Consider the following 1,153,433-nt stretch of genomic DNA (forward strand, 5'->3'; position numbering starts at 1 on the left):
TAAAAGGTAAAACACAAAATCTTCTAAGGTTCGTTCAGTGAAAGTTCTAGAAGAAAAATTTCTAGGAGGAGAAGCTGACTAAACTACCTTCAGTTTTCTCCACCTTTACTCAACTTCCCTTGGGAAGATTTGTGCTGTTACAATTTGAATTATGCTGGGCACTAAACTCTGGCCCAAATGTGAACAATATTTAGGTGATTATTTTGAAAACTTCATTAGATATTAAAATAAAAGAAAAATTAAAATAGCAAAGAAAAATCAAGCATAAAAGATATGAGTTTTGATGATGAGATAATTATAACTATACAGCAATCCTAAAGAATTAATTCAATTTTGAAAGCATGGTTTCCTTCCCTTTCATGTTCCTGCCTCCATACGACAGGGCATCTCATTTACCATCACAAAAGAGCTGTTTTCTTGACAAACTTACTCATTCTTGGGCCAAGGCTTAGGAGCCTGGTTTGAACTTCTCAGACTAATTAAGATCTTCCCACCCAGCTCAGGTTTTAGCCTGAGGTATACAACTTACCCATAGTGTTTTACTGGAATTATAGTTGACACAGTTATTTATCCAAAACTTTCTTACTGAGGTTAACAGATCTGAGCATTTCTCACTGAGGTTAACTTCTTGAGTGTTCTGTGAGACACTGACTTAAAGGACTATCATCATCATCATCATCATCATCATCATCATCATCACAAAATGGTATGAATCATTATCACCATAACACATACACAGTGACAACAGAGTAGTCCTTTCATAGAAACACATAGGGAATGAAGAAGGAAAAAGTATCCTGGGTAGACAGTTATGACCTCCTACCCTCTGAGTTTGAAAAGTGTTTAATCATTTTTCATTTTTTCTAAAAAAAAGAAAGTTAAATTAAAATGTTCATTTGGACCAGGAATGGTGGCTCATGCCTGTGATTCTAGCACTTTGGGAGGCTGAGGCAGGTGCATTGCTCGAGTCCAGGAGTTCGAGACCAGCCTGGGCAACATGGCGAAACCCTGTTAAAAAAAAAAGGTTCATTTGCAGGTGAGCTAGAATGTGAAGTAATGTTTCATTGATTTACTTAACCAGATAGATTTAAATTTTTTTCAACATTTATGTTAATAATAAAAGCTAAAAGCAGTAGAAAAAGTTCCTCAACATTTTAAAAGAAAATAATATTCCTATACCTGGATTTTTTTTTTCAAGTGTCAATATTTTAGGGTCAAAACATTGCCTATCAGTAGTTGGCTTATTATCAGGGCTTATTGATTTTAAATTAAATTCAACAAATATTCAGTGGTGTAAAAGACACTGTGCTAAGAGAATAGGCAAATATAAAGACACACAAGACACTTTACATATTTTCTTTTTTTTTTAAATTTTTTATTTTTGAGACAGGGTCTCTTTGTTGCCCAGGCTGGAGTGCAGTGGTGCAATCTTGGCTCACTGCAACCTCTGCCTCCTGGGCTCAAACCATGCTCCAACTTCAGCATCCCAAGCAGTTAGGACTATAGGCATGTACCTCCATGCTTGGCTAATTTTTGAATTTTTTTGTAGAGACAGGGTTTTGCCATGTTGCCTAGGCTGGTCTCAAACTCCTGGACCCAAGGGGTCTGCCAGCCTCAGCCTCTCAAAGTGCTGGGATTACAGGTGTGAGCCCCTGTGCCCGGCTGACATTTCACATGTTTTTAAGGAGTTCATAATAATCCAGTGGAAAAGACAGAACAACTATCAGAACTAATACGTTGGAATGTATTTTTTAACGTTTGAGTTAGATAAACTGTAGTAGTTATTTGAATACTTACTGTTTATCGAATCTGCTTTTAGAAAGGAGTTTTAACATGTTATTAATTATCACCTCTATTCTTTGCTATGGTAAATTTAACTTTACAAAGATCCTTTCTTCCCTTCATTATTAGGAGTACATTTAATAGAGAGAAAAATCAATAGATGAGTGCTAACGATCTTAATTTATAAATAAAATGTTGCATCACAGATAGCTGATTTTGCTTTCTTATTTTGCAGTGCAACAATTCAAGGATCATTTTTGTTAATATTTCAGGTCAATCATATTTGAATTAAAAATTTAAATTAAAAAATTAAAATGCCAGCCATCTGTAAATCTACAAACAACAGTTGTACTGTGAAGCCTTCATTATTAGAGACATATAATATTCTCCAATTTCAAGTCATAACATATATAAAATACATAACATGTGGTTTCCATTAATAAAATATTTTGTACAGAAATAGCAAAATATTTGTACACAAAGTATTGGGTCTGTCATTACTTCCATTTGCAAGGGATGAAGACTGCCAATATTAAGTCAGGTTTACAAGAACATCTTGGGTTGTAATAGGGAAGCAATAAAGAGGTCAAGGGAACAGTTATAAAAGAAATGAATAGAATATGTTTTCCCAGGTGCCACTTGAGGAAAAACACTTTGCTAGATCCAAAGGAAATAAGAAACTTAAATAGACATTTTCAAGACTAAAAAACCTACTGATGGAGGAATAAATATAATCATCAAACACAGCTATTAGAAAATCATATTGGAGGCTGGGCCGAGGCAGGCGCATCACCTGAGGTCGGGAGTTTCAGACCAGCCTGACCAACACGGAGAAACCCCGTCTCTACTAAAAATACAAAATTAGCCAGGTGTGGTGGCACATGCCTGTAATCCCAGCTTGGGAGGTTGAGGAAGGAGAATCGCTTGAACCCCAGTGAGCTGAGATCAAACCAGCTGGGGCAACAAGAGTAAAACTCTGTCTCCAAAAAAAAAAAAAAAAAAAAAAGAAAAAAGAAAAAAGAAAAAGAAAAAGAAAATAATATTGGCCTCAAACTCATTCTGAAAGCAGAAATGGGATTCTGTGGGCTCTTGTTTTAGGGAGTGAAGCTGCGTGAGTGGGCTTTGGGAGGCTGATGCCAGAGGATTACTTGAGGCCAGGAGTTTGAGGCCACCTTGGGCAACATAGTGAAACCTCAACCTACCAAAAATAAAAAATTAGCCAGACAGGATGGTGCATGCCTGTAGTCCCAGCTACTTGGGAGGCTGATGTGGGAGGACTGCTTGGGCCCGGGAGTCCAATGCTTCAGTAAGCTATGATTGCACCACTGCACTCAAGCCTGGGCAACAGATTCAGACCCCGTCTCTAAAAAAAAAATAATAAAATTTAAAAACAAACAAACAAAACAAGCAAACAAAGCAAGTCAAGGCCATATTTATAGAAACTGACACTGTGGCTCACACCTTTGGGGGCCAAGGCAGGCAGATCACTAGATATCAGGTGTTCAAGACCAACCTGGCCAACACGGTGAAACCCTATCTCTACTAAAAATACAAGAAATAGCCGGGCATGGTGGTGTGCGCCTGTAATCCCAGCTAATTGGAAGGCTGAGGCAGGAGAATCGCTTGAACCTGGGAGGTAGAAGTTGCAGTGAGCTCAGATCATTCCACTGCACTCCAGCTTGGGCAACAGAGTGAGACTCCATCTCAATAAATAAATAAATGAATAAATAAACTGACATTGGTAAAGAGGTTGTCTTTAGTTGGGCCTTAAAGACAATGGAGTGGACACTGTCTGTTGGCTCCATAGCTAACATTCATTACCTGCCTTCCCATTACTAACAGCATCCAGACTTTAACTTGGATAACATATATTCTTTACCATAAGCTCAAGTACTTTGGGGAAAGCTGATCCCACTTCAAGCTTCAGTAGGGGGGCTGGGGAGGGGGCTGTGGCTTCTTTAAAAACAAACATTAGTACATTCAATTTCTCCCACTTACATCATTTTTGGTTGGGGGTGGGGATGGGTAATGGGAAGGGGAGAACATGACCCAACCAGGGTGAATTTCAGGACCCTTGTTTGAAATGTCAGCTAAGAAATGTCTGGGAAAACACCAGGAAGAGAAAACATCTCTGTTCCTCCAACACGATGTTGGATGGATGTGAAGCCTGGAACCAATAGTGATTTTGCTAGATGTAAGTTGAGGGCCAAGGAAATATATGGAGGAGGGTACTGCCAAGATATCTGCAAAGAAACAGAAGTAGAGCCACTGGATCAAGCCAATGTGAAGCCTGTCTTACTGCTGGACCAATATATTTTCTTACTGTTTGACTCAGTTTAAGTTTTGTTTGCTTGTTTTGTTTCATGTAGTTGAAAGCCTTCTGATTTAGATGGGTACATTTCAAATAAGTAAAGAAGTTAGAGTGTTTCAGAAACAAGTAATAAGAAATGCAAGTAAGTTAGAAACTCCTGGAAGATAAAAAGTAGACCAATATTTTGAAGACAGAGGGTGTATACAATGTAATGGTAAAGTGTAAAAATATACAAACAAAACAAAACAAAACAAAAACAAAAAACAACTGGTTCAGAGGCAGATGTATAAAAATGTAAAACTTGAGCTATGGATTTTGGACCTTTTGTAGGCAAGGTCAGTTAACGGGTTTTGATTGGGGAATGTAAAAATAATAAACATTTACTGACTACTTATGTGCTGGGCATGATATTTATATTATCTCATTTAATTATTGCAATATTTAACAAAGTCCTATAATTTTTCCTGTTTTGCAAATGAGGAACATGCTTAGTACTGTGGCTACTAAGCAGTAGAGCTGATATGAAACCCTTGCATCTGACCTCAGAGCAGGCACTCTTAACTAATGCTTTAGTCTGCCTCATAATAAAAGTGGTATTTTTAAAAGATTAATTTGATAGCAGCAAACAGAATAATTTGGAGGAGAAGAGTAGAAGAGATTGAAGCAAGGGAAAATAGTTCTTGCATAAAATTTTAGTACAACTGAAATATTACAAAGAAAGAATTGATGTATTAATACCTGATAATTGATAGTATGTAAGAATTGATTAGAAATAAGGAAACCATAAGGAATAATCATGGATGTTTTTAACATTCCTTCCTTGGGAGATTTGTGGAAAATGATGACACTAGTGACAGAAAAATGGAAGTCAGATAAAGAATTGGTTTTTTTGTTGTTGGAGGAGATAGTGTATAAACTCTGTTTTAGATATATTCAGTTTGAGTTGATAGTGAAACCCTCAAGTATAGATGCTATATAGACAAACGGGAATGAATAACTGAAAATGGAGATACAGTTTTAGATATTAGCTTCATTGAAGTAATAGTTGTAACCATAATTTTATCATTAATCTTAAAGTGAAGGCAAAACAAAGTGAGGGCATCATCATCATTTTTTTAAAAGTTCCTGCATACATCTAGGGACCTTTTGGTTGTTTGCAAAAACTTTTGTTATCTACTTGGGAGGCTGAGGCTCAAAAATCTCAAAACAAAAAAACACAATCCAAAAAAAAAAAACCTTTTGTAATATTTATAGTGAACTTGGGTAAAAATTCTGCAATATTCTTTCATGAGTGAAGAAATAAGAAACAACATGCTTATGGTTGTACCTTATCATGGTCATGAAGTCAATACATGCTTATATAACAAGAACTCTACTGATAAAGTAAATAATTCCTATACATGTATTGTTTTAAGAGCGGGGTGGTCAGAGTCCTTCTATTTCACTTTTGGTGCTATTTATTTTTTCAAAGATTGTCATCTATAGTGTTAGGGTAAAATCTGGATATATCTCAATCATCTCTTTATAACATTTAAAAAATTCTATCTTCCCCTATTTTTTGTGACTATATTGAAAATATAAAATTTATCACTTTCATGCTACTATTTTTTTCCTTATGCTATCTCTATGTGATTTTCATTGTGATTCTGAAATCAACATCATTTGCTAACTTTTATGCTTCACATTATATACATATATATTGAGACAGAGTTTCACTCTGTTGCCCAGGCTGGAGTACAGTGGCATGATCTCAGCTCACTGCAACGTCTGCCTCCCAGACTCAAATGATTCTCATTCCTCAGCCTCCTGAGTAGCTGGGATTACAGGCACGCGCCACGACATCTGGCTAATTTTTGTATTTTTAGCAGAGACGGGGTTTCGCCATGTTGGACAGGCTGGCCTGCAACTCCTGGCCTGAAGTGATCTGCCTGTCTTGGCCTCCCAAAGTGCTGGGACTACAGGAGTGAGCCACTGCGCTTGGCCCACAGCATTTTTTTTTTTTTGTGAAAAAAATTGCTTAAAATGTAAAGATTTCAGAAATTAGTTGACATTAACGAAAACTAAAAAATAATCAATACTTTCTGTCTACTGACATAGTGAAGTATTATGATTATTTCCCAGCATCTATTTCACCCTTCCCTATTACGTGGCAATCATGTGGTTTTGTTGGGTCAAGCATATCAGGTAATCCTACTCCCTTGCTACAGAGATAGGTTCAGGTGAGTCAGACTTAAGTCACAAGAGCATGGCATGCCCTGGCCACAGGGATGAACAAAAGGTGCTCAAATCAGTGCACAGTTCAGAACTTCTATTGAATGGATATAGGAGTAGACTAGCTCAGATGTGGAAAGGCCCTGACTGTTTTTGTCAGCCATATTATGTCCGTGAAAGGAATCATTGTTAATATCAATACCATAGACAGCGAAGTACAGAACCAGAATGAAATTGAGTCCTGATGTAATAACTAGGCTGCTGGAGGCCAGGTAATAAGGTTTCCATCTACCTGCTATAGCTTCTGAATGGTAAGCAGTTTTTCTATCAAGTGTGGGTTGGTATCCCTGCTTGACTTAAAATGAGTTTTACAGCTGTTGGGAAACAGGAAAAGGGGCTGGACTACACAAAGACATCCAAAACTAACACAAACACACATGGGTTTCCTGGTATGTAAATTCTTTTTGAGATTGGAGATCTCCCTTTACAGAACTTAGTATATAACAGATTCAATAACCAAACTTCGTGACCTCTCAGTATTAAATAACTAAATGTGCAAAAGAACCACCATTATATAGGACAACAAAAGCTATACATTTTCTGTGAAACAGTATGTGCACACATTTTCAAAGCTGTGAAAATACAATAAGAACACAACACATTTTGGTCACTTTATTAAATGACATTAAATAGTTTAAGTTTCAACTACTAAACAGCACTTTGAACGGTGAAAACACAGATAGTATATTGTCATGCTTGAATGCTTTTCTTTAAAAACACAATTCCAGTCCTTATACATATTATAAAACAGCCTTAAAGGAAGAAGTGACGTCTTTTCTACAATACCTAATATACTCAATGCAGAATATTTTGTAGTCTTCCCTTAGCTATGCTCATTTTCCCTCCACTATCATAAAATCAGATCCATATTTATGTGCCCCAAACAAACTTTAAGAGCAGATACATATCTGTCCCAGTAGCCCTTGTTTCCTTTGAGGGTAGCATGTTGTGAGGCTGTACAGACTTATTCTAACAGTAAAACAGGTCAATTCTTTTACGTGTTTATTACACTCCAAAATTGACCACATAGTCGGAAGTAAAGCACTCCTCAGCAAATGTAAAAGAACAGAAATTGTAACAAACTGTCTCTGAGACCACAGTGCAATCAAACTAGAACTCAGGATTAAGAAATTCACTCAAAACTGCTCAACCACACGGAAACTGAACAACCTGCTCCTGAATGACTACTGGGTACATAACGAAATGCAGGCAGAAATAAAGATGTTCTTTGAAACCAATGAGAACAAAGACACAACATACCAGAATCTCTGGGACACATTTAAAGCAGTGTGTAGAGGGAAATTTATAGCACTAAATGCCCACAAGAGAAAGCAGGAAAGATCTAAAATTGACACCCTAACATCACAATTAAAAGAACTAGAGAAGCAAGAGCAAACATATTCAAAAGCTAGCAGAAGGCAAGAAATAACTAAGATCAGAGCAGAACTGAAGGAGATAGAGACACAAAAAACCCTTTGAAAAATCAGTGAATCCAGGAGTTCGTTTTTTGAAAAGATCAACAAAATTGATAGACTGCTAGCAAGACCTTAATAAAGAAGAAAAGAGAGAAGAGTCAATAGACGCAGTAAAAAATGATAAAGGGGATATCACCAACGATCCTACAGAAATACAAACTACCATCAGATAATACTATAAACACCTCTATGCAAATAAACTAGAAAATCTAGAAGAAATGGATAAATTCCAGGACACATACATCCTCCCTAGACTAAACCAGGAAGAAGTTGAATCCCCGAATAGACCAATAACAGGCTCTGAAATTTGAGGCAATAATTAATAGCCTACCAACCAAAAAAAAGTCCAGGACCAGACGGATTCACAGTCGAATTCTACCAGAGATACAAGGAGGAGCTGGTACCATTCCTTCTGAAACTATTCCAATCAATAGAAGAAGAGAGAATCCTCCCTAACTCATTTTATGAGGCCAGCATCATCCTGATACCAAAGCCTGGCAGAGACACAACAAAAAAAGAGAATTTTAGATCAACATCCCTGATGAACATCAACGCAAAAATCCTCAATAAAATACTGGCAAACCGAATCCAGCAGCACATCAAAAAGCTCACCCACCATGATCAAGTGGGCTTCATCCCTGGGATGCAAGGCTGGTTCAACATACAAAAATCATAAACGTAATCCAACATATAAACAGAACCAAAGACAAAACCACATGATTATCTCAATAGATGCAGAAAAGGCCTTTGACAAAATTCAACAGCCCTTCATGCTAAAAACTCTCAATAAATTAGGTATTGATGGGGACGTATCTCAAAATAATAAGAGCTATTTATGACAAACACACAGCCAGTATCATACTGAATGGGCCAAAACTGGAAGCATTCCCTTTGAAAACTAGCACAAGACAGAGAGATGCCCTCTCTCACCACTTCTATTCAACATAGTGTTGGAAGTTCTGGCCAGGGCAATCAGGCAGGAGAAAGAAATAAAGGGTATTCAATCAGGAAAAGAGGAAGTCAAATTGTCCCATTGCAGATGACATGATTGTATATTTAGAAAACTCCATCATCTCAGCCCCAAATCTCCTTAAGCTGATAAGCAACTTCAGCAAAGTCTCAGGATACAAAATCAATGTGCAAAAATCACAAGCATTCTTATACACCAATAACAGACAGAGAGCCAAATCATGAGTGAACTCCCATTCTCAATTGCTTCAAAGAGAATAAAATAACTAGGAATCCAACTCACAAGGGATGGGAAGGACCTCTCCAAGGAGAACTACAAACCACTGTTCAACGAAATAAAAGAGGACACAAACAAATGGAAGAACATTCCATGCTCATGGATAGGAAGAATCAATATTGGGAAAATGGCCATACTGCCCAAGGTAATTTATAGATTCAATGCCACCCCCATCAAGCTACCAATGACTTTCTTCACAGAATTGGAAAAAACTACTTTAAAGTTCATATGGAACCAAAAAAGAGCCCACATTGGCAACACAATGCTAAGCCAAAAGAACAAAGCTGGAGGCATCATGCTACCTGACTTCAAACTATACTACAAGACTACTATAACCAAAACATCATGGTACTGGTACCAAAACAGCATGGTACTGGTACCAAAACAGAGATATAGACAAATGGAACAGAACAGAGCCCTCAGAAATAATACCATACATCCACAACCATCTGATCTTTGACAAACCTGACAAAAACAAGAAATGGGGAAAGGATTCCCTATTTAATAAATGGTGCTGGGAAAACTGGGTAGCCATATGTAGAAAGTTGAAACTGGATCCCTTCCTGACACCTTATACAAAAATTAATTCAAGATGGATTAAAGACTTAAATGTTAGACCTAAAACCATAAAAACCCTAGAAGAAAACCTAGGCCATAGGCATGGGCAAGGACTTCATGTCTAAAACACCAAAAGCGATGGCAACAAAAGCCAAAATTGACAAATGGGATCTAATTAAACTAAAGAGCTTCTGTACAGCAAAAAAAACTACCATTGGAGTGAACAGGCAACCTACAGAATGGGAGAAAATTTTTGCAATCTACTCAGCTGACAAAGGGCTAATATACAAAAGCTACAAAGAACTCAAACAAATTTACAAGAAAAAAACAACCTCATCAAGAAGTGGGCGAAGGATATGAACAGACACTTCTAAAAGGAAGACATTTATGCAGCCAACAGACACATGAAAAAATGCTCATCATCACTGGTCATCAGAGAAATGCAAATCAAAACCACAATGAGATACCATCTCACACCATTTAGAATGGCAATCATTAAAAAGTCAGGAAACAACAGGTGCTGGAGAGGATGTGGAGACATAGGAACACTTTTACACTGTTGGTGGGACCGTAAACTATTTCAACCGTTGTGGAAGACAGTGTGGCGATTCCTCAAGGATCTAGAACTAGAAATACCATTTGATCCAGCCATCCCATTACTGGGTATATACCCAAAGGATTATAAATCATACTGCCATAAAGACACATGTGCATGTATGTTTATTGCAGCACTGTTCACAATAGCAAAGACTTGGAACCAACCCAAATGTCCATCAATGATAGACTAGATTAAGAAAAAGTGGCATATATACACCATGGAATACTATGCAGCCATAAAAAAGGATGAGTTTATGTCCTTTGTAGGGACATGGATGCAGCTGGAAACCATCATTCTCAGCAAAAAACCAAACACCGCATCTTCTACTCATAGGTGAGAATTGAACAATGAGAACACTTGGACACAGGAAGGGGAACATCACACACCGGGGCATGTCATGGGTAGGGGGAGGGGGGGATAGCATTAGGAGATATACCCAATGTCAATGACGAGGTAATGGGTGCAGCACACCAACATGGCACATGTATACATATGTAACAAACCTGCACGTTGTGCACATGTACCCTAGAATGTAAAGTATAATTTAAAAAAATAATTAGGCTGCTGGATTAATCAACTCTCAATTCTGATATCTATTTCTGAATTTTCTAGTTACATGAGCCAATAAATTTCTTTATTGTTTGTCATTTTGTATTGAATTTCCTTTATATGTTACTGGAAGTGTCCTAAGAGGTAGAGCTTTCTTTTTCTATTGATAAGCTAACTGTTGTTATAGAGGAAAGCCCTGTAGATTCCAACTTTACACCTCTATACTCAGTTCTTCCTTCTTGACTAAGCTACTCATGGCAGTTGCATAAGGCTTTGAAACTGAGCTTTATTTATTCCTTACTTACATGCGAGGAGTATGTCTGTTATCATTCTCACAGACTTACTTACAAATGAGCTCATTCCCTCAGGGGTTTTATGATCTTCCGGGATTTCCAAAGCATGATGTTGTTTCTTAAGAGAAAATGATGTTGTTGAGCCTGCCAAGATTTCCCCACCTTCAATATGGTTTACAAAAATGCTATTTCTTAATTCATTGACCATCACATTAAAAAAAAATTAAAGCATCTTACAAGAAGAAAAATATACATTTTAAAAGTAGTAAACAAAAAATAAAAACAATGGGATGTTTTCCTTGTCGACTCCTTGCAACACAGATGCCTAACTAATCCTCTATCAGTGCTGTTCAATAGAAATTTCTTTCAAGGTGAAAATATTTTATATCTGCACTATGCAAAATGGCAGCCACTAGCCACATATAGCTATGAGCACTTAAAATGTGGTTATTGTAACTGAGGAACTGAATGTTTAATGTTACTTAATCTTAATTAACATAATAAATTAATCTATGTTTAAATTTCAATAGCCACATGTGGTTAGGATGGCTATGGTTAGTGCTACCATATTAGACAACACAGCAGAAGATCAACCCTAGAATATTGCAGGGTTAAATAAGTGGCAATTGAATGCTGCAGCCTAACAAGTGCACTTCTAAAGTTTTTTCTTATCTTTGAGATGTTCAATGTGCATTTAATGAGGTTTTGTTTTCTTTTCTTTTCCTTCCTTCTTTTTTTCTTTTCTTTTCTTTTTTTTTTAAAGGAGACAGTGTCTCACTATCTTGCCGAGGCTGGAGTTGAACTCCTGGGCTCAAGTGATCCTCCCATCTCAGCCTCCCATCTCAGCCTCCTGAGTAGCCGGGACTATAGGCAAGAGGCACACCTGGCTTATTTAACAAGATTTTATTAACTTAAATCGAATTGAGACTACTGGATTACTGTGTGGGCTTCTCTCTCCTTCACCTATCACAGCTGTCTGGTCACCAAGTCCTATTCATCCTACATCTTAAATACATCTTAAAGATACCCCTCCTTTCCATCTTCATCACCACTGTTTACTTTCTATTTGACCTTTATCATTGCTTCTAATATTCCTCTTTATACCATTCTTGCTTCTTTCCATTTCATTTCCTATCTCCTCATAGAATGACCTCCCTAAAAACAATCTCACCATAACACTTCCTTGCTGTAGAATGCACTTCCCCCACTTAAAATGTGGCCCGAGACCAGCAGTATAGGCATCAATTGGAGCTCATGAGAAATGCAGTATCTCGGTCTCCACTTCAAACTAACTGGATCAGAATCTGCATTTTAACAAGATCTACAAAGGTGATTATTATGCAGATCCAAGAAGCACTGTTGCAGCATGAAGTCCAAACTCCTTAGCATATCTTGGAGGGTATACATGATTTGGTCCAGCTCAGTTTCCAGCCTCATCTCCAGCAACTGCTCCTTCTGAGCCTCTTCAAACCTACACTCTGGCCGGGCGCGGTGGCTCATGCCTGTAATCCCAGCACTTTGGGAGGCTGAGGCAGGTGGATCACGAGGTCAGGAGTTTGAGACCAGCTTGGTCAACATGGTTTGAAACCCTGTCTCTACTAAAAATATAAAAATTAGCCAGGCATGGTGACACGCGCCTGTAATCCCACCTACTCAGGAGGCTCAGGCAGGAGAATCGCTTAAACCCAGGAGGCAGAGGTTGCAGTGAGCCGAGATCGGGCCACTGCACTCTAGCCTGGGTGACACAGCAAGACTCTGTCTCAAACAAACAAACAAAAAACAAACAAAAACCACTATACTCCAAGTCATACAAAATAATTTGCAATTCTGTGTATCCAATTTTGTTCCTCTATTGAAATAACTCCTTTTTCCAGGTCTAGACCCAACTGAAAATTTTTTTTTCTATGTTTCTTCATAAGAATTAGGTATATCCTCTTTGTAATCTCACAGACTTTTATAGATATTACTCTTACAGAACATACCACAATGGATTCTAAGTATTTGTGTGTCTCTTTTGAGGGCAGACATTATTTCTTACACAGCTATGGTGTTCTCAATAGTTCTCAGTACATGCTTGCTGGTTCAATAATGTCTTTCAGAGGTACATATTAAATAATTGTAGTATTTCATAGAATCATTACATTTGAAAGCAATACAGAATCTTACTGGACCGGGAGCGGTGGCTCACGCCTGTAATCCCAACACTTTGGGAGGCCGATGTGGGAGGATCACCACGTCAGGAGATTGAGACCAGCCTGGCCAACATAGTGAAACCCCCATCTCTACTAAAAATACAAAAATTAGCTGGGTGTGGTAGCGCGTGCCTGTAATGCCAGCTACTTGGGAGGCTGAGGCAGGAGAATTGCTTGAACCGAGGAGGTGGAGGTTGCAGTGAGCCGAGATCGTGTCACTGCACTCCAGCCTGGTGACAGAATGAGATTCCATCTCAAATAATAATAATAATAAATTCTTACTGATCATTTTATAGAGAATTTTTATTTTACAAGGGGAAAACTGAAGCTTTCAAAGTTGAATGACTTTTACAAAATTATTGGCATGGTAACATTTTCTTTATATTAGACACCCCATAAAATATGCAGCTAATAAACATGGTAAACTTATTTTTCTTTCTCTGGTATTGGGATGAACTAAATTTCTCTCCACTAGTAAGATAAAGAGTCTAATAAAGTTGGGTTATTCTTGATTTCTTCTGTTAATCCTTTCTTCACTCTTCCCTTCTGGGAAATGACAGGGCTTTTTTCTATCTCCTTTTCACTTTAGTGTTATATGATGCTAATCAGAAAGATAGTGAAGTAATTAGGGATGCAGTACCATCAGTACACAGCTGATAGTAAGCTTTGCATCTCCTTTCATCAGATCGAGGATGGGGTTTCTTGAATTTCATAGTGCCTGGCAGAGTAAAGGACATGCAGGAAAGCAGCTGGATCAGGCACTATCTAGATGAGATTAAATCAATCCTCGTGGGCACAGGGAGACATTTGAAGCATATAGCAGCCAGTCACATTGTGGAAGATAAACCCCCCTTTTGTTTCAGAAAGCCACAATTGTGGGAAATCTTGGATTGCAGGCTATTCCTAATTTTCCAGATTTTGCCCCAAACTTCTATAGTCGCTTCCTATATGATTTTACATAAACGGTGATTACTTTTTTTTTTTCCAGTTGGGAAGCTTGCTATGACTTTATCTTCTTGCACTGAATATCAGGCCTATGTTGATTACTTCTACATCAATTGTAACGATTGTCTTACAAATCCCTGGGTAGTTTGACTCATTTTTTTTTTTTTTTTTGCCATGAATCTTTATAAGAAGATGGGCTTGGTATTCCTGGTATTCCTATTATTGGTAGTTATTTCTGAATTCCAGCTGGTGTCAAAAATCTTTTCCTGGGGAGAATATAACCTAATTAGAGTGATTTATTCTTTTCTAGTGGGGAATTCGTTAACTTAATTTCAACCAACATTTATTAAATGTCTACATGTAGTATTGCAATTACAGGATGGTCATGACATACTGTCTAGATTTTTAAGATTTTCTACACCTATTACATATTGTGCATCTGAGTCTAATTCATGTTACACTAAATTTAGCAAGACTATGTAATGTGAAGTGCAAACTGGGATACTGTGGGGAGTGAAAGGAGTTGTAATCAATAATCATACCTGATCAACAGGTTAAATAAAGACTGTCTTGGGAAAATGAGATAGTGTCAGACAAAGTGGAACATATGGTCACCTTAATTAAATATCAGTTTCTGTTATACTTGTATTTTCACATTTTAAGTATAATAGTTATTAGGGGCCATGTTGGGTTAGATATAACTACTTTATGATGTCTATTATATGCCAGGCACTACAATAAAAGTGTACTCAGATTTAGTCAGGGAAAACAAATATATGCATACAATCATATTGAGCAAATGCATATAGTGGAATGAATACTGGACAGGGAGCCAGGAGACCTAGATTTGAAAATTAGCCTTGAATTTCAAGCACTCCCTTTGGTCACATCTAACCCCTCTGAGGCTCAGTTTTCTTACCTGTAAAATGGAATGATACTAATTTTTCATAGAATGAGAAGGTAAAAAAATGTGACAGCACTTGACACAGTATGTGTCAAATAATGAATGCTTGATAAAGGGTTATCTGAGTTTGCTGATGTTCTAGTTTAATGAAAGACATCCAGAAAGGAAGCTAGAAGACTCACTCTCTTTGTGAAAACTTATTATGCAGATTTTTTTTCTGATCTTCCATTGCCAATCCTGCGAGTCATATTATTTTGAAGCAAATCTCAGATATCACATCTTTTCATCCGGAATTATTTTAGTATTTATTACTAAGGATTTATTTTTAATATCATTACAATATCATTATTATCCTAAAATTAACAATAATTCCCTATTATCCTTGAATACCTACTGACCAAATTTCTAATTCTCTTATAAAAGTTTTTTCCAGTCTTTTAAATAAATTCAGAGTCCATAGGCCAGGCACAGGGGGAGGTCAAGGAAGGAGGATCACTTGAGACCAGGAGTTTAATATTGGCTTGGGTAACAGTGAAATCCTCTCTGTAAAAAATTTTTTAAAAAATTAGCCAGGTGTGGTGGTACCTGCCTGTGGTCATAGCTACTCAGGAGCCTAAGACCAAGAGGACCACTTAAGCCCAGGAGGTGAAGCCTGCAGTGATGCAGTGAGCTATGATTGTGCCACTGCACTCCAGCTTGGATGACAGAGCAAGACCCTGTTTCTAAAAAAAAAAAGAAAAGAAAGAAAGCAAAAGAAAAAAAATTCAGGTTGTAAATGAAATTTCATGAATTATTTGCACTTGATTGATGTCTTTTAGTTGCCATCATACACCAGTCAGAATGGCTATCGTTAAAAAGTAAAAAAGTCAAAAAATAACAGATGCTGCTGAAGTTGCAGAGAAAAAGAAGCGTTTATACACTGTTGGTTGGAGGGTAAATTAGTTCAACCATTGTGGAAGACAGCATGGTGATTCCTCAAAGACATAAAAACAGAAATACTATTTGACCCAGCAATCCCATTACTGTGTATATACTCAAAGGAATAGAAATTCTTCTATCATAAAGACATACAATCAACCTAAATGCCCACCATGGTAGACTGGATTTAAAAAATGTGGTACATATACACCATGGAATACTGTGTACCCATAAAAAAGAATGAGATCATGTCCTTTACAGGAACATGGATGGAGCTGGGGGCCACTATCCTTAGCGAACTAACACAGGAACAGAAAATCAAATACCGCATGTTCTCACTTGTAAGGGAGCTAAATGATAAGAACACACGTACACGAGCTAAATGATAGGAACACACGGACACATACAAGGGAACAACACACAGTGGTGCCTATCGAACAGTGGAGGGTGGGAGGAGGGAGAGGATCAGAAAAAAAAAAAACTAATGGTACTAGACTGAATACCTGGGTGACAAAATTATCTATAAAACAAACTCTCAAGACACAAGTTTATTTATGTAACAAACTGAACTTGTACCCCTGAACTTTTTCTTTCTTTCTTTCTTTTTTTTTGTTTAGAGACAAAGTCTTGCTCTGTTGCCCAGGCTGAAGTGCAGTGGTGTAATCTCAGCTCCCTGCAACCTCTGCCTCCCAGATTCTAGCAATTCTCCTGCCTCAGTCTCCTGAGTAGCTGGGATTACAAGTGCACGCCACCACGCCTAGCTAATTTTTCATATTTTAGTAGAGGCAGGGTTTCACCGTGTTGCCCAGGCTGGTCTCGAACTCCTGAGCTCAGGCAATCCACCTGCCTCAGCCTCCCAAAATGCTAGGATTACAGGCATGAGCCACCGCGCCCGCCTTACTCCTGAACTTAAAAGTTAAATAAAAAAGGATAAAGATGTAATTAAGAAAATAATAACATCAGTTATGCTACGTCTCTACCTCTAACATAGTCCTATTTCACTTTACAGACGTGCTTATTGATTGCTAGGAGGGAAGCAAAAATAGAAACAACTTTACAATGCTATAAATGAAAGATGAAGTCTGGGCGAGGTGGCTCATGCCTGTAATCCCAGCACTTTGGAATGCCGAGGTGGGCGGATCGCTTGATGTCAGGAGTTTGAGACCAGCCTGGCCAAAAATGGTGAAACCCTGTCTCTACTAAAAATGCAAAAATTAGCCGGATGTAGTGGTGGACGCCAGTAATCCCAGCTACTTGGGAAGCTCAGGCAGGTGACAGAGTGAGACTTTGTCTTAAAAAAAAAAAAAAAAAAGACAATTATTATGTTCCCACTTTTAATATGAATGGCTCTATGAGTTTTATGACATAATAATAAATAACTTCCTATATTGCTAAATACACAAAAAGTAATTAATAATGCTTACCTACACTAACATCCATTAAGCTTTTCATTATTTTTTGGCCTTGAATTCCAATAATTAAACTTTACTAATCTCTAGCTTCTTTTCCAGGAACAAACAATGTATGTTTCTCTCTGAGGTTGTGCTCTTTGGCCATCACTAATATAATACTATTATTTTCATTAAAATGAAATTATAGTCCTATAACCAATAGCCATGTACTTTGAGTTGCTTCTACAATAATGGTGATTAACTTTGGATGAACCAGTCATATTCTCTCACCCAGTTCCTGGTCAAGAAATAACATGTTGTCATCTGACAACTGGCAAAGATTAACAGTCAGCTGTGGCCACTGCACTGACTGACTCACTCAGGGATTTAAACCATGACCTTGGCCTCATTATCATGCTGTTATAATCTACTGAGCAAAATAGTTACAAAAATAAATTCTGAAAGCAGGAAGCAAAATTCTGTTATTTGTGTCTCCAGGCCCAAACCATTATGCATCTGAGTCCATTGAGTAATTCTACTAGTAGGCATTTTAGACATGGGTGAAGAACTGAAGGCAGGATATCCTCCTGAAAATCAAAGCTGATCATGTCAGTTCTCTCACTAAAAAACCTCCACTGTCTAATGATGTAAGTTCAAATTCTTCAACACAGCATATAAGATTGTAGCATAATCTTACCAGAACCAATTTCTCCAGCTTTATGTTTTGCTACAACTCCTTGCCTCCCTTTCTTCATACTCTAACAACTGTAATTTTCTCATTATTTTGTGACTGTTCTTGTATTTTTTCAGTATGTATTTATTGAGTCTCTATAATATATGAGACACTCTGATAAGCCCTGGGGAAACTGAAGTTAAAGGCACATTATTTGATCTTAAAGAATTCATGGTCCTGTCGAGGAAACAGACAAGGAAATAAATGGCCACAACACACTGTGACAAGTGCTATCTATAAGCACATGGTATGACAGTCTAGGGAAAACACGTGGAAGAAAGGGAGAGAGAGGGATGAGTATATGGTGAAGACAAAGAAATTAACTAAGAAAGTTATGAGAGAGGGAGTAGAAAAGGTGATCTAAGTTGAGGGAATAGAAAGTCACAGAGATGAGAAAATTCACATATTCAGTAAAGTGCAAGTAAACTGTCATGGCTGAAGAGGAGGATGTGTTTGTAGGCTGGGTTGGAGGCAAAGCTAGAGAGGTAGACAGCAACTTAATCCTAAAGGAATCTGTACAGCTTGGCAAATACTTTAGATGTTACTTATTTGCACTGCTTTTCCCCTTTTTTGAGAATGCTTTTTCCCTTTTGCTGCCCAACTTAGACAAATATAATGTCAAATCCTCTTTCCAGAAATTCATTGAACAAATATTTGTTGGAATACCTACTATGTGCCATGTATTGTTCTAAGTGTTTGGGATACATTAATACAATTCATACTCTGTCCTTGTGCTTATATTGAAGTACAAGGAAGTAGATGATAAATATAATAAACTGGTATATATTTAACTTGGAATAAAAATACAGTTGTCAGAGAGAGTGGTAAGTGCCGTGGCAAAAAGAAAAAGTAGGGTAAGGTAAAGATCATCATAATGACCAGGGAGGGTGTGGGGCAGGTAGGAGTATTTGACAATTGAGCAAAAATTTGAGGAAGAGGGATTTAGCCAAGTGAGTATCTTAGTGAAGGGTATTCTAGGCACAGGGAACAGCTCAAGGAAAGCCTAAAAGAAAGTACTAGGAGATGAAGTCAGTGATCATGTGGGACTTGTAAGCCATTTAAAGAACTCTTGTGAATGAAGTGGGGAGCCACCTTGGGATTTTGACCAGCAGAGTGTTTTGATCTAATGTTTTAGGAGGCTTCCGGTTTGGCAGTGTTGAGAAGAGACTATAGAGCTGCAAGAGCTGCAAGCATAGAAGCAGGGAAACCTGTTATGAGAATCTATAGAAATGCCCACCATCTAGGCATATTTACATGCAGTAAGGGGTGCTGCAATGATTCTGAGCGTCGTGAAACACCCAGCTTTTGTAGCAGAGTACTAGGTCCTCAGTAAATTCTAATGAGGTAACTATTTCAGTTTGTGACTTTAGATATACCTCCTAATACCTATTTACTTACAAGTAGCCCTTACTCATATGTAAAAATGCAAGTCCACAGAATTATAGATTTCAAGAGCCTATAGGAACTGCAGAAAGGACTTGTGTTTTTTTTGTTGTTTGCTTGTTTTTTATTTTTTGAACTCTGTCACCCAGACTGGAGTGCAGTGGCCTGATCTCAGCATACTGCAACCTCCGGCTCCCAGGCTGAAGTGATTCTCCTGCCTCAGCTTCCAAACTGGCGGGGATTACAGGCGTCTGCCACCAGGCCTGGCTACTTTTTTGTATTTTTAGTATAGATGTGTTTTCACCATGCTGGCCAGGCTGGTCTCGAACTCCTGACCTCAGGTGATCCACCCACCTCGGCTTCCCAAAGTGCCGGGATTCCAGGTGTGAGCCACCATGCCCAGCCTGTTTGTTTTTTAATCTATCTTTCTTTATGTTTTTGAGAGGGAGTCTCGCTCTGTTGCCCAGCCTGGAGTGCAGTGGCATGATCTTGGCTCACTGCAACCTCTGCCTCCAGGGTTCAAGTGATTCTCCTGCCTCAGCCTCCCAATAGCAGATATTACAGGCACCTGCCACCATGCCTGGCTAATTTTTGTATTTTAGTAGAGATGGGATTTCACCATGTTGGTCAGGTTGGTCTCGATATCCTGACCTCAGGTGATTCACCTGCCTTGTCCTCCCAAAGTGCTAGAATTGCAGGCATGAGCCACTGTGCCCAGCCAGCCTGTATTGTTTTTTAAGACAGGGTCTCACTCATCACTCAGGCTGAAGTGCAGTGGAGCATTCATAGCTCACTGTAGCCTTGAACTCCTGGGCTCAAGGGATCCCCTTGCCTTGGCCTTCCAAAGTGCTGGGATTACTGGTGTAAACCACAGTGCCTGGCCAGGACTTGCATTTTGGGATTAGTTGATGGCCTGTCAAGATCTTGAAAATTCAGTGATGAAGACAGCTGTTACTTCTAAAGTTCAACAAGAACATTGCAGTTTTGACTGAACTTTAAATGTGTTCATACACTGAGGGACAGGCCAAAGTAAAAGATAATGCTGTACAGGACACAGTCAGATGAAGATTTTAAGTAAAACACCGTACCAAAACAAACTAAACACCTCTAAGATCCATATTGTAGAAAGACCAAAAGACAGAGATCTTGTGAATACATTTTACTTTCTTTAGTTCTGAGCCTAGCAATCTTCTGTCAAACTGGGGCAAGTACTTTGAAAAGGAGTTCATTTACGCTAAAGTTAATTTAAAAATTCTATATGATATATATTCTATGTACGCGACATATAAATACTGTGACAAATTTTTACTTTGTCCAGGTGTGTGAATAACAGTGGAAGATTGTTTAAAAGACTTCCTTCCACTCCTCAGTAGTCCCTTTAATAGGAAAAACACATCTAGTTGTAGTAAAAACTGTAAAAAGGAAACACAGTAACAGTAACCTCACTGACTTCTGCTTCATTCCTGTAAAAAGTCGTATGTTCCAGTGATACTGGCTCATGCCCATTGTATTTCATGAGCTGGCACTGTCTCCAGGTAGGCGAAGCATGAGTGGGGTTGCAGGGAGACACAGCCTCAGGAACCCAGCATGCTAACCATATGACTGCTAGAAATCAGTGCAGGGCCCAGAGGGTGACCCTCTACTGTAAAGGAAGCCAAAATCGTCTAATTTGGACTTTGACTTTGAAGTTCACATTTTATATACTCAAAATAACTAAGCTATTTTAACCTCAAAAAGTTTAAACCTCAGAGCAGTGTGTATATTCTGGCTTCTGGTTCTGCTTGGGTTGATAGTTAGCTGGGGTTGGGGTGTTTGTTTTTTCAAATCTGGCACAGAAATAGTTGAATAAGGTAGACTGTTCCACCCATTCCTTGATTATTTTTAGTTCTGCTCTCCTCTCTTCTGAAGGAGCAGTTAGTGCATTTTAGCAGTACTTAGGGTTTCCTAAGCGAAAGTCAAAGATACATGTATTTACTGGTACATGTCATTGTGTATGAGAGGAAAGTATGGATAGTAAACGTCAATTTCAATTTCAGGTAAAAAATTCTGTTCTCTTTTAAAGTGTTGGTTTTAGTTGTCGCTTTTCTTTTTTCTTCTTAGTTTGCCACTTTTTTTTTCCTTCTCCGTTATCTATTTTGCAATGCATATAGTGTAGTTCTCAACATTTGTTATACCTTAATCACTTGGGGAACTTTCAAACTATATTCACGGCCAGGGTCCTAACACCAGAGTCGGATTCATTTGACATACGGGCCCAGGTGGTATTTTTAAAAAGTGACCCAGTGAATCTTCAACTCAGATGACTAGAAAAAGAAAAAAAAAAGTGAGACAAGTAATTTTAGAGTGCAACTAGGGTTGAAAACCAGCATGGTTTCAAAGTGGCTTAAAAATATCTAGGTTCTAGTTCCAGCCCTGCCACTTACCGGCTGGCTGTTCTTGGTGGTCTTCTGTTTCCCATAGGATGATGAGGTTGGATTAGAAATTCATAAAAATTGTTGAATTCTAAAACAAAATTAAATAAACTGGGATTCATATAATTTCATCTGGTTTGCTCAGCTCCAAAGAGATGAAAATGGAATTATCTGGAGTATGAGAGTGTTGCTTGAAACAAATGAGTAATAATTTAAAAAAACAGCTCTTAAGTAAACTTTTCCCTCTTCCCAATTACAAGGCATGGGAGAAAAGAAAAACAGACATTTAAGCTTAGAAATCACAGGAGACTTCCAGGGCTGCTTTGCCTGTCCCCAGCTCTAAGTGGGGAGCTAGTCAGATGGTACCTGGGGAACAGAGGAGGGAGAGCGCTTACTACACAGCAAGAAGGTAAATATAATATAAACCCCAAAGGCTTTACGTTACTCATCAGACCACAATATGGCTTGGTACTAAGCAGGGCGCGTGTGGAAGTCTGGGTGGTGTGCGCACACACGCTCACCCGTGTGTACACACACACACACACACTGGCACACACACCCCAGCTCAGTCACCCGCATTGCTTGCCCAGGGCGCCCGGAAGGGCAGGCGAGCCACCCGGCCCTGCCCCGCCCCCTCCGGGAGGGCTCTCGGGGCGGCGCCCAGCCCCGCGCAGAGCAAAGGACAGCGGCGGCCACCTCCGTTCTCCAGCAGCTGGTTTCTCGTCTTCCTTTGTCCTATGTTACTGAACATCTCCGTGCTTCGAAAATCTGACTCTAACCCGATCTCTTCGCGTCTTCGCCTCTTCTTTCTAGACTAGAGTGAACGCCAAAAAGGGCCTGACAGAAAGAAGCCGTTGGCCCCAGCACCGGCCCAGCCCCTGTCTCTAGACGATTCTTACTCCTTTCACCCTCACAGCCTCCAGTGGTCGCGTCATCTTCGCACCCTCCCAGCCAACCCTAACTCTCCTCCTCTCTCACCGCGCTGTCCCGCGTCCTCCCCTCCGGATCCCTCCGCACATTCTCAGCGTCCAGCGCAGTTTTCCACAACTTCTTCACGCCCTGCGCCCCTCGCCCTGTCCCCGCCCTCTACACCACCTGCGTTCCCCACTCGCTCCAACCGTCCTTCCCCGCTATGCCCCCTGGCGGGCCTCCAGCTCTCTGCCCCTTTCCTGGGCCCCATCCCTGACACCCAGGGACCCTTCCTTCCTACTCACGTCCTACCTCCTTCCAGGATCCCGCCCCGACACTTCGGGGGCCCTCCCGCTACGCGCACTCTTTCTCTTCAGGTCCTGACACCCGGGCGCCCCCTCCCCGTCACCCACCTTCAGCTCCAGTCCTGACTCTCGGGCGTCTTGCCACACTTAACGCTCCCCGCCCCGGTCTCCCCCACTCCCCCGCCTCTACCTCCCTACCTGCCACACCTGGCACCCCTGCCCCCACCCCCGCTCACACTCTTCCCCCCGCCCCCGACATCTCGGGCGCCCCCTCACACGCTCGTATTCTCCACACTTCCGTCCCCGAAAACTCGGGCGCCCCCTCCCTTCACGCTCAGTCTCCCCTCCCTCCCCGACCCGCCCCGGCCCCAGCCTGGAGATCGCGCTCGGGAAGGGAGGCTGCCGCCCGCGGGGGGCCCGCGGTGCCCTGGCCTGGGCGGCGAGGAGGTGACGCGGCCCCCGCGGGAAGAGCCCGGGAGGCGGAGGGGCGGAGGAGGTGCGGGAGGCTGCACTGAGCGGCGGCGGCGGCGCAGGGCGCGCGGGCCCTCCGCGCCGACTCCATGGACCCAAGGGGCGGCGGCGGCGGCGGCGGCGGCGGCGGCTGAGCGACCCTGGGCCGGGCGCGTGATGAGGAGGGGCCGGCGCCAGACCCTGCTGCACGTCGGAGCTCGCCTGGATCCGGGCGTTGGCAGCCAAAGGGCCCTGGCCCCGGGACTCTCCGCCGCTAGCCCCTGTCATACCTTCTACACTTTCGCTTCTCCGCTGTAGCCCGGGGTGGAGTAGGGGGGTGGGGTTGGGGTCTCCGCGGCGGTTTCCGGCCCCGCGGCCCTCTCCCGGGCGTGCCTGGAGGAGTTCTCCCTCTGTGGCGCGCGGGAGCCCTTTGACGCGTCAGCCGGCGGGACGGCTGAGTTGCTTCTCTGGGAAACCGTCCCCGCTTCCTCACGACCCTCCCCGCTCCCGCCTGGGTGTCCCTCGGGCCGGCAGTACTCTGCCTCCGGGCACTCGAAGCGAGTTCCCGGGGGGCTGGTTCGCAGGCACCCCTTCCCCTCGGAGGCGGCGCGCGCGCTCCCGGCCCCCACCGCTGCCGGACACACTCGCGCCCCGGTCCGCCTGTCGCCCTCCCGCCTGCTCCCTCCAGTCACCCCACCCTTAGCTGTCCCCGCCACCTTACTCCACCACCCTCCTCTGCCTCTCCGCGCACTCCGCGTCCCGGCCTCCAGCTCCCCTTTCCCTTGAACCGCTCACTTCACAGCCCGTCGCCCCCGGGAAGAAGAAACATTTCCCGAAGCGCACTCATCAGCCCTCCCTCCCCACACGCTCGCCCTCCCCTCCCCCTGCTCTTTCTTGGGGGAGGGGGGCTGTCGCCTTGGATTGAAGGCCATTGATTTGTATGTATTTGTCCCAGCGCTGGAGGCTGCCCCAGCCGCCGCGCCGGTGCCGCTGCTGCCAGTGGAGTTGCCTCCCCGCTTCCCTAGGGTGGTTCGGCTCCACCAAACATGTCGGCTCCTGTCGGGCCCCGGGGCCGCCCGGCTGCCACCCCGGCGGCCTCTCAGCCGCCTCTGCAGCCCGAGATGCCTGACCTCAGCCACCTCACGGAGGAGGAGAGGAAAATCATCCTGGCCGTCATGGATAGGCAGAAGAAAGAAGAGGAGAAGGAGCAGTCCGTGCTCAAGTAAGGACCTGGCTCCATATTCCCGCCTCTCTCCCTGCCCTCCGCCCCCTCGGCCGCTGCCCTGCGGCCGCCTGCGCGCCCCAGTTCGCCGCCCTCCCTCCCGCCGGCGGCGCCCAGGCCACGAGGGCTGCGGCCAGCGCCGGCCGCCCGGGCTGTTTTCTGGGTGTCTGAGCGCGGGGGTGTGTGTCGGGGAGGGAGGGCGCCAAGGCCGGCTGAGGTGAGGGCGGCTAGCCTTAGGGCGGTGTGATTTTCCCTGGCGCCTTTCCGGATTTCCCCGCTGGTCATCTTGGCTCCGGGGCCCCAGCGGGACTGGGGCTGAACCCAGGCTCTGCGCGTACCCTCTCCTTTCCCGCCGCGCGGAGACTGTGACTGGGGCACAGAATCCAATATGGCCGTGCACAGGTGCTCCCTGGCCGGACCCAGGCGAAGGCGCGCTGGCAGGGGATGCGGAGGCTACCCTGGTCCCATGCCTCCGCGGGGCGGCTCTACCAGCCACGCGGGACAGAGCAGGGCTGCCCACGGTGGCTGCGGGCGGCGGGCGGAGGTGCGGGCGAGGGGCCTAAGCTCTGTCGCGTCTCGGGTGGGTGTGCGTCCGCCGCCATCTTCCAGCCCCTCCCCCCCGGCGAGTGCTAACACCCTGCACTCTCCTGCTCTTCCTGTTTGTAACTAGTAAATCTGTTTAATCCTGAAGAGACTCCAGTTCCTACCATCACTGCAGTTTGGCATACTCCCTACCTTGTGAAGTTCTACTATTCGTGCTCACAGTCTTGACAGCCCGGGTTTTTCCGAGGGTGGGAGGAGTGAAAGCAGCACCCAGGCATCCGTTTACCGGCTCTGGAACTTCAGCACCAGGGAACTGTCCAGACAGGGTTATCTTTAGCTCTGAGACTCCTTTTCTGGTTAGTCTAGCAAAGAGATTTGTTTCTACGAGGTTTGCTTTTGAATGTTTTATGGTTATTTTATTTCTCACTTTGTGAAAGAGGTTGTTCAGAAGATGTGTAACCTTTTTATGTTTTTCCAACTTGGCCTTTTTCTTTTTTTGAAGTGAGTTATTCAGATGATTCTTTTGCGTTTTATCAATTACACGTTTCCTATATTCTCTACAGAAATATACAATTGAAAGTTTAGAGTTCCTCTGTGAAGGAACTAATACACTCACTTCAGGTACATTTTAAAAGCAGGTTGTTGAATTTAGTTGTCTTTCATGTACTTATAAAGAAACAGGTTTCATTGTCAATAGGTATACATTTTCATATTTTAATGAAAAATACAACTTTAATTTATAGTAACAAACAAATATTCATAAATCTTAGAGAAAGATACTATTTCTCACAAAATATTGAGTGACTAAAACAGCAAATATGTTTCTGACATAACTGAAATTAAGAATTTCTTCATGAAAGCTAATTTCTAGGGTTGAATACTTATTTGGGAATGCTATTTATTAACAGCCTTGGGATATGAAGAAATTAAGAAACTTAAGCAGTTTACTCCAACTATTGGAAGAATAAAGCATTATTTTTAGAAGCTTTTTGAGCATGCTTCTTACTGTGCCTGACTTTATTTTGTATGCTAATAATGCCAAGCTTTTGATGACTTGCAGTTTGATATTTAAATATGAACTTTTGCCTTTTACTATCATTGATAAAAATCGGTGTGGCCAAAATGATGCTCCAGTTAAATGTAGTTTTTTTTTTTGACTTACCTATTTAAATATAAAATGTGTTTTTATTTCTTCATAGTAGAAATACTATGTGGCTTGTTCACTGTAGTTCTAAGTTTATTTATTGTTTTAATATAGAAATTTAAGTGGATTTTTAAGTATTAGGATTATTCAAAATGAACAGTATGTTAGAGATGTTGTAAAAGGGTTTTCCAGGTAACTACATGTGTATATATTATATCTGTATGTAAACCTACATACTATTCAAATACATATAATATTTACGTATTCATATTTACATAGTTTAGATAGAAACAGATGTTCTCTAAATACGTATTTATACAATCTATAAAATTACACTGATGAAAAATATATATTCAGATTTATTTTAAATATTTATTTGCATTGCCACCTAACTTAGTCTTAGGAAGGGGTCGTACCTCAAAATGACTTTCATGGTTTCACAATTCTTGTTATATTTATTTTAACAAACAGTTATTTGGAGGTTAAAGCATAATATATTTGGACATTTGGTTTAAATGTTCTTAATTTCTTTTTAATAAAAGAGTAGGCAAGGAAATGAGGAAATGAATAAACTTTATAATGGAATTATAGTAATGAGAAACAAAAATTGTTTTGAAGATTTTGATGGTTTACTAAATAATACATTATCAATATTGAGTATTAAATAACAAATACGTAAGAAAAATAATACTAACATTCTTCAATGGTTACTATTTCCCATGAAGTTTTGGGGTTCACTTACCTGGTCATCACTATCCTTTGTTTCTTTTTAGTGCTGTTCATTACATTGGAAGTTAACATGTATTTTAAGAGTAGAGAGAAAAATAAACTGAAATTTAAATGTACGTCTCTGCCTTTTAACAATTATGTTAAAAAGTACGTTTGATGTGTGAAGATATTTCAATGGTTAGATAAAAATATTTTTGCATGATCTATGAGTTTCAATGGCTATATTAAGTATTCATGCAAAGTGGAGAAAAAGCAGGAATTTGAACCTTGTTAATATTTAATATATAGATGACAATACCTAGGTGCATATAATTTTAAAGTAAATATGCATGTAGTAAAAGATTCATGCTTGAGATATTTTTAATAAGAGAACTGAATGATCAAAACTGAGACCATTATTGTTATCTTTCACCTTAGGAGCCTGAATAATTAAAAAGTACTCCTAATTATTAGTAATTTCTTCAAAGTTCAACTGAACATCCACATAGGAAGTCTATCATAATCAAATAATACCATTTTACATGTGAGCAAGGTACTATAATTTTGGAAGCATTTAAAAATCTCAGTAGAACCCCGATCAGTAATTACTTTAAAAAATCCTTTCATGTGTTCCTGTAGCAGTTTTAATTTGGCTAATTCAATTTATCAGTAAAATTTATAATGTCCTTTTACTGACTAATTTTTTTTTTCAATCTTCCAAGACATCCAGATGATTAATGTTTTTAAGTCTTGTCTTTCAAGATTGTAAACTTCTTGAGGGGAAGAATCAAAATTTACCCTTTTTTTGAGTTTGTGTTTTGCAACATCCTTAACACCTGCACATAATAAGTACTTAATAAATTGTTTATTTGAATTGTGGTAATGTTAATGAGGTAGCTTATCAATTTTGTGGGACAATGAAGAATCACTGTTTGAAAGAAAAGCATAATTTATTAAAAGTTGAATTTCCAGTGGGCTGTTTTGAAAAAAAAATTGTGAAAAAATGTCTGAGGAAAGCAAACCCACTAAATCAATAGAGAAGTATTCATTCAGTAAATACTCAGTTTCTAATATGTACATATCATGGCCTTTCAGATAAGCTTTTTGTAACACAAATTAGAAATTTTGTGTTTCTTGATGTGTATATTTTCATTCATAGTTTAGATTTTCTCTTAAAGGGTTAATTTGCTCCCCAAATAAAGGAAGGCAAGAAGTAAAAATTTCCCTGATACATTAGGGTAACAATTAGTATATATATTTAACACATATATAGTGAGCAGTTCTCTATTTTTTGAAATAATTCAATTTTAAAAGTATTTTCCAAAGTTAATTTATAAAATTTTGAAATAAAATTTCTTTTTTTTTGAGACAGAGTATTTCTTGCTGTGAGGCCCAGGCTGGAGTGAGGTGGTGCAGTAACGGCTCACTGCAGCCACCACCTCCTGGGCTCACATGATTCTCTCACCTCAGCCTCTCAAGTAACTGGGACCACAGGCAGGTGTCACGACACTTCACTAATATATTTTTTGTTCTTGTAGAGATGAGGTCTCCCTGTGTTGCCCAGGCTGGTCTTGAACTCCTGGGCTCAAGTCATCCTCCTGCCTTGGACTCTCAAAGTGTTGGGATTACAAGTGTGAGCCCCCAAATTTCTGCAGCCCCCAAATTTCTTAGCTACCTATTTCCCCCACCCAGAGCCAACTACTGTTACTAGTATATTTTATATTGTCTATTCTTCCAGAGACAGTCTATGCATAAGAATGCATGTGTATATATAATATTGTGTGTGTGTCTGTATATGTGTGTATGTGTGTGCTCATACATGTATATATGGATGGATGTAAATGTAAAAACACAAATGTGTCCTACAGTTTGCTTTGTAGGAGGTCAGTTCCACATCTGTGACTATATAGCTGCTTCATTAATTTTAATGGATATAGGATAAATACTATCCCTTTTAATCAATATTCTGTAATTTCTTTAACTAGTACCATATTTGTGGGTATTTAAATTTTTTTCTAAGTATTTTGTCATTAGTAATTTTTAGTATTTATCACAGTATTATCTGTGATAAATATTTTTGTACATACATTTCCTACATGTATGAATGTATATTTGAGACAGATTCCTAGAAACAAAGTTGTTGGGTCAAAGGGTTAGTATATTTTAAATCTAATAAATATTGTGAAATTTACTTTTGTAGAGGAAATGCGTATAAGTGACGTGTACTAAGGGGACTTTTCCACATCCTTGCCAACTCAGTGTGTGGCAATCTTTACCAATATTTCAATGAAAAAGATGCCACTGTAGACTTATTTGCAATTTTCTTATCAGAGAGATTGAGAGCCTTTTTAAAAAAATTTGGTTAGAGCCATTTGTATTCCCTTTTCTATTAGTAATTTTTAGTGATTTGTAGAGACTCTTACATGTTACTTGTTTTAGGACCTTGTTTATGCCTTTTTTGCTGGTCAGGGTTAAAAAAATTTGAATTTATTGTAGTTTTGTTTTATGGATTTTGGGTTTGTGATCTTGTTAGAATGACCTTCCCTATTCTAGTATTTTTAAAAACTACCAGTTGAATCATGAATACTTTTAAATAAAAATTGCATATGTAAACCAATGTTGCCATTGCCAAAAAAATGAAAAACTATAGTTTTTAAGGATTCGAAATGCATTCTAAAAAATTGATAGACATTTTATAAGAAAACAAGCAAACAAAAAATTGATTTACATTTTATGAGAAAGTACCCAATAAATTTGTATATATTCTATATTTTAAAGTAAGGGCAATTAAATAATATCTTCCTCTTGACAATAGATTTTGATAAAGAACTCATTGTATTGTGCGATGAAGAAAGAGGTAGTGGAAGCAAGTTTGATAGACCACATGAATTTTGACTTGACACCTTACTTTACTAATTAATAATGGTAACGTCTTGCTTATATTATTAAACTCTGAGTGTGCTCATCTATACTATTTGAGTAATAACACCTATTTTGAAGGATTGTGATTGTTATAGACTAAGTATCCTGGTATAAGTAGTTGTGCAATAAATAATCATTATTGTTAACTGATATAGCTAGCTCTCTTGAAACCTTAGTATTATCATAGGATTGCTGGGTGAAATTTTCTTATTTTCTAAAAATTGAGAGATTCTTTTCCTTGTCTATTATGAAGTCAAAATATGCCTGGAAGGCTTTTAAGTGACTTTGTTATTTGTTTAGAAGACTAGGGATGGGGAGAGGGTGGGTGACAACTTGAAAGTAGTTTCCTCAGCAAATACCATTCTTAAGGAGCCTGATAACTAAGACATAGCAGTGAAAATAACACTGACATCAAGTTATTGGTAATTGGCAAGATACTCATAGTCAAAGGTGAATTGAGCGGACTTACTTGTGGAAACTACTTTGTAATTGACTTTAGATTTGCCTAGGTTAAACTTTTTACTCTATTATTTAACTAAAATCTGTATTTACATATTTGTCTCATTCACATTATATCTAAGAACCCAGAGAACCATATTAGGTTAAGCTAATTCTGAAGTATGGTTATTGAGCTTAGAACGCTCATCTTCACATCACCCCTCAAATACACGTAAGCTTTGTATGATTGCTGGTTTCTCATCCTTCTGGCTTAGCTTCAAATTTGGATCTTTAGAGAGCTCTTTTCTGACCACTCTTTCTTACATAGATTCTCTCCATTATTCTTTATAACAATACCTTTTATATTTCCCTAATTATACTTCTCAAAATTTATAATGATTTATTTACTTGTTTATGGTCTGTCCATCCTGCTAGATTATCAACTCAAAGAGAGCACACACCATGTCTGTTTTGTTCACTAATGCAGCCTCAACTTCTAATTTAATACAATGCCTTACACATAGTAGTACTCAAAAATATTAATTGGGTGAATGAACGCACATTGGGAATGAAATGCTATGTTCATCTAGGTGGTACCAACTTTCAAGGTGAACTCCAATAATCTTAAGAAACAAGATTTGCTCATGTAGTAGTGCCCTTATTTTTGAATCAAATGTAATTTTTAAACATATGCCCAATTTTGCTTATTTTCGATGGAAGGAAACTTACAGTGTTTGTGTATGATTACAGCTTATCTTTCTTTTGGACTAAGAGCCGATCTTTTTTGACTAGAAGAACATTGTGATAGATATCATTTTTTAATTTAAGGAATATTAGGAATTAGGGAAAATTTGGCTGTAAAAGTGATTACTTTAAGAGAATTAATACATTTCCATTGTGTTTAGCACAGCTGACTGATAAGGAGTACACAGAATGCTTTGGATATAAATAGTTCATGCCCTCCAGGGACAGACCATCTAAGGCCAACCATAATCATATGAACACATAAAAATGTGAAGTGTCATGAAAAAATACCGATAAGGTGTTTTTAGTACATTATAACCATAGTAAAAAATATGTCAGACTAATCTTACTAGTAGTTTCTTGCCTCTGTGGTATTGCTTGATTATATTGTGTTGTATTATATGGTGTCACATAGTTTGTCCTGTTAAAATTTCTGAAAGTTTCACTGCTAGATATTAAAAACTTTTGTATTCTCTAGTCACCTAATGAAATGCAGATATCTCTGGGTGTTGAAATAATTTAACTATTATTAGGTAATTCTTAAGGAGTTTATTGTAAGAAACATGATAAACCACATGAAAATTTTGCATGGTAAGTGCAAGGAGACTGCTATGCACTACAGTGTTTCATGGATATATTTTACAGGAGGAGCACCTGATTCAGTCCTGGGAAGATGCCATCTAGGCTGAATCTCAAATGATGAGTAGATGTTAGCTGGGCAGATTGTTCTGTAAGCAAATATCCTAAAACTCCCAATTCCTCTTTGCCCCCAAAACCCTTCATTTGTAAACAAAAACAAAAACAAACAAACAAAAAAGAAGATGATGACGCAGGACATGGTCAAGAAATTTGCCTGAAGTGGTTCAGAAGAGCACAGATTCAAATGGAGATGCATCAATAGAGGAGACTGGAGAGATGGCAAGGTTCAGAGCCTAAAAAGCCTTCTATGCTATTCTTTGGATTTGGCAGTGGGGAGTCATGGAGGGATTTTAAGCAGTGACACAATATAATTAGACTTCTGTTGGAACAAAAAACACTCTCATCACTATTTAGGAGATTCTTACAGTAATCCAGGTAATAAATGATGAAGATATGAAATAAGGCAGTAGAGGTGGAGGTGGAGAGTCATGACAGATTTCTGAAAAATTTAGGAGTCAAAATTGCCAGGATTTGACAGTTGTGTGTTAAGGGTCAGGTAAACTCGTATGATGCCAGACTTGCTTAACTGACTACTGTACATAATATATATCTGCCTGTATCTGCTTATCTTACTTATCGTTAGCTCTGTGAAGTCATCTGGTCCCAGGACCAGTGTTCTTTTGAGGGAGCAGTTGTGAAGTGGCTTATTTTATTGTTTTAGTTATTCTAGAGCATTTGTAACATTGATATGAGTACTAGAAGTGACTACAACTTGGGATAATGGGACGGTAGTAAAAAGGGCCAAAAGGGAGAAAGCAGAAAAGAAAGGACAAAGAACAAAGGGGAGAAAGTAAGATTAGGGCTCTTGGAATCCATTCACAATTAGAAGGAACCCTTCTTAATATCTTAGTTTATAAAACTTTTTCTACTGGATATATTCACACCATATAATCTTTTCAGAACTTCAGGACTATCATCCTTTTATTGAATATTCCCTACTTCCATTGATAACTTAGTCTCAATGAATTTCTCACCCTCTGGTTTTATTTCATTCTTTGTATATTTTAAACTATCACACAATCTTTGTTTTATATGTTAGGCTTAGCAAGGACAAATTTCCTTCCCTCTAAGGGAATTTTGGAAGTGTGCATGTATTTTAGGAAAATATAGAGAGGAGATTAGTTATGGAAATGACATGCTGAAGTCGGTGAAGATTCTGGGCATTTTTATATTAGCTTACTGAATTATTGCAGAATTTCAGAAAGTGCTTGTATTATAAAAGGGAGATAAATTTTGGGCTTTGTAATGGAAAGTTCCAGAAATAGGAATTGAGGTAGGGTTATGGAAAGGGGAAAGTTAATAAAAGGTTTTGACACAGGAGTAATATATTATTTTACCTACTTTCTTTCTAATATAGGTAACCTACAAAATTGAAGACAACTAGATAGTATAAATTAATTGGCCAAGAACTAACAACTTTAATACAGTTTATATATTATGAACATATATCTATATTATATATACCTGTCAAAACTCTATTACTTTTCGTACAACATGGTGCTAGCTACATGCTTTTTAAGGCATTTGGAATTTACAACTTTTGTATAGTTATATGGTTATAAACATTTAGTATTTGTATATAATACAAATAATTTGATAGGTTCTGCTAAACAGAGGAACTGGAAAAATGCTCCTTTAGGCACAGGAGGAATGCCCTTTAGCATTTTTTTTCTTCCAATGAAGCTTATGTTCCGCTTGAAGAGAAAAATAGTTTGGTAGTTTCTTGCATCCTGTAATTAGGCTTCTGGGAGGCCAAAACTAGGGAAAAAGGATACTCTAAACAATATAACTAGGTAGTAGAATAACCACAGTGGTGTTTGGTGCTTTGGTATTGTTCAGTTGACAGATGGAGGTGGTGCTCACATTCATCTTGTTTTGTTGGCATATGTGGTATCTATTATCATTTTTATAATACTTTGCTTCCCAGGCACATAGATGGAAATCTGTTTTATCACACATAATTCCTTTTAACTAAAAGCTGTCTTCAATCTGAAAGAATTAATTAATGCTTTTATTAGCACATATTTTTTTTTACTGGGCCAAAATCTAGGTGTAGGCAGGGCTGCATTTCTTTCTGGAAACTGTAGGAGGATTGTTTCCTTGCTCATTTGGGTTGTTGAAAGAATTGTGTTCTTTAAGTTATAGGACCGAGATTCTTGTTGGATATTCAGCTTAGGACTGTTCTTACCTCCTAGAGGCCTCTTTCTGTTACTTGCATATAGCTTGCTATATCTCTGAACAAGCAATGGGGTATTTTGAATCTTTATCACGATGCCATCTCTCTGACCTTTCTTCTGTCATTGCATCTCTCTCTGCCACAACTAGAAAAGATTTTTTTCTCTTTTAGGAACTCATGTGATTAGCTTGAATTCACCCAGATATTCCGGAATAATCTCCCTATTTTAATCATATCTGTAGAGTTCTTTTTGCCATATAAGGAAACATATTTATGTGTTCCTGCGATTAGCACAGAACATCTTTGGGGGGCCATTTGTTCTCCTTATGACATTCCACTAAAGAGTGCCAGTAGATATAAATTTGGATATAGATTTTTTATAAAGTAGATACTGAACTACTCTTATGTTTTAAAATGTATTTTGTATTCAGAGATACAAATTCCACAATATCTCTGAAATAATATTTTTCTATATATGTTTTACTATAGTTTCTAATAGTATATTGCCCTCAAATTACTGCCAGTCTGCGTTACACTTTTTATTTATTTAACAGTTTCCTCCAGAGTTAAAATGTTGATTTAACTGGGTTTGGGGTGGAGGGACTGAGGGCAAGAAGTGTGAATTTAAGTACTATTCCTAAGTAGTAGTCATGTTAGTTAATAATTGTATTTATTTTTATAGGGAGAGGAGTAAATAATTTTACCATATGACTAACATAGTGAAGAGTCATTGAAATATTTTCATATGCAGTATTTTCATTATCCGATGGTCATGTTAAAAGACGCAGCATAGCTTTATATTCCAGTATGAGTAAGTAAATATTTGAATATAATTTTTCCACAAGAAGTAGTTTCTTTTGGAATGTTTGGTTGAATAGCCATGCTCTACATAAGTGTGCCTTCATATATTATTTTTTGTAATTTTTACCCAAGAGTCTGGTTTAATGAAAAGATGTATAGTACTGTATGTTATGATTAAACTTCATGACAGGGTTTAGGATATAATCAGTTGTTTAATTTTGGCATATAAAGATTAAAAGCAGCTATGAAATAAAGTAGAAAAAGAAAGTAATCCAAGATTTTTCTTTAAAACTACTAATATAAATTTATGTTGCAGTTAACAGTATGTTAGGATAGACTAGATATCAGAGTCCAGTCATGATAGAAACTATAATAGTAATTTGAACAGGGACATTTTAATATAAAGGATTACTACCTGTAGCAGGGTGCAGCCCTCTTATAGGGGTGAGGTAGAGTACCTACGACAGAAACAAATTTCAGAGAAGCCCTTCCTACATGTCTGAGGCTGAGATTCAGCCCTCATTGGAGGATGTGATTGTGGCCCACTGAGCTGTCTCAGGCTGTGGCAGGCAAGCAGGACATCATCTGTGGGAATGTTGGTGGGACTTGGTGAGAAGCTGGCTGAGGTGCTTAGGAAACTCATTGGGAAGCCACCTCTTGGGGTGCCAGTGAGACTTCTTGAGAAACTGTCTGCTGGGGTGCCACTGAAACTTGGGTGTCTATAAGCTTCTGGCAACCATGTGTTGTAGCAAAAACAACAAAACACCCGGAACCTTGAAGTCCTTTTTCCCTTTAATGTCACTATGGCTCCCTCTACTGACAAAGTTTAACATTTTGCCAACTGCAAAGGAGAAATGGTGACAGAGTCCAGATTCACTATCACAAAGCAGGTCAAAGAAGGGTGGATTTGGAGCCGAGAGGCAATAAATTTATAGTAGGCTATGTTATCCCCAATATTTGTACCTTAAAACAAAAATTTATTTCTTTTTGATGTTATGTTTTTTCTGGATCCCTTTGGGTTTCTACTCCATGTCATCCTCATCCTGGGGCACAGGTTAGTGGAGAAAATGCTTTCTGGAACATTCTGAGCAGCTGAAAAGGGAGACTGCAGTGAATCCTAAGTTGTCTCTTAAAATTTCCTCTCAGCGGTATGCATACAACTTCTGCTTGCATTTTTTTGGCCAAAGCAAATTTCATGATCATGCCTACCTAACTCAGCGTGGAGAAGTGCAATCCTATCACGTATAGAGGGAGAACCAGGAGTATTTGTTGAAAAATATAACGATCACAGGATTGATAGAATTGGCATTAGAAAAGTGGGCAATCCTTAGGATAATTGTAGTTCCCCCTTTACAATTTTGTCTTATTTGCTTTATACTTTCTAAAAAATAAATTTTAGTGAAAAATGTATCAACATAAGAATTGATGATGCTTTTCACTTCTGAGTCCGTGAAGTCAAACTAGGCAATGAGCTTAGTCATTTGTGCAACATAGTGAACCTGATAAGCTAAATCAGCAGGAAGTTTTTTTTTTTGAAGGTTAAGTACAAATAGACTTTTATTTTAAAATTTTCCATTTGGAAAATGTTGCATTAACTAATTCTTATAAGATATAGAAAGTGACAGGGCTGGAGCCTGCTGTCCAGGTCATGTCATTCCTGGACGTATGCATGGTCCTTGGACTGGATTTCCCAGGATGTACCCAGAATGTATGGGCTTGGAGGCTGCCTGCAGTCGGCAAGTGCTCTGGGTGAGCTGGGCCGGGGAATTACAGGTACATGTAATATGAAATGACTATAGGATTTTTTCCCATTATGGTTAGTCTTGGATAGGGGATAGAAAATGAGATTTAGATATTCGGATAATAGTCCCAGCTCCATCATTTATAAGAGCAAGACTCTGTCTCAAACACACACACACACACACACACACACACACACACAGAACAAAAAACAAAAAACTTCTTTTTTTTCCTGATTGATGGAAACTGCTTTTATGCTATTAGAATTTTGAAAATTCACCCTCCTTAAATTTTACTTCAAAGCTAGCATATTCTTTAACTCACTTCCTTTTCTTTCAGTGACAATTGTAATATTGAAATTTCCTCTGATAATGCGAATGGTATTCTAATCCATTTGAACTTTAAAAACAACATAAAATATTTAAAAATAATGTTGGTGTTCCACAAGTATATGTGATGCTCTGCTCATCTTAATAATTTTTCTTTAGGACTCATGTTGTAACATTTGACTATCAATGACATTGACTATCATTGACTGTCACTCATACTGTAACATTGACTATGACTTTAATCTCACTATTCTGAAGCTAAACTGTTGCTTTGAATCTATAAACCTTGTCATATTCATTAATGTACTTCCATACAGTTTATGAAAATTTTTTATTAAGTTCATTCAAATGTTCTAAATTCAGTTAATCCATTTTTTGAAGTCAATAACTACCTTTCAACAGATCTGTACAGTGAGAATAACTTACATTTCAATGATATTTTTAACCCATAAACTTCAAAATAAAAGCTTTTCCTTTCATAGACAACAAACTTAGGTATGGAACAACAGAGAACAATATTCTGATCTTGTTTCTTTATATAAAGCCAACAGTAATTGGGACTGAAGCAGCTTGGAATTGATAAGATTTTTCATTTTGAGAACATTTGATGTGGCATTCATATCTAAAGGCAAAATTTTACATTCAAGAGCTCTGGAAATAAAGTATTACTTGAATTTCAGATTTTTCAGAATGAACTCTGATTATAGAATTTTTCTACTTGTCATTGCAAATTTATACAATATTTCTGTAATATTTTATAACTATTAATATTTCAAAATCTTAATTTACCAATTTGAATATATTTTGTTTTTGGTACATCTTTGCAGGACAAATACCTTTTTAGTTATTCCTCTTTAGTGGCTATAGTGTCAGTTATTAACTTAATACTGTTTTCTAACTATAGATTCATTAATCTGCGGTGAAAACTTTAGTTAGTAATTTTGGTTAGTGTTGTCTCTGTATCCTCTCATGTGCCATCTATACACTTACTAATATCATTGAAAGTGATACATGTTCTTTGTCTTTTTTTCTTTTTGGTTCATCGATTTCAAATATAGTGTTGGCAGTTGGCAGTTTCTATGTAGACTTCTAAATGAGAGGTTCTGTATTATGCTTTGTTATTTTAAACTTGCAGACATTTAAAAAAGTTAAAATCTTGCTTTGTGGCAAGGTGCAGGCATTGTTTATTGGCCCCATAGCTTTAGGTGCTAACTTTTTCATGCAAATAGGACACTTAGTTTGAGGAAGAGAGGAATTATAGGAGTACAGGAACCCAAATTTGAGAAATGTATTGTATTGCTGAAATAATGATTTACTTCAGTAACTAAAATTTCAAAAATTTTATACTTGTACTCATATTTTCAAAAAAGTCTGCAGTCCCTTTACTGAACTTATTTAATTAAATTGTTACGTTATTTTTTATTTCTAAAATTAAAACAATCCATTATGAAATTCTGTCACGAATGACTGTCTTGGTAATTGTTAACATTAAAAGCCAATAAGAAAGAAATAAAGAGGACCAGAATGAAATAGGGAAGAAAAGAAGGGAATACAAACAATAAAAAGATTGACAAAATAATTTATATCTTATGTGGTACATCTAATACTAGATATTGCTATTGATGCAATGTAGTAATCCTGCATACTTTATGTGCTGGAAAAATACAGAAACAAGAGAAAATTAAAAATAAATGTTTTACATGTGTATATAAGACAACGAATTTCAGTGATAATAACCCAACTGGGACAAAAGTAATAATTAGACTACCTGAGATGATCCAATGGGAAGGTCAGGGGAGAGATGCTACATGGTGCTGCTTCTACAATACACTCTACTCTCTAAAAGAATTTAAACAATGGATATCCCCTTATACATGTTTAAGTCTGAATCTAAAATTTTCCAGCAATACAGTATAGGGAATCAAAGATGATTGTTTTTAGTTTAGGTATTTATTTGTTATTCCTTTAAACAAATGCATTTTGAGCATCTGTTCTATACCAGCCACTGTACTAATTTAGGAAACAGAGAGGAATAGGACACAGTGTTTGCCCTTGAGGTGCTTATAATTTAGTGGAAAAGAGTCATCTAATAAATAATCCAAATGCTGATAAGTGCTTTAAAGTACTTATATACCAAGTGTTGAACAGAGGAAGGGGCTAGTATATGAACATGGAGGATTTAAGGAAGTCTTTATAACCAAAGATCGCATTCAAATTGGCCTTGCAGGAAAAAGTATGTGGAGAAGGAGAAGGGCATTTTAGACATATGCAAAGCATGGACTGTGAAAAGCATAGTGCATAGTGTCTTTGGGGAATAGCCAATATTCCTATATTGCTAGGTGCATGGAAGATGGAAAGAAGGGATGGAGTGGTGGAAGGTGAAGCTAGTTGGTGAGAGTCAGTTACAAAGGGCATCATATGCAGGACTGGTATTCAGTTGGTATGCACCAGTACACAGACACTAATTTTTAAAAACTGAATCACTTTGATGCAGACTAGTAAATATTATGGAGAGAATAAATTATCTAACGATGTTGTCTAGTTCAGTCTTAAAGAATTATGGAACTTAGTAACCTTGCTGGCATGTATTAACATGGTCCTTGGAAGGCATGTACTGCCTGGAGTGTCAGTGCCTGCCTGATACGCTGTGCCCTGTTAGTGGAGGCAATGAAAGGCTGCAGTGCAAATGGTTTTCGTGGTAACTGCATTTGGTGGGGAGCGTCCTGAGGCACAGTGCTTTCAGTGTCTGTGGAAAACACAGAGCTAGATCAGGGGTATCCAATCTTTTGGCTTCCCTGGGCCACATTGGAAGAAGAAGAATTGCCTTGGGCCACACATAAAGTACACTAATACGATAGCTGATGAGCTTAAAAAAAATTGCAAAAAACTAATTAATATTTTAAGAAGGTTTACAAATTTGCGGTGGGCCACACTCAAAGCTGCTCTTGGCCTGTGGGTTGTACAGGCTCAATCTAGATGTTTATGTGACGATTACATGCAGGCAGTCTGCCCAGTTGTTTTAAAGTTGTAGCAAAATGGTGGGTATCAGGGACCTAATGATTCTCATTTGAATTATGAACGTGTCAAGAGAAGTCTAATATTTTTCTAAATATCCAACCATGGCTCTGTTAAGAGATTGACACTTTCTAAAATTGAACAAATGATTTGCAAGTTATTAGAATGACTGTATAAAGAATTTATGCTATAACTCTGGTGTGTCCAATCTTTGAACTTCCCTGGGCCACAGTGGAAGAAGAGGAATTGTCTTGGGCCACACATAAAATACACTAACACTAACAATAGCTGATGAGCTAAAAAAAAAAAAAAATCTCATAATGTTTTAAGAAAGTTTATGAATTTGTGTTGAGCCTCATTCAAAGCTGTTCTGGGCCACATGTGGCCTCCGGGCTGCGGGTTGGACAAGCTGGTTGTAACTCTTGTCATATGGAAAGCAGGTATCTATATATCTACATCTATAGTTTATTTGGAAAAAAGAAAATATATTTTAATGTTAATTTATATATTGATTTTTATATTAATTTTATATTGCTGTATCAGTTGTTAAATATTTAGAATCACCTATGGTTCTAAGTCATGCTAAGAAATTTGAATTTATCTTATTGGCATGTTTGATCTGTAGTGAAAGTTTTTGAAATGAGATAGTGATAGGGCCTGTTATAATATGTTAACAAGTGACTTCTGATGACTTAGTGTAAAGTCTCACTAGCATGAGAATTCCTACCAGTGCATTTTCACTGGTACTGCCTTGTATCCTGGGATCTTGTGTCTCTTCTGGGTTTGTCCTCTGTATTGCTGCAGAGTATCTTCTTAAAAATGAAATTTAAATAATTAATTTTATGGCCGAAGAATCTTTTTAGGCTTTCTATTGCTTTGAATACAATTCAAGCTCCTTTTGCATACACTGTGCTTCACAGCCCCTCTCCAATTTGTTTTTCCAGCTTCATCTTCCACTCCATCCTTTCATGTATCTTTACTTTTAGTTATAATAAAATTTTTACTGTTTTTGGAGCATTGAAGGAGTAAAGGGGACCCTTTCATAATATGGAATAAACAATTCAGTGAATTTATTTATTATATATACTATGTATCCTGAAATATTTGAAATTGGGACCAAATCAGTGTTGCTTTCATTTTAAAATCACCTTTGGAAGAAATTCAGACACCATTAAAGACATAAAACTCTCATTACTCATTTTCTTCAACTTCAATAGGAAATCTTATGGAATTGTTTTGGAACACATGCTTCCAATCTGCCACCAGATTTTGCAGCAGGAATTTATATAATCATGCCATAGCTCAAACTGTCTCACAATTTACCATATGTTTCAATATTTCCAATGTTTTCAAACACTCTCCTCTCTTTCCCACCCCTTCCAGTTCACATTTCTCAGCTTTGTCCCAGCTTTTACCCCACAATTCTCATTCATTTCTCTGATTCATGGTTAATCCTTGTTATAGCCTTCCAGTTTGGAGTTCATTTTATACTGGTTCTCTTTCCTGGACCTTTTTTTAGTCAGTTAAAATAAGCAATGCTTAATCCTGAATTTAGAATTCTTGATTTTCTGACTTGGGTTCTGATCTCTCAGATCTCTCAGTACATGTTTTCATGGCTTTACTCCTTTTTTTTTTTTTTAACCTCTATTTAAATTTACCAGAGCCAGAAACATTACGGTCTAGACTCAGGCTGGCTCCTGTAACAATATAATATTTTCAGTAAAATTTTTCCTCTTAGAAACCCTGTATTCATCTGGTTAGAGCTGAGGGGAATTTCTGTAGTCTAAATCTAATCAATTAAAATGGCTTTTTATAAGTAACTGGATTTTTGTGACTGCAAATATTGCTTTCCTGCTTATTTTCCTTCTAATCCTGTGTTTACTTAGCTGGTTCGAGGAGTCAAGGCAGTACAGTGTATGTAAGGAAAGGCTTTGGCATTAGTCAACTCTGGGTCATATCCTAGTTTCCCAGTTACTAATTTTGTGACCTTGAGTAAGTCACTTAATCTCTTGGACTCTGTTTTTTCATCTATAAATTAAAAACAATGACTGTTTCATAGGGTTGTGGTGAGATGCAAATGTAATGTGACGGACACACAGAAGACATTCAATAAATGTTAATAGGAAAATAGATACTATGCATTTTAGGCTACTTTTTCTGCTACTATTCTTGTGGTCTGCATCCCCATCTGAAGTTAGATTCATTTGTTTATATGAAGGTCAGTCTTGACGGTTAGAAGGTGAGCCTAGAGTGAGAGGAAGTGAGAAGAACACAGGTGAAATTCATCTGAGTATTTGTCCTTGAACATTGTCTTTACTAGAGAGTTTTTGAGATTGTTGATAACAGCAAATTGCTCTGTTGGGGTAAGAAGGTGTTTTTTGTTTGTTTAAACATTTTTAAAAATAAACTGTGCTGAAAATAGTTAAACAGAGTGTCATCTTTGCTCTTTGCTTGCCATTAGTAATCTGAAAATTATAACTTTAAAGTATTTTCATAACTATTTCAAAATAGTAATAATTTAAAAATAGTTTTAAAAATTATGCAAACAGGCTTATTCACATCTAAGCCCTGCTGTGGACTTACCATGTAGTTTGACAGGTATATATTTCAAAGTTGTTCATGACTTTTTCAAATTTTATGCAAACAGTAGTATTCTTAAGTTTATATTCTCTTCTGACCATTCTAAGTACTGAAATCACCATCTTTCAAATACTTTCATCTGGAGCTCTGATTACCTTATATAAACATAGAAAGTTCGAAGACTATTCATTTTTATCTCAATTTTCATTATAAAAATGCAATAATAACAATAGTTTTTAAAATGAAAAAAGTGTGTGTAACCTCACCATCCTATACAACTGTTCATTTTTACATCTTCCTCTCTATTTTTATCTGTATGTATCATATGTTTTACATAGATGCAGTTATGGTATATATACAGTTTTATATTTTGCTTATTTATTATAATTTTTTACTTAATAGGATATCATAAATATTTCTTCCATGAATAGATTTTCTCAGCCATCTACCTCAGCATCTGTCACATGCCAGCCGTATTCAATCAAATGGGTTCTTCTCCATTCTAGTTTTCAGTAATTGCAGAAAATTTCACTGCAATTAAAACAAAAATATTCAACAGTTTACTATTCATTTTTGCTGTGTGTTTTGCTTTGATTTCTGCTCCGGTGTTATGCCAAATGTGGGACATAACCCTATTTCCTGGATTCTAAAATTTTACTCATATCAGGCAGCTACATTAGTAGCATTTCTCTGGAGATTTGGGGATAAAGATGATGAGGTTCCCACAGAGTGGATAATTCAAAATTGAATTACACTTACTGATTCTGAAAAAAAAACAAAAGCACTTTGAGCATTTCTACCCACTTATGTCCATTTTGTTGCCCCCTGCTTCTTCCTGCTCTACCTTTCTTCTCTCATTTCTTTCCCACTCTCCAATCTCTATTAGTTTTGTAATATCAGGCTAGGAATGTTTTTTTCTTTCAGTCTATTTTCTGTTGGAATTTCCTTTCAACTCTGCAGTGGTTTATCAAAGTATTTTCCTAAATGGACAGTTTCTTCCTCAAAGAAAAAATCTTCAATATCATTTGGTAAAGTATTTTTCCTCCATTCTGCTGTATAATCTTTTCTATAAATTGTTGCTCAATTGAATTTTGTTGGTCTTTAGGGGATTCCTTCAGACTTAGGTTTGCCTAGACCTAACTAATATTAAGATTTCCGTAAGGGTTTTACTATATCTACTTAAGAGAAAGGTGAAGAGCCATTAGGTTGTCATTATAATTAGATTTCAGCAGTTTTTTTTCTTAAGTTCATATGGAGTAGAGTGATACTTTGATTAACAAATTCTTCGAGGATATAGCTCCTTTAAAATAGCCTCAGTAAGATAGAAGAAAAGATTATTGGTCATGTTAAACAGAGTTGTTCTGATTCTTGTGGCTCTAAGGCAGTGTTACTAATGGCAGTGCGGTTTCTATTTATCTGCCCAAATTTGATGATAATGAGACCTGGGTCATTGTAAAGTAGGGAGCTTGTTGGAACCTATCTTGTGTTCTTTGTCGTTTTCCCATTTGGTACCTTTCTTTTTACCGCTTACAAATGACTTCTTCCTTTGGGTGTCTGATGCTTTCCAACTCTTTATTCTCTCCTCAGTCCCTAGTGCATTAGAAAAAGAGTAATCTATTATTTATATTTTTCCAAATGGGAAATAACAATACAATAACCTTAAAATTTCTGAATGGCTAATAAGTTATAACCTTAAACAGATATTTACTTACCGGTTAAGCCAGTTATTGGTAACTTACGTTTTTGTGGAGCCTGAGAGCAGAAATTGAGTGTGATAATAGCGTTCTTTTCCTCCTTGAGTTTAGCACAGTGCCTGACACATAGTAGGTGTAAGTAATGAATTAATGAAGGAATTAAAGAAACTTTGTTTGAAGAGTTTCAAGAGATTGATAGAAGAAATAAAGGGGTACAATGACAGGGGATTTTAGAATCATAGAAAAACTGACCTTGAATGTAAACTGGAATTAATCATTTTGCTGTGACCAGGAATGATGATGGGATGTGTATGTTTATGTGTGTGTGAATGTGTGTGTGCATGTAAGTGTGTGTGCAGTATGAGAGAGAGGGAGAGAGAGAAAAACGGGAGAAGCATATGGGAGATTATTTAATCTTTACATAGAGGATGTCTTGAGTCTTCAGTATTCATTCTGTGTTAATGCATTACTTGCCAAACTGTGCAGATTCACCATTTGATTTTGGATTGGGCATCAGTTCACTTGCCACCTATTCTTTGCCCAGGTAAGATGTGATTGACTTTGACTGCAGCTATTTGGGTCTTGCCCATGGACTTAAAGTAATTTTGTGTGTGTGTGGTGGGTTAGGATTGAGTCATTCTGTGATCATTTGTTATTTTTAAAATGTCTGTCCTGAATAAGGAAAGTAGATAAGTTGAAAATGGACCAGTAGGTTGGGGCAGGATTAGGCAGGGACTTACATGACATGGCAAGGAATTTGGCTTTATTCTAATTATACTGACAATGTAAAGCAGGCAGGTTGAGGGGTGTGATGTTGGGGAACATGGTGATAGTGTTTTAGAGTGAGGGCAAAAGAGGTGGCAGATTTCTGGCTCAAATAACAGTTCAGTTTTGAACAAATGTGAAGTTTGGTTTGTGATCCAAAGTAAATAGAAGTCTTATGTCTCCCAAGACTTGTGATTTTTTTTTTTCAATTTTCCAGGTGAGCTAAGTTATCTTGACATTTTATTATTTCTGTTTTCTAAAACATTTACTATGTTTCTCTTTTTGCTTATGGAATAGCGCTGATAGATTTGAAATGATACATGAAGTACAACCTATAGGTATGAGTTATAATTTCTATTGTAATTAAAATTGTTACTTGCCTTTAGTCTTCAGGACTAAGATGATGTTGCTACCCAAGAAATGAATTGTGGTGTTTGTGGAAAATATTTTCTAAGTACTGACAACTGTAATTATAATAAAAATTGGATTATATTTTAATAAAGTTTTAGAGGGACTTTCTGTTTTTGCATTTGAACTGCTGATTGTTTAAACTGACAATGGTCCACCTTCATTTGCCCCAAATGTTATTAAAATACATAACAACATAGGTGTCATTGGTATACTTAAGAAATAGGCTAAGAAGAAAAAGAAAAGAAGTTGAAGAGAGAGTATAGAGAGTTGGAATGGATGAATGAGAAAGAGGAAGAGTGGACAAGAAACACAAAAATGACAAGGTTTCTCTTTTTGCTCGTGGGATAGTGCTGATACATTTGAAATGAAACATTTGAAATGAGGAGATCCATGCCACCGAAAGTTGTGTAATTAAGAAAACAAAAGCCACACTAAATATTTTAAACAAAGAAAATTTAATACATAGGGAATCAATTGCCAAAAGTCCTGGTAGGGCTGGAGAAGCAGAAAATGGACAATGAATTTATCAAAAGATCAGTAACTGCAGGAAGACACTACTGCTCCTTGGGCTGGGAGAGAAAAAAAGGAAAATGGTGTTAAACAGCTAATAAGTACTATGATGCTAAGGTTGTTGGAGTACTACTGCTACCCTTGAAGCTGTTGCTGCTGCTTTGCAGGATGCCATGAGCCTGTACTTCTACTGATCCAGAAAGCCTATAGTCCTGTTGATGATGCTGAACTCACCTCAGAGGATGCTGAAGCCTGCAGTCACCCATTGCTACCCCTGCCAGAACTGCACTGTTGTTGCAGTAGTTAGAATTTGCATTGTGGTTATCTGGTGCTACAATTGCTGCTAGAACCAGAGACCATGGGCAATCTGCTGAGTTTCCTGGAATACTGATGCTGCTCCTGCAGGAATTAGAAACAGAAGGAAGAAAATAAAATGATTTACCTTCTCCTGCCATCCAGTTTTTACCAGTGTTTCCCAGTGGTAGAACATAGTTGGAAACCAGCTTTCAAGGGAGTATGACAAATGTAATCTTTAGAGAGGACAGTCTGAAATAAGAGCAGGAATGCGTTGAGAGCTAATATAAAGCCAGCACAGGAAGAAGTTACAAAATATTGATTCTTTAATCATAAGAAGAAAGAAACATTTTTGCAAACTTTCTGAATAATGTCAAAACTCTTCTTTTTTTTGGTTAAATGATTAAGTTACAGGGGCTGTAAAAGAAAAACTTTGAAAGTGAGATAGTTCTTCATTGAGGTATCAAGGTATTTTTGTTTCAGGCAACAAAAATGGCCCCTGTTAACTTAAACAGAAAATAATTTATTGTAAGCCCTAAGGAATAGCTCTAAGAAAAGTTGAGTAGTCCCTGAAAAAGACCAAATTAGGTTAGCTCTGGATAGCTGTTTGCAGAAACTAATGGATGGCCTGTTCAATGTGCTACCCACTGTTTACATGGATCAGCTTCACTATTTGCTGCTTAAAGTTCACATTACATGGAAAGAGGCAGTCTGGCCTAACTTGGGTTAGTTACCTACCCTTGGACAGAGGAGAGTATGTTACCTTGATTGACATCAAGACTGCATTCAGTAATTGAGGACTAGTTCTCAAAGAAAATTTGAGATATTAGAGGAGAATAGATACTATAGTGACAGGCAAAAATGACAAAATATCTACTAATTGAAGCTTGTTTTAAATTAGCAGTAGGTAGCTCAAAACCATACCCGAAAGTTCTTGAGCATTTAATATGTAACAGGCGCTCTGATCTCTTTTAATAATATCTTTGAGGAAGTTGTCATTATTATCCTCATTTTACAGATGAGAAAAATTGAGAGGTGCACTTCTGATGATGGTGGATTAGGCAATTTGGACTAACTCTTCCACTGAGAACAACTAGAAAAGCTGGATCAAATATAAAAATCATCTGTTTGTATCAGAGAGCTAACACATCATTGAAGACTGTGGGGACAAGATCCTGGAGAAGAAGGAAACCCAAAAGGTGAGCTGTGCATTTGAAGCCTCTTTCTACTATGGGAATCTCCTGTTTCCAGTAGAGGTGGCCAAGAGGCTGAGAAGCTAAGAAGAGCTTTTAACACTCATGGGGTGGGGCTAATGGAGCAACAGTTTGAATTCATGGTCCACTAAACAGGGAGATGGCCTGCTAAATCCGCCAGGCTTTGGGTTGGGACCTGAAGGGTGATTCCTTAGGAGTAAGGATGAGCTGCGAATTGAATGGTCCACATACAGAAGAAAACCAGTTTAGAATCATTGTAGTCTTTAATTAGATTACAGACACCTAAGATTGTTAATGACTCTAGCTACTTGTTAAAGCAAAAGTAAATTCTTTCTGATGGAAGATAATACCATCCTAGGCCTCAAATAATTTCTACAGTTTTTACTTATAATGTCTTACATGGACACAAAAATAATCAGGTATACAAGACATAAGTTATATGATGCCATTTAACTGCAACTAAGATAAACAATAGACCATAGTAGATAGACCAACAGGGGATTCAAATAATGGAGTTCTGTCACTGAATTTTAAAACATGAATCTGTTTAGACTAGCAAAATATAAGAATGAGTGCTTTGGCAGAGCACTGTACATCATGAAAATTAAATCAAAATAAAAAAACTGAAAAAGGCAATAAATGAAATCAACTCATTGAATGTATTCAACAGCATTAAATACAGGTGAAGAGAGAAATAGTTAAGTGGGAGATACGAAAAAATATGTGTAATAAAGCACAGAAATATAACAGTATGTAGGAGAAAGAAAAAAAGTAATATAAATGGGGAGTATGTATCAAAGTATCCCCAATAATGTTTACAGCTGATTCTCAACAGAAACAATAAAGACTATTAGACAATGGGCTGATGTCTTCAAAGTGCTGAAGAAAAAAACTGCACAGTTAGCATTTTATTTCTAATTAAAATAGCACTCAGAAATAAGGGCAAAATAAAGGACATAGCAGACATATAAAACCAGAGATATGTCACCGGCTTCCCACACTTAAGGTAATACAGTTATCCCTCAGTATCAGTGGAGAATTAATTCCAAGACCCCTTGCAGATACCCATATCTGTGGTTGCTTAGGTTTCTAATATAAAATTGCATAGTATTTACATATAGCCTATGCACATCATCCAGTATACTTTAAATAATCTTTAGATTGCTTACAGTATCCAATGCAGATTCTATGTAAATAGTTGTTATACTGTATTTTTAAATAAATATTACTTTTTATTTTTTTTCCCAAAATATTTTGATCTGTGGTTGGTTGAATCTGTGGATGCAGAACTCATTGATATGGAAGGCTAACTGTATTAAAGAGTGTTATTCAGGTAGAAGGAAAATGGTCTCAGACAGAAAGCTAGAAGTGGAGAAAGGAATGAGGAAAGATGACAAGTATAAATGTGTGGATAAATGGAAATTAATGTTGGCTGTAAAACAAATAAAATGTCTTAGTAGGTTTTAAATATATGGTAAGAATTAAAAATACATGATAGTAGGGTATATGTTGGGACAGTATAGATGGTTTTAAGTTACATTGCCAGGAAGAAGTAAACATATATATGTTAGGGTTTGATGATTTGTAGATGCATGTTATAATTGCTGAGTTTATTTTAAAATGTTAGTAGCATAATGTATACCTTCCAAGCTAGTAGAGAAGAAAAATATAATAAAAAGTATTTAATTAATTAAAAAAGACAAACAAGGAGAGGAAACTAAACATAGAACAGTTGGAGGCAAATAGAAATTAGTAAAACAGTAGATTTGACCACAAATCTATTAACACATTGAATATAAATGGACTAAGTGTTATAATAAAAAATTGACAGATAGGATAAAAAACAGAATCCAACTATACGCTATTTATGAGATGTATCTAAAGTCTCTTTTATAGATATTTAAAATATATAGAAAGATTAAAAATAAAATGATATTAAAAATATACTTTGCAAGCACTAAGCAAAATAAATCTGGTGAAGCTGTATTAATATCAGATAAAGTAGAATTTAAAGCAAAAATATTACTAGAGGTAAGGAAGGACATTTTGTTTTAAGTTTTAATTCACCAGAATTTATAATAAATGTATAATACCTCTAATTTTTATGCATAATAATATAGGCTAAAATATGTAGAAGGAAAAATTTTACAGAATTGTAAGTAAAAACAAAGACAAGACAAATCTATGGTGTTAGAAATCATAATGATACTGACTGGGAGGCAGGGGCTAGAACTGTTTTATTTTTTGTTTTGAAATGCTGGTTACATGGATATATTAAATGTGAAAATTTAATGACCTTAACTTTTATGGTTTATGTACCTTTCTGTCTGTATGTTATACTTTCATTAAAAGTTTATTTTAAAAATGGACAGAATTTAAAGGTAAATACAAATTATAATGAGAAACATTAACACACAGACAAAACAAGATTATCAGTAGATCAAGCAGACAAAAAATAGTAAAACTATAGAATATATGAACAAAATTAATATGCTGGACTTTACTGGTATATACAGAGCACTTTACCCAATGACTACAGAATACCTTTAATGTGCACACTAAACAACTGCAGAGTACATATTCTTTTCAAGGACACATGGAATACCAAAATCGACCATCTCCTATATTGTAAGGCAATTCTCAAAAAAATCAGCAGATTGAAATATACAATCTGCATTCTGATGAGAGAAATATGCATTCTCTCATCACCATGCTGGAAATCAATAATGAAAATAATAATAAGATTCTTATATATTTAGAAATTAATAAATAATCTTCTAAATAATCCAAAGATTAAGGAACAAATCACAAAGAGAATTAAAAAGTATTTTTACCTGAGAGTTTCTGGGTTGCTGAACACCTGGAGAGGGCATGGGAGCTCTGCCTGCCCACACCCTCATACCTCACCCTTTATATTACAGTGCATATCTGATCTACTCTTTGGCTTTGTAGACCTATGAGTTAAGAATGGCTTTTACATGTTTAAATGATTTTGAAAAATCAGAAGAATATGACATAAAAAATATGGAGTTCAAATTCTAATTCAAATGCCTGTTCATATGAATTGGAATTTTAATAAACTAGTAAATGTTTTAATAAACATTTTAATAAACTAGTAAATCTACCATATAGGTAGTCTTGTGAGAATTAAGTGAAAAAACTAATGAAGTTTGTAATACAGTCCATAACCATGGTATTTACAGTTGCTAAATATTTATTTTCTCTTACACCCTCTCTTTAACACTATGTCAGCAGACTTTGTACCTGAGGCTACATATAGACAAGAAAAATAATTAGTTAGAAATGACACTGTGCAATATTAAATAACTATAGTCAATTTAGGCATGAATTATATGCAATAAAGTACAATAAAATGCAGATATAACTACTGTGTACTTCTAGTGTTAACTTCTAATTCTCCCTCATTAAGTTATGTCAAAATGCTGAGCCAGGCATGGCTGAAGGAAATAGCTTTGTTATGTTCCCAGTTAGATCATCTTATTTCTCTCTGGCTCTTCGTCGTACACAAATATGATCTTCTTTTTCATTCAAACCTACTTCCCACTTATTACACCATAGAATTGTGATTTAGTAGCTCTGAGATGTGGTCTCAGGAGTGAAGGGAAAACTTTTCTGAATGTTCTGATTTCTCTATTTGTCATTCCATTGATTGGTTTTGGTGGGGAGTCAGCAAATACTGCCTATGGGCAAAATCTGATCAACTTTTGATTAAAAATATAGCAAATTAGGAATTGATAGGAATATAGCTAATCTGACAATAAATATTACAGTGCATATCTGATCCATTCTCTGGTTTTGCAGACCTGTGAATTAAGAATGGCCTTTACATGTTTAAATGCTTTTAAAAAGTCAAAAGAAGGATATGACTTGTGAAAAATATGGAGTTGGAGCAAAGCTATGCTCATTTGTTTATGTATTGTATGGGCTGCTTTTGCACTATACTGGCAGAATTGAATTGTTGGGACAGTGACCATAAGTGGCACACTTAACTTTACACTGCTGTTTCGTCCACTGCAAATTGCAGTGATATGGTTACAACTCAACAGCATTTTGAGTGCTATGAATATAGCTGTACTATGACGGTTCTGTTTCGTTTTTAATTACTAGTGAATACACATCATGTCAAACAATAAAAAAAGAGAACCAAAAAAAAAAAAAAGAAAAAATAAGAGAAAATGGACTTCAAATGTGGTTTTAAAGTACAGTAGAGTATGAGTTGCTAAGTTAGACGACAAAGTATTGAGTTTATTATGTATTAGTGCTGTAGTTATAGTAAAGGGATATAATATATATTGGCATTACCAGACTAAGCATTGATCACAATATTCTCAAGTAGGGAAAATTAGAAAATTTAAAATGGAATATAAGCAGATTTTCTTTACGAAAGTAATAAATGAAAATGAGGCTGTGACCAAAAAGTAAGTTTCTAAGTGGTTCTCTTGTTAGCCAAGCAAATAAATCCATTTCAGATGGTTACTTAATTAAATCATATTAGATTGCAGAAACTGAAAAAGTGTATCTAGAGAAAATAAACATTAAGCCTTTTGGTGGGAACAGTTTCTCAAAGAGTTGAGGGTATTGGGAGCAGCATTTCTAGTCAGTTACAAAACACAAGTGATTTTGAATGGTTTTCCTTGACTCTTGCTGACCTGACAGATGTTACCAATACTTTTCTGTTGTTTTTTATTTAGGAGTTAGTATTGAGTTTTAATAAGCCTCTGTGAATAGTCAGTATGGAACAATGAGTGGCAAGAACATTTTCAAATAATTTGAGAAAACATTAATTTAGTACAACCTGAAGTGGAATCTGCTAAGATGTGTTAAAAACTGATAAAACATGGGAGGCTGAGGCAGGAGAACTGCTTGAACCTGGGGGGCAGAGGTTGCAGTGAGCTGAGATCATGCCACTGCACTCCAGTCTGGGTGACAAAGCGAGACCCTGTCTTAAAAAAAAAAGAGAAAAAAGAAACCTGATAAAAGATAAAAATAATGTATGGAGTAGAAAAAGGCTTAGTTGGACAACTTTTCAAAGCTTGTAAAAATTAAGGTGTTTAGAGCTCATGGTTATTCATTGTGTTATTTATGAGTAGATATTCTGCAGAAAATATTTGAATCATCCTGTGTTATTGAGTCACTAGTGTCAACAGTGAACTTCATTCCTTCTTGTAGGAAAATTTTGTCCATTTTTGTCAGAAATTGAATATTATGACTCGCTCTATCAAATAGAAATGTGATGGTCTAGCAGTCATAAAATTTTATTTCAGTTTTTTGAGCTCAGGGCTGACATTAAACTCTTTCTGAAAAATGCACTAAGCCCTGTTATTGAACACTGGATGGCTTTGGAAATTTGCTTTTGCTGCAAAATTGATAAATTTCTGTGTTCAACTTACAGTTCCACATTCAAGATAAAACTGTGCTTACCTGTGGAATTTGTAAGTTCTACCATGGAACTTAAAGTCATTTTAATGACAATAATGTTTATCACAAATAATTTCAAGCTACTTTATATGCTTCCTATGCTGTCGATAGTTAAGTAGTGAACTCCTCATTCCCACACAAATTTTCAGTTGATATATTTTCCAAGCTCAGACTATAGTATCAACCTAATTTTTCAGACTTTGAAGCAAGTACAAAAGACATTTACATATTTCAAAATTTATTTAACAGTGTAATTGAGGAGTTACTACCCAACTTTCATCTGCAATGTATAATGTATAATAACATGCTTAAAGGCAAATATCTAGAGAAGTCTCAAACTCAATTCTATAAGTATCCTCTAAGTGATGAATATCATCAATTAAAAAAATTCTCATTGTTTGATATCAGTACATATTTGCATTTCCTATCTGTGCGAAAAGATATTACTAAAATGAAATACGCAAAATCATATTACAGATCAGCATTAACCAAAGGACATTTGCAGTTGATTTGGATCATTTGGAATACTAACTTTGAATCCCAATTAAGTGAAATATTTTCCCCCCAAAAGGGAATTCCATTATTCTCATCAGTAGACCTGTATTATTACCCTCAATTATTTGAATTTTATCAATAAGGATTTTGTAGAAATTTGTTTTTTATTCTTTTAGCACTACACATTATCATTAATTTTGCCTTTTGACTTACAAAGCCTCAAATATTTACTCTCTGGCACTTTACAGAAAAAAAAAAAGCTTGCCAACCCTTGATTTAGGCCAGCAAAAAATACCAGTTGAGACTAATTTGAAATCTTTACATTGTATTGATTTTCTTCTTTGAATGAACAAGAGAAATTTATTTCTGTTTAGCTTGAAAATACCCAGTTTACTGTTGCTTCTTTCTGGCTAAAAGAATGTTTTTTTGCCTTTGAGTATAAATTGTTAGTTATGACTTTAGAATGTACTTATGTATGGTTAATTTCAACAGCTACCTTTATCATCAGCTCTGAATGTCAGAACTTCCTCTTTGTGAAATTTTATCCTAGTTATGTAAGCATTAACTGTAGTAGAGGTTACGCTAGCAGAAGTAAAGTTTGGAGGAGTAGTGTAAATGCTTCCTCTTCCCTTGCTATGCAGCCTATCAATTGCCCTTAATTATTTCTACATAGTTTAGCAATGCGCTATACTGCTAGAAAAGCCTTCTCTCTACCTAAACTTTTGACTCTGATATTAGAAACTACCAGGAGCCTTGCTCAGAAATGTGATTATTCATTCCATATGTGGCAGATCAGGCTCAAATATATCTACAAGATTTTAATATTATAATGTGTAACCCCATTATTGAGTTGATTACAGCTAGAAGAACTGATTTGAATGCCCGCAGAGCTTTGCCAGAATTCAACATTAGCGTTTGGCTAGACTCCAGGAGCCAGTGGTGTATTTTGGCCATCTGTTCTGCTTCCTCACCTTCAGTTCTTGCCAAACTGTGGGGCAACAGTTTGGTGCATTTTGATTAATGATAGGTTTAGCAATGGGTGATGGCTTAGTCTTTCAGGTAGCTAAATGCGACAAGGTAAGTAGGGCTCAACTTTAACAAGCTTCCGAATACTCTGAGATTAGTGTGATGAACAGTGTGAAATAACATAAGGAACAAAGTTCCAAAGGAGCTAAAATTTATAGAGCAGTAGGCATGGTGTGAGGTGCTTTATGTGTATCATTTTATTATAGCAAAAAAATCCAGGAGGAAGGTGCTACTATGCTTATTTTATGGATGAAACTCAGAGATCAAGTAATTATAGTAGCAGATAGTATATTAAAATCCGAGTCCATCTGTCTTCAATACTTGTATTCTTATGATACAGTTGACACAAGTAGAGACTATAGCAAAAGTAGAAGAAGCCAATAATACAATAGTAGTTTGGGTCACCTCTGCTTTAGTGTCATCATATTGTGTTTTACTGGGGAGCCAATTGTTTGGTTCAGACTTACTTTCTGGGAATGGAAACTGCAGCGATATTCTGATAACCTACTTTGGTTGTAGGAAGTTCTAGGAAGATGCTCTCTTGATTTTGTATCAGCACAAACACACAAGGGCACTTTTGTGGGTATTGGACCAAATTAAAAATTTAAGGTTTATTTAAATACTTCTATAAATGTGATTTATGGTAGAGAAGACTTTAAGACTCTCCATGGACCTAAGAACAAGCAGTAAGAAAGGAGAAGTAATATAGAGTATAGAAACTGTGAAATAATCTTAAGATGTGCATTGGTCACTGTATCAGTCCATTCTTGCATTGCTATAAAGGAATACTTGAGACTAGGTAATTTATAAAGAAAAGCAGGTTAATTAACCTCATGGTTCCACAGGCTGTACAGGAAGCATGATGCTGACATCTGCTCGGTTTCTGGGGAGACCTTTCAATCATGGTGGAAAGTGAGGGGGAAGCAGGCACATCTTACATGGCCAGAGCAAGAGCAAGAGACAACTAAGGGGGAGGCTCTATACACTTTTAAATAGCTAGATCTTGCAAAAACTCACTCACCGTCGTGAGAACAGCACCAGGAAATGGTGCTAAACTATTCATGAGAACTCTGCCCCTGTGATCCAATCACCTCCCACCAGGTCCCACCCTCCAACACTGGGGATCACAATTCGATGTGAGATTTGGGTTGGGACATAGATCAAAAACATATCAGTCACACTTTGAGTAATGTCTATTTTTGGATTGTAAATTTAAAAATGACAAGAAATATAACAAAGGAAAACTGCAACACTTGACAATAGGTTGTAAAACAAAAACCAAACTTGCAACTGATAAATTAATTCTCTGATCTGTTCTTTGAACTTTTAGTTCACTATATGGCAGCATATTTGCCAGGTACAGGGGATACATAGATGAAGAAGACATAGTCTTTGTGCTAATCTCTATTAAGTCTCAGTTTCTCACCCATAAAATCAGTTTGTAATACTTAGCTCAAATTGTTTTGCGTGTATGTGAAGTTTAAATAAGAAAATACATTAAATTCATATAAAGCACTTGGCTACATAGGAGCTCAACTAACACAATAGTAAAGGAGACAGAAATTAACAGTGATTATATTGTAGTTGAGGTTTCTACAAATGCTATATGGTTAATGCCTCAGAGCAAATGGCATTGAATCCTGAAGAAACTTAAATGAAATTGGAAAAATTTGATTTTTGGAATTGAAAACTTAGAATAGTTCAAAATGTGTCTCACCGAACACCTACTTTATTCAGAGATATTGTTAAGGATATGACAGTTTTAGTAAGATCTAATGTATTTGCCAAAGAGTAGTTCTTCAATCTTTCTATTCTACCAGTACAGCAATTTCAGCAATTTGAGACCTTGAGATTTGAGTTCTAAGCCTGGTTTTTAAGCATCTGACCGTTAGCAAATTAATTTTTTATTTGCCTCAGTCTCCTTATATAAAGTAAGGATAATAGTACTTCCTTCATAGGGTAGTGCTTACCATGTGTGGCTTGGTAAGTGGTCAGTAAAGGGAAATTATAATAATGATTTTTAATAATGCAGTAATATTAAGTAGTCAGGTAGTATTCCTTGATTGCTGCTTGATTATAGTCTTTGCCATGGTCTTTTGCTTTAATCTTTCCAACTAAGGGGAAAATGGAAAGGTTAGTTTTCTATGCCATATTTTTTTTTTTCTGCCAAATGAGAATGGGAGATGTTTACCAATATACTAACCCTGTGCCTCTCTGGAGGGCTATGCGATATATTTTGCTTACCTGCAAAAAAAGATAACTTTTTGAATTTTATGGCCAACACAGTTAATTTCTGTTTTATCAAGAATAGATGGAATTATGTTTACTGTAGTATGAGATAGTTAGGATAAACATTAGAAAGAATTTCCTGATGTAATCCTAGAATTGATATAAAATCCTATGATCTTTAAAATGGCACATATGTATATATATATATATACACGGCATAGTTAGGCTTTGACCTATTTGATAGAGACCAACAAAGACCCAATTAGATGCAAAGCCCCGTTGCTTCTTCCTTTCTTTGTAATATTGCTTTTCTTTCTGTTTCTTTTGTTAATATTCTAATAACAATCTTATTTCATTCTGGAATTATTGCAATTGTAACAGATTTCCTTATATTCACCTTTTATTCTTTTTTAAAAATTTTATTTTTCCATAAGTTATTGGGATACGGGTGGTATTTGGTTATATGAATAAGTTATTTAGTGGAGATTTGTGAGAACCTGGTGCACCCATCACCTCAGCAGTATACACTGCACTATATTTGTTGTCTTTTATCCCTCACCCTTCTCTGCTCTTCCCCCCAAGTCCCCAAAGTCCATTGTATCATTCTTTTTTTTAAGACGGAGTCTCGCTCTGTTGTCCAGGCTGGAGTACAGTGGTGCAGTCTCGGCTCACTGCAAGCTCTGCCTCCCGGGTTCACACCATTCTCCTGCCTCAGCCTCCCGAGTAGCTGGGACTACAGGCGCCCACCACTACGCCCAGCTAATTTTTTGTATTTTTGAGAGAGACAGGATTTCACCGTGTTAGCCAGGATGGTCTCGATCCCGTGATCCACCCGCCGCAGCCTCCCAAAGTGCTGGGACTACAGGCGTGAACCACTGCACCCGGCCTAGTCCATGGTATCATTCTTATGTCTTTGCGTCCTCATAGCTTATCTCCCACATATCAGTGAGAACATATTATGTTTGGTTTTCCATTCCTGAGTTACTTCACTTAGAATAATAGTTTCTAATCTCATCCTAGTCTTTGCAAATGCGGTTAATTGATTCCTTTTTATGGCTGGGAAGTATTCACCTTTTTATGCTTTGCATATTGTATCCAAGTTAATTTTTCATAAGTTATTTTTTAGAAAAATTAGCTAGGAGTAATGGCATGTGCCTTTGAGGTCAGCTACTTGAGAGGTTGAGGCAGGAGGATCACTTGAGTACAGAAGTTTGGGGCTGTAGTGTGTGATGGTTGCACCTGTGAATAGCCACTGCTCTCCAGCCTGAGCAACACAGGGAGACTGCCACTGAAAAACGATGACATTATTTTCCTACTAAAAAATATTTGATGGCTTCTCATTCATTTAGGGAAAAAAGTCCAAACACTTCTGACTGGCATGTAAAGGCCTCAGAGACACCACCAAGATGGCAGAGTAGGAGATACCAGCCTTTATTTCACACACATAAAAACAAGTATAGACAGCTATCCATAAACTGAAATAGGTCTGAGAGGGCTCAAGCGTCCAATAAAGTATCTGAAGCAACAAAGTAGAGCAGAAAACATGGAGAATATCCATATAGGAATGATCACTGGTGAACTGGCTTACCTGAGATGCCAGGAGATGTCTAGGGGCAGGAAAGAAAGGAAGAGACTATCAGTATGAGCTATATTGTTGAAACCACCATCATCCCCAAGAGCCTGCTCCACAGAGCATGCAGGCATTTTTTGCCCCCAAGGTAACCAACAGTCATTCCCTCTGAGGGATCCCAGAGAGGGCCACACAGCTGTATATTCTTCCCCTGCCGAAGAAGCAGCCACTGTTAAGTTGCTTCAGGAAAGGAAATGCTCTCTCTCTTCCAACCCTTCCTGTGCCCTAACCCCTGAGCTGCAGTTGCCCTGAGAGTGCCCACACTTCAGACTCAGGCTCTGTGGCTGCACTGTTCTTGTTCACATTCCAGACATTGGAGCCATTGCCATAGTGAGTTAATTTGCATACTGGGCCTTGGAGCCAAGCTCTTGCTATGCATGCCAGTGCTCTAGGCACCGGCTCAGTCACTTAACGGAGCAAGAACTTGACCTAACCCTGGAGCCATAATAACTCTATGCACATCTACATTCCCATTCTTGGCTGCTTGGCTGCTTCACAAGCATCACATACTATTACCAATATGGCAGTGGGGTTGCCTGTGCCACAGACAACAGTGCCATTTCTGCCCTGGATCTCAGAGTCATAGGTACTCCACACATGTTTGTGCCTCAGGCCTCAGCTCCATGGGTACTTTACAGGTGCCACTCATCTGACACTGTTGCCACCACCACCATGAGTGGGCTCATAAGCCAGACCCAATGTGAAAAGGGACCCCTTTAGTCACAACTTCCTCAGTGGGAGAAAAAGAAATTGGGTGGATCTTAGCAGTCATCACCACTGAAGACTCCAATCCTTCCCACCATTGTGGCCATACACAGTGTTGGCTGCTGAGGCTCCTGCAGTCTTCATCAGCACTGACCTCAGCTGCCAGAGCTCTACAGAGACAACATAGCTGCACCCTCACTGGTGCCAGAACATCTGTACTCCACTCATGCAAGCACCCTTGTATCCCCACCATAGGGGAAAGTATTTCTGCAGTGAAACTAGCTTATAAAGTCTTGAATAGTTGGTTGCTGTACCAGATGTGCAGCCATCAGCATAAAATGACAAGAAACATGAGAAAGTGAGGTATAACACCACCAAAAGAACATACTAATTTCCCACTAACTGATGCCAAATAAATTGAGCTATATAAGCCTGCCTGAGAAAGAATGCAAAGTAATTGTTTTAAGGAAACTCAGCAAATGTCAAGGAATACAGAGAAATCGTTCAACAAGCTCAAGAAAACAGCAAATGGACAAAACACTTTTGAGCTGGAAATTGTAAATAAACAAGCGAACAAAAAAGAAAATCTGGAGGAGAAAACACAATGAATGAAAAATGCAATAGGGAGTGTCAGCAGCAGAATTGATCAAGCAGAAGAAAGAATCGGTGAATTCAAAGACAAGTTACTTGAAAATATAGAGTGAGAGGAATAAAAAAGAAACAAAAAAGAACAAAGAAAGCTTATGGGATTTATGGGACAACATCAAAAAAGCAAAGTTTTGAATTATAGGGGTTTGAGGAGAAGAGAGAAAGGGGCAGAAAGTTTACTTAAATGATAGCAGAACACTTTACAAATTGGGGAAAATATAAATATCCAATTACAGGAAGGTCAGGGAGTTCAGTCAGATTCAGTCCATACACGACCACATCAAGACATGATCAAGCTATCAAAGACACAGAGAGGATCCTGAAAGCAGCAAGAGAAGAGAAGCAAACCACACATAATGGAGTTACAGTAAGGCCAACAGCCTGCTTCTCAGCAGAAACCTTACAAGCCAGGAGAGAATGGGATGATATATTCAAAGTGCTGAAGGAAGTATCTGTTAACCAATACTTTACCCACAAAGCTCTTCTTCAGAAATGAAGGAGAGGTAAATACTTTCCATACAAACAAAAGCTGACAGAGATAATCACCACCAGACCTGTCTTACAAGAAATGCTAAGGAGAGTTCTTCCTAGCTGAAAGAAAAAAAGAAATGCTAAGGAGAGTTATTCAAACTGAAATAAACAAAAAAAAAGAAATGCTTTTGAAGTGGAATGAGAAGGGTGCTAACTAGTAATATGAACACATATTAAAGTATAAAACTCACTGGTAAAAGTAAGTACACAGTTACATTCAAAATACTCTAGTCCTGTAATGGTGGTGTGTAAATCGCTTATAGCTTTAGTATGAAGGTTAACAAACTACTAAAAATAGTAATAGCTACAATAATTTGTTATACAATTACAAAGGGATATACAATGAAAAAAGATATAAATTGTGACAACAAAAACATAAAATGTTGGGGAGGGGTGTAGTAAAAGTATAGCTTTAAAAATGCAATCAAAGTTTAGTTGTTATTATGTTAAAATAGTCTGTTACAACTATAACATATTTTAGATAAACCTCATGGTAACCACAAAATGAAAACCTATAGTAGATATATAAGGCTAAAAAGTAAGGAATCAAAGCACACCACTGCAGAAAATAATCTAATCACAAAGTAACATGGCTGGAGAAGGAAAAAGGAACAAAAGATCCACAAAACAACCAAGAGCAAAGTTAGAGGGAAGGAAATAGTAAACTGACAAACCTTTCGCAGGACTATGAAAGGAAGAGAAGACTCCATTAAATGAAATCAGGAATTAAAGAAAAGATATTTCAACTCAGACCACAGAACCACAAAAGATCATAAAAGTCTACTATGAATAATTATACACCCAAAAACTGGATAAACTAGAAAAATAAGATTAATTATTTAACACGTATAATCTACCAAGACTGAATCATGAAGAAACAGAAAATCTAAACAGATCAATAATGAATAAGGAGCTAGAATCAGTAATGTTTCCCATCAAAGCAAAGCCCAGAACCTGATGGTTTCACTGCTGAATTTTACTAAACATGTAAAGAAGAACTGATACCAATCTTTCTCAAACTTTTCCAAAATAAATGAAGATGAGTGAATACTTCCAGACTTATTTTATAAAGCTGGCATTATGCCAATATCCAGACAAGGACACTAAGAAATTAAAAATTTCTTAAGCTTTTTAATTACAAAGAAAATAAATTCACAGGCCAATATTCTTGATGAACATAGATGCAGAAATCCCCAACCAAATACTAGCAAACTGAATTCAACACCATATTAAATGGATCATCCACCATGATAAAGTGGGATTCATCGTAGGATACAAGGATAGTTCAACATGCACAATTCTATAAATGTGATACACCACAACAGAATGAAGGACAAAAATCATATGATCATCTCAATAGATGCAGAAAAGCATTTGACAAACCTGAACATCCTTTCATGATAAATAAACTTCTAAAAAATGAGGTATAGAAAGAGTGTACCTCAGGCGTTATATCACAAACTCACAACTAACATCATTCTAAATGGTGAAAGTTGAAAACTTTCCTCTAAGATCAGGAACAAGAAAAGGATGCCCACTCTTACCACTTCTGGTCAATATAGTACTGGAAGCTTTTGCCAGAGCAATTAGGCAAAAGAATGAAATAAAGGCACCCAAATTGGAAAGGAGGAAGTTAAATTGTCTGTATTTGCAAATAATACGATCTTATATACAGCAAACCCTATAGACTCAGCCAAAGAACTACTAAAACTAAGAAATGAATTCACTAAAGTTGCAGGATACAAAATCAACCTACAAAAATCAGTAGCATTTTTGTGCAGTGAGAATGATGTACCAGATAAACAAATCAAGGAAATATCCTGTTTACAATAGCTACAAAAAAATATCTACGAATACATGTAACCAAGGAGGTGAAAGATAAGTATATTGAAAAGTATAAAACATTGATGAAAGACATTGAAGATGACACAAATAAATGGAAATTTCGTGTTAATGAATTAGAAGAATATTGTTTAAATGTTCATACTCCTCAAAGCTACCTACAGATTTAATGCAATCCCTATGAAAATTCCATGATATTTTTCACAGAAGCAGAAAAACAATCCTAAAGATATTTATGGAACTACAAAAGACCCTGGAGAGCAAAAGCAGTTTTGAGCAAAAAGAACAAAGCTAGGGCATAACATACCTGATTCTAAAATCTCCAAAGCTATAGTACCAAAAGAGCATGGTATTATAAACAGATATATAGACCACTGGTACAGAATAGAGAGTGCAGAAATAAATTCAGGCATTTCCAGTCAATTGATCCTTGACAGAGATGCCAAGAATACACAATGGGCAGAGGGCAATCTCTTCAGTACATGATATTGGGGAAATTGTTACTCACATGTAGAAGAATAAAATTAGACCCTTATGTCACACCATATACAAAATTAACTCAAAATGGGTTAAATACTGAAATCTAAGATCTGAAACTCTTAAACTTCTAGAGGACAACATAGTGGAAAAGCTCCATGACATTGGTCTGTACAATGATTTTTTAAGGTATGATCCCAACAGCGAAAGTAGCCAAATGGAATTACATGAAACTAAAAAGCTTCTGTACAGCAAAGGAAACAACAGAGTAAAGAGGCAACCTACAGGAACAGAGAAAATATTTGCAGACCATACATCTGATAAGGGGTTAATATCCAGAATATATTAGGAAGTCAAACAACTCAATAGCAAGAAAACATACAACTCAATTTAACAATGGGCAAAGAGCCAGGCAGGCTCTAGAGCTTCTGGCCCAGCAGTCCCGCTTTTGTGTGATTTCAATAGGTAGTTGCAGACTCCTGTTGTCCAGGGAAACACCTGAGTGGCAGGGCAGGTGACTCTGCCTACCCCTGCTGCTGGTAGCCAGGTGGGCAACACCTGCTACAGCTTCCGGCCCGACCATCCCTCTTCTGCCTGAACTCAGCTGGTGGGTGCAGCTTACCCTTGTCCTGGGAAACAACTGTGTAGCAGGGCAGGGCAAGTGGCCCTACCCACCTCCACTGCTGGTAGCCAGGCAGGCAGTGCCTGCTAGAGCTTCCAGCCTTGTGAGCATGTTTCTGCCTGCATTTGCTGAGGGGAGCAATCTCCTGTTGCCCTAGAGACACCTAGATGGCAGGGCAGGCAACTCTACCCACCCCCACCTCTTGTAGCCAGACAGACCACACCTGCTAGAGCTTCCAGCCCAGTGGTCCCACTTCTGCCTGAACTCTGTGTGCCGCCACAATGCCGTGTTCCCCTGTGAAGCACTCAGACAGCAGATTAGGGTCAAGCTGGTGAAGATATGGCTTGTCTGTCAACTGTGGCCCCTGCCTGAGGGAACCGTGTGCACCAGAACACCCAAGAAAAGAAATACAGGCATGGAGACAGTAATCAGAGGGGGCTCCCACAAGACCCATGAGCAAACTAGAATCAAAGCCAGTTGAGTGAACCCAGCTTATACCACAATCAAACCCTCAAGGTCATCAAAGAAGATACAAGCCAAAAAAACCCACAAAAAACAATAAAACAAAAAAAAACAACAAACCCATCCAAAGAACAACAACTTCAAACACTGAGGGAACATCAGCCCACACATGTGAAAAAACCAGTGCAAGAACTCTAGCTACTCAAAAAGCCAGTGTCTTCTTACCTCCAAGTGACTACAATGGTTCCCCAGCGATGGTTCTTAACCAGGCTTAAATGGCTGAAATGTCAGAAATAGAATTCAGAGTATGAATAGGAATGAAGATCGTCACCATTCAGGAGAAAGATGAAACTTGATCCAAGGAATCTAGGGAATATAATAAAATAAGACAGGAGATAAACACAAAATGGCCATTTCAAGAAAGAACCAAACTGAATTGATAGACTGGCTGTATAATGCCATCACAAGTATTCACAGCAGAATCGACCAAACTGAGGAAAGAATCTCAGAGGTGAAAGACCCGCTCTCTGAAATAATTTAGACAGAAATTAAGAACAAAACAAAACAGAGTGAACAAAACCTCTGAGAAATATGGGATTATGTACAGAGACAAAATCTACAACTCATTGCCATCCCTGAAAGAGAGGAAGAGAAAGCAAGCAACTTGGAAAACATATTTGAGGCTATCATTCACAACATTTTCCCAGCTTTGCTAGAGAGGTGAACATTGACATCCAGGAAATGCAGAGAATCCCTGTGAGATACTATACAAGATGACGATCACCAAGACACATAGACATCAGATTCTCCAAGGTTGAAATAAAAGAAAAAATGTTAAAGATGGCTAGAGAGAAGGGACACATCCTTTATAAAGGAAACCCCATCAGGTTAACAGTGAATTTTTCAGCAGAAACTCTACAAGCTACAAGAAGAGATTGGGGGCTTATTTTCAGCATTCTTAAAGAAAAGAAATTCCAATCAAAAACTTCATATCCAGCCAAACTAAGCTTCATAAATGAAGGCGAAATAAGATCCTTTTCTAACAAGTAAAGTCCTTAGGGAATTCATTACCACTGAACCTGCCTTACCTACCTACCTCTCTGGTCCTTAAGAGAGGGCTAAAAATGGAAAGGAAAGGCTTACTGGTCACCACAAAACACACTTAAGTACATAGATCATTGACACTATAAAGCAACCACACAATCAAGTGTGCATTAATAACCAGCTCATTACACATTGACAGGATTGAACCTGCACATATCAATACTAACCTTGAATGTAAATGAGCAAAGTGCTCCAATTAAAAGGCACAGAGGGGCAAGCTGGATAGAAAAACAAGACCCAATTTTATATTGTCTACAAGAGACCCATCCTGCATGCATTGATACCCATAGGCTCAAAGTAGGGGGATGGAGAAAAATCTACCAAGCAAATGGAAAACAGAAAAAACAGTAGTTGCTATTCTAATTTCAGACAAAACAGACTTTAAACCAACAATGATTTAAGAGACAAGAGCATTACATAATGGTAAAGGGTTCAATTCAGCAAGAAGAGTTAACTGTCCTAAATATATATGCACCCAAAACAGGAGCACCCAGACTCATAAAGCACATTCTTAGAGTCCTATGAGGAGGCTTAGGTAATGACATACTAATAGTGGGAGACTTCAAAACCCCACGGACAGTATTAGAGACATCATAGAAACAGAAAATTAACAAAGACATTTGTTACCTGAACTCAACATCTGACTAAATGGGCCTAACAGACAGCTACAGAACTCTTCACCCAAAACCAAGAGAATATACATTTTTCTCATCTGCACATGCCACATATTCTAACGTTGACCACACAATCAGTCATAAAAAAATTCCTCAGCAAATTCAAAAACACCTGAATCATACTCAGCACAATCTTGGACCACAGCTCAATGAAAATAGAAATCAATACTAAGAAAATCGCTCAAAACCGATCAGCCATGAGATGTGTTCTCTGCAGGGGTAGTGGCTGTTCTCCCTGAGTCCCTGACTCCCAGCCCCATGAAGCAGTCCCCATCCTACTACCTTCTGATCCCTGCTGCTTTCTGACCAGCTTTGCTTTTCATCTGTGCCTTTAGGAAATGTTTTCTCAGGCCTTGGCAAACAAGGTACATCTTAAGATTGTGTCCTGTATGTGATCACAATTATCTTGAGTTATGCGCTGCCTCACTGAGACATCCTAGCTAAAATTAAGGCAGTTTTCCCCTTAGGCTTCCAGTAAACTCCCATGGAAAGTGTTCACAGACACAGAAAAAGAAATTGACCAAGTCGGCAGAATTCTTAGTTTACAGAGGTAAAAGATGTACTTTTCATGTAATCCTAGGCCACTGGTATTTGTTAGGATTGAGTGGAAAGAGGTTTCCCTGTTCCTTTAGGAAAGTGAATTAAGAAAGAACAAGTGACAAGAACAATAGGGACTTTTTCTTGATCTCATGTTATCCTTCCCAAAGTAGAAGAGAGATTCCTTCTCTAGATCTCTGTATCTTGTCACACTTTGCTGGCTTTCAACAAATGTTGAATAAATGAGTGAATGAAGATATTGGGAAAAAAAAGAAAATCGCTCAACACCATGTTGATTACATGACAATTAAACAATCTGCTCCTGAATGACTTTTGGGTAAACAATGACATTAAGGCAGAAATCAAGAAATTCTTTGAAACTAATGAGAACAATGATACAACGTACCAGAATCTCTGGGACACAACTTAAGCAGTGTTAACGGGGAAGTTTGTAGTGCTAAATGTTCACATAAAAGCACTGGAAAGATTTTAAATTAACAACCTAACATCATACCTAGAGGAACTAGAGAAACAAGAGCAAACCAACCCCAAAGCTAGTAGAAGACAGAAAATAACTAAAATCAATGCTGACCTGAAGGAAATTGAGATATACACAAAAATGCAAAAGATCACTGAATCCAAGAGTTTGTTTTTTGGAGAAATAAATAAGAATGATAGATTGGTAGCTAGGTTAATAAAGGGAAAAATAGAGAACATCCAAATAAACACAATCAGAAATAACAAAGCAGACATTACCACTGACCCCACAGAAATACTAAAAAACCTTCAGAGACTATGATGAACACTTCTATGCACACAAACTAGAAAACTTAGAAGAAATGGCTAAATTTCTGGAAACATACCACCTGCCAAGATTGAACCAGGAAGAAACTGTATCCTGGGACAGACCAATAAGGAATTCTGAAATTTAATTAGTAATAAAAACTCTACCAACCAAAAAAAGCCGAGAAGCAGATGATTCCACAGTTGGATTCTATCAGATTTATAAAGAAGATCTGGTACCATTTCTGCTGAAACTGTTCCAAAACAATTGAGGAGAAGGGACTCCTCCTTAACTCATTCTATGAGGCCAGTGTCATCCTGATACCAAAACTTGGCAGAGACACAACGGTGACAAAAAACTTCAGGCTAATATTCTTGATGAATACAGATGCAAAAATCTTCAACAAAATACTAGCAGACTGAATCTGACAGCACATCAAAAAGCTGATGCACCACTATCAAGTAGGCTTTATCTCTGGGATACAAGTTTTGTTCAACATATGCCAGTCAATAAGTGTGATTCACCACATAAACAGAATTCACCACATAAACAGAAACCACATGGTCATCTCAACAGATGGGGAGAAAAGTCTTTCAATAAATTCAACATCCCTTCATGTTAAAAACCTGCAACAAACTAGGCATTGAAGGAACGTACATCAAAATAATAAGAGCCATCTATGTAAAACCTGCAACCAACATTATACTGAATGGGCAAAAGCTGGAAACATTTCTCTTGAGAACAGGAAGAAGACAAAGATGCCCACTGTCACCATTCCTATTCAACATAGTGTGGAAGTCTTAGCTAGAGTAGTAAGGCAAGAGAAAGAAATAAAATGCATCTAAATAGGAAGAGATGAAGTCAAATTATTTCTCTTTGCCAGCTATATGATTCTCTACCTAGAAAACCCCAGTCTTTACCCAAAAGCTCCTAGATCTGACAAACAACTTCAGCAGAGTTTTAGGGTACCAAATCAATGTACAAAAACCAAAAGCATTTTTATACATCAGCAATGCCCAAGCTGAAAGCCAAGTCAAGAATGCAGTCCCATTCAGAGTAACCACAAAAAGAATAAAATACCTAGGAATACAGCTAACTAGGGAGGTGAAAGATCTCTACAGTGAGAATTACAAAGCATTGCTCAAAGAAATCAGAGATGCCACAGACAAATGGAAAAACATTCTGTGCTGATGGATAGGAAGAATCAATATCATTAAAATGGCCATACTCAACATTCAAATTCAGGAAATACAGAGAACACCACCAAGATACTCCTCGTGAAGAGCTACTCCAAGACACATAATTGTCAGATTCACCAAAGTAGAACTGAAGGAAAAAAGCATTAAGGGCAGCCAGAGCGAAAGATTGGGTTACCCACAAAGGGAAGCCCATCAGACTAACAGCAGATCTCTTGGCAGAAACTCTACAAGACAGAAGAGAGTGGGGGCCAATATTCAACATTCTTAAAGAAAGAATTTTCAACCCAGAATTTCATATCCAGTCAAACTAAGCTTCATAAGTGAAGGAGAAACAAAATCCTTTACAGACAAGCAATTGCTGAGAGATTTTGTCACCACCAGACCTGCCTTACAAGAGCTCCTGAAGGAAGCACTAAACATGGAAAGGAACAACTGGTACCAGCCACTGCAAAAACATGCCAAATTGTAAAGACCATCGATGCTAGGAAGAAACTGCATCAACTAACGAGCAAAATAATCAGCTAACATCATAATGACATGATCAAATTCACACATAACAATATTAACCTTAAATGTAAATGGGCTAAATGCTCCAATTAAAAGACACAGACTGGCAAATTGGATAAAGAGTCAAGACCCATCAGTGTGCTGTATTCAGGAGACCCATCTCACATGCAGAGACATACGTAGGCTCAAAAGAAAGGGATGGAGGAAAATCTACCAAGCAAATGGAAAACAAAAAAGAAGCAGGGCTGGCAATGCTAGTCTCTGATAAAACAGACTTTAAACCAACAAAGATCAAAAGCTACAAGGCCATTACGTAATGGTAAAGGGATCATTTCAACAAGAAGAGCTAACTATCCTAAATATATATGCACCCAATACAGGAGCACCCAGATTCATAAAGCAAGTCCTTAGAGAACTAGAAAGAGACTTAGACTCCCACACAATAATAATGGGAGACTTTAACACCCCTCTGTCAATATTAGACAGATCAACAAGAGACAAGGTTAACAAGGATATCCAGGAATGAATAAAGAAAAAATATGGCCTGGCATGGTGGTTAATGCTTGTAATCCAAACACTTTGGGAGGCCAAGGTGGGAGGATCACTTGAGCCCAGGAATTTGAGACCAGTGAGGTGTGATTGTGTCACTGCCCTGCAGCCTTGGTGTCAGAGCAAGACCCTCTCTCTTAAAAAAAAAAAAAAAAAAAAAAAAAAAGGAAAAAAAAGTGCTATAAATGCACAGTGGAATACTATTTAACCTTTTAAAAGAAAGGAAATTCTGTCATATGCAACAATGTGAATGATCTCAGAGGATATTATGTTAAGTGAAATAAGCTATGGACAGAAAGATAAATACTGGGCGATTTCACTTATATGTGAACTCTAAAGAAGTTTAATTCATAGAAAGAGAGAGTAGAATTCTGTTTACCAGGGACTCTGTGGTGGGGTTGAAATAAGGGGATTTGTGAGATGGTGAAAGGACACAAAATTTCAGTTAGATAGAAGGAATATGTTCAAGACATATATTGTGTAACATGGTGACTATAGTTAATGACATATTGTACAGTTGAAAATTTCTAAGAGTAGATTTTAAGTGTCACCACACAAAAAATGGTATGTGAGGTAATGCATTTGTTTTATAGCTTGATTTAGTCATTCTACAATGTATTCATATATCAAAACTTGTGCACCATGAATATATACAATTTATACTACTTGTCAATTAAAAAATGAGGATAAAAAATTCTTGTAAAGCTTGATCCAAAATAGCTACTCAAATGTAAAATGACATACTTTCTCAAGTTATTTTCAGCTTAAAACCCCTTTTACCAGTTATCTCATCTTATACTTGCAATGATCCCATAATGTAGAGGAAATAACATTATTCTTACAGATGCAGTAACTGAAATTTAAAGAAGTTAAGTAACATTCAAAGTTATACTGTGGTAGCTAGGACTCGATCTAGATCTTTTGAATTTATACCTACCTCTTCTCCATAGGAAATTTTGTGTATTAGTTAAGACTGGCATAATGCTGTGTTGAGATCAGTTTACCCACAGAACTCAGAGAATATTTTGTAAGCTAGTATATATTTTTTTATAATATTGAGGAGCCACTGCCAGAGAGTTGAACGTGTTCTCAGTAATTTTGTGTTTTCTTCGTATACCACATGTTTCTATAGGAAAAAAATATATTGATAAAGGTTAGGTTCCCAGAGTTAACCCCAAAACCTACCTAACAAATAGGTAGTTTTAATGACAAAGCAGGGTTTGTCATTTGTTGCAACATTATAGTATTTTATCTACATTAGCTTCTATGGATCATGGCGGGAACCTAAAGCTACTTCTCTGGGAATATGCATTATAGGTTAAAACAACTGATGTAGGAAAGATAATTTTAGAATATAATCAACTTGAAAATTGGATGTGGATAAATAGAGTTAGGATCAGTGGTTTAGGAAATACAAATCAAAATATAAATGTTCTGATTGGAGAGAATTAAATGAAAAAATGTATGTAAAGTACTTAACACAGTGTTTGCCTCAATAAATGCTAGTAGATTCTCAAAAACTGATAGCTTACTGTCTCTCTTCTTTTTACTCATATTACTGATCCTTAGTGATTACTGACACTACAATATAATCTCCATTCTGTCTCCTGCTGGCTAGGATAGAACTACCTTATCTTAACACCGGACTGCTAAGCAGTGCGTTTTCGAAAGCCCTTTCGAGACTTTTCTGAACTGCCAGCATCAAATATTCCATTCACTGTGAATCTGCTAACTCCTGAGAATTTTATAACGTTACCTGTCTTTCTGGACCTTCTTGGTCAGGAAAAATGTCCGTGTGTTCATTCTGATTTTCTTATTTTCTTTCCCACTTTAGGGAAAAACACAGAGTAAACATAGTTGTGTATTGGTTTTAGACTTTGTGATATTTTAAAATATGTTTTATATATCATTTAGAATATATTTATCACCTGCCGTGTTCCAGGCACTGTTCTAGAAATTTGGGACACTACAATGAATAAAACTATCAAATAAACCCTTGATAATTTCTACCATACAGGAGTTTACATTCTATATCATTGCTATTTCCATAAGTAATGACTGTAACAGTCTTATGGCCGGAATATGTTTTTGTTTTTATTCAACACTTTTCACTTGTAACTAACTGAATTGTAACTCCTTGATTTATAACTAAATTACAACCTTTTCAGTTATAATTTAGGCCTAACCATGCACAATTTTGAAAATGTACATAAATCAAGTGTAATAAAATAATTTCTAGTATTATAGAAAGAGAACTGAAAATGAGTAGTCTGTGCTCCAGTTACAGCTCTCCTGTAAATGAATGTGCAACCTTGAGCAAGTTACATAAATTCTCCCAACCATGGGTAAAATTAAAATTTAAGATTGGGTTGTCTCCAGAGTTCCTTCAGTTATAAAAATTTCTGTGATCTTAAAGTTTTCAACAGGTATGTAAAGTACCTTTGTTTTATCTTTTTTTCTTTTTTAACAGGTCAGCAAACTAAAATTTCAGTTTATTTTTGGACCACATTGTTTTACAGGTAGGCATTAACTCAAAAAACAAACAAACAAACAAAACCCCCAGCAATTTGAAATTTGATAGACAAAAGAGGAAAAAAAAGAAACCTTGTTTTTATTTTTATTTTAGTTTAGTTTAGAGACAGAGTCTCACTCTCCCACCCAGGCTGGAGTGCAGTGGCGTGATCTTGGCTCACTGCAACCTCTGCCTCCTGTGTTGTTCAAATGATTCTTGAGCTTCAGCCTCCCGAGTAGCTGGGATTACAGGTGTGCACCACCATGCCTGGCTAATGTTTGTATTTTTTGTAGAGATGGGGTTTTGCTATGTTGGCTAGGGTGGTCTCAAACTCCAGGCCTCAGGTGATCTGCCCACCTCGACCTCCCAAAGTATTGGGATTATAGGTATGAGCCACCGTGCCTGCCCCAAATCTTTTATCTTTGGCTTTTTTAACCATTTCATACAAACCAATGACTAAGTAAAGCTAAGTACATACACGAAAAAGTTTACTGGAATGCTTGGGATAAGATAGTAATTTTGTCGTAGGTTTTGCTTTTTTTAAACAAGATTTTTCCTCCTTTGAGATTATAAATATGAACATGGTCACACCACAAGTAAGGTCAGAAGTAGGACAGAGAACAATCCGAAGGGGGTTTGGTCGTTGGAGATCACTAAAAATGGCTGACCCAGACAATATGTACAAAAATATAAAATGTAAATTAAAAATACAAACACATTTCCTTTTTAAAGTACTTTTAAGAAAACAAGCAGGGCCTTGGAAGTTTTAGTTCTTTTTTCTCCTCTGTTACAAATTCTTGTGGTTTTGATTGGGTGGTGGAGAGCACTGCTGGGCCTCTCTCCCCAAAGGTGACCATGTGTTTAGATTCTGAGATGGAAAATGGAGAGGAAATATGTCACGGTGGCCTTCCAAATATTTTTTAACTTTTCTTTCTTTCTTTTTTTTTTTTTTTTTTTTGCTGTCTGATCATCCTTATTTGGTCTATTTTGGTATCAACATCATCATCCTCTTCAGCTGCCCATTTGCCCATAGCAGCCTCAGCTCCCTCATCTTCATCTCCATCCTCTTCCTCACCATTATCTTCTTATTTCTCTTCCTCTTCCTCCCCACCTTCTTCCTCTTTTTCATCTCTCTCATTGCCAGCCTCCTGCTCCTCATTTTCCTAATTAGCCTTCCCATTAGCAGGGGCATCTCCTCCATTTTCTGCCTCCGCATAACTTCCTTCTCCTTTATGCCCTTGGTGGTGATCTCACAGCTAGTGTCCATGGCTGCTTCATGGTGGAGCATGCCAGTGATCTGATACAGGGAATTAAAAAGAAAGCGAGAGTTCAGGGACTCTGTTGATAAAGCTACAGAGTTTCCTGCTGTGGATGTGGCTGCTGTGAGAAGGGAGCAGGACTGAGAAAAATGCAAAGATAGATTTTAAGAGCAGCCAGTGAGGCTAAAGTATCTTTTCTTTAGAATGCGTTCTTTTCCTAATGACACTGTCAACTCATAGAGGATCCAGAATTTAAGTCTCATTATAAGTTAAAACTAGTGCTAGCACACTGAAGACATTCAATAAATACTTAATGAAATTATAGCATATGTGTTAGATTATAAAAAACTGTGGAATGTCTGAGGTTTTATTCTATTGATAAACTAACAAGTTAGCCTGCCATGGTTTCAAGATGCTGGCAGAAGAAATGAAACTCTGGGTCAGAGATGAAGGACAGTTGATTACTCACAGCAATAATAGTAGGCAGTGTATCATCATTTGTTTCAATTCGGTAAGCTCCTATTCCCACAGGGTGCAATAAAGAGGGCCAGATTATACCTGCACATGCAGTGAGCTGAATTATAGGAGAGGAGCTCTCAGGCTAGGGCGTCAAATCTTTCATAGCTTGTAGTAAGTATGTTTTACTGCCCTTTGACCTAGAAGGAGACATTGTTTTCCAAAGCTGCCCCCAAATCTGTCGCTGAAGCAGAGCTTATCTTCCAAGTGTTTACGGTGCAAACGAGATAGTTCAGAACAGTAAGTCATGCATCTTATAGGACATGAAGAAACAAGGGACATCCATGAATTGCCTTCCAACACAGTATTAGAATTATTGTTATATTAAAGGATAAAATAGCTGGGCATGGTGGCATGTGCCTGTAGTCCCAGCTACTCGGGAGGCTGAGGCAGGAGAATTGCTGAACCTGGGAGGTGGAGGTTGCAGTGAGCCAAGATTGCGCCACTGCATTCCAGCCTGGGTGACAAGAGTGAAACTCTGTCTTAAAAAAAAAAAAAGAAGGATAAGTTTAGACTTGATCTTATCTATCTCTACAAACTAAAATACTAGAAACTGATAAACATGTGCCCTTTTTATAAACAATCTTCAGAAGGGAGCACACTCTGAAAGCAACATTTAAGTAAATTCTTGAATGTTGCTGAATACACAGATCGAACAATTACCTGTACTTGCTCATTGACTCAAGGAAAGGATGGAAAAGTAGCTCATATAATAATTCAAGTGTTTTACATATAAAGTAATTGGGCTGTGTGTCAATTTCTGGGGATTCAGAGATTGTTAACACAAGATAAACATAATCATTTGAAATTTAAGATCTGTTTTTAAATTTCAAGAATAAGTTTATTTCAGATATTTCTTTCACTTTATCAAAATTCTTAATGAAAAATGAAACCCCAGATACCGTATTTATGTTATTTTGAGGTTGTGTTAATAAACATGGGTGTTCTTTTTATGTTAAGTGGGAATTGTTAGCAACTTGACTAGTAGTGCTTGTAAATAGACAACAACAACAAATCCTACAAACCAGACATTAGTGAAAACAAACCAACAACCAAAAATTACTATCTGTACCTTTAAATTCCTAAGCATTTTTTAGAGTTTGTTTGACAAACTTAGGTTGGATTTAAAATTTAGCTCAGTGACTCAGTTGCAGCTGTTCCAAATAATTGGTCATGAGCTTTTTATACTAGCTGGCTTAATCTAACAGAGTGCAGCTTCCTGTGGCTTTTTCCTCTCAGTGACCAAGAATCTGAAATATATATATATCTTAAGAGATTATCTTAGTCATTCATATTTAAGAATAACAACTTAGTATAGGCTTAACAAAGAACAATTTTTATATACTTTTTATTTTAGATAATTTTGATCTGGCTAGATAAAAATAATAGGAATTCCAAATGACTATATATTTTAAAAATAAGAAACATACCCATTGAATCAATTTAGAAAATTCAGGCATATGAAAGAAGTACTCCTTTTGGTTAGAAATAGCTACTTTAACACTTGTTATATAGCCCAGTCACTATGTCTTGATATCTGATTTATTGCTTCTGTAATGATTAAAATTATTTCTCTGTTATGACAGTGGTAGAAGTCGAGATACATAAACATTACCAGTTCTTGCCCATCGAAATACATTTCTTGTTTAAAAAACCCCCCCAAACCACAGCACCACTTCTTTTCTCATATCAGCAACAACAAAACTATAGCAACAACAAAACTAGAGCAACGAAACAAAAAAGTGTGCTCCCATTATATCTTGAGTTAATAAATGGTAGCTTCTTGACTGCCATAAAAGTGAGTTAATGCCTACCTGAGTGAGTTATTCAAGATCTTTATATGGGCAGGTGTTTTTTCCCTGTCTTTGTTTTTATGGCCTGTATGAGTCCATTTTCATTCTGGTGATAATGTATCTGAGACTGGAGAGTTTACAAAAGAGAGGTTTAATGGACTTACAGTTCCACATGGCTGGAGAGGCCTCACAATCATGGTGGAAGGCAAGGAGGAGCAAGTTACATGTTACATGGATAGTGACAGGCAAAGAGAGAACTTGTGCAGGGAAACTTGCTCTTATAAAATCATTAGATCTTGTGAGACTTATTCACTATCATGAGAACAGCATGGGAAAGACCTGCCCCCATGATTCAGTTACCTCCCACTGAGTCCCTCCCACAACATGTGGGAATTCAAGATGAGATCTGGGTGAGGAAACAACCAAACCATATCATTCCACCCCTGGTCATTCCCAAATCTTATGTCTTCACATTTCAAAAGCAGTCATGCCTTCCTAACAGTTCCCCAAAGTCTTAACTCATTTCAGCATTAACTCAAAAGTCCACATTCCAAAGTCTCATCTGAGACAAGGCAATCCCTTCTGCCTATGAGCCTGTAAAATCAGAAGCAAGTTAGTTACTTCCTAGATACATTGGGAGTACAGGCATTGAATAAATACAACTGTTGCAAATGGGAGAAATTGGCCAAAATGAGGGGCTACAGGCCCCATGCAAGTCCAAAATCCAATAGGGCAGTCATTACACCTTAAAGTTCCAAAACAGTCTCCTTTGACACCATGTCTCACATCTGGGTCATGCTGATGCAAGAGGTGGGTTCCCATGGTCTTGGGCAGCTCCACACATGTGGCTTTCAAGGGTACAGCCTCCCTCCCACTGCCTTCATAGGCTGGTGTTGAGTGTCTGCGGCTTTTCCAGGCAACTTGCTGTCAGTGGGTCTACCATTCTGGGGTCTGGAGGATGGTGGCCCTCTTCTCATAGCTCCACTAGGTGGTGCCTCAGTAGGGACTCTGTGTGGAGACTCCGACCCTACTTTTCGTTTCTCCACTGCCCTAACAAAGATTTTCTATGAGGGCCCTGCCCCTGCAGCAAACTTTTGCCTGGGCACCCAGGCATTTCCATACATCGTCTGAAATCTAGGTTAAGGTTCCCAAACCTCAGTTCTTGATTTCTGTGCACCCACAGGCTCAACACCATGTGGAAGCTGCCAAGGCTTGGGGCTTCCACCCTCTGAAGCAGCAGCCTGAGCTGTACCTTGGCCCCTTTTAGTCAGGCTGGAGCAGCTGGGACACAGGGCACCAAGTCCCTAGACTGCACACAGAAGGGGTACCCGGGGCCTGACCCACAAAACCAGTTTTTCCTCCTAAATCTCCAGGCCTGTGATGGAAGGGGCTGCTGCAAAGGTCTCTGACAAGCCCTGGAGACATTTCCTCCATTGTCTTGGTGATTAACATCTGGCTCCCTGTTACTTATGCAAATTTCTGCAGCTGGCTTGAATTTCTCCCCAGAAAATGGGATTTTGTTTTCTATCACATTATCAGGCTGCAAATTTTTCACACTTTTATACTGGTTCCTTTTTGAAACTGAATGCCTTTAACAGCACCCAAGTCACATCTTGAACGCTTTGCTGCTTAGAAATTTCTTCCCACAGATACCCTAAATCATCTCTCTTAAGTTCAGAGTTCCACACATCTCTAGGGCAGGGGTAAAATGCCGCCAGTCTCTTTGCTAAAACATAACAGTAGTCACCTTTGCTGTAATTCCCAACAAGTTCCTTATCTCCATCTGAGACTACTTTATCCTGGATTTCATTGTCCATATCATTATCAGCATTTTGGTCAAAGCCATTCGACAGGTCACTAGGGAGTTCCAAACTTTCCCATATTTTTCTTTCTTCTGAGCCCTCCAAACTGTTCCAACCTCTGCCTGTTACCCAGTTCCAAAGTCACTTCCACTTTTTTGTGTATCTTTTCAGTAGCACCCCACTCCTGGTACCAATTTACTGTATTAGTCCATTTTCACGTAAAGGACATACCCAAGACTAGGCAATATACAAAAGAAAGAGGTTTAATGGTCTTACAGTTCCACATGGCTGGGAAGGTCTCACAATCATGGCAGAAGGCAAGGAGGAGCAAGTCACATCTTACGTGGATGGTGGCAGGCCAAGAAAGAGCTTGTACAGGGGCAAGTATAAAACCAGCAAATCTCATGAGACTTATTCACTATCATGAGAAGAGCACAGGAAAGACCTGCCCCCATGATTTAATTACCTTTCACCAGTGCCTCCCACAACACATGGGAATTCAAGATGAGATTTGGGTGGGGGCAAAACCAAACCATATCATGGCCTTAAATTGCAGTCCACATTGTTGCACTGCAGTGCCTAATTCTGTTGCATACTCTTGGTCTTAATTCTCCTAGATAGGAGAAGAACATAACTTTTGTTAAGACGTGTACTAAAGTTAATCTCTTTGTTCAACTCATCTGAAGTGTATTTATTTGAAATATGATTACGTGCAAAATTTAACTGATGTAAAACAACTCTATCAGATTCTATACCTTTAAATGAGGATTGTCTTCTTCAAAGTAGTCACCTTGGGAGACTATGGGTTTATTCCAGCCATCTGTCACTGTTGGTATTAGGGTTCTCTAGAGGAACAGAACTAATAGCATAGATGTATGTATAAAGCAGAGTTTATTAAGGAGTATTGACTCACATGATCACAAGGTGAAGTCCCACAATAGGCCATCTGCAAGCTGAGGAGCAAGGAAGCCAGTCTGAGTCCCAAAACCTCAAAAGTAGGGAAGCTGACAGTGCAGCCTTCAGTTTGTGGTTGAAGGTCCAAGAGCCCCTGGCAAACCACTGGTGTAAGTCCGAGAGTCCAAAAGCTGAAGAACTTGGAGTCCGATGTTTGAGGGCAGGAAACTTCCACCATGGGAGAAAGATGAAATCCAGAAGACTTGGCCAGTCTAGTCCTTCCACATTCTTCTGCCTGCTGGCAGCTGATTAGATGGTGCCTACCCAGATTGAGGGTGGGTCTGCCTCTTCCAGTCCACTGACTCAAATGTTAATCCTTTGGCAACACCCCCACAGATACCCAGGAACAATACTTTGCATCCTTCAGTCCAACCAAGTTGACACTCAACCATCACACTGCTTTTATCATTTTTTAGGAATTAGGCATGGTTATCTTTTTGAAGAGTGAGAGTGAGGAGAGAGAGACTGAACGTTATATGACACAACTCTACAGCCTTTTAACCACACGTGTAGAGAAGCCTCATACTGGGGACTTTTACTGGGTTCTATTTATGTTGTCATCTGAGACTTGACAGACATATGGGCTAAAGACATGTATGTGTACAGAAGTTCATTGTTTCTCATTAAGATTTACACTAGCCTAGGAACTACATAGCATCTGTGCCCTGGTTAGTGACAGAATGAATAGTCTAGGTGCAGTTTATAAAAGCTGCCATACAGCAACTCTCTTTAGCTCCAGTGGTCTTTGTTAGATGTAAATGTACTAAAGTGAAGGAGGGAGGGAGAAGGAAATCTGATTTTGTGCTGTTTAATTTTTTTTTTTTTTTTTTTTGAGACAAGGTCTCACTCTGTTGTTCAGGCTGGAGTACAGTGGTGCCATCTCAGCTCACTGCAGTCTTGACCACCTGGGATCAGGTGATCCTTCTACCTCAGCCTCCCAAGTAGCCAGGACTACAGGCATGCACCACCACACCTGCTAATTTTCTTATTTTGTTTTAGACGCATTGTTTCTGCCATGTTGCCTAGGCTGGTCTTGAATATCTCAGCTCTAGTAATCTGCCCACCTTGGCCTCCCAAAGTGCTGGCATTACAGTGCACCTGGCCTTGCAAATGTTTTGATCCTATGAAATTTTATGTAATTGTATAAAAAGGAGCAGGTTGAGAAGAACGACATGTAGAATTTTACTGAAGGTGAAAGTCAAGAATAGGTCTACTGTACTGTTGGTGTTGGTGCTGTAGTCTTATGGAGTATCAGTGATGTCAGTGGGCTTAGGGAGGCCTCTGAACACCGGTGAGACGTTGACCCCAGCCACTGTCCAGGTTCTTGACACCTTTGCAAGAAAATTCAAGGACAAGTCAAAGCAAAAGTAAAAAGTATTTTTTTAAAAGTGAAAGTACACACTCAAGAGTGGGAGTATAGGCCTACTCAGGAGAGTATGTTGTGCCCAATGTGTTTGTGGTTTGTCCAAACCAAAAAAAGGTTTTTCAAATTAAGAGGCAGAATGATCATAAGGATTTCTGGGAAGAGAATGAGATTTCTTGGAATTGAGGTGCCACTGAGTTTTATAACAAACATGGGTATACCTGGAACTGTCATGGTCTGGTGAGATGTGGTTTAGTATAATAATGAGTTTATAATTGAACCTGGGGTACAATTTGAGTCAAATCCAGTGCCATGTTAGATCTAGCTGGTCTTAACTGGTATTTCTTATATCCTGTTTGTTAGGGTCTTATTGGCTCCTCTCCCTTCCCCATTCCTCTAGCTGGTTTCTGTGTTCCTTCTATGTTAGTCATGTGAAACTGTTGCCTGGTATTTCCTGTTTCTCCTGTGACCACCCCATATTCCTGTCTCATAAAGAAGTCAGAAAAGGGCTCTCTTTCTCAGCTGTTTCAGGGATACGTTCAAACTTGTCATTTTCTATAGATTTTCAACACTGCTCTGATACCCTTCACTCTCAGCTGGTGACCTGACTTCTGACTTTGTTGGGAAAATGGAGTCTATAACATGTGTACTCTCAGTTTTTCTACTTTCCACTTAATATTGCTTGGATATATTTACGTATATTTGTATTTTGTAGTGAACGTTTGTTGATGACTTCTCCCAGGATAGAAACCTGTTCCTCCTATCTAATCGTATTCTAAATTTCCTAGCCATCTAATTTAGGTGGTAATTACTCTGGAACAAGATGTATGGAATCTTCAAGAGCAAAGATGGTCTTATTCTATATCCTTTCCTATATCCTTGTACTGATTATTCCTATCCTTTACTAACCCTTCATTTTCCTGGCCAATTCTTACTCAGTTATCTCCCTTTCTGTCTCCTCGAATCCCTTCATTGAGATAATTCACATACTGTACAATTCAGCCTTTCAAAGTGTAGAGTTCAGTGCTTTCTAGTATATTCTCAGAGTGGTGCAACTATAACCACAGTCTAATTTTAGACCATTTCATTCTTTTGTTCCTCCTGAAAGAAACCCTGTACCCGTTAGCACTCCCTCCTCCCTTTTCCCTTCCCTCATCCTAGGCAACCACTAATCTTTCTATGGATTTGCCTATTCTGGAGATTTCATATAAACAGAACCATACGGTATGTTGTCTTTTGTGACTTCTTCTTTCACTTAACATAATGTTCTCAAGGGTCATTCACGTCATAACATGTGTCAGTACTTTTCTTCTTTTTTTATTGTGATAAAATGCACATATAAAATTTTACCATATGGCATTTGGTACATTTGCAGTGTTATGCAAACATCACCACTATCCAGTTTTGGAATATTTTCATCACCCCAAAAGGAAACCCTGTGTTCATTAAGTACTCACTCTCCATTATTCCCTCACCCCAGCCACTAATCTGGCAACCACTAATCTCTTTCTGTCTCTCTAGATTTGTCTGTTCTCGATATTTTATATAAATGGAATCATACAGTATGTAATTTTTGTGTGTGCCTGGCTTCTTTTACTTAGAATAATGTTTTCAAGATTCGTTCATGTCATAACATGTATAGTACTTTTTTGTTTTCTTTTATGGCTAAATAATAATCTGTTATATGAATATGCCACATGTATGTGGACAAATGTCCATCAGATGATTTGAGTTATTTCCATTTTTTTGACTATTATGAATAATGCTGTGAACATTCATGTACAAGTTTTTGTGTAGATGTGTGTTTCCATTGTTCTTGGATATATACCTAGGAATGGAATTGCTGGGTCATATGGTAACTCTAGGTTTAAGTTTTTAAAAAACTACCAAACTTTTCCAAAGTGGTTGCACTATTTTACATTCCCACCAGCAATGTGTGAGGGTTTTACTTTCTCCACATCCTTCCCAACACTTGTTATTTTCTCTTTTTGATTGTGTCCATCCTGGTGGGTATGAAGTAGTATCCTACTGTGGGTTTGACTTGCATTTCTCTAATGACAAATGATGGTGAGCAACTTTTCATGTGTTCATTGGCTATTTTTATATTTTATTTGAAGAAATATATATTCAAATCCTTGGCCTGGCATGGTGGCTTTTGCCTGTAATCCCAGCACATTGAGAGGTTGAGGTGGGAGGATTTCTTGAGCCTAGGAGTTCAAGACCAGCTTGGGCAACATAGTGACACCCTATCTCTACAAAACAAACAAATAAATAAAAATAAATGAAATAAAAACAAAAAAATTAGCTGGGCTTGGTGGTGTGCCTCTGTAGTCCCAGCTACTCAGGAGGCAGAGGTGGGAGGATTCCTTGAGCCTGTGAGGTTGAGGTGGCACTGATCTGTGATCCTGCTACTGCACTCCAGCTTGGGTGACAGAGCAAGACCCTGTTTCAAAATAAAATAAGAATAAAATAAAGTAAAATAAATTAGAATTATATTTAGAGATGGTTCAATCACAGTTTTATAACCTTGTTTATCAAGAGTGAAAATTGGAAATTATTAAAAGTACTAAAAAGGTAACACATATCAGTGTTTAATGTTTCTGTAACTGTTGGTAAGGCTTACATCTAAATCTGATGCAGAATTCTTAATGGTATTGGAACAATCCTTTTCTCAGCCACATAGTATTCACTGGTACTATAAGTCTGGAAGAGACTGGCTGTGGGTACTACTTCTTGTCTTCAGCTGTAACTGTGATCAGCTGTGTGTGACTGCAATATCAGCAAGTGCACTTTGTATCTTTTCTAGAAGCATTTCCCTAGATAAACAATATGTAGCAGCCTCATGGTTTTATTGTAGCTTATATAAGCTAGTAGCCTATAAAGCAGCTGTAGATTCTTCACTGGATAAGGAGTCTATCAAAACATTAATGTCTTTTGCTGTTTGTGCAATCAGTGCTGTAAGAAGCTGAGCATACTCTTCTGTAGGGTTAGCTGGCTGGTCTTTGTTAATTGCTGTCTGAATATTATTAAAAGAGGCAGGAAGACCACATTGCTGCAACACATCAGTGGCATTACAAAACTGATCTGAAAGTGAGTTCATGGTGTCTTACAGCTGCATGAGCTGATCACCGTGTTCCTTTCGCTCTTTTCACTTTCTTGATGGTGCCCTTTGGACAAAGTTTTTAATTTTGATGTCCAGTTTGTCTTTTTTTGTTTTTGTTGTTTGTGCTTCAGTGTCATATCGAAGGAAACCATTACCTAACCCAAGGTCATGAAAATTACTTTTATGTTTTCTTCTAAGAGTTTTATGGTTTTGGCTTTGACATTTAGGTCTTTAATCCCCTTGGAGTTAATTTTATATGATGTGAAATAGGAGTCTAACTTCATTCTCTTGTATAAGGATAAACAATTTTCTCAGCACTATTTGTTGTAAATGCTATTCTTTCTCTACTGAATAGCCTTTGCACCTTTGTCAAAAATCAATTCATCATTGATATAAGGGCTTATTTCTGGACTTCAGATCAATAGAACTGATCTGAAAAAAGCTAACTTGGATTTTGATACTAATTGTATCGAATGTGTGTCAATTTCAGGAGTATTGCTGTCTTAACAATATTACCTTTTGTGGCTTATGGATATGGGGTGTCTTTCCATGTATTTAAATCTTCTTTATTTTTTTCCCAATAATGATTTGTAGTTTTCAGTATACAAATCTTAACACATCTTTTGTTAGATTTGTACCTAAGTATTTTTTTCTTTTTTATTTTTTTTTTAAAGATACAGGATCTTGCTCTTTTGCTCAAGCTAGAGTATAGTGGTGTTGATTTCAGCTCACCGTAGCCTTGAAATCCTGGGCTCAAACAGTCTTCCCACATCTGCCTCCTGAGTAGCTAGGACTACAAGCATGTGCTATTACACCTGGCTAATTTTTTTTTTTCTTTTTGCAGAGACAAGGTCTTGCTATGTTGCCTAGGCTGGTCTTGAACTCCTGGCCTCAAGCAGTCCTACTACCTCAGCCTCCCAAGTTGCTGGGATTATAGGTGTGAGTCATCATGCCTGGCTCATGCTATTTTAAACATGCAGTTGTTTTCATAATTTCATTTTGGAAATGTTCATTGCTAGTATCAGAAATACAATCGATCTTTGAATATTGGTCTTGTATCCTGCAATTAGTTTTAATCTACTCAGTTCTTAAGACTTTTGTCAAATATCGTGTGTTCCAGGAAGTTTTTACACATCCTTTAGGACTGCATTAGGTAACCCTTCTTTATGTTGCCCTAAATCCTTCCCCATACCCTAATTATACAATGTACCTCTATGCTGTTTTGTTGCTGTAAGTTTGTTTGTAGACCTCTCATCTAAACTCTTAGATTGGTTTTCAATACTGATGTTGCCAACAAATTCTCCACAAAGAATAGAGTTTTGGAAAAATAACACTAATGAAAAAATAGAGTTAGAATTGAAAAATGTATGAATTATCTCATTCTTTATTACTTATTTGTTCATTATCAAAAGATAAATTTTTGAGTTCTTTAAATGAGTTAGCTAAACTCACATGAATATCGAATGTTCTTATAAATAAGTCTCTCCCATTTCACAAATCCTCTGATGCTTTGCTTCTCTAAACTTTTCCAGGAAAAAATTTTTGCAGGAGATTGTAAATGTGTTTAGGGATGGAAAAGGTCGATAATGCTCCAGCACACTGGCAGTACCTTAGGAGCATGGAATTGTGTTTTATTTACTGGTAGCATAGTCCCCAATTGTTAGTATGGTCCCTGATAACATGATAGGTATCAATAAATTAATTATTGAATTTATGTTTCTACCTGCAAATTTTGAAGATAGTTTGTTCAAAAATAACACATTTATTGAGCACCTACTAAGTGCCAGTCACTAGTCTAATCTCTGTTTTGTATAGTGATTAGAGCTTTCATGGAGCTTAGCTTCTAGTAAGTAGGGAGAACTCAATATTTCCAGATAAAATTTGCAATTAAAAGTAATTGCAACAGCTCAACTACTTTTGCACCAGCCTAAACATTTACTGACAAAAGCTATTGTTTTTACTGTTTTTCCTATACCAATGACTCAAAATAAATATATTGGAACCTTCTTTGACTGCTGTTTACTGTCCTAATGACCAATTGGTCTACTTATAATTTTTCCTTTTTCTTAAGTATCTATATAAATTCTCACTCATTTTTCTTATCTGTTATGATCTGTCATCAGGGTTAGAGAACACAGACCTGTTAACTAGATTATAAATTCGACAACAGCAGCTATGATGTGTATATGCTTTAGTATTGTGTTTGGCACATACTATGTATTCATTAAGTGTTTATTGAATGAATAAAGAATGTCACTTTGATCTTAAAAACATCATGGATACCTATGTTCAACAAGATAAAATTTCAAATCCCCTAGTATACAACACTCTTTATAGTCTGATCAATTTACCTTTCCAACCACATCTGCATTGTTCCCCCTTTCCCACCTTAATACATGGAAGCCTCCTTGAAGTTTCTTGAAAATACTGTAATAGGATGTTAATGGAGATGGAATATTAACTTATCAACTGGGAGTGTAGAATAAGGCTGCCTTCCTGTTTTTTACTTTTGTTGTGGATACTGTGACAACAAATAGTGAAAACCATATTGACACACATAGATTTCTTATATATGGCATATATATTTGTCATATGTATGTTTGTGTGTATATATATGTACCTACTATATGTGTATATATGCATTTCTATTTTTTTTGTGATTTATAGGCAAAAGATGTTATATTAGTACTTTTTGTTTTGAGTAAAAAAACTCACCTTAAACTAGCATAAGGGAAGAAAAATAAATTTATTTGTTCATATGACTGGAAAGTCCAACAGATAACTGGATTCAAAGCCTCAGAGAATATCTTTAGGATTCTTTCCATTGGTCTCTTGGTTCTATTTCCCTTTTTTTTTATTATTATACTATGAGTTCTAGGGTGCATGTGCATAACGTGCAGGTTTGTTACATATGTATACTTGTGCCATGTTGGTGTGCTGCACCCATCAACTCATCAGCACCCATCAACTCGTCATTTACATCAGGTATAACTCCCAATGCAATCCTTCCCCCCTCCCCCCTCCCCGTGATAGGCCCCGGTGTGTGATGTTCCCCTTCCCGAGTCCAAGTGATCTCATTGTTCAGTTCCCACCTATGAGTGAGAACATGCGCTGTTTGGTTTTCTGTTCTTGCGATAGTTTGCTGAGAATGATGGTTTCCAGCTTCATCCATGTCCCTACAAAGGACATGAACTCATCCTTTTTTATGGCTATTCCATGGTGTATATGTGCCACATTTTCTTAATCCCGTCTGTCACTGATGGACATTTGGGTTGATTCCAAGTCTTTGCTCTTGTGAATAGTGCTGCAGTAAACATACGTGTGCATGTGTCTTTATAGCAGCATGATTTATAATCCTTTGGGTATATACCCAGTAATGGGATGGCTGGGTCATATGGTATTTCTAGTTCTAGATCCTTGAGGAATCGCCATACTGTTTTCCATAATGGTTGAACTAGTTTACAATCCCACCAACAGTGTAAAAGTGTTCCTATTTCTCCACATCCTCTCCAGCACCTGTTGTTTCCTGACTTTTGAATGATCGCCATTCTAACTGGTGTGAGATGGTATCTCATTGTGCTTTTGATTTGCATTTCTCTGGTGGCCAGTGATGATGAGCATTTTTTCATGTGTCTGTTGGCCGTATGAATGTCCTCTTTTGAGAAATGTCTATTCATATCCTTTGCCCACTTTTTGATGGGGTGGTTTGTTTTTTTCTTGTAAATTTGTTTGAGTTCTTTGTAGGTTCTGGATATTAGCCCTTTGTCTGATGAGTAGATTGCAAAAATTTTCTCCCATTCTGTAGGTTGCCTGTTCACTCTGATGGTAGTTTCTTTTGCTGTGCAGAAGCTCTTTAGTTTAATGAGATCCCATTTGTCAATTTTGGCTTTTGTTGCCATTGCTTTTGGTGTTTTAGACATGAAGTCCTTGCCTGTGCCTATGTCCTAAATGGTATTACCTAGGTTTTCTTCTAGGGTTTTTATGGTATTAGGTCTAACATTTAAGTCTCTAATCCATCTTGAATTAATTTTCGTATAAGGAGTAAGGAAAGGATCCAGTTTCAGCTTTCTACTTATGGCTAGCCAATTTTCCCAGCACCATTTATTAAATAGGGGATCCTTTCCCCATTTCTTGTTTTTCTCAGGTTTGTCAAAGATCAGATGGCTGTAGATGTGTGGTATTATTTCTGAGGACTCTGTTCAGTTCCATTGGTCTATATCTCTGTTTTGGTACCAGTACCATGCTGTTTTGGTTACTGTAGCCTTGTAGTATAGTTTGAAGTCAGGTAGCGTGATGCCTCCAGCTTTGTTCTTTTGACTTAGGATTGTCTTGGAGATGCGGGGTCTTTTTTGGTTCCATATGAACTTTAAAGCAGTTTTTTCCAATTCTGTGAAGAAACTCATTGGTAGCTTGATGGGGATGGCATTGAATCTATAAATTACCTTGGGCAGTATGGCCATTTTCACGATATTGATTCTTCCTATCCATGAGCATGGTATGTTCTTCCATTTGTTTATGTCCTCTTTTATTTCACTGAGCAGTGGTTTGTAGCTCTCCTTGAAGAGGTCCTTTACATCCCTTGTAAGTTGGATTCCTAGGTATTTTATTCTCTTTGAAGCAATTGTGAATGGAAGTTCATTCATGATTTGGCTCTCTGTTTGTCTGTTACTGGTGTATAAGAATGCTTGTGATTTTTGCACATTAATTTTGTATCCTGAGACTTTGCTGAAGTTTCTTATCAGCTTAAGGAGATTTTGGGCTGAGGCAATGGGGTTTTCTAAATATACAATCATGTCATCTGCAAACAGGGACAATTGGACTTCTTCTTTGCCTAACTGAATACCCTTTATTTCTTTCTCTTGCCTGATTGCCCTAGCCAGAACTTCCAACACTATGTTGAATAGGAGTGGTGAGAGAGGGCATCCCTGTCTTGTGCCAGTTTTCAAAGGGAATGTTTCCAGTTTTTGCCCATTCAGTATGATATTGGCTGTGAGTTTGTCATAAATAGCTCTTATGATTTTGAGATACGTTCCATCAATACCGAATTTATTGAGAGTTTTTAGCATGAAGGGCTGTTGAATTTTGTCAAAGGCCTTTTCTGCATCTATTGAGATAATCATGTGGTTTTGGTCTTTGGTTCTGTTTATATGCTGGATTACGTTTATTGATTTGTGTATGTTGAACCAGCCTTGCATCCCAGGGATGGAGCCAACCTGATCATGGTGGATAAGCTTTTTGATGTGCTGCTGGATCCGGTTTGCCAGTATTTTATTGAGGATTTTTGCATTGATGTTCATCAGGGATATTGGTCTAAAATTCTCTTTTTTTGTTGTGTCTCTGCCAGGCTTTGGTATCAGGATGATGTTGGCCTCATAAAATGAGTTAGGGAGGATTCCCTCTTTTTCTATTGATTGGAATAGTTGCAGAAGGAATGGTACCAGCTCCTCCTTGTACCTCTGGTAGAATTCAGCTGTGAATCCATCTGGTCCTGGACTTTTTTTGGTTGGTAGGCTATTAATTATTGCTTCAATTTCAGAGCCTGCTATTGGTCTATTCAGGGATTCAACTTCTTCCTGGTTTAGTCTTGGGAGAGTGTAAGTGTCCAGGAAATTATCCATTTCTTCTAGATTTTCTAGTTTATTTGCGTAGAGGTGTTTATAGTATTCTCTGATGCTAGTTTGTATTTCTGTGGGGTTGGTGGTGATATCCCTTTATCATTTTTTATTGCGTCTATTTGATTCTTCTCTCTTTTCTTCTTTATTAGTCTTGCTAGCAGTCTATCAATTTTGTTGATCTTTTCCAAAAACCAACTCCTGGATTCATTGATTTTTTGGAGGGTTTTTTGTGTCTCTATCTCCTTCAGTTCTGCTCTGATCTTAGTTATTTCTTGCCTTCTGCTAGCTTTTGAATGTGTTTGCTCTTGCTTCTCTAGTTCTTTTAATTGTGATGTTAGAGTGTCAATTTTAGATCTTTCCAGCTTTCTCTTGTGGGCATTTAGTTCTATAAATTTCCCTCTACACACTGCTTTAAATGTATTCCAGAGATTCTGGTATGTTGTATCATTGTTCTCATTGGTTTCAAAGAACATCTTTATTTCTGCCTTCATTTCGTTGTGCATGCACTAGTCATTCAGGAGGAGGTTATTCAGTTTCCATGTAGTTGAGCGGTTTTGATTGAGTTTCTTAGTCCTGAGTTCTAGTTTGATTGCACTGTGGTGTGAGAGACAGTTTGTTATAATTTCTGTTCTTGTACATTTGCTAAGGAGTGCTTTACTTCCAATTATGTGGTCAATTTTGGAATAAGTGTGATGTGGTGCTGAGAAGAATGTATATTCTGTTGATTTGGGGTGGAGAGTTCTGTAGAGTCTATTAGGTCTGCTTGCTGCAGAGATGAGTTCAATTCCTGGATATCCTTATTAACTTTCTGTCTCGTTTTTCTGTCTAATGTTGACAATGGAGTGTTGAAGTCTCCCATTATTATTGTATGGGAATCTAAGTCTCTTTGTAAGTCTCTAAGGACTTGCTTTATGAATCTGGGTGCTCCTGTATTGGGTGCATATATATTTAGGATAGTTAGCTTTTCCTGTTGAATTGATCCCTTTACCATTATGTAATGGCCTTCTTTGTCTCTTTTGATCTTTGATAGTTTAAAGTCTGTTGTATCAGAGACTAGTATTGCAACCCCTGCTTTTTTTTGTTCTCCATTTGCTTGGTAGATCTTCCTCCATCCCTTTATTTTGAGCCCATGTATGTCTCTGCATGTGAGATGGGTCTCCTGAATACAGCACACTGATGGGTCTTGACTCTTTATCCAGTTTGCCAGTCTGTGTCTTTTAATTGGAGCATTTAGTCCATTTACATTTAAGGTTAATATTATTATGTGTGAACTTGATCCTGCCATTATAATATTAACTGGTTATTTTGCTCGTTAGTTGATGCAGTTTCTTCCTAGCCTCGATGTTCTTTACATTTTGGCATGTTTTTGCAATGGCTGGTACCAGTTGTTCCTTTCCATGTTTAGTGCTTCCTTCAGGATCTCTTGTAGGGCAGGCCTGGTGGTGACAAAATCTCTAAGCATTTGCTTATCTGTAAAGGATTTTATTTCTCCTGCACTTATGAAACTTAGTTTGGCTGGATATGAAATTCTGGGTTTAAAATTCTTTTCTTTAAGAATGTTGAATATTGGCCCCCACTCTCTTCTGGCTTGTAGAGTTTCTGCCGAGAGATCTGCTGTTAGTCTGATGGGCTTCCCTTTGTGGGTAACCCGACCTTTCTCTCTGGCTGCCCTTAAGATTTTTTCCTTCATTTCAACTTTGGTGAATCTGGCAATTATGTGTCTTGGAGTTGCTCTTCTCGAGGAGTATCTTTGTGGCGTTCTCTGTATTTCCTGAATTTGAATGTTGGCCTGCTCTACTAGGTTGGGGAAGTTCTCCTGGATGATATCCTGAAGAATGTTTTCCAACTTGGTTCCATTTTACCCCTCACTTTCAGGCACCCCAATCAGACGTAGATTTGGTCTTTTTACATAATCCCATAATTCTTGCAGGCTTGTTCATTTCTTTTTCTTCTATTTTCTTTAGATTTCTCTTCTCGCTTCATTTCATTCATTTGATCCTCAATTGCAGATACTCTTTCTTCCAGTTGATCGAGTCGGTTACTGAAGCTTGTGCATTTGTCACTTATTTCTCGTGTCATGGTTTTCATCTCTGTCCATTCCTTTATGGCCTTCTCTGCATTAATTATTCTGGTTATCAATTCTTCTACTCTTTTTTCAAGCTTTTTAGTTTCTTTGCGCTGGGTACGTAATTCCTCCTTTAGCTCTGAGAAGTTTGATGGACTGAAGCCTTCTTCTCTCATCTCGTCAAAGTCATTCTCCATCCAGCTTTGATCTGTTGCTGGCGATGAGCTGCGTTCCTTTGGAGGGGGAGATGCGCTCTTATTTTTTGAATTTCCAGCTTTTCTGCCCTGCTTTTTCCCCATCTTTGTGTTTTTATCTGCCTCTGGTCTTTGATGATGGTGACGTACTGATGGGGTTTTGGTGTGGGTGTCCTTCCTGTTTGTTAGTTTTCTTTCTAACAGTCAGGACCCTCAGCTGTAGGTCTGTTGGAGATTGCTTGAGGTCCACTCCAGACCCTGTTTGCCTGGGTGTCAGCAGCAGAGGCTGCAGAAGATAGAATACTGCTGAACAGCGAGTGTACCTGTCTGATTCTTGCTTTGGAAGCTTCCTCTCGGGGTGTACTCCACCGTGTGAGGTGTGGGGTGTCGGTCTGCTCCTAGTGGAGCATGTGTCCCAGTTAGGCTACTCAGGGGTCAGAGACCCACTTGAGCAGGCAGTCTGTCCGTTTTCAGATCTCAACTTCCGTGTTGGGAGATCCACTGCTCTCTTCAAAGCTGTCAGACAGAGTTGCTTGCGTCTGCAGAGGTTTCTGCTGCTTTTTTTGGTTTGTTTGTTGTTGTTGTTGTTTAGCTGTGCCCTGTCCCCAGAGGTGGAGTCTACAGAGACTGGCAGGCCTCCTTGAGCTGCTGTGAGTTCCACCCAGTTCGATCTTCCCAGGGGTTTGTTTACCTACTTAAGCCTCAGCAATGGAGGGCGCCCCTCCCCCAGCCTCGCTGCTGCCTTGTGGTTAGATCGCAGACTGCTGTGCTAGCAATGAGGAAGGCTCCGTGGGCATGGGACCCTCCCGGCCAGGTGTGGGATATAATCTCCTGGTGTGCCTGTTTGCTTAAAGTGCAGTATTGGGGTGGGAGTTACCCAATTTTCCAGGTGTTGTGTGTCTCTGTTCCCCTGGCTAGGAAAAGGGATTCCCTTACCCCTTGCGCTTCCCAGGTGAGGCGATGCCTCGCCCTGCTTTAGCTCTTGCTGGTCGGGCTGCAGCAGCTGACCAGCACTGATTGTCCGGCACTCCCCAGTGAGATGAACCCAGTACCTCAGTTGATAATGCAGAAATCACCTGTCTTCTGTGTTGCTCGCGCTGGGAGCTGGAGACTGGAGCTGTTCCTATTCGGCCATCTTGCTCCGCCCCTCCGTTCTGTTTCCTTTTGTTTGCTTCAAAAATTTTCTTCTATCTGCTCTGCCACTGGGAAAGACACACTGCTTCCATATTTAGGCTGCATTGTCCAGATTTAATAGTTCCATCACATATTTATAATGCAAATAACAAAAGCAACAGCAACAATAATAGTAATAGTGTGTCCAGAATTGGTTCCTTCCAGTGGGTTCTTGGTCTTGCTGATTTCAAGAATAAAGCCGCGGACCCTCGTGGTGAGTGTTACAGTTCTTAAAGATGGTGTGTCCGGAGTTTGTTCCTTTTGATGCTCAGATGTGTCCAGAGTTTCTTCCTTCTGGTGGGTTCGTGGTCTTGCTTGACTTCAGGAGTGAAGCTGCAGACCTTCTTGGCGAGTGTTATAGTTCGTAAAAGGTAGTGTGAATCCAAAGAGTGAGGAGCAACAAGATTTATTGCCAAGAGCGAAAGTACAAAGCTTCCACAGCATGGAAGGTGACCGGAGCAGGTTGCCACTGCTGGCTCGGGTGGCCAGTTTTTATTCCCTTATTTGGCCCCGCCCACGACCTGCTGATTGGTCCATTTTACAGAGCACTGATTGGTACATTTTACAGAGTGCTGATTAGTCCATTTTTACAGAATGCTGACTGGTGTATTTACAAACCTTTAGCTAGACATTAGACACAGAGCACTGATTGGTGCATTTTTACAGAGTGCTGATTGGTGCGTTTACAAACTTTTAGCTAGACACAGAGCACTGATTGGTGCATTTTTTTTTTTTTTTAAATATGGACCGCTTCACGAATTTGCATGTCATCCTTGTGCAGGAGCCATGCTAATCTTCTCTGTATCGTTCCAATTTTAGTATATGTGCTGCCGTAGCGAGCATGGTGCGTTTTTACAGAGTGCTGATTGGTGCGTTTACAAACCTTTAGCTAGACACAGAACACTGGTGTGTTTTTACAGAGTGCTGATTGGTGCGTTTACAAACCTTTAGCTAGACACAGAACACTGGTGTGTTTTTACAGAGTGCTGATTGGTGTGTTTACAAATCTTTAGCTAGACACAGAGCACTGATTGGTGTGTTTACAATCCTTTAACTAGACAGAAATGTTCTCCAAGTCCCCACCCAATCCAGAAGCCCAGACATAATGGTATTGATAACTAATATTAAAATGTATTTAATGCTTTTTATATGCTAATTACCATGCCAACACTTTATGTATGTTATACTGTATTTTATCTTCATAATAGCTCTTTGAGGAAGGTATTGTTAGTAGCTACATTTCAAAGATGAGGAAATTAAGATACAAACCAATTAAGTTACTTGTTTGATTATTTAACTAGTTAGTGATAGAGCCAAGAATTAAAATCCAGGCAGACTCTGTGCTTGCCACTATGCTGTACTGTCTGCTTAGGGAAGAACTCTTATTATCTCTGCTTTGTCTGTCACATGCCCTTCTCAGACCAGTCACTCTGTGCAAGGAAATGATGGTACCATGTTTACTCAGAGCTGGGTCATGTGCCTAGGCCCATAGCTAGTCTTACTAGAACCATAAGGCATGGAGGAGAGTGTTTCCCTAAAGAAAGTAATCTTGGGTATATTTTAAAAAACTCCACATGTCCACAAAATAAACATTTTGTTGACCATGATGCTTAACAACAGAGAGTTCTGTATTAATCATTGAAAGCTCAGTGGCATCTGTCAGAGGCTAACAGTATTGTCAGTTTTGATTACAGACTCATTAAATGAGTTGTGTTTCTTTTAGGTGGGATCATTTGCTGGTAGTACATTGTTGGAGTCGTTAAATAATGCAAATCTTAAACTAATTAACTTTTGAAAACACATCACTTCGGGAAGTTTCAAAATGGTTTAAAGCTATCTATATTTTAAAGGAAATTTGATTTATAATAACCTTAAAAAGTCTTAAATGGAAAAAAAGAAAAATGAAGCAGATAAAATAATGACAAAATATACTTTTCAAAATATTATTTAGACTACTTTAAAAAATATATTGAATCCAGATAAGATCACGCTTGTTAAAGCATAATGACTAGCATAATTTTAGTGATTAAGATAGAGTTTGTCTTTTGCCTTTATTTTTCTTTTTGATTTTAGATTCAGGGTATACATGTGGAGGTTTGTTACATGGATATATTGTGTAATGCTCAGGTTTGGGCTTTTGAACCCATCACTCAAATATTGAACATAGTACGCAATAGGTCGTTATTCATTCATTACCCCTTTCTCCCCTTCCTGGCTTTGGAGTCCCAGTGTCTATTGTTTCCATCTTTACGTCTGTATGTACCCATTGTTTAGTTCCCACTTATAAAGGAGAACATGTGGTATTTAATTTTCTGTTTCTGTGTTAATTCAGTTAGGCTAATGGCTTTCAGCTGCATCTGTGTTGCCACAGAGGACATGATTTCATCCTTTTTTATGGCTCTGTGGTATTCCATGTTTATCTATCTATCTATCTATCTATCTATCTATCTATCTATCTATCTCATATTTCCTTTATTCAGTCCACTGTTGATGGGCACCTGGGTTGATTCCATGACTTTGCTGTTGTGTATAGTGCTGCTATAAACATACAAGTGCAGGTGTCTTTTTGGTAGAATGACTTCTTTCCTTTCGGTAGACACCCAGTAATGAGGTTGCTGGGTTGAATAGTTCTATTTTTAGCTCTTTGAGAAATCTCCAAACTGCTTTCCACAGGGGCTGAACTAATTGACATTCACACTAACAGTGTGTAAGTATTTCCTTTTCTCTGCAGCATTGCCACTATCGGTTTTGTTTTGTTTTTTTCCCACTTTTTAATGGCCATTGTGACTGGTGTGAGATGGTATCTCATTGTGGTTTTATTTGCATTTCTCCGATGATTAGTGATGTTGAACATTTTTTCATATGTTTGTTGGCCACTTGTATGTCTTCTTTTGAGAAGTATCTGTTTATGCTCTTTGCCAACTTTTTAATGGGGTCATTTATTTTTTATTTGTCAACTTATTTAAGTTCCTTATAGATTTTGGATATTAGTACTTGGATACATAGTTTGCAAATATTTTCTTCCATACTGTAGTTTGTCTGTTTACTCTGTCGATAGCTTCTTTTGCTGTACAGAAGCTCTTGAATTCAATTAGGTCCCAGTTGTCAATTTTTGTTTATGCTTCATTTGCTTTTGAGGTTGTAGTCATAAATTCTTCCCCTAGGCCAATGTTCAAATGAGTATTTCCTAGGTTTTCTTCTAGGATTTTTATGGTTTGAGGCCTTACCCTTAAATTTAAGTCTTCAATCCATTTTTTTTCCCCCCAGACAGAGTCTCACTCTGTTGCCCAGGCTGGATGCGGTGGTGTGATCCTGGCTCAGGTCCTCCGCCTCTCAGGTTCAAGTGATTCTCATGCCTCAGCCTCCCAAGTAGCTGGGACTACAGGTGCACGCCACCACGCTTAGCTAATTTATACATATATATATGTGTATATATATATTTTTTTCAGTAGAGACGAGGTTTCACTATGTTGGCCAGGCTGGTCTTGAACTCCTGACTTCAAGTGATCCACCTGTGTCAGCCTCCAAAAGTGCTGGGGTTGTAGGTGCAAGCTACAGCAGCCAGCCTTGTCTTTAATCCATCTTGAGTTAACTGTTGAATAAGGTACAGTTAGGGGTCCAGTTTCATTATTCTGCATATTGCTAGCCAGTTTGTCCATTACCATTTATTTAATAGGGTATCCTTTCTCTATTGTTTATTTTTGTTGACTGTCTAAGATCATTTGGTTGTAGGTGTGCAGCTTTGTTTCTGGGTTCTCTATTCTGTTATGTTGGTCCCTGTGTCTATTTTTGTACCAGTACCATATCGTTTTGGTTATTATAATCCTGTAGTACAGTTTGAAGTTGGGTAATGTGATACCTCCAGCTTTGTTCTTTTCACTTATAATTCTTTGGCTATTTAGGCTCTTTTTTGGATCCATATGAATTTTAGATTTTTTTTTAATTCTGTGAAAAATGATGTTAGTAATTTGATTGGAATTGCATTTGATCTGTAGATTGCTTTGGGCAATCTGGACATTTTAATGATATAGACTCTTCTGATCCATGAGTATGGAATGTTTTTCCATTTGTTTGTATCCTCTGTGATTTCTTTCCTCGGTGTTTTTTAGTTCTCCCTATAGAGATCTTTTACCTACTTGGTTTGATGTATTCCTAGGTATGGGCAAAAACAAAGGGTTTTAGATAATTAATTGTATTATTTTCACTGGCATGTCAGTATTGTATTTATTTGTTTCAGGTTTTTGCATCTTAAATGTTCCCAATTAGCCATTGACTTCAGCAAGCAATATATATATATTTTTTCCTGTCTAAAAGTGTTTCATCTGGCCAGTGTATGTATGCTTCATTCTTTTGCAAGTTGAACTGTTTACTTATATTGTAATCTGCTTAGAACGACCCAAGAGATAACACTTACTGGATGCGATTCAAATAAAAACTGGATATCATATTTGCCCTAGGTTCCCCCACTTTAATACATAAAAAGATATTTGGACAAACCATAATAATTCTAGTATGGAGTGCTTTTGCCATTCTTTTTTATAACAATGAATCTTCAGACAGTTCTCTCCAACACCAGTCTTTGTGTAGTTTCCACTAAGCTTTGGTATATAAAAGCAAGCATCTCACAGACTGATATTGTTCATAACCTTGTCCTGAACTCCTTGCTTTAGTTTATTATGGTTGACTTGCTCTTATTTTTAGAGATTAATTTCTCTGTTTATTTCTTCACTTTATTCCTCTGATATGGAACTATACCAAGAATGTCATTCGCTGTCTATAATGTTTGGATTCACTGCAATTCCATTCTGTCTTTCTAAGCTGTCTTTGGTTACTCTTCATAGATATGCTTCTTGGTCTTCCCTGGTTCTTGGGACTCCCTCCATTGTTTCAGTGTTACACGAGTGGTACTTGGCTGGTAGACATTTTCATGAGCTTTAGTAATTGTAACTGGTGGGTTAAAGGAAAGCCCTCGGGAAGAGAAATACATTGTTTACCTTAGAACATTCTTTGATTTAAATGTTTACTTAGTGTACACCAAATGTGTACTTAATGCTTAGGATCTGCCAAAGATACAAAGGAGATAGAAGATATTTCTAGCCCTTGCTGTGAAGTAACTTTAAATCTAAACTTTTAGCAATATTACATTGAATGCCTATGATAGCAATCACAATATCAGCATTGTAGCCCTTAAAAATTTTTACATGGAAGGATTCTTGGTAGAGTCACAAGAATGTGTCCCTTTTTACTATCAAAAGGTCCTAATTTATCTGGCAATGGACTCATATCCAGAATATATAAAACTCACAGAAATCAATAAGAGAACATATCACTCAATTAAAAAATGGGAAAGACACTTATGAGATTACTAGATAAAAGAACTTATATAAATGGCCAATGAACATGTGGAAAGTGCTCAACTTCATTAGTCGCAATGGGAATACAGAATAAAACCACAATGAAACACTACTGTGTACCCACTAGAGTGGCTTAAAAAAGAGACAATACTAGGTGTTGTAAGGTTATGAAACAATTGCTACTCTGATACATTGTTTTTAGCAGTTTAAACTAAATTTAGCCATTTTGGAAAATGGGCAGTATCTACCAAAGCTGAACCTATGATATCATATGACCCAGAAATTTCATTCCTAGGTATATACTCAGCGGAAATGAATACATGTACTCACCAAAAAAAAAGTCAAGAATGTTCACTGCAACATTGTTTATAATGTTCCTATATTAGTTTCCCATTGCTACTGTAACAAATTACCACAAATATTGGTTTCAAAGGTGGTGAACTGAAGCTGGCTACACTCCCTCCACCACAGGAAATATATATATAATATGTTTATGTTTTGTATATAATTTATATATAAACAGACACATATATATATGTATAAACACACATACATAAAGCACTGAGATTATCACCAGTAATATCCCAGAACTCAAATATGCAGAAGAGACAGTTCCTGAGACTACGGAGAATTGAAAAAACTCTGAACAGATTAAGAGAATTGGACTTCCATGATGCTTCTCCCCACAATCTGCCTGGCACCAAATATGCAGAAAGTTTCCCCAAAACTACAGTTTCTACACTGGAAAAAGTGAGATCAAGGTGGATAACTAGTTTTCCTTTTAACTTGAGTTTCCTAGCAGGAGACTGTCCCTGCCTCAACCCAGGGAAAACATCAGGAGTACTTGAAGGAAAAATTATCCTTGAGAACAACCAGACACAAAACTGGGAGGGCAGGACCACTATCCTCAGCATGGAAACCCTGCTATGTAGGTCAGCCAAAGGAGATGCCATGCTGTAGGAGGTTTGTTCCACAGGTCCCCTGGGCATGAATCCCTAGCCAGCCTTCCCACACTGTAAGGCTATCCCCTTTGGGACTCATCTGGGATGGGTGGCACTCTGAATGTTTACTAAACCAAGGCAAACTTAGGTTTAATGCACCAGCTAGTGCCAAAAAGGACGCAGCAACATGGCAGAAAAAAACAAAACAATCATAAGAAACAAAATCAACATGTAAATTACAAAGCATCTGTAAGCAAACATATCCAGTAAAAACCACAATAAGCCAGATATGTAAGACTGGAATAAATAACTAATCCTTGAATGCAAAGACATAAATGTACGTTCACAAGAAACAACAGCAGACGGAACCATGATCTCCTCAAATGGAGAAAGAATGAAACCAGTGGCTGACCCTAACGAGACAGCCATATGTGAACTCTCTAAGAATTCAAAATACCAGTTTTAAGGAAACTAAATGATCGCCAAGATAACATATAAAAACAAAAAAAGAGCCCATAGAGCCAAGACAATCCTAAGTAAAAAGAACAAAGCTGGAGGCATCATGCTACCTGACTTCAAACTATACTACAAGGCTACAGTAACCAAAATAGCATGGTACTGGTACCAAAACAGATACACAGACCAATGGAACAGAACAGAGGCCTCAGAAATAACACATCTAGAACCATCTGATCTTTGATAACCCGAACAAAAACAAGCAAATGGGGAAAGAATTACCTGTTTAATCAATGGTATTGGGAAAACTGACTAGCCATATGCAGGAAACTAAAACTGGACCCCTTCCTTACACCTTATACAAAAATTAACTTAAGATGGATTAAAGACTTAAATGTAAGACCTAAAACCATAAAAACCCTAGAAGAAAACCCAGACAATAGCATTCAGGATGTAGGCATGGGCAAAGACTTCATGAGTAAAACACCAAAAGCAATGGCAACAAAAGCCAAAATTGACAAATGGGATCTTATTAACCTAAAGCACTTCTGCACAGCAAAGGGAACTATCATCAGAGTGAACAGGCAACCTACAGAATGGGAGAAAATTTTTACCGACTATCCATCTGACAAAGGGCTAATATCCAGAATCTACAAGGAACTTAAATTTGCAAGAGAAAACAAACGACCCCACCAAAAAGTGGGCAAAGGATATGAACAGACACTTCTTAAAAGAAGACATCTATGCAGCCAACAGACACATGAAAAAATACTCATCATCACTGGTCATCAGAGAAGTGCAAATCAGAACCACAATGAGACACTATTTCAACCTAACACTCATAAGTGGGAATTGAACAGTGAGAACACATGGACACAGGGAGGGGAACATCACACACCGGGGCCTGTCAGGGGGTGGGGGGCTAGGGGAGGGATAGCATTAGGAAAAATATCTATTGTAGTTGACGGGTTGATGGGTGCAGCAAACCATCATGGCGTGTGTATACCTATGTAACAAAGCTGCACATTCTGCACATGTATCCCAGAACTTAAAGTATAATTTAAAAAAAATTAAAGTATTAATACAGTTACTGTGTGATCTATCCATTTCATTTCTTGGTATTTACCCAATATGAGTGAAAATAAATATTTACAAAAATGAAAAAACAATTCAGAAATCATCAAAGAAATTTGACAAAGAAATTAAAATACTTTTTAAAAGCCAGACAGAAACCTTGGACCTGAGAAATACATTTCCTGATCTGACAGACTCATTAGAGCCTCTCAGTAGCAGAATGGATGAAGCAGAGGAAAGAATTAGTGAGTTCAAAGACAAGGTTTTTGAAAATACTGAAATATGAAATACTGAAAATAGAAGAGGAATAAGAAAAAATTTAAAAGGAATGAAGATCATCTACAAGATGTAGGAAATTACCTTAAAGGAGCAAATCTAAGATTTATTGATGTTCCAGAGGGAATTGTGCAAGAATAAGGAGTGGAAAGATTATTTAAAGAAATAATAACAGAAAACTTTCCTAACCTTGGAAAAGAAATAAATATCCATGTGCAGGAAGGTCAAAGAGAACACCAAACAGATTAGAGCCGAATAAGAGTACCCCAAGGAATATAATCAAATTCTCAAAGGTCAAGGACAAAGAGAGAATTCTAAAATCAGCAGGAGAAAAGAAGCAACTAACATATCGGCCAGGCATTGTGGTTCATGCCTTTAATCCCAGCACTGTGGGAGGCCGAGGCAGGTGGATCATTTGAGGTCAGGAGTTCAAGACCAGACTGCCCAACATGGTGAAACCCCATCTCTACTAAAAATACAAAAATTAGCCGAGTGGAATTGGTGTGCACCTGCAATCCCAGCTACTTGGAAGACTGAGGCAGGAGAATCATTTGAGCCTGGGAGTTGGAGGTTGCAGTGAGCCAAGATCACACCACTGCACTCCAGCCTGGGTGACAGAGTGAGCCCCTGTCAAAAAAAAAAAAAAAAAAAAAAAAAAAAAAAAAAAAAAAAGCAACACATAAAGGAGCTCCATTGTTTCTGGCAACAGACTTTTCAGTGGAAATCATACATTTCAGGAGGGGAGTGAAGCAACATTTTCAAAGTGCTGAGGAAAAAAATCTGCCGTTTTAAGAATACCATGGCTGGGCACAGTGGCTTGCACCTGTAATCCCAGCACTTTGGGAGGCCAAGGCAGGCATATCATCTGAGGTCAGGAGTTTGTGACCAGCCCTGGCCAACATGGTGAAACCCTATCTCTACTAAAAATACAAAAAAAAAAATTAGCTGGCCATGGTGGCACACACATGTAATCCCAGCTACTCAGGAAGCTGAGGCAGGAGAATCGCCCAAACTGAAAGGTGGAAGTTGCACTGATCTGAGGTTGCACCACTGCACTCCAACCTGGACAACAGAGCAAGACTCCATCTCAAAAAAAAAAAAAGATATTTAGCAAACACTATCCATCAGACATGAAGGAGAAAGTCTTTCCCAGATACACAAAAGCTGGGAGAATTCACCACCACGAATATGGGAAGAAATACTTAAAGGGAGCCAGTTACAATGGCATGTGCCTGTAATCCCAGCTACTTGGGAGAAAGAAGTGGGAGAATTGGTTGAGCCTGGGAGTTAAGGACCAGGGCAGCATAGCGATACTTTCTTTCTCTCTTTCTCTCTCTGTCTGTCTCTCTGTCTGTCTGTCTCTCTCTCTCTGTCTCACACACACACACACACACACACACATACACGAAATGCCAAAGGGAGTTATTCAATCTGAAAGGAAAAAATACATGCAAAAAGAAAACATCTGAAGGTATAAAACCTACTGGTAAAATTAAGTACAAGGACAAACCCAGAAAATAGTGTAATTACAGTGTGCAATCCATTCATAACTTTAGTATGAAGCCCAAAAGACAAATCTAACAATAATAGTTACACCTACCTTTTAAGAGAAAGTCTATATATGTATATTGAGACAACATAAAGTCAAAATGTGAGAGGATTGATTTAAAGTGTAGAGTTTTTTTTTCTGTTTTCTTTGTGATGTAAGGTAAGTTTTCACTTCTTTAAAATAACCTCTTAACCTATAAGATGTTTTTTATAAGCTTCATGGTTACCACAATGCCAAATCTTACAATAGATTCACTAAAAATAAAAAGTAATGAATTAAAATAGAATACCAGAAGCATTGCTTAACCACTGTATTAGTCTGTTCTCACACTGCTACAAAGAACTACCTAAGACTGGGTAATTTATGAATAAAGACTCACAGTTCTGCAGGCTGTGCAGGAAGCATGGTTGGGAAGCCTCAGGAAACTTACAATCATGGTGGGAGGGCAAAGGGGAAGCAAGTATTTCTTCACATGGTGGCAGGAGACAGACAGAGTGAAGAGGGAAATGCTTCAGATTTTTAAAAAACCAGATCTCGTGAGAACTCACTCACTATCATGAGAACAGCAAGGGGGAAATCTGCCCCCATGATCCAATCACCTCCCATCAGGTCTCTCGTCTAACACTGAGAATTACAATTCGACATGAGATTTGGGTGGGTACACAGAGCAAAACCATATCAGCCACCAAAGGACACAGTAAGAAAGGAAGATAGGCATTACAGAACAACCAGAAAACAGGCAACAAATGGCAGTAGTAAGTCTTTATCAGTTACAACCTTGAATGTAAATGGAATTAATTCTCCAACTAAAAGGCATAGAGTGACTGAATAGCTAAAGAAACAAGAACCAACTGTATGTTTCTTACAAAAAACCCACCTCACCTGTAGATACACATAGACTAAGCTTGAAGGGGTGGAAAAACGTATTTTATTGCAATTGGAAACCATAATCAAGCAGAAGTAGCTATACTTAGATAAAATAAACTACAAATCAAAGACTGTAAATACAAAACACATGTGTGCATGTGTGTGTGTGTAAAATGATAAAGGGGATCAATTCAACAAGATGACATAACAATTATGCATTTCTGTGGATGTGACACTGGAGCTCCCTAGTACATAAAGCAAACATTAATAGATCTAATGGCAGAGATAGATTGCAATGCAATAATAGCAGGGGACACATGCAATCCAATCTAACAAGCTTTAACCGTAAAGAAATATAAAACCTCAAGCCAGTAATGAGTAATGAGATCAACAGTGTAATGAAATGTTTCCCATCAAAAGAAAAGCCCACAACTTGATTGCTTCATAGCTGAATTCTGCGATACATTTAAAGATGAACTAATACCATGTCTATTCAAATTCCTCAAAAAGACTGAAGAGAAGGGAATACTTTCAAACTCATTCTACTAGGCAAGCATTACCCTGATACCAGAACTAGACAAGGACACAACAAAATAAGAAGACTGCAGAGCATAAATGTAAAATGCTCAACAAAATACTAGCAAACCAAATTCAACAACACATTATAAAGATCATTCACCATGGTCAAGTGGGATTCATCCCAGAGAATCAAGCATGAGCCAACATATGTAAATGAATAATACATCACATTAAAAGAACCAGGAACAAAAACTATATGATCATTTCAGTAGATGCTGAAAAAGTATTCATTGAAATTTGACATCCTTTTATGCTAAAGACCCTCAACACACTGAATGTAGAAGGAACATAACTCAAAATAATAAAGGCCATATGTGAAAATCCCCCAGCTAACATCATACTGAATGGAGAAAAATTGAAGGCGGTTTCTTTAAGATCCAGAACAAGACAAGGATGCCTGCTTTCACCACTTTTAATTATCATAAAAGTGAAAGTCCTGGGCAGAGCAATTAAGCGAGAGAAGGAAATTAAGGGCATTGAAATTAGAAAGGAAGAAGTCACATTAGGTTTGTTTGCAGATGACATGATCTTATACTTACAAAAACGTGAGGTCAGAGGAGGAGCAAAATGGTGGATAGAAGCCTCCACCAATCATCTCCCCCATAAGGATACCTCACCACCAAAGGCTGCAGTGTGCCGTCTCTCCAGGTAAACTTGAAAAGCAGTCTAGGCCATATGGACTGCAACTCTAAGGCGAGTCCTAGTACCGAACTAGGCTGAGAGACAGTGAATTGGGGGTGGTGGCATGCAACATACTGAGACACCACTGGGGCAGCCGGGGAATGTAGGCATCACTCCTCCCCTAAACCCAGGCTGCACAGCTTGTTGCTACAAAAGAGAACTCTTTCTTCCAATTGAGGAGAGGAGAGGGAAGAGTGGAGAGGACTTTGTCTTGCATTTAGAATACCAGCTCAGCCACAGCAGGATAGGGCACTCGTCAGAGTTGCGAGGTCCCTGTTCCAGGCCCTAGCTCCAGGTTGACATTTCTAGACACATCCTGGGCCAGGATGGAACCCACTGCCTGAAGGAAAGGACCCAGTCCTGGCAGCATTCATCACCTGCTAATTGAAGAGCCCCTGAGCCCTGAATAACCAGCAGCAATACTTAGGTACTACATCGAGGACCTTGAGTAAGCTTGTGAGACTTGCTGGCATCAGACGAGAGTCAGCACATTACCAGCTGTGGTGGCTATGGGGAAAAACTCCTTCTGCTTGAGAAAAGTGGAGGGAAAAGTAAAGGGAACTTTGTCTTGCACCTTAGGTACCAAAATAGCCACAGGGGGATAGAGCACCAAGTGGACTCTTGGGGTCCCCAATTCTAGGACTTGACTCTTGGATGGTATTTCTGGACGTGTCTTGGGCTAGAGGGGAGTCCATGCCTGGAAGGGTAAGTCCCAGGCCAGGCAGCATTCACAATAAGCTGACTTAAGAGACCTTGGACCTTAAAGGAATATCTGTATTAGTCTAGCAATACTCCTTGTGGTTGGCGGGTAATGATAGCTACAGAATGAGGCTCCTCTGCCTTTGGAAAGAGGAGGGAAGAGTGGAAAGGACTGTGTCTTGTGGTTTGATTACCAGCTCAGCCACAATAAAATGGAACACCAGGTAGACTTCTAAGGTTTTTGACTCTAGTCCCTGACCCCCAGATGGCACCTCTGGACCCACCTTGGGCCTGGGGGACCTCCCTGCCCTGAAGAGAAGGACACAGGTCTGTCTGGCTTTGCCACCTGCTTATTGCAGAGCCCCAGGGCCTTGAGCAAAATAGGAAGTAGCCATGGAGTGGTTGCAGCAGGCCTTGGGCAAGCCCCAGCGCTGTGCTGGCTTCAAGTCTGACTCAGTGCAGTCATAGTGGTGGTGGCCACAGGGGTGCTTGTGTCACTCCACCCTTAGCTTTAGGTGGCTCTGAACAGAGAGAGAAACACTTTATGTTTGGGAGAAAGACAAGAGAACAGAGTCTCTGCTTGATAATCCAGAGAATTCTCCTAGTTCTTATTTAAGATTCTCAAGGTGGTACCTCTATGAGTTTGCAAGAACCACAGCATTACTGGGCTTGGGGTGCTCTCTAAAACAGCCCAGGGTGGAGTGCAGTGGCGTGATCTTGGGTCACGGCAGCCCTAGACTCTGGAGTTCAAGCCATTCTCCTGCCTCAGCCTCCTGAGTAGCCGGGATAACAGGCGCTTGCTGCCACGCCCAGCTAATTTTTATATTTTTTTTAGTAGAGAGGAGGTTTCACCATGTTGGCCAGGCTGACCTCGAGCTCCTGACTTCAGGTGATCTGCCCACCTCGGCCTTCCAAAGTGCTGTGATTACAGGCGTCAGCCACGGCACCAGGCCATCTTTGTATTATTATTTTTAGGTGTTTATTAAAATGAAAGTACTAAGTATAAAATTCTCACGGGGCAGCAGTCCCCAACCTTTTTAGCACCAGGGACTGGTTTTGTGGAAGACAAATTTTCCATGGACAGGGATTGGGGTGGTGATGGTTTCAGGATGAAACTGTTCCATCTCAGATCATCAGGCGTTAGGTTCTCATAAGGAGAACCCAACCTAGATCCTTCCTATGAATCTAATGCCGCCACTAAATCCGACAGGAGGCAGAGCTCAGGCAGTAATTCTTGCTGGCTGCACCCCTTCTGCTCTGTGGCCTGGTTCCTAACAGGCTGTGGACTGGTACCCATCTGTGACTTGGGGGTTGGGGATCCCTGTGAGAATTCCTGGAACCTAGGCTATATCCCTGAAGCCCCAGGTGTCTGTAGATCTTTGAGAAAATCTCATGTTTTAATGCCTTAACATAGTTCTTTGCATGCTTTCTTCCTGTGAAACTCTACTACTGCAGATCCTTACATCTGTCAGAATTTTTTATTTTTTTCCAACAGTTTATCGTGAAAAATTTCAAGCATACAGAAAAGTTGAAAGAATTTTATAGTGAACACCCATATACTCGCCACCTAGATGTTACAATTAACATTTTATTATACTTGCTTTATCATACCCATCTATTCCTTTATACATTCATGAATCTATTGTATATTTCGTCCACTTCCCTGCCCTTAGGAAGGCTTTTTTTTTTTTTCCCAGCATGAATTAGTTTTGCTTGTAGAGAAACTTCATATTAATGCTATGTAGACTATATTCTTCTGTGTAAGGCATATTTCACTGAGGATAATGTTTTTGAGATTCATTTATGTTATTGAATGTATCAGATAAATTTTTAGGATATTTCCTAATTTGTGGTTCTTGTTGAAGTCTTTTTGTGGACATATGTTTTCTTTACTTTTGGATAAATACCTGTAAGTGAAATTGCTGGATAGTAGGGCAGGTTTATGTTTATTTTTATGAGAAATTGCCAGGCCTTTTTCCAGAGTGCTTTTACTATTTTATACTCCCACCAAAAAAGGTATGAGAGTTCTGGTTTCTCTGTATCTTCACTAACATTTTGTGTTCATTTTATAATATGTAGAGGTAGCTCACTGTGGTTTTAACTTGCATATCCCTCATGACTAAAGATGTTAAGCTTTCCCCTGTGCTTATTGATCATTCATACATATTGCTTCATGAACCGTCTGTTCAAATGTTTTGCTCATTTTTTGTATTGGGTTGTTGGATTTTTTTAATCAATGAGTTTTTAAGTTCTCTTTATTCATGCTGGATATGAATTTACTATCTCATCTATGTTTCGCAAATATTTTCTCCCAGTCTATGCTTGTCTTCTCATTTTCTTAGTAATATCTTCTGATGAAAGTTAGCTTGAAGTTTTGATGAAATGGGATTTATCACTTTTAAAATTCTGTGATTATTGTCTCTGTGTTCTTTCTAGAATACCTTTGCTTACCTCTAAATGTCACAGACATTCTGTTTCCTTCTAAAATCTTTATAGGTTTAACTTTTATGTTTAGATCTATAATCCATGTTGAATTAATTATTGTATATGGTATGAATTGAGGGTTGACATTCATTTTAAAGATTTTTCTATCTGTATATCCAGTTTTGCAGTATTAGTTGTTAAACAAAAATTTTTTTCCTCAATGGAGTGCTTCAGTGTTTTTGTAGAAAATCAAATTATTTCATTTTTGGCTCTGTATTCTGTTCCACTGATCTATTTGTTAATCCTTATGTCAGGGCCACACTGTCTTCATTACTATGGATTTAGAATAAATATTGAAGATGGGATGTTTAAACCTCTTACCTTTTTTTCTCTCTCAGGGTTGGATTAATATTCTATGTCCTTTTGTATATCCATATAAAGTTAAGAAAGAATCAGCTAGTCAATTATTACAAAACAGCTTAGTGAAATTATGATTGGGGTTGCATTGAATCTTTAGATCTATTTGGAAAGAATTGACATTTAACAATATTAGAACTTCCCATTCATGAATACTGTATATCTCTTGATTTATTTAGATGTTCTTGGAGAATCTTAGGACGTGTTGCCCTTTGATGTCATGGGAACAGATGGTATAATCAATAAACTTAAAGGAGAATATTTTGAGAAAGTGTTTGATGTTAGAAATCCTAATTTCTCACTATAACGTTTTCACAATTTTCTTTCTGTTTATTTACTTTTTTCTCCCTCCAGATACTTCTACCCTTAATTTATTATAACAACCATTATCCTATGTCAAGGAGTAATGATTCTACAAATACAGTATTTTCTTCCATTTCAGAGATGTTTAATATTGATAGTTTCATTTACCAATTTCATTTTCATCTTGTAAGCTCTTGGTATCTTGCAAAGTAGAGCACTCATCCCAATGCACCTAAAATCATTTAGTGTCCATGGCATCTTGGCATTGAGTAATCACCTATATCTAAATATGTTTTCCTTTAATTTTCAACAATATTAGATAAAACAAAGATTCAAAACTATACAAATCCAATATATGACATAGAACAGTGGTTTTCAAAGTGTGATATGTGGGCCATTGGCAGTCTTCAAGATCATTTCAGGATATATGTGAAGTCAAAACTATTTTCATAATCATACTAAGGTTTTATTTGCCTTTTTTATGGTGTTTATATTTGCATCTGGTGCAGAAGCAATGCAGGTAAAACACAAGAATAAGATATTAGTATTAAACATTTTTTAATACACATTTTTCACCGCAAGGCACATGCAGAAAATGAAAGTCAGGTTGACTTAAGGTCTTTAATGAAGCAGTAAAAATTATTAATTTTATTAAATCTCGACCTTTGAGTACACATTGTTTCAATATCCTGTGTGATGAAATGGGAGGTACACATAGAACATTTCTACATATTGGAGAATGATTGTCCCACAGAACTTGTACAGTTATTTGAATTTTGAGCCAAACTAGTTGCTTTTTTTTCATGGGACTCAATTTTTATTTGAAAGAAGTGCCAAACTATTGTTATTTACATTTGGGTGTTTGAAGACATTTTCTTGAAATTGAACCAAGTTGAGCCTGTCACTTAAAGGAAGACAACTGACAATATTTGTTGCCAGTGATAACATTTGAGCTTTCAAGTAAAAATTAGAATTTTGGAAAACTTGTTCACCACCATGAATGTGACAGTGTCTTGAGTTTTGAAGACTTCTCTGATGAGATCAGTGGTGATGTTAATGATATGATTTTGGATATTGTGTGATGGAATATGTTAACATTTGGAATATTTGAAGAACTTCCTCCAACTGACCAATGTGTGCTGCTGCAAAATTGTACATGGGTAAAAGATCTATTCAAAGTGCAAGAGGGACCAAAATATTTTAATGTAACAAAGTACAGAAACTTCATTGATATGGTTTTGGTTTTTGCATAGAGTTAACCTTTCTGAAACGACTACCTGCTGATTTTTGGTAGAGCATATACCAAAAGATATCTACAATGACCTGAACAAATTATTAAATATTCTTTCCTTTTCCAATCAAATATCTATGTAAACCCAAATTTTCTTCATTTACTTCAACCAAAGCAATATATTAGGACATGTAGAACACAGAAGCAGGTATGAAAATCCAGCCACGTTCTATTAAGCCAGACCTTAAGAGTTTTGCAAAAATGTAAAGTCATATTATTTTCTCAGTAAATCTTTTGAGAAATGTAATTACTTTTAATTAATTAATGTTAATATAAACAGTACCTAACAGGTTACAACTTATGTTAGCATGCAATGGATTTACTATTAATAATTAAAAATCAATTTAAAAATAAATAGAAAATTTAGTTTAAATTTCTAATAAAGTAGACAGAAATATATATATAACTTATTAAACAAAAGCACATTCAGATCCTTAGTAACTTTTACTAATATGAAGGGATTCTGAGGCAAAAAAGTTGGAGAACTGATGGAATAGAGGAAAGACATAGTATTTTAGATGTACAGTTGATTCTCATTTTTTTCAGATTCTGTATTTGTGAACTGACTTACCTGCTAAAATATATTTGCAACCTCAAAATTAATACTTACAGTACAGCACTTTCATGATTATTTTTGGGTGTGTACATGCACAGAACAATGAATAATTTGAGTAACTCCATGTGGATGCTCCCAGCTGAGGTTCAACAAAGAGACACTGCCTTTTTGTTTCCTCTGTGATAACTGTTAACAAGTGTCCTTTTTGTGGCCTATTTAGTGCCACATTTTTTTTTTCATCTTTATGCTCTTTGTTGGTAACTTCGCGGTTTAAAATAGCAAAATTAAAAAAGTATAATCTAGCGTTCTCAAGATAAGATGTTCCTTAATGGAGAAAATACATGTGTTAGTTAAGTTTCATTCAGGCATGAATCATAGTGCTAATGGCTATGAGTTCCATATTAATCAATCAACAGTATGTATTAAATAAGGCATGTTTAAACAGAAACACATATAAAAAAAGCCTATGAGTTGATTGGTTGATGAAAATGTGATCAGAGGCTGATAGGAAGCTAACCCTACATGTTCCTCCTTGGTAGCAGTAGTTCAGTATTTGCTAATTCATTGTTTATAGCAATTTTATACAACACCTAAATTGTCTGTAAATAATGAGAATCAACTGTATTTGTGTTCTCTGATAAAAGGGAATGCAGATTGCGGCTGGACGGCATATCCATAGATACTTATGGAAATACAGGATATTAGTAAATTGTAAACGTTTCTAACCTCAAGACAAAGAAAATACAGACAAAGTAGGTTGGTGATTACTTGGCTTCAAATCTTTAGATGTGTTTCTAAGTTGCCTCACCTTCGTTTACAATATCTAAGTATGTTTCACCTGGCTGCCATCCGTATAAGAGATGGTTTCGAGAAAGTCCATGAAACCTGGGAGCAGTTCAGTGAGATTTGAAAGCCAAATAGCTCATGATTATTCGTTCTGAGGTAAATTTTTGCCAGTGTTCATCTGCATTCTTTTCATTTCTTTTTCTTGTTGTGGTAAGATTATGTTCTGTAAGTAGATGACCATGTCACGTAAATATAAAATGGATGGTTTATGCTTCTGCAGAATTTAGTGTTATACTTGGTAAAATTATAAAAGTTCGATATATGTAATTCTCATTGTAGAAAATTACTACAGTAATTTTTATTCTTTATAGATTGTCAAATCAGAGTTTCTCTTTTCCCTTTGTCTTTTAATATTAATATCTATTTGAAGTATCCACATTAGCAGATTTGTGATTATACAATTAATCATCATCATATAAACACATATCCTAGTTTATGTATATTTCCTTACAAATACAGTAAAATGTACAATTTCTCATCTTATTTTCCATAGTTACATCAGAATTTCCAGAAATACAGTGTTTTGTCCCTCACCATCAAGTTTTTCATTCAGATTCATGAGATGGGAGAAAGTGTAATAATAATAATTGGCTGTGGGGCCCTGATATTTGAACCTTGACAGAGGGAAGTAAGAAGAGTGAAGGTTTAGAAAAGGATGGACTTACTCTCAAATCTATAAAGTAAGAAGGGAAGTGTTAGGGCTGTGGAAAATTCCAAGAGAGAGACCTAAGCAGTCATTTGGATTTGTGCTTAGACATGGCAAACTTCAAATTTAGGAACTGCAGTATAAGAAGATGCAATTTTCTGTACTTAGCAGTTGGGTCAGTCAGTTCATTCTTCTTGGGGAGCAGTGGAGCATCTCAATGGAAGAGACATAGTTGTTTCTAACCTTAGTGATTTACCTCAACCCTCTAAATAGTATGGTATCTAGTCATAGTATAATTTTAAGAATAAATGAGGACTTCCTCTTCAATCACATCCCACAGAACACCTCTTCCATCTTTCTTTTCCTGTGAATAAACAGTGGGAGGTTTTTGTTTTTGTTTTTGGTAACTAATTAACCTACCAAGAAGTTACTTTCAAAAACCATGTTGCTGTGAACACAATGGCTAATTCCTGACTGTAGAGCATTTATACCTTTTACTCTTTTAGATCTTTCTAACCTAATCTTCTGAAATTTGTCTTAATTTGAACTTATTTTCATATCTTTTTTCTTTTACAAACAACTTTTATGTACTTCTTAAATAATAAGTCAATTAATTGAATAAGGACAATTTCTAAATTTCAAAATTGTTCAGGATATTATCTGTGCTATATGTTTTATTTTTTGAAATATTTATTTAAGGTGGTATGTGTTTACATGTTACTAACTTGCTTTTTGAAATTATTTAACCATAAATAATACTTTGCCAATTAATTTAGGTGATAGCCAATTAATTTAAGTGATCACCAATTAAGATGACAGCAAATACTCAAATACTTTATAAACCTTGGGTTTTTGTTTTGTTTTTGTTGCTTTTTGGTAGAGGTGGTGCACATTTGCTTAATACTTAACTGGATTGAATAGGCTCTGCTGAATTGCCATGTGGTGAATTAGCTCTGCTCATAAATATAAAGATCTCAAATATTAATAATTTCTTTGTGTTGGAAACATTCAATATCCTCCTTCTCGCTATTTGAAACTATATATTATTAACTGTAGTGGATATGCTAATTACTTTTATCTTATCACCATACGTTATATGTATTGAAACACTACTATGTACTCCTTGTACATGTGCAATTATTACTTAATAAAAAATAAAAATAAATATCTGAGTATAAAAAATTAAAATTTGACCTGAAATTTGACTTTTTTTGTTACATAGTACTGATTCCTGTAAAAATAAAATAATAATAAAGAAAAAATAATAAAAACCTATCCAATCATTTTTTAAAGACAAAGCTTAAGCACTTTGCCAAATAGTTGTTATTTTGTAATAATTACATCACTAATTTGCGGAGCTCTATTGGAAATACTTTATTAGTAAAACATAAAAGAAGATAGCTTCCACATAATATGAATCTTAATATTTTTTCCACCAAAAGAGTGCAGTTATTTCCATAGCATTGTTGTGTTGTGTACATGAAGTATTAAAGATACCAGGAAATGATTTGGATAACAATGTGGTAGAAATTAAATTTGATTCTAAATTCTGGCAGTGGAAAATTAACAAACAGCTTAAGAGCGTATGCTTATTTTCTCACTTGAGCATTCTAATAAAAAAATATCAAAATTATTGGTAGAAAAGAAGTGCTTATTAATAGAGCATAATAGATAATGACCATATTTTCTTTAACTATAGTGAGATTTAGCTGCGTATAAAGTTCTAGTTCTCTGATAGCCTGAGAGAACACACATAGTAGCACAGTTTCAGGCCTTTCTGCTCTCATGCATAAGACAGCCAAATGCCATCAGGCTTTTTACTTTCTGGCATGCACATTGTTTTCTGTTGGCCTTGTTTCCTCTTGTGTCCTTGTTTATGCATACCCTTCTGGCTCTAGCTCCATTTAGCCTCCTGCTTCAGGTTCTACTTGTTTTCCTGGCTCTGGTTGTGTTTATTTTCCAGTCTCTGCTTCCTTTGTCAGCCCAGTAGGTCCCACACCTCCTACCTCTCTGCTTACTTAATGTTCATTTCCTTTTCTCTGTTCAATGTTATACTTTCCTTCTGTCCCTAATAATTATCCCTCTCCTTTGCACTCCTTTATATATGTAGAATTACAATGATTTGAAACCTGTAGGGTGACTAACCAACCTACTATATCTGCATCTGTGATAGGTAACTATGAAGGCACCTCATGTTATTTGGTTATTTTTTTGTATTCACCTGCTCTCTGAACCTTAGGAATATTCTGAATATTGTCCAGAGATTTTAAGCTATAATCATCTGTATAGAATAATGTTTTTTAAACTGTGGATCATGAAATCAGTTTGGTGTGAATAAAACTATTAATTAAGAACAAAGATGTAAATTGAAAATAATAGGCTATATCATTGGATATTGCACTTAGCAAGTATTTCATGGAATTTTATTTTTAGTTATATGCATTTCTGTAAGTATATGTTATATGTAAATGTCTTTCTTGCTATGGGTCAAGTTCAAAAAAGTTTGAATGTAATTGTATATAAGATATACTTTTTAGGCTTAGCTGCTTTCAAAGTATACTTATTTGGATCAACCACTTTATATGTTTGTGATCAATTTTAGAAACATTCGTAGAAAGCCTTGGAAAAGGGGATCTGAACTAAATCAGATTTACCATAGAAACCTTTAAATTCCGTCACAACTTTTATATGAGCCCCAAAATAACATTACTGTCTCTGAGGTGCTTAGGTCAACTTAATTTAGTGAAACCACTATAAAAACTGGGATTCCAAAGCAATTCCTGATCATATGGACATTTGAAGCTCTGTTGCAGCTCTTTTGGTCTTGTGCTACATTTTGAAATGAATAGGCTGAGAGAGCTAAGATGAATGCATTGAAAGACATCAAGATATTGAAATAAATCCTTATTCATCTTCCTATTCATAACCTTGCAAAAATGGAATTCATTGATATAATATTTTTTTTGTCAGAAAAATATGCGCTAGGAGATTTTATGCTGTGGCAGGATTATTAATTGGGCCTATTCAAGTGGCAGCAAGTAGTTAATGAATTAATAACAAGTAGTGCTAGAAGCAAAACCTTACCCGTATACTCTGTCCTGGCACGAGGACATTATTATTTGTTACTTGCCCAATTGGGGAGTGTTCTTTGACATGATGATATAATGGTTTTCAGCGGCACATCTTGATCTCAAAGTCTTCCAAACCAAGAGTATCTCTTCCATAGTTTAAAGTACAGAATTCTGGGGTTTCAACAAATACTTGTTCCAAAAGTAAATAGGAGATAGAGCTTCTTTTAAAGGAAAGTCCTGGCTTTGCTGACAGGTAGTTCTATGATCTGCTTCTGTCTATAAGTGGGATGACCAAGATAGATAGGATCTTTATATTTTTTACAGTAAGTTATTGTTGTTACCATTGATGTATCTGTTAGCTAAAACATATTGATATTTCTATTAACCCAGAAGACCTACTCTTACTGGCCTCAATTTTGAGTATTTTCTCCTCTCAATTTTTGCCAAGAGCTAGGGAGAGACAGCTGTTATGCAAAAGTTGTCTTAAAGGCATATTAAAACTCTTCTCCTTCCCCTTTATTTTTTTCTTTTTAAGAACAACAATAACACTACTGCTACTACTTACAGTTATACAGCATCTAATATATGAACCAGGACCTTTCATCTGTATTTGGATTTTATTCAAATACAAATGAACATTTGTATTTGTGAAATAGATACTGTTTTTATTCTCCATTTTTACAAATGAGGAAATTCAGGCTCCAAGAGGGTAGGGAAGTGTCCAAGGTATCACAGGTAGTTAGTGATGAAATCAGCATACAAATCTAGTATCTTTGACTTCAGTCTGTATTGTTTTTATTTATTTTATATATAATGTATATTTTAATATATAAATAAATATATACATATATGTGTGTGTATGTATGTATATTTATATATATATATATATTTTTCTTTGAGACAGGGTCTCATTCTGTTGCCTTGATTGTCATGCAGGGGTGTGATCTCTGTTCAGTGCAACCTCCACCTCCTGGGCTCAGGTGATCCTCCCACCTCAGCCTCCAGAGTAGCAGGGACTATAGGTGCACACCACCATGCCCAGCTAATTCATTATTTATTTTTATTTTTTTGGTAGAGACGAGACGTCACTATACTGCCCAGGCTGGTCTTGAACTCCTAGGCTCAAGTGATCCTCTTGCCTTGGCCTGTGAAGTGCTGGGATTATAGGCATGAGTCACTGCACCTGGCCATTTTTAATTTTTAATTTTTGTGCATACATAGTAAATATTTATAGGGTACATGAGATATTTAGATAAGACATGCAGTGAATAATAATCACATCATGGAAAATAGGTATCTGTTCCTTCAAGCCTTTATTCTTTGTGTTACAAACCATCCAATTATACTCTTGCAGTTATTTAAAAATTTACAATCAAATTATTTTGACTATAGTCACCCTGTTGTGCTATCAAATACGGTCTTATTAATTCTTTCAAACTATTTTTTTGTGTCCAATAATCACTCTCATCTCCGCTAACCCCTCACTACCCTTATCAGCCTTTGATAACCCTCCTTCTACTCTCTATCTCCCACAAATTTTTATATCCCACAAATGAGTGAGAACATACAATGTTTGTCTTTCTGTGCCTGTCTTACCCCCAGTTGCATTCATGTTGTTGCAGATGACAGATTCTCAGTCTTTTAATGGCTGAGTAGTACTCCATTGTGTATAAATAGTACATTTTCTTTCTTTCTTTCTTTCTTTCTTTCTTTCTTTCTTTCTTTCTTTCTTTCTTTCTTTCTTTCTTTCTTTCTTTCTTTCTTTCTTTTCTTTTCTTTTCTTTTCTTTTCTTTTCTTTTTTTTTTTTTTTTTGAGACAGAGTCTCATTCTGTCACCCAGGCTGGAGTGCAGTAGTGTGATCTTGGCTCACTGCAACCTCTGCCTCCCGGGTGCAAGTAGTTATCATGCCTCAGCCTCTGGGACTATAGGCATGTGCCACCATGCCTCGCTAAGTTTTTGTATTTTTAGCAGACATGGGGTTTTGCCATGTTAGCCAGGCTGGTCTCAAACTCCTGACCTCAATTGATCCGCCTGCCTTGGCCTCCCAAAGTGCTGGGATTACAGACATGAGCCACCATGCCTGGGACATACTTTCTTTATCCATTCATCTATTGATGGATGCTTGGGTTGCTTGTAAATCTTGTCTATTGTGAACAGTGCTACAACAAACATAGGAGTGCAGATATCTCTTCAATATGCTGATTTCCTTGTTTTGGCTGTGTAACCATCAGTGGGAGTGTTGAATCATATGGTAGCTCAATATTTTAGTTTTTTTGAGGAACCTCTGAACTGTTCTCGACAGTGGTTGTACTAATTTACATTCTCACCCACAGTGTATGAGGGTTCCCTTTTTTTCACATCCTCTCTAACATTTGTTATTGCTTGTCTTTTGGATACAAGCCATTTTAACTGTGGTAAGATATCTCATTGTAGTTTTGATTTGTATTTCTCTGATGAATTAATCAATGAATCAGTGATTTGAACACCTTTTTGTATGCCTGTTTGTCATTTGTATGTCTTCTTTTGAGAAATGTCTATTAATATCTGTTGCCTATTTTTAATGGATTATTAGATTCTTTCCCTATAGAGTTGTTTGAACTCCTTACATATTCTGGGTATTAACCCCTTATCAGATGCATAGTTTGCAAAATATTTCTCCCATTCGGTGATTGTTGCTTCAATTTGTTTATTGTATCCTTTGCTATACAGAAGCTTTTTAACATGATGTGATCCCATTTGACCATTTTTGCTTTGGTTGCCCATGCTTGTGGTGTGTTGTTGAAGTCTCCAGCTATTATTTTATTTGGGCCTCTCTCTCTCTCTGTACCTCCAATAATGTTACCTTGGTATATCTGGGTGTTCCAGTGTTGGGTGCATATATATTTACAATAATTATATCCTGTTGCTGGATTGAATACTTTATCATATAATGACCTTCTTTGTGTCTTCTTACAGTTTTTGTCTTGAAATCTGTTTTGTCTGATATAAATATCGTGACTTCTCCTCTTTTTTGGTTTCCATTGGCATGGAATATCTTTCTTCATCCCTTTATTTTCAGTCTATATGCATACATATAGGTGAAGTGTGTTTTTTGTAGGCAACAGATTGTGGAGTTTTTTTTTTTTTTTCATCCATTCAGCCACTCTGTGTCTTTTGATGGGAAAGTTTAGTCCATTTATATTGTTATTATTGATAAGGACTTACTCCTGAAATTTTGTTATTTATTTTCTGGTTGTTTAGGTGGTCTTCTCTTCCCTGTCTTTTTTAGTGTAAGTGATTTCCTCTGGTTGTGTGATTTAACTTTTTGCTTTTTATTTTTTATGTATCTGTTCTGTGTTTTTCGATTTGAGGTTACTGTGAGGCTTGCAAATACTTTCTTATAATCTATTATTTTAAACTCATGACAGCTTCACACTGATAGCATAAACAAATAAACTTGACAAAATCTAATAAAAATTCTACCCTTTAACTTCATCTTCATGCTTTTTAATTTTTATTATTATTATTATTTTTTGAGACGATGTCTTGCTCTTGTTGCCCAGGCTGGAGGGTTGGAGTGTAGTAGCACCATCTTGGCTCACTGCAACCTCTGCCTCCCAGGTTCAAGCGATTCTCCTGCCTTAGCCTCCCGAGTAGCTGGGACTACAGGTGCATGCCACCATGCCCGGCTAATTTTTTTTGCTGTTGTTGTATATTTAGTAGAGACGGGGTTTCACTGTGTTAGCCAAGATGGTCTTGATCTCCTGACCTCGTGATCTGCCCACGTTGGCCTCCCAAAGTGCTGGGATTACAGGCATGAGCCACCACGCCCGGCCCATGCTTTTTTAAAGTTACGACTTTTATTTTAGGTTCAGGGTTACGTGTGCAGGTTTTTATATACGTAAACTGCATGTCATGGGTGTTTATTGTACAGATTATTTAATCACCTAGGTAATAAGCATAGTACCCAATAAGTAATTTTTTTTTCTGATCCTGTCCCTCCTCCCACCCTTCATCCTCAAGGAGGCTCCAGTGTATTTTGTTTTCCTCCTAGTATCCATGCATTCTCATTGTTTAGTTCCCACTTACAAGTGAGAACATGCAGTATTTGGTTTTCTGTTCCTGCATTAGTTTGCTTAGGAAAGTGGCTTTCAGTTCCATCCATGTTGCTGAAAAGGACATGATCTCCTTTTTTTATGGCTTCATTGCATTTCATGGTGTGTATGTTCTACGCTTTCTTCATACAGTCTATCATTGATGCACATTTGGGTTGAATCCATCTTTGCTATTGTGAATAGTACTACTATGACCATACACAAGTATGTGTCTCTACGGTAGAGGAATTTATATTCATTCTTTTTGGTATATTCCCATTAATGGGATTGCTGGGTCAAATGATAATTCTGTTTTATGTTATTTGTGTAATTGTCACGCTGTTTTCCACAATGGCTGAACTAATTTACAGTCCCACCAACAGTGTATAAGTGTTTCCTTTTCTTAGCAGGCTTGCTAGAATCTGTTATTTTTTGACTTTTTAATAATAGCTATCTGACTGGTGTGAGATGGTATCTCATTTTGGTTTTGATTTGCATTTTTCTAATGATTAGTGATGTTGAGCATTTTTTCATATGCTTGTTGGCCACATGTGTGTCTTGTTTTGAAAAGTGCCTGTTCATGTCTTTTGCCCACTTTTTAAAGGAGTAGTTTTTTGCTTGTAAATTTGTCTAAGTTTTTAAATAGATGCTGGATATTAGACCTTTGTTGGAGGCATAGTTTACAAATATTTTCTCCCATTCTGTAGGTTGTCTGTTTACTTTGTTGATAATTTCTTTTGCTGTACAGAACCTTGTTAGTTTAATTAAGTTCTATTTGTCAATGTTTGTTTTTGTTGCAATTGCTGTTCACATCTTCATCATGAAATCTTTGCTAGGTCCTATATCCAGAATGGTATTTCCTAGATTATCTTCCAGAGTTTTTATAGTTTCAGGTTTTACATTTGAGTCTTTAATCCATCTTGAGTTCCTGTTGGGATATGGTATAAGGAAAGGGTCCAGCTTTAATTTTCTGCAAATACTAGTCAGTTATCCCAACACTATTTATTTATTAGGAAGTCCTTTATTGCTTGTTTTTGTCACCTTTGTCCAAGATCAGATGGTTGTAGGTGTGTGGCATTATCTCTGTTCCATTGGCCTATGTGTCTTTGTAACTGTTCCATGCTGTTTGGTTATGGTAGCCTTGTATAGTTTGAAGTTGGGTAATGTGTTGCTTTCAGATTTGTTTTTTCTGCTTAGGATTGCCTTGGCTATTTCTGCTCTTTTTTGCTTCTGTATGAATTTTTAAATAGTTTTTATTTCTAATTCTATGAAGTATGTCGTTGGTAGTTTGATAAGAATAGCAATGAATCTGTAAATTGCTTTGGGCAATATAGCCATTTTAATGATATTGATTCTTCCCATCCATGAATATGGAATGTCTTTCTATTTGTTTATGTCATCTCTGATTTCTTTGAGTGGTATTTTGTAATTCTCATTGTAGAGATCTTTCACTTCCTTCATTAGCTGTATTCCTAGGCATTTTCTTCATTTTGTGGCAGTTGTGAATGGAACTGCATTCTTAATTTGGCTCTCCGCTTGGACATTGTTGGTGTATAGGAATGCCACTGGTTTTTGTACATTGATTTTGTATTCTGAAACCTTGGTGAAGTTGTTTATCAGACCAAAGTGCTTTTGAGGATAGAGTAGGAGGTTTTATAGATATAGAACTATGTCATATGTGATGAGGGATAGTTTGACTTTCTGTCTCCCTATTTGGATGCCTTTTATTTCTTTTTCATGTCTCATTGCTCTGGCCAGGACTTCCAATACTGTAGTGAATAGGAGTGGTGATAGAGGGCATCCGTGTCTATTCTGGTTTTCAAGGGGAATGCCTCCAGCTTTTGCTCATTCAGTATGACATTGGCTCTGGGTTTGTCATAGATAGTTCTTATTATTTTGAAGTATGTTCCTTCAATGCCTACTTTACTGCAGGTTTTTAACATGAAGGAATGTTGAATTTTATCAAAAACCTTTCCTGCCTCTATTGCGATAATCTGTTTATAGTCCTATTTATGTGATGAATCATATTGATTGATTTGCATTTGTTTAGCCAGCCTTGCATCCCAGGGATAAAAGCAGTTTGATTGTGGTGGAGTAGCTTTTGGATGTGCTGCTGGATTTGATTTGCTAATATTTTGTTGAAGATTTTTACATCTATGTACATCAAAGATATTGGCTGGAATTTTTTTTTTTTTTAATCATGTGTCTGCCAGGTTTTGGTATCAGGATAATGCCGGCCTCATAGAATGAGTTGGAGAGGAGTTTCTTCACAATTTTTGGGAATAGTTTCAATAGGAATGGTATCAGCTTTTCTCTCTACATCTGGTAGAATTCAGGCGTGAATCCATCTGGGCCTGGGCTTCTTTGAGTTGGTAGGATTTTTACTACTGATTCAATTATCGAATTCATTATTGGTCTGTTCAGGGATTCAATTTCTTCCTGGTTCAGTCTTGGGAGGTTTTATGTTTTTAGGAATTTATTCACTTCTTCTTGATTTTCTAGTTTGTGTGCATAAAGGTGTTTGTAGTAGTAGTCCCTGAGGGTTTTTTGTTTTGTTTTGTTTTGTGTTTCTATGGGATCAGTGGTCATTTACCCTTTGTCATTTCTAATTGTGTTTATTTCATTCCCATTTTAAAACTTTTATTGTTTCTCTTTATGTCTTATTATACTATCTGTGTCTTGATGGATTATTGTTATGACTATTATTTTGATTGGTTCGTCATTTAGTCTTTCTGCTTAAGAGTAGTTTAGATAAAGCAGTTACAGTGTTTTAATATTTTGTTTTTTTCTGCATGCTTAGTGAGTTTTGTATTTTCAGATGATTTCTTCTTGCTCATTAACATTTGTTTTTTTCAGGTTCAAGAATACCCTTTAGCATTTCTTATAGGATAGGTCTAGTGTTGATGCATCCCTCAGCCTTTGCTTGTGTTGGGAGGCTTTTTTTTTTTTTTTTTTTTTGCCAGATATAGTATTTTAGGGTAAAAGTTTTTTCCTTTAGCTATTTAAATATGTCATGCCACTCTCTCTTGGCCTGTGAAAAGTCAGCTGCCTGTCATACTGGAGCTAGATTGTCTATTATTTGTTGCTTTTTTTTTTCTGCTGCTTTTAGGATCCTTTCTTTATCCTTGAGCTGTGGGAGTTTGGTTATTAAATGCCTTGACATCGTCTTCTTTGGGTTAAATCTGCTTGGTGTTCTGTAGCTTTCTTGTACTTCAATGTTGATATCTTTCTCTAGGTTTGGGTAGTTTCTCTAGGTTTGGGTAGTTCAATAAACCTTCTATCCGTATCTCTTTCTCTACCTCTTCTTTAAGGCCAATGATTCTTAGATTTGCCCTTTTCAGTCTATTTTCTAGATCTTGTAGGCGTATTTCATTTTTTTTTATATTTTTTCTCTTTTGTCTTCTCTGAGCATGTATTTTCTTTTTTTTTCCACCTTTTGATTTTATTTTATTTATTTATCTATCTATCTATTAATCTTTTATTATATTTTAAGTTCTAGGGTACGTGTGCACAACGTGCAGGTTTGTTACATATGTATACATGTGCCATGTTGGTGTGTTGCATCCATTAACTCGTCATTTACATTAGGTATATCTCCTAATGCTATCCCTCCCCTCTAGGAAAAGGAATTCCCTTAGCCCTTGCGCTTCCCAGGTGAGGCGATGCCTTGCCCTGCTTCAGCTCTTGCTGTTTGGGCTGCACCAGCTGACCAGCACTGATTGTCCAGCACTCCCCAGTGAGATGAACCCAGTACCTCAGTTGAAAATGCAGAAATCACTCGTCTTCTGTGTCTCTCATGCTGGGAGCTGGAGGCTGGAGCTGTTCCTATTCGGCCATCATGGGCGCCTGAGCATGTATTTTCAAATAGCCTATCTTCAAGGTCAGTAATTCTCTCTTCTGCCTGATCTATTCTGCTATTAAGACACTCTGATGCATTCTTCAGCATGTCAGTTGCATTTTTGTAACTCAAATTTCTGCTTGATTTTTAAAAATTATTTTAATCTCTTTGTTAAATTTATCTGATAGAATTTTGAATTCCTTCCCTGTGTTATCTTGAATTTCTTTGAGTTTTCTTAAAATAGCTATATTGAATTCGGTGTCTGACAGGTCACATGTCTCTCTATTTTCAGGATTGAGCCCTGATGCCTTATTTAGTTTGTTTGGTGAGGGCATACTTTTCTGGATGGTTTTGATGCTTATAGATGTTTGTTGATCTCTGGGCATTGAAGAGTTAGGTATTTATTGTCATCTTCACAATCTGGGCTTGTTTCTGCCTGTCTTTCTCGAGAAGGTGTTTCAGGTATTTGAATGGACATGGGTCTCAGGCCCAATACTACTGTGGTTCTTGCAGACTCATGCAGGTACCACTTTGGTGGTCTTGTATAACATCTGGAAGAGTTCTCTGGATTACTAGACAGAGACTTGTTTTTTTTTTTCCCGTCGAGACTGAATCTCGTGCTGTCACCCAGGCTGGAGTGCAGCGGTGCCATCTTGGCTCACTGCAACCTCTGCCTCCTGGGTTCAAGCAATTCTACTGCCTCAGCCTCCCAAGCAGCTGGGATTACAGGTGCGTGCCACCACACCTAGCTAATTTTTTGTATTTTTAGTAGAGATGGGGTTTCACAGTGTTGGCCAGGCTGGTCTCAAGCTCCTGACCTCGTGATCTGCCTGCCTTGGCCTCTCAAAGTGCTGGGATTGCAGGCGTGAGCCACTGCACCTGGCCGAGACTCTTGTTCTTTTACCTTACTTTCTTCCAGACAAATGGAGTCTCTCTCTGTGCTGTGCCACCTGGAACTGGGGGTGTGTTGATGCAAGCACTCTTGTGGCTACCACCGCTGATACTGCATTGGGTCAGACCTGAAGCCAACAGAGCATTGAGTCTTGCTTAAGTCCCTGGTTACCACCTATGTGTACTCAAGGCCCTAGGATTCTACAATTAGCAGATGGTGAAGGCAGGCAGGTTTGGGTCCTTCACTTCAGGGTGGTGAGTTTTCCCAGGCTCCGGTTGAGTCTAGAGATGCTTTCTGGGAGCTAGGATTTGGAGTCAAAAACCTTAGAAATTTGTCTGATATTGTATTCTACTGTGGCTAAGGTGACACTTAAATCACAATATAAAGTCCCTTTCACTCTCCCCTCTCCCTTCAACAGACAGAGGAGTCTATCCCTGTGGGCATACCAGCCCTAGCCCACTGAGGTGTTGGGGAGGATTCTGCCAGGCCATCGCTGATGTTCATTTAAAGCCCAAGGGCTCTTCCATAAAATTGTGGTGAATGCTTCCATGTGTCAGACTCACCCTTCAGGACAGTGGGCTCCCCATGGCCTAGGGCAGGTCCAGAAATTCTCTCCAGGAGCCTAAGCCTGGGCTAAGGGACCTCATGAGCCTACTTATTGCTCCACCCCACTGTGGCTGGACTGGTACCTAAGATGCAAGACATAGTTTCCTTTAGGTCTCCCTCTGATTTTATCAAACAAAAGTATTTCACTGTAGCCACTGCAGCTGGGAGTGCCCTGGGTTGCATCTGTAGTCAGTGCATTTCAGACCCCAAGGCCCATGGCATACTTACCTGGGTATCACTGCTGGTTATTTGGAGACTAAGGGCTCTTTAAGAGTCACCAGGTGATTAATCCTCCCAAGACTAGTACTGGATTCTTCCTTCAAGACACACTCATGGTCCTGGGTGTGTCTAGAAATGTCACCTGGGAGCTAAGGTCAGGAATAGGGTTCTCATGACTCTTCTCAGTGCCTTATCCTGCTATGGCTGAGCACGTATGTATTCAAGCACATATGTATTCAAATTTCTCTTTACTTTTCTCTCTCTGCCTGTTAAGCAGCAGGAATGAAACACTTTTGTTACTGTGAGCTCCACTCTTGGGTGTTCAGGAAGGGATGGTGCAAGCACTACTTTCACCACCCCAGCTGGTGTCTCCATAGGTCACGTGCCTCCCTAGGTCAAGTGCCTCCTTTGTCCTCTGGCTCTGAGCCCATCCCAGCACTAGAAGTTGCCTAGGAATTGCAGTTCTTATGACCTAGACTGTCTTTTCAGCTTCTTTAGGATCCTAGAGTACTTCTGCCTGTGGTAAGTCTTGCCAAGAAACTCGAGTTCTGACCATTGGGATGGGCAATTTCCCCCTGGCCAGGTCTGGTCCAATTGCTCTCTCCATGCCTGGGCACTGGCTGAGCCCAGCACAGCTTTGCTCTCCACTATGACAGGGCAATACTGAGATCTGTGTAATGTCCCCCAATCACTCTGCTCTCCCTTCCCTAAGTGCACAGACTGTGCTGCATGGTCTTTGCTAGTGCATTCGAGAGGCATGACACTGACAATTTAAGACTGTCTCTTTGATCCTTCTCATGCCCCTTTTAATGATATAAGTTAAAGCCAGGTACTGTGATTGCTCACTAGAGTTTTGGTTCTTGAGATAGTGCTTTTCTGTGTGCAGATCGTTGTTGGAATTTGGTGTTCATGCAGGGTAACAAATGGTGTAGTCTTCTATTCTGCCATCTTGCTCTGCCTTCCTCCAGAGCTTGTATTCTCAAATCATGGTGATTACAGCAACCCTCCTTTCTATTCAAGTTTCCAAAATTAATCTTTATAATGAGAGTGATCATCACAAAGGAGTATATCTTAGTATATCTTTCTACTTCCATAAAAAGATTCAATATTATGCTTGTAACAGTTGCAGAAGTCCCATGAAATTAACAGCTGTGTCATATTCCTATTAATACATGTTTCGGGGTAATGCTGTTGAGGACATTACCTAATATGATGTTCACTGCCCTTTATATGAAGACTTTTGTGACACATTTCTAACAGATATTAAACTTTTGACTTTACAACTGAGTTGGTATTTATTGGAGAAATTTCTATCTCATTACATTTCTCTGTTTCACATGCAATGCTAATTAGGTCTTTTAATTATGTTTATATTATATTATTTGCTCTTACTGGCTATAATTAGAATAATAAAGGTCTTTTTAAAACGTTCCTTTTAATGCTCTAAAATTGACTACATAATTGGACATAAAACAATCCTCAGCAAATGTAAAAGAACTGAAATAATACCAAGCACACTCTCAGACTAGAGCGCAATAAAAATAGCAGTCAAGACTATGAAAATTGCTCAAAACCTACATAGAAATTGAACAATGTGCTCCTTCATGACTTTTGGGTAAATAATGAAATTAAGGCAGAAATCAGGAAGTTCTTTGAAAATAATGAGAACAAAAATACAACTTACCAGAGTGTCTGAGACACAGCTAAAACAGTGTTAAAAAGGGAAATTCATAGCTCTAAATGCCCACATCAAAAAGTTACAATGATCTTACATTAACAACCTAATTTCACAACTGAAAGAATTAGAGAAGGAAGAACAAATCAACACCAAAGCTAGCAGAAGTTGAGAAATAACAAAAATTAGAGATGAATTGAAGGAAAGCAAGATATGAAAAATCATTCAAAAGATCAACAAATTCAGGAGTTGATTTTTAAAAAATTTGATAAAACAGACCACTAGCTAGACTAATAAAGAAGAAAAGAGAGAACATCCAAATAAACACAGTTAGAAATGATGAAAGGAATGTTACTACTGACACCACAGAAATAAAAACAACCATCAGAAACTACTACAAACACCTCTACGCACACAAACTAGAACGCTTAGAAGAGATGAATAAATTCCTGGACACACACACCCTCTGAAGACTGAGCCAGGAAGAAATTGATTACATGAACAGACCGATAATGAGCTCCAAAATTGAATCAGTAGTAAATAGCCCGAAAACCAAAAACACCCAAGACCTGATGGATTCACAGCCAAATTCTACCAGATGTCCAAAAAAGACGTGGTACCATTCCTACAGAAACTATTTGAAAAAATCAAGGAGAAGGGACACTTCCCAACTCATTCTATGAGGCCAGCATCATCTTGATACCAAAACCTGGAAGAGACGTGATAAAAAAAAAGAAAGCGTCAAGCCAAAATTGTTGATGAACACTGATGTAAAAATCAGCAAAATACTTGCAGACTGAATCCAGCAGCACAATAGAAGGCTAATCCATCATGATCAGGTAGGCTTCATCCCCGGGATGCAAGTTTGGTTCAACACATAAAAACCAATAAATATGATCATCACATAAGCTGAACTGAAGACAAAAAAACACATGATTGTCTCAATATATACAGAAAAGGCTTTGATAAAATTCAACATTTTTTCATGTTACAAACTCTGAATAAACTAGGAAATGAAGGAACATACCTCAAAATAATAATAGCCACCTGTGACAAACCTACAGCCAACATTATATTGAATGGACAAAAGTTGGAAGCATTCCCCTTGGAAACTGACACAAGACAAGGATGCCCTCTCTCACAACTTCTATTCAACATAGTTTTGGAAGTCCTAGCCAGAGCAGTCAGGCAAGAGAAAGAAATAATGGGCATCCAGATAGGAAGACAGGAAGTCAAACTATCTTTATTTGCAGATGACATGATTCTATATCTAGAAAACCCCATAGTCTAGGCCCAAAAGCTCCTTCAGCTGATAAACAACTTTAACAAAGTTGCAGGATACAAAGTCATTGTAAAAAAAAATCACTAGTATTTCCACACACCAACAACAACTAATCTGAGAGCCAAATCAGAAAGGTAATACCATCCACAATTGCCACACAAAAAATAAAATACCTAGGAATACAGATAACCAGGGAGGTAAAAGATCTCTACAATGAGAATTACAAAACTCTGCTCAAAGAAATCAGAGAAGACAAAAACAAATGGAAAAACATCCCATGCTCATGGATAGGAAGAATCAATATCATTAAAATGGCTATACTCCCCAAAGCAATTTATAAATTTGGTGCTATTCTTATCAAGCTACCAATGATATTCTTCATAGAACTAGAAAAATCTATTTTAAAATTCATATGGAACCAAAAAGCCCAAATAGCCAAGGCAATCCTAAGTAAAAAGGACAAAGCTGGCAGCATCATGTTACCCAACTCCAAACCATACTACAAGGCTACAGTAACCAACCAGCATAGTGCAGATATGAAAAGAGGCACATAGACCAATGGAATGGAATAGAGAGCCCAGACATAAGACCACATGTTTATAACCATCTGATCTTCGACAAAACTGACAAAAACAAGCAATGGGGAAAAGAATTCCTATTCAATAAATGGTGCTGGGCTAACTGGCTAGCCATATGCAGAAGATTGAAGCTGGACTCCTTCCTTATGCCATACCCAAAATTCAACTGAAGATGGATTAAAGACTTAAGTGTGAAGCCCAAAACTATAAAAACCCTGGAAGAAAACCTAGTCAATACCATTCTGGACATAGGAATGGGGAAAGATTCCATGACAAAGACACCAAAAGCAATCTCAACAAAAGTAAAAATTGACATGTGATGTAATTAAATTGAAGAACTTCTGCACAGCGAAAGAAACTATCAACAGAGTAAACAGACAACCTATAGAATGGGTGAAAATATTTGCAAAGTATGCATCTGACAAAGGTCTAATATTCAGCATCTACAAGGAACTTCAACAAATTTATAAGAGAAAAACAAGCCCATTAAAAAGTGGGCAAAGAACATGATCAGACACTTCTCAAAAGAAGACGTATATGCGTTCAACAGACATATGAAAAAGATTCAGTATCAGTGATCATTAGAGAAATGCAAATCAAAACCATAATGACATACCACCTCACACCAGTCAGAATGGCTATTACTGAAAAGCAAAAAAATTACAGATGCTGGCAGGGTTGCAGGGAAAATGGAACACTTATAAAGGTTGGTGGGGGTGTAAATTGGTTCAACCATTGTGGAAAGCAGTATGGCAATTCCTCAAAGAGCTAATAGCAGAAATACCATTTGACCCAGCAATCCTATAGGAATATAAATCATTTCACCATAAAGACACATGTATGCAAATGTTCATTGCAACGTTGTTCTCAATGGGAAAGACCATGGAATCAACCTGAATGTCCATCAGTGACAGACTAGATAAAGAAAATGTGGTACACATACTCCATGGAATTTCATGTGGCCATGACAAATGAGATCATATCTTTTGCAGGAACATGGATGGAGCTGGAGGCTAAGTAACGCAGGAACAGAAAACCAAATACCACATATTCTCACTTATAAGAGGAAGCTAAATTATAACTTACAAACACAAAGAAGGAAACAACAAACACTAGGATCTACTTGGATGGAGAGGGTGGGAGGAGGGAGAGAAGCAGAAAAGATAACTATTACAAGACCCCTAAGGAAATGGTTTGGGGAAGAATACAGTGAGGCATATGATTAATTTTTAAATCGGCAGTACAGTCAATGTATGTTGTAAAAGACATTAGAGTAGGGACAGGATGAAAAGAAGTTTTCTGAAGCTGGAGAGACCCAGACATTTACAAAAAAGGCAGAATCTGGTAGGATGAGAGGAAGGGAATTATTCTGTGAGACCATTTTCAAGGCTGTAGTAACTATGACTTTTGTCTATCCATCCCATTTCACACCCCTCTTCTTCTGATTCCTCTAGAGAAACGATTCCCTGACTACATGTTTCCTTAGGGGCCTCTCAGTGGCAGTATCCTGTCATCTTCACACAGATGAGTACTTACCCAGATCATTCAGTTCACATGTGCTGTCTTCCCAGCTGGGGGACTACTTTAAGAATGAACACATGACCCAAGTGGAGCAAATGAGAGTTTTCTCTGAGGGTAATGCAAGGACATTGGAAGACAAACCTATTTTCACTCGTGGTTGCTAAGCTTGAAAATTCGGTTCAGGGATATTGTTACCCATTTTGACTACCACATAGAGGGAACTTGTCTGTAGAACAGACAAAGAGAGGCAAAAAGGTAGAGAAAGAAAAGTTGCCTGAATGACAGTGTTTGAACTTCTAGATCCAGATATGCCTGAAGCCAATTCCACTTCTGGATATGTTCCCCTGTTACACGAGTCAATAACCTCACTTTTTGCTGGAAAAAAACAAAACAAAACAAAACAAAAAACAAAACCAATGTGGAAAACAGTGAGTACTTGAAAAGAGAAAACGCTCTCAAGTAACAAGAGAACCAAAACCAAGAGATATGGCAAGAAATATATGAAGTAAGAGTATCTTAGAAAAGTATCTTAGTAAAATTTATTATTGTCTGTTTTGTAAAAACTGCCTATTTCGGAAAAAAAAAAGCAAAGTTGTATTTTTTAAAAACCAAGTTAAATTCTAGATGATATCAACATTGTGGTTGAGGGAGAGTAGTTGTACACCAAAGAATCATGAAAATATATTTAAATATTTATCTTATTAGAGAAATTATGTAGATATTAACATATTTAAGAAGTGAATATATGCAAATAAATATTTGGAATATTGGGGAAATTCCCAATATTTGGGTCTGAATTAAGGAAAAATATTCTAAGAACAAAATCAAAATCAAACTTTTAAGCAGCAGAAAAAAAATCTTCTGCATTCAATGGTGGTAAACAGTGGGGAAGAAAAGAAAGAGCAGTAAAATAAATCAGAACTACAAAAAGGAGGCAGGAGAAGAAAACTGATCACTTAGAGAAAGACTTCTACTCTCTATGTAAATGTAAACCTAAATGAAATAACACATAACAAATACCAACCACTTTCTCGCTTCCTTCACCTCTACCATCAATACTCAAAGCTACCACTACTACTGCTTGCCCACAAGATTCTCCCTTTAATCTGCATTTTGGCTTCTCTAATTTTATAACAGTTCCTGGAAAAGGCTATGTATTTTTCTGCTACAAGATACATGTACATAGCTGGAAATACTCAAAGGGAGAATATGAACATTTCTATGAAACAAACACATAATTTTCTGTATAATACCAAATATTTTATCATTTATATACACCTATAAAAGGACTTATTTTTGCATTTTACCTATAACATACAGACTAGTGTTTTAGGAACTATTGCTCCTAAACTCTAGCTGTCACCACCCTTGCCTATGAGAATGAGCCACTATACTTATGAATAATAACATAACATTTGTCAAACTGTTGGTCAATAAAGTGATTGTCAATGAATACTGAAATATTTTCCATATTAAAAGTAGTCAAAAATGTTACAATAATCAATCCAGGTTGTATATGTGGCAACTTTTCAATGTCAAATTGTTTTTCATCTGACACCAAAGATGTTCCTTCACTGCTAGATGATTATTTGCTCAGGGAATACAAGCTTAAATTTTTTTCTAAGTTAAACATATATATGACAATAAACCCATAATGAAAACTCAACACAAAGTACTTTTAATTCTTGTTTTATATGAATATGAACAACTGAATGTTGACTACATCATTTAAAAACATATATATCTCCAAATTTCTATGACTACTTACTCAAGTTTATCATTATTAGTTTGGGGTGAAAACCTGTTTTTTATCCATCATCCGAGGGAAAAATGACAGCAACTGATTAATGTAGACAGCTGGAATTCCAAAACATTAATTTTGTGTAAGAGAGTGCAAAGAGAATGGGCAAAGGAGAATTTAGACAGACCTAGTCCCTATTCTTAGTTACATTATTTGGTATTTATGTGATCATCAGGAACTTACTTTATTTCATTGAGTTTCTGTTTATAATTAATAAAATTGTGATCATACCAGATAAAGGATATTAAGTGGATTAAATAAGATATATAGAAAGTGCCTGGCATATAGCAGTTACTCAATAAATAAGAACACCGTTTTTAAAACTAAATTTTCTTTTCACAATTAAAAAAATATCCTTTTAAGTATTTACTGTAAACATATTATCCTAAGGGAGAAGAATAGGTAGATAGAACAATGATGTGGGAAGGAAAATTTCACTGCATACTTTTTGTAACTTTTGAACTATGTGACTATATTATGTATTTGAAACTAAATAAATGAAATTTAAATAAAAATAATAAAACAGTAAATTGAAAAATATAGTCAAATAAATATTACACATGAAGTCCTAATAATTTTATGTGATTCCCCTGAAAGTAGGGATTATGTCTTATTTATGTTAGAAATGCTTGTTTCTTGTTGCCGTAAAGAAATAGCACTTGAACATAAATTTAATTTCCTCAGCAAGGCCATTTTTACTTTCTGCAGAAAGGGTACACCTGCCAGCAGTTTTGCCACGAGAGTACACCGAACAAAGGAGACAGGGTCATTGATAACCTGACGCATCCACCCTACTGCTATGTCTGGTTTCCATTGGCTGGAACAGAACCTCACATTCTGTATTTGTCCTAATTGGTTAGCAACTTAGAACTTTTTAAAAGAGGCAAAGGCAGAGGAGAACAAAGGAAGGAGGAAGTAACTTGTGGAATACTGAGAAAGGTAAAAACACCTTCAAATAAGGAAGAGGAATAGGCTATGACCTAATGCTCGCTTGGACCAGTATAAGCATGCCAGGGCAAATATTTAGGCTAAATTGTGGGAGCTAAGAACATAAAGTTCATTGATTTCTTCATTATGGCTAGCAGATATTTAAGAATGTTAGCACAGGTCCTTGAATAAATTTTGCTTCTAAGAGAAGTTACTATTTATTCCTAATTAGTGGGGGGGAAAGTCTTTGAAGAGGAACCTCTACTTTACTTTTTACATTTATCTCTGGGACCCAAAATTTTTGAACAATGCTTGGCACATAGTAAATATTCACAAACATCAGAACGAATGGATGTAGGAGAAATGGTTGTATTTTTGAGACATCTATGTACATTTTGATCATATATGTACGGCAGCAAAAATAAAACTGAAATTAACTCTCTTATTGTTTCCAAGTACCTAAGTTATATAATAGAATATGAGTACAGCAACTTAATTTACTGGACTATCAGTGTAACCAAAAATAATTGGTTCCCAAATGATATATTTAATGCTTGTGTGTATAAAAATAATCCAAAAATATTGTGATTTGCCATAGTATCATTTTTTAAAATTATCATTAATTTCTAGAGATTTGTAGAGAAAAGTACATTTCTAACAATATAAAAATTATTCACAAAGAATAAGGTTATCACCTTTTATGGAAGAGAAGACAAAAGTAAATTATGAAGAAAGAAAAAATACTTTTGCTGTAGTGGATTATAAGAATTTATGATTTAAAGTAGAGCAACAAATTAGAAAGGTATCTATGTCTGATTAAATGAATACAAACAATGACACATACATTATATTCTGAAATTTTTCAGCATCACTATAAGTCATATAAACCTTGAGTCCAGAAGAAATGTGAAGATACTATCTGGAAGATTACCTCTAAGTGTTTTTTTAATGCATAACCTTTTAAGAAGACAAACACAAAACACATAAAAATGTTATTAGTATTTCAGTGACAGTGTCAAGATTGTGGGGAATTTTATCTTTCCTGTTTCTATTTTTCACTTTTTAAAATAATTAAATATATGTAACATTTTTAAGATGCCATCTGGTTTTAAAAAAAAGTAACCACCCACTGTACACTATGATTGTAGCCAGGTCATAGATTGAGCAATCTCATATATACAGATGCAAATTCCATTTTCAATAGTCCTCAAGAAAAGGGATTTGCAATTAGCACCACCTGTTTAACAAGGGTGCTGTGATTCAGTATATCTACCTTATTTGATAACCGTATGTGCTCTCCTATCTTCTCTCCCCTGCTATCAAATGGAGCACCAGCCACAGGCAGTTGGCTAAACAGCCAGGGAAACTGCTCTAGTCACTCAGGCATTTGCACATGTCTAAAACACTTTATGTCCTTTGTGATAAAATTACTCAAAACATAAAGGAAGTAGCAGCAATAAATCATGCTGGCATAGTACAGATTATTTATTCTGAACAGGATGGCTGACAAAGGAACCTGCTGTCACAACATATGAGAGCACTTAAAATAATGAGAATTTCTGAAACAACTTGAAAAGAGTAAAGAAAGACACTGTCTGTTTTATCCATAAGACAGTCTCAAAGAAAATGCAGGTGACAGATTTGATCTGACATATTGATGGTTAAAAAAAAGCAACATGATCTCCCAGTGTGATTTTGCTAGTTTTTATATGAAAGAGTATGGGCTTCTGAGTCAAGCAGACTGAGGTTTTATGCTAGCCCTAACATTCATCCCTAGTAAGTTATTTAACCATTTTATTACCCATTTGTAAAAATGGGGACTACAATAGCTACCTCATAGACTGGTAGTTGGGATTAAGTAAAATAATAAAGTACAGAACACATTTTATGGCTATATAAAATTTTTTATATGTTTGAAATATTTTCTAATTATAAAAATATGTAGTATGTATGGCAAATAATTGGCTCTTAATAAATGTTGAATCATTTCTTGGTACAGACATAAATATTAAAGTAGGGTTTCTTCAGTTTTTTTTTTTTTTTTAAAAGAAAAGAACTAGAGGTTATCAAGTATCAAGTTCAGACCTCTACCTCTAGGGAGATCTATCACATTAAATAAATATCCTCGGATGACCTTCAGCACAAGAGTACAAGAGGGATTTTTCTCAGTGTCTAAGAGAAAAGAAATTTAAAAGGGAAAAAATGATCAATTAAATCCAGAATAGACTAAGTTAATGTTAATTGTAAAAAAAAGACTCACTTCTAAGGACCTCTCTAGTTTAAATGGCTAAAAGCTACAAACCCATAGTAAGCAAAACTCACAAACAAAACCCATTATGATAGTTAATTTGATGTGTCAACTTGACTGGCCAAAGGATGCCCAGATTAAACATTACCTTGAGGTGTGTCTGTGAATGTGTTTCCAGATGAGATTAGCATTTGAAAAGCTAAACTCAGTAAAGTGAATTGCCCTCCCTAATGTGTGTTGCATTATGCAATCAGTTGAGGGCTTGAACAAAATAAAAGGCAGAGGATACTATGCAGCCATAAAAAGGGATGAGTTCATGTCCTTTGTAGGGACATGGATGCAGCTGGAAACCATCATTCTCAGCAAACTATCGCAAGAACAGAAAACCAAACACCGCATGTTCTCACTCATAGGTGGGAACTGAACAATGAGATCACGTGGACTCGGAAAGGGGAACATCATACACCGGGGCCTATCATGGGGAGCGGGGATGGGGGAGGGATTGCACTGGGAGTTATACCTGATGTAAATGACGAGTTGATGGGTGCTGACGAGTTGATGGGTGCAGCACGCCAACATGGCACAAGTATACATATGTAACAAACCTGCACGTTATCCACATGTACCCTAGAACTTAAAGTATAATAATAAATAAATAAATAAATAAAAGGCAGAGGAAGGAGGAATTCTCCCCATTTGCTGACTGCCTGCCTGCTTAAGCTAGGACATCCCTCGGACTGAGATCTGTACCCTCAGCTCCACTAGTTCTCATGCCTTCGGACTCTGACTGAGTTACAGCACTGATTTCCTAGCTTGCAAATGGCAGACTGTGGGACTTCTCAGCCTCCATAATCACGTGAGCCAATTCCTCATAATAACTCTCCCTTTATATATATGACAAGGTTTATTATAAGAATTTCTTTTGCTTACTGTCACCGTGAAATTCTTCAGGGAATAATCTAACTTTGCTATGCATGTGTATATGTGTAATATTAATAGTGGATATCATTTGCTTGTTTGATTTTATTCTATTTAATATACAAATATTTTTATATAATGACTTACTACGTATCAGACACTATTCTAAGTATTTACAAATATTAATTCATTTAATCCTCTTCACTCTAATGGTAGGGACTCTTATTATCCTCAATTTAAAAGATAAGTCTTATGAGTGGTTTTCATCTTTATACATATCTGTATTTTCTGATTTTAACCAATGAATATTTATAGACACATACATATACACACAAATAAAATGGTGCACAGAAAATACTAAGCCCCTTTTTGGCAGAAGAATGTGGAAGGGTAAAGGAAATAAAGTAAATATGTAAAAACAGCATTTTTACTTTTTAAATATAATCAGTTTATATCCTGTCAGATTCTTTAATTTTTGTTTCTTGCTTCAACTGGCTGTCTTTCTTGTTCATCCTGCTACTAACTCATACAGTGTTTCTAGGGGGAAGGAGGTTGGCTATGTAAAGGGCTGGGCAGGGGTGTTTGTTTATTTTGCAGTATAATGCAACCTTCTTTTTTTTTAATTATTATACTTTAAGTTCTAGGGTACATGTGCACAAAGCAAAGTTGTCCATCAACAACATTTTTTAAGCACCTACTATATCAGGTACAAAGTCAAGGCACTTAAGGAGTACTGAATAAGGTAGATACTAAGACTCAAAGTATCCTGCCCACAATGAGTTCACATTCTGGTTCAAGAGCTATATTCTAGAACAGAGCACTGAGAAGGCAGAAATGAAAAATGGAGTTAATAATATAATATTTTGCTTTTGTCTTTTTATTCATACAATAGCATAAAATCAAAGATAGGATTCTTTACATTACCTAACACAGTAACTTAAAGTTTACAAAATGCTTTCCCATGTGTTTATTTGTTGTCCTTAGAACAACATATAAAGGGAGAATTATTTCTAATGATAAAGCCTGTTTAACACAGTATGAACCAAAGCTTGAATAGTTTGAGTGACATCTGGAGATCACAGTGATAAAGGGTATAATGATGAAAGAAAGCAAAGTAAGTGAAAATTATCTATGTTAATTCAGCAAACATTTAACAGACATTTATTGAATGCAGGCAGGTCTGATGTAGTTATAATTGTACATCAATGAACTACATAGTTTGTAGTCCTGCTGGCTTTATAACATTATTCTGCTTTTATGATAGATAGATGCATACATACATGAATACATTATATAATATATATAAAATGTAGACATACATTTATTATGTGTATATATGTGTGTGTGTGTAAATATATATACACACACACACTGGTAGAGTTAACTGTTCATATATTTATCTTTTCTCAATAGGGTATGAACTGCTTGATAATAGGAAACATGTTTCATTCATCTTTATGACTTCAAGACCTAGCACAATACCTGTCACATAATAAGTACGTGATAAACGTTTGTTAGGTGCATAAGTGAATTATAAATTCTCTATATATTAACACTTTAGATGGTACATTATCTGAAACATAGGGACACAGTTTAATTTAAATATATGTGTTAACTTTCATGAAAATGTTTCATTCAGGTATTTGTATTAAGAGAATTGTTGAATGTTGAAAACCTGAGTTTTGATTCATAGATTGAAGATATTCAATTCTTAATAAAGCATGGTTACAAAGCTGTCAACCTCTTCTGTTACCAACTAATTGCAATCATTCTTTACTGCCAGTTTTTCTTTGATGTGTGTAAAAAATGAATAGGGCAGTCATTGAAGAAGCAATATACTAGCAGCAGCCAAGAAAGAAAAACATAGTAATAATAATAATAACAAAATGTTCCAGACTAACTGCAAAAATATGAACATCAGCAAACAATTATTATAATAATATAGGACACAACATAAAAAGCTACAAACAAGTTTAAATTATTCTAAACAGCTGTTTCACATAAAAATGATACAACTGAATGTTTTCCAGTAATGCATATATTGATCTAATACCATAAAAAATATTGATGTCTACTGGGGGAACCAGCCCCCAATATTTCAACATAGGTTCTTTCTACTTTGCCTAAGTGTTGGCCAGTCTGAGAAATAAAGAGAAAGAGTACAAAGAGAAATTTTACAGCTGGGCCTCCAGGGGTGTCATCACATATTGGTAGGACCATGATGGCAACCTTGAGCTGTGAAACCAGCAAGTTTTTATTAGGGATTTTAAAAGGGGAGGGGGTGTACGAACAGGGAGTAGGTCACAAGGATCACATGCTTCAAAGGGCAATAAAGATCACAAGGCAAGGCAAAATTAGAATTACTGATGAGGGTCTATGTCCCACTGTGCACGCATTGTCTTGATAAACATCTTTACAGGAAGCAGGATTCGAGAGCAGACAACTGGTCTGACTAGAATTTACCAGGCTGGAATTTCCCAATCCTAGTAAGCCTGAGGGTACTGCAGGAGACCAGGGCATATTTCAGTCCTTATCTCAACTGCATAAGACAGACACTCACAGAGCGGCCGTCTATAGACCTACCCCCGGGAATGCATTCCTTCCCCAGGGTTTCAATTATTAATATTCCTTGCTGGGAAAAGAATTCAGCGATATTTCTCCTACTCGCACGTCCGTTTATAGGCTCCCTGCAAGAAGAAAAATATGACTTTATTCTGCCTGACCCTGCAGGCAGTCAGATCTTATGGTTATCTTTCCTTGTTCTTGAAAATTGCTGTTCTGTTCTTTTTCAGGGTGCACTGATTTCATATTGTTCAAACACACATATTTTACAATCCATTTGTACAATAGCGATCCTGAGGTGATGTACATTTTCAGCTTACGAAGATAATGTGATTAAGAGATTAAAGTAAAGACAGGCATAAGAAATTATAAGAGTATTGATTGGGGAAGTGATAAATGTCATGAAATCTTCACGATTTATGTTCAGAGATTGCAGTAAAGACAGGTAGAAGAAATTATAAAAGTATTAATTTTGGGAACTGATAAATGTCCATGAAATCTTCACAATTTATGTTCTTCTGCCTCGGTTCCAGGCAGTCCCTCCATTCAGGGTCCCTGACTTCCTGCAACAGATGCCCTTTAAGAGTTCATCAAGAAAATAAAAAGAGAGATCAGTTTTACAGTGGAGAACTACTGACTTCACATGCTATAACATAATGATTGTTAACCCAAAATAGTAATCAGTTAAGCTCATTTTATTTGGTATAGAAAAAATAATCATTTATACCTTTCTTCATGCTTTAAATTTAGATGAAGCGTACTTTAGGTGCTTTTAATTTATGTCAATCTAGTGCTTTTCAAAACCTAAATGCACCTGCTCTTTTATGTAACTGGGTGCCAAATTTACAACTCTTCATGGATTCAGGCTCTCCAAAGTTACTGAACAACTGCATGTATACTATCTAGACCTCAATTTCACAATCCAGAGTTACCTGTAATTAATTTTGTTTAATCATTGTAATATTAACAAATTAGGTACTTTATATAAGGCATTGGGGAAAATAAACTGGTGAGGAAACAAAACATTAAGTGAACAGTAAATAAACTATGGCTGGTTCCAGACAAGTTGAGTATGCGCACTCCACTTTATTTTCTCTACTAATTACAATTTTAAAACTCTAGACAAAATTCAAAAAGCAACTAATAGAAGACCTTACAAGAGAAAGAAAATAAAGTGGACTGGATAGGAACTTCAAGAGAAAACCCCTGGGAGTGAGTGGGAGTGAGATCCCTTCTTTTTTTTTTTTTTTTTGAATCGGAATTTCTTCTTGTGGCCCAGGCCTGGAGTGCAATGGCATGATGTTGACTCAGTGCAACCTCCGCCTCCTGGGTTAAGGCAATTTTCCTGCCTCAGCCTCCCGAGTAGCTGGGATTACAGGCATGTGCCACAACGGCCAGCTAATTTTGTATTTTTAGAAGAGACGGAGTTTCTCCATGTTGGTCAGACTGGTCTGGAACTCCCAACCTCAGGTAATCTGCCCACCTCGGCCTCCCAAAGTACTGTGATTACAGGTGTGAGGCACCGTGGCTGGCCCCTGGGTTTTTTTGTGTGTTGTTTTGCCCTCTCTATACCCCAGCATGGGCACTAAAGAGACCCACAACCCAGAAACATCAACAGACACATACTACAAAAAAAAAAAAAAAAAAGTCCCAAGGAAAGCCTGCTGTCTCTAGCTAAAGGACCAGAAAAAGGACAGCCAACAGAACAAAAACATTTCGATTATACTTGCCTGCTCCAGGAAAACAGCATAAAAAGAGATAGACTCCTTCCCCTCCCCACGGAGCACTGCAGCTTCCCAGATTGTGAGCAGAGCTCTGTCCACCAACCACAGCCTGAAAAACAAAGCAGCACCCTCTCCATACCTGTTGGGATTGTGGTAAGAGCCCTTTTATCCTTGCCCTGCAATAGTGAGAGAGGCCCCTGTTCCCAGATGCAGGTTCTCAGCAGAAACTATATTGCATCCTTGCCCTTCAGTAATGAGATAGTACCTCTTCACCCCCACCCCGCCGCACCTGCTGCAACTGGGTGCTGCAGCCAACAGATTGTGGACAGACCCTCTCCTCCATCCCCATGATGCAATCATGAGCCAGAATACCATATCCTCTCAATTAGAGAGCTGAAGAAGGATTACTGAGAGTGTTAGAGGGAAGAATTTTTATAATCTGCATATGAAGTCCTGGACAGATCCCTGAACAGACAAGGCAAGAAGCTGACCAAAATCAAAACAGCAAACGCTTTAAGAACTCAGCAGTGGTATAGAATAACTCCCGGGTTTTAGATTGGCTTCGGGATAACACGTAAGTGGGGCAGACCAGAAGCACATTGGAAAGGCTTTGAAAACTAAACTGACATTTGAACTGCAGCCCACAAAAATAAGCGAAGATATGTATATGTCATCTAACAGGAAGTTAAAAATAGGAAGAAGGGTATCATAAAATAATATGTAAAAGGTACAGGATACCATTTAAAACTACTTGTCATATTCAGAACTAGGAAAATTTCAATTCCAATGAAAAAATACAATTAACATATGCCAACACTAAGATGACATAGATGATTATTAATTCCAAATATTTTAAAGCAGCTATCATTAAAAGGCTATCACTTTAGAATTAAAAAATGGAATAACCAAAAACCATACTAGATGAGCTCAGTAGCAGAACAAAATGAAATAGGAAATAAACTATAAACTTGAAACCTGAGTAATACCAATTTTAAAATCTGATGAAGAGAAAAAAGAAATTAACAAATGAACCATCTTGGATACTCTGGCAGTACAAAGGAAGGCAGGGAGAGGGGGAGTAAAATATCTAACATATGTGTCCTCAGAGTCCCAGAAAAAAAGGAGAAGAGCACAAAATTAAAAAGAAATTTTGAAGAAATACGAGCAAAAACTTCACAAATTGGGGGAAAGTCATAAACATACAGATTCAAGAAACTGAGTGAACCAATGTCAGTCCAAACCAAAAGAAATTCCGTCTGAGACACATCATAATCAAATTTGAAAACTGAAGACAAAAAAAAAAAAAAGAAAAAAAAAATCTCGAAAGCAGCCAGAAAGAAATGATGCCTAACATAGGAGTGATAATATTTTGACTAGGAGAACAGCAGCATATTTTTTTCGAATGATAGCAGATTTCTCATCAAAACCCATAAAGACTGGAAGTAAATGGTTACATTTTTGAAATGCTGTAACAAAAGAACGGTAAATTCAAAATCTTAAATCTATCAAAAATATCCTTCAAGAGTTAAGGTGAAATACAAAGCATTCTCAGATGAAGGAAATCTAAGAACATTTGTTACCCGCAGGCTTACTCTAAAAGAATGAATAAAGGCAGTTTTAGAAACAGAAAGATAGGAAATAATAACAGGAAACTTAGAACAACCATAATGAAGAAAGAGCAATAGAAAGAGTAAGTATTTGGGTAATTATGAGAGAATATTTTCCTTTTGAGTTCTTTATGTTTGATGGCTGAAAGAAAATTACAACACTGATGGGTTTCTCAAAGTATACAAAGGAATATTTAAGACAACTATATAACAAAGAGGACAGGTAGAGAGGCTTATAAAATAATAAGATTTCTAGATGTGGCTGGGTGTGGTGGCTCATGCCTGTAATCCCAGCACTTTGGGAGGCCAAAGTGGGCAGACCACCTGAGGTCAGGAGTTTCAGACCAGCCAAGCCAACATGGTGAAACCCTGTCTCTACTAAAAATACAAAAATTATCTGGGCGTAGTGGCAGGTACCTGTAATCTCAGTTACGTAGGAGGCTGAGGCAGGAGAATCACTAGAACCAGGTAAGCAAAGGTTGCAGTGAGCCGAGATCGTGCCATTGCACTCCAGCCTGGGCAACAAGAGCAAAACTCCATCTCAAAAAAAAAAAGAAATTTCTACATGCTACTTATAGTGGTAAGATGTTGAAAGACTATGATAAGTCACACACACAAACACACACACACATATTCCTAGAAAACTATGAAAAGAGATGTGCCCCAAACACTATAGATAAAAGAAAATGAAGTACTAGAATAATAAAATATGCTGCAGTAACCCAAAAAAGAACAGAAAAAAAGGAACCAAAAAAAGAAAAACAGTGAGAACAAGTGGAACACAACCCAAAATATCATCCTAATGAGCAGTGAATTGAGCTGTTTTTGTTTTTTTAATATGCTTGTTGGCTGCATGTATGTCTTCTTTTGAGAAGTGTCTGTTCATGCTCTCTGCCCACTTTTTAATGGACTTGCTTGTTTTTCTCTTGTAAATTTGGTTAAGTTCTTTGTAGACGTTGGATATTAGATCTTTGTCAGATGCATGGTTCACAAATATTTTCTCCCATTCTGTAGGTTGTCTGTTTACTCTGTTGATAGTTTCTTTTGTTGTGCAGAAACTCTGAAATTTAGTTAGATCCCATTTGTCAATTTTTGCTTTTGTTGCAATTGCTTTTGGTGCCTTTGCCATGAAATCTTTGCCTTTTCCTATGTCCAGAATGGTATTGCCTAGGTTTTCTTCCAGGGTTTTTGTAGTTTTGGATTTTATATTCAAGTCTTTAATCCATCTTGAGTTGATTGTTGTATATGGTGTAAGGAAGGGGTAAGGAAGGGGTTCCACTTCAATCTTTTGCTTATGGCTAGCCAGTTAACCCAGCATCATTTATTGCATAGATATTCTTTTCCCCATTGCTTATTTTTGTGAGTTTTGTTGAAGATCAGATGTTTGTAGATGTGCACCCTTATTTCTGGGCTCACTATTCTGTTTCATTGGTCTATGTGCTTGTTTTTGTACCAGTACCATGCTGTTTTGGTGACTGTAGCCTTGTGGTATATTTCAAAGTCAGGTAATGTGATGCCACTGGCTTTGTTCTCTTTACCTAGGATTGCCTTGGCTATTTGGCCTCTTTTTTGGTTCCATATGAATTTTAAAGTAGATTTTTCTAGTTCTGTGAAGAATGTCATTGGTAGTTTGATAAAAATAGCACCGAATCTAAATTGTTTTGGGTAGTATGGGCATTTTAATGATATAGATTCTTCCTATCCATGAGCATGGGATGTTTTTACATTTGTTTTTGTATTCTCTGATTTCTTTGAGCAGTGTTTTGTAATTCTCCTTGTAGAGATCTTTTACCTTCCTGGTTAGCTGTATTCTTAGGTATTTTATTCTTTTTGTGGCTGCTCTGAATGAAACTGTGTTCTTGACTTGGCTCTCAGCTTGAACATTGTTGGTGTATAAAAATGCTGTTGACTTTTGTATGTTGATTTGGTATCCTAAAACTTTGCTGAAGCCGTTTGCTAGGTATGAGCTTTTGTGTAGAGAGTATGGGGTTTTCTAGATGTGGAATCATATAGTTGGCAAATGGAGATAGTTTGACCTCATCTTTTTCTATTTATATGCATTTTATTTCTTCCTCTTGCCTGATTCCTCTAGCTAGGACTTGCAGTATTGTGTTCAATAGGAGTGGTGAGAGAGGGCATCCTTGTCTTGTGTCAGTTTTCAAGAGGAAAGCTTCCAGCTTTTACCCATTCAGTATAATGTTGGCTGTGGGTTTGTCATAGATGACTCTTATTATTTTGAGGTATGTGCCTTCATTTCCTAGTTTATTCAGAATTTTTAACGTGAAAGAATGTTGAATTTTATCAAAAGCCTTTTCTACATCTATTGAGATAATCATGTGTGTTTTGTCTTCAGTTCAGCTTATGTGATGAATCATATTTATTGAATTTTTTTTTTTTTTTTTTTTTTTTTTTGAGGCAGAGTCTCACTCTTTCACCTAGGCTGGAGTGAGGTGGTGTGATCTTGGCTCACTGCAACCTCCGCCCCCGGGGTTCAAGCGATTCTTCTGCTTCAGCCTCCTGAATAGCTGGGATTACAATCACCTGCCACCATGTCCAGCTAATTTTTGTATTTTTAGTAGAGATGGGGTTTTACCATGTTGGCTAGACTAGTCTGGAACTCCTGACCTCGGGTGACCTGTCTGCCTTGGCCTCCCAAAGTGCTCGGATTACGGGCATGAGCCACTGCGCCTTCCCATATTTATTTATTTATTTATTTATTTATTTATTTATTTATTGAGATGGAGTCTCCCTCTGTCGCCCAGGCTGGAGTGCAGTGGCGCGATCTCGGCTCACTGAAAGCTGCACCTCCCAGCTTCACGCCATTCTCCTGCTTCAGCCTCCCCAGTAGCTGGGAGTACAGGCACCTGCCACCACACCCCGCTAATTTTTGTATTTTTAGTAGACGTGGGGTTTCACTGTGTTAGCCAGGATTATGTCCATCTCCTGACCCTGTGATCCACCCACCTCGGCCTCCTAAAGTGCTGGGATTATAGGCATGAGCCACCGGCACCCAGCCTTTTTTTTTTTTTTTCCTTGAGACGGAGTCTCGCTGTGTCACCCAGGCTGGAGTGCTGCCTTGCGATCTTGGCTCACTGCAACCTCCACCTCCCGAGTTCAAGCAATTCTCCTGCCTCAGCCTCCTGAGTAGCCAGGACTACAGGCACGTGCCACCATGCCTGGCTATTTTTTTTTTTTAATACTATAGATGAGTTTTTGCCATATTGGCCAGGCTGGTCTCGAACTCCTGACCTCAGGTGATCCACTTGCCTCGATTTCCCAAAGTGCTGGGATTACAGGCGTGAACCACTGCGCCCGGCCTGATTTTTATGTGTTGAACCAAACTTGCATCCTGGGGATGAAGCCTACTTGATCATGGTGGATTAACTTTCTGTTGTACTGCTGGATTCAGTTTGCAAGTATTTTGTTGATTTTTACATCATGTTCATCAACAATTTTGGCATGAAGTTTTCTTTTTTTTTCTCTTGTCTCTTCCAGGTTTTGGTGTCAAGATGATGCTGGCCTCACAAAATGAACTGGGAAGTGTCTTCCCTCCTCAGTTATTTCATATAGTTTCTGTAGGAATGGTACTGCATCTTCTTTGGACATCTGGTAGAATTTCGCTGTGAATCCATCAGGTCTTGGGCATTTTTTGGTTTTCAGGCTATTTATTACTGATTCAATTTTGGAGCTCCTTATTGGTCTGTTCGGGGAATCAGTTTCTTCCTGGCTTGGTCTTGGGAGGGTGTATGTGTCCAGGAATTTATCCATCTCTTCTAAGTTTTTTTGTTTGTGTGTGTACAGGTGTTTGTAGTAGTTTCTGATGGTTGTTCCTATTTCTGTGGCATCAGTAGTAACATTCCCTTCATCATTTCTAATTGTTTTTATTTGGATGTTGTCTTTTCTTTATTAGTGTAGCTAGTGGCCTGTTAATTTTTTCAAAAAACCAACTGCTGGATGTGTTGATCTTTTGAATGATTTTTCATGTCTCGATTTCCTTCAGTTCAGCTCTGATTTTTGTATTTCTCATCTTCTGCTAGCTTTGGGTTGATTTGTTCTTGCTTCTCTAATTCTGACTGAGTTGTGAAGTTAGTTTGTTAATTTGAGATCTTTCTTACTTTTGATGTAGGTTTTTAGTGCTGTGAATTTCCCTCTTAACACTGCCTTGGTTTTGTCCCAAAGACTCTGGTAAGTTGTATCTTTGTTCTCATTATTTTCAAAGAACTTCTTGATTTCTGCCTTAATTTCATTATTTACTCAAAAGTCATTCAGGAGCATTTTGTTTAATTTCCATGTAACTGTATTGTTTTGAGCGACTTTCATTGTGTTGACTTTTATTTTTATTGTTCTATGACCTGAGAGTGTGTTTGGTGTGATTTCGGTTATTTTACATTTGTTGAGGATTATTTTGTGTTTAATTATGTAGTTGATTTTAGAGTATATTCCATGTGGTGAGGAGAAGAATGTATATTCAGTTGTTTTTGAGTGAAGAGTTCTGTAAAGGTTTATGAGATCCATTTGGTACAATACTGAGTTCTGGTTCTGAATATCTTTGTTCATTTTCTGTGTCAATGATCTGTCTAATTCCGTCAGTGGAGTGTTGAAATCTCCCACTGTTATTGTTTCATAGTCTATGTCTCTGTAATTCTCTAGGAACTTGCTTTATGAATCTGGTTGCTCCTGTGTTGGGTGCGTATGTATTTACAATAGTTAGGTCTTCTTGTTGAATTGAACTCTTTACCGTTATGTAATTCCCTTCCTTGTCTTTTTTGATTTTTGTTGGTTTGAAATCTGTTCTGTCTGAAATGAAGATTGTCAACCCTGCTTTTTTTTTCTGTTTTTCATTTGCTTGGTAGATTTTTCTTCATCCCTTTATTTTGAGCCTGTGAGTGTCATGTGTGAGATGGGTCTCTTGAAGACACCATACCATTGGGTCATTTTTATCCAGCTTGCCACTCTTTGCTGTTTAAGTGGGACATTTAGCCCATTTGCATTCAGGGTTAGTATTGCTCTGTGTGGATTTGATCATGTCATTGTGCTGTTGGCTGATTATTATGTTGGCCTGTTTGTGTGGTTATTATGTTGGCTTGTTTGTATGTTATTATTTTGGCTTGTTTGTGTGGCTTTTTTTACAGTGGCAGTGGTCTTTGTGTTTATGTTTGTTTTTGTATTAGGTGGTAGTGGTCTTTCTTTCCATATTTAGTGCTTCTTTCAAGATGTCTTGTAAGGCAGGTTTGGTGGTAAGGAAGTTTATCAACATTTTCTTATCGAAAAGGCAGAGAGGCTTTCAGTTGCCCCTGGAGGCTCTGTCCAGGGAGTTGCTGAGTTGGTACTGACTGGATCCTTAGCTCTGGTGGGGTGTGATTGGAGGCCCAGGCCTGGATGACCCACCCAGTGAGGAGATATGGGAATGGGCACCCACAAAACAGTCTGGCCACTTTTCCATAGAGCTGCTTCAGTGTGCTTGGGGCCCCTTCCAGTCCCTAGTCACCTTGGATTTTCCAGAACCTGGAGGTGTCACCAGTGAAGGCTGCAAAACAGCAAAGATAACAGCCTATTCCTTCCTCTGGGAGCTTTGTCACAGGGAGGTACTGACCTCTTACTGTCCCAAGGGCACCTGCAGGAAGTGGCTGGAGACCCCAGTTAGGAGGTCCTGCCCAGTGAGGAGGAGCAGGATCAGTACCTTCTTAAGAAAGAAGTTTGGCCACATTTTGGCTGAGCAGCTGTGCTGTGCTGGGGGTCCACCTCAGCCCCCAGTCATGCCACACACTCTGAAGCCTAAAGGCTGGAATGGCTAAGTTGTCCAAACAGCAAAGATGGGAGCCCACCCCTTCCTCTAGGAGCACTGTACCAGGGGGAATTTAGATCTTTTTTGGCTGGAGAGCTCAGGCAGGGAATGGTTGGAGGCCTTAGTTGGGAGGCTTTGCCCAGTGAGGAGAAACAGGATCAGGTACTCCCTTAAAGCAGCAGTCTGGCCTCGTTTTGGTAGAGCAGCTGTGCTGTGCTAGTGGATCCCTTCTACTCCAGGTCAGCTCACACTCTCCATAGTGTGAAGGCTGGAATGGCTAAGATGCCTTAACAGCGAAGATGGTGGCCCTGCCTGGGAGCTCCTTCTTAGGTAGGTGCAATGCTGCTACTGGTAGCTGGCTGGAATTGCAAGCCAGTTGGTTTTATCTTGTGAGGTGCTGTGGAAGTGGGGCCTGCGGGCTGTTGCTGCTCAGTGCCCTGGAGTCAGTCTGTTTCCTAGGGGTATGCACAGAAGTCTAACCTCCCAGTTTGCTGGAACTGCAGCTACTTTTGTCAGAAATTGCAAGTATCTATCGCTCTAGGGTGTCCATGCATGCCTGAGCAGCTGCTCTTCTGAGACTCCATGTAGCTCTGTTTGTCAGACTGAAGGCCCTGGTTGAGTGGGTTCACAAGGAGATCTCCTGACTGAGGGTTGTATAGATCTTTTGGAGAAACGTGGTTTCCCAGGGTTGCTCATTCACTCACTGCTTCTTTGGGCAGGGGAGAATTCCCTGGGTCTGTGTTGCTCCCATGTGGGCCATTGCCCTGTCTTGCTTTTCTTCATTCTCTTTGGGTCAGGTTGTTTTCCTGATTAATTTCAGTGCAAGTACCTGGATGTTATTGTTGAAGGTGTATTTATTTGGCCCTTATATTCCTTTCCTTGAGAGCCATGCACACTAGCTCCTTCTAATTGGCAATCTTGGCCACTCTCCTTGCTTTTTTTCTATATAAAACTGCCTCACAATAATCTGCATTTTGGGTAGGCACAGCCTTCAAGAAAAATGAAAGTATCCTCTTTAAAGAACAAAAGGAATGTTTGGCTCACATAAGGAAAGTTCTCACCCAAGTTCTCAATCAGATCTATTTATGCAAACGAAGGATTCAAGCTTGTTTAGTTCTGATTGGCCAAGATAGTTGAGCCCTTGATTGGGTGGCTTCCTAAGACCCAAACTAGAAGGCTCTGTGAGATGTTTCTTCTAAAGGGCTAGTGATGGGTCCTTTCTTGCCAGGTTTTCTTGGCTTTGGTCACAGGAACTGTTCTGGCTTATGGGAGTAAAGTAGAATGTTTATCCAGATTTGCCTTTTCTATGAACAAAGGGCATGTAAACACTCTTCTTTCACTCCACCATGGCCGCTTTGTTCTGTAATCTCAATTTGAGTATTTCTTCTATTAGTCACAGTGAGTACATCTAGTCTGGAGTGCTTGGAGTCTCATTTACAGTTTAACTTCACACTAATGTGTTAAGAATTTTTGCATCTGTGTTCATTAAGGATATTAGTAACTTTCTTTTCTTGAATTTACTTTTTCTAGTTTTGTTATCAGAATAATAATGCTGGCTTCCCAAACTGAGTTGGAATGTGTTCCATTTTTTGAAAATAAGTGTGATTTTTGTGACAGATAAGTACTTGTGAAAGATAAGTATTACTTATTTTTAAAATGTTTTATGGAATTCACCATTGAAGCCATATGGGCCTGTGGTTTTTTGTGGGAAGGTTTTTTTGTTTGTTTTGTTTTAACTTTTCATTTTGAAATAATTTTAACTTTTTAGAAGAGTTGCAAAAATGATTCAGAGAGTTCCTGTATCTTGTACACCTAGGTTTCTGCAGTCAACAATTTACACAATTACAGTGTATTTATCAAAACAAAGAAAACAGCATTGGTACAATACTATTAAACAACTGTAGGATTTATTCAAATTTTACCATATTTTTTACTGATGTTCTTTTTCTTTTCCAGGATTGTCTAGGATAAGTGCATTTAATTGTCATGTCTCCTTCGTCTCTTCCAATTTGTGACAGTTTCTCACTCTTTCCTTGTTTTCATGATTTTGATACTTGTGAAGAATACTGGCGAAAGTTGTGAAAACAAAGAAAAAGAGTGTTCCTTAATTTCAGTTTTTGTAGATGTTCTTCAGTTTGGGTTTGTTTTTATTTTTCCCCTGATTCAACTGGGGTTTTGAAGTTTTTGGAAGAATACCACAGTGGTATCACATCATACTGGGGGCTAATTTTGATCATATAGTTAGAGTTGTGTCTCTCAGGTTTCTCCACTGTAAAGTTATACTTGTTTCCTTTTTATTTTCTCTTAGTTGCAAGTGAGTCACTAATTTCAGTCACTGTTTAAGGGGAGAGGAATTAGGCTCCACCACTTGAAGAATGGGTATAAAATAATTTTTAGACATCTATCTAAACCACAGTAATTAATAAATACTTGGGGGGAGATACTTGAGGCTATGCAAATATTGCTTCTCCTTTAAGCTTTGATTTCTAGTTTTAGCATGTATCAGTGGATCTTACCTGCAACAGTTACTACTGTGATGTTCTAATGATGACTTTCTATTTTCTTCATGCCTTTAGTATTTATTATTTGGCATTCTTCTGTAAGGGAAATATGCGCCATCTCCTCTATTTATTTATCTATATCAGTACGGATTAATAGGTATTTATTTTTCGAGGGATCATTATAATCCATATGGGGTTTTTGTTTGTCCTCAAATAGTTCCAGCTTTGGCCATTGGGAACTCTTTCAGGTTGATTTTGTGCTTTTTGACATACTCCATGTTTTTATGTTTTTGAACAATTTCTTATTTTCTGGCGTTACAAGATAATCTAGGTTAACTTTGTGTTTTTTTCTGCCTACCTGGAAAATTAGCCATTTCTCAAAGTGTCTTTGATTGGAGAATGGTATTTAGAAACAAAGATCTTTGTACCAGATGTGCTCATTGCAATTGGGATGTCACTGTTTCTAGGCTCTCTCAGCAAACAAAATGAGGAAATACTAAACACATATCTCTATTTATTTCTCAACCTCTATTTATTTATTCATCTATCATCTACCTTTAAAATATGTAAATATGTGTGATTTTATACTGATGTGTCTGACTCTAAATTTAGCACTGCAGGCAGGGTTCATTCTAGCCTCCTTTCTTTGTTTATTTGTATTCTGTGGCAGTTATTTAGTCATTGCTCAACCACAGTATAAATGTAGAATAGTTTCACAATTACTAACTTGTATAGTATGGAAACAAGTTTACCAGAGTACAATGCTTATGTATTGTTATTTTCTGTCTTTGGTATTACAATTATCTAGTTAAAATATCCTTTCCTAATGTTCTTTAGGACACCTCCTTTATTCCTCACTCTCTTTTAACTAACTAGGTTATATTGTACCTTTTAAATACAATTTGATCAATTTGTCACATTTTGTATTCCTTCCAGGGATTTTTTAAAAAAGTTTGCAAACATTAAGATTTAATGTTTGTGATGCATAATTCCATGGATTTTGACACACACATAATTATCCAGCAACACTATAGAATAGTTTTAACACTCTAAAAATTTCCTTGTGTGACTTCTTTGTAGTTAATACTTCCCTCTGTCATTGACCCATTAGCCTCTACTCTGTTTTCTTTATCTATAGTTTTGCCTTTCCCAGAATGTCATATAATTTGAATCAAACCTTATGCAGCTTTTTAGTTCTCAATTGTTTCTTTTAGCAAAATACATTTAATATTTAGTCATGCTGTTCATATCAGTAGTTTATTTCTTTTTTATTGCTGAGTAGTATTCCCTTACATGGATTTACCATAGTTTGTTTATTCATTCACCTCTTAACGTCTTGGTTGTTTTCAGTTTTCTGAGATTATGAATAAAGCTGCTAGAAACATTGATGTATAGGTTTTTGTGTGAACATGTTTTCAGTCTATCTGACTACATACCTAGAAAGTGGGATTGCTAGGTCTTTTGCCTTTTTGTATAAACTTTGAGTCATTGTTGATATGTACAAAACAACTTGATGAGATTTTGATTGGGATTACCATGTTTCTATAGATCAAATCATGAGAACTGACATCTTAAAAATGTTGAGTCTTTTTATCCATGAGCATGACATACTTCCCTATTTATTTAAATTTTCTTATATTTATTTCATCAGAGTTCTGTAGTTTTCCTTTTATAGATTTGGTATATATTTCTTTGGTTTATATATTGATTCAATTTTTGAAATAGATGTAGACATGTCCTTTTGTGAGCATTGGTACATTGTATCGTTCAAGGAAATGGTTCATTTCATCAAAATTATCAGATTTGGGACAGTGTTCTTACTATTTTTTAATCTTTTTAATGTCATGTGATCAGAAGTGATGGACTGTCTTTCATTTTTTATATTAGTGATTTGTGTCTTTTCTTTTTTCCTTTATTAGCCTAGCTAGGAATTTATCAATTTATTGGTCTTTTCAAAGAGGCGGGTTTGGTATTGTTTATTTTCTCTATTGATGCCCATTTTCAAGTTCATTGATTTTGTAACTTTTATTATTTATTTTCCTCTGCTTACTTTAGATTTGATTTTCTTTTTCTAGTTTACTAAGGTAGAAGCTTTATTGATTGTAGATATGTTTTATAATATATACATTAAAATGCTAGACATTTTCATCTAAGCACTGCTTTAGCTGCATCTCACAAGTTTTGATAGATTGTATTTTCGCTTTCATTTAGTTAAGCATATTTTTAATCTATTTTGAGACTTGACTCTCGTGTTTTTAGAAGCGTATGGTTTAATTTCCAGATATTTTGAGATTTTTCACTGTAGTTTTGCTGTTAATTTCTTATTTAGTTTCCCTGTGAACTCAGAGCATACTTTGAATGATTTGTATTCTTTTAAATGTATTAAAGGGCGTTTCATGGCCTAGAATGTGGTCTGTCTTGGTGTATGTTCCCTGGGCGCTTAAGAAGAATATGTATTATGCTGTTGTTGGATAGAGCATTATAAAATGTTCATTAGATCAATTTTATTGATGCTGTTCATTTCGACTACATCTTCACTGATTTTCTGCCAACTGTATATGTCAATTATTGATAGCTGTGTAAACAGCATCTGTAACAGTGGATTAATCTCTTTATCATTGCAAGTGTATCAGTTTTTGCCTCCTGTATTTTGACACTTTGTTGTTATGTACGCACACATTAAAGATTGTTATGTTTTCTTGGGGGCATTCATCCTTTTATTACTATGAAATACCTTGATTTATCTCTGATAATTTCCCTTGCTCTAAAGTTGGCTTTGTTTGAAATTCATGTGGATACTCTAGTTTTCGTTTATATTTAAAGTGGGTTTCTTGTAGAGACAATACATTGCTTGGTGTTATTCATTTCTTCAATTTCTTATTGATACATAATGGATATACAAATTTTAGAGGTATGTGTAATGATTTAATACATTAGTATATTCTGTAAGATTAAATCAGTGTCATTGGGATGCTCATCACCTTAAATATTTGTCTTTTCTTTATGCGAGAAACATTTGAGTTATTCTCTTCTGTTTTGAAATATACAATAGATTACTGTAAACTATTATTACTGTACTGATCTATCAAACACTAGGTCATATTTCTTCTGTCTAACTGTATATATGTACCTATCAATCAATCTCTCTTAATTCCCCATTCCCATGGGGCTATAGCTTGGTTATTGTTTGTTTGCCCCTACCAAATTTCATGTTAAAATTTGATCCCTAGTATGGCAGTGTTGGGAGGTAGAGCCTAATGTGAGGTGTTTAGGTCATGGAGGTGTATCCCTCATAAGTAAATTAATGCCCTTCTTGGGAGTGGAGGGTGAGTGAATTCTCATTTTGTTCATTCTCATGAGTTTTGGTTGTTAAAAAGAGCCTGGCACCTCCTGCCCTCTTTCTTGCTTCCTCTCTTTCTATGTGATCTCTGCATGGCACCCCTCACCTTCCACCATGAGTGGAAGCAACTTGAGGCCCTCATCTGATGCAGATGCTGTTGCCATGCTTTTTATAAAGTCTGCAGAACTATAAGCCAAATAAACATTTGTTCATTATAAATGACCCAGCCTAATGTATTCCTTTATAGCAACAATAATGGACTAAGACATTGTGTCTTTTTTTTTTCATCCATTCTGATAGTCTCTGCTTTTTAATTGGTGTATTTAGACCATTCACATTTAAGGTGACTATTTTTAGTAGGATTTATGGTTACTGTATTTGTAACTGTGCTGCATTTATTGCGCTTGTTTTATTTCTTATTTTGTCTTCTAATTTTTCTCTCTCTTCTTTCCCTTTATTTTAGCATTTTATATGATTCTATTTTCTCTCTTCTTTTAGCATATCAATTGTACTTCCTTTTAAAATTTTATTTGGGTGGTCGCTTAAGAGATTGTAGCATTTATTTATAATGAATCCAAGTCCACTTTAAAATCACACATACAACTTCACAAATGGTCTAAACCTGGTAACAGATTATTCACAATTCCCCTCTTCTGTACCATATAACATCACTGTAATTTATTTCACTTATCCATAAAATACTGTCACAGAATACAATATTGCTATAGTTCCATATTTGACAAACTGATAGATTAAGAATAAGAAAAATAAAAGGTTTTATTTTATCCTTATTTGTTCCTTCCCTAATGCTATTCCTTTTATTAAATGTACATCAGAATTTCTGACCTATATAATTTTCTTCTCTCTGAAGGAAATGAAAAACTTCTTTTTAATATTTCTTGCAAGGCAGATCTGGTGACACATTTTTACAATTTTTGTTTGTTTGAGAAAATATTTCTTCCTGACTTTTGAAGGATAATTTGACTGGGTGTAGACCTATAGGTTGGTTGGTTTCTTTATTTAACACTTTAGATATTTCATTCTACTTTTTTCTTTTCTGTATGAACAGAAGTCTGATGTAATTCTTATACTGTTTCTCTGTAGATAAGGTGTTTGCTTTTTTTCTTTCAAAATGTCATCTCTGTCTTTCATTTTCTGCAGTTTGAATAGTATATTCTTATTTGAAACATTTTTTGATATTCATCCTATTTGGTGTTCTCTGAGCTTCCTGGATTCCTGGTTTAGTGTTTGTCATTAATTTTAGAAAATTTTCAGTTGTTATTACTTAAAATATTTCTTTTGTTCCTTTCTTCTCCATCTGCTATTCCCATTACACATACGTTATGGTTTTTATAATTGTCCCTCAGTTTTTGAATATGCTGTTCCATCTTTTTCACTGTTTTGTCTTTTTGTTTTTCAGTTTTAGAAGTTTTTATTGACATATTTTCAAGCTCATTGATTGTTTTTTTGGCCAAGTCTACTGCTCTGTTGATGAGTCTATCAAAGGCATTCTTTATTTCTATTGTTTTTTTCTTTTTGGCATTTCCTTTTTGATTCATTCAAGAGTTTGCCTCTCTTTGCTAACAGTGCCAATGTATTCTTGCATGTTGTCTATGTTTCACATTGGAACTCTTAGTATATTAACCACAGCTATTTTTCCCAGTCTAGCAATTCCAAATTTTCTGCCCTATTTGATTTATGCTTTCTTTGTCTCTTCAGAAATTTTTTCTTGCCACTTAGAATGCCTTGTAATTTCTTATTGAAAGCTGGACAAGGGTTATTCAGTAAAAGGAGCTTAGGTAGTTAGCTTTTAAGTGTGACATTTTATGTTGATCCGGACAAGAGTTAGACTGTGTTTACTGTTTATTGTAGCTGTGGCATCAGAGGCTATAATTTCTTCTATTGTCCTTGTGTTTATCTTTTTTTTTTTTTCTGTTTTGTGTTTCCGTATTGACTCCTTACTAAATAGTTTCTGAGGATTGCAGTTCTTTTGGTTGTTTCACCTGTTATTATATAAGAACTCTACTGATTTGGTGGTAGGTGTAGAGGAAGGAGAGGCATCTGATAGTTCTGTCATTGGGCCTCAGTCTGTCAATGAGCTTGAGTTGAGTATTTTCTTCTCCCTACATTGAAGGCTAGAAAGGACTGGAATTTGGTATTTTCCATTTTCTACATTGAAGGCTAGAGGAGGATGGAATTGGATATTTACCTTCCTCAGGCCTGTTAAGCTTTGGCAAAACATCGTCTTTTATAAAATAGTTTCCCTTGAGAGAAGACCTTGTTAAAAGAGAGAGCTTCAAGTGCATTTCAAAATGGTTACTTTCCTTCTCCCCCTATTGGATGCAGGAGAGGATTTTTCTCTGATTTTCACTGAGAGAACCTGGTAGAGCTTCTGTAGATAAAACTTATGCAAGTGTGTTGGCACCCGTAAGACTGAGAAACTAAGATTTGGAATTTGAAACTTAAAAAGTAGTCTACCCTGAGCCTCTGGCAATTAATTATAAAGTGTTTGTGGATATACTGGTTCCACCTGCAGGCCTCTGCTACTGGGCTCTTGGTTCTGGTAAGCTGTGGAACTTGGCATTTGTCTGTTTAGTTTTTGTGGCAGCAGTTTGCGAGGTCACATTAATTTCTTGATGATGCTAACAAGAGTTGTTGATTTTCAGTTCAGCTTTTTTTCTCATTTTGAGGATGGGAGTGATAATTTCCAAGCTCTTTATATGTCAGATTGGAAACCAGAATCTCCTCATCAGCTTCTTGGAATGGACGAATGTAGGCGTTCACTGTTAATAATGTTAGCATATTGTCAGAGAAATAGGTGATGTAATTAGTTTCTCATATTATCAATTTTTAATTCATTATCTCAACATTTTAATTTTGGTGTGATACTTTGCAGTGTGATTTTATCTAAAATATTGGCAAAAGGAGAAGAATAATTTTATACTTTTAACTGTGTTTAAAGGCATTTTAAATATTTATTTAAAACAAATATAAAATATAAATATTTTAAATATTTATACATATTTTGTTTGGGAGGTTGATGCAAATATTTTACATTTTATATATAGATATTTTTATGAAATCCAGTTTTAATAATTTAGAGTTTTATGGCTATGTTTTCTAGTAAAGATTTTGAAATGGGAAACTGATTTTTAGATTGATATCAACATTTATGATACAAACTTGTCACTGATTAAGAGCAACATGATTTCTTGCAGATTCTCACCCAGGACTTCTTTAACAAGTAAATGAGCTCATTTACATATTTATTTCAGTATTTCTTGTTTTTAGCAAACTATTATTTGGTGAAGGGTCATTTTAATTGTTCTTCATTTTAATGAGCTCATATGGTAATCTTTCTTTGCCATTATCTTTTTATCTTTTTGTGAATGTTTTGTTCTAAAAAGAGATTTTTGTCTTTTTCTCAAAGAAATACAAGTTTTCTAAATAGAATTCAGTGTCACTATAGTTTGCTTGTGTTTGCATGTTTATATGACATTTGGTTTTAAACTAAGAATCTTTTAAATATTAATCCATTTTGTGACTATATTTAAATTCTAAATGATGTGACTTTCATTCTTGCAAATAAGATATTACACTCTGAATTTTATAAAGAGAATACAGGATATAATTTTATTGTTAATATAGAAATGTTTATTATTTATAAATAATAAACAGTTATATTTGTTATTGTGACACAAATATGTCTGAGAGTATGCCTTTCATTTATTGCTATATCATTAAAAAATGAACACAGTGTAAAAGTGAATCAATTTGATCTAAAGACAATTTAATTTACAGTGTTAGATATAGCCTTCTAATGAAAGTCTAGGATTTTGCTGACCAGTTTTCATGACTAATTATTAGTTTCCCTTTGAGAAGGTAAAAACTAATAAACTGATCGTGTAGTCATAAGTTTACCTCTTAGGATAAGTTCTAGGAAATTGTGAGAAGTCAAATTTCAGAGGCTTTTTTTTTTTTTTTGAGTTGAGCTTTTTGGATGAGTAGGATTTTTTTTTTTTGATTTTTTTTATTATGATACTTTAAGTTCTAGGGTACATGTGCATAATATGCAGGTTTGTTACATATGTATACTTGTGCCATGTTGGTGTGCTGCACCCATCAACTTGTCAGCACCCGTCAACTGGTCCTTTATATCAGGTATAACTCCCTTAGAGGCCTTTATTATGCTTGTGTACGATTTTTCTCTACCTTGTCTTATTTCATTTTGATATTCAGTGATCTATATTGGGTCAGTCTCCCTTAATTTCCTGAATATTGTGAAAGCAGTACACACTAATAGGTCTGTAGAAGGAATAATTTAATTTTAATAAAGGAATATTAAAAAATGAATAATATTAATCCCAAGAATGACTCACTAAATATGTGCCACATGAGGTGGAAGTTTTTTTTTAGTTAGGTGTACCTAATTTTTCATATCATATGCATCATGAATTACTTGTCTCCTTTTTTTTTCTTCAACTTTTATTTTAAGTTCAGGAGTACATGTGCCAGATGTTCAGGTTTGTTACACAGGCAAATGTGTGCCATGGTGATTTGCTGCACACATCATCCCACAACCTGTGTATTAAGCCCAGCATTCATTAGCTATTCTTCCTGATGTTCTACCTCTCTCCACACCCAGCTCCAGCAGGCCCCAGTGTTTGTTGTTCCCCACCGTGTGTCCATGTGTTCTCATCATTCAGCTCCGACTTATAAGTGAGAACATGTGGTGTTTAGTTTTCTCTTCCTGTGTTAGTTTGCTGAGGATAATGCCTTTCAGCTTTATCCATGTCCCTGCAAAGGACATGATTTGGGCTGAGACAATGGGGTTTTCTAGATATAGGATCATGTCATCTGCAAAGAAAGATACTTTGACTTCCTCTCTTCCTATTTGAATACCATTTATTTTTTTCTCTTGCCTGATTGCCCTGGCCAGAACTTCCAATACTATGTTGAATAGGAGTGGTAGGAGAGAGTATCCTTGTCTTGTGCTCATTTTCAAGAAGAATGTTTCCAGCTGTTGCCTATTCAGTATGATATTGGCTGTGGCTTTTTCATGTATGGCTCTTATTATTTTGAGGTATGTTTCTTCAATACCTAGTTGATTGAGAGCTTTTAACATGAAGGGATTTTGAATTTTATTGAGGGCCTTTTCTGCATCTAATTAGACAAATTATGCATTTTTTTTTTTTACCTTCAGTCCTGTTTATGTGATGAGTTACATTTATTTAGTTTTGTATGTCAAACCAACCTTTTATCTTGGGAATGAAGCCTACTTTATCATGGTGGATATACTTTTTGATGTGCTGCTGAATTCGGTTTGCCAGTATTTTGCATTGATGTTTGACAGTTTTTGCATCGATGTTCATCAAGGACATTGGCCTGAAGTTTTTTGTTGTTGTTGTATCTGTGCCAGGTTTTGGTATCAGTGTGATGTTTTTGCATTGATGTTCATCAAGGACATTGGCCTGAAGGTTTTGTAGGTTGTTGTGTCTGTGCCAGGTCTTGGTATCAGTATGATGTTGGCCTCATAGAATGAGTTAGAGCGGAGACCCTCCTTTTCAATTTTTTGGAATAGTTTCAGTAGAATTGTACCAGCTCTTATTTGTACCTCTGGTAGAATTCAGTTGTGAATCCATCTCGTCCTGGGCTCTTTTTGAGTTGGTAGGCTATTTATTCCTGCCTCAATTCAGAACTTATTATTGGTCTTTTAACAGACTCAGTTTCTTCCTGGTTCAGCCTTGGGTGGGTGTATGTGTCCAGACATTTATTCATTTCTTATATATTTTCTAGTTTATGTGCATAGAGGCGTTTATAGTATTCTCTGATGGTGGTTTATATTTCTCTGGGGCCAATGGTGATATCCCTCTTATTTCTGATTGTGTTTATTTGATTCTTCTTTCTTTTTTATTGGTCTATCTAGTGGTCTATTATATTAATTTTGTTTAAAAAAAAAACCCAGCTGCTGGTTTCATTGATTTTTTTTTTTAAGGATTTCTTTTTAATATTTGTATCACCTTCAGTTCAGTTCTGATCTTGGTTATTTCTTGTCTTCTTTTAGCTGTTGAGCTTTCTCTTGGTTTGCCAGTTTTTTTAGTTTTTTTTTAGGTGTGATGTTAGGTTTTTAACTTGAGATCTTTCTAGCTTTTTGATATGGACATTTAATGCTATAAATTTCCCTCCTAACACTGCTTTTGCTGCATCTCAGAGTTTCTGGTACATTGTGTCTTTGTTCTCATTAGTTTCAAAGAAGTTTCTTATTTTTCCCTTAATTTCATTATTTACACAGGAGTCATTTAAGACCAGGTTGTTCAATTTCAATGTAGTTGTGTGTTCTTGAGTGATTTTCTTATTCTTGAGTTCTAATTTGATTGTGCTGTAGTCTGAGAGAATGTTTGTTATTATTTCAGCTCTTTTATATTTGCTGAGGAGTGTTTTCCCTCAGATTATGTGATACATTTCAGTTAGATAAAATTAAGTGCCATGTGGTGATGAGAAGAATGTATATTCTGTTCTTTTCTTGGTGGAGAGTTCTTTAGGTATCTATCAGGTCTACTTGATTCAGTGCTGAGTTCAGGTCCTGAATATCTTTGGTAATTTTCTGTCTCAATGTGTCTCATATTGACGGTGGGGTGTTAAAGTCTCCCACTGTTTTTGTTTGGGAATTTTAAGTCTTTTTGTCTCTAAGAACTTGCTTTGTGAATCTGAATGCTCCTGTATTGGGTGTATTTATATTTAGGATAATTAGCTCTTCTTGTTGAATTGAACCCTTTATCATTCCATAATAACCTTCTTTGTCTTTTTTGATGTTTGTTGGTTTAATGTTTTTGTTTTGTCAGAAACTGGAATTGCAACCCCTGTGTTTTCTGTTTTAAATTTGTTTCGTTCCTCTATCCTTTTATTTTGAGCCTATTGTGTGTCTTTGCATGTGAGATGGGTCTCTTGAAGACAGCATACCAATGGGTCTTGGTTTTATATCCAGCTTGCAATTTTGTGTCTTTTAATTGGGGCATTTAGCCCATTTACAGTTAAGGTTAGTATTGTTATTTGTGAATTTGATTCTGTCATCATGATGCTAGCTGGTTATTTTGCATACTTGTTTATGTGGTTGCTTCATAATGTTACTGTTCTGTGTACTTCAGTGTGTTTTTGTAGTGGGTAGTAATTGTTTTTCCTTTTTATATTTAGTGCTTTGTTCAGAAGCTCTTGCAAGGCAGGCATGGTGGTGGAAATTCCCTAAGCATTTGATTGGAAGAAAAGGATCCCTTTTCTCCTTCACTTATGAAGTTTAGTTTGGGTGAATATGCAATTGTGGGTTGGAATTTCTTTTCTTTAATAATGTTGAATATTGGCCCCTAATCTTTTCTCACTTCTAGGGTTTTTGCTGAGAGGTCCTCTGTTAGTCTGATGGGCTGCATTTTGTAGGTGACCTGACCTTTCTATCTGGCTGCTTTTAACATTTTTTCTTTCATTTGTATATTGCAGAATCTGATTATTATGTGTCTTGGGGTTGATCTTCTCATGGAGTAACTTACTGGGGTTCTCTGTATTTCCTGGATTTGAATGTTGGCCTTTCTCTGGTGGGGAAGTTCTCCTGGATGATATACTTAAGTATGTTTTGCAACTTGATTCCATTCTCCCCATCTCTTTCAGGTACCCTAGTCAGTCTTGGGTTCCATCTTTTTAAAGAATTTCATATTTTTTGGAGGTTTTGTTCATTCCTTCTCATTCTTGTTTATTTTTTTGTCTGTTCTTATATGCCTGTCTTATGTCAGAAAGATACTCTTCAAGCTCTGAGATTCTTTTCTCTGCTTGATCTGTAGTTCTCATGTTGTGTTTTTCAGCTCCATCAGGTTGGTTATATTCCTCTCTAAACTGGCTGTTCTGGCTATCAGCTCCTGTATTGTTTTATCATGATTCTTAGCTTCTTTGCATTGGGTTACAACATGCTCCTTTAGCTCAGCAAAGTTTGTTATTACCCACCTTCTGAAGCCTACTTGTCACTTCATCCGTCTCAGTCTCAGTCCAGTTTGTGCCCTTGCTGGAGAGGTGTTTTGGTCATTTGGAAGAGAAGAGCCATTCTGGCTTTTTGAGTTTTTAGCATTTTTTGGTTGATTCTTTCTTTATGGGCTTACCTACCTTTGGTCTTTGGGGTTGGTGACCTTTGATTTGGGTTTTTATGGGGTCTTTTTTTATTGATGTTGTTGTTTTTTTCTGTTTTTCTTTAAGTGATGGCACTGTTTCGTGGGGCTGCTGTGGTTTGCGAGGGGTCCCCTTCAGGCCCTAGTTGCCTTCGTTTCTCTCCTACCCAGAGTTATCACCAGTGAAAGCTGTGAACCAGCAAAGATGGCAGCCTTCCCCTTTTTCTGGAAGCTTTGTTTCAGTGGGGCACTGACCTGTTGCTGGCCCAAATATGCCTGTAGGAGGTGACTGGAGACTCCTGCTGGGAGGTCTCACCCAGTCAGGAGGAACAGGATCAGGGATCTGCCTAAAGAAGCAATCAGGCAGGCCTTTGGTAGAGCAGGTATGCTGCATTCAGGGGTCCTTTCTTTGTCTGGACCATTTGAATTCTCCAAAGCTGACAGGCTGGAATGGCTGAGTCTACTGAACCGCAGGGACAGAGAACCACTGGGAGCTTCATCCCTGAGAAAGATCAAAGCTGTGTCCAGAGAATCCTTGCTGGAATGGCTGAAGCCGTCACAGGGAGGTCTTGCCAAGTGAGGACGAATCAATCAGGTTCCGCTTAAAGAAGCAGTCTGGCCATGATCCATCAAGGCAGCTATGCTGCTCTCTGGGGGACCCCTCCTCGTCCAAACTGCCTGTATTCTTCAAAGTTGGCAGGCTGAAATGACTGAGTCTACTGAACCACAGAGATGATGGTCACCCACCCACCTGGGAACTCAGTCCTGACTCAGGCAGACTCCAACCTGCTGCTACCAGCTGACTGGAATTCCAAGCCAGTGGGTCCCAACTTGTGGGGCACCATGGAAGTGGGGCCCACAGAATGATGCCACTTTGCTTCCTGGACTCAGTCCCCTTCCTAGGGGCATTCACAGATGGATCTCCTGCCTTGCCACAGATTCCGGGGCCAGAGTATGCAAAACTCCTGGGTCTCTGTGTGTGTCTAAGCAGCCGCTCTGCTGAAACTTCACATAGCTCAGTGTATTGGACCCAAGGCCTTGGTGATGTGGGTTCATGAGGAGATCTCCTGATCCATTGGTTGCAAAGATCTGTGGGAGAAGCGTGGTTTCCTAGGCAGGTCACACAATCACTGACCACTTCCCTTGGCTCTGTGCTGCTGCCAGGTGGGCTATTGCCCCACCCTGCTTCTCTTTATTCTCTGAGGGTCAAGTTGTTTGCTTAGTCAGTTTCAATATGAGAACTCAGATATTTCAGTTGAAGGTGCTGAACTGACTTGCTCCTTTCATTCCTCTCCTTGAGCGCTGTGGACTGCAGCTGCTTTCAATCGGCTGTCTTAGCTTTCCACAACTGTCTACTTCTAAATCAGTTTCTGACTGTGAATTTTTAGATTTTTGTAATATAAAAATATCTTCTCATCTCAGAGAATTAGAAAGCAGTTTTTTCTATATGCTATTTTAGACAAGACTTTATTGAACTCAGCAGAACTAGAAGTGAAGCACTGACTTATTATAGTTATTTATATACTATTTATTTAAATTCATTTTCATTCTGGAATAGTTGTTTGCATAATTAACTTATGAACATTTCTAATTTAATATACAGTTATTTTAATAGCTATTTTAAGAGAGTTTGAATACTTGCCCTCCCCCACCCCCCATTCCTTTCTCTGCTTCTTTAGGCATAAAGAAATTCATTTGTAAGCCTTTTAAAAATACATTCATAAAACTCTATGTTTTATTTAAAATACTTATGCCTTACCTCAATATTAAGGAAAAATTAAGAAAAGGAAATCTATTTGCGCTTAACCAAATGTAATTGTGTTTAATATAGTATGTTAACATAATTATTTTAAAATCTTTAATATCAATAAAAATATTCAGAAAACTTCAGGACCAAATCATTGCTTTAAAACAGAGGTAGAATTTTAATATTAGTTTTCTGTTGAGAACAAATGATTCAATTTCTCTTTTTTTGTGTAAAATTGATTGAAACGTATAATTTCAATATATGGCAAAGCACTAAGTCTTTCTATATAAAATTCTTATTTTTGGTGTCCATTTTATATGAACACAAATTTGTAAATAGAAGTCTCTTCATAGTACAGTGCACTCAGTTGTGCAAACTTATCTTTTTAGGGTCAAAGAAGAACACAAACCACAACTGACACAGTAAGTAAATGTATTAAGAGTGTAGTAGGCTTGACTTCTGTACTTTTGCCACATACTGCTTTCTGGTATTAGTTTATACTAATACTGGATAGGCTGCAGCTAGTGTGTCTTCTGCTTTCTGACTCTCTGGCTTGTAAGAGAGCTGCCTGCAGCTTCTTACTTCACCCACATAGTGACTGGATGTAGTTTTTTGCTGCCTGCTTGTGGACTAGTTAAGTGTTCAAATTTAATTTCCCTACATTTTGACTGCCTGGATAATTGGAGCTCACATTACCATTGGCTGTAGCTTTTGTGCCTGTGTATTTTTATTATGGATAAGAAAACATTAACCTACATTGTTATTCATTTGGTTATTCAGTCACATTATTTGCTTATTTAAACAGGTGGTTTCCCTTTAGTGGAATCACTGAACTGGTAAATAACGTTCTTCAGCCCCAGCAAAAACAACAAAATGAAAAGGAGCCCCAGACGTAAGTAAGCTGATCTATATAGACTAAATATTATCTCTGATAGCATAACATACTGAAAAGTATGTGTTAAAATACTGTCTTTGGAATAGTATGCCCTCAGAAAGGAAATTGATACTATTACCCTTAATGGAAATCTAAAAAGATGGCAAGGATAATTAATAGGGTAGTTAAAAAGAAGAGGTAATTCCCCCTACCCCGCTATATTTTAGTATAAATAATGTAAGCCATACTTATTCAGTAAAACATCCTTTTCCAACAATGCAATATGTAACTAGAGTGTGTTTCTTTCAAAATTGTTCTAGAGAACGTTAAAAGATATTAACCCTCAAAGTCAATATTTGGTCAAATAGTTTTGGAAAGGTGGTTTTAAAAAAGGTTAAGCAAGTTTCTTTATTACAATTATTCAGAGAACCCAAATATGCCCCAAGGGTATTAGAACATACCCTGTTTAATACATTTATTTGACCACTGAATCCTGTTTTTACTAAACATTTCATTAGGTTATGAAATATAATTTGGGAAATGTGGCAATATATTCTCACACTGACCTGAAACATTAAAGAAGTATTGATTAATTTTTTTGTTAATAGATTAAAAACACTGTTTAGAAAGTTGTTCACTTCTGTATCATTTTAATTTTGTGCAAGTAATATTATTTATGTTGTGAAGTTGAGGTAGCTCAGGATGTGAGAGAGACCGCATATATTTAAATTCCAGTCTTCTGACAGTTGCCATAATATTCAGAGGTGCTCCAACCACTTATCCTCAGTGCTTCCTTTTGAATTATGACTTCGGAGAAGCTGGTTTGGTTGTAGGAATGGACAAGTTGAAAAGTGACATGGACCCCAGGAGAGAATGAGAATGATGAGTATGATGAAACACTCAGAAAAACATTCATGTTTTGCCTTTAATGCAGAGTAAAAGATAAACATCTTTTTTGTCTTGTTGCTATTGATGAGGATAATCTCCTCATCCATTTTATGCTACTTTGCATACATTTTATGTTATATTTTGTCAGGGTTTTAGTTTCAACTGAAGTAAAAGTATGATGTGATATACTCTTCCTAATAGTTAATATGTAGTTCTCAAATTGGAACTTTTCCTGTACTTAAGGTCATTGAAGTCAGGCCAGTATTTGTCTTGCCTACTGTTTTATTCTTGGCATTTAGCAGAATGCCTAATACATAGTAGGAACTCAATAAATATTTCTTCATAATTGATTTATCATATTTTATCCTTTTATGACACAGGAGTTTTATGACATAAGGAGTAAAATTAAATTAAATAATTTCTTTTCTAACTAGCAAGCATTATATTAAAATGCCACACAATGTCATTGTTTTGCTTTTTCACTATGGCACTGAAGCTTACAATAAAATAAAATGGAGAAACCAATAACAAAACATAATTAGATATAATTTTGTCTTGGTTTTAAATGACTTCAGTTATGTATCTTGTGTGTGAGGTTTTGAAAATAATCAAGATTGTGCCATATTATGTATTAGATTACCATGGCCATTAAATAAAATGACAGATATTTTGTGACTTTTAAAAAATGATATTTAGGCCAGGCGCGGTGGCTCACGCCTGTAATCCCAGCACTTTGGGAGGCCGAGGTGGGCGGATCACGAGGTCAGGAGATTGAGACCATCCTGGCTAACACGGTGAAACCCCGTCTCTACTAAAAATACAAAAAATTAGCCAGGCGTGGTGGCGGGCGCCTGTAGTCCCAGCTACTCGGGAGGCTGAGGCAGGAGAATGGCGTGAACCCGGGAGGCAGAGCTTGCAGTGAGCTGAGATTGCACCACTGCACTCCAGCCTGGGCAACAGAACGAGACTCCGTCTCAAAAAAAAAAAAAAAGATATTTAGATTACTGTAACAAAGTGACATTTGATCGGCATAAACACAAAAGAAATCACTTTAATAATAAATATAATCCAATCTGCTTTGATTTTTGGATAGGAAGATGGTAGAAAAAATTAGCACTTTTGGATGATTTAAAAATTAATTCTTGGTTAATTGGTATTATTTCAATTAAGATGTCTTTGACAACTAATTCATTCTTGCTCTGTGATTTATGTAGTTTTAAAAATTCAGAATCAATATATTCTCTTAATAGTTACATTCTTCATCTTACATTCTTGTTACATTGAAGATTTTTGGTATTTATTTTTCTAGAAGCCTTCCTTTTATCTTTCTGAACCACAGACCAGGGTTACTTCGGAATGCCCTTTAATTCACTTACTCTCTGTTTGGAGTTATAAGGCTTCTTCTTTCTGCGTTATCTTGTTTCTTTCCCAGTATGAATACTATCTGAGTGGGATAACTTCCTATCTGCTTACTTTCTATTATTCATCCATAAAATTATTTTGGGGAGCTGAATTCCAGGTATTCATTTTAAGTTTTAAATGTTGAAAAGTAAGGTTTTCGTATTTTGTGCAAATACTTTCATAGTAGAATAACGAAATATTCTACCAGACAGCTAGCATTAAAAATCTATTATGTTTCCTAAATAGTAGTTCCATTTTAATCAATTTATATAAATTCCATTGTGCGGTTGTTGAAAAATGTAGTGATGATGTAGGCTTCTTGAGGTCTGTATTTTTGAGGTTTGTTCATTTCATATTCTTTAGCATAATAGGAAGATTTACTTATTTTGATTTTGGTAATTGATGTGAAATTATAGATATAAGTAGACTATTGTATTCAACTTTTCATGAGATTTGAGGCATAGAAAATTGAATGAGCCTTTTGTTTTAGTTGCCAGTTAATTCACCCTTTGTAGAAACTGCTTAATATATAAATTAAATAATTTTAATATTTCTTTTTCTTTTCTTTTGCTATCTTTTGTATCAGCATTAAAATGAGGGAAAGTTTTCTGCAAAGACAATATAACGTAACAGGTTTTATGTAAGGTATAAAACAAGCCTCTGGATAATTAAAGATGGAAATACTAGGAAAAATGATAAATGCCTTAAGATGCGGCTGTTATTTTAACTTTGTATCTGCAATACATAGCAAAATGGTAAAGGTAATTAAGAAACTTTCTAATGCAAATGCATTAAAGTAATCAATTGGATTACTTCACTTTGAATTTTATATTTTAGTTTTATTTATGTTTTGCTATGATTAATAAATGTATGTTTGAAATACTAGGAAAATCTAAGATTTGAATTATTGGAATTAGATAACCACCTAATATAGTAATCCTCTTTGGTTGTGAGGTTTTTGTTTTTGTTTTTGTTTTTGTTTTTTTTTTTTGAGACGGAGTCTCGCTGTGTCGCCCAGGTCGTGAGGTCTTTTAATAGAAACAAAATGTTAAAGGGAAGAGTGTTTTAAGCATAGGGAACATGATATGTGAAAGTCTTTAAGTAGCAAGGTCACAAAGAAGACCAACGTGGGTGTAGTATAGTAGATGAGAGGGAGTGTGGCAGGAGATGAGGTTCCAGAGGTAGGACTGAGATAGGGCAGTGGTTTTACAGAGAATGATAAGGAGTTTGAATCTGAGTCTCAGTATACAGGGAAGATATTTAAGAGATTTAAACATGGGAGTGACATGATTTACTTTATTTATTTTTATTTTTTTGAGATGGAGTCTTGTTCAGTCGCCCAGGCTGGAGTGCAGTGGCGCGATCTTGGCTCACTGCAAGCTCCGCCTCCCGGGTTCACGCCATTCTCCTGCCTCAGCCTCGTGAGTAGCTGGGACTACAGGCGCCCGCCACCACGCCCGGCTAAGTTTTTGTATTTTTAGTAGACATGGGGTTTCACCGTGTTAGCCAGGATGGTCTTGATATCCTGACCTTGTGATCCGCCCATCTCGGCCTCCCAAAGTGCTGGGATTACAGGTGTGAGCCACCGCGCCCGGCCGGATTTACTTTATGTATATAAAGATCATTCTGAGTGCTCTATGAGTAGCATGAGCGAGAATAGAAATGGAGAGAGCAATGGAAGAGGCCTTTTTTGAAGACTTTGCTAGTGATAGTGATAACCTGGACCACACTGATTACAGTGAAGATGGAGAGAAGTAAATTGAGAATATATTTGAAGATTGAAATGATATGATTTGTCAGAGGAATAGATTTAGAAGTTGTTGAAGAAGGGAAAAGAACCCAAGATGACTCCCAGGTTTCTAGTTGAAAGAACTAATTGGGTCATGATGTTATTAAATATGATCAAGAAGAGGAGAAGATGAACAGGTTGGAGGTATAAACTAAAACTTACATTTTGAACTTTTAAAATTTAAGATGCTTATAATTATCCAGCATTAAAAGAGAGAGATGGACTGGCCAGAGATATATGTTTGAGAGTGGTTAGTATGGCACATAAAGCTAGAAAAAATGCATAAAATAACCTAGAAAGAGAGTGTGTGATAAAGAGCAGACAGAAAGATTTGTTAAGCTCTGAAGAATCCTTGTACTTATCCTGGGTCCTGAGATAAAAAGACTATGGTTCCTACTCTCAAATAGTTCATGGTTAAGTGGAAAAAAGAGACAAGCTGATAAGTAATTAAAAACAATTGTGTGGGGACTTCTGGTTTTCTTTTTGATAGGTGAAAGAGCATGAAAGTTGTCACTGCTATTCTCACAACAAGAAAAATGCTGATCTGAAAACCAACAACTTTTCTTAAATCCATCAGAAAATTGAGGTCACAGGGCAAATGAAGCCCTGAGTAGTGTAGAGAGAGGGGCAAATACAAAGAATAAGTTTACTGGGTGAAGAAACCACAGATTCTGTTAGGAAAACTTAAACTATAATTGATGAACTGCTGGAAGCTGAATGTGGACTAACTTAAAAGTTAAAACTTCCTGGGGTCCTAGCCCACAATTGTGGGAAGCCCCCACAATTTTGAGGTTTTACTTCTAGGAGTACCATGAAGCTCTGAAAGTGAAGATCAGAGAAAAGTCCCCTCATGCTTCCAGCTGGGGGAAGGGAAAGTAACCATTCTGAAATAGTCCAGGGGAGGAGGAACCATTTTGACATACTCCTAGAACTTTCTGTTCCCCACCTTGCCTCAAGAGAAACAACTTTACCAGAGGTGAATCAACATGAGAAAAGGAAAATAACTCCAGTCTTTAGATTTTCCGCCTCACCTAAGGGGGACAAGAAGCTGAGAGTCACTTTCAGAGTCACAGCCCAAGAGCACAGGTTCACTAAAACTGAAACCTATTCGTAGGAGTAGGTTTCTCTTCCAAGTGGCAACTCAGAGATTTAGGCTGCTGCTGTCTTGTAAGCCATCTGGAACACATAGCTTCCGGGGTTGCTACACCAGTGGAAGAGAGATAACGGAAAACTCACACTTAATTATGTAAGACAGAAGTGTCATAGGTCACTTTTGCTCACAGATTATTGCCTAAAACTTCTCACAAGGCACTATCCTCTATATAATGAGTTCTGGTAATACCTACAGTTAGTTTACATTTGATTCTTATTTATTGCAATGAGATAGAAATTTTAGGATGTCAAAAGATAAAGATTTGCCAGAAGAATAGTTACTGTAGCAAGGATTGCTCTGTCAACAAAATTTTTCTGGAAAGGAATTTTGAGGAAAGAGACTGTTTGCAAATGGGGTAGACATAGTTTTCAATGATAGAGGAAAGTGCATTCCAGAAAGCAAAGGGATGATCCTAATTTTATAGCAAACGTTCCTACCCATATTCTTAATCCAGTTTCTTTATGAAAATGGAGGATTCAAACTTGCTTCGTTCTCATTGGTTAACACAGCTCAGTTCTGACTGGTTGTTACAGCTGGGTTCTGATTAGTTGATATAGCTGAGCCCTGATTGGTTCGTTTAGGTGAGCACAAAGTTCAGTAGAGGTGTGGGTTTTCTGGAAACTCAGAGTATGTGATGACTGCTACTTAGCAAATGGCAGCTTGGCTGTCTTTAAAATCTTTAAAATCTAGGCCCAGTTAGCCACTTGAGTTCCATCTTGAAGGATTAGCTCTTTCAGGTTCACATTTGCTCACAACTCCAATACAGTAGTTGCTTCTACCGTAACTGCTATAATGACTGAGATCAAGGTCTATTTTTTACAAGACTGAAGGTTAGCTTATAATGTGAAGAAAATTCAAATGTACAAGTGTCCTCAGGAAGGAAATTTGCTACTTGTAGTGTTTTAAGTAACAGCTATTAGGTTGGTGCAAAAGTAAATTACTTTCAATGCCAAAACTGCAATTACCTTGCACCAACCTAATATTAAGTTTTGTCAGTGAGATAACAGGGAGATTTTTGCCTTCTCTTAGATGGTAATGAAAGACTAATGGAGATAAAGAATGTGATAACACTGACAATATGTGAATGTATACACATATTCTGAGAAGCCTTTAGTTGATCACTAGGGATGCCAAAGCACACTAATAAATAAGATTAAAAGTAAACAAAATTATTTTAGAAAGGAGGAGCAAAGATACTAGAAAAGTTATAATCTTCTGTCTTGGGTGGAAGCTGTATGCTTTGGTTTGTCATTTGCTTGATCCAGGAGTCATTAGCTGTTTTTTTTCCAAAGATCATCTGCTTCTGGACCCCCAGTGGAGAAGATTTTCAAGCCCAGGGAAAATGGTGTGTATCTTTTTAGTTGTGAAACATGAATTCAAGGGTCAACGTTTTGGGGCTTTTAACTGAAGTCCTAATTATTAGCATGACTTTTTACACTCTTTTCATTAAGTGTCCAGGACAGTTTTTCTCCCAGGTCTCCTCCAGAGTGCTAAATCTGCAGATCTCAGGTCATGGAAAGTTGCTTAGAAGGATGTTTTGGAAAGACTGCTTTTACCTGTTGATGACAAGACTGAGTGCATCACGTGGTTTCTTTGCTTTGTCTACTCATCTTAGCTTGCAATGGCAGAATATAGGATCAAAGGTGAAATTTAAAAATATGTGGGGCAGTCCATTATTCATTCATAAGGAGAAAGCAGATGGGTCCCTAAAAATGTTTATCTTTTTGTTTTGAAGGCTAATGGTGATGGAAATTGAAGAGTCCTTGAGGATATTTAATTTTAATTTTAAAATTTCACTTATGATTTCTACTTTTTCTGAAGATTAAGAATGATATAGACAAAATATTGTTTTTGTAAGCTATGTGCTTCTTACGGTGCTTGACTGGTCAAATAAGTTGATATGGAGGCAGTCACAGTGGTGCCTGTGGGGACAGAGAAGGGAATGAGTGAAGAGGAGCAAGACTCTGGCACTACCACGGGCTGCAGGCTGCCTAGTGTAGAGAAAATGCTGGCCATCAACCCTGGCAAGATGCCTATCAGCCTTCTGCAGAAGTATGGGACCAGAATAGGGAAGGACACCTGTGTACGACCTTCTCAAAGCCAAGGGCCCACCAGCCTAATTTCACCTTCCGGGTCACACTGTTGGCGACACCAGCTGCACTGGTCAGGGCCCCAGCAAGAAGGCAGTCAGGCACAAGGCAGCTGAGGTGGCCTTCAAATACCTCAGAGTGGGGAGCATGTTGCAGCTAGCCCCGGAGGACAGCAGTTCTTTTTCTCCCCTAGACTCTTCACTGCTTGGGAACGCTCTGTTTTTTACTGCTGCAGCAGCTGCTACCCCAGTTTCATCTGTTGTCCTAACCAGGAGCACCCCCATGGAAAAGCAGCCTCTGCTCCTCCCTTCAGCAGTCCGAGTGCATCCCTGTTGGTGCTCTTCCGGAACTGGTGGTGCAGAAAGGCTGGTGGTTGCTAGAGTACACAGTGACCCAGGAGTCCAGGCCAGATCACCATGAAGAATTCACCATGACCTGATGAATGGAGTGTTTCATTGAGATTGGCAGTGGCACTTCCAAGTGTCACATTAACAAGGTGTAATGCGGTGACCAAAATGCTGCTTCGAGTGCACACGTTTTCTCTGGATGCCTGGGATGGCAATGAGGTGGAGCCTGATGATGACTACTTCTCCACTGATGTGGGCTCCCGCCCGGATGGTCTTCGGAACCAGGGCCCAGGCTGCACCTGGGATTTTCTACGAAATTCATTGGAGAGAAGATCCTGTCCTTCTGCAGTTGCTCACTGGGCTCCTTAGGTGCCCTGGGCCTTGCCTGCTGCTGTGTCCTCTGTGAGCTCTCTGATGAGCAGGCCTTCCACGTCAGTTACCTGGATGTTGAGGAGCTGAGCCTAAGTAGACTCTGCCAATGTCTGGTGGAACTGTCCGTCCAGCCGGTGATGATGAGTGGGAATGAAATCAGGGGGCTGTCTACTAGGGCCCGGAATAAATATGCTGCTTCGTAGATAAAACAAAAATAAAAACAAACAAACAAAGCTGATACGGAATTGTGAAATGGTAAAGGCAGTTCCTGGACATAGATGTGTTTCCAGGTCCAACATAGATAATCTTTAATCTGAATAATATAAAATTTACAGAATCTTTTTCATACCTTAGAATCATATTAAATGCTGTGTGGCTCAAGGCAGGGATAAGTAAAGAAACTTTTAAAATGACAAATGATAGGTTGCTCAGAAAAGGATATTTAGAAAAATTGATAAAAGCAGCAAAGTGCTTATTGCTAAGTAACATAAAACATACAATGGAGAGTGCACAGATTGAAAGTATAAAAAGTAGCACTGAGATCAAGAAGCAGAACATTAACAGCCCTCCAGGATTTCCTCATGCTCCCTTTCAGGGAGAACTGTTTCCCATCTCCAAGGGTAACTTTTATCCTTTAACCTAGCACCACTATTTTCTGTCCAGCACCATTATTTTGGCCTATTTTTATTTAGAGTTTACAGAAAGAATCATACAATGTATTCTATTGGTTCTGTATTCTTTTGCTCAATATAATGTTCATGAGATTCAGCTATATAATTGCATGCAGTTGTATTTCATTCATTCTCAGTGCTGTGTGTCCTCCAGTATCTGAATATACTACATTTTATTGATCAGTTTTACTATTGATACACATTTGGGTTTGTTTCTAATTTTTGCCTATTATGAATAGTGCTGCTGTATACATTCTGATGTCATTATTATTTTCCTATTAGTTTGGAGGAGAATTTTGGGGTTATTTGTGAAAGTAAAGTACTTCAGCTACTTCACAATACTTTAAAATATTAAAGCTAGTAACTCTCTAGTTACTAGCTTTAATTTCCCTAATTTCCCATTTAGTTGTTTGGTAATACTATAGATGCTGTTTTGTTTTGTTTTTGTTTTGTTTTTTTTTGTTTTTTTTTGCGAGACAGAGTCTTGCTCTGTCACCCAGGCTGGAGTGCAGTGGCGCGATATCAGCTCACTGCAACCTCCGCCTCCCTGGTACAATCAATTCTCCTGCCTCAGCCTCCCAAGTAGCTGGGACTACAGGCACATGCCCGCCACCCCTGGCTGATTTTTTTGTATTTTTAGTAGAGATGGGATTTCACTGTATTTCCCAGGCTGGTTTCGAACTTCTGAGCTCAGGCAATCTGCCTGCTTGGCCTCCCAAAGTGCTAGGATAACAGACATGAGCCACCGCATGTAGCCTAGATGCTGTTTTTTGAGCATGCCTTACTATTTGATGTTTTGGTGCCTTTGCATCTGGCCTAGAAAGGGAGAAAAGGTGTGATATGATATGATTTGTTCTAAAATACAAATTTTGATATTTCACTTGTTATTTCTACTTTTTCTGAAGATTGAGAAAGACACAGAGAATGATATTGAGAATGATGTAGACCTGGGGTGTCCAATCTTTTGGCTTCCCTGGGCCACATTGGAAGAAGAATTAATTGTCTTGGGCCACACATAAAATACAGGAACACTAATGATAGCTGATGAGCTAAAAAAAAGTTTCCAAAAATCTTATAATGCTTTAAGAAAGTTTACAAATTTTTGTTGGACTGTATTCAAGGCCTCATGTGGCCTATGGGCTGCAGGTTAGACAAACTTCACATAGACAGAAGATGTTTTTGTATAAGCTATGTGCTTCTTATGGTAGTGATTTCTTCTAAAATACAAATCAGAGCATATCACTCTGCATCATATAGTAGTCGAAAGTTTACAGTTAATGACATCAATTGAGATTAAGTGCAACTAAGTTTACACAAATTGTAAAAAATGTAAATAATGTTATCAGAGTTTTTTCTTTTTATGTTTTGTGTGAAAAACACATGTTATTATACCTAGGCAACAGTGGATAAAAGTGTTTTTGCTCTCCAATTTCTTTTTCAAAGAAGTACTTTTTTTGCTCAGACAGAAAGCAGTTATAGGTGGAATATTTATAATGAACTCAAAATGATTCTTGTATTTATCACCATATTTTTATTTCGGAATTGAGTTGATACTTTTCTTCAAGAAGCAAATTTCAGAGAAGCAATGAAACACCTTTTCCCTTTGGATTTAGGAAGGGTCTATCTATCTATCTATCTATCTATCTATCTATCTATCTATCTATCTATCTACAGTTATACAAATATAGTCATTCTCTAGTGTCAATAACAAGCTACAAATGTAATTTTTACATATTTTAATCTCAGTCTCTAATATCAAGATTATTTTATTTTGTGAACGGAGTAATAATGTCAGCTCTGAAGATTCTGTATCTAGCGACTACATAAATTTTTCAGGAGGAGTCCAGGCACGGTTGCTCATGCCTGTAATCCTAGCACTTTGGGAGGCCAAGGTGGGCGAATCACGAGGTCAGGAGTTTCAGACCAGCCTGCCCAACATGGTGAAACCCCGTCTCTACTAAAAACACAAAAAATTAGCTGGGCATAGTGGCGCATACTGTAATCCAGCTACTCAGGAGGCTGAGGCAGGAGAATTGCTTGAATCTGGGAGGCAGAGATTGCAGTGAGCTGAGATTGCGCCACTGCACTCCAGCCTGGGCGACAGAGCGTGAGATTCTGTCTCAAAAAAAAAAATTTTTTTTATTTTTTATTTTTCTGGAGGGAAAGACTCTCTTAATTCCCTTTTCAATACAGTTTCAGTTATGGTGGCATCATGAAACAAAGACATTTGTATTAAAGATGTGTATTACAATAGAGAGAAATAAAAGGTATTCAATTAGGAAAAGGGGAAGTCAAATTGTCTCTGTTTGCAGGTGACATGATTGTATATTTAGAAAACCTCATTGTGTCAGCCCCAAATCTCCTTAAGCTGATAAGCAACTTCAGCAGAGTCTCAGGATACAAAATCAATGTGCAAAAATCACAAGCATTCTTATACACCAATAACAGACAAACAGAGAGCCAAATCATGAGTGAACTCCCATTCACAATTACTACCAAGAGAATAAAATACCTAGGAATCCAACTTAGAAGGGATGTGAAGGACCTCTTCAAGGAGAACTACAAACCACTGCTCAACGAAATAAAAGAGGACACAAACAAATGGAAGAACATTCCATGCTCATGGATAGGAAGAATCAATATTGTGAAAATGGCCATACTGCCCAAGGTAATTTATAGATTCAGTGGTATCCCCATCAAGCTACCACTGACTTTCTTCACAGAATTGGAGAAAAACTACTTTAAAGTTCATATGGAACCAAAAAAGAGCCCACATAGCCAAGACAGTCCTAAGCAAAAAGAACAAAGCTGGAGGTATCACACTACCTGACTTCAAACTATACTACAAGGCTACAGTAACCAAAACAGCATGGTACTGGTACCAAAACAGGTATGTAGACCAATGGAACTGAAGACAGGCCTCAGAAATAACACCATACATCTACAACCATCTGATGTTTGACAAAGCTGACAAAAGCAATGGGGAAAGGATTCCCTATTTAATCAATGGTGCTGGGAAAACTGGCTAGCCATATGTAGAAAGCTGAAACTGGATCCTTTCCTTACACAGTATAAAAAATTAATTCAAGATGGATTAAAGACTTAAATGTAAGACCTAATACCATAAAAACCCTAGAAGAAAACCTAGGCAGTACCATCCAGGACATAGGCATGAGCAAAGACTTCATGACTAAAACACTGAAAGCAATGACAACAAAAGCCAAAATAGACAAATGGGATCTAATTATACTAAAGAGCTTCTGCACAGCAAAAGAAAGTATCATCAGAGTGAACAGGCAACCTACAGAATGGGAGAAAACCTTTGCGATCTACCCATCTGAGAAAGGGCTAATATCCAGAATCTACAGAGAACTTAAACAGATTTACAAGAAAAAAAAAACAAACTCATCAAAAAGTGGATGAAGGATATGAACAGACACTTCTCAAAATAAGACGTTTATCTGGCCAACAAACATATGAAAAAAAGCTCATCATCACTGGTCATTAGGGAAATGCAAATCAAAACCACAATGAGATACCATCTCACGCCAGTTAGAATGGCGATCATTAAAAAGTCAGGAAACAACAGATGTTGGAGAGGATGTGGAGAAATAGGAACACTTTTACACTGTCGGTGGGAGTGTAAATTAGTTCAACCATTGTGGAAGACAGTGTGGCAATTTCTCAAGCATCTAGAACTAGAAGTGCCATTTGACCCAGCAATCCTATTACTGGGTATATGCTTAAAGGATTATAAATCATGCTATTATAAAGACACAGGCACATGTATGTTTATTGCAGCACTGTTTACAATAGCAAAGACTTGGAACCAACCCAAATGTCCATCAGTGACAGACGGGATTAAGAAAATGTGGCACATATACACCATGGAATACTATGCAGCCATAAAAATGGATGAGTTTATGTCCTTTGCAGGGACATGGATGGAGCTGGAAACCATCATTCTAAGCAAACTATCACAAGGACAGAAAACCAAATACTGCTTGTTCTCACTCATAGGTTGGAGTTGAACAGTGAGAACGCATGGACACAGGGCAGGGAACATCGCACACCGCGGCCTCTTGGAGGGTGGCAGCCTGGGGGAGGAATAGAATTAGGAGAAATACCTAATGTAAATGACAAGTCGATGGGTGCAGCAAACCAACGTGGCACGTGTATACCTATGGAACAAACCTGTATGTTTTGCATATGTACCCTAGAACTTAAAGTATAATAAAAAAATGTGTGTTAGAGATTCTTTCATAGTTGATAAGTGTGATTGGGTGTTTAATGCTCATTTGAGATGTTCCTCCCTCAAACCTTGGTATGATATTTGCACATTACCCATCTGGTGTTAAAAAAAGAAATGTGTGAAAGATAAAGGATTAATATTGATAAAGAGCTTCATGTGACTTCTGGCGTAAAGTCTCTTTTAGCCAGTAGTTCAGAAATGGTTTTGAGATATGCTGTGAGTCTAAAAAGAATGAATCAAATATCTGATATATTTGAGATAGGTTTGTAATCTTTCTCAGCATTGTCTTACTGATTTCTATAACTAGTGATGTTACAAACTTAATTGGATATTAGATAATATGGGGAATAATCCTTAGTATTCTACCCCACGCTGACTTTCCAGCTTCTTCTATTGTATTTTCCTCCCTGTTTTCCCCCCATGCATACCTTATTCCAAATGAGAATACTTTCAACTTCCTGAATTTTCCATTTGCTTTCATACTTTGCATATGAAAAAATGTAAGCCTGAAATTTATCCTTCATTTTATGCCTGTCACAATTTTGCATGTCTTTCATGGCCAAAACACTTAAAAACTAAAAAATATTTTTCTTCTATGAAGTTTTATCAACACCGTTCACAACTAATGCCTCTTTTCCTTGTGCTCCAGTAACATTTTTCTTATATATTAATACTTATCTAGTACATGTTTCAGTTGACTTGTTAAAATAAAAACTTTAGACAAATTAAATTTAACAGAGTTTAATTGAGGAAAGAATGATTCCTGAATCAGGAATCCCCTAAATCAGAATAGGTTCAGAGAGACTTTGGCACTGCCACGTGGTCAGAGAGGATTTCAGGACAGGAAAAGGAAATGATGTGTAGAAAATTAAAATGAGGTACAGGAATAGCTAGATGTGTTAAAGTTCAGCATTTGCTACAGTTGAACAGTTGGCCACCTGTGGCCAACTGTTGGCTGAAACTCAGTGATTGGTACAAGAATAAGTTGCAGTCTGTTTATACATCTAGTTAGATTATGGTTCAGTATGTACAGAGAAACCTTTAGACCAAACTTATAATGAGGGCAGTTTTAGGCTAAGCTTAATTTAACAATTCCCTTCATTTGGTCAACCTGAGAGGTTGACGAAAACTTTATGCATTGACATCATTCTTTAATGATCATTCTTTAAGTACATGGTAAATGTATGTACTTGGTCTCAAATCTCACTAGAACATAACAGAACAGTGGGTTTTGTAAGTCCTTGTAAACAGGACTTTAACTTACTTTTTTGGTAAAAGATAGCCTAGAGGAGACTTCCTTATTATGCTGGAATGTCCTGTTTTCAAGAGAGAAAATAATTTCTGGTCTTTTTTTGGGGGGCTATCTGCGTCTTTAAAGTTTCAATTTGATTATGTCACATTTAGCATGAGTGACTCCATTTTGATTTGATCCGGTCTGGTCTGTTAAGGCCTAGTGTATGAGCTCAGTCCAAAACAATGACCTCCCATAATTTTGTTTAACTCACCCCTTTTGGTCAGGTTTTTACTTAGGTGAGAGTGTGACCAAAGCTTGGGTCATTAGCACTACTCTTAGTTACCATCATTTAGGGTTTCCAGTGACAGTATGTCATTCATAGGTTATGGTGTTCTCATAATCATGCATTTCTTTGAGTTTTTGTTGTTCTATTTGAAAAGAAACCATTTGACCTTCTATAGATGACTGTATGCAAACATTTAAAACTTTTGAGAAAATACAGTGCACCAGGGAGACTACTATTATGACTGTCAGGAGGATAATACCAAGAGTTTGGAGTATACCTTAGCCAGGATCCTCATGAACCAAACCAGCTAAAATCAAAGATCAAAGAATAAGCTAGATAAAGTATCTGTTTGTTTCAACCAAGCAACCTATTTGTTAATCCCCTACAACAGAATCTGTATAATACCTAATGTATGTATTATGTGCAACAAGAAGTGTCAGTAACTGCACAGATACTTCTCTGTTCAGCAGTAAGTTATAATTTTATATCTAGCATAACTTTAGCAAGATAACTTAAAGAAGCTTTTTGTGCAGCCATAGCCTTTGCAGTAGAATCTGCTGTAGAACCTGTTATAAGGAATACATTTTTAATAATTGCCTCATTTACTCCAAACTGTGTCAAAAGAGACCACCCATCTTCAATAGGGAAGGCCTTCTGGCAGTTTTCTCTTTAACTGATGATGTAGGTTAAGAGAGTGGACCACTGTTCTGTTTCTGACAGATTATGAAGCAACAAAGGTATCATTAAAATTTCTTGAACACGTTTTTTTTTATCTTTCATCTGTCAAAACATAGGTTGTCCATAAATAAGGTTGGCTGCAAAATCCCCCACAAATAAAAGCATACTTCATGAGTGCACACAAACCCCTTTTCCAGTTGTATTGTTCATAGAGGTATAAGCAAGGAAAATTTTAAGAAGTAAGAGTTTCATGATAGCAGAGAAGTCTTGATCTGTGATCTTGTGAAAGCTGTCTGCATCTGGAATGTCATCTGCTTCTAGGGATAAACTTCCATGGTTAGCTTTACCTTAAGGTCTCCAATGGGTGTATAGTTCCAAGAGTCTGTAGGGGCTCTTCTGAGTTGTGAGATTACAAGCTCAAGGTTCACAGTCCCACAGTTTTGTTGCAGTGTGGGTTGCAAGGGCAGTCTTTCCTTGATATTTCCAGAAGACCAGATCTCTGAGTTTTAGATCACCTGGGTTTTATTGTTTATGGTTTTCTTTGTTGGTAGACCATGACAAGCTTTCTTTAACCTGGTAAAAATACACTTTGGCATAATACGTTAAAGCCTGTTAGAGTTTAGTCATATTAGAGTGTAGGAGTGGAAGATACATGAGGTTCTATTATTAGGAGCATAGGCCTTCCAGTGACTATTTCATAAGGGATCAACTTATCTTTTCCTCTGGAACTTGATCTGATTGTTATCAATCTGCAATATCTTTGACCAAGGCAACCTAGTTGAATTAATTAGCTTTGTCTAATGTTATTATATTTGTAATATCTTATTTAACTATTTTACTTGTCCAGTGAAATAAGTACCTTTATCACTAGAGATTTTTCCAAGAATGTCCCATGAGGCAAATACATTTTCTGATAACCTTTTAGCTACTATTATAGAATTAGCCCTCTTGTATGAGAAAGCTTCTATATAACCAGAATATATGCACTGAAAACAACAATGGAATGAAATCTCTCTATGTTCAAATGGCCCATCAGGTAGCAGAAATATACCTGAAGTATATTTGTCACAAGTCATTTTGGTAATTTAGAAGAGTCACCACACCAGTATGTGAGTGTGTGCGTGTGTGCATGTATGTGCACGTGTGTGTATTCTATTTGGATCATTTTATCTCCTCCATGATGAGTCATGGAGTATTTATTTACTTATTTATTTAGAGATGGAGTCTTGCTCTGTCACCCAGGTTGGAGTGTGGTGGCACAGTCATAGCTCAGTGTAGCCTTGAACTCCCAGGCTCAAGCAATTCTCCCACCTAAGCCTCCTGAGAAGCTGAGATTACAGGTGGAAGCCACAATGCCCAGGTAGAGCTTTTAATAATGGAGGTTTAAGGACTTAAGAAGTACCAGGTGACTGTCCAGCCTCTCTCTGTGAGTCTACACTTAACATTGGATTTCCAAATCAAGTGTGTAGCATTGTTTTCTAGATGGATTATCATAGTTTATTAATCTGTGTTTTCATGCTGCCAATAAAGACATACCCAAGACTGGGTAATTTATAAAGGAAAGAGGTTTAATGGACTCATAGTTTGATGTGGCTGGGGAGGCCTCACAATCATGGTAGGAGGCAAAATTCACATCTTACATGGTAGCAGGCAAAGAGAGAATGAGAGCCATGCACAAGTGTTTCCCCTTATAAAACCATCAGATCTCGTGAGACTTATTCATTACCAAGAGAAGTGTATGGGGGAACCCCCCCCATGATTCAGGTGTCTTTCCCTGGGTTCCTCCCAAAACATGTGGGAATTGTGAGAGCTACAATTCAAGATGAGATTTGGGTGGGGACATAGCCATACCATATTATTTCATCCCTGGCCACTTTCAAATCTCATGTCCTCATATGTCAAAATCAATCATGCCTTCCCAACAGTCACTCAAAGTCTTAACTCATTTCACCATTAACTCAGAAGTCCGCAGTCCGAAATCTCATTTGAGACAAGGCAAGTCCCTTCCACCTATGAACCTGTAAAATCAAAAGTAAGTTATTACTTCCTAGATACAATGGGGGTATAGGCATTTGATAAATACAACCATTCCCAATGGGAGAAATTGGCCAAAACACGGGGGCTACAGGCCCCATGCAAGTCTGAAATCCAGTGGGACAGTAAAATCTTAAAGCTCCAAAATGATTTCCATTGACTCCATGTGGCTCACATCCAGGTCACACTGATGCAAGAGGTGGGTTCCCATAGTCTTGGACAACTCTGCTCTGTGGCTTTGCAGGGTACAGACCCCCTTCTGGCTGCTTTCGTGGGCTGGCATTGAGTGCCTGTGGCTTTTCCAGGTGCACGGTGCAAAGCTGTCAGTGGATCTACCATTCTGGAGTCTGGAGGATGGTGGCCCTCTTCTCACAGCTCCACTAGGCAGTGCCCCAGTGAGGACTCTGTGTGGGAGCTCCAACCCCACATTTTCCTTCTGCATTGCTATAGTAGAGGTTCTTTATGAAGGCCCTGCTCCTGCAGTAAACTTCTGCCTGGACATCTAGGCGTTTCCATACATTCTCTGAAATCTAGGCAGAGGTTCCCAAACCTCAATTTGTGACTTCTGTAAACCCTCAGGCTCAACACCAGGTGGAAGCTGTCAAGGCTTTGGGCTTGCACCCCCTGAAGCCATAGCCCAAGCTGTATCTTGGCCCTTTTTAACCATGGCTAGAGCAGCTGGGATGCAGGGCACAAAGTCCCTAGGCTGCATACAGCCTAGGCCCAGCCCGCAAAACCATTTTTCCCTCCTAGACCTCTAGACCTGTGATGGGAGGGGCTGCTGCAAAAGTCTCTGACATGCTCTGGAGCTATTTTCCCCATTGTCTTGGCAATTAACATTTGGCCCCTTGTTACTTAAGCAGATTTCTGCATCTGGCTTGAATTTCTCCTTAGAAAATGGGTTTTTCTTTTCTGTTGCATCATCAGGCTGCAAATTTTCTGAACTTTTATGCTGTGTCCCTTTTAAAACTGAATATTTTTAACAGCACCCAAGTCACCTCTTGAATACTTTGCTGCTTAGAAATTTCTTCTGCCAGGTACCCTAAATCATCCCTCTCAAGTTCAAAGTTCCACAAACCTCTAGGGCAGGGACAAAATGTTGCCAGTCTCTTTGCTAAGAAATAAGAGTCAGCTTTGCTCCACTTCCCAACAAGTTACTTATCTCCATCTGAGACTACCTCACCCTGGATTTCATTGTCTATATCATTATCAGCATTTTGGTCAAAGCCATTCAACAAGTCTCCGGGAAGTTCCAAACTTTCCCACATTTTGCTGTCTTCTTCTGAGCCCTCCAGACTGTTCCAAACCTCTGGCCTGTTATCCAGTTCCAAAGTTGCTTCCACATTTTCAGGTACCTTTACAGTAGCACCCCACTCTAATGGTACCTGTTTGCTGCATTAGTCCATTTTCATGCTGTTGATATTGACATGCTTGATACTGGGTAATTTATAAAGGAAAGAGGTTTAATGGACTCATGGTTCCACATGGCTGGGGATGTCTCACAATCATGGTGGGAGGCAAAGGCACATCTTACATGGTGGCAGGCAAAGACAGAAAGAGAGCCAAGCAAAAGGGGTTTCCCCTTATAAAACTATCAGATCTTGTGAGTCTTATTCACTACCATGGGAATAGTAGGGGGGAAACCGCCCTCATGATTTAGTTATCTCCCACCGGGTCCCTCCCAAAACGTGGGAATTATGGGAGCTACAGTTTCAAGATAAGATTTGGGTGTGGACACAGCCAAAGCATATCACATTGGTAATTTGACTTGGATCATAGAGTTCATTCGAATAGCACTTCTTAATAATTTCAGTGCTGGCTGATTTATTATGAAAATCTGGCAAAGTATTTTCTTGGTATTCAATTAATTATTGTCCTCCTTGGGTTAGCAGTTTTATAAATCAGTTAGTCTTTTCATTGGAGTGCTAGGAATCCTTACTTAGTCCAAATGATACGATCCTAAAGTCATCAGAAACCTGTATTCAAAGGTGCTTCTTATGGTCCTTTCTACCCTTTCCATGAACTTCCTTGAAGACACAACACTTTAGGATTTTATTTGCTTGTAAAGAGTTGTTTTAAAATGTATCAGAATTAAGCACTTAACTGGGACAGGAATTAATATGATCATGGTCAAAGACACAAGTGAGAAGAAAATTTGGTTATTTCTGTGGCCTATAATAACTTAACATAGTAACTATAGTTATGACTGATTTCCTACCAAGATATAACAGGATTTTAGGAATCTCATACAATTTTGGAACGTATATTAATAACATATTCATAAGATAACTCAAAGAGGGTAAAACATTTCTTATTTGACAGTGCTTCCCATAGGCCTTTTTTTTTTTTGTTAGACGGAGTCTTGCTTTGTCGCCCAGGTTGGAGTGCAGTGGCATCATCTCCACTCACTGCAAGCTCCACTTCCCAGGTTCATGCCATTCTCCTGCCTCAGCCTCCCAAGTAGCTGGCACTACAGGTGCCCGCCACCATGCCCAGCTAATTTTTTTATTTTTAGTAGAGATGGTGTTTCACTGCGTTGGCCAGGATGGTCTCGATCTCCTGACCTCGTGATCTGCCTGCCTCGGCCTCCCAAAGTGCTGGGATTACAGGCGTGAGCCACTGCACCCAGCTTCCATATGCTTTAATATACCAAATAAGCCTGTTCATCTTTCTCTTGAATGTTTCGGGGTCCCTCTGTAGCATTCCAAAGTAGTTTGAGGTCACAAAAAGACAACTTTTAATTTGAAGTTTGATTTGGGGAAGCATATCAAATATGTCAAAGATTTAAAACAATTAAAATAGGATCACTAGTCATTGTAAATAATATTTATTTAGCCAAAGGATAAATAAAAGGTTTTAAAAAGCAAAAATCTGTTTTCAGTTTTCCAAACAATCTGGAGACCTAATGAAGACAATATGGGGCAGTATCTGTGTCTGCCTTTCTCTTCTATTGTTTTTTTTTTTTTCCCACAGTTTACTCAAATGTTGAACAGAAATTTATCTACTATCTCTTATTAATATTATATGAAAATCTTGTTCAAAATAGAAAACCAAATGTTACTTATTAACAGATAATAATATTATCAATTGTATTAGGCCATTCTTGCATTGCTATAAATAAATACCATTGATTGGGTAATTTATAAATAAAAGAGTTTTAATTGGCTCACAGTTCTGCAGGCTTTAAAGTAAACATGGTGCTGGCATCTGCTTGGCCTTTTAGGGAGGCTCCAGGAAGCTTACAGTCACAGTTCAAGGTGAAGGGGGAGCAGGCCATTGCAGGAGCATGGCTAGAACAGGAAGAAGAGAGGGTGGTGGGGAGAAGTGCCACACATTTTTTAAAGATAACCAGAGTTAGTGAGAACTCACTCACTATAGTGAAGATAGCACCAAGACACGAGGGATCCAGCCCCATGACCCAAACACTTTATACTAGGCCTCACCTCCAGTACTGGGGATTACACTTCTACATGAGATTTGGGTAAGGACAAATATCCAAACTATATTATTCCATCCCTTGTCCCTCCCAAATCTCATTTCCTTCTCACATGGCTAAATACAATCATGCCTTCACAACAGCCCCCCCAACATTGTAACTTGTTCTATTGTTTAAAGTCCAAAGTCCAAAGTTTCATCTGAGACAAGGCCAGTCTCTTTTACCTATGAGCCTGTAAAATCAAACAAGTTATCTACTCCCACAATACAAGTGGGGTATAGGAATTGGGTAAACATTTTATCCCAAAAGGTAGAAATTGGCCAAAAGAAAGGGGCTCCAGGCCTTATGTAAGTTTGAAACCAAGCAGGGCAGCCATTAATTCTTAAAGCTCCAAGAAATCTCCTTTGACTCCATGTCCTGCATGCAGGACACACTGCTACATGAGGTGGGCTCCTATGGCCTTGGGCAGCTCCACCCCTGTGGCTTTGCTGGGTACTGTCCCTGTAGCTACCCTCATAAGTTATTGAGTGCCTGCAGCTTTTCCACATGCAAGATTCAAGCTCCCACTGGATTTGCTGTTCTGGAATTTGGAGGATGGTGGTCCCTTTCTCACAACTCTACTAGGCAGTGCCCCAGTGGGGATTCTGTGTGGAAGCTCTAACCCCACATTTCTCCTCTGCACTCTCCTACTAGAGATTCTCCGTGAGGGCTCCACTCTTACGAGGCTTCTGCCTGGACACCTGTGCTTTTTCATACATCTTCTCAAATCTAGGAGGAGGCTGCCAAGATTGCACTCTGTGCCTGCAATCTTATGTGGAAGCTGCCAAGGCTCATGGCTTGCATTCTTCAAAGTGTCAGCTCAAGCTGTGGAGCAGCCAGCGTGCCAGGTGCCATGTCTTGAGGTGCCGCAGGGTAGTGGTTTCTGTTCTCCTAGGCCTCAGTGCTGGTGATAGGAGGGCCTGCTGTGAAGGTTTCTGAACTCCATCAAGGTTTTTTCTCCATTGTCTTGAATATTAGCAGGTGGCTCCCATTTAGTAATATAAATATCTCTAGTAAATTGTTGCTTCACAATCAGCTTGAATTCCTCTTCCAAAGAAGCTTTTCCTTTGCCACATGGCCAGGCTGCAGATTTTCCAAACGTTTAGGTTCTGTTTCCTTTGAAATATAAGTGTTGACTTTAGATTATTCTTTGGTCCCACATGTGAGTATAGGTTGTTAGAAGCAGGGAGGCCACATCTTGAACTTTTTGCTGCTTAGAAATTTCTTCCTTCCGATACCCTAGGTCATCACTCTGAAGTTCAAACTTCCACAGGTCCCTAGGACATGAACAGAATGCAGCTAAACTCTGTGCTTAGGCATAACATGTGTGACATTTATTCCAGCTCCCAGTAAGGTTCTCATTTCCATCTGAGACCTTGCCAACCTTGATTTTAGTGTCCATACCACTGTCAGCATTTTGGTCACAACTGTTTAATCAGTCCCTAAGAAGTTCCAAACTTTCCCTCATCTTCCTGTCTTATTTTGAGCCCTCCAAACTCTTCCAACATCTGCCCATTACCCAGTTCCCAAGTTGCTTCCTCATTTTCAGGTATCTTTATAGCAATGCCCTATTCCTTGGTACTATCCATATAGAAGTTAATATTGCTAAAATCTTGTAAGCAAATCCATCCAATCTCGGTCAGCTTTCGACCACACAAGATTTTCATAAACCTTTTATATCTCTTAGAAATATTTAAGTCTTTTTATGTTTAATTTTTTTAATATATCTATATCATTTTTACTCTTTTAATTTGAAGCAACCTTTAAGTAACTTCTAGATGGGCAGAATTGATTTTCTCAACAAACGCATATTTTTATCCCTCTACAACTTTTCTCACTAAAAACATATCTTACTTTTTTAATACACTCTGTATACAGAATTGTTTTTCCTATATCTAGTAGTTATAGTTATACACATTAACTATAATTTTAACTCTGAGTAACCCTAGTTTTTAGTGAAGACCTAGCATAAGTAATTTTGAACTGTTTTATATCAGCATTTGCAGATGAAAATGATTTTATGATTTTTAGAATTATGTTTTCTCAAATTTTTGTTTATTAATTGATTTAAATGTTTAGCATTTTTATGTAACATAAAAATAAGATGCCAAAGCATATGACCTTGAATTTATGTTTAATAATTAATGTTTCAGTATTTTAATCTACTTACAAATGAATCATTTTTTGATTATTTGTTACTTAATTTAATATAACATGATTTGAAGATTTTAAGTTACTGAAAAGATTAAATGATTTTCCTGCCTCAGCCTCCTGAGTAGCGGGGATTACAGGCACCCGCCACCATGCCCGGATAATTTTTTGTATTTTTAGTAGAGATGGGGTTTCATTATCTTGGCCTGGCTGGTCTTGAACTCCTGACCTCAAGTGATCTGCCCGCTTTGGCCTCCCAAAGTGCTAGGATTACAGATATGAGCCACCAGACCTGGTCCTGAAAAGAATTTTGAAATGTGACCCTCTCTAAAGTCTTTCCTAGTAGTCCTGGGTCTTAGGTAGCCACATGGCATCCTGGATGGCTATGAAGGCCAGGGCCCATCTGGGTCCTGAATTTACATATTAGGCATAGAACTCAGAAGAGAAGACAGCTGTGAAGGTGATTCCTGTTCCATGCAACCCTTTGCAGAATGGCTAGGAGGCAAAAGTGGACCAGGGAGGAAGGGGCCATAATGGGCTTGACTCGGCCCTGCAGCTGGTGGTCTAAGTACTTGAGGACATATCTTCAGGTCCTACCTTGAATGCCTGTCCAGATCCCAGAACCTAGAGGCTTGAAACATAAACATAAGTTCACTGTCAAATTAAACAAGTATTAAAAATATTAAGGAAGCACCTGTTTTATGACCTTAAAACATGTAACAGAGATAGCATAAGTCTGTCTGACCAGTACACACAGGCAGAGATTACCGAATTATATTTAACTGACAATTTTGAAGCCAATTTTGAAGACAATTAAAGTTGTTTTACCAACAGTTTTACAACTACTTTTATTTACCAAGTATTAGCACATGCACATAACACATATAGACTTACAGACATACAGACACTCAGACAAAAGCATATCTTTTAGCTTTTATAAAGAATTCTGGTTTGTGGACTTTTAAATAGTTTTTCTTTTCCCTATTTACTCTATCAGTCTTCCAATTACCTGTTTTTTGTTTTTTGTTTTTTGTTTTTTTGTCCTAAGCAATTATTAGTTAAGCAACACTTTGTCTTTTAAAGTGATGACTCTTAGGTGAAAAAAAGGTAGAAAATTTATATGTGAAAAGCACAGAGCTGAGACTTTAGGCCTAAATATTGTATCTCCATTTATTCAAACCAAGGAAAAAAGGTACATAAAGACCCATTTAAGACAAAATGGCCAGAAAACTACCTTAAACAAAGGTAAGACTTGTTATGTAAATTTAAAACAATGGTAAGAGTTTCTAGTGACCCAGTCTTCCCTTTCATACACCCTTGCAAATGGAAATTTCCTTATAGATGTAAACTTTTTTTGCAAAAGGGTTTTTAATATAGACTGCTAAATGCCAGAAAGGTATATTTTCAAAACAATTTAGTTCAATAGGTGGTCTTTTAAACTAAGCTATTGTTTCTTAGCTAAAATTACTGAGCTCAGGGTAGAGCCCCTCAAGTAATAGGGCAAAGAAAACCTTTATGCCTGGAGTTAGCATTTATAGCTCTTAAAAAGAAGCAAGTCTGCTTTACCTGAGGGCCTACCTTTTATAAACACTTTATCCAGAATAACTTTCTTTTTCCCTTGAGAACAGGATAGTAATTAAGCCAAAAGTTAACAGGTTCAATTCTTATTAACAATTAGTTGCTAAGCTTTTTATTTGCCTTTTAAACAGTCTTTTTTTTTTTTTTTTTTAAATAAAGAGGGAATAACAATATTGAAATATTTTTAGAAGCTTCTGCATATCAATAGGCATATCTGGGTAAGCCTAATTCAGGAGCCCTCATTTTAAAATATACTTCTTGGCTGGGCATGGTGGCTTACACCTGTGATCCCAGCACTTTGGGAGGCCAAGGCGGGTGGATCACTTGAGGTCAAGAGTTCAAGAGTAGCCTCGCCAACATGGTGAAACCCTGTCTCTACTAAAAATTCAAAAAAGTAGCTGGACATGGTGGCGCATATTTGTAATTTCAGTTACACAAGAGCCTGAGTTAGGAGAGTAGCTTGAACCCGGGAGGCAGAGGTTGCAGGGAGCTGAGATTGTGCCACTCCACTCCAGCCTGGGTGAGAGTAAGACTCCGTCTTAAAAATAAATAAAATATACTTTTTAAAGTGTAGTGTTGTTCATTTGGAATGTTTCAGTGTAATTTTAAATTACCTTTAGTAAGATTTTGCCATTTCTCCAAGTGTTTCCTGCTTTTGGGGCTTAATAGTTATACATGTAAATGTAGGTATAGTTGGAAGTTGGTGTTCTCAGTTCTTTAGAAATTAGGATTCCATTTGCACATGGAATCTTGGCTTTGCCTCTCGGATCCCCTTGATCAACTTGGCCAATGATTTTTTCCACTTAAGTATGTAAAAAAAAAAGAAACAAAGGGGATGGTACACAAAAATCTTTGAGAACTCCTGAAAGCTGGGGTTCACATCCCCTTCCATATTGCCATTTACTGCCAGTTTCTACCTGACCTAGTCAGACACCTTAGGCCTCTAACTGGATTCAAGCCAGATAATTATCAGATAGAGTGTGATCTGGGACCCAGTTTAGTTTCTGTCATGACTTCTGAACCCAGTTCAGATAAAAAATTTGCTCAAACAAACTTAGATAGCTCAAAACAGAAATCCTTGGATTTTAAGAATCCAAGAGAGAACTTACCCATAGTCCCCAGTTTCTGTGAGAGCAATGGACACAATGGCCAAGCAGGTACTTTGCTCGGTTACTCAGTGCTCTTGGGGCTCACTAGAAACTCTATTTTGGTTCCCACTTCTGATACCATGTGTTAAAATTAAAAATTTTGGACAAATTAAATTGAACAGTTTAATTGAGCAAAGAATGATTTGTGACTCAGGTAGCCCCCCAACCAGAACAGAGTCAGAGAGACTCCAGTGCTTCTGTGTGGTTGGAAAAGATTTTTGGACCAAAAAAAAGAAGTGACATACAAAAATATAGAAGGGAATGTATAGAAGGAGCTGAATTAGTTACGGTTAGGTGCTTGCCTTATTTATTCTGTATGTATGTGTGTATGTATGTATTTATCTATCTATGCTTCACTGAAACTCAGTGATAGTTACAAGAGTAAGTTACAGTCTGTTTATACATCCATTTAGGTAACAGTTCACTATGTAACTGTACTCCAGACAAATGTATGACGAAACCCTTAGGGCAAACTTATAAGGAGGCAGCTGTAGGCTAAACTTAATTTAATAGAGTTAATTATATTTGTTTCCATGTCTGTCTCCTATCTATGCATGTCCTTATCTATCTTATTTTACTGATGACAAGAACAGGGTAATATTCAGCTTTATATTTTTCTCTATCATGTATCAAATAGTATATACACAATACATATTTGTTTATTCATTATTAATGTAAACATTCAGTAAATATTTATTGAGAACTTGACTGTGAGCCATGTATTATGCTAGTCACTGGGATAAAATGGAAAGCAAAAACAAAGCAATTCTCATGACTTTTCTAATTAGAGAGGTAGAGATTAATGAGAGAATTACATACATGAACAAAAGGTGCAACTGCAGTAAATGTCATATAATAAGTGCTTTGACAATATTTAACAGAGGGATTTAACCTAGTCAGTGATGTTAAGGAATACCTCTCCAAGGAAGTGATATTGAAGTGCATGAGAATAAGGAGGAGTATGGAAGTATGGTTATATTAACTTCATGACATTGTTAGAGAACTTGCTTTTTCTTTCTTTCTGAAACAACATATAGAACATGGAAATATTTCTTAGAGGTCCTTAATCTGTTTTGTATATGAATCCGTTTGACAGCCTGGTGAAGCCTATTGACTCTTTCTCAAAATGTTTTTAAATGCACAAAAGATAATACATGCAATTAAAAATGAAATCAATTCAATTGAGATACCAATCTATTCATGGACTATCTGGGGGTGGATCACAAGTTAAGATAGAAAAATTTGAGTTAAAAGAATCACCTGTAATCCATACAGGTGGTTACTGTTTTTTTGAGGATTGGCAATAAATGCAGGTAGATGTTTTTAGGTGGTAAGACTCAACACTGTGAAGATGTCAATTATCCTAAAAGTAATCTATAAATACAATGCAATTTTAATAAAAATCCCTCTAGGATTTCCAAGAAAGTTGGATAAAAGTGTTATAATATTTATATGGAGGAACTGATTTTACAAATAGTAAGTTTCCATGAAGAAGACCAGAGGCAAACCCATTTTACCAGATAGCAAAGCAAGTTACAAAGCCAGAATACTATATATCCTGAAATATATGGATTCTCCCCTTCCCCTGAAACCATCCCTCTAGTAAAAGGAAACTGCTCGATTTGACACCTCATAAATCTTATCTTATGAGGAGCTCTTAATTTCTTTATTTTGAACTACAGAGAACTGCTTGGAGAGAACATATTATCCTGAAAGGACCTCAGACAAATCTAGTTTTGTATACCTAGGCCTATAGAGAAACAAGAAATTTAACATCATTCAGGAAATTCACAGTGGTATGACCTCACAGTAGCAAGTGTTGGAAATCCTAGTAAACAAACTTTTTAAAAGATTACTTTAAAAAGGAGTAATATAGGTAGTTAACTTTTGGAGAATATGAAAACACACTTATAATATGAATAGGGAAACAACAACAACAAAACTATGTGGCTGGTAAAAAAATTTCCAGGAACAACAGTAAACATGAATTGAAAAAGTTTCATTATTTCACAGAACTCAGAAGTGAAAAAATGTTTACTTTAGAAAATACTGATTTCATTGAGTTTCCTTAGTGATGAGGCAGACTTTGATATAGAAGATATACATGAAAAATTTAGATACAATAACTTTATGAGATAAGAAAGTAGAAAAAACTTTCTAAATTTATGTTTATTTAAATATTTATTTGTAAAAAAAGTTTTAAACTAATTTTATGATTATATCTTTGCCTCTTTTATCTGCATCAAGAATTTGCAAAATATGACCTGTAGACCAAAATCCTGCCTGCTGTCTGCTTTTGTAAATAGCATTTTATTGGAATATAGTCAAACTCATGTTTTAATATTATTAATGGTTACCTTTGCATCCCAGTGGCAGAGTTGAGTAGCGACAGAGACTGTATGGACCACAAGGCCTAAATTACCTACTATCTGGCGCTTTACAGAAAATGTTTGTTGACTTCTGATCTACATCACTAGAAAGTTATATATTCAAATTTATATATTTAAGATTTTTTTCATCTTTAATTTTATTTAGAGTTTGGTTGTTATTATCTTGTTCTTGAGTAAAAGCAGACACAAACACCATTGAAACAGAATGCAGAGTTCATAAACAGACATATGCATATATGGGAACTTAGTATATGATAGATTGAGATCACAAATCAGTGGAAGAAAGGACAAACTAGCTAGTATATGATGCTTGGAATTTAGAGTCTCCATATGGAGAAGATTGACATTAAATCCCTGCAACACAGCACATATAAAAATAAACTTCAGATTGATTAAAAGTCTAAATATGACTGGTAAAATTATAAAGCTACTAGAAGAAACCACAGAAATTTTTGGTGCCTGACTTAGGGTTAGGTAAGGTTGTTCTGTTCTGTTTTATTTTGTTTTATATAGCCAGCCACCAAAGCCACAAATGATGAAGGGAGAAATTGCTGTATTTGACTACCTCAAAATTAAAGGTTTCTGTTTAACAAAATTAACAGTCTGAGAGAAGAAATTTCCTATGTTCAACTATGTATATATAGGCTATATAGTATATACTCCCTGCATATCAAGAATAATAATACAGGAAATCCAATCCAGTAAAGGTTATGAATAGGCAGTTCATAGGAAGGGCAGTCAAACTGGCTGGATTTCACGGAAATCAGAAAACTATGAACTAAAAAATGGGACATCAATTAATACCCATCAAATCAGCAAAAATTTTAAAAGTTGAATAATAATCACACATTGGCAAGGATGAGAGAAAACTAGAGTATTTATACTTTGCTTGCAGGTGTACTAACAGGGTTAATCCATTTGGAAGAGCAGTTTAAAAGTATCTAGTGAACATTAGTATGTACATCATATTTCTGCATAAATGCCCTAGAGAAAACTTTATATGCACTTAACAAATATGGCATAGATATGTTAAAGAGTAATGAATTATAAGGGCCAACTTAAAGAAATGGATGAATAAAATGTGATTATCCAAACGGAAACATTATACAGCCATTAAAATGCATGTACTAGATGCAGCAGCTATAGGGGTAAAGAGCATGAACTCTTGGAACAACACTAAATTTGGATTTGGCTTTTACAGTTTACCAGCTGTTTAACTATGAGCCACATAACTTGTCTGTAGAATAGGGACAATAATATGAATAACGATAATACTATCTGTTTACCTGATACATAATAAGTACCATGCATATTAGCTATGGCTTATCTATTTAGATTTTAATATAAAAATGTAAAATTGAGTGACAGAAATAGATGGAAATAAGTAAATGGCACATGCCATCTATGCAAATATACAAGACTGGTTTCCTCAGGGAAGGGAGATCAAACTGGGGAAGGGAAAATAGTTAAATAGAACAAGAGCCAAGCATGGACCAGTGCTACCAAGGGTATGATCAATTATATTATGGATACCTAAGGTTTTAAAAAAGAGAATTTTAAAAAGTGTACATAGCAATCCATTCATTCATTCTAGACAGAGGCAAGAGCATGTATAAAATACAGACTAAAATGGGATGAAAGAAAAAGGATGGAAAGAAAGACTTTGGCAGAAGGTGGGAAAAGAAACTGCAAAAAAATGAAGTTAAAGATGTGTATAGTATATGCAAGGTTTTGTAGGTCCTCATAAGATTTTTCTTCCTAAGAACAATTAGCAGTGAGAGAAGAATAAATCTTTTTTTAAGTAGAGATAATTTTTTTCTGTAGTGTACAGAGTAGATTGAAGGGAAGAAGCATGGATGTGAGTAGCATAACTAGGAGACTGTTCTCTGGATTAGGTGGAATTGATGTTAGCAAGACCTATAGTATTGGCAGCATATAATGGAGAGAAGTGGAAGGATTCAAAGCACGTGTAGGATGTAAAATTGAAAGGACTTACTGGTAGATAAATTATGCATTTGAGGGAGAGACACAATTCCAGAATCATTCTAGATTTCAGACCTGTATAATTGAATGGTGGCACCATTTACTGATACAGGGAACAATGTTCAGGACTTTATGCTGCTTCCACTCTAACAGAAAACTGAAGGCGAGTGGGCAGGTGTGAAGAGATCACATGGTTAAAGAGGAAGCAAGAGAGTAAAACGAAGGAAGCCAGAGTCTTTTTGACAACTCACTCTTGTGAGAACTAATCCATTTTAGTGCAAGAATTCACTCACCCCCAAGGAAGAGCATTAATCTGTTCATGAGGTGTCTGTCCCATAACCCAAACAACTCCTAGGCCGCACCTGCCAACACTGCCACATTGGGAATCAAGTTCAACATGAGTTTTGGCAGGGACATTCAACCCATAGCACTTGGTAAATTGTCTAGTAATCCAGTGTCTCTGGAACTGAAACAATATTGCTCTTTCTAATTTTTCTGTCTTGTTTTTTCTCCCAGTGGGGTTTAGTCATTTACTGAGAAGCATCTCAAAGATAAGAAGTGTATCAACAGTGTTGCAGTGGAAATGTACACTATGGCACAAATGTACAAATATGTGTCATATTTCTACACTTGGAAAGATGATTCTTCTAAATGGTGGGAGAAGCTCTGATGCAGAGCTCATTCATTTGTGGGCCTGAACCTCCTGTAGTGGTGCTTGTTTTGTGTTAGCAGAGCTTCACTTAAACCTGGTGTGAGATTATCAGGGAAAAACAGGGTATTATCTGAAGTGACAGAAAAAGTTAATAAAATTGGTTTTAAAAGTTTTCATTGATATTAGGTGTAGAAAGGAAGTATACTTTTGTGATGAAGTAGATATAAGGACTCCTGGAATTTTATCTTTTAATTTACTGGCTGACTTCAGGTTAGCACTTTGAAATCTAACTTTTCTTAATGTCAGGTTTTTTGAGCTATAGTTTATTTACAGTAGAATTCACCTCTTATGTATGCAGTTGAGTGAGTTTTGACAAATATAAAATCTATCAGTATAATCAAGACATAGACTATTTCCTTTACCCCAAAAGGTTTCTTGTGCCCATCACTCTACTCCAGCCCCTGGCAACCATTAATCTGATTTTGCTTTTCCCAGAATGTCATATAAGTGAAACTATATCATGGAGAAGTAGGCAGTCTATGGTACACAAGCCAGTTCTATCCCACTGCCTGTTCGTGTATAACCAGTAAGTTAAAAACAGTTTTTTACACTTTTAAATGGTTGATTAATTTTTTTAAATTTATGATACTTTGTAATTGTAAAAACAACATAAAATTCAAATTTCAGTGCCCATAAATAAATCTTTACTGGAACACAGCTACACTCATTCATTTATATATTGTTTATGACTACTTTCTTTTCAAACTTTTTTTTTTTTTTTGAGATGGAGTCTTGCTCTGTCCCTCAGGCTGGAGTGCAGTGGTGTGATCTTGGCTCACTTCTGCCTCCCAGGTTAAAGCAATTCTCCTGCCTCAGCCTCCCGAGTAGCTGGGATTACAGGTGCCCACCACCATGCCGGCTGATTTTTGTATTTTTGGTAGAGATGGGTTTCACTATGTTGACCAGGCTGGTCTCGAACTCCTGACTTCAGGTGATCTGCCCACCTTGGCCTCCCAAAGTACTGGGTTTACAGGCGTGAGCCACTTTACCTGGCACATACTTTTTATATCCTATTAAAAAGATATTTTCCTAACCTATCTAAGAAGTCTTTCCCAAGACCCAAATCCCAAGGTCACAAAGATTTTCTTGCATGTTTTCTTCTAGAAGTTTTATAGCTTTAGCCATTATATTTAGTTTTGCAATTCATTTTGAGTTAATTTTTGTATAAGATGTAAGATGCAAGTTGAGATTTTTGTTTTTTACACTTGGATTTTCAATTACTATTTATGTTAGTCTGTTTTGCATTGCTATGAAGAAATACCTGGGTAATTTTTAAAGAAAAAAGTTTTATTTGGCTCACGGTTCTGCAGACTGTACCAGAAGCAAAGTGCTGTCACTGGCTTCTGGTGAGGCCTCAGAAACCCACCATTCATGGTGGAAGGCAAAGAGGAAGCAGACATGTCACATGGCAAGAGAGAGAGCAAAGGCAGGGAGTAGTTCCAGACTTTTTAAAACAACTAGTTCTCCTGTAAACTAGCAGAGCAAGAACTCACTCTATTAGCATGAGGACAGCACCTCATTTATGAGGGATCCACCCCCATGACCCAGACAGCTCCCAACAGGCCCCACCTCCAACATTGGAGATCACATTTCAATATGAGATTTAGAGGGTACAAAACATCCAAATGATATCATTAGTTTTACATGTAAATTTCTAATTGCTTAAGAGACAATTTTTTTTTTCTCCATTGAATTACTTCAGGACCTTTGTAAAAAATGTTAATGATCACTAAGTATTGTACCACTCCTGGACTTCCCATTGCATCCATTGATATGTATCTTTATCCTTTGTCAATACCATGTTTACTTGATCACTACAGCTTTTATAGTAAGTCTTCAAATCAGGTACTTTGAGTCTTTCACCTTTCTTCTTTTTTAAAAAAAATTTTGTTTATTCCAGGATTTCACTTTTTCACATAAATTTTAGAGGTAGCTTGTCAATTTTTAATAAAAAACAATACTGGGATTTTTATTGGGAATGGCATTGATTGAATAGATTGATTTGAAGAGAATTGTGATCTTAACAATTTGAGTCTTGCCATTGGTTAATGTGGTATATTTTTCCTGTTATTTAGGTCTCCTTTGATTCTTTTATCAGTGTTTTATAGTTTTCACCATAGGAAGCTTGTTCCTATCTTGTTAGAGTTATACCTGAATCTTTTTTCTTTTTTTCTTTTTTGCTGTTGTTGCAGACTGTTTATAAAAATATTCATTTTCAATTGTTCATTACTACTAAATACAAACGTAATTGTTTTTTGTATATTTATCTTGTATCCTGTGACCTTGCTAAATTCATTTAGTTGTTACAAGAGGTTTTTTTTTTTTTTTTTTTTTTTGCTTGTTTCTTTGAGATTTTATACAAAGACAAGTAGGGCAACTGCAAATAGTTTTCTATTTTCCTTTCTAATCTGTAAACTTTTTATTTTCATTTTATTTTCCTGCCTTAATGTAGTGGCTACAATTTTCAGTTTGATGTTGATTAGAAGTAGTGAAAGAGAACACCTTGCTTTATTACTGATCTTAGGGGAAAGCATTCAATTTTTCACCATACAGTGTGATGTTAGTGGTAGACTGTTTTACAGGTGCTTTTACTGTGCTAAGGAAGTTTCTGTCAATTCCTAGTTTGCTAAGCAGTTGTGTGACATGCTTTCTTAGCACATATTTAGGTAATCATATTAATATGACAGATTATATTGCTTGAATTTAAAATATGTACCCAAACTTACATTCCTAAGATAAACATCACCTGTTTGTGAGATACTACTCTTTAACACATTTTTGGATTTGATTTTCTAATATTTTTAGTGTTGAGGATTTTTACAAAAACTCTGCTTATGAGAAATACTTTATTGGTCTATAATTTCTTCCAGTATCTTTGTAATTTTTTTAAGTGATGGGGTCTTGCTTTGTTGACCAGGCTGGAGTACAATGTGCAATCATAGCTCTCTGCAGCCTTGCATTCCTGGGCTCAAGCAATCCTCCTGCCTCAGCCTCTTGAGTAGCTGGGACTACAGGGATATACCACCATGCCCGGCTTCTTTGTGTGGTTTTAGGGTCAGAGTAATACTGGCATTAAGAGATTAGTTGGGAGATGTTCCATCCTCTGTTTTCTGGGAGAGACTATGTAGAATTGGTATTATTTCTTCCTTCAGTGTTTGGTAGCATTCACCAATGAAACCATTGAGAACCAGAGTTTTAGATTTGGAAGGTTCTTAAACTATGAATTAAAGTTATTTAATAGATATAAAGCTTGTCAAGCTATTTTTTTTTTTTTTTTTTTGGTGAATGAGGTATGCTAGTTTCTGTCTTTCAAAGGAAGACATACATACATATGGGCATACGGTTGCTTATAGTATTCCTTTGCAGTCTTTTAAATTAATTTAGATTAATTGTGACTTCTGTAGTAATCTCTGTCATTCTTGCTGTAGGTAATTTGTGTCTTGTTTTTTTCATCATTCTAACTTGAGGTTTATCAATTTTAGTGATTTTTTTCTTGAATTTTAAAAATTTTTTAAATTTAATTTTAAATTAACAAAAATTGTGTATATTTATATAACATGATGTTTTCAAGTCTGTATATGTTGTGGAATGATTCAATCCAGCTAATTACCATATGCATTACCTCACATACTTATTTTTGTGGTGAGAACACATTAAGTCTACCCTCTTATGATTTTCAAAATACAATATATTGTTATTTACTATAGACACCATGTTGTACAATAGATCACTTGAATCTCCCATCTAACTGAAATTTTGTATCCTTTGACCAACATCTCCCTAACCTCCCATACCCCAGTCTCCAGTGATCATAATTCTACCCTCTACATCTATGAGTTCAACTTTTTAAGATTTTACGTGTAAATGAGATCATGTAGTATTTGTCTTTCTGTGCCTGGCTTACTTCACTTAATATAATGTCCTCTGAGTTCATCTGTGTTGTCACAAATGACAGGACTTCTTTCTTTTTTAAAGCTGAATAGTGTTCCATTGTTTGTATATAACACATTTTCTTTATTGATTCATTCACTGATGGATACTTACGTTGATCTATATCTTGGCTATTGTAAATAATGCTGCAATGAACATAGGACTATGGATATCTCTTCAACATACTGGAGTCTTTACGGTTTACTATAGATAAGATCGTGTTGTCCACAAACAGAGACAATTAAATTTCCTTTTCAATTTGGATGCCTTTTATTTCTTTCTTACGCTTAATAGCTCTTGCTAGGATTTCCATTACTGTGTTGAATATAAGTTGCAATAGTTGGCATCCTTGTCTTCTTCTTGATCTTAGAGGAAAGGTTCCAACTTTTCACCATTGAGTATGATGTTAGCTGTGGGTTTGTCATGTAACACCTGTATTGTGTTGACATATTTCTTGTATACCTAATTTAAGAGTTTGTTTATCATGAAAGGATATTGAATTTTATCAAATGCTTTTCCTGCATCTATTAAAATGATCATACGGTTTGTGTCCTTCATTCTGTTAACGTGGTGCATCACATTGGTAGAATTGTATATGTTGAACTATCTTTGCATTCTGAACTGTCAAGGAATCCAACTTAATCATAGTGGATGATCCTTTTATATGTGCAGTTGAATTCAGTTTGCTAGTATTTGGTTGAGGATTTTGCATCTATGTTCATCAAGAATATTGGCCTGTAATTTTATTATTTTTGTGGTTTATTTTCTGGCTTTAGTATCAGGGTAATGCTGGCCTCATAAAATGAGTTTGGATGCATTCTCTTCTATTCAGTGTTTTGGAAGAGTTTGAGAAGGATTGTTATTAGTTCATAGCAGTGTCTTATGATCCTTTGCATTTCTGTGGTGTGAACTTTAATGCCTGATTTCATTTAGAGCAGCCTCCTTTTTCTTAGTGTAGCTAAAAGCTTGTTGAGTTTATCTTTTTAAGAAAACAACTCTTAGTTTTATCTTTTCTATTTTTTAAAATTTCTGATTTCACTGATTTCTGCTCTGGTATGTATTATTTCCCTCCTTCTACTAACTTTGGGCTTAGTTTGTTCTTCTTTTCATAGTTTCGTTGGTCGTAATTTTAGGCTGTTTATTTTGGATCTCTCTTCTTTTTTTGATCTACCCATTTATTGTTATAATTGTCCTCTTAGAATTGCCCATGCTGCATCACATATATTTTGGTGTGTGTTGTTTCCATTTTTCTTTGTCTCAAGGTATTTTTTTAACTTGCGTTTTAATTTCTTCTTTGACCCACTGGTCATTCAGGAGCATATTGTTTAATTTCCATGTGTTTGCATAGTTTCCAAAATTTCTCTTATTATTGATTTCTAGTTTTATTTCATTGTGGCCAGAGAAAAATACTTGATATAATTTTATTTTAAAAAAATTTTTTAAAGGTTTGTTTTGTGGCCTAACTTATGGTCTGCCCTTGAGAATGATCCATGTGCTGAGGGGAAGAATGTGTATTCTGCAGTCATTGGATGAGATGTTCTGTAAATACCTATTAATTCCATTTGGTCTGTAGTGCAGATTAAGTCTGATGTTTCTTTGTTGATTTTCTGTCTGGATGATCTGTCCAATGCTAAAAGTGGGGTTTTGAAGTCTCCAGCTATCATTGTATTTAGTTCTATCTCTCTTTTTAGCTCTAATAATATTTACTTTCAATATCTGGATGCTTCAGTGTTTTGTGCATATAGATTTATAATTGTTATATTCTTTTGCTGAATTGATCCCTTTGTCATTACATAATGACCTTCTTTGTTTCTTTTTATAATTTTTGTTTTGAAATCTATTTTGTCTGATACAAGTATAGCTACTCCTGCTCCTTTTTTGGTTTCCTTTTGCAATAGGAAATCACCTTGAAGGTACAAAACTCGCTAGTAATTGTAAATGCACAGAAAAACACAAAATATTATAACACTGTGATTGTGATGTATAAAATACTGATATCTTGAATAGAAAGATTCCTTTTTCCATTCTTTTATTTTCTGTTTATGTGTATCTTTATAGGTGAAGTGTGTTACTTTTAGGCAACAGATCATTGGGTTTTCTGTTTGTTTGTTTTAATACATTCAGCTACTCCATGTGCCTTTTTTTTCTTCTTTCTTTGAGATGGAGTCTTACTTTGTTGCCCAGGCTGGGGTGCGGTGGCGTAATCTCAGCTTACTGCAACGTCTGCTCCCTGGGTTCTAGTGATTCTACTGCCTCAGCCTTCTGAGTAGTTGGGGTTACAGGCATGTGCCATGATGCCCAGCTAATTATTTTTGTATTTTTACTAGAGATGGGGTTTCAGAATGTTGGCCAGGCTAGTCTCAAACTCCTGACCTCAAGTGATCCTCCCACCTCAGCCTCCCGAAGTTCTGGGATTACAGGCATGAGCCACCTCTCCTGGCCCCATGTGTCTTTTGATTGGAGAGTTTAGTTGATTTACATTCAATGTTAATAAGGATTTACCCCTGCCATTTTGTTTTTTATGGTTGCTTTATGGTCCTTTCTTCCTTCTTTCCTTCCTTCCTGTCTTCTTTGTAGTGAAGGTCAGTTTCTCTTGTGGTGTGCTTTAATTGCTCGTATTTTACTTTTTGTGTATCCATTGTGTGTTTTTTCATTTGAGGTTACCATGAAGTTAACAAATAACATATCAGAATCCATTATTTTAAACTGATGACAACTTAACACTGACTGCATAAACTAATAAGCAAAAACAAAACTAATAAAAATACTATACTTAACCTTTATTCCCCTGCTTATTATCTTTGTTGTTTCTGTTTATATCTTATTATAGTGTCTATGTCTCGAAAAGTTTTTGTAGTTACTATTTTTGATGCATTCATCTTTTAATCTTTCTATTTAAGATATCAGTAGTTTATACACCACAATCAGTGTTATAATATTTTGTGTTTTTCATGCATTTACTATTACTAGTGAGTTTTGTATCTTCAGGTGATTTCCTATTGCTCATTAACATTCTTCTTTGAGATTGAAGAACTCCCTTTAGCATTTCTCTTTTTTTTTTCCAGATGGAGTCTCGCTCTGTCGCCCAGGCTGGAGTGAGTGGCCGGATCTCAGCTCACTGCAAGCTCCGCCTCCCGGGTTCACCCCATTCTCCTGCCTCAGCCTCCCAAGTAGCTGGGACTACAGGCGCCGCCACCTCGCCCGGCTAGTTTTTTGTATTTTTTAGTAGAGACGGGGTTTCACCGTGGTCTCGATCTCCTGACCTTGTGATCCGCCCGTCTCGGCCTCCCAAAGTGCTGGGATTACAGGCTTGAGCCACCGCGCCCGGCCCCTTTAGCATTTCTTGTTGGCAGGTCTGATGTTGATTAAATCCCTCAGCTTTTGTTTGTCGGGGGAAGTCTTGATTCCTTTATATTTGAAGGATATTTTTACTGGATGTACTATTCTAGGAGAAAAGTTGTTTTCTTTCAACACTTTGAATAATCATGTTACTTTCTCTTGGCCTGTAAGGTTTCCACTAAGAAGTCTGCTGCCAGACATACTGGAGCTTCATTCTATGTTGTCTCTTTCTTTTCTCTTGCTGCTTTTGGGATTCTTTCTTTATCCTTTACTTTTGGGAGTTTGGTTATTAAATGCCTTGAGGTAGTCTTCTTTGGGTTAAATCTGCTTGGTGTTCTATAACTTGCTTGTGCTCGAATATTGATATCTTTCTTTAGGTTTGGGAAGTTCTCTGTTACTATCCCTTTGAACAAACTTTTACCCCTATCTCTATCTATATCTTTAAGGCCAATAACTCTTAGATTTGCCATTTTGAGGCTATTTTCTAGATCTCGTAGGTGTACTTTAGTGTTTCTTATTCTTTTTTTTCTCTTCTGACCATGTATTTTCAAATAGCCTGTTTTCAAGGTCATTAATTCTTTCTTCTGCTTGATCAAGTCTGCTATGAAGAAACTCATGCATTCTTCAGTATGTCAGTTGCATTTTTCAACTCTAGAATTTCTACTTGATTCTTTTACATTATTTTAATCTCTTTGTTAAATTTATCTGATAGGATCCTGAATTCCTTCTCCATGGTATCTTGAATTTCATTGAGCTTCCTCAAAACAGCTATTTTGAATTCCTCTGTCTTAAAGGACACATATTTCTGTCTCTCTGGGATTGCTCCCTAGTGCCTTACTTAGTCTGTTTAGTGTGGTCATGTCTTCCTGGATGGTCTTGATGCTTGTGGGTATTCTTTGGTTTCTGGGGATCAAAGAGTAGAGTATTTATTGTAGTCTTCACAGTCTGGGGTTGTTTGTACCCATCCTTCTTGGTAAAGCTATCCAGGTATTTGAAGGGACTTGGATATTGTGATCGATGTCTTTGATCAGTGTAGCTGTGTCATCACAAGGGGCCACACCAATCCTAGGAATGCTGCAGACTCATAGCGGTACTGCCTTGGATAAGGTCTTGGGTAAAATCTGGAAGAATTCTCCGGATTACTAGGCAGAGACTCTTGTTCTCTTTCCTTATTCTCTCCCAAACAAATGGAGTCTCTCTGTCTCTCTCTCTCTCTCTCTCTGTCTCTCTCTCTCTCTGTGGGGCTGCCTGAGGTTGGGGAAGAGTGACACAAGTACCCCTGTGGCCACCACCAATGAGACTGCGCTGGGTCAGACCTAAAGCCAGCCCAGCCTTGTGCCTCACTGAAGGCTTACAGCAACCCCTGCCTGAGTACCACCTGTGTTCACTCAAGGTTTAAGGGCTTTACAATCTGCAAGTGCTGAAGCCAGCCAGGCTTTTGTCCTTTTCTTCAGGATAGTGAGTTGCCTCCCTTTCCCACACAGGCTGAGAAATGGTATTTCAGAGCCAGGGCCTGGAGTCAGAAATCTTAGGAATCTACCTGGTGCTCTATTCTACTGCCCCTGAGCTGGCACCCAAGCCACAAGACCAAGTTCTTCCCACTCTTCTCTCTTTTTTCCACAAACAGTGAAGTCTCTTCCTATGACTACAACAACTGGGAATTTGTTGAAGCCAGCACATCTGTGAGTCTCACTGAAGGCCCATGGCGAGTACTGCCTGGGCATTCCTGCTGTCTATTCAGAGCCTAAAGCTTTTTAGTCAGCAGGTGATGAATCGTGCTAGGACTGGGTTCTTTCCTTCAAGGCAGTGGGTTCCTTTCTGGCCCAGAGTTTGTCTTAAAATGTTGTCTGGGAGCTAGGGCCTGGAATGGGGGCCTCACAACTCTGCCTGGTACCATATTCTACTGTGGCTGGTATCCAAGGTGCCAGACAAAGTCCTTTATACTCTTCCAAGTGAGGGATAGAGTCTCAGAATTGTGAGCTCTGCTACCTGGGGTTGAAGGAGGGGTGATGCAAGCACTCCCTTTGCCACCTCAGCTGGTATCTCACTGGGTTGCATGCTCCCCTCATTCACTGGCTTTGAGCCCAGCACAGAATCAGGAATTGCCCAGGAATTGTGGTCCTTGTGGCATGGACTGCCTTTCAGGTTTATTTAGGACCCCAGACCCCTTTAGCTCATGGTGATGGGGCTTGCCTTTGCCTGAACTCTGGTTCCTACTCCTGGGATGGGCAATTCCCTTCTGGCTAGGGCTGGTCTAAATGCTCCCTCTATGAGGGGTGGCTGAGTTCTGCCTAGTGTTGCTTTCATCTGTGACAGGTCATCACTGAGTTTCAATGCAGAGTCCCACAGTTACTACACTCTCCCTTCCGTAAGTTCGCAGATTCTCTTCCTGCACTCTGTGGCTGCTGCTGATAGGTGAAGGAGGGATGACATCAAGAATTTAAGACTGTCTTTTCTACCCTCTTCAGTGCCTCTTTTTTATATATAAAGTTAAAACAAGGTACTGTGATTGCTCACTTGATCTTTGGTTCTTATGACAGTGCTTTTTTTGTGTGAATAGTTGTTCAATTTGGTGTTCCTGTGAGGAGGATGATTAATGGAGGCTTCTCTTCCACCATCTTCTTATACTTCCTTGCTGGAAGTGATTGCTTTTTTGGTAGTGTTTTATCTCCTTGGTTTTTCATGATTATGCTTACCTTCTGCTGATGTCTGTGTATGTAGGAAGTGGGGACTTATTCCAGTCTGTTTAGATTGTCTTTGTCTGGAAAATGTCTTCACCAGTCAGCCCGTGTGGTGATTCTGGGCAAGCTGTTTGCATGGTTGGTAGGTGGGCTTGTTGCTGGAATTCTTGAGCAGACTGAACCAGTGCCTGGGTCAGCAGGTGTGTGTCCCTCGTCCCTGGGTTCGTTGGGTTGGGCTTTGATCCTGGAACCTCTGTTGTGGACCGATTCATTTGGTCTGTAGGCTTTGTCCTCAAATCTGTTTCTGTGGTAACTGACCTTAAACTTGGGCCCACAGAGGCTGACCTGGCATTGAAGTTGGCCTTGAGCCTGTGTCAGGAGGGGCTGGCTAGGTGTTGGGATGGCGTTAGTGCACAGGTGCACTGGGATGGACCTTGTGACCATGGGACCTGACCTGTTGCTTGGTTGGTCCTGGGGCCTGAGTCTTTTAGGGTGGAACTTGTTTTGTGTCCGCAAGAGTGGATTTGGACACTCTTTCCGTATGGTTTGTCTTGGCACTGGGTTCTACTGCCATACTATTGGTCTGTTGGTCTGTTGGAGTGTGACTTTACAAGGGCTGGCCTGGAGGGTGGGGCCTCAGGGACCAGCATGGCATTGTGTATGCCTAGAATCTGTTTTTGCAGGTTCTGACCTTTGCCTTAGACCAGGATGCTAACCTGTCGCTGTGTTGGGCTGATGTTTACAGTGGTGTGGGCCTCTGTTTTACTGGGCTGGTCTGAAACCTGAAGGAAGCCTGGAGGCTAGGACTACGGGGGCTGGTCTTGTGCTGAGTGGGCCTGGACCTTGTACCTGCAGGTGCCACCCTGGAGGCTGGGTCTTTGTGTGCTGGCTTGATGACTAGGGTTTTAGGCACTTGTGCTGTGCTGGGACATGCCTTGTAACCTGGGGCCATGTGAGCCAGTATAATAATGGGAGTATTCAGGAGTCCAGGGTGGCTGGGGCTGTCCTGGCTCTGTAATATGCCTGGAGGTTGCATGTAGACCTTGTCCACTGGACAGGCCTGGAACCTAGAGCTGTGGGATCTCACCTGATGCCAGGGTGGGCTGGGAGGCTTGGTCTGCAGATAACAAACAGCCTGGATCGTGGGCTATGGGGGCTGGTTTGGTGCTAGGTGTGCCTGGAGCCTATATCCACAGAGGCTTGTCTGGAGGCTGGTTCTGAGGGTGCTAGCCTGATGATTGAGCTGCAGGGCCTGGCCTGATGCTGGGGTGTGCCTGAAGCCTGGGGTCATGGGAGCCAGCCTGGTACTGAGGGCATTGTAGAAGTCTGGAGTCATCCTAGAGATTGGGCAGGCCCAAAGACCAAGTCTGGTGGTCAGGCATGGAGCCTGGGGATGTGGGATTTGTTCTGGCATGGGAGTGGACCTGGAGGGTCCATCTGTGTGTACAACCCTGACGTCTGAGACTGTGGGGGTCTGCCTAGCACTGCATTTTACTGGTGAAACAGTAAACAATTGCCTGGTATTGGAGTTCAAGGCAGAGTTGAGTGTTCTGTTCTCTCTTTTTCTCCTTAGCAATGAGTATCTCTGTTTATCTCTGTGGTTGGGGAGGGATGAACAGGAAATGTTAAACTGTTCTTCTTGCCCTGTTCAGTGCGTCTTTTATTTTTTTTGCTACACTCAGTTGCTATAATCTCCCACCTGGTTTCCTTAGGTCTCATGAAGGTATTTTCACATGTGAACAGTTGTTCAAGTTGATGTTGCTGTTGAGGGACAAATGTTGGAAAGTCCTATTCTTTTAACTTGCTTATGTCAGTCTCCACTGATTTTTTTCATAAAACCAGCATTTGGTTTCATTGATTTCTGTTCTAATCTCTTGTATTTCTTCTGCTTTCTTTGGGTTTAATTTTCTATTTTTCTTAAGTTTTTGAGACACATTTTATTTTTAATATAAGCGTGTATTTCTTTTTCTAGGTCTCTTTTTCCATATGGTACTTCCAAGGAGTATCATATTCTTTCTGTTTTAAGAACTTCCTTTAAGTTCCATGCAGTGAAGGTCTACTGCCAATGAATTTCTTCAATACGTGTCCATCTGGAAAAGTTTTTATTTTTAAATTTTATTCATTTTTATAATTTTTATTTACTTATTTATATTTTCCAAAGCCTAATTTCACTGTGTATGAGATTCTGGGTTGTCAGGTTTTTTTTTTTTTTTCTCTCAATTTATAGACATGACTCCAAAGCTTTCCAGCTTGCATGGTTTCTCAAGAGTAATCTTCTCTAATTCTTATCATTGGGTCTCGCTACACAATGTGTATTTTTTTTTGGCCGCTTTCAAAGTTTTTTCTTTATCTTTGGGTTTTAGCAGTTTGACTATGAAGGCAAACTAGGAGCATGTGTTTATGTTTGGTATTTGATTTGACATTTGTGCTTCCAGGGATTCTCTGAGGTTTTTGTGTTTAATTTGGTGTCTTTCATTAGTTTTGGAAAATTTTTGGTCATAATCCCTTCAAATATTTCCTTCATTTCTATTCTTTTTCTGTGAACAGTTATACATATGGTAGGTTGGGTTAACTCTTGGATGCACTGTTGTTTTATATTCCCCACTTATATATATTTTTCTTTTTATTTTAGTTTGGATAATTTTTATTGACTAATTTTTAAAGTTTATTTATATTTGCCTCAGCACTTTCAAGTCTACCCAAGAGCCCCCAAAATGAAGGAATTCTTCATTTTTAATAGCATGTAAATTTTCTTCCATTGGACTGGAGCGCCTATGTAGTATTTTTTCTCTCTCTGGATTCTTTATATCACTCTTATTGAAAGACTGTGTCTCAGTGATTTGAAGTTCATAGGTCTTGACCTCACTGTGTAAGTCAAATTAGCTTTCTGTATTTCTGAAGTTAAATGGTAGAAAAATAATATTGTAAGTATTTTAGAACATGTGATTGAAAATGTACTCCAAATGGTAGATAGAAATTTAGAAATATAATCTCAAGAAATATTTCCATGAACGTGTATTATATTAATTGGTTATTTAATATGTATATTAGAAGGTGGAGACTGGCTATGGTGGTCCACACCTATAATCATAGCACTTTAGGAGGTTGAGGCAGGTGAATGCCTTGAGGTCAGGAGTTCGAGACCAGCCTGGTCAACGTGGCGAAACCCCATCTCTACTAAAAGTATAAAAATTAGCTGACATGGTGGTGTGTGCCTGTAGTCCTAGCTATTCAGGAGGCTGAGGTGGGAGAATTGCTTAAACTGGGGAGGCAGAGGTTACAGTGAGCCAAGATCGCACCACTGCGCTTTAGCCTGGGCAGCAGAGTGAGACTTCGTCTCAAAAAAGAAGGTGGAACTAGTTGCAATACTTTTGCAAATAGTGTGCCATGAAAAGTGTTAATTTATCATCAGAAAATTAAATTTTCATTCTTTTTATTCTCATCTTGTATATTTTTTGGTTATAAAATTGTGTCTATAAATTGTGATAATTTTTCCTTTAGAGAGCATCAGGAAACCAATTTTTTTCTTACTTATTTTCTCTACAGAAAACTGCATCAGCAGTTTGAAATGTATAAGGAACAGGTAAAGAAGATGGGAGAAGAATCACAGCAACAGCAAGAACAGAAGGGTGATGCGCCAACCTGTGGTATCTGCCACAAAACAAAGTTTGCTGATGGATGTGGCCATAACTGTTCATATTGCCAAACAAAGTTCTGTGCTCGTTGTGGAGGTCGAGTGTCATTACGCTCAAACAAGGTACAGAAATGAAAATTACAATTCTCTTCTAGTTAAGCTTATTGTATTTATCCATTTGCGTTACAGAGTATGTTAATTCAACCCAAATAATGCTTTGTTGAAATTAGCAAAAACAATATATTAAAATGCTTGTGGCCAGGCGTGGTGGCTCATGCCTGTAATCTTAGCCCTTTGGTAGGCCGAGGTGGGCAGATCACTTTAGCCCAGGAATTCTAGATTAGCCTGGGTAACATGAAACCCTGTCTCTACAAAAAAAAAAAAAAAAGACACACAAAAATTAGCCAGGCATGGTGGCAGGCTCCTATAGTCCTAGCTACTCAGGAGGCAGAGGTGGGAGGATGACCTGAGCCAGAGAGGTCAAGGCTGTGGTGAGCCATGATTGTGCCACTGTACTCCAGCCTGGGTGACAGAGTGAAACCATGTCTCAAAAAAAAAAAAAAAAAAAAGTTTGGGCCGGGCGCCATGGCTCAAACCTGTAATCCCAGCACTTTGGGAGGCCGAGGTGGGCAGATCACGAGGTCAGGAGTTTGAGACCAGCCTGGCCAATATGGTGAAACCCCGTCTCTACTAAAAAATACAAGAGTTAGCTGGGCGTGGTGGTGTGCGCCTATAGTCCCAGCTACTCAGGAGGCTGAGGCAGGAGAACTGCACTTCAGCCTGGGCAACAGATACTCCGTCTCAAAAAAAAAAGTTTGTGTCAGTAAATTCTTTAGACTTTGCATTTATCTACTTACTAATCTTATCACCTACTTATTTATTTAAGTAATTTTTAAATAGGAAGCTATTGTTTTACATACATTACTTAGACATAATTGTGGAAATTAGTTCTCCTGTGTGATTTCATTTCTTCATTTTCTTCATTAATCCCCATTTTTCATTATTTTGTTTTGCTAAGAACTAACCACTTCTAATTGTTTCCCCTGGATTACCTGATTATGATTTTTTTTTTCTTGACTAGGTACATTGACTAGAAACTGCAGTATAATTTTGAATAAAATGGATGAAAGCAGACATTCCATTGTATTGTTCTTAATCTTAGGGAGAAAGCCCTTAGTCTTCACTATCAGGTATAATGTTAGCTGTACGCTTTTCATAGATGCCATCTATTCCTACTTTGCTGAGTTTGTTGTTGTTGTTTGGTTGGTTTTGTAAGATCAGGAATAGATGTTGGATTTTGCCAAGTGCCTTTTCTCCATCTGTTTAGATTAATCATACATATTTTTATTTTGTTTGTTAATGTGGTGAAATACATTGGTTGATTTTTATATGTTAAATCAGCTTTTATTACTGGGATAAACCCCGTTTTGTCATGATGGATTATCTCTTTTATATATTAATGGATTTGATTTGATTATTTTTGTTTTAGGGATGAGTGTCTTGCTATGTTGCCTAGGCTGGAATTGAACTCCTGGGCTCAAGTGTTCCTTCTGCCTCAGCCTCCCAAGTAGCTAGGATGACAGATACATGCCATGGTGCCTGGCTGATTTAATAAAATTTTGTTTACAACTTTTGCTTCTATGTTCATGAGGCATGTGTCTGTATTATTCTTCCTTGTAATGTTTTTCTTTGGTTTTGGTATTGGGATAATGCTGGCCTGATAAAATGTGTTGGGAAGTATTTCCTCCTCTTCAACATTTTGGAAGAGATTGTGTAGAACTGGTAGATTACACCAGTGAAGGCATGTGGGCATGCAATTTTATTTGTTGGGAAGGTTTTTAAGTAAAGTTTGTTTTCTTAGTGGATATGGGGTTATTCAGGTTTTATTTCCTGAATAAGGTTTCATTGTTATATCTTAGTTTGTCTACTTTCTTATAAGTGGTTGAATTTATTGGCATGAACTTGTTCATAGTATTCCATTATTAGTCTTTTAGTATCTATGGAATCTGCAGTGATGCTACCTCTTTCATTCCTGATATTGGTAATTTGTATCTTTTTTGTTCCTGCTCAACCTGGCTAGAGAAGGGATCTTACTCTGTTGCCCAGGCTGGATTGTAGTGGCACAACCACAGCTCACTGCAGTCTTGACCCCCTGGGCTCAGGTAATCTTGTCACTTTGGGCTCCCAAGTAGCAGGGACTATGGGTGTGTGCCACCATGCCCTACTAATTTTTAAAATTATTTTTGTAGCGATGGGGCCTTGCTGTGTTGCCCAGGCTGATCTTGAGCTTCTGGCCTCAAGCAGTTCTCCCACTTTGGCTTCCCAAAGTGCTGGGACTACAGGTGTGAGCCACCACGCCTGGCCCAGATTTTTGTTTTATTGATTTTTCTTTGTTGTTGATTTCTGCTTTGATCTTTGATCTTTTTTCTTTTCTTTTTGTTTCTTTTCTTGTCTTGTCTTTTTCTGCTTACTTTGGGTTTAATTTTACCTTTTTTACTTTCTTAAAATAGAAGCTGAGGTCATTGCCTTGATACTTTTCTTTTTTTGCTAAATTAGGAGTCACATTTCTATAAATTTTCCCTAAGTACTACTTTACTGGCATCATCACAATTCTCGTGTGTTGTTTCTTCGTTTTATTAAGTTAAAAATACTTTCTCATTTTTCTTTTCTTCTTTTACCTATAGATAATTTAGAAGTATGTTATTTATTTTTCAAATATTGTGTGGTTCCTAGGGATCTTTTTGTTAATGATTTCTAATTTACCTCTCTTGTGGTCTTAGAATATACTTTATATGTCTTGAATCATTTGGAATTTGTTGATACTTATTTTATGGCCCAGAATATAGTTTACTTTGGTAAGTGCTTTATGTGCACTTAAGAAGCATGCATATTCTTCTGTTTTTGGCCAGAATATTTTAAAATGCCCATTCAAGGCCAATTTCATTGATAGAGTCATTTAAGTCTGCTATCTCACTGTTGATTTCCTGCCTATTCTATTAGTTGTTAAGAGAGGGGTTTTGAAATATATAATATGTAGATTTGTCTGTTTCTCCTTGGAGTTCTATTAGTTATAGTTTTATGTATTTTTAGGCTCTGTTTTTAGGGACATAAACATTAGGATTGTTATATCCTCTAGTTTAACAGACCCCTTTTTATTAAGTGATATTCTTTATTTTTGATAATATTCTTTGCTCTGAAATTCACCTGGTCTAATATATATATATATACAGACCAAGTCTCTCTCTCTCTCTCTATCTAGATATATATTTGGAAATGGAATTGCATATATGTATTGCCTTAGGTATTAGCATAGTATATGTTCTTCTATTATTTTACTTAAAATTTATTTGTTTGAAGTACTTTTCTTATAGCCAGCATATAGTTGGATCTTGCTTTATTATCCAACCTGATAATCTCTTCCTTTTTATTGGATGTTTATAAAATGTACATTTACTGTGATTATGGATATGGTTTCATTTGATAACATCATCTTGCTTTTTGATTTTGTCTTATGTCATCTGTTCTTTGTTTTTTCATTTTTAGCCTTTTTTAAGCCTTTTTTGAGATTACTCAAGTTTTTTTATGATTCGTATTTTCTCCTTTGTTGGCTTAATAGCTGTAACTGTTTTGTTATTTTATTAAGTTATTCAAGATTTGTGGAATACATATTTAAATTATTGTTGTCAACCTTCAACTGATATTACACTATTTCATGTGTATTATAAGAAGCTTACAATAATGTTGGATTCTATGTTACTGGTGTCATATTTTACTTTTATTCATTTTATAAACCCCACAATATATTGTTATTCTTTTTGTATAAAAAGTTTATCTTCCAAGAGTTTCAAATATTAAATAATTTTTGAAAAGAACTATATTTATACTATATTTATTCTTGTAGTTGTTGCTGGCATTGTTTGTTTTTGTAGATCTATAATTATATCTGGTATCATATTTTGTCTGTCTTAAGTATTTCCTTCAGTATTTCTTGAAGGGCAAGTCTGCTAATGAATGGTTTCAATTTTTTTCATGCTGAAAATTTTGCCTTCATTTTTTAAAAAGATATTTTTGCTGATTGTGGAATTCTTGGTTGACAGTTTTTGTCTTTCAGTATTTTTAAATTGAAAATTTATGGATACATAATATTTAATAGTCATACATATTAATGTGGTATATGTGATAATGATAACAATTGTACAATGTGTAATGATTAAATCTGGATAATTGGGATATCTGTCACAGCAGACACTGACCATTTCATTGTTTGGGGAACATCCCAAATCTTTTCTCCCAGCTATTTTGAAATATACAGTGAATTACTGTTAACCATAGTCTCTTTCTTATTGTAACTGAGCACTGACCTTGTGTTTTCTATCTAATTATATTTTTATACCCATTAATCAACCGCTCTTTATTCCCGCTTCCTCCTACCCTTCCCAGCCTCCAGTAATTACCATTCTATTTACTACCTGCATGAAATCAATTTTTTCTCCCCCATATGAATGAGAACATGTGGTATTTGTCTTTCCGGGCCTGGCCTGTTTCACTTAACACAATGACATCCAGTTCCATCTGTGTTGCTGCAAATGAGAGGATTTTATTCTTTTTTAGGGCCGAATAATATTCCATTGTGTATATATACAACATTTTAAAATTCTTTCATCTGTTGATGGTCACTTAGGGTGATTTCCTATCTTGGCTATTGTGAATATGCTTCAATAAGCAGGGGAGTACAGGTATCTCTTCAATACGTTTATTTCCTTTCTTTTGGGTACAGACCCGATAGTGCTGGATCATATGGTGGTTCTATTTTTAGGCTTTTTTCGAGGAACCTCTATACTCTTCTCCATAGTGGCTGTACTAATTTATATTCCTACCAACAGTATACAAGTATTCACCTTTGTCTGCATCCTTGTTAACAGTTGTTATTTTCTTTTTCATAATTGTGATTTTAATGAGGGTGAGATGATATCACATTGTGGCTTTAATTTGCATTTCTCTGATAATTAGTAATGTTGATCATTTTTTTCATATACCTGTTGGATATTTCTATTCTTTTGAGAAATGTCTATTTATATCTTTTGTCCATTTTTAAATCTGATTATTTTTTATTTTGCTATTGAGTTGTTTGAGTTTTTTGTATATTCTAGTTATTAATCCATTATTAGATAATTTGTAAATATATTCTTTCATTCTGCGGGCTATCTCTTCACTCTGTTGATTGTTTCCTTTGCTAGGCATGATCTTTTAGCTTGATATAATTTCATTTGTCAATATTTGCTTTTGTTGTCTGTTTTTGAGGTCTTATACAATAAATATTTGCCTAGACCAGTTTTTTTTTTTTTTTTTTTTTTTTATAGTAGTAGTGAAACAGTTTCAGGTCTTAAGATTTAAGTCTTTATTTTGATTTTATTTTTATATATGGTGACAGAATTCTAGTTTCATTCTGCATATGGATACTTAATTTTCTCAGAACCATTATTTAAGAGACAGTCCTTTACCTGGTGTTTATACTTGGTACTTTTGTTGAACATGACTTAGCTGTAGATGCATTGATTTATTTCTGAATTCTGTATTCTTTTCCCTGAGTCTATGTCTGTTTTTATGCTAGTACCATGCTGTTTTGGTTACTCTAGCTTTATAGTATATTTTGAGGTCAGGTGATGTAATTACTCCAGCCTTTTTTTTTTTTTTTTCCTTTGTCTTGTGGCTAAGAATTGCTTTGGCTGTCTAGCATCTTTTTGGTTCCATTAGAGTTTTAGGATTTTTTTTTTTTCTGTTTTGTGAAGAATGTTACTGGGTGTTTTTGTTTGTTTTGTTGATCCACTGAGCTCAAATGATTCTCCTGCCTCGGCCTTTTGAGTAGCTGGGACTATAGTATGCATCACCATACTTGGCTGATTTTTTGATTTTTTTTGTAGATATGAGGTCTCACTATGTTGCCCTGGCTGGTTTCACTCTCACACTTCTGTCATTGTTTTTTGTTTGTTTGTTTGTTTTGTTTTTAAGACAAAGTCTTCCTCTTTTGCCCAGGCTGGAGTGCAGTGGCATCATCTCGGCTCACTGCAACCTCCACCTCGCAAGTTCACATGATTCTCCTGCCTCAGCCTTCTGAGTAGCGGGGATTACAGGCATACACCACCACATCCAGCTAAATTTTGTATTCATAGTAGAGACAGGGTTTTGCCATATTGGCTAGGCTGGTCTCTAACTTCTGACCTCAAGTGATCCACCCATTCAGACTCCCAAAGTGCTGGAATTACAGACATGAGCCACCAGGCCTGGCCTGTTATTGGTATTTTAATAGAGATTACATTGAATATATAGATTGCTTTTGGTAGTTTCAACATTTTAACAGTAGTAATTCTTTCAATCCATGATAATAGGATACTTTTCCTTTTTTTTTGGTATTCAATTTATTTCATCAGTGTCTTATAGTTTTCATGGTAGAGATCTTTCTCTTCTTTAGTTAAGTTTATTCCTAGTTATTTTATTTTATTTTATTTTTGTAGCTACTGTAAATGGGATTGCTTGTTTGATTTTGTTTTCAGATTGCTGCTGGCGTACAGAAATGCTACTGATTTTTGTATGTTGATTTTGTATCCTGTAACTTTACTGAATTTGTTTGAGTGCTAAGAGTTTTTGGTGTCATCTTTAAGGTTTTAACATAAGACTCTGTTATCTGTGTAAAAGTCTAATTTGACTTCTTCCTTTCCAATATGAATTCCTTTTGTATATTTCTGTTGCCTAATTGCTTTTGCTAGAATTTTCAGTACTATATTGAATAAAAGTGGTGAAAGTGAGTATCCTAGACTTGTTCCAGATCTTAGAGGAAAGACTTTTAATTCTTTTTCCCTTCCATATGGTGCTAGCTGTAGGTTTGTCAAATATGGCCTTTTTTATTTTCAGGCATGTTTCTTTTATATCTAGTATGTTCAGAGTTAAAAAATCATTATTAAAAGCGTTTATTGAAATGTACTATCATGACTGTATGGTTTTGGTCTTTATTTCTATGATTGTGATGTGTCACATTTATTGAATTGTGAATGTTGAACCATCTTTGCATTCCTGGGATGATCATGGTGATTGATCTTTATAATGTTTTATTCAATTCAGTTTGCTAGAATGTTTTTGAAGATTTTTGCTTCTATGTTCGTTCTTCAGAGATACTGGCCTGTGGTTGTCATTGTTGTTGTTTTTGTGTCTTTGCCTGTTTTCATTCTCAGGTTAATACTAGCCTCATAGAATGAGTTTGGAAGTAGTCTCTCCTCTTCAAAATTTGTTGGCAGAGTTGGAGTAGGATTGGTATTAATTCTTCTTTTAAATATTTGATAGAATTCAGCAGTGACTCCATGAGGTCTTGGGCTTTTGTTTGATGGACAGACTTTTCATTATGGCTTTAATCTTTTTACTCATATTGGTCTGTTTAGGTTTTCCATTTAATCATGATCCAATCTTAAGAAATGTATCAATTTCTTGTGTATTTTTCAATTTTTTGGCATATATTTGTTCATAGTAGTCTCTAATGATCCTTTGCATTTTCATAGTATCAGTTTTAATGTCTTCTTTTTTATCTCTGACTTTATTTATTTTGGTCTCTTCTTAGTTACCTAGTGAGAGGTTTGTTAATTTTGTTTATGTTTTCAAAAAGCCAACTTTTCCTTTCATTTTTCTTTTGTGTTTTTGTCTTGATTTTAATTATTCCTGCTTTTTTATTGTATGTTTTCTTTTAATATTGGGTTTGATTTGTTCTTGCTTTTCTAGTTCTTTAACATGCATTATTAGGTTGTTTATTTGAAGTCTTTCTACTTTTTTTGATGTAGCCATTTATTGCAGTAAACTTCCCTCTGCTTTACTGTATCCCATCAGTTTTGGTAATTTAGCATTTCCATTTAAATTTGTTCCAAGAAAGTTTTTAATTTGCTTCTTAATTTCTTCATTGACTTATTGGTCATTCACAAGCATGTTGTTTAATTTCCATGTATATGTACAGTTTTCAACATTCCTCTTGTTACTGATTTTGAATTTGTTCCTTATGGTCAGAAAAGATACCTGATATGATTTTTACTTTAAAAATTTCATTATGACTTGTTTTCTGGCCTAAGACATAATCTGTTCTGGAGAATGTTCTATGTGCTAATGAAAAGAATGTGTAGTTTGTCACAGTTGGATGAAATATTTTGTAAATGTCAGTTAGGTCCATTTGGTCTAGAGTTTTAGTTTAATTCTGATATTTTTATTGTTGATTTTTCTGCCTGCATGCTGTGTTCATTACTAAGAGCAGGGTGCAGATGTTCCCCAATATTATTGTATTGCAATCTGTCTCTTCCTTTAGATGTGATAATATTTTCCCTATATATTTGGGTTCTGTGACATTGGTTGCATATAGATTTACAGTTTTTATATCTCTTGAATTGACCCCTTTATCATTAAATAATGCCATTTTTATAGCTTTTTACTTGAAATCTAATAGCTTCTGCTGATCTGTTTTGTTTTCTACTTACATGGAATATCTTTTCCATGTATGTATGTCTTTAAATAAGTGAGTTTCTTCTAGACAACATATAATTGGATCCTTTTTTTTTAAATTCATTTTGCTTCTCTGTCTTTTAAGTAGGGGATTTAGGCAATTTACATTCGATGGTATTATTGATCAGTAATCACTTACTACCATTTTAAAATTTGTTTTCTGGTTATTTTGTAATTTCTTTCTTCCTTTCTTTCCTACTGTCTTCTTTTGTGGATAAGTGATTTTTTTTTCCTGGTATTATATTTTAATTCCTTCTTTTTTATTTTTAGTGAACCTATTATAGACATTTCTTCATGGTTTCTGTTAGCTTACAAAATACATTTTATAGTTACAGAAAGTTATTTTAAACTGATGACAACTTCCCTTTGATTTCAAAGAAAAGAATCAAGCAAGCGAAGTGAAAACTACACTTCAGCTTCATTTCTCCATTTTGTTTTTGTTATCTCAAATTTAATCTTTTAAATATGCCTTTCTCTCAACAGATTGTTGTGGTTATTATTTTTGGTAGACTTTTAGTCTTCATACTAAAGATACTATATGCGATGATTACAGTTTTAGTGTAGTCTGAATTTGCCAGTGTAGTTACTTATACCAGTGAGTTTTATGCCTTCACAGGATTTTTTTGGATCATTGTTTCTTTCTTTTTTTTTTATTTAATTGATTAACTCAATTTTACGTTTTTTTGTTAAATAGGTCTGGTGGTAATGAATTCCCTCAGGTTTTGTTTGAAAACTTTTCTCCTTCATGTTTGAAGGATTGCTGTGTTGAGTACAGAGTTCTCTGTTGCAAGTTTTTCCTCCAGCACTTTGAATATGTCACCTCACTTCCTCTTGGCTGCTACATCTGCTGCTACGTCTGCAGCCAGGTGTGTTGGAGTTTTTTTATATGTTATTTGCTTCTTTTCTCTTGCTGCTTTTAAGATCCTTTCTTTGTCCTTGATGTTTAAAAGTTTGATTATTATATGTCTTGGAGTAGTCTTATTTGAGTTGTATCTGCTTGGTATTCTTTGACCTTGTACCTGTATATCCATCTTTCTCTAGGTTTGGAAAGTTCTCTTATTATTTCTTCAAATACATTTTTTTACCCAATCTCTTTGGCAGCCTCCTTTACAAGGCCAATGACTCATATATTTGTCCATTTTAGCCTGTTTTCTAGATCACGTAAGTGTGCTTCATTTCTTTCATTTATTTTCTTTTTTATCATATGTGAATTTTCTAATAGCCTGTCTTCGAGTTACTGATTCTTCTGCTTGATCAATTCCACACGGAGGCATTCTAATGCATTTCTTATTAATCATTGATGTTTCCAGCTCCAGGATTTGTTTGGTTGTTTAATCGATTCAGTTTCCATGCTGCCTTTTTTTTTCTGAGAAATATCTGAATTCCTTCTCTGTGATTTCTTTAAGTTCATTCAGTATCCCCAAAATAGCTATTTTGAATTTCTTGAGAGGTTACGTATCTCTATCACTGCACTGTTGGTTACTGGGAACTTATTTAGTAAATTTGGTGAGGTCATATGTTTCTGAATGTTCTTGATGCCTGTGTATGTTTGTTGATGCCTAGGCATTGAAGAATTAAGTATTTATTCTAGTCTTTGTAGTCTGGCCTTGTTTGTTCCAGTCCTTCAGAGGGTCTTCCAAGAATTGTTGAGGGTACTGAGTATTTACTTAAGCAGGTGGTAACTGTAGCCATTTCAGCACTAGAGGGCACTGCAAGCCCATGTGTGCTGCAAATCCTCGCGATCCAACCCTGAAGGACTTGGGGAAGATAAGGTTCCCAGGCAAAGTCTTTAGCTTTCTTCTCTCCCTTTTCCCCCAGTGAAAGGGTCTCTCGCTGCACTGTGTTGCCTGGAGTTGGGGGATGGGTGACTCGGCACCCCTGTGACCATAGCAAGTGACACCATGCTGGGCTATATTCGAATCCCATGGCGTCTCAGATCAGCACAGTACAGGGGCTTGCCCAAGGACCCTGGCCACTGTTGCCTGACTGCAACTGATGTTTACGTAGGGCTAAGGCCACTGTAGTCAACAGGTGGTAAAACCTGCTGGGACTTGGGTTTGTGCTGCCGGAGGAAACATATTTCCTTTTGGCCTAGGGTACGCCTGGAAGGGCCATCCGGAAGCAATGGCCAACTGGGAGCTTGGGGATCCTGCCTGGTGGTTTATTTTACTGTAGCTGGGCTGGTACCCAATTGTAAGAAAAAGTTTCCTCTGTTTACTCTAAGAGAAAGGAATCTGTGCGCTGTATTGCCTGAAGTTGGGAGAGGAGTGATGCAGGCATTCTTTAATGGATACAACCAGATAGTTTCGTGCTGGGTTGCACTTGGAGTACACAACTTTCGAGAGCAGTGCAGTGTCAGGGTTCACCCAAGGACTGCAGTTGCTATGGCCTGAATGCCACTGAAATTTATTTGCGGCTCAAGGCCACTTTTGTTAGCCTGTGGTGAAGTGGGCCGGGGTTTGGGTTCTTTCTGCTGGGGTGGCAGGTTCTCCTCTGCTCCAGGACTTGTTCTAAATGCTCCCTCCAAGGGCACTTGTGGAATTCTGCCTGGTGTTAATGTTCCACTCTAAGCACATATTCTTTCTTCTGGCTATACTCTCTAGGGTTGGGTGAGGAGTGGTGTAGACAATGCTGTTCTTTTCATCCTCTTCAATGCATCTTTTCTTGTTACTATGCTAAAACTAGGTATTGTGATCTCTCACATGATGTTTTAATTTTTTGTGTAAATAGTTGTTCGAAGTTGATGTTCTTGCCAGGGACATGATCACAGGAGATTCTCTTTCACCATCTTGCTCTGCCTTCCCTAAATCATTCTCTCTTTCAATATTTTAAAGGCACTGCTTTTTTGCCTCCTCTCTTTCACTGTTTCCATTGAGAAATATATCATTCTCATCTTTTATTTTCTGTGCATAATGTAGCATTTTTTCACTTGCTGCTTAAGTATTTTTTAACACTAGTTATGTGCAATTAAATTATGTTTTTTCTGGTGTGTTTTTCTTTGTGTCTCTTTCATTTGAGGTTAGTTGAGGGCCTGGGGGAGTTTTGGCCATTATTTTTCAAATATTTTTACTGTTCCCTCCTTTCTCTAGACAGCTTCAAGAATTTCTGTTCCCAATATATTAGGCAACTTGAAATTGTCATACAGTTCACTTATGTTCTTTCCTTTAATTTTAATTTTATTTTTTTCTTTGTGTTTTATTTTGTATTCCTTATATTATTGTGCATTCAAGTTTACTTGTCTTTTCTTCTACAATGTCAAATCTGCTCTTTATAGAATTCAGTGTATTTTTTAATAATTGCAGACATTGTAGTTTCTATGACTAGAATTTTAATTTGGGACTTAAAAAGATATATTATATGCTCTATGTAACTTTTAAAACATATAGAATACAGTTATAATTATTGTTTCAATATTCTCTTTTGCTAATTCTAACCCCCCTTGAGTCCAGGTTAGTTTTGCTTGGTTACCGTCATTACGGTGTGTGGGGTTTTTTTTTTTTTTCTTCTTTTTTTGTACTTTTTTCATGTGTGGTAGCTTAGGTTGGATGACAGGTGTTGTATATTTTACTTTGTTGGATGTTGGCTATTTTTGTGTTTCTGTAACTGTTCTTGAGCTTTCAGATGTAGTTAAGCTAAATGGAAACAGTTTGATACTTGTACACATTCTTTCAGGGTTTGTTAGGTGTGTTTGGAGCAATGCTCAGTTTTAACACTAATTATTCTCCTCTACAGAGGAAAGACTGAGTCTTTAACCAATATCCCATGAATTATGAGTTTTTCCAGTCTTGCTGGTAGGAACAGCTATTTTCTTTCTAATTCTTTTAGATGTTCTTTTTTTTCTTTAACCCCATTCCCTTGAGTGTTTTTCTTACATGTATGTTCACTGATCATTACTGAACTGAAGACTTGAAGAAACCCCTGGAATTCTGTTGGGTTTTGCCTCTGTGCAGCTTTCTGTATCAACTCTGTCTCTTTATATGTTGAGGGTTAGCCTGATGGGGATGGTTTATGGAAGAAAGATGGAGCCAGAGGCAATACTCCCCACTTATCTCATATTTTCCTTAAGTCTGAGGATTTGTAAAGATAATAAAATATAATCTACATTTTAGCTCAAGGAAGACATCCCTGGATTTCTTTCATTAGTTTTTCTACATTTTTATTCAAGCAAGAGACTTGTCATGTATAAAGCTTGCTTATATTCTAAACAAAAAGACTATGGAATTTAATTTTTTTTTTTCAAATTTGATCATCATGCTTAGTTGCCTTATGTAGAAGGCTTTTGTTCTCAACAGGTACTAAATACATTTCTTTGATTTATCATAGCCCAAAAGGGTTAATCTCAGTGAAAGCTCGTCTTACTAAGCTTATGAATTAGAATAATGAGAACACAAATATTACATAGCTTATGATTTAATTATAAAGCTATTTAAAAATTCTCTTAATGATCTTTTAAGAGAACACAATAAAATAACCTTTTGTTTTAATTTTGAGGCTCTTTCATGTGGAGCCATCCTTAACATTTAATTAATTCTCTTGAAGTACATTTAGGACATAGAGAATAAATGAAGGGCAGGACATATGGAAGTACCAACACAACAAAATTTTATGAAATATTGGTTCTCTTTGTTTCCTTTAAAGATGATACCCTTTTAATAAATAAAAGCCATATATTTAGTCAAGTGAAAAAATAATGACTTTATAAGGAAACAATTACTTTGTAATTATTGGATAGTGATATTAGAAAGACATTAAAAGTAATTTATAATAAGATTATTTTAAGCGTCAAAGTGTGGCAACTTTAACTTTTTGTTTCTTTTGCTTTTTGGTAAGAAAAATATATTACAACCTGCTTAATCACTAATTTTGAAAAAAATAAATAATGTACCATTTCCATAATTGTATTATTTAACATAAAATGTAACATGAATTTTTTCACTTCATAAATTATCAGATTTTAAGCATAATGACATAATTTTATAATGGTTATAAAGGAAAGTGATTTTTAAATTTTTTATTTTATTTTTAGAAAGTGATTCTTAAGCAAGTTCTTTGAAATATATTAATATACATTGCCAATTTGGGGGTTGTTTCTCTTTGGGAATCTCTAGGTGAGTTCACAAGTTCTTCATATTCTGAAATATATTACAGCAGTCTTGAAAGTGAGATAGTATATCGCTAATGTGGAAGGAATGGTTTTTGGGAGTAAGTGGTGTGAATAACTTCAAGGGCAAAGTTTTTAGTAGTGTGTTCTTAAAGCTGATCTACCTTAGAACACTTTCTTTTTTGTGAATCTTTCTTTTTCAACTCACCTTTACAACTGTTCTATTTTTCAAAAGAAAGGTACATTCCTCAACCTTACCTATTCTGAATCTAGCTTTTATATAGTACATTGGCTCAGGGTGTAGAAATCTCTGGGGCACCACGCAAAGTGACAATTCCAGAATGTGTTGTCCTCAGGGAGAGTTCAGAGGCAAAGCAATGAGAGGGTTTGTAAGAAATATAGAAGGGGCGGATCACGAGGTCAGGAGATCGAGACCATCCTGGCTAACACAGTGAAACCCCGTCTCTACTAAAAATACAAAAAAAAAAAAAACTTAGCCGGGCGAGGTGGCAGGCGCCTGTAGTCCCAGCTACTCGGGAGGCTGAGGCAGGAGAATGGCGTGAACCCGGGAGGCGGAGCTTACAGTGAGCTGAGATCCGGCCACTGCACTCCAGCCTGGGTGACAGAGCGAGACTCCGTCTCAAAAAAAAAAAAAAAAAAAAAAAAAGAAATATAGAAGGGGGCAGCGCCTTATTTAATTCAGGCAACAGATTTTTGGCAAGATTCTATTGCCTCTTCAATTGTTTTTAGAATTAGAATTTGAATGTGAGATGGCCATTTGTGAATCATTATAATAGCTATTTTAATTTAAAAATGAAGTTGGACTCTTTTTGATAGAAAGCCACATTTGATGGTTTAACAGTGTGGAGTGGTTTGCCAAATGGGTTATACAGTAGACATTTTCCATATATATTCTGTGTATAAGCTAAATGTGCAGTTCCGAGATTTGATGAAAATATATTGGGCAGGTGCAGTGGCTCAAGCCTGTAATCACAGCACTTTTCGGAGGCCAAGGTGGGGTGGATCACTTGAGCTCAGGAGTTTGAGATCAGGCTGGGCAACATGGTGAAATCTCATCTCTATCAAAAATACAAAAAATTAGCCAGGTGTGGTGGTGAGTGCCTGTGGTCCCAGCTACTTGGCAGGCTGAGGTGGGAGGATCGCTTGAGCCTGGAAGGTGGCGGATGGAGTAAGCCAAGATCTGCCACTGCACTCCAGCCTGAGCAACAGAGCCAGACCCCATCTGACACTTTTATATGTACTTGTACATATACACTTTTTTTATATTACACTTTTAAAATGTACTTGTACAATATACGATATATCTGAAAATGCATCCTAACCATTTAAACTTTAATTTTCTTTTTTTTTTTTAAGAGATGTGGTTTCACTCTGTTACCCAGGTTAGAGTGCAGAGGCACAATCACAGCTCACTGGATCCTTGAACTATGGGCTCAAGGAATCCTCCTGCTTCAGCCTCCTGAGTAGCAGAGATTACAGGTGCACACCACCTCACCCACTTAATTTTTAAACTTTTTTTTTTTATAGAGACATGGTCATGCCACCTTGCCCAGGAAATAGTTTTGAACCCCTGGGCTCAAACAATCCTCTTGCCTTGGCCTCCCAAAGTGCTGGGATTACAGGTGTGAGCCACCATGCCTGACTTAAAACTTAAATGTTAATTTAAAAATGTATGAGGAGTATATGGTTTTAGAGATTTATTTTAGATTAGAGAAAAAGTACTTGTAGCTCACTGGACATATGGCAAAGGCAAGGTATGCTTGGTTATTGGTACATCTACATTTGAAAGCTGCTTTTGGTATCCACTTGTTCCTAATCTCTTGGTGTCAAGGATACTGCTTAGTACATGATGTGCTCATCAGTAGTTAAGCTCCTTATCAATAGATAAGGTGAGTACCAAGTTAAATAGATTTCATTTAGCATATATAAGGAAGATTAATAATAGAATCTATAATGAATTGTAATCATAATAGGAGACTATACAACAGTTTAAGGTATAAAAAATTCATGATATCACCAAAACTGTAGGATGGCAAAACAGACTGTAGATACAGGAGCACAAAGGAAATGGAAAGCAGGCAAGACATGTAAGGTGGGTTAGACATTGGTCATGAATTCCTTTATCCATTTTAAATGGAATACCTAGTTAACTTCACCCAATTTCTTTTCAGGATTCCTAACAGAAACCTTTAATTTCAAACATAAGCAAAAAGTAAATGAACAATGAAAGAATATTTTTTGAAGTTAAAATAAAAGTGTAGTAATAATCATTATTTTTAACTTATTTTATGTTAAAATCCATTAAATAGGACATTGGATTTTTCTCCCCCTCCCCTCCCCTCCCCTCCTCTCTCCTCCCCTCCCCTCCCCTCTCCTTTCCTTATCTTACCTTTCCTTTCCTTTCTTTTTGATGGATTATCACTTTTGCCCAGGCTGTAGTGCAGTGGTGAAATCTTGGCTTGTTGCAACCTCTACCTCCCGGGTTCAAGTGATTCTCCTGCTTCAGCCTCCTGAGTAGCTGGGATTACAGGCGCGGACCACCATGCTTAGCTAATATTTGTATTTTTAGTAGAGATGAGGTTTCGCCACGTTGGCCAGACTGGTCTTGAACTACTGACCTCAGGTGATCTGCCTGCCTCGGCCTCCCAAAGTGCTGGGTTTGCAGGCATGAGCCACCATGCCCGGCCTAATGTCTTGTGTTTCTAAGTTCTTTGCAGTAAATATATTAGAATACTGCTGAATCTCACTTAGTCCAAACAGACTTTCTATGTATTTCCTATTGCTGGAAGAACCCCCAAATCTACACCTCCTATAATTTTCAACTTTTTAATTGGCCCCACTATCCACTTTGTCATCTAAGCCAGAAAGGTAGGAATCATCTTAGATTTCTTTCCTTTCCCAACATTTTTTGATTTTATAATTTCCTCTCTCTGTATGTAAACTACGAATACTGTCTTTTTTAGGTTCTCATCTTCTGTCACCTAGACTAAGGCCAGTCTTCTAATTGGTCTCTCTGCTTCAGTTTTGGCCTGTTAATCACATCCTTCAAATACTGCTGTAGTGATTTGTAAAATGCAAATTTGATTATTTTTACCTTCTGCTTAAAAATGATTCAGTGACTTCTCATCACCAGAGAGAGTCACCATTCTTTGATGTATTCCTCGCCTAATTCTAGGCATGAGCTTCACTCCATTCTAGATGTCTTAACTGGATTATGCTACTTGCACTTCTCTTATCTCTGCCTTTTTTTTCTTTTTTCTTTTCCCTGAAATACTTCTTTTATTCCCTCTAGATCCTACTCCCAGTCCACAATTCTTACCCACTTGATGAGCACTTACTTATTTTTCTGGATTTAAGCATCATCTCCTTTATGATGCTTTCTTTGGATATCTCATGTGAATTAACCACTCACTTTTTTGTGCCACACTGGATTCTTCAGACCTTCAGTCTAGTACTCTTAAAAGTTTGCTATTATTAGTTGATTAGATCTGTTTAATTCCCCTTGACTGCTGTAGGCTTCTATGTTTTGGCACATAATGGGTCAGTAAATTAATGGAAGAAATAAGTCTAGTGTACTTACCATGGGCATGTTATTGTGGGGTAAACATTGCGTTTAAGTCCAGCTCTATGCTGTAGCTCAGCACTGTGATAATGTTTTATGGAAGATGGCAATCTAAATATGTGGATGAATTAAAAATATAAACTATACAGATAGAATTTAATTGTTGTTATTCTTGGAAAAAAGACGACCAGCCCTGAGAGAGAATATTGTAGTGGGGTGAAAGATATTTTTGGGTTGATTAGAGAAGGTAGTCAAGAAGTGAGAGGCAAGTGATGGTAGTTTGACTACACAGAATACAGAGCACTGATATAGAGGGAGGGATCAGAAAAATGGAATACTCTATCTGAAGAAGGATTCTGAGGGGGAAATTAACATTAGTTTCCTCGGAGACTGGGGAACTAATCATGGAAAATTGCACAAAGAATAGTTATTGACAGATGATTTTGTCATATGTAGTCTGAAATGGTGCCATGACAATCAAGAGGAAATATAAGAGGGGGAAAATAATGATAGAATCAATGATATGTGATAATGAGAAGGTAGATTTGGGAGTAATACATAAATTGATCTTGTGGAGAGGAAGGGTGACTGATTATTAGAAGTGATAAGATAGTAAGGATGGCCATAAGGATGGTTGATTATGAGAAAAAAGTAGTTGGTATACAATTTTTTTAGATAATAAAATAGGATAAAGTGTTAATAACTATTTAAAAGAAATTTTAACACATAATTGTATTATTAAATCTTTAATGACTATTCCTGGGCATACTTCAAGTTACCACTGGAGTTTCCAGGTCTAGTAATTATGACCTAAAATAATTAGCTGATCAATTAAATTATAGAGAAAAGAGATATAAAATCAACCAAGGACACTGGCATTATATAGAGGCAGCACTATCAAGTGACTATAGTGCAAGATCTGAAGTGAGAGAAGATGTTGTTTTTGTTTTTAATTTTATTTTAAGTTTCAGGATACATGTGCAGGATGTGCAGGTTTGTTACATGGGTAAATGTGTGCCATGGTGGTTTGCTGCACCTATCAGCCCATCACCTAGGTATTAAGCCCACATGCATTAGCTATTTTTCTTGAGGCTTTACGTCCCCCACCCCTACTGCCTGCCCCCCACCAACAGGCCCCAGTGTATGGTGTGTTGTTCCCCCTCCCTGTGTCCGTGTGTTCTCATTGTTCAGCTCCCAAACATGTGGGATTTTAAGATAGGACTGTGTGATTGTCTTTCTTCTGAGTCACAAATGTTGTACTATCACCCATATTTCAAAGAAACAGTGATATCTCAAAACACATGATTTGGTTTTTAATTATTGTAAGTTCTTGTATCAGTCATTATTATTGCATTATCACTTTCACTGTTATCATTACTTTATGTTAAAGAAAAGAGAAATGAAACAATTGAGTTTACTTTGTAGTTTATTTAAATGACCTTTTGACCAAAATATGTATTTTCTCATTTTCTTTTCTACACTTATCATATTGGGAAACAGTGACCCCAAATTACCAGTGGTAATCAATAATAATGACTTTAAAAAGGTTTTCTTTTTAGTTATATTAAGTATAAAAGACTTCTGAAAAAATTGGGACAGAGATAAACTTCAGAAGCAATATGTATAATTCATGTAAAATTACATTTTATCGACTTTTAATAGTATATGATGAAATTAAACATTGATGCTATGTTTTTTATTGTCTTTGTATATAAAACTTTTGTTCTTAAACATTTTTCAGTCTTTTGATCTCAGTGTTTAACTGGTTTTGTTTGTAGAAATAGCATTCTTTTTTTTCCAATGTTTGGATATTTAATTGCTTTTATGGAAATTATTTTGTTTATATATCTTAATATATTCTCTTATGTAGCATGCTTTTGCTTGAATTGAAAGAAATGTATGGACAAAAATTTCCCCCCTAAAATTTTTTAAAATCTAAAATTTTAGATTTCAGTCAAAATGTAATTTAGACATTTTCAGAATTTTAATTTCACTAAAAAAACTTGTAGAAACTCTTATTTGTTTTAAGAATGGAATTAATTATTTCTTTTTTGTTTTGTCTTTTCTGTCTTTTCTAACTTGCTTTCGTGGATATTCACTCCAGGAGGACAAAGTGGTTAGAGTCTTTTTTTCTGTCTAATATTAGTTTTTCCTTATTGTTGTTATTGCCAGTTTTAATTTTATAGCTATATTTAATTTATATACTTCTCAGTGTTTTGTTATAGTTATGATGCATGGTCATTGCTAAACATTATGGCATATTTAAGCATGCTATCTGCTTTTACTGAAAAACTTACATTAAATTATTTACACTTTATATATTATAGATAAAAAATTGATTATTTGATTTTTAAAGAGGCTTGCCTTTTTAGAATTTTTTTCAAGGAGACTCATAGCATTCCTCATTGTGATAAAATTTCTATAATCTTCTATTATGCTAAACTCATTGTTGCACTGCTAAGGTTTTAAAATCTTATCTTTCTGACTTAGTATAAAGATGTAACTGTTGTAATAATGAAGTAATAACACTGAATATGAATTTTCTGAAGTATGTATTTGGCAGTTGATTATAAGTATTTCATGTATTTTATTTTTCTCATATGTTTTAGAATTTGGTAAAATTTTTATCTTATTATCTTCATGTTAAATATTGGATGTATTTATACTTTAAAAATACTCAGGTGGATACGACTAGACTACAGGCTAGGTTTTAATAATCTGTTAGTGTGTGCCCTTAGTGGTCTGATTTGAATTTGGATTTGCCATGGAGACTGATGACTCCCTGCAAATACAGATAAAAATCCTTTTATCTGATTCTTTTGGATGAGTCAGACTTAAACTTGAGGACTTTTCAAGTTTACCCATTTCAAATTGGCATAAAACTCAAAGAGAATATCATTCAGCTGATAGTTTCTAAATAGTGTCTTCTTTTTTTTTTCTTTTACCAGCTGGAGCCTTTTTCTTCCCCTCCAAGTCTTTAGTTACTCAGTTGGGGATGATGTAGATGGTGGCAAATATTGAATGTGGGCTTAGAATAAAATCTCTGAGTAAAAGAAAGGTTACTACAATTTCTTTCTTTTTCTTTCCCTTTAAAAAAAAAAACCTGTAGGAATCCTACCAAATTTTAGATGCAGTTTTGAAGATATATGGGTCAATTTCTGTAGACATGTCCCAGACTGTGCATCATCCTTGATCTGGGGCAGGTTCCCTAGAGAACCTATGAGCTATCTACCAGCCCACCTGATCTTCTGACTCACAAGTAGCATAATTCAGGCAATTTATAACCTTTAAAATATCTGGTGCTACTTTTGTGTACAGAGTTAATGCAGGATGCATAATGGTCGAATTATTGTTTGTGGCTTCTGTAATGAATTCTGACACCTGCCCCAGAAATGAGGCACTTAATGATGATAAAACCCAGCTTTAGAAATGACTTTTATGCATTGATAAGATTTCATAATTTAGCAGTCTATATTTTAAATTTAAGATTGACTACAAGATAAAAGTATAATTTTGTGTGGATTTGGGACATTGCAAATAAAATTCAGCAGGCCTTTTTATAATACTATACATCACTGTTCAATAGAACTTTCAGCAATGATGAAAATGTTTTACATCTTCACTATCCAGTTCAGTATGTTCTAGTCACATATAGCTATTGAACACTTGAAAAGTAGCTAGTTGACTGAGAAACTGAATTTTAAATTTTCTTTAATTTTAATTAATTTTAATTTAAATAACCACATGTGGTTAATGGTTAAAGTAAACCTAAGTCTAGATAGCAAATTCTATGAGTTTTCAACTTCTAAGGCAATATAGAAGCTCTTGAACTCATACTAGTAATATGATGTATGTTCTAGCAGTGGATGTGAATGCCATACAGACTCTAAGAAGAGTATACTTGTTAGTCCCAATCGTATCTAATGCCAAGGAGGATAATGGGCAAGGGACATTCTGCCAAGGTAGACTCAAGGGATATGAAAGACAGTCATCAAGGGAAAATATCTAGATAGCTCAATCAGGGGCAACCAGATAGGCTAACCAATGAAACTAAGCTATTGTTCATATACGGGTTGCTGTGTGCTATGGACAGTTGTCGCTGTATATTTATGATTGTTCATATTTATGAATGAGAGTTTTTATTACAGTTACCTTGATTTTTCTCAATCATTGTGTATTGGGTGTATTGGGAACAGGTATAATTTGTCTTCTAGTGTATAGTTGAGTGGTTCACAATGATGCACACTGGGCCATGATGGTAAGATTTGTTTTTCCTCAGAGATCCAGGATTTGGAATTAGATTTTATAACTAGATGAAACTTTGGGATTACCTCCTTTAGGGAGGAGGAGAATGTATTACATGCAAAATATATGTATGGAATGTTGAATAGCTGAAAAAGGAGACTGTTATCGACTATGCTCAATGGCTCAACAACCTTTTTTTGTGTGTGTGGGTGGTGGGGAGGAAGGTGGGGGTCACTCACTCTGTTGCCCAGGCTGGAGTGCAGTGGTGTGATCTCAGCTCACTGCAACCTCCACCTCCCGAGTTCAAGCGATTCTCCTGCCTCAGCCTCCCAAGTGGCTGGGATTACAGGTGCCTGTCACCTCCCCCGGGTACTTTTTTGTGTGTGTATTTTTAGTAGAGACAGAGTTTCACCATGTTGGCCCAGCTGATCTCGAATGCCTCGGCCTCCTAAAGTGCTGGGATTATAGGCGTGAGCGACTGCGCCCCTCCTCCAACAGACATTTTTAACTTCCTTCCCTCTTGCAGTCCCCACTGGAAGAATATAAACTATTCTTAGCTTTCCTTGTAACTGGGAATGGCTGTGTGACACAGTTCTAGCAAATGAGTTTATAAGAAAGTATTTGAGAACTGCTGGGAGGTCATGAGTTAAAAAAAAAGATGTAGCTGGCACAACCTTTTAGTGCAAAAGTAATGTTTTGACTTGACCAGCCATTTGTGATGATGAAGGAAGGGCCAAGAGCACTGGAGTCATTAGTCATGACATTGTTGAGCCACTGATTCGATGTAATCAGATACTTTTCCCAATGTGAGAAAAATATTCCCTTCCCAAATTTGTTTCTGTCACCAGTAGTCAATGTTTTTTTGCTTCTTATACCCAAAAATACTCCTAATGGAAACACTAGTAAGATATGCAGTGTGCTGCAGGGAAGCCATACAAACATCTAGAGTTGATTTTCTTCAGAAATGCAGAAGTGCAGTAAAGGAAGTGCATGATGATCATTGCCCAGTACTCATCTATATGTTTTTGCCTCTATACATGTTTTAAGAAGTAGGATCATTTAACACATTTTCTCATTTATTACATATAAATAGCCTCAGGCTGTTAGTAGTAAATTACTATGAACATGTTGGTCTTAGAGATTGAATTTTTCCTCAGTTATGAATTATTCTATTTTGCATAGGATCAAAATAAAGAGAATTGAAATTTTTTAAACATAATTTTACATTTCCCAGACCTTTTAGGATGCATAGAGCAAATAAGTAAACTTACGCTCTATGGTAAATTATTTTCTCACAGGCCAGAACATGTATCTAACTGTTCATCTATTACTAAATACTGACCTTGGCATGTCTAGTGAGAACCACATGAAATTAAAGTTTTGGAACAAAATTAAGCCCGTTTCACTGTCTAGAGGCATATCATCTGTTTATAGAAAGACAACTTTAATGTGGGTGTTAAATTATTCCTTTTTCTCTTTTTATAACAGTTATTAGTTTTCTTAGGATATTGGTATCTCTTGAGACAACACTAGATAAAAGTGTCACTTGTTATTAACAGGTTGTTAACTTTTATTGTACAAGAATAATGTTACTAATGATCACGATTATTGAAATGAAGGGTGTGGAAGGGTGATATATGGCTTGCAGTAATTCTCACATTTCAGAAGCATACAAGTTATCTCTTGGTTTGCAGCTGCAGCTACGATATTCAGAGGAAGGTGCTCTGTGTTTTCAATGTAATCTCTTTCTGATTAAGCACATTATACCTTCATAATTTAAGCACATAGGCCTTCATAACCTATGTATTCTTCTAGCTGCTCATTGTTCTCATATAGAGTTGCAATTTAGCATATACTTACACTAAATAAAGTATATGCAATTTAGCATATACTTAAAAGTATTTTTCAAATTACATCATTTTTGATTATTCCATTTCATCTGGGCAATGGCTGTGTGGAGCTGGAGCTTCATTCCAGTAAATACTGACTTAACACTGATAGATTAATTTATTTGCATTTGCACTTCTATTTGTTAATACAGTAACATGTAAATCACCTTAACAAAATCGTTCTAGAAACTGAATATAACAGTCTGACATAGCAAACTTATAAAAAAATCACAAGTTTATGTATTACTGCTACCATTAGACCTATTATATTGTAAACCTGACAAAGACCAGCATTCTTACCTTGTTTAACCAGGAAATTAGACAAACATCCAGAGTATTTTTATCAGCAACATAGAAGTATTTTGGACTGTATTATTCAGACAGCATACTATTCAATAAGAATATGGGACAAAATGAATCTAGAAGGCTAGAAGAGTTTTGAGTAATTTAAAAGGCAGAGAGAGGCTACTGACTATTTGTTTTAATATATTATACATTATGAATCTTTTTTCTAAACTTAGAATGTATAATTCTAAGTTTATAAATTATAATTTTAAAAATTATATATTTTATATATAAAAATTTATATAAAAATTATATATTTTACATATTTTAAAATTATAATTTAAATTATAAAATTTAATTATAAAATTTAAAATTATAGTTATAAAATTATTTTAATTCTAAAATTTTAAAATTTAAAATTTAAATTTAAATTAAATTAAAATTAAAATTAAAATTTTTAAATTATAATTTTAATTATGAAATTTAAAATTATAATTATAAAATTATAATTTTAATTCTAAGTTTAGAAATTATAATTTTAAAATTATGGTTTTAAAAACCATTCACCTGCTTGCGTATTTAGAATAAATTCACAAATGAACTTAGAAAACCTGATTTAGTTCCTGATATGGTTTGGATTTGTATCCCTGATCAAATCTCATGTTCCCTTGTAATCCCCAGTGTTAGAGGTGGGGCCTGGTGAGAGGTGATTGATCATGGGGGTGGATCCTTCATGAATGGTTTAGCACCATCCCTTTGGTGCTGTTCTCCTGATAGAGTTCTTACAAGATCTAGTTGTTTAAAAGTGTGTAACACCTCCCTACTCCTCTCTTTTGCTCCTGCTCTGGCCATGTAATATGTCCTGGCTTCCCCTTTGCCTTCCGCCATGATTGCATGTTTCCTGAGGCCGTGTTTGTTTGTTTTCTGAGGCCTCCCCAGAAGCCAAGCAGACGTCAGAATCATGCTTCCTGTACAGCCTGAGAAACTGTGAGCCAATTAAACCTGTTTTCTTTATAAATTATGCAGTCTCAGGTATTTCTTTATAGCAATATGAGAATGGACTAATACAGTTCTCCTATAAAAAGGGATTAAAATTCACACTGTGAAAATTCTGTGAATTAAAATATCCTATAGGGCAATTATAAAAAATGTATATGACAACTGAAAATATTAATAAAGAACATATGTTGAAGTTTTATAGAAGATGATATTAGTAAGAACTGATTTAAAATGACTTTCAGTTTGGCTGGGATAGAGTTCACAGAAAGTTGGAGAGATGACAAAGCATACTTATAATTGCAGCATACCTAACTTTTTGTGAGCAGGCACAGGTCATACATTTTTATTATATATGTTACTGCTTTTTAATCTTTTAGGTAAGTTTGTTTTGAGCAAGTTATTTCAATCGTGAATACCATTCCATCCAATCTATAACTGAAAATGAAATCTATTTTCTTATCCTGCATGGGATTCCCGTAACTATAAAATACCATCAGTGAGAGTTTATGAGCTCCTAAAGTGGGAGAAAATGTCAGTGGCTATATAGGGTTGGTGGATTTGAGAGTTGAGAAGAGAATAAAAAGATAGAGGAGTCAAGGATGACAACTAGCTTTCTGCACTGAATGAGGATATTTGTGCTGAAACCAGTATATGGAAGATGGAAGAGCCTTTTTGGGGTGGTGGGGGTCAGAGGGTGAGGGTAGGGAAGGCAATGATTTTATGAAGATATTGAATTTGAAGAGCCTTCAGGAAACCAGGGTAGATATGTTCATTAATATCATTTAACATTTATTGGCCAGGTGTGGTGACTCACACCTATAATCCCAGCACTTTGGGAGGCCAAGGTGGGCAGATCACTTGAGGCCAGGAGCTTGAGACTAGCCTGGCCAACGTGGTGAACTCTACTCTACTAAAAATGCAAAAAAAAAGTTAGCCTAGTGTGGTGGTGCACGCCTGTACTCCCAGCCACACAGGGGTGAGGGGATGGTTTCGGGATTGTTCAAGCATATTACAGTTATTGTGCACTTTATTTCTATTATTATTACATTGTAATATATAATGAAATAATTATACAATTCATCATAATATAGAATCAGTGGGAGCCCTGAGCCTGTTTTCCTGCAACTAGATGGTTCCACCTGGAGTCGATGGGAGACAGTGACAGATCATCGGGCATTAGATTCTGATAAGCAGTGAGCAACCTAGATCCCTCCCATGTGCGGTTCACGATAGGGTTTGTGTTCCTATGATAATCTAATGCCGACACTGATCTGACAGGAGGCAGAGCTCAGGCAGTAATGCAAGTGATGGGGAGCTGCTGTAAATATAGATAAGCTTTGCTTGCTCCCACCACTCACCTCCTGCTGTGCAGCCCAGTTCCTAACAGGTCATGGATTGGTACTCGTGATCTGTTGGGGGTATCTTTGATCTAATAGGTTCTGCATAGATTCTTCTCTTGTTAGCTTTGTCGGGTCTTTCCAGGGCCTTGGTTTAATATGTCTGACTAGGACAGAGCTGGGAAAGAACACCATATGGACCAGGTCTTTTTTGTATGAAACTGCTTGTGATTTCTCATCTCTGGCAGAATAAATTGATATATTTTCATTTTCAAGACCAGCCTGACCAACGTGGAGAAACCCTACCTCTACTAAAAAATGCAAAAATTAACCGGGCATGTGACCCACCTGTAATCTCAGCTACTTGGGAGGCTGAGGCAGGAGAATCGCTTGAACCCAGGAGGTGGAGGTTGCAGTGAGCCGAGATCGTGCCACTGCACTCCAGCCTGGGTGACAGAGCAAGACCCTGTCTCCAAATAAACAAACAAAGAAACAAAAAGAAAATGATTTGTGGGTTGTTTTTCATTAAAAGGTAAACCTTACCGAGGACTTCCTTACCCTCACTATCTGCCTAAATAATTTCTTAACTCCTGTACCATCAGTGCTTTATTTTGATCTTTTGATGATGTCATGTTTCTCTGATTATTCACAATCTTTTGGACTTGTATTGGTGTGGGCACATTTGAGGAAGTAAGCACTTCTTGTTCTCTTTACAAACTGGCTTCAGCAGGAAAAGGCTTTTACCAGTTAGCCTGTTCAGAGATTCTAGACCAAGTGTCTTCAGGATCCATGGGCAGGCTTGCTGCTGGAGTCTGTGGGTCAGATGGCTTGGTACCTAGGTCAGTGGACAAGCAGGCCTGACTCTTGTGTCCACAGGGGCTGGCATGTTTCCAGTATATGTGTGTGGCCTGGAGTCTGCATTCATAAGGACTGACTTGCAGCCTAGGGTATCATGGGCTGGCCTGGTCCTGGGTGGATCTAGAGCCTGGGACTGTGGGTGCTGGCATGGAGTCTCTGTCCACAGGTGCTGGCCTGATGACTGGAGCTACTAGGTCCAACCTGGAGTCTGAGGCTGTGGGGGCTAGCCTGGTGATGGGACTTGCTTGATCCCTGAGTCAACATGAAAGGCTTGAAGTCTAGGTCTATAGGGTCTAGCCTGGAGCCTGAGGCCACAGAGCTGGCCCAGCACTGGAAAAGGACAGGAACCTTGGTGTGTAGGAGCTGGTCTTATCCTGATGTGGGCCTAGAGTCTGAGTTCACTGTGGGGGAGCCTGGAGCCTGGGGCCAGGAGGAATGGCCTGGTGCTAGGGGAAGCTTGGAGATGGGGTCCACAGGAGCTGGCTTTGTGCCAGTGGTCACTGGGGAAGGCCTGATGCTGGGGTACGCACTGAAGTCAGGTGCTTGCTTCACCCTCTTCCCCACTCAACCCACAGAAATTATCTCTCTTGGCACTGTACTGCACGGATGTGAGGGAGGGGTGATGTAAATAATGTGAAACTGTCCTTCCTACCCCCTTCGATGCGTCTGTTCTTATTTCTGTGTTCCACCCAGGTACTATAATCTCTTACCTGGATTCCTTAGCTCTTGTGAATGTATTTTTATGGTTGGATCGCTGTTTAAATTGATGTTTCTGAGAGGGGGTGAGGGTAGAAAAGTCCTACTCTGCCATCTTCCTGATATCACTCTCTGTATTTCTCTTATTGTGTACTATTCCTTTCTCATTTGTATTACTATGTTTGTATTTTTAAATATGGTTTCTTTGTTAAAGAATATAATTCTTTACCACATATGCTGAAAATATCTCAGGTCTTATTTTTTCTTTTGACTTCATTTAGATGTAAAACCATTTAATTGCCTTTAGTCAAATTTATCAGTCTTTTTAGCACTGGATTTTGTTACACATAGTAAAAGTTTATTTCAATATTACAAAAATGAATTCTCCAATATTTTATCTTTTTTGTAGAATAGTTATTAAGTTTTAAAAATTATTTACGGCTTTGATTTATTCAGAATTCATTTTGATGTACAATATAAGATATGGATCCTACTTTATTTCATATTGTTACTCATTTGTCATAATACTATTTATTGAGTAACCTATTTTTTTGTCTACTAATGTTCACAGCCACTTTTTTCATATGTAGAATTCCCATATGCATTCTGGCACATTTCTGGTCTTTTTAATCTGCCCATTGATTTTTTAATTATTTTGCAAATACAAGTACCACATAGTTTAATGACTGCATCTTTTTAGTATGTGTTACTAGTAGCTTGTAGCAATGGTCAGTGGCATACTAAGGGACTATTGTTGGTAGTGGACCACCCTGGCTCTAGACAGTGTGAGGTGGATGAACTGTCTGTAGAAAATATTTTAAAAATATGGAAAGGGACTAAAAATTGGCCTGTTTATTAACTCCATATGTGAACAAAACTAAATTTAATACTAAATTTAGTGTTAAAATACTCCTCCCCACTGTGGCAGATTACAACTCCTATCTCCCCCACCCCCACATTTGTTACACTACTGGAGTTAGTTTCCTCACATTACTCTTCTTTACAAAAATTTCCTGGCTATTTTATTTCCTTTCAGAAAGTGTAACTTGAACATAATAAGATGCACAGAATTTAAGCATAGTTTGACGAATTTTGAAAGATATGTATATTCCCAATGTGCCTAGCACCACATCAAGATATATATTGTTTTCATCATCCTAGGAGGTTTATGCATGCCCTTTTCCTGTCAGTTTTTTATCCCCATCTCCCAAAAGACAATCACCTTTCTGACATTTATTACCATAGGTAGATTTGCCTGTTTTTGAACTTCATATAAATGGAATCATATAATATGTAGTATCCTCTTTCAATTCAAAATCTATGAGATTCATCCATGATGTTGCCTATAACTGTAGTTTGTTCCTTTTTATTGCTGATACTACTTTATTATATGAATATGCCACAATTTGTTTATCCATTCTTCTGTTGTGGGAATAAGGATTGCTTCCAATGTTGTTGGCTACAATAAAGCCACTGTAAACATTTGTGTTCAGGTCTTTTTGTGGGCTTTTATGTTTCTTTTTGGTAGAACCTAGGAGTAGAGTATGCCGGATCAAGAAGCTGGATTCAATTTTCATTGCAAACAGTTTTGCAAAGGTCATATACAATTTTATATTCTTATCAGCCAGATATGAACACTCTGGTTGCTCCCTAACTTCACCAGCATTTGGCTGGGTTACTGGTTTGGCTTTTTGTTTCCATTTTTCTAATGACCAATGATGATGAGCATTATTTGTGTTTTTTGGCCATTCATATTACTTCTTTTGAGAAATGTCTGCTTCAATCTTATGCCTAAATTTGGGTTGTTTGTCTTTTTATTATTGACTTACAGATGTTCTCACTCTATATATACCGAACAAATATCATATATAGATGGTTCCTGACTTATGATGGTTTGACTTATAATTTTTAACTTTACAATGGTGAGAAAGCAATATGCATTTATTATGCTCCTTGACTTATGATGGAGTTACATCTAAATAAACCCATCATAAGTTAAAGATATTGTAAGTTGAAAATAAGCTTTTAACTTAAGATATTTTCAGCTTAATGTTGGGTTTATAGGACATATCCCCATTGTAAGTCAAGGAGCATCTATTAAGGATTGAGAATATTTTCTGTCTGTGGCTTGGGTTTTCATTTTCTTAATGGTGTATTTTGGAGAACAGATAATTTACATTTTGATGAAGTCCAATTTATTAACTTTTTCTTTTATGGTTAGTGCTTTTTGTAGCCTAAGAAATCTTTCCCTGTCTCAGGGATGCAAAGATATTCCCTTGCTATACTTTTTAAATTTAGTTTTCGTTCTTTATTTTAGAATCAATTTGTTTAGTCCTAAATAGCCCATATAGGTGTGTTTTACTGGGATCACATTTAATTTATGGATAAGTTTGGGAAGAATTGTCATCTTTATGATATTAAGTCTTCATATTCAAAATTAGAATGTTTTTTTATCTATTCACCTTCCTTTATGTCCCTCAATGGGATTTTATATATATATATATATATATATATATATATATATATATATATATATATAGTGTGTGTGTGTGTGTGTGTATATATATATATATATTTTTTTTTTTTTTTTTTGAGACAGAGTCTTACTTTGTAGCTCAGGCTGGAGTGCAGTGGTGCTATCTCGGCTCACTGCAACTTGTCTCCTGGGTCCCAGTTAAAGCAGTTCTCCTGCTTCAGCCTCCCAGATAGCTGAGATTGTAGGCATGCACCACCACGCCCAGCTAATTTTTGTATTTTTAGTAGAGACGGGGTTTCACTATGTTGGCCAGGCTGGTCTTGAACTGCTGACCTTGTGATTCGCCCACTTCGGCCTCCCAAAGTGCTGGGATTACAGGCGTGAGCCACCACACCCAGTCAATTTTATATATTTCTTAATAATTTTATTTTAAGATTATAAATAAAATATTTTTACTACTTCTACTTGTTTTTATATAGAAAGAATATTGTGTTTTGTGTGTTATTAATGTACACAGCTACCTTTCTGAATGATATTATTTGAATTTTTTAGTTGTTTCTCTTGAATTTTAACAATATGCAACCATATGACCAGAAAATAATAATAATTTACCTTCGTCTTTCTCATTTATTTCTCTTGTTTAATTGCATTAGCTAGACTCTTGAGAATAATGTGAAATAACAATATATTCACTTATGTAACTGAAATAATCTTTATAACCTGTCATTTTGTTATATTTTAAATTTTACTTGATGATAGTTTGCAAGTATTTTCTTCTATTCTCTTCACTTTGGATTGTGGATTGTCTCTTCACTTTGTTTATTATTTCCTTTGATGTGCAGAAGTTTTTTTTTTTTTTTTTTTTTTTTTTTTTTTAACTTCATGTGATCTCATTTGTCCACCTTTGCTTTGGTTGCCTCTGCTTTTAGGGTATTACTCAAGAAGTCTTTGCCCAGACCAATGTCCTGGAGTGTCTCCTACCTGGTAGTAATTTCATTGTTTCAGGTGCTAGATATAAGTCTTTTGGCAAGAGATTGGGATCTAGTTTTATTCTTCCGTATGTGGATATGCAGTTTCCTCAGCACCTTTTATTGAAGAGACTGACATTTTCCCAGTGTATGTTCTTGGCACCTTTGTCAAAAATAAGTTCACTGTTGATGTATGGATTTGTTTCTGGGTTCTGTATTGTGATCCATTGATCTATGTGTCTGTTTTTATGCTAGTACTGTGCTGTTTTCATTAGTGTAGCTTGGTAGTATAATTTGAAGTCAAGTAATGTGATTCCTCCAGTGTTATTCTTTTTCCTTAAGATAGCTTTGTCTATTCTGGGTCTTTTGTGTTTCCATACAAATTTTAGTATTTTTTTTTTATTTCTGTGAAGAATCTTACTGGTATTTTAATAGGGATCTCATTAAATCTGTCAGTTACTTTGGGTAGTATGGACACTGTAACAATATTGATCTTTCCAGTTAATGAACATGGAATATCTTTTCATTTTTTTGTGTGTGTTCTCTTCAGTTTCCTCCATTAATGTTTTACAATTTTTGTTCTAGAGATCTTTTACTTCTTTGGTTAATTCCTAGGTGTTTGATATTATTTGTGTTTATTGTAAATGGGATGGCTTTCTTGATTTCTTTTTCAGATTTTTTACTGTTGGCATATAGCAATACTGCTGATTTTGGTATGTTGATTTTATATTCTGGAACTTTACTGAATTTATCGGTTTGAATAGGTTTTTGGTGGAGTCTTTAGGTTTTTCCAGATGAATTCTTTTCTGGTTGCTTTATCTAGGACCTCCAGTACTATGTTGAATAACAGTGGTGAAAGTGGTCATTATTGTCTTGCTCCAGATCTAAGGGGAAATGCTTCTAGTTGTTCCCTGTTCACTATATTACTAGCTGTGGGTCTGTCATACATGGCTTTTATTTTGTTCAGGTGTGTTCGCTCTATACCCTTTTTTTCGGGGATGTACCCTTCTTTTAGTTTTCTGTGCCCATTTTAAAAAGTTTTTCCCTGTACAATGTTATGCTAGATATAGTCCTGTTACATATGGCTTTTATTTTGTTGAGGTATGCTCCTTTTTTTTTTTTTTTGAAGATTTCTCTCTTGAAGGAATGGTGAATTGTATCACTTGCTTTATTGTTATCAGTTGAAATGATCATGTCGTTTTTGTCCTTCATTCTGTTGACATGATGTAACAAATTAATAGATTTATGTATGTTAAGCCATCCTTGTATCCCTGGGATAAATCTCATTTGGTCATGATGAATAATCTTTCTAATGTATTGTTGAATTTGGTTTGCTGGTATTGTGTTGAGAATTTTTGCATCAATGTTCATCAGTGATTTTGGCCTTTAGTTTTTTTGTTTTTCACTGTGTCTTTGTCTGATTTTGGTATCAGGGTCATAATGGCCTCATAGAATTAGTTTGGAAGTATTCCCTTCTTTATTTTTGGGAATACTGTAAGATTGGTATTAGTTTTTCCTTAACTGTTTGGTAAAATTCAGCAATGAAGACATTGGATCCTGGACTTTTCTTTGCTGGGAAACTTTTAATTATGGCTTTGATCTCATTACTTGTTCTTGGTCTAGCCAAGCTTTGGAGTTCTTCATGTTTGGATCTTGGTAGGTTGTATGTGTCTATGAATTTATCTCTTTTTTCTAGGTTTTCCAATTTATTGGCATATTGGTGTTCATAGTAGCCTCTAATGATCCTTTGAATTTCTGCAATATCAATTTTAATATCTCCTTTTTCATGTCTGATTTATTTCAGTTTTCCTTCTTTTTTTCTTAGTCTGGCTAAAAGTTTGTTTATTTTGTTTACCTTTTCAAAATACTAACTTTGTTTTATTGATCTTTTGTATTTTTTCATTTTATTTTCATTTATTTCTAGTATGGTTTTTATTATTACTTTTACTAATTTTGGGTTTGATTTTCTAGTTTTTTAAGATGCACTGTTTGTTAAGTTTTTCTACTTTTTTGGTATTCGTTTATTGTTATGAACTTTCTTCTTAGTACTGCTTTTGCTGTACCCCATAGGTTTTGGTATGTTGTATTTCCATTTTCATTTGTTTCAAGAAACTTTTCAGTTTCCTTCTTAATTTGTTCATTGGCCTACAAGTCACTCAGGAGCATTGTTTAATTTCCATGTGTTAATATGGTTAGTAAAATTCCTCTTGTTATTGATTTTTAGTTTTTCATTGTGGTCAGAGAAGATACTTAATATAATGTTAGTTTTTCTAGAATTTTTAGACTTGTTTTGTGGCCTAGCATATGGTCTATGCTTGAGAATGATTCATGTGCTGAGGAAAATAATGTATATTCTGTAGTTGTTGGATGCAGTGTTCTGTAATTATCTATTAGGTCCATTTGGACTATACTGCAGATTATGTTTGATGTTTCTTTGTTGACTGTCTGCTAGGATGATTTGTCCAGTGCTGAGAGTGAGGTGTTGAAGTCTTCAGGTATCATTGTATTGTCGGTGGGTGGCAGGGGGGTTAGGTCTTTCTCTCTTTCTTTAGCTCTAGTAATATTTGCTTTCTATTTCTGAGTGCTCCAGTGTTGGGTGATTATATTTTTGCAGTTGTTATATGTATAGAGGACCTCTAATAATATTCGCTTTCTATTTGTGGGTGCTCCAGTGTTGGGTGATTATATATTTGCAATTGTTATATTCTTTTGCTGATTGACACCATTATCATTATATAATGACCTTCTTTGTCTCTTTTTATAGTTTTTGTCTTGAAATTTATTTTGTCTAAATATAGCTAACTTGTACACTTTAACCTAATTTCCCCACTTTTTAACTTTTGTTGTTTCTATTTGTATCTTATTATACTGTCTTTGGAAATTTTTTGTAGTTACTATCTTGATAGATTCATCTTTTGGTCTTTCTGCTCAAGTTATGAGTAGTTTACACATCACAATTGCATTGGTATAATCTGTGTTTTTCTGTGTAGTTACCATTAGCAATGAGTTTTGTACCTTTGGATAATTTTTTATTGCTCATTAACATTATTTTCTTTGAGAGAGAAGAACTCTAGTATTTTCTGTAGGACAGATCTGATGTTGATGAAATCTCTCAGCTTTATTTTGTCTGGGAAAGTCTGTATTTCTCCCTCATGTTTTAAGGATGTTTTCACTGTGTATTAGTTCATTTTTATGTTGCTGATAAATATGTATCTGAGACTGGATAACTTATAAAGGAAAGAGGTTTAATTGACTCACAGTTCCATATGAGGGGGAGACCTCACAGTCATGGCAGAAGGCGAGGAGGAGCAAAGTCACATCTTACATGGATGGTAGCAGTCAAGAGAGAGCTTGTGCAGGGGAACTCCTCTTTATAAAACCATCAGATCTTGTGAGACTTACTCACTATCATGAGATCAGCATGGGAATGACGCACCCCATGATTCAGTTACCTCCCACAGGGTCCCTCCCATGACACATGGGAATTGTGGAAGCTACAATTCAAGGTGAGATTTGGGTGGGGACACAGCCGAACCATATCACACTGGATATACTGTTCAAGGATAAAAGTTTGTTTTTTTTCTTTCCCACTTGAAAGATGTCATGCCACTCTCTCCTAGTCCATAAGGTTTCCACTGAGAAGTCTGCTGCCAGACATATTGGAGCTCCATTCTATGTTGTTTTGTTTGTTTGTTTCTGTAGCTGAAAAGAAGCTTTTATCCTTGACCTTCAGGAGTTTGATTATTAAATGTTTTGAGGTAGTCTTCTTGGAGTTAAATTTTGGTATTCTAATCTTCTTGCACTTTAATATTGATAGCTTTCTGTAGGTATAGGAAGTTCTTTGTTATTATCCCTTTGAACAAACTTTCTAACTGTATCTCCTCTTTCAGGCCAATTAACTCCTAGATTTGCCATTTTGAAGCTATTTTCTAAATCTTGTAGTCCTGCTTTATTCTTTTTCATTATTTTTTCTTTTGTCTCCTATCACTGTGTTTATTCAAATAGGCTGTCTGCAAGCTCACTAATTCTTTCTTCTCCTTGATCAATTTTGCCATTAAGAGACTGATGCATTCTTCAGTATGTCAGTTGCATTTCCGAACTCCAGAATTTCTGCTTGATTCTTTTTTAATCATTTCAATCTCTTTGTTAAATTTATCTGATAGGATTCTGAATTCCTTCTCCATGTTATCTTGAATTTCATTGAGCTTCTTCAAAACAGCTATTTTGAATTTTCTACCTGAAAGGTCACATATCTGTCTCTCTTGTGCCTTTGTTTGGTGAAGTCATGTTTTCCTGGATAGTCTTGGTGCTTGTTGATGTTTGTTGATGTCTGGGCATTGAAGAGTTAGGTATTTATTGTAGTCTTCATAGTCTGGGGTTGTTTGTACTTGTACTTTCTTGGATAGGTTTTCCAAGTATTCAAAGGGACTTGGGTGTTGTGATCTAAGTTTTTGGTCACTGTAGCCATATCTATGTAAGGGGGCACCCCCAGCCCATTAATGCTGTGACTCTAACAGACTCACCTAGGTGCTGATGCCATGGTGGTCTTGGGTAAGATCTGGAATAATTTCATGTATTACTAGGCAGAGACTCTTGTCTTCCCTTCGTTTCTCCCAAAGAAATGGAGCCTCTCTTTGTGCTGAGCTGCCTGGGGTTGTAGGAGGGGTGACACAAGCACTCCTGTGGTCTACACCACTGTGACTGTGCTACGTCAGATCCAAAGGCAGCAGAGCCCTGGAGGTTGCTTAAGGCCCGTAATGACCACTGGTGAACATATCATCTGTGTTCACTCAAGGCTCAAGGGCTCTATAGAAATCAGCAGGTGATTAAAGCCTGCCAGGCTTCCATCCTTCCTTTCAGTGTGGTAAGTTTCCCTCAGTCCTGGGTGGGTCCAGAGATATCATCTGGGAGCCAGGGCCTGGAGTTGGGAACCCTCAAAATCTACCTGGTGCTCTGTACTACTGCAGCTGAGCTTGTATCCAAGCTGAAAGACAAAATCTTTCCCACTCCTCCCTCTCCTTCCAAAGAGGACTTTCCCCTCATTGCTATCACTGCGGACCTATGGCCTCTACTACCTGGCTTCTGCTGATGTTCACTCAAGTACCAAGATCTTTTTAGTTAGCTCGTAGTGAATACTTCAAATCTGGAGTCTCTCCCTTCAGGGTAGTCGGCTCCCTTTTGACTCAGCGTAGGTCCAGGGTCAAGGAGTGAAGGCTTGTAAGTGGGACTCCATGAGCTCACTTGGTGCTCTCCCACACTGTCACTGAGCTGGTACAGCTGCAAGACAAAGTCCTTTTTACTCTTCCCTTTCCTTTTCTCACGCAGCAGGAGTCTATTAACCACCATAGCCTGAAATGTGCTGAGTAACACCTGAGGGCACATGGCTCTGAGTCTCACTCAAGGCCCACAGCAAGTACTGCCTGGCTTCCACTGGTGTTTATTCTGGGTCCAAGGACCCTTTAGTCTGCAGGTGATGATTCCTGCCAGGACTGAGTTCTTCTATTCAAGGCAGTGGGTTCTCTTTTTGTCCAAGGTGTGTCTAGCAATGTTGTTTGGGAGCTAGAGCCTGGAATGGGGACTTCATGACTCTGCCTGGGACCCTGTTCTACTGTGGCTTAACTGGTATCCATGTTGCAAGACAAATCCTTTTTACTCTTCCAAGCAGAGGAATGAAATCTCTCCCAGTAGTGTGAGCTGCACTGCCTGGGGCTGGGGGAAAGGGTGGTGCAAGCACTCCCCTTGCTACCTCAGCTGGTGTCTCACTTGGTTGCTTGCTCCCCAAGTTCACTGGCTTCAAGCCCAGCATAGCACCAGGACTTGTCCAGGAATCACAGTCGTGGTGGCCTAGAATGACTTTCAAGTTTATTTAGTACCCCGGAACACTTTAGCACGTGGTGATGAGGCTTGTCTGAACTCAGGTTCTCACTGCTGGGATGGGTGATTCCCTTCTGGCTAGGACTGGTCTAAATGCTGCTTCTGTGGGTAGTGGCTGAGTGCTGGCTGGTGTTGCTTTCCACTGTAACAGGTCAGCGCTGAGTTCCAACGCTAAGTCCCATAATCACCGTTCTGTCCTTCCTCCAAACTCACAGATTCTCTTTCCACACTTCATGATTGCTGCTGTGGACTTGGGGATGGGTGTAGGTGATTTAAGATGGTCTTTTCTATCCTCTTCAGTTCCTCTTTTCTTAATATGTTGTTAAAACCAGATACTGTGATTGCTCACCTGATTTGGGTTTTTATGATGATGATTGTGGATAGTTGTTCAATTTGGTGTTTCTACAGTGGGAATGATCACTGGAGGCTTCTATGTGGCCATCTTGCTCTACCTACCTCTCCTAAGAGTTTTTTTTTTTTTTTTTTTTTTTTTTTTTTTTAGACAGAGTCTCACTCTGTCACCAGGCTGGAGTCCAAGGCATGATCTCTGCTCACTGCAAGCTCTGTCTCCCGGTGGCATGATCTCTGCTCACTGCAAGCTCTGCCTCCCGGGTTCAAGTGATTCTCCTGCCTCAGCCTCCCAAGTAGCTGGGGCTACAGGCACACGCCACCACGCCAAGCTAAGTTTTGTATTTTCAGTAGAGATGGGGTTTCACCATGTTGGCCAGGATGGTCTCGATCTCTTGACCTCGTGATCTACCCACCTCATCCTCCCAAAGTGTTGGGATTACAGATGTGAGCCTCCGCACCCAGCCTACAAGCTTTTTTAAAAAACATTTCTTTCAGTGCAGGTTTGCTAGGGATGAAATATTTCAACTTTTGTACATCTGAAAATGTCTTTATTTTATCCACATTTTTGAGGATATATTTTATGAATTTGTAATTCTAGGTTGAATGGTTCTCTCTTTTTTTTTAGTACTTTAAACATATTAGTATTTTTATTTCTTTTTTTGTCTTCTGAACTCCATTGTTTCTCAGGTGAAATAGTAGACACCCTCTGCTTGTTATTCCTTGTAAGGACTGGAGTATCTGCAGGTTTTCTCCCAACTCTCCTGCCTTGGCAACAGGTACTATATGCCTATTCCTGACAGAGTGTCTGTTTTAACATTTCTGCAGTTCTGTCATTTGCAGATGCTTTCATACTAAGTGTAAAGTCTAGCATGTCTGAAGGGTTCCTCAGATCTCTAGCTACATCTGCAAGCTTTGGTAGGCCTCTTGTGCCTATTTCTTTTTTGGTCAAGGGTTTCTCTCAGTTCCCATGATCATCCCTTAGTGGTAATGCATGTTTTCTACCTCTTATTATAAGGCCTGAAATACTGGAGGGTTCTTCTCTCAGTTTTCTAACCACACTTCTGTGCCACTGAAGAGCTGTCTCTCAGGTTTTCTGTCCTGTCACTAGTCTTTTTTATGAGCAGTTGGTAAGGGATCATGGAAAATAGTCACTAGGTGGGTTTAGATTCCCCTGTGTCTGGGGTTACAGGAATACTAACACTGCTACACCAACCCACACTCAGTCTTTTCAACATTTGTTAAAAGTTCAGCCTATTTTTCCTCACATCTGTGGCAGCTTCCTCCTCTTCTCATTGCTCTGTTAGCGATGAAAGCTGCTTTGCTTTCTCCTCAAAGAGGCTTGTTATAATGTTGGTTTTCAGTTCAGTAAATTTCTTTTTGACCTTAGTACAGTGAAGGGCTCCAGAAAACAGGTTTTGTAGTTGAATCTGGCGGATTTTCATTGTTAAAGTGGGAGTGATGTTTTCTTGTTACTTTCTGTAGCCTAAGCAGAAACAGACAAATGCCAATGAAAATATTTTTAATTTCCAGAAGTTCTATTTTATTTCATATATGTTTAATCCTTTTTAGTGTTTTATTTACTCTTTTACATCATTAATAATTTTAAGCATATTTATAATTTTTAATATATTGTTCTTTTATTTGAAGTTCTTTTGGTTTTGATTCTATTTTTAACGGTTGCTGATGTTCATTCATAGTAGATTATTCCACTCATGTGATTTATAATTTTTACCTGTGAACTTACTTTTGGAGGACCTCAATTCCTGGGAATCTTTGGCAGCCATTGTTGATGGTATGTCCCTTAAGAGTTTTAAATTTTTCTTCTAAGTGTTTTCCTGGAATATTTGGCCTGGGATTAGTGTTCTTGATGATTTCAGGTTTCTTGGTTCGTGGACCAAACTGCAAATTGTAAACCTGCATGTGAAGTACAGGACAATGTTCTGAATTACTGGGAGAGACGTTTTTTTGTTAGTCTAGAGTATAAGCAGAGACGTACTTCTTTGTGCTTTCTTTTGTCAGTAGATGAACTTTTTCTAGTTTATCTTTTCATTAAAGATACTGATTTTTAAATACCCTGGCTTTGTGCTTCATCTTAGATTCAGCTCTTCAGCCTATGTAGTACTTAGGCTTTATTTTTAAATTCTGTGTTGTTCCTGCATAGGTATTAAAATCTAAATTACACAGTGTCAGTTTATGAGCATGATATTCTGGTTTGAAATTCCATCTTCCATTTTGGTACCTTGGCTTTTCTTTCTTTGCAGCTCAGCTTTTCATTTAATATAATTTGGGTTTTATAGCCATAGTAATTTTCAGAATATTTTAATGTGCAATCATGCTGGTTGTAATGTGAGTCAAAACTCAAGTCAAAATTTGAGTTCCTTGAAGTAACCCATGGCAATTAGAATATTTTTAGAGTTTAATTTCTGTTATATTGAGTTAAGCTGGAATTCTACAGAACAATGGATAATAGAAGTTTTTGACACCAAAGACCCATGGGGCTACATTTTAAAGAGGAGAACAGTACAACAACAAATAGCTAGTTCCACTTTGTCACTTGTATGAACAGACCTAACCAGTTTATTCGCTTGAACTTCTGCATGTTTTGAATCTATTCATTATGAGAAATAACTTATTCATATTTTTTACCCAAGTGAAGGGACACAAAACTATATTCTGGTATTAGTGAGAATATGGCCTTGATTTCTTTTACCCTTACCTTGAACTAATTTTGTTCTATTATGTCCAGTTATGAATTGGCTGGCAGGAATCTAAAAAACCTATTTCTCTTCATAGTTACTCACGTTTGGCTCAAGTTTAGTTCTCAACTGATTTTAATTGGAAAATTGGATTTTGTATGGAAACAAAATTTTGGTTTGTTTTTGGGAGGACTTTAGGAATTCTTAAAGCATAATATAATGGCCTATAATTGAGTTTTGTCACTAAAAATGACACCTTTTCCATGAAGAGTTTTTCTTTCTTTTATTTTATACTAGGGTTGACATTTAGGTAGAACAGCATCTTATAGACCTTTGTGAGCAGGAATGAATTGTGAATTATTGGGCTTGTTTTCCTCAGATCAGCCATCTATTTTATCTGTAGTATCAAGTGAAATTCCAAGAGTGAGAGAATAGAAGATGGGCTTTAAATATAATCTGTGTGCCACTATTTTCTAAATGTGTATTCTATGACATGTTTCCTTAGATATGTAATATGTATCTCAAACTTAATATGCATCCCTCTGAAAGCATTATTGGATACTTTATTCCTTTAACCAAAAACCTCTAGGCATAATTTTTCCTTTCCTTTCCTTTTCTTTCTTTCTTTCTTTTTTTTTTTTTTTTTTTTTGAGACAGAGTCTCACTCTGCTGCCCAGGCTGAAGTACAGGGGTACAATCTCAGCTCACTGCAACCTCCGCCTCCTGGGTTCAAGTGGTTCTCCTGCCTCAGCCTCCTGAGTAGCTGGGATTACAGGTGCATGCCACCATGCCTGGCTAACTTTTTTCTATTTTTAGTAGAGATAGGGTTTCATCATGTTGGCCAGGCTTGTCTCAAACTCCCAACCTCTGGTGATCCTCCTGCCTAGGTCTCCCAGAGTGCTGAGATTACAGGAGTGAGCCACTGTGCCCAGCCTGGAATAACTTAATTGGTCTCTTTGCTTCTTTTCTCCAAACTTTCATACATCTACTAGGATGGTATATTTCAAAATGCAATCAGATCGTGTCATTTTCATTCTCATGTGCTTACTCACATAACTTCCTATTAGGGCACACAGGGAAGGCGAAACGCAATCTGGCTTCTATCTTTCTAACATCTCCTACCATTCTTCCCCTCAGGTATTTCTGTTCCTGAAGCAACCAAGCCCTTTCCTACCTAAAGGCATTTACATATGTTGTATCTTATACTTGGAATGAACTTCACCAGATTTTTACATGGCAAGCTCATTCTCATCTTTGATATAGTTCTCCTGTCATCATTTTACAGGGTTTTTCTCTAACTACCCTCTGTAGGGTATTACTTCTGTCAACATCACCTACTCTCGTCGTATCACTCTGATTTTTCTTGAAAGCACACTTACATAATTATTTTGTTTATATGTCTGTTTACTTGTTTATTGTGTATCTTCTCCACTAGACGATAAATTCCATGAGAATAGGAACATCTCTGTCTTCTTTAATACTTTGTTTCTAGTAAGTAGCCTAGGGCTTGGTACACAGTAATATGTGTTCAATAATTGTTTATTAATATATAAATAATTCAGTGATTGAATGAAATAGATATTTCCTGATATCACTAATTTTATTCCCTGCCCTCAACCCAAAATGAGCAGATGAAATAAGAAAAAAAGACATAAAATGAGATCATTATTTTATTAAGTTATTGTATAACACATTATATACCCCAGATTGAAGTGGAAAGATTTTAAATTTCAGTCACTTTGATTTATACTTCGATATTATTTAAAATTTAAAAATTGTGTCAGGCATATCACTGGAACTTAGCTAAAACACTGGCTGCAACAGACCTGGTGATTTTTTTCTCTGTTTACTTTATATTCGCTTTCTAACTTTTGATACAGTCATTTGAAATTAAGAGAACATAGAAAATAAAAATGAATAGTTCAGTTAGATATTGTGACAATTATCTCTTTATCATGTGTTACTCCTTCCTCAGTGTGCCTTCCAAGGGATTCCTTTTTCTGCTTCTCAGGGACCAATAGTTTCTAGGAGCAAAACATAACACTCAAGTGTAATAGAGTGCTCACTGGCTAGTCTATTTCTCTGTACCATAGACTAAGTCCTTAAGTGTCATCATTATATATCTTGGGGTCTATTTCACTTTTGAGGGCCGTTTTTATTATATTGGATGATGGAAATAGATTAAGATGCATATTTATAAATATGAACCTTGTCCCAGGCCCAGAGAGAATATCCACCCTTTGTACTTTAATTTAGAGTGGATGGGAAATGATTGGTTTAGATAAGTATTGTTTTATGCCAACATAGGAAGTTAACATTCTGTTAGTGTTCAGTGATAAATAGCTTTTCATCTGTTGTCAGAATAGTCACTACTATTAAGATTGTGGGGCAGTGAAGAGAAAGGAGAGGAAGAATATACATTGTTAATATGCCAAGTGGGAACGTGAAGTGTATTTTCCCACAGAAACAATTTTATAAATGGTGATTAAATAGAATATTAGTGGGTATTACTGCATAAGCCATGCTGACTTAACCTAGATGCCTGCTGACATCTTGGCAGTCAGATGGTAGAGAAAGGAAGAAATGCCTCAGTAGGCAACGCCTGGCTTATAGGACTTCTTGTAGAGGATAGCAATTTATGACTTTGCTAAGAAAATATTGTACTCTTTAGCTCAATGGAAGATGGTTATGGATTGGGGAACTTATCTAGTCTGGGGTGAGGAGATGGGTGGAGGAGGCTGAATATTATAAGCAGTAGCTGAGATGGCAGTTCTGACACTGATCTTGGAATATGTTTACTTCGAATCCTTAATTTAATTTTGAAAAACCTGTTACTTCATCACATATTTTTAAGATGACATCTAACATTTTCAATGTATGTTTAAGTGGTTGCAAAGGGTACAGATTCTAGCATATTATCAATATGACCTTTTACAGTAAAACTGTTACAGCCTCTTTAAAAATGTATCCAGTGGAATATAAATAGCATAGCAGTTTGATAACTTCAATTAGCCTTAAAAATGAAACAAACACATGAACAAACTTTTTGTTTAACAATTGAAAGTTTTCTTTCCTTGTTTTTTATTGAATTTTTATTTACATTTCCTACACATGTAATATATTTTTTGCTAGAATTTTTAAAAAGATAACCTTTTTGTATTTTTTCAACAAAATATGTATATAAGTTGAAATTAAACATTTTAAGAATTTCAGTGACCGTAAGTCTTAAAGTTTTGAAAAATATCTATTGGATTGAGTTTAATTGTAATTATTATTATACACAATTGTTTAAAATAAGTGCAAATTTTCATTACAAGTAATTAAATATAAGACACAAAATTTTACTAGAAATTCACTTCTTAATGAGACAAAAGGGACTGGTTTTCTTTCAAAATTGTTCATAAATCCATGGACAAATATTACTTAGTACAGACCCAGATAGAATTCAGCATCAATTCTATTTCTGTTTCCTTCATTTTTATAGATGCAAATGCTGAGGAAATATGTTCACATTAATGACTAGATGTGAATAGAAGGAGTTTGGTTAAAACAATTCGCTCAATTCTTTGAACTCTTTCCAAATTATGTGAACAAAATTATAGTAATCTATCCTCACAAATTATTTTTAATTATATATCAGCTGACTATTAATTTAGGTTTTTCCTCAACTTGTTGAAAGCAAATAATTGAAAACACCAGGCTTGCAAAATTATTTGTTACCCAGTTGGTGAGTCATTCTGTCTGTTTCTGGGACTTATACCAAAAAAGCTGTACCAAGACTTATCAAATGACTATTTAAACTTAACCATCCTTTCACTTAGGGGCACCTTGTTTAAGCCAATATATTAAAAAGGATTTGGAAAATGCTAATTTTAGTGTCCCTGCCGATTACAATTACTATTGATAAAGTTATTTTGCCTTTTCACATGCTTTAAGTTATTTTTATAAGTATCTTAGAATTGTATATTTAGCTTTGAGTTTATAGAAAATGTGAAACATGTGAGCTAATTGCTAAAGCTCGTCCTGTTGTCAAACCAATCAGCCACAGGAAACTGTCAGAGAAAGTCTTACTTTACTTTGCAATTTAAATAAGTATGTTAATACAGATCATCTGAGAATGTGATTACATAATGTGACAAAAGCTATGTATGAGTGCACCCTGTTTACTTACTCACCACTTGAAAAAATTCAATATTATGTGTATTAATGCTGTATTAATAATAGTCCCCATGTTAATGGTAGCATCTGATACTCCAATCAGGACTCAACTTTTTAAGAACAGTTTGTTTATGAACATGAATGCTTTCAATGTAGGCTTTAAAGTATAGGTGTTATCCATTAGGCTATTTCTTATGATTATCCACTGAGTCAACTCAATTCTTGAGATGGATGTAAAGATCCTGAAGATCCTTATATATTTAGCCAACTAAAACCAAAACAACCCAAATGTGAGTATTCACAGTTTTGAATTCTCTTAACTAGTGGATTCCTGGGCAAGTCTCTTGTATGTGCCATCATTTCATCAAATATGTTATTTTTGTTATGATTGCAAATGACTGGAACCATATGTACATAATGAGTCTGTAAGTAATATCTTCTGTCTACCTTTACTTTTGCCACAATCTGAATAATGCCTCCTGCAGTTTTATAAACTCTACAAAGTTTAATGATATCTGTAAGGGTTTAATACAATTGCACTGACAGACTTATCAGGCAACATCCTTTTAGCTTTTCACTTTTGTAGCAGACACAATAACCCTTTTGGTCATATAAGATTTTCTAGCTTTAGTAGTAAGCAATATTAATTTATAAAAGCTCTCCAAAGCCAGTCTTGAGTAACTGCTTGTAAGTTGCTAATACTATCTGTTTTCTTATAATGTGAATAGTTTTCTTTAGGGTTTGAATGTTTTGCCAATAAATGATATTTCAAGAGAGATGGTTTCATACTGTTTCCTTTGACAACAATGTCTCGAGAGCAGAATCTCTCAGGGGTCCTCTGGAGCAGTGCATTCTTTCATAATTAGGAGTCACTTTCCCAGGAAGATTATATGTCTGAGGACATTATCTTACATATACTCATACCGTTCTTCTTAATGCTTTATGAATTCTAACAAATTTCAAGTTATTAAATAGCATTAGTTTATTATTAGATAGCATACCATGAACAGGCTTTTTAAGGTCTGATCTACATTATTAGCAATTAAGATATTTTTATAAAGATGTCAGTTAAAAATAATAATCTCAACTGCTCCTTACCCTCAAATTATATTTCCCAGTATTAGTGGAAACAGAATTAAGTTCTTTTTATGCCCTCTTCCAAAATTTGTTTAGCAAGTACCTTGTTTTAGTCATGGGTGTATAACTGTAGCATCATTAATGTTCTCTGGACACAGAAGAAAACTCTGTACCTTTAATAAGCAAGTACTTTTGTTAGATGTTGACACAACTCCATTTATGTCAATATCTAATCTACAAATGCATTCTGTATTTCATGTATATAACAGGAATCAGCCACATATTTCTGTCTATTCAAGATATTTGGCAATTGACTATAATGAATACTTTAGAGATCTATTGAGAAACTAAGTTAAGAAAATTATGATGACTGCAGAATTATTGCCAGATAAATTTGTTTATCTGCATTTTCTATTCCATTGGGTTAACAGTGTCTGATTTGAAAATATTCTTTAAAAATTGATAACTCTGGATTATTAGGATGAAAAAACCCACATTATAGTTTACTCAGCTATCAAGATCATTTAAAAATGACATAACTGAGCTGAAGTTTCTTTTTTGTCATCTCCTATAATTAGCATCTATATTTATTACTTGTCTTATGATTTTATTGATATCACAGATTCTTTTGTTTACATTTATATTGTAAACATATATTAATTTATGCTCTATGGAAGTATTTGAGAAAACCTGGTTTTATTTGGTCAGATAGTATGCAAATTTAAAGAGAATGAATCTAAAACTTGCCCATTAAGTATAATCTTTGACACAGTGTTTTGATATATAATCTTTACCATCCTAAGGAAATGTCCTTTTATTCCTATTTCTGTTACCAAGTTAAAGAAATACACTTGTATTTCTAGTTTTCTAATAATTACTTTAAGACATAAGTGGGGTTGACCTTTATTAAATGCTTTTTCTTCATTGATTGAGAGAATCATGTTTGTTTTTCTCCTTTAGTCTATTAGTATGTTGAAGTACATTTGAATTGGATCATCGTTACATTCAAGGAGTTAAATAGTATTAATTATATTATGATAGGTTTCCTGGTTGTGTAGGATTTTTTGTTGTTTTTTGTTTGTTTGTTTTTTGAGATGGAGTGTTGCTCTATTGCCAGGCTGGAGTGCAATGGCAGGATCTTGGCTCACTGCAACCTCTGCCTCCCAGGTTTAAGTGATCCTTTTGCTTCAGCCTCCCGAGTAGCTGGGACTATAGGCATATGCCACCACGCCCAGCTAATTTTTGTATTTTTAGTAGAGATGGGGTGTCACCATGTTGGCCACGATGGTCTCGATCTCTTAACCTTGTGATCCGCCCACCTCAGCCTCCCAAAGTGCTGGGATTACAGGCATGAGCCACTGTGCCTAGCCAGGAGTTTTATATTTAAGTTTTCGCTTATGTTTTGGCTCCAAATATATGTCAGTGGAATTGGTATGTGCTTTGCTTATCTTGTGTCAAAATTATATTATTTTCATAAAATGAGCTGTATGGCTTTAGTTTTGAAAATTTAATTTTATGAAACAATTTACATAAGATACGAATTAATCGTTCCTGAAAAGTTTAGTAGGATTCACCTGCAAAACTAGCAATTTTTATATGTACCCTACTGATATGCCTTCAGCTCATTCCAAATGGTACCTGCAAATGGTTCCTGAACATACAATAGCATCCTGTACCTCTATGCCTAAGGGCATTTTATGGCCAAGGGAACAAGCCTAACCTAAAGGGGAGAGACAGGCATGCCAATGAGCTAACATATAAATACCCCAGACCCCTTGCTCCTCAGTGGGTTGATTCTGAGAAGGTCTCATCATGGCCAAACTTTGCCCCTAGAAATAATCTACTCTTTAATTGACATCTATTGGCTTTCCTCCCTTTCATGTTTCACTTCTCCACTCTGACTATACTTTTTTGGATTGTCATTCAAATAAACTTCTTTGCATCAAATGTTGGGCTCAGGATCTGCTTGTAGAAAAGCCTGAAATAATACAAAAGCCATGTGGGCCTAATATTTTCTGTAGAAAAGCTACATTAAAACCTTTTTTAGTTGAGATATTTATATAGTAAAATTAACTACTTTAAAGTATATAAGTTAGTGGTTTTTAGTACCTTAACAGTGTCATGCAACCATCACAATTTGTCCAATTCCAGAACATTTTCATCACCATCTTCCCAAAAAACCCCTGTACCCATTAGTAGACACTCCCTTACTTCCCTATACCCCTGCAATCACTAATCTACTTTCTTCTTCTATGGGTTTATCTATACTGCACATTACATATTATGCTTTTAGGGCTCATCTGTGTTGTGGCAAGAGTTAGTACTTTGTTCCTTTTTATGGCTGAATTATATTTTATTGTATGGATATACCACATTTTGTTATTCATTCATCAATTGAAAGACACTTTTGTTGTTTATACTTTTTGGCTCTTGTGAATAATGCTGCTGTGCACATTCATTTGCAAGTTGTGTAAACATTGTTTTCAATTATCTTGGATATTACCTAGGAGTGGAATTCCTGGGTTATATGGTAATTCTATGTTTAAGTTTTTGAGGAACTACCAAGTTGTTTTTCATAGTAACTATATCATTTTACATTCCCACCAACAATGTACAAGAGTTACAGGATCCTCACATCTTCACCAATACTTATTTTCTGTTCTTTTAAAAAAATGATATATATTTCAGTGGATATGAAGTGGTATCTCATTGTGGCTTTTGATTTGCATTTTCCAGTGACTAATGACATTGAGCATTGCTTCTTGTGCTTCTTGGCCATTTGGATATGTTCGTGCAGAAATATTCAAGTCCTTTGCCCATTTAAAGTTGGGTTGTTTGTCTTTTTATTGTTGAGTTTTAAGAGTTCTTTATATATTTTGGATGCCAGACCCTTATCCGATATATAATTTGCAAATATTTTTTCTTATTCTATGGGTCATCTTTTCATTTTCTTGAAAAAAAATTTTTTTTTATGAAGTCCAATTTATCTATTTTTTTTTTGGTTGGTTGTTCTTTTGGCATAATATCTAAGAAACAGTGCCTAAACCAAGGTCATGAAGATTTATTCCTATTTTTTCTTTAATAATTATATAGTTTTAGTTCTTACATTGAGGTCTTTGGTCCATTTTACATTAATTTTTGTGTATAGTATGAGTTAGGGGTCCAACTTCATTGTTTTGCATGTGGATATCAAGTTGTTCCAGTGCCATTTATTGAAAAGACTATTCCCATTGAATGAGCTTGGCTCCCTTATTGAAAATCAGTTAACCATAGATGTACGGGTTTATTTCTGAACTCTCAATTCTATTCCCTTGATCTGTATGTCTGTCCTTATTCCAGTATCTCACTGTCATTATAACTGTAGCTTTGTAGTAAGTTTGAAATCAGGATATCTGAATTGTATAAGAGGTCTCTGATACCTTATTAGTTCCTACTGGTATATTTTAAAGAGTAGCTGTATTTATTTTATTCTATTTTATTTTTAACTTTTAAGTTCAGGGGTACATGTTCAGGTTTGTTACATAGGTGGACTTGTGTCATGGGGGTTCATTGTGCAGATTATTTCATCACTCAGGTATTAAGCCTAATATCCATTAGTTGTTTTCCTGATCCTCTCCCTCTTCCCACCCTGCAGCCTCTGAAAGGCCCCAGTGTGTGTTGTTACCCTCTATGCATTCATGTGTTCTCATCATTTAGTTCCCACTTTTTTTTTTGAGACGGCGTCTTGCTCTGTCGCCCAGGCTGGAGTGCAGTGGTGCCATCTGGGCTTACTGCAACCTCCGCCTCCCGGGTTCAAGCGATTCTCCTGCCTCAGCCTCCCGGGTAGCTGGGACTACAGGTGCGTGCCACCACGTCCCGCTAATTTTTTGTATTTTTAGTAGAGACTGGGTTTCATCATATTAGCCAGGATGGTCTTGATCTCCTGACCTCGTGATCTGCCTGCCTTGGCCTCCCAAAATGCTGGGATTACAGGAGTTCCCGCTTTTAAGTGAGAACATGTGGTATTTTGTTTTCTGTTCCTGTGTTAGTTTGCTAAGGATAATGGCCTCCAATTCCATCCGTGTCCCTGCAATGGACATGATCTTGTTCTTTGTTACACCTGCATATTACTCAGTGTGGTATGTGTACCACATTTTCTTTATTCAGTCTATCATTGTTGGAGATTTAGGTTGATTCCATGTCTTTGCTATTGTGAATAGTGCTGCAGTGAACATGTGTGCATGTGTCTTTATAATAGAATGATTTATATTCCTTTGGATATATACCCAGTAGTGGGATTGCTGGGTTGAATGGTATTTCTGACATTAGGACTTTGGGGAATCACCACACTGTCTTTTACATTGGTTGAACTAATTTACACTCCCACCAGCAATGTATTTTCTCCAGAACCTCAAAAACTAGTTACATTTAAACTGTTTTTCTGAAATGTAATTATATGTTGTTAAGAGTATTATACATAGAAACGGATATTTATCCAGAATAAATAAATGTGTCTACCTCCCAATAAAAGACCTAGTAAGGTTCTAAAATCAGTTGGGATAAATCAAAAGTATACCTCAGTTGAAAAAATCTGGAAACTTCTGAGATAAGCAATACAGATTATATTTTCATTTAAATATTTAATTTTAATGCACATAAAATAATCTTAAATATTTTGTTTCTGTGTTTTGAATTTTATTAAAAGTATTTTTATTAGAAACATATTTTATAATAAATATAAATAATAAAGTTCTTAAATGTTTGTTTATTTTTTTCTTAAAGACACTTTCATGAAAGCACATAGTATTTAGATTGTAGAAATTTTCTAAGCACATATATTTTATAGATAGTAATGTATAATTGTTATATACCTATAGTTAATATACTAATTCACTAATTTTTTGAACACATTTTGGTGTTTTTTTAGGAACCTGGGAAATAGTAGTGAACTAAAACAAACGATTCTTACCTTCCAGAGAATATATTTTCATTAGGAGGTGCAGACAACAAATGAGATAAATAGTATTAGAAATTGTAAGTGACTTTGAGAAAGTGAAAATGAATATATTTTTAATTTTTGTGGCCATAAAAAGTGATAATTGAGCTTGAAAGGGATGAGGGAGTTAGTGCTGCATATGTTTAGAGGAAAGGCAGTCTAGAAGGACATAACAGTAAGTATGGTACAAACAATAAGACCCTATGGTGGGAGCATGCTTGAAATGTTGGAAGAAGAGTGATGAACCCAGTGTATGGCCAGGGCAGAGCAAGTGAGCATGGAGCAGAGAAGCAAAAAATGGTAAGAGACAGGTTTGGGGAGTGAGACTGTAAAGAACTTTTTGGGTCATTGTAAGGACTTTGGCATTTATTTGGAGCAAAACAGGATGTATTAAAATGTTCTGACCAAAAAAAAAAAAAAAAAACCAAAAAAAAAAAACTAATATGACCTGATCTTACTCACATTTTAACACATTTTAAAAGGCTTACTTTGATAGTTTTATTAAGATACATTAGTGGAGGTATGAAAAGAATGGAAGCTGGAAGATTAGTTATGAAGAAATAATTTATATGAGAGATACGTGGTGACTTAGGCTAAGGTAATTGTGGTGGAGGTAGTGAGATGTCATCTTTGTGGATATATCTTAAAAGTGTAATAAGAGATTCTCTGATGAAATATATGTAGGATATCAGAGAAAAATATTACTCCCAAGATTTTTGGCCTGAGGCAAACTGGAAGAATGGTAAGTTGCCATTAACTGCTATGGGTAAGACTGCAGATGGAGCAATTTCCTTGTGAAGGTCTGAAATTCACTTTTGGACTTGTTACGTTTGAGATAAATCAAAATACAAGTATACTGAAGCTTAGATATAAATGAAGTTGTGTTTTTAATTTTGTGCTGTGGTAGTGTTGTGATATAGTTTATCTTAGAATAGTAAATCCTCCTTGGTGGGCAAAGTTGGACTTGTCTTGCATTTGGAGTAGGTCAGATGACTATACCTGATTAGTGATGCTATTGCTTTTTAGCAGTACAGGAGAAAGAAGCACACTTGGCAGAGGGAAGTTCACATATTAGTCCATGGCTTCTGGAAATTTATTTGCAATAAATCATGGAGGATCTCAAATAGTTTTATTCATTAACCTTAAAGTTTTCAAGAATTAGCAGGGTGTGGTGGCTCACACCTATAATCCCAGTACTTTGAGAGGCTGAGGCAGGCAGATTCCTTGAGTCTAGGAGTTCAAGACTAGACTGGGAAACATGGTGAAACCCTGTCTCTACAAAAAAAAAAAAAAAATTAGCTGGATATGGTGGTGTGTGCCTGTAGTCCCAGTTACTTAAGAGGCTGAGGTGAGAGGATTGCTTGAACCTAAAAAGTTGAGGCTGCAGTGAGCCATGATCAATCACACTACTGCACTCCAGCCTGAGCAACAGAATGAGACCCTGTCTCACATACATACATACATACATACACACACACAGACACACACACACACACACACACATACATACATACCAGTGGGAATCTGAGAAACGGGTGAATGAAGCTTTATACCCTCAACTTTTTTCTCTGAATTAACATTCCTTTTTTAAAAATTTCTTCTCTCCAAGGTTGTTCTGGTGATTTCCATATAACCAAATTTCATTGCTATTTCACCATCATTGCCTCTAGTTTACATCTTCAATTCTCTTCAATTCGTATAAAGCATCGTCTTCTTTACCATCTGTTAATCTTTATATAATTATGTCTGGTCCTTTGTCTTTTATAATTTATCCTCTTCAGAAATTTTCGTGTTCCAATCACCATTTTAAATGAAACCTTCTATGTGAATATACTTCCTTTTTTTTTTTTTTTTTTTTTTTTTGAGACAGGTTTACTCTTGTTGTGCAGGCTGGAGTGCAATGGCGTGAGCTCAGCTCACCGCAACCTCCGCCTCCCAGGTTCAAGCAATTCTCCTGCCTCAGCCTCCCGAGTAGCTAGGATTACGGGCATGTGCCACCACCTCCAGCTAGTTTTGTATTTTTAGTAGAGACGGGGTTTCTCCATGTTGGTCAGGCTGGTCTCAAACTCCCAACCTCAGGTGATCTGCCTGCCTCGGCCTCCCAAAGTGCTGGGATTACAGGCATACAGGCATTAGCTACCGTGCCTGGCCATATGCTTTCTATTTTTTTTTTTTTTAGACGGGGTCTTGCTCTGTCGCCCAGGCTGTAGTGCCGTGGCGCGATCTTGGGTCACTGTAAGCTCCGCCTCCCGGGTTCACACCATTAGCCTGCCTCAGCCTTACCAGTAGCTGAGACTACAGGCACCCGCCACCACGCCCAGCTAACTTTTTTGTATTTTTAGTAGAGACGGGGTTTCACCATGTTAGCCAGGATGGTCTCGATCTCCTGACCTCGTGATCCGCCCGCCTCGCCCTCCCAAAGTGCTGGGATTACAGGTGTGAGCCACCGCGCCCAGCCACTTTATATTTTAAGAAAAACTAAACTCTCTTTTCATTTTTTAAAACCATGATTTTACTTTAATATTTTTAATTTTGGGGGTACATAGTAGGTGTATATATTTATGGGGAACATGAGATGTTTTGATAGAGGCATACAATGTGAAATAAGCTGTATTAGTCCGTTCTCATGTTGCTATGAAAAAATACCTGAGACGGGATATAAGTCTGTTTTCATGCTGCTGATAAAGTCATACCCAAGACTGGGCAATTTACAAAAGAAAGAGGTTTATTGGACTTACAGTTCCATGTGGCTGGGGAGGCCTCACAATCATGGCGGAAGGTGAAAGGCCCATCTCACATGGGGGTAGACAAGAGAAGAGAGCTTATGCAGGGAAACTGCCCTTTTTAAAACCATCAGATCTCTTGAGATTTATTCTCTGTCAGGAGAACAGCACGAGAAAGACCTGCTCCCATGATTCAATTACCTTCTACTGGGTCCCTCCCACAACACATGGGAATTCAAGATGAAATTTGGGTAGGGACACAGCCAAACCGTATCACTGGGTAATTTATAAAGACAAGTGGTTTAATTGACTCACAGTTCCACTTTGCTGGTGAAGCCTCAGGAAACTTACAATCACGGCGGAAGACATCTCTTCACAGGGCGGCAGGAGACAGAATGAGTGCCAGCAGGGGACATGCCTGGCACTCATTCTCTTATAAAACAGACACTTATAAAACCATCAGATCTCCTGAGACTCATTAGCATGGGAACAGCATGGGGTAAACCGCTCCCATGATCCAATGATTTCCACTTGGTCCCATACTTGGCACATGGGGATGATTACAATTCAAGGTGAGATTTGGGTGGGGACACAGAACCAAACCGTGTTTAAACACATCATAATGAATGGGGTCTCCATCCCCTCAAATATTTATCCATTGAGTTGCAGACAATCCAGTTACACTCTTTAAGTTATTTTAAGATGAAATGACTTATAGTTTTGTAATTTAAGCATCATAACTGGCAAATTCTTGTATATAATGGAAAAGAAAACTGTCAACTGATAGTATATTTGGTTGTATTTATGTCTTGTTTAATCTCTGAATCAGTAAATATGTGATGGAAAATAATTCTTCTAATTAATATCACCACATTTTCTAATGGGGAATTATGATACTTTTCCAACTGATTCTTTTTCTTTTACTGAAGTTACTAAATTTTTAATGGAAATGTTTTGTTTCTTAGGGGAAGAAATAGGTTAACAATGTAATACCAATATGCAGTGAATCCAGTTGGGCCATATTGAACAAAGTGCTATAGCACAGACTAGTGGGAAAACTTAATAACTGCAAAAATGTTCCATTTCCTTAATCTTGTAGGATATACCCACTGTTTTAACAGCTGTCTTAAAAAAAAAATTACTTGAAGGAATTTAAGCTTAGAAGCAATTCTGAATTAAAATAAGATTTTTAAATTTTACATTTATTATGAAGGCAACAATGACCTATTCTGATAATAATCAATAAACAAATGCTTCTTAATGACTAATTTACTTTGGAAACCACTTCCTAGTTTTTTTGATAAAATTTCATTTAGAACAGAACATTTATAAAATGAATTTTATACTCCCACTGCTTCACAAGAAAAGGCCTGAAAATAAGCTATATTGTATTTGTAAAATTATATTTGTGTGAAAATTTAGTAATTCTCAATTAACTGATATATTTATGTCAAATGCACATTTACTTCCAGTGTGATTATAAGTATCAATAAATATTTCCATTAGATTCAGCTAACCTTCCTTCATTCCTAGTTGGACATTCCTACTGTTTTTCCTTACCCTTCATTTTAAAATTTTGAAATATTTCAAATATATCAAAAAATTTAGAGAGTAATACCAATTATATGTATCTTAATATTTTGCTATAGTATTTGTTTTGTATTTTTTTAGGAGTACAACAATTATTTTAAATACTTATTCCATCCATGTTTTTATTTGTATACTTTATGCTTATAGACTTGTAAACCATATATATTACTATTTTATAAGGTTTTTAGTTTTATATTATATTATCATACTGTATATGTTTTTCTGAAACTTGCTTTCTTTATCTCTATATTTTGAGAGTTGTCTCAACATTTAGATTTGTCTGAATCTAATTCCTTCTGAATGTTGAATATAATTCTGTTGCATGAATATGCTACAGTTTATGCATTGTCATGCTGATGTAGGTTATCTAATTTTTTTTGTAAAATTGACAGTGCTCAATGAACATCTCTGTTAATGGCTTCTTGTGGTTGCTTGAGAATTTCTCTAGGGTAGAAGTAAGATTTCTAGATCATAAAGTATAGATAGCTGTTTTCATTTTCACTAGATACTGCAGAATGGCTCTCTAAACTGGTAGAAATAATTTACATTCTTGAGGGGAATGTTTGCATTGGTTGCTTTACTTCTCCAGTTTTTGATGTCAGAATTACGAATGTTGCCAAACTGATGAGTGTGAAATGTTAACTAATTGATTTAATTTTGCATTTTCTGACTGATGATATTAAGCACCTATTTATTAAGCACCTGTATATAGTCCAGTTGGGCTTCTCTGTGGAATTACATACTCATTCCTTGACCTAGTCTTTTTCTTATTAAACTATGGGAATTCTTCGTATACTCAAAATAAATATCCTTTGTTAACTCTATATTGCGATAAAACTCCTCCCAGATTGCGAGAGAAGTTTTTTACTCTTTTTACTTTATCATATTATTTTACTATTCGAAAGTGTTAAAAAACCTTAATGCAATCAAAAATTTCAGTTTATTATAGTTTGTGCTTTTTGTATCTGGGTCAAGAAATCTTCTGTTTTCGTTATTTCATAACGATTTTCTGGATGTTTTTTTCTAAAAGCTTTGAAGTTTTGCCTTTCATGTTTCAGTGTTTAATCCATTTGAAATCGATTTTTTGTATATGGTGTGAGGTCCGAATCTCTTTTTTTTCCTAAAATGAGACAACCAGTTGTCCCAGCCATATAAATTTGATAGTGCGTTGTTTCTCCACTGATTTGTAAGGTCAACACTGATGTATATGAGAGTCTGTTTCTGGAGCTTTTATTATGTTGCATATTCTAGTTAGCATCTGTCAACTAATTCCACACCATCTTAATTTTTGTCACTTTACAATAAGAAGAGCAAGTCCACTTTAAACTGCTATTTCTCTTGAGAACTATCATGATTCTTCTTATCTTTGGTTCTTTCATGTTTATTTTATAATCAGCATGATAAAATCTGTGGAAAACAGGATAGGAGTTTTGATTAAAATTGCATTGAATTTTATAGATTTAATTTGGGCAGACTGACATCCTTTTAGTATTTGTTCTAGTCATGCCAAAATAGTAAATCTCTCCACTTATGTAAGTTCTCTTTCAGGGCTTTCAATGAAGTTTTATAGTTTTAATTTTTTAAAAATTATTATTATACTTTAAGTTTTAGGGTACATGTGCACAACATGCAGGTTTGTTACATAGGTATACATGTGCCATGTTGGTTTGCTGCACCCATTAACTCGTGATTTATATTAGGTGTTTCTCCTAATGTTATCCCTCCCCCTGCCCCCCACCCCCTGACAGGCCCTGGGGTGTGATGTTCCCGGCCCTGTGTCCAACTGTTCTCATTGTTCAATTCCCAGCTATGAGTGAGAACATGTGGTGTTTGATTTTCTGCCCTTGGGATAGTTTGCTCAGAATGATGGTTTCCAGCTGCATTCATGTCCTTGCAAAGGACAGGTACTCATCCTTTTTTATGGCTGCATAATATTCCATGGTGTATATGTGCCACATTTTCTTAATCCAGTCTATCATTGATGGACATTTGGATTGGTTCCAGGTCTTTGCTATCATTAATAGTGCCGCAATAAACATAAGTGTGCACGTGTCTTTATAGTAGCATGATTTCTGATCCTTTGGGTATATACCCAGTAATGACATCCCTGGGTGAAATGGTATTTCTAGTTCTAGATCCTTGAGGAACTGCCACACTGTCTTCCACAATGGTTGAACTAGTTTACACTCTCACCAACAGTGTAAAAGCGTTCCTATTTCTCCACATCCTCTCCATCATCTGTTGTTTCCTGACTTTTTAATGATCACCATTCTAACTGGTGTGAGATGGTATCTCATTGTGGTTTTGATTGGCATTTCTCTGATGACCAGTGATGATGAGCATTTTTTCATGTGTCTGTTGGCTGCATAAATGTCTTCTTTTGAGAAGTGTCTGTTCGTATCCTTTGCCCACTTTTTGATGGAGTTGTTTGTTTTTTTTCTTGTAAATTTGTTTAAGTTCTTTGTAGATTCTGGATATTAGCATTTTGTCAGATGGGTAGGTTGCAAAAAGTTTCTCCCATTCTGTAGGTTGCCTGTTTACCCTGATGGTAGTTTCTTTTGCTGTGCAGAAGCTCTTTAGTTTACTTAGATCCCATTTGTCTATTTTGCCTTTGTTGCCATTGCTTTTGGTGTTTTAGTCATGAAGTCCTTGCCCATGCCTATGTCCTGAATGGTATTGCCTAGGTTTTCTTCCAGGGTTTTTATGGTTTTAGGTCTAACATTTAAGTCTTTAATCCATCTTGAATTAGTTTCTGTATAAGGTGTAAGGAAGGGGTCCGGTTTCAGCTTTCTACATATGGCTAGCCAGTTTTCCCAGCACCATTTATTAAGTAGGGAATCCTTTCCCCATTTCCTGTTTTTGTTTGGTTTGTCGAAGATCAGAGAGTTGCAGATGTGTGGTGTTATTTCTGAGGCCTCTGTTCTGTTCCATTGGTCTATATCTCTGTTTTCGTACCAGTACCATGCTGGTTTGGTTACTGTAGCCTTGTAGTGTAGTTTGAAGTCAGGTAGCAGGATGCCTCCAGCTTTGTTCTTTTGGCTTAGGATTGTCTTGACTGTGCAAGCTGTTTTTGGATTCCACGCGAAATTTAAAGTCATTTTTTACAATTCTGTGAAGAAAGTCATTGGTAGCTTGAAGGGGATGGCATTGAATCTATAAATTACCTTGGGCAGTATGGCCATTTTCACGATATTGATTCTTCCTATCCATGAGCATGGAATGTTCTTCCATTTGTTTGTGTCCTCTTTTATTTCACTGAGCAGTGGTTTGTAGTTCTCCTTGGAGAGGTCCTTTACATCCCTTGCAAGTTGGATTCTTAGGTAATTTATTCTCTTTAAAGCAATTGTGAATGGAAATTCATTCATGATTTGGCTCTCTGTTTGTCTGTTACTGGTGTATAAGAATACTTGAGATTTTTGCACATTAATTTTGTATGCTGAGACTTTTCAGAAGTTGCTTATCAGCTCAAGGAGATTTTGGCCTGAGATGATGGGGTTTTCTAAATATACAGTCATGTCATCTGCAAACAGGGACAATTTGACTTATTCTTTTCCTAACTGAATACCCTTTGTTTCTTTCTCTTGCCTCATTGCCCTAGCCAGAACTTCCAACACCATGTTGAATAGGAGTGGTGAGAGAGGGCATCCCTGTCTTGTCCCAGTTTTCAAAGGAAATGCTTCCAGTTTTTGCCCATTCAGTATGATATTGGCTGTGAGTTTGTCATAAATAGCTCTTATGATTTTGAGATACGTTCCCTCAATACCGAATTCATTGAGAGCTTTTAGCATGAAGGGCTGTTGAATTTTGTCAAAGGCCTTTTCTGCATCTATTGAGATAATCATGTGGTTTTGGTCTTTGGTTCTGTTTATATGCTGGATTACGTTTATTGATTTGCGTATGTTGAACCAGCCTTGCATCCCAGGATGAAGCCCATTGGTGGATAAGCTTTTTGATGTGCTGCTGGATTCGGTTTGCCAGTATTTTATTGAGGATTTTTGCATTGATGTTCATCAGGGATATTGGTCTAAAATTCTCTTTTTTTGTTGTGTCTCTGCCAGGCTTTGGTATCAGGATGATGTTGGCCTCATAAAATGAGTTAGGGAGGATTCCCTCTTTTTCTATTGATTGGAATAGTTTCAGAAGGAATGGTACCAGTTCCTCCTTGTACCTCTGGTAGAATTCAGCTGTGAATCCATCTGGTCCTGGACTTTTTTTGGTTGGTAGGCTATTAATTATTGCCTCAATTTCAGAGCCTGCTATTGGTCTATTCAGGGATTCAACTTCTTCCTGGTTTAGTCTTGGGAGAGTGTAAGTGTCCAGGAAATTATCCATTTCTTGTAGATTTTCTAGTTTATTTGTGTTGAGGTGTTTATAGTATTCTCTGATGGTAGTTTGTATTTCTGTGGGGTCGGTGGTGATATCCCCTTTATCTTTTTTTATTGCATCTATTTGATTCTTCTCTCTTTTCTTCTTTATTAGTCTTGCTAGCAGTCTATCAATTTTGTTGATCTTTTCAAAAAACTAGCTCCTGGATTCATTGATTTTTTTTGGAGGGTTTTTTGTGTCTCTATCTGCTTCAGTTCTGCTCTGATCTTAGTTATTTCTTGCCTTCTGCTAGCTTTTGAATGTGTTTGCTCTTGCTTCTCTAGTTCTTTTAATTGTGATGTTAGGGTGTCAATTTTAGATCTTTCCTGCTTTCTCTTGTGGGCATTTAGTGCTATAAATTTCCCTCTACACACTGCTTTAAATGTGTACCAGAGATTTTGGTATGTTATATCTTTGTTCTTACTGGTTTCAAAGAACATCTTTATTTCTGCCTTCATTTCATTATGTACCCAGTAGTCATTCAGGAGCAGGTTGTTCAGTTTCCATGTAGTTGAGTGGTTTTGAGTGAGTTTCTTAGTCCTGAGTTCTAGTTTGATTGCACTGTGGTGTGAGAGACAGTTTGTTATAATTTCTGTTCTTTTACATTTGCTGAGGAGTGCTTTACTTCCACCTATGTGTTCAATTTTGGAATAAGTGTGATGTGGTGCTGAGAAGAAAGTATATTCTGTTGATTTGGGGTGGAGAGTTCTGTAGATGTCTATTAGGTCTGCTTGGTACAGAGCTGAGTTTGATTCCTGGGTGTCCTTGTTAACTTTCTGTCTCGTCCATCTGTCTAATGTTGACAGTGGGGTGTTAAAGTCTCCCATTATTATTGTGTGGGAGTCTAAGTCTCTTTGTAGGTCTCTAAGGACTTGCTTTATGAATCTGAATGCTCTTGTATTGGGTGCATATATATTTAGGATAATTAGCTCTTCCTGATGAATTGATCCCTTACCATTATGTAATGGCCTTCTTTGTCTCTTTTGATCTTTGATGGTTTAAAGTCTGTTTTATCAGAGACTAGGATTGCAACCCCTGCTTTTTTTTTGTTCTTCATTTGCTTGGTAGATCTTCCTCTATCCCTTTATTTTGAGTCTATGTGTGTCTCTTCATGTGAGATCGGTCTCTTAAACAAAGCAAACCGATGGGTCTTGACTCTTTTTCCAATTTGCCAGTCTGTGTCTTTTAGTTGGACCATTTAGTCTATTTACATTTAAGGTTAATATTGTTATGTGTGAACTTGATCCTGTCATTGTGATATTAGTTGGTTTTTGCTCGTTAATTGATGCAGTTTTTTCCTGGCATCGATGGTCTTTACATTTTGGCATGTTTTTGCAATGGCTGGTACCTGTTGCTCCTTTCCATGTTTAGTGCTTCCTTCAGGGTCTCTTGTAGGGCAGGCTTGGTGGTGACAAAATCTCTCAGCATTTGCTTGTCTGTAAAGGATTTTATTTCTCCTTCACTTATGAAACTTAGTTTGGCTGGATATGAAATTCTGGGTTGAAAATTCTTTTCTTTAAGAATGTTGAATATTGGCCCCCACTCTCTTCTGTCTTGTAGAGTTTCTGCCAGGAGATCTGCTGTTAGTCTGATGGGCTTCCCTTTGTGGGTAACCCAACCTTTCTCTCTGGCTGCCCTTAACATTTTTTCCTTCATTTCAACTTTGGTGAATCTGACAATTATGTGTCTTGGAGTTGCTCTTCTCGAGGAGTATCTTTGTGGTGTTCTCTGCATTTCCTGAATTTGAATGTCGGCCTGCCTTACTAGGTTGGGGAAGTTCTCCTGGAAGATATCCTGCAGAGTGTTTTCCAACTTGGTTCCATTTTCCCCCTCACTTTCAGGCACACCATTCCGACATAGATTTGGTCTTTTCACATAATCCCATATTTCTTGGAGGCTTTGTTCATTTCTTTTTCCTCTTTTTTCTCTAGACTTCTCTTCTCGCTTCGTTTCATTCATTTGATCTTCAGTCATTGATACTCTTTCTTCCAGTTGATCGAGTCGGTTACTGAAGCTTGTGCATTTGTCACGTATTTCTCGTGTCATGGTTTTTATCTCTCAGTTCGTTTATGGCCTTCTCTGCATTGATTATACTAGTTATCCATTCTTCCATTCTTTTTTCTAGATTTTTAGTTTCTTTGCGCTGGGTACGTAGTTCCTCCTTTAGCTCTGAGAAGTTTGATCAACTGAAACCTTCTTCTCTCAACTCGTCAAAGTCATTCTCCGTCCAGCTTTGATCCGTTGCTGGCAATGAGTTGCGTTCCTTTGGAGGGGGAGATGCACTCTGATTTTTTGAATTGCCAGTTTTTCTGACCTGCTTTTTTCCCCATCTTTGTTGTTTTATCTTCCTTTGGCCTTTGATGATGGTGAAGAACTGGTGAAGTTTTGATGTGGGTGTCCTTTCTGTTTGTTAGTTTTCCTTCTAACAGTCAGGACCCTCAGTTGTAGGTCTGTTGGAGATTGCTTGAGGTCTACTCCAGACCCTGTTTGCCTGGGTATCAGCAGTGGAGGCTGCAGAAGATAGAATATTGCTGAACAGCCGGTGTTGCTGTCTGATTCTTGCTCTGGAAGCTTCGTCTCAGGGGTGTACCCCGCTGTGTGAGGTGTGAGGTGTTGGTCTGCACCTAGTGGTGGTTGTCTCCCAGTTAGGCTACTCAGGGGTCAGGGACCCACTTGAGCAGGCAGTCTGTCTGTTCTCAGATCTCAGCCTCTGTGCTGGGAGATCCATTGCTCTCTTCAAAGCTGTCAGACAGGGTCATTGACATTTGCAGAGGTTTCTGTTGCTTTATCCCGTGCCCAGAGGTGGAGTCTACAGAGACAGGCAGGCCTCCTTGAGCTGCAGTGGGCTCCACCAAGTTTGAGATTTTTGGCAGCTTTGTTTACCTACTTAAGCCTCAGCAATGGTGGGCACCCCTCCCCCAGCCTCTCTCTAGTTCTTTTAATTGTGATGTTACGGTCTCAATTTTAGATCTTTCCTGCTTTCTGTTGTGGGCATTTAGTGCTATAAATTTCCCTCTATACACTGCTTTAAATGTGTCCTAGAGATTCTGGTACATTGTTTCTTTGTTCTCATTGCTTTTAAAGAACATGTTTGTTTCTGCCTTCATTTCATTATGTACCCAGTAGTCATTCAGGAGCAGGTTGTTCAGTTTCCATGTAGTTGTGTGGTTTTGAGTGAGTTTCTTGATCCTGAGTTCTAATTTGATTGCACTGTGGTCTGAGATTGTTGTGATTTGTGTTCTTTTACATTTGCTGAGGAGTGCTTTACTTCCAATTATGTGGTTAATTTTGGAATAAGTGCAATGTGGTGCTGAGAAGAAAGTATATTCTGTTGATTTGGGGTGGAGAGTTCTGTAGATGTCTATTAGGTCTGCTTGGTACAGAGCTGAGCTCGATTCCTGGGTGTCCTTGTTAATTTTCTGTCTCGTTCATCTGTCTAATGTTGACAGTGGGGTGTTAAAGTCTCCCATTATTATTGTGTGGGAGTCTAAGTCTCTTTGTAGGTCTCTAAGGACTTGCTTTATGAATCTGGATGCTCCTGTATTGGGTGCATATATATTTAGGATAGTTAGGTCTTCTTGTTGAATTGATCCCTTTACCATTATGTAATAGCCTTCTTTGTCTCTTTTGATCTTTGATGGTTTAAAGTCTGTTTTATCAGAGACTAGGATTGGAAGCCCTGCTTTTTTTTTGTTTGTTTGTTTTCCATTTGCTTGGTAGATCTTCCTCCATCCCTTTATTTTGAGCCTATATGTGTCTCTGAACGTGAGTTGGGTCTCCTGAATATAGCACACTGATGGGTCTTGACTCTTTATCCAGTTTGCCAGTCTGTGTCTTTTAATTGGGGCATTTAGCCCATTTTACATTTAAGGCTAATATGTTATGTGGGAATTTGATTCTTCCATTAAGATCCTAGCTGGTTCTTTTGCCCGTTAGTTTATGCAGTTTCATCATAGTGTTGATGGTCTGTACAATTTGGTGTGTTTTTGCAATAGCTGGTGCCGGTTGTTCTTTTCCATGTTTAGTGCTTCCTTCAGGGTCTCTTGTAGGGCAGGCTTGGTGGTGACAAAATCTCTCAGCATTTCCTTGTCTGTAAAGGATTTTATTTCTGCTTCACTTATGCAGCTTAGTTTGGCTGGATATGAAATTCTGGGTTGAAAAATCTTTTCTTTAAGAATGTTGAATATTGGCCCCCACTCTCTTCTAGCCTGTAGGGTTTCTGCTGAGGTATCCACTGTTACTCTGATGGGCTTCCGTTTGTGGGTAACCCACCCTTTCTCTCTGGCTGTCATTAACATTTTTTCCTTCATTTCAACCTTGGTGAATCTGACGATTATGTGTTTTGGATTTGCTCTTCTCGAGGAGTATCTCTGTGGTGTTCTTTGTATTTCCTGAATTTGAATGTTGGCCTGCCTTGCCAGGCTGAGTAAGTTCTCCTTGATAATATACTGAAGAATGTTTTCCAACTTGGTTCTGTTCACCCCATCACTTTCAGGTACACCAATCAAATATAGATTTGGTCTTTTCACATTGTCGCATACTTCTTGGAGGCTTTGTTCATTTTTACTTTTTTTTCTCTAATCTTGTTTTCTTGTTTTATCTCATTGAGTTGATTTTCAATCTCTGATATCCTTTCTTCCACTTGATCAGTTCAGCTAATGATACTTGTGTATGCTTCACAAAGTTCTCGTGATGTGTTTTTCAGCTCCATCAGTTCGTTTATGTTCTTCTCTAAACTGGTTATTCTATTTAGCAATTCATCTAACTTTTTTCAAGGTTCTTAGCTTCTTTGCATTGGGTTAGTACATGTTCCTTTAGCTTGGAGGAGTTTGTTATTACCGACCTTCTGAAGCCTACTTCTGTCAACTCATCAAAGTCATTCTCCGTCCAGCTTTGTTCCGTTACTGGCGAGTGGCTGTAATCCCTTGGAGTCAAAGAGTTGCTCTGGTTTTTAGAATTTTCAGCCTTTCTGCTCTGGTTTCTCCCCATCTTTGTGGTTTTATCTACCTTTGATCTTTGATGTTGGTGTCCTATAGATGGGGTTTTGGTGTGAATGTCCTTTTTGTTGATGTTGATGCTATTCCTTTCTGTTTGTTAGTTTTCCTTCTAACAGTCAGGTCCCTCAGCTGTAGATTTGTTGGAGTTTGCTTGAGGCCCACTCCAGACCCTGTTTGCCTGAGTATCACCAGCAGAGGCTCAGTTGGAAATGTAGAAATCACCCATCTCCTGCCTTGATCCTGCTGGGAGCTGCAGACCGGAGCTGTTCCTATTTGGCCATGTTGAAATGGATCCTCAGGAGGGTTTTTTTTTTTTTTAATTTAGAGGACTCTTGTATATTATTTTCTTTTCTTTCTTTCTTTCTTTTTTTTTCTTAAGACAGGTCTCACTTTGTCACCCAGGCTGGAGTGCAGGGGCACATCTTGGCTCACTGGAGCCTCAACCTGCTGGGCTCAAGTGTTCCTCCAGTCTCAGCCCCACAAGTAGCTGGGGTGGGCCATGTCACTGTGCCTAGCTAATTTTTAAATTTTTTGTAGAGACCGGATTTTGCCATGTTGCCCAGGCTGGTCTTGAACTCCTGAGCACAAGCAATCTGCCTACCTCAGCCTTCCAAAGTGCTAGGAGTACAGGCATAGCCACCGTGCCCAGCCTATTATTATTCTTTATAACAGATGTCTTTAAAAATTTTATTTAATGTTTTGTAATTGGTTATAGGTGGTGTATGGAAATGCTGTTTATTTTGCTTAATCATGATTTGATCGAGGAAACTTACTGAGCTCCCTTACTACTCAATATTTTGGCTGTAGATTTTTGCATTTTGTATCATAATCAAATGGCATTCTTAATCAAATAGTGTTCAAATAAGGACAGCTTTATTTCATCCTTTCTCGTGTATGTGTGTTTGTGTGTGTCTGTGTGTGTCTGTGTGTGTGAGAGAGAGAGAGAGACAGAGAGAGAGAGATTGAGGAGAGATTTACTTGGCTAGCATCTCCAATACAGTGTTGAACAGAGGTGGTGATACTGGGAATCCTTTGCTCATTTCTTACTTTAAAAGGAATGCTCTTACCTTTAATTCTTAAATATAAAATAGGATATAGAGTTTTTGTAGATATTCTTTCTTAGGTCAAATCATTGCTAATTTCTATAATATTTAGTTGCTAGATTTTATATTGTTTTCACACAAATGAATCTTGCATTTTATGAATGTTGAATGGTTTTTCTATGTGTATTGATAACGTCATTTTATTTCTATTTTAATTAAATAATCTGTTGAATTTCATTAATATGTTTTTTGAAATTAAACTATTCTTGCATCTTTGGTGTAATCTCCCCTTTGTCATGGTAGGTTCGTCTTTGTTCATTTCTTTCTCATATATATTTGCTATATAAAATTAAGGATTTGGTTCAAGATTTTAAGATGTATGCATTCATTTCCACTTGTGCTATTGGGCTATTCACTTTAATTTTGTCTGTGGTAGGCAGAAAAATGGCCCCTCTAAAGATAACCATGTCTTAATTCCTGAAGCCTATGAATGTTATCTTATATGGCCCCGAACTCTTCCCTTTCCTCAAAAAAGATGCAGATGTGATACAGTAAAGATCTTGAGATAGGGAGATTATGCAGGTCAGCCCTAAATGCAATCCCTTGTATCATCAGTGCATATGTATCTGTGCACAAACACAGAGGAGAAGACAATGTGAAGATTTAACAGAGAGAGTTCAAAGATGCTGTTCTTGAATATTGGATTGACGTGGCCACAAGCCAAGGAATGATGATACTAACCAGAAGCTGATTGCCAGAGGATACAAGGAACTGGTTTTCCCTAGAGCCTTCTGAAGGAGCCTGGCCTTGTTGATATCTTGATTTTGGTCAGGTGATACTGAAATTGGACTTCTGGTCCCAGAGCTGTGAGGGAATACATTTCTTGTTGTTTTACGCCACCAGTTTCGGGTAATTTGTAACAGCCAATTCAGGAAATGGATCCACTGCTATTTTCTGATATTACCATTAAAAATTTCTCATAAATTGAGTCATGGAAGTTTCCATTTTTTCCCCCTTCTATAATATTTTGTATAAGTTTTAGATAGCTATTCCTTCAGTGATTGAGAGAAGTCAACTGTGAAACCATCTAGGATTTCCTGTCTTTCTCTCTCTTCTTCTTTTCTTCCTTCCTCTTTCCTCTGAACTTACTTCTTCCGTATTAATAATTTCATGGTTGCCTTCATGCAGTCTCTGGGATCTCCATTTCAGAACCAGATATTCATTAATGAGCTGGGGTCTTGCCTCAATCATGGCATTGCGTGATATTGCAAATTAATATATTAGTGATATTTTACATTAGTGATCTTATAAATTCATATACATAAACCAAGTCTGTGGAGGCGTTGTCCAGTGTCAAAGTTACAAGTGTGTCCCACTTGCCTAAGCCTACAGCTTCTAGGAAGGTGTAGGTTGAGAAGATTTCCACAGCATTTTTTTCAGCTTTTTTTTATTAATGAAGAAGGCACCAGGCATCCAGAAGTGAACATGAATTTCAGTTTCTCATTTCACATGGAGCACTTCTAGTTCTGCTAAACCATAAGACCTGTGCTCTTATTCACTGGTACCTGCTTTTTGGCTGGGGACATAGTAGGCCTGAGGCTTTAGCTCTGCTCATTTCCTTTCATTTGTTTTTTATTTTTATTTATTCGTTTATAAGTTAAAATTCTGGGTGTAGAAACAACAGTCTTTCTTTTCAAAGACATGTCTGCTTTTAGCAAAAAAAGGTTAAAAGTTTAGATTTGTATCATGGCATAAAACAAATTACATAAGTAGAGGTAAAAATAGAGTTTGGGGAAAGTAATAGAGAGGGTTAAAAGTTTAAATTTAGGCAAAGTGGTAAAACTCTATAATTTTAACTATAACGTATGTGAGGCTTTAAGTGCAAGTTACATTGCGTTTCTTTGCAATTTTGTATTTTGTTTCAATAAATAATGTAGATATCTAAAATTTTTAGTAATACAAACTTCATGGCATAATGTATGATTGTATTTTCAGCTTGTCTTGTTTTTATTATCATTTCCTGTCTTTTAATTAATATTTGGCATTTACAGTTGTCAAAACTTGGAAGATGTACTCATCATATTAATTATGAAGCTGTTAAAATTTCTACTTAATTATCTGATTGTTTCAGTTTTCTGATTTAACCAGTTATTTATTGTAAGTTTACAGAAATTAATACTTAGTAATTTTATCCATCCCAGTTCTCTAATTTAATTGGTTGAGTTTCATTTGCTATTTCTTTGGAGCGTACCCACATACTGAATGAATATCTCAATAATTCTGATAATGCCATCTGTTTCTTTTCAAAGGAAATAGCTTAATACTAGCATGCTTTAAATAGTGTGTTAAAGTTTAACCTTAGTAGCAGTTTCATGTTTTCAGCAATCCCATGCTTTGTTCCCTATGACTTGCTAAACCATCTGTTTTCTAGTTTCTGGTATTTACTCCAAGCCCTTCTACCTTTGATCTGTTGTGCTGTTTCTTTTGAGAGCTATTATTGGTTGATTTTGCTATATTCAAAACTTGCACTTTTAACTTTTTTGTTTTTTGAGACAGAGTCTCACTCTGTTGCCAGGCTGGAGTGCAGTGGCAAGATCTCGGCTCACTGCAACCTCTCCCTCCCAGGTTCAAGCGATTCTCCTGCCTCAGCCTCCTGAGTAGCTGGGACTACAGGCACATGCCACCACGCCCAGTTAATTTTTGTAATTTTAGTAGAGACGGGGTTTCACCATGCTGGCCAGGATGGTCTCAATCTCTTGACCTCATGATCCTCCTGCCTTGGCCTCCCAAAATGCTGGAATTACAGGCATGAACCACCATGCTTGGCCACTTTTACATTCTTTAAGTATCAGCCCAGGCTTCCTTTTCTATCTTCTTCAGCCTTCCTCCTTCCACCCCACAACTCCTGCCTAAAGCTGGGAAATCAGCCATTTTATCAGAAACCAGAAGCTACCAGGACTTCTCTTTCTCGAGGTGTATCTGGTCCGTACTTTGTACTTGGGCAAGTATTAATCTCTGAACATAGCCGACAATGTTCAAAACACAGTGTAATGCATATATTGTATTATAATTGCCTTCCTATTTAGATTCTTTTATCGGTAAGCTGGTGTCTTTTTTCTCCTTTGCCATTAAGGCAATGGATGGCTTAAGGGATGAAATCGATGAAATGGGAAGATTGAAGCTCATTACTTCAAGCCTGAGGGTATTTGGGGAAAGTATTAGGTATACAAAAAAGAAAAGTCAAGGAAAAGCTTGCTTCTTCTATTCTTCTACATTGTAGGGGAAGAGAAAGAAGACAGGTGAGGCCAGTAGATGATTAGAGGTATGTTCCAGTCTCTTCTTTCCAGGCTTTGACCCAGGATGAGGATGCATTTTGGTTAAATTGAAGGGTACCTTTACTCTTATTATTATTGGAGATCCATGGAAGGGAATCACCCTTTGGGATGCCCTAGCATCCACCAGGGACATAGGTACCTCAGAATGAACTTGGCAGTGCATCATGATTCAGAAAGGCCAAGAAAAGGTCAGACTTGACTTCCAGAACTATCCTTTGTTGTAGTAATGAGCATAACTACATGTCCCAGACATGACACCCATCTATAGTGAGGGATGAGATGACTTTGCAGAAGAAGCTGCAGAGTAGACAGCTTGTGCCATAGAGAAATAGAGGATCATTCAGGGACTAAGAGAAGTTGGCAGTGCTGTGGGAACTGAAGTGAGATCAGGTTTTTTGAGAAGTACAAGTCTGTCTAAGTTGAGAAGAATCAGACTATGGATTCGATGAGCTGCAGGTTGTGTAGCAGCATAAGCCTCACAGAACACCTGAATACTTTCTTGGAGAACAGCCAAAAAAGGAGCAGAAATATAAGAAATAGAGAATTTGTCCAAAGGAGCTATTATTTATCAGCCTACGATTTACTGAGTGGCTTTAAAGAAGAATCTGGCAAGTGTGCTGTTGAGAAAAATCAGATCAAAAATAGAGAAATAAATAAGCTACCTTTCTTTGTGAGTAAATTTTTCAAAGCCACAACAATAGCCAACATAGAAGAGTTTGTAACAGCTAAGACTGGGAAATGCTTAAGGTTAAAGCTCTCAGGAGGATGTGCTGTTGCCTCCTGAGAGATTTAAGGAAGACCAGTCAGACTTTCCTGCTTCAGCCTATAAGTGTGAGTGTTGCTAGAAATGCCATGATTACAGTTCAGGAGAAATCTGGGAGTCTTGCTGCTTGTATCAGGGGCATCAGATGAAGAAACTTTCTGATTTTATTTATGGATGACAGTATCTCTTAATTGCCTAAGGAATCCTATTAGAAAACATTAACCTTCCAGGATATGAGCCAATGTGTCTACTTTCAAAATCCACCATGGCAGTGCTGGGTGAGGGCTTGTAGTTTAGTAGCGCAGGCTACCCTTGAATTCTGCCTTTTTAGAGACACACACACCATGATTCTGATTGTGGGAACGCTTTAGGGTAATGCTCTGGTTGAGCCTCTGGATTTCCAGACCTCTTGCAGATCTCTGCATCCTTGTTTTTTCCCAACACAATGCGGGCCAGAGGGAAAGATCTATGGTGGGACTGCATTCCTTTTGTAGCATTTATGATAATTATAATAATATTTGTGCAATTATTTGTTTGCTTATTGTCCCCCTACTATACTTTATACTCTGTAGCAAAATCTATATTTGTTAAGCTTTATTCACCAGCTCTTAGCATAGTGTTTGGCATATAGTAGCCATTTAGTAAATATTGTATAAGTAAATAAATAATGACTTGGTTACTTGCCCATCTATAATAAAATTGGAATTTTATGATTTCAGTTAATTTTTATGGTAAATTACATTATAGTTTCATCTAAGTTTATCTACTAAATGTAATATTATTCTTTTAGTAGAATGTAGTGAATATATTATAGTCACTGGTGTGTTCGTACATGCTAACAACCAGCTCTCTTTTAGAAAAATCTCTGACTTTTGGCATTTTCCAATTTATTTAGTCTAAATACATCCACCACAGCTGATTTCAGCCTAACCCACATTACTTCATGGAATGTGGAGTTGGGAAGAAAGCACACAATTGGTTCTCATGAGTTAGTGAACAACATTGAAGCTCTTTCATATTCATGCCCTAGTAATGTATTGTTCTTCACATACAAGATTGTGCTAGTAATACACATTGAATAAACATGTACTTTAAAAAGACTGTGAATTAGTCAAGGTAATGCTATCAATTATAAAAGATAAACTCAAAAAGTCTTTAAAGCTCAACTTAGTAGAAGTTTAGTTTTCACCTATGTGAAGTCCACACTGGTGAGCTGATCAGCTGAGTGCTCTCCTCCTAGTGATTATTCAGGTTCCCAGGCAGCACCTTTTTTTCCTGTGGTTTCCTTATCTCCAAGGTCTTGGCTGAACAGCATGAAGATAGCACATGAGAATTTTTAAAAGTTTATGAAAGTGGCACACCCATTCCACTTATAATCCATTGGCTAGAATATAATTGTATGGTCATGGCTGCCCATGATAACATGGAAAATGTAGTTTTCTAAGAGGAAAGGAAATAAGTTGTTGAATAGCTAGCCAGAATCTTCAACGATTTTCTGTTTATGTAATGGATCAGTTTATACTCTTTTACCTTATTTCCTCTCTGACAAATGCATACACACACTTAGGAGCAGGTTGGCAATGGTTAGAGGTAGTGTCTAGTGAATTCCTTTTTCTGTGCAGTCAGCTGGATCATAGGATCTTGGCCTATGGTCTCGTTAGCATCAGTCTTTAACCTATAATCCCTCCCTTTTTTGAATTACTCTATTTTTTTGTCCCTGTTTAGAAGAAAATCATAGTATTTTGCAGACCTTTAGATTGCTCTCAATTATTGTATATACCTAATGTAAGTTTGGTTTTCTTGCTTTCTTTTACTATTCACTGCAGCTGTTATGGTTATTATTTTTGTGGTTTAAAAAAGATATTTGTATTTTCCTTAGTTTTTCCCTTCCTTTCAGGGTGTTTATGGAATAAAACACATGGTAGTAAGTGACAAATTTGGGTCATTAGACATTATTCCATCTCTTAATATTGCTATATTATTTTTTAAATTTTGGCTTATTTACGACTGAAGGTAATAATAATCTATAATTTTGAAACCTACATGTTTTGTATTCTCAGGTTCTAGATGTTTTTGGTAATTATGAGAATTGGTTAATAGTCTCTAACCAGGGAGATTTATACGCATGTGTATTTCTGAGATATTTTAGACAGCATTCCGTATGTGGTTAACGTAATTGGTTAAAGTGTTCTATTAGCAAAAGGCCTGTGACTTTGTTGCCAAATTCTATAAATTTTGTTCCATGGACGCAGAGTTTATCTTTAATAGCCATTAATCATTTCATAGCCAATTAATGAAAAATCATTTTACAGCATATATGTATTTGTGAGAGGTATTGGTGTTTGTGAGAAGTAGTTCAATATTGTCACCAATTTATAAGCTAAGCTGCTATCTGTGTAAAGGGCTACAAGTGAAAGTGTCAGTTTTTCTGTACTACAATCATATTGGTAATGATGGGGATACAGTCCAAGAAGTGCATCATTAGGCAATTTTGTCACGCGAACATCATGGAGTGTACTTAAATCTAGATGGTCTAGCCTTCTACACACCTAGGCTAGATGATATTGTCTGTTGCTCCAAGGCTACAAACCTGTACAACATGTTACTGTATTGAATATTGTAGGCAGTAGTAACATAATGAAAAGTGTTTATGTATCTGAACATATTTAAATATAGAAAAGGCATGGTAAAAATACAGTATTATAATATTAGGGAACCACCCTTCTATATGTGGTCTTTTGTTGACTGAACTATTGTTATGCAGCACATGACAGTACTTGATGTGGGTAGATTTGGAATTCCTGAGCTTAAAGAATTAATAAACTATTAATCCAAGAGAAGGAGGAGATGGTAGAAGAAGAAAAGAAAGGTACCCAAGGTGTCAATACATGAATAAGAAAATACTAGGAGGCGTGATGGCTCACACCTATAATCCTAGCACTTTGGAAGGCTGAAGCGGGCAGATTGCTTGAGCTCAGGCATTCAAGACCAGCCTGGGCAACATAGTGAAACCCCATCTCTACAAAAAATACAAAAGTTAGCTGGCGTGGTGGCGACACCCGTACTCCCAGCTACTTGAGGGACTGAGGCAGGAGGATCATTTTAGCTTGGCAGGTTGAGGCTATAGTGAACTGAGACTGTGCCATTGAACTCCAGCCTGGGTGACAAAGTAAGACCCCGTTTCAAGAAAGAAAAGAAAAGAAGAAGAAGGAAGAAAGGAAGGGAGGGAGAAAGGAGAGAAGGAAGGGAGGAAGGCAGGGATATAGGATAAGGGAGGGAGGAATATAGAATAAAGGAGGGAGGAAAGGAGGAAGGGAAGGATATAGGAGCTAGTGATTTAGGAGGGAACGAATGATCTAGTCAGAAAAGGAGCAAGCAGTGTGCATAGCCCAGGCAATGTGAGAAGGATATTAACACATGGAGAGTCTTTAATAGGAATCAGACATCCTTCATACCTTATACCATCTGTGTTATATTAATATTCACTGGATATTAGCAGATGAGGAAGATTAAGCTGATAGTGTTTCCATTTCTTTTTCTCATTTTGGGCTCCACAGAAACAATACTATTTGTACAGTCAGCAGTTCACACTAAGGTAAACTGACAAGGCTGAATATGAACTCCTTTGGTCTTAGCCAGTCTGAGGAGCATACTTGTAACCCATTTAACATATTGAACTAGGAATCTCTGCCATAGATTGGTGGATCTCAAATGTTAGCAAACAGAATTACCTGGAGGATTTGGGGTAAAATATTGCTGGGAACTGCCCCAGAGTTTCCTATTCAGTAAGTCTGGGGTGGGACCTGGGAATTTGCACTTCTGGTGATACTGATGCTGTTCTCTCCGGGATATTCTTTGAGAAGCTCTGCTCTAAAATACATTAAGTAACCTGCTTACCTTGTGAAAAATTTTATTTTTCAACTGCTACAAAGCAGCAAAATGCTGTTTCTGCAGATGATAGTGATTGGATAATTGTCTGTCTCACAAGCTCTCATTTCTGTTTCATTTGTTGATTACCAGGCACGAAAGGACGCTCTTTTTCAGTACTTTGAGTGTGACCTAATTCAGATAAATTTATATCTTATAATAATCTAGCATAGATTATCACTGAAGCATAAATAACAACTTGTTTAAAATAGAAAAGTTGAAATTCAAACTTCATTTATTTTTGCATTATTTTGTGGATCTGTTTAGCGTGACTTTTTAAAAGAGATCTGCAGTACTTGCATTTGTCACAAGATGGCATCAAAAGACTGAGATGCTGACTCAAATTTGATTTTGAGACTGTTGATGGGTTAGATATATTTCATGTCTATTCAAATCAATTATAGCAAAAGAAATTTGAACTGTGAGGCATATTCTTTTTAATTTCAGTGAAATAATGGTGTTTTCACATCAAAATACTTATAAAAATAAAATACATACATATATTGATATTATTTATGACTAATTCTTTAGGAAATTAATGAACATACATCTTGGCCTAATAATATCAAATATATTATTACCCTATTTCCCCCAGAAGAATTTTAAAAAACTTAAACTTAGCAAACATTTATTATATCTTACCATTCTATAATTTATAAGGTTTTATTACGTTAGTAGAAGATGTAGTTCCTGCCTTCAATAAGCTTCAAATTTAACTGGGGAGAAAAGAAATGTCTATACAATTCAATGAAAGAAAAAAATAATAAAAATGAGCAAGTACAATGTTGTGTGATAAGATCTGCACAAACTATGAACTGGAATAATGGACAATAAGGTAAAAAATCTACGTGGTATTTTACAGAAACATTTTTGTGTCAGTTGAAAATACCATGTTGAACCTTTTACTGTGATTATCTATACTGTTGTAATTTATTTCATGTGAGAAAATGTTTAGCAACCTGGAGAGCTGTGTAAGAGTAAGTATTTGACGTAAAACATTAGCACTCATACACTTGAATTATGAATGCTTATTTTATGATAATATGACTTTTTAAATGATTAATTGAAAAGGATTTTTCGGAAAATGGTGAAGGGTTTTCTGGCCACAGAGATATTAATTACAATATGTTTAGATTTCTGGAATCTGAAAAATATATCTGTTGAAAAATTGAGTATAGAATAGTTGTGCTGGGAGAGGAAAAGGGCTGTTGCTGTTTAATGGGGTGTAGAGTTTCAGTTTTGCAAGAAAAGTTTTGAAGATCTGTTTCACAATGTGAATATACTTATTGCTACTGAGGTGTGTACAATTAAAAATTAAATACAAATTTTATTTTGTGTCTTTTGCCACAGTAAAAACATCAAGTGCATTACTATAAATTATTAGCAATTAATAGGTTTTTTTAAATAGAGGATCAACACAGCTTGTAGCTTTATTTTAGCCATTAGGTGCTACTTGAAAAAAATAAAAGCCCCCTTAAGAATAATATAATTGCTGATAGAATGTTAACATAATATTAACAGCTAGTTTTCTTTATAATAAGTAATATTGCAAATATTTTAAATAAATTATTTCTAATATTCAACCTCAAAATACAGGGAAATTATCATCTTTATTTCCCTATTTTATCATTAAGGAAACTAAGTTTTATAGATACGAAGATTCAGTTCCTTGTTGAAAGTTGCAAAGTTTCTAATTTTGGAGTTGGTATTTAAACCCAACTGTCTAGCTTCAAAATCTATTTTCTGTGTGTTACACAATGCCTCTAATTTAAATAAAACGAATTAAATAGTACAAATGAACAATCAGCAATTTGGGACTCTAGTTTGCTATCTTTGTGGTCAATAAATGTTGTCTATTTCATTAGAATTATTCAAAAAAATTAAAAGAAAGTATGTATTATTTAATTTACAGTAGCAGTTAATTGGGATTATGTTTTAACTTCAGAAGGATAACCATATAATGTTTTGTTTGCTTGAATTTTTGTCTCTTTTTCTTTGTTTTTAACTTTTGGGAACACTAATTTTTTCCCCCTATGTCTTCATGTGCAGGTTATGTGGGTATGTAATTTGTGCCGAAAACAACAAGAAATCCTCACTAAATCAGGAGCGTGGTTTTATAATAGTGGAACTAATACACCACAGCAACCTGATCAAAAGGTTCTTCGAGGGCTAAGAAATGAGGAGGCACCTCAGGAGAAGAAACCAAAACTACATGAGCAGACCCAGTTCCAAGGACCCTCAGGTGACTTATCTGTACCTGCAGTGGAGAAAAGTCGATCTCATGGGCTCACAAGACAGGATTCTATTAAAAATGGGTCAGGCGTGAAGCATCACATTGCCAGTGACATAGCTTCAGACAGGTAAACATTTTGTTTAATCTTTAGGCAAATGTTTTTACTTTTAGTCTTCATTCCAAACAGAGATAACAATACATGAAATGTTTAGGCAACGGTGAGTTGTCTAAATAATGTAAACATTCGTATGTTTTACATAAATACTGTATGTGATGTTCAGGACTTGACCTATCATAGGTTTGAACTATCTTAGATGGGATGTGGGAGTGTTAGGTTATCAGATAGATTTCCCAGAATAAAGAAGTGAAATAAAACAGGGAACTTAGAAGTTTTTGTCATAGGAAAGAGAGACTGGCATTGGACTAATGGGAATGAAGAAGAGATGGCTATAAGACACTTTATAGAGGTTGGACTGATGGGACTAGTTGGAAGTGGGAGTTAAGATAATGGGGAAGGTTAACAATATCTCCAAAGGTTCTATCCTGGGCTGAAGGATGATGTGGTTTTTCAAGCAAGTATATGCAGACCCAACGTCAGGTTTATAGTGAAGGATTTCATGAGTTTGATATATCCATGTGCTAATTCTGTTGTAACTATTTTGGCTCAGTTCTATGGGCTTCTCCGTGTTCAAAGTGTGATACTTAAAATAGTACATAGGGCTCTTATATTTCCTACCTTTGGAAGGAGAATAAAGGATTTTGATGGGAAGATTCTTTTTCTTCCTTATTTATTTATTTATTTATTTTCTTGAGACGGAGTCTTACGCTGTTGTCAGGCTGGAGTGCAGTGGCACGATCTTGGCTCACTGCAATCTCTGCCTCCTAGGTTCAGGTGATTCCCCTGCCTCAGCCTCCCAAGTAGCTGGGACTACAGGTGTGCACCACCATGCTTGGCTAATTTTTTGTACTTTAATAGAGGCAGGGTTTCACCATGTTGGCCAGGATGGTCTCAATCTCATGACCTCGTGATCTGCCCACCTCAGCCTCCCAAAGTCCTGAGATTACAGGTGTGAGCCACCGTGCTCGGCCTATTTTTCTATACCTTATTTTTCTGTTTGAATAAAGATACATTTAAATTTGGTTTATACTATTTCTGTTGCCCAGAAGTAGCAGGTACATTTATTTCTGTGTTGAATAAGTACAAAGTCATGCATTTCTGCAGAAACAAATTGTATATATAGTATGGTGGGTTCTCAGGTATCAGTTCTAACAAGTAAGACCACTGGGAGTCATTTTAGATGGTGCCTAAAGTCACCACTCCAATACGTTGCTGGATCTTAAGAGAAAAAGAAAACAATGACTGCATCACTTCTTTTACAAAGTGGTAAAAGGGAACAGTATATATAATCCTATCTTTGGGGAAAACAGTCATCTTAATCTTGTGGAGACTTCTTCTGGGAGACTGGGTAGAAAGACCTCAGAGTTATCCTATATAGAGGACAAGAAAGTTGGAGTATTTATTTATCAACTCTCCTTTGTTGTTGGTCCAGGGCTGATCATGGGAATTGTTAACTCTCTGAAACTCACTGGCCAGAGAAAGCGCTCAGGCAGCATGTAACAGACACTTATAGTAAGCCAATATTGCTATGTAGGGAATGGTGAATGATGAGGCAATATGGTTGGGTTGCTGGTAGTATCTGCTACACAATGACTTCAGAGATCAAGAAAGTTCCCCAGATGGCAGTTATAATGGTCAAGGTATATGAAAAAATAGATAACCAATGGAGATAGGATTTTTTTAAAATGAGTGAATGAATAACTAAATAAAATGGATAATGAGCTCTTTTTCATGGCACCTCGGAGGCATTCGCCTGCTTCAAGATGAAACTGGACATCTCCTTCCCAGCCACTGGCTGCCAGAAACTCATTGAAGTGGACAATAAACACAAACTGCACTTTTTATGAGAAGCATATGGCCACGGAAGTTGCTGCTGATGCTCTGGTTGAAGAATGGAAGGGTTATGTGGTCCTAATCAGTGGTGGTAACGACAAACAATGATTCCCCATGAAGCGGGGTATCTTGATTCATGGCCGTGTCCACCTGCTAATGAGTAAGGGGCATTCCTGTTACAGACCAAGAAGAACTGGAGAAAGAAAGAGAAAATCAGTTTGTGGTTGCATTGTGGATGCCAATTGGAGCATTCTAACTTGGTTATTGTTAAAAAAGGAGAGAAGTATATTCCTGGATTGACTGATACTATGGTGCCTCGTCGCCTGGGGCCCAAAAAAGCTAGCAGAATCCTCAAACTTTTCAGTCTCTCTAAAGAAGATGATGTCCGCCAGTATGTTGTAAGAAAGCCTTTAAACAAAGAAGGTAAGAAACCTAGGACCAAAGCACCCAAGATTCAGCGTCTTGTTACTCCACATGTCCTGCAGCACAAATGGCGGCATATTGCCTGAGAAGCAGCATACTAAGAAAAATTAGGAAGAGGCTGCAGAATATGCTTAACTTGCGGCCAAGAGAATGAAGGAGGGTAAATGAAGGAGGAACAAATTGCCAAGAAATTCAGACTTTCCTCTCTGGGAGCTTCTACTTCTAAGTCTGAATCCAGTCAGAAATAAGATTTCTTGAGTAACATATCGATAAGATCAGACTAAAAAAAAATGGAAAATAGGAATATAGACTCCATTTGTTTAAAAATTAACCACATGAGATAGCTTTTTGTGGAGCTTAGAGAGGCAGGTTTAGGAAGAATAAAACGAAATACTAAAGCACTGGGTCATATAATAGAATATTAAGTTTTGGAATGCATTTCATCAGGAAGTTATGCATGTTAAAAATAAATTCAGTAAATTTATGAGTAATTAATTCATCATTATAGACAAGGTAAAGCCTATCTGTAATCTTTATGTTTTTTGTTTTGTTTTGTTTTGAGACAGAAGTCTTTTTGTTGCTCAGGCTGGAGTGCAGTGGCATGATCTCAGCTCACTGCAACCTCCACCTCCTGGGTTCAAGCGATTCTCCTGCCTCAACTTCCCAAGTAGCTGGGATTACAGGCACCCACCACCATGCCTGGCTAATTTTTTTGTGTTTTTAGTAGAGACGGGGTTTCACCATGTTGGCCAGGCTGGTCTCATACTCCTGACCTCAGATGATCCACCCACCTAGGCCTCCCAAAGTGTTGGGATTACAGGCATGAGCCACTGCGCCCGGTTGCCTATCTGTAATCTTAGAAGAAGGTGGTAATGAGAACAAATAAGAATCTTATATTCCTTATTGCCTCTTTCACTCACAACTACTGGCCTGAATAAACAATTGAAATTGACCTATTGTGGGGAGCCAACAGGTTGTAGTTCCTTTTAGTCTTTTCTCTTTTGCCTGGTGCTTTGGCTACTACTGCTAATAAATTCATGCTAAATGACTCAAAGCATACTGTATATCTTCTTTCCAAACCTTATAAATGCCCAACCAATAGCTCCTTTTGTTCACAAAAATTACTTTTAGTCAGGAAAGAAGTTAGAGTTTAATATCAGATTTGGTAGTTATGCCTAGAAAATGGAACTCATTATAACTTACATAAATGTTTATTTGGGAAACACTTTAAAGAGTATTTCTTTTATTTTAAAATGCAGATTATACAGTAGTTAATTAGACATTTATCTGTAGCCAGTATTGAGTCCTTTGAATTTTTTCCCCTACAGCAAGGGGTCAGCAAACTATGAACCTGGGCCAAATTTGACTTGCCACTTGGTTTTTGTAAACAAAGTTCTTTTGGAACACAGCCACTCCTGTTCATTTACTTATTGTCTACGGCTGCTCTCAGCTACAGTTCCATAGTTGAGCTGTTGTGAAAGACCATATGGGCCTCAAAACTGCAAATATAGGACGGGTGCAGTGGCTCATGCCTGTAATCCCAGCACTTTGGGAGGCCGAGGAGGATGGATCACCTGAAGTCAGGGGTTTAAGACCAGCCTGGCCAACATCTTGAAACCCCATGTTTACTAAAAATACAAAAATTAGCTGGATGTGGTGGTGTATGCCTATAATCCCAGCTACTTGGGAGGCTGAGGTGGTACAATTGCTTGAACCTGGAAGCTGGAGGTTGCAGTGAGCCAAGATCGTGCCATTGCACTCCAGTCCGGGCAACAAGCGTGAAACCCTGTCTCCAAAAAAAAAAAACAAAAACAAAAACTGCAAATATTTGCTCTCTGACCTTTTACAGAAAAAGTGTGCCAGTCCCTGCCCTAGAGAGCAGTTCTGTTAGTGTTGTAGAAATTTCTCCCTTTGCCCATTTTCTTTTGTCACCATTTAAATTTTTTCAATTAAACCTATTTTTTTTTGTTACTTTATCTCCCACCCTGCCTCCCAGCTTCTATCCTTCTCTCTCTGTCTCTCTTTCTTCTTTCTTACCAGAATGGGTTTTCTTGCAGTATTTGAATTGGACAGGGAAGTGGAGGTATTGCTAGGAATATAATTTCAGTTTAAAGCATTAGTAATTTGTTTTTTCAATACCATTCAGAAACCAGTGGCTTCAGAAAGAGAAACTTCAGTTCAACTTAATTTAAATCTCTATGGACTTGTAACTATATTTGAGACAGAAAAGTATGTTACTCTTTTAAGGAACTTTGATCTGTAACGTGATGCAGTAGTTTTGACCTTTTTAAATGACTTGTTATTTCTCTCACAGGTTTTCGTATAGTGTTTTACAGATAGGTCATTAGTATTTATTGAATGAATGAATATCAAGTTGGCCCTAGACCTTAGCGTTGAGTAGGCGAATACTTACTTAACATATACTCATAAAATTGCAATTCTTTATCAACTTAGATGCAAAATATTTTTGAGTTTCAAGTATGTTTTTATTTCAAAATAACTTGTGAAATACATTTTAAAACTGGATTTTTTTCTGGTTAGGAAAATAAAATTAGTGAAAATTAAAGTAAAACTGTTTAAAAACATTTAGTTGATATTTCTTACATTTGAAATTATTTAATAGTTGGATGCTTCATAATTTTCGTAGTTGAAAATAAGTGAAATGTAGGAAAGTTTTTTTATTTGCAAAATTTTACTATTTATTTAATATGTAGCAGTTTCTACAACATTTAGAGAAGTTAAAAAGTAAGAAATATGGATAGTTTGTATGGTAGATGAGAAAGAACTAGAAGTCAGAAAACCTAGGCCCATAGTGTCATCATTTCTAGATGTTTATTTTTTTCTCTGTGTCTCCTTCTTCTCATCTCTGGAATGGGAAAAGACAGTCTAAATCCTGAGAAGACTTCCAGTTCCAAAATTCTGTATTGTGTTGTATTTTAAGCTCCTCTGCCATGAGATAAACTTGAAGGCATTCTCTGTCGCTATTTTTTTCCTCCTATAACTGGTAGTTGTATGACAAATTAATGCAGGATTGTCTTCATTCATACTATAATTCATTGTTATAATTCATTCATTCAACAGATATTTATTGAATTTCAGTGTAGTATTTGTTTCTACATTTTACTGCTTGAATGATGACTCTTAATGAAAATACCAAGGGTAATAAAAATATAAAACAATTATCTTGGATCTAAACTTTAAAGTTTTAAGGTAGGTTCAGCATGATGAATATTTAGCAGTTTGGTAATCACCATTTCCTTGTTATCTAATACTTATGACTTTCCAAATATCTCTGTGACATTGATTATTTAAAAATAAAAATAATATTCAAATACGTACTTAACACTTCAGCTTCCAGTACAGATGGAATAATAGTGCCTGGATTTACTCTTACACAATAGGCATAATAAAATAAAATAAAAGGCATCTAGATTGAAAAGAAAGAACTAACACTTTATTCACAGAGAACATGAATATTTATAGAGAACATTAAAGGGATCTATAAAATTGTTACTAGAACTGGTGAGTTTAGTAAGGCTGTAGAATATAGTCAATATCTGATAACCATTTATATTTCTAAATAGTAGCAAGGAAACACTTATAAATAGAAATTTAAAAAATTTTAAGACCGTTAAAAATACAAAATAAATTTATACTAGCACCAAAAAATGAAGTACTTAGATATAAATCTAACAAAATATGCACAAGGTTTGTATGTTGAAAACACTGAAACACTGATGAAAGAAATAAAAGAAAGTCCGCATAAATGGAAAGATAAACTGTGTTCACGGATCATACAACTCAGTATTGTTAAGATGTCATTTCTCCCCAATTTGATCTATATATACAGATAGATTCTAAACTTAAAATAGAAATGTTTGAAATAACCAAAACAGCTTTTACGAAGAACGAAGTTAGAGGCCTAACACTACCTGATTTGAATACATTATAAGTCTACAGTAATCAAAACATTGTGGCATTGGCATAAAGACAAATAGATCAGTGAAACAGAATGGAGAGTCTATATATAAAGCCATTCATGGATAGACAAGTAATTTTTGACAGAGAGGCAAAAGCAGTTCAGTAGAGAAAGGATAGTGTTTTCAACAAATGGTGCTGGAATAACTGAATATCCATATCCAAAAAAGTTTGAAGCCTAGTTCTTTTTACTGTATAAAATTAACTGAAAGTGGATCATAGAGATACATGTAAAACCTAAAAGTATAAAACTTCTGGAAGAAAATATTGGATAATATTATTTGATCTTGGTTTTGGCTAAAACTGTAAAGCTTGTAGGAGGAATTAGAGGAGAACTTCTTCCAGATTTTAGAGTAGTCAATAATTTCTTAGACAAGACACAGAAAGCACTAATTCTATAAAATGAAAAAAAAATCCACAACAAATTAGACTTCATCAAAATAAAAACTTTTATTCATTGAGACACTATTAAGAAACTTTATAACCACATTGTATTTCAAGAAATTTCAAGAGAAAATATTTGCTTATTGCTTAAAATGCATATTGCTTAAATAGGTATATAAAACACTCTTAAAATTCATTAACTTAACCCTAACGAAGTTGGAATAGGCTGTTTATAAAAAAAAAATGCATTGCTAGTAAGTACAAGAAGTGTCCTATGTGTTTAGTTATTTGAGAAATACAAATCAAGATTATAAAGTGCTGGGAGCGGTGGCTCACGCCTCTAATCCCAGCACTTTGGAAGGCACAGGCGGGCGGATCATCTGAGGTTGGAAGTTCAAGACCAGCCTGACCAACATGGAGAAACCCCATCTCTACTAAAAATACAAAGTTAGTCGGGTGTGGTGGTGTATACCTGTAATCCCAGCTATACTCAGGAAGGCTGAGGCAGGAGAATCACTTGAATCCGGGAGGTGGTGGTGCGGTGAGCCAACATGGTGCCATTGCACTCCAGCCTGGGCGACAAGAGGGAAACTACATCTAAAAACAAAAAACAAAAACCAAAAACCCCAAAAAACTATAAGGAGATACTTTGATATATCCACTAGGAATGCTACGATTTAAAACAACAAAAATTCTGACAACACTTACCTTTTGTGAGAATTAAGAGGAATTTGACTGCTAACATCTTGCTAGTGAAAGTATAAAACAATTAAAATGGTATAAACATGGGAGGCTGAGGCAGGCAGATCATTTGAGGTGAAGAGTTTGAGACCAGCTTGGCCAATATGGTGAAACCCCGTCTCTGCTACAAATACAAAAATTAGCTGGGCGCGGTGGCACATGCCTGTAATCCCAGCTACTCAGGAGGTTGAGGCACGAGAATTGCTTGAACCCGGGAGGCAGAGGTTGCAGTGAGCTGAGATTGCACCACTGCACTCCAGCCTGGGTGACTGAGTGAGACGCTATCTCAATAAATAAATAAATAAATAAATAAATAAATAATAAAATGGTCTAAACATTAGAAAAGTATTTGACAGTTTCTTATAAAATTAAATATACACTTTCCCAATGACCCAGCAGTTCTACTCCTAGGTATTTAATTAAGAGAGATGAAGTAATATATCTACAAAATACTTGTATGATAATGTTTATAGCAGTCTCATTCATAGAATTTCCAAAATGGAAACTTCCCATATGTCCATCAACAGGAGAATGAATAAACAAACTGTGGTATATTCAAGTATATTCAAATAAGTGTATTATTTATCCATGAAATGAGGGAACTATTTATATGCACAGAAACATGGATAAATCTCAAAATCATTGTGATGAATGGAAGAAGCTAGACACAAAAGTGTACATATGATATGATTCCATTTATATGAAGGTCAAGAAGAGATAAAACAAATCTATAGAAAAGAAATCATAATGATGTTTTCCTTGAGGGAACTTTCTGGGGTGATGGAAACCTGTGTCTTCCATAGGGATATGGATTACTGGGTGATGTATTTGTCAATGGCTATTATAGTAGTAACATTTAAGATATGTGTACTTTTAACTGCATGTAAATTATATTTAGTAAAAAATTAAAGGAGAATTATGTGCATAATTGCTACATTTTAAAATCACTGGTTTCATTGAAATTTTATTAGTAGTAAATATTTAAGACTTATTGTGAAATCGAGTCTAAATTAATGAAATTTTCTTTATAATCAGTGTTTCGATAATGGATCTTTTCAGTAGATTCAGATGCTTATATTTATAGAATGCTGATAGTGTACCTAACACCAATCAACTGTATTTAGAATTTACTAAGTGTGCATTACATATGGTTTAAGGACTATCTGGGTAATCTGCTTTCATGAAATCATGACCATGATTGTCACGACTCTTATTCGAAGTGGTCATCTGTGCTATGTGGTAAGAAAAAATAGCATAACCATGAGAGAAATAAGATAAAATGTTGTAAAGGGAAATAATTTGTAAAAGGAAAAAAAGTGTGGTTAAGAAAAAGGTTAAACTATAGAGCTAAGGAACTAGAAAAAATAAATCACCAATGTTTTTCTTAGGGGAAAAAAGAATCTAATAACCTGGAAGCAAATGATCTCATAACCTTTATTCCTAGATATTTCTTCTTATACTTTTTAGAATACAGGTAAAACAAAAAGGCAACAAAAATGGCTATGTCTTTCGTGCCACTTTCTATGAATTATGCACATTCAATAAATGCTTGGTGCATATGATGAATGAGAGAAAATTGTAATAATTAACAAATGTCTTTAACATGACTGGTGTCTTTTCTGTAACATTTTTATCTTTTATTGAAAGGATGAGTAATAGACTTGAAGACAAATAATGATCTGTTCTTATATGGCCAATGCTTAATAGACTTTTTTATTTTCAAGAATATGATATGAGCTCTGAAAGACAAAATATCTCCCTTAAAAAGGATGTTTAACATAGTATAATAATTGGTTTTACTGCATAGAAGTCAGTTTGTTCTCTTGGAATACATAACTTAAATATTTCAATTTTTAGGTGAAAAAAAGAATCTCTATTTCTATTTTCAACTGAATTAAACTTGAACCATTGTCAACTTTCCTTCATTTAAGTGACCTATAAATAGAGTTGCAACACGTGCCAGCTTGCCTAGGACAGTCCCAGTTTACACATGCTGGCCCGGCATTCTGCATAGATTGACATTTGTCCTGGATTTTATATGAAGTATTTTATTAAGAGTTGCATTAAAATAAGCTGGGGTGAGTTTGGAAGGTCTCCATTTTGTACTTACATAGTGCTCCTGCCATGATTTCATACTGTGTGGGATGCATGTGTGGTGAAGAGTTCTCAACTGAAATACAATCAGCAAGAATCCATCTTTTCCCTAACTTTTCAGATACAAGACAGCTAACATTTCTTTTTAAAGGACAGGATGCAAGGTACCACTACTCAAACGAAGTCTGATAGAAAGATCTTTGGTGGTGGTGGTAGAAGTATTTGACATTGCTGTGCCATTTGCCTTTTGATGTATTGGCCAGTCTGATAGAAAGATCTTTGGTGGTGGTGGTAGAAGTATTTGACATTGCTGTGCCATTTGCCTTTTGATGTATTGGCCAGTTTTGGCATTTCAGAAAGGAGACTATAAGGTTGTTGGAGATTATAAATTAGGGTAGGAAATAGAGGCTGAACTGTCTTGTCATAGAATTTACAGAAGGTAGTCTGGATTTTTTTTCTGCAGTGGTTTTGTCATTTATTGTATAGTGTAAATTTATAAATATTTGTGTATTTTATTATTTGGTAATTTTAAAAATTTGCAACAAATATTTCAGCAACAAGATGCTAAAAATGAAAATGCGTTTTTACTGATGAATGTGTAACTTGTGCAAATTTTTTGTTGACGTTTGCTATCCACTAGGGGGCTAGTAGTCACAGAATACATCCTTGCAAAAAGAAAAAAATAAACCTGTTGAAGAAGCAACATCAATTTCAAAAGTTAGTAGAATTATTTTAATAAAACCCAACGATGACAAAGATGTGCAAAGTGCATTTTATAAGTTAGCTGTGAAGCATGACTTTTCCTTTAGATTAGACAGCTATTCTTTTTAATTTTAGTCAATTTCAGTTAACTAAAGTTTGTGTGTGTGTGTGTGTGTGCAATCAAAAAAGTAAATCATTGGCTCCATTATCAGAAAAACTTTACTTGTAAGTGTTGACATTTTAAAAGGCATTTTAAAACCAATGCTTTTCAACACTAAGACATTTAAATTTTCTCTACAAAAGAAAGGGAAGAATTGAACAAATTAAACAAATTTCATTATGCAACAGTCATGTGTATCTTCTTCCTCAGTGTATTCCTAGCACCTCACACAGTAATTGATACATAGTAGTGCTCATTAAATAGTTGTTGAAAGACTGAATGAATCGATAAGTAAAAAAGCTTAAGAAAAAAGAAGGAAGAATTATAAGTATATTAGAGTATCTGACAGAACCCCAGGAAAAGAATGAAGATAGACCTTACAAACAATTAGAGTTATGGACTCAAATGCTATGAACTCTATCCCCATATCTTGCCTCTATTTTTCAGTATATCTGTTCTTTTGTGTGTTTCCAAAATGTTTTCACTGGTCAGCTGTTCTGCGTGGAATGAAAAATGGTCATCAATAGAAATTTGTGAATAAATGAAAGAAAGGAGTTTTATACTGGTCTTCATATTGAAAATCAGTACATTATTGGCATATGTATCATAATCCTGCTTGGGAATTAATATGATAACTTAAATAAAAGCTATTTTATTTATTTTGGTGACTGAGAGATTCAGTAGTCAAAATGTTGTGATGAAAATACAGTTGAGGTCCAAGATAGCATATAGTTGAACAGTGCTTTATGCTAATTACGTTTGATAGACAGAAAATAAATACAAACTGCCATTTGAAAGCTGTTAAAATATTTCATAGTTTGATTTCATAATGGTATGCATATAAAAGTATTTTTAAATGGGCTGTATGCATTTTGATCTGATATTGGTTATCAAAATTGATCTGTGGACCATAAAAAAATCATCCTCTCTTAAAAAGATACAAATAGAATTTTGTTTCATGCCTCTTAAACTGGGTACAAAGACAAGGGTAACAACTTCTGAACTCAATCATAGCATATAATTTTAAGTTATCTTTTTTTGCTGACATTTAAAAATGTCAAAACTTGCTATGACTTTGACATTTTTAAAAAGTTTGTTACTTTTCTTCATAGGTTGGAAGTAAAAAAATTAAGTAACATGAAAAGTACACATTTTTATGTAGTTTTGATTTTTTATTGATATATAATAGATATACATATTTTGAGAGTACATAGGATATTTTGACACATTCATATAATATGTAAAGATCAAATCAAGGTAGTTGGGATATCCACTACCTAAATATCTTATCTTTATGCTAGGAACATTCAAATTATTCTCTTTTGGCTATTTTGAAATGTACAATTGATTATTGTTAACTAGTATCATCCTACTGATCTATCAAACACTAGGTCTTATTTCTATCTAATTGTATATTTGCATCCGTTGATCAACCTCCTTATGCTCCTTCCCTCTGCCCTTTCTGGCCTCTGGTAACTGTCAATCTACTTTCTAGAGATCTTCATGAGATCTACTTTTGTAGCTCCCACATGAGTGAGAACATGCAATATTTGGTCTTCTGTGCTTGGCTTATTTCACTTAACATAAAGACCTCCAGTTCCATCCATGTTGCTGGAAATGACAGGATTTCATTCTTTTTATGGCCAAATAATATTCCATTCTATATATATGTCACATTATCTGTTTATCCATTGATGGGCTCTTAGGTTGATTTTATATTTTGGCTCTTGTGAATAGTGCTGCAGTAAATATGGGAGTACAGATGTGTCTTTAATGTATTAATTTCATTTCTTTAGGATGTATACTCAGTAGTGCAGTTGCTGGATCATATGATAGTTCTATTTTTCGTTTTTTGAGGAACCGCCAAACTGTTCTCCATAGTGGCTATGCTAATTTACATCCCCACCAACAGCGTATGAGAGTTCTCCTTTTTTCCACATCATCACCAGCATCCCTTATCCTTGCCTTTTTGAAGAAGTCATTTTAACTGGAGTGAGAAGATATCTCATTGTGATTTGATTTGCATTTCTCTGATTATTAGTGATGTCAAACATTTTCATATACCTGTTGGTCATTTTTATGTTTTCCTCTGAGAAACGTCTGTTCAGATCTTTTGCCCACTTTTAAATTGGATTAGTCAGTTTTTTGCTACTGAGTTGTTTGAGCTCTTTATATATTCTGGTTATCAATTCCTTACCACATGGATAGTTTGCAAATATTTTCTGCCATTATATAGGTTGTCTCTTCATTTTGTTTATTGTTTTCTGTGCAGAAGCTTTTAAGCTTGATATAATCCCATTTGTCTATTTTTGCTTTGGCTGCCTGTGATTTTGAGGCCTTAGTCAAAATCTTTGCCCAGACCTATGTCCTGGAACATTTTCCCAATGTTTTCTTCTAGTAATTTCAGAGTTTGGTTCTTCAACATAAGTTTTTAATCCATCTTGATTTGATTTTTTTTAATATGGTGAAAGATACGGTTCTAGTTTCATTCTTCTATATATGGATATCCAGTTTTCCCAGCACAGTGTATTGAAAAGACTATCCTTTCACCCTATGAATGTTCTTGGTGCCTTTGTTGAAAATTAGTTGGCTATAAATGCATGGGTTTATGTCTGGATTCTCTATTCTGTTTCATTGGTCTGTGTGTCTGTTTTTATGCCAGTACCATACTGATTTGGTTACCATAGCTTTGTAGTACATTTTGAAGTTAGGTAGTGTGATGCTTCTAGCTCTGGCTATTTGGGCTCTTTTGTTGTTCCATATACATTTTAGGATTTTAAAATTATTTTGTAAAGAATATCATTCAGATTTTGATAAGGATTGCATTTAATCTATAAATTGCTTTGGGTAGTATTGACATTTTAAGTTTTAAATTTAATTTTTTGTGTCCTTTTCAATTTCATTCATTAATGTTTTATATTTTTTATAGATATTTCACTTCTTTAGTTGAATTAATTGTTAGGTATTTGATATTCTTTTTGTAGCTATTGTAAATGATACCGCTTTCTTCATTTCTCTTTCAGATTGTTTCCTGTTTGCATACAGAAATGCTGCTGAGTTTTGTATGTTGATTTTGTATCCTGCAACTTTACTGAATTTATCAGTTCTAACAGTTTTTTGGTGGAGTCTTCAGAGTTTTCTCATTTTTAAACAAGGCTAATTTGACTTCTTTTATTTTCCAATTTGGATGCTCCCCCGCCGCTTTTTTTCCCCTCTTGTCTAATTGTTCTGGCCAGGACTTCTAGTATTATGTTGACTAAACATAGTGTAGTGAAATTAGGCATCCTTGTCTTGTTCCAGATCTTAGAGGAAAGACAGTTTTTCCCCATTCGGTATGATATTAGCTGTGGATTTGTCATATATGGCCTTTATTCTTTTGGCATATGTTCCTTTCATGTTCTGTTTTTTTTTTTTTTGTAAAGGGATATTTACATCCCTTGAAATTATCATATGAATTTCTCTTGAAATTATCAGATGAATTGGAGTTCCTTTATATGTTACTTGCTTCTTTCCTCTAGCTGCTTTTAGGATCCTCTCTTTATCCTTTACCTTTGAGGATTTGATTATTAGATGACTTGAGTTAGTATTATTTGGGTTGAATCTCTTTGATATTCTCTGACCTTCCTCTACCTGAATATTTATATATTTCTCAAGTTTTGGAAAAATTTCAACATTATTTCTTTGAATAAGCTTTTACCCGTTGCTCTTGTTCAACTCCCTCTTAGACACAAATAATTCTTAGATTTGGTCTTTTCTGGTAATTTTCTATTTCATGTAGATCATCTTTATTATTTTTCATTGTTTTTCTTCTTTCTCCTCTGATCATATTTTCAAATGCTTGTCTTCGAGCTCTCCGATTCTTTCCTCTGCTTGATCCATTCTGTTTTTGAGAACCTCTAATGATTTTTTTCAGTTCAGCTGATGTATTTCTCAGTTGCAAGATTTCTGTTTTTAAAAAATTATTTTAATATCTTTGTTAAATTTGTTAAATTTCTCAGATGAATACTTGAATTGCTTTTCTGTGTTAACTCGGAGATCACTGAGTTTCCTTAAAACTACTATTTTTATATGTGAGAGAGCTCACATATCACTTTCTCAGTGGCATCAGTAACTGGTTCCTTGGTTTGTCCATTTGGAGAGGTAATGGTTTCCTGTTTGCTATTGCTTTTGTGGATGTCTTTCTATGTCTTTGCATTGAAAGATTGTCTATTCCAATCTATCCTGTCTGGCTTGTTTTGTTTTTTACTTGACTTGTTTTCTTAGAGATTCTTTTTAATTTACCTGTTGATTTTTTTTTTTCTAGGTTGCTGCCTTCTTTTTGGTGTTGGATGGTACCTTAAGCCAAAGTTTGCCTGGCTATAGTAAATGATTGGGTTGCTGCCCATCCTGAATGGGAAAAGTCCAAAGGGGATATTCTGGCAGTGCTGGAGGCTGGCCAGGGGTTCATGCCCAGGGGAACTGTGGAATTGTAGCATGGTGCTGTGGATTAGCCCCTCTGATTTGGCATCTCCTTTGATTGAGTTAAGGAACAGTTTCCAGGACTGAGATTCAGTATAGAAATTGTGAGTTGGGGAAGTATTCCACGCACTTCATGGTGGGCAGATTATGGGGAAAGGCATCAAATATCTTACAGTTTTCTTGGAGTTTTTTTCCCTCTTTGTGGCCCTGGGAACTATCTCTTCTTCACGTTTGAATTCTGGGATATTGCTCATGATAAATTGGTGCCGTATATTTGTTTTTCATTTTCTGTGGGGGTGGAGGGAGTGAAGCCAGCTTGGTTCTTTGTCATTTTGGAACCGGAACAAAAGTATATATTTTTAGTAAAGTTAAAATTATTTTTTCATCAGCAAGTGTTAAAAGTTATTTTGTTCAAAATGACTTAGTATTGTTGCTATAGAGATGGCTTTGATAGGTACTTGAGAAAGTTACTATGCTTATTTTTAAAAACGGTTTAAAATCTTGTTTCCATAATTACTCAAATTTTTTGATTTGCATGTTCTCTGTGAATGTGTTTTGGAGTAAATCTTAAGACTTCTCAGTTTTGGAGAAGAATTTTCTCATGTTTCAAGGTTTATTTCTTCTGTATATTATCTCTGCTATTGTTTGTTTGTTTGTTTGTTTGTTTGAGACAGAGTTTCACTTTTGTCGCCCAGGCTAGAGTGCAATGTCGTGATCTCGGCTCACTGCAACCTCTGCCTCCCAGGTTCAAGTGATTCTCCTGCCTCAGCCTCCCAAGTAATTGGGATTACAGGTGTATACCACCATGCCTGGCTAATTTTTGTATTTTTAGTAGAGACAGGGTTTCACCATGTTGGTCAGGCTGCTATCAAACTCCTGACCTCCAGTGATCTGCCTGTCTCGGCCTCCCAAAGAGCTTGGATTAAAAGTGTGAGCCACCACACCTGGCCTTATCTCCTCTATTCTATATATTTACTGCATACTCCAGCTGCACAGTTTCTGTTTTCTTTTTTTTTTTTTTCCTCTAACACTGTTACTATTTTTGTTTGAGTGTGTATTTTTATAGACATCCTCTGCAAATATAAGAATATATATGTACGCTGTATATATCTATTTCTTTGAAGTGATACCATACTATATATAGTATTTCCTTATCTTTCTTTTTTAATTTAGCAGCATATGTTGGAAATCTTTCTTTACCAGTGGATAGAGTGTTCTTCTTCATAAATTTTAGTGGATGTGTCATATTTATTTGGTCTGTAATGATAGACAGTTAGATTATTACCACATTTTTTTGCTATTACAAATGCTATCATGATACATAATACACATGATACACACATGATACATACGTGTGTGTGTGTGTACTTATAGTTTTGCATAATAGTAAATCTGTAAGATAAACGAAAATTCCTAGAAGTACAATCTCTTGGTTAAAGAATGTATGCAGTTTAAATTTTTGTAGTCATTGCGATATTGCCCACTAGAAAGGATACACAAAGTTATACTTCTATCAATAGGTATTAGGGTTTTACTTTCTAGTTCATTAGCCAACACAATATTATACAACTTTTGATCTTTACCAGTGCAATAGGTGAAAAATGATACTGCATTATATTTCTAATTTTTCTTTTTTTATCATAAGTGAGTCAAACTGAGCATTTCTGCATATGTTTAAGAATAGTTTTTTCTTTTAAAACTCTGTTTATATCTTCTTCCATTTTTCCATTGAGTTTTTGGTTTTTATTTCCATGGATTTTTAGCATCTCCATTTACATTATAGAAAATAACTCTTTGTGGAATGGACTGTATGTTAGTTTTCTGTATCTATATAATGAATGACCACACACTTAGAGGATTATAAAAACATACTTTTTAATTTCAGTTTGTGTAGGTCAAGATTAGGGTACAATTTAGCTTAGGTGGGTCTTCTGCTTAGGATCTCAGGAGGCTGAAATCAAGGTGTTGCCTGAGTCTGAAATATCATCTCATGCTCAGGGTCCTCTTCAAAACTCCCTGGTTGTTGACAGAATTCACTGCCTTGCAATTGTATGACATGCCCTCAGCCCTTAGGGGCTACCCAATGTTCCCTATCAGATGGCCTTCTTCATAGCATGGCAGTGTGTTTTTTCAAAGCCAGTAGAGAGTGTTTATGCTGCTTGGGATCTCTCTGACTTCTGTCTCTGACCTCTAAACTCTCTTTTAAAGGGCTAACATGATTTATCAGACCCACTTACGGCCTGATAAAATTAATTTCCCTTTCGATTAGTTTAAAGTCAACTAAGGAGGGACCTTAATCACATCTGCAAAATCACCTCACTTTGTCATATAATGTAACCTAATAATGGGAGTGATATCTCATCATATTCACAGATCCTGCCAACATTCAAGGGGAGGGATGACGACCAGGGTGTGTAAACCAGGTGGTGAGAATTATAGGAGCCAGCTTAGAATTCTGCCCACCTCAGATTGCAAATACTTTTCCCCAGTTTATTATCTTTTAGTTTTGCTTATATTACTCTTTTTACCAATGCATAAACATAAACATACATTATGATGGATTGTATTCTTTTTCTTTTCTTTTTTTTTTTTTTTTTTTGAGACAGAGTCTGGCTTTGTTGCCCAGGCTGGAGTACAGTAGCACAGTCATGCTCACTGCAGCCTCAACCTCCCGAGCTCTAGCAATTTTTCCACCTCAGCGTCCCAAATAGCTGGGACTACAAGTGTGTGCCACCAAGTCCAGCTATTTTTTTCTATTTTTAAATTTTTAGTAGAAATGGCATCTCTCTAGCCTGTTTAGGCTGGTCTCAGACTCCTAGGTTCAAGTTACCCTTCTGCCTTGGCTTCCCAAAGTGGTGGGATTACAGGTATGAGCCACCCTGCCCAGCCTATATTTTTCTTTTATGGCTCTTGATTTATTTATTTTTAATGGAGATATGATTCATGTGTCATAAAATTAACCCTTTAAAAATATACACTTCAGTGGTGTTTAGTTTATTTTTGAAGTTGTTCAACTATTACCACTATCTAATTCCAGAATATTTCCATAAACCCCAGAAAACTTGTGCCCATTAGCAGTCACTTGTCATTCTTCTCTTTCCTCAGTCCTCTGCAACCACTAATCTACTTTATGTCTCTGGATTTGCCTATTCTGGACATTTCATAAAAATAGTATCATGCAATATGTAGCCTTTTGTTACTGGCTCTTTCAGTTAGCATAATGTTTTCAAAGTTCATTTATTATGTAGCATGAATCAGTAATTCATTCCTTTTTATGATGGAATAATATTTCATTGTATGTATATACCACATCTCTTTTATTCATCAGTTGATGGACATTTGAGTTTCTCCTTTTTAGCTTTATGAATAATGCTATTATAGACATTTGTATATAACTTTTTGTGTGGACATATGTTTTTAATTCTGTTGTCTGTATTTTTATTATAAGCATTCTGGGGAGTATGAAGTGGTTTTTATTTGTATTTCCCTAATGACCAGTGATGTTGAGCATCTTTTCTTATGCTCATTGGCTATTTATATATCTTCTTTGGAGAAATACTGAATCAAATCCTTTGTTGGGGTTCTGCTTAAAAGGCCTTTCTTCTTCACTAAGATTAATACATATTTCTGTTACTCTAATACTGTTATGATTTTATCTTTACATTGTAAAAAAAATTGATCTGTCTGAAATGTATTAAAGTATGGTGTTAGGTGAAACATGAACAAAGCCTCCAAGAAGTATGGGACTATGTGAAAAGACCAAATCTACGTCTGATTGGTGTACCTGAAAGTAACAGGGAGAATGGAACAGAGTTGGAAAACACTCTTCAGGATATTATGCAGGAGAACTTCCCTAACCTAGCAAGGCAGGCCAACATTCAAATTAGGAAACACAGAGAACACCACAAAAGAAACTTCCCGAGAAGAGCAACTCCAAGACACATAATTGTCAGATTCAACAAAGTTGAACCAAAGGAAAAAATGTTAAGGACAGCCAGACAGAAAGGGTGGGTTACCCACAAAGGGAAGCCCATCAGACTAACAGCGGATCTCTCGGCAGAAACTCTACAAGCCAGAAGAGAGTAGCAGCCAATATGCAACATTCTTAAAGAAAAGAATTTTCAACCCAGAATTTCATATACAGCCAAACTAAGCTTTATAAGTGAAGGAGAAATAAAATCCTTTACAGACAAGCAAATGCTGAGAGATTTTTGTCACCACCAGGCCTGCCTTACAAGAGCTCCTGAAGGAAGCACTAAACATGAAAAGGAACAACCGGTACCAGCCACTGCAAAAACATGCCAAATTGTAAAGAACATTGATGCTAGGAAGAAACTGCATCAACTAACGAGCAAAATAAACCAGCTAATATCATGCCATGATCAAATTCACACATAACGATATTAACCTTAAATGTAAATGGGCTAAATGCCCCAAATTAAAAGACACAGACTGGCAAATTGGATAGAGTCAAGACCCATCAGTGTGCTGTATTCAGGAAATGCACCTAACGTGCAGAGATACACATAGGCTCAGAATAAAGGGATGGAAGAAAATCTACCAAGTAAATAGAAAACAAAAAAAGGCAGAGGTTGCAATCCTAGTCTCTGATAAAACAGACTTTAAACCAGTAAAGATCAAAAGAGACAAAGAAGGCCATTACATAATGGTAAAGGGATAAATTCAACAAGAAGACCTGACTATCCTAAATATAAATGCACCCAATACAGGAGCACCCAGATTCATAAAGCAAGTCCTTAGAGGCCTACAAAGAGACTTAGACTCCCACACAATAATAATGGGGGACTTTAACACCCCACTGTCAACATTAGACAGATGGACGAGACAGAAAGTTAACAAGGACACCCAGGAATTGAACTCAGCTCTGCAGCAAGCAGACCTAATAGATATCTACAGAACTCTCCACCCCAAATCAACAGAATATACATTCTTCTCAGCACCACATCACACTTATTCCGAAATCGACCACATAGTTGGAAGTAAAGCACTCCTCAGCAAATGTAAAAGAACAGAAATTATAACAAACTTTCTCTCAGACCACAGTGCAATCAAGTTAGAACTCGGGATTAAGAAACTCACTCAAAACCACTCAACTACATGGAAACTGAACAACCTGCTCCTGAATGACTACTGGGTACATAACGAAATGAAGGCAGAAATAAAGATGTTCTTTGAAACCAGTTAGAACAAAGATACAACATACCAGAATCTCTGAGACACATTTAAAGCAGTGTGTAGAGGGAAATTTATAACACTAAATGCCCACAAGAGAAAGCAGGAAATATCTAAACTTGACACCGTAACATCACAATTAAAAGAACTAGAGAAGCAAGAGCAAACACATTCAAAAGCTAGCAGAAGGCGAGAAATAACTAAGATCAGAGCAGAACTGAGGGAGATCAGAGACCAAAAAACCCTTCAAAAAAATCAATGAATCCAGGCGTTGGTTTTCTGAAAAGATCAACAAAATTGATAGACCACTAGCAAGACTAATAAAGAAGAAGAGAGGAAGAATCAAGTAGACACAATGAAAAATAATGAAGGGGATATCATCACCAATCCCATAGAAATACAAACTACCATCAGAGGATACTATAAACACCTCTACACAAATAAACTAGAAAATCTAGAAGAAATGGATAAATTCCTGGACACATACACCTTCCCAAGACTAAACCGGGAAGAAGTTGAATCCCTGAATAGACCAATAACAGGTTCTGAAATTGAGGCAATAATTAATAGCCTACCAAACAAATAAAGTCCAGGACCAGATGAATTCACAGCCGAATTCTACCAGAGGTACAAGGAGGAGCTGGTACCATTCCTTCTGAAACTATTCCAATCAATAGAAAAAGAGGGAATCCTCCCTAACTCATTTTATGAGGCCAGCATCATTCTGATATGAAAGCCTGGCAGAGACACAACAACAACAACAAAAAAGAGAATTTTAGACCAATATCCCTGATGAACATTGATGCAAAAATTCTCAATAAATACTGGCAAACCGAATCCAGCAGCACATCAAACAGCTTATCCACGATGATCAAGTTGGCTTCATCCCTGGGATGCAAGGCTGGTTCAGCATATGCAAATCAATAAACATAATGCATCATATAAACAGAACCAAGACAAAAACTACATGATCATCTCAATAGATGCAGAAAAGGCTTTGGACAGAATTCAACAGCCCTTCATGCTAAAAACTCTCAATAAACTAAGTATTGATGGGATGTATCTCAAAATAATGAGAGCTGTTTATGACAGAACCACAGCCAATATTATACTGAATGGGCAAAAACTGGAAGCATTCCCTTTAGGGAAAACTGGCACAAGACAGGGATGCCTTCTCTCACCACTCCTATTCAACATAGTGTTGGAAGTTCTGGCCAGGGCAGTCAGGCAGGAGAAAGAAATAAAGGGTGTTCAATTAGGAAAAGAGGAAGTCAGATTGTCCCTGTTTGCAGATGACATGATTGTATATTTAGAAAACCCCATCATCTCAGCCCCAAATCTCCTTAAGCTGATAAGCAACTTCAGCAAAGTCTCAGGATACAAAATCAATGTGCAAACATCACAAGCATTCCTATACATGAATAACAAACAGCCAAATCATGAGTGAACTCCCATTCTCAATTACTACAGAGAGGATAAAATACCTAGGAATCCAACTTACAAGGGATGTGAAGGACTTCTTCAAGGAGAACTACAAACCACTGCTCAGTGAAATAAAAGAGGACACAAACAAATGGAACATTCCATGCTCGTGGATAGGAAGCATCAATTTCGTGAAAATGGCCATACTGCCCAAGGTGCTTTATAGATTCAATGCCAGCCCCATCAAGGTACCAATGACTTTCCTCACAGAATTGGAAAAAACTACTTTAAACTTCATATGGAACCAAAAAAGGGCCCACATTTCCAAGACAATCCTAAGCCAAAAGAACAAAGCTGGAGACATCCTGCTACCTGACTTCAAACTATACTACAAGGCTACTGTAACCAAAACAGCATGGTACTGGTACCAAAGCAGAGATACAGACCAATGGAACAGAACAGAGGCCTCAGAAATAATACCACATATTTACAACCATGTGATCTTTGACAAACCGAACAAAAACAAGAAATGGGAAAAGGATTCCCTATTTAATTAATGGTGCTGGGAAAACTGGCTAGTCATATGTAGAAAGCTGAAACTGGATCCCTTCCTTACGCCTTATACAAAAATGAATTCATGATGGATTAAAGACTTAAATGTTAGACTTAAAACCATAAAAACCCTAGAAGAAAACAATACCATTCAGGACATAGGCATGGGCAAGGACTTCATGACTAAAACACCAAAAGCAATGGCAACAAAAGCCACAATAGACAAATGGGATCTAAGTAAACTAAAGAACTTCTGCACAGCAAAAGAAACTACCATCAGGGTAAACAGGTAACCTACAGAATGGCAGAAAATTTTTACAATCTACCCGTCTGACAAAGCGCTAATATCCAAAATCTACAAAGAACTTAAACATATTTACAAGAAAAAAATCAAACAACCCCATCAAAAAGTGGCAAAAGGATATGAACAGACACTTCTCAAAAGAAGACATTTATGCAGCCAACAGACACATGAAAAAATGCTCATCATCACTGGCCATCAGAGAAATGACAATCAAAACCACAATGAGAGACCATCTCACACAAGTTAGAATGGTAGATCATTAAAAAGTCAGGAAACAACAGGTGCTGGAGAGGATGTGAGGAAATAGGAATGCTTTTACACTGTTCGTGGGACTGTAAACTAGTTCAACCATTGTGGAAGACAGTGTGGCGATTCCTTAAGGATCTAGAATAGTATTACCATTTGACCCAGCCATCCCATTACTGGATATATTCCCAAAGGATTATAAATCATGCTGCTATAAAGACATATGCACACATATGTTTGTTGCGGCACTGTTCACAATAGCAAAGACCTGGAACCAACCCAAATGTCATCAATGATAGACTGGATTAAGAAAGTGTGGCACATATACACCATGGAATACTATGCAACCATAAAAATGATGAGTTTATGTCCTTTATAGGGACATGGATGAAGCTGGAAATCATTCTGAGCAAACTATTGCAAGGACAGAAAACCAAACACCACATGTCCTCACTCACAGGTGGGAATTGATCAATGAGAACACTTGGACACAGGGTAGGGAACATCACACACTAGGGTCAGTCATGGGGTTGGGGGAGGTGAGAGGGATAGTATTAGGAGATATACCTAACAGAAATGATGAGTTAATGGGTGCAGCACACCAACATGGCACATGTATACATATGTAACAAACCTGTACGTTGTGCGTATGTACCCTAGAACTTAAAGTATAATAGTAATAATAATAAAATAAGAAGTAGAAAGAAAAAAAAAAAAGTCTGTATTTATTGTTTTTCCCACCAGATGGCGAACATGCATCCTAAAAGCAAAAGATTTACAATTCTCTGTTCCACCTGAACTAGTTGTAGAGATTGTTTTGTTGACATTTGAGATTGTAGAAAACAAGTCTTCACATGTATCACTGCCTTTCATATTCAAATATGATATTTATTCCCAAATGTTTATCTCTAGTTCTGAGATTTCCCAGTACTAGACTTGTATTTACAACTCCAAGTTTTATAGTCTTACCTTTTGTTCCACAAATATTTCAAAATCGAGATGTTCAAAATGTAAGTATATACTTCCTCCCAAAGTAGCAGCTTCTTTGTTATCCCCTAGCCCATCTTATTCACCATCAATCGTTCTTCTGGCCAATTAAAGATACTTAGGTATCATTTTTCTAATCTTCTTCCTCTTGATTTTTATAATATGTACATATTTATGATTTTGATTAATTTCATCCCCTTCCCCATCAACTCTCCACAATATATTTTTCTGCCTTTCTGGCCTCCTGCTTTTCAGCTTTATTTACTGCTCTCCATTTTCTACTGTGTTTCCTGCAATGTGATATTAAAGTGTAGATATGATGAAGTCATTAAATTGCTCACTTTTGATGCCTTCTCATTTTGCACTTAAAGTTCAAATTCTTAGCTTTCTAAGAGAAATGAACATTTACTGAGTACCTACAATGTTCTAGACTTTGTGAGAAAAAAAATTAATGCGTGTAATTTTAATTCCCATAAAAATGTCATAAAATGGTATTTAAGATATCCTTTTAGGTTTTTCTAACTCAAAAGCCTGTTATGCCCCTTTTTGAGACTCACTGTTATCTACCTTTTCTCACCTCATCTCCCACCGCTTTTTTCCCTTTCCCCTATAATCTAGCCTCAGCAGATCACTGAGGAATTTTTAAAAATCTTTCATTCTTAAAATTTTTAGTATTTGCTCATGTTTTTCCTCTTATCTAGAATTCTATTCTTGCTATGTATGTATTAATTCAACAAATATTTATTGAGTATTGATTGTGTGTCAGATTTCTAGATGCTTAGAGTATAGCTGTGAACAAATAGACAAAACTACTTTTTAGTTGATAAAGACAAAGAAATAAGAAAAAACTAATATGTTGGATAGGAGTGTAGCTTTAGGCCTGTGCATTTCGCTGTCGAGGTTGTGTGTAACAGAACTCCAGGAGGCACAATTCACTTAGTGTGAGTGTCACAACTAGGAGTTCTGCACCTCTGAGGTCCTAGTGACAAGTGCTGTGGAGGAAGGTAGTATAATAATACATGGGAGGAAGGAAAGGGATTTTTTTTTGTGGGGAAGCAGTTTATAATTTTAAATAGGGTGTTAGGGAAGGCGTTGCTTAAGATTTAGTTAAGACTTAAAGGAAGTTAAGACTTAAAGGAAGATATCTAAGACATATAGATATCTGAGGGAAGGGCACTCTAGGCAGAGAAATAGCAAGCATCAAGATTCTTAAGTGAGGGTGTGCCTTGGCATATCGGCCTAAATCTTACCTTTTTCTTCAAAGCCTAACTCAAGTATTCCTAGTTACATGAATCGTTCCTGTATGTTTTTATAGCAAGAATCATATTTTTGCTTAGAAAGGATACCTTTATTAATGCACTTACCACTGTGTGATCTTCAGTATACTTGTCAATGTTTCTTTTTTCTCTTACTCAATTTCGAACAACTTGAGGGCATACTGTCTTTTACATCTTTGGATTTATACATACCAAGTTAAGGTTCTAGAAATTGAATACTAGCTGAATTAGAATGAATTGAACTAAATCACTGAAAAAGTAGTAGCTACCCGTTATCTTCTTCATATCTTTTACTTGTTACAATTATCCTGTGTTTACAAAAACAGAATTTACTTAAAGTATCTGGTAATTTTCCCTGCCCCCTTATCCTCATTTTGCCCCAATGTCTTTGTAAAACCATGTTAACATGCATAAAAGAATTAAACTGCTTGTTACTACATATCAGATTCATTTTTAGTATTCAATTTTTTCTTAGAAACCTGCAATGATGATGGATCATTTAAAGTGTATTAGCATATTTTAAAAGAAATTGTTATGCCTATTTGCTTTAACCTGTCACATTCTAGCTTCATTTTAAATAATTTACTTGAATGTCTTGCTTTTTTCCATGATCTCCTATCTATTTTTGGGCAGCATGACTTATGTCCCAGTTTGTCACTGCCAGTCCTGGCTCATATATGTTATCTTGGCATAATTATTAAGAGCACCCTTTTCACCCTCAAAAGTATCCTGGGGTTGACAATGAATTACGTGCTCTTCCTATTCTTCTTTGAGGCTTTCTATGTGATAGCTCATATACAAGGCTGCCCAATACTTGTTAGACTTATTGAAAATTCCCAGTGGAATCATACTGCAGCAAACATTACTTCAGGTACGTAGTCTACAATATTGATTGAGTATATATTTTATATATAACAGTTTATATGGAGAAATACAAAGACAGTAGAAGATTCTCTGTGTCATATGAATTTATAATCTAATAAGTCAGGATTAATGATATAGTTATATAAACATAAATATTTGAAATGGGCAAATATAAATATATGAAAATGTAATTTAGAAATATATAAAAGTAGTCAAATAATTGACTACTTTTATACATTAACAAATTTAAATGATGAAACCAAATAGGGAAGTTTGGGAGAAGTTTTGTAGATTTGTTAAAACCAACAAAATTTTAATAAAGGAATTTTAAAAGATAGAAGATACAGCATTGTGTAAAAATAGCATGAAAGCAAGTTTGTATAGTATAGACATTCCTATTTTATCAGTTTTTCTTCTGTCACTCTTATTTTATTTTGGTCTTCAGATACAGTGAGGTTTGTTAATCATTTGTCAGTTTATGGCACTTCAGTGATTTGTGTTTTTTTCCCGCTTATATATCTTTACATAATACAGAATGTTGCTTTGTGTATGTATGTGTTTTAAATTACCTAAAGGATATGGTGCTTTAGATCTTACATTTTAAAAGATTCATTCATGTGGGAATATCAATTTGTTATTCCAGACTGCTGCATTATAAGGTGGTAGACAGAATAATGGCCTCCAAAAATGTCCACACCTTGATCCCTGGAACCCCTGTATGTTACCTTACCTGGCAAAAGAGACTTTGCAGACATGATTAAGTTATGGACCTTGAGATAGGGAGATTAATTTAGATTGTCTATGTGGCCCCAATCTAATCACACAAAGCCTTAAAGGTAGAAAACTTTTTTTTTTTTTTTTTTTTGGCTGTGTCAATGAGGTGAGATGGAAGAAGGAGAGATTCAAAGCAGGAAAGGGACTAAAATGCCTGTTGTTGAGTTTGAAGATGGGGGAAGGGGACCATGAGTCAAAGAATTTGCCAGCCTCTGGAAGCTAGGAATCTCCCTCAATTTATAGCCAGCAAGAAAATGGGGACCTTGGTCTTACCACCACAGAGAAGTGAATTCTGCCAATTGAATGAGCAAAAAATAGATTCCCCCCAGAACCTCCAAAAAGAAACTCAGCTGGCATCTTAATTTTAGTCCACTGAGACTTCTACCAGACTTTCTGACCTACATATGTGTAAGACAACAAACTTGTGTTTTGAACCATTAAATTGGTGGTAATTTTCTTTACCTCAACAATATAAAATTAATAGATACTCCCTTTTGTGAATACACTATATTTTATTTGACATTCCATTAGTGATGGATATTCTAGGCTATGTCAAAACTCGTTACTATAAACAGTGAGTCAGTGAACATCCTTGTACATGTCTCCTTATGGACCTATGCAAGACTTTGTAGTCTGTCTATGTAGGTGCATAATTAATGTGGCATAGGGTATGTATACTTTATTTCACTGGTTTTGTTCTCAAGAATGCCTCCGTCCATACTTCTACTTGTAGTGCTTAAGGATTTGTGATTTCCCATATCATTACTAATATTTGATAAGAGTTTCATGTGTTTGCAATCTCGTAGATATGAGGGGGTATTTTTGTTTTTTACATTGAAGCTGAGGATCCCCTCACATACATATTAGCTACTTGGATTGCCATCACTATGAAGTATTTATTTATCTGTCAATTTGAAAAAATTCGCTCCACATCATTTTTGTCTGTTTTTTTTTTAGCAGGCATTTTAATGTTGATGTAGTTAAATTCATTACTTTAAAATTTATAGTTTGTTTTCTTTTAGTCAGGATTAAAAAGTCAGTCATCATTCAGAATTCACTAGAAATACTCTTTTACACTTCTACTACCAGCTTGACAGTTTTTACTTTTCTCGTGTATATTTTAAATTAATTCAGAGTTCACTTGTGGACATGATGAAGTATGAATCCAAGTTTTTTTTTTTCCCATATAGTGAGCCACTGTTTCCAGCAGAAGCTTTTAAACAAACCATTCTCATATCACTGGTTTTTGTACTTATATATAATTTTGACTTTATAATTATAATAATGTTTATAATGTACTTATATATAATTGGGCCACTTTTGAGCTCTCTGTTCTGTCTTATTGGTCTATTTTCTACCCTGTAATAGTACCACACTGTGAATTTTTTTTTTTTGGTTCTTTGGCATTTTTTACATAGATGGTTGCATCACTTATAATGGAAAAAGCCTTTTTACTTTTCAAGTCATAAGCCTTTTGTTTCATTTTCTTATCCTATTTTACTGGCTAGTGCCTCCACTAAAAGAAGTGGTGAGAATAACATCTTTGCCTTCTTTCCAGTCCTAGGGTGAATGCTTTGAGTCTTTCACAATCAAATGTGATGTTAACTATAGGTTTTCCATAGATGTCCTTTATTAGACTGAAAAAATTGTCTTCTATTACTGATTTGCTGATAATTCTTTCATGAATGGCTATGGAATTTTGTCATTTGCTTTTTTTAATGCCTCTATTGAAATGATCACATGGTTTTTCTTCTTTAGTCCTTTATGTGGTGAATCATACTGACTATTTTCAAATACTGCATCAACGTTGCATTTCTGGGATACTCCTCTTGGTGATGGTATTATTCTATTATGTATTGCTGGATTGGATTTACAAATACTTTGTTTGAAAATTTTTAAATTTATGTTCATGAGGGAGAGTTGTATGTAGTTTCCTTTCCTTGTAATATCATTGGTTTAATCAGGGGAATGCTGGCCTCCTAAGATAAGTTAGGAAATTATCTTCTATCTTCAATTTTCTAGAATAGTTTTTGTAGAGCTATTATTTCTTTAAATGTTTGATAGAATTTGCCTCTACTGCCATTTGGGCCTAGAGTTCTCTTGTAGTTCTGTATTTTTATTTATTTATTTATTCTATGTTTTCTATTTTTGAGACGGAGTCTCGCTCTGTCGCCCAGGCTGGAGTGTAGCGGCGTGATCTCGGCTCACTGCAACCTTCGCCGCCTCTGGCAATTCTCCTGCGTCAGCCTCCCAAGTAGCTGGGACTACAGGCGCACACCGTCATGCCCGGCTAATTTTTTTTTGTATTTTAATAGAGACGGGGTTTCACGTATTACCCAGGCTGGTCGCGAACTCCTGAGCTCAGGCAATCTGCCCGCCTCCGCCTCCCAAAGTGCTGGAATTATAGGCGTGGGCCACGGCACCCAGCCAGCAATGTCTTTAAAAACTATGAATTCAGTTTTTTCAATGATTATACAGCTGTTCAGGTTATTTATTTATCCTTGAGCATATGGATATTTTTACAGTCTAGTAAATATATAACCATGGTAGCTATATTTATTCTAGGGATGTCTAATCATTTAAAAAGTATTCTTTCTTTTCCTTTTAAAATATTAGAGGCAGAATAGACATTTTCATACTCTTTTACATCTTAACCACTAACTGTATGCAGTAGACAGAATTCTAAGTTATGTACAATGAGTCTTACCCTTCCCTTGGGTACGTATAAAACCTATGACTTGCTTCTAGCTAGTAGAGTATGGCAAAGATGTTGGGATAGTCAGTTATATAGTTATATTACATTATATGAGATTATGTCTTCAATTGGAGCAAGAGATTCTTCTGCTGGTTTAGAAGTAAATAAACTGCCATGTTGTAAAAGGGCTGTGAGAGAGCCATGCGTCAGGGATCTGTGTGGGGCCTGTAGGAGCTGAGTAGTATGTCTCTGACAGCAAGCGAGAAAGTGAGGACCTAAATCTTTGAGCCACAAGGAACTAAGGCATGCCAACAATCACATGAGCTTGCAAAAGGATCCTGAGCTCAGAAATAAACGTGGTCCAGTGGACATCTTAATAACAGCCTTCTGAGGCCCTGAGTCAGAGGATCATTTAAACCGTACTTGGACTCCTGATCTATGGAAACTGTAAGATAATAAATATATGTTTTTAAAGCTATTAAAAGTATGGTTATTTGTTTTGCAGCAATGGAAAACTAGTACAGCATATTTCAAAAAAAGTAAAGAAAAGAAAAATTTAGTGAGAAAAGTGACACTATTTTACATTTTTGGGAAATTCCATTATTGTCTAACTTAGTGGAAGACAGCTTCTGTATTCAATATATCGAGATATCACACATAATTTAGCCTCTGGAAAACTCCACTGTACACCCAAGAGAGAATGAGAATCAAAAAGGCAAATAATATTTTAGTATTATACATATAGGTTTGACCCTGCAGATCCTCTGAAAGGGATTTGGGGATTCTACTGAGGGCACTGGATTACACTTTTAAGAACTGCTAGATTTTGGAATAAATTTTCAGTAGTCTCCTCCTCTACCACCAACAGAGTATTGAATTGTATGTGGACAAGATTATATAAGATAACGTAACATATATGGAACACTCAGCTTCCTTGACTGTTTTTCACTTGATTTCTGCTTTTGTCCTTGAGTTTGTCTATGTGGTTTATTTTCTCTACTCCTTCTGGTAAGAAAATACAGTAGATCCTTACTGACTCTCATTTCTAGGAGTAATAGATAGGAATATGTTTAATATGCAGTGAATTGAGACAGAGTTTTTCTAAATCATCCTGGCATACTTTGACTGTAGTATTTACCTGCAAAGGTGCTGTAGCCATTGAGAGATTTGATTTAAAACCCAAGAGGAGTTTTTAAACTGTAGTTTTTCACTTATAAGAAGTTTATAGGAATTTTCTTTTTTTTTTTTTCTTTGAGAGTCTTGCTGTGTCACCCAGGCTGGAGTACAGAGGTACAGTCATAGGTGACTGCAGCCTCTAGTTCCTGAGATCAAGCAGTCTTCCTACCTTAGACTCCTAAGTAGCTAGGACTACAGGCGAATGCCACCACGCCCAGCTAATTTTTTATTTTTGTTAAGATGGGGTCTGACTACATTGCCCAGGCGAGTCTCAAACTCCTGGCCTCAAGCAGTCTTCCTGGCTTGGCCTCCTAAAGTGCTGACATTACAGGATGAACCACCACACCCAGGCTTATTTTTTAAAAAGTGTGTTTATCTATTTTTATGTATGTGTTTTTTTCTGTATGTGTAATACTTAATAATGGTACTAATTGTTATTTCTCTTGAGTGTTTTTGTTTAATTTTGTGCGACCATTTTTATTCCTAGGAATCCTGAAGAGTGAATTAGCCCCGTGCATCTCAAGATAGCTTAATACTTGATAAATTCGCTATTGTCCTAGGATTTGGGATGCAGCTTAGTGTTACAAACATTAATATATTGTGTGGATTTCTTCTTTAGTAATCTGCAGCTACTCTTTTTTTTTAAATAACCAAGTCAGCAAAAATAAATAGTACAGAGAATCAAAATTGTTGTTACATATAATCAACTTTTTTATTTCCGTGATACATACCTGAGAGTTGTTAATATCTATTATTTGACACAGTTGGAAATTTTAAGGTATGATTTGGAACTCTTTGTTTGGAAATAAGGTCTTTCAAGGTTGGTTTGAAGGTTATTGGTAGAACAGTTCTCATTTTGCTTACCTAATTACACAGTACTTGAGCTGGAAAATTAAACTTTATTTTGACTTCCCAATCTCTACTAATGCAATCTCTCTTCCACTTCTTTTCATTTTTTCTTTTATTACATTTCCACCTGAACTTTTTAATCTATTTCTTAGAGTTAGTTTTCACCTTATTTTTCCTCATTGATATTTTCAAATTCCTATTGAGTTTTCTGTATATTCAATCTCTTTAATCACTTTAAACTTCCTTTTCTCTGCCTCAGTTGTGATAAAGCAGGATTAATAAATTTTAGTTACATCTCTCAGAAATATTTATAGTATTTTTCACATAACCAAGATGGCAAGACTACAGTGTGTAGGGAGTCCAAATTGTTGCAATGTAAAATAACTTTTTTATTTCTGTGATATATATCTGAAACTCACTTATATGAAAAATTTAACATAAAGTTTTGAGGTATAACTAAAACCCCTGTCTAGAAAGTGGTAAGACAACAGATTCTCTTCTATTTGACTTTGTTTAATAAGAATTAGGGTCACGAGGGTGGGAGGATTATGAAGATTCGATTTGTGCCCTTGCAATATTTCTTTTTTCTGCCTAAACGTGTTTGAATCTATGCTTTATTGTTTTATTCTCTCAGAAAGCATAAGGCTTAAGAGTTATGTTTATCTTCAAGGCTGAAGGCCTTGTTCTTTTTATCTGTATTTTTATATCACCTTTGGATTTTAAATTCCAAGGACCCTTAAAAACTGTAACACTAACTTACATTTTAAGTGAGAGTTCCATAAGAAGTTGCGGAATGACAGAGATACAGTAGTACCACGTAAGAAGCACTGGACTATAAGTCACAAGATCTAGGTACTAGTTCTAACTTTGTGACCAACCATTTGGTCCAAAAAGCCTTGGATGAAACAATGCATCATATCTCTTTTCTGTAGAAGGAGGAGGTTTAGATTCTATTTTAAATGTGATAGGATCTTATCTTAGATAAATCTAAGAGTACTTTTTACTCCTATCTTGACCATGACCACTCAATGACTAAGTCCTGTTGATTCAACGTCTACCTTTTAAGTCTGTTCTTTTTTCTCTATCTTATTATGATCACTTTAATCCACGCCAACTAAAATCTTGCCTGGACTATTACATTAACTTTCTAAATGATCTCTCTGCTTCCACATACAGTGAGATAATATTTTGGTGTATTTATGGTTATATATCCTCCTATGTATTTCTTATTAACTCCTGAATCTTCTCCATTCTGGCTACTAGGACTTGATACATCTGTTGACTCAAAAAGCATTGTTACAGCAGAACACATAATTATTCATGGATTTGATTAAAAATCAGAATCTCAACAGTTTTCCATGCTCTGTAGGATGTGGCTACTGTTTCTTCTCCAGCTATTTGATTTCTCCCTGAATTGACCTCTTGTGGTTCTCTGATTTTGCCATAATCAGTGTCGTCTCTTGATCTTTGTACATCTTTGTATATGCGTATTCCATATCTGGAATACTTCTTTGTCCCACTTTTGGCTTGGCCAATGCTTATCATTTGGTGTTTCTCATCTTGAATCTATTTTTTTTTGTCTGTTTGTTTAGGAAAACTTCCTATGAACTTCTGAACTCCAAGACTATTTCAAGGTAACCTATTATTACAAGTTTTCTTCACATTTCTAATCTGAATTCTCAATAACACATATAATTTCTTAGTCTCTGTCTTCCCTGCTATACTACAGATAAAAACTCCTATAAGGGCTGGATGGTGTCCTCGCTACTTCCTTTTTCCTTTTCTTTTTCTCTTCTTCCCTCCTACCTCCACTCCTTTTTCTTTCTTTCCTGCTTTAGTACTTAGAAAAGTACCTCTGATACTTTAGTCAGTATTTAAATACTTGTTGAGTGAATGAGTGAATTTTGAACAGTGATTTATTCTCCCAATACCTGCATAAAGCACAATACCTTGAATTGCAGTAACCTTAAGATTCGCCACCTTTGGCTGAGGACTGGAATTCAGACTGAGGGCACCATCAAGTGGGGAGGCTCCATCCTCAAGTGGCTTTATAATCAGCACATGTTACTGATGAGAGGATATGAGTAGACTTAGAGGACTGTGGAGGCATATTTGGTATGCCTGGTACTTGCACATTTATAGGAGGTCATTTAGCAGGAAGCTGACGTCCTGCTAAATACAGGTAGGTAAAAAATCCAAGGAAATTTGAGATATTAGTCTTGATGTAATCCCTTTTGTAACTAAAGCACGATGGAGCAGAAGGCATTTGGGATTCAGCATAAAATTTTGAAGGAACTTTGTAAGTCAGATAATCTTAGCTTCTGCATAATTCAGTCTTCCTTTACACAAATCCCTTATGTCCTCTTCTTGAATACATTTAAGGGCAGCAAGGTAGAACATAACAGCAATTGCTTGAGCCTTTGTCACAGGACTAATTCTAACCAGTTCACTCTTCAGTAGCTCTCCAAAGACATCTGCCTATATTGGAATAGAAAAAAATGTTCCCATTAGAATCACCATTAATATTGCCTCTAAGCTGAGCCTCCTTAGAGGCAATTGTATTAGTTCTAGTGGCTTCCTGGGCTATGCTGACAAGGAAGGTGGGCAGGAAAAGATAAAAAAGAAAGAAAGGAGAAGGGAGGCAATGAAAGAGAGTCAGCCAAGTACCTTCCAACTCACTGTTTCCCATTGACACTCAATCAGTGGCAAGCAGCTAGTCAGTACTTGTAGCATATTTAACTGAATGTATTATATAGCTGGCAATGACAATATATTCTAGTTTATGAGAAGTGTTCTGTCATATGCAAGTTCTAGTGAAAGCAAAGTACTTTAAACTTTATTGTTATACCTTTATGTAGATATTTTTTCTTCAGTATTGAACCTAATGATGTCCTTTAAAAATTTTTTATTGTAAATATTTAAGGTCTACAACATGATGTTTTGATGTACATACAGATACTAAAAAAGTTACTTTACTCATGCAAATTAACATATCCTAATGTTCTTAAAACTTCTAAGGCACTTTTTTCTGATAGCCAATGTCAAAGTGAAACAAATATTTGTATTTATAGAATAGGTAGCCTTTGGGAGAAAAGATCCCTCACCGCCTTTTTTTCGTAGTGTAATGAGTAGAGAGAGGAATTATATGAAAGAAAGGAATTATGAATGGGCACTCTTGGAGGCCAATATTATTCCATAGTATTTCATTTGTTCACATATTTTGCTGAAACACTTTTAATAGTTGTGCCAATGATTATTTCTAATATCTTATATAGTAACAATGTGCAGTCAATATTTGTTTCTCGAGGAATCTAGGTGCACTTGGAAGTTACTAGGTAACAGGTGACTTGTAGAGGCAGTTTGCAAGTTTAGGTGTGAGTCCTTGAAGTCCCAGGGCTATAAACATTCCTTATATTGTGGCTCTTGGTGAATGTAACTATTGGAGATGGAGTTGAAGCTTATTTATGTTGATACAGCTCCCTGAAATTGTAATGTTGCTTTCAGTGGTTCTCTTGTTAGTTACCAAGGAAATATATACTTGGAACTAGCAGTCCTAACTCTAAAAGGATTTTCCAAATTGTTTTTTCAGGGATCTTGGTCCTTTTTCTTTTAATTGGTAGAATCTCCAGGTGTCACTCTGGACATTCTCATTGTGGAGCTTAAATCTAGGTTTGGTACTCTATAACTAACTCTTATATTCAACAAGAAAGATATTTCTGCTGTTGCCAGCTTTTATTTTTATTTAATTAAATTAATTAATTTATTTTTGAGTTGGAATCTTACTCTGTCACCCAGGCTGGAGTGCAGTGGCACGATCTTGGCTTACTGCAACCTCTGCCACCTGGGTTCAAGTGATCCTCCTGGCTCAGCCTCCCAAGTAGCTGGGATTACAGGCACCCACCACCATACCTGGCTAATTTTTTGTATTTTTGATAGAGACGGGGTTTCACCATGTTGGCCAGGCTGGTCTCGAACTCCTGGCCTCAGGTGATCCACCCACCTCGGCCTCCCAGAGTGCTGGGACTACAGACATGGGCCACCATGCCCAGCTGTTGCCAGGTTTTAGGTGTTGGAACTGCTGTCGCAAAACCTGCTTTTGTACTGGATTATTAAAGCAACCTAGTAATACTTTTGAGAATAATGCCCCTCAAACCAAAGCAGAGTAGGATTAGCCCTTACACTTCTGGTTTAGAAAGAAGAGTGAGAGAGATCACAATTATGGTGCGGCTTCACACATTTGTGGTGGCTTTCACCATGCTTCCCCTTTCTTTTTTGAATTAAATGCCAGAAACTGTTGTGTTATTAGTCTGTTCTGCAGCAATGGTCAGAATTATCGATAGATACAGGGTTGAGTCCCTAGCAATGCTATAAAATGTTTTTGTACATCAGAAAACAACATGTTTTTTTCAGCTGGCCATCAACAAATTTTTAAAACTTATGAAAACCGATGTAACAATTTTGGACTGTTTCCTGTGTTTTATCTGAAATTTTATGAGTAGAAATGTACTAGTCATCTTTAGATTTGTAGTGTGGTTATTTAGGTCTAGGCTGTTCTTCCTTTCTTCCATTCCTGAGTGTACTGTATGGTTCATCCTAAGTTGAAGCATAAGTCAAATTGTTACATTATTATTATTATTATTATTATTATTATTATTTTTGAGATGGAGTTTCGCTCTTGTCTCCCAGGCTTGAGTGCAATGGCACGATCTGGGCTTACTGTGCAATCTCCACACACTGCGCGATCTCGGCATACACCTCCGCCTCTCGGGTTCAAGCGATTTTCCTGCCTCACCCTCCCAGGTAGCTGGGATTACAGGTGCATGCCACTATACCTGGCTAATTTTTGTATTTTTAGTAGAGGCGAGGTTCTTCCCCTTTCTTTGTGAATTAGATGCCAGAAACTGATGTGTTATTAGTCTGTTCTGCAGCAATGGTCAGAATGTTGGCCAGGCTGATCTCGAACTCCTGACCTCAGGTGATCTGCCTGCCTTGGCCTCCCAAAGTGTTGTGATGACAGGCGTGAGCCACTGTGCCCGGCCCAAATTACCTTTTTTGAATGCCTTCATCTTCCTTCTTTTGTTAGGAATTCCATCATCTGCCTTTTTTTTCTTATATGTTATCCCTGAGGTCAATTGTTCTATGATCTGTGCCTCAGGGAAATACAGAATACTTTACAACAGAGTACTTTAATGTGCAAAATATATGAAGATACTACTTTCAAACTGTTTGTTCTCTGGACTAGCTTTCTTATAACCCTTAGATTTTTATCAGTCGGATGCTTCAAGTAGTTAGTGGAACAAGAATAATGCAATGGAAGAGAGAATGCAGTTGTTTCAATTATATAGATGGGACTACAGATATAAATTTTAAGAAAAGGAAAAATTCCTTTAGCATTTCAGGGATTTTGGTTATAGATTATATATGGTATATATCTTATGATTTTAATGATTCATTAACTTTATTTAGTTATTTGTTTGTTTTCATGTATGGAATATTTTAATAGAAATGCTTTGGTACTCTTAAAAATTAAAACTAAACCCAGCCTGTAAAATTAAGTATGTCATGAATTATCATGGCTTATCAGGTTAGAGACTTGTGTTGTTTTTAATTCAAGAGCATAACTTTCCAATTTTGATTCTTTTATTTAATTTTTGAGTTGGTGTTAACTTTCTTAAGATTATTTAGCTTAGCCACTAGGCATTTGTAAACCAAGATTCTTAAATAATTTTAATTTAAGAATTTACACTTCTTTTTTTTTCTTATTTATTTATTTTTATTATTATACTTTAAGTTCTAAGGTGCATATGCACAAAGTACAGGTTTGTTACATATGTATACATGTGTCATGTTGGTGTGCTGCAGCCATTAACTCGTCATTTCCGTTAGGTATATCTCCTAATGCTATCCCTCCCGCCTGCCCCCACCCCATGACAGGCCCCAGTATGTGATGTTCCCCACTCTGTATCCAAGTGTTCTCATTGTTCAATTCCCACCTATGAGTGAGAACATGCAGTGTTTGGTTTTCTGTCCTTGCGATAGTTTGCTCAGAATGATGGTTTCCAGCTTCATCCATGTCCCTACAAAGGACATGAACTCACCCTTTTTTATGGCTGCATAGTATTCCATGGTGTATATGTGCCACATTTTCTTAATCCAGTCTATCTTTGATGGACATTTGGGTTGGTTCCAGGTCTTTGCTATTGTGAATAGTGCCACAATAAACATAAGTGTGCATGTGTCTTTATAGCAGCATGATTTATAATCCTTTGGGTATATACCCAGTAATTGGATGAAAAAAGAAATATGCATTCGTATGTTCATTGCAACACTACTCACAATAGTAAAGACATTGCATCCATCTAAATGCCCATCAATGGTAGACTGCATTAAAAAAAGTGGTACATATATGCCATAGAATACTATGCAGCCATGAAAAAGAACAAGATCATGTTTTTTTGCAGGGACATGGATGGAGCTAGAGGTCATTATTCTTAGCAAACTGATACAGGAAGAGAAAACCAAATACTGTATGTTCTCACTTATAAGTGGGAGCTACATGATGAGAACACATGGACACATGGAGGGGAACAACAGACACTGTGGCCCATTGGAGGGTGGAGGCTAGGAGGAGGGAGAGGTTCAGGAAAAATAATTAATAAGTACTATGCTTGATATCTGGATGATGAAATAATCTGTACAACAAACCTCCATGACACAAATTTACCTATGTAACATACCTGCACATGTACCCCTAAACTTAAAAGTTAAAAAAAACTTAAAAAAAAAAAACTTAAAAAAAAAAAAGAATTTACACTTCAAATATTTTTGAGGATGATGTAAAGAAGTTAGTGCTGAGTTTTGGTTTCTCTTGTCATTTGGATGTTTCATAGTACTAATTAAACAATTTGAGTTATTACAGAATTTTAGGAACTTACTGTTTAAGAAGGAGAAGTCAGGCACAGTGGCCCACACCTGTAATCCTAACACTTTGGGAGGCTGAGGAGGGAGGATTGATTGAGGCCAGGAGTTCAAGACTAGCCTGGGCAACATAGTGAGACCCCCCCATATCTACAAGAAAATCAAAAATTATTCAGGCATGATGGTACACACCTATAGTCTTAGCTACATGGGAGGCCAAAGCGAGAGGATCAGTTGAACCCAGGAGTTCGGGGTTACACCGAGGTGACAGAGCAAGACGCTGTCTCAAAATATCTATATCTATACCTATATCTATATTGATATAGAAGGGGAGAAACCATTGCTAATGATACAGCTAATCACATGAAAGCTAATAATCTATTTTATTTACTTGAGCATTGCTAAAGAAAATTCATGGGCCAACATCATATTTAATATGTGATGGTTAATGATTGTATTATAATTTTAGAGTTCTCTACTGTTTGTAAATTAAATTTTGAGCTTTACTTGTGACTAGTGTATCAAAAAGTATAAAAAATTTGTCATGTTCTTACCCAGAGATAATCAATATTATCATTTTGGTTTATATTGTTGCAGTGTGCTCTCAGATTTTGAACATTTAAAAACCTTCTGAGATATACTACTAAATATTTATTAAAATGTTGTACCAATATACACTCTTACCAATAAATATGGTATGAGATTGTGCATTTTTTGATCCTCTGGTCAATATTTTGTCAATTTAATAGGAAAAATACATTACCTTATTATTTTTATTTGCATTCTTTTGATTACTTTTAGATTGAACTTATTCAAGTGTTGATTAGTTTTTTAGATATCTTCTGTCATGAAATTGCCTTTGCTTCCAAAAGTTCTTTAACACATCTTCTATTAGAACTCTTATTTTCACTGTCATTTCCAGTGAGACACTAAAGATTCTATAGAGAAAGCAATTGCCATCGTCTATACCATTTGTAAGAGTTAATGTCTCTCTGCTGGACTCAATGTAAATATGGAGCTGATCTTGCTTGGAAGTCCTTTTGAGTTTATCTGATGTTTCTGGAAAAGGATAATCATAAGCCCTACATCCTATCAGCACTAACGGATAGAAGGATAGAGATTTGCACAAGGAAAATATAAATATTTGTCAAATGAGTAAGTGTGATAAGTAAAAGATACTTGAACATAATTATTAGAATTCAGATACCGGCCGGGCGCGGTGGCTCAAGCCTGTAATCCCAGCACTTTGGGAGGCCGAGACGGGTGGATCACGAGGTCAGGAGATCGAGACCATCCTGGCTAACACGGTGAAACCCCCTCTCTACTAAAAAATACAAAAAACTAGCCGGGCGAGGTGGCGGGCGCCTGTAGTCCCAGCTACTCTGGAGGCTGAGGCAGGAGAATGGCGTGAACCCGGGAGGCGGAGCTTGCAGTGAGCTGAGATCCGGCCACTGCACCCCAGCCTGGGCGACAGAGCAAGACTCCGTCTCAAAAACAAAACAAAACAAAACAAAAAAAAGAATTCAGATACCAGTAATTTGATTCCCTAAATAGTTCATAGTGAGTTTACTTCCAAACACCTTATAATTTATAAAATGCGTTGGTACTTATGAGATTTTAATACAGTAATTTCCCTATGAGGTGAGATAGCTTATTTTACATTTGATAAAACCATAGCTCAGATACATAAAGTAAATATGCTCAGGTAATATAACTAGTTTGGGTTGGGGTCAGTACTTAAAACCAGGCTGCCTGATGCCAAATACCGTGTTCTTTCTGTTCTGACAGAAGTCTCCAATATTTATGTCACATGTGAACCTGCACTATATTGAAAATTTAAAACAAACATTATCTGTAAACGTTCTTTATAATATTCAGGATATCCATAACAAATTACAAAGTCCATTCAAAGCACAATGTTTTTGATTGCAAATATTGGTTACTCCTGTGTTTATGACCCTTATAAGATGATGTGGCAGACTAAAAATAAACAAGCAAAAAAACCCTGTAGAAACTGAGAACCAAATGAAGTCCTGAGGTGGTTTCCTATCCTGTCTATGTATGTTATTGAAAAAGAATTAACTTTTTGTTAACATGTAGGCATCCATTTATTCAATAATGTTTAATGAACTGCCTACTCTGTACTAGGCATTATGCTAGATGAGTGAGATAAGAGTGCAGGACTTAAACTCATGGAATTGAGGGTGAAAGATATTAAACATTTTTTTCAAGTAAATATATAGTCACACATATCAAATGCTGTGAAGAATGAGCACAGGGTGTAATGAGAATGCATAAGAGGGGACCTAATTTAGGTCAGAGAAAGTCTTTCTAAAGGAGGGACATTTGAGCCCTTAAGGATGAGTAGGAGCAGGTTAAAGGGTGGTAATGGAGAAGGAAGGTGGAAGAAATCATTTCTGGGATACTGAGGGAACTAGAAGAAAGCTGCTCAGTAGTATGGGTGTTGTATAGTGAGAGCTGGAAAAATAAGTCTCCGAGGAACGCAGTTGATATATCATTCACTCTTTCAAATGAGTCGTTTTTAAGTCTCTTTCTAGTGTTTGCATTACTTAGACCACTTTGATGCTTTTTCTTTGACTTGGTCTTCATATCCAATTTTGAAATATAAAAGAAACCTTTTTAATAACAAATGTTGTTTTGCAGTATAATCACCTTCTTACTTAGTAGACTTGTTTCTAAAGGGCTTCTGATTGTTGATAAAAATTAAATCTATTTAAAAGGGGAGACTTTAAATTTTTTCCCATCACAGATAGTACGAGCTGTGAAATTGACTTGAAAATAAGAATTTTTAAAATGTTTGTTTACACTTGTAGAAATTGACCTTTCATAGATGTGAAAAGTCAACTCATAATCAGAGGCTTAAAAATTAAAGCACTTCAGGTTGCTGCTGCTTGAGGTAAATGGAAGAAACCCATTTAAAGTTACTTGTGAGTTAAAACATTTGAGATATTTGCTGTAACTAAAATGCCCTTGATTAGGACACTGGCAGATAGTTTTCCTATTCATCTATCGAAATTGGCCATTTTACAATAGGTGTGCATTTGTGTGTGTGTGTACATGTGCACATGTGTGTACATATGTAAAAAAATAGAATCATAGGGAAGGAGCATAGAAAATGGAGTCCAAAGCAAAGACTCCAAAAGCAAATTATACTTTAAGTTCTAGGGTACATGTGCATAACGTGCAGGTTTGTTACATATGTATACTTGTGCCATGTTGGCGTGCTGCACCCATCAACTCGTCAGCACCCATCAACTCGTCATTTACATCAGGTATAACTCCCAATGCAATCCCTCCCCCCTCCCCCCTCCCCATGATAGGCCCTGGTGTGTGATGTTCCCCTTCCCGAGTCCAAGTGATCTCATTGTTCAGTTCCCACCTATGAGTGAGAACATGCAGTGTTTGGTTTTCTGTTCTTGTGATAGTTTGCTAAGAATGATGGTTTCCAGCTGCATCCATGTCCCTACAAAGGACATAAACTCATCCTTTTTTATGGCTGCATAGTATTCCATGGTGTATATGTGCCACATTTTCTTAATCCAGTCTGTCACTGATGGACATTTGGGTTGATTCCAAGTCTTTGCTATTGTGAATGGTGCCACAATAAACATACGTGTGTGTGTGTCTTTATAGCAGCATGATTTATAATCCTTTGGGTATATACCCAGTAATGGGATGGCTGGGTCATATGGTACATCTAGTTCTAGATCTTTGAGGAATCGCCATACTGTTTTCCATAATGGTTGAACTAGTTTACAATCCCACCAACAGTGTAAAAGTGTTCCTATTTCTCCACATCCTCTCCAGCACCTGTTGTTTCTTGACTTTTTAATGATTGCCATTCTAACTGGTGTGAGATGGTATCTCATTGTGGTTTTGATTTGCATTTCTCTGATGGCCAGTGATGATGAGGATTTTTTCATGTGTCTGTTGGCTGTATGAATGTTTTCTTTTGAGAACTGTCTGTTCATATCCTTTGCCCACTTTTTGATGGGGTTGTTTTTTTCTTGTAAATTTGTTTGAGTTCTTTGTAGGTTCTGGATATTCGCCCTTTGTCAGATGGGTAGATTGCAAAAATTTTCTCCCCTTCTGTAGGTTGCCTGTTCACTCTGATGGTAGTTTCTTTTGCTGTGCAGAAGCTCTTTAGTTTAATGAGATCCCATTTGTCAATTTTGGCTTTTGTTGCCATTGCTTTTGGTGTTTTAGACATGAAGTCCTTGCCCATGCCTATGTCCTGAATGGTATTGCCTAGGTTTTCTTACAAGGTTTTTATGGTATTAGGTCTAACATTTAAGTCTCTAATCCATCTTGAATTAATTTTCGTATAAGGAGTAAGGAAAGGATCCAGTTTCAGCTTTCTACTTATGGCTAGCCAATTTTCCCAGCACCATTTATTAAATAGGGAATCCTTTCCCCATTTCTTGTTTTTCTGAGGTTTGTCAAAGATCAGATGGCTGTAGATGTGTGGTATTATTTCTGAGGACTCTGTTCTGTTCAAATTCAAAATATGTTTGCTATCTTTTATAAATTATGTGATATTTAATTCAATACAGCTTCGGGCCAGGTGCAGTGGCTCATGCCTGTAATCCCAGCACTTTGGGAGGCCAGGCTGGGTGGATCACTTGAGGTCAGGAGTTTGAGATCAGCCTGGCCAATATGGTGAAAGCCTGTCTCCACTAAAAATACAAAATTAGCCGGGCGTGGTGGCACACTCCTGTAATCCCAGCTACTCAGGAGACTGAGGCAGAATTGCTTGAACCCAGGAGGCAGATGTTGCGGTGAGCACCACTGCGTTCCAGCCTGAGTGACAATGAGTGACACTCTGTCTCCCAAAAAAAATAATTAATTAATTAATTTAAAAATAAATAAATAAAGCCTCAGTTTCTTTTCATCCATAAAATGATAGTGGCATTAGCACGTACAATGTTTTCTGGATATTTTAAAATAAATTTGGAAGTGCTTTATGAACTAAAAATACTTTATGATTTTTAGGCATGTATGTGTGTTTGACAAATAGATTGGCATGTACCTATAAAAATCTGAAATAATAAATAATATTGAAGTAATAAAATAATAAACTGAAATAATAAAATAGGGACATTCTTAGTTGAGAAGAAACCCATAATTGAACATCTTATTTTTAAAAATGGTTGTTTAAAAATTTATATTATTACATGTTTAATTTGTGTTGTTCTTTTGTGACATGATTATGCCAAAAAAGAATTCATAGCTTTTAAAAACTTAATGTATTTAAATGTCTATTTATTGATAGTGTGTGGAAAAGGATAAAAAGGCAATGAGTTGAGGTAAAAAGGGCAAAAAGGGCTGGATCTATTAAAGAAATGTCAAAGGTTAGGAGCTATTAAAAGTCAATAAGTATACTAAACATCTCTGTAAGTGAGTTGATATTTAAAATTTGGCTTACACACTAGTTTTAGAGATCTGTTATAGAAAGATGGCTGTACTTTGGTATAGGATAACCTAAATGTTTATCAGAAACAGAATTATTCAATGATAATAGATGATGATGGGGTGGGTTTCCAAGACCATAGGAGCCTTCAGGGAACATTTTCTTCTACAAAATGCTATGACCACCATTATTGAAATAAATTAGTAATAACTGATGAAGTGTCTCTGGCCTTGACTGTAGGGTTTTTCCTCCGCTTGGATTTGGAGAGAAGTTTTAATTTAGTGTGTGGTGTTTAGGTGAATTTTAATTGATAAGCTATAATTTTTTATAATTTATATAATGTATAAATTATGTGAATAACCATGTAGTCACTATGTATATAGCCTTTAGAACGGAACTAGATTCAACATTAATCCACTTTGCTTTAAAAATAAATAAATGGAGAAATTTTTAAATGAGAAATTAAAACACCTAAATACATGTTTTCCAAATGTACTTCTCTTAGAAGCATGGCATTTTAAATGCAGATGATAAATGCTCTATTGTTGATCATATTTTCATTGCTTCATGACATCAAGAGAAGAATCTACCACTTATTTTTAGAGTGTTCTGGTCCTTTGCAGCAGCTTGCACATTGAAGAGATATACTCTGTTGCTGGAGTTATTTGTTTTTCAGGAATAGAGAAGAGGGTTGGGGAAATGCATGATTTCTCTTATTCTTACCCAGTGGTAGCATTGAGAAGATACCTTGTCCCCATTTTTATTACTTCTGATATTTTATTGCTGGCAGCCAGATGTGCTAAAACTCCTGACGACAGCATCTATTCATTGCGTGTTTTTAATAGGCTTAGAGAAATATGAGTAGAGTACATGAAAGCAGCTCAGCTTCACACTTCAGCTGGGAATGCCCAAAAAGCTTACTGCTGTTTAGAATTCTTGCTACAGTCAGGAGAAAGCCGAAAGCTGCACGGGTACTGAATCTCCTACAACTGAATTAGAAGAATAATGACTGTACAATTAACTATCAACCTCTGTTCATTTAAGCACAGTTTTTACAGAGCTCAGGAGAAATATGGAACTTGATTGGCATGTTTTTATTTGATGGTGTCAGCAAATAGATGATTTTGAAGACAGGTGGTAGAGAAAAATAAGAGAAGGGGGAAAAAAAAGAAAGAAAATGCAATTTGAGACATTGCGCCAGGTCTGCAATTCTGTTTTATCTCATTTTCATGGGGTTTTTTCATCCCCACCAAATATCTTACAAAATGAGCTTTTTGGACAAACACTGAACAATGCAAGGTGAGTAGAGCTAAACTGTATTTTCTTTTAATATTGTTATTTTCAGAATAATAATCTTATGTGCCTGTAAAAATTGTTTTGTATTAAAGTGCTAGTATTACAAAGGTGTTATCTTTTTATTGTAAATTTAAGATTTTATGTAGCATTCTTAATTTGATTTTAAGAAGGAAAATAAGCTTACTTCAAAGCAGAAAAAGCATCTTAAATTTAAGTAGCTTGACCTCTGAAACGTAATACAGATATCAGGCTGTTTCATTATTTTGTTTTCTAAATACGTAAAATGACTTAAAAATGCCAGATAGATGTTTTCTTTGTGATCATGGCAGTGATTACATTGCATATATAGGGATGGGGCCATATAATCATGTGTGATTTGGTTGAAAATGTGAATTAGCAATCGTGCATGCTCCTGTGAAACATGTGGTAGATGTTTTCTAGGTTTAAGACATTTCTCTCTGCAGGGTACTTCAATAATCACTTTTAAATAAGATATATTGTGGAACTGCGAATAATGCTTTGCATTAGGTCGGCTAATTTGGCAGGATTCTTTGTTATAAATTCCTATTGCTTTTTCAACCTGATCATTTTTCTGTGGTGAAGGCTGTTAAATTATGAACATATCTTTCAGATGGTTTCTCTGGCTTACACTAAAAGATATTCTATTAAAGAATGCTTTTGGAATGCAGTTTTATCACCCAGTTCTTTGCTCATTTAAGTTGTTTGGCTTTTGAAAATTTCCCATGTTATATACTTAGTATAAAAAAGACCCCATTTTAACTAAATATATGTGGAGAAGACTGAGAAAGAAATTCTGTGAACATGGCAATGCACTGAAACCTTCTGGAAACTGATGGGGAACTAATAGTGCATAAAATATTGAATGATTTACTCGTCTCTTCTTTTTAGTATCTCTGCACAATGTGAGGCATCTTGTTTTGGAGATTAAAAAAATACCTGTTATACAATATGTATCTTAATTTAGCAAATGAAAACAAGTCTTTTAAAATTTGTTGGCATTTAAAATGTTTACTGATGATAAGTATATTTACAACCTTTACTTTGAATATGGAATAACATATCTATTTCTTATAAAATTTCACTTTCTTTCCTCAATTCAGTTTTATTCAATAAATGAATTGGATTTTGTTTATATTTTATCTTGAGACTAATTAAAAACATAAAACCGTATATGAAATGTTAGGATATGCTAAATTGGATATCTATATTTTAAGATGCTTTTTTCCTTTTTAAAAGTAATACATCACTTTAGTGTCTATAATTTATGAAAAAATATCTATTTTATGTTATATTTAAATTAAAAAGCAAGTATGGCTTTCTAAAAATTTCCATGTCCTGAAGCTACCAGAGTTTTAGGATTTGTACTCATCCTTTATAAACCTTTTCCTTGTTTTAATTCTATCTTTTTTTTTTAATGCTAAGAATTTGTGTGTAAACGTATTAATATTAGGGTTTAGGTATAGAAATTATGCTATTAACAGCATCATAAGGAATTGGTTTTAAAGTAAGTATTATTAATTTAAAAATCTGAAAATAACTATTTTTTTAGGAAATTGTGTGCATACCTATCACTGTGTACTTGCTTTGGCTTCAAATTTCTTTTATTGTTTGCATGCCTCTAATTTCAGTAAGAGCCTTTAAAGCTGTCATTAAAATCTGGACTTTTATGCTACTGCCCTTAAACATTAGACTATGAAGTTTTTAATACTTCTCTATATGACCAATATAGTTTAACTTGTATTATTATTTGAAATTATCCCAAACTACCAATTAATCAATAAAGAATTTATCTTGCTTTAGGGGAAAAAATCTCTGCCTTTATATGTCCTTAACTTATTAGTCTTTAAAAATCATGTGACCTTATATCACAAATACATCTATGCATCTTCATAAATGATCAGCTACTTGATTTACTTTTAAAATCAATCAAAAAGTTCTGCAAATAGTTATTGTTTTACAAGTATGATGAGTGAAAAAATAAGTATATGAATTTTATGCTTCCACATATTTTAATTTTTTGGTTATTTTTTGTGTTCAGTTTAGATACAAGGGTCTTTTAAACCTTTTATTCTGCTTATATTCTTTTAAACAATATAAGTGCCTATGCATCCTGCATAGGTATTAACATTTTAGTTAACACTAAAGTGGAAAGTAAAGATATAGACTAAAAAATTATTCTTCAACAAAAAAATCATGGAAGAAGAATGACCTGAATATGTCATCAAAATATCTCATATGCAAGAATTTAAATATTTTTCTGAATAATGGACCTTTCAATTAGACCTCTATGATCTTCTTAAGCATCAATTATATAACTATCACCTCTGGAAAGAACAGTGTTGGTTGTTAGTACATGAGTAGTGATCATTTAATTGTTTGGAGTAGTTGACATGGAATATTCAGTATTTGTATTGTGACATTAACTATGATCTTTAAATTGATAGAAAAATAGCCATCAATTTGGACAATTAGATATTTTATTCTGAATTGCTTTCTAGTAGGGATTACTAGAATAGTATTATGCATCATCTGTAGACAATATATTATTAAAAGGGGACCCTTTCAAGTAGTTTTTAAATTAAGACTCCTGTTTGGTAGCTAATCTTATTCCCAAACTGCAACTCAACTTTCATTAGGATTTTAGATGGTGAGGCAGTTGACTCCTATGACATATTAGCAATAAAACATTAAAGGATGAAAATCTTCCATAATAACTGCTCCAGAAAAATTTCCAAGTTCAACTTGTCAAAGGAGGAAAGATTTTTAAATCCACCAATAATACTCTATGTGTCATAAGTCCCCCAACTGGAGATTAATATAGATTGTTAAGTGAATTCATTAACTAATGATTAAATGAAATATATCTGAGTAATAATTATTAAAATATTTTAGACTAACTTTTTGTTGCAAACCATACAGCACAAACCTTATTTTCATGCTTAAAGTGTTTAGCTTATTCTCTTATTGTATGGTTCTTGAGTGCCATTTTAGTGCATGAAGGAGGCAGCAGGATTCTTTGTTCTTTTACAGCTAAAATGAAACAACTGGAAGTCTATAAAAAAAATTGTCTTCATCCTGCATAAACTCACTTGACTCACTTAATAGGTTTTGATGAAATGCCACTTTAGTTTAATTTTTTGTTATCAAGTTTTCTCATTGTAAACTCTCTCAAGTGAAATTACTTAATCAGGACACAAAGATAATTGCTTTTATCATTAATAAAAAAGTCAAGTACTGAGTTCAATATGAAATCTAATTTTTGTGAGCTTGTCTTTGGAAGCAAACATAAATATTGAGATGCTAGAAGATATATTTTTTAGCATGGTTCACTGCATTGAGTTATCAATTGCTTTGGGCAATATTCAAATAAACATGCTAATGATGGCTATCTTTTGTAATAAAATTCATCCTCTAAGTTTTTCCATTTGCTAATTTTTAGCCATCTTTTTTATACAATAAAGAGATCTGTATTTTCCTCTAGATGTATTTCTTTGCCACTGAATGTGTGACAGTGAATTTGCTGTGCCTTCTGGCCACACAGGGGCATAATAGAACTGGAATTTATTTAGAGTAGATATTAAAAACAGTCTCTCCATATACGTACAATGAAATATGCACACTTTCATATTTAAAAGTAAGAAAAGAAAAAATGTTAGTAGACTGAAGAATATTTGTAGTTTTTTTTTTTTCAGTTACAAGTAAGATAACCATATGATCCAGTTTGCCTGGAGTACTCCCAATTTATGCCTGCAGTCATCCAGTGATTATTATTAGTACTATTCTCTCTCAAAGGTGTTGTGATTTGAAAGTAAATTACAGGGCTACTCTAATTATAAAAGTGAAATATAAAGCTTAAATTCACTTAGTTTAAGTGGATTCTTTTCCATTGAAATATTGACACTTTTCTAAAACATTAATATTTTAAGTAAAATGTGATTTGCTAAATAAATGTTTATTTAGTATTATTTTTGGTCAGAAGTTCTTAGTTATTCCTGTAGCATTTATTATTGCTTTGGTTTATAATCAAACCAGTAATTCGTGTTCAGGAATTTTGGCACAGATAATGATTCTTCATCATGGTACGTTAATGACTACTTTGACATTGAAAGAACAACATGCTTACTTTTCATAGTTCTCAGGGTGCTCTCTACACAGTGTGCTTTGTTTGGACTTGGTATGATTCCAGCACAACTGATTTTTCATATTGCAAGAAACGTCTGTGTTACGAGTTATAAAGCACCCAGTCATCTAATATACACATTTTATGTACATATATATACTTTATTAAACATACATAATTGTGATTATAAAATATTTTTATAACTATAACATTATTCATTATAGACATAAAAGCTTGTAACACAATTATCTATTTAGATTTCTAATCAAAATGGCTTTTGATTTAGATACGTGTGTCATTAGTATTTTCACAAGAATATTTACCTGTGGACCTTAGCGATATACTACAATTATTAGTATAGGTCCTTAATCTGACACTGATCTACAGTCTTTAAGCATTTTCTTTATTGAAAACAGTTTTATAAAGCTACTGCTTTTGGTGATGACTGACAGGTAAATGTTAATTCTACTTTTAAATTTTCACCTTCTGTGTGATCATAAAGGATTTTGAAAGTTAGAAATAATTACTAGTAAACTTCTTTAATTCTGGCACTACTCACTAAATAGTAAAATGAATTCGTTTCATGTGGGCTATAGGCTTTCTTCTTATCCATCTATGAATTACTCACAAAAAATTCATGGCCCCAACAAAAGAATTCCACAATTTTAGTTGTGCTTTCAAATTTGAGAAATTGTAAGTATTTTAGAAAAATGTGTGAACATTTCTTATAGGGCAAAATAGAAAAACCCATTGCACATTAAAAATTATAGTATCTTAAAATATGAGGGCTCTTTATTTTGCCTAGTATTTTTTAAACTATGCTTTCTGTTTTGGGCAGAGAACACTTTCAAGGTCTAACTCAATATGTAAAGCAGATAAAAGTAGAGCAACTCCGGTACAGAAAGTGGGACATGGGACCCATGTTTGGTTCTAAGAAACACATTTGGAGACTTTTTTATTCTACTGCTGTCGTTTTACTCTTGAACAAACTAAAGTCCAGCTGCTTACTTAAACTCAGGACAGTTACTTACATGGCTTTAAACTTTTCATTTCATTGTGAGTCCTTTGAAATGTCAGACATAGAGTTAATGGAAAAGGACAAGGAAAACTGCTGCGTTTAAGTAAGGATTTATTTGTGCCTGATTTTTCTACTACACGTTGTAGCTTTGTGTTGGGTAGTATTGAACATAGCAGTTATGCTCCTATCTAGGGTCTGCTGCTTACTGGCTATGTGTTACTGGTAAAGTTGCTGTCCTAAGAGCTCCTTGAGTTAGGGGCTACATATTTATTAATCTCTGAATTCCCACAGTTATATTCTTCACACTCCTTCCCAGTCAATACCCACTCTCCTCAGCCTCCAGAACCAACTGTTGTACTGCTTTTCCCCACTAGTGTAGATTAGTTTTGCTTGTTCTGAAACTTCACATAATCAAATTTTATAGAAGCTACTCTTTTTTGGTAAGGCACTTTACTCAGCATAATTTCATCTATTTTTTTGTTTTTATTTTTGTTTTTTGATGTGATCTCACTCTGTCACCTAGGCTGGAGTGCAGTGTGATGTGATCTCGGCTCATGACAACCTCCCCCACTGATCCTTCCACTTCAGCCTGCTGAGAAGCTGGGACCACAGGCATGTGCTACCATGCCTAGCTAATTCTTTTTTTGGTAGAGATAGGGTTTCACCATGTTGCCCAGGCTGGTCTCAAGACCCTGAGCTCAGGCGATCCACCTGCCTCGCCTCCCAAAGTGCAGGGATTAGACATAAGCCACTGCCTCCAGCCTACTCAGCATAGTTTTAAAACATTCATTCATAATTGTGGCATGTGTGAGTAGTTTTTTCCTTTTCATTGCTGAATAGTATTTCTTTTTATGAATATACCACACTTTCACGTAAGTCTTTTTGTGGTCATCTATTTTTATTTCTCTTGGGCAAATAACTAAAAGAGAAATTTGTGGATCATAGGGTGGGTGTATGTTTAGTTTCATAATGCCACATCATTTTTAAAAACACATTTAAATGGTACTTATCTACAGTTTTTAAGTATTTTCTTTATTGAAAGAAGTTTTAGACTCCCACCAACAATGATTGAAGATTTTGGTGATGCCATATGCTTTCCACCATTTGGTGATATAGGTTTTTAATTTTTATCATTCTGGTGAGTTTATAGTGGCATCTTCTTATGATAATTTTATTATATTTGCCTCATGACTAACAACTCCAAGAACTTTTTCATACTGTTGTTGGCTATTTGTGTATCCTCCTTTGTAAAGTGTCCAATATTTTAAAAATTAGGCTATGTTTTTATTAAATTCACTAGTAAGTGAATGTATATATATATAATGTATGTTTTCTCCCATTCTGTGGTTTGCCTGTTTATTTTCTTAACAATGCCTTTTGATGAGCAGAAGTTTTAGTTCTGCTAAAATGTGATTTAGTAATTGTCTTCCATTGTGGTTTTTATTTTCTGTTTGCTCTCTAAAAATTCTTGTTAACCCCTAAGTCAGGAAACTATCTTTCTCTATATCTTCCAGAAGCTTGAGTTTTAGCTTTTTGGTTAACATATATGATCCATCATAAATTAATTTTTGTGCATATAGTGTGAGGTAGGGGTCAAGATTAATATTTTTTTCTGGATGGATATCCAGTTATTGCATTACCATTTGCTGAAAAGGCTTAAAGGTTTCTATTCCTCATTGGATGGATTTGTCACATTTGTAGAAAATTGAATAGTTGTATAAGCATGGTTCTATTTCTGATCTGTGCAATACGCCAGTCTTACTTTTTGTAATCTTGATGTCAGGCAGTGTTAATCCTCCACCTTTGTTCTTTTTGTCCAATAGGTTAGATAGTCCAGGTCTTCTGCATATATATATTTCAAATATATATATATTTGAGATAAGGTCTCTGTCACCCAGTGGTGTGATCATAGCTCACTGCAGCCTCCAACTCCTGGACTCAAGTGATCCTTCTTCCTCAGCCTCCCAGGAGCTAGAACTATTTTTGTAGAATTTTGTAGAGACAAAACTTTTTTTTTTTTTGTCTTGCTATATTGCCCAGGATATTCTGGAACTCCTGGCTTCAGGCTATCTGCTATACTTCTGCCTTGGCTTCCCGAAGCACTGGGATTACAGGCATGAGCCACTATGCCCAGCCTCATATATTTTTTATAATCACCTTGTTAATTTTGATTTGAGAAGTTTGCTGGGATTAAATCTCGGATTGCAATGTATTTTTGTAGATTGATTTGGAGAGAAATAACATCTTAACATTGAGTCTTCCAGTGTTGTATCTCTTCATTTATTTAGGTCTCCTTAAATTTATCCAAACAATGTTTCATGGTTTTTAGAGTAGAGATCTTGTATGACTTTGTGATAATTTCCATATTTTAAGTTTTTTACTCATTATAAATGGAATTCTTTTTAAAATTTCAATATCCAGTTGTTTGATGCTAGTATATTAAAATCTTATTTTTAATATTAACCTTTTATCTTTTAACTTTTTCAAATTCACTTACTAGTTCTAATAGTTGCTTTGTAGATTTGTTATGCTATTCCTTGTAAACAATCATGTCATTTGCAGAGACAGTTTTATTTCTTTTCCAGTATTTATGCTTTTTATTTCTTTTTATTGCCTTATTATAATGCATAGAACCAACAGTATAATGTCAAACAGAAGTTGTGAGAGTCTCTTTGTTAAATAATAGTTTTTTAAAAAAAATCACAAATGGGCCAGGCGCGGTGACTCACGCCTGTGATCCCAACACTTTGAGAGGCTGAGGCAGGCAGATCAAGAGGTCAGGAGTTCGAGTCCAGCGTGACCAACATGGTGAAACCCCGTCTCTACTAAATATACAAAAATTAGCCAGGCATGGTGGTGTGTGCCTCTAATCCCAGCTACTCAGGAGACTGAGGCAGGAGAATCACTTGAACCCAGGAGGCGGAGGTTGCAGTGAGCCGAGATAGTGCTACTTAAATTCTTAAAAAGAATTTTTTTTTTTTTTTTTTTTTTTTTGAGACGGAGTCTCACGCTGTTGCCCAGGCTGGAGTGCAGTGGCGCGATCTCGGCTCACTGCAAGCTCCGCCTCCTGGGTTCACGCCATTCTCCTGCCTCAGCCTAAAAAGAATTTTTAAGAATCGTGCCACTGCACTCCAACCTGGGTGACAGAGTGAGACTCCATCTCAAAAAAAATAAATAAATAAAAATAAAAGGGTGTGCATTTTGTGAAGTGCTTTGTCTTCAGTTAACTGAAATTATTATATAATTCTTATTCCTGATTCCATAATAATGCTAATTGTATAAGTTTAGTTTTTGAATATTAAACCAACTTTGCATTTCTGGGTTAAATACCACCTCATGGGATATTTTCCATGTTATATATTGCTGGTGTAGATTTTCTGTGATTTTCATAGGTTTTTTTTTGCATCTATGTTCATGAGAGATTTTAGTTTTCTTAAGTTGAAATGTCCATGACAGGTTTGGGCATTGGGGTTATTTTGATCTCATGAAATGAGTTTGGCATTTGCTTTTTCTCTACTGGATGAACAGTTGGTATCAAGATTGGTGTTATTTATTCCTTAAATATTTGATAGAATTCACCAGCAAAACCATCTGGACATAAAGTTTTGTGTATGTGAAAATTTTGATAAAGTATTCAATTTTTTTGGCTGCGTGTATGTCTTCTTTTGAGATGTGTCTGCTCATGTGCTTTGCCTATGTTTTAATGGAGTTTTGGGTATTTGCATGTTAATTTGTTTAAGTTCCTTATAGATTCTGGATATTAGACCTTTGTCAAATGCATAGTTTACAAATATTTTCTCCCATTCTGTAGGTGTCTGTTGATAATTTCTTTTGCTGTGCAGAGGCTCTCTAGTTTAATTAGGTCCCACTTGTCAATTTTTGGTTCAGTTGCAATTGCTTTTGGAGCCTTTATGTCATGAAATCTTTGCCAGGTCCTAGTCCAGAATGGTATTTTCTGTTTTTTTTTGTTTGTTTGTTTGTTTTTAAGTTTTGGGTTTTACATTTATGTCTTTAATCCGTGTTAAGTTGATTTTTGTAGGTGGTGAAAGGAAGGGGTCCAGATTCAATCTTCTGCATATGGCTAGCCAGTTATATCAGCACTATTTATTGAATACGGAGTCCCCTTTCCCCATTGCTTTTTTTTGTCAACTTTGTTGAAGATCAGATGGTTGTAGTTGTGTGGCTTTATTTGTGGGTTCTGTAATCTGTTCTGTTGGACTTTATATTTGTTTTTGTACCAGTACCATGTTGTTTGGTTTAATGTAGTCTTGTAGTATAGTTTGAAGTTGGATAGTGTGATGATGCCTCTAGCTTTGTTCTTTTTGCTAAGGATTGCTTTGGCTATTTGGGCTCTTTTTTGGTTCTATGTGAATTTAAGAATCGTGGTGTTTTTGGTTTTTTTTTGGCTAATTTTGTGCAAAATACTGTTGATAGTTTAAAAAATGTTAAACAGCTCTAATCCTTAGAGAAATGCAAATCAGAAACCAGCATGAGATACCATCTACACCAGTCAGAATGGCTGTTATTAAAAAGTCAAAATAACAGATGCTGGCAAGGTTGTGGAGAAAACAGAATGTTTATACACTGTTGTTGGGAACATAAATTTGTTGAGTCACTGTGGAAAGCAGTTTGGAGATTTCTCAACTCAGCAATCCCATTACTGGGTATATACCCAAAGGAATATAATTGTTCTACCATAAAGGCACATGCATGCATATGTTAATTGCAGCACTATTCGCAATAGAAAAAGCATAGAATCAATTCAGATGTCCATCAATAATAGACTCGATGAAGAAAATATACGTATACATCATGGAATATTATACAACCATAAAAAGTATGAGATTATGTCCTTTGCAGCAACATAGATCGAGTTGGAGGCCATTATCCTAACCAATTTAATGTGGGAACACAAAACCAAATACTGCATGTTCTCACTTACGAATCGGAGCTAAGCTTGAATACACATGGACACAAAGAAGGGAAGAGTAGACACTGGGGTCTACTTGTGGATGGAGGATAGGAGGAGAATGAGCATGGAAAAACTACCTATCAGGTACTATGCCCATTACATGGGTAATGAAATAGTCTATATACCAGATCCCCAAGTTTACTCATGTAAAAAACCTGCACATGTACCCCCAAACTGAAAATTAAAGTTGGAAAGAAAAAGATGATAACAATATGATGACAAAAATACTAAAAATTTTAAAAAGAATTCAATTTCTTTAAGATAGGATTGATGAGATTTTCTGTTCAATCTTTCTCAATATGGTCAGTTATGTTTTTCAGTAAATTTTTATTTTTATTTAAGTTGACTAATTTGTTGTTATAAATTTCATATTTCTTTATATCTTGTTAATATCTATGGATCTGATAGTGATTACCCTTATTTTATTCTGATACTGTTATTTTGTGATGTGTGATCTTTCTCTCATTTGCCTATCAGTTTACCTAGGAATGTATCATCTTTTTTTTTTTTTGATTTTGTTACTTTTCTCTCTTGTTTATCTACCATTTCAATGATTACTGTTCCTGCCTTAATTACTCCTTTTCTTCTACTTATTATGGATTTAATTTCCTGTTCTTTTTAAAGCTTCGGAAGGTGGAACTGTATGATTTCTTCTGATTCATGAATTATTTTAAAGTGTGGTCATTTCTAAAGATTTAATTTAAAAATATTATTTTTTATGATAATATTTTATTCTGGTGAGAGAAATATCTTACTATTTTTTATGATGACATTTTATTCTAAAGAGAGAACATACCTGTATAATCTCAATCAGTTTAAGATTATTGGTATTGGTTCTACTGCCCACTGTGAGGACTATCTTGAACATTCCACATGTATTTGAAAGGAATGTGTATTCTGTACTTGCTGGATGTTGTGATCTATAAATATCAATCATGTCATGATGTTTAATAGTGTTGTTCAGATCTTATGTCTCAATGACTTTTTATCCTATTTTTTCTCTCAATTGCTGAGAGAAATGTGTTAAAAAATTTTAACTATGATTATAGAATTTATTGTCTGTTTAATTCTGTCAGCTTTTGCTCTATGTGCCTTAAAGCTCTGTTACTGGATATCTACACATTTGTGATATTTATGTTTTCTTTTCTTTTTTTTTTTCTTCAGACAGGGTCTTGATCTGTTGCTCAGGCTGCAGTGCAGTGGTACAACCTTGACTCACCGCAGCCTCATCTTCCCATGCTCAAGCAATCCTCCCACCTCAGCCTTCTGAGTAGCTGGGCCTACAGGTGCAAGCCACCACACCTGGCTAATTTTGTTTATTTTTTCTAGAGATGAGGTCTCACTGTGTTTCCCAGTCTGGTCTCGAACTCCTGAGCTCAAGTGATCCTCCTGCCTCGGCCTCCCAAAGTACTGGGATTACAGGCATCAGCCACCATGCCTGGCCTATGTTTTCTTGATTAATTGACATTATAGGAAAGGCTTTGTGAAATGTTTTTCGTTTCCTTGGTATTACTGTTTGTGTATAAGTCTTATTAATATTAATGTTTTTTTGTACTTGTTCTATGTTTATTCTTAGTTTACAGCATTTACTCCCCCTTCCAAATATGAATAGTCAATGATTTTTTTAAAAGACACATATCAAAGTAAAGAGAAAAGCGGTGAGAAGCCTCATCTTTGACCTGCAAGAGGGCTTTTCTTTTCCTTCTGCGTGGCTAATAACACATAGTGTCAGGGAACACTCATTGGAGAAAAACCAGTCTCAGAGTGACTCAAGGTCAGTGGTCCTTTCTAATTGTGTAACTCTGAATAGTCCAAGCCAGATCCTAGGCTTCACTGAGCACTGACCTCAGCCAATTGGCCTACTCTGAACACAGAGGAGCTCCAGAGAATTTTCACACCTTGCTTTGCTTCCTTTGCTTTTTGCTTTCATAATGATATGAAGTCTAATTTTTGTAAGCTTGTCTTTGGTAGTTAATAGTATTAACTTACAAGTTTCGTTATACCATTAAGGAAAGTGAGGCTCAGGTAGAGTCCTGACCAGTGATTATTCTTTCGCTGAAATGGAAAATCCAACTAAAAATGGCTTAAGGAAAAAGAGTATCAGTTCACGTAACTGAAAACAAAACAAAACAAAACTGATAGTACTAGTTTCAGCCTCAGCTGGATCTATGTACTCACAAAAAGCCTCAGAGTCCTGTTTTTGTCTCATGGGTCTAACCCTTAGTTGAAGGTGGTCAGGGAGATCACTAGGATAGCTCAGCACCCTATGTCTTTTCCTTTTTTTGTCTCACTAGTGAAAAATGCTCCTGTTCCAAAAACAAAAACATCTTATTTGATATTAATATAACCATGTATGCATACTGTTTCTCTAGTGTGTCTTTTTCTAGTCATTTACTGTCAATGTATCTGTGACTTTAATATAAAATGTATCTTTTATCACTTTAAGAGCATAATTGGCTCTTACTTTTTTCATCCACTTTGACAATTTTTGCCTTTTACATAGAGTATTTAGTTCATTAACATTTAATATAATTATTGATATATTTGAATTTAGGTATTTGTTTTATGGATTTTGTTCCACTTTTATTTTTGCTTCTTCCTGCCATGTTTTTGAATTATATGAATACGTTGTGGAACTCATTTTTTTAAACTTTTATTTTAAGTTCAGGGGTGCATGTGCAGATTTGTTACAGAGGTAAACTTGTGTCATGGGAGTTTGTTGTACAGATTATTTCATCACCTGGGTGTTAAGCCTAGTACCCATCAGTTATTTTTTCTGATCCTCTCCCTCCTCCCACCCTCCACCCTCCAAAAGGCCCCAGTGCGTGTTGTTCTCCTCTGTGTGTCCATGTGTTCACATCGTTTAGCTCCCACTTTTAAGTGAGAACATGTAGTATTTGGTTTTCTGTTCCTGTATTAATTTGCTAAGGATATTAGCTTCCAGCTTATCCATGTCCCTGCAATAGACATGATCTCATTCCTTTTTTATGGCTGCAATTTTTTATTTACCTATTTGCTTATTAGCTACATATATTCTTTACCATTAGTTCTTATTGGTTGCACTTTCACAATCTATTTACAATCATTCACAATCTATTTAGTGTTTATATTGTGCCATTTTATGTGAAATGCTTTAAACAGTCTTACATATTTTAAACAAATCAAGAGAAATGAGTAGTCTTTTACATTTATTCACATATTCCTCATTTTAAGTTTCTTTTCTGATGATGCAGATTTCCATCTGATAGACTTTTTATTCAGCCTGGAGAACACCCTTTAGTATTACTTGAAATGCAGATATTCACATCTCCATTTGCTTTTACCTGGAAAAATCTTTACTTAGTCTTCATTCTTTGTGAATATTTTTGGTGGAAATAGAATTCTATTGTTGACAGTCTTTTTTGTTTATTTTTAAATTTATGTTTCTGTAGTTTAAACTGGCCTTCATAAATTTTTGATGAGGAGTAAGTGGTTCATGATGACAAGTCATTGGCACTTGATAGTCTTTCTGTATTTAATTTGCTTTCTTTGGTTTCTTTCAAAAATTTATCTTTATCTTCTGTTATATACTCAGCTTCCTGAGTAACTGGAACTACAGGCATGCACCAATTTTTTTTAAAATTTTTTGTAGAGACAGCATTGATTATTTTTAAAAGAAGTTAGTTTGAGCTTTAGCTATTAACTCTGTTTCCCTTGAGATGACAGTAGCTTAAAATGTAATTTAATTGTTTTAATTTTATCTGAGCTTCTATTTTTTGTAAATTAAAAATCTTTTCTTTTTTCTTTTTTTAAGAAATGGGGGTCTCATTCTGTCACCTAGGCTGGAGTGCTGTGGCACAATTATTGCTCACTGCAGCTTCAAACTCCTGGGTTGAAGGAATCCCCCTGCCACGGCCTCCCAAAGTACTGGGATTGTAGGGGGCATACCACTATGCTCAGCAGAGCTCCTTGAAGTCTTCTTGTGTATGCATGAGATTTTGGCAGTGTTTTTTATACACATAATTTTATTTTTTCTTTCTTTAACTTTCTTTTTGTCATATCTCCCTCACTTTCCAGTCTGTTTTTGCTCGAACTCCTTCCTCAGGTTTTTCAAGTCAGTAGGCTCAGACTGGAGTGCAGTGGCACTGTCTCGGCTTACTGCCACTTCCTGCTCCAGGCTCAAGCAATCGTCTCACCTTAACCTCCTGAGTAGCTGGGACTATTGGCATGCGCCATCCTGCCCAGCTAATTTTTGTATTTTCTGTAGAGACAGGTTCTCGCCGTGTTGTCCAGGCAGGTCTTGAACTCCTAGACTCAAGCGATCTGCCCACCTCGGCTTCCCAGAGTGCTGAGATTACAGCATGAGCCACTGCATCTGGCCAAGACTGAGTTTTCTTTTTCCTTTTTTTTTTTTTTTTTGGAGACGGAGTCTTATGCTGTTGCCCAAGCTGGAGTGCAGTGGCGCGATCTTGGCTCACTGCAACCTCCACCTCCCGGGTTCAAGAGAGTCTCCTGCCTCAGCCTCCCGAGTAGCTGGGACTACAGGCACGTGCCACCATGCCCAGCTAATTTTTTGTATTTTTAGTAGAGACAGGGTTTCACTGTGTTGGCCGGGCTGGTCTTGAACTCCTGACCTTGTGATCTGCCTGACCCAACCTCCCAAAGTGCCGGGATTACAGGCATGAGCCACCGCGCCCGGCCAAGACTGAGTTTTCTAACATACATTTAGCCTCCAGGTATTGATTGAATTTGGTTAAAGTCATAAAAATGAGAAATTCACTTGGTGTCATCTTCCTCCAAGAATCAATTGCTCTCCAGTATTTTTTGTCTTTTTGTTATTGAGGGCCTCAAATAGTTGTGTGTTCATACCTTGTCCAGGATTTTTACTTACCATCTCTGGCAAGGTTAGCTTGAGCAAAGCTGATTGGCCATTATCAAAAAAAGGAATCTGTTCTTTTATATTTTAAGTTGTATTGATCCTATACTTGCTGGTGGGAATTATATATGTAGCTTCTTCTGTAATCCTCAGCTTCATTCTTTATAATTTGTTGCGCTTTTCTAAATATCATTGGTTAGCCTGTTGTTCAGTGGCTGATTTGGAACTGTATGTCCTAATTAAATAATCACTATATTATCAGAGTATACTAAGAATATATAACATTTAAATATTCTTTCTTTACTACTTTACTTCATCTAGATTCTAGTGACTGTTGCTAATGACAAAACATGAGCAAGATATGCAAAGGCTTTCTTCACAGAAAATGCAAGATTGATGTGACTGATCTAATTTTAAAAGAAAACTTCTGATAAGATAAAACGAAGAGACAAAAATCTATCGTACATTTTCATTACCTTCTAACTGGGTAGGCATCCATTACAAAGACAATTTTCACAGGGAATTTTTAAAGGAAATTTGATTTAGGGTTGTAGTGAGAATGAGTAGGTTAAAGATGAAATTAATTGATCAATTGATCTTCAACTGGTGTCCATCACAGTATAAGAAATGGAAAGTGTGTGCTGAAGAATTTTATGATAATTACTTAAAATTGTGGCTGATCTTTTAAATTAATATGTTTTCCAGCTGGGCGTGGTGTTTGTAATCCCATCCCTTTGGGAGACCCAGGCAGCAGGATCCTTGAGGCTAGGAGTTTGAGACCAGCCTGGGAAATATTGTGAGATCCCCCTCTTTACAAAAACAAGGAAAGAAAGAAAAAAAAATAGCCAGTCATGGTGGTGTGCACCTGTCATCCCAGCTACTTGGGAGGCTGATGCAGGAGGATCATTGAGCCTAGGAATTGAACGCTGCAGTGAGCCATGACATGATTGCACCACTGCACTTTAGCTTAAGTGGCAGACTGAGACCCCATCTCTAAATAAATAAATAAATAAAATTTCCTATGCCACACAATGTATTTTTTGCAATAAGTTTCTCTACAATAATTTTTTGGGTCTTTCTGAGTTATATCTTAATTTTAGAACAAAACATGATGAACATAAAAATAGGACACACTACCTTTTCTAGAGAAGTTGAACAGCTTGTTATAAAAACTATTTGCACAAAATGTAAATCTGATGATGAAAATACACATAGAGAAATGTGTGCTTTAAAAAATATTACCATATTTCCCATGAAACACACACAACTAAGGACATTCTTATTTGTATTTTTTAGTGTTGGCGTTGCAACAAATGTATAGATGAGCAGTTTCGATGAAAAGTGGTACCACGGTTTGATTGTACAGTGCACAGATTATATGGAATTGTTCACCTGCATGAACGCACGAATCTTTTAATTTTCTCTACATAGTTTTTTATGACGGTTAATACAAAGAAGATTCATTACTTTATAAAACACTTAATACAAATGCACTATATGTTAGTTGTCTAATGTTGTCTAATAAATAACCATAGCTTGGTGGTTTAAAACACTCCACCTGTTTACTGTCTTGCAGTTCTGTAGGTCAGAAGTCCAGGTGGGCTTGTTTGAGTTCCCTGCTTAGTGTCTCACAAGGTTGAAATCAAGGTGTGGACTAGCATTGGCACTTATCTGAATTGTACTTCCAAACAATTCAGATTGCTGCCAGAACCCAGTTCTTCACAGTTATGTGCTGATGTAACTGTTTCCTTACTGGCTCTTAGCTGGGGACAGCTCTCAGCTTCTAGAGGATTCTTAACATTACTTGCCTCATAGTGCCCCACATTTTCTTTTCTTTTCTTTTCTTCTCTTTCTTTTCTTTCCTTTCTTTCCTTTCTTTCCTTTCTTTCCTTTCTTTCCTTTCTTTCCTTTCTTTCCTTTCTTTCCTTTCTTTCCTTTCTTTCCTTTCTTTCCTTTCTTTCTTTCTTTCTTTCTTTCTTTCTTTCTTTCTTTCTTTCTTTCTTTCTTTCTTTCTTTCTTTCTTTCTTTTTTTTTTTTTTTTTTTTTTTTCTGAGACAGTGTGTCTCCCTCCCATGATCTGGCCAGGCTGGAGTGCAGTGGCAGTATCTCCACTTACTGCAGCTTTGACCTCCCTGGCTCAAGTGATTCTACCGCCTCAGGCCCCCAAATAGCTGGGACTATAGGTACAAGCCATCATGCCTGGCTAATTTTTGTATTTTTTGTAGAAATGGGGTTTCACCATGTTGCCCAGGCTGGTCTCAAACTGCTGAGCTCAAGAGATCCACCCACCTCCACCTTCCAGAGTGCTGACATTACAAGCATAAGCCACTGCGCCAGGCCTTGTTCCCTCTATTTTCAAAGCCAGCAATAGCATATCAGATCCTTCACCTGCTTGAAATCCTTCTCACTTCCTTTTCTGCTAGCAAGGTTTAAACTACATGTAAGCAAAAGTCATTAGAAATTGTGGTTTAGAATTAATACAGCTGTTTTCCTGAGGCACATGACCCTACAGCATTATAGCAAAAGGAGAAGCCAAAGAAAATAGTCTCAATTTTAAAGTAATATTTCCTGCCTCTAAGCATAATTTATTATCCATATTGGTTTCAACAAGACTAAACTATTAGGTAGCTTTTGTTTTCATCATGTGATTTGTGAGAACACAGATGTCAATCTCAACATCTCTCACTCTATTATATAATAATGTCAAATAATGTCAGAGTGTCTACCATTCTATTACTTCTCAAAAGTTACATATATTTTGGATAGGCAGAAGGTGTAGGTTACCTTTGATTTTATTTCATTCTACTGTTAATCATGTGCAGTGTATTCTACACTTCTATTATTGCATGTTTCGCTTCTAGAATTGTCATTTTTTAAAGTTCCTATTAATCTGCTGAAATTCCCCATCTGTTTTCCTACTTTATCCACTTTTCCACGAAATCCTTTTACATATTCATTGTGTTATTTTAAAGCTCCTCTCTGCTAGTTGCAACATTCTGGTCATCTGTAGGACTGTTTCTAATGCTTCTATGGACTCTGTGTTCTCATGGTTATAGATTAATTTTCTTGCTTCCTTGGATGTCTTGTAACATAGTCTTGTAGGGTAAACACCTAAATGATGTATTATAGAATTTTTATGTTACCTTTTCATCTTGAGGATGCTAATTTTGATTGTGTCAGGAAGTTAAATTAAGGAGGATCACCTCAATCTTGTCAAAGTTTGGTTTTAGGCTTTATTTGGAGAGTCCTCTTTTTTTTTTTTTTTTCTTTGTCATAGGGCACAGCCCTTACTTCTAGGGTATGGTTTTTTTACTCTTAATGCGTGGCCTTTGTGAGGCCTCAACTGAATGCCCCGGAATTTTTCACAAATATCTCTCCAAGCTTGCTTGATCAGAGAGTTTTATAGTAGGGTGTGACTTCTGAAATTTCTCTTCAACTTTCAGCCCTCAGCAGGTGCAGTCTGCCAGGCTCCAGAGAGCCTGCATATGTACTGCTTAGAGTCTGGGCAGGAACAGAGCAAAACTTCTATTCCTATTTCTGGAGCTTTTTCACTTAGCTCTCTTTTGTCCTAGTACTTTGCATCAAAAATTCTAGCTGCCAAGACCATACTTTCAGGGATTATTTCTACAGTTCATTACTAAAGAAGTTTCTATGAATGTGTAGAGCAAAACAAAAACAAAAACAAAATTCTAGCTGTCTTAACAAGCCTGAATTTTAATCTCTATTTTTAACACCAGACTGTGCTTCTTATGCTCTGTGAAACCAATACTTTCTGCTTGGACTCCAGTTCCTAATACTACAGTTGGAAGATTGTTTCCAGGTGGAAAGCTAATGTGAAGCTTACCGCTTTCTTAAGAATCTTAGCCTTATGTTCTGTCTTGTCCAACACATTAAAGTGATTGTTTCATATTCTGCCCAGTTTTACAGTTGTTTATAAACAGAAGACAAACCTAATACTAGCTACTCGGGAACCTGTTAATTATTTCATAATGTAATAAACATCCATGAAACTACCCTATCAAGCAAGAGCTAGAACCTTGGCAATCATTTCCTTGACTCCTTCAGTTTGTGGCTATCATGATATTCCGCCCCAAGTTCATCATTCCTGTTTTTTCTCTTATACAGGTTTCTTATATGTATTTCTAAAAATCATTGGTTATTTCATCTTTATAAAAAGGCATTTTTCTATTTTCCCACTAATTTTACATTGCATTCATATTGTTGTGGGTTGTGGTAATTCATTTATTTTGACTGCTTTATAATATTTTAGAGTTTGAGTGTATCACAGTTTTTAATCCACTCTCCCACAGAGAGATTGTTGGGGTTGTTTCCATGCTTTTGGCACTGTAAAAGTGCTGCTGTGAACATTTTTTTGTGCATGTTTTCTGTTGCACGTATGTAGGAACTTCTCGTGGATACTTTTCGTTCATATGTTAACTTTAGGAAATAATACTGAGGTATTTTCCAGTTAGTTTTAAGGCAATGACAGTTCAGTGTATTCGCTGTATACTGTGGGAATGAAATGGTTCAAGAGCAAAACCTTAATTAAAAAGTTGGAAAATTTAAACCAGGCAGCTGCTGGAAGGTACACTTGTTATTTTGACAAAAATAAAATTATAGAATAAGTGTATCTGAAGTGAACGTACTCAGAAATTTCTTTCTTTTCCTTTTTTTAAAATACCAAAACAATGTATAAAACCTTCCTGCATCAGTGAAGGAAGAGCTTTGAAACAGGCAGGAATGCTAGGTGTAGTTTACAGAGCAGGACTTAAAGAGCACAGGGTATTTTCACTGATAAAGTCTCCAGATTGCTAAGTATTGCCAGAGAAAACTATTGCTGTAGTGAAAACAAATTAGGCTCTCTGAGCTCATCTAGGTCCTTAATGCTGTTGTTAAGGAATTATTTATTTATTGCCAATTAATTAGTGTCATGTGTCCTCCCTCTCCATACATTTTTATCAGGAAATTAATTCCTTTTTGACTTTTATATCCAGAAATAATAAATGCCAAGTCTCTAAAATGTATTTCAAGATCTGAAATTGCTGCTTTTTTTTCTTACTAGCTCAGAAGAATGTTTCCCTACTTTCTCTCATACATAATATTACTTTATAAATATCTCTTTTTACATCTTTTTTATTAAACATCGAAAAATCTAGACTTGATGATTTTCTGTCTTGGTGTAAATGACCGTTATCAGCAACAGAGTACAACCAGGTGAATCATCGTAAGAATTTCAATCTTCACAGCCTGATAGTACTGTCCAATGTACATGTAGCTCCAGAAATGCAGGTGAGCCTTGTTAACTCAATCAGCTAGACATTTTACTCCGTAAAATCTTACAGATGGTTCTGATGTATCAGAAGTCTCTTAGCATCTGTTTGAAACTCTCAAACTGCTTCTACCTATTTTGCTTGAATCCTGTTTGTGGTTACCCTTGGCTACACATCTGTAGACATTTGAGGATTGCCATTAAGAAATAGCTTTACATCGACCAGCCTGGCCAACATGACGAAACCCTGTCTCTACTAAAAACACAAAAATTAGCCGGGTGTGATGGCACACACCTGTAATCCCAGCTACTTGGGAGGCTGAGGCAGGAGAATTGCTAGAACCCGGGAGGCAGAGGTTGCAGTGAGCTGAGATCGCGCCTCTGCACTCCAGCTTGGGTGACAAAGTGAGACTCTGTCTAAAAAAAAAAAAAAAAAGAAGGAAATAGATAGCTTTATGTCTTACACTTATTCAGCACTAAGTCTACTTCTAGTGTAACTATAATTGAAGTGAAAAAGAAACAAAAGCAACCAAATATGTATGAGATTATGGTAATCAGAAGAATAGAGCTTAACCTCATTTTAGGTATGTTCATAAAATCTGGCACATAAAGCAAAACCCTAGTTTTCTATTGGCTGCTTTTATAATTTCAGTTATTTGATATTAGAATAATGCTTTTTGACTGCCTTCATCCATATTAAGTGAAAAAAATACAATTATACTTTTTGTTTTTGTTTTACATATAAGAAATAAAAAGGCATAGAAAGAAGAATTAAAGAAACTAAAGAAACTGTAGCAAAATGTTAACAGCAATTGCTTTGGGCTTTATAATTTTAAATATAACTAAAAATAAAAATGTGGGAATGAATTTTATGAAGATTTAGAAGATGGCCTCGCAAATAACAAACACTAAATAAATAATAACTTATAATAAATTAATTATTATCAATTATTACTGCTTCTTACTGATTAAGCCTTTTCTTTTATTCAGGATTTCACTCTGAAAGATTTCTTGATGTTTAATTACTGTGTCAAAATGTATCAACTTTTCTAAGACTTACTGTCTAATTGCTTTCCCAAAAGGTAATTACGTTTCTACCATGAACACCTAGAATTGCTTTTCATCATTGTCATTGATTGCTTTCATATTGTCCTATTTGTAATTTCATTGGTTGTTATAGAAGTTTTTAAAAAAATTTAAACATTTACTCATCTGTATTAGTCTGCTAGGGCTGCCACAACAAAGTGTACCATAAACTGGGTGGCTTAAACAACAGGAATTAATTTCTCACAGTTTTGGATTCTAGAAGTCCGAGATCAAGGTGTTAGGAGGAGGTTTGGTTTCTTCTGAAGCCTAGCTCCTTAATCTTGCAGATAGCTGCCTTCCTGCTATGTCTTCACTGATCTTTCCTCCTTGTACACAATCCTTAGTGTCTCTGTCCAAATTTCCTCTTCTTATAAGTATACTAGTTAGATTGGATTAGGACCCACCCCAATGGTCTTCTTTTAATTAATCACCTCTTTAAAGGTCCTATCTCCAAATACAGTCAGATTCTGAGATACTGGGAGTTAGAGCTTCAACATGAATTTTGAGTAGATACAATTCAGCCCACAAGATCATTTAATTATTAATCAAGGATAAATCGATATATTTTCATGAGAATTTAGTGCTTCTGTTTCTGTGCCTGCTTTCTCTAGTTATTAACTCCAACAATTTCATTGTTCGTGATTTCTTTTTGGTTTTAAACAGACAGGGTGTTGCCATCTTGCCCTGGTTGGATTTTGAACTCCTGAGTTCAAGCAATCGCCCTGCCTCAGCCTTGCTAATATACACTCCAGGCATATTATGCACTCCAGGCGTGCACCACTGTGCCTGTCTGTTCTTGATTTCTTAAATGTAATTTATTTTTCAGCAGACAGTGAATGCTTTCAGTAACTTTTAAAGGAAGGATATTGATTATGTTTTTTGAGAATGTGTCTGTTTGAGACTTTTCCCTCATATTCCTCTTATTCCTAGGCATATATGCTCTTTGAATTAATGGTTTTCTTCAAAGTTTTTTAGGGAGCGAAGTGATTATTCTTTTGAAGTCACACTATAATAGAGTAGTGCATATTGCCCATCAATAATACTTTATCATAACTATGGTGAAAACTACCTTATTATTTCTCTTATAGGAATGAGTTTTACCACATGATACTATGGCATATCTATTAATAATTATTTGTCTTTTATATAATCTTTCAGAATCTTATAAAAATTTATGATTGTTGTAATTAAAATAACTTTTTTGTGGCATGATTTGAATTTTCTTTCTGCTATGGTTTGGCTGTATCCCCACCCAAATCTCATCTTGAATTCGCATGTGTTGTGGGAGGGACCCAGTAGGAGCAATTGAATTATGGGGGCAGGTCTTTCCCATGCTGTTCTCATGATAGCAAATAAGTCTCACGAGATCTGGTGATTTTAAAAAGGGGAGTTTCCCTGCACAAGCTTTATTTGCCTGCTGCCATTCACATAAAATGTGACTTGCTCCTCCTTACCTTCCGCCACGATTGTGAGGCTTCCCTAGCCACGTGGAACTGTGAGTTCTCCATTAAACCTCTTTCCTTTGTAAACTGCCCAGTCTCAGGTATGTCTTTATCAGCAGCGTGAAAATGGACAAATACATTTTCCTTTTAAGACATCCTTGTTTGTGTGTCTTTAATTACTTTCACCAGTTTTTATAAGGTAATATCTGTGAGAAATGTGCTGTATTTTTAGTGTGCTTAGCAGCTTCTAGTACCTTGTATTTTGAAAAGAGGAAAATATTGTAGTCAGTTTAGTTTTCTTCTATTTCCATATTTCATTAAAGGTTTTAAGAGATTCACTTCAGCTGTACTCAAACTGAACTGTCAGTCCCAGATATGGTTCATCAGTCTTGAAGATTGGTTATGATTCTTTTCTTGAACTGTATTTAGTCTTAGTTTTCAAGTCTCTCTTTTAAAAAAATCTTTCTAAGTTATATCTCAAGCTCACTCCTCTTCTTTGATAATGTCATTGGCTCTGAAAGTCATCATATAGAAATAAAGCCACTTTGTTAGTAACTTTTCTTTGTAGTTTTTATAAATTTATTTTTTCCTAAAAATGGTAAACCTGCAAATACCTTCACTTTTTATTTTCTTTGAACATTTTTCAGTGCTTTTTGGTTAAGAAGAGACAGGGAATGAGAGGTTATTCTCTAGTCTTTTTCTTTCATATTACTGAAATTATCTGTCTTTTGTTTCTGCTTCTCCCTATTACCTTTTTCTTCTACCTTAGCTATTCTTTCTGTTTGCCACTCAGTAAAAATATTCAATTTTTAAGGAGAATATTACTTTATTGACTTCGTTGCATTTTAAAATGCTTTTCAACATACTTCAGCATTTCAGCATTTTCCAGCTCCTAATAGAGTAAACTTCTAGCTTCAAGATTATTTTTTAATTTTTTTTTGTGGAAAAATAAGTTTTCTTAGTTTCCTTATTTCTGTCAAGTCTTTGTTTTTTAACAAAATAAAATCTTATCTTATTCTCAAAATTATACAATTTTATTGTTGCTTGTGAAAGTTAAACCTACAATCACTTCAATTTTAAGCAAGTTTTGTGGAGAATAGTCAAAGATCCTTTTTAAAAACACTTTTTACACATCCAAAATCTCTTGCTTGTACATCACTTTTTTATATCACTTTGTACCATTCTCCTTTTTTATGGGTATACTTGATTTCTGTAGCCAATGTGGTAGGAAAAGCAGAAGATATGGAGAAATGATCTATAATTCTTTCATTATTAGGAAACTGCCACCTTAATTACTACTATCCCTACCTGTTATTACTAGTGAAAATTATTTTAAAACAATTGTAATGCTTACTAATATTTTGATGCCTTACAATTAATCAGTACTTTCACTTATCTTAGATAATCATTACTATGACTCTCTAAATCATGTAGTATTAGTATACTGTCATCATTTTACAGGTTTTAGAAATTATGTTTAGATAAGTAAGTAATATGCCCATGATTTCACAACTGGCAGAAACTAGGACCCAAACCCAGGTGCTCTGACTTAAAATTATGTAGTTTTTCATAGCCAGATACATGTCAAATATGCTTTTTGCTAGGTATAAGAAAAAGGGCTTGAAAGTTCCCACACTGTAGGAACTTAGCATATGTGGGGTAAAGGTTGGGAAGAGCAACAGCCTAAGACAACATCTCTAGTTTTTTGTGGTAGTTCATATTTGAATAGAATAGGAAGATCATGAAGTCCACAGGTCTTAATCCCAAATGCCAACATGGATTCCGATTAATACCTTACTATGGCAGATTCTTCTCTGAGACAAGAATGGGGAAGAGGAAATAGATTTATTATTTGTTGAGCATCTTTCCATGCAATTTTGTTGATCACTTAGCTTCATATTAAAGAGGTAGGATATCATTTAAATGTAGAGCATGAAATTTGAAGTTGGAGAGAGACCTGGATTTTTAAAATAGCTTATTGAAGTATAATTGATATGCAATAAACTGAACATATGTAAAATACACAAATATACACAAGTATTCACCTGTGGAAACATCACCATAGTTAAGGTAATATAGCATCAATACAACTGCTGAAAGTTTCTTGTTTAACCCCTTGATAATTCCTGCTTCCTATCCATCTCTGCTCTGCTCTATCCCTGAGTAGCCACTGATGTGCTTTCTGTCCTATGTTAGTATGAGTTTTATGTAAATAAAATTATATTATGTACTCTTAAAAATCTGACAGCTTTCACTTAGTGTGATGAGTTTGAGATTCATCCATGTTATTATATGTATAAATAATTTATTCTTCATTTATTTTTAAATCCATTACTGAGCATTGGTATTCCCTTATATAGATATACCAGAATTTGTATAACTGTTCACCTGTTGATGGGCACCTTGGTTTTTTTCTACATTTTTGGTGTTAAAGTTGCTGTGAATATTTACTTATAAATCTTCATATGGACATAAACTTTCTGCTGTAAATATGAGGAGGCAGCAATTTCTTTGAAGAACTTTGCTTTTAATAATATGGAGGGCCATATTATTTTATACTCTGATTTTCTTTCATATTTCCATTCATTTGTCATATATAATCATATATGGAATTTTTAGCTTTCGTATTTCTTTGTAGCTCTGCATTTATTAAACAAGAACCCCTTTCTGAACATAAATTCTAATAACCTATAGGATAAGCCACATTCAGTGGTTTATCCCTAGTCATGAGGTTTTTGTATTCAGTTTCATCTTTTGTTAAGCTTATACCTGGTCCCATAGTCTGTTTCTTGTGAGTTATGGCAATGTTGATTTTATGTATTCCTAGTTTGCTGTGAGTTGTCTGTAAGGAAATGTCACATTTTAAAGTTTTATATAAGTTACCTTCCCTAACGCTTCTCTTTTTTTCTGATTCTGTATTCTTGTTTGCCTGCTTTGCTTCTTTTTATAGTTGCTAACTGGATCTTGAGTACTTTCTTTAGTTGCAGTACTTTCCTTATTTTCTTTATCGTGACTCTTTTAGTTTCTCTTGAAATGCTTTCTTTCCTCTTTTTCATCTATTCCTAATTAGGAAATTTCTACTATGGTAGTCTTATGCTAGCATGTTGATATTAGTGGAGTAATACTGTCCAGAAAGAATCATAATGATTAGTTAAGTGAAAGAAGCGTAAGTAGAGGCTGCGGATTTGAATATGCTGACTACTAACTAAAACATCAAAAATGCAAGAAAGGAAAGAGCAAGCAAGGTGATAGAGAATTTTAGCCTTTTTAGGAATGTTTGGTAACTATTTTTCTGAAATTTTTTTTTTTTTTTTTTTTGAGATGGAGTCACTCTGTTGCCAAGGCTGGAGTGCAGTGGCGCGATCTCAGCTCACTGCAATCTCCCGCCTCCTGGTTTCAAGCTATTATCCTGCCTCAGCCTCCTGAGTAGCTGGGATTACAGGCGCCCACCACCATGCCTGGCTAATTTTTCTATATATATATATATATTTTTTAGTAGAGACGGGGTTTCAACATGTTGGCCAGGCTGGTCTCGAACTCCTGACCTCAGGTGATCTGCCCACTCGGCCTCCCAAAGTGCTGGGATTACAGGTGTGAGCCACCGCGCCTGGCCTGTTTTCCTGATTTTTAACTGCATTGAGACAGCCCTGGGCCCTAGGTATTTTTTCATTATGGCAAGAGTAATAGAGGGATTTGATCAAATCAAATGACATAAATGTTACTTGCACTTCACCTCAAAAATTTCAAATTGAAATTTTCTTTCAATTTGTCCCTTACTGCTTTGTTCATTTTCCTGTTTTTTTCAATTTGTTTTGTGTTATATACCAATTGAAGTGCTATCTGCCTTTTTCTTCTACAACTGATTCCATACAGACTGTTTCTTCTCGGCTTTTCCACTTTTGCAGAGACTTGCACAACCTTAGACAAAAACTTGATTATATCCTTTAATTTTATTTGAGAACCTTGACCTTGGTGTAGGTAATAAATTTTGTTAAGTCCTGTCTAGGTTGCTGTGTGTCCATTATTTTCTTCCTGGGAAAATTAAAAAGCACCTGTTTCAAACAAAGGCCGCTATTTATCCAGTGCTTTTTATTTGTTCTTTGAACTAATACTTAAGTACCTACAACTTGCCAAGTTCTTTTTTGGCACTGAGGAGGAAGGTAGGGAAAAAGATACTAAGGGTCTCTATTCTTGAAGAACTAATACTTACCTGTGACCTTAACTACAAGGAAAACTTGTATTCAAACAAACCATTCTTAAACTAGGCCTTTTGTTTCACCTCAATTCTGCCCATTTGAAAAGTCATTTGCAGTTGACTGGCTGTGTCACTTCTTTTTAATTAAGGTTGCATGAAATTTGGGGCCTGAGGACTATAAGTCAGAATTTTGATATTTAATTAATATTAATCTTGAAGTCTATTTTCTTTTTACTGCCTTGTGCTTGAAAATTCCAGTTCATTTGAATTTATGCTGAGGCTTAGAAAAAGAAAGAAAAAGAGGAGTATTGCCTAGAAGCAGAGCTTAAGATAAGAATTCAGGTGCATATACTTTATAGTGGGAATGCTCTTCAGGAATAAACTGTAAGGGAATGGAGTGAAGCAGGATAGGGAAAGAAGAACTAGTCAAGGGCATGGTTTCAGGTTAAGCCTAGCCTTGGGGGTGAAGGACTCTGAGCATAAGTCATTCCTCAGTTTTTTCTCTTATCTCTATACCCCTATCAGAGCTATCCTTGGGCTGAGGGTAACCTCCTACATGAGATGGTTATCATTTGAGGTTATTTCTTTGGAGAACAGGGATACTATGTGCAATTAGCAGCCAATATTCACAGCAGCTGGAAGATGAGTGCACTATCCAGATAAAGGGGATTTGGATAAGCCACCAACAATGTGTACATTAGTGTACCCTTTGTACCAGTCAGAGCCAGTTGCCTCTGATAATTAAATTTACTCTATTCAGGCACAGGTCCTCCAGGATTCTATGCTCACAATTTCTGTTAAAACTTGTCTCTGATCTTTTGACCTTAACTGACACTTATTTATATTTTTTCCACTTTTACTGATTTAGATGACTTACCTGGTAGATTGATTCAGATCCTCATCCCTGCAGAGTCTGAGCTCCTTGTCATCATGTACTTATGGTTTCTCATTTATAGTTGCAGCGTGACTTGGGAATAACAAGTCACTCCAATGGCTAACCTGAATTGTAGCAGCTCTGTTACTTGCTCACAGTGATCAGGGTCAATTACTAATGCCAGTGTGATGATTATTATTTTTTCTGGCACAAGGATCACACAGTGACCGGGCAGTAGCCATAGCTTTATGTGTCCCCTGTTGAAGCATCCCCCACTTTAGGAACCAGGATTTCTTGATTCACAGAGCCTGAAGCAACAGTATTGTACAGATTTCCCAAGTGGATACCTGGCAGTAATGGTTAGTGGTGCCACTCCTACTTCTCTCCCTTGGTTCTTAGATCCGTGAATTCTACATATCCGGGGCATAGCAGCTTATGATAACCACTGAATTAGGGAATATATTATGTCCTGAAGGATAGTGTCCCATCCTGCAAAGTGTCCACTCTAAGCAGAGTCTTAGCTACATGTTTAATGGGGCATTTTACTGCTGTATCAGACTGAAGAGTTCTGGATGGCACAGTATGTGGTAGGATCAGTGGATCTTATAGTTAGTGTTTTTACTGCAGTAACACTACAAAGAAACATATTTCCTTTGCTTTGTCTTAAATATGTGGTATCCCATGTAGGTAAAGCAGGCAGTCTATGAGCACATGTATAAAGGTACTTGCTGAGGTGCTTTGGGCAGGAAAGGCAAACTCATACTTGGAATGCCTCTTTATATCTGTGTGAATGAATTATTGGCCCTTATAAGGTAGAAGGTATCTAGTGCGGCCAACTTATCACCAGATGTCCAGTTGTTTCCTTGAAGGGTGGAATCATGTTGAGGTTGGGGAGGGGTCTGTGATTGACAGATGAGGCTTTCAGCAGAAGCAAGCGTTATATACATCATGTTAGGAGTAGAATATGCTGTTGGGCACATGCATTGCCTACATATCTGTCAGTATGGCTTTATTCTACTTATGGAGGTGGGTGGAGTTGGTGAGGACAGAGACCAGCAGATATCTCATGATGAATTCATTGGTTTTCTTGGTTATTTAATACCTCTTGTGTAGATCTTCCCTGGTACATGTAAGTATGTAATGCAAGGATCCACACACCCTCAGCCCACTCCCAAAGGTCCATCCACATGCCTGTTTATTAGAACTCCTTTTCTTAATTTCCAGAAGCCCCCGATCAATCAGCTAAGCTATTCACCACTATTCCTGTCCATATGTGTTAAGACCTCAGGCTTCTTTTCTTTTTACACAAAATGGATAACCAGTTTGTGAACTGAAACTCTGCTTATTGGGAGGATTTCTTCTCATTACTTTATTTCAAGGCCAACACTGAACAGGGCTGAAGTGAAGACGCACTCCATTTTTAGTTTACACTCACATACTGAGCTGATCCATTCACTATCCAAGCTTGGCCTTTTTCTTTTTTCTTCAAGTGGATATGAACTTCAGAGGCAGCATGGATGCAATAGTGTTAAGTAACTTGGTTGTCTGAGCCACATGTTTTGGGCATCTTCCTTGTCCCATCTGGACCTGCTCAACCCGAGGCCCAGATCAGCTACTTCCATTTTATTAGAAATGGAATGCGGCTGAGTCTGTCTGGTCTTATGATTTGATAGGTTTCATGATGGGTGCTTCTGGATTCATAGTCACTTGATGTCTTGAGATCAGATGTTCCATTTTTACCCCGACTACATGACATGAATGGTTTTCTGCTTTGACAGTTAGCTCTATTCTAGAACCCTATGGGTTTATGTTGTTCTACCACAGGTGTCTCTAGTACCATGGGTTATATGGGATTGTATCATGTTCTGGACCAATTGTGGATCTCTGGTTTTGCTCTGGGCCCTACTCTGACAGGACCCTCACTTTAGCATAGAAGAATTGCTTAGGCTGAGAATTTAGCCTTCTCTGAAGTTCTCTCAATATTATAATTAAATTCTGTGACTAGTCTTTAGCTCTATCTTCTTTCTAACTTTAAGAGATGAAGAACCCTTTAAACAATGCTAGAGAGGCCTTTTGACTCTCATACTTTGCTTTATATTAGTGGATGACTTCCCTGACCTTGTCATTCTTAATTTGTAATGCATCAGTTTGGCATTCAGCAATGACCATCTAATTCTAGTCTTTTACAATTACTGTTTCTCCCATACCTTTGAAATGATAGATACCACATAATCCAGTGTATCCCTTGCTACCTATAATCTATTCCAATTCAGTATAGGTGAAAATCTTAGCAGTTGCATTACCACTGTGTGGCAGGGACCACGGACATATTCATTCCACTTACAGCAGTGATGGGGTGTTCATTTCTAGTTGGCCAGCAAGTAATCCAACTCCAGAATTTCCTTCCTAGTGTCTGTCTCTAGGCTCACTCCTGGCATTGTCTTAGGTCAAGTTCATTAGAAACAGAGCTTAAGACAGGGATTTCTGTACACATGATTTAATGAAGGAATGTTCTTCAGGAAAAATCTTTAAGGAAGTGATGGAAGCAAGACAGGAATGAGAAAAGAGCTGAGGAAGCATGTGGTCTCAGGTAAAGCCTTGCCTTGGCTAATCCTCGCTGTTTGTGTATGGGGAAGTGTGTATTTTGGAGAGTTATTTTTTTGAAAGTAAATTGCAAGGCACTGTTTTTTCCTTTGAAGCAAGGGTGGCCAACTTTGGTATCACCATATCAGTAGGTCATTAGCTCTAAACCATACCTGGGGAGGGAATAGCAGTGCTACTTTCCAGTGGAGGTGACTTCTGTTAGTTGAGGGGGCCAGTTCTCTGGAGAATGGAAAATGTTTACCATTATTGTAGCCAACACTCACAACAGCTGCGGGAGGGATTCATAAGACTGGTAAAGGGTATCAGAAAAGGACATTAATAGTCTCTACCATAAGGAGAAACAAAAATTATGTATATCTTCCTGAAATACTGTGGCTTAGGAACTCTCTACAGATTTCAGTGTTTTACCATATTATAAAAATTTCAGTGTTTTTCCATATTATAACTCTTTTGTCTAAAGAGGGAGGTGGATATATTAGTCATTGAGTAAGTTGGTGAGGAAAAATGTCAAAAAGAAAAATGGTCCTAATATAGCTGTTTACACGTAACTTTGTTTAAGAGGATGGATGTAGTACAAGACAATTACTGAATGGATTCCATACTAGAAGGAAAACAATATTGAATATTGGGAAGTTTGCCAGTATCTTATTTAACAAAGTATTAACATTTTTGTTTTCACTCACTTTTATTTCACTCCAGAAATCATTCTTTATAATTTAAGGTAATATTCCTAATCTAGTCTTTACTGTTTAAATATGGTTATTCAATTACATATGACTATATATTACACAAATAGAGAAATTTCCAAGATTTGTATCTGTGACTTCTATTTGTAGAACAAAAGAATGAAATACTATTCCATTTGAAGAAAACATTATTCTTATGCAATGAATAATTTCAAAATATAACATATACTTGGTATTGATAATAAATTGTCAAACAAAATTCTTACTCTATCATGATCAGGGTCCCCAAGTCGTTGACAACTCAGTAGATTTCCTCTGGTGCCTGTGCTATTTGGAGTCTTGTTACAGAGGCTGCTAAGTACACTGTCTGATAGGAAGGATCATCTTCCCAATGTAGCTCCCTGGTGCCTGTTTAGTTCTCCAATGAATGCCAGAGACCAAATGCTGTGGTTTTGGTTGAGGGTGAAGAGACTGGAGGCATCCTAGTTCTAATCTCTTTATCTTTTGTGGCCATCTATTCTTTTTGGATGACTATGACTTTGTACTTTTACCTTTTATTTATATTTCTGGCTACAACTCTTAAACGAACAGAGCTAAGAAATAGTCTTGGAGTTTAGTAGGTAAGTCATATATTTTTAATGTGAATGATTGAAATGTACCAGATCTGCTCTGTTGCACATGATCTTCTTTATCTGAAAGTATATTTAGAATCCTATATGTTTCTTATCCAGTATTCACTACTGGATAAGACAACCAATTATTGAGTATAAGGTGCATTAAATATGTTTCCCTGTGTTAAATCTATGATGTCCTTGAGTGGGAAAAGCTTTTTATAACTTTTAGATAAATGCTAAAGAATATCCTAATTATTCACTTAGTTGGAGTTTTGGAAGAGTAACTTACAAACTCATATGGTTTTTGCATTGTAAATTATTTTTGTCAAATCTCATGTGAATTTTTATATTCAGGCATAATGGGAAAGGTGCTTAGAGAACAACTATTAATATTTATTTAAACTTTTCTTCATGAAGTAACATAGAAGATCAAAAGGGAAATGAAGTGACCAGACATAATCAAATGTTATATATCTAGTTTTCTTTTTGATAATTCTTAGAGTTAAGTAACTTGTTTTTAAAATGGTTGTGAATGTTCTATTCGTATGTGGTAATGTATTTCTATTAAGAATTACAGGCTATATGTTTTGCTAGTTTATATTAAGTTGCCTTATAATTTTGATGATTCAGAAATATTTATATTGTCAATAAAACATGAAAAAAATCTGATAATATAGGAGTGATTCCTTAAAATAAGAATATAAGAAAAATAACATAAATGAAAAATATATATTCTATATAGTTAGAACAGTGAGATTTCAAATATATGACTAAGAGTAGAGTATATTTTCTTCCTTATCTTTATGTACTGAAAATAGTTTGATTTTAGTATTCTTATAGTTGCTAGCTGCAGACCAATTGTATATGTATAGATGTGTATGCCTGTGTCTATACGAATGCTATGTACACACACACACCCCACCCACACACAGAGGCAACTCAAAAGTTTAAGTTTCAAAGAATGACACTTTTCGACTGTAATAAATTAAACCAAACAAATTACGTGCACTGACATGCAAAATGGGACTTTATTCATATTATGATTTCATTTGCTGCATATATTTTTTATTGCAGTGCAAAGACATGTAGAATATGAAAATGAATTGTACTTTTAGAAAAATCATTAATTATTTTATGGTTCAGCACTGTAAAGAACAACAACAAAAAAAATTAGAACCAGCTAGATTGCATCTTTCTGTATCTCTCGTGTGTAGATGCTACAAATCGTATTCAGGCAGATGGGCATTTAGACATTTAGACCAATCCTCCACTGCAGTTTCTGTATTCTTCTCCCTTACTCCAAGATGGGATAGACACTAATGACCTCTCCCCAGAAAACATTGCCTAGAGAGTGAAGAGGCTATTTTAACGTAGGATTGTGATTGCAACTTCCAGCAAGATTGGATCCTGTTTTTTCTCTTATGTCAGAAAAGCTGGTTTGCCTGAGGGGAATTAACATTAATAAAACTAAGAAGCAAGCCAGTGACAAAAGAAAGTAGTATGGATATAGTAGCGACGGACTCACATAGGGACTTGGGGGCTAATTTTAACAATTTAATCGTGAATTAATTAAATACATTTAAAAATGATTTCATTTATTTGAAGTCTGAAACTAAGATTATAGGTAGTATTACAATAGAATTAAATTTTGTAGGTTACAAAGCACTTTCTTTTATTTTTTTACATTTTTTAAAAGATACAAGATGTACATGTGCACGTTTGTGCTCAATTGCAGTATACCTCAATGGGTATATTGCAATCAGGTTGCAAGCATGGTACCTAATAGGTAGTTTTTTGACCCAAACCTCACTCTCTCCCTCCTGCCTCAAGTACAGCACAGTGTCTATCGTTCCCATGTTTATGTTCATGGGTGTTCAATATTTAGCCCCCACTTGCAAGTAAGAACATACAGTATATGGTTTTCTGTTCCTGCATTAATTCACTTAGGATTATGGCCGCCAGCTTTATTCATGTTGCTGCAAAGGACATGATTTACTTCTTTTTTATGGCTATGTGGTATTCCATGATGTATATGTACCACATTTTCTTTATCCAATCTGTCATTGATAGGCAATGGTTGATTCTCTGTCTTTGCTCTTGTGAACAGCACTACCGTGAACATATGAGTGCATGTGTCTTTTGGGTATAATGATCTATTTTCCTTTGGGTGTATACCCAGTAATCAGATTGCTGAGTGAAATGGTAACTCTATCTTAAGTTCTTTGAGAAATCTCCAAACTGCTTTCCACAGTGGCTGAACTTACATTCCTATCAACAGTATGTAAGTGTTCCCTTTTCTCCACAGTCTCACCAAAAAATCTTCTTTTTCTTACTTTTTAATAACCATTCTGACTGCCATGGAGTAGTAAGTATCTCAATGTGGTTTTGAAAATGCATTTGTCTGATGATTAGTGACGCTGAGCATTTTTTTCATATGTTTGCTGGCTGCTTGTATGTCTTCTTTTGAGAAGTGTCTGTTCATATCCTTTGCCAATCTTTTAATTTTTTTTCTTTGCTTGTTGAATTGTTTCTGATGCATAGTTTGTGAATATTTTCTCCTGTTCTGCACATAGTCTGTTTACTCTGTTAGTAGTTTCTTTTACTATACAGAAACTCTTTAGTTTAATTAGGTACCATTTGTCAATTTTTGTTTCTGTTGCAAGTACTCTTGGGGATTTAGCCAAAAATTCTTTGCTAAGGCTGAGCTGACAAGGGTATTTTCTAATTTTCTTCTAGGATTTTAATAGTTTGAGGTCTTACATTGAACTCTTTAATCCATCTTGAGTTAATTTTTATATATGGTGAAAGGTCAGAGTCTGGTTTTATTCCTCTGCATATGACTAGCCAGTTGTCTCAGCACCGTTTATTGAGTAGGGAGTTCGTTACCCATTGCTTGTTTTTGTCAGCCTTGTGAAAGAACAGATGGTTGTAAGTATGAGGCTTTATTTCTGAGTTTTACTTTCTGTTCCATTGGTCTATGTGTTTGTTTTTGCACCAGTACCATGCTGTTTTGGTTACTGTACAATTATCGCATAATTTGAAGTCAGGTAGTGTGATGCCTCCAGCTTTGTTCTTTTTGCTTAGGACGGCTCTGGCTATTTGGGCTCTTTTTTGATTCTACTTGAATTTTAGAACAGTTTTTTTTTCTAATTCTGTAAAGGATGACATTGGTAGTTTGGTAGGAATTTCACTGAACCCGTAAATTGCCTTGGCCAGTATGGACATTTTAACAATATTGATTCTTCCAATCCATGAGCATGGGATATTTTTCCATTTATTTGTGTAGACCCTGATTTGTTTTTATCAGTGTTTTAGTTCTCCTTCTAGAACCTCCTTGGTTAGCTATATTCCGAGATACTTCGTTTTCCTTTTGGCTGTTGTAAATGGGATTGTGTTCTTGATTTGGCACTCAGCCTGGACATTATTGGTGTATAGAAATGTGACTAATTTTTTACAATGATTTTGTAATTTTTATCGTTCTAGTAGACTTTTGGCAGAATCCTTGGGGTTTTCTAGGTATATAATTATATTATCAGTGAGAGAGAGAGAGATTGACTTCTTCGTTCCCTATTTGGATGTCTTTTATTTTTTTCTCTTGCCTTATTGCTCTGGCTAGGACTTCAGTAATATGTTGAATAGGAGTCGTGAGAGTGGACATCCTTGTCTTGTTCAATTTCTCAGGGAGAATTGTTCCAGGTTTTGCCTAATCAGTATGATGCTGGCTGTGGGTTTGTCATAGATGGCTCTTATTATTTTGAGACATGTTGTTTTGTTGCCTAGTTTGTTGACTTTTTTTTTTTTAATCATGAAGAGATGATGGATTTCATCAAAAGCTTTCTCTGCATCTATTGAGATGATCATATGCTTTTTGTTTTGAATTCTGTTCATGTGGTAATATATATTGATTTGTGTATCTTGAACCATCCTTGTATCCCAGGAAAAAGCCTGCTTGGTTGTGGTGTATTAACTTTTTGACGTGCTGTTGGATTTGGTTTGCTAGTATTTTGTTGAGGATTTTTGCATCTATGTTTATCAGGGATATTGACCTGATGATTTCTTTTCTCGTGGTGTATCTGTCAGATTTGGCTTCATAGAATAAGTTAGGGAGGAGCACCTCACTTACCTGTAATATTTTCATTAGGATTGGTATTATTTCTTCTTTGTATAATTGGTAGAATTCAGCTGTGAATGCGTCTGGTCCAGGGCTTTTTTTGGATGGTAGGCTTTTTATTACTAATTCAATTTCAGAGCTCGATATTGGTCTATTCAGGATTTCAGTCTATTCCTGATTCAATCTTGGGAGACTGTGTTTTTCCAGGAATTCATCTATTTCCTCTGTGTTTTCTAGTTTTTGTGCATAGAGATGTTTATAGTATTCTCCAAAGACCTTTTGTATTTCTGTGAGATCAGTTCTAATGTCATCTTTATATTTTCTGATTGTACTTATTTGGATCTTTTTTTGTTATTAATCTAGTTGTCTATCAATCTTGTTTATTTTTTCAAATAATAAACTCTTGGTTTCATTGATATTTTGTATGGATTTTTGCATCTCAATTTCATTAGAGTCTTCTCTAATTTTAGTTATTTCTTCTACTAGCTTTGGGATTGGTTCATTCTTTTTGTTCTAGTTCCTTTAAGTGCAAAGTTAGATTGTTAATTTGAGATCTTTCTAACTTCTTGATAAAGGCATTTGTCACTTTTCTCTTAACTTTCCTCTTAACACTACTTTAGTTTCATCTCAGAGATTTTGGTAAGTTGTGTCTTTATTTTCGTGAATTTGGAAGAATTTTTTTATTTCTGCCCTAATTTCAGTGTTTACCTATGAGTTATTGAGGAACAAGTTGTTTAATTTCCATAAATTTGTGTAGTTTTGAGAGGTCATCTTGATATTCATTTCTGTTTTTATTGTACTGTGATGCAAGAATCTCTGTGGTATTTTTTTAAATTTATTTATTAAGACATACTTTATGACTGAGCACATGGTCAATGTTAGAATGTGTTCCATGTGCAGATCATTTTGTAATGTATTTCTTACTTTTTAGTAGTTTAAAATCTGTGTTAATCTGATATAGGATAGCAACTCTGTTATCTGATATAGGATAGTAACTCCTGCTCATTTTTGTTTTCCATTTGGGTGGTAAATCTTACTACAGCCCTTCACTTTGAGCCTGTCGGTGTTGTTACATGTGAGATGGGTCTCTTGAAGACAGAGATGGTTGGAGCTTGTCTTTTATCTAACTTGCTGTGTCACAAAGCACTTTTATGTACAAGTTTTAACTTACTAATATGTCACGGAGAATACAAAACTTCTGTGTTTCAGATGTGACTTTTATACTGGAATGGCAACATGAAACATTTTTATTCGGAAGAAGCTGTCTTGTCTGCTACACTAAATTGATTTTCAGTTGTAGCTGATTAATTTGTCAAGAATACATTCACTTGGCAATTTGAAAGGAGGGGATTAAAGAGAGGAAAGTTGGTGGCCTTTCATAGTTTATGCACATAGTTTATGCCTGAAAGCATTCATTTGTTAAACAACCAAAGCACTGATTCTACTTATGATACATATGGCATATATCTAATACTAGCTACCATGAACATTAATTGAACATTTTAATTAATAGTTTGTTTTGTTCAGTTTGCCATCTTTCAGTCCTGGTGAGATAATATAGATAACTCAGTTTATTTTTTATTTTCTATTTTTTCTCTGAGACGGAGTCTCACTTTGTCGCCCAGCCTGGAGTGCAGTGGCACAGTCTCGGCTCATTGCAACCTCCGCCTCTCAGGTTCAAGCAATTCTCCTGCCTCAACCTCCCGAGTAGCTGGGACTACAGATGCATGACACAGTTATCTTTAAAAAGATTTTCAATAAATTTAAGCTAAGTTTTTTCTTTTAAGTATTTATGTATAGGTAGAGACAATCAATATCATTACATTGAATTTTGAGTTTTTCCCCTACAAATCTGCAGTCTGTCTTCTTTAAGGTGTGATAATAGCTGAGATACAGTGTTATATAAAATTTTACTCAGGATGGTTCATGAGTTACCGAAGTTAATGGATAAGAAATCAGATAAGAGTTTAATTACAGCCAACAGACACATGAAAAAATGCTCATCATCACTGGCCATCAGAGAAATGCAAATCAAAACCACAATGAGATACCATCTCACACCAGTTAGAATGGCAATCATTCAAAAGTCAGGAAACAACAGGTGCTGGAGAGAATGTGGAGAAATAGGAACACTTTTACACTGTTGGTGGGATTGTAAACTAGTTCAACCATTATGGAAAACAGTATGGCGATTCCTCAAAGATCTAGAACTAGATGTACCATATGACCCAGCCATCCCATTACTGGGTATATACCCAAAGGATTATAAATCATGCTGCTATAAAGACACATGCACACGTATGTTTATTGCGGGACTGTTCACAATAGCAAAGACTTGGAATCAACCCAAATGTCCATCAGTGACAGACTGGATGAAGAAAATGTGGCAAATATACACCATGGAATACTATGCAGCCATAAAAAAGGATGAGTTTGTGTCCTTTGTAGGGACATGGATGCAGCTGGAAACCATCATTCTTAGCAAACTATCACAAGAACAGAAAACCAAACACTGCATGTTCTCACTCATAGGTGGGAACTGAACAATGAGATCACTTGGACTCGGGAAGGGGAACATCACACACCGGGGCCTATCATGGGGAGGGGGGAGGGGGGAGGGATTGCATTGGGAGTTATACCTGATGTAAATGACGAGTTGATGGGTGCTGACGAGTTGATGGGTGCAGCACACCAACATGGCACAAGTATACATATGTAATAAACCTGCACGTTATGCACATGTACCTTAGAACTTAAAGTTTAATAATAATAATTAAAAAAAAAAAAAAGCTCTCTTTCTGCCATCCAGGAGTGTCTCATAATCAGGTCCTAATAAACTCAACTACTCACCAAAAAAAAAAAAAAAAAGAGTTTAATTATTGATTTACAAATCTAGGTTTACAAATATGTGTTGCATTTAATGAAGACTCTAAGGACATGACTAGTGCCTCAGAATCTTTTATTGAGCTATTTGCTTATTTTGTTATGAATAGGACAGTTATAGTTTATTGAAATTCTTCAAATCAGTTGTGTATTATAATGCTCACTTGTTTTTATTTTTGTCCTTACGCAGCTATTTGTTCATATATATTATAAAAAACTGCTACTCAATATTTAACTCAATATTTAATATTGTACTTATTTTAAAGGTCTTCATTTATCAATTTTTTTGGAGTTGTGAAACTTATGTTTTGCTTTGAAATATTTTTGTTTATTTTAGGATATGTATGTATATGCAGTTGTATGTATTCTGGCCGTTGGGTTAATCTCAAAGTAGTTGTTGATCATTAATTCCCCATGAGATACCCAATATTTAGTATTTTTAATTTTATCATACAATTATTGTTATATTCTAATCAATTTGTTTTTAGAATTACACTTAATTGGAAAATCAAAATAATAGTCACCAAATCAAGAGATGTGTCAATACTCTGTGTGATCTTATTATGTCCATTACAACTCTCTTCTCACTTTATTCCTCTACTATGCATTCTCCTCTACTATAGAAGCCACAAAACAAAAAGCTCATCTTTTCATTGTAACTTCAGGTAGCCTTGTGACTCCATTCTGGACAAAGAGAATGTGGTCAGCTAGTGCAGCTTCTCTGGCTTTGACCTTTATCCTTCCTAAGGAGAAATGTCTGAGCTGTAATATCCAAAGTCCAGTATTATAGTGCAATAAGTTAGAGAGAGTCTGGTGTCTTTTGGGCATCATTTAGTGCTGCACCAGGCTTAGATTGACTTCTTGTTGTACAGAGAAATAAATACCTCTCCTGTTTAGATGTTTTATAGATTTTCTAGGACTTGCAGCCAAATGTAGTCTTAACTGATAATTAGGTTAACTTTTTGAGATGAGCTTCAAAAACATTTGCACATTATTGCTAAAACAGGCATGAGACATTGGCCTGGCGAGGCCTGTGTAACCATTTTATATATCTCCTCAGAATACATTTTTGGACACAGTGAATACTGTTTTAACATTTTAAATCCCAGTCATGTCTAGCATAATGCTTTGTGGCTAGTAAAAAATTAAGATATATATGAAGGAATAAAAATTGAGTGAAACAATTTATAAATTATTGGGTACTGCTGGCCAACTTTCCAATTGTATTTTAATATTAGTAGACAGATTATCATGTAAAATCAGAAAAATTAAGTTATGGAGAACCTTAGCAAAGAGATTGGCTGAGCTCATCTAATTCAGAACCTAGTTACCTAAAGTTATTTTTATTTCTCCTAGCTGAATAGTATAGGAAACCTTAACTATATATATTTATACACATATATGTGTGTGTGTGTATATATATGTGTGTGTGTATATATGTGTATATATACGTGTGTGTATATACGTATACACACACATACATATACATACCTATACACACACACACACACGGGATCATAATATACAACAGAATAGTCTACAGAATTATATGATTATAGTGGAGTAGAACTAAAGGGAATCTTCATTCTCTAGTCTGAGCCATACATTTTACAAAGAAGGGGAAATAGAAGCGCTCTGGAATATATTCATTGAGCTTGTCATTCATTTATTTGTGTGAATGGGTTCAATCTGAAGTAGTTCTTTATAGCATAACAATAGATACAGATAATTGAGGTTTGAATAAATTTTCAGGATCAAATAAACTCAAGTACTACAAGATAGATCATGAGGCACTAAATTGTTATAATTGGATACAGAGAGGGTCTTTTTCTGTTGGCTTGGAATTACAGACTGGGCAAAAAAAGCATTAAGCATCTTATTAAAAAGAGTTCTGGCAACTATTGGGTCCTGATACTCTCCTCAGGGTTTTCTAAAAGGAAAGAAACTGACGATTACCTTCAGCCCTTAAACCCACTGGAACCTTCACTTTCCATCATATAAATGAGGACTGAGGAAAGGAAAGGGGTAAGAGAGCTATCTGAGTAATAAATCTGGAGCCTAGTGGAGAATGCAGAAGCTTTCTCCTCCCTTTTCCACCACTTTGGGGAGGGATGTACTATTTCCTCCCACCCCCACTGAAGGCCAAATGAAGGGAATCTCCAACAGAATTTTTTGTAGCAATTAGAGGAGCTAACAGAAAGGGGATGATAGCATTCAATTCCCTGGTTGGCCATCTACTTAAGCAGTTAAGTTACCAATCTATCTATTCCTATTCTTATTTCAACACAGAAAAAGATCATTGAAAAGAGGTTAGGTGAATGGGTGTCAGAGAGCAGCCTGTATTTCCGTTTGTGGGGTGGAAAGGAATGTTTATCTAGTATTCATAATTGGCAAGATTATATAGCAGGAACAAGCAAATCTAGTATATATAGCAGGAACAAGCAAATCTAGTCAATGCTTAACATACAAAAGAGGTTTACTTTTTGTTCTTGTGTAGTTCACTGTGGGTAAGGGGGACTCTCCAGGGTAATTACCTCTTATGTGATCTAGCAGTCCAGGGTCTAACATCTTGAAGCCACACTGTCTAGTGCATGTGGGCAGGGGGAAAAGACTGGAGAATAGGGCATGGGCTTTTTACTACCTCAGCACAGAAATGATAGACTTTCTTTAGGAATTCAGTGGACAGGCTTCATCACTTGACCCCTCCCTAATGGATGGAAATCAGATGTGTGTTCCTCTGTGTGCCAGAAGGGGAAGAAAATTTCATGTCACAAGACCCCAGTAATATCTACCATAATGAATTTTCCGTAGGTCTAATCAGCATCATTGAAGATGGCTATGATTGAGTTATTCTAGATGTCATTATGGAATGGGAAAGGGAAGTTCAACAGAACATAGTTGAGTGCACTGATTGGAGAAATATAATAATATTCTCAAATTTATTCCCTATTGAACTGAGAAGGCTCACTGATCTGCACACATAAGGGAATGGCATGTTTTGAGAGTGCAGGTTCTAGAGTAAAACACACTGGGCCCGAATTTAGGTTTTGTCACTCTTTAGTGGTTCATCTTTTACTTAAGTACTCTGTTTCACTTTTCTTATTTGTACAAATGATAATGTAATAGAACCTTCTTCATGGAGTTGTTTGTGAGAATTAAATGAGATAGTGCAGTAAATCACCATGCATAGTATTTAGCAAACAGTACATATTCAGTAAATATTAACAGCCATTGTTATTGTTAGGCATTTGGGGACTTAGGGAAAGGGTACGTGCAAGTTTTTTGTGAGAATTAAATGAGATAGTGCAGTAAATCACCATGTGTAGTATTTAGCAAATAATACATATTCAATAAATATTAACAGCCACTGTTATTTTTAGCCATTTGAGGGCTTAGTGAAAGAGTACATACACTAGGAGGTAAATTAGAGATAAAAAAAGAAGTATGCGGGAATATATGACAAATTTTTCTTAATTCAACATTTCTTCTAGGGTCAAGTAAGGGAAACTTTACACCTCCCAGTGAGCAGAAATATTGTAAAATAATGTTTTTTTTCCCTACACAATAATTTTAATACTTTGTGCCTGGGTTAGCAGCATCTTGCACTATGACATTCCTATGCACACATAAGCATTTTATCCAAGTGCAAATGTTAAAAGCAGCATAACTTAAACAATTGTCTATACAAAGGTAAGTAGACACAGTATGTTATATTTTTTCTTTTTAAAATTTGTTTTTATTTTTTATTTTATTTTAGATTCAGGAATTACATATACAAGTTTGTTATATGGATATATTACATAATGGTGAGGTTTGGACTTCTTGCCCATCAACCAAATAGTGACCATCACAAAGAATAAGTAATTTTCAGGTCTCCCCCAACTCTTAAACCCCTCATTTTTAGGGTCCCCAGTGTTTATTGTTTCCATTTTTATGTTTATGTATACCTGTTGTTTAGCTCCCACTTATAAGTGAGGACATGTGGTATTTGATTTTCTGTTTCTGAGTTATTTCACTTAGGCTAATGGCCTCCAGCTCCACCCATGCTGCTGCAAAGGACGTGATTTCGTTCTTTTTGTGGTTGTGTAATATTCCATGTTGCATATATATACCACATTTTCTTTCTGCAGTCAACTGTTGATGGACACTTAGGTTGACCCCATGACTATATAATTGCAAATCATGCTACAACAAACATATGAGTGCATGTGTCTTTTTGATATAAGGATTCATTTTCGTTTGGGTAATACCCAGTAGTGGGATTGCTGGGTTGATGGTAGTTCTTTTTCAGTTCTTTGGGAAATCTCCATACTGTTTTCCACAGAGGTTGTACCAATTTACATTCTCACTAACACTGTATAAATTTAACCTTTTTCTGTGCATCCTTGCCAACATCTGTTGTTTTTTGACTTTTTAATTATAGCCATTCTGAGTGGTATAAGATGGTATCTCACTGTAGTTTTAATTTGCATTTCTCTGATGATTGGTGATGTTGACTATATTTACATGTTTTTTGTCTGCTTTTATGTTTCCCTTTGAGAAATGTCTGTTCATGTCCTTTGTCTACTTTTTAATGGGATAGTTTGTTTTTCTCTAGTTGAGGTGTTTGAGTTCCATGTAGATTCTAAATATTAGTCCTTTGTCAGAGGCATAATTTACAAATATTTTCTCCCATTCTGTAAGTTGTCTGTTTGCTCTGTTGGTTATTTCTTTTGCTGTGCAGCAGCTTTTTAGTTTAATTTTATTATTTATTTCTGATTGTGTTGTATTTGCTTTTGGGCCCTTAGTCATAAATTCTTTGCCTAGGCCAATGTCTGAAAGAGTTTTTCCTAGGCTTTTTCCTAGGACTTTTATAGTTTCAGGTCCTACATTTAATTATTTAATCTATCTTGAGTTGGTAGGCTATTAATTATTGCCTCAATTTCAGAGCCTGCTATTGGTCTATTCAGGAATTCAGCTTCTTCCTGGTTTAGTCTTGGGAGAGTGTAAGTGTCCAGGAAATTATCCATTTCTTCTAGATTTTCTAGTTTATTTGCATAGAGGTGTTTATAGTATTCTCTGATGGTAGTTTGTATTTCTGTGGGGTTGGTGGTGATAACCCCTTTATCATTTTTTATTGCGTCTATTTGATTCTTCTCTCTTTTCTTCTTTATTAGTCTTGCTAGCAGTCTATCAATTTTGTTGATCTTTTCCAAAAACCAACTCCTGGATTCATTGATTTTTGGAGGGTTTTTTGTGTCTCTATCTACTTCAGTTCTGCTCTGATCTTAGTTATTTCTTGCCTTCTGCTAGCTTTCGAATGTGTTTGCTCTTGCTTCTCTAGTTCTTTTAATTGTGATGTTAGAGTGTCAATTTTAGATCTTTCCAGCTTTCTCTTGTGGGCATTTAGTGCTATAAATTTCCCTCTACACACTGCTTTAAATGTGTCCCAGAGATTCTGGTATGTTGTGTCTTTGTTCTCATTGGTTTCAAAGAACATCTTTATTTCTGCCTTCATTTCGTTATGTACCCAGTAGTCATTCAGGAGCAGGTTATTCAGTTTCCATGTAGTTGAGTGGTTTTGATTGAGTTTCTTAGTCCTGAGTTCTAGTTTGATTGCACTGTGGTCTGAGAGACAGTTTGTTATAATTTCTGTTCTTGACATTTGCTGAGGAGTGCTTTACTTCCAATTATGTGGTCAAATTTGGAATAAGTGTGATGTGGTGCTGAGTAGAATGTATATTCTGTTGATTTGGGGTGGAGAGTTCTGTAGATGTCTATTAGGTCTGCTTGCTGCAGAGATGAATTCAATTCCTGGATATCCTTGTTAACTTTCTGTCTTGTTGATCTGTCTAATGTTGACAGTGGGGTGGTGAAGTCTCCCATTATTATTGTATGGGAGTCTAACTCTCTTTGTAAGTCTTTAAGGACTTGCTTTATGAATCTTTGTGCTCCTGTATTGGGTGCATATATATTTAGGATAGTTTGCTCTTCCTGTTGAATTGATCCCTTTACCATTATGTAATGGCCTTCTTTGTCTCTTTTGATCTTTGATGGTTTAAAGTCTGTTTTATCAGAGACTAGTATTGCAACCCCTGCTTTTTTTTGTTCTCCATTTGCTTGGTAGACCTTCCTCCATCCCTTTATTTTGAAAGTCCAGGACCAGATGGATTTACAGCTGAATTCTACCAGAAGTACAAGGAGGAGCTGGTACCATTCCTTCTGAAACTATTCCAATCAATAGAAAAAGAGGGAATCCTCCCTAACTCATTTCATGAGGCCAACATTATCCTGATACCAAAGCCTGGCAGAGACACAACAAAAAAAGATAATTTTAGACCAATATCCCTGATGAACATCGATGCAAAAATCCTCAATAAAATACTGGCAAACCGGATCCAGCAGCACATCAAAAAGCTTATCCACCATGATCAAGTGGGCTTCATCCCTGGGATGCAAGGCTGGTTCAACATACACAAGTCAATAAACGTAATCCAGCATATAAACAGAACCAAAGACAAAAACCACATGATTATCTCAATAGATGCAGAAAAGGCCTTTGACAAAATTCAACAGCCCTTCATGCTAAAAACTCTCAATAAATTCGGTATTGATGGAACGTATCTCAAAATCATAAGAGCTATTTATGACAAACCCACAGCCAATATCATACTGAATGGGCAAAAACTGGAAACATTCCTTTTGAAATCCCAAGACAGGGATGCCCTCTCTCACCACTCCTATTCAACATAGTGTTGGAAGTTCTGGCTAGGGCAATCAGGCAAGAGAAAGAAATAAAGGGTATTCAGTTAGGCAAAGAAGAAGTCCAATTGTCCCTGTTTGCAGATGACATGATTGTATATTTAGAAAACCCCATTGTCTCAGCCCAAAATCTCCTTAAGCTGATAAGAAACTTCAGCAAAGTCTCAGGATACAAAATTAATGTGCAAAAATCACAAGCGTTCTTATACACCAGTAACAGACAAACAGAGAGCCAAATCATGAATGAATTTCCATTCACAATTGCTTCAAAGAGAATAAAATACGTAGGAATCCAACTTACAAGGGATGTAAAGGACCTCTTCAAGGAGAACTACAAACCACTGCTCAGTGAAATAAAAGAGGACACAAACAAATGGAAGAACATTCCATGCTCATGGATAGGAAGAATCAATATCGTGAAAATGGCCATACTGCCCAAGGTAATTTACAGATTTAATGCCATCCCCATCAAGCTACCAATGAGTTTCTTCACAGAATTGGAAAAAACTGCTTTAAAGTTCATATGGAACCAAAAAAGAGCCCGCATTGCCAAGACAATCCTAAGTCAAAAGAACAAAGCTGGAGGCATCACACTACCTGACTTCAAACTATACTACAAGGCTACAGTAACCAAAACAGCATGGTACTGGTACCAAAACAGAGATATAGACCAATGGAACAGAACAGAGTCCTCAGAAATAATACCACACATCTACAGCCATCTGATCTTTGACAAACCTGACAAAAACAAGAAATGGGGAAAGGATTCCCTATTTAATAAATGGTGCTGGGAAAATTGGCTAGCCATAAGTAGAAAGCTGAAACTGGATCCTTTCTTTACTCCTTATATGAAAATTAATTCAAGATGGATTAGAGACTTAAATGTTAGACCTAATACCATAAAAACCCTAGAAGAAAACCTAGGTAATACCATTCAGGACATAGGCATGGGCAAGGACTTCATGTCTAAAACACCAAAAGCAATGGCAACAAAAGCCAAAATTGACAAATGGAATCTAATTAAACTAAAGAGCTTCTGCACAGCAAAAGAAAGTACCATCAGAGTGAACAGGCAACCTATAAAATGGGAGAAAATTTTTGCAATCTACTCATCTGACAAAGGGCTAATATCCAGAACCTACAAAGTACTCAAACAAATTTACAAGAAATAAACAAACAACCCCATCGAAAAGTGGGCAAAGGATATGAATAGACATTTCTCAAAAGAAGACATTCATACAGCCAACAGACACATGAAAAAATGCTCATCGTCACTGGCCATCAGAGAAATGCAAATCAAAACTACAATGAGATACCAGTTAGAATGGCAATCATTCAAAAGTCAAGAAACAACAGGTGCTGGAGAGGATGTGGAGAAATAGGAACACTTTTACACTGTTGGTGGGATTGTAAACTAGTTCAACCATTATGGAAAACAGTATGGCGATTCCTCAAGGATCTAGAACTAGAAGTACCATATGACCCAGCCATCCCATTACTGGGTATATACCCAAAGGATTATAAATCATGCTGCTATAAAGACACATGTACACGTATGTTTATTGCGGGACTGTTCACAATAGCAAAGACTTGGAATCAACCCAAATGTCCATCAGTGACAGACTGGATGAAGAAAATGTGGCACATATACACCATGGAATACTATGCAGCCATAAAAAAGGATGAGTTTGTGTCCTTTGTAGGGACATGGATGCAGCTGGAAACCATCATTCTCAGCAAACTATCGCAAGAACAGAAAACCAAACAGCACATGTTCTCACTCATAGGTGGGAACTGAACAATGAGATCACTTGGACTCGGGAAGGGGAACATCACACACCGGGGCCTATCACGGGGAGCGGGGAGGGGGGAGGGATTGCATTGGAAGTTATACCTGATGTAAATGACGAGTTGATGGGTGCTGACGAGTTGATGGGTGCAGCACGCCAACATGGCACAAGTATACATATGTAACAAACCTGCACGTTATCCACATGTACCCTAGAACTTAAAGTATAAAAAAAAAGAAATTTAAAAAAATCTATCTTGAGTTAATTTTCATGTATGGTGAGAGAGATGGATTCAGTTCACTCTTCTTAATGTAGTTATCCAATTTTCACAGCACCAGTTATTTAATATAGTGTCATTTACCCATTGTTTATTTTTATTGATTTTGTTGATGAACATTACAACCATTACAACATGTTTGTAGTTGCTCGATTTTATTTCTGGGTTCTCTATTCTGTTCCATTGATCTATGTGTCTATTTTTGTATGAATTCCCTGCTCTTTTTATTTACCCTATTCTTGTCGTATAATTTGAAATCAGGTAATGTGATGCCTCCAGCTTTCATTTTCCTTGGATTGCTTTGGTTTTCAGGCTCTTTTTTGCTTCCATATGGCCTTTAGAATTTTTTTTAATTTTGTGAAGAATTATGTTGGTATTTTAATAAGAATTACTTTGAGTCTGTAGCTTGATTTGGGAAGTTTGGACATCTCCATGATATTACCTCCTGCAATCCATGAACATGGGATGTTTTTCCATTTGTGGATGTCATCTATAATTTATTTTATCAGTGTTTTGTAGTTCTCCTTGTAGAGATCTTTCACCTTCTTTGTTAAATGTATTCCTAGGTATTTTATTTTGTTGTGGCTATTGTAAATGGGATTGATCTCTTTATTTGGTTCTCAGCTTGAGGTGATATTTGTGTATAAAAAAGCTACTGATTTTGTGTAGATTGATTTTGCATCCTGAAACTTTACTGAAGTCATTTGTTAAGTCTAAGAATCTTTTGAGTTTTCTGTGTGTAAAATCGTGTCATCAGTGATCAGAGATAATTTGACTTCCCCTTTTCCTATTTGGATGTGTTTTATTTATTTATCTTCCTCTTGCCTGATTGCTCTGACTGAGAGTTCCAGTACTGTATTGAATATAAATGGTGATAGTGGACATCCTTATCTTGTTCTGGTTCTTAGGGAGAATGCTTTCAACTTTTCCCCATTCACTATAATATTGGCTGTGAGTTTGTCATAGATGGCTCTTATTATTTTGAGGTATGTTTCTTCGATGCCTGGTTTGTTGAGGATTTTTATCATGAAGGGATGTTGGATTTTTTCAGAAGCTTTTTTTGGCATCTGTTGAGATAACCACATGCTTTTTGTTTTTAATTCTCTTTACACGGTGGTGAATCGCATTTTCTGATTTGCTTATATTGAACCATTCTTGCATCCCAGGAATAAAGCCAACCTGATTGTGGTGTATTAATTTTTTTATTTGATGTTGGATTTGGTTTGCTAGTATTTTGTTGAAGATTTTTGCCTCTATGTTCATCAAGAATATTGACCCAGAGTTTTCTTGTGGTATGTCTGCCAGATGTTGGTATTAGGCTGATGCTGGCTTCATAGAATGAGTTAGGGAGGTGCCTCTCCTTAATTTTTTGGAATATATGCAGTAGGATTGGTGTAAGTTCTTCCTTGTATGTCTGGTAGAATTTGGGTATGAATCCATCTGATCCTGGGCTTTTTTTTATTGTTGGACGTCTTTTTGTTAATGATTCAATTTCATTATTCATTACTGGTCTGTTCAGGATTTAATTTCTTCTGGGTTCTTAGGAAGTTGTATGTTTCCAGAAATATATCCTAGATTTTCTAGTTTGTGTTTGTAGAGATGTTCATAGTAGTCTTTGAGGATCTTTTCTGTTTCTTTAGTATCAGTTGTAATGTTACCTTTATTGTTTCCGATTGTTCTGATTTGAATCTTCTTTTTGTTTGTCCTGGTTAATCTAACTAGCAGTGTATCAATTTTGGTTATATTTTCAAAGAACGAAGTTTTTTTGGTTGTTGTTGTTGTTGGTTTTTTTTTTTTTTTTTTTTTTTTGATGGAGTCTTGCTCTGTGGTCCAGGCTGGAGTGCAGTGTCGCGATCTTGGCTCACTGCAACCTCGCCTTCTAGGTTCATGCCATTCTCCTGCCTCAGCCCCCCGAGCAGCTGGGACTGCAGGTGTGTGCCACCATGCCAGGCTAATTTTTGTGTTTTTAATAGAGACAGGGTTTCACTATGTTGGCCAGGCTGAGAACCAACTTTTCATATTACTGATTCCTTGTATGATTTGTTTTTTGTCTCAGTTTCATTTAGTTCTTCATTATTTTTTTTTCTTCTGCTACTTTTGGGTTTGGTTTATTCTTATTTCTCAAGTTCAGGTGTCACATTAGGTTGTTTGTTTGAGATCTTTCTTTTTTTTTTTTTTTCCTTTGAGGCAGTCTTGCTTTGTCGCCCAGGCATGCTGGAGTGCAGTGGCCTGATCTCTGCTCACTACAAGCTCCTCCTCCCAGGTTCATGCCATTCTCCTGCCTCAGCCTCCCGAGTAGCTGGCGCCCGCCACCATGCCTGACTAATTTTTTGTACTTTTTGGTAGAGACAGAGTTTCACTGTGTTAGCCAGGATGGTCTCAATCTCCTGACCTAGTGATCTGACTGCCTCGGCCTCCCAGAGTACTGGGATTACAGGCATGAGCCACTGCACCTGGCCCTTTCTGTCTTTTTGATGTAGGCATTTAATACTATACACTTTCCTCTTAACATTCTTTGCTGTATCACAGGGGGTTTGGTATGTTAGTTTGGTAGGGGTTTCTCTTCATTTGTTTCAAAAAATTGTTTGATTTCTGTGTTAATTTTATTGTTTACCCAAAAGTCATTTAGGAGCAAGTTGATTAGTTTCCAGGTACTTGTGTGGTTTTGAAAGTTTTTCTATATATTGATTCTAATTTTCTTCCACTATGGTCTGAGAAAATGCTTGTTATGATTTTGATTTTAAAAAATTTCCTGAGACTTACTTTATGCTAAATTTATAACCTGACATATGGTAAAAAAAATAAACGGTTTTCACTATCGAGCACTTGCTGTGTGCTAGGTATTGTGTTAAGCACTGGACATATATTATCTCATTTAATTTTATGAATTATTCTTAAGAAAATTTCTTATTCCCACTAATAGATCAGTAAACTGAAGTCATACAACTAACAGTCACAGAGTTACAGCACTAACAATCACAGAGCATCAAGTGTGCCTGACTCGAGCTTGTGGCTTATGGCTTGTGCTTGTGCACCGAAGTATTCTGTCACACCATTTATTATTTAAAAGTTATTTTGGAAAAGCAAAATAAACTCCTTAAGAGAACTTAATTATTATTATCTCTCATCATCAGTAAGGCAAATGAGTTGAGCTTTATATTCAGAATGGATTAATGCTAACCATACTATACTTTCTAAACAAGACCAAATAACAGTGTTTCCCAAACTATTTCCCTTCATAGCAAACATAGAAAATGTTAATATACATTGTATACTTGAATAAACATATGGGATTTGGAGATGTTTATATGAGGTTTGGTAATAATTTTATTATAATTTTATCATAATTATAAAAATAAAAATAAATACAAAGTCTCACGAATTATTATAACTTTCCAACTACCATTAAAATTTTTAATGAGAAATTTGAGTTTCTCTGTGAATATAACTTTTCAATATCAGGTTTTTTTTTCTTTTTTTTTCTTTTTTGTTTTGTTTTTTGAGATGGAGTCTTGCTCTGTCTCCCAGGCTGGAGTGCAGTGGCACGATCTCAGCTCATTGCAACCTCCGCCTCCTGGGTTCAAACGATTCTACCTCAGCCTCCCAAGTAACTGGGATTACAGGTGCACACCACCACACCCAGCTAATTTCTGTATTTTTAGTAGAGATGGGGTTTTGCCATGTTGGCAAGGCTGGTCTTGAACTCCTGACCTCGGGCGATATGTCCACCTCAGCCTCCCAAAGTGCTGGAATTACAGGTGTGAGCCACCACGCCTAGCATCAATATCAGTTTTTATGTTTCAAATGGCTACCTTCATTTCCTGATAACTTAATGTATTTAAATATGATGTCTTTAAATTCTTTATGTTCATTATCAGAAAAAAACTTTACTTAAAAGGTGACAGAAATAGAAGATTACTGCCTTTTCTCTGATTAACAGAAGCACTATTTTTTTTCTATTATTGAGAATTTGGATAATATTTTTAAAAAATTGATTAAAGTATGATATTTTAGTCTTTAACACCTCTTCATTTTCTAACAATGGAAAATTGTATTATTATGATAATGCAATTAGATTTAGTATCATTTCAACTTATTTCTACAAGTGTTTCAATTATTTCACTTGCTCTTCAGTACATATGGATGTTGCTCTTTAGGACTTAAATGACAAATTTCATAATTTTAGTTTCACTTTTCCAGATTAGGTTTTTTATTCTGAATTTATAAACTTTCTTAGAAAACAGTAATATTTTTAAAATGCAGTCCTTAAAATTGTCTAAGAAGTTCATTCTGGTGCTCCAAAATGCCATGTTTATGTGTATCATCAACAAAATATTTTCAGATTACTTGTTTTGTCCCCTAAATTCTTCAGAGCACTTTTTGTGAACAGGGACCACATTCATAATGTAACAACAGAAAGTGAGTGATATGCTGATTCTACTTCTTTGTATAAAGCTGACAATAACAGAACTACAATGTCTTAGATTTTATTTAGACAATATTTTGGTAATATCATTTAATGTGGAATTCATATCTACATGTAATGGCTTTTCTGAGAATAAAACAATTACTTGAATCTCAAGGTCTTCAGAATGAATCTTTGTCTTTACACCTCCTGTCATTGCACAAGTATACAGAGTCATGCTGTATTTGCTTAAAACCTAATTTTTTCCCCCTTTTTGGAAACTTATTTTGGTACTTCTTTGCATAACAAAGTATGTGTGAACAGTCATTTCTCTTCAGAGACTCCAATTTTGCTACTTACCTAAGCACAGGTACTAATGTCAGTAGATGCATCATCTGTCAAAGATTTGTGCTTTCATAAACTTTTGGATTAATGTTGTCTTTGTATAATCTGACATGGTAATATGTTTACTAATGCTATTCAAAAGAGAGACCTCTTAACATTGGATATTACTGAACAAGATGACAAGTGAATCTGTAATTGTAGAAAGTATTTTGGCTTTTACTATTAATTACACAATCTTATAACCACATTTTTTGAACTTAATCTCACACTTTCGTGACTTTTTTTTTTTTTTTTTTTGCATTTTCAGGTGTTTTAAAATATTTAGAATGGCAGAGCTAGGTTCATATAGGATGAATATCTTGTCATAAGGTTCTGTGTCATTTACTTAGCAACACCAATTAACTGGAAATACATTTAGGTTACGAAAAGGAAGAATTATTGCATATACATTTTTTAAACTGTGATATAATCCTTACTAAATGTTTAATATAAAAATTTGAAATTATGATTAAAAGAAGTTTTTACTTAACTAAACTTCAAAATTTCAGTTTAATAAAAATTAAATCTGTTTTAAAAGGAAGTATTTAAGGAGATGCTAGCCAGTTACAGTTTCAGAAAATCAGATTTTCTAAATATCATTAAGATTGTCAACATTCTTAAGGTTTTATAAATTGTGTCAACTGAAAAATAAGCAAATAATAAGCAAAATTGAAAATTCTGAAATAACATTCATTTAATTTAATAATTAATATTCTGAAATATTCACAAAATACAATTATTATGTATTCTCATGATACAAATATTTTGAAAAATCTATTCTGAAAACATAAATGTTTTTAATCCATTTTAAAAATTGGCTTAAATAAATTATATTCAGTTACTCTTTGTCATCAGAACTAACCTTTTAAGTTTTCTAAGGCAAATAACTCATTATAAAACAATGTAAGGAGTTAGTCTTTGATTAATAGTTAAGGTAAAAAGCTAATAATGAATATATAAATGCAATAATAAATGCCAAAGTAGCAATTGAGAGGAATTACAAAATTAGTTGTTCTACTTATGCTTCTATGCTGTGAGATAATAATAATTATGATGATAACCTTGACAAAGATAGCTTGTACTTCTAATATTAGAAAAATCTGTGAAAAAATAAAATTAAATAAAAAATAAAATTCCATTTTTCTGCAAAACAAAGAACTTTAATAATTAGAGTTAGGCTATGAAGTTAAGAGATTGGAATGATTCACTGGGAAGGTCAGAGGTGCCTGCTACTTACTTTAGTCAGTATAAAACACTTTCTGGAGATGCCTGCTACTGAAAATTTGCATACCAAAATAATAATTACCATTGGTATTATGTCTTTCTAATAACTTTTATACTGAAGATTATAATTTTAAACCCATGATGCGTAATAATGTTCCGTTACAAATTTGTTTTTGGCTTAATTTGTTTATTCATTCTTTGTTCATCATATAGCCAACATTTACTAGACATCTTTGGTAGTGCTAGGGATAATTTTCAACAGTCGGGATCACAGAGATTGTAACAACGAAGTAATTCTTAATTTTTTAGCAGTCTTGGTTGGGTACATATACATAAATTGATTAGATAAGGTTCTAGTATTATAAATTTTTTATTTGAAACATTGTCTTAACTCATTAGTGATGATGGGAAACTACAAGGTGAAAACCTAGAAATCATCTTAGTTTTCCTTGAACTTGGATTCTTTTGACTAGCCCAGAATGAATGTAAGTGAATACATTCTTGTTCCTACTTCTGTTTTATTATTTAAAAAATAAAATACATTATAGACTTTACTCTCTGGATTTTTTCTCCTTTATGGTTCCTGAACTATAAATTTTTTGTGTGTTTTTTATTTAAGTTCTAAAAAGGTCATGAATCTGTGCAGTATCTTTTTAAAGAATCTCTTCTTGTATTGGGAATGTGTTTAGTAGTCATTATTAATAATAATAGCATGAGTAAATTCCCATGTGTTAAGATTAAACAAGTTTGATTAAATTTTTTTCATGGTTTTTCAGACAGTATTATCCAAATTAAGTAAAAAGTTACAGTTTTATGTGAATTTTAGTTTTTTCTTTGTAAAACTTTTATCACTTAATAGAATATCAAAAACATGTATTTGAACCTATTAAATATGTTCACTTGATATAACTCATGAGGAACTTGTGACCATGTTTCCCTATATTTTGTTGAAGTGACGATCTGTAAATAGCTACAAATGTAGTCCTATTGTGGAATAAGACATAGAAAAAACTAATATAAATATAAGCATTATCATTATTAATTTGGCATGTATGTTAAGTATTTAACTGCAAATACTTATTTTATACCAAAATTCATCATAACTATTTAACTGCAAGTACTTATTTTATGACAAATTTGATTATTTTTTAGTTTCTCTTTTTGTATTATTTTTCCAGCTCTTTAATTAGCTTTAAGATTGATAGTTTCCCTGATATGTGCATTTCATGTATGAGGAGTGTTCACATTGTGTTTAAGAACGTAAGCCTTGGAGGGAGCCTGAAGAGCTACTGTTGATGTCCACCAGCCAAAGACAACCAGGAACAGTGTTTTTTTTTTTTTTGAGATGGAGTTTCACTCTTTCGCCCAGGCTGGAGTGCAATGGCATGATCTCTGCTCACTGCAATCTCTGCCTCCTGAGTTCAAGCTAGTCTCCTGCCTCAGCCTCCTGAGTAGCTGGGATTACAGGCGCCCACCACCATGCCTGGCTAAGTTTTTTATTTTTAGTAAGAGATGGGGTTTCACCATGTTGGTCAAGCTGGTCTTGAACTCCTGACTTCAAGTGATCTGCCCATCTTGATCTCCCAAAGTGCTGGGACTACAGGTGTCCACCACCACACCCAGCTAATTTTTTGTAGAGACCGGGCTTCACCATTTTGGCCAGGCTGGTTTCCAACTCCTGACCTCAGGTGATCTGCCCTCCTCAGCTTCCCAAAGTGCTGAGGTTACAGGCATGAGCCACCACGCCCAACAAGGAACACATTTCTAATAAAAAAAAAAGTTGGCTACAGCAAGGCAGGACACAAACCTTGTGAAACTGTGAGTTATCTCAATAAGAAGGCGTTAAGGGGCACTTATACAAGTTGGACTTTTGCATTAGGTGATTTGAGGGAGGATTTTAAAAATGGGGTCTTTGTTGAATTTGATGCTGTTAGAGAGTGGGGGCAGTTTGAGGGTCTTAATTTTAATCTTGGAGATGGAATAAACAGAACAGTGGTAGAGTTTCTACTGGAGAAGAAGTAATAGTCACTTGTGGCAGTTAGGGGAGGGGCATGTTTGGTTATTTTGGCATCTTTGCCTTTATCTCTGTTCAGGCAGGATGATGGAATAGTATTGTTTTTCCTTTGTTCTATAACAGTTACAGTGAGCCTTTGGCTGATGTTGATTTTCTGTGAAATTGTTTATGTGTACTGGGGGGAATCAGAGCCCAACTGGTAGCAACTATGTCAGCTAACAGCTGATAGCAATAAGGACAGCTTTTTTTTTTTTTTTCACTAGTTTTAAATTCCTTTTCTACTATTTACCAGTCGTGTGATTTTAGGCAAAGTAAATAACTTTGGGCTCAGTTTACACATCTGAAAAATCGGGATGATAATAATAGTACTGCACAGGATTATTTTGAAAAACGAATTAGTGGATACATGTAAAGTGCCCACAACTCAGTGCTAAGTTTAGCTAAACCACTCTTACCATCACCACCACCACCACTACACCACTGCAATAATAAAAAAAAAATTATAACATTCTTTATCACACACATTAACTAATGGCATAATGTCTTCAAGTCTTCATACCCATTATAGAAATAGAATCTGCCATGTAGACTTTTATTAGTGATGGGAAAACACTGTCAAATTCTTTCTGTTCAATGTTGTTTATTAAATATATTTATTTATTGGTCAATAGAACATATTTTTTCTACAAACTTTCTTTTTCCTCTATTGCAAATCTTAATCATTTTGCCCCTCAAGAAAAGAAAAACTTAGTCAACGTTTATTTTTTCTTACTTCCTGCATCTAAAGTTCCACAGAATTAACCTCCTAAATATATTTTGTTTCATTCTCTTCCACTGCTTTGATTCAGGACCTCATAGTTTCCTACTTGGATTATTGGAATAATCCAATTGATCTTTATGACACTAGATTTGTTCCTGGTCCCCATGTTTAACCATAGGATTACAACCAGAATATCTGCCAATACAAAACATCTGATGATATCGCTTTTGTCTACAGGATGAAAGTTCAGAATGCTTGTCATGTTTTATAAGCCTTTTTCAATTTTTACCCAATTTTCATTTATGGTCTCTGCTGCCACTTCTGATTTTGATCCCAATTTCAATTTCTACTTAACTATTTTCTGCATCTTATTTTTGTGCCATTTCAAACTCTTTGTGCAAAGAAGTATGATGTAAATAATTCCAATAGAAAATAATGTAAAAGGGCCAGGCGCGGTGGCTCATGCCTGTAATCCCAGCACTTTGGGAGGCCGAGGTGGATGGATCACCTGAGGTCAAGAGTTCAAGACCAGCCTGGCCAACATGGTGAAACCCCATCTGTACTAAAAATAAGCGGTGGACAGCGCCTGTAATCCCAGCTACTTGGGAGGCTGAGGCAAGAGAATAGCTTGAACCTGGGAGGCAGAGGTTGCAGTGAGCTGAGATTGCACCACTGCACTCCAGCCTGAGCGGCAGAGCAAGACTCTGTCTAAATAAATAAATAAATAAATAAATAAATAAAGTCAAAGGGATTTTGTATAATATAAAAATCTAGTATAATTTTTTTTGTGTGTGGATACAAATGTGTAGATTCAGTTATACATTCTAGTGCCATCTAGTGGTAACTACTTTCAGGTTTTTTATTTTCCATATTATCTACTACTTTAAATGCAGTCTGACACTCTTCCTGCTTACTGTCATTACATTAGCCATTAGATCTTTGGAAACCATATTTACAATGGTTTTTTTAAATGCTCTGACATGTTCTGATTTCATAAACACACTTAAACTCTGTCACAACATGCAACTCAAAAGACTGTAGGATCGGGGTAGAATGGCATATTCAAAGAATTGTATTGATTTTTGGGTGTCTTTAAATTAAAACCAAAGGTGTTTGGTTTTTTTTACATTTAGTTGTTTTGGAAAGTAAAATTAACTCTGTAGTTATAATGCCAAGAACGAATTCTTTCTTTCTCTCCTACTGTCTTGTTTTCTCAAACAGTGACTGAGTCAGACCCTACGTTAGGTATTCTTTAATAAAGCCTCTGGATGAACAGCATTAGCAGTTTGGCTGCCCATTGCACATTTTTTTCTAGACTCTTGCCTAACTGTACAGGAGTGTGTAAGCAGTGATGTGCTGGTAAATACTTGACAACAAGCTCGCCAAAGAAAAAAGACCTGATTTACAGCATTAGCCTATTTCCATGGTGTCAGTATCCATGGCTGAGTTTAAGCTACCAATGTGACATCACAGAACACAGAATTAGGAGGAGATGCTCATGATAGACTCTTGGCTCCAGCAGCCACTGATTAAGGAATTATGACGTATGTTGTACTGTTCTATCTCTTATTTGAAGTCACTCTCTCCTTGGCTTGTATTTCATCAGACAACCTGCACATATTTTTGTTCCTAGACCATTTGTATCTATTGTAGCCTTTTATTTACTTGTTTATAACAAGTGTGTTGTTTATTTACTGATGAGCCTAGATGTCTTAGAGAGTTCTCAGTTGAGACGAGTCGGCTTTAGTTGACATTATGTTTAACTATATGTAACATAGGTCTCATAACCACATGCTTAAATAAAGAAGTTTATGTTTTTCTCATGTAAAAAGAGGTCTGGAGGTAGACAGCACAAGGATGATACTACTACTCAAGGAAGTTAACAGAGACCTATGTTCCTCTTGCTTAATGCCCTGCTACTACAATGTGTGGCTCTAAAACTCAAGATTAAAAGAGGGCTATTGTGTTATAGGTAGTAGGACCACATTACAGTTAAGACGTTGGAAGAATAAAGTATGAAAGGTGTCAGCCTATTGTGCTTATGTCTTTTCACTAAGAATACGTAGCTTTGTAGAAACTGTACCTAATAAACTTCTATCTAAATCTTATTGGCCTGAATCACAGCCATGAGAAAACCCAGAAGAGAAATTTGTTAGACCAGGCACACTGCTGTCCAGAATAAAATTTGGATTCTATTTGTAAGAAAGTAGAGAGATTAGATATTCAGTAGGCAACCAACTATATTTGCCACATTCTCTTTGCCTTTGGTCCTTTTATGGATTTTATAAAGCTATTAATTCTTACTGCTATCTTATCAGCTTTCAGTTTAAGAAAAGTATTATTTGAACCCTAAATCATGAAGTTCTGCGTGCACTAGAGCTGCTTTAACCGAACACAATTCTAGACTTAAAATGTTTTGGTAGATAGGATATCCTCCTTTTTTCTCATATATTCCCTCCCTCATGGATGGAGCTGCTTTAAAATAATATTCCTGGCTTCCTCCTACTCCCTCTTCTGTTCTGCCCCTTGGGATAAGGAAGTGAGCCTAAGTAGCAGTTTCTTTGTTTTTCCTCTTTCTCTTGGGAACAAGATGCTCACAGAGAACTTACATTCTCTCCTGTTGCCTGCCACAAGTTTTATAGAAACAGGCTGTAAAATAGTCTCAGACCAATGTAGTCTGTGCCTGGATGGGTGTGTCTGTATGATTCTGAGTTTTTGTATTAGGAATCTCACTTTTTACTGGAGACCCGTTCTACAATTTCTGTTTTATCAGTAATGGAGGTAATATTTCATGTCATCTGCCTCTTTTTTCTGTTTCTGAATTAGGTTAGCAGTTGGCCGAGGGATAGTTTACTGAGAATTACTTTTAAAAGGCAGCTTGTTGCTGTCGCTTGAAACATGTTGTGTGTGGTTTGTTGTTATCTCTTTCTAGCCTTAAATAGAACAAGCCCAATGTCAGAATTATCATGTAAAATTCAATATTAAATATGCAATCTTTTGATTTTTAATCTCAGGAAAGATTTTCATCTCATTAAGTGACTATTTTTACTGTAAAACTGGAAATACTTTAAAGAAACCATATGACTACGGCATATGTAAAGGTGCCAAAGTGCCTATATTTCAGAAAGGAAAAAAAACAATTTTCATAGAAACAGAGCTCAGAAGCATCATGACAGCTGATGAGAAAGCAACATACAGATTTTGGGGTCTGTCTATGTCACAGATTCTGTGTCAGCAAAGAAAAGTTTAGGTTCAAGTAATAGAAACCCCCAATGAGGCTGGCTTTAAACTTAAAGATAATTTATTTGTTAACTCATTGAAACTTGAGAAGTACATGAGTTGATTCAGGTAGGGATTGATCCTGAATCTCCGATAAAGCGACTTAGAACCTAATTTCTTTATTTCTATTTTTAATTGTCACTATGTGGATATTGACTCCATTTGGGGAAGGCTCTCTGACTTATACCCTTAAATTGTCTTCTAGTAACTGTGAGAGTTACATGAACTCTAAATCGTGAAACAATAAGTCTATGTCTCAGTACTGTCAGACCAATGTCCTTAAGAGGCACTGTGGTTGGACCAGCTTAGGTCATTGTGCTAGTCATTTTGAACAGGAATGGTACATTCTCATTAGCTCTGCTAATCATGGCTCAACCCTGAAACAGTTGAAGCCAGTTCAATCAAAACCACAAAGCTTAGAAGGGAGGAGACATTCTTTCTGTTTCAAGAAGAAAGAGAAATAGATGACAGAAAGCCAACAACAAATATTCACTACAGTTGCTTCCAGAGTACATTTCCTATTTTCTTCATTCAGAAGACTTAGTAACCCTAAAAGTCACCTACTTTTAGCTTGTAATCTAACACGTTTTTAGAGAATATATATAAATTAAAGGCTAAACAAGTAATTTCACAGTGTGAAATTATTTTCTATCAGTTACTTTAAAAATTGCTAAAGAAACTTTTCTATAAAAGTTTAAAAACACATAATTTAGAGAAATTTATGTTAAAAACATGTCTAAAAATATGTTAAAAATTTTTAGAATTTAAAAGAGAATTCTAACTGTGTTGTCTAATCTGGTGACTCATCATTCTCATGGTCTCAGACATGCCTCTTAGTTGATATCCCTCTTTTAATGTGGTGTTTAATAAAGAACACCATGTTTAAAATATGATCAGATCACATACAAACACTTGTTGAAATTTAACAACCTTCTTTCACAAAGCTCAGCCTCACCAGCGTCTTTGGTTGCATCTGCTTCTTCATCTTATTTGGGGCCTAGCTCCAGCAAGCACCACACTCTTTTGTTTGTTTCTTTCTTTCTTTTGGTTTTTTGCTGGCTCTAATGCATCACTGGGAGAGGAAATTTCTATAGGAGTATTGGGAAAGAAACTGGAAAGAAGATAAGAGAGCTTTATTGAAGATAGATTTACTTCAAGAGCAGAATTATTAAAAAAAGATTAAATTTTTTTATTTCTATAGCTTTAGGGGTACAAGTGGTTTTTGGTTACATTGATGAATTGTGTAATAGTGAAGCCTGAGCTTTTAGTATACCTGTCCCCTACATAGTGTATATTGTACCCAATAGGTGATGTTTTATCTCTCACTGCCATCTCACTTTCCCCAATTCTGAATCTCCAATGTCCATTTTATACTCCGTGTACCTTTTATACCCATGGTTTAGCTCCCACTTATGAGTAAGAACATACAATATTTGGTTTTCCATTCCTGAGTTACTTCATGTAGGATAATGGCCTCCAGTTCCTTCCAAGTTGCTGCAAAGGATATGATTTCATTATTTTTTATTGCTGAGTAGTATTCCATGGTATGTATGTACCACATTTTCTTTATCCACTCATCACATCATGGGTACTTAGGTTGATTCCTCATCTTTGCCATCGTAAATTGTACCGTGATAAATGTGGGCAGGTGTCTTTTTAATATAATGACTTCTTTTTCTTTGGATGGATACTCTCAGTAATGGGTTTGGTGAATTGAATGGTAGATCTAGTTTTAGTTCTTTGAGAAATGTCTATACTGCTTTCCACAGAGGCTGTACTAATTTACAGTTCCATCAGTGGCGTATAAGTGTTCAATTTTCAGCACACTTGTGCCAGCATCTATTGTTTTCTGACTTTTTAATAATGGCCATTCTTGACTAGGGTAATATAGTACTCACTGTGATTTTAATTTGCATTTTCCTTGTCGTTAGAGATGTTAATAATTTTTTCATGTTTGTTGGCAACCTCTATATCTTCTTTTGAGAAATGTCTATTCATGTTTTTTGTCTACTTTTCATGTAATTATTTGGGTTTTTTTGCTGATTTGTTTGACTTCTTTGTACAATCTAGATATTCGTCCTTTGTTGCATACACAGTTTGTGAATATTTTCTCCTGTTCTCTAGGTTGTCTGTCTGCTCTGTTGATTATTTCTTTTGCTGTGCAGAAGCTTTTTAGTTTAATTAAGTCTTATTTATTTTTGCTTCTGTTGCATTTGCTTTTGGGATATTAGTCATAAATTATTTGCCAAGTCAATGTCCAGAAGAGGTTTTCCTAAGTTTTCTTCTAGAATTTTTATGGTTTTAGATCGTATATTTAAGTCTTTAATCCCTCTGGAGTTAATTTTTGACAATGGAGAGAGATAGGGGTCCAGTTTTATTACTCTGAATGTGGCTATCCAATTTTCCAAGCACCATTTATTGAACAAGGTATCCCTTCCCCAGTGTATTTTTTTTTTAATCCAAACTTGTATTTTTTAAAAAACACCTTATGAAGAAGTAGGGTGGTCTGATTCTTTTTAAATTTTTGTTTCCATAGGTTTTTGGAGGAACAGGTGGTATTTGGTTACATGAGTACGTTCTTTAGTGGTGATTTGTGAGATTTTGGTGCACCCAAGCAGTATACACTGAACCTAATTTGTAGCCTTTCATTCCTCACCCCCTTCCCACCCTTTCTCCCTGAGTCCCCAAAGTCCACCATCCTTATGCCTTTCATCCTCATAGCTTAGCTCACACTTATGAATGAGAACATACAATGTTTGGTTTTCCATTCCTAAGTTACTTCATTTGGAATGATAGTCTCCATTCCTATCCAGGTTGCTGTGAATGCCATTATTACGTTCCTTTTTGTGGCTTAGTAGTAGTCCATTGTGTGTGGACTGTGTGTGTGTGTGTATATATATATATATACACACAGTATATATGCAAAAAATTTGTTTATATATTTATATATTTTGTTTTATTTATATATTTTGTGCTTTTATGAATAGAAATTGGTTTATTAAAAGCTTTTTGTAGGAATTATAGAAATGCATATATACACACACACACACACACACACACACACCACACACATATACATATCAGTTTCTTTATCCACTCGTTGATTGATGGGCATTTGGGCTGGTTCCATATTTTTGTAATTGTGAATTATGCTGCTATAAACATGCATGTGCAAGTACCTTTTTCGTATAATGACTTCTTTTCCCTTGAGTAGATACCTAGTAGTGAGATTGCTGGATCAAATGATCATTCTACTTTTAGTTCTTTAAGGAATCTCATGTTTTCCATAGTGGTTGTACTAGTTTACATTTCCACCAGTAGTGTAGAAGTGTTCTCTTTTCACTGAATCTACACCAACATTTATTATTTTTTCACATTTTGATTATGGCCATTCTTGCAGGAGTAAGGTGGTATCACATAGTGGGTTTGATTTGTATTTCCCTGATTATTAGTGATGTTGAGTATTTTTTCATATGTCTGTTGGCCATTTGTATATCTTCTTTTGAGAATTGTTTATTCATGTCCTTAGCCCACTTTTTGATGGGGTTTTTTTTTCTTAATTGTTTGAGTTCCTTGTAGATTCTGGATATTAGTCATTTGTCAGATGTATAGATTGTAAAGATTTTCTCCCACTTTGTGGATTGTCTGTTTACTCTGCTGCTAGGTGTATGTTTTGTTGGTTATAGGTATTTGGCTGTTATTTCTAAGTTACCTGTTCTGTTCCATTGGTCTATATGTCTACTTTTATACAAATACCATTCTGTTTTATTTACTGTAGCCTTATAGTTTAATTTGAAGTCAGGTAATGTGATGCCTCCAGCTTTGTTCATTTTGCTTAGAATTACTTTTTCTATTCGGGGCTCTATTTTTGGTTCTATATGAACTTAAGGATTTTTTTTTTAACTCTGTGAAAAAATGATGCTGATATTTTAGTAGGAATTGTGTTGAGTCTGTAGATTGCTTTGAGCAGTATGATCATTTTAATGATATTGATTCTTCCAATCCATGAGCATGGGATGTTTATTCATTTGTTTGTGTCATCTGTGATTTCTTTCATCAATGTTTTGTAGTTCTACTTGTGGAGATCTTTCACCTCTAATATGGTTAACCTTTGTTCCCCCGCAAAATCTTATCTTGAATTGTAATCCCCTGATGTTTAGGGAGAGACCTGTTGGGACATGATTGGATTTATGGGGGTGGTTTCTCCTATGCTGTTCTCTTGGTAGTGAGTGAATTCTCACGATATCTGATGGTTTTATAAATGGTAGTTTTTCCTGTACTGATACACACTCACTCTTGCATGCTGCCATGTAAGACGTGTCTTTTCTTCTCCTTTTGCCATGATTGTAAGTTTCCTGAGGCTTCCCCAGCCATGGAGAACTGTGAGTCAATTAAGCCTCTTTCCTTTTTAAATTACCCAGTTTTGGGTATTTCTTTCTAGCAGTGTGAGAACAGAGTAATGCAACCTCCTTGGTTAAGTATATTCCTAGGTATTTTATGTGTGGAGAATCCCACTTATTGACTTGGGTATGTTGAATCATCCTTTCACGCCTGGAATGGAACCTACTTGGTTGTGGTGAGTTATCTTTTTGATATGCTGTTGGGTTTGGTTTGCTAGTATTTGTTGAGGATTTTTGCATCTCAGTTCATCAGAGATATTGATCTCTATCTCTCTCTTTTTGTTGTGTCCTTTTCTGGCTCTGGTATCAGAGTGATACTTCATAGCATGAGTCAGGTAGGATTCCCTCCTTCTTAATCTTTTGATGGTTTCAGTAGTATTGGTACCAGATCTTCTTTGAATGTTTAGTAGATTTCCTGTGTGAATTCACCTGGTCTAGAGCTTTATTTTTTTGTTTGAAGATTTTTTATTGCTGATTCAATCTCACTACTCATTATTGATCTCCTGAAGGGATCATCAATTGTGCAGCATTTTCTAGAGATTTGAATATTTAAGAACCTTCATCTTTTAAATACAAGTTGAAAAAACTTTCATGAATAAAATAAAATAAAAATTAATTTAACTAGCATCTGATTCATATAATCTTTTTGTTGTTTTGTAGTTTAAGATCCAATTGTAATCTTAACTGGATAATAAGATTACAATTATTCTCATGAAAACCTCTTAGATCCCAGTTTGGGTCCTCAAAAATTTGAATGCATGGGAAGTAGTTACAAAAGCAATAAACAAAAGAAAACATGTTAAGAGTAAAGAGTTAAAAATGGGGAAACTACTCCTGAAAGGAGAATAAACATTCTAAAGAGAAAAGGAGAAAGAAATTGGAGCCCTAGAAAGATCAGTAGAGAGTGAAGGGAAAACAATAGTGGTATTAAAGGTGATACAAATGAAAGTCTGGGGTAGATGAATAAGAGGAGCTAGAAACAAGACGATTGATAGAGAAGGGCATTGGCACCAGAGTGTGCATTACAGTTAGAGGAACATCACCAAGAGAACTCACTGAGGTGGTAAAGTGAATGGAAGGAAAAGTAAAGAGGAAGAAGGATTGCTATTAACTGCAGTGTTTCTGAAATTTTCTTGACTTAATAAAAATAAACTGTGGGCAAATGGATTTTTTTTTCAGTTTAATATGAACTGTGGGGTCTGTATGGTTGAAATTTATTACTGGTTTTACATTCCTATGAAAATGAATTATTTTGAAATTTTATTACATTTCTCTCTGAATAATCTGCCAGTCTTTATTAGAAATCTGAGAGGTAAAAAAATCACATTTTCTATCCACATTTTCCCTCCAATCTTTTCAAGACCTACATTTAATTCTAAAATAAAATTATAGAGGTGAATACCTATACAAATAGTTGAATGGTGCTACCATATATTCCTAGACCCTCATTTAAACTTGCTATTTGTGAGACCTAAAAACAGCACAGCCCTTTTTAATCTTTTTCTACTCATCTAACACTGGCCTTTTCTCAGGTTTTTATATAAAATTATTTGGAATCATTTAAATATAACTTTCAGAGTTGTAATATTAATATCCAGATAACTGGCTTTTGCTAGGAAGGAATTTGTGTGGCCTTATTCTCTTTTTAATTTTTTTTTAAATCACTGAATGAGCATTGAGATGTTAATTGACAAAATGAGCAAAATTTGATTTAAACTTAGTGTCTAACCAACTTCTGAGTTTCATAGTGCCCAGAAATGCCTTGGATGTAGCTTGCATTTGGTGTTCAGTATTATGAGGCACTAATCAGCTAAGTACCATAATCCTCCTTACAGGGTACATTCTTACTTGATCTGGAGCTATATACAGCCACATAGTAACAGCATTAAAGAATAACCTTTTTCTTAACAGACCCATCACTAGAGGATTCTATGACTCCATCCTTGAATGAGTGTTGTTTTTGTGTAATTTTTTAGTAACTGAGTTTTGAAATAAAACAATTGTTAGCAAGTAGAGACTTTCAAATCGTCTGATTAAGGATGGCTTCTATGATTTTGCCAGGGCTAGAAGGATTAAATGAAAGCACTGCCTGGCACACTGTTGATGTATTTTTGTCAACATGATGCTTCATGCTCGACAGATGTGCATTGGTTGAACAAAGGTAAAACAATAAAAATAGATTAAATATTAATTGTGATATGTAAAAATGTCTATATTTTTGATTTTTTATAAATATAAATTGATTTATTAAAAGCTTTTTGTAGGAATTATAGAAATGGGCCTTTGTTTTCATGTTTTACAGGATCATATACTTCTGTTAAATCCTTGATTTAATGTGTTTTAACAGCTTAAAATTTTAGAATTTTGTTGCAATGTTACATTTAAACTGTATGGTTAGTTAGCATTGTGTAATTGTATTCATGAAGTATTATATTAGTTTATTTAGCAATATCCGTGCTTTATAAAGATTTTTAAAAACAAGTAGGTATTTTTTTCAGGTTATTGATTTTTCAAGTGTGATTTACATCTTTTTATTTATAAAGTAACAATTTTTTAATGATCTCTACTATTAATGCTTATGAGTCACAAAAATTTTCATATAGGTAGTACTTAATTTAATGTAAAATTTGAATTTACAAAAATTAGTAATCTTCAAATTCTGCACTGTATTTCCAGTGTTATAATTTTTAAAAATTGCATATTTCTTCAGTTGAGTTAAAATATGTAAATATTACAATGTAGGTTTCCATGTAATTTTTCAACGTTTATAAATGTTTTCAAATGTTCATCACACTATATTTTCAGAGATTTGATTATTATTTTATCAATATGGTCAGTATTATAGGTGGTATTAGTAACACAAATCACTTAAGATGGTAAAGCCTGTAAATGTTAAAATGGAAGTTATGGTAAAAACATGATGAATTAATTTATGGCATATAAACCCTGGATGCCTTTGGGAAATCTGGAAGTGATTTTAATTGGGAAAGAAGCTTCATTGGAGTTTTCCCATCAGTCAGTATGCTTTTTGGACATGGAATTTAAGGAGTCTAATTGGTAGGATTTCCTATGCATACTATTTTGCATAGTTAGAATAACATTTATAATGGAGCATCAGATGTGTTATACAAGCTAGAATATTTAGAAATAGATTGAATAGTCCACATGACAAACAACTGTAAGCAAGGAGTAGAAATGATACTTATTACAGTAGATTTAGGATGTTTAAAATGTGGTTTTCTATAAACTGTTTCTAATTAAGGAGAGAATACTATGGTGAAAGAGAAAACAATTCTAACAATGCAGGTGGCAGTAAAGAGAAGTGAATCGATATTAGATAAATATAAAGTGAATATAAATATATACTGATATTGTTATAACAGAAATAGGGATTGATAGAATGCATAGGATTAAAGATTAAGGCACTATATGATGCCACAAACACATTTTATACTAAAGAAAGGCATAATTTTGGATTCTGCCTCTTAATTTCTCAGGGTCTTTGAAGGATTAAGTGAAATGTAAAATCCTAGATGAATCGTTCCTTTTCCTTTGTATTATAATAGATGAATTAAATACTGCTAAATGCCTTATGGTTCTTTAGAGAAATGTATAAATTATCAATGATATTGTTTTATCTATTAAATGTTTTCCACCTGATGATGATAAATGCTAAGTCTTGTTTATAAAGGCTGGTAGCAAAGATATAGACTAGAAACACATTACTTGAATTTCCATTGATTTTATTTAGTTCCTGAAAGGAATATAGTATCATGAAATATAGAAGTTTAAAATTTAAAGGACAGTATATATGAAGTAATTCATAATATAGTTGGTAAAAATTATTTGATAGAATATTTATTATTTAGAAATGATTGCAGGTTCTTCATTGTTTGATACATATATTGTTAGAATGAAATCGTGCCTTGTTTCTCGCATAGTGTTAACATACTGTAAAGTACTATACCTTAAAGTGTATTTTTGAAAACCTAAGTCTTTGTAACAGTGACAATAGTCATCCCAATTTCCGATTATAACCACTGTTCTATTTTTTATAGTGGTTATAATCTTAAATCCAGTACAAATCGACATCTACAGTATGATTCACATATTTCTGGCAAATTTCATAATCTCTAGAACAATGTGATTGCTAGATTTAACAATGAATTCAATTTTCCTAAGGTATGATTTTTAAAAAGTACCTAGATGGCTTGCTAGGAACTAATTATTAATAACCTTTCTCTTGGAACTGAAGTCCTTAATAGGAAATAAATATTTATCAGTAAGATAAAATATACTGTATTCACTTTATACTCTACTTTCAAAAATTCATGTTAATTCTTTAAGATAGGAATGAAGTGTTCCTTTTTTTTTCGTACTTCTATACTCAGTTTGCATTAAATATATTATGGGAAATCCTTAATGCATTAAGCTTTCATGTAGGCTTATTAACTTGATGAATTTGTGGTATCAATAAAATCATACTACCTATGAAATGGAAGATGGTTTCAGAATCATTCACCCTCTTAAGAACAAGGAATGTGTCTTAATCATTTCTGTATTCCTAATTTATATGATAGTGTGTGGCATTTATTTCTTACCTAATATATGTTTGTTAAAGTAATATATGAGTTAACATGTAAAATCTATGTCTCTCGATTTAAAGCACAAACTCCTAAGGATTTAATGGTTATATAGTTTGAAATAACTGGCTAATTGCAAAAGTATGACTAAGAACTGTAGATTCCTTAAATCTGGTGTTCTTTTCATGATAGACTACTATCATGCCAGAGTATTTTTTTTTTAGTCAAATGTATAAAAGTAATGACAAAAGTAAAATGAATGATGCACAGTGTACACACACATATACACACAAACATAGGGTGTTACTATAAATTTTTTTGAATGTTTTGTTTTGATTGTAAATTTTAAACTGTAGGAATCTATGGTTTTATGTAACAATTGTAATCTAAAAGATTTGTAATTAAGTCCTAAATGTTTTATATATAAATGTAAATGCTAAAAAATGTCATATCCACTTTCTTAATTATGAAACATTTAAGGGATAGACTAATTTTTTCACTTTCTACAGTAGTTATTCCTTTATAGTTCCAGGTTAGAGTTTATCCTGGCTTTGTACTTACATGAGATTTGAAAGGTGGAGGATATACAGAAGCCATTATTGTCATGCGTTAGTTGTTGGCTAGCAGATGGGCAGATATAAAAGTCTTAGTGGCTCCTGGGCAAACTCCTGTTAATTGGCCACCCTGATGCTTTAGGTGGTTGAAATAATTGCTGGCAGATGTCCATAGACTCTTGGCATTCATAGCAGCTTTCTAATGTCCATTTTGAGAACCCTTGTCTCTGCATCTTCAGGCTAAGATCATCAGCATTAACTTTCCTGGCTTTCATTCCTGTAGCCCATTCAACCGTTGTGTAGCTTCTGGTTCCTGAATTAAAACCCTTCCTACCTGGAAAACCTAGAATAACTTCTGTTTTTGTTAGTGAACCTAATTGATAGATTGGCAGACTGTATTCCAAATATGAGGGAAAAAGATTCTGTGACCCAGGGGAGATATTAGAGAAGAGTGCTGATTTTTCCAGGTTGGGTCATTCTACTCTGTCCTTTCTCTGTTCTTGCTTTTGGACTAATAAACCATTGACTAAGAAATTCACAACTGGACTGTTGAATCTTAGTCATCTTTAACTTCAACTGACTTCACTCTTTCATTATCTGCTGTTCATGTCCTGGCAAAATCCCCATAATAGTTTTCTAAACCTTTTCTGTTATCTTCAGGATTCTAATCCTATTGCTTTTCATGACTAATAGTTGATATTATCTGAGTTTATTCCAGAGAAAAGGTTGGTGTGAATATTTTGTTAACAGGGTATTATGTGTGATTGCAAGGTTCACTAGGTTTTACCAGTGTTAGAAGGGTAAGTTGAGAACGTAATAGGCAGTTTCTTCTTCTGAGACTATAAGGAAATATGAGGGGTCAGATGTAGAGACTTAGTAGAATAATATCACCAAGCTGGCCTTAATCTAAATGAAGATGGAATAAAAATAGCAGTTTTTCTGATTTCTAGGATTTTTGTAATGAGTGGATCATTATTATTTATCTATTTAAATTGCTTATCTCAAGTTAGATCGATTAAAAAATGTTGGAGACATGATGATAAAATGAAAATTTAGGTGAACCAATACTAGGAATGAACTAGACAGATGATGAATGAAAACGATTTTTAAGAGCCAGCACTTAGTTTTAGTCAGAAAGTATTCAACTCTTGAGCCAAATCAGTTTGGCTTCATTACATTTTCAGGTAACTTTCATAATATGTTAGGTATAGAGCAGATGGAAGAAAATATTTTTCTAAGCTGCTGAATAATAGTTGGTGGATAGTGGAAGTGTATGTAGCAAGCCAAGCAAGGAAATTAGAATAAAGGCTATTTTATAGCAGTGGAATAGCATATTACCTAATTTTGGAGCATAAGCATATTCCAGATATAGTGTTGCAGGCACTTAATAACCACAACAAAGTACTTATTTGAACTTAATATAATGAATACTACTAAAACCATTGTTTTGGTATGCCTTTAAAATGAAATTTTAAAAAGGCAAAAGGACTACTTAGTTATCCATCAACCTGCCAGCAAATCAATGAAATGTAAAATTGATAAATTTTTGCTCTTCTCATTGTTCTTTTCCTTTGGTTACTTAGGAAAAGAAGCCCATCTGTGTCCAGAGATCAGAATAGAAGATACGACCAAAGGGAAGAAAGAGAGGAATATTCACAGTATGCTACTTCGGATAGCGCAATGCCTAGATCTCCATCAGATTATGCTGATAGGCGATCTCAACATGAACCTCAGTTTTATGAAGACTCTGATCATTTAAGTTATAGGGACTCCAACAGGAGAAGTCATAGGCATTCCAAAGAATATATTGTAGATGATGAGGATGTGGAAAGCAGAGATGAATACGAAAGACAAAGGAGAGAGGAAGAGTACCAGTCACGCTACCGAAGTGATCCGAATTTGGCCCGTTATCCAGTAAAGCCACAACCCTATGAAGAGCAAATGCGGATCCATGCTGAAGTGTCCCGGGCACGGCATGAGAGAAGGCATAGTGATGTTTCTTTGGCAAATGCTGACCTGGAAGATTCCAGGATTTCTATGCTAAGGATGGACCGACCATCAAGGCAAAGATCTATATCTGAACGTAGAGCTGCCATGGAAAATCAGCGATCTTATTCAATGGAAAGAACTCGAGAGGCTCAGGGACCAAGTTCTTATGCACAAAGGACCACAAACCATAGTCCTCCTACCCCTAGGAGGAGTCCGCTACCCATAGATAGACCAGACTTGAGGCGTACTGACTCACTACGGAAACAGCACCACTTAGATCCTAGCTCTGCTGTAAGAAAAACGAAACGGGAAAAAATGGAAACAATGTTAAGGAATGATTCTCTCAGTTCAGACCAGTCAGAGTCAGTGAGACCTCCCCCACCAAAGCCTCATAAATCGAAGAAAGGAGGTAAAATGCGCCAGGTTTCGTTGAGCAGTTCAGAGGAGGAATTGGCTTCCACGCCCGAATATACAAGTTGTGATGATGTTGAGATTGAAAGTGAGAGTGTAAGTGAAAAAGGTAAGCTTTCTAATTACACATTTTGCTGTAATTGATTAGATAAGCGTTTTTTTATAGGTTGTATTTCTGAGTGAAAATGTAATAGGTATTACTAGCTTTATTTTAAAAGTCTTTTGATGGTATCGAACGTGTGAAGAAAACTTCATGTTATAAAAAGTATCTTTTGTTGTTCAGGTATAAGAACAACAGAATGATGTTCTATTGATTTTTAAAAATTGCTTTCTTGCTTTGTTTCTGAAAGTTTTCTTGTATCACTTGGCAGCATATTTCAAAAATATCCATTAACTGTAGTTTTAAAAATAACATTAATTTTTTGTCTCCTTATAAAAGTAACAATATGTTCACTATAAAACATCTGAAAAAGTCTTCAAAGCATAAAGAATGAAATGCAAGTTATCCGTATTTCTTTCCCCCGATATAACCATTGTTAACCTTTTATTGTATTTTCCTTCTTTTTTTTTCCTATGCATGTATGGTTTATAGATTTATAAAATTGGTATCTTGCTATGTATAATTTTGTATACTGATGCTTTCAATTGTTATCACATCATAAGTGGTTTTTCCCCAAACCATTAGATGTTCTTTAGTAATACATTTTAAATAGCTACACTAACATTCTATCATAAGATTATACCACAAACTAAATATTTCTTTATTTGGGGCATTGCCGTGGCTTCCATTTGCCAATGTAAATTATAATGGTTATCTTTATACATACTTTTTGCCTACATCTCTTGAGTATTTCAAAAATGTATATTCGTACTTTGGATTATTTTAAGCTTTAATTCAGATTACCAAATTGCTTTCCAAAAAGGTTGTAACATGCTTTACTCTTGTCAGATGTACTTAAGTTTTCAGTCTCAATTCACCAAATCTTTGCCAATTGAATAGCCACAAAAATGCTCTTTGTCATTTTAATTTGAATTTGATTGTAAAGTTGAATGTTTTATACGTTTATCTGCATTTGATATCTTCTGTGAATTATCTGTTCATTCCTTTAATTCTTTCTGCCCTTCTTTCTCTGGGTATTAGTTTTTCTCTTATTGATTTAAAAGCGCTTTTTATATAGTTAGGATTTCACCCCATTTAACTGTTATTTGCCAAATACATTTCTCATTTTAATGTTTACCTAGTATTTTACTTTATTTGAAACTATTGAATTTAATGTAGCTAAACCTTTGTATTTGGTGATTTTTTTCCATTATTTTCATCTTTAAAAGCTCTTTATTCACTTCCAAATCAATTAAGTATTTAACTGTATATTATGTCATTTTTAAATTATTTTTTAACCATTAACTTTTTAAACATTCTGGAATTTATTTTGGAATATGAGAAAAATATCCCAGATTGATGAGTATCATACCAACCTCCTACTCCCAATTTCCTTATACCATTTGATGAATAGTCAATTTTTTCTTTATAGAATCAACAGGAATCACAAGGGATATTCAAGAACAGAGCTAGGTATGAAATGATTATGGAATCATTTTATACTGTACCAAAATAATTAGCTAGAACACATAAATTGAGAGTTTCCATTCTGAATTAAAAATAAAAACTGTGATATAAAAATAACTAACAAGAAATGAGGGGCCTACAGGAAGAGCCGTAAAATTTTACTGAGTAGCATAAGGAAGATGTGAGTAGCGGTTCCTAATTAGGAAGGCTAAGTAGTATAAAGATGCAAGCTCTTTGCAGATAATCTCTTGGAGTTAATAACATTCTAGACATAATACCAATTGGACCCTTGAAGTATTTTATTTCTAAAGTTAATCTGGAAGAAATAACACTTGTAAGAATAGTTAAGAGTAGTGAGGGAGAACTCACTTGACCAGATAGTATAAAATGACAATAATTGAAAATGTGGTACTGATAGATAATTTGGACATATCAGTGAAATTTTAATATATTAAAACTAATAAATGATAAAATATAAAATGCACAACAATCCAAGAGGGAAGAGATAAACTATTCAACAAATAGGATTGGGGAAATGCATATGCAGTTTTAAAAAATCAAGTTAGGGGTATTTCATATTTGTTGCATTCAAATGATAAATACTAAGAAAAACTTGCTTATTAAAATATAATTATCTATAAAGAGCAACTGTCAATCTTAATTAATTTTTTGTGGAGTATATACAAATTTTATTTTCCCTAAGCTGTAGTACTTCCTTAAGTATATTTAATCATCTTTAGTTTGGTCATTTTTCACATTTGCCAGAGTATATCATGATACTAAAAAATAAGAAAAAGGATAGTTTTGTTATCTTTGGTGGTTTGGTTTAGATTCTATCTGGTAGGTATTTCTGTTATCCTTTGCTAAAGTAATGCCTTCACTTGTACCACATAAAAATGTAAAAAACCCAGAAATGTATCAATTCAGTGCTTGAAAGCTTTTTTATATGTGATATCTTTATTTTAGTATTCTTAAGTATTCACTTATAAAAATCTCATATAAATAAAAAGGTATATATGAGTTAAATTAAAATCCTATTTGAAACAAATTAGCAAAGCTAAAACACTTAGAAAATATAGAAAAAAAATGCCTCTCACATTTTTTTTATTCCCAAACTTGAACTTCTAGTAGACACTGTTGAAAATAGTCCTCTTTCTCATGTATTTAATCATTTGTTTCACAGAGGACAGTTTCTGCCAACATGTATTCGGCAGAAAACTACACTTTAATTTGAATTTGGAGGAATAAACTTGAATGAAGTAATCTTTTTTATGTTTAATATTTCCCCAATAATTGAATTCAGTGAGGATAAATTGTAGCTGTTGAGACACTGGGATATTATGGGAAAGAGATTGAGTTATATCATGTCTTGGCTTTTCATCATTAAAGTAGCATTTTTTTAATTATTTGTGGAAAATTGGCAATTTGATTTGGGAATAAATTACCTTTAGAAGTATCTAACATTGTGGTTCATCTTTGATAGTTAACTAATGTTTGAAAATTCTTCCTAATAGTTAAAGAAATTTTGCTAGTGAATTTTAAACATGTTTTTCTGTATTTTTATATGTAGAGACATCATTCTAAGAACCAACCAACTTTTAAAAAATAATCACCACTTTGTTTTATTATCCCTACACTAAATAACTCCAAAGAATGTGTTTTACAACTCCGATATCTTTCTCCTTGTCTTTACTTTTCTGTTTCTTTTCAATTTTGTGCATAATCTTTCAAAAACATGCAAGGCAAATTTTCATCAAGTTATCTAATTTTAAAATGTTAACAACACTTTATAGATAGCACCAAGCAACATTATCATTGCAAAATAATTTTTTTCTAGGTCCTAGTACATCATAGCTTCTACTACGTAGCAGAATCTTTCCTGGTCTATAAATAATAAAATTCCTTGGCAGTTGGTAGCAAGTTTATACTTTACTCTACCTAATTTTTTTTTCTCTGCTGTCCTTTTGGATAGTCTGTTTCTTTTCTTCTTCTATCTTTAAGTTTTGGCTCGTCTCTTACTTGTCACTTCAGATGGATTTCATTATTTTAAATATACAGAGTTTCACTCAAATTTATAATAGATGTCATTTCATTCAGTATATTCTGTTAAATGATGCTGCTAATTACAATGACTGGGCCATTGTTTGTGTAACAAAAACAGAGGTTTCATGGGAAAAGTATCAGTTTTGTAGTAAAAGAAGATGATCAAACCCTTCACTAACTATGTCATTTAGTTCTACCTTTTTAACCACTCTAGGTCTGTTTCTTTACCTATAAATCTGTAAATCGGGATAATAGTATCTCTATTGTTCAGTCATTGTAAGGATCAGATGAGACTGTGTATACACAATACTCATCATACAGTATTCAAATCATTTTTGGATTACTTAATGTTCTGTGATAGTTAAGACTTCTATAGGACAACTCTAAAGAGCTCTGAATGAAAGTATAATTGTGGTCATATGGATGTGGTCATTTGTGTTGGTTTCGCCTCTTCCAAGATCTGTCCTAAATTGAATGAAGCTTGTTTTCAGGGTAGAAAGAATATGCTTAACTTGTTGAGATGTAATTTTAAGATGTAATTCAATGTCTCACTGAATACTGAACACCTATTTACTCATTTTTCTGCCAAGAACTCTTTCAATACCTATCATTTGCAAGGTGTTGGATTGGATCCAGTGGAAAATGCAGAAATGAGTTACACATTTTTTCTATCCTAGAAATTGAGAATCTAAAATAACTAGCAATATAAGGCCATTGTACTAAACAGGTACCATAGGACTTCAGAGGAAAGAAGCATTAGTTGTATTTACTGATTTTGCGTGCTCTGTATGTCTTGTAACACTTTTCTTTTACTCAGTGTGATATAGTTTGCTTTTTACAACACTAAATTGATCGCTTTCCCATACTTTGTGTTGGGTTAGGAAATTGCAAACTGATTTTTTTTCATTTTTTTGTTTGTTTGTTTTTTGCCTTTGGGTTATAGAAGGAGGTAAGTCTTAGATTGCTAATGGCATAGTATTTCTGAATTTAAATATTTCGAACATTCTTCTCAAAGTTTAAAATATATTTCTTTGTAGCCTTTAAAAATAATATTGGATTTCTAATTTTATCTATTATTTTCTTATTGAGTAGTCTATAGCAGGTTTCTCAACCTCAGCACTACTAACATTTGAGGCTGGATAATTGTTGTGTTGCACTATCTCATGCATTGTAAGGTATTTAACAGCATCCCTGGCCTCTACCTACTAGATGCCAGTAGCATCCCTAATCACAGTTGTGACAGCCAAAAATATCCCCAGACATTACAAAATATCTCTTGTGGGGCAAAGTTCACCATCTCCAACCCTCGTCCTCATCCTTATCCCCTTCATTGGGTCTCCTCCCCACTTCACTTTCAGAACCAATTGAGAGGATCATAACTATCATTTTTTTAAAAAGAGTAGACTAGAATAGAGTAGAAAATATCAAAGTCAAGTTCACAGAGTAAGGGTAATTGTGTTCAGTAAATTTTTGCTTTGTTACAATGTAAAATATATATTTCTTTCTGTAGATTATGACCAAAAATGTTTTAAAGTTACTCACTTATATTAGAATTTTGTGACTCACTTGATGCTCGTGTTTCGCGTTTAGACCCAGAGAAACGTCTAGAAATTAGCTTCAGTGGCGAGTTAATATCTCGTATAATAGATTCTGAACTTTTCCTTAGATATATTTTAATCTTAATATTATAATCCAGTGTAATTTTTCACTTTAATTAAATAGCCATGTTGTTAACCATTTGACCAACTGCACAAAAGATGCCCCATTTGATCTTCTTTAAGTTACAATCTGTTGTGGAGAGTTTTAGTTTCTTCTGTGTTCCATGGCCTAATTTGACTATTTTTACCTGGTAGTTGCAGGCCTTTATTTTTTCTGTATAAAATTTTGTGTAAAAAGTGGCCTAGCAAATGCAAGAATACATGTGTATGGTAGTTTTCTAGCTGTAAATTATGAAATGTTTGAATCAATTCTTACATGTGAAATTAGCACAACACACTTTTACTTATTTTGTAAGATGAGAAGGTGAATGGAGATGGTGGTGGATTAATTTGGAGAAAAGACCTAGCATAGGAGGAAGGAAAAATAGACTACACCTTTCAGATAGAAGCATGATCCTTTAAGCTTTAAAAACAAACCCAAAAAATGTCAGCTTTGTATTTGTCTGAATTTAGATGTTGTCAGTATCATTAGTGAAATTTACTGCCTTACATAGTCTCATAATTTTTTATAATTTTTAAGTAATGAATTTACTATACGTTTGTAAAGAAAATAGGCTATTGAAGACAATGTACATTAGCAGTGTGAGAAAAATATTAATTTATGGTATCTGAGACCAATTAAACATCTGAGGAATTCGAAACCAACTGGACTCAAAAATTTTTAGGACAAGTTCTAATAATAAGAATATGTTAAAAATTATTAGATGGCTAGATAACAATTTTTTTTTTTTTTAATTTGAGACAGGGTCTCACTCTGTTATCCAGGCTGGAGAGCAGTGGCATGGTCATAGCTTACTGCAGCCTTGACCTCTTGGGCTCAAGAAATCCTTCTGTCTCAGCTCTCCAAGTAGCTGGGACCACAGGCTTTCACCACCAAGCCCAGCTAATTTTTAAATTTTTATTAGAGATGAGGTCTTACTGTGTTGCCCAGGCTGGTCTTGAACACGTGGGCTCCAGCAATCCTCCTGCCTCAGCCTCCCAAAGTGCTGGGATTACAGTTGTGAGCCACCACTCCTGACTTGCAATAAAATTTACTAAGACTTTCACAAGTAAAATTTTTAAAAAGTCAAAGATTGATTATTCTCTTATGTATTCACTCCACCTATGGGTAAAATAATCTTATGCTAAATAATTATTCCAATTTTAATGTGAGTCTTAGGACTTTACCCTTGAATAAAAAGGACCCAATCACATTGATGTTACTTGGATATAATAAATTACTCTGTTGCTGTATTAGGCATCATTGTAACTCCTGACCTCAGGTAATCCGCCCGCCTCGGCCTCCCAAAGTGCTGGGATTACAGGAGTGAGCCACTGCGCCTGGCGCAAATTTTAATTGAAAGTGAAAGCTGTTATGTTGGATTAGAATTCAGTAGAGATGCCTAGATTTTAATATTTAGTAGAGCTTTAAACATTTGATGATTAAATTTCTTCAATGGACAGAAAAATGTATACTTTTATGGAGGATATATTGTTATTATATTATTATTATTATTAATCGATGAGAGACATAAAAGAGTAAATGCCCTTATGGTATTACAAATGGTGTATAGGGCATTTATAATTGAGCTGAAAAGCATTGAAATAGCAGACAAGGTGGGTCTAAGACTAATTCAGTATTTCAAGAGGTATAGAGTAGATTCATTCATTCATTTATTGATTATTTCTTTCAACTAAAATATATCAAATGTCAATAATATGTAGTACTAGAGTATGAAACATGAAATAAGATAGCATTTTTTCTTGCTCTAGAATTCCACCTTTGGGGTACAGGAGTAAAATCTTAGACTGTAAATTTAACTGCATATATGGTTGACTTATCCTAGAAAATTGTATCTGGGATAGGCTTTTATTTTTGTTAGCCTGTGCTAGAAATATTACACAAGTGAAAGGATTTTAGAGTTGATTTAGCAGCAAAACAACTTGACTTCTTATTTAAGCCTCAAATACAATGTAATTTTACTGCATGTGGGAGATTATCCATTTATTATGAAGTCTCACTTAAGAAAATGATCAGATAACGCAGTCTAGATTAGGGATAGTTAAACTATGGTTTGTGTGCCCAATTCAACCCATCACTTTTCTCTGTATCTCTTGTTTTTGAGCTTGGAATGCTTTTTACATTTTTGAATGGTTAAAAAAACTTAAATATTTTGTGATATAAAAATCACATGAAATTTATTTATTTTTTATTATACTTTATGTTCTAGGGTACATGTGCAAAACGTGCAGATTTGTTACATATGTATACATGTGCCATGTTGGTGTGCTGAACCCATTAACTCATCATTTACATTAGGTATATCTCCTAATGCTATCCCTCCCACCTCCCCCGACCCCACAACAGGCCCCGGTGTGTGATGTTCCCCTTCCTGTGTCCAGGTGTTCTCATTGTTCAGTTCCCATCTATGAGTGAGGACATGTGGTGTTTGGTTTTCTGTTCTTGTGATAGTTTGCTGCGAATGATGGTTCCCAGCTTCATCCTGTCCCTACAAAGGATATGAACTCATCCTTTTTTATGGCTGCATAGTATTCCATCGTGTATATGTGCCACATTTTCTTAATCCAGTCTGTCACTGATGGACATTTGGGTTGGTTCCAAGTCTTTGCTATTGTGAATAGTGCCACAGTAAACATATGTGTGCATATGTCTTTATAGCAGCATGATTTATAATCCTCTGGGTATTTACCCAGTAATGGGATGGCTGAGTCAAATGGTATTTCTAGTTCTAGATCCTTGAGGAATCGCCACACTGTTAAATTTTAGTGTATATAAACTAAGTTTTATTTACACATGCCAACCCAGTCATTTATGTATTGCCTATCAATTCTTTCATCAATACTTTTTTTATGACAGAGTTGAGTGGTCGAGACAGATTACATGTTTGCTGTCATTGCTTTGCAGTGCTGCTCAGCAACTGCAAATTACAGTGACATGTTTATGACTCCACAGTGTTTTGAGTAGCATGCACACAACCATGCTGTGACATTTCATTTATTTTTTATTAACTGTGCACACATTATGTCATATCAAGAAAGGATAAGGAAAGTGGACTTTGAATGTTACAGTTTTAAGGCACCGTGGAATGTGGATCACATGTTACCAGATTAAACACCCATCACAATATTATCAACTCACAGGAAAGCAAAGTCCAGAAAAATTTAAAAATTTAAGTCACCAGATTTGGTGACTTTTCTTAATGAACTTAACCCAAAATTATGAGACAAAAAATAACTATTTTTAAGAGAAATTTATACTGTGGTAAAGTTATTTCAACAATTAATGTTTGAATCTTAACTAATGTCAAGCTGTTTTATATACTTGACTTGGTGTCAAAAGTTAAAACAAAATAGCAAGATCTCTATCCCTGCAGAATTTTGCAGTAGAAATATCTTCTAAGCTCAAACTACAGTTCCAGCAATGTTTATCAGACTTCAGTGTGAATACAAAGAAACCTGCATATTTCAAAATTTGTTTAATTGTGCAGTTGAGGACCTTCAACTAGAAATGGCTAATCTGCAATATAATAACATGCTAAGCTTTTAGTAGAAGAATCTAGTAAAAACCCAGAAATGTATTACAAGGGATAAATATGCATAGTTAGATTATATGTTTATCAATTGATATCAGTGTTTGGCAGTACCTATCTGTATGAAAAGAAAATTTTTGAAGATCAAATACCTCTTATTACAGATCAGTGGTAGCAGATGAAATTTTGATGACAGGAAACACTAACATTGAACCCCAGTTACGTGAAATATTATCCTCAAAATGTATAGGTCTATATTTCAAAAATTACAGTCAACTATTTATATTTTAAGTTTCATCAATAAAAATTGTAGAAATTTGTCTTCACTGTTATTACTTAAGACCTACATAATAGCCTCGATTTTGCTCTTTTGCTCCTAAAATATTTGTTATTTGGCTCGTCAGAGAAAAAGTTTGCCGATCTCTGGATTACATGCATTGTTAATTTTCGATAGTTATCTTGAGATCAGTTGATGATATTTTCTAAAAATGAGCAAATAATCATTAATACTTTTTTTAACTTTTAAAAGCTAAAAAAATTAAGTTTTAAAAATTAAACATTGTTATAATTTATTATGCCTTTTTCTGCTGGACATTTATTTTCTTCGGAATTTAAATTACTTTGCTTCACTTTTTAAGCAATATAATTTATTTTAGGAAATAAAATTAGGTGTACTTACTGAGTTGTTATCGTATTTTCCTTTAATTCCTTGACAAGGGGTTTTTTTTTTTTTTCATTTTTGAACATACTTTTAATAGCTGCTTTAAAATCTTTGTCTGCTAAATCCAATATCTATCCCACTGAGAGTCAGTGTCTTAGCTCAGACTACTATACCAAATTACCATAGACTGGATAGCTTATAAAGCAGATGTTTATTTTTTACAGTTCTGGAGGTTGGGAAGTTTGAGATTAAGGTACTGGCAGATTCAGTGTCTAGTGGAAGCCCTCTTCCCAAGTTGCAAATAGCTCTTTTTGCTGTATTCTTACATGATGTGGGAGAGATAATCTCTCTTGTGTTTCTTCTTATAAATGGACTAATTCTATCATGAGGGCTCTACTCTCATGACTTCCCTAAGACTTCACCTCAGAAACTATTATATTGGGGATTAAGGCTTCAACACATGAATTTGGCAGGAGGGGCATGCAAACATTTAGTACATAGCAGTCAGTTTCTTTGAATGATTTTTTTCCTAGTTATGAGTAATGTTTTCCTATTTCTTTGAATGTCTTATAATTTTTGGTTGAAAATTGGGCATTTTAAATGATGATCATGTAATAACTCTGGATTCTTACAGATTTTCCTGAGGATTATGTTTCTTTTTTCTTTTCCCTTTTTCAGTAACTTTCTTGGACTTAAAGTATATAATTTGCCTCCCTGTGGTATGTGTTCCTCTGAAGTCTCTACTCTTTGGGTCATGATCCAAATTGTTAGCCAAAGATTGGGGCAGAAGTTGTGCTCAAATATCTTGAATTTGAAAGCCTCCACCTTATGCCATTTAATCTTTGTGTGGTATATGGACACATTTAAAGTTCAGCCAGTTCTCAAGTAACTCTTGGGTTTTACTTTCTACCATGCTGTCTCAGGATCTCCCCTGTGACTAAGAAGTGATATAATTTCTTAGCCTGATATATGTGGAGAGTGTATTTAGCTTTTCTGAGGGTCTCTTATTTCCGTGGTCTTCCTGTTAAATTTCTGACTGATCTGTTTCACCCTTTGTTGGACCACAACCTTAGGCTAGAAAAATTGCTGGTTTTCTGTTCTTACTGGGTTTGCCTCTTTTAGCTGAAAAAACCTTGGGTTTTCAGCTCCACTCCAAATCAAGTTTATGTCTTCTGGTAGCAAAAAAGCTGCTGGTTTTCCCAGCCATCATCACACTGATAGATTTATTGATCCTTTCAGTAGACCCCTTCCATGTTTGTACTCTGGTAGAAGAAAGTTATGGAAGCAACCCTAGGTAAGAAGGTAACATATATCTGCTGTTATTATCTGAAGCTCTAGAAGTTTTTCTCAATTTGGTATCTGCTTTTGTTTGGTTTCCACAGCCATGCAATTGTTGTGACCAATTTTTCAAGACTTATACTTGATTTTTGTGAAGAGAAGTAGTTAACACTTTGTGCCACTGCCTAGAAATACCACCTTTTGCATGATTTTGTGAGTCTGGAATTCAGGCAAGGTTCAACTGTGTAGTTTTTCTTCTTCATATGATGCTATAAAGGTTAACACTGGTGGAATTTAGTTGGTGGTATGAGCTCATCTAGAGTGTCCAAGATGACTTCTTTTGCACATCTGATACCTTAGCAGGGATGGTTAGATGGGATTCTGAACCAGTGCACCTACTTTTGGTCTCCCTAACATAGCAGTTTCCAGTTAGCAGGACTTCTTATATGATGGCTCAGGGCTCGCAGAGCTATAATTCTGAGACACCACTTATTCTGTCCTAGCTTTGGACTCATGTGGCATCATTCCTACCATATTCTATTTGGTATTAAAGAAAAGTCACAGAAAATACATGGAGAGGGATCTACAGAAGGGCATGAATACTGGAAGACATGGTTTGTTCAAGGACCATCCAAAGAGCCCAGTTACCCAAAGGGCTTTAAAGCATGATACATACATCTTTTTTTTTTTTCCTTATTCCCATGGATATTTTCACAAACCACTTCTCCAGACATCCTTGTCTTCAATCTTGTCAATTTCTTTTTCCTTGTTGGCCTATTAATTAGCCAAGCCATTTGCCCCGCCTATGTGTTTGTATATATTCTTACTTCATGGCACCTTCTTTTTCTATACAAAGTGGATGGCCATCTGAAGCCCTGCCCTATTTTCTTCATTGCTTTCTTTCAGGGCCACTCTTGAATAGGGCTGTGGTACAGCACCAGTCTACTTTTGGCTTTTATGCACATGCTGAGCTATCCCATCAGTGAACCAGGCATGATGTTTGTCCTCCTTTGTCAGGTAGCCATAAGTGGCCCCTTGTGTGGCCATAGATGTGAGCTGAGGGAGAGATGACAACACAATATTAGTAGATGGTATGGAAGTCTGGGTTGCCTTCATATGTGTTTTACTTATGGCCTCTGACCCTACTGATGCTCAAACATGGATCACTACTTCTGTCTTATAATGAATCATTGTTTGGCTTGTCCAGCCTTTCAGTTTGCAGACCTAGCAGATGCTAGCTTATAATGGGCACTTCTACTTGTTTGGTCATTGATGATTTATGACTAGATCTTTGCCCTCCGCCAGGGCTAGGAGCATACCAAGAACTGTTTTCCAAGTAGTATATAGGTTTCCACTGCAGACTACATGGCCTTGTTCCAGAAACAAGTGTGTACATTGTGATTGTCCTAGTGAGACTTGCCATAAGTTGTATATGGCTTCTTTTCCCGCCATAGATGCATCTAATACCATACAGTGTGTTACATCATGTGGCCCAAGTGACAGGGTTGGACTTTATCTAAAGCATCTTCCCGCTCTGTGTTCCATTTTGAGCTGGAAGCCTTCTGTGGTTCTTGGCAATTGAGTCCAAGCAATATTCCATAGTGTGGAATATGCTACCTTCAGAATCCAAATAGATAACCTACCACGCAGTGTGCTTCCTTCTCATTGGTGGTAGGCACAAGAGGTAATAATTTATCCTTTGTCTCAGAGGGGATGATCTGACCATTCCCATGACCACTGGGTCTCTAAAAATTTCTCTGGTGTTATAGGCCCCTAAATCTTTGTAGGATTTACCTCCTACCCTCTAAAGAGTATATGACTAAACAAGACTTCAAATATAATTACTACTTTCTCACCATGTAGTGAATCAATATGATGTTCTGTGGAATGTCCCTATGGTCTCAGTCTTTTTGGACTGTATTATGGTAGAAGGCAACAGAATTAGCATAACCCTAGAAAGAACTATCAGTATGTCTTTTTTCCATCCCAGGTGTATATGAGTAGTTCTGGTCGTTCTTGATAGGAATGGAAAAAAACACATTTACCAATTCAGTGTCTGCGTATCTTGTACTTGGGGTGGTATTAATTATTTAGGGAAGATGCAACATCTGGCAAGTTAACCTGAGATGGGGCTACTACTTGATTGAGTTTATAGTAGTCCACTGTCATTTTTCAGGATGTATCAATGCACTTGTTTTTTCAGGGGGGCAGACTAGTGAATTAAAAAAGGAATATAATGTGGGCCATCACCTTTGTGTCCTTTTTTTATGTGTAATTTTCACCAGTGGGAGATGGAATTTTCATAGGCTTAGGCTTGATTTTCCCCATTATGGTAGTTCTTTTTGTTTGTTTGTTTGAGGTGGAGTCTCACTCTTGTCTCCCAGACTGGAGTGCAATGGTGTGATCTCAGCTCACTACAACCTCCACCTCCCGGGTTCAAGCGATTCTCCTGCCTCAGCCTCCCCAGTAGCTCGGATTACAGGTGCCCACCACCACGCCCAGTTAATTTTTATATTTTTAGTAGAGACAAAGTTTCACCGTGTTGGCAAGTCCATTATCGTAGTTCTTAATTCCACAGGCCAAGGAACTAATGTAGGGGTTATTCTGAATACCAAGTATGTCCATTTGGAGACTGCTGTAATTACCACTAAATGGCATCTGTGGAATTATTGAGCCCACCATGGGCCAGACCTGGGCCAGGACTCAATTTATTACTTATTTTCTATATACGTCTAATTTAAAAGTGGGGTTATGATGACACTGGGATTTTCAGTGTCACTGTCAACTTGGTTCATTGTGTCCAGTGGTTCTTAAAATGTGTGAGTTATTTCCTTTCCTGTGTTTACTGTTACCTGAGAAAATAGCTGAATTCACTTTCTGTGGTGTTAGAGTTCTTCCTCCTGGCAACTCATCCTTTCAGTCACAAAATTCCATGTCTGAAAACTGGTTTAGATCCAGAAACTATGCAAGGAGTTTTGTCTTTTTATTGGGGTGGTTTCCCTTAGCCTCCTGATCATCCATAATTGTTTGTTTTGATTATATAGATTGGGCATATCCTCATTGGTTGCCCATCTGTCTTGCCCCTAGGGATGCTATACTCAATGATCTTCTCCGTAGCTTTGTGTATCAATACTCTGTGGCTACCACTCCTGCCTTGACACTCATTATAATAATGGCACTCACTGTGTATTTGATTGCTAATAGCTGTCACCTGGCCTCTATTTCAGGCTCCTCTTTATCTGATTGTTTTTGGGGACCCCAGTTAAATAACAGTATCTCTTACTGTCAGTCCTATCAGTCAGAGGAAAGCCAACACTGGTATTCTCAATGATGCTGGTGTCTGCCTCCGCAGTGTGTTTCTTATTTCTTTAGCAAATGGAGGGGCATCTGAATCCTCAGATTCAGAGGGTTCAGGGGATCTAGTTTTAGGAATTTCAAGTACATGGAGCTAAGATGTTCCCATCTCATGCCTCAGGTTTCCCTACTATCAGGAATCTGCCCTTAGTATAGCAAACTTGCTGACATGGAGAATTTTACTTTCTTTAGAGCACGTACCTTTATAATTAACATTTGAGCTTGATACTTAGCTGTTTGTGCCCACTAGTTACAGGAAATGAGACTATATGCTTCCAAGAAAATCTATATACATATTTAAATTATGTATTTTACCTGTCTATCTTTCTAGAATGTTAATTTCTTAAGCTCCTATTTGTACCTGTGGAACTAGAACAGTTTCAAATTGTGTAATTATTAAGATAAATTCTAACAGATGCCATATATACAATCATTTCATCAATTACATGTTATTAAGAATATGTTGGTAATACCAAAAGAGTAAGATTTTAAAAAATAAGCTAATTATGGATAATGTTTATCATCCTATTTCAAATTCTACTGTACTTTATCCAGCCATGCTTTTGTATTGGAACTTAAGACTTGGTCTAAGCACATGGGGCCTCTAGATCTACTGACATTTTGGTTTGGTTCATATTCTAAAATCTGCTGCTTTCAGAACTGGCAATGAATTAAGAGCAAATTACCAGACACTTAGCGGCTTAAAACAACAACACATGTTTATTATCTCACAGTTTCTGTTGGTTAGGAGTCTTAGCATGGCTAAGCTAGGTTTCCTGGAGCTACAATCAAGTTGTCATCTGTGCTGCATTTCTCTCTGAACATTTGATGCAGGGAAGAATCTGATTCCAAGTTTAATAAGATTGTTGGCAGAATTTATTTCCTTTTGACAAGAAGCTGCCATCAGCTCCCCCACATCTCCTAAAGTCTGTTAGCAGTTCCTAGAAGGTATCCACGGTTCCTAAAGGCTGCCTGAAGTTCCTTTGTAACATGGACTTTACATCATGGCTTCTTACTTCATTAAACCAGCAAAGAGAGTATCTAAAACAAGCCTACTAGCAAGGCAAAGTCTTATGAAACTTAACAGTGTCATGGGAGTAAGATCCCATTACCTTGCCATCCCCCTACCTTGTTTATGAGCAAGTCACAGGTCCCACAAAGGCATGAATACCATGAGGTGGGCATTATGGGCTACCGTCTTAGAATCAGTCCTCTGCACAGTGTCCAACAGTTGTCTCTGAAGCAACTCAATGGAACATAGTTTGCAAAACATTGTCTTACATAATATATCCTATATAAAACCTTTTTGAGTTGGACTTTGTGTTTACTTTAATAGTTTACTAGAACATTTTCTTTGGAATGGGAAAGACTTAAGACTTATTCTCAGTTTTAGTGACTATCTTATGAGGGGAAATGACCCTCTAGGAAGGTTTCAGCATTATATCTCAAAATATAGTTCCTGGGACACTTCTCCTCTGAGAAGGCTTTTGTGTTTCAATTAAGTTTGTGGAAACAATATATTATGTAATCCTCTTAGTGAAGCATGGTGTCATTATTATTTGAAAAAAGGCCTACACTCAAGAAATCTATTTAATTGTACTTAAACCAAAGTTTTCCAAAGTTATTTGATTAGAGAACTTTTAAATTACTCAATGCCCTTTAACATTTTGTAGAACCAGTATTCCATGGACTACACATTGGGAAATGCCCACATATATAACTTGACAAGTTGAAAAGGAGGACAGAATACCAAGAAGAGAAAAAAACAAAACAAAACAAAACGAAAACGAAAACATAAAAGGGCCATAGTTAAATGTTCCCTACCTAATTAGAATGAAAGTTAATATTTTTTTTTAAATGATGATGATATCATGAACTTGGTGTGACTACACTTTGCAAAGAGCTTCAATTACTATCTTATTTAAAACTCTCAGCAATCTGTTAGATATCACAACTAATTTTTTTCAAAACAGATGAGAAAATGAGGCCTATGACTTGCGCAAGTCATAAAATTGATAAGAAGTGAAGTCAGTATTTTAGTATAGCTTTTCTAGCTTCAACTATAAAACTCTTTCTGTTACAACATGCTATTACTTTATAATCATGATGAAGTTGTTGAAGTTGTTGAAGAATGCCTTTATGTACTATGTGATTTAATTTTTAAATATTTATTAACCCAAAAATGAAAAGCAATGATATAAAACAGTTAATAAACTCTTGTCTTAATGTAATGACTGTATGAAAAAATGTTGTAAATAGAATATATGAACATTTTTTCTCTGTGTGTAGAACACACATACACACATAATTAGGTTAGTTTGTATTTTACAATAGAGGTAGGTGAAGGAGAAATTTTATTCAAAGGTTCAAATTTTTAAATTATTTTTTGTCAGGTCCTCATATTTAAGTATGTTTAACTTGTGCTAATAGAATAACTGAATACCAGAGTTAGACAGGATTTAGTGTGCTTTTTGTGTAACTTCCTATCTGAAGCATTGACCTTCTCTACATCATGCTGACAAGTGATACTTTAGCCTTTTCTTTGAACACCTGTTGTGACGGAGTGGTGACAGTCTATGAAGGCAGCAAAACATTACTTTTAGATTTTTACTTTGAAGTATTTATAGATTTGTAGGAAGTTGGAAAGATAGTTCAGTGAGATCTTATATATGCTTCACCCAGTTTCCTTAGTGGTTATATCTTGCATAGCTGTAATTAAGAAACTAATACTGGAACAATGTTTTTATAGTTCTAGGACATCTTATCACATATATGGATTCATATAACCACCACTTCTATAACGATGAAGAACTACTGTATTACAGCAAAGATCATTATTACACTTCCTCTTTCTAATGACATCCTACTCCCTCTCCACCATCCCTGACATCTGCCAACCACTAATTTGTTTTTTGTGTCTATATTTTTATCATTTAGAGAATGATATATGAACGAAATCATACAGTATGTGACATTTTGAGTTTTTTCCCCAATTCATATAATGCCCTTGAGGTCTATCCATGTTGTGTGTATAGTTTTTTCCTTTTTATTTCTAAGTAGCATTCCATAGTATAGATATGCTACAGTTATTAATGGATATTTTGGTTGTTTCCACTTTTTGGCTGTTATAAATGAAGATATCTTCTTTGGTGAAATTTCTGTTTATATAAAGCATTCAGCCTTTTATCATTAAGTATGATCTTAGATGTTGGATTTTTATTGTTGTTCTATGTTAGTTTGAGCCAGTTCTCCTTGGTTATTTTTTTAGAGTTTTTAAAAATCATGAATACTTTTTCTGCATTAGCACTTAATGGATAAGATCATGTAATTTTTTTTCCTTTAACTTTTTAAAATGTGGATCACATTGATTTTCAAATATTTGACCAGTCTTGCATTCCAGGAGTAAACCTCATTTGGTCATAGTGTGTAATTCTTTTTACATATCACTGAATTCTCTTTGCTAATATTTTGTTAAGGATTTCTGTGTTTACAATCATGAGGAGTATTGGTCTACAGCTCATTTATAGTTTGTCATTTTCTTTTTTGTTTTCTGTTTGTTCCTTCTACTGCTAATTTTGTTGTTTTCTTTTCCTTGCCTTCCTACGGGTTATTTGAACATTTTTTTTATTTGAAACGCTTTGTGAATTGTGTTTTGATTGACCTAGAGTGTTTAAGTGTATTTCTTTTTGTAGTTTTTTTGTGTGGTTGCTTTAGGCAATATGTTACATGTACACAACGTATCACATTGTATTGGTGTTGAGTTTAACTAGACTGGAATGTAGAAACCTTAAGTCACTTAAATTCCTTTATTTTCTCCTTTATCTCATAATGGACTTGTCTTAAATATTTTCTTTATATATGTTGAAAACCACATCAGACAATGTATGTTCTGCCTTTAAATATCAAAAACATAATTTAGAAAACTCAAGAGGAGAAAGAAACCCCATATTTTTGCTTAGTATGTTCTTTATTCCTTCTTCATACTTTCAGGTCCCTTCTTTCTTTCTTTCTCTTTTGCTTCAAGAACTTCCGTTAGTTATTTTTTTAGGGTAGATCTGCTGGTGACAGAATCTCTTTGTTTTCTTTTGCCTGAGAATGTATTTCTCATTCATTTCTAAGAGATAATTTCATCATATTTAGAATTCAGGTTGACATTTCTTTTATTTTAGCAATTGAAAAATATTGTGCCACTTCCTTCTGGCCTCTCACGTTTCTGATGAGAGGTCCGCTATCATTTGAATTGTTTTTCCCTTTTAGGTAAGGTGTTGCTTTTTCTTGCTGCTTTTAAGATATTTCGTTGTTAGTTTTAGTTTGATTATGGTGTATCTTGTAACAGATATCTTTGGGTATTGTTTGTTTAGGGTTTTACATAGTTTCTTGAATCTATAGGCTTATACCTTTGGCTAAATTTGGGGAATTTTCTGTCTTTATTTCTTTGAATACTTTTTTTTTTTAACCCATTCACTTTCTTTTCTCCTGGACTTACAATGATATGAGTGTTAGACTTTTTGCTATAGTTTCTTGGCCCTTGAGGCTCTGTTCATTTTCTTTTCTTCTTTTTTTTTTTCTTTATTCTATTTTCTGTCTGTTTTTCAGATTGGGTCATTTTTATTGTTCCGTCTTCAAGTTCACTGAGTCATTCCTCTGTCCTCTCCATTCTGTGGTTGCTTTTTGTATTTCAGTTATTTTTGTATTTTGTATTTTGTATTTCAGTTATTTTTCAGTTCTAAAATTTCCATTTGGTTCTTCATGTGCTTTCTAGTTCTTATTCTAGAACTGGAAAGCACGCTAATACATTTTTGTACTGTTACTAAAAAAAAAATTTATTTTATTTTTATTTTTTTTTTAATTTATTTTTTATTATTATTATACTTTAAGTTCTAGGGTACATGTGCATAACGTGCAGGTTTGTTACATATGTATACTTGTGCCATGTTGGTGTGCTGCACCCATCAACTCGTCAGCACCCATCAACTCGTCATTTACATCAGGTATAACTCCCAATGCAATCCCTCCCCCCTCCCCCCTCCCCATGATAGGCCCCAGTGTGTGATGTTCCCCTTCCCAAGTCCAAGTGATCTCATTGTTCAGTTCCCACCTATGAGTGAGAACATGCGGTGTTTGGTTTTCTGTTCTTGTGATAGTTTGCTGACAATGATGGTTTCCAGCTGCATCCATGTCCCTACAAAGGACACAAACTCATCCTTTTTTATGGCTGCATAGTATTCCATGGTGTATATGTGCCACATTTTCTTAATCCAGTCTGTCACTGATGGACATTTGGGTTGATTCCAAGTCTTTGCTATTGTGAATAGTCCCGCAATAAACATACGTGTGCATGTGTCTTTATAGCAGCATGATTTATAATCCTTTGGGTATATACCCAGTAATGGGATGGCTGGGTCATATAGTACATCTAGTTCTAGATCCTTGAGGAATCGCCATACTGTTTTCCATAATGGTTGAACTAGTTTACAATCCCACCAACAGTGTAAAAGTGTTCCTATTTCTCCACATCCTCTCCAGCACCTGTTGTTTCCTGACTTTTGAATGATCGCCATTCTAACTGGTGTGAGATGGTATCTCATTGTGGTTTTGATTTGCATTTCTCTGATGGCCAGTGATAATGAGCATTTTTTCATGTGTCTGTTGGCTGTATGAATGTCTTCTTTTGAGAACTGTCTGTTCATATCCTTTGCCCACTTTTCGATGGGGTTGTTTGTTTTTTTCTTGTAAATTTGTTTGAGTTCTTTGTAGGTTCTGGATATTAGCCCTTTGTCAGATGAGTAGATTGCAAAAATTTTCTCCCATTCTATAGGTTGCCTGTTCACACTGATGGTAGGACAGGGATGCCCTCTCTCACGACTCCTATTCAACATAGTGTTGGAAGTTCTGGCTAGGGCAATCAGGCAAGAGAAAGAAATCAAGGGTATTCAGTTAGGAAAAGAAGAAGTCAAATTGTCCCTGTTTGCAGATGACATGATTGTATATTTAGAAAACCCCATTGTCTCAGCCCAAAATCTCCTTAAGCTGATAAGCAACTTCAGCAAAGTCTCAGGATACAAAATTAATGTGCAAAAATCACAAGCATTCTTATACACCAGTAACAGACAAACAGAGAGCCAAATCATGAATGAACTTCCATTCACAATTGCTTCAAAGAGAATAAAATACCTAGGAATCCAACTTACAAGGGATGTAAAGGACCTCTTCAAGGAGAACTACAAACCACTGCTCAGTGAAATAAAAGAGGACACAAACAAATGGAAGAACATACCATGCTCATGGATAGGAAGAATCAATATCATGAAAATGGCCATACTGCCCAAGATTATTTATAGATTCAATGCCATCCCCATCAAGCTACCAATGAGTTTCTTCACAGAATTGGAAAAAATTGCTTTAAAGTTCATATGGAACCAAAAAAGAGCCCGCATCTCTAAGACAATCCTAAGTTAAAAGAACAAAGCTGGAGGCATCACGCTACCTGACTTCAAACTATACTACAAGGCTACAGTAATCAAAACAGCATGGTACTGGTACCAAAACAGAGATATAGACCAATGGAACAGAACAGAGTCCTCAGAAATAATACCACACATCTACAGCCATCTGATCTTTGACAAACCTGACAAAAACAAGAAATGGGGAAAGGATTCCCTATTTAATAAATGGTGCTGGGAAAATTGGCTAGCCATAAGTAGAAAGCTGAAACTGGATCCTTTCCTTACTCCTTATACGAAAATTAATTCAAGATGGATCAGAGACTTAAATGTTAGACCTAATACCATAAAAACCCTAGAGGAAAACCTAGGTAGTACCATTCAGGACATACGCATGGGCAAAGACTTCATGTCTAAAACACCAAAAGCAATGGCAGCAAAAGCCAAAATTGACAAATGGGATCTCATTAAACTAAAGAGCTTCTGCACAGCAAAAAAAAAAAGAAAATTTTATTATCTTAGTTCTATACTATTAAGCTGCAAAAAATAAGAATATCCAGTGGTAAGTATTATTAGGTCTATAATAATAGTCTTAATAGTTTTTAGGACTATTTTCTATATGATTTACCATTAATTATCTTATTCTTACAGGGACACTAATTTTACTCATTCAACAAGTTTTTATTTAGTACTTATACATGACAGTTTTTTGTTTTGTTTTGCTTTTGTTTTTGTTTTTGGAGATGAAGTCTCGCTTTGTTGTTGCCCAGGCTGGAGTGCAATGGCACTGTCTCAGCTCACTGCAACCTCCGCCTTCTGGGTTCAAATGATTCTCTTGCCTCAGCCTTCCAAGTAACTGGGACTGGGAGCTACATGCCACCATGCCTGGCTAGTTTTTGTATTTTTATTAGAGATGGAGTTTCATCATGTTGACCAGGCTGGTCTCAAACTCCTGACCTCAGGTGATCTACCCGCCTCAGCCTCACAAAGTGCTGGGATTACAGGCGTGAGCCACTGTGCCCAGAATATAGGACAATTTTTTTTTTTTTTTTTTGTCAATCAGAGGTTTTAACTTTAGTTTCAAATGGTTAAACAGCTTATGTTTTTTATTTTCAGAACAAAAGAAATTGCATGTCTGCCTTTTTGGTAGGTTGCAAGCACAGAGGTAGAAGAGAAATTTTGAGTTGAATTTTCTTACTGTCACATAAACCAGTTAAGAATTTTTATTTACAGGCTTCATACTGCTTTTTCTCTACTGCACAGATTTGTCAATGCTTTGTTGTGGGACACAACTGTATTTTGAAAGGGCTACAGGTTTTCTGAGACACAGATACTCTTAGCTTTTTGGGTAGCCATCCAGGCATGGGCATAAGTATCCTAGGAACTGGTCATCTCCATATACTCCAGTGTGTTTTACTAATATTGTAATTATGAAAAAGCTTGGGAAGCACTTCTCTGGCCCATAAGTTAAAGAATGGGATTCTTTCTACAAATTGCATATTGTGTGTGTTAGATAATAAAGCCTATTCTCTTTCATAAATGAGTTTCTTAAAAGAATTGTCTCCAGTAATTCTCAAACATCTGACCATAATCATCTGGAAGGCTTGTTAAAATACAGATTGCTAGGCCCACTAACAGTTTCTGATTCATTAAGTCTAGGGTGACACCCAGAATTTACATTTCTAACATGTTCCCAGGTGTTGCCGTTGATGCTATTTTGAGAACTGCAATTTGAGAACCATTCATTTACACACAACTTTTTCTACTTTTCACTTCCCTTGGTTTTTTGGTTTCTTCAACCTGATTTTAATTTTCATCATTCTATCCAATTGTTCTTCCTGACATCTTTTCTAATCTTCATGGTTGCCAAATCCAATGCATATTTTTAACCTCCTCATCTTATTTGATATGTAAAAATCCTTCAGGATAGTTTATTTCTTCTTTGTTTTAGGCAACTCTATTTGATTTGGAGACCTCCTTCTGTCTCCCTCCTTCCTTTTTTTCTCTGCATGCTGTTTTTGAATCTTCTCTCTCTCCCCCCTTTTTTTTTTTTCTCAAATCAAACCCTAAATGTCAGAATTCAGTTTGGGTTCTCTTCATACCTTATTTTACCCTCTATCCCTAAATGATCTCACTTACTCCTGTCTATATGTTAATAATTGCCAATTTATGTCTCCAGATCAAAACTTTAAGTTTTTTGTTTGTTTGTTTTGTTTTTTGAGACAGTCTTGCTCTGTCTCCAGGCTGGAGTGCAGTGGTGTGATCTCAGCTCACTGCAACCTTCGCCTCCAGGTTTCAAGCAATCCTCCTGCCTCAGCCTCCTGAGTAGCTTGGACTACAGGTGTGCACCACCGCACCCAGCTAATTTTTTGTATTTTTAGTAGAGATGGAGCTTCACCACGTTGGCCAGGATGATCTCCATCTCTTGACCTCATGATCCATCCACCTCAGCCTCCCAAAGTGCTGCGATTACAGGCATGAGCCACCATGTCCGGCCAAAACTTTAAGTTTTATTACACCCTCGCCAGTTTCCTTCTTGTATGTGCACTAGGTTCAAATAATATATCAAAATTCAACCACCATATTTAATAAATTCTAAGATGAACATTTTTATATCCTGAAAGTTATGAATCCTATAGTCAATGGTGTCATATGTTTTATGAAATAGATTCCCTCTTACCCTTCCCTAACAAGAAGTGCTCTTCCTCCAATCTTCTCCATCTCATAAATTTTTTCTTCCATTCAGTTATTAATGCCAGAAACTGGGGAGTTAACCTTGACTCTTTAGTCTTTCTTAACACTCAAAAACATCTCAGTCCCTTTTTTCTTACCACGTCTATTGCTATTATCTTTATTCAAGCCATAACTACCTTTTCCAAGGGTTACTGTAAATGTCTTTTAACTTTTGGTGTCATACAGCCTAGTCTCTATGTAGTACTTATATTCATCATTTTAAAATGTTAATCAGATTATGTCACCATTACACTTAAAATCCCTCAATGGTTGAAATTTAAAATCTTTAATATGAAATAAAAGACTTATCTAAGTTGTTCTGTGCTGCCTTACCAGTTTCACTTAGTACCATATTCTTCTTCATTCTTTTTGGTTCAGAAACCATTGTGTTCCTTCAGTTCTTTTATAGCACCATATCACATCTTTCAGTTCTCATCTTAAACATTATTACTTTAGGGGTGTTTGCTGACCCCAAAGTCTAAATTAGATCTTATTGTACTCTTTCATAGTGTCTTGTATTTTCCTATATGATACTGATGATTTGTTCTGTTTCTCTATCCCTACTCTGTTGTAAGCATATTTCATTGTTTTACCCTTTACAGTAGAGCTCAGCACAATACATAGCAAATGGAAGGTGTTCAGTATGTATTTTTAGAAAATAAAATTATAAATAGAATTTTAAAAGATATATGTGAATATATAGACTAAAAAGATATTAAAGATAACAAATATTTTATATTTTGAAATACTGAGCAAATAAGATGCATATAAGTTTGGGAAATGGTGGATATACATTCTTAGTTGCCAGTTACATAAATTATCTGACAAAATTTTTTTAATTTACTTTTTATAAGAATGTGATTTCTGAAAAAATTTGAAAAATTATTTCAAAATATTAAGTGATTCATGATGTTTAAGTAAAGTTTATTTTTACTAATATTGAATGAATCTGTTTTATAATTTTCATACAAATTACTATTTTGTGGAAACAATTTTTTTAACCACCCAAATTTCTTAGGAGGTTTTAGCATGATGAAGAATATCATACTGCATTTCAGAAATGGCATTTAATTATTTGGCTTTTTAAAATACTGGTTATTGGCAAACCAATGTAAACTTTTTAAATGTCCCTTAATCTTTGGAGAACAAACTCATGTCTTTAGACCAACATGGGAGTAAAAAAAATAGCATGAATAACAGTCATAGCTGATAGTCTTTTTCAGCATATACATTTTTTTGTTTCTATTTCTGTTTATTATTATTTCTCTTTTCGCAGGACTTTTGTTCTGTAGGATCTGTCTAGAGATATAAACCTTATATTATACTTTCTATAAATTTTACTCATTTTAAATATTAGCTTTCTTTTGGCATAAACATATATATCTATAAATATATATATATATATATATATATATTTATACAGACAAAGTTCTTGAGACCAGACAGGATCACACAGTTTAAAATGTTTATAATGTCTCTGTCTGTCCCTTTTTTCACCATCTCCTTTACTGCACTCTTTTGTCTGACTCTCACAGGAGACATGGATTACAACTGGTTGGATCATACGTCTTGGCATAGCAGTGAGGCATCCCCAATGTCTTTGGTGAGACATGTGGAGCCTTACTATTTAATTTTCGTTATCATTTCACTTTTCCTTTTTTATTTACACCTTTGCATGTTTCTTTTTTGTTTCTTTCTTTTTTTTTTTTTATCCCATACCTGTAGGGGACAGTCAAAAGGGAAAAAGAAAAACTAGTGAGCAGGCAGTTTTGTCGGACTCTAACACCAGGTCTGAAAGACAAAAGAAAATGATGTACTTTGGTGGCCACTCTTTGGAAGAGGATTTGGAATGGTCTGAACCTCAGATTAAGGACTCTGGGGTAGATACGTGTAGTAGCACAACCCTTAACGAGGAGCATAGCCATAGTGATAAGGTACTGAGATTGTGGAGCCTGCCTTTTAACCTGCTCATTCGGTCTTCGTTTGCTCTCTGTCACTCATTAAAACAGAACATAATAAAAGGACAGGGCATCTCAAGGGTCACTGTAGCATTTCTTAAGGTGCAGAAAAGAAAAACAAAACCAAACTAAACAAACAACAAACCAAAAAAATCTCTTGCTTACTTTGCTGTTTTTATTATTTGACGGCATACCAAAAAATAAATATATAAAAATAAATCTTAGGAACAAAGGAATGTTTTGTCTTTCGTTGCATGAGAGAACTTTGTAGTGTTATTAAAAACCACAAATAATAAATAATTTTTGGATTGGCTTATTTGATTGCTTGCATATGTTTTCCTTGGGATGAAAATTAAATTATTAATAGTTTGAATCCCAGACAAAAGGGAGATAATTGGGACTGTTTGCACAGAAAAAGTTGTTTTTCTTTTTTCCCTTTCACTGTCATTTTGGTCTTTTGTTTTATTGTCATAGCATTTTAATGTAGTATTAATTAGTATTAGAGCCCTTGCCATCTGCTTTGATATTTATTATTTTTGCTTTTAGGATAGTGGGACTTTTGAAATCTTTTTACCATATAGATGCGATTGACTGGAACTTGCATTTTGCCTGCTAAATTTTGCATGAAGATATGCCTGTTACTTTTTGATAACTATGAAACTATGATTACACAAATCATTTACTTTCCTATTGAGCATATCATTCATAATAGAATAGTGTCATTATTTACAGAGGCCTTGGTTCAGCCCTGAGAAACAAAGAAACTACTAATGTTTTCAAGGTTATTTAACAATAGATATCATTGAATTATCTAGTAAAGGTAATTTACTAAATAGATCAGAAACCTGAAAGAATCATGAAAGAACCTCTGAGAAGTGAGAAATGTAATCTATTCCCACCTGTAAATGAAGCCTGTTTCTCTCCCATGCAGATTCAGTTGGAAATTTATTGGGGTTTATGTACAATTCATTATTTTAATCTAGAAACCTCTTCAAAAAAGCCCTCATCATAGGGTCAAATTTAATGTTTTAATATGATTTGATTTTTAATTATTACTGTAATACAGTCTTTCAAAATCTTCCAAATGTGTTTGAAGAGGAAATTTTCATTTTTAAATTAATTCACTTGCATAGAATTTTAGTGTATCTTTTCTACCTGTGAATTTTTATTTTTCAGCATGTAGATAATTAGTTGCACGCATTTTCAAAATTTCTCAGATTTTGTAGAGCTATTCATTATTGTGTTAGAGAACTGTAAGAACTGGAAGTAACGGGAGTTTGAAAAAAACTTTGAGATTATACTGAGGTTATAAGCATAATATAGTACACCCTTATGAGCAGTGCTTTGAAATGAAAGCTGGTTTGTGTAATCATAACACTGGAATTCTGAAGTTTAGAGAGGTCATACAATCAGAGACCATTTGTCATAAATTGACAAAATCATTTATTTATTTTGTATTTATTTATTTTGTTTGTTGATGCAAAATGTCAGCACCCTGTAACCTGGCAACCATCTAAAGATGGAGATCGTTTAATTGGTCGCATTTTATTAAATAAGCGTCTAAAAGATGGAAGTGTACCTCGAGATTCAGGAGCAATGCTTGGCTTGAAGGTATGTAATAAAATGTATGATATTTTGGCTCTATACTCTTATAGGTTTACCCGGAAAGCAAACGATAACTTTCAACCTGTACCAATTTAGTAGTGTATTTTTCCATTTTCAATAATTTGTGAAGATTTGCACTCATTATCTAAAACATTTCATTTTCCCACTATTATTTAAGAAGTTGCCGTAATTCCACAGTAATACTTGTGTATATATAAATTTGGAAGACATTAAAAGTAACCTCATTAGAATCTACCTGAATCTGAAATACAGTGGTCAAACTCATTTTAACTATACAGTTTATTCTTTAAGTCTAAATCTGTGTTTATATTTTATTAAAGTGATAGTTTTTTATAATTACTCAAAATGAAAACTTGGGAAATGTAATATGTATATTACATATGTATATATATAATTTTGTATAAATGCTGTAAAATGTGTGTATGTGTGTGTATGTGCATATGTGCACTTAAGAGAGTACTGTTTGAATTCTAAAAACAAAAATAATTATGCTGGGAAATTAAATACAAATATTGATTTATGTTTTACTGTAAAATACCAGGAAATTATTTGGTAAATACATTAAATAGAGCTCTGTTTGGTTTTTGTGCATCTAGTATACCCAATTAAAACCTGAAATGAAAAAGGAATATGCTGGGTGTCATGGTTCATGCCTGTAATTACAGCACTTTGAAAGGCCCAGGTGGGAATATTGCTTTGGACCAGGAGAATATTGCTTTGGACCTACCTAGACAGCATAGTGAAGTCCTGTCTCTACCAATTTTTTTTTTTTTTTTGAGATGGAGTCTCGCTCTGTGGCCCAGGCTGGAGTGCAGTGTTGTGATCTCGGCTCACTGCAACCTCTGCCTCCTGAATTCAAGTGATTCTCCTGCCTCAGCCTCCCGAGTAGCTGTGACTATAGGCGCGTACCACCACTCCCAGCTATTTATTTATTTATTTATTTTGTATTCTTAGTAGTGATGGGATTTCACTATGTTGGCCAGGATCATCTTGATCTCTTGACCTCGTGATCCACCCACCTTGCCCTCCCAACGTGCTGGGATTGAACCACTGCGCTCAGCCCAAAAAAATTTTAAATAGCTGGACATAGCAGCACATGCCTGGAGTCTTAGCTACTGAGAAGGCTGAGGCAGGAGGACTGCTTAAGCCCAGGAGTTTGAGGTTAGAGTGGGCTGTGATCACACCACTGCACTCCAGCCTGGGCAACAGCGTGAGACTCTGTCTCTCTCTAAATAAAGTAAATGTTTTAGAGCTAAGTCATTCCTATAAAAATTGTCCTGTAGAATATAAGAGATATTAGGAAACTTTGGATATAGGTGGAAATGGGCTATGTATTAGGTCTTTCTTGCATTGCTTTAAAGAAATACCTGAGACTGGATAATTTATAAAGAAAAGAGGTTTAATCAGCTCATAGTTTTGCAAGCTTTAAAGGAAGCATGGTGCCAACATCTGCTTGGCTTCTGGGGAGGCCTCAGGAAGCTTACAATTATGGTCAAAGGTGAAGGGAGAGTACACATGTCACATGGCAAAAGCCGGAGCATGAGAGAGTGGGAGTGGGAAGCAAGGTGCCACATAGGTTTAAATGACCAGATCTTGGAAGAACATTTATTGGGTGGCATCCATGTACTTGCACTCACCTGAGCATTTTATATCTGTTATCCTAGTTAACACTCACAATAGATGAGAAATAGGCTTAGAGAGGTGTTTAACTTCCCCGTGGTCACAAGATGGTGATGATGGTGGAATTTAAATTCAGATTTGACCCATTTCCAGGGACAGTGAGATGTGTCTATAGTCCCAGCTACTTGGGAGGCTAAGGCAGGAGGATTGCTTGAGCCTAGGGTTTCAAGTCCAGCCTGAGCAAAATAGTGAGACCCTTTGTCTTAAAAACAATTTTTTAATCCAGAGATGCCTATTATAGTGTTAGAATAAAGATTAGGAAGTCTTGGCTTCAATTCCAAATACAGGAGTTACTAGTTACATGAAACTGGACAAATAAACTTCTCTTAGCTTTAGATTTCTTATCTATTCAATGAGGATAATTGAATTGTTGTAATATGATTAAATAAACAAACATACAGACATTTAGTAAAGTGCCTGGCAAGCTTTAAGATATCAATAATCATTATAGCTAGTGTAATTAATTAATTATTATTAATGTTTGTTAAGCCAAGAAAGTTTTTAAATATTTACTTAAGGATATAAGTCAATAAGAGCTATACATTTAATTTTCAGATTCAAACATAGGACTAATTAGTTTATTAACTGAATTGCAGCTATGTGTAATTCACTGTAATTATGAAAAAAATGCATGGAATAAGATACACCCCATGATTTTTGAATTCAAATAACTTTCACTCTGTTTAGAAGAGAAAAACCAATTCATTTCAGTCAGTGAAGTTAGTTGCTATTATTTGCTTCACTTGCCATCAAATTGAGATATTTGACTGAATGGTAGTTGATTAGAATCAAAGCATTAATTTTGTAAGATATACAAGTATACATATGACTCCACAGCATTATTCTTAACATTTTTATTCATTTTCTAAAAGTTATATTTTAATAGAAACATAAAAATGAAAAATTGAGATTCAGATGGTCTGAAGTTTACATTACTTCTAATGCGATTAAGTAAATTTTGTAATTTTTTTCAAGTAAGATCCATCATCATTATGCACATTATCAGTGTTTCTAAAAGATTACCAATGAAAGTTTGGTGGTGTATCCTAATTATAGTAAAAGAAACAAAAATTTTGTATTAAAGTATTTACATCTATAACTAGAAATGTTTGTATAATTAATATGATACTGTAAAATATGTTTTTGGAAATGACAAAAGCAAGAATTTTAGAATAAGGACAAAAATTACCAGTTGTTATGTTCTTTCTAAGTTATGCAACATTTCAGCAAATAATGGGTATTAAATGGCAAAACAGTTGGAATATGTGAAAAAGACCTAGCTTTTAGGGCACGTACTAACCTAATAGAGACAATAAATTATTTAAGAAATCATTTTCTGTACATTAAATTAGCGTTTTAGATGTTGCAAATTGTTCTAGGTATTTTTTACCTGAATCTTCAACTATGCTCATTTTAACAATATTCCTGTGTTAATACTTTCCTCTTTTAAACAGGTTGTAGGAGGAAAGATGACTGAATCAGGCCGGCTTTGTGCATTTATTACTAAAGTAAAAAAAGGAAGTTTAGCTGATACTGTAGGACATCTTAGACCAGGTAGGGTTTTACCTTTGATTATTTACATTTAAACTGTCCAACTTTAGTAGTTATGAGTTATTTTCATTTATTTAGAAGTGATTTGACAATAACAAAGACCTCATTTAACTTAGATATAAATCTCTATTCATTAATGGAAAGTCAAAACTATTATTTCTTGAGTCATAGTAGATCAAAATCATTTTTATGTTGACTATATCTTATTTTTTTCTGATGGGTATTCTAATCTGTATATAATATTAACCTATTTTGTTTCCCATAAGACCTTTTTCTTTTGAGAAAATTCTAACGTAGTTTAGAACAAACTTTATGGACAAAGGCATATTTCCTACCACGTGTCACCCCTTATCTCTTCGGCAATGGATACTATTGGAGAAATCCTTGAGTACCTTAAAGAGGATTTGATAATATACTAATTATTAAGATTTTTACAAGAGAGTTTAGACAGTGGAAACCCTTTACAAAAAAACAAGGTGCTCAGTTGCACATATATTGAGAAACCTAGAGTATAAAGTCATAAAATCTTTAAAGAGGCAACTGATTTTGATTGTTGCTTAGAATTTGAATTTCTATTAAGAAATCACATAGAAATAATGTTATGTAATTTTTTCTTCTAATCATTGTCCTTTTCTGTGAAATACACTAATCACCATGGTCATCAAATTTTGTGTCACTGGAACTGTTCTGAGTATGTTTCATATTGTATAATAGTTATTTTATCCTATGGAGTTTATTGAAGTTTAAGATGCTGTTAAGTGTAATTTATTGGATCAAATTTTCTTTATGAGATTATTATTACTGACACACACTATAGGTGATGAAGTATTAGAATGGAATGGAAGGCTATTGCAAGGAGCCACATTTGAGGAAGTATACAACATCATTCTAGAATCCAAACCTGAACCACAAGTAGAGCTTGTAGTTTCAAGGCCTATTGGGTAAGTTGGTTTCAGTATTTTATATGTGTGTGAAGTTGAATACTGTTAAACTATTTGTAATGTGCCATTTAATAATTTCTGATTGCTTTATGGAAATAAATTATTTTGTAGACAGTAACTTTTTCTCTTTCCTTACCAAAAGCATCACACCCAAAATAATATCTCTTTATCTAATGATATAGATGGTAGAATATACAGTTACTTACAAAAGAAGAAATATTTACGTGTTTATTCATTTTATTGTAACACCTTAGACGGTGGTTATAGGATTTAGTAGGGGAAGGAGACTATAAATCATCTATAGTCTACACATTTTACATTTTTCAAAATAGAGATTTCAACATAGGAAAGAAAGGGCCAAAGGACATACTATTCCTAGATAGACGTAATAGTTTATGGAAAAACATGACATCTTTTTTAACAAGGTGAACAAACAGACCCAAAATAAGCAAACATCAAAGTACTCTTTGGCTTGTAATTTATACCTCTGTTTTATAATGCCTATGCATTAAATGTAATGCCTATAGATTAAAATTGACAATTTCCAAACATTGGCAATAAATGTTAAAGAGGCAACTGAATTACATTATATGCCAAGGCAAAATATATACTTGTATCAGAGTAAAAGTAACAGAAAAATATTACTGTTAGTGAATTATTAAATGCAGATTTAGGATAAAAGCATTCTAGGGTAAAGCCTACAGAAATCATTTGTTGTAGAATAGTAATGTCCAGTGTTAATTCATTTAGGAAATGATGGGCCTGTATTATTTTTATCTCTTTTTTAAAAATGCTGAAGAAAACGACTTAGGGTGGTAGCTTAGTTTTATTGAAATGTTCCTTTTAAAGTATTAAATCTGGTACTTGAAATTGTATTCATTTTTTATTTTGTCTTTTCATAGTTTTGTATTATGATAAAACTGCAGTGTTTAAGATTAGTGTATTGATCAAATATATTTCTTGGTATTAAAGGATCTTCAAGTCTTGTTTTTGTTTAATATTTTAAATAATTTATAGTCCTTTATGTAATTTACTGAATGAATGTAGCCATTAATATTTAATCCTTGTGTCAAATCTCAAATAAAAATATACACTTATTTTTGGTGTAAATATAGTTCCATGGTAATTTGAGATTTCCCCATAAGAAACATGTTTGTCTTTTCTCAGTGATGTTACTACATTTTAAAAGTTTCCGTTGGCTCATGCCTGTTATCCCAGCATTTTGGGAGGGCGAGGCGGGTGGATCCCTTGAAGTCAGCAGTTCAAAACCAACCTGGCCAACATGGTGAAACCTTGTCTCTGCTAAAAATACAAAAATTAGAGTGAGGCAGGAAAACTGCTTGAACCCAGAAAGTGGAGGTTGCTGTGAGCTGAGATCGCGCCACTGCACTCCAGCCTGGTGACAGAGTGAGACTCCATCTTTAAAAAATAAAAATAAATAAAATAAAATAAAATGAAAGTTTTAATCACAACATGAATATTTTACTTTTTTATTTTGGTGATATTTTATTTGTACTTTAATGTTACTGATTTAGAACAGCAGGTAAAACCAAAGAGCAGAAGAGAATAAAAACCTATCTGTAAAACTTATCTTGTTTAATACAAATTTTTTATAATGGATAATTGTGCAGTGAGACACATAGAAAATAAAGTCTGTTTTTAAAAGTATGCTATGGATGCATATGAATTTTATTTCCTTTTAAATAGTTGAGGTTGGCCCAGAATACTTTTATGAGCAATAAGTACTAAGGCTTGTTTCTTATTTATATAATACCACTATTATACACAGTTTTCTTCATTTTACACTGTCCTATTAATAGGTTGATAATGATAAAAAATATGAGTTGTATTAATTGTTGAAACAGTTTCTCTTTCTTTCTTTCTTTCTCTTTCTTTTTCTTTCTTTTTCTTTTTATCATTTCAGAGATATACCTAGAATACCTGATAGCACACATGCACAACTGGAGTCCAGTAAGTTTTATTTATTCTAGAAGAAAATGTTATTTATAATTGCATTCATCCGAGGTCAGATGAAGTATTTAGCTAGTAATGTGAAGTAAGAAATATGATACCATTACTATCAAGTATGTAAGCATATAAAGATGGAAAATTTAGTATTATTTCATGTCACTGTGGGAAAAAATACAAAAATGTAGAATATTTTAAGTTTTTTTTAAACATATTGTCTTATTACAGATTTTTAGATAGCATGATTAAGGTATACTGCAATAAACTGCACATACTTAAAGTACACAATTAGGTAAGTTTTGACATACATATATACCTGTGAAACCATCATCCCAACAAAAAATCATGAACATAGTCACTGCTCCCAAAAATTCACCCCCAAAACTTCCCCTAGTTTTAAGATTTACTGTTTGTAACCTCATCCTCATTAAGTAGGGGAAGATGCTTAGAATAAACTAGTGAATAATTACATTTATTCTAATTTATGTTTTTGGAAAGTGGGATAACAGTTCTGATTTAACATCAGAGGAGTGGTGGAACAATAAATACATAAGTTTAAAGTCAAATTTATCTATAATTTTAAACATTATTTTTAGTGGTATTTCAGATGTTAAATTATTTTTTTTCAATGAAGTAAGTTTCTTTATTGATTGAGAGTACAGTAAGGGATACTGGGAGAGAGGAAAAAAAGGATTGCAGTTTGAAATATGTTGATCAGGATAGACCACACTGAGAAGGAAGGATTGAAGGAAACATTTGGAGTGGCTGCCTGGGGGGAAATCTTTCCAGGTACAGGATGTGTGGATGCAATGGCAAGAAAGCCTAAGGTGCATTTAAGGAAATTCAAGGAGGCCAGTGTAGCTGAATGGAATGAGCAAGAGGAAGAATGGTATGAATGAGGATAGAGGAATAATGGGCAAATTGCATAGGCCGTGTAACCCACTGTAAGGACATTGGCTTTTACTTTCAGGAAAATTGGGAGCTATCTAGGATGGTTTTGATACTTAGTGTTAAATACTGGCTACTAGGTTGATACTTAGATACTTAGTGTTAAAATCTGGCTACTAGGCTGCAAATAGATTAATAGAGTCGAGGGTAAAAGCAAAGAGACTAGTGAGAAGGCTAATCTAGTGGTAAGACAGTGGTGACGTAAACCATGGTGGTAGCAATGAGGATGGTGAGGAGTGGTAAGATTCTCTATATACCACAATAATTGAGAATGCACTATTAAAATAGATGTTTTTTAACTTTCATATTTACAATTACAAGTTTCTTTAAAGTCTTTATCAGAGTAGTCCTTTGAATGCCATAGCTCTGTACTTTAAAATATGGTCCCATGACTTATTTGATTTAGTATCTTTGACTACGTGCTAAATGATTTTATCCAAAGAATATCATGATCACATAAAACTGTAACATAAATAATCAAATTATAATTATTATAAAATGATATTATCATCATTATCCTTATTGCTACCATTGTATTTAGTACTTATAACTGTGCTTGATGTTGTACCTATACCATCACATTTAATTTTTACAACAATCCTATGGGGTAGGTTAAAATTTTTATTCACCTTTATTACATCTCTCAGATATTGTATGAGCAACATGGAAACCTTTATCTTATTTTAGCTATTTAAAAAGACCCTAGGCTATAATTCCAAAATAATTTCTGAGGAGACAGGGGTCCTTTCTCAGATTAGATCCAATCTTTTATTCTTTAAACATTGATGTTTTTCCAAGCCCCTGTCCTTAACCATCTTTATTCCTGGTTCCTCAATAAATTCTTTTCTTCTTATGGTTGTAATTGCCAGCTGTATGACTTCTAAGTTTACATTATCAAAAGTAGGTATCATTGTCCCTACATGCCTGGATGTTCAAAGAATACATTCTGTTGTGTCTTCTGCTGCCTGAAGTTTAACAACCTTTATTGTAAAAACAACAACGACAACAACAACAACAACAAAAAAAACCCGGCTTCTTTCTTAGTAGAAAGGTTTCATTCGTCCTACTTGCTAATAATATAAAAGATATCACTGTTACTTCTAATCCTAAGCCTTGCAGTTTCCCTTTCATTTTACACCGTGTTCTCTCTAGAGGTGAGTTTTATCTACCTTCATTTCCAATTAGGCATACAACTCTACAGGTTAATTTCCAACACTAGTCTCTACTTGGACATTTGGTCCCATCTGTACTTCCACTTACCTGCTTTACATCTCCCATTGGATGTCTCAGAGGTGTTGTAGGTTCACTGTGTTCCCAATTAAGTTTTTATACATCCATTCCCTTAAACACAGGTCTCCCTGGCCAAGCGCGGTGGCTCACGCCTGTAATCCCAGCACTTTGGGAGGCCGAGGCAGGTGGATCACGAGGTCAGGAGATCAAGACCATCCTGGCTAACACGGTGAAACCCCGTCTCTACTAGAAAAAAAAAAAAAAAACAAAAAATTAGCCGGGCGTGTTGGCGGGCGCCTGTAGTACCATCTACTTGGGAGGCTGAGGCAGGAGAATGGCGTGAACCCGGGAGGCGGAGGTTGCAGTGAGCCAAGATCAGCCACTGCACTCCAGCCTGGGTGACAGAGTGAGACTCCATCTCAAAAACAAAAACAAAAAACAAAAAACAGGTCTTCCCCAGTGTTCTGAATCCCAATGAATATCAGCAATGTTCTGTCCAGAGAACATGAGAGACATACAGGGAATATTCTTATCCCCAAGAATGAAAATAGTGACAATAAATATTTAATATTTTATTCATTTTTTATGCCCCTCACTTCTTTCTGCCAGTATAATTTGTTATATTGTTCTATACATCATTTTAAAAATTTAATAATTTTGTACTTATTTTCTTATTATTTGCAAATGTAGTCTTTCAGTTGCTTTATTGATTTATGTTTTGATTACTCCTTGTTTCTATTTTTAAATTTTTCTTAATATGTCATTGTAAGATATAAATATAGTACACTTAACAGATAGTAACTAAGTTCTGAGGTAGAGGCCTGTCTCTACTATAATTGGCACAGAAAATGGTTCACTGTTGGTCTTAAGAGAATCCCTATACTGCACTTTTGCTTCCAAAAAAAACGCTTTAAGAATATTTCAATGTTGTGTCTAAGAAAATGGCCTATATAATGACATTTTGTGGACATAAAAAAAATAAATAATTTAAAAGTTATATGGCAAAACTTACTAAATACTTGTGAAGAGCCATTGTTATTTGTTATGTGTAATTATCGTTGCAGGTTCTAGCTCATTTGAATCTCAAAAAATGGATCGTCCTTCTATTTCTGTTACCTCTCCTATGAGTCCTGGAATGTTGAGGGATGTTCCACAGTTCTTATCAGGACAACTTTCAGTATGTAGTCATTACATTTACTCTCCTTTTCAGAATATCAAATAGTGCTTTTAAAATACGATGCTAGTTTTCTACAAACCAAGTTATTACTAGAACATAATTGTGCTTTTAACCTCCCACTTTATCATTCTTTTAGTTTTGAAATCCAATTTTGACTCTTTATCATACTGCTTCATTTATTAGAGTTAGATTTTCTGGAATTTAATAACAGTTATATTTTGTGAAGGTACCTAAACTCTTTTTTAAGTTAGTAATTATAAGAAAATTCAAGTTCATAATTTTTGCCCTATACCTTAAGATGACTATAATTTGTCATAGATTTTTAAGAGAAATAAAAATGTTGCACTATGTAAAGATGATATTTCAGATAAAAGTAAATATGAATTCTTCACTGCTTTTCAACTTTAAGGATTTTGGTGTCAGTTTATAGTCATCATTGGAGTTCAATATTGCTATGAAATATAATGATACTTGAGATTTTTTGTCAATAGACAAAATGAAATAAACAGAGAAATATATAATGGATTGCTGACTACTTCAGATAATTTTGCACATTAAGTGATCCCTGATTTGAACATTTTAAAATAAAACTTAAATATTCATTTATGCATTTTATATTGTGTTGATATCAGAGGAGCTTTACAAATGTAAGTCTTTACTTTTTATTCATTTGTTCTGTTGTCATTACCTTATTAAACCATTTAAAAGTAGTAACAAAATAAATTTATTCTTATACATTAGAAAAATACCGGTTAATATTACCAGTATTGTTGGGGATTACAAAACTTGAAATTTCACGAGTATTAAAAAGATATTTAGGTTGTCAAGATTCAGACATTGAATTTTGGATTAACAAAAAGTTACAGTTAAAAACTAAATTATTTGAGGCTGATATTTTAAGCCCAAAAAAGATAGCTTTTTGTTAAATTAGCTATGAAATTTTTCCTTTGATTTTTTTGGGGGGGAGAGTGGGAAAGGGTAGTATTTGTTTTTTTCTGAAGTATTTTCATTAATTAAAAGGAGTTATAGGAAGTATATGCAAAAAGGAAAAAAGTTCATTTGCAGTCATTAAAAAAGTCATTAGACCTGTCTTTTTTAGAATGATTTTGACCATAAAGGTGACAATAACAGAAAAGTTATGTAAGAAAGAATATGTGATGCTATTAGGAGATTGTAAATGTTCCACTAAAATAAATTTCTTCCCTTATTATTTTTTTTCCTTTCTATTTCATAAACAGAGTGAACTTTTTCATTTGAGGCTAGTGGTCTTTTTTCAAGTCTGCAAAATAAGTAGCATCTTTCTACTTATTCTTACATATATCGACAGCACATGTTGTCATTTATAGTTACAAATGTATGTTTTCTTCTACTATGCTATAAAATGCTAATAAATGTTGTTTCTTATTATGGATCCATTTCAGTAGTTCATCCTTAAATAATGTTTTTGGGGCTGGATGATCCCAGTCCATAAATAAAACTGTGTTTGTGGGGGCGGGGTGTGTGTGTGTGTGTCTGTCTGTGTCTGTGTGTATGTATAGTTTGCTTGAGTTCGTAAAGAAGGAGTGGAAGTTAGATTTTCTATAATAAGTAAGTATTACTTTGTTTTCTCATTTGAATCCCAAGGTCTTACTACAGATTGGACTAGGAAGGGAGGACGAGAAGCATAGTTCAGGGATTTAGACAAATTTCAAATTCAACTATTTTTCTTCATGGTTCAAAATTAATACAGTAAAAGGTACAACTGTTAAATATTTGGGGGAAATATAAACTTAAAAGTTTCACTTCTAAATTTATGTGTAACAATGTAAAGTTATAGTATTTAGATTTATAAGTGATTTTGTAATTAAAAATGTGTACTATTTTCTCCTTTTCTTATGACTTCGAAGGAATATGTTCCAGTATGATATTATTAGTAAAACTTTTAGCTGTATATGTTTTGAAATTGTTCACACATATACCCATACCCTACCCTATATATAAAAAATGTTGGTTATAAATATACTGCACATTTATTGTGGGAAATCTGGAAAGCACAGAAAATTAATAAGACGTAAAAATCACCTATAATCCTGACACTGAAATATAACCATTCACTACATATAAATTTTTAAACAAAACTGAAAAAAAAATACTATTTTGAATCCTGATTTTTCTCTTAGTAATATTGTGGACTTTTTCCTGTCTTTAAAAATTCCTCTTAAAGTTGTTTTAATGTCCATTTTAATACTTCATTATAACCTAAATCACTATTTTAGGGTACCTTGCTTGTTTCTAACTAATTTTTATGAATAATGATACTGTGGAAATCCTTGAATATAAATCTTGAAAATTTTTGTTAGGACAAAATTCTATTGTCAGAATAACTTTCCAGAAATAAAATTACAATATAAAAGGCAAAGGAAAATTTTAGGATTCTTGAAATCTATTTTCAAATTTTTCCTTCAGAAATGATTTTACCTAATTAAATTCCAATCATCTACTTAAGAAATCTGTGTTAAGTTCTGACCCCCACATCAGGTATAGTACTAGTCACTGCAAATACAAGTTTTTACCTTCATGTAACTTATGAATTTTATTCTTATATTTTTGCATCCAGGAAAATATAACTAAGATGCTATCTGATATATAATAATTCCCTTTATATTTAATCCTGTCTCTATTAGCCTGGAGATAATTTTGGTTTGCTCTAATGATGTAGAGGTTGGAAAAATATATCTACATATATCAACCCTAAGGAAAACTAGGAAGTCATAAACCAACATTACAATTCCTTTTTCCTTCTTTTCTACCTTTGGACATTTTTGCTTTTAGTTAGTTTTTACTTGGGCCCGTACTTCACTTACAAAATTATGATATTGCTAATGCCTGAGAACAATGATAATTTTTATAGTATGTGAGTTGGCCTTCCTAATATTCTGTCTGTTCATGTCTCAAATAGAAAATATATACATATAATATCATTCTCAAAGGAGATGATTATTTAAAAAAAAAGTAAATTTGTTGTTTACATTTTCATGCTCAAGGCTGTTGATTTTTTTAAATGTATGCAATTTATTTTCTCTCCATTTTTGAATTGTCCTGCTGTTTATTATTCTAGGGCATAGCAGTGAAAATGCCATTAATGTATTTGGTGAAGAAAATCAGCATGAATTCAGGTTTATGCCATGTAGGCTGTATGTTAGCATTTTCACTGACAGCACTCCCTTACTAGGACCCTATTTTTAATATGTGTTCTTCCAGAATTTAGCAGTTTTTCTCCTTCAGTTGATTACTTTTGTAGTTCTTAATAGTTTCAATTAGTTTATAGTCTTTGACTATTTTGATAATAGGGCATTAAAAGAAAATATAGCTTTCAATTTTTTTCAAAGTGAGAAAAGGCTGAGAATTCTCCTTCTGTGGGAACATATTACACAATTGATACTACTGATAATCATATTTTATTTCATTTACTTCATGATCTGTGGTTGATTTATGGTTGCAGTGTTTTTCCAAGTTACTTTAAAAAATATCTTTTGACTCCATTTTAAGTAAATATTACAAATATCCATTTTATATGCCCATTTGAAAGGAATACATAATTTAAGGAGCGGTATATGTCCTTTCTATCTCCCTGGAAACTCCATAGCCTTTTTAAAACTTTCTATAAATGAAAGGCTTTTTTTTGAGCTTTTATCTGTTACACTTCATTGTTATGACTTTATTATTCTGAAAGTATTGTATGAAAAGAATGTTCCAAAGATACTAGTGCAATTAATAGTGGAAAGTGATATTAAAAATGCAAAATGGATTGTGGTGTACAAATTCAAATTCTTCATTTGTATGAAGCCTGAATTGTTATAGATATCATCAGGTCTCTCATGCTTACAATAAATGAATTAATAGTAATTACAAATTACAGTGAGACACATATGTTTGCCATCCCTATCTGAAATATCCATAGAGACAGAAAGCAGTGGTTACTAATGGACAGCGAGATGGAAAAGTAGGGAGTGATTATGTAAAGTACAGAGTGTTCTGGGATGATGAAAATATTTTGAAACTGGAAGGAGGTGGTAATTCCACAGAATTCTGGACACAGTATTTGCCACTGAATTGTATACTTTAAAATAGTCAGTTGTATGTCTGGTGAATTTTACGTTAATTTAAAAAATATTGTCAACACAAAAATATATTTTTATAGCCATATTTAAAATATAAACTCATGGGTAAAGATTAGGTGTAAATTGCCATAGGTTTCAGAAGGTTGATTTCAGAAGTCTGTGAGATGCATGTATGAGTTCATTTTAGAACATGGAAAAATGTTTGCTTTAAAGGATTCATTTATTTGAAAGTATTATTTCTTTTAAAGGGAATCTTTTTTTTATGACATAATATTTACTTGTAAAAACATTCTGTAACCTTAATATTTTTGGTCTAAAACAAAACAGGTAGGAGGACAGGGGAAATAAAATGTATTTCTAAAGTACCTTGTTTAGTCCCTTTCTTTAGCATGCCAAATTTCTCTATGAATTTCATATATGCCCTCTGTCATTTGCTAAAGCATTATAATAGCCTGTGGTTATGCCGACAGACATCAGTAACACACTCCACATCTGAATATTTCTTTCTTCCTTTGGGAATATTTCCACATAAAAAATAAGACAGCTTAGATTTGAAACTGCCTTGGTTTTGAAAGAGACAGAGAGAAAGAGAGAGAGAGAGATTGAGAGAGAGAGAAAGATGACTCATGATTGAATGACAGTCTGCTTTTAAGTCTGCTGTCCTTTGGGTTTTAGATTTATGTCTTAAATAAACGTGTCTGATCAATGCCAACTGGACTGAGAAAAAGTACTCTTAGTACTCATTATCTGTTTCCAGTTAGCAGTGGAAAGAGAGAAGCCTTTAACTATTTATGACTTTGAAGTAGACAAGAGAGACTTCAAAGAAATGTGAGGAATGGGATGGAATCTTGGTGATAGAAGCAGAATTAAATGCCTTGAAATCCATTCCCAAACCTGATCATGTTCTGATTTAGCTTTTGGAATGCCTAATAAAGGCACAACATTCTGATTATTGTGGTGTCTTTTGGAAACTTTCAAAATGAAAACAAAAGTCAGTAAGAGAAAGGAAATTTGATTTGATTCTGAGAATTTGATTTAGTGATTTAATTAGAACTGGGTTCTATTTTCTGTCTTTACACTACCTTGCTTTTTGTTTGAGTATGGGCAAGTGTGTCTAGCCCTTTTCTGTGTTTCCTCACCTACAAATTGTGAGTAGAAGCAACTACCTCATAAGGTTGTTGGAAATACCATGAGGCAATAAACTTACAATAAACTGTCAATAAAGCCTTGAAAAAGTCCAACAAACTGTATAAGCAAAAAGAGATAAGATATTGTCATTAATAGGTGTGATTAGCAATAAACAGTGTTACCTTAAGTGGTACATAATAAATATCTGATGATGGTGTTTCAATACTAGAACCTGATAGGGATCCATCAAGTATGAATCAAGTAATTAATCCAATGCATTTCTGCACACTTTTATTTTAATGTGTTTATTCTTTTAAGAAATTCTAAAGCCAACTTGGCTAATAGTTTTTGGACTTTGGGTAGACATACTTTGGAGAAGTCACACAATTACTTCCACAGATGGCTTTTCACTAATAACTCTGTAATACATTTTCAACTAACTTCTTTTTACACTGTCCTATTTTCTGTGTAGTATGTTTAAGGATAAAATATGAAATTTATTGATTCTTGGGTTATGCTTTTAATCATTCTTTCAAAATACATGAGCCCAAATATATTATTTTATATCCAGTCTTAATTCTTGTTTTGTGAACTACATTTAAAAAATATGATTATACAAATTCTAGTATTTTGTATAGTTTTTAATGTTTTTTGGCATTGGACAAAATTAATTTATTCATTACACTGAAGTACTTAATTTCGATAAATATTGTCATGGAAAAATTGTATTTAAGGGATAGTTGTATGTGTTTGTTTTTACTTTTGGTCTTTTAGTTCCAGTGTGTTGTCCTTTTTGGTTTTGTTTTATTGCTTTTTTCTTTAATTTTGCTTACCAGAGCCAAAGCCTTAGTAGAAGAACAACGCCTTTTGTTCCTAGGGTTCAGGTAAAGGCCTTGTCTGCCTGATAGAAACTAAAGTTGTGTTTAACCCTTATTTGTATGTTTTTGGAAAATGCGTTAGTAGGAAAACTTTTTTTGGTATGTTGCTCCAAACCATATTATTGACTTTCAAATCATTTTATTAGCCAGCTTGTAAAAATTTGCATGGGGATTAGAATATTGAATAAAAATTTAAAGAGACAATCTTTGTTAGTGATTTTATATGATAAACTAAATACTAAACCTTATAGATTTCAAAGTGGTATTTAATGTAGATTCTACTTATAATATATGACATTTACAGAAATAGCTAATTTTATACTGTTGATATTTTCCTTTGTTACACTAAGGTTGCTGTCTCTTTAAATCACTCATTATGTCCCTTAACATCTATATTCTCTTGCATTTTCCAAGTAATAACTCCTTGAGGAGACTGGCAAATAAATTTGTACCTTATTTAAAATATGAATTTTATGCATATTATATATAATGTTCATTTTTTGGAAAGTATTTTACTTTGAAAGAACAAAATTATAATCCAAATAAAATAAGTTTGATTTATTTTGTTAATATTTTGCCATTGTAGTTTTATTTAATTTTATGTAATACTTGGGTACAAGTTGTTTGCCTCTTTTCATTAGGAACCCCTTATATGGTAAAGTAATGGCAATATAGTTTTTTTTAAGTAGTATTATGCTTTCCTTGCTTTGCTGCATGTTGTTTTTTTAAAAATTTGTTGCTTCTGAGTAATACTTATTTTGTTTAAATTTTAAAAATTAAATTATTCTTGTTAATATTATACAATATAAAATATTTACCTATGCTGCTTAGGTCCTACTTAGGAAAATTAAAAATAGTTACATGCTAAAGCTGGAATGAGAAATATTTTAAAACAATTTAAATTATACTAATATTTTTATTAATGAAATTGGGGCTGAACAGGAACTATGTCAGGACCAGAATTGTGAAGATATGTTTGTTATATTTGGGGGAATCAACAGCTATATTTTAAACACTTATTTAAAAAGCACAGATAAGAAATTAAGAATGTTATAAAGTGATGTACCTAATAAAATCTGTTTCGATTATGTGAACTGGATATCTATTAAAAACTTCAATGCAAGTCCTATAATACAAATAAAAATTAGGGCTATATTCAAATACTCAGTTTAAAGCAGTCTATTAAAAGGTATAATTTTGGTCAAATAATTAGTAAAGTTAAAATGTGCCTATTTGCTGTTTAAATTATTTTAATATTTGTACATTTGTAATTTATAATTTAGTAAACTCTAAAATATTATACCAAAAATAAGCCATATGTTTACTCTGTATGAGAAATGGACAATATTAATAACTGATAATGTTTTGGTTTTCCATGGCATAAGGAAATCTGACAAGAATACTCTATCAGACTTTTGAAATATATATCTCAAATGCTAGTTTTAATGATTTTAAAGGAGAAAAAATATTGCTGGTGGAGATGGCCACAAGTACTTAGTTTAACCCCCCAAAAGGTTCTCATAGAAATCAATAATTTGCTCTAATAATTTTTAGCTTAGTCTCATAATAATTATTGTTTCTTAAATGTAACATTTATTGGAAATAAATCTTTTTAACCTTACAGAATCTTTTTTTTTTTCCTTTGAGGTGCTTAATATTCATGTCATGAACCTCAGAGAAAGCTTTTTAATGTCTTAGAAAAAATGAAGCCATAAACTCTTTAAAACTGATGAAAATAGAGACTACCATAGAAATCAGTTGGGTTTTTGTCACACATTTATGATACTATCTATAACACCTCTTTGATCTCATATACAATCAGACAATCCTGCATTTCTCTCTTTTTCACTCATATCTTTTGTCAGAAGAATAGTCTCCTTTTGGCCCCTTTTTCTTATCTGTATCTATGTTCTAATATTATTAGAAAAGCAAATATTTTAACTGTTTTCATATATTGGAGACTTTTTTCTTCAAGTTGTTAATCTCTTAATGTAAGGCAGTGGTTCTCAAATTTTAATGCACTTGAGGATCACCTAGGGACTTGTTAAAATCCAACTTCCAGGGCCTCGTTCTGATTCAGTAGGCGAGAGGTGGGCCCAGGAATTTGTAACTTTTTAATAAATAAGTGAGATAATACTGACACGGAAAGTTTATTAGCCCAATGTAAAAAATACTTGTCTAGGGCCTATTTTTGTACTTAGCAGCTCCATTAGAAAAATTTGTTGTTATTCGGTAGCAAGATAATACCTGCATTAAATGTAAAAACATAAAAATTGATAACTATAATTTAAACAAGTTGGATATTTCTTACTCTTATTCCTATAAAAGGGCTGATTCCATTTGGCAAAAAAAAAGATGGAAATAATTTTATATACTTTTTTAAGACTGTCAGTTTACCTTTTCTGACTCAAAAGTTGCTCAGTGTCTCATTCTCTAGAATATGAAGTGAGGGACTCAACAAAGCTATGTTGGAATTGGAATTGAATTGCCAGTGTTTTATGTATAACCAGTACTGATTTGTAACTGTTATTCTCAAGTTCCAAATTTTGGTTCCATTTCAGTTTCAACATAGTGGTTAGATATGTGCTGAGTTTTGGGCCAAGATGTGGATCAGAGCCATAATTATCATAGATCCTGACATAGTAGAATCAGACAGCTAGGTGTGCAAGTGTGAGGTATGTGTGTGGGAGGTGATAACTGTTAAATCAAGTGAATTCAGCAGTTGGATATGAAGTTCCCTTCCCTAATTATGGCACAGGGAAATTGTTCTCATTTTCTTATCTCAAATAATAAAATGTACTCTTATTATCCTAAGGATATTATTCATCAGCTTCACAAAAGAATGAGACTTAATGTCTGAATAAGGAAAAATTTTAAAGATGAATTCATTATCATTTTAAGTTCAAACTGAAGGAATCTATTGACTAAAGCTACTAGTAAATCCCTTTTGCTTATAATATTTTAAATGTTTTTAACTATGAAACAACATAAAACATTTACTTGAAAATTCCCTATGAATGTTATATAAACAGGATATTATCTACTCAATTCATTTTGAGCACTTATTCTGAACTCAGTTTTTTTTGTAGGGGAACCAAAATGAACTAGTGATTCTTGCATAAGTAAAGATACAGATCAGTCATTTTATATAAAGTCCTTAATTATGATAATGTAATTATGTACATGTTAATAAGCAATCACATTAAGATAATAAAAAGCCCACATGCTTGATCAAACTGAAATGTCTGAATCATTCTTTTATTCATTGAAGTTATTATAGTATATCCTTTTATTTTTAACTAGCCACAATTTACTGAGTAAAATTTATATTCTGTGCTAATGAGACTGTAAGAGAATGGGGTGAAGATTGGAAAGGTAAACATTGTGTTTGTGTAGTAAATGTTTGAATTGATAAATTAATATTTTTGCTTTCAGATAAAACTATGGTTTGACAAGGTTGGTCACCAATTAATAGTTACAATTTTGGGAGCAAAGGATCTCCCTTCCAGGGAAGATGGGAGGCCAAGGAATCCTTATGTTAAAATTTACTTTCTTCCAGACAGAAGGTAAGGATATAAAACAAAAATAAATGTTCTGGAAAATAAATGAGGAAATGTTAATAGCAATGGGTATTTCAATTCTGTATCATTTATTGGTATCATACTAGTGAGATATGTGAAGTTTAACATAAACGTGATGGTTCTTAGGAATCAAAATAGTGACAGTAAGTTAGATTTTTAAAAACTTAAATGTTGTATATGTGATTTTAAATATTAATTTTAGGCATGTGTGTATTCTTGTATATATTTTCATTATTCAAAATCATTAAAAGTTATGCTTCCTAAAATCAAATTTTTAACACAAATTATAGAGTCAAAAAGCTAAAATACTAGAATTTTTAGTCAAAAATACTAGCTCTTTTAGTCAAAAAGCTAAAAATACTGCTAAAAAGTGCTCATTTCTCTGCAATTTCTACCTCCTCTTACCAAGATATTATTTCTCTCTATTCTATAAATTTAACAAGTTGTTTTGTATTCATCACCTTATATCATCAAGAAAACTTACCACAAGTCCCAGAATCACCTTCCTCAAGCATTATTTGTTTTGTGTTTATTCTAATCAATATAAATGGTATTGTTCTACCCTTAATTTTTTTCTTTTTGTTCTACCCTGATTTGATTGGAGAAATACTTTATCTGAAAACAAATCTAATCACTCTGAATTTCAGGCACGTAAAAAATAAAAGAGACTATTCAATAGGCATCATGAAAAAAAAAGAAGGAATGATACCAGTTACCTTTCCCCAGTTATCTGTCTGCATCCCTGCCTCCCACGGCAGAGTGCTCTCAAGATCTCGTTATTTTTTCTCAGGTTGGAAGTGGATAGGCACAGATGTGATCTTAAACATGTTTATACACTTTTGGATTCTCATTGATTTAGTTATTTGGTTCAAGTAGAAAGTCATCAAGGTTAAGTTCGGTACCAAAGTGTCACCTGAACAACAATCTCAGCAAAGAAAAGGACAAAAGAATAGACAATGAACAAAGGCTTTGCATTTTATTTGATACATATTTTGAAGTTTTATACTCTTTTTATATCTTGAAGTTAGTCGCCAGTTAAAATATATTTCTTCTTCTAATTTTAAGTAAAAACATCAAGTGTTTGCATGCTGTTACTGAATTACATTTAATGGAAACCAAAGTTCTAGTAACATGAAAATAAATTTTTAAAAAGGATTAGGTTGGATTTTATTGTTTTTAAAAATTAACTACCTTCTCAGCAATTTGATGATTCATTAAAAGATCAATTATTTATTTTATTATAATTAGGCTTTTATTTTAAAATGATGTCTATAGCATGCTTATTGATCTTAGTGTTTAAATATCTTTAGCACCTTCTCAGTGTTTGACTTACGCAGTATGCTTTGATTCTGAAGGCTTTATTTATACTTCTAGAAAAAGTAAAACTCATTTTTTTTTAACTTGCTGAAAATAAGGTTATTTTTAATGGTTCTTTTTGTGAATTGGTGCTTGGGTACGTACCAAATTGCCTTATTAAATTGTAATCATATATGTTAGGTTTATAAGAAACTTCAGAGATTGTCTATTCCTCTTCCTATTCAACATAGAAATCCTGTCTAAAATTTTCATTCTTTATCTGAGAACTTTTTTCTGTCCTTAAGAGGAAGTTCATGACTTCCTCTTCTTTTTCCTTTCAGATTTTGATAGAAACCATTTTTGTTTGTTTGTTTGTTTTTGAGACAGAGTTTTGCTCTTTTTGCCCAGGCTGGAGTGCAAAGGCACGATCTCGGCTCACTGCAACCTCCACCTCCCGGGTTCAAGCAATTCTCCTGACTCAGCCTCCCTAGTAGCTGGGATTACAGGTGCCTGCCACCATGCCCAGCTAATTTTTTGTATTTTTAGTAGAGACGGGGTTTCACCATGTTGGCCAGGATGGTCTCGATCTCTTGACCTCGTGATCCACCTGCCTTGGCCTCCCGAAGTGCTGGGATTACAGGCGTGAGCTACTGTGCCTGGCCAGATATAAACCATTCTTGAATTAGATAGCAAGGCTCCTGTTAAATACTTTCATCCTGGCCTTCTTGGAAGGACCTTTATCTCTTGACAGGGTCTCAAAATTCATTCTTCATCAATGAAATATGAGTAGATGTTAAATAAATATTTGTTAAAGCTGTAAGCAAAGGGAGGGAGAGAAAGATCATACATCACAGTCCTTGTTTCAGATAAGTTATTCCCATACACATTATCACTTCTTTCCAGGTATAGAAATAAAATCTCCTACATGGGTTTGCAATGTCATTTTTCTGCCAATGCCTTCATGGTTAATAAAGCTACCTTGCATGTTATCTTGTCCATGTGTATTAACAAAATTCATTATCAATTTGTATATTTAAAGTCATCTTTCTGCCATATTATATATGTGTGCTTTGGAAACATATAACACCTCTTCATCATTCAAGTAAAATCTATATTAAACTTAAAATTCCAATGAGAAGAAGTTGCATTACTTCCCAATTTCAGAGACAATTCTACCCCTTCTTACTTCTCTCTCCTCCCTATTTCCCAAAACTCTTGGGACTGTGTTGTGCTGAGATAATTTGTAGCAGTTGATACTGTTCTAACTGGAGCTTGTCTGTCATTTTAGATAGTTCTCTTAGGTAGCTTAAATTGTATTTCCTAGAAAATTGTATTCCTATCCAGCCAGTGATCCTGTCTAATAAGCAAGATTAATGATCTCCAAATAGGTTGGATGTACCCTAGGTGATGTACAGGATAATCCTTTCATGATCAGGAAGAAATATTTGAATGTTTAAAAATTTTTATTTTATTATTTTTAGTTTCTGTTTTTGTCTATTTTCCAATATGGACAATATGTTAGTATAACAGTATGGTGACACACGTACAGAGATATACAACCAAAAAGAACATGAAAACCTTTGAACTGGCAATCCCATTTATTGGGATGGTTATCTTGCATTTTCAACTCATGTTGTGGTGACCACCTCACATAGAAATAAATTTACAGTGTTTTAAAATACCAAATATATGTCAAATAAATATGAATTTCTTATATTTAAAAAAGTATCTTTATAAAAATTAGATTATAATTGGTCATTAGCTAGAACTTTGTAGATAAGAAGTTGTGAATATCACAATTTACTCCTCTTTTTGTACAATGAGACTTCTGTAGTTTAAATGAATAGTATATGTAATGTTACTGGTTAATTATCATTTAGAAGGTTTTCAGTAGGGCGATGTGTTAAAAAATTATTGAGTTAAGATTCTCAGGTCTGGTTTTATTTAGATTTTGAGAAAGATTAAGTTTTCAATAATTTGTCATGGAAAAAATTTAACATTTATTGTAACTTCGCCATTATTGTCATATCTATAAAGTGTGATATAGCATACACCTTAAATTTTTCATAATAATTTTAAAGGTTATAACACTTGCAATGTATGATAATTTGATGGTAAAATATCACCTAACTTGTTTACCGAGAAATTTTAAATGAAAAAATTTTAGGATAAAACTTGTGGTTCTATGTAAGTTCATAATTTGTTGGTTTTTTTCCATAGTGATAAAAACAAGAGAAGAACTAAAACAGTAAAGAAAACATTGGAACCCAAATGGAACCAAACATTCATTTATTCTCCAGTCCACCGAAGAGAATTTCGGGAACGAATGCTAGAGATTACCCTTTGGGATCAAGCTCGAGTTCGAGAGGAAGAAAGTGAATTCTTAGGCGAGGTATCTGGAGTTGTTTTCAAGTTTATGCTATTCGTGTTATCCTGAATGCTTTTATTTATATAACTGTCAGTATGATTTTATATGTAGAATATCTGCAAAGGTAGGCACAATTTCTTTAATGGAATGTATTTCAGCTGCTGCTTTAGGACAAAACTTGAAACTATAGAAAACAGTGGTTGTACATATTCTGACAGTTTTTACATGTCATTTCTTATTTTAGAACTCTTAGTGTTGAATGATAAAAGATTTGTATTTCACAAATACATTGCTTTGTTTTATAGTGATATGTATATATTTTGGTAGTTTACTGAACAGACTGTACCACTAATAAGTAGTTAAACCATTTATTTATGGATTATTTTCAAGCCCTACAATGTAACAGGCACTGTGCTATAGATTGAGCCTTCAAAGGTAAATAAGGAGTGTTACTTACTTCAAGGAATTTACAATTCATTGGTGATACAGACACATGAATAGCAATTAGAATATAACATGCCAATTGATATGGAGGGGAAAATGCAATAGGAATACATAATTGCTGTGCAGAGGAGGGCAGGTGGTCAAAGCAAGTCTTCACAGAGAGAGAGGAATTTAGCAAATTCAAGGGGAGTGAAATTCCTGCAGAGGGAATAAGAAGACATCAGGGTGAGGAGATACTGGTCAATTGCACTGAAATTGGAAGGGAATATGGTAAGAAATGAGGTTTGAGGCTTAAACTGAGACCTGGGCATGTCACTTAATATATAAACAAATTTGGATTTATCTGGTTGATAATAGGAACCAATAACCAATAACCAATTCTCTCTTTCCCATCTCTATGGAGTCTCACTTTGTCACAGTGGCACAGTCATAGCTCACTGCTGCCTCAAGCTCTTGGGCTCAAGTAATTCTTCTGCCTCAGCTTCCCAAGTAGCTGGGACTATAGGCACCCACCACCATGCCCAGCTAATTTTATTTTTTTTGTAGGAATGGGTCTCGTCATCTTGCCCAGTCTCATATTTTCTTTAAAAAGAAAATGGTTTGACTGTACTTGAGAAAAGTATTTCCAACTGTAATGTGGAGAATGATTGAAGAAGGCAAGATGGGAAGCAATTATCCAGCTATTAGCATGTTAAGTTACTCACTTTCAGCCTTTTTCAGTGTGGTTGGTATATTAGTTCATTTTCATGCTGCTGATAAAGACATACCTGAGACTGAGAAGAAAAAGGGATTTAGTGTACTTACAGTCCACATGGCAGAAGGCAAGGAGGAGCAAGTCACATCTTACATGGATGGTGCTAGGCAAAGAGAGAGAGAGATTGTGCAGGGGAACTCCTCTTTATAAAACCGTCAGATCTCGTGAGATTTATTCACTATGAGGAGAACAGCATCAGAAAGTCCCACCCACATTATTTGATTACCTCCCACTGGGTCCTTCCCACAGCACATGGAAATTGTGGAAGTTACAATTCAAGAGGAAATTTGGGTGGGGACACAGCCAAACCATATCATTCCATCTGTCCCCTCCCAAATCTCATGTCATCACATTTCAAAACCAATCATGCCTTCCCAATAGTCTCCAAAGTCTTAACTCAGAATTAACTCAAAAGTCCATAGTCCAAAGTCTAAAGTCTCATCTGAGACTAGGTAAGTCCCTTCTGCCTATGAGACTATATAATCAAAAGTAAGTTAGTTACTCCCTAGATACAATGGGAGTACAGGCATTGGGTAAATACAGCCATTCCAAATGGGAGAAATTGCCCAAAACAAAGCCTCATGCAAGTCTGAAATCCAGTGATACTATCAAATCTTAAAGCTCTAAAATAATCTCCTTTGACTCCATGTCTCACATCCAGGTCATGCTGATGCAAGAGGTGGGTTCCCATGATCTTGGGCAACTCCGCCCCTGTGGCTTTGCAGGGTATAGCCTCCCTTCTGGATGTTTTCATGGGCTGCCATTGAGTGTCTCTGGGTTTTCCAGGTGCACAGTGCAAGCTGTAGGTGGATCTACCATTCTGGTGGGTGGCCATCTTCTCACAGCTCCACTAGGCCATGCCCCAGTAGGGACTCTGTATTTGGGCTCTGACCCCACATTTCCCTTCTGCACTGCCCTAGCAGAGGTTCTCCATGAGAGCCCCACCCCTGCAACAAACTTTTACCTGGACATCCAGGCATTTCCATACATCCTCTGAAATCTAAGCAGAGGTTCCCAAATCTCAATTCTTGACTTCTGTACACCTGCAGGCTCATCACCATGTGGAAGCTGCCAAGGCTTGGGCTTGCACCCTCTGAAGCAATGGCCCAAGCTGTAGCTTGGCTCCTTTTTGTCACAGCTGAAGCAGCTGGGACGCAGGACACCAAGTCCACAGACTTGGTGTCACAGCATGGGGACCCTGGGCCTGGCCCACAAAACCATTTCTTCCTCCTAGGGCTCCAGGCCTGTGATGGGAGGGGCTGCTATGAAGACCTCTGAATTGCCCTGGAGACATTTTCCCCATTGCACATAGACGATTATCATTTGGCCCCTCGTTACTTATGCAAATTTCTGCAGCTGGCTTGAACTTTTCCTCAGAAAATGATATTTTCTTTTCTATCATATTGTCAGGATACAAGTTTTCCAAACTTTTATGCTCTGCTTCCCTTATAAAACGAAATGCCTTTAACAGAACCCAAGTCACCTCTTGAATGCTTTGCTGCTTCAACATTTGTTCCACCAGATAGCCTAAATCATCTCCCTCAAGTTCAAAGTTCCACAAATCTCTGGGGCAGGGATAAAATGCCACCAGTCTCTTTGCTAAAACATAATAAGAATCACCTTTGCTGCAGTTCCCAAAAAAATTCCTCCTTTCCATATGAGACTACCTCAGCGTAGACTTTATTGTCCATATAGCTATCAGCATTTTGGGCAGTCATTCAACAAGTATCTAGGGAGTTCCAAACTTTCCCACATTTTCGCGTCTTCTTCTGAGCCCTCCAAACTGTTTCAACCCCTGTCCATTACTCAGTTCCAAAGCGCTTCCACATTTTCAGGTATCTTTTCAGCAGTGTCTCACTCTACTAGTGTCAATTTACTATATTAGTTCGTTTTCATGCTGCTGATAAAGACATACTCGAGACTGGGAAGAAGAAGAGTTTTAATGGACTTATAGTTCCACGTGACTGGGGAGGCCTCACAATCATGGTGGAAGGCAAGGAAGAGCATGTCATGTCTTAACATGGATGGAAGCAGGCAAAGAGAGAACTTATGCAGGAGAACTCCTCTTTATAAAACAATTAGATCTTGCGAGATTTATTCATTATGAGGAGAATAGCATGAGAAAGACCCACCTTCATTATTCAATTACCTCCCACTGGGTCTCTCTCATGACACGAGGGTATTGTGTGAGTTAAAATTCAAGATGAGATTTGGGTGGGAACACAGCCAAACTATATCAGTTTTTTGGTTTGTTTGTTTGTTTGTTTGTTTCTGAGTAAATTAAATGGTAATCTCACGGGAAAAACAAGTCTATAGAAATATTGAAGTGAGTGTTGTCAGCTGAGGAACCAAAGAGTGGTAAACTAAAAATGCTTCTGTATTCCCAGCACTTTGGGAGGCCAAGCGGGGGGAGATCACCTGAGGTCAGGAGTTCGAGACCAGCCTGGCCAATGTGGCAAAACCCCATCTCTACCCAAAATACAAAAATTAGCTGGGCACGGTGGTGGGCTCCTGTAATTCCAACTACTCAGGAGTCTAAGGCAAGAGAATCGCTTGAGCCCGGGAGGCAGAGCTTGCAGTGAGCCAAGATCACGCCACTGCACTCCAGTCTGGGCAACAGAGCAAGACTCCATCTCAAAAAAAAAAAAAAAAAAAAGCTAAACTAAACTAAAATCCCTTGTGTGACCTTTGGGAAGAAGGGTCATACAGTTGTTAGGAGCAGAGATTCTGGAGCTAACTGACTGGGTTTATATTCCTGGCACTACCACTTCTTAGCCTTGGGTCTTTGAACAAGTTATTTGACCCATCTGTGCTTCAGTTTGTTCTTCAACCAAGTGGGAATAATACTTTATGCAACTCAGGGTTAATATGAGAATTAAATAAGTGTGTTGTATTGTGTGTTTGTAATACTTTGGAACACAGTACCTATAATTTTGAAAATGACTAGGGAAAATTTAGAAAGAGTGAAATAACTCCAGGCATGGTGGCTCACACTTGTAATACCAATCCTTTGGGAAGTGGAGACGGGGATAGCTTGAGACCAGGAGTCCAAGACCAGCCTAGGTAACATAGCAAGACCCCCATGTTTAAAAATAAAAAATAAAAAAAGAAATTAGCTAGGCATGGTGCTGCATACAGTAGTCGTAGCTACTCATGAGGCTGAGGTGGGAGAATTGCCTTACCCCAGGAGTTTGAGGCTGCAGTTAGCTATGAGTGCACCCCTGCACCCCGCCCTGGGTGACAGAGCAAGACCCTGTCTCAAAAACAAAAAAGAAAGAATGAAATATTAACTTGGCTGTGTTGCTTCTTTACCTCCCTTAGGTAAATAGTAATTTATCTTTATGTGGCCTTTCTTGTAAACACAAAGCACAAACACTGTCACTTGCACAACCTCCTAAAAAAAAGTAGACATTAATTTCTACAGACTTATATTTTGGGTAAATTTTTTAAAATTTGTGTTATAAAATTTGTATTATAATATAGTTCATGTTTAAAATCCATTCTTGTTTTTTTCTTTTCTTGTTTTAAATCTTTAGCAGGATGGTATGATAAATTCAGAATTTTAAATTAGACAGGCTGATTCAGTTTACACCTCTTTCACTTAAAAGCTGGTGTGACCTTAGATAAGTTCTTTTAACCTTTCTTAGCCTTGGTATTTTTGCTTATGAAAATTAAACAATAAGACAAAGCTAGTAATTTTTAAAATAATTATGGCAGATAATATGGCACGGTTCATAATACACAGTAGGCACTTCAAATTTGTTTTACTCTTCCCATTTAAAAGTTCTTATAAAAGTTAATTTTTTTTAACTTTTAAGTTCAGGGATACATGTGGAGGTTTGTCACATAGGTAAACATGTTTAATGGGGTTTGTTGTGCAGATTATTTCATTACCGAGGTATTAAGCCTAGTACCAACTAGTATTTTTCCTGATACTCTCCCTCCTCCTACCCTCTACTCTCCGATAGGCCCCAGTATGTATTATTTGCCTCAGTGGGTCCATGTATTCTCATCATTTAGCTCCCACTTAAAAGTGAGAATGCAGTATTTGGTTTTCTGTTCATGCATTAGTTTGCTAAGGATGATGGCCTCCTGCTTCATCCATGTCCCTGCAAAGGACATGATCTTGTTCTTTTTTATGGTTGCTTAGTATTCCATGGTGTGTATGTACCATATTTTCTTTACTTAGTCATCACTGAGGGGGGTTTAGGTTGACTCTAAATAAAAACGCTTTTAAAATTCTAAAACGATATACAAATATTAGTTATTATTACAGTCATTTAAAATGAAAAGTGTTACTTTTGTAACGGGTAGTCAAGGGTCAAAAAAATAAATGTCTTAGATATTTAAAACTATTAAATCACTAAAGAAGTTATAAAAGTTTATTTATTGTCAAAAGCATACTGACAATTTTGCAACGTCTAAATGACCTTGTTTTTCATGTAATAGCATTACTATTATAATTATTACTACAAAAGTTGTAGGACCACTTAACATAATTTCTTTATTATTGGTATATTATAACTGTCCTTTGTCTCTTGGGTTTGTAGATTTTAATTGAATTAGAAACAGCATTATTAGATGATGAGCCACATTGGTACAAACTTCAGACGCATGATGTCTCTTCATTGCCACTCCCCCACCCTTCTCCATATATGCCACGAAGACAGCTCCATGGAGAGAGCCCAACACGGAGATTGCAAAGTAAGTTTTACCAAAATTCTTTCATATTTTTATTGAATTTTCCTAATCTTGAGTTATATGTATGATACAGAATTTGAAGATATCATTGTAAATATTAATAATCATTTGTTAGTATTTCCATAGCTATTATTGAAGCTTTTGAATTGTTTGAAACACTAAAATAAGGTTGTACCCATAGCAATCACCTATCACAATGTTGAAGTGGTTTATATTTGTATTTTGGGTGATATGACACCAAATAAGCACATTTACATTTAAATCTTAGTGCTTAGAATCCTAAATATAGGAATAAGATGGCTAATATGAATTTAGCCACATAGCTGTATGCACAAAATTATCATTTCCTCCTTTATTACTCTAGGTATTTTATGAATATGTAGTATACCAAGTATACTATAGTGGTTGAAACCATGAATTTTAATTTCAGACTACCCTGAGTTTAAATATTAATTCTTACACTTTAGAACTGTATGTTTTGTGGCAGATCCTCTCTCTATGCCTCACTTTCTTCGTTCATAAAAGGGAAATAGTAATACCTGCATTACAGGGTAGTTATAAGAATTAATTAGTCTCAGTAATATAAACTGATGTTATTGTTATTATTGTTATTATTATCATCAACATTACATTTTGCCCTGGATTTTACAGTCTGAAATGTAAAATACAATTACATCATTCCATAGATGCTTAAAATAAACTCAGAAATATTTTCCAGATTGAATAATGACATTTTAAACTCTTCGCCCCTAAAACTCAGGTCATTATTTTTCTAATCAATCTACTATTGGAAACTGAGGTATATGTATACTGTTTTGCATAGTATTCATGGGGTAGTTATATCTTTATGGAGACAGCATGCTCCAGTTTTAGCAACATTTTGTCAAGTGCTTCAGGACTCATTGACATTAACCAAATTTTAGAAGTATAAATTTATAAGCACAAATGCCATGTCATTTATTAATCATGGGAAGTATAGCTGGCAGTTTGACAAATGAGTATTGTCTATCTGGATCACACACTTCTGCTGAATAGAAGAATACATCATATATATATTAGAAGACTGCTTGATTAGTAGAGAATTAGAGGTAAGGATTGATCTTATGGGATACTTAGTAGTCGTAGGAAAACCTAGAGAATTATTTTCAATCCTTTTTAAAATAACCCCTCTGCTGGAATTTTATTTCCACTTAATATAGTCTTGTACCTTTGGATGGTATTAATTGAACACTAATTCTATAGCATCAACTTCTTTCAGCCTCCCCACACAGTAAACACTCATCCATTTCTATTTTCAAATGCCATTACGACATCTTTTGTTGTAATAATCATGTTACAATGAACTGTATGTAAATTAATTTTATTCTTTGTGACCATTGTATCTATTCAGTACTTTCTCTCTGAATTACAGTGTGGGATGACGGGTTACTACATAATGATTACTACTATATGTCCCAACCTAATGTAATTTATATACTAATTCTTAAAGTTTATAGGCTGCTAACGCTAGCCAGCATCTTCTTTTCATTAGGGATTGACCTTTCCTTCAGTTTTTATTGCAATAACTGGTAGACTTGAGGACTCTCAATACCTGAAACAGTTAAATCTATCAACATTTTTCATTTTTTTCCCCATGCTACTTAGGAAGAGTGGATGTGAGAAAAAATGAGATTAGAGTACTGGTTAGCTGTATGTGTCATGGATTTTCATGCAGTTGTTATAATTTATCTTGCAGCTTTTAATATTTTCACATCCCCAAATGATCTTTCTGATACTTAGTCAGTAATAGTATTAAACTTACCTATGGGTGACATAATGACTCCATGTTGTACCATGTCAGTCTTGTCACTATCAACTAACCTCTAGTAAATAATTTATTAATGATATGTAAGCCTGAAGATAAGTAAAAACATGTACATACACATAAAAGAAAGAAATAAAAACTAGGAAATAACATTTAGGAATAGATAGAAAGCTAAAAACAACATTACCTTTGGCTAATTAGGCTAATACGATATATTAGTCATAATGGAAGGTACAAGTCAGAATATGAATAAATTACTAATATGTTATAAACTCCTTTGGTGACAAGAACCTCCTTAAGGGTTTTTCTTCATCTGGTGGATAAATATTGCATTTAATTTTAAGTATATGTATCATATTTCAAAGATCATGCCTTCCACCATGATTGTGAGGCCTCCCCAGTCATGTGGAACTATAAGTCCATTAAAACTCTTCTTCTTCCCAGTCTCAAGTATGTCTTTATCAGCAGCATGAAAACGAACTAATACAGTAAATTGATACCAGTAGAGTGAGACACTGCTGAAAATATATGTTGAGAGAACATACAGGTGAACAGTTATCATTAAAAGTGTATAAATCCCCTTTGGGGAATTATTTTGGAATACAATGAACAATTCTATGCCAAAAAGTTAAACAACATGGATGACATGGATAAATTCCTGGAGAGCCACAAATTGCAGAAACTGATCCATAAACAGCTAAAAATCTGAATAAACCTATAATAAGTAAAGAAGTTGAATTAATGAATTGATAATGAAAAAATCTTCCCACAAAGAAAAGCCTAGGCTTCACTCTTGAATTCTTTTAAACCTAAGAAAAGAAACACTAATGTTTCTCAAATTCCTTGATTAGAAAGAGAAAGGGAATACCCACCAATTCATTCTATAAGACCAGTATTTCCCTCATGCCAAAGTCAGACAAACACATTAAAAGAAAAGAAAACTACAGACCAATATTCCTCATGAACATACACACAGACATCTTCAGCAAACTATTAATGAATCGAATCCAACAGTATATGCAAAAGATTGTACACCATAGCCAAAAGGGATTTATCCAAGTGATATAGAGTTGATTTATTATCCAAAAGTCAATTAATGTAATTCAACATAGTAATAGAAAAAAGAACAAAAACCACATGAATATATGAAAATATGAAGAAAAAGCTTTGGCAGAATTCAGTGCTCATTCACAATTAAAAAAAAAAAAGTGAATGGGCATGGAAGAGAACATAGTAGGCCTAGAAAAGAACCCTCCACAAAGTGGGCATAGAAGAGAACTTTCTGATAAAGACCACCTATGAACACCCTTTAGATGACAAACCATATTTCATGGTAATAAATGCTTTCCCCTCTAGTATTGATAACTAGGAAAGGATGTCTCTTATTATCACTTCTATTCAGCAGTGCACTGGAGATTGTAGTTAGGACAGTCAGGCAAGAAAAATACATAAAAGGCATTCAGAATGGTGAGGAAGAAGAGAGAGAAACTGCGTTTATTCACAGATGACATGATTCTATATGTAGAAGATTCTAAAGAAGCCACACAAAAACTACTAGAACTAATAAACAAGGACAGCAAGGTCCCAAGATACATGAACAATATACAAGAATCTATCCATTAACATTTTGAAAATGAAATTAAGAAAACATTTTTGACCAGGCGCAGTGACTCATGCCTGTAATCCCAGCACTTTGGGATGCCAAGGTGGGCAGATCACTTGAAGTCAGGAGTTTGAGACCAGCCTGGCCAACATGGTGAAACCCCATCTCTACTAACAGTACAAAAATTAGCCGGGCATGGTGGCAGGCGCCTGTAATCACAGCTACTCAGGAGGCTGAGACAGGATAATCACTTGAACTTGGAGGGCAGAGGTTGCAGTGAGCTGAAATCATGCCACTGCACTCCAGCCTGGGTAAGAGAGTAAGACTCCATCGCAAAACAAACAAACAAAAAAAAAAACAACAACGATGAATTAAATTTTACAAAAGAAGTTCAAACTTGTACACTAAAAAATCACAAAACATTGTTCAGAGAAATGAAAAAGAGATATAAATAAATGGAGATGTATTCCACATGCATGAATTGGAACAGCCAGTATTATTAAGATGATAGCTCTTCTCCCAATTAGTCTACAGATTAAACCCAATTCCTATCAAAATCTAAGCAGGATATTTTGCTGAAATTAACAAGCAGATTCTAGCCTTTCTATGAGAAAGTATAAGATCTGGAGCAGCTAAAACAAATCTGGAAGATATATATTTCCTCATTTCCATATTTATTGTATAGCTACAGTAATTGCAATGGTATAATACTGGCATAATGATAGACCTATAGATAAATTGAACCAAATTTAGAATTAAAAATTACATTCATGGTCAGTTGACTCTCAACAAAGGATCCAAAGCAAATCAATGGGGGAAATAGTTTTGTTTTTGTTTTTTTTTTACTAATAATGCTGGAACAATTTAATATCCACATACAAAATACTCAGTTTAGACCTGACCTCACGCTATACACAAAAATTAACTTAAAGTGGATAATAGACCCAGCTGTAAGAGTTAAGACTATAAAAGTCTTCAAAGAAAACATAGGAGAAAAATCTTCATTCCTTTGGGTTAGGCAGTTTTCCCCAAAACACCACCAAAGGCTTGATCAATAAAAAATAATACATTGGACTGCACCAAAATTTAAAATATTTGCTTTTGAAGACATCATTAAGAAGATTTTTTTAAAGCCTCAGGCTGGGAGAAAACACAGTCACGTGGCAGCTAATGACCAGATTACTTTCTGAGAAATGTGCCATTAAACATTGTCATCATTGCATGAACATCATAGAGTGCACTTATACAAGCCTAGGTGGTATAGCCTACTATACACCTCAGCAATGTGGTATAGTCTGTTGCTTGTAGGCTACAAACCTGTACAAGCACGTTACTATGCTGAATACTGTAAGCAATTGTAGCACAATGACAAGTATTTATTTATCTAAATGTATGTAAATATAGAAAAGGTACAGTCAAAATATGGTATAAAAGATTAAAAAATGATATACGTGAATAGGGTACTTACCATGAGTGGAGATTGCAGGACTGGAAGTTGTTCAGGGTGAGTCGGTGAGAAACTTGGTAAGTGAATGCGAAGGCCTAGCACATTATTGTATATACTACAGTAGACTTTATAAACATTGAAAACTTAGGCTACACTTTATTTATAAAAAATAAAGTGATTATACTGTGACATTGTGATGGCTGTGACATCAATAGGGAATTTTTCAGTTCCATCATAATTGTATGGGACCACTATCTTATATACAATTAGTCGTTTACTTAAACATCATTATGCGGCACATAATGTTTATCTGTGAATCTCATATTTGACAGAGGATTTGTATCCAGAATATATAAGGAGCCCTTAAAATGCAATAATAGTAAGAAGATAAATAGTGCTGTCAAAAAGTGGGCAAATACTTGATAGTCATTTGAAAGAATAAAATATATGGATCACAAATAAGGCCATGAAAAGATGCCCAACATCGTTAGTTATTAGTGAAATGCAAGTTATGCCACAATTATATTATTTAACACCCACTAGAATGAATGTAATAAAAAAGAAAGATGATAACAAATTTTTGCAAGAAGGGCAGAAATTGGAACCCTCATCCATTTGCTGATGTAAATGTGAAATGGTACAGACACTTTGGAAAACATTTTCGTCTTTTGTTAAAAAGTTAAAAATGAATTTACCATATGACCACTAATTTACCTTCAAGAGAAACAAAAGTGAAGGTTCACTGAAAGACTTGTACATGAACGTTTACAGCAGCATTATTCACAATGATTAAAAGGTAGAAATAGTCGAAATATTCATCAACCAGTGAATGGATAATAAAATGTGGTATATCTGCACAACTGATTACTATATATAACAAGAAAGAAGATACTGCTACATACTACAATGTAGTCAAACCTCAAAAATATTATGCTAAATGAAAGATGCTAGATGCAAAAGGCCATGTGTTCTATGATTCGACTTACATAACATGTATAGAAGTGACAAATCTATTGAGACAGATTAAGTTAGCAGTTGGCTGGAAGTAGCAATAGACAGTGACTGAAAATGGGTGTGAGTAATCCTTTGGCAGTGAAGGAGATATTCTAACATTAGATTGTAGTGATGTATATACAGATTTTAGAATTTACTGAAAATTTCTAAACTGTATACTTAAAACAGATATTTATGTTATATAAATTATACCTCAATTTTAGTCAAAGCCGGGTATAGTGACCACACCTATAATCTCAGCACTTTGGGAGGCTGAGTGGGAGAATTGATTGAGCCCGAGAGTTCGAGACCAACCTGGACAACATAATGAGACCCCATTTTTATTTTTAAAAAAATTACCCGGGTTCAGTGACATGCACCTGCAGTTCCAGCTACTTGAGAGGCTGAGCTGGTAAGATGGCTTGAGCCTGAGAAGTCGAGGCTGCAGTGAGCCATGATCACACTGTACTCTAGCCTGGGCAACAGAGTGAGACTCTGTCAAAAAAGAAAGAGAGAGAGAGAGAAAGAGAAAGGGAAAGAGAAAGAAAAGAAAGAGAAAGAAGGGAAGGAAGGAAACAAGGAAGGAAGGAAGGAAGGAAGGAAGGAAGGAAGGAAGGAAGGAAGGAAGGAAAGGGAAAGGGAAAGAAAGGGAGAAGAGAAGAGAAAAGAAAATGCAGTGATAAAACTACAGGATAGATACAATCTCAATTACAGTAAGAGATTTTAGTACTCCTCTATCAATGTTTATAGAACAAATAGAAGGCTTGAAGGATTTATGTGACATTTACAAAACATTCCACAAATCAGAAAACACCTTCCCTCCATGTTCATTGAGAATCACTAAGGTAGACCTTACTCCTGCCCAAACAAGTATCGATAAATTTAAAAGTACTCAGGTCAAAGTGTGTTATCTGATCATGATAGAAATAAAATAGAAATCAATAACAGAAAATCTCTGGACAAGCTTGAAATATTTATAAATGAAGTAACACTTCTAAATAACCATGACTCAAAGAAGTTAAACAGGAAATTAAAAATTATTTTGACCTGAATGAAATGAACACCTAATGTATCGAAATTCATGGGATACAGCTAAAGCAGAACAGTAGGGAAATGTATAGCCTTAAGGACATATATTATTAATACCAAAAATAACTTGAATCAGTGACAGGTTTTCAGCCTAACAAACTTCAAAAAGAAGAGCAAAATAGACTCAAGTAGAAGAAAGGGACTAAAAGTCAAAATAGAAATAAGTGAAATAAAGACAGAAAGTCAATTGAGAAAGTAAATGCAACCAAAGGTTGCATCTATGAAAATATCAATATAATTGATAAGCCTTTAGGCAGAATGATCAGCAAAGAAAGACAGAAGACAAATTATCAATATCAGGAAAAAGGTGATATCAGTACACATTCTACAAATATTAAAAAGACAGTAAGGGAAAACTGTGAACAACTTGATACAAATACATTTGACAACCTAGATGAAATAGAAAATTTCCTGGAAAGACACAAACTTGAGTCTCTCTCAAGAAGAAAGAAATAACTTGAGTAGCCCAATATCTATTTGAGAAATGGAATTTGTAGCTAAAAATTTTCCCTCAAAAAAATTTCAGGCCCAGATGACTTTATCAATGAATTCTGCCAAACATGGAAGGGGGATACAATACCAGTTCTTTACAAACTCTTGCAGAATATTATAATGTTGGGAATACCATCCAGCTCATTTTATGGAGTAAACATTACTCTGATACCAACAACTAACATATTAAAAGAAATCTGTACACCAATAAACCTCATGAAAATTTTAGCAAATTTAGCATATTAAATTTAGAAATATGTTGTAAAATAAAAATATAGAAAATTGAATCCACAATACATAAAAGGCATAATATCTCATGACCAAATGTTTTTATACCACGGATGCAATGTTTGTTTAACATTTGGAAAACAGAATGTCACTCATCATATTAAACTGAAAAAGAAAAAAAATATATAATAATCTCAAGAGATCATCTCAAGAAAGAGCATTTGATAAAATCCAGTGTTCATCCCTGTAAAAGACCCTAAGCAAAGTAGGAGAGAAAGGAACTTTCTCAATCCAATCAAGAACATGTATCAAACCCTACAGCTAAATCATATTGGTAAAAGACTGCATTCTTTCCTCCCAAGGTCACAAATGAGAAAAAAAAATGTCTGCCCTCGCAACTGTTATTGAAAGTTGTAATTGTGCCTCTAGCTAGTATCATAAGGTAAGAAAAATCAAATGCATCCAGAATGAAAAAGAAGTAAAAGGGTGCTTATTTGCATACATGTTCATTCATATAGAAAGTCAGATGGGATCTATGCAAAAACTATTATAAGAAGTGAATCTATCACGGTTACTGGATATAAGATCAAGATACAATATCAATATTTCCATGTACCAGCAATAAACAGTTGAAAATTGAAAAATACAGTGCCATATGAAAAAGTCAATTCACCACGAACAAGTAGTCTCTATGCCTGGAATGCAAGATTGGTTCAACATGCACAAATCGATAAATGTGATTCATCACATAATCAAAACTAAATACAAAAATCACATAATCATTTCAATAGATGCAGAAGTGGCTTTCATTAAAATTCCACATTCCTTGATGTTTAAAACTCTCAAGAAACTAGGCATCGAAGGAACATACTTCAAAATAATGAGAGCCACCTATGACAAATCCATAACCAACTTAATAGTGAATGGGCAAAAGCTGGAAGCATTTCCCTTGAAAACTGCCACAATTGCTGGCAAGATGGCCAAACAGGAACAGCTCTGGTTTGCAGCTCCCAGTAAGATCAATGCAGAAGGCAGGTGATTTCTGCATTTCCAACTGAGGTACCCAGTTCATCTCACTGGGACTGGTTGGAAGTGGGTGCAGTCCAAGGAGGGCAAGCCAAAGCAGGGTGGGGCGTTGCCTCACCCAGGAAGTGCAAGGGGTTGGGGAACTCCCTTTCCTAGCCAAGGGAACCCACTAGGGACTGTACCTTGGACTGTGGCCCAGATACTGCACTTTTCCCATGGTCTTCACGATCCCCAGACCAGGAGATTCACTGCAGTGCCCAGGCTACCAGGGCCCTGGGTTTCCAGCACAAAACTGGGCAGCCATTTGGGCAGACACCAAGCTAGCCACAGGAATTTTGTTTTTCATACCCCACTGGCACCCAGAATGCCAGCAAGACAGAACCATTTACTCCCCTGGAAAGAAGGCTGAAGCCAGGGAACCAAGTGGTCTGGCTCCACGGATCCCACCCCAATGGAGCCCAGCAAGCTAAGACACACTGGCTTGAAATTCTTGCTGCTAACGCAGCAGTCTGAGCTCTACCTGGGACTCTTGAACTTGGTGTGGGGAGGGGCATCCACCATTGCTAAGGCTTGAATAGGCGGTTTCACCCTCGCAGTGTAAACAAAGCAGCCAGGAAGTTTGAACTGGGTGGAGCCCACCACAGCTCAGCAAGGCCACTGTTGCCAGACTGCCTCTGCAGAATCCCTCCTCCCTGGGAAGGGCATCTCTGAAAAAAAGGCAGCAGCTCCAGTCAGGAACTTATAGATAAAACGCTCACCTCCCTGGGACAGAGCACCTGTGGGAAGGAGCAGTTGGGGGAGCCGCTTCAGCAGACTTAAACGTCCTTGCCTGGTAGCTCTGAATACAGCAGCGGATCTCCCAGCACAGTGTTCCAGCTCTGATAAGGGACAGACTGCCTCCTCAAGTGGGTCCCTGAACTCCATGTATCCTGACTAGGAGACACCTCCCAGTAGGAGCCAGCAGACACCTCATACAGGAGAACTCTGGCTGGCATCTGGTGGGTGCCCCTCTGGGACAAAGCTTCCAGAGGAAGGAACAGGCTGCAATCTTTGCTGGACTGCAGTCTCTACTGGTGACATCTAGGCAAACAGGGTTGGGAGCGGACCTCCAGCAAACTCCAGCAGACCTGCAGCAGAGGAGCCTGACTGTTGGAAGGAAGCTACCAAACAGAAAGGAATAGTATTAACATCAACAAAAAGGATGTCCACTCAGAGACCCCATCAGACAGTCACTGACTTCAAAGACCAAGGTAGATAAATCCACGAAGATGGGGAGAAACCAGTGCAAAAAGACTGAAAATTCCAAAAACCAGAATGCCTCTTCTCCTCCAAAGGATCACAACTCCTCGCCAGCAAGGGAACAAAACTGGATGGAGAATGAGTTTGACGAATTGACAGAAGTCAACTTCAGAAGGCGGGTAATAACAAACTCCTCCCAGCTAAAGGAACATATTCTCACCCACTGCAAGGAAGCTAAGAACCTTGAAAAGAGGTTAGACGAATTGCTAACTAGAATAACCAGTTTAGAGAAGAACATAAATCACCTGTTGGAGCTGAAAAACACATCACAAGAACTTTGTGAAGCAACACAAGTATCATTAGCTGAACTGATCAAGTAGAAAAAAGGATATCAGAGATTGAAGATCAACTCAATGAAATAAAACAAGAAAACAAGATTAGAGAAAAAAGAGTGAAAAATGAACAAAAAGTATGGGACGATGTGAAAAGACCAAATCTATGTTTGATTGGTGTACCTGACAGTGACGGGGAGAATAGAACCAAGCTGGAAAACACTCTTCAGGATATTATCCAGGAGAATTTACCCAGCCTAGCAAGGCAGGCCAACATTCAAATTCAGGAAATACAAAGAACACCACAAAGATACTCCTCGAGAAGAGCAACCCCAAGACATATAATCATCAGATTCAGCAAGGTTGAAATGAAGGAAAAAATGTTAAGGACAGCCAGAGAGAAAGGGCGGGTTACCCACAGAGGGAAGCCCATCAGAGTAACAATGAATATCTTAAGCCAGAAGAGAGTGGGGACCAATATTCAACATTGTTAAAGAAAAGATTTTTTCCACCCAGAATTTAATATCCAGCCAAACTAAGCTTCATAAGTGAAGCAGAAATAAAATCCTTTACAGACAAGCAAATGCTGAGAGATTTTGTCACCACCAGGCCTGTCCTACAAGAGCTCCTGAAGGAAGCACTAAACATGGAAAGGAACAACCAATACCAGCCACTGCAAAAACATACCAAATTGTAAAGACCATCGACACTACGAAGAAACTGCATAAACTAACATGCAAGATAACCAGCTAAGATCATAATGGCAGAATCGAATTCACACATGACAATATTAACCTTAAATGTAAATGGGCTAAATACCCCAATTAAAAGACACAGACTGGCAAATTGGATAAAGAGTCAAGACCCATCAGTGTGCTGTATTTGGGAGATCCATCTCACGTCTCACGAGCACAGACACATATAGGCTCAAAATAAAGGGTTGGAGGAAGATCTACCAAACAGATGGAAAGCAAAAAAAAAAAAAAAAAAAAAAAGCAAGGGTTACAATCCTAGTCTCTGATAAAACAGACTTTAAACCAACAGAAATCAAAAGAGACAAAGAAGGCCATTACATAATGGTAAAGGGATCAATGCAACAAGAAGAGCTAACTATTCTAAAAATATATGCACCCAATACAGGAGCACCCAGATTCATAAAGCAAGTTCTTAGAGACCTACAAAGAGATGTATACTCCCACACAATAGTAGTGGAAGACTTTAACACCCTGCTGTCAACATTAGACAGATCAACACGACAGAAAATTAACAAGGATATTCAGGACTTGAACCCAGCTCTGGACCAAGCGAACCTAATAGACACCTACAGAACTCTCAACCCCAAATCAACAGAATATATGTTCTTCTCAGCACCACATTGCACTTACTCTAAAATTGACCACATAATTGGAAGTAAAACACTCCTCAGCAAAGGCAAGAGAACAGAAATCATAACAAACAGTCTTTCAGACCACACTGCAATCAAACTAGAACTCAGGATTAAGAAACTCCCTCAAAACCACACAACTACATGGAAACTGAACAACCTGCTCCTGAATGACTACTGGGTAAATAACAAAATGAAGGCAGAAATAAAGATGTTCTTTGAATCCAATGAGAACAAAGACACAGTGTACCAGAATCTCTGGGACACATTTAAAGCTGTGTATAGAGTGAAATTTATAGCACTAAATGCCCACAGGAGAAAGCAGGAAAGATGTAAAATTGACACCCTAACATCACAATTAAAAGAACTAGAGAAGCAAGAGCAAACACATTCAAAAGCTAGCAGAAGGCAAGAGATAACTAAGATCAGAGCAGAACTGAAGGACACAGAAACACGAAAAACCATTTAAAAAGTCAACAAATCCAGGAGCTCGTTTTTTGAAAAGATCAACAAAATAGATAGACCACTAGCCAGACTAATAAAGAAGAAAAGAGAGAAGAATCAAATAGATGCCGTAAAAAATGATAAAGGGGATATCACCACCAATCCCACAGAAATACAAACTACCATCAGAGAATACTATAAACACCTCAACACAAACAAACTAGAAAATCTAGAAGAAGTGGATAAATTCCTGGGCACATACACCCTCCCAAGACTAAACCAGGAAGAAGTCGAATACCTGAATAGACCAATAACAAGTTCTGAAATTGAGGCAGCACTTAATAGTCTACCAACAAAACTAAGTCCAGGACCAGACGGATTCGCAACCAAATTCTACCAGAGGCACAAAGAGGAGCTGGTACCATTCCTTCTGAAACTACTCCAAACAATAGAAAAAGAGGGAATCCTCCCTAACTCATTTTATGAGGCCAGCATCTTCCTGATAACAAAACCTGGCTGTGACACAACAACAACAAAAAAGACAATTTCAGGCCAATATCCCTGATGAACATTGATGCGAAAATCTTCAGTAAAATACTGACAAACTGGAGCCAGCAGCACATGAAGAAGGTTATCCACCACGATCAAATTGGCTTCATCCCTGGGATGTAAGGCTGGTTCAACATACACATATCAATCAATAAACATAATCCGTCACATAAACCGAACCAATGATAAAAACCACATGATTATCTCAATAGATGCAGAAAAGGCCTTCAACAAAATTCAACACCCCTTCATGCTAAAAACTCTCAATAAACTAGGCATTGATCAATGGAATATATCTCAAAATAATACAAGCAATTTGTGACAGACCCACAGCCAATATCATACTGAATGGGCAAAAACTGGAAGCATTCCCTTTGAAAACTGGCCCAAGACAAGGATGCCCTCTATCACCACTCCTGTTCAACATAGTATTGGAAGTTCTGGCCAGGGCAGTCAGGCAAGAGAAAGAAACAAAGGGTATTCAAGTAAGAAAAAGCTAGATCAGATTGTCTCTGTTTGCAGATGAAATGATTGTGTATTTAGAAAACCCCATCATCTCAGCCCGAAATCTCCTTACACTGAAAAGCAACTTCAGCAAAGTCTCAGGATACAAAATCAATGTGCAAAAATCACAGGCATTCCTATACACTAATAACAGACAAACATAGAGCCAAATCATGAGTGACCTCCCATTCACAATTGCTACAAAAAGAAAAAAATACCTAGGAATCCAACTTACAAGGGATGTGAAGGACCTCTTCAAGAATAACTACAAACTACTGCTCAAGGAAATAAGAGAGAACACAAACAAATGGGAAAACATTCCATGCTTATGGATAGGAAGAATCAAAATCAAAATGGCCATACTGCCCAAAGTAATTTATAGATTTAATGCTATCCTGATCAAGCTACCATTGACTTTCTTCACAGAATTGGAAAAAATGACTTTAAATTCCATATGGAACAAAAAAAGAGCCCACATAGCCAAGACAATCCTAAGCAGAAAGAAGAAAGCTGGAGGCATCATGCTACCTGACTTCAAACTATACTGCAGGGCTACAGTAACCAAAACAGCATGGCACTGGTACCAAAACAGATATATAGACCAATGGAACAGAACAGAAGCCTCAGAAATAATGCCACACATCTACAACCATTTGATCTTTGACAAACCTGACAAAAACAAACAATGGGGAAAGGATTCTCTATTTAATAACTAGTGTTGGGAAGAGTGGCTAGCCATATGCAGAAAGCTGAAACTGGATCCCTTCCTGACATCTTTTACAAAAAGTTAACTCAAGATGGATTAAAGACTTAAACATAAGACTTAAAACCATAAAAACCCTAGAAGAAAACCTAGGCAATACCATTGAGGATATTGGCGTGGGCACAGACTTCATGATTAAAACACCAAAAGCAATGGCAACAAAAGCCAAAATAGACAAATGGGAAGCTGATTAAACTAAAGAGCTTCTGCATAGCAAAAGAAACTATCATCAGAGTGAACAGGCAACCTACAGAATGGGAGAAAACTTTTTCAGTCTATCTATCTGACAAAGGGCTAATATCCAGAATCTACAAAGAACTTAAACAGATTTACAAGAAAAAAACAAACAAATGCATCAAAACGTGGACTAAGGATATGAACAGACACTTCTCAAAAGAAGACATTTAAGCAACCCACAAACATACGAAAAAAAGCTCATCATCACTGGTCATTAGGGAAATGTAAATCAAAACCACAGTGAGGTACCATCTCATGCCAGTTAGAATGCCGATCATTAAAAAGTCAGGAAACAACAGATGCTGAAGAGGATGTGGAGAAATAGGAACGCTTTTACACTGTTGGTGGGAGTATAAGTTAGTTCAACCATTGTGGAAGACAGTGTGGCGATTCCTCAAGGATCTAGAACTAGAAATACCATTTGACCCAGCCATCCCATTACTGGTTATATACCCAAAGGATTATGAATCATTCTAATGTAAGGACACATGCACACGTCTGTTTACTCTGGCATTGTTCACAATAGCAGACTTGGACCCAACCCAAATGCCCATCAATGATAGACTGGTTAAAGAAAATGTGGCACATATACACCATGGAATACTATGCAGCCAAAAAAAGGATGAGTGCATGTCCTTTTCAGGGACATGGATGGCGTTGGAAACCATCATTCTCAGTAAACTAATGCAGGAACAGAAAATGAAACACTGCATGTTCTCACTCATAATTGGGAGTTGAACATTGAGGACACAGGGAGGGGAACATCACACAGCAGGACCTGTTGGGGGATTAGCGGGTAGGAGAGGGATAGCATTAGGAGAAATACCTAATATAGTTGATGGGTTGATGGGTTGATGGGTGCCGCAAACCACCATGGCACGTGTATACCTATGTAACAAACATGCATGTTCTGCACATGTACCCCAGAACTTAAAGTATAATAATAAAAAAAGAAGACATGCATGTGGCCAACAAGCATATAAAATAAGCTCAATATCACTAATCATTAGGGCAATGCAGATCAAAACTACAATGAGGTACCATTGCACACCAGACAAAATGGCTATCATTAAAAAGTCCCAAATGTCCATCAGTGACAGATTGGATTAAGAAAATGTGGGACATATACACCATGGAATACTATGCAGCCATAAAAAAGGATGAGTTTGAGTCCTTTGTAGGGACTTGGATGCAGCTGGAATCCATCATTCTTAGCAAACGATCACAAGAACAGAAAACCAAACACCGCATGTTCTCACTCATAGGTGGGAACTGAACAATGAGATCACTCGGACTCAGGAAGGGGAACATCACACACCGGGGCCTATCATGGGGAGGGGGGAGGGGGGAGGGATTGCATTGGGAGTTATACCTGATGTAAATGACGAGTTGATGGGTGCAGCACAGCAACATGGCACAAGTATACATATGTAACAAACCTGCACGTTATGCACATGTACCCTACAACTTAAAGTATAATAATAAATAAATTTAAAAAAAATAAATAAAAAATAAATACATATCCTTTTATATTTTGAAAAAAAAAAAAAGTCAAAAAATAACAGATGCTGGCAAGGTTGTGGAGAAAAGGGAACACTTACACATTGTTGGTGGGAGTGTAAATTAGTTCAACCATTGTGGAAAGCAATATGGTGATTCCTCATAAAGCTAAATGTAGAACTACCATTTGACCCAGCAATCCCATTACTGGGTATATTCCCAGATGAATATACATCATTCTACCATAATGACACATGCATGTGAATGTTCTTTATAGCACTATTCACAATAGCAAAGACATGGAATTAACCTAAATGCCCATCAATGACCGATTGGATTAAAAAAATGTGGTACATATACACCATAGAATATTATGAAGCCATAAAAAAGAACAACATCATGTCTTTAGCAGGAACATGGATGGAACTGTACACCATTATACTTAGCAAACTAATGCAGGAACAGAAGACCAAATACCACATGTTCTTACTTGGAAGTGGGAGCTAAATAAAGATAACTCATGAACACAAAGAAGGGAACAACAGACACTGGGGTCTACTTGAGGGTGGAGGGTGGGAGGATAGAAAGGAGCAGAAAAGATAACTATTGGACACTGTGCTTAGTACCTGGGTGACGAAATACTCTGTAAAACAAACTCTCGGGACACGAGTTCACCTATATAACAAACCTTCACATGTACCTTCCAACCTAAAATAAAAGTTTAAAAAAGAATAAATGAGCTTAAAAAATGCTATTCATAAAGAAAAGACGATAGAAGAACTTGATCTTTTTCTTGAACCATATACAAAAAAATGAACTCTAGATGAATTAAAGACTGAAATATAATTTAAGCCTCAGTGAGGAAGCCAAAGCATTTAGTGCTGAAGTAATACCAAATAAGATATTTATTTTAAAGATTAAACTTTACAAAGTGGTGGGAGAAACTTGGAATTCTTTTAGGAAGGTTTGTAAGACAATGGTTGAGGAATCTGAGAAAAGTCACTTGCCAAAGACCCCAAAGAGGATCTAGTGAAAAAGTCTGTTGCCTCTTCATTTAGTAGTGGTTCTAGAAGTCTCTGTGGGACAGAAGGATAGACTGGTTAGGAAAAACACATCCAAAAAGGAAAATCAAGGAAAACTGGAATCCATGTAGACAAACTGGAGCCTGTGTTTATCTCTCATCCCTTCTCACCCTGATTTTGTGGGCCATCTACAGAAGCAACTGCAACTGATGTCCTTTGTTATGAATCTCCAGGTGTGCTTAGCTCAGGTCTGGGAGAAGATTCAAAGAGGGTATTTATCAGGATCAGACAAGCATCTAAAATCCTAGACTTCAGTTTTATCACACCCACTCCAGTCTGGGCAACAGAGCGAGACTCTGTCTCAAAACAAAACAAAACCAGAAAGAAGTGAAAGGAGAAATTGCAAAATTGCAATTATATTGACAATCTCTCAAAAATGCACACACAGACAAATGTATATGGATTATTTTTTCTTTTTTATATCATAATAGGGACATGTTATTACTATTTTGTATACTCTGCTTTCTGTCTGCTTTTAATCTCTGTTGTTTTAATGGTTACTTTTGAAATATTAACATGCATACCTAAAAAAGGTTTGTTTTTTGTTTTTTTTTTTTTTTGGAGATGGAGTCTCACTCTGTCACCCAGGCTGTAGTGCAGTGGTGCAATCTTGGCTTACTGCAACCTCCGCCTCCTGCCTCAGCCTCCCTAGTAGCTGGGACTACAGGTGCACACCTCCATGCCTGGCTGATATTTATTTATTTTTTCTTTTTTTTTTTTTGTATTTTAGTAGAGACGGAGTTTCACCATGTTGTCCAGGCTGGTCTCGAATGCTTAAGCTCAGGCAATCTGCCCGCCTCGGCTTCCCAAAGTGCTAGAATTATAGGTGTGAGCCAGCGTATATCTCTACCTTTTTTTCCAAACCATATAAAATTTTGCAATTTGGTAAACACCCTCTTCCCTATCATCTAACATATTACTAACAGAAGTTTACCTCAGCCTCCAGATTATCATTATAATTGTCATTTTATTCATTCAGGTTTTTTTAGCTTTACCAAAATTTTTACCTTTTTTCTTTTTTTCAATCACCCCTTTATTTTGGGGTAAGTTTATTTTTGAAGTACTTTTTACAGTCATTCCTTCACTGAAGAATTGGAAAAAGGCTTTGTTTTTCTGAATATTATTTTTTATTTTTTATTTTTTATTCTTATTTTTATTTTTTTCGGTTGCGGGACTGAGTTTTGCTCTTGTTGCCCAGGCTGGAGTGCCATTTTGCAATGTTGGCTCTCAGCAACCTCCGCTTCCCAGGTTCAAGTGATTCTTGTGCCTCAGCCTCTCGAGTAGCTGGGATTACAGGCTCGCGCCACCATGCCTGGCTAATTTTTGTATTTTTAGTAGAGACAGGGTTTCACCATGTTGGCCAGGCTGGTCTCCACCTCCTGACCTCAGGTGATACGCCTGCCTCAGCCTCCCAAAGTACCGGGATTATAGGCGTGAGCCACTGCGCTTGGCCTCCTGGGTTCTTTTGTTTTGTTTTGTTTCGTTTTGTTTTACTAATAGAAAGTTTAGCTATATATAACATCCTAGAATGACTTTTATTTTCTCTCAGTGTCCTGATAATGTTATTTTAATATATCTGACTTTTGATTTGGCAGAAAAGAATCTCCATTTATTTATGTCTTCTTTAACTTGTTAGCAGTTGTTTGGGTTGAATTGTGATCCCCCAAAAAGATACGTTGAAACCTTAACCCTCAATACCTCAGGGTGTGAACTTATTTGTAAATAGCATCTTTACAGGAGTAACCAAGGTAAAACAAGGTCATTAGGGTGGGCCCTAAACCAATATGACTGGTGTCCTTAGAAAAATAGGACATGTGGACACAGAGACAGACAATGCACAGAGGGAAGACAATATGAAGATATACAGGGAGAAGATGTCCATGCGACTTGAGTGATAAGTCTACAAACAAAAGAACACCAAGGTTTCTTGGCAAATACCGGAAGCAAAGAGAGACAAGGAAGGATTCTGTCCAGAGCCATCAAAGTGCATGGCCCTGCTGAGACCTTGATTTTGAACTTCTATCCCCCAGAGATATGAGACAACAGATTTCTGATGTTTTAAGCACTCAGTTTTTAATATCTTGTTATAACAACCATAGGAAACTAGTATAGCAGTGTTTTGTGGTTTGGACATTTTATATTAAATTTATTTCTAAATAGTTCATGATTTTGGAAATTCTTGTAAATGACATGGTTTGGGAATTAATATTCTGTTTGTATATTCCTATTCTGTAAGAAATATTCATTTTTATATTGACTATGTACCCTGCAATCTTGCTAAATTTTCTTACTAGTCTTAATAAGTTTTGTATAGTTTCCTTAAGACTTTATATTGACATGATCATATTCTTTCTTACTTTCTAATCTGTATACCTTTTATTTCTTTCTTTTTTTTTTTTTTTTTTTTTTTTTTTGAGACGGAGTCTCTCTCTGTTGCCTGGGTTGGAGTGCAGTGGCCGGATCTCAGCTCACTGTAAGCTCCGCCTCCCGGGTTTACGCCATTCTCCTGCCTCAGCCTCCCGAGTAGCTGGGATACAGGTGCCCACCACCTCGCCCGGCTAGTTTTTTGTATTTTTTAGTAGAGACGGGGTTTCACCGTGTTAGCCAGGATGGTCTCGATCTTCTGACCTTGTGATCCACCCATCTTGGCCTCCCAAAGTGCTGGGATTACAGGCTTGAGCCACCGCGCCCGACCTATACCTTTTATTTCTTTTCCTGGCTGTATTGCTCTTTTTAGGACTTGCAATATAATGTTGAGTAGAAGGACCATCCTTGGAGTGAACATCCTTTACATGTTCTTTATCTTAGAGTGAACATTCAGTATTTCATAATTAAGTGTGATGTCAGCTGTAGGTTTTTTTGTAGATACCCTTTATCAGTTTATGAACATTCTTTTTTTACTAGTTTGCTGAGACATTTTATCACGATTGGGGGTAATAATTTTTCAAATTATTTTTCTAAATCTATTGAAATATTTTTCAACTTGCATGAATTACATGGAATAACTGCAATATACAAAAGTAACACTAGAGAGAAAAATTAAATTTACCACCACTTATGGAGATTCCAATATAATTTGCTTTCCATCATTGACAGGTCAAGCAAACAAAAATTTAGGAAAGTTACAAAAGAATCAGGCAGCACAATTAACAAGTTTAATCTCGTGATCAAATAAAGAATTCTGCACTTAATTAATGAATTCACATTCCTCTGTTACAACCATGAAATATGTGAGTTATAAATATACTATTTTATAATTCCTTTTGACAAATTTTAAAAATTAACATAATATTCTCTAATACTGTGTTATCACATCAATTGTAAAAAGAAAGATAAATTGTACTCGTGCTTTTGAAAATTTAAAAAAGTAGAAACTTATATTGTAATCAGCATTTTTTTCAAGCTCTAGCATCTCTGAAATCATGAGTAGTCACTCAGTTGATAGTGTCTTGGATTTAAGAAATATGGCAAATATCTTATAGTCCTAAGAAGAAAATATCTAGAATAGAACTTTAATCAATATACTACATATAAATATTTGAGTAATATAGGGAAGTGCTAACAGGGGAATGTTCATGTTAGTAAACATTAAAAGGCAGAAAATTATAAAGTACTCATCCAATGTAAGAGTTTAGGGAAAAAAATAGTGAAACAAATTTAAAGCAGAAGGATAGAAATCATAAAAGTAGGAACAAAAATTAATAGTATGTGAAACAAATTTCTAATTGATAGGATAATGGAGCCCAAAAGTTCATCCCTTGAAATTAATAGCAAGATAAACCTTTAGTGAAATTTATTGATAGAATAAAAAGAAGTTACAGGATGCAAAGGAAACATAATTGATATATCAGAAAATAAATTGATAACAAAATAAAATTGTGATCATTACAGCAAACACTTTGAAAACTTAGAGTGAATAAATAAAAATGCAAAAATTGCTTTCAATCCCAGTGCTTTGGTAGGCTGAGGCAGGATGACTGCTTGAGGCCAGGAATTTGAGACCAGTCTGGGCAATATAGCAAGAGCCCCGTCTCTGCAAAGAAAGTTAAAAATTAGCCAGGCATGGTGGTGTGCAACTGTAGTCCTAGCTACTCAGAAAGCTGAGACTGGAGGGTTGGTTCAGCCTCGGAGTTTGAGATTACAGTGAGCTATGATTGTGCCATTGTACCCCAACCTGGGTGACACATCAAGACCTTGTCTCTAAAAGAATAATTAAGAAGTAAAAGTCTAAAATCCGTAAGAAATATCACTGAACTTAAACTCAGGAATGAAAGAATCGTTTATCATATCAATATGTATGTAATATACATTTACATGTAATTTTCCAAATAAGTATATTAAATTATAGAATCTGCACGATTAATTCAATAGATGCAGAAAACACATTTAATAAAAATTACATCTCACTCTGCAAACCTCTGCAAACTAACCATATAGAGACCTTCCCCAATGTGATAAAGTGTAACTTTAGCAAATACCATTTCTAAGGGAAAAATATTAGAAAACTTATATTTTAAATCACAATTTTAAAAAGAATGTAAAATTTTTCTGGTTTTTTTTTCCCAGCATTGTAGTTATCAGCATAGCAAGGCAGGAAAAAAAAAGAAAAACACATAACGATTGGGGATGATGATTGTCTACATAGAAAAATTCAAATTAAACCAGAATCACTTTAATAGAAGTAAGAAGAGAGAGAAAAAGACTTTAACAAGGTGATTGGTTAACATTCACAATGAAATTGCATTTCTGTGTCTGAGCAATTAATTTAGAAAACATAGTTCTTAACTGTATAGCTAATAGCAATTGAAATTATAAGATAGAAAGGATATATCCAACAAATGTGGATAATTTGAGTAGCCAAAATTAAAAGTTTTATAGAAAGGCCAAACTTAGATGGAGAAAATGCCATGTACCTGACTACTAAAACAATGCTGTAAAATATGGCACTTCTTTCTGAATTAATTTATTGATTTAGTGAAATTCAAAATCAAAATCCCAATAGGATGTTTTTGTTCAAGATGATAACTTGAATCTAAAATTTATATGAAAGAGTAAAGGGGCATGATCCAAGATGAAAATAATAAGGTGGATGTATTTGCTTCAATATGTAACATTGTAGTAACAAACACAATGAGTTATTGATTTGTGGATAGACAACCTGTACAAGGGGCAAAAAATTAGAATACAGATCATCCTATAGGGACTTTGATTTGAATTGCATTACATTCTTGCAGATAGAATACATTTATTGATGACAGAGGTGACATCACAGATTATTTGGGAAAGGTGGAAATATTAAATAAATAATACTGAGATATGGGTTAGCCATATGGAAAAAGTGAAATTGCATTTATATCTCATACTATACACCAACTCAGTTCAAGACAGATGAGGATGTAAATGCAAAAAGCAAAATTTTTAAATTTTCAGAAGAAAATATGGGAGACTCTCTCTTTGCTTATAAAGCAAGAATTATATATAGGACACTAAAAACACTAATTTTGGCCAGCTGCAGTGACTCACACCTGTAATTCCAGCACTTTGGAAGGCCAAGGCAGGTGGATCACTTGAGGTCAGGAGTTTGAGACTAGCCCGACTACCATGGTGAAACCCCGTTTCTACTAAAAATACAAAATTAGCCAGGCGTAGTGCTGGGTGCCTGTAATCCCAGCTACTCGGGAGGCTGAGGCCAGAGAATCACTTGAACTCCACAGGCAGAAGTTGCCGTGAGCCAAGATAATGCCATTGCGCTCCAGCCTGGGCAACAACAGCAAAACTCCATCTCAAAAAAAAAAAAAAAAAAAAAACACCCACTAATTTTAAAAGAAAATACTGAACTTAATAACCTGTTTTCGTCAGAATGACAGAAGATGAGACAATTAGAGGGAACTGAATTGGAATATGTTTAACTTATAAAGGGTTAAGATCAAACAGATAAAATCTCAATCTAGAAAAGAATCAATACAATTTTGAAGGAGGCAGCATTTACAAACCAAATATGCCACTTCACCCATGTACCCACACATGGTACAGCTTACAAAGGCTGATAAAATAAACATCATTTTCTGTTGTCATGTTTTATCTGATTTTTTACAAATACCGAAAACTTGTAATCTTTCTGTTCTGGAGTGCACCTGACATAGTAAACTAATCATTACCCTATCCTTGCCCATTTACAGACAAGCTGGGTAGCAGTTCTCCTTAAGTTCTCCTCAATAGCCCATTCATGTGATACCCCTTCTGTCCCAAGTCTTTTTCGAATGTATGTCTGAATTCTCTAAATGCTTTTGTGCCCAGTCTGTTGCGATGTTGTCAGGTAATTCTAGTTTAATATCTATTGGGGCTATAAAAGCTTCAGATTTGATCATGTCTAAAGCTTTATGAACATAAGCATTTGGAATGAAAATAATAGAAAGAGTTCATTCAGTAGGGCCATATGATAAAAAAGATAGCTGTCTTCTTCCTCACCATTATGAGGAGAAAATGAGAACTTCAGTTTCTGGCAATAGAGACTTTCCCTGCTGGCAAAGCACAGGTAGTAAAATAAACAAATGAAAAAAATTTATCGGGTGCCTCCAAGAGTAGGTTGTAAATACTTGAGGGTAATTCTGGGACATTTTAATGATCTCTGCCTTAGACACCTCATGCAATGTGAGTTCTCAGTGTTTTATAAACATACATGAAAGCACTTATTTTCTGATAAAACCGATTTCCATGTAAAAAATAATGTATACTGTAAGAAAATAGACAATATCTTTTTGAAATAGCAACACTGTCTTCATTCATTAAATGTTTTCTGATACCAAGGAAGGGAAAAATGCTTTAATAAAGAATTCTGTTGTGTAGGGTGCGTCTGTTCCTGAAACACATGGAGGTGAAAAACATTTAAAAACAAATAACCACATGTTTGTTTTTATATGCAATAATTTCATATTTAAGCGTGTAGTCAATCTGCTTTAGCCCTCAAAGCTCTGGTTGATTTAGTTTGATGCTATTTTTGCCATAGTAAGATTCACATTTAAAAATTTTGCTATAGATTTGTTTTGTGAGGAAAAACACAAACATGGTGCTCTTGAATTGTAATCACTATGAGTGCCTTTCCTAGTTTTTTTCATAGAAAACATACCAAAATTCACAATTTTTATGTATTAGTATTGTGGATGACTTTTTTCTTATTGTCTTTTCAAAGCAATAGAGAAATAGCTAAACTACATAGTTTTTTTTAAAAGGATTTTTAAGATGTCTTAAGTGAGTTTGCTTTCTGAATTATACTTTCTCTGCATGAGCATGAAAAATAAGGAATTGACCATAGTCAATGTATTGGTCATGCATATTAGAAAAAGACGCATTAATGCATTGGAATATAAGACACTGTGTTTTGAAATTTATCTGATCTTAAGTGTCTTTATCCATAAGCATCTAAAATTAACTTATCTATTTTCTAATAGATTTTATCAGTGTTGGATAACTTACACATATTATTTAGTATTTAATGTTATTTTAAGCTTTAAATCATTTAGGAACTTTATCTTATATATTTCCAGAATAATAATTATATAAATTGTTAACTCCTCATTACCCATATCCTCACATCATGAAATGTATATGAAAATAAATGACAATAAGCTCATAATGACTTTTCTTCTGTGCATATTTTTTGTTATTAACTGATTCATTCAGAATATTTTCATTTGTGTTTCAGGTGTTTGGGGAATTTTCTTCCTTAAATAATCACAATTTTTAATTATTGCTGTTGTTTACTTCATAGGGTCAAAGAGAATAAGTGATAGTGAAGTCTCTGACTATGACTGTGATGATGGAATTGGTGTAGTATCAGGTAAGAATTTTAAAATTATTTTATAGTATTAAAACTGGAGGCCGGGCGTGGTTGCTCAAGCCTGTAATCCCAGCACTTTGGGAGGCCAAGACGGGCGGATCACGAGGTCAGGAGATCGAGACCATCCTGGCTAACAGGGTGAAACCCCGTCTCTACTAAAAAAATACAAAAGACTAGCCCAGTGAGGTGGCGGGCGCCTGTAGTCCCAGCTACTCGGAAGGCTGAGGCAGGAGAATGGCGTAAACCCGGGAGGCGGAGCTTGCAGTGAGCTGAGATCCGGCCACTGCACTCCAGCCTGGGCGACAGAGCGAGACTCCGTCTCAAAAAAAAAAACTGGAGTACAATTCATCATCATTTACCATAAAAGTAAATAAGTAAAAGAGAAATAAACAACTCACCTCCTCACCCTCCAAAACAGCCTATGGCAACCTATGACAACTTAAACCCCTGAGAAATCCCAATTGCTGGAACACCTGTACCAATTAGACTGAATAGTCTTGAAAGATGCCAGATAAGTAGATCTCAATAAATTTTATATTTTAAGACAATAATAAGGATTTTACAATAAATTGGAAGAGTTCTTGCATAATTCAGACTTTTTTATGCTGCACTAATATGGTGGAAAAAAGATGAAATCTTTTTTATGTAACCACCATATCTAAATATGTCAAATATTTAAATCAGAGTTTTTGAAACTTTAAAATTGTTTGTATATTAAGTATCACGTACAGCTACATTTTGAAATTATAGTATTGTAGTTTAACATATTTGCCTCATTTTAAAGTTAGAAATTTATCCAATGATTTACTATTTTAGGTAAGTATATATCTTTTCTGCAAGTTCTGATGACAATGTTTACATGTAATATGCTTATTGTAAAAAGAAAAGTATTCTATTCCTTTTGAAGTTAAATAACCTAATAGATTTCATAATTATGACTAATTTAACTCTAAAGAAAATATATGTTAGACATGCCACAGTTGCATTAGTGATTGATAATTTTTTTTGCCTATTTTTGTTGAGTCAGTTAGCATGCCTTTATCAGTGTACCACTTTTTAAAAACTCAATGACTATTTTTTCCCTTTCTTTGTACTAAGGGTGAACAGTATAAGACTACAAAAATTCTTTTCATGTATTATGGTTTAGAAGAGTTAAAACTCATAAAGTAGTTTTGAGAAATATTTCTCATGATCGCTTTCTTGGAGATCATTAAATTTTTTTCCTATTTGTATTCTATTCCTTTGTTATTTGACTATTCCATTTCTTATCTTTTGTAAATATCTAGTCCATCAGGTTTTCTTCATCCAAATGATTTCCATTCAGATCGTTCATCTTGATGCCGTTTTTGGATGTTTCTATCCTTTTATTTTCTGTTTTCAAGATAACAGAAATATTTCTTTATTTAATATGATCATTTTAAGTTTTTCCTTTCTATAAAAGGAGTTGTATCTTTTGAAAAAATTGTTTATTTTTCATTTATTTGTGTTAATAGTTTCTGGAATAATTTTTTGGTACTACAGAATTGTGTTTAGAAACCCTCCCTAACTCAAAGTGCTTACTCTGGATTCATTAAGTCTCTCAATATGAAAAACATTCTTTCCTGTCTTGACATTATTGTTACTATTATTTTTCCAGTCAGAAACTGTCTGGTAAATCATTTAATGAGCCTGAAAAGACTGCCATGAAATATTCTAAATTTTGCTATTTTGAAATCCAATGTGATTTTGAGAAATAGATTTTTCATGATATACTACACTTTATTTTTTATTGATTGATTGATTGATTTTTCAGACAGGGTCTCACTCTGTTGCCCAGGCTGGAGTGCAGTAGGGCGATCACAGCTCACTGTATCCTCAATTTCCCCAGGCTCATTTGACCCTCTCACCTCAGCCTCACCAGTAGCTGGGACTACAGGTGCACACTACCTAGTTTGTGTACTAACTAGGGTTACTAACTAGGGTACCTTACCTATTGTGTGTACTAACTACTACTAACTAGTCCCTTATTTTTTTCTAAGCCCAGCTAAATTTTGGACATACTACACTTTAACAATACCTTTAGTACTCAAAAATTAGTATGATGGTATTGTAGTTTCTGAAATTATGGTATATGTAGTTTTTTTTTCATAACCCATCACTTTAGTAAATGCTGTAGAAATTACATTTACGTAAGACTTATGATAACCAAGACTTAAACATATATTCGTTCTGTTAAATATTTTTCTTACATTTCTTCTTTATGGCCTTTTCATTTTACAGCTCCAATATTGAAACTAGTTTTAATAGAGAATAAATGCTTTAATCAATAGCTTATCAAATAATGTAAGGGCCACCAGATAAAATAAATAATATATTTTCCGGGTAAAGCAACTCAGATGTGAAATGCAGTATATACATGTACAAAATGCACACGCCCACCTCTCTTAATAATATTTAAACACATAGTATGAGTCAATAAACCAGCAAAATCTATTGATAGTTTGTTGCTTATATGCAGAGATTTCTTTCCAATTGCACATTGAATAAGGTCAGAGTATCAGTTACAATCATTCATAATAAACCTGAGCTATCAAAACTGTTCTTAAGTAGGAACTGTTTCAACTAACTTATTCGGTTTTTCTAAGCTTGCAAGGCAGATGTCTCAAATACTAACTATGTCAGAAGTAATATTTTCCATGTGCTTTTTTAAATTTTAGGGCAGCATTAGGTTTATAGCAAAATTGAGAGGAAAGTATACAGATTTCCCATATGTCTTCCTACCCGAATACATTCATACCCTCTCCCATTATCAACCTCCTCCACCAAACTGGTATGTTTGTTACAACTGATGAACCTACTTTGACACATCATAGTCACCCATGATCCTTAGTTTACACTGGGGCTCACTCTTGGTGTCAAACATTCATTGAGTTTGGACAAATGGATAATGACATGTATCCATCATTATGTTATCATGCAGAATATTTTCACTGCCTTAAAAATTCATCTTTCCCTTTCTCCTAACCCCTGGCAATTATTGATCTTCTTACTGTCTCCATAGTTTTGCCTTTTCCAGAATGTCACATAGTTGGAATCATACAGTTTGTAGCCTTTTAGACAGGCATCTTTCACTTAGTAATATGCTTTGTCTTTTCATGGTTTGATAGCTCATTTATTTTTAGTGCTGAATAATATTCCATTGTCTGGATATACCACAGTTTGTTCATTGATTCGTCTACTGAAGGGCATCTTGGTTGCTTCTAATTTTTGGCAATTATAAATAAAGCTGCTATAAACATCTGTGTGCAGGTTTTTGTGTGGACATAACTTTTCAACTCCTTTTTGCAAATGCCAACCAGCACAATTGCTGGATCATATGGTAAGAGTATAGTTTTGTAAGAAACTTCCAAAACATCTGTACCATTTTGCTTTCCCACCAGCAATGAATAAGAGTTCCTGTTGTTCCACATCTTGCCAGCATTTGGTGTTGTCAGTGTTCTGACCATTCTAGTGGGTGTATAGTGGTATCTCATTGTTTTTGTTTGCATTTCCCTGATGACATATGAGGTTAAACATCTTTTCATATGCTTATTTGCCATCTATTTAATTTCTTCAGTGAGGTGTCTGTTCAGGTCTTTGGCTCATTTTTTTTTTTAATTGGGTTGTTTTCTTGTTGTTGAGTTTTAAGAGTTCTCTGTATATTTTGGCCAACAGTCCTTTATAAAATGTGTCTTTTACAAATATTTTCTCTCTTCTGTAAAGCAGGAATTCTCTTGACATTGTCTTTTGCAGAGTAGTTTTAATTTCAGTGAAATTCAGGTTATTAATCATTTCTTTCATCAATCATGCCTACACTATTATATCTAAAAATTTATCACAATACCCAAGGTTATTTATGTTTTCTCCTATGTTACCTTCTAGGAGTTTTATTATTTTGCATTTTATATTTACATATATGATGCATTTTGAATTAAATTTTTGAAGAGTGTAATGTCTATGTCTAGGTTCCCTTTTTTGCATGTTGACATCCAATTGTTCCAGCACCATTTGTTGAAAAGACCATCATTGCTCCATTGTATTGCCTTTGCTTTTATGTTGTCAGAGATCAGTTCAATATATTTATATCAGCTTATTTCTAGGCTGTCTATATGTTCCATTGATTTATTTGTCTATTCGTTGACCAATCAGTACCACAGTGACTTGATTACTGTAATTTCATTGTAAGTATTGAAAAATCAGTGTCAATTCTCCAACTTTGTTCTTCTCCTTCAATACTGTGTTGAATCTTCTGTCTTTTGCTTCTCCATATGAACTCTGGAATCTGGTTATTAGACTCCACAAACTGATATGCTGAGATTTTGACTGAGATTGCTTTGAATCTGTAGGTCAAGTTGGGAAGATTGGACATCTTGACAATATTGAGTATTTCTTTATATGGAATATCTATTTATTTAGTTCTTTTTTATTTCATTCATCAGAGTTTTGTTATTTTTCTCATGTAGATCTCATATATATTTTGTCAGATTATACCTAAGTATTTCATTATTGGGGACTGCTAATGTAAATGGTGTTGCATTTTTAATTTCACTTGTTCATTGCTCATATATAGGAAAGTTATTGACTTTGGAATATTAACCTTATATCCTACAACATTTCTATAATCACTTATTAGTTCCTGGAGGTTTTTGTCTATTTGTTTCAATTCTTTTGTGTTTTTACATTGACAATGATGGCATCACAAAAAGAGTTTTATTTCTTTCTCCCTAATCTGTATGCATGTATTTTCTTTTCTTTCTTATTGAATTATCAAAGTACTTCCAGTACAGTGTTGAATACAAGTGGTGAGAGTGGACATACTTACCTTGTTTCTGATCTCAGTGGGAAAGTTTTGAGGTTTTTTTTTTTTACTGGTAAATATGATGTTAGCTGTAGGGTTTTTTTGTAGATATTCTACATCCACTTGAAGAAGATCCCCCATATTCCTAGTGTACTGAGAGTTTTTAGTAAATTCAGGATGTTAGATTTTGTCAAATTGTCTCTTCTCCATCTGTTGATATAGTCATGTGATTTTTTTTTAATAGCCTGTTGATGTGGTGGATTACATTAATTGATTTTTGAATGTGGAACCAGCTTTGGTTTCCAAGATTAATCCCACTTATTGTGTATAATTCTTTTTATACATTGTTGGATTCAGTGTGCTAACATTATAATTGATAATTTTTGCATTGATGTTCATGAGAGATATGTTCTTTTCTTTTAATGTCTTTGTCTGGTTTTGATATTGAGGTAATACTGGCCTTATAAAATGAGTTAAGAGAGTAGTCTCTCTGGTTCTGTTCTCTGAAAGAGATTGGAAAAAAATGGAATAATTTCTTTCTTAAATGTTTGGTAGAATTCACCAGTGAACCCATCTGGACTTTGTTGCTTTCCATTTTAGAAGGATATTAATTATTGATTCATTTTATTTAATAGATGTAGGGCTGTTCAGGTTGTCTATTTTTGTTTGAGTTTGACATAACTGTGTCTTTCAAGGAATTGGTCTAGTTTCATCTACATTATCAAATTTGTGGGCATAGAGTTTTCATAATATTCCTTTATTATCCTTTTAATGTCCATGGGATCTGTAGTGATGTCCCCTTTTTCATTTCTGATATTAGTAATTTTTATATCCTCTTTCTCTTAATTAGCATGGCTAGAGGCTAATTTATTCTATTAATCTTTTCAAAGAACCAGATTTTGGTTTTGTTGATTTTCTCTATTGATTTTCTGTTTTCAATTTTATTGACCCTAATTCTACTCTTTATTTTCTAACTGCTTACTTTGCATTTAATTTGCTCCTCTTTTTCTATATACCTGAGATAGAAATTTAGATTATTGATTTTAGGTATTCCTTTTTTTCTAATATATATATACATTCAGTACTATAAATTTTCTTCTAAGTACTGCTTTCACTGCATCCCACAAATTTTGATAAATTGTTTTCATTTTTATTTATTTAAAGATTTTTTAAATTTCTCTTGAGATTTCTTTCTTGACCCATGTGTTATTTAGAAGTATATTATTTAATATGCACATACTTGGGGATTTTGCAGTTATCTTTCTGTTACTGCTTTCTAATTTATTGTCATTGTGGACTCAGAGCAGCATTGTATGTTTTAAAAATTAATTTGCTAAGGTGTGTTTTATGACCCAGAATATGCTCTATTTTAGTGAATGTTCCAGGTGAACTTGAGAAGAATGTATATGCTGCTAATTTTTGATGAAGTAGTCCATAAAGGTTGATTATATCCAGTTGATTGTGTTTTGAGTTCACTTACTGATTTTCTGCCTGCTTGATCTGTTTTTTGTTTGTTTGTTTGTTTGTTTGTTTTGAGATAGAGTTTCACTCTTGTTGTCCAAGCTGGAGTGCAACAGTGCGATCTCAGCTCACTGCAACCTCCGCCTCCCAGGTTCAAGTGATTCTCCTGCCTCAGCCTCCCAAGTAGCTGGGATTACAGGCATGCGCCACCATGCCTGGCTAATTTTTTTTTTTGTATTTTTAGTAGACATAGGATTTCTCCATTTTGGTCAGGCGGGTCTTGAACTCCTGACCTGACGTAATCCACCAGCCTCGGCCTCCCACAGTGTTGGGATTACAGGCATGAGCCACCATGTCCGGCCTGTTTGTTTTGCTTTTTGAGACAGGGTCTGGCTCTATCACCCAGACTGGAATGCAGTGGTGCAATCTTGGCTTACTGCAACCTCTGCATATCAGGCTCAAGCGGATCTGTTCATTTCTGACAGAGTGGTGTGGTAATCTCCAACTATAATGGTGGATTCTTCTATTTCTCTATGTACTTCTATCAGTTTTTGCCTGCCATATTTTGATACTCTTCTTGTTAGAGGTATACACATTACAAATTGTTATGTCTTCTTGAAGAATTGGCTCCTTTATCTTTATGGAATGTCCTTCTTTATCCCTGATAACGTTTTTTGCTGTCATGTCAGCTTTGTCTAAAATTAGTGTACCTACTTCTGCTTTCTTCCTACTCCTGCTTTTTTTTTTTTTTTTTTTTTAAACAGAGTCTGGCTCTGGCTCTGTCACTTAGGCCCCAGGCTGGAATGCAGTGGCACAATCTCAGCACACGGCAGATTCCACCTCCTGGGTTCAAGCAATTCTCCCATCTCAGCCTCCTGAGTAGCTGAGACGACAGGCATGTGCCACCACATCTGGCTAATTTTTGTATTTTTAGTAGAGACAGGGTTTCACCATGTTGGCCAGGCTGGTCTCAAACTCCTGACCTTAGGTGATCTGCCCACCTCAGCCTCCCAAAGTGCTGGGATTATCATGCCCTGCCTACTCCTGACTTCTTTTGATTAGTATTACCATAGTACTTTTTTTTCCATTCATTTAATTTATATGATTGTTTTCATTTAAAGTGGGTTTCTTATATAGTTGAGCCTCTTTTTTTAATTGACTCTGACAGTCTCTTTTAGTTAGTGCATTTAAGGGAGTGACATTTAAAATGATTATTGATATAGTTGGATTAATATCTACTGTTTTTGTTAACCTTTTTCTTTGTTTATTTTTGTCTTCTATTCTTTTTCAGTGTTTTTTTTTTTTTAATTGAGGATTTCATATGATTCTGTTGTCTTTCCTTCCTTGGCATATCAGTTATAATTCTTTTCCTTACCTTTTTTTGGGTAGGCATTCTAGAGTTTGTAATATCCATTTACAATTAATACAAGTCTGCTTTCAAATAATTCTTCATAGGTAGTGTTAGTATCATATACTTAGAAAATCCCAATTTCTTCCTCCCACTTCTTGTATCATTGCTGTCATTCATTTGACTTAAATTTAAGCATACATAATTGAATACATTGTTGCTATTATTACTTTGAATAAATTCTTATCTGTTAGATAAATTAAGAATAAGAAAAATAAAAGTTTTCAATTTTACCTTCATTTATTCCTTCTTCAGTGTTCTTTCTTTCTATATGTAGCTTTGAAATTCTGACCTATGTCTTTTTCCTTCTCTCTAAAAAAAAATCAGTTTAATATTTCTTGTAATATTGTTCTACTGGCAACAAATTCCAAATTTTTGTTTGTCTGTGAAAGTCTCTTTCTCCTTCACTTTTGAAGGATAATTTCACAGGTCATAGGATTCTAGGTTGGTGGTTTTTTTCTCCCAAACCTTTAAATATTTCACTCCGCTCTCTTCTTACTTGCGTAGCTTCTCTAGAAAAATCATTTGTAATTCTTATCTTTGTTCTTCTATAGAGGAGTGTTTTTTTCTTTTCCTCTGTCTTCTTTCAATAGTTTTTCTTTTTCTTTTTTCTCCCTGTCGTTATTATTTTGCATTTGTCCTGCTTGGTGTTCTCTGAGCTCCCTAGATCTGTGGTCTGTGGCTTGGTTCCTGACATTAATTTGGGAAAATTTCAATCATTATTCTTTCAAATCTTCTGTTTCTTTCTCTCTGTCTTCTCTATCTGGTATTCTCATTACAAATATGTTATACCTTGTGTAGTTGTTCCACAATTCTTGAATATTCTTTTCTGTTATTTTTCAGTCCTTATTCTCTTTGCTTTTCAGTTTTTGAAGTTTTTATTGACATATCCTCAAGTTCAGCGATTCTTTTCTCAGCTGTGTTCAGTCTACTAATAAGCCCATCAAAGGCATTCTTCATTTCTATTACATGTATTTCTTTTATCTCTGGCATTTCTTTTTAGATCTTAGAATTTCTATCTTTCTGCTTGCATTGCTCATCTGTTCCTACAAGCTGTCGACTTTGTTTATTAGAGCCCTTCATATATTAATCATAGTGGTTTTAAATTCTCAGTCTTATAAATCCAGCATTCCTGCTGTATCTGATTCTGACACTTGCTCTTTTTACCCAAATTGTGTTTTTTGCCTTTTAGTATGTAATTCTTTCTTTCTTTCTTAATTGTTGCTCTTTTTTTGCTTTTTTATCTAGTCACAAAATGTAATTGATTCATATTGGCCTGGCCTGAACTCTATTCTTGGATCTTTTCTCTATCTTACTCCTTCTTATAGTGATCTCAAGTCTGTTTAAAGTCCATGCCTTTAAATAGTTATCTATATGCTAAAACTCCCAAATGTACATCTCCAGTCAATTCTACTTATTTTTTCTTTAAATTTTTATAGTTTACTGCCCACCTGACATCTTCACTTGGAAATGTAGTAGATATCTCCAGCTTAACATGTCCAAAACTAAACTTTTGATCCTTTCCACCAAACCATGTCATTTGGTAACTTCATTCTTCTCCTTGAGTCAGAATTTTAGATTTGTTCTTGTCTCTTCTCTTTCTCTCATGTCTCTCAAATCTTTCACAAAATTGTCTTTATTGCTATGCCTTCAAAATACATCCACTTCCATAATCTCCATTATTATCCTAGTTCAAGCTGCTGTTATTGCATGTATGATTTACTACCTTGTCTAGCCTTAAGCAAAACTTAAAACATGCACAATTTCTGCTTAAAACCCACTAATGGGTTAAAATCACTCAGATTAAATGCCAAAATGTTTGCAATAATGTACAAGCTTCTACATAATCTTCCCCCTTCCCTCCGAATGTCTCCAATATCTGCTCTTCATCACTTGCTCCACTCCAAGCACCCTATCCTCTTTGCTGTTCTGTGAACATGTGAGATGCACTGCTACCTTGGGGCCTTTTCACTTGTCTTGGAACTCTTCTCTCTGTGTTTATCAGCTTGGAAAAACATCTCATTCAATTCTTTCTGAAATGTCACCTTCTCAATTTGTGTTATCTAGTCTAACCACCCTATATAAAATTACAAAATGCCCTCCTCTTCTGGCATTTTGATTTTCCTTTTTCTTGTTCTATTTTACTAAATATGTAGTGTATATATAGCCACTAGCTGTATGTGGTTATTTAAATGAATTTAAAAGAAACATGTTTAAATTTTAGATTCTCATTATACCATCCAGATTTCAAATGCTCAATAGTCATGTGTAGTCTAGTGGCTACCAAATTGGACAGCACTGATAGAAGAGCATTCCATCATTTTAGAGTTCTATTGGACAATACTGTTCTAAGTTTTATAAGAACAATTAATCTTGTTGCAATTTCTCTAACCTTCAGTATGAATTGTATACTGATATCAGCTTCATCTTCCTAAAGTATTACTTCCATCATCAGAGCAGAATGTAGTATTGTGAGACAGTGAGAGCACTGGAGTCAGAAATATCTTCTTTTAAGTCTCAACCCTGGTATTTGACACTTAATTTAGATTTTTTTTTACCTCTGTTTTCTCAAATGAAAATGGAGGTAATATCTTCTTGGCAGAGTTGTTTTCTATTATATAGTATATGTGTTCCTGGGAAAACCTTGTGCTGTGCAAAATCATGGACTAAAAACAGCAGAGCTCTGGAAAAAAAAGGTTAAGAAAGACCGTTCAAAACTCAGGCAGCTTTGAAAACTGAAGAGTAAAAATTAAAATAACACTATTAAAAAGTCATGTTAAATTTTAAGCAATAAAAATATTTACTATATAATAGGAGTCTAAAATAAAATGAAAGTATCTAGATGGAAGGAGTATATCTAGATGGAAAGAAGGATAAGTCTGCAAAGTTATGAACTCAAGGGGACGATCCACAAACACCAGTAAAGACTCACTCAGTACATATATCTAAGACAGAGTTTGTGACCAAAGAGCCAAGAGGAGGAACATGAGATTCTTGGGATGAATGGGCATTGTGTGCAGTTCTGTATTTTTCTGGTTTGCTGCATCCCGCTGTGTTAGTGTACTTTACATTCAGCTGCAATTATTTGGAAGTTGTAGTGGACACTGTTGATGTTCCACCCATATCCCCTTTACCAGCTCATTTACTCATCCAGTTACAGAGAGTGTTGATTGTTAACAACTCATAGCTGTCCCTCTGTCTGGAGAATTGCCTGGTCAAATGGAAACCACCTCATCCATAAGGTTAAACACCTTGCCGACTCTCCACTGGCAGTCTTTAGCCAGTAAGTGGCTAGCACAGGAGTACAAAAATCCAGGCCTCTTACCTCAAAGTCAGACCAACCCTGGGCAATTGTTCATGTTTCAGAGCATACAATTGGATCAGACTGAGAATACATCATTGCTTAGTTTCTTCCCTTTTTTCTTACCCTATTCTGCTCTTCTCCTTTTTCCTGAGGACACTACTTCACTTATCTATGTGCATGTGAATCTTTGTTTCTAGGGAATCTAATGTGAGATAATAGTGTAAAACATTATCAGGATAGGAAATACCACATATGAACAGTTGTTTCTGAGTTATTTCTGAAACAAATGTTGTAACAGAACACTTTTTTAAAGTGCATAGCAGAGTTCCTAGCACATAGTAAAACGTCAATTAATAATAGCCACAAAGAGTATGATGAAGGTAATGGTGGTGGTGGTGATAATATTACTTCCTGCTCAGAAATGTTCAGGCTCTTTCCATTACCAACCTCATGATGTTTTAGATGTCTACAACTTGAGTCAAACTTACTTTTCCTGCTCATTTCCATACTGCTGCCCCACATTGAACTGTTGTTTTTCTACCAACTTAGAAGTCCTTCTACTTTCCTTCCATCTGTCCACATACCAATTGCTTTCTAATACTCTTTTAGATAGTATCTCTTCTAATATTCTTTGTGTAAATGTGTCAGATCATTGGGCTGTTACTTTCCTCTGATTTGTCGTATTTTTATTCTCAGACTTCTACTGTATATCAGCCCTGTCATATACTGTAAGAAAAATGGTAGCCAGGTGCAGTGGCATGGGCCTGTAGTTCCAGCTACTTGGGAGGCTGAGGTGGAAGGGTCATTTGAGGCTAGCCTAAGCAACATAGTGAGACCTCCATCTCATTAAAAAAAAAAAAAGGCAAAAACCATTTACACATGTACTACAAATGGTATTCAGGGTGTTTTCTAAAACTTTTATCACTTAAAGAAATGATCTTAATGTTTAGGAGTTTTTTATGAGCTTAATAATTTTAAATAATAATTGTTAAGAATTATTTGAAGCTTTTCTAGGTCATTGAAGAGATGAAAATATTTTTAGAATAAATTTGAATCTTTTATTGGAGATAGTTAACTGTATATAAAATTTTACTCTAAGTTTATATAAAAGCTTTACCCAGCACAATGCCTTAGATATAGTAACTATCTAAATATTTGGATATCTGTCATTCCTTTTTAATTTATGTATTCATAAAATGTTTTGTCATAATATTATGTTTTATTCTTTATACTTTATATTTAATATATTAGAAGTCTTTCAACTTCACCAACATTTTGTTTTTGAGTAAAGTACAAAAGACACAAAGGACTTAGTGTATATATATAACTATAATATTTATTAATTTTATACCTTTAGATTATCGACATGATGGTCGAGATCTTCAAAGCTCAACATTGTCAGTGCCAGAACAAGTAATGTCATCAAACCATTGTTCACCATCAGGGTCTCCTCATCGAGTAGATGTTATAGGAAGGACTAGATCATGGTCACCCAGTGTCCCTCCTCCACAAAGGTAAGATAGACTACTCATTTTATTTGTAGGGTGGCTGTATTACTCAGAGGGACAAAACTAATAGGATATATGTATATATGAAAGGGAGTTATTAGGGAGAATTGGCTCATGTGATTATAAGACTTTGTCTTATAATCCATAGGACTTCTGCAAGCTGGGGAAGGGAGAAGCCAGTAGTGGCTCAGTCTGAGTGTGAGTCCATTTTGAAAGCCTTAAAACCAGGGAGGCCGACAGTGCAGCCTTCAGTCTGTGGTCAAAGGCCTGAGAGCCACCAGCAAGCCACTGGTGCAAGCTCCAGAGTCCAAAAGCCAAAGAACCTGGAGTTGAGTATCCAAGGGCAGGAGGAGTGAAAGGAGTTAACCAGCACAGGAAAAAGAAAGAAGCCAGAAAACTTAGCAAGCAAGGTTATCCCACCTTCTTCACCTGCTTTGTTCTAGCTGCATTGGCAGCTGACTGGATGGTGGATTGGGTGGGTCTCCCTCTCCCAGTCCACATATTCAAATGTCAGTCTCCTCTGGCAACATCCTTACAGACACACCTAGAAACGATACTTGACCAGCCTAGGCATCTTGCATTCCGTTCAAGTTGACACCTAATATGAACCATCACAATGGCATTATAGACCTATTTATCACATATCATTAATAATCTCTAAAGATAAGAGATTCTTGTGGAAAAAGAATTTAAGGAAAAACAAGATGGTTTTATTTATTTAAGGAAAAACAAAATGCTATTCAAGGAAAAACAAGATGCTATACAATAACCTGCATAACGAGAGTAAAATGAAATATGACTTATTTTGTAATTTTAGACTACCTATATGTTATTTTATTTTAAGAGTTCAAAATAACTCAGAAGAACCAGTTTTCAATCACATATTGATATGAGTATATCTAGGTAGAACCAACTAATTATACTCATGAATGATATAGATAATTGGTAATTTAATATATAGGAAAAAATGAAAATTTGACTGATGTTTAAAATTAGTAACAAATATCAGAATAATAATTTTTTTCTTTCTTTTTTTTTTTTTTTTTTTTTTTTGAGACAGAGTCTCGCTCTGTCGCCAGGCTGGAGTGCAGTGTTGCGACCTTGGCTCACTGCAGCCTCTGCCTCCTGGGTTCAAGCGAGTCCCCTTCCTCAGCCTCCCGAGTAGCTGGGATTACAGGCCCACACCACCATGCCCGGCTAATTTTTTGTATTTTAATAGAGATGGGGTTTCACCATGTTGGCCAGGATGGTCTTGATCTCCTGACCTGGTGATCTGCCTGCTTTGGCCTCCCAAAGTGCTGGGTTTACAGGTGAGAATAGTAATTTTTAAAAGCATGTGCAGTGGGACGAATGGCTCAGAAAATCTGCAGCTAGCAGTCTTAAGCTTACTAGAAATCTCTGATTAACCCGGTTAAGTACAGACAAGCTTAATGGAATAAGAATCATGGAAATAATAGGTGAAGCTAACAAGACATATGTGCATAATTTACATTGTACATACTTGGAATGTTTAAGAAATTTTGACCAGTTAGAATGACACACTTATACATCCTATTTTAAATAAATAATTGAGTATTTGACTAAGAATTTTAATTCAGTCTTAATTTTACACAGAATATTGGAATGTCTAAGAGAGCTTTAGATTTATTATATTTGAAGGATATAAGCCACTAAAATAAGATTTATGTAACTTAGACAATTGCAGAAATTAAAAAGAATATCTGATATATTAAGTTGACAAACATGGTTTAAAATGTTTGAAGATGTTGAATTAACAAAGTTTATAAATGGGACCAAAATTATTAAACATTTTTTAAAAGTACTTAACTGTGGTACACTTATCAATATAATAACATGTGTAATCTGAAATTTAAAGTTTGAGAACTAGTTTTAAATTTGTAACTTTAATAAACTGAACCCTACCCTCCTCTAGGAAAATAAAAGAATGCCTGTGTACGAGGAAAAACAACAATGTTTTTGTTCTTTGTACACTCTACTCAACACAGAACACATTTGTGACCAGATTTGTGGGGATTTTTTCCCACACCAAGCAACTTGCCAGCAGATAGCACCTAAGTATCCTATAATTCAGTTCAATTCTGACACTATAATCTGGAAATTGTATCAGATTTCACATGTTAAAGGGTTAAAGGCTCAGTCCCACAAGACTGTCCCCTACTTCAAATGCCAATTGCAAGTCCCAGATTGTGACCTATCCAGTTGTAAATTGGAGTTTCCATAGCCCCTCTCCTTAATTTGATAATTTGCTTGGACAGCTCACAGAACTCAGTTAAACACTTTAATTATGTTTACCAGTTTATTATAAAAGACATTTGTTAAAATGCAGATGAAGAAATGCGTAGGATGAGATTTGGGCAACATGGAAGCTCATCAAATCTTGTTCAAAAGTTTCTATAGAGTTTAATCTCCAGCCCTCAACCCTCTTTCTGTAGGTCAGTAGGTGGGGCTGAAAGTTCCAGCCCTGTAATCACTTGGTCTCTCTGTAGACTGGTCCCATCAAGAGGATATCCAGGGGACCCACCCTTAGTAATCATTAGCATAAACTCAGAAGTTATCAGAGGGAATCAGTAACAAAAGACACTCTATCACTTAAGAAATTCTAATGGTTTTAGGAACTCAAGACAAAAACCAAATGTGTTTCATATTATATCACACTTTATTTTATCAGGTAAAGAACAGTTGAACAGTCCAATAGAAGATAGGAATATCTATCTTTTTAAATATCTACTGTTTTAGATCAGATTATGTTTCATATGATAGAAAACCCATCATAACAGGAGTTCAAACAAAGTGTTTATTCCATTATGAAACAGAAGTGTGTAACTAGACAATCTAGGGCAAAAATGTTAGCTTAAAAAAAGGCATCATTGATAAATTATAGAGAGAAGTAACATTTTTAAAATACAAGTAACCTTATCATTCCAAAAGAACACAGAGAATATGAAAACAAAGGCATGAAAAAATATAATAACTATATATCAACTAAAATGAAAATAAGATCCCAATTTCAATCAGAAGAAAAAAATGAATGCAATATCAAAAGTGTCATAAAGGACAAAGAAATATATGTTCTAGGAAAAATTACTGAATTCAAAATATATAACCATTACTACCACTTTGAATTAGACAGTCTGTACTTTGCACAAAGACTGGACCAAAAGCCAAGAAAGGGCCAAACTGTAGCTAGAATTTTGCTCAATTGTATGCTCATAAGGCCATTTCTGTAAAGAAGCAGTACTTTTTCAAATTTGCCCTGAGGCATTATAAAAACTAATAAAAATACCTGGGTATAATGATCATGGACAAATTTGTTCCTTAACATATAAAGAGCTTCTAAAGATAAGAAGCAACAACTGGCAGGGTTATAGAAAGAAAGAAATAAACAATTTTAGTTGGAAGTTTTAACATATCCCTAACGGAAATCAATAATCAGGCCCCCCCCAAAAAAATTAGCAATGACTTAGAAGGTTTGAATAATGTCAAATTTATTATGTTACTCAACTATGCTATATTTTGTATATGTATCTTTTTGTGTATCTCAATATAAAATTACATACCATTAAAGCAAAGAATATAAATTATTTTTAACACAACATAACTTTACAAAAATAACTGGTAACAGAAACTCGTTAAAAAGTAAACCTCAATAAATCCCAGATAAATCATTTTCTCTGAATATTATTCAATAAACTTATAAAGCAATTTTGCAAAGATAGTTTTTAAATTCCTAGAACTTAGCTAAAATACTGTGAAATAACTTTTGATTATAAGTGAAATATTTGAGATATTAGGAAATATTAGGATTGAATGACAAATGAAAATGATGCAAGCATTTGTGGGACACAAGCAGTATTTAGGAAATTTTTATCTTAAAGGATAGTTATCAAAAAATAGGAATGCTTCAAAATGATGAAATAGGATATTACCTCACAACTGTTAGAATGGCTCTTATCAAAACGCAAAAAATAATATGAGATGGCAAGGACGTGGAGAAAAGGGAACCCTGGTACACTATTGATTGCAATGTAAACTAATACAGTCATTATTTAATGAAAACAGTATGGAGGTACCCGCCAAAAATTAAAATGGAACTATCATATGATTCAGTAGTTCCACTACCAAGTATCAAAGGATATGAAATCAGTATGTCAAAAAGATACCTGTGAGGGGACAAAGCAAGATGGTGGAATACCTACATCATTCATATCTTCACAGGACTACCAAATTTTACCAGCTATCTGTACACTGAAAAGCACTATCACAAGACCCAAAAATCAGGTGAGCACACACAGTACCTGGTTTTAACTTCATATGATTGGAAGTGACATTGAGGAGGGTTGGAGAGACAGTCTTGAATCACCAATGCCATCCTTCTCCTATCCCCCACCAACAGTTGTTCAACATGGAGAGTCTGTGCATTTGGGAGAGGAAGAGCGCAGTGACTGGGGAACTTTACATTGAACTCAGTATTGCTATGTCATAGCAGAGAGCAAAGCTGTGCTGGGCTCGGCCAGTGCCTGGATATGGAGGAAGCATTTGGACCAGATTTAGCCGGAGAGGAATCACCCATTCCATCAGTCAGAACTTAAGTTTCTTAGCAAGCCATGCCACAGTGGGACAAAGTGCTCTGGAGACCTAGGTAAACTGGAAAGGACACAAAGACTACAACTCCTGGGCAGCACCTAGTGCTGGGCTGGGCTCAGAGCCAGAGGACTAGGGTGGCACATGACCTAAGGAGATACCAGATGGCATGGCTAAAGGAGTGCTTGTACCACTCCTCCTCCAACCCCAGGCAGTGCAACTCACAGCAATTAAAGTGTCTCCTTCCTTCTGTTTAAGGGGAGGAGAGGAAAGAGTAAAGAGGGCTTTGTCTTGCATCTTGGATACCAGCTCAGCCACAGTAGGAGAGGGAACTAGGCAGAGTCATGAAGCCCCCATTCCAGGCCCTAGCTCTGGCATATTTCTAGACAAACACAGGCCAAAAGGAAGTTGCTGCCTTGAAGGGAAGGACCCAGTCCTGCAGGATTAATCACCTGCTGAATAAAGGCCCCCTGGGCACTGAATAACCAGCAGTGATACCCAGAAACTATGCTGTGGGCATTGGGCTCTGAGATGTGCAGGCTTCACAGGTGACTCAGCACATTCCCACCTGTGGTGGCTATGATGAAAGACTGCTTCTGTTTGAGAAAAACAGAGGGAAAACTAACATGACTTTGTCTTGCACCTTAGATGTCAGCTCAGCCACAGTGGGTTAGAGCAACAGGCTCATGGAGTCCCTGAGTACAAAGTTAGTATAGGCTTAGCATTTCTGTACCTGCCCTGGGCCAGAGGGGAGCCTATTTCCCTGAGAGGTGAGTCACAGGCCTGGCAGCATTCACCACAAACTGACAGAAGAAACCTTGGGCTTTCAGTGAACATTGCAGTGGCCTGACAGAACTCCCTTGTGGGCCAGTGGTGGTAGATCCCACAGGGAGAGGCTCTTGGGCCTGTGGAAAGGGGAGGGAAGAGCAGAAAGGACTTTATGTTGTGGTTTGAGAGCCAGCTTAGCCACAGTAGAATAGAACATCAGGAAAATTTCTAAGGTGTTTGACTCCAATCCATAGCTCCCAGATAGCACCTGTGGATCTGCTCAGGGCCTAGGGGAACTTACCACCTTGAAGAGAAGGACCCAAACCTGGATGGCTTTGCCATGTGGTGATTGTAGAGCCCTAGGACCTTGAGTAAACATAGGCAATAGTAGCTAAGTAGTGGTTACAGTGGGCCTTGGGCAAGCCCCAATGCTGTTCTGGCTTCAGGTCTGACCCTGTGCAGAACCAGTGGTGGTAACCACAGAGGTGTTTGCATCACCACAACCCCACTTCCAGGCAGCTCAGCAGAGAGAGAGAAAGAGACTCCATTTGTCTGGGAGAAAATAAGGGAAAAGAATAAGAGTCTCCGGTGATCCAGAGAATTATTCTGGATCTTATCAAAGACCACCAAAGTGGTACCTCTATGAGTCTGCAAAAAACAGCATTATTGGGTTTGCGGCCCAAGTCCCTTTGAATACCTGGAAAACCTTCCCAAGAAGGATGGGCATAACAAGCCAAGACTGCAATAGATACCTAACTCTTCAATGCCAAGACACCAAAGACCATCTATAAGCATCAGGATCATCCGGGAAAATATGACTTCACCAAAGAAACTAAATAAGGCACCAGGGACCAATACTTGAGAAACAGATATGACCTTTCAGATAGAAAATTCAAAATTGCTGTTTTGAGGAAACTCAATGAAATTCTATATAACACAGAGAAGGAATTCTGAATTCTATGGTAAATTTAACAAAGAGATTGAAATATTTAAAAATAATCAAAAGATATTCTGGTGTTGAAAATTGCAATTGAAATACTGAAGAATGCATCAATGTCACTTAAGAGCAGAATAGATCAAGCAGAGGAAAGAATTAGTGACCTTCAAGAGGCCATTTGAAAATGCAAAGAGCAAACAAAAGAAAAACAAATAAAAAACAGTGAAGCACACCTACAAGATCTAGAAAATAGACTCAAAAGAGCAAATCTAAGAGTTACTGACTTTAAGATGGATAGAAAACAATACAAAAGATCAATGAAACAGGTTTTTTTAAAAGATAAACAAAATTGATAACCTTTAGCCAGACTAACAAAGGAAAAAAGAGAGAAGACCCAAATAAACAAAATCAGAGATGAAGAGAACACATTACAACTGATACCACAGAAATTCAAAGGATAATTAGTGGCTGCTGTGAGCAACTATATGCCAATAAATTGGAAAATATAGAGGAAATGCATAAACTCCTAGACACTTACTAGATTGAGCCACGAAGAAATCCAGTAGCTAAACAGATCAATAACAAATAACAAGATCAAAGCCATAATGAACAGTCTCCCAGTAAAGAAAAACCTGAACCCAATGGCTTCAGTGCTAAATTCTAACAAACATTTAAAGAAGAACCAATACCAAATCTACTCAAACTATTTCAAAAAATAAAGAAGGAGGAAATACTTCCAAACTCATTCTACAAGGCCATTATTACTTTGATACCAAAAGCAGACAAGATGCATTAAAAAAAAAAAAAAACTATAGGCCAATATCTCTAATGAATATTGATGCAGAAATCCTGGAAAAACAAAACAAAACAAAACAAAAAACTAGGAAACCAAATTCAACAATACATTAAAAAGGTCGTTCATCATGACCAAGTAAAATTTATCCCTGGGATGCAAGGATGATTCAACATATACAAGCCAATTAATGTGATATATCATCAGAATGAAGTACTAAAACCATATGATTATTTTAATTGATGCTGAAAAAACTTTTGATAAAATTCAATATCCCTTCAAGATAAAAACCCTCAAAAAACTGAGGATACAAAGAACATACCTCAACATGATAAAAGCCATATACAACAGACTCACAGCTAGTATCATACTGAATGCGGACAAACTGAAAGCCTTTCCTCTAAGATCTGGAACACAACAAGGATGCCGTGAATATGAATGAATACCACTCTTATTCAACATAATACTGGAAGTCCTAGCTAGTGCAATCAGACAAGAGAAATAAATAAAGGGCATCTAAATTGGAAAGTTAGAAGTCAGGTTATTCTTGCTTGCAGATGACATGATCTTATATTTGGAAAAACCTAAAGACTCCACCAAAAACTATTCGAACTGATAAATTCAGTAAAGTTTCAGGATACAAGATCAACATAAATCAGTAGCATTTCTATATGGCAACAGTGAACAATCTGAAAAAGAAATCAAGAAAGTAATTCCATTTATAACAATCACAAATAAAATTAAATACCTAGAAATTGACTTAACAAAAGAAATGAAAGATCTCTACAATGAAAACTAAAACATTGGTGCAGGAAATTGAAGATGACACACACAAAAATAGAAAGATATTCCACATTCATGGATTAGTATAATCAATGATGTTAAACTTTCTATACTACCCAAAGCAATCTACAGATTCAGTGCAATCCTTATCAGAATACCAATGGCATTCTTCACAGAAATTGGAGAAATAATTCTAAAATTCATGTGGAGCCGCAGAAGACCCAGAATAGCCAAAACTATTCTGAGCAAAAAGAACAAAACTGAAGGAATCACATTACCTTTCTTCAAATTATGCTACAGAGCTATAGTAACTGAAAAAGCATGATACTGCCATAAAAACAGACATATAGACCAGTGGAACACAATAGAGAACCCAGAAGCAAATCCATACACCTACAGTGAACTCATTTTTGACAAACGTGCCAAGAGCATACATTAGAGAAAGAAAGTCTCTTCAATAAATGATGCTGGGAAAACTGGATATCTATATGAATAATAATGAAACTTGACCCCTATCTCTTGCCATATACAAAAATCAAATTAAAATGGATTAAAGACCTAAATCTAATACCTCAAACTATGAAACTACTACAAGAAAACATTCAAGAAACTCTCTGGGACATTCATCTTGGCAACAATTTCTAGAGTAATACCCCACACACAGGCAAACAAAGCAAAAGTAGACAAAAGGGTACAGTGGCTCACGCCTGTAATCGTAGCATTTTGGGAGGCCGAGGCAGGCGGATCACGAGGTCAGGAGATCGAGACCATCATGGCTGACATGGTGAAACCCCGTCTCTACTTAAAAAAAAAAGAAATTAGCCGGGCGTGGTGGCGGGCGCCTGTAGTCCCAGCTACTTGGGAGGCTGAGGCAGGAGAATGGCATGAACCTGGGAGGCAGAGCTTGCAGTGAGCAGAGATCATGCCACTGCATTCCAGCCTGGGCGACGAGTGAGACACTGTCTCAAAAAAAAAAAAAAGTAGACAAAAGGGATCGTATCAAGTTAAAAAGCTTCTGTACAGCAAAGGAAATAACAAAATGAAGACACAACCTACAGAATGGGAGGAAATATTTGCAAAGAAGCTATCCATCTGAAAAGGGATTCATAGCCAGAAAGTATTAGGAACTCAAACAACTCTATAGGAAAAAAATTCCAATAAGCCAGTTAAAAAGTGGGTAAAAGATTTTAATAGAGATTTCTCAAAAGAAGACATACAAATAGCAACCAGGCATATCAGAAGATTCTCAACATCACTGATCATCAGAGAAATGCAGATCAAAACTACAATGACATGTTATCTCACCCCAGTCAAAATGGCTTATATCCTAAAACAATAACAAATGCTGGCGAGTATGTGAAGAAAAGGGAACCCTTGTACACTATTGGTTGGAATGTAAATTAGTACAACCACTATGGAGAATGGTTTGGAGGTTCCTCAAAAAACTAAAAATAGAGCTACTATATGATCCACTATCCCACTCCTTGGTATATACCCAAAAGAAGGGAAATCAGTATATCAAAGAGATATTTGCACTGTTATGTTTGTTGAAGTACTGTTCACAATAGCCAAGATCTGGGAGCAACCTACATGTCCATCAGCAGATTAATGGATACAGAAAATGTATTTGTACATGATGGAGTACTATTCAGCCAGAAAGAAATGAGATCCTGTCATTTGTAACAACATGGTTGGAACTGGAGGTCGTTATGTCAAGTGAAATAAGCCAGGCACAGAAACACAAACATTGCATGTTGTCACTTATTTGTGGGATATAAAAATCAAAACAATTTAACATATGGAGATAGAGACTAGTAGGATGATTACCAGAGGCTAGGATGGGTAGCGGGGGTGAAGGGGATGTGGCGATGGTTAATGGGTACAAAGAATGGAAATAATAAATAGAACCTAGTATTCGATAGCACAACAAGGCAACTATAGTCAAAATAATTCAATTGTACATTTAAAAATAACTAAAAGAGTATAATTGGGGCCAGGCACGGTGGCTTACACCTGTAATCCCAGCACTTTGGAAGGCCAAGGCAGATGGTTCATGAGGTCAGGAGTTCGAGACCAGCCTGGCCAATATGGTGAAACCCCATCTCTACTAAAAATACAAAAATTAGCCAAGCGTGGTGGTGCACGCCTATAGTCCCACCTACTTGGAAGGCTGAGGCAGGAAAATCGCTTGAATCTGGGAGGTGGAGGTTGCAGTGAGCCAGGATTGCACCACTGCACTCCAGCCTGGGCAACAAAGCAAGACTCTGTCTCAAAAAAAAAAAAAAGAAAAAAAGAAGAGTATAATTGGATTCTGTGTAACACAAAATATAAATGCTTGAAGGGATGGATTTCCCATTTTCTATGTTGGAATTATTAGGTATTTTGTGCCCTTATCAATATATCTCCTGTACTCCATAAATACATACACCTATTATGCACTCACAAAGTTAAAAAATTAATATTAAAAAAGATATCTGCACTCCCATGATCATTGCAACATTATCCACAACAGAATTGATACAGAATGAAACTGTCATCAACAGATATACAGGTAATAAAAATGTTAATATACACAATGAAATACTATTCAACTTTTAAAAAGAAGAAAATTCTGTCATTTCTGACAACATAGTTGAACCTAGAGGCCATTATGTTAGGTGAAATAAGCCAGGTATAGAAAACAAATACCAGATGATCTAATTTATATGTAGAATCTAAAAAGTTGCAGTCTCTGAAACAGAGAAAAGAGCCTGGTGGGGTGAGAGGATTGGGGAGATATAGGTCAAAAGACTCAAAATTTCACTTAGACAAGAGGAATAAGTTTAAGAGATCTACTGTATATAATGACAACTATAGTTAATATATATTTGAAAATTTCTGAGAGAGTAAAGTGTTCTCACACAAAAGAATACATATTTGAGGTAGTGCAAATGTTAAATAGTTTGATTTAGCCATTCTGCAATGTATACGCATATCAAAACATCATGTATACCATAAATATGTGCAGTGTTTACTTGTCATATCAAACCATCATGTATACCATAAATATGTGCAATGTTTGTCATATCAAAACATCATGTATACCATAAATATGTGCAATGTTTACTTGTTATATAAAAACATCATGTATACCATAAATATGTGCAATGTTTACTTGTCATATGAAAACATCATGTATACCATAAATATGTGTAATGTTTACTTGTCATATGAAAACATCATGTATACCATAAATATGTGCAGTGTTTACTTATCATAAAACATCATGTATACCATAAATATGTGCAATGTTTACTTGACAAAAAAATTTTAATGAAAATAGAGAACTAAATAAACACTGAATTTAGGAAACAGTACAGAACAATGGAGAAAGTCCTGAAGAAATATGAAGGAGGGAATTAATGAAGATTAGGGAAAAATCAGTGAAACTGAGACAAAATGAGGCACAGAGAGTAAGAAAAAGAAGTGAAGATAAGAATGTTTGTTAACCCAAAAGTCAGTTATTTGAAAAGATTGGTGACATCAATACAATAAAAGGACTGTACATGAAAAATGAGCGGTATAAATAAATAAAACGTTGAAAAAGAGAAACAACTACAGATAAGAAAAAGACTTTAAAAATAATAATCATTATGAAATTATGTTATTAAATTTGTTAATCTAGGCAAAATGGTTAAATTTCTGAAATAGATATATTAAAATTGACACAAGAAGAAATGAAAGTTAAATAAAATAACAATGAATGTTCATGACCAGCCTGGCCAACATGGTGAAAATACAAAGCATCTCTACTAAAAATACAAAGCAATTAGCCAGGCGTGGTGACAGGTGCCTGTAATCCCAGCTACCTGGGAGGCCGATACAGGAGAATTGCTTGCACCCGGGAGGTGGAGGTTGCAGAGAGCTGAGATTCTGCCATTGTACTCCAACCTGGGGAAGAAGAGTGAAACTCAGCCTCAAAAAAAAACCAATTAAATAATAATAAAAAATAACAACCAGCAAATAGGTTGAAACAGTACCCAAAGACAAACTACTGTCTTCCCCCCATCCATCCGTAAAGAGATTTCCAGACTAAAAAGTTATTATGGGTAAATTTTAACCAAGTATTTGAGAACTAATATCTGTTCTATACAACTGGCTCTAGAAACAGATAAAGAAGGGAAGTTGCCTAATTCTTTTTCTGGAACTAACATAACCTTAGTTCTAATTCTTAAAGTATAATAAAATATATATGTATTCCATTTTCATTTTTTTTTTCAAGGACAGAGTCTCACTATGTTGCCCAGGCTAGACTTGAACTCCTGGGCTCAAGCAGTCCTCTAGGCTCAGATGCTGGGACTATGTGCCTCTGTGCCCAGCTTAAGAAGCCCATTTTAGTTACAAACATATGTAAAAAAATCTTACTTTAAGTAAATCTAACCATGAGTTTAAATCATGGCAGTGAGACACCAGAAAAATTGTCACGGTAATTCATCTTATTAATGGACTAATGGGGAAATAAATCTTACTAGAGGCAGAAAAAGAATTTTATTGTTCAACTTCTATTCACATAAGATAGTAAACTAGAAGAAAACCACCTACACTTCATAAAGGCTTAATAAAGCAAGCATTATAATGGAAAAACTTTAGAGGAATTTACATTAATAGCAGAAATAAGAGATGGATGTTCATTAATATTGTCACTGTTTGAAATAGTGCTTCAGGTCCTGAAAAGTGCTAAGAAAAGGAAATAAGAGATTTCAGGATTGGAAGAGAAGAGGTGAAAAATCATCATTATTTGTTAATGATAGGATTATCTACACAGGAAACCCAATATAATCAAAATATTAAAACTAATATAGGAGTTCTGCCAAATAGCTGTCTATAGATCAACTTATAAAATGAGCAATTACTAGTTGGAAAATATAATAAAATGTAAGTGCTATTCTCAAAAGTAACCTGAAGTATCTAACAATTCATGTACTAAGAATTCACAGGATCTTTTTAAGTAAGATGTAAAACTTTGGGTAAGCAATCAATGAGAGATACGCCCTATGCATGGGTAGAATTACTTCCTATAATAAAGATATCAATTTTCCATAAATTAGTTTATAAATCTAATGCCATAACAATCAAAATTTTATGTGCAAATAAAATACCAATAAATCCATTTTGAAAAAAGAAGAGAAAAATTTGCCAGCAGGCAAGAATAATTAAAACTAGGATGGAACTTGAATAACAGCAGCAAAATAGACATATCGAAGGGAATCGATAGTAAAAGAATAATATATATGCATTTACAGTGATATTTATATGTGAACTTGACATATGATGATAAAGTGGCACTACAATTAATATGGAAAGGGTGGGTCCGACAGGATAGGAAAATTAGCTCACCAGTGGAATAAATTAAAAACTGGACTCCTGTCTTTCATCCTACAACATGACATGCCATGTCTTAATTGTGTTTTAAAGGGCTGTTGCATGTCATCAGGGATGAGGTAAGAGTTGAAGCAAGAGATTACTTAGGTAGCTTTTTTTCCCCCTTTTTTTTGAGACAGAGATTTGCTCTTGTTGCCCAGGCTAAAGTGCAATGGTGGGATCTCCACTCACCGCAACCTCCGCCTCCCAAGTTCAAGTGATTCTTCTGCCTCAGTCACCCGAGTAGCTGGGATTACAGGCATGCACCACTACGCCTTGCTCATTTTTTATTTTTTAGTAGAGACGGGATTTCTCCATGTTGGTCAGACTGGTTTTGAACTCCCGACCTCAGGTGATCTGCCCACCTCAGCCTCCCAAAATGCTGGGATTACAGGCATGAGCCACCACACCCAGCCTAGGTAGCTATTTTGATGGCATATTCACAATTATGGTAGTTTGGACTAGAGTGGTATCAAGGGAGATGGCACAAAATGTGCAAATTTTGACTTGTTCCCCTAAGCTCTGAACTCATGTCCAACCACCTATGAGGCATCCCTATCTGCAGTCCTATAGGTCATGTATACAAATGTGTCTAACACTGAACATATTTTCTCCATACAAATCTACTCATCCTCTTGAGCATATTATTGAATATCAGTACTAGAGACCTGGTAGTCATCCTTTAATAACTTTGATAGTCCTTATCATATCCCCACTGTTATTAGTTTAATTTGAGCTCCTTATGCTGCATCTGTTATAGCAGTAATCTTATTTAACTGTCAACCTTCCACTGAAACTTATACCTTTAACCGAGATGCAATTAGTGAAAACAAAATTTGGACTTCACCTTAGAGTGACTTTGTCTTTTTCTATTGTGCTTTAAAATAAACCTCATTTCTTAGTGTTTCAAATGGTTTACTAAGATACTTAATAGATCTTGTTGTTTTAGTCGGAATGTGGAACAGGGGCATCGAGGGACACGCACTACTACTGGACATTATAATACAATTAGCCGAATGGATAGACATCGTGTCATGGATGACCATTATTCTCCAGATAGAGACAGGTAAATATGATTAAATACTATTAGACCTTATTAGTAATATAATCACTGCTTTCAGGAAGGGGTTACCATAAAATGTTTTCACATATTCCTTTATCTTAGTTTCTAAAACAATGTTTTTCTGTTACAACACTTACATTATTTCTTATGACTGCCACATTGTTAAAAATAAATAAACACAACCTTTTCTCTGGTAAGAAAAAAACAAAATTATCTTTCTCTTGCCATTTTGGTTTTTTGTTTAATCAAACCAGTTAAGTTAGTGAATCTGTATAAGTGATTATAATGTTAATTATAGTGAAACCAAGATGTTTCATTATTTTTGTCATAACCAATTATTATATATAAATACTTTCATGAGACAAATATTTTAAAGTCTTTTACATTCATCAGAGAAATTGGTGTGACTTTTCACATATAGAAGTATTGAGACAGAGTCTGATTTGTTTAGGAAACATTTTATGATTCATGAAGAGGTTTTTCCTCATGGCTTTCAGTAAACCTTTTAAGCATCTTAAAGATTGATTGCTGTATTTGGAAGAGCTCTCTGAATTTGCTCCATTAAATGTGACAAACTTGGAAGTAACATGGTATGTTATAATGCTTACATTAACTACTATTAATATTTTTAAGTTAAGCAAATTGATAAACTCTAATTCATGCTTTGGTTATACGTGAAGTAAGTGCCATTATATTTCCCCAACTCTTCAAAGGATATGATAAAATAATGAAGGAACTCAGAAGTTCCTTTGTATGCATCCTAAACTGATTTTAGGAAGAACATTTAGGGGCTTTTAAATAAGCTGATATGAGAAATTACTGTTTACATTTATACACTTAATTTTTTTGTCTAAATTAAGATTATACTTAATTCATGCTTATAATTTCACTGTGATTTAGTATACTTCTCCAAAAGTAAAGAGGGGATATCATAGTCTTTAATAGTGTCTAACAAGTATTGGTTTTTGTGCCTGAGATCTAAGAAGAAATTATATATAAGAAGTTATTAAATTAATATTGCTTTTAGTGATAAATGAAAGTTAATGTATTTTATTTTTAATTTGCTTAACTTTTTCTTAGTAATCTATGTCTTTAGGGGTAATTACAGACATGCTACCTATAGAAGTTGATGCTTATCAAGTACAATACTGTAATAGAAAGAAGAGTAACTATGTTGGCATGATTAGGAGTTGAAAGGAGTCATATTAGGATGAATGAAGAGGTATTTTAGTTGCCTAATAGCATTTTAATGAGCTTGATTGTTTCTGGAAATTATTTATATATCAAGTCATAAACTTCTTGTTCCTTGAAGGTTTGTTAATGGAAATGATGAGAGAGAAAATTCTGAAATGAATTTAAACTTTCTTCAATTTTATGTGAAGTTTTATTTTAATGAAAAAATGGACTTTATTTTCTTTAAGACAAGCAAATACTGTCTAAATCTTGCAGAAAAAGATAAAATTAACATCTGGAATTATACTTATAAATAAAAATGATTGCTATCATGTAAAATGCATAATACTTTATAAATATTTAAAGGCAAATGACCCTAGGTTTAATGGCAACACAACTTCCTATTAAAGCCTAGATGATTAATCCTTGGTATTAGTTAATGTGGTCATATTAGGTAATTATCATGTCAGAGAGATCCTACAATGTGCATTTTTATATCTATCTCAATTTATGTCTACAACTGAAACGTCATTTTTTTATTTAAAAAATTTATAAATCTTTTAGTTTAGCAAAAATGTTCATATAATTGTTTTCTGAAGTTTTCGAGAAAATTGATCCATGTGGTTTTTATTTTTCTTTTAGACCACTGTTGATGCCAGATCAAAATTTATCTTAATTGTGAACTGCCTTAAATCCTTTTTTCAAATAAGTAAAATAGAATTTTATTTAAATAGGAATATAAAACCATTTCTAATATTATTTGATTATCTGTGTAATCATTTATTAATAGGAATAAAAAAGTTCAATATTATATATATAGTCTATCACATTATTAAGCAACAAGTTCTTAATTTCTGTTTTATCTTAATATTCTAAGAGTTTTGGTAATAAAATGCATATGGGTGCATTATGATTTTAGAAAATAAGAATACTCTAGAACTCTTACAGTGAATTTTCATGAATAGCATTTTAATCAATAGTAATGTTGATTTAAAAGCCTAAGAGAATTTCCTTTGAGATAATAATAGTAATTTAGGTCTTTTGAGAGGTGCAATAAATAACCTTTCTTGTCAGTAAGAATTGATGCACTGGACTAGAATGTATTTTGTTGAATGTAATATTATTTTATTGAATCTTTTTCATAGGATTTGAAACCAAATGGCCTTGATTTTGAATGCAGGATTTAACCTCTTGCTACCTGTGTCTTTGGGAAAATTAACCTCTCTGACACTTGATTTTCTTTTCTGTAAAATTAGAATATCAGTATCAACTTTACTGAGTTGTGTAGATTAAATGACTCGTATCAACTTTATTGAGTTGTGTAGATTAAATGACACTGCCTCCAATTGTATAGTAAGTACTGAAAATTCCTGCATTTTAAAAGGCTATATTCACTTGCAAATAATTTACATTTAATGTGCTTAGTAATCAAGAAAAAAGAGAGAGAAATCAGCCAGTTCATGTAGTGTTGTTGTTGTTTTGTTTATTTGTTTGTTTTTTGAGACAGTGTCTCACTCGGTCACCCAAGCTGGAGTGCAATGGAGTTATCTTGGCTCACTGCAACATCTGCCTCCCAGGTTCAAGCGATTCTCCTGACTCAGCCTCCCAAGTAGCTGTGCCACCATGCCCAGCTAATTTATTATTATTATTGTTTTTTGGTGGTTTTTTTTTTTTTTTGTATTTTTAGTAGATACGGGGTTTTGCCATGTTGGCCAACCTGGTCTTGAACTCCTGACCTCAGGTGATCCACCCGCCTCAGTCTCCCAAAGTGTTGGGATTACAGGCATGAGCCACCACACTCGGCCCATGTAGTTTTTTTTTGTTTTTTTTTTTTAAGTTTTGTATATAATGAATGTAGGGCATGAATTGGACCTTGAAAAATGGGCATGTTTATTCAGGCAAGACCAAGAGCAAGGATGGACTATATTGAATGAGAAACGATGCTATTTGACATTCATTAATAGTACTTGGTTAAACTTGGGTGGTGTAAGGAGAAGATATAGTATTTATATCCTTTCTATAGGTAATATAAAAATAATTTATACATAAAATTTTTATTAGGTCTTTGTTTCTCTGCATATCTCACTGTAGTATCATTAGTCAAAATCCTATTCTGCTTTGCAAAGTAAATAGATGCTTTACAAGTAATTTAGAAACCTGGATGCAAGGACTCAGCTAAAACAAGGAATTATTAAGCGTATCTTTCATCTTCTACCTCCATTCCCCCGCTTTTTATACCATTGTTTTTCCGATAGGTCCTGGTAACTGCTACAACTAGGAACATAATTTTTCCTGAGGCAGACTATGTGGCCTTAGTATTAGAAATCAGTACAAAAATTAGCCGAGCGTGGTGGCAGGTGCCTGTAATCCCAGCTAGTCAGGAGGCTGAAGCAGGAGAATCACTTGAACCCGAGTGGCAGAGGTTGCAGTGAGGTGAGATCGCACCTGGGTGACAGAGTAAGACTCTGTCTCAAAAAAAAAAAAAAAAAAAAAATTATTTTAAGAGCTTTTTGTTTACTTGAGTTAGTTTACTATTAGAATAAGTATAGAGTATTAGTATTTCTGTAACATGTCAGAAGTACTCCATAGTATGCATTTTTATGTCTATCCTGGAGGCCAAAATACATTAGGGGCATTTATTTCCATAGAGTATACTTTTAGTATCATAAGAATACAGTTAATACTGGCAAAAGATAAATTACTTTACAAACTTTTTTTCTCCTATACATTCAATTAATAAGTATATATTCTAAAAAGCAAAATGCCCCATTATATGGACCACTGGCATACCTTACACACTCATGCTATTTCTCTATTCCTTGTCAAGTCACCTACCAGAAAGTATAACACACACTCATAACTATTTCACCAAAAAGAATAGTCTCTTTTTTCCTTTCAGTTGTCAACTATGAAGGAAACATATCTCTAATAGTTTAAAATTATAAAGTAAATGAAAAAAGAAAATTCACTTTACAAAAATAATATAACATTTTATTTTACTTATTTTATTTGCTGTGTTTCAGAAACATTTTAAGATAGTTAAATCATACTGAGTAGAATGTAAGGACTACAACATAAGGAAAACATTAACAATATTAAAGACACATGCCAAGCACAGTGGCTTATTCCTGTAATGCCAGAATTTGGGGAGGTTGAGGCAGGCACATCACTTGAGCCCAGGGGTTCTCAACCAGTCTAGGCCATATAGTGAGACCCTATCTCCACACACACAAAAAAATAAATAATAAAATAAAGTAAAATTATCCCAGATGTGGTGGTGTGCACCTTTTTTTTTATCTCAGCTACTCTGAGGTGGGAGGATTACATTAGCCCAGGGAAGTCAAGGCTGCAGAGAGCTGAGATCGCACCACTGTACTGCAGCCAGGGTGACAGAGCACGACCCTATCTCTAAATAAATAAATAAATGAAAATTTTAAAAGTTTTTGCATTAAGTAAGGGTTGTTGGAAACTATAGTTTTATTTAAGAATGGAATATTTTATCGCCCATTTTTGCAGTTCTTTTTTGTATGGACTAAAGTGATTCCTAAAGGGGACATTCGGCTAATTTAATATAGTAGAAGAACAATTCATTATAAATAGACTTTTGTGTTGTCTTTTTTTTTTTTTTTTTTTTTTTGAGACGGAGTCTTGCTCTGTCCCCCAGGCTGGAGTGCAGCGGCGCAATCTCGGCTCACTGCAACCTCCGCCTCCTGGGTTCATGCCGTTCTCCTGCCTCAGCCTCCCAAGTAGCTGGGACTATAGGCGCTCGCCACTACGCCCGGCTAATTTTTTGTATTCTTTAGTGGAGACGGGGTTTCACCATGTTAGCCAGAATGGTCTCGATCTCCTGACCTCGTAATTCACCCGCCTTGGCCTCCTAAAGTGCTGGGGTTACAGGCGTGAGCCACCGCGCCCGGCCTTGTGTTGTCTTTAAAGATTCTATTGCTTAAGAATCCAAGTGTCTAGAAATTGGATTAGTAATCTAGTTTAATACTTGAAATAGTAATTTTTTATCATGAGCCTTAGAATCTATGACTTCTTTATTTTGTTTTTGCTTTTTAAAAGTTAGTAAATGTATTGTTTTTCTGTTTTTCTCTTTTACAGTGATTTACTGCTCAGATTGGACTAACTGCAGTTTTAATATAACTTACTTTATTTGTTTAAGTCATTATGCATATTTAAGGCACTATTCATACTTATTGCTCAAATTTTATAATGTCCATTAATTTTGGAAAAAAAGTAAACATGGTTCAGTGGAGAAGTGTATTATGTTTTAAGGTTGTACCAAGTGGATGCAGCAAAGGACTTTGAGTATGGCTATGGACCTTAGGTAGATTTTAGAGGGCTTACTAAAACACAAGGGTAAATTTTGTATGTTCATGCATGAGTTTTTATAGTTTTCAACAGAACCTCAAAGACGGTCATGACCAGATAAGGTTAAGAACTAACATGACTAGAGACAGAAAAGAAGAATAAAATAAACTGATGCTTGATAAAGGTGATTCTTGCTTAATGGCTGCTTTGGCTTTATAGGGACAAAGTTAATTATAAGACTCTTTAAGGAAACTATTAGAAATTGGATGATTATATATATATATTTTATAAATTTATAAATTTTAACAAGCTTTGAAGTTTACATATTTTCTGTTATTCTTAAGTAATTTTGGAGAAAACCTATTCCTTTTAAAGCAGTAAAGCCCAACATCACAACTGTTGGGTATTATTTCTCTTCTTCATAAAGCTATGAATACTTTTTTAAATATTTTCTTACATAGGCTCATAATCTTCCAGAAATTGGGTTAGTAATCTAGTTTAATACTTTGAATAGTAATTTTTTATCATGAGCCTTAGAATCTATGACTAGAATGTTTCTATAATTATATGAACCACATATGAACCACTGCTGTTTTTTGAGTGAAGGTTCATCATGAGAACAGTATAATTTGGATTTTACTTTTAAGTGCAATCCAAAATATACTTGAGTGGGTCAGCCATTGTGCACAAAGATTTAAAACAGACATTATCCTGGTCTAGCTGGACAAATTATCATATATCAACTAATTTTAAAATGTTGAAGACTGTGTGGCAGAAGGATAATAATATTGGAACAGATTGGAGAGAAAATTACTTGATCGGGTGAACTGGAAAAGGCATTACAGAGAAGCTGGACTTCAAAAGTTGAATAAGACTGTGAAAAGTGAAGCAGTGGAGATGGAGAATGGTGGGCATTCTTGACAGAATGATGAACATGAACAAAGTCTTGAGTCAGGAAAACACATGATAATTTAGAGAATCTTAGGTAGTCTGTTGTACCTAGATAAGAGGTAGTGGTATGGGGAATGGAAAGGGGTAGAAGATGAAGATTGAAAGTAGTTTAGAACTTTTAGGGAATTTATACTTGTTTTTTGATATCAGGAACCAGTGAAGGATTTTCAGTGAGGTACCGATATGATCAGAAAGCATAATATGCAAATAAACTTCTGTAGACAGGATGAAGATTGGATTGAGTCAAGGGAAGACTGGGGTCTGAAGGTAGGAAGACCTAAGAGAGGGTTGTTTAAATAGGCATAGTAAACCTGATTTAAGGTGGTGGCAAGACAAAAGGTAAAGGAGAGAAATCTGAGTTATTCAGGCATCAGAACAAGCAAGGTTTGTAAATCAATTGAATGTGAAAAATGAGGAAATGGAGGAGTTAAATTCTGAGACCGTAAAACTTGGCTTATTAAATAAATATTTTAATCCTTAGTTGAAGTTCGAATTGTAAGAGATTACAAAAAGAGGAATAGCTGAAGTATTATATTAAGTTCCAAAGGGAGATTAAAGAATTGTGTTAGAGATTAGAAGGGACTTCAGAGATGATGGAGTCCTATGTTTTGTAGCGGTACCTGAGAGACTACTATGACAGGTAAAAATGAGGCTAAATGGATAAGGATCTAGGCTTCTTACTCTCTTTAGCCAGCATCATTCTGATATTATTTGATTACTGTATATTGATTCTATATCAAATTTTGTTTGAAAAAAAGTGATCTGCTAAAAAAAAAAAAAAAAAAGAGTTTGAAAACCACTGCTCGAACCTCCTCATTTCACAAATTGGCACCAATGTCCAAATAGGCAAAGGGTATTGTTCCAGTCTCACAATGAACATGTGTTTTCCTGAAGTGTCTATCTGTCACTCAAGCATTATGTGGAGAGCCCAGAAGCAGATAGAAAAGTGTTGTGCCACCCAAAGAATAATCAGTAATAAAGCAGAGTTACTGTTTACACCATTTAAAAAAATTGCATTACTTAGAAAGAATGTGTTGGAATATAAGATCAGGAAATGAATCTTGGAAAACCACTGCCTCTCTACAGAGAAAGGAAATCCAGTACATTAAATGCATGAAGAACCAGTCATATAGGTGAGAGACCAGGCTATATGTACAAATGTGTTAAGAGCCTGAGTTTTGAATTAAGAAAGCCCTGACTTTGAAACCCAGTCCTGCCACTTACTATATAGCTCTGAACAAGCACTCACAGCCTCAGTTTATCTGTCTGTGCAAAAGTGGGAATAGTAGAACCTACCTCAAAGAGTTGTTATGAGAAGTAAATGAGATAATGTAGGCAAAGCTTTTAATGGTGTACTTGGCATATAGTTCATTGTTAAATAAATATTATGTTTAATAGCCAAAGAGGTTTTAGAAACCAAAAAAGGAGAGAGTATTAAAAAATAGAGGTTTGAAAATCAATGTCTAATACCAAAGGTAAGTGGACTATGATGAGGATTAAGAGGAGAAGAAAGAATTTTGGGGGGATTTCACATTCATAAGGTAGCTTCGAGAGTGTGGTAGAAGCAGAAGTCAAATTACAGTAAGCTTAAAGCATGAAAGCAAAATCTGGCAGAGGTGGCAAGAATTGTAGGTATGTATTTTACGATGTTCTATATTGAAAAGAAAATGAGCGAGATGCAGTGGCTTGAACGGAAGGAAAGGTTAGCAGGGGTTTTATTTTTAGGGTTAAGTGCAGTTGAGGAAGGGAAGGCAGAAGAGAATAATAAATGAAGCAAGGTCATATGGGAAGCAGGATTACAAGTAGAGGTATCTCTTTAGGTGCAGAAGACAAGGACAAGTGAAGATTTAAATGTATGTTTACTTTAGAGATAGAATTGTGGAAGTTGAGAGAGTTCAAGGTTCATTTCCATTGTTTATGGAAATATAATGATAAACTCCTAAGATCAATTGTTTTAGTATTAAAGGTTCTAAGAAAGTAGGACGTTTTAAATTAGTGCTTTGGAAAGAAGAGATAGGTAAAAGATCAGTGTGCTGCTTGAATTGCTTATGGTAGTTATGAGGCAAGAAAGGTAGCAAAGCCAATAGCATGTAATACATAATACATAATAAACATAGTGAATGGAAAAATGAATGGCATCCAATAAATTTAATAAATACAATTAATAATAAAAGTAATCTGGATCAGTTTGCTCTTAATTAAATGGAATTGTTAAAGCCCTTTGTAGTTATTTTTAATTATCAATAATTAAAAGAGAAATAGTTACCTTATAAATTTCCCAACGTTTATAAGTATTTGAAATTACTTCATTTATTATTTCCTTCTTAAACTTTCTGCTTATTTTATTTTTCTCATCTCATCTTTCCTCCTAAAAAAATGGTAAAGCATCTCTATCATATAACATATTCTAGATGGTGCTAAAGATGTTTAAGTAATAATTGATAATGTTATATTTTTGTTGTATTTTATTTTAAAATATTTAGAATATTTTAACCTTTGGCACTGTCATATTACAATGAACACTGGGAGGAAGGGGCAAGCTTTCCAATAACAGTTTCCATTTGCTTTGCTTACTATCTGCCTATCTTTTTAAATCTCACTTTTTAAATTAAACTATACTTTTTTCACTTCTTTCTTGAGTCTTATTTATATTCTTGTTTCTGCCATGCTTGCAGTCATTTTCTTACTCTACCTCGCTCCAGATACAGTCAGACCATTGACCATCATCACAGGGATGACAGGTATATTTTTCTTACAATTGAGTCTGTTTGTGCAATTGCTTGTGCCTGTGTATTGATATGATATAGGTCACTTTTATTTCTGTTTTTATGTATATACATATATGGTTGTTAATGAAATACAGAAATATCACCCATATAAAATAACATGAAATAAAACATATTAACTAATTGTAGTAGGACATCAAAAATACAGTGTCCCTTTTGTAAATTAGGATCATCTCTTTGGTGATTCTAAAAATTTAGTTCGCCAGGAATTACGGTTAACTCTCTATTATCCATAAAGATAGAGTAACAGTATTCTCTTTAAGTTAACTCCAATTGACTACTCACCTTCCTCAGCAGAGTCCATAATTAGGTATTTAGATGGCATACGTCTTGAAAACTCACTTTTCCACCTCACTACTCCAGAGTAGAGGAATCTGTCCTTGAAGTGCTTAGGTTGAACTGATTTGTTTGTGGTTACCTTGTCGGAGGTGGCTGTAATCTACTCCTTTGTCATAGTAGGTAATCCATATCTGCAGAGAATACTGAGTCTGTGAGAAAACACTTGTTCATTTCTACCCTACCACCATTTCTCTTTCCAAAGTGGGAATTTGCAGTGAATCATAGATAGTACAGCTACAATGCCTTTAGGAAATATAATTTACATTGGAGGGAAATCTCAGTTTCCTGGCATGTAACAGCAAGAGGGATTAACTAGAAAGAGAGGTTAATTAGAAAGAAAAGGGAGAGAAGATCTCTAAAATTTGAAAAGTTCTCAAGGCTGTATGAAGATTTAGAGATTTGAGCCAGTGACAACATTTGAGATCATTTAGGTAAAGAAATAATGTGGTGGAAGGCTTAGCTAGTATAAATTAGGAATTATGTGCCATGGTTGGTCACCTTGACTATTGTTTCTAAGTGATTCAGAGTTATGTGTGACTTCCTTCATCCCTAGGAAATTAACTAAGAGTCGATAATAAAAGAGTTTATAAAAATTATTAAAAACTAATGAGTAAATTTATAAGTATTTTATTTATATGGGTAAAGGTGAAAGGAAACATAAGAGATAATAGCAACTGCAATTTACTAATAACTTTTGTAATATATTTCAGCAAATATAATTGAAATTTAGTGCCTTCCAGTTTATTATATGATAATGGTTATTGCTATATTTAATTTTCTTTGCAATTTTTTACTTTTTTGTTATTCTGCTTCAATCCTAATTATCTTTTGTTGTTTTTTGTTTTTACTGTTGCTATATATTACATTCCCATTATTTTTTACTTTCAGTAATTATACATTTACTTTACAAAAATATGGAAAAGTAGTTATGTAACTGTATTTTGATAATTGGCTAAAGCCTTTTTAAAGGTGGGTGATACACATGAATGAGACATTACTGATTATAGACTTACTGTATATACTCTGGTGTCTCTTCATTTCATTCTAAGTTAAAATCATATCACATCACTTTTTCAATAGTTTTTTTTTTCCTAGTTATCAACAAATAAGTTGTTTGCTTTATGTTACTTAGTTTCTCCATTCACCAATGTAGCTAGAATTAGTTCTTGGTCATCTCAATTTTGCACTTTTCCCCAGATTCTCAACTTCAGCCTAATTGGCCCGTTTTGAAGAAGACATTTATGAATTGTCTTTTGGTGCCACAGTTTGGTTTGTGCTGAGGAAACAGAGATCATTAATGTTTATATTGAAATGTAACATGGAAAAATCTGTTTCCACAAGCAAGTTATCAAATATCTAATGTAGGATTTACTATGTATATTTACATGTATATGTAATATTTATTTTATATGTATTAAGGTATTTGCGTTGCCCCAGGACAACAGAAATTCTTGAGGGTCTAAGTCTAGTGACCTAGACAATATGGGTAGAACTCGTAAGAATGAAGTTCCTTAGTTTTTTTTTTTAAATATTTTGTACCCATTAACCAACCGCTCTTCATCTCCTTCTCTCTACTATCCTTCCCAGTCTTTGGTAACTACCATTCTATTCACTGCCTCCCTGAGATCAATTTTTTAGCTCCCACATATGAGTGAAAACATGCAATATTTGTCTTTCTGTGCCTAGCTTATTTCATTCAATATAATGTCCTCCGTTTTCATTCATCTTGCTAATCATCCATTTCATACATGATTTTATTCTTTCTTTTTTAGCTGATACTACATTGTGTGTATATATATCACATTTTCTTTATGCATTCATTTGTTGATGGACACTTAGGTTGATTCCATATCTTGGCTATTTTAAATAGTGCTGTAGTGAACATGGGAGTGCAGGTATCTCTTCAATATACTGATTTCCTTTCTCATGGATATATACCCAGCAAAGGGATTGCTAGATCATATGGTAGTTCCATGTTTAGATTTTTAAGAACCTCCATACTGTTTTCTATACTGGTTGTATTAATTTATATTTCCACCAGCAGTGTACGAGCATTCCTCTCCAGCACTTGTTATTTTCAGATTTTTTTTATAATAGGCATTTTAACCTGGGTGAAATGATGTCTCATTGTGGTTTTGATTTGCATTTCTCTGATAATTAGTGATGTTGAGCATTTTTTTATATACCTGTTGGCCATTGTATATCTTCTTTTGAGAAATGTCTATTCAAGTATTTTATCCATTTAAAAAAATCAGATTATTATTGTTATTTTGTGCTATTGAGTTCCTTATATATTCTGGTTATTAATCCCTTGTTGGGTGAATAGCTTGCAAATATTTTCTTCCATTCTGTAGGTGTCACTTCACTTTGTTTATTGTTTTCTAGCTGTACAGAAGCTTTTTACCGTGATAGAATCTCATTTGTCAATTTTTGCTTTGGTTGCCTGTGTTTTTGAGGTCTTACTCAAGAAATCTTTGCTAGATAGAAGGAGTAAAATCTAGTATTCAATAGCACAGTCAGGCAACTATAATTAACAATAACTTGCTGTATATTTTAAAATATCTGGAAGAGAAGATTTGAAACGTTCCCAACACAATAAAATGTAAATGTTTGAAGTGATATATATCCCAATTACCCAGATTTGATCATTACATATTGTATGTTTGTATCAAAATGTAACAGTACCCCATAAATATGTATAACTATTATGTATCCATAATTTTTTTAAATATTAGCTTTCTCCTAATTTTACTACATACAAATGAATGTGTATTAGTTACAACACAATGTAATAACATGACATCCTTGAATCTACTACCCAAACCAAGAACCAGAACATCTAATTATGTATCTCACATTTCCCTGCACTCTCCTTGCCTATTATATCCCTGTGCCTCTTTCACAGAAGTAATAAATGCTATGTTGAGTTTGCAGTGTAACTTCCTCTTTTTTTACTTTTTTTAAAGGGACTTTGATCATTTGTTATTTACTCTACTAACTTTCTAAGTTTCTCATCCTTCTGACCTCCATCCCAATCCACTTTGAGATTCTTGGACTGATCTTTTTTGGACATGTGTTGAACATGTGAATGCTGACCTAGTAATCTATCCATTCTCCTGTATTTATTTCTGTAATGTTTTGTGCGTGTTATTTTTATATCTTGTACCTTTGTGTGTAATGCAAGTAAATACAACCACCCACTACCCTTCCTTGTTGCTGTTGTTTGTTGACCTCTTAGTAATATCATTTTATTCACGGATTATTTTAGAACCTGGCTTTTCTTCCTCAACATCAAATTCCTGCCATCAAGCGAGAGTAATGTCAGCATTTACCTCAATAATGTATTTAGCACCCACTCACTTCCTTAACTTTCTCTAATGTAGTGAGCTTTATCTCCAATTCTACTTTGGTCAGTCACTCTCATGACCATACTTCACATTTTATTATCAGTAGAAATTGTTCTAGCTCTGAAATCTTAATTTGAATACTACGCTCTTGGACTCCATGATTGCACACTTTTTTTCTTATTGTTTCATTAAGTTATTTCTACTTCACTTGTTCTTCTGTCTCAGTAGAGAATACTACTCTCTTGACCCCTTTATTTTCTTGCTGTTAGCCTCCATCTTTCTTTATCTACTTACGTATCCAGAAGTTGAATCCATTCTCAGAAATATCCTCAATGCTGTTGCTACATTGTTCTTCTTTTACGTATTGAACAAGGTTCAAACCTGGATTACTTTCTTTCTCTTGTAGAATGGTTTTTGGACTAGATTATCCATATTTTTACTTACTTGAGTCAAAATAATTGACCACTTAAAAGTGGACAATAAAAAGTAACTTTTTCATTGAGAGCTGTGGTAAAAAAAAAGTAGCATCAGTATCTAAGTATTCAGTTCTCTAGCCTCGGTTTCAAGGTAGCATATACTTGCAACTGGAAATTGTTTCCTAGGAATAATATGTGTTAATAGCTTCAATTGGGCCATAGTTTGGCTATATGATATCTGGAACTTTCTAAATGAATGGGATGAATGCAGTAAATTCAACATGACATCTCCAGTTATGCCCACTCCATTAGAAGAAGCTGGACTTTCACTGGTCTACCGTAGTGTATAACATGAAAAATTATGAGGACTACCTCTTTTGGAACAGAAGAATAGAGACTTAAATAATGTTTGCTAAGCTTTTTTTATATTACTTCAAGAGACAATATTAATTAACAATAGAAATCAAAGCAAGTCTTCTGGCCAGGTTATGCTAACTAGTATGAAATAATATTTGGTTCATTGTGCCTTTTAAAATGCACTCATTTAAACAAACATGTTTAGGATGGATATCATGTTACCCTTTATTAATATCTCTATTAAAATATACCCTTTATTTTAATAAATATAACCTTTTTTAACATTTACCTTTGTATCCTACTTATTTTTCTAGTATTCATCCCTGCTTAGAGCTATACACAACATATTAAGGAACTACTAACATCTATTGTGGGCAGCTACATTTTTATGTAAAGTGTCATGGAAGAGACAACAACTCCAGCTGTATCTTAAAGAATAAATAGGAATTATTTAGATTCATGTGGAGATGAGGGAGGATGTTTGTGACATTTTAAAGAAATGTATGAACAGGGTCACAGAGGTAATAAATATTGTATTTTAGAATTGTTGTAACATTATTTGCAAGGCAGGAAATAGGAAGAAATGAATCTGGAATGATAGAGAGGGTTCCACTTATGAAGAATCTCTTGTTTATTATTATTATTATTATTGAGATGGAGTCTCACTCTGTCGCCAGGCTGGAGTGCCAATGGCAGATCTTGGCTCACTGCAACCACCACCTCCCAGGTTCAAGCGATTCTCCTGCTTCAGCCTCCTGAGTAGCTGGGATTACAGGCATGTGCCACTGCATCTGGCTAATTTTTGTATTTTTAGTAGAGACGGGTTTTCCCCATGTTGACCAGGCTAGTCTCGAACTCCCGACCTCAGGTGATCTGCCTACTTCGGCCTCCCAAAGCGCTGGGATTACAGATGTGAGCCACCATGCCCAGCCTGAAGAATCTTATATACTCTTTATAAATGTTAAGGAACTTAGATCAAAGACTGTAGGTTCTAGAGGTACCTTGAAGGGATTTAATTAGGAATAGTGATAACAAGCTTGTTCACCTTAGAGTACCTACCTACACACTATGTGAATGATTGATTTGAAGAGAAAAAATGAAAAGAGAGACATGTAGTGGATGGAAGAACAGAGAGAAAATAGTGGTTTTAATAAACTAAAATCAGCAATACTTGATAAATAATGGAATTTGGATTTTGAGAGAGTGCAGAGTCATGAAAAATTCCCAGTCTTATACCTTGGATAACTAGATTCATAAGGTACCTTAACAGGGTCCAGGTGGGTTTTTAGGGGGGGAATCAGTTTAGGTGTGAGACAAGTTCAGTTTTGGAATTACTGAGAAAGCTAAGAGGAAATGTCTAGCAAGGAATAAAGTAAACAATTTTAAAACTTGAAGTTGCCTAAGCTACATAGAGTAATTTCAGAGTAAATTCACTACTAATGGTAAGCAGTCATAAAAAGTAAGCGAAGTCAGTCTGAGAAACAACCCATGAAATGAGGGCTTAGAAGTTTTTCCCTGCCTGAGGAACATTATCATTAAGTGGCAGAGGGAGGAAGAGGAACTTCTGAGCTACATAAAGAAGAATGAGAAAAGTGGAATGACAAGAGCTAAAGGAATAGTTTCAAGAAGAAAGTAATAACATTACAGTAAAAATAATGAATGAAAAATGCGTGTTGGATATGTCAAGTGAGGTGTCATGGATGACTTTAGCTAGGGTAATTTTAGAAGGAAGGTGGTGGGGGGGAAAGCAGGTTGCAGTTGCCTAAGTATGACCAGGAGATAAGAAAATGAACTTATCAAGAAAGTGTGAAGGAGAAGAATTAGATAGCATATGTGATATCAAAAGATGTTTATTTCCCTTTGATTAGGAAATATGTCCATGTGTTCACACACTGGAGCAAAGGATGTTTTAGAGAAAGATAAGTCAAAAATACAGAAAAAAAGAGAGAATGATTGGAAGAAGAGTCTTAGGAGAGGTAGGAAGTAATCAGACTAAACACACGGGTGGATTTTGTGAGCAGAAAGAAACTGTTATTTACCACTGAGGCAGGAAGAAAATAGGTGGGAGAAGTGAAGCTAAGTAAAAGGATGCTAATAGAGAGAAATCAAGTTAGTTATTAAACCATTGTGAGTGTTTTAATGACTGTGTGAGTAGGAAGATTGGTTAGAAGGGAATCTGAGTGTTTTATGGGAGTGGTTGAGATGATCAGTCATAGAGTCCAGGGTGGATAAGGAAAGAAGAAAGTCAAAGATAGTAATATACACTAGCAGGAATTTGTGGGACTGATGCCAGAATAAAGTAAGGATTATTGAAGTCTTGAAAATCTGGAGATTGGGCTTCATGATTGTTCAATGATTTTCTGACTTTGCATTGAAATCTTCTAGCACTACCATAGTCAGTCCCTAAAATTAGCAATGACTAAGGGATAGTGATTGGAAGTTGGATAGATAATAGCAACCTGTATTAATAATGAACGTTACTGCCAAGTGGAATGCTTAAGAGAAGTAAGGACTATGTCCATTATGGTTCAGAGGGTAATAGTCAGAAGTGTCTCTAGGGAGCCAACTTCCCCTCCTGGATTCCTGGACTGTGAAATGTGAAAGAATAAGTAGCTTCTGCAGATGAAGGCTACAATGGAAGCAGAGGCTACACAGTTGAACTAAATGTTATTTGAGGCAGGAATATGCAAAAACCATCCTGCAGGAAGGTTGATGTTTAAGGAAGTTTATTAATAATGGAATAAGGGTTCTCGAAAATACAAAAGAGAATTAGAAGAGATTAAGAATGATACAGAAGAGAGAATAGGAAATGAAGAATTTAGGGAGAAGAAGATACCAGGGGGCAGTGGGGATTGCCTTTTACTTGATAGCCAAGAATCACAGAGATAAGATAATTGAATAGAACTGATTAAATTAAAATATTCTAAGTTAATTGTCAGTTGTTGTAATACCAGAACTGGCTGAGGGTCCCTGGAAAGGTTTGACCTGTGTCCAGATTAATGATGAGGGCTGCTATGAAGTTTGAAGAGAGGCAATGATGGTCTTATCTCAAGATGGGTATCATAACTAGAACCCTGGTTAAAGAAAGGATTCTGACAAAGCTAGTGGAGTCATGGTTCTACACATAGACTGTTTTCTTAAAGATTCCCTACATGGAAGGTAGTGCTGAGTGCTCTTAGTCAATGTGATGTAAGCCAATAACACACTTTCCAAACTGCTATCATTTTTAATATTAGTTTCTCTACATTACCAGTCATCTTCTGTCCTCTTACAACTGTTTTGTTCTCCATCAAAACTAACTTCTTACATTTCTGACTCTAGCCTGTCTTAGTTTCTGTGGAATTTTCCTGCATTTATTATTTCTTGTTTCTGTTGTATTTCAATCTTTCTTCCTTTACTGATTTTATTTCTCCTCAAATTACTGTTGAAGTTGTCTTAATAATACCTTCCGGCCGGGTGCGGTAGCTCACGCCTGTAATCCCAGCCCTTTGGGAGGCCAAGGTGGGTGGATCACCTGAGGTTGGGAGTTTGAGACTAGCCTGACCAACATGGAGAAACCCCATCTCTACTAAAAATACAAAATTAGCTGGGCATGATGGTGCATGCCTGTAATCACACCTGCTCAGGAGGCTGAGGCAGGAGAATCACTTGAACCCGGGAGGTGGAGGTTGCAGTGAGTTGAGATGGCGCCATTGTACTCCAGCCTGGGCAACAAGAGCAAAACTCCTCAAAAATAAAAATATAAATAAACTATAATAATAATAATACCTTCTTTCTTCAAGCTAACTTGAGAGTGGTCTATTTCTCTCTCTCTCTCTTTTTACTTAAGTCAGTTATCTCGAGTATGTGTTTTTACATATGCTTCCTTCACTCCTTCATCAGCTCCTAAGCCTTAACTTTCTACAGTTTGACCTCTGCCTCCAGTGCTTTACTGATATTATAGATATAAATATATATATTTGGGTTTGGGTTTTTGTATGCACCTTTTTTGAACTATTTAATTTCTGTTAATAGATCATCATTTCATTTCTGAGGCTGAAAATTTCAAAGGTTTTTTTAATATTTAATTTATATGGTGATTTGTCTAACATTTTTGAGAGAAAAAAAATCCCTACTAGCAAAGAAAACGCAGTTCAGTGAAATTAGCAGGCTTAGAATAAAGACAGCCCAGTTCAAGTTCCAGCCCAGAAAACATCAAATTCTGTGAATTCCTCCAAGCTTCTATAAGCCTTAGTTTGCTCATTTCTAAAGTGAGAGAGTTTGGATTATATAACTTCTGAGATTCCTTCTATCGCTAATATTGTTTGCATGCTTCTGAATATTATGTATGTTCTCTATATTTTATATTATATGTTTTGTATATTGTGATTTGTAATGTTTGTCATTCATACCTTCTTCTCTGTTTCCACCCTTATTACTACAAGTCAGAGCCTTTTCCTAATCTAGCTCATTCTCTGCAGTACCGTTGAATTATTCTTCTTAATTTATTACTTGGAAATTACCTTTGTTCAGAAGTTTTTCTTATTACTCTCATTGAAAATTAAACTGTTTAAACCTCTTAACTAGGCATTAAAAATTGTCATAAATTGATTCTGATCTAATTTTTTAGCTAACATTTTACCATATTCTACTTTGTTATTCCTAGCCTTTCCATTTGACTATTTTATCTTCCATCATCTATGTGTCTGCTAAAATTTCCCCATCTGTTCATGCATGCTGTTCATCTTTTTTACTACAGTCTTTATCAAGCAGACTTATTTCAGATTCCCCATTTGATAGTTTCAACACCTATACCATCTCTTAGTCTGCCTCTGTTGGTGGCTTTGTCCTTGACAGGTGGGCCTTATTTGTCATGCTTTTTTGTGTTTCAAATAAATTTGTGTTGAATGTTGAGATCATATCATCAGTAATGATTGAGGCCGATAGTATTTATGCTTGAAAATGAGCACAACTTTTGTTCTGTTAGTTGGGGGGTTGGGGAGCATTAAGCAATCTTCAGACTGCTACATCTGAGTATGAGATTTGAACTGGTACTATGAAGTGACCGCTGCTGGCAGCAGGCAACAGTGCATTTGAGAGATTTGCATTATACCCATTTCTCTATCCACATAAAAACAGCAAAACAAAAGGAATGCTGGTGAATTGTTCAAAATTGATCAGTGAAACTATTGAATCTGTATTCTAGCTTGAGAGCCATACCTCATCAGTATACTGATATAATACAATAGCAATTCATAACTATATTGTTTAGAGATATACCTTTAAAATGTTTGCTATTTTATGGAATCTGAGAATCTGGGAAGTCATAATCAAGATCAATAATTTGGTGGAATAACTTTAATTTTTACGTTTGACAAATCATTATTAAATTTGAACATTCATTGAATATGGGAACTACCTATTTCATAAAAATAAGGATTTTACAGGTAAGATGTAATATTATCTCTCAGTATTCTTAAAATTTATATTTTAAAGATGTATTAATTTGTTCTGCATTAATTATGCTGGGTAAATAATCCTGCTTTGTGGTTTTGTTTCTGTTACTTTTTAAATAAAAATTAAGTAACAATGAAAATTATAAATATTTAATATACTTAAAATATCTTCAAAATATTTACATCTTATATGTTTGTGTGTGTGTGTGTGTGTTTAATAATACAGTATATGTTATTGTTCAGTATTGTATTTGTCCCTAATTTTCTTGAGGAAAATGGGACATTTGGTCATTTCTTTGTGCAATTTTCAATAATGAATATATTTTTTAAATACCTTTGTAGATGTGAGAATACTTCTCTTTTTGATAATAAAATAATAGGCTTGTGGGTAATAGTAATTTTTTTCCTACATGAATGATGTCTTGCTTTGTCACATCAATATATATATTATACCATTTTCACATTTTAGATTGTTATTAACTTGGCTGACTAAATATTGTCATTTTTGAATAAGCTTATTTACTTTTAACTAATATAAAGTCTTTACATCTAACTCAACAGAAAGATTCTGTAGAATAATGCTGTTATGCCCAATGATAAATTAATCTCCAAAATAATATAATATTCCTATTTGTGCACAATACCTATTTGCTTATTTACCATGATTTCTATGACAAATATTTTGTATCTTGCAATCCTCTTAACATTAGAAACGATGCTAAAATAATGAGCTAGAGTTTTTAAAAAGTTAGTCTTGCACATTAGTGATGACCATGAAAATTGTAATTTTAAAGTTGTCATAATTACTTTAAATTATTTGTTATATACAAATATGTATATATGCTATATTAATTATTCTAAAATGTTTCATTTTTAATGTTTTCTAGTATATTTTATCATGTATTTATACTTCAGTTATGCAGTTAATGCCCAGAAAATCTGTAGATATTCAAGATATTTTAACAAAAATAAAATGTTTCTGCTGGGTTTTTTTTTTTTTTTTTTTTTTTTTTTTTTTGAGACAGGGTCTCACTCTGTCACCCAGACTGGAGCGCAATGGTATGATCACAGCTCACTGCAGCCTCGACCTCCTGAGTTCAAGCATTCCTCCCACTTTAGCCTCCTGAACAACTAGGACTATAAGTGTTTGCCACCACACCCGCTAGTTTTTTTTTTTGTATTTTTTGTAGATCTAGGGTTTCACCATGTTGCCCAGTCTGGTCTCAAATGCCTAAGCTCAAGCCATCTGTCTGCCTCAGCATCTGAAAGTGCTGGGATTACAGACATGAGCCACTGTGTCTGGCACTTCTGCTATTCATCAGCTTATTCTATATAGTATGGATATAGAGAAGTCATTTCTTGCCCCAAACCTGGGACTATACTTGTCCTTCAGAGATATATCCAATTTTTTTAAATTTAAGATGTCAGCTTTATAAAGGAAAAGAATAATTCCTAAGTAGCTTTACTTTTTACAAGTTTACTTTTCAAGAAAACCTATTACATTTACTTATGACATCTTTCCAATATAAACATGAAATAAGTCTGATTTAATACAGACTAGGTTCTGAGTTACTATTGGGAAAATTTTCATTGATTTCTGAGTTTTAGTATTCTTAGTATTTATCATACCTGTAGAGATACTCTACATTGAGCTTACTTTGATCTGGAGTTGTATCATTGTGAAAGATATGGATGGATGGATGGATGGATGGATGGATGGATGGATGGATGGATGGCAATAACATTGGATTATAGACAAGAGTGCCCACTGACCTCTTCTTCCCTAATAGAGGGAAATCCCTTGCAAGACAGTCCCTTGCATACAATCCCTTGCATACAAATCCCTTGTCCTTTCATTGAATTAGGAAACCTAAAGTACATCGCAAAACTGATAAAATAGGTAGGAAGTTGCATCAAATACTTGGAAATTTTTTAAAATATTTTATGAGCAACTATGTTGACCTGAAAAAATGATTCAAAACTGACAACTTCGCTGAATGATTATAAAATTATTTTTCCCTTAGAATGACTGAAAATAAATACTAAATCACATTATTTCAGTTTTAGTTTTTCTTATGCATAAAGATTGCTATTTAAGACAAAAGTCTTCTAAATTGTTTTCTTTATTGTGGCCTATTGTCAGTTCATCCTCATCTCAAAATCTGCATATGCTAATAATGTGCTTTTAAGACTGGGTTGTTAACAGTAGTATGTATTGTTATCACATTGTTAGTCAACATAAATTAGTGGAGGAGCTGATACACAGTATCCTTTGTGAATGCATGCAGTTTAGAATAACAGCCATTAGATAATGATGGACAGTAGCCTAGATCAATTCAAGTGCAAAAAAAATTAACTATAAATAGAGATTAGAAAATGTAAACTATTCAAAAAGATGTAACAGTGATAGATATTAAATCACTTTTTAAAAGACAATGGAATTATTTACATAAGAAAGATTTAAATTTACAGGTGAGGGGGCCCTAGCTTTTTCAGTGGCTTATCCTTTGGTAATCTGATAAAACCATGGCCACTGTTTTTGGAATAATATTTTATATGCATAACATAAACTAAGGTAAATAAAATGGTTACAGAAGAAACGACTTATATTGAAATAAAGACTCCAAGTTAAGAACCCCAAGTGGGCCCTAAAATATTTTAAGCCTTGCAAGTGTTTATTATTTCCCACTTTTCAGTTGCTGCTATTCAAAATTAATTATATATTCTCATCTTTAAATTAAAACAAATTCAGAATTTTGGTGGGAGTTTGTGAGTGTTATATCTCAATCCCTTTAAGGGGCCTGATATAAGACTGGGTAATTTAGGCATTACTACTTTAAATTTTCATAGCAGTAACATTGTGTCTAAGCTAGTCAGACCTATTTTTATCCAATGTAGGAGCAGGAGCCTGTGTCAGCCTTCTCTTGTGTGCTGTCAAAGTTTAAAATACAGTAGCTTTCCATTCCCCTTAACTGTGTTGGGACATTTGGGGAAATTTCTACCTTCTACTGTGGTTCTTTTCATTTTTCATTTATTAACGTATTTTCATTTCACACTATGGTATTTATTTAATATATACTTTGTATTTATGGACAAAACTATATAAGTAAAATGTAAAAGATGGGTTAATTTTCAAACAACTTTTTTTATAAAGAGACATTTTTCATAAGGGCTACTTCCTAAGGAGTGACCACTGTTTTATAAATAATGGTCTCCTTTTGAGGACATAGGACATAGCAACACATTTAAAATAATTCTCTGGTTTTCACTCATTATCATATTTTTCAATTATTAAAAATGATGCTTCACAAAGAAGTGAAACTGCATATCCTAACATTTACTCCACTTTCCACTTGGAAAAATTTCTTGATGGAATCAGAATAAATTAAATTATATATAAACACATGAAATATTAGTCTAATTTTCTGTTAGGGTAATTGTAGCTATTTCCCAAAGTTTTGTTATATAATAAGATGTTTATTATTAATGTAAGATAAATCTTTAAAATAAATGTAAAGATGGATACTCTTAAAAAATAGGTTTTAAGCAATTTAAGAAATAATATATAAAGAGATATACCTTTTGTTTCTGTTTATTATGATGAAGATATATAAAGATGTTAGACTAAAAACATGTAGCAAACTACTGAAGACACTTATTTCTAAAGAAAAGTGTTCTTTAATGAGAACACTTGGACACAGGAGGGGGAACATATGGGGTCGGGGGAGGGGGGAGGGATAGCATTAGGAGATACACCTAATGTAAATGATGAGTTAATGGGTGCAGCACACCAACATGGCACATGTATACACATGTAACAAACCTGCATGTTGTGCACATGTACCCTAGAACATAAAGTATAATAAAAAAAAAGTGTTCTTTTAAAATAGTTTTTCAGAAACAAAAAGACAGCTATGATATTTACACTATGAAGTTACCTTTTCATTTCTCTTGCCATGTAACTGTTACTAATAATTAAATATTTTTTATATATTTACATTTAATGTCAGTTATTTTGACATATTCTGGATGCACTTATATGAAAATACTGAACTTAGTAAATCACATGATAGTATATGGATTTAAAAGTATTTAAAAATGCTCTGACTTATATGTTACCCTATGACTTTAAAATGTTAAATAATCACAAGATATGGTGTAGAATAAAGCCAATATTCACTTTCTAAAGTCACCTAATCTAATATCAACTAGTACACAATTATTTGCCATATAATTCATGACATTTGGGAAATTATGTCCTTTTTTTCTTTTTTTTTAAAATTACTTGCATTTTTCATTATCCAAAATAAGGTTGAGATAACTTATAGGTAAAGTGGATGTCATTGAAACATTAGCTTTGAGGGAGACTAATGCTTTCTTGACTGTCAGTATTATATAAGCATTTCCATTTTTGTGCTTACAACTGGATGGGGAGGAATAATTTTATTTGAAATATACTTTGGCATGTTTTACTTTTGAATTCTGGAGCCAAAGCTAGTGTTTTTAAAGTCCTCTCCCAAATTGTGGGGCTGGTATTAGAAAACATTTATTGATCATGTTAGATGTAAAAGTATTATGCTAGGTTCCAGGGATAGAAAGGTCAACAATGAGAGGTTGCTTAAATTTAAGGATACTTCCTTCAACAAGGATTAAGTTTTGGTATTAGATTTATCTGTGGTCAAAGAGATCATGTTGTTTCAGAATTATTGTTCCAGTTAATACCCATTCTGAATTGAATCAGTTGGCATAGCTAAAGTGCACCGAGATAGACAGCCAGTTAACCAGTTTTCTACAGGGTAATTTTTCTTGTGGATCGGGTTTAAATATGGCTACAGACTTCAAAGTCACCCTATTTTCTTATAACCTCATTTTGATTCTTCTGTTTAAATGTTCAGGTGTATAGTGTTTTCTGAAAGCCTTTTTATATCTTAGTTGGTATAGTACTAAACAGCTTCAGGTGCTACAGAATTAATGCTTATATGGTTTTCTTCACTCTTGAAAATGTTAGGAAAAGTCATTGAATTCTTTAAAATAGAATAATTCACATATTTCACGTATTCCATTTAGGGAATTCATTTTGGAAAGCAAGCAGTTTTGTTTGTTGTTTTTTTTATGACTGAGCGACTATTATCTTTGCTGGAAATTACTTTGAAAGGCAGATTTGGTTTTTTAGAAATTCTTAAGAAGTTTCATTTGAAATTGCTCAGAATATGTTGGGGAAAAGAAAAATTTTTACATACTCCATAATTTTAAACAGTTACCTTTTTCAAAATCAGTTTGATGCATCATAACCAAATAGCAGAAGGGCACGAAAGATCAACTGAGCTGCTTTTTGACTAACGTTTCAGGGATTGTGAAGCAGCAGATAGACAGCCATATCACAGATCCAGATCAACAGAACAACGGCCTCTCCTTGAGCGGACCACCACCCGCTCCAGATCCACTGAACGTCCTGATACAAACCTCATGAGGTCGATGCCTTCATTAATGACTGGAAGATCTGCCCCTCCTTCACCTGCCTTATCGAGGTGAAAGATAAATCAATCAGACTAATTTCCCCTTTGCCCCACCAGCACACCATTTTATTTTCCCAGCAACTAAATGGTCTCTTCTATCATCTTTGGCTGATCACTAGTAATAATTGATACTAACCTTTCAATGTAAACACACTATTTATATTCAGTGGATATAATAGTGTGTGGCTACCATTGTAATTTGTTTATTAACTGTCCTGACTGCATTTGTTTTGTGATTTCTCATTAATCAGGAGTCCTGGATAAATTCCGTCATTAACTGTCATGTTCCTCTCCTACAGAATGAGAAACTATTTGTGTCCATTACACATCACTTTTCAAATCATCATAATGATTACAAATAAAACTAGATTTTTTAGTTTCTATCGATACTACTGTTATGTATTAACCAATATTTTCCTTAGTTAAATCTTGAATTGTTCAGGGTTTTATTTGTAGTTTCATGAGATGTTTTCTAATAAAGGGATATTTAATATAAGCCTGAGTAAAAATCTCTGGATCAAGGGAGAAAGGTTAGTGTTGAAAGTTTGAAATCTGGTAGAAAGAAAAGTACAATCTTTTCTTTCTTGATCTGCAAAATTGTCCTCTTGCTTTCAATGGATAGAGTACTAATTTACATTAATAATTCCATGGATTTTACTGTAGGGTTTTGTGTGCATGTATGTGTATGTATGCATATTACACCAAAAATAAACATCTTTTGCTATTTAATCATTCAGATATCCATATTTTGTCTAGTTTTCCTAACCTTTTAATCTGCAGCCAAACTTCTTTTTAAATTGTATTTATACAGCTATCATATGAACCAAATATAGGTATTAAAAATATGTAACTCATTATACTGAAAATTAATATTAATTGTGTGTCTTTAGGTCTCATCCTCGTACTGGGTCTGTCCAGACAAGCCCATCAAGTACTCCAGTGGCAGGACGAAGGGGCCGACAGCTTCCACAGCTTCCACCAAAGGGAACATTGGATAGAAGTAAGTTTTATTTCTAATTATGTCGTTTAGGAAATACACATGGAAGCTAAGGTGAATCAAGATTTTCTTACTTTTGTGTTAGTTTTCTTCTTTTGTTAATTGTATGCCTTGTCTTATTTGATAATAGTTATATTTATAAATATTATGTATTTTTGCATAAAAATTTGTAATATTTCCAGGTAAAATAAGGTATCTTTATTGCTCTTGCACATTTTTAAATTTGAATAAATGCATCTTAAAAAGTAAACATAATAGTCTTAAATGAGCTGTTGGATAATATTTCTTTGCCACAACTAAGTTTATGTAATTGTTGATAGTTATATAAAGTTTATTAGTAACTAGCCAAATCAATTTTCACACACTGCAAAGGACTGGTTAGCTGATGCACAACAATGGTGATCCTTCTCAATACTGGAGAACAAGAAAAAGGTAATCATGAATATACAATGAAAGATGCATGTTGTACTGATGTTTTTATTAATTTTACATTTTTGCATAAAAAGCACTATTTGCTGACACACACATGAACATACTTCCCAAACTTCTATAAATTCTTGGATAAAGGACCTCTAAAAGCATGGATAACTGAATATAACGGTTTTTAAGATCATTTTTTCAATGATCCCTTTATTTAGTAACTGGATGTGTTTTGCAAATAATACATATATATTTAAATCATTTAACTTTTCTCTAGTAGATAATACATTCTGTGCCTTTGGAAATTTCTGTTGTTTTTAACCCCTGTGTTTTGGTTCCCTTTTTTTCCTTTTTTTTTTTTTCTTTTGTTTTTGTTTTGTTTTTTATTTTTATTTTGTTTCCCTAGACAATGGAGTCAAGGAGATAGAACCTTATGAAGGTCTGTACATAAAGGAGGGTTTGTTTTGTGCTAACAGCCTTTTTGGGGAGCTAGTAAGCAAAAATAAACCCAACTGCAATTGATGTCCCTTTGTTGTATAGACTTATATACAGTAAAATTATTTTGTTTTATGATATCTGACAAAGTATTCAACTTTTTTTTTAACTTGGAAATTATACCAAGGAGTTAAATTTCTTTGATTGATCAAATAAGAATGCAAGGAGTTTAACTTCTCTTAAATGAGCAGATAAAATGTGCTCTTTCATAAAATTTTTATGTACCTTTTAACCAGAATACTAGATTTTGAGTAAGACTTTAACCAAAGATATCAATTGCAGTCTACGTTTACATCATTGAGGATGTACACATAGTTTAGTTATATTTATCATCATATATTTCATTTTTTATTTATGATGATGTTTTTAATTATTAAATTTGGCTTTCTAGAAAATAAAGTTGTTGAATTAGATAGTGATTGTGGCTTGTGTTTCCAACATCATTTTTCATGTTGTAGCAAGACTTACATATAAGACTTACGTATATCAGAGTTAAATATGATACAGTTTTATTATCAAACACTACATTATGACTCAGAATAAAATACTGAATGGTGATATATGGAGTGTCATACATTTGCTAGATCAATACAAAATCATCTGCCTGTTATGGAAATCTGAAATTAACTTTGTATCTTTAAAAACTTGTTGACTGTTTACTGATGAATCTCTAGCACATAGAATAATGCCTGGCACATTGTAGACCCTCAATAAATCTTTGTTGAATAAATTCATGAAATATTTATTTAAAAAGGGAAAAGCTACCTCAAATAGTATACAAAGTACCACTACAATAATCTTGTCATTCTATATATGTTTATATTAAAATTCATATTTCTGTAAACTATTTGTAACAAATTTGTAAGTGTGCTGCATTTGAGCAGCAATACTTTTATACCCTTATATAACTTGTTGATATAAGTTGTGTTCTTGTTAACTGGATGATGGTCAACTTCTGTTTTGTCATTCTTTCTATTTCCAAGTACCATAATTTTGAACAATCCAGTGATATTGTGACTGATGGTCTATTATGCTGCCTGATAAAAAGACTTCACAGCATTTTTATAGTTCTTAATTATTTGCATAAAATTGGGGGCATAGAATTTTAAATCACTTTTCCTAAGGAAAGTTTAGTAATATTTATGTAACTTTTTTCTCTTCAGTGTTTTTAAAGATGGAGTTTCAACATCATTTATTGGCATATAAACTCAGAAACTATCATTTGTGCACATTTTTTAAATTGAATTTTTAATGTCGTTTATAGCAATAGACTGTTGAAATACAAGTAGCTCTATTCTTTGTAATAGTAAGTATACTAGAAAACAGAGCCTATTGGTGATGCTGAAAGTCAGGGTTGGTGAAGTTTCTGATGGGCTTCTCAGTAAAGATTCTCTTTACTATTGTTTTTGACCCTATAAAATTAATTAAAACCAAAATTTTCCTTTAAAGTCCCCAATTGTGATTTTTCCATTTTTTTAATTTCATAAAAGAAAGAGGAGCCAAAACCTCCCTTACCCTTTTTAGTATGATATAAAAGGGGTTTTGTTTTATATAAAAGTATGGATGATTTTTTAAAGTGTTTTTATAAATGCTGATATGGAGACTTCAGTAGATTATGCAAACTTTTTTAGTTTTAAAGAAGATATAATATCTCTTTTAGAAATCTCAACTTCAGTTAATCTTCAGTAAGTAGCACAAATAGACTTACCAGTTGATGGTCTAAATCAAATTATGTTTGGATTATCACCTAAAAAGTTAATTGTGAGAAGTTGTAATTTAATGGCATTATTTTAGAATTAAAGTATTGAAATATTTATTTTCAAATCCTTTTCGACAGCCAACGTATGACCGAATCATACTTTAACTCTTTATGATTTTGATTATTTTATATTTTAGTCTTATGTATTTGGCCACTTATCTTTGTTTAGAACCAGAGAAGTAAAATAAGAATAATACAGAAAGCACAATGTACTAAAAAACTATAAGGCATTGTTATTATTTTATTTTTCCCTTTTATGTACTGCCATTTTGTAAAATGTCATGTTCTCTTTTTCTAGAAGAAAAGTTATATAACTTTTTTTAGTAATATACCAAGTTTATATATATTTTGCCTACTTTACCCAGTTATCCACATATTACAAATATTTTAAAAGTCACAGTTTCTCTTTTACAAAGTCATCATAAAAGCAGACAATGTGATAATTAACCAGTAAGTTTATTTACTTTTCTATAGCATGTCAGAAACTTATTAAATGTAATCTATTGGGCCAGGTGCAGTGGCTCCTGTGGCTCACATCTGTAATCCCAGCACTTTGGGAGGCTGAGGCGGGTGGATCGCTTGAGCTCGGGAGTTCAAGACCAACCTGGGTAACGTGGTGAAACCCCATCGCTATAAAAAAATACAAAATTAGCCAGGCATGGTGGTGCACTCCCATAGTCCCAACTACTCAGGAGGCTGAAGTGGGAGGATCACTTGAGCCCAGGAGACGCAGGTTGCAGTGAGCTGTGATTGTGTCACTGCACTCCAGCCTGGGTGATAGTGAGACTCTGTTTCTAAATAAATAAATAAATAAATAAATAAATAAATAAATAAATATTGGTGTATTTATCATTCTGAATAATTTAGAATTTTTTATTTGTTTAGTTTCTTTGAAGAGTAACAGATACACCTATTTGGTCTTATATTTTTCTTTACCTTTGCTTATGCAAGTACAGAAGTTAATGAAGAAACTGAGCATATGGAAGAGCAGGGGGAAGAAAAGCAGGGAGAAGAGGTCAAGGCAGGTCTGTCTGACTGCGTATCTAAAATAAATAAGCGAATGTTTTCAAATATGACTTTTCAATTTTACATAAGACTTTAGGCTCCAAATTTATAACTGCACAATGAAGAATAGATTGTTTTTCAGCACTAACTTTAAGATAAATTACCTAATTTTATTAATGAATGGGTATTACTTAAGCTATCTAGGCAATTTGTCAGAATATGTAATTTACCCAACTGGCTAAATATTTTCCCTGATGTTTAAATCAAACTAGAATTATAGATAGTGCCCCTGACCAAGATATACACCTACCCTTTACCCAGCTTTACATTCATTTGTTTATTCAAAAAAATTTAACGAGTACCTACTAGAAAACTATACTTTATCATGTGTTGTGGTGAGTAAAGGTTTGTTGAAGCTTTAGCACCTTCTCCCATGGATTTTGAATCTAGAAGAAGCAAATTATAAAGAAATATAGAGCAGAATATAAATTCCATTAAAACATTTATAGACCATGATCATTTTTCCCATTATATTTTTTTCCTAAAGTAAAGCAATTATAGGTTTCTCTTCTTCATTCCAGTTCAATATTACTCTAATATTTATTGTCAATCATAATTTCTCCCCATCTTTCTAAATGAAATGCATACCTTTTATTTTTGTTGTTTTTAAAGTCCCTATTATGTTTATCTATCATAATGTTTAATGTTGGTGAAAGGATTTTAAAACTTAAAAGATTCCAGCCTGGCCAACATGGCGAAACCCCATCTCTACTAAAAATAAAAAAATTAGCTGGGCATGGTGGTATGCGCCTGTAGTCCCAGCTACCTGGGAGGCCGAAGCAGGAGAATCGCTTGAACCCGAGAGGCAGAGGTTACAGTGAGCCAAGATCATGCCACTGCACTCCAGCCTGGGCAACAGAGCGAGACTCTGTCTCAAAAAAGTTAAAACATTATATAATCAGTAAATCAGTGTATTTTTATATACTACCTTTATCAAATTTTCACTATTTTTATTTGAAACTCAGAATTGAATACTAATCTTATCCAATTGTCAAGTTTAATTGTAACTTTCTTTGAATGATACAGAATATCTTTAATTTTATCAAGTGTTTAACTGACCACTTTTTATTTATGAATAATAGAGTGTTCTTTTTATGCCTTTTTTTCCTCTGCTTTCCATGGTGTGAAAGCAATACCATTACGTATATTATACCTAAGATATATTTTCATGGAAGCATTCTTTCAGTGGAGTTTTTAGTTTTACAACTGAAAACATCTCTTAAGCTACTAGAATTGCTCATTATCAGTAACTTTTCAATGTCGTAAAGGTGACAAATATCAAAGTCATCTGATAATGGAAACAGGCAAGTTTAATTGCCTATTTCTAGACATATAGAATTGCTTGGGTTCTGAATATCTAGTATCTAACTTCTAGAATGTCATTTTTCTTCCATTTTCCTGGAATAATTTAGGAATCACATTTTTATGGAATACTATAAGAATGAATTTCATTTTAGCTTAGCTGTTAATGTTTTCCCATTAGCTCATTCCTCTGCATCTCATATAGTCTATACAAACACTGCAGCCTTTCACGCCATTAATTGTCTTCCACATTAAAGTCATTTTTTAAGATAGCATTAGTTTGGGGACTTCAGCAATAGTTAATATCACTTTTCCTTATTTTAAATAAATTAAGATAAAGACGCCCATGTGCTAAACCAGTTTGTTGCTGGTGTTTTATTGTCAAAAGTAATTAGTAAGTTGCATCAGTTTTTAAATTAACATAAAAGCATAACTATATACTATTAAGATGATTTTTCACTTATTTGGTTTTTATTAATTCTCCTATGAGATAGGAAGTATATACTTTTCTCTTGTGTTAATTAATATGGGATGTCATGTGTAGTGCATGGATTTGTTTCCCTATTGTGTGATTTCATCTTTTTTGATGTGCTTTGTTTTTATTTTGGTTATTAATGATCTTAATCATTAATCACTATTGTCTGTTTTCAATATTATAAAGACAATGAGGGAGAAACACCAACACCACCTACTAATGGGAAAAAAGGCAAGTCTTAAAATGAAGTTTATGGTGCCTTTCTAGATATTAAACACTCCGTATTGACATTTGTAATATACTTGAATTGCTTTTTAAAATAAGCATAAGTACAAGTATTAGTCTCAATTTAAGTTATCCAGTATTTAATATGTCTATTCTTTTTTATTTATTTCTAAATAGGAAATTAGTCTTCAAAATACTTACCTTTAATGATTCTGATACAATTCTATTTTATTGAACTGTAATGGCATTAAAATTGGAAGACTAACTTTGTTGATCATGTTAAGGGAAAGGATTCTGAGGAAGATACTAGTGGTCATGTTATACATTTACAGAATCACAGCATGGATATTTTTCAATCCAGAAATCGTTTTAAAATTGAATTATTTTAAAAACATTTTAAAGTAGAAGTTTAAAGTAGAAAATGAGACAAATTTAATCATAAGTTTAACAATAACATAAAAGGAAGATTTATAACATTTGTGAATTTTTCATAGTTCTATATACATGAATTAAAACTGCCTGGAAAGTAAAAAGATGATTGATTTTAATACTTAGATGTGATTTTCCTATAATTATTGCTGACATAATTCTGTAATCTGCCACAACCAAATTCTATCAGAATGGTAGGACTGTGTATGTTTTGCAGTAATTGATTATCAAATATGTCTACATATATTGATTTAGAATATTAGCATTTTAAAATGATTTTATCAAAAAAGTAACATCCCGTTCTATATCATAAAATTTGGCTCAAGCGATTCTCCTGCCTCAGCCTCCTGAGTAGCTGGGATTACAGGCGCCTGCCACCACACCCGGCTAAGTTTTGTGTTTCTAGTAAAGACGGGTTTCACCATGTTGGCCGGGCTGATCTCAGACTCCTGACCTCAAGTGATCCTCCCGCCTCGGCTTCCCAAAGTGCTGGGATTACAGGTGTGAGCCACCGCTCCCGGCTTCGGATTTCTCATAACGTCTTTATTTTGCAAAGGCAGTTTCACATGTAAAGTTTTCTAGTGACAATGATTGTTGAAACCTCAGTTATAAATTTGTTTTTATATGCACACTTATAAATTTGTGTTTTTATCATTATATGAAATCCTCTCCACTGTAAAACATTGCTATTGCTATATAAATCAATCCAACATATGATATAGTTGAACCTAGAAATTAATGAATAAATTTGTAAGATGAGAACTCTGCACATATTTCACATATGCTAACTTGGTTTTTACTTGGCTTAATGTTTTGATTATACCTATAATTAAGATTTAGTTATTCAATTTGTCCTTTGCTATCTTCTTCTGAGAGATTGGCTTTTTATTTACGGTTTATTTTATATATCACAATAAAGTTCCTAAGTAAGTTTAAGGGAGGACTTTTTTTTTAATTGGTTAAAGCATATTGTGGATATGTTAAAGTATATTGTTGTAGCAGGTGCAGTCAGAAGGATAGTTGGGGCTAGAGGGGTGACTCATATATGAACTTATAGATCATAGTTGGGATTTTGGTTTTTATCACATAAAATGGGAAGGTTTGGATTAAAGTGACACAATACCCCTTTTTTTTTTAGTAAGATGACTTCAATTGCTACGTTGAGAATGCCCTCAAGAATTAAGATTGTTAACAGGGAACATTGTTAGGTTTTGCACTAACCCCGGAAACAGATGATACTGGCTTAGACCAGTGTGGTAGCAGTATAAGTTGTTGGATTCTGAATAGATATTGAAGATAGAGCCAACAACATTTCCCAACAAGGTAAAAGAGGAAGAAAGATTCCATAATGACGTCCAAGTTTTTAGCCTAAGTAGAAAAACAGTGGAGTTTCTATTAACTAATACAGGGAAATACTTGAGAATAATAGATTGAGTGAGAATATCAGGTGCTCAGTTTTGGATATGATAAGTTAGAGATGCTGTTAGACATCCAAGTGAAGATGCCAAATTAAATATGGTCTACATTTCATATTAGAGGTGTAGACTGTAGCTATAAATCTGGGACTCATCCATATAAAGAGGTATTTACACTGTAAGACTGGTTATCAAGAGGACAAGTAGACACATGTAGGTAGATAAAGAAGAGGTCCAGGAAGTATAAACTGGACCACTTTGATACTTCGAAGTTGAGAAGATGAAGCAGCCAGAAATGGAGAAATTGGGAGAAGAGTAACAAGTTAAGAAATTACTTGAAGGAGAGAATTATCAAGAATGTGAAACAATCAGCACACTTAGCAAGTAGGAAGTCACCATGTTGACTTTTATTAAGAGCAGTTTTGGTAGAGTGATAAGGGCTAAAGGACTGATTAGAGTAGATTCAAGGGAAGAGAGGAATGGAGACAGCAAGTGCAGACACCTTTGAAAGGCTGTAAAGGGAAGAAAAGAAAAATATCTAGAGCTGTGAGGAGAGGTCGAAGAAACAGAATACATGAAGGATATGTGGGAAACTTCTTGTTCCCTTGGCTTCTTCTGAATCCAGGTCTGCCACTTTGCTGTTTAATGCCATGTGGCCTCGAACCGTGTGCCTATAGTTCACCAAGATATCTATCAGTGTTCTGTGACATAGCTCCTTGATTTAGAATCAAATACTTTTAGATTTGGAAGGAACATTATACATCTTTTGATAAAACTATTTTCCCTTATAGATAAAGGAGGAGAATTCTGGAGGATAACTACCTTTCTTCAATCCACATAGCAGCAGATCTCTAGTCTAGACTGTTAATCTCATGTGTTGATATACCATGCCTCTTCATAGCGTTCTATGACACTGTTCTAGATTGTGTTCTCTTTGCATGGACTTCAACCGGTTTTTTGTTTGTTTGTTTTTTGTTTTTTGCTGTTGTTGTAATTGTTGCTTTTAGACGTTAGCTAAAGATGTAGTTCAACCAATATCTTCTATTTTAAATGTATTATACTAGATAGCCATTAAGGATGCAAAGATAAACAAGACATATTTCTTGCCTTTAGGGAGCTCCCAAGGGGAAAAAGTAATATAATGATAAGAAATAAAACATAGCTGGTAAAATTACTCTATAATGTGTAACTTACATTAAGTGTCTTAAGATCATGGTACATATTCAGGGTCAATTTTATAAGGAGAAGGTAAGTTTTGAGAGGTTCTGGGTAGGTTTTCAGTCCCAAATATTTCTGCCATTACCTGTCATGGTATTTCATATTCCGCTATTACCTAATGGCTTATTTTCGTAATACAAAGCTTTTAGCCTTTCTAGAACACTGAAATATAAATATTCCTGAGGGCACAATCCCAAGCTATTATCACATATACATCTTCATAGAAAACAAGTGGGTGGAGGAAATCAAGTGTAGGAAAACGTGTGGCAGACTGCTAGTTGTCTTGGAAGGGTTATAATGGCAAAATCTGTCCATTCTAAATTATATTATTTGCTGTGTAGATATGCTATAAATTTACTTTTTAAAATAATTTGGTATATTAAAATTGCTTAGAACAAATAGTTGTCACATAATAGGCCAGGTGCAGTGGCTCACAGATGTAATCCCAAAGCTTTAGGAGGCCGAGGCAGGAGGATTGCTTGAGGAAAGGAGTTTGAGACCAGCCTGGACAACCTAATAAGACCCTGCCTCTATCAAAAAAAAATTTTTTTTTATTACCCAAGCGTAGTGGTGTACACCTCTAGTCCCAGCTACTTGGGAGCTTGAGGCAGGAAGATCGCTGAACCCAGGAGTTTGAGGCTCCAGTGAGCTGTGATTGCACCACCACACTCCAGCCGGGGTGACAAAGGGTGACTCTGTCTCTAAAGCAAATATACAAACAAATAAGTTTGAAGTTGGGAAGATGCAGCGGAACAATACTTGTCGCATAATAATTACTATATAAATGTTAGTTATTATTACTATAATTTCTTAGTAATATCTTGCTATGATTTTGTATTTTCAGCAAAAAATCTGAAAATTTTAGTTTTATATTTAAAGTCAAATTAAGTCTGATTATGATCACCCTGAAGTAGTTGTTAAACATAAACATAAACAAATGTGTATATATATATACACACACACATATACATACATATATACACACACACAGTAATGTATCACATAATGCTGTTTTGGTCAATAACAGACTCCATATACAACAATAGTCTCATAATATTATCATACTATATTTTTCCTGTACCTTTTCTATATTTAGATATGCTTAAATACATATATACTTATCATTGTGTTGTAATTGCCTGCAATATTTAGTATAGTAACATGCTGTACAGGTTTGTAGCCTAGGAGCAACAAGCTATATCAAATAGCCTAGGTATATAGTAGGCTACCCCATCTAGGTTTGTGTGAGTATACTTTGTGATCTTTGCACAATGACGAAATCACCTAACAATGCATTTCTCAGAACATATCCCTGTCATTAAGCAATGTATGACTGTATATAGTTTCATAGATTTTTGGGAATTAGTAATCATGATGCTATTCTTAATCAAATGACTTGCATAAGAAACAATACCAGGGTGGAAATAAATAGGATTGGATTGCAGCATAAGTTATCTCATAATGTGCTAATACATTTCTCATATTTCAATGCATGTGTAAAAATCAATATACAAATTTTAGGATACTTTTCTCTAGGCCAGAGAACTGTTTAATCCATTAGGATTTAACAAAAAGTAAGAATTTTTGGAAATGTGGCTGATAAAGTCTAAAGTATCAAATAGTTTTCTTTCCAATTTATTCTTTATGTTTTATTATTGTTGGTTAATTTTGTTTGGTTTTGGAAAGTTAACATCTACAAACTTCCTAATTGACTGTTAGTGATTAATTCTTTGCCAGGATTATATAGACTAAACCCTACCATATCACCTATTAAAAATACACAATGAGATTGAAAAAATATATATTTTGTTCCTTTAATGTGTACAATGTCTACATTGTTTCAAATACAGATAACCTTATAAATAAGAAAGAAAGAAAAGGAAGGAGGGAGGGGAGGGGGGAAAATAAAAACAAGCAAACTTATTTAAAAAGTTTACAAAGGAACCAAAAGTGATAGTTATTTTGACAGTCTTTGTAATTAATGATTGCTTCTGCAGGCATTCTAGGTATTGAATACCATTTAGGGTGATAGGATACAACAGTGATAGAGGATCTTGGCTTTGTCTTGTTGCCTCTCTCTATTCTCATGAATGCTACTAGGGCAGGGAGAATGTTAGCACCCATATCTTAATTTCCAAATTTGACTAGTATCTACCTAGGAGTGGATTTTATAGTGGAATTGGTGGATATTTCCTAACTATATCATTCCTTCCCAACTTAGATAAATGAACATGTGTCCAAAATTAATATGAGAGGGATTCAGGGATACTTTAAAATACCAAGGGATTTATCATATGTTTTTGAGCAGGATGGACATTCAATCACATCTGTATTAAGAAAAGTAACTTGGTGACAGCAAGCAAGATGGACTTGAAAGAGAAGAAACTGAGGGCATAGGACCATTTAGGGCAATTCAGTCATCCAATATTTGATAGCCTGAACTAAAGCAGAGGTTGGAATAAAGTGGAAGGAATGCCCTTAAGATTTCCTCTCCCCATTCATAATCCATAAGCTTAAGTGTACCTGTTGTTTAAGTGAAGTACTTGTAAATGAATATTTCTAATTTCTTTTCCTAACCTTTCCTTTCATTCTGGGAGACCGTTCCCCTTAAATTTATTTTTGTTTCCCTTTTCTCATCTTATTTCTTCTATGCTTCCAAAGTCCCAACTGACTAATCAAATTTAGGAAAGAACTCCCTTTCACCTCATACCTTCCTGCAAACTTAGTTATTCTTCAAGGCTATATCATCGTTGACTTCCTAAATGCTATCCTTAAATCATCTTCTCTTTGTTGTTGAAAGGAAGGTGATATGATACAAGACAAAGAGCTTAGTTCTTGAAACTTTGCCTCAGGGCCTGCTTTACAGTGTACTAACTGTGTGACTCTAGACCTTTGCCCCAAGTTAGTTCATCTGAGTAAAGGAAATTGTAACGTATTTCTTCCATTCCCAGTATGCTACTTTGAAAATCAAGTGATGTAATGAGTATGAAATTGTAAGCTAAGATAATTTTTCAGTGCTTATCCTTATCAGTCAGCTCTATTTTCTCACCTGTATAAACCACCTAATAGAAGGTCCTATCTGTGTTTTGTAGGGTCAAACGTGATGCCATCTATGAAAGCACATTGGAACATATAATATTATATAAATCTTACTAATAAATGAATTTATGCTATTTTATTTTATTTAGAGAAAGGGTCTCATGGTCACTCAGGCTGTAGTGCAGTGGTACAATAATAGCTCACTGCAGCCTTGATCTCCTGGGCTCAAGTGATTCTCCCACCTCAGCCTTCCAAGTAGCTGAACTACAGGCACATGCCACTATGCCTGGCTAATTTTTTAAAGTTTTTTTAGAGATAGAATCTCTAAAAAAAAAAAAGATCTAAAAAAAGAGAACCTATGTTGTCCAGGCTGGTCTCAAACTGTATGCTCTTTAAATTATAGTGTTCAGATAGAATTGGCTACATAGTGTGATAAAGACTAGCTGGAATATAATTACTTTGCAGACATATGGGTTTCTTAAATATTACTTACTAAAAAGTCACCTCATAGTTAAGTCTCCATGAATATAATCATTCTTCAAATTACCTAATATTTATTAAATTAACTTTAATCTATAAAGATGGGATACATACAATGATCATTTAAGAATTTCAAATCTTAAAGCTTGTTCCTCTGTATTTTATTGAATTTTAAAAACAAATTTACAACTTTTAATTACATGCCATTTTATTAATTCTGTTCTTTTTATGACTTTAATTCTGTTTGGGATATACTGAAAGTAAATTTTAGTGCTTTGGAATTTGAAATTTATTGAGCAGAATTTTAATGTCACATTTCTATATTTAAAATGTTAACTGCATATTACATAGTTTATGTGAGAATTTAGGAAAAATATCCCCCCAAATCCCATAGATCCCTGAAGTGTATTTAGATTCTTGTTATGCACATTGTCTAATGTTTCTGATAAGCTCTGATTATTATTTTTGATTTATACTAGAAGTTACATGGGAAGATCAGCAGAGAAAGGTGAATGGTACAATAAGTGATGACAAACCATTGCCGAAAAAGAAACATCAATCTGAGCCAGGTTTGTCAGGCTTTGGAAACCATATGAAAGCATGAGACTACAAGCATTGCATTTCATGCTTTCTAAAATGCGTGTGTGCTTGTTGTACCTCATTTTTCTCATTTTGGTGTGAACTTGATAGTGTGTAGATTCCATTTAGATTAGAGTGGCAAATACTTTATTTCAAGATTTGTTTAGAAAACTAATTACACATACTTTGGGAAAAATATAATTATTTTATTCTGATGAAGATTAGTCCTTTAGGGAAAAAATGACTAATTTAAACACAGATGGTCATCCACTTTACATATTTGATTACGTTGACTAAAACTGAAGTACTTCAATGCAGAGGTACTTGCTTCCCTAAAAAGTACAATAAAAGCTTAATATACTATCTAAAGTTTGTCTTTTTAGGATATTTCTATTATTTAACTGCAAATGCTATTGAGATATTTACACCATATATTGGTAATTATTTATTTACAATCTCGGGAGATAAAATATGTTGCCAACCACAAGGAAGAGGGTTAGCATAGTATGTGAATTCAATAAGGAGTCTCTTCAAACTGTTAATTCTACCAGTGAATTGAAACAAAGTGTTTTTGTTTTCTTCTCCCTTTCTTCTTTTTTTATGGAGAGATATGATTAACCCATTTATGCTGGAGGTTGCACATTTTTTGTGTGTGAAAAATCAGACCTTGACAATGAACTTAAGCAGTAGGATATAAATAATTCCCACAAGCTTAGCATTCCAATTATGAAACACTAGGCATAAATGGGTTAAGTAGAAGACAAAACTTGAACCAAGAATAAAATTTAAAAAGGCAAAGTGCAGAGATAATTGATTAACTAAAAATCCAGTACTACTTTTAATTAGTAATTGGATGAGAATACATTGATTCATTGAAAATTTTAAAATTCAAATGGAGTTTTACTAATGATATTATAATTTAAAATGTTGTGTCTGTAGTAATAAAGTATTTTTATGTACTGACTCATTTCATGTTAAAGGTCTAAGATTCATATTTTAAAAGATGTCAATATAAAAATTAAACTAGTGTTTAACAAGTATTTGTTGCCATCCTGCTGTATTCCAAGCATTTTAGTTGGCACTGACTTATTAGTGTAGACAAGACAGATATAGCAATTACCTGTCTTGCTTATTATGTTTGCATATTATGTCTGCAAAAATACATAATTTTAAAATAATTATACTCATGATTAAGCTATTACAATTGTAATAAGTGCTTTAAGGAGGATAGGATGCTTTGAGAAAATGTATCATGTAACATAAGTCTGAAGAGCAAAGAAAGATGGCATAGTGAAAACTTAATCTGTGAATTTTTTTTAGTAAAACAGTACATACTGAAAATGTAATAAAATAAACCGGAATTCACATTGGGAATTTAAATTTATTCATAAAGTTGTAAGAAAATATATATCTTTTCAAATCTTCGGTTAATATTAGTTTATTGGGAAAACAGTGATTAGCTTAATATATTTAAGGATATTTTTAAGTAAACAAGATAAATATAAAATCAATGTTTTGTTATTATTTATATATCAAAAATTATTACTGTAAACCTCTCCCCTTGCTACATTGTATGATACATGTTATCCTTGATCATAAACTATTATTTGTTGTCCACTTTGTCATCATGTCCAATACATGAATATGTTTGTGGCCATATATATCTATGTAAATAAGTTACATTGTATATTAAAACACAAAACAATGCAATGTTTAACTAAAAAATATTTTGACATCTCAGAAACACAACATTTTAAAGATCTACTTTAAATATTTTATTTAGTTGAATTTAACTATAGTGCCTTAATGTCATAGTTTAAAATGATTATAGTTTTTTTGTGTTTTGGCGATTATGTATTTTCCTGTATCCTAGAAAATTGGTCCTGGAAATTGAAACCCTAAATGTCGTGAGTAAGTATGCAATATTCTAAGGCTGTAAAAACAATGTTAAATTTTAGTGCTTCATAAATATTCTTATCTGTTTGTTTCTAAAAGGAAATTAGGATATTTAAAGAATATGTTTAATTATGAAAACTTTGGAGTAATAAAATGGGAAGAAAGTAGTAGGATACAGATATAGCAGATTATATTGCAACAACATGTTTATATGAGCCTATGCTTTACAGAAGACATGTTTGGAGTTATTTCTTTTATGTTTAAGTGCATTTATATTAATAATCTATTGATTATAAACAGTGCTTAATATCTAATTTTTATGTGCTGAAATCTAAGAAACCCACTTCAATAAATTGCCAAAGATTCCTCATCAAAGGGTTGGTTAATTTGGCAAACTTGTGGGATCAGAAAAACTGTATGGGATTGAGCCCAAACTTGAGATGGAAAGTTGGCTGTGCATCAATAGCATATATTGTTTTCTTTTTCAATTGATGTTTTATGAAAATCTATGCCAGAACAATTTATAATGCCTGGGAATTTGCCATTTCTGGGATGTTTACTAGCAGTAAAAATAACACTTGAATTTTTTATTTTAAATGTGAGACTATAGAACCAAAGAGCTAAATGGCATGACATGGACTAGTAAATGAGTTAACAAGTATTTGGATGAATTTTGAGTACTATGACTAATATCTGCTTTTTTTAAAGAATAATCTTAGTATTTCTTAACTGGGATGTCTTGAGAGGATTATCAGCAAAAGAAGTGATTTGCTTGCAGTATCTTTTTTTTTTTTTTTTTTTTTTAAACAGAGTTTCACTCTTGTTGCCAAGCTGGAGTGCAGTGGTGCAATCTTGGCTCACTGCAACCTCCACCTCCTGGTTCAAGCGATTCTCCTGCCTCAGCCTACCAAGTAGCTGGGGTTACAGGCACCCACCACCACGCTTGGGTAATTTTTGTATTTTTAGTAGAGATGGAGTTTCACCATGTTGGCCGGGATGGTCTCAAACTCCTGACCTCAGGTGATCCGCCCGCCTCGGCCTCCCAAAGTGCTAGAATTATAGGCATGAGCTACGGCGGCCGACCCTACTTGTAATATTTTTATCTTAATTGACATCAGTATAGATAAAGATCACTGGGAAATGTAATATTTATCATATTAATATCTTTCATGTGAACATAAAATATATGAATCCTATGTATTATTTTAAACCCAAGCTTTTGTAAATAATTTTTAGAGTAAATCATTTAATGTCTTCTTCCTGTAGAATGTGGATTAGAAATTTTTAGGCCTTAAAGTTAATAAAATATTTTTAATGTAAATCAAAGATACATGAGCGTGGATAATCTGTTATCTTTTCAATAAGCAATCTGATCCCAGATAAGAATATTATGATCTTTAATAATTCGGTAATATTAAATATTGAAAAAAAAAGCTTTACGCAATTGAATTTTATAATTTTTACCTTCTGAGTTTATCTTTCCTTATAGTAATTAGAAATGTTTATAAGAGCATATTTCCACATAAAATATTTTAGGCTGATATTTTATTTACCACACAAAAAAGTAGTGGGAAAGCTACCTTAAATTAGAAGTTCTTCAGGCTTAATGAATGTTTTGGAATTGATACCATTTTGCATATTCTCCAAAATTAGTCTTAGAAACTAATCTTGCACTTACGTAGTTCAGAATTTATTTACTTGGACTTATAACTTTAAAATGATTATGAGCTTTGATTTGTCATTTTCTAAGTGTAAGTTATGCTACATCTAGGAAAATCTTGAATTGACACAGCTATTGTTATTGTAACTGAAACCATAATGTGCTCTTATCTTGTATCTTATATGGAAAATAACTCTTTTTTTTTGCAACTAAACCCTTTGCTGATATACTGTATGATTTTACAGTATTTTTGAAAGCTGAAAATATTCAGAGTAACAAATTGTTAATATTTTAATATTTAAACTATAATATTTTAATGTGTACATAAGCCCCTAGATTTGGCATTATTTGATTTAATTAATGTATTAACCTTTAAATTTTTTCTAACATGAACATTTCCGTACTGTGTTCTTTATGGAATTTATAATTATAGTGTAAGTAGGGGTTTTTTTGCTTAATTTTACCTTTGGAATTATGTTTTAGAAAACGTATCTTTAGGAAAAGTAAATATTCAATTAAATGTTTTGTTAGTGAATTTTATACCGTAACATTTTTTTCTTGAGCATTTTGATATTTTGTACTTTTGTTTCTTTTTATTCTTGAATGTTTAAGATTTCCTGAAAGTAGGAAAAATTTATTTTAGTCTAAAGCAGTATTCCAAATCAGTCTTCTTATTAAGTGCTAGTTTAAGCCATCCAGTCTGGAAAAAGGAATCAGGGTTCTGTTCTTGGTCATTATCAGCAGCTTGATAATTTCTGGTAATTTCTGAATTGTTGTAAAATAAGCGTATTTTATTCTTAATGGAAAAAATGATGTAAGACAAACAAATGTTTTATATGACAAATCAGGTGGTAGAATTTGGAATTAAATACTACTAATATCTTAAGAAGTAAATAATACATTCTTTCATAGTAATCATGAAGTGAAATTTCATGATTTATGAAGTTAGTTGCTCATTTGAAATTAGTTGTTTTCTCTGCATATAGAGACAAGTTTGTAATACCAAGACTTTTTTCCAGTAACCATTCTTCTTATGATAAACAGCATGCTATAGTTTGGAAATAAAATGTATTTTATTTTATTTTATTTTATTTTTATTTTTGAGACAGGGTCTCACTCTGTCGCCCAGGCTGGAGTTCAGTGGCACAACCCCGGCTCACTGCAAGCTCCACCTCCTGGGTTCATGGCATTCTCCTGCCTCAGCCTCCCATGTAGCTGGGACTACAGGCGCCCGCCACCACGCCTGGCTAATTTTTTTGTATTTTTAATAGAGACAGAGTTTCACCATGTTAGCCAGGATGGTCTCGATCTCCTGACCTCGTGATCCTCCCACCTCAGTCTCCCAAAGTGCTGAGATTATAGGCGTGAGCCACAGTGCCCGGCCTGGAAATAAATTATTTTAAACTCCCTCAGTACATACTCTCTTTTTTTCTGCATTTAAAAATGTATTACATGTTGGATTTCAAAGACAAAATCAAAGAAAAACAGCACTGCCCAAAATAGGAAGGCATTTAAAAGATAAGCTTTTTAGGCCAGGCACAATGGCTGATTCCTGTAATCCCAGCACTTCAGGAGGCCAAGGCGGGCAGGAGTTTGAGACCAGACTGACCAACATGGTGAAACCCTGTCTCTACGAAAAACACAAAAATTATCTGGGTGTGGTGGCATGCACCTGTAATCCCAGCTACTCAGGAGGCTGAGGCAGGAGAATCACTTGAACCCAGGAGGCAAAGGTTGCAGTGAGCCAAGATCATGCCACTGCAGTCTACCTTGGGTGACAAAGTGAGACTCCTTCTAAAAAAAAAAAAAAAAAGTAACCTCTTTATGTAACTATAGTGAATTTTTAAAAATAGCAAAGTATTTGAAAATAGTGCACTTAATTTAATAGATGGCCATTTAATAGGTTGAAATTATTGTAAATGTTCAGTAATTTTATGGTTGTAGACAAAATTATTGGAAATAATTAGTTTAGAAATGATTACTTCACATAATTTGGATTGAGAAATTTTTCAAAAAGATTTTGTCACTGTGGAGATGTTCTAGTTTGTCATCTGTAAACTTGGTAAGCATTTAGTTTTAATAGGAGATTTCTATTCTGATCTTTGTATCACTGAGGCCCTCTTACTAGGTTCTTACTTAGGCTTCTTTTTTGAAAGGTATTTCTCCTTCCCCCAAAGGAAACATTCTAAGACTCAATGAGGCCTCACACTATGGTTAGCTTCTAATTATATTCAAATTCTAATATACACTTAGAATCTTCATGCTTCTGTTTCATTGTGTCAGGAATCTTGTTAACATAGTGCTTGTTTCTATGAGACATAGACATATTTTATTCAACTGCAATTAAATCTGGTAACAGTACCAAGTGTATGCCTGTTGTAAATGGTGGTAAGTGAGAACATTAGCCAATCAACAGAATCTCAGATAGATATCAAATACCCTTGGTGCAAACTGCATTTGTGGATAAAGAGGCCCCATGTGTTTGTCTTTTTTTAATTGATTACAGATGATCATTTCTATTTGAATGTGAGATATGTGTTCAGTAGAAACATAACAATAGTTAAAACATTATTACAGTGGCAAGGGAAGAATTCTTAGTTTGCACAAAATTTTCATAAAAGCTCACATCATATTCTCATGAACTTGCTATATTACCAAATATGCTTGTGAAAATGATTTTATACATGCATTAATATCTATATATGCAGATATGTAGATATACAATCATGTGCCAAATCATGATGGTTCAGTCAAGGATGGATGTCTATATGACAGTGGTCACATAAGATTATAATACTGTATTTTTACTGTATTTTTTCTGTGTTTGGATATACAAAATACAATTGTGTCACAGTTGCCTATAGTATTGAATAGAATAACATGCTGTACAGGTTTGTAGCCTAGGCACAACAGGACTATATCATAGCCTGGGTGAGTAGTAGGCTATACCATGTAGGTTTGTATAAGCACACTATATGATACACAATAATGAAATCACACCCATCTTGCTTTTTATATTAAATAGTTTGCAACTTGATGGTATCTTAAATTTTAAAATATTTGTTGTAAAATAATTTACCATAAGTGATGACATGGTGCTTATGAGTTTATTCAGTATAATTTATGTGTCTTTTATTTCATCATAATTTATGAAAATATTTTATTTTGTATGATGGAATGAACAAAAAACACTGTACTTGTTTTTGTTTTTACAAAGAAATTCTTTATATTTTCTGTCTAAAACAAAGATCCAGCCATAATTGTAATAGTACCTGGGCACCTAAAAGAGGGAATACAGTTACTATCCTTAATCAGTCTTAACTGGTTATTGATTAGATGAAAAGTTGAGTTTATTAGTTATAGAAGAGTCTGGTAACTGGTTATTGGATAAATGAAAAAAAAGAGTTCTCATTAGAACCCTTCATTAACTGCACTAAAAAGTAGAATATTTGACTGTGGCATGGTAATGAGAAATATGGGAGAAGTAGAGGGGATGCTCTTAGCTTCTTTCAAGGTTCACCGAAGTCTGCTAGTCATTATAATACTATATGCAAAATAAGTACTTGTCGCATATTATCATTTGCCTAAGACATGACTGCTTAAGTAAGGTAGTTGACTATATGTTTCTCTTTTAAAATGAGGCTGTTTAAATGCAGTAGTACATAATAAAACTATAACCACAGGAAATCCAAAAAACCAAAAATATTTTAAATGTATATGATACAACTATATTTATATATTGAGATTTTATGTATTACATTAATTTTTATTTGCTAAAGTTATATTTTTATGTAAGCTTAGTTATGGACTCATTAATGGATCATATTCAGATAAACTATGGCAAATGACTTAATTGATACTTTGTTAGTAGTGAAATCATTTTCAAAATATTTCATTTTCATCCCCTTATTAGTCTTATAAATTTTGTACTTCCTGAAAAAAAGTTTTTTATTGACTCTAAGATAAGTTTTGCCATATTCCTTACAAGAATGAAAGCATTGGTGAATTACTTGACAGTTGCAGAATGTGCCACTTTGAAAAAAATGTTTCTAATTAAATACTGTATAATAAAATGTCCAGTTCAGGCGTCACCATGAGAGAATTATTTTTTCTTCTTTGACTTTGTATTTTACATGTTTTCATTGGGTCATATAGTATCTAGTACAAAGAAAATTGACCTGGTAATCAGGAGACCCCTGTTCTATTTCTGGCTCTGCAACTGAACTTGTTTTTTATCATTGGGTAAGTCACTGGAACTATGTGTGCCTCTGTTACTCACTAAAATTAATTAATGAGTGAATTGAGAATAATTTTTCATATTTGGATCCACGTAGTATGAAAACTATTGGATTGATAACACATAAAGTAATCCAAAATATAGGAAAATACTAGGTGAAGAAAGAAGCTTCATTTATTTGTGTAGTTTTTAATACTTCCTGCAAACAATAAAATCTTTTCTTAGAGATGGAATATATGGAAACCATTATTTCATCCACTTCATACCAATTTCATTTTAACATTTGAGGAAACTCTTTTAGTACTGTGGAAAATGTATATCTAGGGAAATTTTGTGTTTAAAAACACAATGCAACATATGAAAGTCGGCATTAGCCTAGGTTATTAATAAACTGTGATTTTCCTACCTTCTTATTCTTTGAGAAGCAGGTGGATTGATGATGGAAACAAAAACATAGCATGTATCATTTTAATGTGTATTAGTAAATTTCAGAAGAATATGAAGATTTTTTTTCTAGTGGTTAATCCTGTTAGCAGTATGGTTTGTAATTTGTGATGAGATTTAATGTCTTATTTTCAACAGGTGAAAAAATGTGTTCATATAATAATGAAAATGATATTAAATTTCAAAATGTCATTTCTTTTCCAGTTTTCTATAATTCATACTAAGATTTCTGGGTTTTTTCTAACAAAAATTTGTCTACATTGGTCATCTTAGCTAGTACTAACGGACTTAGTCTAATGGAAAGTTTTTATTTTATCACTATTCATATAAAGAGACAAATTTGTTATAGGAAATCATTCTCTAAAGAGCTATAATTTTAATATGTTGATATTGCAAGTATATTTTGATGCAATATGCTTTGCTGTATACATCACTCAAAAAGAATGATGCAACTATTGCAGAACTTAAATGTGGTGTTTGATTTTAGAATTTGTAGTAGCTGATTCAGCGCTAAGTGTGTAAATTAAAATAGAAAATTTTGGTTTTGTGGCATATTGTTCATCTGTGTCAATCATACTCACTAATATCTTTGGAAGAAATTTTTTCTTAGAATGCTGATTTTAACAGACATTTTTCTGTTTTGAAGTCACTGTGTAAAATGTTATTTGAACTTCTTCACTAGCACTGAGGGAAAAAGTATTTCCAAAACATGTGTCATATCTGTTATAGTTGATGGATTTGGATGGATACATTTTAGCATAAATTTTAATAATCTATAAAGTGGCATTTGTAAGAATCTGTTGAATGAATAGGATTAAAAGGGAATATGATCAAAGAAAATTTGTCTACATTGAAGTTTAGTTTGGATTTTTAATGCTGAAATGAAGCCATATATTTCAGCTACTCTTCTAATAAAGACTTGTACTATAATTATTACTTCATTAAATTTTTATGATATTTTGCTGTATTGAAATAATTCAATTAAATATTAGCCTGATGACCATTCTTTGTTTTTGTGTGCACACTGGTTTACTGGGGAAGCATAAAAGGAATAGAAATCTGTTTAAACTATTTTTATTGCTCTTTTTGGTGATGACTCAATTAAATCTTTTCTTCAGACAATTAAAAGTTCGAAAGCATTGTAACAGACTTTAAATTAACTCAGTAATGTCTTGAACAATGTGGTCATACAACTAACACTGTTTTTACTAATGGTATCTTTCTTCAGCATTGGTGTTCAGGATTTGCTGTACGTAAATAATTGTAAACTTTTGGATCCTCTTTATTTCTACACTAACTTTATTTTTCTAAATCTGCTAACCTATAGTAGCAAAATCAACTTGCCATTAGTTCTTATGTATTTTTTTGTGGAATGCATTTGATTATATCTTCCCTAAAACTGTACACAGGATTCTTTCTCAAAATGATTTGAGGCCCTTTCCATCAGTGTCACTTTTTACCTTTTGAGTACATCCACTCACTCCCATCTCCTTTGTCTATGTCTGTCCATTACACGATGTGATCACAGAAGAACTGGACTCTACAAGGAGAAGATATGCAGGTCTGTCTCTTCTGCTTTTTTTGTTATTATTTGATTTATCTAACTTGTCCTAGAAATGTTTAATCATTTTTTATTCATTTCATAATTTTTCATTCCTTTGTAATATAACAAAATATTAAATCTTATGAGTATTTTAATTTAGGCATTTGTATATTCAACTATCAACAGCAACTGCTCCAATTAGATGGATAAAAGTAAAATAATTAATTTTTTAATATGTATATATGTAATTTTTCCATAAACTGAATAACTAAAGGCAAATGGAATGTGTGTGTATGTGTATGCTTAGGTACACACACACACACAGAGAAATATATGTTTGGTTTCAAGCATTTTAGACTTAAAAGTAGTTTTTGGTTTTTTAAAATAATTTCAAAAGTATTTGATTTCTAACATGAGTTCATCAGTGTTCTACACTGTGGAGAATACCAAAGACCTAATACCCTAAAAAAGCTATCAATATCACTGAAGAGTTAAAAGATGTGGATAACATGGTCTGTTTATGTGTCAGTGCAGCTTATTCTGACAATATATTCTACAGAGATATAAACTGAAATAAAGCGTATTTCAACTAGACAGTCAGAAAAAGTGTCTTAGAAGAGGTAACACTTGAGCTGAAACTTGAGCATTCATTAAACACATTTGGTACTGTTCTAAGTGCTGGAAGTAACAGGAGACACACAATAGCTCCCTATCCTTGCAGGTGTTTCCTAGTGTGAGTGTATGTATGTGTGTGTGTGTATATATATCCTTGCAGGTGTTTCCTAGTGTGAGTGTATGTATGTGTATGTGTGTATATATATTGTGTATGTACATATATATATATACACATATATATAAAATATAATGGAATCAGAAAAGATGGTATGATTCCTTTCCCCTGGGAAGGATAGATATTAGTTCAAGAAAGACTTCGTAGAAGAATTTGGTTGAATATTAAAAGCTAGAACACTGTTAGCCTCTTGTGTAGAGAGCATTTCAGGCAGAGGAAACAGTATGGCCAATAGCTTCACACAAGTTTAGGCAAAAGTAGGCAGAGACCAGATTTATAAAGATTGTGTAAGTTACTGAAACATATAAAGCAACAGAATAGGTAGATATTTGTTTCTAAAAGATTACTTTGGCAGTTATGTAAAAGATGGACTGCAGCAATATAAGCAGAAAGGTCATATATGGAGATAGTGTAATGAATCAGTTAAGAAATGATAATGGTCTGAATTAAGGTATCAGTAGAGGCAATCAATACATGAGAAGTTATATAAAGGTGTAGAACCTACAAGTCCTGGTCACTGATCAGACTGGATATTATTGATGCAGGAAGAAGAGGAATAGAATGATTTCAGGTGACTGAAATGTTTGATGGTACATTTTATTAGGATAGGGAATATATGTTGTACAAGTTTCAGGGGAAAGACAGAATTCACTTTTAGAAATATTCACGTATAAATATCTTGTACAGATGATTGGTTGTCTGGAATTCAGGAGAGAAGTCTGTGTTAGAGACATAGACTAGGGTAGCATATCAGCATTCAAGTGATGCCATTGGAATTAATGGAATTGTCAGTAGTATGTGAAGAGTAAGAGAGACAAGAATCAAAATTTGGGGATCACCAGCACTTATTTACATTTAAGGAATGGATGAAAGAACAAAAGCCAGAAAACTATGTTGAACATGATTAAAGACAGTAGGATATTCATGAAAGAAGAGAATTTAAAAAAAATCTATGATAGAAGTGAATCTTAAGAAAGGGGTATAAGCAGCGGAGACAAATTCTAGAGAAGACAAATATGTTGTTAAATGGTAGAACTAGTCAATAATGATCTTTGCCTTATTGATTCAGTAAAGTTGTGGGTAGAAACCAAATAGAAGGGAAAGGAGATGGAAAAGAAAAAAAATGAAGGTAGTTAATATAAAATAGGCTTCTTGATGGCTTGGGGAAATTTTAAAGTTAAGAATACCATGGGAAATGAGACAGGGAGCTCACCAAGGATATCCTGAAGAATGGTTATAGTTTAGCTGAGTGGAGACCCTAAATTTGTGATGGCATTAGTTCTCTAAGATTGTGTAATGATTGGCTCATTAGTACACTTTGGATGTAGTAATTAATCATTTGGATCACAGCTGGAACTTTGTGGGCAGTTATATAGAAAGTAGAGGAGAATAGGGATATTTAGGGTGGCTGGCAAGGGAAGTAGTTGAAGTGATGTTCAAATGGATTGGGAAGGATGTTGTGTTAAATCATGTTTTCATGTAAAATCATGCAGAATTTTTGATGAATTGGGAGAGAAGGTCTCAATGAAAGAAATGAAATTTGTGGTGATATCTAAGGCAATAGAAGCAAACTAAGCAGGTTATTATGAGAGACAATTTAATTATCTTTAGAATTTTCAGATGTTGGACAATTCCAAATAATGTGAAGATAAAATGTTTGTTTTGAGGAGTGAGTTTCCAAGATGGAGCATGGATTACAGTTTGGGAATGCAAATAAAGCAACAAATTTTGATGCTAGCATTTTTATACAGACATTGAAATTATTGACGGCCTCAGCTTGATAGATATGTGAAGGAAATTGCCTGGAATATAGATGGTAGCAACAAGGAAGAATAATGGTATGAACATAAAAGGCATAGACTTCACATAGATTAGAAAAGTAAACATGTGGAAGCAGCAATTCATACCAAGAAGAATGTTGATGCCATTTCCGAGCTTCTATAGTATATATGTAAGTTAAAGGATTTTGAGCAGCTTCCCCTCAGAATGTTTCTGAGGGAGATAGTATTCTTGAAGGGTCAACATTCCATTCATGATACGAAGGGAAATGAACGTTCTCTGATGAAGTTGAGGGATATATTGTATTTAAGTAAAAGGAACAGAGTTTTAGACCACAGTAGAAAAGATTAGGAGTTCTCTAAGCAATGCAGAAAGAATTAGAGAAAGAAGCTCAGGATAGTAGGGTTTTGACGTACCAACTGGAAAATGTTAAGAATGAGTGCTGGTTGGAAGGAATGAACCATGTAATTTAGTAGTAGCAAAACAAGGAGAATAATAAGGAATTTAAGCTTAGAGAGGGAAGAAAATTCAGAGGTACAACTTAAAGGTTGAGCAAAGGAATCTTTATGATATGCATAAAGGCAGAGGAAAAGGACTTGGTTGAGAGAATTGGAAGACTCCAAAGAGGAGAAGATTAATAATGGAACCAACTTTTCTTACAAAAAAAAAAAATGGTATCTAGGATGTGTGTTGAATGTTTAAATTTATGGAGGCAAAAATGTTTTATTGTCTTCAAATATTAAGTTCTAAATTAATTATCATAGTTAACTAAACATAATTTGAAGTCTTTCTTAACATACACTTTTAAAATTGTAATGGTAGCTATAGATCTATAACACCCATTTTCCTCCTAGTATGATGAAGTTGAAGCCTGAGCTTTCTGGATTTCTGTTACAGACCCCTAATACTGTAAGGGAGACATGGTCTATATAACCAGCAGTATTTGGGATTCTACAAACTCACATAAGCCTAGAGATAAATAAAGACTAATGCATTCTCTTCCAAAGTAAGAGTAAAGTGAGAATAATACAGAGGATAGGAAAACATTCAGAGAAAAAGGAAATCATTTTAGAAGAGGAAGCAGTAAATTTTGTGACAAGCAATTCAGAATGTATTTCACCTGTTTAATAAAAGCAAACTAAAGTTAAGGCTTTTCAAAAACTGACTGTAGTATGTGGCCAATAAAAGGTAATATCTTTATTATTCTGTCACTCACATCTCTAATGAATATGCAAGTTGGTTATCATTCTTTATAAATTTTAGCCCAAAATATGATGGAGAAATGATTTCACAAGTCCAATTACTTCACTAACATATTTGGTCAAAGAATATGTTTTATGGTTTAAACCACAATTATAAGACCTTCAATTGCATTACAAGGTCCAATTACAATCACTACATCATTCTACACAATAAATGGAGGAATTGATTACACATCTGAAAGCAGCAAAAAATGTTGACTTAGCACTTGCAAATCATAATGAAGCTTCTTTTAAATGAGAAGTAGCATGCTTTATTAGGGTGTAGTACACCTTTTCTTACTCATATGAAATTTCATATCACAATTTTTTAAAATCGTTGTTAAACAAGTCTAATACAAAATAATTTTTTAAAATACTATTTGTTAAGTTACATAAACTAATATCTTAAGTTTCAACTACAAAAATTTTTAGAATTACTTCCAGACCTGATTTAGAGCATTTGACAAGATTGGTGCTTGTATAATATACATTTTACTCATAAGGAGATCTCAGCTTAAAAAATGTTTTGTCAGCTGTGTTTCTCACCAGTCTCTTAGATTAATTATTATTATTGTGATATTTATTTTTGTTATGATATTATGATAATAATTATTAAATTATTATTATAGTTGGATCTGTGCTACCTTAAGAGTTTGAGAAATATGTTATAAATTACTATTTCAGACTGATCCATTTGTCTTCCAGATACTAATGTTAATTTGAAAAGCTTAACAATTCAAATGGAATAGATTTCAAACATTTCTTAGTAAAAATACAGTTGGGAATAAGTAACATATATTTTGTGTTGTAATTGTAATGTTTAGTAAAATAATCACTTCCTGTTAGGGTTAGCTAAGTGAAACTTCTAAAAATTAATACAATTACAGTACTCTTTTCTGTTTTGTTTCTCTGATTATTCTGAATGTTGCCCATTGATATGTATTATCTTAGTCCATTCAGACTGCTGTAACAAAATGTCATAAGCTAGGTGGCTTATAATGCACAAAAATTTATTTCTTACAGTTCTGGGGACTGGAAAGTCTAAGTAAGATCAAGGCGCCAACAAATTTAGTGTCTGCTAGGGCCTGCTTTGTGGTTCATTGACCGCCATCTTTTTTTCTCTTTGTCTTAATATGGTAGAAGGGGCAATGGATCTCTCTTGGCCTCTTTCATTATGGCACAAATCCCACAACACCCACATGACCTAATTACCCGCCAAAGGCTCCATCTCCTAATATGCTCACTTCAGTGGTTAGGGTTTCAACATGAATTTTGAGGAGACACAAATATTCAGACTATAGCATGTATCATTTCAAACTTGTATATCAATTCTTGTCAGATTTGAGTGGCATATATGACATATTTTGAATGCTCTGTGCTTTTATATGGCATATTGTTGCACTTATGTCCTTAAAAGTAAAGAGAAGTAACATTCATTATAGTAGTAATTTAATATATGTGCATGTACAGACACATATAAATGCACATATAAGCTGTTCTTGAAATTTTCCAAAATCTTAATTATTATCAATTGTATTTCACATTCTATCCATTTTATAGATACTCTGTGTGCATTGATTACATCTTTTATTTGATTAACTCAGTATTATTGATGAAAGTCAAAGACGGAGATACTCAAGATGGCTCAGTCATGAAAACCTTATATAACCCTAGTACCCTGAAATCTTGAAAATGCAAATCACTCAGTCTATAAGGAGGCACAAAGTGTCAATGCTATGTTCAATACTGGGATAGATAGTTTAATGTTAGTATATAGGAATATTTTATATAAGCTTAAGCTGAAATATTTTATTAAGTATTATGATACATCTAAAAAAAGTCTCAAATGAAATATATATGTACATATAAAATATCACATATGACAGCTTCTATTGATAAAGTATAATACTTAAGTTCAATTTACTAAAGCTTATAAATATTCAAATAAAAGAAAATAATTAAAGCTCTTGGAACTCAAAAGAGTAAGCATACCCCAACATGGAACAAATAACTATGGAACAATTAGCTATTTAGTGATTAAGTCAGTCATTTAAAACGAGGTTTGGAATGCACCATTTTGTAGTTATTTTTAGATATAAAATTTCATCTACACTGGAAATTGAATCCTGAATTTAAGATGTTACTGCTAAATTATGAATGTATTACTCATACATTCTGAATACTATAACATTCTGTTTTACCTACGCCTATCACCCACCTTAACTCTGTGTCCTAAAAATTTCAGCTGTTAGGGAAAATATTTGTTCCTGTAAGAAATGTTGGTCTGAGAAGCAGTATAAGAGCAGATTCTGGAACTAAACTGCCTCATCAGCTCCACCACTTACTTGCTCCATGATCTTGTGAAAGTTACCCTGTGCCTCAGATTCCTCATCTGTAAAATGGGAATAATTATAGTACTACCTCAAATGGATATTGCAAAGATTAAGTTAGCCAAAATATAATGTGCAAAACACATGAAAACTGTGTCCACTACAGAGCAAGCCCTATAAAAGAATTTTATTTTTTACAAAAATACATGAAAACTGAATTTTTATTTCAGATCATCTGCATTTTGATGTGTATGCATTGTTTCCATTATCTAGAATTAATTCTTTGTTATATGCATTACAGATATACTAGTTTGTGATTGCTAGTTTAGGAGATAACTGACAAGCAAATCTATGCATCAAGCTTATTGCACCTGTACTCTTAAGCTTTATCATTTCTGAAAAACATAGTTGGGTGGAAGGAGGAAGAGCATTGAAATCAGGTATGAATTATTATTCAGGTTCTGCCTGTCACTAGGGATATGACTTTGGGCTGGCTGCTTAACACTTCTTATTAATCTTAGTAAACTCCAGCTAGATTAAGGGGTTAATTATGTTTTAATGAAAGCATAAAATATTTATTTCTGTGAAAAAAGAAAGCCATCCTAAAAATAAAAGCAATGAAATAAATTTAAAAAGAGGAAGAATCCTGAGTGCAACGTGGCAGGTATAAATTTCAGAATATCAAAATAATCATAAATAAAAGGCACACAAGTTGGGAAGATATTTGCTGCAACTCAGATAAAATGTTAAAAGCCTTAACATCTGAATAACTTTTACAAAGTATATATTCAATAAAACTCTAATAGAAAAAATGGGCAAAGGATATATACAGACATTTCTCTAAACAAGACATGCAGTGGTAAGTAAACATATGAAAAAATTTCATTTCAATCATGACTCAATAAATACTATTTTAAATGAGAGATCATGTCCACCTATTTAAAACGCCATGGTGATGCCTGTATGTGGAGAGAAAAAATTTGAAAAAAAACCATGGTAAGAGTATGATAACAGAGTAGCAGTGAAATTTAGCATAACCTTTCCATAAAGCACTTCTGCGATATAAATGAAGAACCTTAAAAATGTTCATAAACTTTGGACTCTGTAGAAATAGAAATTCAAATTAAAACATATGTATGATATGTTCACTAAGCATTATTTGTAACAATAAAAATGATCTTACCATGAATATTAAATAATGGGGCAATGGCTAAATAAGTTATATGCATACACAACCATTTAAACGAAGAATTTTTTTGCCATATACATTAGAAACACATTTCTTTTTTGTAATTTGAAAGAAATTGGAAGTAGTATCTGTAAAGAACTTGTTACAAAGTTTCATCCACAGTAAAAAAATCAAACAATGGTAGCTCTTATTAATTATTACACAACTCAAATTATGTCAAGAGGTTATTTTTTAGATAAATACATTATTAACTCTTTATGATTTATGTTTGTTATAAGCAAAATCAGCAGGATTTTGAATCCAGATTTAATACCTCAGTAACCTGTAATGATGAATTAGTAAGGAGTTTATATAATACCCACTTCCAGGATTATTTTTAAAAAGAGAAAATTTCTTTTAATAGTAGAACTGGGCATTGGACTATACCTTGAACACTTCATTTGTTCATCCGTAGCACCAGAAACAAGACAAATTACTTCTAGATTTTTCTTCAAAAAAAATAAAAAGGCCGGGCGGTGGCTCACTCCTGTAATCCCAGCACTTTGGGAGGCCAAGGCGGCCGGATCACGAGGTCGGGAGATCTAGACCATACTGGCTAACACGGTGAAACCCCGTCTCTACTAAAAATACAAAAAATTAGCCGGGCACGGTGGCTCACGCCTGTAATCCCAGCACTTTGGGAGGCCTAGGCGGGCAGATCACGAGGTCAGGAGATCGAGACCATCCTTGCTAACACGATGAAACTGCATCTCTACTAAAAATACCAAAAATTAGCTGAGCGTGGTGGCGGGCGTCTGTAGTCCCAGCTACTCGGGAGGCTGAGGCAGGAGAATGGCGTGAACCCGGAAGGCGGAGCTTGCAGCGAGCCCCCGGGCGAGATCCCGCCGCTGCGCTCCACCCTGGGCGACAGAGTGGAGACACCATCTCAAAAAAACAAAAAACCAAAACCGTGCTTTTATTAAAGAACAATAAAACAAGTAATGTTTTATTCTCTGTTGCCCTGTTTAGAGGCATGTTGGTATAGGCAATAAAACATGAAATTTGAAGGCCAATGTGATCTTGGACAAGTTTCCTAATTTCTCCAATCTCAGTTTCATCATTGTTAAAAAATAAGGTGGAGGGTTGATAATTTGTGTGTATGTGTGCGTGTTTGTATACTTTCAACCAACAGGAAAAAATAAAAATAAATGACCAGCCAAAATGAAAAATTTTCCACTTCAATAGCAAGCAAATATATTTCAAAAAAGGAAAACACACAAAAAGACATAGTCTACCACTTTTCTCATTTAGGATTGAAGACTTGTGTTTAAAATTAGAGAAATTTTTCATTAAATGTCTAGCAGGTGGCCAGAAGCATATTGTTAATACAAATCATTTTAAACTATTCAAATTCCTTCTTTAAATAGTTTTCTAATGCCCAAATGTATACTTTGTGCTCAGAATTACAGTCAGTTCTAGATTTCAGGTGTTAGTAGTGAAAATATGAGTCTTTACTAAGATAGGAATACAATTCCAAGACTATTAAAATCTCCTTATAAAATAACCAAATAATCAGCAAATTTGGCTATGCTAGACTCAAATCATTCCTAGTTATTATATGGTATATTAAAGTGTAATGCAATATAATTGCTCTCCATAAAGGAAAGGTTATTTCTGAAATTCGTATTCTCCTACTATAAAGATATTTTATATTCCAAAAATTTGTTTGTTCAACAAACATATCTATTAAATATGTATGCATCAGGCCTTATTCTAGGTGCTGGAGACATAACAGTGACATAGACATACAAGATCTCCCCACATGGAAATTATCTTTTTGAAAGAAAGTAGTCCCTAAAAAGTTAAACTTAGATAGTTTAAGTGCTCTTATTTAAAATTCTTTTGCAATCTAGTGGGATTGGGGTGGGGAAGGAGCTATTTTTGATGGAATAATCCAGGAAGTCTTATCTAAGGAAGTGATGTTTGAACTAAACCAGAAGAGTAAGAAGAAACCAGATATGTAAAGTAGCCAGGAAATACATCATACTAAAGACCCTTAAACAGAAGATAAAGTAAGGGAATTAAAGTTTAGAAGAGGAGAATAATTTATGCTATAAAGTATTTTTGCGAGCAGGCATTTAAGCGTCAGTGAAGGATAAGGGAGTTTTTAAACTTTAAGTTTTACAGGAAGATGAATGAGTAAAGTGTAGCACTGGATGACAGTTATGATTAAAATATATTTGTTAAATTTTCTGAGTTGAAATGAAAGAGTATATTTGTAATAAGCCAAGTTTGTGATCAAGGATTTAGTAAATATTAACATGTACACAATACTTAATATTCATTAGAACATAGTGAATTTAAGTTATGATTTTTTTCGGATCCCTTTCTTCCTCTTTGCCCATTTAAAGCTCTATACTTCTATATCTGTGATGAAAACGTAACATATACGAAGGTAAATTGGCCATGCACAGTGGTGCATGCCTGTAATCTCAGCACTTTAGGAGTCCGAGGCAGGGAGGATCACTTGAGGCCAGGAGTTTGAGACCAGCCTGGACAACACAGCAAGACCCCATCTCTACAAAAAATTTAAAAATCAGCTGGGTGTGGTGGCACACGCCTGTAGTCCCTGCTATTTGGGAGGCTGAGGTGGGAGGTTGTCTTGAGCCTAGGAGTTGAAGGCTACAGTGAGCCATAATTGCAGCACTGCACTCCAGCCTGGATAATGCAGCAAGACCCTGTCTCAAAAAAAGTGTGTGTATATACACACACGCACACACACACACATATACATATATTTCAAAATAAGGTAAGTTGACATGAAGAAAGCTATGTAAAATAATTTGATTAATACATTATGTTGCATAACTTATGGGAAGAACATAGTTATAGATTATAGATTGTGCTGAGTATGAAGGAGGTTGATAGGCTTGTTTAGAGTAAAGGGGTGAGAATTTAAGGAAATCTGTAAAAATATTAAAGAATGACTATATTATAGCCCAAGGTTGGGTTCATAGGGAAATCAGATGAAATATTACCAAAAAAAATGGACAGAGGAGAAACTGCTCAAAAAGAAAAGGGTCAAGATGTCAAAAGGAAGGAAAGATGCTGGAAAAAGAGGAAAGAATGAAATAAAATCTGACTCTGTGCATGTGTGTGTGTGTGTGTGAGAGAGAGAGAGAGAGAAAGAAGAGTCATTTCATGACAATATTTTCGATCATAAGTTTTGGAGAAGGGCATGTCAATCTCTGTCACCTACTAGTTATATGATCTTGTGTAAATTGTCTACTAAGTAAAATTGAGAAAAAAATAAGTCCTATCTCATAAAGTTGTGCTGATTAAGTGACAGACTTGTAATACATGCAAAACTCTTAGCACAATTCCTGGGATATACAGAGTATTATTATTTTTAAGAATTTGATTTTTCAGAGAACAGTAGTACTAAGTTCTAAAATAGATTTTAACTGTGTAGTCTCTACAGCTTTGTTACATTTCATTTTCTATGCCTTCAGCAAGTAGAATTCTAGACTAAAAACATTACTGAAGAAAAAGAAAAAGCTAGACATAAATGTGGTCAGTGGTTACCTGGGCAGGCAGGAAGAGGACTGACATCAAAGCAGCATCAGGGAATTTTTAGGGTGATAGAAATACTCTGTATATTGATTGCGGTGAGTTTACATGACTAAATCCATTTGCACTAAGTTGTGTGAACTTTATGTAAATTATACCTCGATAAATCTGACTTTTAAAATTATTGAAAATACAGAAAATTAAAATGGATTTTATATAATACTAAAATAGTTCTAATATAGTAATAGAAAAAAATAATTTACCTAATCTAACACATCCCAAGCAACTAAGATCCCTTCCCAAGATAGGGGTCCACAGGGCCATGGTCATGGGTGGGGTTAGCCTGCAGCTTCAGAACTCAAAGTGAAAGAGACAAGATGACTAAGGGGTTTAGCTAGAAATCAAAGAAGGGACTAGAGCTTTGAATCTCAGGCAGTGGGCAAGAAACCAAAAAAGATCGAGATATATTTAGGGCTGACATAGTGTCTGAGAGCAGGCAAGACAGTTAACAAAGAAATAGATTCTGGATATTGTAGATATTCATTGATAATGATTATAGGAGAAGAAGAGATATGAGATATAATTTTAATTTGTTTGGGGCAAGTTGAGTTTCAGGTGCTAATGGGGCCCACTTGGGGATGACTAGGAGACAACTGGAAATGTGAGTCTTAGAGCTTACAGGAAAGGTAGAAGCTGAAGGATAGTACCTTCAGTATTGATGGGACATTAAAGATATAGAATTAAATAAAAAACTACTCAGGGATAGAATAAAAAAGGAAAGCTATAACAACACTTTGGGAAATGCACAAATTTGAAAAATCAGCTGAGAATGATGAGCCAGCAAAGTAGCTTGATAAAGAGGGAATTGGGAGAAAAGTACAGGGCCAAACAGTTGAAGAAAATGTCAAGGACAGTGTAATAATTTTAGCAAATGCTGAAGAAAGGTCCAATAAAATGGTGCTGAGGAATGATCACTTGATTTGGCAGATAGGGTTTTTCTAGGAACCTTTGAGAGAGAAGTTTTACAATATCCACCTAGCTACAGTAATCAGTGATTAGGTTTTTCTTTCAAGTCACCACAAATTAAGTAGAGGGAATTCTTACTAATGAACCACTAGTAAACCACACAACGTGTTGCATTGAACTCAATATTGGAGATACAGTAAGAAGCTTCCTATATTTGGGTATTCTTACTTTATAGCTCAAATATATAAGGCTCAGTTGAATGAACCCAGATGCTCAAGTTATGTAAAAACTCATTGTTTTTATTCTAGCTGCAATAGGTCCCACTTAAAAAACTTGGAATGATAATGAATGATTGATGGCTAGATTGTTAATTACACATATTACAGATCTTCTCTTGGGAAATTCAGTATAAGAACTAGTTCTGACAAGGAGATTGGGAATGTTTTAGAGTAGTTGAGGAAGGAGGACTCAGTGATCAAAACCAATTTTTATTGTGCATTTTCTCAAATTTCTTAACTTTTAAAATGCAGTCAACATTTTGGATAATTAAATCACTTAGTATAAATTGTTTTAATATGTAATAGAGTGTAACACTGTATGCAGGTGCTATTTTTATTTCTAGCTTACAGATTGAAAAATTGAAGTACAGGTTAGTTAAATAAATTACCCAAGCCATTTGAAGCTGAAATTTTAACCAAAGCAATGACTTTGTGCCAGAACCCATGTCTTTAAAGCCAAGAAGACCAAACAAAGAATGGGGACACTGTGCAGAGAATATTATGAGGGAACAATACTAGAGGTCTGGGAAGGGGAAAGCAATAAGAGAGGAATTCAGAAAGGGATATTTAACATCCATGGAGACCAGCTCACTCTGGTTTGCAATGATATTTAAGATCCTCAATGTAACTAGTTTTCACACAAGGGCATCTGAAGGGTTAAAAGTCATTGGAGCCAACATTACATTGAGAAAAAAGAAAAAAATTAAATTAAAAACTCAGTCCAGTTTCTCCTAGTCTGTCCTGATGTCTGTCCATCTAATTCTCATCCTTCTTAATCTGAGAGTGACCACATCTAATTGTTAATTCCTCTTTATTCTCAGTATTGAATGGAAACGTTTTATGAGATTTCCCTATTCATGAAACATTTAGGATGCATTCCTTTGAATTCTAAGGTAATGTTACACTACATGACGTTAGCTGCTCTGTGTAGTCATTCTTGTACACTTAATCAATAACAATGAGCAGCAGCATCTCGGGAAAAAGCAATACAGTTTAGTGTCCAAGCATGAGTACTATCTAAAATCCATATATCTAAATATTTCTTTTTGTCATTAAAAATAATTATTTCAATTTAAGAGTGATCCTAATTTGTCTAAAAATGTTATATCACTTTGTAAAAAAAAAAATTAGCCAAATGGATAAAATGTAGCAAAAGTTAAAATGTGCTTCTTTCCTTTTAATCACAATATTGCTACATAAGCTTCACTGATTTTATTCTAATTCATAACTCAAGTGTATAATCATTTTCCAGGATGATCGCCATGAATATAAGGAGGAAATTACTTTCACAAATCCTTCTTATCTGTTCTTATATTAGAGTCATATCACATTTGCAATTTATAATCATAATTTATTTTAGTGATGTTTCTTTAAGTATCAAAAATTTTATTTTTCTCTGTAAGTTTGCACAATTTAATTTTCCAGGCACAGTTTAATCATCTTATTTGACATGTGTGTTGTTTGCAACATGGTATTAGCATAAAGAAAATTAAATATAACATCAGTGAAAATATGAAGTGATATATCTAGCAACTAATATTTTTTCATTTAGTTATTTTGCCCTATTTCAGTCTTCTTTCTCCATTTATGATTCCACTCTTTTCGAAGGAGGAGAAGAGCGAGGTTCATTATATCAAACTTTAATTAAGGTTTGGGGGACATGATCACACGTGTTGTGTTTGGATCCTTTTAAGAGTATACATAGTATCATAGGATTCTATTATGAATTTTTTCTCATTCTTTATGTGCCTGTTTGTCTGCCTAACATGGAAGGTAAAAGATATCTTTAATACTCTCAAAAATATGTTATATCATAATTTTAATGCCATAGTTAATATAATTTAAATTTAGTTCACAAATTTCATTTAGTTCATACATTTAGATCCCAGATGTGGAATACAGTGGTATTTGATAATTATGTCATATCAGAACATTAAAAGATGAGGATAAGATGTACATACAGGGTGATAATACATGCTACTCTGTTAATCATATCTCCTTTAATGTGGGTATTTAGCAATCATGTAAAAGGTAGAGTGTTCTAAAGTCCATAACACAAATGGGGAATAGTTTATTAACACAGTGAATGTGACTGATATTTGTATCTTTTATAAACAATTATTGTACCTTTTCTTAGAAGCAATTTCAATAACCATTGTATTTCTTCTCTGAGGGACTTTTCATTTTAAAATTTAGTTTACCCTCAAAATATATCTTGCTTTTTCAAAGATACAGAAATTGTGACTAACAAGTTAACTAAGTTACTAGAAGGTTAGTAACATTTTCTTCTATACCTGTCACTGTATATTATGAAAAAAGAAATGTATATAGTGAAGCATTTGCACTTTAGCCTAAAAGATCCTTCTAGATAAGAGCACTCTTGTGACTCTTTTTCCTGGACAAAGTTCCTGGTTTAATGAATTTTTCAATATAATCAGTGTTTCATATGTCCTGTCTGTCTCTCCTGGGCTCTGGCTAATCCTCTCTTTCTTCCTCTCTTCCTCTTTTTTTATCTCTGTCTTTCCGTCACTTCTTCCTTTATTCCATTTTCTTCCCTACCTCTGCACACATACGAATATTTTGTAAAGGGAAATGTAACGAACGCAGTACCAGGACAAATATTAAAAATTTCTAGAGCACTTTACACTATCTATATTAATGAAATAAATATGATAATATAAAACAAAAAAGACTTAAACATCATTTGACTTCAAAGTCAACCAACTGACCAGGCGTGGTGGGTCATGCCTGTAATCCCAGCACTTTGGGGGGCCAAGGCGGGCAGATCACGAGGTCAGGAGATCGAGGCCATCCTGGCTAACATGGTAAAACCGGTCTCTACTAAAAATACAAAAAATTAGCTGGGCGTGGTGGCATGCATCTGTAGTCCCAGCTACTCGAGAGGCTGAGGCAGGAGAATCGCTTGAATCCAGGAGGCAGAGGTTGCAGTGAGCTGAGATCGTGCCATTGCACTCCAGCCTGGATAACAGAGCGAGACACTGTCTCAAAAAAAAAAAAACAAAAAAACAGAGTTATGTAGCAGATGGGATTGTAATGAATATCTAGTCCAAAACTATTCGTTTTACAGATGAAGACTTTTATGCTCAGAAAGTCACATGTTTGTAGGTACAGGACTCGTGAAGCCAGGACTAAAACCCAAGTCTTGTCTCTTTTTTATCTTTTCAACCAATGCTGTTTTTAAACGTTTTCTTTAGCTGGGCACAGTGGCTCATGCCTGTAATCCCAACACTTTGGGAAACCAAGGTGGGAGAATTGCTTGAGCCCATGTTTTTGAGACCAGCCAGGGAAACATAGCGATACCTCTTCTCTACTAAAAATAAAAAATAAAAACAACTGAGCATGGTATCAACACCTGTGGTCTCAGCTACTTGGAAGGCTGAGGAAGGAGGATCACTTAAGCCTGGGAGGTCAAAACTCTATAATGAACTGTGATTGAGCTACTGCATTCGATCCTGGCTGACAGAGCAACACTCTGTCTCAAAAAAAAAAAGTTTTTATTTAATCCTATGTATCATAAATATGCCCATTTCCTAAATCCGAGCAGTTTCAAGGTCCCATCAACTCTATGGTGGTTACTTCCACTGTACTCTGCTAGCATAAACCCTAATCTTCCCCCATGGACCAAGTACATCCTTATTTCTTTTTTCTTTTTCTTTTTTTTTTGAGACAAGGTCTCACTCTCAGGCTGGAGTGCAGTAGCGCAAACATGGCTCACTACAGCCTTGACCTCTTAGGCTCAAGCAATCCTCCTTCCTCAGCTTCTCATGTATGTGGGATCACAGGCACATGCTACCACCCCGGCTAAATTTTTGATTTTTTGTTGAGACGAGTTCTCACTTTATTGCCCAGGCTGGTTGCAAACTCCTGGGCTCAACCAGTCCTCCTGCCTCAGTCTCTCAAAGTGCTGGGATTACAGGCGTGAGCCATCTCGCACAGCTACATCCTGATTTTTAATATCAAAACCTAAAATAATACTAAAATCTAAGTCCTCTGGATAATAAAATTTCAGTTAGTCTGTTCACTGAATTTAGAGATCAAAAACAAACATATGCTATTTTCTTAGATTACTAGATCCCTCCTAATCAACTTATATCCAAAATAATTTAGATATCAGTTTCTTTTTACTATAGGGAAAGGAGTCTGTGATATTTGTCTATACACCTACCTTGAAGTATTTTTTAATGAATATGGTGGAGAGTTAATAGAGAAGCACAAGACAACTACACACAGTAACAAGTAACCTAAACATCTAAAATAGGTTGTTAAGGTTTAGAGCCCAATTTAAAAGACTAGCATTCATAACTGTGAGCCTGGAGGTAATACAATTTTGTAAGTTTCTTTCCTTTTTCATTTCATTCCCTTTTTTCATTAAAGCACATGTGGAGTTCAGGTTTCTTACAACATTCCTAGGAGCAAAGGAAATGTTATTTTTAAACATTGTTATAAGCAAAATCAAATTAATATTCCTCTATTCCAAATGTGTCAGGTGCTAGTAAAAACAATAGAAAAATGCTCAACATTGATTGATTTGGAAGTAAATATGCCTCAAAACTAGTGTATCTTAGTTGAACAATTAATTTGTTTACTCTTTAAAATAAAATACTTCAGTTTGCATTAGTACAATATACTAACATAATTTGGTACATAATTCATGCTTTTCATGAAGTATTCATTTCCATGCTTCTTCTCAATTTGTTCTGGTTTTTGTTATTCCTTGCATTACCATCTACTTTTAATAAATAATTTAACGAAAAGCACTCTTGTCCAGGTACGATGGTTCACACAAGTAATCCCAGCACTTTGGGAGTCCAGGGTGGGTGGAACTCTTGATCTCAACTCTTGTGTTTGAGACCAGCCTGGGCAACATGGCAAAAACCTACCTCTAAAAAAAAAAATACAAAAAAATAGCCAGATGTGGTAGCACGCACCTGTAGACCCAGCTACTCAGGAGGCCAAGGTGGAAGGATCACTTGAGCATGGGAGGTGGAGACAGCAGTGAGCAATGATTGCACCACTGCACTCCATCCTGGGCAGCAGAGTGAGATCCTGTCTCAAAAAAGAAAAAGCATAATTTTTTATGAAGTTCTAGTATATAATATATGAAGTTTCATTATAAAATTATAAAATATTTCTTTTTTTTTTTTTTTTTTTTTTTTTTGAGATGGAGTCTCGCTCTGTCACCCAGGCTGGAGTGCAGTGGCCGGATCTCAGCTCACTGTAAGCTCCGCCTCCCAGGTTTACGCCATTCTCCTGCCTCAGCCTCCCGAGTAGCTGGGACTACAGGCGCCCGCCACCTCGCCCGGCTAGTTTTTTGTATTTTTTAGTAGAGACGGGGTTTCACATTGTTAGCCAGGATGGTCTCGATCTCCTGACCTTGTGATCCGCCCGTCTCGGCCTCCCAAAGTGCTGGGATTACAGGCTTGAGCCACCGCGCCCGGCTAAAATATTTCATTCTAGGTAAGTGATTCTGAAGAAATGATTTTGAAGTACCTTTTGAAAAATTTCTTGCATAAATCCTTAAGTCTCACATCTGAAAACACTAATATGGAAAATTTTAAAGCATGACATTTTTTGCATTAATATTCATAAAAATTGGAAAAATCTATAGTTTATTCAATTTAGAATTATTTCTTTTTATATATCACTTTCGATTAATACATCCAAATTCTTTATTTAACAAATATATGTCCTTATGCTAAATTAAGTAATGAATAATTTCACATCTGCATTTTACAAAGCATTTCACATTTATTTCCAAAACATTTTAATCAAATTACAACAAAAACATATGACTTTCAAACTGGATAATTTGCTTTTCACATAAACATTGTATCTTGTATTTTTTAATTACACTTTTCTTCTTATAAAAGTAACATACAGTTGTGTAAAATTTATAAATCATGTATTAACCTAAACAAGAAATCAAATAGCGTTTATACATACTGTCAATACCCAGTAATAACTGCTAACATTCTGGTGTATAAGTCTTCAAATCTTTTTTGTTCTCTGTCTTATTTATAGGTTGTGTGTATATATATTTTTATAAATATATATTTATCTTTAAAATTGTTCTAAACTGTGCTATTATTTTTACTGTTTAATCTGTTTTATAATTACTAATTGCAATACGTTTATAGTATACGAACACACATGTACAACATCCTCATCATTTTTTATGGATGCATTGTATTCTATAGATATACCATTACGCAATTAGATAATTACCTATTTTGCACCTTTAGGAATTTTTTTCCCAATGTCTTTACAATTATCAAACAATGGTATGATTAGTATGCTTGTGTACACATCTTTGCACGCTGACATTTCTTGAGGAAACCTCCTGGGAGGTGAAATTTCAGGGTCAAAATTCAAATGATCAAAATGTGGTCAAAAATTTGATCAAAAATGATCAAAAATATGATCATTTTTAAGTTTTTTCATATACAGTGCCAATACGTTATATTTTAAAGTAATTTTTTTGCAGTTTTTAGGTATTGAAAGAGCAATTAAAATATTCATTAAAATTGGCCAGGCACGGTGGCTCATGCCTGTGATCTCAGCACTTTGGGAGGCCGAGGCGGGCAGATCACGAGGTCAAGAGATCGAGACCATCCTGGCCAACATGGTGAAACCCTGTCTCTACGAAAAATACAAAAATTAGCTGGGCATGGTGGCGCATGTCTGTAATCCCAACTACTCGGGAGGCTGAAGCAGGAGAACTGCTTGAACCCAGGAGGCAGAGGATGCAGTGAGCCGAGATCGCACCACTGCACTCCAACCTGGCAACAGAGTGAAACTCCGTCTCAAAAATAAATAAATAAATAATTCATTAAAATCAAGTATTTTATTTTCTTCTTGAGTGGCACTGCCCTTTAAAATACAGTTATGACATAAAATATTACACATTCTTATCTCATGAGACATATTAGCAATTTCTATACTTCTCTGTTGAAATTGTTCTTTTTATAGTATATCTCATTGAATCTAAAAAATAAATATGTGTAGCCATGCTTTCCCATCTGTAATTGCCACCTTGAAGTGAGCCAATAGCTGTATACACTGATGATACCTTTTTATTCACTGCACTTCATTTGGTGCATATTTAAATGGTGAATTTAGCATTGAGGGTCCACAATTTGGCTTTTTTAGTTTTGTTCATTTTAAATATGTTATTTCTGTCATTCTCATTATTTTCTGTATCTTCTTTTGTGTCTATTCCACATTGTTTGTATTTTCTTAAAAGTTCATGAAATGCAATTTAATAAGATAGTTATCAAAATTATTTCTTCTCAATAGTTTGTTAACTTTAATTTTTTTTAAAAATGTGTCTTTTCTATATAAGTAATATACTTCTTTAGCTTCAATTAGAAACAAAGCCTCAGATAATATTTTGATTTATGTTCAGATTATATTTATTATATCACTCTGTACTTTTTAAAAATCAATTAGATTTATTAAAGCTATACTTTGTGTATTTTGTTATCAATTATTTGGATAGTTTCAACAGAAAGCATTTTGCATTTGGGAATCCTTCACTACTGATTACAGCTTCATATTTACACCAATACCTTTAATTCTTAAATTGAACTGAAAAACAAGCCTAATGTGTACTTTTTAAAAGAATACTATTTAGAATAAATTTAAGTATAAAGTGCAAATGTTTAATGATCATCCCACAAGTTCTTGATATGTTGTTATGTTAAAAAATATAAACAAAATTTGTTTTCTAAACTCCAGTTATTTCAAAGCAGATGTTAGTTTTGTAAAGACATACAATAATCAAAAACAACTCCACATATGACTGTTTATCAGAAACCTTCATCAAATAGCCAGTTAGTGCAATTATTTATCTCAACTAAAGGAAAGATTTTTTTAATTTAAGGTTGAATATTTATATAAAAATAGAAGAGATGGGGTAAGGAATAGAGGGAATGTTTTTAAATCACTAAATTATCCACAAGAATTTGAAGTACTAATCAATGCCATTTCTGACTTCCAAGATGTCTATAATTGCAAATTTCTAATTTTTTCCTGAAGTTTGGGGTTCTTTCTTGAGTTTTCATATTGGGCTTAAGAGTTTTCCCTCTTAAGATCCTCGGATTTGAGCATTTTGTTTAAGATTTCAAGATGGATGACTGAGTCAACAATCCTGCCATATTCTGGTCGCTGTTCAGCTTCCTTGTGGATTACGTCACTGCTAAACCTGTGCCCTTACTTCAAAGAAGTTTGGGGTATGAAATTGCACTGGGACTCCAGGGGCATGCTCATGCTCTTTCACTCTCTCTCTCTGTCTTTCTGTGTGTGGGGGAGTGTGTGTGTGTTTGGAAAAGCAAACTTAAAACGATTACTGTTTGCATACTACGGAAATCACTGAAAGTATACTGATGATCTTTGTAGTGTGTGCATGTAGTAAAACCTAAACAACCACTAGCTGGCTGCCAGCTAATGTGGCCATATTCAACTATATCTTTGATTAAAAAAATCCACCTATAAATTAACTTTTTTTTTATATTGGATGCCATAGCAGCTTTATCAGTATAACTTTAACTTTCCGGGCACATTAAATAGCTTTTTAATTTTTTATTTAAGAACAAGTAAATCTCTTCAAAGCCTTGTATCAAAATAAATACCTACAGAATATGTGATATGATTTAAGGAAATAAGTTAAATCAAGAACAACAAAATATTGGATTTTTTAAGTCAGTGGCTGAAAATGGGCCAGAAGTTTCCAATTTAAAAAATGAATATTTTGAGATATTTATTAATTCTGGAACATCCACATATACTGTCTTTTTTTTTGTGCTCTGCCTTAAAATTTATAAAGTAGAATAAAAATTTTTTATAATTTAAGGAAGGAGATTACTATAAATTAAGGGAAAGAAAGAAAAGTTTTGTTTAAAATGTCATTTATTAAGTAGGAATGCTAACATGTATGGAATTTAGGAGTATTTATATATATACATATCAAAAAACAGAGGGCCATTTCCAGCATAATTTAAATCAACTGTAGTATTTATGAAACAAGAAATTATATTTTCTCTATTTAGTTAATAATTTACTTATATCAAAAAGAATTTGAGATAACTTGAATATTAGTTTAATACATTATACATTAACAGATTATTACATTAATATATATTTACAAACATGTAGAAACTGTCATTGTAAATGTATTTGTGGACAAAATTGAGTTGTTCCATTACCATCTTAATCAAATTTTTTTACAATTTGAAAATATCTTGGTATTTGATTTGATTTCTAAGATATAATTACCCTAATTTTTTAAGCATACTTGAATTACAAAACCATATCAAACCACTAAGAAGTCTTCTGAAATAAGCATTTTCACATATAAGAAAATGAATCTTAGAGAGTCCAAGAGAAACTTACTTTCTAAACCTATAAACTGGCATTTTTCAAAATTTTTATTTTGGAAAGTTTGAAATTATTTCAGCAAAATATTAACAGATGGAGAAAAAAGGTAAGTGTTCTGTGGTCGAGTGTATTCTTTATTATAGGTTTTTGAGGGCCTTGCATATACAGATTTTTACTGTGAATCTGAGAGAGAGAGGAAATTGAACAAAATTCATTCACTTCATCACTTTCATTTATTTTCCTTTTATAGAATGTATATAGTATATCAGAGCTGAAACAAAGTTTAGGAATTATGTGGTCCTTTCCTCAACTAGTGAACAGCCCTTCTATTTTATTGATTTCTCTAAATTGCTTTTCATTCCAAGGGAGAAAGACTAAGTTTGGTTGAAATCAAAATATTATTACTGGATTATTTTTCTTAGATAGAGCAAAGGACCAGCAAAGAAAAATCACCTTGCTGGTGAAGAATCCTCTATACTGGATGACTTTATCAATAGGAGACTTTTCTCTCTAAGGTTTTTATTCTACATGGAGTGTTTTCTTTTTGGGAATAGCTTCTACAAATATAGAAAAGGAACAGAAGACTTCATATGAACCAAATAATTTTTGGGTAGGGAGACCTGTTTGGTTACTGTTTGCCCCAAGGGTTTTATTCTCCCAGGAGGATTTGAAGTTATAAGGTAAAAGGATATTTACTCAAGTTTGCTGACTAAAGTAGTCCTTTGAGATTTCATTGGTTAAGACTCCAATGAAGAATTTTCCCATTTGGGAACTGTCTATAGATGATGATTGGGTCTGGAGATGAGAGATTTGTTTGAGAATGTAATTTAACTGATGACATATTTAAATGGTTAGAAAGCTCTGTTTGCATCTTGTTTTGCTTATCCAGCAAATACAGATTAATATTCTCCTTAGATCTGCCAGTGGTCTGTTAAATAAAAGTTATATTGTATAAATCTACCTAATTTTTAAACCATTTATATAGAGAAAGACACTTTTGCAAGCACTGTTAAACCAATATGCCAGAGACCAAATCTGACTCACTACCTGTTTTGTAAACAAAGTTTTATTGGAATAAAGCCACACTTACTATGTGTGCATTGTCTGCAGTTGCTTTCATGCTAAGGTGGCAGAGTTGTGGCAGAGTAATAGTTTTCATATGGTTCACAAAGTCTGCAATATTTGTTATTAGGCCCTTTACAGAAAAAGTTTGCCAGCTACTGCCAGTGTTATTCACATTACTACCTAGTAATCAGAAGGAATGTTAATGTAGCTTTCCTAGGATGTTGCCATCCAGAAAATAGTTTAAATATTGGAAAATTTATATACCTGTTTCTATGTATATATTTATCCCTACATATTTATATCTATATGTGTGTGTGTTTAAACTTGTCAATTGGTGCTATTTATATTATATCAACATGAAACTTTTTGAGAAACTTTCCAAACACACCTTTTAGCTAATATTCTTTTATGACCCATAACTTTGTAATGTTGGGCTCATTTTTTTTTAATTGGCTTGCCTTTGGAGAAAACATGTTTACCTGAAAGTATCTTTTGAAGTATAAAGAATTCCAAAGTCGTATTTTAATAGACTAATAGATATTTGTATTTGACTATATTTCACATTTACATCATGGAGGCACTCACCTGGTTTTATATGTCATTCAAATTATATTAACCTAGCATTAATATTCCTCACTTTCAAATTTGACTCAGAGTCAATTACTCAAATCATTATTAACATGTGACTATTACAAGAAAGAAATTGTCTCACTTTATCGAATAGTTGATTTAAATTTGCTGGTATTTAGAGGTAATATAGTATAAGTTCTTTTGTATATTTATCTAAGGTTTTCTTTTTGAAACATTTTCTTCCCTTTTCAAATTACTTTAATTAACCAATTTTCCTTTAAAATTTGTTGCTAACAAGAACTATATAATATGCAATGAGATTTTTGCAAGGCAGAGAGTAATACTAAAAAATTAAAACATTAAAAATTTAAAAATATTGGCTCAAGAGGGGATACCATAACTTCTAGTTATACTGGTACCTTTTTAATCCCCTTTTCCTTTACTTGATTTAAAAAATCAGGTAAGTATTAACATACCTGTTTTTTAATAGGCACACTTACATCTAGTTGTCTTTACTGCAGTTTTAAAGTCATGATCTTAAGCAAGGGGTGTGTGTGTATGTTGACATTCCTACCTAAACACACTGTGTGAATTTACTGACATTTTATTATGGATATCCAGTTGAGTTCGCTAAGCTCATTTTTCCCAGTATGTAGATTTGTACTATATGATCGAGATTTTTAAATTATATATATTTATGAGAAATTGAATATTCCTATAAATCTTTCTTTTAAAAATCATAAATATACTTTTTTTTGAGATGGGATCTCACTGTGTTGGCCAATCTGGAGGGCAGTAGTGTGATCATAGCTCACTTCAGCCTCCCAACTCCTGGTCTCAAATAATCCTCCAGCCTCAGCCTCCCAGGATACTGGGACTATAGGCATGTGTCACCACACCTAGCTAATTTTTTGTTGTTGTTGTGGAGACAGGGTCACGCTATGTTGCCCAGGATGGTCTTGAACTCCTGGTCTCAAGCAATCCTCCTGCTTCAGCCCCTCAAAGTGTTGGGATTATAGGCATAAGCCACTGTGCCTGCCCCGTAAATATACATTCAAAATGCTTTTTCATGTTTTCTAGAATTTGCTAACTGAATTTAGTTCTTGTTCTAACCCAAATTTTTGAAGACTTTCTGAATATTTACAACTGATGTATTTTGAGGTAGCACCTGTTATAGAGGGCATTAATGTCTTTCTGTAAGAGGCTTGCCATCTCACTTTCTTAACTCTTTATATTCTAATTTTTTTATAAAATTGATTTCAGTCATACTTTGTGCCTTTACTGACATGGTATGCTATCAGCAGTATTATTACAAGAACCTCGTTGTTGATCCTAGTTCTAGAAAATTCAAATTCAAAAGTTTCTGATATTTGGATTCACACATATGCTGGGGCAAACTGCTTCAATACGTAGCCTAATTTTATGATAATAGTTTCTAAATGCAGTTCTAAAATTGTATTTGAAAGCAACTTATAACTTTAATACCTATAAATAAATCATGATGAATTAAAAGTCAAAGTTCACACGATATTACTATTGTCAAATATCTGTGCAGTCAAATATATTCCGGACATACACGTACCAGAAATTGTTTTCTATTTAATGAAGATTTCTTATCTTCTCTTTAAACTTATTTATATTTTATTCAGATTGAAATTATTTTACATATTTAACATCATGTTTTTAATTACCAAATTGTATGTTTTAAATAAATCTTCAAAATTATATGACATTTAATTTGTACATGCTATGTTGAGTGAAAGTAATATACCAGCCTAGCATTTCTTCTTTTATACATCCTGTAAGTCCGACTCAGAAATAAGAACTGAACATTAATTTTATGGGTTTTTTTCTACTCGATAGGTACTATGGATATAGAGGAGAGAAATCGCCAAATGAAAATTAACAAATACAAACAGGTAGCCGGATCAGATCCCAGACTGGAACAAGATTACCATTCAAAGGCAAGACATTTTTCTTTTTAAAAGTTGTAAAATAATCAATCATATGAAACAGATTCTTTCAAACTACTAAATGCAGATTAGTCAGACACAAACATATAATGCCATGGCCCCATGATATTATTAAGTGCTAAAATTTATGTGTTTGTGTACAGCTGTTAGCAATAGAATTTGCCTTACTTAAAAAAAATTATAAAATACAAAAGATTAAACATCTGAAGGACAAATCTTTTAGAATTTTTCATTTTGTAAAATCTATAGCCCCTCAAAAATGTTTAAGAACTTAAATGATCTTATGGTTTTCTTTCATATAGATTTTTTTCCCATTTTATAGTATTTTAATTGAATCTAGTTTATTACTGAATTATTGGATCAAAATACAAATGGTGCCTGGCTTATAATGGATCAACTTATAAGTTTCTGACTTTAGGATAGTGTGAAAGCAATACACATTCAGTAGAAGCCATATATCAAGTACTCATACAACCATTCTGTTTTTCACTTTCAGTATTCAATAAATGACATGAGCTATTCAATACTTTATTATAAAATAGGCTTTCAGTTAGATGATTGTTGCCCAACTGTAGGCAAATGTCAAGTGTTCTAAACATGTTTGAGGTGGGCTAGGCTTAGCTGTGATGTTCGGAAGATGTATTGAATGCATTTTCAACTTACAATGGGTTCATTGGGACATAACCCCATCATGAAGCAAACAGCATCTGTACATATTCATGAAGTGCTGTTAGAGGTTAAAAAGTCTTTTAGTATGAATCTTTTTTTTAACTACTTTTTGGGAATAAGTTGAAGTATGAGGTCTACCAAGGGAGGAAATAAGGTATTAATTGGTTGGTTTTGTTTGTTTGTTTGTTTGTTTGTTTGTTTTGAGATGCAGTCTCACTCTGTTGCCCAGACTGGAGTACAGTGGTGTGGTGGTACAATCTCGGCTCACTGCAACCTCCACCTCCTGGGTTCAAGCGATTCTCCTGCCTCAGCGTCCCAAGTACCTGGGACTACAGGCATGCACCACAATGCCTAACTAATTTTTGTATTTTTAGTAGAGACGAGGTTTCACTGTGTTGGCCAGGCTGGTCTCGAACTTCTGACCTTGTGCCTGCCTCAGCCCAAAGTGCTGGGATTACAAGCGTGAGCCACTGCACCTGGCCTATTTCATTTTTCTTTTACTCCATTACCTTTTTATATTCAAGACATTTTTAGTTTTTTGATATTATTCATGGTGAAAGTCATGAAAATACTTTGTTCTGATATAGCTATTGAAGATTTAATAAAAGACTTAAAATAGTAAACTTTACTCATAACATGTAGCTGTTATATGCTCTATGACTTAGTAATTGAATCATTATAGTTGTAATATTTGTGGTCTCTGTGTAATAGAGAAAAGCAATTTGGATTTTTTAAAACTTAGGCTTGTTTTATTCTTACATAATTTTCAGTTTCTATTACATTTCATCCCTTCATAACCTCAAGTACTAATTAAGTAAAGCATGAGTGGCTATGTTGGGTATACATATGTAACAGGTATGTACATATGTACCAGTTTCTAGCTTCTTCAATAAGACAACATAGAGAAGGCAGAGATTCTTAACATCAGCATGTACTTCTAAATTACCAGTCTCTTCCCCAGATTACATTATTACCAACGTGGTGCATACAAAATTATTTATCACAGAATTCTGATATACTGGAAATGTCACAGGACTAAAGCTAGACGAAAGTAAATTTAAGACAAATCAAAATAGCCTTGGCTTTACTCAATAGGTTCTAAATTTCCAGAATTTTTTCACTAAAATGAAAATATGAATAACTTCAAACAGGCACAGTGAATTGTATAGAAAATAGTTCTATAATGCTATAATATTTTAGATACATTCCTAACTATTTGAGTTGGATATCAGAAATGATATCTGTGTTTTTCGTTTGTTTGTTTTGTATTTTTGCCTAGAACTAAATAGACACACCTGACCTTTTGTGTTTTTTTTTATGCTGTAGTCTCTCATCTGTTCACCTTATATAATCCAGAGGCCAAAGCATAAAGTCCTGATAAAATAAGATATTAAATTTTTTGTAAATATGTCTTCAGATAACACAAATTTGTTGGTTTATATTTTACTATACTTCAGGAAGGAATGTAGATGATTTATAAAAATACTTATAATAGTCTCAATAATATTGTCAATGAAGAAAAGATCAAGAGAAAATAAAGTCAGCTTAAAACAAGGTAACTCCAGAAGTAAAGTCTGTGAAAAAAAAAATGCATAGTGTAAGGTCCTACATACCTGCTACATGTGGACTATATGTCTACCCTGAGCTTCCTAACAAGCAGCAAAGACAGAAAGGGAAACTTGATCAGTTATATGATTTATATTGTTCATACAATAAAGACAAATGTCTTAGAAGCAATAGCCGTGATTCTTGTTATAGAAACCTGACAGAAATTTGTTAAAGAAGGATGGACCAAAGGAATACTATAGGTATAGCTGGGATTTCTTTTTTAATTTTGATTTTACTTCGATTCATGAATAAATGAATGCCTTAAGCTTCAAAGTTTTATAACTTTGACAGCAATCATTTTAAGTTGGGAAAAAATAAATACTGGTAAAAATTAATTGCACTAAGCATTATAATTTCCTAGATATTCTCTAAGGCAATAGATCAGCAGCAGCAGCATCACTTGGAGACTTTTAGAAATGCAGTTGTCTGGGGCCCTTTCAGACCAATGGAATAAAAACTCTGGAGTTGGGGTCCCTGTGGTGTTTGTTTGTTTGTTTGTTTGTTTGTTTGTTTGTTTGTTTTTGAGACGGAGTCTCGCTCTGTCACCCAGGCTGGAGTGCAGTGGCACCATCTCAGCTCAACCTCTCAACCTCTGCCTCCCGTGTTCAAGTGATTCTCTCAACCTCTGCCTCCCGGGTTCAAGTGATTCTCCTGCCTCAGCCTCCCGAGTAGCTGGGACTACAGGCACGCGCCACCATGCCCGGCTAATTTTTTGTACTTTTTTAGTAGAGATGGGGTTTCACCATGTTAGCCAGGATTGTCTCAATCTCCTGACCTCATAATCTGCCCGCCTCGGCCTCCCCAAGTGCTGGGATTACAGGCATGAACCCCCATGCCCGGCCGGATCCCTGTGTTTTAACAAGTCTATCAGATGATTCTGATGTAGACTAAAGTCTGAGAATTACTGCTCTAAGGTGAAGAACTATTGTAAAATTATCCTTTAGATAACTGAGTTGACTTGGTCAATTAGGGTTTCAACTAGAAGCCAGAGGTGAATGATGTCTTCAAAAAAATGGAGACATTTTGAGAATAAATGATCTGACATCTTTATAAGGCCTCTAATAATGTCTGACAAATCCTACTGAATGTAGGATACTTATCACTCTGTTTTCTATTGCCAGGATTATGCAGGCAGCTTACCTCAAAATAAAATCAAGTCTCTTAAGTACAACTTTTTAAGGGGATCCAAAATACAACACTATTTTGTACCACAACAAAGTACTTCTTGATGTGGAACTATCTTTGCTGGATCACCTATCTCCCCAGCATGTGGGGTTCATCTTCCTCTGATATAGGTCAAAGAGAAAGTTACAGAGGAATCTTTTTCAGACATATATAAGTTATATTAATTTTCAATTAATTCCTTAGATTAAAATTTTCAACATCATTTCTCTCTTTTATGATGAGGGCTATTTAGCTTATATTTACATTTTTTACTTTTTATTTTGATAACAAATGCAAATTATAGAGTCTCCGATTGAGCTATGTGTTTTAACATTAGATCTAGTTGCTGAAGAAAATCATTTAACAAATAAGGGAACTAAGATATAGCAAGGTTATGCAATCTATCCAGGTTCACATAGCCACTAAGTCATGGAAAGTATTACTTGTAGCTAATTTAGTTTTTCAAATTTGACGTAACTGTGATGAAATCCAAAGCCTCAGACATATAAAGCATATGCTCTCTCCTAAGCTGTATTCCTGAAATTCCAGTGACACCATCGTGAAGCCCTGTGTGGAATCTAATTGTTAGCCTAGGTTTTAAAAAAAAAAAAAAAAAAACCGTACTCTTCACATTCTAAATGGCATTGCTCTCTGAATTTCTCAAGACTTCTGCATTGATAGTTTTAAATAATTCCTACTAAATTTAAAGAGATCTTCTTAGTAACTCACTTTGAAAGCATCTATAGAGCAATGCCTATTAAGCTACTGTCTTTCTAAGAATATTTTCAGTGTACTAGAAAACTTGAAAGAAGAGAGTCTATTTTTAATAAGAGCAGCAAAGGCATATACAGACATGATTTCTAGTTAATCAGTGGATGATTTCTCAGGAGTTTCCCTCAAAATAGAATTTATTATACTCAATGTACTCTTGCATGCCTCTTGTACTCTTTTTATCCCAGCTTGAATGTGTTTCATCTATTCTTGGCAACAATTTAAGGATCAACATATTCTTTCTATAAAATCAACTTTCCTTTTTATTTTCTCAGAAAAATGTGATTTATTAAGTTTAACAGTGTAAATTATGGTTCACCACAGGTCAGCTACCCTTCTGTGAGTTATATAATGATAAATTGGCATAATTATTAATACTTAAAAGTCTAATAATGTATTTATACTTTGAAATTAATATGGATGATTTGATAATGCTTATTTAAACATATGAGCTTTAGTTTTTAAATTCGCTATATTTAATATTTTTAAATGTTCCCAAAAGCAATATTGCTATGAAGATACTCTTTGAAATAGTGGCCCCATAGCATTTCAACAAATAAGGCTCATGCAACAAATAATGTTTATTGGCACAGTATTTATTGGAACTCAAAGCTTATTTCTCTGGAAAAACAATGCTTTTTTTTAAGGAGTGTGTTGTGGCAATACTTCAACAAAATTATCACAAAAATGTCTTACTCCTCTTATAGCAGTTATGTCATAATTTTCCATTCTCTTATTTGTCTCCCTGGAATTAAGAAGCAGTGTAATCCATGAGTTGCCCAGATCTCTTCAAATGGAGGCCAGAAGACTATGATAATCTATTTAACCCATAATAGAATACATTGAGTAGAACAGAGGACAATGTAGTAAAAGAAAGGAAAAGAAAGTTTGTCTACATTTATTGTGCATGCCTGACCCTAGGCACTTTTCACCTACATCCTGTCACTTCTTTCCCAGGCGTCTAGTCTTTTAGGCACCCATTCACAGATCTCAAAGATGTATTGGGGAAAGCAGTTTGATTAAACTAGTTTACATTAAAATATGAATGACAATACAGAGCTTCATTTTTAAAAAAGCCCTTATAAATACAAAATAAACTGAAATTGGTGGACTTATAGGCAGTATTAATAGAAAATATTTCAGATAGTTGAAGTATGTTTGGTCAAGTAAAATACCACTGTTATCTAAACTGTTTATTTCATTTGATTAGCGCTTATGCTCTTCTCAACACTGAGAAGACACATTCAGTGCTAACCTTAAGTATTTTACATTGACATTCAAGGCACAGGCAGTGAGGGGAGAAAAGTTGAGGCTTGTTAGAAGTGGTCATATATGAGCTCTTTAAAAATTTAATGTAAGTCAGGAATACTTTTAAGTCTCAAATATCATCAGAATGTGGCAGCAGTGGGAGTGGTGTGTTAGAAAGGGCACAGCTTGGAGTCAAGTGGACTCTGCCTAGGTGGCTTGGGGTTAGTTTAACCTCACAGCTTTTTTAATCTATTAAACAAGACTTTGGTATCTATTTTATAGGGTAGTGATGAGGATTAAATGAGATGATGTATATAAGTTGTTTAGCACCTAGTAAATGCTCAATAAATAATGCAGCTAATATTAGTTATTATTTTATAGTAACAACAGCAAATATAATCATAGACAACAGATATGAATCTGACAAGACCAAAAAGAAATGATAAAGAAGTGACTAATTTAAGGAAAATGATATCATTGAATGTTCAAATATCATTGAATGTTCCATTTACTCTCAAATAAGGAGATTCAAGCAGCAGAAATCTAAAAGGAAAAATGAAATTTAGAGGAAAAGAATTTATGAATCTTAAGGGGATATGAAGTTTTTTAATTAAAAGAGACTGGAACATAATGTGTGATGAAAAATTACAAATCAAATTACTGAAATTAAGAAATTATGCTATCACGGTTGACATTAAAGGTGACTGGTCCTTGATGAAGTGATTCATAGACATGCATATGGGTATGGGTGTTTTCAAATAAATACTTATTAATAGTGATGACATAAACGGACCTGAAAACTAAGACCAGGTTTTTAAAAGGCAAATTTTAAAATGTAGATTAGATAGCCTTATACATATTATCAAGAAGAAACATGACAATACATGAATTTAGATATAATGTAGACATGAAGAAATAAGAGTTATGTTTTAATTTTATAGCAGTGATAGAAATAAAATACTTGGGGAAAAGTTTTTTTCTTAGGGAGAAAAATTGAGTTGCTGTTAGTATGTAACTCAGCCCAGTGACAAAATGAGGTAGATAGAGCCAGGCCTTGTGCCTGCTACAGGAAGAGCTGCTGCAGCATCAGCTCTCAAGCTACCAAGAGAACCTAGTATTCATGTAAAACAGACATCATTGTGCAGGTGTAAGATGGAATCCTCTGATAAATAGAACAGAAGGATATTTATCCTAATAGAAGGATTCTAATAGGCATGATCTCATGGAAGCAGTCTCTATTCTACAAGGTCCTCAGGGAGTACAATAAGATGTTTTAAATAGAAAGTAATGAATGAAGCATTCTTCCTTGGAATAAGCAATCTACTGTTTCATGAACAGAAGTTGGATTCAGATTTTCAAAAAAAAACCCTGCTAGCATAGTCTAACCAGATATCCAGCAGAATAGTTTTCTATTTTTGGATTAGAATTAAGATCACTTACTCATGATTTTCAACTCAAGCCAAGTCAAGTAATCTTAGCTTGTACTGATGAAGATGTCAGAGACTATGCCAGTGGCTGTACCTGGATATCTTCAATGAAACACATCACTTCTGTAAACTCTTATTTTACTTTTTCATATTTTCCTATAATTTTATTTATTTCTTCATGCCTCAGCAAGCAGGTAACTTCAGGTTCTATAGCAGAATCCCAAGAAAAATATCTGGAAATCAGTGAACTGCTGATATGGGAGCATAAGAGAAAAAAGGACAGCCTACATTACTTGGAAGTATTCTTAAATGCCAGACTAGCCTACGAAACTATGAGAGTATGCTGAGCCCTTGATGATACTGCCACCTGCTATACTCCCCACCTCTCCACCAGCTGAGGATACATTTGACCAAGTATTGTACCCCTTTGATTGCTTCTTGGCCCCAAACCAGGCCACAGTCTTCTAAGCTGTCTAAGTTGCTTGTCCAAGCCAGCCATCCTCCAGGATTTTAATTAATCATTTGATGTGTATGTTTTATTTTTACATCACCCTGTGGTGCTTCCTTTACCAAGTATATTTATGAAGATACATAAACTTAGATTTTGAAATCTAGGTTATTAAACTAGCAAATAAGAGCAGCATTATATAATATAGCTGTAGAAGTGCACGAGGATGCTAATAGTAATCTTATCAAGGCCTGATTAAAGGCTTCAGTCACACTTACAAAATCACCAAATGGTTATATAGCCTAATTAAAAGAGTCATAGTTCAAAATGAAAAAGGATAACATTACATTTTTAAAATCATTTATGTCCTATTTTCCCCCTTCTATGGTTTTTTTAAATTCATGCTTGCAAGGATGGGTTTCTCATTTGTGTGATATTAAACATCCATCAAACTAGCATTTAAAAGTAACTAAAAATTTCTGTATGTGTTTATTTAATTTCTTCCATTATGAGATAAGTAAAAGAAGGAGTGATGTCAAGAGAGAAGAAGCCGTTGGAAGTATAATTTCTTACAATTGGTACACAATATTGTTAATTATTATTACTGTTGCAACCACATTTATGGCAGAAATTCTGAAGTCTTGTTTACAGTAATAGAGATATACGGACAGTTTGTTAATCACTCTTCAATATATTTTTAGTGATTAGGGTTAAATAAAGACTACAGAGTAATATTAAAAGTGTAGACTCCATAACCAAACTGTCTAGATTAAAATCCTACCTCTTCTACTATCTGTATGACCTTGGGCAAGTTACTTAACATCCTTGTGCCTCAGTTTCTTATTCTATAAGGTGTGTTAATAATACCTACCTCAGAGGATTGTTTTCTTTTATCTTTTTTTTTTTTTTTTTTTTTTAAACAGAGTCTTGCTCTGTCACCCAGGCTGGAGTGCAGGGGCGTGATCTTGGGTCACTGCAACGTCTGCCTGCCGGGTTTAAGTGATTCTCCTACCTCAGCCTCCTGAGTAACTGGGATTACAGGCACGTGCCACCACACCCAGCTAATTTTTTTGTATTTTTAGTAGAGACAGGGTTTCACCACGTTGGCCAGGCTGGTTTTGAACTCCAGATCTCAAGTGATCCGCTCGCCTCGGCCTCTCAAAGTGCTAGGATTACAGGCATGAGCCACCACGCCCAGCCAGATTGTTTTCAAGATTGTCTACATATAAAGATAAAACTCTTAGAGCAGAGCTTGATATGTAATAGCAATCAGTAAGCGTTAGCTGTGATATGATAATGATGGTTGTGGAGGTGGTGGTGGTGGTGGTGGTGATGATGATGATGGTGATAGGAAAGAAGGATAAAAGGAAGAATCACTGTTTCCAACAGCTAACTTCCTCTTACCAAAGCCCTTGGGGGTTCAGGTGTATATTTGTTGTCATCAGGAATCTTGTAGAGATAGTTAAGTATATCTTTAAGGTAATCTTAAAAACAGGTGGGGAGAAAAGGATGAAAAGTTAAAAAAAAAATGGTACTTTCAAAAGCCTAAAATTGATTTGTCTTTTTTGCCAATCTATCCAAATTTTTGTCTACCCCAAATTCTTATCGTATAGTTTATATTCCCTAGCAAGCTGATTGTATTTAAATTTTAATCTAAATATCTATCTATTGGTATAGATATACCTGTAGGCAGATATAAAATAATATTGTATTTACACATAATTTATACATCTGTGTTTACACATACATTTACTCGTACCCTAAAGCTCTGAACCAGAGAATTTCTGTCCTCTATGATTTAGCTGATAGAAGCAACAACTATTCACTTATTCCTTGCCTCATTGGAAGAAATTCTCATTTATTTCTTTTCTCTCCTGTTACATAAAACATCTACAGTTAAAAACTTGGTTGTGGCCAGGCATGGTGGCTCACATCTGTAATCTCAGCACTTTGGGAGGCCGAGGCAGGTGGATCACCTGAGGTCAGGAGTTTGAGACCAGCCTGGCCAACATGGTGAAACCCCATCTCTACTAAAAATACCAAAAATTACCTGGGTGTGGTGGCCGTGCCTGTAATCCCAGCTACTTAGACGGCTGAGGCAGGAGAATCGCTTGCACCTGGGAGGCAGAGGTTGCAGTGAGCCGAGATCGCTGTACTCCAAAAACTAGGCAACAAGAGTGAGACTCCATCTCAAAAACAAAAGAAAGAAAAAAACCAAAAAAAAAAAAAAAATTTGATGGTAACTAATTTTAATGAAATTTTAGATATTTTATATTTTTATTTGTGATTAATCTTTGATTTTAAAAGTTTCTAGTTTATATTTCTTTTTCCTTAATATCCCATATTAGTTGATTAGGGCTGCTATAACAAAATACCGTAGAAGGGGTGGCTTAAAGAACAGAAATGTATTTTCCCAGTTTTGGTGGCTAGAACTTTCAGGTGTTGGCTAGGCTGGCTCCTTCTGAGGCCTTTCCATGGCTTTCAGATGGCTGCCTTCTTGCTGTGTCTTCACTTTGTGTGTGTCTGTGTCCTAATCTCTTCTTATAAGGACACCAGTCATATTGGATTAGGAACTACCTATGTGACCTCATTTTACCTTAATTACCTCTTGAAAAGTCCTAGCTTCAAGTACAGTCACATTCTGAGGTACTGAAGACTAGGATTCCAGCATAGGAATTTGGGAGGAACACAATTCAGTCTATAACACATCTCTACAAAGTAGCTAATGATTTTTTAAATTAAAACTTTACTGCATTATGAAAGCATATTTGATTATAATGTGAATAGGGATTTTTAGGCAACTAAGTGTAGCTGTTTTGCTTTAAACTTTTTATTTTTTTGATTTTATTACTTTTCTCTATTTCTTCCTATTTTTACAACTGCCTTCTCAAATCCTAAGAGATAAAATATTTTGGTTTTGCAAATACATCTTAAAAACTTGCTGTCTTAGCCATGAAAAACCACATTTAAATATGACTCACGTAGCCATAATTTTATGCTGATATTCAAGCATGGGTCCCTTTCTTTTATATGTATTTGTGAATTGCTACCTTTTACCATATATTCACATTTAAGCCAGGAAGTATAAAAAGACTATTTTAAATTATGAATAAGTCATCCAGTATTGCAGTATTATGTAAAAAAAAAAAAGTCATTTAAGATGATGAAAACAGCAACTTGTATATTATAGAATACTGTAGAATTATAGCAGAAATTTTAATTTGTCCCTTTTTAGTAACATAAAGTTTCTAAATACTGACAAAAGAAAGAATTGTAGATAAGTTGCATGCAGCTACTTGCAGGTCAATCTGTGGAGAATAGCTGCCATTGCCAAGAATGCAGTACCCTCCTATAATCACTTAAGAATATAAAGGAGAAGCGTTTCCTTTTACCTTCAGCAAAATAAAAAATAATAATAATAACCGTATGACTTCATCTTTGCTTTCCTCAAGCCTCCAGAGTTGCTAGCTTGTTAACAGCTAGAATATTCTACAGGGAATGAATTATAGTAGACCACAGAAGGGAAAGAGGTCTCGCTTTATAAAATCAGGGAGGATATGGGAAAAGAAGGAAAAAAAAGTGGTCAAATAGAGCAGATACATTCTTTCCAATCAAATTTCATATAACTGAAAGGATTAAGCATGGAGATATATGTGTATATATATATGCACACACATATACATATACATATATGAAGTAAAAGAATATGGAAAAGAACAGATAGGTGAAAACATATATACCTTCTGAACCATCCATGGCATTACCACATAAAATACATATATTCTGTTTTATATGTGGATTATTTATGTCTTTTATATTAAACTATACACTTCTTGAGAAAGGTGACGATATTATTCATCTTTGTAGTCTCTCAGTAGCATGTACTTTGCCTTGGCCACAATAAGCACTCAATGGGATTAATTTTAGTGAATGAACATGGACGTGGATGCTGAGAGAAAACTAAAATGGTAGGATAGGATAGTTTGAAAAAGGTTCTAGAGCAGGTGAATTTTAAGCATTTTGTATCAATATAAGAACAAAATATGATTTTTAAAAGAAGATATAGGTGAATTATTGCGTAATAGTCAAAAGCATGTTTCCTAATGGGCATACAATTATTGATTTCCATCTAGAGATAATCATAGTGGAAAGAATACTGAGAAAGAATGGGAAGATTGGGCTTTTAATTTTGGTTATGCCATTCATGTAATAAGACTTTGGATAAGTTGCCCAATAGTTCTTCACAACTCAACTTTTTTCTATCTACAAATTGAAGGAACCTTATAAGCTATAAAGTGTTAAACAAATATGTGGTACTTTGGAGGAAGCATTGAAAAGACCACTATGAATTAACATTTGGGTTTTAATCAGTCTCATCATTAATTAAGTAAATTATTTAATCTCAGAGTCTAGTCTTAAAATTAGATTTGAAATATATTTTCTGTATTTTGTTTCTTTCAATTCTGATGTTTCATTCATTGATTGAGTACTCTCTGATCAGTGTAAGGCTCTCTACTAGACATGTTCTCACAAATGCCTGAATCTATATAATTTTTAATGAACTTGTGGCATAATAACTATGATTTAGAGAATAAATTTATATGTGTAATGTTTCGCATATTTCACATGAAGTAATTGATAATTAAGTTTGAATTGACACTTGTGTAGAAACCTTTAGTCAATAAAGTCAGTCATCCAGGGTAACATGGAAACATCCACATCTATAACTTCAATTTAGTTCAACTATTTATAATACAAATGTATCTAAAATTTTGTTATGTAATGGCTTTGTTCATCAGCACAAAATTCAGCTGTAATTTTCTTTAGTTGGAAGGATTACAGATATCATTTATTAGCAAAACAAATATATTGTTTTATTAAACATTTGGAAATTTGATTACTTCTATTGCATCAGTTTTGAAGATTGTAAAATAATACTCCAGTCTGGAAATAATATAGCTAACCTTGAAATATATTTCATATGAAGGAAGGGACTTTGGTGATAACTTCAGAGAATGGAAACATCTCTATAGCACTAGGCGTAGCGAATGGGAGTGTCCATTAATCATAGTTACTTTTTAGTATTTATTATAACATGGGAGGTAGGAGTAATAAAAAACAACTCACAGTTGAACTCCATTCTGATGGATAAATCAAAACTTACTACCTCAATATAACTTCCTGAGTAACAAAGAAATGGCTGTGATTTTATGATTGACCATTTTCAGATCATTTTTATGACTCGGAATGCTTACAAACAAGGCCAGCAGTCTCCAGGGTCCAGTCACATAAGAACATGTTACTTCTTAAGCCTTTTTCGATTTTCTGCCAAAAAAAAATCACCTAAATTTTAAATGAGTTTAAAGGGGTTATTTCAATAGAACATAAAACACGTTTTTATTCAATAGAACACAAAACATGTTTTTCTTCGAGTTAGTTTATATGATATTGTTGTTAAAGTTTTACTTTATTAAAATCCATCCAATTATACTTACAAGCAATGTTATTTTAATGCTGTTTTGTATTCTGATTATTTAGGTCATTTTAGACAGATTTTTCAAAATTTCAAAAAGGGCTGAAAATCTTTATTTTAAGCATATCCCTAAAGTTGAAAGCAATATGAATATTTTAAAAAGAAATAAGTTTTAAACTTGCTTGCCCAGTGTCCCATTAAAATGAATACAAATTATCACTTTTAATTAAAAGTAAAAACAAATTTGATAATAAAAGTGAAAAAAAAGTTTAATGAAAAGAAATAGACCTTATAATAACAAGTTGTATAATCTTAGTCATATTTCTCAATTTTCTCATCTGTGAAATGAAGAAGATAGATTACATTCTCTCTGAGGTCTCTTTTAGCTTTGAAGCTAAATATGGTGAATTTGTGAATGACTCAGTGATGAGTAAATAACCAAATGTGTGGTGCAGCACCAGGTAACTTTCCTGGGCTGTTCTCCTGAACAACAACAACAACAACAACAACAAATGGTTATATGAGTCTTCTTGCCCTCTCTGTTTTTTAAGACATGTGAATTTTTTTTTTTTTTTTTTTTTTTTTTTTTTGCGATTTTAGTGGTCATTTAGTGGTCATTGATTATCTTTCTCTTACCTGCAAGTCAAAACTTCATAGCAGGGGTGTTGCTGAAGCTCATCAGCTGTAATTCTGGATTCTGGTTCTGCAACATTAAAGAAGAGAAAATGCCAGAGAAATAACCATGTGAATTACAATAAAATGAAGGAAATAGTGAGTAAAGAAGGAATAAAGAAAGGAAGGGAAAGGGGATAAAGAGAGGGGAAAAAAGAAAAGGAGAAGAGAATTAAAGGAAGGAGAGAGGGAAAGAATGGAGGAAGGCAGGCTAGCATATCCTTTCAATCCAAGAGTTCACTATCAAATTAGAGAAAGGCATGTACATAAGTAATGATGGTACAAAATAGGCTGTGCTGAGTGATGTAATTTTTAAAAATACACATACAAAGGAAGAATAGCAAAAGAAATATTCATTTGGCTGGGAGAAATCTGGGAATAGAATAGAATAGAACACATGAAGTCAAGGACTTGTCAGGCTCAGGAGAGAGCTTAAACAAAGTTATGGCGTTACATGAGCACAAGCCATGTTTAAGAAACAGCTAATAGTTCTTCAGTGTGGAAATATACGGGGAGGATATGTATTAGGAGAAAAGAATGGAAAAGTTGACTGGGACAAGACTGTGGAGAACTTTGAATCTCTCAGTTAAAAATATAGAATGTTCTACTACATTTTAAATTTTATGGTTATATTCTTCTAAATTTTTTTTATATTATTTTAAATACCCATATTATTTTAATGTCTATATCTTATATGTTAATATCTATATATCCGTATTATTTTAATATTTTAATATCTATGTTACTTAATGTTCTATATTATTTTTCTGTATCTTATACAACCCATACAGAATTATGGGTTTGGAAGATTTTTGAGGAAGTTGCTGATATGAACAAATTTGTGCTTTTAGGAGGTAACTCTAATGATATACTTAAGATGCATTTGAAAAGAACATTACAGACAAGGAGTCCCATTAGGAGGTTATTGTAGTAGTCCAAGCAAGAGATAATTGTTAGTCTTTGTTCCTTCTTTGTCTGTTGGCTCCATCCCAAAAGGTCTTTCTGTAAGCCCAGTTGATGCTTCTCTGTCTTCTCACACAGGGAACAAGAGTAGTGGGCCTCTTCAGATTTCCAACAGAATGTAATTATATTTGCCCTATCTCTGAATTTGATAGATCAGAGCAATTCTCAGGCCCCTTCAGGTTTTTTAACATTATGTAGTTATTCAGGCTATTATTTAGCCTTGATTCTTTTCAACACAAATACTTTGAGTTACGCTATTACTTTCTAAAGTACTAATAATTGAAAGGGAACCTTATTTCCTATCTCCAGCTCATATATTTTTGTTGTGTTTCTGCCTGCTTCAGATTCCCAGGGCATTGGTCCTACTGCTATGTTCTCATGTCTTATTTCTGTTGCAACTTTTGGGATGCTAGCTTGCCACGTGATATCTGTAATATCTATACCCTATATCCCAATCATTTAGATATTCTTTAAACATTCATAAAAATCATATAATCCATATAATGTTTAAAGAGGGTCACAAAGGGCCAAGTGCCAGGAATTTTTATGGCTAGTGACAGTTTCTTTATGACTTTTCTTAATTCTAGCTAGATCTTATGGGTTTCTGATTTGAGGGCTTGGAGAAGCATTTAGTCATAATAATAACATAAGGGCTTTCAACTGGGTGCATTGGTTTAGATTAGCAGCAGGCATTTTGTTCTACTCTCTAGGGCTTGGATAGACATGAAATTGTATGTATGTGTCAGAATATTATTAATATATCTAAGGGTCTGAGAAAAACAGACTTTGAGAATACTTGTTGACTGAGGCAGATATTTCAGATGACATGAGTTTGAGCTATTACTGAATAATAAAGGGTTTACGAATAAATCTAAGACTAAAGCTATTGAAAAAAATATTTATTTTATGTGGTTACATCTATATCAATACACAGCTAAGTGTTAATGTTATATTACATATTACCTGTAAAAGGTTAAAAATCTTAATCTTAAAAAGGTTAAAAATCTGTTTTATCAGATGTGAAAAAGAAAACTATATATAAGATATTTGAAAGTTGTTTGTAAACCATAAAAAGTAATTAAATTTTAATTATTATTAGTGTTATGGTGATAGATTGTTATAGTCCTCAGTTTAACTTTCCTTAGTATCAAGTATAAACATAATTATAAAAACTAACTGACCGGTTGTGGTGGCTCGTGCCTATAATCCCAGCACTTTGGGAGGTCGAAGTGAGTGGATCCCTTGAGGTCAGGAGTTCAAGACCAGCTTGGCCAACATGGTGAAACCCCGTCTCTACTAAAAATACAAAAACTAGCCGGATGTGGTGGCGGGCACCTGTAATCCCAGCTACTCGGGAGGCTGAGGCAGGAGAATCGCTTGAACCCGGGAGGCAGAGGTTGCAGTGAGTTGAGATCACGCCACTGCACTCCAGCTAACTGAGCAAGACTCTGTCTCAAAAAAAAAAAAAAAAAAAAAAAAAAAAAAAACCTAACTCAAGTAGAACGGTTTCAGGAATGAATAAACCTGAATTTCCAAGGCAGGTTTGGTATTATCCTACTCTAAGTAAATAAACCAATCTAGTGTGAAAGGACAATGCCCTTTTGGTTTTTGTTTATTTTTTGTGAGACATGCAATTAGGAACCTATTTATAAAGTATTCATAGCCATTTTCATGTTTTTTTCAAGTCAAGGTAAAATTTTTGAGCTTATGGATTAATGATGGTGTATATTTAGTATCATAATCTACAGCTTCTTTTATTTCATCATGGACTATGCCTAATTAATTATCATGGTAAATATTTACTATGTGTCAAGACCTGTGATCTCATTTAAAATTCATATTGGTCCTATTAAGAAGGTATTGTCTCCACAATGTGAATCTAGAAGCAGACTTAAAGAAGAGACTTGCCTAAGATTGTGTAGCTCCTAGTAAGTGGAAGAGCAATTACACACTCATATCTTTCAGCTCTTAATCCCTTGTTCATTATGGTATACTGCCTCTTATCAAAATTAGATGACTATTATGGTTTTCATCAATATTGTTGCTTAGGGAATATGTTTATACTATGAGGTCAGAAATTTTTTTCTGATACAGACCAGGAAGAGTTTGCATTCAGGAAAGTGTATCAGTCATGTTTGCACTCAGCTGTTTATAACAAAACACCTGACAAAATTATATGAATAAACAAGGAATTTTACTTCACACAAGAAATCCAAACAGCCTAGGGCTGGTACTGTTACTTAAGACCCAAGCACTCTGTCCCCATCATCACAGAATGCCTGCTGTAGCTGTAGGCTTGGGTTTGAACTCCAGTAAGAAAGGAAAAAAAAAGTGAAAGACATATGGTCATACCAGCTATGTTAGCTCACTGTAATCAGAAACACAGTAGCTCTCCCTAAACTCCTCCCCTAGATTACTGCTTATATTTCGGAGATCACACTCATAAAAAATGATCACCTTACATACAAGGTAGAAAATGAAGTTGTTTTGTTTTGTTGTTATTAAAATCAGTGTGAATTCTTTTAATAAAGACCAAAGTGGGAGAGGGAATATTGAGTAGGCATTCAGCAGCAACTGCCACAAATAAATAGGTATTAAATATGCTAGTTACCAAAAGGAAAGACCAAGGACCCATTCATAACCCCCGATAGCTAAATATTTAGATAATATTTGTTTCCATTACATGACTAAATAATATTTCTTGACTGATTAGAATGGAGGATACTGGGGAAGGAGGAAGCAAAGATAATTCACAACTTTTCTAGGTTTTAGTTGGATATGGAACCTATTGTGCAGGCAACATAAGAGGTACAGGGAGAGCTGGTTTAGGGTGAAAGAATAAATTTGGTTTGGGCTATATTGAATTTGTTGTGCCAACAAAAGAATGTACAGGAGATGTCTTGTCAGCATCTGGAAATACAGGTCTGAAGCTTGGGAGAGGTGAGAATAAGGATTTTATTAGTCATTACTTGGTAATTAAAATGGGTAGATGATGGATTATATCATCCTGGGGTATTATATTATAGTTAAAAGAAGGCTAAAGATGGGAACTTTGCGAAAATGTGATTTAAAATCAGGTTAGGGAAAACAAAGCTGGGAAAGGAGATTAAAAAGTAACACTCAGGGACATAGACTAGAAACCCTGAGTGGCATTATCTCAGAAGTCATTATGGGAAATTTTCAAGAAGAGAGGGGAAAGAAAAAGACTAAAAAGATACCACTGACTGGTAAATTAGGATGTTATTGGGGAATTTTGTTCGGCGGGTTGTTTTTGTTTTTGTTTTTGTTTTTGTTTAGAAGAGTTTTAGTACATGATAGAATGGCTTAAGAGTTGTTGATTCTCTTGAAGAACATGATAAATTCATTTGTTAAGGGGAAAAGCATAAGCTTTGCAGCTACCTGAGATCTCTAAACCTGGGGTTTCATTGCAGCACTGGCATTTCTATCTCTGAAAACTGAGAAATCGATAGAAGTAAATTAAGATTGTTTCTCAAGGAGAAGCTGATTACTAATAGACATTGAGTTCCCACAAAGCCAAGCCTTAGGGAAAGTCATAATTGACTACTGGCAGTAATTCTTCCTCTGTAAATTCTCCAGGAAAAATTATTCACCTCATAAATTTCCTTCACATCAAGCAACAGCTAGTTCGTTTGTAAGTCTTGGCATACATGCTAATGGCTACCCTTTCTTTGACTGCAGCTTTTTACTTTAAGCTGTTCTTGCTATTTCATGTTTCAAAGACTTCTCTGGATGAATCTGTTTCTAGATCTCTAGAATGGAGAAAATACCTTCTTCACAGATCCAATGTGAACTTTAAACGAGATCATAGGTCTTGATACATAGTAAATATTTATTGTCCCTTACTCATTCTCTCCTCAGGAGTCTTAGTGAGCCCTGTAAACAAAGCCTGTATTCCTAAACCCCACAACCAGTGGTGTGCCCAACTGTCTGTTCAGTGACCACTTGGTAACTTGAAATCTGCCATAATGGGAGTATTTATATCATGGAAATCAGAAAACTCCATAAATTGGAATTTTTTTCCCCAGAAAGCTAGTTGTTAAACATTTACTGTTTAACAGCACTGCCTATACCCACCACAGAGGATGAAATAATTAGGTGACTAAGCCCTATACAGCTATCAATGTAGTATCTTGTGCACTGATTTGGTACTTCATAATGGAATAATGCTTCAGTATATAGCCCAGATAAAGCAAATCATTCCATTCATTCATTTGGATCATTAAACGTTCATTGAGTTCCTTCTAAATGCCAGGCCCAGATGTAGATAAGATTACTGAAATCAACAAAAGTCATTATCCTCTGGGAGTTTATAATCTAGTGGGGTGGGTAGATTACAAATAGATGGATAAATAGCTAGATAGATGATTGATACGTGGATGGATGGATAGACAAGGGAGAAGTACACATAATACCACATGATAAAACTATATATATAATATATAGTTTTAATAATAAAGGCATGAGTAAAGTAGTTGAGGATTATATAGATATAATAAAGGCATGAGTAAAGTAGTTGAGGAACATTCGAGGCAGTTATTAATTCTCTTCGAAGGAGTTAAGGAAGACTTCGCAGAGGAGGTGACATCTTAAACTGTGCCTCAGAGGATGACTAGACCTATTTAATGGAGAGGGTATTGAGTGTGGCTCATCCTACCTAACTGTACTTCCTTCTGACTCCAGCTATCACAAAGGCCACCTCATAAGGTTTGGGAGAATTAAATAAAATAATCCACATATATTACTTACAACAGTATGTTTCACAGGGTATACAAATAATAATTGTAGCTATTTTAATTACTATACCAAACTGAAGAGGCCATCAGTCCTGAAGACCAACAAGGGAGAAAATTCAGTGCCTCAGTCTCCAGTGAAAATTTTATATTCTTGACTCCTTTCCAGACTGAGGCATGCTGTTCATTAGGCTCAGCTTTACTGCAGACTCCTTCCTTTTGAGCTCTGCAGCTATCAGAAATCTTTCAAGCTGGGATTTCATTTGCAGAATTTTGTTTACAAGACTAAATCTTAAATAAGTCCTCCAATGTCTTTGGCATTTTCTCTCTGCCTTCTCCTCCCAATTTTAGACCATTATCACACAATACCTTCTTTAGAAGTTATAGCTGAACAAAATTATCTCTGACAAGTACATTTTTTATACAATTCAGCATTCAGATCAGGCACTGATAAGAGCCTTGGGTAGGACAGAGAAAAACATCATCTTGAAGCAGCTCGTCAAAGAAAAAGTACCTGCAATTGTGTTACTATCAAAGAGCAACAGCTGTTTTCTTTCTATTATTATATGAAATAAAAACAAGATGACAAAAATGCACATGGTTATTTAATGACTGCAGTGCCAGAATTCCCTCTGCCCTCTTCTTTCCTCTACCTCCCCTAGACTGATATCAAGAGCCCTGCCCAGAACTTCAGCCTAACTTTTATCTTCCAAAGATTATGTTTGCCTGTTTTCTTCCCCACCTGTGCCCCCCTGGTCTTTTGATTAGCTCAGTATTTCCTTCTTGAGTATGATATTCAGGTATCCAGGTACTTCTTGATAGCATAAGACTTGTTTTTCTTCAAAATTGGGCTTCTATATTATCCAGTATTTTGCTATAATTAAATTTTTGATTATTGTTTTTGAGACAAGTGATATTTAAGGACATTCATAATCCTGCCTCCATCTTTGTCTGAAGATCAAACAACCAGAGTTCTTGAGGTGCTTTAGCAAAATCAGAGTTAGAAATGGCCTAAGAACTTCAAATGACTACTGGAGAAAATGAAACTGATTTTAGAAATTGTAATTTATTTTTTAAGTATATCATTCTAACACTTTAATAATAGCCTTCTTTTCAATAGAGCTCTGTAGGTACACTGTTACTCTCCACTGATGTTAGATATATAGGAAGAACATTAACTTTTCCAAGCCACTTAGGAACTCTTTAGAGTCTGGAACATCCTGAAGAACAATCATTTCCTGTAAATTTTTCTAGTTCATGATCTTCTTAATAGTAATGTACAAAACATTAAAATGTTGTCCGGAAAAACTTCTTTACTCTCTTCCAAGATTTTAATGATCTTTAATCGGAGCACAGTTTTCAGCTAAGATCATGTTATTGTTCTTTGTTTTTGTTCCATTAAAGAGAATGATTAACAGGCCATTCATTGTTCATCCATCAGCTATATTGTAATACATGCTAATTATTTAAAACATTATGTATTGTATAGTGCCAAAACAACACCAACCATTTCCTAAATAAATAAATTTACTTACTCACATTCATAGCTCATTACCTTGGTATAATAACAATTCAGCTGCTTTTCTCTCGTTGTTGAAGTATAGAACTTTTGTTTATCATATTTTAGGAAAAGTAAAACTACATTTATCCATTTTAAGTGTTGACTCTATTATTAAGTCGTTTAGTACTTAGATTTTTGGGGGTGGGAGTTGAGTTGTATATGTGAATAAGTTAAATTCTAAATATGTTCAAAATGTATTCTTCTGAAATTTTATTTATTAAAAATATTTTTCATATTCTTTCTCACTGGCCAGATTTCTCATTTTTAAAAGCTTCTGTCTATTTGTAATGGAAACCTGAGCTAATCCCAATGGTAAACATGCTCAGTGGCTTAGAAGTCAACAGAGAAATACATTTGATGAAAGCCTTGAGTAGATAGCAGAATCATCATTAATCACCATTAAACTAGAGCCTTTAGCTAATTTCTATTCTTTCTTTATATAAACTATTCCATTCAGTGTCCTTCTATTTAATGACCTTCTGCTTTAGGCATTGGAAATAAGCTTTTGCTATTTGCTAAGCATACTATTATGTATTTTGAATATATATTTTGAATATATTTTTCTCAAAAGTTCTTAAACTGGAGTGTATTCTTATCTTCCTAGTAAGAAGGCTAAAACTCATAGTTTAAATTAAATTAAGTTAAATCTTTGACTCTTAGGTGCTAAGAGACACACAAAGGTGAGGAAGATACTGTGCTGGCCTTCAGGAGTTTGTAGTCTAATGGGGGTTTGAAAATTAAACATGAACATGTTTATATACACATGCACACATCTATGTATGTATATATAGATAGATATAGATATAGGGCTAGATATAGATATAGAGATAGATATAGAGATAGATAGATAGATATAGAGATAGATAGATAGATACATAGATACATAGACAGACACAGCCCTATGACAAGAGGTCATGTGTGATGAATTACACACACTGTCTCTTGTCGTAGGGCTGTGTGTGAATAAAAGGCATAAAACCTTTACACTATTATAATGCTGTGAAAAAAGGCATAAAACTACAATATGGGGAATCTTACCTTTCCTTAAATTTTGCATATCTAAAATTTTAGCTCAGCAAACTGGATGATCTGAGAAGTCTCGGATAAAGATATGCACAGTGCACACCATGCTAACCTGTCTTTTAAAAGCTAAACAAATTAAAGCCTGTATGCAGCTATGAATCATAGCAACAAGACTAGACATCGTGACAGGCCTAAAAAGACAAAGCCTAGAGTAGACAAAATCAGAATCCTAACTACTGAAATTGAAAAGCCAAATAAGTAGTTAGGTTTCAGATATGAAAGAAAAGCAAATTGGACAAAAACCAATCAGGAAAGCATGGGATACATGAGTACCTAGTGGCTTTGGATGTCAGGATAAGGTTCTAAGACAAATATTAAAAATAAGACATGTTCTATGTCGGCCAAGAAGTGTCATATATTTCCTGCTGAGATAAAGATATTCTTCATCCTGCAGTTGGGAATCAGTATTTCCCTATTAGGTGATGGGATATGGATGAACCTGGCCAAATGGGGAAGGCGAAGCCTGAGGACATACTAGGAGTCAGTAGTAAAGTTGGGTTTAAAATTTTAATTTTGTTTTATAAACATATTTTCTGAAGCAGATCTCTTGGATATATGTAAAAATAATTATGTTTTTGTAGCTTAGAATAGTCTTAATATATTTATTAAATATTTCTACCTAATATTCTTTAGCTAAAGATAGTCCTGAAATTTACATAAGTCAGTATTTGGCTACTATTTAATCATCATCGTCATCATTATCATTGTCATCATTTGTCATCACTTGTTATGTGTCAGATATTGTGCTAAGTACTTGACACACATTGTCTTGCTTAATCCTTGCAGCAAGCCTTAGAGATAGGCACAATTATTATCCATATTTTAACAGATGAAAAACTGAGACTCATAGAAGCAGTTGATCCAAGATCACAAACCTAATAATCTATGTAGCCAGAATTCAAATGATTCCGTCCCATTCCAGAGCATTGGCTCTTAATGATTACATTATTGCCCTTACTACTGCCAGAGTTAAAACTTACAGTTTTCCATTTGAATTTAGATGATATAATAATCCCATGAGCAAAAACAAATAAGAAATATATTACCAAAACTGCTTTCATATTCAATAATAAATTACTTTAAAAGAAAGAATAGCAGCTGTTTTTCTTTTTTATTATAAATTATAAGAATCAGAGAAAAGTCCCCCATATGCAGTATAGTTATCTATTGAACAATTTTATAGCTTTGAAAAATTTCTTAAAACTTTGATTTTTCGTATGAATAAATGCCCAAAAAAAATAAGTAAAATGAAATCTTTCCACATATACCTTACCTTGAGATCACATTTACTTTCAATACGTTTTGTGAAAATATATATAGATATGTCATTTATTGTATTATATAGTATACAATATATTATTATATAGTGTACATATTGTATATATTATATAGACAGATATAACATGGATAATGTTGATACCATTCATTTAAATGCTATTCTAGGCAATGGCTTTCATCATTGTCATTTAAGGCAAAATGGTATTTTAAAATGACTTTATTTGAAAAATAATATTATGATCTAAATTGTCTTTGAATAAATGCACTGTATACTAATAATGTTTCTTTTAAAATTAAACCCTCTGGCTCTATTTAAATAGATATTTCCTGGGAAAAAGCAGCAATTTTTAGAAGAATTTAATTGTATGCTTTTTGATAATTGAGAGTTTATCTAACAAGATAGAAAGTTAAAGTGGACTAAGAAAGGCTAATTCTCACCTAATTTGAATATATGTTGCTAGATTAATGGATTTAACTAAAATTTTATGGAGCCTTAGAAATAATTTCTTTACGTTTGAAGAAGAGTCAGCTTTTAAAATGGATAGCTAGATACTGAGAGGTTTTGGAAAAAAAGATATCAACAGATAACTTATATCGAATTTACTGTTTATGCTCTGTTGCCACTCAATTTATCTTGGTCAAAATGTTTATATCTATCTAATACTTGCAATGAATTGTCATTCGTGGGGGATTGTTTATTAGGTAATTATTCTCTAAGACATAGCAAGTGGTTGATATAAAATAATCATCTTTCTAAGGCTTTATGGAATTTGCTAATATCTGTGATTAGAAAATTCTCCTTTGCAAAATTAACTAGTTAAGAGTGTTTCAGCATTAAGTTTGAAGCACATCTAAACAAATCAAAATCAATTAGTAGATAATCTCTTAACCCAATAATAGTCATATTTGATGTTTATAGTAAGAATACTGTTGTATCACCAAGTTGTAATAATACCGTAATACTACAGGCTACATTTACTTACATTATGCCAGATACCACATATGTCTTAGTTCTAGGCCTTGCAAAAAAAAAGATATTATTATCCATTTTTTTATAAGAAGCCTTTTACAGATTAAATGATTTGCTCAGATTTAGTCAACTAGTGAGAGTTTTTCTTACTTCAGGTTTCCAGACTCCAAAGTCTATCCTTTTTACATCTCAACAAGACGACTCTTAGCAAATGATTTTTTTGTTGTCAGAATAAAGTTAAATTTTGTCCATTAGTTTTTACATTAAATGTATTTTATGAGACTAGGTCATTAACGTAAAGCATTTACGATGGTTTTTAATTTACCAGAATATTTGAACACCCAAGAATACCCTGCAACCCTGGCTGTGCCAGTTAACTATCTGATTATTTCAATTCCAGGAAGTTTGAACTATTGTAAATAATAATGACTTTTTCTAGTATTTCTAGGATTCATCAAAATCCAGCAGCCACTTTGAAATTAAACTTTCTCTTTTCTCTTGGCTTTTCTAAAAAAGTTAATGGTTGAATAATTAGATTTTATATTATCTCTAGGTTTTCAGTGAAGCATAATGGATTAATTGATGGCTACTAGAATTGGTTTCTATAAGTGATAATGGCAGCTTTATTATACTTGGGATTTTAAAAAAAATTTTATTAAAAAATAAAAAAATTATACTTCCTAATATTAAGCCAAATGCTCATTTCCCAGATCTTACCTAAATGTTCTTTCCTGAGGCCAGCGCTGTTTTGAAACTATTTTAATGGCCTTCATTGGGGTGTGGTAAAAACATTCTAATTACTTTGCTGAAAACAAAGGTTTCATATAAATTGAATTTTTCTTTTAGGATAATTGCCATTCACTTTTGTTTTATATGCAACTGAGTGGGATTTTGCAGTTTCCTCTGTGGACAATGAAAGTGCTGAAATAGGAGAAAGCTAATAATTGCTTTGTGTGGTAATACTGACAACTTCTGCGTATTTGTCAATCTGTGTTAACAGTATCGATCAGGATGGGATCCTCATAGAGGGGCAGATAATGTTTCTACTAAATCTTCGGACAGTGACGTAAGTGATATATCTGCGGTTTCAAGGACTAGTAGTGCTTCTCGTTTCAGCAGCACAAGCTACATGTCTGTCCAATCAGAACGCCCAAGAGGAAACAAGAAAATCAGGTGAGTAAGGGGATTTCAACAACAAACTTCTCCAAATATGTTTTAGAAGGTCTTTGTGTTTCTTGGATGAACGTAAAATTATATATTTCTAAAAGGTTAATATCTATTTTAAAGCGAGGGGAGCTCAATTTCAGTACATACTACTTTTTAATATATTTTAACACACATTTCGGACTTCTTGCATCGAAAAAAAATGTTATGGAACTGTGGATAATTTTGCTTACTAGATCACTGGAAATAATACCTTTTTTCATGTTTGTAATTTAAAAATTGAGACCTTTTATTACATCTTTACTGAAATAAAAGTGATGGCTGAGACTTGAATTTTTCATGTTCCAAGGAACATGAAAATAATATATTTTGTTATTAGAAAACATAAGAATAATACTTTTTCAGTAGTATGCTTTCCCATCCACTTGAATTTTTTATGTATGCATAGAAAAAGTACTCATCTTCTCAAGAAAATTTATGCATGTAGTATATAAGTTAGTATAATTTGCATTTCTTACTTGTCCTATAGATTTTATAGATGCCTAAGCTAAATTTTGTTTTACTCTTATTGGATTAAAAAATTTATAATAGGGAGATCACAGCTTTTACCTTTTTTCATGTAATTTTGTAAAAGGAAAATGATTTTAAAACTATTACAATTAAGTGCTATTTATACAGTGCTTCTCTGGTATACACTGAAGTAAGTTTTCAACATTTAAAATATATAATTTTTACTTATGTTTTGATAGTTTTATTACCTTTCTGTTTAATTTCATAAGTGTTTTTTCTTGACTTTCTTTCTTTTTGTGTGTGTTTATTTGCATGCCTTCAATTTGTGTTGCTTTCAAAAGACCAAAGGGAATAGAAGAGGGAGGGAAAGAAGGGGATAAGCATGAAGAGATAGTTCATGAGAAGGAAGAGGTAAAGGAAGAAAGAATTAATGAGAATGAGAAAGGGAAAGAGATTGCCAAAACGTGTAATAAGGAGAAAAACAGAGAATCAGGAGACGAGGAAAAAACACAAGATATACCTGAGCAAGGGAAAGAAAAAGAACAGTGGAATAAAGAGGATTTGCAAAGGACATTCTCACAAGATGATGCCAGGTAAAATATGTTATTTGTAGGCATTTCCCATTAGTAATGTAGTCTTTTTTACTATTCCTAAAAATTATTTTGCCATTTACATTTGCTTTATTTTCTTGTGTTTTATCTATTTAGCTTCTAATAATACTAATTAATATGTTGATAAACTATTATCAAATAGATTGATTTATTAAACAGTCTTGAATTTGTATCCACTAGCTCTGAGAGTCTGATTTATTTGGTTCCCAAGTTCGTTATGAGTAGCTGAATCAAATGTAAATTTCCCTGTCTCTTTTAACATGAATTACTGTGGATCTTCTTTATCTGTAAGGTCTAATAAAGATCATTGAAAAGAGAAACTTGAAAATTCTTTACCAATATTGAAAACTGCTTCAGACAAAAATAAGGCAAAGTTCTTTAAAATGAACTTCTGAAGTGGCTGAAAAAAATTGAACTTACTTTACAAGAAATATTATGTCCTAGAAACAAACTTCAAAAATGAATGAGAAAACAGGTAGCAAACAGTAGACTTTATTCTGGCTCTGGTTCCCTTGCTGCTTCTTAGTTTTCTGGTAGGTTCTAGTGCAGTTTCAGTCCTGCAGAAGATTACAAAGCAGGAGCAATGTTTTTTAATACTCTGAAAAGAAAGAATAGATACCTTAGGGTTTATTAGAAGGCAAACATGGGTTGTGCTTTTCTTAAACTCGTGCCATTAGATAAATTTCTGCAGAGGGAACTTTGAACAGGGAGAAAGGCAGGGAAAAAGTACAGGCAGCATGGCATAAAAACAACTGTATTTTAATTTTCATAGCACAAGCCAGTAAGTAAGTATGAAGCTATCTTTACAGTATTATATGTATTACATACAGTCAACTTAGCACAAGTGTGCAGTAATAAGACTTTATCCTTCTGCTTGAGGATATGAGGTTGTTCTAATTACATTTATATGAGACTGAAAATTGTAAATTATGTACATTTTGGAGGGATTGAATTTTCTAGTAGTCCAGAATTTGATTTTGTGTTAGTACAAAGCCTGCTCAATAAAAGCACACCTTATTTATAAGCAAGATTTTGCCTTATTATATCTAAGCCCAATCTAAAATTGTGCTTTTCTCACTTTTCTCACAGTGAGATAGATAATTGGGATAGATCTCTACCCATTGAGTATACAATTCAGTGATTTAGCCAGTGTCCCTTCACTTGTTATCTTAGATATATTTAACTGTATTTGTGCTCTATGACAGTTTCTCTATAACAGGCATTAAACATACAAATGAATCTTAAGGCATATTTTATTATTTGAGTCTAAATTAGTAATTTCAAATCTGTCTTTGGTATTCATCTAACTTTTGATAATTACATTGGTTTACTAATAAAGATGACCATTTTTCTGATTTGTTGGGCATAGGATTATTTCATCACTAATTCACAGAGAAAAGCTTTCCAAGGTGTCCTTGGAAAGATACATAGAGTTTCCTTTCTTCCAAGAGCAAAGAAAAGAATGAGTCTCTAATGTGTTTTCTACATACTGTATAGATGAGAACACATGAGTCCATTGGTATTTGCCCGGAGCCCAGATCCCACACTGCCATACCTGGCTTGCTGGGCAGAGATTCAGAGACGACTATAACCTTAAGTTTCTGGTTTTTAAATAGTACTTGCTTCATTATTTCTTCAAAGAAAGAGCACATTATTTTCCAAGGAAACGGGAAAGATGGTATATTCTAGAAATGCAGTTCATCAAAGCACTACACTTAGCTTAAGTAACTGTGTAATACTTCTGGAACTGTAAACTAGAGGAGACCAGGTTGATCTCTGTAGGGAACATATATCCTGGAACATGGCAAGAAGTATCAACGGCAGTTGTTTATAAGGAAATATTGGGGCCAGGTGCAGTGGCTCATGCCTGTAATCCCAGCACTTTGGGAGACTGAGGTGGGAGGATCACGAGGCCAGGAGATCAAGGCCATCCTGGCCAACATGGTGAAACCCCGTCTCTACTAAAAATACAAAAATTAGCTGGGCATGGTGGTGTGTGCCATATTCCCAGCTACTCAGGAGGCTGAGGCGGGAGAATCGCTTGAACCCAGGAGGTGGAGGTTGCAGTGAGCCGAGATCATGCCACTGCAGTCCAGCCTGGTGACAAAGCGAGACTCCATCCCCAAAAGAGAAAAAGAAAAAGAAAATGTTGGTAGCACTCATTAATCATTTCAACATAGGCTTTTGAATTTGCTTTTACTTCTTAGAATAAATCTCAGTCTTTATTGTGAGGGAAAATATGTCTGAGTATGCCAAGCATCATTTTGTTTTGGTAGTTGATAAACACAATCATAGATTGTTTAAATATTAATAACAGCTTATGTTCTTATACAACATTATTGTAAATAATTTTATTCTATAATACAGGCTGAATAGTCCATATCTGAAATGCTTGGGACGAGACGTGTTTCCGAGTTTGGATTTTTTTCAGATTTTGAAATTTTTGCATATATATAACGAGATATATTGAGGATAGGACCCACGTGTAAACACTAAATTCATTTATGTTTTATAAACACCTTATACACATAGCCTGAAGGTAATTTTATCCAGTATTTTTAATACTTTTGTGCATGAAACAAAGTTTGTCTGCATTGAACGATCAGAAGCAAGCAAAGACATCTGTCTCAGTCACTCGTGTGGACAGTCTGTGGTTGTTTGGCATCATCGCCATTTCTGACTCTGAATTTCTGTGGTCCCAACCAATAGTCACTTTTTTGCACTTAACACATAAATACTTAACAGTAAAAAAATATGACAAACTATTAATGCAGTGAAAGGGTATTGTGTTCAGGGAGCTAAGCAGCATAGTAGCATCACCAGAACACCTATATCAGCTGTTAAGCAATAGCAAAAAAAAAAAAAAAAAAAAAAAAAAAAGGCAGGCTTTCAGTCTCTCCCTACAATGTCATGTTTTCATTTAAAGGTTACTGTGCATTGTGGCACTCAGAAAGTTTTGGATTTTGGAGCAGTTAGGATTTCAGATTTTCAAATTAGGGAATGCTCAACCTATATATGATTGACATTTTTTATATTTTATTTGAAATCTAAATTGTATTAAGGGTGGTCCAAAAGTAATTGCAGCTTTTGCCATTACGTTTAATGGCCATTACTTTTAATGCCATTAATTTTAATGGCAGAAGCCACAATTACTTTTGCACCAACCTAATATGAAGAAAAAGACTTACCTCAAAGTTTAATATTTATAGCAATGCTAGTACTTACAATTAACACAGTAACTAAACAGAATCCATTGTAATTACTATTTTCATTAATTAAATCTAATTGTATGATACAGATCTTACTGCATGATTATGTTCATTTTATAGTAAGTCACATTATAGTAAGTCTACTGAATGTAAAAGGAGAAATGAATAGCAAAGAGTAAGTTCAAAAACAGTTTGTTAAGTGTTTGAATATAATATTTTTCCTGTTGAGTAATGAGTAATATATTTATACTTAGCTATATTTACACATACATCAAAAAGAAAAATTTAAAAAGTTTAATGAAATTAAACATGTTAAAATTTCTAAGCCTGAGAGTGATGCAGTTTCTTAGCCATGTGTGGATGGATGTTTGAGGATAGTTCCATATCCGAAGTGTCATCAGGATGGCCTTAACAAATTCATAAGAATATTTGATGAAATATTCAGAGAGAGGCAATCTTAAGTAATTTGCAATGGAAGATAGGAAAAAAAAATACTGAAAAGCATAGTATTGTCAAAATCAACAATGTTGGTAACTTTGTGTTCAAACTAAAAATCAAGAAATTATTTCTCTATATTCTTATGGTTCTCAGGCATATCTATAAATGCTATGGAATTATCATTACTCTTTTTTAAGAGAATTGCTCTTTTTAAGCTAGAGAATTTTTTAAGGAAAAATTTGTCATCAGTTCAAATTTTCATGAATACCCGATTGTAAGAGACTTAAGCCATTTCAATTATCTAGCAAAAGATCTCATAATCTTTAGAAGGGCAAGCAGAACAATTGTTAATGAAACATTTATTCAAAATCATTGCTGCTAACATATTCTAGATCAGAGTTAGTGTGAAAACAGATTACATAACCATGTGATACAACTTTATATATACAGCCTATTTATGCCTATGTTATAGAATTTTAAAGGGGAAGCAGAGGTCTCTTGAAAATAGTTGTGATTAGGACTCTAAAATATGAAGATTGTCATCCTGACTGCCGTGTACACCTATCCATTTTGTCTGTGTAGGCTTTTTAGCTTGTTAAACAGAAGAATGGATTTTTCAATGATTCACGCACCTTTCCATAGCTTAGATGATAGTAAGCAGCAAACAGGAAAGTGAGCATTGCCTTTTATACTGATGATTTGCCTTTATTATCATAAATTCAAGAGGTAATTGGTTCTTTGACCACTGGTACAACAAACAGCTGAACATAAGTTTCTACTATTTGGTAGATGTTTCCAGACAGTATTTAATATTCCATTCCAATATTCCATCAAGCTTAGTTGTTGTTTTTGTTTTTGTTTTTTTTTAATTTTCTGGAAGTGTGTTTCAGTGCCAACTCATCCCAGAGGGTATGATGGGCTATGCTTCTCCACCAAGTATTAGGTGTGGCTTGTACTTTCTTTTTTGTTGTTGTTTTCTTCTTTATCACTAAGGCTATCTTCTGTTTATCACCAATGAAAATCTTATAAGCCCTAATAACTTCTACTCTGTTTTATGATTGTGCTTAATACTCAACTGGGAACTTTTTAAAAGTACTTGAACATCACTGCTAAAGTTATGGTTCTGCATTTTTAAAACACCACAGGTGATTATGATGCCAGTAGAGTGTAGGTGCTATTCCTCCTCTCTTTTTGGTTGCTTGCATTTCCTAATGAAATTTCAGTTCAACTTGTCAATTCAGGGGGAAAATTTCTGGGATTTTGATAGAGATTGTGTTCCGTTAGGTCAATTTTAGGATTGTTGCCATTTTAAGAATATTAAGTCTTCTAATCCATGAGCACAAAATGTTGTTCCATTTATTTTTTCTTTATTTTTCTGCCCCATATGATCTGCAGAAAGCATTTATTTTTTCTTTACTTTCTCATTTTTTTCTCTTATTTTGAGACAGCATCTCACTGTGTCGCCCAGGCTGGAGTACAGTGGTGCAATCATGGCTCACCGCACCCTCTATCTCCCCAGGCTCAGGTTATCCTCCCACATCAGCCTCCTGAATAGTTGTAACTACAGGGGCGCGCCACCACACCCAGCTAATTTTTTTAAAAAATTCTGTAGAGACGGGGTTTGGCCATGTTGTCTGGGCTGGTTTCGAACCCCTGGGCTCAAGCAATCCTCCCTCCTCAGCCTCCCAAAGGGCTGGGATTATGGGTGTAAGCCACCATACCCAGCTTCTTTACTTTCTTGCAATGATGTTTTGTAGTTTTCTGTATATACATATTTTACTTCTTTTGTTAAATTTATTCCAAGTATTTTATTTAGATGCTATTGTAAATTGAATTGTTTCGTTACTTTCATTTTTCATTGTTCATTGCTATTGTATAGAAATACAATTAATTTGTGTATGTTGATCTTGTATCCTTGCTGTACTCATTTATTAGCTGTAATAGTTGTTTTGTTAATTCCTTAGAATTTTCTATATAGGAGATCATATCACCTGCATATAAAGATAGTTTTACCTTCTCTTTTTCAATCTGAATCCCTTTTATTTCTGTTTCTTGCCTAATGAATCTCCTCTACTATGTTGGTTAACTTATGGCTAGAACCTCCTCTACTATGTTAAGTAGAAGAGACTCATGGAAAGTTCTTAAAGAAACAGCAATAGACACATAGAATTACTTTTACAGTAGCTATCCAAGCATTTTTGAGGATATTGTCTCTTATGCTACCATCCATTTTAGAATAATCTAGGTAAAACTTTAAGATTTTATTATTATCTCTCTTAAAGAACTGATACAGCTGTCTTACTGATAGGAAAACAATGTAGCCCATTGTATTTTCTTTTTTATCTAGTCTGTCGGCAAGTTCAAGTGAAATGCCAAAAACATACTAATCCCATTCAATTTCTTTATATATATATATATATATATATATATATAGAGAGAGAGAGAGAGAGAGAGAGAGAGAGAGAGAGAGAGAGAGAGAGAGAGACAGGGTCTCACTCTGCTGCCCAGGCTAGAGTGCAGTGGCACAATCTCAGCTCACTGCAACTTCCATCATCCAGGTTCAAACAGTTCTCCTGCCTCAGCCTCCCAAGTAGCTGGGATTACAGGCATGTTCCACCATGCCCAACTAATTTTTATATTTTTAGTAGAGACAGAGTTTTGCCATGTTGCCCAGGGGCTGGTCTCAAACTCCTGACCTCAACTGATCCACCCGCCTCAGCCTCCCAAAGTGCTGGGATTACAGGTGTGAGCCACTGTGCCCGGCCTTCTTGGACTATGTTAATACTACCATATTAGATATAATAATTGAAATTTTTCACCATTGTCTATTTTTTGTTGTACACATTTAAGGTGTAAAACGTGATGTTTTGATATGCTTATTTTGAGATATATATATATACACACACATACACAAACACACACACACATCTATACATACACATAGCATTTACTGTAGTCAAGCAACTTAACATACCCATTGTCTCATATAGTTACCTTTCTTTCTTTCTTTTATTTTGTGTGTTAGGGGTACCTAAAATCTACTCTCTTGTTTGCCTCCTTTTTGAGGGTTTGTTTTTCTAATTCTATTTTATTACAATTACAAGTTATGTAAGTTTTTGTTACATAACTGAAATTATGTATGCTGCTAAATTTAGTTAGCCGTTTTTATATTTTATCAGGCAAACTGTATTTAGGATTTGATCTCATTGCCAGTCTCTTCTTGAAACATTTTGTTTGCCCTCTTGGCTTTTATGATTGTCTCTTAGTTCTCCGTATACTCTGGCCACCTCTATCTTCTTTGTGAGCTTTCTATATGTCCTCCATGTTGACATTTTCCAGGATCCCATCCTGGGCCCTCTTTTCTTCACTATCTATACCTATTATCTTGATGGTGCATTCTGCTTCATGGCTTCAAGTAGCATGTATGTATTGATAACTTCCACATCTATACTTTCAACCCAGTTCTCCTTCCTAAGTATCTGCCAGATCTGTCCACTTGGGTTCTCGACATCTTCCTGTGTGTCCAAGGGGCATGCTAAGCTCAGCATGTAAAATTAAATTCATTATACCTCTCACCAAACCAGCAGCCAAAATAAATAACTTATTCCTTCTTCTATACACTTAGTCTCAGTGCAAGGCCTGGTATCTTTGCACCTGCTCAAACCAGAAGCCTGAGCATCACTCTTGATTAGTTCTTCTCCACTGGGCACAATTCTTTCCCTCCACTCACCAAATCTTGTTAATTCTAATGCTTAATTGCCTCTGAAATATGTTTATTTCTTCATAATCCCATTTCTCCTTCATAATTTGAGATATTATCTCTCATGGAGATTAGTTTAATAGGAAATTCTTATCTTAAAAAATAACACAAATCTAAGCTGTATTAGTCCATTTTCATACTGCTATGAAGAAATACCTGAGACTGGATAATTTATAAAGAAAAAGAGGTTTAAATGACTCATAGTTCCACATGCCTAGGGAGGCCTCACAATCATGGAGGAAGGGGAAGGAGGAGCAAGGCACATTTTACACAGCAGCAGGTAAGAGACCATGTGCAAGGGAAATGCCCTTTATAAAACCATCAGATCTCAAGAGATTTATTCACTATCGCAAGAGCAGCATGGGAAAAACCCATCCCCATAATTCAGTTACCTCCCACCCAATCCCTCTAATGACATATGGAGATTATGGGAGCTGTGATTCAAGATGAGGTTTGGGTGGTGACACAGCCAAACCATATCACAAGCTCATTAGGATAATAGCATAAAATATGAGTAGTCAGTTCTCTGAAGTAGTTAATTTGTGAAAACATCAGAGAAAAGGATTTCTGCTTTGGTAAATAAATAAGCAATGTGGTATATCCATACAATGGAATATTATTCAGCTGTGGAAGGGATTGAACCACTGATTCATACTACAACATGGATGAAGTTTGCAAAACTTACACTAAGTAAAAGAAGAAAGGCACAAAAGGCCATATATTGTATTATTCCATTTATATGAAATGTCCAGAATAGGAAAATCCTTAGAAAAAAAAAGTAGATTACTTGTTGCCAGGGGTTAAGGGGAAAGAAGACTGGAGAATGACTACTAATAGATACAGAGTTCATTTTTGGGCTGATGAAATGTTGTCAAAATAGATAGTGGTGATAGTCACACAACTTTGTGAATGTTCTAAAAGCTACTGAATCATATACTTTAAAAGGGCATATTTTATCACCTACGAATTATATCTTTTTTAAATGCCAAAAAGAAAGTCTCCAAAAAAAGTGGGGGAAGGAGAATCTATAGTCTATGTTGCTTCTTCTATAAATATGATTTTAGTGGTGATAATATGCAAACAATATTTTGTTTAGGGTTTAGTTTGTTAAGCATCTTTTCTTTTATTCTGATACTCCTTCCAGCCTCCCTTCCCTAAAATATTCATTCATCTTTTTTCTATTCTTTTTCATTAGTGCATATATTTTTAAATTTCCAGAGTGCTGAAGATGAATAAAACACAGACCTTATGCTCAAGAAAAGGTGATTTTTTTTCCTTTCCGTTACTGTCCAAAATTTATTCTTTGGACATAAATATAATCATTGGCATTAAAATTGTGAACTGTCTACATATTGAAGATTCTCAGTTAATAATTACATATATTATTCTCAAAAATTTAGGAAAATTACTAGGTTAAATGTTGATACGCCATCATATTATTTTCCTATTGGTAAACTTGAGTGTACTCATGACTTCATAGTCACTATATGGGACCCTGCAAGTGAGAAATTTGAGAACAGGTAACATACATGGTCTGAAGAAAAGATCTGTCTGTAGATAGAGGACTGAGAAGGCACATCTACTAGAGTAAGAACCTGAAGATGGAGGAAATGGGATCAGAAACATAGCTGGATAAACTGGCTTGAAAAAGGAAAAACAAATATGAAAATAGATGTTATTAGATAAGGAGTTGGGAGGTTGGTTAATACTGCCTGATGGCCTCAATTTTCTCAATCACATACAAGGTAGGAATATAAGAGTTTAAACGTTCAGTTGGGGGTTTGAAGATTTGGAATAACTACTGAAGAAAATATGAGAAGTAGCTGACCATGGACAAATTAAAGGGTTGTTGAATAGTTCTGCAAGTTGGAGACAAACAGTTTCAAGAGACACCAGCATGAGAGAGCAGTGTGATCTTTCTCAGCAGCATTGAGACAGGTAAAGTGTAGAAACAGTTAAGTCACACTATAGCATTTATTGATGAGTGGAGTTTTGATGGATGGGGTTGTTGAAAAAAAAGCAGTAGAAGGAAACTGAGAGTGGTTGTATAAATGTCAGTGCTAAATAAGAAGGAAGACAAGTTCATGTGGGAACTGATGAAGTAGGATAAAATAGATGAAATCCAAGAATTGGAAAATTATATGATATAGTAAAAATAGGGTTCAGGGAGGTAAGAGATTTTAGTTATAATATGTCTTTGAGGCTTGTGTGATGGCTCATGTCTGTAATCCCAGCACTTTGGAAGGTCAAGGCAGTTAGATAGCTTGACTCCAGGAATTTGAGACCAGCCTCTTCAAAAAATACAAAAATTAGGCAGGCATAGTGTTGTACACCTGTGGACTTAGCTACTTGGGAGGCTGAGATGGGAGGATCCCTTGAACCAGTGAGGTGAAGGCTGCAGTGAGCTGAGCTTGCACCACTGCACTCCAACCTGGTTGACAGAGTGAGACCCTGTCTCAAGAAAAAAATAAAAAGAGAGAGAGAGAGAGAGAACATGTCTTTGAAATGTAAGATTTTATGTAGATGCTATTCTATTAGTTGAAAAATTATATGACACAGCATTGGAGTGAATAAAGTGTTAACGGAAGAGAAGATAAATATGAAGATAACTGAATTTATGTAGGTTTGGGATTATTGGGTAGTTGGTTAGGTTTTTGTAACGGCTATTTAAGTCCTTTAGGATTGTGGTAAAATTGAGAATTGAAGAAAAGTCTAAGCCAGCTCTCAAGGACTTCAGTAAATGAAGCAATGACCATTAGATACCAGAAAGGGAATAAAAGTGGTGGGGCTTCGGGAGGGGCAGAGGTATAAGTTAGCATAGCCAGTTGTCATAAACTATGAAGAAATTTAAACTTTTAAATAAAAGTGGAAGGTAAGTATTCAAGAAAAAGTAGCAACTAGCCAGAAATATTACAACCTAGGAAGAAGGATAAGTATTTGTTACTAGAAAGAACCTCAGGGGAAACAGCGTGTTCAAGGAAGAACCAGGTTTTAATTAAGATAAGATAAAAGTTGATATTGCATTGTGCATAGTGGAAAGGGTTCCCCTTGCTATTGGTGTCGCCACACTTTCAGGGTGATCATTTCTAGTAACTGATTGTATTTCTAATTCGATGCCATATCTCTCTTCATTGATATGAAATTGGATATCAGTGTCAATTAAAAAAAAAGTTTTAATACAGAGTCTCATTTTGTCATCCAGACTAAAGTGTAGTGGTGCTATCATAGCTCACTTCAACCTTGACCTTCTAGGCTCAAGCAATCCTCCTACCTCAGTCTCCCAAGTAACTGGTACTATACAGGTACATGCCACCATGCCTGGCTAATTTTTTTAAAAAGTTTTAGAAGGCCAGACACGGTGGCTCATGCCTGTAATCCCAGCACTTTGGGAGGCCAAGGTGGGCAGATCATGAGGTCAGGAGATCGAGACCATCCTGGCTAACACGGTGAAACCCCGTCTCCACTAAAAATACAAAAAAAAAATAATTAGCCGGGTATGGTGGCACGCACCAGTAGTCCCAGTCACTTGGGAGGCTGAGGCAGGAGAATCGCTTGAACAGGGAGCAGAGGTTGCAGTGAGCCGAGATTGCACCACTGCACTCCAGACTGGGTGACAGAGCAAGACTCCGTCTCAAAAAAAAAAAAAAAGAAAGAAAAAGAAAAGAGAAAAGAAGAAAAGAAAACATAACATTTTAGTACAGACAGTGTCTCACTATGTTACCTACCCAGACTTGTCTTGAACTCCTGACCACAGACAATCCTCTCACTGAAGGCTCCCAGAGTGCTGGGATTATAGGCATGAGCCCCCCAGCCTAAAATTCATTCTCATATCTTACATAAGTTTTAAGAGACTTGTACAGTTTTACTTTGTAATATAGTTAGTAACTTCTATCTTCTATTTATTTGTATTTCTGTGATAACTGGTTATTCTCTCCTTATTCAGAGATGCCTGCACAGATTATTTTTTACTGATTAATTTCCTTATAGAAAAAATAACAATTTAGAGTTATATACATTAAAAATGTCCATTATCATTCATTAATATATTCAACTTTTGTTTTATGGCATTACTATTAATCTACAGGTAAATATTATTTCTATTAACTTGTCTGCTATAGGGATGAAATGCATTTCTTTGCTCTTTTCACATTTAATTTCCAACATTTTTCCCACTGATTATACATTAAGGAGTAAAATGAATTTAGTATGAAAGTAGAGAAATCATGAAATTGGAATGAATTATACTGTATGAAATAATTACAGTAGAAAAAAATACTGCAGTAGCTTCCATTACATTCAGTATTTATTTTTAAAAGCAAATAAGGGCCAGGCGCGGTGGCTTACACCTGTAAGCCCAGCACTTTGGGAGGCCGAGGCGGGCGGATCACAAGGGCAGAGATCGAGACCATCCTGGCTAACATGGTGAAACCCTGTCTCTACTAAAAATACAAAAAGATTAGCCGGGCGTGGTGGTGAGCGCCTGTAGTCCCAGCTAATCAGGAGGCTGAGGCAGGAGAATGGCATGAACCCAGGAGGCAGAGCTTGCAGTGAGCCGAGATTGTGCCACTGCACTCCAGCCTAGGTGACAGAGCAAGACTCTGTCTCAAAAAAAAAAAAAAAAAAAAAAAAAAAAGCAAATAAGTACAACTAATCTATAGCTGTTATTCAAACTAAATGCAGTATTCTGACCAGTGACTCCCTCATAATCATGTTTATCCCTCATGATAAAGAAATTTAACATACAGAAGTTCGAATTTTATAGATATAGTAAAAGAAAAAGTTTGAAATACAAAAAACTTTCATGCATGAGTATTATTGTTAGATGCCATGACATCAGTATAGTGTGGTACTATAGTATGACTTTATTTTCAAATTCTGATTCTCCATACAGAAAAAATAGAATCTAATCTTCAGGATACAAAAGTGAAAAAAAAAAATCCAAGAACACCTGGCCTGAGACTTTAGGATTTTAAGGAAGAAACAATTCCAGTCTTTATTTTTTAGCCATATCTTGACTTCAACCCTTTGCACTTCTTCTTGACCCCTCTCATTCCAGGATCTTGCCTTTGTTCCTTGTGCGTATGTTCACGTTGTCTCTTCTACCTGAAATGTGGCTTCTGGTTTCTTTATGAGTAAAGTACCTACTCATCCTTCACCATTCAACTGACATGTGAATTCTTCCATGATGCACCTTCTCTTCTCTTACTTCACAGATTATATATAATATTCTTTTAAAATAATAGTTTCTCTTGTGATACCCATTTTCTTCCTATGATAGTTATTTAAGTGTATAATTAATCTATCATGGTTGATTAGTTGAGTATAGTATATCTCTCATTTTTATCTTTATTTTTCTGCCTCCCAGTATCTACGATATTTCATACATAGTAGGGACTCAATAAAAGTTTGTATATGAATAAATTAGATTGCAGTAAAACAGAGAAAGTTTACAAGTGTGAAGAGCTCCAAAGGAATAGAGCTTCCAACGTAGTACTTCTGACATAATGCAATACCCAATATGCTCGTCACAGTCTTCTTTGACAAAAGTTTTTAAATAGTCCAGGACAGGCTGGTATTGGTGGCTCACACATGTAATCCTAGCACTTTGGGAGGCCAAGGCAAGAGGACTGCTTGAGCCCAGCAGTTCAAGACCACCCTGGGCAACAGAGCAAGACTCCATCTCTACAAAAACTTTTAAAAAATTAGCCTGTGATCACACATGCCGAGGCTGAGGCAAGAGGATAGCTTGAGCTCAGGAGTTCAAGCCTGCAGTCAGCCATGATCAAACCATTGCATTCCAGTCTGGGCAACAGAGAGAGATCCTGTCTCAATAAATAATAAATAAATAAATAGTCCAGGTGGTCTTTCCCCTGCCCCCCACAATGGAAATGAACTTCTATTTCAGGAATCAGTGGAAATTACTTCATAGTGATATATTTCATGGCTCATATGTATTCCATTTAGGAACAATTTGGTTGGTTGGTTGGTTGGTTGATTTACTGATATATGATGAATAGTCATTCCCCTCATCTTTTCATCTTTCAACAGAACTCTCTTTACACTATTTACACTCTTTACACTTTTGGGGCATATTCAAAGATTGGTATGAGTTTGCTTAATGTTTAAATTCTAATGGTGTTTTTTGTTATTTTTTCTTTTTTTTTATTTAAGAGACAAGGTTCTTGTTTTATCACCCAGGCTGTAGTACAGTGGCATGATCATAGCTCACTGCAGCCTCCAACTCCTTGGCTCAAGTGATCTTCCTGCCTCAGCCTCCCAAGTAGCTAGGACTACAGGCATGCACCACCATGCCTGGCTATTTTTTTTTAATTTTCATTTCTGTTGAGATTGGATTTTGCTGTGTGCCCAGGCTGGTCTCAAACTCCTGTCCTCAAATGATCCTCCCACCTTGGCCTCCCAGAGTGCTTGGATTACAGGCATAACCCACCATACCAAGCCTTTTGTTATCTTTTCTTATGGTTTTCTCCCACTCTTGTTAAATTTCATACAGGATTTTTAGATATAATGTAATTATCATTTGGAGATGCAAAAATAAGAAAATTTGTAGAATTAGTCTTCTGGGGCTTTCTGTGAAAATATTTTGAATAGATAACATAGTTGTCTGAAGACAACTGTGTATTTCTAGATAGTCTATTATTTACTCAACTTTCTTTTACTATTTCTGTATATCACAGTGTGAATTGCTACCTTGTATGGTACACCTGTCATATATAGAGACTGATAGTTCTGATCTGGCACATTGAGGATTAGACTGGCTTGCATTGCTAAGCTGTGAATGAGAACTTGATGCCATGTTACACTGACTCATAGTAAGCATACAATGAGTCTTCATCATTTTTCATCATGTGAATTTTTAGTATTATAAGAAATAATACTGCCTGTAATCCCAGCACTTTGGGAGGCCGAGGCATGCAGATCACGAGGTCAGGAGATCGAGACCATCCTAGCTAACATGGTGAAACCCTGTCTCTACTAAAAATATAAAAAATTAGACGGGTGTGGTGGCGGGCACCTGTAGACCCAGCCACTTGGGAGGCTGAGGCAGGAGAATGGCGTGAACCTAGGAGGTGGAGCTTGCAGTGAGCCGAGATTGCGCCACTGCCCTCCAGCCTGGGCGGCAGAGTGAGACTCCATCTCAAAAAAAAAAAGAAGTAATGCTTTAAGTCCCCCAAAAACATGCATGAGAGGTAATATAGCATAATGATTAAAAGTTAACTCTGTATTCAGACAGAACTCGATTGAGTCCTTGCTCTGCCAGTTTCTAACAATATAAACTTGAGGGAAAATAAAAGCCACTCTCTTCATATGCTGGGGATAATAATAGTAATTTTCTTAGAGGGTTGTCATGAGAACTCAATGCAATAATGCCCTTAAGGCACTTAGCACTTTCTGGCACATGACAAGCATTTCATAAATAGTAGAGATGGGTTTAAAAAAAAAAAAAGGAATCAGAAAGAGGAAAACTAAATTTATAAAATTCTCACATATTTTAGCTTTTTAGAACTGCATATTCCATAGAAACTTTCCTCACACTTTGCCAGATGACAATTCAGAATAGGATAGATCCATTTTGCATTTCATACAAGAGAAAATATTTTCTGAATTACCAAAAGATTTCATTATAATTTCACAAAGTAATAGGGTAGAGATTGTGGACAATGTTTATAAGGTTTGTTTCATAGTTTGATATGGTTGACCTTTAGTGGTTATGGAATTAAAATTATTTCATTTCTTAAATTGCCTTCATTTTATTCAGCAAATAATTTTTAACATCTGTATTCTAGACCGTGTGCCAAAATAGGGAAAATAGTTGTTAACAAAACCTATCCCTTTCCTCAAAGAGCATAAAGTCTAGAAGGGAGATGGATAAGTGAACAAATGATTACAATATAGAATAAAAAGTATAAAAAGTGGCCGGGCGTGGTGGCTCATGCCTGTAATCCCAGCACTTTGTGAGGCCGAGGCGGGTGGATCATGAGGTCAGGAGATGGAGACCATCCTGGCTGACATGGTGAAACCCCGTCTCTACTAAAAATACAAAAAATTAGCCGGGCGTGGTGGCGGGCGCCTGTAGTCCCAGCTACTCAGGAGGCTGACACAGGAGAATGGCGTGAACCCGGGAGGCGGAGCCTGCAGTGAGCCGAGATCGCGCCATTGCACTCCAGCCTGGGCGACAGAGCGAGACTCTGTCTCAAAAAAAAAAAAAGGATAAAAAGTAATTAGATTGATTTGAAAATAATACTTCCCATTGATAAAGCATTTTATAATCCTCTTAAGAATTTCACTTAAAGCTCTCTTTGAAGCTCAGATTGATGGAAAACTGATGTTATAAGTAAGAGGTTATCTAAATTGCCCAGTATTACATAAGTGTCAAAGTAGTGATACAAATCATACGTTTGTAACCAAAGTTCAGGGTTCCTTCCACTTCACTACAGAATACCTTTTGAAGACATAAACTGTACGAGAAAAGATAAGTGAAACTCAGCCCTATATAAGGCAGAAAAACATTCTCAAAAGAAAATCTAATTTCTAGCTGCCTCTAACCATTAAAAAGTCTTTTTCTGAATTAATAGCTTAAGAACATATTTGAGAAGCTTAAACAGTTTTTCTTATCCTTGATCCAAACCAAGCATAAGGTTTTTAAATTATAAGAAATACAGTAATTAAAACATTACATATTATTTTGCACATGAGTCTCATGGGTTTTCTTGTTTAGTCTTTTTAAAATATTCCAGCTATGTGAATCTGAGAGGGCCTCTAGCTAAAATCAGTCAACAAGGTAAGAATATGAGGTATGAATACTTAGAAATATAAAATTGAATCTTTTAAATCGGTGCTTTTCAAGTGTATTTTCAGAAAGTTAATCCCATGCACTGATGCTTTAAAAAAGTTATTCCACTATCAAATAAATTTGGGAACTACTACACATACAGTCCTTCTCATCAAGATTCATAGCATACCTGAACACTCTGAGAAGCGCTATAATAAAGTTGTATTTAAACCAGCATTTTCCAAACTTTGTTTATGGTGGAACTATTTTAGTGTAATATTTTCAGTTATTCAGGGAATGTGCTTAAAACTCATTGACATGCTTTAGTTTTTCATTTCAAACTTTAGCTTCTATTCTTTCAGTAAAATAAATATTTTTATTCTTGCTGAGTTTAAGCATAAAATTATGGTACAAAATATGGGGTTGTCTAGAAAAGATCTTTGTAACTGAAAAAACTTACTGTAGGGATTGATATTATCTCTAAAGAAGCTGACAGATGGAACTAGGAAATGAATTGTAAAATCAAATAAGGATTAACAAATCCAGCAAAGAGGAAAAATATCCAAGGAATACAAGATGAGATTTCTCTCTCAAGCAATGACACTAATAGAGGGAATATAAAAATAGTTTATATAGTTCAACAAATATTATGAGAATTGATCATTTTTGCTGACTTCCCATATATATGTTAAAAATTCAGTCTGTCTATTGTTTGGGGAATCAGTTCAAGCAAAGCAATTAAGCCACAGTATAAAGAGATTGAATTGACAAGTGGCCCATTTTCTTTTGTTTGTTTGTTTGTTTGTTTGTTTGTTTTTGAGACGGAGTTTCACTCTGTTGCCCAGGCTGGAGTGCAGTGGCGTGATCTCGGCTCACTGCAACCTGTCTCACAGGTTCAAGTGATTCTCCTGCCTCAGCCTCCCCAGCAGCTGGGACTGCAAGTGCCTGCAACCATGCCCGGCTAAATTTTGTATTTACTAAGAGACGGGGTTTCACCGTGTTGGCCAGGATGGTCTCCATCTCTTGACCTCGTGATTCGCCCGCCTCAGCCTCCCAAAGTGCTGGTATTACAGGCATGAGCCACCACGCCCAACCTCCCATTGTCTATCTGTCTGTCTTTTTCTGTGCTTCCAACAATACATTGACTTGGAACCATTAGCTGTAATAAAGGAGATTACAGCTCTAGAGCTCCCTTTATGTCATATATACATGTGTACATGCATGCATGCATATGTGTGTCTATATATTCATGTGTATATACCATGCTCTAATCTAGCACATGCTTAGAAGACTGTCTCCCAGTTTCCCTCTTTCTGAATTGCTCTATCCTATTCTTGCCCTAAGGTCTGTTTATTTCTGTCTTTGTCATTTTCATTTCCAGGTTGGTTTTACATTGTTATTTAATGATTATGAGTCCATTATTCCCATATCTAATATTTCAGCACATCATTAAAGTTTCCTATTTCTGCTATTAATTGGAATATACCCTCTTCATTAAAAGAATTAATTTTACATATTACACAAAATGAACAAATTCTCTTATATTTGTCAAATAAGATATTGAAGGTCACTCAATGTAATAACGAGTGACTATTATAAGGAGATATTTAGAGACTTCTGTTAAGATAAAATATTGCTACCTCATTTCCTGTTATACTTTCAGAGTCTTCACCATTTTATTTTAATCATGATTTTAACAAATAGTAATGTCAATATCTCATTTGTAGGGTGCTTTTCTGGCTAAAAACTGATTTTATAGCTCATGCATATGTAATATATGTATATATGTATAACATGATATTCATATACTGTATAGATATATTTATATGTAATACCTAATACACATATGATATATACATACATATATGATATATGTATGTATCATGGGATGTTAACAGCAAACTTGAGAGACTGACAGACCAGATTTTATTCTTTACATTCTGAGATGTGGATTCTCCTGGTTTAAGATTCTGTTGCTGCTCTAACTAAATAAATTTAGAATTTAGGTTCAATCTATATAAATGATTATAACTACAAAAGAAAAAGAACTTGTGTTTCAGGCATGCTTCTTTCAGAGAACAATATTTAGGGCATACTGAAATTTTAGCTTCATGGGAGCAAAGTCTTCATCTGTTCTGAGCACTGCTGTATCCCCAGTGCCTGGAACGCTGCCTAGCACGGCATAGGTGCTCAGCAAATACCTGGTGAAGAAAGAATGAATCCCTATTTCAGTCACTTTTAAAACTTCAGTTTTTCATTAAAACTACTGAACTCAAACAATAAATGAGAAAGATAATTCTAAAAATCAAATTTTAAATATCAAAGTATTAGGTAAAATGTAGTGCCTTTTTCATTAATCCTTTAACTGTGGTGAAATATAGTCATCATATTCCTTTTGATCATTCTTTTCTGCTAATGATTCATTCTTAAAATTGTAACATAGTACTTCTCTTTCATAATTAGATTATAATATCCAGAAAACCATAGGCCATCATTGGAAAGGACTTTAGAAGTTAACTATCTAGTACTCTGAACTAAACTAGGACTTTTCCTATATCACTGGTTCTCAAATCAGGCTCATGAACAAAACACTGAGGGAGCTTTCTAAAAACATAAATTTTCTGGCCTTGACATGAGAATTCTATTCCAGTTTGTATCTAAATGTGATGAATGCTCTAACGCTATACGATATCACTAACAGTTGATGTCCAATCTGCTTGAACAGTTCAGAGCCCCTCTACCTTATGAGGCAGTTCATATTCTTGGACATTTGTAATTATTATAAAGATTTTTCCCAGTTGGGCCAAATCCTACCTGCCTATAACTTCTTTAAAGAAGACTACTCTTTACTTGGGAGTGATTGCAAAGATATTAATTTTAAAATTATCTTTTAATTGAGCATGTATCTTACGCATTTCTGTATTTATGATATGTTTCGCAGTTTTTAAAATATGAAAACAGGATTGGAAGAAAGAATTGCATCAGGGACTATCATTTTGGAATTGGCCTTAGTTATGCTTGAACCCACTGACATACACACACACACACATATATATATTATATACATACATGTAATATGTACATATATAATAGTTCTACTTTTATTAGTATAATTCTTCATTTTTTCATAGAGCTTTTATGCTCCAGCCCTACACTGCTGATCCCAAATTATGTTTTTTTTCAAATAGAAGAGACTACTCCCACTATCAAATTTTGTTGAGAGCCACAAGAAGATATGTAAACAATTCAGTGATTTTTTTAAATCCAGTTTTCAGTCTTTCTACCACATTATAAGATTAGATAATGGATTAATGGCATACAAAAAATAAACCACAAGGAAAATGTATTTTCATAATCTATTTTGTACATATTTTATTTTAATGTGGCTTGAATAGTTAAATTGAATAAATTTAGATAAAGACCTGAATTTGTCTCTGACAAATAAATTGTTCTGATATTGGAATTCCTAGTTTTTGTCAATGTTGTTTGAACTGAAAAGTAATTTTCATGTTCTCCAAATGTGTTTAAAATACTTTTACTGTTATTTTGAAATTATTATTTACCTTTAAGATAAAAACAACACCAAAGAGAAATTCTATTTTGGCATTTTAAATAGTATTCCTTTCTGCATTAAGAGTTTGTCATGTTCCATTTATATCTGCATTTCATTTGCTATATACTAGTTGTTTCTCAATTTGTGGTTATTACACAATTTGGTATTAAATCAATATATCATGTATTCATCTTGTATTGAAAGGTTTCTTTGCCTTTAGTACAATTTTAAAACATTGTCAGTTTGTTGTTACTATATGGAAACACAGAAAAAAGGAAGATGACAGATGAAGAAGAGAATAAAAAGATGTTGAAAGGATTAGGTACTATTATTTTCCTTAAGGAATATGTAAATTATACTATAAAGCATTTTTTTAATCTTTTCATTGTATTAAATAACATTAGTAGTATTTAAACCCATTCGAAATTTGTTCATAAATGTTAACCATTAATATTCCTGTTAGCCAAAGTAAGATTCTAGGAACTCAACACTGACTTTGAGAAATCTGGCAATTGCCTTTTTTTTTTTGTATTGATGGATTAGATATCCATGTCTTAATTATTAGCATAGTTGCTGCAGAAATGATAGATTAAAATATCAATATGCTTACAGTGTTTTTATTCAATTCTTATAATCATTTAAATTTTTCATCCACATTAAAGTATAAGCTTTAATAACTACATTTTAAATTTTTAAGCTTTAATAACTTTTCAAGCTTACATTGAAGGATTGTAAATATTTAACTCTAATAGTATAACATCTGCAAGTCAATATATCTTTGTAAATTGAAAATAACTAGATGCATTGTCTCAGAATATTACTGCATAATATTTTCTAATAATTATTCTGTAGTAACAAAATGTAAGAGTACTGATCTGAAGCTAAGATTATAAATGTATTTCAAATTGCATTCAATTTATTATAAACCCTAAAATGAAATGTTAATAATGGTGATTAAATTCTTAAACTTTCAACAAAATAAATTGCATAGGAATAACAGCCTTTCACTTTTTTAAATTTCAGAAATAGTTGTGTATTCAGTGAGGCATTTCGTTCATTAAGTCAACAATAGTTTCTTCAGTGCTAGCTTGACAATAGCATGCTTGATGTCTTTACTGAATCACTAAATATTTATGTTTCCAGTATTTGCATACTTGTAATGAGAATTACATGCAGTAAAATGATCTTTCAAATGGTTCAGTGAGGAAGGAAGGATTTTTTTTTACCATTTATTATAAACTAAATCTTTAATTATTCTTAGCAATATGGAAACAGTTGCTCAGTAAATCTGGTATTAGCCAACTAGAAGTAAACTGACTAGATTTTATATTAACCATATTTTACCAGAAATAGGAAAGTGAACATAGAAACTGCCTACATCAAGGTAACAGATTTCTTCTAAAGGCAACTTTCACAGAATTTTCTCCAGACGGTATTACATTTAATTTCTTGGGACTCCCACAGTTACAGTGATATAATAGTGGTCTGGGGAACTCAAACTTAAAGGCCTAAAGGAGCCAAGCAGGTAATATAAGTGATTGAAATAAGTCAGGCTTAAGAACTTGATAGTGTTGGGAATGGTGGTGAGCTGGAGAATGTATGCACCCATTAAAGGGGGAAAGTGCTGTTCCCCTTAAGCTAGTTATTGACATGCAGCAGTATTGACAGATCTGCTGCTTCAGGAGACCAGAAACCCTAATTCTTATGTTAACTTTGTAAACAACTCTTTTGGCCAAAGAGAGTATATCAGTGGGCCAGATCCAATGTATGGGCCACCAGTTTGCAGCTACAGTAGTAATTATTGTTGGAATGATGATCCTCAATGACAAAAAATTTCCAAACAATCAAAAAGGGAATAAATCATATTCTTCGTTTTGTTATTTCTAAGTCAGAAAAGTGCTCGTATGTTTTAGAACAGTCTTTAGTAATGTGAATAAAAGTTAACCGGAAGATTGCATTTCTAAAGTATTCCTGTTAATGAAGGCTTGGTGGTTATAATTTCACTGTACTCTCGTGTGTATGTGTATGTGTTAAAAGCGAATTAAGCCGGGCGTGGTGGCTCACGCCTGTAATTCCAGCACTTTGGGAGGCCGAGGCGGGTGGATCACGAGGTCAGGTGATCGAGACCATCCTGGCTAACACGGTGAAACCTCGTCTCTACTAAAAATACAAAAAAATTAGCCGGGCGTGGTGGCGGGCGCCTGTAGTCCCAGCTACTCGGGAGGCTGAGGCAGGAGAATGGCGTGAACCCAGGAGGCAGAGCCTGCAGTGAGCCGAGATCGCACCACTGCACTCCAGCCTTGCTGACAGAGCAAGACTCCGTCTCAAAAAAAAAAAAAAGCAAATTAAACTCTGGCTCTGCCTCATTTTTCTCAGATAATAAGCAAAATAATAGGATCTTCTATAAATTATGGAGAATACTATTAATCCATAGTATTTCACAGGTATGGAAAGAAATGTTGTAATGGATTTTAAGTCTCTGGAAGTAGAGCTAATTATAGAAATGTTAAATATGTATAAATAAATTATCTTGCCCCATGTGGAAATTATGTTTTCTATTTTTTGTAATAGGACTACCTAAATTAAGGAGAAATTAAACTTTATTGATATTGCTAGAAAATGGAAAACGGTTAAATCTGTTCTGAAATGGTTTTAATAAAAGCAGCTCTTTAAAATGCAAAATTATATTATTGATTGGTTTAGGATTTACATTTGTATGAAGTGAGTTAGGCTGAGTTTTGTACTTTCAGCTAGTAGTTTTAAAATTTGGGAGATACTATAAAATTTACCATGAAAGATGATGGTTTCAATTTTGTTTTTAACCCTGATAAAATGTTGTGTCTGAAAACAAAAGAGCATGACATGATTATACTTATAAGAATAATTTGGAAAGGTAGATAAGATGTCCTTAAAAAAACATATTTCTTTATCAGTCTAACTTAAGTATAAATGGTAATTATAATATACTTCTCAGATTTGTTTTTTAATGATAAAGAGCTTTTCTTATATCACTCTAAGTATAATAAAGTACATATTGCGTGAATTTGGAATAATTCTGCATACACTGAGTAACATCAGTAACTATTCACTGGAAATCTGTTGACAGCTTTGTCATTCTTTTTTCTGATCGAGCAACTCATAAATGTATTTGTATAAGATTAATTCAGTTTTGTTTAAAATTCATCACACTTGGTGGGCCCAGTGACTCTCACCTATAATCCCAGCCAATCAGGAAACTGAGGCAGGAGGATCACTGGAACCCAAGAGTTTGAGTCCAGTGTGGGCAACACAGCAAAATCCCCATCTCAAAATAAAGCAAAACAAAATTTATCACTTTGCATATATTAATAGTTTTAATCATGTCAATAATATAGCTGAGCACAGTGTGTATTTTAGCATGTACTTCTGTAAGTTTTGGATATCTTATAATCTAATGTATTCACACAGGACTATAGTTTTAAGATAATGGACTTTAAAATTTATATAAGAATATATACCTTTGAAATAAATTTCCTTTTATTTTTTAAATAGAAGCAAGGTCTTGCTCTGCCAGCCAGACTGTAGCACAGTAGCACCACCATAGCTCACTGCAGCCTCAAACTCCTGTGCTTGCACCACCATGCCTGGCTAACTGTTAAATATTTTGTAGTGATGGTATCTCTCTCTGTTTTCCAGGCTGGTCTTGAAATCCTAGCCTCAAGCAATCCCCCCTACCTGGGCCTCCCAAAGTGCTGGGATTGCAGGCATGACCCAGCACACCTAGCCAAAAATTTATCTTTAAAATTTTCCAGGGAATGTAATTGTGGGCAAAATAATCTTTACATTTTCTATTTGTTTATATGGAGTACTGTCTTCTGCTTTATTTTGTCAAAGAAACCCTAATATCTTAATGTATATATTTAGGAAATGTGGTCTTATTTCTTCTAGTGCTTAGTTCTGACATGATATCTACATAGCCTTATTAAAAATTTAGTTGTCCTTGGGCTGCCTAATATCTGTATATATTTAAGTATTTAAATGAATAACTTAAGGGAATTCTTAAGCATTGAATTGATTTCTTATTAGTCAGATTTACGTTATGATTACAGAGATTGTTTAGAATCATATCAAGAACTTAAATGGAATTGAACAACAGTTCTGGACAGAATATGAACTTCTATTGGCATTGACAACTGAATATTTCAGCATTGCAAACAAATTATGAGAAGGGAGTAAAAATACTTCCAATAAGTAACAAAGTTCCTCGTCATGATACAGGAGTTTCCTTTTTTAAGCCTATTTTGCCTGTTTATTATAATAGATAAAATATGAAAATTTTAGAATATTTTATATAGTGTGAGATATTCTTATTACATAAAGGAAGAACTTATAAGAAGTATATAAGAATTTCTTAGGCAAAAGCTCAATACCAAAGATTCTCCCAACTTCCAGTTGATAATTACCAGAATTCTTGGGGTTTTTGTTTGTTTTTTGTTATTTTGTTTTTTTTTGAGACAGTGTCTTGCTCTGTCGCCCAGGCTGGAATGTAGTAGCGCAATCTCAGCTCACTGCAGCCTCCATCTCCCAGGTTCAAGCAATTCTCCTGCCTCCCAGGATTACAAATCCAAGCAATTTAACCTCCCAGGATTACAGGCATGTGCCAGCATACCTGGCTAATTTTTGTATTTTTAGTGGAGATGGGGTTTCACCATGTTGGCCAGGCTGGTCTCAAGGTGATCTGCCTGCCTTGGCCTCCCAAAGTGCTAGGATTATAGCCATGAGCCACCGGGCCCGACCAAAATTCTTATGTTTAAGTTTTCATGGTGTTTTAGTCACCTCAGGCTGCTATAACACATTGACTGGGTGGTTTAAAAAAGAGAAATTTATTTTTCACGGTTCTGGGAAGCTTGTGCCAGTATTGGGGGATTCTGGTGAAAGCACTCTTCCTAGTTTGCAGATGGCTGTCTTTTCGTTGTGTCTTCACATGGCAGAAATCAGAGAGAGAGAGAGAGAAAGCAAGGTCTTTCTTGTCCCTTCTGATAGGAGCAGTAATCCTATCTTGAGGGCTCCACCCTTATGATCTAATTATCTCCCAAAGGGCTCATCTCCAGATACTGTCACATTAAGGATTTATGGTATCAACAAGAATTTTTGAGGGACACAAATGGTCAGCTTACGGTTGGTGTACATAATACATATTCCTTTTATTACTGTATAGAATCAGATTTTAGGCCAAGCGCGGTGGCTCAGGCCTGTAATCCCAGCACTTTGAGAGGCCGAGGCGGGCGGATCATGAGGTCAAGAGATCAAGACCATCCTAGCCAGCGTGGTGAAACCCCTTCTCTACTAAAAAAAAAAAAAAAAATCAAAAATTAGCTGGGCGTGGCGGCATGCGCCTGTAATCCCAGCTACTCAGGAGGCTGAGGCAGGAGAATCGCTTGAAACCAGGCGGCGGAGCTTGGCAGTGAGCCGAGATCGCTCCATTGCACTCCAGCCTGGCAACCAAGCAAGACTCCATCTCAAACAAACAAATAAACAAACAAAAGAACCATAATTTATTGTACTTTAGGCTTTTGGTATGCTATAAATCTGGGTTTATATATATGGCAGTTAAAGAAAAATGCTTAGCAAAATACACTTTGCCCATAAGATTGAAGAGTAAACATTTTCAAATAATCTTAAAAATGTCACTGTATTCTTATTCTTAAAAGTAAGATTTTCTGAATGTTAAAAATGTTATTTTTAAGTTAAAAAATATGGCATATTATTTACTTTTGTTTACTTTACAATTTGGTTTCTGAGTATTCTCTCTGAAATAAAATTACAGTACAAATAAAACCTTTCTTCTTTAGTAGTGTATTGTCAACTTCTACCCAACGGGGTCTATGAATCAAGTACTACCAGGCTAACACTCCATAAGGGCCAATTTACTATTCTTACCTATCATATTGCTGCAGTCTCACTCAAAATAAAAGCCATGGTAACTGAAGAATTACACTAGAACCTTCAAAAGGAACACATCTTGTTGCTTGAACAGCAAATGCAAATGAACGTATTAATAAAAGATTATTTTAGAGCTTCATTTGTACTTAAGGACAGTAAGCTACTGTATTTTTAGACAAATGTAGGGCACACTGCAAAAACACAGAGTTACTGTCCAATAAATTTTTTTGGATATTTCCTTATGGTATAATAGAGACAGCACTGAATTGCATAGATTCTAATTTCATCTTGACTCTTAGCACTCTGTGAAATCTGGGGCAAGTATTTTCATTTCTTCAGGCTTCAGTTTTCTCACTCATGTAGAGAGCAAACCAGATGATCTTCAAGTCTCTTCACTCATAAAACGTTTAAAATCATCATAATGTTAACATTTAAGTAGCATTTAATGTAAACATTTAACATTTAAAATTCAAAGAATATGAGCTAGATCATAATTTGTAACATAGAAAAGTGAACGCTTAATGCTTTTTATCCAAAAATGATATTATTATTGAATTATATTATTTGAACAATCTATTTAATTACTAACGTTAGTCATTGGCAATTTCTTGAAAAAGTGTCTAGTAACCTTTTCCTCCGTTTTTCTTTCACCACTGAATAGTTTTCAGGTATATTTCTAGACTGTGATGTTTGTGACTGTATGTTAGTAATTTCGGTATCCATCAATCAGAAATAATAATTCATTCTCCTCAGAAGTGTGTATTGCCTTAGATTAAATAAGTAACCTGTTAGCAAAAAAAGTTAAAGGATATTGTTATTCATTATTTTGGTTCATTTTATAATACGCAGTGTATGATCAAATTAAGTGACGATTTTTATCTAAAAATTCTTAGACAAGTTTTCTGGGAAAAAATGATCTTACAACAGGCAGCAACTTAGAGTATTATAAATTAAGATACAAAGAAGGAAAAAAAGGAAAAAAAATTAGAAGTGTTACATTATTCCCTGTCAAGACATAGCCAATTAATTTCATTGTCTTTGGGGTGACAGCATTGTTTATAGGAATTTTTCTAAAAGATCCAGTTCTTTCTTTCTAGTCACCAATCCTGAAAGAAATAAACATGGAGATTAGCTCACTACTCTCTCACCTTAGCAGTATTTTACAAGAAAGTGAGCTAATCAACCTTCTTCTTTCTTTTGTTCTTTCTTCCCACACCATCTCTTCTCTTTCTTTCTTTTTCTCTCTTTTTTTTCTCTAACCATTTTTCTAGCTGCTGCACATAGGCAATTACGGTACTTCATGGTGAGATACTGAAATACATGAAAACTAGTTGTTGCCTTAAGAAGGTCAAGGCTAGTGGAGGATATGGACATTTAAATCATTATAATACAGCTATAATCACTGCTATTATAAAGATACATTCAATTGTTGAATATTCCAAAGTGATATATATTAAATAACTACTAATTCCATATTTTCATTGAATAAGGAAGTGCAAATAAATAGGGAAGAATCTGGGGAGATATCACTTAAACCACAGTGGAACAGAGGATTTCTAAATACATTAAGGCAGAAGTTCTGAGACATGAATTTACATCCCTAATTCTGCCATATCCTGGCATATGGTGTGTCATCTCAGACCATTACCTTTTTCTAAATGGTAATATTTTGTCATGATCAGACTGTTACTGTTAATCTAAAAATTAATTTTAATTTGGTTTCAATAAGGTTCTGGACCAAAGCAAAAGCAAGAAAGGGATAAGAAAGGGAAAAATACAAGACTATTACAAAGTATGTGTAAGTAGGTTTTGGTATTTGATTGAATTAATTAGCTCATTTACTTAATAAATATCTATTGAGTGCTTATTAAGTACCAGGCCCTATTCTCGAGGCTTTTAATAAAATAATGGCCAGGCACGGTGGCTCTGGCCTGTAATCCCAGCACTCTGGGAGACCAAGACGGGAGGATCACTTGAGGTCAGGAGTTTGAGTACCAGCCTGACCAACATGGTGAAACCTTGTCTCTACTAAAAATACAAAAATTAGCTGGGCATGGTGACACACACCTGTAATCCCAGCTACTTGGGAAACTGAGGCAGGAGAATCACTTGAATCCAGAAGGCGGAGGTTGCAGTGAGCCGAGATCGCACCATTGCACTCCAGCCTGGGCAACAAGAGTGAGACTCCATCTCAAAAAAATAAAATAAAATAATAAAGTAATGAACTAACACACAAAATCCCTGTCATCATGGAATTTGTATTCTGATGGGGGGGACTGACAAAGAAGTGCAAAATATTGGGTATAAGATGATAATAGTAGAGAAGGGTGACAGTGTGTGTCAGAGGAGATGGGAGCATTGCCTCACTTCCCAGAAAGGAGAATTGGATTTAAATCCCAGAAGTAAGTGGCGATTTAAGAGTTCTGAGCTTTGTGGGTGATTGAAATTAACAGAGATAAAGGGGATATATAATGAGATTTGCACTGGTAATCTGAAAGCTGATTATTAGATGTGAAGCTGTAAGTGCTAGGGTTAGGATGGGAGTTTGTTTTTACCTGGAGCATGCAGAGTTCTAGGGCTTATTTCCCTCAAACATATAGGGCTGGAGGGGTGATCTTACACAAAGCAGTTCAAATTCAGGGTTCCCTCTTGACCTGAACATAGGAAGCAAAGGGAAAGAAAGAAATAGCAATGACATCAGTGCTCCTATTTTGGGTAACTGTGACTATTGAAAGAAAATTTGGAATGTTAAGAGGGTTAGGAGTTTTCAGTGGATGAAGAGTAATTGATTTTAGAAATTTTGAATTTTCATCTGAGGCCTGAAATTGGCATGAAGCTAACTGGAGACTGGGTCTGCATATTTCTACTTGATTCATACTTAATCTGGTGAAAGGAAATAAGAGCAATATATGTTATTAACGAAATAAGTATTAACTTCATGTTTAACTTCAGCTTTTAAAGTAATGGTAGTTTTAAAAGACATTAATTATTCCACCTTCAGATTATTTTAAACTATTAACTCTTCAAATGTTTACATTTTCTATTACACTATGTACTTTCTGAATAGAGTACTGGACAATCAAGTTACCTTTCTTTTCAGAATCCCAAAAAACATGATTCTAAAGAAAGTTTTATTGTATTGCTGAATAAAGAATATATGATTTACCAAATGATGCTATATTTTAGTATCTTAGTTTTCAATGTGCTGAAGTCATTGCATTGCTGCCATGTTATTTTATATAATATAATTTCCAAAAAATGCTCAATACATTAGACCGAAGTTGAATGACATTTTTAGACAAAGAAAAACCTACATTTGAAAATGAAAGTGTGGAGATTGTCATTTTAAGGGAGATATTTAATTATTGTTTATAAAATATGGTATAATGCTAACTTTCACTCAATATGTATATAATTTTATTTTACTAAATGTATATTTAGAGGAAATGATCTTATGATATTTAAACAACTTTAAAAAGCATTTCTAATTATTATAGGCAATAATTCTGAAAAGTCTGGTACACAGAAAAATCATCTATATCTTTTATTATATAGAATGCACTAGTTCATTCTACATAGTTAGGAGTTTCCTCCATTTAAAAAAATTAAAACTTTTAAGTATGAAGTTTTATAGTAGTTGTAAGAATCAATGAGTATGACAGGTATTATTTACACTAAATTTTTTATTATGTGCATCAGTGGGGACAGTAGGCTGATACAACAGTAGACTTTTTTTAGAAATAGTATTTGATATGCAAAGTAGATTTTCTGTTATTTCTTCAATACATTCCATGTAGTAATAGGACATGGCAAATGTAAAACATTGGTAGATTAAAAAAATAATAATACAAATGGTGATTAGTATTTTTAAAACAATTTAAACATATAGGCCTGATAATACTTTAAATTATTTTCAAAGCTCAAAATGCAAATGGACAAATGTTTAAAATGCACTATAATACAAAATTACTTCAAATCTTATAGGAAAATAAGAGAATAGTAAAGTCAGAAAGTTAATAAGATGCAGAATAAAGTTAAATCAGCTCATTTCCAAATAAAATTTCTATACACCAACACATGAAAAAATTCTAAAGTGGATTTTCTTATACTGTCTGCCATGTGCAATAAAGCAAAACTCACTAAAATAAAGTATGCCTATATGTGGAATCAACAACAAAAGTGGGCCTGTGCAATTATACCAACTGCTATACTGAAAATAACATCTTGGTATTTTTTAATTTAAAAGCAGCCAGTGCAAAAAATTTTTTTTAATTTAAAGATATGCAATCATGTCTATATATGAGAGAAAAACAAAACTTTTTTTCTTAAATACTTCTTAAGTGTATGGTAATCAGAATGACACAAATAAGCCAATATGATTCTAGATATACTAAGAACTAACTGAAGATAATGCAGAACATATTTAACCAAAAGGGAAAATGCAGATAGCTGGGGCTGGAGAAATCCAGTATTATCTATTATCTGCTTTCTGCTTGCCAGTGGACTTAGAAATTTAACCATAAAATTTTTTCTAAGCAAAGGCAAAACTAACAAAGTGAGATTAAAAATATATCACTTGGTTAGATGAATGAGTTAGTGAATTCATTTTACCTTTTACCTTTTCTCACTCAGTGTCACTTTTCGTTAGCCTCTACCAGGGTTCTCAAGTGATTTTTGTTTGTCATTCACAATAGAATCGCCAGAGAAACCTCAAAATGAAATATCTGGCCCTCATGCCAAAAGTATCTTATTAGAATTCCTGAGGCTAAGACCACAGACTGTATTCTTGAAAAGCTCTTCAGGTGGTTGTGGTGAATACTAAAATTTGAGAACTATTTTTCTAATTCATTTAGAAATTGTGTACTTTATATGCTCTTCCAATTGGACAATATAATTCAAGGGCAAAATTTAGTGCGTGGCTTTTTGCCCAGATGCCTTGGAGAATGTCCAAATTTATTTTCACCAAAAGCTTTGCCAAAAGAGAAGCAGATCTGTCCAACCTGCAATAAAAGGAGCTGAAGACCAATGATGACAATCAGCATTTTGTGATTTATCAGTTTACCCTATAGAGAATAAGGAGCACTTTGATTTAATGGTCATGTCTATAAATGTTTTACCATTAAATATGAAAAACAAGAAGACAAAGCAGAAAAAAAATAGATCAAATCATAGTGAGTGGGGAGTAGCAGCAGGAGGCAGTGGAGGTGGTAAGCAGCAGACTACCACCCAGAAAAGAGAATCAGCAGTAGAGGAAAGACTAAAATCTAAACAGTATATAGAATTGTATTGTGCTACCCGTGGTAAAGGACTATGTCTGCATACATATAAATCAGAATGTCTAGACCATGTTATTTCTGAGTTATTATAGCTGAATAGAAAATAAGTGTCTCTATGTTCTGGTCAAGTTAAAAGTCTAAACACTTTTGAATGACAATTGACTGAGCAATATGTATTTTAAGAAAGCGAGCTTCTTCACTTCAAGAGAGGCAGCACAAACGCTGGGGCTTTTGTTGCAGCCCTGATTCCAACACCTTCCTCAAGTTTTATGATTTCTCAGTTTTCTCATCTTTAATCTAGATAATCATAGTACTTATATCAGATTCTTTATGAGGTTTAAATTAGTATATGTAAACTACTTAGAATAATGCCTAGTACATAACAAATGGTTATTGTTATCATTGTTACTTTTCAAACTAAGAGACAAAATTAAAGAGCTTAAGTAAAATGTCAGCAAATCATAAAGCTTTAGAAGGATGCCGTGGCCTTACGAATAACATCCCTGTTACCACAGGAGATATCTTAAATGACCGTAGAGAATATTTTTTCAAAAATTGATATGTTAATGATGAACAACCTACACGGTTATGTTATATCAGTAAATCAGGTGTCTCCAGTTTGAAAACAAATAAGAATTGACTACCTGTTCTTAAATGTATGGTATTCTTGGTGACAAAAAATTATAGTTCTAAAACCTTTCAAAAGGTCACACATCTTTAACTACTCAAAAACTGCAAGCTAAATCTAATTTTTTCATTTGTGGGGAAAGTTTTCAGAGCCCCAAAATAGTTGATGAATAAATGAATAGCTGTTGATTCCTGAAGGTCTTTTCCAATTTTATGAGAAGTGAAGTTGTAATAAGAGGCTTATCTTTGCTGGTCACCTTTGTGTTTACAAAGTTTCTCCTCCTCAGAAGCAAAGTTTAGTGTTGGCTGACTTAGGTTTCTTGTGATTGAGGCTAGCAGGTGGACTAGATCAGTGATCCCCAACCTTTCTGGCACCAGGGACCGGTTTCATGGAAGAAACCGGTTTTATGTCTTACTGTGGTTGAGAAAAAGCAAGTCTATTCTAATTTTATTTACTTAATGAAAAGTAATAAAAGCATGGATGCTGAGAAACTATTGTCAAAATGCAAAATAAAATGTTGGCCAATCAAAAAACAAGCAAACATGTATAAATGCAAAAATAGTTTTTTTACTGTGTTCTCTTACCTTTTTTGCAACTGTAATGAAACATTATTTTCAAACTCACTTGGGGATATCAAAACTTTTCAATGGCTAGATAATAAATAGTGCCAGCCAAATCAAGTGATAGGTACAATCTGATTTTAAATATAACCTATGGGATAATAAAATGCATTGGGGTTTTGCTGATAGGGCCTAAGTCCTCCAATAAAGTACAGTACTCAAGCAAATGGTCTCTAGAACCAGGTTAAGTTGGCTTTACGTTAGAACCACACATTGGCTTGTGACCTTCCCAAATATTCAGTTTCTTCAACAGCAAAATAGGAATAATTACCTAACTTAAAGAATGTTAGAAATGTGGAATTAGATTTTTAAAATATTTGAATGCTTGTAACACAATACCTACCATGGGGTAAGCATTCAATACATTTCAGACAAAGTTAGAAGCTGTTGTTTTTATGTAGTGGAATCAAGATGCTTTGAATGAAACTGAAAAGTAGCACATTGATGGCATTATAAAAATTATTTTTTAAAAATGCAAGGAATAAACTTCTATAAAGCTGCTTTGGTCTTTTATTTCCTCAGTACTTTTCAAGATAGAAAAATCCCTACAAGTACGCTTGCCTCAAGAGCTAAGGGATTAAAGAGGAAGGGCAAGTTTTCAAGCTAGTTTTCATCCGTGCTACTTTGAGGCTAGTGCCCATTCAGCTCAAAGTTCTAAATTATCTGAAACACAGAATAATAATAATATTTATAATTATTATCCTTTTATCAAGAAAAAGTTAAATTATTTCAGTGGCTTTTGTAAAATGCAGGAAAATATGTAATATCCTACTTTTAAATTTTAGTTAAGTATCAACTCTCTAGAATGTTCACTTTTTTCAGGTTAACTTTTTCCACAAGTATGCCTGCTTTTGACTATTCTAAAATAAAATACCCTAAATTATCTTATTCTAAAAGAAAACCTTGGCCACTTACAGCTGTACTTGTTTTAATTTAAGTTATAATTACATCAGAAGTGACCTAAGGATTCACAAGAAAAGGATAAAACTTGAAGCAAAACCATGAATTCAGCAGACATCTCTTGAGTCTTACCCATCTGGGCTCAATTCCAATCATTGTTCAGCCCAGAGCTGGTTCCTAGTAAGAGTTCGCTATACTGGAAGAGTGAATGAACAGGCAAATCAATGAATGAACAGCATGTGTTGTATATAGCATTGTGTTAAGAGTGCAGGCTCTGAAACCAGACAGTTGGGTTTGAATCATGGCTCTCTCACTTACTATCTTGTGTAAACATGTAACCTTGAATGAGTTACTTAGCCTCACTGTGCCCACTTTTCTCATCTATGTAATTATGATGATAATAATAGTTCCTCATTGGATTGTTTGAGGATTAAGTTAAAACTAGCAAAGCACCTACAACATACACCACATAGTAAACAGTGATAAATGTTTGCAAAAATAAAAATAAAAAAGAAATAGAAATATAACTTTTGCCCTCAAAGACAAAACTTATATATGAAATGCCAGTACTTACAAAATCATGTACTACTAATTTAACATTACTGGGAATGAATACCAGCTTGGTAACTCATCCGTTGCCAACTGATACTGACTATGCCCAAAAGCAGCATCTCATTTCCCAAATGCAGGTCACAGGGGATTTGGATCTACTCCGGAGTAACACTCAGCAATTGCTTCATCAGAGTATATCTTAACTCATGTAGCCTAAGGTTCTATAAACAACAAATAAATTTTTATCGTATTAAATGACATTAAGCCACTCAATTGAAACAGGTGAAACAGGGAGTTTCTTCTGAGGCAATTTGAAATGATAACTAAGTCATTGTACCTAGGGAGATCACCAAATCTGCTAATTTTAGAAGTGGGAATGATCTAGCACTAAATTTAAATTCTTCCCAGTCACTATCTGATCCACAGGGTCATACAGCCAACATGGGCAAGAATGATGAGTACGTCCAGTTTTGGGATGGTGGGGTATTTATAAATTCCTCTGTGCTGATGAGTTGGATATTTGATCAAACAATTGCCAAAGGCCTTTACAAGAGTAATACTTTTTAAATAAATAATGAGTTTTACTTTCTAAACTTTGAGGAATTAAGATACATAAAAATAATCTATCTCTTACTTAACAAAATAAATAGTATTGTTTAACTCCCAGCTGTGCCCCCATTTCATTAAATTTTTGTTTTCTTCAGTATGCTAGACTGAATTTAAATTAAAAAATAGTTACACCTGTTTTAAATAGAGTGGCTAAATATCTTTTACATTTGTAAGAGGAAAAAAAATGTATTTGTTGTTTATAGAATCTTGGGCTCAATGGGCTAAGATGTGACCTAATTTGCAATTTCTGAATGTTATTCTAGACTAGATGTAAAAATAATTTCTTCCTTCAATTATGCCTTACATCTTGACTTTAAAAGTGGCTGAAGAATAAAGTGGTACATTTTAGACTAAATTGTTTATATGAAGGGACAAAAGTGAGAGTTAAGAATAAGATTTTATGGCCAGACACAATGGCTTATGCCTATAATCCCAACATTTTGAGAGTGAAGCAGGATAGATCCATTGAGCCCAGGAGTTCCAGACCAGCCTGGGCAACATAGCGAGACCATGTCTCTGTTAAAAATTAAAAAAAAAAAAAAATAGCCACGTGTGGCAGTGCAAGCCTGTAGGTCTAGCTACATAGGAGGCTGAGGCAGGAGGATCACTTGAGCAAAGGAGTTTGAGGTTACCATCAGCTCTGATAATACAACTACACTCTGGCCTGGGAACGAGCAAGACCCAGTCTCAAATAAATAAATACGATTTTAAAACAAATCAATAAAAACATTTCTCGACATCCTGCTGTAGGCGTTAATTGTCTGCACATTGTTGAGAGTATAATCTAAATATAACCTGTGATTCCTGGAAGATGGAAGGATTAGATTAAGTGGAAGAAGGAGGAAACTGTGCCAGATAGGGTAATGCATTCTGTATCATCATAGAAGCAGAAATGGGTTCATCATCAGACAACAGCTTGGCCTACATAAAACTGAGGACTGTTTTGAAACATACAGATGGGCAGAGGAGATTTGTGTGATTTCTTCATTTCTTACTGGAAATTCTTTATTATTTGATGTCTTTACCATTCACTTAGCACTTGCCACGTTTTGCCTTGGGATTGTTTTTTCTTTATGCTTCATCTAGCAATCTAGGTTATAAGTGACTTTAGAACAAATGTTGTGTCTTGTATTTCTTTTTAATTAGCATAGCATTGACTCTAGTGCCTTATACACAGTAGATGTACAAATAATATGTGTTAATTGGTTGACATCTATATATTTCTAAAACATTTATTATTCAGCTGAAGTAACACTGACAAAATATACAAATGCCATGAGGGCAAACAATTGCAATAGAAGAATTTCCATAATGGATATATAGTAAGATCCTGAGAAAACACTGTAATTGCTATCCAAAAATTCACTATGTCAGATGCAATGTGGAAATACTAGGTTCATGTAATGATCTGGGTGAACTGTATGCCTAGCAGTCCTGGGGCATACCCACTGCCCAGATTCCAGCTACAATTTGACGCCACCTGGTGGCAGTTTTCGACCCTAGTAAAAATACCCAAAATAAAAATGATTCTGAATCCTGTAGCTGACTGAAACTTTTAGCGTAGTGGCAGAAGTCCAGGTACCTCTTTCTTGGTTTCCCAAGCCTATGGAAGAGGATTGGGGGACCTACTTTCCATCTCCCAGTTTCTCAAAATGGGCTTGGGAGCCTTGCCATCCTCACCACATCCCCCTCGTAGGAGATGAGAATTTTAACCCACCAATTTGCCAACAGGTGCTTAGGCAGAAGATGACAGCAAATTGGCAAAAGTGTTATCTAATTTCACATTACTGTAGAAAATGTTATTGCAAAGTTTTTCTGTATATACAGTAGGCATAAAAGAAAATGCATCAAAGTTATCCAAGCTGGGCGGTGGAGATTAGGTAAGACTTCACAGAGGAACTCTTATTCAAGCAGAGACTTAGTAAACCAAGGGGCCATGTGCAAGAATGGTATTTATGAAAGAGAAAAAAGCAAATGTAAGGGCACATAAAACTGAAATTATGCAGGTATTTCAGATAACAACATATAGTTATGTGTTTCTAGAGCATTTAGTTTGAGAGGGAAAAAAGAAGGAGGTGAAGTCAATGTTAGGCATAGGTCAGAGCATTACTCATTTTGTGGGCCATGCAACGGAGCTTCTGTTTTATTCTATAGATGAAGAAGTCATTAAAGAAATTCTCTCAAGAATTTTATCTATAAAATATTACTATGAACACATCTTTCTTATCCATAAAATAGACATCATAGTATAATAGCGCCTACTTCATAGAGTTGTGTAAGTTAAAGAGAAAATGTGTGAAGTATTTTGCATAGAGTCCAGCATAGATTATTATATAAATGGTGGCTATTAGCATTATTATTAATATTACTATAATTAATGATTGGAGTGGGCAAGGCTAGAGGCAGAGATAGGAAACTAAACCAACCTCAACTTGGATAGAGAGAGTAAGGATAAAAGAACACATATCTTAAATTTCTTGGATTCTGATCTGGGCAGTTAGATGGATGATGATGTCCCTCAGGTAGTCTGAGGAGGAAATATATATGAATGCATGCATATGTTAATACAGTATTTAAAGTAAATATGTTATATTTGATGATACGTAGACAATTTGGAATAATCAACTAATAATCACTTCATTCATTCACATGTATATGAAAATGAAATTGAGTTGGGTTTCTTTACCCTTAGAAAAGATGGTAAGTGGTTGGAAGCAATCATGCAGTTATTGCTCTAGGAGGTGCATGATACATTAAGCTAAAAACTATTTTAAATTTGTGGAGGAGAGAAAATTGAATCTTTCAAAATAGGAAAATAATGGTGAATAAGGGGAAAGGCAAGAAAGAAAAACATATGCACAGTGGATGGCAACTAAATTTGACCGAGGCAGGAACTGAAGATTGGGGTTTATTGGGAGTATTTCTGGCAAATACCTTTGTGTAAATTAGATTAACTTAAAACCAAAGAGAGTGATTTACATTAAAAATATAAGCACTACAGAATTTACAAAAGAAGTAAACAATGGGATCCAATTGCCATTTTTATGTTATTATTGTGATTATGAAAGAATGTATGGAAGATGAGAGGATAAAGATTCTAATACTTAATTGCAGCTAGTAATTTTCTAAATTCATAAAATACATATTTTCTGTTTCAGTTACAATCAAATGCGTATACACATTCAAATAATTTTGAAAGTTATTCATTTTCCTTGTCTTATTTTCTATGTTAAATAATTAGAACTAAGATAAATGCATTTTAGAGTATTCATTATTTTCATGGATGGAATATTCATGTTCTTTATTAATCTAAGCTTATTCATTATTATTTTAAAATTCTGCTTTGCAGACTTTCTTTTTGGGTCATTTTATAATTTGTCTTTTGTAACAGAATTAGATTATATTCCATAATATCTATTTCCTTAAATTTACAGTTGAAGAACTGAGGTCAGAGAAATCAATATCATATGTCTCAGGGTATATGCTGTATATGCTATCTAGAGCTAACGTTGGAACTCCAGTCTCATTAGCCTAGGTACTTACTACCTACATTTGCTAATCATTTAAAAGCATAGAACTACCTTTTAACAGGCCAAATACTTGAATTTCCAACCTTTTTTCTGACCTGCTCTATTACAGGAGGGAATGAAAGCAAAAATGTTGACCGGGTAGACAGAGATAAAATAAACCTCTGATGGTAGGTGTTATAAAATTCCTGACTAAGGGATATAGGAGGACAGATAAGCACAATTACCACAGCATATCATACCTATATGGTAAAGTATTATGGTAACATAAAAAGCTGTATGGTAACAGCTACATGCAGACAGTTTTTACAGGTCTGAAATAATTGAGCAAAACAAAGGAGTGACCTGAATGTTGTTTACTAAACATCAAATGAAGACTTAGTATTTTTTCACATGGCATGTAGTTTGTATTCTGTAAGTCTCTGCCAGCAATTCTCAAAATGTGCTTGATGGATCTGTACCATCAGCATCACCCGGGAATTTGTTAGAAATGCAGTTTTCAGGTATCACCCCAGACCTAATGAACCAAAAAGTTTGTGTTTTAACAAGCCCTCCAGGTAATTCTGATGCAGGCTAAAGTGTGGCAACTCCTGCTCTAAGCTAAGGGGAATTCGTATTCATCTTCTTATACTACTGGTAAAGTTGGTAACTAAAAACCTAAGTTCTAGTTTCAGACTGCTGGGTTCCAATGCTAGCAACAAAACTTTCAGCAAACTTCATAACCTTTCTGCCCTTCACATTCCACATCTGTGTTTGTACCATTTTAAGTGAAGTATGTAACATGTGAAGGTACTGAGTTGGAAAAGAGCTTGACATTTTTGAGAAATTTAGAAGAGGTTACTGTGGCTAAAGAGCTGTTCACAAAGACAAATGGCTTGACATTTAGGTGAAAGAGAAAGGCAGAGACCAGATCTCCAAAATCTTGTAGGACCCTATTAGAGAAGAGAGTGGGATCCTGAGGTCCTGTGGAGGAATTGATTTTTCCAAAGAGAAGGGACACTTTTTGTTACAGGCAGAAGAAACAGGATAGGGTGCAGAACAATTAGGTTTATAGACTGGTATTTGGAAGATAAGGGAATTCCTTCTGATATTTCATATTATATGGATTTTGGATTTTTCCCAAGTACAATGAGAAGACACTGAAGAACTTTAGTAGTAGACTGCCATAAAATGATTTGTATTTTAGAAAAATCACGTGGCTTCTATGTGGCGAATGAGTTGTAGTTGGAACATAAGCATGTAGGATGCTGTTGCAGTAAAGTAGACAGAGTGGCATGGATTTCAATGGTCAAAGTCTGGATGGGGAGAAATGGAAGGATATGTAAAATATTTTACAGATAGAATTTGTAAGACTTAGTGATAGATTAGGTGTGGGGATGAAGGAAAGGGGGAAATCAAGGGTGCCTCTGGATTTTTACCTTCAGCAACTACGTAAATAGTTATACTCTTTACTGAAATAAGGAACACTGAAGAAGGAATATGTTTGAGAGAAAAGATTAAATCAATTTAGAACAGATCAAATTTGTGATATTCTGTGTAACATCTGAGTGCTTGTTACAAGTAGGCAACTGGGTAGATAGTTCTGAAGTTCAGAAAGAAGCTCAGCCTACTACTTAAATTTGGAGATTATATATATTTACAAATATCCATTAATATATGATATATAGCATCATGTATCATACAAGGAGACCTCAAAAGACTTTGTGAAAAAAATGAAATTAAAAGATAAAAATTTTTTAAAATAAATGTTATTTCTCAACACAAGCCCCAGCAAATTCAAGATACTTTGGGGCCAGGCATGGTGGCTCACGCCTGTAATCCCAGCGCTTTGAGAGGCCAAGGCAGGTGGATCTTTTGAGGTCAGGAGTTCAAGACCAGCTTGGCCAACATGGTGAGACCCCATCTCTACTAAAAATACAAAAATTAGCCAAGCATAGTGGTGAGCGCCTGCAATCCCAGCTACTCGGGAGGCTGAAGTAGAACCGCTTGAACCCGAGAGGCAGAGGTTGCAGTGAGCCAAGATCGCACCACTATACTCTAGCCTGGGCAACAGAGTGAGACTCCGTCTAAAAAAAAAAAAAGACACTTTGGAAGTGATAATACCAGTGAATTAGTTTATCCGTAAGAAATTTAACCATGTCACAGCAGTCTTGTTTACGGTATTAACTGAAGAAAAATAGGTGCCCTTTAAAGAGTTTTTAAGATTGGGAAACAAAAAGAATTCAGAAGGAGCCAAATCAGCACTGTAAGGTGAATGGCTAATGATTTCCCATCAAAACTATTGAAAAATTGCCCTTATTTGATGAGAGGAATGAGCAGGAACATTGTTGTGGTGGACACTTCTCTGGTGAAGCATTTCTAGGCAGTTTTTCTGCCCAGAAAAAAGCTTTGGCTAACGTTCTCAAAACACTTTCATAATAAGCAGATGTTGTGATTCTTTGACACTCCGGAAAGTTAGCAAGCAAGATGCCTTGAGCATCCCCCAAAAACAGTTGCCATGATTTTTGCTCTTTGCCAGTCTGCTTTTGCTTTGAGTAGACCACTTCCATCTCTCGAATGTCATTCCTTTGATTGTGCTTTGTCTTCAGCATCGTAGTACTTAAGCCGTGTTCTGTCTCCTATTATGGTTCATCAAAGAAATGCTTCAGGATCTTGATCTGACTTGTTTAAAATTTCTGTTGAGCCAGGCGTGGTGGCTGACACCTGTAATCCCAGCACTTTGGGAGGCCAGGGTGGGTGGATTGCTTGAGCCCAGGAGTTTGAGACCAGCCTGGGCAACATGGCAAAAGGCCATCTTTACCAAAAATACAAAAAATTAGCTGGACATGGTGACATGCACCTGTAGTCCTAGCTACTTGGGAGACTGATGTGAGAGAATCACCTGAACCGAGGAAATCAAGGCTATAGTGAGCCATGATAATGCCACTGCACTCCAGCCTGGGCAACAGAGTGAGACCCTGTTTCAAAAAAAAAAAAAAAAAAAATCTGCTGGGTGCTGTCACTCATAGTATAATCCCAGCACTTTGGGAGGCCGAGGCAGGTGGATCACGAGGTCAGGAGATGAAGACCATCCTGGCTAATATGGTTAAACCCTGTCTCTACTAAAAACCCAAAAAATTAGCTGGGCATGGTGGCGTGTGCCTGTAGTCCCAGCTACTTGGGAGGCTGAGGCAGGAGAATGGCATGAACTCAGGAGGTGGAGCTTACAGTGAGCTGAGATCGCGCCACTGCACTCCGGCCTGGGCAAGAGAGTGAGAATTCATCTCAAAAAAAAAAAAAAACAAACTTGATTGAAAGCTTTGCTTTTGTCTGCAGGTAATCTGAATCCAACAGGTTTGGCACCCATCAAGTGGAAAGTTTACTCAACTTTAATTTTTCAGTCAGAATTGTGTAAGCTGAACCAATTGAGATGTCTATGGTGTTGGCTATTGTTTGTGCTATTAATTGTTCATCTTTTTGATTAGGGCACAAATAAGATTAACTTTTTCCTCACAAATTGATGTGGATGATCTACCACTGGGGGGTTCATCTTGAACATATCATCCTGTCCCTTCTTAAAACAAGTCATCCATTTGTAAACTGCTGATTTCTTTGGGGCATTGTCCCCATAAACTTTTCATAAAATATTAGTGATTTCACCATTTTCTACCCAAACTTCATCCTAAATTTGTTGTTCTTGCTTCAATTTAAGCAGAATTAATGTTGCTGTGAAAGGGGATCTTTTCAAATGGATGTCTTATCCTTCTTAGTACCTCAAAATAGATCCTATTCAGACATGTTATAACAAGTTAGTATGAGCTTATTTTTGGTGCAAAAAAAATTTGAAATTCATGAAGTTTTTTTCATAATATGAATTTTCCATGAATTTTTGAAAACCTCGTGTATATGGTGTAAGGGAATTTCATCTGATAGCTTCTATTTTCTCTATGAAATGTAATGAGAAGTCTGCAGAGAGGAAAGCAGAAGCTGAGAGGTTTGAATAGCATGAAGAAGGTAGGTATGCACTCCTTATTGTATGAGTGGGGAGAACATGTATGCTATAATTTTGAGGCCAATGTTAGTGAACTATAGTGGAGCAACTGCTCTGCTGAATTTTTTTCAAGAATGCTGATATGGGCCAGGCATGGTGGCTCATGCCTGCAATCCCAGCACTTTGGGAGGCCAAGGCAGGCACATGGCTCAAGCCCAGAAGTAGTTAAGACCAGCCTGGGGAACTTGGCCAAACTTCGTCTCTATAAAAAGAAAAAAGTAGAAAAAATTCATCAGGTGTGGTGGTGTATGTCTGTAGTCCCAGCTACCTGGGAGACTGAGATGGGAGGATCACTTGAGCCCACGAAGTCAAGGTTACAGTGAATTGTGATCGCACCAGTGCACTCCAGCCTGGGTGCCAGAGTGAGACCAGGTTTTTAGGTCTCCCAACCTAAAAAAAAAAAACAAAAAAAAAAAAAAAAACTGCTGAAATGTTGAGATGTACACAGAGAAGCAGCATGTGGTAGGATTTATCAGGCAGTTCAGCCAGTTAGATGTCTTATGAGGAGGGATACTCAGAAAGTTTAAGATATTTGCAAAATAGTGATTGAAATGATGGGCTATGGAACCTAAGTTGGTTAAGTATAAGTGAAGAGGAAGGGGCTGATATTGGGAAAAAAGTGGAGGGCTCAAGGTTCTCATAATGTTGAAGAGTAAAGATAACTAATTAATTGAGCTAGAAGGAAAGGAGACAGAAAGCCTTGTAGCAACCTTATGGATACTGTTGGGGTAACGTTCTGGATAATGTTATTCCCATTTTATATAATATGGAGACCAAGGCATAAAGACTACTTTGATTATTCAGTTACAACTTGATTAGTGTAGCTATATCTTGAATGTGAGTTTTCTAATTAAATTCAGTTGGCTTACCAGTAGATAATTACTCTGCTTATTAAATATACAAATCATCCATATACTTTGTTCAACACTTTTGCCATAAATGTGTTCAGGTTACAGTGGCGACGTTTTTGATGACCCATTTATTGTCTATCTTATGTCTCTACTCTCACTGAGCATTTTTATCCAATTTTAATTAACATTTAGCTAGAAGCAATAATACAGCACTTAAATTGTCATCCTTAACAGACAAAAAGTGGTGTATGGGAAAATCTACATTTGGGAGTTTTGGAATGTTTTCTAGGGATAATCTAAGGAATAAAGGGAATTTCCAATGTTAATAATTATTTACCAACAAAACTGAAGAGTAAATTTATTCATGTGGATTGTGTATAGCATTTATGCCAGAAGTGTATAACTTTTTATTTAGTGCCAACCATAATATTTGACATTTTGTAGTTAATAAATTAGTCTGTTCATGGAATCAACCTAAATGCCCATCAGTGATAGATTGGATAAAGAAAATGTGGTACATATGCACCATGGAATGCTATGCAGCCATAAAAACGAATGAGATTACATCCTTTGCAGGGACATAGAGCTGGAGGCCATTATCCTTAGCAAACTAACACAGGAACAGAAATTTAAATACCACATGTTCTCACTTATAAGTGGGAGCTAAATGATGAGAACACATGGACACACAGAGGGGAACAACACACGCTGGGGCCTTTTGGAGGGTGAAGGGTGGGAGAAGGGAGAAGAACAGGAAAAATAACTAATGGGTACTAGGCTTAATACCCGGGTAATGAGATAATCTGTACAACAGATCCCTATAACACAAGTTTACCTATGTAACAAACCTGCACTTGTACCCCTGAATTTAAAAGTTAAAAAAATTCGACTGTACTCACATATTAACAATAATCTGAAAATTAACAAATAAATTAGTCTATGAAATTAAATTTACTTGTATATCATTATTATCAATCATCTGCATTCCAAGATTATTTTATGAATGGTTTTTATTGAATTACATATTTTTCACATTTGAAATTACCAAAGGTATGGGGATTATTTGGCTATATGAAATCTGAGGGACTGTTTCTTCGAGGCCACAGACCATCTCTGGTTATATAAAATAGCTGCTTCTTCAAATAAATCTAACAAGTTTGTTTCTATTTTTAGTAAAACCTTAATGCCTCCGTGTAATTGTAAATATACATAATAATTAGAGCCAACATATCTTAACCATATTCTAGACGTTGTGCTAATTGCTGTATATATGTTACCTCATTGGGGTTGCTTCGTTAATTCATGAGGATTACCTCATCACAACCTTGAGAGAGTTAACATTTGTTTTAAAGATAAACTCATTTATTCAACAAATATTTGCTGAACACTTACCATGTGGCAAACATTATTTTAAAACCTACAATTTACCAATGAACAAAAGAGGAAAAGTCTTTGCCCCATTTAGCTTACAATCGTGTATATAATAAATAGATGGCATAAGATAAATAGCAGAAAGGTATATAATCAATAGAAGATACTTAGAAGTGAAGCATAGTTTTATTCTTGACATCCTCACTGAATAGATTGCCTTGTTTATTTGTTCATTTGTAGGTTTGTTTAATGAGATCACAGACGTAACAATGCTTCACATTTGTGTTAGAAATTCTACATGTTAGAAAAAAATGATTCACCCTTTCTTACAATCCAATGATACTCTTTTAATTATTTTTAAATGTATAATAAATTATTGTTAACTATAGTCACCCTGTTATGCTTTCAAATACTAGATATTGTTCATTTTATCTAATCATATTTTTGTACCCATTAACCATCCCTATTCTCCCCACCTCCACCTCGCCAGTACCCTTCTCAGCCCCTGATAACCATCATTCTGTAATCTAGATCCATGAGTTCAGTTGTTTTAATTTTTAGCTCCCACAAATAAGTGAAAACATGCAAAATTTGTCTTGCTGTGGCTGGCTTATTTCACTTAACAAAACATCCTCCAGTTCCATCCATGTTGTTGTAAATGATGGGATCTCATTCTTTTATATGGCTGAATAGTACTCCATTGTATGTGTGTACCACATTTTCTTTATCCATTTATCTGTTGATGGACACTTAGTTTGCTTCCAAATCTTAGCTATTATGAATAGCGCTGCAGTAACCATGAGAGTGCAGATATCTCTTCAATTTGGGTGTATATCTCACAATGGGATTTCTGGATAATATGGTAGTTCTATTTTTAGTTTCTTGAGGAACCTCCAAACTTTTCTTCATAGTAGCTGTACTAATTTACATTCCCACCAACGGTGTAAGAGGGTTCCCTTTTTTGCACATTCTCGCCAGCATTCATCACCTCTTTTCTCAATAAAATCCATTTTAACTGGGGTGAAATGATATTTCATTGTCGTTTTGATTTGCATTTCTCTGATGATCAGTGATGTTGAATGCCTTTTCATATACTTGTTTGCCATTTGTTTGTCTTCTTCTGATAAATTTCTATTTAGATCTTTTGCCCATTTTAAAATTGGATTATTACATTTTTTCCTGTTGATTGAGCTTCTTGTATATTCTGGTTATTAATCCCTTGTCAGACGGGTAGTTTGCAAATATTTTCTTCGATTCTGTTCGATTCTGTTCCATTGGGCTATATGTTCCATTTTCTCCGATTCTGTTCCATTGGTCTATGTGTCTGTTTTTATTCCAGTATCATGCTGTTTTGGTTAATAGAGCTCTATAGTATAATTTGAAGTCAGATAATGTGATTCCTCCAGTTTTGTTCCTTTTGCTTAGGATAGCTTTAGCTATTCTGGGTCTTTTGTGGCTCCATATACATTTTAGGATTATTGTTTCTATTTCTGTTTAGAATATTGTTATTGTGATACAGATTACATTGAATCTGTAGATTGCTTTGGGTAGTATGGACATTTTTAACAATATTGATTCTTCCAGTCCATGAACATGGAATATCTTTCCATTTTTTGTGTCCTCTTCAATTTCTCCTGCCAGTGTTTTGTAGTTTTATTATAGAGATCTTTCACTTCCTTGGTTAAGTTTATCCTAGGTATTTAATTTTATTTGTAGCTATTATACATGAGATTACTTTCTTGATTTCTTTTTCAGATTGTTTACTGTTGCCATATAGAAATGCTACTGACTTTTGTATATCAATTTTATGTCCTGCAACTTTCCTGAATTTGTTTATCAATTCTAATAATTTTTTTGGTGGAGTCTTTAGGTTTTTCCAAATATAAAATCCTGTCATCTGCAAACAAAGATAATTTGACTTCTTTCTTTCCAATTTGGATGCCCTTTGTTTATTTCTCTTGTCTGATTGATCTAGCTAGGACTCCCAGTATGATGTTGAATAATAGTCGTGAAAATGGGCATCCTTGCCATGTTTCAGATCTTGCAGGAAAGGCTTTCAGCTTTTCCCCCTTCAGTATGATACTAGCTGTGGTTCTATTGTGTATGGCTTTTATTGAGTTTACGTATGTTCTTTCTATACCCAGTTTTTTGAAGGTTTTCATCCTGAAGGGATATTTAATTTTATCAAATGCTTTTTCAGCATCAATTGAAATTATCATATGCTTTTTGTCCTTCATTCTGTTGATATAATGTATCACACTGATTGATTTACATATGTTGAACCATCTTTGCATTGCTGGGATCAATCCCACTTGGTCATGATGAAAGATCTTTTTAATGTATTGTTGAATTCAGTTTGCTGTTATTGAAGATTTTTGCATCTTAAAACCATGACATGTGCATTCTAACCACTGTATTATTTGTAATATTCTCTTGAATATTTTTCTCTCTCTACATGTCATAATTTTTACCCACCATTCAAGACCCAAGTTTATAAAGCTTTTCTCATCTCTGATTCTCAATAGTATCCTTCCCTCTAGTGAAATTTCCTAACACTGGGTTTATGTCCCTTTTCTCTGTACTTATACCTTTTCTTTTGCTAATTTGTATAAGCATTTTCACTCATATTTGTACCCCTAAAGCATATGCCCCTTAGATCATAACTATGTCTCATGCCTTATTTATTGTTCTTATTGACCACAGGGCCAAAGCTACCATTTGCCTAAATGGAGGCTTTGCACAATTTAGAAAAAGTGGCACCTCTAGGTAGATAATTAGAAATGTATATTTGCTTTGAACAGAACAGTTAGAGAAAATTCCCTTTTTATGTGAAGAAAACAATGTATTCTTCCTTTTTGTCAATTTCAGCCCCTATATGCCAGAGCATGGAGGGCAGGTACCATTTTAGCCCCCACTTGTGTCCTTGGGACCTAACACCAAGTAGATGCAAGGTAGATGTTTGCTAAAGGAATCAATCAATTTGTGGCAAGATGTTTACTATAGTTTAAATTAGCTGAGTCCAGAAATGTTTGAACTAAAAATTCAAGGAGAAAAAGAAACAAAATGGAAACCAGGTCATCTCTCTAAGGATGATTTAAAAAAAAAAAAAAAAAGTAGCTGAAATCATCAGAGAAGAGATACAGTTTTTGTAAGATACATGTTATAATGAAGACATTTTAAAATCATAATTTTTGTATACATTTTTATCTTAAATCCACAGAGAAAGCAAATGACACCTATTTTTTTTAATTTATTTATTATTATTATTATACTTTAAGTTGTAGGGTACATGTGCATAACGTGCAGGTTTGTTACATATGTATACTTGTGCCATGTTGGTGTGCTGCACCCATCAACTTGTCATTTACATCAGGTATAACTCCCAATGCAATCCCTCCCCCCTCCCCCCTCCCCATGACAGGCCCTTGTGTGTGATGTTCCCCTTCCTGAGTCCAAGTGATCTCATTGTTCAATCAGTGACAGATTGGATTAAGAAAATGTGGCACATATACACCATGGAATACTATGCAGCCATCAAAAAGGATGAGTTTGTGTCCTTTGTAGGGACATGGATGCAGCTGGAAACCATCATTCTTAGCAATCTATCACAAGAACAGAAAACCAAACACCGCATGACACCTATTTTTTAAACATGTACATTTTAAATGTAGTTTTTGTGTTTAATTGTTTTTAAGGAAGAAAAAACACAGCTAGAGAGTGTAGGGACATATAACTAGCATAATAAAAGATACTGAAAATTTATCCTTTCATAATAGACAAATGATTAGGAACCATGAGCATGGTGTAATAAACAGAGAAACATATGCTTACGATATATAACATAATACATTTAAAATTTTTCTTTAAAGTAACTTCCTTCAAACTTATGGTGGAGGGAGAGGTCTATTATTCAATAATTTGGTAGATAATTTATAAATTCAAGAGATAGTAAAGGTTCAATATATAGACAGACTTAAGAGTTTAAATGAATTTTTTTATGTTCAGTTAATAAAGGAATATTCCTAATTTCCTTAAAGATTTAGCCTTCATAAATTTATCACTTTTAAGGAAGATAGCCATGATCTCTCCAGAATGCCCTTTGATGTTATATTTGGAGTCATAATACTGAGCTGAATCCCAAGTCTCCTGATACAAGAACCTGTGCATTCTAAGTTCTCACAGTCTTTGGGCAGCGCTGATGTAATACTTGAATAGGCAGTTAAATATGAGTAAGTCATGCAGGCCGTGCATTTGTCCCCACACAGGTAGGCCTTATCCTATCTACAGTGCTCACCTTCACTTCATTCCATTTATATTTAGTTTTGTAAATTTTCTCCAACAAACATTCTCATTCTTGCCTCAGGATATTTGCACTTGCTCCTCTCTAAGCTTAGAACACGCTTCTTTTATCTGACTGGGTTCATCATTCAGAGCTCAGATCAATTGTCTCCTCTTCAGAGAGGCCTTCCTTGACAACCTTATTTAATGTTGTCCCCAAACTTTTCAGTCCCTTGTTATTTTATTCCATCTTATTTTCTTCAGATCACATATCACTATCTAAAATTATCAATTATTTACTTGTTTACTGTCTTTCACTATGACAGTATGAATGAAACCTCCATGAAACAGGAGCATTCTGTCCTTTTCTATGCTATACCTCTTAATTTTGAGAATAGTGCCTGCTACATAGCCTACTACTTTTAATTTATTTTTATTTATTTCAAATAATTTTTTATTTTATTTTATTTTATTTATTTATTTATTTTGTGGTGGAGTTTCACTGTTGTTGCCCAGGCTGGAGTGCAATGGCATGATCTCGGCTCACTGCAACCTCGGCCTCCCGGGTTCAAGGGATTCTCCTGCCTCAGCCTCCCGAGTCGCTAGGATTACAGGTGCCCGCCACCACGCCCAGCTAATTTTTGTCATTTATAGTAGAGATGGGGTTTTGCCATGTTGGCCAGGCTGGTTTCGAACTTCTGACCCAAGGTGATCCACCCACCTCAGCCTCCCAAAGTGCTGGGATTACAGACATGAGCCACTGCGCCCGGCCCAAAGTAAATATCTTTTAAATAAGAATGTCCAAATCCTAGGAATATGACATGTTAAAAGGGAGCAAACTTTAAACTAAGAAACAAATCGTTTTTTTAAAAAAGAAATATTTAATACATTGGAATTTTTGGCATTAACAAGCTCTTGGGAAAGGAATTTTGAAAATTACAGGCCTCCTGGATGCTCCTTAAATTATCCCAAATAAGCAGTGACCTACCTTGTGACCCCTGAAATACTGCTTCCTGCCATGAGACCTAAGACTTAAGAAGGTTAAACATAGATTAATTACTAATGGCTATAATCAAGGCAGATGTTTTTGACTAAATGGACGTTGTTAATTAGCCAGATATTTCTCCCTAACCCTGGACATTTTGTGGAATAGACACAGACACACACCCACACGCCCTCTAATACGTTTAGATACTATACTAATACATTCAAGCATATTAACATAATGTATTTATATATAGTACTTGCAATAATGTTAAAAATACTAAACTTTACATTTCTGTCATCTCCAGAAGTCAAAGAATTAGTATGAAAAACTCAGTTTTTACATACTCTTCAAAGAGAGGTTTTCATTTAACTAAATTAAGATTTATTGACATTAGAGTTGACCATTGGAATTTCAGTTGTAAACCAAAACCAAGTTCTTATGCAGCCATATTTGTGTTTTACATGCTGATACTTGCCAGCAAATTAATCAAAGAGACTATGTCATATCATTTTCGTATCCCCATATTTGTCATAATAGGTGTTCATTAAATCTTTGTTGAATAAATGATTACTAGTTTACTAGCCTAAAATCATAGATGGTAATTTGAGTTAAAGTGAAATAAAGTTTGTTATGTAGTAAATTAGGATAATGATAATTTTAGCTACCACATTTTAGGAAAGAAATGGTATTTAATATAGAGAAGTTTTTACATAAAAGGAGAACTTTAGACAGAAGCCAGATTTTGTTGTTGTTGTTGTTGCTTTTTTTTCCCCTGCAAAGAACATGCAAGAAATGGCACTTTAAAATCCAGACATGTATCCAGTAACTGCCAACTGGTGCGATGAAGTATGAGTTATAATAGTAACAGGTATTCAGTTAATTTGTGGCACCTGGCTGAGGGAGCACAACAGTGGGAAGAATAAGGAAGTAAGCCTTTCAAGATAACATGTTTAGGAGCTTGACCAGTCCTACTGGGTTTGTTTCTAATCTACCAGAATGCTATTGTCTTCAAACTCTTGAACACTACAAGCCCTCTCTATCACCACTTCCTTGCCAAAGGTGTTATAAATAGTTTCACTCCTGGAACTATCTCTGTCTACTTTCTATCCTTCAATGTCTTTTCTGTCCCTGTGCCACAGTCCTAATACTCCATTGTATTAGCTGTTAGGCCTCCATAGAATCACCCCAGTCTTTCATTCCTTGGTAAACTATTTCCAGACTACCTTCTCAGCTCTAATATGATGAAATATTTGTTCTGGCATGACTATGCATTCTTAAGACTCAGAATTTGTCTTTGTCTCATCTTTGCTATTTATTATCTTGAAGCCAAACCACTTAACCTCTATTCATTCAAACCTATCAATGAAAACTTTTGGCCCTATAGCATATAAACTTCATTTAATTTAATCACATCTTCCAATAATCCCTAATATGCTATTTATGTATTTGGGGAATACTCATATTTCACTTGCTTTGTAGTTATTTGTTACTTTTCTCCTAATGATTGACAATACTAGATTTGCCTTTTTCTTTAACCATTCAGGATACAACTTTTCAACAACTATGATTTTGCCATAAATCAGTCTCTTGTATTGGAAGTTTTATATATTTAACTTTGATAATACTAAATATATACAGTTTTTATTGTTTTTCTAAAGCCAAAAATTATAAATATGCACAAAACAATATTTAGAAATGTAAAAACAGTGTCCCTTTCTAAAACTGAACACCCTATATCAACACTCAATATGTTGTGTAGTAATCTGTTAGGATTAGCTAGAAATCCATACTGTACCTTTAACGCCTGACATGAACTAATGTGGGTTGAATAATTTGACTTACATAAAAGAAGAAGCGATGTTGGTCCTTGATTGCTTTTTTCATTTGTCTGTTTTAGTTTTTTTTTATTACCAACACTTTTTATGTTTATTCTGGAAAAAACAAAATAGAAAAAGACAAACTTTTTTTTAAAAACATAGCTATCAACCAGAAAAAATTAAAATGACTTTTAGCAGACTGGTCACAGTATAACATTTCATATTTTTGGCTACATACATTTATATTTTTCCCCTAAAAATAAAATTTTTCTGAACACAATATTTTATTTTTCGTCATACTCTCTTCATTCTCCTTTTGTGCAGATGACTGGTACATCATCTCATGAATCTAGGCTTCTCAAATTACTTAGTTTAGCACAAAATATTTCTTCTTTTTTTATAAAACTATTTTTGGATTTCTGTCACTGGAAAAACTCTGGGATGTGAATTTCCCTATGTCCCCTCGTAGTAGGGTGAATCCATATTTAATACATATGTCACCCAAAGCTAAGTTACAAATATCTGCTTCTCCCTCCCCATCCCCCACCATCAAGAATATCTTTTTATGTCCATAAACATTTATATATAACAGCATTTTCAAAAGTACATTGTCTTTTATTGATGAACATAATTTATTTAAACACCCACTATTGTTGGACATTTGTGGGTTTTCTCCCCTTGTTTTTATTTTTTATTTTTTTTTTTTTGCTATTATAATCAATTTTGCAGTAAATATCATTATAGCTAAATCTGTACACATTGCTAAGTTTTCTCTTGTGATAAATTGTAAACTAGAATTGCCAGGTTAAAGGGTAGGCTTGTTTTTTTTTAAGGCTTTTGACATATATTGCCAAGTTGCTCTTTAGAAATCTATCACTGAGATCTCACCAGAAGTATTGAAATATACTGTATTTCCAAACCCTTATGAAATTTCTCTTTTAAAACAATTGCTAATGTAATACATCTTTTCCTAACCAAATTGAGCATTTTAAAATATTGCCCATAATTACAAATTCTTTACTACAAAGTATTTCATAAATCAAGAGTCCCAAAACTTTAAAAATTTTGGTAACTTGTGACCAGACACGGTGGCTCACGTGTGTAATCCCAGCACTTTGGGAGGCCAAGGCAGGAGGATCACCGGAGGTCGGGAGTTCAAGACCAACCTGACCAACATGGAGAAACCCCGTCTCTACTAAAAATACAAAAAAAAAAATAGCTGGACATGGTGGTGCATGCCTACAATCCCAGCTACTTGTGAGGCTGTGACAGGAGAATCGCTTGAACCCAGGAGGTGGAGGTTACAGTGAGCTAGATTGTGCCATTGCACTACAGCCTGGGCAACAAGAGCGAAACTCTATCTCAAAAAAAAAAAAAAATGGTAGCTTGTTTTTTTACATTTTTTGCTTATAGTTTTAGATGATGTCCAGTGAAGAAAGAAAAGGAACCCTAGCCGCAACCTTTCTCTCATCAAAACAAACCACTCTAGTGCCACTATTCATAAACTCATCCCTGGTGATCTCTAAGTTCAAGAAAATAAAAAGAGTATCCATCTTATAAAACTTTTAATAACCCTTTTGGGCCAGGCTCGGTGGCTCACGCCTGTAATCCCAGGACTTTGGGAGGCCCAGGAGAGAGGATCCCTTGAGTCCAGGAGTTGAGACCAGCCCTGGCAACACAGTGAGACTCTGTCTACCCTGCCCCCGCCCCCAAAAAAATTAGCCGGGTGTGCTGGCATGCACTGTAGTCCTAGCTACTTAGGAAGCTAAAGCAGGAAAATCACTTGAGCCCAGGTGTTCAAGGTTACGATGAGCTATGGTTGTAGCACTGCACCCTAGTCTGGGTGACAGAGCAAAACACTGTCTCTAAAAAACAAATGAATAAAAATAAATAACTCCTTTTGTAAATAATGCTTTATTAAAGTTGTTAGGTTGAAGAGAAGTGTACTTGTTTCAAACCAAGTTCTCATTAAAATATTATCTACAAAAAGATGTATCAGTTCCAATTAGTATTTTATTGTAGTATCTTATTTGATTTTGGTCAAGTTCTTTATGGCCTTGATATTCAAACATAAAAATTCAAATGCAAAAATCACAAGATACAATTTTGTGAGTGTATCTTTGACATCCTTGGTAATTAGTAGATTAGGTGGCTCTTTAGAAAAGTATATGTTTTCAGTGAAAATTTCTTTTTCTTTTTTCTGAGACAGGATCTCAGTCTGTCATCAAGGCTGGAGTGGAGTGCACCATCTCGGCTCACTGTAACCTCAACCTCTCGGGCTCAGGTGATCCTCCCACCTGTGCCTCCCAAGTAGCTGGGACTACAGGCATGTGCCACCATGCCTGGCTAATTTTTTACTTTTTTGTAGAGATGGGGTCTCACATGTTGCCCAGGCTGGTATCAAACTCCTGGGCTTAAGCAGTCATCTTGCCTCAGCCTCCCTAATTGCTAGGATTACAGGCGTGAGCTACTGTGCCCACCCAAAAATTGCTATATAACAGAAACACTAGTTTATTCTAACTATGGAACATAGGTCATAATATAAAGCCTTAGTTTCTGTTAAACTTTGGCCCTTTTAAACTATAACAAGCCTTGTCTTTTTACTTTCTATCAAAATCAAACAAAGTTGAAAATTATCAGTTCAGGATATTACAGAAACATATTCTCTTCTCTTTTCTCTTCTCTTCTCTTCTCTCTCTCCTCACCCGCCTGTGCCTTCTCTCTCTCTCTCTCTCTCTCTCTCTCTCTCTCTCACACACACACACACACACACACACACACACACACACACACACACGGACTCTCTCTGTCCTGTTTCTGACTATGTATGCCACATTTTTTCTTAAAACAAATGTGAGGGATATAATAGTATACTTCACTATATATATTTTTTTAATTTCACACTGGGTCTTTTCCCTCTTAAATACTTGGAAAAGATATTACATAGGTTAACAAAAGTAGTATGTGGTCCTAGCCTTTAACCAGATTTTACTCTAGGATAGAAAACACTTTTTTTTTTTGGAAGACCAAGATATTGAATTAGATATAAGAGTTCACCTCAATAGGTTAGTTTTCTAATTCTCATCCTTTATGTAATGTTTAAAGATATTTCTGTTTCTTGATTCTTATTCTTTTTTATTACTTTATATATTAAACATTCATTATCAGAACCAAAATAAAACTTTCCCCAATACTGAGTCAAAAATTGATGTGTAAATAAGTCTTTTCATTCCTGCAAAACAGACTTCTTCTCTCATATTCCTCCTAGGTTTACGGGGACTAGCTAGATAGCCTGCTTCCAGATTCTTCACTTTCTAATCAACCTCTACCATACTCCAGAAATCGTGGAAAAATCCAAAGTCATTTCTTTAATTACTCCCAGTTGCAGTATTAGTCTTGCAGTAGATTATTAATCAGCTCACATGCCTCAGTGATTCATTGATTGCTTTCTGGTGCACTGTCTGGAAAACTGCTAATGATTTTTCTTTCTTTCAAAAGAATGCAAGAAGGAAATCTTTCTTTTCTTTATTTTTGTAATATAGATTTATATCAGTAATGATGAAATTAAGTAAAGTAAAATAAAGTATTTTTTAATTCAAAGCTAATGAAAATAGCAAGTCTTTTTAGAAAATTTAACCATTAGTAGATAAACTTTATTATGAGAAAAGTTACAGGGCCACTCTCGAAATGGATACTATATTATTGGCCTTTTTTTTTTTTTTTTTTTTTTTTTTGGTAAAATTTTCCCACTTGTCTAATTTCTTTTTGAAAGCAACAGTAAAGTACAGAAGAATGTTTTTGTAAACTTCTCCCTTATGTTGTATGCCTACCTAAAGGCATACTTCCACTTGCAGGACAGCATAGTGTCTTAAATGAACCCACTGATTTTTCATGAATTTTTTTCCTGTGATTATGCGAACTTGCACCTTGTCTTTGACAGTAGAAATAAAATCATAAATCTGATTTTGCATATTTGCTGTAAGGTTGGCCCAGAGTAGCAAAGCACAAAATCAAGACCATGGTACTTGAAATTTTTTAAATCCTAAAAATATATTCCATTAGATGATATAATTTAATTATACTCCAAATGTTTTATCTAAAATGCATTTTCTGTCTTTTCCTTTTTACTCTTGTCCTCACTTTTAATGATCCATCGGCTGACAGTGTCTTTACATCCAAAATGCAAAGCAGACAAATGGGCATATCAGGGAAGAACATGACAAAAAGCACCAGCATCAGTGGAGACATGTGCTCACTGGAGAAGAATGATGGCAGCCAGTCTGACACTGCAGTGGGCGCCTTGGGCACCAGTGGCAAAAAGCGGCGCTCTAGCATTGGTGCCAAAATGGTAGCTATTGTTGGTCTGTCACGGAAAAGTCGCAGTGCTTCTCAGCTCAGCCAAACGGGTAGGAATTTTAATGTTACTTTTAACTTCATATTTGAGTTGTCATTACAAGGTATATTTCTTTTCTCCTATTCGTTTTATTGCAGTAATATGTGGATGATGACATGTTCCAGAGGGAAAGGGTATTTTAAACTAGTTAACCTTTCTGAGATCAACAATGATGTTTTTTCCAGTGATCAATGAGCCTGCTTCAAAATGAACCTTGGCTAGTGTTCTTAAAATGTAGATAATGTCTTTCCTCCTCAGGGAAGAGTTATGCTGTGACACCCAATTGCCAGTTGCTGATCCTTTGTAAAGATAATCTGAAATGGGGGATATTTGCTTTTCTTTAGGTTCCTCAAGTTGGAACCAGCTAAATTAATTTCCATTCCCAGCAAGATACTGTGAAGATGACTCCTCATATTTTGTGTGAATAATACAGTTCTTGTATTGCTGACAACCCAACTTCCTTTTCAGTTTGTAAGCAACATTTGCCAGTAATGTCAATTTTCTCACTGCAATTTTTATTTCCCTGTTAAAACTTCAAACAGCAATATTCTCCAGCAGCAGGGATGGAGGAATTTTCTGCTGACAGTGAAGATATTCAAAGCTTTGCTACTTTAAAATTCAGTTGCTAAATCACATCTGCAAAAACAAATTATAGACAACACTCCTACTCAGAAAAGCCACTGTTAGCAATTAAGAAATTTGTGAATCAGAGCGATGTCTTTTTTTCAAATGGGTGTTGATAATTAAACATTAAATCCTTGGTATCTTGGAAATAATAGCATATCTTCTACTTAACAAACAAATGCATGTAATATGGTGTTTCTTTTATTGCAAAATAAATTATAGGCAGCTGGATTAAATCTAATTTATGCTTGACTACTAGGACTCTTGTACATAGAAGTCAGATATAAATCTACAGCACAAAATAATTTAAGGTTACTTTAATTCTTGGACCCGGCTAATCTTGATTTTTACAAACTAATTGTAATTCTGGGAATTTAGTCTTATTTAACAATATTATGTTGAAATAATTATTTGGTGGTATTTTTTATATTCTGATTGTAACTAAAGATATTTAAAGTGATTTTTGTTATAGGATTTTTTATTTGTTGTTTTAAAATACTATTTTGCATTTGAATGTATAAATAGCAGTTTAATTTATGAACAGTGGACATACAGATCATACTTTAATGACTTAAAATTGTTAATATTTATACATAATTAACTATGTTGTGCTAATATGATATATGTTGGCCTTTTGAAATTGAGATTTTTTTATACTTCTCTAATAGAAGTTCATTGCGTTTTTTTCTTTAAAACTTACAAACATCTGTCAATCTAAAATTTCTCTAAAAAATAAAGTCTACTAATGTTTTTTAAATTAGGAACCTCAAATGGATGTTAATAAGACTACAATTCAGAAAATATATGAAATGAAATAATTAATTCCATTCATTCAGGGTTGTTATGTATAAATATTGCCCACTTACCGTGTGCCAGACACATGAAGAAAAAAGATGAATAGGAAATCATTTATAACCCAAGTTGCTTACAGTCTAATAGAGGACAGATACTTAAACAGATTGCTTCAAGGTCATACACCAGTGGTGAATCTAGAATTACATAGAAGGTACACTGGATGCTCAGAGGAAGGCCACTTGACTCAACCTGGAATTCCAGGAATGAATTCCTGGAGATGATACCTAATCAGAGGTATCATCAGGTAAAAGACAATTAGAAAGGTGTTCTAGATAGAAACCATAAGAAACAAGGCATAGATCCATGATATGTGCAGGAATGATAAGCAGTTACATAATTTCAACATAAAATGTTAGACTGAATAGCTAGAGATGAGGCTAGTAGATAAATAGAGACCAGGTCATAGAGCATCTCACATCATAGTTATAGATGATAGGAAGTTTTAAAAGGTTCTCAGTAGAGGATTGATATGGTCATATTTGTATGTACTTTATGTATAGTTTTTAGCCCATTCAGGCTGCCATTTGTTTATGTAACAAATAATTTTTGCATACCTATCATTTGCCAGGGACTATCCTAAAGAAAACAGAGACAGAAATCCTTCTTCTCTTGGAGCTTATATTCCAGTGGGGCTACAATAAAGAGGTAAACTTAAGTCCACATCTGGAAAAGAGCATTTAAGGATGAATTAATGGAGAAGTACAATAATTCAGACAAAAGATAAGCTCCTGAACTAAGCCAGTTGTAATAAAGATAGAGAGGGGATGATAGATTCAGGGAATTTTTAAAGAGCAAAATTAGTAGTCAGTTACCTGATTAAGTGACTAATTGGATATGAGGAGGTGAAGGAGAGAAAATTCTAAGATAACTCCCATATTTCTGACTTGCATCACTGAGTGGATGGTAGTGCCATTAATGGATATTGGAAATATAAGAGGAGTGGTTGGGGCATGGTGACTGATGCCTGTAATCACAGCACTTTGGGAGGCCAAGGCAGGCAGATCACTTGAGGTCAGGAATTCGAGACCAGCCTGGGCAACATGGCAAAACCCCATCTCTACAAAAATATAAAAGTTGGCCCTTCGTGATGACTCATGCCTGTAGTCCCAGCTACACTGGAGGCTGAGGCATGAGAATTGCTTCAGGAGGCAGAGGTTACAGTGAGCCGAGATTGGCTGCTGCCCTCCAGCCTGCATGACAGAGCAAGACTCTGTCCTGCACTCCCCCACACACACAAAAAAAAAGAGAGAGAGAGATGTTGGGGAAAGAGGAAGAGAATGAATCTTTGGTTTAGGAAATTTTGAATTTGTGATATCTGTGAAAATTTCCAAGTGGAAATGTCTAGAACATTTAAATAAACACTTTTGAAGCTTGTGTCAGGACCAGGGACATAAATATGAGAGTTACAAAGTTTAGATAATACTTAAATTCATGAACATGGCTGAAATTGCCCAAGAAGAATGATACAGATAAAATAGCAGTAGGCCAAGACAATGCCCTGTGGAAGATTAGCATTTTAGAATTGTGCGGAGGAAAAGTCCAAGAAGAAGAAGAAGGAACAATCACAAAGAAAAGACCAAAATTATGAGAGGATAGTGTCACAGAAGTTAAGATGTAGAATATTTCAAAAACAGAAGGGTCAGTATTTCTAAATGACCAATTTCATGTCTTTACATTTTTGGCATAACTATCCCATATATCTTTCTTTGATAGTATTTGTATTACAAAATTATAGATCTATTGACCATACATTGAGATTCTGTAACAATACCGATTTGGTTTTCATGTATGAGTAGTTATAGGTTTTTATCTCAAAAACATTGACATGTTGGCAGATTTAAGAAATGTAGTCTTGTTTTTTGTTATATCATAAAGTTCTTCCTATCTATTACATAGCAAATAACAAAGTCTCTTTGTCATTGTCTTAATTACTATTCGGTGACATTATAATGGGTACATTTTTAATAGTTCTTAATATTTGCAGTTATTCATACCTACTCACCTAATAGATTTGACCTGCTGACAATAGAATTTAGATTATCTCTCATTTTAAAGCCCAAGTTTAACTGTAGCATAGCCAGAAATTACTGGACTTCAAACTTTCAATGGATTTCTAAGTTCTGTATTTGTGTGCATATGTATATGTGTTTAAAATAAGATTTTAATTATGCTTTATTTTCTTAAGAAAAAAATGGAATCATAAGCTCCAAAAGTATTTGAAACAAATCTTCAAATTTCAGTATTTGAGCGTATGATCTAGTAGCTTAGATATTAAATTATCAAAAGTAATTATCTACAGCAATGAACTAGTTTTTATAATGCTATATCTTATAATAGCTTCTTTCTTCAGACATAAATATATAAGATATATTGAGTAACTTGCCTGAAACAAATAAATTATTTGTGTTTTCCACTAGTATGTTTGTATTTTCAAAGATTTGTTTAGTATTCTCTTTATTTTCCTGGTCTCTGTGTGAAGATCTATGTGTAATTAAGTTAAAGAGTCATTATGTCATGAATGATATATCATAATTATTTCAATTTTTTGAGATGGTATTTACTTTTGTAAAAATAAATGTTATTATACCATCATGGATTTCAAGATCAGACAAGACAACTTACCTCCCTTCTGAAGAGTAGAAACTCAGCAAAACGGGGTCTTCCTAAAGAATAGTGAAATGATTCTGGATGATATCACAGTAATTATATGTAAATAATAATTGGCAAAGGAGAAACCTTTTATAAAGGTATGTTGACCAACACACATAGTGACTAAGTTATATCTCTCTTCTGTCACACTATTTGTATGTTCCATTGCCTGTTAATTGGAAGCTCATCTTTTAAATCACTGTTTCTAAAGAATTGAGTATGACTTGATAGGCATCATAACCTAGTAGAGAGCATATAGAGGGAATAAGGAGACTTGAAATCTATTGCTTACTCTGGGTTATATATTAAATATGGACTCTTTAAAAACTTACCCAGCAGATCTGAGTCATAGTATGTCTGTCTGACTGATGGAATTGACATATGCTATCCTACCAGCATTTCTATAAAGATAATATTTTTAAATGTATGAAAAGTACATTGAAAACTTAAAATCACATGGTAGATATAAGACATCAGCAGCCAATTTATCCTCATGGGGGAATCAAGAATTCTGTTTTAGACATGATTTTGATTTTGAGATGTCCATTTGACATCTAAGTACAGTTATTACATGATTAATTGCATAGATTAATTCAGAGCCCAGTAGATCAAAGCAAAGGATGTAATTTAGGAGTAATCCGCAGGTAGCATTTGAAGCCATGGAACTGGATAAGATTATTTATGGTAACTTCAATCAAGAAGAAAACTAAAGACTCAGCTCTAAGACATTCTACCATTTAGAGGTCAAGAAGAGGAAGAAAATTCATCAAAGACTTAAGAGAAAGCAACCATTAGAGGAAATGTAAAAAAGGATATCTTAGAAACCAAATGAAGAAAATATTTTAAGAAACAGGACATGATCAACTGTGGCAGGGGCTCTGACAGGTCAAGTAAGATGAAGACTGATAATTTACCATTGGATTTGGCAAGATGGAGAAATTTGGTAAATCTTGACAAACCTTGCAGTGGAGGACAAAGCCTGATGGGAGCTTGTAAAGAAAATGAAGACGTGAGTCAGAGTCAGTGAGAATAAAAATATGAACACCTAACACTTTTTAAGCACTTATTATGTGCTAGACACAGTTCAAAGCCTTTACCTGTGAATCATTTAAACCTCACAACAAAGTTATGAAGGAGGAATGAGTTATTATCCCCATTCGATAGATGGGGGGAAAAAGTAGGGAGACAAGAAATAAATTTACCCAATTTACCCAGCTAATGTCATGAGTAGAAGTTGGAATTTGAATCCAGACAATCTGGATCTGGAGACTTCACTTTTAATTTTTCTATTACAGTCTAGAATAGCACTGTTCAATAGAACTTTTGGCAGTGATGGCAATCTTCTATATCTGCACTGTCCTGTACAATATGGTAGCACTAGTCACATGTGGCCATTGAACACTTGAAATGTGGCTAGGGTAAGTAAGTTAACTGACATTTTAATTTTTACAATTTTACTTAGATTATTTTAAATTTAAATAGACACATGTGACTAGTGATTACTGTACTGGACAGCACAGTTAAAAACAATTCTTTCTAGGATTTTTTTAAACAAATAAGAAATAGAAATTCTAAAATGGAACTATAACTTGGGGGAGAGATAATCAAAGAAGAGCTTTGTTTTTTTAATAAGAGGGACTTACTTGTGGGAACAATTGGGTAGGTGAGATCCAGAACTTAAGTGGAGATCATTGGTTGTAACCTGTGGTCACTCAGGCATCTATGCTCTTTTCATCTTGTAATAATTTGTAAGTTCACACAGTACTTTGAAGTAACTCTTGTTATAACATTTAGCAACTGTAATCATTTAGTCATCTATCTCTTGGTTAAACTGGTTTTTTTTGTTTAGTTTCTTCTTCTCAGGGTCTGGTGTTATATCACATATGGTGATCCTCAGTGAAAGGCCCATGAGCTCCATGAGGCTACATGATTCACTTCCCTGGGGAATGGAAAGAAATAGTAGAACTTACTTTTAATTTTTAATCTAAAAAACAAAAAAGAAATTAAACTTTACAAATATTTAATATATGGCTTCACCTAGAATTCTCACTCTAAATGCAAGATGGTCTCATGCCTTTGTGGGGGTGTTAGTTTTAACTAAACTAATAATGAGAAAATAGGAAAGTGGCTTAAAAAGGTTATAGCGATGAAACTGTGGTTTGAATATAATACCAAGTTTGCAACTTTTACTCCTAGTTAAGCTCTTCATTAGCCCCCAGTGAAGACAATACGACACTTTAAGATCTGACAAGAAGTTTACCAAAAAATTCTGTTATCAAAAAGATTAATAAAATATGGATTTACACCTACTATTATTAACAATAAACCTTACCCTAGGTTTATACTTTACATGGCCTATGGTGTATCTCTGTGATGTTTCTTTTTCAACTATGACATAATTAAAACTAAATATGAGAAAACTGAACTTGGAAGCAAACTTTCAAAATACTGTATTTACCTAACATACATTACCTTCTGTAATATATACAAACCCTGAAAACTTAATACAAAAGTTCATTTATTGATCAAATATCAGTCCAAAGTAGATATTTCCAGTAGCCTTTTCTGTAGTCATGCAGGGCTCAAGACTTCTTTCATCTTGTGGGCTTTCCCTCTTAGAAGGCCTTAGAGCCCTTTCTCTTCAGCCAGTACATGGGAAGTTTTTACGGACAGGAATTGGAAATGGTAACATCGCTTCTGTTTCTATTCCATTGGCTGCTTAGTTACAAACTGATGCTGAAAATGGAACACTGGGAAATATAGCCTTAGAGAGTGCCCAGGAAAAAGAGCAAACAGGTTTAATAAGCAAACTGCAATCTAATACTGCCACATAGCATTAAGCCACTGTTTTCAGACATTATAAGGCATTTTACTTCAAATATTTTTCCTAAGAGCATGACTTATTTTATTATTTAAAATAACTATTTGCAAATATTTATTTTAATCACCTTTTAAAATAGCTACATATATTTTATGTATTGTAAAAGTATAGTAGGATATGTGTATCATTAATAAATAATTTTTTACAGAACTAGAAGTGAGATTTTTAGAGGTTTAAAACTACTGACCTAGTAGTTAATAGCACTAAGTGGATGTTTGCTAAGGAAACATAGAAAAACTCATTTGCTAGCCAACTCACTGTAATCCTGGATCCATCCTTCCTAATGCTTACTTTTTTGGACAGCATTCAGACCAGGTTATACAGAAAGTGACTTGATGTATGCCCTATTAATACACAAGCCTACATTAAATACAATAATATCTGTGGAAACAATAAGTAATAAGAATAAAAGAGATGTTAAGTAATAGTATTATCTTTTCACATCATCACAAATCTCAAACTAACCCTATAGGATATGGCATGTTAACATAGGATTCTAACAATGTGCTTTTACCACTAAATTTAGGCATATTTCTTGCCTTTAAAATTATAACTATGTTTTAGCCCTTATAATACTATCATTCATTATTTTAAAATATTGACTCATGCTACTCTATGTTATTTACTAACTTCAGGTGGCTCAAGTATTGTAGGTGAGGTAAACATAACATTTTCTGGAAGTGAAAGCTGGTGTTAATATATCATAAATTGTGTTAAGGTACTTATGCAGCATCTAGGCTCAGCATGTAGCTAAGAAAGATAGCAGTTTCATTGTTCATGGAAACAAATTTAGTATTTCTTAAATTTGAATTGGATTTCATATTATTTCTTCTAAAACACATATTTTTAAAATGTGGTAAAATATTTTAATTGTGGTAAAATACACATGACATAAAGTTTACCTGTTAACGATTTTAAGTGTACAGTTAAGTGTTATTAAATATGTTTATTATGTTGTGCAACCATCACCACAATCTATCTCCACAATTATTTTCGGTTGCAAAACTTAAACTATGTATCCATTAATCAATAACTCTTCATTCTCCCCTCTTCCCAGCCCTTGGTAACCACCATTTTACTTTGTCTTTGTGAATTTGACTGCTCTAGATATTTCTACCCATCAGAATTTGCTTCTTTTTTAAGGCTGAATAATATTCTATTATGCATATGTACATGTCTACACCACATTTTGTTTATCCATTCATCTGTCAGTAGGCACTTGGGTTCCTTCACCTTCTGGTTATTGTGAATAATGCTACTTTGAATATGGGTGTACAAATATTTCTAACAGGCCCTCCTTTCAATTATTTTGGGGATATACCTAGAAGTGGAATTGCTGGATCATATGATAATTTCATTTTTGTTTTTTGAGGAACTGCCATACTGGTTTTCTAATTATTATTATTATTATTATTATTGTTATACTTTTTTTTAATTTATTTATTATTATTATACTTTAAGTTGTAGGGTACATGTGCATAACGTGCAGGTTTGTTACATAGGTATACATGTGCCATATTGGTTTGCTGCACCCATCAACTTGTCATTTACATTAGATATTTCTCCTAACGCTATCCCTCCCCCAGCCTCCCACCCCCTAACAGGCCCCAGTGTATGATGTTCCCCTCCTTGTGTCCATGTGTTCTTATTGTTCAGCTCCCACTTATGAGTGAGAACATGTGGTATTTGGTTTTCTGTCCTTGTGATATTTTGCTGAGAATGATGGTTTCCAGCTTCATCCATGTCCCTGCAAAGGACATGAGCTCATCCTTTTTTATGGCTGCATAGTATTCCATGGTGTATATGTGCCACATTTTCTTTATCCAGTCTATCATTGATGACATTTGGGTTGGTTCCAGGTCTTTGCTATTGTGAATAGTGCCGCAACAAATATAAGTGTGCATGGGTCTTTATAGCAGCATGATTTATAATCCTTTGGGTATATACCCAGTAATGGGATTGCTGGGTCAAATGGTATTTCTAGTTCTAGATCCTTGAGGAATCGCCACACTGTCTTCCACAATGGTCGAACTAATTTACACTCCTGCCAACAGTGTAAAAGCATTCCTATTTCTACACATACTCTCCAGCATCTGTTGTTTCCTGACTTTTTAATGATCACCATTCTAACTGGTCTGAGATGGTATCTCTTTGTGGTTTTGATTTGCATTTCTCTGATGACCAGTGATGATGAGCATTTTTTCATGTGTCTGTTGGCTGCATAAATGTCTTCTTTTGAGAGATGTCTGTTCATATCCTTTGCCCACTTTTTGATAGAGTTGTTTGGTTTTTGTGTTTTTTTCTTATAAATTTGTTTAAGTTCTTTGTAGATTCTGGATATTAACCTTTGTCAGATGGATAGATTGCAAAAATTTTCTCCCATGCTGTAGGTTGCCTGTTCACTCTGATGATAGGCTCTTTTGCTGTGCAGAAGCTCTTTAGTTTAATTAGATTCCATTTGTCTATTTTGCCATTTGTTGCCATTGCTTTTGGTGTTTTAGTCATGAAGTCTTTGCCCATGCCTATGTCCTGAATGGTATTGCCTAGGTTTTCTTCTACGGTTTTTATGGTTTAGGTTTTACATTTAAGTCTTTAATCCATCTTGAGTTAATTTTTGTATAAGGTGTAAGGGAGGGATCCAGTTTCAGCATTCTACATATGGCTAGCCAGTTTTCCCAGCACAATTTATTAAATAAGGAATCCTTTTTCCATTGCTTGCTTTTGTCACGTTTGTCAAAGATGAGATGGTTGTAGATGTGTGGTGTTAATTCTGAAGCCTCTATTCTGTTCTGTTTGTCTATATATTTGTTTTGGTACCAGTACCATGCTGTTTTGGTTACTGTAACCTTGTAGTGTAGTTTGAAGTCAGGTAGTATGATGCCTCCAGCTTTGTTCTTTTTGCTTAGGATTGTCTTGGTTATGCGGGCTCTTTTTTGGTTCCACATGAACTTTAAAGTAGTTTTTTCCAATTCTGTGAAGAAAGTCAGTGGTAGCTTGATGGGGATAGCATTGAATCTATAAATTACCTTGGGTAGGCCATACTGGTTTTCATAGAAGCTGTACAAGTTTATATTCCTACCAGTAGTGCACAAGAGTTCTAATTTCTTCAGATCCTTGCCAACACTTAATGTTTTTTGTTTTGGGGGGGTTTCCAATAATAGCCATTCTAATGAGTATGAGGGTGGTATCTCATTGTGGTTTAGATTTGCATTTCCCTAATGATTAGTGGTATTGAGCATCTTTTCATATGCTCATAGGTCATTTGTATATCTTTTTAGACAACTGTTTATTGGATACCTTTGCCCATTTCTTAATCAGGTTTTGGGGGGGGGTTGTGTTAAGTTAAAAATAAACTTTTTTAAAATAGAAAATTATAAGCAGGTTTTTTCAATCTTAGGAGTCATCTGGCTGGGCACGGTGGCTCACGCCTGGAATCCCAGCAGTTTGGGAGGCCAAGGAAGGCAGATTACCTGAGGTCAGGAGTGCAAGAGCAGCCTGGCCAACATGGTGAAACCCCGTCTCTACTAAAAATACAAAAAGTAGCTGGGCATGGTGGCGGGCACCTGTAATCCCAGCTACTTGGGAGACAGAGGCAGGAGTATTCCTTAAACCTGGGAAGCGGAGGTTGTAGTGAGCTGAGACGGTGCCACTGCACTCCAGCTTGGGTGACAGAACAAGGCTCCATCTAAAAAAAAAAAGAAAAAAGAAGAATCATCTGTGTATTAACAATAACATGTATTATAACTTATTTGCACTTGTTCAAATCCCATCAGACTATAAATTTCTTGAGGGAAGCAGTTATATCTCATTCATTTGTACATCTGTGGTGCCTAAGATAATAGTTGATATCTACGAAATACTCAGTATTTGTTGGAATGCGTGTATGAATAAATGAGTGAACAAATGAATGAATAACAATTTAATTAATCTCTTATAGAGAAGGTAACTTGAAACTATGTTCCTCAAATTATTAAACTGACACATTGATGTTTTGAAGCTATAAATGATCATATGGATATATGTCAAGTGTTTCTTATTTATCATCTCATATTCTAGTGTTTCATTATTGTTTATGGAAATAATAAGTAGAACTCTTTAAAACTTTTGTTAAGGAATATTTACATCTACAGCTATAAATGCAAATTATCTTGAATTATCCCTTTCCAAACATGAAGGTTGCAGTCATAATCAAATTATTAATAATTTGCTAATGTTTTCTTATGGTATTTTAATCATTTCCCTAAGCCACAAATTTTATTCATACATTTTTTCATTAAATAAACATTTTTATCAACTACACTATTTGTAAGATTCATTTTAGTGGATGCCATGGAAGACAACTTGACAAAACATTGTCCCTACTATCTCATAGCTTCTCTATTCTTAGGATCTTAAAATCTACTAGAGGAAATGAGTTGTTGGCTTGAGTAAACATAAAACAAGGTGGAACATGATGAGGATTAGCAAGATTCTGTAAGGGAGTGTGGCAGAATGGAGAAAACATAAATTTTAGAGTTCAAGCAGGCCTGAATTCAGGTCCCAATTCTGCCACATGGGCAAGTTACTTAACTTCTCTGAATCTCTATTTCCTCAGCTTTAAAAACTATGGACTCTATCATCCTACGTCATGGGGTTGTTATGAGCACTTATACTAAGCACTTATAACTTTGTCTAACATATACTAAGTTTCTATTAAATGACAGCTGTTATTATTAATATTATTGTTAACATAAGTTTAGCTGTTATCATTAATATTATTATATTATAATTAATGTAATAGTGGAAATGATTCCTTCCAGCATTGTTGCCAGGGTACCAGTTGATCTTAACCTTGAAGTGTGGATAATGTTTACATTGTGAAGATGCTGAGAATATGGCCTGGATATTTTGGACATGGGAAATATTAGACTCAGAGATATGGAAAGGTATCTTATGTATGAGCAGGCAGTGAGTATTTGACACATAGTGATAAATGAGACTAGCAATAGAGATTGGGGCCGGATTACAAATCATGTTTGTTGAAGGAGTTAGAGCCATAGGGCTGGCAATAGGGATCTATTGTAGAATTTCAAGCAGGGTCATGACAACAGAAATTAGAAAGATTTTGTCAATAAGAAAGACTAGAGATCAAGAATAAGGGACTTTTTTAATTAGAGTAGAAATGATGAGGGCATGATCTATGGTGTATTAGTTTCCTATTGAGGCTATAACACATTATCATTAACTTAGCAACTTAAAACAATGCACATTTACCGTGCCATCCTAAAACTAGGTGAGCTCTACTGGCTTCTCTGCTCTGTGTCTCATAAGACCAAAATCAAGGTGTCATCCACACTCGGATTTTATCTTAAGACCCAAGGCAAGACTCCATTTCCAAGGTCATTCAGTTGTTGGTGGAGCTCAGTTCCTTGTGGTTGTGGACCTCAGGTTCCCATTTTCCTGAACACATGACCTCCTTCATCTTCAAGCTGACAAAGGCACATTGAATCCTTCTTGTGCATTTAATCTCTCTGACTATCCATTCTGCCTTATCCCTTCTGCCTTCCAGTCAGAGAAGGTTCCCTGCTTTTAAGGGCTTATGTAATTAGATTGGGCCCACTCAGGTGATCTGGGAAAATCTCCCTATTTTAAGGTTCATAACCTTAATTACATTTGAAAAGGTCCTTTAGGCCGGGCGCGGTGGCTCAAGCCTGTAATCCCAGCACTTTGGGAGGCCGAGACGGGCGGATCACAAGGTCAGGAGATCGAGACCATCCTGGCTAACACGGTGAAATCCCGTCTCTACTAAAAAATACAAAAACCTAGCCGGGCGAGGTGGCGGGCGTCTGTAGTCCCAGCTACTGGGGAGGCTGAGGCAGGAGAATGGCGTGAACCCGGGAGGCGGAGCTTGCAGTGAGCTGAGATCCGGCCACCGCACTCCAGTCTGGGCGACAAAGCGAGACTCTGTCTCAACAAAAAAAAAAGAAAAGAAAAGAAAAGGTCCTTTAGCTATGTAATGTGGCATATTCCCAGAGTCCAGGGTGCAATGCATGGACATCTTTGGGGGACCATTCTGTCTACCAGAAATGATAGTATTAGATGAAACGGTAAAGAGATTCAAGAAATACTGTAGACATATTTTTGAAGTTATTATTTACATCCTGTATGCTTCCTGGGAGTCAATACAAATAGAAATAAATGTTAATTTTCATAACTTACCCTCCTTGACCAAAGAACACCCACCAGTTATTAAGATTTAAGCTTTTTTTCTAATATAAAATTTAGAAGGGAATTTATCAGTCATTAAAAAACATAATTAGCAATACCATGAATTTGTTGTTTAATTTTCACAACTTGAGATGTAACTATTATCATTACCATTTTACACATCAGGAAACTAAAATGCAGTTTCATGGTTGACAGATAAAGCTCTAAAGCTGGTATTCTTTATATGACACCCATTATTGCTAACAGTGTATTTTTATAATTAGCTTTTTTCATATTATTGGGGGGGGAATCTTTCTTTTCAAAATAAAAATTCATCAGGAAAGTACTTTTAATTTAGTATAAGCTTTATTTAATTTAGTATAAGCTTTATTTAATTTAACTGGACATATTTTAAGATGTAAATAGCCAACAGGGATTGTCCATGTTAGTAATCAGTAAAGGAGTGGTAATTGTAAATAAACCATAAAGAATTTAATTCTGAGCCAAGAAACACATACAAGAAACAGAAGTCTTTAATTTCATTAAAATTTATAAGTGCCTTAAGGTTTTTGAGCATCAGAGTATAAACAGAAATGCAATTTTAAGGCCATTTTAAATGAAATCCCCATACATTCTGAATTGGTATGTGGGGCTGCTAGATGCTATTTACTCAATTGAGTCCTTTCCGTATTACCTACTAGAAAGACTTCCAAAGACACAGTTGCAGTTATTTGCTAGAAATATAATAAAATCCTAGCTAAGCAGTAATGATACTAGGAGCAATGATATCAGGAGTATGGAAAAAGATAAGACTGTTGGCTCATTGTTCCCTTCGGCTTTGAAAACTATCTGGCATTGCAGACTTTATAGAATGAAAAGCACTAAGATGAATTCATCTTCCCTCTTTGATGCAGCTCTCAGTGGACAAATTCTTCTAATATTATTCTTGGATGAAGTGTTTTTTTTTTAACTGACACTCTGTTATTCACTGCCATATAAACATTTAATATAACATATTATTATTCAGTAAATATTTGTTGAACTTCCACTAAGTGACAAACAGCGTGGTATGTGCCAACTAGGGTCCTCCTCATATGGTATCTCTGTTCCAGTGGGAAAGACAGGCCTTAACAAATACATAAAGTAATAATTAGTCAACATTACAAATCTTGCCTTGATGAAAAGTGCCAATGATATATGAGTGTATTGCAGAGGATATTAACCTACTATGTCTCATCTTTCTATCCACAAAGACAAATGACCTTTTGATTTAAAATCCACTGTGTAGGATCTGAATCTGTATACTGTGCATACAATGAGGAAGAGAGGCAATAGTTTCTAATGTAACCTAGGATATGCTTGGGACTAATACAGTGGAAAAGTAGAATCTAGTGTATTTCTTTTAGGCATTAAAGTTTGATGCTGACATAAGAATGTAATTTCTGTAGCTTTTAATCCAAAGATTTAAAAGGGTGGTTTTGGTTTTGATCTTGTAATGTGAGGAATTTATTGCTTTTTACTTGAAACTTCATAATTGCTTAGAAAGTGAGAGTAGGATATGAGAGCTGATACAGATGTATGAGTTGAGATGAGGAAATGTTCTGATGAGGAAACTGATGGTGAGGCAACATGTAATACAGAAGTATAAGAAAGAATAGAAAGAATACCACAGAGAGCCTCCAGGAAAGGCACTGTGCTCATAACTGAGGTATTGAGGAATTTTCCTTCACCACCTTTCACCCAAATCCTCCTTTCCAAAGGAAATACAGTAGCCCAAAGGTAGGGGAACAGCGGCCACCCACCTCTTATCAAATCCTTTCCACTCCCATTGACATCTGAAGTATCTCAATTTCTTGTCTCTTTCTGTCTTCCTCTTCCTACTGCCAGCAGTCATTTTACCTGGAATTAGAGCCATCTGTGTGAAAGAAACGATAAGTGACCGAAGTTTTCTGATTTGCTGTCAGTCAGAATTCCTCTTCATTTAACCAGTTGTGAAATTATCTTACTGGAAGCACTAGTTTGATAAAATTCTGCTTCAATACATTAAAATAGATTTCTGTTTTAAAAAAATACACAGATTATTTAAGAACTCTGCATTCATTTGATTTATTTCATTTGGAAAGTTTTTTTTCCAAAAAAAGGACAAAAATGTTTTTTACACAAGTGAAAATACCTGTATTTTAAAAATAAAAATAATAAATTTAATTAACGAACAATGAAAGATATGCCATTTCAACTATTCACAATAGCAAACACATGAAATCAACCCAAATGCCCATCAATGATAGATTGAATAAAAAAAAAATGTGGTACATATATACCATGGAGTACTATGCAGCCACAAAAAAAAAAAAAATGAGATCATGTTCTTTTCAGGGATGTGGATGGAGCTGGAGGCCATTATCCTTAGCAAACTAATGCAGGAACAGAAAACCGAATACCACATGTTCTTACTTACAAGTGGAAGCTAAATGATGCAGACTCATGGACACAGAGAGGGGAACAACACACTCTGGGGTCTTTGGGAGGGCAGAGGTTGGGAGGTGGGAGAGAAGCAGGAAATGTAACTAATGGATACTAGGCTTAATACCTGGGTGATGAAATAATCTGTACAACCAACCCCCATGACACATGTTTACCTAACAAACCTGCAAATCCTGTACATGTACCCCTGAACTTAACATAACAGTTAAAAAAAATACGACATTTCAGATAACTAAATACATATGACTATATGTTTGAAAGTTCACTTCTTATTTCTAACTGAAATGGTAAACTGGAGTTTATTTCCTTTCTCAAGGAAGAATAATATTCTTTTCTTCCAAATTATACAATACAGTGCACAATTTTAAAGCAATACAGAATCCTCTTTAAACTGTGTTCTAGGATTAATCCTACTAACTGTCAAATCTTTTTGTTTAATGTTTTATTGTGATGAAGACCAAGTGGTTTGCATTATTTGTATATTTGAATACACTTTCATATATTTAACTATGAATTAGCCTTCTTCTTCTGAGTTATCCAATCTCAATCACAATAAAATTCCCTCACAGATTTTACATATTGGATTATTCCTCTTTTTAATCATTTTAAGTACATTTATTATTCCTTAGACTTACTCCTTAGATGTGTATTTATTTTGCATTTATCTTAATGTGTAGAAACTTAAACTGGGGAAAACTGTAACATCTCATATAAAGATACTTTTTTGTTTTTTTTTTAATGGAATATTCGTGTGTGTCAATGAAACCTTATGCTGACTCTGTACCTCATTTTGAATAAGAGAACTATGTAAATTCTTTTAGTTTTAATCTGCTGTATCTTTTTGGTCCTTTATGATTGTTCCATCAGTCTTTATCTATCCTTGGTATAAATTGCTTTTTTTCTTAAAATAGTCCACATTAAGTTTTGTCCTATTTTCAGTGAAACATTTAAATATACTAAGGTTAGTTTAGATTCCATTTTTCTCAAATATTGCTTAAAAATTTAAATAGAATATCAGACTAACACTAAGCACTTAGATTTTTTAAAAGTATACAAATTTCTAAATATCCATTCAATTATGATTAACTGTGTTTCTATTAAAGAAAAATGGTGTTGTGCAGGCACTATGGAAAATTTAAAAATTACACAAATTACATAAAAGTTAAACAAATCATAGACCTACTCTCAGAAAGCTTAAAATCCATTAGGGAAGAGATGTTAGATAGCCTATCAGTAGCACAAAATGCTGTAAGATTTCAGAAAGATCACTTCTTACTGGAATGGTATTTTGGATGGCTTCTTAGGTTTGTAATTTGAGCCAGACTTCAAAGAATAAGTCGTATTTCAATGAAATGAGATAGGAATGCACATCAAGCATAGGGAACTTCAGAAGTGTAGAGTAAGTTCAGAAAAACATTTAGTATGCAGCAGAGAAAGACAAATGATCTAATTTGACGAAAGTATTGGTTTCCAAACTTTTTATTTAAGCAATTGGAACCCATTTAACTTTTAGAAGCACAGGACAATTCAATCTCTAAGGATGTCTTTAGAGCATACTCAAGGAACTAAAACTATGTTCAAGACCTCAAGCATAGAGTATAAGAGATAGAGTTATAAATAGAAACTAGAGTCATACAGTTTTATATTTATAACTCTATAAATATTTATATTTTTATATAAATATACTCTATAAATATATCCCAACCTTCCCTTCTGAGTCCCCAAAGTCCATTATATCAATATTATGCCTTTGCATCCTCATAGCTTAGCTCCCACTCATAAGTGAGAACATACAATATTTGGTTTTCCATTCTTGAGTTACCTCACTTAGAATGATGGCCTCCAGCTCTATTCAAGTTACTGCAAAAGACATTATTTCATTCCGTTTTATGGCTGAGCAGTATTCCATGGTGTGTATATACCACATGTATCTACTCATTGGTTGATGGGCACTTAGATTGGTTCCATATCTTTGCAGTTGCAAATTGTGCTGATATAAACACCTGTGCATGTATCTTTTTCTTATAATGACTTACTTTCCTTTGGGTGGATACCCAGTAGTGGGATTGTTGGATCAAATGGTAATTCTACTTTTAGTTCTTTAAGGAATCTCCATACTGTTTTCCATAGTGATTGTAGTAATTTACATTCCCACCAGCAGTGTAAACATGAAAAAATGCTCGTCATCACTGGCCATCAGAGAAATGCAAATCAAACCCACAATGAGATACCATCTCACACCAGTTAGAATGGCAATCATTAAAAAGTCAGGAAACAACAGGTGCTGGAGAGGATGTGGAGAAACAGGCACACTTTTACACTGTTGGTGGGATTGTAAACTAGTTCAACCATTATGGAAAACAGTATGGCGATTCCTCAAGGATCTAGAACTAGAAGTACCATATGACCTAGCCATCCCATTACTGGGTGTATACCCAAAGGATTATAAATCATGCTGCTATAAAGACACATGCACACGTATGTTCATTGCGGCACTATTCACAATAGCAAAGACTTGGAATCAACCCAAATGTCCATCAGTGACAGACTGGATTAAGAAAATATGGCACATATACACCATGGAATACTATGCAGCCATAAAAAAGGATGAGTTTGTGTCCTTTGTAGGGACATGGATGCAGCTGGAAACCATCATTCTCAGCAAACTATGCAAGAACAGAAAACCAAACACCACATGTTCTCACTCATAGGTAGGAACTGAACAATGAGATCACTTGGACTCGGGATGGGGAACATCACACACCAGGGCCTATTATGGGGAGGGGGGAGGGGGGAAGGATTGCATTGGGAGTTATACCTGATGTAAATGACAAGTTGATGGGTGCTGACGAGTTGATGAGTGCAGCACACCAACATGGCACAAGTATACATATGTAACAAACCTGCACGTTATGCACATGTACCCTAGAACTTAAAGTATAATAAAAAAAAAAAGTGTTCTGTTTTCACCACATCCATGCCAACATATATTGTTTATTGACTTTTAAATTATGGCCACTTTTGCAGGAGTAAGTGGATATCTCATTGTGGTTTTAATTTGCATTTCCCTGACAATTAGTGATGTTAAGCATTCTTTCATATGTTTGTTGGCTATTTGTATATCCTTTTTTGATAACTGTCTGTGTTTTCTGACCACTTTTTGATGGGATTATTTGCTTTCTTCTTGCTGATTTGTTTGAGCTCTGTGTAGAGTCTGGATATTAGTCCTTTGTCAGATGCAAAGTTGGTGAATATTTTCTCCCACTCTGTGGGTTAGTCTATTTACCCTGCTAATTATTTCTTTTGCTGTACAGAAGCTTTTTAGTTTAACTAGGTCCCACCTATTTATCTTTGTTTTTGTTGCATTTGCTTTTGGAGTTTTAGTCATGAATTATTTGCCTAAGCCAGTGTCTGGAAGAGTTTTTCCAATGTTGTCTTCTAGAGTTTTTATGGTTTCAGATCTTAGATTTAAGTCTTTGATCCATCTTGCATTGAGTTTTGTATAAGGTGAGAGGACCCAGTTTTATTCTTCTACATGTGACTTGCCAGTTTTTCCAGCACCATTTAGTGAATAGGGTGTTCTTTTCCCAACTTATGTTTTTGTTTGTTTTGTTGAAGATCAGTCGGCTATAAGTATTTGGCTTTATTCCTGGGTTCTCTATTCTGTTCCATTGGTGTAGGTACCTATATTTATACCAGTACCATGTTGTTTTGGTAACTATAGCCTTGTAGTGTAATTTGAAGTTGCATAATGTGATGCCTCCAGATTTGTTCTTTTTGCTTAATATTGTTTTGGCTATGCAGTCTCTTTTTTGGTTCCATATAAATTTTAGGATTTTTTTCTATCTGTGAAGAATGATGATGGTATTTTGATGTGAATTGCATTGAATCTGTAGATTGCTTTGGGCAGTATGGTCATTTTCACAATATTGATTCTACCCATTCATGAGCATGGGATGTGTTTCCATTTGTTTGTGTCATCTATGATTTCTTTCAGCAGCGTTTTGTAGTTTTCCTTGTAGAGATCTTTCACCTCCTTGGTTAAGTATATTCCTAAGTATTTTATTTTCTTTGTGCAGCTCTTGTAAAAGGAATTGAGTTGTTCATTTGATTTTCAGCTTAGTTGTCATTAGTGTGTAGCAGTGTTACTAATTTGTATACATTGATTTTGTATCCTGAGACTTTCTTGAATTTGTTTATCAGATCTAGGAGCTTTTTGGATGAGTCTTTAGGGTTTTCTGGGTATACGATCATATCAGTGACAGTTTGACTTCCTCTTTTCCAATTTGAATGCCCTTTATTTATTTTTTAATCTGCTCTGGCTAGCACTTCCAGTACTATGTTGAATAGAAGTGGTGAAAGTGGGCATCCTTGTCTTGTTGCAGTTCTCAAAAGGGATGCTTTCAACTTTTCCACATTCAGTATGATGTTGGCTGTGGGTTTGTCATAGATGGCTTTTATTACTTTGAGGTATGTCACTTTTATGCCAAGTTTGTTGAGGGTTTTTATCAGAAAGGGATGCTGGATTTTATCAAATGCTTTTTCTGCATCTGTTGAGATGATCATATGATTTTTGTTTTTAATTATTTTTATGTGATGTATCACATTTATTGACTTGTGTAAGTTAGACCATCCCTGCATCCCTGTTATGAAACCCACTCAGTCATGGTATATTATCTTTTTGATATGCTGTTGGAGTTGGTTAGCTAGAATTTTGTTGACGGTTTTTGCATCTGTTAAATACGTTCATCAGGGATATTGGCCTGTAGTTTTCTTTTTTTGTTGTCGTTAAGTCCTTTCTTGGTTTTGGTGTTAGGGTGATACTGGCTTCATAGAATGACTTAGGGAGAACTCCCTCTTTCTTTGTCTTTTGGAATAGTTTCAGCAGGATTGGTACCAAATTGTCTTTGAATGTCTGATAGAATTGAGCTGTGAATTCATCAGTCCTGGACTTTTTTTGTTGTTGGCAATATATATAATTTACTGATTCAATCTCATTACTTGTTATTAGTCTGTTTAGAGTTTCTGTTTCTTCCTGATTTAAACTAGGAGAGTTGCATATTTTCAGGAATTTGCCCATCTCCTCCAGATTTTCCAGTTTGTGTGTGGAAAGGTGTTCCTAGTAGCCTTCAGTAATCTTTAGTATTTCTGTGGTATTAGCTGTAATGTCTCTAGTTTCATCTCTAATTGAGCTTGTTTGGATCTTTTCTCTTCTTGATTAATCTCGCTAATGGTCTATCAATTTTGTTTATCTTTTCAAATAATCAGCTTTTTGTTTTATTTATCTTTTGTATTTTTTTGTTTCAGTTTCACTTAGGTCTGCTCTGATTTTTGTTATTTATTTTCTTCTACTGGGTTTGGGTTTAGTTTGTTGTTTCTCTAGTTCCTTGAGGTGTGACCTTAGGTTGTCTTATTTGTGCTTTTTCAGACTTTTTGAAGTAAGCATTGAACACAATGAACTTTCCTCTTAACACTGTTTTTGCCAGAGGTTTTGATAAGTTGTGTCATTATTATCATTCATTTCAAGGAATTTTTAAATTTCAATCTTGATTTAATTGTTAACCCAAAAATTGTTCAAGGGCAGATTATTTAATTTCCATGTATTTGTGTAGTTTTGAGAGTTCCTTTTGGAGTTGATTTCCAGTTTTATTCCCCTCTCATCTGAGAAGATACTTGATATGATTTTAATTTTCATAAATGTATTGAGACTTGTTTTGTGGCCTATCATGTTGTCTATCTTGGAGAATGTTCCATGTACTGATGAGAAGAATGTATATTCTCCAATTGTTGGGAAATTTTTCTGTAAATGTCTGTTAAGTTCATTTGTTCTATGGTTTAATTTAAGTCCATTTTTTTGTTGTTGTTGACTTTCTGTCTTGAGGATCTGTCTAGTGCTGTCACTGGAGTATTGGAGTGACCCCACTATTATTGTGTTTCTATCTATCTCATTTCATAGGTCTAGTAGTAATTGTTTTATAAATTTGGGATCTCCAGCATTAGGTGCATATAGTATCTTCCTGTTGAACTAATCCCTTTGTTATTATATAATATCCTTCTTTGTCTTTTTTTACTATTGTTGATTTCAAGTATGATTTGTCTGATATAAGAATAGCTACACCTGCTCACTTTTGGTTTCCATTCTTGTGAAATATCTTTTTCCACCTCTTTACCTTAAGTTCATGAGAGTCCTTATGTGTTAGGTGAGTTTCTTAAAGATAGCAAGTATTTGGTTGGTGGTTTTTTATCCATTCTACCATTCTGTATCTTTTAAGTGGAGCCTTCAGGCAACTTACATTCAACATTAATACTGAGATATAATGTACTATTGTACTCATCATATTAGCTGTTACATACTTTGTTTTTTGTTTTTTGTTTTTTGTTTTTTTCATTGTTATTGTTGTATAGGTCCTGTGAGATTTATGATTTAAGGAAGTTCTCTTTTGGTATATACTGAGATTTTGTTTCAATATTTAGAACTCCTTTTAGCATTTCTGATAGTGCTAGTTTGACAGCAGCAAATCCCCTCAGCATTAGTTTGTCTGAAAAAGACTTAATCACTCCTTCATTTATGAAGCTTAGTTTTGCTGGATAGAAAATTTTTGGCTGACAGTTATTTTGTTTAAGGAGGCTAAAGATAGGACCCCCATCCCTTTGGGCTTGTAAATTTTCTGCTGAGAAGTCTGCTGTTAGTCTGATAGGTTTCCCTTTACAGGTTACCTGATGCTTTGGTCTCAGCTCTTAACATTCTTTCCTTCATCTTAACTTTAGGTAGCCTGATGACTATGTGCCTTTGTGGTGATCTTTTGCAATGAATTTTCCCAGAAGTTCTTGGAGCTTTTTGTATTTAGATGTCCAGATCTCTAGAAGGCAAGAAGGTTTTCCTCAACTATTACCTCAAATAAATTTTCCAAACTTTTAAACTTCACTTCTCCTTCAGGAATATTAATTATATCTTAGGCTTAGCTGTTTTACATAATCCCATGTTTTTTGGAGACTTTGTTCATATTTTTATTCTTTTTTCTTTGTTTGATTGGATTAATTCAAAAGCCTTGTCTTTGAGCTCTGTAATTCTTTCTTCTACTTGTTCTATTGTTGAAACTTTCCACTACATTTTATATTTCCCTAAGTGTGTCTTTTATAACCAGAAGTTCTGATTGATTTTTTTTTATTATATATATCTCTGGAAATTTTTTCATTTGTGTCCTGGATTTTTAAAAAATTTCTTTAATTTTGTTTTCACCTTTCTCCGTTATCTCTTTGAGTAGGTTAATAATCAACCTTCTGAATTTTTTATCTGGCATTTGAGAGATTTCATTTTGGTTTGGATCCATTACAGGGGAGCAAGTATGATCTTTCGGTGGTGTTATAAAGCCCTGTTTTCTCATAATACCAGAATCACTTTTATGGTTCCTGTTCATTTGTATAGACTATTTCTTGAAATTGTTCTTGAATTTATTTTCTATTGGACTGTGTAAATTTCTTTTTTTCCCCTCTTAAGGAAAAGACTTTAATATTTATTGTTTATTATAGCCTAATTTGATTCTTGGCTGTTTTATGTGAAGCCTCTGGATGAGTTCCTTATACAGAGTCTTTGTGTGTTGGCTTTCCCAAATGTTGCTTGTAATAGTCTGGTACTTGTTGTGTGGGCAAGTTCACTGTCTCCCATGGGGTTGGAATGACAGGAATCTCTTGAAGCTTATCTCATTTTCTCATGGTGTGTACTTTATGTATTTAATTTTTCTTCAATGTTTTATTTACTGAGTTGATGATTCAGGCTTCAGGCCAATAGGGGAGGTATCCCTTGGGTTGGCAATTGTTGTAGCTAAAGCATATGGGTAGATATAATACCCAATGGTAGACAGAGTTCCCAGAATTGATAAAGATAACTGGAAGAGCTCTCAGTTAGGGCATCATCTAATTTAATTATTAATAAATGTTAGCTTTTAACATGTGAAGAAGTCTGGATCATCAGGACTTAAAGAGGAAATACATGGTAGAAATGGGAGGTACCAACTGTAAAGAAACAAAGAAGAAAAAGCCCTAGTTTTCGGGCTAGCAAAGTATGGGCCACAAGCCAGATTTTACCTGCTGCTTTTATGTTTGGTTGGGTTTTTTTGCTTGATAAATAATTTTTATTTGATAAATAAAGTTTGCCCGAACACGGCCAAGTTCATTTGTTATTGTATATTGTCTGTGTTTACTTTTGTGCTCCAGTGGCTAAGATGAGTAGTATCTGAGCATCTGTAGATCAAGGAAACCACATGATCCACAAAGCCTAAAATATTTGCCATATGGCCCTTTACAGAAAAAGTTTGCCTGCCTATTCTAGTTGATGCTTTTGGATATTCAAACATTGATACTCCAAAAATGAGAGAAATCTTTTTGTGTTTGAGCATAAAGGGAAGTGAATATTGAAGATGTAGGAGAGGATATGACTAAGTGTGGAAATAGATTCCCAAACATCTTCTTGGATAATTTTAAAATCTCAAAATATAAGAAAGAACTTTAAATGTCACTTAGTCCAGCCAGTGTTCCACCTCATACTTAATTTTCAGTTCTTTCCAAACTCCAAAAGGACTTCTCTACTCTAACTATATGGATTACATGAAAATTGCCCAGTCAAGAAGTTTGGCTCCATTGTTGTGAAAGAGTGGCATTTTCCACTAACATAACCTTGAAATGTTACCAGTGTCCATACGTTTGCTAACACATTTTTTGTAGTCTCTGCATAAAATTACAACTTTCCTGCTTACTATGTCTGCTTTTAGTGCATTTAACAATGCCTCCGCTCATTTTTGGTCTTTTATTTTCTGACCAATATAAGTGTTTAAGACCATGAAACAAGTGTGACAAATTTAATACTCATGCATGAAAGAAAAATTCTTTAAAATGAGTATTCATTTTCAGTCTTCTACTTAATTCAGAATGCTATTGGAAGACTCTTGTTTCATACCTGTTACCTAGAATTAATCTTTCTGGGTTTTGACATTCTTCAAGAAAAATGACACAAGTAGGCAGTTAGGCTGTGCTGCTTCCTGATCTGTGCAGTTTGGGAAGTTCTGCCCTTTGTGGATAATTATAGGTTAACAATGACATTATTGTTTATTTTAATGAACACTCGATTATTTTATTGAAGTAATATTTAATGTTTTTACTATGGTTTTGATCATGAGAGTTTCTATAATGCTATGAAACATTTTTTACAGAACAAAGAAAAAAGTTATAAGCTATTGCTTTCTTAAAATCTTTACTACCTTAGCTCTTCTGATTTTTAAAATTAAATCTGATTCTAGGACTTAGAGTTTCATGGTCTAGAAGTAGTGGGTAACATTAAAGGATATATTTATTTATTTATTTATTTATTTATTTTGAGACAGAGTTTCTCTAGTCTCCCAGGCTGGAGAGCAATGGCGTGATCTCAGCCCACTGCAATCTCTGCCTCCTTGGTTCAAGCAATTCTCCTGCCCCAGCCTCCCAAGTAGCTGGGATTACAGGCATCTGCCCACCACGCCCAGCTAATTTTTGTATTTTTAGTAGAGATGGGGTTTCACCACGTTGGCCAGGCTGGTCTCGAACTCCTGACCTCAGGGGATCCACCCGCCTCAGCCTCCCAAAGTGCAGGGATTACAGGCGTGAGCCACTGCACCCGGCCCTAAAGGATCATTTTAACCATTACTAAAGAAGTTTAGGAAAAGGAAATAGAAGTGATATTTAAGTCAGGCTCTTAAACTAGTTGATAATAGGTTTCTTGGCATATTTTGTTGCGGGGTATGGAGGTTAAATGGCAAGCTGAAAGATTATGGGCTTAAAAAAGCACAAAGAGCTAAAAAATAAATTCAGGAGTAATGACAATATATTACCTTCTTAATATTGGTTTACTGCCATATTCATTTAGAAGAAAATGCGGTTTTTTGTTTTTTTCTTGAGACGGAGTCTTGCTCTGTCGCCCAGGCCGGAGTGCAGTGGCGCAATCTCGGCTCCTGGGTTCACGCCATTCTCCTGCCTCAGCCTCCCGAGCAGCTGGGACTACAGGAGCCTGCCGCCATGCCTGGCTAATTTTTTGTCTTTTTAGTAGAGATGGGGTTTCACTCGTTAGCCAGGATGGTCTTGATCTCCTGACCTCGTGATCCACCCACCTCGGCCTCCCAAAGTGCTGGGATTACAGAGGTGAGCCACTGCGCCCGGCTGAAAATGCGTTATTTCTTAAGCCAAATAACAACGAGACAGGAGAAGCAGGAGAAGTGATAGTCATTTATTTGAACATCAGCTATGTTCTTGGTACTTTGCAAAGCACTTTCTAGTTTATTAACTTTTTAAAACCCCATAGTTGCTCTTTAAAATAGGTGTTACGATTCCTGATTTTACTTCTTACATGAGGCAACTAAAGAAGCAACAGAAAGAAAGGTGTTGCGGGGAAGAAGGAAGGAAAAGAAACAATAAATGATTTTGAGTTAAGTCCTGCTAAAATTGTGAAGCTGGAAAATTTTCTGATATTCTCCACTTTCTGTTCTCTTTGAATAGGGCTGCCTTCCTTTCTATACCTGATCCCTATTAAGTGTTTTCAGATACTTTCACCCTTTTTATTTTCTCAGGAACTAATTGGCTAATACATTTCCATTAAGATACAGAAGGGTTAAAATGCTTAAGTACTCTCTGCAAGTATTTGAAAACTCTTAAGCCAAAATAGTGAATTTGTAAAGGAGATTTTAGTGATTGACAAGTAGAGAGAAAAGTCTGTAGAGACAGTCTTCCTGTATCTCCAAAATCACCTCTATGATGAATATGTACTCTTCTTTCTTGTACATACACCAAGTGCACCTTTGAAGAGCTGCCATTTTCGTTAAGCCAAAAGATGGGTTATCTGCTAAAATATAATTGCTTTAGCATAAAGAGTTTTCAACAAGTTTTTTTTTTTTTTCAGAATTATCTGTCATTTATTTCCTACACTTCAGGATCTTTATTTTCTTTCTTTTTAAAAATTTCCTGTTAACTTTAAAAATTTTTGTGTGTACATATTTTTACTGTAGGTGTATATATTTATGGGGTATGAGGTATTTATTTTGATACAGGCATATAATATGTAACAATCATATCAGGGTAAATGGGGTCTCTATCCCTTCAAGCATTTATCCTTTTATTGTGTTACAATGAAATTATACTCAGTTATTTTAAAACGTATAATAAATTATTGCTGACTGTAATCACTCCATTGTGCTAAACAAGATCTTATTCATTCTGTGTGTTTTTATACCCATTAACTGTCCCCACTTCCCTTTTCAACAGCTTTTAAGGGGCAATAAGAAACACTAAAACTTCTCCAGTTACATTACTGAAAAATGAGTCCCCAAACCACATTGAAACTTACTCATAAAGGTGGACTTTGAAGAACAGAGGCTAAAAGAGAAAGAACAAGTAAAGAAAAGTGTATCATGATGAGTCATATAAAGCTTTCACACCTGAGAGGAATTCTTTTTGTAAAAATTGAAGAAGCATCACCAAACAGGCCTAGTAATCTCTAAAGATTCTGGTTGTCACAGTTTCTATAGGTGGCCGGTCACTGATGCGTGCTCTCTTCTTGCATTTTTTCTTTTCCTCAAAGACTGAAAAGAACTGAGTCAAGTTGCATAATTTTCTTTATATTAGGACATGCTGTAGTAGGATGTGGCTATGTCCAAAACTGGTCCTACTCAACTTCTCAGGATGGCACATTCATATTCTCATTCTCTCTCTATTTCTCTATCTGCAGTTCTGTCTGAAGCAGGAATTATAACAATCTCGAGTTCCTCACACCATTGTTTCAGTTTTATATCTGTAATTCTAACTTGCTTATACCTGGGCTACCTTGCATTGACTCCTGGCAATATGTACTCCCTTACTTCTTGTTTCTTGGCTAATACTGATACAGCTTTGCCTGTATCTCCAACTCTGGCTTTTTTCCTGTCTTCCATTCAGACCTCATCAAAATAAGAAAGATAATTGGTAGAGTCCCTAAGCATTTCCCTTCTGATTGTAATAGCAAGCTGAATCAGGATCCAACCTAGAAACCATCTCTGATTGTATTATAAGCTGGACCACCTACCACTATCAACATCATCATACTCACCAGACTATTCCTGCACAGCATTACTGGCCTGGCATCAAATCATAATGAGCATGGTTCCATTCTCCCAGGATTTAATCCTGGTCCTCAAACTATTGGTTTATTTATTCTATCCTTGCTGTGAAGTTATAGTAACCATAATAACAGTACAGTATCTTCATAGCTTTGGAGAGTCAAGCTAAGCCTTTTTATAATGAAGAAAATATATTTAAACATTGTATGCCAATGAAAATGATTCATATAATTATATATTAATATACAATCATATATTTTTATATCATTATATATGATAGTGAAAGAAAAAATGAAACAAAAATAATTGAATGACAGCCATATTCTTTCTACAAGACTTTCTCAATATTTATGTAGGCTATAGAAGCTATGAACTTGTACCTAAAAGATATAAACGGCACCGGGTTTTATGTACTACTCCTATTTTATCATTAGCAGCCTTTCAAAATAGTTGCTGACTAAAAGCAGTATGATTATTTGACATACCTAAGAAAGCGGCAAATTCAACAAGTGAATTTGTTTTGAAATACGTTAAGGTCAGCAGACACGTGTATAGATCACATCAATGGGTTAATCAACTCATAGATGTGTTTAAATATGTTTCATATGTTTATAATTAACTATAATTATGGATAATAATATAGTGTATTTCATTTGCATCTGAAGGAGATAACCACAATTCTTAAAACGAATTACTTTTCTCTGTGAAATAAGACTGGTAGTAAGAACATTTTGTGGATGTGAAACTGAAACAACATATTAAATGACTTTCTCAAGGTTTCATAGTAATATTAATTATGAAATAAAGACAAAAGTTAGTTCCTTGTTTAATAGTGTGGTGATGGTGCCTTTGTAGTAGGAAAATTTCTTTTTAAATTTATGGCTATATTCTATATAACAGCTATTTCCATAGGGACTACATTAGGATGGCAAATTTATGTACTTCATATGTAATATTTTTACTTTTTTCTGAACTGAGCTGACTTCTCCTTGCTTAATAAGATCTCACACATTTATGCCCAATTTCTAACTTTTACATGTTAATCAATATGAAGTGCTACTGAAAATTTTTCATAACATAAACAATTACAAAAGTAAAATAAATTTAAATGTTTAAATATGATCTCTTCAAATCGATCACACAGGCAAAGAAGGAGTAATTACACGTTGGATTCCTAGATATAAGATATTCTGCTATTTTCAAATGATCATATAAGAAAAACACAAGTAAACAGATTGAAATTCACTACTAACTACATAGATATAGACTATAAATAACTCTATTGGCTATATATTGTCTGATTGTAGAACCTCCTGAGGACGGAGACCATATTTATTTTTTTACTATAAAATGCTGGCCTCAGTGTCTATCATTAAATTAATATTTGCTAATTATATAACCATAACAAACAGAGGAAAAGTGGTATTTGATAATAGTCTCTCCATAATGCATTTCTCTTTGAGTTTGGTTCTAGACTTGAAAGAAGATGTCACAGCTTTAATTAAGAACTCTAATGATGGTGTCTACCATATGGAAGCAGACAAGAAATGAGCTAGAGTCTGGGAGACTCTGAGTTTTCTATTGCTACTATAAAAAAAATGCTACAAATTTAGAGGCTCAAAACAACACAAATTTATTATTTCATACTTTCTTAGATCAGAAAGAAGTTGAGACACAGTGTGACTCAGCTGGTTCTCTGCTTAGAATCTCACAAGGCCAAAATCAAGGTGCTGGCAGGACTAGATTCCTTTCTGGTGGCTCTGGGGATAAGTCCTCTTCAAATTTGTTTAGGTTGATGGCAGAATTTCCATTACATGTGGCTGTGGGACTAAAGTCCGCATCTTCTTGCTGCCTGTCAGCTGAGGGTCATTCTCAGCTCCTAGAGCTGGCCTTCATTACTTGGCTCATAGCACCCTTCCATTTTCAAAGCCAGCAATGGTGAGTCAAGTCCCTCTTATGTTTTCAGCCTCTAATCTTTTCCCCTCTGTTTCTTTCTTCTGAAAAAACTGTGTAACTGACTCTTCCCGCCTTCATCTTCTCTTTTAAGGAGTCAGTGCTATTAGGCCCACAGGGATAATCTAGGACAAGCTCCCAATGTTAACACCATTACCTTGTCTAGTGTTTGAATAGCCACAGGTTGGAATCTTGGGGGGACAGCTTTAGAATTCTGCCTACCATACTACCTCAACAACAGTAAGCCATATTATCTAAATGAGGTTATTTAGTTTCACATCAAAATCTACATTTTGTTGTTGCTGTTGATACTACAAGCTTTAGTGAGTTTGTATTTAACTGTTCCAGTTTTTCTATGCTTCAGGGAATTAAGAAAAAGGTACACCCCATCATGCATACTTAAAACAGATTAGAGGAGGAATATACCAACATGGTGGTAGCAAGAGCAGTTAGCAGAAAAATCTCAAAGAAGTTCTTGGATAATAAGAGAAATTATGCTCAGGTTGTGCCTCTCCAGGTGGAAATTCTTACACCACTGCTAACTTGGGAAAATCTTGATTTTTATTTTATTTAGGAAAATGAGAGTATCTTTGCCATTGCTAAAGAATATCAAGATAATGAGCAATTCCTAAACACTGCCTGAACTGATGGGCTTAATTATTGAACCATAGTCCTGGTGTAATCAGAGACAGTGGCCTTTATTTTTTGCCTCTCAGTCATTGAACATAGGGAGCTTGGGCATAACAATAAGAATGGCTCAGATTAATCTATAAAATAGAGGTTTTCATAGTCTTCTATGAATTAAGAATCAGGATTTTCTTGGTTATATTCTTATTTCAAGGACAGCAAAATGGGGATTTTAATAGTTTGGTAATAGCAACTGCATGAAATATCAGTGCAATGAAATAATTAGATTTCTATCACTATAAGCCTCTTGTAATCATTCAGTTATTCATACTTATGCTTATTATCTTATTAAAGATTCTAAGAAAACACTTCCTGGATTTGTACAGAAAAATATGACTCCATTGTTCTGACCAGTCTTTACTAATAATAATGCACAGGAGAATCCATTTTCACTTGATAAAATGTGGGATTTTGTGCATAATTTTATGTAACCACTAATTATTTACTGCACAAAACTTTCTTCTCTGAAATTTACGTAAAATCTATTTCGTGCTTAGTAAACTTAGCTACTGAAGTTAAGTGGCTCAGCTGGGAAAATGTAGTAAAATAATAGCAAATTATTTTCAAACTGTAAATCTCTAATGAATATATACCTATTCATAATTATTACCTTGGTTTTTTCCCAGGAAAACATGCATCAAAAATATTCCCTTTTCTGTGTTTTTAATTTATAAAACCAATATCTGATTTTTATTTTTAAAAATCAAAATAATACAAATACCTATAATAGAAAATAAAAGTTGCTTCCTTACTTACCCACCTCCTCTGCTTTTATCTCATCTCCCAAAGATAACCCCTGTTAACATTTTGTTGCATAATCATACAGACTTTATCATACATTGCAGTATATACTCTCTACATGTTCTATTGCAATTTGCTTTCTGTTTTTCACTTAAAAATATAATTTAGAATCTTTACAGGTCAGTACATGAAGATCTGTCTCATCTTTCAGGGAACTCTGTTGAATATTCTCCTACTGCGTAGATTTAATGTAATGCCCTATTGAAGGGCATTTAGGCTTTTCTATACAATGCTACCGTGAACATACTTGCACTGACCTAATGTATGTATGATTTATCTGTAGGATAATTTCTGCAAATAGAATAACTAACTAAAAGGGCATGCTCATTTTTTAATTTTGAAAAATATTGCAAATTACCCTCTAAAAGTATTATACAATTTACATTCTCTCAGAGAGAATATGAGAGAACTTAATTTTGTCCACTCTTGGCCATGCTAGTGTAATATTTTCTTAGTGAGTTTTTTTTTAAATCTTTGCCAATCTGGTACAAATTTTCATTTTCATTTTATTCAGTACTCAACAACAGATTATTAATTGGAGCAGTTGCTTGAGATATGTTCAGAAAAGATATGGTATTTGTTCCCTGGTACTCCAGAAAATAGATCAGTATGACTAGCTGCTTTCTAAAAACGGGAAGGAGGAGAAGCAATTGTTTCCCTCCCAACCCCAAATATGCGTTGTATGTTATGTTGTCAAACAAGAAAACAAAATTAAGCTTTCATTTATACTGTTGCTTTGTAGCTCTTTGAAGCATAAACTTTAATCTATGACTCATTGCTTTTTAAGGTCATTACACTATTTAATGTATTAATATGACATTGGATCTTTGGCCAATCTAAAATCTTTTTCCAGCTATCAAAATTTTCAAAGGAATAAGAAGTAAATTTTTAAAATGTATTAACAAAGTAACTAGGACAAGGGCAAAAAAGTAATCAGAAGCAATACTTATTAAGGGCTTTTATGCCTGTAGCATTCTAATTCTTCTCATTTAAATGTGCTACTGATTAAAAGTGGACAATATGAAGCATTATGAAAATAGAAAACTTTTTTACTTGAAGCAGAGTTTCCCAAAGTGTATCCTACAAAACAATAATTCTTTGGAAGCTATTAGGCATTAAGCAGAAAAATAAGGCTACATCGTCAAATAAGTATAGAAGAAAATATGAGTTAAACAGTTTTAATATGTGTTTTTTTAATTGCAGGACTTCATAAAGTCCTTTATTATGTTTGTGTGCTTTGTGACTCTCCAAAAGCAAAATAGAATCAGTGACTTTTTCCTGACTCACTTTGACGAAATAACCGTTTGTCTATTGAAGCATATCTTGGAATTAATATTCCTTAGAGTATTTTGGAAAACATCTAAACATCCTTAAATTTAAATTGCAGCATGTGTTTTTAAGAAAAGATACACTTAGAAGTAGGTAAAAAATATTATGATTAATTCAGCATTCTAAGATATTGCTTGTTATCATTGTGGGGTCATAGAGAAAATAAGACTTTTCACAGTTAAGAGTACCGTGACCCAATGACTGAAGTAGGTAAAATCTTTAATCTGAGCCATCAACCCTTTCTGTTGTAATTTCATATTATGTATCCCAAACTTAAACTGTACTCACAAGTCCATTATAGGAGCTATAATTATGGTAAAATTTTGGGAAAAATTATGTCAAGATAACAGAAAATTCCACAAGTGTTTGTTTAATTTCACAATTAATTTTTCTTTTTTTTTTTTATTATTACACTTTAAGTTCTAGGGTACATGTGCATAACATGCAGGTTTGTTACATATGTATACTTGTGCCATGTTGGTGTGCTGCACCCATCAACTCGTCAGCACCCATCAACTCGTCATTTACATCAGGTATAACTCCCAATGCAATCTCTCCCCCCTCCCCCCTTCCCCCTCCCCATGATAGGCCCCGGTGTGTGATGTTCCCCTTCCCGAGTCCAAGTGGTAAAGGTACTTTTATTTTAGATAATTTTTTATTATTGCTTTTGAACTATAAGGGGAAAAGAGTATAACCCAGGATTTTATGAAAATAATGGCACATTTTACTAAATTTACCAAATTAAAATGAAATAATTGATTTTTATGCATTAATCTTTGGGTAACATTTGTTGAATATAATTTTTTCTGTGCTTCAACATTTATAATCATTTATTTCTGAAGGAATATTTATGTTTACATAGCCTTTTATTTCCCCTTAAAAGTTAATGATGCACTTTTTAAAATTAAAGTTACTGCTACTCAAGGCAAATGTTAGATGTAGTGTGAGAGTGGTAAAATATCCTTTCCTTGAATCTGATCTTAACTGGTAGACATTTGCTTTTATGTTAGATCCATTTAGGACTTTTTTCATTATAGAAATATTTTATATAATTTGAAGAATGTCATATTTGAAAGTTATAATATTTTCCCTAGGAGATAAATATTTTGATGTACCATTACTGCAGAAACTTTAAATCCCACAAACTACTGTTAATATTAGGAATATTTTCTTCTAATCCATTAGCATGTTTTTATACAATGGGTTCTGTGTATATTCCAAATAATATTGTGACACAAGTATATTCTTATCACAGATATTTTGGTTACAAAGATAATCTGTCATAGAAATATAATACAACTTAAATAGCATTGTATTTTTTAAAACGTACTGAATTTAGAAAAATATCTTCTTCTTAACAGCTTTATTGAGATTAATTCATACAGCACATATTTGCATATTTAAAATGTACAATCCAGTAGGTTTTAGTGTACTCAAAGATATGTACAACCATCTCCACAATTTTAGAACACTTTTATTACCTCAAAAAGAAACCACATACCCTTTAGCTATTCCTCCCCATCCTCATTTCACCCATTCATCCCTCCTGCCCTCACCTTAATCAACCACTAATCTACTTTCTGTCTCTATAGATTTCCCTGTTCTGGACTTTCATACAAATGGAGTCATATAGTATGTGGTCTCTTATGACTGGCTTCTTTCACTTAGCATAATTATTGCACATCTCAATTCACACCGGCCACATTTCAAGTGCTCAGCTGCCATGTGTGGCTTCTGGTTGCCATGTTGGGCAGTGTAGGTTTAGACTTCATCGCTTTCATAGGTGTACATTTTCTTCAGCCTTGGTTTTCTCCTCTATGAAGTGAAGATAATATCCATTTCAATTGGCTAAGATCAAGTTATATAATTTATGTGAAAGTATTTGTACACTGTTTACGAATATTGATGCTTAATTACCTTTAATATAAGCCATGGAACAGCTGCAGCTATTCCAGTAATCCAGCTAAAAGCACACTCTTCCTTTGAGATTTAGGGGAAAAAAAAGAAATAAATGAGGCATTAAAAATGAATCTGTAAGGATATAGAAGTGACTAAAACTTTTACCCATATTAAATGTTGTTTGCAGCTCTATATTCTGCTCTGCCTGATAGAGTACAACTAAACAAAATAAATCCAATCACTTAGCCCACTAGCTTTCCAAATAATTAAATGATCAAAAGGACTGCTTTCTATGGCAGAATTGATATATTTTTTCTAATTATTTAATCTATGTTCTGTATTAACTTTGGCTGTCAAGGAATTCAAAGTTAAATTTGCAATTCAACCATAGCAATTAAGTAGGACTTTATAATCTGTGTGTTTCTACTAATTTACATAATTATTTTTATTATCTTTTTTACTATATTTTACCATTATTTTTTCATTTTTCTTTATTATGTAAATTCATACATTTTATAAAACCGAGAATATAAGTAATCAGAGACAGAGATCATGCTATTTTGCAGATGCTTAAGGTTAATAAGATTGACATTCGAATTAGACAATTTTGAATACTAAAATACTAGTAACACCATAATGCAGAAGTTCCAGAATACCTTGGGGGAAAAAGTGAACATTATTTTGAAACTAAGCTTTGACTTTTTTTAGAGAGAAAAATCTGAGCTATTAAGGAATATAGAGATGAAATTATTAGGAAATACTACAGGTATTCATTTTTTTAAAATTGAATTCTGAACAACTCATCAGAGTATAAAATAATATGATTTTATCTCCTGCACCTAAGATCTACAACTTTTGCCATAACTGTTTGAGGTGAAATTTTAGAGTTTATTTTTTAAAGTCTCATTAATTTATGTATTATCACCATTAGAAAACTTTGGGGAAAGTGGTAGATAGACTTATCTTTTAAATTCTGGACTAGAGTTAAAAACTGTGAAAGCAACATATTTTGGTAAAACTTCCTGTGACACTTAATAACAGCTTTAGATTATGGAGGTTTTCGAGGAAAAAAATTTGTTCCTTTAATTGGTACTGAAACATTGTATCTTTTCCTATGGCCATGGTCTATAAACATGAAAGCGTGGGAGGTGTCCACACACCCCACAAAAGGAAAAGAACAGTGTGCCATCTATGTATGTCATAACTTGTACTCTACCTCAGTTATGTGGAAAATGTATATAATGTGACTTTTTGTCTTAAACAGGTCATCTATATGACCAGTGACAAAGTAACAATGTTATTACATGAAATGTAGACATATGTATTTCTGAGACTGTGTTTTCTCAAGTCATCATATCCACACTCTACTTAGTTTGCTTATACTAAATTGGGTAATATGCCTCTAAAGAACAAAGACTTTGTCTTCTGTGTAAATTACTATTATTCTTAAGGCATCTATACTCAAATTCATGTGTAAACATGTTTCATGTAATTTTAATTACTTGTTACCCAGCTAAATTAAAAACTACTAGAGAAAAACACCGTTTATTATAACTCTTTTACCTACCTCATGATATCTAAACAATGTTTTTATTGAAAAGCGTAAAAAATATGTCTTGCTTGATTCGCCATAATATCCTTTCTGATAGTATCAAGGTGAAATATTTCACTAACTATAGACCTAATTCTCTAGGATTTCTCTTTAGAACTGTTTCCAAATAGATTAAAGAAATTTTCAATGGTTATTAGTAGTTGTTAGTGAATGACTTTTATTTTGTTTTGTTTTGATACAAAAAGATACAGTAAAAAATCAAGATAGCATGATGGACTTCCTAGAAATCCTTAGTAAATCAAAGACTTAGTAAATCAAAGATTTTTAGAAGTAATAAGCATCAAGTCAATTGACACTCATCGCCTCCTTTAAAAAGTACTGTGTTTAAGAAAGCTTTTAATATGTATGTACATAGGTATCATGATAAGAAATTAGATTCTAGCAAAAGTTTATAATAGGGAAGAAGCAGATAGAAATTTATGGTCTATGGAATGCTTTTTTGTTTTACGTACATTATTTTGGGTGTACCAATAGTACTAGCTAGTGTCTGTTATGACTGGTGGGTTATAAAATATTTTCAGAGTTAACCCTAGTTTGTATGAAGCATAATTGCCTTGATTATATCTTCTTATTCTTATGAATAAATGAAACTGTGTTTAAATTTACAGTTACATTTTCATTTCACACCAGGAACCTAATTTCAACTCAATAAGCCCTGAGAAAAAAGCATACAATCTTGCTTAAGCCAGTTATTAATTACATTTCATAGTAAACAAAAATGATTCTTTAAACTTGTATGTTGTTCCTTCCTGGTAATAGTAGGTTATGTGTAGGTTTTCAATTATCCTAGGTCTCAGTAACCTTTCAAAGCTGTCAAAGAATGAAGAGCTATTCAACAGGCCAAATAATATATAGGTGTTATTTCCAAAGGGCCAAAAGCATTTTTAGGTTTGCCTGTATCAGTGGTATCTGTAGCCAAAAATTCTGACAAAAGGCATTAATGCAGACAGTAAACATACTACAAGAGGGCCTTCAGCTATGGAGATAGAAATTAAAGAAATTTGTCATTAAAACTTAAAACAATAAAGTGGGAAAGGACATGAATACACATTTTACAAAAGAAGACATACAAATGGCTAACAGATATATGAGACAATTCTCATTATCATTTTCACTAGTCATTAGAGAAATGCAAATTAACCACAATGAGATATTATGTACGCCAGTCAGAATGTCATTAAAAAGACCAAAAATAAGAGATGTTGGCAGGATGTGGAGAAAAGGGAACCCTTATACACTGTTGGTAGGAGTATAAATTAGTACAATCAGTATGAAAAACAGTATGAAGATTTCTGAAATAACTAAAAATCGAATTACCATTCAATCCAGCAATCTCACTTCTGTGTATCTACCTAAAGAAGAAGAAATCATTATATCAAAAAGATACCTGCACCCATATGTTTATCATGGCACTATTTGCAATAGAAAAGTTACAGAATCAACCTCAGTGTCCGTCAATGGATGATTAGATAAAGAAAATGTGGTATATATATGGAGTGGAACACTATTCAGCCGTAAAAAAAGAGTGAAATCAATTCTTTGCAGCAACATGAATGGAACTGGAGACCATTATCTTAAGTGAAAAAAGTAAGACACAGAAAGGTAAATACCACAATTTCTCAGTTATAAATGGGAGCTAACTCATGTGTACACATGGACGTACAGTGTGGAATTACAGATAATGGAGATTTGGAAGAGCGAGGGGATGGACGATGAGAAATTACCTAATGGGTACAATGTACATTATTTGGGTGATGGATACCCTAAAAGCCGTGACTTCACTACTATACAACCTGCGCATGTAGCAAAATTACACTTCTACCTGGTAAATTTATACAAAAGAAACCTCTGAATGATGTAATAAACATCTAAAGCTTCAATATAAATTTATTGTTTTATTCCTCACTAAATATTTTCTTAGCTAAAATATTTCTACTACTCTTTACTCTGAGGGGTTTGACTTCTAGCGATGCCAGAGTAGAGGATACAGTGTGCAGAAACAGTTGGGGAGAATTACTAGCTCGCTTTGTCTATAGGTCTGACTACCATGTCACTTCGTTCTTAGAACTCCAGAGGCTCTCCATAGCCCTTCATGTTAATATCCAAGCCAATCGCTTCTGTATTAATGCCTTCCAGTAACTAAATCCTTTTGTCCTTTTAGGCTTCACCTACTCATAGATTGCTGGATTCAGTCCAGAGAGGGTCTCCTTATGTAAGGCCAGATTTTTTTACTTATCTATATTAGAGAATATTTTATATTCCATCTCCTTGGCCTTTTGCCTATTCTAGGACCAAGTCAGGATCCAAAAGTAACATTTTTAACCTAAAAAGGCCAGACCTGTAGCGTGACTGCCACAATCTTCTAGATTTCCTAAAGTGCAGGAAAAGATATTGTTCAAAGGAAAATATGACTTGCAGGAAAATAGAGGAAATAACCTATTTGTACAAATTGGTTTAGGGAAAAAAAGGAAAGAAGATGGGAAAAAGAATAGTACTGACGGACTGAGAAATGAAACAAAGCCATAGTTCTAGTCTCACATCTCAAGTTATATGATTTTTAATATACTTTGTCTTAGAAGCAGTCAACTGGTTGATTTTGGAGAAGAGGTAATCTATGCAAAAGTCACTGTGTGGTTCCTGCCTTTTCCTTCATGGATTTCATGAGGCATACTCTTTGTAGAAGTATACATATGGAAGCTGTTATTATGAATTCCAAAATAATTCAATGTATTCACTTGGTTTGTTGTTTGAGGTTAATTCCTCTTCACTGTGAGAATTTCAATTCAGTGCTTATAATATGAACAATATAATGATAATAATAGTGTATTTGAGAATAAATCTCAAGCAACATAGTGACGTGACAGGCAAGTAGTTTCCTGCTGCTAGTGAAATATCAATGCAGAATTAAAATAGGCTTAGAAAATAAATCTGTAGGTGAAACTGACACATTTCAAAGCTGACATCTTTTATTCTGTCACTACATTCAGATCTAGCATAGAAATGTAATTCTGTTTTTGTTTAGATCTGTTCCTTCTTGAAAACTAAATCTCTTTCAACATTAAAAGCAACACACTTGTATTTCTTAAAGTTTTATTTGGAAGCATGAAATCCATCTTATTTAACTGAAGGCTTTCCTCATATTCATATTTTTATTGAATTATTTAAATGATTTTATGATTAAGAGAATAAAATATATTTCAGATACATTGTTTACTGTTTAGAAATCATGAGATTCTATAGAGGTAAGAACTGCCAAACTCTTTCAGACTTCACCTTGATAAAATTTGACAGGCTTAGTATAAAAAATGTTCCCCTTAACAGTGGATACTTTTCAGAATCACACATATTTTCTAGTAATTTTTTCAAGAGAAGAGTTTTTTTTCTAAACTTCTTTATTGTGAAATAATTTATGGACTCACATGAAGTTGCAAAATTAATAGTGAGAGTCTCATGAACCCTTCACCTAGCTTCCCTCAGGGAGATGAGCTGCAGATATAACACAGGAGATGTAGAAGTAATCACATATAATAGTATTTATAGGATGAGAATGGATGTAGCCTAACAGTTTGTTCAATAGGACAATACTTAAATGATCGGTACTAAATTGATAGAGTTCAGCTTGAAGGCCACTTTTATTAGGGAAGGTGAAGTAGGAATGAAGAAGTGGGACTTTTAATGGTCTGGATGGACAGATAGATGGATAGACAGACAGACAGACAGATAGACTACAAAATCATCTAGGTATAAAGTTGATCTTTCTAATTTTTTATCTAGAGCTATCCAGAGCTTAAAAATTTCTCAATATTTCCAGCATCCATTTCAATAGTTTTTCTTTGAATCAGTAGTTTAATTTTAATTGCCATGTATAATTCAAAAAGAGTATAATAAACATATCTAGTATCCATTATATGCTAGGCTTATAGAAGTTCCTAGATACCCAAATATGAATAAGATTTGTACATTTCCTATGGGTGAAACACTCAAAATTTGCCAAATTAAATATATGCCCAATATGAGAGGTATTCAATGGTTTTCGTAGTAGGCATTGTGCAGAGATGTAGTATCCAAATGACAATTTACTCTAAATGCACGGGAAATGGTCACAATATGTAAGCTTAAAAATAGGACACAAACTTACAGAGTATGATTCATTTTTATTATATTTAATTACAGGTAGTAAATATAACAAAATGTTATTTCCTTCATTCAGGCAGTAAGAGTGTGGGGGTTTATTTCACTAGACTCTTCAGTACTTTCCAGGCTTTCTACAATAAACATACGTTACTTTTAAAATTATATATCTTTTTCTATTCTGAAAAGAAAGAAGCAGTAGTTGTATGGACTGGGACTGCTAGTGAGCATAACGAGTCTTGTGAAGTACAAATATTAGCCTTTCATAGGGCTCACCCATGTCTATAAATTGTTCATCCTTCCATAACTTTAATTGGTCTTCATAAATTAAATTATGTTTTTTTGTATTTCAAAAAATAAATTGTGAATTTATTTGGTATTTCAAATTATTTTGTGTATTTCAAAAGTAAATTGTGAATTCTTAACAATTATTATTTTAAGAACAATAAGCAGCCAGACTTTTCTGTAAGTTATCCTGCAAGATGGATGTTTTTATAGGAATCAAATAAAGAAAAGCCTCCGATAAGTTTCGAAACAAGGAATGGGAAGAAGGTGCTGGAGCAGAGCACCTGTTCTTTCCTTAAACCATTTACAGCTTTTGGCACTAGAGATACATTCCACCACCTACAAACACAGATCTCTGATGGAGAATAAATCATTTGCCCTTTGTCATCAGGACACTGGTCTATCTTCCTGATCCAGGAATGGGACAGAACTGCACTCACTTAGGTGTGTCCCTTTACTTCTGTTACTCTCTTACTGTGTAACTGAACCTAATATTTCTATAGAGGTCCAAAGAGTGAAATAACCAAAAGATCCTGGCGTAAACTCTGGCAAGTTTATCTAAACCAGATAGAGAAAGAGAGAGATACATTCCAAATATATACATTTATATATATATATATACACACACATATTCTAAATGTATTTCAAATATATGTATACAATTCCAAATATATATTCCAAATGTATATATAGTATCTCTATATATGCACATTTAAATTATACGTAGTTTCCACAAAATGCAGAATAATGGCTATAAAATTATAATTTGAGGTAGTATATATTTTAAGTTAATTATTAAATTGTGAAGTAAACCAGTTTTTAATCTGAATCTCTGAAGACAAAGAAGAAACCCAATAATTACTTTGCTTCAGAAATCAAAATAGAATATCAGAGCTGGAAGGGACCATCTGATTCAACTACCTCATTGATTGCTTGAATCTTCTCACATCATCTACAAGGGTCATTGGCCTCCAGTGACAGAATTCACTACTTAAAGATAAGAGTGACAGACATAGATTACAGCATGGTGGCTTATGTCTGTAATCCTAACACTTAGGGAGGCTGAGGGGGAGGATTACTAGAGGCCAGAAGTGAGAAGTTCAAGACCAGCCTGACAACATAACGAGACCTTCTCTCTACAAAAAATTAGAAAATTAGCTGGATGTGGTGGTACATGGCTGTAGACCTAGCTGTTCAGGAGACTGAGGTGGGAAAATCATTTGAGCCAAAGAGTTCAAGGCTGCAGTGGACCATGATTATGCCATTGCACCCCAGCCTGTGACAGAGTGGGACCCTGTCTCTAAGAAATATAAATTAATTACTTAAAAATAAAAAGATAAGGATCCTTACTCTATCTTTCTAGGAGCAGATCCTTACTTCATCTTTCTAGGAGCTTTTAGTGTGATTTGGATCTGGCTCTCCGTGACTTTCATCCAATGGTCTAGTTCTACTGTTTGGACTCATTTAGCTCCTGTATGATACTTCTTATTTTAAAAGAAAGTTCTGGTGTCTTGCCTGGATTTCCTTTTTAGGCTTTGTCCTTTTTGTCTATATGATGCAAGTCTCTGAATATTTTGATGTGTCTCCTCCAAATGTATTCAAGTTTGCCTGTATTTTTCCTTAAGTTTAGTACTGAAAAGTGAGTGAGGCTCTGGGTGCGTAATGACTGCATTGATGTAGAGTGGACTATCTCCTCTATTCCTATAGATATGACAGCATGCATTTTTTTTCGCAGCCTATGAGCACATTGACCTTTTGGGTAACTACTTAACAACCTCACCGTTTCATAGATAATTTCAACCCTTCAAAAATAAGAAAGATACAGTTGCTACTGGCAGACTGAATTTTTGATAACAGGTTGCAAATATTTTATAGTTTCATTCCTCCAATCTCACTTTAAGCATTTGAAGAATGATAAATTTAATTCTTCTCTTTTTTTGTTTTTGTTTGTTTCAATCTCTTCTTCTGGTATGGGAAGCAGTAGACAGAGGTGATAAATATAGAATCAAGCAAATATATGTGGTCATTTCATAAGAAGGGCCAGAGGAGGCAAAGGTTTGTTACCTAAATCATTATGCATTTCTGGAGTCTCTCTTTTAGAAGGATCTAGTTTCTCTTATTTCCAACAAAAAAAATTTATTTTATTGCAAGCTGTCAGTTGAAACATAGTCTCTATTTTGAGGGTATTTATGGTGGGTTTCTCAGCACAGTGAAAATCAAGCCTATCATTCTAAGTCTTAGCTTTGTAAAGATTATGCCATGGATTCTGCTTCTGAAATGGAGACTCTTGCACAAAATTTAGCTGTTTTAAATTCCCATGTTTATGAATCAGCATACTCTACCTAATAGGTATTTTTGTGGTGAAAATCAGCTTCTTCTAATTCACTAGTTTCATATATATGAGTCTCAGAACTCTGATTTATCAGCTCTGATTTAGTAAAGTGTGACACTAATCATACATATGTAGAGTGAGTTCTGTGCCTTTCCAAGAAACAATTGAGCTTACGACCAAAAGATGAAAGAAGTTTAGTAGGAAGTACATTGAAAATAGAACATGATTAGAAAGCCAAAAGAAATATTTAGAAGCTGTAGCAGTTTCAAGGAAATTATTATCTAAGTGCCAATTAGTTTGTATTAACCAGTCTTTAACCCTTATGATATTTGGCTCTTTCTAATTAGCTAATAATAAACAATTAAATAGCACAATGAAAATTTGTTAGTGTAGAGCTCATCAACATAGCCCTAGAACAAAATTCTTTTATTATTATTATTATTACTTTATTTATTTTTAAGATTTATTTTCTCACTATTTTGGCCAGGTTGGTTTCGAACTCCTGACCTCAGCCAATCCTCCTGCTTCAGCCTCCCAAAGTACTAGGATTACAGACAGGAGCCTCCATGCCCAGTCACAAAATTATATTTAAGTAAATTATCCTATGCCCTGAAATAGAAATTCATTTCCCAAGAAGAGCAGTTATCCTAGAAAAATGTTTGTTCCCAGAAGAATTAAGCCTAGTGAAAATTTTCACTATACTATGTATGAGCCAAAAAATGTGTAGTTTTACTATAAAGAGAAGCTAGGGTATTTCTGCAAGTTAATTCGTTAGTAAGAGTTCTCTCAACTGCAGGCAGTAGTGATAGGCATTTATGAATTCTAGTAGGAAAAACATATGAAATGCAAATATCAACAGTATCTGCATTGAAAGAATAGGGCCATTTCTTCAGTATAATACAGTATTTAGTACTGAGTGATATACTTTAAAAATGCATACTTTGTGAAACTGATAGGTAGAGTGCTAGTCTGAATTATTTTGTAGTAATTATTATAGACTCTGAAAGGAAAACTCACTGACAGCATTTGTGTCTTAAGAAATTCCATTAAAAGAAAGCATAACAATCATATTTTGATAGGAAAGTTCTGATTTTTATACTTTAAATTTTATTTTCTAAATAATATTTCTTGTTATTTGAGCAGTAGTATTTATTTATCATTGTGATACAATAAGGTGGAGATAAAAAAATTTATTTTCTCCATTTTACTTTATTTTTATTTTTATTATACTTTAAATTCTAGGATACATGTGCATAACGTGCAGGTTTGTTACATATGTATACTTGTGCCATGTTGGTGTGCTGCACCCATCAACTTGTCCTTTACATCAGGTATAACTCCCAATGCAATCCCTCCCCCCCCGCCTCCCCATAACAGGCCCCGGTGTGTGATGTTCCCCTTCCCGAGTCCAGGTGATCTCATTGTTCAGTTCCCACCTATGAGTGAGAACATGCGGTGTTTGGTTTTCTGTTCTTGCGATAGTTTGCTGAGAATGATGGTTTCCAGCTGCATCCATGTCCCTACAAAGGACACAAACTCATCCTTTTTGATGGCTGCATAGTATTCCATGGTGTGTATGTTCCACATTTTCTTAATCCAGTCTGTCACTGATGGACATTTGGGTTGATTCCAAGTCTCTGCTATTGTGAATAGTGCCTCAATGAACATACGTGTGCATGTGTCTTTATAGCAGCATGATTTATAATCCTTTGGGTATATACCCAGTAATGGGATGGCTGGGTCATATGGTACTTCTAGTTCTAGATCCTTGAGGAATCGCCATACTGTTTTCCATAATGGTTGAACTAGTTTACAATCCCACCAACAGTGTAAAAGTGCCTATTTCTCCACATCCTCTCCAGCACCTGTTGTTTCCTGACTTTTGAATGATTGCCATTCTAACTGGTGTGAGATGGTATCTCATTGTGGTTTTGATTTGCATTTCTCTGATGGCCAGTGATGATGAGCATTTTTTCATGTGTCTGTTGGCCGTATGCATGTCATCTTTTGAGAAATGTCTGTTCATATCCCTTGCCCACTTTTTCATGGGGTTGTTTGTTTTTTTCTTGTATATTTGTTTGAGTTCTTTGTAGGTTCTGGATATTAGCCCTTTGTCAGATGAGTAGATTGCAAAAATTTTCTCCCATGCTGTAGGTTGCCTGTTCACTCTGGTGGTAGTTTCTTTTGCAGTGCAGAAGCTCTTTAGTTTAATTAGATCCCATTTGTCAATTTTGGCTTTTGTTGCCATTGCTTTTGGTGTTTTAGACATGAAGTCCTTGCCCATGCCTATGTCCTGAATGGTATTACCTAGGTTTTCTTCTAGGTTTTTATGGTATTATGTCTAACATTTAAGTCTCTAATCCATCTTGAATTAATTTTCGTATAATGTATTAGCTAATATAGAAGCGGTTCAGCTAGTGCCACAAATGAGTATCATTCAAAACAAAATTGCTGCTCTACTTCCTCACTTGAATGAAATGTAAGAACTTGTCTTTCTGGAGATGAAACCCAGAATTTAATGCCGAATAGATCCACGTGATATTTTTTCAAGATCTTAAATTCAGATTTTGGTTTTCTTTCTTTTAGCATGAGTAAGCATCGTAGAAAGTTGTGCATTTATACCTTCTTTCAACAAATATTCCTTGAGCACCTACTGTGTGCAAGCACCGTACCAGTTGTAGAGGATACAGCAGTGAACAAGACAGACACATGGTACCCACTACCACGTGGCTTATAACTTAGCTGAAGAGACATTTAATGTATCATTACGCTATAATGAGATGTGCTATTGATAAGAAAGGAGGCAGCACAAGGAAACACTTAGAGAAACTAGAGAAAACAGGGTGGAGAGAGCTTCACACAGGTCTGCACTGAAAGAGTCTGCTTCTTTTTCTACTCCCCTCTCTCTCTCTCCTTCCCTCCTTCCCTCCCTTCTTCCCTTTAATCTCCATTCTCCCTCCATCTGTTACAATGGTTATTCTAATTTTCTACATGTTTAATGTGTACCTTTGGTGTGTGTATGTGCTCTTGTAAAATAGTATTGTTTTATATAATTCATAAATGTATTTGTGTATGCTTTTTAATTTAGATTCTTTTTACTTTTCTGATTGAGTACTGTGGTTTTCAGATCCTCTTCCTGGTTTTATTCCTGTATTTCTAATTGTTGCATTGTACTCTGTGGTATTCATTTACTGTATTTTTCCTCGCTGTTCTTCTGATGCCGGACGTCCAGATATACTCCAACTCCTGCCATCACAAATAACGTTGAGTTGTGTATCTTCATATATGTCTACTTATGAGCCTGGGTGAGAATGTCTTTTGGATTTACAGAGTCAAGCCTTCAATGTGTGTTTAATTAATTTGGGGCCAAGGTCTGACAGCTTCTTCATCAGATTGCCTGCTTTCATCTACCTTCCTACTGGCAGTGCGTCAGGATCCCTGTATCGCAACATTTCTGCCAAAGATTGGCATTACTTCCTAATTTTTAACATGCCAATATCAGTACATCTAATATCAACATTAGTGATGGCTAGCATAAGTGACAGCAATTAGTGATATATCATTGTTATGTTAACTTGTGTTTCTCTGATAACTAATGAGTCTGAAAATCTTTTCACACAAGTCAATCTTTCAGTGTGATCTTATGTAAATTTTCTATTCCTAACCCTTGCTCATTTTTATTGGGGTTTCTATCTTTATCCTTTTGGTTTTTGAGTATTTCTGATATTAATACCTTCTTTGACTTGAGACATTATAAAATCTTGCTAGCTGTAATCTGGAAGGTTTTTATTGTTGTTTTTCATTTAGAATGTGATGCAGTAAAATCTGGAAGAATCTAGAATACCGCAAAGCAAGACTCTTCACTATTAAGGCAGTATAGGCATAGGGCCAAGAGCCAAAGGTCTCCAAATGGTCTTTTTTCACAATGACTACATTATTTTTCAGCCTGCTTAGAGTACTTTCCTATGGCAAATAATCAATATTAGGAGAATTTTTTTCATTCTTTTTTTTTCAAATGAGCAAAATGCTCCTATAGACCCTTTTTGCACTTGAATCTTTGTTGCATATGATTTCTCTGTAATCTTCAGACATTGTGGCTCCAAAATTCATGTGTTAGGGCAAGCTTTCTGCAAATATTTTACCAAAATTATGAGCAATTAAGGTTTTTGATATTATAAATATTACTGGGCATTATTTACTTTCTGTGCTCTTGCAGCTTTTCAAAATCTTTATGGTGATTTATAATCAATGACATTTTTTCTTGAAAACATCTCTAAATCAAGACTGAATGTAAAATTAAAGACGTTTTTGAGCTATACTACATATAAAATACGGCTTTAGACATAGGGTGGGGACATGAAGGTGAATGGAAATACATTTTTAAAACATAACAATCTTGCTCTTGAAGTTCAATTGGATATATTCACTGACTCATTAGCAAAAATCATTTCTTGACCATCTAGTACATGGCACAAAAATTGTCTGACCCGGAATGGGTGTTCAATAAATACTTGGTGAATCAATGAATAAATAGACATATTATAACATAGTGTTTAATACTATTTGGTAGAGGCAGACTCCAGATGGTATGGAATCTCAGAAAAGAGGCATCTACTCTGACCTAGAGAGATTGGGAATTGTTCCCTGAAAGATACCTGAACATATTAGTAGAAAATGTCCAGGTAAAGAGAAAAGGAGCAAAGAGGACATTCCAGGTACCTCACCTTCACAAACATGTGGGAGTTAAGAACCTCTGATATGCAAGACAACTCACATAATTCAGTATTACTGAAGCTTGGTGTGAGAAACAAGAAGCAACATATAAACACGGATAACAGGTGTGCCTTTTAGGTCAAGGAAAGGGAAACTGCTGAAAGCTTTTTAAGCAGAAGAGTGACGTGGCCTAAGCTGCCTTTTAAATAGATCATTCTGGCTTCATGAAGGGTGAACTGGAAAGTATTTAGATTGGAGGTGGAACAACAGAATGGTAATATTTTTAATAATAGACGTTAGAGATTGTGAGGCCCTGGATTAGGGATTAAGAAGAATCGATATTATAGATATTTAGAAGGTATGAATTAGGGCTTGGTGATCGATTAGATATGGATGGGAAGTTGAGGAAGAGGTAGAATTCAAAGGTGACTCCCAGTTTTCTACCTTGGATGACTGAATGAATGAATGGTGCTCTCACTGACTAAGTGAGAGAACACAGAATTAGGAGCAAGTTTGGCCAAGAAGATAAAGCGTTTGGGGATAGTTTGAGTTTTGATACCTCAGGAACTTTCAAGTAACGATGTGTAGTGGGCCTCTGAATAAGAAATATTAAATAATAATGAAGTGTAAGGGTGGCAAAATTTTATCTCCATTCTTTTTTTCTTAGAAGGATCTCTCTCTGTCACCCAGGCTGGAAGGCAGTGGCTTGATCTCGACTCACTGCAACCTCTGCCTCCTGGGTTCAAGCAATTCTCCTGCCTCAGCCTTCCGAGTTGCTGGGACTACAGGTGCATGTCGCCACGCCTGGCTAATTTATTGTATTTTAGTAGAGACGGGAGACGGGGATTCACCGTATTGCCCAGGCTGGCTTGAACTCTGAGCTCAGGCAGTCTGCCCACCTCGGCCTCCCAAAGTGCTGGGATTATGGCATGAGCCACTATGCCCAGCCTTATCTCCATCTTTTTAGGGTTATGGCTGGGCCCAAGAATTAAATTGGCACAAGACGGATTAACAGGACAAATGTGTATAAATTTATTTAATACAAGTTTTATATAATTAAAAGACTTTTTATGCAAATATAGAAACTTACATAGTTGTAGGGATAAAATGCTTAGCTCTTTAAATATTGAGAAGATTTCTTTTTCTTAAGTAATCAAAGACCTAATATGAAGATAACATGAAGCACAGAAAATTATTTTTATAAAACATGAAATATTTGTTTTTTAGGTAGGTGATTTTCAAAGTAAAGAAAAATCTTTCATAATGTTTTTCTACCAAGAGCAGACCAATACTCCAAAAAACACTTCGTCTTTTTAACAAAGACCAAATTCCAAAGTCTTATAGTGAATTTATTAAATTTAGTCTGCTTGAACATGCAAGATTCTCTCTTGTTTTTCCTTTTCAACTTTTTATATCCATTCACTTTTAATGTTTGATTCACTGATTGATTCTGAAACAACCTTTGAGTAACCTTTAAACCTAAACAAATTACTCTTTCCTTAATAAAAATATCTTTCCTATGTTCAGCTTTTCTTACCAAAAATATATCTTATTTTCCTCCTAAGCTTTGTATGTAGCATTGTTTTCTGTTATTATTACTTGTAGCTTTAATTACATACATCAATTAGAATTTTTAATTCTTAGTAATCTTAATTTCTAGTGAAAACTAGAAAACTAAGAAGTAATTATGAACTGATATATAACATCATTCTACATATTAACACCATTTTATAATTTCTAGAAATATGTTTGATGATAGTACAGTTTTTCACTGTGGCACAGGATGTGTTTGCTAACAGACCCAAATGTCCTTTGTTCTGTAATAAGAAGCCCAGTTTATAAGCTTAAACTTACATTTCACAATGAATATTTTTCAGTATTATGTCCTATTTGGAAATCATGTAGATACTTAACAAATATCAATCATTTAATTTAACTTAGTATAACTTTAAAGTTTTACGTTGCCAAAAAGATTTTGAAAATGATTTTTAAGTAGACATGCTCTAAAAACCATAATTATTGAAAAGTTTATTTATAAAATTCTATCCCACTTACATTTATTTAATTTACTTAGCTTTAACAATTGTCTTTGAATTGTTCATGAAAATTTCATGAGACATTAAACAAAGCTAGTCATTATCTTATATTTTTCCTATAGATAAATCAGGCAAATATTTTAAAAATCACAGATGCAAAGAACCTAAAAACTAAGACATATGGATCTTTTAATTCTTTTTATTTTTTCATTGTTGTTTTTGTCATACATTAAGCAATTTATTTTGATTGTATGTTTTGTTCTTAGGTTGAATTTATTGAATTTGTAATTCTACAATCTTAAACATAAGCCTTTTTTTTTTTTTTTTTTTTTTTTGAGATGGAGTTTTGCTCTTGTTGCCCAGGCTGGAGTACAATGGTGTGAACTTGGCTCACTGCAACCTCCATCTCCTGGGTTCTAGCAATTCTCCTGCCTCAGCCTCCCAAGTATATGGAATTACAGGCGCCCACCACCACACCTGGCTAGTTTTTTGTATTTTTAGTAGAGATGGTGTTTCACCATGTTGGCCAGGCTGATCTCGAACTCCTGACCTCAGGTGATCCACTCGCCTGGGTCTCCCAAAGTTCTGGGATTACAAGCGTAAGCCACCGCGCCTGGCCAACGTAAGCAATTTTATTAGGAAATTCAGGTAGAATAAGTTGTATGTCTGCATTATATTTAATGTTGACAACTCTGAAGATAAACCTTCTTTAAACTAACACGTTTAAACTAACTTTTTATTTATCAAAGATTACCCCAGATCACATGATCTTGAAAACTTAAAACTCCTCATTGAGGTCTGAGGAGATGGGACTGGATTTTGCAAGGGTAGTCTAAGCCAGGGACTCAGAGAGCCAGAGGATCTTCTGGGGTTGGCAGTCAGGGACAGAGAGTTGGGGGTTAAGGGGAGCATAGATGGGTAGAAAAGGAGAATTTTTGGCAGGTGTGTATTTTAGCTTTTGTTCTAAGTCTGATTTCTATTTAATCTTGGTAAGGGTGTCCCTAAGGCTAGCCGTCACATTTTTTGTGTCCTCTTTTTAATTTAATCTTTACATAGGTACCAATGAGACAATTTCTTAGGATGTGAGCTCTCTAAAAATAATAATAATAATAATAAAATAAATTTTTTAAAAAACTTTAAATACAACAGTCAAAATCTTCAAAAATATACCTATTTTAATTGTGATTCAAAATCAATAAGCCTTTTTTATGGTTCAAAATCAACAATCCGTTTATGGCATTATTATGGAGGCATCCATTATATCCCAAAGATGGCACAGAAGATGCAGTTCGCCTCAAGATCCAAAGTTTTTGCTAAAAAACCAAAGACACTCATTGTTAACAAGACAACAAAGGTTGAGACAATTAACACAAATTCTTCTGAGTGCTGGCAGAGTCGCAAAAAGAGACACTCCATGATTCAGACCCCTGGCCAGCTAGCTAGCTGCCCGATGCAAGCCTGACAACTTGTGCTGCTGTCATGGTGGAGACCACAGAGAATATTTTCACTGATCACAAAGCCTAGTTTTCAAGACATAAAACAAGACAAAAGGAGAATCTCATTCTATGATTTTCCTCCTTATGAGAAACCACACAAAAGACAGAGACAAGGAAAACAAGGACTATTTGTGGGAGGCTGTGGATCAATAAGCAATGGGTACCCAGAACCAAATTCACAAGAGTCACAGTTGAAAGAACTAATTCCTACAAATGTTTTTCTCCTGCCAATCCAGATTTGGAAGGAAGGGACAAAGAAAAATATTTTAAAAAATTTTTTTAATATTTAAAAAATATTAAAAACTTTTCTCTCTCCATGAGGCATTCTAGACAGAGATCCAGGAGGGCTGATTTTGGTAGGAATTTCTACCTTCTGGCTTTTGTCAGTTCTCCTGGAATACTATCCTCAGGGTCTGGAGTGAGTGGGGCATCCCAGCCTTTTAGGTCCGGTCCTCGTCACCAGAGCCTGCCAAGGGAGCACAATTCCACCACCATCTTCTTAGGGTCCTGGATGGGCCCAAGAATTGCACTGATATTAAATAGATTAATAGGAGAAAAGCATACAAATTTATTTAATACAAATTTTACATGACAGGGGAACTTTCATAAGGAAATAACCCAAAGAAGCAGTTAAAGTCAGTTACTTATATAATGAATTGGACAAAGAATAGTAAACTATGAAGAAGCAACTAAATTATGGAGGAAGGCTTAAAATATAACTGTTATTTTAACAAGATCTATATAGGATTTTCTTGGTTCAAATTTCCCATTCTTGATGATAAGATGTAAAAGGAGGGCATCTTTCACATGGGAATTTCATCTTCTATTTTTAAGAAACAACACTGTTAGGGTGATCTTTTCCACCAGCTGCCACTCAAGTGTCTTTAACTGAAATCATCAGTATGCCAGAGTGGTAAATTTTTAACTCCTTCAGCAGGTAGTGTGTGATAAACTCCCAAAGAATGAATAAGAGAAAGGAATTTCAGAGTAGGAAGGGATGCCTGTGGTTCAGCGGATTCAGAGAGCTGGTAGAACTGAACTGAATCTTGAAGGATGGACAATATACCAATAAGCAGAGATGCAGGAGAACATTCTATGAGCGGCACACAATAATGTCTTTAACAGGCTCTGTATATGCAAGGCTGCTGGGACCATAAGCCTAGAGTTGGGAGGAAAGCAACTTGAACTGGGTGGTGTTGGAAATGCTGTGGAGTTGGGCCCCCTTCCTGAAGACCCAGACTTGAAGTCTAAAGTGTGCTTTAAAGAGGAATGTCATGAACCTGGCTCCTACTTGGGGAAAGGAGGTAGGGAATGGCATGACAAGGAAATTGTCTAGAACTGTCAGCATTCAGAGTCAGACTAGAAGCCCTATCATGATTCTGAAGGTCCAGAGGCTAAGAGCATGAGGAATCGAATAGCTTTCAGCCCCAGGATATAGGAATGGTCAGGGCAGGGCTTAGCTCTGACAGGAAGAAGTTTTGGACAGGAAGATGCATTCTACACCTTACTAATGGATCCAAATGAAGAGAAATAAATGAGAAGCAAAGGGGTATGCTGAGTGGGGAGGTGGGCAGCGAATAGAGAGACTTAGTTAAAACTGTGTGTGTTGAAAAGTAGGAGTAAAATTGGAAAGCTCTTTGGTTGGAAGCCCTGAATTCCAAGATTGGTAGATTAGATTTTGTCCTGTCAATTCACTTAATAGTTTTTTGTTGTTGTTTTCCTTAGAAAGAAACTTATTTTATAAATATATATATTCTAGGAAAATAAATCTGGCAGAGATGTCTAGAAAGGATTAAAACGGAGAAACCGGAGGCAGGAATGCCAGTGAGCAGACTGTGAAGGAATCCAAGCACAAAGTAGTAAGGTCTAGGGCCATGGCATGAGGAGTGGAAATTGAAAAGAGGAATACTTAACATATGTATTTTTAAATCTGAGTTGGTGCCAGAGTCAATAGTCATTTTTACCTTAAAACTATGCCAGTGTGAGGCCGGGCGTGATGCTCACGCTGTAATCCCAGCACTTTTGGAGGCCAAGGCGGGTGGATCACTTGAGCCAGGACTTGGAGACCAGCCTAGGCAACATGGTGAAACTCAGTCTCTACAAAAAAAAAAAAAGAACATACACACAAAAACACTAGCTGGGCGATGCTCATGACACGCACCTATAGTCCCAGCTACCTGAGTGGCTTAGGTGGGAAGATCACTGGAACCCAGTGAGCCATGATCCTGCCACTGCACTCCTGCTGGGTGACAAAGGGAGACCCTGTCTCAAAAACAACAGGAAAACCTAGCCAGTATGTACTAAAACAAAGGTTGTTTTTGTTCTTGTTTTTCTCTCAACTTTTAGGTTCAGAAGGTACATATGTAGGTTTGTTACATGGGTAAATTGCATCACTGGGGTTTGGTGTACAAATGATTTCGTTACCCAGATAGTGGGCATAGTACCCAATAGGTAGTTTTTTAAACCCTCTCCCTCCTCCCACCCTCTCCCCTCAAGTAGGCCCTGGTGTCTGTTGTTCCCATCTTTGTGTCCATGTGTACTCAATGCTGAAACAAAGTTTGTTTTTTTTTTTAATTGATTTATTTATTTATTATTATATTTTAAGTTCTAGGGTATATGTGCATAACGTGCAGGTTTGTTACATATGTATACTTGTGCCATGTTGGCGTGCTGCACCCATCCACTCGTCAGCACCCATCAATTCATCATTTACATCAGGTATAACTCCCAATGCAATCCCTCCCCCCTCCCCCCTCCCCATGATAGGCCCCGGTGTATGATGTTCCCCTTCCCAAGTCCAAGTGATCTCATTGTTCAGTTCCCACCTATGAGTGAGAACATGCGGTGTTTGGTTTTCTGTTCTTGCGATAGTTTGCTGAGAATGATGGTTTCCAGCTGCATCCATGTCCCTACAAAGCACACAAACTCATCCTTTTTTTTGGCTGCATAGTATTCCATGGTGTGTATGTTCCACATTTTCTTAATCCAGTCTGTCACTGATGGACATTTGGGTTGATTCCAAGTCTTTGCTATTGTGAATAGTGCTGCAATAAACATACGTGTGCATGTGTCTTTATAGCAGCATGATTTATAATCCTTTGGGTATATACCCAGTAATGGGATGGCTGGGTCATATGGTACTTCTAGTTCTAGATCCTTGAGGAATCGCCATACTGTTTTCCATAATGGTTAAACTAGTTTACAATCCCGCCAACAGTGTAAAAGTGTTCCTATTTCTCCACATCCTCTCCAACACCTGTTGTTTCCTGACTTTTTAATGATTGCCATTCTAACTGGTGTGAGATGGTATCTCATTGTGGTTTTGATTTGCATGAAACAAAGTTTTGATCCTAACATAGGAAGTAACTTTTAAAACATAATTAGATATGTGCACTTTGTCTTATTCTTTTTGTGGGAAATTTTTAATTGCTGCATAGAATTCAGGGCTTTCCAAGCTAATTTAGTAACAACTTAGGGGTTCCGTATTTTTTCAGAACCATCACAAAATTCTAAAAAGATTCTCAAAATAAGTTTTAAGTCTCTTCAATTGAATGTATGTCATTAATGATATCTAGGAGAAGAATATGGTCATAAAAGCTAATGCATAATTGAGGAATGTAAAAAATTCGGCATCATAGATTTAAATGATATTGAATTGACACATCTTAGAAATGCAAGATCTTACGTTTCTATTCTATTTAATTAAGTAGCTAGAAAATTACACAGTTAATTTAGTGTATTCGGGCTTAAAAAATTATCCAGGCTTCTAGTACTGAACCCTTTAAATGATGAAATGAGAAACATGTTCACTTTTGATTTACTTCCTGATAAGTGGAAATATAAAAATGAGTTTGGAGCATCTATTTTCTTTGGTGATGTGAATGAGTTATAATTCCATTTTGTAGAGCTTTTTAAGTATCAAAAATAGAATTTGTAATGATTTAGAATGCTAATGTAGAAAAATTAATTTCAAAAGCTACAATCCACAGTAATAGTATTCAGATGACTCATTCAGCTCTATTGCAGAAGCTAGTATTAACAGTTTTCATTTTAAAATATTTTCTTTAGAAGAATAATGAAATAAGAGTTGAAGTATGCCTGTTGGTAATATGTAGTTTCTTTATTAGAATTTGTTTAGATAAAATAGTGTGCTTAGAAGCAAATCAGTGAGCTTATAATTGTGGTAGGCCCTGGGAATTAGAATAACATCATTAATAAAATGGAATTTTTGCTTTTAGGAAACTTGAAGTCTTATGTATATAAAAATACAATAACAAGTGTGTTTTTAAGAGATTATATAAACAATTTACCTTTGTTTAAACTGAACGCATGATACTCAGAATTGGTATAGACATACCAATTTTTAAAAGAGCAGACGTGCTTAGGACATATCATTTAACTTATGGAAATTCACTTTACAGCTGAAGTTCATCATACAAAAAGACATGGTATATTGGGACAGCAAAACTGTGCAAGATTTTTTTTAAATCTTAGAATAGATCTAAATAATCCTAAGTAAATTCCTTAAAGTTTTTAAAAGAGACTGGTGAAAGCTTTTGAAAGCACTGTAAAGCTAAAGATTACAGGACACTTTATCTTGAAGCATACTATACAAAAACCGTACCACAGACTGGGTAGCTTAAACAACAGAAATTTAATTTTCTCATAGTTCCTGAGGCTGACTGCAAGTCCAAGATCAAGCGTCCAGCATGACTGGTTTCCTCTGAGACCCTCTCCTTGACTTCAGATGGCCACTTTCTTGCTGCCTCTTCACATGGCCTTTCCTCTGTTCCAGTCCATCCCTGCTGTCTCTTCTCATAAGCACACCAGTCATATTGGGTTAGGACCCCATTCTAATGCCCTGTTAACCTAATCACCTCTTTAAATACTATCTCTAAATATGATTATACTCTGAAGTACTAGGGGTTAGGACTTCAACATATAACTTGGAGGAACACAATTTAATCCCATAACACATGTGAAGAGATATAAATCACAATAAATTTTCTCCAGTTTAGTAGGAATAAGTATATAATGAATTGTAAAGGATAGTGTCTCCACTTAAAGACTCTCATGACTCTGGAAGTGCAAGATGTGGGGAAGTATGTTTCCTAAATATTTAGAAGAGAAGTGTAATTGATTCCCTTCACATGAAGTTGTATTCATAGACAGATTATACCAGTACTTTCTCAAGACACTTTCAAATCTAAGATATTGTCATTCCTCCCAGTCCCTCAAATACAAAATGATATATCAGGCCTAGAAACATGAAAACATTTATAATAGTGGTACATTTAGTATAAAATTAATATCAAGTTATCAGAAATAAATTAATTTCAGGAAAATAAAATAATATATTTTTCATACCAAAAATTTTATCATGTAATGTATTATGTGCAGAAAAGAATTAAATTGGAAAAGATGTGTGAAAAAGCTTTTAAGATAGTAAATTTCTTAAACTTCTAGTTTTGTCATGTCTCATAAATATATTATGGCCCAAACACAGAAACCTATTAAAATGATCTCTAAGTGAAGACACTAAGTGAAGAGAGCAACTTAGGATCATTTAAAACCAGTTGAATTTTTAATACAAGTTATAGGAGTTATTAGACATGGAACTAGACACTGTACTTTTTTTTTGGGGGGGGGGGGACGGAGCCTCGCTCTGTCATCCAGGCTGGAGCTCAATGGTGCGATCTCAGCTCACTGCAACCTCCGCCTCTTGGGTTCAAGCGATTCTCCTGCCTCAGCCTCCCGAGTAGCTGGACTCACAGGCACCTGCTACCATGGCTGGCTAATTTTTGTAATTTTAGTAGAGATGGGGTTTTGCCATGTTGGCCAGTCTGGTTTTGAACTACTGACCTCAAGAGATCTGCCAGCCTTGGCCTCCCAAAGTTCTGGGATTACAAGCATGAACCACAGCGATTGGCCTACTTTTTATTTTAATTACACTAAATAGAACCATTGAAGCAATAAATCCATTAGAAACTATTTCTGAAACATTCGAATGGTTTTTGCTTTGGTGATTTTTATAAACAATGGCTACAGCTACTTCTCAATTGATTAAAGGGACGAGGCAAAGCCAATAATTTGAGTATTGTTAATTGACAGTTCCTAAGTCTGCAAAGTTGCCCCATGTGGCTATAGCAGAAATAGTTGATGCAGAAGGACTCTCTGTCGCCATTCCACCCACATTAAAAATGCTAGATAAAACAGCAAAATAATTTTGGAACATAAATTTGTCCTGAGTATACTTGGCCATAAAACCTGTGGGCAGTTGTTAACATATGGACGTACATGAAAATATACATATATATTGTGTACAGTATTCTACATTGTGAACCTATCTATATATGCAATATTAGAGAAGAATTAAGAACTTTGTAAGTGCATGTTACATGCTGAAAATCTTTGTGATATTTACATTATAATCATGAAGTAATGCAAACTAGGTAATAAACCTTTAGTCCTGAATGTGGGATTAACTTGAGATGGCTGCTTTGCCAAGCTTAGTTTTACTTAATCAAAAACCTCTCTTAACATGACGCTGTTATTTTAGTGTTCCTCCTCTGCCTCACAGGGGTGTTGTACAGAAGCTGGTGTTAAATTTCTATGGACAGTATTAATTAAATTTGAATATATTAAAAAATTTACACAGAGTGCTCTTAAAAATATTAAACACTTGTCTGAAAAACTGACCTCAATTCCTCAACCACAACCTCTAAAGCACCTGATTTAAAAACAAAAATAAAAAAATTACTTGACCTTTTTAGCAAATCTATGAATATGGTTTGTTTAAGGAAAGAGAGAAGCTATGACAAAGCTAGAAGTCAGAAGAACTGAGCCCAGAGAAGAATCCTATAAGAGGCTTGTATTTAAGGAAAGTAACCAGCTCCAAATTACAGTCCCTCTATAAGTTTGCCTATACGTTTTTTAAATGCACTTTTAACAGTCCCTGAAATTTCTCTAGTTAAGGTTATTGTTTGAAAATAAGAATATCTCTGAAAGATGAATAGACTCCACCAGTTTATTTTAATGCTAAATAAGCCTAAGATGACCAATACTTTAGGAGCAGAAGTCTTAATTGAAGGAGGCAGGATATGGAGCTAATGGTTTTGGAATTTCTGAAGACTTCGGGCATCAGCCTTGGTGACATACTAAAGTGAGAGACAGAGTTTACCTTTAGATCTACCCATCTGGAGATGCTCAGAGATGTAGGGAGATAAGAAAGCAATGAAGAAAATTTGTTAGGAATGTGAAAACTATACCTTTTCCCCATTTCAGAGTGTTTTTAGGATTTTCATTGTACTAAAGAATAGAGACGTAAACCCTCTTTTATTTTCTCATTTTTAAATTTTCTTCCTCTTCTCTCGTTCTCCCCACTGTACTATATAATTACTGGATTCCAGAATCAGAACACAAGCTGATACTATATGAAATATAATGTAATTACTTTCTGGCTTGAATGTTTGCCAGAGATGACCTGGGAAATGAATGACATTTTGATTTACATTATAACTTTTTGAAAATGGTTTATGAGCTGCCAACAACTAACACATAGACACTTCACAATAAAAATTTTGTGAAGTGTCTGTGTGTGTGTGTGTTTGAGCACGCACATACATATGCACCTTCCTCCCTATTCATCATAACTTAAGTTGTGAGTTCTTACAGATAAGAAGCCTTCTATACCAGTGTCTATTGGTGTGTGTTTAGGTCTACTTGTATTAATATCACTTAAAATGATAGTTAAGAATACAAATTTCCTGATAGGTCAATCAAAGTCTCTGCAGCAGAAGCAGCTCTCTAGGGATTATCAGGCACACTCGTCATTGAGAATTGCTTATTTATTTGATTTTTTTTTTTTTTTTTTTTTTTGAAACGGAGTCTCGCTGTGTCACCAAGGCTGGAGTGCAGTGGCATGATCTCGGCTCACGGGTTCAAGCGATTCTCCTGCCTCAGCCTCCCAAGTAGCCGAGATTATAGGCAAACACCATCACGCCCAGCTGAGTTTTACATTTTTAGTAGAGAGGGGGTTTCACCATGTTGGCCAGGTTATTCTAAAACTCCTGACCTCAAGTAATCCACCTGCCTTGGCCTCCCAAAGTGTTGGGATTACAGGTGTGAGGCACTGTGCCCAGCCAAGAACTGCTTATTTATATTATGAAGAGGAAAAGGAGGTCCTATATAATAAAGACCCCGTAATCTACCACAACACCATAAAATTTTAGGTTGCCTCATGATTCACTGGTTTCTGTAATTGTCAAAGTTTGTTTTATCAAAAGTCACAGAAAGGGGTTACTGAATTATTTTTATTCTTGTGTTTGGTAATCGTATTAGCACTTTATATTAAAGTTGAAAAGGGATATTAATTTTTGCCTGGTCTGAATTGTAGCTCATATAAATTCTTATCTCTCTAAACTTTAGAAACAAAAAATTCAAACTGTGACCAAGGCTTTGTTCAGTAATATGTTAACTGCATTAAAAAGAAATAAATCGTTTGCATTTTTATAGATTCATATCATGGGAGATGTTGCCTTGGATCAATTTCAGAAGACCATACCATTAAATTATCCATTTAAAATAATATAAAATGTAATGATGATAATAGTAATACTTCCTAAGTTCTCATTATGTACCAGGCATTGTACTGGGAGCTTCGTATTCACTATCAAATGAAGTAATTCTCACAACAACCTATTAGGTTATTACTATTATCTCCTATTTACAAGTATAGAGAGTTTAAGCAATTGCCCAAGTGTGCCTTACTGCTAGGATGTGTAAAGGCTGGGATATACCCAAGCCTGTCTGATTCCTGAGTTTACACGATTAACCACTGTGCCATAATGTCCCTTTGAGTAAGAGTAAGTAAACATCTGACCAAACTGTTTGGAATATGTTCCAAGGAGTAAGGAGGCCTAGCTTCCAGAGAGTTTCATATATTCCTGTCTCTTACAAGAGAGGGATAGAAGGTAGTTCTGTATGGAACTAAGAGAGAGTTCTTTCTTAGTTCTGTGTGGAAGAAAGCAGAAAGTTTTAAATTGCAAGCTATTGAAGCTGGAAGGGAGCTCAGTGATCTTTATAGACAGGATAGAGAAGTTATCTGACCTCTTTTTAGAAAAGAAACCAAGGGACAGAGAGATTAAATTTGCCTAAAATCACATGTCTGTTAAAGAGATATCTAGTTAATGAGAGATTAGGATTTAAAAAAAAAAAAAGGCTTCTTTTTTTACATATAAGATTTGAAATGTCTGCCAAAGACCCAGAAGTATGTATGGAGGTTCATAATTTGTCTTGTTTTAGGATGACTAATATCTGGGCCTACCTATGTCTGCTAGGCCCAGCCCATTTTTCCATCATGGATAACCAATGTCTTTGTCCGGCTGCAGAGCTAGTTAATAGATACTGGAAGATTTTATTAGAGTGGACATGAGACGTGACATTTAAAATACATTTTAAAAAATTTAAATCCAGTTTAATATGTTCTTAATGACTTTGTAGATGGAGTAGAATAATAATATCCTGCTGTCTATGTCATGGTCCTGAGGTTCCTAAGCCTATCCTTGCTTATAACTTGAAATATACTTGTGCATAATATTGTCCATAAAATATATTTGTGGGCCAGGTACGGTGGCTCACACCTGTAATCCCAGCACTTTGGGAGGCCAAGGCAGGCAGATCACCTGAGGTCAGGAATTCGAGACCAGCCTGACCAACATAGTAAAACCCCATCTCTACTAAAAATACAAAGAAAAATTAGCTGGGCCTGGTGGCAGGCAGCTGTAATCCCAGCTACTTGGGAGGCTGAGGCAGGAGAATTGCTTGAACTCAGGAGGCGGAGGTTGCAGTGAGCCGAGATCATGCCATTATACTCCAGCCCAGACAACAAGTGGAAAACTCCATCTAAAAAAAAAAAAAAAATATATATATATATAAAATATATATATATTTGTGAATAATATTCAGTAATAGTGGCCCACTGCATAAATGAGACACAGGTTCTTCATGGATGCAAGTGTAGATTTTCATTTATTTTATTTTTGTTTAAGGCAGGATCTTGCTATGGTGCCCAGGCTGGTCTCAAACTCCTGGGCTCAAGCAGTCCTCCTGCCTCAGCCTCCCAAAGTACTGGGATTACAGGCATGAGCCACCATGACCAGCTACCAAGTGTAAGTTTTAAAGTCCTCTTCTAACAAGTTATTGTTGTGTTAAACAAGCACTGGATTATGATGCTGTTATGAAATATTCCTGGCCAGAGATATAGTACATTTCATGAGACCTTGAAAAATACGTTTGGTAGGAATCGACTGACCTTTAAATAGTTCTTTAAACTGAATATGAGAGGAAGAAAAGGTCTATTTAGAATTGAAGAATACTAGGCAGGGCATGGTGGCTCACACCTGTAAACCCAGCATTTTGAGAGGCCAAGCAGGGGCGGATCACCTGAGTTTAGGAGTTCGAGACCAGGCTGGCCAACAAGGTGAAACCATGTCTCTACTAAAAATCCAAAAATTAGCCGGGTGCAGTGGCGGGCGCCTGTAATCCCAGCTACTCGGGAGGCTGAGGCAGGAGAATTGCTTGAACCCGGGAGGCGGAGGTGGCAGTGAGCCGAGATCGAGCCACTGAACTCCAGCCTGGGTGGCAGAGCAAGACTCCATCTCAGAAAAAAAGAAAAACTTGAAGAATACTATCAGTATGATATAACAAGACAAACCACAATGGACAAAGGTGCTCAGTGATTTGTTAGAATAAATAGCAGAAACCGAATACTACAGGGAAGTCCTGTGGGATCATAAGGAAAACCTAAAATTTGAACATGAAGATGTAAATATAATTTTAGAGGTAAAACTGAGGCTTGAAAAGCCTCCCAAAGTGTTGGGATTACAGGTGTGAGCCCGGCCTGATAGAGACTTTTAAATGGACCCGAAATTCCATGAACTTGACAAAGGAAGCCAAGTACACAGCATTTAAGTGAAGCTGAAAAGAAAAATTATGTAATTTTAAGATTTAATACAGTCTAGAAGATAAAATATTTTCTTAAAAACAGGTCATAAAACTACTACAGAGGCAAAATGGGGTAATTAGAAAGCTATAAATATCTAAACATTTGCAGAAGTCTTTTTGAGGATAATCAGGATAACTGTCCTTCTAGACTCATAGGAACAACAAAGAACTGACAGAGAAGAGCAAGTGTTAGAAATCTTGGGAGAAGGAGACCACATTTCCCTAGATTTCAAAATTAATCAAAATATAGCAGGCAGAATTAATTACTTCCAATTCTATAATTTATATTCACCCTTTTATTACAGCACTTAACACATAGGGATATTTGTTTTGTGGTTCTGCTTTTACTAGCTGTGAGCTAATAATTGAAATAGACTCTTTCATGGATCTTTTACTCTCTAGGACCTAGTTGCCTCACACATTGTAGGTGCTAAAAAAAATCTGTAGGAAGACATTGGTAATAAAATAAAGGAAGAGAAGGCAATAGGCTTAGAGGAACAAGAGAACTATCTTCAAGACTTTGCTCAAATATCTCCTTCTTGGTGAGGAGCACCGACTGTCACCTCCCACCACTCCCTTACTGTGCTATTATGTTGTTTTCAATCACACTCATCTTTCATCTTACTGTATAATTCACTGGCTTATTTCGTTTGTTGTTTGTTGTCTGTTTCCCCTTGCTGGAATGTGAGCCTTGAGGGAGCAAGGATCTTCGTTTTGTATACTAATGTATCTGAAGTACTTAAGATAGTAGGTGCCTAAAAATTCTGTTAAATAAATGAAATACCTGAAAGACTGTCTTGTAGAAGAGGAATTAAACTTCTTGCATGTATGTCTGAAGGACACAAACTGGAAATGTGTTAAAGTTGCAGTTATACTGATTTGACTTAATAATTAGACTTGAGTAGCGAGAAAAGCTTAAAAATACAATCCTGACATATATAATAAAAAATGAAATTGATTCTAATCTTTCAAAAGTAAGGGGAAAGGATATATAAGAAACCATTTTAGGCTGAGCGGGGAGCTTGCAATCACTATGATTTTTAAATACCAAAGAATGAAAGGAAACAGAGGGACATACAATTAAAGATTCAGGAAAATGATGAAGGGAAATGATGTAGAACTATAAGTACAATACCACAACGGCTGAAGTCCAAATGACCTGCAGATTTTTTGTATAGGTAGAAACACCAAAAACAAGCCAGAAGGAAAAGATAGGAAAACAGGAAGCTGTGGAGAAAGTAAAATGATGTATTTTAAATATTTTAAGGCTCCCCCATGAAAGAGGACTTTTTTACAATTACAGAAGGCACGGCTAGAACCAATTTCTGGATTTTACAGTGAGGTAATTTTTGACATCATAGTAAGAATAATTATTTATTAATTAAAACCACAAATCTTCATCACTGAAAATTGTTCAAGAAGAGTTTACAGGTAGAAATATTACACTGCATAAAATATTAAGTATCTATTACCTCTTCTGTACTTTGGAATTTCACTGGCTCTTTGTTTGGAATGAGGGCCTTATACTTTGAGTGAGAGTGTTCTCAAGGAAAATTAAAGGAGATTCTTTTAAATTGAAAAAGGTATTTATGCAAAGTATTTATTCCTCTTCTGATCTCTACATACACATATCTCTCTTTTTTTAAATGTTGTTCCGGGACCCTTTTGGGAGTGCCATAAATCAACATAAAATTCAGAAGGCCCATCCATGTTTGCCCATAGACTTCTGGATTATTGTGTGGAAATGCAGTATCACAGGGCCTTTCCATCTGACCTTTGCACAGAGGCAGGCTGCTCATTTCTTTTTCTAATTCAAGTTATATTTCTTTCACTGAAATTGACCTGTCAAGAACAGTGCTACATGGTACAACCTGAAGTAATATGTCCTAATATTTTAAATAAGGAGCTTAGTTCAATTATGTAGGATTAAAATGCATCTCTGACACAGACATTCTTGGGATTAGGAGTAAGTTGATCGACTGCAATCTCATGTCTGTTGAAATAAAACTTACATTATAGGCTTAAAACTTAAGAAATATTTCCTCTTCATGTTTGACATTGTGCTTCTTCAGATGAGGACCTAGAATTTAAAATCATTCGAAACTAGAGACACACAGCCAAAATCTAATTTATTTTATTACATTAACTAAACAAGATAACGTGTTCTAAATATTAGGCACTGGATAGGGAGAAAGTGTGCAGTAGGGAATAAAACAGAGAGTCTTTTTTTCTAATAAAGGTTACAGTTGAGTGGGGGTGGGAAGAGAGTAAAATATAAACAAAGACATTTATAAATATACCTTTGGAATAATATTTATGAGAAAAAGAATAGGACACCATATAAGAAAATAAAATGGCCTTCTACTTTAGATTGGATTGCCAGGAAAGGCCCTATAGGAACAGGAAGTAAACCAGTAACAAAAGATCATGAAGCAGAAAAGAATTTGGCCCTGTTTGAGGAATAAACCAGTGTGATTTCAGTATGGTGATCACCAGGGAGTGCGACTTGTGATAAAATTAGACATACAGGTCCTCCGAGGTTATGCTACGTGTTTGTATTTTATTTTCATTGCAGAGAAGGACATTGAAGGGTTTTTAAGAGGTTCGTGACATGACCCAATATGGATTTTTTTTTTTTTGGGCGGTAGGGGTGGGGAACAGAGTTTCGCTCTGTTGTCCCGGTTAGAGTGCAGTGGCACGATCTTGGCTCACTGCAACCTCTGCCTCCCGGGTTTAAGCGATTTCTGGCTAATTTTTGTATTTTTGGTAGAGATGGGATTTCACCGTGTTGGCCAGGCTGGGGCGCTCGGCTGGATTATTATTTAAAGATAGTCCTAACTGCTTTATGAGGAATATCTTGGGGGCAAGACTGAAAGTATCTTGGAATAGGATTAAGAGAAATGGATAGTAATGAGATCTGTTTTAGAAGTAGGATCGACAGAATTTTTACGATGATGATTGGACAAGAGGAGGCACATGGTAAGGGAAAGTAAGGAATAAAGGAGGATGTCCAGATTTTTTTTGTTTGAGCAACTATTTGGCTGCTGATGTCATTTATCTAGAGAGGGAAAATAAGAAAAGAAGTAATTTCTGTGGGAAAGAAGTCAAGAGTAGATTGAGAAGTCTGTGAATTATTCTAGTAGTGACGTCAAGTAGACAGCTCTGAGACTCAGATGAGAGGGCTAAGCTAGATATTTACATTTGAGTAAATGGTTTTGGTGTTTAAAACTGGAAATGAAATTATATCCTCTGGAAGGAATGTATAATAAAAGAAGAGGGCCCAAAGTTGAACATGAAGAATGTGTTACAACAGGTGTTGGAGGTGTAAATTTGATAGAAGAGGTGAAGTCAGCCAGGGTTTTTTTTAAGAGGATGCCACAGAGATAGGAAGAAAACTAACAAGAATGTGATCTTATGGAAGTCAAGAGAGGATAATAATTTCAGATTAAAGAGTGTTCAACTCTGGGGAATACTGCTTAGAGAGCCAATAAGATAAGGACTTGAAAGTCCCATTGGATATGACAACGAGCTGGTCATTGGAACCTTCTAAAGAGCAGTTTTATTTTTATTATTTTTGTTGTTGTTTTACTCTTTTCTGAGTCATTTTATGCCTCTATAATTTGATTTTTTGTGATAGCCAAAGTACTTTATTTTCAGATTTCTTCTTTAGTGCCCTTTTCCTGTTGAATACTATGCTTTCCCAAAGTTATGTTAGAACATGATAGTCCTACAATTTTTAAAATTAATGTCTCATGATCTTGAAAGTGTGGCATTATTATGTTCAAAACAGGAATACTTAAGCTGTCTTCTTTTTGCTTTGTTGCTGATATTTTAAATGCTTTTGAACTGCATACAAAATGTTCCAAATACATGTTGGTCCATTATTCTCTCTTTACTTTTAATTACACAGCAATACATGATTTGTCTTCTCTGCTTTTCTGTGTTTACCAGTTCAAATAATAATTAATGGATGACAGTAATAGATTTAACCAATGGTCAGTTCATGAATTATACTATCTACTACTTCTGCTAAGCACCATATTTGCACATGATGCTATTTGATAAATAATATTATTTACTAATGAATGGTTGAGTAATCAATAAGTTCTAGTAAGCTAGCAATCAGTTGTCTTTCATAAACACTTTCAATAGAATGCCTTTTGATGGGAATACATTCATTGGCACTTCGCATATATTTTTCTAAGAAAATATTCAGTATGCAGAAATGTAAGAAGTTTTTAAATGCACAGTTTAACTATCTAGGCTTTACCCAGATCTACAGTAATTGATGTGTATGTAGCCTTTTATCTTCTTTATACTTCAGCACTTGTGAAATGAGGACTAGTAGTGACTAGTTTCATGGATACGTTTTAGAGATGAATGTATAGTTTTTTTAAAAATACTTGAGAGAAGTCATTGTATAAAACAAAATTACTGGCTGGGCGCAGTGGCTCATGCCTGTAACTCCAGCACTTTGGGAGGACAAGGCGGGTGGATCACCTGTGGTCAGGAGTTCAAGACCAGCCTGACCAACATGATGAAACCCCATCTCTACTAAAATTACAAAAAGTCAGGCGTGGTGGCGTGTGCCTGTAATCCCAGCTACTTGGGAGGCTGAGGGAGAAGAACCACTTGAACCTGGGAGGTGGAGGTTGCAATGAGCCGAGATCACGCCAGTGCACTCCAGCTTGGGCAACAAAGAGAGATTCCGTCTCAAAAATCAAAACAAAAACAAACAAACAAAAATTACTATGGCCCGGCATGGTGGCTCGTGCCTGTAATTCCAGCACTTTGGGAGGCTAAGACGGGCGGATCGCTTTGAGCTCAGGAGTTGGAGACCAGCCTGGGTAACATGGCAAAATCCTGTCTCTACTAAAAATACAAAATGTACAGGGGCATGGTGGCATGCACCTCTATTCCCAGCTACAACCCCAGCTACTTGGGAGGCTGAGGCAGGAGAATCGCTTGAACTAGGAGCAAGATCGTGCTACTGTACTCCATCCTGGGCTATAGAGTGAGACTGTATCTCAAAACATTAAATAAAAATAAAAAATAAAACAGAATTATGCATCAGACAGACATAACATCAAAAACCTTTAAAATTAAACCATGCAGAATGCCTAGCATAGGAACCAGAAAAGTTTTTTGTTGTTGTTGTTTTTGTTTTTTGAGGCAGAGTCTTGCTCTGTCCAGGATGGGGTGCAGTGGCGCGATCTCGGCTCACTGCAAGCTCCGCCTTCCGGGTTCACGCCATTCTCCTGCCTCAGCCTCCTAAGTAGCTGGGACTGCAGGCGCCTGCCACCACACCCGGCTAATTTTTTGTATTTTTGGCAGAGATGGGGTTTCACCGTGTTAGCCAAGATGGTCTCGATCTCCTGACCTAGTGATCCACCCGCCTCAGCCTCCCAAAGTGCTGGGATTACAGGCGTGAGCCACAGCTTCCGGCCCAGAAAAGTTTTTATAGGGATTCTTATGTTACATTGAACACTGTTGTTGACATGACTGTCAGTGATCGTTTCATTAGCAAATTGTTAATGTGTATGTAAAAGTGTGTGTATGTGTGTGTGTATATATATATATATATGCATAGAGAACATTATCAAAAACATACAGCTTGGAGAATTATTTTATAATTATTGGAATCACTAGAGAAATGAATACATGTTGATAATAGATTCTCATTGGCTTGTTTAGATTCAAGGATTGTTTAGATTCAATATATTTTTCTTAACAGACTCCACTATGAGAAAAAAATGGTGTTTTTCTTCCACAAAAGTTTATGTTAAAACAAATGAGAAAATGTGTGGAAGTAAAGAGGAACTTAGGTTATAGGGGGCAACTCCCTTCTGTTATTCATTTCAAAAGTTCAGCTACAGTGGGGTCTAAGTAAAGGAGATATCATGATTTGGTAAGTCCCAGATAATCATAGGATCAGAGTAACTGCCATCGTTGAGATTCAGAGTAATGTTGAGATGGACTACGGATGCAAGGAGGACACAGATATAAGAAGATGGAAGTAGGTGAAGCTCTAATGCTGCAAAGGACTGGGGCAAACTGTCTTAGAAGAGTGACAAAGGAGTAGTCACCCCCTGCCATGATAATTTTATTTATTTTAGAATGTTCAGGTTCTATGACAAGCACCTTCTCAGTCACTACAGAAGGCAGAAAACTAACCCTTTGTCAGCTAATCTTAACCTGTAATCTGAAGTTGAGAATAAAAAGGATCATTTTTAATAAATGAAATTTAATATAATAAATCCTTTATTATTGTTTTAAAGTTGCAGTTACCTTGAATTGTGATAAAATGTGTAACAACTACATTATTTAAGATCATTGTCCTTGAAATGTCTTCCAGTGTCTATTTAGATACAATATAAGATTTATTGAGATATAAATGTTTTGCCTCACCCAGAGAACCTATAAAATGCTGCCCTCGTATTATGAAATATAGTGTTAATTGAAATGAAATTAATGTAACAGTGAATTGCAAAGACTTTTTTTCAGATGTTAGATCAATGCCAAATATCACAAAGAAATGCATAACAGAAAATAAAGGAACTGAAATTTTACACCACAGATTTTCTATGCTGACAAATGGTGGTGGCTAGACAATAAATAAACATTTTTGGAGGAAAGCTGTTACCAATCTTAAAATTTAACATGCAACATTAATATATATTTACATATTATATATGCAATCTAGTTTAGAATATTAAGCTTTTTTCTCCTATATTTTAAAGACTGAATGTCATGATATAATGTCATACCTTTTAAATTTTGTAAGTAAAGGAGTATAAGCTTCACTTGGCTATTTTTATTTTTATGAACCCATTTTATGATTAGTCCCCCAAAAAGTTTGAGTCTCCATATTTTCCCCTAACATCAAACTAAAATTGATAGATGACTGAAATTATTGAGAATCATTGTAGAGTAAACCACAGCCTGTACCAGCCACTCCCAAAGTGAAATCACTTTCCCTGAAAAGCATGCTTTTCTCAGTGAGAATTTTCTCTCTCTCTTTCTCTCTCTCTCTGTCTCTCTCTCTCACACACACACACACACACATGCACCCGTGTTCTTTCTTAACTAAAACTAAATCATGATTTCTTTACTTGAGAGAACAGTATACTCTGTTCCTCTGATATTTGTATACTTCACTAATTAGTAAGCTAGGTTTTAAAAGGTCTTATAAACCACTTCAGGAATTTAGTGCTATTATAACTGAGTGGAACCCAGATTGAGTGACCTAAAAAAGTGAACACTGTCCTCATAAGAGATGATAATTTCACTATGCTCCACAGACACATTGAGAACTGTGTTGAGACGTATGAGAAATTGTTGAGTTTGGGGGGTGTTATAGCTCTCCTTTATACATGCTGTCCCCTCTACCTGGAAAATCTTTAACTCAGTTTTTTCTTTAACTGTAACCTGTTTATCCTTCAAGTGTCACAATCAAAGAAAGTTTCTCAGAAAAGTCCCAGCACTTTGGGAGGCAGATCACCTGAGGTCAGGAGTTCGAGACCAGCCTGGCCAACATGGTGAAACCCCATCTCTACTAAAAATACAAAAATTATCCAGGCATAGTGGCACATACCTGTAATCCCAGCTGCTCAGGAGGCTGAGGCAGGACAATCACCCGAAACGGAAGGCAGAGGTTGCAACGAGCCTAGATGATGCCCCTGCACTCCAGCCGGTGCAACAAGCAAGACTCCGTCTCAAAAAGAAAAGTCTTCTTCCTTCTGTGACTTCCCCAAATTCCGATCTAAATTACGTCCCCACTCTCATTACACTTTGCAGTTTTCTTTCATGGTATTTAACAATAATTGTGAGTTAATTTTTGTGATTATTTGTTAATGTCTGCCTACTCATTACTTTGTCAACTTTATGAGGAAAAGCACGCATTCCTGTTTGCTCATTACTTTGCTTTCAAGCTTAAGAAAGTGCCTGGGAAATAGTAGTGGTCAACTAATATTTGTTGAACAGACAGAAGAGAAATGAATGGGCCTGATGCAGTGGCCGACGCCTTTAATCCCAGCACTTTGGGAGGCCAAGGTGGGCGGATAACAAGGTCAAGAGATCAAGACCATCCTGACCAACATGGTGAAACCCCGTCTCTACTAAAAATACAAAAATTAGCTGGGTGTGGTGGCATGCCCCTGTAGTCCCTGCTACAGGGTTCAAGGAGAATCTCTTGAACCCGGGAGGCAGAGGTTGTAGTGAGCCGAGATTGAGCCACTGTACTCCAGCCTCGCGACAGAGTGAGATGCTGTCTCGGGGAAAAAAAAAGAAGAGAAATCACAGAAAGTAGAATAACTTTGGGGTTTGTTAATTTGGTTACAGTGCAGGCTGTAAATCATGGATCAAGACTTGTGGCTCCTTTGCAAATGTCTTTTCATAGTTTGTTGTGAAGTATGGGAAAGGAGATTGGGGTTTGAAATGTTATCCCATTAGAAAGTTGAGGTGCATAAGGAGTTGCCAGCAGAGGAATCCAAGTTATAAAGCAGTGGTCAAGGAAATTAGAATACATACTGATTTGCCTCTCCTTGTAATTACTTGTATTTATTAGAGAGTTTCTGTTTCATACCACAAATTTACCTCTTAGTGAGACTGTTTTTCCTGGGTAATAGTCTTGTTAGATGTGAGCCACTCACCTTATTGTGGACCTATAAATGAAGCAAATTATATGGAACCATTTTGAATTGAATTTTAGGAGGAAAACATGTTTAATCTATATTATTATTTCCTACTATAAAGTTTCATATCAACAAGACAGACAAACTCTTATTGAAATATTTTTTTTTCTTTGAGACAGAGCCTCACTCTGTCACCCAGACTGGAGAGCAGTGGCATGATCTCGGCTCACTGCAACCTTCACCTCCCGGGTTCAAGTGATTCTCCTGCCTCAGCCTTGTGAGTAGCTGGGATTATAGGCGCCCACCACCATGTCCAGCTAATTTTTGTATTTTTGGTAGAGATGGGGTTTCACCATGTTGGCCAGGCTGATCTCTAACTCCTGACCTCAAGTGGTCAGCCCACCTCGGCCTCCCAAAGTTACAGGTGTGAGCCACCACACCCGGCCCGAAAGACATCTTTAACAGAGTACCTTAAGTGGGAATCAGCTGATGATGAGTTGCTTAGATTGGTTCCTGAGTTGGCTACTTTGCCCACAGCCTTAACTGTTTACCAAATATACTGAGCTACAAATAGAACTACCTTCAGGCAACAGTTCACTTATACCCAATCTAGGTGATGTTTGACCTGGATCTGTATAACATGAATGTTTTCCATGGGCTCTTTTTTTCCAATATGCTATTGCTTTGACAGACCCCTCACTCTTCTCTACTGCCTTTGGTCTTTAATAACTTTAGATGACTTTATTACAAATCTTATGTCTTTGTGCATAATAAAACATAAGCTGTCTGCAATTTAAAAAGTCAACTGGACAGTTAAGCAAAAACATCTATGAAAAATGCCAAATTTTCTATTTTTATGTCAGCATGATATCAAGCAGTATAAGCAACTTATAACCATTTATATCCAACTAATATATAACTTAGTTGAACAAAGTGGTAATCAAAAGAAGTCTTTATTGCCATAAATGTTGTAATGAATACATGAAGCTTAGCTAGTAATGAAAAAAAGGAACAGGAACAAGTAAGAACTAGACTTTAATCGTGGTTAAGGGAATTTTTTATTTTTCTATTCATCCCTAATATTATTCTAGTCACACTGTGGTGTAAGGAGTAAATGAATAGTGAATGAATAAATAATAAATGAATAGGAAAAGTGTAAATATGCACACTTTTTACAAATATTGCATAAAGTTATTGGCATTGGTATCTGAAACTTAAAGTTTTTAGATCTTGCCATATAGAATGCTTACACTCACAAAATCTCAAAGTGCTGTTCATCTCATAATGATATGAGAAGTTGCTAGGTGATGTTCATCTGGAATTTCAAGGAAATTATAATAGTCAGGAGACATGTTTCTTCTTTTCTCAAGTGTTTAAGGATATTCTTCTAACATTGCTGTGAAGACTTTGTATGAATTTATCACAAAGCTGGAGCATTGCTTGGAACAGTGGAACAGAATGCGTGAGCAGGGAGTTTCTTAAACTTGGAAACCGTCCTTGCCACTACGACTGCCCTAGAGAGACTAGGAAAAAGAGAAGCCCTCATGAGAAGCCCAAACTCTTGCCCATTTTCAAAGATCAAAAAATAGGCATATATATTAGTTATTATGGGCAGAGTAGGGAAACTTCCATTTTTAATTTTCTTTGTCCCTATTTTCTGCCTACCAAACGTCCTTCAAAATGTTTGGTTTATGATTGACTATACTTCATTTTTGGAAATATACTTTCATGGGTGGCCAAATAGCAATGAATTGCAAATCTCATGAATATATATTTCCTTTCTTCTCTGGAGGCTGAGTTGTTCATGTGATTTTTGGCTGATCTCATACCCATACGCCAATTCCTAAAACTTTTTGAAGACATTCAGTGAGAGTTTTAGATTCCTGGCGATAGCTAAATAAAGACTTACATAAATATGCCATATAAGAAAACAGAACTAATCATGTTAAAAGTTCCTTGTTGTAATCCCAGCACTTTAGGAGGCTGAGGCAGGAGGGTCACTTGAGGCCCGGAAATCGAGACCAGCCTGGACAACATGGTCTTATCATCATGGTCAACAGTTCTTATTAGCAGTTTCATTGTCTAATTGTTGATCTCAGCAGAGTCTCTTCAGCTGTGTAAATTAGCAATTAAAGACTATGGATTATGGAGTCATAAGGCCTGGATTCAAATCTTAGGTTTGCTCCTTGTGACATTGGACAAAATTATTTGTAACACTGTGCCTCAAACTTCATGGGCTTATTCCTGATCTCATTTCTTAATAAGCTATGTGACCTTGAGCAAGAGACATCCTCAATGTGCTTTGGTTTCCTCATCTATGTAATGAGTATACTAACAATAATATCTCCCTCATAGGATTGTGTGTGTGTTAAATGAGTGTATGTGCTGGTAAGTAAAGTTGTTGAGGAAAAAGGCCTGGCTTATAGTAAGTGGGATGTAAATGTTAGCCACTATTCTACTAGAGTGTGAGCTTCGTGAAGGTAGAGGAGGATTCTATCCATATTTGTTCACTGCTGTATCCCCAGTGACTAGAATAGCACCTGGCATGTGGTAAGCACTCAACAAATATTTATTGAAGGAATATGCATCAATTTTCTTGTCTGTGAAATGAGAATAATGGGATTAACTACCTTATATAGTGTTTATGAAAATTAAATGAGGTAATGCATATGAAGAACTAAAGTTACCTATTATCATCATCGTTATTATAAAGGGCCATAATCAAAATTAGAGTCCAGATATTTGTTCTTCCCCTGTATTATCTACCTACTCTGCTTTTATAACTCATTATTTTAATCTTTAGAGTTTTTTCCCCTTCATTCCTGAGTCAAATCTTACCATTAGTTTTTATCTTACTCAATAAGTTTATTTTCTTACTTCCATGGATATATTATCATAAATCTCATTGCAGAAATAATGAAAATACTAATTATTTAATATTTCTTCTCATACTGTAAATATCTGTTTTTGGTTTTTTTGTTTTTGTTTTTGTTTTTTTGTTGTTTTTTTTTTTTGAGACAGGGTCCTGCTTTGTTACCCAGGCTGTAGTGCAGTGGCGTGAACATGGCTCACTGCAACCTTGACCTCTAGGGCCTAAGTGATCCTCCCACATCAACACCCCAAGTAGCTGGGACTACAGGCACGCACCATCACACCTGGCTAATTGTTGTATTTTTTGTAGAGATAGGGTTTCACCGTGTTGCCCAGACTGGTCTTGAGCTCCTGAGCTCAGGCAATCCACCCAACTCAGCCTCCCAAAGTGCTGGGACTACAGGCCTGAGCTGACATGTCCAGCTTGTAAATGTTTTTTGACCGCATCAATTTTTATGCAAGTTTTGGGTTGACTAGCTGAAGTATAACATCTGCTCTTTACTCTTGAAAACTGCTGAGTAAAAACCAAAAATACTTTTGAAAACTGAAATCACAAAAGCTTAAAATTTATTTGTACAATATTGACATAAAACTGGGGATGGAAGAAAAGATTACATATTTTGGATTTCATATTCACATCAAGGGTAATTTCTCAAGACCATTAAATACATTAGCAATTTGAAGTCAGTTTAAAAATATCAACTTCATGGGTTTATCTCTCATGACTTAAATGCAAAGATATTACATTACAGCAAAAAAAAAAAAATAAAGTAAAATAATATAGGATCCTGAGAGGTGGGTTTTAATAAACCAAACCAAAATATATCCACAAATATTCCTATTTAGCATAAAGACACTTGTATGTAAGGAATTAAGTCACAGTCACAGGTAATTGATCTCAGTTGTGAAAACTACTATCATATCAATCTTCACAACTGATGAATCCTCCTATTACCGACAACAAGTGTATATCAAGAGGAAAGAGGTTAGTTCAGTCTGCAGCATGATTTATAACTTTTCCTAAGAAATTCCCATCTCTCTCAGCAACTAGCCTTTTCTGAGTTGACTGGAAAACACTTAGTGATGGAAGTAGCCATTTGTTTTTCTACTTCTTTTTAGCATAGCCATTTTTTTTTTCCATAACTTCCCAGAGGGACTTACTTTCTCTTCCCTTCCCTTGGTATTAGCCAGCAGCTTGTATTCTCCTCATCACCAACTACATTATTGGTCCCCAACATTTCTGGCAACAGGAAACAGTTTTGTGGAAGACAACTTTTTCCACAGACCAGGAGCAGGGGATGGTTTCAGGATGATTCAAGGGCATTACATTTATTATGCACTTTGTTTCTATTATTATTACATTGTTGTATATAATGAAATAATTATACAACTCACCATAATGTAGAATCAGTGGGAGCCCTGAGCTTGTTTTCCTGTAACTAGACAGTCCCATGTGGGGGTAATGGGAGACAGGGACAGATCATCAGGCATTAGATTCTATAAGGAGTGCGCAACCTAGATCCCTCACGTGCGCAGTTTAAAATAAGGTTCGCACTCCTGTGAGGCAGAGCTCAGGTGGTAATGCAGGCAATTAGGTGGGAGCAGCTGTAAATACAGAACAGATGAAGCCTTGCTCACCCACCACTGCTCACTTCTTACTGTGTGGCTCTGGGTAGGTTGGGGACCCCTGGCTTACATCATTTGTAGCATAGAAAAGGGGGAGGCTGCCACAGGCGTAACCATGTTCCTGATGGAACTAATACATGGTCTAGACATGATAGAGCTACTTCCTGTAACAACCTTTCTGAGTATTTACTTAAGTGACCAAACCTCTATTTCAGGAATAAACTAATTTCACGTAATTTAAAACTTTGGTTACTTTTTTAAAACTATTACAAAAAGTGATACATAAATGACGTGTAACTTTCTAGCCCTGTTAGAGTTGATGGGACTTTAAATACATATAGGGCTATTTAATATAAATGTTTTTATTTTTAAAAAGAATATGGATTTAATGTTGGTATATAGTTTGAATAATCACTATGGTTTTACAGATGCATTGTCAACATTTATTTTGGACAAAGTAACTTACTGCACAGTTAAAATCATATTTATAATCTACGATTTATGTAAGTTTATGTGGTATAAGATATCTGTAATATGATATACAGGACGCTGAACCTGAAATCGGGAACCCTGAGTTTGAGTCTTGCTCTGCCACTTTCTAGTTAAGCAAGTCATTTAATGTTGAGTCTTTATTGGCTATTTATAAAGAGATAATGACGACATTCTGTCAGTACTGATATAAGAATTAAGTGGCATAATTACTATGTTTTATAAACTCTAAAGTACAACATATCTATAAAAATGCGAGTACACACTTGTCAAATAGGATACTATGATAGTTTATCCAAGTTATATCTGTTTATCTTTTCTTCAAAAAGGTGATTTTTATGTTTAATAGTGCAGTATTTTTTCAAGGCCATATTTTGCTTTTAGATGACAATTTATTGTGTATATTTGTGACTCATTTTTTCTCTATCTTTAAATTAATGAGAAAGTTATAAATAATTTGAAATACTGGATGATAATGATTCTGGAATTACAGTTAGTAATTTTATGTAATAAAACTATATAGTGGCCCATTGCTTGAGAACTACATCCAAAACTACATATACTACTTGTATATTCTGATGTGGAGGAAGGACATTTTCAATCTTTTATCAATTGTTTATTTTTATGTTAATTTTTAAATTCCTTAGGGGGTGACAGTACTTAGAATGAAATCAAAGAATAATAAATCAACCTATTAAAATATATATAAACCAGAAATATTATTTAATGTTATACATAGGAAAACAATTGAACTTAAAAATTTTTTAAAAAGTAGAATTCTAAATTTTCTCAATAATTTCAGTATATTCCACAAGTTGTCATTCAAGACTAGAAGTCTCTGGCCATTATTGTGGGTCTGTCACTCTGGTACTTCTGTGCCAACACTCTTTCCTTAAAGCTTTCTTCCCCTAAATAAGATTATTTTCTTCCTTCTCTTTCATTCTTTCTACTCTACCTGTACCATTCTTCTATCACTCATCTATATCTGTAAGATCCTAGGAAAAAAGTATCAAAAAGCTTCCCAGGACAACCTTATTCTGAAACTGCAAGAGGGAAGTGGTGGTCATGTAGTAGACACATCTAGACTATTCCAGATTAACTTTTTCCTGGTTCATGAAACCAGGTTATTAACACAGACAAGGCAGGGCCCAGGCAACTCAGGCATAACCACTGATTCCATTCTCAGACTCCCCTTCCCCGGGCAGTCACTAGCAGAAACCCAAGAAATCTTTTTCCAAAATGACTTTCAGCCATCATTGTGATGTCCCTGAGTACCAAAATAAAAGTTTTCCATGCATCCCCAGCCAATTTATTTTATTTTATTTTATTTTTGAGACACAATCCCACTCTGTCACCCAGGCTGGAGTGCAGTGAGACCATCACTGCTCACTACAGCCTCAACCTTGCAGGCTTAATTAAGCCTTTGTCCTGTCTTAGCCTCCTGAGTAGCTGGGACTACAGGCGTGCACCACCACACCTGGCTAAATTTTTACTTTTAATTTTTTCTAGAGATGAGGTTTCACTATGTTGCCCAGGCTTGTCTCAAACTTCTGAGCTCAAGTGATCCTCTCACCTCAGCCTCCCAAAGTGCTGTGATTGCAGGCATGAACCACCTGAGCGCAGCTTGCCAATTTATTTCTTTAAGATTTTCTGCTCAATCCCTCTTCCTTGATACCTTCCCCCTGATCTGAAGTTAGGGATATCCAGTCAAAAGTACTCAAATTTTTCTAAACAAGTAACTTAATCTTTAGGAGAGTCTGACTGGTTGGTAAACTTCCCCATTTCTCTGAGTATAATTAGATTTGTATGGTAACAGCTGTTTCCTCTTAAATATAAATATATTTTCTATATTTGTTTTACCTTTAATCTAAATTTTCTCTTAAAGTACATATTTTATTACATTAGATTCATGTTTTTCAAACTTTTTCAAAAGTGAGAAACATTTTACATCACAGCTCAATACATACATGTGCACATACATAAGCATACATATTCATAAAACAATAGTGCAGTTGATGTACTAACCATATGGGTTGAACTCTGATACTGTATTTTTTTAAAATCCTAATCAAAACTTAATAAGTTATTTTCATGACTCACTTGTGTCCCACTGTTTAGAAAAACATTAGGTGACCTTTAATAAAGTCCTTGCAGTTTCTAAAATTCTATGATTCTTATAATGAAAATCTCATTTGATAAAATTTTCTAGTCTCTGAATAAAAGTGATGTGGTTTGAAAAAGTACTCATAGCGTTCTCTGGTTTTATCAATGTTGTTTTGAAATGCTGATTATTTGAGGAAGATAAATAACAAAAAGGAAATTGGACTAACAGGGAGTTGTAGGAACATTAATGAGAAAGGACAAGTCTATCAGGAAAACAAAAGCAATAAATCTGGATGAACCTAAGTCTAAACAGCTAAAGTTGTTACTTTTTCTTACCATGGAACTCTTATTTATAGGAAAGTTTCCTAATTTTAAGTGGATTTAAAAGGATTATTACTTGTATGCATTTTTCATACCTTCTAAATTGTGATGTGCAATGGACAAAGAAAGTCTTTATCATACCTACAGGCTCTGCATGACCTGTGTCTTTCTCTGACTCTTGTCTCTCTGTCCTTCATTCCTTTCCACTCACTTCAACTGCCTTGGCCTCTTTGCTGTTCTGTGGTCACACCAGGACATCACACCTCAGGGCCTTTGCACTAGAGGTTCTCTCTGCCTCAAACTTACTCTCTTCCTGGAATATCTGACTAGCCACTTCCTCAGGTTCTTCATACCTCTGTTCAAATGTCGTACTGTCAGTGAGAACCCAGCCTGACAACTGTTTTTGAATTGCAGTGTCACATACCCCTTAATTTTTTATTTGCATTCATCTCCTTTTTAGCGCTATATAATTTACTGATTTGTTGTGTCTCTCCCCTGCAACTAAAATGTAAGCTTCATGAGAGCAGGGATTTTTTAGCTGCTTTGATCACTGTTGCATCATCATATAAACATCTACCATGGTACCTGGCATATACTAGGAGCTCAATTAATATTAATTGAATGAGTATTTGAATCTTTCAGCATATCAAGAAAGTAGCTTGTGCATATATACTATATAGGAACTATTTATTGAATAAATGAACCATTTTAGATTGTATAATTCACATTTTACGTTGAAATCCCCTGTTACACACGCCCAATGGTCATGTTTGGCAGGGTTAGGACTGAATAGTAACCTACCTTCCCACCTCCCTAGATTGGGAAATAGGTGGAATGACTTGTCTCAGGTTACAAAAAGTAAGGCAGTCATCTGACTCCTGGGAAAACGGAATTAAAGTAGCTTTAGGTTCCGGGATAGAGATGTGCAGTTTGCAGATGCATCATGTAATGTTGCTTATAAACTACTTTGCTCTACTCTGTTTGTGTTGTTTCCACATTTATGTTAACAGGATGTTACCTTTTGCTTAGATGTTAAGCCTTACAATGTTGTCATTCTTAGCCATACTGGGTGGATTATTTAATTTAGAGAAAGAAGGCAATAAAAATTCCTAAAATTAAAACAAAGTTGATAGACATCATTGTGCTCTTCAGTGTTTCTGTTTATCGGTTCTTCATTTCTTTAGTTCACTTTTTATCATTTTAACATTTAACAAACGAGAAAGCTTTAATTGTAGGTTTTCGTGGAACGTGGTAAAAATTGAGGAGCCTTTGTGTCATGACTTGAAGAAAATTTCAGTATTTTTTGCCTGTGTTTGAGGAGCGTTTAAAAAATTGTGAACCTGAGGAAAGGGAAAGTGACTACCAGAAATTTACCTGTGTACTCATCTGAGATGCCTAACTCACTGCATCTAATTAGTCACCACTCCCTGGCCCTAACCACGCGGAGGGAAGAGGAAACAGCGGGAGCTACTCGGCGCAGCTGCCCGGCGCAGCTGCCCGGTACCTGAGGCGCGCGCCCCGGAGCCACCAGCCCGCCGAGGTGCAGCCGCGCCGCCACCTCCCCCTCCGGCCGCTGATTGGCGGAGACCGCAGCATCAGCGGCATCTCCCTGCGCGGGGAGAGCAGCGAGACTCCAGCAGTTCCAGCCTCCAGGATTCTCAGCTCCCTCCGGGGCGAGACCTCGGACGTTCACTGCGAGCAGCCGCTCCGTTCGCCACCGCCTCTATCTCCTCCTCTAGACCCCTCTCCAATAAAGTGGAGGCCCCGGCGGCCAGGAAAGCCACGTCTCCTCCGGGCTAGGTCAGGGAGGCAGGGGCCAGAGCCTCAGGGTCCCGCGGCACCAACCTGGCTTCTGGCCCACTGGTCCTGGAACCGCTGCGGACGTCGCGCCCCAGCCGCCAAGACGCCGCGTATCTTGTACCGAGGGAAAAGCGGGTCCTCGTCCAAGATGGGCCGGCAGGGCTTGGGGGGTGCTGGCGCTGCAGGGCGCTCCATGCAGCGCTCCCAGAGCCGGAGCAGCCTGTCTGCCTCCTTCGAGGCACTGGCCGGCTACTTTCCCTGCATGAACTCCCTGGAGGAGGAAGAAGGAGGTGAGACACCCCTTCCCCCGTAGTTGGTGTCTCTATCTGTTTGGAAAGTCAGTGGCTGGAGGGTTGTCAGGGGCAGAGAGAACTCCGTGTAGCAGTGTCCCAGCTCCTCTGCTCTCCGGGACTGTGCCGGGGGGCGAGAACCCTAGAGCCCTAGAGCACGTCAGGTGAGCAGAGAAGTTGTTTCTTGGTTATTTGGAGAGCTCCACAGGCGCCGACTTGGGAAAAGGCTCTCCTTGTGAAGTATTTTACAAGTGCTTGGAAGTTGAATGAGAATGTAGACTGGTGGGAGGCAAGGCGGCGCCTCTTGGGGTGCACCCCACTCTGTTTTGGTTTACTAGGACAGAAATACTTGAAAACTAAAGGGAAATGCAGCAGCAAAACTTTGAAACAGGAGTCTCAACCTATGAAAACCCACGATCGGGTGAGGGGAAGGAGTTACACAATAGACAGACAGGTGGAGGGTTGATAGTACCGAAGGTGAGTTTGTGCTCAAAGCACAATCTCTGGTGTTTCAGCAATGCCATTGTAATTAAGCTAATAAAAAACACGAGGATGACTCGCTGTTTTAAACTTTACAGCAGTTGGTTTGGAGTTCATAAAGTTTTGAATAACATAAGATGTATTTTCTTCATGAAGAACTTTCCTATAAGATTTAACAACTAACACTGAAAATACAATTTGTAAATCAAAATGAGATTTGACTGGTAAATAGTAAGTAGTGTCCCAACATTTGAAATATGTATTAATTTACTGATACGCTGGTTGCAAACTGTGTTCATTTTTAGATGTATATCCAGAGTAGGTTAGTTATCATGATGTTAACTCTATTTTTGTAAATAACAGGGTTGGTTTTGCTTTTATCCCGTGACAATCAATGACCTCTTATTAGGACATCTATAGTGAGCCCTCATTTAAAAGAAATTGCCTGTTCTAAAAACAGATTGAAATAATTTTTTTCTGCTATTTTTCCTGATGGGGGAGGAGAGAAAGTAGAAGATGGAGGATTGGTAATATGTCTGGAAAGTTGTCTTCAAACTAATTTATTAGCTAGAGCTGTCCAAGTTTCTTCTAGGTTATTTGTTGCAATATCAGTTGGCTATAAATCAATATAGATTTAACAGCAGGGTACTTCCGTATATAAACATGATTTAATTTTCGTACTAGTCCTTTTCTGTTTTTGTTTGTACATTTACATTTCACTTGCTTCCTATAATTAAATATTTAAAATTCTAGGAAATGTAAACAAGTCAAGAATTAAATTAAATTGAGTAAATGAATGATCATAATTGTAGCTAAAACTTTTAGTACTTATTATTAGTCCGGCACTGTTCTACACTTGACATGTATTCTTTTAGGCCCACAGCAACCTTATGAAGCAGTACTTTTATTATCCTCATTTCACAAATGAGAAGACTGAGGCAGAGAGAGTTCCGAAATTTGCCCAGTGTCACCAGGGTGGTAGGTAATAGAGCCAGTGTTTGAACCCAGGCATTCAGCAACACAGCCTATTCATTCAGCTCCCAAGCTATACTAGATTATTATTTTCTTATATTTGGCCATATTCCCATACCTAGTAAGTGATGAGGCTAGAATTTAAAGACTTGTGCCTGAAAATATATATTTAAATAAAACATAGGTTATTATGGACTCATTTCCCAAATTTTTATTTTTACACCAAGTCTTCAGTCTTGACTTTGCTTCAGATAAGATATCATCCTTTTTCTTTAAATTATGATTAGGATCATCGAGTTTACAAAATATCATTCCAAAAACCTTTTTGAGACAAAAAAATGTATATAAATATGAAATTATGTCAATATTTAAAGTATGTTTGCATAACCATGGCTCACACAGACTAATCCCAAAGGAAATTCCTACATCTCTACATGGAAATTGGAACAGATTTCTGTCCCGTAATATGGCTTCTTAAGTTGCCAAGACAAAATGTTTTAAATGGGAAGCACCGTTTTTAAAGTTAACCATACAGTTTTGTACTAGTAACTAGAGAGGAGACACTTTCCATAAATTAGAGGTTTTTCCATTGGCTTACATTTTTATAGCCACGAGAAGAAATCTTAACTTTTTTCTTTCATTTTGTGATTCTCTTAACACCTTTGAAAGTCCTGGGATTTTTGAAGATATTTCAACGTACTCTGCAGGAGTATGTAAAAGTTAGAAACCGTTGGCCTAAAGCAGTGCTTCTCTACTTTTTTTTTCTTTTGAGACACCCACATAGGATACATGAAGTTCATGTGGATAACATACTCAGGATTATGTTACTATTATCATAACTGTGGGACTCATTTATAAAGAAAGTAAATCTATCCCACCGTATGATTTTCACACTGGTTAAGAGCAACTTGTATAAAGAGCACTGATCTACTAACCAGTGTGATTTGACTAAATTAACCAATCAGTTCAGTAAGCAAGTCTGATTTTAAAGCTAGTCTTTTTTTTTGTTGTTCTTTTCAGAAAGAGTGCAATAGCTAAATAATTTCAAGTATACCCTGTCTTCCAGTTCCATATTCACATTTTCTTCTTGTACAGCGTATCTAGTTTCCATTCTGCACAAGAAGTGCTGAGAAATCTACAGAGAGATCATATTCTTTTCGTTCATCCACTCATTCATTCATTCAAAAATATTTATTGAGGTTATTTGATGTGTTAGAAGCAATGAGTCTCTAATGAATTCAGTAGATACGTTCCTTTCCCTCTTAGAGTTTACACCCTAATGGAGATAGGTAGACATTAATAGAAATATCTATGTAATTATAACTGTGACAGGTTTTAGGAAGGTAAAGTGCAGAGTGCAACAAGAGATTATAAGAAAACCTAATTCAGGAGGTAGAAAAGCATGCCCTGAGAAAGTGAGGGTTAAACATTGATTCAGGTGTCAGTGATAACTCTCAGTTTCTCATGAACCAAGCCAGTATCAGCAGCTTCCCACACACCTTTGAAAAGAATTTTCCTGGAGCCCACAACCAGTACGTGATGGAGTTAAGCTATAAACCCCACATCTGTCTTTGAAATTTATAATCTAACTACTCTGTATGTTGCTTCTTCATTATTATATGACATTTCCTTTTAATATGCTATGGTCTTGAAAACCAAGTATAGTAATAAAAGTTACCATTCCATTGTGCACTTTCTATGTGCCACATTCATTTAATTTCATGATAATTTTTCAAGGATGTTACTATTTTCCTCATTTTACACATATGGAAACCAAAACTCAGAGAAGCTAAACAACTTGCCCACAGATCATAAATCTCAATGAAGCTTACTTCAGTGAGGATGAAAGGGACATTCCCATAAACAAAATAAATTAAGATTGTTGATGGTCTTTGTGGAATCGTTTTTGTATATTGGAGCTCTTTTTTTTTTTTTTTTTTTTCATCCTTTTCCCTGAGTATATTCCAGGTAGATGTTCTCCAAATCTCTGAGTTTTTTTTTTTTTTTCAGTGAAAGTAGTAATAGTACCTTCATATTATTTAACAGTTTATAAATTGTGTATACTTATTTTATCATTGAACCCTTTGAGATAAGAATTATTTTCACTATATAAACTACTTGGCCTCAACACTGGGTCCACCTCCCTAATGTAGAATATTACTGTGTGTGGAGTTTTCAAACATTAGAGACAATTATAAGAAAGAAGGAACTATTTCAAGGAAATGTTACCATTCCTAAATAAGAGAAGCAACCCCACAACTTCTCACCCTAGATCCAAGGGCAAATGATTATGGCCCTATAATGAAGGAAAATGGCACATTTTCTAATACTTAGGGAATCTGGTTTCTCAGAAGCTATCTTAATGTTACATGTGGCTCTGGGTTAGTGATTCTTGTTTAATTATGTCCATATGTGATAAATTTGGCCTGCCTGATTTTATGATCTGACACCTTTGGTTCAAATATAGTTTGGCAGTCATACAGAAGAGATCCTATCAGCTTAATACTATAAAACTGAATAAATTAACTCATCTAACTTCTTTTACATCCCACTAGCTTAAAAATAAATTATAGGGGCCGGGCACGGTGGCTCACGCCTGTAATTCCAGCACTTTGGGAGGCCGAGGCAAGCAGATCACGAGGTCAGGAGATCGAGACCATTCTGGCTAACATGGTGAAACCCCGCCTCTACTAAAAATACAAAAAATTAGCCGGGCATGGTGGCGGGCGCCTGTAGAACCAGCTACTCAGGAGGCTGAGGCAGGAGAATGGTGTGAACCTGGGAGACAGAGCTTGCAGTGAGCCGAGATCGCACCGCTGCACTCCGGCCTGAGTGACAGAGTGAGACTCCATCTCAAAATAAAATAAAATAAAATAAATTATAGGAAAACCATCTACGAAACAAGAATAGCTTTAAGATCACCAGAAAACTGAGGAAAGAGTCTTTGCATGTGATAGTGAAGCTACGAGGAATTAAAATAAAATTGACTAAATAAACTGGAATAAAAAGACCTATTTAACTCAGCCTCACTCTTTAAGAGGTTTATTCACCCAGCAAGAAGAGTATAAAGAGACATATCTTATTCTAATCTTTGTGTATAGTAAATAATATACTTAATTCTTAATAATCAGTCCCATTTGATTAAAATAGTTTAGAACTTTGCCCTTACTCCACTGAAATAAAAAAAATTCTTCATACATTTAAATGTAATCCTCTTAAAGTGCAAACATCATACCTCGCACAGTGGTATTCAGTGTCTATTAATAATTAACAGTATATAGTTCCACCATTCTTTTCACACCGAATATCAGTATAACCGACTGCCATCCATCAATTATATTTATACTGTTTAAAAATGTAACATGTGATAGAGACTTTTTTAAATGCAGTGATCATAGTTTTTGCACATCTTCATGAAGCCAACCTTGGAGGCAGGAGATGGATAGACAGTTACAGGCTACTATGGATCTTTTTATAGGGGATATTATTTTTTCTAGATTATGATTATGTGTAATAAATCATTCCATAAATGAGTTCATACCATATTCAAAAATAGCACAATATTTTTGTAACAGACAAAGTGAAGCAAAGGATTTTGGAATTAAGAAAAGTAAATTGAGTAACAGTTCCACTCAATGCTTATCAAATATTACCTTTTTCATGTAAGATTCAGAATCTTTCACCACCATGTGTCCAAATAGTATCTTTAATTTGAAACTTTAGTAGACTGAGTTCTACAGAGAAAAAAAACCCTTTAATATAAAAGTAAAATTAAACCCCTATTGGCTTTCATCCTTTAACAGATTCACTAAATTCAAAAACAGTAATGGGAACGAGTTTCCCTGTGGAGACATCTTATATATAATGACTTATAAAGGAAACCCACTAGAAAGTTGTAATAACAGCATCCCATTTCTTCCAAGGACTATGTTTTAATGTAAATGTTCTCTGCTCTTATTACATAGACCCCTATTTATCGATCAGACAAGATCATTCTGTATATTCTCTTTCATATTGAAATGTTTTTGATTGAGGAGGAGGGAGATTTACCTAATACTGTGTATATATAATATTATTTGAACAAGTAGAAAACAAACTAACACAAAAATGATAGTATAATTCTAGTTTGGAAGTATAACTCTTTAAATGAAAACAGGGTATTTACTTTAATGTAAATCATGCTTTATGCAAAGATAATTTACTAAGCTCATGACCAGAAATCCCACCAGGCCTCACATGGACCTAAACTGGGAGCCAGAAGGCTGTTGGGAACCCATGAGCATTCTTTTCCCATTTCTTGCCATTGATTCTGTCTTTGCATGGCTGCTTTTTTCTTTCTCAGCCGCTAACTCTCAACCTTGCTGTGTTACACAGACCATGTGGCCTGTGGAAAATGGCCGCCAATGGCATCCAAGTTCACCTGTCACAGTTCCACCCACACTGCATATTACTGTCTTTCTCAGTCCCACTCCCAAATTCCCAAAGAAGAGATTCCACTTACCAAGTTTGGTCCATCCCAATACAGCCAGAAGGCAAGGCCATGTATGTATAAATGTAGTCACCAAAAATGCATTTCTCTGGGCAAATAAGAAGGGAAGTGGTTATTGTGAGCTTTGTAGACATCACCGAAGGTGTCTGCTTTTGTCTGGGTCATCAAGAACAAAGGATTTGAAGTACCATTTTTTAAAATTTAGATTTTGTGCCAGGCGCAGTGGCTCACACCTGTAATCCCAGCACTTTGGGAGGCTGAGGTGGGTGGATCACCTGAGGTCGGGAGTTGGAGACCAGCCTGACCAACATGGAGAAATCCCGTCTCTACTAAAAATACAAAATTAGCCAGGCGTGATGGTGCATGCCTGTAATCCCAGCTACTCAGGAGGCTGAGGCAGGAGAATCGCTTGAACCTGGGAGGTGGAGGTTAGGGTAAACCGACATCGCTCCATTGCACTCCAGCCTAGGCAACAAGAGCAAAACTCCATCTCCAAAAAAAAAAATAGGTTTTGTTTAAATGAGGCTAAAAGGAAAGGAAATTTTATTTTAGCAACTTAAAAATAAAATTATCAGCTGGGCCCAGTGGCTCACACTTGTAATCCCAGCACTTTGGGAAGCCAAGCCAGGTGGATCGCCTGAGGTCAGGAATTCGCAACCAGCATGGACAACAATGGTGAAATCCTGTCTCTACTAAAAATACAAAAATTAGCCGGGCATGTTGGTGGGCCCCTGTAATCGCAGCTACTCAGGAGGCTGAGGCATGAGAATCGCTTGAACCCAGGAGGCGGAAGTTGCAGTGAGCCAACATCAAGCCACTGCACTCCAGCCTGGGCGACAAAGTGAGACTGTGTCTCAAAAAAATAAAATAAAATTATCGGTTGTTCCCTTATTATTCCTGTAAACCACAGGCCAGGAAAGTAACATGCATCAGTGAAGTAGGATAGGAATAAAATGAAAGGGAAAAGACAAGTACTCAAAGTGCTGGAGAAAGCTTACCTATCTATAAAAGAAGGATGAATAGTCAGTTCCAGCTAATTGATGCCAAACTGAATGTCATCCCAAGGTTGGAAAATTTACTCTTTTTTTTCCTGAAGGAAAGCTATAAATCTGGTTGTTTACTTAAAACTTTTATATTTTAAAATGTTGGCACATGAATAAAAACTTTCAAACATTATTTGGGCCAAACAAAATACACTTATTGACCAAATGTGGCCTGACATTTAAGACCAACATTTTGCAACTTCTGCCAAGGAAATGCTTCATTCCCAGCTTTTCTCAGTTCTTTTTTTTCTTTCCCATTCTTGTTGTCACCTTGGTAGTTTGGGACACGTGAGCTCATCTTTGGAGTGATCTGGTAACCCCCCAACCTGCTCGCTCACTCTCTCTTTCTCCCTTCTGGACCAATCCAACATCACTGCTCCTGTATCAGTTCTCTTAAACACCGTCTTCATCTTAACACTACCCTTCCTTCAAAAACGTCAGTAAATTTACATCTCCTACTAAATAAAGCCTTTAGCCCGACATTCAAATTCTTTAACAATAGGAGACTTTTGTGTGTGTGTGTGTGTGGTTTAACATCCCCACCTTCCAAGGCTAGTAATTCTATAAAACTAAGCCTTCTTGCTCTTTGTCTCCAAAGTCTTGTTCATGCCTTTCTTTCTATTCTTCCTTTACCACTGTATGTATATCCTGTCTAATTGTCCTTCAAAGCTCAGCCCATATCCCATCTACTGTATGAAGTATTCAGAAGCTATAAGAGCTTCTGTAGGCAGAGGAAAAACTGTGTGGCTGAACTGGAAATCCTGGCTCCACCTCTTCCTACTGGTATGGACTATGAAGACAATTTCTTTCAGCTTTAGTTTCCTCGTTTGTATGTAAAGTGTATATAACAATACCTATCTTGATGAATATCGTGAACTAGTATTATACTTACTATTCCCTTATAATCCCATTTCAAAATATTTTTGCCTTTTCCTGAACCTCTAAATATGGGTTATCTACTACATGAGGTATTAGCCACATGTGACTGTTTAAATTTAAATAAATTTTTAAAAATTTAAAATTTTATTCCTCAGTCCCACTAGCCACCTTTCAAGTATTCAGTAGCTACGTATGACTAGTGATTACCTTATCAGGCAGTGCAGAATTATAGAACATTTATCTCATTCACAGAAAGTTCTACTGGACAATGCAGCTCTAGAAACATTACCACTCATAAAGCACTTAGCGCATATTACCTTGCATTGTCATTATTTGTGTACTATCTTACCTACTAAATTTAAAAATCACATAGTTGGGAATTATGTGATCATGTATTACAAATTTGTTATCTCCCACAGTACCTTACATTCAGGAAGTACTTAACAAATATATAGTGAATGAATAAATGACCAAGTACCTGGTCGGTTTCTGTGTTGTTATTGTGGAATGGAAAGAAGCTATTAGATCTGAAAGGGACCATACTGATTAGGTGATTGTTTGCATTCATGCATGTACAAGAGTACTTGAATGTTATGCATTCTTTGTGCTACACCTAGAAGTTGTGTATACTTAGCTTAATATATACTAACAACATATTTTTCTATCATGCATTACAAAGAAACATGTATATGCAACATGTTTCCTTTCAGGTGCCCAGATGCAATCAACAGAAATCAATTCTGGCAATTTAGGCAGAAAAGAAAGGTATTTGCTAAGGGATCCTGGATAGGTCACAGAATCTCTAGGAAGGCTGGAGATTCTGGGCTGTAGGTTAGGAGTGATGCCCAAAACCATACTGCAGGTTAATCCTGCTAAACTATCACTGCTACCTGGCACAGACATCACAGCTTGCACCATTGTCAGAACTCATGGCGAATCACTGCATGCTGCTACAGGGTAGGGTCACTTTGGGAAAATATATTCTGGCGACCACCCTCATTGGAATGAAAGCCTATGGTGTCTCTGCTTCTTTGCTTTATTAACTTCAGATTCAGAGTTTGGAAAAGTAGTGCCTCAACCATGTGCTTATGCCCTAATTGCAAAGCAGGCTGGAAAAGTGGCACCTGACGATTTCAACTTCTATAATTAAAGGATGGGATATTTTTCAAATGTAGAAAGAAGATTTAAATGCTGGTAAGCGAAAAACATTAACAAATATCCACTTTGTAATATAAAATAATTACCAATGGTAAGAAAAAAAAAACTAAGCTCAATATGATTAGCTCTTTTTAATTCTTTTTAAATAAGAGTTTCTCATATTGTTATTTTCCTCTCTGTTCATTGAGCGCAAGCAGACAAGAACAGGGTAAAATCTATGGAAGAAATCTAAGGTAAAGAATATGGTGTACTCGATTTCAACTTTTTCTGCAGATTTGACACCCAATATCCATGCACTCTCTTGTTTTTTCATATAGAGCATAATAAATTCCTCCTCAGAAGGACAACCTTAAAATCTTACCCAGCTGTTCGAAATCTAGAATCTTTGAGCAATGTGTAGTCCTGTTATATCTAGATGTGGCTTTTCGTATTATAGTGACCTGCAAGCCTGAAAACAAGTTATTGCCTCCGTTTTCTGACTCTGCTAAATGTAATTTAAATGTATGGTAGCCACAGAATAACTGAAAGAAAAATTCCCATTTAGAAAGGAGAGAATAGGAAACCCAAAACAGTCAGTCATCTATAGGAGTTATCAATCTCACTTGGTAGGAATGGCAGAGATTGACAGTAGAGTATGTTTCTTAGTTTATTCATCTGGCAACCCTGGTTCTGTTTTCAGGAAGGTGTTTCTTTGTTGTTTATTCTCTATGGCCATGAAGGTTTGTATTGAAGAGGTGGCTCCATTGCTGTCATAGCCTGCTTCTTTCTAGTGCAGGTTTGGAAACTCCATTGTTATCTTATGGGTTCAACAGAATTTTGTAAGGTAAGCTAGTATTTTTTTTCTATACCAGTAGTGCAGAAATTCAGTAGGTTTACAGTCTGTTTGCTTCAGATCAGTTTCAAGTGTGAGTCACTTCAGCCAAACGCCTCATTAGACACAGACTTTCAGCCTAACAACTCTGATATTTTAGTTTCTAGCCTCTGTGCTTTACTCACTTCCTTTGCTTTCAACTTAATGGCAGCCACCTTGATATCATCTGAAAAAAAGGATTTGGGTGGGAAGTCAACCCCTTAGTTCAATTTGGCCAATAGGCTCTCTCCTCTTACATGGCAAGGCCTTTTATTTATGTGTAGTTTTTTTCCTGTAGATTTATTATAATTTTGTATGTTATTCAGTTTCCAAAACTATGCAGATTATAGGATCTGATTCTTTTTCAATACTATTTATTAAACACCAATACATGTTGTATACTCTATGGCATAGGCTAATTATGATTCCAGGTTTACACCAAAGTACTCTGACCTACAGAAAGATAAGTTACCTGCCCAAAATTTGCAAGTAGTCAAATAGGAACTTGAACTCATATCATCTGATTCTAAAATGGCATGTTCATCCGACCGTAAATTATTGCCTCAAAATATCTAACTTGAGAGTTATGAAGAGTTTGGTGATATTTCACATCCATTCTTGAGACAGAAACAGGCACAGGTATCAGTGAACTGATGCATGATCAAGTACAGATCTGAAAGTTAAAAAAAAAAAAAAAGCCAAGGAGTGGGGTAGTGGATATGCAACTCTATCTAAGTAGTTTAACTGTGGATCAGGAATGGATTATTTTCTAATGGGCTTTTACTTGATCCCCCTTAGTGTAGTAATAACAACATCAGACAAGAAGAGCAAGGAAGTACCAAAAAATTACAAATGCCAAAAGAGTAACAATGACAGCTATAATTTCTTATATTTAAATGTGTTAAGAATACCAAAATGATAAGTCTTACTTTTATAGAAAAAATGTAATTATCTTACTGCAGAAGAGTCTTAAGCTTTATTTCTTCATAAGGTCTTACTTCTCATTAAAAGTCGGTATTAACAGTTACAGGAACCCATAATGGGAAACGGGTATGCCTGTCCTCTGGCTTGATACCTCTGTTTTGCAGATGAGGATCAAGACACACAAGAGGTCAAGATCCTTTTCAACTCCACATGTTGGCAAATCCTCAGTTTTTCACGATGTATTCAGTCCTGTTGACAGCTGTGGTATCGTTTGATGAAATCTCTAATTTTTGGTGTGGGTTGGTCCAAAGTGGCACGCTGAGAGATTGAAATGCATATGTGTATTGTAGGGAATAACTTTCTAGCACATTTGTTTCCATTTTTATCATAAATACATGTTACCATCATTTTCATGAAGTCAGAATTTGGCAATGAAAGTGACGTTTCCCCATTTTTCATGAGAGACCAAAAATCGTGAATGATCTGAGTCTCAACACTACCCATAAAACAATGTATTTTAAGTTTATTTGGACATACAAGGAGAACCTGAGATGAGGTTTCAAGTCACTGATTATTCTGGAATTAGAAATTTGTGTCGAAAATACTAAGTGAAGATGGAAGCCCGGCATGCTTTGAGAAACAAGCATAGGTTTTAACGTTGCCAAAATTTGAATTCAAATCTCATCTATATCATTAGTCAACTGTGTGAATTGGGCACTTTCCTCATATGGAAAATGATAGTAGTCATCACTGCCATACAATCTTCTTATGAAAACTAGAGATACGTAGATTTTATATCCAAAGCATCTCCACATAGTTGTAAGTCGTGAAACAATAGCTCTTTCCCTCCTTTGTTCTAAATTGAGTAGTTGAGTTTTTTCCCAACTTTTATTTTGAAATATTTTAAATATGAAAAAAGGAATAATACAACGAGCATCCACTACATAGACTGACAGACTTTATTGACTTTATCTTTTATCTTTGTTGCTCTCTTTTCACTCATACACACGCATGCATTCACACACATACACCACATACATGTGGTATGTATTTTTGTCAAACATTTGAGCATAAGGTAAGTTGCAGACATCATGATAAATCATTAAGTACTTTTAGCATACATCTCAAATTTTTAAAAAATATATATAAACAAAATTAACCCAAAAAAACTCTTTATTATCTCATATTCATTCCGTATCAATTTCTTCAGTTCAGTTGTCCCCCAAAAAAATGTTTTTTAAAGCTTTTTGTTGTTTTTCTCCTTAATCCAGGATTCAGTCAAGGTTTATTCATTGTATTTGGTTGTTATGCTTAATCTAAAACAGTACTTTCCCTATTATTTTTCATGACATTGACTTTTGAAGAATCCAGATAAAACTGTGTTGTAGAATGTCCAACATTCTGGATTTTTTTTTTTAATCATTCTCTCTATTCCCTGTATTTCTGGTAAACTGGAAGTTAGACCTAGAGATGTGATTACATTGAGGTTAAATGTCATAGGTGATATAAACTTGATATAGTCCATCAATAGACACCTAATGTCAAGATTTCTTACTCCTAGGCATGCTACATTTCATCACTTGGTTAAGAGGTGACTGCCAGTTTCTCTCTGTGGAAAAGATTTATTTTTCCCTTTAGAATTATTAAGCAATTTCTGGAGTAATACTTTGGTACCACATGAATATTCTGTTCTCTAAAAATTATCCAATAATTTTAATATCCAGTGCTGACCCTTGCCTGACTCAATTATAACACTGGGACTGAGAATTTTAATTGAATTTTTTTGAAACATAATCAAACTTATAAATACACTTAAAATGTGTATTAAGTCTGTCCTTTTACATTGTGTCATACAGTCTGGATTAATATAGTATTGATAACTTATTTTCTTTTTTTTAAATATTATTATACTTTAAGTTCTAGGGTACATGTGCATAATGTGCAGGTTTGTTACATATGTATACTTGTACCATGTTGGTGTGCTGCACCCATCAACTCGTCAGCACCCATCAACTCGTCATTTACATCAGGTATAACTCCCAATGCAATCCCTCCCCCCTCCCCCCTCCCCGTGATAGGCCCTGGTGTGTGATGCTCCCCTTCCCGAGTCCAAGTGATCTCATTGCTCAGTTCCCACCTTTGAGTGAGAGAACATGTGGTGTTTGGTTTTCTGTTCTTGCAACAGTTTGCTGAGAATGATGGTTTCCAGCTGCATCCATGTCCCTACAAAGGACACAAACTCATCCTTTTTTATGGCTGCATAGTGTTCCATGGATAACTTATTTTCTTACATACAGCACTTTCACATATGATGTGACATTTTCTACTTTTCTATAGACAAGTATTTTCAATTTATATATTGTTTTTACCAAAAATAAGTGGATATATTAATGAATATGCGAATACTATTATGAGTCATACTGCATGTTAATTTTATATACAAAGGCAGACAAAAAGTAGTTACAAATGTAAAAGAATATCAGGAATTAGAGATATAAAAAATTTGTTTCCAAGAAGAACGTAAGGAGACATGATGACTAAATGTAATGTGGTATCCTGGATCAGAAAAAGCACTTCAGGTAAAAACTAAGGACATCAGAATAAAGTATAAACTTTAGTCAATAGTCATATATCAATATTAGTTTGGTAATTGTCACAAATTTACCATACCCATGTAAGATGTTAATAATAGGGAAAACTGGATATGGGGGTGCTAGAATTCTCTGTACTATCTTTGGCAATTTTCCTGTAAATCTCAAACTATTCTAAAGTCAAATCTTTATTTAAAATTATTTTAATGTGTTTTAAATGTGAATCTGAATTTTAAGAACAATGATTAAATTTTTTTAAGCATGCTTATAAAACAAAAGCCATGAAAACAGTTACAAAATAGAATATCAAATTCAGAGTTTTTAACAGAGCTGTATTCAAAATGGCCAATTTTTAAATGATATTGAAAACAAAAAAATAGACAAATTTAAAACTTTTACAAGAAAATGTAATACTGTCTATTGTATGTATCTGTCAGAATAGGTTGTAATAACAAACAACTAAAAATATTAATGGCTTAACACAAAAAATTTATGTCTCACTCCTGCTACATGTCCATTGAGAGTCCTATGTGTGGCTGTACTCAGGCTGATGGAAGGAGACATAGTGAGTCATACATACATCAGCTGCTAAATCTTCCACCCTGAAGTTACATGGGTTAGTTTTGCTCACATTTCATTGGACAAGCAAGTTACATGACCACACCTAACTTCAGAGGTGGGAATAAGTACATGAATACATGAATAGCCCTAACATCTACCATAGTTATGACCTCTGCTTGAAGCTCACCATGCTGTAGCTATTCGATACATAACTTTTATAGTATTAAATAGTTGTGACAAAGCTTTTGGAATGAATGGATACATGTTAAAGTCTGAAACAATTTTGAGTGTCAATTGTTCATTTTTAATTTCAAGTTTATTTTAATTGTAAATGCAGAGCCTGGATTAGCCCAAATGAAATTGTTGGCTCTTTGTCTTTATTTTGTTTAGACTTTTAGAGATTTGAATTATATTTATGATAGTAGCAAGACCTGAGAAACTAAGTGTTTGAGCTTTTACACGTAGTTAGAGTAATCCACGACAGTGTCCCCATATTGAGGTCTTGCAGAACCAAATAGATAAATAAATCAACATCTTTCATATCTTGATATAAAATCTGCTGATGGGAGGGAAGTTATAAAATCTGCTGATGGGCACTATTTACAATAGCAAATACTTGGAACCACCCCAAATGCCTATCAATGATAGACTGAATAAAGAAAATGTGGCACATATACACCATGGAATACTATGCAGCCATAAAAAAGAATGAGTTCATGTCCTTTGCAAGGACATGGATGAAGCTGGAAGCCGTCATTCTTAGCAAACTAACACAGGAACAAAAAACCAAACACCACATGTTCTCACTCATAAGTGGGAGTTGAACAATGAGAACACATGGACACAAGGAGGGGAACATCACACACTGGGGCCAGTTTGGCGGTAGGGGGCAAGGGGAGAGAGAGCATTAGGACAAATACCTAATACATGTGGTGCTTAAAACCTAGATGATGGGTTGATTAGGTGCAGCAAAGCACCGTGGCACATGTATACCTATGTAACAAACCTGCATGTTCTGCACATGTATCCCAGAACTTAAAGTAAAATTAAAAAAAAAAAAAAATCTGCTGATAGGAGAGAAGTTATGTCTACAGAGTCTACCACAGAGGTTGATGAAGGTGCTGGAGACAATTGTTATATTTAAATTTTAGGAATTAAAGGAGCAAGGTGGAAGAGAGTAAAAGTACAATTTACAATTATTAATGATTCTTAAAGATGAAAAAGTCTTCTACCAAAGACAAACTAGCCACTCAGGACCTCAACTTTCTCATTGCTGCAATAAGGGAGTGCATAAACTACATAGATATACTGGCTACCCAAGATTACTTCCTAAAATCTGTGAGTCAATAATTTTAGAAATTCTCATTATAATGCATTTTTAATTATTTAAATGTAACACAAATGGTTTTCTAAATTATACTAACTCTGAGAAATGGTAATTATGAATAAAATGCAAAAATAGCAACTTGTTAAAGCATATAAATTGTAGTCTAAACTAAAATGTAAAGTCAGTTTTCATAATCTGCCAACTATTCTTCATCCTGTTTCCATAAATCATTTTGCATACTGACATTGAGAAAATCCTGAATCCAAAGTAAGTCTGTCTGCAGTAGATGAGACCTTGCAGGTGGGAGCAACCAGGAATGGGTTATGTGAATCCAAGATTTGAAAAGAGGTCACTGTGACATTAAGTTTGACAGTGCATTGTAAGCCCTGCCTTGGGTGGGGCTTACAACAGTTTCCAAGTCAGTAGCAGAAAGGATCTTTTTGTTTTTGTTGTCAAGTAACTCAAAAGGTTTTCTGGTTTCCAGATATTATTAGGGGAAACTGACCCTTTGGTCTTTTGTTTAATCAAATGGCTTTACTGAGGGTGCCAGGTAAATGAGTCATCAGACTAAGCAGAGCAGAATAACAAGGACACCTCCTGTGTTCTGCTTTCTGCCTGTGATATTTTGCAGTTCAAGAATTTGATTTTTACCTGCAGGCATCTTCTCCAAATGTACTTTGGCTTAAAATACCTAATACCAAAATGAGTGATTTAAGGCCTCAACAACAACACCATCTGGGCCTTACCTGAGTATTTTTTGATGTTTCAGTGCACACACACATACACACATTATACATATATGTTTATGTATGCATGTGTATATTTATATGTATGTGTATACTTTTTAAAATGTACACTTTTGGCCAGGAGCGGTGGCTCACGCTTGTAATCCCAGCACTTTGGGAGGCCGAGGCGGGCGGATCACAAGGTCAGGAGATCAAGACCATCCTGGCTAACATGGTGAAACCCCGTCTCTACTAAAAATACAAAAAAATTAGCCGGGCGCGGTGGCGGGCGCCTGTAGTCCCAGCTACTCAGAAGGCTGAGGCAGGAGAATGGCATGATCCCGGGAGGCGGAGCTTGCAGTGAGCCGAGATAGTGCCACTGCACTCCAGCCAGGGGGACAGAGCAAGACTCCGTCTCAAAAAAAAATAAATAAATAAATAAAATGTACACTTTTTTAAATAATGGCTAAGTTTTTACAGTTTTGATGGTCCACCCCTAAGTCATAATAGGATATTTTAATAAGTCTCCTCATTTAAAAAACTTATCTACAAAGGACTCAGAACTTACTGTATTAGTTTTATATTACAGTGTAACAATTATCACATTTAACAACTGAAAACAACACCCATTTATTAATTCACAGTTCTGTAGGTCACAAGTCTGGCACGATTGGCTGGGTTTTCTTTCTAGAGCATCACATGGCTGAAATGAAGATGTTGCCTGGGCTGAGTTCTTGTCTGGAGGTTCTAGGGGAGAAAATCAGCTTTCAAGGCCCTTTAGGTGGTGGACAGAACCCAATTCCTTACAGTTGCAGGCCTGAAGTCCCTCTTTTCTTGCTGTCAGCCAGGCATCACTCTCAGCAGCTAAAGGCTGCTCTCACATCTTTTCCATGTGGCCCCTTCCCTCTTCAGGCAGACAGAGGTACATTGAATTTTCTTGTGTTTCACATCTCTCTGGTTTCCTCTTCTGGAACCAGCCAGAGAAAGCACTCTGCTTTGAAAGGGCTGGTGTGGTTCAGTTAGGCCCATTCAGATAATCACCCTATCTTTAGGTTGACTGATTAGTAACCTTAATTACATCTGCAAAATCCCTTTTACATGTAGAGTAACATAATCATGGGTATCATCTTAGAGTTCTCCCTACCACATTTTCTTTATATAGACCTTCACCATTATATAGATTCAGTTTTTTGTTTTTTGGTTTTTTTTTTGAGACAGTCTCGCTCTGTCGCCCAGGCTGGAGTGCAGTGGCCGCATCTCAGCTCACTGCAAGCTCCACCTCCCGGGTCTACGCCATTCTCCTGCCTCAGCCTCCCGAGTAGCTGGGACTACAGGCGCCCACCACCTCACCCGGCTAGTTTTTTGTATTTTTTAGTAGAGACGGGGTTTCACCGTATTAGCCAGGCTGGTCTCGATCTCCTGACCTTGTGATCCGCCCGTCTCGGCCTCCCAAAGTGCTGGGATTACAGGCTTGAGCCACCGCGCCCGGCTAGATTCAGTTTTTAAGTTAAATAACATGACAAATCATTTGGAACATTAAATGTGAATCATGGTAATGAATGACATTCAAGTTAAATTAGTTTTACTGTGAATGTAGCTAAAGATTTTGTGGTGCTGAAAAATTAATTTTAAAATAAGCCTATAAATGTATTTGATAATGGAACATTGAAAAAGACATGTATTAATGGGCTACTATAAATGTTCAGTATATTTTTGGATTTATTTGATTATGTCAGATGATAGTGACTAGCGTATCTCCTCAATGTATGGTGTTAGTCATGGTCTCGGTTATGCATTAATACACAAACTCATAGACATTAGAACTCAAAGATATCAGAAATCATCTGCCCTCCTCCCGCTCCCTTTTTCATAAGTGAGGAGCCAGAGACTCAGAGAGGGGATGTGACTCAGAGAGGATAATAGATAGAGCTCACAAGTTAGTGGTAGAGTCAGGCCTAGAATACTTAGTTTCAAATTCCCTCTCTGGTAATAATAACAGTACAATTAACTGAAGCTTTTCTATGCATCAGGCACTATCCTAAGTGCTTTAAATGTATTGTTTTCCTTGATACTCACAAAAATTCCTACCTCATTCCTAATGAGATAGGCTTATTATTGTTGTCATTTCAGTTTGAGGAAACTGAGTCACAGAGCGGGTATGTAACTTGCTTAAGTGTCACCCACCTTGTAAATGGTAGAGTGTAGACTAAAAGAGAAGCAGTTTGATGATCCCAGGATCTGACTCCTTCACTGTGCTCTGCTTTTCCCACCCCACTAAGCTGCTTCTAATAGGGCCTTCCATATGCAATTACAGCATTAGCACAGGATAATCTCCATAGACAGCTGCACAAGCTCCCCATTTAGTTATATTCTGACAATGAAGTACTGAATAGCAGAAAATTTGGAGTCTGGGAACTGTCTACAAATGCTGGTTCTGTCACTTACTATGTTGCTTCAGGGAATTATGTAAACTACTGGGGCCCTTAGATGCTATATCTGTAAAATTGGGATTTTTAGCATCGTTATGAAGGGGATACATGTAAGAAGCAATCTGTAAACAAAAGAATTACATGCTGATCATATTATTCTTTGACAAATGGTGCTGGTTCTCATAACCCTATAATGGCAGATTTTCAAGTCGCTTTCGCTATAATAGAGTCAGACCTTAAATTAAAAACTGTAGATCTTTGACATTGCAGAGGCTGTGTTCTGAGATATTTCAGAATCTCATTTCCTTTCTAAGTCATATGTTTCTTGTACATATCCTCATTCCACATGCTCAAATTTCACTGAAGTTTTATGTCTCACTTGATGGCAATTTTTTCACAAGGGCACTGTTCACAGGAAATGAACATTAAAGCTACATGGAGAGACACACTTGTACAAAATTGTATTACTTCTTGCTTGGGGTGTTTGTTTGTTTTTGAGACAGAGTCTTGCTCTGTCACCCAGGCTGGAGTGCAATGGTACAATTTCAGCTCACTGCAAACTCTGCCTCCTGAGTTCAAGTGATTCTCCAGTCTCAGCCTCCCAAGTAGCTGGGATTACAGGTATGGGCCACCACACCCAGCTAATTTTTGTATTTTTAGTAGAGACAGAGTTTCACCATGTTGGTCAGGCTGGTCTCAAGTGATCCACCTGCCTCAGCCTCCCAAAGTGCTGGGATTACAGGTGTGAACCATCATGCCCAGCTTACTGCTCAAATGAAATCATAAATATTAACTTCATAAATATCAGGATGTACTCTGCATTCTCATTCTTTCATTTCTCCTTAACATTCTCCCTCATTTTTTAAAACATATATGTGCAGTTTTGGGGTGGGGGTGGGGGCTTGGTGGTTGTTTTTGTTTTTTCCTACACCATTTGAAAGTAAATTGCAGAATATATAACATTTCAGGTCTAAATACTTTAGCATGTATCTCCTAATAAGAAAATTCTTTATAATACATGTCATTATTCACCTTAAAAAATAACAGTTTTCTAATATCTAATGTCAAATGCATATTCAAATTTACTTTTATACTGTTTTGCATATAGAATTTCTTGTTTTGCTTTCCCAAACAAGAAGTTCGAGTACACTCATAGCATTTGATGGTTAAATTTCTTTGATATATTTTAATCCAGAATAATTCCCTTACCTTATTTCTTTGTTTGTTTTCATTATATTAACTTCTTTTAAGAGACTAGGTCAACTCTCTTGAACAGTAGTCCATGTTCTGGATTTCTCTGATTGTTTTGTGTATGTGTGTCTATCATATATCTTGTTACTCTATCACCTGTTTTTGAAAATTTGAAGCTGGCTCCAAAGATCTGATTAAAAACAGGTTGCATGTTTTTGTCCAGAACAGCTTGACAAGTGATACTGTGTATCTTATATCCGGAGGTGCATATTATTGTCCCCTCTTAGTGCTACTAAGTTTGATCACTTGATTAAGATGGTGGCAGCTGGTCTCCCAGTGTTAAAGTACTTTTTTTTTCCTTTAACAATTAGAATAATTTATGGAACAAATATTTGGCTCATATGAGTATCCTTTCTACAACCTTTCATCTAATAGTGTTAGCCTCCCTTGATGAGCCTTGCTTATATCATTTATTCCAATGGAGGTTGCAAATTGGTAATTTTTAAATTTTATTCCTTTTACATTTACTAATATTATGCTGTAAAGAAGATCTTTCCCTCATTAGTAGGGGATGTTTTGTATCTTGTTACAGTTCATATCAGTACAACATGTTTACCATCAGTTATCTAAAATATCAGCCTTAGATTGTGGAACTGAGTTACAGATCAGTCATAATTTGTATTTCATATATACTCTTTAAAGCATTTTGGTGTACATTAATGTTGGAAGTAGAGAATGGATGAAATTTAAAGCAGTATTTCAAAATGGTAATTACTTGTAAGAGACTTGGTGAAAAGAGATTTCGACAAATCACTGGCAATATCAGCAAATATTTATAGACCTAAAAATAACTTACTGCCGGGTGCAGTGGCTCACGCCTGTAATCCCAACACTTTGGGAGACTGAGGCGGGCAGATCACAAGGTCAGGAGTTCAAGACCAGCCTGGCCAACGTAGTGAAACCCCGTCTGTACTAAAAATACAAAAAATTAGAAGGGCATGATGATGGGCATCTGTAATCCCAGCTACTTAGGAGGCTGAGGCAGGAGAATCACTTGAACCCGGGAGACAGAGGTTGCAGTGAGCAGAGATCACGCCACTGCATTTCAGCCTGGGCAACAGTGCAAGACTCTGTCTCAAAAAAAAAAAAAAACTTATTAATACCAGGCACTAAAAGAGCTAACTGTATGGTCATATCCCAAAAAGCTATCAATATTCACAGTGTGGATAAATATTTAAGCCTGACAAGAAGTAATCGAGTACAAATCATTTGTACTATCACCCTCTTGCTCAAGCTTTGGTAGCCTCTCAACTTCGCATCTCAACACTCATAGCTTTTGTAATTTGGGCTCAATTTTTTGTGGAACCCACTCCCCCATTACTTTACATGTGCTTTGGTCATTGCACCTCCCTTAAATGCACGTGGCTATCCTTATCTTTGCACCTTTGCCCATGCCGTTTCCCTTGCTTACGAAGCTCTCTTCTCACCTCTCGTTAAGTCCCAATCTACCTATTTTTCATGCCCAGCTCAAATCCCACACCCTCTATGACACACCTTCTTCCCTGACCTCTCCAGATAGTACTTCCTATCTGTGTCACATCTGTAGTACTTGACTCAGTTTCCTGTTTGCTCTTCTAATTGGTTTCTATTAGTAAATCACATCACCAAACTATTAAAGATCCTTGAGGACGTGACTGTCCTTGAACAAAAATTAAAAATCTCTTTTCACATTATTTTGGTGGGTTTTTGCATTCCCCTTGGAGTATCTTTCTGAAAGTTACCAAGAGATGTGAAACTGTTGGCAAACTAGGCTCTCTCCTTTGTGTAGATTCTTTTTCCTTCTAATATCTATCACCCTACAAAAACAGACTTTCCTGTAAAAGTTAAGACTGGAATTTGAGGATTACTCACCATCTGTTTCTTTGTAAATTGTGTGAAGGCCTGGTTCTTTTACTATGATTAAAAGAAAGGGGAAAATATGGTGGGCAGAAATTAATCTGGCATTTAAATATTACAATGAAAACAAAAGATAGGCATAAATTAACCTGCATTTAAGTATTACAATGAAAATAAAGCTTTTTTGTTTTCCTTATGTTGAATCTTTTTGTTACATTAACAATTTGAACACTGTTTTAAATGGAAATAAAACAATGGTGTTTTGTGCTTACAGATTTTTTAGAAAATCTTCATCCCACTCAACATGACATTGTTTAAAATTGTTTTAAATACCTTTTCTTTCTGTCTCCTTAAAAAGAGCACTTTGTATTTACACAGTTCTTTGCATCTGATGATCTGAGAGCCTTGGCTGATATTTCTTACCAGATAGTGATGACAAAGCTGTTACACTTTTTGTTTTTATCTCTGCAGAAGCAGGAGGTAAAAAACTAAGGAGCACTGTCCAAAGAAGTACAGAAACAGGCCTGGCCGTGGAGATGAGGAACTGGATGACTCGACAAGCAAGCCGAGAGTCTACAGACGGCAGCATGAACAGCTACAGCTCAGAAGGAAAGTGAGTGAGGCTGCATATGATGTGTGTCTCCTCCGCACCTCACCTGTCTCACTCTCTGTGCTTCCACAGAGACTTTCTAACTCTCATGCTCTTCAGAACCACTTGAATTTTCACTGGTTAATTTCCTGTGAAGAGAACTTTGCTCACCTGCCACTGAGCAATGTGACGTATCTGGCTTTTTATATCAAGTGAAATAGATTTAAGAATAAAGTGTTTTGCCTTAATGGCAAGTTGCTAAAATGTAACTCTTACAATGCAATGCAAATACAGTATTTTGCCCTAGCTTGAAATAATATATAAAAGCCCAAAAATAATAAGCATGCATGCCATACCATGTGAACAATGCTAGTTTTAAGAATCTCTATCCTGAGAATGATTGCTAAAAAATATGGAATGCTGGTGTATACTTAGTTCCATGTTGTAACACACAACTATAATTATTTAATTATATTAAATATAACAGCCAAAAAGAAATGCCACCAAAAAAGTTGGGGAGCCTTTTACATGGTTATCATGTAGCTTTCCTTTGAATTAACTGTCTCAGATATTTTTAAAGCATTTGTAGCTTGTGTAGTTCTGTCACCAACAAATTAATAGTACTTAGCAACTAAAGATCTGGAAGTGGGGCTGTAAAGGACATTAATAAAGGAAAATGGGGTTTACTGGCCTCACTGTCATCACCATGGAAGTATTAGATGTTTAGATAACCTGTGTGTGGCCGGTTTACAGATGTGAGGCCATAGGAGCTGTTGGCACAGCAGGAATGGTATGTCTCAGGATAATTTGTCTAGCATGATAACATAAATACAAGAGATATAAATGGTTTCTATACATTTGTAAGTAGGCTTATACGGGATACTTATAGAAACAGACTAAAACATTTGTATTAACTCAATATTTGAGAGTTGAGATCGGGGGGAGAAATAGATTCGCTATTCATTAAAGAAGTCTAAAAAGAGAGGGAAAATCAACTGAAAAGTAAATGTGCACTGAGCACTAATCATTGCAAAGAACTACGTTAGGTACTGTTAGGGACATAAAAATGTTTACACTATAGCCCTTGCTCCAGATGTTTATAGTCTTATTGGAAAAAGAGGATGAATACCCATAAATTCATTCAACAAATATTACCATATCCTCCAGTGGGCCAGTCACCGTGCTGTACATTGGAGATATAAGTCATAGTGGGGAGGGAGTAAATCTCCATGGCTAAGATCATGGGGTTTGCAGTCATATAGGCCTGGTTCTCTCAACTGAGTCTTTTCTTTTCTTTTGTTTCCTTTTCCCTTTCCTTTCCTTTCCTTCTGTAGAACTTACAATATTCCAGGCTTGGTTCTAGGTGCTAGAGATACAGCAGTGAACAAAGCAGACACCACTCCCCATAAAATAAAATACTCTCCTCACATTTACACTCTAATAGAGAAGACAAACAACAAGAAAAATTGTTAAAATGTACATAAAAGAAAAACTAGTAAAATATATAGTAGATTAGATAGCATACGTGCTAAGGAGAAAAATACAGCAAGGAAGAAAGATGATCAAGAGGTTGGAGGTAAGATGTGACACAGGATAGATGGGGAAAGGGGAAAGGAGATATTCGAATGAAGATCTGAAGGAATTTAGTGAGCAGAGGGATATCTGAAGGAAGAACATTCTAGGATGAAGATTGCTTCAGAAGCCCTGAGGCAGGAGCTGGCCTAGTGTCAGCAGTGAGGAGGGCAGCACTGGGGAGGAAGGGTGAGAGCAGTAACGGACGAGGAATTAGGGCATGTGGCAGGGGTGAGGACAGCTTATATAGACTTTATGTATTGTAAGGACTCTGCTCTTACTGAGTGGGGTGAGAAGATGTTGGATGGTTTTGAGCAGAGGAGTGACAGGATCTGACTTCTGTTTTTGGCAGATCAGTCTGAATGCTGAACGGGCAAGGGGCCAGGACAGCAAGGGCAGCAACAGGGAGAGCATTCACAAGGCTACTACAGGAATACGGAAGCTAGGGAATGGTGGCTTGGACCAGAGTGTAGCATTAGTGAGGTCAGATTCTGAATGTATTTTGACAGTAGAACAAGTAAGATTTATTGGTACATTTGATGTGGGTAATGAGAGAAAAGATAGTATATTTGTTTGCCAAGGCTGCCATAATAAAATACGCAGGCTGGGTGGCTTAAACAACAGGAATTTATTTTCTCACAGATCAGTAGGCTAGAAGTCCAAGATTAAGGTGTCCGCAGGTTTGAGTTCTCCTGAGGCTTTTCTCCTTGGCTTGCAGATGGCCACCTTCTTGTGATATCTTCTCACAGCTTTTTCTCTGTGCGTACCTACTCCTGGTGTCTCTTCCTCTTCTTACAAGGACATGGGTCATATTGGATTAGGGCTGCATGCTAATGGCCTCATTTAACCTTCTCTCTTTAAAGGCCTTATGGCCAAATACAAACATATTAAGGGTTAGGGCTTCAACATAAGAAATTTGGGGTGACATCATTCAGTCCATGACAGAGAGGAAGGAAGACAGATGGCTCCAAGGTTGAGCAGTTGGAAGAATGAAGAATGAAGTTACCATTTATCAAGATGGGAATCTTTTGACAGGACCAGAGTTTGGATTTTTTGTTTGTGTGTTTGCAGTGCGGGAACAAGAGCATGGGGAGAGTCCGTTTTAAACAATTTGACTTTCAGGTGCCTATTACGTATCCAAGCAGATGTGTAGACTAAGCAGTTGGAACATAGGTCTGTGGCCCAAGGGAGAGATCCAGGCTGGAGATGTCAATCTAGGCAATAGCAGCATAGATGGCATTTAAAACCATGAGACTGGATGAGATTATCAAGGGAATTCAGACATAGAAAAAAGATAAGAGGTCAAAGGATCGAGCTCCAGTGTTTAGTGGCAGAACTAGCACAGGAGGTTAAGGCTGAATGGCAGAAGGGAAAAAAGGGAAACCAGGAGACTAGAGTGTGCAGAAAGCAGTGGGAGACAGTGCTTCAAGGAGGAAGGGGCAAGGTCAGTTGTGTCAAATGATCAGAGAGTTTTAGTGGAGTGGCAACAATGAAAACATGATTAGACTTTCAAGAGAGAATGAGAGGAAAGAAATGGAAGACAGCACATAGAGACAATTATTTCAAGGAGAGAAATGGGGTAGTAACTGGAGAGGGAAATGGGGTCAGGAAAGGGATTTTTTTATATGGTGGAAGAAATAACAGCATATTTGTATGCAGATGGGAATGATCCAGAAACATTTCTTCATGTATGAAATAGGAGAAATAATAGAACGTATCATAGTGCAGCTAAGAAGATTAAATATGATAAAGCCTGTGATGGAGTAAGTGCTCAATATGTGCTGAGTGTGACTCGTAGAAATCACAGTCTGCCCTTGCGACCAAGGAAGAGAAAGGCTCACCAGCAGAAGCCTGCAGTGCAGTGTGACAGGTGCTTCTGGTGTCATACGTGGGCTGCTGAGAGTATGAAGGAAGAGCCCTGGGAGGTGGAGCAGGGTGTTTGGATCCAGTAAACATAAGTGGCAAAATAATAGGACTAGTTTTGCCACAATAACGAGGCTAGAATGAAACCAAGCTTCCTTGAAAATAAATAGGGATTGGGGATTTAATCTCATATGTTATTTTGCTTTCAGTCTGATTTTCCCTGGTGTTCGCTTGGCCTCTGATAGCCAATTCAGCGATTTCCTGGATGGCCTTGGCCCTGCTCAGCTGGTGGGACGCCAGACTCTGGCAACACCTGCAATGGGTAAGGATTTCTGCCACATGATTTCACTATTTTGTTTTAGATTATTGAAAATGAAATTCTCTAAATTTGATAGAATCTTCTCTCTCTCTCTCTCTCTTTCTCTCTCTCTCTCCCTCTTTTTTTTTTTTTTTTTTTTTTTTGACAGAGTTTCACTCTGTTGCCCAGGCTGAAGTGCAGTGGCATGATTATGGTTCACTGCAGCCTTGACCACCTTGGCTCAAGAAATCCTCCCACCTCATCTTCCCAAGTAGCTGGGACTACAGGCACACGCCACCATACCCAGCAAATATTTTGACTGTTTTTTTTGTAGAGACAGGACCTCACTGTGCTGACCAAGCTGGTCTCAAACTCCTGGCCTCAAGCAATCCTCCTGCCTCCACCTCCCAAAGTGCTGGGATTACAGGCATGAGCCACTGGGCTCAGCCCAATAGAATCTGTAACAATATTATCAACAGGAATCAAGACCTTAGATTTTAGCAATAAAAAATATTTAACCATTATTTCTCTTTTAATTTTAATGCTTTTTAAAGGAAGATATTATTGATAGAATTTTAAGTATATTTGAATTTAAGAAAATATATGGGAAATGATGAAATGATGTTAAACCAAGGTCTTTGACTCAAGTATTTTCCTTAGTGCATTTGTATATTAAAGCATATTTGTTTCTTCCTCCTTCCATTAGGTGACATTCAGGTAGGAATGATGGACAAAAAGGGACAGTTGGAGGTAGAAATCATCCGGGCCCGTGGCCTTGTTGTAAAACCAGGTTCCAAGACACTGCCAGGTAAAAACAAAAGAGAGTTTTCTATTATTGTCCATAATCCATATTGTTTCAACTTAGAGATCTTTTGATTGGTTTAGACCTTTGATTTAGTTAATCAAGGTTATTAATGGATAGTCCATTATGACTGGTTTGGGGCTGGAGTCATTTGTATGTTTATCCTGAATGAGTGTTCAATGAGGATGATCCGGTGGGGATAATGTAAGTTGTTAAATAAGTACATACATACTAGAAACCACTGCAAAATAAAAACCATCCCACTTAGAAAATTCATTTTGTCACACCATGTACACAAGGAGTTCTTTTTTCTTATTAGCTAGTCTTTTGTGTTATTCTTCAGTTTCTCTAGAGCTTCAAAATTCTCCTCAGGAATCCGTAAGGCTCTGGAATTAGAATAAAAATAGATACAGGCTCCAAAAGTAGCATAAGCTATGTATGCTGGATATTCTAATTATAAGACTTTTACTTCCTATAATCTGAGGAAAGAAAGGCACTATTATAACTTCTTATGCTACATATTTCATACTGAAATGTCATTATAATCTAAGGCGCTTGAAGCCATGGAAGGTGCCACAGTGCTCCAAATACATTGTGTAGAGATTGTTTGATAAGATGGATAAAACAATTCCTGAGGATTCTGAAACTTGATTTCTAGCCTCAGCATCTCTACTGATTGACTTGTAATTTTGACTCCTAACTTTTCTATTTCTAGCTTCAGCATCTCTACTGATTGACTTGTAACTTTGACTCAACTTTTCTATCCTTGCAGAAAGTTTTAATTATATAATCTATTGTATAACCTTGCACTGGTGATTAAGACAGTTGTGTTTATATATCTTAGAGCTAGTCAACTCATTCTGCTATAAAGAATATCATGATTTGTACATGCATAAAAAGTGGTTTTTAAGAAGTGTCTGTTGGATAAATTTTAAGCCATAGATTTTCTAATTAGTTGCCTCTTAGCTAATTTGATCAATATCACATGAAATTCCACTACTGTTATACCCACACCACCACCAATAAATAAGTACTTTTGAGTGATAATCACTATTTGTGGGGATGAGTGAATGAAACAATATAGCTTCAAGCATGTTAAATAGATTTAAGTATTGATAAATTAAAGACTGAGTAGGACATCTCTCAGGACTGGAAGCATTTCACTTTATTTAATGCAGTGTGTAAACCTGTATAACCAGTTGATGAAAATAATAATAATAAACTCAGGGGCTATGTTAACATCCCCTAAAACTCTCTGAAAGACACAGTTATCCACTGTTTATCTAGTGATTTTGACAGAATGCGGCTAGGCCAGTGGCATGATTGCTAGCTCTTTCAGCCAAAGATTAAACTGTGGTAAATGTCACTGAGAGTTGGCCATTTCATGTCCATAGTTTATCGCTTATTCTCCTCTATCTTTTCTTTCCCAAGCACCATATGTAAAGGTGTATCTGTTAGATAACGGAGTCTGCATAGCCAAGAAGAAAACAAAAGTGGCAAGAAAAACGCTGGAACCCCTTTACCAGCAGCTATTATCTTTCGAAGAGAGTCCACAAGGAAAAGTTTTACAGGTATCTACCTAATTGTTTATCCCTTACCTAAGAAAGTATTTTTCATGGAGTCAGACGTTATACCCCAAATCTTTTCTGTTGTATTCTTTTATGTTCCTCACAACTGAAATTCTTTGGAAACTTTTCAAAGCGGTGACCAGTGCTGTAAAGCAATATACGTTGTCATTTTCTTTAAAGTGATTTATAGACATGCAAATCTCCACCACACATAAATTCCACTCTCTCTGGATTTCTTACGACCTTAATGCTTCAGTATAATTTCCCCAATGTACCTTTAGATTCCACTAGTTAAAGACAACTATTTCATTATACAGATTTTAACTTGATATTTGATGTCAGAAAATTAAGTGAATGTACTTTAGTATTTTAATATATTTTACAACTTTTTCTATTTACACAGTTACACTGACATCACTCTACTTTTTATTTTGCCAACAGATCATCGTTTGGGGAGACTATGGCCGCATGGATCACAAATCTTTTATGGGAGTGGCCCAGATACTTTTAGATGAACTAGAGCTATCCAATATGGTGATCGGATGGTTCAAACTTTTCCCTCCTTCCTCCCTAGTAGATCCAACCTTGGCCCCTTTGACAAGAAGAGCTTCCCAATCATCTCTGGAAAGTTCAACTGGACCTTCTTACTCTCGTTCATAGCAGCTGTAAAACTGTTGTCACAGCAACCAGCGTTACAAAAACAAAAAAAAAAAAAACAAAAAAAAACAAATCACAGGTTGCAAACCCTGGTAACACTGCATGCTTAATGTTGTGTCTTCTGAGCCTGTTTCTAGGGATACAAAGCGATCCTGTGTTCTCAGAGGAAGTTGCACACATTGTGCCCTAAAGAAGGCCCTCAGGTGAAAGAGCAGAGCTGTGAAGAACTATCAGGTTTGGAATTAAATGACATTCGAGTTCTGGTCCAATCTGAAGCCATGGATTAATCTCAAAGAATCAGTCAGTTTCATGCAACAGAAGCCCTTTTCAATGGCACCTTTATATTTTTATCGTTCCTTTTTCTTCATTTATCTAACCCCAAAGCCCTGATATGCCACAGAAATGGAGCTATACAGCCATGAAGCCGTGTTACAGGTCAAGGAGTGAAATCCTAGGAAGCATCAAGTGAAAAGTAGGAGACCAAAGAAGTGGTCAGGAACAATCATCAGCCCTCCTCTGGCCGGGGATCAGAGCAGTCTGTCCAGCAGGAAGAGTGGCAGACTCTGTAGCTCCACAGGCACGTCCTTTACTAATGCCAAGATGTGTTGGACTCTGAAAAGCAAAATTCTGTGGCTACACTGTACTGAATGAAATTAAAGAAACTTTTTTTGCATGGACACAGATTAGCTGAATACTTAAATTATTTTCTTGGGGCTGCAACTTGCAAAAAATAAAAATAAAAATCAGCCATTTTCAACAGTTTATATTATTTTTAAAAATAAATTTCACTAGTGCATGGTTTTAAAAAGGAGAGAGAATGCAACAGGGTGATACAAAGATACACCATGTTTATTCTTTAATCATAGTCTGTGTTTTGGCAGACATTACAAATGGAAATACTTTCTAGAAGATATTTAAAATTCTCTTTATGTGACAAATAAGTATAATATATTCAATTTATCTCCATCTTAAACATACAAATCTTATGAAGTTCAATATGTGCAAATTTTTCACATCTTTCTCCTCTCACTTTTCCTCTTCTCCCTCTTTTAATCTTTTCTTTCTCCCTGCCAGAGTGAACCTTATACTAAAAAATTACAAGTTTTGATCTGATCCTCTCTTATACCCCATGTTTAATTCAGAGCTGTAGATGTCTCTGAATTTGCGAATTTCTCAAGGGAAAAATAATTTTAAGAGCTTTCTTTATTTCAAGCATGTTGAAAAGGATTTTGCAACATGACTTGGGAGTACATTAAAGTAAGTCAGCATGTATTTGAAAAAGAAGATATTTGAACTTTTGCAATTTATTGTACAGTGCATGGTTTTTTTTTTTCACCTTTAAAATTCAGTTTACAGGAAAATTCTAAAATCATGTTGCCATTGTGATGTCCAATAAATTTGTTTTTAGCACCAGCATTATTCATACAGGGATTAAAGTATTATTTGTAGAAGGTCTTAGGTTTTGTTTGTTTTTTAATCAGTTAAAGCAATTTCTTTAGTCAGTTTCCATTTACTATGTGAATAGAAACACTGCTAAAAATTGGGAGCCCTGAAACACAGGGCTGTTTATTCATTCATTTTTCTGTAGTAAAATTCAACTTTTCACAAATTATATTTCTAAAGAAATATAGCAAACATAAATCTGCAACAATTTTAAAGCTCCAATTTTTTGGTGACTCAAAGAAAGTCAGTATGCCTATTAATAGTTATTTGATGCCATCACCAAAAGTCTATGTGAAAATCTCCTAAAGTCAAAACCCCTGCCTTTGGTTTTACAGACAGTTATTACCATTGGGTGGTGCTGCAAGGTCAAATTTCTCCTAAGTTCCCCTATTTAGAGGAAAAGTCACTGGTTATTGTAATAAACCACCCATGGTTCTTTATGTACATTTTGATAACATTATTATAGCTTGATTTTAATTCTTTGCTTTAATTTTTGAAATCCACATCTCATTTGTTTAAATTAAGGCCATGCACAAATTTTTTTTTAGTTCAGTGCTGACCATTAAAAACTATCATGCTTGATACGGTGCAAAAGTTAAAATGAGTATCACTAAAAATGCCTTCTCTTTATGTGGTGCAATATGAAATACACCAAGACTGTGTCTTGACATTCTGATGGACCCAGGTAAAGTTGTTAAAAGAATGAATAAAACTTTATTAAAATAATTTAGACACCTGTGTACCAGCAACAATTGATTTAATAGACCTAGAGTGTCTATACTATCCCTTAGAATAAAGGTTTATGATTTTCCTGATACTAAGATGCAGTCACATAATCTTTTGTGCATATTCCTATACAAATTGTTTCTAATTTTAATAAGAAGGACATGACTGTATGGAATATTTGTACATACTTGTCATTATGCAGTATTTATTTAAAAGTTGGTGTTTTTTTTTTTTTTAATTTTCACATCTGCACCTCGACTTGTGGTTTAGTCATGTAACTAGCACTATGCCAGTGACCGTTGTTGCCCTGTACATAGTATGTTTGAAAAGTAAAGGGAATTCCAGTTGGAAAAAAAGGGCAGATGAGTCCTGTAATGAACACCAACTAATGTAAATCAAATTCATTCTGGTGATGGTATTTAACACTTTAAATAAAACATTTTCTTTACAGACATCTGCAGTGCTTTCTCTGACTTTTCTCCCCACATAGCCCTGAGCCTGCTACAGCTCGTTCCCTGAACTCATGTATCATTTAAAGAATGAAATCACCGTCTCCTACTTCTCAATAACATAAGTAGACTGCTGGTCTTAGCAATAGCCCTCAGTAGAGCACTTCTTCAAAATGCCAAAAGATTTCTGCTCACACTATTAAAAGTTGCTGTATTTTAAAAGGTTGTTATTTTGGATTGAGTTGCTTTCTGATTAAATGACTCAGCAACTCACAGATTTTATGAGTGAAATTTTTAAGTTAGTCATGGCCTTCACTGACAGCAGAGTCACAAATACTCAAGCACAGGCTCTGCTAGCCCCTGGGTGAAGATGGCGAAGGCATAGCTGGCTTTATGCATATGTGTTTCTGCTAAAGTTTCAGTTTTGCTTTGTGGGGGGTGGAGGGTGTGTTTTTGGGGTAGGGAGACATGTGGTAACCTGACATATAACAACCTGTCCAGAGACTGGCTTCTATGTGTGGATATGAATGGGTGACAGGATTTCTCCATATCCTTCTGGGGCAGTTCCTCAACTGGGAGAAGGAACGCCTGTGGAGTTCTCATGGGAGTCTGCTTCAGGTCTGAAATTTAAGAGCTAGTTTGAATTCACATTTATTTAGTAATCTAACTGAAATCTAAGTCTAGCTGTCTTTCCATTCTTGGAAACAACCATTTCCTCCATTTCCAAAGACTCAACTCCAGTCCATTTCCCCATACCTATCCCGTATTTTTTTTCCTTTATCCCATATATACCCTCACTCTAGTGAATTGCTTTTGTTCATACATTCCTGTTACAAAAATTCCCTTCCCTTTCTCATGTGCCCTCTCCTGAAAATCTCTTCTACTTTTCTCAGTAATCATACATATGAGTCCCTTCTTGCCACTCCCAGCTCACGAATGAGCTCTTTTGGCAGCTCCTGACAAAACCCTAACAACACGGCTGCCATTGACGCCAACACCTTCACTTTCCCAGGGACCCCAGATGCCGAGGCTCTATAGACAACAGTAAAGGATATGATATTCTTGTAGTGGATATGATAGAATTAGGCAACAGATCACCAAAGCTGTCTGCCGACTACTGATGTAACCCTTGTCATTCTGTGCATGTAAAAATCATGTGCTCAACGTGTTTGTCTCAACTCCCTCAGCTCGTGATGCCCTCAGTGTTCTGTGGGCATTTATGCACTGAAGAAACGGGAGTTTGTACAACCCACCTCTGGATTGTGAAATGTGTATTGAGAAATACTTTGCAAAAGAGAAATTTTTTAAGTGAACAAACAACAAATCCGTGCCACTCACATCTTCCATATGCCCTTACTCAGGTCACTTATTCTCCAGGGCATTCATTTCCTCACCTGGAAAATATGGAGTTTGAGGTAGATTCTCATCTATCATTAAATCAACACTTTAACTAAAATGTAAGCTCCTTCAGGGCAGAGACCATATCTTCAGTATCAAAAACTGTTTGACACATAGATGTTCAATAAATATCTGTCCAGTGAAGGTTTATTTAGTCCTAGCTTTTTTTTGAGGCACTATTTCAGGCATAGTAGTGAACAAAACAAACATTAGCCCTGTCCTCATGGGGCTTTTATTCTTCTAAAGAAGACACATTGGGTAAACAATTCCAAGTGTGATAACTCCTAAAGTGAAGCCCCCAGAATGCTACAGGAGTACAAAGCAAAGTGTTTCAACCCAGTTTAGACATTTAGGGAAAGCTTATATCTAAAAAAATGAACAGGAGTTAAACAGAAGGAGATGATGGCAATGGGAAGCAAGAGTGAGAAGAAGACTATGTCAGGCGGAGAGAACAACAGGCAAGAAAGTGGAGAAAAGGGAATCATTACCATTTGTATTATCTTATAGTGTCTAAAACAGTGATGAGCACATAGGATGTGAATGAGTTGAATGAATGCATCTATAGATTCCTGCATTTGGGCTATTTCTAAAGCATTGAGAGTTTTATTGGGAAGATAGTTTTGATTTAAACTTAATGTGAAATCTATTTCTACATGACATAATTGATAAGGTCTAATCTTTCATTATATTTGAAATGGTTCTCAGAATGCTACTTAGTCCTTAATCCCATTAAATGGTTAAGCCTTTGAACATAGGAATCAAAGCCAGCAATTCCATACCCAGCACAGCACCTAGCTCAATGCCGAGCACATTATAGGTGCCAGATATCCAGCATTAACAGTGAATGTCCCTCTCAAATATTCTCAGATAGATTATTGTCGGCCAAGCGCAGTGGCTCACACCTGTAATCTCAGCACTTTGGGAGGCCGAGCCGTGCAGATCACTTGAGGCCAGGAGTTTGAGACCAGCCTGGAAACATGAGAAACCCCATCTCTACCAAAAATGCAAAAATTAGCCAGGCACCTGTGGGAGGCTGAGGCACGAGAATCACTTGAACCCTGGAGGCTGAGGTTGCAGTGATCTGAGATCACGCTACTGCACTCCAGCCTGGGTGACAGAGCAAGACTGTGTCTCAAAAAAAAAAAAAAGATTGTTGTTATAAACATGGAAGATTCCTGAGTCCTGAAATTTATGTTCATAGTTTGTGTACGGTTACATCAAAAAGACTTTAAACCTGTCGTGTCCTTAATGCATTTTGAGTGCCAGCTTCCTGTAATCCTGCCTTGGGGCAAGGGATCCTATTGCTTAGTATCTTTTCTAGTCCATCCAGATTGTTCCTCTGAGACCTGCCATTCCCCTGGCCCCATATGATGGTGGTATAGAGGGTGCAGACTCTTAAACTGGGTCAATCTTTACCTTGCCTGTGAAGATTTGTTATTGTTTTGTTTTGTTTTGTTTTGCCTTGATACCAAAGAGGCAGTCCATCTGCAGTGACAAAAACTATCCCATTGTGGGGGAAAAGGCAGGAGCCTCCAGTGACAGTGTTTTCTGATATAGGATGAAAGTTGGTTTATGCTAAGAAAGTCAACAAAACCAAGTGGAGGCAAGACTTGGAGAGAGGGTCCTACAGATTCCACGGTCCTAGTTCCATTACGACAGTATCTGCAGCATCCCTGCCCTTCCAAGAAAGCTTACACAGTGTAGCTGTAATTAGTTGGGTTCCTGCTGCTTGAGGTCATGAGTCCTAATTAATATATTTGGCCAAAGATGATTCTAATGAAACTAGAATCTCGAAGGAGCCATTGGGTTCACCTAGGGCACCTCTTAGCATGAAGGGAAACCCTAAGGGGTGGCTATTAAGCCTCTGCTTGACAAATGGATGGAGAAATAAATGCTGCAATCCATTTCATTCCATAACATTTAGCCTAAATTGTATTCCTTAACACTTAGCCTAAGTCTCCTCCCAGTATTTTATACTTCCTGGGATAGCACTACCTTGCAGAAATGTACAGCAAATGGCTGATCGCTTTTCCATAGATAGTCCTTCAAATATTTTAGTGAGCTATGTTATTATCCCCAACTCTTAGAAAGCAGAATAGCATGTTGGCTTAAAATTCCTGTTCTAAATAAGAATGCCTGAGTTTAAACATTGTTTTCTCGTTTGCTGTATAATAACTATGCAATAGCTCTATAGCCTTGAATAAGCCACTTATCATGTCTGTTTTCTTATCTATTAAATGGGGAAGTAGAGAGAATAACAGTACCTGACTCACAAGGTTGTTGAGAGGATTAAACAATGTAACATAGACAAGGGACTAGCACAATACCAGACGTACAGCTAAGACATAAAGTATTAGCTATTGCTGTGGTGGTGGTGATTGTCATTATTACTATTAGTTTTACTACCATTAGTTTTCTTTTCTCTTCCAGGCACGTATAATGCCTTCAACCACTTGTCACTTACTAGAAACCTCATCATCTTATTTTTCCTCTAAACATACGCTCTCCATTGGCTTAAGCAAATGACTCCGGATGAGTACTGGCTCAAGAAGAGTACTATGGACTCTGCTTTGTAAACACAACCTGTGATTCTGTTGCTGTTTTCTGCAGCTACCTCACATAGCCTTTTCAGACTAGGCTGGTGGTCAAACAAATCTCTCCGATCCTCCATCTGAATTGCTTTCTTACCTGACCTTGTGGAATTTCATTTTTAGCCAAGCATAGATATAAAAGTTTTCTTGCTAAATTTTTTTCTTATTGGTTTTGTCCAATATTCCACCTTATCAAAATCATCACAACTGCCCTAAACCTGCATTCACTCTGAATTTTGCTGAAGGCTTAAGACTTATAAAACATGTCAGCTTTCACTGCCAGCTCTGTGTCACGTGCAGATCTGATAAGGACGTTTCCTCTATTTTGATTCACATCTTTGATAAAATGTTGACTAAAATAAGGCCAAGATCAAAGTTTTGTAACTCTTTTCTGGTAATATTAATTGATATCAATAGTATTGTCATCTAACACAAAATGTGTTACATTTTGTAACACACCTACAAAATGACTTTAATACACAAGATCCAAATCAACAGTGTCCAACCTTTTTGGCACCAGGAACTGGTTTTGGAAGACAATTTTTCCACAGACTGGAGTGGTTGGGGGATGGTTCCATGATGATTCAAGCACATTATGTTTATTGAGAATTTTATTTCTATTATTATTACATTGTAATATACAATGAAATAACTATACAACTCACCATAATGTAGAATCAGTAGGAGCCCTAAGCTTGTTTTCCTGCAACTGGATGGTCTCATCAGGGGTGATGACAGTGACAGATCATCAGGCATTAGATTCTCATAAGGAGTATGCAACCTAGATCCCTCACATGTGCAGTTCACAGTAGGCTTTGCACTCCTATGAGAATCTTGATGCCACTGCTGCTCTGACAGGAGGCGAGGCTCAGGCAGCAGTAAGAGTGATGGGGAGCAGCCATAAATACAGATGAATCTTCCCTCACTAGTCCACTCCTCACCTCCCACTGTGCAGCCCAGCTCCTCACAGGCTATGGGCCTGTACTGGTCCATGCCCCGGAGGTTCAGGACCCTGATCTAAATCAATCTTTATGACTACTTTATGAGTGAGTAGTAACATCAACTTTATTGTGCAGATAAGGAAACTATAGTTCATATAGTTTAAATAATGTGACCAAAGTCCCCCATCTGAGAAGGGCCATATCCAGATGAAATGTGGGTCTTCTGACAATAAATTGAGTGGGTCAATCAATTGTAGGCCACTTCACTTGACCATAATCCACCACACAGTTCCCCACTTTATCCACAGAGAATTCATTATGGCCTTCTAAATGATTTGCAGAAATACTGATATGTTTTCCTCATAGAGTAATCTAGGTGCCAACAGAAAGCATGTCAGGCAGGGCAGGGTGGGGAGCGAGAAGGAGGTTGCTGGTTATATGCCAACTTTTCTGAGTTACTATTGGGACTTGACGAGAACATGTATGTGGACTTGGCATAAAATGGGCACCCATGAATGGCCGCTCTTTTTCTTATCATGAGCCTCAACTCCTGTTTTGTTTCCAGTTAAAGACTATTCTAGTTGCACACAAGAGAAGCAAGAGAGAACTGAAATGCTTCAGCATTTTTCCCTTCATTATCTTTGAGTAGTAGAAGGGATCTGCCCCTTCCTTAACAACTCCTTGGACCCAAAGGAAATAAAAGGAACGTTTTTATCACCTTCAGCATTTTTTCAGCCATTCTGGATTCTAACCCTCTGCTTCTGGCCACTCTTCCTTCAGGTGCACTCCCTGGTTCTATTTGCCCTCATTATGGGTCCAGCCTCCTCCTTTTATATTTATTTGTTAAAATCTGAGTTAAGCAGTGGTGCCTGTCTGTAATTAGACTGGCTTTGGCTTTGGTTTTGTTTATATATTTGTTTTATATAGGCAAATATTTATACATACCTACTTTTTCCCTTTCTTTCTCACTGGAATTTTAGAATAATAAGTTTATTTTTTTCTAGATTTTTCTATGCATCTTTGGCTAGTACCACTCCTGCCAAGGAATCATCCTTACATCCTCTGAATTTTTTCACACATCAATTAAAAATTCCAGGACATGTGTCTGATAACGACCAGCATCCATTTTCCTCATTGTCATGACTATAAAATGAAATAGTGACCTATTCCCAAGTGTTTCAGTGACAAATTTCTACATCACGAACGATTATTTTGTTTTTATTTCTTTAAGAATTATATTCTATTGGCTTGTTCCTGGACTGACACTTACTAGCTGTTCAGCCCTGACAAAGTCATTTATATTCTTTTAGCCTCACTACCCCCATCAGCAAAATGGAAATCATAAAACTACCCAGTTCACTGGGCTGGTAAGGGGATTAAATGAGATTCTGTATATAGAATACATAGTACCATAAGTGCTGTAAAATTAGTGTTCACAAATGCCAATTATTAGCATAGGCAATTGATTAGAATGTCTTGAAAACCATTTCATTCTTTGCTGCACTGTCTCATCTAAGGCACAAGTCTTCTAAGGGAAGCAGAGTCCCCTCTGAACACTGGGAACCAAGCTGGGGTATCCCCTGCTGGATTTGGAGATGACTCTGCTGAACCCCCTCATAGCAGACCTTCCCTGGAGAGGAAGGAACCCCCCACAGGCTCAGCAGTCCACTGCCCACCACTACTTAAAAGAGAGACCCCAGTGAGGAATCCCACACTGCAAGGAAGCTCCAGGCCTTCTCAGAAAGGAGCAGCTGGGCAGACAAGTCCAGCAGTCATCCAAAGGATAGGGCTTTAAAAATGCCCCAGCAGAGTTTCACACCCTTGGGCTGGCTCTCAGGGTCCTGGAGAGTCAGGGAGTTTGGGATGGCAGAGGACGCCTCAGCCCCTGGAAGATCACACTACATAGGAAAATGGTGACCTCAGAATCCTCCTGGGTGGGTCCTCACATTCCTTATCACACAGCTTCTCTAGTTATTTCCTAAGCAAGAAATAGGTCAGGCTCTTCTCTAGTGCTTGCCGCCAAAGGCTGGGCTCCCTGTGTCATAGGTCTGGCTGGTGGGCTGCTGGCGACAGCAGGCTTCTTGGGTGGACTCACAGTCACCAAGGACTGCAGGGCCCCTGTGGACTACAATGGAACTGTGGCAATATGTTGGGGTTACCGAGAACCTGATCCTGTGACAACTCGGTCCCTGTCTGGGTAGTGATGAAGGACAGGGACCTGTGTCGGATGAACAGTCATGAGCTTCCTTGGCAAACCTTATTCTCTTACTGGAGAAATATTGAAGCTGTGGGGAAAGAGACGCGTTGTCTGGGATATTCTTGATTTGCTATAAAACCTCATGTGCTAACATCCATGGAGCTTATACAAGTTGTTTGTGACATGGTAAAAAACTAACAAAAAAATCCTAAAACTTTGGTGGTGGGGGGAGGGGCCTCCCGAGCGTCCTGAGATGCGATGAGCGCTGCGCACTTAAAGTTGAAAACTCAGTCAACTTGTCGGTAAAAGCCTGGTTAGGGGAAAATCCCAAACTCACGAAACCAGAAACCTAGATCTGCAGGGCTTGCTCAGAGAGGAGGAGTGATGGGGTTCCACAAACAGGGTTACAGTCTTCAGATCCACTAGGAGACAGGCTCTTAAAAATATCCAGGAATCATTGTCCTTCTAAAAGGACTGGTCTTCTTTCAATAGCCACCTCTAGATACTCATAAACTCATCTTTTCTGTCTTACATCTTTTCTTTTGTCACGACGAATCCCATTTTGGTCCTCAGGTATAAACATTGTGGGCTCTTCATTCAACACTGAACCTCAAACCCTGTCCCTCTTTTTCATGGAAGAAAAAAGGAAATGAGGGCAGGAAAAGGGAGAGGAAAGAAGAGTGTAGAAAAAGAAGGAACCAGGGAAGAAAATGTCTCAAAACTACCTACCCCTTAACTGGAATTTGGTCTGTTTTTCCCCATCTAGAATTGTAATCCTTGTTTTCTCAGATCTAGCTCAGAGTGAGGCAGGAGAGTAGGTGAATGCGAGTGAGAACCAGAAGCAAAATGGAAACAGAAACAAACATATGGAGGCTTCATTTAATTACATAGTTACTTACAGGGTCTTCCCGATGAGCTGAGTGTGCCTTGAAAGGGTCAAGGAGAGGGGTCATGGCTTTAAGAGGACACTTAAATCCTAGGGCCGAATAAACCTGGGGATGGACAAACCACACTCACAGAGCGTGGGACCACAGCAACGTTGCAATGGAAAGGTCTTCCTTTGGAACACGATGTGTGGCAATGGAAATACCTTGGGGTTACTGCTATCATCCACTGCAGAATCGTGTGTCCATTATTTTTCCTTTCTCTTCTTTTACTAAAGAAGTATCAGAGTACGGGTCTGCCCAGTCAGTGATATTTTTCTCATCTGTTGGGCAGAGTGGTTTATCGGCTGGATTTCAAACACACTATTTTCTACCTAGGAAATAGGATCATGGGGCATAAAATACAGGGTAGGCTCCAAGGAACATACCGGTAGGCACTAGCAAGCAGTCGCCCTGGAAAGAGCCTGTGTAATGTGAGAACTTTTCAATCCTTGGTTTCTAGGTGGTGAAACTCTTTACCAATTGCCACTTGCTCCTGACTCTAGTACGCAGTTGGTCTTCTTGATAATGACGATTCTGAATAACACAGTACATGACAGGCTATTCCCTGAACTGTATTTTTAAAACATATTCTGTTCAAGCACTAACAATGACATGGTGGATATCATTCCAGACCTCAAATAGCCTACCTGAATATGACCAAATTGTATGCCTCTATACCTAAAATACGATGTGTCAGTTGCTAGATAAGATCTGCTAGGCAGGATCTTAGAAGCATTGGTTAATTTTCTTTAGGAAGGCTGCCCAGAAGAGGTGAGTTTTTCTGTCTACTGTTTGCTCATCTGTAAATTGAGGTGCACAATGCCCACTACAAAGGCCTTTGAGAATTTAAATGACAAAAGAAATGACAGCCCAGCATATAATAAGGACTCAGCCAAAGTTGTTTCTTTGTATCAATCAGGCATTGCATTCAGCCATGGATAACAGAGTCCTCAGTAAAAGTAACCTAAAATTATAGAAGCTTATTTTTAATTCAGGGTTACTTCCCAGTTACAAGATGGTAGCTGCAGCTCCTGCTATCTACATTCTAGGAAAAAAGAGAGAGGGGACGAGGGAAGAGTAAAGGGACCAGCCAACTGGGCAGCTACCTTTAAAGATTTCCTGGACCTGGAAGTCCTGCCCAAGACTTCCAGTCTAAGGAGGAAAATATTAATGGTTTAATATTTAACCATTAAATATGATGCTCTTTTGTCATATTGAGGAAGTTGCCTCTTATTTTAAATTTGTTGAGACTTTTTTTTTATTTTTTATCATGAATGGGTGTTAAATGTTGTCAAATGCTTTTTCTGCTTCTATTAAGATGATTATATGGTGGTTTTTTTTCTCTTGTACTCTGTTAATATAATGAATTACATTGATTGATTTTCCATTGTTAAGACATTTGAAAATTTGGCAAGAAAGCTGACTTGATCATGATGTATTAGCTCTTTCTATAGCGCTGGATTCAGTTTGATATTTTCTTAAGGATTTCTGCACCTACATTTATGACAGATACTTGTTTTCAATTTTCTTTCCTCTAATGTGTTGGTCTCATGAAAAAGCTAGTGGAGAAGTGTTTCCCTGCTCTATTTACTGAACCAACTTGTTTAATATTGATGTTATTTCGTTCTTAAATATTTGATAAAAGTCAACAGTAAAAACATGTAGACTTGAAGTTTGTTTTCTTTGTGGAAACATTTTGACTATAAATTAAATTTGTTCAGTAAATAAAAAGTTAATAGAATATCTGTCAGTTTGGGCTATATTTTTCAAGGAATTTGTCAATTTTATATGTTTCCAAATTTTTCATTATAAAGGTATGTGTAATGTTATTATCCTTTTAATGTCTGTAGAATCTGAAATGATGACCTCTCTTTCAGTTTTGATATTGGTAATTTTCTCTCTTTCTTGAGCAGTCTTACTATGAGTTTATCAATTTTTAAAATCTTTTCAACATACCTATTTGGGGATTTGTCATATTTCTCTATTTTTTCCATTTCATTGATTTCTGTTATTATTTCCTACCTCTAATTACTTTGGGTTTAATTTGTTCTTTTCCTAGTTTCTTAAGATGGAAGCTTAGATCATTGTTTTAAAATCATTCTTCCTTTCCCATATACTCTTTATAGTTATACATTTCCTTCCAAACAATGCTTTAATTGCTTCTACCAAACATTGTTATTTTCATCACCATCCAGATAAAATGTTTTGTCATGCCTGTGATTGCTATTTGAATCCATGGGGTATGTAGAAATGTACTAATTCCAAATATTTGGACATTTTCTAGCTATCTTATTGTTATTGATTTCTAAGTAATTCTGTTTTGGCCAGAAAACAAATTCTTTAAGATTTTGATCTTTTGACCATTGAAGCTTATTTTACTTTTGAGCATAGTGTTTATTTTGGCTGACATTACAAGTGTACTTGAAAAGAATGTACATTTTGCAGTTGTTGGGTGTAGTGTTATTTTTCTATGAATATTAATTAGGTCAAGTTGATTAATATTGTTGTTAAAATCTTCTATATCCTGATTGTCTAATTCTGTCAGTTAGTGAGACAGAAGTATTAAAATCTGTAACTATGTTTGTGGGTGTGTCTATTTCTTCCTTTAGCTCTGTCAGTTTTTTTCTTCATGTATCCTGAACCTCTGTTATTAACTGCATAAGATATATGATTGCTATATCTTCCTGTTGAATTAAATTGTTTATCATTATATGCAGTATCCTTTTATTACTGGTAATACTCCTCGTCTGGAAGTTTATTTTCTGTTGATATACCTATACCTCCTTCTTATGCTTACTGTTTCCATCCTTTTACTCTTCACCTGTTTGTGCCAGTTTATTTAAATTGTTTCTCTGTCTCCTTTGGGATTATATGGCTGCCTTTTGCTTTTTAATCTAGTCTGATGGTTTCTGCCTCTTAATTGGAAAGTTTAACTCATGTACATTTAATATAATTAATAATATGGTTAGGTGTAAGCTACCCTCTTGTTATTTATTTCCAAGTCATCCTATCTAGTTTGGTTTATCTGTTTCTTCTTTTCCTGTCTTTTGAATTAATATGTTTTTATATTCCATTTTCATTCCTCTCTTTGCTTTGTGTTAATATTTTATGGTTGCTTAGAGTAGAAGATGGATCCTTAACTTATTACTGTCAATGTACAGTTAATATTTTACTAGTTCACATCAAATGTAAGACCCTTACAACAGCAAAATTCTATTTACTCTGCCTAACCTTTTTGCTATTGTTGTCCTTTAGTTTGTCTACATAAGTAATAAAATTCTATAATGCAATGTATTATTTTTGTTTTAAATAATTTGTTATATTTCAAAAAATTCAGAGAAGGAAAAAACATTTCTTTGTATTTCTAATAACATTTACTTTTTCTGGTTCTCTCATTCTTTCCTGTAGATCCAAGTTTCCATATGGTGTCATTTCCTTTCAGTCTGAAAACTTTTCTTAAGCATTTCTTATAATATAGATCTGCTGGCAATAAATTCTATAGGCTTGTTGTTCTGAAAATATCTTTATTTCATCCTTTGAAGTAGAATTTTAATGGATAAAGAATTTTGCGTTGAGTGTTTTTACCCCATATGATACTATTTAGTTAATGATGGGTTCTTTTGGTCCTGTCAGATTTGTTTCATTCTTTGAACTTAGAGCATGGCCCTCATACCTAAGGCCTAGTCTTTCTGGAGACAAAACTGCATGTCTGAAGTACTCACTGAGCTGTCTCCACTCTGGCTTGTCTGGAATACAAACATCTCGCAGCTCCACCTTTCAGTTTGCATCCTCAAAATGCTGGCCTGTGGAGTTTAGCCCTTTCATGTACCATCCAGCTCTTGCCAAGGAATTAAAGGGAATTCTTGTGTTAACTTCTGAGATCACTACTCTCAACAGCTCCCTTTTCTCAGGTATCTGGCCCACAAATTCCAGCTGCTTCCGTAGTCCAGAATGCTATCTTCTGACTTCTTAGCTCAGCAGAATCACAACTTTACTAGGCTTGTGCCTCCCTATGTTGTACCAGGTAAGTGTTCCCAGACAAAAAGCCAGAATGCCCATGGGCTCATCTCTTGAATTTCCTTTTATCAAGATCACAGTCCTGCTCTATGTGTGGTTTTATGCCCCAAAACAATTGCTTCATATATATTATTTGGTTGTATAGTTGTTTTTAGCAGAAAGGTAAGTCCAGTACTTTTATGGTTAGAAGCAGAAATACACAGCCGGAAAGTTTACATATTTATTTATTTTTATTGATAACGTTACTAACAGGAGCATAATAACAACAACTCTTGACTGTTTTATAAAGTCTAATTTTTTTATTTTAATTTTTAAATTTTAGAACATATAAAGAATTATACTTCCAGGTTAAATCTTTGTCTGACTATTCCTAGTATCCCCAGAGGCAACGACTATTGTGTTTTTACATTTATCGCTTCTATGTGTGAGTATACTTTTCCTATTCATGAATTTATCCTTAAACAGGAAAATGGATAAGTAACTGAAATGCTTAAGTCTTGTATTAGAGAGATGCTTTGGAGACAGAAGTTGTGTTAGAAAAGGAGGCTGGGCGCAGCGGCTCATGCCTGTAATCCCAACACTTTGGGAGGCCAAGGCAGGTAGATCACCTGAGGTCAGGAGTTCGAGACCAGCCCAGCCAACATGGTGAAACCCCGTCTCTACCAAAAATACAAAAAAGAAAACAAAAATTAGCTGGACATGGTGGTGGGTGCCTGTAATCCCAGCGTCTTGGGAGACTGAGGCAGGAGAATCACTTGAACCCAGGAGGCAGAGGTTGCAATGAGCAGAGAGCACCCCATTGCACTCCAGCCTGTGCAACAAGAGCGAAACTCTATCTCAAAAAAAAAAAAAGAAGAAGAAGAAAAGAAAAAGAAAAAGAGATTCTAGAGACAGGAACGTTAATTAGAAGATTATTGAAATTATGCACAATGAATGTTGGTGAGGAAGAAGTAAGGGCAAAAATAATAGATAAGGAGGCTGAAAGGCCATTTACAAGGAAGCGATAACATTAAATTTGATTTAAAGCTTGAATTTTAAGTATGTTTATTGGTGTTATTTAAATAATTCAAAATTATGTCCTGTTAAACATTTAATGTGTGTCTCTTATGTGCCATGTACTGAAATTTATGGATGTGATGTTAACCAAAAATAAAATCATAATTTCTGCCTATACAAATCTTTCTGCTGTGCTCATGGTCTCTTCTGAAGGGTCAAATGTACGTAGTCATTTTTTCAGCCCAATATTTAGCAGGTATGCATTGGTAGAGCCATGCCAGGTTTATATAGTCAGAGCCCATTCTAATTGATTGACATCTTGTTCTAAAATGTTGGTTCTTCATTCTGATTGGCTGATACTTCTTATGTATCAATTGTTAAATATTTGACTATCAACATGAATGACAAATAGCATGACACTTCAAAGATAAGTTCAACCTATCATAGCCTTTCTTTCATTGAAATAATTAACCCTACAACCCCAAATGATGGAGGATCAGAAACGTGATTAAACAGAGGTAACTAGTTGATAGCAGGATGAAAAAAGCAGACATATGAAGTGCAATTGTATCAAAACCATGATGTATCACCAACACTCTGCCAAGATGTTTAGACCCATCTTGAATCTGGACTGTGTGAAGTCCAGCCCTATTTTAGTTCTTCTCTTCTTAAATATCCAAGAAATTCTCCTAATCACTTCATGTTAGTCCTCACAATAAACACCCGCCTTCCTTAAGCTAGCTTGCTTGAGTAAATCTCCATTTATTTAGCCAAGAGACAAGCTAAACTGTAACATCATCTATAATTCAGACAATTTGTCAAACCATGACATGAATACATTCATCAAATCTGAGCACTGTATGAGTACAGGAAGTGGCATAAACATTAAGAACAGATGTGCAGCTGGAAGTCCGGAGACATTTTCTGACCATACTGGGTAAAGGAATTTATTCTAGTTCTCTTAACTTTGGGACTTAAGAGATGATATCAAGCAATAGTTCTCAATCTTCAATGTGCATCAGAATCTCTGAGAAACCCTTGTTAAAATATGAGTGTCTGGGCTCCATTGCCAGAGATTCTGATTCAGTAGGTCTGAGGAAAGGCCCAAGAGTATGCATTTCCAACAAGTGCCCAGTGGTACTAATGCTGCTGGTCTGGGGAACCCACTTTAAGAACCACTGGCATGGATAATTCTCAGAGTAAGTTCATTTTAATGTTCATCTGTTTATGGTTCCCGCCTTTACAGAGTCACCAGCTCCATGGTAACTTATTACTTCACAAAATTCTGCCATCCATATTCCCAAGGTTAGATGGTGTTATGGTTAATATTGACTGTCAACCTGATTGGATTAAGGGATGCAAAGTATTGTTCCTGGGTGTGTCTGTGAGGGTGTTGCCAAAGGAGATTAACATTTGAGTCAACGGGCTGGGAAAGGCAGACCCACCCTCAATCTGGGTGGGCACCTTCTAATCAGCTGCCATAGCGACTAGAATAAAGCAGGCAGAAGTTGGAAATAGCAGACTTGCTGAGTCTTCTGGCTTTCATCTTTCTCCCATGCTGGATGCTTCCTGTCCTGGAACATCGGACTCCCAGTTCTTCAGCGATGGGACTCTTGGACTTACACCAGTGGTTTGCTAGGGGCTCTCAGGCCTTTGGCCACAAAATGAAGGCTGCACTGTCAGCTTCTCCATTTCTGAGGTTTTGGGACTCGTACTGATCCACCACTGGCTTCCTTGCTCCTCAACTTGCAGACGGCCTATCGTGGGGCTTCACCTTGTGACCGTGTGAGTCAATTCTCCTTAAAAAACTCCCTTTCATATATACATATATCCTATCGGTTCTGTCCCTCTAGAGAACCCTGACTAACACAGAGAGGTAGAGTTGGAAGATAATATCCAAGAGCAACGAGAAGGTCATAAATAAGCCATTACATTGATAATGATTTTCTTTCTCTGGAAGAAATGACAGCAGAGAGATTTGAGGGTTTCCAGAACTTGCAGTGCTGTCAATAAAGAGCCATCCGTATACAATTGAGGTCTGGCGGTATTTATCTAATATACTATACTGGAAAGGTTAATGATGGAGAATTACAGATGTTTCTAATATTTAGGTGTTTTATTATCACCAGCAGTAAATCTGTAAATCAAACAAAATGAAATTTCATAACCCAAGGGTGGACCATTTTTATTAGTTGCAAAACTAAAAAACAACAACACTAATTATTACCTAACCTTGATATTGTCCTCTGTTTTGTCAAAATGTGAAATTCTCACATGAATTATCTTTGCTTAGCCACACAACTTTTCTGTGAATTGAGGTCATGTCCTGGTGCTGCTTCACTCAACTAACAGTTATGGAAAAACAATGGGGCTTCGCCACTGCATTCTGGGGGATGAGGGGGGAGCCAAAAATGTGCAGGATACGGTGACTTCATGTAAAAAACTCACTGTCCCGTAGGGGAGATGAGACTCCTGGAGAAATTATTACTGCAACAACAAGAAATAGAGCACAGCAGGTGCCTTAGGGGTACCAGGATAGTGGAGTCACTTTTGATTGGAGGGATCAGAGATGTTCCTATGAAGAAAGTGGCATCTCAGCAGAATTTTAAAAGTGAACTTGAATTTTGACATGAGTATGTGGGAAGAAAAGGATTTCAAAGACAGAAACTTAATTCTAAGAGCACTGAGGCAAATAAGCTCAGGGTATGTATTAGTCAGGGTTCTCCAGTGAAACAGAATCAATAGAGTATGTATTCATCTGTTCTTAAGCTGCTAATAAAGACATACCTGAGACTGGGTAATGTATAAAGGAAAGAGGTTTAATGGACTCACAGTTCCACATCACTGGGGAGACCTCACAATCATGGCGGAAGACAAAGGAAGAGCATAGAAATATCTTAGATGGCAGCAGGCAAAGAGAGAATGAAAGTCAAGTGAAAGGGGAAGCCCCTTATAAAACCATCAGATCTCATGATTTATTCACTACCACAGAAACAGTATGGGGGAAACTGCTCCCACGATTCAATGATCTCCCAGCGGGTCCCTCCCACAACGTGTGGGAATTATGGGAGCTACAATTCAACATGAGATTTGGGTGGGGACACAGCCAAACCATATCAGAGTATATACTCATTCTATATATAGAGAATGATTTTTTTTTATAAGGAATTGACTCATGTGACTATGAAAGTAGAGAAGTCCCACACTCTGCTGTGTGCAAGCTGGAGACCCAGGAATGTTGGTAAAGGAAATTCCAGTCCAAGCCTGCAGGCCTGAGAACCGGGGGAGCTGTTGGTGTAATTCTCAGGCTAACAGCAAGAGAAGACCAATGACCTACCTTAAGTAGGAAGAGAGAGAGAATTCCTCTTCCTCTGACTTTTTGTTCAGAGCCCTCAAAGGTTGAATGATCCTAATACTGGGGAAGGCAATTCACTTTACTCAGTTCACCAATTCAAACAAATATCTTCCAGAAACATCCTTACAGATACATCCAGAAATAATGTTTAACCAGGCCAGACATGGCGGCTCACACCTGTAATCCCAACAGTTTAGAAGGCAGAGGCAAGAGGACCACTCGACATCAGGAGTTCAAGACCAACTTGGCCAACATGGTAAAACTCCATCTCTACTAAAAATACAAAAATTAGCTGGGTGTGGTGACACATGCCTGTAATTCCAGCTACTTGCGAGGCTGAGGCAGGAGAATCACTTGAGCCCGGGAAGTGGAGGTTGCAGTGAGAGGAGATTGTGCCATTGCACTCCAGCCTGGGTGACAGAGCAAGATTCCCTCTCAAAAAAAAAAAAAAAAAAAAATGTTTAACCAGATATCTGGGCATCCTATGTCCCAGTCAAACTGACACATAAAATTAACCATCACAGGATATATCCCATTTATAGTGGGCCATGTAGTTTTTTGCTCATGTAAGATCCATGCAAAAGAGTAGGGGAAATGAAATTAGAGGTGAGAGAATGCAGGGTCTTAAATACCAGATCAAGGATTGAGAGTTTGTTCAGTAGATGATAGGGACACACCTGAGTTTTGAGCAAAGGCATAATATAACCTAGATATTTACTTTTATCACATTCATGGATGGCTAATGACAAAGGAAGAATAATTGATCATAAAAGGGAAGAGAATGAAAGCAGCAAAATGACTTAAGAGGTACAATAGTGCAAGAATTAAGGGACCAAAGCTAGAAGCAAGGAGGCACCTGTGGGAACCATAAGGCAGAGTTGCAAATAAAGTGGGGACAAAATGTGATATAGTCACGCATCACTTAACAATGGAGATACCTTCTGAGAAATGTGTCATTAGGTGATTTTGCAGTACTGCACACATCACAGAGTGTACTTACACAAACCTAGATCATATATATATGAAAAACAAATTTCCCAGCAGCATTACTGAATATCAATAATTTCCCCTACTCGGTCTGCAACGCCAGTATCAAGTGCCACATATCAGGCTTCTACATATGCTCCATTATAATCTTATGGGACCACCGTTGTATTTGTGGTCTGTCACGACCAAAACATCATTATGCAGCACATGACTGTAAGTGATTGAATGAAGTTTAGGTTTTTAGAAGAGTGTTCGTACCATTGACCAAAATAAAAAAATTAGGAAGAGACTTCTGCTTCTGGGTTAGGGAGGAAAAAATAATGAATATAGATATAGATATGTTGAGCTTGTACTTCTACAAGTAAAATCATATAGAAATGTTGATGGCAGCTGGAGAAGTAGAACTTGAGCTTCAGAGAAAGAAACAAATTGAGATGTACCAGTAAAGATAGATTAGGTTATGCTACAATAGTAAGCTACATGAGCATCTTAGTGACTTGAAACAGTGCTGCTTATTTGTAACTCATGCTTCATGTTCATTGTGGTTCACCAGGGGCATTGTGTCCATCCTAGTTACTCAGGAGCTCCATTTAATAGAGGCTGTATCTTGATGTTACCAAAATGCCAGGGGTTCAGTCTAGGTCCTGTTGCTTGCAGCACAGAATGCCAATCACTGAGGCAATGAGTACTGACAGGGAAGAGGGCTTTAATCAGGTGCTGCAGCCAAGGAGAATGGGAGATAAAGTCTCAAATCCACCTCCGTGACTGACTAAAATTAGGGGGGTGTATATAGCAGGGAAGCAGGGAAGGTGGGAAAACGGGAATTCGTGGAGGTAAGGAAGCAATCATGATGGATGAGGGGTCTGGAATATCATTGTTCGGATGAAATGATCCGGTGAGTTTTAGTTTCTTGCCTGACAGTAGATTTCCTGAGGAGGAAACTCAAACGAGACAAATATAAGTTTCAAGTTTTAAGTCTAGGGAGGGTCAATTTCTATGTTTATTCAAACAACTGTAAATGTTAGTTCTATGGGACAATTGGGGTGATTTCAGTCCCCCTTTCCAATAGATCAGTTCCTCAATCATGGGGAATCTGGTCATCGATGTTCCTGGCTGCTTCATGCTGAGGAGGGATGTTGTGGGATCATGAGGAGGCTCAGAAATGTTGCCCCTATAATTGGAATCACTCAGGGGGTACTTTTGTCTTGGTTTTAGAGCAACATTTTAAACCACATTGACTAAGATAATAAATTACATAGATAATGCAAATGTAAATAATGCCAAAGAAAATGGAGTCAATCCCTTGGGGAAGACAAGAAAATGTTCCTGAAAGCTGCATGTTCCCTTTATGATTTCTTATCTAGGGTCTTTGGGCTTTGAATGCTAACCCAAGGCCCTCCGAAGGTTCACAAGACCATGACTGTTTTCCCTGGAGGGATCCCAGAGGGACTGGTTTTACTCAAGTCTGGTGAATCCAAGCCTCAACACTGATTAAGCACAGATGGGTGGCTGGCCAGCAGCACCTCAAAAGGGCCGACCCACTGTGGTTGCAGCTGGTCCTCAGCATGAGGTTCTCTGGTTTCAGTTTCAAAGAGTGAGGAGGCACATCCATAGGGAACTGGAGCCTGTTGGAAGTAAACTCAGAGAAACTAGTTAATATATTTCCAAAGGGTAAAGTTAATACCCCTGCTGTTGTAAAGCCAGTCCCCTCTGGCTTGCCTAGGAAGCATATCATCTGCTTCATCTGACGTGCTCCACTTGGCATTGATAAGTGGAGTTGAGCAGTTTCCCTTCTCAGGGTAAACAGATCTTACCGGCTTTAAGTATTCAGTAAGTAAACAGATATTAGTGGCTTTTATCTAGTCAACCAGGCTGGCTGTTCTCTTGAGAATAACTTCTTGTGTGTCTGTATTATGTATATTTATCTGTGATTGTTCACTAGCAAGTTGTGGGTTCTAAGTCAACCAAAACATGCTCTTCTACTTTGCAGCATTTAAAACCGAAGACATTGCTCTTCAATTAGTTATTCTCACAACCCATTTTAGTAAAGGTTTCTGAGGAAGCTGATGGTACCCATCTACAAAACAGAACTTATCCTTTTACATTATACACTCTGGTTTCAATAATTACTTGATTTTTGCCTTTCCCCAACATTGACTACCTTTTTGGAAACTGCAGGTCTCCAAGGTAATTTCTGGTGCCCTGGCATAATTTTCCCTTTTGTGGGTAGCTTTGAGGCTAGTGATCTGAGTCCAAACAGTCTCACGTCTGAGGTTAGTTTCGTTTGAATGCCCAACTCAGCACTTTCTTACTTTCTTTCGAAGTATTATAGATAACAATAACTAAGGAATTGAAATTTTTTTTCCTCATTAGTTCACGTTTCCTTATGCATCCAGTGAGCCAGCTCCCCAGGAGCTTAATCCAGCTGTAAATTCCATTGGTAATTTTTAGCTTTAATAACTGAATGCAGCACAGCTGCAGCTCCATATGATGGGTGACCAAAGTGCCATCAAGAATCAAAGGTTAAGAAGTTGGGGGACGCCGACCGCTCGGGGTTCGCGTAACTAGTTAGCATGCCAGAGTCTCGTTCGTTATCGGAATTAACCAGACAAATCGCTCCACCAACTAAGAACGGCCATGCACCACCACCCACGGAATCAAGAAAGAGCTATCAATCTGTCAATCCTGTCCGTGTCCGGGCCGGGTGAAGTCAAGAAACAACAGGTGCTGGAGAGGATGTGGAGAAATAGGAACACTTTTACACTGTTGGTGGGATTGTAAACTAGTTCAACCATTATGGAAAACAGTATGGCGATTCCTCAAGGATCTAGAACTAGATGTACCATATGACCCAGCCATCCCATTACTGGGTATATACCCAAAGGATTATAAATTATGCTGCTATAAAGACACATGCACACGTATGTTTATTGCAGCACTATTCACAATAGCAAAGACTTGGAATCAACCCAAATGTCCATCAGTGACAGATTGGATTAAGAAAATGTGGCACATATACACCATGGAATACTATGCAGCCATCAAAAAGGATGAGTTTGCGTCCTTTGTAGGGACATGGATGCAGCTGGAAACCATCATTCTTAGCAAACTATCACAAGAACAGAAAACCAAACACCGCATGTTCTCACTCATAGGTGGGAACTGAACAATAAGATCACTTGGACTCAGGAAGGGGAACATCACACACAGGGGCCTATCATGGGGAGGGGGGAGGGGGGAGGGATTGCATTGGGAGTTATACCTGATATAAATGATGAGTTGATGGGTGCAGCACAGCAACATGGCACAAGTATACATATGTAACAAACCTGCACATTATGCACATGTACCCTACAACTTAAAGTATAATAATAATAAATAAATTTAAAAAAAAAAGAATCAAAGGTTAATTTAATAACAGCTGTACTCTAGTGGTTTTTTTTGAAACACAATTTTTCTCTTTCCCATCCCCCATTTCTACCAAAGACAAATCATAGTAGACCCAATTTATTTGCAAAAATAAGTGTTAGTCTCATTCTAGGTGACCTGATTACTTGCATAAATTACAGCAAAAACTATTGTTCTCACAGGCTCTTTTAAATTAGGCTCTGCTGGAACTTTTCATAAGGAATCTCAGATTTTATAATAAAGACCTCTCAAGCCCAACCAAGGATGTACCTGTGCCTGAAGATACTTGTATGAATTGGGTGAATTCCTCTCTTTTTGAGGTCCCAGAATAACTTGAGGTTTCTGGGCCTGTCAGAAAGTGACATTCTTTACTTACCACAGGCCAGGAACCCTGCAAAGGAACTGTGTAGACCAGGTACAAGGCCAGCATTTCCGAGGGGTTTTCATAGGCTCTATAAGTCAGCATCCATTCCTCAAAACATTCTGCTCATATCTGAAAATACATTATTCCAGTCAAAGCCTTGGTAAAGTAACCAGTGCCTCCAGTTGTGCCCAGTTATAAAAGAAAACAGATTCTTATTAAACTTATGCAAATAACTATTGCTATAAATTAGGAATACACACAAATAGTTTCCAAATTTTGGAGAAATCGGGTAGACAGAGAAATATGCTTCAAATTTTGATCACAAGATATACTCCACTCAATAGTCAAAGACTATACTTAGCTCAAAAGGGAAAAAAAAAAAGCCTCCTTGACTCCAAAAACAAAAACAAAAAGAAGCAGCAATTTGCAAAAGTAAATTTTGGACTATAGCTGATTGTAAGCTGCTTTTTGAGAAGAATCAAAATGAAACAATAATTGCAGATGACAGAAGTCTTAAGACACCCATAGTTAAAGACACAATTGACAAGGAAATTTGGTTATTTATGTGACAATTTAACATAATAATCATAATGATTCCTGATAATATACTAAGATAAATCAGGATTTTAGGAATCTCATACAATTTTGGAACACATTTATATAAATATAACCCAAAGAAAGCAAAACACCATTTCACATTTGACAAAACTTCCTGTAAAATTTTAACACATCAAATGAACATAATATGTCCCTCTTGGACTTCAGGGAATCCTACTATCTAAAAAGATAGTTTTAAGTCAAAAGACTGAATTTAGAACTTGAAATTTTGATTTTGGAAAGTTTGTCAAATAACAAAGGTTTAAAACATTTCATATCACAAAATAAGATCACAGGTCACTACAAAATAGGTATTCATTTAGCCAAAATAATAATTATCAAATAATAAGGCCTAATAAAGGCAGTATGAAGCCAAAATAAAAGTCTCTCTCTCTTTTTCCTCTTTTTTTCCTGCAGGTTACTCAAAAGATAAACAGAAATCTTTTATTATCTCTTATTAATATTATATGAACATTTTATTATAAAGATAAAAACAAATTTTACCTTGGTATGATGTATTATTTATGTTAAAGCTAATTTCAATAAATCTCTATAAATAATTCTATCTAAGTTTGATAAACTTGGCCACAGGTAAGATTTTCATAAGCCTTTTATAACCTTTCACAATTTTCTGTGAAAGAGCAGATCAATGCTATAGGAGAATCCTGTGATTCTGACACAGTGGCCCAGACACTGGCCTTGCAAAAGTGTACTTTTGATATTGTTTACTTTCTAGAGAAACTCTGAACTAATCTTATCCCTCAAAATCAGCCCTTACAATCTCACATGCCCACCTCTTCTGCAATAGTCCCTGGGCCAAGAGAGATCAGAGACTTTTAACTTCTGGCCTCATGTCTTATGAAAGCAGTTCATTTTGATTGCCATCTTCTGTCAGGTCTGAAGATGAGGCTTTGATTGGTGTCAGTGTTCAAGATTTAGCAGAAGGCAGTGCCTTTTTCAGACCCAGCCAAAGCTGTGTAACTTAACAGCACAAGGACTTTATTAGCAATAGAGAAAATTACATGGATGTAAAACCATTAATTCCTCAGTTCCTCTAAGTCCCAGTATTCCTAAGCAATCAAAAACCTAATAATGATGACACAGGAATTACCTTGGTAAAATGTAAGATTTGAAGATTTGTTTTTGGGAGCATATACCAAAAGGCAAAGAAAGCCCTTCCACAGTGTGACTGCTTCTTTTTTTTTTTTTTTTTTTTTTTGAGACAGAGTCTCACTGTGTTACTCAGGCTGGAGTTCAGTGGTGCAATCTCAGCTCTCTGTCAACCTCTGTCTCCTGGGTTCGAATGGTTCTCCTGCCTCAGTCTCCTGAGTAGTTGGGATTACAGGTGCCCACCACCACGCCTGGCTAATTTTTGTATTTTTAGTAGAGACAGCATTTCACCATGTTGGCCAGGCTGGTCTTGAACTCCTGGCCTCAAGTGATCTGCCTGCCTCGGCCTGCTAAGGTGGTGATTTCTTCTCTTTATGGGAAGCTTATTTAGATAACCTGAAAGTCAAACCTGATGAACAATTTCAACATAGCAAGAAAAGCCAAGAGTATAGAATTAAGTTATTCTAGAGGAAAACGTTGCTTTTCTAGACCTTCAAACTAAACATTCAAGCATCAGGCCACAACATCAGTTAGAATAGGAAGAAAAATAAAGTTACAGGAGCTGACAAAAAAAGTTGAAGGAGAGAGTTACCGTCTCAGTGAGAGAGGAAAAAGCTGAAAACAGCAAGACACAACAAAGTAGAGTTTCAGAGACAGAACTCTGAGAAGTTTTCAAAAAGAAACAGTTTATAGAATTAAAATCAAAGCCTCTTATACAAGATCCTTTCTCATACAAAATCACTCTCTTTTCCTTATAACCTTTCTTTCCAAAAATACATCTTCATATCCATAACTTTTTTACGTGTCTTTCCCCTACTTACTGGTTCCTTTTTTTCCCCTTGTTTCATAAATAACTTTTCCAAGTCCATAATTTGAATCAACCTTTAGATAACTTCTGAATTTAGACAAAATTATTCTTTTTCTCAATAAGGACACATCTTCTTTGGCATGCTCTATATACAGAATTATATATTAACTAGAATTCTTTTTTTTTTTTTTTTTTTTTTTTTTTTGAGACTGAGTCTGGCTCTGTCGCCCAGGCTGGAGTGCAGTGGCCGGATCTCAGCTCACTGCAAGCTCCACCTCCCGGGTTTACGCCATTCTCCTGCCTCAGCCTCCCGAGTAGCTGGGACCACAGGCGCCCGCCACTTCGCCCGGCTAGTTTTTTTGTATTTTTTAGTAGAGACGGGGTTTCACCGTGTTAGCCAGGATGGTCTCGATCTCCTGACCTCGTGATCCGCCCGTCTCGGCCTCCCAAAGTGCTGGGATTACAGGCTTGAGCCACCGCGCCCGGCCCCTATTAACTAGAATTCTTATTTTTAGTAACCTTAAATTTTAGTGAAAACCTAGGATGTAAGAAATCCTGAACTGTCTATCAGAATTTGGCATTTCACAGATGAAATCTTTCCACAATTTTTAAAATCATGGTTCTCTAGGTCATAACCCTTTCTTTATTAGAAATGACCCAGACATCTAATGAGCTTCCAAAATAATTATAAGATTTTTAAAACCACAAAGATTCCCTTACAGTATTTATCCCATTTATATTTCATTCATTTTTAGCAGTTTATCTAGATGACTTATGAAAACAGCAATATCAGAAAAAGCTAGTAATGATTTCCTTGTTAACCATTTTTATGACCAGTGCCTATTAGGCATTCATCTAGGTAAGACTCTTAAAGGCACACACATAGGTATTTTCACCTATACCCTAGAAGATTCACCTGTTTTTGTTAAACCAACAACATTAAATTAGTTTTATTCATTAAAAAAAAAAATCACAGAAAGATCATTTTGTTCTTGACTGGCTTTGCAGTCTTATAACCTTTTGCGCCAAACCCTGACACCTTAAAATTTTTAGCAGAGACAAATATAAAACCCAGACAAAAATATATGCTGACAACTCTGAAGACATTTTTATTTTTTATTTTACTAATAATCTTAAAGTCAGCTTGCTTATTACACATTTACTTTAGTCATGTACATTTGAAAAATGCTTGGACTTATTTATTCAACTTATGAGTGCTCTTTTAGTTATAAGCCATTTTGGTACTGTATGAAAACACATAACATTCAGACACACGTACACATATAAATAAAGAGCCAGTAGCTTCACCTTGGAATTCTAGCCATGAGATAGCAATACAGACTCACCAGTCTGTAAAAGATAGCTGGATCCAAATGATTTCTGACAAAATTGGGACCTGTCCACATGGCTAAACTTGATTTGTTCTGATAGGTAATCCGATGAAGGCTGTGAACCAAAGTTTTGGGTAAAGCAGTTTCCACGGCAGTTAGATTTCCTTTTAGAGGCCAAACTCTCCCAAACTCCAAAGAATACTGGGGCCAAACACACTACAGAAGAACATTATGTACTAACCAGGCCCAACCCTGCTTAGAACAGCAGCAAAAAATCCTGGATACATGGAAGTCCCTCCTGCTTTCCTGTTCAACAGCAAAATGAAGACTGCACTATAATTCAAAGACCTTCCGAGATGAGATGAGACCTGGCACTTTCGGTGTGGGATGGCCAAGCCCATAACTATATTCAGACCAACCTTAAAGGATGCATCAAAGTGGGCTGAACTGTGGGATCAAATCCCGACCTCCCACAACTGCATCAAAACACACACAAAACAATCAACAAAATGTAATACAACTGTTGCAGCAGCAAACAAGGGCCAAAAGGGCCCAAACTGAAACAGCTGAGGTGCTTCCTCTCTCTATCTGTTGGGTTTGTTCAACCTGCAAACAGAAAGTCTTTTGAAATTTCTCAAACTGAGAGGAGCTGATCTCACTGTCTGGTAACCACAAAAGACACTCAATTGCCAGGACACACAAGCAATTACTAACAAGCCCCAAGAGTGTCCAAACTGAAACAGTCCGAGTGCTTTCCTCTCTGACAGTTGGGCTTGTTCCATCTACAAATGAAAATTCCTCCAGAATTTCCCAAATTGAGAGGAGCTGATCCTGCTGTCTGAGCCCACAAAAGACACTCACCTACCCAGACACTGATGCCAAATTAAAAAGGCTGTTCTTAGGCAATCAAGAATGCGGTTGGAGCTGGCAATGGTGGGGTTAGAGAGAGAGAGACTGAAACCAATCTCTGGCCAAAAAAAGGTGGGCAGCTCCTTAGGAGGGCTTTTGAAACTGCTAGCCCACTGTGGTCAAGCCACAAGAAGCATGTTCCCAGTTAGGGAACCAAAATCTGTTACTGAAACAGCAGGGGTTTGGTCTAGGTCCTTGTATCAGTCTGTTCTCACATAGATATAAAGAACTACCTGAGACTGGATAATTTATGAAGAAAAGAGGTTTAATTGACTCACAGTTCCATAGGCTGTACAGGAAGCGAAGCATGGCTGGGAGGCCTCAGGAAACTTATAATAATGGTAGAAGCTGAAAGGGAAGCAAGTACGTCTTACCATGGTGGAGCAGAAGAGAGAGAGAGCAAAGGGGGAGGTGCCACATACTGTTAAACAACCAGATCTTGTGAGAACTCACTCACTATCACAAGAACAGCAAGAGGGAATTCCACCCTTATGATCCAATCACCTCCCACCAGATCCCTCCCCAACACTGCAAATTACAATTCGACATGAAATTTGGGTGGTGACACAGAGCCAAACACTATCGATCCTGCTGCTCACTGTATAGAAAGCCAATCACTAAGTCAACGAGTATTGCCAGGGAAGAAGGCTTTGATCGGGTGCTGCAGCCAAGCAGAACAGGAGATAGTTTCAAATCTGTCTCCCCAGCTGACTAAAATTGGGGGGTTTATGTAGCAGGCAAGGTAGGAAAACAGGAATTAGAAAAAAGTAAGGAAGCAATTATGATGGATGAGGGGTCTGGCATCTCACCGGTTATGGTGATCTGGTGAGTTTCAGTTCCGTGCCTGAAAGTAAGTTTCCTGAGAAAGAAACTCAGATGAAACAAATGTTAAGTTTCAAGTTTTAAGACTAGGGAGCCTCTATTTCTATGTTGATTTAAAAAAAATCATAAATATTTGTTATAATTGACAATCAAGTCAGTTTCATTCATATATTCTCAATGATTATGGAGAAAGGGAAAGGAGAATAAGGGAAAGGAGCCAAGCATTGGCTTACAAAATTTCTGCCCAGAAGTGACATATGACATTTTTTTCTTACATTTCACTGGCAAAGTGAGTCACATTATCATTCCTGAGATCTGATGAATGCAGAAAAATGATTCTACATGTGCCTATGGCAAAAGACCACCATTTGTAAACTGCTCTACTGACTTCCATAGGTGCCATCCATGTAAAAGACAATGATGACAGAGCAGGAGGTACCATCTTTGATGTAAAGAGGAACGAGAGAAAAGCAAAGCTCTAAAGATACAACTTCAAAGAACATTCTTATTTATATGACAGTAGGAAGAACACATACTCGAGAAGGGAAAATAAAAACACATAGACAAGCAAAGGGCTCAGTTTCATCTAGGGTCACATCTGTGAGAAGCATGTCAAGAAGTTTCCTCAGTGCCCAATCTGGAGATAAGTTGATGAGGCAAGGCTGGATCTAACCTTGAAGAAGACATGGTTGGCCTTCAGGAGAGCTGCTTCAGGGAGGCAAGGGGGCTGGATAAGAAGCCAGTTTGAAAAGGGAGCCATCAAAAGTGGGGGTGGAACCCTGAACTACGTGAAAAAGGAAGGGAAACAAGATGGTTGCTTAAGGTAGCAGCAAAATCAAAGCTGCTTTGTTAAATTAAACCTGACACAGTTTTTGATTCATCCATTCAGAAAATATTTATTGAGCATTCACTCTTGCCAAACGCTGTTTTAGGAGCTGGGAGAGAGAAAGCAAACTAAGTTTCCTGTTCCCATGGAACTTATCTTCTAGTGCAGCAGTCCCCAACCTTTTTGGCATAAGGGGCTGGTTTTGTGGAAAACAATTTTTCCACAGACTGGGGCATGGGATGGTTTCAGGATGAAACTGCTTCATCTCAGGTCATCAGGCATTAGGTTCTCATAAGGAGCACACAACCTCAACCCCTCACATGTGCAGTTCACAATAGGGTTTGCACTCTGATATGGTTTGGCTGTGTCCTCACCCAAATCTTGCCTTGAATTGTGATATCAAGGTCAGGGCCCACATATCAAGGTCAGGGCCAGGTGGAGATAATTGAATAATGGGGGAGGTTTCCCCCATACTGTTCTTATGGCAGTGAATAAGTTTCACAAGACCTGACGGCTTCATAAATGGGAGCTCCCCTGCACAAGCTCTCTTGCCTGCCACCATGTGAGACATGACTTTGCTCCTCATTTACCTTCTGCCATGATTGTGAGGCCTCCCCAGCCATGTGGAACTGGGAGTCAATTAAACCTCTTTCCTTTATAAATTACCCAGTCTCGGGTATGAATTTATTAACAGTGTAAGAACAGGCTAATACACGCTCCTGTGAGAATCCAATGCCACCACTGATCTAACAGGAGGCAGAACTCAGGTGGTAATGCTCGCCTGCACCACACACAGCTTGCCTACTGCTGTATGGTACTGGTCCATGGCCCAGGGGTTGGGGACCCCGTTCTAGTGGAGGCAACACACAATAAACAAGTAAGCAAAGAAATGAATGAGTAAAGAGATAATTTCCTATTATGTCTAGTTCAGATAAGATAAATTATATTTAGTTCTTCCTTCCCTTCTGAAAGGAAGTAACCATGTGGGTGGGAGGTATGAGCTGAAGAGCATAGTCACACTAGTCAGGAAAGGTCTCTCAGGATGTGACATGTAAGTTGACTCCCAGAGGACAAGAAACATCAGTGAAGCTGATTTTGAGGTTTTGAGCTGGAGTGTTCCATGGCATGCAAAATCTCCAATGGCAATGTCACAGGGCAAACCCCCAAATTGGGGTTCATCCCAGGAGGCCACATGGGTTCTTGTCTTTGAGCATGAAGGAATTCAAGAGCCAGTCAAAAGAGTAAAGTGAAATCTACTTTATTAAGAGGGTAAAGGAATAAAAGGGTGGCTACTCCACAGGCAGAGCAGCCCCAACATCTTCTAGTTGGCTACTTGTATGGCTATTTCTTGAGCATATGCTAAATAAGGGGTAGATTATTCATCTGAGTTTTCCAGGAAAGGGGCAGGGAATTCCCATAACTGAGGGTTCCTCCCCATTTCAGGCCATACAGGGTAACTTCCGGACATTGTGATGGCATCAGTAAACTGCCGTGGCACCAGTTGGGATTTTCTTTAGCATTATATATATATATTATATATAGTATTATATAACTAGTGTATAATGCACAGTGAAGATGACCAGAGATCACTTATGTCACCATCTTGGTTTTGGTGGGGTTTGGCTGGCCTCTTTCCCACATCCTGCTTTATCAGTGGGGTCTTTGTGACCTGTATCTTGTGAAACCAGCCCTGCAGAACTCCTGTTTCAAGATCAAGCTCTCACAGAAAATGGGGACTAGATGGAAATTTTAAATGTCTGGGTTTGTACACTTGCGTGTCCATTTGTGTGTAAATACCTACTGTAAATGAAGTTTCTAGAAGACACTTACTTCTCAATACGTAAGATTCATTAGTTTAGAGGCATATGCCTTCTCCCTTAGGTAACTCTGCCACAGAATCATCTTTAGCAGTGTTGGAGCTCAGAAACCATTCTCCAAATATGGTGCTTTTGACATGCTGAACTGTAGAAGAAGCCTCAAGGTCTCTCCGACCTTCCTCTCCCCACCATCTTTCTCAAAGCACAGGATAAAGTTGTTAAGTTCCATTATCTCCCTTAAGTCTGGACCCCCCTCCCCACCAAAAAGGAGAACAAGTATTTTTTCTTCCTGTCACTGTAAGACCAAGTATGTAACCACACCTGAACAGACCTTTTCACAAGCTAATGTCTGCCTCTCAGGCTTATTCAAATCCCGAAGAGAAGTGTTTACAAGTTAATCTCTGTTCCAGGATCCATAGTTCTTCCTAGCAAGCCTTTACTGCTCCTCAAAAGAATTCCTCTTCTCCCCTTCCCATAATCTGTTTTGCCAGGATGCCATAGAAGCGTCCAAACCCCTTGGCAGGAGGTAATCACTTTGTGATTCTCCTCATGAATTTGTTAATAAAATTCGAATAACTTTTCACCAACTAATCTGCCTTTTGTGAGATGATCTTTCAGTGAACATTCAGAGGGTAAATAGGAAGTTTCCCTTGGTCCCAACAGCTGCTTGGGAAAGATGGCTGCCAGGTAGCAATCTGCTGAAGCGGATTCTCTCAGTGTTTTCAATAGTGCAGACTCTATGATTTTTGAACCAGCCCTTACTGGCTTAACACGCAATGCATCTGCTACTTGGATTTGCCCTAGTTTCAGATGTACAGAATTTAGTCATATACCTGTATGAGGTTGAGCTTTCTCAAATATTACTGTGGGACTTAGGAAGGATTTTCCTGGGTCTGTTCTTTTACCTATGTGGGTTTTTGAAAGAGAAACTTAAACAGATCTCTGTAGAACTCTATGACTAGCCTCTGTAGCTTTAGGAGTTGAAAGTATAAACCAAAATGTATCTGAGACAATCTCAGTCAACTTAGAAGTTTATTTTGCCAAGGTTAAGGACATGCCCGTGGCACAGCCTCAGGAGTTTCTGACATGTACCCAAGGTAGTTTTGATACAGGAGCTGGAAAGAAATTATTTAGGCATTTAGTGAGGGTAAGAGAGTCTTCGGCAAGGTTTCCCTTTTAATAAAAAGCAGCCCCCGAATCATTTTTTTCTAACAAAGAAAAGCCTGAAAAATCAAGCTGCAGACATAAAAAAGCAAGCTAGAAGCTTGAACGGGTGAATGCCAGCAGCTGTGCCACAACATGGAGGCTCCATCTTCCCTTTTCTTTGTCAACCACGGGTACAGTAAAGAAGCAGGCAACATGGCGCCAGCCAGGTAGAGAACACATCTGCATAATAAAAGACGAGGGTGGGGTGGCCAGCATCTTTGTATGCTATGCAAATGGCACACCTGATCCAACCAATCTCTCATCCTCTATGTAAATCAGACATCACCTCCTCAAACTCATCTATAAAACCACGTGCATTTCACCATGGAAATGGAAGACCCACTCGGGATCCCCTCTCTGCAGGAGAGAGACCATTTCTCTTTCTCTCCCCTATTTAATATCCACTCTTTGTTTTTGTTTTTTTTGAGACTCGGTCTCACTCTGTGGCCCAGGCTGGAGAGCAGCGGTGCGATCTTGGCTCACTGCAGTCTCTGCCTCCTGGGTTCAAGCAATTCTCTGCCTCAGCCTCCCGAGTAGCAGGGATTACAGGCGTGTGCCACCACGCCCAACTAATTTTTGTATTTTTAGTAGAGACGGGGTTTCGCCATCTTGGTCAGGCTGGTCTTGAACTCCTGACCTCATGATCAACCACCTCAGGCTCCCAAAGAGCTGGGATTACAAGCGTGAGTCACCACACCTGGCCTTAAACATCCACTCTTAAACTTACTGCTTGTGTGTTCGTGTCCTTGCTTTCCTTGGCCACGAGGCAACAGACCTGGGGTATTATCCCAGACAAATGGCTCTGCTTCAGTTTGGCTACAGTTTGAATTTATACATTTTAGGGAGACATAAGACATCCATCAATACATGTAAGATGTACATTGGTTCAGTCTGCAAAGGCAGGACAACTTGAAGTGGGAGTGAGAAGTAGGGCTTCGAGGTCATAGGTGGATTCAAAGATTTTCTGATTGGCAATTGGTTGAAAGAGTTTATCTGCAAATCTGGAATCCATAGAAGGAAGTGTCTGGGCTAAGGTAAGGAGTTGTGGAGACCAAGGTTCTTATTAAGCAGATGAAGCCTCCAGGTAGCAGGCTTCAGAGACAATAGATTGTAAATGTTTCTTGTTAGACTTAAAAAGGTGCTAGACTCTTAGTTAATTCTCTCCTGGATCAGAAGAAAAGACCTGGAAAGGGAAGCGGAGTCTCTGCAGAATGTAGACTTTTCCCCACAAGACACAGCTTTGCAGGGCCATTTTAAAATATGTCAAAGAAATGTATTTTAGGGTGCCGGGCGTGGTGGCTCATGCCTATAATCCCAGCACTTTGTGAGGCCAGGGCGGACGGATTACGAGGTCAGGAGTTTGAGACCAGCCTGGCCAACATGGTGAAACTCCGTCTCTACTAAAAATACACAAATTAGTTGGGTATGGTGGCGTGTGCCTGTAATCCCAGCTGCTTAGGAGGTTGAGGCAGGAGAACTGCTTGAAACGGGACCCAGGAGGCAGAGGTTGTGGTGAGGCGAGATCACACCATTGCATTCCAGCCTGGGCAACAAGAGTGAAACTCTGCCTCAGGAAAAAAAAAAAAAAAAAGAGGAAGGAAGGAAGGAAGGAAGGAAGGAAGGAAGGAAGATATTTTAGGGTAAAATACTTTGATTTCATTCAGGGCCTGCTATCTGTCATGTGATGCTATACTAAAGTCAGGCTGGGATTTGAAGTCTTATTGCTACAAAAAGAGTCTTAAGATCTCTGTTTTGATGTTAATGCTGGCCAGTTGTCCCTCACTTCCGAAGGGTGGAGGGTATAATGAGGCATGGCCAACATCCCTGACCCTGGCTTCCCATCCTGGCCTGAACTAGGTTTTCAGGTTAACTTTAGAATTCCCTTAGCTGAGAGGAGGGGTCCAATAAAAGGGTTGGAAGGCTTAGAAATTTATTTTTAGTTTACAAAGGCAATCATTTTGGCCATTATGGTCTGAATTAAATTGCCACTAGGAAAAACTATGTATATTTTAAAGTTGGGATGATGCCATTGTGGTGGGATAATCTGGAAGAAGCTTAATTTGTGTTAACTTATTTCTATTTATTCTTAATATTTGCCTATTTTCCCCCTGCTATAATGTAGCTCCCTGAAGACAAGAATACTTGTCTGTTTTGTTCCTGGATATTTCTCCAGCTCCTAGAAAGTGCCTGACCTGGAGAAGGTGCTCATGAGGCATCCAGTGAATCAGTGTTTCTTCTACTTGTGGGACGGTCCTACCAACCCCCTATTGACTCCAATAGGGATAGTACCATGTCTGAGAGGCCAAAGAAGAGACCTGGAGACATAGGATTTATTGGCATGGGGGGTGTGAATTTATATACAGAGAAATCCAGTGGAGGCAGGCTGGACAGGAGAACTGCTATTGTTTGTAAAAAGCATGTTGTGTATAAAGCATTTTCACTTAGCACCCTCTACCTGGCAACCTCCATTTAACCCAAAACAAAGGGCCTCAACTCCCTGTATGGCCTGTGTTCCAAAGAATGGGCTGAGGTTTCAGATGTCCATCATAGATAAAGCAAATCTCTAGGTTGGCCACTCAGATTCTGTGAAAGGAAAATCTTGGGGTCCCAAAATTACTAAGCTAAAGGGAAAAGTCAAGCTGGGAACGGCTCAGGTTGAACCTCTCTCCCATTCTATTCAAAGTCATCCCTCTGCTCACTGAGCCAAATGCATATCTGATTGCCTCCTTCTAAAAGCCTTATCAGAAACTCAATATTCAACCTTTTATCTCTCCCCTACCTGTGACCTGGAAGCGCCCTCCCTGCTTCAAATTGTCCCCGCCTTTCTGGATGGAACCAATGTACTTCTTACATATATTGGTTGATGTCTCATGTCTCCCTAAAATGTATAAAACCAAGCTGTGCCCCGACCACCCTGGGCACATGTCATCAGGAATTCCTGAGGCTGGGTCACGAGGGCACGTCCTCAACCTTGGCAAAATAAACTTTCTAAATTAACTGAAACCATCTCAGATACTCAAGGTTTGCAATTCCTTAGCTTGCAATTCTGAACACATGTTCTTCTTAGACCATAGGATTCTTCTTACATTATGCTTGTTATTGCTGTAGGGTGCATCTGCCGTACAGGCACTGCCACCTTCCTCCTTGTGCCAGTGTCCCGACGTCCCAGGAAATGCACTAGGCAGATCCAGGCATCTCTGACTGAGGTTGAAGGTTCAGGTCCATTTTTGATCCGTGACATCTTTTCTTTTCCCCTCTCACTACTGACTTGAAGGGTCAGCTCTCTCAGAGCTGACTCTGAAAAGCAGTGTCACTTTTCTGCCTGGGCAGAGAACTTGCTGCTGTTTTGTGCCTGTTGCTAGAATTGGCTCTGAGAGGAAAGGTGAGGCCTAGCTTTGTGCTGAGACTTAAGGGATATAATTGTTTGGAATTTTCTGTGAGGTGAGCACGTATGCGCTCCTGGAGCTGATGCCCTGGGGAAAATGGATTCCAGCAGAACAGTCAGTCGAGTGGCTCCTAGAGCTTTGATTTTCATGGGTCTGAAAAGCTATGGGGCTCCAGGAGCATTTGAATAAGGATGATTTAGGGAGATCTACATAATGTTTGTAGCTTTGCAGTTCCCTCCCAGACAACCTGAACTACTGCGTGAGAACAGAGAAAGCTGATTCCCAGAAAGCCAGTCCTTAGGGCCTGAACCCGGCAGGCCCACTCTCCCATTTTCCGTCTCTCCAAATCCTCAGGGCCAGCACAATCCTGCCTCTGGGAAACACCCTCTGACCTTTATTAACCACAAGAATATTTCGCTCTCTCTAAATTCCCTGGCTACCTACTATTTTATCTGTTCATTAACATAGATGAGGCTCCTACTTTGTTCCAAGCAAATGAAAATGACAATGCCATCATCCTCCCCTCGCGGGAAGTTGGCAGGGAGACACACATGCTCATCAGAGTATGCATCACGCATTAATTTTTTTTTTTTTTTTTTTTTGAGACGGAGTCTCCCTCTGTCTCCCAGGCTGGAGTGCAGTGGAGCCATCTCGGCTCACTGCAAGCTCCGCCTCCCGGGTTTACACCATTCTCCTGCCTCAGCCTCCTGAGTAGCTGGAACTACAGGCACCCGCCACCACACCCGGCTAATTTTTTGTATTTTTAGTAGAGATGGGGGTTTCACCATGTTGTCCAGGATGGTCTCAATCTCCTGACCTCGTGATCCAGCCGCCTCGGCCTCCCAAAGTGCTGGGATTACAGGTGTGAGCCACCGCGCCCGGCCCACACATTAATATTAATGTATACTGCCTTAGGATGCTTTTCACTTCATCTGCATGTGTATACATCTATGTTTTAATTACATATGTATGAACTGGTTTTTTCATAAGACTATAAGCATTTGAGACATTTTGAGATTGGGGCTGTGTCTTATGTGGTAATTCACAGGGTACAGAGTATAAAGCAAATCTACGATCACTCCTTTTGAAATGGAAAGTAAATGGACTTGGGGAGGTAGAGTGCTGCGGTCAGAGCATCTTGTGGAAGAAACGCAGCAAGTCACTCGTGTGTAATAATGAAGTATTCGTGGTTGGTTTCACTTGCACTTTTTCCACTTGAAAAAATCCCAATGAGTTATGAAGCTAGAATGGAACAGAATCCTACTGCTGACCACAGAACGCACTGTGGACTGATCATTTCCAGGTGTATCTTTTCAGGGAAGCCAAATAGGTAATTAAGAAGCAATGAAGGATTTTCCTAAGGGAAAAAATTAAATTGGATCTCTATTTTATACCATACACAGATATAAATTCCAAATGAATTAATGATCAAGATGCAAAAAGAAAACCCAGATAGCTAATAGAACATCTCTTTATATTCTTGAGATAAGACCTTCCTAATAAACAAAAAAAACATAAAGCCGTAAAGAAAAACATTGAGAGATTTGAGCATATAAAATTAAAAACTTCTTCAATAAAGAAAAAGTATTTTTTAAAAAGTCACCAAGGAGGAGAATATTATCCATACCATATAAAGACCAATGAGAAAGGTAAATTTTTAAAAAGCAATCTATAAAAAAGGAGAAATAAAATGACATAGGCTGGGCACAGTGGCTCACACCTGTAATCCCAGCACTTTTGGACGCTGAAGTAGGTGGATTATCTGAGCTCAGGAGTTCAAGACTAGCCTGGGCAACATGGCGAAATCCTGTCTCTACCAAAAATATGAAAAATTAGCCGAGTGAGGTGGCGCATGCCCATAGTCCCAGCTGCTCAGAAGGCTGAGGCAAGAGGATCACTTGAGCCCAGGAGGTGGAGGCTGCAGTGAGCCAAGGTCGTGCCACTGCACCCAGCCTGGATGACAGCGTGAGGGTCTGTATAAAAAAAAAAATAAAATAAAATAAATGACAAACAGAAAAGTTACAGAATACAAATGGCCAATAAACTGGAAAAAATGTTAACTCTTACAAGTGTTCAGGGACAAATCTATTCTTTGTTGATAGGTTTGACAGAGTTAAAAATGATTGACAGTGTTAACTCTTGGTGAGGTTGTGAAGATTTCCTCACACACTGCTGGAGAAAGTGTAAATTGCCCTCTCCTTTTGGTAGGACAATCGTGTAACATCTAACACAATTGTAAATGCACATATCTTTTCATCCAGGGTTTCTGTTCTTGAAATTTACCCTTAGATGGGGTCCAAGAAGATTATACACAGAAAAAATAAGCTACATAAGGTGGAACAATATGTGTGATATACACCATTGATGTCAATTTGTAAAATAAAACATGATTGTTACATATATTATATATATGTAAACAATGATATTTACTGCAGCTTTTTTTTAGAGTAAAAAATTGAAAACAATCTCATAGGAGAATGGTTAAACTAGTGATGATCTATTCATAACCAGATGACTAGGCAGAGCCTTAAACAGTGACACAGAAATTTATTTTAAGACATGTCATTACATGAGAAAAGCAAGATAGAAAAACACAAGGTCTCTTTTATATCTTTTAAAAAAACATATTGCATCATATGATGTTTTTTCCCCCACTTTGAACATCAAAAATCTGAATACATCTTAAAATCAATAACATCATAGATTAATTGCCAATGTTTTTTCTTTCTTAGTGGTACATAAAATCATTGCATGCCTTACAAACAAAAAGATCATATATTTGTTAGGAATGTGGTATATATATATACACAAATTTATTATGCAAATGAGCTTTTTCAAAGTCAGGAAGGATGCCTACTACAATGTCCATAGGAGATAATCTGTAGGATGTGTCTGATTAAACAAGGTAAGGGGATGGGAATGTTTTACTCTGTATGTTTCTATGTTTGAATTTTAGCTACATGTGAAATAGGATCCCATTTGAACAGTTAAAAATATATGTGCCTAGAAAAAAAATCTAGTGGAATGTAAGCCAAAATATTATCAGTAGTTTTCTCTGGGTAGAAAAGTCATAATTGACTTTTATTTTATTTTTTGGTTTGTTGGTATTTCTCAATTTTCTTCTACAGTTAATACATATCAATGTATATATTTTTTAAAAGACAGCATGAAATTCCAAGACCTGCTGCATTAACTCCATCAGTAGCAACAGACATGTCAGGAAGCCCTGGGTTTATACCATCAATATACAAACACGCTTGCATCCCTGCTCGCCTACACAGAGAGCCACTTAGGTAATCATGGGCAGAGATGCCTACACTTGTCCTCACCTGAGTGTGTTTATCATGTCATGGGTACCAAAGACAAGTGAAATAGGTCCCTGCTCTCTGGGAGCTTCTGGCCTAACTCAAGGTGTAGGTTAGAGAGGATGTATACAATATGGAGAGCCCTGGCCCAACCAGTTGACTTGCTGCTGAGACAATCTCATTTTGCTACAATTTGGAAAATGATAAACCACCTGCCTGATGAATTGTGAGTTCCTTAGGTAAGCTAGCAGGATGATTGGGATGAAAAATACTCAACTTCATTAATCCCAGGATCTTCAATTTTGTGACTTAAGCTAAACCTGTGTTTTTATTGCCATTAGTCTATTTTTGTCTTTATCATCATAAAATCCATTTTACAATGTGATTTTATAAAATAAGGTACCTTTCTCTGATTAAAATCTTTTAGAAAGAAAGAAAGAAAGAATTTTATTATTTTGAGATACTGTACCTCTTTGAAGTCATCTGGACGGGGTTTCCTCATTTTGACTAAAAATGAGAGGGCAAGTTCATCAGGGCCTCTGCTTTGAAATGCCATCAGTGGAAGAGAGAAACTGTGGGTCGTTGCCACCATGGCAGAGCCTCTTGTTCCTTGCCAATGGCAAAACTTCTTTAGTGATCACATGGATCCAGTGCTCTCAGCAATGGTAAGCTGTATATGTATTTCTTGGTTGCTTAAAGTAAACAAAGAATTTGTTTTGGCTCCAGTGATGTTTCAGACCTTTTCCTACTTAAAATCAAGCTGACTTTGAATCATACATTTTTGTTTCCACACATAAAAATACGATGCCATTGTATCCCCCAGATGTTAGAGACCTAAACACACTCACTTATCCTGTTAGCAGTTTTCTCCTCATCTGACTCCGTTTAGGGAACAGGTATTCACTTCCTCTTTCCAGAGAGGACCTCAGCAGACCATAGCCACATGTTGCGAGGCTCAGCTGGACTCCCAGACCCAAGGAAGAACAAGGAGAAGTCTTGTTCTTCCGAAGAGCAGTCTGGTGTACAAGTAAATACGCCAGACCACTTGCATAGAAAACATAGGCTGTTGGGAGAACTGGAAAGAGATTCTGAGGATGAGAGAGTGACTGAGAGGAACGGGAACAATGGTAACTCAGATAATTATTTACGAAGGTAATCAGAGGCAAAAAGATCTTTAATACAGTGAGAAAAAAAGCTAACTACCAACGAGTGACAATTAGGCTGGCAGCTGACTTAGCAGCAATGATGGAAGTCAGAAGACGCTAGAGAAGTCTCTTCAAAATGCTGATATAAAATAACTGTCAACCTAGGTTAATACATTTTGTAGAAATATTTCTCAAGAAATAGTTCTTGAGCAAAATAAACACATTTTCAGATGAACACTGAGAAAGTTAACCTCCAAACTCACACTAATGGAAAATCTGTCATACCATAAAAAGTTAAGAGAAAAGAAGAAAAAAAGGATTCCAGAATCTAGTTCTGAGATACAGAAAGAAATAAATTGTAATTGTATATAAATAAATAAATTATTTTAAATTGTAAGTTTGGAAAAAATCTAAAACATGTTATACAAAATAATATTTAACTTGTGGGGTCAAAAGAGCTAACACAATGGACAATTTCTTGTTGGGGTTTTCCTAAGGTCTTTGTATTATTTGAAAGGTGAATTAAAGACATTGATGAACTTTTCATTCTTTAGGATGCATGTTGTAGTTTTTAGAATAACCATTAGAAAAGAGAGAAAAATAATAGAACACAGGAAAAATTTAATCTGTTCCAAAAATTACAGAAAATATAACTTTAAAAATTGGGATAAATGAAAGCATATAATAAAATGTTGGAAGTAAGCTCAAATACATCAGGAGCCTCAAAACATGAAAATGGGCTGAATTATTTACTTAATAATTAGGAACTGTCAAAAAATATTCTGCTATAGTCTAAGATATGACACATGTAAAACCTAAGAACAGAGAAAGGCTTAAAATAAAAGGACAAAAGCAATAATATTTCAGGCAAATACTAACACAAATAAAGTCACTGTTGCTCTATTACATCAGTAAAAACTTTGAGGCAAATAGCAGAAGGCCAGCGCATAATAGAAAAAGTTGAGTTCAGCAGAATATACCATTCTAAATTTGCATAGACCTATTAGTGAAGTTTACAATATGTAAAGAATACTTGATGAAACTACAATGAGTAATCGACAAGCAAAACCATTTAATACACTTGATCCAGTGACCATATGTTGAACTCTGAAACCAAAATAAAGTTGGTTCTTTGCAAAGGTTGATACAATACCACATTCCTAACAAATATATGATCTTTTTGTTTGTAAGGCATGCAATGATTTTATGTACCACTAAGAAAGAAAACCTCTGGTGGGTTTGACCTAGGGGGAAAAAAAGGAGAGAAAAAGATATAAAAGCCAATATTAGAAATGAAAAGAGGCTGGGCATGGTGGCTTAAGCCTATAATCCCAACACTTTGGGAGGCCAAGGCAGAGAATCACTTGAGCTCGGAAATTCGAGTCCAGCCTGGCCAACACAGTGAGACCTTGTCTCTACAAAAAAAATAGAAAATTAGCCGACTATTGTGGTAGATACCTATAGTCCCAGCTATTCAGAAGGTTGAGGCAAGAGGATCACTTGAGCCCTATTGTATCTCTTTGAAGTCATCTGGACTGAGTTTCCTCATCTTGACTAAAAACGAGAGTACAAGTTCATCAGGGCCTCTGCTTTGAGATGCCGTCAGTGGAAGAGAGAAGCTGTGGATTGTTGCCACCGTGGCAGAGCCTCCTGTTCCCTGCCAATGGTGAAGCTTCTTTAATTAGGGAGGTTGAGGCTGCAGTGAGCTGTGATTGTGCCACTACACTCAGCCTAGGTAGCAGAGCAAGACCATACCTCAAAAAAAAAAAAAAAAAAAAGAAAGTAAAAGAAAAATACAAAAATTGGGATTGGGAGGCTGATGTGGAAGGATCATTTGAGCACAGGAGGTAGAGATTCTGTCTCAAAAAATAAAAATAAAAAGTAGAAATGAAAAGTTAACTAAAGATACAACAGAAATAATGAGAAAATAATAGGAACATTGTAATGCATTTAATGCAAACCTGATGAAGTTAGGATTCTCATCTAATATATTTTTCACGCACTACAGTATCTCCAGTGCCAGAACTGTAGTCATTATTATTGAGTAAATAAGTTTGAAAACTTAGAAAAAGGATAACTTATCTGAAAAATATAATTTACCAATACTAACTCACACAAAAAATGGAATCTGTATTTTGAAACGTTTCCAAAAAGGAGAGGTAAATAGGCAGAGCACAGAAGATTTTTAGGGCAATGAAACTACTCTGCAATACTATAATGGTGGTTACATAGCATCACAAATTTGTCCAAATCCATAGATTGTATATCAAGAGGGAGCCTTAACCTGGGCTATTGACTTTGGCCAATAATGCTGTGTCGATGCCGGTTCATCGATTATGGCAAATGCTCCACTCTGGTGGGATGTTGGTGATGAGGAAGCCTGTGCTGTGGTGGGGGAGGAGGTATATGGGAACTGTATATTCTGCTCAACTTTTCTGTGAACCTAAAACTGCTCTTAAAAAATTAAAACTAAAAATAAACAGTCCAAAAAAACCCCGAAACCTACCCAAAAAGGGAACGCTAGGCTCAGATGCTTTTAGGAGTAAATTCAACCAAATTTTGAGGAATAGTTTTTTCAACTTATACAAACTTTTCCAGAGAATAAAAAGAGAAAACACTCCCCTTCTCTGAGGCTAGTAAAATATTGATTCCAAAAGTAGATAAGACAGTACAATAAATAAAAATTAAAGCCTATGTCACTCGTGAACATAAAAGCAAAAATTCTATACAAAATATTAGCAACTCAAGTCCAGCAGAACATAGCAAAATAATAAAACATGATCAGACTGGGTTTATTCCAATAATGCAATGGTAGTTGAATACTAAAAATCAGTGTAATATATCACACTCATAGATTAAAGGAAAATAAAATAGGATATGCTCAGTAGATGTAGTTAAAGCAGGTAATAGTTATTTAACAGTCTTTTATGATTTAAAATTGTTTTTAATCTCTTAGCAAATTTAGAATAGAGAGAAAGTTTCTTAACCTAATAAAGGATTCCTAAATACCAACTCTAAACCTAAGGGCCCAATAGTGAAACATCAGAAGCACTTTTGAAAAATTGAAACTAGAGGCCGGGTGCGGTGGCTCACACCTGTAATCCCAGCACTTTGGGAGGCCGAGGCAGGTGGATCACCTGAAGTCAGGAGTTTGAGACCAGCCTGGCCAAGATAATGAAACCTTTTCTCTACTAAAAATACAAAAATTAGCTGGGCATGGTGGCAGGCACCTGTAATCCCAGCTACTCGGGAGGCTGAGGCAGGAGAATCATTTGAACCCAGGCGGTGGAGGCTGCAATGAGCCTGGATGGTGCCATTGCACTCCAGCCTAGGCAACGGAGCGAGACTCCATCTCAAAAAAAAAGAAAAAGAAAAACTGAAACTAGAAAGATGCCGGCCCATCCCACACCAGCTATTACCACTGTGATCCAACCACACTAGAACCAGTGTAGCCCTGGCTATAATGAAATAAAAATGACATAAGATACAAAGATTGGGAAAGAAGAAACAAACTATCATTATCTATATAAGATTTTCTACATGAACAAAACCTCATAATCTAAGGATTAATTATCAGAATTCATAAGAGAGTTTATCAAAATTCCTGCTACTACTCAAAATGCCAAAATCCTTTGCACTTTCAAATATCCACAACAAAGAGTTAGAAAATATAATTTTAAAAATATACTAATTAAAATATCACAAAATAACTGAAACCTAACAAAATAGATATAGGGATAAATCTAATGAAAATGTGAAAGATCTTCATAGATAAAATTATAAAGCTTTACTAAAAGGTATTAAAGGTCAGCCAAGCGCGGTGGCTCACGCCTGTAATCCCAGCACTTTGGAAGATGGAGGCAGGCGGATCACAAGGTCAGGAGATCGAGACCATCCTAGCTAACACCGTGAAACCCCGTCTCTACTAAAAATACAAAAAATTAGCCAGGCATGGTCCGGGCGCCTGTAGTCCCAGCTACTCAGGAGACTGAGGCAGGAGAATGGCATGAACCTGGGAGGCGGAGCTTGCAGTGAGCCGATATCGTGCCACCGCACTCCAGCCTGGGGGACAGAGAGAGACTCCGTCTCAAAAAAAAAAAAAAAAAGGAAGAAAGGTTTATACTAATGTAGAAAGATAATATGTTCATGAATACGGTGACTTAAATACAAAAATATATTTATCCTCTAACTGACCAATAAACAAAATATAACTCCAATCAATCCCAACAGGAGGTTTCACGGGCCTTGTTAAACTGATTCTACATTTGTATAAAGACCATAGCAAAGACGCTCTTGAGTGAGAACAAAAGTGGGGAGACATTGGCCTATAAAATGTAAAGAGTTATTTTGAGGTGGTAGTAATTAAAAAGAGTGACGTTGGTGCAAAAACAAATAGATCAACAGAACAGGAACTAGGGCTCAGAAACAGACTCATATGTATTTGAAAACTTGATATGCATCTGACATGGCATTGTAGACCAAGAGAAAAAGATACACAATGTAAATGTGTTAGCATTATACATAACTAATTATTCATATGAGAAAAAAGAAAATGTATCCCTACTTCACACCATACGCAAAGATACTTCCAGGTGGATCAAGGACTTAAATATGAAATACGAAATATTCAAAGTTTCATAGTAAGACAATATCTTTATGACCTCAGGATAAACAAGAATGTTTTAAGTAAGTCACAAAAAGTGCTAAACCTAAGGGAAAACATAGACAATGACAATTACATTAAAATTAAGATTTTCTATTCATAGGAAACCATCTAGCTTCCAAAAAATCTATTTTCAGAAAAGATACTTGTAGCACATAAAATGACAAAAGGTTAGTATCCATAATTTAAAATGAAATTCTACAAATTAATAAGAAAAATATAAACAATAGAAAAAAGGGCAAACATAATGAATATGCCTGTACTAGAAGAGAGTATAAATAGCCAATGACCACAGGAAAACATGTTCAACCTCGTTAGCACTCAGGAAATTGAAAATAAAATGTCAAATAGATACAATTTCTCACCCACTAAATTTGCAAAAATTAAAGTCTGGAAATATCAAGTATTGTTGGAATTAAGCTACAGGGAACAGTTAGTCATACATTGTCATAAGGTCAACACAACACGGGGGACATTGATGACTTCGAGAACAGTTGGTGGTTGGTGTGGGCAAATGCCCAACCAGAGAAGATTTTAAGAAATGATGAGAGGAGAGGAACTGAAGGCAGCGAGTATAGATGATTCTGTAAAGAAGAGAAAATAAATAGGTAGTGCCTGATGAAAGAACTCAGGTCAAAAGCAGTTTTCTATTTCTCCACCCTTCCCATGCCTTCAGATGGGAGAAATGGCAGAAAGCGGAAATTTTTGATGCAGGAGAGAGACTGATAGAGTGATGCCCTTGAGTAGGTAAGAGAGGATGGGATGAAGGCATAAGTGGAGGAATTGACTTTAGATAGCAGCATGAATGGTTCACCTACAGGAACTGAGAAACCACAGAGGCTGCAGGTACAGGTGCTTGCAGGTGGGTAGGTGTGGTGGCAGCAGTGGATAGAAGCCCTCTGGTGATTCTATTTCCTTGGTGAAATAGGAATCACGATCATTAGCTGAGAGGATCGGGGAGAAGGTGCTGGAGGTCTGGGAAAAGAGAAGCTTGAAATTTTCATCCAGAAAAGCACGAGGTCAAATGGGTTTGGAAAGTATAGTAAGATTGCCCAGAGGCACTAAAAGCCCATTTGAGACCGTAGTCATGAGTTTAAGGTTAGACCAGCCAGCAAGATTGTGTGTTTTTTCTTTTGTTTTGTTTTGTTTCCAGCCACATTCAACCATATGAGAGCAGGCGCAGAGGAAACAGAGATTTTCATTCAACCAGGAATGTTTCTTTGCTGAGCCAGCATGACAAATGGAGAGCGGCAGAGAGTTGAGGATATACCAAAAGAGTGATTATAATGATTAACCATGGAATTCTTGCAGAGGAAGATGAGGAAATAGGATATCAAGTGGATGAGTGATAGCATAATAGCTTTAATGTTCTGCTACACTCAAAGTATGGTTGGAAATGGGGGACTGACAGGAGCGTATAGGAAAGATTAAAGGTGGTGGTCAGGGTAGGATGCATGGAAATGAGATGAGAAACAGTTTTGATTATTGGTAATAAATGTATCTTGGAAATAGAAGTAAGGCAAAATGGAAGAAGGCTTTTAAAGGAGAAGAATTCAAGGAATTGAAAGTCTAGGATGATGGAAGAATCATCTTTATGTAAATCTACACAAATTAACAGGGGCTTATGTTGTGCGCAGTGATGATGCACTAGGAGTTATAGTCAATAAATAAGTAGGGACCCTATTCTACTTCTAGGTCAAGTGGTGTGATGGCTATTGGGAAAAAACATCCACCACTTCAAAGGGTTGCAGGGGAAGCAATAAATTCAGAGGAATATGTGAGAAAACTTTATTTTAAACCATATCAGATCATTTTTTAAAATGAGATTGCCTATATTCTGAAATACTACCAGTTCATTTTGAATAGCTCAAGTTCCTGCTTTACTGATTAATTATTGAGACCTGTTCAGAATATATACTTGTCTTCTCATTTGTCAATCATTATTCATTCAGCACATTTTTATTCAATGCATACTCAACAAACATTTGCTCTAGGTACTTAAAATCCAACAATGGGAACAAAACAAAGATCCCTACCCTTGTAGAGCTTATATTCCAAGTTGACTTATTTTATTTTCAATTTTGTGCAGAAATCAGAGCTGTGGATTGTCTTGCTTTTATGGTAAGCTATTTTCCTGCAAGTACAGTGAACAAAATGGAGTCCGCTAAAAAGAAAATAAAAACTAATGCACCAAAGCTGGGCACTGAGTGGGAACATTTTCCTGCCAAGCAGGAAACACAGTAAAGTACAGGGTGTAGGTAGGTTCCCAGGGATGGGAAATGAATAAGATCTTTTAGAGCCTTAGTACATTCTGTGTTGCTGTAACAGAATACCTGAAACTGGATAATTTATAAAGAATGGAAATTTACTTCTCACAGTTCTGGAGGCTGGGAAGTCCAAGGTTGAGGGGCTAGCATCTGGTAAGGGCCTTCTTGTTGCATCATCCCATCCACAAGGAAGAAGAAGGGGCAGGGAGCATGCAAGACAGAGAGAGAGGGAGGGAGCCAAACTTATCTTTTACATCAGGAGCCCACTCTGGCGATAACTAACTCATTCCCACAATAACAGCATTAATTCATTTAGGAGGGCAGAGCTCTCATGATCTAACTAACTCTCAAAGGTCCCACCTCTTAATACCATCACAATGGCAATCAAATTTCACCATGAGTTTTGGAGGAGACATTCAAACCACAGCAGAGCCCAAAGACCAGGAATGATTTCTGTCCCATATTAGAAAGCAAAGTCTCCATGTGCTGTTGACTGACTGAAGAGGTCTAGGTTTGTCAGGCAGGCAAGAAGACTGTGTTACCGGCAGAGGGGATCCGAGTCACCAGGCACCAAAATATGTTAGTGGTAGAAGGTATTTGAGTTACTGGTGGTAAATCCATATGAGTCAGCAGGAACCTTAATTCTTGCCTCCTCAGAAGAAAAGAATTTGACTGAGAGGCATAAGACTGAAAAGGAGACTGAGGCAGGTTTCATAGCAGGAGTGGAAGTTTATTAAAAAGCTTTAGAGCAGGAAAGAAAGGAAAATATATTTGGAAGAGACCCAAGCTGACATCTTGGAGGTCCAGTGCAGGATGTAATTTAAAATTTCATATGCTGGCCTACTTCCATGTCTTGTGCCCCTTTCCCTTCATTCTTCCCTTAGAGTGAAACGCCTGCATGCACCGTTCCCTGCTTGTGCTTGTGAGGTAAGCGTGTGCACTGTGTTTACTGGAGTTGTGTGCATGCTCACGCGAGGCTTTCTTCCATTTTCTGGTGGAATGCCCCTGGAAGGTCATACTCTGCCATTTTTCCTCTTAATCTGCATGATTGAGCCCACTTGCCCAATTCCTGAGATCTTATTGGAGCCTGCCAATTACCTATTTCAGGTATTTGTATCTATTGGGAAACTACCTCACCCTGGCACCAGCTGTAACCTATGATCATTTTAGAGAGGCAATGTGACAACTGCTGGACCATTACCTGATGGTTGCCTGACATTCCTAGTGGGTTGGGAGGAGTCCCCTCCTGCTCCACTCATGCCTGACTAGCTACCTACTTTAACAGTTAGAGGCAGTCAGCTGTGGATGTGGGCCACCCATCCAGGAGCATGGTGTCCAGCTGCCTCTGCTGCATGTGTGACCTGCCCAAGTTGGTTCTGTGTAGGTGTTGGCAGGCTGATGGCCAGACCAGGAATGGTTGGCCATCTACTATCAGACTCAATCTGTAGTAGTTTCCTAGGGCTGTCAAAACAAAGTACCACACATTGCATGGCTTAGAACACCAGAAATGTATTGTCTCACAGTTATGAAGGCTGAAAAGTCTGAGGCCAAGGTGTCACAGGGTCACGGTCCCTCTGAAACCTGCAGGGGAATGCTTCCTGGCTTCTTCCCACTTTGGTGGTTTGCTGGCAATTTTTGGTATTCTTTGACTTGTACATGTGTCCATCTAGTGTTCCACCTTCACACGGGATCCTCCCTGTGTGTCTTCCCTCTGTATGTGTCTATCTCTATGTTTAAATTTCCCCCTTTCAACAAAGATACCAGTGATATTGGACTAGAGGTCCCACTAAAGACCTCATCTTTTACCTCTGTAAAAACTGTATGTTCAGTTCTGAGGTATTAGGAGTTAGGACTTCGACATATCTTTTTTTTTTTTTTTTTTTTTTTTGAGATGGAGTCTCACTCTGTCTCTCAGGCTAGAGTTCAATGGCACAATCTTGGCTCACTGCAACCTCTGCCTCCCGAGTTCAAGCAATTCTCGTGCCTCAGCCTCCTGAGTAGCTGGGTTTACAGGCACACGCCACCACACCTGGCTCTTTTTTTTTTTTTTTTTTTTTTTTGTATTTTTAGTAGAGACGAGGTTTCGCCATGTTGACCAGGCTGGTCTCGAACTCCTGACCTCAGGTAATCCACCTGCCTCGGCCTCCCAAAGTGCTGGGATTACAGGTGAGAGCCACTGTACCTGGCCTTAATAACTCTGAAGGAAATAAAAATATTTTACCCTAAAATATATTTTTTATATGTAAAGAAATATAAATGGCTGCCACAAAGCCAGCAAACAGAAGTGACCTCACAAAGCTGGATTTTGTGGGGAAAAATTTGCATCTGTGGAGCATCTTCATCAAGTGTAGTCAGGCCCTTTCCATGCCTTTCCAGGATCTTAAAGAGGTTGAGAGTCTGACATCTAAAGTCTAAAAAGTCTAAAAAGAATCATTTACCATCTATTCTGTCAGAGGGAGGCTTTGTCTACATAACAAGGCCATCTTCGGCAGCCAAGCCTCTTCCTTTCTCCCTCCCATAACCTGTCTCGCCACTAAAACCTGGTTTTGGGGCATCCTTTGAGTTCATATTTTTTCTATATTCCCAAGATGACACAGAAGCTTCTAGAACATATTGTTGGGTAGGATCTTCATTCTGAAGGCTCCCATGTATACACATTAAATAAATTGTATGCCTTTCTCCTATTAATCAATCTGCCTCATGTCAGTGATTTTTCAGTGAACTTTTAGGGGGCCAGGAGACTATAGCCCCCACATTTTGAGGACATAATTCAACCCATAGCACAATCTCAATCCTAATTAATGGTTCTAAACTACAGATCTTACCTGTGTCTAACTGCCACTGCATCTTTCCTTTCTATCTCCCATTGAAACTGCCTTTACAAAGTTATGACATAAGAGGAATCTGACATGGCTGACTCCATCTTGCTTCTAGCCTTACAGGCTAGCTGTCTTTGCACATTCCTAGGTGTGGGTCAAGCTAACTTCGGGAGAAATTTAATTTATAGTTTAAATTTAATTTATAGTAGCCCTTTCCCAAAACTAAACTGCTCTTGTAAAACTAATGAAAGGTTTTACAAGAGGACATGATGTAGGCATAGTTAAAAAATTATCAGCCATTATTCCAGAGGTCATAAGAGTTGCAACTTCTCCAATTACTCCTGCAGATAACATCACTATTAGAGAAACTAAGATTGGCCTTTTGAGTTGTCTTTTCAGGTTTTTGCATTTCTGACAACTGGATGGCCCCATCCAGACTTGCCAACCAGCCCTGAGGCCCCCACCCAGGAACAGATTCAGTTCAGGAGGACAGCTTCAATTCCCTATGATTTCATCTCCAATCAGTCAGCACTCCCCACTCCCTGGCCTCTTACCCAGCAAACTATCTTTGAAAAACCCTTAAACTCTGAGCCTTTGATGAGATTAATTTGAGTAATAACTCTGTCTCCCATGTGGTGTGGCCAACCTTGCATCAATTAAACTCTTTACTGCAACGCTATGGTCTTAGTAAATTGATGTTGTTTGTATTAGTGGGCAGGAAGAACTGATCAGATGCAGTTATGCCATCATTTCAAACCCCCTGTATTAGTCCATTCTCATGCTGCTAATGAAGACATACCCAAGACTGGGTAATTTATGAAGGAAAGAGGTTTAATTGACTCACAGTTCCACAATGCTGGGGAGGCCTCACAATCATGGCAGGAGGTGAAGGAAGAACAAAGCCACATCTTACATTGCAGCAGGTAAGAGAGAGCTTGTGCAGGGGAACTCCCATTTATAAAACCATCCAATCTTGTGAGATTTATTCACTACCATGAGAACAGTATGGGGGAAACCACTCCCATGATTCAATTATCTCCGCTTGGCCCTGCCCTTGACATGTGGGGATTATTACAATTCGAGGTGAGATTTGGGTGGGAACACATAAACCATATCACGCCTAGGGCCAACATCACTTGCAGTTCCATACATTTACACAGCTTGTTAGGACTGAATTGCCCTCCACAAAAATTCATACATTGAAGCCCTAACCCCCAATACCTCAGAGTGTGACTGTATTTGGAGATGAGATCTTGAAAGAGGTGATTATAAGCTAACATAAGGTCATGAGAGTGGGACCTAATCTAACCTGACTGGCATCCATATAAGAAGGAGACATTTGGACACCAGGGATGTACACAGAGAAAAGGTCATGTGAAGACACAGCAGGAAGGCAGCCATCTACAAGCCAAGAAGAGAGGCGTCAGGAGAAACCAAACCTGCCCACACCTATCTTGGACTTCTAGCCTCCAGAACAATGAGAAGACACGTTTTTGTTGTTTAAAGAGCTAAGTTGCCAAGATAGCCAAATAGGAACAGCTCTGGTCTGCAGCTCCCAGTGTGATCGAAGCAGAAGACAGGTGATTTCTGCATTTCCAACTGAGGTACCTGGTTCATCTCATTGGGACTGGTTGGACAGTGGGTGCAGCCCACGGACAGTGAGCTGAAGCCAGGTGGGGTGTCGCCTCAACCGGGAAACTCAAGGGGTTGGGGGATTTCCCTTTCCTAGCCAAGGGAAGCTGTGACAGACTACCTGGAAAAATGGGACACTCCCGCCCAAATACTGCACTTTTCCCAAGGTCATAGCAACCAGCAGACAAGGAGATTCTCTCCTGTGCCTGGCTTGGTGGGTCCCACATCCATGGAGCCTTGTACACTGCTAGCGCAGCAGTCTGAGATCAAACTGCGAGGTGGCAGCCTGGCTGGGGGAGGGGCGTCCACCATTGCTGGGGGTTGAGTAGGTAAACAAAGTGGCCAGGAAGCTTGAACTGCGCAGAGCCCACCGCAGCTAAACAAGGCCCACTGCCTCTAGACTCTCCCTCTGTGGGCACGGCATAGCTGAACAAAAGGTAGCAGACAACTTCTGCACACTTAAACGCCCGTCTGACAGCTCTGAAGAGAGCAGTCGTTCTCCCAGCATGGTGTTTGAGCTCTGAGTATGCCTCCTCAAGTGGGTGCCTGACCCCTGTGTAGCCTAACTGGGAGACATCTCCCAGTAGGGGCTGACAGACACCTCATATAGGTGGCTGCCCCTCTGGGCCGAAGCTTCCAGAGGAAGGATCAGGCAGCAATATTTGCTGTTCTGCAGCCTCCACTGGTGATACCCAGGCAAACAGAGTCTGGAGTAGACCTCCAGCAAACTCCAACAGACATGCAGCTGGGGGACCTGATTGTGAGAAGGAAAACTAACAAACACAAAGGAATAGCATCAATATCAACACAAAGGTCATCTACACCAAAATCCCATCTGTAGGTCACCAACATCAAAGACCAAACGTAGATAAAACCACAAAGATGGGGAGAAACCAGAGCAGAAAAGCTGATAATTCTAAAAATCAGAGCACCTTTTCTCCTCCAAAGGATCGCAGCTCCTTACCAGCAATGGAACAAAGCTGAATGGAGAATGATTTTGAGGTGTGATAGAAGTAGGCTTCAGAAGGTCGGTAATAACAAACTTCTCTGAGCTAAAGGAGAATGTTTGAACCCATCGCAAGGAAGCTAAAAACCTTGAAAAAAGATTAGACGAATGGCTAACTAGAATAAACAGTGTAGAGAAGACCTTAAATGACCCGATGGAGCTGAAAACCATGGTGTGAGAACTTCGTGACACATGCACAAGCTTCAATAGCCAATTCAATAAAGTGGAAGAAAGGGTATCAGTGATTGAAGATCAAATTAACGAAATAAAGTGAGAAGACAAGGTTAGAGAAAAAAGAGTAAAAAGAAATGAACAAAGCCTCCAAGAAATATGTGACTACGTGAAAAGACCAAATCTGCATTTGATTGGTGTACCTGAAAGTGATGGGGAGAATAGAACCACGTTGGAAAACACTCTTCAGGATATTATACAGGAGAACTTCCCCAGTGTAGAAAGGCAGACCAACATTCAAATTCAGGAAATACAGAGAACACCACAGAGATACTCCTCGAGAAGAGCAATCCTAAGACACATAATTGTCAGATTCACCAAGGTTGAAATGAAGGAAAAAGTGTTAAGGGCAGCCAGAGAGAAAGGTTGAGTTACCCACAAAGGGAAACCCATCAGACTAACAGCAGATCTCTCAGCAGAAACCCTACAAGCCAGAAGAGGGTGGGGGCCAATATTCAACATTCTTAAAGAAAAGAATTTTCAACCCAGAACTTCATATCCTGTCAAACTAAGCTTCATAAGAGAAGGAGAAATAAAATCCTTTACAGACAAGCAAATGCTGAGAGATTTTGTCACCACCAGGCCTGCCTGACGAGAGCTCCTGAAGGAAGCACTAAACGTGGAAAGAAACAATTGGTACCAGCCACTGCAAAAACATGCCAAATTGTAAAGACCATTTATACTATGAAGAAACTGCATGAATTAATGATAAAATAACCACAGAACATCATAATGACAGGATCAAATTCACACATAACAATATTAACCTTAAATGTAAATGGGCTAAATGTCCCAATTAAAAGACACAGACTGGCAAATTGGATAAAGAGTCAAGATTCATCAGTGTGCTGTATTCAGGAGATGCATCTCATGTGCAAAGACGCACATAGGCTCAAAATAAAGGGGTGGAGGAAGATCTACCAAGCAAATAGAAAGCAAAAAAAAGCAGGAGTTGCAATCCTACTCTCTGATAAAACAGATTTTAAACCAACGAAGATCAAGAGACAAAGAAGGCCATTACATAATGGTAAAGGGATCAATTCAACAAGAAGAGCTGACTATCCTAAATATATATGCACCCAATACAGGAGCACCAAGATTCATAAAGCAAGTCCTTAGAGACCTACAAAGAGACTTAGACTCCCACACAATAATAATGGGAGACTTTAACACCTCACTGTCAGTATTACACAGATCAATGAGACAGAATGTTAATAAGGATATCCAGGACTTGAACTCAGCTCTGCAACAAGCAGACCTAATAGACATCTATAGAACTCTCCACCCCAAATCAACAGAATATACACTCTTCTCACAACCACGTCGCACTTATTGTAAAATTGACCACATAATTGGAAGTAAAGAACTCCTCAGCAAATGTAAAAGAACAGAAATCACAACAAACTGTCTCTCAGATCACAGCACAATCAAATTAGAACTCAGGATTAAGAAAATTCACTCAAAACCATACTACTACATGGAAACTGAACAACTTGCTCCTGAATGACTACTGGGTAAATAACAAAATGAAGGCAGAAATAAAGATGTTCTTTGAAACCAATGAGAACAAAGACACAATGTACCAGAATCTCTAGGACACATTTAAAGCAGTGTATAGACAGAAATTTATAACACTAAATGCCCACAAGAGAAAGCAGGAAAGATCTAAAATCAACATCCTAACATCACAATTAAAAGAACTAGAGAAGTAAGAGCAAACACATTCAAAAGCTAGCAGAAGTCAAGAAATAACTAAGATCAGAGCAGAACTGAAAGAGATAGAGACACAAAAAAAACCCTTCAAAAAATCAATGAACCCAGGAGCTGGTTTTTTGAAAAGATCAACAAAATTGATAGAACGCTAGCAAGACTAATAAAGAAGAAAAGAGAGAAGAATCAAATGGATGCAATAAAAAATGATAAAGGGGATATCACCACAGATCCCACAGAAATACAAACTACCATCAGAGAACACTAAAAACACCACTACACAAATAAACTAGAAAATCTAGAAGAAATGGATAAATTCCTGGACACATACACCCTCCCAAGACTAAGCCAGGAATAAGTTGAATCTCTGAGTAGACCAATAACAGGCTCTGAAATTGAGGCAATAATTAATACCCTATCAACCAAAAAAGTCCAAGACCAGATGGATTCACAGGCAAATTCTACCAGAGGTACAAAGATGAGCTGGTACCATTCCTTCTGAAACTATTCCAATCAATAGAAAAAGAGGGACTCCTCCCTAACTCATTTAATGAGTCCAACATCATACTGATGCCAAAGTTTGGCAGAGACACAACAAACAAAAAAGAGAATTTTAGACCAATATCCCTGAACATCAATGCAAAAATCCTCAATAAAATACTGGCAAACCGAATCCAGCAGCATGCCAAAAAGCTTATTCACCACAATCAAGTTGGCTTCATCCCTGGGATGCAAGGCTGGTTCAACATATGCAAATCAATAAACGTAACCCATCACATAAACAGAACCATTGACAAAAAACACACGATTATCTCAATAGATGAAGAAAAGGCCTTCAACATAATTCAACAGCCCTTCTTGCTAAAAACTCTCAATAAACCAGGTATTGATGGGACATATCTCAAAATAATAAGAGCTATTTATGACAAACCCACAGCCAATATCATACTTAATGGGCATGTATTCCCTTTGAAAACCGGCACAGGACAAGGATACCCTCTCTCACCACTCCTATTCAACATAGTGTTGGAAGTTCTGGCCAGGGCAATCAGGCAAGAGAAAGAAATAAAGGGTATTCAATTAGGAAATGAGGAAATCAAATTGTCCCTGTTTGCAGATGACATGATTGTATACTTAGAAAACCCCATTGTCTCAGCCCAAAATCTCCTTAAGCTGATAAGCAACTTCAGAAAAGTCTCAGGATACACAATCAATATGCAAAAATCACAAGCATTCCTATACACCATGAACAAACAGACAGCCAAATCACGAGTGAACTCCCATTCACAATTGCTACAAAGAGAATAAAATATCTAGGAATCCAACTTACAAGGAATGTGAAGAACCTCTTCAAGGAGAACTACAAATCACTGCTCAACGAAATAAAAGAGCACACAAATGGAAGAATATTCCATGCTCACGGATAGGAAGAATCAATATTGTGAAAATGGCCATGCTGCCCGAAGTAATTTATAGATTCAATGCCATCCCCATCAAGCTACCAATGACTTTCTTCACATAATTGGAAAAAACTACTATACAGTTCATATGGAACAGAAAAATAGCACACATTGCCAAGACAATCCTAAGCAAAAAGAACAAAGCTGGAGGCATCACGCTACCTGACTTCAAACTATACCACAGGGCTACAGTAACCAAAACAGCATGGCACTGGTACCAAAAAAGATATACAGACCAATGGAACAGAACAGAGGCCTCAGAAATAACACCACACATCTACAACCATCTGATCTTTGACAAACCTGACAAAAACAAGAAATGGGGAAAGGACTCCCTATTTAATAAATGGTGCTGGGAAAACTGGTTAGCCATATGTAGAAAGCTGAAACTGGATCCCTTCCTTATACCTTATACAAAAATTAATTCAAGATAGATTAAAGACTTAAATGTTAGGCCTAAAACCATAAAAACTCTAGAAGAAAACTTAGGCAATACTATTCAGGACACAGGCATGGGCAAGGACTTCATGACTAAAACACCAAAAGCAATGGCAACAAAAGGCAAAATAGATAAATGGGATCCAATCAAACTAAAGAACTTCTGCACAGCAAAAGAAACTACCATTAGAGTGAATAGGCAACCTACAGAATGGTATAAAAATTTTGCAATCTCCCCATCTGACAAAGGGCTACAGAATCTACAAAGAACTCAAACAAATTTACAAGAAAAAAACAAACAATCCCATCAAAAAGTTGGCAAAGGATATGAACAGACACCTCTCAAAAGAAGACATCTATGCAGCCAACAGACACAAGAAAAAATGCTCATCATCACTGGTCATCAAATAAATGCAAATCAAAACCACAATGAGATACCATCTCATGCCAGTTAGAATGGCAATCATTAAAAAGTCAGGAAACAACAGATGCTGGAGAGGATGTGGAGAAATAGGAATGATTTTACACTGTTGGTAGGAGTGTAAATTAGTTCAAGCATTGTGGAAGATAGTGTGGTGATTCTTCAAGGATCTAGAACTAGAATTACCATTTGACCCAGCAATCCCATTACTGGGTATACACCCAAAGGATTATAAATCATGCTGCTATAAAGACACATGCACACGTATGTTTATTGCATCACTATTCACAATAGCAAAGACTTGGAACCAACCCAAATGTCCATCAATGATAGACTGGATTAAGAAAATGTGGCACATATATACCATGGAATACTATGCAGCCATAAAAAAGGATGAGTTCATATCCTTTGCAGGGACATTGATGAAGCTGGAAACCATCATTCTCAGCAAACTAGTAAAAGGACATAAAACCAAACATCACATGTTCTCACTCATAGGTGGGAATTGAACAATCAGATCACTTGCACACAGGGTGGGGAACATCACATACCAGGGCTTGCACACAGGGTGGGGAACATCACATACCAGGGCCTGTCGGGGGCTGGGGGACTGAGGGAGGGATGGCATTAGGAGAAATACCTAACGTAAATGATGAGTTGATGGGTGCAGGAAACCAACATGGCACATGTTTGCCTATGTATCAAACCTGCACTTTGTGCACATGTACCCTAGAACTTAAAGTATAATAATAATAATAACAATAATAATAAAGATTTGAGTCTGTGGCATTCTATTATGGCAGCTAGAGCTGACTGATACATTGCTCCATTTGATAGTTCTCCCAGGCACTGCCCCAGGACTCACTCACTGCCCCATGTCATCTCTTTTGACTCACATCTCTGAATGTCAGTGTGTAACACCCATGCAGTAATTTTCATTCTCAGTTTAGGTAGGTAAGTGATATGGTTTGGCTGTGTTCCCACCCAAATCTCATTTTGAAATGTAGCTCCTAGGTGTCTCATGGGAGACACCCGGTGGGAGTAAATTGAATCATGGGGGCAGGTCTTTCCCATGCTGTTCTCATGGTAGTGAATAGGTATAAAACCATCACGAGATCTGATGGTTTTATAAAGGGGAGTTCCCCTACACAAGTTTTCTTGCCTGCCACCATATAAGACATGACTTTGTTCCTCCTTCCCCTTCCACCATGATTGTGAGGCCTCCTCAGCCATGTGGAACTGTGAGTCAATTAAACCTCTTTCCTTTATAAATTACCCAGTCTTGGGTATGTCTTTATTAGCAGTGTGGGAACAGACTAACACAGTAGGCATAGTTTGTTATGCTTCTATCAGCAGGCTGGTGTGGCCTTTGTTGCCCACAGCATGAGGCAGCTATGTAAGGGGTTGACGGAAACAGAGGGAGGAATGGGTTTCAGCCATGGTTGTAGAGAATGAGAAAGTGGATCATGTGGACATTAGGCAGCTCACCTGCAAAGCAGCTTGATAGAAAAGCTCAGTTCATTCTTAAAATTCTGCCTTATTTCAGTAGGTCCAGAAATGGAGAAAGGGGGAAGCTACCCTTCCTAACTCTCCTCTATCCTCCACATCATCCCTGACATTTCTTTGATTTTCCCTCCTTGGCTTTCTCCTGGATACAGCTTCCTTTCCTTAATGGATACCTTTATGTCCCTCTCTCCTATGGTACTTTCCTTCCTCTTCTAGCTCTCCACTGGCTTCCTGATCTTGCCTAGATAACAATAGTTAAAGCTGCAAAGAGACCTAGGTGTTGAACACCTCATCGTTTTGGACTCTGTGGCCATAGCTGTGGATGAGATTGACTTAGGAGTTTACATTCTTGTGTTTTGGAGGCAGAAGATAAACAAACAAGGAAACTATCAGAGCGTAATGTGCTGAGAATTAAAATGAAGAGATGAGATTGCAACTGCGTGCTCCATCAGGGGATGGCTTTAGATTGGGTGGCTTTTGCTGCAGCTCTTGTGATGTTGAGGGTGGGGGGGAATTGACAATTTATGATCCACAACACCATTAACCAGGTTGAGAAACTATCAGATACACTGCAGAGTTCTGCAATTTTGGCTCTAAGTTACAAAAGAAGTGAGTAAGTTTTCTTATCTATACCAGACAGAGGTTGTAACCAGGCCTGGTTAGAAAATGAATAAACAGTGAGTCCAAGTGCCATTTTCTTTGTCTGTTTAGAGAATTTTTACTTATCACGAAGTTTTCTTACGAGGTCTTTGATAAGGCAATGGCATATTATTAAAAGCTATTATCTAAGAAAACAAAACCAGTAGATGCATGTTTTACCCTGATGCTATCTTTAAGTGGCAGATGTCCAGGGACATTGGAGAGTAACTTGGGATATTAAAGCCAGGCACTGTCCCTTGGGCCTCAGCCCTAGGTTTAGAGTGTCCTTTCACATGGGGCACCTTTGTAGAAACATCCTCTTGCCCCAGGAGCAAGTTGCTGAGGGCCAGGAGGATTCAGTCCTCCAGGTCTTGGAGGAGCTCCAAGCTCTTGGCCTTGGAGGTGCTCAGAGGTAGCCCTTGGTGTGGAGCTGGAGAGGGACATGGGTGGGGAGCATAGGTGGTGCAGGAGCAGTTGGAGCATCCAGACCCTCCCTCCAGAGGTTTGGATCTTGTTGCTAATGTGCATTCCAGGACCAGCACATTGACCTTAGGCTCAGGAAGGGACTTACCGGTCAGTTGCTTCTTTTGTGGGGCCTGCCAGGATTTGAAATGAAGCAGAAGCTCTCATAACATTCAGCCATAAATCTAAATCTTTTTTTTTAACTCAAGCAAAATAGTGAGATAACTTGACATTTTGCATGCTTAAATTTAGAACAGATGACAGAAATTGAATACTCACGTCATAAGCTGCTTCATTTAAACAAACACACAGAACCAGACTCTGCTTCATGTGACTTGGATCTTGAGAACGCTTCACTCTTTGCCAAAATTTAAAACCCTTAAGGTGGCTAATAAATATGGGCCTGAGAATGAGGTCACCGGACCTCCAGGCCTGGTTCTTTCTTGGCTGACAAAGCCATCCCTGTGGGCCTCAGAAAATCCTTCTCTGAGATGGCCTGGTGTGGTGGCTCTTGTGCCCAGAGGGCACACACAGTCCAAAATGAGCACACACAGTGGTGAGGACATACCTCAAGGTCTGGGAGCATGTGAACAGGGGAATATATGAGACTACCTTACAGTATATGCCTACTATGTCTAATAATGGTTGTCAATAACTGCTGGAAGCATGCTTTGCTTGTCTTTTTTTTTTTTTTTTTTTTTTTTTTTTCCGACAGGGTCTCAGTCCATCACCCAGGCTGGAGTGCTGTGGCAGGGATCACAGGTCACTGCAGCCTCTAGTGTAATCACTCAGTGGGTTCTTCCTGCCTACTGCACAGACAAAACCAGTTCACTGAGACCATGATACCACAATTAAGAAAGAGTTTAATTGATGGAAGGCTGGCCATGTGGGAGATGAGGTTATCACTCAAATCAGTCTCCGCAAGAACTCAGAGGCTGGGGTTTTGATGGACAATTTGGTGGGTAGGAGGGCTAGGGAATAGGTATTGCTGATTGGCTGGGGATGAAATCACAGGGGCGTGGGAAACGGTCTTTGAGCATTGAGTTTGCCTCTGAGTGGGGCCTGCAGGATTGGTTGAGTCATGAGTCATGGGTCCAGGTGGGGTCTATCTATAGGAGCAATTGGGAAAGTCACAAATCTTGTGCCCTCTGATTATATGACTCCTGAGTAGTTAGGGATTATATAAACTATGTCTATATTTTAGCAGAATTCAGGTCCCTCCCATAATCTTAATCTCATAGCCTTTCATTAGTTTTTGGTCCCTGAGCAAGGAGGGGGTTAGTTCTAGGGAGGGACTATTATCATCCTTGCTTCAAGGTTAGATTCCTTCCATGATTAGCTTGGCCTGTGCCCAGGAATGAGCAAAGTCAGCCAGCCAGCCTGCGAGGCTAGAAGCAAGATGGAGTCAGCCATGCCGTATTTCTCTCACTGTCATAATCTTTGCAAAGGCAGATTCACCAACTCCTGGGCTCAAGAGACCTTCCTGCCTCAGCCTCCTGAGTAGCTGGGACTACAGACATGTACCACCATTCTGGCTAATTTTAAAAATTTTTTTATTGAGACAGGATCTTGCTATGTTGTCCAGGCTGGTCTCAAACAGTTGGCCTCAAGTGATCCTCCCACCTTGACCCTCCAAAGTGCTGGGATTATAGGCCTGAGCCACAGCACCTGGTTTACTTTGCCTGTCTTAAATCTCCTGAGTCTCATGATAACCTTATGAGGTATTACCTCATAAGGTTCTGAATAAGGATTCTGAAGCTCAGAAAGGTTAAGTAACTCATCCAAGTTCACACAGCTGTAGGTAAGGACCCAGGCACCTGAGTGCACACACCTGCCTCGTAGTCTCTGAGCACTTCCCATCATCACTGAATGGAAGGATGGGAATAGGATGGAGCTGTGATTCTGATCCACAGATGTTCCCTACTGGGAGTGGTCATCTCTGGTTCTGTGTCAGCACTGGGGAGAGAGAGTTGCTTGTTGGAGGGCAGGAGAAGGCATGAATGGAAAATGAAATGAATGATTCTATTGAGAAAAAAAATTATTGCTCCACCACCATGAGAAAGGTACAGTGTTTTAAAATTTCCCTTTTGAGAACATTGAGGCCGATCCTAGAAAAATGAATCTAATGGAAGAAAAAAAGAGAGGCAAAGGGAGCCCAATAATTTGGGTATAAACATTCCATTTTCAACAATCTTTTCTTCTTCAAATACCACCTTTTCTCACCTTTGTGGGAAGACCCTATAATTTTAGACTTATCTCAACTGTTGCTCCAAAGGCTGGCTGGGGTTGTCAGGCAGGACCATCTGTGCTGGAACGAGATTTCCTGCAAAGACACGATTTTCACTTACTAAGAGCTATACATGACATCATGCACTTTCAACAGGAACTTCTTCACTTTTGCATGTCTCTTCCTTTCCTGCCTAAACAGATGCCTGCCTGTTATTCTACAAGCAAAACAATGGTGAGGCACGTTATTGGATAAGCTGTTTCATTTTCATGGGGCACAGCTGGAGAACCCATATGTAGCGATCTGGCCAGAATTGATTGCTGGCTTTGCCTGAGGACAGAACATCCAGACCAATGTCAAACATTTATTCAAAGCCAGTGGGTCTAGTCTTTCCAACCCTTTCTTCATGATCTCTACTCAAAAGTTGTTAGAATGAATTCATTTAGCTTTTTGTGGGTTTTCTTATGGATATTCGTTTTTTCTGACTGCCTGGATATACATGTACATCAAGCCCTTTGTCACCTAATTTAAGTTCAGTTGATAGACAGGTACAAGGCAGGTGCCCTGGAGATGAGGAAGGAAGAGGTTGGGTATCACAGGGTAAAATGATGGTCCCTTAACTCTTGAGGCTTGCATTCAAATTAAGTACCGATCTAATGTTTAAATAGACCAATTCAAATAAATGCATACATAAAGTACCAGAGGGTCATCCATGTTGGTGCCACACTGTTAAATAATACTGACCAGGAGAATATTATTATTAATGTAATAGTACACAACACCATTTATTGAGCATATGGTATGTGCCTGGCAGTTGTAAGGTGGGCACTATCCTTGTTTTGATGACAAAACAACAAACTCTGGGTGTTAGTCCATTCTTGCATTACGATAAAGGAATACCTGAGGCTGGGCAATTTATGATGAAAAGAAGCTTAATTGGCTTACAGTTCTGCAGGCTATACAAGCACAGTTCCAGTATCTGCTCAGCTTCTGGTGGGACCTTAGGAAGCTTGCAATCATGGTGGAAGATGAAGCAGGAGCAGGAGAAGGGGGAGCAGTCACATGGAGAGAGAGGGAGCAAGAGAGGCGGTGGGGGAGGGGACCACACGCTTTTAAACCAGATCTTACATGAACTCAGAGGGAGAACTCACTCATCACCAAGAGGATGGCTGTAAGCCATTCGTGAGGGATCTGCCCCCATGATCCAATCACCTGCCACCAGGCCCCACCTCCAACACTGGGGATTGCATTTCAACCTGAGATTCGGAGTGAACAAACATTCAAGCTGTATCACTCTGTGAAGTGCTAAGGTCACAGAGCTGGTAATGGCAAAGTCGCAGGTCTGCATCCAGATCCTATATTCTGAGCCATGAGGCTATGCTGCCCCCGACGAGGAAGCCAAGGCATGGACTGGCAATGTGACACCATGCATGGGTGCAAAACCTGCTAATGAATTAAGCAAAATGGCATTGTTAAAAAGAGCTGTGTCTGAGGACCTGGGTTTGGGCCCTTTCTGCAGTTTTCTACTTGTGACATTAGGAAAATCGTAGAATAATTCTTTGCACCTCAGTTTCCTCATTTCTCCAATTTTCATACGACTAGCCAACTCTTACATATGTTGAATAGGAAAATACATGTGCAAAGTCCTCACCAACTACTATTAACAGTTTGGATGAGTACGTGCAAAGCAAACGTGGGTGAAACACGGCCTATTTTAACTACTGGTGAATAAAGAAATAGTGCATCTAGGAGGTACCTAAAATAGCATTAGCTTCAACCTTTGTATACTGCAAACAAAATCTGTGTCTGCTCCCTGGGCTGGTAGATCCTTGGTCCTCCCATACCCCATTCTGGTGGTGTGCAGAGTGAACCTATAAACTCCCAGTGGAAATCAATTCACAGAATCACCAGGAATGAAGATGCTATTTCTGGATATATGGGGCAAAGCTCTGTCTTCCCCAATATTTTATGCCTTAAATCACAGAGAAGAAAAACTGTGAGATTTACCTGCCCCAATAGAATCGAGGGAGTGTGTGTGGAAAGACTCACACAGAAATTGTAAAACATTTTGCTTTCTTGCTTCCCTTCACCCACAAAGGCCCCAGACCCCTTTAGGAAGATTCAGAAAGTGAATCGCTGGTGCTTCCGAGTGGGCGTGGCCCCTGGCAATCGCTGTCGTCATCGGCTCGCTTCCTGTGCCATCGCAGGCCCCAAGGGCAGGGCTGGTATGACTGCCTGTGTCATTCCTCTTTGCTTTACTTGTCCAGGGCTATGGCTGAGCCCCAGGTGCTGCGGTGCTGTCACATTTCATCAACAGGGGCCCTGTCAAAGAATTCCAAAGAAATCTCCAAGTTGCCTGTCAGAAATGAAACCAAGCACCTCTGTGCCCCAAGCCATGTCCGGCCCAGCCCACATCACCCATGAAGGTTCCAGTAGTAAGAACAGCAGGGACCCATTGAGTTCTTCCTCTGTGCCTGACTCTGGGCTTGGGGCTTTTCCAGGGCTGTCTCCAGATCTCCCAGGTAGCCAGCGGGGAAGGCTCTACCTCATTGTGCAGATAAACAAATTCAGGCTCATAGAGGGACTGGGCTGACATTGGAACCCAGGCGGACACTTCTGCTGAACTTCATTCCAGTTCAGCAAGGTTAAGACTGGGATTGATTCGTACCTGAAAGTAGCATAGTACTGGAGGAGTTCACATCTCTCATATTAACAATTAGTCAAACTTTTGCTAGATGTCTGACTCCATGTTTTACAAGCAGTATTGCATTATTTTTCACAACAACTAATGATACCCCGCTTTAGGGAGTGAGGGTTTTGGGAACTTAAGTAACTTCCCCATGGGCCACAGCTGTAAGGAGCTGAGCCAGGATTCAAACTCAGGCCCGTCTGAGCGTGAGGTCCTTGCTCTGAACCACTGTCCTCTACTGGCTTTTTCTGCGGTTCTCCGACATTCATCTTAGGAACTCATTAAGCCAGGGCTGCTCCACATGGCAGGCAGAGAGTGGGAAGACAGCCAGGAAAAGGGCAAGGGGCGTGGAGAAGTCCTGCTCAGTTCTTTGGCTGCCAGCTGTCCCTGTTAAGTCTGATTGGGAAACAGCTCTATGACGTGCCAGGCATTGGCATGGTGCTTTCACATTTATTAGATTGTTTCAGTCTCAGAACAAGCTTGTTGAGCAGCTGCTATCACCTCCACTTTACAAACAAGGACATTGAGACTTCATAGATTAGGTGACTCTCCAGGTCACATAGCTAGTAAGTGGCAGAGCCTGGGTGGGAACTGTGGCTCTAGACAGTATTTGAGGAGTGGCTCCTTTGGCAGACACTCTTTGTTGATCGACTCAATGGATAATCCCGCTCCCTTATCCTGGGCATCTCTTTACGAAGGGCAATTTCTTCCTTTCTGTCCCTGGTCTGATCACATGACAGTTCAGACCAATGGGATGTCAGCAGAAGTCCATTAGGAGCTTCTGGGAAGGCTGCTGCTTTTTCTGAAGAAAGGGATAGATGCCATTTAACTCCACCTCTTCCCGCCTTCTTCTTGGTTTAATGGGGTCACATTCCTTGAGTAGCACCAGCCATCTTGCAAACTTGTAAGAAAGGCCAAGAGCAGGTGGTCCTGACATCACTGAGCCACCGGATCTACACCATCAGCTGCCTAGCTGTAGGCTTCTCGGTATGTGCAACAAATACATCCCCTTTCTTTTTAAGCCCTTGAAAGTCTGGCTTTCTCTAACTTGCAGCCAAGCATACTCTTGATGAATGCAGGTCCTTATGGGACAGAATAAAGCAGTAGCAAGTCTTGTGATGCCCTGGTCAGGTGAGTTCTATTGGTTAGTAAGCACCAAGATAGGAGTCCATTCATTTGCCAGGCATGAAGCCCTTGGATATGATAATAAAACTCTTGGAATAATGAGAGTCATGTGAAATTGGTATTTTATTTCTCTAAACTAAAATATTAGATCAATGATCAGGCACAGAACACGAACTAAAGTTGATAGACTTTCAGGAGCAAACTTGTGAAGGGCTGTCGTCATCTCTGAGACCCCTTTAGAGCCCACCAAACCTGATGAAGATCTTTCTGAGAAAAGCAGAAAGGAGAGCAGTCAAGGAGGACGGAAGTCAAAGTTGGAGACCCCGAGATATTTCCCAGGGAGTGCCAGAAACGTGGGGATGTTGATGACTCTGCCTGACTCTCCCCTTGTCCTCCACTCTTTCTCTCTGTCACTGGGTGCAAAATTGGCAATTTCATGCAGGGGCTAACAGTGTAGGCAACAGATTGTCTGAGTTCAAACCTCAGTTATGAATACAACCCAATTATGAGAGTTACTATCCATATAGCACTGGACAAGTTACTTAAACTCTCTAAGTCTGTCCTCCATCTATAAAACAGACTAATAACAATGCCTAATTCACAGGGTTTTCATGAAGCTTAAATTAGATAAGCCACACCATGTACTTAACTCAGGCCCTGGCTTATGGTCATTGATAATGTTAGTTATTGTTAGGGTCTCCAGCAAGAGCAGATGGCTATTTGTCCAGGGTGCTATTATCACACAAGAAGGCCTTCTTGCCTCCAACTCTCCTGCTTTCTGCTTTAGTCCTGCTGTGCTGACCGTTATGTGCTCACACTGTTAACTCCCCTTGAAGTCAGAAAAGCCAGTGTTGGGGATGGTGGACAGTCAGAGCCTTGGCCGCTTTCCAGCTGAAGGCCTTGGCCAGTGGCCTTGACTTTCCCAGCACTAGCCTGTTTATACCCAACGAGGCAAACTACCACAGGGCAAGTCAGGACAAGAGCAGGGGTGCCAGGAAAGAGCCAGCCCATGAAATAGAAACGGGTCGACCAGATATCTTCTGGGGGCCCCATTTTGTCTTATGGTTTGAGATTGGGATAAAATTGAACGTAACAAATTTAACTCTGAGTGAGACAACATGGGATTTTTTTTCCTCCTCATTTAAGTCTGGGCAGTTTTCCTATTAGTCAAGAGAACAAGCCATACATCTCACCATGGACACGAGTGCTGGGCACACAGTGCACTGTGCTGCCTCCCCTGTTTCCAGAAAGAGTTGATGGATCCTTCCCCTCACATTTATTTCAGCCTTTAACGTGGCAGAGTAGAATTTCAACAAGACAGAAATAGAAGACAGAAAGGTTGGTCCTGTCAAAAGCTCTTAATATAATTATGAGTCCAACCTCCCCATGCACCCCCCAACCTCCAGGAATAATTAGGCTGCAAGACGCTGGGAACCAAACTGAGGTCTGGGAGGAAAGAGACAGGCAGGCTGAGGACAGGCTGATTAGCGCAGTGGCTGCTGCTGTTCTGCAGGAGGAGGACGCTGAGATGCCGCAGCCCTGCGGGCTCCCTGGGAATTCTGCTGGTTCATAAAAGCCCCAGTTAGAGCTTGGCTCATCCCAGGCAGCAATTAGTGACTCTAATAATTTCAGCTGATGCATTTGGGCTGCCTTCTCCCCCGACACTGAACACTTCATAGTGCACAGAGTCTTTGCTGCAGGTTAGTTCTGTGAAATATGCCCTCATTGCACCTTTCCACCCACAGTGTCCACAGAAGGAGGCCGAGGCTCTAGGCTTCAGGCCTGATGGGGGCCTCAGAGGCAGGCCCAGCCCAGTACATCCAGGGTACCAGCAGGAAAGCAGATTCCCTCTTCCCTTGGACATTTGCTTTATGTTTAGTGTTTAATTTCTCTTTGAAAGGCAATCTACAGAACGAAGAAAAGCAGTCCCCAAAGTCCATTTTGAGCTGTCTCTTCTCCAACTTAATTTCCATTCTAATGTTTATGTGGCTCCCACCCGCAGCTGGCACTTGCGATTCCATTTCTGCAGCTATTCTCCCCAGGGTCTGCTATCTTATCAGGGGCTTTCACTGTACCATTTCAGGGTTTGGAGCAGAATTACAGAGTTTGGGTGTTGATGGGGACAGCTCAGGAGTGGTCCAGCACCCTGGAAATGAGCTCCCCCAGCTTCATTCTCTCCAGCCCCAAAGACAGGCTGCCCTTTTGTTCTGCTGGTTGCCACCTGGACTGCAGAGCACCTATTCTAGACTAGTGGCGAAGTGACAGCTCTCTGTGCTCTGTACACAGAACAGACTTGGGTCCCTGGAACCTGGTTCTCCATAATTCTGTACCTGGCTTCTGTCAACAGTGGTGCTGACTGTGTCTTTAAGAGGCACTTCAGTTTAGCCTTTTAAAATACTCTCTTAAGCCAAACCAGATTGCCCTGGGTTTGAATCTCAGAACTGCCACTTACCAGCTGTATGAATTTGAACAATTTCTCTAACTTCTGTATGCCTCAGTTTTCTCACATATAAAATTGTGTATCAACAGTACAGGGCCTTTGTTAGCATCAAACAAAGTAATAGATATAAATTTCCTGGAAGAGTGCCAGGCTGGGTGTGGTGGCTCACGCCTGTAATCTCAGCACTTTGGGAGGCCAAGGTGGGAGGATTGCTTGAGCCCAGGAGCTTGAGACCAACTTGGGCAACAAAGTGAGACCCTGTCTGTACAAAAAATACAAAAAATAGAATTAATCAGGCGAGGTGGCATGCACCTGTAGTCACTGCTACTCAGGAGGCTAAGGCAGGAGTATTGCTTGTGCCTAGGAGTTTGAGACTACAGTGAGCTATGATTGTGCCACTGCACTCCAGCCTGGGGTCACAGAATGAGACCCTGTCTCAAAAAAAAAAAAAAAAAAAAAAAAAAAAGCATCAGGCACAGGTAGCATCAGTAAGGGTTGGATGTAATTATTATTACTATTAGTAGACTTTCCTGGGAGGATGGAGCTGCAGTCCCCAGCATGTCCAGCAGGGTGCGCCCTGCAGTTCAGAGGCACAGAGTGTGCAGGAGGTGGCCTCACTGTGGGCTCCCCTGCATGCCAACTGCTGGATACCCACTTAATGGATCCTATTGGACCAATGAGTGCTTCTATCCCTTCACAGGCTCCATGTTTATCTTTCTAAACCATCGTGCCTGAAGACTCCTGGAAGGTGACTTGTTTGTGAGGAAGGTAAGAGAGCAGGAAGACAGGGAGGAAATCACCTGGGTTCTGATTCCCATCCTCGGAAGGGCTCAGTCACTGGGCAAAACCCTCACTACTGGCAAGAGGCATAACGGGCATTTTCATCCACACAGACTGGCTCTGAGGGTGCCCCCACCCAGCATGATGAGCCCTTTGGGGAGTGGTCCTTTTGCCAGGGGCTGCTCTGTGCCATCCCGGGCTTTGGAGCGGTGGCTGGTGTGGATGATTCCACCAACAAACCTCTGAAAACAGAAATGAGGCTGTTTCATAATCTCCAAAGGCTGGAGACGTTCCAGGCAGTGGGGAGAGAAGCTGGCCTACTTTAAAGAGCTTCAGAGAAGGAAATTCCCAACTGTCTGCAGACCTGGGAAGAGCTGCCACCTTCAGGCCAAGTGTAGATGACAGGTCTCTTCCTAAAATGCTCTGCCACCTGTTCAACCCCTGTGGGAGCCCACACTTCACAAACCTGTCCCCTGCGTGCTGGCAGGGAATTCCTTGGATCTAACCAGAGCCTGTGCCCTGCTCACTATCTATCTACGTGGTCTCGCTTCTGGGCAGGTGTGGATAAAGTCTCTCTGTGCCCCTACTAAATTAGGTCCCCAGGTAGGAGGACATGCAGCTGCCTCTGGCAGCCACTCTCTGCATTTGCCTAACTTGCTTTGTGGCACACTCTGCCAGCTGCCTATGTTAGCGGCTGCTCCACAGCGCAGAACGCAGATTAGAAGTCTATGGGCTCTGCAGGGGTCCAGGCTGCACTGACCTCCTGCAAGCTGGGTGGGGTAGGGTGAACTCCAGGAGCGTGGGTCTCCTGAAGGCTGGGCTTGGGCCCTGGAGGTGGGCAGACCTCTATGTCTGCAACCTGCCACCCAACCCCTCCTTGGGCCTTCAATACCCTGGAGTCACCCATCAGAAAGGCCAGGCCTCTTGATTGCCTGTGATGATCTATTTAGGCTCTGTTTATATCACCTGTTTTAGGCTGACTTTCCCAGGATCAAGGGCCCACCAGTGTTGTTTCAAGTAGGCAATGCAGCCCTAGGTTGATTTGAGAAGCTGCTGGTCTTTGGTGTCAGTCACTCCCCAGCCACAATCTCCTCAGGGCCTGGCTTTCCTGCAGTCTGTCCCACCAAGCTCAGCAAATGTCAAGGATGTAGCCAGTTGGAGTGATGTGGGCCCTATAACACTTCCCTGCCATTCCCCTGCTATGGCTCCTTAACTGCCCCTGTTAGAGATTCAACGTCCTGAGTCCCCTATGGAAGAATAGGGGAAGAATAGTCCCCTATGGAAGCCCAGATCTGGGCTCCAGAACATGGGCGATGTGTAGCCTTGTGCAAGAGGTGCCTCTACTCCTCAAGATGCCCACCTGCGTGGTAGGGTGAGCAGTGCCTCCTTTAAAAAGGCAAAAGATGTATACAATCTGAAGAGAAACCAGATTATGCAATGTCTAATTAATGACTGTATGTGAAGGAGTGAGAATGTATAGAAACCTTCTGAGAAGACCGCCACTGCACACACTTGATACTCATTAGCCACTATGTAACTGCCTGATAGGTTGTTCTTGCCTGCTGCACAAACAAAATCAATTCACGGAGACCGTGGCATTGCAGTAAAGAGTTTAATTGATGGGAGGCTGGCCACACCACGTGGGAGACAGAGGTATTACTCAAATCAATTTCCTCTGAGTCTCAGAGGTTAGGGGTTTTACAGAGATAGTTTGGTGGGCAGGGAGTTAGGCAATGGGTGCTGCTGATTGGTTGCAGATGCAATCATAGCGGCGTGGACAATGGTCCTCAGCCACTGAGTCTGCTTCTGGGTGGGAGCCATGGGACTGGTTGAGTCACCAGTCAGGGTCATCCAGTTTTTAGAAATGCAAAAACCTGAAAAGGCATCTCAAAAAGCATATCTTAGGTTCTATGATAGTGATGTATTCTGCAAGAGTAACTTCGGAGGTTGCAAATCCTATGACCTCCGGAATAATGACTGGGTAATTATTTAGAGTTCAGGCCCTTCTCATCTCCTAACTCAGTGGGCTTTCATTAGTTTTACAAGGGTAGTTTAGTTTGGGGGAAGGGCTATTATCATTTAAACTATAAATTAAATTTCTCCCAAAGTTAGTTTGGCCCATACCCAGGAATGTGCAAAGACAGCCTGCCTGTGAAGCTAGAAGCAAGATGGAGTCAGCCATGTCAGATTTCTCTTACTGTTATAATTTTGTAAAGGTGGTTTCAATTTGCTGAATTATTACACTAAACCCATGACACCCCAGCTGTTCGGTGAGCATGGCTGCTGGCTGGCTGTGAGGCCTTGCTGAAAGGGGGCTGGGTTAGTTTGAGCTGGGAGAAAGGGCAGGAAGTTGCCTTGAGCCCAGGCACTGCCTGAAAAAAAAAAAAAAAGCAACAAATCCAGAACTCCCTGAAGCAGAAGAGGGAGGCATTGAACGGCATTTGGGATAGAAAGTAGGGAGGATAGTAAAGGAGCCACAAATGATTTGCCTGTGTTGTCATTTATTGCCCAAAGATGGCTCATCCTCAGGCTGAATACAGGTTCTGAGGTTTTCTACCCACCCAGCCTCCCCAGTTCTGGCCCCACCTTGCAGCCCATTCATGTCACATCATCTTGTGGCCTTGCTCTTTGCAGAGGCAGCAGATCCCCTGGGATATCCCTGAGACTGCAAACACAGGTCCTTCTACATGTCGGGGCAAAGGCTGGGCAGAAAGAGGGAGGTTTTAAAGGCATTCAGGAATATTTAAGCGGGGGGAATCCTGCGGAAGAATGAGAGGGGACAAGAAGAACTTTCAGCTAACAAGGCTCCTAGGGCACCCTGGAATCAACTGGTACAGCTTGACCAGCCAAAAAAAGGGAGGAAGAGGGACAGAGATATGTGTGCCTGAAAGATCAGGCTGTTGGATGCAGGCTGCCTTGCTCTTGGTTCTGGGAAGGTTCTCGCTCTTGCTGGCTGGAAGAGAGGTTGGTCCCACAGAAAGGCCTACTTCACCAACTATGCCTCTGGCTGTGAGCACCATGCTGCCTCCCCCAGGGCTGCCTACAGAGGGACAGTGAACAAAATGCAGGAGCTGGGCAGGCGTGCAGGGCAGCTGGGCCAGGCTGTGGTGGAGGCAGAGCCAGCTGTCTGCCTGCTCTCCTTCCTGTCTCGAATTGGCCCCACAAGGATCCAGCACCTCCTATCCCAAGAGAGCACCACCAATAAAATTACAGAAGAGGCACATTGGTGCATCTTCAATGCTACAGACATACATAAGGTAATTTCCCCATACCTGAACTCCCCAGCATGCCAATTGATTTAATTATTCATAACCACCGTCCATAACTACTGATCGTCAAAGCAATGAATGAAGCTACTGGAGTTTTTGCTGAAAGAGGTGAACCGGCATGCACTGTCCCAGCCAGTCTGTTCTGAGCTGTCAGGCGCCTCTTCCCCCATTAGTCCCGGAAGCACAAAGCCCTCTCATCAGTCATTTCTGGCCTTATCTTATCGATCCTTTTAATAGCAGGCAGTAACAATTTATTAGCAATTTTCCAGAATCCCTGCCTCTTGGCTAGATGTTTTTCCATCTTGAGAGCTGAAGTCATATTTCTTCTAAATCTGGCTCTCTTCAAGGTACTCAGGGAGGCCAGGCTGAGAGAGCTGTGATGCCTACAGAGAAGGAACAATTAAATTAGGACAGTAATATTATTTTAATTTTTCCACTAATTTTGTGGTTTCAAATGAACTGGGTACGGGGTTGGGGGGCAGGGGGGGAGTAGAGGACCCTACAGAGACCAGATGAAGAAACAAGTTTTATGTCAATCTTCTGTTGAAATCTTTCTTTTCATTTTTTGTTCCCCCTTTTGAATTTGATTTTTAAAAGTGAGGCCCCAGGAGGAAGGACCTAGGCAGCGCGTCAGGGGCTGGGTGGGGCCGGAGCTCCTGGAAGCCCAGAGCCTGGCCCTGCTCTAAGCCCCGGTACCTGTGACTCAGGCTTTTTGGTGCCTCAGTTTTACCCAGAAGAAAAAAAAAAAAAAGCCTAGGGGAAGAAGAAGAAGCCACTTCCCCATTCCATGACCCGTGAGCTGATTCATGAGCGCTTCTCATCTCTAGAATGAGGAACTGCAAGGGTGACTGGAAACGTGGCCAACCCCCCGCCGCCGCGCCCACCCGGGCCGCCAGACTGCGGGAAGGAAGAGGAGAAATCTGGCCGCGGGGGGCGCTAGGGAGCCCCTTCTGGCTTCCGGACTGCGGGCCCAGCCACAGCGGTGGAGACTGGGCCAGGGCGGGTGTCTGGGGCTGCGCGAATGCAGCATTTATCCTGCTAATGGCCTAAGGAACAGAAGCCACGAAGACAGCCCCGCAGCAGGACGAACTCTCCAGGCTTCCAGGCTAGAGTCACAAAACCGCCGCGGGAACAGCTGCTTCCCCAGGGAGAGACTCGCGTGTCCTAAGGACACTTTCCTCACCCCAGGAGGCTTTGTCGCCCCTCTTGCTCTCTGCCCCAGCGTCCCTGAGGTCCTCGGATCATCTCCCCTCAAGGCGGTGGGTCCAGGACTGACACGTGCAGCAGCCACTGTGTGCTGTGCCGGCCAGTTCACCGTCCTCCCCTTTAATCTGTGCAACAATAATAGATATTATTTAGCTCAGAACAAAAAACAGGCTCCACAGAGAATAAATGACTTGTCCAAGACCACCCAGCTAGTGACTGGCTTCGAATGCATGTCCATCTGCTTTATTATTTATTTTTCCAGTATTTATATTATAGTAAGCTATCGATGTCTATAGTTATATAAATATATACATATTTATTAATTAGTAAGTGATTAACATATACTTACAATTTATGTTAATATAATTATGTAACTTTAACATAATTTTGTAGCTGATATGGTTTAGCTCTGTGTCCCCAACCAAATCTCATCTCAAATTGTAATCTCCAGGTGTGGAGGGAGGGACCTGGTGGGAGGTGATGGATCGTGGGCTGTTTTCCCTGTGTGGTTCTCCTGATGGTGGGGGAGTTCTCACGAGAACTTGATGGCTTAAAAGTGGCAGTTTCCCCCTGCTGTGTCTCTGTCCTGCCGCATGTAAGACGTGTCTTGCTTTCCCTTTACCTTCTGCCAGGATTCTAAGTTTCCTGAGGCCTCCCTAGTCTTGCAGAACTGTGAGCCAATTAAACCTCTCTTGTTTATAAATTACCCAGTCTCAAGTAGTTCTTTATAGCAGTGTGAAAACAGACTAACACAGTAGTTAATTTTATTTTTTATTATTGTTGCTGGAGTTTTTATGCTATTTATTTTTCAAATAGGCAATAGTTCATGTGATTCAAAATTCAAAATATACCAAAAGGAATTCAATGAGAAGTCCCCTCCTCAACCTATGTCCTCGGCTCCCCAGGTCCCTGCTCAGAGGTAGCCACAGTTAATTAGTTTCTTGGCTATCCTTTCAGAGATGGAAACAGAGAAAGATAAAAACAATATGCCTATATATTCTTTTTTACCTTTTTTATACAAATGCTGTGTACAATACACATCATTCTACTCCTTATTTTTCTTCCCCACTTAGTATTTTTTCACACTTAATATTCTTGGAGATCATTCCATTTCAGTATATAAAGAGCTGCCTAATTTCTATTTATGGCTCCATACCATGAAGATATCATATTAAATTATGTTTCAATTTTAAGGTAAATACTTCCCCGACTCCTTTCTTGTCTTACATATTTATTGTAAAGGTTCCATCTTCTATCTAACTGAACTTTCCATTTTGAACCATGATTCCCAGCACTGTGACCTGTTGGTTGGCAGAGTCTCTGCCCAGCCTCGGTCTGGGCCCTTCTACAAACTGCAGGCCTAACTTTCTGCAGTGATGCCTCCTCCACTGCCTGCTGTGGAATTGGGTCCACCGCTGCTCCATGATCAAGAAGCATTTCCGATGTTATCCCACCATGTGCAGAGCCCATGTTTTCAGGAGTCAAATGAAGTTAATGATCACATCTTATGAATTTAAGGAGATGACGTTGGGAGAGGCTATAACTCTTGATGTCACTCTGACCCACACATTTAATAATTTTTAGTAATAGGGATTATGGTATAATAAAATTGTAACGCTGGAAATGACTCACCTGATTATACCCTGCAACACTGCAATGGACAAAGAAACACAGAGCAGTTAAGTGAGTTGCTTGAGAACACACCACTGAATAGTGAGAGAGGGGTCTGTCATGACTAGAAAAACGATTACAGCATTTCCTACCCTGGTTGCTGGATATGATGCCAACAGGTAGCTGATGTGGCCTGGGAAGCAATTACCAGACAGCCTCTCAAGATGAGCTCAGGATGTTTACGGTACTTTTACCAAGGACCACTGTGAGGTATATCATTACCGACATTCAAATGCTGATAAAGACACTACAATTTTTGAACATATGTGATAAATGTTTGAACAACTTTTTGATGAAATTAATAACATGGTGGGTTTTTTTTTTTTTTTGAGATGGAGTCTTACTCTGTCGCCCAGGCTGGAGTGCAGTGGAGCAATCTCGGCTCACTGCAAGCTCTGCCTCCCAGGTTCACACCATTCTCCTGCCTGCCTCAGCCTCCCGAGTAGCTGGGACTACAGGTGCCCGCCACAACACCCAGCTAATTTTTTGTATTTTTAGTAGAGATAGGGTTTCACCATGTTAGCCAGGATGGTTTCGATCTCCTGACCTCGTGATCTGCCCGTCTCAGCCTCCCAAAGTGCTGGGATTACAGGCGTGAGCCACCGTGCCTGGCCATAACATGGTGGTTCTTAATGAATGCTAACATAATGGAAACATCAGGAAAGACTGACAAGTATGCAACTCCGGTGGGTGAGCTAAAGCTGCCTCTATTACATATTACATCTCTGTACTAAAACTCTCATTTTACGTAAAATATTTGAGTGGGTTACCATATATATATATACTACTGGGAATTCCTCAAAGTCAGGGATGGTGGCTTGTTTCTTCTATAACTGTAGTGACTAGCTTGTCACATGCAAGTTAGACAGGACACTGTATCACTGAACTCCTAGGCCTGGTGGGAGCACAGCAGGCCCACCAGGCATGGTAGGCAGTGAAGCTGAGAAGAGAGGCAGGAGAGGGTCAGGTAGGTCACAAGAGTCATGGGAAGGAGTTTGAACTGAAAACTACAGCAATAGGGAGCAGGTGTGCATATAAGCAAGTTGATTCTACTGAGGCCAGGTACAGGGGCTCACATCTGTAATCCCAACACCTTGGGAGGCCGAGGCAGGTGGATTGCTTGAGCCCAGGAGTTTGAGACTAGCTTGGGCAACTTCACAAAACCCCATGTCTACTAAAAAACGACAAAAGTTAGCTGGGCGTGGTGGCGTGTGCCTGTAATCCCAGTTACTCAGGCGGCTGAGGCATGGGAATGGGTTGAATGGGAGGCGGAGATTTCAGTGAGCTGAGATCACACCACTGTACTCTAGCCTGGGCAGCAGAGAGACACTCCGTTTCAAAAAAAAAAAAAAAAAGTTGACTCTACTGAGCCCAGGAACAGAATAGAAAGTTCTGAAAAAAACATACATCTTATATGAATTTCTTTTATGATAAACCTAAAATTTCAAATCAGTGAAGAAAATATGGATTGATTATTTAATAAATGATATTGGGCCAACTGTTGAACCATTTGGATAAAAAGCAATATTAGATCCTGTGGTAGACAGAATCATGGTCCCCCAAAGAGATCCATGTCCTAATCCCCAGAACCTATAAACATGTTACTTTGCATAGCAAACAGATATGACTGAATTAAGGATCTTGAGATTGGGAGATTATCCTGGGTCTGGGTTCCAGGTGGGCCCAATGTAATCACCAGGTTCATACAAGAGGAGGGCAGGACCTCATGTTCAGAAAAACAGAAACGGTGATGGAAGTAGAGGTTAGAGTGATGCAATTGCAGGCTTTGAAACTCAGAAGAAGACACTAGCCAAGGAATGTGGGTGGCCTTCTAGAAGCTGCAAAAGGCAAGAACACACATTCTTCCCTAGAGCCTCCAGAAAGGAAAACAGCCCTGTGGACACCTTTATTTTGGCCCTGTAAGACCCATGTCAGACTTTTGACATCCAGAACTTTAAGATAATAAATTTGTGTTGTTTTAAGCAACTGTTTTTGGCAATTTGTCACAATATCAATAGCAAAGGGATACAGATCCCAAGTGTCTATCAACATATTGATGAATAAACAAACTGTAGTATATGTCCTCACCAACACTTGGTATGGTTAGTCTTTTTCATTTTAGCCACTCTAACAGATGTGTAGTCCTGTATTGTTGTAGCTTTAATTTGCATTTCTCAGTGACTAATGATGTGGAGCATCTTTTTATGTAATTATTTGCCATCCTTGTATCTTCTTTGGTAAAATGTCCATACTGGTCTCTCATTCCTTTTTGATACAGCTGCCACAGTAACAGGATTTCTGTTAAGATTTGTCTTCTTTACAAAACGAATGGAATACTACTCAGCAATAAAAAGGAACAAACTATTGATAATTACAGTGGATTAAAAAAAGCCAGGTTAAAAAGAGAAAAAAGAATACATACTGTTTATAGTTAGTTTATCAGTTTATGTGTAACCCTTGTTTATAATTATCCCTAGTTTATAATCTATCAAGTACATATTAGATAGATTAAATGTTTGTATGGGAGACCCCCCAAAACATAACAAACAAACAATTTGTGGAAAGAGGAGAATTTTATAAGTATAATTTCAAAGACAGAGTTATAGCATTTTTAAAAACCTCTATGTTAAAAAAAAACCTGTAAATCAAATTACAAACTAGAAAAATATTTGAATTGCATTAAATTGGTAGATAATTATCTTTGAATGGTAGAGTTAAGGATGCTTTTCTACAATTAATGTGCATTACTTTTCGTAAAGAAGACAAATCTTAACAGAAATCCTGTTACTGTGGCAGTTGTATCAAAAAGAATTAGAGACCAGTATGGACATTTTACCAAAGAAGATACAAGGATGGCAAATAATTACATAAAAAGATGCTCTACGTCATTAATCACTGACAAATGCAAATTAAAGCTACAACAATACAGCACTACACATCTGTTAGAGTGACTAAAACGAAAAAGACTAACCATACCAAGTGTTGGTGAGGACACAAAGCAACTGCAATTCTCACCCTGCTGGAGGGACCATGAAATGGTACAACCGCTTTAGAAAACTTTGGCCATTTCTTAAAAGTTGAGCATACAGCTACCATTTGATTCAGCTGTTCTACTCCTAGGTGTTTCCCCCAAAAGAATGGAAGCATATGCCCATACAAAGCCTTATATTCAAATGTTCATGGCAACTTTACTTTTAATAGATCCAAAGTGGAAACAACCCAAATGCCATCAACAGATTTATGAATAAAACAATTGTAGAATATTCAGACAAAAGAATACTACTCAGCAATAAAAATGAATAAATTACTGACATATCCAACAAAATGGATAAACCTCAAAATAATACCAATGCATTAAACAAGCAAAATTAAAAAAAAAAAAAGCACAGTGTGATACCATTTATACCATTCTAAAAAATGCAAACTAATCTATAGTGACAGAAAGCGGATGAATGGTGGCTGGAGATGGGATGGAGTGGGGAGGGACAAGAGGAAGAGATCACCAGGAACTTCAGGGGATGATAGATATATATGTTCACTAGCTTGATTGTGATAATGTTTTCATGGGTGTACACATACGTAAGAACTTAAACTCATCAAATTATACACTAAACATGTACAGTTTGTGGTATGCCAATCATACTTTAATAAAATGGTATTTAAAAGTGGCTTGACTATGAAAAGGCATGGGAAAAACTTAAATGCATATTACTAAGAGAAAGAAGCCAATCTGAAAAGACTATATACTGTGTGATTCCAATTATATGGCATTCTGGAAAAGGCAAAACTGTAGATACAGTAAAAAGATCTGTGGTTGCCAGGGGTTAGTGAAGAGGGAGGGATGAATAGACAGAGTATAGAGGATTTTTAGGACAGTGACAATACTCTTTGCAATTCCATAATAATGGGTACATGTCTTTATGCATTTGTCCAAAGCCATAAAATGTATAATAACAAGAGCGATGCCTAATGTAAACAATGGACATAGGGTGATTAGTGCCAATGTAGGTTCATTGATTACAACAAATGTACCACCCCAGTGAGGGATGTTGATAGTCGGGAGGCTGTACCTGTGTGATGATGAGGGTATGTGGGAAATCTCTCTACTTTCTGCTCAACTTTTCTGTGAACTGAAGACTTCTCCAAAAAATAGTCCATTTTTAAAAGTGGCTTGAACAATTAGGATATTTATTGTCTCCCAAATCAGGGGTCTGGTGGGTAGAGAGGATCGAGAGTTGGTTCAATGGTTAAAGGTGATATCAAGGGCACAGGTGCTTCCCATCTTCTGGCTCTGTCTCCCTTCATGTTATAAAAAGTGTTGCAGTCGTTGAAGTCACACATGCGGGCACAACAGCATTCAGTAAAAATGAACATATTCCTTCCTATGCATCTTGTTTTAAGAGAAAGGAACGCTATCCTACGAGCTCCTCATAGACTTCCTCTTGTGTCCCATTGGTCAGTGTTGAGTCTCATATCCATGATCTGACTGCAAGGAAGGGAGAGGGCTGCAGGGCAAGCACCCACTGGGGCCACACAGGCACTTGCAGAATTCTGTGCCTTTACTCATGCTCCTTCCCTCTCGCTTCTCTTGGCTCTCCCTTGACCCATCTTCTATCCCTGGGAGCATTCAGGAATCCTCCTTTCAGCTTCCTCAGGCCTTTCTATGTAACTTTATCATCCCTCTGTGTAGACTTTTGTATGTGTGCATCTGTCTTAACAGCCAGACATGAGCTTCTGCAATCTCTCCTCTTGCATCAGGGGAGCCCAGGGACCTTGTACAGGGCTTGGTGCACAGCCATGCTTGAAAAGTGGTCTTGGATGGCAGAAAAAAGCAGATGGAGCTTTTCCCATCCTGGGGAGGACAGAAAGGCCAAGCTGGGGAAGCAGCTTCAGTACAGAAGTGAGTGCAAAACACTAAAAGGTTTCATTATAGAAATAGCAGAAATGGTCAAGATCATTGCGAAGGATATAACTGATGATCTCAGAAGAACACAGCTGGGAACATCACTCTGCAATGAAAAGGAGAGCACTTTAGGGCAGAGACAGCACAGCTGAACTCGTAGAATACAATTCTCACATTCTTCATTTAACATGTGAAACTTATTACCTCTAGTAGGTTATTCTGGAAAGACTATAACCATTATTTTAAAAATAGAGATGTAGTCTCACTGTGTTGCCCAGGCTGGTCTCAAACTCCTGGGCTCAAGGGATCCTCTTACCCTGGCCTCATAAAGTGCTGGGATTACAGGTGTGAATCACCACACCTGGCCACAGCAATTTTTAAAGGGTTAAAAGCTACTAAATGGACAAATTGACAAGTCGTGTCTATGTCAGGCCATGCAGCTTCACAAAACATCCTCTATGCTGGTTTCCTGGGCTGGGTGAGTCATGGGTCTGAAGTGAGCCTAGCGTTATCTATGCTTCTGTGACTCATCAAATCTAAAACCACCTCTGCAGGACAGAGATTCCTTGATGGCAGGAGAAAGAATAAAAGATGCTCCTGACCTTAGGGTCATACAGTAATTTCAGCAGTGACTACTCCTTGCTGGGCCCCTGAGGCAGAATCCCAGAGATGTCCTGGAAGTTTAGGCCCTGACTTCATTTGGTCAATGGCCCTGGCGTTAAAATCAGCATGGTTTCTGCTTCTCAGGCCCTCTTAACCAACCATTGCTGTTCTGAGGCTATTCTTCTGAGAAGTGCAGGTGCATACTCAAAGAGTCTAGCTCACTAACTGCAGACTTTCAAAGTAATTAAACAACATTTGAGCTGATCAGGTTAAAATTCCCAGCTGAGCATAGCTTTTCCATTCTCTAAGTTCTCTAGGAGTGCAGGAAAGAAATCTTGCAGCACCAGCTGAATCTCATCTGCCTATATTACAGCCCCTCCACCTTAAGTTGCACCCATCTGTAGGGGTCTCTGAGTTTTAAACCCAATTGACCTCTCCCTTTCTTTCTTTTCCTCTTTCTCCCTTTCTCTCTCTCTCTTTTCCTTCCTTCCTTCCTTTCTTTCCTCTTTTCTTTCTTTCTTTCTTTCTTTCTTTCTTTCTTTCTTTCTTTCTTTCTTTCTTTCTTTCTCTCTTTCTCTCTTTCTCTCTCTCTCTCTCTCTTTCTTTTTTTCTTTCTTTCTTTCTTTCGTATATCAAGTTTGCTACCTACCTCCTGGCCAAACCAGGCCACATGGTTAAGCCCAGATTCAAATTGGGTGGGAACTACAAAGTTACAAGGCAAAGGGCATGCATACAGAGAGGGTATTAATTGGGATCTAGCACTGCAGGGTGGTAAAAGAGAATGAAAATCGATATGGTGGGGAATACCTTAGCATCTACTAAAGGAGTCATCAGGAAGATATGAGATATGCTGTGAAGGCTTCCCAAAGGAAGGAGAGGAAGGGAAGACCATTTCAGTTGGAAGAAGGATACATTGTGGGAATAAGTCATTTTATTGGAGACTATGAACACTTATGTAACGAATTCCCAATTGATGGACATGTAGGTTGTTCTACATATTCTCTACTACAATCAATGCTGATCTGTGTATCTAGCTATCCAGCTGGCATAGAGAGGTATATGGTAGATTTGTACACACACGTACACATACACATACACACTGCACACACATACCATGCAAATATAAGATAAATTCTTAGAAATGGAATGACTAATTCTAGTAGCTTATACATTTGTACAGGTATTGTCACATCAGCCTTTTCCTTTCACTCCCAAGCTTGGGAATTACTGGGGACTCTCAAAACCAGGTCAGTGACTTCACTTTTGGTTGTGGGGGCTGGGAGCCCCTCCATTTCCTCTTCCAAGTTCTTTCTTCTAGCAGCTGCCCCCAGGTTTGCTCTCCATGATCCAGCAACCTCTGTCTGCACTCCTCTTTCTCAGAAGTCTCCATCTCCTCCTTCCCCAAAAGGGTTGCAACTGCCCTCAGCTTTCCTCGCTCCCTCCTCAGAGAGTACCAACATCTTCTCTCTCTTATCTTTGTTCTTCTTTGTGAGGCTGATATGCTAAATTTCATCTAGTCTTCCCCAAACTCAAACCACTACATCTCTACTGCTGCCTTCTCCCTCTCCATTTCCATCCCCATCACTACTACAAAGGAATCCTGTCCAGTCAAGCCTGTTGGCTTGCTCCTCCCCTCCTCCCACTCCAGTTCACACTCCAGCCCACTGAAGAGTGGTGCCCACCCCCAAGCCCCTGCCTAAATGGCTCTTCCAGAAACACCAGTGACTTCCCACTCACCAAAGTCTGGGGCCGTTTCCTCAAGATCCTGCCCACTCCCTGACCCTTCCCTTCCTTGGGGCCACCATGGCTGCTTCTGGATGACTCGATCAGACACCCACATTGCAGTCCCATCCTTCTTGTTCAAATGAAAACATCTCACTTCAACAGCTCTCTTCATCTGCAGGACTAAGTCAGCCTCTTACACAAAGGACTCATGAGGGTCATGCAGTCTGTGTGCCCAGCCTGAGCCCACGGGTCTATTCTGATCCTTCTTTTTTTTTTTTTAAGATAAAAGTTCTTGCAGGTATAATAGGGATCTCCATCAAAAAGTAAAGAGAAATTTTGTAGAAAGGTTTTGAGACTTTCCTAACTCTCTGAAAGTACACAAGCTGGTCCTTTTGACTTGGAAACTAAATTTCTAAGATGGAAAGTCACATGTATGAGTGGGAGGCATGAAACCAATTATGTGACCTGTCTGGGGTCATGAGTGCAGAGGCGGCTCCTACGTGCCATCTGCCTCTTCAAGTGTGGATGGGAGGTGGGTATGGCGGATGTTTGTCATTTCCCAATGGCTCGAGTGGACGTGGGGTGTATGGGAGTGAGAGGAAAAGAGGAAAGAGGGAGAGAAGCCATCCAAGCTTTCACAACTCACTCTCTTGTGTTTGAAAATATCTGATTTCATTATTTTCTATAATTAATTTCTAGAGCATCTATCTGAGGAAAATGCTAGAAAGAAATATGCTATTCCTTTGTATCAGTGTTACTCTTTGTTGATATTAAATGACTTAGTCACTTTATGGGGGAAATAAAGAGGTTGATTCATGGTGATGTGACCCTCTCACCACTTCTGGTTCCCTTTTTCCTGCTATATATCAAGACCTACAGCCCTTGGGAAGTGCATTTCTGCATTAAAAGAAGAACTTGAGAGAAACCTGTAAGTAAACTTTCAGAATAATCTTATTTCTAAAATTGCTTTTAAAAAAGTGCTAGTAAATTGAAATAAACAATTATAACCAGAGCATACTTTAAGGCCCCCTCTACCCCAATGGTCTCCCTATGTATGGATGTATCAGAAAGTCTTTTCACGTTGGTATCTGAATATCCTCTGCTCAGGGAAAACTGCAGCATGAATATCTTCTTACGGGCATAGCCTGGGTGTACTGGAGCCACCCCCCGCTTTATGAATCCCCTCAGCTAAGCCTCCTGGCGGTTATGGGGAGCCCTAGCCTGGCTCAGTCCTGCCTCCCTGACGACGCAGCTCTGGGTGCCTGGCACACACAGCAATGGGCTGAATTGTTCGTAAATGCTATTCTGTTTACCTAGCAGCGTTCATTAATCTTTTCTTTCTTGTGTGAAGGCTGTTTTCACAGAGGAAGGCATTTGCTGGCTTTCCCAAGGCAAGAACAATGAAAACAAAGTCATGAGGAGTTCTCTCTACCTCAAATGAAGGCCGCAGCTCCTGCTCAAGCTATTTTGGCAGTCTGAGAGAACAGTACATTCTGAACCACATTGTAAGTTTGCAAGAGCTTACAAAAAAAAGAAAGGGGAAAAAAAAAACGAAAAGGAAAAGAAACCCTCCATTCTTCTTTTGTTCCACTCCCAGGTGCTGGGCTTTGATGTTCTGTCTCAGAAGTGACTTTTGAACGCCAGCTCCAAGAACCAGCTCCGCTGCTCACTGCACCTTTTATTTCAGAGAGCACGGGGCTAGCGGGGACCTGAGAACTCAGCTAGCCCATGGGAGTTGAGGTCCAGGAGGTGATGTGACCTATCCGAGGCCACACAACCTGGCTTGGGTAGAGGCAGCCTGGGCCACAGGCCTCCCTGTTCGGTGCTCTTTTCCTATGCTGCTCTGCCCTTTGTTCAAATTCCTTTTAAAATGAGATTCACATCAAGCCAATGAGGGAGACTGATGGGCTCAGACTGGTTTCCCGCAGGGGACTGGCAGGGCTGGTTGAGGAGTACAGAAAGAACAGAGTGCTTGTCCGTTTGGGTTTATTGTCCCCTGGGGTGTCTGCAGACTGTATCTGGGCTTGTTGAGCATAAGCCACTGGCTTCTGCACAGGCAGAGTCAGAATGAACTGGTATCACTTAATGGGAATCGCGGGACATCAGATGAGGCAGGAGCTTTGGAAATGGGGAGAGAGGGGAGCAATAAGATGCTCCCAAGGTCATTGTCTCCTGGCCTTTCCTCCAGAGAAGGTCACACTTCTTCCTCTCACACTTTCACTAGCAGTAAGCTTGTGGGTTTCTGCTTGCCAGCTCTGGAGCCACATTGGTGATGTGCAGCTTCAATAATCCCCAGTCTAGAAAGCTCCTAGGGTGGGCCTTTCATGTGGAGGTTCTCATTATTTCATGGCTCCATTTTTTTGTGGCTGCTGACTGGACCTTGTATCTGAAGCAAGGACACATTCATCTGCACCTTGAAAGTTGATCTGTGCTCAAAAGACAGTGCTCGGGAATGCCGGTCTCCTTGACTCATCAAAAAGTGGCCAAACAGAGCTCTGTGGGTGGGGGCTGTGAGCCCTGTGCCCTTCATACTGGGGCTCTCGATGTTCCCACTGGCACAGATTCCCTGCAGGGAAAACAATCGAGGTGTATGCACCTGCAGAGGTGTCTGCTAGCTAGCGTGGGCAGGGTTGATGTGGAAGTCTGGCTGTTTCTGCTTCCCATGGCAACAGCTTGGCCCTGCATGAAAGCAGGTAAATGTGGGCTCAAGCCAGATGCCCAGACAGCATGGTTCTGCAGGGCTCTCGGTTCAAATCAGGGTTCTTCATCCCTAACCCTGTTCTGCTATTTTCCTGTTCCCTTCCACCTGGCCACACAAAAAGCATTTTAACCCATGGAAGAGAGATAGGGCCCTTGGTGGCACTCTGCTGTGGACTCCAGCTAAGGCTTCCCTGCCTGAGGTGTGGTAGAAACTGCATTTCTGAGATAAAAGCAAGAAAGTGGCCATTACTCTAGGGATAGTGCTATTGGTAAAAGCCAGAAGCAGGTATTGTATCCTGGGGACACAAGCATGTTGAGTCAGGAATAGACATTATTGACAATGGAGGCAAAGTAAAGAGAAATTACAGGTTAAAGGGACCAGGTAAACTTTTAGAAGCTGCCAGAAAAAAAAGATGGAGAGGCAGAGGGAGGGACTCTGTGAGCACAAGAGAGGGGAATAAAACAGTTAGAAATCTTTGGGCAAAAATAAACATTTCCAAGGTATAGAGGAAAACCTTTATGTGTGAGACTGGAACTTGGTTTAAGCATGGTTTATAAATGTCTCCAGGGATAAAAGGGGAAAAGGTAATTCAGAGGAATGGAGAAGAGGAGAGCTAAGGTGAGAAGTGGGCCAGAGAGGAGAGAAGAGAGCCATGTGAGTGTCATCTGTTGATCAAGGCTGCACTCTCACAATCCGTGGCCAAAATCAGCCGTCAGAGTGTTTAAAAATAATTTGAGCCAACAGTTTTTTAAGAACCAGAAGATGTCACCCAAAGAAATCTAGATTTCTGACTTGGAAAAAAAAAGTCAGAAAATCTGGTGACTGCATCTATAGAGAGCTTTGAAGAAAATCTGCTGGGTTAGAGGCTGCTGTTCTTGCAAGTTAAATGGGGGCGTGGGCTCTCCAGCCCGCTAGAGACCCATAGCCCACTGTCCCACACCCCACACTCCCAGGGAGTATCTGAATCTCCTTACTTCCTTCACTGTTTCCAGTGCTTGTCTGACCCCTGTAGGCATTTGAAAATCTGAGTGATGCCTGCATGGGACAGGATGAGCCCCCATTCCTGACCCCAGCTTAACAGGGAAGGTGAGACCAACACTGAATGCACTTTTCTTCCCCGTCCCTGGGCGAAACAGCTAAGTTGGGAGAGACAGCCCTTGATCTGGACCTCAGACCAGGATGGGCCTGCGTCCAGGGTGCCCGACGTTAAGGGGTAAGCAAGGTGAGCCTAACGCTGGCTGTAACAGTCTCTGAGTAAAACATAGGGGCTCATGAGCTGCACGATGCTGCAGAGTAAGTGTTCATCTGGGGAAAGGAGAGCTGTAGTCAGCTTTAGAAGGCTCAATAAAGCTGTGCTGGCAGAGGAGGGGAGGACCCTGGATGTGGTTGACAATGCAGGACAGCTCATCCTGGCATGGTGAATCTGCATTTCAGGATGCGTGCGTGATTGGAATCCTGGGAATATATTTCGACCAAATTCAGAAGCTGCTCTATGAAGATCATGTCAAAGAGGGGCTGAGCAGTTGTCCATTCTGACCCCTCAGGGTCATTTAAACATGGGTTAAAATCCTGGCTCTTGCACTTATTAGCTGTGTGAGCTTGACCAAGTTATTTAACCTCTCTGAGCCCCAGTTTCCTATCTAAAAAGATATAGCTACAATAGTACAGGGTTAGAAAGCATGTATATCAGATGCTGCGGCCAGGCATAAAGTAACACCTTAATGACTACCGTCTATTATTAGGAGTATTTCACTAAGTCTCAGACATTGACACAAGCTATAGTTTGTCCACTTCTCTAATTATGTATTCTGTGGTGACTGAGGGCCAACTGGGTACTGTTATGGACAGAATGTTTGTGTCTTATGCCAATTTGTTTGAACCCCCAGTGTGGTTGTATTTGGAAATCGGGTCTCTAAGGAAGTAACTAAGGTTAAATGAGGTCCTAAGTGTGGAGACCTCATCTGATAGGATTAGTGTCCCTATAAGAAGAGGAAAATGTAACTGCCTCACCATTGTGGAAGAGAGAGACAAGAGACTGGCAGCCAAACAGAGCAGTGGGTAAAAGGATTTCTGGGTGCCATGTAGGAAAGGTCTTTGTACTTAATTAAAGGTAACACAGTGTGAGGAGATGCCAGAGAGCTCACCCGCCTTCTCTCCCTGCCATGTGAGGACGCAGAGAGGAGGCAGTTGTCTGTAAGCCGGGGAGGGGTCCTCACCAGAACCCAACCCTGCCAGACCTTGATCTGGAACTTCCAGCCTCCACCACTGTGAGAAATCAATTTCTGCTGTTGAAGCCTTCCGGCCTGTGGGGTTCTACTATGGCAGCACTGGCAGATGACAACAGGTACATGGGAAGTTTTAATTCCATTACTCAGGAACTGTAGTGGAATTTTAAAACAGGACTCATGAAAAGTCAGAGATGAGATATGAATGTGATGGGAAATGTGTCACCAAGTGGTGGAAAACTGGGGGTCTCACTCCTAGCTTAGAGTCCCTTAGCCTTTTTGGATTTTATTTTCCTCGACTGTGACTATCAGCCAGGGAGGTGTCAGTCAAAACCATCTGGACTTGTGCTATCCAATACAAAGGCTCCAGTTATTTATTTAACTTTAAGTAATTTAAATTTTAATTAATCTTAATTTAAATGTAAATGATTTATTAAAATTTAAAAATATCATAATTAAATAAAATAACACTAAAATTAATTAAATTTATTAATTAAAATCAAATAAAATATCAAATTCAATTCCTCAGTGGCATGAGCACTGTCAAGTGCTCAATAGTCACATGTGGCCAGTGCCTCCTATGCTGGACAGCGCATATATAGAGCACGCCCAGCATCGCAGACAGTTCTATCAGACAGCGCTGAATTCCAGAGCTTGTTACCTGAAGCCTGGTCTTCATGAGAGCAGCTTCAGCAGCACCTGGGAACTTGTTAGGAATGCCAACTCTCAGGGGCCACCCTAAACCTTCTCAATCAGGATCTGCATTTTCACAAGATTCCCTCCAGTGATCACATACTCAAGTCTAAGAAGCTCTGAGCTATGACTCCCTCCAGCTCAAAAAAGAAAATTTACGAATCTAGGTATCTGCTTGACAAAGTCTTTGAGAAAGAAACCACCTGCTTAGCTTATCAAAATTCCAATTCACCAATTTGCCTAAGAGGAGAGAATTGAAAGATCTGAAGGAAGATCAGCAGAATGGCCGCACCTCCACAGGAGCAAAAAAGAAATCAGCAGATGTCTAAAGGAGGCATGGGTGGCGTCACCGTGCCTGGAGGGTGGTACACCTTGGAGGTTGGTACAATCCAGCTCCTATCTCTTTTTTTGTTGTTGTTTTTTAAAAAGAGAGATGGGGTCTCTCTCTGTTGCCCAGGCTGGTCTCAAACTCCTGGGCTCAATCAAGCAATCCTCCCACCTCAGTGTCCCAAAGTGCTGGGGTTATAGGCATGAGCCGCCACGCTCAGCCTCCAGTGCCTATCTCTAAGCCTCCCGTCAGCTTGGGCATTCAATCTTTGCCTAAAGAGCAGAGAATGGACAGTCTTCATTTTCTGTGGCAGCAAAGAAACAAGAAATGAGTTGCATTTACTGGGGACCTTTTATCCAGAGAGTCTTAAGGTTCTTGCTAAGGTTCCCCTCATTAAACCGAAAGGAGCAGGTAGGTCATATATTCAGTTAGGGAAAATGAGGAACAGAGAGGAAATCAATGCCTCAGTCAACGATGCCAAAACGGCAGACTGGAACATCAGCCTCTGGGCTCGTGGGCCTAAATTCTGCTCTGGGGCTTGAACTGTAAAATAAGAGAAGATACCTTCAGTCCTCTCACCGCAGAAAGTTTTGGTGTCTGGTGACGTGCTGTTTTCAACACAAAACTAAGAAGGATAACATTAGAGCTGTTGCCTGTTAAGAAAACATGTTCTTCTTACAGGACAAAATTGCAGTCGTATATCTTATTTAATTGATATTAGATTTTATTGCAGAATGTTAAAATGTTAATGTGTCCATAAATCTTTTTCATACTTTCAGAAAAATGTCTGTATTAGGAACACACTGTACAAGGATGAAGGCAAGAGAAAGGAAAAATGAATCCAGAATACACATTATTAATTTTTTAGGAAGGAAGCAAAATGGTGCCTCATAAAGGAAATTAGAAAAAAGTTAAGCAGCTGGGATTTCTGATTTCCTTTAAAGAAGAATCTGCTAGTTTGAGACATATCCTTACAGAGTCAACTATTTTGATGCAGGGAACAAAAAGTGAGCAGATAATGGAAATGGGCTTGTGATATCCAGGTCAGCTCTTAACAGCCACTGGCAGAAGGTGTGATGCCTCCAGCAGGGAAAAACAGTGAGCTGAGGGTCCTGTCACATGACGCAGAACCACGGAATTGGGGCATGGTACAGACAACAGGGCCTGGAAGTCTGGCCTGAATCCTGCTGTGCCGTGTCCACTGTGTGATTGCTGACAAATTCCAGTAAGCACTCCAAGCCTCAGTTTCCACTGTATCAGATGCAAATAGCATCTGCAGGCTTGGGGCAGGGATAGAAAGATGCTTTATAAAAAGTGCCTACAATATAATAGATAATTAACATCTTCTAGGGTATCAATCAAATAATGGTTTGGGGTCAAACCCAAAGCAATGGGAGAGCAACGAGTCATGCCTGGGAGGAGAGGCCGCAGCTCCTGACTTCCTCTGGTGCTGGGTGTCCTGCCCTCTGCCCATCCACCTGCAGAGTCCTCTTGCCTGTGCCATGGAGCCTGTCTGACTCAGTCCACAATGCCAGGGAAGGTTCAGCAGCACAGGGGCCTATGGTAAGGCCCATCTCTATCTTCACCCTTCAGTCCAACCTCTGATTCCAAAAGGAAGCAAGCTTGCAGGAAAAAGGAACTATGGCCTTTTGCTGGCCCCCATTTTCACTACCATTCTAATTCCCTTTCCTGCTGATGCTGTCAGAACATCCTCATATGTGGGATCTGGACTCTGCTAAGGCCAGTTCCACATGGCAGTGACCCCTCTTCAACACTCAAGCTCACCTCATATCTCTTTTCTGCTCTGAGCATTTCCATTCGGATTATACGGCAGGAACTGCAAGCACTCTCTACTCTTGGTGGAGAAATTTACACATTTACTCGTAACCTGCCTATTCCCCCCATTTTATTTCTGCCCTTCGTTAACCTCATTCGGCCTGAACACAGAAAGAATAATTTCCTCACCTCTGTTTGCTCAGTGCACAACCTCTAGCCAATGCCTGGGTTCATCTCACACGACAAATGTAATTCACTGGCTCTCACTGTATTCAGCTACTCCGTAAATTCAGACCCATCCTATTTAATGAGACGGGATTTATTTGAGATTGTTTAAAAATTGATCAATGTCCACATTAAAATCCCATACATGTGATATAACACTTACTAGATATTTTCATGTCAATCAGGAGAGAATATCGATTTTATTATATATATATATATCACTCCAAATGAATCCAAGTCTCTCTGAGAGCATCACAGACCTAAATCTGTGTGGCTGATGGTGTGTTAGCAGCTCCACAGTGCCTTCATTCTAATTATTCCAGATCTAGGAGAAAAGAAAAGATGATTATCTCAGTGACACAAAATAAATATTCTTCTTTTCTTTGTCAGAGTCTCAGGAGGAAACTCTTCTCAGAGAGCAGGGGCATAAGAGGGAAGAAGCCATGGTTACAGAGCGGAGACACAATGGCCTCAGTCCAAAGCTACATTTAAGTTTGGATGCCCTTGGTGTGCTTTCTGGTCTGTAAAACTGAGCACAAGGAAACAGATGACTATTAAAGAGTAAGCTTTCATAATGCAGTTTATTGACATTTCAGCCTATCAGCCTAGGGTTCAACTATTAAGACTTATGATATAGGACTGTTACCCTTATCAATAAACAACGACTCTCTAGCAGACCAGTAGAGAATTCAGTGGCTTGAAATAAATCAGCATTTATGATGGCTCACGTGTCTGTGGTCAGCCGGTGGGTCAGCTGAGAACCAGCTGGTCTCGGATGGCCTCTCTCACATCTGGCCGTTGGATGGCTATTGGCTGAGCTGATGGAATTGCCTGGTCAGGTGCCTTTCGTCATCCAGCATTCCAGCCTGGTATAACAGGCTCAATAATGGACCCCTCAGAGCTGTCCATGTCCTACTGCTCAGAACCCATGAATATATTATGTCGCATGGTAAAAGAGACACTGCAAATGTGATTAAGTCTCTTGAGATGGGGAGATTATCCTGGATGATCTGGGTGGGCTCAGCGTATTCACAAGGGCTCTTAGAAGAGGGAGGAGGGAGGATCGGAGTCTAGAGAGAATATGTAAGGATAAAAGCAGAGGGAAGATGCAACGTTGCTGGCTTTGAGATGGCGGAAAAAGGGTCCATGAGCCAGGAAATGTAGGTTGCCTCTAAAGTTGAAAGAGGCAAGGAATCAAGTTCTCCCCCAGTGCCTCCAGAAGGACCACAGTATTGCAGGCCCATTTTAGACTCTGGCTTCCAGAACTGTGAGAGAATAAATATGTGCTTCTTTAAAACACTCAGTGGTTATCTGTTACAGCAGCGATAGCTGGGAAATGCATCTGGACTTAGCAGGAGCAGAGTTCCACGAGAGCACGTGGAGTGAGTCCAAGGCCCAGGATCGTCACTGGCATTTCTGCTGCATTCGATTGGGCAAAGAAGTCACAAGGCCAGCCCAGATGCAAGGGATGGAGGAATAGACCTCATCTCTTGGTGGTGGAAGGTGGAAGAAGCTGTGAAGTCATATTTCAAGGGAGAAGACACAGGAAGAGTAAATAATTATGGCCACTTTTTCTGCAGTCAGTCTACCCCCATGGCCTTTATGAAGGTCAGAGGACATTCAAAAGCAGTTTCTGACCTTGGTTTCTTTTTCATTTTCAGGACGCAGGGAGCATGGGTACCTGGACCTTAGGCACTGATATCTTCCTAAGTCTTTGGGAGACTTACTTGTCTCCAAGAAGCCCTGGATGGATGGACTTTATCCAGCATTTGGGAGTTTGCTGTTTGGTTGCTCTTATTTCAGTGGGCCTCCTGTCTGTGGCCTTCTGCTGGTTTCTATCATCAATCATGGCGGCTGCTGGCTCCTGGATTATCACATGTGTTCTGCTGTGTTGCTCCAAGCATGCACGATGTTTTATTCTTCTCGTCTTTCTCTCTTGTGGCCTGCGTGAAGGCAGGAACGCTTTGATTGCAGCTGGCACAGGGATCGTCATCTTGGGACACGTAGAAAATATTTTTCACAACTTTAAAGGTCTCCTAGATGGTATGACTTGCAACCTAAGGGCAAAGAGCTTTTCCATACATTTTCCACTTTTGAAAAAATATATTGAGGCAATTCAGTGGATTTATGGCCTTGCCACTCCACTAAGTGTATTTGATGACCTTGTTTCTTGGAACCAGACCCTGGCAGTCTCTCTTTTCAGTCCCAGCCACATCCTGGAGGCACAGCTAAATGACAGCAAAGGGGAAGTCCTGAGCATCTTGTATCAGATGGCAACCACAACAGAGGTGTTGTCCTCCCTGGGTCAGAAGCTACTTGCCTTTGCAGGGCTTTTGCTCGTCCTACTTGGCACTGGCCTCTTCATGAAGCGATATTTGGGCCCTTGTGGTTGGAAGTATGAAAACATCTATATCACCAGACAATTTGTTCAGTTTGATGAAAGGGAGCGACTTCAACAGAGGCCCTGTGTGCTCCCGCTGAATAAGGAGGAAAGGAGGAAGTATGTCATCATCCCGACTTTCTGGCCGATTCCTAAAGAAAGGAAAAACCTGGGGCTGTTTTTCCTCCCCATACTTACCCATCTTGGCATCTGGGTGCTGTTTGCAGCTGTAGATTATCTGCTGTATCGGCTCATTTTCTCAGTGAGCAAACAGTTTCAAAGCTTGCCAGGGTTTGAGGTTCGCTTGAAGCTGCATGGAGAGGTAGGGACCCACAGGTACTTCTCATGGTGTATCCTGGCTATTTGCTGGTCTGTCTTGCAGAAGATCATGAACCTCCCAAGGCAGGGAAGTGGCTTATTTGCCTTTGCATCCTTGGTGCCTGGCATAGTGCTTGGCACATAGAAGGAACCCAAAAATGCAGGTTAAATTGAAGTGAAGTCCCGATGTTAGGGTGTGATTCTGCATTAGTTCCCTGTGGCTGCTGTGACAAATGGCCAATAATTGAATGGCTCAAAATAACAGAAGTTTATTCTCGGATAGATCTGCGGGGAGAAGTCCGAAGTGAGTGTCGCTGGGCTAAAACCCAGGTGCTGTTGCTGCTGTTTGCGTCTTCCAGATTCTAGTGGCCGATGGCATCCCTTTGCCTGTGACCACATCACTCCCATCTCTGCTCTGTCATCGCATCACTTTCTTCTTCGCATGTGGAAAATCTCTCTCTGCCTCTGTCTTAAAGAATGTATATGATTGTATTAGGACTTTCCAGTATAATCCAGGGTAATTTCTCTATCTCAAGATCTTTGACTTAATAACATTTGCAAAGATCCTTTTTCCAAATAAAGTAACATTAACAGGTTCCAGGCACTAACACCTTGTATCTGTAGGGCATCCTCCAGCCTCCTACAGTCAACAAACACTCAAATGTGGAAATAATTGTCTCTGAGGTTGAACATGAAGTGGATTCCCAAGCAGGACTATCTGGCGTGAACCTAAGAGACAGGGATTTAGGACCTGCCTTCTTCTCATCCTCAAGCTTGGGCAAGTAGACATTGAGCACCTTCTCTGAGCGAGAACTTTGCTGTGCATTCTGAGCCCTTATCAAACACAAGAGGGTTCCCAAGGCATCGGCACAATGTTTAAAAGGATGATTGTTGAAAAGGGCTCCTAAGTTGCCCAGTAAAATGGCTGGTGCTGGTAGCTGGTAGCACCCACTTTTAAAAATGCTACACAGCTACACTTCGGTGTTTTGAGAAAGACTGGATTACTAGTTCTCAGCCTTAAATGTGTGTTAAGAATTTCCTAAGTTGGATATAGAGTTTCAGGCCTCGATTTACACAGATTTTGTTTTAACTGGGAGAGCATTTTAAATGAGCATGGCTGTGATTACAAGGTAGGTGGTCCATAGACCACATTTTGAGAAACTCTAGCCTAGGTATTAGAAAGCAAGGACTCTCTAAACCAGAGGTCCTCAACCTTGGATACAGAGTTGCATCACTGTGGAGCTGAACTAACCAACTCAATATCTCTCTCCAGAATCCCCAGAGATTCTGTTTTAATTGAACTGGGGTGAGAGATTTTTAAAACCTCCCAGAGTAATTCTAACGTGCAGCCAAGATTGAGAACCCCTGTTCTAAACCCTTCACTCCAAGAACAAAGCCAGAAAGTTAACTCCTAATTGCCATCAGATGGATCTGTGAAAAATCTTCATTAGCCAGGACAGCGTCTGTCTCTGAGCTGGTCCCTCCTGCATCTTGAGGGATCTGGCTTTCTCTTCTCTATTCTCCCTCTCCCTCCTCTTGGCAACCATGGACAAACAGAGAAGATGGTGGGGATGGGGCATCCCATCGTTTATCATTTCTTTTCCATTTTCTCTGTGGATATTTGTGCTTATGTTGACATTTCAGAGGATCTGGATATTGTGAGACACTTAGCTTATTGTTTTTTAAACCCAGAAATTGCCAGGCTGAATGACATGGGATGTATATGCACGTGTGCAGGTGTGTATGTGCATGTGTGTGATGCATGCTGGGCTTAAGTACACTAGCCCAGGCTGGCAAAAATAATGCAGGTGAACCCCAAAACTGGGGCTTAGCCTAGGAGGGTTCTTGGCTTTGCTTGGGAAAGAATTCAAGAGTGAGCTGACAGTGAAAGAAAGCAAGTTTTTTAGAACAGAGTACAGCAAAATGGCTGCTCCACAGGCAGAGAAGGACTACCCCATAGGCAGAGTGGCCCAGACTAGCACTCCTGGATTGTTAGTCTGTTGTATTTATACCTAGTCTTAATCATATGCTAATTATGGAGTGAGTTATTCATGAGCTTTCTGGAAAAGCGGTGGGGAGTTCCCAAGCCATATAAGACAACTTCTGGGTTATTGCCATGGTATCATTTATAAGCTGTCATGGTGCTGGTAGGAGTGCCTTATGCAAATATATTATAATTAGCATATAATGAGCAGCGAGGACAACTAGAGGTTTTTTTCATCACCATCTTGGTCCTAGATGATTTTGGCTGGTTTCTTTGTTATATTCTGTTTCTATCCACAGGGTCATGGCAGAGGCTCAGTAAGCAAGTCCTGCTGATCTCCTGCCTCAAAAACGCCAACAGCTGTTTCTTTTTTTAAAAAATTATTATTTGTAATTGTTATGGTTATTTTTAATTGACACATAATCATTGTACACATTTATGGGGTATCCAGTACCTGTTTCCATGGGTCTCATTTGCCATACTGTTCCTCAAGCTGCCCTAGGCTGTGCCAGCTGCTGGGGAAATCATAGAGGAAAAACGGCCACAATGTTGCCTGCAAACCCTCCCGTGAAGCCCTGCTTGCCATTTCTCTCTTTCCCTCTCAGGGCCTCAAATCCCCCTGCTGCATCCACACTCTTCCTCCCCTTTCGTCTGGCTCAGCAGATCTAGTCCCATGGCTCCTGCCCTCCTAAGCCTGGGCTGCTTCTCAGAGTTGATTATTCTGAGCTCTCTGCATCCCCTGAAGAATCCCGTTAATTACAAGGCACGCTGTTGCTCTAGCTATTTGGAGCGGTGGATAATGGAAGTAGTGTTTTAGCTGAAAGCCAAACAAGAATTTCAGACATGCTTGATCTTTAGGAGTGGCCAGGAAAAGGGCCTCGCTCCTTCCCTCCCATTCCCCTCCTGTGTTCTCCTTTCTTGGCTTCCCCCCTCAATTCTCCCTCTCTCTCTCATACGTTTTTCTTCTCTCTCATTTACTTATCTCTTAGCCAGTACCCATACCTGTGTTGTGAATTCTCACCATGTTAGATAGAGGGGGAAAAAAGCAAGTTCTGCCTTCCAAAAAAACCCAGCTTTCCAATGACAATGTCCTGACACCTTCTTCTTTGGGCACTGCTGATTCCTGGGGGTGCGAAGATGTCTAGGTTGTGAGGGCCTCCTTGAGGGGCTTATGTCCTGAGAGGGAGGTCACCGTGTACACACGTGAAACAGCAGGGTGGTGGGCACTGGAACAGATGTGAGTACGAGACTGCTGTGGGAGCGCTTCTCAAACTCTCTCCTGCTGTATCTGAGAGACTGTGCTGCCAAGAACCAGCTTCTGCATGACTGGCGATGCCCTACCCTTACTCCAGGGTGCCCTTGGGGGCTCCTGGTCTTTACCATTGCCTCACATTTGCCAAGGAAAAGTCACGCAGGAAGAGAAACACTGGCTCAAGGTGTTGCCAATTTCTTTCTCACTTTCGAATGATTTTAAATATATGTTTTAAATAAAGAAGATGGGAAATGACCCAAGTAGAGCTAGCTCTGTGGGTGGGCAGTGTAAATAAAAATAGCCAGAGTTTCTACTTACTGAGCACCTACTATGTTCACTGCATTTGGCAGCATTAACTTTTCAGGACTGGCTGACACCAGAGCCTGCCCTCCATTCATTGCTTAGTGCTGTGCCAATAAATTGTTTATTTAAGAGAGGAACATATATATTAAAACATTGGGGTACCATTTAGTATATTGCTTGGCATTTTGAAAGAATTAATTTGTCTTCCACATTACCCTCAACCAACCCCATACAAAAGTGTCCACACAAACTTTCTGAAGCCCTGATTCCCAACTGCAAAATCCCCAGTTAAATTTCTAGACAAAATAACTTTGTCCCAGACCGAACACCCGCTGCTTTCTTATTGCAGGATTTCTCATCACTGACTCAATCGATGTGTTTGTTTCTTCAACAGTATTAAAAAGAGTGCATGTCTTTGCTCTGGGGACTGAAATCTCTCTATTTAATTGTAGGCAGACTATTTTTTTAATAAGAGAAAGGGAGAGGCAACACAAATGTTTTTCATTGCTTCGGCACAGTGCTGGGGAAATTATAGAGTTGACTTGACATTTGTGTAGAGGTCCCAGGTTTGGGATTTCCAGAGTCTTCACAGGCACTGGGATAGATCCAAGGTGGCCAGTGTCCTCTGGGTGTGGTTGGGATCTTTTTGAGAAGTCATTTACCTTTTCCTGGCCCCAGGGCTCTGTGGCACTAGAGTGATAATAACTTACTAAGCACCCCAGTCTGTAAAGCTAATGTTCCTTCCCCAAGGTGTTTAATGTACACTGGGAGTAGTTTATTCATGGGCAGGATCTGGTCCATTAACTCCTGTTTTGCCAAATTAGAAAACAAATCCACTGAGAGATTAAATGATTTTCCCAGGTCAGAGAAAGAAAGAGCTGGATCAGCACACACTTCTCTCCTGGGTGGCTTGGCTGGGTGGCTCAATGTCATCTCCTGCCCTCTGTGTCAGTCTGCTGAGGACAACTGGCTTATGCTCTTGCTTTCAAAAAGGAAGGAATGTACCTCTCATGAGCATCCAATAGGGATGAGAAATTTTCCTATTTTTAGGACCTGCCCAAACATGATTTTAGAGTCTCCTTCAATAACGTGGGCTGGAGGGCCAGTGTATCAACCTAGAAGGGAATATAGTACACTAAATAAGAATAATCCCCCCTAAGCTCCGGAAGGTAGATGTAGAACATAATTTAATGCCTCAACATCTTTGTGACCTTGTGGTCTGCTTAAGGGGTATTGGGAGGATATGATGGGGTCCTAATGGGCTATGTTCTAAAGCAATCTTCTCCCTGAGTTTAGCTGACTCCCCGCTCTTTCTTTTGTCCCATATGTCCTAACATGTAGAAACAAATATTCCATGAAAATGAGTTACGTGATCAAATTTGTTAGGAAAACTGCTGGCTAAAGTTAAAAGATTCCTCTGCCTACTTCTCAGAGCCTTCAACAGTCTAATGGGCATTGTGATTTTCAAAAGAAGGGATAGAGTGAAAAAATGTATTTAATACACTTCTCTCAAGGGAATCTTTACTGTATTTCTACAAACCCACTTCAGAAAACACTGCAATAGTTACAAATAAGACACATCTCTTCTCCTTTGCTCCAATCATAACACACAAAGGAATATGTGATAGTTCCTTTGGCCAAAGCTCCCTGCATGTTTGAAGATAGTGCCGTGTGCTGCAGGGAAGTACTGAGAAAGACAAGGACTGAGTACAAAAGTGGCATGCATCATGATTATTTTATTCTTTCATTTTAGAAACAAGGAACTCAAGATATTTTCCATGATTCTTCCTTTAATATATCTGTGTTTGAACCCAACTGTATCCCGAAACCAAAATTCCTTCTATCTGAGACCTGGGTTCCTCTCAGTGTCATTCTTGTGATATTAGTGATGCTGGGACTGTTGTCCTCTATCCTTATGCAACTTAAAATCCTGGTGTCAGCATCCTTCTACCCCAGCATGGAGAGGAAGCGCATCCAATACCTGCATGCAAAGCTGCTTAAAAAAAGATCAAAGCAGCCGCTGGGAGAAGTCAAAAAACGGCTGAGTCTCTATCTTACAAAGGTAAGGCCAAGATGGTGGTGTAACCTCCAATTGAGGAAGTGTTGAGTTTGAGAGGGAAATGGGAAAGGGGACTTCGAAGCACTTAATGCTTCAGCTTCACATCAGGGCTTGTATCCCAGCAGTAGATAGGACACTGGGGGAAAATGAACAAACATACATGGCTAGGGCTCTTACTTCTGTGATTTGAATGCTGATCCAAAGGATACTACAAGATATTCTTAATATATTCGTTTCAAGTAAGTATGTTCAGTCATTGTAAAGCGGCGACTGGAGAGGTCCTTAGTGTTGACTATTAAAGGGCAAAGCACAATAAGATATGCTTTCCTAGGTAAAGAAAAAACAGACAGGGAAATGTCTACTATAGCTTTGTAAATACCAAAGAATTTGTTCATTTTCCAGTGTATGTGTATGTGTGTATAGAGAGAGGATAGATAAAAATATAATAATATATATACAAATATATAAATAAAAGCATAATGACTCATGCATCTATAAAATGGACTTATATCAAAAATTTTATGTAATTTAATACATACGTATTAATGAGGGAATGGGAAGAAAAATTACAACCAAAGAATAATTCAAAGAACACACAGATATATATAGGCCATCAGGAATACCCAACGAATTTGCTTAATAGATGCAAAAACTGTCTTTTTCTTTAAGGGTGGATGGGAGGGGTCAGTTGTACTCTACTGGGCGGAGTTCATATGCAGGTCATGGACAAGAATCACTCACATTGTTTCTATCAGCCATCTGCAACTTACAGAGTTGGGAAATAGCCCATAGACAATGGAAGACCAACATAACCCACAAAAATAAGCTTATTTCAGTCTTTTGCTGTTTTCCCCAACATCTTTAACCCTACAATGAAACATTTAAGTCAGAGGCATTTTAAATGACTCCAACTCCAATGCCCAATTATCCACTTTTCTGTCTCTTCAGATTTATTTCTGGCTTCCAGTCCTGAAAATGATTAGGAAGAAGCAAATGGACATGGCAAGTGCAGACAAGCCATGAGAGACCCTGGGTACTCCTCAGCCACATCGCACCAGCGGTTCTCCTCAGGTCTATGATGGCAGTCACTATTCATGCTGGATAATACAGAACTATATGATGCAGTCCTCTCAGGAGTCTGAGTTTACAGAGCCACCTTGCAGCACGTGGTTATGCCTCAAAGCCAAAGAGCTGCCAGGTAAATGGTTATGTGATCTGTCTTCCAAACAAACCACATGATCTCGCCTATGTCACAATGTAATAGGACTCTAGCTGGGTCCCTGGTGATGAGTTTCAGCATAGAATAATGTTCAAAGAAAATAAACCAAAAACAGTTGAAATCTCTACGACAGCCTCACAAGCAAATGCCAAGGGGAACATACATGTAAAAAGCCAGTAAACTATCTTCAAACTCTTCTGTCCTTAATGTCTTGCATGTCTACTGCCCCCACAATGGTCTCTTTCCTCCCTGCCCTCTTATTAAAGAACTCTTTCTGAAACCCATTCCTAACAGCTCCTAGTTTCTTCTTACCACCACCTGCACTTCTGCCCTCTACCCGCCTCTATTTTGTTTTCTCCTCTTTTAGCAAATCCCCTGGCTGATATTTATGACAGGGTGGCCTACGTACCATGTGCATTAAAATTTCATACAATTCTTGTTAAAGTATACATTTGGGCCCCTTTTTGTCTTTAACTACACTCCAAATCACTTTTATTTTTATTATTTTATTTTTTATTTTTTTGGAGATGGAGTCTCACTCTGTCGCCCAGGCTGGAGTGCAATGGTGCTATCTCGGCTCACTGCAATCTTTGCCTCTCAGCTCCAAGCAATTCTCCTGCCTTAGCCTCCCAAGTAGCTGAGATTACAGGCGCCTGCCACCAAGCCCAGCTTCTATATATATATGTATATTTGTATATTTGTATTTAGTAGAGACGGGGTTTCACCATGTTGGCCAGGTTGGTCTTAAACTCCTGATCTCAGGTGATTCACCTACCTTGACCTTCCAAAGTGCTGGGATTACAGGGGTAAGCCACCATGCCCAGCCCCCATATCACTTTTAACGAGTCACAGGACACACTGTCTTTTTCTGTTAGGCACGTTTGCCCTCAGTCTGAAGTGCTCTTCCCTGTTGGAAGGACAGACTGGAAAGCAGTGCTGTCACCAAAGGTAATTTTGATCTTGAAAACAGGATTTAGACTCACTCATTAGGGTCCATCTCACTTGGATGGGAAATGCTTATTTAATTGCAGCTTACTCACTTTGATTTAAATGAATGTTAAGTTTCTTGAGACATCCACTGTGAAATGTGCTGTTAATCTTACAGAGGCAGAAAGGTACTGCCCAAGGCAATTTCATAGAGCACCCTTTTTTCACCTCTAATTGTAATGGCCTATAAAAGTATATTGCGTTATCGCCTAAGTCACCATTTCTCGTCTCACAAATCTCAGTCTGGTTCCATATTTTGTTAGGGGCTATCAAGTGTCTTTCTGATGTGCTTAATAACTCTGTTGTCAGTTGAGTTTCTCTTTGATAGTAAGACACGGTAATTCTAAACACCTTCATGAGAACAGGTCTCTTTTATTGTTCTACTTGGGATAAAAAATGTTATCTTTCCTCTTCTGAGATTTTGTATCTACTACTTTGTCTTTTGGGACCTAATCAATCATAATTGTAATATGGGATATGTTGAAGTCCTCACATGTTAGGACTTCATGTACATGTTACATATTTTTGTCTTAATTCACTTAAGAGAAAGAAGTACACATATCTCACCCTAAGAAAGTAAGAACTAGCGTTCTCATCCAAACTCAATAATAGTGATTCCCAAAAAGTAGTAAAGACTACTGAAGTCAATTGTTGAGATTATAGTATGGAAGAGAGGAACTGGATGAAAAAATGAGTGTGGGTTGAACGTAGTTATATGTCTATATTTAAATGTCTATATTATATTAGGCTAATAAAACCCCCGGGAGGAAAAATTCAAATTAACAGGTGGCTGAGGCTTTTCCAAGCTTTCCCAGTTCAAAACCTGTTTTGGTTTCAATCCATCATGATTACGGTGACATTGTTAAAAGCAGGAAAGAAAAGGAAGTAAGTAATTAGGTAGTGGGGACAATTTATGACCTTTTATTATCTCAATTCTGAGTGTCCATGAACTTTACTTTTGTACTCAGGGAGCAAAAGAAATCAGAATTGAATTTGTCATTGGAGCACTCTGTCAAATGCAAATAGAAAACAAAAAAGGCAATGACAGAAATGAAAGCGTAACAAGCCACAGTCACTGCAATTAAGGCAGAAGGTGTTTGCACCACTTTACTGGATGCTGAGGAAGTACATTGTGGTGAAGGAAGTGCCCCTACCACTGCACTCGGCCTCATTCGACAAAGACAGAGAAGAGCATGCACACTGACCAAAGCGTGGGGCTCAGGTGGTGGACAGGTTTAGAGGGCATAGAGGGGGACCAGGAAAGACTGGGACAAAGACGCAGGCCTTGCCTGCTCACTCATTCTGTAGGGTTATGGTTACCAAAGCTGGCTGATCATCAGAACCATCTCCAGAGGTTAAACAAATAAAATAAAATTACAGACGCCCAAACCTAAACTCAGAAATACTGACTTAGGTAGGTGCAGGGAGGGTCCTGGAAGTGTGTACCCTAAGGAACTTCATGGGTGATGCAGATGATTAGGTCTGTTCGTTAACCACTGGTTTAGAGAATTGTGGCAAGCCTTGGAGAGCAGGGATTGCTGATTAAATAAAAACACATTACATGGTATCTATGTAATTATCTGTGTGAACATGCATACAGGACTTTGATTCTACCTGTTGCTGAGCCATTCAGTTTCTTTGATTCTACCTGTTACTGAGCCATTCAGTTTCTTCAATAATGCCAAATGCAAATTTCTTGTCAAGAAATGTATTGTTCTCATCATCTGCAGTCCAACTCACTTACTTGTATAAACAAGCACCCAAACAAAAACAAAACCCATGACAACACCATGAATTATACAATTTTAACCTATAGTTACTTGCTTTTTAAATATGATTTGGTACCAAATACTATTTTTTAATCAAACGATTTCAATTTGGAGGATAGTGTAACACTTTTTTAAGAAAATGAAAGGTCACCTTGACTACAACCACCACATGATGTAATTGAAAGAATTATAGAATCTTAGAATGGAGAAGGCTGGATTCAAATCCTCATTCTGCTAATTATTAGTGACCTAAACTTAGCAACTTAACTCTTATCTCTCTGAGCCTGTTTTCTTATGTACAGATTGGGGCTGAAAAATATAAGTCTCCCAGCATCTTTTTGAGAACTAAATGAGATGACATATATAAAGCCTCTAGAATACTTCCCGTCTCAGATAAATAAATGTTAGCAATGTTAGCTCTTTTCTTCCTCTTTCTTCTTTCCCATAATTCCCTGCCCAACTCCACTTTCTTCAACTTTTGACAATAGGGTCTGATGCAAAAAGAGTGGAAACAAACAAAAAAAGAGAATTTCAGTCAAACTTGATATACAACAAAGGTTAGCAAACGTTTTCTATGAAGGATCAGACGTCAGAGCAACTCTGATGCAACTACTCAATTCTGCCATTGTAGCAAGAAAGCAACCATAGACAGTAAATAGACAAATGAGCATGGCTGTGTTCCAATACAACTTTATTTGCACAAACAAGTGGCAAGCTGGACATGGCCTGTGGCTGTTTGCCAACACCTGATAATACAGAAAGGTTTTTTAGAAATACATGAGTTGGTGCAGGACATGATGCAATGGGGACTCAAAGTCAGAAAAAACAAGGTTTGAGATCCCTCTTCACCACCAACTAGCTGGATGACTTTGCAAGTCATGTCACCTCTCTAAGCTCAATTTTCTCATCTATAAAGACCAAGGAGTTTAGCTAAAGAATCTCTGAAATCTCTGCTATCTCTTTAAGCCTATGATTCTTCGGGAGACAGCAGTGTCCTGGAGAGAATCACCAATGGACTGTAACTCAAGTTTCAGCATTTGATGTGTTTGTTCTTTCACAGTTGATCAATGAATCATAAAGAACAACAGAAGCACTCCACTCCTAAGTATGATTTATTTGATGGAAAAGGGAAAAAATAACATTTGGTCAAAATAAATGTTATTTTCTCCACAGACACAAAGAAGCAATCAGAATGGTTACTAAATTCTAAATGTCATGTGTAATTTCATATGGCTTAAAGTCAGATTGCCATGTCAATGGCTGAAGACCTGCTAATTGAAAGTCTTGCTTTTTTCTAAGTGAGCAGTACTCTCACTCTAAATGTGATATATTAATCAGGGAGTAAAAAAAATCAATCAAAATTGTTTTTCCAAAGGAAACCATTGTGGAAGTATGTTTGTACTGAAACAGTAAGTGTGCTATGTCCTGCAAGAGGAAATGTTAATATGTACTAGAAAATAAATAGTAAGTTGTTTAAAAACACGTGATGAAAGAAAGGATACTGAATTAAAAATTGGTCTCTAATTCTGGTACTGCTACCAAGTAGCTTAGCCAAAGCACTTGTCTCTCGACTCAATTCAGTTATTCATAGAAAATATCATAATAGTTATTAGTAAGCCCTTACTAGGCGCCAGATACTGTTTTTAGTGAATTATTTCATTTAATCCTCACCCAAACCCCATGAGAGAGGATCTGCTGCTATTGCTGTTTTGTAGATGAGAAAACTGAGGCACAAAGAGGCTAACTTGTCCACAAGTTACCTATAAAGCATTGAGAAACCTCTGTTGTCATTCCTGATTCCTTTCTCCAATAAAAAGCCTTGCTAGTGCAGGGATATCCATACAACTAGAAAATTGTTTTCCTGAAAAATCAGCATAATTCTAAACAGTCCTCACTGTTCTTTAGAGTGCAAAAAGTCACAGAATCATTAATTCGGCTTACACAAATGAATGATTTCTCTGTCTGCATTCTTCAACCATGAAATCCTAGACAACTTCCAGAAAGCTGTGGCCCGGAACACCCCGATCCCACTCAGAACACTATTTATAAGAATGCCCCGTATGCAGTAGTCTTTACAGTTTTTCTTTTTCTCAAATGTTCTCTAGCCTATGTAGATGACATTTATGCAATTCAGAGAAAGATGCCTCAACAGGATTAGTCAGCAGCAAAGTCCTCTGACGCAGCTTCTGTGATCTAGTTAAAAATAGGAAAGAGGATGTTTTGCATAAGTCATCAGCATTGTTCGGTATTGGAGAACTGACCACTGTTTTGGTTCCCACATCCTGTTACTTTATCTAAAAACAGATGAAAACCCTGTCCCTGAATTCTTGGACAAGACCTTTTGCTTCTGTGACCTCAGGGCTCAGGTTCTTCTTGTTCTGGGCTCCTTTGGTCACTTCCCTTCACCCCCTGCCATTTACAATCTCAACTGTCAGTCTTGGGCTCAGGGCCTCTGCTTTCCTTCTGCCCTCCCAGGGATTGCAAACCAAGGGCTAGAGGGGTCAGGTAGATAATATGAAGCCAACCAGGTAGATGAGGGTAAATTAGACGACGCCCTTTCTTGAAAGGAGGGCGTCTCTTTACTAAACCTCTGACAGATCGACTGGCTTTTCCCAGAGCAGGCAAAAATCCAGATTGATAGAGAAACTTGCCTAATCTTGAAATGTTAGAAATAAATTAGAATATTAATTTAAAAAATAGAGTGGGGGTCAAATCATAAGCTTTTCAGTTTGTGACCTCTGCCCCATACCCTCTCCTATGAGGAAGTTGTGTGTTACCAGCTATAGAATGAAATTCTACAAAATCTAGATAAACCCTCCCACTTTTTCCAGTTCTTGATTTCTAATTTGGAAAGGGTATGGGATGATGATAGGAGTCCTGGATTCTGATTTTGGCTCTGCCCTTTGCTAACTATGGAACTTTGGATGAGTTAGCTTCACCTTTCTGGGACTCAGTCTCCTCATCTTTAAAATGGGCAATTAGAGGCAATGAGCTTGAGAGCTCTATCAAGCTCTATTAGCCAGTGAGTCTGATAGATCTTCATTCTCGTCTCCCCTTCCTTGCCCTTCCTGATCTCAAATACCAATTCCCCACCACAGTGAGTGACCCGAATATTTTCCTGATTTTCTCAGTTTAGAAGTCAGCTTTATTTGTAACTCTCTTGCTGTCTAACACCCAACCAGTTCTGTTGCTGCAGCATCCCTTAACCCTCCTCTCCACCCCACAATGTTGGCTGTCACCATCATGTCCTCAACAAATCACTACATTTGCTTTCGTTTCTACTCCAGCTTCTCCATCGCCCCTCAGTTTTGCAGTCCCTTCTCCAGAGATGAAACAAAAACTAATTTAAAAGCACTTGGTTCAGAGCTTTTCCCTGGAAGAGAATGTACGTGGAAATTTACAATCCCCATTTCTTATCACAGCCAATCCCCAAATTGCCGCTGCCCTTGAAGGTTAATGGGCATCTTTAAATCACAAGCTGGGCATGAGGGGGAGGTGCTCTCAAGTGGTCCCTCATTAGGAAATCAAACATTCATACCCCAGGAGGAGCTATAAATATTTAGACACTATCTCAAATATAAGTCTCTAATGCATTATGGACAACAATGTTACCAAATGCCTGGAAAGGAAGAACTCTCTAGTACATTTTTTTTCTCACAAAAGTAGAGAAAGTTTCTCTCTCTTAAAAGTAGAGAAACTGTTATCGCCCAAAAAACAAATTCCTATTTATCATTGGCAGGGCTGAACCTTGAAGGCAGGAAGATTCTGGAGAATTCAAACCTCTCCCCTTTATCTTGTTTTTCAGCTGGTGAATGTATTCAAGCCGAATTCAATGTGTCAGCAGTATCACGCTCCCTCCAAAATCTCCAGTGAAGAATCTTCCCTTGTCTTTTCTGTCTTCTGTGGTTGCTCACACTCCCCAGCATTCCCTGGTTTATGGCATCATAAACCAATTTCTGCTTCTGTCTTCACATGACTGTCTTCTTTCTGTGTCCAACATTCTCCCTTCCTATAAGAACAGAGTTACTGAATTACAGTCCACCATCATCCAGTATGACCTCATTTTAATTTTATTACATCCACAAAAACTCTATTTCCAAATAAGATTATATTTATAGGTACCAGGAGTTAGAGCTTTGTATTATTCCTTTTTCACACTGCTATAGACATACCCGAGACTGGGTAATTTATAAAGAAAAAGAGGTTTAATAGACTCACTGTTCCATGTGGCTGGGGAGGCCTCACAATCACGGAGGAAGGCAAAAGGCACATCTTACATGGCAGCAGACAAGAGAGAATGAGAGCCAAGTGAAAGGGGTTTTCCCTTATAAAACCATCAAATCTCGTGAGACTTACTTCCACGAGAACAGTGTGGGGGAAGCTGCCCCCGTGATTCAATCATCTCCCACCAGGTCCCTCCCACAACACATGGGGATAATGGGAGCTACAATCTGAGATAAGATTTGTGTGGGGACACAGCCAAACCATATCAGGCTTGAACATATCTCTTGGGGAGGACACAATTCAACCTGGTACAGTGAACAACCAGCAAAGAATTTCCCCTTCAAGAATCACGCTATGTGCATTATGCAGAATCAACTCTTTAGAACATAACATTTACGAGTCGGTCATAGCACAGCTGCACAGTTAGAATGAACTTTCTATATTTTTGAGTGTACCTCAGCTCTCAATGCAGACAAAAAAGAGTAGGAGAAATCAACATTGGGTTTTTGATACAGTCAGAGGGAAGTTGTTCTAAGGAATTTGGGATTATATCTTAGCCACAATAAATGGTTTGCTACTTAGAGGCTCATTGAGCATTCAGGAAAGGACCTACATTTGCTTGAGATGATGTTCAGGACCTAGACAGAAGACCTCAGCAATACATTGAACTGAGCCATCAGAGGCCATATAGAGAGAGATACCAAATGTGGGAATCAATACAGGGTTTTATGGGAAGGCAAAGAATGGTGGTTAAGGACCTTAAGTAAGGAATAGGTTCAGCTGCTGCACCAAGGGAATGCCTATCCACACCAGCTGTGAGTAGTATACGTGTGGCAGACAGTTTTGCTAGAAGAAGCGAAAATTCACCTTGAAAAGAAAAGGTGAGGTGATCCTCAACCAGTATTAGTGGGCCCCATCTGAGTATTTCTTAAAAGTCTTACATGTTTTAGCCTGGGAGCAGTGGCTCACGCCTGTAATCCCAATACTTATAGAGGCCAAGATGAGAGGATTGCTTGAGTTCAAGAGTTCAAGACCAACCTGGGCGACATAATGAAACCTCATCTTTACAAAAACTACAAGACGTAACAAAATTTGCCAGGTGTGGTGGCACATGCCTGTATTTCTGGCTACTTGGGAGGCTCAGATGGGAGGATCACTTGAGTCCGGCAGGTTGAGGCTGCAGTGAGCCAATATTGTGCCACTGCACCACAGGCTGGGAGACAGAGCAAGACCCTGTCTCAAAAAACAAAAACAAAACGAAGTATTACAAGTTTACAAGTTTACAGTTGAAGAAGAGACTATGGTAAAAAAAAAAAAATCTATATATCTATTTATCTATCTATATATATATACACACACACACTATATGAATAGAGAATGGCTCAGCACGATCCATCCTCATTAAAGGTATGCAAACCATGTTAGGGCCTTGGAAAACACAAATAGACCAGTCTAATAAAAATGGCATGGTAAAACAAAATTAAGTGTTCACTGTGACTCTTGTTCCCATATTTGCTTGCGATGATGTTCAGGTCTTCTTCAGTCTTGACGGTGAGCCTACCAGCAGCCAGATGATGGCAGTGACCAGGAGGTGACAGAGTCTACTGAGATGGGTGAAAGTTTGAGAGCCAGACATTATTTTTGGAACCAAACGCTTCTCCCAGAGACTCTTTTCAGGGCTGGCTTTCAATATGTGAGAAGAAAACAGTTTTGAAACGAGTCAATGAAAATGGCTGACAAGAATTATTTCTTGGCGAGGAAGTCGTGAAGAAATTTTATATTTCTAGTTTAAAATGCGTTTAAATGCATTTTCAAAGTTAATTTCTGAGATGACAATGTTCCCTTAATTTAAGAGATTCTGTATCAAGAGTAGATGTAAATACGGCTGGGAATTGCCATGGTTAGAAATCTGAATAAAGTACAGCAGTGCCTGGGAACTAGAGGCCAATTGAGAACAGCATAATGTAGAAGTGAGTTGCCAAGGGAACAAGCCTCCAAGTGAGACACGACCATCCTGCGGGCGGACACCATATAGAGAGATGGGAGGGGGACCAAGAACGTGCTAGGCGGCCAAGAGTCTTCAGGAGGGACAATGAGACAGCCTTCCCATTAGCTATCTGCCACCAGAAAGAAAGCCAACAGCTTCCAAAGCCACCAAAAAGGGGAATACAATTCAGGGCTTCTTCAGTATTTTCAATCTGACCGTATTCATTTTGTCATTCAAGTGTTGGGTTACTCCAAAGAACACTGACCGAGTGCCTTCTGTGTGCCAGGCACAGGTGTAGGGCTAGAGACTAAGGAGGCACAGTAGCTCTCTGTCTCTGGTTGCTCTCTGGAAGAGCAAGACCTAAACACAGCCACTGGCTCACTCCTGGGAATTGGGCCTCCTTTTGCCCTGCAGCTCTGGTCCTCTTGCAGTGGGCCAGCCAGGTCGCCTTCCTGGCTGAGGGACACCCTGACCACTGTGCCCAGGATTCCAGCTCCTTCAGAACTGATCTTCTTGGCCTCCACGTCATCCCCATGGCAGGTCCAGCACCTGTGATCAGCCTCCCCTGTGCTCCACAGAACTCCTCCCACGCTTCCTGCAGGGCTTTCTCAGAACTTGCCTGGAATGTCCACTTCATTTCACCATCCTGGTCTTCCCAACTCTATGTGCCTTCCTCATCCGTTCTCATGCTCAGTCCCAGCCTTGACTTTGGCATTCTGCTCCTGGCTCTGGCTTTTGCATGTGACCTTCAATAGGGATGGGATAGTGACTCATGGAAAATGCTCAAATCAAAGTTGTTACCCTAACCCGTTCCTCTGCACATCAGTGAACATAACCTCCAGCTTCCTCCCGTGGGACCGGGCAACACCTCCTCCTGCTCAGTCGCCAACGATAAGCTTCCTGTTCAGGTCCTCGTTATTTTCTTCATTCCTTAGCACCCTCTCCTCAACAGTGGCCTTCTGTTATTACTGTGATCTCACCAATCTATTTTTAAACTTCCCGTTGCCTTTACAATCTCGTTCATGCTGCATCTTCTTTCACTACAAACCAACTTTCCTTCCAGAGCAACCGACACTGAGCAAGATGTTCGTATTGTGATCACACTGCACTCGGATTGCTTTATTGTTCACAAACTTCCTCTCTTACGGTCCTTTAACAATGCGGTAAAGTAACCAAGGCAGGTATTTTCACCTCCAATTCACAAATCAGGAAGTGAGGTTCAGAAAGGTTAAGTGACTTTGTCCAGGTCACACGCTGAGAAGTGATGAACCCCGTCTTCTCGTTCTAAGCGGGCTCCTTGTCCCTGTCACGTGTCATGTGGCACTTGAGGCTCTGCCTGTTGTGGCACTGAGTCTGTGCCCACACCATGCCCCACTCCTGTTCTAAGACTTCTTCCTTCTTGGTATGAAGCCAGCATCCTCCGAAGAATTTCAATAAACAGAAACACCAACTCATGCCTGCATTTTCCTATTTCCCATTAGACCCAGTAGCATAACCGCATTGTCTAAGGCCCTCCAGCTAAGCTGCAGGATGCTCCATTTTTTCCTTTTTGCCTACAAGCGAAACAACGAGAAAATCCTGGGAGGCTCTCCCTGTCTCAGGAGCTCCCTTGAAATCCCAGCCCTGCCCTGCCTAGCATTCCTGCCTGCACTCCGAGAAGCCTCTCCCTGGCACGTTTTTATTAGAAGCGCCCCGAGGGCTGTGTCCACATTTCCTTAATGTTCTGGAAACCTCTTCCCCTCTCCGCAGACCTGTGCAGGGCGGTACATATTGATTGGTGCGGGCGTGCTTGTTCTTTTGGGAAGGAGAAAGCAAGCTTCTTGCAACAAGAAATCCCAAGACAAGATAATTATTTACAGTGAGAGTGGCCCCAAAGTGTAAAGCGACTCAGAGGATTGTAAACCACTTAAGAAAAGGAAACAGAGGTTGGGGAGGCGGTGGCGGGGAGAGAGTAAACAACTCCCAGGGCCCCTGTCTGCAGCGCTCAGGGGAGGGGAGAGGCCGGGAGCCGCCTCCGGGGGTCTCGCGGGGCCGCCCCTGGGACAGCTGAGCCAGAGACAGGCCCTGCCGGAGCCTCTCTGGGTAAGGAACAGGACCGGAGCGCGCTCGGTGTAAGGGAAGCTTGCGCTCCTTCAGCCCCTTTCCAGGGCCTGCGCTGATTCATGGAAACGGCGCTCACCGGAGCCTCCGCAGTTGCTGTCTTTACCAGCTGACGTCCCGTCCAGCTCTGCGCGGGTCGCGTTGCTTGCAGTCTCATCCTCTCCTCGCCCACACACTTCTGACGACGCTCCTGGTTTCCAGCGAGGAACCTGCGGTCCGGAGTGCAGAGGTCCCTTGACCCTGGCCTCCCAGCCGCTAAACGCTGCTTGTTGGACTCCCAAACGCTGTAAAAATGGGGCTCTCTTACCTCTCTCTGGCATTTGATAGTTTTCAAAGCGATCTGTGCCTCACAACAACTTCGTGAGGAAGACTCCGTGAATGCTACCACCTCCAGTTAAAGAAATAGAAGCCCAGAGAGTTTCATTGACTTCCAAGGCCACCTAGCTTAGAAAGGGAGCAGAGACGGGGGTAGAGAGAGTCCCTTGGACGCTGTTCTCAGGACCCCGTTCAAGGCAGATCTAACACTGTGGTCACATCTCATGACCGTGAGCAAAGTTGCCTTTTGGAGCTCGCTTCGCACAGAGTTTGATTCTTGGAGAGTGGGCATAAGAGAGGAGACCACCCCTCATATTGTCTTATGCCCAATTTCTGACTCCAAAGAAAGAAGTGAAAACTGAAAGGCAGAAATGAAATCCACAGGCAGACAGCCCGGCGTGCACCCTGGGCCTGGTAGTTAAAGATCGACCCCTGACCTAATTGGTTCTGTTATCTATAGATTACAGACATTGTATAGAAATGCACTGTGAAAATCCCTATCTTGTTTTGTTCCAATCTAATTACCGGTGCATGCAGCCCCCAGTCACGTACCTGCTGCTTGCTCAATCAGTCACGACCCTCTCACATGCACCCCCTTAGAGTTGTGAGCCCTTAAAAGGGACAGGAATTGCTCACTCGGGGAGCTCAGCTCTTGAGACTGAAGTCTTGCCGATGCCCTCCGGCCGAATAAACCCCTTCCTTGTGTAACTCGGTGTCTGAGGAGTTTTGTCTGCCACTCGTCCTGCTACAGGCAGAGGATGGAAGTAGATGACCTCAGAGGCAGTAAGGATGGAGCACACAGGGTGCCTTGCCAGGCATAGAGAGGAGACTTCTTGAATTAAGGAATTGCTTTGATCCCTGAAATGCTCAGTTATAGAACTTAGGAAGACAAAGCTGTTTCCTAATACAGTTCTGGTTCTCGCAGTAGACAACTGCTGATTTCCAATGTGACTTTTTCACAGACCCTCCCTGATCATCTGGAAGGACTCGGTTCTTTACCTCTGGGAAGAAGACTGCGGGGTATCGCAGGTGGGCTCCTGAAACCTTTTACTGCCATTCGGAGACATTTGCCTTTCAACTCCCTTCTCTCCAACTTTCCTTTAAACTTTTTAACCACCTAAACTCCCAAATCCCTCATTTATATTCACCAATTTATTTTAAAATGGTTATGTGAAGCCTACTTCCTTTTTCCAGTTTTTTAAAAATTGTGGTAAAATACATACCTATTTTACTATTGTAACCGCGGTAGTTTTAGAATGTACATTTCAGTGGCTTTTAGTACATTCACTGTATTATACAACCGTTGCTACTCTATAATTTCAGAATATCTCTGTCAACCCCAGAAGAAATCCTGGCCCATTGAGCAGTCACTCCCCATGTCTCCCTTCCTTTGGCCCCTGGAAACCACTAATCTGCTTTCTTTCTCCATGTATTTGCCTGTTTTGGATGTTTCATATAAATGAACTCATGTATGTGGCCTTTAGTGTCTGGCTTCATTTACTTAGCGTAATGTTTTCAAGGCTCTTCCATGTTGTAGCACGCATCAGTACTTCATTCCTTATTTAATAGCTGAATAATATTTCACTGCATGGATATACCACATTTTGTTTATCTAGCTGACAATTGATGGACAGTTTTTGTTGTCTCCGCATTTTGGCTATTATGGATAATGTTATCAACATTCGTGTATGGATGTTTGTTAGAATGCCTGTTTTCAGTTCTTTTGGGAATGTCCCTAGGACTGGAATTGCTGCGTCACGTGGTAGTTCTGTTACACTGATGGAGGAACCACCCAACTAACTTCCACTGCTGTGCCTATTCTTTGTCTGGCATCACCTCAGGCACTGGGATGCAACAATGAGTAAGACATGATCTCTGCCTGGTTGAATTCATAACCCAGCTGGGGAGACTGGCACGTGGTAGGGGCAATTACACGAGTGTGTAACTGTTGACTTTGTTTGCTCAAACCCAACCCTTTAAGAGGCTCTGTCAAGGCAAAGACTCTGATGGGAACGGTGCTATGGGATATTAGAACTCCAGTCTCTTGCAAAATATCTGTGGCCAATGGAACTCAGAATATATACCATGTCCCATAGAAGCTGAGGAAAGACTGTGACACAGTCAAGAATTGCTTTGGGGCTTGGAATTGGCATAGAAACAGGGAACAAAAGGTAGCACCATTGATTTATTACAAAGCATACTTGTAGGCAGAAGAGAGGAAGGCACTAGGAATAGTCATTGTTAACTAAGTGCTTATCAAGTGTCAGATGCTGTTCAAAATACTTTCATTTAAGCCTCATGAGAATTCAGTGAAGTAGATGAAATACCAGCATTTTAGAGGTAATGACATGGAGCCACAGGGTTTCAGTGGCTTGTTCCAGATCACATAGGATGGGGCTGTGTGATTGACTGGAGAGTTAGCAATCTCTGACCATTTGCTTCTGGTCAACCAGGTGAATGGGGAGAAGGTAGAGGAGTTGAGAGAAGCAAATGGGTGTGGTTGGTGAGAGGATTGAACTGACATAACTGGGGTACACACGGGTTCAAGAGTTTCAATTATCCTAGATTGGACTGTCGTTTTGCGGTCATTAGACTGAAATTGATTTTTAAATGCCAGAACATTCTCTTGCCACTTAAACATGATCATCAGAGCCATGGGATCTGGCCAAGATTTAACCTGAGAGAAAGAGAGAGGGCGGGCGAGAGGGGAAAGAATGAATGCACAGAATAGATTTGAAGGGACCATAGGAGAAAGTTAAGTAGAAAAAAGTTACTTTATGATTGTCAAACCCTGCTCATGCACAAAGGGGTGATTTACATTCTGGGAGCCTTACATATAACCAGGAAGAATGAAAGAGTCAGCATATATTTGCTGGGGAATTGAATGAATGATGTGCACAGTACTCAAAGGTGCAGGTACATCTCAGGGAAGAGACACGGTGCCAGAACTTGACACTATTTCACATTTTAAATTGTATTTAGTTATCTGTACCTGCCTCATTTCAGAAAAGATTGGAAAGTGCCATCTCACATCATCTTCACTTCATTGCTTGGTGTTGTATTTCTAGATTAGAAAACAGGAGCACATTCAGTGGCAAAATTCATGGGATTCTATTAAGGGCCTGGTAAACTGGGAACTTTTACATTAATCACATCTGCAGAATTAGGTGCTCCTGCTCAGAAACTGCAGTTTCCAGTCAAGAAGAATTCACTTTCATATCTCGTTACTTAATAAATTAAAAGTCTTCCCCACTTGCGGTGTTGAATCTTATGATTATCCATAGGGCTGCTATTTTCAAGTGACTTACTAGCTGTGACTTCAAGAAATAAGCTCCCTGGTAGAAACAATGAGAGCTGATTTCTATGAGCACCTACTGTGTGCTGCTGCTGTGCTGGGTGAATTCTTTACACTATCTTATTTAATCTTGAGGTGGATGCTACGATGATTCCAGCTTACAGGTAAGGAAATGGAAGCGTATTCTCTCTATTTGGAGAAGACTCACAAATTTAATCTTGGACTCAGCTTTCTCCTCTGTGTGTTCAACACCTTCTTTGTTCTCTCTGCTTGGATATCTCACAGGCATCTCAAATATAATGTGTCTAAAACCCGGCCTCTGATCTGTCTCCTGAAGCTGGTCTTGTTTTCTTTGAGAATGGCAGTAACATCCATCCAGTTTCAAAAGCCAAGAAAAGAGGAGTCATCTTTGGTTCCCTTTTCTTGCTGACCTAGTCCTTTACGGTTTGTTGTTGTTGTTGTTGTTGTTGTTGTTTTGGTCAATGTAACCAATGAAATGTTCCTCAAATGTCCCACTTTTCATCTTTACCACCACCCTTGTGCAAATTATCACCATCTCTGGCTTAGACACCTGCAACGGCCTCCTTTCTGGCCGGTAGGTTTCCATTCTGGTCCTCTCCAATTCATCCTTTGTGCTATAGCTCCAGTGATCCTTACGGAATGCTGTTCTGATCAGATCAGAACTCTGCCTAAGACCCTTCAAAGGCTTCCTATTGCTCTTAGGATGAAGAAAAACTGTCCTGGTTCCTCTAGGATCATCTTTGTCTTACTCAGGCTTTCTCAGTCTCTCTCTTTCTCAATCTTAATCTCTCTCTGTCTCATCTTTCTCTTTCATTTTCTCCCACCGCGCCCACCCCATACTTTAGCCTTCATTTTTTACTCACCCTTCCAGGTCCTCACCCTCCCCAGCTCCAGCTGCACACATGGCTCTCTGCAGGAAGCCTTTCCTTCCCTCCTTTGCCTGGTTATCTCCTACCCATTCATCAGGTCTCAGCTCTTACATCACTTCCTCAGGGAAGCCCTCCCTGACCACTCCCCAAATCACCAAATCTTTTCTTTCGGGTTCTTGTTTCACTGCATTCCCCTTCTTTGTAGCACTACAGTTATATATTTATGCTGGCTTGTGATCAATGTCTGTTTTTCCCAGGAGAGCAGAAACAATTTTTTTTTAATTCACAATTTTATCACTGGTGTCAATACCCGGCACATAATGTATACTCAATAAATACTAGTTGTCTAAGGGCAAGAGCTCGCAGTGAATAGGGGAGTGAGGAAGGCAGCTCAGTGTCATATATCCTCTGAGCCTCCCTTTCCTCATCTGTGACATGAAACTAAAAGCTCTTTCTGTCCCTAAATTTCTGTCTTGCTCTTATTTCTCATCTGAATAAAGTTTAAGTCTGAACTATGTTTGGATATAATGAAGACTTCATCCAGCAAACAACTCTCTCTCTCTCTATTATAATACTAGTTTTGAGGAATAAACACTTTCAGTTTAAGTTTGGTTTTTGTGAAAACAAAGTTCCAAAACATTTATATCTTTAGAAGAGTGTTGCAGAAGTGTTTTATTCCAATGATTGTTGACATCTCATTCAGCAGTAATTAACTCAAATAATATATTTGGGGAGACTGGAAGTCTTATAGTTTAATTGGCTCATGAGAAAACTGGAAAAGAAAACAGCAAGGTCTATTTCTTAAGCGGTTTCGTAAATTACCTGAGGAACAAGATTGTGCTTCGGTGTACCTCAATGGTTAAAATAAGAAATCACTCTTTTTTTTTTTTTTTTTTCCTTGAGATGGAGTCTCGCTTTGTTGCCCAGGCTGGAGTGCAGTGGTGTGATTGTAGCTCTCTGCAGCTCTCAACACCACATCTAGCTAATTTTTGTATTTTTAGTAGAGATGGGGTTTTGCCATGTTGGCCAGGCTGGTCTCAAACTCCTGGCCTCAAGTAATTCACCTGCCTCAGCCTCTCAAAGTGCTGGGATTACAGGCATGAGCCACTGTGCTCAGGCAGAAATCACTCTTTAAGCCAGTGTATTAGTCCTTTCTCATGCTGCTAATAAAGACATACCCGAGACTGGGTAATTTATAAAGGAAAGAGGTTTAATTGATTCACAGTTCTGCAGGGCTGGACAGGCCTCAGAAGACTTAGCAATCGTAGTGGAGGGAGAAACAAACACATACTTTTTCACATGGTGACAGCAAGGAGAAGTGCCAAGCAAAACGGGGAAAAGCCCCTTATAAGACCATCGGATTTCGTGAGAACTCACTCATTGTCATGAGAACAGCACGAGGGTAACCACCCCCATGATTCAATTACCTCCCACCACACATGGGGATTATAGGAACCACAATCCAAGATGAGATTTGGTGGGGACACAGTCAAACCATATCAATCAGGGAACCCACAAAAGTAAACAGGAGGGCAATAGTCTATCGCTATTGGCTGAAGAGTTTGTTTTGTCTTTCAGTTTTAGTGTTGTAATTGTAGTATTGAGCAGCACTGGCCATCAGGTGTAACTCAGAGGAGACTGGAAGTTTCTAAGATGACATCAGATGGTTTCGTCCTGCTTTGATGTAGAGCAATAAGGCAGTCAAGCTCAAAGAAATAATAGTAGCTGTCTTGATTGAGGGCTCACTTCGTGCTCAGGGCAATGTTAATTGCTTAAGTCTTAGTTAATTCTCCCTCAAAACCAGGAGTAGGTATTTTACAGATGAGACTCGTGAGGCTGAGCAAATTTAAGTAATTTGCCTAAGTTACACAAGTGGTAAGTGACAGAGGGAAGTTTTGAATCCAGTCAGTTTGATTCTAGATTTTGTGCTCTGCACCCTTCCCTACACCGTCAGTCGCACCTCCTCCCACGGAGGTGAAGACCGGGAAGCTGAGAGGGGAGCTGTAACTTGCACCAGCCCCACAGGCAAATGGTGCGGAGCCGGGGCTAATGCCGGGTTTCTGTAGTCAAGCCCACTCTGCATCATGGGAAGTGCCCCTGGCAGAGGCGCTGATGGGCATGGGACAGCCCAGGAACAGCGTGTCCTCATTGACTCTGCTTCAAGTTCAGTTTCCGGATGACTGTAGGGCCGGTGTGACCAGGCCTCCACTGGTCTGTAGCACTTTCTCGTCAGCCGAGCGACCCCCACCAGGAGAAGCAGCCCACTCAGAGGCCGTTGGCACCATGGGTCTCTCCCACCCACCGCTCGCCAGCCTCCGTTTCCCACCTGTGCTCTTGACTTTGGTTTCAAAAGGGAAAAACATCAAATTTGGATTCAATTCTCTTAAATAAGATGTTTAAAAGAAAACAAAACAACCAACCTTCAGGCTGCTCCAAGAGAGACGTCCGTACTGAATGCTAGATTTCTCATAAAGAATCAAGTCTGAGTCCATGATAACTGCCACTGATTTCAGAAAATCATTTCTTATGCTTTGGCTTTTTATGTATTAGTAATTGGAGAAAGTTTTTAGCAAGACTGTAGAGATGAGATGATACACTTTAGTGATATTGGCTTGGAAACTGTTTACTGAAAAGACTTAATACACCTTGGAAACTCCTTTCCGTGTCATCCTGTGTAGCTTGAAAAGTTACAGTTAAGGGACCTCTCCGTGCCTCAGTTTCACCATGTATAAAGTGAGAATAATCTCAGTGCTTGCCTCATGTTGTTGGTGGAAGGATCATGTGAACTAATGTTTGTAGAGGGTTTGGGGCTCGTTAGGTGAGCCCTTAATAACTGTGAGTTCCTGATATTTTCTCCTGGGCTCTAATGATGTTCAGGTTCTTTTTTCTTCTGAGTTCTAATGATGTACATCATTCAGGAGTGGGTTATTTCCAAAGTCTTGACTAACAGATACATTAGAGGGGTGATGTGAAGTCAAATGGACCAGAATTCATCTCCTGGGCCACCCACTGACCTGCTGAGTGCCTCTGGGCAGTTACTCAACCTCTCTCAGCCTTCATTTTCTCATCTGTTAAATAATAATAATATAAAATAATAATAATTTGTTAATAGTAATAAATAATGATTATTTATAATATTAATGAAATAGTAATATAATATATAATAAACAATATAAACATAATATATAATATATAATAATATAATATATAATAAATATAATAATAATATAATAAATAATATATACTATATTATTTATATTATATATAGTAGTATATTATAATAATATATAATATTATAATATATATTATAAATATTATATAATAATATATTAAATATTATATAATATATATAAATATTATTTATATTATAATATAATATATAATATTATATAATATATTATAAATATATTAATAATTAGTTATATTAATAATTATACAATATATAATTAATAATTATATTATATAATATATAAAATATATAATAGATAATACAACATATTATATATATAAATATATAATAAAATAATAGTAATAATATTGCCCTCATAGGGCTGCAGAGACAATTAAATGATGGCATCTATACAGACCTTAGCACAAGTCTGGGCACCTAATAAGGGCCTAATAAATATTATCATTAAGACTCTATTGAGCACATTTATAAGTTTTATTAAAGAAAAAGCTAAGGTCCTATGTGCTTGTGAAGACTGCATCCTGTCAAAAGGCAAAAAAAAAAAACTGACAAACAAAACAAAAATATAAACCACTGCTTGAAAACACCCTGAATGCGTTTTCACTCCCGCAGCTGGTTGTGCAAGCTCGCCTAAGCCCACAGTCTCAGAAGGCCACTCCCCAGTGCCATTTATATGTTTACAATCACGATTAACACTAGGATGGCTCTTAAGACAAATGGAGTCCTGACCCCTGGACACAAATAATGATTTGTAGTAGTGTTACTTTTCTTTCATGAATTATTCCTCTCCTCCTTCTCTGTCATCTTCTGTTCCCAAGGTTAATTCATTCCCTCATTAAGGATTTACTGAGCACTTCTCTGTGCCACTCCCTGTGCAAGGCATTTGAGGACCAGTGGCAGCCAAACTAAGGAGTTTGCTTCTGTGTTTTATAAACAGTTGGTGTTTAGTAAATGATGGACGCTCTGTGTTTCTTTTTTTTTTTTTTTAATTTTAACTTGTCCACAGATATTCTCCCAAACGAAGTAAAGGGAGAAAGTGCATTTGACAAAAATAAACCTAATTAAATATTTGCCTTCAGGGGGCTCTGTATTGGATACATGGGAATGAAAAGAGTGGCAGTCGTAGTAGGGCAAGAGAAGGAGACAAGGCTGAATCTGTCCACCACTGAGGGAGAGCTGAGGCTTTGCATGTGCCATCCCAATGTGTCCTTTCAACCATCCCGTGAAAAAGAGGTATGATTAATTACTCTTACTTTTTCAGTAGAGAAACTGAGGCTCAGGAAGTTTACCTATCTTGCTTAACTGGCTCTTGTGACTTTAAAGCCTCTGACAAGTTCTTAATCATTCCCCTATAGGATACTGCATCATGTACAGAGAGAAAGGAGAGAAAACAGCCTGCTGTAGTTGGCCTGGATGCTGACATTGGGACCTGCTGCACCTGCACAGGTCACTTGAGAGTGAGGCTCTACCCATTCCCCTATTTCAGTCTGCACTCCTACTCAGACAGCTCACAATGCCAGCGCCTGGGACCCAGGCCCACTGACCCTCTCCAGGCCCGCCTGACGCCCTCACCCTGTGCCTGGGCTCACTCATCCTTCCCATTCTTGGCTTCCATGCTTCTGCAGCTGCCAAAGGAGTTGGAACTATAAAGCATGGTGAACTTCCCCACAGAAAGAGAAGAACAGTCTACTTTGGCAGTCTCTGGGTAGCACATCATTTATTAACTCACTGCATGGCTATTAACACAGTCATCATAGCTAGCACTTGTTGACCATACAGTCTGGGCTTCGTAATCTTCACGGCGTCCATGTGTATTGGGCAGATACCCTTATCATTCTTCTCTTACAAATGAAAAAATGGAGGCTTAGAAAGATCAATTAATTTACACAATGAAAAGGAGCTCAGCCTCATTAGCACTCAGGAAATGCAAATTCAAACTTCAATAAGATCCCTTTACATGGATCTGAATGGCAAAATTAGTAAATTGGACAATATCTGATATTGATGAGAATGTGGAGCAACAGAAACTCGTACACTCTCTTAATGAGGGCATAACTCACCACTTTGGAGGACAATTTGCCGTATTTAAGTGAGGTGAGAAAGGGCCCACCTTAGGATTCACCAGTCCCACTCTCCTGTCCTAAAGGCATGTGCCCTGGAGGAGCTGTCACACATGTCCATGAGGAAACCTGCACAGAATTGCCTATGACAGTGTTGTTTGTGATAGCAAAGAATGGAAACAATCTAAATGTCTATTAAACAAGAGAATGCCTAAATAGATTGCGGTGTGGTTATTACCATGCAATCCTACACAGCAATACAGTAAATAACCAGAACTAGGCCTATGAAAACAACTCCCAAACATGTTGACCACAAAAAAGCAGGAATCAAGACAATACATACTGTGTTGTGCTTTTATAAGATTTCACCACATGCAACAGCAATCCCCAACCTTTGCGGCAACAGGGACTGGTTTCATGGAAGACAATTTTTCCACAGACTGGGGGTTGGGAGGGATGGTTTCTGGATAAAACTGTCCCACTTCAGATCATCGGGCATTAGATTCTCATAAGCAGCACATAACCTAGATTCTTGCAAGCACAGTCACAATAGGGTTTGCCCTGTAAGAATCTAATGCTGCCGCTGATCTGACAGAGGTGGAGCTCAGGCAGCAATGCTTGTCCGCTGCTTACCTCCTGCTGTGCACCAGTTCATGGCCCAAGGGTTGGAGACCCCTGACATACAAAACAATGCTTACAAATATGTACATACATAGCAAAGGTATAGGCTGGGTGCAGTGGCTTATGCCTGTAATCCCAGCACTTTGGGAGGCCAAGGCACTTGAGAGTTTGAGACCAGCCTGGCCAACATGGTGAAATCCCATCTCTACTAAAAATACAAAAATTAGCTGGGTGTGTTGCAGGGAGCCTGTAGTCCCAGTTACTCAGGAGGCTGAGGCATGAGAATCACTTGAACCTAGGAGGTGGAAGTTGCAGTGAGCTGAGATCAAGTCAGTGCACTCAAGCCTGGGTGACAGGGCGACTCTGTCTCAAAAAAAAGAAAAAGGTATAAATGATGGACACTGGAATAAAACAGCAGATCAGGACACTGGTTACCTTGGGGAAGGAAGGGGCAAACCATAGGGAGACAAACACAGGGGACTTCAACCGTATTGCTGAAGTTTTATTTTCCACACTGGGTGATAGGTTCAGAGATGTGGTTGTGTTAATTTTGATGCCTTTTGTATGTTTCAATAATCTCGTATTTCAGTTTTAAAAATTTCTCAAGGCCTCATCGTTAGTCAATAGAGGAGCCAAGTTTAGGGCCCACCATGAACACATGGTTCCCTCCCAATCCATCACAATACCTAGCGGAGGAGGGAGGCAATGGAAGGGGAATATGGAAAAGGAACGTTACTCATTCCACCTATTCTTTCTGCAGACCTTAAAAATGCAATTGGTTAATGACAAATCTTTCACTGCATAGTGAGGCAGCCTTGAAAACTATGGTATTAAATATTAATAGCTTGAATTATGTTTTTCTGTTGCTTTGTATTATTTAGACCTATCTTTCCATAAAAATATTGCAACAAAATCTAATAAAAGCAACAAAGGGATTTCCACATTCATTTCAAATGTCTTTATTGATGCAGAATCCTATAGCTATTTCATTCTCCCACACAGATCTATCAAATAGATAATGACCTGCGCTCTCCATTTAAAGCAGCCTTACACTAAAATGTTCTATAAAGTTTGTCCCTATTTTGTTGAGAGTTCTCACTAAATTTATGAATTTGAGAACTGAACAGGAACTCCTTCACTTCCTCCCTTATTTGAATATTAATAAATATCCATTGAATACCCATCAATTGCATGGTAGTCTGCTAGATGCTGCTGAAATAATAGTGAGCCAGACAGGCCCTGTCCTGAAGAAGCTTTCAGTTTCCTAGAGGAGACAGACAAGTAGAACAGGTGTTATAAGGCAACAAGATAAGGCATGGTGATGGGTGTATGCTTGGCCTCCTATGGAGGAGCATGTCAGATCTGGGTAAGACTCTTAGTGAGGTGCTATTTCAGCTGAACACCAAAGGATGAGTGGGAATTGACTTCGGGGTAAGAAAGCAATTTATATATTCCTTTTGAGAGGATTCAATAGTCTTATTGTAGACTTCCCATTGTCAACCAAAGTAGAGGAGAGAAATAAATATTTTAAAGTATCTCTTAACCTGAGAAAAAAGAGCTGTAGTTTGATTGAAACAGAAGGATTTTCTTCAGGTGCAGCTCACTGTCCTTTCTCTGTGTGCTCAAAACAAATCACAATTGGGTAAACTGAATTTCTACTACCCTTTGTTAAATGTACAAATATACTCCTAAGTGAGTATGTTGGGGGCAGATGCACCTGCAAGGAGAGCATAATCACCCCAATTTTATTCCCTGTTTTAAAAATCCTGCTTGACCTAGTTACCCAGGAGAAGAAATCTAATCTTAGCTTCTCTGCACACACAGAAGGATCATACCATAGACTAGGAAGCGTAGGGGAAGGAAGGTATTAACGTAGCATCTTTCAGCCATGCTGATTCCATTTAATTCCCTCAAATCCCACATTCATCATTGTGATTGGATAATTTGCCTTGGACTTATTTTAAACTTGAGCATCTAATTTGATTAGGTGGGATTTTCTGAGACTAGATTTCCAAAAGTTGCTGAAGAGACATGGCCAGGAACTCATGCTCTCAAATGAAAACCAACCTCCTAGAATCTCAATCCCACTAGATAGAAGGAGACACAAATAAATCAGATAAGATATAAAATGAAGATCTCAATGTTTATTAATTACAATAAAAAGTAAAATCACAGAGCTTTTTTAAAACTAATGTAACCATTTTCTTAAAAAAAGAAACTATTTAAACAAGAAAATGATTTTTAAAAATTCTAAGTAAGAAATCTAGTACAAGCAAAGATGACATTTTAAAGTATCATCAATGAATTTCCACACAGCCTTTCCATCACAACAATATACATTTATACCTTCAATCTTATGCAGCAACAAAGACACAGTGAGAAAGACAGCAATTGCTTCTGAAAGAAAATCAAAGAAGTCTAGAGCGGTGATTTTTTTCTAAAGGATCCCAGGGAGTCGAATAAGGCCTGCTTCTCCATGGGTTGACAACGTTTGGCTGTGAAAGGAATGGCAGCCTCCTTTCCTCTGATTTTACCTTTGAAGAGAATGAAAGGAACTCACTGTAACATTCTCCCTCACAAAGAGATGCAGAATTCAAACCGAGCCCCCAAGAAATGCTATAATCAAAGTAAACACTAATCCTGCTCCTATAAATGTCATTAATAGCATGTTATAGCATTCAATCGCATTTCTTTCTCTTACTAATCTTTCCCTGAATTTTTAACAAAATCATCTTGGATTAGAAGAATAATTCTGGTAGTCTGAAAATGACAAAAAGGTTGAGACCTTGGGCTAGATAGTCTTGTTAAACACACACCGTTCAATAATGAAAGCCATGGCATGTAGCACAGAGGGCTTTGCCATTCAAGCCCTCATTATCCAAATCCCTGCAGGAACAGGATTTATGCAGGGAACAAGAGGTTGTCAAAATGTGAAAAGGTGCAGTGCTTCAGTATGTAGAAAGCCAGACCGTTGTCAAACTGTGCCTCTCATTAACACAAATGTCTAACCAGGTCCATTAGGTCAACCTCTGGGGTTAAGTCTTGTGCAGATGGCCACATGTTGAAATGTCTGAAAACATACCACACATAAAAAAAAAAAAAAAAAATTAAGAGTCTAGCAAAATTGCAAAACTGGCAAAATATGTAGATTTCATGAAGTCAGTGGAAGTGATATTAGGGAGATGCTAAAATTACAGCAAAGCCACTGTTAAATGGGGATCTGAGAGAGCAGGACCAGAAGACAATTGAAGAAAGAAAATTGACAAGGATGATGATACTAGACACTTCAGAAAAGAAAGATCAGCCTGTCAAAAGACAGAGAAAACTGATGAAGTGCTCAAATACTTTTGCAAAAATGACTGCATCTGTAATATTATTTCCAGAACTAATTGTGAAATAATCAGATACTATTGAAGAATTTTCCTGGAGGGTTATACCCCCTAAAGCAACATTTTATTCATTTTTCATTTATTCTAAATTGTAGAATACTGTTGTATTTACAATATGAAGATTTGTTTCACCAGATAAGGTCCTAATCCATTTGTAAATTTTGACCATGAAATTGTACTCCCTGTCTTAAGTAGTTCCCTCTGTATGTTATCAGCCTCCTTACTGCATCTTGCTCATAGTTGATTCCCCAAGGCTGTATTGAATGTTTCCTAACATCTCAAAGAATGACTCTCTAGCAAGCCCAAGGCCTACTACAATCTGGAAGCCTTATCTAAATGCTCTGCTTTGATCAGTCATCCCTGGGCTCAATTGTCCTTGAGTCTTAGATCACTGTGAAGCATCTGACCTTGGTCTCTTCAACTCTTATGAGGAGAGATGCTAATTTCTTATGCTCTCACGCAGGAAGACTTTTCTTGTCCACAGTCCCTTACCGACAGCACGCACTTCAGGGGTGGGCCTGTTTCCTGGTCCCCACTGTGGCATCTTCTTTTGTCACTCTGGATTTCAGTGTGGCGACTTCTCCCTTATAGGGTGCACGCTCCACAGGGGTAGGTGTGCAAGTCTGAAAGAGAACATTTCATTTCTCTTTTGTGGTTTATTTTCTTGAGTTCAAAGTTAAGTGTAGCTCCCTTTAATAATTGTGAGAGCAAAAAAACCATCTTGTAAATTTATCACATGCCTCCCCATCCCCTTGGCCTTTCAAAGAAATTCCTGGCAACCTTGAGAATCTGGATTGTCCCACTTTTTGTGGGTACTAATCTGCAACAGACAGAGGCCCAGGGACACTTACTGGGGCCTCTGCCATATCCTCATGCCCTTCTGAGTCCCACAACTGTCTCCTACTGTCCTTTCCAACGTCCGACCTTTTCTTCTAGCTCCAATCCTACTTGCCTGAGTTTGCAGTGCTTCTTTGTACCTCTCCTAACACTCAGAGCAGTTGCTTCAGGTTCTAGCAATTGTGTGTGCTTTCCCCTTTCCTGACTGTCTCTGTGCATTATGAATTGTCCACAGAATCTCACTTCGTTGGTGACCGACTATGCAGCAGAACCCTCTGCTGGATTCAGCTAGAGCTGTCAGTGCTTGAGTAGAGTTTTGAAATCACACACACACACACACACACACACACACACACACACACACACACACACAGATAACAAATTACTGTGGGTCTCATCTTGACCACCAAAACTGATACATTGTAGTGATCAACAGTGTGACCTTTGAAGTGAGACAGATCTCAGTTAGAATTCTCCATTTGCCATTTACTACGTGTAGGAAACTGACAAGTTAATTAATGCCTCCAGGCCTACTTCCTCATCCATGAAATGGGGGAAATAAACCTATCTCTCAGATAGCTGAGAATTTCCAGAGCCAAGCATTTTCTTCATTCATTCCGCAGATATTCACTGAGCTCACACAGCCCCAGAGAGTATGCCAAACACCAAGGATCCAACACAGAACAAGGCCCGCAGCCCCTGCAGCCACAGAACTTGAAGCCCAGCACCAGGTGGGCAACTGAGTGCTCAGGAAATGGGGGAACCCCTGCCCTTCCCTCAACAGGCTGCCCACTTTCTGTATCTGTCTAAATGCTTTGCTGGACTTCCATTTTGGCTCACTATCTACTCAGTCCTTGATCCCTGTCGTCATCTTGAGGAACACAGACACCAGGAAATGAAGCGCCACCCTCCCGTTTCTACCACCTTGGAGCACCACATCTGAAACCTTAAACTCACCTAATACCCCACTCTCTGGCCTCCTCCTTTCCTCCTGAAAGGAAGGAAAGGGCATCCTCCCTTTCAGGTCCTTGGTCCCTGTTTTTTTTTGTGTGTCTTTTTTCCTCTCCTGGCTTTACTTTCCAAGCCAGACTGCATGAATATCACTTAAACCTGGGGTGACTGTACAATTTATCATCCAAAGTAGGACACTTCTGAACATGAAAAGGGCACTAAACATAATTAACATAAGTATAATCCAGGCCCATCCGAGCAAACCAAGATTTATGTCCTTCTTTCAGCTCGTTCCTGCCTATCACCTAGAGGGCTTGCCTCCTCTATGCTCCTCTTGGCATTCATACTCAGCAAAGCCTATGGCATTCAAAGCCTATTGATTTCAGTTCAATCTTCAGGCTCTTCTGCAGTGAGCACCTCTGGAGCATGTGACCTAAGTGAGCAGACTTTTGTGCTGCCTACTGTGTGCTGTATAGCCCTCCTCAGATCCCACTCCGTCTCCCTCTTCCTACACTACTTCCTTGAACCTACACTACTTGGGATTTTCAGCTGTTCATTTTTTGTCTGTCCTGGACTCCTTCTTGGGAACTGACTGCCCATGCTGGTGACTCAGGTGGGGCCATCACACACAGGGCCTGTCCTCTTCACTCAGGGCTGGGTTTGCTCTACGGGCTGCTCCATCACCTAGAGGATGCTTCCCCAGAACCCAGCTTGCAGGCTCTGGGAACATGCACCACCCACTCCAGGCACATCAGAATCCTTCCTGGTAGCTCCTGGTCAGGGCCATGCTTTTGCATGGGCTAGGCTGCCGCTCTCACTGTTGTGTAATTATCTGACTTCTCTTTTATTACTCAGCTCAGGTAATCATCAGTCTAGGAAACTTTGGCCCTCTGTGCCCTATGTACTATCTTGCTTACCCCAGGTTTCTGGAATAATCTGTACACTTGTCAGTCTCCCCCAGCAGACAGATGGCTGGTGTGCTACTCTCCTTCTCCATAACAAGCACTCAATAGATATGGGTAGAAGGGATTTTGGGGGAGGGAGGTATGAAGGGGGCTTCCCATCTAAGCCTGCTTTCTTCTTTTTGTGGTTTGGCCTGGCCTGGGCTGACTCAGTTTCTGTCATGCTCTTTTGTTGTGCTGCATCATTTATCTGTCCTCCAGGCTGTACTTTTCTTTTCTTTCTTTTTTTTTTTTCTGTTTTTGAGATAGAGTTTCACTCCATCACCCAAGCTGGAGCACAGTGGCATAATCTCGGCTCACTGCAAACTCCACCTCCTACGTGCACACGATTCTTATATCTCAGTCTCCCAGGTAGCTGGAATTACAGGTGCACACCACCATGGCCAGCTAATTTTTGTATTTTTAGTAGAGACAGGGTTTCGCCACTTTGGCCAGGCTGGTCTTGATGACTTGACCTCAAGTCATCCACTTGCCTCAGTCTCCCAAAGTGCTGGGATTACAGGCGTGAGCCACTGAGCCTGGCCTGGGCTGTAATTTTTCTGTGGCCGGCTGCTACAAACTGCTTTCTGGCTGTTCAGTCATGGAGCCAGTCATGTCTGGCTTGTCACCCTGGTCACGCTGACCATCATACGTCTCTGACCCGACTGGCCGGGTCTAACCTGCATACCGTCTCTCTCTTGCCTGCCTCTGAGGCTCTGGGCGGGCCAGGTCTGCTTTCCTCTCAGAATAGCCGTGGATGGGAGCCACGCCTGCGTGCACGGCCACCTCCGAAACAAGCAGCCGCCTGTCAGGAGTCTTGTGCTGCCTCACACTCCACAGTCTTTTCCTTTGATAGATAAGTTGACAGAAATAAAAGACAACTTAAGTTCTAGTCTCAAGCCTCTCAGCCCTTTTAACCCTTTAATATTTGCTCATCCTTAGAAGTGGGTCACATAAGCTCTATGATGGCTAGATTCATGCCTTCTTCATCTTTGTGCTGTCTGTCGCTCCTGGCATTGTTCTCTGGGCATGTTTTAGGACATCACTAGATGTTCACTGTGACAAAATGGAAAAGTGATGGCACTCCTGCAGAATCTGAAACCGTCACTGCTGTTATTCAAAAGTTCAGCTGCACATTTGTTTTCTAAGTAGACTTAACCTCCAACACTTAGCAATGCTTGTCTTATTCCTTCTCTCTAATGACAATGGCAAACCTCTGTCTGAAGTATGAACTGCCCAGCCTGACACAGACCCCAGCATATGGCAGAGCCATTGCTTAATGCATGTACTTGACACTAGCAGTCAGGTTCAAAATAAAGCGAGCCTCTTTCTCTGGCATCCTAGATGAGTATGGCGATAATAAAGACTCCATCCCCATTCTCCTGGCCAAAAGCATACCTAATTCTTAGAGGACATTTATGCAGCATAAAACACAGAAAAAAAACCAGGATGAAGAAACAGAGTATTCTGGATTGAACAAAGACAGCAGGTTTCTCTTCTCGCCTTCTGGGACTCCATGTTCTCCTGATGGTCTTCCTGCCTCACTGGTCAGCCTTCTCAGGCTCCACTGATGCTTGCTCTTCTCCTCCACCTCTGAAGGTTGGTGGGCCCAGAGCTCTGTTGTAAGCCCACTTTCTTCTCTAATATAATCTCCTTGGTGACCTTAGACTCGCGGTTTTAAATCTATATGTTATGATTCCCAAATTTTATCTCCAGCTTTGATGTCTCTTGATCTCCAGACTCCTTTATCTCCTTTGTGCTCATTGGCTACAGCACAAAGAGGTGTAAAATTGTCTCAAACACAACTAGAACAGAAGCACCATGAACCACAGTTGAAACAAGTAGAATGTAAGCTCTTTGTGATCAGACTGGCTGTCTTATTAATGCCTATATCCTCAGGATCTGCAATAGTGGCTGGTGCTCCACAAACATTTGTTAAATGAAGGGAGATTTCTTGACTGTAGGACCTCTTGAAATTTTTGATGATATTGGGCAATTGTATCACCTGAGGGTAACATAATCTAAAATTATTTGACAGCTTTCTCAAGGAATACTTCAAGAGACTCAAGTCCTGAGAACACACCATTGGAAGGCTAATCTGATTATGGGGTTTTTTTTTCCCCCTAGTACATGCTGGTCAAGATTAGATGATCACACCTTGACAGCAATTATTTCCATCTTGATGGTATCACAATCAAATAAAATGACTTGAGGGTAAAGCCACGAGTGGCTGTTGCTGTGGTTTGAATGTTTGTCCCCTCTCAAACTCATGTTAAAATTGAATTGCCATTGTAACAGTATTAAGAGGTGAGACTTTTAATAGATGGTTAGGCCATGAGGACTCTGCCTTTATGAATGGATTAATGCTGTTATCTTGGGAGTGGATTCCTTATCAAATGACAAGTTTGGTCCCTTTGGCTCTCCCCCTTCTCCTCTCTTTGCCCTTCTGCCATGTGATGCCTTCCTCGGTGGGATGACACAGCAAGAAGGCCCTCTCTAGATGCCAGCTCCTCACTCTTGGACTTCACAGCCTCCTGAAATGTGAGCTACTAAATGTCTGTTCATTATAAATTAACCAGCCACAGATATTCTGTTATAGCAGCACGCACAAAATATAAGTAATACAGAAGACATAAGTGGCATCTCGCCTAGCAGGACATTGGTGGGTAAATGAGAATTGAACTTGAGTTCTCGGTATCTGATGATACTTGTCATTGTGACAAATTAATAGAGAGATGGAAATGATAATTATATAATTTGTGGTTCTATAAATAAACATTAATTCCAATTATCATTACACTTTCATAATTGCAGAAATGCTTTTTGGTTAGGTAAACAAGGAAAAATGAAGACATAAGTTGATAGTAAATTTAGTCATATTGGGCTCGGCATGATGTCTCACACCTCTAATCCCAGCACTTGGGAAGGCTGAGACGGGCTGATCATTTGAGGTCAGGAGTTCAAGACCAGCCTGGCCAACATGGTGAAACCCCGTCTCTACTAAAAATACAAAAATTATCCAGGTGTGGTGGCCTACGCCTGTAGTCCCAGCTACTCGGGAGGCTAAGGCAGGAGAATTTCTTGAACTCAGGAGGTGAAGACTGCAGTGAGCCGAGATCATGCCACTGCACTCTAATCTGGGCAACTGAGTGAGACTCTGTCTAAAAAAAAAAAAAAGAAAAGAGAAAGTTAATCATATTGACTGCTGAGGATGGAATGTGCTGGGATGCTAGATTTTCTTTTCTTTTCTTTTTTTTTTTTTTTGAGAAAGAGCCTCACTCTGTTACTCAGGCTAGAGTACAGTGGTGCAATCTCAGCTCACTACAACCTCCACCTTCTGGGTTCAAATGATTCTCCTGCCTCAGCCTCCCAAGAAGCTGGGATTACAGACATGCACCACCACTCCCGGCTAATTTCTGCATTTTTAGTTAGAGAGGGGGATTCACCATGTTGGCCAGGTTAGTCTTGAACTCCCGACCTCAGGTGATCCACCCACCTCAGCATCCCAAAGTGCTGGGATTACAGGCATGAGCCACCAGGCCCAGCTGGATGCTAGATTTTCTGAAAATAGCAAGATCAACAGAGAAGAATCCCAAAGGTATTAATTATTGAATGCTGTTCGTAGAGGCTAAGATACTAAAATATCAATAAAGACAACAGAACTTCCAAATACCAAACAGCAGATGCTGGGTCAACAGCAAACAGACCAAATAAACAGTGACTCCCTGAGAATGAAATCCATGCCTGGCCTGGTGAATTTACAGGGCGCTCGGTACACATTGAACTGAGCTACCCAGGGCTCTGTGAATCACTAGTACATGAGGAAGCCATAGGTGCGACCGGTGATCTATAACAATGAAAAGTGACATTTTGATGATGTTTACAACTTACCAAATATCTCAATTTAATCCTTAAAATATCCTGGCTGGAGTGGGAGAGGGAAAGATTTGAAGCAATAAATAAATAAATAAATAAATAAATAAATATGCTGTGAGCTACAAAGCTGGGCTGTCTCATTTCAGGGCTGGTGCCTCTGGTAAATTTGCCAGTCCAAGAGGAAGTGAACCCTCTGTGCAGAGGGGAGTCTGAGGGAGTGATATCCTGAGGATGGGGGAATGGGTGGCTATTTGTTTGAGTAGAGATTAAACTTTATGGTTAGGATACTGCAGTGATACAGGTTAAAGGGATTGGCTTTGGAGGTAGACAAACCTGGATTTGAGTCCCAACACTGTCACTTAGTAACTAGGTGAGCTCACTGAGCCTATATTTCTTAATCTATAAAATAGGAATATCACTACTTACCTCCAAGGGTTGTTGTAAGAATTAAAGTGTGCTTGGAACAGAATTGGTAGTCAATAAATATTTACTAAACGAATGTTGACTGATTAGATAAAGCATGAAAAAGAGTACTTAGAAAGGGTCTTGTGTATAGTGATGTGCTGGTAAATATTAACAACTATCTCTACCTTCCCTTTTCCTCACCACCCTTCAAGTCCTAACTTAAAGCACCTGCCTATTTCTGTGGTGTAAATACTCCTTCCCTGGCTGATTTCAAGCTACCAAACTGACACCACTGAATGAAGAGATGGGCAGAGATGCATACATATGTCTCTTGTGTTACCTTGTATTGGTAGTAATTAATCTGAAGAAATTAGGATTATATGGAAAGTGATATGTCTTAAATTACTTTCTCTGAGCTACCACCTTGAGAAAGACATTGACAAATGGTTATTTCAGAAATGGAGAATACCCATCTCAAGAACCAAAGCAGCCATCCACTCAATTTTATCTTATCTACAAGGCAAATTATGCTTATCATTGCAAAGATACAACCCAGTTTAAAAGCTTTGGCAGCAGTATTCTGAAACCATACATTACTCCAAGCTATTCCTGTTTCTCTGTAAAATGTAATGTGACCCTGATTTTCCAGAAAAGGTTGGGGTTCCCTACCACTGAAAAAAAAGAGATGACTTAACAAATGTCTATACTTTCACATTTTGTTGGAACTTATAATACTCTAAACACACAAAAATTCAAGAAACATAACCCATTTTAACTTAAAGAGCTATATATTTTGGTAAACAATTAATAATACGTAATTTTGCTCAGTCAGAATTATCTTGAACATCCAAGTTGCTGTTACATTTTCCCCTCCCTCTTTTCCTTTACTTTCCTTTCCTTAAACAACTTTTATATGAAGTTGAAATATATTCTATTATGTTATATTTATCAAATAAAATTTGATGCCTCATCTTCTGATTCAATATTTTCCCTTAGGATCAGCTGTCTACATTTTAAAATAAATAAATTAACAATTCCCCAAAGCTGTCAAATCAGATAAAAATGTCTTTTCTTTCCTTTGAAATTTCCCAAAAGATCCAGTAACAGTAATAGCTGAATGGTATGATGCTGACAAATTTTATTATTATGTAATAAAATCATAGATAAGAATCAAGCTGTCACAGATAATCCCACTATTTGAAATAAGGCAGGGACAATCTGCTGGGTAAATTTAGTTAAATTTCCTTCTATGCACCTCTGAAACTATAGCCTTTGCTCCTTCTGTTTGCAGTTTATTCATTTACCAGATGCCTGCTATGTACCAAGTACTGGCAAAAAAGAGTAAGATGCTGCTCTGAAGGAATTAACACTCTAGCCAGGAGACCAGCTGAGTTCAGGGACTGGCAAATGCTGATGTGACTCTGTACTGTGTGCTTTGGGAGTCCAGAATAGGAAGTGATTAATTTTCTTGGTAGGGATAACAGATAAGCAAAGAAATAGCATTGGCTATTCCTGCTTGCCCTCAAACTCTTATCCTCACTCACAAAGAAATCTGAGTATTTGAAATGAAAACCAAAGCACAGACTTTGATAACCTCATGTGAGTTTAAAAATCTAGAGTTTTTATAATTATTTTTCTTAACCTTTATGTGATATTTTTATCCTGTGAGTTGTCTTTGCCTAATGCCATAAGGAACCATCTCCAGACAGTTCCCAAACCTCATTTAATTTTATCCATTTTATTTAATATCTTTTCCACACCAACATTTTTTTTAATAAGGCATTTCTCTGTGATTTGGGTTTCATGACTATTTTCTTCCTTTTGTTTTTTTTGTCTCTACAGAGGTCCAGTGGTACAGTAGGAATCAAAAAGACCTTATCACAAATCCTGACTCTTAGGTTTACTTAATGCTTAACCTAGGGAGTTACTTAATCTTACTGAGACTCAGCTTTCTATTCTGTAAAATGGGAACAATAATACCTACCACTTGGCTTGTTGCATGGATTAAGTAAAATAATGAATATAAACCACTTAGTACAGAGCTTGGCAGATAGTGCTCAAAACAACACATGATAACTATCATGTATTGGTATTTTTAAAACAATGATGCACTAAAATGCCTAAAAATTTGATATTAGAAAAAAGTATTAAGAAACTAAAATAATTCACAGAATTGATAGTGAACTCATAAAAATTGCAGTTGGCATTAATTCTGCCAAAAAATCACAAAACAATTTGCAAAGGAGAACTGATGAAACCAGTGATTTGAGGACCTCTGCTGCCTCAAAACATTTTCTCTGCAAGAAGACTAAGGCAAAGTCAAGCATTTAAATATGGTCCATCAGGGTTCCCTGTTAGTCTAGCGCCCCTGCGGGAAGCAACTGGAACTGATGCCAAGATTGACTCTGCCTTGGATCCACTTCAGGTGTCATATAATCTATCACCCAGTTCTATTGATTTTACTACTTTATGATATCCTAAATCCACCCTCTCTGTTCATCTCCTAGATTACTGCTATAGTCTCATGAATGCACCAGCTGCCATCAGTGCCTCCAACTTAGATTAATGTTTTCCTTGAGAGATTTTTTTCCAAAACAAATGCTGAGTAACTTATCCTTCATTACTTCATTCAACTCAATGTTTATAATTTACAGTATCTATTATTACTTAAGGATAAAGTTTTTGGAATCAGATAGGCAGGGTTTATGTCCTGGCCCTGCCATATACTTGCTTGTGTGACTTGGACAAATTTCTTAATTTCTTGAAGCTTCAGTTTTTTAACTTTTTTTTTTTTTTTTTTTTTTTTTTTTTTAAGATGGAGTCTCACTCTGTCACCCAGGCTGGAGTGCAGTGGTGTGATCTTGGCTCACTGCAACCTCCACCTCCCAGGTTCAAGCTATTCTCGTGCCTCAGCCTTTGAAGTAGCTGGGACTACAGAAGTGCGCCACCACCCCTGGCTAATTTTTTGTATTTTTAGTAGAAATGGGGTTTTGCTATGTTGCCCAGACTGGTTTTGAACTACTGAGCTCAGGCAATCCATTTGCCTCAGCCTCCAAAACTGCTAGGATTACAGGTGTGAACCACCATGCCTGTCCAGTTCTTTAATTTTAAGTGAAAAAAATACCTCCCTCCCTCCCAGGGTTATTGTGGTGACAGAGACCTTAGCAGTGTGTCTTGCATTCAGTAAGCACTCACTAAATGTTAGTGCTGCTGTTATTTATCACATACATCTTCAGAAACACCTAGGATCCTAGGATTCTTATAGTTACCACCTACTTGTCACCCATTAGTGTTAACATTTATAAAGTAACTCCCCAGAAATATTAACTGTAACCTTAAACCATCTATTTTGACTGAGCATATAAATACAGAATAAAAAGAGCTATAGCATTTCTGATAATTTAAAGCACGTGAGAACATTTGTTTATCTAATCAAAGCCTTAGGAAGTGTTTAAAAATGGATAAATCTTGCGTAATGGACTCTGAGAATCCACAAGTAAAAATTTTTCACAAGACATTAGAGGAGAAACCAAAGGGTCTACAAGATCCAAATGAACTGAATCAAAAAAACAGCCAGAGAGCTCTGGAAAAGGAGAGGTACATTTGAAAAATAGAAAGAAGAGGGAGAAGCCTTAGAACTAGTCCAAGGGTGGCAAACACTACCATCTACATGGCCAGGCAAGTAATGTGTGAAGCCTTCTGGGTGAAACCCAGAAATAACTCCTAGCTAGGGGCCTGCCATCTAGCTCTGGCCCATTGGACCCATGTGGCATTGAGGACACAGGTTTGCTTCCCCTGGCCCCCAAATCCAGAAATCTAGATTTTTAAAATCTAAAATTCTCAAATATTTTAGTGTATTTGGCATAGCAAAATTTTAAAATTATTTCAAACTCTGTGTGAACTAAACAAAACTTGTGTGAAAGCCCAAATATCTCTTTTATAATAACAGGGGTCTTTGATATAGATTTGTTCATCAAAAGGGGAAAGCAAAGAGACAAAAATGACATTTATTGACCTCCTACCAACCTGTTGCCCAGGCTGGAGTGCACTGGTGTGGCTGGCTAATTATCTTTTATTTTTAAAATTTGTAGAGATGGTGTCTCACTCTGTTGCCCAGGCTGTTCTCAAACTCCTGGCCTCAAGTGATTCTCCCAACTCTGCCTCCCAAAGGGCTGGGATTACAGGTGTGGTGAGCTACTGCTTTGGGCCATGCCTTTCATTCTTTCATTTAAAAAACCCATTTGAGTGTCACAATTTGTTAGAAAGGAAACATTGTTGTCATTTTCCAGATGAGGGAATTGAGCCCAAGGAGGATGGAGAAACTTGCTCAAGGCCACACAGCTAGGAAATGGTGGCGAGGGTAAGACAGAATTTGTATTTAGGTCTTTTCCAGCCCAAAACTCCACCATTGCACTGGTGGTCATAAAAACGAACCTTGCAGATCTTCAACTGGGAGCACATTTTTTCAAGGGGCTGGGGCTGAGCTCTGAACTCCATTACACTAATGCACAGAGGTCACACCTCCCACAGTGGCTCTCAGCCAATGACTGGGCCTGGCCTGTAGCTGGGAGATCTGAGACATGGCTCTAGGACTCCCTGAAGGCCTTTCTCAGCCTCCCCTAGACTGTAGGGTATTCCAGGATGATCCTTTACCCATTTTCTCTCTTTCTTTTCTTCACTGGTTTCAGACTTAACTTAAAATCTGAGGGCTCTCCCAATCTTTTCCAGCCACCTCCTAGTTTCTTTCACGGGTGTTTCCCCTAATAAAACTCATACACCTTTATCCATCTGGGTGTCTGCCTCTTGGAGGACCCTGACTAACACAATTGCCAAAAGCCCCCACCAGATTCTCCCACAATCTGGAAATCCCGAACTGACCTATCAGTCTGCAAGGGGAAATGCATCCATCCAAAATGATCCTTTCTCTAAAACATGGCATCTCTAATCTCTCATATCAATCCTGACACCCCAGGAACACCTTAAACCACGTGTAGTGTCAACACCACCACTACCAACCAGATATCCAGGAGCAGGAGACAGTCTGACCTGTAGCAGTATCCCACTGTGGCACACTCACCTGGTCTCGCTGCTTTATTCGTTTGTAAATATATTCAGCAAATGGTTTTCGAGGAATAAACTTCCCATCTCCTGCTGTGACACTGAACACTCCGGCTTCATACACCACTTTGCCTCTTGAAATAGTCACAAGGGGCACCCCGTGGCAAACCATGCCCTCGAAAATGTTGAAGTTAACAGCCTGATGATGAGTTTTTGCTGAGATAGTCCTATATTTGTGAAAACAACAAATAAGTTCCAGATCATCACCAGCTCACTTGATAAATATAAAATACTAAAAGAAGAATGACTTAGAAGAAAATTTAGCAACTCTATTAGGTCATAGCTTCATCACTGTAACAAGTGACTTTAAGAATAGAACATAACATTAACATTTCATTACAAAGTAATTACATTTTTCTGAGAGAAAAACCCAAGAGATCACTCTTTAAGGTGATTAATGAGGGTAGAGTGGGTGGAAGGAGGGCATTGTCTTTTATGTTCAGATTTTAAAATTATTTGTATTTATATGTTAACATTTTTTCATTTTTAAATTATAAAATATTTTTAAACATAGATGACTGATGAACACACTGACCCTATATCCAGCTCTATGGAATTTTAACTTTTTGTAGATATAATGGAGGCTTCTTCAAAACCCCTTCCCAAATCCCATGCCTGCTCCTGCCTTCCCAAAGGAAATAGCTATTTGATAGTTATCAACTGGATTTCGTAGTTATCAAGGAAAAGTATATATGTAATTTCTTTCATTGTCTGTAGCAAAACTAGAAATTTGAAGATAACAGAAATAACCAAATATGTTGGAATAAATCTCTTAGCATATTCTATGTCATACATGTGTCATCATTCTCAGTAGTTTAATAATATTTTTCAATCTTACACAAAATGATTGATGACTTCCAGGCTAGGTATTTGAAAATGCTACATGCCTCCTTTCCTTAAATCTCATTAAATGGAAAAGAAAAAAAATCTGGCAGCAGTGAATAATATGAGCATAATCTGAGTCCTTTTTTTCTTAAAAATTTTTTATTTCCATAGTTTTTGGGGAACAGGTGGTGTTTGGTTACATGAGTAAGTTCTTTAGTGATGATTTGTGAGATTTTGGTGCACCCATCACCCGAGCAGTGTATACTGAACCCAGTGCGTAGTCTTTTATCCCTCACCCCTTCCCACCCTTTCCCCCTGAGTCCCCAGAGTCCATGCTGCCATTCTTATGCCTTCGCATCCTCATAGCTTTGCTCCCACTTACGAATGAGAACATATGATGTTTGGTTTTCCATTCCTGAGTTACTTCACTTAGAATAATAGCATAATCTGAATTCTGGTAGAAGGTTCTACAATCCCTCTCAGGAATGGATTAAAGAGATAAATTTTGCTAAAATCCTCAAGGCTGAGTGAGTCTAAGGAGGAGCAGCTCAAAGTTCCCCCAGCCTTATTTGGAAGGGCTGAGGAGGAAGCCCCAGCTGCCGTGTGTGTGCTGCAGTCCTAGAAATGAACAAGATAACACTGCCTGGTCCTTGGTCCAACTGCTTACTTGGTTTCCAATCCCAACATGCCCAGACAGAATTCTTGACTTTTAATGCTGACCACAACCCACCCACTCAAGTTTGCTCCTCCCTTGAGTTCTCATCTCAGTAAATAACATCACCATTTATCTTTCCTCACCCCTCAAGCCAGCATCAAGCTACTTCGTTCTACCTCCTCCCAAAATAAGACCCCTCTCCTCCTCTCCCCCTCTCCATGGCTCCCACTGGAGTCTGCACCATCATCTCTCACCTGGACAACCCCAACAACTCTTACTGGCTTCTTTGTTTCAACTCTTACCCCCCCTGCATTCCTTACCACTCTCCACAAAGCTGCTCAAATTATCTTTTAAAAATGAAGATCAGATCATGTCACTTTCCTGCTTGAAACCCTCAGTGGCTCCAGGCTGCTACCTAAGAGCCAAATAGCTGTAAAAAAGCACAGTGATGATAATAATAAAAAAGAATCTGCTCCCAGTGAGAAACAGCTGCCATGGAAAAGAGAAAGAGGAGCATCTCGTATGTCATGGAGATGGTTTATAACATCTTATTTCATCTTTAGAACACCTCTCCAAGGTAGAGAGTATTTTCCACATTTTATAGGAAAAATAAATTGAGATTTAGAAAGGTTATATCATTTGCCAAAGGACATATGACTAGTTTGATGAAATTGGGATTTTTTTTAATTTTAATTTTAATTTTTTGAGATAGGGTCTTGCTCTTGTTGCCCAGGCTGGAAGTATAGTGGTGTGACCATAGCTCACCGCAATCTCTACCTCCTCAGTTCAAGCGATTCTCCCACCTCAGCCTCCCAAGTAGCTGGCACTACAAGCATGTGCCACCACACCTGGCTAATTTTTATATTGTTTTTGGTAGAGACAGGGTTTAGCCATGTTACCCAGGATGGTCTCGAACTCCAAGGCTCAAGCAATCCACCCAACTTGGCTTTCCAAAGTGCTGGGATTACAAGCATGAGTCACTGCACCTGGCCTGGAAACTTGGATCTTTTTATATTTTTAAAATTTACAATAAAAATGACCTTTTGGTGTACATTTCTATGAATGTTTACACATACATAGATTTGTGTTGCCATCACAACAATTAAGACACAGAACAGTGCTACCACTATCCCAGACTCACACTATCCCTTTGTAGTCACGCCCTCCCCCAATCCCTAACACCTGGCAACCACTGATCTAGTCTTCATTACCATAGTTTTCTCTTTTCAAGACTGTCATATAAGTAGAATCACAGAGTATGTAATCTTTCAAGACTGACTTCTTTAATTCCACATCAATCCTTGGAGATTAATCCAATTTGTTGTGTGTATGAATAGCTCCTTTTTTGTTGCTGCATAGTATTCCACTGTATGGACGTACCACAGTGTGCTATACATTCACCCACTGAAGGTCATCTGAGTTGTTTCTAAATAGTTTTTTTGATGAATATGAATAGAGCTGTTATAAACATTCAGGTACCTGTTTTGCATGAATATTTCTCTAATGTAAATACCCAGGAGTGAAATTGCTGGGTCATATTTTAAGTGTATGCTGCAGCAAAAAAAAGAGCTTTCAGTGACCTTAGGAACCAACTTACTGATATAAAGAAATGTCAAAGAATCACGAAGAAGCAGGAGGCAGGTACAAATACAACAATAATTTCAAACATTAAGAAGGATGGAGGAGTATTAATCCAGTGGTAAATAACATCACTAAAACAGGAAAATGAAGAAAATATTTAAAGGAATACTAAGTATAGAATGAGTTATGATGAATTATGGTGATGCAAGATACAAACTCCAAGAAAATAAAGCTAGGAAACAATATAGAGGGGTTTCAGACTTTCAGGGTGAAAAGACTTTATATGGCCATTACAATCTGTCAAATATTTCCATAACCTGGGCAGCTGAAATCCTAAGCATCACAGTTACATTGATGGGAGGGACTCTTGGTATTGTATTACAGCATACTATATAAAGAAGATTTTTGGACTGATGCATTAGTAAGGCTGCTATATGAAGAAAATAAAATGAATTAAAAATTTGTGCTGAAATGTTTATTTAAAGTACATGAATGGGAGGAAAAAAGAAATTCTTAAGAGTTACTGAAGTTCTTAGGGAAAACATCTAACAGAAGAAATAATCTTTATACACAAAGATTGTCATTACAATGTTGCCTAAACTATTTAAAAACTGAAGCATAACTATTTTCCAAAGTCAGTTCTATAGAATATTAGGCATTTATGAAAGACTAGAATTAAAAATACTGTCAGAAGCAAAAACCCTGATAACTATGTAATATTAATGGAAAAACAGAGAGTATATACATTATGTCTACCAGAAAAATATATATGCATGTGGGCAAATACAGGAGGGAATATACAAAGTAGCTTTTTCTGTGGGTTAAGAAAAGGAAGATGGCGGATTCCAAGTATCTTCAGTGTTCTTGTTATACTATTTCCTTGACATAAGTTGTGATCTTAAAATGAGGTTGACACAGCAAAATATCAAATCGGATTTCTTTGCCTTGAAGGTCATTACCTTGACTTTCTCAGCCTTGGGGTTAGCAAGAGAAAGAGGACAATTAGACAACATCTAAGAGATACTTTATAATAAGTCATTATGTAAATGAAGTCAAATTAACACAAAATGTAAATTTGAGGCATTATCACCAGCAGCAAAAGGAATGTGCTTCCACTTTCACATTGGAAGGTGTCTGACAGGGTGTCATTTGGCACCCAACTTTTTCTTTCCAGCTTAAGCTGTAATTCTCCAATCTTAGGAGCTTTCCCACTTCTGAATCCTTGCACATGAGGTTATCTTTTCCCTAAATGCCCTCCTCACTTCTGCCCTTCTCCCTTCCCTAAAACTCCACCCAAGAATCCTGGGCCCTAGAAGCTGACCCTGATGACACAGGGTGAAACTGAACATTTTCCTCGGTCGTTTAGCATTATCTGAAAGTATCACAATGGTCTCTTGACAAGGCTCTCTTTTCCTACTTGGTGCACGTTTTAAGAAAGAGACTAGGTTGGTTTAGCTTCAGCACATACTACGTGCTTTATAAATGTTTATGTGATGATCAAATAAAAAGATTGCATGATTGTCTTCCTGTTTAGTCAGGTCAATTTAAATTCCTGCCTCCACTGTCCTCTGGGACATGACTGTGTTTTGGGAACACAACACTGAAGTAAATGAGAGGTAAACATCCAGTCCATTTCTGCTGGGTTTTCTAGCATGCTGTCCAGGTTAATTAGTAATGAATAAATAAGTAAAATTGTTATAACTATCATTCTTAGTGGCATCTTAGCTTATATGAAATACTTGTTCACTAATACCTATAAATACTTGGTGATTCTAATATTACCAACTGTAATAAGCACACAGCTCAGTATTATTACTACCTTTCCAAGATGATAATGCTGAAATAGAGCTGTTTCAGAACTTGCCCAAGGTTCACGTAGTTTAATATTGAATGAACTTGTGAGAGGCAGAAACCACTTTCAACTTTTGAGAATACTGTTATATTTGTAACCCTGCCATAAGAAAGTTTTAAAATTGTGGTACAATTTCAATATTTAATTCTAGATAGTTTTAAACATAATAATACAAAACAATATCATCACATGATATATCAGATTACTACCAAACGGTATTTAAAATCTATGCATTTGTTGTGCAGTTTGGGAGATGTGGTCCATTATTGGAAGAAATGCAAGTTCAGAGTCACACATCTTTGTAAGGACATCTGTCATTCCTTTGAGCACACTTCCTCTGGGAATTCTCCCCATGGCAGAAGCCAAAAACATGTCTTCCCAGCCTTCTTTGCAGCTGGGGCCCAGGCATGTGACCTGGGCTCCTTCAAAATGATGCCCTAGCACCAGACTTTGCCTGGCAAGTTGGTGACACAGGAAGCAGCTACCACAGGAATCCATGTGGAGGACAGAGATGGGTCAATCCTGGGTTTAGGGCCAGCTGTGACAGAGATTCTAGCAGTAGGATCTGAGCTCCACCACAGTGAGGTGATCTACAGTATCTGTGCCTAGGAGCAGGATCAGAGTTCTCTGATGCCCTGTGGGATGCCTGGGGCATCAGTTCTGGCTGTTCCACCTCTCAGCTTGCTCCTCCAGCCCTCCTGGAGAGTCTATGAGCCACCCAGTATCCTTTGATACATTCCCTTTTTGTTTAACTATTTAGAGTGGATTTCTCTTGATTGCAGCTAAGAACCCTGCCTGACACAGTTTTTTCTTTCAATTCTTGCAATGTACCTATGGGACTTTTAGAAGAATCTGCTTTCGTGATAATTTGAAAAGCACAAATCTGAGGTCTTTCTTGAATGTGAAGGCTGAGCCCAACTGCCCTCCAGGCATTGTCCGTAAGAGAGGCCCTGGACAGAGGTGTTTAGCGCAGTATCTTAACACCCTTCTAGGGCCATTGTCATATAGCACATGGGAACAGACCCATCCTTTCAAAACTCACCCTGTGCTTCCCTTTCACTGTAATGAAACATCCCCCAGGTTCTTCTAATTTGCCCAAAGTGGCTTCTCCTGAAGCAGCTGAGGTCCAGGTGTGAAGGTCAAAGTCAGACTCAATGACCTCCCCTGCAGAGCTGGTGGGCCTCATGTCATCCGATGAACAGACAATGCTTTGAAGGCTGGGAGACAATCTTGGAAGAAAGCAAGAAAACAGGCCGGGCATGGTGGCTCACGCCTGTAATCCCAGCACTTTGAGAGGCCGAGGCGGGCAGATCACTTGAGGTCAGAAGTTTGAGACCAGCCTGGCCAACATGGCGAAACCCCGTCTCTACTAAAAATATAAAAGTTAGCGGGGCATGGTGGTACATGGCTGTAATCCCAGCTACTCAGGAGGCTGAAGCAGGAGAATCAGTTGAACCCGAGAGATGGAGGTTGCAGTGAGCCAATATGGCACCACTGAACTCCAGCCTGGGCAACAGAGTGAGATTCCATCTGAAAAAAAAAAAAAAAAAAAAAAAGCAAGAAAACCCACATCCAGGCTCTGACTAAGAGATTCAGCCAATGGACTAATACACTATTGTCACTGGGGTGCAGTGACACTGTGAGATATTTGGAGCAGGCATCATGTATCTTTTGCAGTGTATCTAAGTTTTTAAGTGGGCCCCACACACTGTCCCATCCTGAGACATGCAGAAGAACAAGAACTGTGGTTCGGTCCCTTGACGTCCATTCTCCCATCTTCTGGCATCAGCACCCCAATTTTTCTTTAAGAAACTACTTTCCTGCTTTGGAGATAATCTGACAAGATCCTTAGGCATGGTTTTCTGCTTTTCCCTAACCAAGAGATGGGTAATTGCATTCTCTTTCCCAGTAATTTAGAATATTTTGCAGGGTGACAAAAATAATTAAAAGCGGTTGGAGGGTACACCCCTGAGCTCAGACCAATTCCTTCTGCAAGCTGCCTGGGGCCACCCTGGGCTCCAACCATTCCAAGCCAGAGCAGGGACTGTGCCTTCCATCTGTGAGCTCCCCATGGCCTTCCCACAGAGTGTGTTTTCACTGAAGTGAGCACAGGTTAGTTACCAGGGTTTGCAACCAAAGTCCCTGACTGATAGACACCTTGTTCTCTGGAGAATAATTCCCTTAATGAAGAACCCATGGATGTTTCTGAGGCAGAGTTCAAAAGGCCTGTGACTCAAAAAGAACCAAGAAGATATTTTCAACTAAATCTTTCTGCAGAACAGATGCAGATGTGGGGCGATGTTCTCACTCCATTTGTAGGCAAAAGCAAAGAGCTGCAAGATTCATTACTAAACAGTTTTCAAAATTACCAAATGCAAAGCAGCTCAAGAGAGTGGCAATTGTGAGAAATACATTCTCTCTAATGATTGATTGGACAGCTAGGATTTTGGCCTGCTCTGGCAGCAACAGGAAGGATACAGAATGATGAAAGGCTGACCATCTAGGGAGTGAGGCTGAGTTCCTGGCCGCTGACTCTTCATTAGCAGATTCACAGAAAGGGTGTTGTCCATGGTCACTCTGCCCCTAGGCAAAAGCTACTCTTTGTTAAGCTCACTTTAAGCCTATTTGAAAGAGGCACGTCTCGCTGCAGAGGGGTGTCAAGGCTGTCTTACTGAGTCCCAGTTATATACGTCTCCAAGGCAGAAGCAGATACGGAAGCAGAAGCCCTGAAAACATTAAGCTGTTTTCCAACTTAGCCAGTAACTTTGATACCACTCACATCACAGCTGCAGAAAAACATTCTGTCCCTTTGCGAATAGCTTTCTGTCAAAGAGCCGCGTGCTCTTACAGATGAGAAAATCACTGAAGCGGAGCCTGCAGAAGACAGCAACACCACCCGTGTGCATTCGGGGGAACATTGTGGAGAGGAAGAGAATTGATTAGAGTAATGTGGGTCTCCCCAACCCCAGAGAAATGACTTGTTTTAGGTATTCTGTTCTATTCTGTCCCACTCAGGCACTTTGGCCTTGCAACAGATAGATTCTTACCAGGTTGCCATGAGAAACAAAAAAAGTTAATAGAATCACGTCAGGATTATTAGTGGCATCTTTAAAAATATACCTCATCTCTCTACATTGTGTTGTGTGATGCCTTATATATTCAATGTGAAACAATAATAATCATGACATCTTCCTATGAGGTAGGTATTATTATTATTATTATTATTCCCATGGGCTAGATGAGGATGATGAGGCACAGAAAGATTAATAACATTCACCCCATGTTACATAGCTAGTAAATTCACGTAGCTGAGATATGAATATGATGTGTGATACAAGCCTGGGCCTTTGGCTTCAGAGGTTGTGCTCTTAACCACTAGACAATACTGCCCCTTGAAAGCTTTATGGGAAGCTACCTGGAAAGCATGCAGTTGATGAAAACATTCTTAATCCACCAGAAAATAAATAGGAAGTAGCTTGTTTCATACTCCATAATGCTTCTTGGTCTGTTTTCTGTTTAGCAGTAAAGGATTTAGGATGCTATTAAGAACTCCTTAAGCCAAAATTGACCAGTCATTCTTGATGTAATCACCATAGAAGATTTTTTTTTAAACGTGTGTTCTGTCTATTTCAAACTACCTCTTCTGTCAATTTCTTAGATGTGACAAGTTATATAAAGGGGGAGCAAAGCAGCCACATCTCTGGAAATGCTAAATGGTGCTGCTTCAAGTACATTGTCATTATTAAGCAAAGTTGCCACTCACTGCACCCATCAATCTTCCACCCTCTATTTAGACTTCTACACCCGCCTCCTGCAGAAGAGAAAATGGGAATTGCCTCAGCCACATTATTAAATCTAAATTGGACAATAACTTGGAACTCTACCGGTGCTCAGTAGATGACAAAATACTTAATGCCGGTTTATAAAAATGCTCCCCAAACATTGACTTAAAGGAATAAATTTCACTCTGGTATTTTGTCCTTGGAGGTATGTAATATAGGTCATGGATGGTGATGTAGATCATGGTGAGATAAATTGGATTTAGACATGAGCAAGCTGACCTTGTATGTAGGTACCGTGTCCTTCACCTCCTATGCCTCACATAGTACTGAGCAAACAGAGGCATTTTATATATGTATTTGTTTATCTGCAAATAAGCTATTAGCAAATTTCTGGATTTCTACTTAGCATAAATATTCCATGTTCTATATGGTAGTTTTCAGGAAGTGGGAAACTAAAAATAATTTAGTGTCTTTAAGGAACAGGAACTGAATGTGAATCAGTCAACCTAGCATGATACTAGGATGTATGTCTTATGAATATTAAACAGATAAGTACTTATAGGTAAGGTATGATTATTAGCTTTTGGAAAGCCAGGCTATTGGCCTGACATACTGGTGAGAGTTAGAAATAACTTTCTGGGGTCACGTGTGAACTTGGTCTTATAATTTTATTGTCATCCTTCCCAGGAAGCTGTCTTGCCTTTGGCAAGCTGACACTGCTTGACAGACTATGGGGACAACTTGAGCAGGAAAAGATGTCATTTTCCTATATGGAAATACACTGGGTAAAACTCACATAACATCCTTCCTGAAAGTATACAATAGGCCAGGGACTTATTGGTATGTTTAGCTTTAGCTCCATATTTTAGGAAGAAAAAGGAATTGAGAGACAGGACTAGCAGGATTTCCTAGGTCAACTAAGAATCCCTGTGCCTAACTGGGAAGGTGGCCGCATCCACCTTTAAACACCGGGCTTGCAACTTAGCTCACACCCGACCAATCAGGTAGTAAAAAGAGCTCACTAAAATGCAAATTAGGCAAAAACAGGAGGTAAAAAGAAATAGCCAATCATCCATCACCTGTGAGCACAGTGGGAGGGACAATGATCGGGATATAAACCCAGGCATTCAAGCCGGCAATGGCTACCTTCTTTGGGTCCCCTCCCTTTGTTTGGGAGCTCTGTTTTCACTGTATTCACCTTGCAACTGCACTGTCTTCTGGTCCGTGTTTGTTACCGCTTGAGCTGAGCTTTCGCTCCCCGTCCACCACTGCTGTTTGCCGCAGTCACAGACATGCGGCTGACTTCCATCCCTCCAGATCTGACAGGGTGTCCGCTGTGCTCCTGATCCAGTGAGGTGCCCATTGCCGCTCCGAGGGGGCTAAAGGCTTGCCATTGTTCCTGCATGGCTAAGCGCCTGGGTTCCTCCTAATAGAGCTGGACACTAGTCACTGGGTTCTCTTCCATGACCCAGGCTTCTAATAGAGCTACAACACTCACTGCATGGCCCAAGCTTCCATTCCTTGGAATCCGTGAGGCCAAGAACCCCAGGTCAGAGAACACGAGGCTTACCACCATCTTGGAAGTGGCCTGCCCCCATTTTGCAAGCGGCCCACCACCTTCTTGGGAGCTCTGGGAGCAAGTCCCCGTCCTAACCTCCCCCAACGGAATGGCTAGACTGTGAAGGGAAGACAGGAAGGAGGGCTGTCAATTTAAGGGATGGAAAAGAGAAGCTGGATAACAGAAATATCTGGGGGACTTACAAACTTTACTCTTTTTTTGAAAGGAAGAAGATGACCTATTTTCCCTCCATCCCTACTGAGGGAAATGAAAAGAGTTAGTAAGCATAAATGCTGACAGATGAAATGTAGTTTGACACTGGAAAATAACTTGCTGACAACCAGGGAGTGAGGTATGTTAGTAAAAGAGAGAAGGAAAGTCTATGGTCAAGCCAGACAACCATGAAACCCAGAATGCTTGTGTGAAATCCACAAAAATGGGCTGCAGCACTCCTTTAAAGGTCAGGAGAACTTCAAGTTCTGCAATCCTAAGAATCAAGACCTGGCCTCCAACTTTCCTGAGAAGGTAACAAGGCAAACAGAAACATAAATGCCCTTGATTCTATTCCCACGTCACAGCTGAAGGGGCACTCAGAAACTCCAAAGCCATCACAAACATGTTCTTATAATAGGCATAACAAATATTTATGGCCTCTTTGCTCTGAGTTAGGCATTAAAAGCATTATCTTTAATCCTCACGATAAACATATATCAATATTATTATTATTATCCCTATTTTGTGGATGAGAACACTAAGGCTGAATAAGGTTGCCTAAGACACAGTTGGCACATGGAAAAACTAGATCTTGAACTCAGATTTGTGTAGTAAAAAGGGTTCCCAGCTTATTTGAACCTCAATGCAGGGTCTGTAAGCTCTTTTGGAAGTGACCTGAGACAGTCAGTAACCATGCAACGCTCACTGTACCAGTACCAAGCTTATATATTTCTGCCAAGGCTAGGAAGTTTTACCTAATGCTCACTGCTCAAAACCACCCGTCAGTTTTGAATTGATGAAGTCACTTAAGATCTAAGTGTTTAAGTGGAATTTGTTTAGAATCTTCTAAACTTAAATGAGTAAACAAAATAAGAGTTGTGAATAACAAAGTAACTTCCTGCTTCACTGTCTGAAGACTGTGCTGTGGCAAAATAAGGCATCAAAGGCTCCTTAGTGTGAACTGGAGATCAGGATGTCCATCTGAAGAGATGACCTTGGATATTCAAGGAGAGGAGTCTGAAATCTTCAAATCTCTAAACCAGAGCTTGGCAAACCATGGCCCACAGGCCAAATCCAGCCCACAGCCTGCATTGCAAAAAAAGTTTTATTGAAACACAGTCACATTCATTTACATATTCATTACATATTATTTGTTGCTGCTTTTGCACTACAACAGCAGAGTTGAGTACTAGCAACACAGTCCATATGGCCCACAAAGCCAAAAAAAAAAAGTACTATGTGACTCTTTACAAAAAGTTTGCTTTTCCCCTGCTCTGAATGTCTCCAGTGGCAAAAACAAACAAACAAACAAAAAGCAACAATAACAACACAAGGCTCCTGAAGAGTAATTGGAAGACCTAAAATTTGGTGTGACAGAGCCACAAATAAGAAAAAAAAATGACAGTCAAGGACCTAAAGGGAGCGAGAACAAAAGGGATGGGAGAAAAAAAAGTAACCACTAAAAGTTACAGTGGCAGAGGGACACCAATGACCGTCCCCACAGCGTCAGGTGTGGCCACTATCCATGAAGCATCTCTGTATTCCAAGTACTTTCAGGTACATTGCCTCACTGAGTCTCTCAACAATCCACATTTGTATTTCCGTTTAACAGATGAGAAAACAGAGACTCAGAGAGCTTGAGTAACTTGTCCTGAGTCAGCAGAGCCAGAAATCAAACTTAGCAGGCTGACACTGACCCCACTCCATTCTCCTGCCCCAATACTCCAGCCATCAGTGTTCATCCCCTGCTCAAAGGACGAAAGCACTATACTCTTCACTCATTCAATTACCTGATACTGGAATTTTAACAGTAATTATCTACTTTCCATCTGAGAACTTGGTGACAGCTAATCATCTCTTCCAGCGGTGGTGCATGCTAGCGTTTCATTGACACTCCTGAAATAGAGCATCTTGGAGGCTGTCAGAGCTAGAAGCTCAGCCTCAGGGTCCCAATTAGCAACTAAGTTGTATGGTTTGAGCTTTGGCCAATCTAAAAGGTGTCTGCTTCCAGGAAGCACAGTCAGCTGGCGCTTATGTAGTCACTGTAACATCACCTCTGTCGGCCTGGAACAGGCACAAGGCTAATCCAAGGTGGTGATGCTGAAAAGCTGCAGAACTGCAGACGTTGAAACTGACTCAGCTTCACCAGGGAGCACGCCTGAGGGCATCCATGCTGGAGGGGGTGGAGGGGAGCAGCGCCCAGGAGGGCACGATGAGCTGCCCGCCACAGCCAGATGCTCCAGGATCCGCTGACTTGCTCGGCCAAGTTCGTGGGGTGCTTAAAACTCTGGGCACTGTTGCAAAGAATTCACATGTATCAACTCTCAGCCTTTGATATGGGCATTATGATCATTCCCCTTTGACAGACAAGGAAATTGAAGCAAACCAAGGTGAAGTAACTCCCTCTGGGCTACCCTGTCAATAAGTGGAGGGACAGATTACCAACCCAGGCAGTCGGGCTCCAGAGACCAAATACGAACCCCTGTGCTGTAAGTGCTCCTTCTTTGCCTGCCCTTCTAAGAGGCTGTAAGCTCTGCAGTGGTTAAGAGTCTAGATACCGCAGTCAAGCAGGCCTGCTCTGAATCCCAGCTCTGTCCTTTCCAGATGTGTGAACTGGGGCAAATTATTTAACCTCTCTGAACCTCCATTGTTTTCTTCTTAAAATGGTTACCTGCATTGATAATGGCATCTACACCTAGAGCTCTGGTGGAGGGCAGAAGTGACACAGCAGCCATTTTGCACACATGATACCTGCTGACTCATCTTGTGGTGTGAGAATGTGGTCAGGTTTGCAATGCTCCACCTTCCCCCTGGATCCTCCTTCACCTGCTCCGACTCCTGGGCCAGGTGTGTGACTTTGGTCCCATGACCAAAGGCAGCCACTCACACCACATACCCAGGGCAAAGGCAACAAGAACAGGCTTAGGTCTCCATCTTTCCCTGTGGGGCTCCAGCTCCTGGTCAGGGTTCGACCTGGTCCTTGCTCTTCCCACTTCACCTCCATCTTCCCTTCCTGACCACTGGTCTGCAGGCTCCAGCATCAGACATGAAGGCAGCAACCTTGCAGAGAGTCCAGCCCCTATGAGTGTGGAAGGTCAAGTCATACATATGCATGTGTATGTGTATATTTATGCATGTATATATGCACACATATGCATATGTATAATCACACACACACACAGACATCCAAGTGGATCTACTTTTCTGACTGAACCCTGACTAATATATCCTGGCTAGGTTATTCCCGGAATAGTTTCCTGATCGTTTTGCTTCCAACAGCATTCACCCTTGACATTTTCACTTTCTTTTCTTACATTTACTAATTTCACTTCAGTGGTTGGAAGCCATGGCCAAGGCCATCTATTATGAAAATGATGCTAATAAGGAAAAGTATTCAATTGGAGCTTCCATTTACTGCATACTATTAAACACTATGTGAGAAGTTTTTCATACATTATTTTATTCAATCCTCATTATTTTATTTAACCCTATGGAAGCAGAGTTTTCTCATACTTATAAATGAAGCAATAGAGGCTCAGAGAAGCCAAGTAACTCACCTCAGAGCATAATATGAGTGTATATGACTCAAATACTATGTGCTTACCCACTGTATAGTGTCTCTCACTATAAGCGATCCATCCAGAACACAAGTCTAGAGTCAAATGCACATTTATATAAAATTTTAACCCCTCTTCTTCCAGAAATACTAAAGCACTTTAAAAGGAAAAAGTTAACAGGTGGTAGGATAATTAGGGATAAAAACAGAGCAGGAAAACATTAGAAAAAAAAGATGGTGCCACATACCTGTGGTAGTGGAATTTAGATCTACATAAGAGATTATACTCATTAGCATAAACTTCTATACAAAACCTTTCCCCAAAAATAGGCAACCAAAAAATGAATCCATTGAAGGCATGTTGTCATGTTTTCTTTTTGGCCATGCATTCAATTTGTTCTCATAGGTAACAGAAAAACAATAAATGAGGCATGAGAAGAGAAGAAAAGGTTTGCCATATTTTAGGAATTGGAAACACTGCTGTATTGAAAACAAAAGTACCACTTGGTCTTTTATTATTGTTGAAAATCATTCTTGGATCATTAAACTCTTCTTGTCTCTGGTTTCTCTCTTAAATGAGGGAGAATAGTATATTAATTAGGCTTAAAATGTTACCATAAAGAAAGTTAGGTTCTAAGAAATGAGTTTCCTATGTCCAGAATCTTAAGACCACTATTCCATAGCTCTAGCCCATGAACTATATACAACCCTATTCACTTCTGGCTTAAGACAGACAAAAAAAAAAAAAGTCATCTTGATGGAAGAATGTAGAAACTCCCTACCATTCAATGGGTTTATCACATACTCATTCATTTTACATGCATTTATTAATCACCTACTCCATGCCAGCCATGGTTCTAGGTGCTCGGGATACAGCAGTGAACAAAGATAAAGATCTCTGCCCCCATGGAGCTCACGCCTAGTCATGCTACTTCTGCATTTGGAAGAATCTCTTTGTTATAAATATGATTCTGACATACCTTAGTGAACAAAGTCAATGTTTCCATAATAGTAACATGCTTGTAGTACTTTACAGTTTATACAAAACACTTTCATGTAACTATAGCATTTATTTCTCAAAAGAGCCTTAGGGATTTTGCAAGAAATGTGACAGACCATTTAAATAAAGACACAAATAATATTATGTTACCAAAAGAAACATGAACAAAGGACATGAATAGATATTTCTTCATAAGAAAAAAACCTCAATGACTAATAAACATGAAAAAGTGTTCAATTTCCTTAGTGCTCAAATGTATGTCATTCATAGCTGAAAGGTAACAATTTTTACTTGCAAAAGTAGCAAAAATAAAAGGAAAAGCAAGAGATTGTGCTTCAAAAGATTGTACCCTTTGAAACAGTAATTTTCTTTTAGTAATCCATTCAACAGAAAAATAAGAAATTTGGTTTTAAGTTTTCAAATAACAAAAAATGTTAAAGCTTTAAGTTACCCATTACTATGAAATCTAAATTAAGGACCTAACATTAAAAAAATTAGGCCGGGCACGGTGGCTCAAGCCTGTAATACCAGCACTCTGGGAGGCCGAGACGGGTGGATCACGAGGTCAGGAGATCGAGACCATCCTGGCTAACACGGTGAAACCCCCTCTCTACTAAAAAGTACAGAAAACTAGCCAGGCGCCTGTAGTCCCAGCTACTTGGGAGGCTGAGGCAGGAGAATGGCGTAAACCCAGGAGGCAGAGCTTGCAGTGAGCTGAGATCCGGCCACTGCACTCCAGCCTGGGCGACAGAGCGAGACTCCGTCTCAAAAAAAAAAAAAAAAAAAAAATTATATAGAGGCCACTAGTCCATGCCGTCAGACAGAGTGCCTTTAAAAATCAAAGGATTCTAAAATATATTTGGATCCTCCAAACATGTGTTTTTGTTTTTATGAGATGGAGTTTCACTCTTGTTTCCCAGGCTGGAGTGCAATGGCATGATCTTGGCTCACTGCAACCTCTGCCTCCCACGTTTAAATGATTCTCTTGCGTCAGCCTCCCAAGTAGCTGGGATTACAGGCGCCCATGACCACTCTCAGCTAATTTTTGTATTTTTAGTAGAGACGGGGTTTCTCCATGTTGGCCAGGCTAATTTCAAACTCCTGACCTCATGATCCTGAAGTGCTGGGATGACAGGCATGAGCCACTGCGCCCAGTCAAACATGTTTAATGGCACTGTGTAATTAAATGTCTAAGGGGCATTCTACTAAAATTGTGGTTACCACTGTGCCTCACCAACATGCCAATCACAAACTAAATGTGCAGGGCCAGGCATAGTGGCGCATGCCTGTAATCCCAGCACTTCGGGAGGCTGAGGTGGGTGGATCACTTGAGGTCAGGAGTTCAAGACCAGCCTGGCCAACACAGTGAAACCCTGTCTCTACTAAAAATGTGAAAATTAGCTGGGCATGGTGGTGCACACCTGTAATTCCAGCTACTCAGGAGGCTGAGGCAGGAGAATTGCTTGAAATAGGGAGGCAGAGGTTGCAGTGAGCCAAAATCACGCCACTGTACTCCAGCCTGGGTGACAGATAAATTAATTATTAATTAATTAAAATAAAAAATAAAAAAATCTTTTAAAAATACAAACTAAATATGCAGGAGAGGAAATGTATAAACAGGGGCGAAACTGTGATTGACCAAACAAACTGAAATTTGGGATAATTGTTGAATTTTTCTAAGCTTTTTCCTAGAATCCCACATTATAAAAGTCATTTACTTTGGTATCTCCCTAGTGATAACTCTCTTGATAACTCTCTAGTGCTTTATCACTTTATACGTGATCATGATATTAATGCTTTTTAAAGTTCTACTATATGCCAGGCACCATATTAAAGGTATTAACTCTTTTCAAAAAGCCCCAAAAGTTGCTACAATTATTATCATATCTACATTTTGCTGGGGAGGAAAGAGCCTTGAAGAGGGCAGTCACTTGCCCAAGGTCCTGCAGCCTGTACTGGTACAGTTCAGATTTAATTACAGTTGCCTAATTTGGCTCTAAATGGCATGTCCCTTAACTATTGGGCCTAATCTTTTACCTTGTATTATAGTGATTTGAGTTATTTGGGGTGTTTCTTATCTGTCTAATTAGATCCTAAGTTCCCTTAGGGTAATAATTTTTTCACTCAACTTTGAGTACAATGTATTGCATCCAGCTGGCACTCGATAAATGCTTGGTTCATACATGAGCAAGGCTGCAGTTACTTTGAAGTCACTTCTGACTCCTCTCTTTCCATTTCCAATTTTTCACCAACCTAAATTAATTCATTTTTATCCCCATTTTCCAGGCCTTGATTTTGTTTGCTGTCATCTTGACTTATTCCCTCAGGCCAGACTCCTACAATAGCCTCCTAACCATTCTCCCTGACTCCAATCCATCCTACACACTCATCGCCCTAAAATACGATTTAGTCAGATTTCCCCAGCCGACAGGTCTAGACCCTCAGACCCTAGGGTGATCAGGTATGGGTAGAGCTTCTAGACCAACACCTTTGACCAAAAGCAACTTCCTAGAGTGACAATCACAGCTTAGGCTTAGACCGAGAGCGTTGCCAAGGACATGGGAGTTTCAATGTTCAAACCAGGAAAGTCCCAGGCAAACCAGGGTGAGTTGGTTATGCTACATCCTCCTCCCCATCTCCAAAGTCCCTTCTCTTTACAGCCATGTACTCTACAACAACACCATTTTCTACTGGTGCCAGGCAAATTGGGAATCACAGATTTGGATCAACTCAAACCCTCACTCAAAGACATTCAATAGCTCATGCTCCCTCACATAAAATCTGCTATACTTCACCTAACATTCAAAGCCTTTGGTAGTCTGACCAGGACAAATCTCATCTTCAACTCCTTCCCATCCTGACCCTCTGCTCATTCTCCAGTTTTTATTACCCCATGACTGTATCTTTCCCATTTTCCTCATTTGCCCCTGACTCCACCATCTGGATGACTTTACTGTCCCCATCCACCTATCCAGAGCCATCTTCAAGGATACGGTTAGTGCAAAGCCCCTTCCCAAGCCCAAACCAGTCATCTGTGAAGTCTTCTCCTTTGTCAAGGAGACCAGCACATGAGACCTCCTCCATCTCTGGTACTGATGTGTTGAGCTGATATTTTTCTCTTCCAAAACTTAGTTATCCTTCACTATGTTTATAACTTTGTCTCACCAAAATGCAACCCCTCTGATGAGAGGTATTACACCTTATATTTATGTCTCCCACAGTACTCATAATTTGTCACACATTTCTTACACACAATGAACATGCAATCAATATGTGTTTTCAGATAACTGATTAACATTGTCCTCACCCCCTCACCTCCACCATGTGAGGAATTCAGCAATCCTTCTACACAGATAAAGGCTCCGTTTGTTTTTCTTGTGGGTAAATTGCCTTCTCATTATTTTGCCTCCAGAAACTTAGCTCTCTTAAATAAACGCCTGGCAGGAGGACAGAACTGAGCAAAGTATGAACATTTCCCTTCCCGAGTGAGAAGAAGAGGGAACAATCATAGCACAGGATGATAGTGGGGGGCTCACAGGAAGAAAACATAACAAAAACATGAAGAAACCACCTTTAAGAAATTGTGGAGAGGGAAAGAGCATTGCAAATATACAAAATGATAGAGAAAACGTAGGGAGAAAAGGACTTCACAGGAAAGGAAAAGATAAAACAAAGCTGTTTATTAGAAGACAGCCAGAGAAACGTGCTGAGAGCCCAGCACAAACGCTCAGCTCTACCCTGCGAGGGGCAGCCCCTGTGACCCCCTCCAGGAGGCACCTCCTCCATGCAGACAGCAGGCCTTGAGAGCGCATCTGGGGAGCCCTTCCTTGCCCAGTTACCTGACTAAAGGCAGGCATAGTGAACCAATGGAAAATTTCCTTCAGACAACATAACCTCAGCATAAAAAAAACAATATCGATCTATTTGCCTCCCAGCCAAAGAGAAATCAAGTTAGACAAAGGAAATTAGGCAATAAGTTTAATGTGATTCCAGCTGCAGCTGCGAAATAAACCTGATGTACTCTGACTCTCCTTCCCAAATGCTCTCTGGTTGGCACAGGTCACTTTTTTTGGGAGGGCACCAAGGAAGTGTTCTGCAGGTACATGAAATCTTTTAAACTTAGAAGTCAACCGCCTGCTGGTGTTCAAAGAAGCCCCGCCGCCAGAAGGACAGGCTTGGAACCGATGTCCAGGAGTGTTGGCAGATTTGCAGGGATGCAGGCCGTGCTCCTGCCAAGTGCACACTTGTAACCAAGGACAGAACGCGCAATCTGTTGCCCTGGAGCACAGAAAGAAAGCACTGACCTCAGATTCACAGATCTTAGCTTCTATGGGATGAGCTCAGGAAATCAAGGGCCAATGTGAATGTTTGTGAAAACTTGATGTGCATGTGTCTTGGGTGGGTGCCAATATTATATATTTCAAGCACTGTGTGTGCAGTTAGAATGATGAAATAGGTGCAGACTCAAGTCACCAAATAGGTGAATATTCGGCTGTGTTGTCTCAGGGGACTGGAAGGAGTCCGGAGTCTTGTTGTCTCCACTTCCTCCCCCACTGACATTCCAGCTCCAGGCCCACCCCTGCCAGGGTTGCAGGGCCTACCAGCTTTGTTTCTGTGACTCTGGTGTGGTAGATCTGGCCAGAGAGCCCTCTGATTGGTGGGCTTACTCTGGCAGTGAGAGCTAGTACCTGGACCACCAGAATCACAATTCAAAAGACAACTGGGGCAAAAAGCAAAAGCCACCACTTCTCTGCTGGCCATGCCCTTTCCACCCTGGTAAAGAATGGGATTATGCCTAATCACTTTGTCTCCACCACCTACCATGTCTCTGGCACATGGCAAGGCCCAAGATACAGTTTGTAATGACTGAATAAATGAATGTGGAACAAGATAAAAGCGTAATAGAGAGAAATGGGAATTTCTGCATTTAGTTGCAAAGACCCATACATTTATATGTTTCTATTGGAGAAAATGTGACAGTATTTCATGTAAAACAAATCAGGGGACAGATGAACACCCCAGAGAAACTCTCACACATATATACAAGACATAGAGTGTCTGAAATAGTGAAAAATTGCAAACAACCTGAGTGTCCACCAGCAAAAGACTATATCATCAATTATGGTATATTCATAAAGCAGAATAGTATAAAGCAGTGAAAATGAATAAAACAAACCAACATGGAAAGTCTAACAATTATAATATTAAGAAAGTTGAACAATACATACAGTACAATTCATATGAAGCTAAGAATACACAAAAATTATATATAATATTTATATTATATATTATGTAAATATATAGTCATGCCTTAGAAATGCATCTATATATAGTAAATAGAAAGAAATGCATGGAAATGATAAACACCAAATTAGGTAGTTGTTGAGATGAGGAAGGAGGCAGGCCTGGGAAGGTTAATACACAAGTGTTAGCTAAAGTACTCTTTGTACCTTTTGTTTATATTAAAATTGTACTTTTTAAAAAAATTATGAACATTGTAAATTACTGTCTACTCAAAGAGACTTAAAAGTGTAACACAGAAAGCAACCATTTACTATAATCCTAGTCATTTTAACATAAACATCAGAGAAGACCCAATATGTTTTTAAGTTACTCACTGAATAAATGTGGTAAGATATTAAAACCTCATGCAGTTGCTCACAATTACTGTTTTGGATGTACAAGGTGCATTCAAGAAAAATGTTATTTTAAAAAATGCAAAGTTCTGCATTTAGTTATCAAACTAATCAGCCTCAGATATTCCTGCTCTGATGGTATTACAGGTAGGAACATGTCTAGTTCTGGGACTCACATGTTTGCAGGACATGGACAAGTGTGTGTCAAGAGAAGCGAGGGTACAGGAGTGGTCAGGTCATTGGGATTTTGCTACTCATGGGCCTAAGGATCTGGTGAAGAACGTGGGAATGCATATCTCATGATGGGAAGGCTTACTGGGAGCCAATAACTTCTTCAAACATTTGAATGAATAAATGAAAGGACTATCATATGAGAATGTAGATACATTCTGCATAATTCCAAAGGATAAACATGTGAAGGGCTAAGAGGAGATAATTTTTAATGCAACCAAAAGAAGAATGTCCTCATAATTACAGGCATCCCAGAAAGAAATGGACCGTTTGGTTAGGTAGTAAGTTCCCTGAAACCAGCAGTAATCAAGCAAACCTACAACATCTGCATTATAGAGATACTATAGAGAACTCCATCTGGGGTCGCTAATTGGACTTTTTGAGTTCCAACGTCTTATCTAATTCTATGACTCTAAACCAGTGTTTCTCAAACTTGAATGTGTATCAGAAGTCCCTGGAGGGCTTTGAAAACCTAGATTGCTGGACCCAGCTCCTGGAGTTTTTGAGGCAGCAGCTCTGAGGTAGGGGCTGAGAGTTGGCATTTCTAAAAACTTCCCAGATGATGTTGATGTTGCTAGTCCAGAAACCATGCTTCGAGAAGGTCTGCTCTTTAAAAAAAAAAAAAAAAGTAAATCAGCTTAAGTTTTTTGGTGTTTCGGTCAGGCCACTAAAATGCAGGCCCTTCCTTGAATTACTCACTGCCTCCAAATAGACTTCCACTGTAGTCTTCTCGAGGGAGGGGACCATTTTTATAAATGACTTCTTCTAAGGCCTTTGTAGGAAGACAAGGCTCTTTGCTGTACAATAAGAGTATAAGGACCCTGGGATTCTTTTCAGATACTGATATTAAATTTCTTTTGAACCATTTTCACTCTGTCCTCTGTTTCCTCCATAACTAATGGCCATAATTTTAAAATAACTGGCCGGAATTAGAGATGAGTCTGAGTCCAAAAAACAGAGTTGTTTGACCCACAGAAGGATATGACCTGGTGTAAACCATATGCATGGACAGGTCTGGTGACACAACTAGCCACTATCTCTGGAATGCATCTTTGTCAAGCACTGCTTTGGGAAAGAAGACAGAAGTGCTGAGAATTCTCTTCTTTTTAATTCAAAGGGGGAAAAAATGTAAAACATGGCTCTTGAACCAGTTCCATGGGCAGATAAAGTTCAGACAAAAATGTTAAATCACACATTTGTCCATTAGTATCTGGTTTCTTCACTCAACAAATGACTATTGAGCTTCTATATATACCTGGAACTGTGCTGAAACCTAGGAATACAGTTGTAAATAATACAAGCAAATGTCAAAGATATAAAAACATAGAATCTATGTCAGGTAGGAAGAAAAATACAGCAGGTGCTTAGTTAGGAAAACCTATGTCTTTCACACAGACTCGCTTGGTGCTTATTTTTTGCCCAATGCTAATGCTGAAAATAAACTGCTTACTCTGGCCAAGCCAAATGATCAGTGATAGAATGGGTTACTGCGATTCATTCTAAGCTGCTTTTCTTTTATAATTTGGGGGAAAATGCAGCTATTAGTAGTAAAGTCCCCAGAAATCATTTCTAGTTCACTTGAAAGGTTCAGTTGCATGAAAATATGTTTAAATAAACAACTTGGAACAAAGAGTGGTTAAAACTGTACGCATACATAACCAGCAAAGCTAGCTTTTTTCATGCATAGCCCAAACTTTTTTTTTTTAAAGCAAATGTCTTCTGAAGGCCACAAAATGAATCTTAAGAGGTTTGTTTGAACAGTTTCACTGCTAATAATTTTTAAAAGGTGTCAGTTCTGGAGGCTCAGGCTCTCTTAACCAAAACAATCCATCTAAGCTTCTTAATTTTAGTCATTCTGAAACTTAGTGGTGAAAATTAAAGGTGTGCAAGAAACCTGGGAGACGGAGTTTTTATATGAAATATAATTCTAATATCTTTTGGTCCTGTCTGAATTAAGTCATTATACAAAGATTTCTGACTCACAGCTATAGCTAATAAGAGCTCCCACTCATTCCACAAACTGACCACCTACTACTATTATCTATTACCACTGACCACCTACTACATGCCAAGTGCTACTGAACACTGACTATGCACCAAGCATCTTATGACACGACCTTAAAGCTCACAACAAAGCTAGGAAATAAATAGCATTATCATGTCCATTTTACAAACAAAAAAATTGAAATTCAGAAAAATTAAATGACATACCCAAAGTCATACCCAGCTCATAAGTGGCAGACTAGGACTTTAACACCAAAGCCTTTCTCTTCACTCTATGGTACCGCTCCCCCAATAGCCCAGATGGCAGGTTTGATTTTGTGTGGATTAGCAAAAGACATTTGTTCCTCAAGGTGCTTTGCTATCATATGCTAGAAAACTGGCATAGTTACTACCTGTATCTATATCTAGCTATCTAACTATACACATATATCCGTGGTAACGATGATGTGAAGAGTGCCCCTGTAACTGTGCAAAAGCACAACCTGAACCACATTAGGCAGCAGCCCTGACACCATGTTGCAGCCCTGACGTTGTGTTATAAGACATCACAGTGACAAATCATGGCATAAATCATATTCATTTCCACTTATGCACCCAGGACAAGACCCACACAATGCACACTGGGATGCTTGTGGGTGTGGGGAGTGGCAGGCGCATTAGTGACAGACACTCTCAGAAACAGGCGTGAAAAGCAGCATCTTCAGGCTGATCAACTGTTATAAGCAGGAACCCAGGCTGCTGTGCTGACGTGCATGTGAGTGTGTGTGTGTGCACGCTTTCTTTGAGGAAGAGGAGGAGGATTATAATGCACAAATGAGTCAGAGGATACACAATGTGCAACTTCAAGGGAAAATGCCTCATAGCTTCTGTGAGACAGTTACTGGTGATGTAGCTATCCTAATAAGCCATAACCATCACTCTTTGCCAAAGGGTACCTGATTCCTCCTTTCTTCTCCCTCCCCACGCCCTACAATCCCTACCACCCAAGGATGACAGTTATTCTTCCCCCGCTTTATTTCACACAAAAGGCCCCCTCTAGAATCCAGAAGGGCACCATCATAAGCTGCAAGCCATTACTCTTCACTGAATATAAAGTTAAATTCATTTATCTCCATCTTCAATGAGAAAGGGAAGGAAATTAAGCAGGAAAGATGGCACAATGCCTTCAAGAATGGTGTATTCAAGGTCAAAGCCTGCCATAATTGAGTTAAAAAATAATAAATGAAAACATGTCTGCTCTGCAGAATACGGTCCAGCTAGAAGTCTTCATTAAATGTTCCAGTACACACAATGTGTTAGCTGTGTGTTTGTGTGCTTGAGATTCTGTGAGATACCCTGTAGCTCATAAATACTGAAAAGGGACAGTTACCATAGTAACTAAGTGCTATTTAATGAATACCAAAGAACTGAAGCTCCGAGGATAGTTTTAAATTGCCAGAACATGAGTTACTGCTGCAGCTATGGGCTTGCAAGTAACTGACATGCCACTCTCTCTAATAAGATTTTTAACAAGTTGGCCAATTTGCCTGATCTCCGTCTTGACCACATGACACCACAAGATTCTGTTTTAACATCACATGAAAAGCATGTTCCTGATTTCTTCCCCTGACTCCAGGTATCAAGATCTTCTACAGAAATGTGTCAAACATTCAGAAACTGAAAACGTCCTTAAATTTGAAGCTTTGACCCAAGTAGTGAAGCAGTAGGACACATACTTCCATCATAAGCAATAGACACCAGCTCAATGAGCCGTCAAGCTGAATACAGCAGGCTCTTTTATTTCCGAAAAAGGTGAATGCTCCCTTTACACTAAATGCAGTTTGTTCTTTATTGTGCAATGACACAGAAGAGCTATTGCAGTTGATTTTTGCAGGAACTTTTTACAGGCTAGTGACGTCTTAGGTAATCTTTTATCAGGATGTCCAAACCTTCCCTACTACGCCCACTCCCAATTCTCTCCTGCCATCCATCACCATATGTCAAATTCCTCACCTTGGAATCATCTCGCTTTTTACAGATTTAAAAGGAAAAAATAAGCATGGCTGCCCTGCTTTTCTTTCCACTGGTCTCCCCTGGTAACTCTAACGTGGTCCATTTTTAAGGCTACAGATTGTGTGGCAAGCACATTTACGTCTACATGCCATTAATAAGTAACAAGAATTTTAAAAACGAAAACATCTGTGTACCATGAAGCCAAAAATCATTAGCAAATGCATTCGTTCTCCAGGGGCTGGCTTGTTCTTGCATAACCAGCAGCTCGAATGGCCTGGTTGGAGCCAGCCGAGCTCAGTGTGGGCTGTGGGCGCCCCCTTCAGCATCTAGGGTACAATGCATGTTGCTTTCCTGTTAGATACTAACGAGTCGGCTGGGCAGTTATTTTTGCTAAAACCGTTTGAGGAAATTTTGTAGGAAAATTTGGGCCAATATCTAATGCTGTGGTGAGACAAAAAGCCTGCACATTACCAGCCTGCATTTAATGTTAAAATCAGGCAGGTAAAATTTAAAAGGGAGGCCTTTATTACAAGAAGAAAAAAAAAACCCTATAGATATATTCATTTATTCATTTGATTAAATAACACTTATCTACAAGGTGAACTCTATTTAAAATTGCCTTTGTCTGTGATAAACACAACTGAAAGTGGAGACAGCCACAACCTCTTCACCTTCTCATTTCCTTCTACAGCCTGAACCTGTTCTCTCTGTGGTGCAATCCCCAGCCTTAACTGCTTCCTCCTGGAACCCCCTATCAATGCCTTGGTTTATCTCACCTCCATGTTTAGTCTTGAGTCACAGAGCCACGTTATCTACTCACCTTTTTCGTACGATTTCATGTCGATGACTGCTCTAACTCCACAAGGATCTTTCTTCTTTGAACTTCTAAGGCATCTTGTTTCTGCCTCTCGTGTGATATTCTTAACCCATCCCTTCTTAGGCTGAGAATATTTGACTTTACATCTCCTCTCCTCTCCTAGACTGTCAGCTTCTTAAAAGCAGGGCGTGGCTGTTGTATAAGCTTGACCCTCAGCCTGCAGCTTGCCGAGGTGCTCCTGTGCAGAGGGAATTTGTGAATGAAGGAGCACACAAAGGTAACTCTTTTGACTTCATTTCTTCTAAGAGCTCTGCTTAACAAACTCATTGCTACCAACCTAAAATATGAAGGGGCACTTAAAGAAAATAAGACCAGTGAGACAGTTCTTCCTCCTCTCCTTGGTAATAAATCTTTTCTACTTAAATTCATCTTTATCTATTCATTCTTTCAACACAGTCATGTATTGATCACATGCAGTAAGTAAAAAGCATGAAATGGGAAGATGCTATTCTTACTTTTCCTCTCACCATAGCCGGTGCTGAATAAAATCTTTCTAGTTTTCATTTATGCTATTTCTTAGTCCTGCCAATCTTCCATGCAGTGTGGAAGACTGCATCCTTCTCATTCACCTGTTCAACATTTATTGTGCTTCTTCTCTATGCTGAACCAAGCTAGGCCTACGTCATATAGGATCAATTAAAACAAAAATCGAGAGCATAACTCCTCACTCCTTAAGTATGGACTGTACATGGTAACTTCCTTCCAGAAAATACAACATGGAAAGGGGTGGGGGAAACAGCTGTATGGTGGAGAAACCTGGAAAATACCACCTCAGCCAGTTCATCCAGGTAAACACCAGTAGTGGTAAGTCGTGTTCACAGTATGTCTTTTGATACGATGTGATGACAATGGTTCTTTACTTCTGTGATCTTCCTCCCCCAAACCCACAACCAGAGGCTTATAATGAGAAAAACATCAGGAAAATTACAACAGAGGCCATTCTACAAAATACCTGATCGATATTCCTCAAAACTGTCAAGGTCATCAAAAACAAAGTCAGAGAAATTGTCACAAGTCAGGGGAGCCTAAGGACACATGACCACTAAATGCAATATTGGATCCTGGAAGGGGAAAAAGGCAAAAACTAAGGAAATATGATAAAGTATGGATTCTAGTTAATAATAACATATCAGTTTTGGTTCATTAATTGTGACAAGTGTACCATACTAATGTAAGATAATAATAGTGGCAACCAGTATGGGGTACATAGGAACTGTCTTGTACTATCTTTGCAACTTTTCTGTAAATCTAAAATATTCTAAAATAAAACATTTATTTTAAAAAATGGAACTAGACCTCAAGAATATTAATGAGAAAGAAAAGGAAGACAGATTGTGGTACAGGATTGTAAGTGGGTTTGCGGGAATCAGTAGAACTCAGGCTGCAAGGTGAGAAGAGGCAGACGGTGACGATGGTAGGGGTAGTGTCTAAGGACAGTGGAAAGCTATGGATGATTCATGGACAGTTAGAAAAGTCTAAAAATATTATTGCACTTCAGAAAGGTCCTAGTTGAGGTCATCAGCATAAATTTTGGTCGGGAACAGCCAGCCCAGATGAGCAACTTTCTCATAACAACCAGGCCAAGAATAGAGAAAGCTGGTGCTATGATCGACCCAGATAAGGGCTCAGCATACAGTTTCTGAAACAATCTCTCTCCCTTAATGTGAACGACAACAAACGTGTTTTCTCCTTGAATTCTTCCAGATTCATTATTCTATGAAGCCTCCTCTTCAACAGCCCCCTTCTCTCCTTTTTCCCACATTCTGCAATTGAAAAAAATGAATGATGATAGTGCAAAACTATTCTGATGATGGTTTAGAGGAAAATGTTAAATTAAAGGATTAAAGAAGCAAGATATAGAATAAGTCAAATATGTCAAAGAAATCCAAAGGAGGCTCAATCAATTCAATATACCCTGAGATTTTTCCGCTTTTCAAAAAAACAATAAAACAAGAAAAGAAAAACAAAAAGGTCACCAGCTTTTTAAAAGGATCTGGAGTCAGAGAAATAGAACCCCATGGTTCATCTGCCTTCCGATCACCACAGGCAAAATAGCTGAGAACACCTAAAAATGAAAATGTCCTGCAAAGAATGAAACTAGTCAAACTAGAGAAATAGAAAATAACCATAATAATACATATCTTGTCTTTGTGTAACACGTTCTTAGTTGACAAAGCATTTTCACATGTATCTCATGTGATTCTAACCAAAACTTTATGAGGTAGGCATAACAATTCTCAATGATCCCATTTTACACATGAGAGAGTGGATTTTCAGAGACTTTAAATGGCCTTTGATGGGTCTGGGATCACAGCCTACACATTAGGCTCTGGGGCTATGCTGGTTTTCCTTATGTCTGGCACCGAGGTGTACACAATCAGCACACACAGATAAAGAAGCTTCATGCTAGTAAGATAATGCAGAATATGTATCTTTCTCCCAAAAGACACATCTACAAAAACGTTAATATTTAATTTTGTTATCATTATTGTGATAAATAAATTTGATCATTAATGTGATAAATAATGTCCTTCATAAAGTGAAGGATGGAAATCATACAAAAAACGTGAAAGAACTTACAAGAGAAAGCGATGGAAAGAAATGTAAAAACATAGGAGCTTTTTAGTTTGACCTTAAGTTAGTTATTCTTAGACTAGAAATGAGGGAAATTAAGCAGGTAATATATATAGACCTTTAAAAAAAAATCTACACATCTGGATCATTATGTGCTATTCTGAAACAACTGAATAGGAAAAGAAGGGTAAGACAATGTTATAGAAATCAGTAGCAAAACTTGTGAGAAAGCGGTCTAAATTTATATAGTCTAAAAACATGACTCAAAGAGACATAATCGCAGCCTATAAATATCCTCCAGGCAGCGATATGTGGTAAATAAAGTGAATTATTCACAACCTTGGGTTCAGGTCATCTCTCTTTGTCCAGTTGTCTAGGGAAGACAGTGCTCTACCCCTGAGCTGGTGTCATCCCTAGAAATTAAAACGGCAGATGAGGGCTCGCCAGGCTGGGCCCTGTTGGAGATACTCAGGTGGAGGATTCAAAAGAAGAAGCGCATCGAATGGCCTCCTGAGATTCTCCATATTATTAAGAATTAGACTGGAGAGTCTCACCACACAATAAAGTGTTTTCATTTTTTCCCTCACCTTTGATAAAGAATGACAGAGAATGAAATCAAATCCAAAAATGCTTTTAGTTATTGGCCCACCTGATTGGAAGACAAAATGGAATATGAAAAATCAAGAACATTATAAAGTGCTCTGCTTTGCTATCAGCAGACAACATGGTACTGAATCTCATGAAAAATCACCCAAGTTTATGAAGTCGAAGTCACTAGGTCAGGGTTCTCATAGCAAACCTGTCACTTACGCTGTTGCACAGCTCCAGTTTTCTCATTGTCATAAGGTCATCAGTAGCTGTCTCTCCTGGTAAAATCACATTTAAGACACCAAAACATTTAAAAAACCCACTGAGAGCTGTGACATACAGATTATTACTGATGATTAACATTAGTATGATGTTCCCTGATGTTATGCTTCAAAAGCATCATTTTCCACAAATATTTCTTTCACAGAATAGTTTTCTCCCTTTTGAAAATTTCTAGGTTTTCAGATTAAAGCTCACGATCTCCTTAACCCACAAGTTATTTCAAAAGGTCTGCCTGAGCCCAGCCCTTGAAGCAGCCTAAATGGTTTGAATTACAGCCAAGATGGCCCTGGGCAGGCCCCTGCTGGGTGGACAGCAGCCCTCTGTAGAGTGATACTTTAAATATCAAGAGTTCTCTAAACACAGCATGCTCATTTCAGCCACAGAGCAATCAAAATCCAAGCAATTTTTTTTTCCATTGCCTTTCCAAGCACAATTTTTCTAGCCTTGTAGAGAAGCTGCCTACATTTGGTTTTGCTTGTCTTCATTTTGCATGTAACTATTTTGTATGCAACCAGATATTTAGTCCTTAAATGGGCAATAGTTCCTTATTAACCTAAGAAAGACCTTGAACCGTGTCTTGTTGTTATCTTAAGATATTTATGTAAATAAGATGTGTATACCACCCTTTAGGGCATTGCATGGATCTTAACCAGCGATGAGGTGATATGCTGAAGTGTTTAACTGAAGGCTGCTTGCTTGCTATGACTACGGCCTGCCAGCCATGTGAACTGGTCCCTGAGTGCGAAAAGTGGGTGCCCAGAGAGTGTCAAGTGGAAAAAAACGAGGATTTTCTGTAGGAATATCTGCGGCTTGTTTTCAGGCTTACAGTGATGGTACCTTAGTGCTTCAAATGATCATTGTTTTCCCAAAGGTAACCCAGGAGCACTTCAATTGAAGCTGGGCCTTTGTGACAATATTAGCCCAAGAAACTGTAGACTTTTTTTTCTTACTACAATAAAAACCCTAATAGACTTTGAATAAATGCCTGTACAAGGAGGCAGAAGTCCATGCGAGCGCACATACATACAGATTATTAAAGCATTTAATGGGATTTTCTCCACTACAACTGCAAAGTACATGAAAAACACAAATTAGGCTGCAGGTGTTGCCTGTGCTAACGTCCTATAAGGAGACAATAACAGAGCTCCAGCCTCTATTGACTGCTTTCCTGAGTTGGTGGAATTTGCCAGACCTGCAATATTAACATAGAATTATGGAAATTGGAAACAAAAAGCTGGAATCTACTAGGAATGACAGGCTGAAGATGAACTCAACTGGAAAATTTGGCTAACTGAAAGTGACATCCTTTGTGCTGGAATTTTTCTATCTGAAAGCTTTAAAAAGGCTGTAATTATTTTGAGTTTTCAATTCAACCCTTTTCAAACTAAGCCTTTTATTTCCTTCGTCACTCTGTACCTTTCTTCCATGTGAACTCGGGCATTTGCCAGGCACTGAAATGGTAAATTCATATTGGTTTTATATACAGATCCATTGTCAGAGAATGCAACACAATTTCTGCATCCTCTATGCCAAGAAAAACAAAGGAATATTTGCACATCAAAACCTTTATCTTGTGTACAGGCTCAAAGTACCTGAGCACAGCTAAAGAAGTCATCTAAGGAGAAATGGCTGATTAATGCCAAAGCATTATTTCTTTGCAAGTTAGTGCATTTTCTCCACAATGAAGCCAAGGAATACAAGAACTTAGACTTACCTTGTGGCTTTTGGGTCCCAAATAACAATGTCAGCATCTGATCCTACAGCTATTCTTCCTTTTCTTGGATAGAGGTTAAAGATTTTGGCTGCATTTGTGCTGGTAACTGCCACAAATCTGTTTTCATCCATTTTACCACTGTGCTGTAAAGCAATTCAAAGAATCATTCTAATGATCAAATACTAAAAAGTATCCTATCAATAAAATGACAAGACATGCATCTCTTAAACAAACAGAACTACACCTAATTTCTTATATCGTGGAGCATCTGAGGATGCTGATAAGTATTAAACAGTCATAATGCTAATGATGGAGACGATGGGGTAACATATGGAAGCCTGAAGATGACTTTTCAAAAACCCCATTAATTAGCATCCACACTAATTCTTCCCATTCATCCTAGAATCACAAAAATTGGTATAAGTGACAGCTAGATTTTGGTAATGGTATTTTCGATTCTCATTTAAAGTTTGACAATACCACATTTATGATCTGACTTATTTATTACAGACCTAAGATTTATGAGATAATCATGTAGACATTAGATAGAATAATATAGAGTGAGAATAGGTGATAATTTTTTTTTTTTTTTTTTGGAGACGGAATTTCACTGTCATTGCCCAGGCTGGAGTGCAATGGTGCGATCTTGGCTCACTGCAACCTCCATCTCCCAGGTTCAAGTGATTCTCCTGCCTCAGCCTCCCGAGTAGCTGGGATTACAGGCATGCGCCACCACACATGGCTAATTTTTTGTATTTAGTAGAGATGGGTTTCACCATGTTGGCCAGGCTGGTCTCCAACTCCTGACCACAGGTGATCCACCCTCCTTGGCCTCCCAAAGTGTTGGGATTACAGGCGTGAGCCACTGCACCTGGCTGACAACATTTTTAAATCAGTTGGCAATGCTTTTATTATTTTTTAAAGAATATTATAGAGTGAGGATAGGGGCCAACACTTCTGAATCAGGTGACAATTCTTTTTTTTTCATTTTTTGTTTTGAGACATGGTCTCACTCTGTTGCCCAGGCTGGAATGCAGTGGCGTGATCATGGCTCACTGCAGCTTTAACCTCCCTTGGCTTAGGTGATTCTCCCCCTTCTGCCTCCCAAGCATTAGGTTGGTGCAAAAGTAATCACAGTTTTGCCATCACTTTTAATGGCAAAAACTGCAATTACTTTTGCACCAACCTAATAGCTGGGACTACATGGTATGGTATGCCTCACCATGCCTGGCTAATTTTTTGTAGAGATAGGGTTTCACCATGTTGCCCAGGCTGATCTGGAACTGTAATCCTAACACTTCAGGAGGCCGAGGCAACCCACCTGCCTTAGCCTCCCCAAAGTGTTAGGATTACAGGCATAAGCCACCACACCCAGATGCAATCCTTTTGAAAAGATAAAAAAATCAACTCAAGAGGTTCAATTTTATGCAATTGAAGTTTTGCACGAACCAACAATTATGGATAGTCTATTGCAAGAGATTTTAATATGGACAGAATTCAGAGGGATGTGGCTCCTCTAAAATAAAATTTAAAAGTGTTAGGAGTTTATCCCTATTTACATGGTAAGAGGGTAGTTAAGGTTTATTTAATTACCAAAGAGTGCTTGCCTTAAAAATCACTAAGAACCATGCCCTGAAAGTAATATTTCCATAAGTAAACCATACTAATGTTTCATAAAATGACGTGGTTTCCTATATATTATGAAGAACTATTCAGTCACTGTAAAGCCATTTATATACCAGGGAACTATATGGATGATGAAAACCTGCTATAATAAAGATATTCATTGTAATAACAGAAGTTCAAGTGGAAGGTTGAACTGTTATCAAGAAAATCTGAGTGAAGAGAAGTCGTGGGGGATGGTTAGAGTTGGGGTGGAGGAAGAGGGGGTAAGGAAAATAATCAGCAGAAGATGGGGCTATAGAGATGCTTTGAAGATCTAATTGTAAGTTAATGATTCAACTATCATCCACTAAGTAATGGAGACAAGTAAAGGGTTTTTAAGAGAACAATAGCACAAACAGAACTTTATTTTTGAATGAGAACTCCCATTCGAAACCTATCCTCCCTCTATAATACTGTAAAAATAATAATAAAAGCATTGTCAGCTGTTCTCAGTACAGAACAAGAGTTCTTGTACTGGAGTAAAGAATACATTGTAGCAAGTGAGACCCTAGAGATGGGGACCAGCTGTGAGATTACTGCAAAGGTCCAAACAAAATATGAGCCTCCAACTAGAATGGCAGCAATGAAGAAAGAAATAAGGAGACACTTTGGAAATAAAATTGACAAGACTTGGTGAATAATTCATTAGAGTTAGAAGTAGGTGGTATGTGTAGGGTAAAGGCAATTGAAGAGGATTCTGAAGTGTGAGATGTAATTAATGTGTCATTCAAGGGAGGCATCCTAGGAGATGGGTGAGAAGGGCATGACACTGGGGACCAGAAATCTAACCAGGCAAGTCCCCTCTGCTGGTCTTCACAGCTCCACATGTCAACTGGCTGGACAAGTTAACACACAGACATTTAGTTATGTGATTCTTCTCCATCCTTAGGGAGAAATTTTCTAGTCATGAGCATTTACATTTTGTTTCCAGACTTTAAATTATTACTTTTGTGACTTCATACAGCAATTTAAAAATATGATATCCAAGGGTCCTTTAAGAAGTGACATCAGGCTGGGCATGGTGGCTCACGCCTGTCAATCCCAACACTTTGGGAGGCCGAGGCGGGTGGATCACTTGAGGTCAGGAATTTGAAACCAGCCTGGCCAACATGGTGAAACCCCCTCTCTATTAAAAATACAAAAATTTGCTGGTCATGGTGGCGCACATCTGTAATCCCAGCTACTTGGGAGGCTGAGGCAGGAGAATCACTTGAACCTGGGAGTCAGAGGTTACAGTGAGCTGAGAATACACCACTGCACTCCAGCCTGGCAACAGAGTGAGACTCCGTCAAAAAAAAAAAAAAAAAACAAAACAACTGACATCGACAAAGATTTCATGACAAGGAGGTATAAGCATAATGAATACCTTTCGTGTATTTTCGTGTGTGTGTGTGTGATGGAGTCTCACTCTGTTGCCCCAGGTTGAAGTGCAATGGTGCCATCTTGACTCACCGCAACCTCTGCCTCACGAATTCAAGCGATTCTCCTGTCTCAGCCTCCTGAGTAGCTGCGATTACAGGCTCGTGCCACCATGCCCGGCTAACTTTCGTATTTTTAGTAGAGACAGGGTTTCACCGTGTTAGCAGGTTGGTCTTGAACTCCTGACCTCAAGTGATCCACCCGCCTTGGCCTACCAAAGTGCTGGGATTAAAAGTGTGAGCCACCGCACCCAACCCCTTTGTGTATTTTTTATCATTTCAAGTATTTGTGCCAATGACACATGAGGCATTGGAATTCAAGAGCATGAGAAATCAAGCAGAAGGGCTATGCCTTTTCAGAGAATTCAAGAATAACCCTCTTTGTATGCAATCTTAATTCATCTCCTAATGTCTCTGCCAAATGGTGCGATGCATCCTCTAAACTAAAATAAACTATGCAGAGATTATTTCTTTGCTGATGCTATACTGAGGGATGGAATGGTGGCAGAGGTGATAGTACTGCATTCCTCGTATCCTCCCTAGTAAAAACAATCAAAAAGTTTGTTTATGAAAATTTGTGCCACTCTGGTCCTCAAATGGGCAGGATCCTGGCTGAAGAAGTAGGCAAAGCAAGGCTGGAACGTTTGAACCCACCACGCCTTTTTCCCATATTACTGACATCCGATCTTCAACACCATTCACCCCATTGGGGATTTTGGTAAAATCATCCTTCCCAAGAGCTTTCTGGCAGGTGTTAAAAGTGCAGTTATCAGTCCCTGTTGTGGTTAGATCATCACTGTAAAAGAAAAAAACACAAGAGTGATGGGGTGAGTATACAGAACACGTTAGGAGGAAACTGCCATAACCTTTACTAATCTCCTGGCTCCCTTCTCAATTGAAGTCAGAAAAATGCAATGGAGAATGAACAGTTTTTTCAAGAACATATTTCATCCGTCTCCTGTCTCTATTCTAGGAAGCACCTTCAGACGACACACTGATAGGAAGCGTGGTGCAAGACAGGTTAGGAAACCTGGCTTCTAAGCTCAGCTCCGTCACTTACTAGCTCTGTGATATGAGCTTGTCCGAGACTCTGTTTCTCATCTAGAAATGAATAGTTATATGTACTTGATGAAGATAACTTCAGAATCACCAGCAAATATGTAAGAGAAAACCTCTTGTGAGCAGAATACTCCACAAAGACATCACCATGGTGATCCTCATGAATGGAGGGCAGGTCCTCCGGGGCAGTCCTGAGCCACACGGCCCACTGGAATGAACAGAGGGTGAGATTGGCTGAGGATGCTGATATTACCAGGGACAGGAATACTGCTTTGACTCGTGAGTAATCTTGCGGATGTTGAATCATGAAGGAGGAAGGAAGCTGTAAAGAACAGGTAAGTAAACTCTTGTAAGGTCTGTCATGAAAAACTCTTAGCTTGAGACTGAGTATCTGTGAATGGGGAGTGTCGGGATGTCCATGAATGGTAGAATTTTCTTTTTTCTTTTCTTTTTCTTTTTTTCTTTTTTTTTGAGACAGAGTCTTGCTGTGTCACCCAGGTTGGAGTGCAATGGCGCTATCTCTGCTCACTGCAACCTCTGTCTCCTGGGTTCAAGTGATTCTCATGCCTCAGCCTCCCAAGTAACTGGGATTACAGTCATGAGCCACCATGCCTGGCCAATTTTTGTATTTTTAGTAGAGATGGGGATTTGCCATGTTCACCAGGCTGATCTCAAACTCCTGGCCTCATGTGATCCGCCCACTTCAGCCTCCCAAAGTGCTGGGATTACAGGCATGAGCCACTGCATCTGGCCCAAGAATAGTAGAATTTTCAAGAAAAATGATCATACCTTCCCAGAAAGTAACAGGGTCACCTACACAACAACCTAGTTCCCAGATTATATCAGCATAGAAAAAAATTCAACAATATTCTGATAAAAAGTAAAGCGTAATGAAGAGCCCTGGGTTTAGGCAACAAGAGATGAAAAAAGTCAGAAAAGAGTAAAGTTTCAGTGAAAGTGATCTGATTTCTGTGAGTCTAGGAAAGGCTTTAGCAACATATCATAGCATAACTAAGTCGATGTTTTTTGTTCTGCAGGTGAGGGTACCCAGGGCCTGTCAGGTCAAGTAGAAGAGAATACTGGGAGGTTAATGGAAGGTCCAGATGGGAGGACGAGCTCCCCTCCACCCAAACCTTCTTTTGGCAATACACTTCCCAGTCATCTGCAAAATGATTACTTAGCCAGTAGATTCATGAGGAAGTCGGGTGTTGAGGGGTCTGGTCGCAAAGGTGGACCCATGACATGGTGGGCGGCATGGTGCCATTCTTTATTCCAGTAGTGTGTGCCATCTGTGCCAAGACTGGCCGCTATGGGTTCGCCATAGACCACCTTCCCTGGAAAGATTAAAAGAAGCATTCATCACTTTAATTTATTCTTAAGAGGACCATGTGACAAACACATAAATATTAATCTTTTCTGCCCTAGCAGAGGGTAATAGCTACAGTTTAGCAGAATCCCAAACTATAATTTACTTTTGTGGACAGGATTTTAAAATCCATGATGAACATAAATATGAATGAGAAACAAACCTCTGTAAGTGTAAGCTATTCATATTTTAGATCCATTTTTATGGCCATATAACTTAGCAAAAGCTGGCCGGTACAAGAGCCGTTCTAATGAAACCTTCTCCAAAACCCTACCAGATAAACGCTATTGTTATCTCCATCAAAGGATGAGAATAAAGCTATGGAGTAATAACTTCTCCACTCCATATGTACACTCCACTTACATACACTCCATGTGGTGTGGAGATGGTAGAATTTGAACCCAGGCATATTGACTCCAGTGGTCCTAACTTTTATGCTTTATTACCCTGGTGACAGATAATTATTAGTTAGGTCATATGGAATTCAACCACAGCATATTTCTGCTGCAAATCAATTGATAATCTTTTCATGCCCTTGAAAAAAAGAACTCCTCAAAAAACTTGTATTAAATGAAAGAACACTCAGATAATAAATTCTTAGCCAGAAATGCATATTTTAAAAATCATGCAAATGAGGCCATCAAAAAAGCATACAATGTTAGAAAAGTTAATAGTGCACAGTGAATTTGAATTTAAAATCAATCAGAATCCTATCTCTGATTAGCATTTGTCAGAATAATAGTTCTGCTGGCATCAACCTGATCATATTCAGGCAATCATTAAGGAGAGTGCACAGTAGAGAGATGCTGGCATACCAAATTAGTTCACTCTGGTTCATTAGATGCTGAGTTTTAGTTAAAATCCTGATATATGACTGAAATTAACAGATTTCCTCAGAGAGTACTGACAGTAGATGGCCACCAGTTGACTGAGTCATATCAAATTGGAACACAGCACCCTATTATTTCATAGATCCTTCTCCAAACTAGCCATCTTCCACTAGCTAGGTTAGGAATTTGGAAAACCATGAAAGCAAGGCTTACTGAAGCCTAAGAACTTCAATTCTTAAGTAACCAATTATCAATAAAAGTTATCCCCCAGGGACTCAGCCATGGCTAAGTTACTTTGCTTCCATGACGTACCCTACTAGATGAATCCCGTCCCCATTTGGATTCTTACTGCCCTATCCCCAGAAAAGGAGAAACACCATTAGCAATTCTTTCTAAATACAGAATAAGCAGCAATCGTTTTCAGTGAATGAAGAGGTAATGTACTATCTACGGGAGAACTGGGAAGATGGACACGATATTTTATTTGCAAATATGAAGAGACCTTCCTATTCCAAGGGAATGTCTTACAGATGCTTGGACAAGGAAAACTCAGAGACTTGATCTGCAATCACTTTACAAGTTGCTGACTGAGGATTTTCCATGGTGCTTTATCATCGAGGAAAGATCCTTATCACATGTTCTATTCAATCACTTGGCTCATCAAGGTGATATGGGAATATGGTTCCAAAAGTCCTACAATTTTAACAGCACTCAGGAAAAATTAAAAGTGTCAGCATCTACCGGGAGTCTGCCAGGACTGTTTTGAAACCAGATGACAGGTAATTTCCTTGGAAGGGCTTAGCTCCTTTAAAATGTGACAGGCCACTTTAGTATATACAGCAAGCTCTTCGTTAACTGGGCTATTTTCGACTTTCTCCCCATTTAGTATCTGTTAATATCCAAAATAAAATTTAAAAAGTGAAAATTCCTAACTGCATATTCTCTCTATTTTCTATTTCATTATTCCTAAGGCATTTTCAAAGGACTAAAAAGCATACAAGAACTAAAAAGGGGAAGGAAAACAGGAGGCCTGGATAATCCATAAATTGGATACTCAAACTGGATAATTCAGCATAATTATGGGTTCTGTTAGACTTGGGCTAAAAATAAAATAACAATAAAAATAGCTAACACATGCATACCATTCTATAGTTTGCAAGGCTCCCAAATACAATCTCATTTGACCTTCATAGTTGCCTTCATGCTGGTTTGACAGATGAAGAAATTGATGCTCAATGAGATTAATGTGCCCAGCACACACTGGCACTAAGTGGTACAGCCAGAATTAGAGTCATAGTATTATAATATCATATCATATGCACTATGTTACTAGGAAAAGTGCCATTTTTTATTTCTTGGGAAAGAGCATGTATTTCTAAATATTTAAGTCAACCACAGGCTATTTATGGATGTGGCTGAGCATTTTTCCGATCTCACTTACTGGTTTCATTTACTACACTTAGTTGGTTGGCAGTGAAGAGTGCTCTATCTGTCTTGAGCCTGGTACTATCCTGATTACATTCACAACTGGAGGGTTTCAACAGCTCTTAGGAGATAGGAACATCTTCATCATTAATCTCCTCCCACTGTCTTAGCAAGCTTCACATTAGGTTGTATCTTGTCTACCCATAGATGTTCTCTCCTTAGTTGTCCATTTTTTGGCTCAAACCCAAACAAAGAAAAGCCTCTGCCCTTTATGATGTAACCTCCCACTTAAAGGAGTTTCACCATTTGAGAGATATTCAAGATTTCCCAGTAATGAGCAGGTCAAACCAATCCAAACTCTCCACTGACCAGATGACCCATTTATTAGATGACGGTGTTAGAGCAGATGTTAACACCTTGTCTGGATCTGCCAGCAACGCTTCCTATTGAGTCCTGAGATCTGCTAGAGAAGGTTGAAAAATGCAGAGAAAAAGCATAGGCATCCAGGAGCAAAAGCCCTGGCCACTAAATAGGAGGCCAAACATATTTATAGAAATCAGTCTTCCTAGCCAAAAGCATAGAGCCAAACTTTCCTGGACTTTATTTTGATTCCAAACATTACATTTACAAAGGAAGAAAATAATTGAGAAGGAAAACACGTAGAAGCAGCTTGGTAGAATGGATCATACAAATTTAGGTTCAAATCCTGCTTTTGCTACTTTTTAGCTAGTGACATTGTACGAGGTAAGTCATTGCCCTTAGTCTGTTTTTCTCATCTGTGAAATAGGATCACAATGTCCCTCTAGTGTGGCAATTTTGTGAAGGTCAAATAAATTAATGTTTATGAAAGTACCCAGAATCTTCCTGGGACCCTGGAGACATTCCATGTTATGGGCTGAATTGTGTCCTCTGTACAAATCCACATGTTGAAGTCCTAACCCCTGGTACCTCAGAATGTAACTGTATTTGGAAAAAGGATCTTTATGGAGGTAGTAAATTTAAAGTGAGGTCATTAGGGTGGGCCCTAATTCAATAAGACTGTGGTTCTTATCTGAAGAGGAAATTTGGACACATAAAGGGGAAGGTAACGTGAAGACACAGGAAGAAGGTGGCCATCCACAAGCCAAGGAGAAAAGCCTGGAACACATCCTTCCTCCACAGCTCTCAGAAGGAGCCAACCCTGCTCAACCCTGTTGTCACCTTGGTTTTGGACTTCAAAACTCCAGAACTGTGAGAAAATAAATTCCTGTTGTTTAAGCGGCCCAGTCTGTAACACTTTGTTACAGCAGCCGTAGAAAACTCATACACTCCACAAATGTTAGTTTCCTGATAGCCACACAATTCTATTTTTTTAATGGCCAGCTTTTAACTGCTATGCAATTTGATGTAATGTAAATCATCTTGTTCTAAATTTAAGGGACAATGGAGTGTTCTGATGTTCATATGCAAGAAAGAAGAAAGGCAGCCTGGCTAACATGGTGAAACCCTATCTCTACTAAAAATACAAAAAATTATCCAGGTATGGTGGTGCACACCTATAGCCCCAGCTACTTGGGAGGCTGAGGCATGAGAATCACTTGAACCCAAAAGGTAGAGGTTGCAGTAAGCCAAGGTCATGCCACTGAACTCCAGCCTGGGCAACAGAGTGAGACTCTTTTTCCAAAAAAAAAAAAAGAGAAGAAAGGAAACTTGAGACTGAAAATCACCTTGACCCAGTGGCACACTGATTCTGCCTACAGCACTAGTGCCTAAGCATCAGTTCATTGCACGCAAGTAAATGAAACTTGGTGTATTCTTGTTCAACACTGCCAAGCAGCACTCAGCGTGACAACTTGGGAAGAGAGGGGCCACTGTGTGGATTTTTCTCCCCATCTTTTAAAACACAAGAGGAATATATGGGAGTTTACATAAAGAGTTTACATATGGCCGGGCGCGGTGGCTCAAGCCTGTAATCCCAGCACTTTGGGAGGCCGAGATGGGCGGATCACGAGGTCAGGAGATCGAGACCATCCTGGCTAATATGGTGAAACCCCGTCTCTACTAAAAATACAAAAAACTAGCCGGGCGAGGTGGTGGGCGCCTGTAGTCCCAGCTACTCGGGAGGCTGAGGCAGGAGAATGGCATAAACCCGGGAGGCGGAGCTTGCAGTGAGCTGAGATCCGGCCACTGCACTCCAGCCTGGGCGACAAAGTGAGACTCCGTCTCAAAAAAAAAAAAAAAAAAAAAAAAGAGTTTACATAAAATGGAAAATAGGAATACCAAAGCCTCTGTTGACAAAAAGAGTCAAACTCTGTAAAATACTTGAAGAGATTTATTCTAAGGCAAATTTGAGTAACCAATGGCCTATGACACAGCCCTCAGGAGATCCTGAGAACATGTGCCCAAGGTGGCTGGGACACAGCCTAGTTTTATACATTTTAAGGAGACAGGAGACATCAATCAAATACATGTAAGCATACATTGTTCTGGTCCAGAAAGGCAGGACAGCTCAAAGTGGGGGCTTCCTGGTTATAGGTAGATGTAAAAATTTTCTGATTGTCAATTGATTGAAAAAGTTATTATCAATAGAAAGAAATGTTTGGATTATGATAAGGGACTGTGGAGACCAAAATTTTATCATGCAGATGAAGCCTCCAGGTAGCAGGCTTCAGAGAGAACAGATTGTAAATGGTTTTTATTAGACTTAAGGTCTGTGTTGATGTTAAATGCTGGTCAGCTTTTCCTGAATTCCAAAAGGGAGGAGGACATAATGAGGCATGTCCAACCCTCCCTTCCCAGCATGGCCTGAACCAGTTTTTCAGGTTAACTTTGAAACACCCTGACTGAGAGGAGAGGTCCATTCAGATGGTTAAGGGGTCTTAGAATTTTATTTTTTGTTTACACCTCTCTGCAAGAGAACTTTTTATTTTACAAAGACATGACTATTAAGTAAAACTTTCTATTATAAGCAAAACTAAAGCCAAATGAAATCAAATCAAATAAACAACAATCAAATATACAAACACATTAAACAACCACAATCTAGCCCAGTTTACTGTGAGCTGCTTGAGATCTGAAATTGTCTTAATCATCTTAGCAAAGCTAATGCCTAGAGCACAGTACCTAGCATGCACTTGGCATCCAAGAACTTTGTTGTTTATGAAAAACATAAAGAAAATATTTGTTCAGTTCAAATGAGCATCATATTTTTACCCTAAATACAGGAACATGGATATAAAATAGAGGTAAACTTTATTAAGACAAGCTAAAACAAGTTTAACTGTAAACCAAAACAACAGCAAATCAGTGCATTGACAATTTCAGTCATAAATGGGAAACAAATAATGCCAGATACATAGCAAGTGGGGCATCAAGTTAAATTGCTGTGAGAAATTGCCACCATTCTAAACAAATCACAGAAAGGTAGTGAATTCATGAGCCTACAGGTTCTACTGGGAAGTACGAAGGTGAAGTGAACAAAGTATTTCCTAAAAAGCCATTAATGATCCCATATGCCAATACTGTGGCAGAAAAAGAACATGTATAGCTACTCAGACCACAATTTAAAAAGGGTCTCTGAAGCCAATGACACACATTGACACATACATTCTTCGGACAAAAACTAGACTGTAGTGGGTGATAGAAGTCAGAGACTGGCAGACTGGACTGTCCACATGAAACACAATGACAGCTTGTTTGTCCAACTTCACACTTGGGCTATGGAGCAAGGGAGACAAACTCTGCTTCTGGAAGAAAAGGATAATGCTTTAGGGAGAAACACCTGATTCCCTTGCCTCATCTTTGCAAAAGCATCTTCTCACAAGAAGGGTGGATGAGAACTAACCTAGTTCTAGTAGGCTGGTGCAAAAGTAACTGTGGTTTTTCCCATTGAAAGTAATGGCAAAAACTGCAATTACTTTTGCACCAGCCTAATAGTTACTTAAGTTGGACAAAAAAAGACTTAACCATGAAATGGGCATTCTTTGCAAACTGTCAAAGGTGACACCACTTTCGATGGCTTGGACTTGAAAGTTTTCTTCTTTCTGTAACTTGCTTTTCACTTTTTATTGCAGAATGCTAAAAGAAAATATCAAGGCATGAGCAAAAAGAAAGCTCAGGCTTTGGATGCACTGAACATTCCCCACCTCTTCTTTCCCAGTTCACATAAAAATCCTGGTGAAGACAGACAAAAGGGAAAGAATCCAGAGCTGCACTGGGGTTGAAAAAGGATCATGGCTGACTAGGGTTTTGGTAGATTTTAGGAATGTGGAAAGCAGATGGGATAGCAATAATTCATAAAGAAAAGTTAGGCGGAGTGACAGCTTGACCTGAAGGAGTAGAAGGAGTCAAGAAGAGCTTTCCTCCTGGAGCAGAAAGGGCAGTGAAGGGGAGGGGAGGAGGAGGTCTGGGTCTCTCAACACTCACCCTCACCTCTGCTGGGAAATGAAGCTTCTTAGGTGGTGTTGATGCTAGACTGAGGTCCCCACACCTTAAACTGAAGCTGTCCAGTGACTATGTCCCATTTGCATTCACACAGCAAGTTCAAGAAACAGACATGCTTGGTGGAAGAGAAATTCCATGCCCACTCCCACACTGACCAACTGAACTGTCCTGTCCACATATGGACAGCCAAGGATGACCAGACTTTTGAAGAAAACACAAACAGCACATGCACACACAAAAAGGAAGACCAGGAGTTTTATTTTATTTTATTTTATTTTTTGAGACAGAGTCTCGCTCTGTTGCCCAGGCTGGAGTGCAGTGGCGCAATCTCGGCTCACTGCAAGCTCCGCCTCCCGGGTTCACGCCATTCTCCTGCCTCAGCCTCCTGAGTAGCTGGGACTACAGGCGCCCACCACCGCGCCCGGCTAATTTTTTGTATTTTTAGTAGAAACGGGGTTTCACCGTGGTCTCGATCTCCTGACCTTGTGATCCGCCCGCCTCGGCCTCCCAAAGTGCTGGGATTACAGGCGTGAGCCACCGCGCCCGGCATACCAGGAGTTTTAAAAACTGAAAAATTGGCCGGGCACAGTGGCTCACGCCTGTAATCCCAGCACTTTGGGAGGCAGAGGTGGGCAGATCACCTGAGGTCAGGAGTTAAAGACCAGCCTGGCCAACATGGCGAAACCCTGTCTCAACTAAAAATACAAAAATTAGCCGGGCATGGTAGTGGACACCTGCTACTCGGGAGGCTGAGGCAGGAGAATCACTTGAACCTGGGAGGAGGAGGTTGCAGTAAGCCGAGATCATGCCAGCCTGGGCAACAGAGCAAGACTCCATCTAAAAACAAACAAACAACAACAACAACAACAAAAACCCTGAAAAATTGAACTAGAAAGAAACAGAGTAACCCAGGAAACAGAAGAGAATTAAAAAAAAAAAATCTTCATTAGTATTCTTAGATTAAGAAGGTAGGCTGGGCCCAATGGTTCATGCCTGTAATCCCAACACTTTGGGAAGCCGAGGCGGAAGAATCACTTGAGCCCAGGAGTTCAAGACCAGCCTGGGTAACATAGTAAGACTATGTCTTTATATAAAAATAAATAAATAAACAAATAAAGTACAAAATTTTTTTCAAAAAGGAAGATCATGCATCTATCGAAAGAAAAACATTAAAAAGAATAAGCAACCATGGAAAAAAAGAGCACTTAAAAAACTAGAACGTTTTCTTGGAAATAAAGGTGTGATTATCAAGACACAAGTTTATTAGAAGGGCAGGAAAACAAAAGTATTTCCTAAATTGTAGAGCAAAAATTCAAATTTTTTTTAAAAGGTGACACTAGTTAAAGGACATGGAGGACTATGATGGAGTCCCAGGAAAAGAAAACAGAGGAAATGAATATGGAGGAAAACACAGAAGAAATTTTCAGAATCAAAGCTCAGTTGTCAGATTGATAAAGGCCTCTGAACATGAAGGTAAATTTTTTAAAGGCCTACTACTAAATATAGCCTCGTCAGAGGTGTTCCAACCAGAGCGACTCCATCTTGAAGAGGGGCTGGGTAACATGAGGCTGAAACTTCCTGCGCTGCAGAACAGGATGCGGTAAAGAAGCTGGCCAAAACCCACCAAAACCAAAATGACAATGAGAGTGACCTCTGGTCATGCTCGCTGCTCATTACACACTAATTATAATGTATTAGCTATAATGTATTAGCTAAAAGACACTCCCACCAATGCCATGCCAGTTTACAAATGCCATGCCAACATCTGGAAGTTACACAATATGGTCTAAAAAAGGAGGAACTCTCAGTTGCAGGAATTCCCTGCCCCTTTCCTGAAAAACTCATGAATAATCCACCCCTTATTTAGCAGATATTCAAGAATTAACATTAAAAATACCCAATCAGCAGCCCCTGGGGCTGCTCTGTCTATGGAGTAGCCATGCTTTTGTTTCTTTACTTCCGTAATACACTTGCTTTCACTGTACTTTATGGACTCACACGAAATTATTTCTTGAGCAAGATCCAAGAACCCTCTCTAGGGGTCTGGATTGGGACCCCTTCCCAGTAATAGTCTTAATGAAATCTCTGGACATCTAAAATGAAGAGAAAGGATAAAAATCTTACAGATAATGAAAAGTTTGTGATAAGAAGACAAGAAATTGTATAGGGATTTGCCTGTTCCTCAGTAACACTGGATGCCAGTAGAGAAGGAAATTGTGCCTTCGTAATTCAGAAGGAACTATTTCGGAATCAAGAATTCCACGCCCATTCAAATCACCCAACAAGCCTGAAGACAAGGAATCAGAAAATTCACCTTTTACACACTCTTCCTTAAAAATTACCTGAAAATCTTCAAAGTAATTCAAGAAAAGGGGAGATATGGAAACCAGGAATCAGTATATCCAACCTCATTATCCCAGAATGACATCTCTACTGCAGGCTTAGCAAGCAGCTACGAAAAATGAAAGTGAAAGTCAGCAGATTCTCCTCCCACAAAGAATCTCTTCAAGTAGCACTGATTCTATTCAATAGAAAGTGTGATGAAGAAGCTAGAACTCTTCATGATATGGTAAAGAAGGCACATATTTCTTTTCTCAACCTATTTTAAAAAGAGCTAATTGGAAAAATGTCAGGAGAAACAAGAAACTTTACAAGACAATAATGGTCTAAATATGTAGCAAACTAAAATAAGGCATGCTTTTGAGTCCTATTGGAATGAAGAAAACTCACTTGACCTTGACACTTGGAAATAGCTTCTCTGAGAATTAATTTGAATAACACTAACTTGTACTCCAAGTTAGTGCTATAAATTTCTCTGAAGTTCTTTTCTCACTAATAGTTTCTACAGAGAAGAATATTTCCATAATTTTACCCTGCGACAGTTCTAAATTTTAGACTTAACCTATAGAGAAAGCATGGAAGACGTAATCAGAGTTACAGAGTCTGTGTAAAGATAATAATACAGCTGGTAGACATCTGGAGGAGGCAGAGAGAGAGAGAGCATTTAGGGCCTCTAAGTTTCTTTTTCAGCCTATAGAGAAGAGATGTCAGGCTGGGTGCGGTGGCTCACACCTGTAATCCCAGCTCTGTGGGAGGCCATGGTGGGAGGTTAGCCTGAGACCAGCCTGGGCAACATGGTAAAACATCAACTCTACGAGAAATTTAAAAATTAGCCATGTACAGTGGTGCATGCCTATAGTCCCAGTCACCCTGAAGGCTGAGGCAGGAAGATTGCTTGAGCCCAGGAAATCGAGGCTACAGTGACCTGCGTTCTTGCCACTGTACTCCAGCTCCTGTGAGATCCTGCCTCTAAAAAAAAAAAAAAAAAGGAATAGCTAAAACACGTAAAATAAAACACGTAAAATTAAATATATTATTTGAATTGACATTTATTACTGACAAAACTCAGGAGGTGAGAAGTTTACAGGAACTAAATTACTCATTTTTCATAGTTGAGAGTCAAGTGATACTGTCAAAAATTACAAATCACTACAAACTTATAGTTTAGGATTTTAGAGGTAACCACCAAAAACTAAAGATAGATAAGTTTAAAATCACTGGCTCTAAAGAATGAGCTGAGAGAGATAGAAGATATTTACTTTCCATTTAATACTTCATCATTTCCGCCCCCAAAATTAATCTTTTAATGATAAAGATAGCAAAATGATGATAATGTCTTAAATAAGAAATTTAAATGTAATGCCAAAAACCAAAAACCAATTACAATTACAAATTTTAAAACACCAAAACCAGCAAGGTGTGGTGGCTCACTCCTGTAATCCCAGTGCTGTGGGAAGCTGAGGCAGGAAGATCACCTGAGGCCAGGACCAGCTTGAACAACAAAGGGAGACTTCATTTCTACAAAAAATTCTTAAAATTGGCTGGGTGTGGTGGCATACATGAGTAGTTGCAGCTACTTGGGATGCTGAGGTTGGGGGGATCATCTGAGCACAGGAACTTGAGGCCGCAGTTAGCTAAGATTGTGCTACTGCACTCCAGCCTGGGTGACAGAGAGACCCTACCTCTAAAAATAAATAAATAAACCCCAAGCCCATTAAATACAAACTTGATATCCAGGTCTTCCCAACTTCAGATCAATTTCTCCTTTAACAGAGTGGAGAGTGACAGAAACAGTTTGGTCTTTGGGGACACATAGACTTGGACTTGAATTCCAAGTTTAGCACTTACTAATAAAGTGATCTTTGGCTCAATTCACCAATCTCTCCCAAGCCTCAATTTCATCAATCACAAAAGAGTGGTAAAATTGAGCATGAGGCATTATTATGACAATTTTTTAAAAGACAATGTGTATTAAAACGCACTGATAAGATAAGAATATAGTAAAACCTGAAATGAGATAAAAGAGATTAAAATACTACTATGTGCCAGGCACATATTAAGCACTCAGCAAGCTGTTAGTTGTTATCATTACTATCCCGCTCTTCTGGGTATAGAGCTGGCGATTGAACAATAAAATCAAATTTAATAGCATTATATTTCTAGGCTACCACAATGAAGCAATCAATAATTGGATCTCCTTTGTGCCTCCTGGAACCGTGATTCTCAGGCTTTCATATCCATATGAATCACCTGGGGTTCTAGTTATAAGTGCACTTTCTGATTCAGGGAATCTGGATGGGCCCCAAGGCTCTGAGTGTCCAAGGAGCTCCCAGGCAATGTGGAGGCTGCACTCTAGGGACCACACTGTGAGAGTCAAGGCCCTTGAAGATAGAATGGGCTCCTGACGTCAGGTGATCCACCCGCCTCGGCTTCCCAAAGTGCTGAGGTTACAGGCATGAGCCACCTCGACCAGTCTGGCCAACATGGTGAAACCCTGTCTCTACTAAAAATACAAAAAAATTAGCTGGGCATAGTAGTGGGAGCCTGTAATCCCATCTACTCGAGAGGCTGAGGCAGGAGAAGTGCATGAACCCGGGAGGTGGAGGTTGCAGTGAGCCAAGATCACGCCACTGCACTCCAGCCTGGGTGACAAAGTGAGACTCTGTCTCAAAAATAATAATAAAAATAAATAAAAAATAAAAAAGAATGGGCTGGCAATGGTATTTACAGATGGGAGATTTTCATAGTATAAATGTGTAAAACCGAACGATTTCTTATTTACATCTATCTTGCTCTTTTACATTTAGAAATGATGTGAGATAATAAATGAGTGCAGACAGGGTAGATGCATCTTCTGTAAGAGGTCAGTGTGGTCCAACAGCTCTTGTCCCACTGTACCCGCAGGGATCTGTCCTTTGGTTTGCTGATGCAGTCACCATGTGAACAGCTGGGCACAGTTTATGTCCACCCCTTCCTCTTTGGGCCCCTGCTTGATCCCATGCCTTGGTCACATGCATGGGGTAGGGAATCTTTCAAACTATTTTATTCTGAAGCAATGTCGCCTCTTTGACAATTGCACATGAGGGTATTTTCACAAGTATTATACTGTCACAGTAAGTCTGACTCAACTACAACGTTTAGGGTGGTATTTTAAATATTTCGTGTTTATAATTCCTTGGGGAAAATATGAGCAATGTCCCAAAAATTACATACGCAATTTGAACCAGCAATCCCACTTCTAGGAATCTACCCTCAAGATACCCATTTTGTGGTGGGCAGAAAGATGGAGCCCAACAGATGTCCACATCTTAATCCCCATATCCTGTGAATATGTTACTTTACACGGCAAAGGGATTAATAGATATGATTAAATTAAGGCCCTTGAAATGGGGGAAATTATCCTGAATTAATCAGGTAGGCTTAATATAAGGCGCCCTTAAAGTGAAAGAGAGAGGCAAAAAGGTCAAAATAATGTGATGTGAGAAGGTCTCAACCATTGTGGCTGGTGCTGAAGATGGAGGAAGGGGCCACAAGCCAAGTAATGCGATGGGCCTCACAAGGGCTGGCAAGGCAAGGGCTTCCTAGTACGTCAGAAAGGGATGCAGCCCTGCAGACACCTTGACTGTAGCCTGGTGAGACCCATTTCAGGCTTCTGACCTCCAGAACGAATGTGTCTTTCACAAATTGAAATGACATATGCAAAAGGTCATCACTGTGGTTTCTCTTGAAACAGCTGAAGATCAGAAACAACCCAGATGTCCATCCATAGGGGACTCATTGAATAAATACAGTAGCATACTCTGTACTTACAAAAAAGAATGAGGAAAATTTCTGTGTCTAATGTGGGCTGACCTTCAGAACATATTTTCAAGTGGAAAACAAAGCAATGTGTAGACAAGGTGTACAGTATGCTACCTTTTATGTAGGAAAGAAGAACTATATTCTTATTTGGTAAAGAGAAACATGGTAAAGATAGGCCAGAAATAAATTATTAAAAATCATTACTTATACTGTATGGGAAGAAGGAGCTAGAGAAGGCAAGTAAAACTTCATTGAACATTTTTAGATATAACTTTGACTCTTGGACCATGCAAATGTTTTACAGATTCAAGAAATAATATTGAATTTTAAAATAATTTACAATAAAATTAAAATATCTGTATTTACTAGTTTTCTGCCTATGATCTGTATTCTAAAACCCTCTCTAGACTTTTACTTTGCTCCTAATGGAATTCTATCTCAATGAAAAACAAATACCCAAGATCAAGAAACTGCTTCCTGACAGAACTGTCAAAATTGGAGCTTGAAGATGGGTTAGAAGTGAAAATTTCTGCTGATTTCACTGTTCCTTAAATAATATTCTGACATTACGGACCTGGTACACGACTTAACAAAGCAAATAATTACAGACCAACTCATCTCATAGAGTTGGCAACAGCACCATCTGGTGGGAAAAACCTATAACTTTAAAATTGCAGTACTTATATTTTCTTTTTTAAGGGGTGAAATTCTTTTACATACGAGAGTAGCAATCAGAAATGGTTGGTTAATAAGACATTATTAACTCCTATGTGAAATAAGTCTACTCTTAACACAAAATATTGATGGATTACATTTTAAAAGTGCACACAGCTTGCACAAATCATTACTGAACCTTAATGCAACAAGAAGAAATTTTGACAAAATTTATTTTGGTATCAATTATATACATGCCAAAACCATGCGGTGGGTCATGCTTGTAATCCCAACATTTTGGGAGGCCAAGGTGAGAGGACTGCTTGAGCCCAGGAGTTCGAGACTAACCTGGGCAACATGGCGAAACCCTGTCTCTACAAACAATTTAAAAATTAGCTGGGCATAGTGGCGCATGCCTGTGGTCCCAGCTACTTGGGAGACTGAGATGGGAGGATCACTTGGAAGTTAGAGGCTGCAGTGAGCCGTGATTTTACCACTGCACTCCAGCCTGGGCAACAGAGTGAGACCCATTATTTTTATAATGAATCTTATAAAAATACAGCCTGTTTTAATAAAAAAAAAAATTAAAAAAAAAAAACAGCAAGGTTGAATTATAAGACTGTCTCTGATTATCTGTATTCCTAAAATTGAGAGGACAGAAGCTACCATGGGCCTAAAGTCATTGAGTAAAATGCACCTTATTTGTTTTTCGTCCTTTCTCTACCAGTATTGGCAAAAGAATGAAATCATTTATTTGCCCAATGCTTATCAAAAATAGGAGATTTTCTCTTTCCTTTAAGATGAATATTTACATGCTAGACTGAACTAGAGAACTGAGGCAATTAGGCAATTTGGGGTAAAAATAACTTAGGTTTTAAAATCTTAAAATAACTATCATAAAAACACCATTTGGATAATTGCTTCAATTGCTCCAACACCCAAGTGGCTGTCAGATGAATCAATTCAATTCAAAAGAAATTTATTGAGCATGTACTAGGTGCCTTGCACTGCCCTGATTTAGGTAGAGGGAAGGGTAGTGGAGCTGCCTAAGAGATAGGGAAGCTTCTTCAAAATTAATGAAAGAGGGCTAGGCATGGTGGCTCACACCTGTAATCCCAGCACTTTGGGAGGCCAAGGCGGGCAGATGATTAGAGGTCAGGAGTTTGAGACGAGCCTGGCCAACATGGTGAAACCCCGCCTCTACTAAAAATATAAAATTTAGCTGGGTGTGGTGGTGCTCACCTGTAATTCTAGCTACTCAGGAGGCTGAGGCAGGAGAATCGCTTGAACCCAGAAGGCAGAGGTTGCAGTGAGCCGAGATCACACCACTGAACTCCAGCCTGGGCGACAAAGCGAGACTCCATCACAAAAACAAACAAAAACCTGAGAGCTTTGCATTTAACTATCGTATTTAAAAGTGGCTGCTAGTGGCATTGAGTGTGGGGGCATGTGGCTAAAGGAAATGTCCTGGGGTCCCAAGGATGGAGAAGAAATAACAAAGGAAACCTGAAGGTAGAGAGGAAAGGATGAAGATGAACAAAAGTGGGGGAAAACAGACACACATAAGGATAAACGAAACCAGGAGGCTAATAAAAAGGGAGGAAGAAAAGTTGTGAAAATCCACATGCACTCTCTCCTAAACTGAAGCAGAGGCCACAGACATGGACTTTCCTCTTCAGCTAACACTGAGTTCTAAGTGAGGTTACATTCAGGAATTACCGTCTCTCCTTGCATCCGCTATCACCTTAGCTGCAGACTTGCTCATCACATGCACAATGTAGAGAGGACAGTTCACAGCGCTGGCTATGGTGATGGCTCTCAGCGTGGCCTCTGCCTCCACTGCCTCTGGGCGGCACAACTCGTGACCCTCAGGGCCTGTTATCCCCAGAGCCAACATCTTCTTTGCTCCCTAAAAAGACAGCAGGAATGTGCATATGTGCAAGGAAGGTTTACTAATGACAGATATCATTATTTTATCATAAATTAAATGCAATGCCAGGCTTTTGATCTGTTAGGTATAGGGGTGTGTGTGTGCATGTGTGTGTGTGTGTGAACATGTTTGTGTGGGTGTATATATACAACATGTATATTTGGTAAGAATAAATTTGATATTCTAATCATATAAGTTAATTTTCCATATGCATATTTTACCATCACTTTTTTTTTATTGAAAAGGGGAAAAACCAAGCACAGGCAACCAAAGCAAAAATGGACAAATGGGATCACATGAAGTTAAAAAGCTTCCGCATAGCAGAGGAAACAATCAACAAAGTGAAGAAACAACCCATGAAATGGGAAAAAATATTTGCAAACTACCCATCTGACAAGGGATTAATAACCAGAATATATACAAAACTAAAACAACTCTACAGGAAAAAATTTAATAATCTGATTTAAAAATGGGCAAAAGATTTGAATAGAGATTTCTCCAAAGAAGACATACAAATGGCAAACAGGCATAGGAAAGGTGCTCAATATCACTGATCATCAGAGAAATGCAAATCAAAACTACAATGAAATATCATCTCACCCCAGTTAAAATGGCTTATATTAAAAAGACAGGCAATAACAACTGCTGGTAAGGATTGGAGAAAAGGGAACCTATGTACGTTGTTGGTGGGAATGTAAATTAGTAAAACTGCTATGGAGAATAGTTTGGAAGTTCTTCAAAAAACTAAAAATAGAGCCTACCATATGATCCAGCAATCCCACTGCTGGACATATATGCAAAAGAAAGGAGATCAGTATATCGAAGAGATGTACCTGCATTGCCATGTTTGTTGCTGCACTGTTCACTACAGCCAAGATTTGGAAGCAACCTAATTTGGAATTTGGAACCTGATTTGGAATCAACAGATGAATAGATAAAGAATATGTGGTACATATACACATAAAAAGAATGAGATCCAGTCATTTGCAACAACATGGATGGAACTGGAGGTCATTATGTACGTGAAATAAGCTAGACACAGAAAGACAAACATCACATGTTCTCACTTATTTGTGGGATCTAAAAATTAAAACAATTAAACTCATGGAAATACAGAATAGAAGTATGGTTACCAGAGGCTGGGAAGGTTAGTGGGGAGGGATGGCTGTGGGGAGAGGGGGAAGGTGGGGATGGTTCGTGTGTTTTAAAAAAAAAGTTAGAAAGAATGAATAAGATCTAGTACTTGATAACACAACAGGGGCACTATAATCAATAATTGCACCTTTTGGCCAGGCGCAAGGCTCACACCTGTAATCCCAGCACTTTTGGAGGTGGAGGTGGGCAGATCACGAGGTCGGGAGATTGAGACTATCTTGGCTAAAACGGTGAAAACCCATCTCTACTAAAAATACAAAACAGTAGCTGGACATGGTGGCGGGCACCTGTAGTCCCAGCTACTCAGGAGGATGAGGCAGGAGAATGGCATGAACCTGGGAGGCGGAGCTGGCAGTGAGCAGAGATCATGCCACTGCACTCCAGCCTAGGCAACAGAGCGAGACCCTGTCTCAAAAAATAATAATAAAAAAATAAAAAATAATTGCACCTTTTAAAATAACTAAAAGAGTATAATTGGATTGTTTGTAACACAAAGGGTAAATGCTTGAGGGGATGGATCCCCAATTTTCCATGATGTGATTCTTATGCATTGCAAGCTTGTATCAAAATATCTCATGTACCTCATAAATATATACATCTACTAGGTACCCCACAAAAATAAAATAAAAATAAAAAATAAAAGGTGAAAAAGATATGAAGTTATTTCTAATCACAATCTTTGAAAAGCAATATCTATATTTAAGATTTAACATTGATTCTAACAAACAAAATAAAAATACTATGGATCCTTGTTGAAGTGACTCCCTGTCATACTATGTAATCAGTTTTACTTTTCTTGTGGAATAATCCTCTTCACTTGCTCCCCAACCCAACCCACTAAATGGTATTGGACCTGTTCTCTTTCTTCTTCAAAATGTTATTTCTTCCTTACAAAAAGGGCATGAAGTCCAGACTCAGAGTGGTAAAAAGACTTCCTGATGTCATGAAACTATAAAGCAGAAGAGTCCAATTTAAACCCTGGTCTGTTTTTTGTTTTGTTTTGTTTTGTTTTTACAGCTCACGCTCTCATCTCATTATTCCTCTCTGCCTTGTGGCCACTGAGCCTCTATCTCACTCACTTTAATGGGAGCTGAGCCTAGGGAGTTTAAAAAAAAAGTCAGCTAATATAAAGGGCAAGAGACAGCTCTTTAAATCTTGCAGACGGTGTACCCTTCAGGCATTAATAATGGGACTAACATGAGAAATAAATATCATCTAGATTCTTCCAGAGTACATTTTAATATCCAGTTTCTGAAAAGAGCAGGGCTTTAAAGAGCTACCTAATACACTGCTTAAGTCATCAGATGACACTGATGTTGTCCACGCTTTGGTATTCTGAACCGGCAGCCTGAGCTTCTGAAAAACAACAAAGCCAAAACTGTGCTGGAGGACACAAAGAAAAGTATTTGTGTTTTCATAACAGCACATGTTTGAGATCTAAGAGCTAGTTTGCAGGGGGAAGTCCTCATTCTAGTGCATATACCACCTGCATAAAGCTGAGAGCAGGGACTCGAGTAAATGGAGTCGGGAGTTTCTGAGTCACAGAAAATCCGTTTCTGAGCCACAGAAAATCCATTTCTGGATTTCTCATGTTCCAATGCATTAAATGAGTTTACCTATGTAGTCCCAATCATCTTCACCTTAAGTTATGGCTGCTGTCATTTCTGTAGAAGCTTTGGAATGCAAATGCGTACCTCTGCAATTAAGTCTCCATTTTCTGCATGGACCTGGGCAATTGCTCCGATTTCCTTGCATTGAGAGAAGGCTGCGTACAGCTCCAGGTCTCTCACCATGTACAGATCTTTATAGGCCATAAACATCTTGAAAGAGTTAACACCTTTATCTTGCACAAGGATTTTCATTTCTTCTCTAACCTAAAAGGAAGCAGCAACCACAACAACAATATGTTACTCTAATTTAAATGATAATTTCAACATTCTCTAAAACGTTGCATTTGGAAGAGAACTAAGTAAAATAAGGACAACAGTTTAGTTCCACAAAAATGCAATCAAGGCCTTGATCTTTCTCCAAGGTTATACCCCATTTCATCTGATAAACTGCTGCTGCTCTCATACTTTTAAATCATGAAAAAGTGAACAGCTTTTTCCAAAATACTTTATTTCTGTACTTGGATATAAAATTCTCTGCATCTATCTCCCAATTCGAGAAAATTATTCTAGAAAATGACCTTGAAGCCAGGTTGGCAGCAACAGAAGCAATCATGGATCCAGCAGGAATGAACATTAATGTGAGGTAAAGATTCAGGTTCAAATCTGAAAGCCATAGGTGGAGTTCTTAGAAGGAGGAAGTAGAAGATGCAGATGGACCCAAGCATGCCTGAGAAAGCACGAGCTCAGGGTGTCGCTGTAGAGCCAGCCGTAGCGGGCATGGGACCCATTGGCAGCTCCTAGGAGTTGAGAGCTGGAGACTCGACTCTGGACCTGTTGGAAGCTCAGAGGCCTTCAGGGTTGCCAGGGCTCAGGGGCAAGTTAATATCAAAGCTATCTCAATAATTGCTCCTTTTTTTCTTTTCTTTTCTTTTTTTTTTTTTTTTTTTTTTTTTGAGACAGAGTCTTGCTTTGTTGCCTAGGCTGGAGTGCAGTGGCATAATCCTGGTTCACTGCAACCTCCCCTCCCAGGTTCAAGTGATTCTCCTGCCTCAGCCTCCTGAGTAGCTGAGATTACAGGCATGCACCACCATGCCCAGCTAATTTTTGTATTTTTAATAGGGATAGGGTTTTGCCATGTTGGCCAGGCTGGTCTTGAATTCCTGACCTCAAGTGATCCGCCCACCTTGGCCTCCCAAAGTGCTGGAATTACAGGCGTGAGCCACCGCACCCAGCCTCAATAATTGCTTTTGCAGGTCAGATTCAAGTCTCAATAAGGATCAAAAATTTGAAAGGAAAAACTCATAGATTTGACCAAATAAGACTGTTTGAACTTCTATATGTTAAAACACACCCACACCCACCCACCCACACATACACACACAATGAAAAACGTAACGAGCATAGAATTATTGCTCTTAGCTCATAAAAGTTCTTTCAATTTGATAAGAAAAACATGTTGAAAAATGTTGCCAACCATTCATGGAGTAATAAAATGACTAATAACACATGCAAGAAATAAACTTCCTAGTAACTAAAAAGTGCAAAATAAAGCAGTGTAATTCTATTGAGTCAGCAAAGTTTAAGAATGATATTACACGTGAATTTACTCATTACTATCACTGTTTATTTCCTTGGAAATGTCCCTCCCTTTTCTTGATGGTGCTTATCCCCCAGCAAAGCAGTAAGGACTGATCACCTGTCTACCCCACTAGGATTTCAGCCCCATGAGAGAAGGGGCCTTGTGAGGCTTGTCCACTGACGTGTCCTGGAACAGTGCCTGGTGCATAGTGTCCACTCAATAACTATTTATTGAATAAATTAATTACTACTTAATTAATATAGAAAAAAGCACCAAAATATTGAGAGTGGACAAGCGATGGAATGTGCTCCAAGTTAGATTGGGAGGGACAGAACATGGGACAGTGCACCTCATTTTTTTCCCCCAACAGTTTCTAATTTTTTACAATGAGTACATTAGTTTTATAGTCAGAAAAAAAAATGCTTAAAACATTGTTAGCATATTCACATGATGGGCTTCCAAAGGGGATTATGATCTGCACTGCTTACATGAAATATCTTTTGCTCTCTGAGTAGAAGAGCCCTCATTAATCATCCCTGCCATCCACATCCATGCAAGAGTCTCATTATACAACTTGCAAGGATATTAGCTTCAGCCTTGCTCCTCCAAAAGTGTGGCACCTGAACCAGCAGCAGCAGCGTCACCTGGTTGCTTGCTAGAAATGCAGAATCTCGGGTCCCATCTGCCCCTAACCTACTGCTATGGGTTGACTTGTGTGACCTCAAAATTCATATGTTGAAGTCCTAACCCCTTGTTTGGAAATAGAGTCTGTGCAGATGTAACTAGTTAAGATGAGGACATGAGCACATGGGCTTTATTCAGTGTAACTGGTGCCCTTATATCAGGTGGAAACTAGGATGCAGACCTGCCACGGGGAGAACATCATAGGAAGATGAAGGCAGAGATTGGGGTGATGCTTCAACAAGACAAGGAACGCCAAAGGTTGTCAGCAAACTACCAGAAGTTAGGAGAGAGGAACGGAACAGGTTCTCCCTCAGAGCCCTCAGGCGGAACCAACCCTGCTGACCCCTAAATCTCAGGCTTCTGGCCTCCACAACTGGGAGGCCATCAATGTCTGTTGTTTAAGCCATTCTGTTTGTCGTACATTCTGTTTGCTAGGGTTACAGGAGCCCTAGCAAACGAATAACCCCCCTGAACAGAATCTGCAATCTGCATTTTAGCAAGGTTTACCAGGTGACTCTTTGCATACTAAAGTGTGAGAAGCACTGATAAGGACAAACACCATCACCTTTGCTCCATCTTTAAAATAGGAGAATAGGAAAATGAAGACAGGGAAGGAAGGGAGGGAGGAAAGAGAAGAAGACAGAAGGAAGAGAGGAAGGGAGGCAGGGAGGGAGGGAGGTAAAAGAAGAGAAGGGAGGGGAGGGGAGGGGAGGGAAGGGAAGGAGGGATGATCCTAAAAGCATAAGAGTTCAGATGCATCACTAAAAAGGCATAAGAAAAACTAACTTTAGCTGTGGACTATAAACCTTGCTATTATGTTTGCTGAACTACCTGTTAAAGATTGATATTTGTTTTTGATTAACTTGCGGTCTAAAGCCCGAGTTTGTGGGGGACGTGAGACTATGTCCTAATGGTGAACTCTTTCTGGTAAAAAGATTGCTGAATTAAGGGAAATGTGGAAAAACATGTTGCAATTTAAATTCCAAGTAAAAATTTCTTCCAAAATTCACACACAAATTTATGTGGGAGGAAATCAACATATTTTAACATCTCTCAAACTTTCTTTTCTATCTAAATCATGTTATTTCTGCCATGCCCTGGGCAATTAGTGGGTATGGAAGGTTGCTTTAAGCTCTATTATGAAATGGTCTGGCCAGGTAGTAACATTAGCAGAGCAGGAAGATCACTCGGTCAAGATACTGCTAGGAGAAGACTCTGGAAACAGTCCAGGTCTGTCCCTTCCTCTCTAAAGAAGGCTCATGAGTGGGAAGGCAGGCTTCTAGTTCTAGAGAATTCTAAATTTAGAATTTCCTTGATTTTTTTTTGAGAAATTAAACATTTTTTATTGAAGTTCTAACCTGTGGGAAAATACTGTTTAAAAGATTCTGGGGATATTGAATTTAAGAAAAAGAGAAATCAGTATATTAAACACTACACTTAAAGCATTGATGATTCATCAATTAAATATTAAGAGAAGCTGTTATGAATGAGTGTAAAAGATTTATCCTATTGTCTTTATATGATTTTTTAATTTAGTTTTTAAAATTGATAATACTTTGCAGAATTAAAAATTCAAAAGATACAAAAGAATATGCAATGAAAAGTCTTCCTGCCAATTCTGTCCTCCAGTTATCTCGGAAGCAATCAACATCACCAGTTTCTTGCTCTTGTGCAGAGTGAGGACGAGAGGACAATGGGAACACATTGAAATTCAGGTGATTTACCTGGTCACTCCACCACGTCACTGCCACGTGAAGGCTGTAGTCACAGCAAACTTTGGGATCAGCCCAGCTTCGCCAGGTCTCGAAGGCCTCAATGAGGGAGCCACCTTTCTGAGGAATGGCGAAATCAATAATCATGGTGGTGCCTCCTGCGAGAGCAGCCTGGAATCATAAGAGGTTTTCAACAAATTAGCTATCAATTTCCTAGTTAAGTCATTTATCATCTTGAACAATGTGCATTTGTAAGCACTTGGGCAAACTCCATGGGTCCAGGAAATTGCAAAAAGATGCTGCCTGTTTAAATGACCCAGAAGGGCATGAATAGACTTTTCATAAATTAAGTTTAAACTATTAAACCTGCTGGAATTGCTTCTGCAAAAAGAATGTCATATCTGATAAGACGAAAATGGCTTTGACTCAAAGAAAACAGAGTGAAGATTGTAAAGAAAAATCAAAATGGAAAAGTGGAAAAAATGCACACATTTTTGTTCTTGAGAAGCGATATTCATTATTATAAAATTCCATTTTATTAGAATCCATCCTGATGAACTGTATCTCTAACTGTCCTGTGGTCCTCTCAGAATCCTGGGAGACTTACATGGTTCCGGTCTTGCCTCCATTCCCAGAAACCAACTGGTGACCCCTTTATCTTAGATTTGCACCTGTCCCTCTGTCCACTGCTACCACCCTGGTCTTAGTTCAGATCCTTCTCATTCCTCACCTTAACTATTGTAAGAGTCCTGATTGATCTTCATCTCCCATTCCCTCCAATACAAACCCCTCATTGCAACGAGAGAGATATTTCCGAAGCACAAATGTGATCACTGGATTCCAAAGATGAAAACTGAGTGCTTCTCCCTGCCTCTGCACAAACTGGAATCTTCATAACATGGTCTATAAATCCCCGCATTCTGCCTCAACTTGCAATATACCCCTTAGCACATTATATTACATTACATCACTGCTAATTTTAAAACTGTTACTAAATCACATGCCTTTGACGAATTATTTACATTGATTTCAATTAAGCTAAAATCACAAGATGGTTCATTGTTTTTAATTGTTGTATTCAGACACTGTAGGTGAAGAAAACATAGACAGGAGGGATGCTGGCACAGTGGCTTAGACCATGGACCTGGGAGGCTCACGGGCACCAGGGCACAAAGCTCAGCATCAACACTTATTCGCTGTGGTCATCTGAGCAATTTCTTAACCTCCGTGTGCCTTTAATTCGCCATCTGCAAAGTGAGGACAATTGTACCTAAACCACAGGCTTGATAGGAGGATTAAACTGAGGTAATGTATACAGAATGCTTAGGTCCAGGCGCCTTGGCTCATGCCTGTAATCTCAGCGCTCTAGGAGGCTGAGGTGGGAGGAGAGCTTGAGCCCAGGAGTTCAAGACTAGCCTGGGCAACACGGTGAAAACCCCATCTCTACAAAATTGAAAAATTAGCCAGGCTTAGTGACACATGCCTGCAGTCCTAGCTACTTGGTAGACTGAGATGAAAGGATCACTTGAGCCTGGGAGTTCGAGGATGCAGTGAGCTGTGATTGTACCACTGCATGCAAGCCTGGGCAGCAGAGAGAGACCCTGTCTCAAAAATAAACAAATAAATAAAAATAAAGTGCTTAGTACAGAGTTTGATTCATGGTAAGTGCTTTATGAATTGAGCACTACTATTTCAGGATTAGGAATTTTTCCATCTTGACTATATCGTGTTATCTCATCACCAGAAATGTGGTCATGTTATAACACAGGAAGGGGCAGTGCCTCTGCCTCTCTTTCCAGCCCCCGCCACCCTCCCCCAGTGGCCTCCAGACATACCGGATGCCCCCATGTCCTACCTGATATGCCAACTCTATTCTACCCCCACTTTTCTTGCTTACTTCAATAGATTTTTATTTTTCCTTAAGTTACTTGACCCCACTCCAATTCTTTTTGCTCTCAAAATTTCACTTTTCGTACAGGATCTGGTACATTGTCTCCACCTTTAAATAACACTGCCTTATCTGTGGCGAAATCATACATATTTGCATTTCTTAAGAAAACCCTATTGATGTAATGAAAATACTAGGAAAAAAAAATCCTCAGGCTTTGTATTTTTATTTGAATACAGATTAATCTTCTTACCTTCTTCCTTCTTAAAGTGTCTTCCCAGTATGACAAGACATCCCTTGAGGATGAAGGACATTTTTCTAATAGAGTCTGCTGTTAATTAAAGCGTTAGAAGAAAGTCCTCTTTTAGCATCTACTGAACTAGAAAATGAAGCTTAAAGAACTATTCTTTCTATTCTTTCCCTATTAAAATCTACCATACACAGGATGTGGAGAAACTAGATAAACAGCTGGTGGGAACGTAAAATGGTACAGCCACTTTGGAAAACAGTTTGGAGCTCCTCTCACAGTTAAATATAGAGTTACCACAGGACCAAGCAATTCCACTCCTAGGCCTATAGCCAAGAGAAATGAAAACATGTTCTCGTAAAAACTTGCACACAAATATTCACAGCAGCATGATCCATGATAGCCAAAAAGTAGAAACTATACAAGCAAAACAATACAATATCCATCGACTCATGAATGGATAAATAAAATCTAATATAGTCATACAATGGGATAGTATTTTACCATAAAAGAAAATGAAGTACTGACATACACTATGACATGGGTGAAGTTTGAAAATATGATGCTAAGTGAAAGAAGCCAGTCACAAAGATTATATATTGTGTGATTCTACTTATATGAAATGTCCAGAAGAGGCAAATCCATTAGAGCAAGTGGAACAGTGGTTGTCTGGGACTGGGTGGAATGAGGAGAGTCCAAGGTGATAGCTAAAGGGTATGGTGTTTCTTTTGGGAGTATCAAAAGTGTTCTGGCCAGGCACGGTGGCTCACGCCTGTAATCCCAGCACTTTGGGAGGCTGAGGTAGGTGGATCACCTGAGGCCAGGAGTTCGAGACAAGCCTGGCCAACATGGTGAAACCCCATCTCTACTAAAAATACAAAAATTAGCTGGGCATGGTGGTGGGTGCCTATAATCCCAGCTAGTAGGGAGGCTGAGGCAGGAAAATTGCTTGAACCTGGGAGGCAGAGGTTGCAGTGAGCCGAGAAAGTGCCACTGCACTCCAGCCTGGGTGACAAGAGCAAAACTCCCATCTCAAAACAAACAAACAAACCAAAAGGTATTCTACAATTGATTATGGTGATGCTTGCACAACTCTGTGAATACACTAAAAGCCATTGTCCTATACGCTTTAAATGGCCGAATTGTATTGTAGGTGGATTCTATCTCCATAAAACCAGAAAAGGTCTACACATCCAAGCCATTATATGTAGCAAAGGAAGTGGTAGATTACACAAATAATTAGGCAATGATTCTGCCCTCAGGGTGTTTATAGGAGAAGCAGAAATATTGTAATAACAGGTAGCAAGTCTACTTTTATAATAAACAGTAGTATAAACAGTAGTATAAAAATCGCTAAAGGGAGGTAAAATTCGCTAAGCTCCCTAGAAGGGGTACAGAGAAAAGATGACTGGGAATTCAGAGGAGAGAAAGATCAACTCAGATCAGAGATGGCTTGGATTTCAATCAGGATTAGGACATACACGTGGAAGTTTCCAATTAAGTGTAATAATATCTGACTCACAGCAAGTGTTGTGATGCTGTTTTTGTGCACCATGATGCTCTAGGAACTACTCCAATGTTTTGCATATTTTAACCATCTCAAGAGCTCTACAGTAGGTGCTATGGTTAACTCCATTTTAGAGTGGTGAAAACTGAATGCAGAAAACCTAGATGACGGGTTGATGGGTGCAGCAAACCACCATGGCACATGTATACTTATGTAACAAACCTGCACATTATACACATGTATCCCAGAACTTAAAGTAAAATAAAGAAAAAATAAACTGAATACAGAACCATCAATAACCTGGCCAAAGTCTCATAGCCAGCAAGGAACAATGGCAGGGTTGGAACCTGAGTCATCAGGCCCTAGAGCCTGAGCCTCCAGGAAATGTGAACTGCATGAGGAGGGGCTCTGAGGAAGAAGATCTGGGGGGAAGAGGTAGCAGCTCAGCAGAAAGTGTTAAAGGGCAGAATTAAGGTGACTGGGGACCATATAAAGTGGTGGTCCCAGAGGAGAAAGACAGGGCAATGACTGTTTTTAGTTGTGAAGGGAGTCAGGTGAGGCGATTTGACTAGGATGAGTGAGAAGATGGCAGGCAAGTGGACAGAGGAGGAGGAGCATGATCTGCACTTAGGAGGGATGTGAATGAAGTGTGGAACATTCTGAGAGTGAGGTGCCTGGGGACGTGTCCACCTGGTGGCATTTGCAGACAGGAAGACATACAGACCTGTTTCCAAAGAGCATACAAGACTAGGAGAAAATGTAGGAGTGACCTGGTAGAAGATGCCACAGGGGTCCCGAGATTGGCCGGAATGGTCAGGGAGACAGAAGCCAGACATGACAACATGAGCCACAATAACATGCTTCGGAACATACCAATACTCAGCACGAACACAAAACCACACTGAGCCAAGATAAAATGTTTACAGTGGCTGGTTCTGGGTGGTATAATTCCAGGCCATTTAAATTTTCCCCTACTTAAAATTTATTTTCAATATTTTCTAAACTTTCTATTAAAATCAGAATTTTTATATGAAAAACAAATATCTTACATATAAATATATGACACAAGGCATATATATGTACAGTCATGTACCATAATGGTGTTTTGATCAATGACAGGACCACATATATGATGGTGGCCTCATAAGATCACAGTACCATATTTCTACTGTACCTTTTTTATGTTTAGCAATGTTTAAATACACATTTATTATTGTGATTGCCTATGGTATTCAGTAGAGTAACTACTGAACAGGTTTGTAGCCTATAAGCCACAGGTCATAGCATATAGCCTAGGTGTGTAGTAGGCTCTACCATCTAGGTTTGTGTAAGTACACTCTATGATGGTCTCACAACCACACATTTGCCTAATGGCATATTTCTCAGAATGTATTCCAGCTATTAAGTGACACATGACCATATATGGTGTATAAATTAAATAGACAGAGCTGTTGATGGTCTTCTTACCAGATTGAAGATATGATAGTCAAAGGGCCACTCTTCTAACACTAAAGCAAATGAAAATTCTTGGGGCTACAATTTGAAAGCTCTTAAATGAGGGTTGATCACAAATGTTCCACCTTTCTAATTAACTAGGAGCAGGAAAGAGAGAGGAGAGGAACAGCCACTTATCTTTTGCTGCTTCTTGTTCTGTTTCTTATCCCCATTTTTATCTCCTTCTTCTCAACCCCAGACTGGGAATGAGTTTGGAGAAGCTGTATTGAATCGGAAAGGATGGCTGGGGCTGAATTTCTCTCAAATAGCTACATGAAGCCTAGTTATTTCCTTTGCTTTTATTCCTAATTGACTTCTTTCCATTTTTATTTGTCAGTTAGCCAAACAAAATGGATTTAGCTTTTCTAATCTTGGCTCACAAATCAATTATTTCAGCTCCTAATTACTTTTGCTGTTCTTCCTTGTAAACCTTCCAATTTATTTAAAAAACTCTTTTAGGGGACAGGGGAGCCCATGCTGCTTCCAGAAGAAATGCAGTGGAACAGAAATTGAGATAAACTCTAACAGTGGGTCATAATGTTACACAAGATTTTGTTTAAGAATATTCCATCGTAAATTATTACTGAAAGTACAGTAGTTATCTCTTATCCAAGAGGGATACATTCCAAGACCCCCAGTGGATGCCTGAAACTGAGGATAGTATTGAACCCTACATATGCTATGTTTTTTCCTATATGTACATACCTATGATAAAGTTTAATTTATCATTGGGCACAGTAAGAGATTAACAGCAATAACTAATAAAAAATAGAACAAATAACCAGCATTGCTCTTGCACTTTGGGGCCATTATGAAGTAAAATAAGGGTGACTTGTGGGTGGCCACAAGCACTGCAATACTGTGACAGTTGACCTGATAACTGAGCCAACTACTAAGTGAGTGATGGGCAGAGAGCATCTACAGCATAATGCACTGGACAAAGGGAGGACTCACGTCCCAGTCCCAGGTAGGATGGAGAAGGATGTCTTGAGATTTCATCACACTACTCAGGATGTTGTACAATTTAAAACTCATGATTGTTTATTTCTGGAATTTTCTGCTTAAGATTTTTGGACTAAAGTTGACCTCAAGTAACTGCAGAAATTGAAACTGTGATTCAGGGTACACTACTGTATTCAAATGCATTTTCTCCCCTTTTATGGTGCCACCAAATTTTTATTTCTAAGCTTATCCTAAAACAAGTGACTTTGTTTCACTAAAATCCATCACAGAACCCGCACTACCCAAGTAAAACAAAAAGAAACCCAACAGTACGTTTGAGCCTTAGGGAGAAAAGTTCGTGGCTGAATTTCTAACTCTCTCACAATCATTGAAACCTATGAAAACAAGTTTCATGATCCCAACGTCTGTCCGAAATCCAGAAGCACACTCAGCTTTGTAAAGATGTCTTGCACATTCCTGTCCACGCTTGGCTTCTTGCCTCCCTAAGTTTGGAATATTAACCACACTATCATCCATCCCACCAGAAACTTAAGAGTTACGCTTGACACCCACTTTTCTTCCCTGTATCCCCAAATCCAATCTATCAACAAGACCCTGGAGGCTGTCTCCTATGAACTCCAGGAGCCTCTCCACTCCTGCATCTTCACCTCTACTGCCTGGTGCCACCATCATCTTCCCACAGGGCTAGCACAGTGAAGAAAGGAGAAGGGAGGGAAAACAGAAAGGAAGAGGGCCATAAAGAGGGTGTGTTAATGAGTAGATTACCACTGTGAGCAACCAGAGTTCAGTCCCCAGAAAATCCTCAGAGCAACAACATGAACACAACTCCAAGGTAGGAGGTATACCTACTATATGTCTGCCCAGCCATATCTGCCACTTCCCGTCTTTTACTGAGTTCTCTTTGCTCTGAAGATGGAGAAAAAGCAATTGTTGCTCAACCCATAAGATCCTGCATGACCTGAACTTTAGCTTTCTCCAAAGCTCTCTATTGAGTTGTTCCCTCTCAACTCATTCACTCCGCTCCACTGACTCTGTCCCTGCCTCTCTTAGGAGACCTGAGTTCTTTCCCATTTCAGAGAGAGACATCATTCATGTTCTTCCCTCCTCTACCCATTCCTGTGCTGAGTCCAAGCAATTCTTAACCCTGGATCATGCTGGAATAATACAGAAAGCATTTACTCCATTCCCCAGAGATTCTGATTTAATCAATGTTGTTTCATCTCTGTATGTTCTGTGCCCATTGCAGTACCTGGCACATGAATATTCTCTAAATGTTTGAAGGGGAAAGGAAGAGAAGGACCAGTGAATTTCCCCAAAAGTTAAGAGATGGAATAATTATGATGGTTCACTTTTCCAATAGCAAACTGGGAAACCTGTGTAAGTTGCGTGTTAGTGTGAAATGTCATTTCCCAAAAATATTGCTAGTCCTGGTCCTGGAGTTTCCTAGATCCTTCTATGAAAATATTAATATGGAATGTCAATGCAGACCACATCTGAAGGCTGAATGCTCAGGTTTTCCAAAGTTCGTTACCAAATCAGTGTTAACTAGGACTTTTAACAAACACAATTTTAATTTATTTCTGTATCTATGCCTCAAATAACTTCTTGACTTCTAAAAAAGATTACATTTTGTTTTACTTTCAGGTGAATTTTAAGGTCTTTGCTTTCATGTGTGAAAAACAGATCCTCAGGCTCAGGAACTCATCCATGACTATCACTATATAATGCAGTTTCCCTGTTAGGTGCAATGAAACATAACAGAAAAATTGAAGTGTCCTTTCTCAACTTGTTACTTGACATGTGAGAAGAAAGCACAAAGCAGTGTTGAGGCATAGATACTGGGCAGTTGCCCAGGCTCACTTGTCAGCCAAGTAAGCAGCTCAGAAACACAACCAGGTGATGCAGGCCACTGTGACTGATGACTCAGCAAAGGGGAAAATGCCAGATGTCACTGACCTCACATGTTTACTAAAAAATTGTCACAATCATCAAAGCACAGTCTATAAAGCTCAAACTTACTATATAAAATTTATTATCAAAGTCCAGACAGATTAGAGACCCATATGCCTCTAGTCTGTTTACCACTGAGAACGAATACCATGGTTTTCATCTCTATAACCTCTGCACCAGCCACAATGCCTGGCACTTAGTGGGTTTCCAAGAAATACCTGTTGACTAAATTAATGGAACCTAACAGCCAACTTGAAAAATCCTTAGTTTGGGATTATTCCATAGTAGATGGCAGTTGAGGCTCTAGAATATGCCACTTTAGCATAAAGATTATTTTGAGCTCCAGATATTTGAGAATAGGTGTTGTTTTTTGTTTGTTTTCCTTAAGTCCCAAATCTGCTATAAAGCAAAGCCTCCCCAAAGACCTCAATTATCATAGATTCCCTCTCCAGGGGTTTCATACCAGAGACGATTGACTTATCACTAGAGACTTGGAAGCTGACACCATACCTAAATAGACATTGTCACAAAACTATCATATGTCCCATATCTCCTTCTAAGGGCCTATTTATCTTTTCTAAAAGTCATTTGTTTCCCTATGTGTCTTTTCTCCCCGTGACCGTCCCCTATTAAGAAGTTGTTCATTTTTTTGCAAGTGCCTGCTCCGCCTTCCCTTATTCTGTTAAGATGGTGTAAAACCCCCAAAATCTAGCCTCCTCTTTGAGTCATATTTTGTCCAGGTGCAGTGGCTCACACCTGTTATCCCAACACTTTGGGAGGCCGAGGTGGGCAGATCACAAGGTCAGGAGATCAAGACCATCCTGGCTAACACGGTGAAACCCCATCTCTACTAAAAATACAAAAAAATTACCCAGGCGTGGTGGCGGGTGCCTGTAGTCCTAGCTACTCGGGAGGCTGAGGCAGGAGAATGGCATGAACCTGGGAGGCGGAGGTTGCAGTGAGCTGAGACTGCACCACTGCACTCCAGCCTGGGTGACAGAGTGAGACTCCGTCTCAAAAAAAAAAAGATGGTGTATAATCCCCCAAATCTAGCCCCCTCCTTGAGTCACATTTTTCTGTGAATTCCTACATATGCATGTGAATTTTTTTAATTAGTCTTTTCTTTTGTGAATCTCTCTTTTGTCAGTTTAATTTGCAGGCCCCCAATTACTAAACATAAGAGCGTCAAGGAAAAGATTTTCCTCCCTGACAGAAGCGTCATGGAAACCTTGATTTCTAGACTACCTCTCTCAGACATTGGTATCGTCTGGCTCTGTGTCCCCAACCAAATCTCATGTTGAATTATAATCCCCAATGTTGGGGGAGGGACCATGTGGGAGGTGATTGAATCATGGGGGCATATTTCCCTCTTGTTGATCTCATGAGTGAGTTCTCTTGAGCTTCCAGAGGCCTCTCCGGTCATGCCTCCTGTACATCCTGTGAAACTGTGAGTCAATTGAACCTCTTTTCTTTAAATATTACCCTGTCTCAAATAGTTCTTTATAGCAGTGTGAGAACAGACTAATACAGACATTGAAAACACCCAGACCAGACATGTGAGAGAGAAAACAAGGGGTGGAGGTGAATAGCATGCCAATGGAGTATCAAAGCTGAAAGAAGGCAAGTTGTGGAATCTAAGTTCAGTGAAAGGATTCCTAACACACAACACCCTTTACAGAACCAAAACTTTAGTTAGCGTCAAGTGGTTTCAGTTAATCTTCGAGATTTTTTTGTGCTTCTTCTGATTAGTCTGAAGGTTAAGTTTGTAATCATTAAATAGCCATTCAAGGAAACCACGGAATTACAAACCCTCAAAGCTGGAGCATCTGAACTACTAATACAACACAATGGTTCAAAGCTCAGCCTTACCAGTTATTAAAGAGATGATCTTTTAAAGACAGTAAGGAGTGCTATGTTTTTCCTCTGAAATTAACATAGATTTTTTTAAAAGTCATTATCCAGGCTGGGCACAGTGGCTCACACCTGTTAATTCCAGCACTTCAGGAGGCTGAGGTGAGTAGATCACTTGAGCTCAGGAGTTTGAGATCAGCCTGGGCAACATAGTGAGACCCTGTCTCTACAAAAAAAAAAAAATACATTAGCTGGGCATGGTGGCATGCACCTACAGTCCCAGCTACCCGGGAGGTTGAAGTGGGAGGATTGCTTGAGCCTGGGAGATTGAGGCTGCTGTGAGCTGAGATTGCACCACTGCATTCCAGCCCGGGTGAGAGAATGAGACCCCGTCTCAATAGAATAGAATAGAATAGAATAGAATAGAATAGAATAGAATAGAATAGAATAATGTCATTATCCAATATCGACCAGAATGCAGTGAAATGGGGATGATAATGGGCATATACACTGAAGAGCAGTTTGAACGAATGTACTAAACTCCTTTAAGATGTGTCTAATACTCATTGGCCCAGGCATTTTACTCTAAGGGATGATTTCTGAGGCAATCATCAAGAATGTGAACAATAATTTACATATAAGGATGTCTGTCATAGCACTGCGATATAGTGGAAAAAAACTGGAGATCACCAAAATGTTCATCATGGAGAAGATGAGAGCTGAACCATCAAAGTTTGGGGAAACAGGAAGAAAAATGAGTTTAAAACTTGGAGGAGAGGTCATGTTTGGTTTGGAACATGCTGAGTTTTGAGGTGCTTCTGGGATATCCAGGTTGTGATATCTAGAGACAGGCAGATATTGAGGCCTGATGCTTAAGGAATATGGAGGCTGGAGAGAGATCTGAGACTCAGCCTCAGAGAGGATAATGCGGCCACAAAATCACATTATCCAGTGGTATTTAAGGACGGGGGAAATGTTTAATGAACAAGGCTGACTCCAATCAGTATGCCCAATTTGGTAGAAGGAAACAAATGTTTGTTTATATGTCCCCCCCAAAAAAGAAATATCTAGAAGGATAGGGAGCCAAATGTTAAAATTATAGGTGATTTAAATATTATTTTTCTTTATATTCGTCTGCATTTTTCTTTTTTAAAAAAGCAGTTAATTCATTTAACTAATGCATATTGAGTGACTACAATGTGCCAGCATTTTCTTAAGGTCTGGATGATAAGTACATATTGTTTTTATAACTTAAGAAACTCTTTTTGAATTGCTCATCTAACCAATGCCTCATTTCACAGATAAGAAAATGCTGACAATCCTGAGAGAGGAAGTTACTTGCCCAAGGTCACAAAATCAGCCCATACAGCTCCTGAAGCCCAGCCTGGAGCTCTGGAAAGCTATAGAAAAGGGGATTTGATTTGCAACCAAGGTTTTTGAAGCACAGCTCTTCCATAAGTTGCAGAAGCTCTATAAATACAACTGTAAATGCGTGGTGTGCTTAATCACATGCCTTACACTGCCTTGTAAGTAATCACCACAATGGCATATTACCAAAAAGTTTCAAAGCAAAATAATGTAATTTCCTTTCTCAATAATTTTGAGAACTTTTTGTCCTTTACAATAAAGAAAAAAGAAAAGAGAAAAAGAGAAGTGTGTTGCACGGTTTCCCAATATTTAAAAACATGTTCCTCCTGCCAGCTGCTGACACTACTGGGTTTTTAATGCAACTCCACCCACTCCGACCTGCATACACCTCTGAATATAAATTTATGTCTATTTGAAAACTTGCCAAACTCTTATACTTCATTCTCTTATCACAGAATGTAATAAAAGCAAAGTCACAATTCTTTCAAATTTATTGAATTCATACTACCTATTGAATAAAAAATTCCATTGTCCTTCCTCATAGATATTGAATTATCTGAAGACCACTGTACATCTGGTATAGACCAACAAAATGAAATACGATTTCTTTAAAGCAGAACATTATTTCCATTAGTTACTTCAGAAAGCTTTTACCTGTAATTAAGCTAATCAATTACAGGCTTTAAACCAATCTCTGACATGAATTAGATTTACGAAATAAATAACCTTTAGTTAATGTATATTCGTTTTTAAAATTGAGTCCCATCACAATCTAGTGATCGATAAATAGAGTACCAGAAATAATATCCTTTTCTATTTGTGAGGTATTATAAATGATCAGCCTGCTGGATGTAGAATGCAAACAGCTATTGGTCTAACCTTTAGGGGCCCATCTCCTGAAAGCATAATATATCATTTTTACTTTATGTTTTTTCTGTACTTAAGGTCCATTTCTGCAGCCTTACAGATGATGTGGCTATAAATGCATGTATTATACAAATGCCTTATAAACCGAATACCTGCAGTGTATATTTATTTTGATAACCTTAACTGCCTCTAGCTTTAGGAAAGTGAAGAGCTACTGTCTTTTCTATGGATGACTCTGCTCTATTTTCGAGAAAAGATGCTTCGCATTAACATGCAACTTATGCGGCTTTGTCATCTATCACTTGCCACCCTGACAAATCTGAACATTAGATGTTTTTTCAAAAGAACAGACATTAATAGGTAACAGCTTTAGCGATGGGTCAGGCAGTACTGAATTTGAAGAGTCACTCGATCAGTTACAGCCCTAGGTGTACAACCTTAGACCTTAGGCAAGTAACTTAGGCTTCAGTTTCCTCAATTGTAAAAAAGTAGACAATGACATCTGGGATTTTTGGAAGATAACGCATAATTTATGACATTGCCTGGTATGCGCTTGATAAAATAGATGGTACTTAAAGGTATAAATAAGAAGATGTTTTTCAAGTTTAACATATCATACAACCAGTATTTACAAAAGGCCTATCTTTGTCTCTAGCTCCCCAAAACAAACACCCACCAACGTTGCTTTGGGGATTATTGTGAAGGCCAGGAAAGAAGACAGAATAACTCTATAATGCCCTTCTTCCAGAATTCAGGCCAATACTGTAATGTTCATGTTTATCTATACTTCCCCATCTGGTTCACTTTATGAAGCCTCAGTTGTTTCTGGGGGTGGCAGTGGTTACCTTTTGGGATCCTACCAACTGACTCTGAAGTAGACTATTGCAACACAGCCCCTTTGTGAGTACTGTTTAATATTCAACAGGAATTTGGTATTTGCTAAACCTTTGACCTTAGTATCTCTGACCATATCGTTTTCTGCTTAAGATCCTAAACTCACGAAGAACATGTTTTTGTTTAATGTTTTCACAACTTTTAAGTACAGAAATGCTTAGAGGATCGGCTGGTGGATAAATCCTTTGAGATGTTGACAACAACATACTATACCCCATAAGGACCTACATTCTCAGTTAAGAATTGTAAATCTCTCTAAACTAGAGAATCCCAGAATGGCTAAGGAACAGATAGAAGACCAGGAAGACCCCACTTTCCAGGATCTTGGAGCATGCAAAGATAATCTTGAGAAAGAGAGGGAATGCCCCCTGCCCACAGCATTCCAGTTCTCTTATTTGCTGCTTCATCTGGACGGCAGAAAGAGAATGAAAGTTACTGCTCAGCTATAAGAGGGAGAATGATGCTAGTGGTCAGAAATAGCAGCTCCCCACCTTGCAGATGGGAGTGTTCAATGGGATGCCCTGCCATCAGCAAAGGACTTCGTTAATGATAAGTCTATGACAACAGAAAGGGCTTGCGCTATGACTGCAAGTTCTGACATTTTAAATACAGGTGTACACACACAGACACATGAACAATATGATCTCAATTATGTAAAATAGAGCATATTAAAACATGTAAAGGCAATGCACCAAAACATTGGCTGTCACTGAGAGGGAGAGTATTATTAATGTTTTTCTTCTTTTTACTTTCCTATTATTTTTCCAATTGTTTCCTATAATCACATATTGTTTTGATAGCTAAAAAATTCATTAAAATGTAAAAATAAGTTCATTCAAATTTAGTGCATATTACTTTTTAGCAAAAGGGAAAATGAATACACAAAACAAAGTTTGCCAATTTTTAAAGCAGACAATGATCTGTTCTACAAAAGACTTTATTGACATAATGATAAAGGTTGATAATTAGTAATCAGGGAGAAGCTTTCCAAATGGCGATTTGAGCAGCTTGCCCAGATCCTTCTCTCTGGGTCAAATCTACCTGCCTTCCTTTTTTTCTGTTAAACATTCCTGTCAATCATAGAGGATTGGGGAACTTGGAGAGGGGGAAGTGTAAGGAGAGCAAAACTGTCAGAAATCAGTATATGAATGAAGTAGCTATCACCAAAACTGCTTTGAAAGACCGTCAGCCTGTCCATAGTAACATGGGAAGAGAAAGACAGAGAGGGATTGAGGGGGTGGGGGGGAGAAGGAAGGGAGGGAGCGATGGAGAGAGGGAGCGAGGAAGGAAGGAAGCCTACTATACACTGGACTTAATAGCCCAACTTGTTTCACACATCAATGTGTGGTCCAAGTGAAAAGCCAAGGCCTTTAGTGTATCAATACACCTTCACTTTGGAAGGAGCCATTTCTCCCAAGGCAGCTCAAAACACAGGACTCAAGGAGGGTGTGGGCTTTACTTTAGCCCAAGTGCTGAGAATAGAATTTTCACTCTATGTTCCTGTAAAGCTGCTCTGTTAGTCTCTCGATCTTGCATTGAGGAGGTTTGCGGAAATGTTGCAGGGGTGTCCAATCTTTGGCTTCCCTTGTCTTGGGCCACACACAAAATATATTAACACTAACGAAAGCTGATGAACTAAGAAAAAAAATTGCAAAAGAAAAAAAGTCTCATAATGTTTTAAGAAAGTTTATGAATTTGTGTTGGGCCACATTCAAAGCCATCCTGGGCTGCGTGCCGCCTGCAGGTTGGACAAGGTTGGTAAGTTTCCTTTCATTGACTCAAACTTCTAGGCCTTTGTATCTAGAGAAACCCAAGCCTACCTCCACCTGGGGAGTGGTGATCTGACTGCCCTCCTGCAACATCAGTAAAACTATGGGTACTTCAGCAGCAAGAATGCTGTGTCCCCAGAACAAGTGGGATGGAGAAAAGAGCCTGTGAGGCTGCGTTGGTGTGTGTGAGTGCTGCGAGGTCGTTTCCGGAATACTTTTTCTTCTAAACCCTGGTCGGGGCTATATTTTTTTCTACTGGGGGTGGGAGTGGGGGCAGAGGGTAGGGGACGGGAACGTGAACACGGTGGGCATCTAGCCCACTCAGATACATCACCTGCTACACTGCTCACTTTGAGTCAAGGCTGTAACTCCCAGGTGAATGGATTTTTCATTTGGTTTTGGCTGGGGATAAAGGATGGGTCGAAATGGTTGGAAGAAATGACTGGGACTGCCTACTTTTAAAAAAGATTCTAAAGAAGGTATGGAAGATTTCCGACTGCCACAGAACACCAATCAAAATGGGGTGGCGGGGGGATTTGGGGAGTAAGCGGTATAGATAAATGAGGTTAAGGGGATGGCCTTAAACTCATCAAATTAACCAAAGGGAGGAGTCGAGGGCGTCTGGTTGAGCCAAGGCTGCTGGGCTGCTGCCCAGAAGGGGCGCCTGCAAGGGACCCCAGCGAAGAGAATCTGAGTCCCCTCTGACACCCGCCGGGGCCGCGCTCCTTCCCGCCCACCCAGCCCCTCGGCACCGCGCTGCGCGAGGTGGCCCTGCTGGGGACCCCGGGACGGCTGGAGAGGCTGCCTGAGGCTCCGTGGGTACCGCGGGGCGGGGTCGCGGCGGGGCGGGTACCTTGGTGCCCTGGTGGAAGTCGTCGATGGACCGCGAGCCCATGAAGGGGAACTCCATGTGCGTGTGTGTGTCGATGCCTCCGGGCAAGACAAGCTTGCCGGCGGCGTCGAGGACCCGCAGCCCCACAGGAGCGCCCCCGGGAGGCAGCAGATCGTGCCCAAGCGCCCGCACCACGCCGTCCTCCACCAGCACGTCGGCCACCTCGGAGAAGTCGTCGTTGACCACGCGACCCCCGCGGATCAGGAGCCGCGAGGGCGCCGCCATGGCAAGGGACGCGCCGGGTCCTACCCGGCCCGGGATGCGCGCAGGGGCTGCGCTGGGCTGGCCGGGCTGGGGGTGCCCTCCTGCAAAGTTCCCACCGACAGCCCCCGAGCTCTGGCTCGGGCCGCAAATCCGGAGGACGGCGGCCTGGCGGATTTATGACCTGGCCGCACATGCGGCTCCTCCCCCGGGAAGGCTGGGCTGGAGCCCAAAGGCCGGGATTGAAAAGGTCCGCATGGTCCTTTCACACTCAGATCCCAAGTGTTCTGCGCCCTGAGTCGAGGTATCCACCCAGGCTTCGGAGTCATTGGAAGGGAAAGATCTTGGAGTTTTAAGAGAAAGGGACATGGCGTTTTTCATCGTAAGATTAGGCGCCTGAGGGAAAGAAATCCACCTCATTCTTCCCTTGGTTGGGGGTGTGTTTGTACCAAAAGACAGATCCAGAGGGAGAAGGAAAGCAAGAACCATCACCAGAAGTAGCAACAAAAATACCCAAACACACCCAAGCCAGAACAGAGCCACTCGATCTGGGTTTCCTTTTAAACGTTCTTAAGCCAGGAGCAAATTATCATATAATCCCAGTAATTGGCAGACACAGGGAAAGATCAGAGTAAAATATTTAATCTATTTGAAATAAAACGACTTGGTGCCAACTATTCTCCACATTTTAATGATACAACACATATCAGCAAGTGTTTCTTGGAAAATAACTGGTACTGTAACTCTGAAGATTTCGATTTCTACTCCCAGCTTTTCCACAAAACCAGTTTAGAGATCTTCAGTTAAATCTTTTATTCTCTTGGTTCCTCAGTTTTCTCATATATAAAACTGAGTAATACTTGTTCTTGCCTTCCAGATTTGCTTTGAGAAGCAAATATGATGATGGCTGTGAATACACCTTAATAAAGTGGGAAGCACCATGCAAATTCACTTAAATATTGGTTTTGTAAGGACTACAAAGCTGACTAGGGGGATTGGTTAGAGGGCTAAGTGAGAAAGATAAACCACATTTCCACCCTCAAGTAGCCAACAGCCAACAGTGACACACATACATATTTCAATATATAAAGCAGAACATTATATATTTGAGAAGGGATAAAGATAAGAATTTAGAGGAAAGAGTGAGTTTATTTCTGGCTTAAAGAAATCAGATATGGAAGATTTGTGAAGAGATATTTGAACTAGGATACAGAGAATGTGAACACGCAGAGATGAGTGGTGGAAAGAGGACATGGTACTCCAGGTAGAGTGAACACAGTGTGTAAAGGCACAGAGAGGATGAAGGAATGCACTCCCTGTGATTAAGCTACGAGGGATAGGCTTACACTGAATCCTGGACCATCCCTTTGCTTATAGGGGAGGAGGAGGAAGAAGAGACAGAGGGGTCAGAGAGAAGGGAGACCACAGGTCTATGTGATGGAAGACAGGAATGCAGAATTTTAAGAAGGGCAACAGGATGGAATCTTGCAGAAGGGTTATGAAAGGTTGTGGGGAGGTGGGGTGGACATCTGCTGACCAGACATGTATTCTCATCCTTATTCTGTTAATAGTCACTGGCATTTCTGTGGTGGGAAATCCTCTGCCTGAAGTCTCAGAACACTTGTTTTGGAGAAACTGATGATGAGACACAGGACTAGCTGGATTTCCTAGGCTGACTAAAAATTCCTCAGCCTAGTTGGGGAAGGTGATCGCACCTACCTTTAAACACAGGGCTTGTATCTTAGCTCACACCCGACCAGTCAGGTAGTAAAGAGGGCTCACTAAAATACAAATTAGGCTAAAAGCAGGAGGTAAAGAAATAGTCAAATCATATATCCTCTGAGAGCACAGGGGGCGGGGCAATGATCAGGATATAACCCCAGGCATTCCAGCAGGGAGCGGCAACCTCCTTCGGGTCCCCTCCTATTGTATGGGAGCTCTGTTTTCACGCTATTAAATCTGCAACTGACTGCACAGGCTTCTGGTCTGTGTTTGTTACCGCTCCACCTGAGCTTTTACTCACCGTCCACCACTGCTGTTTGCTGCCATCTCAGACCCACCGCTGACTTCCACCCCTCCGGATCCAGCAGGGTGTCCGCTGCGCTCCTGATCCAGGAGGTGCCCATTGCTGCGTAGCTCAGGCTGGAGACTCACCATTGTTCCTGCATGGCTAAGTGCCCGGGTTTGTCCTAATCGAGCGGAACACTAGTCGTTAGGTTCCATGGTTCTCTTCCGTGTCCCATGTTTTCTAATAGAGCTATAACACTCACTGCATGGCTGAAGGTTCCATTCTTTGGACTCTATGAGGCCAAGAATCCCAGGTCAGAGAACAAAAGGCTTGCCGCCATCTTGGGAGCGGCCCACCACCATCTTGGGAGCTCTAAGAACAAAGACCCACCCATAACAATGGGACCTGTAGCTCTGCGACTGAGCTCTCACCTAGACTCTTCCAATCAAGGCAGGGAATCCTCAAGCCACAGTGATGATACAGGGATGGGCACACGCTCCAAGCTGACTTCTCATGCCCACGAAGTGAGTGCAGATCCCAAGACTTCTTATTTTTAGGTTGAGCAGACAAGAGGCTTGTTCTTTCCTCATGGACTTGACTCCTAGGGAGTGTAAACAAGGGGCTTCTGGGAGCCTTCTAGACAACACAGAGAAATAGCCCTTCTGTGAACAGAGCCAACATCAAGAACAGGAAGGAGAGATGGAGACAGGCTGGCTTCTCATGACACTGAGTTCCTGAATCCCACCATGCCTAAAGCCCCCTCCCCTGGACTTTCCACTTTTTGCTTAAGCTGATTTGAGTCTTTTGTCACTTGCAGGTTCCACTGACAGACACTGGGAAGATACCTTCTTCATGTTTCCAGACAAGGTGGTCACATGTGACCTCAGAGATGGCATTTTCAATAGCGGAATGTGAGGTATTATTATTGCCAAATCTCTTAAAGCTTCAGCTTACACAAACCTCAAAATAATTAAAAATTAGAAAGCATCAATAATTTAAAGTTCCATAGATTTGGCTGTCAAGCCAGGAACAAGAAACCCAAGGAGGTTATGCAATTATTGTCAAGGGACCTTTGTGTAAGGGTGAAAGGGGTAATTATAAACATAATGAAATTTCTACAAGCTGTACAAGTAAGCCCCACCTTAGAAAAATAAGATTGGATGTCAGTGCAGTTGTGCCATCCTTTCTGAAACTGTCCAGATTAACGATTTCAAAGGTTTCTTTTATCTTAGACAGTTTACATCATGAAATGCCCTGTAACATAACACAAAACAAACTTCCCACATTTAATTAACTCAAACTTTCATCAGAAAAGGGGGATTGTAGAATGTCACTGAAGCAGGAGGAAATGGCTCACTGAGATTCACTGACAGCAATAAAAGAGAGGTAGTTTTAGGGAGAAATGTTAACTCACAGCACAGAAGGGACTTTTCCCCTTTCTGGCCATCATTCCCACACACTAGCTTGCAGAGCAGGTGGCTGAGCCTGGACAAACCTGCTCAGTGGGGGAAACTTGTTCTCAGCACACACTCACCTTCATTTTCTTTGTCCTACCGTACCTCCTCCTTACCCAGCAGACACTCCAGGCCCTCCATGGGCAGTAAACAAGAATCAGGGGACACAATGTTGGCATTGGGATAAAGGTGGGATGGAGAGCTCCTGCTGTTCTTCATTTTTGTTGCTGGGGAGAGAGTCAGTTGCATTGATGAACATATCAAGGATGTCTGAGAATACATTACTCCTCAGAGGAATCAAAGTTTTAAAGAAGCATTTTACATGACGGTTACAAAGACTGTCAATGCTTAACCCATGAAAACACATCTATCTGGAAGTGTAGGTGAGGGTGATTTGGCAAGAAGAGCCTCCCATCCGTTCTTGATGGTCTACAGGAGAGAGGCCTGGAGGAGCAAGCAGGTGACTTCCTTCACTGAATGGTTGAGATTTTGAGAAACGAGTCCACCAGGGTCAGTTGTATTTCAGTCTTCGGCTATCCTGGAGGTGCCAAGTTTGCTTTCTCTTTGCTCCTGACCCTATCCACTCCTGCTACAGGCTCCTGTGGGCTAGGAGAGGTTTTTAGGCTGTTGTTTCCACCAAATGGAAGAGTCCTCTGGGGCACAGGGAAGGAATGGTGAGGGTGGATGAGTGAGACTGAGCAAGGAGAGTTGGGCGTCTCAAAGCAGTGCACATGCACCAGCATCTGTGGAAACTCCAGTTCCCTGGACACTGAGGGATAGAATTCCCTGGCAGGGTAATGTATTTATACTTGAATCAGTGATGAAAGTGGGAGTTGGGAAAGGTAGATGGCATGGAAAGGGTGGAAGAAAATTTCATGAGGAAATAGTAATCTAATCTAATAGTAATCTGATGCTTCTGCAGAGAGCTTGGGCAAGTCACTTAACAGCTCAGGGTCTCTGCCTCCTCCACAGCTAGGTTGGCAAAAGCTTGTAAGACCCACCCTTCCCACTTTTATAATTTTACAATTCTCTGAATGGAGAGTGCCTGGTATAGTCCTAGAATTACACTCTTCCCAGATTCAGATGAGTGAATTGGGAACCAAGGAAAACTTGCCTTCTAGATTCAGAACTATTTTATTCCTGGTCCTTCCACTGGGGCCAAGTGAATCCCCTTGGAAAGGAGCTACATACAGAGTGTAAAACCTACAGTCCTGGGGATGGGGCGGTGATGCTTGGTGGGACTGGTTTTAAAGTCCTCATACTGAAGAGCAGGTATGACATTTTAATCACTGCTCAGAATTAACACGCACGATAGGCAGGGATGGTCTCCCCTGACTCTGGGGGGCCGTGGAGAGAGCTGGCCCACTACACAACTCCAGTGGATACTGTCCCTGAAGCACCACTCCTGGGCAGAAGGAGAAAAGAGGTAATCCACATAACAGTACCAGTGACAGTAGCTGAGATTTGTCCATTATTAACATCAAGTTAGTACTGGGCCAAGTTTATTCATATGCATTATTTTACTTAATCCTCAGAATTCTTTGAGCTAAGTACTGTTTTACCTTTAACAGATGAGCCTTTTCAGGTCAAACGATTTGCCCAAGATCACATGGCAGTCAATGTTGGAGGCAAGGCTTTCCTTCTGGAAGCTGTAATTTACCCATTATGCAACTCCATGCTCCAAAGCCACGTCCAAATCCTGGCTACACCCGGGCCTCAGATTACGTATGTGAATCAATGATGATCCCAGAATGAAATCTGACATCATGGACATTACCTTCAGACCTTGCTCACTTCTGTCCGCTGCTTCCAGGCTGGTTCATTCAGTCATCTCAATATTGTAGAGCCAGTCTATGTGTTTGCTCAGGTGATCAGTGTCATCAGTGTTCAAAAAACCTATAGTTTATAACTTTATAACTAGTTTGTAACTTTATAACTGCAGTTATAAAGCAGTCCTTTTGTAATAAATTAACAAATTTGGTGGGAGCAGATTCAACACACTAACACTGAACTGCCTGGGGGAAGAACTTTCGGATATGCTATTGTGTAACTCCAAGAAATTCAAGGAATTACTTATTCAAAAGTTCCTATTTCCAGTATTGTCTGGTATTACATGGTGGTGGTGTTTTTTGGTTGTTTGCTTGTTTTTTGTTAAAGATATTCTGATGCTAAACAGGCAGTTTCAAGCATATCCTGGGGAAGCTGGCTCTTACAGTGTGCAGTGAGTCCTCCCTAATCCTCAGGGAACACACTGTGGACAGTATGAAACTGCAGATAGTCCCAAACTCGATTGCCATCAACTGGAACACGTTTCTTTTCACATCTCCCACGAACTTAACGCCTCTTCCATCTTAACTAAGCACTCGTCCACCACACACCATGGCGGTAACTCTTGTAGTCTGAGGAGCAACAGCAAAACTAGCACTAATTTCTTTCTTCCTTGTTCACAATTTCATGCATAGAAGTTTTGTTCTCACCATAGATCTCAGCAACCTCAGTATATGATTTTTTCTCTTTCCTTATTAAGTGGAGAACTTTTACCATTTCACTTAAAGAAAACACTTTTCTGCTTCTCTTTAGTGAATCAGAATTGCCGGCATCACTATTCTTGTGCTTTGGGGCCAGTATGAAGTAAAATAATGGTGACTTGAACACGAGCACCACGATATTGGAACAGCCAGTCTGATAACTGAAATGGCTACTGAGTGACTAGTGGGTGGGGAACCTCTACAGCGTGGGTATGCTAGACAAAGGGAGGATTCCCGTTTTCAGACCCAGGTTAACTGTGGGCACCGAAACCTTGGAAAGTGAAATCAGGGATAAGTGGGAGGACTAAGTGTATTAGTTTTATGGCTGCTGTAACAATTTATCACAAACTTGGTGGCTGGAAAGAACACAGACTTATTTGCTTACATTGATGGATGCCAGAAGTTCAAAATTAGCTTCAGTGGGCTAAAGTCAAGGTGTTAGCAGGGCCGATTCCTTCTGGAGGCTCTGAATGGAAGAATCTGTTTCCTTGGCTCTTCCAGCTGTTGGTGGCTGCTGGCATTTATTGGCGGTGGCCACATCACTTCATTCTTCCATAATCACATAACGGATGCTTCTGTAATCATATTGTCTTCTCCTCTTCTGTGTCAAATCTCCCTCAATCACCTTCTTCTAAGGATGCATGTAATTGCATTTAAGGCCCACCTGGATAATCCAGGATAATCTCTCCATTTAAAAAATCCTTATCTTAATCACATCTTGGGAGTCCCTTTTGCCATATAAGGCAACATTCACAGGTTCCAGAGATTAGGATCTGGATATATTTGGGGGCTATAATTTAGCCTATCATGGTGCCTAACATTGTTCCCCTTGAACAAAAGGATTCTGCCTTCTTAAGAAATGACAAACACCAGGCTCTGCTCAAAAGTTTGTCCACCCATCCTGCCAACAGCACTCACTTGTACCCACAGAAACCCTCCTACTCCTTTAACTCACTCCTATTGTGTCATAATTTCCAAGTTGTTTTGAGTTTTTTAGCAAAATATATTCCAGTAATATAATAAACTTTAGGGGAATAATGAAAGTGTTCCCTTGATTAGAAAAAATATAATAAAGCAAAATAAAATTAGTAAATAGGCTTGTACTTGGGAGCCAGACTGATCTGGAAGTGAACTCTGACTTCATTATCTGTCATCTGTGATTCTTTTTTTTTTTTTTTTTTTTTTTTTTTGAGACGGAGTCTCGCTCTGTCGCCCAGGCTGGAGTGCAGTGGGCGGATCTCAGCTCACTGCAAGCTCCGCCTCCCGGGTTCCCGCCATTCTCCTGCCTCAGCCTCCCAAGTAGCTGGGACTACAGGCGCCCGCCACGTCGCCCGGCTAGTTTTTTGTATTTTTTTAGTAGAGACGGGGTTTCACTGTGTTAGCCAGGATGGTCTCGATCTCCTGACCTCGTGATCCGCCCGTCTCGGCCTCCCAAAGTGCTGGGATTACAGGCTTGAGCCACCGCACCCGGCCATCTGTGATTCTTTGATAAGTTTCTTAACTACTCTTAAGCTCTTGTTTTCCCTCTATTGGTGCTTCCCATCCACAGGGTGGTTGTAAACTTTAAAAGAGATATTCATTTAAAGCCCACAGCACAGTGCTTGCTATATATTATTAGCAAAACCAACTATGTTACTCCCATATTTCAGCAACTTCCTTTTCATTAGTAGTTATAACTTTTAAATATGAGATACACAAGCTTATGAAATGCTTCTTCTGGTCTTGAGAATTAAGAAGCAAGATTATTTAACATTAACGAAATACTTGGAATTTTGCTACATAGATCAAACAGAGTTTGAATATTATATATTCTACTTTTTAATAAAAATAGACTAAAATGCATGGAGTAAAAGTCATCTTTAAGAAGCATAGAGTTCTTTTTTTTTTTTTTTTTTTTTTTTTTTTTTTTTTTTTGAGACGGAGTCTCACTCTGTAGCCCAGGCTGGAGTGCAGTGGCCGGATCTCAGCTCACTGCAAGCTCCGCCTCCCGGGTTCACGCCATTCTCCGGCCTCAGCCTCCCAGGTAGCTGGGACTACAGGCGCCCGCCACCTCGCCCGGCTAGTTTTTTGTATTTCTTAGTAGAGACGGGGTTTCACCGTGTTAGCCAGGATGGCCTCGATCTCCTGACCTCGTGATCCGCCCGTCTCGGCCTCCCAAAGTGCTGGGATTACAGGTTTGAGCCACCGCGCCCGGCCAGAAGCATAGAGTTCTATGAATCTTGACAAAAAAAAGAAGTTATGTAACCACCACCATAATTAAGGTAGAGAACATTTCCATGACCCCAAAATAGTTTCCTTGTGCCCTGCTTAGTCAATCCTCTCCCCCACAAATCCTGGTCCCTGGCAACTACACATCTATTATTTGTATTTTATTTTGTTTAAAAAGAAAATTTAACCTTAGACTTGGATATAAAGCAAGCTGCGGGATATCTGCAGAGGAAGAGATCACCTACTTTGGTTTTAAATGTTGTCTGCGAGTTGGCAGCACTGTTTCTGTCTCCTACATATAAAACAAAAATTCTCAATGACGTCAAGGTCTAAAGTGCAAGGTGCACCTCACTGGGATTCACTGCAACTTTTTCAGGAGCCCTGGGAGGCCCTAGGCCAGAATCACAGCTAGGGCTGGAGCAGGGAGAGCAGGCACTGTTCCAGAACCCTCACAACACTGCGTTTAAGTTATGTAGACAAGACGCTGGTGAGGCTCTGATGACCCAGATGTTGGAGGAATTGGTGTAAGCAAGACTTTGAGATACAGAGAGAGGCAGTCATGGTGTGCCCCTTTTTACCTGCACTTCTTCCCACTCTCCTTGAAGTTAGAACGTTTCTACCTCTGCATCACTGTCTATGCGATTTCATTTCACTACACTTGTGTTTCTCGAATATAAATGGAAGGTAATGGAGTTACCTTCCTTTTTCATGAAAAACGTGATTGACATTATACAAATACTTCTTGAGAGGAAATTATTTTTGCTGTAAGAGATATTCATTTAGAACCATACATGGGAAACACGGTAAATATGTTGTTGCAGGTCAAGAATAACACCTGACTGCCCACCTGTTACATAACCATGTACTTTAGGGCACTAATCAGTGAACTTCTGGGAAACAAAACTATATCATATATTTTTGTATGGTAAAACAGCAGTGCAAAAAGAGTAATTCACTAACTTTTCATTTTTGCCTTATCAACATTCCAATATGGGGCTCTGTGATGGGATTTTAGCATTTGGTCTGTATTAATAAGGACACAGATCAGATTTTTCTCTTATTCCTTTTTTTTTTTTTTTTTTTTTTTTTTGAGACAGAGTCTTACTGTGTCTCTCAGGCTGGAGTGCAGGCTCACTGCAGCCTCAACCTCTCAGGTTCAACAGATCCTCCCACCTTAGCCTCCCGAGTAGCAGGGACTACAGGTGTGTGCCACCACGTTCATTCAATTTTTAAATTATTTGTATAGACGAGGTTTCCCTGTGTTGCCCAGGCTGGTCTTGAAATCCTGGGCTCAAGTGATTCTCTGACCTCAGCCTCCCAAAGTGCTGGGATTACAGGTGTAAGCCACTGCGCTTGGCCCAGGAGTCTTTTTTAAAACTCCTTTGGAACTCCAAACGCAGCTTTAGTATCATTCACTTTTCATTTCAAGAAAGTTCAACTGAGTGATAGAAAAAACAAGTTATTCAACAAATTGTGTTGCAAAATACATAAGGGTAAGGCTGGAATAAACCACTAGATGGCTTCATGAAAAGACTATTTCTTTGGCTTGTTCAGCAACTTGTCATCAACAAAGTGTCACTACTGATGATTTTGCATCTATATGGACATATAGTTATTACCCTTTCTTCAAAATTGGAAAGGAAAGTAGCTTCTTTGGTCCCTTTGAATATGACTACTGCATCCCTTTGTGCACACTAAGTTGTGAGTTCAGTTTTATAAAAGTGTAAGTTTTTAGATTTATACAATGTATTCTTCACATCAAGCAAAATTTTCACATCATGAGTAAAAGAAAATACAGATCGAGCATATAATTAACTTCAAAAAAGGTTTACTAATGGGAGTTCCTTAAGTAATAAGCTTCCATCTTATATTTCCAATATTATGTAGTTCACATACACTTGATTTACATATTCCTATTCGGGCATTTAACTCTCACATCAATTATACCTGAATACATTGATTATACCTGATGTATGCAGACTTGAACATTTGGGGAAATATCAAAATGTTAGTGACACATACAATAAGGAAATAAGTAACCGCCTTTATTTAGAGATAGAGAAAGAGAAAGAATAACGTTATTCCATCAGTCTCTAACTATGAAATATCTTTAAAATTCTTCTTTCATTCCTCCATCCCACATTTTCCCCCCTTTCCTTAACATCAATTTATTCCTATCTACATTTCCCTCTGGGAAAAGATTATGGTACATAGGGAATTTGCATAAATGACTTTTTAAAAATAAGGCATTTTTATTCTTATAAAAGAATAAAATCTTTTTCTTATAAAAAGATTATTCTTATACAGTCTTATTCTTATAAAAAAGTATTTCATGGGAACAAGAAAAAATATAAATTAGAAATGAAGTGACAATGCATAATTACTAAAGGCAATAATTCTTCATTTATTTTAGTTCAAGTCAAGCAGTCTTCAAGGGGAAAGAAACTTTCAGGGCCATAGCTTTGTGCTTAGAGCTAAATGGGCTTGGGCTTTAAGAGAAAAGCAAAAAGTTAAATGCAGTTTAACTTTTTTCTTCCAGTTGGCAGAAATAATTCAGTGTTTTAAATAATATTCATATTTGTTTTGAATATTGTCTTATCACCAGTGCCAGAACCTGTCTTGCCCCTAATATTTGCAGTGCTCAGGGCAAGAATATGCATGGCAAACACTTGTCCCTTTTCTTCCTATCCCAGGCCCTGTCCTGCACTGTAAGAGGCCTTGTGCTCGTGCATGTGGACACCGCAGCCCACCTGGCCACAGTCCGTCCACAGCTCCTTACTCCCCTGGTGCCTGGGATATTCATGCTAGCAGCTCCATCCAGCCCCAGGAAGATAGATCCCAGGAAGACACCAGGGAGGTCCCACATGTGGACTTAGGACATTTGGATGGGAAAATCTGGGATTCTGGGTACCAAGAGTGTGGTCTAGAAGTGGAGGGAGGAAGAGCAGCACTCATGTCCCCATAACTCTGTGAATTCCTTGCCTCTTAGGGAGGCATGTGGTGCAGAGAGCCAGGGAGGGGTGCTGTCAAGCAGGCCTGCGGTGCTTGAGATCAAGAGTAGTACTCATCAGAACAATGCCTGGCATGTAGCATTCCCCCATCAATGTTCATGGAATAGTCAGTTATTGAATTTGAACATGCTTGGCACTGGACTATAAAGCCTTTTGCATAAATGATTTTATCACTACAGAAACTCCATGAGGTAGGAAATATTACCTCAATCTTATAGATGTACAAGCTATGGCTCAGAGAGGTTAAGTGCCAAAGTAAATTACTTTGATCAGATTTTAATGTCAATGGTACCTACAACCACTACACTCACTACGTTATGGGTTTTTTTTTTTTTTTTTTTTTTTTGAGATGCAGTTTAGCTCTTGTTGCCCAGGCTGGAGTGCAATGGCACAATCTCTGCTCGCCGCAAACTCTGCCTTGTGGGTTCAAGTGATTCTCCTGCCTCAGCCTCCCGAGTAGCTGGGATTACAGGCATGCGCCACCATGCCCAGCTATTTTGTATTTTTAGTAGAGACGGGGTTTCTCTATGTTGGTCAGGCTGGTCTGGAACTCCCGAGCTCAGGTGATCTACCTGCCTCGGCCTCCCAAAGTGCTGGGATTACAGGCGTGAGCCAGCGAGCTCAGCCCTATTTTTTTTTTTTTTTTTTTTTTTTTGGAGGCAGAGTCTTGCTCTCTTGTCAAGGCTAGAGTGCAGTGGTGCGATCTCGGCTCACTGCAAGCTCTGCCTCCCAGGTTCACGCCATTCTCCTGCCTAAGCCTCCCGAGTAGCTGGGACTAAAGGCATCCGCCACCACGTCTGGCTAATTTTTTTTTTTATTTTTAGTAGAGATGGGATTTCACCATGTTAGCCAGGATGGTCTTGATCTCCTGACCTTGTGATCCTCCTGCCTCGGCCTCCCAAAGTGCTGGGATTACAGGCATGAGCCACCGCGCCAGGCCAGCCCTAGGAATGGCAGATGAATGGTATTTTCTGCAACTCTATTTATTTATTTATATTTGAGACAGAGTCTCGCTCTGTCCACAAGCTGGCCTACAGTGGCCTGATCTTGGCTCACTGCAACCTCCGCCTCCCGGGTTTAAGCAATTCTTTTGCCTCAGCCTCCCAGGTAGCTGGGACTACAGGCGCATGCCACCACACCCAGCTAATTTTTGTATTTTTAGTAGAGACAGGGTTTTGCCATGTTGGCCGGGCTGGTCTTGAACTCCTGACCTCAGGTGATCCACTCAGCTTGGCCTCCCAAAGTGCTGAGATTATAGGCCTGAGCCACCATGCCTGGCCGGTATTTTTGTAACTTTAGTTTCATAAAGCAACTACTTGTTTCCTGCAGAATAAGCAAGGTTATTTATAGTGGAATAGCTAGATCTAATTCTAAAAGCAAACAGAAAAAAAGGGATATTATTTGTATTTTTGTTCTCTGATCTTTTAAACACAGCTTTATTGAGCTATAATTTACATACCATAAAGCTGACCCATTTAGGGTGTACAATTTAATGGTTTTTAGTACATTTACAGAGTTTTACAACATTCATTTGATCTAATTTTAGAACATTTTCATCATATCAAAAATAAACCTTGTATCCGTTGGCCAAGACAGCATTAGTATTCCCCTCAGGTTGACTAGCCTATAGACAAGTTCCTTCCTGATTACAGGTCCCTGACCTCCCTTTTCTTAGAGCATTTACTTTAGAAAACTTGTCATTGAAAATTCTTTGCCCCTTTGAAATGAAGATAGATCCTCTTCCAGCTTCATGCCAGTTTAATAACCCAAGTATCTCTTTCTCAAGGACCTGGAGTCATTCCTTCAAATGTAATCAAGTTAGCTTGTGCCCCTGTCTCCCAGTCTCTGTGGAAGGGTAGGAGCCTAACTTCCCTAAGTACAAATTAGCAAGCATAATTGGCCTAATTACACTGACCAACCTCCCCTTCTGCGTCCTCCAGGACTTCTCCACTAGCTCACCTTAGCACTTCCAAACCTGCTCACCTTTTGTTTCAGCAGACTTGAGTTTGATCTCTCCCCTTATGGTAATAGTCTTAGAAAAAAGTCTTCCTTGCCTGTTTTAACTGTGTAGCAGTTTTCCTGTGACATCCACCTCCTTCCAAATTCCTTTCGCCTTCCTCTAGCCCTGAGCAACTATTGATCTACTTTTTGTCTCCATAGATTTGCCTCTTCTGAACATTTCATATAAATGGGATTATATAATTTGTGTTTTTTTGTAACTGACTTTTTTCATGTAGAGTGTTTTTGAAGTTCATCATGTATCAGCACTTCAGCACAGGATTCCTTTTTGTTGCCAAATAATATTCCATTGCATGAATGTATCACGTTTTGTTTGTTCATTTATCAGGTGATGGCCATTTGCCTTGTTTCCACTTTTCAGCGCTCATGAATAAGGTTGTCATGAACGTTTGTGCACAAGTTTTTGTGTGGATACGTTTTTACTTCTCTTGGGTATATACCTGGGAGTGGGATTTCTGGGTCATATGGTAAGTCTACATTTAGCTTTTGAGACACTGCCAGACTGTTTTCAGAGCAGCTGCACGGTTTTACATTCCTGCCAGCAGTGGATGAGGGTTCCAGTTTCTCCACATCCTCACCAACACTTGTTATTCCCTGTCTTTTTTATTACAGCCATCCTAGTAATTGCAAAGTGGTTGTTTTCTAATATTTTTATATTTTTTGTAAAGCAAATATTATTCCAAAATAAAACATAAACCCTTACAATGAGACTATAACATTTAAAATAGAAAATTAAATCCCTCAATTATTCTATAAGTGAAATACAATAAAGAATTAGTTCAACTTCCAAGAGCTATACTGCTTCCAATCCCAATGATGGAGGTACTTATTGATGCTTCTTCTGCTGCTATTTGTGTGGGTAAGAACACCCATCTCATATTTGTTCTGGGGATTAGAAACAAAACACATAAGGCATCTAGCATGAGGGTTGGTATTCAGGAAGTACCAATAAATGATTATGTTTATTCAAAAGCAAGGAATTGGTTACAAACAGTTGCTTTGCACACTTGACTAACAACTCTTTTAATTAAAACAATTTTTTTAGAGACAAGGCTTTGCTCTGTCACCCAGGCTGGAGTGCAAGGATGCTATCGTAGCTTACTGCCGCCTAGACTTCCTGGGCTCAATCGATCCTCCCACCTCAGCCTCCTAAGTAGCTGGGATTAAAGGCACTTGCTATTATGCCTGCTTAGCTAATTTATTTTATTTTATTTTATTTTATACATATCTCACTGTGTTGCTTATGTTGGTCTCAAACTCCTGGCCTCAAGCAATCCTCCCTCCTCGGCCTCAGCCTCTCAATGTGTTGGGATTACAGGTGTGAGCCACCAAGGCCAGCCTTTGACTAATTACTCTAATGGCAACATGAGATAGAGAAATGGAAATTAGGTTATATGGTAAAATCTCAGTAAAAAATGTCAATGTGCAAAGTACCACCAAAGGAAATAGGAACAGGATGCAGCTAAAACTCACAAAATGAAAATCCCCCCATGGATAAGGGGGGATACCTGTCAAGACCCCCAGTGGATGCCTAAACTGAGGCTAGTACCAAACCCTATACATACTATGCATAAACTTTTTTCCTTCTTCACAATTTCACACAATTTGTTCTTATCATAGACCTTAGCAACCTCAGCCTACAATTTTTTTTTCTTTCGTTATTAAGTGGAGAACTTCCAACGTTTAACTTAAAGAACACATTTTCCGGCTTCTCTTTGGCATATCGAACTTGCCAACATCATTACTCTCGTGCTTTGGGGTCAATAGGAATAGTAAAATAAAAGTGAATTGAATTCAAGCACTGTGATACCACAACAATTGATCTGATAACCAAGACTACTATTAAGTGACCAGGGGCATGCAATGTCTACAGTGTGGAGAAGCTGGACAAAGGGAGGATTCACATGCCGCATGGAATGAAGCTGGATGGCATGACATGTCATCACGCTACTCAGAACAGCACACAATTTCAACCTCATGAATTATCGACTTCTGGAATTTTCCATTTGATATTTTCAGACCAAGCTTGACTGTGGGCAACTGAAACCACAGAAAGTGAAACCTCGGACAAGGTGGGGACTGTTGTACAAAATTTATATTTAAGGTAACTCAGACTTTGGAAAACTAAATCTACAAGGAACTTCCAGGGTCACTTGAAATCAGAGCTCAGTAGTAATATAGAAATATCTTAAAAAGCTGCTCCCATTGTAATGCAATTGAGAATATTCCATTGAATATTGTTAATATGTTGCTTTTTATCATAATTTGTAATTATTACGAGCTCAACATATGTTACTAAGTCCACAGGAAGTAGCCACGTCTTTTCTGTTCTGGGGCTCCGTGGAAGTTCTTCATTTTGGCTTCTGTAAATAATAAAACGGAGTGTGCCAAGACATCACTCTACCTTCGTTTAGTGAATTTAGTTTTCATTGAGATATAGCCACAAGTTGCCCTGTAACCAAGAAAACAGGACAGTGGCTATTATAAGAAACCTGCTCTTTCAGAAAACTCTAGTAATACACAAAATGCTTAATACATGGTATAGGGGAGCTCTTTTAAAAGACTTTTATTTTGGAAAGTGAATCTATGATATGACAATTAAAATTTGTTTTCAATCTCTTATGTAAAGCTCCAGGAAAGGCTTCTGTATAATTTGTTTCTTGCTTTTTTAAAAATTTGGTCTTTTCACTAGTAACCCTTAAGGGTAGGTGTGATCCCATATGAGACAAGACAATCCAGTGATTTATTCAGTTACAAAACTCTTTAGTAGTGGACACAGAATTCAAATGGTGATGTGCCTGATTCCAAAGCCCATACTTTTCCATCTCACTGTACTCTATTACTTCTCCTTAGTAAAGCTTCCAAGTCACTTTTTGGGGGATATTAAGCTTTTTGGGGTTTGAGCTTCCTTCCAACATATGGAAAAACTTGCCCTAATTGACACCTCAGTATCCTTACTGGAAAACACTCTAAGCAAATTCTCATTTCATTCTCAGTAAACCAGGTGTGTCCTAGGTAGGCAGAAGGCGACTTGGTCCTGTGATGTTCTAACACTAGTTTTCAAATTGTATTAATCCTTAAAACCCTTTGTTCAGATGAAATCTTGCAGGGAAGTCCAACATATAAATAGAATTGCTGTTAGGAGAACACAAGGATGAGGAGCTTATTGAGATAACCCATCAACTGGAGCTACACTGACAGAGCACCTACATTCACTGAACTCATTGATTGAGCTCCATTGACACATGCCTCCTCATCACTGTTCTGCTGCATTCCCATCATCTCATTTAATCCTCTACTCCACCGTTACTATTCCTAATTTAAGAACCAGTAGATTGGTTAAGAAGGTTACTCCATGGGTAATTGAGAAGCCTACCAGTTGCTTAAATACATACAGGTCTAATTTTTCATGGAACTAGAAGTCCAGAGATAGCCAGGCCAAGATTGATGCAATTGCTCAGTGAAATCAGGCTTTTTCTCTTCCTTTTCCATCACCCTTAAAATGAGGCTTTTCTTTTCATGGATACTGGGTATGCAATTAGCAGTGTTTGCTACAACAAGGTAACTACATGATCTGAGAAACATTCAGATCTAGGAGTTCTGTAAAGACCTCGCTTTAGTTCCCTGTCACTAACGTAACTTCCTTGGGCTGCCTGAACTCTGCAGGATCCTTTCATCTGTGTCTGCTTGGTCTTGGAATTCTATTAACTTATCACAAGGGGGCTGTTATCCTTTCTTCTCCCCTGCTCTCTTATTGACCTTTGTTCTGCGTTGCGGTTCACTTTCATGATCCCAGGAATAAGCACACATAAGAAATGGAAAATGATCTGTTTCCATTTCTCTTCAGAAACCAGTATTATTTTAGAACTTTTCATGTACAATAGCTTATTTAAATGTATGCTTCAGAGATTTTGAGACAGATTCTCGCTGTGTCACCCAGGCTGGAGTGCAGTGGTGTGATCTCGGATCACTGCAACCTCCACCTCCTGGGTTCAAGCAATCCTCCCACCTCAGCCTCCCAAGTAGCTGGGATTACAGGCATGTACCACCACACCTGGCTAATTTTTGTATTCTTAATAGAGACAGGGTTTCACCATGTTGGCCAGGCTGGTCTTAAACTCCTGACCTCAGGTGATCTGCCCACCTGGCCTGTCAAAGTGCTGGGATTACAGGCATGAGCCACCGTAAGATGTTTTAACATTTAAACAATGACAATAATAGCAAACAGTTACACAGCACCTACTATGAGCCAAGAGCTGCTATATATGTATTACAATGCTGTTCCAAGAGCATTATGTATATTAATTTGTTTGATCCTCCAGTAGCCCTATTATCCCCATTTTACAGATGAAGAATGGAAGTACAGGGTGATTAAGTGACTTCCTGAAGGGCACATGCCAGTAAGGAGTTGGACAGAAATTAGAATCCAGGCAATCTGACTCCAGACTTTTACCCACTATACTGTTGCCTCTAAGCAATTTAAAAATAAAAATTTTATAGGTTATAACATGTTGAAATATTAATACAAATTATTTTAAATGTAGAGAAATAACTGCTAATCTTTAAATTTTACCAACTGCCTAAATATGTTTATTTAAAATTGCATCAGTGCTGTGATTTCTGACTGAACATGCTAAGGCAAGTTTTTTTATCCTTGTATTTGTAATAAACAGATATGAGATACACATACATGCCTGACATGACAGTGGAGGTGAGTTAATGTTATATCCTTTTAGCAAATAAATTTCTAAGGCTGTAAAACTTTTTCTACTTAAAATATTAATAATGGCAACTTAATGTTTCTTGCTATGTATTAGGTACTGTGTTGGGGTAAAGATGGCATGACTTATCTGCTATTCCTTTTATTTAGAGGTGAGTCTATTTCTTTTCCTACTGAATCCAGGTTGGCCAGTGATTTGATAAATAGAATATGGCAGAAGTATTACGTTGGTGCAAAAGTAACTGCCGGTTTTGCCATTGAAAGTAATGGTAAAACTCGCAATTACTTTTGCACCAACCTAGTAACATTCTAGGATGTCTGAGACTCGGTCACAAGAGCCTTGCAGCTTCTGCAGAGGTGTACTGAAACATTCATTCTTGGGTCCAGCTTCCATGCACTAAGGAAACAGAAGCAGCCTTGAGGAGACTCTTATGAAGAGGATCCCAGGCTCCTGGCTGAGCACCCAGCCAACAGGCAGCACAAACCTGCCAGCCACTCAGGTGAGCTCTTTGGGGAATATATTCTCCAACTCCAGCAGAGGCCAAGAGGAGCAGAATGAGCCAATACCACTGAGCTCTGCCCACAGTGATCTGTGAGAAAACAGAATGATTGTAGTTGCTTTCAGCACAAAGTTTGGGGGTAGTTTTTTATGCAGCAATAGATGGACAGAACAAGTGCTGAGGCCTTTACAAATGTTATCTTTATTCCTCACAATGATCTTATGAAGAAGCTATTATCCTTACCTCAGGATGACAAAGCCGAGGCTCAGTGAGTTGGCATAATAATCCAGGTCTGTCAACTCCAACTTGATAGATATTTCTCCTGATAAATCTTACTTCACTTTATGATCCATCCTATTCACAGCTGTTGAGTCAGGCATGACTAAGGTTAAATCTTAGTTCTGCCCTTATTGGCTATATGCCCTTGGATAAATAGAAGATAAGTTTGTTACTTCACAGGACTGTGATGATTCCAAGGACACATATAAAGAAATTGGCAGGTGATAGGCACTTAATAATGGGCAAATATTATTGCTTTGAAAATTCCTATAACGCAGAAGCAGCTAGTGGTAAAAGGCTCGCAGAATAGCATTTGATGGTGTGAACATGGGATAGACACATTTAGGAGTAGGCATGTGCAGAAATGTCAGAATGGCCTGACTTCTAATAGGAATAAACCTTGTGACATCACATGATGGTAAACCATGTGTGTATACATGGCCTATGTTTACCTGTGTGTATAATATGGGTATATAATAGATTTCTTTGAAGTCTAGAAAATTCCTGACTAAACAGCTATGTCTGTTACTTCCTCATTTTAAGATTCCTTCCAGCTCTAAAATTCTGTGAATTTTACTTAGCCTCCTTTGACTACCTTGAATGTTGATTACCTTAGGAAAAAAATGCAATCACAGCCAGCTGTCAGCTCATGCCAATAACTATATACAATTTGCAATTTGTATGCTATTCCTTAACAAGAGTTCAGGTAGTCAGAGAAAAGGCCTTTCTCTCTAATGCCTGCTTCTACCAATTTTTAAACAGGGACCTTCCTGAGTAAAGCAGGTCCTATCAAGTTGCTGTCATCTTCTCCCTTGGAATTCGGGGAAAAGGTGTGAGGGAAATGGTGGAGCAGGTGAAAGGAGGGCTGTAAACTGCTGTGAACGTTGCTGGATCTGTTGTAGGTGCTCAATTAACACTTAGAAAATTGAATGAACTTGTTCTTCCTTTATCCCATTTAGTCTGTCTTACCCACTTATTTCCAGATTAACAGTGGATGACAGTGGTAAGCAGTAGTAAGAACTAAAACCTCAACAGCTTATCGAAAGACCCCTTCATCCTGTGCTTATATGTTCTTAGTGCTAGTGTATGACATGAGCCAAGAACTGGGCGTCTGGCCCATAGATCCCTTCTGATACAGCTCCTTTTTTTTCCATTCTCTTTCCTACTAATATTGGTGCTCTGACTGACAAGACAAAGGACTGTATCCTGTTGAGAAGACCTAAAATCTGAGTAATCCCTACTAAAATCTGTATCCTGTGAAGAAATAACACACCTTTTAAAAGTGCTCTTGGGACATTTAAAAATTGAAAGACAATAACTGCCCCCCCCAACACATACACTCTTAACATTCTGTTTTTGATGCCATAAAATGAAAAGAATCAGAAAACAAAACTACCACGCACACCAAAAAATTCTCATTATCTAGGAAAAAAAGCAAAGCAAAGAAATCCTCTTTTATATAACTTTTGGATTAAAGAAGGTATCAAAACTGAAACTTATGAACATTTAGAAAATAACAGTAATGACATTAATGCAGCCAAATGATTCACCTTAAGCAGTGCTCACACTTAAGTCCGTGTCTTAATCTCTTAAGAATTAAGAAGTAAAAATAAGTAAGTTACATGCTAACTAAACGAGTTAGAAAAAAAAAATAAAATAAATAAACCAAGGAAAGCGAAAGGTAGAAAACTTATGAAAGTGGAAATAAACTAATTAGAAACAAAAAAAATTACAGAATAGAGACATCCAAGCAGTTTGGGGAAAATAAAAAAATACATAATTTAAAAAATAGGTAAACTGTTAGCTACCTTCATCAAGAAAATAAGGGAGGAACTTTGGGAGGCAGAGGCAGGTGGACCACAAGGTCGGGAGAGCCAGACCATCCTGGCTAACATGGTGAAACCCCGTCTCTACTAAAAATACAAAAAAATTAGCCAGGCGTGATGGTGGGCGCCTGTAGTCCCAGCTACACGGGAGACTGAGGCAGGAGAATGGAGTGAACCCGGGAGGCGGAGCTTGCAGTGAGCAAAGATCGTGCCACTATACTCCAACCTGGGCGACAGCGAGACTGTCTCAAAAAAAAAAAATAAAAGAAAATAAGGGAGAAAGCATAATACAAACTAAGGGGCAACATCCACACGCAAACAAGAGGAAGAGTTTCCTCAACTAGGCAAATAAATTTGAAAACTTGGATTAAATGGATGGTTCCTGATCCAGATAGGATTAAAAAAAACTACATGGATTACTTAGATGATACCAACAAAGTTGTCAAAAAGCTGCTTGCCAAACATCCACTAAACCCAGATAATTTCACTGAAAATTTTAAGAAACAGAAAATTCCAATCCTATTTAAACTGTTCTAGGGCATGTAAAAGAAGGGAAGTTTCCAAATCCACAAGCATAAAATACTACTTCTCAAAGTGACCACATGTGTATGCACACACATACAAACTATAGACTACTGATTAATACAAGTGCAAATATCCTAAATAAAATATGAAGTGCAGTCTAGCAACAGATTAAAAAAATACACATGGCCAAAAAGAATTTATTTAAAGAATGTAATGATAGTGCAAAATTACAAAACATATTAGTAAAATTCATCTTAAAGGATCAAAGGAAAAAAATCATGATCATCTCCGCAGATGTTGAAAAGGCATGTGATAAAATTAAACATGCAGTTTTAAAAATAGGGATTAGTTGATACTCCTTAATATGATTAAATCTATCTCAACCCAATTCATTATAGCCAGTTATTGAACATTATTTTAGAAGTACTAGACAATGCAATTAACATACAAAGAGGAATGCAAAATGTAACAATGGTTACATTATCAGTGTTTGCTGATGACAGGACTGTGTAGTTGGAAAACACAAAATAATTAAGTGAAATACTATTACAAACAACAAAAAAATGGAATCAGCTAGCCGGGCAGAAAATTAACATAAATAATTAGCCTTTTTATGTACTAAAATTAGGCAAAATTATTAATAGGATTTCATTAATAAAGGCAATAAAATGTAAAAAATTTAAAAAATAAACTCTTAAAAATGTATGAGATCTCTGTAAAGTGTAAAATTCATCTGAAGGAAACAACAAAAAACGAATGGGCATGATTTTTAGATAGTGCACCATGGTTTAGATAAAAAGCTTTAACTCATATGATAATGATGTCAAATTCCCCTAAATTAATCTATAAAATTAAAACTGTCTTTAAAAAAAGTACCCATGGATGTTCTGTGGAACTCAACAAATTCTGTCATTCAAATGGAAATATAAATAAGAATATTTGAAACATTTAAAAATCAGTTATTAAAACAATAAAGGATTGGTATAAAAAGAGAAAAGCTGATCAACAGAAGAAAGTAGAGTCTAGAAACATACCCAAATAATATGGAAATGTACTATATAAGTTCCATTTCAAATTAGTAAGGAAGGGATCTATTATTTAATAATAATTTTGTGAAAACTAGGTAGTTATCTGGGGGGGAAAAAAAAAGTGAAGCCCTAAATTCAGGAGAGATCAATGATTTAAATGTAAAAACACAGGTAACAGCAATGCTTGATTTTACTTTTAATATTCAAACTCTAATGATGTATTTTTTCCCTTTGAGAAAAAGTACAGAAAATGTATGCATAGTATGTTACAATTTGCAATACTAAAATATAGCATTGATATGCCTATGTACATATATGGTTATTTCTAGAGAGATATACAAGGATCTGGTACTGGTATGTGTCTCTTTCAAGGGAACTGAAAGATGGGTGTTGGGATAGAAGAGGAATTTACATTTTACTATTTGAACCAGGAAGATGTATTAGTTAATTAAAATAATTAAAACATATGCTAGAAAACAAAACCAAAAGCCCTATACTTGATGGTATAGTACTAGGGTGTAAAAGATTATTTGGTAACCCGAATTCTGCCAGTAGAATATACTATGGGGTCTAAAATGTATGTGAAAACAATTTAAAAAGAGAACTGACTGTGTTACTGCATCTTGTGAGATACGTCAACTAAAATGCAGTTAATCCATTAAACTCTCTCATCTTGTGAGATACATCAACTGAAGGGCAGTCTCAAGCAAAGTAATATTCAAGTCCTTAGAAAATTTTACCCTCGAGTACTGGTAAAAGCTGCTACTTTACTATAAAGCAGTTAAGGAATGATCTCCTTCTAATCATTTTTATTCTAGATATATTGCATATTTTATGGCCTGAATTTGTATATGCACCACAATTCAATAAAGAACAACTTTGATTTAAAAAGTACCTCAAGGCAATAAAAAAAATCATTTTAATTTTTGATACATATTAAAACATCTTAGTCAGTTCTTCCTGACAGCATAACACAGACAAATACACAAGACTTCAAACATGCTTTAAAATGACATTCAGCAAAGTACTTAAAATTTAATAAATAGCAATAATCACACACAAATACATTTTTCATACTCAATCATTAAACTACTAAAACAGACAGCTAAAGAATAAATAAACAGCAACTGACAATAAAAAAAATATGTCGGGTTTTACAATTCACACTACTTAGAAAGGGGGGATGATCTGAATGATTTCTCAATTTTCTTTTCTTTGAGAGTGTAGCATGATCCCCCCCAGGAATAAAATATATTGAAAAAAAATCACTCTTACAACAATGTATTTCTTAAATACAACAAATAAATATGAAACCAGCAAAGCAATTTCAAGTTGTAATAAAAATGCCCCCCGCCCCCAGCCAAAAGCTATGGAAATATATAGTCGCTGTGGTAGCAAATAATAGTATTTAAAGTGATAGTGCTTGTGCACTAAGCTCATCTGAGACCTTGATATAATTTTAGTGCAAATCCCTAGGGTCCAATACAAGCGCAACCCTGTATTAGGGAAAGACATTACCAGCTGGAACTTATCTTGTACAATTTTTGTACATGTTTTATAAAGTTCAAGATTTAATGCATAGTAGAATATCTTCATCCACTTAATTCTGTTGCTAAATACAGATGAAAAAAGAAATGACTTGGGATTTTAACATTTGGTTTGTACCATGTTAGAGTATTAAAGTCAACATTAGAAAATCTTTATAAAAGAGTTTTGTTTTTGCCAGTAATTTATCTAACTCTGCCTAAATTTCACATCGTTGTATGTTAAACATAAGAGAAAAATTTTTAGACAAAGTTTGTTTCCCTTTGACAAGTTCATATGATAATGAAATCCGATAATGGACAAATGTTAAACAAACGAAAACGCAGGTGAGTATAAGGGTGTTTTTTTTGTACATTAACAACCTTAACATCTAGTATATTAAGTTACAAGATGTGTTGACAAAAGCATAAACGTTTCAATTAAAATAAGGTATTATTTTGTACAAACAAACCATTTAACATAGGATAGATAAAAATGACAATCAAATGAGTTTCAGCAGTCACATTTCTACAGTGAACTACAGTATCAGGATGAAAACAATCAGAAACAAACGAAAGGACATTATTGAACAATATGAATATGTAATGCATTTTTAGCTGCTAAAATAGTAAACTCTAAGTTCATAGAGTTACAAATTGTCGAATTTAACCATGCAGGCTAACATATAATAGTAAGAAATCACCCTGCATTTTTTCTTTTTAAACTAAAACTAGTTTAACTGTAAAGTTACAAAATAATAAATGGATATTGCTCCAACTTGTATACAATCTCCCTTATGTGATTTGTACCTAACAAAGTAACAAAGCCTCATCATCACTCGTTTCGTTTTTCAGTGTTACTTCCAAGCAAGTCTCTGGTATCTGGGCAGTGTGGACAATACCACAGCGCTCACAGGGGCCATCTCGATTACTTGGCCTTACTCCAGGGTTTGTTGCACTATATGGTTGTCTAAGCCCTTGTCCTTGATCTGAGGCAAGATCAAGAAGAGGTCTGGAGCAGTCATTCACATCAAAGTCTGAAGATCCATCAGAAACTGGAATTAGCATTTCAACATCATCATCATCTTCTCTTCCACTTACCCCATTATCAAGTTGTCTCAAAGGACTCTGGTTCTGACTTACGGAACTTGATCGTCCTAATGTAAAACGTACCCAACGTAGCCCCTGAGTCATACGACTGAGTGCACTTGTAAGCTGGTGACGTGCTGGACTCACACTTGGGGGTTCCACACTTGTCACATCCCTTCCATTATCTGCATGACCACCTCGGGTACTCTGAGTTGAGGAACTTGCACACGCTCCTACTGTCGCCTCTACTGCCGTTGTGGGAGGGACTTTTTGAGGCAAAGGAGCTGCAACCCCACCAGATGCTCCTGCCGTATCTCTTCTCTCATTTTCTGTGTCTGTATCATCAGACTCCACGGAAAACAAACTTCTGTGAGTGTGATTTCTCTCAGGTTCTCTACTGGTACTCTGACTAGGGACAACCTCATCTCCATCTGCTGAGACCAAAGCCAATGACCCAGAATGACGTGATCTTGCAAAATTAAAAATACGGTTCCAAATGTTGCTTGATCTGCCTGCCATAGGAAGCCTGACTGAAGTAAATCCAAGCTGAGATCGTACCGCTAGCCTCAGATTTTCCAAAACAGAAGCCTACAAAAATAAGAAAAGGTCTTAAGATACTTAACAACAAGGTCCTAAGATAAAAAAATACCCTTCTCTTAAGAATGTGTTGTGGTTAAAAATTGTTACTCATTGTTGCTTGGGTCTAAGGAGGAAAAATTAAATTCTCTTACCTAGGTGCGTTCATCCTACTACAGAATCTAATCTACTAATATAACTTGAATCATTGCTGTGTTTAAAATTTTCTTGCTATTCCATTTTATATATGCAACTTAAAAATGTATTTAGTGTCAACTGTAACAGTTGTTTCAAAATCTCACACCATAATCCAATGTGAAAAGTGTACCAAAGCTCGAAAGTAAAATTGATACTTCTGTAACTAGGGACATAGGAGAATCTCCACCATAATTGACGAAGTGACCAAAATGAGTTTGTGAAAACCAGGACTTTTATCTTTTTTTTTTTTTAAAAAGAACACATTAGATTTAATTTACAAGGCTGAACTTTCCCAAAACATGTGAAAATTGCATTTCACAGAGTTGCTTCTTAAGGATTTGGTGAATGGATACTGAGGATTTAATTATATTGTCACAAATAAAGGAATTATATTTGTAATACAGCATAGAAGACAAGCAACAAAAGAAGTTAACTTGTTTATATCACTACTCAATGGTATCTAGACATTTAGATTCCTTCTCAATCTTTAAAGTGTTATTTTCTATAGTTTAGTATTAAGCATAAATTATATCATTATTCTCTGAAAGCTAGTTAGCTGTAATTAGTGTATATGAAAGGTTGCCCAACTGAATAAAAAATCTATTCTTTTTTCTAGATGAACAAGTTTAGTTTATTTTTAAAAACCATATAGCATTATATAAGATAGTCTTTAAGCTCCATCTAGTGGTTATAAAAAGAAGTATTCAAACTTGAAATAGCTTTCACCAATCTGGCATTTAGTATTTAAAAATTTTATTTCCAGGAAACAATCTCAAGTTGATATACTCTCCTTCAGATGATGATACTATCTCCTGCCAAAACTCACACCTCTTCCCTTTCCCCTCACAGAAGAAAGAAGGTAGAAAATAAGGAAGATGTCCTCTTATGTTCTGTATCTCTTTGTGGCTGGTATTGCATTTATTTATGCTTTCCATATAGGCCTTTCCATAGTGCCATGAACATAATTTATGGTAAGTTAAGAAGCTACTATCATAGGAACATTTCATAGTCTAACTTTAGTAAGGCACAGACTGTCAATAAGAAATTTGGATATCGGCACACATGGATTTGCTATACAGATGAGTAAGATTTTTTACCAATTAAGAAGTACCTAACTACAAATTAAAAAAAAAAAAGAAAGAAAAAGTGGTTCACATTTCTAATGAACTTCTCCACAGATCTGCTCCTCAACAGTGAGCGTGCAAGTTTTAAGGCTTCATGTTGAGCACTATGCTATTATATCCAGCAGTGAACAAAAGGCTCTTCTGTTATCCTTCTCTGTTGTGCTGCTATTAGCCATCAAGATCAACAATGCCTTCAACATACTTTAATGTTGACTTTAACATTTGGTTTGTCATAGTGAGGTGAAACTCTCTACTTAGTTAAAAGTCAGTTTAATTAGGACTGGCTACATTTTATGAGGGGATCTCATGAATGTTCTAGGAATAATTTCATATACTTCTTCAGTTTATGAAGGAGAAAGCATTCCTCAAAAAGCATTTCTACTTTGAGTGAGATGGTGAATTACATCATTACTTATTTTTTCTAAAAACTGCTATAAAAATTTGATAATTTGTTACCAAAAGCTTCAAACTTGAGAGTTTAATTTCATTAAATGAATAAAATCTAACTTACCACCCAAAAACATACTTTATTTTAAAATGTTGAAGTAGAATTCTCCCACAAGGGTAAATATAACCTGAGAAACTGGGGTAGTGTGAGGCAATAAAGAATTTAACCTCACCCAAAGCCTTTGTCCTTGGCTTCTGGGTCTCCAAGCCCTTCGACTGTCTTGTCTGAAAGCAGTGTCTTTGCCTGGGGACCTTGGACCAGCCAGATAGTAAAACTGATTTAGAGTGGAAGCTCTGAACCACACCATCAGTGTGATGTAGGGTGAGCGCTTTGGGTCAATCAATCTCTGGATAAGGCTAGAAACTGGGATTGGCCACATGTGCAATTAATCTTGCCTTTGTGCTAGTGCACTAGTACAAACTCCAGACACTGAGGCCTGGGTGAGCTTTCCTGGTTGGTAACACTCCATGCATACTGTCACACAACTGTGTTGACAGAGTAATGCCCTCCTGTCTCTATGGGGAAAGGACAACTGGAAGGTCCATGTTTGGTACCCTTCTGAACTTTGTCCTGTGCATCTTTTCCCTTGGTTAATCTGTATGTTTGTATCCTCTCCCTGTAATAAACTGTAATCACAAGTAAGTTGCTTTCAGTGAGTTTTCTGAGTCTTCCTAGTAAATCACCAAACCTGAAGGGGATTTGGGGAACTCCTTGAATTTGCAATTGGTGTCAGGAATGAGGACATATTGTGTGAACTATGTTCCCTCTGACTTTATGGGGTTTAGGGGTGGTGGGTGGTAGAGAATGAAGTAGATGTGTAAAATTAACCATGATCTGATTCTTATCTAAAAAAAAAAAAACTTTCCCCATAGCAGGGCTGATATAAAGAAGCCACAACTTAGGTTTTTCCTACTTTGCACACAAAATTCCAACCAGTGGAACTTCTGAATGATTTACTTAGGCAATTACATATGGAGAAATGTCTTGAAACTACAAATTCTCACCAAAGATTTCCTAAAAGACTCTAATAAGGTGATAGACTGTAATCAGAAATCCTATTTACCAAAAAGGAAATGGTATTCTATTTTGAAAATAATTATATTACTAGGTAAACAATGTTTACCAGTTTTAACTCTAATACTGGAAACAATTTTTATAAATGTTTCTGAATGAATTTGCAATTTAAATGTATAAATCCTTATGCCTAAAATGAATGCTGGCACATTTTTAAGCATGACAAGAAAATGTTTTTAATTGCTGAGAAATTTAAAGAATTCAGAAACATATAATGAATTACTATATAAACAAAATGCTATAAATTGTTAAACACTGTAAAATCAGGCTTGAAGATGTTTTTCCTCAGGTAGAAATGTTAACTTCATTTCAATTACTTTTACTTATAACTAGTTAATCTAGCACATTATATTACTAGCATATTAATTTTAGTGTTCATTCTTAAATCCTGTAGATGTTCAGGTCAGGTAAAAAATAATTTGCCAAGCTCAATACTTTTGAATTATAATGCACTAAATTATCCTAAACAGTAAAATGCTTCAGACTAGCACAACCACATCAGTGGAATGAAAAATAAACTTTTGTAGTTTGTAGTGTTAAAATGTAATGAAAACTATGACTTCAAATCTTCCATACATTTAAATCCTTGATTGCAAAAATTCTGACAGTCAAGGGTCTTTGCTTTATCATATATACAGGCACAGATTTCATTTTAAGAGGAAATGTAATAGAAACTACACATTGCAATATACCTGATTAGGTGAACAAACAGGAAAATCTTCAACTGGTGGAATTAAACCCTGAGCAATCAATTGTCCATAAGAGGGAGGAGCTTCTCTTCTTAACAATTCTGCTTCCACTCTTGACAACTGTGTTTCAAATGATCTTTGAGAGTAGATGGAAAGAAAAAAGATTAAAAGGGGGAGCTAAGAAAAAGAACAAATTTCCATTATCAGTAATTAAAACAATCTGAATCTTGGCATATTTGATCATTTTAAAGCTTAGTCATTTGACAAACATTTACTGAATATATGTGTTATCCCTACACTAGGAATACAAAGCTGAAGCAAGCAGTCTGTCTTCATGGGGCTTTAAGCTAGTAAAAGCCTGGATCACTGAGTTTTAATGAATGAAAATCCCTGTAAAAGGTAAAGGGAGAAATAATACGAGATTTTACAACTCCTAAGAACACTGTATTTACTGAATATATGTTGAAGCCACCGCGCCCAGATGGGATCTCTGACTCTTCATTGTGTTCTTTTGTTGCAATGTGGTAAAAAGTTTTCTTGCCATTTACACTTGCCCAAAGAAAAGATGCAGAGGCCAGGTGCGGTGGCTCATGCCTGTAATCCCAGTACTTTGGGAGGCCAAGGCAGGCAGATCACGAAGTCAGGAGTTCGGGACCAGCCTGGTCAACAGAGTGAAACCCCGTCTCTACTAAAAATACAAAAGATTAGGCAGGCGTGGTGGCAGGCACTTGTAATCCCAGCTACTTGGGAGGCTGAGACAGGAGAATCGCTTGAACCTGGGAGACGGAGTGCAGTGAGCTGAGATTGCACCACTGCACTCCAGCCTGGGTGACAGAGCAAGACTCTGTCTCAAAACAAACAAACAAACAAAAAAAAAAGGAAAAAAAAGAAAAGATGCAGTAATGGTTATTACAATACTGTGCATCTGTGTGCCATCTATGAGCCATCTGTTATGTCAAAAGTTCTTTGTTAAATCTATTATTTGTAATTCTCCTGGGACTGAAGGTCATTGTCTCCACAGGGACATCTCTGCCATTAACTTCTCTCAGGTCCCATTTACCCCGGATCATACTGAAAACTACTCACTCTGAAGGTCACCCTTTAACAGTTAACCATTTCTTACTAAACTGAGAACTCTGAAGTGCTGTTGTCACTTAACTCTACAACAGGACAATAGTCTTGTGTTCCAATCGTACCTCCTATTAGCCCTTCATACGCATCCTGGGCTCCAGATAAACTGAACCATGTGCTTACTTTTTGAGCAATGCTGGACATTCCTACTTCTATATATTTTCCTAGGTTATTGCTTTAACACCTTTTCCCCTATCTATATTCTACTTATACATTTCAAGTGGCACCTCTCCAATTAAAGCCTTTCCACCTCTCTCCCTTATTAGATTAGGTATTTTTGACTTTATACCATTTTGTTTTACAGCTCTTTACAGCATTACACTTTTGTCATCTTACTCCATGCCCCAATTCCTTCCTCCTAACTGTAAACTGCTTGTGATATTATGCCTTATTCATTTTTCTATTTACCGGTATGCTTTGAACATAGTAGGCTATCACATATCTGGAATTTTTGAATTAGTATTTAGAAAAATACAGGTTAAAACACTAAAACTGAGAGCTGCAGCTTACAATATTCCTATAAAACGGATTAATCTGAAAACAGGAGCTGGTAAATAGATTGCTTTTTCTCATAACTCTAAATATTTAGTTTGTAATGTGTTTGGCCTTTTGAGTCCTGGGCTTTTCACACTAATTTTATACATCATCAACAATCTTTATCCATTTCTAAACTAATATAAAACAAAAATACATTGCTAATCCTCAAAGTACTCATTTCAAATATTTGGGCCTGCTTTTATTGTGGAGAGCATAACCTTATAGTTCTGTCTTGATACTGACCTTCTTTCAAACATTCTCAGAGAATAAAGCTTACAAGTACATCCCAATGCAATGACGAGTAACAGGCCACAGATGAGGCTCCCTATGACGGCAGCAGTGATGACTCTTGTAGGCACGATTACTGGGCAATTCTCTTCATCGCTGCCATCACCACAGTCATCTTGAGAATCACACACCCAACTTTCAAACACGCAACGATTGTTTTTACAATGGAAATTTCCTGGTTGGCAAAAAAAGCAGTTTTTTTCATCTGAGCCATTTGGGCAATGATTCTGGTAGTTGCAGCGATCAGAACGAGGATAACAGACACCGTTTCGGGAACACGGAAATTCTTCCTTCTGGCACATGGTACAATTGATTTCATCCCTTCCATTTGGGCAATGCCAATACCCATCACAACGCTGCTGCTCAGTATAACACCCCCAGTTACCTCCACAGGGTATTTCCCATGGCAAACAGAACCCATCTACTTGGTAAGTAGCATTAAATCCCCTCGCAGCATTCACTTTATCAGCACAAAAATGTACCCTTATCTGTCCAGAAGAAGAAACAACTGTAAGAGGTGCATGAGAATCAAAAGCTGTCAACACACGCAAAAGCTTGTGTGGATTCTCCTCTAATCCATCATATATTTTGACATAATCACCATAACCAGTTCCATCAAGTTTAAAGTCCGTAAAGCGTAAAATGACTTTACGGTGATCACCAGTGTCGATTAACCAGGTGCAATTGCTTCCAGGAGGATAAAAGTCTGGGTAATTGGGAGAATTAAAAGTACCATAAAAATATTTTAGCCACTGCCCACACGTTGGCACATCACAGTCTATCTCATCTCCTAGGTCAAGGCAGTCAATGTTCCCATCACATTTTAAAGATTCGGGGAGGCAAGTGTAAACTTTGGTAAAACGGGATAAACACTGGAACTGGTTGTAAGCACAGGGTTGAAAAGCAGTGGCAGTTGGAGGATTAGCTTCTTTGGCACAGATCTCTTCATCAGAGCTATCTCCACATTCATCCATGTTATTACACTTCCAGGCTTCTGGTATACACTTTCCATTACCACAACGAAACTGATCACAAGCACAGTTTGGTTCCTCAGATTTCCCTGTGAAGATGTGAGTAGAAAGGAGATGGAAAGAGGAGAAAAATTATAATCTTTAAAAGACATAAAACAGCAAGAGCAATATTTTTATAATAAATGTTCATACAGCCCAAGTGCTAAGAGTTTTAAAAAACAGGTTGGGTTTATATATATATATATATTTTTAAAGTTCCAGGGTACATGTGCAGGATGTGCAGGTTTGTTACATGGGTAAACATGTGCCATGGTGGTGTGCTGCACCCATCACCTAGGTATTAAGCCCAGTATGCATTTAGCTCTTTTCCCTAATGCTCTCCCTCCCATCCCGCCCTCCCCAAAAGGCCGCAATAAATGTGGGGCCTGTGTCCATGTGTTCTCATTGTTCAGGTCCCACTTATAAGTGAAAACATGCAGTGTTTGGTTTTCTGTTCCTGCGTTAGTTTGCTGAGGATAATGGCTTCCAGTTTCATCCATCCATCCAGCTTCCTGCAAAGGACATGATCTCGTTCCTTTTTATGGCTGCATAGTATTCCATGGTGTATAGGTACCAACATTTTCTTTATTCAGTCTATTACTGATGGGCATTTGGGTTGACTCCCTGTCTTTGCTATTGTGAACAGTGCTGCAATCAACATACGTGTGTACGTGTCTTTATAAACAGAATGATTTAACAGATTGGGTTCTAATGACAAATTAGTACTGGCACACTTACTCAACAATTCAACTTGTTAAATGCTTATTGTTATTCCATGAAGATCTTTGCATTTTGATCTAAAAGAGAGGACTAATTCTGAATTATTCACATTTGTATGATCTGGTCATGCTTTTTAGACACAGTTTAAGAAAAGATGTCTTTTTTTCTGAGACTATAAACTATGAAGGTGAAATCTGTTAGGTCTTTTCTTTGGGGGTATAAAAACAATAATTACCACAAAAATACATTCTGAACTAACTTTCTGGATATGAGTAAGCACTTGAGAGATAAAAGGCTATTCTTAGAATAAATGTATTTAAGATGTTTAAAAAGAAAATTAACCTTAGTATATGAAGTTAATCATTTTGTTAGAATTATACAAAACACTTTTTGGAGAACCAGCCTTAGGGTATCTGACTTTAGCTTCTAATCCTCAATCTCAGCTGCCTCGAGGGCCTACTCCTAATTAAATGAACATTATTTAGAAGATTAGCTCCAAAGTGACAGAGCAGTTAATACCATAAAATTCAGTTCAATCTTTCTTATTTAAAAACACACCTGAAAAATATGCCAGTCTGAAACCCTTTCTAGAGACGCTGTCATCTGAATGAAACCTAATCCAGATGTGGTCTTGTGAGGAGATATACGGAGGTGGAATTGTGGAACCACAAGCTCTGTAACTTTCAATATTCTTGTATGTTTCTATTGTCAACCAGTCCAAACTGCACCTTCTGGATCCTTGAATATCAAAATCCTGAAAACTGGGGGAAAAAAAAAATCAGAAATGTCTATTAAAAAGGCAATTTTGGAAAAAAAATCATATTACAATGTAACTGAGGATATTATTATAAGCTTCCATATATTGACCGATTCTCCTGGGTCTTCCAGGCATACAACCACATCATTAGCAAATAATAATACTAATTCTATGTTCCTCATATATGTATTTCTTCTCCAGATTGTAGAAAAATACTTCTTCACAAGTAATGCCAGTTTCAAAATAATGTTAAAAAAACAGGTGACAGGTGGCACCTTTTCTTTTTCTTCTCTGTGTGTATGGTTGGGAAAGACCACTTCTAACTCAGAACATCCTGAATTGTTCTGTGTTCCAACCAGAATCACCTCTCCCCAATCTGATGAACTGAAGTAAACACAGAGAAACTCAGCCTTCTCTTAGATTAATACTTGCTTAATAAAAAGTTTGCAGATGACATTCTTAGGAGAGTAATTAGCACAAATCTGAGCAAGGTAAAAGACTGAAAAAGGAACACATGAAAAATGTTTTTGGTGAAAAGTCCCTGAGTTTGGGAATACTTTTTTTACATAAATCACTTTATAGCCAAATACTATTTTGTAGTTAATAAAATGTGGGCATAAGTATAGGTCAAAAGCATCAAATAAATAAAAGCACATAGAAAATTAGTCATTGCTTATGAAAAAAAGAGAAACCAAAATATAGTTTTACAGTATCTGAACATGTCTCACCAAAAAGTAAAGATCTGACTTTATCTTCTTGCCTTTGCCTTATAACTAAGTGATAGTAAAGTTAATTACCCAAGGATTATTATATCAGAATGTTTCTTCTTCAAATATTCTGAATAACTAACAAAAGCTGATAGACAATTTGATTGTTTCCAGGTTTGCACTATTATGAACTATGCTTTAAAAACTACTGACCAGGCACGGTGGCTCACACCTGTAAACCTAGAACTTTGGGAGGCTGAGGTGGGCGGATCACGAAGTCAGGAGTTTGAGACCAGCCTGGCCATGGTGAAACCCCATGTCTACTAAAAATACAAAAATTAGCCAGGCATGGTGGTGTGTGCCTGTAGTGCTGGCTACTCAGGAGGCTGATGCAGGAGAATCTCTTGAACCAGGGAGGCAGAGGTTGCAGTGAGCTGAGATCGCGCCACTGCACGCCAGCCTGGGCGACAGAGCGAGACTCTGTCTCAAAACAAAACAAAACCTCCTTATACATGTACATATCTCTCTTACACACAAGAACAATAAATTCTCTAGGACAAACTGTTCTAGAACTAGTATTGCTAGGTCAGAAGAATAATTCCTCTTTAAATCTGACAGATCCTGGCAAAACATGTTTATATGAACTTACAATTCTACCAAGTCTGTACCGTATATCCCATACATTTAGCAAAATGACATATTCTATTTTTTAAAATGTTTTGCCAGTTAGGTAGACAAAAGAGATTTATCACTTCTATTTTGCATGTCTTTATTTACTGAGATTGAAATGCCTTTCCAATTTACTGGTTATTTCTATTTCTTTTACTCCAAATTGCCTTGTTTTTCAAATTACCTCCTTTATTCATTAATATTTCTTATTTAAGAACTCTACATATTATAAACATGAGTTACTTGGGGGCATGTCTATTATGTAAGACATGTCATATCCACCTACATCCACATTCTTTCTCTCCAGCAGTCAATGTGGTCAGTCTTTTTCATTTTAGTCTCACTGAGGGGTGGTATCTTTTATTGTGGTTTTATGCACACTTCCCTGAAGACAAATTTGCTGAACATCTTTTCATGTGATTGTTGGCCATTTTTATATCTTCTGTGTAAGAATCTGTTCATGTCTTTTGCCCATTAAAACAAAAAAGTTATAAAAATCCCTTTTATATTCTTGGCCAGGCATGGTAGCTCATGCCTGTAATCCCAGCACTGTGGGAGGCTGAGGTGGGCAGATCACTTGAGGTCAGGAGTTCGAGACCAGCCTGGCCAAACAACATGATGAAACTCCTTCTCTACTGAAAATACAAAAATTAGCTGAGTGTGGTGGTGCAGGCTTGTAGTCCCAGCTACTCGGGAGACTGAGGCAGGAGAATTGCTTGAACCTGGGAGGTGGAGGTTGTAGTGAGCTCAGATCACACCACTGCACCCCAGCCTGGGTGACAGAACAAAACTCTGTCTCAAAAAAAAAAAAAAAAGGATTCAAGTCCTTTGTTAGATATGTGTATTGCTAATATTTTCTTCCAGTCTATGGTTTTGTCTTTTCATTTTCTTAATGGAACCTTTTAATGAGCAGACATTTAAAATTTTAGTCTTGATGAAGTCTAATTTATTATTTTTGCTTTATGTTTAGTGTGTTTAGTGTCCTAAGATATCTTGGTGTTACCAAATATCTCAACGATGTTCAACTACTTTTTAAGTATTTCAGAGTTTTAGTTTTTACATTTATAGCTGAGATTTATATAAATTAATTTTTGTGTGTTTTCAAGTAGAAAATGAGATTTTTTTTTTCTTACATTTATCTAGAACATAGAAGATACTAATTTTTGTTCTATCACACAGTTAAATTAGTCTGATGACCATGAACTTGAGGAGGTTGGGTTTTTTTATACTTTGTTTAAAGCGAGTTTGTTTCTGCTCTGCCCTTAGTCTCAGGGAGAATTCTTAGTTTAAGGACACTGTCTTTACTTGTAAAGTATGACACACAGAGTTTCATTAAAAATCTCAAGGCATTTATTTATGAAGCCCTATACTGGGTCTCGCCTGTGATGGACAGGATTCAAACTCCACATGCTGCCTCTGCTGTGGCGCACAGCAGCTGAAATCATATAGTCTTTTCAGCCTTCCCGCTGTTACTTTCCAGCGGGTTCCTCGGAGTCTTCTTTATGCACACACAATTCATGGGTCAGCTAAGGATCTGAGAATAATTTAAATGCAGTTACTTTCCAGTTTGTGGTTCTCTCCTTTCCAGGAGTTACCTTATTAATTAATTTCCAGTTACTGTTGCAGCCTCAACTGCATCCTGACACCTCAAGCTAACAAGACCATGGTGATGTGCTTGAGTTCAGTCACTCCACGTTGCACGGACTGGCAAGAATCTTCAGAGAACTGGTAGGAAACAAGCCTATCTCACGAAGAGTGGTTCCTTCTTTCAGGGGTGGAATACTCTCCAGTTTTTGCCAGTTTCTTATTACTCTCCAGATCCTTCAAATAGTTGGTTTTAAAATATTTTATCCAAACTTTATAGCTCTTGTTTATGGGAGGCCTAGTCCCATTCAAACTAGGGAATCCCTTAATAAACTTTTAGTCCACTAAACATTTAAGATTCATGAAGGCAAAGGCTGGGAGAGGTGGCTCATGCCTGTAATCCCAGCACTCTGGGAGGCCGAGGTGGGTGGATCACCTGAGGTCAGAAGTTTGAGACCAACCTGGCCAACATGGTGAAACCCCATCTCTACTAAAATTCAAAAATTAATTGAGCGTGGTTTTTAATTTTAGTCTTGATGAAGTCTAATTTTTTATTTTTGCTTTATGTTTAGTGCATTTAGTGTCCTCTCTAAGATACCTTGGTGTTTCCAAAGATCCCAAAGATGTTCAACTATTTTTTAAGTATTTCAGAGTTTTAGTTTTTACACACCTGTAATCCCAGCTACTCAGGAGGCTGAGGCAGGAGAATTGCTTGAACCCGAGAGGCAGAGGTTGCAGTGAGCCGAGATGGCACCACTGCACTCCAGCCTGGGTGACAAAGTGAGACACTATCTCTCAAAAAAAAAAAAAAAAAAAAAAGATTCATGAAAGCAGAAACATTGTCTAGAATAAGAAATAATAAGTATCTGTTCATGTATACCCTATTTGATTTAGTTTGCTAATTCATTTAGGATTTTTAAATGAATAAGTAAAATTACTTTTTGGTTTTTTAAATGCTTCATAATAATTTCTGTAATAAAAGCACTGTTGATGTATTTGTGCTGTGTGCCTATTTAGAATATATTGAGTCAGGGAGAGAGTTTCAATTTCTTAATGTTTTTTGGTTTAATCAGTGTTTCTTAAACTTTTGATCATTTAAATTTTCTTGGAAAATTGATTTTATGTTGATAGTAAATTTTATTACTACAAAGCTCTGTACACAGTACTTTCATACAATTTAAAGACATTTTTTCCTATCTGTGATCTTTAAGTTTGCTTTAAACTGCTTAAAACAAACATATAATTAGCAAATAAAAGTTTTCTCTTCCTTGCCATTTTTTTTATATCACCTATTTCTATCTATTGCACTGTTGCATTGACTAAGAATTCTACTATAACCAGTAAAAGCACACATTTTTGTCTTGGTCCTTGGTGCTAAAATTAACTTTGACATTAAATTTGCTTTTTTAAATTTTTTAACAGACATCCTTTACCAGGTTAAGGAAATTCCTTTTCTATTCATTTGGTAAAACTTGCCTATAAAACTAGTTCTAGAGTCTTAATTTGAATGCTGATTCAACTTCTTCAATGGCTACTGATTCATCAGCTTTCTAATTCTTCTTGAATCAATTTTAGTAATATAAATTTTCTTTAAAAAATCCAATTAATCTACTTGTATAAAAGTATTAACATAAAACTGCTTATAATATTCTTATGACATTAAAAATGTTATGCTTATAGACACTTTTGCTCTTTTTATCTTCTTTTTCTTCAGTTTTGCTTTGAGTTTTATCTATTTTCCTGAGTTTTTCAGAAAGTCAGCTTTTTGTTTTATTGAATTTTATTATTTTCCTGGCCTTTACTTCTACTTTAAAATTTACCCTGTAATTCTTTTCCTTTCCTCAGTTAAATGCTGAGCTTATTTATTTTCTAAATTTTAAATCAATGCATTAAAGTAGTAAACTTTCCTAAGTATTCTTTCAATGTATTCTAACAGCTTTAATATGTATTACTTTCACTATGGTTATTTTAAAACCATTTAGTCCCATTGTAATTTCCTCTTTAATTCAGGAGTTATTTAAGAATATATTTCTAAACATACAGGTTTTATTTTTTTTCCTTTATTTTAATTGCACTGTGGTAACAAAACACAATCTGAATGATGTAGTCTTTGAAATGTATTGAGTTCCTTTGTGATTTAAAACATAATCAATTTTTATAAATGTTTCACAGGCTTTTGAAAAGAATGTGTATTTTCTGTTGAAATAAGTATTAAAGGTGTGTTAAAAATCTCCCATTGGAATTGTGGATTGGTCAAATTTGCTGGGCAATTCTCCACATTTTGCTTTGCATGTATTTCAGGCTATGTAGTTAGGTACATGAAATTTACTGCTGTTTTTTTTTTCCTGGTAGATCACCCTAATTGTTACTAGTATTTTATGCCTTAAGCTCAATTACAGTGGATGTTAATCTTCCTAGACTAGCTTTCTCTTGATGAGTAGCTCCAAAGCCAACCTCTTCTATCTCCTTGTTTTGTTTTTGTTTATTTTTGAGACAAGGTCTCACTCTTCCACCCAGGCTGCAGTGCAGTGGTACATTCACGGCTCACTGCAGCCTCAACCTCCTGTGCTCAGGTGATCCTCCCACCTCAGCCTCCTGAGTAGCTGGGACCACAGGCAATGAGCCATCATGCCCAGCTAGTTTTTTGTATTTTTGGTAGAGACAGGGTTTCAACCACGTTGTCCAGGCTGGTCTCAAATTCCTGAGCCTACGTTGGCCTCCCAAAGTGCTAGTATTACAGGCACGAGCCATAGCGTCTACCCCATCTCCTCGTTTTTAGACATTCTCTATTAGTTTTAAGTGTGTTACAAACTTTCTACTTGGGAGAGAGTTCTCATTTTCCTCTTTTCCTCCTTTTTTTTTTTTTGAGACAGGGTTTCACTCTGTTACCCAGACTGGAGTGCAGTGGCACGATCTTGGCTCTGTAACCTCCACCTCCCGGGTTCAAGCAATTCTCATACCTCAGCCTCCTGAGTAGCTAGAATTACAGGTGTCTGCCACCATGCCCAGCTAATTTTTGTATTTTTAGTAGAGATGAGGTTTCATTATGTTGGCCAGGCTGGTCTCAAAGTGATCGTGACCTCAAGTGATCCGCCCTCCTCAGCCTCCCAAAGTGCTGGGATTACAGGAGTGAGCCATCACATCTAGCCTTTTTTTGAATATATTTTTAAAGTTGCTTTTCCTCTATTAACTGCTCAATATTACTTCTATTTTTAATCAGTGGCTACCTTTTGATACTTTAATTGAAATGCTAAAACACACTTTTTTTCTAATAAAGGCCAAGTAAGAGTATTCAATGTTTCTCCTGTCCCCTCAAAAATCACAAATTGGTTGGAAACAATTTACACCTTTATTTTCACTAACCTTTTATTAAAATTTAGCATTTCCTTCACTTATAAACAACAAACCATGACAGTATTTATACCACCGGCCACTCCACCACTATTCAAAATTAGAGATATTTTTATGTTACATTTCAGTTTTTACAGGTATCTAAAAATACTATTTACACTTACATTTTTTTCTTTGAAATTAACCATCACTTGATTTTGTTAATGTGTTAATAAATAAGCATATATTACTACATTACAAATATTACAAAATATCTGATAGCTGTACTTTAATATAATTGGTTCCCTTTGTAATGCTATGTATTTTTTTAAATGAATTTAAACATATTAATCTGGGAAAGAATACATAGGTTTTACCAGACTATTAGGTGTTCATGGCATAAAGAAAGTTGAGAAATAATCCCTGACAGAATACATCTTAAAACGTTTGGAGTAAATCTGAGTTCCAACTTAATTTTGCTTGGCTGTTTTTCTCACCATTCAATTTTTTCACACATTCTGGAATTTCGGTTTAGAGGTTTATTTTATGGAAGTTTTTTGGTTTTCTCTCTCTTTTTTAACTCTCTCTTCCTTTATGTTCCCCTGCTTGGGTCTATATTCCAGAGTAAGTCTTAAATGATGGTTCAGAGTATTAAAGATCCTGTCATGGAGTCAGCAGGTGACATAGTTATTCATGTTTGTTAGGTTATGCCCTTTCAGCTCTCTAAGCTCTCAGCCCCATATAAATTCAGGCTGTGGTTGGTGGAAGATTTTTCAGCCTCCTGTCTTGAGCAAAATTGCCTGTCCCTAGTCCTTGGCTTCAAGCAGGGTGCTGGTATTCAATCCCCTCTTCCCCATGGATAAGGTGGCCTTTGTTGATTGTAGTGGGTTCCAAGGGAGAGGAATGAAGTAAAAATGCCTTTATTTCACCATCTTAAGCAAGTTTTATACAGCTAGCTCTCAGTATTGTTTGTTTTTACTCCATAACTTTAGTTTCCCTCTTCTATCCAGATCTAAAAAATCATATTTCCAATTCCATTTTACTAAGAATTTAAAATTTTTATGTTAAATTCAGGAATGAAGGCTGATTTTCTTTTTTACCAAGATGCTTTAAAGCATCTAGGTACACTAGATAATCACATACTTTTTCTTTTGACTTGTTAACTTGGTAAGTTAATTTAATATTTCCTAATACTGACTCATTTGTATGTCTAAAAGAGCTACATTTAATTATGCATATGATTCTTTTGAATCATTTAAGATTATGCATTGATAATCATATGTAAAACTTGTCTTTGTGTATATGCATGTGTGTCATCTTTTTAAAGTTATGGTATTAACATGATAATGACTTCAGTAAAGAATTTGAACAATTACTAAAATCACCTTCTGGTCTGTATACATCCAAATTCACTGCTCCCTTCCAGAATTGAGGAAATTCTCCTTTAGCTGTAGAGCTCACTTCAATTTTATTCTGCATTTTAGTACTGTGCTTGGTTTTCAGTGTATTTTACTTCACGAAATCTCAAGGATCCAATACATTATCAAAACCAGATGGCAGTATTTCAATGTAATCTCTTCTGTGCTGGTAAGATTTTCAAGTTTTACAAAACTGAACTATAAGCTGTAAGTTTAATTTTTAGGTTAAAAGGTGAAGGTCTCTATAAATTCTAGTTTTATGCTAACAAACTCCCAATATGTGGTAAAAATGTTATTTTGCAAACACACAGTCATACAACAAGTAACAGAAAATAGGTATATTTACATTTCAACACTGACACTGTTACAGAAAGATAACCTTAATGGTGCATTCTACCACTCAATCAGGCAAGAGAAAAACACTGCCTGGAGGAGGAGAATAACAGCTTTTGTATGTGCCAAGCTCCAGGGTTCCAGAAGAGGTAATGTAGGGTACAGGAAAATAAAAGGAAAACAAACTATTGCCCTTGTTTATGGCTTCCACCAAAAAAAGGAGATAGATGACAGTTATGCTTCTCAGGAGAGACTGGTTTCCTCATTAGTTAATATATACAAAAAAGGAAGACGAAAAAAGATGAGAAAGTAGGCTAAATGTATAAGTCTTATTTTAAAAATGTAAAATGAAGGAATTTGAGTTTATGATCTCCAAAGTCTCTTCTAAATCTAAAATTCTATGCCTCCTACCCATACAATGTTACACACGAAAGCACGTTGAAGGTGCCTTTGTGCTACACTGTCTCTGTGATGGAAATGACATTCTTATTTGTGTTTTGTTCCAACTGCAGTTCTTCATTCAGGCACACTATTTTTTCCCCCGCCGTAGGTAACATTTTTTTCCTAATGGCCTTGATAGAATTTTCCTAAGCAAGCAATATCTAGTTCTACTAAATATATTCTTTACAATCTTATTCCCATACTGTTTTTTTCTGCAAGTAATTTGCTAAATGTTTTAAAATTTAATCTTAACCTTCCTTATTTATATGTCACATTTATTCTTAGAATCTTAAACTTATGGTTATTTCCCTTAAGAAAGCCTTTCATTTGTATTCTTAACAAATGCTCTTTTGTTTCGAAGTTACAATAAGATTTTTCTAGATATAGTAACTCTCCATTATCAGCTTGTTTCAAGTTTTATACATACATACACATATACAGACATGCATGACAATCGTGTTTTAACTTATTTAGGTAGAAGGCTCTACTAATGAGACAAAGGTTAAGGGCTCGATATCCAAGTGAATTATTGAGTTTTGTTTATTTGTTTGTTCCACTGCCAAAGATTAGTCTTGACCCTAATAGGCTATTTTGCAAATGTGTATCTTTTGTTAAAAAGCAGCTTAGAAGAATATAGATGATTCAATGCAAATACATTACCACCCTTAGAAAATAGTCAAAACACATACCAGATGGGCTGTTATTCTTACTCTTAAGATGACACTATTAGCTGTTCTTTATCACATCTCCTGAAAAGACTTCTTTTTATATTACTGCATGTTAAGTAATAATAAATGAAAATGGAATTTATGTTTTATAATAAATTATGTAGTAATACAGAAAGGTAGAATTACCTTATAGTAATGATTTCGCCTGGGTTTGCCCTTATGAACCAGCTACAGTTGATTTTTGCCGGATATTCAGAAGGCCAGCCTGGGCTTGTGATTATGCCACTTGGTGCTCGAATTTGCTCTGGAGTCTCTCCACAAGCTGGAAGACAGCCAAAGCAATCTTTGCTTATTATTATACATTCAAAATAGTACTAGGTAAGTCAGTGTTTATTTTTTAAAAACCAAAAAACTTTACACATCAAATAATATCCAATAAGATATGGTAGTATCAACTTTAAATAAAGTTATTATTCTAATGAGATATTTCAATTTCCTCCCTTTTAGATAAAGTTTCTTATTCCAATTAAATAGAGTAGCCCCACTTGTCGGACATTTTGCTTTCCATTGTTCAGTTACTTGGAGTCAACAGTGGTCTGAAAATATTAAATGGAAAATTCCAGAAATAAACAACTCTTAAGTTTTAAATTGTGTGCTGTTCTGAGTAGTGATGACATCTCTTGCTGTGCCGCTCTGTCCCTCCTGGGACATGAATCTCCCCTTTGTCCAGTGTATCCACGCTGTGTATGCTACCCACCCATTAGTTACTTAGTAGCCATCTCAGTTATGAGATCAACTGTCACAGTATTGAAGTGCTTGTGTTCGCATCACCCTTACTTTGCCATTATGAATGGTCTCAAAGCACAAAAGCAGTGATGCTGGTAATTCAGATATGTCAAAGAGAGGCTGTAAAGTGCTTCCATTAAGTGAAAAGGTGAAAGTTCTCAACAACAGAAAAAAAATCATATGCTGAGGTGTCTGAGCTCTAAAGAAAGAATGAATCTTATATCCATGAAATTACAAAGAAGGAAAAAGAAATTCACGCTAGTTTTGCTGTGATACCTCAAACTGCAAAAGTTAATGGCCACAGTACCTAAGTGCTTAGTTAAGATGGAAAAGGCATTATATTGGACAGCAATCAGGTTTGGTACTCTGCAGTTTCAGGTATTCACTGGGGATCTTGAAGGTATCCCCCACAGATAAGGAGGGACTACCGTACATGTTTTGGGCAGGCAAGGAAATTTCCACCTGGATCACTGAATGAGTTCAAGATTACTGGCTTTGGCCATGGAGATTGATCTATCCATCTACCCATCTTTTTTCAAAACTCATCTTTCAAGTTTATTTTCTTTGTCATAAACTACCTTTCCAATATTTGCTCACCTACTTTGTTTACATCCTTAGGAGCATAATGCTGCTTTTAGGGTACTCTAAATAAGCCTAACAATAAGATGCTGGATTGTAATTTTTGTTAAGAAGTTAGTGGACGTTTGAATAAAGATAGTAAAACATTCAAAATTACTGCAAAGCAGTTCTTCAATTTATTCCATTAATACTTCCAAGCTATTTATTACAGTGTTATTAATGATTCCTACATTATTTAAAAGTAAAATCTTGAAATAGTGCTTAAAATATCATCATGTGATTAGATAGCTGCATATCACAGAGGAAAATCTTCATGCATATAGAATAAATTAAAACTAATACCAATACTTTCCTGGATTATTCTTGCATTATCTGGAACTCTCGTTGTAAATAGTTAACATTGTCCAGAATTCAGTTGATAATGTGACAATTTATTCTCTCTCAATTAAATACGTGATGTTTAAGCCTTTAGTAGAATTTAAAATCCTAGAACCTCTTATTTAATACAACTTCAACAAATTAGATTACTTGATTTTAAAGTAACAGCAGATTAGAAGCAGAAAATTAGAAGTGGGGAGAGTAGCTGCCAGGGATACATAAACAGTTATCAGAAGTGATGAGTAAGTTTTCAGAAACACAATAAATAGTACATACTAAACTTAAAAACCATGAGCTCATAATTTACACATTATTGCCTGTCTCTCAAAAGGTAAGACTGTTGTATATTGTCATAATAAATTAATATTCATACTGATCTAAGAGTTGTTAAGTGAATAATGAATCGGTACAGGCAAAATGACTGGTATAATACACGGCCTGCACTCCAGTGCTTTTTAAGTTCAGCTGTAGTTTAAAAATCAGGTAACCCAAGAGATGGCCAAATATCACTATTACAATTGTAACTTGGAAAAATAACTATTTTTTTTTTTTAGATGGAGTCTTGCTCTGTCTCCAGGCTGGATGGGGTACAGTGGTGCAAACTCGGCTCACTACAACCTCCGCTTCCCGGGTTCAAACAATTCCCCTGCCTCAGCCTCCCGAGTAGCTGGGACTACAGGCGCGAGCCACTACACCCAGCTGATTTTTGTATTTTCAGTAGAGAAGAGGTTTCACCAGGTTGGCCAGGATGGTCTTGATCTCTTGACCTCATGATCTGCCTGCCTCGGCCTCCCAAAGTGCTGGGATTACAGGCGTGAGCCACCATGCCCAGCATTTTTTTTTTTTTAAAGAGATGAGATCTCACTATGTTGCCCAGGCTGGAGTGCAGTAGCTATTCACAGGCATTAGCACAGAACACTACAGCCTTGAATTCTTGGGCTCAGGTGATCCTCTTGCCTTAGCTTCCTGAGTAGCTGGGACAACAAAGAGCATGTCACCATGCACGGCAATTTTTTTTTTTTCCCGTAACAAAGCTTATACTCTGTTCAATTTAGGTTAAGAATGCTAGGAAGTATACTATGTAATTTAAAGAATTTTATCCATAATGATCAAAATGAAACAAGCTATGTTACTTAAAGTCAATCCTTATTTCTATAGAATAACCTATTCCCTGAAGAAAACATGCCATCAGAGCCTTAAAAGTATATTCTACTGCAGAAAAAAAGTTCGTATCTAAAAATGGATCTGCCCTGGAATCAGGGTTCACTGCCAAAGGGAATCTGTTTTGAATCGCTTTCAGAACAGATTGATAGCATACAGCACACAGATACATCAAGGGCTTAGCATTCATCTCATTGCCAAGGCATAGTCAAAGCTTCCCTTTTTTTTTGCTGCTGTTTCATTAGTAAATCTCCCTGACAAAAAATTTTTAATTTTAATAAATGATGTTTTAGAAAAAGACTAAATGTATTCAAATGTAATTCTTTTTTAAGAGTTTATTAATAATAAACTGCCAGTTTGCTTCCACTTTGCTCTGAGTTATTATTACAATAATTTAATAAAAGGATAGCTAAGTTATTTATAACACCTTCTTTTCTCCTGGACACGGTGAAACCCTGTCTCTACTAAAAATACAAAAATTAGCTGGGTGTGGTGGTGCGCCTGTAGTCCCAACTACTCAGGAGGCTGAGGAAGGAGAATCGCTTGAACCTGAGTGATATTTTTTTAGATGGAGTCTCGCTCTGTCTCCAGACTGGATGGAGTACAGTCTGGAGTACTGAGGGGCGGAGGCTGCGGTAAGCTGAGATAGCGCCACTGCACTCCAGCCTGGTGACAGAGCGAGACTTTTCATTATCTCCTACCATAGCATTCTGGAGTCGAAGTAAGCTAAAGGAAATCTCAAGTTCATGAAAATATAAACAAACATATAAATAAACAGCCAAAAACAATCATTACCCTTTCCCCAGAATATGGAAAATTGTTCATTTGTATTAATTCATTGAATTAATGTAAGATTCACCTACATTAAAGAGAATACAATTTTGAGTTAAATTACATTCAACTCAGAATTATAACGCTGTACTAGCATATTAAGTACTCAACTATTTATTAAATGGTTTAACAGCAGTGACATACAGCCAAAAACAAGGTGGGAGTAATCTATGACAAAGAACATTCCTAACCTTTGACTAAATCGATATTCTAATTATAGGGAAAAACTAGAAAGAATTTTATTAGGTTTTGTTTTAGGAAAAAAATTTCAAGTACATGAGAAACCCATAGGTGGTGCTCTTATACCAAAAACCGAAGATTCTAGTATGGTACTCAAAAATACATTTTGTGAATATTTTATTTTCATACAACTGCCCAAGGATAAGACATACCACCCCTAAATAAGATTGGTTATTATACGATTCAATATTTATATTTCTAATTCAATATGTACTTTTATAACATTATTTTAAAATATTAATGATTCTTCCTAATCAAAAACAAAACCATAGTATCCTAAAGTTTCTTACTGAATTAATTATAAATATATATATTGATTTAGTTATGCATATTTCCAACATGACTGAATTTGGAATTTGGCTCCAGATCTAGCCAGTGGCTTTTTATCAACCTATTTTCGCATGTACAATACACTGAGTATGTAGACAAATATGCTCTAGCACAGCCATAATGTATTCCTTTCTATACCTAAGAAAGAACACATTTCAAAAGTCAAAGGAAACTATTAAAGCAATTTTTAACTCCTTTTTGGGTTAAGAGTTTGCCTTTGTATACTGGCAGATTTGGAATGAGAAGACCTAGACGCTGTCTGTCTATCTGCCAATGTCTGTTCTATCACAATGTAAACTACTAAATTTTGGGGGGTGCTATTAATAATTTCCTCAGGTGTTGAAATAAGGAGTTGCTATTTGAATACCTCTAAGGTCTATTTCAGCCCTCAATCATGCATCTCTTCCCACTATATTTCTGATAGCTCACTGGGATACAATGATAAATTTTTCATTTTCTTCCTTTGCATTTTCTCTCTGACCCACTGAAATAGACTTTCAATTCTGACCTTATCTCCACAGAAACCACGCTAGCAGGCAAAGGTCATCAGTGACCTCACTGCTAAATGCAATGGATACTCATTCCCAAGGTACTTGATCTTTCTGGAGCACTTGACACTGACTACCCAGACTTGGAACTGTACTACCCAGACTTTGTGGACATCACCTCCTCTGATTCTCCTTCTAACTCTATTCTGTGCTAATTTTCTAGCTCTAGATCCTCTGTCCTTGGCCAGTCAGACAGCCAGCCCCTGGAATTCATGGTTAATTCCAAAGCCCTCTGCTCTTCTCACTCTCAATAGAAGATTTCATTCGCTTTTACAATTTCAACTATGGTCAAGAGTTTAAAATTTTTAACCCAGAGGCTTTGAACAGTCAAATGCCCACTGGACATTCTAACCTCAAATTCAACATGATCAGACCTGTGTGTTTCCCAAATTCGTCTTCAGAATATCCTATATTCTGAATCTATGTCGTCTTATGCAGCATTTGATTGATGGAATAGGTACTTAAGGAAAAAGAAACTGAAGAATACCACAGGCGTTTTCAAGAATTTTTAAGGACAGGAAATAAGTTAGGCCTCACAGAGATTAAAACTGGAAATTTCAGTCAGAAATTGAGCCTGCCTTCTCCACGTGTTAGGGAACCAAGTCCTGTTTTATCTCTTACAAATCTGTCCCAATCTTCCAAAGGATCTCCTCTGGGTCTTCCATTTTTTCATTATTTCATTATTTTTCATTATTTATAAGCTTTATAAATTGTTTCCCAGTCCCAACTTATCATTAATACTTCAGCTCCAGTACCTACTATCATCTGTAATTTCCTTTTTCCTAGTTTATTATATTTATACTACTGTTACTCATTTTACATTATAGATTTGAGGTGGCTTATTATTATAATATTGATAAAATAGATAAAACTTAAGTCTCGGGCCAGGTGTGGTGGTTCATGCATGTAATCACAGCACTTTGGGAGGCCAATCCGGGCGGATCATGAGATCAGGAGTTCAAGACCAGCCCGGCCAATATGCTGAAACCCCGTCTCTACTTTAAAAAAAAAAAAAAATTAGCCAGGTGTGGTGGTGCATGCCTATAGTCCCAGCTACTCAGGAGGCTGAGGCAGGAGAATTGCTTGAACCTGGGAGGCGGAGGTTGCGGTGAGCTGAGATCGTGCCACTGACTCCAGTGTAGGCAACAGAGCGAGACTTTGTCTCAAAAAAACAGACACACACAAAAAAAACAAACTTCAGTCTCCATTTCCTCACTTGTAAATGGGGATTAAAATACTAGTACACAGGGTGTTCCAAGGATTATATACAATTATTTTGGTAACAGACATAGCACACTGCTTGCATTACAGTAAACTGTCAGTAAACAATATTACATGATATGCCAAATCAGATGGGTTGGTAGTAATGCCTGGAATGCTGTATTGAGATGGCTACTAAGGCTGTTTTCAGGCTAAGAAAGAGGACAGTGACTGAAAGAGGACGTGGGATTGTTTACTGAGTAAGTGCTAGGCACCGTTATGCACTGCAAAGAATGAGAAAATATGTCATGATTAACCTGACACAGATAAAAGCCATGGGAAGGATAGAGTTGAGACACATACTCACAAAACTTTACTTTAGGAAATAAATCTCTTTTTGTTTGAAATCAAAATCTTTACATGGCTTGAACTTCATCTTTCTACATTTTGACTATCCTCCCAGTTTAAAATACATCAAACTTGACTTTCTTTTGCTTACATTCATTCTATTCATACCTTTTCTATTGCTTAAACATAGTTATTTCAGCTATGATCTGGCTAATTCGTCCTTAAGAATTAGTTTATATGTAATTGGCAAATAAATAAATCTTGTCAGTACTATGCAGAATTGTGTAAGATCTTATTCCCAGCATGCTAATGATTTGAAATAACCAGAAGTAGAAGTTTTCAGAGTTTAAGAAAAAATATGAAAACCCTATAGAAACTGCCTTTCTTTATTGCAAAATGTGGTTACTTTTTTTGGCTAAAATAACTCCTTGGTTTTTGTCTATATTAAGCTATCTTGGGAAGTTGCAAAATGCAGATGGAAATGTGAAGACATCACACCACTATGAAAACAAAACAACTTAATTGATGAGGGATATATGCCTGACGTGTATTTTTAATTTTGATTAAATTAGTCTCCATTAGAAGCAAATACCTTTAAGTAGGGGAGCATGAACCTATGCATATATGGCTGCAGAATATAGACTGATTCTAATTGTAAATGTCTACAGGTATTTGACTGTGCTAGTATCTGTATTGATATTTTATTTAATAGGGTTATACTTAAAAGGTACGTAGTCGTAAGTGATCTACGCCAACACTATTTTCTCAGAAGCCTTGTTAGTCTTTGTTCATTTTGCTTCCTTAATACATCTCTTAATTACTTGCATCAACTTTTTAAATTTACTATTTTTTTTTTTATAGAGATGGGGTCTCCCTATGTTGCCCAGGCTGGTCTTAAACTCCTGAACTCAAATAATCCACTCTCCTTGGCCTCCCAAAATACTGGGATTACAGGTGTGTGCCACCACACCCAGCCAGTATCAACTAAATCATCTATCTAATTTACTTTCGTCAGTTATCTTTTGATATAAACAAATATTCAAGTACTTTGAATAATGACGATCTACATTCTCTACTTTTTATAAATTTCCTATAACCCCAGAAATAGAAATCCCCAAATTAAAGAGGTTCTAAATATTTATTCAAAAGATAGCAACTTTCAAACGTGGATAGCATCTTTTCAGTAGGAACACACAGGCTATGTGACTAGCCCCCACAAAAGCCTATTTAATTTACAGTTGATCTAGCGTATAGGAAAAAGACAATGACATTATTATAATGCTAATAATGGTTAAGCTATATGAAAGATTAACTGAATACATATTTTTTAAATTTATCATGTATGCTGTCAATTGAGAAAGGGAGAATTAACTGAAGAATGAATAGGTAGAGATTCTCTGACGGAGTTCTTAAGATTTTGGTTTTAGTTTTCTCGTTTAAAATACAAAGATCTCATTGTATAGTTTAGAAAACAGGGCAAGATCAACTGATGAAGAAACACTGAAGACTCTTCATGTTTATACTTATACTATTTTAATAATCCTACAGAAAGCATAGGACTATTGTTTTAAAACTAGATTAATGCATCATACTTATTATCTTTAAATCAATTATTTAAAAAATTGGAAGTGCTCAAACAACCTCTATTAAGAGGACACATGAAAGAGGGAGGATCACTTCAAAATAATTTCAAGCTGTCTTGCAATCTGAGATTTCATAGTTTCAAAACACCTAAAAAATCACAGAAAAAAACATTAAGTAAAGATATTTATAATTAGAGCTGAACTACTGTCAAAGAAAAAGTACAATTTCCTGTTCCACAGATGAAGAACTGGGTTTTTTTAAACTGACAAGAATTGATACTTTATGACAAAAAGTAGTTGAGACTAAGTTATGTGAAATCTTTGTGATTTTGATTTTAATAAATCACAAAACTGAAATGCAAGTAAGTGTCTGTTTATGTTTACTGACCACCTAACTTCATAAGACACATACGAAGGGCACAAAAGAAATAGAGAACTCGCGCTCTCATGGAAATTGTAGTTTTATAACAATGACATGTACTTCTTAACTGAATTCAAGAAGCATTTAATAGTTAATATGACATCATACCAGATAATACAGTACTACATGATATAATGCATAACAAGTAATTTTAGGCAAAGTGTCACATGTTCAGTTAAACACATGGTGTTATTAAACAGAAACAAAGGCTGACCAAAAACCTGCATTATGCCAAGTATAGAACAGGGAAGGTTCTGCTTGACTATGCACAAACGATTTCTTTCATAGAAGAGAAGGTGGTAGAGCTACAGAAAAGCATACTCTAAACTAGTTAAAAGAATTTACTGACCCAATTCTATAGACAGTAGTCAAGCCAAGATAGACCTACTACAAAAGGAAGTTATGTGATCCAAGTATTTTGTAAAGGTTATTGAGGGAAGAGAAACCAGTGAGGCAAAGAGATCACCTAAAAGGCAATTACAAAAACTCATCTTTTTGTACAATTTTACTTTATGAAAGTTTCACAACAGAGTAAAATCATGCTCACTCTGTTCATAAGCAAAGGATAATAGCATATATAGGTAACAGTGGTTACTGTCATTTGGCCATCTCATTTTTCAGAGTACTGTATAGAGTGTATTATAAAGAATATTAATTCCATTATGGCTGATGAGTACAAAAGCAATTCCAAGTGTTGACAACTAGTAAGAAGGATTTGATTCCAATGGAAATAAATGTACTAAAAAACCCCACCATCTCCAAAATAAAAATTTGGTAAGCAAATGGTGTCTGTTGAATGGCCATATGGGATTAGAGTAAAAATTATTCTGAAAGTTAACAAGGGAATCATCCAATACATTGAAAATACTATGCTTATGCAAACAACTAGAGGCACCCAAACATGGAAAAACCAGAGTTTGTAGTTAGATGACTAGCATCAGATATCAGATACCTCCTGGACTATTGTTAATTTAGGAAAATAATAGCAGTTTGAAAACTTAGAGACTAAGTATGACACACAGTGCTGAGGATGAGATTTCTGCTTCAAGTCAGAAATGTATGGTTTCTAAGTCCAAGGACTGTAAGTATCATTAAAGTGAAGCACGTATGCAGGCCCTGGATCCACAGCTGATGATAATGTTATAAAATTACCTAATACTTAATGAACTTACTACCTGTCAGGTACTTTAATGCTTATTATTATTATCCCTACTTAACAGATAAGAAAAAAATGGAGGCATAGAGAAATTTGGTAATTTTCCTAAGGTCACAAAAAAGCTGTAAGTGTCAGAGCTGGGATGGAACTCAGGCAAGAGACTTCATACAAGCTGTATTCTTAACCACTAAGGCAAACTGCTGCCCACTAAAGAACTCCCTATGACATCTGGAAAAATTACCAGGGAGGTGGAAGGGAGCCGCTTCAATAGCATTTAAATGACAAAAGTGGTCTATTCTAGAAAAACGAACTATTGGTCCTACATTAACATGGATGAAAAGGGTAGATAATCTATAATAACACAGAGAACGTAAGTACAGTTAGTAGTTTTGAAATTTCTAAAGATTGATTCCATTATCTAAGAACTATAGGCAGGACTGACCAGCTTCTTAGTATCTTTGGAATTAAAAATGTTATAAACAGCATTCTAGAACCTACTTTTAATAAGAGAACATATATATATATAGTTAATTATGGGTAAGATGCTTAGGGCAAGGAGTAGAATAGAAGCAATAAGGGCATGAAGTGGAGGCTGAAGGAGACATTTCAAAGGAAGAGCAACAGACAGACACTTAAAAATGGACAGTTTGGAAAGCAGGCATATTCAGCATAGAGTCTATGGGCCACTGAGAATACATGGCAAGTGACCAACTGTTGGAATATGCAAGAAAAATAAGTTAGAGTACTATAGTTGCCCTCATTGAAATGTCATGTATAACATAACTAGGCCCTGTAACCTGAACCGGAAACATATGCCCACAGCTAGGCAGAAATGACTTGATTCAAAAGTCCTCTTCCTGTATCTTGACTGCGCTTGTTGCCTAAATAGTGTCTTGATTTCTCTGACCCTCCAGACTCTTTAAATGGGGTTTTCTGACTCCCTGGCACCTGAGCCAAGCTGTGTCATAATGCGAAATGTCACAACAGTCAACATTTTGAGGATGGACAGAGTTGGAAGGGGACAGAGATTGAACATGAGTAAGATTTCCTTAGAATTACTCCAAACTTCATTCTTTTTAAAAAAGAAGTTAGAAAACTGAACTTCTCCCTGTATGGGAATAATTAACTAGCACTTGAACATAGGTTGAGTACCCCTAATCCAAAATGCTTGGGACCAGAAGTGTTTTGGATTTCAAAATTTGGAATATTTGTGCATATATACTGGTTGAACATCCCTAATCCAAAATCTGAAATACTTCAATGAGTATTTCCTGTGAGTATCTTGTCAGTGCTCTAAAAGATTCCGGAGCATTTCAAATTTCAGATTTTTAGATTCGGGATGCTCAACTTGTAGCAATATTTACTAGCCTAAGATGGGAAAGGTTTTAATTATGACTTGAAAGTCAAGAATCAGGCAAGCAGAAAAAAATGATATTAATCCATCACTCTCACTTAAGACTCTCATTACTCTCAGACTTATTATTAGAAACTGCAAGTGCCATGGCAAGTAGGAAATCTTATATCCAGCTGTTTATAATTTAAATGAATATTCTTCCGCATTAGTACTGACATTTAAGACTGAATACAGCCATATATTTATTCTTATTATTCTAAGTGACATTTTTTAAGGACCAAAATATTTTACTTGGCTATCGGCTGTAATCAAGGCAGGTAATTTCTTGGTATCTTGAAAGTCACTAATGTTCAGAACAAACAAACTATAATCAAGGGTTATATGGCAATAAAACAAAACATAAAGTCAGAAGAGACAAAAATATAGATAGAGAAGGAGAAAAAACAAAAAAGAACAAAAAAAAACCCCACAGGGTCATAGCACAGTATGAATGAAGATAAGGAGAGCAAAGACACTGAATATACCCACCTAAAATGGAACTAACTAGCCAGCTTCACCCTGAAACTTCTTAGTAAGAATAATTTAGGATTTTGCTAACAATGCATAACATCAGATGAATAGAGAAGATGCATACTTTTATGCCATTTTTAAAGGGCTTATGAGGGCAATTTTTTTTCCTGCAAGCGTATAAAAATTACTGACATGGTACCTACATTTTCCGATTTTAAGCACTACAGAAGACTAAAAGGCTAAAGCAAACTACTACTATTTCCAGAATGGGAAAAATTACTAATTTTTGAAGGTTACTGTGACTCTGGCTGGAAGCATAAAAAGGTAAGGCAGAAATCATCACTTAAGCTAACAAACTGGCCTTGGAGCTCATGGTTTTGTAACCCATCTCTATCAGCTTTGACACAGTTTTTAGCAGTGTTCCAGTTACTGTGTCCTTTGTCAAGGGTGGTACCCAGAAATAAACAATACCAGAGGATGTTTGCATGAATACTAAAGAAGAACTATCATCTGCTTGGTTCTGGATACTGTATTTCCATTACTGCAGTTTAATATCAAATCACCCCCTTACTTATAACAGGCTATTAGTCAACTGATACCCAAGTACAGTTTGCTTATTGACCAAGTGACTGGCTTTTGCACAACAGTTTCATAGTACATTCAATTCAAATTCATGCCTTGGCAAAAATTACTGATAACCAACATGTTATCACACTTTGAAGAGTCATTCCCAGAGTTACAGATTGGAAAAGAAAATGTCAAATGCTTGAACAGAACTTGCCTTTTTACCTTCACTAGGTTTGGCTCACTCAATGAAATGGATATATCCATCCAGATGAACTTCACTTCTATCATCTAAGCACTGCATACTCTGTCACAATACAACCTGTTCTGTCTATAGTTCTGGTACTCACATGTGCTGCTCTAACGCTGGGGTTATTGTTTATTACAACATACAATGAATATTCCTTATCCAAATTCCTTGGGACCAGAAGTATTTTGATTTTTTTTCAAATTATGGAATATGTGCAGATATATCCTTACTAGCTGAGCATCCCAAAACCAAAAATCTGAAGTGTGAAATGCTCCAATGGGCATTTCCTTTGAGTGTTATGTCGTTGCTCAAAATGTTTTGGATTTTGGAGCATTTTGATTTTTGGATTTTCAGATTTGGGATAGTCAACCTGTAATGTAACATAAAAATATAACATAATTATTTTGTTATAAATACATAATTGTTCAATAAATACTTGACATATAATATAAAATAGGTTACAATTATATAACATAAAGATGTTTCATATAAGACATTGGCCATAAGATTAGAGTACATAATATAGAAATAATAGCACCATTAGTTTCCTTTCCAAAACTTAAAGGGAGTTCACTACTTTAAAACTTTAAGTGTCTCAGAAGTAAACTCTGAAGGTAGACAATGACTTTAAAAATTATTAGCATCCTATAGTAATTTTTTTTATATAAAGAATGTACTGTCTCATATTCCCTACTCATTTTCTTTATACAAAGGATAGCTTCTTGGGTTCACACTACGTTCTATTTCTATATTCTGAAATCCTAAAAACCCTAATGTATTAATAATCAACTAAAATGTAATAAGCCTTCTTTCTTTTCTTCATTTCAAACATGGATGAAAGACATTTTTATAACACTGGTGAAAACAACTAGTGAAATTCTTCTTAGTAAATTTAGCAAGAGGTCCAGGTACCTAATTGAATAACTGTAAAATAATATTAAAATTACATAGGAAAGGTGCAAAGGACCACTTGACCTGCTACTTATTCATGTAACTTTTCTATATTTAAAAAATAATTGTAAACTTCTATCAGAGATAATTAAAATTTAACCTTTATTTCCTTTCAAATTCTTTATTTGGAAGATCTTAAACATTCTAGGATAATAAAAGCTTTATCAGACTAGATGTTCTTCCAGGAAAATTTCAAAATACCATGTTAAAATATTTAAGCCCAAAGCTGTGGTTAAAAACAAAAGCCATTTTAATTTAGTACTCGCCATTATTACAAAATGTTGTTAACTAATCTGAAAGCAAAGTTACTGCAATTTAGAAAATATGTCCCTATTTTAAAGGCCACAACCAAATTAACAGTTGTAAAAGGCATACAGGATTAGCAATGTGCTAGGCCTTCGAATATTAGAATAGAAACTATAAAACGCAAATACGTAAAAGCAAGAAAGGCTGATGACTTTGATAGAATAAAATTCTGACAGCCTAAACAATACTTAAAAACTATCTGAAGTCTATTTTATATACTCTGCTAATTTAGTTAATATGAATAAGGATTAAGAAAGGAAATTCTTAGTAAATATTCTCTCTCTCAGCTCATAGAAATGTCAGCTTTGCCTGACAAAAGATTTCAAGTCAAATGCAGAGTAGACTAAAAATCAAGGTAATCTCAGACTTCAGTTATCATTAAAAAGTAGGAATATTTGGAAGTTGTATCATTGGTAATTGGAAATACCATGTTAATCTTCCTATGTTAGAAAAAGCTTCTGCCTGAGAAAGCAGCAAGCCTTAACATCTGTTCCTATTAGCAAACAGAAAATATTTTATAAACTTCAGGCTAGTTTTTGCCTAACTATAAAGGAAAGCAAATCTCATTCTCTTATTCTTTGAAATGTCACAACTCCAGGCCATGAATCAAAAAGAAAAGAAAATGTTCCTTTTTTTTTTTAAAAGTTTGACAGAAAATAAAAGGTTGAGACTTTAACGGAAACATAATAAGAAAAAAAGTTAAGCAAGAAAAACATGATTATATTGAAAGTAAATGCAGACAACTGTGTAAATTAGTACATCTTTTTTGGAAGGCAATCTGTCAGAAAGTTTCTAGTCATTAAATTATTTATGACCTGTGATACAGTAATTTCACTTTCAGAAATGTATGCTAAGGAAATATTCTTAGAAATAAAAAAGGCTAGATATACAGTTGACCCTTGAACAACATGGGTTTGAATTGTGTGAGTTCACTTACACATGGATTGTTTTCAATAAATACACTGGAAAATTTTTTGGAGATTCGTGACAATTTGAAAAACCTTGCAGACAAATCACAGACTGGAAATTTTGAAAAAACATTAGGTATATCATGAATACATATGTATGTAAAATACTATTTTATCATTTACTACCATAAAAAATACACTAACCTATTACAAAGAGTTAGAATTTATCAAAACTTACACGAACACTTGCAGGCCACACACAGCACCATTTACATTCAAGAGAAGTATAACGATGAATACTAAATCATAACTGAATAAAATTAATTATAGGACATACTATACAACTAATAATTCTGTAGCCACCTCCCATTGCTATTTTGGTGAGCTCAATTTGCAAGTATCTGCTTAAATTGCTGTGTGATGCTGATCACCTTCATGTGAGCAGTTGGTATCTCCAGTAAATTGTGTGTCACAGTATAATGTGATCTCTGGTGGTTCTCACGTATTTTTCATTTGTTTAGTGCAATACCATAAACCCCAAATAACACCATGGGATCCATACGAAGTGCCACTAGTAATGTTGCAAGTGCTCCCAAGAAGCAAAGAAAAGTCACAACATCACAAGAAAAAGCTGAATTGCTTGATATGTACTGTAGACTGAGGTCTGCAATTGCAGCTGCCCACCTTATCAGACAGATGACTCATCTGTAAATAGATAATGTAAACTTACAGTATCAATAAATACAGTAGCATACTGTAAATGGATTTTCTCTTATGATTTTCTTAATAACATTTTCTTTTCTCTAGCTTACTTTAAGAATACAGCATTTAAGGCTGGGCACGGTGGCTCACACCTATAATACCAGCATTTTGGGAGGCCGAGGTGGGGGGATCACTTGTACTCACAAGTTCAAGACCAGCCTGGGCAACATGGCAAAACCCCATCTCTACAAAAACAAAAACTGGCTGGGCATGGTGGTGAGCACCTGTAGTCCCAGCTACTCGGGAGGCTGAGGTGGAAGGATGGCTTGAGCCCAGGAGGTGGAGGTTGCAGTGGGCTGAGATCATGCCGCTGCACTCCAGCCTGGGTGACAAAGCCAGATCCTGTATCAAAAAAAAAAAAAAAAAGAATACAGCATTTAATACATATAACGTACATAAATTTAATTTAATGTTTATGTTGTTGTTTAGATTTCCAGTCAACAGCATGCTAGTGAGTACTTAAACTTTTGGAGAATCAACAATTATACATGGTTTTTCGACTATGCAGGGTGCCCCAACTGCCATCTTGTTCAAGAGTCAACTGTATATGAATATATCTCTTGAGCAAGATCCAAATTAGGCAAAATCCATTGGAAACAACCCATTGTAATGAAGTCACGTGATGGAAATTTTATGCAGGTATTACAATAATGGATATGAAGACTAAGGGAAAAATGTACATAGTGTTAAATAGAGCAGGAGATAAAATTAGGGATAATTCAAATGCATATACAATTATTTTTAAGGTATGTACACAAAAGGACAAATAAAAAATTTAATATACTATTATTAATTATTCTAGGAAGGTAGGGTTAATGGGCGATTTTCTAATGCTTTTTTCTAAATGTTTAATGAAACTTGTATAATAAATAGAATTTGTGAAAACAAAAAACTTGATTTAGAAGTAATCAAGAATAAGGAGAACATAAATTATTTCTAGAATATCCTGATTAAAGTCAATATCATAGATTACAGAGTAATTCAGGTTAAAGCAGATATATTTTAAAAAATCAAATACATGTGTTTAATGTGTACAAGGGCTTTGTGGTAAATCAACTTGACCTAAGATATATTTCATTCTATGTAGCAGTTAAGCAGTAATTTGGTAATTTTAAACATTTCAAAAAGAAACATATAATTTAGACATTTTTTTAAAAAGTGATTAAAATAGCCTTCCTACTCTCTCGTGTATGCAGTTAAATTACTTGGCAGTTTCTGTGGTACAATTCATACTGATTTTCATATATTATTAAATTTATAAAAATACCATTTGTCTTTTCTCCTTTCTCTAATATATGAAGGGAGATTTAAAATTCTGGACCAAGAAAAGTACTAAATTTTTTAAAAAGTACAAAAATTAGATTTTATCCAATATTCTTTCCCATTATATAACAACTAGATACACACTTTTTGATAATTTAACTACAATTTCTTATGCCAACCCTGTAGCATAAGAACAAGCAAAAAGGCAAAGACTTATCTTTCCTGGCAAGGATTTGAGGAGGAAGAAGATGGAAATAAACAGAATATTAAAAACAGAACAAATTGTTCCAAGCACAAGAACCAAAACTATATTATTAATTAGAAATTAGTAATTCCCCAAAAAATTCATGAGTAAACAAAATGAAGCACTTAATACTATGCCTAATTAATAAAATAAGAAAAAGTTAATATTAAGTCATTTACTACTTACCAGATATTATAACTAGGCTTTTTACAAATTCATATTCTAACTTAATGTGTTCATTATTTGCCATAATGTGCCTTAGTACATTAAGATCATATTATAGGTACGGTTTGCACATTTACTTCTGCTATTAAGTGATAAGTTCCTTGAGACAGAATATTTTACTCACCACTTACTTCCACCCTCCTTGGCACAAGGTCCTATCAGGTGCTTGATACATGTTAAATGAATTGAATTCATTGCCAACAGGGTGACTATACAGCCTGATTTGTCCAGAACAGTTCTTGTTCTGTCACTGGTGCAGCATAATTAAAAATAATGTATTATTTCGCTTTCAAAGTGTCCTGATTTGGAAAACAAATTACCTGATAACACTAGGTGTAGACAATTAAAATTCTTTCTAAAATCATCAATATACTTTCCAAAGTGCAAACGACAATCGAGCAGGGCACTGAGCACTGGCAAATGGAGTAGCAGAGGTGAAAAGAGCAGGGGAGAGCAGAAATAGATGGTAGCATAGAATACTGAAGCATCTCACCATTTCTGTTGCTTGCTGATCTCAATAAAGGAAGCAAGTCCTGCATTTTGAGATTCTTCCAAAGGCTAGCTCTCCATTTAGATCAGCACTGAAGGGGCCCTAGTTTCTACTGGGGATGCAAGGATTTCAGAAAACTTATACTCCATTAAACATTACATCTATAGCTCCGTACTGGCCTCAGAAAAAAATGCAATGAGGCCAGGCACGGTGGCTCATGCCTGTAATGCCAGCACTTTGGGAGGCCAAGGTGGGCGGATCACTTGAAGTCAGGAGTCTCAGACCAGCCTGGCCAATGTGGTGAAACCACGTCTCTATTAAAAATACAAAAATTAGTTGGGCATGGTGGTGCATGCCTGCAGTCCCAGCTACTTGGGAGACTGGGGCAGGAGAATTGCTTCAACCCGGGAGGCAGAGGTTGTAGTGAACTGAGACTGTACTCCAGCCTGGGCAACAGATTGAGTGAGACTCCATTTCAAAAAAAACAAAAAAGGCAAAAAAAAAAAAAAAAAAAAAAAAAAGCAATGACTCTGTGTACCCAGACATACCTTTGGAGACAGCATCCACTTATTTTTAATAATATAATTCCATTTATTTTTAATAATATAATTAGAACAGATTTCATGTATTATTCTTCCCATTCTATGTTAGAAAGATTTTGTAAGATGAGACTTAGAAAAAATAAGCCATGAATAAGGTTTTACTCACTTCTGAAATGGAGTATTTTATTGACATATAAATATATTTAATTAAAACACACATTTTGTTATGGCCTGAATTGTGTTGCCTCAAAAACTCATATTTTAAAGTCTAACCCTAGTACATCAGAACGTAACTGGATTTGGAGAGACAGTCTTTACAGAGTTAAAGAGTTAAAGTTAAAATGAGGTCATATGTGTGGCCCTAATCCAATATGACTGGTGTCCTTGTAAGAGGAGGAGATCAGGACAACACACACAGAGGGGAGACTATGTGAAGAAAGTAAGACATCATTTATAAGCCAAAGAGAAAGAACTCAGAAGAAACCAACCCTGCTGACACCTGGATCTCAGAATTCTAGCCTGCAAAACAGTGAGAAAATAAATTCATGTTGTTTAAGTTACCCAGTCTGGGACATTTTGTTATGGTAGCCCTAGCAAGCTAATACTTATTTCTAAATATGCATCTGAAATTCAGAAGAAAAAAAAGATTAAAAAATGTAAAATATCTTTACTTCTGATTTCTTTCTTCAAACAGAAATTTACTGAAGGGTATTATCAATGCTCAACAAGAGCCTAGTGGTCTAATCACAAGCAAACAGCTAAAAATAAGTATAATGTAACTCTTGATTAGTTGACACAAAATTCAGAACATAGTACTGTATCTGTCCAAATTTCCAAGTTTTCATAACTTCTTATACTCTGTATTAATCTGCATAACTCAGCAAATCTGCATTTGCAAGTGATCAAAGAACATTATAAAATCATACATGGTAAGGAAATTGATTCAAAGGGTAAGAAAGACCCAATTAGATTTTAATGTAACAGAGCACAAAATGCTCAATGATATGGTGTTAGACTCCACATTGCAACTAACCTTAAAGAAACTACCTCTTTTTGAGTTTTAGTCTAGTATCACAGAATATTTACGATTATCTGGAAAAGGCTATTAAAATATTACTCTCTTTTCCAATTACACATCACTGTGAGACTGGCCTGTCTCCTAGTATGTCAAACAAAGCATGATGTTGCAAAAGACTGAGTGCAGAAACAGATATGAGAATCTAGCTATCTTCTTTTAAGCCAATCATTACTTTACAAAATTATAAAACAAAGCTGTTCTTATTGATGTTTTTTGTTTTGAAAAATATATTTTTCATAAAACTATAGTACATATTGATGTAAACATGCAATAGGTTACTGTTATTTTTAATTGAACTAATGAGTTTTAAAACAAATTCTCAGTTTTAATTTCTAACATAGTAAATATTGGTAGCTGTAGCTCACATAAACAAAAACTCTTTTAAGTCCTTGTTATAGACTGAATTGTGTCCCACCTCAAGCCCATATGTGGAAGCCCTAACTACCAATGTGACTGTATTTGGAGATACAGCCATTAAGGAGGTAACTGGGGTTAAATGAGGTCATAAGGATGGGGCCCTAATACCATAGGACTGATGTTCTTGTTAGAAGAAGATGCACAAGAGATCTCTTGCTTTCTCTGAACATTCATAGAAAAAGGGCCATGTGAAGACACAATGAGAAGGTGGCCATCTACAGGCCAGGAAAAGAGGTCTCACCAGGGACCAATCCTGCCAGCACTTTGATCTTGGACTTCCAGAACTGTGAGAAAAATTGATGTCTGTTATTCAAGCTATTCACAGTAGTATTTTGTTGTAGCAGCACACGTAGACTAAAACAGGCCTCAGTAGTTTTTAAAAGTTTATAATGCGTCTTGAGACCAAAATTTTTGAAAACTACTGAATTAAATAGTAACCATTTGGTTGTATAAATTAAAATGTTTGTAAACAAGCATACTTTATAGTTACAACTTGGAGAAGTAGTTATAATTCTCATTATTCAAAATGCAAAGAAAAAGAGAGAAGGCCATCTTTAAAATAACCTTATTGTTATTTGGTATATACAATTATGTATCATTTGAGAACATATTTTTTAAAAAGTGAAACAAACTATGAAAAAAAATTAATGCAGGCACTGAAGCACTTGCTTTGTATTTTCAGGAAACTAGGCTTGTTGATGTGTTTGACTAGAGCATACTAATCCTTAGAGTATTTCTTAAGTCTATAAACTTTCTAAATACAAAGTCAGACATAAAACAAAAGAACAAGATTTGCTTCATGTGAGGAAAAAAGAACCAAATAAATCACAAGATGACACAAAGAAGTTAATCAATGGATTGATAAATACACTAAGTGCAGTTTTAACCACACAAAACTTATCAATATAGGGAAATAATAAATGAATAGTAAGAAAACCTATTTCAATATATGCAAAAATAAATATTTTAGTTCTCCTAGTAACTGTGGTTGATATAGCAAAAATGGTAACAGAGTTGTGGAAGTGACCTATGAATAAAAATTTTAGTAGTTATAAGTCTTTAAGTAATTATAAAGTTATAAAGTAATTATAAGTTATAAAAGCCTAGATGAGTACAAAAAATACATTTACCTCAATGATGAATTTCTGAATTTCATGGACACAAGCATATTGGGTTGCTTTTTAATAGCAAATAAACTGCGTGCTCAAATACAATAGTTTTATGTAGAGTAGTACTATAATCTAAAAATCAAGCAAAAAGCTTAATTTCTAAGGCTCTAATCCTAGGGATAGCATTCAAAATCACATTTCAGTAAATTTCATTTCACATAACTTTATATGGAAAGAAAATACTAATTCAACTTGAGCTAACTTTTCCCTAGGTTCAATGTTTGTATGAAAAAATAATTATGCAGTCCGTTTGGAAAAGTATAATCAATCCATGGGCATGCAAGTATCAGTTTTATCTTATGAGAATTTCTCCATGTTCCAGTTACTTCATTCCTTATTACATGCTGCAAAAAGCAGTAATAATTTTTATAGCCAAATATCACTTCGTAAGATACCAGGTGGCTCTCAATATTTACCATATAAGTCATGCATGAAATTTAAACATTACAAAAAATGACTTACCAGTTGACACTCCTGAAATATGCACATTTTCAGAATGTTCTGCAAGAGCACCATTTCCTAAAATTAAACATAATGAATAAACTAATATCCAAGATAAAATTTTTCAGAACCTCCCTTTAAAAGAGAAACAATTACATAGTGCTCCTTTTAATATTGAGAAGCTAAAGTTTCTTATAATAATCTTCAAAACAATCCTAGGAAGCTCAAAATCATAAGAGTAATGGGGAAAACAAACATTTTGGAAATCTCAACAATGTAGTGTTATAGATAAAGGTCGAATAGATAGATCTGATCAACACCAGAAAGAATTTTCTATCAATTAATAATCAAAAGGGAAGTCAGTACTGCTACAAGAAAAAAAGAGAACACAGCTTGTTAAAAATAGCATTCCCCTAAAAGCGTGTCCAAATCAGCCACACCGTTCTAACAATCTTAAGTATTGGGAATATTTACTCCCTCAAATTAATGTAAACAATGTCTTTTCAAGTATTTGTCTTAAAATTTTGTATTTTATACATCATTAGTTCTAACTCATTAGTTGGATCTGGCATCACAACAGCTCAGAAACCGAGCAGACAGAGAAAGAATTTTCCTTGGAGTCAGGTGGGGAAGGAAGCTAGTCAGAAAAAACTTAGAAGACAAAAGCAGAATTTTCTTTCATGGTTGAGAGTGGAGAAAATAGCAAATATTATAATTAACAACTTTTTGTTTACAACTACCACACTTCTATGATTGCTTGAATATTGTATCGCACCCCCCACTCCAATGCACTAAGCTATAGGAGAACTGAATTTGTGTTTATTTGCCTCCCCCCGTAGGCACAGTTTCTGATACAGAAGAGGCGCACAAATAGCTGATAGATGAATAAATGAGGGATGTCCTGGTGATTAAAATGAAATCATGCCCATTAAGCACTTGACATAGTGCCTGGCACATAGCATTGAACAGGTGTTGATTTTTGTACCTGTGTAAAGTATATTATTATTATTACTAAAGAAAAAATAAGAGTGATAAAACAATATTTTTGGTTCAACTACAGCTATACCCTTCCAAATGAAAACATACATTATGCTTCCCTCAATTAAGAATGAAACAGTGAAAATGATGAGATACGTGGGAGGGCCATATTAAGTATACAAATAAGTGATTATATTCATTTTAAGTACTGTGCATTGATGCAAAAAAAGGCACAATTTCTTTTTCTCATTTATTGTTAAATGCCACACACATAGAATTGAAATGACTAGAAAGACTGTACCCATTTCTTTACAACACACCATTTATAAAAACAGGCAGCAGAAACAAAACATGAAACTGATTCAATAAAATACCTAACAAGGTTTGCCAAAGGTCAGTATAAACTGCCTAAATCCTTGCCACTCACGAGTAGACTAGCGGTACTGGCCACCTTGGGAGTGTGTTAGAAATGCAGAGACTCAGGCTCATTCCAGATTATGGAATCTGAATTTATATTTTAACAAGATCCTCCTGCACACTCAGTGATCTACATGCACACTAAAGTTTGAGAAGCACTGGTAAGGTTTGGGCTTAAACCTTCTACTTCTATATTATACACAGCTACAAATCATAGCTATGTACTTTGTGATAGCAACATTTCCAATATCCGGAAGATAGCATATTATGCTCAGGAGAGTTTTAATATCAGATTTTACTTTTTAAAAAAAGAGACAGGGTCTGACTATGTTGTCCAGGCTGGACTAGAACTCCTGGACTCAAGCAATCCTCCTACCTTAGCCTCCCGAGCAGCTGGGACTACAGGAGTGTACTATCACACCCAATTAAGATATATTTTAAACATGAAATTTTTCCAGTTGGGTAAACAGAGCAAAAATAGAAGGCAAAAAAGCAGCATAATGTAATATTGAAGATTGTGGATTCTGAGCTATATTGCCAGGATTCTAAAACCAGCTCCATTACTTATTTGGTGTGCAAGTTACCCAATCTCTCTGTGCCTCAATTTTATCTTTTAAAATGGAGATAATACCAACCTCATAGGGCTTAGTGAAATTCTTTATTATCAGTAAAAAAAAAAAAAAAAATCTAAAACTATTATCAACATGCACATGAATAAACAGTCTTATAATAAAATAGTCAATAAACAAATAATTATATGTGTACTAATTGGATACACATATTAAATTAAAAATGTTTCAGATGAGCAGTAAAGTATGATTTAATTTTAACTTTAAAATTATGTATGTATAGTTTATAATATGCAGATGTTAAACATGTCATGTGTATGTCTATGCATTTACATAAACACTGATGAGCCTAAGGGTATATACAAACTGTGGAGGAAAACCTCTGGAACTGGAATTAGAGAGGAAGTTTGAATTGTATACTTTAGCATTGGCCAAATTTGTTACAAACAGGCACAGATTTCTTTAAAAATTTTATTTATATTACAAAAAAAGATAAACAGGTGAACAGAATATAGTTCATCCCCATCATTCTGGATAAAAAGAAATGTGATAAATATCATGCCAATTATAACATATTAAAATTTCATTGAAGTATTAATGATTTTAAAAACTGGTTAACCCTTTAAAACAGAAAACATGATACTACTAATTTCCCATACATTTACTCTAGCTTAAAAACAATCCTATTTAGAAGTTAAAAAAAAAATCAATGATAACTTCTGTTAACATCAAAGTGATGTTTCTGCTTCTGAACATCACTTGAAGAAGTGGGCTACTTAATTTATGTGTACTGCCATTCTAAAAAATATTTTTACAAAGATGTCTTTTTTGTAAAAAAAAAACACTTTTTTACAAAAATACTTTTCAATCATTTCTAGGTTTCCAGTAGATAGCCCAAAGAAAATTGCTTTGTTAATACAAATTATATCCTCCTTAATGCCCCTCTCCCAAACCCCAAGAATATTTCATACGTACAAATATGAACACCCGCCACCAATCTTACTATGACTACAGTGTTCAAATGCAGTCATTTCAGATATTTTTTCAGACATCACCCTTTAGAGATAGCAAATACTAAAAAAAAAGTCTGATGAAACATTACTTATTTAACTACACATTAACAGCTAATTATGTAATGAAACAGTTAAGTAGATAAACCCTAAAAAAGATTTTTCAACTACGAAAAAGTTTCATTATCACCTAAATCAGAAAATAGTTTGTTATGACAATTTTTTGGTCTCACTAAACACCAACAAGTAATCAACCATTCCCATTTATTGCTCTGTAGTTTTGACTGCAATATGAGAGAGAATCGACTAAAATAGACGCTGTTTTAGGAAAGAAACTATACAACAGTGATATGGAGTTTGAGTTCTCGAGTCAGACTCCTGTAATAAAACCCCAGCTCTACTATTTATATAGTCATGAACTTCAAATGACTTCTAAGATTCAGTTTGCTCACTTATATAATGGGGATGTTATCGTAAGAGAATGTCTAAATTTATAGTCTCTGCATCCCTGTTGCTTTATTATCTTTCTGTCTTCTTTTATATATTTCTGTCCTTTTTATTTAAGAACTAAAGTTCTTAAGAATAGCTAATAAATACACCTAAGATTTGATATATATGTACCAGCCAAATCCTAAGTGCCTTACAAGAGTTCACTCAGCTAATCCTTAAAACAACGGTTCATTTTACAAATGAGAAAACCAAAGCTTCTAGCAGTTTAGTAATTTTTTTTCCAAAGAGCTAGTAACTGGATGGATTGAACATTCAAATACATAGTCATTAAAAAGTCTGTATTCCTCACCTCTTAAAAAGAATTCAGGCTCAATACTAATTCCCACGACATAAAAAAGTTTGTGTTCCTTGCTTTTTTTTTTAAAGGATTCAGACATGAATATACTTCTTGCTTATATAAGAAATAGTGCTTAGCTCTCAGAATTAAAATCTACCTGCCACAGCATTCCAATTTATAAGAAAAACATTGGTTTAAAAGTTAAATGACTGGCAACTATAAGAAACGAAAATGCTCAGCTTCCTACAATTGCTTTTCTACTTCTCAGTGAGAGTAGTTATCAAACATAAACACATATATACACATACAAACCAAAAAAGCAAAGATGGTTCTTATTTTATTGTACTTAAGGAAAAAGTTCACAATCCTAATAGGGCTTGTCAAGCTCTCCACAGTCCGATTCTTCCTAACTACTTCTAAATCTTTCTCTCTTGTGACCCACTTTCCCATTCTCTCTCTTCTTTCCAGTAATAATGGGTGTCTTTTAGAAAGTATCAACTGTCTCTCTTGCCTTTGGATTTTCATTAAACATTATTTCTTTAGGGAGATATCTCTTGATTCTCCCATACTAGGTTAGGTCATTCTGTTACAGGTTCCTTTAGTATCTGACACTGTCACTTTCTGAAATTTTATCACATTTGTTTTATCTGTGTAATGCCTATATTCCTTACTAGATCTTAATTTTGGGGTGGGGGGAGTATTCTGATGGGACACAGCAGGGTTTTGTTTTGCAACCCCAATAACTAGCACAAAACATAACACATAGCAGGAATACTTAAGTCCATATAAGTAAGAGGCGTGCCGAGTCCCTGCTCCTGAAGAGTTGGCAATCTGTTGACAAAATAATTGAAAATATGTAAAACAGAAGCAAACAAAATATAAAACAAAATATAATTAGCAGGCTTCCTATTCAAGGGGAAAGCCTACAGGCTTTTCTTCTAAAAGTAGGGATGAGGACAGGAGTGGCCACTATAGTTACTAATATCAAACGGTGCAATTAGACAAGAATTGTTTAAAAAAAAAAAAAAAAAGTAAAACTGTGTCCATGTGCAGATTATATCTACTTGGAAAACCCAAGATAGTCAATAGAAAAATAACTATAAAGAACAGGAAAATTTAGTAAAGTAGTAGGATATAAAATAAGCATACAGAAATCCAAAGCGTTTGTAAATACAAATGACAGCCAGTTGGAAGACATGGCAGAAGACCCCATTTTCAGTTGCAACGAAAAAAGATTTAAAGAAAAAAACTCATGAACTGCTGCTGGTTATAAAAGAGGAAGTAGCAATAGATCAGCAATTTTGCTGTGAACAATTAAAAAAACAGAAAAATATGTAAAAAAAATGCAGACACTGGACAACAGGTAGTGTAAGACTGTGATCCCTGAGAAAAGGGAAACAAATTAAGGTGAGTCCTATTACTGCCCTTTCTATCTGGAGACTTCCTGGATTCTGGCATATTGAGGGAGAACCCAAGCAAAGCAGGGAGATCTTGCTAAACTGAGGAGACAGAGATGAGAGTTTAGAGGGGCTCAGGCAACAGAAACATTCAGAGTACCAGTATCAGTTTTTTAAAAGAACAACAATGAGAAACACACACAAAAAAACAAAGAAAAACTCCAAAATTTGCAACACAGTCCTAGTCTTAGGCTGAATGTCAAGCTGCACATGGGTAAGGTAACACCTTAAGAACAGATGTCACCTATTAAGAATAGGCAAAGAATTGCTGCTGAAAGCTTAAATAAACCCTTCCATCCCACAAATCTGGAAGATGCTAAAGTTCTGACCAGCAAGAGAGAACTCCGAAGCGGAGAGACCTTGATAAATGCATGGGTATTAGTAGACCAGGAAGTCCACCCACACCTTAGGAGTAGGGCTAACTTAACTGCCAAGTAAAAGCTACTCTGTAATTATCCTAGCAAAGCTTTAAAACAAGCTTCAACTAGAACTCTCAAAAATTGCCAGTGGGAATATAAAATAGTACAACCACTTTGGAAAACAGTTCTTTCAGGATGAACATATAGATATATGACCTAACATATAGATATATACCCACACCTAGGTAAGGGAAATGAAAAAAGAATTCCAAAAACATAGAGTAAAAGAAGAAACACAAAAGAATTCATTCTGTATGATTCTATTCTATAAAGTTCTAGAACAGGAAACAATAATCTCTAGTGACAGAGAAATCAGTGGTTGCCTGATCTCTCTGTGTGTTATTTTGTCAGGCTGTGTGCTGGCTTCCTCATCAGCCTGACAGAATAACTACAGCACTTCCAGGTACCACATCCAGGGGAAGACAGAGTATTTGTATCTCATCACTTACAACCAAAAGCCTTGATATTCATTCTGTTTAGAACAGCTTAGGTCACATGCCCACCCCTCTCAAGGAAAACAAAATGGAATATGATGATAGACATAAGCCTAGAGTGAGGTGTTGAATTACATTTTCTGAAGCATTTAAGGGCATTGTTAAAAAGAGAAAAAAGATAACTGGATGGTAGGCAACCAACAAATAGCTACTATAGCATTTCCCTTTCAAATAAAATCCAATGCCTTGTCGTTGCATTCAGGATCTACATTGTATAGGCTCCAGATATACTTTTCAATTTTAAATTCCCATACTTCTTGTGCACCAAACACATTAGTCTTCTGCCCTGTTTAAAAAACAAAAACAAACACAACCACCACAATCCACAACCACAAAATTCCTCTTTTCCCTGTACCTTCACTTACTAAACTTTCAGAGAAATTTCAAGGCTCAACTAAATGTTACCTCAGCCATAAAGCTTCTGGAGATCAACCCAACCAGAAGTAATTCTTTAAAACTCCTATGGTCAACATTTTGCATCCTTTAATGAATGAATGGATTCAGGCATTGACTATCAATAACTGCTAACATCAGAAAAAAAGGACAGTGAGACATCACACATCATGGGCCTCCTAATGGAAGAACACAGAGGAGGAGAAACCTGAACTTGATCAAGCCTCTATCTAAAGCAGCAGTGACTAACAGAACTTCCCACATGATGGAACTGTTCTATCAAGGCACTGCCCAATATGGTAGCCACTAGCCACATGTAGCTATTAATCATTTAAAATGAGCTTTGTACTTTAGCAACTAAATTTTTTATTTTATTTAATTTTAATTAATTTAACCTTAAATTTAAAATAGTTAATGTGGCTGACGGCTACTGTATTAGGCTTTATAGCTCTAAATCCATTTACCAGTTTACTGAAAAAGCAAACAACAGAGGACCATTTTAAATCACATTACAGAGGAACACTCAACAAACTCCAGAATGAAAAACTCTAAATTGTTTCAACAAATATATATATTTTTAAAGTTGTGGAGGAAGTCCACAGATTGAAAGAAGCTTAAAGGAAGTATTGAATAATTACAAACTGTGGACCTCATTTACATTCTGATTCATAAACAAACAGGACATTAATGAGACAACTGTAAACACAAACCAGTTTGGTTTTATAAAACCAAGGAAAAATTAACAATCGTTCCTAAGATAATGGCATGGCACTTAAACTGATTAAAAAAGAAAGCATACTTGTTCTTTTAGAGATGCATTCTGAAATATTACTGGATGAAATGAGGTCTGGTATTTCTTCAAAATATGCAGAAGAATTTAACAGCCTAGCAAGGAGGCAGATTGGCTCTGGGTTAGTAACTGCTGTTAGGGCCTAGGTTTTGGGTACACAGGGGTTCATTATCCTGTCCTATCTATTTTCACAAATATTTGAAATTATCCATAAGAAATTTTTTAAACAAAAAAATAAAACCCTCTGATAGCATATTATACAACACACAAAATATTCTGGATTTGAGATTTGTACAAATGACTTATGAATCTTAAAACATGTAGGTGAATTAAGATCATGGTTAATATCATAAGCATTGTTTTATTCCCCTTCAGTATCTTAATCTAGTATAACATATGCAAATTATGCAAAATAAGTATTTCCAATAATTACAGTTTTAACTTTCTTATTTAGTTTTTTGGTAAGACAGCATTGTAAGGAAACTTATAGATAATTCATGTCAAATTATGTGAGAAGATAAAGAAAATGAGGGAGGAGGGCTCAAAACCCAGGTCCCAGAATTCTCAAATCTAATATGTTGTAGCCTGATCATCACTTTTTATTTGTGAAGATATATATGCAGAAAACAAAGCCAGGCAAATACATATTTCTTTTTTACTACCTGTATGGCCAAACTCCAAGATAGTTTGCCAAAAAGGCAGGCTTGATAGTGGAGGCCTCATTTTCCCGGTGTTACATGTCGGCAGGCCTAAAATCTAGAATCAAAGTGTGCAGAGTGGCCCCTTTCTCATTGATTGAGAACATTTTCAGTGAATTTTGGCCCTCTGCTCAATAAGGTAAGGGGGGGGGTTCTATCCAAGAAGGCTGGTGTCCTCTTATAAGAAGAAGAGATACCAGAGATCTCTGTCCACACATGCTATGTGAGGACACAGTAAGAGAAGAGGCCATGTGAGGACACAGTAAGGAGGACACCACATGCCAGGAAAAGAGGCCACATCAGAAACCAGCCCTGAAAACACCTAAATCTCGAACTTCTAGCCTCCAGAACTAAGAGAAAACAAATTTCTGTTGTTTAAGCCACCCAGTCTGTGGTATTCTGTTATGGTAGCCCAAATAGACTCACACACCTACCTTCCCCATGTAGGTCTAGATGAAGATTTTTGTGAATCCCTTTTAAGTGTATGACAAATTCAGTACATTCTTCTAAGGAAAGGCTCCATAATGTCTAACAAATACCTACAATGAGATGTTTAATTTTGTAAAAAAGGTTAAGAAATCCCTGAGAAAAAAGATATTTTCCTGATTGATTTAATTACTGGTATCCTAAAAGTATTATTTCTGTAACTTTTTAATTGGGCCATCCATTATGTATTTATATGAACTAGCCTTGAACATATTTTCCACTTAAAACAATAGTAATAATTATTTATAACATTACTTTTAATGAAAATATACATTATAATTTTTAAACCCCATTCTTTTGTTGTTGTTGTTGAGATGGAGTCTTCCTCTGTCACTAGGCTGGAGTGCTGTGGCGTGATCTCAGCTCACTGCAACCTCCAACTCCCTGGTTAAATAAAGCAATTCTCCTGCCTCAGCCTCCTGATAGCTGGGATTACAGGCACATGCCACCATGCCCAGCTAATTTTTGTATTTTTAGTAGAGACGGGGTTTCACCATGTTGGCCAGGATGGTCTCGATCTCCTGACCTCACGATCCGCCCACCTCGGCCTCCCAAAGTCCTGGATTATAGGCGTGAGCCACCGCGCCCGGCCAAACCATATTCTTAATGGACCTTTGGGAGTTCAGTGTTTTCATATGTTTAGACTTCCTGTAGTATTATGTTAGTAAGATTTTATGTTTGAAATGTCTTGGAAATAAGCATATAATGACAACGAACTACTATGTTGTTTAAAGTACAAATACTAAACAAACACAAGCTCCTAGTATTCAAAGAATGAATCAGGTCCCTTAAAGAACATGCAGAGATCTTATGCATCCTACTGCTGAGCACCTCAGTGAGTGTTCATACAGATGAAAATCATCTTCTCTATTCTAAAATTAGCTTGAGCTACTGATAAAAGAGCTCACAACATAAACTGAAAAAGGAATTTTAGGACTACTAAGTTCAAAGGTTCCTACCTATGACTATGGTTCACAAGAATGAATATGAGTTTGAAAGAATTCAGAACTCCAGGAAAAAAAATTACACACCTATATTTCTTACAGTAACAGCTTTATTGAAAGATATTTTATATCACAAACTTCATTTTTCAAGTGCATAATGGGTGGTTTTTAGTACATTCAGGAAGTTGTACAACCATCACCATCACCATCTAATGCCTGAACATCTTCATCACCCCCTCAAAAAACCTTGTACCTATCAGCAGTTATTCCCCCTTTTCTCATCCCTACATCCCCTAGCAACAGCTAATCTAGTTTTTCTGTCTGTATGGATTTGCCTATTCTGGTCATTTCAAATAAACGGAATCATACAATACGTGGTCTTTTGTGTCTGGCTTCTTTTACCTAGCTTTATATTTTCATGATTCATCCTTGTACCATGACTCAGTACTTCGTTTCTGTGGCTGAATAATATTACATTATCTGGATATATCACATTTTATTTACATATTCACTAGGTGACACACATTTAGGCAGTTTCTACTTTTTGTGAATAGCATTGCTATGAATATTTGTATACAAGTTTTTATATAGACATATGTTTTCAATTCTCTTTAGTATATAGAGAGAGTGGAACTGGTGGGTCATATGGTATCCCTATGTTTTCCTTTCTGAGGAACTGCCAAACTATATTCCAAATGGCAATGCCATTTTACATTCCCATCAGCAACATGTAAGGGTCCATTTCTCCACATCCTTGACAACATTTATTATTGTCCATCTTTTTCAATTTAGCTATCCTATGGGTATGAAGTGATATATCATTATGGTTTTGATCTGCACTTCCCTAATGAGTAATAATGTGGCTCTTTTCATGTGCTTATTGGCCATTTATGCTGTTCTTTGGAGAAATGTCCATTCAAATCCTTTGCCCATTTCTTAATTGGCTGATTGTCTTTCTGTTATTGCTGAGTTGTAAGAGTTCTTTAGACATTGTAGATATTGATCCCTTGGTTAGATACATAATTTGCAAATATTTTCTCCCATTCTATAAGGTGACTTTTCACTTTCTTGACAGTGTCCTTTGAAGCACAAGTGTTTTTAATTTTCAGAACAGCCTAATTTACCTATTTCTTCTTTTGATGCTTGTGCTTTGGTCACAGTTCGTAATTATACAGTTGACCCTTGAACAACACAGGGGTTGGGGGTGCTAACCCTTCTGCATAGTTAAACATTTGCATATAACTTTTGATTCCCCCAAAACATAACTTCTAGAAGCCTATTGCTGACTGGATGCCTTAACAATAACATAAACAGTTGATTAACACATATTTTCTAAGTTACATGTACTACAGACTTTATTGTATTATTCTTACAATAAAGTTAGCTAGAGAAAAGAACATGTCATTAAGAAAATCACAAGGAATAGAAAATGTATTTACGGTTCATTAAGTGGAAGTGAATTACTGTTTTCATGGTGAGTAGGCAGAGGAGGAGGAAGTGGTAGAGAAGGAGTTAGTCTTGCAATCTCAAGAGTGGCAGACGTAGAATGAAGTTAGGAGAAGTTTGTGAAAGATACACATATGCGTGTGTTTATAGAATACACATAAATATATATATACACACACACACACATATACACGTATACCTAAAGAAGCATGCAAAAAGACAATGAGTGCTGTTACTCAGGTATTTATTCTCATTTAAGGAACTAAACTTTTATATACTTAAGTACAGGCACACCTCTTTTTATTGCACTTTGCTTTATGATACTCTGCAGATACAGTGTTGTTTTTCTGTTGTTTTGTTTACCAAATTGGAGGTTTGTGGCATCCCTACATGGACCAAGTCTATCAGTACCATTTTTCCAAGATAAAGAGGTCTAACTCTCCTGTTATAGGCTAATGCAGCTTGTGACTTTAAGTTGAAGCTAATGATTATTTACCATTCCAACAATCCCAGGGCCCTTAGGAATTAAGCTAAATCTACTCTGCTTAAACAAAGCCTGGGTGACAGCACATCTGTTTATGGCATTGTTTATTGAATATTTTAAGCCCACTCTTGAGACCACCCTCTGAGAAAAAAAAGATTCCTTTCAAAATATTACTGCTCATTGACAATTCACCTGGTCACCCAATAGTGCTGACGGAGATGTATAAGGAAATCCATATATTTCCATGCCTGCTAACACAACATCCACTCTGCTGCCCATGAATCAGGAGTAATTTCGACTTTCAAGCCTATTATTTAGGAAACACATTTTGTAAGGCTATGGTTGCCACAGCAAGTCATTTGATGGATCCAGGCAAAGTAAATTGAAACCTCTGGAAAGGACTCACCATTCTAGATGTCATTAAGAACATTCATGATTCATTGGAGGTCAATGAACTGTGACCTAACACGAGCTTGGATGAAGTTGATTCCAACCCTCATGTATGACCTTTGAGGTGTTTCAAGGCTTCAGTGGAGGAAGAAACTGCAGAGTGGTGGAAATCGCAACAGAACTAGAATTAGAAGTAGAGCCTGAATATGTGACTGAATTGCTGCAGTCTCATGAGAAAACTTTAATGGACGAGGAGTTGCTTTTTAGGGATCAGCAAAGAAAGTGGTTTCTTCAGATGGAATCTATTCCTAGGGAAGAGGCTGTGAACACTGTTGAAATGACAACAAAAGATTTACAATATTACATAAACTTAGTTGATAAAGCAACAGCAGGGTTTGAAAAGACTGACCCCTATTTTGAAAGACATTCTACTGTGGGCAAAAGGCTATCAAACAACATCACATGCTACAGAGAAAGCTTTCATGAAGGGAAGAGTTCACTGATGTGACAAACTTTATTGTTGTCTTATTTTAAGAAATTGCTACAGCTACTGCAACCTTCAACAACCACTACCCTGACAGTCAGCAGCCATCAACACTGAGGCAAGACCTTTCACCAGGAGAGGAATTATAACTTGCTAAAGGTTCAGATGATCATTAGCATTCTGAAGCAATAAAATATTTTTAAATTAAGGTATACATTTTTTTAGATATGTCATTTCATACTTAATAGACTACAGTATAAACATAACTTTTACATGCACTGGGAAACCAAAAAATTCACGTGACTCACTTTATTGTGACATTCACTTTATTGTGGAGGTCTGGAACCAAACCATATCTCTGAGGTATGCCTGTATATTACTTTTGCTTCTAATTTTTCTTCTTGGTTTATTAAGCTTTATAGCTTATCACTAAACAGTGGGTAATTAGCTTGTAGATTACATTATAACATTTCTGCAAAGTAACTAAGTGGCCTGCTTTACTCATATTATATATCAAGCACAGTACCCAAATTGATAAATCCAGTACATGGTTCGCACAGTATAGAAGAGTATACTGAACCAATAAAGGTAGTTTTTCCTTTCTTTCTTGTTTCCCAGCGGGCAAAATCTTTCACACTGTGGGGCTTGTGACTGAGGCTCAGAGGGGACAGTAAGAGACTAGTGATAAAAATGTTAGAAACCTTTGGTATCAACTCTACTTTATTAACAGTTGATGTAACTGGAGTACACAGAAAAGGGAAAAGCAGTTAGTTATCTTTATAAAATCAGCTTTGTTGAGGTATAATTTATATGCAAAAAATCCATCGACTTCAAGGGTTTGATAAGTACTAACAAATATGTCCAGTCAAGCAACCAACACTACAATCAAGACACAGACCATTTCCATCACCCAAAATAGCTCTCTGATGCTCCCTTGTAATCAATCCCGTTCCCACACCTTTAAAGCTGGACAACCACTAATCACAGTCAACATTTAATAAGCATTACATATTGTATGAATTCATGATGTATTATTAAATCTTCCTCCTAAAGTTGTAAGAATAGATTCCATCGTCCCCACAATTCTATAGCTAGTAAGTTGTAGAGACAGACTGAAATCCAGATTTACTCAATTCCAACATTAAAAATTGAGAGTCTTCACCTAAAAATACTGAATTTCTGGGCTTCTTTTGAAAAATATTTAGTATCTGTGTATATCTATTTCTGCATACATACCTGCTGAGCTGGATCTGTGGCTGACCTCTTTTAGAAGAAGCATGCCATTTTTAGGTGTCTAGTGCCCACTACCTTCCCCTGTCATTCTGAGACCGATACCAGGCCCTCTTCATTCACTTGTGTTACCTTCCTGGTCTTTGTCAGCACTTGAACTTGTGACCCCTAGTGTTATTTTATGAGACCAATTTTTAAAAATTAAAAATCAGAAAGTACACAAAACAGCCAAGTTACACATGTAGAAAAATATGTGGCAGATATATATGTGTTATATATAATTATGTATTACATTATATATAATGTATTTATAACAATTTATAATTATGTATTACATATTATATTTATAATTATTACAATAGATTATTTATATATTTATATCATATATAATTATAACATATAAATATATAATATATTTATATATTACTAATTATTTGTATATATTTATATATTATATATTAAATGTATTATATAATATACGATTATTATATATTTTATTATATACATATAATATATATATGTAACTGCTAGCACTGTTTACTCACTCCCAAGATAGGGAGAAGGGCAGAAATAATTAACTCTTGTTGCTGATACATTTCTATAATGTTTGAATTTTAAAAGTATATATTACTTCTGTAATTAATGTGTACTGAATATGTACCGGAATGCTAACTTCTGAAAAAAGACAACATAAAATTCTACAGCTATACAGTTTCAAGCTTTTCCTTATGACATTATAATAAAAACATGATTACAGGTAATGTCTTTTTTTCTTAATATTATTGTCAAAATAGTATAAGAACTATCATTTAATATAAATTTCCCTCTTCTATAGCAACAGGTCACTTTAAAAAATGTTCTTATACATGAGACTCAGTGATGAGATGAGTATGTAGATACCACATTGCTATTCTTGCTGACATCACTACTAGCACTATGTAGTCTATGTACAGACTAACACAAACACACAGAAACAGTGTTCACTTTTGTAATAACAAAGATAATTTAATGTATTATACTGCAGAAAGAAACGCCTTTAAAGGTAGAATTATAAAGAAAGCAAAATTTAAAAATCAGTGTGTTTAAACTATACTTTTAATAACATTAAAAGAAATTACTGAATTGTTAAAATCAGTCAATAGTATTTGTAGATCTAAATTTTTCTTAACCTTAACGCTATTTTCTTTTTTTGCATCAAACACCCTAGTATTGTCTTTTTCCTATCTTTATTATGTATAAAAGATGAGAAAGCAAGTCGTTTGTCTCTACTTCTAGCACTACTTATGACCAGAGAACATGAAGTTACACATGGTATTTCACTGATAATAAAGGTGGTTCTCGGCTGGGCGCGGTGGCTCATGCCTGTAATCCTTGCACTTTGGGAGGTAGGCAGATCACCTGAGGTTAGGAGTTCGAGACCAGCCTGACCAACATGGAGAAACCCCGTCTCTACTAAAAATGCAAAATTAGCTGGGTGTGGTGGTGCATGCCTGTAATACCAGCTACTCAGGAGGCTGAGGCAGGAGAATCACTTGAATCCAGGAAGCAGAGGCTGTAGAGAGCTGATATTGCACCATTGCACTCCAGCCTGGACAACAAGAGCAAAATTCCAACTCAAAAAATAAATAAATAAATAAATAAATAAATAAATAAATAAAGGTGGTTCTCAAGTTTATCAGAGGCTTTATAATGAGTGCCAAGGACATACTAGGTCTAAGATTACTCTGGATCCTGGAGTCATTCATTAGCCCATCTCTTTGCTTCAACTTTAGACCTTTCCTCTCTTTTGGTTCCCTTGTTTCCTCTTGAATATACATTCAAGTAATTCCTGTCCATTAAAAAACAAAAGCAAAAACCACTACTTTCTTGCCAGTGCACCTTCTTCCTTACACTTTCCTATTTTGGTCTTTCTCAGCCAACATTTTTGAAAGAAGAATCTATACTGACTAATGGAGCTTCCTTACCTATCATATGCTCCTGAACCCTCCTCAATCTAGCTTTGACCCCTAGCACGTTTCTGAAGCTCATGTGGAAACGGATACCAATGGCCTACTTAGAAAACACTTTATCCTAAAAAACATCAACTCTGAATCCACGTTTTTTTGTTTTTTGAGATGGAGTCTCACTCTGTCGCCCAGGCTGGAGCACAGTGGCGCGATCTCGGCTCACTGCAAGCTCTGCCTCCCGGGTTTATGCCATTCTCCTGCCTCAGTCTCCCGACTAGCTGAGCCTACAGGCATCTGCCACCACGCCCGGCTAATTTTTTTTATTTTTAGTACAGACGGGGTTTCACTATGTTAGCTAGGATGGTCTCCATTTCCCGCCCTCATGATCCGCCCGCTTCAGCCTCCCAAAGTGTTGGGATTACAGGCGTGAGCCCCCATGCCCGGCCTCCACTTTTCTTATAGTTGGAGAAAACCATATAACTACAAAGAATGGTATCACTGTAAATTCATGGTTTCAGTTCATCTGGATACTCAATGCTGTTGTATAACCTTTAAATAATTGACTCAGTTCTATCTCCAATGCCCTTGAAAACTCTATCAGCCCTTCATTATTTGTTTCAAGCTTCCAACAAATTCCTCAACCACTATTCTTAGTAAATCGCCTCTCTTTCCAACTATTCAGGGATCTTTTGGCATATTATCCTCTCCCTTTCTAGAAAGTCTATTCTCAGCATACATGTTTAAAGGTTCAAGTACTCCATGTTAATAGCTCCCAAATTTCAACCCCTAATCTGAACTTTCTCCTAAGCTGCAAATTTTTATTAGACTCCCAGTAGTCACTGGGCACTTATACTGTGCCAGTCACTGCAGTCAGTACTTTTCATACACCATTACTAATTCTTACAGCACCCCTCTAAAATAGATACTATTCCAGTTTTACATGCAGAAAAAAAGACTCAAAGAAGTTAAGAGACTTGTTCAAGGTCACAAAACCGGCAAGTGGTGCTGCCAGTATTTAGGCAAATGTGTCTAGCTCAAAGCCCATAATCTTGAAATAAAAACAATAGCAGCTAACGTAAGTATGTACTATGTACCAAATGATGGTCTAAGGAATTTCCATGTTTCAGTACATTCAATTTCACAATCACCTTATGAAGGAGCTGTTAGTCCAATTTCTACAATAAATATTGTTTTTAACTTTCTACTGTATGGTTTTGCCTTAATATCCTAGGTACCTCAAAATAGGTAGGTGTGACACTAAACTCTTATCTACCCTCAGTCTGCTCTTTCTCTTATATTCCTTACCTTGGTGAATGACACTAGCATCTCCCTGTTGTCCAAGTAGGAACCTGGAAGTCATTTCAGTTTCTTCCTTATCGTTCCTTCCTTCCTTCCCTTCATGCACTATATATTAAGTTCTCAGTTCTTTCCAACCCTCCTGCTATTTCCTTATTCCATGTCTTTGATATTTCTTTCCTGTCTTACTGCATTAAATATAAGCTTCAAAGGGGCAGAGCACAGAATAGTGCCTGGTTCATATCAGACAGTCAATGAATATTTGCTGAATGTATAAATAAATGAATTAGCTTGAAAACTGGTTTTCCTACTTTTGGTCTCACAACTCTTTGATCCTTTTTGCACTACTCTCTCATGAATCCTCTATCATTCTTTGCAATGCTACCAGAGATCTTTTTTAAAGGCACATCTGACATTAATCTTCAGCTTATAAAACTGTAACTAGTTCAGTTCCTTCTATGTGTTAAGAGTCTCTAAGGCTCACCATAATCTGGCTCTTCTATCCCTCCATCCCTTAAATTTTGCTACTCCTTTTCTGCCTTTACCTTGTACTTATATATTCTGGATTCAGCACCACTAAAATACAAACAGATTCTGAAATTTTGCCACTGTTGAACATGATGTACCCTTTGCATGGAAAAGTCGAGTGCATTGCCACTGGTTACTCTCTAATTCCTTCAACCCAGTTCAGGAAATACACTTCTGTCTACCTTAGGATGAGTCGCGGGTCCTTCTTGAGGCTCACATAGTACACTGTATTAGTATGTATTGTGTTATGAGCAAATTACTACCAAAATCTTTATCATATTTGGGGGTTATTAATTTTAAAAAATAATTTCAACTTTTACATACTGGGGGTATATGTGCAGGTTTATTACATGGGTAGACTGTGTGATGCTGAGGTTTGGGGTATGGATCCTATCACCCAGATAGTGAGCATAGTACCCAATAGGTAGTTTTTTAACCCACATCCCTCTCCCTTCTACCTCTAGTAGTCCCCAGTGTCTACTGTTCCCATCTGTATGTCCGTGAATGTTTAGCTCCCACTTAAACGTGAGAATATGTGGTATTTGGTTTTCTGTTTCTGTGCTAATTCACTTACGATTATGGCCTCCAGCTGCATTCATGCTGCTGCAAAAGACATGATTCTGTTCTTTATGGCTGTGTAGTATTCCACATACGTATGTACCACATTTTAACTGCTAGTCTTCCACACCAAATGTTGAGTACCTCAGGGCAAAGAGAGTCCTTCTCCTCTTCTTTCTTCTCTCCTTCCTTTTCTTTCTTACTCTCTCTCCCTGCCTTGCTATTCCCCAGCAACCATCTCCTAATTTATGACACAGTGAGATCTCAGTAAATGTTTGTTGATTTAATGAATAAAAATTATCAGATTTTGGAATTAGGCAAGACACATCCTCTGTATAATTAACAATTTGGTTTCATATGTTACTGTTAGGAGGGTAAGAAGAGAGAAGGAAAAGGAGAAAGAATGTATAAAGAGAAAGCCAGGCATTCTTCTATGAGTGAACTAAGTCAGAAAGCCACAAGTGAAAGATTTCAAATCCAACTGTTCCCTTGAATTAAAGAGAAATTTATTATCACTGTCTTTCAAAATGTTTGGTAAATGACTACCAAATATTTTACATTTTGAGCAGCTTCAGTCTTTAGATTGTAAGGGACTTTGCTCTGCATTAGCTTTAGAACTTGTTGGGGAGGAGGATACCAAGAAAATAGCATGTTTTTAAATTTACCATTTTTGATCTTCAGTGACGCCTGGGTTCTTAACAGCTTACAGCCCATTAATCTAATAAATGTATAAATACGTGTTTTTTTGTTTTTTGTTTTTGGCACGCACGGTGGCTCACGCCTGTAATCCCAGCAATTTGGGAGGCTGAGGCGGGCAGATCACCTGAGGTTGGGAGTTCGAGACCAGCCTGACCAACATGGGGAAACCTTGTCTCTATGAAAAATACAATTTTTTTTCTCTCAGCAAATAGCTAGCTTTTCACTTACTTCTACTGAAGTCATCTCATAGCTTATCTACTCTTTCATGGAACCTTAAAGTACTATCTTCCAGTTAACCTGTCAGCTCGGCATTTTTCTATAGAAGTATCACATGTGAAGCAGAATTATCCTTTTTCACATAATTGATAAAAGTTATCCAATGTAAGAAAAAAAATGGCGCACAGGAGGCAGGACTAACTTGCAGCTCCCACTCAGACAGACAGAGCAGTGTGCGGAGACCCACATCATGAACTTTTGCTCCAAGAACTACCACAGAAACATAGTAGGAAAGCCTAGAGAATCCACAGATCCTCTGAATGAGGCTGCTTGCTGCTGCAGGCTCTGTGAGACAGCCAAAAACTGTGAGTGCCCAAAGTGTGAGGGGGAAATGTTTGCCCCTGAACGCACATCCTCACTGGGAAACCTGAAGGTCCAGATTGTCAGGCCTCTGAGCCCAAGCCAAGCCATCGCATCCCCTGTGACTTGCACCTATACACCCAGATGGCCTGAAGTTAACTGAAGAATCACAAAAGAAGTGCAAATGCCCTGCCTCACCTTAACCGATGACATTCCACCATAAAAGACGTGAAAATAGCCAGTCCTTGCCTTAAGCAATGATATTATCTTGTGAAATTCCTTTTCCTGGCTCATCCTGGCTCAAAAAGTTTCCCCACTGAGCACCTTGTGACCTCCACTCCTGCCCGCCAGAGAGCAACCCCTCTTTGACTGTAATTTTCCTTTACCTACCCAAATCCTATAAAACGGTGCCACCCTTATCTCCCTTCACTGACTCTCTTTTCGGACTCAGCCCCCCTGCACCCAGGTGAAATAAACAGCCATGTTGCTCACACAAAGCCTGTTTGGTGGTCTCTTCATATGGATACGCATGACACAGATCATGGGAAAAGAACTTGACCTTACCTGGAGTTGAGATGAATTTAGACAGCTGAGTGAAATACAGGGGTACAGGAAGCAGTGGGAAGAGCCGGGTAGGCACTCTAGGTCCACAGGGAAGCCATTTCTGACTGTCTCCCAGGGGTACTTGGGGAGGGCTGCCAGTGGAACTGACAAAAAACCACAGGGAGAAGGAAACTTCCAATTGAACTTCGTAACAATTTCGACAGAATGTGAAGTTTACTCGACAGAATCTGGGGGAGGGGGCAAATGGAGACTGCAGATACACCCACAGAAGCCTTGGCAAGGGGGAAGGCATGAAACCTGAAAGCCCTGCTTGCTTTCTCAGGGGGGAGGTTTGTAGACTGGGCCAAGTTCTCAGCCTTGCTCACCAACTGAATGGAAATAAACTTGGTGCCGTTGGAGAAGCACAGTGGGAGTGAAACTGGCCTTTCAGGCTACATGGGAGCTGGGTAAGGCCTGTCATTGCCGGCCTTCCCCCACTTCCCTGGTGACCTGTATGATACAGCAGAGGCAGCCATAATCCTCCTGGGAACATGACTCTATTGGCCTAAGAACTACACCCCCATTCCCCCACAGCAGCTGCAGCAAGCCTTGCCCAACGAGAGTTTGAGCTCAGCCACACCTAACCATGCCCCCACCTGATGATCTTTTTCTACCTGCCTGGTAGCCAAAAACAAAGGACATAATCTCTTGGGAGCTCTTTGGTCCCACCCACTGCCTGAGAACCTAGGGCAAGCTTGTATCCTCCGTACACTACCACAGCTGATGCTCTCTTGAAAGTGCCACCTACTGGCTGGAGACCAACCAACACAAAACCAATGCAATAAACAAAAATACAACCAAGGATCCTCACAGAGTCCACTTCACTCCCCTGTATGTCCACTGGAAAGATGCTGGTATCCATGGCTGAGACACCTGAAGATGGATCACATTCCAGGACTTTTTGCAGACACTCCCCAGTACCAGGCCAGAGCCTGGTAGCTCTGCTGGGTGACTAGACCCACAAGTGAAACAACAATCACTGCAGTTCAGCTCTCAGGAATACCTATGGGAAGGGAGAGAACACCACATCAAGGGAGCACCCCATGGAAAAAACGACTCTGAGCAGCAGCCCTTGAGCCCCAGATCTCCCCTCTGACCTAGTCTATCCAAATTAGAAAGAACCAGAAAAACACTTCTGGCGCTATGACAAAACAAGGTTCTTTAATACCCCCAAAAGATTACACTAGCTCACTAGCAATGGATCCAAACCAAGAAGAAATCTCTGACTTGCCAGAAAAATAGTTCAGATGGTCGATTATTAAGCTACTCAAGGAGGCATCAGAGAAAGGTGAATACCAACTTTAAGATTTTTTTTTTTAATGTTACGGGATATGGCCAGAAAAATCTCCAGAGAAATAGACAGCATAAATAAAAAACAATCACAACTTCTGAAGATGAAGGGTACACTTAGAGAAATGCAAAATACATTGGAAAATCTAAACAACAGAATAGAATAAGCAGAAGAAAAAACTTCACAGCTTGAAGACAAGGCTTTCAAATTAATCCAATCTGATATAGACAAGGAAAAAAGAATTAAAAAAAAAATGAACAAAGCCTCCAAGAAGTTTGGGATTACATTAAACGACCAAACCTAAGGATAACTGGTGTTCCTGAGGAAGAAGAGAAATCTGAAAGTTTGGAAAACACATCTGAGGGAATAATCAAGGAAAACTTCCCTGCCTTTGCTAGAGATCTAGATGTTGAAATACAAAGCTCAAAGAACACCCAGGTGATTCATCGTAAAAAGATCATCACCTAGGCACACAGTCATCAGGTTATCTAAAGTCAAGATGAAGGAAAGAATCCTAAGGGCTGTGAGGCAAAAGCATCACTTTAACCTATAAAGTAAAACCTTTCAGATTAACAGCAGATTTCTCAGCCGAAACCTTACAAGCTAGAAGGGATTGGGGTCCTATCTTTAGCCTCCTTAAACAAAGCAACTATCAGCCAAGAATTCTGTATCCAGCAAAGCTTAAGTTTCATAAATGAAAGAAAGATACAGCCTTTTTTAGATAAACAAATGCTGAGAGAATTCACCACTACCAAGTGAACACTACATGAACTGCTAAAAGGAGCTCTAAATCTTGAAACAAATCCTTGAAATATACCAAAATAAAACCTCCTTAAACCATAAATCTCAAAGGACCTATAAAACAATAACACAATGAAAACAAACAAACAAGGTATTCAGGCAACAAACAGCATGATGAAAAGAATAGTACCTCACATTTCAATACTAACATTTAGGGTAAATGGCCTAAATGCTCCACTTAAAAGACATAAAATGCCAGAATAGATAATTCACCAACCAAGTATCTGCTGTCTGCAAGAGACTCATTTGACACATAAACACTCACAAAGATATTCCATGCAAATGGACACCAAAAGTGAGCAGAAATGGCTACTCTTATATCAGACAAAATAAACTTGAAATCAACAACAGTTAAAAAAAAAAAAAAAAAGACAAAGAGGGACATTATATAACAATAAAAGGACTAGTCCAAAGGAAAATATCACAATCCTAAATATATATGCACCTAACACCAGAGCTCTCAAATTTATAAAACAATTACTACTAGACTTAAGAAATGAGATAGACAGCAATACAATATTAGTGGGGGACTTCAATACTCTACTGACAGCACTACATAGGTCATCAAGACAGAAAGTCAACAAAGAAACAATGGACTTCAACTACACCCTAAAACAAATGGATTTAACAGATATTTACAGAATATTCCACCCAACAACTATAGAATATACATTCATTCATCAGCACACGAACAGTCTCCAAGACAGACCAAACGATAGGCCCAAAAACGAGTCTCAATAAATTTAAGAAAATAAAAATTGTATCAAGTACTCTTTCAGACTATAGTGGAATAAAATTGGAAATAAACTCCAAAAGGAATCCTCAAAACCACGCAAACAGATGGAAATCAAATAACCTGCTCCTGAATGATAATTGGGTCAACAATGAAATCAAGATGGAAATTTAAAAATTATTTGAACGGCACGATAATAGTGACACAACCTATCAAAACCTCTGGGACACAGCAAAAGCAGTGCTATGAGGAAAATTCATAACATTAACAGCCTACATCAAAAAGTCTGAAAGAGCACCAATAGATAATTTAAGGTCACATCTCGAGGAACTAGAGAAATAAGAACAAACCAAACCCAGCAGAAGGAAGGAAATAAAGATCAGAGCAGAACTAAATGAATTTGAAACAAATAAACACACAAAATACAAAAAAAAAAAAAAAAAAAGCTGGTTCTTTGAAAAGATAAATAAAATTAAGACCATTAGTGAGATTAAGCAAGAAGAGAGAAGATCCAAATAAGCTTAATTAGAAATGAAATGGGAGATATTACAACTGATAGCACAGAAATACAAAAGATCATTCAAGGGTTCTATAAACACCTTTATGCACACAAATGAGAAAACCTAGAGAAGATGAATAAATTCCTGAAAAATAGGAGGAAACAGAAACTCTAAAGAGACCAATAACAAGCAGCAAGGTGGAAATAATTAAAAAATTGTCCACAAAAACAAGTCCAGGAACAGATGAATTCACAGCTGAATTCTATCACACATTCAAAGAAGAATTGGTACCAATACCATTAAAACTATTCCAAAGATAGAGAAAGAGGGAATCTTCCCTACATCATTCTATGAAGCCACCAGCATCACCCTAATAACAAAACCAGGGAAGGATATAACAAAGAAAACTACAGGCCAATATCCCTGAGGACCACAGATACAAAAACCCCCAACAAAATACCAGCTAACCAAATCCAACAGCATATCAAAAAGATAACCCACCATGATCAAGTGGGTTTCATATCAGAAACGCAGAAATGGGTTAACATACACAAGTCAATAAATAATACACCACATAAACAAAAATTAAAAACAAAAATCACAATCATCTCAATAGACACAGAAAAAGCATTTGACAAAATCCAGCATCCCTTTATGATTAAAACCCTCAGCAAAATCAACATAGAAGGTACATACATTAAGGCAATAAAAGCCACCTATGACAAACCCATAGCCAACATTATACTGAATGGGGAAAGTTGAAAGCATTTCCCGTGAGAACAGGAACAAGATTGCCCACTTTCACTACTTCTGTTCAAGGATGTCCACTTTCACCACTTCTATTCAACACAGTACTGGAATTCCTAGCCAGAGCAATCAGACAAGAGACAAAGGGCATCCGAATTGGTAAAGAGGAAGTCAAACTGTCGCTGTTTGCCAATGATACAATTCTATACCCAGAAAACCCTAAAAATTCATCCTGAAAGCTCCTAGAACTGATAAATGAATTCAGGAAAGTTTCAGGATACAAATTTAATCTACACAAATCAGTAGCACCACTACACACCAACAGTAACCAGGCTGATAATTAAATCAAGAACCCAACTCTTTTGCAATAGCTGGAGAAAAAAAAAAAAAAAAAAAGAAAACCTTAGGAATATACCTAACCAAGGAAGTAAAATACCTCTACAAGGAAAACTACAAAACACTGCTGAAAGACATCACAGACCACACAAACAAAAGGAAACACATTCAATGCTCATGGATAGGTAGAATCAATATTGTGAAAATGACCATACTGCCAAAAGCAGTCTAAAAATTCAAAGCAATTCCCATCAAAATACCACCATATTTTTCACAGAACTAGAAAAAACAATCCTAAAATTCATATGAAACCAAAAAACAGCCCACATAGCCAAAGCAAGACTAAGCAAAAAGAACAAATCTAAAGGCATCACATGACCTGACTTCAAACTATACTATAAGGCTACAGTCACCAAAACAGCATGGTACTGGTATAAAAGTAGGCATGTAGGCCTAGTGCAGTGGTTCACGCCTGTAATCCCACCACTTTGGGAGGCCAATGCAGGAAGATCACTTGAGGTCAGAAGTTCAAGACCAGCCTGGCCAACATGGTGAAACCCTGTCTCTACTAAATATTAAAAAATTAGCCGGGCGTGATGGTACACACCTGTAGTCCCAGCTACTCAGGAGGCTGAGACAGCAGAACTGTTTGAACCCCAAAGGCGGAGGCTGCAGTGAATTGAGATCACGCCACTGCACTCCAGCCTGTGCGACAGAGCAAGACTTCATCTCAAAAAATGACAACAACAACAACAACAAAAAGGCATGTAGACCAATGGAACACAATAAAGAACCCAAAAATAAAGCCCAATACTTACAGTTAACCGATCTTTGACAAAGCAAACAAAAACATGCATGAAGTGGGGAAAGGACACCCTATTCAACAAATGGTGCTGGGATAATTGGGAGGTCACATGTAGAAGAATGAAACTGGATCCTCATCTTTCACTTTATGCAAAAATCAACTCAACATAGATCAAAGACTTAAATCTAAGACCTGAAACCATAAAAATTCTAGAAGATAACATTTGAAAAACCCCTCTAGACACTGGCTTAGGCAAAGACTTCATGGCAAAGAACCCAAAAGCAAATGTCTCAAAAACAAATAGATGGGACTTAATTAAACTAAAAAGCTTCTGCAAAGCAAAAGAAATAATCAGCAGAGTAAACAGACAACCTACAGAGTGGGACAAAATCTTCCCAAACTATGCATCCAACAAAGGACTAATATCCAGAATCTACAAGGAACTCTTATCAGCAGAAAAAAAAACAATCCTATCAAAACATGTGCTAAGGACATGAATAGACAATTCTTAAAAGACATACAAATGGCCAATAAACATGAAAAAAATGGCTCAACATCACTAATGATCAGGGAAATGCAAATCAAAACTACAATCAATACCACCTTACTCCTGCAAGAATGGCCATAATCAAAAAATCATAAAATAACAGATGTTGGCATGGAATGTGGTGAACAGGGAACACTTTTACACTGCCAGTGGGAATGTAAACTAGTACAACCACTATGGAAAACTGTGTGGAGATTCCTTAAAGAACTAAAAGTAGATCTACTACTTGATACAGCAATCCCACTACTAGGTATTTACCCAGAGGAAAAGCAGTCATTGTATGAAAAAGATACTTGCACATGCATATTTATAGCAGTACAATTCACAATTGCAAAAATAAGGAACCAGCACAAAGTCCCATCAATCAACAAGTGGATAAAGAAAATGTGGTATACATATACCACGGAATACTACTCAGCCATAAAAAAGAACAAAATAATGGCATTTGCAGCAATCTGGATGGAACTAGAGACCATTATTCCATGGGAGGTAACTCAGGAATGGAAAAAATCAAACATTTTATATTCTCACTTATAAATGGGAGCTCAGCTATGAGGGCTCAAAGGCATAAGATTGATATAATGGACTTTGGGGACTCGGGGGAAAGGGTGAGGGGGGGTGAGTGATAAAAGACTACACATTGGGTAATTGGGCACAGCATACACTGCTTGGGATGGGTGTACCAAAATCCCAGAAATCACCACTAAATAACTTATTCATGTAATCAACCACCACCTGCTCCCCAAAAACCTATTGAAATAAATTTTTTTTAATTAAAAAAAAAATAGTTTAGAGAGAAAGGACCTCTTAACAACAATGTGCCTATCCAAAAACAAAGGATATCTCTCCATTTAGTATCCTCTTTATGTTAGAGAAATTTTCTTTATGTAAGTTCTGCATAATTCTTATTAATCACACCATTTGATGTTCAAAAGAAGTTTAAGTTATCCAATGTAAATATATCCAGCTATACATTTCCCCAAATGAAAAAAAGAAAAAATATTTAATTAGCATGTATCTGTTGCTATACTATGTACTTTCCCAAATTTTAATTTACTTAGTTATTAGAACAAATACTTGAGGTAATATTGTCTCCAGTTTACAAATGAAGAAACTAAACTTCAGATATAGTAAATAACTTGCTCAAGGACACGACTAACACATACAACTAATATCCAAACTTAGGTCTGTCTTACTATAAAGATCATGCATCAATTCCCTCACTATAACTTCCAAAATATATGTGGGTCTCATTTGGGTTAATAATTTCATTATTTACAGAACAAACGTATCCTTTAATTTTGAAACAATTCCAGGAGTAACTGATATTCCCCCTTCTAAGGCCCAGGAAGTTGAGACTGAAAAATTAACCTGTCAGGACGAAATCTCATAGTTACTGAAGAGCAGAATCAAGTATCAAATACAACGCTTAGATATTGTGTTTTACAGTCGTGCTTAGATATTGTGGAAATAGGAGTAAGCACACAAGTGTGTTAAGTAACCAAGGAATTAGGGCATTTAAAAGAGTGGCTGGTAGCTGTTTTGCACAGCAACCTAGGAGGCAACACTAAAACCTACTATAGAAAGTAATGATGGCATGATGATACAGTATAAAGTATGTAAGTCTTGACATTAAAGAATCTTGAGATTAATGTGTCTTTGCTATATTTTTGTTTTTGTGAAGTATGTTGAAGTAAATGCCACATATCATTTTACCTCCATATACTTCAACATACATCTCTCTCAAAATACGTTATCCACCTATCTATAATGGTACTACTTAAAATTCATAATAAATCTTGATGTCATTCAGTATAGCCAGGCAATAATCAGATTTTCCTGATTGTCTCCTGTTTTTTTCAGTTTGCTTATTTGAAGCAGGATCAAAACAGTCTCGAGATTGCATTTGGTTGCTGTGTTTAAGTCCCTCTTAGCCTAGAGGGATACTCCTTCATTTTCCATACCACTGACTAGTTAAAGAAGCTAGATCAGCAGTCCTGTAAAAGGCCCATATTCTGTGGTGTTGCTTCTTTCTGATGTCACTTAACTTTGGTTCATCTAGCTCAAGGATGAGGAAGCCTTTTCTGTGAAAGGCCAAACTGGTAAATATTTTAGGCTCTGTGGGCCATACAGTTTCTGTTGCAACTACTCAACTCTGTCACTGCGGCACAAAAGCAGCTAGACAATATGTAAATGATTCAGAGTGGCTGTGTTTAAAAAACAAAACAAAACAAAACAATGTTATTAAAACAGTCATTAGGTCGAATTTGACTGAAAGGCCATGTTTTGCCAAACCTTGCTACAGAAACTTGATCTTAATTTTATACAGGCTCAACATTTTTGGCTGGAAAACTTCAGAGCTTATGCTGTATGTTTCATACGTGTGACAGAAGTCATACACTATCTCCTTACCCTACTTTTCATAAAACTGAGATTAAGCAATAGGTCCAGGTAGGGCAGACTGATTCCTCCACTGAGAAGTTCCCACGTGATCGTATGTCTAATGCTTTTATCCACTGATGATCATAGCCTGAATAAATTATTTCATTAGGGTTGGCAAAACGATATTCTAATCCTGCCATTACTTCCACATTCATTAACTAAAATTCTGCAAAGAAGTTTCCCTCAACAAATAAGGTTATTTGCTTAACCTATAACCAGAGTTCATACAGAGAAAAAGGATAAATGTTTAATTCTTTCTTCATAATTGCTTGTTATCAGAGTATGGAGTTAGTGCTTATTTGTTTTTACTGTATCCAGTAATTCACTGTTGTTCTAGTGGTGTGTGTGTGTGTGTGTTCCTTATTACACATCTATTGTTATACACCAAGGAGTTTTTATAAATTCAGTGCATTTCAACCAACTGACTTCATTATATTCTTTTATCATGTTCAAGTTCTCTCATCTTTTGGTCACTGGGAGCCCCCTTTCTATTGGCCATTGTGTCCTTTTGGCTGGAAATACTAGTCTTTGTGTAGCTTCTTTGCCTTCTGATACAACAGAATATCCCTAGTTTCTCTTGTATTTTCTGCCCTAGAATGGAAATCAGTCATTCATCCAATGACCCTTGGATTCTTCCAGTGAGGAATGGTATTTAGAGGTTCTAGTTGTGCTCACTGCTATTGTGCAATTATCAGAACATTTTACTGGGGAGGTCATAAGAGGGCAGATAATCTCAAATTCTACAAGCAGAAGCTTAAAGTAGTATAATCTTTCTGGAAAACAAATCCTGGCTCTAATTGTGTGACTTTAAAATTATTTTAATTGCACTGTGGCTCAATTTCCTGTAAAACATAAAACAGGGTCCATCTTATATTTTTGATGTGAAGATTAAATGAGTTCATATATATGTAAAGCATTTAGAGCAATGACTGCACACGGTAAGCATTCAATACAAATTAGATATTATTTTTAATGAGAGCTTGGAAAACACTCCAACCTTTGACCTAGTAATTCCACTTTTATAAACCATAAATAATAAAAATTCAAACAAAGATAAAAGCATATTAATTACAGCATTATGTGAACAAAACTGCAAACAATTTAATGTTCAAAATGAGGAAATAGTTTATGGAAAAAAGCGGTAAGGAAAAGAAGACCATGATATGTCAAATAATACCAACAAACCCATCAGCAAAGATGAACATTTCTACTTATCAAGTATGAATGCTCCTTTCATTAAACACTAATCACATTTTTATTTTTATGTCTTTATTGAACATTTGATAAAATAGTTTCATTTTTATATATTTACTAAATTAACAGGTGGTATTTATTTGTATTTCTCTGACTGCTTTTGAAGTTAATCTTTGTTCTAATTTTATTAGCCATCCAATTACTGTTTTTATAAATTGTCTTTTGTCCATCTACTGGAGATGGAAGAAAATTAACATTTAATGTAGAAAGTATTTGCATAAGTTATTTAATAACCTTATATCAAACCTTGAGGGTAGGTAGTGTAAAATCCAATAATCTAGCTTCTTGCCATGTAGAAATCTCATTTAATAGCAAACCAAAAGTAATTCAGAAAGAATTAATGATCCAGCATGTTTGGCTCATCTATCAGCACCACAAGCAGATGAGTTCTAGTAATAAATTTTAAAAGGTGAATGTATAAGGAATTAATCAGCTTGCTTTTGAGTTGCGTTTTGTTTACGGAGATCTCCAAGTACAACTATAAAAGAGCAACATAATGTAATGGTTAAGAGCACAGATTCTAGGTTATGCTATCTTGGTTCAAATCCTAGATCTTCCATTTACTAATTATGTGACCTTGGCTAAGATAGTTAATCTTTTTGTTTCTCAGCTTCCTTATTTGTAAAATGGAAATAGTATCGAAGCTGATGTATGTATATGTATTTATTTACACAGATTCATATGTTTATCATTTGTTAAGCAAATGAATCTGTGTAAATAAATACATATACATTCATACATTCACAGAGTCTGAATATCTGTATCCCTCCCCAAATTCGTATGGTTGAAATCCTAACTCCTAAGGTTATAGTATTAGGAAGTGGAGTCTTTGTACCTCATGAGGTGATTAGGTCATGAGGGCTCTGCCCTCAAGAATGGGATTAGTGTCCTTATAAAAGAGACCCCAAAGAACTAGCTAGCCTCTTTTGCCACGTGAGGACACAGCAAAAAGACACTGTCTATGAATCAGAAAGTGAGCCCTTACCAGACACCAAATCTGCCAGTGCCTCAATGCTGGACTTCCCAGCCACCAGAACTGTGAGAAATTTCTGTTCTTTATAAGCCACTCAGTCTATGGTATTTTGTTATAGCACTCCAAATGGACTAAGACACACATATACATAAACAAACACACAGTGATTAGAATGCTGCCTGGCTCATAGTAACCACTATGTAGGTGTTTGGACAAGAATGAGTGTATACATCAGTCCCTGCTTGAGTCCTGCTACTTCATATAGCATAGCTTGCTATTCAAATACTATACTATGTTGTAACTACTTCAAAATATTTCTACTTTACAATTTTGGTGATCGAGTCATGATTTTTTTTTTAAAGTGTTGTAGATGATATTCCAGATATGTAAATGGTAACACAACAGGAAAATCACATATATCACATACACCACAGAGGTTTCTAACCTCTTATCACAGTGCTTCTCAAACCTGAATATAAAATAAATCACAAGGGATCTTGTTAAAATGAAGATTCCAATTTGGTATCTGGCACGGGCCCTGAGATTCTGCATTTCTAACCAGCTACCAGACAGGACCAATGTAGCTGTTTCTACAACAGCACTTTGAATAGCAAGGATCTAGAGGTCATAAATGAGCTTTCAGACATTCTAGAATCAGGCATTATGTACAAAATTTTCTGTGAATGCACACAGGGGGATTATTTTGTGAGGAAAGGACCCACAATTCTTATATTCTCAGGTGTAGGGATGAGAGTAGGGGACAGGGCAGGAAGGGAGTAATCAGGGAAGATGAGAAAGATACAAATCAGCTCCTCATAGCTAACTGAAAAAAACAAAATTATCGTTACGAAAAAAAAGAAAATTAGGCTGGGTGTGGTGGCTCACACCTGTAATCCTGGAGGCCAAGGCAGGCAGATCACTTGAAGTCAGGAGTTTGAGGCCAGCCTTGCCAACATGGTGAAACCCTATCTCTACCAAAAAATCCAAAAATTAGCCAGGCACACGCCTGTAGTCCCAGCTACTAAGGAGGCTGAGGCAGAAGAATCGCTTGAAGCTGGGAGGTCAAGGTTGCAGTGAGCCTACATCGCACCACTACACTCCAGCCTGGGTAACAGAGTGAGACTCTGTCGAAACAAAAAAAAATTATTCATAAATAGACGTATTACAGACAAATTATAATTTAGAAGACTAAACTGAAGAATCTTTAAATTATAGAATAACAATATAAAAACCTAAGAGACCAAAAAAAAGCTAGGTATTATGAATATTATATTACACTTAATAGAAGTTCCAAATGGAGGAAACTTACAGGATAAAAGGGATTTAAAACACATATACAGGTGTAGACATATATATGTGCACATGTATTATGAATAAATACGTATGTGTGCATATATTCATACAACTAGACATATACACATATAAGTATTTTGGAAGAATATCAACATGGTCAGATAAAATGGTCTGCCAAATAGCAAACAATAATAATGACTGGAGATACACACACAGACACATACTTGTGAAAACTATAAACTCTAAATAGGAAAAGGAAATTACAAACTTCTAAAAGGACAACTCTTTGGTATGAGAACCAAAATGGTAACTTAAAAGTTACAAAATGATAAAATAACATACACAGAATTCTGAAAGAAAATATTAAAGCCTGGAATTCCATATCCAGTCAAACCATTACTCAAGTGTGAGGGCAAAATAAAAAAACAGTTTTAGCTGTGTATCCGCAACATATATATACAACCCAGGCCAGGCGCGGTGGCTCATGCCTGTAATCCCAGCACTTTGGGAGGCCGAGGCAGGTGGATCACAAGGTCAGAAGATCGAGACCATCCTGGCTAACACAGTGAAACCCCGTCTCTACTAAAAACACAAAAAAATTCGCCGAGTGTGGTGGCCTGTAGTCCCAGCTACTCTGGAGGCTGAAGCAGGAGAATGGTGTGAACCTGGGAGGCAGGAGCTTGCAGTGAGCTGAGATTGTGCCACTGCACTCCAGCCTGGGCAACAGAGCGAGACTCCGTCTCAGAAAACAAACAAACAACAACAAAAAACAAATATATTTATACACACAACCCATACATGTTTCTTAGTTGTGGGGGAAAGAAGGGAAAGATGGAGTGGGGAGAGAGGCTGGGGGTAGGAGAGAGGGAGAAGGGAGGGGGAAGGGGAGGGGGGGGAGGGGGAGAGGAGGGAGAGAGAACACAGCAAAATAAAATTCAGCCTGATTAAAGACTTCAAGAAAAATGGCAGGTCATTGGCTTGTTGGCACTGTCGTGGTAGGTGTGCTGAAGACCACTGGCCTTGTGGGATTGGCTGTATGCAAGAGTCCATAAGAGAGGCTGAGAATATTGTACACAAAGATTCTTGATATTCTTGAGCAAATCCTTGAAAATTCAGCACATAGAAAGTATACAGAACATGAGAAGCTGGCTATGGTTAAAGTGGAAGCAGATGTTAAAAAATTAGAAGACCAACCTCAAGGTGATCAAATAGAAGAGGTGATTCCTCGGGTTGGAACAATTGGTGGTTATCCATATGCAAAAACTGAACCTCTTTTTTAAACCTCATACCTTTTAAAAAGATAAATTATAATGAACTTTAGATCTAAACGTGTAACATAAAACTCTAAAACTTTTAGGAAAAAAGCAGAAGAAAACCTCTGTGATCCGGGATTAGGTAAAGAGCTTTTAGAAATGACACAAAAAACAACTCATAAAAAACTGACAAGTTGAACTTCATCAAATTTTAAAACTTCTCCTTTGCCAATGGCACTGTCTAGAGAATAAAAAGACAAGCTACAGATTCAGAGGGGAAAAAATATATGTAAGAACTCCCAAAACTCAACAGCAAAAAAACCACCAACCCAATTAAAAATGAGTAATGAATTTAAACATTTCACACAAGATGGCAAAGAAGTATATGAGATGTTCAATATCATTAGCCGTTAAAAAACACAAATGAAATCAGATGAGCTACCACCATATTCCTTCTAGAATGACAAAAACAAAAATATTAACAATATCAAGTACTGACAAAGATGCAGAGCAACTGGAACACTCTCACACTGCTAGTCAGAATGTAAACTGATACAGTCACTCTGGAAAATGGTTTGGTAGTTTCTTAAAAAGTTAAGCACGTATGTGTAACTTAGGACCCAGCAATTCTTCTCCTAAGTATTTACCCTAAAGTAGGGGTCCCTAACCCCCAGGCTGCAGACCAGTAATAGTCCGTGGCCTATTAGGAACTGGGCAGCAGAGCAGGAAGTGAGTGGTGGGTGAGCAAGCATTACCACCTGATAAGGTCTGCCTATGTCCCCACCCAAAATCTCATATTGAATTGTAATCCCCTTAATCTTTATAATCCCCACGTGTTAAAGGAGAGATCAGGTAGAGGTAACGGAATCATGGGGGTGGTTTCCCCCATGCTGCTCTCATAATAGTGAGCGAGTTCTCATGAGATCTGATGATTTATAATTGTTTGGTAGTTCCTCCTGTGTTCATTCTCCTTCCTGTCACCTTGTGAAGAAGGTGCCTTGCTTTCCTTTCACATTCCACCAGGACTGTAAGTTTCCTGAGGCCTCCCCAGCCATGCTGAACTGTGAGAAACTATACCACTTTCCTTTATAAATGGCCCAGTCTCAAGGCAGTTCTTTACAACAGTCAGAAAACAGACTAATGCACCGCCTGAGGTCCACCTCCTGGTGGCAGACTGCGAACCCTATTGTGAACTGCACATGCAAGGGATCTAGGTTGGGCATTCCTCATGAGAATCTAATACCTGATGATCTGAGGTGGAACAGCTTCATTCCAAAACCATCCTCCCTCCCTACCAGGTCTGCAGAAAAATTGTCTTCCATAAAACTGGTCCCTGGTGTCAAAAAGGTTGGGGACCACTGCCCTAGAGAGATAAAAACTTATGTCCACACAGAAACCTGTACTAGATATTTGTAGAAGCTTTATTTATAATAGCCAAAAACTGAAAACAATGGAAATGTCTTTCAATAGGTGAACTGATAAACTGTGGTATATCCATACAACGGCAAGGAATAAAACTACTGATTGATGCAACAATGTGCATGAATCTCCAAGATACTATGCTGAGTAAAAGCAGTCAGTCTCAAATGGTTATGTGTTGGACAATTCCATCTATATGACATTTTTAAAAAGACAAAACAAAAACTATGGTTAGGAACATCTCAGTGGCTGTCACAGATTAAGGGTGAGAACATGGTTGTGAATATAAAGGAAGAACAGGCAAGAGTTTTCTGGGATGCTGAACTGTTCTACATTCTGATTTTAGTGGTAGTTATATGAATGTGTACATGTGTTAACAGTCATATAACTTTGCACCAGAAAAAAAGAGAGTCAGTTTTACTGTATAATGTCTAAAACAAAATTTAAAAATAAACAACCAGCTACAAAAATCAACAAAATAAAGAAATAGTGAAAAAAATTAATAAAATAGAAAACAAGGAAAGCAGTACAGCATGAAACCAAGAGCTGGTTCTTTGAGAAGAACGTCTAAAATAAAGAAACCTTTGACAAGTCTGTTCAAGAAAAGAATGACAGACAAGAGAGACAGATAGGTATTAGGAATGGCTATGGTGATATAATCACAGATGTAGAAAATATTTTTAAAACAATATTATTTACAACCTTAAAGCAAATATGGAAATATAGGCAAAATAATGTTCTAGAACGTATAATTTAATATAAATTAGCAAAGCTGACTCAAGGATGAAGGAATTAAAAATTAAAGAGTTATTTCCCCAAAGGCATCACGCACATATGCTTTTAGAGTTCTAATAAACCTTTAAAAAACATAATTTCCATTTATTGTAGCTAGCCCCCTACTTAGATGAGGGAATAAAAGAATAAATAAAATAATAAAATAAAGACGAGAGATAAATCATGTATTCTGATTCTAATTCTCTCTAACCCACCCACATACAGCAATCAAATCAAACACTCAGACTCTTATTCTTACGTGGTGGAAAAAATAATGTGAAGTTGAATTGTATACAAATTTAATTTATGCAATTTCTTAATACTCCTTTGTATTTTTCATATGGCTCCTAGCCCCTGTGTAGTGATCCACTCCAGCAGCACCGATAGTAGTAGGTTCTCCTTAATCTCCCATCCTTTGTACCTGGGCAAATACTTTTATATACACGTAATCATGTTAGTATACTACTAGATCATAGTTTAGATAGCACTGGAGCCATATTCTGGTTAACTTTATGTCTGCTACTTTTTGAGCAAATTAGTTTGGTCCTAAAGTATCATCCACACAAACTGGATGTACCTAACTGACAGAATACAGGAGTCCTACCCCCTGACTTGAGCTCAATCCTCATTTAGCATCTCCATTTTACCTCCCACACAGCTCCTGCCTTCAGATGTGAGTTCCACTTCTCATGGAATTGATCCATCTCCACTGAGGTCTCTTACTGGCTTAATTAGTCCCAAAGCCCATGCATAAGAAGGGATCTACTTCTTATAGGCTCATCTGTATTATCTTGCTTAGTGGAATAAAGTTGAAACATACTAGGAATGAAAACACTTCTCCCCCCAGCATTTATTAGTACAAAACTGTTAATTTTTGCTTTCCTATTACAGTACCTATACAGTTCATAAACAATCACCTCTCCTTTTCTAATCTTAAAAGGTAAAATAATAATAACTGGAACACTACAATCTTTTATACTACTTCTAAACACTGAAATCAACAACAAAAAAAAGATTGTAAGTGCATCTAAAAGAATGGATTAACATACGAAAATCAAGCAGAAGAGAGGGAGGTTAGGTTACAGGAAGGAAAAAAAGAGGTAGAGGGCAGAAGAAAGCTAAGACTGACAATAGACTGATGTCATAAATATAAATGCAAAGTATAAAAAAATCAGTAAATGTATTCTAGCAGATTAAAATTTATCATTAGCAAGTTGGTATGGCCTATAAATGAATGCAAAAATGATTCAACATTAGGAATCACATAAATGTAATTTACTCCATTTATAGATAAATTAATTCATTTATTCAACAAGTATTGTCTGGCATTATACTAAATATGTTTTACATATAACTCTGACTCTATGGTAATTGCAAAAACATTAAGACAATGCCACTGTTCTCAAAAAAATTTTTGTTTGTGTTGGAAAATATAGTTATTTGTCATTTTACATATTTTTATTGTACATGTTATTTACAGTAATATGTAATAGGTTTCTTATTGTCATTTTAAATGAATATTTTAATAATTACTCAATTTTAATTCCTAATATTCTTAAAAACATATATAGCTCCTATATAAAAACCATTCTTTGGATTCCTCAATAATTGTGGAGTCCTGTGACTCGAAAATTTGGAAACTGCTGCTAAACAGAATTACCATATGCTAATATACCATAATTTATTCATCTATTCTATTGCTGATAGACATAGGGGTTGTTTCTAGTCTGGGACTATAACAAATAAGGATGCTATGAATATTCTTGTACATGTCTTTTGGCATACATTATGTACCTGTTGAGTTCATATCTAGGGGCAGAACTGCTGGGCCACAGGACATGTTTACATACAGCTTTAATAGACGCTGTTTTCCAAGAGGCTTTCAGCATTTAAAATGTGGTTAGTTGAATTGAGATGGGCTGTAAGTATAAAATTTGCACTGGATTTTGAAGACTGAGCATGAAAAACATAATGCAGAGCTTCTCATTAATAATTACTTTCTATTGTTTATGTGTTGGAATGATAGTATTTTAGATATATTAGTTTTAAAATATTAACATTAATTTCACCTGTTTCTTTTTTTAATGTGGTTAATAGAAAATTCAAAACTACATATATGAGTTACATTTGAGGCTCACATTATATATTTGAGATGTTTCTAAGAAGGGCACTTAGTTTTAGAGGAACCAGGAAGACTCCCCAAAAGAGGCAGCAATGGGAAGAAAACTGAAGGACAGCAGGAGTTAGCTTAGAGAAGAAAGTGGTGGAGGAAGAAATAAGGCAGGCAGTGGGAGGAGTGTGTATAAAGGCTGGAAGTCACAAGTATGGCAGGAACATGGTGTGGGAGAGGGGGAAGGGCAGGGGTTAAGGGGAATGACCAAGATGAGGCAGAAAGATAAAAACTAGCCAGATCCCCTGCCCCTGAATGATTATTCCTGCTTGCAGAGCACAGAGAAGGAATCCAGATCCGCCAGTGCCCTGCCCACAAGCCATCACCTCCAGTGTGACTAGAGCCCCAAGCCAACATCACCTCCAGTTTACCAGCAGGGGGTCCCTGACACCCTGCCCAGCTGCACTGTCTCCACCACTGTGGTGAACACCCACAGGAAGACAGGCACTCTGGCACTGCTAGCACTCTGCCACAGGTGCTGCAAGTTGGTCCCCCCAATCCAGCGTAGTTGATTTTGAAGCCTTGAAGAGCCAGAGAACAAAGTCGGGGCCCAATACAAGTACCTCAGAATTACAGCATGTAGTCTAGGAGTTGGGAACTGAGCACTGGCCGCCTAAAATCTTCCAGGAATGAAGCCAGTCAGCTGAATCCACCTTACACCACAAACACTCAAAGTTATCAAATAGGATAAAAGGGGAAAAACAATCCAAAGATCAGAAACCTCAAAGATTGAAGGTAGACAGTCCCACAAGATGAGTAAGAACCAGTACAAGAACTCTGAAAACTCAAAAAACCAGAGTGCCTTTTTCCCTCCAAATGACCACATCACCTCTCCAGCAAGGGTTCTGAACTGGGCTAAGATGACTGAATGACAGAAACAGAGATCAGAATATGAATAGTAACAAAGATCACTGGGCTACAGGAGTACATTGAAACCCAATCCAAAGAAGCTAAAAATCACAAGAAAACAATATAGGAGCTGACAGACAAAACAGCCACTACAGAAAAGAATGTAACCGACCTGATAGAGCTGAAAAACACACTTTAAGAATTTCATAATGCAATCACAAGTATTAACAGCATAAGAGACCAAGCAGACGAAAGAATCTCAGAGCTTGAAGACTGGCATTCTGAAACAAGATAGTCAGACAAGAATAGAGAAAAAAGAATGAATAGGAACAAACAAAACCTCTGAGAAATAAGGGATTATGTAAAGAGATCAAATCTACAACTCATTGGTATCTCTGAAAGAGATGGGGGAAATGGAACCAACTTGGAAAACATACTTCAGGATATCATCCATGAGAACTTCCCCAACCTAGCTAGAGAAGCCAACATTCGAATTCAGAAAATGCAGAGAACTCAAGTAAGATATTTCACAAGAAGATCATCCCCAAGACGCATAATCAACAGATTCTCCAAGGTCAACATGAAAGAAAAAACGTTAAAGGTAGCTAGAGAGAAAGAGTAGGTCATCTACAAAGGGAAGTCCATCAGACTAACAGCACACCTCTCAGTAGGAACTCTACAAGCCAGAAGAGACCGGGGGCCAATATTCAAAATTCTTAAAGAAATTCCAACCCAGAATTTCATATCTTGCCAAAGTGTCATAAGCAAAGGAAAAATAAGATGCTTTTCAGACACGCAAATGCTGAAGGAATTCGTTACCACCAGACCTGCTATACAAGAGCTCCTGAATGAAGCACTGAACATGGGAAGGAAGGACCATTACCAGCCACTACAAAAACGCATTGAAGTGTACAGACCAATGACATTATAAAGCAACTGCATAAACAAGTCTGCAAAATAACCAGGAAACATCATGATGACAGGATCAAATCCACACATATCAACACTAAGCTTGAATGTAAAATAAATGCCCCAAGTAAAAGACACAGAATGGGAAGCTGGATAAAGAACAAAGACCCATTGGTATGGTATCTTCAAGAGACTCATCTCGCATCCAGTGACACACATAGGTTTAAAATAAAGAGAGAATAATGTACCAAGCAAATGGAAAAGAGAAAAAAGCAATCCTAGTTTCAGACAAAACGGACTTTAAAACACAGATAAAAAAAGACAAAGAAGGGCATTACATAATGGTAATGGGTTCGATTCAACAAGATCTATTTTAAATATATATGCACTCAACACAGGAACACCCAGATTCATAAAGCAAGTTCTTAGAGATCTTCAAAGAGACTTAGACTCCCACATAATAATAGTGGGAGACTTTAACACCTCACTGACAGTATTAGATCATCGAAACAGAAAATTAACAAAGATATTCAGGACCTGAATTCAGCACTAGATCAAATGGACCTGACAGATACCTATAGAATTCTCTGCCCTAAAACAACAGAATATACATTCTTCTCATTGCCAGATGGCACGTACTCTAAAACTTGATTACATAATCCGAAGCAAAACATTCCTCAGCAATACAAAAGAAATGAAATCCTAAAAAACGATCTCTTGAACCACAGTGCAATCAAATTAGGAATCAAGACTAAGAGACTCACTACAAACCATACAATGACATGAAAATTGAATAATCTGCTCCTGAATGAATGACTTTTGGGTAAATAATAAAATTCAGGCAGAAATCAAGAAGTTCTTGGAAACAGGACGGCACGGTGGCACGTGCCTGTAATCCCAGCACTTTGGGAGGCCGAGGCAGGCAGATCACGAAGTCAGGAGATCGAGACCATTGTAGCTAACATGGTGAAACCCCGTCTCTACTGAAAATACAAAAAAATTAGCCAGGCGTGGTGGCGGGTGTCTGTAGTCCCAGCTACTTGGGAGGCTGAGGCAGGGGAATGGCTCAAACCCAGGAGGCAGAGCCTGCAGTGAGCAGAGATCATGCCACTGTGCTCCAGCCTGGGCAACAGCGAGACTCCGTCTCAAAAAAAAAAAAAAAAAAAAGTTGTTCTTAGAAACCAATGGAACAACAATACAACACACCAGAATCTCTGGGACACAGCTAAGGCAGTATTAAAAGGGAAATTTATAGCATTAAATGCCCACATCAAAAAGTTAGAAAGATCACAAATTAACAACTTAACATCACAACTAAAAGAACTAGAGAACCAAGAACAAACAAACCCCAAAGCTAGTAAAGACAAGAAATAACCAAAATGAGAGATGAACTGAAGGAGACTGAGATGCAAAAAACAATTCAAAAGATCAACAAATCCAGGAGCTGTTTCTTTGAAAAAATTAATAAAATAGACCACTAACTAGACTAATAAAGAAGAGAGAAAATTCCAATGAGCACAATCAGAAACAACAAAGGGGATACTACCACAGACCCCACAGAAATACAAACAATCATTAGAGAATGCTGCAAACACCTGTATGCACATAAACTAGACAAATCTAGAAGAAATGGATAAATTATTGGACACATACACCCTCCTAAGACTAAACCAGGAAAAAAAGTGCTGAATTCCCTAAACAGGCTAATAACAAACTCTGAAATTAAGTCAGTAATAAATAGCCTACCAACCAAAAAAAAGCCCAGATGGATTCACAGCTGAATTCTACCAGATGTACAAAGAAGGGCTGGTACTGTTCCTGCTGTAACTATTCAAAAAAATTGCTCCTCATTCTATGAGGCCAGCATCATCCTGACACCAAAACCTGATGGAGGTTTTAGTATTTAAAAAAACAAACAAACAAAAACACAAAAACAAAAAACTTATTGACAACAAAAGAAAACATAAGGCAAATATTCTTGATGAACACCAATGCAAAAATTCTCAAAAAATACTGGCAAACAGAATCCAGTAGCACATGAAAAAGCTTATCCACCGTGATCAAGTAGGCTTTATCCCTGGGATGCAGGGTTGATTCAACATGTGCAAATCAATAAATGTGATTCATCACATAAAGAGAGCTAAAGATAAAAACCACGATTATCTTGACAGATGCAGAAGGGGCTTTTGATAAAAGTCAACACCTGTTTATATTAAAAACTCTCAGTAAACTAGGTATTAAGAAACATACCTCAAAATAATAAGCACCATCTATGACAAACAAACCCACAACCAACATCATAATGAATGGACAAAAGCTGGAAGCATTACCCTTGAAAACTCACATAAGAAAAGGATGCCACCCTCTCTCATCACTGCTGTTCAACATAGTATTGGAAGTCCCGGTTAGGGTAATCAAGCAAAATAAATAAATAAAGGGCATCCAAATAGGAAGAGAGGATGTCAAATTATTCCTGTTTGCAAATGACATGATCCTATATCTAGAAAACCCCATAGTCTCAGCCCAAAAGCTTCCTAAGCTGAAAACTACTTCAGCAAAGTCACAGGATATAAAATCAATGTGCAAATATCACTAAATTCCTATACACCAACAACAATCAAGCTGAAGCCAAATTAGGAATGCAATTCCATTCACAACTGCAACAAAAAGAATAAAATGCCCAGAAACACAGCTAACCAGGGAGGTAAAAGATCTCTAGAAGGAGAACTACAAAACTATGCTTAAAGAAATCAGAGATGACACAAACAAATGGCAAAACATTCTATGTTCATGGGTAGGAAGAATCAATATTGTTAAAACAGCCATACTGCCCAAAGCAATTTATAGATTCAATGCTATTCCTATTAAACTACCATTGACATTCTTCACAGAACTAGAAGAAACTATTTTAAAATTCATATAGGACCAAAAAAGAGCCCAAATAGCCAAGATAACCCTAAGCAAACAGAACAAAGCTGGAGACATCATGCTACCCAACTTCAAACTACACTGCAGGTCTACAGTAACCAAAACTGCATGGTACTAGTACAGAAACAGACACACAGACCAATGGAACACAATAGAGAACCCAGAAATAAGGCAGCACGCCTACAACTATCTGATCTTCAACAAACTTGACAAAAATGAGCCATGGGAAAAGGATTCCTTATTCAATAAATAGTACTGGGGTAACCACCTAGTCACATGCAGAGGACTGAAACTGGACCCCTTCCTTACACCATACACAAAAATTAACTCATGATGGATTGAAGACTTATTAAATGTAAAACCCAAAACTATAAAAACTCTGGAAGACAAGCTAGGCAATACCATTTTGGACACAGAAATAGGCAAAGATCTCAGGACAAAGATGCCAAAAGCAATTGCAACAAATGCAAAAATTGACAAATGGAATCCAATTAAACTGAAGAGCCTCTGTCCAGCAAAGGAAACGGTCAACAGAGTGAATAGGCTACCTACAGAATGGGAGAATATTTTCGCATAGTTTGCAAAATATCCAGCATCTATAAAGAACTAATCTAGGCTGGGCGAGGTGGCTCACGCCTGTAATCTCAGCACTTTGGGAGGCCGAGGCGGGCAGATCACGAGGTCAGGAGATCGAGACCATCATGGCTAACACAGTGAAACCCTGTCTCTACTAAACATACAAAAAAAAAAAATTAGCCGGGCGTTGTGGTGGGTGCCTGTAGTCCTAGCTACTCGGGAGGCTGAGGCAGGAGAAAGGCATGAACCCAGGAGGTGGAGCTTGCAGTGAGCCGAGATTGTACCACTGCACTCCAGCCTGGGTGACAGAGCAAGACTCCGTCTCAAAAAAACAAAACAAAACAAAACAAAACAAACAAACAAAAAAACACAAACTAATCTAACATTCAGCATCTATAAAGAACTTAAAACAAATTTACAAGAAAAAAACATTAAAAACTGGGTAAAGGACATGAACACTTTTCAAAAAAAAAGACATACATACAGCCAACAATCATATGAAAAATAGCTCAACATCACCAATCATCAGAGAAATGCAAATCAAAACCACAATGAGATACCATCTCACACCACTCAGAATGGCTAATTATTAAAAATTCCAAACAGATGCTTGCGAGGTTGTGGTGAAAAAGCAATGCTTGTATGCTGTTGGCAGAAGTCTAAATTAGTTCAACCATTGTGGAAGACAATGTGGCGACTCCTCAAAGACCTAGAAACAGAAACACCATTGACCCAGCAATCCCATTACTGGAAATATACCCAAAGGAATATAAATTGTTGTATTATAAAGACACATGCACGTGTTATGTTCATTGTAGCACTGATTCATAATAGCAAAGACATGGAATTAACTTAAATGCCCATCAATCACAGACTAGATAAAGAAAATGTGGCACATATATCCCATAGAATACTATGCAGCCATAAAAAAGAACAAGATAATGTCCTTTACAGGAACATAGATGGAGCTGGAGGCCATTATCCTTAGCAAACAAATGCAGGAACAGAAAACCAAATACTGCATGTTGTCACTTATAAGTGGGAGCTAAATGATGAGAAAGAACACATGGACACATAGAAGGAGGGGAACAACACATACTAGGCCCTATCAGAAGGTGGAGGGTAGGACGAAGGAGAGGATCAGAAAAAATAACTACTGTGTACTAGGTGTGAAATGCTATACAGATATCACTAGATATGATGTAGCATATCACTAGGTGATGAAATAATCTGTACAACAAATTGTTTAATAATTGAGTACAACAAACCCCCACGTAATAATTGTGTACAACAAACTCCCATGACACAAGTTTACTTACATAACAAACCTGCACATGTATTCCTGAACTTAAAAGTGAAAAAAAAGAAACTAGCCAGATCATGAAAGCTCTAGTGAGTTAAATTTATATTTTAAGAACAGGGAACTGCTGTTGGGTTTTAAGCAAGAAAGTTATATTACCAGATCTGTACTTTAGATAAGTCGCTCTGGCTACTGCTAGGTGTGATATGATTCAATCAGGACAAGACTAGAGCCAAGACTAGTTGGGGGCTGTTACAATAATGTAGACAAAAAAAAATAATGGGCCTCTACACAAAGAGCACAGCAGTAGAGAGACATGAACCTTAGGCAAAACTACTATTTTCAAAGCTTCTGTTTCTTCTAATAATACCTACCTCACACAGTAATTTTGAGAACTAGTCATGGCATTTTTTGTATAGGTGTTCTGTATTCTCTTGGTAAAACTTTTACAGGCAATAATAATTTCAAGAAACAATTCTACTTCAATATATATCAGATACAAAGATTATTCTTATGTTTTCTCCAATATATGTATAAAGATGCCTTAACTATTAATGAAATTAAGTCACATTATGAAAGGTTTACTCCTTATATTTGAAAAGGTAAATTCCAACTACTAAACATCCTATTGTGCTCCACTTAATCCTAATATTAAAAGATTAGCACCATTTTTAATTTCTCTAAAAAGTGAAATGTAAGTGAACTAAACGTAGGTATCAAGTTAGTCTCGTTCAATGACAACACATGAGCATAAAACAATTTCACACCTTCACCAAACTGATACCAGCAAGTAAATGAGTTATTAACTATGTAAGAGGAAAATTAGAAAACTGTTCTGTCACTTTTATTTACTTTGAAGTTTTGGTACCTACTAAAGTTATATCTTCTGTAAAGCTACATGATCAAAAAAAAAAAGAGATAAAAGCTCAATTTTTCCAAATCTGCTCTGAAATTCACCCATCTTTTAATATATTCTTGACTCTACCAAAGACAATCTGATTTCTAAAGCAATCTTTATTGATAGCTTAGCAGAAAGCATTTAACTTAAGCAAAAAGGTATTGGAAATCCATCTTTTGCCCCACCCTTTGCTTCTTGCCTGCAATACACTTAAAACACTGTAAAAAGTTATGTTCTATACTTATTTCACTGACAAAATGACTGCCCTCAGAACTGAATTCTCCACAGTAACCTTCTTAAGGTTCCTCCCCTTGTAATTTAAGTCCATCTCTTCCTGTCATCTGTTGTACAACTATTCGCAATGTATCTTAATGCATAGTGTTCATAGCTTTCTCTATTCTAGATTAAGTAACAGAAATCTAACTTGCTAAGGGTCCAAACTGTTCTACTGAATTGAGGGAACAAAAATCACCCTCAAATTCTCATTCCTCCTCTTCACTGATGATCTCATATTACTTTGAGAAAATAAGAACAATCAGATGTAATGTCCACTTTCCCACCCCAAAACCTACAGACCTAAACACACTTGCACCAATATTTTCTTCTTTCCTTCTTATGGCAAGAGGGGAAAAATCCCCTTTTCTCTATCAAAAGGGCAATCTACACGCCTTTATCTCTACTACTACTACCTTGGTCCATGCTCCTGTTATCTCTCACTTGGATTACAGTCAAATTCTAACTGATCATCCCATCTCTACTGTTTCCCACTTCACAACAATACTCCACATAGTAGCAAAAGTGACTGTTTCAAAACATAAATCACGTGATGTCACTTAAATCCTTTGAATAGTTAAACTTAAAATAAAACCTAGACTCTTTACCATGGATTCTAAAGCCCAGAGTTTCTAAGTGTTACTCTAATCTCACCCTGTCGCTCTCCCTTATAACCATTATGCTCCAGTTACAGTGATTTTATTAATTTATCTGCAACTAATCAGCTCTTTCCTGATCCCGGGCCTTTCGTGCATTGTTCTCATATGCAAAGCTCTCTTACCCAACCATAACACAGTTAGCTATAGCTATCCTTTAGGTCTCATAAATGTCCCTTCATCAAAAAGTCTTCCCCTAATTACTCTGTGCCTGTTACTCACTATCTCTGCCCCGTGTTTGTTTCTGTGAGAGCACTTATTACAACTTATTCATTAGACTATAAGCTCCATGAGGGCAGAAACTATGTGCATCAGGTTTTATCTAACACAGTGCTAGACATAAGCAAGGGCTCAATAAATATTTGCTAAATGAACTGAGTGAAGCAATAGCCAGGGTTAGGCTACAATCCTGACTCTACTACTTCATAGTGGTTTGACTTCAGTTAAGTCACAATATCTCTGTGTTTCAATGTTCTCTTTCATAAAATAAAAAAAAGAATATGTATCTGATAGGATTGCCAAATAAGACCTACTAAAGATTAATTGGCAATAAATAAAGACTAATCACGAATCTTTCAATATAAGTATTAAGTACTTGTAAGTAAATAAATGCTATCGAACTTAATTTAATAAATGTTAGTTTCCTTCCTTCCCTTCTATAACTTAGACAGTGAGAATCCCCCAAGCTGATACAGTATTGAAGTAATATATTTATATATACTTAAAAAGAAGAGACTCTGATGACATGTATTTGAATAGATACATTGGTAATTTGTATTTGCAGGATCTAATCCTAAATTTTAGAAAATGGGAATTAAATAATGTGCAACTATCACTTAACTCTCTCCAAAAGGGGGGAGTGATAAGGAGAAAAGAAGAAACACAGAAAAGAAAGGTAAATTAGAAATTAGAGATCATCAACTTCCAATTCCTATATTTAGAACAACCTTCCTCTTTTTATAAAGACATGCAGCAAGAACAGGATTAATACTTAAAATAAAAATATTCTATATTTACTTAAATCTATATAATTCTCACGTATATTTCACGTATATTTCTACTGAACTTTCACCCCTTAAATTGTGGTATCACTGGTAAAGTGTAGAGAAAAAAAAAAAAAAAAGACAACATCTCATATCAGACACACAAAAAGCTCCTCTTGCTCCTTTAATAATTTAATAAGCTTTAAATTTTCTAACTACAAAAGTAAATCTTAACGTTTTCTTTAACTGCTGCTCACTTTTCAGGCTAAAATCCCTTTTATGTTCTTCAAAAGAAATTTTACTTTCTAGGAACCTTATAAATCATTTACTATACATCATTCAAATCTCCTCCATACTGTATCTGGAATACAGCTAACAGTGCTTGTTTAATACTTTCTGCCTGATAACCACCTAGAATTTTGTGGAATGTGCTGCCTACCTTCATATTCTCCCAAGGATATGGATATAATTTAGATTCTGAACTCAAGGAAGGGTTTATGTTAAGCAATTAATTCAATTTTATTCAACATATTTTATGTAATCAAACTTGACTTTGTAAGAAGTAATTGGTATCTGGTTTAGATTTTTCCCTCATGTTTCAGTTACTTCTATAACCTTTCTAAAACTGGAATTTCTTGTCTACCCTTAAACCAGTTATTAAGTGCTACTGAACATTCCATAAAATTCATGGGAAAAGATTCATCCATTACATATATGCAAGAGTAAAAGGATTATTTTAGGCTACCACAACATCTAGAATACTACTGAGAACAGTAAAGACTCTTTACTGTAATAAGCTGAAAACCAGTTTAAAAATGAATTTTATCACAAGTCAATCAGTATATGCTAGGAACAGTTCTACAGCTATCAAATGCTCTGGCATCAAGTAACCAAAAAATAACCATCTGCAACTCTTCAAGGTTACTGTAAAATGATATACAAACAACAAACACTCTAAATTAATTTTTTTTTTTTTTTGAGACAGAGTTTCACTCGTCACCCAGGCTGGAGTACAATCATGCAACCTCCGCCTCTCGGGTTCAAGAGGTTCTCCTGCCTCAGCCTCCCGAGTAGCTGGGATTACAGGCGTGCGCCAGCACACCTGGCTAATTTTTATATTTTTAATAGAGACGGTTTCGCCATGTTAGCCAGGCTGGTCTCAAACTCCTGACTTCAGGAGACCTACCTGCCTCCGCCTCCCAAAGTGCTGGGATTACAGGCCTGAGCCACCACGCCTGGCCTCTAAACTACATTTTAAGGCTTCATTTTGGGTAGTGTTTTTCAAGCTAAGGACTGCAATTTATTAGTGGATCCAAAATTAATTTAATGAGTCCAGACCAGCAAATGAAGAAGGGAAGGGTGAGAAAGAGGAAGAATAAACAGAAAACATCTGAGTGCACAGGTAGTAAGAGTATGGTTTCATTAACTTTTTTCTCTATGTACACAGTACCCTAAGCAATGTGTATTTTAAGGGTAGGTTTGAGTAAAAGTTAGGAAACACTAATCTGGGAGACAAACAGAAGTGGAAAGGATAAAGCAATGGAACTGTCAGAATTACCAACTTGTGGTTTAGGAGGTGAGCAAGACTAACAGCTTCTACTGACTAGGAGACAGAGGTTTTGGAAACTCCCATAGATTTGTAAAAGCCAGACATCCCTATGTGAAAAATGACAAAGTACTTTTTCCTCTTACAGTAAGCCTAGGACAATGCGTTGCAAAGCTTGTGGTTGTCACTACTGACATTTTTATCCCTTCAAACTTCCAAAGGTGGCAGAGGTCAACCTTTACTCTCTCCTCCTAACTCTTAGGCACATTGAATGCAGTTAAGATACAGTAGCCCCTGAAAGATAATTACAGGTCCTTGAACAACTACTTCTGGAAAACTTTATATTCTAGATTACAATTTAGAGTTTCAGGTAAGACTGGCATTCAGACAAGTTAATTTGGAAGTATAACAGTCACATATCAGAGCCCATAAAAATCGTCATCTGGAGAGTAGTACCAAAATAAACAAAAAAAAAAGTTTTTATGTATGTGAAATGTTTCAAAAATCTGAAGCACACCTTAGAGTCATTTCATTTTCAAGAGTCACTCTGTGAAGAATTAATATTGGAATTCCCCAAATATTGGCCAATCAACCTGCTTTTCTTTGCTAACAGCGATTCTGAATATTCAGTTTCATTAATAGACCTAACTGTTTTTGAAGCTATTTAAAACACACACACACTTTTTACTGTATAGGGGACAGTTTCACAAATTACAGCTAGTATCTGTTCTAAGAGGTTCAAGACGATAGCTATTTCTCAGGATGCATCCACTACCCATTACAACTACTATATATTCTAAGTTACCCAATTCCCGCTATTGTTACAGAACCACATCCCCCCATACTATTGTTATAGCCCTTTTTCACTATTATAAACCCACACATGGTTAGAGACAGAAGAGGACAAAAAACATGCAGCTATAAAGAGGATTTCTCAGTTCCAGGGTGAAGGGTTCCCTTTAATCTCTGCTGATACAGTTTAATGTTCTGCCTGGTTCACTACCTCCTTTTTTTTTTTTTACACTTTGAAACTTGCTGTGGCTTGAGACAACCACCTTTGGCATAATCACCTGCTGGTTTTATAATCTGGGCCCACACTGTTGGAAAAAGGAGTTTTAGTCTTTGCTTACTAACAATTCCTCACTGAACACAAATTCCAAAAAGATAAAGCTTTGATAAGCACCCACCAGAAAGTCACTTTGTGTACAAGTACTAAAGAATGCACCAAAACAAATTAAGGGGTTCACAGCCTCTTATCCCTCGAGGCAAAAGACTTGTAGTTCAAACACTGATGACACAAGTTTTAATGAAAGAAGAGCCCATTTATTTATCTATTCTGATCAGACATCACAGAAATTCAATTCTTATTATAGCAAAGGACAAAGCTGGACAATCCTAATCACCCCAAATTAAAGATACCTCTCAATTTCTTCTCTCTCCTGGGCCATTATACCAAACCTAGAGCAGAACTATATCCACCTTCAGGCCAGAAGAAACAACATAATAGCTTATTGATCTCTGGTGTGGACCCAAACCCACAAGTCATCAGGCAAGCAGGGATCACAGCCACTTGAAGCAGCTAACTATCAAAAGTCGTGCACTGGGTTTTTGGTCCCACACAAGCACACCTTTGGCAATTACCTCTACATAAAAAATGGACCAAACCACTCTCCTCACCAAAACAAACAAAAATACTATTAATCAGGTACGGGAGGAACACACCCTGAATTGTACCAAAAAGACTACTATTTCTTGGCTGTCGGTAAATGCCCAGTTACGTTCATTAATTCTTCATTTAGTCACTTGCCACCATCACATTCAATTCCGTAGATAAATGCGTTCAAAAGATAATACTTGCTGACAAATTGGCTGTTGACTAAACCTCACTACCACCACCATTATACTAGTCAAATCAGTGTTTGTGGCAAATGACTTAGACTTTTTATAAGTAAAATTTACCAAAGTAATGATAACTTCTAATCTTTTTCTGAGGAAATCAAAGCAACACTCCAAAAAGGAAAGGTTAAAACTGAGCTCTCTGAAATACCTATTCAATGTGTTTAACTGATGAACTAAGAACGGTGAAGTCAGAAGTGGAACTCATTTATCTTAAGAGATAAATGTTCTTTGCAATTAATTCCATTCAGCTCTTGCTCAGACCCCAACGCAATACAAAGCTGTCCTCACACAGTCTTCAGCCTTCTCTTAACCCGATCCATCGACTGGAATAAAGTAACAGTGACCAGAGCGGCGGACGATGATGGATGAAATTACAATTGAACTGGGAGCCAGGACACCCTAAGAGCGAGAGACTGAGGTGGGGCTGGAAACTATTTTCTGGCCTTCTCCCGCGTGCTGCTCCCGGGAAACCAACAGGATCCTGCACGCCCGGATTCGGCAGAGCCCTTGCCCGCGAGGTGGAGGGGTGGGGAGAAGTCAGCAGGGAGCCTTCTCAGGGACTCGGGTAGGGAAAGGACTGGTGCGGTGGGAATCTCACCGGTGAGAGAACTTCCTAACCCCGGGTGGGGGCGGGGGGGGGGCGGACCGTCCCGGCAGCGGCGGGGGCGACCTCCTCTGCTTTCTCACAGTCATACATCTTTGTGTGTGGATTGTGCCGGGCTATGGGTCCTCGAGCAGCTGGCCGCGGGGGCCCTCCAGCGCAGGTCGGGAAGTCCTCCCGCCACCCGCTCGCTCCGCCGGGGCCCTCCCGGCCGGGACCCCCAGCCCCTCTCCACCACCCGAGAGTCTGAAGGTGGGCGAGTGGAGGAAAGCATCTCCGTGTGGGGACACCCGTTCCGCCACATCCACCCCCTCGCCGGTCTTTGTCCCGCCGGCAGCCCGGCTCTCCGCCGGAGTCTCCAGGGGAACCCCAGTCCTGGAGGCCTCGAGGGCCCGGGTCGCCTCAGCTTTGTTCGGTCAGCGGGGCGCGGGGACGCGGACACTTACCGTACACCCCAGCGAAGAAGAGCAAGAGCAACGCAGACCTCCACCGCGGAGACTCTTTTGTGCTCCAGCGACGGGCCATAACCACGGCAGATGGAGAGAGAGAGGAGGAGATGGAGGAGGAGGGAGGAAGGAGGAGCTGGGGGTAGACGCCGCCGCCGCCGCCGCCGCCGCCGCCGAGCCCCCGGCTGCTCCCTGCGCTCTCCGCGGCGGCGGGAGGGGGAGGAGGAGGGGAGGGGCCGCCGCTGCCCGCGCGCGCTCCCTCCTTTCTCCTCCCTCCGGCTCGCCTGCTCCCACCCCGGACGGTGCGAGAGCCCCACGCGGGGCGAACCTCCTGGGGGCAAGGGCAAGGAGCTCGCGCGGCGGCGCGAGGCGAGGGGGTGGCGGACGCGGGACTCTGGCCTCGCGCCGCTCGGGCTAGCCGGCGCCGCCACTCGCCAGACGGAGCGCGCGCCCATCCGTGCGATCGGCAATCCCCTGGCCCGCCTGCCTCGGTTCCCGCCCCGCGCTCCGCTGGACTTTCCAAGTCTGGGGCCGATTTCCCCGCGACTGGAGCCCAAGGAGCAAGGCAGCGCCAATCGATGAGAGAGCGTGCGAACGCCGACCGCTGGATGCCCAGGGGCTGGAGCGCGGGGTGGGTGGAGGAGCTCGGTCGCTGTCCGAGGCCTGGGCTCTGGCCCAGCGGGTGGGGTGGGTACAAGTTGGGAGGCTGAAGGTGCTTCCATGTTGGCGGAGGCGTGGATGGTCTGAAGCTGAGAACTTATGAGTTCCTTCCTCTATCCCGTACCCCCACGTCTGCACTTGCGGTCGGCGCCGAGCTTGGAGTGCGGGCGGGCGCAAATTAGTGCGGCCAACGCGGCAGCTGGTCGGTCAGGGGGCAGTGTGGACTCCCACGCTCAAGGTGCCCGGAATGAGTCGAGCAAGGCTTGTGCAGAGCCCCTCCAGTCTGGCTTGGAAGCCCCAAGAGGTTTAACATCTCACGCTGGGTCGGGGGCAGCTGGGCCAGGATGCTCAGCAGTGTTGGAGCCGACTTTCGAGGTAGATATATTGAGAGGAGGGTTCGCCCATCACGCTGCAGTTTCCCTAAAGCACTTCCCCCATTCCAACAAATGGGAGTCCTCCTTTACATAGATCCCCAGAACATTTTTCTAAGTACGTCTGTAGTGACGCTGGCACATCATACCTTACGCCCTGTGTTTTTAAAGTGTTTGTCTACAACGTCTTATTTTTATTAGATTTTATCGTTGCCCTTTGTAAGCACTCTCCATGCTATTCATTGAAGACCTACACTGCACCATGCTGTCCTATTGACATAGGTTATCACTTTTTAATCCCAAACATCCTTGTGAGATAAATATTATCCATGTTTTATCTAAAAGAGAGAGAATAAATTACCCATGGCAAGTAAGTTGTTTGAAACAGTTTTTCTCATTCCAAAGTCAAGAATGTTTCCCCTATACCACAGCAAACTCTCTAGCACAATGCTTAGTGCCTAGTAATGTGTCTGGAATTGGTGTCTGCCAGGGGGTTCGTGGTCTCCCTGACTTCAAGAATGAAGCTGCAGACCTTCCTGTTGAGTGTTACAGCTCTGAAAGATGGCAGGGACCCAAACAGTGAGCGGTAGCAAGGTTTATTGTGAGGAGCAAAAGGGCTAAACTTCCATAATGTGGAAGAGGACCCCAGCTGCTGGTTGGTGGTGGCCAGCTTTTATTGTCTTGTTGTCCCCGCCCATGTTGCCCATTTCTGTCCTATCAGAGTGCCCTTTTTTCAATCCTCCCCACGATTGGTTACTTGTAGGATTCTGCTGATTGGTGCGTTTTACAGAGCGCTGATTGATGTGTTTTAGAATCCTCTTGTAAGATGGAAAGTTCCTCAAGTCTGCGCTCGACCCAGGAAGTTCTGCTGGTCTCACCTCTCAGTAAGTAAATGTTAAAATTTAAAATATACTTTCTGGGGAATACATTTAGGCTTTCCCTGTATCTCCTGCCAATTTACCCCCTTTTAAGTTTTTTTTTTTAAAAAACCACAAAAGATAAGAGAAAAATGTAATTACAAAAATCTAATAATTAACAAATCTTATATCATCTGGCAAAAAAAAGCGACCAGCACTCCAAAAATGTTTTCCATTCTGGAAAGAGGCAACTTCAGTGTTTTTCACTAAGCAAACTGCAGTTGTCTTTCCTAATTTTAGGAGTCTAAACTCCACTTTCTTGTTTCTTAAGATCGCTTTCTATAAATTGCGCTTCCATGAGAGCTGCGTTAAGAACAGGCCACAAGCAAAGTGATGAGGTTGACTGGACTGCATCCTCCCCTGTCCACTTTTAGTACCTTTCAAGGAACCCTGTTCCAAAGACGAGACACACAGTGCCCTCATCAGTTCCTGTCACACCCCTCCCACCCCTTCTCTTGCTCATCCACCCCAATATGTCTTCTCAGACTTGCCAGGTTATCAAACTTTTGGGTATCTGGACCCCCATAACACTTACAATTTGGTGAGGACACCAAAGAACTTTTATTTATGTGGGTCATATCTATTGATATTTACCATTTAGAAATTAAAATAGAAAAAAAGTAAATTCATTTAAAATAAAACATGCATTACAAGTTTACATAACTCTGCTTTCCAAAACAAACACAAAAAATTAGTAAGAAGAGTGGCATTGTTTTTGCACTTCTATAAATCTCCCTAATGGCTGGTTTAATAGAAGACAGCTGGATTCTCATATCTGCTTCTGCATCCAATCTGTTGCAATATGTTGTTTTGGTTGAAGTATATGAAGAAAATCGAGACTCATGCAATGTATAAATTTGCAAAGGGAGAACCTCATGTACTTTCCTGAAATAGTCTTAGTGACACCCCCACTAACCCCCCCCACCACCAGAAAAACTTGCAGAAATGTAGATCTAGGTGCCTTCTTAATGCCTTCAAAACCTAAGTATTTTGGTTTTTATTAGAAGTGCTCTAATAAGTATTCAATATTCACCAGTGAAGGGTATTTATATTTTATGATGGAAGATTTTTATTTATTGAAAACAATTCTAGTAGGATATCAGACGTTAATAAGCATCACAGCACAGAATAGGTACTCATTGTTACTCCCTTTTTCTCACCTAATCTACCTAGCTGGCCCTCTGGGCTGATACATCAAATTGTTCATCTGTGAGAAAGCACTTTGAAATTCAGAAAACTATAGCTATGCAGTGGTTAATATTGGTAACAATTCCATTGCAATTGTACTACTAGTTCATTTTGCTTGGCCAGTGTTCTGGACTGCATGATTTAAAGCATAAATCATGTCCCTGAGACCCATATCATTCTTAATCTGAGTCCCCTGGATCCACAGATGGGCTTCAGTGAATCTTAAGCCTTCTGAAATTACATGAAGATTTTATGTTCATGTACTTTTATAGAGAGAAGACATTATTTTCAGCACATTCTTAAAATATTGTGTCAACCATTTTCTTAAAAGTTTGTGAAAAACTGAATGAGGCAACTGTTTGAGTTGCTGCTTGATCCTTTTCCAAGTGGTTCTGGAGCTCCTCAAGTACATGCAATTGGGAGTGGAGCAGTACAGGGACTGCTTCTTTTTCCCATGACATATTTTGAAAAGGGCTACAATCGTCCACTTTATGGAAACATGCCCTTAAATAATCAATCCTTTTGTTTGATTTTAAACTTTTCTTTTTTCCTTGTTTGGTTATCATCACATATAGTGGTCTAATTTTTATTTGTCACCAATTAAAATTTGCTCCATCCCAATGTAGACTCTGCTTCATTTAGTAGCATTTGAAAATCTCATCAACACTGAGGTTAGACTGGGGAGAATTATCACTCCCACTCTGAGAATCATCTTTTATTGGAAAGAAAATTGATGATAGTAGGTTTTCTATTTGGCATGCTGCCAGAGAAAGTTAAATCCTTTAACTCCCCCTCAAAGGAATATTGTGTTTAAAAAAGAAAAACAAATGAGAAAAAAAAAATATAACTAACTAAAAGAAAGACAGTTTTTTAAGATTGAAGTTAAATAAATGAGATCCCTTTAGAAATGAATTCTAATTTCCACTGGAGTTGAATAATATAGGCCATCAAATGAGATCCATCAATCTAGGTAACTTCTGTGCCAGTTCACTAGCACATTTATTGTGGTTAAATATTCTGGGCTGTGACAGCATACCCAACATTGTACCAAGTGGTCAAAGATGTAATCCTGGCTCTAAATTAAATAATCCAAATCCAAATAGATTTAGTTTTGCCCTCACAAGCTCAACTTAATTGTAAAACCAGGCCATAGAGCATGCAATAACTTATAGTGGTAATAACATCTATCTCTTTAAACATATAAAACAATTGCCCTCACCAAGAAAAAAGAAGTAAAGGGAGCAGTAACTACAGACATTGGTATATATAAAGAGATACTCTGAACCTTTTTGTTGTCGTTTAACTGCTAAGTTTCAAAATGCACATAACTTTGTGTTTAAGTTCTCGTGATTGACTGAGGATATGAGCTAGAAATGTATGTAGGATGAAATCTCATTCCATGTCTCCCCATGAGCCCATCAGAAATGAATTGGCAGCTGTGATGGCAATCCAAAGGTTCTTTATAGGGAAATACTGCTAATTTCAGGCATATATAACTTATTTGTTTTTATTCTTCCTAAATCCAAAAAAGATTTGAGGTTCCCCAGTATATTTGGCAAATATAGTTACCCCTTAGTATATGCAAGGGATTGGTTCCAGGACACCTCCCCCTCCCATATAGCAAAATCCATGTTTACTTAAGTCCAGTGGACTCTATGGGACCAGAACCCACCTATATAACAGCAGCCTTCCTATATGCAAGTTTCACCCCATCAATATTTGATCTATGTTTGGTTGAAAAAAAAATCCACATAAGTGGATCCAAGCACTTCAAACCTGTGTTGTTCAAGGGTCAACTATATAGTATACTGTAGTGGATAAAGGCTGACATGGTTTGGATTCATGACCCCGCCCAAACCTTATGTCCAGTTGTAATCCCGAGTGTTGGAGGAGAGGCCTGGCGGAAGGTGATTGGATCATTGGGGTGGATTTCCCCCTTGCTGTCCTCGCAATAGTGAGTTCTCATGAGATCCGGTTGTTTAAAAGCAGTTAGTATCTCCACCTTTACTCTCTTCCTCCTGCTCCAGCCATTTAGGATGTGTCTGCTTCCCCTTTGCCTTCTGCCATGATTGTTAGTTTCCTGAGGCCTCCCCTGCCATGCTTCCTGTACAGCCTGTGGAACTGTGAGTCAATTAAACCTCTTTTCTTTGTAAATTACCCAGTCTCAAGTAGTTCTTTATAGCAATGCAAGAACAAGCTATTACAAGGTATAAGCCTCAAGAACTTAACCATGCTGGGTTTGATTTAGGTGTTCAACCTTAGTAAAGAAGCTAACTTCTTGTACCTCATATTTCCTCCTATGAAACAGGAAAAAAGTGGGGGCTTCTTTGATCGTCTACATACCTTTGAGATAATAATTGCTAAAATATATTGAATGCCTATGGTATGCTATGTATTCAGTCCTCAAACAATCCTATGATTTTGATACTATTATTATCCCCATTTTTCAAAAGAACAAACAGGCACAGAGATATTCAGCAATTATCTCAAGATCACAGTAAATGGACAGCATTTAGACTCAGGCAATTTGATCCTAGAGCATGCTCTCTTAAATCATTTTACCAAGTTGTATGTAAAGCACTTAATACATCACCAGGCACCTATGAGGTACTCAATAAATTGCTACTGTTATTAAACATATAAATGACATAAGCAAAATGATCCTATTTTCTCATATCATACAATTTAAAATAAAATCTATGTAGTTATTTTTCTGTCTTATTCTGTTTCCCAGAAATAACCCATACTAACTCGAATTCTGTTTAAGCTGAATAGACATAAGCCTCTTTTAGATTTATTTTTTAAAGTTTTATTTCCTCGAATTTTTGAAAGTAACAAGTGAATATAAATTAGATGAACCATAAGTCTGGCTTTTTGCTGCTTGTAGTATTTTTTTCGTTGACCTTGGAGTCAGTATTTATAGTTTCCTTTGAAGATCAGAGAACCCTAGGTTGCTTATTGCCCTAATCTTCAGAAAAGATCTATGACAGATTTTTTCTGATCTCAAAGAATACATCAAATCATATGAAACTGCTCAGTTATCAGGCCATGAAAACACAGGTCATTTCTACCAAAGAATAGATTACTCCAGCTTCATCATGAAAAGAATATTCTCCTTGGAAATACCCAGGCTGGTTTGCATTTTGAATACATACCAGCTGTGATGGAAAAGAACAGTCTAAGCCTTTCGATTCCCAGAGTCCACTGCCTCACTTGCACAGCACAGGACATGAAAGAAATTGTGTCAAAAGCATTTCAATATAAAAATTTTATTCTTGTATTCAATAAAGCGAATTAAGTGAAAAAAGTTAAGCACTTTAGAACATTATGTTGGCTGGTTCTAGTCACCGGTGCACGTAACTCCAGTCACTACAACATTTTTTCCTATGTAATTAGTAGCTCTGTTTAAGTACAGACACTCCTCAGATGGTAACTCCAATTTATAAATACCCATATATACACAATTTCACAAAATACTTTCAGCTTTTAAATGCATGACTTAAAGGCATTTAATGGCAATGAACAGGTAGAGAAGAGACCTGTTATTTGAAGGTTGCCTCAGCTGGCCTGTGAGTGGGGAGGAAAGCGCAAGTCGCAGAGCAGCTGTGCTGACTGTGTTCCTTCTGGATTAGATTCTCAGCAGTTCTAACCTTCAGCACTCCAGAGACCGGGATATATAGGCACCAGGCTCCTCTGGACATTTTGCGCTTTTTCATTGCCTCAGACAGGCAGAAGCAGTCACCCAGGCTGCCTGCCATGCACACTTATTCTTCCCCACTCACATCCGATCTTCCTGTTCAGTGGATGATGTCTTTCAAGAAGTCCATTCTCACAGCATTGGCCACACTCGTTACAATAGTTAACCAATTTCCCCACAAGCCTCTTCCTGCTGGCAAGGCATTTCATGGACACTGCTTGTAACTCTGAACAAATGGTGTTAAGAATTGAGACATGGACCTCTCTCTGAAGATGAGAGATGTACTCTGAATTCACTAATCCCATCTATAGCTTATTGATTGGTACATTTGCAGATATGGGGAGTAGAATCAGAATATTCGAATTCTCCTGTCTTCATTGAGGAAGAGAAATAAGGAAAGGGAGGAGGAAAGAAAGCTCCAGATCGACAGGGACTTTTGTGTTTTGTTCACTGGAAGCATCTGAAAGAAGGCCTGTCGCCAAATAGATGCTCAGTAAATATTTATTCAGTGAATGAATAATGAAGCTCAAGAATTAAATAGATTCTTGGGGAAAATGAGAAGCAAAGCTATTAGGCAGGGGTAATGCAGTGAAGAGAGAGAGAGAGAGAGAGAGAGAAAGAGAGACAGAGAGAGAAAGATGACAGATACTTATCTAGACATTAGTGCCCGAGTGGCCTTCCAGTGAAAACTGCTAGGTTTGGAGCCCAGGCACAAAGGGAGTGAATCTTGGAGGCCTGATCTTAGGAACAGCCAATAAATATCACTGCAGGATGAGACCCACATATTTGTGCTGATACTCAAGATACTGCGTAATGAGGTTTTTTCAAAACACAAATCTGGTATTGAAGCCATAGTTTTCTGTTATTTTACTGTCAATGTTAATATTTCCTCTATACTAGGTTGTGGGCTTTTTATAGTCTCAGCTGGCCTTACATGACCTATAAGTTGGATACTACTTATTTTATTGACTATTAAAATAAACAGGATTTTTGTTCTGTAACTCAGCAGAAGCCCGTAGAAAAGAAGTCTTTTCAAAACATTCTTCAGAAAGCTGTGAGCTAACACTTTGCTTCAGATGTGCAGACAGATTCCAATTCTGTTGTCTATCAAGTTAGACTGTTCCTTGTAATTAGTCTAAGAGGTGATGAAATTAATGCCCAGTGTGAAGTCAGGATCAGGGAGCAGAGAAGGGAACCCAGATAAGCAGACCTTTGCAGTGTAAATTCAAGATGTGTTCAATGCATTATGAATTTCTGGGTCATCAGTCACCAACATATGAGAATGATAAGTTTAAAGAGCCCTTTCCAACTTGGTGAAACTCCAAAATAAATTATCTTTATTATTCATCATTTGCTGTTACCAATATTGTCTTCTATCCATCAATGTGTATTTGCTAAAATTGATGGTTCAGCAAAATAAAATCATTTCTCTGAAAATTAACTAGAATGTTATTGAGATTTTACTCATGATCCACTCTATATTTTTGAATACTTGAAATATGCTCAAGATTGTAGACAGTGTAGATGTTCACATTACCAAACTCAATCACCAAACTGTGGTGGTTCTACTCTGTTAGGCTAGTCCTTGTAGATACAACAGAGCTTGTAATCTAGTGGGGGAAACAGATATATCCATAAATATACACAATACTCATTCATTCAATAAATATTTATTGAGCACCTACTATGTGCTGGTGATTGTTTCAGGTGCTGGGACTGTTCAGTGAACAAACATGGTAACAGTAGAGATACATATGTGTACGATAACACCAGAACCGCAGGGGAGAATTAGAGTTTTCACAGAGGAAAAACACTTGATTTGAGAAATGAAGAATGAGTAGGAGACGGCCAGTAAAGAAGGAGATTTGCGAGGGGTAATACAAAAGCCTTGAAGGCAGAGGAACATCAAGTAGAGATAGGAGAAGAGAACAGGGTGTGTTCTGGGAAGATAAAGTAGTTTGGTATTGCTGATTCAATAGGTGTAGAAGAAGGTGAAGAAATCAAACTATAATCAGGAATTACAAAACCAAGGATTATAAGTGACATGCAAATAAGTGTAGTTTTATTTTGTATGATGCAGGATTTGGGGAGCCTTGAAAGAATTTTGAGCAGAGGAGTCAGGCTCCATTTTGATAGAGCCCAGCAAGGGAGGAAGTGGAAAGGTGGAGAGCAGTCTGGAGGAGGTTACAGACAGCAGCGAGGAGATGAGATGGACTGAGGAGTGCCCAGGAGCAGTAGGAATGGAGAGTACAGAACACAGTCAATGGTTGTGTAGCAGATAGAATTTAAGACTCTCAGATTTGTAGTTTGAGCAACTAGATGGAGTGAAGTGGGAGAAGAGGACAGAGAAAATAACGAGTATAACTTAGAACCAGCACAGGTAGAGAAATTCAACAGGTGGTTGGGTATACTATGTATTTCAGAGGAGAAAAATGGGCTCAAGGTAGAAAATGATTGGCATTGATAAGATTGCTTCTGGAGAGGATGACGTTTCCCTTAGAGAATATGGAAGACATCAGTATTGCAGGGGTCAGAGATGGTAGAGGAAGAGGAACTGACAATAAGAGGAGAGAGAGAAGGTATGGCCAGTGGGTGGGAAGAGATGAAGAAAAGTCTGGTATCATAGACACCAAGTAAAGAAATTTTTACAAAAAGAGGAAAGATAAAGTGTGTCTGTGCCAGAGAAAGCTCAAGTAATAAAAGGTCAAGAGGTGAAGAGGAACTAACAGAATTGCCTACAAGAAAGTCTAATGCTCTTATCCAGAGGCCTCTACAGAAACTTCTTTGGCCTTTGATTTAGATCAGAGCTGAATTCTTGGTGATCTTTATTTATTTTTTTTCTGATTTCATCAAGAATTTTGTCCTTTTTTCTTTTTTTCCTCTCAGCCTGTTAGGTTACAGCATTATCCATTTTGAAGTTAAACTTAGGGATTTCTAAATTTGGCGTGGACCCTGGATACAACATTGAAGTATGTAGTTTGTCTTCAACACCCAATGGTTCCTTTTTTATTACTCCTCTGTTCTCCCCAGCCTTGCTTGCATTCTCTTTCTTTGACTTCAGGCTCTCAATTTGTTGATGCTTTCTCACCCGCTCCCTTCCTCTATCAGAAATGATTCCTGGCAAAAAACAAAAAACAAAAAACAAACAAAAAAAACTTTATAAACAAATCCACCTTGAAGCCAAGTACGGTTACTCCTCTAGAGTATTTATAATTTGATTGGTCATTAGTGGAAGTGTCAGGGTGGAGAGATTTGGGGTCAGGGATGTTTCCCCAATTCCCTTCTAAGGTGACCCCTTACTGCACAGCAATCCTTCCCTGAGGTAGAAGACAAGTTGGTGCAAGAATGCCTAATTATTTCTCCTAGAACCATGCTACACCTTTAGGAGACTTAAAGGTCACAAACATTTATTACATCAGTAATGTTCTTTTTGGAAATTATATTGTTGGCTGATAGTATTTCAGTGTACTCAGTTGCTAACATAATAGCCAAAGAATATGTATCCTTTATCTTGTTTAATGCCAATTACTCTGTCGCTATTTTGCTTGGCGCTATTGGAATAACTTCAAATGTGATGTGGGACAGACGAGTTCAGCTCTACAGAGGCCAAATATATCTATGTCTACTGAATCAGCTGTTCCCTATTACATTTTTTAAGCAGTATTAATAACTGATTTCTGTACAGCCAAGTAGTTTGATCATGCTTTTACTTTAATTCAGTTGTTGAGAAAGGGAAAACAATCTCATTAATTGTTTTTAAGATTAATTTTATGTGTGCATTTAGTATAGATACCATGTTTCCTAAAACAGTCTTTGCCGAAGTTCTCTAATTGGAAAAAAATAATAGCTCCGTGAGTGAAAAAATTTTACTGTTATGAACTTCGTTTTTAAAAGTAAAGGTAGATAACAAGAGGATTTGCCTATTCTGATATGCAGTGGAAAACTCTGTTAACTTTTGTTCAGTGTATCATTTAAAGGGTGTTATACTTTCATGGATATGTTTCTATCTCATGTAAATTATTTATGCTCTTAATCCTTTGTTAACGTTTAAGCCTCAGGGAACAAGTTTACTAATAAATGCTTGTGTAAAAATATTCTTTCACCAAAAGAGAAGAGAAAGACTACAAGCCCAAAGATATCCTAACCATCAAAGGCCCATTATCAGAGGCATGTGTGGACCAGCGAGCTCATCCTGGCCAGAATGCTCAGTCTTAACACTCCTCATGGGCAGGAAGCAGTGGATTAGCAATGCTTTCCGTTTAAGTTTAATTTGTGTTGTGTAATAAATGCGAAGGAAAATCTTTAGTACGTCCCTTAAAAGTCGCACTAGAATAGATTGGGTGAACTGATAATGACTACAGTATTTAAAGAAAAGTACTCTCTAAGAAATAGAAGCATTACTCCAAACGAATGATGAGAAATTTATTATCAGAAAAGAGAGCTAGGCACAGAAACATAGAAATAGAAATAATCTACTCAGAACCTGGTGTGATTGTATTTTCTCTGAGGTGTTGTCAAGGACCATTAAGCAGAAGAGGCATTTATAGAATCATAAGACTGTCAGAACTGAAAGGGTCATCTTTAGTCCAATCTTCTAATTTTACAGGTGAGAAAACCCAGGCCCATTTTTATAAGGGTAATAATACCTGTGAATTCTGTTGAGGGACAGGCATTCTTGGGGAAATGGGGACCTAGAAGTAGACCTTGGGCAGAGGTGGGGGAGGAAAGACAGACTGGTTTTCAGAAACGAAACCCAAACTCCCGGAAAGAGCATGGCACAAAGCCAGGCGCAGTGGCTCATGCCTGTAATCCTAGTACTTTGAGAGGCTGAGGCAGGCAGATTGCCTGAGCTCAGGGGTTCGAGACCAGCCTGGGCAACATGGCAAAATGCTGTCTCTACTAAAAATACAAAAAATTAGCAGGGTGTGGTGGCAGGCGCCTGTAGTTCCAGCTACTTGGGAGGCTGATTCAGGAGAATCGCTTGAACTCAGGAGGCGGAGGTTGCAGTGAGGTGAGATCGCATCACTGCACTCCAGCCTGGGCAACAGAGTGAGACTCTGTCTCCAAAAAAAGAAGAGCATGGCTCATGAAGGGCTGAGAAGGCAGGAGTATTCCAATGCATGGATAGCCCATAGCTGTTACTGGGAGGCCAATCTGTTGGCACGTGTACATCTAGATAGGTAGTGAACCCTGAGCAAGTAGGTGAGGACTTAGTTATTTATCTTCAATCTAGAGGCAGATGTCTTGACCCTAGAAAGAAGGGAAGTCTAACAAGAGCAAGAGAAGGATTCAATCCCAGAAAGACTGGGATGCCAATTAGGTTAAAAATAGATAATCAGCATCATTAGACTGGATGTTCAAAGTGAGTATTGCAGCTTTGGAGCAAGAGAGATTCCTAGTACTGGGGCACAGGGTCAGAACTCACAGAAACAAAGTAGAAAAATGGTGTGTTCCAAGATGCTAGGGTAGAAGCCCCTACATTCTTCTTAAGAGAAGGATTTTTCTAAGAAACCCTAGTATGTGGAAATTCAGTGGTTCCAGTTGTGAGAATAGAGCTTCAAATCCCATGAGAATACATTTAGACACTACTAACATCCTGGACTCAACTTAGTTTAAAGCAATTTTTGTGCATTTTCAGGTTATTTTTCACATTTAATAAATGTCTTAGTCCATTCAATTTGCTATAAAAATACTGTAGACTAAGTGGCTAGTAAACAATTATATCTCACAGTTCTGAAGGCTGCAAAGCCTAAGATGCTGGCAGATTCAGTATCTGGTGAGGGATTGCCTCCTGCTTCACAGTCAGCAGTCTTTTTGCTGCAACTTCACATGGCGGGAGGAAGTGAAGGAGGTCTCTGGGGTCTGTTTTATAAGGACAGTAATCCCGTTTATGAGGTGTCTTCTCTCAAGACCTAATTACCTCCCACAGGCCCCACCTCCAAATACCATCACATGGTCGTTAGGATTTAACATACTAATATTGGGTGTTGGGAAGGAGACACAAACATTCAGTCTAAGACAATAGATGAACCTAATCTAGGGATTTTACTGTAGCAGTTCTCAAATATAACTTGTATCAGCAACATAGGAATAAAGAAGTAGAAGAAAGCTTGTTCTTTCATTCCTCATTAATAGTATTATTTGTTCTCATGCATGAATTTAATAACAGAACTTTGAATAGTGCCTCTTGCTTTTATTTCCAGCAAAAAGAGAAAAGTGAAGATCAGTGAAAATGTAATTAGAATACTATACCAGATTTCAGATAGGTGGAATAATCTGTGTTCTTTGAAAATTAATGTTACTCAGTTCAGCATTTGCTTAGACCCTACCCTGTGAAGGAGCTTTGGACTGAAGGTTAACATGGTGTGATGGTTAATGTTATATGTCAACCTGACTAGGCTGTGTGGTACCCAGTTGTTTGGTCAGACACTAGTATAAATGTTACTCTAAGGACTTTTAAAAAATATATAATTAACATTTAAATCAGTAGACTTTGAGTAAAGCAGATTACCCTCCATGATGTGAATGGGCCTCTTCCAAACAGGTAAAGGCCTTAAGAACAAAGACCGAGGTTTCCTGAAAAAGGAATTCTCATCAGTACTGCAACATAGAAACTGTGTGAGCCTCCATCCTGCTGCCCTGTGGAATTTGGACTCAAGACTGCAACATCAACTCTTGCCTGAAATTCCAGCTGCTGATTTGTCCTACAAATTTCAGACTTGACAGTCTTTACAATCACATGAGACAATTTCTTAAAATCAATCTCTATCTATATATTTATCATCTATTTATCTATCCTTTTGGTTCTGTTTCTCTGGAAAACCCTGGCTCATGCACGTGGCCTGTTTTCACACTGAAAATCAGTCAAATGCAAAAAAATCTTCAACATCACAAGTATAATAGCTTTGTCTGGTTAGGCCAGAAGCATTTGGATTTCTTTTTTAAGTGTTATCAGGAAAACAACACATCTCGATACATTGTACTTCAATTTCCCATGCCAAGACTTGATTGGTTTCATCTAAATTTGAATCACAATACATCCTGCATCTACTGAATCTCTGCCATTTTTCCTTTCAGGAGTTCTTTAAGCCAAGTTTTAGTGGGAGCGTGTGAAAATAACTCTAAGGCCATGGCAAATAGAAAAATCTGATAATTTGAAGGGCACTTTGATGAGTAGCTTAGATCATCATGAATTATGCCAGGCATTTATTTTAAAAATGGTGTCAAGTTGAGCAACTGATTTGTTGTTTGCCATAAATTTCAAAACATTTAATTAAACTAGGGATTTAAAAAATACCCTTTCCATCCATATTTTTATGACGTCTTAATAGTTGAATGTAACCTAAAAGATCTCCAATTCTCACTTACTGGTTTTGCAAATTGGGTACAGAAAAATTAAATGATTGTGAGTAGTGATTTATTCTCAACCAACAGCCAGATTGAAGTTTTGTAAACATGTCAAATCATGTCAACCTACTCAAAAATGTCCAAGGACTTCCTAACTCACTCTGAGAGAAACTGAAGTCCTTTTAAGTTGTACAAGCCACCCCTTGAGCTGCAACTTCCTTCTATGACCCCGGTTACCACTTTGACTTCATCTCTTAGCATTGTCTTCCTAGTAAGAAAGAGACAGAGAGAACGAAAGAGAGAGAGAGAAAAATTTTTGATGAATTGGCTCATGCAGTTGTGGGGGCCAGCAAGTCTGAAATCTGAAGGCCAAGTTGGCAGGCTGGAGACTCAGGGAAGAGTTGGTATTGAAGCTCAAATTCAAAGGTAGTCTGGAGGCAAAATTCTCTTTACCTGGGGGAACTTCAGTTTTTGTTCTGAAGGCCTTTTACTGATTGAATTAGGCTTACCTACATTATAGAGGCTAATTTGCTTTACTCAGAGTCTACTGATTTAAATGTTAATCTCATCTCAGAAATACCTTCAAAAAATGTAGCAACATCTAGATTAGTGTTTGACGAAATATCTAGATTCCATGGCCCAGCCAAGTTGACACATAAAATTAACCATCACAATAGTATTATGTGAAGAAATGAGAATCAAACTTAAGTGGAAATGGAAAGGAGAAGGAAGGAAGAATGGTGTGGAAGCAGTAATGGGAAACAAGGGGACATGTACTCCATATCCAGTCTGACTTAATGCTGGGTCAATTTGCTGCTTAACTAGAGAGTTGTATTGTCCTGTTACATAGGAATGAGATTGGCTCCTGAATCAGGAAACAAAGTAACCAGATAGGTGTAACACATCTTCAGTTGTTAGAGCAAGTTAGGGCACGATAGCTCAGATCATTGACATTCTAGCCATATATGTTGAATATACTTGCTTAATTGTTATAATACTTTGCCTGTTTTCCTAATACCACATATAAAACACTACATGAGATATTTATCACATGTGTTAGAACATAGAAGTATTCTCTATGCTGATGTTTACTCAACATATATTTTTATGTTTTCCCTACTTCCTGTTTTTAAACTATAAAAATGGTTCTAGAATATCATGTGATAATGAGTACTGGGCATTTGACTTTAATAATAGCAACATTGGTAATGATTATGAACTGTCTTCTAATGTCACCATGAATATCATTCAAGGACTGATTCATGTGTCATTTCTAGGCATGAGATCCTAGAAATGTTAATATTCTACCAACTTCACTACAGCAAATAGGACTAAATATGTCATTATATAATCTGTAATATGCTAGCCTAGCATATCAAACTAGTCCAACAAGAAGTTACCATCCCAATTTTTAGTGTTACATTGTGCTACATATACATTACCCATTTTTAGCTCCAGATATGTGAATATTTTTGTTATGATTATGGTGAAGACCACCCATTGACTAAGTCTGGTTTTCTTGGAAGGAAATATGTGTATTTCCTATTACACAGTTGCTGTTTGACAAACCTACCAAGCAGAGGTTGCTGTTTGACAAACCTTCCAAGCAGAAGTGTACAACTGTGAATCCAAAGACCTTTCTCTTCATTTTGTGAAATTTCTGACAAATTCATCAGTAAATGATTTTGTTATGGTCATATATTTGTTCTGTTTCACTGTTGTTTTTGTTGTTTTCCTGTTTCTTTCGAATATGCTTTCTTCTTGCTTCTCCTGGTCAGGTTTGAGATAGGAGCTTCTTTGATTACGACTCCCTTAGAAATATTATTTGAGCTGTGATTTTTTACAAAAGTTACTTTTGCATAATACTCATAATAACCACCATTTATTGAATACCCACACTTCTCTTTATGCATATGAATATTGTTAATATCCATGATTTTGACAATTGAGGTAACCAAAGCTTAGAGAGGTGGAGAAACTTATGTAAGATGTCACAACTAATAAATGGCAGGGAATGATTTGAACCTGTCTGTTAGACTCTGAAGTCCTTGTTCTTTCTACTATGTCATGCTGCATACACTAGCTCATTTTATCTTTTTAGCAATAACAAGTGCTGACATTTTTTGAACACTTAATATGTACCTGTTTTACACATTTGACATATATTATATCTTTAATCCTTAAATAGCCTTACAAGGTAGGGACTGTTATCTTTCCTTTGTAAAAGAAGAAATTGAGGCACAGGAAGAATAGGTAACGTGCCAAAGTCAGATAACTAGTTACTGGTGGAGGTTGGGAAAGTAAAGGAGATGTCATTATGATTCCCATTTTATAGAAGAAGAGACAGATTCAGAGAGATCAATGAGTGGTTCATGTTTACAGAGCTGGTAAGTGGCAAAATTGAGTCTTGTTGCTCTTCTGGTTCCAAATTTCATGGCTTTAACAAGGATAGTGTAAAATTATTTTTTTAAAAAATAGAGTTTTTAATGGATATTGAAACATAGAAGAGCTGTTTAATGAGAACTCTAAGCATTTGCTGTACATAAATCTTAAATGAAGTGAACGCAAGTTAGGGATACAGAGGAAACACTAAAAGCACTAAATAACCCTTTCACACCATGAAGGATAGCTGTGGGCCATTGAGAAAAAGTAATAAAAGACAGCCCCACCAAGCATGCAGAAATCAGAAATTAGATTAGTCTTCGGAAACAGGTGTAACTAGCAATTGTAAAGATATTTTTAAATCTATGCGTTAAGGATAACCATTTAACTCAACATCTTTCTTTTCCCTTTTCACCATGTTTAATAGCCAAATAACTTTGGTCACTTCTTTCAACATTTGAAATGCAAGCAATCATGGCTTCATCAGTATAATGCTGTGAAGTTTGTAAAACAAAACTTGAGACCCTGAAAGAATCAATTTCTAAACTCCAAATTCCTCCTCGCTCCTATCTTTTAAGGAGTGAGTATAACTATTTACTACCAACAGTAAGTATCAGCAGTAAATGAATTTTCATTTAGGCAGAACTTGTTCTCAGTTCTGATTATCTGAGTAATGTGCTACGATCTCTAGTAGTCATGGCAAACTTGCCAAACTTTCCAGCCTGGCAAACTCTGCACTCATTTAATCACATGTCCAATGGGGCAACAACAACAAAATTTGAGACAAAGGAACAATAATAACACATACATTTATACTCATATAGGAAGTCAGATTTTAATTTTAAAACACTTTAAATATTATAAACAATAAAATGGAGGGGATTATGAGTCTGGTGCAGGTTAGGTGAAACAATGCAATTACCCATCTGAAGGAATCTGTGTTACTAAATTTATATCATTACTGAATCACTCTATGTGGCATGGAGTGTATTTTTTAAATTTTTATTTGCGGTTCAGAAGCATATGTGCAGGTTTTGTCATATAGGTTGATATGGTTTGGCTGTGTCCCCACCTAAATCTCATCTTGAATTGTAGCTACCATAATCCCCACATGTCATGGGAGGGACCTGGTTGGAGGTAACTGAATCATGGGGGCAGGTTTTTCCCATGCTGTTCTCATGACAGTAAGTATTATGAGATCTGATGGTTTTATAAAGGGCAGTTTCCCTGCACATGGTCTCTTGCCTGCTGCCATGTAAGATGTGCCTTTGCTTCTCTTTCACCTTCCACCTTGATTGTAAGGCCTCCACAGCCATGTGGAACTGTGATTTCATTAAACCTCTTTTTCTTTGTAAATTACCAAGTCAGGTGTTTCTTCACAGCAGTATGAAAATGGACTAATTCAGTAAATTGGTACTGCAGAGAGTGGGGCGCTGCTGTAAAGATACATGAAAATGTGGAAGTGACTTTGGACCTGGGTAACAGGCAGAAGTCAGAACAGTTTGGAGGGCTCAGAAGATGATGGGAAGATGTGGGAACGTTTGACATTTCCTAGAGACTTGTTGAATGACTTTGACCAAAATGCTGATAGTGATATGGACAATAAAGTCCAGACTGAGATGGTCTCAGATGGAGATGAGGAACTTTTTGGGAACTGGAGTAAAGGTCACTCTTGCTATGCAAAGAGACTGTCAACATTTTGCCCCTATCCTAGAGATCTGTGGAATCTTGAACTTGAGAGAGATGATTTGGGGTATCTGGCAGAAGGAATCTCTAAGCAGCGAAGTGTTAAAAAGGAAGCAGAGCATAAAAATTTGGAAAATTTGCAGCCTGATGATGTGATAGAAAAGAAAACCCTATCTTCCGGGGAGAAATTCAAGCCAGCTGCAGAAATTTGTATAAGTAATGAGGAGCAGAACATTTGTCATCAAGACAATGGGGAAAATGTCTCCAGGGTATGTTATAGACCTTCATGGCAGCCCCTCCCATCACAGTCCCAGATGCCTAGGAGGGAAAAATGGTTTCCTGGGCTGGGTCTAGGCCCCCCTGCCGATGTGTGCAGTCTTAGGACTTGGTGCCCTGCGTCCCAGCTGCTCCAGCTGTGGCAGAGGGGCCCAAGGGACAGCTTGGGCCATGGCTTCAGACAGTACAAGCCCCAAGCCTTGGCAGCTTCCACATGGTTTGGTCCTGCAGGTGCAGAGAAGAAACGAATTGAGGTTTGGGAACCTCTCCCCAGAATTCAGAGGATGTATGGAAACACCTGGATTTCCAGGCAGAAGTTTGCTGCAGGGGTGGAGCCCTCATGGAGAACCTAGGCTAGGGCAGAAGGAAATATGGGGTCAGAGCCCCCACACAGAGTCCCCACTGGGGCACCACCTTGTGGAGCTGTGAGAAGAAGGTCACTGTCCTCCAGATCCCAGATTGGTAGCTTCCACCATGTGCCTAGTAAAGCTGCAGACACTCAGTGCTAGTGTGTGAAAGCAGCCTGAAGGGGGGCTATACCCTGCAAAGCCACAGGGGCAGAGCTGCCTAAGACCATGGGAACCCACCTCTTGCATCAGCATGACCTGGATGTGAGACATGGCGTCAAAGGAGATCATTTTGGAGCTTTAAGATTTGACTGCCCCACTGGATTTTGAACTTGCATGGGGCCTGTAGCCCCTTCATTTTGGCCAATTTCTCCCATTTGGAATGGGTGTGTTTACCCAATGCCTGTACCCCCGTCGTATCTAGGAAGTAACTAACTTGCTTTTGATTTTACAGGCTCATAGGCAGGAGGGACCTGCCTTGTCTCAGATGAAACTTTAGACTGTGGACTTTTGAGTTAATGCTGAAATGAGTTAAGACTTTGGGGAACTGTTGGGAAGGGATGGTTTTGAAATGTGAGGGCATGAGATTTGGGAGAGGCCAGGGACAGAATGATGTGGTTTGGCTGTGTTTCCACCTAAATTTCATCTTGAACTGTAGCTCCCATAATTCCCACATATTGTGGGAGGTGCCTGGTGGGAGGTAATTGAATCATGGGGATGGGTTTTTCCCATGCTGTCCTCATGGTGGTGAATAAGTCTCATGAGATTTGATGGTTTTATAAAGGGCAGTTCCCCTGCACATGGTCTCTTGCCTCCTGCCATGTAAGACATGCGTTTGCTCCTCCTTCACCTTCCGCTACGATTGTAAGGCTTCCCCAGTCAAGTGGAACTGTGAGCCCATTAAATCTCTTTCCTTTATAAATTACCCAGTCTTGGGTATGTCCTTATAGCTGTGTGAGAACAGACTAATACATAGATAAACTGCATGTCATGTAGGCCTGGTGTACAGATAATTTTGTCAAATGAGTAATAAGTATAGTACTCAATAGGTATTTTTTCTGATCTTCTCCCTCCTTCCACCTTCCACCCTCAAGTAGGCTCCAGTGCTTGTTGTTCCCCTCCTAGCATCCATATGTTCTCACCTATCAATAAGAACATGTGATACTTGGTTTTCTGTTCCTGTGTTTTTTGCTTAGGATAATGGCCTTCAGCTCCATCCATGTTGCTGCAAAGGACATGATCTTGTTCTTTCTTTATGGCTACACAGCATTTGTAGTGTATATGTACCACATTTTCTTTTTTCAGTCTACTGTTGATGGGCTTTATATTGGTTCTGTGTCTTTGCTATTGTGAATAGTGCTGCAATGAACATACACATGTATGTGTCTTTATGGTAGAATAATTTATATTCCTTTGGGTATATACCCAATAATGGGATTGATCGGTTGAATGGTATTTCTGTTTTAAGTTCTTCAAAGAATTGCCACATTGCTTTCCACAATAGGTGAGCTAATTTACAATCCCAGCAGCATGTATAAGCATTCCCTTTTCTTTGCAATCTCACCAGCATCTATTATCTTTTGACTTTTTAGTAATAGCCACCTGACTGGTATGAGATAATATCTCGTTGTGGGTTTTATTTGCATTTCTCTAATGATTAATGATATTGAGCATTTTAAAATATGCTTGTTTCTGCTTGTATGTCTTTCTTGAAATGTGTCTGTTCATACTCTTTGCCCCCCCTCCTTTTTTTTTTTCTTTTTGAGACAGGGTCTGGCTCTGTCATACAGGCTGGAGTGTAGTGGCACAATCATGGTTTACTGCAACCTCTGCCTCCCTGGCTTAAGAGATTTTCCTTCCTCAGCCTCCCAAGTAGCTGGAACTACAGGCTCATGCCACTGTGCCCAGCTAATTTTTTTATTTTTTGTCGAGACAGGGTTTTACCATGTTGCCCAGGCTGGCCTTGAACTCCTGAGCTCAGGTGATCTGCCTGCCTCAGCCTCCAGCCTCCCAAAGTGCTGGGATTACAGGCATGAGCCCCTGCACTTGGCCCTTTGCCCACTTTTTAATGAAGTTTTTCTGTTTTTGTTGTAAATTTGTTTGAGTTCCTTATATAGTCTGGATATTAGATCTTTGTCAGATGTGTAGATTGCAAATATTTTCTCTCACTCTGTATATTGTCTGTTTACTCTGTTGATAGTTTCCTTCTTGAAACTAAAGAGCTTTGCAGAAGCTCTTTAGTTTAATTAGATCCCATTTGTCAGTTGTTGCTTTTGTTACAATTGGTTTTGGTGTCTTCATTATGAAATTTTTGCCAATTCCTGTGTTAAGAATGGTGTTTCCTAGGTTATCCTCCAGGGTTCTTACAGTTTTAGGTTTTACATTTAGGTCTTTAGTCCATCTTGAGTTGAATTTTGTATGTGGTGTAAGGTATGAGTCCAGTTTCAATCTTCTGTATATGGCTACCCAGTCATTCTAGCACCGTTTATTGAATCCTTTCTCCATTGCTTGTTTTTATTAATTTTTCGTCAAAGATCAGATGGTCATGGGTGTGCAGCCTTATTTCTGGGCTCTCTATTATGTTCAGTTGGTCTATGTGTCTGTTTTTGTACCTGTACCATGCTGTTTTAATTACTATAGCCCTATAGTATAGTTTGAAGGTGGGTAATGTGATGCCTCCAGCTTTGTTCTTTTTGCTTAGGATTGCCTTGGCTATTTGGGCTCTTTTTTGGCTCCATATAAATTTTTAAATACTTTTATTTTTCTAATTCTGTGAAGTATGTCATCAGTAGTTTGATAGAAAAAGCATCAAATTTGTAAATTGCTTTGGGCAGGCAGTATGACCATTTTAACAATATTGATTATTCGTATCCATGAAAATGAACTGTTTTACTATTTGTTACAAGTGTCATTTCTGATTTCTTTGAGTAGAGTTTTGTAATTCTTGCTGTAGAGCTCTTTCACCTCTCTGGTTAGCTGTATTCCTGGGTATTTTATTCTTTTTGTGGCAATTGGAAATAGGATTCTTTTTGTTTTGTTTCCTCTTGCCTGATTCCTCTGGCCAGGATGTCCAATACTGTGATGAATAGGAGTGGTGAGAAAGGACATCCTTGTCTTGTGCTAGTTTTAAATGGGGAATGATTCCAGCTTTTGCCCATTGATTATGATGTTGGCTCTGGGTTTGTCATGGATGGGTCTTATTATTTTGAAGTATGTTTCTTCAGTGTCTAGTTTACTGAGGATTTGTTTTTACATGAAGGAATGTTGAATTTTATTGAAAGCCTTTTCACATTTATTTAGATTGTCATGTGGTTTTTGTTTTTAGTTTTGTTTATGTGATGAATTACATTTATTGATTTGTGTATGTTGAACCAATTTTACATCCCAGGGATAAAGCCTACTTGATTATGGTGGATTAGCTTTTTATGTGCTGTTGGATTTGATTTGCTAGTATTTTGTTGAGGATTTTTGCATCTATGTTCATCAAGGCAATATTGGCCTTAAATTTTCCTTTTTTGTTGTGTTTCTGCCAGGTTTTGGTATCAGGATAATACTGGCCTCATAGAGTGAGTTGGGGAGGAATCCTTCCTCCTCAATTTTTTGGAATAGTTTCAATCGAAATGACTTCAGTTCTTCCTTATACATCTGGTAGAATTAGGCTTTGAATTCGTCTGGTCCTGAGCTGTTTTTTGGTTGGTAGGCTTTTTAATATGGACTCAATTTTGGAATTCATTGCATTCCAAATGTTCCATTATGATATGTTCAGGGATTCAATTTCTTCCTAGTTCAGTCTTGGGAGAGCATATGCATCCAGGAATTTATCCATTTCTTCTGAATTTTCTAGTTTGTGTTCATAGAGGTGTTCATAAATAGTCTCTAATGGTTTTTTTTTAAATTTCTGTGAGGTCAGTGGTAATGTCCCCTTTATAATTTCTAATTGTGTTTGTTTGCATCTTCTCTCTCTTCTTTTCTTTATTAGTCTAGCTAGCAGTCTATCTATCGTTTTAATGTTTTCAAAGAACCAAGTCCTGGATTCACTGATTTTTTTTGTGTGTTGTTTTTCATGCCTCAATTTCATTCAGTTCAGCTCTGATTTTGGTTATCGCTTGTCTTCTGCTAGTTTGGGATTGGTTTGCTCTTAGTTCTCTAGTTCTTTTAGTTGTGATATTAGGTGATTAATTTGAGATCTTTCTAACTTTTGGATGTGGACATTTAGTGCTATAGACTTCCCTCTTACTGCCTTAGCTGTATCCCAGAGATCCTGGTATGTCATATCTTTGTTCAAATAATTTCTTGATTTCTGCCTCAATTTTATTGTTACCCAAAAGTCGTTCAGGAGCAGCAGGTCATTTATTTTTCGTGCAATTGTATGGTTTTGAGTGATTTTCCTAGTCTTGATTTCTATTTTTATTGTGCTGTGGTCCAAGAGTGTGGTTGGTATGATTTTGGGTTTTTTGGAATTTTCTGAGTATTTTTTAAATTTTGAATCATGTGGTCAATTTTGGAGTACTGCAATGTGACGCGAAGAATATATATTCTGTTGTTTTGGGGTGGGGAGTTCTGTAGATGTCTATTAAGTCCATTTGGTCAAGTGCTGAGCTCAGGTCCTGAATATCTTTGTTAATTTTCTGCCTCAATAATCTAATACTGTCAGTGGGATGTTGAAATCTCCCACTATTATTCTGTGACAATCTAAGTGTCTTTGTAGGTCTCTTAAGAACTTGCTTTACGAATCTGGGTGCTCCTGTGTTGGGTGCATAAATGGTTAGGACAGTTAGATCTTCTTGTTGAATTGAACCCTTTACCATGCCCTTTCTTGTCCTTTATGATCTTTGTTGGTTTAAAGTTCATTTTGTCTGGAATAAGGATTGCAACCCCTGCTTTTTTCTGTTTTCCCTTTGCTTGGCAGATTTTCTCCATCCCTATGTTTTGAGCCTAGGGATGCCACTGCATGTGAGATGAGTCTCTTGAAGATAGCATACTATTGGGTATTGGTTCTTTATCTAGCTTGCCACTCTGTGTCTTTTAATTGGGGCATTTAGCCTGTTTGCATTCAAGGTTAGTATTGATATGTGCAGATTTGATCTTTTCATTGTGTGGCTATCATGCAGACTTGTTTGTGTGGTTCCTTATAGTGTCACTCGTCTGTGGGCTTAAGTGTGCTTTTGTAGTGGCTGATAATGGCATTTCCTGTCCATATTTATCACTCCTTTCAGGACTTCTTGTAAGATAGGTCTGATGGTAATAAATTCCTTCAGTATTTGTTTGTCTGAAAAGGATCTTATTTCTGCTTCACTTCTTAATCTTAGTTTGGCTGGGTATGAAATTCTTGTTTGGAAACTTTTTCCTTTAAGAATGCTGAATACAGACTCCAAATCTATTCTAGCTTTTAGGGTTTCTGTTGAAAAACTGCTATTAGCTTGAGGGGGTTCTCTTTGTAGGTGACCTGCCCCTTCTCTCTAGCTGGCTTTAACATTTTTCTCTTTCATTTCAACCTTGGATAGTCTGATTATATGTATCTTTGGGATGGTCTTTTTGTGTAGTATCTCACAGGGATTCTCTGCATTTCCTGGATTTGAATGTTGGCCTCTCTAGTGAGGTTGGGGAAGTTCTCATGGACAACATCCTAATATATGTTTTCCAAGTTACTTGCTTTCTCCCTGTCTCTTTCATGGACACCAAAGAGTCATAGATTTGGCCTCTTTACATAATCCCATATTTCTTGGAAGCTTTCTTCATTCTTTCTTCTTTATTTTTGTCTGATTTATTTCAGAGAGCTGGTCTTTGAGCTTGGATATTCTTTCCTCAGTTTGGTCTATTCTACTGTTAATACTTGCAGTTGCATTATGCAATTTTCATCGTGTGTATTTCAGCTCTATCAGATCAGTTTGGTTCTCTTTTATAATGGCTATTTCATCTATCAACTCTTATATTATTTTATTTTGATTCTTGGCTTCCTTGGATTGGGTTTCAACATTCTCCTGAATCTCGATGATTTTTGTTCTTGTCCATATTCTGAATTCCAGTTCTGTCATTTCAGCCATTTCAGCCTGGTTAAGAACCTTTGCTGAATAACTAGTACAGTCATTTGGAGGAGAGAAGGCATTCTGGCCTTTTGAGTTGCCAGATGTCTTGCGCTGGTTCTGTCTCATTTGCATGGGGTTCCTTCAGTCTTTGCAGTTACTCTTCTTTGGATGACTTTTTTTTTCTTTTTTCTTCTCTGATGCCTTTTGGCTTGATTATTGTATAAGATGGGTTCAATTGACTGACTTCAATTCTAGTCAGCTCTTGGGTCTTGGAGGAGTCTGTATACTATATCCATGCCTGCATTTCTTTTGTTGGGTGTTCTGGTCCGTGGGGCTCCCTCAGGCAGGAGCTGTAGTTGGCAGACAAGCTGTACACTGGCCAGGTCAGCCCTAATCTGCTGTCCTTGTGCTTCCTGGGGAAACTTGGGGTTGCACCTGCCTGCAGAATTCAGGTGGAAGCAGGACCACTGGGTTGGAAGCTCTCTGGGTGTGGCCCATCTGGTTATGAGAGGCAGGGAGGTGCAGTTGCCCACCCTGCCACCTGGGTGTTTCCAGGGCAACAGGAGGATATGCCCCTCAGCAAATTCAGGCAGAAGTAGGACCACTGATCTGGAAGCTCTAGCACAGCAGTCCCCAACCTTTTTGGCACCAGGGACCAGTTTCATGGAAGATAAGTTTTCCACAGATTGGAGTGGGGAGGGCAAGGCATGGTTACAGGATGCTTAAAGCACATTACATTTATTGTGCAGTTTGTTTCTATTATTATTACATTGTGACATACAATGAAATAATTGTAACACTCACCATAATTTAGAATCGGGGGAACCCTGAGCTTGTTTTCCTGCAACTAGATGGTCCCTTCTGGGGATGATGGGAGACAGTGACAGATCATCAGGCATTTGATTCTCATAAGGAGAACACAGCCTGGATCCCTCACATGCACAGTTCCCAATAGGGTTGTGCTCCTATGAGAATCTAATGCTGCCTTTTTATCCATGAGACAGGAGGCAGAGCTCAGGCAGTAATGCGAGTAATGGGGATTGGCTGTAAATACAGATGAAACTTTGCTCGCTCACCTACTGCTCACCTCATGCTGTATGGCCTGGTTCCTAACAGGCCACGCAGTACTGGTCAGTGGCCCGGGCGTGGGGACTCCTGCTCTAGCAGGCATGGCTTTCCTGGCTACCAGTAGTAGGGGTCAGTGGGGACACCTGCCCTGCCGTCCAGATGCTTCTTGGGATAACAGGAAGCTGCGTCCACTGGTTGAATTGGCAGAGAAGCAATACCTCTGGGCCAGAAGCTCTAGCAGGCATTGTTTGTACCAGTGGTGGGGGTGGGTGCAGGGGCCAGCTGAATTTGGGACAAGGTGGGACTCCTGGGCCAAGGAGCTGGCACCAAGCCCCATCCAGCAAGGGGGTATGGAGCAAACTTACTATTCCCAGGCACTGTAACTAAAGCCTCTGTTGGGGCCATGGTGACAGTGCTGATCTGCTAAGGGACCCAAGGCTTGTACAGGTCCCCTTGAACTTGAGAGGTGCCCCTGTAAAATGTCCAGGTGGCTTTCTGCATCAGTCTAGAAGCATGGTAGGATGGTGTATGAGGGATCAGGGGAATTCTTCCATTCCCAGTCTTGCATAGTTCCTGTGGAGAGAATGAATCTCCCTGGGGGCTGTCACTCACTCACTCTTTCCCATGTTGGAGAGGTTCACCTGGCTCCACACTGAGCCCAGACAGACTGGTGCCCAGTTTCATTCCTCTCTGCTCTCCGTGTCCCCTGGCTGCCTCAATGAATCCATGTGGTTTCTTAGATGATCGGCCTGCGGGGTCAGTGATCACTAGCCCTTTTTTTTCCTCTCCATGACAGTGGTGCACATTAGCTGCTTCAAGTCCGCCATCTTGCCTGCCTGGAGTGTATTTTAAAATCTCTGATCCTTCAATTTCTGTGTGGAGTCAATTATTTAGAACTCAAAATACAAACATGACAAAAATGAACAAAATTCCTCCTGTTGATCTTTTCCAAACTTGGTGTCTTTTAAAATATCTTTTAAGTGGTGTGTTTAAAAATATCTTTTAAAGTTCTGTCAGCCAGGCATGGTGGCTCACACTTTAATTCCAACACCTTGGGAGGCTGAAGTCAGAGGGTCACTTGAGGCAAGGAGTTTGAGACCATTGTGGGCACCATAGAGAGATACTGTCTCTACAAAAAATTAAAACATTAGCTGGGCATGATGGCACATGTCTGTAGTTGTAGCTACTTGGGAGACTGAGGCAGGAGGATTGCCTGAGCCCAGGAGATTGAGGCTACAGTGCGCCGTGATAGCATCACTGTATTCCAGCCTGAGCAACCAAGTGAGACCCTGTCTCAAAAACAAAACAAAATAATGTTGTTATACTTACACAAAAGATGTTTTATTTCCTTATGTGCTTCTTATCCCAGGACATTAATTTTTAGTAAGATTATTCCTCCTATAAATGCACCTGTTTTTCACATACACTAATAACATACATTTTATGAGTGATTTTTGTTGTACATTTATAGGAAACAAAGCTTAGGTACTACTGCATTGGCATGTTAGTAGGAAAGGTGTTGGAATCGGTTCATTCTGGATATTTAGTGATTGGAGAAATAATAGCATTTAAGACCTCTGATGAGATATTATTATACCCCAACTCTTCAGAGTGTATTGAAATTCTAAGAGTTAAAGGTCAAGTGGAGGAAAAGAAGCCTCGTAAGGAAACTGAGAATGTGTATCTAAAGAGAGTGCAGGGGCTTATCATTGAAACAAAACAAAATTGAGTCACAGTAGAAAGAGGACCATATTTCAAAATCACAGTCCTATTATTTAAGTATATTGGAGAAAGGGTAAGTACACCAAGTAATTATCTGCACAGAGAAATATTCATAGTGGAAGAAATTCCCTAGGAAAACAATCATAACAGTAATCCACCAATATCTTTAAAAAAATTATTGAGGAAGGTGAGCATAATGGAGTTGTTGAGTTTAAGAGTACACAAAGCTTCTCCAAGTGGTGAAATGTTGAATCAGTGAAAATATATCCGGAAAGAAAAAAGTAGCTGATGACTTTGTAGGGTCAAGTGTAAGATAATAATAGTAGCATGAACAGTAACCGCATCCTATGTGCCAGGCACTGAGCCAGGTGTTTAATGCACCTTAGCTCTAATCTTTACTGACACTCTTGAAGGTTCAGGGTGCTCGGACCATAAGCACAGAGTTTTGGAGTCTGACAGCTGGGTTATTGTTGTGACTCCACCACTGCCTGTTCTTGGGGGCTAGGCCGGATCTTGATATGTCTTGCCTGTGATTCTCACAGGTCTACTCTCCCATCTCTACTTCTGAAGCTCTACTCAGCATATACCTCCTTGGATCAGGTACTCTTTTATTTCAAGGAACCAGATCTGAGACTGGACTGCATCAACAAATAGCTCCTTGTAAATCTTGATCTCTGACCTCTGGTACTGGGTACCCCAGTTCTGGCTCTGTTCTTATTATTCTCACCAAATTTTAGTGAATTTCCTCTTACCTAGGTACTGTCTCCCATTGCTTCTAGGATGTGTTCCATGTCCTCCAGGAACTAATGATGAGAAGGAACTAAAGGTTCGATTTTTAAAAATGGGTCAGATCCAGGTAGTCAGATAATTCAGGAAGGAAGAGAAAGTTAAGTAAGGCAAGGTCAGGAGTGTTGGATAACATCTTCAGTAGGAGCCCAGCATGTGCTTGGCCCCAGACCAAGGATATCGTTTAAAGTACAGAGTGTAGATGTAAAATAACACAGTTTCTGTTCTTTGACCTCTGCACTCTTATGCATCAGTAGCATATAGAGGGCTCAGGATCCACAGGTGTGTAACGGTAGCCGGAAGAAACATTCAGAAGTCTGCAGAGGCACACTGCTTCTATGTGGGGCAGGAGCAGAGGAGCTGAGGTTAATGGAAAGGTCTTACTAGATTGTACAGCAAATCTCCAGGCAATCATGAAAACCCATGCTTTCTATGTGCCTTGGAAAATATTATTCAATGAACATTTAATATTTCATTATTGTTATAGTTAGGATTTCAGTTTGAAGGCAGAACCAGATTTTGATGTAGAGATGAGTGTTGATGTAGTTAATTTTTAATGTGCTCTATTATTATTTTTAGACAAGAGGACTGTCTTTCATGATAGTGTTTTTATTCTTTTGACAATGTAAGGGCTATTCACTCATTCAGCAAGTAACATTATTGTCAAATATGTGCTGCACACTATGTTTGTGCTGGGAGGAGAAAGATAAGTAAGTTTCAATTCCTGGCATCAAGAAACCCTAAAATAGAGCAAACAGAACTTAGAATATAGTAGAATTATCTTTAGATGCAGTACACTGTTAGGATGGCATGATGCGTGTCAGTACTGAATGTCATGGGATTAAAGGATGACTCATTGATTTTATGGGTTTGGGAGGGTTAAGAAACCTCCACAGAAAAGGTTATTCTTGAAATGTGCCTGGAAAGTGAGTAAATGTCTGAGTAAACAAGGACTGAGACACTCCAGGCCAAAGAATGCAGATGAACAGACACAAAAATATAAGAATTGGGGCACAGAGAAAAAACTGCAATTTGAGAAAAAAAAAAAAAAAAAACTCTTAGGACATGGTGGATGGATAAAAAGAATGTTAGACTGGAGGCGGAGAGAGCCTGAGAGTCTGATTTCTATGAGACTGAATGAGGCAATAGCCACAAGGTTGAAAACAAGGAGATCAATTGGAAAAATGATTTTGAAAAGGCAGCGTTAATAGGACTTGGTTGTAAGTTGGAATGAAGAAGAGGGAGGAGTCTAAGATGATACCCAGAATCTCAGCTGAGATAACTGGGTAGATAGTGGGCCATTCACTCAGATGAGGAAAGTTCAGAAGAGGAGCAAACATAGAGTAGAGATTGGAGATGGGTTTGAAACGTCTGTGTTTAATCCAGGCAGTAATATAGGTACTTGGAGATTACAGGAGAGGTCTGACCTAGGGGCATGAATTTGAGTGATACTGATATGTAGGCATTAACCAAAGATGTAGAAATGGATAAGATAACATCGGAGAATGTTAATATTGGAAATAAAGACAGTATCCCTGGCAATTACCAACAGTAAAGGACTAGGGAGGAGGGGGATCTGGCAAGTAGAAGGAGTGGCAATATTAATAGCATGGGACTGAAGAGAGTCATTATCTGTTAAGCAAAGGAAGAATTATTCCAAGCAGAGAGATAACAGTATGGTCAGTTGATGCAGAGAAGCCAAGATTCTGAATAAAAAGAGAGTGGTAAATTAGGATGCCAAAGATGGCTTTTACCAGAGCAGTATCACAAGAGTAGTAAGAGCAGAATCTTGACGGCAGTTCACTGAAGAGGCAATAATGGAAGAAAGACTAATCTTTGGAGGAGCTTGCTGAGAAGAGATGGAGATAGCTAGTGGAGAATTAAAAGCCAATGAGTGTGTATTTTGAAATAGGAAACTGAGCTTGTTTACACTTTTGAGAAGGAGCCTATGGAGAGGGCAAGATGTTGAAATATAGGAGAAAGAAGAAATAACATTTGAAGCAAAGTATTTGAGGATGTGGGAGGAAATGGATTCAGGAACCCAGGTGGAGAGGCTCGCTTAGAACAAGAAAGATTCTTCTTTGAAACTTGCTGGAAGAAGGTGACATTTGGCACAACCACAGTTCTGCCAAGCATGCTCCAAAACATCCTTCAGACATTCTCTTCCTTATGTTTTATTAGGATAGATGAAATCATCTGAATGTTTTCTTCAGGTTTTCATTCTTCCTCTGATATTTAATCAAACATGGGTGCTTGTTTATTAGTTGTGTTTTCATGTTTTTGATTTTTTTGAAGATGCAGTCTTTCTGGTACAAGCATTTGCAAATTAAGAGTTATTAAATCCATAAGAGCTGAAAAACCCTGATTGCCAGCCTTAATTACCAGCTTTAATTCTCTCGGTTGTGTGAATGTTGATGTCACAAGGCAAATTCCAAATGTTTGCTTACGGAAGTTCTTCTGACACAGTGTTTAAGAACTGCAAAAACTGAAGCTACTTTCCTTATGTAATATCCTCTGAAGTTTCCCTGAAAATAAAACCTTTAGTTTCTGGTTACCTACAGCCTGTCTCTCCTTTCTTTCCTGCCTCTCTCCCTCTTGCTCTCCCTTCCTACCTGCATCTTGTTCTTTTCTTCCTTCCTCCCAGCATTTTATTCGGTGCCACCATGCACCAGGCCCTGGAAACATAGCAATGGAACATCAGACATGGCCATGTTCCTTTTGGAGCTTGTATTCCAGTGGAGGAGATGGAGAATAAATAAATACCCCAAAATATAAACACAATGATTATAATTTGTGTTGTAAAGTGCTGTAAAATAAATAAAGATAATTCTGTGGTAGAGAATGAGGTATGTGTAAGGGGTCAGGCTTCTTTAGATAAGGTGGCCAAGGGATGTTTCTCTAAGGAACATTTACTATCCAAACAGAAGATGAAGAAGCAACTATGCAAAGAATAAGGAAAGAGTGTTCTTAGAAAAGGGAACAAGTCTGGCCGGGTCTAGGAATTATAGAGAGGCCAGTGTGGCTGCATCCCAGGGAGCAAGGGGTTGAATAGGCTAAGAGAAAAGGTTTTGTGGGGCCTTGCAGTGTTTTGGGTTATATTCTAAATGCTCTGGGAAGTAAATGATTTTTTTTTCTTACATAGGAAGTTATATAAATCTACATATACTTTTAAAAGAGTACTTGACTGCTGGATGAAGAGTAGATTGGAGAGGGACGCGTAAGAAGCAGAGAGATCAGTCAGACAGGTGAGAGATGATGGTGGCTCAAACTAGGGTAATGGCAGAGGAGATAGAGACAGTGGAGAGTATCCTAAGTATATTTTGGAGGTAGAACTGACTGATGGACTGAAGGCAGAAGGATTGTGAATGTGGGTAAGGAAAGGATCAGGGTTGACTTGTATGTTTCTGGCTTGTGAAACTGAATGTCCTTTACCGTGATTGGGAACACCAGGAAAAGAACAGTTCTGGGAGGTGCAGATGGAGAAGCAGCAAAAGATCTGTCCTGGATTTGTTAAATCTGAGATACCTATGAAACATCCAAATGGAGATATCAAATAAGCAGTTGGATTTATATGTCTGGTTCCTAGACCTTTTAAATATAAATTTGGATGTCACAAAAAATAGAAAGTATATGAAGGCACAGGAATGACTTGGGGGAAAGTGTATAAAAAAAGAGAAGAGAAGCTCTGGGACATTTAGAGGTCAAGTATTGGAGAAGGAGATGGTGATGGTGACTGAAAAGAAATAGTCAGTGAGACAGGAGGAAACGAAGCCAAAGCCATGCAAGAAGAGTGTGTCAAGAAAAAGAAGTACCTTTCTATGTGGAAAGGTGAGAGAAGTTGCTTAAGATGAGGACAGAAAAGTGCCCACTGAATTTTCAACACAAAGATTGTTGATGAACTTGACAAAAATAGTTTCCATGGAATATGGAAGCCATATTGGAGTAGGTTGATAAACACTATAACACTTCTTATTTTAGATTTTATTTGTCTTGTCAAAGATCATGATGAGAGCTAACTCATAAATATGTAAAGACATGATTTTACCATTTTAGGAATATTCCTAGGAGCTAATAATGTCCTTGTGGTTTTCACATAGATCTCTTCTCTGACTACAACCAGCTCTCAACTTTTTCACTAAATTCAGATTCAGTACTAGTTACATTTTATGAATGATTTAAGTAAATTGACTGATAATATTGGCTGGTGATAACAAATCAAGTAGAGTGATCTTCCCTTTGAACATACAGATTAAAATGTAAGTTTCCATGAGAACAGAAGTAGAATGTAAGATTAATATGGGCGAATTCAGAAGATATTGAAATCCATATCTCTAGCCCTTATTCTTACATGTATCAGACCCATACTTCTACCTTGAACCCCCTGCCTGAATGACCCAGAATCAACTCAAATTCAACACAGTCTACCGTGGAAATTATTATGTGATTCCCCCAATTGCTCATCTTTCTCATGCAATTGACCAAACTAGGAACTAGAAAATGATCCTAGATTTCTCACTGTGCTCTGCTTATTACAAATCACAGATTTCTCCCTTTCTATGTTGTAAATAATTCAATAGAGCAATATAACATTGCCTATTTCTTCTTTTATACCCTCATTATTTCTTGCTTTAATTGTGGCAGCAATCTCCCAACTCGTACTACTACCACAAGTCTTAACCCTCTCCAATCAGCTTTCTACATAGTCACCAACATTATGTTTTAAAAACACTAATGTGCAACATGGAGACTATGTTTGACCTTGACAAGTATAGTTTTAATGAAACGGTAGCAACGAGAGCCACAAGGACTGGGTTGGTGAATTGTCTTATTCTACTTCTTTAGAACCTGATATGACATTGGCAATAACATAGAGACCAAATGCATTTAAGTTTTATACTCTATCTCCATTTTATTTTTCAAGACTTGATTCCCTGCTCTGTATCTTATCTTTTCTACATTTGTATATAGCTGAAATTCTACACTTTTGCTATGCTGAAGTCATTTTTTTCCCCAGAACATTTTATGTTTCTCACACCCTCATGTTACCTTTTCCCGAAATGCCCTCCATCCTTTTTCCATCTTATTCTTTAGGGTGCAGTTTAAATACCATCTCCATCAACATCTCCCATAGTGTATTGTTGCAATTTTCATCTGGTTGTGTTGTCATTACAGGAGATACCAGTTGCTATTTTAAAGTAAGAAAAACAGGGTTGGGGGAGGGATTCCTGTGGTTTCTACTCTGCCTTACTCTTAAGATAAAAACTTTGCTAACCCCATTTGAAGGAAGCGAGTCATTATCTCGGGGTCCCATTGCAGTTGTTTGTCTACTTCCCTTGCAATATATATCTGAGCTTCTTAATGGCAGGGTCAGTGTCTTATTAATTTTTGTATTCCCAGCACTTAGCTCATAGAAGACACAAATAGATGTAGAATAAATCACATTTAAATGAATACATAGGTGATCCCTAAGGATTAGCTTTGTTCGTGCATGGCAAGGGATAAAAAGGAGGCAAGTAGATCAATGAATTCTAATAAGCATTGTTGTGCAGTTGTATTTTGAAAGATACAACAAGGTGTCTAATAATATGAGGAAGTGATGGTTTCTCACACTAGTTAAATTTCACTGTTGACCTAGTTTTTGCTGAAGAGCACGTGCGGTTTTAGGGCTTACGAGTCAAGTATAGCTCAGCAGTTTTAAAGACTTGAAGAAGAGTCCTGTAAAAGACTGTGTCTATTCAGCTTACTATGGGAATAATCATTCTCTTAATCATATGTTTTAAGGTCTTTTAAAACAGATACCACTTAGAAATTTTGTGTGTGTGTGTGTGTGTGTGTGTGTGTGTGTGTGTGTTGGTGGGGGTTGAGTTTTAGCAAAGCTTTTATTCACCAAAAGAAGACTGGCTGTGTAGTATTCCTGGTGTATATGCACCATATTTTCTTTATCCATTTCAGAACTGATGGGCACCTGGGTTGATTCCATGTCTCTGCTACTGAGAATAGCGCTGTGATGAACAAATGGGTTCATGTGTCTTTTGGTAGAATGACTTATTTTCCTTTGGGTATATATCCAGTAATGGGATTGCTGGATGGAATGGTAGTTCAACTCTTAGCTCTTTGGGAAATCTCCAAACTGCTTCCAACAGTGGCTGGACTAATTTAAATTCTCACACACACTGTATAAGAATTTCCCTTTATCTATAGCCTCACTAGCATCTGCTGTTTTTAGATGTTTTGGACTTTTTTAAACAAAGGTCTTCATAACTGTTATGAGCTGGTATCTGATTGTGGTTTTGATGTATATTTCCCTGATGATTAGTGATGATGAGCATTTTTTCATATAAACATGCGAAAAATGTTGACTGAACCGGGAACTATATAAATTGACTAATAATATTGGTCACAATAAAAGCAAGAAATGATGAGGGTATGCAAGAAGAAATTGGCAATATTATATTGCTTTATCGAATTATTTACAACATATAAAGGAGATAAATGTGTGATTAAAAAAAAAGGAGGATAGTAAGAAACCTGGAATCATTTTATATTTGGCTGCTTGTATGTCTTCTTTTGAGAAGTGTCTGTTCATGTCTGTTGCCTGTCTTTTAGTGGGGTTATACTATACAGTCATAAAAAAGAATAAAATCTTGAGCTTTGCAGCAACATGGATGCTGGAGGCCATTGTCCTAAGCAAACTAACGCAGAAACAGAAAACCAAATATTGCATGTTCTCACTTATAAATGAAAGCTAGCTGGGCATGGAGGCTCACGCCTGTAATCCCAGCATTTTGGGAGGGCGAGGGGGGCGGATCACCTGAGTTCAGGAGTTCGAAACCAGCTTGGCAAGCATCGTGAAACCCTATCTCTACTAAAAATACAAAAATTAGCCAGGTGTGATGGCACACACTTGTAGTTCCAGTTACTTGGGAGGCTGAGGCAGGAGAATCACTTGAACCCGGGAGGTGGAGGTTATAGTGAGCCAAGATCATGCCACTGCTCTCCAACCTGGGCAGCAGAGAGAGACTCTATCTCAATAAATAAATAAATAAATAAATAAATAAACAAACAAATAAATAAAGGGAGCTAAACCTCGAGTACACAGGGACATAAAGATGAGAATAATAGACGCTGGGGAATACAAGAGAGGGAAAGGAAGGAGTGAGAGAAGGGCTCAGAAACAAACTATTATGTACTATCCTCACTACTTGGGAGACAGATTCATTTGTACTCCAAACCTCGGTATTCTGCAGTATGCCTTTGTAACAAACCTGCACATGTGCTCTCTGAACCTATAATTAAACTTGAAAACCAATAACAAAAAAGATGATTGGCTAAAATTCCTGGAGTTGGTTGTTTCATAATTGGTAAAATGAAAAATCACATAGCTCAGAAATCAACTAGACAAAAAATGTGTTTTTAAAAGTTATTATTTAGCAATAATCACTACAATTTATAAGTGCTTATCATAGATCTGCCACTATACCTTCTGTTGTGGAGGGAACTAGATAAATTTGCTATAAAAGCATATAAAATTTTAAACGCCTTTGCAAACTTACTGAAGTATTAAAAACACAAAGAGACACTTCAAAAAAGTAATATAAATGGTGATGAGGCAAGCTTACCATATTTGGAAACAAATTTTAAAATGCAGTATTGAAAACTATATAATACTTACATTATCATAGGCAACTGGATTAGAGAAACACAATATATAGAGACAGATACCATTGTATATGAGAATTTAATACATAATGAAAAAAGTGTTATAAAGCAGTGGAGAAAAAATTGAGTATTCAATAAATGGTGCAACAATTGGTATTGTTGCTTTATGAAAACAATCCATTTGTTTTTCAGCTTGCCCTATACACAACAAAAGTACATTTCAGATAGAAAAGGGTTAAATATAAAGTCAAGCCACAAATAATCTAAAAGAAACTAGAATTTACTCTTTATAGTGTTCTTCTGGAAGGGGAGTGGGGGGCTTTCTAAGTTTAGAAACAAAAGGAGCACCAAGGAAAGGATCAGTACTTTGTCTTATTTGTATAGATGAAAGTTTTGCACAGCCCCTTTAAAAAGACAGAAACCTAAATCCAACCTAAATAAACTGGCAAACAATAGAGTAAGATAAAGCGTTTTAAGCAAATTTAAGAAACAAAAGTGTGATATCGTTGCTCTAGGAGAAATACATACAAATCTCTCTCTAAAAAAAAACTTTGCACATGTACAAAAGAAATAAGGCTAATAAGTAAACATGGGAAAATATTTATTTTCATTAGCAAGCAAAGAAATATAAATTAAAACAATATTGAAAAACTATTTTTGCATATCAAAATAGCACACATTCAAATTAATGAAAATATTTAGTGATGAAGATGGTGTGGTGAATAAAAACACTCTTACATTATTGGTGTTTATAGAAATTGTTTTATGAAACTTATTTAGTAATCTTCATTATACCTAAAATAAGGGTCATACTCTTTGATTCACAACTCCACTTTTAGGAATCTATCCAAAGGAATTAACACTAAAACACCAAAACAATTATTATGGGAAAAGATGTATATCAGTGTTTGTATTGGTTTTCTGTTGCTGTAATGAATAATAAACTTGGTGGCTTAAAACAATAGAAATTTATTCTCTCACAATTTTGGGGTCCAAAAATCCAAAATCAGTAACACCAGGGCCAGGCGTGGTGGCTCACGCCTTCTAATCCCAGCACTTTGGGAGGCCAAGGTTGGCGAATCATTTGAGGTCAGGAGTTTGAGACCAGCCTGGCCAACATGGCAAAAGCCTATCTCTACTAAAAGTACAAAAATTAGCAGGGCATGATGGCATGCACCTGCAATCCCAGCTACTCGGGAGGCTGGGGCACAAGAATATCTTGAACCCTGGGGGTGGAGTTTGCAGTGAACCGAGATCGCATCACTATACTTCAGCCTGGGTGACAGAGACAGACTCCAATTCAAAAAAAAAAAAAAAGAAGAACAAAGAAATCAATATCGCTGGGCTGAAATCAAGGTTCGGCAGGGCTTTGGTCCCTCTGGAGTCTGCAGCAGGGAGAATCTAGAATCTTCCGACTTCTGGTGGCTCCTGGTATTCTCTGGCTTGTGTCTGCATCATTCCAATCTCTACCTTTGTGGTCTTGTGGCTTTCTTCTCTTCTGTCTGTAGTCAAGTCTCCCCCTATTTCTCTCTTAGAAGGATACTTGTAATTGCATTTAGGGCCCATCTGGATAATCCAGGATAATCTTCCCATCTCAAGATCCTTAATTGAATCACATCTACAAAGAACCCTTTTCCACAAGGTAACATTTCCAGTTCAAGAGATTAGAATCAAGGACATCATACCTGCCCTCAAAGAGCTTACAGTTTGATGGGGAAGCCAGATGATAAATCAGTAATTGCAGTTCACAGCAAAGACATTAAGGGAACCTGATTTTTAGAGTGTTTTGAAAAGGAGGCTATTACATGCCATCTGCAATTTAAATGATAAGTAGGAGCTGGCTAAGGGATAGCATAGGGAGGAAGAACACCACTCACACTGAAATTTGAATTCTTACGCATAATGCACTCTCTTATTTTTGGATCTTTGTTCCTTGGTGCCTTTACAGGTGCTGTTATCCCTTCATGCAACACCTTGCTAACTCCTTCTTATTCCTCAGGTTTTAGCCTACAGGGTGATGCTTCTCTATGCAGTAAAGCTTCTCCCAAGCCTGCCCCCATGGCACTCTGTACTTCCCCGTCACAACCCTTACACTCCTCTCTAACTGCCAACTTATTTATTCATATCCTCTACTAATTTGTTAGTTCCGTGAGATCATTATTTATGTCTGTCTTCTTTATTTTTAAGTCTTAGTTTCCTATCTCTTAATAGAGTACCTGGCACCTAGCTGATGCCGGTAAATACTTGTTGAGTGATTGAATGAGTGTAAAAATGAACTTCCAATTGAGCAGGATTTACTTACCAAGACTCCTTTTTACATTGAAATTCCATTAAATATGCAATTTATCAAATCAGGCCAAGCACCAGATTTGACATAGGTCAGATGGATGCAGGTTCAAGGTTTGTTTTTTCATTTCCAGTTGTGGCTATGTGTCACCTCACATCCCTCAGTCTTATTTTTGGTTTTCTTTGGTCTATAACATTCAGGGCTTGGACAAAAGTACCTCTAAGATTGCTTTTTGCCAAAACCATGTCTTTGTTCATGGATCTCTCTGCGTTTGCCTTTTCTCCTCTTGTCTCCCTTGGAGAACTCCTGATGCCCCCTTAAGGCACAGCTCAACATCTGCTTCTCTTAACTCCTCCCCCAAAGCTGTTAGGACTCCCCACTCCTCACCAGAACACTTTGCAGATATCATTATTGTAGTATGCACCACATTGTTTCATGATTGTTTATGTGTTTCCTATCTCACTTCCCTTTCCACCACTTTACTTCCAACTAGAATGGCAGTTTTGTGAAACAGATATCATGTTTTCAGGTTTTAAATCCCTTTGTATCTTTACTATGAGTGCAATTTCTGCAACAATTAACAGTGAATACAGCCAGGCACTGTGGCTCACGCCTGTAGTCCCAGCACTTTCGGAGGCTGAGGCGGGTGGATCACCTGAGGTCAGGAGTTCGAGACCAGGTTGGCCAACATGGTGAAACCCCGTCTCTACTAAAAATACAAAAATTAGTCAGGCATGGTAATCCCAGCTACTTGGGAGGCTGAGGCAGGAGAATCGCTTGAACCCGGGAGGCGGAGGTTTCAGTGAGCTGAGATTGTGCCACTGCACTCCAGCCTGGGTGACAGAGCAAGACCCCATCTCCAAAACAAACAAACAAAACAGTGAATGCAACTGAATTAATTATTCTTCCTTTTTTTTTCATGTTACATATGAGCATTTTAGAATATGGGGTAGGAAGAGGAGAAGAGTGATGTCAATATTAGGGCAAGTCGGTAGCATCTGGGTACCAGCAGTGCAGTGTAATCTTACAGCTTACGGAACTGCTTTCTTCAGCTATGTAAGTTCAGTCCAAATGGTTACTCTGTTTAAATATAATTCTCAGTACATTATAAGCAATAGATGGTTTTGGCTGGCATTGCTCAGAGCAGGCAAAGAAGGCGTAGCTTACCTCTTAGTAGGAAGTAGCAGGTATTAGCCTTTTTGAGCTACCTGGATCCATTTGATAATTTACTCATAGTAAATTGCTTAAATAGAACCTTAGTGGCCTAGAAAGTTAGCACATCTGCCTGAAAGTAAGCTATTTACTCTCTTCTAAGTTATTGGATTAGTCCTTAATGGCCTCTTTAAATCTTAATGACTTCCTCTGAATGTGGAATGGGTAGTCTTTTATGGTATTCTAACTAAGCATTTCAAATCAAATCACATATATTTGTTGAGCTCTGTGAAAAGCATGGTGCTTAGCTGTGGGGCATACAAAGATGAATAACAGTTGCTATCATTGAGGAGGGTACTATCTTACTGGGTACACAAGACCGATGTATGATAAGTTAAATAATAATACATGATTTAAATAACAATTTGAGGGACTTACAGAAAAGATTTTATGAAGCAGCAAATGATTAATTGGTAGATTAATTATTCAACTTACATATAGTAGGCACTCCAGAGAGCTGGGAGAACCCTTCAGATTACGTAAAGTTTATGAAGAAGAAAGTATTTGAGATAGGTCTTCAGGAATATCTGATAAGGAAGAAGAAATTTATGTTATTTGGGGACATGATGGAAATGACCTGTTACCTGGTGAGATAGGTAACACTGTCAGGAAGTGGTAGGCGGTGGTATCAAACAGACTAATTTTCAGGAGGGAATTCTGTCTGAAACATAGTACCTAGAAGGAAACAAACAGCCAACAACATGTGTCATGACCTAGGCAAGAAGTCAATATCAAGAGATTCAGCATACAGTTTGCTGCATGGTAGCTCATTCCTATAATCCAGCCCTTTGGGAGGCTGAGGTGGGGGGGACTGCTTGAGACCAGCCCATGTTTGAGACCAGCCCAGGCAACATAGTGAGACCCCATCTCTACAAACAAATTAACTGAGCATGGTGGCATATGCCTGTGGTCCTAGCTACTCAGGAGGCTGAGGTGGGAGGATTGTTTAAGTCTGGGAGGTTAAGACTGTGGTGAGCCGTGATCACGCCACTGCACTCCAGCCTGGGTGATAGAATAAGACCTTGTCTCAAAAAAAAAAAAAAAAAATTCCAACATAAAGGAGAAAGGTGTCAAAATAATTGGTTGTTCGTAAGAAATTGTTAATTATAGTAATACTGGCAAACAGCAGCAACAATGGTGGCAGCAGCAATCAGGAAGTTTTTTTTTTTTTTTAATTTACCATCTTTACCATTTTTTTTTTGAGACGGAGTCTCGCTGTGTCTCCCAGGCTGGAGTGCAGTGGCGTGATCTTGGCTCACTGCAAGCTCCGCCTCCCGGGTTCACGCCATTCTCTGGCCTCAGCCTCCCAAGTAGCTGAGACTACAGGTGCCCGCCACCACGCCCGGCTAGTTTTTTGTATTTTTAGTAGAGACGGGGTTTCACCATGTTAGCCAGGATAGTCTCGATCTCCTGACCTCGTGATCCACCTGCCTCGGCCTCCCAAAGTGCTGGGATTACAGGCTTGAGCCACCGTGCCCGGCCATCTTTACCATTTTTAAGTGTACAATTCAGTGGCAATAAATACATTTATATCATTTTGTTCACCTTCATCCCCAATCAACAATTTTTTAGTGTTTTCTAAGTGCCAGGCATTTATATATTATCTTATTTCACATATTAATTCTTCTAACTAAGAAGAATTTATAGGTTAGGTACTATTATAATTCCCATTTTATAGATAAGGATATTGAGACATCAGTCCACAAATAGATGGTACTAACCAATTAAACAGCATAAGAAAGTTCTGCCCACAAATGGTACCAGCATGTGGGCAAAGGCTGTCTTGGCAAACTTTTAGTCCTGAGAATTGAACAAGAGTTGTTAGAAGACAGGTTGATTCACAAGGGCTTTAAGTCAGTGTACATCTCCAAGTACTCATTGAATCATGAATTTCAGCTGCAACCATTCAGTGGCATTGGTACCACTTAGTCTAGAGTGACCAGGTACTTTATATGGACTCTATTTCTGCCTGCTCTGGCCTTCTAGCTCTGAGATCTCTGCCTTGATTCCTGTGTCCAGCTTTTTTTTTTCTTTTTTTAGACAAGAGTCTCGCTCTTTCGCCCAGGCCAGACTGCAGTGGCGCTATCTCGGCTCACTGCAAGCTCCGCCTCCCGGGTTCACGCCATTCTCCTGCCTCTAATTTTTTGTATTTTTAGTAGAGATGGAGTTTCACTATGTTAGCCAGGATGGTCTTGATCTCCTGACCTTGTGATCCGCCCGCCTCGGCCTCCCAAAGTTTACAGGCGTGAGCCACCATGCCTGACCCTGCCTCCAGCTTTTGCATTGGTCTTTGAACCTAGTGTCTTCAGTCTTAAAACTTGGTATTCCCTAGTGGACTTTGTCTTGACTATTGTCTTGATTCTCAGCTGGATTATCTTTAGGGGGAAGTTCTAGTTTCCATTCCAACACCCAGACCCGGTCCTGTAGGACTCAACAGTGTCCTCACCCAATATTCTACACAAGTCAACCTTAGTTCAGCTTGTGAGCTCCCTCCTCTCTATTCCTCTAAGTAGGGATAGGGTGGGTGAGTGTATGCATTGGTTCAGACATGAACAGAATTTGGCCCATGTTTGGAAATCAATGAGTTTGAGTAGAGGAGAGTTCTTCAGGGGAAGAGAGGAATACAAGCCTTGTACAGTCCTTTGGGATGAAAACAGGGAGAGCCTTTTATTTTAAAATACTTAAAATGTGGCATTTCTAGAAGTGACTTTTATTTAATGCAAAGGTAATTATAAAACCAATACAGCAATGTGTCCTAGATGCTCCAACTCTGGGCTACATCTGCAAAATTGAAATCATAGATGGGTTCTATATTAGATAGATTTTTTTCTTTCCAGTTTCAAGGAATGTATACAACCTCAGGATAGCTTAGATTTGTGTTTCTTAAGGGCTGATTTATTGCACTATCAGGCTCAAATATGTAAAATGAAGATTCCTAGGTCATGGCCCACATCCTCTGGATCAGAACTTCTTCAGGGTTTCAGGTAGTAGATTTTTAATTCACATCCTAGGTGATTGTTATCTACACCAAATTTTTATTGAGAGGAAGACTAAGAAACACAACAGCCAAACAAGCTGGTCTCACAGAAAACTGTAAGGACTTTGTGATTCAGTGTTTCTGGCAATGGGTTTTCTCTCTTTAGTACTATTGTTACTTCTCTTAGTATGCCATCAGTGTAATGACTCTGCTTTTTAATTTTCAGTCACAACCTTTGAGCTCACAAAACTACCATTCTCTACTCTCCTACTGGCTACGTCCTGATTTCTGCTTATTGTGGTTTCTCTCACCTTGCAGATTCTCCTGCCTCATGGCTTGGGCCTCCTGCCGTTTTCTGGCTTTCTGACCACTTGGCTTTTCCACCCAACAGATGGTTTTGTTGTTGTCTGGGTAAAAGTTAGAACATAAGTTGGTTTTAAACCACAGATTAGAAGATCTTTGCACAAGATAATGCTCATGATTTTTATATGATTTTATTTTCTATCCTCATGAATAATTTTAATATTTTCAGGATTATAGAAGAGATAAAACTATGGTTTATATATCTCAAATTATATAGTTAAAAACAACATATTCTATGTTTTCCTTATTTTTCTCCTACCTTCCTCTAATGGTACCCATGTCCTGCATTTAAACTCTCCAAGAAAGATAACCTAATTTGCTTAGTTGGTCACTTTCCCAAGTAGAGTAGCCCTGTTGGCAGAGGTCTCATGCCATTTCACAGGTTACTGGCCAGCCTTGAGTCAAGCACCCATCCCTGGTCCAGTTAACTGTGGTCAGAGTAGTAAGGTCACGTGGTCAGCTCTCCTTAAAAAACAGAAACCATGGAACAGTCAAGCATTTAGGACACAAAACCTTCCTCTCTATTATATAGCCACATTTGTAGTTGGCGATTTGGGGCTTTGGGATTAGCCCATTGTAAAATATAATCTGATACATCATCACCTGCCTCAGGTGTCTGGAGTCACTTGAGGATGGATCTAAATATGCACAAAACCCACATCCTCCTGCCCCACTGGGTATTTGTTACTGTGGCCTTACAGTAGAAATGCAGATAGGACTGGGCATATTCCAAGCGTACACACTGATGCTACTCTATTCCAGAGAGGCTAGGTGTATAATAAAGATTCATGAACCTTTATTTCAAGTGCTAACTAAAAACAAGACAGTAAAGTCAGTTGAGGGATTCTATAGATATCACAAAATCACAGTCCTAGAGCTTCTTTAGACCAGGGAATCAATTACCTGCTGGGTTCCTTGAGAAACCATGCATTGTTATTTACAGAAGGATGTCAATTGATTGTTATGGTCTGCACTTTAAAGAACATGAAGCACTGGCCGGCACGGTGGCTCAAGCCTGTAATCCCAGCACTTTGGGAGGCCGAGACGGGCGGATCACAAGGTCAGGAGATCGAGACCATCCTGGCTAACACGGTGAAACCCCGTCTCTACTAAAAAAATACAAAAACCTAGCCGGGCGAGGTGGTGGGCGTCTGTAGTCCCAGCTACTCGGGAGGCTGAGGCAGGAGAATGGCGTGAACCCGGGAGGCAGAGCTTGCAGTGAGCTGAGATCCGGCCACTGCACTCCAGTCTGGGCAACAAAGCGAAACTCTGTCTCAACAAAAAAAAAAATAAAAAATAAAAAGAACATGAAGCACTGATTTACAGGCACCTGTTTTCTCACAGTGGATATGAAATGCTGGTATTCACTGTGTTCATGAGACAGGAAAAATTATTCAACATATGTCATGATGGTCATCTTACAGGAAAATCTAAATGAATAGTTATTTTTCCGAACACTAACTGTTAAACATATTACATGGATCATGAAACTCCAGTTCAAAAAGTATTGCTCCTTGCAAAGAGAAGATTCAAAGTTTATAGTCTATAAAGTCTTTTCTACTGGCATTATTGTGAACATATACTATATATATAGAAGAAGTTCCCAACCATTCATTTAACAAATATTTATTGAGAGTCTGTTGTGTTCCAGACGCTACCCTAGCTAGGGGCAAGAAAAAGTCACTGTCTTCATGGAGCTTACCTTTCAGTGGAGGAGCCCAGAAACAAATAAGGTGATTTCAAAGAGCAGGAAGGGGCCCAAGAAAATAGATCAGAGTAATGGGCTAAAGAGTAAGGGAAGATGGGGTGGAATATGTAAACTAGGGTGGCCAGAAAAGGATGCTCCAAGGAGATAAGATTGGAGCTGAGACCTGAATGAACAGCAACAGAACACTTATTTAATGTTAGTGAGAGGTACATGAATACTACACTTTGGTGTAATATAAGGAGAGTTGAAGACACACGTGTCCTATGACTCAGGAGTTCCTCACCCAGATATACACTCAACAGAAATGCTCACAAGTGTGTGCCAAGAATTATGTACAAGAATTACCTGTCTCCTTATGTAGTTAGTAATGGTGCTCACATTTGTGCCAATATCACGGTGCTCAACACTGAGGATGTGGAGTTGGAATGTGTTGTGTATTTCAGACTGCTGCTGATTTACTGAGAAAGTTATTGCTCCAAAGAATTTCATGTGAGCTGTCTCAACAACCCAAATGTCCATCAACAATAGAATGCATATGAAAATTATGTTATTGTATACAGTGGAATACTTTATAGCAATGAAAATGAATGAATTACATTTATGTCCTCATAGTGGATAAATCTCAAAAACACAATGTAAAGTGCGAGAAGCCAGACACAACACAATACATGATGTATAATTTCATTTATGTAAAGCTCAAAAAGGAGGCAAAACTAAACTCCAGGGTTTAGGAAATGCAAGCCTGGGTGGTCAATCTAAGAACAAGCAGGGTGGTGATTAGCGTGTAAGTCAGGATAGTACTTACCTCTGCAGGGAGGGGAGTTTAATGTTTGGAAGTGGACAGGTAGTTCTTGCATTGCTATAAGGAAATACCTGAGACTGAGTAATTTATCCTCACTATTGCAAGGGCAGTACCAAGAGGGATGGTGCTAAACCATTCATGAGAAATCTGCCCCCAAGTTCCAATCACCTGCCACCAGGCTCCACTTCCAACACTGGGGATTGCATTTCAATATGTGATTTGGGTGGGGACACACACCCAAACTGTATCAGAGGCTTTTAGGTACTGACAGTGTCTACTGACCTGCAGAATAATCCCCCATCCTGCTAGCATCTTCTGACCCTGGTTATACCTAGCTAGGTCTTTCCTTTCTGACACTTTGTTGAACTCCACATTGTTACTTTGTGCCACAGAAGAAAAAAATTCATAAAAGCACCACCCATGTTGTATTAGTCAGGGTTCTGTAGAAGGACAGAAGTAATAGTATAGATGTATATATGAATGGGGAGTTTATTAGGATAATTGACTCACACGATCAGAAGGTGAAGTCCCATGATTGGCCAGCTGCAAGCTGAGAAGCAAGGAAGCCTATCAGAGTCCCAAAACCTTAAAAGTAGTGAAGCTGGTAACGCAGGCTTCAGTCTGTGGCTGAAAGCATGAGAGCCCCTTGGCAAATCACTGGTGTAAATCCAAGAGTTCAGAAGCGGAATAACTTGAAGTCTGATGTTCGAGGGCAGGAAGCATCCAGCACAGGAGAAAAATGGAGGCCACAAGACTCAGCAAGTCAAGTCCTTCCAACTTCTGCCTGCTTTATTCTAGCTGCGTTGTCAGCTGATTAGATGGTGCCCACCCAGATTGAGGGTTGGTGTATCTCTCCCAGTCTGCTGACTCAAATGTTAATCTCCTTTGGCATCACCTTTACAGACACACCCAGCAACAGTACTTTGCATTGTTCAGTCCAATCAAGTTGACACTCAGTATTGACCATCACCCATGTATAATTTGTATACTACTTGTCCAATAAAATAAAAGCAAAGTCAATGCTTATACTTCAAAATGTAGAAAATGAAAGAAAACATTTATGAAGAAGAAATTTTAAAAATTAATGACATCTTTATGTTGTGTTTATATCATTTAAATTATTAAACACAAATGTCATTTTTATCTGCAGTAGAAAAAAATTTATGTTTTATTAAATTACTACTTGCTACTTCATTACTGTTTACCTGTGAAAGACGATGAGTGATTTTTTTTCTTAAACCATATTAGAAGGTGTTCTAGCTATCAGATTATCATAGGTATAGAAAATAATATTTTACATAAAAGCCTTTATACTGAGAATGCCTTGAGGCACTTTACAGAGTAAACATTGGTAGTGAATAACCTTGAGCAAATTTTGCCTTTGTTAACGGATAGAAAACTCTATACGTATCAAATAAGGAAATGCTGGTGAGAATGCAAGGCTTTTGTAATTATTAATATTTATTTCCAAGACTACTAGGGACACATATATAATAAAATACCTTGCTGAAATACTAAAGGTCAACAATCATAAAAAAAGATTTACCTGTCTACTGATCTACTTGGTAATGATGATCACATTTCTGCTAACATCATGATGCTCACTACCAAGGCTGGGACTTGCAGATGTGTTGTACAATGTGACTGACAACTATTGATTTCCTGAATAACTTAATGCTCAATCCACTATTAGGCAGGGAACTGCCAAGGTGCAGAACAATCTCATTGCAAAGGAAAGCCTTGCATGTTTTTTTCTTTGTTTTGCTATAAAATTTGTCATTTCCTTTTTCCTATGTATGTGTGTGTATGTGCACACATCTGTTCTCCAAAAATGCATTGTATCTGTTAATTAGAGTTTATTACCTAAAGTGATCAAATCTATTATCAGCCCTTAGTCGCACTTGGTCTCTTTCTGGCACCTTAAACGTGGAACTTGAAGATTGCTAAAACAAGGAAGAATTAAATTGTGTTAGGAATCCAGGGACCCTCTAGGACAGAAGCGTCCAAATTCAATGTTATACAAATCTACTAAGGCAGCCTGCTTGTCCTGTGTAAGGCTCAATGGCAAGGTAGGCATAAACAGTTCAGCGATAGGCTGGTGCAGTGGCTCACACCTGTAATCCCAGCACTTTGGGAGGCCGAGGTGGGCAGATCACCTGAGGTCAGAAGTTCAAGACCAGCTGGGCAACATGGTGAAACCCCGTCTCTACTAAAACTACAAAAATTAGCCTGGCATGATGGTGTATGCCTGTAATCCCAGCTACTCCGAGGCTGAGACATGAGAACTGCTTGAACCTGGGAGGCAGAGGTTGCAGCGAGCCGAGATGGCACCACTACACTACACCCTGGGCAACAGACTCTGTCTCAAAAAATAAATTAAAAAAAAAATAAAAACCTTCAGTGATAAAATTCTGAGATAAAAGTACCATAAATGTTAGAAAAACTTAAGATTTTTAAAGCCAACCAGAGTGTGGCTTGGGCAAAAGTTAGATGATTAAAGGTCAAGGGTTTTTCTGGGGTCTGTGAGGCAGTAGGCATGAGAACCCATCTACCTGCATCCAGGTGGCAGTCTTGAGTTCTGAGGAAGTGTCTGAGTGACTGATTCTAAGAACTAGGATGCCAGGAACCTAGGCCAGAGAAGGATCTTCCTCTCTCACTCCACAAGAAGTAGTGCAGTTCAGCCAGGAGTCTCTACCACAGGAGTGGTTCAGTCCGACTCTCTGCTTTAGGTTGGACCAGCAGAGTTTATGTCCTTAGAACAGCAGGCGCAGAAACAAATGGAGGGTTTCTTCATTTCTTCAGATAGCCTTGGGAACGGCCTTCTCCTAGGGTGCTGTTCTGGGAAGTGTGGACCCAGAATAGCAGCATCAGCGTCACCTGGAAACTTGATAAAAGTATGTGTTCTTAGGACCCACTCCACACCCACTCAATCAGTCTCTGAGAGTGGGGATGAGCAATTTGTATTTTGTCAAGTCTTCTGAGTCACTCTGATGCAGGCTAAAGTTTGAGAACTGCTATCCTAGAACAACCAGCCCTCAATAGAGGTGGTGGACTCCTTCAGCTGCACAGCTCTAAGGTGAGAGTCCACCGGACTGGCCCGTTAGTCTCCACAAGTGATAACTTTGAGCTTAAGTACAAATGGCAGCATCAGCAATTAGTGACAAGTCAGGGGCCAGCGATATCTACATAATGGTGGCAAAAGCAGCATGATTTTGTTTGTTTGTTTGTTTTGAGATGGTCTCACTCTGTCGCCTAGGCTGGAATGCAGTGGCACAATCTTGGCTCACTGCAATCTTCATCTCCTGAGTTCAAGTGATTCCCCTGCCTCAGTCTCCTGAGTAGCTGGGACTACAGGCATGTGTCACCATGCCCTGCTAATTTTTTTTCATTTAAATTTTTTCTTTTTAATTCTTAGTGGAGACAGGATTTTGCCATGTTGCCTAAGCTGGTCTCAAACTCCTGAGCTCAGGCAATTTGCCTGCCTTGTCCTCTCAAAGTGCCAGGATTACAGGCGTGAACCACTATGCCTGGCCAAAAGCAGCATAATATTAACTTCTGAAGAAGCCCAGCCTTCATTACTGCTGAGCTTCCACCCATCTCAAGGGAGCTTCTAACGAATTCTGGCCTCAATGGAATTTGAGAGTAGATTGATTGGAGCTTTGGACTCCAGAAAGCAGTGTGGGGGCTTTTTGAATATTCAAGAGAGATGGACCCAGTGGGAAGAGAGGTGGACGTAAGAGGAGGAGAGGTGGACCCAGGAGGAAGAGAGGTTGAATGAACTCTTTGTATTCTGTGATGGGGGCTCCAGTGTTGCATGGGGCATTGCAATGGGGGCTGTCATTTGCACCTAAAACTACAAGGAGGGATACTCTAATTATGCAAGAAGGTATTTTCACTTATTAGTTTACATTTTTAATCAGTTTTGTTTAGAATTTTAAAATGTTAAACATCTTTATAGATTCATTCAAGGATCAACATCCAGACTTAAGAATATTCCTAACTTCACTTTGGCGTCTTTAAGATGGTCCTTCTGTCTAGTAGATGCTAGCAAGGAAGGAATTGGTGCTCCCGTCTGTAGGCAACCAAACTGGAAGAGTTTGACACAGCACTCAGCTAAAACGTGCTGCTTTTATTCTCTCAGGAAAATAGAACTAAAAACAACATCACTCTCAGCAAAGAAACTTAATACTCACTACAAGAGAGATGACAGGACCTCTGCCATGCTTATCTATGGCTTATGTTATGAGAGTTAACATTTTTTTAAAATGTGGTGCAGCATGAAGACATTATTAAGATCTAGTGTAAAACAGTGCAAAGCTGAAACCGGAGAAGATTGAGGAAACTAAAGGTATTTATGGAAGGTCACTGCTGCCTTTATTTTTAAATACTTTGTGAAATTTCTTTCTCCCCTAAGGAAACATGGAAGAAAATAATCCTCATACTTCAATGATAAAGACATATTAGATGTTGAAGAAAATGTTGCTACCACAAAGGCTGGTACCATTATTTTGTATTTTACATTCTCCTTAATTTCTGTCACTTCTCCCCACTAAAGAATACATTACATCATCTCCATATTAAAGGGCTGCAGGAAGCTATAGATTTCTCTGCAAAGTTTTTGAAACTGTGGAAATAGCCATACTCATAAATTGATGATGCCTAAAATGATCATGAGCTGTAAAATCTTGCTGTAATGATTCTGAGCATATAAATGAGAGCAGAATTTGTTCTAAGCCAGTTATTGCTATACTGGCATTTCGCCAGTGGGGCTGTTGAATTCTGTGACTATATATGATTGGTTACATGTGTGAAATAAGTTAACGGTATTTTTTTAATCCAGTCAGCCTCTAGATAGTCTTGCAAGTAGTAATAGGGACTTTTATCAAAATAACACACTGTGAATAATTCTGATTTGAAATGTGATGGGGACCTCAAATCTAGAAAATTTAAGAATAATGTGGGAAACTTGACATGTATGCATGAAGATATCTATATCTTCACCCCTAGAGATTTTGATTTAGTAGGTCTTGGTGGAAATCTGAGAATCTGCATTTTTAAAACATTAGCAGATGTTTCTGTTATTAACCAGGCTTGACAACCACTGAAGTACTGTCTTATCTATCATCTGTCATCTTCCTCCTTCCCTCCCTCCATCCCTCCCTCCCTCCTTCCCTCCCTCCCTCCTTCCCATCTTCCCTTCATTCCCTTCTTTCCCTTCCTTCCCTTTCCTTTCCCTTCCTCCCTCCCTCTCACCCTTCCTTCCCTCCCCTCCCTCCCTTCCCTCCCCTCCCCTCCCTTCCCCTCCTTCCTCCTTCTTCCTCCTTCCTTTCTTCCTTCCTTTCTCTCTCTCAATCTATAGATCTACATAGATATAGGGATTGCATCTGAAACTTGTTCATAAATTTCTAGTTTACAAAATGTATTCTGAGGTAATTACATGAACCTCGCAATATCTATTGAGGCAAGCAGGGAAATTTAAGGACAAGGGCTTGAAGCTCAAAGAGGTCCTCAAGCTGAAGTTCTCTTTGTTGATAGGAATATAATTCAAATCCATATTCTTTTGTTTCAAACTTCTTTTCCTGTATCACGAGGGGCTAAAGTCTTGCCAACAGTTTAATGCCATCTTTCTCCTTCAAGAAGATGTGAACCCAACCTTCTGAGACTGGGGATGGGAAGAAACAGAAGAAGCCACCACTTTCTCCATCTTACAGAATAACCCAGTAGCTTAACCATTCAGTGAGGTGAGAACCAAGAATATACAGCAGTTATATTTGGACAAGGGGTTCTTGACCTGGTGGTAGGCAGGGCTCAAGAATCCCAGAAGATACATATATAGGCTGTATATAGAGTGAGAGAGAGTCCGTGAGCCTTCAAAAATTATATGTAAAATTTTCTATTTACATGTAGTTGAAACATTAGATATTTTTAGTACTCTAGTATGCTGAATTCTGCATTGTTTTAGTAATAGCATCATCCCGGTTTTCTTTGGGAGCATAGCTTCTTCCTCATTGAATCCACTCTGGGAAGGTATTCACAAAGGTGCCTGTGCTTCAGTAGCCCGGGTCTAGGCATATGACCCATGTTAAGCTAATTGAACAGCCACCGTTTGGAATTTAAATCATGAATCAAGTGATACAAGAATGAAATCAATTGGAGTTTATTCATCCTAGCAGAGATGATCTGAGCATCCTATGACCGAAACCCTTTGGAATTACATAATTCTTATTTTTTTTTCCAGTCTGTCAGCCTCTTCTTTTTATGTGTGAACTTCTCTATGTGAGTCAGAGTTCTCCAGAAAACGAGGGAGATTTTAAGGAACTGATTCACATGAATGTGGGTGGAGTCTGGCAAGTCCAAAATCTGCAGGATAGGTCAGCAGGCTGGAGACCCAAGAAAGAGTTGATGCTGCAGTCCAAGTCTGAAAGAAGTCTGCTGGCAAGTTCTCTCTCTGTCTCTCTCTCTCTCTCTCTCTCTCTCTTTCTTTTTCCACCCCCGCAAATATCTAGGTACCATAGTGTAAAATAGTTGACACATAAAATTAACTATCACATCTCTCATTTGCTTCCATAAATTATTTTTGTTTGTGGAAGCCAAAGATGGTTCTGTGGTTTGCAACCAAAAGAGCTCTAGAGAATGTGTACATTTTTCTGGGAAGAAAGTACAAATTTTTATTAGATCTTCAATTCAGTCAGTAACCCAAAGAATGTTTAGCCTCACTGGCCTAGAGCAACTGGGAAGGAATTTGGTAGGATGTGGCAGTGGGCAGATAGCTGGAGTGCACTATCTTTAGAATTTGAATGATGGTAGCAATGTCCCACAATACCACTTCGTGATTCTTCACTGCATCTCCATTTTAGGGATGATGTTGACAGCCCAGTTTACATGAAAGTGGATCAGCCCTTTGCAGAATCATTTTTTCTCTTCATATCTGTTGTTGGTACATGAATGAATCTATTCCCTTTTCTTGCATAAGAAATATTTAATTAAACAAGTCTTTCTCCAGATGTAATTATGGGTCCAACCATATTAGAATCACCTAGGGTGCACATGAAAAATCCATATTCCTGTACCTTTCCTCTTGCTACCATACACGAACTTGACTTGTTTCAATGTAAGGCAATTCTTCCACTTGTGTACTCAGTCCCATCACCTCTAATTCACTCAAGGACTTTGCATCACAATTACCCTCCCTTCAAGCCCACTCCCATCTCCTGCATCATTAAATTCTCTCTAATGGATCATTACCTTCAGTACACAAACATACTGTATTATTCCTAGTTTTAAAACAGCTCTCAAGACCCTTTATTCCCATGTAGCTACTGCCCGTATCTCTGCTTCCCTTTTAGCAAAACCTCTTGAAAAAACTCTCTGTACTTGTCTCCTACTTTGCTTTCTTGCTCCAGCCAACTTTAATCAGGCTTTTGTTCCCACTACTCCAAGAAACTGATCTTTTTCAGAATACTAAGGTTACTAACAACCTCAGTTTTGTCAAACCCGTGACCAATTCTCAATTTTCCAGCAGCCTTTTAGCCAGTTGATCATTTTCTGATTCTTGGAAAATTCTCTTCACTTGTCTTCAGAGACAGCACACTGACTTGGATTTTTTCCTACTGCAGTAGTTTCTTTTTCCTTGATTTCCCCCTTTCCTTATCAGTAAATTTTGAAGAACTGAAGGACTAGTTTCTCTGCTTTCATAATCTATTCTCACTTCCTAGGTGAACTTTTGCACTATTGAGTCCCCCAATCTTTCCCCATGAATGCCAGTCTTTCATATTCAATTGCCTCCTCAGCATATCCACTTGAATATCTAATATGCATTTCAAACTTAACTCTTGTATCTATGGCTTTTGAAAAATATGCTCCTTCCTTCGGGCACCCCAGTTCAGTCAGTGGCATCACTATGTATTTAATTGCTCATGTCTGAGACCCAAGAGTCATCCTTGACCTTTTTCTTTTTTTTTTCACACACCCCACAGCCAATCCATCAACAAATCCTATTGGCTTATATTTTACAACATTGAAGATCTAGTAACTTTTCATCTCCTGGATGGTCTCCCTGCTCCTGATAGCCCGCTGTATCAATTTTCCATGTAATAACGAGAGTGATAATTTCAAAAGTATATCACATCACATAAGCTACTACTCAAAATCTTTCAGTAGTTTCCATCATACTCAAAATACAATTCTAACTCCTTATCATTGTCTATGTTGCCCTGTGAGCTGCTCTGAGCCTCTGTCTGACCTCATCTTCAATCACATTTCTCATTCACCTTGTGCTATCCTTTTGGGCCTTCTTGCTGTTCCTGGAACGTGTCAAGATTTTTCCAAATTCAGAGACTCTCTACCTTTACTGCTCCTTCTATCGGGAATGCAATTCCCCTCAGATCTTCAAGTCTAATTCAGGTCTTTCATCCAGCGTTAGCTCTCAGAGAGGCATTCCCCGATTATGCTGTCTAAATTAGTCTGCCCAGGCTCCTAGCATCCCGGTAACGTTCTAGTTCTTAACCTGAGTGGTGGTTACAGAGATTGTGACTTTATAAAAATATGACATATTATAAAATGTATGGCTTTTAATTTATAGTATATTTCATAGTAAAAAAAATTTTTAAACAGAGGTGAGGCGACTATTAATGAAATGATTTTTTAAATTTCCCTGGAATTGAAGGTCATGAATTTTGAGCCTGATGGGTTAAAAAAGACCGGGTCAAGGCACATTGATTAGGCCACAATGTGGCGACTGGAATGGAGTGGATGTCGGGAGACAAGAGAGGGGGTTTTTGATGGATGTGGGGAGATGTTATAGAAGTGGTTCAGAAGACAGATGACAGAAGCTTGGACCAAGTTTTTCAAAATGGAGATACTTTCTGGAGCTTTTCTGATCTTGAGCAATCTCTTAATTCCTGTCTTGTTGACTCGCACTTTGCTTTATCCACTGCCATCATTCAAAAGTTTTCTTTCACCCCTGGATTCCCAGTTCTTTCTGGTTTCTAGCATCTCCTTAGGACAAGGCCTTCTACTAGAGCGAGAAAGCCAAGGTCATCTGACATAAACTTGGTTCTATCTCTTCACTTTAAGATTTCTCTATCTCTACTGCTTCTTTGCTGTTTCTATCCTGTTTCTGATATATAAAATTTCTTTGCTTTTATTTGCCAAGAAATATTTTCACTCTTGATTCTTTTATTTCCCACCATCCCTTAAACCAAACTTGAATATTATTCTATCACTGCTGATATGGTTTGGATCTGTGTCCCCACCCAAATCTCCTGTCGAGTTGTAATCCCCAGTGTTGGATGTGAGGCCTCGTGGCAGGTGATTTGATCATCGGGGTGGATTGCCCCCGTTGGTGCTATTCTTGTGACAGAATTCTCATGAGATCCAGTTGATTAAAAGTGTGTGTGGCACCACCTCCTTCCTCCTGCTCCAGCCATGTAAGATGTGCCTGTTTCCCCTTCGCCTTCTGCAGTGATTGTAAGTTTCCTGAGGCCTCCCCAGAAGCAGAAGCTGCTAGGCTTCCTGTGCAGCCTGTAGAACCATGAGCCAGCTAAACCTCTTTTCTTTATAAATTACCCAGTCTCAGGTATTTCTTTACAGCAGTATGAGAACGGACTAATATACCTATCTAGCTTTTCTGCATAGTATTTATCACAACCTGAAATTATATTAGTTGTTTATTTAATGCCTGCATTTCTACCCCTAAAGACAGCAGGGTCTTTGTCTCCTTCCCTGCTTTGTTTCCACCTCCTAGAACAGTAGTTGGAACATAGTAAGTGTTCAATAAATAATGGTTTAATGAACAAATTAATCTTAAGATCTCTGCACTATTATGTTCAACATATTTCCTATCATTTTCTTCTTAAGAAGTAGCACAGGAAAATGGGCAAAATTTAATCATTTTTCTCTGTCAGGGGACTTCCTCTTTCTATTTTACACATATGGTATTTTGCTTTTTTTTCTTTATATATGTTACATTTATAATAAGCAATAAAGACTATTCCATTTAAAATAAGTAAAACAGGCCAGGGATTGTGGCTCATGCCTGTAATCCCAGCACTTTGGGGGAGGCCAAGGCAGGAGGATCACTTGAGCCCAGGAGTTTGAGACCAGCCCGGACAACATAGTGAAATCCCATCTCTCAAAAAAAAAATGCAGCCAGGTGTGGTGGCGCATCCCTGTAGTTCAAGCTACTCAGGAGGCTGAGGTGGGAGGGCTGCTTGAGCCTGGGAGGTTGAGGCTGCAGTGAGCCATGATAGTGCCACTGTACTCCAGCCTGGGTGACACTGAGGTTATCTCAAAAATATTAACAGTGATGGCAGTAATACATAAATTAGGCAAAACAGTACCATGCAGTACTCTCTGCCTAATTAGAATGCTTATTTTTCTTTTACAGCACTCACTGCCTGAAACGATACATGTATTTATTTGTGGTCTGCCTCACTGTCTAGAGTGTCACCTCCCTGAGGGCAGAGGCTGTATCTTCTTCACAGTTGCACCCTCTCTGCCTGGAACAGTGATAGGCACAGAGAAAATACTCAAATAAATTTTACTTTTCTTCCCAAACATGCTACTGAATCAAAGTCTCTTGATGATACCCAGGAATCTGAGTTTTTAATAAGTTCCATAGGTGATTCTTCTGAGCTTTAAATTTGAGAACTTTCTGTCAAAATGATCATTACTAGGTATAAATATAGGGCTACAAAGAATTGCTAAATCTAGAGATTATCCTTTCATTCTATCCTGTTAACCCAAGTAGCCCTGCAGAAGAAAAGACTGAGAAATTAGGCAACCTATAAAGGGAGAATAAAAATGCTTTCTTCTTATGTCCCAATAGTACTGTTAAAACCAGGTAGAAGAAACAGCCTCCTTCAGCTTTTCTATAAGTATTTACAACTAGTATGTTCATTTTTTTCTCTCTTCTATTTAGAATTTTAAAAAATAACTGTTGAGTGTTGTAGGTATTGTAAATTACACTGGTCTAACCTACTTAGGCTGTGTGAGTTTCAAATATGTCTCATCTTACATGGTAGATGTGTAAAGTGTATCACACTGGGACAGAAATAAATCTTGTTAAGAGAGAATTCTGTCAGGTAAGCTTCTTACCTAGTTTTGTCCACTTTAGGATCCAGGTATCTGTACACATAATAGCTAGAGGTGTTCTTTATCACCTTTTGAAAGTGTAAATGATTTTTTGGTAACTATTCAACCCATAATCTATAATGACAACTATTTACAACTTCCCATACATATGTATATACCTCAGAGTAAAATGATTCTGCTAGCAGTCTTCAGGTTCTTCTCACTTTGGAAATTGAATTAGTCTTTATCCCATAATACAATGGGAACAGTCCTGGATTCTTTTCTTACTGCCCTTGAGATGATGGCTTTTTGAAATGGAGCCTGATGACTTGGTTTCAGCTTTGGTCTCCATATTTATTTTTCTCTTGAGACCTGAATGTATATCAGAGAGCATGTATGGGAGGTTTTACTCCTTTTCAGTGTATTCTAGGTATTGTTGGTTATTGTTATATTTTGTCACTTCCTGCCTGGTGTGCCAAAATGAAAATGGATATCTCTTGTATTGGTAAAAAACATGAAAGTGATTGTGATGGTTTTTAAAAAGACATCTGAAAATTCTTTGACACTTCTCCCATCAAGAGGTGGACTTTAAATCTCTTCCCTTTGTGAATGGACTGGCCATAGTGACTCACTTCTAAAACAAAATGTGGCAGAAGTGACACTATGTGAATAACCAGTTTAGGGTAGAAAAGGCCTTTTTTTCTTGGGACATTGACCTTGAAACCCAGCACTGCTCTGAGGAAGCCCAGGCCACATAACAAGGCCTGATAGACAGCCCCCACTGAAGTCCCAACTGATAACCAGCAACAACCACCAGGCACATGAGTGAGAGGGCCTTTGAGATGCCACCACACCAATCCACCTTTGAATTCGATGGCACTAGAGACTGGAACCGTGTAGCTGAATCTAGTCAACCCTCTGAATTGTGAAGAGATAATAATGACAATTGCCATAGTTTTATGCCACTAAATTTGGGGTGGTATGTGATGTAGCAACAGACAACCACAATAGACATGACATTCCCTTGGTTAAACTTATACTTGCTCTGGGCATTTGATCCTTTTACTTTGTTAAGTCTATGCCTTTTTGCTCCATTAAATTTGTGACGCAAAATGCTGACTCATGTTGAGTGCCATTTTTAGAGAAAGTGGACTTGAGAGAGATTTAGGGACCAAAGGAAACAATAGAGTGGAACCATTTTTGTTTCAATATAAAAAGATGTCACTTGCTAATTGCAGAGAATTAAGATGAATAGAGAACTCAGGGGA

The 1,153,433-nt window shown here is 37.0% G+C and overlaps 4 protein-coding genes, 2 long non-coding RNA genes, 3 other non-coding genes and 4 pseudogenes across 31 annotated transcripts; 7 read left to right on the forward strand and 6 right to left on the reverse strand.

The window, feature by feature from the left end:
- Window positions 1–21,630: 21,630 nt before the first annotated feature.
- On the reverse strand, window positions 21,631–22,103 carry LOC144330840 (uncharacterized). Its single transcript, XR_013397402.1, has 2 exons — window positions 21,973–22,103; window positions 21,631–21,852 (listed from the first exon to the last, which is right to left on the reverse strand). It is a non-coding gene; the product is annotated as an uncharacterized LOC144330840 (long non-coding RNA).
- Window positions 22,104–24,562: 2,459 nt separating this feature from the next.
- RIMS2 (regulating synaptic membrane exocytosis 2) lies at window positions 24,563–772,064 on the forward strand. Of its 10 annotated transcripts, XM_028852821.2 has the most exons (29): window positions 24,563–24,846; window positions 206,404–206,614; window positions 281,381–281,691; window positions 397,184–398,109; window positions 422,863–422,930; window positions 424,777–424,896; window positions 428,046–428,145; window positions 428,960–429,083; window positions 431,008–431,054; window positions 434,294–434,406; window positions 443,948–444,078; window positions 447,610–447,781; window positions 453,506–453,659; window positions 478,141–478,209; window positions 490,556–490,712; window positions 504,939–505,055; window positions 514,166–514,231; window positions 529,519–529,698; window positions 530,577–530,686; window positions 531,510–531,542; window positions 553,350–553,382; window positions 578,381–578,481; window positions 603,577–603,749; window positions 660,146–660,387; window positions 762,564–762,705; window positions 766,326–766,438; window positions 767,121–767,222; window positions 768,648–768,787; window positions 769,226–772,064. In XM_028852821.2, exons 1-29 carry the CDS (start codon window positions 24,671–24,673, stop codon window positions 769,442–769,444), a joined length of 4,650 nt encoding a protein of 1,549 aa, XP_028708654.1. In that variant the 5' UTR covers window positions 24,563–24,670; the 3' UTR covers window positions 769,445–772,064. The 10 variants fall into 10 exon arrangements, with proteins under 10 accessions (XP_028708654.1, XP_015001323.1, XP_015001310.1 ...); XM_015145837.3 differs by lacking the exons at window positions 422,863–422,930; window positions 514,166–514,231; window positions 529,519–529,698; window positions 531,510–531,542; window positions 553,350–553,382 and adding exons at window positions 161,791–161,823; window positions 162,207–162,293; window positions 423,053–423,261; XM_015145824.3 differs by lacking the exons at window positions 422,863–422,930; window positions 531,510–531,542; window positions 553,350–553,382 and adding an exon at window positions 423,053–423,261.
- Window positions 82,157–83,983, reverse strand: LOC106999878 (mediator of RNA polymerase II transcription subunit 21 pseudogene; annotated as a pseudogene).
- On the reverse strand, window positions 92,119–92,225 carry LOC114680561 (U6 spliceosomal RNA). Its single transcript, XR_003732761.2, has one exon. It is a non-coding gene; the product is annotated as a U6 spliceosomal RNA (small nuclear RNA).
- LOC106999897 (RISC-loading complex subunit TARBP2 pseudogene) lies at window positions 169,449–170,518 on the forward strand (annotated as a pseudogene).
- LOC114680531 (small nucleolar RNA U13) lies at window positions 175,241–175,340 on the forward strand. The gene has a single exon (XR_003732745.1). It is a non-coding gene; the product is annotated as a small nucleolar RNA U13 (small nucleolar RNA).
- On the forward strand, window positions 283,446–284,186 carry LOC106999898 (small ribosomal subunit protein eS6 pseudogene; annotated as a pseudogene).
- LOC114680548 (small nucleolar RNA U3) lies at window positions 345,025–345,122 on the forward strand (annotated as a pseudogene).
- An 89,944-nt stretch (window positions 772,065–862,008) lies between the features above and the next one.
- Window positions 862,009–869,981, forward strand: DCSTAMP (dendrocyte expressed seven transmembrane protein). The gene is made up of 3 exons (XM_015145842.3): window positions 862,009–863,043; window positions 868,332–868,640; window positions 869,586–869,981. Exons 1-3 carry the CDS (start codon window positions 862,015–862,017, stop codon window positions 869,658–869,660), a joined length of 1,413 nt encoding a protein of 470 aa, XP_015001328.3. The 5' UTR covers window positions 862,009–862,014; the 3' UTR covers window positions 869,661–869,981.
- A 23,437-nt stretch (window positions 869,982–893,418) lies between these two features.
- On the reverse strand, window positions 893,419–981,470 carry DPYS (dihydropyrimidinase). 13 transcript variants are annotated; one of them, XR_013396938.1, is made up of 13 exons: window positions 981,033–981,468; window positions 965,394–965,552; window positions 961,491–961,670; window positions 958,431–958,620; window positions 943,051–943,207; window positions 941,469–941,610; window positions 937,732–937,874; window positions 935,958–936,013; window positions 933,344–934,336; window positions 932,517–932,751; window positions 906,771–906,978; window positions 895,176–895,306; window positions 893,419–893,828 (listed from the first exon to the last, which is right to left on the reverse strand). XR_013396938.1 is itself a non-coding variant. In XM_015145843.3 (10 exons), exons 1-9 carry the CDS (start codon window positions 981,294–981,296, stop codon window positions 895,190–895,192), a joined length of 1,560 nt encoding a protein of 519 aa, XP_015001329.2. In that variant the 5' UTR covers window positions 981,297–981,470; the 3' UTR covers window positions 893,419–893,828; window positions 895,176–895,189. The 13 variants fall into 13 exon arrangements, 5 of the variants coding, with proteins under 5 accessions (XP_015001329.2, XP_028708687.1, XP_015001330.2 ...); XR_013396937.1 differs by having other exon boundaries at window positions 932,517–934,336; XR_013396933.1 differs by lacking the exons at window positions 933,344–934,336; window positions 935,958–936,013.
- Window positions 975,255–976,929, forward strand: LOC114680318 (uncharacterized). Its single transcript, XR_003732492.2, has 2 exons — window positions 975,255–975,443; window positions 976,583–976,929. It is a non-coding gene; the product is annotated as an uncharacterized LOC114680318 (long non-coding RNA).
- Window positions 981,471–999,437: 17,967 nt separating the features above from the next.
- Window positions 999,438–999,534, reverse strand: MIR548E (microRNA mir-548e). Its single transcript, NR_032601.1, has one exon. It is a non-coding gene; the product is annotated as a microRNA mir-548e (primary transcript).
- Window positions 999,535–1,004,261: 4,727 nt separating this feature from the next.
- On the reverse strand, window positions 1,004,262–1,095,759 carry LRP12 (LDL receptor related protein 12). 2 transcript variants are annotated; one of them, NM_001261683.1, is given in 7 exon segments: window positions 1,004,273–1,006,578; window positions 1,010,103–1,010,235; window positions 1,012,011–1,013,115; window positions 1,014,344–1,014,546; window positions 1,023,879–1,024,014; window positions 1,044,749–1,044,805; window positions 1,095,612–1,095,759. In NM_001261683.1, coding segments are annotated over 7 exon segments (2,580 nt in total). In that variant the 5' UTR covers window positions 1,095,691–1,095,759; the 3' UTR covers window positions 1,004,273–1,005,711.
- Window positions 1,095,760–1,153,433: the final 57,674 nt, after the last annotated feature.

Source organism: Macaca mulatta, chromosome 8, assembly GCF_049350105.2.
Source record: "Macaca mulatta isolate MMU2019108-1 chromosome 8, T2T-MMU8v2.0, whole genome shotgun sequence".
In the NCBI taxonomy this organism is placed as follows: Eukaryota; Metazoa; Chordata; class Mammalia; order Primates; family Cercopithecidae; genus Macaca; species Macaca mulatta.

Coding starts and splice junctions, on each gene's coding strand:
- RIMS2 (XM_015145824.3), top strand. CDS start 24,671: ATGTCGGCTCCTGTCGGGCCCCGGGGCCGCCCGGCTGCCACCCCGGCG. Junction 431,055..434,293: donor ACATGCACAACTGGAGTCCA/GTAAGTTTTATT, acceptor TTATCGTTGCAG/GTTCTAGCTCATTTGAATCT. Junction 603,750..660,145: donor AGAGGAAACAAGAAAATCAG/GTGAGTAAGGGG, acceptor ATCGGCTGACAG/TGTCTTTACATCCAAAATGC.
- DPYS (XM_015145843.3), bottom strand. CDS start 981,296: ATGGCGGCGCCCTCGCGGCTCCTGATCCGCGGGGGTCGCGTGGTCAAC. Junction 958,621..961,490: donor ATGGAGACTTAATTGCAGAG/GTACGCATTTGC, acceptor CTGTCTTTTTAG/GGAGCAAAGAAGATGTTGGC. Junction 895,307..906,770: donor GAATAAAGCAGCGAGACCAG/GTGAGTGTGCCA, acceptor GTTCTCTTTCAG/ACTTGCACACCTACCCCTGT.
- DCSTAMP (XM_015145842.3), top strand. CDS start 862,015: ATGGGTACCTGGACCTTAGGCACTGATATCTTCCTAAGTCTTTGGGAG. Junction 863,044..868,331: donor GCTTGAAGCTGCATGGAGAG/GTAGGGACCCAC, acceptor CTTTCATTTTAG/AAACAAGGAACTCAAGATAT. Junction 868,641..869,585: donor TGAGTCTCTATCTTACAAAG/GTAAGGCCAAGA, acceptor CTGTCTCTTCAG/ATTTATTTCTGGCTTCCAGT.
- LRP12 (XM_015145735.3), bottom strand. CDS start 1,095,690: ATGGCCCGTCGCTGGAGCACAAAAGAGTCTCCGCGGTGGAGGTCTGCG. Junction 1,014,547..1,023,878: donor GGCGAAATCATTACTATAAG/GTAATTCTACCT, acceptor TTTTTCCCCCAG/TTTTCAGGATTTTGATATTC. Junction 1,010,236..1,012,010: donor CTGAGAATGTTTGAAAGAAG/GTCAGTATCAAG, acceptor CTACTCTCAAAG/ATCATTTGAAACACAGTTGT.